This window comes from Moschus berezovskii, chromosome 11 (genome assembly GCF_049115385.1).
Source record: "Moschus berezovskii isolate FMDL1 chromosome 11, NW_MosBer_1.0, whole genome shotgun sequence".
NCBI lineage: Eukaryota > Metazoa > Chordata > Mammalia > Artiodactyla > Moschidae > Moschus > Moschus berezovskii.
Window position 1 is genome coordinate 50061248 of NC_142470.1, and position 1153433 is coordinate 51214680.

Consider the following 1153433-nt stretch of genomic DNA (forward strand, 5'->3'; position numbering starts at 1 on the left):
AAGTAAAAAAGATCAATACTACTTTTGTACTGGCTTGATTTTTTAAATCATTTGTTTCCTTTCCTAAAATAATACAGTTTCCTTCTTCCCTTCTCTTGAGACACTTCACCACAAACCCAGTTGAAACATTTATAAAGTAGAAAAATGAGTTATATCTGTGAGAAATTATGTACATTACTTAATTCAGAAATAAATCAATTTACTGATAATAATTCTAAAATAATTAAATGCATGCATTTGAATAATATCTGAAGTTAAAATTTAAATAATAATTTAAATGTAAAAGCTTATCTATTTTTAAAGTCCTGCATTTCAATTTTTATTCAAAATACTTCATACCATGTACTTATTCTGTTCATTATTGCATATAGTAAGATGCAGTTTATTTATTTATTTATTTTTTATTGGAGGCTAATTACTACTTGAGAGTCCCTTGTACCGCAAGGAGATCCAACCAGTCCATTCTAAGGGAGATCGATCCTGGGTGTTCATTGGAAGGACTGATGCCAAAGCTGAAACTGCAATACTTTGGTCACCTCATGCGACCAGTTGACTCACTGGAAAAGACTCTGATGCTGGGAAAGGTCGGGGGTGGGAGGAGAAGGGGACGACTGAGAATGAGATGGCTGGATGGCATCACCGACTCTGTGGACATGAGTTTGAGTGAACTCCGGGAGTTGGTGATGGCCAGGGAGGCCTGGCGTGCTGTGATTCATGGGGTCGCGGAGAGTCGGACACGACTGAGCGACTGAAATGAACTGAACTGAATTGAATTATTTTACAATATTATATTGGTTGGTTTTGCATACATTGACATGAATCCGCCCCGGGTGTATATGAGTTCCCCTTTCTGAACCCCCCCCTCCCACCTCCCTCCTCTCCTTATCCTCCCTCTGGGTCATACCTGCACACCAGCACCGAGCATCCTGTATCATGCATTGACCCTGAACTGGTGATTCGTTTCACATATGATAATATACATGTTTCAATAGGATCAAAGGACATGTTTTTGATGGATTTTCATTGCTCAAGAAAAATATTGATAGTGTACAAAACATCTGTATTAATGTTTTGTTTCTATAGCATTTAGTGTAATAATCAGTTTTTTTGGTTAAAGTTTTTTTTCTATAGCATGTGGTGTAGTAATAACTTTAAGGAAATTAAATATTATGCTTTCAACTATACATCCATTTTTTGCCTCCTAACTTACCAAATGATTTTGACAGAAAGGAACAAAATCAATAAACAATTTACAGTCTCAAAATTTTTTATTTGAGTTCATTAAAGTGAAAGTGAAAGTTGCTCAGTCTTTGGGATCCCCATGGACTATACAATCCATGGAATTCTCCAGGCCAGAATACTGGAGTGGGTAGCTTTTCCCTTCTCCAGAGGATCTTCCCAAGCCAGGGATCAAACCCAGGTCTCCTGCATTGCAGGCAGATTCTTTACCAGCTGAGCCACAAGGGAAGCCCAAGAATATTGGATTAGGTAGCCTTTCCCTTCTCCAGAGGATCTTCCCAACACAAGGATTGAACCCCGGTCTCCTGCATTATAGGCAGATTCTTCACCAGCTGAGCATCATTAAACATCCAATTAATTAATCTCAGGATGATTTTTTAAAAAGCTCCTCTTTTTACTTAAGTATGTTCAGTATGCCTATAAGTTGTCTCCAGATTACTAGCCTATGACTTCTCCATTAGTTCTCTGGCTCTTGTTTACACTTGATTCCACATGCTTGCAAAATGAGACCAGAATTGGAATTTCCAAGTATTGATGTAAAGCTCAAAAATGAAAACTCTCTCCAAGGGATTCTGTGAACTATTTAATTTCTGGCATGTCTGCTGTGGAGTGTAAAGACAATATCTAAGGAGCAGTGGTATTTTCATATAATATAGCAATCCTTGGTGGTAAGAATAGTAGGTTCTAGAGTAAAGCCCTAGGTTCAAATACTAACTCTGCTCCTTGTTGGGCATAGTTTGCAAGAAGAATGATTAGAGCACACATTAGGGAACAATTTTCTGATAGCTCTATTTAATTTAAAAGGGAAGGAGTTCTTTGAGAAACAATAAGATCTCATCACTGAATGTGTGTGGTAAATGTCTGAGTAATTTCATGTAAAAGATTTTGAAGCAAGGATGAAAGCATCAACACGTGAATGGTGATGATTCCCTATGTTTCATGGGGGTCTTTTGATTATTAGAGACAAAGATGTCACCCCACGCATCCTTCCTTAATCATTTCTCATTCCTCACCATTTTCGTTTCATGAATCTGACCTTCTGCTATTCCAAACTATCAAGTTATTTTAAATAGATAGTAACTCTAAAGGTGGAGGGCAAGTGTGGAAGAGTGAAAAATTACTGCATTTTACATCATTTTTATGAAATATGGACTTTCACCATCACTGTCAAAAGAGAAGTTAGCTGTATTTAATTCTTACTTTAATTATCTCTGTAGATTATGCTCCTCCACAAGTTCTACAAGTTCAAGGATGCAGATAATTTGGAGACTATCCAGGAAGAAGCAGTGAAAATGATTAAGATGCTGGGAAATTGGCTCTGTTATTAAGAGGAAAGAATCAGATAGACTGATGGCAAAGTGTTTTTTCGAGTATAATTTAAATGTATTCATAAGGTACATAATTACTTTTTTCCTTGATATAATCTAAGGACTGGCACAGGAAAATGGAATTAAATTGATTCAAAATTGTGACTATACTCTAATTTTTAAAACTTAACATAAAAGTTGGACATCTGAAAAAAAATATGATACTCATTTTGTTCATTAATAAAGTATTCTTTCAAAATCAAATATATCAATTACTACTTGACAAAGACATTGGAGGCAGTGAAAATGAACATTATAGGAATGCCTTCCAAGTGAAGAGCAATTAAATAGAAAAAGTAAAACAAAAACAAAAAGAAATCTTCCAGTGAAATTATAGTTTAAGTCAATGAATATACTATTCAATAGCTTAAAACAACTGTATAGAATGGGGTGCTCTAAGTTTTGAACCTTTGTTTACATAAATGGACTTTTAATATATACATAGAGTTGTGAGTGAACAGTGAGAAATAGAACCAGAAGTCAAAACTCAGTAGGCATGACCACACTAATCTTTGCACATACTGTTGATCTACACATGGTTTTACTTTTAAAGTAAATGCCCAGTATTAAAAATTTGAAGATTTCACATCAAGTTAGAAGTTTCTAACTTCTCTGGTGGGGAAAAATACTATAGGATCAGTCATCAATTCAGTCACTCCATCGTGTCCGAGTCTTTGCAACCAGATGAACTGCAGGACACCAGGCTTCTCTGTCCATCACCAACTCCCGCAGCCTACTCAAACTCATGTCCATCGTATCAGGTGATGATATCCAACCATCTTATCCTCTGTCATCCCCTTTTCGTCCAGCCTTAAATCTATCTCAGCACCAGGGTCTTTTCCAATGAGTCGGTTCTTTGCATCAGGTGGCCAAAATATTGGAGTTTCAACTTCAGCATCAGTTCTTCCAAAGACTATTCAGGACTGATTTACTTCAGGAAAGACTGGTTGGCTCTCCTTGCAGTCCAAGGGACACTCAAGAGTCTTCTCCAACACCACAATTCAAAAACATCAATTCTTCGGTGCTCAGCTTTCTTTATAGTCCAAATCTCACATCCATACATGACTACTGGAAAAACCATAGCTTTGACTAGACAGACCTTTGTTGGCAAAGTAATCTCCCTGCTTTTTAATATCCTGTCTAGGTTGGTTATAATCTTTTCTTCCAAGGTGCAAGTGTCTTTTAATTTCAGGGCTGCAATCACCATCTGCAGTGATTTTGGAGCCCAAAATTCATCTTTGCATGAGATGTTCCCTTGGTTTCTCTAATTTTTTTGAAGAAATCTCTAATCTTCCCCATTCTATTGTTTTCCTATATTTCTTTGCTTTGATCACTGAGGAAGGCTTTCTTATCTCTCCTTGCTGTTCCTTGGAACTCTGCATTCAAATGGGTATATCTTTTCTTTTCTCCTTTGCCTTTAGCTTCTCTTCTTCTCACAGCTATTTTTAAGGCCTCATCAGATAACCTTTTGACATTTCTTTTTCTTTGGGATGGTCTTGATCACTGCCTCCAGTGCAATGTCACAAACCTCCATCCCTAGTTCTTCAGGCACTCTGTGTATCAGATCTAATTCCTTGAATCTATTTATCACTTCCACTGTATAGGAGGATAAGAGGAGAGCTTATCTGATTCCTCCCTCTCTTAAAAATACTATAGGATAAGGGTGTCTGCACCCTCAATAGGATAAGAAGGTCTGCACCCTCACAGGGAAATGAGTAGGTAAAGTTGTATAATAGCATTTATTCCTTAGGATAAACCACATGTGCTTTTGTTCACCATGATTCTCATTTCCTATTATTGAATAGATTCCTAAAGTATACCACAGTCTCATATGAGTTATCATTCTTCATGTTGGGGCAGTTATGTTTCATTTATTTATCAGTTTGTCCTCTACTCATTTATTGAAGTTCATGACATAGCGTATTCTGTGCTTTTTCAAAGACTGTAAGAGGATTCAGCAACAATTTGATCTGTACTGGGTGTAAGTTGAGACATTCTTGTCATTAGATATTTGCTTTTAGATACAAAAAGAAAATCCAAAAGGTCACTTGAAATATATTGGCATTTGAAGCATGGAGAGATTAAGGTATTACCATATTGCTGCAATCTGACAAATCATTATGAATTAATTATCAAATTGGCTTTTAGTCACTGGTTTTTCGAAGGTCACATAGCAACTGAGACAAATCACGTTGTGTGTCTTCCCTCTTGTGTTTTCATTACTGAATTTCTCTAATTTCAGTTTACTAAATAAATTTTGTTAGATAATCCAGAACAAAAAAAAAAAATATGAAGACAAAAACATCCAAGTAAGTTCTGTTTTTCTTTACATTTCATCAGTGCTCATACTTGAATAATTGGAATGTGGTCATAATTTTCCATTTGCATTAAACATGTTTTAAAAATCTATCGTCCTTTCAACACTTACTTAAATACATAATAGACAATTATTGGACAGCATCATTTTCTAAGTACTGAGCATAAGCCTATGAGTAAACCACTCTGCCCTCATCCAATTTGCATTCAGGTGGGCAATACACACACAACAAGCAAGACAGATAAACCAATTGTAAAATGCACTGTTGTTAAATGCTGAAGAAAAACAAAACAGGGAAGAGGGATATAAAAGCAAGAATTAAAATTTTATAAAGTTTAACCAGGAAATAAGCTAACTTTTGATATAAAACTAACACTTGAATCGAGGTCTTGTGGAGTTGAATGAGTTTGTTTTACAAATAATGTCTGCTGCCTCTGCTGCATCACTTCAGTAGTGTCCAGAGGGCAGCCCACCAGGCTCCCCCGTCTCTGGGATTCTCTAGGCAAGAACACTGGAGAGGGTTGCCATTTCTTTCTCCAATGCATGGAAGTGAAAAGTGAAAGTGAAGTCCCTCGGAGTCCTACCCTTCGTGATCCCATGGACTGCATCTTACCAGGCTCCTCTATCTATGGGAGTTTCCAGGCAAGAGTACTGGAGGTGGTTGTCTTTGCCTTCTCCCATATAATATCTAATTATATACTTATTCCATATTGTTACATATAGTGTGTTTTGCCATTTTTTTATAATTATTTACCAGATTGAACACTGTGATTTTTTTAACCATATCATTATTTTTGGAATTCCATACTGCTGCAAAATATTGCAATACAAACTCACACAAACAAACAAAAAAACCAACGCAATATATCTTAAGCTTTGTGATGATAAAATGGGTAAATACATATATAAAAGGTATTTACATGTTTGAGGTGCACATCTAAGATATGTGTACTTTAAGTTAGATATATTCCATCTCAATTAAAAAAATAAAAATAACAAACAGTACTACTACTACTATATCTTCATTATTACCCTCACTGTTTCTCTAAGGCCTGTATGAGAGATTTTCCATACATTATTTTATTTAGTAACTATTAAAAACTTTGATAGAGGAATATATATGTTAAACAATTTGCTGAAAATAAATACTGTGCACTACTGAAACTGCAATACTTTGGCCACCTCATGCGACGAGTTGACTCACTGGAAAAGACTCTGATGCTGGGAAAGGTTGGGGGCGGGAGGAGAAGGGGATGACAGAGAATGAGATGGCTGGATGGCATCACTGACTCTGTGGACGTGAGTTTGAGTGTACTCCGGGAGTTGGTGATGGATAGGGAGGCCTGGCGTGCTGTGATTCATGGGGTCGCGGAGAGTCGGACACGACTGAACGACCGAACTGAACTGAACTGAAAAACTTTGATAGAGGAATATATATGTTAAACAATTTGCTGAAAATAAATACTGTGCACTACTGAAGATATACTAGTGAAAAATAATACAAGATTATTCTCTTCACTGATCTTAACTGTAGTGAGCAAGACAGATATTAAAAGTTTCATTAATAAGTGTTTTTTTGTTAATTAGCTACTATATTTCTTCTATGATTAGGACACATTTCCCTATGTTTTTACCTTATCCCCAGGGTAAAAGGAAATAACCACCAATGGCAGTTATTCTCAAGCTTCTTAATCTGATGACACTTTAATATTCTTAAATTTATTCAGAACTCCAAGGAGTTTTTGTTTATATGTATATACAGTGATACTGACCACATAAGGATTAAAACAGATGTTTAAAATATCTACTTAGAACTTTATTTTAAAATAACACTGTAATCATCTGCTTAAAAAAAGAACCTATTTTAGTAAAAAAATAATAAAAAGCCAATATCTTCTAAAACAATAATTGCATTGCTTTCCATTTTTGTAAATTTCTTTGATGTGAGGTTTCTGGTTTCTTGTATCTGCTTCTGTACTGATCATGATTCAATATTTCACACTATGCAGCTTCTGGATAACTCCCTCTACATTCATAAAAGGAAAAACATATTATTATTATTGAGAAAGTGGTTTTGATCTCATCGGGTTCCTGAAATGGCACCACACTGTAAGATCTGCTGTCCTAAGGAAAATAAAATAAAATCCCCACATAACGTGGGGAAGGAGAAAAGAAACTACAAGAATGATAAATCTAACAATGGAGTCAAAAGGGAATTTATTTGCTGGGGATACTACTAGTAATGTTAATCAAAATCTGGTGACTCAATCATTATGGAAAATCTGTTACTAATCACCTCCATCACCTAAGGTATATCAAATAAATACTGCAGAGACTTTTAAAGTGAGGGATTTAAACTATATCCTCAAACTCCCTCTGCAACATGAATATTCTATCATTTTGCAAAATCAAGATATTCTTGGGGTTTCTTCCCACTGCCATCCTGAAGATTTTGCATAGAAGTGAAGGATAAATAAAGGAACAGGAATGTGTTTTGGAACATAATTGCCCTGCTCACACTTGAAATGCTGTTACTGAGAAAGTTTCTAAGATGAGCACTGCTCCTTAGGGAGCACAGACCTTTAACAGAAGAGGGGTGAGCATAGTTTGAATTAATTATTGGTCCCCAGAATGAAAGAATTTAAGCCAGTTAACAACCAGAAGTAGTTACTAAGCCCTTTAACCTGAAAGGATGCTAACATAGCAGAGATTTCTCTGGCAGGTACAATAAAGTAATGGTGCCTGGGATCAACCTGAGTATAATTTGAAGGTTCTGTGCTCATGGTCTCTTTTGATACATGTTTAAACACAGCTTGTACTCTGTTATAAACTGTACTTGACACAGTTGCTGGTTTACCTGAAAATTTTATTCCTTTCAGATACAGTTTTGTAACCATTTAGTGTCCTCAGTCAGTTCAGTTCAGTTCAGTTCAGTCGCTCAGTCGTGTCCGACTCTCCGCGACCCCATGAATCACAGCACGCCAGGCCTCCCTGTCCATCACCAACGCCCGGAGTTCACTCAAACTCATGTCCACAGAGTCGGTGATGCCATCCAGCCATCTCATTCTTCGTCGTCCCCTTCTCCTCCCGCCCCCAACCTTTCCCAGCATCAGAGTCTTTTCCAGTGAGTCAACTGGTCGCATGAGGTGGCCAAAGTATTGCAGTTTCAGCTTTAGCATCAGTCCCTCCAATGAACACCCAGGACTGATCTCCTTTAGAATGGACTGGTTGGATCTCCTTGCAGTATAAGGGACTCTCAAGAGTCTTCTCCAACACCACAGTTCAAAAGCATCGATTCTTCGGCGATCAGCTTTCTTCACAGTCCAACTCTCACATCCATACATGACCACTGGAAAAACCATAGCCTTGACTAGACGGACCTTGGTTGGCAAAGTAATGTCTCTGTTTTTTAATATACTATCAAGGTTGGTCATAACTTTCCTTCCAAGGAGCAGGCGTCTTTTAATTTCATGGCTGCAATCAGCATCTGCAGTGATTTTGGAGCCCAAAAAAATAAAATCTGACACTGTTTCCACTGTTTTTCCATCTATTTCCCATGAAGTGATGGGACCAGATGCCATGATCTTTGTTTTCTGAATGTTGAGCTTCAAGCCAACCTTTTCACTCTCTACTTACCACTTATTCCCATTTTGGGCTCTGTCCAATCAATTCATCTTGATGCTTTGTAATTATAAATGACAATGTAAGTGTATTTCTAATATCTGTTTATAAAGTAAGCACCATATTTCAAGTGATAATGGTACATTTGTATGTGTTTTTTTTTTTTTTAATTTCTGTGGGTGTCCTTTTCCTAATTGTTTTATTTTTAAAATATCAAGGATTCTTTAGCTAGTCTGTCACATCACCGTTTTTTTTTCCAAAAAATAAAGTCTCAAGAATTTGGAATGACTCTAAGTACCATCATGTATTATATAATCAAGTATAATCCTGCATTTAGTTGTCTTGAAAAATATAATCCAGTGAAAAAATATCCTTCTAAACCATATGTCTGTCAATTGTTCTTCCAATAAAAATGGCAACATTGTTTATAAGAAACAATTGAATATAAACTTATTCTGTTAATAAACATAAAAAAACACAAAATAAGAAACAATGGAAAAGCAGAAAATAGCAAAAAGATAAATAAAAAATGAATTGTGCTAAATGTGTAGGCTAACTAATTTCAATAGTATCAAAAACTTTGCTAATTAAATTTACTTTGTAATTATAGTATGATGCATGTAAGATAAATCATCATGCTTTATACCTTAAGCTTATACACTGCTCTATCTTAATTATATTTTTTTAAAATGAAAGGAAAACAAGAAAAGCTCTACATGTCTGGTTCTCCATATTTTCAGTTTGTTTTATGACCCTAGTTGAGTCAAACTTTCTTCAATTTGTCAAATATTTACACAAATTTACTAAATATATTCATAATTGTTCCCCCTTTGACTTTTTTGGCTATTGTGAATGAGGATTTTCCTTCATAATTTGTAAGTAATTATTATGGACATATAGGGAAGATATTTATTTAGAGAAAAATGAATTATTTTTATTTAGTTATGTCAGTAAACTATCAATTCTAATTTTTCATGCTTGTTTTAGTGCTTCAACATAAGCTATTATATAAATAAAAAGTAAGAAGTATTTTCCTAACCATAGCTACTTTTGCTGCTCTAATGGGTTATTTTTCTACTTAGCACCTCCAAAACTATGCTAAATAAGAAGGGATTTATAGGAAATGTTTCATTAGAGGCTAATTTTACTTTTTCTCTCCAAAATTTATTTTCTAGAAATTCAAGAAGTATAGATATTCAGCGAAAAATATAAAACTCCACAGAAGGTAATAAAAGAATTAAATTCTCACTCCTTTCATTCCCCAGTCATTGACTTCTCTTTCATAAATAGTCACCATTAATCTTTTTATTGTCTTTTAGAATATTTTTATCAGTTTTTTTTTCCACTTCTTCAAATAGGGAAAAAACTATTCAAATTTAGTCTACTTCACTCTGATTGCTTTCTAACACTCCATGAATGTTCTGCTGCTGCTGCTGCTAAGTCACTTCAGTCGTGTCCAACTCTGTGTGACCCCATAGACGGCAGCCCACCAGGGTCCCCCGTCCCTGGGATTCTCCAGGCAAGAACACTGGAGTGGGTTGCCATTTCCTTCTCCAATGTGTGAAAGTGAAAAGTGAAAGTGAAGTCGCTCAGTCGTGCCCGACCCTTAGCGATCCCATGGACTGCAGCCTACCAGGCCCCTCCATCCATGGGATTTTCTAGGCAATAGTACTGGAGTGGCTTGCCATTGCCTTCTCCACCATGAATGTTCTAGAGGCAGCCAAATGTGGTGTTACCCAGAGGAGCTCTGAACCCAGGCCACAGATTCAAGTCATTTTCTCAATACCCTGTCCAGAGATGATATCTCATATGTAGTATTCCTCCCCACCTTAGTTTGCTGCTGCTGCTGCATCACTTCAGTCGTGTCCGACTCTGTGTGACCCCATAGACAGAAGCCCACCAGGGTCCCCCGTCCCTGGGATTCTCCAGGCAAGAACACTGGAGTGGGTTGCCATTTCCTTCTCCAATGTGTGAAAGTGAAAAGTGAAAGTGAAGTTGCTCAGTCGTGTCCGACCCTTAGCGACCCCATGGACTGCAGCCTACCAGGCTCCTCCATCCATGGGATTTTCTAGGCAGGAGGACTGGAGTGGCTTGCCATTATGGACAACTAAATGAATCAGATGTGCGTGTGTGTGTTTGTGTTCAGTCATTCAGTTGTGCCTGACTCTTTGTGATCCTATGGACTGTAGCCTGCCATGTTTCTGTGGGCTTGGATTTTTCTAGGCAACAATACTGGAGTGGGTAGCCATTCCTTTCCCTGGGGGATCTTCCTGACTCAGGGATCAAACCTGTATCTCTTGTGTCTCCTGCATTGGCAGGTGGATTCATTACCACTAAAGTTACATGGGAGGCCAAAATGAATTACATGTACCTTAAATATGAGGCTAAAGTGAATTAATAGATATGTATAGAGATTGCCTGCCAGAGAGTAAGCACTCTAAGAGCTAGCTATATTTATCAATCTTCACAAATATTGTTGAAGTTGTATTTAATAAGTCTAGAACTCCATCTTATTCTCAATTAATTATTTCCACACACACATATAAATATCTTCTTTCTACTGCCAAATAGGCAGCATCTTAGATTACCTTTCCTACCTGGACTATTCACATTCTAAATCATTTTTCCAGAAATAGAGTGTGTGTACTCACTAAAGGAGGTGTGCAGGATAAACCTCTGAAGTTTCTAAAGATAATTTTAAATTTTATATTTCAGTTCAGTTCAGTTCAGTCGCTCAGTCATGTCCGACTCTTTGCGACCCCATGAATCACAGCATGCCAGGCCTCCCTGTCCATCGCCTACTCACAGAGTTCACTCAAACTCATGTCCATCGAGTTGGTGATGCCATCCAGCCATCTCATTCTCTGTCATCCCTGTCTCCTCCCGCCCTCAGTCCCTCCCAGCATCAGACTCTTTTCCAGTGAGTCAACTCGTTGCATGAGGTAGCCAAAGTATTGGAGTTTCAGCTTTAGCATCAGTCCTTCCAATGAACACCCAGGATTGATCCCCTTTAGAATGGACTGGTTGGATCTCCTTGCAGTCCAAGGGACTCTCAAGAGTCTTCTCCAGCACCACAGTTCAAAAGCATCAATTCTTTGGCAATCAGCTTTCTTCATTTACTTCATGTTTAAAAAATTGGAAAATGAAGACCTTAATATTTAACAGAGGATTGTGACCCTGCTGACCACAAGCATCAGGAGAACTCCAATTAGGGAAGGAATGCAAGGAGAAGCGTCCTGAATGGAAGTCCCTTGCCACTAAAGGGATTTAATAATGAGACTCATAGAGGAATGTATGCATGATCAAAAGAATTTACAGATTGTGTCAATTATTTTTTAAGACCATGTTCCAAAATTGAGGGATGGCTTTCAAACTTTCCCCATCACTGGGTGAAAGTGCAAACACAGTCTCCTGCTAACAGAAGAAATGCAGTTCTCTTTACCATGTTTGTTAAAATTTCAGAGGTTAGCAATTCTGTAGTGCAAGGGATAACCCTCACCAAGAGATGATGATATCTCCCCTGCCAGCAATTATCAAAGTAAATATTGACTGAAGAGGATATTGATCCTACAAGTAATAGAGAATGGAGGGGAAAAGGCCAGACTGACACTTCTACTCCTGACGTGAGTTCTACCCCAGCCTTATTATTGTTCTTGTTGTTTGGCACTAAGTCGTGTCTGACTCTTTGAGGTCCCATGAACTGCAGCAGGCCAGGCTTCTCTGTCCTCCACTATCCCCCAGAGTTTTCTGAAATTCATGTCTATTGAGTAGGTCATGCTATCTAACCATCTTATCCCCTGTTTCCCTCTTCTTGTGCCTTTAATCTTTCCCAGTATCATGGTATTTTCCAAAAATGGTCATCTGAATTAAATTGGACCATTTCTGTCCATTTTAATTCACCAAGAAAAATAAATTTTAGTTCATTTTACTTCACAAAGAAAAGGAAATGCAAAAAAGGAAAATGATTGGCCTAGGAGGATTTACAAACAGCTGATCATTATATCTACTACTGTGGCAAGACTCCCTTTGAAGAATTGGAGCAGCCCTCATAGTCAGCAAGAGTCCATAACGCGGTACTTGGGTGCAACCTCAAAAATGATCTCAGTTCATTTCCAAGACAAATCATTCAACATCACAGTAATCTAAGTCATGTCCCAACCACTGATTCTGAAAAAGATGAAGTTGACTGATTCTATGAAGACCTACAATGCCAAAAAAAGATGTTCTTTTCATTATAGGAGACTGGAATGCAAAAGTAGGAAGTCAAGAGATACCCAGAGTAATAGGCAAGTTAGACCTTGGAGTACAAAATGAAATGGGGGAAATGGTAATTGTTTTGTCAGGAGAATATGCTAGTCATAGCAAACACCCTTTTCCAACAAGCCAAGTGATTACCCTACACATGGACATCACTAGCAGGCCGATACTGAAATCAGATTGATTATGATCTTTGCAGCTGAAGAAGCTAATCTCTATCCCATGTCTCTCTTTAGTTTATTTATATCACTAAAAGTTTCTTTCACATCATCAAGAAATTGTCCAAACAAATTTTTAAATAAAATTTTGCATTATAGGTAGAAAAGAATATCAAATACATGTATGGAGTAGTGTCAACTTACTAAAAAGAAAAGCACAAAGTTAGAGTTGAGAGTCCAGCTTTATATAGGGCAAAATGAGGACTGCAGCCCAGGAGATAGTACGACCGATAGCTCTGAGAAACTGCTCCAAAGAGGCAGGGGGGAAGGTCAGCATATATGTGATTTTCATGAAGGAGGAATACATGCAATCAAGCACATATTTTTCAGAAGGTTTCTGCTAGTCACAAGAAACAGTTGTCACCATAAAGGATTTTAGTGCTTTTATATATGATGAGATATCAGAGGTATAAGAACTGGACTCATAAAATTAGCTCCTGAAAATGTCTATCTGAAGTCCTGTCCTGACAGTTTCTCCCTGAGCTCAGAGTGCTTCTTTTCTACTCTCCACCCTGAACTCCTCTCAGGTGCTATTGAAGGTCAGTAACTGCCACAGCACATTAATTAATTCTTGTAGAGGAAATGGGAAGTGCCAATTGGTAGTTGACAGTAGTACCACTGAAGTCTTATTTTCATTTAGATCTATAGCCCTTTATGGGCTATCGTTTTCAGTAATGACAGATAATAAAGTCACATAGAGAAATTAATTTAACTTAAAACCACACATAGGAGTTATTGCATCACAAAGCATCCAATCAATATTTTCAAATTACAAAATAAATGTAATCAAATTTCTCTCACTAAAATTATTGAAGAATATTATGCCAATGGGCTTCCCTGGTGCCTCAGTGGTAAAGAATTTGCCTCCTAGTGTAGGAGACAGGGGCTCAATCCCTGGGTCAGGAAGATCCCTTGGAGGAGGAAATGGCCATCCATTCCTCCTGGGAAATCTCATGGACAGAGGAGCCTTGTGGGTTACAGTCCATTGGGTTGCAAAAGAGTCCGACAGTACTTAGCAACTAAATAAACAAACAACTACAACAACAAATACCAATTATACCATTAGTCAATATACTAGATATTTTTAAAATTTTGTTTAGTTCTTGTACTCACATATTGTTCATGCTTTATAAAGTAAATAACATCACAATTAAGTCATATATAAAAATTTTGTGAATAAATACACTGATAAGAAAGATGGATGGTCACTTTTTAGAAATGGAATGATCAAAAAGTTTGAAAAGAGTGTTCTAAACATATTTACACTACCTGGAAAACTGCATTTCTATACATTAAATGATATGGATTCTCATTCCCTTTTCCTGTAGTAAAATCTAATATTTCTAAGAGCTACATCTCAAAAGGAAAACTTTAAACTCAGCACCTCCTTGGTCATTCCCTGCCAAATTGCTTTCAGAAAATGGAGTATCTAAAGAACAGATGACAGAAGAAGGAAGAGGGGGCACAAACCTTCCACCTGGCTCACACATAAACAACTGTTTCATTTTCTAGAGCTACAGAACCCTGTTTTCTGAGTCTGCAAATGGAAAATGTGATTTACAGTATCCTTGCAGTATGGTGATAGTTTTAAGAGCAGATTTCTGGGCAGCTTCTGAGAAAAAACACACATTTGTTTTGTTTTTCTCTTTTTGAACCAGGTGCCTTTATTAGACCATCATTCCAATGTTTCAAATTATGTTGATTATCAGCTTTATAGTTTAGCATTGAGAGCATTTGTGTTTTGTTTGCAGTTATTGTCATGTCTTCAATAGAATTTTAGTAATAAAAAGAGAGAATAAGCAATTGGAGGAAGATAAAGGAATAGAGCACTGGGGATGTATATTAGTGCTTTATTATTTCCTGTAAACATTTCCAGTATGTTTCTGCAAAGTTAATTGTTCAAAGATACTTTCTTGAAGAAGCTTTCCCATATGAGATAATCCTAACTGCATTAAACTAATTAAAAAGTTATCCCAAACTGATTCATCTCAGTTAAGATTCAGAACATAAATGAAAAATTTTCCATTGTAGACCTTTTTATTTTAACTTCAGAAGTCACCAGTGGTAGGGAAAACAATCACATCAGAAAAATCAAGATTTTACATAACACAATTCACCTTTTTAAAAGCTCTATCTTACCTGCTTTAAGAGTTAATAAAGATGAAATATTTATATTTCAATGAGCATTTCTCCCTTCATCCCTTTTTATCTTTAATTTGGTCCTGCAGGGTGAAAACTGCTTTGAGCTATGTTACTGATCTCTGAATTTCATAGAAGACTGATATTGCATAATCTCAATCAGAAATCTGCTCCAAATATATTTAAAAAAAGAAAAAAAGAAATATATCCCAGGAGAAAAATCCAAATATCAGACCCAAGTTAGTCTGAAGAGTAATTCAATTAAAATTTGAGTTTTTCAGACATCTGAAACAGAATGGCGTGAACAGAATATCCATCATTTTCAGGTCCATCCTTAAGCAAAATAAGAATTTTGTTTTAGGTAGCTTTTAACTTCCTCTTTTAGTGTTTTTTTTGTTTTGTTTTTTATCCAATTGTCCATTCCTTTGCAGACCCCTTTTTAATGTAGGTTTTCTCAAGGAGACACTAATTAGAACCCAGTTCCTCTTGAGAACATCAAATTAGAATTAGTTTGGCATATATTTGGAACCCAATGTCACAATGAATTACTTTATTGATGCTATAAAATTTTAATAGGAAATGGGATTAAAATTCCCAAAGATTAACAATACCCTTAAAGTTGCAGTGCTTAAAACTGCCAGATACAGAGGTACAACCTTAAATCTTCTTTGTCAAATTCTAGAATATATTGTTATGTTATTTCCCCACAAAAGTATTTTAGGAGAATATTTCAAAGTTGCAAGCTCTATTTCATTTGCCCTCAAATCATATACAGCAGCTGACAAAATGTGAAGGCTCTGAAGTCTAACTACTCAGGTGTCAATCTAACATTTGCTAGTTACATGAATTTGGGCAAATTGTATAAATTCTCTGCACCTCCATAAACCAACCAAGAAAATTATGCATAGAACACAGTATCTGTCTTGGAGAAGGAGATGGAAACCCACCTCAGTATTCTTGTCTGAAGAATTCCATGGACAAAAGAGCCTGGCAGGTTACAGTCCATTGGGTCACAAAGAGTTGGACATGACTGAGTGACTATCACTCATAGTATCTGTTCAAAAATGTACTAAGAGAATTGTAAAGTAATTTATGTAAAACATTTAACACAATACCAGCCACATAAAAAACAGTCAACAAATCATGAGCTTTAGAGATCTATTAGAGCTAAAAATAAAAAACATTTTTTACTGCTGTACCCCCAGACCTTCACCCAGCCTAGTCACTGGAACAAATGAGAAACCCAATAGCTATTTGTAGAATGAATGAATGAATGAATTAATTAATGCAATGTCTTGTCCGAATGAACTGTTTGTTGAAAACAGTAATAAAATTACATAGGATTTTGATTGACTCCTTGTCATGAATCTCTTCCAGATGCTTGAAACATATGGCTGTTCAATAAATATAATTTAATGTGCTGAAGCTTATGAAGCCATGAAGAGTTAATAGCCTTTCAGCATGGATATTCCATTATTAAATCCTGTTACTTTCTCTTTCACCAAGATGTATGTTATAAAAAATGTAATATTTTTGAAAATTTTATTGAATTTTACACATCATAATTTCATGAAATATAACTGGTATGTCTAAAGTCTGTGAATCATTTTTATGATTCTGGTTAATGGTGGTTTAAGAGGACATGCATTTTAGCCTCACCTGAGTGTAATGTATACAAATATAGTGTCTTGGCAAGTCAGATAATAATGTTAAGTGGTATTAAAGATTGTATGTTTCATAAACCTCTCTTTGTTTAATTTTTACTTTTATTAGGCTCCCCTTGTGGCTCAGATGGTAATGAATCTGCTTGCAGTTCAGGAGACCTTCTTTGATCCCTGGGTTGGGGAGATCCCAGTTCATCCCAAATAGATTTTGCATAGTATTTACTTTTATTACTCAAAATTTATTTGGGATGAACTGGATGCATGCCAGCCTGTCACTAAGAATAAACTCATTTTCTCCAAGCTTATGACATAATTTTTTAATTACATACAAAAATGACTTCATTTGGTAGCTGGCCTAACTATCTAAGGAACTCCAAATAGATGACAATAATAATATTAACATTTTGACAAGCAAAAGTTATCAACTTAAATGATACAACTCTAAAACAGCTTAAATCATAAGCCTAGTTAGATGAACTACTAGTATCTACTTACTTTTGGTAGGAAATTGCATGATTTGAGTACCCTTGGTGAGCAATTGAGAATATCTGCTGTTAGGAAAAAAAAAAACAACAACCCACAACTCTAGACTATAATTAGCAGGGGTAAATCTTACAACATAAATTTTTGTGCTCCTAATCATCTATAATTATTTCTGAAGATGACGCTGTCCACAGATGTTGCTTGGATTTAATTCTACACTGAATCATATTGGTCAGTCATTTCTTACTGATAAGCCTCCTGAATTTGTACAAGAGTAAGCCTGCCTCTTCTTGCTTTCTATTTGCCACTGTTTTATGACTATTCTGTTAATCAGAAGCCCTTGCATAGTTGCACTCTAGATTTTGACAAAGAACATAATCTGCAATTTCAGCCACCCACATCTTGGAAAACTTCAGGAAAGACAGACAGTGTTAAAGAAGGTTGCTCAAAATAAAGGATGTACATTCTTTTACCTATATATTTCAAATTTTACCTTTAGGGAGAGTCAGGCTAAGGATGTTGCAAATCTGCTCTAAGATATCTGACCTGTTGTTATTAAGTTGCTTTTTCAGTTTATGTTTAAGAGTGAGGAATATTATAAAGAACAACTTTGCTATGGCTCATTATGCTGTTAGCATATCAAGTTTCTGGGACAAAGAGAAATTTAAAAATTAAATAATGTATTTCATTATATACTTTATATAAGATATAAATATTTAAAATTATATATATATATATATATTCACTCAGTCATGTTTGACTCTTTGTGACACCATGGAATGCAGCACACCAGGCTCCACTATGGCCCAGAGTTTTCTCAAATTCATGTCCATTGAGTTGGTGATATTATCTAACCATCTCATTTTCTGCTGCCCACTTCTCTTGCCTTCAATCTTTCCCAGCATCAAGGTCTTTTACCTACTAATTACTTAAAAAAAAACCCAAATATCTAAACCAGCAGTTGACTTGCTTTTGACACACAACTGATATATCCCTAAGTCTTAAAACCAGGATGTCTAAAATTAATCATGATTTTTCCCCTCCAAATCTGTTTATCCTTCTAGGTTCTCTAAGTAAAATGTCCTAAGCCCCAAACTAGACAATCATTCTAAACCAGCAGTCACTTCGTTGCCCATATTCAACTAACTACCTATTTCTGACACCTGCATTTTCTAAACATTTCCTAAGTCTACCATCTCTACATTCAACTCAACTGCTACAGCTCAAGGCAGAAGCATTTCTCTCTACCATTATGATAACATCCTCTAAACAGTCTCCTGATCTCCACTAAAGCTTCTTCTCAATCCATTCTACAGTCTGAAAAATAATGTGATTTCTTCATGTAAAATGAATGAAGGGCTTATGCTGGATGACAACATGAGCAGGCCAATGAACCCAAGCCACTAGTAGAATGCACTGAGCAACAGAGAATGATAAAAGAGAATGCTGAAGAGTTTGGACCAGATCAAATAATGCAGGGCTTTATAGTGAAGGACTTAAGTATTTATACTCAGAAAGGATTGTGTTAACAAATTTTAACTAAGTAAACAACATGACTATTTCTAAATTATATTCAGCTAACAGTGGAGTCTACTTTGTAGCAATAACCTACAAAGAAAGGTATGAAGCTGTATATTAGAAGAAAATTAAAAAAAAAAAAAAACAACTAGGCACTCTTATCCTTTTAAACTAAATATTCATTGGAAGAACTAATGCTGCAGCTGAAACTACAATATATTGGCCACCTGATGCAAAGAAGTGACTCATTGGAAAAGCCCCTGATTCTGGGAAAGATTGAAGGCAGGAGAAGGGGACAACGGAAGATGAAATGGTTGGATGGCATCACTGACCCAATGGACATGAGTCTGAGTAAGGTCCAGGAGTTGGTGATGGACAGGGAAGCCTGGCGTGCTGCAGTCCATGGGGTCACAAAGAGTCGGACTCAACTGAGCAACTGACTGATACTTTTAAAAATAATGAATCAAAACACATATATTAAGATGCTGTTCAAAAATAACTTTCTGTCAAAAAAGTGATGACCATAAAATTATGAAAATATTTGTGTAGATAGATAGAGGCCATGTAGATTGCTATTTCATTAAATAAATGAAGAGTGTATGGTATCTCATATTATGGTGGTGATGGCTAAGACAGAGTCAAATGGGATATTCTTAAAGAGTCACTTCCTTATTATGATCTAAGTTAAAATCGATTGTGTTGCTGTTCAGCTACTAAGTCATGTCCGACTCTTTGCAACCTCATTGACTGTAGCACGCAACCATTCCCTGTCATTCAATATCTCCCAGAGTTTGCTCAAACTCCTATCTCTTGAGTCGGTGATACCATCCAACCATCTCATCTTCTGTCACCCCATTTTCCTCCTGCCCTCAATCTTTCTCAGCATCAGAGTCTTTTCCAATGAGTTGGCTCTTTGCATCAGAGATTATTGGAGCTTCAGCTTCAGAAGTAGTCCTTTCAATGAATATTCAGGGTTGATTTCATTTAGGATTCACTAGTTTTCTCTCCTAGATGTCCAAGGGACTCTCAAGAGTTTTCGTCAGCAGCACAATTTGAAAGCATCAATTCTTGGTGTTCAGCCTTCTTTATGGTCCAACTCTCACATCCCTACATGACTGCTGGAAAAATCATAGCTTTAATTATATGTACCTTTGTCAGCAAAGTGATGTCTGTACATTTTACTATGCTGTCTAGGTTTGTCATAGATTTTCCTCCAAAGATTAAGTGTCTTTTAATTTTGTAGCTGCAGTCACTATTTGCAGTGATTTTGAAGCCCAAGAAAATAAAATCTGTTACTGTTTCCACTTTTTCCCCATCTATTTACCATGAAGTGATAGGACCTGATGCTAGGAAGGATTGAGGGCGGGAGGAGACGGGGATGACAGAGAATGAGATGGCTGGATGGCATCACTGACTCGATGGACATGAATTTGAGTGAACTCTGGGAGTTGGTGATGGACAGGGAGGCCTGGCGTGCTGTGATTCATGGGGTTGCAAAGAGTCAGACATGACTGAGCGACTGAACTGAACTGAACTGAACTGATAGGACCAGATGCCATGATCTTAGTTTTTAAATGTTCAGTTTGAGCCAACTTTTTAACTCTTTTTTCACTCTCATCAAGAGACTCTTTAGTTCCTCTTCACTTTCTTTCATTAGAGTGTTATTGTCTGCATATCTGAGGTTCTTGGTATTTCTCATAGCAATCTTGATTCCAGCTTGTGAGTCATCCAGTCTGGCATTTCTCATGATGTACTCTGCATAGAAGTTAAATAAGCAGGGTGACAATATACAGCTTGACATACTATTTACCCAATTTTGAATGAGTCAGTTGTTCCATGTCCAATTCTAACTGCTGCTTCTTGCCCCATGTACAAGTTCCTCCAGAGGCAGGTAAGGTGGTCTGACCTCCCCATCTCTTTCAGAATTTTCCACAGTTTGTTGTTATCCACACAGTCAAAGCTTTGACATAGTCAGTGAAGCAGAAGTAGATATTTTTCTGGAATTTTCTTGCTTTTTCTGTGATCCAGCAGATGTTGGAAATTTGATTTATGGTTTCTCTGCCTTTTTTAAATTCAGCTTTCTCTTCTGGAATTTCTCAGTTCATGTAATGCTGAAGCCTAGCTTGAAGGATTTTCAGTATTACCTTGCTAGCATGTGACATGAGCACAGCTCTGTAGTAGTTTTAACACTATTTGGCATTGCCTTTCTTTGGGATTGGAATGAAAATTGACCTTTTCCTGTTCTGTAGCCACTGCTGAGTTTTGGAAATTTGCTGGCATATTGAGTGCAGTATATAAATGGCATTATTTTTAAGATTTTAAATAGCTCAGCTGGAATTCCATCACCTCCAATCTTTCATACTAATACTTCCTAAGGCCCATTTTACTTTATGCTCCAGGATGTTTGGCTCCAGGTGAGTGACCATACCATCATGGTTATCTGGGTCTTTAATAAATTTTTTATACTTTTTTTGTATATTCTTGCCAGCTTTTCTTAATGTCTTCTTCTGTTTTGTCCTTGCCATTTCTTTCATTTATTGTGCCTATCTCTGCATCCAATGTTCCCTTGGTATCTCCAATTTTCTCGAATATATCTCTCATCTTTTGCATTTGTGGGGAGAGAGTAAATTAGCCAAGATGGCATGATCAGGCTCTATTGCCACATGTTTTATAAATAATGATCATGTAACAGCTGAGATCATTTACAGCACTGCACATGTGTGTCACGAGGTACTCACTTGGTCATGAGCTACTTTGTGCTGTACATATATATGAGCTTCACCCATAAAGTGAGGGGAATTACTGCTGTGTCATGGCTGTGTCTGTTGGGTCAGCCATGAGAGGAGAGAATATAGTGTGAATACTGCTACAGCTATTTCATCAGCCAGGAGAAAATATTGTCATGGCTACTGTATCATCCAGGAGAGAGGTTGTGTGTAGTTATTTTTTGTTATGTCTGCTCCTCCAGCTGTTGTGCCAGCCAGAAGAGAATAGATGTGTCTGCAGTTCTTAAGGCTCCTGGAGTCTTCTTTCGGCCTCTTAGCTTAGCTTGCACCTTGCCTACCTTGGATTCAGCAAATAGTGTGGACAGTGAGATACAGCAAAACAACTGGCGTCAAAAACAGGATCAGCAATACACTATTCTATTGTTTACCTCTGTTTCTTTTCATTGTTCACTTAAGAAGGCTTTCTTATCTCTCCTTGCTATTCTCTGGAACTCTGCATTCAATTGAGTATATCTTTCCCTTTCTCCTTTGCCTTTTGCTTCTCTTCTTTTCTCAGGTATTTGTAAAGCCTCCTCAGACAATCTTTTTTCCTTCTTGCATTTCTTTTGCTTTGGGGTGGTTTTGATCACCACCTCCTGGATAACGTTATAAACATCTGTCCATAGTTCTTCAGGCTTGAACCAGATCTAACCCCTTGAATCTATTTGTCACCTCCTCTGTATAATCATAAGCGGTTTGATTTAGGTCATACCTGAACAACCTACTGTTTTTCTTTACCAGTTTCATTTTAAGCATGAATTTTCCAATAAAGAGCTGATGATCTGAGCCACAGTCAGCTTCAGGTCTTGTTTTTGATGAATGTACAGAGCTTCTCCATTTTCGCCTGCAAAGAATACAGTCAATCTGATTTCAGTATTGACCGTCTGGTGATATACATGTGGTTTAAAATAGATTACAAAAGCACTGAAATGTTTTCTAGTGATGGCAAACACCACTTTGATACCCAGAGTTCAGGAAGGCTAAGGTTTAATGATTTTGTGCCTTTTAGATTATGTTTATCATAATGTTTTGGGAATCAGAAAATATAAGAAATTGAGAATAAAACTTGAATAGCTTATAAAATTAACAGTAACCTCATAAAAGAATTAGAAAAGTCACCTGGGTCTTCAGACTTGTAACAATGAAGAAAGATGGCTAAGAGTCAATCTAGCTAAGCTCTAAGTAGAATTTAAGAGTTTTATAGTAGTAAACAGCCTTATTCGTTCCACAGTCAAGTTTGGGACTTATGTTTCTTGATGATTTTCTTGGATATTTACTAGCCATTTGTTGTTGCAAATGTTCTAATGTGTCAAATTGTATAGAAATATTCATGATATTACTCCTTTCTTTAAAATTCCTCTAAAATTTTTCCCATTTGACATAATACACTTGTGTTTCTAAAAACTCCAAAAAGTAAAGAGATTTGTTTTGTGAAACAAAATAACAATTCTTATTTCTTCTAAATCTACCTTAATTATTTTATGTTGCTTTGCAATTTTTTATGTTTTAATAAATGCACAATAGATGATTGGAACCCAGAACAGGAAATCTGTTAATATTTTGAATGATATATAAAAAGATATTTTATCAAAATAAATTTATGCTCTATTAAGTGTAGAAAAAAATCCTATAAAATACTGTTGCAGAAACCAGTAATTGAGAAACTAAGCACCACACTCAAAGAGTTGGAGAACTCAGGTTTATTATGCTGGCGGTCCCAAAGGAGTTAACACTCCAAGCTCTGAACCCTGAACAAACGGGTTACAGAGTTTTTATAGACCGACTATGGTGGGCAACACTAGCTGTTAATAGGCTGGTTTAAACTAAGGGGTTTTGCGAGTGAGGGAACAGCAGTCAAGACAGGGAGGGGGTTGCCTGACCTTTACAGGGACAGGCATGATTAAGCAGGATTGCAGGGGCTGGGCAATTGCAAAGAGCAGGACAAAGGTGAGTGAGATAAACTCCAGTTGCTAGTACCGTAAGTCCCCACTTTCTGAAACTACGTGATCTACGTGATCCAGACTTTGCAAGGAGCAAGCTGAGTTACAGAGGCAGAATGAACAGGAGGTTATGTAAAATTTTAATTTTTCCTCTTCTATGCAAGCTCTTAACACCTTAGAATGTTCATAGGAAAAGATAATCCACAGAAAAACCACGTTATTTTAAAGGACTTTCATATTTACAACCATAAATTTATCAATATTTTACTTTTATTTAAATTTTTATATATTATCCTTTTTTAGTCAAACCTGATGAGTTAAATAAGCAAGGTTTTTAAAAAAGATTACTTTGTTTATAATTATCATCACATTTATGGAAATACATCTAAGACATCAATTCTATAAACTTAGCCCTTGCCTATTATTTTGATGAACTGAAAACTGCCTTTTAAATAAGTTAAAAACTGAAATTTTATTTCATATCATCTTGTATTCATTATTCTCATTGTAAAAATGGTACACTTTGAAAAAGCATATTTAAATATAATTCTCCTTAATTGTTTTCAAAACCATACTTACAATTTATGATAAGACCTTTTCAGAATGCCAGTTAATATTTTTAAAGTTTTTGAGTAACATATTTATAGCTTTTGCAGAAGTACAAAATTCAAATATTAAGTATATTTCAAATTTCAGCTCTTTATGAAAATCAATATGAGTGCAGAGATAAACGACATTTCTGTAGCACGCTAGAGGTTTGTCAGTGAACCTTTTCAAACTATTCACATTATTTTCTGATGGCAGAGACAGCTCAAAAGAAGTGTGATATGGTCTATGAATACCATCAAACCTCCTTGCTGTCTTACATTCAGCAATCGAAGGTAGATTTGCTTTTTATGACAAGATGAATATATTCCAAATGCAGCTGCTATGAAAGTAGCTGACATTATGAATAAGAAATGGGAAGAAGGGCATTTCCATTGAAACTAATTTTAGGGAACCAGACAGGCATCAGTTTTACTCAGAAGAGTGAAGGATTATCTGAAAATGCTGATACAGATTGTGTTAAAACTACCAGTGTCCCTTTATTAGCCACAGCTTTCTAGGCATGCTAGATTAACTTTAAAATTTTGTTCACAGAATCTTGGGAAATTTCTTGATCTCATGATGCCTGATAAGTGTATGACAGCACGTAAAACAATGCTCCACTGGATATACTGTATGTTGCTGCTGCTGCTGCTAAGTCACTTCAGTCGTGTCTGACTCTGTGCGACCCCATAGACGGCAGCCCATCAGGCTCCCCCGTCCCTGGTATTCTCCAGGCAAGAACACTGGAGTGGGTTGCCATTTCCTTGTCCAGTGAATGAAAGTGAAAAGTGAAAGTGAAGTTGCTCAGTTGTGTCCGACTCTTCACGACCCCATGGACTGTAGCCAAACAGGCTCCTCCATCCATGGGATTTTCCAGGCAAGAGTACTGGAGTGGATTGCCATTGCCTTCTCCAGGATATACTGTATAGTAGAATGGTAAAGAGAGACAGTGAACTTGAAGATAGATTAACACAAATTATCCTACTTGAAAAAAGAGATTCAAAAACATTTGAAAAATTTGAGAAAAGGTTCAGGGATCCTTATGAGGTAGTATGAAAAGACTGACAATATAAATATTTGTCAACTGTGTTAGTAACATATATTACACATATACATACATACATACTATATACATATATATATTTATAAAGTATAATTGATAGTAAGTCCTAGAAGAAGATAAATTTCCCTGATAGCTCAGTTGGTAAAGAATCCACCTGCAATACAGGAGACTCTGATTCGATTCCTGAGAAGAGAGACAATAGGCCAAATAAAATATTGTATTTAAAGAATATGAGGCAAAATGCCCCCAAATTTAGTGAAATATTTAAATTTAAATAACAATAACAAAAGAACTTTGCATTCCCTAGATAAGCTACACTTGGCCATGATATTGTTTGCTTTGAAATTCTGATAATTTAAAATATAGATATCTGTGTTTATGACAGATATTTAGTTTATTTTTATTTTCCTGTAAAGTCTTTAGTGTGATTATCAGAGAAATTCTGACCTTGTTAAGTATAGTTGAAAATTGTCCCCTTCTTATATGTGTTCATAGTTTTTGTAGAATAAACATTGCTTCCCCTATAAATATTTTTAAGATTAGGCAGAGTTTTCCATCAAATCCAGGACTTTATTTGTTGACATGAATTTAAGTGTAAACTCAGTTTCTTTAATATATAGTACTTATGGATCTATTTTTAATGTGAAATATGATACTCTGTCTTTTGAGAATTTTCTATTTTATAAAAATTATCAAATTTACAGATGCAGAGTTGTTTTTAGTATTCATTAATTCTGTTTACTCTTTCTATGGTAGTGATAGACTCAATTTTATTTTTAATATTTATGATCTGTGCCTTTTTTTTTCTTGGTTAATATGGTGAGAAGTTTATCAATTTCATTAATTATTTTTCAAAGAAGCAGCTTTGGTTAATTAATATTTTGTATTGTGCTTTTAATTTTCAGTTTCTGCTCTTATATTTGCTATTCCCTTCCTTATTCTTGCCTTGAGTTTAACTTGCTCCTCTTTTTCCAGGTTCTTAATGTGGGACCTTAGATCAATGAATTGAGACCTGCATGTCTTTGTAATATAAGCTTGAAATGTTATAACTTTCAGTAATGATGAATTTACCAAATGAAGATATGTTGTGTCTTAATTTTCAACCACCTCAAAATATATTCTAATTTCTCCTGTGGTTTTATTTTTGAACCATGGTGTATTTAGAAGTGTGTTGTTTTAAGGTATTAATATTTGAGATTTTCCATAAATTTATCTGTTATCAATATTTAGTTTAATCTGTTTTAATCTGGGGAAAACACTTCATATAATTTAATTTTTTCAATTTGCTAAAAGTTTTGTTTTATGACTCAGAAAAATGTTCTGTTTGTGAATGTTCCAGGTGAACATATTTTAAAATGCATATTTGGCTGCTGTGGGTGGAGTGTTCTGTACATGTTAACTGGTAAGTTGTTAGGGTTGTTCAGGGCTTCTATATATATAATCACACTCATTTTTTATGTACTAGTTCTACTGTTATTCTATTAATTACTGAAAGGTAATGTTAAGCAGGAAGTTAGGCATGAGCAAGGAGTAGTGGCCTAGCTAAAAAAGATTCAAGCTGATCTCTAAACCCCAGCCCAGACACGCCCCAAAATGGCCCAGAAGAGCTCACAGATATGCTACAAAATAATCATAGAGATGGGTCCAACTCTTGACTGCAAGCGACCTAGATGCACAGTGGATACAAATAACTACAGGGGCTTCTCCAACTCCCACATAAGCACCCTTGATGCACGGTTGTGTCCTCAGGTGATCTTAGGCAGCAGGGAGCCAATTAAAGGTTCATAAATATTCTATACATGCATACATCTGATGATAACAGGTTGAATTATGGGAAAGACATGCACAATAGAGCTGTGGTTATGTAACTTGCAGAAAAAGTGAAAGTTGCTCAGTCATGTCCGACTCTTTGCGAGGCTATGGATTGTATAGTCCATGGAATTCTCTACTCATTGGAGTGGGTAGCCTTTCCCTTCTCTAGGGGATCTTCCCGACACAGAGATTGAACCCAGGTCTCGCGAATTGCGGAAGGATTCTTTACAGACTGAGCCACAGGGAATTCCAAGATTATTGGAGTGGGTAGGTAGCATATCCCTTCTCCAGCGGATCCTCCCTATCCAGAAATCAAACTGGGGTCTCCTGCATTACAGACTGTCAATCAAAACTCTCAGTCTATGCCCACCTGGATGAACATCTAAAAACCCTGTCTTGAAAAAAACCACATACTTCATCATTCTGGCGCCAGAGCCTCCTTTGGTTTGGTCCACCTCTCTGCTGAGGTGTTCTTTCTTCAATAAACCAGAGTCCAGTGCCTCTCTTGGCTTGCCCACCTCTCCCTTGAGCTGTTTTTCCAGTTGTTTCATCAATAACCTTGTTTTTGCATGGGTAAGACCTCAGATTCTTCTTTGTATCCTTACCAAGAACAGAGGCCCATAGGGAAGGGTCCTTTTCAATGCTCCCTATATCCACTAAGTAACTGCATATATCATGATGGATTTGTCTATTTTGCTTTGCGTTCTTTCAGTTTTACAATTTTGAAATTTTTTCTTAGTTGCTTTCACTTTTAGTGTTGTTATATATTCATTGGAAATTGATTTCTTCGTTCTTGAAAAACTATCTTCTGGACCGAGTACTTTTTGTGTTAAAATCTGTTTCTTCCCATATTAATATAAACATTCCAGCTTTTTATAAAAGTAGATTTTTCTATCATTTCAGTTTAACTCATATATATCTTTATAATTAAAGTGGATTTCTTATAAATAGCATATAGGTTGATTTTTTTCCATTTTGAAAATCTTTACCTTTTATTGGTGTGTTTAGACAGTATACCTTAATGGAGTCATTGAGGCTCTTGATTAAAATTTATCTGCTAGTTGTTTTTCTGTTAGTCGCATCAGTTTTTGTCTTTTGTATTCTTTTGGATTGATTATTTTTAATTCCTTTTTTCTCCACAGTTGGCTTAATTTTTTTCTTTTAAAAATTGTAGGGGCCCCATGTGGTCTGGGCATGCCGAGTGGAGATGACAGTGGCCTGAGTGGGAGCCAGAGTACCAGTACAGAATGGTGCTGGGGAGCCTAGTGGACCTTTGGTGGCCAAGGGCAGGGCTGGAGAAGGGTCTGGCCCAGTGGAACCATGGCAGCAAAGCTGCCAGGTCCTTCATGATGAAAGATTTGGAGACATTTCATCTCCTTTGTATAGCTGATAGTTTGGGTGGTGAAGAGATGGCTGACAGTGTCAAAACCTTTCTGCAGGGCCTTCCCAGGGAAATCAAAGACTCCATCTGGGAACTTTCTATTAATACTATCTCAGAGCTAGATGCTTGAATTCAGCAAGAGAGAGAGGAACAGTGGAAAAAGAACAAGCAGGATCCTGGCTCAGAGGAGAGCCCAGAGTATAGTAAGGAAGCAGGAGTGTGAACCATGTATTGTCAGTAGAACTTTTCAGTGCTGTACTTAGAATAGTGGCGTTGTTCTGGTTCAGTCTCCTCTTATTTTATCAAATGTTTGTTCCTGTCCTTCAATCAGTAATGGCCCAAATTACTGGTGACCCATCACAACATGGGGACGTTTGTTTGCAGTTGGAATTCTTCCTGACATCAAACTTCAGTGTTCTTTGGGTGCTCCTCCTGTTTGTGTTTAGCAAAGCTGTGAACGCTATTTTATTTCAGGATGTAGCTGAGCTGGCATTTGAGGTATCGGAGAGGAAGCCTCACCCATTCCCCAGCATCAGCTGAATAATAGTTGATATGCTCTTCATCCTTATGCTGCAGGCTCTCTTCCTCTTCCAGATAATGTTTGTGAGTCTCTTTTCCACCCATCTTGCTGGTCAGCTGGTTGGCCTCCTGTATATGTCTCTTCTCTACTCACTAAACTGCTTCGAATATCATTGGTTCAATAAAGGAACTGAAATGCACCAGCAGTTGTCAAACATAAAAGAAATGGCTTTACTACTTTGGATTCAGTTTGCCCTTGGTTTTCTCAGTGATGAAGTCCTCCTACACAGTCAATGGATACCTCTTGTCTATCCTCTTTCCTTTACTCATTATCAGCACTGGTGAAGCAAAGATCTCTGCAAAAGCATATCTTTTCAAATTGCAACTCTTCTTGGTGGTTTTCTTAAGCAACAGAGTCCTCCATAAGATGGTCTACCTGCAGTCTGCCCTCAGTAGCTCCACTGCTGCAGAGAAGTTCCCCTCACCTCACCCATCTCCTGCAAACTCAAGCTGCTGCTGGTCCCTGGAGTAATCTGCCATCCAGTGGAGATGGGTGGGATCGGAAGGACTCATGGCAGTTCTTTACCTTGTTCACCTCCCCAACCAGGGAAGGCAGGACCCACTGTGCCAAGGGCCCTGTGCACATTCCCTTCTCCCTGAAGAATGGGGATTTTTGTCTTTGGTGCAGGTAAGGCAGAATCTTCCTGCATGGCTTTTAAACACCAGTGAAAAGTGAAAGGACCACAAGTTTTTCTGCAGCTCTTTTCTAGCATCTGCCAGCCCCACATCTGGACTGATTTCAGGACTTTTCTTCCCTGTGCCATTTAACCTCTCATTTGTCTTTCCTGCCTTCAACCACCCTTGGATGAACAGACTTTTGTAATTCTAGTCATTGTATTCTGTGGACCTGTTATTTTTGTCTTCTGTGAAGCACATATACTGGATGTGGGAGGAAAAAGAGACTCTGCTGCTTCAGATCACTCCCTTTATAGCCATCACTGTCTTGTTTTCTGTAACTTGGGTTAGATTTTGATTTCTTGCTCCATTGCAAAAAAAAAATAAAAAATGAGACGGAGGAGATTGCACAGGATTAAAGATATCACAGTCAGATATGCTGGGTTTTGAAGAGTGATTTTCCTTCTTCCCCTTGAAAGAGAAAAAGACTTTCCCCCCATCCCCAGTTGTACATTTAAAGATCCTCTAACTGTAAAAGTGAAGAGTGCAAGTGTTAGTCTCTCAGTTGTGTCTGACTCTTTGCAACCCCATGGACTGTGGCCCACCAGGATCCTCTGTCCATGGAATTTTCCAGCCTAGAATACTGGAGTGAATAGCCATTCCCTATCTTCCTGACCCAGGGGTTGAACCTAGGTCTTCTGCATTGCAGGTGGATTATTTGCTGCAAATAGAAGCGAATGTAATTTTAATTACATTTCCAAAATCTTTCTTGCTATATGTTGTTGTTGTTCAGTCACTAAATTGTGTCTGACTCTTTGCAACCCCATGGACTGCAACACATCAGGTTTCCCTGTCCTTTACTATCTCCCTGAGTTTGCTCAGACTCATGTCAGTTGAGTTGGTGATGCCATACAACCATCTCATCTTCTGTCACCCCTTTTCCCTCCTGCCCTCTATCTTTCCCAGCATCAGGGATTTTCCCCAATGAGTCAGGTGGCTGAAGTATTGGAGCTTCAGATTTAGCATCAGTCCTTCCAATGAATATTCAGGATTGATTTCCTTTAGGATTGATTGGTTTGATTTCCTTGCAGCCCAACAGACTCTCAAGAGTCTTCTTCAGCACCACAACTTGAAATCATCAGTTCTACAGCACTCAGCCTTCTTTATGTGCAAATCTCACATCCATACCTGACTATTGAAAAACCATAGCTTTGCCTATATGGACCTTTGTCTGCAAAGTGATGTCTCTGCTTTTTACCATGCTGCCTAGTTTTGTCATAGATTTTCTTCCAAGGAGCAAGCATTTATTACTGCAGTCACCATCCACAGTAATTTTGGAGCACAAGAAAATAAAATCTGTCACTGTTTCCACTCCTCCCCCTACCCATAAATTTACCATGAAGTAATGAGACCAGAGAAGGCAATGGCAACCCACTCCAGTACTCTTGCTTGGAAAATCCCATGGACGGAGGAGCCTGGTAGGCTGCAGTTTATGGGGTCGCTAAGAGTCGGACAAGACTGAGCAACTTCACTTTCACTTTTCACTTTCAGGCATTGGAGAAGGAAATGATAACCTGCTTCAGTGTTCTTGCCTGGAGAATCCCAGGGACGGGGGAGCCTGGTGGGCTGCCGTCTCTGGGGTCACATAGAGTCGGACACGACTGAAGTGACTTAGCAACAGCAGCAGCAGCAGCAGTGAGACCAAATGCCATGATCGTCGTTTTTTGAATGTTGAATTTTAAGCCAGTTTTTTCACTCTTCTATTTTACCCTCATCAAGAGGTTTTTTAGTTCATCTTCACTTTCTCCATTAGAGTGGTATCATCTGTATATCTGAAGTCTGTTTTATTTCTGCCACCAGTCTTAATTCCAGCTTGTGATTCATCCATCTTGGCATTTTGCATGATGTACTCTGCATATAAGTTAAATAAACAGTGTGACCTACACATAATACAGCCTTGACCTACTCCTTTCCCAATTTTTGCCATGTAAAGTAACATAATTAAGGGAATAAAATTCATATTTACAAGTCTTCCTCACATTCAAGGAGTGAGAATTATGCAACGTTTGTCAACTAGTGGACAGAAATATGAATTTTTCTTAGAATTCGTTCTATAGAGAATCTCACTATTACATAATCTTATTTCTGTCTTCCCATTATTTCAGTTTTTTTTTTTTTTCTTTTCTATTTTGGACTTTTTTCTCAAGTGAGAAAGCTCCCTGCAGAGAGTAAATAGTCATTACTTTTTATATTTAATCCAAGGCAGAAAATTACTATGTAATACTAATCTCTCAAAGTAATCATCATCTCTTAAGCTTCTCAATAACAATGAATTGGGTAGGTAATTCCCCAGGATGATCTATATAGTATCCAGATGCTAAATACATCTTCTCAAAAATGACTTTGGACAAATATCTTTTATTAGCTTCTTGGGGGTATTGTAATTGAGTACCACTACCTAGGTAGCTTAAACAACAAAAGTCTGTCACGTAGTCCTAGAGAATAGGATCTCAAAATCAAAATGTCAGCAGTGTTTTTTCTCTCTGAGAGCTATGAGGAAAAAACCTATTCCATGCCTCTTCTTTACTTGTGGTAGCCTCAGGCGTTCCTTGCCTTATAGATGATGTTTCCCCTGTGTATTTATGTTATTTTCCTTCTCTGTATGCCTCTGTGTCCAAAATCACACTTTCCATAAGGAAACCAGTCATAGAGGATTAAGGCCCACTATACTGATCTAATTTTGAGTTAATTACTGCTATAAAGACCCTATCTCTAGACAAGATGACATTCTGAGGTACCTGGGATTAAGATCACAACTTTTTTTTTTTTTTTCCAGGGGAAGACATAATTCAACCCACAAATATATCTCTTCATGGTATTTTGGAAGAATTTTATATTTACGTGAAAATAAATAAAATGAAGAATGCCTAGTTAGTCTTAAAATGCAAAACTAGTAGCATAACATAAAATTCAATTTACAAAATGTGCATTAATATTAATGTTCACTGTTTGTTTTCTCTCTTTCTCTCTCTTTTTTTTTTTCCCTTTTGGTTCCATAGTGCAAAGAATCACCAACTGGTATTGGTGAAACAGAAAAATAAAACAAAACCAAGACATAACAAAAATTTCAAGTTGTTTTGCAATATCAAGTTGATTTTAAATAATTATAGCATACAAAGGAAAACAAAATTTTCATTGTGATGTTAAATGTTTACATGACAATATCTATGATCAGTTCAGTTCAGTTCAGTCGCTCAGTCGTGTCCAACTCTTTTCAACCCCATGAATCACAGCACGCCAGGCCTCCCTGTCCATCACCAACTCCCGGAGTTCACTCAAACTCATGTCCATTGAGTCGGTGATGCCATCCAGCCATCTCATTCTCTGTCGTCCCCATCTCCTCCCACCCCCAATCCTTCCTAGCATCAGACTCTTTTCCAGTGAGTCAACTCATTGCATGAGGTGGCCAAAGTATTGGAGTTTCTTAATATATACATACAAGCATTCAAATAATATTTGACTCTCAAATATTAAAATGTGAAGAAAATTTCAAGCTTTTTATTGTTCTGAATAGACATTTTTTTTATATAACAACGGAGAAGACAATGGCAACCCACTCCAGTACTCTAGCCTGGAAAATCCCATGGATGGAGAAGCCTGGTGGGCTGCAGTCCATGGGGTTGCTAGGAGTCAGACATGACTGAGGGACTTCACTTTCATTTTTCACTTTCATGCATTGGAGAAGGAAATGGCAATCCACTCCAGTGTTCTTGCCTGGAGAATTCCAGGGATGGGGGAGCCTGGTAGGTTGCCGTCTATGGGGTCACACAAAGTCATTAAATAGACTGTGTAAGTATTGATACACCAAACTTCAGTAGATTCACAACAATATTCTTGCTTCTCAGGAAATAGTATTCTTTTCCTGCTAAGATTTGACCCTTTCTTCGATAAGGAAAATGTTCCATTCATATGGCTTCAGTTGAAAATTTCTGAAGAATTTAGTCTGAGTCCTATACCTGGAATGTTTTTCAGCTCCCAGGCTCACATTGCTACAAATGTCCTGTTGTTACTTTACCCTGTGGGAAGATGTTCCTCTCAAATCATTAATAACTAACCTTCTTATCTAACACAGTAAAAGGAAAATCACAAAAAGAGACATGTAAAATTTATTTCTCATCATTTTATCCCCAGAAATATATATAATATTCTTGTTCCATTCTGACTTGGTGATATCACTCAGAGACAACTTTGAGTTGAAGTTGAGTTTACCAGCTTAACTAATTTCTTTAGCTCATTACCCCTGAATGTAGATTTCTACATTCAAGGAGTATGAAAAAATAGTTGAAAAAGAAAGAAGGCAGGAAGAAAGGAAGAGGGCGGGAGGAAAAGTATGAATCCCAGCCTTCCTAGCAAAAATAATCAGGGCATGGAACCCCTTTTTCTGCCTGTTCTTCTCTGAGATTGCCATTTCAGCCTCCCTCCTCTTTTTTTTCAATTGAATTCATATTATCAAATAAAATTGATTAAAATAAAAATCTATTTCCCATTGCCCCAAAAAGTTGCAGAAATGTGCATTTTTGTCATTGTGCATTTTTGGCAAGTGAATCATTTAGGCAATTGTTTAACTTTACTTAGATTCTCTAATCCAAATGAAAGGATAACAAGCATCAGAAGGTGTGTCTATCCTACACCTGATGCTGGGGAAGATTGATGGACTGACTCAAAGGACATGCGATTGAGCAAGCTCTGGGAGATGGTGAAGAACAGGAAAACATGGCATGCTCAACAGAGCAACTGAACAACAGCAAGAATGGGAAGATCTGGTTTCACTCTTCTCTGATAGTTCGAAATGAAATTTGCACTATGAGTCATAAGATCTAGAATCACTAGCAACTGTCTAAGGGAAATCAGTTATTCAACTTGAAAACATACTGGAATTAATGTGCGATAAGGAAAGATTTGACCAGTGAGAGACAAAAGATGAAAGTTCTTAGCAGATAAATGCATTTCCCCTTTTACTCCAGAAAAAGTGAAGCAATGATTAAGAGGTAACACATGGCCTGTTTGAAGATGACCCATTTGATCTATATAGTAGTAGTAGAGGTATTGTTGTCTTTTTTCTATAAATAAAGAACTTAATTAGTTCAGGCTGCTATAACAAAAATATAATAGAATGAGTGGTTTAAACAGCAAAAATGTATTCCCCACAAATCTAGAAGCTGGGAAATCAAAGGTGGAGGAACCAGCAGACCCAGTGTCTGGTGAGAGCTCAGGTCCTGGTTCATAGATGAGAGTCTTCTTGCCAAGTTCTCACATAGCTAGGGAGGGGCTAGAGACCTCTCTGGAATCTCTTTTCTAAGACCATTAATCTCAATCATCTTTTTTGAGAGGGGTGTTAGTTCTGAAAGGTCTTGTAGGTCTTCATAGAACTGTTCAACTTCAGCTTCTTCAGCGTTATTGGTCAGGGTTTAGACTTGGATTACTATGATATTGAATGGTTTGCCTTGGAAATGAACAGAGTTCATTATGTCGTTTTTGAGATTGTATCAAAGTACTGCATTTTGGACTCTTTTGCTGACTATGATGGCTACTCCATTTCTTCTAAGGGATTCCTGCCCACAGTAGTAGATATAATGGTCATCTGAGTTAAATTCACCCATTCCAGTCCATTTTAGTTCGCTGATTCCTATAATGTTGACTTTCACTCTTGCCATCCCATTTGACCACTTCCAATTTGCCTTGAGTCATGGACCTAACATTCTAGGTTCCTATGCAATATTGCTCTTTACAGATACAACCTTGCTTCTATCAACAGTCACATCCACAAATGGGTGCTGTTTTTGCTTTGACTCCATCCCTTCATTCTTTCTGGAGTTATTTCTCCACTGATCTCCAGTAGCATATTGGGCACCTACTGACCTGCAGAGTTCATCTTTCAGTGTCCTATCTTTTTGCCTTTTCATACTGTTCATGGGATTCTCAAGGCAAGAATATTGAAGTGGTGTGCCATTCCCTTCTCCAGTGGACCACACACTCTCAGACCTCTCCACCATGACCCGTCCATCTTGGGTGGCCCCACACGGCATGGCATAGTTTCATTGAGTTAGACAGGGCTGTGGTCCATGTGATCAGATTGGCTAGTATTCTGTGACTGTGGTTTCAGTCTGTCTGCCCTCTGATGCCCTCTCTCAGCACCTACCATCTTACTTGGGTTTCTTTTACCCTGGACATGGGGTATCTCCTCTCAGCTGCCACTCCTGACCTTGGACATTGGGTAGCTCCTCTCGTCTCCTCCTGCACCTCACATTCGCTGCTCCTGTGCTACACAGCAGCCGCTCCTGCCCCAAAGAAATGCAATGCCAAAGAATGCTCAAACTACCGCACAATTGCACTCATCTCACACGCTAGTAAAGTCATGCTCAAAATTCTCCAAGCCAGGCTTCAGCAATACGTGAACCGTGAACTTCTAGATGTTCAAGCTGGTTTCAGAAAAGGCAGAGGAACCAAAGATAAAATTGCCAACATTTGCTAGATCACTGAAAAAGCAAGAGAGTTCCAGAAAAAAAAAAAAAAAAACATCTATTTCTGCTTTACTGACTATGCCAAAGCCTTTGACTGTGTGGATCACAGTAAACTCCTGAAAATTCTGAAAGAGACGGGAATACTAGACCACCTGACTTGCCTCTGGAGAAAACTATATGCAGGTCAGGAAGCAATAGTTAGAACTGGACATGAAACAATAGACTGCTTCCAAATAGGAAAAGGAGTACGTCAAGGCTGTATGTTGAAGCCCTGCTTATTTAACTTATATGCAGAGTACATCATGAGAAACGCTGGGCTTGAGGAAGCACAAGCTTTAATCAAGATTGCTGGGAGAAATATCTATAACCTCAGATATGCAGATGACACCACCCTTATGGCAGAAATCAAAGAACTAAAGGGTCTTTTGATGAAAGTGAAAGAGGAGAGTGAAGAAGCAGACTTAAAGTTCAACATTCAGAAAACTAAGATCATGACATCCAGTTCCATCACTTCATGGCAAATAGATGGGGAAACAGTAGAAACAGTGCCTGACTTTATTTTTCGGGGCTCCAAAATCACTGCAGATGGTGACTGCAGGCATGAAATTAAAAGACGCTTACTTCTTGGAAGGAAAGTTATAACCAAATAGACAGCATATTAAAAAGCAGAAACAATACTTTGTCAACAAAGGTCCATCTAATCAAGGCTATGGTTTTTTCCAGTAGTCACGTATGGATATGAGAATTAGACTATAAAGAAAGCTGATCGCTGAAGAATTGATGCTTTTGAACTGTGGTGTTGGAGAAGACTCTTGAGAGTCCCTTGGATGCAAGGACATCCAACCAGTGCATCCAAAAGGAGATCAGTCCTGGGTGTTCATTGGAGGGACTGATGTTGAAACTCCAATACTTTGGCCACCTGATGAGAAGAGCTGACTCATTTGAAAAGACCCTGATGCTGGGGGCGGGAGGAGAAGGGGACAACAGAGGATGAGATGGTTTGATGGCATCACTGACTCAATGGACATGAGTTTGAGTGAACTCCGGGAGTTGGTGATGGACAGGGAGGCCTGGCGTCTTGCGGTTCATGGGGTCCCAAAGAGTAGGACACGACTGAGCGACTGAACTGAGCTGAACTGAATCCCAATCATGAGGGCTCCATCCTGATGACCGAATTAACTCTCAAAGACCCCCCACTTCATACAACCTTAACATTGGGAGTTAAAGTTTTACCTTTATTTATTTTGAAGAAGATATAAACATCCAGCCTATATCAGAAATAGACACAGGAAAAATTGAAATTGCAGGTGGTACAAATTCAAGTTGTAGAGTTAAGTCTCTGGAATTCTACCTTGATGTTCTTTCCTTTACACTGTGGAGCCTCTGAAGACAGATGAGCAAAATACTTTAAGCAAAAAACCCCAAATCAACTTGTGAGCCTTAACAATCCTATTTATCATGTAATCTTAATTACGTTTACTAGAGATCTATCAAACTCCACTTAACTTCATTCAGGTGTAGCCACAATGTTTTCCTGCCCCATGAGCTGAGAGGTGAGTGAGCTGTCCATGTATACCCTTCTCTTTTAGTGATGTACTGTCAGGTAGTGTTCCTTTTTGGCACATTGAAAATGAAGATTGAAATAAATGGGGTATAATCACTCTAGAAGATAAGCAATATCCCTGCTGTTTTTCCCCCTATGGATAATTCCTTTCAAGGATCAGGTATAGCTTCTCCAGGATGAGTAGAAATGCAGCCTACAATACAGGTTTTAAAAGGAGCTTTGCATCAACAAGATTCCATAATTAATTAACTGAATTGGGTAATCTACTCTTCTTAACAGAATAGCCTATAATCAACCCACATTTTTTCTATCCCCAGCTGTGATTTAACTAGCAATTCTGATTAATGATTACTCGAAATTCACTCAAATATTCACTGTCGGATGTTGTCTGCCCATATTCTTATGATCAGTTCTGACTTAACTATGTTATTCTGTTTTAAATTCAATTTCACCGTTATGCTTGAAGAATTTTCTTCTGGTACAACACCCATGATTTTATTTCAGATATATTCAGCTTTACAGAACAAGTGTCTTCTAGAGTTCACTTGATTATCTGCTAAATCATAGCCATTTATGATACTGTCTGTTGATCTTCTGATTTATTGGCTGTGCATTGCTATTTGAAATAATGTGCATACAGATATGTCATGGATACATGTCCACACTCTTACCAAACTATCAATATTAATTGAATGTCTATTATGTGCTCAGCACAGCACTCAGTATGAAGTACAAAAAACACTTCAAAGGACATAAAAAACTGAATTATCAAAATAAATACTTGAAACAACAGCAAAAGTAAATAGCATATATTTAAGTGATAGTTAAATGATATGGTAATAGCATTATATTTTACCCCTGTATTGAACATTAGCAGACATTGTTTTCTGTCATTACCTTATAAACACTCTGCTGCTGCTGCTGCTGCTGCTGCTAAGTCACTTCAGTCGTGTCCGACTCTGTGTGACCCCATAGACGGAAGCCCACCAGGCTCCCCCATCCCTGGGATTCTCCAGGCAAGAACACTGGAGTGGGTTGCCATTTCCTTCTCCAATGTGTGAAAGTGAAAAGTGAAAGTGAAGTCGTTCAGTCGTGTCGAACCCTTAGCGACCCCATGGACTGCAGCCTACCAGGCTCCTCCATCCATGGGATTTTCTAGGCAAGAGTACTGGAGTGGCTTGCCATTGCCTTCTCCGTATAAACACTCTAGAAATGTAATAATCTACAAAGTCATAGTAGCATTGGAGCACTATGTCTGCCCTTTGAAAAATAACCTTTCAACTTCTGTAATTATTATTTTTGAGAGTATATGCTAAACAATCAGTACAAATAGTTCTACAAAAGCTTTCTCTAAGAGCAGTATTCTTTATGATCTCATGCCCCCAATTTTCCTAGGTCACACAAACGTAATTTATACCAGAGGGATGGGATGGGGAGGGAGGTGGAAGAGGGGTTCAAGATGGGGAACACATGTACACCCAGGGCAGATTCATGTCAATGTATGGCAAAACCAATGCAATAATTTAAAGTAATTAGCCTCCAATTAAATAAATTTTAAAAAAATTTGGGTGAATTTTGGGAGCAAAAGTTCTTTAATATGAATATGGATTTTTATCATGGAAATAATGTCACAGTGGTGGTGGTGGTAGTTTAGTCACTAAGTTATGTCCAACTTTTTGCATCCCCATGAACTCTAGTTAAACAGGCTCCTCTGTCCACGGGATTCTCCAGGCAAGAATACTGGAGTGGGTGGCCATTTCTTCTTCCAGGGATCTTCCCGACCCTGAGATGGAACACTTGACAGGAAGATTCTTTACCACTGAGCCACCAGGGAAGCTCAAAACAATGTCATACAGTTTCTAAGTACAATGAACTTCATGGAAATGATGATGATGATGATGGATGGTGATCTTATTTTTTACTTAAATTGTTGTTTTTTTTCTTTAGACATTATTCAAAGCCAGGCCACTTCTGTGGGCTTTCTTGGTATGTTTTGCTTGGTTGATTGGCTGATTTATTTTCTAAATGATTGTGATGGCTTATAGTACTAATTTCTCAAAAATTTCCAGAAAATGTGCTTGTCACAATATATGCTAGGGAATTAACTACGTATGGAGTCCCATTGGAGTCAATTCAGATGTTTCCCAAGAATTCCTTTAGCTTTGGCTGCAAATACTACCAGTTAGTTTTTGGTGTTTATGTTCTTGAGCCATGGGGTGCCCACATATTAAATCAGTATTACTATGGGCATTTCTGGGAGAGTGTTTTTAGATGAAGTTAACTTTAAAAATCAGCAAATTGATTTAAACAGACAGCCCTCCTTAATGTAGATGGTCCTCATCCAATCAGCTGAATGCTCAAATAGAACAAAAAGGCAGACTCTCCCCCAAGTAAGAGAGAATTCCCGCCTGACTGCCTTCAGACTGGAACATCATTTTTTCCCTACCTTCTGACTTAAAATAAAACATTGGCTTTTCCTGGGTCTTGGGACCAAAAGAGCACCAACAGCATCAGCTGTTCAGGTATTTCCAGCTTACATGCTTACCCCGTAAATCTTAAAACTTGTCAGCCTTCATAATCATGTGAGGTAATTCTTTGTTATAAATCAGCCTCTCTCTCTCTTCTGTTGCTGTTCTATTTGTGTGGAAAATTCTGACTAATACTTATTCTTTGGCTCAACTCTGAAGGACATTACAGTAGTGTTTTCAAAAATACATTGTAACTAAATTCATCAAATATTATATAAAGATAGTATTTTTTTCTCAATTGTCATTTAAAGCATATGAGTTTGCTTGACATTATATAATAATTTTATAATTAGTACTAGAGATCAAATTCCAGTTCAAATCCTTTACATAAATAAGGTGCAAAATTATATAGAATGTGTTGATTTCCCCATGCTTTTACCTAGCTATATTACAGAGAGAACTTTCAAACGTGCTAAACTTTAGGAGGGTATATTTATTTTAAAGCTCTTTGTAAAATATCAGAATTGTTTTTGAAAAAGTCATTTATTTCTCTCAGTTTCTATGTAACATAAATATATTTAATTAAAAATGCATCTTCCCAGAAGTAAACCATTTACTTTTAAGATACCTAGGGTACAATAAAAATATTTTTGTATCCCTCAAATAAGAATGCATAGCCATATGCCATAGGATCACAGTACAACTTTCATCAGCAATCACATCTCTCAGTCTTTAAATGTCAAATTAAATTGGCATTTAAGAAAATTGCTTCAGGATATATATCACATATCTTTTAAATACTAGTTGGTATTTTTAGCCATTATTTCATTACCATGAAATTGAGTACTAGTGTCCAATTAGACATTAATTACCAGTCTAAATATGGCTAATGTTCTAACCAGGATGTCACTAGGCATTTTAATTTTACTAAATTAAATGCAATGAAATTTAACTTTGCAGATTTCACAATTCAAATACACCTTTAATTATAAAGGTGTATTTGAATGGAAGAGAACAAATGTTCTCTAACCTTAAAATTCTGGTGAAATTAAACATGATATTTAGTGGAATCACCCCAGGAGCTCAGACGGGTGATGGCCCATTAGGTATCCTTCAGGAAATCTCCCACTCATCACTCAAACCTCCCCATGTTCAACAGAGCCACTGCTTCACCAACTTCAGCAGCACAGGGAACTAAATGTTGCAAATGTCTTTCTTTTATCAAGCAAAGTATCCCCACTGTAATATAAGTCTTTTATTTCTGCCATTTGGAGCAGAGTAGAATGAATTTATTACTCTTCAAATATTTGATGACGAGTACTCTATTTTTCCCCTGTTTTATGTTCTCTGGATTAGCTGGATATATGGCAGTACACCATCATCATTTTTGTTGCTCTCTTAGCAATCAGCATCCTTTTTAAAATGGGGGCCTCTGACATGGGAATGGAATCACTCCAAAGTCCTTTCAATTCACATCCTTCTTTAACATAATAAACCGTATCTTCCAAACATCTTTCAGAAATACCTTAAAGCAAAGCAAGATATGTCTTTGACATATTTTTATACCATAATATCATTTTAAGAATTCTAATTGTTTTAAGGCCCTTTAACTTGTGAGCAACAGAAACAATATGTATAGTCAAAGCTATGGTTTTTCCAGTAATCATGGATGGATGTCAGAATTGGACCATAAAGAAGGCCAGTCACTGAAGAATTGATGCTTTCAAAATGTGACACTGGAGAAGATGCTTGAGAGTCCCTTATACTGTAAGGAGATCAAACCAGTCAATCCTAAAAGAAATCAATCCTGACTATTCATTGGAAGGACTGTTGCTAAAGCTAAAGCTCCAGTACTTGGCCATGTGATGTGAAAACCTGACTCATTGGAAAAGTCCCTGATGCTGGGAAAATTGAAGGCAAAAGGAGAAGGAGCTGGCAGAAGATGAGATGGTTAGATGGCATCAGTGACTCAACAGACTTGAATTTGAGCAAACTCTGTGAGACAGTGGAGGACAGAGGAGCCTGGTGTGCTACAGTCCATTGGGTCACAAAACGTAGGACATAACTTGCTGACAGAACAGCAGCAAACAAGGTACTGCAAGTGTGTTTTTCTCTTAAATTTCTACTTGTACAGATTAAAACAATAAAGTAAATACTTAAATAAAACAAATAGGAAATTTGCAAATATCAAAGCAAAAGCAATAACTCTTCTCTTGAGTCTATAGGCAAATTGTCCAGGAAACTTACATTTTCTCATCTCTTCCTTATCCTAATTTCCCTTGATTTAAATATATTGTTATCTTGACACAACCAAATTAACATGAAAATATGTTTTACCTTAAAGATTCTTATTGTTAGTTCTTACTAATGCTTCTTGTCATATCAAACATACACTAATATATATTTTTTAAGATATTACACAGACAGTATAGCTGTAGAGAATCTGTGTATGTGAAAATGTCTTTCAAATCTTAAATAAAGTTTTGGGGAATGTGGTACCTTTGAACATAACCAATTTGGTCGAAAAATAGAAATATCAGACTCATGAAAATGCTTGTTAATTTAAAAGAATGGGAACCATCAAAAGTATCAGATCAAGATTCCCTGACATGAAAGGAACTTACAAAAAGAAACAAGTAAATTTAAGTCTCTTATTTATTTTAAAGGATGTTTCTTGGGCCTGAAGGTCATTGCAGCTACAAAACATAATGACTCAGAAGTCAGGAGAGATTTCTCTGTTATGAAAACACAAATTGAAATTCAAAAATAAATTTGTGATAATGAATGGTGTAAAATTTATAATAGAAAACAAAAAATTAAACTCAGTGAATAAAGAGATGCATACAAATTTTCTAATGGAAATAGACTAAAGAGATAAGAAATTCAATAAATGAATGTTACACATTTGAGAAAGAAAGATAAAGAAGTAAAAAGACAAATATTGATAGCAATAAATGGAGAATCATTTTTTTAATCTGAAGAAAAATAGTCATTACTATAAGTCAAGCTCAATAGTAGAGGCTCCTATGAAATATTTTTACTGACATTTTAATTTCAACATTAACAAAATAAATCCTACAAATGCCAAGAATAAACAAAAAAGGAATTAAAGAAAACAAAGCAACACCTGAGCAAAATATTTCATGGCAAAGGCAAGGGGAAGGAATCAGTCTGGAGCACAGCTCTAAGATTTTGAGAGAAAAAATAAGCAAAAGAAAAAGATTGTAAAGTAAAATGTCTCCATTCTGTCATGGCCCTAGTGATGGCTTGAAAAGAATTACCAGACACAGAGTATCACAGAAATGAGTGAGTTCATTAGCAACAAAGAGCAGAGATCATGTGGATGCTGCAAACACAGCAGACCAACCTCCTGACAGGCTAGGGAGAGCTGATGCTTTTTGTGGGTTAGCAGCCAATTTTTGTAGCCTGAAGACAAAGAAAGTTGCTCCTGGAAACTCCTTCTGGAAGGGTGACATAAGTTGATTAGTTCAGGAGCTATAGGGTGAGTGCAGGGGTGAGTGTGTTTGCCTAATATGCTATTAAGAAGCTGACCGGGAAGATGGGTTGGCGAGGGAGAGGGCTCTAGGCAATGATTACAATGGAACTCAGTCATTTCGAGATGACCTTGGTACAGGGCTCTGCATATGTGGCATTGATACAATACCTCTTACCTGTGACCTTGGTAAAGGGTTCCATTGATTTAACCATATGTAGAAACTCCAGTACTCTTGCCTGGAGAATCCCAGGGATGGAGGAGCCTGGTGGGCTGCTGTCTGTGGGGTCGCACAGAGTCGGACATGACTGAAGCGACTTAGCAGCAGCTGCAGCAGAAACTGCAGGAAAACAGATTTCTTATATATCCTCCCATCCAAGTTCTCAGAAATATTCTTCAGAGCTTATTGTTGTAACCTGCATGCTATGACTGGCTGAGAGACCTAAGGACTCTGTGTCTAGTGGGAAATTCTCCACCCTCCCTTTCACTCATACAATTCCCCATGAAGCATCCGCTGTAATGTGTCTACCCCGTCCTGCTTTAGTAAGTTGAACTGTATCCTAAGGAAAATGTCCTGTTTCTAGTTCTAGAAGTTACTGGATGATGTATTTCTCAAAAGGTTCTTCCTTGGATGCTATGTATAAATTTGCTATTTTCCATGACTTTTTGAAGGTTGTTGGGGAAGACCTGTAATGTTTAGGAATGTTTTTTGCCTCTTGAATCTCTCTCACTCCTCCCAAATCCACCACAAATAAACATAAAATTTGTAGTTTTTGTTTTTGTTTTGTTTTGCTTTGTCTTATTATGTAATTGTAGCTACAAGAGAAATTCTCTATCTATTCACCTGTATCAATACTCTGATACCAGCCTTTTCTTTTTAGACATTTTATAAAGTTGCCACTATTGTGGGAGTAACTAATTCTATACTCTCCAGTAGAATTTTTTTTGCTCAATTTAGCTTCTGACAATTGTAAAAATGACTGCAGCATCCACACAACAAATGGATGGAGACTAAATTCTGCAAAGAGTATGAAAGTGAGGCATAAGATTACAGCATGGACTCACTGAAGTCAGGTCAAAAAATCCATAAGCTAGCTTGCCAGGTTAATGACAGCTTCTGTTCCCTTCCCAGCAAGACTGTGGAAGTTGGCTTCTGAATCAGTAACAGGGAAAGAGTCCCTTACAGAAGGCTGGCCAGATCAATAAGAACAGTAGAGAATGCATGAACTGGAGCTAACAGTGCAGCACATCCATTCTTGTTTCCTCTGCACTGAATAAATCCATATCCAAAAGACAAGAGTCCATTTGAATTTTAACAGTATTTACAAAATGTACATTTTAGTGCACCTACATTTTTATTACTGCATCTCCTTTTAATATGCATCAGTCACTTTAGAAATACTTTTAAATACTAGGTGGCGGTGGGAGGAGGAAGGCCCAAGAGGGAGGGGATATATATATATATATTTATGGGCTTCCCTGGTGGCACACATGGTAAAGAATCTGCCTGCAAGCATGAGACCCTGGTTTGATCCCTAGGTCAAGAAGATTCCTTGGAGAAGAGAATGACTACCCACTCCAGTATTTTTGCTGGAGAAATTCATGGACAGAGGAACTTGGTGGGCCACAGTCCATGGGGTCCCAAAGAGTTGGACATGACTGAGCAACTAACACTTTCTATATACCACACCTGTTGGTGGCACAGTGGTAAAGAATCCGCCTCCCGATGCAGGAGACGCAAAAGATGTAAGTTTGACCCATGGGTCAGGAAGCTCCCCTGGAGTAGGAATGGCAACTCACTTCAGTTCATGGGGTTCCAAAAGAGTCATTCACGACTGAGTGATGGAACACATGCACACATACATAACTGACTCAAATGTACAGCAGAAACTAACACAAAATTGTAAAACAATTTTAATCCAATAAAAATAAAAAAATATAAAATTGCCATTATAGATACAGTAACAAGGAAAAGCTGGACACAGAATAATAATGACAATATGATATGAAAATGTCTTAAATATGAGAAGTCTACCAAAGAACCCTACTTTTCTTCCTCCTTACCACCTTCTGCTCCTACTCTTCTAACATCTGTGCTCCAGGTCCTGGTGAAACATCTAGAAGTGGTCTAACAATTCCATTATTGACAGTTATTTCTAGAAGTGTTTCTTTTCTAGGATTTTTTTTAAAAGAAATGGGCATTTATAAGATGTGTGACTTTTTCAATTCTTCTATATCATATGTTCTTAATAGTTTTACATAGAGGAAACTGACATTTGGCAAAAGTAATTTTCTTTCTAAATTTGAAAGCCATTTTTCTTTCTTTCTTTTTTCTTCAGATTATATGCATAAGCCTTCTATGAATAGACAGTAAATCTATACGTGGCCCAAAGGTTGATGAGCCCTGACTGGTGTTCTGTATATACGTATATATTTATTCCAAAGTCAAGATCTGGTGAAATAAAGACCATGGCCACTCCCTTAGGAGTCAAAATGGGGTCATGGGATTCAGAGTTCTCCTGTCTTTGGGTACCCTAGGAAGAGGCATTGTCACCTTGGGGGACCTCAACTGGTGGCCAGACCAGGCTGTGGAAGGGCTCCAGAGGTTTGGGCTGTGTTCTCCTGCTCAACCACTTCCAGCTGAAAGTTTACTTTTTTTTTAAGCTTCCAAAACATCTCAGCTAAAGGCAGAAATAAAATTTATAATAATTATATAAGGTTTAAGATGAATGATGATATTAAATACCAAAATAATATAGAATATAAAGATAAAATATGAATACCAAAATGAGATCTCATAACTTTCAGATTGGGAAAAATTGAAAATACCAATTATTGACAAGAAGAGAGAAAGAACTTTAATACTCTATTGTAAGAAGTGTGAATTGCCACACTCACTTTGGAAAGTACTTTGCAAACCTCAACTAATGTTAAACATGTGTGTGCTTTATGACTAGAAATTCCACTTTAGTATTTATTCCTTATATAAATTATGTACACATTTGAATAAAAAGCTACACAAGGATGGTCAGAACAATCTCTGCTAAACTAATAAACTAGAGATAATCTCAATACAAACCAATATTTGAATGCATAAATAAATTGTAGTATATTTAAACAATGGAAAGCTGAACAGAAATGCAATTAATAAATTAGAACTATCAATAAAAACCTGGATAGATCTCAAAAACATAATCATAGATGAGTGCAAAAATTGCAAAATTATATCTTTAAGTCCATGTTCAATTCAGTTCAGTTCAGTTCAGTTGCTCAGTCGTGTCTAACTCTCTGCAACCCCATGAATCACAGCACGCCAGGCCTCCCTGTCCATCACCAACTCCCTGAGTTCACTCAAACTCATGTCCATCGAGTCGGTGATGCCATTCAGCCATCTCATTCTCTGTCGTCCCCTTCTCCTCCCGCCCCCAACCTTTCCCAGCATCAGAGTCTTTTCAAGTGAGTCAACTCATCGCATGAGGTGGCCAAAGTATTGCAGTTTCAGCTTTAGCATCAGTCCTTCCAATGAACACCCAGGATTGATCTCCTTTAGAATGGACTGGGTGGATCTCCTTGCAGTCCAAGGCACTCTCAAGAGTCTTCTCCAGCACCACAGTTCAAAAGCATCAATTCTTTGGCGATCAGCTTTCTTCACATTCCAACTGTCACATCCTTACATGACCACAGGAAAATCTATAGCCTTGACTAGACAGACCTTGGTTGGCAAAGTAATGTCTCTGCTCTTTAATATACTATCTAGATTGGTCATAACTTTCTTTCCAAGGAGTAAGCATCTTTTAATTTCATGGCTACAATCAGCATCTGCAGTGATTTTGGAGCCCCCAAAAATAAAGTCTGACACTGTTTCCACTGTTTTTCCATCTATTTCCCATGAAGTGATGGGACCAGATGCCATAATCTTTGTTTTCTGAATGTTGACCTTTAAGCCAACCTTTTCACTCTCCTCTTTCACTTTCATCAAGAGGCTTTTGAGTTCCTCTTCACTTTCTGCCATAAGGGTGGTGTAATCTGCATATCTGAGGTTATTGATATTTCTCCCAGCAATCTTGATTCCAGATTGTGCTTCTTCCAGCCCAGTGTTCCTCATGATGTACTCTGCATATAAGTTAAATAAGCAAGGTTACAATATACAGCCTTGACGTACTCCTTTTCCTATTTGGAACCAGTCTGTTGTTCCATGTGCAGTTCTGACTGTTGCTTCCTGACCTACATACAGGTTTCTCAAGAGGGAGGTCAGGTGGTCTGGTATTCCCATCTCTTTCAGTATTTTCCACAGTTTTTTGTGATCCACACAGTCAAAGGCTTTGGCCTAGTCAATAAAGCAGAAAAAGATGTTTTTCTGGAACTCTCTTGCTTTCTCCATGATCCAGCGGATGTTGGCAATTTGATCTCTGGTGCCTCTGCCTTTTCTAAAACCTGCTTGAACATCTGGGAGTTCTCGGTTCACATACTGCTGAAGCCTGGCTTGGAGAATTTTGAGCATGACTTTACTAGTGTGTGAGATGAGTGCAATTGTGCGGTAGTTTGAGCATTCTTTGGCATTTCCTTTCTTTGGGATTGGAATGAAGACTGAAGTCCATGTTAATAACATATAAATCAATACCAATATATATTACAGCTTATTCTGGCTAAAGTGTAGAGAAATTATGGGCAATAGAGAGACAGTAAATATGGTGAAATATGAAAGTACCATCTGCACTGGACAAAGGAGAGATTTCAAAAAGAATTCAAAGAAACAGATATCTCTTTGTAACGTTCTTTAAAAATGCCTGAAAAAGATATGGGGAAAATAGTTATATCTGAGTGATATTTGTTGGGTGTTTATTATTCTCCAGTGTAAATTTTGCACCCTTGATATATTCCAGGAGCGCAAAAGGACAAATTTTGAAATAATGACAATTAACTGGGTTTCTCTGATAGAATAGCTGTGAAAAGTAGAGCAAAAGGCAAAGGAGAAAAGGAAAGACATATCCATCTGAGTGCAGAGTTCTAAAGAATAGCAAGAAGAGATAAGAAAGCCTTCCTCAGTGATCAATGCAAAGAAATAGGGGAAAACAATAGAATGGGGAAGACTAGAGGTCTCTTCAAAAAAATTAAAGATAACAAGAGAATATTTCATGCAAAGATGGGCACAACAAAGGACAGAAATGGTATGGACTTAACAGAAGCAGAAGATATTAAGAGGAGGTAGCAAGAACACACAGAAGAACTACACAAAAAGATCTTCATGACCCAGATAATCATGATGGTGTGATCTCTCACTAGAGGCAGACATCCTGGAATGAGAAGGCAAGTGAGCCTTAGGAAAAATCACTACGAACAAAGCTAGTGGAGGTGATGGAATTCCAGTTGAGCGATTTCAAATCCTAAAAGATGATGCTGTGCAAGTGCTGCACTCAATATGCCAGCAAATTGGGAAAACTTAGCACTGGCCACAGCACTGGAAAAGGTCAGTTTTCATTCCAATCCCAAAGAAAGGAAGTGCCAAAGAATGCTCAAACTACTGCACAATTGCACTAATCTCACAAACTACTAAAGTAATGTTCAAAATTCACCAAGCCAAGCTTTAACAGTATGTGAACTGTGATAGATGTTCAAGCTGGATTTAGAAAAGACAGAGGAACCAGAGATCAAATTGCCAACATCCACTGGATAATCAAGAAAGCATGGGAGTTCCATACAAACATCTATTTCTGCTTTATTGACTATGCCAAAGCCTTTGACTGTGTGGATCACTGCAAACTGGAAAATTCCTAAAGAAAGGGGAATGCCAGAACACCTGGCCTGCCTCTTGAGAAATCTATATGCAGTTCAGGAGCAACAGTTAGAACTGGATATGGAACAACAGATTGGTTGCAAATTGGGAAAGGCTGTATTTTGTTACCCTGCTTATTTAACTTATTTGCTTCCTTTGTGGCTCAGATAGCAAAGAATAAGCCTGCAATGTGGGACCTGGGTTCAATCCCTAGGTTGGGAAGTTCCCCTGGAGAAGGGAAAGGCTACCCACTCTGGTATTCTAGCCTAGAGAATTCCATGGACTGTATAGTCCATTGGGGTCACAAAGAATTGGACACAACTGAACAACTTTCACTTTTCACTTTCACTTATTTAGCTTATATGCAGAGTACATCATGAGAAATGCTGGGCTGAATGAAGCACAAGCTGGAATCAAGATTTCCAGGAGAAATATCAATAAACTCAGATATGCAGATGACACCACCCTTATGGCAGAAAGCAAAGAAGAACTAAAGAGCCTCTTGATGAAAGTGAAAGAGGATAGTGAAAAAGCTGGCTTAAACTCAACATTCAGAAAACTAAGATCATGGCATCTGGTCCTATCTCTTCATGGCAAATAGATAGGGAAGCAATGGAAACTGTGACAGATTTTATTTTGGGGGGATGCTCCAAAATAACTGCAGATGGTGACTGCAGACTTGAAATTAAAAGATGCTTTCTCCTTGGAAGAAAAATTATGACCAAACTAGACAGCATATTAAAAAGCAAAGACAATACTTTGCCAACAAATGTCTGTCTAGTCAAAGCTATGATTTTTCTAGTAGTCATGTATGGATGTGAGGGTTCGACTATAAAGAAAGCTGAGGCCGAAAGAATTGATGCTTTTGAACTGTGGTGTTGGAGAAGACTCTTGAGAGTCCTTAGACTGCAAGGAGATCCAACCAATCTATCCCAAAGGAAATCAGTCCTGAATATTCATTGAAAGTACTGATGCTGAAGCTGAAACTCCAATACTTTGGCCAGCTGATGCGAACAGCTAACTCACTTGAAAAGACCCTGATGCTGGGAAAGATTGAATTTGGGAGGAGAAGGGGATGACAGAGGATGAGGTGGTTGGATGGCATCACAGATTCAATGGACATGTGTTTGAGTAAACTCTGGGAGTTGGTGATGGACTGGGAGGCCTGCAGTTCTGCAGTCCATGGGTTTGCAAAGAGTCAGACACGACTGAGTGACTGAACTGAACTCTAATAGAATGTGTTTTGTGGGTTTACTTCAAACATTTTCCAAAGTTCTCCCCTCTTCTACATGTTGAATTCAGGATGCCTTTATCTTTTTAAAGAAAAAATATCTATAAAAATTCAGTGTCCTTAAAATGAAAAGAAACTTAAGATTGAAACTTAAATATTATTAATGACTATTGACTCAGTGTTTTGGTTTCAAGAACTTTCAACCATACTATATCAGCTATCATATCTTCCTTCAAATACAGTTATACCTAAATATAGTTTGCTATAGCAAAGTAAGGCCTTCACATTGAAGAAAATGATCAACCATAAAATATTACATTTTGGCAATTTAAAATCCAAAAATCAACTCTGAATTTCTGAGAAGCCAAGTCAGTTCTTAGAATGATCCAGGTAAATAAATGTGAAGCTGAGGTTAGAACTTGGATCTCCTGATTACCAGACTCAAAACAAGAAAATGGGCCAAAGTATTTTGCTGTGTGAACATGTAGACAGATATTTAGTTTCATTTGTATGTAATCACTACTTCACTCATAGTTGCAAGTATAATCGTCAAGGACAGGAAGTTCAGAGAAATAACATTAGATGCTGATCTCATTTCATATGTACCACAGACAGAGATCTGTCAGCACTAATAGAGAGTAAGAGGGATTCCTGAAATTGAAAGTGAGTGCAGGAAACCTTTTATGTTTAGAATAAAAATTACCTAAGAATTGGCTGCAGCCCATCCAAAGTGGATTGACATTGTAGCTCGACATTAATTGATTTCCCAGAATATTTTGTAGGAGATGTGTTACAATCTCCTATAAATACCCCTGTTTTCCATGCAGAACAGTTAGAAACTAAAAGCTAATGCTACAAGTCATTTAGAATACTCTCAGGGCTCATAACTACTCTGACTGAAAAAATTATGATCAGCAAACATATATGAAAAGGTTTTGAAGCCAGAATAATAATAATAAAAGAACTGCTATAAAATCAACAAGTTCAACTGATACCACAACTTATACTGACTACATAGTCTGCAGCTCTGATTTATAGGAAAACTGATGCAATTTGAGTAGTAAGGCAAATATGACTGGGGAAATTACTTTTGACCTCAGGACTTTTCAGTTGTTTTGTTGTTGCTATTTTTGCTTTGTCATCTATATAAAGTATTGGAGAACACATACAACTCACAAGTATCTAGTGAACAGTTACCGTTTATATGTAAGATTACTGTATAACAATGTGTAGTTATCTAAATCCGAGTCTCATTTTGGGTTTCAGCCCAGTCTCCCCATCCAGGTTCAGCTCAAGTGATGTTTCAAATCTTTCTCACCCAATACTCACACTCATTTTTCCCTTCTTGAAATTAATGTGACATGCATAGGAAACATATAAGTTGGTATTTAATCAAATTTCTCTTTTGTTGTTTTCCTTTTGCAGTTGACTAAACCCTGCTTCTCTTGGAGATAAATACAAGAGACAGTGAAACAGTACTTAAGAACATGGGTTATGGCAATCAGAAGCTTGAATGTAATTTCTAGGTATCTAGTTATTGGCTGGATATTTTTGGGCAAGAAACAGAAACTCTCTTTATCTCCATTTTATTAAAGATAATGTGGAAAAAGCAACAATAGACATTTTGTAATATTGTTTTAGGGTGTAAGGATGTAAGAGTTGGACTATAAAGAAAGCTGAGTGCTGAAAAATTGATGTTTTTGAACTGTGGTGTTGGAGAAGACTCTTGAGAGTCCCTTGGACTGCAAGGAGTTCCAACCAGTCCATCCTAAAGGAGATCAGTCCTGGGTGTTCATTGAAAGGACTGATATTGAAGCTGAAATGCCAATACTTTGGCCACCTGATGTGACGAGCTGACTCATTTGAAAAGACCCTGATGCTAGGAAAGATTGAAGGCAGGAGGAAAATGGACAACAGAGGATGAGATGGTTGGATGGCATCACTGACTCGATGGACATGAGTTTGGGTAGACTCTGGCTGTTGGTGATGGACAGGGAGGCCTAGCATGCTGTGGTTCATGGGGTCGCAAAGAGTCAAACACAACTGAGCAACTGAACTGAACTGAACTGAAGTGTTTAAATCAATGGGTCTCAAACAGGAAGAAAATGTGTTCCCCAGGGGACTTTTGGCATTGTGTGGAGATATTTACATTTGTTATATCTGAGAATAATATATCTTGTAGGTGGAGTCTAAGGGTACTGCTTAACATTCTATAAGTCACAGGGAAACCCACAACAAATAATTATCTGGCCCAAAATGTCAATAGTGCAGAGATTGAGGAATCCTGGTTTAAAAGAATGATTTCATGTAAAACACTTAGAGCAGTGACTAGCACATAGAGAGGGTTCAATAAAGAATTAAAAGGTATTTATTCAATAAAAAATAAAAGGTATGAGCATTCTATTTCTCTAATCACTAGAGGTTGACTAAGTTGCACATTTTTTACCTATATTTCCCTCTTTCTTCGCACCTTCTTATGACTTATGCATCTCATTCCAGTTTCTATCATTGCAAATCCCCTTTATCTGTAAACAGCTGGTTTTCATTTTATCCTTCTTTAGAAGCAAACGTCTTCCTACTAAAAATGAAAAAAAAAAAAAAAACCTGTGAAACATTCTCAATTTTGAAAAGGGTCAAACTAAAGAAAGCCTTAGAGGCCAGCAAAAGATATCACAAAGTCTCTTTTAAAGAAAAAGTGTCATATCTATTATTAAACTAGAGGATTTTGGCCTGATATGTCACAGCTTTAAAAAGTGGGGACTCTGTGTTTTCATGAGGAGTAGGAAAAGAAAATTTAGAAAGGTTCCAAAACTGTACTTTAATGTCTCTCTATGTGTCAAACTCTCTTGCTTTCTCCATGATCCAGCGGATGTTGGCAATTTGATCTCTGGTGCCTCTGCCTTTTCTAAAACCTGCTTGAACATCTGGGAGTTCATGGTTCACATATTGCTGAAGCCTGGCTTGGAGAATTTTGAGCATGACTTTACTAGCGTGTGAGATGAGTGCAATTGTGCGGTAGTTTGAGCATTCTTTGGCATTTCCTTTCTTTGGGATTGGAATGAAGACTGACCTTTTCCAGTCCTGTGGCCACTGCTGAGTTTTCCAAATACGCTGGCATATTGAGTGCAGCACTTTCACAGCATCATCTTTCAAGATTTGAAATAGCTCAACTGGAATTCCATCACCTCCACTAGCTTTGTTCATAGTGATGCTTTCTAAGGCCCACTTGACTTCACATTCCAAGATGTCTGGCTCTAGGTCAGTGATCACGTTATCGTGACTATCTTGCTCGTGAAGATCTTTTTTGTACAGTTCTTCTGTGTATTCTTGCCACCTCTTCTTAATATCTTCTGCTTCTGTTAGGTCCATACCATTTCTGTCCTTTATCGAGCCGGTCCGTCTAGTCAAGGCTATGGTTTTTCCCGTGGTCATGTATGGATGTGAGAGTTGGACTGTGAAGAAAGCTGATCGCTGAAGAATTGATGCTTTTGAACTGTGGTGCTGGAGAAGACTCTTGAGGGTCCCTTGTACTGCAAGGAGATCCAACCAGTCCATTCGAAAGGAGATCAATCCTGTGTGTTTATTGGAAGGACTGATGCTAAAGCTGAAACTGCAGTACTTTGGCCACCTCATGCGATGAGTTGACTCACTGGAAAAGTGTCTGATGCTGGGAAAGGTTGGGGGCGGGAGGGGAAGGGGACAACAGAGAATGAGATGGCTGGATGGCATCACCGACTCTGTGAACATGAGTTTGAGTGAACTCCGGGAGTTGGTGATGGACAGGGAGGCCTGGCGTGCTGTGATTCATGGGGTCACGGAGAGTTGGACACGACTGAGCGACTGAATTGAACTGACTGATGTGTCAAACGAACAATTTTCAATGTAGACTATGAGTCTTTGTAAAGTGGATATATATCCGTGATCATGGGTATCTATAAAATAATGTATATAGAGATAAATATGGAGTACTAAACCTTTTGCCTATGTATCATCTCATTGATTTCCATAAAAATATTGAAGTATTAGCCTGCCATAGGAAAAGCTTGTGAATAAATAACAGAATACAGTATAGTAATTATTTCAGTCAATTGGCTACAAATCTGCACAAATTGTGATATGATTTTCTTCAGGAAACACATTGTTGAATAATCTAACAATTATCCTAACATTGATACAACTTCAGTCAGTTCTACAAACATTCTACATACAACAGCTGCACTTGCTCCTATCACTTAGCACATTTAGAAAAAAACAAACCACTAAAGTATCTTCATTCACTTCAAGGGAACACTGAACTGTTTTTTATCATCGGATAGGACAGAATAAAAAAAAAAGAAAGTGAGAATTCAATTTGTGTTTTGAGAGAGTTAGGAATTGACTTCCTGAATATGATTGATGAAACCCACTTAAATCATTAATTACATCATCACCCACTGGCAAAACAATCATCATAATGACTTAATGGGTGATTAAAATTTTGAAATAGCCAATATGGGATCAAAGCCTAGAATCAATCCATTTAATAATGGATCTTAATTTATTCAAAAGTAAAACCAAAAACAAATACTTACATTTGTCTTCAAATCAGAAATAAGAGATTAGTCAAAGTTCATAAGTTTGTGATAATATATAGCTATTGATCCCTACTAAACTAGAGGCTAAAAGTAACATAAATCATTTCTCTCAAAGTTGATCATTCCCATAGTGAATATCAGTGATTCGATAAACTCTTCCCTTCTCTCCTGCTAGCATCTCGTTCTTCTTCCCTCATTTTATCTTTCCTCTTCCTCCTCTCTCAATTCTTTCCTCAATCTGAAGACTCTCCCTTGAGATTTTATACATGTGTATGTATGTGTATGAAGGTGTACATATACCTGCCTACCTACCTACATGCATGCATGCATATATATAATGTACCCATGTGTATAAAATTTCATATGTATAAATATGATTTACCTTTTTTATGGCCATACTGCATTGTCATCTTATTCTCAACATATTCAAAAGTATGACTTCTTTTTTCTTTCTAATATAGTAGTCTATCTAATGATAATTCTAGCAGCATTTTTTATGAATTTTTCTGTGAAGGATCAGTCATGCCAACTTTTGAAAGCATTCCTTCAGAGAGTTCACTTAGACTTCTATCAATATTCCCCAATGAAGTGCAGGTTTCCTCCCTCCTTGTTTTGGCTGGGTGTACAAAGCTCAGGCTCACCTGCCCCATAACACCACCAACACCACCACCTTTAGGTTCCTATCTTCACTGCAGTGTCATCATGGTAACTCCCTCTTTACCAGAGCCTGCAGGCACAGGCTGGTTCCTTCTGACTCCTTCTGACATAGCTTCTGGCTGCTGCTCTCACTCCCATACCTATCTTATGACCTCAATGGCCAGCCTGGCTCCATTGCTCCTACCTGCTATCCAAGAACTCTTGTACCATGTCCTAGCCATTTATTCCAATTCCATCTCCTGGCTCATTGACTTTAACTCTTGGCAACTAGAGGCTGTGCCACCTTTGTTATTTATTTGCTCATTTGTGTGTTTTTTGGCAGGATAGGGGTGGATAATTCCAGAGACTTCTACTATGTTTGAAGATATCAATTATGCCTCAAGAGTTATGTGATAGCATCCCATAAAACCAGACCAGAGACATCCACAACTGGGGGTTGTTTCTGCTTTGGCTTAGCCTCTTCATTCCTTCTGAAGCTATTTCTCCACTTTTTTTCTTGGACTCCCAAATCACTGTTGACAGTGACCGCAGCCATGAAATTAAAAGACACTTGCTCCTTGGAAGAAAAGCAATAACAAACCTAGACAGCATATTAAAAAGCAGATATATTATTTTGCCTACAAAGATACAAATAGTCAAAGCTATGGCTCTTTCAGTAATCACGTATGGATGTGAGAGCTGGACAATAAAAAAGACTGATCACTGAAGAATTGATGCCTTCAAACTGTGATGCTTGAGAAGACTCTTGAGAGCCCTGTGGACCACAAGGAGATCAAACCTGTCAATCCTAAAGGAAATTAATCCTGAACATTCATTGAAAGGACTGATACTGAAGCTGAAGCCCCAATACTTTGGCCACCTGACTTGAAGAGTGAACTCTTCAAGACCCTGATACTGAAAAAGTTTGAGGGCAGTAGGAGACTGGATGATAGAGGATGAGGTTGTTGGATGACATCTCCAACTCAATGGACATGAGTTTGCGCAAGCTCTGGGAGACGGTCAAGAACAGGGAAGCCTGGAGTGCTGCAGTCCATGGGGTCACAAAGAGTTGGACAGGACTGGCAGACTGAACAACAATCCCTTAAAACTGGTAATGATCCAGAATTGTAACTATTATCTTCCAATTTCTCCAATATCAATATATTCTCAGGAGGTTTTTCAGTCTCTCCATTTCTTTATTTCTCGTGTGTCTTGAAATCTTTGTACAGACTTTCCTTCCACCACTCCACTGAAGCTGTTTTTACTGAGGTTATAATGATTTCCATTTTGTCAAAGATCACACTCAATTCTTAATTTTCATCTTGCTCAAACTCTCCACAGTACTTACCAAATTCCCTCCTTCATTGAAGTAATTCTGAAACTGGGCCCACAAAATATTCTCCTGGGTTTTCCTAACTCATTGGCTTCTTTCTAGTTTTTTTCTTCTTGCTTCCTTTCTACCCAAACGGTGCCCATCCCTGTTCTTGGACCTCTTCTTTTCTCCTGCGTTCTTTATCTTGGTGATCTCATCAGGTCTTAATGCTTTAAATTTCATCTTCACCTTGTGGATTCCCAAACTTGACCAGTCTTGACCTTTTCCTGACCCTGGATACCCCTCATGTATCCAGTGCCTCTTTGGCATTTCCTGTTGGTATATATACTGTACAATTCAAACTTAACAGATGGACTTAAACATCATCAACAACAACAAAACAGAAATATTATTGACTCTGCCCAAATACATATTTCTCTTCTGTTATTCCCCATTTCAAAATATGGCATCACTTTTGCATCCGTTGCTTAATTTGAAATTGTTAATTGCTTTATCACTCTTATGCTATACATGCAATAAATCTACAAGAGCTATCAGCTTTATCTTTAAAATACATGCAATATTTCACCACTCTTCAGCACCTCCACTGTTACCACCTATTCCAAACAAATATCTCCTACCCAAACAAACACAATAGCTTTCAAACTATTCTTCCAGCTTTGATTATCACCACAATGATTTAATTAAAATGTTGTTTTTGTTGTTGTTCAGTCTCTCAGTCCTGTCTGAATCTTTGTGACCCCGTGAACTGCAGCATACCAGCCTTCCCTGTCCTTCACCATCTCTCAGAGTTTGCTCAAACTCATGTCCATTGAGTCAATGATGCCATCCAAAGAACTCAATCTCTGTTCTCCCCTTCTCCTCCTGCCTTCAAAATTTCCCAGCATCAGGATCTTTTCCAATGAGTTGACTCCTCGCATTAGAATTAACTAAAAATGTTAATTCGATGATATTACTCTCTAATTTTGCTTCCTACCACTGTAATGACTATGAGAATTACTGACCTTCTTTTCTATAAAGCAAACTCATTCTCAACTACTGGATTTTTTCCCCACTGCTCCCTTTGTCTGGAAAATTCCCATCCTCGGGTCTCTCTTTCATTCATGACTCACTTAAACGTTGCCTGTCAGAGAAGCCTTCCCTTCATCTAGAAAGTGAAGTGAAGTTGCTCAGTCGTGTCCGACTCTTTGCGACCCCATGGACTGTAGTTCACCAGGCTTCTCCATCCATGGGATTTTCCAGGCAAGAATACTGGAATGGGTTACCATTTCCTTCTCCAGGAGATCTTCACTACCCAGGGTTTGAACCCAGGTCTCCCGCATTGTAGGTAGACACTTTATCATCTGAGCCACCAGGGAAGTCTCTTCCTTTCATCTAAATAGACTTTAAATCTGTTATACTTTATTCCCTTACCTTACCTCATGTTTTTCAAGTATTTATGTACGGACAGGTGCCACCAACATTTCATAAGTAAATAACTATCTATAATATATACATATATCCACGTGTGCGTGCATGATAAGTTGCTCCAGTGGTGTTCAGCTCTTTACGACCCTATGGACTGTAGCCTACCAGGCTCCCCTGTCCATGGGATTCTCCAGGCAAGAATACTGGAGTTGGTTGCCATGCCCTCCTCCAGGACATCTTTTTGACCTAGAGATTGAACCAAATTCTCTTACATCTCCAGCACTGGTGGCAGGTTCTTTACCAGTAGTGCCACCTGGGAAACCCATGTATATCCATGCATATGTATATTAGAATAAATGTGTAAAGACGGACAAATGCAAACATAACCTACATATAAAATACACATAGATATGTCTGTATATACACATACATATGCACTATATAAAAATGTATGCATGTTTGGTTTCATTTAGACTAGATACTGTATTTTATGAGGACAGAAATTTTCCTGTTCTGATTACCTATTTATTCTCGTGTTCCACTGCAAACCTGGTTCATAGTACATGTTCAATGCATATTAATTGAATAGTTAATGAAAAAATATATAATAACCATGAGACAAGATGTGCAAAACAACAGAAAAAAAAAGCTATATACAACAATTAACAGCAAAAATTACGATGGGTAATTGCAACACACATACATTTGCAATTTTAAATGTAACACAATATTTTATACATTGGAAGAGCACACATAAATTTTTCATTTGTATTTTGTATTGTGGTAAAATATATATAGCATATGATTTACCATTAGTGACATATTTTTAACCTTTAAAATTGATTTCAATAACTAAAAGAATGAGAATTTAAATGGCATTTTGGTATATCACTAAGAAATAATGGAATGTTTATCATGATTAGGTACTAACTCATTCAACTTTTTTTCTGCCAAAATTACATTTAGCTTTGTAATGCCTTTGAAATTTAATTTTTTTCATAAACCAAACAACAAATTAAACCTCATTTAATTTTTAAATTAGATGTATATTATACACTGTGACTACATAAAACTAATTAAGAAAGAATAATAAAGCTCCAAATAAAGCCTACAGAAATCACAGCACAAACATTTGGAAGCAAAACAAAAACAGATTTCTAGTTGTTATAGTTTATATTAACAGATCTACTTTCAATTACAGACTATTTGAAAAACAACAAAACTGAAAGAAACGATCAAAATATATGCAATGCAAAATTTGAGTAGTTTAATTATGAAATAAGTTAATTTTAATACACAAAATCAAATTTTTTAAGCAAGAACAACAGAACAACAAATGGAACATAATAAATATAAAAGAAAGTAAATGGTAAAGGCAAACATAAAATAATTAATTACAAAGCAAGAAAAAGGTAAAGCTGCAATTTCAAGAGATGATTTTTTTTCCAAAAATTAATGGAAAAGCATAACACAGCTCCAAGGACAACCTTCACTACTGACCTGATGTTTTCATATATTCCAGGCTTCTTAATATATTGGAGCTAGATTTATTAAGCTGTTTAAGAAAAGTGCCGTATGGAAGAGCAGTGTTTTGTCTCCCAGACTACCATACACACTTTGGAATGCTTTTCCTTGATGGAGAAATGGTGTCTCTGCATGCCTACAACTACCTGCAAGACACCCTTTGACAAGAGTGATTCCAAAAAAGCAAGAGAATTCCAAGTCCCTTGTTGCAGCAGAACACAATTCAAGTGTCATTTTAGAGCCATCCTGCAAAATGACTAATGGAATTAGCCACCCTAGCTTTAGCACACTTTATCCTTTTCCTTTGTCTTATTTTTAATCCATTTGTGTCTTTATATATAAAGTACATTTCTTGTAGGCAGAAAATGGTGGTTTTTATTGCTTCTTCAATCAGAAAATCTCTGTTTTTTAATTGAGATGTTTAGATTGGAATCAGAACCCCATCACCAGTGGGGCAAATCTGACTAATGGGTCAAATCTAGCCAGCATTCTTGCGGTTACCCATTACCTATAGCTGTGTTTGTGCTGTAACAGCAGACTTCAGCTCTTAACATAAGGCTTGAAAAGTATTTTCTATCTGGTCTTTTACAGAAGAAAATCAGAAAGATTTTCTGATTTCTTGTTTAAATTTAAGATGATTCTCAAAATAATTAAAGGCTATAATTTTGGTTTTGTTTTCTATTTGACCCTCTGTAAATTGACCCCTAACTTGTATTACTATTTCTGTTTCTTTTTTATATTAATTGAGTATTTTTTATAGTTCCAAATTATCCCCTTTTTTGGCATACTAGCTATAACTTTGTTTTGTTATTCTAATAGTGCTATGGTTTAGTAATTACATATTTAACTTATTAAGTCTACATTCAAGTAATATTATACAACTTCATTAAAAGTGTAGACTCTTACAGTAGTGCAATTTCATTTGTCATCTCCTGCAAGCCCACAGATAACATTGTACTCAATGGTGAAAAGCTGAAAGCTTTTTCTCCAAGGTCAAGAACAAGACAAAGGTGCCCGCTCTATTTATCATAGTACTGGAAGTCCTAAACATAGCAATCTGGCAAGAAAAAAATAAAATAAAAAGCACAGAAAATGGAAAGGAAGATGTAAAATTGCCTCTGTTTTGCACATGACATGATCTTATATATAGAAAGTCCTAACAATTCTTTTTAAAAAACTGTGAGAATTAATAAATGAATTAAGATTGCAGAATGCAAAATCATCATGCAAATTCAGCAGTGTTTCTAAACATTAACAACAAAATAGATGAAAAGAAATAAAACAACTTCACTCACAATAGCATCAAATAAATAAAATAAAACACTTCCATTTGAAGGGGAACCAACTCTTCAGACTGGCTTCAATGGAGAAAGACTTCCACCTTCAGGTGGCTCTGGGGGCTCCAGTTTGGTGGGGTGAAGTGTAGGATTTCTGATTCCTGGCAGGGCATAGCAATATAGTTTCTTTGTAGCTCTATCAGCTAAGGGTAATTTTACCAAAGATGGCAGGTGGCTTCTGTGTCCAAAACTACGGATGTCCTGTGTGTGGCAATGGAGGCTAGGGTTACTGAAGTCCTGACAGGTGGAAGCTGCTGGGTCTTCTTCTCGTTTTTTTTGGTCCATAGGAGGAAATTCTAAATGAGGGGATCCCTCTTGGCACCAGTCCTGGCACACAAGCAGACAGAGAGACTGTGGAGCATGGATCCTGGGATAAGGCACCCTGGAACTACTATAGCACCTGGGTCCCAGGGTGCAGGTACAATTACTGTGGTAATGATGCTGGTGGCTGAGGTGTAACCATGCACATATCTCCTGTGGAATCAGAGTCTAGGTCTCAGGGACTTGGCAAAATAACTTAAGGCGAGTGCAGAACCAGAATCATCCATTTCTGACAGGGTCCTTCTTATATCCCACCAATGAAAAATTCTCTGAAGGGATGGTCACTTAGCTGGAGGACTGGAATCTGATTTCTCACAGCTTTGAGAAGATAGGCACCAGTGAGAAAACAGCATGCGATTTGGGCAATTTGGTCTTTATTCTTTGTTTGCGAGGTTGACATAATGAGCCATCTTATCAATGAGACACCATGTGGGCCCTATCAATAACTAGGCAGGGAAGGGGCAAAATGCAGCAGCAGTACTGCTTTGGCATAACAGGATGCAATGGTGGCTTGAGGGCAGAGGGCATGGTGTGCGGTAGCAGCATAGACTGAGGATGGGGAGCTAAGGTTCCAACTCTAGCCCCAAGGTGAAGTTGCAGAACTGCAGCCTCATATCCGTAGTGACGGCCAGTTAAAGCCATGTGTCTAAACCCAGCGGGCAATGTGTAGGGCAGGGGCAGCTCAGCCCAGTTTATGTCAGGTGATAGCCATGTGTCAGGACCCAAGGGTGGCCTCTAAACAGCAGCAGCTCCAGTCCTATAGATGACAATGCTCTGTGGCATGTGGATCCTGAAGAGCAGGTCACAACAGCAACTAGGGGCTCCTGGTGAGCAGCTATAGCTCTAGCCCCAGGAATGAAACACAGAAGAAAGTCTTGGGTAGCTCTGCCAGCTCTGGGTTCAGTATGATGGTGAAGTCTGTGGGAGTTCTCATAGCAAAGACTGCAAAGGTCCTTGGTAGTGAGTCTTGCTGTGTTTCTGCTCTCCTTTGTCCTGTGATAAAATTTCCCTGAGAGGATCACTCCTAATGATGGATTGGGGGATGGGTTGACCAGGTAAAATGCTTACTTTGCTTTTATTTGCAGACATCCTCTGCTTTTCTGTTCTGGGGCAATTCTATGCCTTATTATTGTAGTCTAGTGCTTTCCCAGAGCTATTTTTGTCTGTTTGTTCACCTATTGTTTGTATATTTTTGTGTTGTTGTGGAAACAAGTGTTGGAACCTCCCAACTCACCATCTTGCTGATGTCATCTCCCTCATTTAAGCTTTCAAATACTGTAGGTCTCTGGCAATCCATTCCCTTGCTTCTAATCTGAAAATTTCCTTATTTTGTCTTCATTTTTGAAACATTTTTACTATAGACATAAGATTCTGGATTGATAGGTCATTTTTTTTCTCTCAATACTTTAAAGATATTCTTACATTCTCTTCTGTCATCCACAGCATCTGATGAAAAAGTAGTTGTTCAAGGAATTTCATTGTTTCCCATATTTAAAAAGTACTTTTTCCCTTGCTGCTTTTTACTATTTGCTCTTTCTCTTTAGTTTTTAACAGTTCCTTATGCTTGTTTATATTGTTTGATTTTCATAATTCATATTGTATTTCTCAGTGTCTTTGTTACCAAACACAAGTTCATGTGCTCAACACTTAGGGAGGTCAAACAAACCAACATATCAGAGTTTGGAGCAGAAAAGTATTTATTGCCAGGTCAAACAAGAACAGGTGCTCATGTTCAAAAATTCTGAACATGCTGATGGTTTGGGGGGAGTTTTTATAGGCAAAATTTGGGGTTAGGGTTGCAGTGTGTGTGACTTTCTTCTGATTGGTTGTTGATGAAATAACACAGCAGTGATCCAGGAATCTTGTGCTCAGCCTAAAGTTACCATCCTCCACTTGGCTAGGGGTCTTATTTCTCCAGAAATAAAAAATATTGTCATGCGAATTCTTTGAGGAGAAACCAGGATGCTGCTTTAATCACTGCCTTACAGTGTTTTTTTTTTTTTTTAATTGTTCCTTCTTTGTTTCTTCATCCTCTTACTTCCCTGATCAGCAACTCTTTGAATCTGCTCATTGGTATTTAGGAAGGTCTAGTGGTGTTGGAGAAGACTCTTGAGAGTCCCTTGGACTGCACCGAGATCCAACCAGTCCATTCTAAAGGAGATCAATCCTGGGTGTTCATTGGAAGGACTGATGCTAAAGTTGAAACTCCAGTACTTTGGCCACCTCATGCAAAGAGTTGACTCACAGGAAAAGATTCTGATACTGGGAGGGATTGGGGGCAGGAGGAGAAGGGGACAACAGAGAATGAGATGGCTGGATGGCATCACCGACTCGATGGACATGAGTTTGAGTGAACTCTGGGAGCTGGTGATGGACAGGGAGGCCTGGCGTGCTGTGATTCATCAGGTCGCAAAGAGTCAGACATGACTGAGCAACTGAACTGAGCTGCTGCTACTGCTGCTGCTAAGTCACTTCAGTCGTGTCCGACTCTGTGTGACCACATAGACGGAAGCCCACCAGGCTCCCCCGTCCCTGGGATTCTCCAGGCAAGAACACTGGAGTGGGTTGCCATTTCCTTCTCCAATGTGTGAAAGTGAAAAGTGAAAGTGAAGTCGCTCAGTCGTGTCCAACCCTTAGCGATCCCATGGACTGCAGCCTACCAGGCTCCTCCATCCATGGGATTTTCCAGGCAAGAGTACTGGAGTGGCTTGCCATTGCCTTCTCCGGAACTGAGCTGAGGAGGCAGAAATCATTTTTACTTCAAAAAGAAAATAGAAATGGGGACACAGAAAGGCTTTTGTGCCTAAGAGGGCCCCACAGGGTCCTGCTTGGTTTCATTATTATTTTTTTTTTTTAAGTGGGAATTGTTGGCTATTATTATATTTAATTTTTTTTTTTTTCTGCCCCTGTTGCAAAAAAGGGGACACTTTCTAGGGCCCAAGAGTGTGCTCTTGTCTAAAAGTAGGAAATGAATCGCTGAGGAAACACACATGCTGACAAACTCAAAGACTTTATTAGGAAAGGGTGCCGGGGCTAAGAGCACTTAGATAAGGGAACCTGAGAACCGCTCTGCCAAGTGGCTTGCAGTCTCAGATTAATGGAAATGGGGCTAGTTTTCAGGATGTCTCTGGCCAATCTTCTTGCTTGTGCTTAAATTTGGTCAGCCTCCGGGTGCTTCCTGATGGGACACATCTCTCCACCAATGTAGTTTCCAGCATGGTTTCTGGAAATTGGGAAGGACAGATAATGGGATAGTGTCTCCTTCCTCATTTCAACCCCTACCAAATTCTGGCTGATGGTAGCTTGTTAGTTCCACGCTCCTTTTCAGGACCTCCTGTTGTGAGATAACTGATGCAAAAGGTCATTATCTTGCCTGATCAGTGCAGGCAGTTTGCGTCAGTGGTTTCCTAACACTCCAAGTTCTCTCTCAACTATTGCAACAACATGTGGTACTATCTACTAGTGACCTTTTGTATATTCTGGGTGTTTGTGTTGCCTTAGAATTCATATGATGATGCTCTAAGCCCTGGTGTGACTCTATTTGTTAGTAGAGCCTGAAAAAATGTAGTAAAGGTTAGATGAAATCATAAGGATGGTGATTTAACTTAATAGGTGTATTTATAAGAAGAAAACAAGACACCAGAGTTCTCTCTGTGGGATCTGAGGATTCAATGAGAAGGTAGTTGCCTGCAAACCAGGAAGAGAATGCTCAGAGCAACTAATCATTTTTCATCATTGTTCAGTCACTAAGTAGTGTCTGACTCTTTATGACCCTTTGGACTATAGAATGCAAAGCTCCTCTGTCCTCCACTATTTCCTGGAGTTTGTTCAAATTCATATCTATTGAGACAGCAATGCTATCTAACCAACTCATCCTCTGCTGTCCCCTTCTCCTTTTGCCTTCAGTCTTTATCATCATCAGAGTCTTTCCAGTGATTTGGCACTTCCACACAAGGTGGCAAAAGTGTTGGAGCTTCAGCTTCATCATCAGTTCTTCCAATGAATATTCAGGGTTGATTTCCTTTAAGATTGACTGGTTTGATCTAGTAGTCCGAGGGACTCTCAAGAGTCTTCTCCAGCACCACAGATTGAAAACATCAATTATTCAGTGCTCAACCTGCTTTACAGTCTAGCTCTCACATCTGTATGTGATTACTGCAAAAACCATAGCTTTAATTTCATGGATCTTTATCAGCAAAGTGATGTCTCTACTTTTTAATACACTGTCTAGGTTTGTCATAGCTTTCCTTCCAAGGAACAAGTATCTTTTAATTCCCAGGCTGCAGTCACCATTGACAGTGATTTTGGAGCCCAAGAAAATAAAATCTGTCACTGCCTTCATTTTTTCTTCTTTTTGACATGAAGTGATGGAAACAGAGGCCAAGATCTTAGTGTTTTGAATGTTGAGTTTTAAGCCAGCTTTTTCATTCTCCTCTTTCAGTCTCATCAGAGGCTCTTTACTTTCTCTTCACTTTCTACCATTACTGTAGTTGTTGCTGTTGTTCGATTACCAAATTGTGTTCAACTCTTTGCAACCCCATGGACTGTAGCATGGCAGGCTTCCCTTGCTTCTCACCATCTCCCAAATTTTGCCCAAGTTCATGTCCATTGATTCAGTGATGCCATACAACTATTTCATTCTATATTGTGCTCTTCTTCTTATATCTCCAATCTTTCCCAGTATCAGAGACTTTTCCAATGATTCGGCTGTTCGTATCAGGTAGCCAAAGTGTTAGAGTTTCAGTTTCAGAATCAGGCCTTCCAATATTAAGGGTTGATTTCCTTTCAGATTGACTGCTTTGATCTCCTTCTTGTTCAAGGGATTCTCAAGAGTCTTCTCCACCGCTAGAGTTCAAAAGCATCAATTTTCCAACACTCTGCCATCTTTATGGTCCAACTCTCACAACTGTACATGACTACTAGAAAGATTATCCAGTTCAGCTCAGTTCAGTCACTCAGTTGTGTTCGATTCTTTGTGATCCCATGAACTGCAGCACGCCAGACATTCCTATCCATCACCAACTCCCTGAGGCCACCCAAACCCATGTCCATTGTGTCGGTGATGCCATCCAACCATCTCATTCTCTGTCGTCCCCTTCTCCTCCCCACCTCAATCTTTCCCAGCATAAGGGTCTTTTCCAATGAGTCAGTTCTCCGCATCAGGTGGCCAAAGTATTGGGGTTTCAGCTTCAACATCAGTCCCTCCAATGAACACCCAGGATTAATCTCCTTTAGTGGACTGGTTGGATCTCCTTACAGTCCAAGGGACTCTCAAGAGTCTTCTCCAGCACCACAGTTCAAAAGCATCAATTTTTCAGCACTCAGCTTTTTTTATAGTCCAACTCTCACATCCATACATGACCATGGGAAAACCATAGCCTTGACTAGATGGACCTCTGTTGACAAAATAATGTCTCTGCTTTTTAATATGCTATCTAGGTTGGTCATAACTTTCCTTCCAAGGAGCAAGTGTCTTTTAATTTCGTGGCTACAATCATCATCTGCAGTGATTTTGGAGCCCCAAAATATGAAGTCACCCACTGTTTTCACTGTTCCCCCATCTATTTGCCATTAAGTGATGGGACCGGATGCCATGATCTTAGTTTTCTGAATGTTGAGATTTAGCCAACTTTTTCATTCTCCTCTTTCGCTTTCATCAAGAGGCTTTTTAGTTCCTCTTCACTTTCTGCCATGAGGGTGGTGTCATCTGCATATCTGTGGTTATCGATATTTCTCCCAACAACCTTGATTCCAGCTTGTACTTCATCCAGCCCAGCATTTCTCATGATGTACTTTGCATATAAGTTAAATAAGCAGGGTGACAATATACAGCCTTGACGTACTCTTTTCCCTATTTGGAACCAGTCTGTTGTTCCATGTCCAGTTCTAACTGTTGCTTCCTGACCTGCAAACAGATTTCTCAAGAGGCAGGTCAGGTGGTCTGGTATTCCCTTCTCTTTCAGAAGTTTCCACAGTTTATTGTGATCCACATAGTCAAAGGCTTTGGCATAGTCAATGAAGCAGAAATAGATGTTTTCCTGGAACTTTCTTGCTTTTTTGATGATCCAGTGGATGTTGGCAATTTGATCTCTGGTTCTTCTGCCTTTTTAAAAACCAACTGAATATCTGGAAGTTCATGGTTCATTTATTGCTGAAGCCTGACTTGGAGAATTTTGAGCATTACGTTACTAGCGTGTGAGTTGAGTGCAATTGTGCGTTAGTTTGAGCATTCTTTGGCATTCCCTTTCTTTGGGATTGGAATGAAAACTGTCCAGTCCTGTGGCCACTGCTGAGTTTTCCAGACTGTTGGCTACAGTCTGATGGCTGCTAGATGGAAGGTATTCTTCTCCTTCCTGAGTTCTCTCAGGATTCATCATTTCTCCATGATTGTGGCTGCAATTGCTGATGACTGTGACATACTTTGTTTACTGATATGGCAGGCAATATTCTTTTTAACAATATATACATATAAACATATACTGTATATATATGCATATATGTCATCAGATGGGTTAATATAATTCATATAGGGTAAAGTGTGAAACAAGAAGTGAAAGGAAAAAGAGGTAAATGCTAAATGGAAATCTGGTTAAAAGGGAAAAACAGGAAGTTTATAATTCATTAAGTCAAAATATATATTACATAAAAGTATATTATGTAAGAATACATATTATTAAAGTTATATGAAACATAAAATATCGTTAAAGCTCAAATATATTAAAATTAAATCAATAACAGGATACTTTTTGATCTGTCAAATTTACAAATATTAAAAGGTGAATGTTCATGGTAGCATTATAATAACCAAAATGTGGAAACAAATATCTAGCAGTAGAAAAGTGGATAAACAAATGAGGTATATTCAAACAATGGAATATTATTCAGCAATAAAGTGAAACACAATGGTGATACTAAAACATGAATGAAACTTGAAAATGTTATATTTAGTAAAAGACACCTGATACAAATGGTCACATATTGTATGATTCCATTTATATGATATGGCCAGAATAGAAAAATCTGTAAAGATAGGGGTAGATTACTGGGTCTCAGGGGCTTGGAAGAGGAAACAGTGGAGAGTGACTCCTAAAGATTGGCGGTGATGAAAAAGGAGATGGTGGTTGTACAATACTGTACAACATCCTCATCCAAACTTGTTATCTTTTTACATTTTTATAATGGTTATTTTAATAGGTGTGAGGTAATATCTCACTGTTTTGACTTGCATTTGAAATTACTGGTTTAGGGCATCTTTTTGGGTACCTGATGGCCATTTGCACATAATATCTGGAAAAATATCTATTCACATCTTTTCCTAATTTTAATTGAATAATGATGATAATCTTGTAACTGAATTTTAAAGTTACTTAGATAATTTTAGTACTAACTCTTTATCAAATGTATGGTTTATAAATATTTTCTCCCATTCCATAATTTGCATTTTCATTTTGGTGATTTTCTGCTTGCTGTACAGAGCTTTTATTTTGACGCAATTCCACTTTTTTTTTTTTTTATTGCCTGTGCTTTTGATGTCATATCTAAGAAATCATTGCCAGAGAACAATGTCATGGAGCTTTCTTCTTATGCTTTCTTGTGGGAGTTTTTAATATTACAGATCTTATATTTAAGCTTTGTTTCATTTGCAGTTAATTTTTGTGAGTGGTATAAGATCAGTTTCACTTTTTTGTCATGTTACTATACAGTTTTCTCAACATCAGTTATTCAACCAATTTCCCTTTTCTCATTATGTATTTTGTGCTCTTGTCCAAGATTAATTGACTTTGTATGTGTGAGTTTATTCCTGGGCTCTCTATTCTATTCCACTGGTTTCTGTCTGCTTTCATTCACATTCGATACTGCTTTCATAATATAGGTTTGTAATGTCATAAACTTGCCAGGAGAAATATCAATAACCTCAGATATACAGATGACACCACCCTCATGGCAGAAAGTGAAGAGGAACTAAAAAGCCTCTTGATGAAAGTGAAAGAGGAGAGTGAAAAAGTTGGCCTGAAACTCAACATTCAGAAAACTAAGATCATGGCATCTGGTCCCAACACTTCATGGGAAATAGATGGGGAAACAGAGGAAACAGTGTCAGACTTTGATATTTGGGCATTGCAGATGGTGATTGCAGCCATGAAATTAAAAGATGCTTACTCCTTGGAAGGAAAGTTATGACCAACCTAGATAGTATATTAAAAAGCAGAGACATTACTTTGCCAACAAAGGTCCATCTAGTCCAAGGTATGGTTTTCCCAGTGGTCATGTATGGATGTGAGAGTTGGACTGTGAAGAAAGCTGATCGCCGAAGAATTGATGCTTTTGAACTGTGGTGTTGGAGAAGACTCTTGAGAGTCCCTTGGACTGCAGTCAATCCTAAAGGTAATCAATCCTAAATATTCATTGGAAAGATGGATATTGAAGCTGAAACTCCAATACTTTGGCCACCTCATGCAAAGAGTTGACTCACTGGAAAAGACTCTGATACGGGGAGGGATTGGGGGCAGGAGGAGAAGGGGACGACAGAGGATGACATGGCTGGTTGGCATCACCAACTCGATGGACATGAGTTTGAGTGAACTCCGGGAATTGGTGATGGACAGGGAGGCCTGGCATGCTGAGATTCATGGGGTTGCAAAGAGTCAGACACGACTGAGCGACTGAACTGAACTGAATGTCATATAATATGTAATATGATAAAACAGTTTTGAAATAGGAATTGTGATGTCTCTAATTTTGTTGTTCTTTCTCAAGATTACTTTGGCTATTTGATATCTTTAATAGTTCCACACTAATTTTAGGACTTTTTTCCATTTCTGTGAGAAATGTGACTGGGATTTTGATAAAACATTGCATTGAATCTGTAGATTACTTTGGGTATTATAGACATTTTAACAATGTTGATTCTTTAAATCTATAAACACAGTATAAATTTCTATTTATTTGTGTCTTCAATGGTTTCATCAATGTTTTTATAGTTTTCAATATGTAGATGTTTAAGCTACTTCGTTAAACTTATTCCCAGAATTTTATTATTTTTCACACTATAGTAAATATATGCTTGCATGCATGCTCAGTCGCTTCAGTCGTGTCCGACTGTGTGCAACCCCATGGACAGCAGCCCACCAGGCTCCTCTGTCCATGGCATTCTCCAGGGAAGAATATTGCAGTTTGTTGCCATTTCCTTCTCTGATAGTAAATATATAGTAAGTAGTATTTATATACTATATGGTAAATACTATAAATAGTAAATATATAGTAAATAGGATTGTTTTCTTAATTTCTTTCTGATAGTTTATTGTCAATATATAAAAACACTGATTTTTGTATGTTGATTTCATATCCTGCAACTTTTCTAAATTCATTGATTAACTCTCGCACTTTGTTTTCCTGATAGAGTCTTTAGAGTTTTCTGTATGCAGGATCATGTCCTCTGCGAACAGAAACATCTTAATTTCTTCCTTTCTGATTTGGATTCCTTTTCTTTTTCCTGCCTAATTGTTCTGTCTAGGACTTTCAGTATTATGTTGAAAAGAGCTGGTTAGAGTGGATACCTTTACCATATTACTCTAATAGTATAATTCATCTTCAATATTTACTCAATGCTCATTCCAAAGCACAGAATTATTTTTCCTAAAAACTCCAAAACACAGCATTCTACTGATCCCAATCCATGTGTCCAATACCTTATCTAAGTATTTCCCCCAATTGCTTGCAATTATCTGCCTTCCTCTAACTCCAAATTGCCCTCCTTAATATCTCCTTTATATTTAACCCATTGAAAGTCTAGTTATAATGCAAGTTCAGAAAAACAGTTATCCTGTCCAACTCATGACTTAATTTCTAATTTGTTTCCCAATAAGCCATTTGCAGTGCTTACTCCATTACATTATTAAGTGTAATGCTAAGTGCTTATGGTGGTTAATATTATGTGTCAACATGACTACTCATAGGAGGCCATGATTAAACATTGTTTTGGACTGTGTGTTTGATGGCATTTCTGATTGAGATTACCATCTGAGTCCATGGGCCCCATAAAGAAGATTTCCCTTCTCCATGTGGGTGGACACCATCCAATTCATTAAAGGGCTAACTAGAACAAAAGGTGGAATAAGGAGGAAGTCACCCCTTTTTGCTTCCTGCCTGCCAACTTGAGTTGGGCTATTTCATCTCATCTTCTCCAGACCTTGGACTGGGATTTATATCAGGGTTTCCCCTGGTTTTTAAGTATTCAGACTCAGATTGAATTACACCACCTACTTTCCAGAATCCACAGTTGGTAGAGAGCAGATCATGGGACTTTTCAGCCTCCATAATCATGTGAGGCAGTTTCTTATAAGAGAGAGAGCCCACTGATATAGTATCTCAAGCACTGGTTCTGTTTCTCTGGAGAACCCAGAGAGACATTTCTTTTAACATATTCATAGTTAGTTAGAACCCTGTGTCCATTAACAATTGGGCTGGAAGAGAACAAGATGGCGGAGGAGTAGGTGGACATGGAGTACATCTCTCTCCACAGATACATCAGGAATACACCTTCAGACAGAGAAGTGCATGCAGAACACCAGGTGAGAGTGGACAGAAGTACTTGACCAGAAGAAATGAATATATAGAACCACACAAAACTTGGTAGGACAAAGGAACTAGGGGGAAAAGCAGGAGTGTTAGTAGGATTGGACCTGCCCTTGGTGGGTGGGGGAAGTGAAGCAGGGGTCCAAGCCCCACATCAGGGCAACTGTCTCAGTCAGAGAAACAGCTTAGAGTAAAACAGTGATCTGCGGCAGCCTAAATGGAATGAGAATCAGACAGTCCTTGGCACAGTCATACATACCCTGGACAGGGACATAGATCCCCTGTGCAGCAGCTGGGAGCTGGAGTTTAGGGATTGTGGAGCAATCTCAGGGAGAGGGCTGCTGTTGACTATGGAGAGATGGATCGAGGGGATGAGAGGGAAGAGACTGTGGTGGGAAATGCCTGTGGAGGAAAGTTGGGGAGCCATGGAAGCAAGGCAATACAGCTGAATAACACGTATGGGGTGGAGCCATCACCATAGCCTCTCTCCCCCCACACATCAGCATTGGCAGCTGAACAATAGAGAGGCTAGCCCATCAAATGCCTGATGCACTGAACTACAGAGTAGGATTCCACCCAGTGTGCCCCTTTAAGTGAGTGACACGCTGATCTACAGGGTAGGACCCCAGCCAGGGTGACCCCTGTATGTGCCTGATGCATGGACAACAGAGAATGACTCCAGGCAAGGAAGCCCTCTAAGTGCCTGAACAGGCAGAGCTACAGAGAAAGTTGGGCCAAAGACACCTTCTGATGGCCAGCTACAAGAGGCTTGAAAAAAGACTTTGATAGGGCCACAACTCCTGCAGTGGAGGCAGTCAGTGTTCCTGCATACTTGATTCCGTCAGGGTCCCCACAAGCCAAGCAGGTGCGCCACCTTCACGCTCAACTCTCACTGGGGCAGAGCTGCCATAGGCAAAAAAAGGATTGTGTCTATGCCTGCAGGGTCACTTCAGTAGTGTCTGACTCTTTGCGACCCTGTAGACTGTGGCCTGCCAGGCTTCTCTGTCAGGGAGTGGGGCTCTCTAGGCAAGAATACTGGGACATATTGATGAATACTGGTTGCCATACACTTGTAGAGCACTATATTTCCTGCTGCCCTAGCCGCCAACTCCCCTGAGTACCTGGTGCTGCCAGAACCACTGCAACCCAAGCATCTGCACCACCTCCACACCTGACCTTCACAGGGGCAAACCCAAGACCTCCAGTGCAGCCTCAGGAGCAAACCCCAGTGGACGACCCACATGCATAGGTGGAAATAAAACTACAAGTCAGCGTGGCTAAGGAAGAAGACCCAAAACCTTCCCACCACCTGTACAAGCTGCAGATTAAATCCACATGATCAACTAGGCAGACTGTGTCTATGGAGTATATAAAAGGTCATTGAGAGTTCCCACAAAAGAAAACATATTAGTTCTGATAGCTGTGGACATTGGAGGCAAGAACACAGAGGAGTAGGACCAGATTAGAATCTGAGCTGCCCTCACAACAGGTCCAGAGATCAGCACAGTGTCGGAGGGCAACGTAGGGAAGTGAGGTGGGCTGTGACTCCCAGCAAGGGAAAGGATTCTAACAGTAGTGACTCAATAAAAACATTTATTATTCTTATGTTTTAATTTCTTCTATAGATTCTTTTGGATTTTTTTCCCCCTTTTTTCTCCCCTCTGTTGTAGTTGTTGATTTTATTGGCACTATGAAATCTAATTAAGATTTTGAGCTTTGTTTCTTTCCTATTTTTTCTCAGTCACATTTTTTATTGTTATAAATCTCTGCCTCTACTTGTGCTTTTGCAATTCTGGGGAGTTTTCCTTTTTTTTAATTTTAATTTTCTAAACATATTATTATTTTTTCTATATTTATTCCCTCGTTTGCTTTTCCTACCGTTCTTTTTCCTTGCAGTTGATCTTTAATGTATCTAAATATTCATCTACCTCTATTTAACTTTGCATATTGATTTTTTTCTTTCTTTTCCTCTAAACATATTTGTTAGTTTTATTTTCAGTGCTTTATTCCCCAACTGACACCTTACTTTAGCTTTGTTTTCCAGTATGTGCTTTAGTTAGTTTTGTTCTGGTAGATATAATTGTGGGTTTCCTTTGTTCACAGAGTCAATCTATTGTACTTTATTTTTGTTGGACTGTTTTGATTTTGCTTATGGGTGTATATTATATGTGTATATTCAGTCATATTTTTTATTGTTATTATAAATCTCTGTATCTACATTGGGCTTTTACAGTTCTGTGGAATTTTCCTTTTTCCTTTCTTTTTCTTTTTCCCTCGTTTTTATAATTTTAGTTTTTTAAAACCTATTATATTTTTTCTACATTTATTCATTTGTTTGCCTTTCCTACTGTTCCTGTTTCCTCTTGCAGCTAATCATTAATGTATATAAATCTCCTTAATATACCTCTATTTAACTTTGCATAACTATTCTTTCTTTCTTTCCTTTCCTCTCAACATATTTGTTAGTTTCATTTTTATAGCTTTATTCCCCACTTGGTACCTTGCTTTAGTTTTGTTTTCCACTTTGTGCTTTAGTTAGTTTTGTTCTTAACTGGTAAATATAATTTTTTATTTCCTTTGTTTTCCAGGTTAATCTCTTGTACTTTATTTTTGTTGGAATGTTTTGACTTTGCTCATGGGTGTATATGTGTATATTTTATATTTTAAATATTATTTGCCTGATTTTGTAAATGCCATTTGTCTGGGGTTCATCTTTGTTTTCTCATTTTTGGATATTTGTTTTAATCTAACTTAATGCCATAACAAACCACTTGTGGAATCTTCATTCCTGACCAGATCAAGCCCTGAGCCTTTGGAGTAGGAGTCTGACTCCAAGACTTTAGACTAAAAGAGAAATAACCCTAAGGAGTATCAAATAGTGAGAACTCACACAAAGGAAGACACTTGAATACAAGACCCGGCATCACTCAACCACCAGTAGCACCCTGTTCAGGATGTCTCATCTAAACAACAAAGAAAACAAAAGTACAAACCCAATCATCAGCAGACAGGATTTCCACCTCACTCAGTCTTGCCCATCAGAGGAAAAACAATCAAAAACTCAGCACAAATTTCACCCTATATGAAGCTTACACAAACCACTGGACCAACCTTAGGAGGGCAGAAACCAAAAGGAAGAAAGAATTCAACCTTGAAACCTGGGAAAAGGAGATCTCAAAAACAATAATTTAAAAAATAATAATAAAAAGGCAGAGAAATGCTATGCAAATGATGGAACAAACTAGAAACACAGAAGTCCAAATAAATGAAGAGAAAGTAGGCAAACTCCCTGAAAAAAATTCGGAATAATGGTAGTAAAGATGATCAAAAACCTTGAAAATAAAACGGAGAAAATGCAAGAGTCAATTAATAAAGACCTAGAAGAATTGAAGAATAAACATACAGAGACAAATAACACAATTACTGGAATTAAAATTACTCCAAAGGAATCATTAGCAGGATATCTAAAGCAGAAGAATGAATCAATGAGCTGGAAGATAAAATGATGGGAATAACTTCCAAAGAGCAAAATAAAGTAAAAACGGAATGAAAAAAAACTGAGGATAGTCTCAGAAACCTCAGGGACAATATCAAATGCACCAGCATTTGAATTATAGGAGTCTCAGAAGAAGAAAAGAAAAAGAAAGGGTATGAGAAAATTTTTGAAGAGATTATAGTTGAAAATTCCCTCAACATGGAAAAGGAAATAGTCAATAAAGTCCAAAAGGCACAAAGAGCCCCATAAAAGATCAACCCAAGAAGAAACATGCTAAGACAATACTAATCAAACTAACAAAGACTAAACAAAAACTAACAAAGACTAAACTGGACAGCTACTTGTAAAAGAATGAAATTAGAATATTTCCTAACACCATAAAAAAAGATAAACTCAAAATGGATTAAAGACCTAAATGTGAGACTAGAAACTATAAAACTCTTAGAGGAAAACAGGCAGAACACTCAATGGCAAAAATCAAAGCAAGATCCTCTGTGACCCACCTCCTAGATTAACGAAAATAAAAATAAAAGTAAACAAGTGGGAACTGACTAAACATAAAAGCTTTTGCACAGCAAAGGAAACTAAGCAAGGTGAAAAAACAAGCCTCAGAATGCGAGAAAATAACAGCATTATTTTCAATGAAACAAATGACAAAGAATTAACTTCCAAAATATATGAGTAGCTCATACAACTCAATGCCAGAAAAACAAACAACCCAATCTAAAAGTGGAGAAAAGACCTAAACAGACATTTCTCCAAAGAAGACATACAGATGGCTAACAAACACATGAAAAGATGCTCAACATCGCTCATTATTCAGTTCAGTTCAGTTCAGTCGCTCAGTCGTGTCCTACTCTCTGCGACCCCATGAATCACAGCACGCTGGGCCTCCCTGTCCATCACCAACTCCCGGAGTTCACTCAAACTCATGTCCATCGAGTCGGTGATGCCATCCAGCCATCTCATTCTCTGTCATCCCCGTCTCCTCCTACCCCCAATCCCTCCCAGCATCAGACTCTTTTCCAGTGAGTCAACTCGTCCCATGAGGTGGCCAAAGTATTGCAGTTTCAGCTTTAGCATAAGTCCTTCCAAAGAACACCCATTATTAGAGAAATGCAAATCAAAACTATAATGAGATATCACCTCACATCGGTCAGAATGGCCATCATCAAAAAGTCTACAGAGGGTATGGAGAAGGTGTGGAGAAAAGGGAACACTTTTGCACTGTTAGTGGGGATGTAAACTGATACAGCCACTATAGAAGGAAGACAGATCTTTCCATAGTGGCTATGTCAATTTGCCAGCAAAGGACCATCTAGTCAAAGCTATGGTTTTTCCATTAGTCATGTATGGATGTGAGAGTTGGACTATAAAGAAAGCTGAGTGCTGAAGAAATTATACTTTTGAACTGTGGTGTTGGAGAAGACTCTTGAGAGTACCTTAGACTGCAAAGAGATCCAACCAGCCCATCCTAAAGGAAAAATCAGTCCTGAATATTCATTGGAAGGCCTGATGCTGAAGCTGAAACTCCAATAGTTTGGCCACCTGATGAGAAGAACTGACTCATTTGAAAAGACCCTGATGCTGGGAAAGATTGAAGGCAGGAGGAGAGGGGACAACAAAAGATGAAATGGTTGGATGGCATCACTGACTCAATGGACTTGAGTTTGAGTAAACTCTGGGAGTTGGCGATGGACAATGAGGCCTGGTGTGCTGCAGTCCATGGGGTTGCAAAGAGTCAGACACAACTGAGTGACTGAACTGAACTGAACTACGGAAGATGGTATGGAGATTCCTTAAAAAGCTAGGAATAAAACCACAATCCCAGTCCTAGGCATATACCCTGAGGTAATCAAAACTGAAAAAGACAATTATCCCATTTTTCATTGCAGCACTGTTTACAATAGCTAGAACATGGAAGCAACCTAGATGCCCATTGACAGATGAATGGATAAAGAAGTTATGGCACATACACACAATGGAATAATACTCAGCCATGAATAGGAACACATATGAGTCAGTTCTGATGAGGTGGATGAACCTAGAACTTATTCTAATGAACATATACGGAATCAATAAAAACGATACTGAAGAATTTATTTACAGGGCAGCAGTGGAGAAACAGACATAGACTTATGGACATGGGGAGAGGGGAGGAGAGGGTGAGATGTATGGAAAAAGAGAAATATGGAAACTTACATTCAGTTCAGTTCAGTTCAGTCGCTCAGTCATGTCCAACTTTTTGCGACCCCATGAATCACAGCACGCCAGCCTCCCTGTCCATCTCCAACTCTTGGAGTTCACTCAAACTCATGTCCATCTAGTCGGTGATGCCATCCAGCCATCTCATTCTCTGTCGTCCCCTTCTCCTCCCACCCCCAATTCTTCCTAGCATCAGACTCTTTTCCAGTGAGTCAACTCGATGCATGAGGTGGCCAAAGTATTGGAATTTCAGCTTTAGTCCTTCCAATGAACACCCAGGAATGATCTCCTTTAGAATGGACTGGTTGGATCTCCTTGCAGTCCAAGGGACTCTCAAGAGTCTTCTCCAGCACCACAATTCAAAAGCACCAATTCTTCGGCGATAAGCTTGCTTCAGAGTCCAACTCTCACATCCATACATGACCACTGGAAAAACCATAGCCTTGACTAGACGGACCTTTGTTGGCAAAGGAATGTCTCTGCTTTTTAATATGCTATCTAGGTTGGTCATAACTTTCCTTACAAGGAGTAAGCGTCTTTTAATTTCATGGCTGCAATCAGCATCTGCAGTGATTTTGGAGCCCCAAAAAATAAAGTCTGACACTGTTTCCACTGTTTTTCCATCTATTTCCCATGAAGTGATGTGACCAGATGCCATGATCTTTGTTTTCTGAATGTTGAGCTTCAAGCCAACATTTTCACTCTCCTCTTTCACTTTCATCAAGAGGCTTTTGAGTTCCTCTTCACTTTCTGCCATAAGGGTGGTGTAATCTGCATATCTGAGGTTATTGATATTTCTCCCAGAAATCTTGATTCCAGCTTGTGCTTCTTCCAGCCCAGCATTCTTCATGATGTACTCTGCATATAAGTTAAATAAGGAGGGTGACAATATACAACCTTGACGTACTCCTTTTCCTATTTGGAACTGGTCTGTTGTTTCATGTCCAGTTCTGACTGTTGCTTCCTGACCTGCATACAGGTTTCACAAGAGGCAGGTCAGGTGGTCTGGTATTCCCATCTCTTGAAGAATGTCCCACAGTTTATTGTGATCCACACAGTCAAAGGCTTTGGCATAATCAATGAAGCAGTAATAGATGTTTTTCTGGAACTCTCTTGCTTTCTCCATGATCCACCAGATGTTGGCAATTTGATCTCAGGTTCCTCTGCCTTTTCTAAAATCTGTCTGAACATCTGGAATTTCACGGTTCACATACTGCTGAAGCCTGGCTTGGAGGATTTTGAGCATAACTTTACTACCCTGTGAGATGAGTGCAATTGTGCGGTAGTTTGAGCATTCTTTGGCATTGTCTTTCTTTGGGATTGGAATGAAGACTGACCTTTTCCAGTCCTATAGCCACTGCTGAGTTTTCCTAATTTGCTGGCATATTGAGTGCAGCACTTTCACAGCATAATTTTTCAGGATTTGAAATAGTCAATTGGAATTCCATCACCTCCACTAGCTTTGTTTGTAGTGATGCTCCCTAAGGCCCACTTGACTTCACATTCCAAGATGTCTGGCTCCAGGTGAGTGATCATGCCATCGTGATTATCTTCATCGTGAAGATCTTTTTTGTACAGTTCTTCTGTGTATTCTTGCCACCTCTTCTTAATATCTTCTGCTTCTGTTAGGTCCATACCATTTCTGTCCTTTATCGAGCTCATCTTTGCATGAAATGTTCCCTTGATGTCTACAATTTTCTTGAAAAGATCTCTTGTTTTTTCCGATTCTGTTGTTTTCCTCTATTTCTTTGCATTGATAGCTGAGGAAGTCTTTCTTATCTCTCCTTGCTATTCTTTGGAACTCTGCATTCAGATGCTTATAGCTTTCCTTTCCTCCTTTGCTTTTCGCTTCTCTTCTTTTCACAGCTATATGTAAGGCCTCCTCAGACAACCATTTTGCTTTTTTGGTTTTCTTTTCCATGGGGATGGTCTTGGTCCCTGTCTCCTGTACAATGTCACGAACAGAGCTCGTGTACAGAGTCCTGTACAATGTCCTGTACAGAGCTCATCAGGCACTCTATCTATCAGATATGGACCCTTAAATCTATTTCTTACTTCTATTGTATAATCATAAGGGATTTGATTTAGGTCATATCTGAATGGTCTAGTGGTTTTCCCTACTTTCTTCAATTTAAGTCTGAATTTGGCAATAAGGAGTTCATGATCAGAGCCACAGTCAGCTCCTGGTCTTGTTTTTGCTAACTGTATAGAGCTTCTCTATCTTTGGCTGCAAAGAATGTAATCAATCTGATTTCGGTGTTGACCATTTGGTGATGTCCATGTGTAGAGTCTTCTCTTGTGTTGTTGAAAGAGGGTGTTTGCTATGACCAGTGCGTTCTCTTGTCAAAACTCTATTAGCCTTTGCCCTGCTTCATTCCGTGCTCCAAGGCCAAATTTGCCTGTTACTCCAGGTGTTTCTTGACTTCCTACTTTTGCATTCCAGTCCCCTATAATGAAAAGGACATCTTTTTTGGGTGTTAGTTCTAAAGGCTCTTGTAGGTCTTCATAGAACTGTTCAACTTCGGCTTCTTCAGCATTATTGGTTGGGGCATAGACTTGAATTACTGTAATATTGAATGGTTTGCCTTGGAAATGAACAGGAGTCATTCTGTCGTTTTTAAGATTGCATCCAAGTACTGCATTTAGGACTCTTTTGTTGACCATAATGGCTACTCCATTTCTTCTAAGGGATTCCTGCCCACAGTAGTAGATATAATGGTCATCTGAGTTAAATTCACCCATTCCAGTCCATTTTAGTTCACTGATTCCTAGAATGTCGACGTTCACTCTTGTCATCTCCTGTTTGATCACTTCCAATTTGCCTTGATTCATGGACCTAACATTCCAGGTTCCTATACAATATTGCTCTTTACAGCATCGGACCTTGCTTCTATCACCAGTCACATCCTCAGCTGGGTATTTGTTTTGCTTTGGCTCCATCCCTTTATTCTTTCTGGAGTTATTTCTCCACTGATCTCCAGCAGCATACTGGGCACCTACCGACCTGGGGAATTCCTCATTCAGTATCCTATCATTTTGCCTTTTGATACTGTTCATGGGGTTCTCAAGGCAAGTATACTGAAGTGGTTTGCCATTCCTTTCTCCAGTGGATCACATTCTGTCAGACCTCTCCACCGTGACCCGTCCGTCTTGGGTGGCCCCACACGGCATGGCTTAGTTTCATTGAGTTAGACAGGGCTGTGGTCCACATGATCAGATCAACTAGTTTTATGGCCTTATGATTTCAGTGTGTCTGCATACCATATGTAAAATAGATAGCCAAAGGGAATTTGCTCTATGGCTCAGGAAACTCAAAATGAGGCTCTGTATCAACCTAGAGGGGTGGGATGGGGTGGGAGATGGGAGGGAGTTTCAAAAGGAAGGGGATATATGTATACCTATGGCAGATTCATGTTGAGGTTTGACAGAAAACAGAAAACTTCTGTAAAGCAATTATCCTTCAATAAAAAATGAATTAAAAAAATAAACAATTGGGCTGTACATAAAACATGAATATCCTTTTTATCTCAGCATTCCCATTCATTATATATCAAAGTGGCCTGATGACAGTGAATAATAATTATGATTTTTTATGAAAAAAAAATTGTTCATGTATAAAGGGTTCTTTGCTGATTTCTATTTGCCTGAACATTCATGTTGAAACAGGTATTGAATGAAATCTTTCAGCATTTCTGTCATCCCTATTTTAGTATCTGTCACAGACAGAATTCAGATGACTTTTTCTTTTGGTCATTATGGAATACAGTTAAAAACAAAAGTCAGTCTAGAATAATAGTTCTCCAAACGAGGTCTGAATTTTTGGTTAAAAGTTCATGAGACAATAACCAAGAAAAAAAGTGGAAAAAAAAAGCTTACTAAATCCACCAGAAACAGACCTGACAGTTTATAATTGAAGAAAATGCTCCCTATCCTAGAAGCATCTTTGCGAAACTCATTCTAGGAAAGACAAATTTAATACCTGCTATCTAATCCCTTAGCATATTAGAATCAGGAAAATAGTAGGAGGAAATTGACTGGTATCTGGAGACACAGAGTATTGAGAAGTGACAGCCTAGAAGCCCAGAAATGCACACTGCCCTGGGACAATTTATTGGAAGATAAAATTGTCCCATAAACCTCTATAGCTCCTGGGACTATCACTGTATTAACGTGAAACAGCCGAATAACAAATGTTAGTGTTTGATGATGAGATGTCAAAACAAGATAAATTATACTTCTAAGAAAAATGACAACTTAAGGGCAAGCATTTAAATCCTCTCTTCCTGACTGATAGAGACAAAGGAAAACATTACAATGAATAAACTCTCAAAGTAGTTTTCAAAAATGAAACCGAATTCCAAACACAGAATCTGCTTTAAGCAGTTTATTCTAGTCTTAGATTCAATGACGTCAAATGGAAGAAGACATTAAAATGACTCCCAGCCTCCAGTTGTATTACGGTGTTTCTGGGCGGTAGGAAATCAATAGCAGAGACTATGGTAGAGCTCCATTACAATCATTCATTTCAGAGGTCAGGGTTAGCCACTGGACAAAAGGAGATCCCTCATTCTGGATCTCTTTCCTCTGCTCAAAAATCAGTATCAATGGAAAACCCAAGGACAAATCTAGCAATATCAAATAGAATGAGTAATTTCTCTGTGGCTCTAATTTAATAATAAAGAAAAGTCCAATTTTAAATGGGGCATAAAATCAAGACCAAACAACTAAAGAAGTAGGAAAAAAAATGAAAATCTGATTCAGTGGCTTTGAGAAGCAAAAGAAAACAAAAGTGAGTCTGGATATATGTGAAAATTTAGTTTATATACACAGCACTTAATCTAAATAGAAATTTTAAGACCAAATACCAGAATATGGAACAAATATCAGACATAGACTATGAAAGGCTTATTCCTTTTATGATCAATACATCAAGTAATCTCTAACTTTAAGAAATGCTTAAATATCATTTTCCCTAAACATTTGCTATAGAAAAATACATTATGATAAATAATTTATACATACACATATACTATCTATATAGAATAGATTAATTTGCTTTGAAAGACTGATATAAAGATATGGCAAAGATCTAGATATTATAAGCAAAATGGTTATAATAATGACTGTTGCTATATATTATTTTATACTAATAATGTAAATGATGACTTTTCATTCAAACATTAGTGTTATGGAATCTAATTTGATACAGAAATGAAAAATCAGCAGTAATTGGTATCATCTCTGAAGAAAGTTGTAACTTCTGAAGAAAAGTCATAGTATAAGCTTCCTAATATAATGTTTATTATAAATAAACATTTATAATAAATGTTTATTATAAACTCAATAAACATTAAGTTTATTTTAAAATAATGAAAGCTTCCTACATAAAATCAGAGTGAAGTATGAATACTAAGATGGCAATATGTTTATAAGCATATTCATACTGCAGTGTTATGAATTAACTTGAAAAAGTTGGATAAGAACACAAGGTGAAATATTCTAATTTCAATTAAAATCTGCAATGAAGGAGACCTGGATTAGAGCCTTGGTTTGGGAAGATCCCTGGAGGAGGGCATGGCTACCCACTCCAGTATTCTTGCCTGGAGAATCCCCACAGATAGAGGAGCCTGGCGAGTACAGAATTGGCTAGGACAGAGGATTCCATGGGATTGCAAAGAGTCTGACACAACTAAGCAACTAAGTACAGCACAGCACAGTGGTCTGAAGTAAGTACAGTAGCTGCACTAACGAATAAGTCGGAAATATCCTAATTTTAAGTAAAAATCTCTGTTTAATAAGAACCTTCTCTTATTTCTTAAAGAAAAGATCGTGTGGGCTTATGGCAAGCTAAAGAAATGCAAATAAGTTAGTTTTTTAGTTTCCAAAATTATTTTTAGCCCTCCACAGAGTTACTTGCACATATTTAAACTCCTGTCTTCCCTCAAAATGGAGTGGAGAGGGCAGAGTCTTCTTCATTCTATAAAGGTTAAGATATAAGTATGGTTTCTTACTCAGAAAAAAAGGGATTTTTACTAATAAGATAATTCAAAACATTTCATTTGGTTCTGTGTTACTGACTATTACAAAATCATGTCTGATTCACTTACATTCTTCACCAAGATAATTAGAATTACTTTTATGTCTTTTGAAAGATGTATCTTTTTAGGAAAAAAATGCACAAATATCTTTTATTTCCTCAACTTGTGAGGACACATAACAATAGATACAGCTTTTAAAAAGATATAACACTGCTGAAGTTAGAATAAGAATAGATTGAAAAAAAAATCATTTGAGTACCTGAAAAACTTGATACATGAAAGAGGAGGGGATATATCAACAAAACAAGAGCAAATGTCAGTGAAGAAAAAAAAAATAGAGAAGAAGGAAGAGACAAAACAGAGCTCATGAGCAAAAATAATGTGCAATCAATGATTAAAAATCAGATTTTAATAATAAGAATGAATCTAGCACACTTGATTCAGGCAAACACCTTCCCACAGACATCAATTGCATTCATTTAATACACTTGTGTATTGTCACATTCCTAGTATGGCCTTCTTTTTATGTTTCAATGGGAATCAATGATCAACTCAGATAATTTCTTAAATAACTGTTTTACTCAAAATTTTTATGTTGCTACAATAATCTACCCTCCTAATTTTATAAAAGCATATGCAAGAGCCTACCTCTTTCTTTCTTAAAACTTTCAAAATGAAAATGAATTCTTCTGAGAATATGATGAAATAGAAAACAACTTAAGGATTTGTATCAGAATTTAGCTCAACAATAAAAATAAACAGAAATAATAATCAAAATATCTAGAAATCAATATAGAAGATCAAAATTTTATTATTATAATTTCCAGCAGATGTACTGAGAATTAAGATATAATAGATTTTCTCCCTGATCTGGCATAATATTCAAGTTTCTTACTGTAATAATCTGCCAATTTTAAGATAGGAATATTGAGCAATGATTTATCTGCAATACAAAAGTATTAATAATATCTATACCATAATTGTGTTATGAGAAATAAATGCATGATTAATAAGAAAAAGATGTAGTTCAAAAAGGTGATAATTCGTTTCAAGTATTCAGAATTCTCAATTTCTTTTCTCTCTTTTGTCTCTGTGTTTATTACTTTACACATATACACACAACACAAGGAAAATTTTAAATATTCTGATTTAGTAATAATGGAAACAGAAAATCTTAACATTTGTGAGACAGAGAAAATAGTGCTTGGGGAAAATGTTATATTAAATGCTTATACAAAAGACAAATTAGTAAGTGAAAAATTCCACCTTAAAAACTAGAAAAAAAAGACAAATAAATGCAGGAAGAAATAATAAAATAATAAAGGTAAGAGCAGAAATCACTAATATCATGAGAAGAAAAAACAACAGAAAAGCTTCAGTGAAACTCAATATTTCTACTTTGATCAATAATAATAGATCTCTGAAAAGATCTTTAAAATAAATATGTATATGATACCATAATTGCCATCAGTAAATGAGAAAAAGGATATTTCTATAGGTTTTAAGGACATTAAAGGCTACTAATGAATATCAGTTATCTAGTTTTGCCAGTAAATTTAATATCTTAGACTGAAATGAATAAATTCCATAGAAGACAAACTACATAATTTACTTATTAAGAATTAAAATCAGTATTATCTTAACAAAAACAATTCAAAGATTTTATAAGAGATTCTGAAAACTTCTAAAGATCAATATACTCAGAAATGTAGCTTCAGATATCCTTAATGAAATATTAGTAAATCAAATATAGCAATAAATAAAGATCATTATATATGATGGCCCAATGGGGTTATCCCAGGAACCTAAGGTTGGTTCAAAATCTTAAATTCAATAAATGAAAATCACCATAGCAACACACTTCAGAAGAAATACCATATAACTCTCTCAAAAGATATAGAAAAAGAATTTGGCAAAACTTCATCCTTTTATCTTTTAGAATAAAAAGCAAAATTGTCTTTTAATTGGTATGCTTTTATCAATCAAAGATGTGTCACAATTGCAATTGGTAGGATGCGTTTTGTTTTAAAAGCTCACAAAATAGTGATACTTCTCCCAAATAGCAGAATTTAAGATTCAGAGAAATGTAATAGTCACATTATGTGACTGACTGTTCTTCCAGCCCTAAAGCCAGGGTATTCACTATTTTCATCATACAGTGTATTAGTCTTCCATGGCTGTTAAAACCAATGACCACAAGAACTGGTAGCATAAGACAACTAAAATTCATTCTTTAGTGTGTTACCAACTTGTTCTTTACTGTATTAGCAAGATAGTATATTCTCTATTTTCATTATACAGTGTATTAGCTTTCTGTGGCTGTTATAACCAATTACCACAGACTAGGTGACATAATGGAGAAGGCAATGGCAAGCCACTCCAGTACTCTTGCTTGGAAAATCCCATGGACAGAGGAGCCTGGTAGGCTGCAGTCCATGGGGTCGCTACTAGTCGGACACGACTGAGCAACTTCACTTTCACTTTTCACTTTCACACATTGGAGAAGGAAATGGCAACCCACTCCAGTGTTCTTGCCTGGAGAATCCCAGGGACGGCAGAGCCTGGTCGGCTGCCGTCTATGGGGTGGCACAGAGTTGGACACGACTGAAGCGACTTAGCAGCAGCAGGTGACATAAAACAACTTAAAATTTATTCCCTCACTGATCCAGAGGTCAGAAGTTCAAAATCAAGGTGTTGGCAAGCTTGAATTCTCTTCAGAAGGATTGTGCAGGAAACTTTCTCTTGTTTCTTCTAATTACTGGTTGCTGCCATCATTCCTTGGCTTTCTTTTTATTTATTTGTATTGGCAGCCCACTCCAGTGTTCTTGCCTGGAGAATCCCAGGGATGGGGGAGCCTGGTGGGCTTCCGTCTATGGGGTCACACAGAGTCGGACACGACTGAAGTGACTTAGCAGCAGCAGCAGCATTGTAGTTAAAACGTTTAACATGAGATTTAGAGTCTTGAGTTTCCCAGGTGGCTAAGTGGGAAAGGATCTGCCTGCCGGTTGATTCAAGTCTCAGATTCCATCCATGGGTCTGGAAGATCCCCTGGGGTAGGAAATGGCACCACACTCCACTATATTTGCTTGGAAAATTGCATGAACTGAGAAACCTGGTGGGCTACAGTCCCTGGGGCCACAGTAGAACATGACTGAGTACTACAATCTTAATAAACTTTTAAATATAAAATACAGTATTGATAATACACAATGTAGTATTGTTAGCTACAGACACAGTGTCATGCAGCAGACCTCTACAACTTACTCATCTTGCACAGCTGAAACTTTAGACTTGAATAGCAACTTTTCATTTTGCCCTCATCACAGCTACTGGAAACCACGTTACTCTATGCTTTGATGAGTTTTATTATTTTAAATACCTCATTTAAGTGTAAATATTTGTTCTGTGATTGGCTTAGCATACTGTCCTCAAGGTTCATCTGCGTTGTACTTATGGCAGGATTTCCATCTTTTATGACAGTGATATTTGCCTGTGTGTATATAACACATTTTCTTTGTGCATTCACCTGTTAATGGACATTTAAGTTGCTTCCATACCTTGGTTACTGTGAATAGTTCTCCAATGAGCATGGGAGTGTAAATAGCTCTTCAAGATCCTAATTTTGATCCCGTTGGATAAATACTTAGCACGATTGTTAAGTCTTATGGCAGTTATATTTTTAATTTCTGGAGGAATCTCCAGTTTTTCACAGCAGCTGCCCCATTTTACATTCTCATCAATATTGATGATTCCACTTTTTCTACATCCTCTCCTACACTTGTTATCTTTCTTTTGATGAAGTGTTAATGATATTTCCATACATCTTAACTGGGTCAGGAAGATCCTCTGGAGGAGGGCATGGCAACCCACTCCAGTATTCTTGTCTGGAAAATTCCATGGACAGAGGAGCCTGGTGGGCTACCGTCCATAAGATCAGAGTCAGACATGACTGAGCAACTAATGCTAACAGCTGTGAAGTAATAGTTCATTATTTTGATTTGCTTTTCCCTGTTGATTAACCATGTTAAGCATTTTTCATATATGGTTATTTATATATTTTCTTTAGAGAAAGTCTATTCAAACCCTTTGTTTATTTTTTTTTCAGATGAGTTATTCAGATTTTTGCTTATTGAACAGTAGGAATTCCTTATACATTTTGAACATTAACACCTTATGGATATGTTGTTATTGTTCCATTGCCAAGTCATATCCAACTCTCCATGCTTGTAAATATTTCTTTCCATTCCATTGATTTACATTTTATTCTATTAATTTTCTTTTGCTTTGTGTGAAAAAGCTTTTTAATTTGATGGAATTTTACTTATCTATTTTTGCTTTTGTTGCCTGTGCTTTGAATGTCACATCCAAAAATAAATATTGCCAAGATCAATGTCCTGAAGTTTTCTGCAGTTCTTTTCTCTGAATTTTATAGCTTCAAACCTTAAGTTGAGGCTTTTAATCCCCTGTTGACTTGACTTTTACATTTTTTTCTTTTCTTTTGGTCATGTCAGTTTATTGAGGAATTTGTGATGTTAAAGTTAACTCTCTTCACTTGATTATTTTTCATGATGTCAAATAAAGCTCCAAAGGCTATAAGCCATGATGTTTCAATATTACTTTCCCATATTTTGTTCAGGAAACACAAAATTCAAATCCAAAGAAATGTTCCAGTGAATCTGAAAATTGCTCTCATCCTACCTTTTTTCAAAAGGTGGTAATTAAAGGTTTGGAAGTACAGTGGCAAGGAGGAAGGATGAAAGTGGGACATGAAGAAAGCAGATATTTTAGCTCAATTTCACTTTCAAAGGTCCAAATCTTTCCAATTTTTTTTTTAACATGTTTTGCACCAAAAAAGGAATCAATACTTTTCATTCCACTCTTGTCAACTTTAGCCAAAGCCTTCTGCTGCTGCTGCTGCTAAGTCGTTTCAGTCGTGTCCGACTCTGTGGGACCCCACAGACGGCAGCCCACTAGGCTCCTCTGTCCCTGGGATTCTCCAGGCAAGAACACTGGAGTGGGTTGACATTTCCTTCTCCAATGCATGAAAGTGAAAGTGAAGTCACTCAGTCCTATCAGACTCTTATGGACCCCATGGACTATAGCCTACCAGGCTTCTCTGTCCATGGGATTCTACAGGCAAGAGTACAGGAGTGGGTTGCCATTTCCTTCTCCAAAATCCTTCTGCATTGTAGTCATTTTACTATTTTTCTTCACAGTCTTGAAATCTTTACAATTAAACACTGTAATCTTCTTTTGCTTCTACAGGCTTATTTGATAATTTTGCTTTCTTCTATGGAGGGTTTCACACTGAAGCTGGAGGTTCTGGAAGCTTTAAATATTTAGATAAGTCATCATCACTTAATTGTTTAGGGATGTATCAGATATCAGACCATAGATATAATGGACATAATACTCATCCTTGTCACTGGAAACCTGGCCACCAGAGAAAAACGCAATAGACTGTACCCTGGCACTGACATTTACCATATTGGTTTTTAAAGCTGCCATAGTCTCATTAACTTTTTTTTTAGTCCTAGCCATTTTAATGTCTTCCCTTTGCTGTACAACTAGTATTTCTTTTTGTCTATTTCTTTCTCCTCTGTCATGGGTCTAGGTAACTTCTCAAGTTCAGGACGTTTCAGCAACAAGTTGCAATCCAGGAACGTTTCATCCATCACAACTTGATCCAGGGATTGAAACTTCCCCTCTTTATTGGCCATAATAAGATAGTGGAGAAATAGAAACAGACTCCATAGATGTGGCAAAGTGAAGAAGACCTCCTGATTCATTTATAAATCAAGAGTTTTTTTTTCCTTGAAAATCTTTATTTCAAACAGCTGCGGTAGACACATATTCAACAAGTAAATGGCTCCTTCCCCTGAACATGGATTCAGTTCAGTCTCTCAGTCGTGTCTAACTCCTTGCGACCCCATGAATCACAGCACGCCAGGCCTCCCTGTCCATCACCAGCTCCCCGAGTTCACTCAAACTCATGTCCATCAAGTCAGTGATGCCATCCAGCCATCTCATTCTCTGTCGTCCCCTTCTCCTCCCACCCTCAATCCCTCCCAGCATCAGAGTCTTTTCCAGTGAGTCAACTCTTTGCATGAGGTGGCCAAAGTACTGGAGTTTGAGCTTCAGCATCAGTCCTTCCAATGAACACCCAGGACTGATCTCCTTTAGAATGGACTGGTTGGACATCTCCTTGCAGTCCAAAGGACTCTGAAGAGTCTTCTCCAACACCACAGTTCAAAAGCATCAATTCTTCAGTGATCAGCTTTCTTCACAGTCGAACTCTCATAACCATACATGACCACTGGAAAAACCATAGCCTTGACTAGTCGGACCTTTGTTGGCAAAGTAATGTCTCTGCTTTTTAATACGCTATCTAGGTTGGGCAAAACTTTCAAGGATTAAGCATCTTTTAATTTCATGGCTGCAATCACCATCTGCAGTGATTTTGGAGCACCCCAAAATAAAGTCTGACACTGTTTCCACTGTTTTCCCATCTATTTCCCATGAAGTGATGGGACCAGATGCCATGATCTTAGTTTTCTGAATGTTGACCTTCAAACCAACTTTTTCACTCTCCTCTTTCACTTTCATCAAGAAGCTTTTTAGTTCCTCTTCACTTTCTGCCATAAGGGTGGTGTCATCTGCATATCTGAGGTTATTGATATTTCTCCTGGCAATCTTGATTCCAGCTTTTGTTTCATGCAGCCTGGCATTTCTCATGTTGTACTCTGCATATAAGTTAAATAATCAGGGTGACAATATACAGCCTTGACACATTCCTTTCCCAATTTTGAATCAGTCTGTTGTCCATGTTCAGTTCTAACTGTTGCATCTTGGCCTGCATACAGATTTCTCAGGAGGTGGCTAAGGTGATGTGATATTCCCATCTCTTTAAGAATGTACTTGAATCTTGGCTCTGTTTTTCAATTACCTGCTTTAATCACTATTTTTCAATAGTTCCTCAATAGGTGGATACAATAATACTTATATCATATTTTAGATTGGGGTTTAAATAAGAAAATTTTAAATTCCTAACACAGTTGCTGGCATAAACTATGCCCTAAATAAATTCTAACTGATTTTACCATGATTATGCCTTTCTCATGAAATTGGTCCTTTCTATCATTTGATACACTTAATTTTACAGAATATTTTGCATTCCTTAAAAGCGAGAATTATGCTTTATTCAGTTTCAACCCTCTTCTCCCAAACTAAATGTTAAGGCATTGTCGAAAATAAATTTCTTAAAATTGTATCCCAGTGTATCACTTTTAGTGTTGAAGAGAATAAGACAATAATAAGTATGCCAGTTATATCTCAGTAAAGCTGGAAAATAATTAAATTCTAACCTTGTAAAAATGTTAAACTAAAATAGAATATAAATTGTCTCTCAACATAAGATACATTTTATTATTTTTTATTTACTAATCAAATAGTTAATCATATATGTTTATGTAATCTGTCGTTTTAGGATAAAATTTTTATGGTAGAATAATTTAGAAAAAAAATAGCTTTGATTATTGAGTTTCACACTATCCTCTTTACCTAGAGTTCATCTCAGTTTACTCATCTGTAAAATAGTCTCAATGATATTAATCCAAAGATATTATCATTTAGAGGGTCAAATGAGTTAATGCTTATGACTGAGATTTCAGCTCACTCTTCCCCAGCAATGCTAGGGACTGAAATACTTGACTTCTGACTCTACTTGCAAAATTCACCAAAGACACAAGCAACACCTATACTCACAATATTTTAAAGACAGTTCTTGAGGAGAATTCTTAGGTCTGCCTCTGTAGGAAAAGTTCCAGCAGCATGATATACTAGCTCAGGTGTAATGAAAGGATTTCTCAAAACTATAAGAAGTCAAAAAGTATTATTATTAGTAATAATAATAGTTACTGCTTGGTGAATTGTTCACTCCATGCCAGGAACTCTTTTAAGCACTTTACATATAATAGTTTATTTAGTCTTCACAAGTCTCATAAGAAACTTTTTAATATTCAATTTAAACAGAAAAGGAAACTAGGCACTAGTTAAGTGATAAAGGTTGGATTCATACTCAGGTGTTCTGAGTCAGTTCTCACAACTACAATGCTATATTGTCCAAATAAGGGGAAGCAATGAAGTAGGTCAGAGAGAAGCAAGGTCTCCTAGCGTATATGCTGGGGAAAATTTCAACTTTAGAGACAGAAGCATAGAAATTGGCAGAATATGTAGAATAACAAAGCCCAGTAAAAATGAAAACCAGAAGTATTCCCATGTTGTCATAGATAAAACTCTAAGAGAATCTATACAATTCAAGATGTTTGGGGCCAAGATAAATTTTATATTCCTAATAAAAATGTGTCAATTATTTGCATCATAATTTATTCTCAATCTTAGGAGTAAAATATTAACAAAGAACACATTCCTTGATAATGATGAAAATTTATCAGGATACCTTTATTAGAAAAATTTATTTTCATCTTTTGCAACACAATTAGGTAATGGTACACATTAACTGAAAAATTAGCACTGTTAATAAGTTGTTAGTGAGTAGTTTCAAAGAGATGAAATTTGTTGCTACCAATTCTAGTATGTTCTTTTGTTTCACAATTTGTGATATGACACTTGGGACACATTGATACTATCTCAAATGCACTTTAATGACACTCACAATCTACTTTTTGCACACTGTCATATACCAGAGTGCTAGAAAACAGAACAAATGTATTTATCTCCTTAAATAAAAGAAAGTAGGTGCCTGATAGGTCTGGGACAGACAGACAGAACTGAAAAATGCAGCCTGACACTGTCAAGTGTATAAGGGGAAAAAGCAAACCCAGCATTCATTCATTAGTACAGTGATATGCCAAAGGTTTTTCTTGACTGAATTGTTGAAGCCCTAACTCCCAATGTGTTATTATTTGGAGATAGGGGCTTAGGAAGTTAACTAGGAAAAGACGGGGTCATGAGGGTGGGGTCCTAATGATGGGGTTAGTTGTTTTATAAGAAGAGGAAAAAAGAATGCTCTCTCTACCATGGGAGGATGCAGAGAAAGTGGCCACCTGTAAGCAAAGGAACCACATTAGCTGGTGCTTTGATCTTGGACTTTCAGGCTTCCACATCTATGAGAAATACATGTCTATTGCTTAATCCTGCCAGTGCATGGTAATTTGTTATAGCAACCCAAGCAGACTATATAGGTTTAACCTCCTAAGTGGCCACAGGACTGGAAAAGATTAGTTTTCATTTAATTCCATAGAAGGATAATGACAAAGAAGGTTGAAACTACCATGCAATTGTGTTCTTTTCACATGCTGAAGATTATGATCAAAATCTTTCTAGCTAGGCTTCAGCAGTATGTGAACTGAGAACTTTCAAATATACAAGCTGGGTTTCAAAAAGGCAGAGGAACCAGAGATCAATAAGCCAATGTTAGTTGGATCAAGAAGAAAATAAGGGAATTCCAGAAAAAAGATTACTATCCTGGATGAATCATAAATTATAATCAAGATTCCAGGGAGAAATATTAACAACTTGAGATGTGCAAATGATATCACTCTAATGGCAGAAAGTGAAGAGAAACTAAAGAGATTCTTGATAAGAGAGAAAGAAGAGAGTGAAAAAGCTGTCTTGAACTGAACATTAAAAAAAAAAAAAACTAAGATCATGGCATCTGTTCCCATCACTTCACAGCAAATAGATGGGGAAAAAGTGGAAGCAGTGACAGGTGTCATTTTCTCAGCCTCCAGAATCACTGTGGATGATGACTGCAGCCATGAAATTAAAAGATGCTTGCTTGGTGGAAGGAAACTTATGACAAATCTAGGCAGTGTAATAAAAAGCAGAGATATCACTTTGGCTACAAAGGTTTATCTAGTTAAAGTTATGGTTTTTCCACTCATAAATGGATGTGAGATTTGGACCACAAAGAAGGCTGAAACTGAAGAATTAATGCTTTCAAATTGTGGTGCTGAAGAAAACTTTTGAGAGTCCCTTGGAGTACAAGGAGATCAGACCAGTCAATTTTAATGGAAATCAACCCTGACTATTCATTGGAAGCCCCAATACATTGGCCACCTGATGTGAAGTGCCAACTCATTGGAAAATACTCTGATGGTGGGAAAGATTGAAGGGAAAAGGAGAAGGGGATGGCAGAGAAGGCAATGGTTAGATAACATCAATGACATAATCAACAGTAGTGCAGAGTCAGAAAGACCAGAAAAGGGTAGTCCTTAATAAATGTTGCCCACTGAAAAACAGAAGCTAGGCTTACAGGATAGGAAATGTGCATCAAAGTTGAAAATTTCTATGTTCTCTCTTAAACATATCAGGGTCCAGGGAAGGGTTTGAATTACTGATACAATGTTACCCAAAGACAGGAGGTGAACAAAATCTGTTGTAACACAAATTCAAATGATATTAGATATCAGAACCCTAGCCACAGGAGAGAAAAGCTTTTTCTCTGCTCTCACTCTATGACCCTGTTCCCTGCTCTTCTATGTTTCTGCTATGATGCAAGCAAGAGAAAGTAAGCCTTTATTATTTATATATTGAGATTCCCCCTGAGTCAGAAAATTTTGCCTATCTCTAGTGCAACTTTTTCAAAGTAAACCTTTTAAATGATCATTTACTTTTAGTATAAAAACCTCCCTTAGGCATCATACATATAAGGACCCATTTCACCACTGAAAAGTGTTTTGAAAAACTGTTATCAGGTGAAACATTTTATAGCTCACATCTTTATAGAGCCTGATTACATGTTGCAAAATTTCAAAATTTTCAAAAGGATTGCATGTGGGGTAAAAATATCAGGAAAATGATATAGTGAATATCCCCACACACATAATATTTCATTACTATAACAAAATGTATTGGAGCCTTGCTGCTAAGCTTGAGAAAGATCCATTTAAGCATACTGATAAATATGGAGAAGGAAATGACAATCCACTCCAGTATTCTTGCCTGGAAAATTACATGAACAGAGGAGCCTGGCGAGATACAGTCTGTGGGGTCACAAGGAGTCCAGACGTGACTGAGCAAGCACACACGCAATGTGCAATATATAATTTTTACTCCTGTGCGAAACAAAGATTTTTATCAAAATTTTCTAACTTAAAATAAGAATATTAATAAATAAATCTTTAGAGCTGTGTCACTAAGAATTATGCTAAGAAGTTAAGGAATGTCCTCAAGTTTCAGACACAAGTTGGTTGTCAAGAAAGCCTATACCCTTATTTTCATTTAGTATGTATCTTGAAGCAAAATGAAATACATGTAATTTCTCATATGTGTATGTTTTATTATTTCCAAGAAGTTCATTAGTATATATATGACACAGAGTTAAATATCTTAGAAGAATAATTACATTTAACATTGCAAAGTAGAAATGCATTATTCTTTAATATCATTCAGTAAAACAGTGATAGCTCTTTCCAATGTTGTTTGATTTGTTATGTGAATCATAAAAGTATGCAAAGCTTCCTTTTAAAATAATCAATACTGCTAAGATTTCACCCATGAATTTTATGCAAAAGATCGTATATTTTTTTTGGAAATTACTGATTCTAACATTCATTCTGGAAAAAATATATATTTTTAATGTAGACTAGCCAAAACAATTTTACAAAAGGGCAAGTTTATAAGATTTATACTACCTCATTTCAAGACTAATTTAAAAAAACCTACATTAAACAAAACCTTGTGATATCAAATCCCAGTTATAATAAGAGATTGGCCGGCTGGAAATAGTTACATATGATGATAAATTAATTATAAATAAAGATTTAAAACAGTTCCTTATATAATGGACCATCTTTTCAACAAATGTAAAATAAGATACATATTCATAGGCAAAAAAAAAAATCAACTTCAATCCATAACTCATACCAGGTACAAAACCTCTAAATGGATCATAGATGCAAATACAAAACCTAAAACTATAAATGTAATAAGGATAATGTAGGAGAAAATATTTGTAAACTTGAGTTAGGTAAAGATTTCTTAGAGACAGTACACAAAACAATTAATAAATGAACAAGTTGTTAAATAGGGTTTTATCAAAATAAGAAGTTATGTTCTTTAAAACACAGTCAAATACAAGTCACAGACTGGAAAAAAAATTTGCAAATCATATATTTGATATAAAATATCTACATCCAGAATATATAACTTTCTGATTTCAATAATAAAACAAGAAGACAAATAATAACATTTTAAAATTGCCCCCAAATCGAACACTTTACCAAGGAACATGTACAGATGAGAAATAAGCATATGAAAAGATATTCAAAAAGATTTTTCATTAAACAAATACTAATTAAAACCAAAGATTCTATCACTTAGCTATGGTGGTGGTTTAGTCACTAAGTCACGTCCAACTCTTGCAAACCCTAAAAACTGTAGCCTACCAGGCTTCTCTGTGTATGGGGTTTCCCAGGGAAAAATACTACAGTGTTTACCATTTCCTTATCCAGGGGATTTTCCTGACCCAGGGATCAAATATGGGTTTCCTGAATTGCAGGTGAAACTATTAATATGCCTAAAATTAAAAAGATGGACCTCATTAACTGTTGACAGGGATGAAAAGCAGCTATCAATAGAAGTCCCATATGCTGCTTCCTCCTACTATAGGACCCACCCCTTCTACAATTATACATCTTATCAAATAAATAAAAGTACATTCCCATATAGAAACCTGTATTCAAATGCTCATAGCAGCTCTATTTAAAATAACCATGTACTGTCCAGTAACAAATGACCATTAATAGGTGAATGGACAAAGTAATGTGATATATTCTTATAATAGATTCATTGGAATAAAATAGTCAAAGCTATGGTTTTTCCAGTAGTTATGTATGGATGTGAGAGCTGGAGATAAATAAGGCTGAGTGCCGAAAAATTAATGCCTTCAAACTGTGGTGCTGGATAAGATTCTTGAGAGTCCCTTGGACAACAGGAAGATCAAACCAGTCAATTTTAAAGGAAATCAACCCTGAATACTCATTGGAAGGACCGATGCTAAAGGTGAAGCTCCAATACTTTGGCCACCTGGTGCAAAGAGCCCACTCATTTTAAAGGACCCTGATGCTGGGAAAGATTGAAGGCAGCAGGAGAAGGGGATGACAGGGGATGAAAGGGTTGGATGGCATCATTGACTCAATGGACCTGAGTTTGAGCAAACTCCAGGAGATGGTGAAGGACAGGGAAACCTCACGTGATGTAGTCCTTGGGATCCCAGGCACAACTGAGCGACAGACCAACAACAGTGATATTAAAAAAAAAAAAAAAAGGAAGTAGTACTGATACCTGTAACAACACAGATGAATTCCAAAATATTTATGCTGAATGAGAACCAAACAAAAAAATGCAGTCTCGGTGACTCCATATGTGAAAATTTATAGAATACTCAAACTAATCTATAATGATAGAAATCATATCAGTGGTTATCCAGGGATTCCCAAGGGGTGTGAGTAATCTTTCAATTGCGGTGTATATGTCAATTATCTTAAGTGTGGTTATAATTTCACTAGTGTCAAACTATTAATTCTTTCATTAAAGGGTGAATTTTATTTCATATATCAGTCATATCTAAATAAAGCTTTTCATTTTTTTCTTTTTAGGAAGAAATGAAACATCATGGTTTCCAGGGATAAAAGCTTTCTAGATTCAAAACTAACCATATCAAAGATTTTTTGTTCAATTTTAGGTAATATGTCTTTCTATGATTGGCTTATCTAGTTTCAGTAATTAGGATGGATCCTGTCAAAAAGAAAGCAAATAAAAATGTTAATGGAATATCACAGTCATTGGCTCTACCCTGCCTTCTATGCATGCCTCCCAAATATGAACTATCTTTGACATTAGTTGACCAATGTGCCTAAAGATAGAATCATCTTTCATTCTATTGCCCTACTCTCTATGTTTTTGTCCATTCTAAATCATTCCTTACAACCAATAAACCTATTGATGTGTAGTGAATTTGATTTTCTAACATAACCCAAGACCACTGTGTTTTTGAAAAGAAAGGGCATAGCATTTGAGTATTTAAGTATTTCTTTGCTTTTTTTATTGAGATATATTTGACATAGAAAATGTAATCCTTTTAGATATACAGCATAATGACTTAATATATGTATATTTTGTGAGGTGATTATAATAGTTCAGTTAACATTCATTAGTTCACATAGTTATGATTTTTTTTTCTTGTGACTAGAACTTTTAACATATATTCCCTCAGTGACTTGTAAATAGAGAAAAGACTTCCTTAGTGGCTCAGTAATACAGAATTACCTGCCAATGCAAGAGACTTGGGTTCAATCCCTGAGCCAGGAAGATCCCCTGGAGAAGGAAATGCAACCCACTCCAGTATTCTTGTTGAGGAAATCCCATGGACAGAGGAGCCTGGCAGGCTACAGTCCATGGAGTCCCAAAGAGCCCAATACCACTTAGCAACTAAACAATGACATGGATTACTATCGTGAGCACAGTGTACATTACATTCCAGGGGCCTATTTGTCTTAAAGCTAGATGCTTGTATCTTTGGATCACCTTCACCTTTTAGCCCAGTCCCCAACTCCCACCTCCAGCAACAGGCCATATCTTCTCTGATCTCCATTTTTTAAATCCCATCTATGACTTACTTTTTTTCTTTTTTCCAACCTGCATGTAAATAAAATCACACACTACTTGTCTTTCTCTGTCTGCTTTATTTCACTTAAGTTAAGCCCTCAAGTGTCATCCACATTGTTGTCATATTTTGCTATTAGAATGTATGAGTCCTTTATATACCTTGAATTTTAATCCTTTTCAGATGTATGACTTGCAAGTATTTCTTCTCATTCCATAGTTTACTTTTTCATTTTCTTGAGGATTTTGTTTGTTGTACAGAGATTTTCAGCTTACTGTAGTACACTTGTTTACTCTTGATTTTGGTGTTAAATTAAAAAAAAAATCATTGAGAAGACTTTTGCCAACATCAAAAAGCTTACCTCCTCTTATGTTTTCCTTTAGAAATTTTATGGTTTCCTGTCTTCTGTTCAAGTGTTAATCTATTTTGAGTTGATTTCTGTGTATGGTATAATATAATGATCCATTTTCATTCTTTGTATGTGGTTCTCTTGTTTTCTCAACACCATTATCCTTCCTCCAATATATATTCTTGACTCCATCACTGTAAATTAATTGACTATATGTGCATGGTTTTATTTCTGTGCTCTCTTTTCTGTTCCACTGATCCCTATGTCTGTTTTTATAATGATACTATATGATTTTTGAGGAATTCCCTTGAAGCCCAGTCAGTAAACAATCTGCATGCAATGCAGGAGACCTGGGTTTGATTCCTGGGTCAGGAAGATCCCTTGGAGGAGGAAATTTCAATCTACTCCAGTATTCTTCCCTGGAGAATCCCATGGACAGAGAAGCCTGCCAAGCTACAATCCAGGGGGTCACAAGAGTCAGACACAACTTAGCAACTAAAACACTATATGATTTTGATTACAATACCTTTGTAATATGGTTGAAAATAAGAAGATGTGGTGCCTCCATCTTTGTTCTTTTTCTCAAGATTACTTTGACTATCCAGGATTTTTGTTGTTGTTGTTGTTGTTCAAAACAATATTTAGAATTATTTGTTCTAGTCCTGTGAGAAATGACATTGGATTTTTGATAAGAATTGCCTTGAACCTATAGATTGCTTTGGCCTGTGTGGTCATTTTAGTAATATTTTTATTATTATTTGATCCCTGAGCACAGAATAGATTTCCATTTACTTGCATCATCTTCAATCTCTTTCATCAGTGTCTTATACTGAAACCAATCCACATTTTTTTTAGAGTTGAGCATGATTAAGATTTTCTAAAATTGGATTAAATCTAGTTGGGTGAACAGATTTTGGTGGAAATGGGCTAGGGCAATTCCAGATTAGGTTTCTTGCTTCAAAGTTTTCTTGGAATACTGCTTTTGATAACAGTTTGTGAATTCCTTTGTTTATAAATAATCTATATCCCTGCTTCCCAGGTAGGTGTCTCAGTGGTAAAGAATCTGCCTGCCAATGCAGGAGACACAGGAGTCACTGCTTCTATCCCAGGATCTGGTAGATTCCGTGGAGGAGGAAAGAGCAATCCACTCCTGTATTCTTGCCTGGAGAGTCCCATGGTCAGAGAAGCCTGGTGAACAGCATGTCCAAGGGTGTCACAAAGAGTCAGATACAACTGAGAGACTGAACATGCATGCATGCAATCCAGTTTCACCTTTGAAAGCTTTTCACTTTGGTTAAGTAAATAAGTATCAAAACCATCCTCAAGAAAAAAAGTTCAAAAAGGCAAAATGGTTGACTGAGGAGGACTTAAAAATAGCTGAGCAAAGAAAAGAAGCAAAAAGCAAAGGAGAAAGGGATAGGTATATCCAACTGAATGCAGAGTTCCAAAGAATAGTAAGGAGTGATATGAAAGCCTTTTTAAGAACAATGCACAGATATAGAGGGAAACAATAGAATGGGAAAGACTAGAGATTCTCTTCAGGAAAACTGGAGATACCAAGGAAACATTTCATGCAAAGATGGGCTCAATAAAATACAGAAATGGTAAGCACCTAACAGAAGCAGAAGAGATTAAGAAGAGGGGGCAAGATCACACAGAAGAACTGTACAAAAAAGTTCTAAATGACCATGAAGGTGTGATCGCTCACCTAGAGCCAGACAACCTGTAGTGTGAAGTCAAGTGGGCCTTAGAAAGGATTACTACAAAAAAAAAAAAAATCCAGTGAAGGTGACAGGATCCCAGCTGAGCTATTTCAAATGCTAAAAGATGATGTTGTCAAACTGCTGAACTCAATATGTCAGCAAATATGGAAAACTCAGCAGTGGCCACAAGACTGGAAAAGGTCAGTTTTCAATCCAATAACGAAGAAGTGCAGTGCAAAGAATGTTTAAGCTACTGCACAATTGCACTTGTCTCACAAGCTAGCAAGTTAATGCTCAAAATTCTCCAAGCTAGGCTTCAGCAGTATGTTAACCAAGAACTTCTAGAAGCACCAGCAAGATTTAGAAAAGCCAGAGAAATCAGAGATCAAATTGCCAACATCCGTTGGATCATAGAAAAAGCAAGAGAATTTCGGAAAAAAACATCTACTGCTTCATGAACTACACTGAACCCTTTGACTGTGTGGATAACCAAAATCTGTGGAAAATTCTTAAGAGATGAGAATACCAGACCATCTTACCTGCCTCCTGAGAAACCTGTATGGAAGTCAAGAAGCAACAGTTAGATCCAAACATGAACCAATGGATTGGTTCAAAATTGGGAAAAGAGTACATCAAGGCTGTATATTTTCACCCTGCTTACTTAACTTATATGCAGAATGCTTGCATGTTTGCTTTGTCGCTTCAGTAGTGTCTGACTCTTTGTGGCTCCATGGACTGTAGAATGCCAGGCTCCTCTATCCATGGGATTTCCCAGGCAAGAATACTGGAGTAGCTTGCCATAATACATCATGTGAAAGCCAGGTTGGATGAATGACATACTGGAATCAAGATTGTCGAGAGAATTATCAACAATCTCAGATTTGCAGATGATACCACCCTAATGGCAGAAATTGAAGAGGAACTGAAGAGCCTTTTGATGAAAGTAAAAGAAGAGAGTGAAAAAGCTAACTTATAACTCAACATTCAAAAAACAATGATCATGGCATCCAGGCCCATCACTTTACAACAAATAGATGGGGAAAAAATGGAAACAGTAACCAACTTTATTTTCTTGGTTGCCAAAATCACTATAGATGGTAACTGCAGCCATGAAATTAAAAGATGCTTCTTGGAAGAAAATCAGTAATCCTAGACTGAATTTTATAAAGCAGAGACATCACTTTGCCAACAAAAGTCAACAACATAGTCAAAAAATTATGTTGTTTGCCAACAACATAGTCAAAACTGTGTTTGTTTGTTTTTTCCAACAGTCATGTACAGATGTGAGAGTTGGACCTTAAAAAAGGCTGAGCACCCAAGAATTGATGCTATTGAACTGTGGTGCTGGAGAAGACTCTTCAGAGTCCCTTGGACAACAAAGAGATCAAACAAGCCAATCTTCAAGGAAATCAACCCTGAATGTTTACTGGAAGAACTGATGATGAAGCTGAAGCTCCAATAATTTGGTCCTCTGTGAAGAGCTGACTCATTGGAAAAGACCCTGATGCTGAGAAAAGTTAAAGGCAGATGGGGTAGAGGATGAGATGGTTGGATGATATCACTGACTCAATGGACATTAGTTTGAGCAAACTGTGGGAGGTAGTGAAGGGCAGGGGAGCCTAGTGTGGTGCACTTTATGGGGTCACAAAGAGTCCGATATGACTTAAAACCGAACAGCAATGTTGTTCGGCAGTTTCTAAATATTCTTTAGACCTCCAACTTACTTTTAGATGCTTCAGAGGGCCCCTAAGCATCTCAGATAGAAATATTTAACGCAAATGTTTTGTATGTTAAATTAAGGAAAGATTGAAGGCAAATGGAGAATAGGATGGCAGAGTATGGGAGGGTTTGATAGCATTACCAATTCAGTGGACAAAAATTTGAGCAAACTCCTGGAGATAGTGAAGTACAGGGAAGCCTGTCATGCTGCAGTCCATGGGGTTGCAAAGAGTCAGACACGATTTGATGACTGAACAACAACACACCAACAAGGAACTACTCTACAGCACATGGAACTCTATTCAGTGTTATGTGACAGCCTGGATGGGAGGTGAATTTGGAGAAGAATGGATATATGTATACATATGACTGAGTCCCTTGCTTTTCACTTGTAACTATTACATACCCCACAACGCAAAATTAATAGTTTGAAAAATAACAATAGCAACAAAGATCAAGTCACCTGAGAGGAGATTAAACGAGTGCAGGCTCTACCCATACCCTAATCTTATTAGAGGCCCCATCTTTGAACCACTGCTATTAAACCTTCATTAAATCCTATAGGGTTAGGACACATAGTTTACAAGGCAAAGGCCTAATGTGTCTCCCTTTGCCTGGCAAAGCAATAAAGCTATCCTTTTCTACTTCATTCAAAACTCATCTCCAAGATTTGATTCATCATTGGTGTATATAGACAGAGCTTTTAGTAAAAATACTATTCATTGTATAGGTTTTTCATCTCATTGGTTTAATTTATTCCCAGATGTTTTATTCTTTTTGATGCAATTGTAAGTAAAATAATTTTCATATCTCTTTCTCAGTTCAGTTCAGTTCAGTTGTTCAGTCATGTCCGACTCTTTGTGACCCCATGAATCACAGCACACCAGGCCTCCTTGACCATCACCAACTCCCGGAGTTCACACAAACTCATGTCCATCAAGTCGGTGATGCCATCCAGCCACCTCATTCTCTGTCAGGCCCGTCTCCTCACACCCCCAATCCCTCCCAGCATCAGAGTCTTTTCCAGTGAGTCAACTCATTGCATGAGGTGGCCAAAGTATTGCAGTTTCAGCTTTAGCATCAGTCTTTCCAATGAACACCCAGGATTGATCTCCTTTAGAATGGACTGGTGGGATCTCCTTGCAGTCCAAGTGACTCTTAAGAATCTTCTCCAGCACCACAGTTCAAAAGCATCAATTCTTCGGCGATCAGCTTTCTTCACAGTCCAACTCTCACATCCATACATGACCACTGGAAAAACCATAGCCTTGACTAGACGGACCTTGGTTGGCAAAGTAATGTCTCTGCTTTTTAATATGATGTCTAGGTTAGCCAGAGTTTTTCTTCCAACGAGCAAGCGTCTTTTAATTTCCTGGCTGCAATCACCATATGCAGTGATTTTGAAGCCCCCCAAAATAAAGTCTGACACTGTTTCCACTGTTTCCCCATCTATTTCCCATGAAGTGATGGGACCAGATGCCATGATCTTTGTTTTCTGAATGTTAAGCTCCAAGCCAACCTTTTAACTCTCCTCTTTCACTTTCATCAAGAGGCTTTTTAGTTTCTCTTCACTTTCTGCCATATCTCTTTCTAGCAGTTGATTATTAGTGTTTAGGAATACAACTGAATTTTGAATGGCAATTTTTTGTCTTGAGACTTTACTGAGATGGTATTGCGTTTGCTTATTCCAGTGTTTCTTAGACAACCATTCCCATTATTATTTATTGAGTTCCTACTTCAGTTAAACATTTGTTCTTCTGTGATGATAGGTTTTAGAGGCCAGTTTGCCTAGGCTACCGTCCCCAGTTATTTAATCAAATACCAATCTAGCTATTACCTAAAAAGGTATTTTAGTTTTTATTAAAGTCTGCAATCAGTGACTTTAAGTAAAGGAGATTTTTGTAGATGATTTTGCAGTTCCTGAGTCAAACAATCTTCTGTGAATATAAACTTTAGCTAATATTCAAAAGTTTCAACCTGCCTTTCTTGATGGCCAGCGCAACAGATTTTGAACTTATCTTACCAGCATCCACAAGGGTATAAGCCAAGTCCATGAAATATATATGTGTACCTACACATACTCCCATACCTCTTCTATAGGTTATGTTTCTATGACTGAATATTATTCCTTAAACCAGTGATTATGGTGTTTTCTATGCCTTTATTTTTGTAGCTTATAATTTCTACTCCTTAGAAGGAAATTTGCCTAGCTTTCTAAGTATCTAGTTTTAATTACATCCAAAGATTTCAACCCATCTAAAAAGTTTTGGGAATTGTTTTTTCTAAATGTTAAGATATACAAGCTCTTTTTTTAAAATTTTATAGAATTATTTTTTTTAACAGTCATCCTCTCACTTTCTCTAATCGGGACTGTTTGCTATCTAGAACTGGTAGATGGTGATCATTCTTGGACTTCTCAGGACTACTTTGCACTGGATAATATGTGCCTTAACCTCATATCTTCCTTTGCCTTCTTTCAATCTTCCATCCTGCTAAAGCACATTCTCCATCAATATTCTAAGGAAAAGTATGTGTCAGATATAGCCTTTACTCTTTGTATATCTATAAATTTCTTTATGCTAACTTTCATATTTGAGAGTTTGCATATGAAAAAATTTCTTAATTGAAATTATTTTTCCTAGTAATCCTGAAACATTGCTCCACTGTCATTTTTCATCATAAATTGATGTCGAGAGTCTGAGGATGTTTAGAGTACAATTTTCTTTAGGTAAGATTTTTTAAAAGTTTTATCTGATCATATTTAAGCCTTTTTAAAATTATTATTCTGACAATATTTTACAATGGTGTGCTTTGTAGCATAATTACATAAATATGAAAAATAAAACTGACTATTTAAAGTCAATAAGTGGATATTTTTTTCCTTTGTGTAGGGAAGTGTAGCAAAATTCATTAAGGAAAAAACTGATATGTATATATATATATATATATATACATATATTTGTATATATATGTATTATTTTTAAAATAAGAAATAATGTGCATATCATAAAGATATAAATGAAGAATTCTCACCTGAGGAGAGATATTTGCAATAAATAAATGACAAAGAATCAATATATTAAATATATATTACTTTTACAGATCAAAGTGGTTTTTTTAAAGATAGAGAATTGGCAAACATATGAAGATGAAACCAATTAATCATGCAATGTATTTAAGCTAGTAACTTAACAGTTGAGAAAACACATATCAGTCACTTTCTACTATTTGTAATCCAATTCAGGGATATTTTATACTCTAGGGGCCTTTCATTTCAATTTTTCAGGGAAATACACTTTATTCTTTTACATTATATGAAAAGGGGATAAGAAGAAAGGAAGCATCCTTGCAGGTGATACTATGAGAATAAGACAGTGGAAGGGGAAATAAAGTCCCATATATTGTGCTCAAAGATTTATTGTTACCTCATTTGTCTTAGTCTTTTGAGACATTTCTATAATTATGTTATGAATAAGAGAACCAAATCTCATATTTACTTTTCTACATTTTTCCTAATGGCATTTATTTATATTAAATGTTTCATCATAGATTTATTGGATCATTGTTCTTCATTTTACCATGATCTTGGTGGTGTTGTTGTTCAGTTGCTAGGTTGGGTCCAATTTTTTGTGATTCCATGGACTGGAGCATGCCAGTGTGTTTTGTCTTCCACTATATCCTGAAGTTTGTTCAAATTATGTCTACTGCCCGTTGGTGTCTATTGAGTTTAGTTGCTGCCTAAACTCTGCAGACCCCTTCTCTGTTTGCCTTCAATCTTTCCCAACATCAGGGCTTTTTCAGTGAGTTGGTTCTTGGGGTGAATATTAACAAATCTTATTTTTATAAATTACCTTGCTCCTACTCTTTTAGCTGTACTCATGCCATAATTTTAGATATTTAGTATCATTTTATTCATATCTTGTATTCTTTATGTGCAAATTTTCTTTCTTTGAGAGACAATTTGTTAGAATACTTTTGCCATATAATTTAGATTCATTTTTTCTCAACTGATTCAGAAACTGCAAATTTTGTTTTCATTTTAATATTCTTTTTAGTTTTCAAAATTAAACTGAAATTCAAAATCCTAACACTATAAAATTTTATAATGATTATCACACTATATCATTTTTTATGGAAATATATTTTTTAGGTTTATTTATCCTTTTACTTATCCAATTTTCATATGCTTAATGAGCTAAAATTTTTAGTCTAAATTGTTATAAAATAAACTTTTTTCCCCAAAAATACTTGATATTTTTATTATTTTTATAATCTTATTTTTGAGTCATCAACAGAGACATCTATGGTTTAATGTATGGGGATACTTATACACCTGACACAAGGTCCTGGAGTCCTTGGTGACCACCTAAATTCCACCATGTGTACAGCTGAAGGAGGCCATGGTGGCAGTCTGAAAAACCAGCAGAGGGGCAGACCCATCATTGCCTTATTGATAAGAGCAATCTCTAGCTGTGGCCTGGGGAAAGTAGAAGGCATTGGCTGGTTGAGCAGGGGATGTATGGAGATCAAGACAACAGCCATTTCAAGTGGCCTGATCATACACTTATTAAAACAGGTTATTCAGACAATGTTTCTGATTTTGCTGTTCTCCACCCTTCCTTTTATAACACATCTTTCTCATAATCTCGTTTATTTTTCTCACATCAAGAAGCACTTGAAGATATTTGCAGTACTTGCATGTCAGAAACTCCTCTTGTTTAGCTTTATGAAATTATGTACTAACCTCATATTTTTTAATCTATTTATGAAATAGTTACCCTTAAAATCTTTTAATTATTTTTATTATTTTATGACAAAATTTCATAGAAAAATTCAGAAAATAATGTAATATTTTTTGCTCCTCTGGGTAACTTGATCTTTTGTCTTCTGATTATATGATTCAGTTCAGTTCAGTCACTCAGTCGTGTCCAACTCTTTGTGACCCCATGAATCGCAGCACGCCAGGCTTCCCTGTCCATCACCAACTCCCAGAGTTTACTCAAACTCGTGTCCATCGAGTTGGTGATGCCATCCAGCCATCTCATCCTCTGTCCTCCCCTTCTCCTCCTGCTCCCAATCCCTCCCAGCCTCAGGGTCTTTTGCAATGAGTCAACTCTTCGAATGAGGTGGCCAAAGTGTTGGAGTTTCAGCTTTAGCATCAGTCCTTCCAATGAACACCCAGGACTGATCTCCTTTAGAATGGACTGGTTGGATCTCCTTGCAGTCCAAGGGACTCTCAAGAGTCTTCTCCAACACCACAGTTCAAAAGCATCAATTCTTCGGTGCTCAGCTTTCTTTACAGTCCAACTCTCACATCCATACATGACCACTGGAAAAACCATAGCCTTGATTAGATGGAACTTGGTTGGCAAAGTAATGTCTCTGCTCTTTAATATGCTATCTATGTTGGTCATAACTTTCCTTCCAAGGAGTAAGCGTCTTTTAATTTCATGGCTGCAAGCATCATCTGCAGTGATTTTGGAGCCCCCCGAAATAAAGTCTGACACTGCTTCCACTGTTTCCCCATCTACTTCCCATGAAGTGATGGGATCAGATGCCATGATCTTAGTTTTCTGAATGCTGAGCTTCAAGCCAACTTTTTCACTCTCCTCTTTCACTTTCATCAAGAGGCTTTTTAGTTCCTCTTCCCTTTCTGCCATAAGGGTGGTGTCATCTGCATATCTGAGGTTATTGATATTTCTCCTGGCAATCTTGATTCCAGCTTGTGCTTCTTCCAGCCCAGAGTTTATATAATTAAAGATTACTTTTTCTGTTCCATTTTCTGTAAACTTGAGAAATTTGATTATGATATCCAATTGTGGTATTCCTCTAATCAACTTTGTTTAGAATAGATACAATATATTTTTGCTTGTTTCTTTTGATGACATTATTTAACTGTATAATATTTATTCTAATTCCCTAGAGTGGTCCTTTCTATTTGATATCTACCTGTTCAGAAAGTAAAGTTTGGCTTAGTTTTGTACTTATACCTTTAAAATATATGTTTTTTGCTTTTTGTCCAAATTTAGATATAAGATAATTTAAGTTTATAGATATTGCAGGTCCGTGTTTAAAACATTTAGTCTCAGGCAAACAGAAACAGAAAAAAATGTTGATCTTTTCTGCTATTTCATTTCTCTAAATCACGAATTGGCAAAGTATGGTGTGTGTGTAGGCCAAAACTGTCTACTGTCTGTTTTTATAAATAAAATTTTACTGTAACACAGGTATCTCCATTCATTCATGTACTATCTATGGCTACTCTTGAACTAGAACAGCAGAGTTGAGTGCTGCAATAGTCTAGGCTGCATGGTCTAACAAGTTGAAAACAATTATTACTCTGGTCTTTACATAAAATGTTTGCCAACTTCTAATCTTGAATAAGGGCTTTTCTGGGGTTCAGAGTATAAAGAATCCACCTACAGTGTGGGATACCTGGGTTCAATCCCTGGGTTGGAAAGATCCCCTGGAGGAGGGCATGGCAGCCCACTCCAATATTCTTTCCTAGAAAATCCCCATGGACAGAGGATCTTGGTGTGCTACAGTCCATGGGGACACAAAGAGTTGGACATGACTAAGGGACTAAGCACATGGATATATAATCTTGAATATACTTGATTTATAATCTTGAATATACAATGGATATATAATCTTAAATATACATCCATTTGACATTTGTATTGGAATGGGCTATTGAAACAGTAAGTAGTAGAGTAGAAACTTGATTCCACAAACATCTTTCTTTAAATGGTATAATAATTCCCCCTGGAACTCAGTGACAGCTGTGCCTTCAAGTTTACCCAACTTAGCATCAGCAGCAAGTTGGGACTTTGAGAAAATACCTTGCATTCAACATAGTCTGCCCAGTCATGTAAATTTCTGCCATCTTGAGTTTTATGATATTTTTTGCATTTCTGATAAAATTTCCCTCTATTCTCTTTATATCCATTGATTTTTGGACTGCCTATATATCCTTCAACCAGTTCCATCTTCATCACCTTAAAAATCATGTTGTTTTTTTGCAATAAAATTTAGCACATTTATTTTCTATTGCAGTCTCAAAGAAAGGCAGTGCCAAAGAATATTCAAACTACTGTACAATTGTGCTCATTTCACTGCTACCAAATTTATGCTCAAAATCCTTCAAGCTAGGCGTTAGCAGGACGTGAAATGAGAACTTCCAGATGTACAAACTGGGCTTCAAAGAGGCAGAGAAATCAGAGATCACACTGCTAATATTTGTTAGATCTTGGAGAAATCTAAGGAGTTCCAGAAATCATCTACTTCTGCTTCATTGACTATGCTAAAGCCTTTGACTGTGTGGATCATAAATAACTGTGGGAAATAAAGAGATGGGAGTACCATACCACCTTACCTGTCTCCTGAGAATCTTGTATGTAGGTCAAAAACTACGTTTAGAATCAGACACGGAACAAGAGACTGGTTCAAAATTGGGAAAGAAGTAGATTGTCACCCTGTTTATTTAACGTCTATGCAGAATACACCATGCAAAATGCCAGGCTGGATGCAAAAATACCAAGTTTGCTGGAAGGAATATCAATAACTTCAGATATGGAGAATTCAGTTCAGTTCAGTTCAGTCACTCAGTTGTGTCTGAATCTTTGCAACTGCATGAACAGCAGCACGCCAGGCCTCCCTGTCCATCACCAACTCCTGGAGTCCACCCAAATCCATGTCCATTGAGTAGGTGATGCCATCCAGCCATCTCATCCTCTGTTGTCCCCTTCTCCTCCTGCCCTCAATTATTCCCAGCATCAGGGTGTTTTCAAATGAGTCAGCTCTTCACAACAGGTGGCCAAAGTATTGGAGTTTCAGCTTCAACATCAGTCCTTCCAATGAATACCCAGGACTGAGTTCCTTTAGGATGGATTGGTTGGATCTCCTTGCAGTCCAAGGGATTCTCAAGAGTCTTCTCCAACACCACAGTTCAAAAGCATCAATTCTTCAGTGTTCAGCTTTCTTTATAGTCCAACTCTCACATCCATACATGACTACTGGAAAAACCATAACCTTGACTAGACAGACCTTTGTTGGCAAAATAATGTCTCTGCAGAATGATAATACTCTAATGGCAAAAAGTGAAAAGTAACTAAAGAGTCTCTTGATGAGGCTGAAAGAGTAGAGTGAAAAAGCTGGCTTGAAACTCAACATTCAAAAAAATAAGATCATGGCATGTGGTCCCATTACTTCTTGTAAAATAAAAGGAGATAAAGTGAAAGTGGTGACAGATTTTATTTTCTTGGGCTCAGAAATCACCGCAGATTGTGACTTCAGCCATGAAATTAAGGGATGCTTGCTGCTTGGAAGGAAAGTTATGACAAACCTAGATAGCATGTTAAAAAGCAGAGGCATCACTTTGCCAACAAAGGTTTATATAGTCAAGTGAAGTGAAGTGAAGTGAAGTCGCTCAGTAGTGTCCAACTCTTTGCGACCCCATGGACTGTAGCCCACCAGGCTCCTCCATCTATGGGATTCTCCAGGCAAGAATATTGGAGTGGGTTGCCATTTCCTTCTCCAATATATAGTCAAAGCTATGACTTTTCCTGTAGTCATATATGCATATGAGAGTTGGACCATAAGGAAGACTGAACACTGAAAAACTGATGCTTTCCAACTATATTGCTAGAAAAGACTCTTGAGAGTCCCTTTGACTTCAAGATGATCAAGTCAGCCAATTCTAATGAAAATCAAACCTGAATATTTATTAGGAAGACTGATACTGAAGTTCCAACATTTTGGCCATGTGATGTGAAGAGCTGACTCATTCATTGGAAAAAATCCTGATGCTGGGAAAGATGGAAGGCAAAATGTAAAGGGGTTGTCAGAGGATGAGATGGTTAGATAGCATTGCTGACCAAATGGTCATGAATTTGAGCAAACTCTGGGAGATAGTGGAGGGTGGGGGAACCTGATAAGCTGCAGTCCTGGGGTCACAAAGAGTCAGACGTGACTTAGTGACTGAACATCAACAGTATCTATTTTCTAGCCCAGTACACTTACCTATTCTCTTATTTTATGTACATATATTTAGTTCTGTAGAATATTTCTTTAAATAAGCAATGTTTTGCAGCTAATAAACATTTTATTATGAGGAATACTGTAACAATATTTTTTTAAAGTTGTTATAATAGTAAAACTTTTAAGAGTCACTATATTTGGGGAATAATTAAAAATATCATTTAGACACTCTGTGGAAAGCAGTACAACAAAAAAATGGTCTCCTTTTAATTTTTCTGGAAGTAGAATTAATATATTGGAAAGGATCAATCTAGTCATTAACACTGTTAGCAAAATTCAGCATGAAATACAAAGAACTAGATAAAAACTGGAGATAACACTGACTGTGTAATCATATTAAGTTTTACACATTTGCTGTTTTTATTTAACTTGCACAGTTTTAACAATACATTAGGTTACAGCCAATCTTTACCAAAAGTTAGGATGTTAGTTCTTAGTTTTTTACATCTGGGAATCTCATAGAGAAACTAAAATCTCCTATAATCCAAACCACTACTAGCCAACTTTCCTTAGGACCTCAGTACTATTACATACTTTTTTTCTTTTGTTTAAATCATGATTATAAAAATTTTCAGAGTATTCCTTTCCTTCTCACATTTAGAGTTTTGGGATCAACTACTTGAGGAATCCTTTTCATGGATCACAGACTCGTTATTGTAAAGGGCTTATGTAACTCAATGAATCTATGAGCTATACTGTGCAGACCCACCCAAGTCATATGGGTCATAGTGGAGAGTTGTGACAAAGCATGGTCTGCTGGAGGATAGAATGGGAAATCACTCCAGTATTCTTGCCACAAGAACCCAGGAAGAGTAGGAAACAGCAAAAATCTGGAATGGAATGGATTTTCATAATTTCTGCTTAGATATGTTTCCACACAAAATACATAATCAACCACTGAAAATAAATTCCAAAGAGAATATAAATAACAAGATTTACTGAACTTAATGCACTGACATGTTGCAAATAGGACTTTTCACACTATAAAGTGAACATCATATTCACCTCAAAGGGGTTATTATGTGGACTAAAATTATTCAACAAATTTGAATAGATTCCATTCTGTAGGCACTAGGCTAACTGTTAGGAATACAAATAAGATATAATCTCTGTTTTAGATTGTTTCCTATCTGTTACTGCATATAAAACAGGTACTATAAATGATAGAAAATACTCTGTTATAATAGAGTGATATATGATATGAGAGCATATAGAAGAGACACATGATTCAGGTGGAAGCTAGCAGAGCAAGGTTTTATAGCACAGATAAAATTAAACAGCCCTAAGATGAATTGTAATCAGGAACAAGGAAGATATATTCAATGTCATTGGAGCAGCATGTGGAGAAGAGTGAAAAATATAGTTTTCTGGTATCACTGAGAAAATAAATATGCAGCTGAAAGTGAAATAAGGGAGCAGATGACAGATTAGGAATTTTCAGCTTTTTTTCTCACAGATAACATCAAATCTGACAATCATTCATGGACTAGAGTAATTCTGAGGGAATCTAGTTCAGCAGAAACCATGTCTTCTGTGTCTTCTGCATTGCAGGAACATTCTTTACCCACTGAGCCATTGGGGAAGTCCTTTCATAATAAAAATCCTCAATAAAGGAGGTGTAGAAAGAATATAGCTCATAATGCTGAAGCTCATATGTAACAAGCCAACAATTAACATACTTTATGGTGAATAGCTGAATATTTTCCTCTAAGATTAAGAACAAGTCAAGGGTTTTCACTCTTACCATTCCTAGTCAACATACCAGAAGTCCTAGCCAGATCAACTAGACAAGAAAAAGAAAAAAAAGTCATCCAAATCAAAAAAGAAGCAGCAAAATATTTCCTACTTACAGATGATATGATCTTCAAGAAGGAAATCCTAAAGAGTTAAAGAAAAAAATATATTAAAACCAATAATCAACAAAGTTGCAAAATACAAAATCAACATACAGCAGTAAATTGTATTTCTTTAAACTGACAATGAAATTGTTGGGGGAACCACAGACAGAAAACTTTCCCCTTGGCTAGGCCTGATTGTAATCACTTACATGAGTTACCTTACAAGAGGAGGTCCTGGTAAGGAGAAAATAACATTATACCACCAAGCAGAAGAATTTGGGAAAGGTCAAAAGGAAAGAGGAGAGATCAGTGTCTTACCACTGAACTGAACTGAACCTCCCAAAATCCTTCTCACTGGAGTTCATCCTGGCTGAGTGATGTGTGCATGACCAGGAAGAACCCTGAGCCAAATAGCTGTCCAGAGAAAAGCCAGAAACCAACCCCACCATGAAAACAGACTGTGAGCCACATGACAGAGCAGTTCTTCTGGATTCTTTGCCCAGCTGCTCTCTGCTCAGGCACCCCTTCCTGGTGAAGTGTCTTGCTTTGTCAGCACATTTTCTCCTCAGACAATTCATTCCTGAGTGTTAGACAAGTTTCCACTCTCAGGCCCTGGAAGTGATCCCCCTTCCTGCAATGAATGACAATTCAGGTGGGGTTTCTTCTCCACTATGACTGAAACCCTGAGAGTTTCATGTACTCAGGGACCAGCTTGCCCACTGATGGACCAGACTTAGAATGCAAATGGGACCTTTTTGACCCTGGTCTCCCTTGACATGGATGATTGGCCAGAGGGCCCCAACCAGGTTAGAAACAATAGACTTCTTTATTGATATATTTTCCCTTCCAGACATACAAGCTGAACTTTAGAAAGTACAGAGGAACCCGAGATCAAATTGCCAATATCTGTTGGATCATATAAAAAACAAAAGAATTTCAGGAAAACATACTTCTGCTGCAAAAATTATGCTAAAGTCTTGTCTGTGTGGATCACAACAAACTGTGGAAAAATCTTATAAAGAGATGGGAATACCAGACCACCTTACCTGCCACCTAAGAAATCTGTATGCATGTCAAGAAGTAACAGAACTGGACATAAAATAATGGACTGGCTCAAAATTGAGAATGGAGTACATCAAGGCTGTATATTGTCTTATTTAACTTATATGCACAGTACATCCTGAGAAATGCCAGGGTGGATGAATTACAAGCTGGACTGAAGATTGCTGGGAGAAATATTATCAGCCTCAGATATGCATATAATATTATCCTAATGGAAGAAAGTGATGAGCAACTAAAGAGTCTCTTGATGAAAGTGAACAAGTAGAGTGAAAAAGCTGGCTTAAAATTCAACATTCAGGAAACTAAAATTACAGTACCTGGTCCCATCCCTTCGTGGCAAAGAGGTGAAAAATTGGTAAGAGTGGCAGATTTTCTTGGTTTAAAAAATCACTGCAGATGGTGACTGCAGCTTTGAAATTAAAAGATGCTCACTTCTTGGAAGACAAGCTGTGACAAACATAGACAGGATATTAAAAAGCAGAGACAGCACTTTGCCAACAAAGGTCCATGTAATCAAAGCTATGGTTTTTCCAGTAGTCATGTATGTATATGAGAGTTTTATCATAAAGAAGTCCGAGTACTAAAGAATTGATGCTTTTGAATTGTGGCATTAGAGAAGACTCTTGAGAGTCCCTTGAACAGCAAGGAGATCCAACCAGTCAATACTAAAGGACATTGACCCTGAATATTCACTGGAAGAACTGAAGCTGAAGTTTCAATACTTTAGCCACCTGATTGGAAGAGCCAACTCATTGGAAAAGACCCTGATACTGGGAAAGATTGAGGGCAGCAAGAGAGGACAACAGAGGATGAGATGGCTGGGTGGCATCACTGACTCACTGGACATGAATTTGAGCAAACTCCAGGTGATAGTGAAGGACAGGGAAGCTTGGCGTGCTGCAGTCCATGGGGTCACAAAGAGTTGCACACAACTTAGAGAGTGAACAGCAACAGTTGGTTGTTTCTGGATAGAGAAGAGAATGGAGAACAGGAAAGGATGGAAGGTTTGTGGATGGTCAGGGCTGACTAGGTTTAGACTGCAGTTTACTGAGGAAATGAACCTTGAAAGTAAGTTGATATAAAACCTGAATTTATCTTTTCTCTTTGTTAAAACGACAATTCTCTTAAAGTGTTAAACTGCCTCTGGTAACAGATTTTAAGTTCTTTATCTTTTAAGTGATCCTTTCTATATTTCCCTTTGAAATGTTTTATCATCCTTTTGGCTAAGTAATTAACTATTGCATCACAGTGACCCATGATCCTATCTGACTGAGTGTTCTCAAACCTTTTGATATTTTTTGATAAAACTTCCTAAATCAAATATTCATTGCAATTCTTTTGAACTTCAGATGACTTTGAGATGCTTTAGAAGGCCCATGTGCCATCTCAGACAGAAATATTTAATTAGTATTTTAAATTACATGGAAAGTATTATTACCATAGTGATAAGCCTTTTAAATATATACTGTATGGATAAATGTTATTAGTGTGAGTATTCTAGAAATCATATAGAATTCCTGAAAGTCTAGTATGTCCTGGCAAAATGTTTCCATTCATAATTTTAGTAATTTTAAAATGTTACATATCATAGCAGTAACAAAGTTTCTCTTGTCAATTACATTGTGAGCAAATTTAGTAATGATATTTTTGTGTTTCTCTGATTTATAGACATTTATTGTTGTATTCTGATAAATCTCAGGTTATACCGGGGAATTGGATAAAATTTTTTAAAAATCCTAGAGGAAAACGTAATGGCTTCATAAAAAGTTAATCAAGAGGGTTATTTACAGAGTGAAATTACATGATTATAATTTTTATGGTTTCTTTCTGAAGCATTACTAGCTTTTAATCTATGTTTTCCAGATATAAAGAAACATTTATCCACAAACTAATTATGACATAGCAATTTGGTAAATTATATCTTTGCAAGCAGAATTTGGGCTTCTCTGGTAGCTTGGCTGGTAAAAATTCCACCTACAATGCAAGAGAAACCTGTTAAATTCCTGGGTTTGGAGTATTCCCTTGAAAAGGAACAGGCTACCCACTCCAGTATTCATGAGATTCCCTGGTGGCTCAGACAATAAAGAATCCAACTGCAATATAGGAGACCTGAGTTTGATCTCTGGATTGAGACGATCCCCTGCAGGAGGGCATGGCAATTCAGTCCAGTATTCTTGCCTGGAGAATCCCCATGGACAGTGGAGCCTGTCAGGCTACAGTCTGTGGGGTTGCAAAGAGTTGGACACTATTGAGTGACAAAGCATAGCAAAGCACAAGCAGATTTCAATGTTTCACTTTTCTCTCTACATGGTCCCTCCAGAGACTAGAGACTCCCAGGTTCTCAACAACTTTATCAGTTAAATTAGGAAGTTTACTTCCTGAAAGGTGCAAGAATCTGAAGTTATTTTGTGAACCTCAAAAAGGGTGGAATTTTCCTGAATCTATAAGGCAAAATCTTTGACAAGCCCTTAGCATGGCTTTTCCAGTCTTGGGAAGACTTTTATCAATTAATCAAACTTAGTTGGCAGACAAAGTAGCTTTGATTTGGCTATCTTTGATAAAAATGAGAGTAATTTTAGAGAAAAAGAGATATCTCAATGGATATCAAAATCGAATTCTGTTTACTGAGGTCTGTAGTCTCTAAGTCTCACTTCTCAGAGTGAATGAAACTTTTTTATGTTATGTTGTTGTAAGGTTTAATTGAATTATTAAAAGGATATTTTAAATTTGCTTCTGAAATTTAAGTAATCTATCTTTGGATAAAAATCAAATGCTCCATGATCTGAATGAGATGGTTAATATCAGATTATGGTTACTTAAATTTAAAAGCTCCCTTATATGGGAAACAAACAATACTAGAGATAATCAGGGTCTTGCCAGGTTGTGTTAGTGGTAAAGATCTCATCTACCAATGCAGGAGATGTGGGTTTGATCCCTGGATTGAGATGATCCTCTGGAAGAGGAAATGGTAACCCATTCCAGTACTCTTGCTTGGAGAATTCCATGGACAGAGGAGCCTAGTGGGGGTTCCAAACTCCATAGGGTTGCAAAGAATTGGACACAACTGAAGTGACAGCATGCATGCAGGCAGGAATAACGAGCTTAGTGAAACTGTGCTGGGTACCTTATGGACAATTAAAATATATAATCTCCTTTACAGATGATGATTGCTACAGAAAAGATAAAGTCAGATGACCTGTGATATACTGAACTGCATGTAATGGAAGTTCTGCACTTAAATTCTTCAGTTCAGTTCAGTCACTCAGTCATGTCTGATTCATTGTGACCCCAGGGACTGTAGCACTCCAGGCTTCCCTATCCATCACCAACTCCCAGAACTTGCTCAAAATCATGTCCATCAAGTCAGTGATGCCATCCTACCATCTCATCCTCTGTCATCACTTTCTTCTCCTGCCTTCAAACTTTCCCAGCATCAGGGTCTTTTCCAATGAATCAGTTCTTCGCATCAGGTGGCCAAAGTATTGGAGCTTCAGGTTCAGCATCAGTCCTTCCAGTGAATATTCAGAACTGATTTCCTTTTAGATTGACTGGTTTGATCTCCTTGCAGTCCAAGGGACTGTCAAGAGTCTTCTACAACACCACAGTTCAAAAGCATCAATTCTTCAGTGTTCAGCTTTCTTTATGATCCAGCTCTCACACCCATACATGATTACTGGGAAAACCATAGCTCTCACTAGATGGACATTTTTTGGCAAAGTAATGTCTCTGATTTTTAATATGCTGTATAGGTTTGTTCATAGCTTTTCTCCCAAGGAGCAAGTGTCTTTTAATTACATGGCTGCAGTCACCATCTGCAGTAATTTGGAGTCCAAGAAAATAAAGTCTATCACTGTTTTCATTGTTTCCCCATCTATTTGCCATGAAGTGATGGGACTGGATGCCCACATAAGAAGAAATAAAAGTGAATATTTTCCTGGACCATAAAAGATGAGTAAAACAGATGATCTAGAGACTTTAGGCACTGTTATTAAAGCCTAGTCTAATAATAAGCATAATTGAGTGGCCTACCAATGAGCAGGCCTACTCAGACCTAGGAATGAGTTTTTTTAGCACCATGGGATGAAATAGTCAGGAAATGTTCCCCAAACCATGGTTGAAATTATGATCCCAAAGGAACAATGGCAACTGAAAATTAGCACTTGTCATCTGCCTCTTCAGAACAAGCCTTTAGATAGCTAATTTCAGAAGATTTTATGAGCCCAGGTTCTAGCATCTTCTCATATCTAGAAAGGCACTAAAATCGTGAACAGTGATATCTCCTTTGGCCATTGAGGAGGGAAATACTTTCAAAGGTCAAAATGGAGTTACTGGTTCAGATATCCAAGGCAAAAGTGTGTGGTCATTGTGGACTTCATAAATGTTCCTGTATTGCTGACAATTCAAATTTCAAATCCTCTGAGTTGTGTCAGACTCTTTGCAATTGGTAGCTGCAACTTTATGGATTCAAGGTATTCTGTTGCAACTATTACATTTTTAGAAAATGCAATTATTTTCGATCAGATATTAGTAGAAAAAGGAGACATCTAGTGACCAGTAGTTCCTGTTATGTATATATTAATACCACATTGGAAATAAACAACGTGGATAAAAGTCTCCCCAAGGTGCAAGGTGCAAGGTCCAGACTGGGATTCAGACTTACTCTTATACCAAAATGGCAAACCAAACAATTGAGACCTTAATCATACTAAACTCAGATCCAGGTAGAAATATTTCCCATTCAGTGTCTATTCTCAAATTTAAGACAGGTATATGACTCATTTTAGCAGAATGTGTTTAGTGCCATCATCTCCCAGTTTCCTGAACTGAATTAAGACTGAGTAGGATTCTGTCGGGCTCTGGAATACAAATCCTGAGTTCCCTGTTTTTTGTTTGTAGGACATAGACTTTATTCAGCACCTTGATCTTCTTTGAGTTCCGAACAGCAGGCTAAAACAGTTGCTAATAAAGGAAGAGAGGGTATGCAATAATAGGTTTGTTCAGTCACTAAGTCATGTTTGACTCTTTGCGACCCCATGGACTGAAGCTTGCCAGATTTCCCTGTCCTTCCCTATCTCCTGGAGTTTGTTCAAATTCATGCCCATTGAGTCAGTGATGCCATCCAGAAGTGGGCGACAGAAGAGGAACAGTCAAATGGTGGCTCAGCCTTGGGGTGGTGTCCTGGTTCCTCCTCAAGAAATAGGCATAGCAATATCTTTGAGTACTTCTACAGAATTGGGTTCCCCATCCAGGTGGGGAAGAGCACAAGATTATGGAGCACCACCCTGTAACCCCATTACCAATCAATCAAAAAAGGCCACACATCTTGCACCCCTCACCCCAAATTTCACCTTCCTCTTCTGGGCCCAGCAGTGACCTTGCTGTGAGGCCTCCTATTTGGCCCTTGTCTGTTTCAATTACTTACAAGGCGTTGACTGAAAAAAGATGTACAATGTGAGAGTTGAGAGTTAAGTGTTATTTGAAGCAAAATGAGACTACAGACCAGGACACAACACCTCAGATAACTCTGATAAACTGCCACAAAGAGGTAGTGGCAGAAGGTCAATATCTAAGACTTTTGTGAAAGGGGAGTTCAGTGCAGTCAAGGGCTTACTTTGCAAAAGGTTTTCTGCTACTCACGAGGAGCTGATGTCCCTTTGAAGGGATTTAGTGCTTTTCCAGATAATGAGGAAATGCAAGGATTGGAAGCATGAAATAAGTTCCTGAAAATATCTGTTTAAGACCTGTTCCACCAGATTCCCTGGAACACAGAGTGCCTCATTCTCCACCCTGAATTGCCTTCAGGACATGCTGAAGGTCAACAGCTGAAGCAGCACAGGATTCACTCTCTGCAGAGGCAGATGGCAAATGCTCTTGGCAAACACTAATTTGTAGTTGACAAGATTCATTTCTGACAGGGTCAAACAGTTGAGGTTAAATTATTATTACTACAAGGGTGAATGCTGGTTTCTGACACAGGATACCTGGATTTAAATAAAGTGGAGAGAGACTTTTGCTCTACTAGGATGACTTCATACTCTCAACAGAAAGTAGTTACAGAAAAAAGAGACCTCTGCCCCAATTCCCAAGGAGTATTTTGAGTATGAAGTCTCTCAGGGGGGAATTGTTAGGGGAAACACACAGAAATCACCCTCCCTGGCTAGATCCAATAGAAACCACTTGTGTGAGTTATATTACAACGAGAGGTCCTGGAAGGAACTCAGAACTAACAACTACTACCAACTGGAAGAATGTGGGAAAGGTCAAAAGGAAAGAGAAGATGCTAGTCCATATGGCCTACCAATCTGGCAAAATCCTTCTCAGTTCATCTTGACTGAGTGGCATATGCATGACCAGAAAGAAGCCTGAGTCAAAATGGTTGGCCAGAGACAACCTGGTAACTTACCCCATTACTATAAAACCTGAGACTGCGAGTCACATGGCAGAGCAATTCTCCTAGGTTCCCCTACCCTGATGCTCTCTGCCCTAGTGCTCATTCTCAATAAAGTCTCTTGCTTTGTCAGCATATGTGTCTCCTTGGACAATTCATTCCTGAGTGTTAGACAACAGCCTAAACTTGGACCCTGGAAGGGGTCCCACTTCCTGCATAAAAATGTCTGAAAAAAATTAAGAAAAAACTACGATATTTAATAGCATCTGAAATAATTGAAAGGTTAGAAATAAATGTAATCAAGAAAGTGAAAGACATGTACACTGAAAACTACAAAATATTGATTCAAAGTATTGAGGAAAACACAAATAAGTGGAAAGATATCCCATGTTCATACACTGGAAGAATTAACATTAAAACATCCATACTATACAACATGATTCTCAGATTTGATGCATTCCTTATCAAATTCCCAATGGCACTTAAAAAAATAGAAAATAAAATAATGCTAAAATTCATATTGAAGACCTTGAAGAGCTAGAGCAATTTTTAGCAAGAAGAACAGAAGTAGACACAAAATAGTTACTATTTTTAGATTATATTACAAAGCTGTATCAATCAAGACAGTATTGCACTGGCATAAAATCGGGCTCATAGTTCAGTGTAACAGAATGGAGAGCCTAGACCTAAATCCATGCATTAATGGTCAATTAATATTTGACAAGGCACCAAAACCACAATTATAAAGGAATGGTTTGTTCAACAGGTGACACTAGAAAAATTGAATATTCACATGCAAATTAATGAAACCAGTCCCTTGTCTTACACCATACACAAAAATTAATGGATTAAAGAAAGAAATTTAAGATATGAAACCTAAAACCCAAGGAGAAAACATAATGGGAAAAAAGTATGACTACAAACCTCACCATTTATGCACAGCAAAAGAAATAATCACAAAGATGAAAAGGCAGCTTCTGGATAAGAGAAAATATTTCCACACCATATATCTGATAAGGGGTTAATATAAAAAATACATAAGGAAAACTTTGACAAAAATCAGGAAAAAGGGACTTTTATGGTGGTACAGTGGATAAGAATCTGCCTGCCAATGCAGGGGACGAAGATTTGATCCCTGGTTCAGGGAGATTTCACATGCCGCAGAGCAGCTAAGCTCATGTGCCATAACAAAAGAAGTCCGCCTCCTCTAGAGCCTGCACACCACAACTACTGTAGCCTGTGTGCCTAGAACCTGTGCTCCACAACTAGAGAAATCACCCCAGTGAGAAACCTGTGCACCTCAACAAAGAGTTGCCCCTAGTGGCTGCAACTAGAGAAAGCCTGTGTGCAGCATTGAAGACCCAGTGCAATCTAAAATTAATTTTAAAAATTAAATTAAAACAACAAAAAAGTTAACCTAAAAGAATTGGGAAAAGGACCTGAATAGATGTCTTTTAATAAAAAGCAAAAATAAAATATGCTTAAAATCAGTAATCATCAGGGAAGTTCAAATCAAAACCACAATTAGGTATTACCTCAAATTTGTTAGGATGTCTATCATAAAAAATGAAAAGATAGCAAATGTTGGTGAGGTGGGGAGAAAAGGAAACCCTTGTCCATTACTGGTGGGAATGTAAACTGTTAAAACCTTTTTTGAAACAGTTTGGTGGTTCCTGAAATAATTAAACATGGAACTACCATATGGTCTGGACTTCCCAGGTGGCGCTAGTCATAAAGAATCTGAATCTCAATGCAAGAGACACAGAGACATGGGTTGGATCCCTGGGTCTGGAAGATTCCCTGGAGGAGGGCGTGGCAATCCACTCCAGTATTCTTGCCTGGAGAATCCCCATGGACAAAGGAGCCTTGTCGGCTACAGTTCATAGGTTTGCAGAGTCAAACATGATAAAAGTTGTTTAGCACATATGCATGGTATAGAAATCTCACTTCTGAATATATAATCAAGGGAAATGAAATCACAGTCTTGAAGAGATAACTATACTCCATTTTCATTCTCCACTGCTCAGTCATTTGCAACTCTTTGCAACCCTATGGACCATAGCCCACCAGGTTCCTCTGTCCATGGAATTCTCCAGGGAAGAATACTGAAGTGGGTTGTCACTTCCCTCTCCTTACTCCATTTTCATTGCAGCTTTACTTACAATGACCAAGATATGGAAAAAACCTAAGTGTCCATCAACAGATAAAAGAGTAAATAAAATATGATCTATGTGTACAATGGAATATTATTCAGCCATAAAAGAAGAAAATTTGATGTTTGCTATAGCATGAATGAACTTGGATGACATAATCCTAGTGAAATTAGCTAGAGAAAAAAGAAAAGACTGTGTTTCACTTATATGAGGCATCTAAAAAAAGTTGAATTTATAGAAACAAAGAGTAGAATGGTAGTTACCAGGGAATGAGGGCTGAAGTCTTGTGGCAATTTTGATCAAAGTGTACAAACATTTCATTTTAAGATTGATGGGTTCTGGAGACCTAATATATATAGCACAGTGACTATAGTTAATAATAATGTATCGTATACCTAAAATTTGCTAAAAGAGTGAATCTTATGTTTTCTTGCCACAACCCCAAAAAGGAAACTATGTGTAGTGATTATATATTAACTAATTTGTTTCTGATAAGTATGTTACAATGTATACATATGTCAAAACATCACTCTGTATCATATATACATATACCATTTTCATTAGTCAATTATACCTCAATTCATGGGGTCGCAAAGAGTCAGACATGACTGAGCGACTAAACTGAACTGAACTGAACTGAAACATAGAAACTGAAAAATAGAGAAGTAGGGAAAAAACTTAAGGATGATTGATTAATCTGGAGAAATCATGAAAGAGATGGTATGATATAATAAATAGTTTGGGTTGTATTACTTGGGCCAGAGTTGTACACTTAAGTACGTTCAGAGACCAGAGTGAAAATCTGATTCTGTGAAGTTGGCAGTAGTAATTAGTACTGAGTATGAGGAGATACCCCTCGTCCAAGGTAAGGTACAGCAGCTGCACTTTGCTGGGGCGGCTGTGAAGAGATTTTCCACGACCAAGGTAAGAGAAACCCAAATAAGACGGTAGGTATTGCTAGGGGGCACCAGAGGGCAGACAAACTGAAATCATAATCACAGGAAACTAGCCGATCTGATCACATGGACCACAGCCGAATGTGGTCCACTGGAGAAGGGAATGGCAAACCACTTCAGTATACTTGCCTTGAGAACCCCATGAACAGTGACAAAGGGCAAAATGATAGGATACTGAATGAGGAATTCCCCAGGTCGGTAGGTGCCCAGTATGCTACTGGAGCTCAGTGGAGAAATAACTATAGAAGGAATAAAGGGATGGAGCAAAAGCAAAACCAATACCCAGTTGTGGATGTGACCAGTGATAGAAGCAAGGTCCGGTGCTGTAAAGAGCAATATTGCATAGGAACCTGGAATGTTAGGTCCATGAATCAAGGCAAATTGGAAGTGGTCAAACAGGAGATGGCAAGAGTGAACGTCGACATTCTAGGAATCAGTGAACTAAAATGGACTGGAATGGGTGAATTTAACTCAGATGACCATTATATCTACTACTGTGGGCAGGAATCCCTTAGAAGAAATGGAGTAGCCATCATGGTGAACAAAAGAGTCCGAAATGCAGTACTTGGATGCAATCTTAAAAATGACAGGATGATTTCTGTTCGTTTCCAAGGCAAACCATTCAATATTACAGTAATCCAGGCCTATGCCCCAACCAGTAATGCTGAAGAAGCTGAAGTTAATCGGTTCTATGAAGACCTACAAGACCTTTTAGAACTAACACCCAAAAAAGATGTCCTTTTCATTCTAGGGGACTGGAATGCAAAAGTAGGAAGTCAAGAAACACCTGGAGTAACTGGCAAATTTGGCCTTGGAGCACGGAATGAAGCAGGGCAAAGGCTAATAGAGTTTTGTCAAGAGAATTCACTGGTCATAGCAAACACCCTCTTCCAACAACACAAGAGAAGACTCTACACATGGACATCACCAGATGGTCAACACCGAAATCAGATTGATTATATTCTTTGTAGCCAAAGATGGAGAAGCTGTATACAGTTAGCAAAAACAAGACCAGGAGCTGACTGTGGCTCAGATCATGAACTCCTTATTGCGAAGTTCAGACTTAAATTGAAGAAAGTAGGGAAAACCACTAGACCATTCAGATATGACCTCAATCAAATCCCTTATGATTATACAATGGAAGTGAGAAATAGATTTAAGGGACTAGATCTGATAGATAGAGTGCCTGATGAACTCTGGATGGAGGTTCGTGACATTGTACAGGAGACAGGGAACAAGACCATCCCCATGGAAAAGAAATGCAAAAGAGCGAAATGGCTGTCTGAGGAGACCTTACAAATAGCTGTGAAAAGAAGAGAAGCGAAAAGCAAAGGAGAAAAGGAAAGATATAAGCATCTGAATGCAGAGTTCCAAAGAATAGCAAGGAGAGATAAGAAAGACTTCCTCAGTGATCAATGCAAAGAAATAGAGGAAAACAACAAAATAGGAAAAACAAGAGACCTCTTCAAGAAAATTAGAGATTCCAAGGGAACATTTCATGCAAAGATGGGCTCGATAAAGGACAGAAATGGTATGGACCTAACAGAAGCAGAAGATATTAAGAAGAGGTGGCAAGAATACACAGAAGAACTGTACAAAAAAGATCTTCCTGACCAAGATAGTCACGATAACGTGATCACTGACCTAGAGCCAGACATCTTGGAATGTGAAGTCAAGTGGGCCTTAGAAAGCATCACTACTAACAAAGCTAGTGGAGGTGATGGAATTCCAGTTGAGCTATTACAAGTCTTGAAAGATGATGCTGTGAAAGTGCTGCACTCAATATGCCAGCAGATTTGGAAAACTCAGCAGTGGCCACAGGACTGGAAGAGGTCAGTCTTCATTCCAATCCCAAAGAAAGGCAATGCCAAAGAATGCTCAAACTACCGGACAATTGCCCTCATCTCACACGCTAGCAAAGTCATGCTCAAAATTCTCCAAGCCAGGCTTCAGCAATATGTAAACCGTGAACTCCCAGATGTTCAAGCAGGTTTTAGAAAAGGCAGAGGCACCAGAGATCAAATTGCCAACATCCGCTGGATCATGGAGAAAGCAAGAGAGTTTCAGAAAAACATCTATTTCTGCTTCATTGACTATGCCAAAGCCTTTGACTGTGTGGATCACAATAAACTGTGGAACATTCTGAAAGAGATGGGAATCCCAGACCACCTGACCTGCCTCTTGAGAAACCTGTATGCAGGTCAGGAAGCAACAGTTAGAACTGGACATGGAACAACAGACTGGTTCCAAATAGGAAAAGGTGTACGTCAAGGTTGTATATTGTCACCTTGCTTATTTAACTTATATGCAGAGTACATCATGAGGAACGCTGGGCTGGAAGAAGCACAAGCTGGAGTCAAGATTGCTGGGAGAAATATCAATAACCTCAGATATGCAGATGACACTACCCTTATGGCAGAAAGTGAAGAGGAACTCAAAAGCCTCTTGATGAAAGTGAAAGAGGAGAGTGAAAAGGTTGGTTTGAAGCTCAACATTCAGAAAACAAAGATCATGGCATCTGATCCCATCACTTCATGGGAAATAGATGGAAAAACAGTGGAAACAGTGTCAGACTTTGTTTTTTTGGGCTCCAAAATCACTGCAGATGCTGATTGCAGCCATGAAATTAAAAGACGCTTGCTCCTTGGAAGGAAAGTTATGACCAACCTTGATAGTATATTAAAAAGCAGAGACATTACTTTGCCAACCAAGGTCCGTCTAGTCAAGGCAATGGTTTTTCCCATGGTCATGTATGGTTGTGAGAGTTGGACTGTGAAGAAGGCTGATCGCCGAAGAATCGATGCTTTTGAACTGTGGTGTTGGAGAAGACTCTTGAGAGTCCCTTATACTGCAAGGAGATCCAACCAGTCCATTCTAAAGGAGATCAATCCTGGATGTTCATTGGAGGGACTGATGCTAAAGCTGAAACTGCAATACTTTGGCCACCTCATGCGACGAGTTGACTCACTGGAAAAGATTCTGATGCTGGGAAAGGTTGGGGGCGGGAGGAGAAGGGGACGACGGAGAATGAGATGGCTGGATGGCATCACCGACTCTGTGGACATGAGTTTGAGTGTACTCCGGGAGTTGGTGATGGACAGGGAGGCCTGGCGTGCTGTGATTCATGGGGTCGCGGAGAGTCGGACACGACTGAGCGACTGAACTGAACTGAACTGAACTGATGGGGGACTCTGAACTACTGGAGATCAGGTCACTTCTTCCTAAAAACTATCCAAATGCAAGTGATTTAAAAAACACTGAACCAGCCAACAAAATACACCTAGAGCCAGATTTACTCAAAGGCCAGCAGATTTTATTCCCTGAATGGGGCTCTAGATTGCCACTGAAGTACTTCAGTGATGTCATGATGATCTGAAGAGGTATAAATCTCCATAATCACTGCTTTGTCATTTTAGCAAGACACTTTAGGAAAAAGAAGGAGTGAGACAATATTCTCTGAATGTGTTGTATTGCATAAGGCTTGGAGGAAAAAGTAAATAGTAATATTTATCTTCTTTTCCACCCTTTCTGCCTATAAGGGGCTCTACAGAAAAGAAAAAAACTAGCATAAAGGGAAATTTATCTTGATAGTAAGAGTTGTAGCAGTTTTCCACGACTGCTATAAGAAATTACGACAAACTTTGTGGCTTAAAACAACAGAAATTTATTCTCTCACAGTTCTTCAGGCCAGAAACCTGAAATCAGTTTTATTGAGGAGAAAATAAAGTTTTAGCTGAGGTTTAGTCCCTCAGGAAGTTCTAGGGGATAAACTGTTCATTTCCTCTTTCATCATGTGGTGGCTGTCAAGCATTCCTTAACTTGTAATCACATCACTCAAATCCCTGTCTGCGTGGTCACATTTTTCTCTCCTTTTACTGTCATATGTCCCTCTTATAAGGATATCAGGCACACTCATACAATCCAGGATAATCTTCCCAGTGCAAAAACTTTAATGACATTATATGTGCTATATGGCAGTGTTTGAAGGTTCCAGGATTTGGGACCTGATTATCTTCTGGGAGCTTAGAATTAATAATTAGTATTAGATGACCACAACTAAGAAATAGTTTTCTGAGAAAGTTATTTTCTGGAGTCTGATTTAAGTCAGGGTTTTCAAGAGAAACAGAAACAATAAGAGATAGATAGATGATAGACAGATGATAGATATAGATAGGGCTATATCTGTAGCTTACTACCAAATTCAAACTGAAATTGAAGAAAGTAGGGAAAACCACTAGACCATTCAAGTATGACCTAAATCAAATCCCTAATTATTATACTGGGCCTCCCTGATGCCTCAGACGGTAAAGCATCTTCCTGCAATGTAGAAAACCCAGATTCGATCCCTGGGTTGGGAAGATACCCTGGAGAAGGAAATGGCAACCCACTCCAGAACTCTTGACTGAAAAATTCCATGAACTGAGGAACCTGGTAGGCTACAGGCCATGGGGTTGCAAAAAGTAGGACACAACTAAGCAACTTCACTTTCAGTTTTTTCACTTGACAATTATAGAGTGGAAGTGAGAAATAGACTCAAGGAATTAGATCTGATAGACAGAGTGCCTGATGAACTATGGACAGAGGTTTGTGACATGGTACAGGAGACAAGGATCAAAATCATCTCCAAGAAGAAGAAATACAAAAAACCCAAATGGCTGTCTGAGGAAGCCTTACAAACAGCTGTGAAAAGAAGAGAAGTGAAAAGCAAAAGAGAAAAGGAAAGATATACATATTTGAATGCAGGTTCCAAAGGATAGCAAGGAGAGATAAGAAAGCCTTCCTCAGTGATCAGTGCAAAGAAATAGAGGAAAGCAATAGAATGGGAAAGACTAGAGATCTCTTCAAGAGAAGTAGAGATACCAAGGGAACATTTCATGCAAAGATGGGCACAGTAAAGAACAGAAATGGTACGGACCTTACAGAATCAGAAGATATTAAGAAGAGGTGGCAAGAATACACAGAATAACTATACAAAAAAGATCTTCATTACCCAGATAATCATGATGGCATGATCACTCAACAAGAGACACACATCCTGGAATGCCAAGTCAAGTGGGCTCTAAGAAGCATCACTATGAGCAAAGCTAGTGGAGGTGATGGAATTCCAGTTAAGCAGTTTCAAATCCTAAAATATGATGCTGTGAAAGTGTTGCACTCAATATGCCAGCAAATTTTAAAAACTCAGCAGTGGCCACAGGACTGGAAAAGGTCAGTTTTCATGCCAATCCCAAAGAAAGACAGTGCCAAAGAATGCTCAAACTACTCATAACTGCACTCATCTCACACACTAGTAAAGTAATGCTCAAAATTTTCCAAGCCAGGCTTCAACAGTGTGTGCACTGTGAACTTCCAGATGTTCAAGCTGGTTTTAGAAAAGGCAGAGGAACCATAGATCAAATTGCCAACATCTGTTGGATTATCAAAAAAGCAAGAGATTCCAGAAAAAACATCTACTTCTGCTTTATTGACTATTACAAAGCTTTTGACTGTGGATCACCACAAACTGAAAAATTCTTAAAGAGATGGGAATACCAGACCTACTGATCAGCCTCCTGAGAAATCTCTATGCAGGTCAGGAAGCAATGGTTAGAATGGGCATGGAAAAACAGACTGTTTCCAAATAGGGAAGGTGGTACATCAAGGCTATGTATTGTCACCCTGCTTATTAACTTATATGCAGAGTACATCATGAGAAACTCTGGGCTGGATGAAGTACAAGCTGGAATCAAGATTGCTGGGATAAATATCAATAATTTTAGCTATGCAGATGACACCACCCTTAAGGCAAAAAGCGAAGCAGAACTAAAGAGCCTCTTGATGAAAGTGAAAGAGGAGAGTGAAAAAATTTACTTAAAACTCAACATTCAAGAAACTAAAATTATGGTACCTGGTCCCATCACTTCATGACAAATAGATGGGAAACAGTGGAAACAGTGACAGACTGTGTTTTCTTGGGCTCCAAAATCACTGCAGATAATGACTGTAGCCATGAAATTTAGAGACACTTACTTCTGGGAAGAAAAGTTATGACCAACCTAGACAGCATATTAAAAAGCAGAGACACTACTTTGCCAACAAAGGTCCATCTAGTCAAGGCTATGGTTTTTCCAGTAGTCATGTATGGATGTGAGAGCTGGACTATAAACAAAGCTGAGCCCTGAAAAATTGATACTTTTGAAACGTGGTGTTGGTTAAGACTCTTGAAAGTCCCTTGTACTGCAAGGGGATCCAAGTAGTCCATCCTAAAAGAGATCAGTACTGATAATTCATTGGAAGGACTGATGCTAAAGCTGAAATGTCAATACTTTGGCCAACTGATGCGAAGAGCTGAATCATTTGAAAAGATCCTGATGCTGGGAAAGATTGAAGGCAGGAGGAGAAAGGGATGGCTGAGGATGAGATGGTTGGATGGCATCACCAACTCAGTGGACATGAGTTTGAGCAATCTCTGGGAGATAGTGAAAGACAGGGGATCCTAGTGTACTGCAGTGCACAACATTGTAAAGAGTCAGACATGATTGACCAACTGAACTGAACTGATATTTATAGCTATTTATATAGATATTTATTATATGAATATATAAAAGTATATCTATTCTGTGTGATAAATATATGGATATACACAAAGACATCACTTTGCAGACAAAAGTCCTTCTAGTCAGAGCTATAGTTTTTCCAGTAGTCATGTATGGATGTGAGATTTGGATCATGAAGAAGGCTGAGTGCCAAGGAATTGATGCTTTTGAATTGTGATGCTGGAGAAGACTCTTGAGAGTCCCTTGGACCACAAGGAGATCAAACCAGTCAATCCTAAAGGAGATCAACCCTGATTATGCATTGGAATTACTGGTGATGAAGCTGAAGCTCCAATACTTTGGCCACTTGATGTGAAGAGCCAGATCATAGGGAAAGACCCTAATGCTGGGAGATTGAGGGCAGGAGGAGATGGAGGCAACAGAAGATGTGATGGTTGGATGGCATCACCAACTCAATGGACATGAGTTTGAGCAAGCTCCGGGAGATAGTGAAGGACAGGGGATCCTGGTGTAATGCAGTGCATGGGGTCACAAGGAATCAGTCAAGACAGATATTGAGTTTAAGTCCCTGTATGAGTCTGAAGTCAAAGGTAAGAGATATTCTAATGTTCCAGCTAGAAAGCAGTCAGACTGTGTGAGCAATTCTCCTTCTTCCACCATTTTCTTTTACTCAGACCTTCACCAATTTGGATGAAACCATCCACACTGGGGAGATAATCTGCTTTACTCAATCTATTGATTCAAATATTAATATCACCCAGAAACACCCAGAAATATGTTTAACCATTATCTGGGTACCTCACAGCCCAGTCAAACTGACATATGATTAATAACCATCTCAAGAATCTAAAACATTATTTTAGAGGTAGCGAATACCACTTATAAACTGGATTCTTGTTAGGTTGCTCTGCCTCACCTAATTATTTGAAGCACTCTTATCAGTAACTACTTTAAGTATTTCTAGATATTAAAGAATATGAGAAAAGTGTACCTCATATGTATAATATTATTGTAGCAGAGCAGGCACAGTACATTATTTACCTTCAGTTCAGTTCAGTCGCTTATTTGTGTCCAACTCTTTGTGATCCCATGAATCACAGCACGCCAGGCCTCCCTGTCCATCACCAACTCCCAGAATTCACTCAAACTCATGTCCATAGAGTCGGTGATGTCATCCAGCCATCTCATTCTCTGTCGTCCCCTTCTCCTCCTGCCCCCAATCCCTCCCAGCGTCAGAGTCTTTTCCAGTGAGTCAACTCTTTGCATGAGGTGGCCAAGGTATTGGAGTTTCAGCTTTAGCATTAGTCCTTCCAATGAACACCCAGGATTGATCTCCTTTAGAATGGACTGGTTGGATCTCCTTGTAGTCCAAGGGACTCTCAAGAGTCTTCTCCAGCACCACAGTACAAAAGCATCAATTCTTCTGCGATCAGCTTTCTTCACAGTCCAACTCTCACATCCATACATGACCACGGGATAAACCATAGCCTTAACTAGACGGACCTTTGTTGGCAAAGTAATGTCTCTGCTTTTTAATCTACTATCTAGGTTGGTCATAACTTTCCTTCCAAGGAGTAAACATCTTTTAATTTCATGGCTGCAATCAGCACCCGCAGTGATTTAGATTTCTCCTAAGACTAGGACTTATAGCAAAAGCTACAAATACCAGTTTAGAAACAAAATGTAAATATTCTAGAACTCAATTATCAAATATTTTTCCTACTCTATCTTGTGATTAAATCACTTCTTATCTCATTGCAGACCACTAGTCTCTATACAACATAATACCATACTATTCCAGTGGAAAAACATACTGGACTTTGAAAACAACTATACTTATACTTCTCAGCCTTATTATAAAATGCAGATATGTTTGAACTCAAAAGTTTGTAGTAACACAACTTTTGAAATATCAACTTAAATCTTTTATGATAGAATAAATACTATAGTTACTTATAAACTTTCCCATATAATAAATGCTCAAGGTTATTTCCAACTATGGTAATTACATCACCTGGTTGTGAAGCTTCTGACAACTCTAACACATGGAGTTTTGACTAAATGGACCATCTGTTTGTTTTTCTCTCACACAATGGCAGCAAGGGCCCCACTCTGCATGAAAATCTATCAGAGCTTCCTTAGATTTACCTGATCACTGGGAGTGCTGAGAATCCAGACTGTTTGGTATTCATACAAGGGACAGTTTCCACTATTCACCACATTTTGAGAAACACTATAGTTGGCAGTTTTACTAAACAATGGGGAAAAACAGAAAATGCTACAGAATTGTAGAATCCATGTGATTTACAGAGGGAGTTATAGAAAGTCGTAAGGTGAAATTATAGGTAAAATAAAGGAAGTCTTTTGAAGCAATCTTTCCACTAACAGTTTATGGAAAGTTTAGTATTGCAGCTGTCCAGGAAGCCTAATTATTCCATTCTCTGTTGATTTACAAAACATCCATATAACAGAGCAGGAAGGCAAGTGGGAAGACAGTAAAACTCAAGCATTCTTCTTTCTCTTTATTCCAGATACATAATAAAATCCTTACATTGTGAAGAATCATACAAATTTAGTAAAGAATTTAAAACAGAAAACTCTAGTTTCAGTATCACATAAACCATTTTAATAAAATAGAAATGCATATCATTATGTAAATTACTACTATCAAAATAATGGAGAAATGCAGAATAAAAAATTTGAAAGTGAGAAGAATTTAAATGTATATATTATGAATATTTAGAAAGCATCAACTACTATAATTATATATTAAAAGTGGATGTGTATTTTACTATAACAGATGGAACATATGATTAGTATTATAGACTATTCTAAAATGATTTTGAAAACACAAATATAGTGATATCAAATATTGAAGTAAGAGGAAATACACCATCACATGACAAATGTGACTTTACTAAGTAGGATACTTTTATATTTAAAACTATTTGCTTCACAGTTGACTATAGGTCTTGCCACTCTCCTTAAATTTAGTAAATTCACAATAAGGAAGCTTTTCAAAATTATGCCAGTGAAACAAAGTGGCTGCTATTTATCTTGGATGTGTCTATAATGTATCTGATTCAGGGTTTTTTATATTATTGGAAGAAAAGAAAACACAATCTTCCATCCTATTTTAATTATACCTTGTAGCTCTTCCAGAACTTCTATTTTAATATAATATACCCAAACTTTTTTTTTTATAAGTTGATTGCTGCATAAATAAATATTACGTATGAAGGGAAGAGGCTCTGTTTCTGGTTTGGACATAGAAAGTTATGAAAGGTTGTCACTCCAACTAAAACAATAAGAAACCTCCAGATAAACCAACAAAGTCATCATTTGTTATAAAGCCAGTGACAAGCTGTACACTTAAAGAAAATTCAGTTCAGTTCAGTTCAGTTTCTCAGTCGTGTCCGACTCTCCGCGACCCCATGAATCACAGCACGCCAGGCCTCCCTGTCCATCACCAACTCCCGGAGTTCACTCCACCAAAAACCTAAACTCTAGAGCTATCCTTTCCTAATCTTTTTTTTTTTTTGGAGGTAAAGGTTGGAAACACAGACATAAGGGCGTAATTACTGAGGCAATTACTGGGGGAAAGAGCAGAAAAGAACAGCCCTTCAAACAAAGACCACTTCACCAGCCAAGAAGAAAACACCCGAATGCTTGACAAGTCTGTGTGTCTGAAATTGGAGACACTCACTGGAAAAGACTCTGATGGTGGGAAGGATTGGGGGCGGGAGGAGAAGGGGATGACAGAGAATGAGATGGCTGGATGGCATCACCGACTCGATGGACATGAGTTTGAGTGAACTCCGCGAGTTGGTGATGGACAGGGAGGCCTGGTGTGCTGTGATTCATGGGGTCGCAAAGAGTCAGACACGACTGAGCGACTGAACCGAACTGAACTGAATGTGAGAGTTGGACTGTGAAGAAAGCTGATCACCGAAGAATTGATGCTTTTGAACTGTGGTGCTGGAGAAGACTCTTGAGAGTCCCTTGGACTGCAAGGAGATCCAACCAGTTCATTCTAAAGGAGATCAATCCTGGGTGTTCATTGAAAGGACTGATGCTAAAGCTGAAACTCCAATACTTTGGCCACCTCATGCGAAGAGTTGACTTACTGGAAAAGACTCTGACGCTGGGAAAGATTGAGGGTGGGAGGAAAAGGGGATGACAGAGTATGAGATGGTTGGATGGCATCACCAACTCAGTGGACATGAGTTTGAGTGAACTCTGGGAGTTGGTGATGGACAGGGAGGCCTGGCATGCTGTGATTCATGGGGTTGCAAAGAGTCGGACAGGACTGAGCGACTGAACTGAACTGAAAAGAAGACAACCTTTGCCAAGTATAGACAATGTATCTGTGTTCTCCACATCCTCAGATTCAACTAACATGGATGAAAAATATTTGAAAAAATTCAAAAAGTTTCAAAAAACAAAACTTAAATTTGCTGTACACCATCAATTTTTGACATAACATGCACATTATATTGTTTTATAAGTAATTTTAAGATAGATGATTTAAAGTTTAGAGGAGAATGTGCACAGATTGCAAACAAATACTATACCACCATTTTATTTTTATTTAAGGTACTTGAACAGATTTGGATTTTTTTTATTGGAGGAGGGATTCTCCTAGAACTAATCACTTGCAGACATCAAGGAATGACTAATTACTTTCCAGGAGAATTTTGCAGAATAAACAGATGCTGAGGAAAAATCTACACAGTAGAGAAATGACTACCAGTTTTGAGGGATTTCCTTGTAGCTCAACTGGTATAGGATCCACAAGCAATGCAGAAGACCCTGGGTTGGGAAAATCCCCTCGAGAAGGGATAGGCAGCCCACTCCAGTATTCCTGCCTGGTGAATCTCCATGGAGAGAGGCACCACAGTTCATGGTGCCTAAAAGAGTCAGACAGGACTGAGCGACTAAGCACAGCAGAGCACACCAGTTTTGGAGTGTCTGTAATTTAGCAGACAGTATTAGATCTAGCATACTTCAATTCTGCGGTTTTGGGACCCAGAATCCTTGTCGTGTTTGACCTGAATGGGGAAGCCGGCAGTGCTGAATTCACCTTCAAAACAACTGAAGCCAAAGTGAATTGAGTTATGTAAGCTATAACCAAACCTCCAGCTAATTCAACTTCTAATAAGATCAATGATAACAACAGCTCAGCTTAGTGAAAGTTTGGTAACCAACTTAAAAAATAATTGAGATCATAGAATTTCAGGTTTGGAATGCCAAAACCTTTATGTTAGAAATATTGCCCCTTTGAAAGAATAGTGCAAATTCCTTGAAAAACACCATTTATAAACTGAAACAATAACATAGAAAACTTGAATAGCCATATTAAAGACATTAAATTCATACCAATAACAATTTAGGAAGTTCTCCACAAAGAAATCTCCAGGCCCAGAAAGCTTCGCTGGTGAACTCTATTAAATTTTTATATGTAAATTACACCAATAATTTTATAAACTTTTTTCAAAAATAGAGAAATCTCATCTCCATTCATTTTGTGAGGACAGCATTACTACAAAACGAAATTGGATGATCATATCACAAAATAAGAACTTACAGAACTTGATTTAATGCTGCCATCATGTTAAAATACTTAATCATTTTTTAACACAAGGCCCTAAAATTTCATTTTGTACTGAGCCTCCCTTAATTTTAAAAGATTTAGTGCTTTCTTCTCAAGATCGAAAAGGTCAATATATCCACTCTCCCAACTTCCACTTGAATTTTGTATTGGAAGCCCAGCTGGAGAGGAAAAAAAAAAAAGAAAAGTAAAATAGTTTCCAGCTCTTAAGTAGAAAAGCCTAATAAAAAAGCTATTATAAAAATTATTACAATTGTGAAGTCAGTTTATCAATCTGGCAGATAAAAGGACAATACACAAAAATTGTTCACATTTCTACATGCTAGCAATTAACAAGTTGAAAAGGAAAATTTCAAATTATCATTTAAATTTGTATCTAACATAAAATCGTATTTAATTTCACAAAAGATGTGTAAACTCAATACATAGAAATATATAAAAATTACAGTGAGATATTAAGGGACTATTAAGTTAATGAAGAAATAGGCCATGTTTAAGAATTAAAAATACCCAGTCTTCTTAAAATAACAATTCTCCTCAAATTGATTTATAGGTTCAGTTCAGTTCAGTCGCTCAGTCGTGTCCGACTCTTTGCAACCCCATGAATCACAGCACGCCAGGCCTCCCTGTCCATCACCAACTCCCTGAGTTCACCCAAACTCATGTCCATCGATTCGGTGATGCCATCCAGCCATCTCATTCTCTGTCATCCCCGTCTCCTCCCACCCCCAATCCTTCCTAGCATCAGACTCTTTTCCAGCGAGTCAACTCTTCGCATGAGGTGGCCAAAGTATTGGAGTTTCAGCTTTAGCATCAGTTCTTCCAATGAACACCCAGGATTGATCTCCTTTAGAATGGACTGGTTAAATTCCAATAAAAACCCCAAGAGGTTTTTATGTGTTTTTTTTTTTTTCAGCTTCTTAGGAATTGACAAAATGAATCAAATTTATTGGTAAAAATAGCTTTTAGAAATTTTGAAAACAAAATTTAAGGAAGGATTTGTACTACTTGATTTTAAAACAATGTGACGCTGAAGATATGTTGATGAGAACAATAATAAGTACATCAAATGTATAGAATAAAGGAAGCTGAAAAAAATCAATGCTCATAGTCAGTGGATTTTTAACAGATAGGCCAAAAGAATGCATAGGAAAAGGAATAGTCTTTTCAAAAAATAAGTGATGCAACATCCAGGTGTCTGTTTGAGGAAGTAAATGTGAAATATTGAGCCCATGGAAATATTAATGGAGGATGGATCATAAAAATAAAAGTTAAAGCTATAAAGACTCCAGAACAAAACACTAAAAAATATCTTAGCTACCATGAGATGGATAAAGATTTCTTGTTAGGTATAAAAGAAAGCAAAATGAATTGGATCTCATCACAATTAAAACCTTCTACTTTCAAAAAGTAGTATTAAGCAAGATAAAAAGCAAAAAGATATAGTATACAGGAAATATTTACAATAAATATATCTAACAAAGTCTTTATGCTTAAAATACATAAAGAACCTCTATAACCCAATAACAAAAAATTATAGCTTAAGATGAGTGAAACATGAGCATGTATTTCATAAATACGACATATTTCAATTGTCACTTAGTCTCATGGCTATATACATTTCATAAAACTCACTAAATTGTATTGTTAAAATCTGTGCTTCTTAGAGTAGCTCAGTTCAGTTCAGTTTAGTTCAGTCGCTCAGTCATGTCCGACTCTGCAACGCATGCTGGGCCTCCCTGTCCACCACCAACTCGCTGAGTTAACCCAACATCATGTCCATCAAGTCAGTGATGCCATCCAGCCACCTCATCCTCTGTCGTCCCCTTCTCCTCCTACCCCAAATCCTTCCCAGCATCAGAGTCTTTTCCAATGAGTCAACTCTTCGCATGAGGTGGCCAAAGTATTGGAGTTTCAGCTTCAGCATCAGTCCTTCCAATGAACACCCAGGATTGATCTCCTTTAGAATGGACTGGTTGGATCTCCTTGCAGTCCAAGGGACTCTCAAGAGTCTTCTCCAGCACCACAGTTCAAAAGCATCAATTCTTTGGCAATCAGCTTTCTTCACAGTCCAACTCTCACATCCATACATGACCACGGGGAAAACCATAGCCTTGACTAGACGGACCTTGGTTGGCAAAGTAATGTCTCTGCTTTTTAATATGCTATCTAGGTTGGTCATAACTTTCCTTCCAAGGAGTAAGCGTCTTTTAATTTCATGGCTGCAATCAGCATCTGCAGTGATTTTGGAGCCCAAAAAATAAAGTCTGACACTGTTTCCAATCTTTCCCCATCTATTTCCCATGAAGTGATGGGACCAGATGCCATGATCTTATTTTTCTGAATGTTGAGCTTCAAGCCAACTTTTTCACTCTCCTCTTTCACTTTCATCAAGAGGCTTTTGAGTTCCTCTTCGCTTTCTGCCATAAGGGTGGTGTCATCTGCATATCTGAGGTTATTGATATTTCTCCCAGCAATCTTGATTCCAGATTGTGCTTCTTCCAGCCCAGTGTTTCTCATGATGTAGTCTGCATATAAGTTAAATAAGCAGAGTGACAATATACAGCTTGACATACTCCTTTTTCTATTTGGAATCTTTCTGTTGTTCTATGTCCAGTTCTTTCTGTTGCTTTCTGACCTGCATACAGGTTTCTCAAGAGGCAGGTCAGGTGGTCTGGGATTCCCATCTCTTTCAGAATTTTTCACAGTTTCTTGTGATCCACACAGTCAAAGGCTTTGGCATAGTCAATGAAGCAGAAATAGATGTTTTTCTGGAACTCTCTTGCTTTCTCCATGATCCAGCAGATGTTGGCAATTTGATCTTGGTTCCTCTGCCTTTTCTAAAACCAGCTTGAACATCTGGAAATTCACGGTTCACGTATTGCTGAAGCCTGGCTTATAGTAGTTAATTATACTTAAATAAAATTGATTAAAAATGAAAGTGGAAAATGACCCTAAAATCCCACAATTGGTAAAAATATTTAAATTTGTTTGTAGAGTTTCCACACTTTATCTACATATTTACTTTTTTACCTATGTTTATAAATATTTTCTGTTAGTTTCATTTCCCATTAATTGAGAAAGAAAATAAAAATACTTTTCACAATTTCAAGTCTGTTTTTATTGTAACATTTTATTAGTTCCTCCACTTCTAATAGTCATAGCCATCACTTATGGGGGATCTCTTAGTTTTCTGGCAATGCATAAGGTCATTTGCATGCATTCTTTCATCTTAATCCTCAACTTATCATTTAGAAAACAATTACCTTAAAAAGAGCAACATTATATTTATTTACATTCTTTTTTAATTTAAGAGTTAAGGAAAGATATAAGCATCTGCAGAATTCCCAAGAATAGCAAGAGAGATAAGAAAGCCTTCCTCAGCCATCAATGCAAAGAAATAGAGGGAAATGACAGAATAGGAAAAACAAGAGATCTCTTCAAGAAAACTAGAGATATCAAGGGAACGTTTCATGCAAAGATGGGCTCAAAAAAGGACAGAAATGGTATGGACCTAACAGAAGCAGAAGATGTTAAGAAGAGGTGTCAAGAATACACAGAAGAACTGTACAAAAAAGATCTTCAGGACCAAGATAGTCACGATGGCATGATCACTCACCTGGAGCCAGACATCTTCAAATGTAAAGTCAAGTGGGCATGAGAGAGCATCACTACAAACAAAGCTAGTGGAGGTGATGGAATTCCTGTTGAGCTATTTCAAATCCTGAAAGATGATGCTGTGAAAGTGCTGCACTCAGTATGCCAGCAAATTTGGAAAACTCAGCAGTGGCCACAGGACTGGAAAATGTCAGTCTTCATTCCAATCCCAAAGAAAGGCAATGCCAAAGCATGCTCAAACTACCGCACAATTACACTCATCTCACACACTAGTAAAGTCATGCTCAAAATTTTCCAAGCCAGGCTTCAGCAATATGTGAACCGTAAACTTCCAGATGTTCAAACAGGTTTTAGAAAAGGCAGAGGCACCAGAGATCAAATTGCCAACATCTGGTGGATCATGGAGAAAGCAAGAGAGTTCCAGAAAAACATATATTTCTGCTTCATTGACTATGCCAAAGCCTTTGACTGTGTGGATCACAATAAACTGTGGAAAATTCTGAAAGAGATGGGAATACCAGACCACTTGACTTGTCTCTTGAGAAACCTGCATGCAGGTCAGGAAGCAACAGTTAGAACTGGACATGGAACAACAGACGGGTTCCAAATAGGTAAAGGATTATGTCAAGGTTGTATATTGTCACCCTGCTTATTTAACTTATATGCAGAGTACATCATGAGGAACGCTGGGCTGGAAGAAGCACAAGCTGGGATCAAGATTGCCGGGAGAAATATCAATAACCTCAGACATGCAGATGACACCACCCTTATAGCAAAAAGTGAAGAGGAACTCAAAAGCCTCTTGATGAAAGTGAAAGAGGAGAGTGAAAAAGTTGGCTTGAAGCTCAACATTCAGAAAACAAAGATCATGGCATCTGGTCCCATCACTTCATGGGAAATAGATGGGGAAACAGTGGAAACAGTGTCAGACTTTATTTGTTGGGCTCCAAAATTACTGCAGATGCTGATTGCAGCCATGAAATTAAAAGAGACTTACTTCTTGGAAGGAAAGTTATGACCAACCTAGATAGCATATTAAAAAGCAGAGACATTACTTTGCCAACAAAGGACCGTCTAGTCAAGGTTTGGTCAAAGCTATGGTTTTTCCCGTGGTCATGTATGGGTGTGAGAGTTGGACTGTGAAGAAAGCTGATCGCCAAAGAATTGATGCTTTTGAACTGTGGTGCTGGAGAAGACTCTTGAGAGTTCCCTGGACTACAAGGAGATCCAACCAGTCCATTCTAAAGGAGATCAGTCCTGGGGGTTCATTGGAAGGACTGATGCTAAAGCTAAAACTCCAATATTTTGGCACATATGAGGCGAGTTGACTCACTGGAAAAGACTCTGATTCTGGGAGGGATTGAGGGCTGGAGAAGAAGGGGACGACAGAGAATGAGATGGCTGGATGGCATCACCGACTCGATGGACATGAGTTTGAGTGAACTCCGGGAGCTGGTGATGGACAGTGAGTGCTGTGATTCATGGGGTCGCAAAGAGTCAGACACAACTGAGCGACTGAACTGAACTGAATTGAGCTGAATGTATCTAAAATTACGCATCTGCCACTGAAAAAGAAATATGCCCACTTTCTCATAAAGACATACTGTATGCTCATTATTCATATTTTCTTCATATTCAGTGCCTTTTTTTATTCTCATTTTTTTTTTCTTTTTTGAACTATAGGAGTGGTTGTTTCTAAGTGTATCAATTTCCAAGAGAGGTGTATTGGCTAGAATTTTTGGTTATAATCACTGGAGTCTACTTTAGCTAATGGTAGAAGAAAGATATGAATAATGATATAGAAATATTGGGAGAGATGAAGAAATAGCTAAACTGAACTTTTACAGGAATGATTCTTTAAGGTTTAGCATAAGAACTTGTCTGCTGAAGGACTGCAGCTTTCCTATAACCAGGAAGTTTCAAGATATCACTACCACTGCTTCAGCCTCTAGAAGTACTCTCTCTTTCCCAAGCAGAAATTCCACTGCTGCCACTGATTGCAGGAAATAACCATAAAACAGATATTGTGCTTTCTGCCTGATTTTATCCACATGACTTTTTCCACATCAAAGTAAATGAGTTCTATGAGTATATCAGATTAGCACAGCCTAAATCACAGATATGTATTCTGATGGCAAATGAAACTGGAAACACAGGAGCTTCATTCATTCACCCATTCATTCATTCACTGAGTTAATTATATTCCACAGTAAGAATCTAGTAAGGATAAGCCTCAACATGGTGGGAAAATTGAAAAAGAATTTAGACAGTCTTGAATAACAAATTCACAAACTTAATGGAGTTGGATCTTTGTATTTTAACATTTATTTAAATGTTCCTCCCCAAATAAGCTGTACTTTTTAGTTCTTTAATTTCATAATTTATTGAGGTTTTCTTTTTGACTAATGCATGATTAATTTTAATGCTCCATAAATGTGGAAAAATTGCATATTATTTTTGTCGGGCGCAAAGTTTGACACACACACTGACAGCTTATCAATCTTCTATAGCTATCATTTTTCATAAGCCATATCCAAAAGTGACTTTCATTGCCTTCAAGTCACTGATTGGTTGTTTTTCATTGTTCATCATCTGCCTGAACAGTCATTTACCTCTGCCCTATTTAGATTGCACCTTTCATTTCTATAATTTTATCCTTACATTCTCCTCAATTCCCTCTGCATACTTTTCCATCCAGTGTCCACACATGGTAAAATCCAAACCATAGTTAAAATCTTCTATTAATTCAGGTATCATACACCAGCAGCTGAATCTATCTAGAGAAATGCTAAAATCAGGATGACAGATTTCACTTTCCATTTATGTCCATGAATATCACATACATCCTCAGAACTTTCAGAATTCTGTTTTCCTCATCGGTTCATTCTTTCAGTCTCCCAGACTGAAATTTCGTAACTTTTGGTACTCAGACTTCTCACAGGATATCTTGAATTTGAGTAGCTGGGAAATGTTAGAAGAAGACTTTTTCATTTTGCCACCCAGCAACTTCCCAACTTCATGCCCACACACTCCGCCTTCTCTCATAAGGAATTACTCTGCATCCCTGCTCCTCTTTAAAGGCAATTTGTTCATTTGCTCTATTTAAAGGTTTGGTGCCTGTAATATCTTTTTTTCTACCATATCATCAAATTCTTCTCTACTGTATCATTTTCAGAGACACATAAGCATGGCATTATATCTTTTTTTTTTTTAAATTGCATTCTCTTATATATGCACCCAGTTAACCACCAATCCATTTCTTTGCTCCTTTTCAAAGGAAAGTCCTTGAAAGAGATAAAATTTAAGCTTACGGTCTCCTCTTCCTCTCTTGTATTTTCTTCTCAGCCTAATCAAGCTTTCATTCCCACTACATTACAAAGCCATTCTCAACAGAGATAAGTATGCTATAAATCAATAAGTTATGTGTCAGTGTAAGCAGCTTCATTGCCCCTTTTCTCTTTGTTCATCCCTGTTTTCTTTAGACCTTAATCACAAAGATGAGCTCATTAGGCGACAGTTAATTTAGCTCCTGATTTCTGCTTTGCTATGCTGGGAAGGATTGGGGGCAGGAGGAGAAGGGATGACAGAGAATGAGATGGCTGGATGGCATCACCGACTCTATGGACGTGAGTTTGAGTGAACTCCGGGAGTTGGTGGTGATGGACAGGGAGGCCTGGCGTGCTGTGATTCATGGGGTCGCAAAGAGTCGGACACGACTGAGCGAATGTACTGAACTGAACTGAACTTAAGTATACACAACACCTTACCTAACACGTTGATTCTTTTCCTAGATTAAAAGGAGTAAAAATGAAGTATTAAGTACTGAAAGAGCGACTGACACTTACCACTAGCTTCCTTTAGTAAATATGCTGGTGGATCCCCCTGGGTGAGGTAGATCAGGTGGGCAAGGGAACATTCAAGTGCAGGCAGACTATGTGAGATAGACTGCTTCCCAAGAAAGACTCGAAGTCAGCAGTCCTATATGCAAAGGAAAAATGGCAAAGAATCTGATTTCCTGCCTTAACACCTGAGATTCTTTCCCCCTCTTCCCTTTAAACTTCCAAGCTGATCTTTGGACATAAGTCCACCCTCTCCCCAGATTGCTGGCTTTTTTGAATAAAGTACCTTTCTTCCCTTCCAAAACTTGCCCCTCAATGTATTGGCTGTTGAGTAGTGAGCAGCCAAGCCTGTATTTGGTTACACTGGGCCCCTTACTTTCATCCAGACCTGTCAACACCCTGAAAGGGCTCTAGCAATGTTTTTACATTGTCATATATTATTGCTCTTATTGTTTTAATTTGTAAAAGAAAGATAAGTTAACAGCAACTTGGTGGAACAGCAGTCTCATGGCACTCATTGCATCCTGCTATCCAGCCCAGCTTCCTCTACTTCTTGCCTGATTCATTAAAATGACCTCCTTATTGGTCTCCCTTAGCCACTCTGCTATCTCTTCCAGTCAAGTATACATAAGAGAAGATAAATCTTCCTGAAATATAAAGTAAATGAGGTCTCTCCTGTGAAATGTTCTGAAAGACTAAAGGTTTTCTACAGTAGTCCTCCTTTAACTCCCAGTCATCCCTCTCCATCCTTCTAAATAAACCCAAGTTGTCCAACCATGGCTACTAAACCAGAACCCCAGTCTTGCTGCTCCTAATATCCTATCCTGTAACTAACTCAACATAAAATTTCCTGACATTTGAACTGTAGCAAATTATGAAAGAAACTGACTTTTCCTTATCTATTCTATAATATCTTTAGCTTCATACCTACCTAGAACAGGTTTTTTTTTTTTAGTTACTCTCACACTATAATATTTTTATAAAACCTTGTGCTATGGGCCTTTGTCAATTTTCTCCTTTGATACTCGTAGACTCAATTCTAGCTTGTGGATTCCTTTCACAGAAAGTAAATTAATTAATTAATTAATAGATTATAAATTTGCTCATAACCTTTCCTAACATTCATTCCTTGCTCACTGTATTAGCTACTCGGGGCTACCTGTTTTTCAGGTAAAACAAGATAGTTCCTCATGATGGCTTTCATTCATGCCGTGTATTATGTCTAGAAAATGCATGGCTCATGACACTTGTATGTTTACATGACTTATTGTCTCACATATTTTTAGGTCCTTTATCAAATGTCCCCTCCAGGAAAAAAAACTGTATCTTAGCAATACATGGTAGTACTGTCAACCTTTCCCTGCCCTTACCTGCAACTCTTTCCCCTACACTGTGTATTGCTATCATAATACATAATCTTATATGTCCTTATACTAATATTTGATTATTTAATGTTTTCGTTTCATTGACAGAGGAAGAACCAGGAATTAAGAAATATTTCTGGTCTCTTCATCAATCACTTTTTGTATTTCAATCATTTGATTTTTATAAATAAATTAAAAGTTGATATCAGTTCAGTTCAGTTCAGTCACTCAATCATGTCCGACTCTTTGCGACCCCATGAATCACAGCACACCAGGCCTCCCTGTCCATCACCAACTCCAGGAGTCCACTCAAACTCACGTCCACAGAGTTGGTGATGCCATCCAGCCATCTCATTCTCTGTCATCCCCTTCTCCTCCTGCCCCCAACCTTTCCCAGCATCAGAGTCTTTTCCAGTGAGTCAACTCTTTGCATGAGGTGACCAAAGTATTGTAGTTTCAGTTTAGCATCAAAAGTTGATATCATTTGACGTAGGCTGCAGTCCATGGCGTCGCTAAGGGTCGGACACGACTGAGCGACTTCACTTTCACTTTTCACTTTCCACTTTCACACATTGGAGAAGGAAATGGCAACCCACTCCAGTGTTCTTGCCTGGAGAATCCCAGGGACAGGGGAGCCTGGTGGGCTTCTGTCTGTGGGGTCACACAGAGTCGGACACGACTGAAGTGACTTAGCAGCAGCAGCAGCAAATATTTTTATGTTTGGATTGAACCCTTTACCCAGAGTGGTAACAAAGTCCCATTGATGGGATTATGAAGACATAAAAATGACCAACTTTCCCTGTCTATGTGGAACAGGATGTTTAGAACATGGGCAGAGAATGAGAGGATCATTCTGAAAGCTTCTGTATCTATGGCATGCTGAAATAAGTTCCACTAAAGATGCCTACACCTTGATTCCCAGGACGGCAAAAGGTATTATAGGGAAGTGATAAAATGCAAGAGTGTTGCAATAGAGACATATACCCAGATTAACCAGATGAGTTCTAGAAAATCACATGAATTTTTAAAAAAGAGAGGCAGGAGTGTCAGGGGCAGAGGGAAATGTGACAACAGACACAGAGATGAGAAAAGGAGATTGGACAATGCTTCTCTACTGTTTGAAAAATGGAAGAAGGGGCCACAAGAGAGGAATGCAGGAGGTTGGTGGTTTCTAAAGGCTGGAAAAGGCAACAGGCAGATCCTCTTCCAGAACTTCCAAAAAAAAACATAGCCATGCTGACCTGCTGATTTTGGCCCTATATATGACTCATTTTCAGACTGATGACCACCAGAATTGTATGGTTAGAAACTGGGTTGCTTTAAGACACTAATTTCCAACATCTGCTGGATCATCGAAAAAGTAAGAGAGTTCCAGAAAAACATCTATTTCTGCTTTATCGACTATGCCAAAGTCTTTGACTGTGTGGATCATGATAAACTGTGGAAAATTCTGAAAGAGATGGGAATACTAGACCACCTGACCTGCCTCTTGAGAAATCTGTATGCAGATCAGGAGCAACAGTTAGAACTAGACATGGAACAGCAGACTGGTTCCAAATAGGAAAAGGAGTACATCAAGGCTGTATATTGATATCCTGTTTATTTAACTTATATACAGAGTACATCACGAGGAACGCTGGGCATGAAGAAGCACAAGCTGGAATCAAGATTGCCAGGAGAAATATCAGTAACCTCAGATATGCAGATGACACCACCCTTATGGCAGAAATCAAAGAAGAACTAAAGATCCTCTTGATGAAGGTGAAAGAGGAGAGTGAAAAAGTTAGCTTAAAGCTCAACATTCAGAAAACTAAGATCATGGCATTTGGTCCCGTCACTTCATGGCAAATAGATGGGGAAACAGTGAAAACAGTGTCAGACTTTATCTCTTGGGGCTCCAAAATCACTGCAGATGGTGAATGCAGTCATGAAATTAAAAAACACTTATTCCTTGGAAGGAAAATTATGAACAATCTAGACAGTATATTAAAATATAGAGACATTATTTTGCAAACAAAAGTCCATCTAGTCAAGGCTATGGTTTTTCCAGTAGTCATGTATGGATGTGAGAGTTGGACTGTAAAGAAAGCTGATCGCCAAAGAATTGATGCTTTTCAACTGTGGTGTTGGGGAAGACCCTGAGAGTCCCCTGGACTGCAAGGAGATCCAACCAGTCCATCCTAAGGGAAATCAGTCCTGGGTGTTCATTGGAAGGAGTGATGTTGAAGCCTAAACTCCAATACTTTGGCCAACTGATGCGAAGAGCTGACTCATTTTTAAAGACCCTGATGCTGGGAAAGATTAAAGGTGGGAAGAGAAGGGGACGACAGAGGATGAAATGATTGGATGGCATCACCGACTCAATGGTCATGGGTTTAGATGGACTTCGAGAGTTGGTGATGGACAGGGAGGCCTGGCGTGCTGCATTCCGTGGGGTCACAAAGAGTTGGACACAACTGAGCAACTGAACTGATCTGAACTGAAGACACTAAGTTTGTGCCAATTTCTTACAGCAGTAATAAAACACTAATACAGATGCATAGTAGTTCTCAGATACAAAATGGTTCATTCCTTTTTGATGCGTGAGATCTAGAATTTGCCTCTCTTTTGATAATATGGTGGATGATGTGATAATTCTGAAGTTCTCTTTTTCTCTATAGTTTACATGGCTTGTCTTTGCTTATCCAGTCACTTTAGACTTTACTCACGTTATAAGAGAGCTCTCTTTTAGAACTCATGCACTTTGCAAAGTGTATTTTTTTAAGGTATGTTTTAGTCTTTTTACAATTGTACCTTGGTTATATGTATTTGGACTAAATTAAATCATTCTACTTTATCTTCTTGTTTTTACTTTTAATCAATTTAGTATCTTCTTTTTCCTCTGTATCTTTATCTCCTTTCATTCTAAACTTCCGCTTTCCTGTTTTTAACTCTAAAAAGCATATTAGTCTCTACTCGTATAAACGAAGAAATTATTTGTAAACCTTTAGTCCCTCCTGAATTATGTTAAGAATCTCCTGTTTATCTATAGAGTCATTTTTTTTTAATCAGATATTTTCTTTGTTTGAAGAACTTTTACATGCATTATTTGTTTGATTCTCCTAAAAAACCTGGAATGCAGGTAGGGAAGACCACATTGTTCCCATTTCTGTAAACTTCTAGTAGTTTTAGGAGAAGGCAATGGCACCCCACTCTAGTACTCTTGCCTGGAAAATCCCATTGACAGAGGAGCCTAGTAGGCTGCAGTCCATGGGGTCGCTAAGAGTTGGATATGACTGAGGGACTTCACTTTCACTTTTCCTTTCATGCATTGGAGAAGGAAATGGCAACCCACTCCAGTGTTCTTGCCTGGAGAATCCCAGGGATGGTAGAGCCTGGTGGGCTTCCGTATATGGGGTCGCACAGAGTCGGACACAACTGAGGCGACTTAGCAGCAGCAGCAGTGGTTTTAAGCCCATTAAACTTCTTTCCTTATCAGTGCTGCCTTCAGTCTCAACCGGTTATCTCAAGTAAGAGCAGAGAAAGACAGTGGTACAATGCCGGTAACAGAAAAATCATCATTAGTTTGTTGCATTTTCACTTATACTCTTACATCTGAATTATAGCTTGTTATTTTAAAATGAATCAGCTCTTGCTGGCAGTGCTGACTCTCATGTGACTTTAGTGTGAGAACGGCAGAGGGAACTACTGACAGCGAGAAGATAGCAGAAATTAAATTATGATGGAGTGGCCAGGATAAGCAGAAATAAGACCTACCCTAAAGTTGCTAATGGATAATTTTGTCATTAAGTCATTTCACTTACTCACTCTGACACATTCTCTGACACATAACATAAATTGGACTCTGTTGCACATATTAACCAGAAAAAAAAAAAAAGCATAGCATCAAAGTGTGTTTGAAGGGAAAGCTAGAGAGTCTTACAGAAAATATAGTTTAACATTATTTTTAGGAAACTCTGATATCCCAATTTCAGATACTGATACAATTATAGAATGGCCAGGGTTATAATAACTGGTGTCAGATCAACAGAATAATTTTTTATTATTCTTTCACCCAAGTAAGAAGAAAATAAAACACAATTCATTGAGTACCTTTGAATGCTAGGTATGGTACTGAGAACATTTATGTATGTTCCCATTTCATCTTGTCCCAGTAAATCAGGTATTTTTATTATATTCAATTATATTCAATATATTATTTAGAAAACTATGATTAAAACACACACACACATTTAAAAATGACCAAGAACAAAATACACAGTAAGCATAGTATTTCATATAACAGCCTACAAAATCAGGCTCATATAGAACATAGAAAAGAAATATTATATTTATCTTGTTATAATACTCAATTCTGAAAAACATAAGCTTCCCCTGTTGTGATGGGTCTCCAGATGAGGTCCTGGTCAGCAGAATCAGCATCATAAAGGAAATTAGTAGAAATGAATACTATTGAGTCCCTCCCTAGACCTACTAAATTCAGCAATCTGTTTTAACAAGTCCCCTTGGTGATTTTGGATGCCTCCAGTTTGAGTTTGAGAAGCAATGGCCTAGTCTTTGCCTCTCTGCTTTGTTCTTTTTTCCTTTTGCCATAAAAAGTCTCTCAATCGTGTCTGACTCTGTGCCATTCCATGGACAATAGCCCACAGGTTCCCCCGTCCATGGGCTTCTCTAGGCAAGAATACTGGAGTGGGTTGTTGTTCCTTTCTCCAGGGGATCTTTCCAACCCAGGGATTGAATCCAGTTCTCATACATCACAAGCAGATTCTTTACCACTAAGCCATCAGGGAGGTTTTTTTCTGTAAAAACGTTCCTTGTAAAATCTTCCATAGGGCAAAACCCTCACTAAGAAAATTATTTATTTTGTTTCTTGGGTATTTTCTTGTAGAATGGATCCTTGATATTTCTATACCTTCTTTTGGCTTCAATGTAGTATGTCTGAATCTTATTCCCTTTCCACATAGCTAAGAACATATTTTCTTCTAGGAGCTCCAGTTTACAAGGTAAATATATATATATATATATATATATATTTAATATATCCATCTTTACAGGGTATGAAAAGCGAGTGGGCAGTTAAGGGAAAGATCAACTGGATCTTTGGTCGGTCATGATTGATTTATGTGATTTTTGTGATTTCTTTAAATGTCTCTTGCTAGGGATGAAAATGTAGAATATCTTATTTTGTAAGGAATCGGAGATGTGCTTGAGCTCAATATTATTTAATTAATTCAGTATAGGGTCCTGGAATAATTTGTAATGATTAATTGCCATGGGCATATGCTAAGGTGATTCCCAAAGATTTCTACCTTCTGGTGTTCAAGTCTTCATTAAGTTCTTTTTAAGATTTTTTTTAATGTGGACCATTTTAAAAAACTGTTAAATTTGCTACAGTATTGCTTCTGTTTTACGTTTTGTTTTGGGGGGACTGAAAGGCATGTGGGATCTTAGCTTACTGAATAGGGATCGAATCTATACCTCTGAATTGGAAGTCCCTTCATTAAATTCTTTTTCCTTGGTGTGAGCAGGACCCATGACTAGTGTCTCACCAATGGAAGATGGCCAAGGTGATAAGATGTCACTCCTATGATTAGATTTGTTATTTATACAATTTTATCATAGCTCACTGGAGCTAGAAACTCTCCTTTCAATCTTGAAGTAAGTGGCCATTTGGGATAGTCCATGTCACAAGCGTCAGCTACAAATTGGCACTTGCCATCTTCATCTACAAAGATTAAATCATGTGCTACTGCAGCTGCTGAAGCTGATGAATTTCAACAGCAGCTGCTGAATTTCAACACTCCCTGAAAGAACTTAGTGTGAAGAGCAGAAATAAGGAAGTCTGTGCTCTGGGAAAAACTAGCAGAACAGGTCTTCAGAAAGTTAGATATTTTCAGGAGCTGATTTTATGAGCCCAATTCTTGTATCTCCTCAGATCTAGAAAAGCACTATAATCCTTCATGGTGATGACTGCTCCTTGTGACTAGCAGAAACCTTCTGCAAAAATATACCTTCTTGATTACATGTACTCCCCCTTAACCAAAATCACATGTACACTGACCTCATCTTGCCTGGGAAATCTCATGGACAGAGGAGCCTGGTGGGCTACAGTCCACGGGGGGTTGCAAAGAGTCAGACGTGACTTAGTGACTAAACAACTAATACTGACCCTTCCCCTTGCCTCTTTAGAGCAGTTTCTCAGAGCTATCTGAGTTGCTGTCTATTGGACTGCAGTTCTCATTTTGCCCCGGATGAAACTTGATTCACAACTTTGTGATTTTTTTTAACTTGACACAAGGAAATTTGGACAGCCAGGAAAAAACTAGAGATCATGGTCATATAGCAACAAAGAGATATTCTTCCCATAACATGAAAGAACTTAGAAGTAGATTTTTCCTCACCTGAGCCTCAAGATAAGAATACAGTCCAGCCAATATCTGCCTTGCAGACCATGAGACCAATCCTGATTAGAAAACCCAGGAAAGCCATGTTAAACTCCTGATTTACTGAACCTTTGAGATAATATATCCAAATTTTTTTAAACTGCTGGTTTGAGGCCATTTTGTTGCACATCAATACAAAATTAACACACTATTTTCCTCTGATTTTCAACTTTTGTTACACTTTTAACTCTTACCTGGCAGCAGCCTGTAAAGGGAAAAGACAAGGAGAATCTGATAATGTGGACCATGCTATTCCTAGTGGACTCCTATCTCCCTCTTCCCTGAAGGCTGCCCAGTTCCACAATAGTGCACACCTTGCTTAGTTTCTCTTTAGGGTCAGTCTTGTTTGGGGCTGCTACTGCTGTTTGGGGCAGAAATAATTATTTCTGGAATATCAGAATAATGTTGATTGGTCTATTTCTCTTTTTCCTCACAAAATGAAAAAAACAAATCATGAAGTTTGTGAATGCCCCCACCCTCCTGATAATTTTGCAGTAATTGGTGATGACTTCTTTTCCAGGAGTTTTCAAGTCATTCTTACTGACTGCCTAATTATCTCCTCAGTCTTCTTTTTTTCCACATATGAAGCATTTGTGAGATTGTATCTCACTGGCTTTCCAGTACTGCTTCTGGGAAGGCTAAGGTAGAAACTAAGATTTTGTTATTGCTATATTTTTCTCTTTTTCTCCCTGTTCACCACTTTTTAAAAAATTATGACATAACACTGTGACCCTTCTTTTAGTTTCAGTAATATGGGTATTGTTTGCTAGTTTTCAACTTATTTTTTGTTCATTTTTTAGAAAGGATATATTTTTTGAAATATCTTATGTCCTTAAAATCCTCTTGCCCTCTGGCTTCCCTCCTATTGAATCAATGGGTTTCAGTGCTGCAAGGGAAAGATAAATTACCAGCTAGAGAAACAAAATCATTTCTCAGCTTCAACTGTTATTTCTTCTTCACTCCTTGCAAAGCAATAGTTTTGAAATCCAAGTCTAGCTTAAAAAATAAAATAGAAAGTTTTACACATTCCTTGAGCTACCACTAAGTTATCAACAGCTGTGCTTATATCCTGAATGCTTCCACTAATCTCAGGAATCTAGAATAGACTCAGAGAAGCAGAGATTAGAATGGTGATGGCCAGAGGCTGGGGTGGGGGACTGGAATCGGAATTTTCAATGGGTATAAAGTTTCAGTTATGTAAAATGAATAGAGTCTAGAGAGCTGCTGTACAATATAGTGCCTATAGTTAATATCACTGTATTGTGCACTTAAAATGTGTTAATGGGAAGCATACGGAATGTAGTTAATGATGTTATAATAACTTTTTGTGGTGACAGATGGTAATTAGACTTATTGTGGTGACTATTTTAAAATGAACACAAATATTGAATCTCTGTGATGTACACCTGAAACTAACATACCGTTATATGCAAGTAATAAACCAATAAAAGAGGGTAGATCTTACCTTAAGTGTTCTTATCAGGAAAAAAAAAGACAAAAACAAAAATGAAGGGGTACAAGGGAACTTTTAGAGGTAATGTTTGTCTGTTACCTTGATTTGGTGACAGTTTTACAGGTGCATATATTTTATGTTCAAGCTCATCAAACTGTATACATTACATATATGCAATTTTTTTATATCAGTTATACCTCAGTAAAGTTATTTTTTTTTAAAAGCAGTGCTCATGTACTTGTATGATACCTTTTCTGTAAGTCAGTGCTTCTCAAAGAAGTTGCCCCTAGGCTAGGAACATTAGTATCATCCTAGAACTTACTAGAAATGGAAATTCTATGCTCCTTCCCAGGACTATTGAATAAGAAATCCTAGAAGTGAGGTCTAGCAATCCAGATTCATGAAGCCCTCCAGGCAATTCTCTTGCATAGTAAAGACTGGGACCTGCTACAATGAAGATGGGTGTTGAAAGAAAAGATAGAAGTGATGGTGTACATATACGAATTTGCTGAAAATGCAAAAGATCAAAGTTCTACATCTCTAGCTAGCTTCAGAGACAGAGGGAAGGAGAAATGAAGAACTGTAACTAGTGGAACTCTCCAAATATATCTGGGAACTTTGAACATTTTGGAACCTGTGGCCTATTGTCCTGGGCATTCCCTAGAGTTTGGGTAGGATACAATCCTTAGGAGAAGTTTCACTTTAGTGTTGTTTCAAATGATGTCAGAGCAATAGAGTATGTTTGGCATAAGGAGATTGGTGAAATAGATTCATGGGATAATGCTGCTGCTACTCCATGTCTTGTGTACAGTATGCAAGACACTGAGATTTTCCTTTTTTACCCACATAGGATCCCAGAAATATGGAAAGGATGTCAGGGACCTTTGGTTGGAATATGAAGCTATGTGAGGAAAACCCAGTGAAAAGATATGATGACAACTGATTGACAGTCATCTGGTTAATTGCTAGCATCGTTGGGCACCAGAACATCCCCAAAGGTCAGGCAGCACCAGGCATATCACAAGTGGGGTAGGTGTGGGAAGAGGCTGCTCTCTAGACATAAGTGAGCTATAATAGCTCAGCTGAAGGCCCTAGAGAAACACAGCGTATGTAATTCTTCCCTCCTCCCAATAGTTACTGTGAAGACTCGTGTTCACTACATTTAGGCACCATATTGTGAAAGGAGAGGGAAAGGAGAAGGAAGAAGGGAGAATTCTTTTTGAGAGTTTGATTTAAATTGACGCAATATTTATCAAAAGGGGAAAAACTTTGAACAAAAATGATATTTAAACCAGTAATCACTGATTTATCCTTGAGAGATGAGTTTATACACATACCTCATAATCTCCTATCCTGCTCCCACCTGGGATATAGGTGAATGAAATAAATAACATCTGTTATAGAAAATAAGGCTTTATTTTTAGTAATAACATAAGCTTGAGTTAAATTTCAGTCTCATTTGATTTTGTTAATTGTTAAGACTAAGAATTTGAGATTCAACTTTTTTTTTTTTTTTTTTGCCATTTTACAGTGGCTTCCCTGATAGCTCAGTTGGTAAAGAATCTGCCTGCAATGCAGAAGACCCTGGTTCAATTCCTGGGTCAGGAATATCCACTGGAGAAGGGATAGGCTACCCAATCCAGTACTCTTGTGCTTCCCTTGTTGGTCAAGTGGTAAAGAATCCGCCTGCAATGCAGGAGATCTGGGTTTGATCCCTGGGTTGGGAAGGATCCCTGGAGAAGGGAAAGGCTACCCACTCCAGTATTCTGGCCTGGAGAATTCCACGGACTATACAGTCCATGGGGTCACCAAGAGTCTGATACGACTGAACGACTTTCACTTTTCACAGTGGCTATTAGAATACTTCTAATATTAGAATACTTCGAGGACAAAATATAAAGTTTTATTTTAAATTTTATATAAAATAATTTAAATCTTTGTCATATTTTATGCATTTGACTTAGTTTCAATCTAAACAAAATATTTTTAAGCTAGCTAAATTTATATGTTTAATCTGATTATGTTTAGCTTGAGAAAAAGAATAATTTTTATTAAATCACATACTGAGTACATATATTTCCCTTAGATTTTTAATTTAATTTTGCTTTTAGGTGATTTATTTTGAATACACACTGCATATGTTACCATTATATGTAACTATAAATTCCTTGATCACAGTATTGATTATTGCAAAGATATTTTCAGAACAGTGATAAAATCAATAATTCAGCCTCCAACTGTAACAGCAGAAAGTGCTTTCCAGGTTGAGCCTAGAGATTACATGGTTAAGTTCAGGGCTTTAACTGCATTTTTTCCTGTTTGTAGATGTATAAAGAACCTGTAGTGGGTTGAAGGAAGTTCCACATGATTATTGGTAATGTGAGAAGAAAAAAATGTTGATTTCATGTGTTTGGGTTCATTCATTCGAAAATATATTTTAATTTTTTTTTTTTTATTTTTATCTTAAGCCCTTGGGACCTTGAGATGGGGTCGGGGGAGATGTTAGCTTCTCTCTATAACTTGTTCATGATACAGTTTAAAGACAAAATGTAACTGATGGCAGAGTAAATAATAATTTCTGAAAATGGAAATGTATTCAAAGTATAGTTTTGTCATTGGAGAAAGATACACTAAGTCAGCCTGTAATTTGTCAGGGCAACTTCATAAATGTGGCAAAATCTGAGCTAAATTTTTAAAAAGACAATCCAGAGGGACCATCCAGGGGAAATATATTCTAAAAGAAAGGTTGTTTTTCCCTTGATATACTTCTGAGAAAGATTGGAAATTCAGAGTAAAATGTTCCCTTGTAAGCTGCAGTGATAAAACTGTAAGAATATAATTGTTAAAACTGGAAAACAAAGGTTGTTCTCCATCACTGAAATAAAGACAGTGAATCTGTGATTACAGCTAATTAAAAGAAACTCAGATATGGTTGGTAAATCCTGGAGTGGATTGTGAAGACTGTTTAATCTCCCTCTGAACTATAGACAAAACTGTCCTTGGCTACTGCTTTGTTAGAAGGAAAAAAAAAAGCATGAAAAATATTTCAAGTCAGAATTTGTACTGCTTTACTATTGGGAAACAAGCCACTGTCTCCTGATTTTTGAACAACGAAAGAATCCCAACTAACGTGTATCTCATAATATCTGCACCAGTTGAAACCACAAAAATATCAACTTGTGTAAATGAAGCTTGCTCTCCTCTTAATAAGCCAAAATTTGAAAGAAATACTCTGTGACCTCTGCTATTAATATATGGTTGATAAAGTTTCAAACTTAACTGTCCTCCATTGAGAAATGACAAAGACATTGTATGTGTAGTACACATTGGGTAATGGCAGAGTTGTCCTCATTGACAGAGTATTAAACACCCTTAATTGTACTTTAACGGTATTGCCCTATGCTAGTTTCTGTCACATTCTCTCTGGTTATTTGCTGCCCTTGATTTATCTTAGAAACGATCTGAAGCTCTAGTCAAGTGTTACTGCTTTGAGTACGACTGGTTCTGCTCCCCAAATATAGTGCAAGGCCATCAAGTCTGTCCAAAATGCTAAATACTGTTACATGAAAACTCTACAATTGATTATCAAATTGTACTTTCTTACTCCTTATTTTCATAAAAATGTTAGTTTCAATGGCAAAGCTGTGAGAAGAAACCCACTGTTACCAGAACTTAGGTGAGTTCAGTGCAACTAAAGAGCAGATTTTGATTGGTAATAATAATCTTTTAAATTCTAGATCCTTTGCTTTTATGATAGGTAACAAAATTCACTGAGTACAAAAAAAAAGATAAATTATTTCTTCTGCTAGTTCTATATGCAGTGACTAAACTCACATTCATTTGAACTATACATATCCATATTCCTTCTCTTTGTATGTTTTCTTTTATAACACAAATATAGTTTTGTTCACTTGAACAAAGGGAACTTGTTAATGGTACAACAATCCCAAACTAAGTGACTGATAGTATCAGAAAATTATATGTGGCAATTGAAAAAAGAATATTGCTATACAGAACAAAATATAGAAACTGTTATGAAAGGTGTCCTGTAATGTATGTTCTATTTACACTGTATGAAATAGTGCAAAGAAAGAACGTGAGTTGTCATGACCTGGAATGAGTTGTTTTGTTTGTTTGCCAAAGTCCCTGAAGACTGGTCTGGCCACCCCATTCTTCCCCTGGCTCTCGGAGCCAGATATGAGCACTCTTAAATGTGACAGAAAAAAAAAAATAAAAAAGGTAGAGACAGGGATGCTGAGTGCAGACCCTTCCCAGAACAGATTGGGCCACAACTTGCTTCCAGGCCACATAAGAACCAACCTGAATCAGCAAAGGTCAGAAGAGAACCACTGCTGCTCAGTCCTGGATAAAGAGAGAGTTCTGTCACTTTTGCTCATGGCAACTAGGCAATTATCAGATGGCGAGGTCCACCTAGGACATAGGCTTCAGCAGTATGTGAACCAATAACTTCCAGAAGAACAAGCTGGGTTTTGAAGAAGAAAAGGAACCAGAGATCAAGTTGCCAACATTCATTGGATCATGGAGAAAACAAGGGAATTCCAAAAAAATATCTATTTCTGCTTCACTGACCTCTTGAAAGCCTTTAATTATGTGGATTGCAAAAAAACTGTGGAAAATTCTTAAAGAGATGGGTATATAGACTACCTTACCTGCTTCCTGAGAAACCTATATGTTGGTCAAGAAGCAACAGTTAGAACTGGACATGGAACAAAGGACTGGTTCAAATCAAGGAAAGAGTATGAAAAAGCTGTATAATGTCACCCTGTTTATTTAAGTTCCATGCAGAGTACATCATGCAAAATGTCAGGTTGGATGATAAATCACAAGGAGGAATCAAGATTTCTGGGAGAAATATCAGCAGCTTCATGTATGCAGATGATACCACTCTAATGGCAGAAGTTGAGCAGAATGAATGAGCCTCTTGCTGAAGGTGAAAGAGGAGAGTGAAAAAGTTGGCTTGGAATTCAACATTCAAAATCTAAGATCATAACAAAAATAAATGAATATCATGGTATCCAGTAACATCACTCCATGGCAAATAAAAAGGGAAAATGGTGGCCTCTTTAGGATTTTCTATGTACAGCATCATGTCATCTGCAAACAGTGACAGTTTTACTTCTTTCATAATTTGGGTTTCTTTTATTTCTAATTCTTCTATCTTTGTACTTATTTTTCAGATTCATTTAGACTACTCCCATGGCTTTAACACTCCACACTAATTTTAGATTCAGCTTAATTATTTTTATAAAAAATCTGGGATTTTGATTGGAACTGTTTCATCAATAGATAAACTTGGGAGAATTGACATCTTAATAATATTGATATTTTAAACCCATGAGCATGGCTTATCTTCTCATTGATCGAGACAATCTTTACTTTCATAAGAGTGTTGTAGGCTTCAGGATACTGATTTAGTATATTTACTGTACTGATTTGCTAGATTTAATGTGCATTTATATTTTATGTGCTGTTTTAAATGGAACTATTTTTTAAATTTCCATTTCTGATTATTGTTTGCCTTGAATTTTGCATATAAATTATACAACTTTGCTAAGCACAAATGTGTGTGTTTAGTTGCTCAGTCGCGTCCAACTCTTTGTGACCCTATGGATTATAGCCAGGCTTCTCTGTCCATTGGGATTCTCCAGGCAAGAATACTGGAGTGGATAGCCATTTCTTCCTCCAGGGGATCTTTCCAACCCAGGGATTGAACCCAAATCTCCTGCATTGATAGGTGGATTATTTACCAAGTGAGCCACCAGGCAAGTCCTAAACACAAATATTAATTCTAATTTTCTTGGAGATACTTTAGAATTTTTTCTGTATTCTATTGTAAATATAGCTTTATTTCTTCCTTTACAAACTGTGCATTTTATATATTTTTATGTCTTATTGAACTATGAACATAGCATGTTACTGAATAAGCAGTGGTGAGAGGTATGTTCCCAATCTTAGGGAAAATATCCAGCCTTTTAAGTATGATATTAATTGTAGAAGTTTATAGATGTATTTTATAAGATTAAAACATTTTAATTCTGTTCCTAGTTTTATGAGAGCTTTTGTAGCCCCACTTCAGAACTTGACTTTATTTGGGTTTCAGTTTCCTGCTGATGAATTATATCTTGGCTCCTATTCAGAGAACCTGTATTTGACATCCTGTTGTCCATGGGGATTTCAGAAAGAGATTCCCATTGTGACTTTGACATCTCTGTTTATTTCTAATCCTGAAAATTAGATCCTACACAGATATACATATATTCTTTTGTTGTTGATATTGTTGAACTCTTCTATGTACATTTAAAACTACAATTTCTCAGTGTTTCTGGATGCAGAACATTCATTTAATAATGTATATTGCTGAAATCAGAAATTATTATCCTTATGTGACAGGTTATTAATGAAAAATTGGGTACCTTCTTTTGAAAAAAGGAAAACTGAGTTTCAGGATGTTGAGAAATGAATAAAATTCAAATCCACCTGATCTTAAAATTTCCTCTTTCTGGTAGTCCAGGAATCATTATATAGATACAAAGAATATCAAATTGGTGGGAAAAGGCATGATTTAATCAATGGGCATAATTTTATTTGTGACTTCTAAACTATTTGGTTTTATAAAAAATGTGATAAATATTTTGCTAATTTAAAACATTTTCCAATGATGAATTTTTACCTGTTCCAACACTCGTTGACTTAATTTTAAGCAATAGTAATATAAAAATATACAGAAGACAAAATGATTGGAAGAGATGGTAGAATCTAATAAATAATGGATACTTCTAATAATAGAAAATTCAAAAATGCATAATAATACAGAAAGACTGTCAAATAATCATCTCCTTTGATATTTAATATCTTATAATATAACATATACACTTAAGTGATCTTAACTTTAGTTGGTACTATGAATTTATGTTTAAAAGAGCCAGAGCTTAAGTTAAATAAAAGCAACAAGTAAACTGGTTTTTGTTTTGTTTTGTTTTGAATGAGAGTCAGTTTTACCTTTTTAGGTAAAACGAACATATACTGCTAGATAAAAATCACTGACATTTAAAAAATGTTATTTGTTAACTTTTGATATTTTTCAGTGAAATTCTATGCTTTATTTTGACTTCTAAAGCAGTAAAAAATTCAAACTTCCCTTCTGAGGACTATACTTTCAAATATTTTAACACCTTAATGGCTTCACACTGAAGATAAAAATATTTATACATTCATTTTTCAAAGCATTTAGATTATGGAAACTGCATAATAAGATGTAAAAACAAATTGTGATTACTAGAGCATAATTTTTGTGTGTGTCTACATATGCATAATGAAAGGAAGAAAAATGCCTTACTAAAGCATATTAATACAGATATTCATAAAATGGGAGGAAGGGAAATAATTAATGACTTCCTTCCAGCATGTTATTTATACAAACTTCTTGACAGGATAAAGCAACAGCTACCAAGTTTCAATTTATGTTAAGTGTTTTCATATGGTAACGGATGAAATAACTCTGAATTTAAGAAAATTTCTGATCTGTTCCATCTTATGTCTCCCGTATTTTCCAACTGCTCTACCAGTCTTTAATTTATCTGTTATCACCTGAGCAATTAAAAATGTGCTTTTATAGTTAATCACGTTTATCTCATAAACTACTCAAATTGTCATGACAAACACCAAAAATGGCCTCATATAGTGTCATAAATAGAACCAAAAGAGGAGTCAGAAAATTTGCTCTGTAGTGTAAATGCCAAAGCAAGGCAGTCTTATATGCACAAGGGTTAGATAATCATCTAAATAGGCTTGTTTGAGAGGCAATTGGGAAAGAATTCTGCTAGGCAAGGATTTCCTCCACTATTTGACACATTTCCTGAAATTATACATTTAGGATTCAGTTCTTTGGCTTCAGATATTGGACTTTCTAAAATTTTCATTTTTAAAATGCAGGAGGCCTGGAAATTATAGCAATAGTTCCCAATCTAGCTACTTATCCATTGTTGTTTATAGTTCAACTGATTTTATTATCAATAAAATTATAAACATTTTACTTACTAAACATTTTCAATTTGATTTCTCTGGTCCTCTGATACTTGTGTCCCTCTGTTCTACTAGTTCATTGGTTCTATTCCCAATATGACAGAATATCTATCTACACAATAATCTTTGCTATAATTCCAGTATTAAGATTTATATGTACCCTATGAAACACTGAAAATAGTCTGTTGCCTTCTCATCCCCAAACATGCTTATGCATTTTGCTCACTATAATTTCTTTATTCAAATGAAATAAGTATAGATCTTTTGTGGAGATAATTTGAGGATTTTGTGAAAACCTTTGAGTTAATTTAATAAAAATCTAAAAATAAAACAGCTTGGGACCTGTGTAGGAATATTTGGTTATGTAATTTAAATCCAGATTATCCTTTATTTATGGGAGATGCATGTGTTTAGAGAAGGGACACCATTATTAGGTATTGCTGCTAAAAGCTGTTACATTATGAAGACTGACTGGGACTGCCTTACCACTTGTAAAGCATATCAGTTCAGTTCAGTTCAGTTCCATTCAGTCGCTCAGTCGTGACCGACTCTTTGCGACCCCATGAATCACAGCACACCAGGACTCCCTGTCCATCACCAACTCCCGGAGTTCCTGCTCATCGAGTTGGTGATGCCATCCAGCCATCTCATTCTCTGTCATCCTCTTCTCCTCCCACCCCCAATCCTTCCCAGCATCAGAGTCTTTTCCACTGAGTCAACTCTTCGCATGAGGTGGCCAAAGTATTGGAGTTTCAGCTTCAGCGTTGCAGCCATGAGATTAAAAGACAATTACTCCTTGGAAGGAAAGTTATGACCAACCTAGATAGTATATTATAAAGCAGAGACATTACTTTGCCAACCAAGGTCCGTCTAGTCAAGGCTATGGTTTTTCCAGTGGTCATGTATGGATGTGGGAGTTGGACTGTGAAGAAAGCTGATCGCCAAAGAATTGATGCTTTTGAACTGTGGTGTTGGAGAAGACTCTTGAGAGTCCCTTGGACTGCAAGGAGATCCAACCAGTCCATTTTAAAGGAGATCGATCCTGGGTGTTCATTGGAAGGCATATCAAGTTATATCAAAAGGAACAGCTGATATCAAATGGAAATTCTCTGTAAATTTTGAAATAAATTCCCCTAAAATCTGTTAGAGATGAGTGAATTTTAAAGATAATTCATTGACTAAGTTTTTATTGTATTCTGTGATTTTTTCATCAGATCAGATAGCACTTTTGTTTTTTGCATGCATTCTTGATTACTCAGTCATGTTTGACTCTACGATTCCCGTGGACTGTAGCCCACCAGGTTACTCAGTCCATGGAATTCTTTAGGCAAGAATACTGGACCATGTAGCCCTTCCCTTCTCCAGGGGATCTTCCCAGACAAAAAATCTAACTTGGGTCTCTTGCATCTCCTGCATTGGTGGTGGATTCTATCTGAGCCAACAGGTAAGCCCTTCTGTTTCTTCAATTTAGTTCAGTCTCTCAGTCATGTCCTAGTCTTTGTGACCCCATGGACTGCAGCATTCCAGGCCTCCCTGTCCATCACCAACTACTGGAGTTTACTCAAATTCATGTCCATTGAGTCAGTGATTCCATCCAACCGTTTCATCCTCTATCATCTCCTTCTCCACCTACCTTCAATCTTTCCCAGCATCAGGGTCTTTTCAAATGAATCAGCTCTTCTGCATCAGGTGGCCAAAGTATTGGAGTTTCAGTTTCAACATCAGTCCTTCCAATGAATATTTAGGACTGATTCCCTTTAGAATGGACTCGTTGGATCTCCTTGCAGTCCAAGGGACTCTCAAGAGTCTTCTCCAGCACCACAGTTCAAAAGCATCAATTCTTCGGTGCTCAGATTTCTTTACAGTCCAACTCTCACATCTATATGTGACTACTGGAAAAAACCATAGCCTTGACTACACAAACTTTTGCTGAAAAAGTAATGTCTCTGCCTTTTAATATTTTGTCTAGGTTGGTCATAACTTTTCTTCTAAGGAGCAAATGTCTTAATTTCATGGCTTCAGTCACCATCTGCAGTGATTTTGGAGCCCCAAGAAATAAAGTCTGACACTGTTTACACTGTTTCCCCATCTATTTCCCATGAAGTGATGGGACCAGCTGCCATGATCTTAGTTTTCTGAATGTTGAGCTTTAAGCCAAACTTTTCATTCTACTCTTTCACTTTCCTCAAGAGGCTCTTTAGTTCTTCTTCAATTTCTGCCATAAGGATGGTGCGTTCTGCGTATCTGAGGTTATTGATATTTCTCCCAGCAATCTTGATTCTAGCTTGTGCTTCATCCAGTCCAGCATTTCTCATGATTTACTCTTCATATAGATTAAATAAGCAGGATGACAATATACAGCCTTGATGTACTCCTTTCCTGATTTAGAACCAGTCTGTTGTTCCATGCTCAGTTCTAACTCTTGCTTCCTGACCTACATACAGATTTCTTAGGAGGCAGGTCAGCTGGTCTGGTATTCCCATATCTTTAAGAATTTTCCACACTTTGCTGTGATTCACACAGTCAAAAGCTTTGGTGCAGTCACTAAAGCAGAAGTAGATGTTTCTCTGGAACTCTCTTGCCTTTTTGATGATCCAACAGATGTTGGCAATTTAATCTCTGGCTCTTCTGTCTTTTCTAAAATCAGCTTGAACATCTGGAAGTTCATGGTTCACCTACTGTTGAAGCCTGGCTTGGAGAATTTTGAGCATTACTTTGTTAGTGTGTGAAATGAGTGCTATTGTGCGGTAGTTTGAGCATTCTTTGGCATTGCCTGTCTTTGGAATTGGCATTAAAAAAACTGACCTTTTCCAGTCCTGTGGCCACTACTGAGTTTTCCAAATTTGCTGGCATAGTCAATGCAGCACTTTCACAGCATCATCTTTTAGGATTTGAAATATTCAGCTGGAATTCCACCATCTTCACTAGCTTTGTTGGTAGCCATGCTTCCTAAGGCCCACTTGACCTCACATTCCAGATTGTCTGGCTCTAGGTGAGTGATCACACCATCGTGATTATCTTAGAATGGCTATTATTAAAAAGACAAAAAATAACAAGTGTTGTTGAAGATTTGGCATAAAGGGAATTTTTGTTTCCTCTTGGTGACCATGTCAACTCATGCAACCACTATAGAAAACAGTATGGAGGTTCCTTTAAACATTGAAAATAGAACCATTATATAATTCAGCACTTCCACTTGTAGGTATTTTTCTGAAGAAAACAAATGTATTCACCTTCTCCATGTTCATTTCAGGCTTCCCTGGTTTCTCAGATGGTAAAGAATCTGCCTGCCAATGCAGGAGACCCAGGTTTTAAACCTGGGTCGGGAAGATCCCCTGGAGAAGGACATGGCAGGTGTCCTGAATTCTTGCCTGGGAATTCCGATCGACAGAGGAGTCCATGGAGTCCCAGACAGTCAGAGACAACTTAGCAACTAAACAGAATAACATACATCTATACAACAACCCACACACACACAACACACATAACAAATTGTTGCCATTTGAGACAATATTGATGGAACTTGAGAGCATTTTGCTAATAAAATAATTCAAACAGAGAAATATGATTACTAAATCTAAACAACAAAAACAACAAAAGGAGAAAAATCTCATAGGTACAGAGAACAGATTTGTTATTGACATAGGCAAAGCATGGGAGCTGGGAAAAATGGGTGAAGAGATTTAAAACATGCAAATTTAGAGTCATAAATATTAATAAGTAATAGGTTTGTAATGTAAAGCATGTTGCCTATAATTAATGATATTGTTATATATTTAAAAATTTGTGAGAGGAAATCTTAAAAGTTTATCATGAAAAGATGTGTAACTATATATGAAAATGGATGTTAATTTGAATGTTTATCATGATAATTTTGCAATATATAAAAATATTGAATCATATTATATACTTGAAATTAACAATCTGATATATGTCAATTACTCTGATTCATAGAAATTAGAAATTTGAAGTAAATATTAGTGAAAGCTTGATTTAAATTTAATGGGAAGTTTTTTTCTCATGTTTCCCAACCTAACGTTGCTTTTGAAAAGGAATTGATAATATGTTGGCTTAATAATCGCTAAAGATCATGTAGGGAAACACCAGCTGCCATGCTTGGGCCAAGCATCTCTTTAATAATTTTCTAACTTTGCCTATGAGACCATTGCTTGTATTCTCTCCATTTGAAGATGAGAAAAGTTAAGTTCCTAAAGTTATATGACTGCTGCTGCTGCTGCTGCTAAGTCACTTCTGTCGTGTCCGACTCTGTGTGATCCCATAGACGGAAGCCCACCAGGCTCCCCTTTCCCTGGGATTCTCCAGGCAAGAACACTGGAGTGGGTTGCCATTTCCTTCTCCAATGTGTGAAAGTGAAAAGTGAAAGTGAAGTCGCTCAGTCGTGTCTGACCCTTAGCGACCCCACGGACTGCAGCCTACCAGGCTCCTCCATCCATGGGATTTTCTAGGCAAGAGTACTGGAGTGGCTTGCAATTGCCTTCTCCGAAAGTTATATGACTAGAGAAATTAAATTTCTGTTTTGAATTAGCTGTCTTATTTGAGGATCTCTTTCCTTCTCCTTTTCTTTTCCCCTCTCCTCCCTGATCTTCTCTTCTCTTTGTTTCACTTTCTCATTGATTTCAGATTTTCTTTGAAATGTTTACTATTTCAATGTCATCTATATCTTTAAACCCTTAGAATATTTGAATATAATCTTCACATTCAAAATTTATACCCAAAGGATTGATCATTGTCATGCAAACAAATGATAAAAAAGACATTACAGATATCAGAAAATGGGACACTCAACTGACAGTCTTGCCCAGTATGTTCTTTGCCTAATAGGGACTAGGAGCAGGGGATGCAATTTGAGGATGTCAACTCTTACCATTTCTTTTCAGCATTATACTGGAGGTTCTAGATAGTGCAATCAAGAGAAAATAAATCATGACCTCCATATTGAACCTGGGGCTTCCCAGGTGACACCAGCAGTAAAGAACCAGCCTGCCAATGCAAGAGACTAATAAGAGACATGGTTAGATCTCTGGTTTAGGAAGGTCTCCTGGAAGAGATCATGACAACCCACTCCATTATTCTTGCCTAGAGTATCCACATAGAGGAGCCTGGCAGTCCACATTCTATTGAGTCACAAAGAGTGACACGACTGAAGAGACTTAACATGCATGCACTCTTACCATTTCTTTTCAGCATTGTATTGGAGGGTCTGGATAATGCAATCAGGGAAAACTAAATTTTGACATCCATATTGCATTGGGAGAAGCAATATTGCCTATATGCATAACTGACATGGTTCCATCTGTAGAAAATCCCAAGGAATCCAAAAGAAAGCAAGAAAGAAAGGGAGAGAGAGAAAGACCAAAAAAAAAAAAAAGGAAAGACTGTACTATATCCAATAAACTCATTTATCAAGGATGCAGGATTCAATTGTGTTTCAAAATATTAGCAACGCAATTTGAAAATAAAAGTAAGACAAAAATCCATTTAAAGTATTATCAAAATATAAAATATATAGCAATAAATTTAACAAAGAACAGAACTTAAAATACTAAAAAACTGCAGAGTATTACTGAGCAAAATTAAAGATTGAAATGAATGAAGAGAGGTTCCATGTTCATTAATTGAAAGAATCAATATCATTAAGATGACAATTCTCCCCATATTGATCTACAGTTTCAGTGTAATCACTATCAAAATTTACAAATTAACCCTAATATTTGTGTGGAAGTACAAGCAACCTACGTTAGTCAAAGCAATTTTTAAAAGAAAAGACAAATTTGAGTATTTATATTCCCTTAATCCAAAACTTACTGTGAAGCCACAGTAAATAAGACAGTGTGTTATTGGTTCAAGGATAAGCTTATTAATCAACAGATAGGTGGAGAGGAAAACAAGACAAGAATTTAAAGAGAAGCACTCCTTTGTTTTCTAACTGCGTTAGACTTCACATTTCTGTTTCAAGGTGAAATATAGCATCTGTACACCCCAGAACTATAAAATCTGCCCTTTGCCCAAGAGCTTACTCTTAATCTCCTCATGTATTCATTATCAACTCTGGATGAAATAAAGAAACCAAACAACCTGTCTGCAACTTATTTAATGGGCTGCAAAATGAACAACTAGCCTTAACATGACATTCTAAACTTTAAATAGTTCATTCATTTCAGGATCAATATGATAACCTTTGCTTCATGACCAGTTTTCATGTGAGACTATGCTGAAGGGAATCATATATCATAAAAATTTATGTCTGTGTGTGTGAGTGTGTCTGTGTGATTTTACCTGCTCAATTTTGAGTCATATACTGGCACCAGTAAATGTATTTCTTTTTTCTTTGAAATTAAATCAGTCATTTCTTCCCCACTATGCTATTAATAAATAGCACCTCTGTTAGATGAAAGAACAGGCGCATTAGCTGATAGGTATTAGAAAATTTTTTAAAAAGAGAAGGAAATATGTTGTAATAGGAAAAGGTAAGACCCTGAATCCTTTCCAGTTCAATTATCCATTGTGCCATCATTAAACAGAATATCCAGAACACTAGCAGTCTCACATAACTGGGTCAAAATTAGTCCTTGATGAGTAATAAGACATTCAAATGTCAGGTACTATAGAGAAAGAACTTCTGATGAGGACAGATATTTTTTAAAAAAGCCAAATATTTAAAGACAGCTCAATTGAAACGTTGTTTTAAAAAACATACATTTAAGTAATGATTATTTTTGTGAAGGGTAAAAGGAGAAATCTCACTGTTGTATTTCTTTTATTGCTATTGCTTTCTTTATAAGCCATATGATTGTAAAAATACCAGGTAACAGCAGAAAATCTGGCCTTCATTCTAGCTTCATAAGTTCATTTTCTCAAGGGGAAAAAACAACAACAAAAAGAAACAAGATGCACTTTGAAAAGTTATGTTAAAAGTATAAGGGTATAAATGTTAAATAGTATTTTTAATAAATCATATGTCCTTTTATTTGACAAAATCTATTATATTCAAAAGTGTATTTAAAGTTATGAAGAATAATTTTGAAATAGTTGCTTTCTGTTAAAGTTTTACTATTTGCTGACATGACTGAGCGACTGAACTGAACTGAACTGAACTGAACTCACTGGGCTATTTAGTTCATTTACTGTTGACAGTATTTCTATGATGTTGATATAATAGTACCATTTAAAGAAAAAATAATCTTCATTCATTCAAAAAAATTTATGACTTCCCAAGAAGGCATATGACCTGCTTAACACCACTCTGCAAGATAACAGTTTGAACTGACATTGAAATCCATTTTGACTTTAACGCACACATCCTTTTACACTAATTCTATCTTGCAAAGATGTTGAAAATACATGCAACTGATATATTCTTGTGTATTCAAAGTGTCTGTCTCATTTTTTATGTGAATGTCACCATTAAATTTACAGAAAACTGAGCATGAAAAATTAATATTAAATATAATTTTAACACAGTATACTTCATATATATCCTTCCAGCTCTTTTTCTGTGAATTTATGTGGGAAAGTTATCATAGTGGCATCCTGGACCTGATGCTGTTGTATTTGTTTTAGATATTGGGACTACGTTACTCCATTCTCATGACTCTAAGAAAAAGGCATTTTTTTCATTCTAAATTTACAAGTGAAAAAAGTGAGACACTTTCCAGTTTTATCTTGTACATTTATTGCCCTAGACTTGAAGTCCACAGTTTCTCCAAGTGGCCATAGTTTCACCTTTTAGTTGGAAATGGTATTTGGCGTTAGAGGTACCATTGATTCTAGACATTTTCAATGGACAACTTTGGTGAATAATTTTGTTTACAGATAAAATACATCTTGAGCTCATACTGATATTTTCAATTCAAATATATCCCACAATACATTTGAGAAACAAACTCAACAAATTAGCAAAAGTAATAAAACAGGATACAGTTTTGTTTTCCTTTCACAGTTCTTTTTTTGTTTTTTTAATCCTTGGAATATCCTGTAATAACATAACATATAGTAAAACGCTTATTTTAAAAGTGATTTGGAATAGTTCCTCTCTGCTCTTTTCTCTAAAAAGATACATACTTTGTTCCTTTTACTTTGACTTTTGACATTTAGGCATTTTTTTTTTCTCAGAATAATTTTGTTTTGCAATTACAATTACATAAACTACCTATCTTCTTTTTCTGTCTGTTCTACTCTCCTTTCTCCCTCCCTTCAGAGGTAAACATTTTAACAATTATATAAGTTATACTTCCACTTAAACAAGTATAATAAAGTATGTAAACAAACTAAGATTTCCCTATTCTTAGAAAAACAATAGCATATCATAAGATTTTTACTTTTTTTAATATAAAATCTTAGCTATCATTCCATCAAAATATATGGCAGAATACCTGATTGTTTTGATAGTTGTGTAGCTTTCATTAACTTCTTGTGTTATATCTTATTCAATCTGCATTTTATTGATAGATGTTTGGGTTAATTCCAGTCTTTCACTTTAAAAATGGTACAACTATTTCATTTTTTAACCAGTGTCATTGGAATGGGCTCTTAGAAGTAAAATCACTAATCAAAGTGTAATTGCGTATGTAATTTTACTGGGTATTGCCAAATTCCCCTTCTAGAGGTTGCATCAGTTTGCATTTCTGCCAGCAATTATGAGAGTGCCTATTTTCCCATAGCCTTGCCAATAGAGTATATTGTCAAATTTTTGAACTGTTGCCAATTTAATAGATGAAAAATGTTATTCCTCTGTAATTTTACTTTACATTTCTCTTGTTATGTGCAAGGGTGATCATTTCATCATGTGGTTAATAGCTATTTGCATTTCATTTTCTGTGATTTTTTTCTGTCCAGATTTCTAACATCTCTTCTAAAAATTCATTGGTTTTTTCTTCTTTGTACATATTCTTTGTATATAAGGAATATAAAACTTCTAATATAATATAAATTTAAATAACTTTCTCAGTATGCAGTTTTTCTTTTTATTCTGATTATGTGATACATATAATATTTTTTAATTACAGTTAACTACAACTACATAGATATAATAATACCATGCCAAACTTTCTTTTTAATTTTTATAGTCTATTTATCTATGATTTTACTTTTTGGCCACCTGGATTTAGAATAATGCTTAGGAAAAATTTCCTTACTCCAGTTTATAGAGGAATTCTTCCATGTTTCTTATAATAAATACTTGTATGGTATTATTTGTTACATTTAATCAATTTGAAATTTATAGTAATATAGTGTGTACTGACCAGATCCAATTTTTATCATTTTATCATGTGCCTGTTTAGTGAGAAGTTTCTTTCCATCACTAATTTGAGATAGCATCTTTATAATTTAGTAAATTTGCATAGGCAATTAGATATCTTTCCAGATATTCTATTCTCTGCCTTTTTTTGTTCTGAGTATGTGCCAATAATAATTTTTTAAACTTTAGAGCATAATTTATGTTAAAACTAGACACCTTCTCCATTTCTTTTGCTTTCAGGGTTTCTTGACCATTCTTTGTTTAAATGTGCAAATATACTGACCTTCATGAAAATGCATTTTACAAGTTTTTTCTGAACTTTTTAATTTGTTAAAAAATAAATTTAAACAGTACATTTTGTATATGTAATTCAATCCATTAAAAAATTCATGAGTTGGGAAACAACTCATCTAGCAAGTTTCCTAGAAGTTGAAAGTGCAATTAAATCTTGGCTTTCTGTTGGCTTCCCTGGTGGCTCAGCCAGTAAAGAATCTGCTTCCAATGCAAAAAACCCAGGTTTGATTCCTGGATCAAGAAAATCCCCTGGAGAAGGAAATGGCACCCCAATCCAATAATTCTTGCCTGGAGAATTCCATGGACAGAGAAGCCTGGCAGGCCACAGTCCATGGGGTCGCACACAGTTGGACACGACTGAGGGACTAAGACACACACACACACACACTCCTGTCTGTTGAGGGGGCAAATTACTCCATTTTATGCCTGCCATTTCTTTTCCTTGTTTAACAGTATGTTTTAAATTAGTTTAATACATAAAAGTTTTTAAAAATTGGTTCAATAAAATATATACTTAGTTTTCATATGTGGAATCATGCTTGGAAAGTCCTAAACCATTTAAAATACAAACAGAAAAATCATATCTTAATCTAATTTGTGCCATGCTTTTTTTGTTTTTCTTACCCAAAAATATTAATGGATAAAGAATGGCTCAAACTTTTTTTTTCCCAAAAGATGTTTTTTGGCTCAATAATGTTTACTATATTAAAAATATTTTGTGTTAATTTAAAAGGTCAAGATTATTTTCGCTTAAATTTTCAAGATACTGGAAACTATGAAGTTTGAGAGGAGTTCCTCAGGCAGAGATCATTTTTTTCCAAAAAGGCCTTTAAGCACAGAAAAGGCAGTGGTTGGTCTGAGAAGGAAGGCTTCAGTACAGTGTGAAAACACATAGACTATGAATAAAACATTTATACCCTTGAGATAAAGGAAGTTGTTGAAATCCAACTGCCAGACCTCCAAAGTTCCATTAGGCAGTTTTAAATGTCTGGGAGCAGTACGAACAAGTTTCTCTAGTTTGTATTTCAGACAAGTGGGACTAGTGAAGTAGACACTTTGAGGCCTTATTAGTGTGTCTGCCCGCCCTGCCCCCTGGAATATTGATTCATGAATGCTATCATTTTGTCAGTAGACCAATACCATAATGATTGTATAGTGGTGAGGACTGGGAATTTTAGGATCTCCAATAAGACTGGGTTGTTATTTTGTTCAAATCAGAGTTTTCTCTTCTTATCAAATGAACAATAACTGAATTTCCAATCTTGATTTTCCTTGTCTGAGATCAATTGTTGAGCTTCTTTAACCAGTTTCTCAAAATTATGATTTTGAGGAAAAAAAATCTTTTCAACCATGACAGAGGTGGCTTTCATCAGAAATATCAGCAAGGAGATTTCCAGAGAGTCAAGTTTAGATTACCCTAGATTCTTAATAATAGCTAAAGCAGGAGTAACAATATTAGATCTAATAATTTATGAACATGGAATCACTTTAAATTTTATTTCTTCTGTAAATTTGGAAGACACACTGCTTACACACAATTCCAAAATCATAAGATACTCTGAAAGCATATCTGCTATCAATATTAATATTGGCAGTTTGGTCCTTGGCTATATTACAAATCCATGTGGAACATACAATTCAGCCTAATAGGCTAAAGTAGTCATAAGTAAAGATTTTGTACAAAAACCTCAAAAACAGTTACAATATAATAATTAGAGAAATGTAAAACTACAATGAAATACCATTTCATACTAGTTAGAATGGTCATCACCAAAAAAATCTATAAATAAAATGCTAGAGAGGGTATACAGACTTCCCATACTGTTAGTGGGAATGAATTGGTACAGCCATTATGGAAAACAGTTTAAAGATTTCTTAAAAAACTAAAAATAGAGCTACCATATGATCCTGAAATCCCACTGCTAGGCATATATCCAGAGAAAAACATGGTTTGAAAGGATACTCCAATATTCATTGCAGCAATGTTCACAATAGCCAAGACATGTAAACAACCTAAATGTTCATTGACACATGGGTGGAGAAAGAAGATGTGGTACATAAAACACAATGGAATATTACTCAACTACTAAAAAGAATAAAATAATGTTGTTTGTAACAACATGGATGGACGTGGAGACTATATAACTAAGTGGAGTAAGTCAAACAAAGACAACTCTCAAATAATATTGCTTATGGGCTTCCCTTGTAGCTCAGTCCGTAAAGAATCTGCCTGTAGTGCAGGAGACCCAGGTTCGATCCCTTGGTTGGGAAGATCCCCTGGAAAAGGAAATGGCAACTCACTCTAGTATCCTTGCCTGGAAAATCTCATGGATGGAGGGGCCCTGGTGAGCTACAGTCCTTGGGGTTTTGCAAAGAGCTGCGCATGACTGAGCAACTAACACTTACTTATATGTGGACTATAAATGTAATTATTTGCAAAACAGAAACAGACTCACAAACTTAGAGAACAAACTTAATGGTTACCAGGAAGAGGGATAGATTTGGAGTTTGGGACTGACGGGTACATACTGGTGTATTTAAAATAGTTAACTAACAAGAACCTACTGTATAGCACAGAAACTCTGCTCAAAATTCTGTAACAACCTAAATTGGAAAATAATTTGAAAAAAAATTGACATATGTGTATGTATAACAAAGTGATTACTTTGTTGAATACCCAAAACTAATACAACATTGTTGATCAGCTATACTCCAATGAAACAAGAATTTTGAAAGAAATAAAATAGCAAGAGCAGACCAGAGCAAAACATTTTCCATTGTCACCTTTTAAATAGGAATCATCAGCGAAACCAAGTCCCTCTAAAGCTAAGTTCTTCTGCTGACTTTATGATTAACTTCTCTATCCAAAACTTTATTCCCTTTCTTTTCCTACACCTATTCCCCTCAAGATTGAGGGGTACCAAAGGAATGGGAGCATTAAAACTAAGCAGGACCCTGAAGGGCACTCACAGTTACAAAAGCCTTTTCAAGTCCCCTGTGGGAAGAGAGCCAATTAAAAAGATGGTGAGTTCAAGCTCTCTCACGCCATGTTTTGTAAATAATGACTATGTAACAGCTAAGAGCATTTGTAGCAGTGCACATGCACGTCACGAGGTACCCACTTGGTCATGGGCTACTTTGTCCTGAAGGGATATTTGAGCTTCATCTAAAAAGCAATGCATATTACTGCTGCATCATGGCTATGTCCACTGAGTCAGCCACGAGAGGAGAGAATATAGCGTATCTGCGTCTACGGCTCCTGCACCAGCCAGGAGAGAATACTGCTATGGCTGCTGTGTCAACCAGGAGAAAATAAATGTGTCTGCAGTTCCTATGGCTCCTCAAGTCTTCCAGTCTCTCAGCACACTCCTTGCCTGGGTTCAGTGAACAGTGCGAAGAGTGTGAACAGCAAGACAATAGGCGTCATCAACAGGGTCAGCAATACCTCCCCCATTTCTTGTTTGTAAAAAAATGCTTCCAAAGGGCAGATTCAAATAGTTACTAATTAGGAAAATGAGGTAATGTAGAAACAAAAGAAAAGAAATCAAGAAAAAAATGGTGCAGCAATAAAGCAGAGTCCTAGTTCCTCCTCAAAATATATACATAACAATCAGATAGAGCTCTTTGAATTCTTCTACAGACCCTCATTCAGGTGGAGGACAGAAACTTCAGACAGCACAAGCATTTAGATTCCAGAAGGCTGGTTGTTATTCTTGAAGCATCACCCTGCTACCTCACCATCAACCAATCAGAAGGAAGTCATAAACCTTGCAGTTCTTCCCCTTAAATTTGTCTTTAAAAAGTGTTTCTCAGAGACTATTAGACAGTCCTGGTCTTTTGAGCATGAGCTGTCCATTCTCCTTGCTTGGTGCCCTAAATAAAACTCTGTTACAAACTCCAGTGTTGCAGTTTGTCTGGCTTCTCTGTGCATCAGGCATGTGAACTTGGGTTTGACATCAATGAACTATGAGAAATCAGTTACCAAGTAGAATTTCCTATAGATCATCACAAGGAATCAGGAAGTGATCCATCAACATGAAGCAGTTGTAAATAACTTTGCCAGGGTTGGAGGGGAGATGAGCTACAGATTTAAGATCATTACTGCTTACTTAACTTATAGGTAAACCACATCATGAGAGAAACTGGACTGGATAATTCACAAGCTGGAATCAAGATTTCAGGGAGAAATATCAATAACTTCAGATATGCAGATGACACCACCGTACTAGCAGAAAGTGAAGAGGAACTAAAGAGCCTCTTGATGAAGGTGAAAGAGGACAGTGAAAAAACTGGCTTAAAACTCAACATTCAAAAAAATGAAGATCATCGCATCTGGCTCCATTACCTCATGGTAAATGAGTGGGGCAACAATGGAAATAGTGACAGATTTTATTTTCTTGAGCTCAAAAATCACTGCAGATGGCGACTGCAGCCATGAAATTAAGACACTTGTTTCTTAGGAGAAAGGCTATGACAAACATAGACAGCACATTAAAAAGCAGAGACATCACTTTACTGACAAAGGTCCATATATTAAAAGATAAAACCAGTCAATCCTAAAGAAAATCAACCCTGAATATTCATTGCAAGGACTGATGTTGAATCTGAAGCTCCAATTCTTTGGATACAAGATATGAAGAGCAGACTCATTAGAAAAGACCCTCTTGCTGGGAAAGATTGAGGGCAGGAGAAGGGGACAGCAGAGGATGAGACCGTTAGACAGCATCACTGACTCAGTGGACATGAGTCTGAGCAAATTCTGGAAGACAGTGAAGGAAAGGGAAAGGTGGCGTGCTGCAGTCCATGCGGTCACAAGGAGTCAGACATGACCGAAAGACTGAACAACAACATGTGTGTGTGTGTGTGTGTATGCACGCGTGTGCATGTGCATACGTTACTCAGTTGTGTCTGATTCTTTGCGACCCCTGTGTGTGTGTATGTGTGTGTGTTAGTTGCTCAGTCATTTCTGACTCTGCGATCCCTGTAGCCTGCTAGACTCCTCCATCCATGGAATTTCCAGGCAAGAATACTGGAGCAGATTGCTATTTCCTTCTCCAGGGGATCTTCCTGACCTAGGGATTGAACCCAGGCTCCCGAATTGCAGGCAGACACTTGACCATCTGAGCCACCAGAAAGCCTATATATATGTACAATCTCACACGCTAGTAAAGTAATGTTCACAATTCTCCAAGCCATGAACCGTGAACTTCCAGACGTTCAAACTGGTTTTAGAAAAAGCAGAGAAACCAGAGATCAAATTGGCAACATCTGCTGGATCATCAAAAAAGCAAGAAAGTTCCAGAAAAACATCTATTTCTGCTTCATTGACTATGCCAAAGCCTTTGACTGTGTGGATTACAATAAACTGTAGAAAATTCAGAAAGAGATGGGAATACCAGACCACCTGACCTGCCCCTTGAGAAACCTATATGCAGATCAGGAAAAAACAGTTAGAACTGGACTTGGAACAACAGACTGGTTCCGGAGAGGAAAAGCAGTACTTCAAGTCTGTATATCATCACCCTGCTTATTTAACTTCTATGCAGAGTACATCATGAGAAACGCTGGGCTGGAAGAAGCACAAGCTGGAATCAAGATTGCTGGGAGAAATTTCAATAACCTCAGATATGCAGATGACACCACCCTTATGGCAGAAAGTGAAGAGGAACTCAAAAGCCTCTTGATGAAAGTGAAAGAGGAGAGTGAAAAGGTTGGCTTGAAGCTCAACATTCAGAAAACGAAGATCATGGCATCTGGTCCCATCACTTCATGGGAAATAGATGGGGAAACAGTGGAAACATTGGCTGATTTTATTTCTTTAGGCTCCAAAATTACTGCAGATGGTGATTGCAGGCATGAAATTAAAAGATGGTTACTCCTTGGAAGGAAAGTTATGACCAACCTAGATAGCATATTAAAAAGCAGAGACATTACTTTGCCAACAAACGTCCATCTAGTCAAGGCCATGGTTTTTCCAGTGGTGATGTATGGATGTGAGAGTTGGACTGTGAAGAAAGCTGAGCACCGAAGAAGTGATGTTTCTGAACTGTGGTGTTGGAGAAGACTCTTGAGAGTCCCTTGGACTGCAAAGATATCCAACCAGTCCATCCTAAAGGAGATCAGTCCTGGGTGTTTATTGGAAGGACTGATGCTAAAGCTAAAAAATCCAATAATTTGGCCACCTCATGTGAAGAGTTGACTCACTGCAAAAGACCCTGATGCTGGGAGGGATTGGGGGCAGGAGGAGAACGTGACTACGAGAATGAGATGGCTGGATGGCATCACCGACTCGACGGACATGAGTTTGAGTGAACTCTGGGAGTTGGTGATGGACAGGGAGGCCTGGTGTGCTGTGATTCATGGGGTCACAAAGAGTCGGACACGACTGAGGGACTGAACTGAACTGATAATATACATATATATATATATATAAATAATCTGCCATGATCTTGGTTTTTTTAATATTTAATTTTAAGCTGTCTCTTTCATTCTCCTCCTTTATCCTCATCAAGAGACTCATTAGTTCCTCTTCACTTTCCATACATATATACATACATGCTGCACGTAAGTTCAATAAGCAGGGTTACAATATACTGCCTTGACATACTTCTTTCCCAATTTTAAACTAGTCCGTTTTTCCATTTCTGGTTCTAACTGTTGCTTTTTGACCTGCGTACAAGTTTCTCAGGAGGCAGGTGAGGTTGTCTGATATTTCCATCTCTTTAAGAATCTTCCACAGTTTGTTGTGATCCACACAGTCGAAGTCTTTAGTGTAGTCAAGGAAGCAGAAGTAGATGATTTCCTGGAATTCCCTTGCTTTTTCTATGGTCTGATGGATGTTGGCAATTTGATATCTGGTTCCTCTGCCTTTTCTAAATCCAGCTTATACATCTGGAAGTTCTCAGTTCACATACTGTTGAAACCTATCTTGAAGCATTTTTGCCATTGCTAGCATGTGAAGTGAAGTCCAATTGTGTGGTAGTCTGAACCTTCTTTGGCATTTCCCTTCTTTGGGACTGGAAGAAAAACGGACCTTTTCCATTCCTGTGGCCACTGCTGAGTTTTTCAGTTTTGCTGATCTATTTAAAAGCTTTATATATCAGAATTTGAAATTCCTAAAAGGATTTGAAATTCCTGAGATGGATTAAGATTTGAAATTCCGGCTCAGTCATGTCCAGTGCTTTGAAATCCCATGGCCTATACAGTCCATGGAATTATCTAGACCAGAATACTGGAGTGGGTAGCCTTTCCCTTCTTCAGGGGATCTTCCTGACCCAGAAATCAAACTGGGGTCTCCTGCATTGCAGGCAGACCCTTTACTCTCTGAGCCACCAAGGAAGCCCTCACAAAAGGATTTGAAATTCCTAAAAGGATTTAGGATATAAAATTCCAGCTTAGCCAGCTGGAATTTGATCCTAGTAATACTTCCTAAGGCCCACTTTACTTCATACTCCAGGATGTCTGATTCTAGGTGGGTGATCATATCATCATAGTTATCTAGGTAATTAAGACCTTTTTTTTTATAGTTCTCCTGTGTATTCTTGCCACCTCTTTTTAATATCTTATGCTTATCTCAGGTCCTATGAATCAGATATTTTAGATGTCCAAGGGTAAAAAGATTTATCAAACTCTCCTTTAAGACCTTGAAAACTAACTACTCTTTTGCTTTTTCCCATAAAATTTGATTGGTTTGCTTATTGTTGAATAAAAATACAGATAATATCCATAAAAGAGAAAGTTGGAATTCATTTCTGGCAATAATCAGTTAGTGCTAGAAAACCTACAACTGCTTAGTTTTGGTTTTCAGGAAACTTCAGTTCAGTTCAGTTCAGTCTCTCAGTCGTGTCCGACTCTCCGCGACCCCATGAATCACAGCACGCCAGGCCTCCCTGTCCACCACAAAGTCTACCTGGATCTCAGTGTAGCCCTTGTTCTAATATCAGATACTCTAAATATCAAAACTGAACTTGGGAAATTGCAATTTTTCTTGATAAATTTATGTCCTTTGAACACTAAAAGCTTTAGCAAGTGGATAATGTTTTCCTATACGAGGTCTGAGAAGGAGAGCAAAGAAGCAAACCATCCATATATTGCAACAAAGCAGACCCTCTAAGGAACTTTAAAGCATTCTGATCAACCTTCATGATTTGTGAGAAATAAAGAATATCAATAAAATCCTGAAGCATTGCTGTCTAGGTAAGTTATTTTTCTTCCTATGTGAAGGCCAAAAAGTATTGGCTAGCTTTATCAACTGGAATACTAAAGAATACACTACATAAATCTATTATTGTAAATAATTTGCTTCCACTGGGAATGGCTGCTAGTAAATTATGACAGTTTGGAACATGAGGTGTAAAGGGATAGCAGTGCTGTTTATTGCTCAGAGGAAACCCGGAACAGACTTCCCTTCTTGGCCCTTAGATTTTCTCACCATTAAAATGGGAGTACTACAGGGACCTAAGACAAGGGAGAATGAGAGCTTGAGCCTTGTAATCTTCTCTTTTCGGCTTTATGTCTTGAAGGTTTTCTTTATTTAGAGTATTGATTAATTCTGAGAAGTTTTAAGAGGTCTGTTTGAATATTGATAAGAGGTCCGCTGTGAATTTTGTAAACATCAGTTGGAGATTTTTGTCTCCAAGAAAGGGGTACATTATTCATTATGGACAAATTATCATGTTTCTAGAATTAGTTCTAGTAGCATCAGAAATGGAAAAAATGATAGATGTCAAAGGGTTATTTTATTCAGCTGGTTGGTTACTTTGATGACAACTGTCAATTTCTGGCATTATTTTCCCATTTTGAGAGAAATAATTTTTTTCATGATATATATCTAAGAAGTTTGATGTAGTAAATGGACAGGGGTAGAGGAAGTAAGGAGAAAAGAATGTGTATCTCAAAAAGCCTAAACAATAGAGAAAAAATTTCAGAGACAGAAACCTTTGAGGTTCATTAGAGATCCCACAATTTGAATAGTACTCTGTGGGATGGGCTGTTTTATGAGTGGGGTTGAATAATGAGCATGTGGCTCTATGTCAGTTAGAACTGGAAGATATTTATCCTCAATCTGAAGAATTGTTTATCTCGGACTATACAAAGGGGAGATCGGGAAGAGCTTCCTGTATTCTTCAGAGCACCATCATTAAGGTCTGAGAGGATGTTGGAAAGGCTGGATAGAGCGCCAAAGGATCCTGAGTTCTTAAATTTGTAGCAGTGACTTTTCCAATGTCCTAGCTGTTTGCAATAATAATAAGCTAGGAAGAATTTTGGATTTCTTAAGGAGCCATCATTTGCTGGAGCAAAGATTAAGAATTTGGGTGGCCTTCCTTGGAAGTGATTGTTCTGAGTGTAAGTTGCTCTATCAGATTAAGTAAATCTAGAACATAGTTTTCATTCCAATCTGCAAATCAAGAATGTGTGTCAGACCTTTATATTTTTCAGGAAACTAGGAGTCTGGAGACCTGTTATGTGGCTAGACAAAAATCTAAGTTATTGCCAGTTTCCCATCCCAGTGAGTATTCTGTATTTCTCTGTTTTCACATTTCCTAATCATTAGCTCTTGACTCAGTTTTCTGAGACTCAGGCAAGGCTTGAGAGACCAAAGGGAAAGTTTTCTTGTTGTTATTTTTTAGTCAATAAATCATGTTAGACTCTTTGTGACCTCAAGGACTGTATAGCACATCAGACTTCTCTGTTCACTCTCTACTGGAGTTTCCTCAAATTCATATCCATTGAGTCAGTGATACTATCTAACCATCTCATCCTCCACCACCCTCTTCTCCTTTTGTCTTCAATCTTTCCCAGCATCAGGATCTTTTCCAATGTATGGGCGCTTCACATTAAGTGACCAAAGTATTGGAGCTTCAGCTTCAGCAACAGTCCTTCCAAAGAACATTCAGGATTGATCTCCTTAGGATTGAACTGTTTGGTCTCCTTTCCGTTCAAGGGACTCTCAAGTGTCCCATCACACACAATTCAAATGTATCAATTCTTCGGCACTGAGCCTTTCTTGTGGTCCAACTCTTACCTCTATACACAACTACTGGAAAACAAATATACAGACCTTTGTTGACAGAGTGATGTCTCTGTTTTCCAATACACTGTCTAGGTTTGCCATAGTCTTTTGCCTAAGGAGCAAGCATCTTTTAGTTTCATGGCTGTAGTCACTGTCCACAGTGATTTTGGAGTCCAAGACAATAAAATCTGTCACTGCTTTTGATATTTCCCCTACTATTTGTCATGAAGTGATGGGCCCAAATGCCATGATCTTAGATTTATGAATGTTGATTTTTCAAGCCAGCTTTTTCACTGCCCTTGGTCACCGTCATTAAAAAGTACTTTAGTTCCTCTTTGCTTACTACCATTAGGGTGGTATCATCTGCGTGTCTAAGGTTTATGATATTTTTCCCAGCAATCTTGATTGTATCTGATTTATCAAACTCAGAATTTCACATGATATAATCTGCATATAAGTTAAATAAGCAGAGTGACAATATACAGCCTTGCCATATTCTGATACCAATTTTGAATCAGTCAGCTTTTCTATGTTGGATTCTAAATGTTGCTTCTTGACCTCTGTGTAGTAACATGGTATGGTATTCCTATCTCTTTAAGAATTTTTCCCACTTAACTGTGATCCACACAGTCAAACGCTTTAGCCCAGTCAATGAGGCAGAAGTAAATGTTTGTTTTCTGGAATTCCCTTTTTTTCTCCATGAACCAATGAATGTTGCCAATTTGATCTCTGGTTCCTTTGCCTTTTCTAAATCCAACTTATACCTCTTAAAATTCTTGGTTCACATACAGCAGAAGCCTAGCTTGAAGGATTTTGAGCATAAACTTGCTAGCATGCGAAATGAACACAATTGAATGGTAGTTTGAACATTCTTTAGAATTGCCCTTCTTTGGGATTGGAATGAAAACTGACCTTTTCCATTCCTGTGGCCACTGCTGTTTTTCAAATTTGCTGGCATATTTGAAGTGTAGCACTTTAACTACATCATCTTTCAGTATATTAAATAACTCAGATGGAATTTCATCATTTCCAATAGCTTTGCTCATAGTAATATTTCCTAAGGTCCTCTTGACTTCACACTTCAGGGTGTTTGGCTATACATGAGTGACCACACTATCGTGGTTATCTGGGTCATTAAGAACTTTCCTATTTTGTACAGTTCTTCTGTGTATTCTTGCCACCTCTTCTTAATATCTTCTGCTTCTGTTAAGTCCTTGCCATTTCTGCCCTTTATCGTGCCCATCCTTGCATGAAATAGTCACTTGATATCTCCAATTTTCTTTAAGAGATCTCTAGTCTATTCCATTCTGTTGTTTTCCTCTATTTCTTTGTATTGGTCCTTTAAGAATGCCTTTTTATCTCTCCTCGATATTCTCTGGAACTCTGCATTCATTTGAGTGTATCTTTCCCTTTCTCCCTTGCCTTTCACTTCTCTTTTTTTCTCAGTTATTTGTAAAGCCTCCTCAGACAATCACTTTGCCTTTGTGTATTTCATTTTCTTTAGGATGGTTTTGATTGCTGCCTTCTTTGCAATTTTACAAACCTCCCTCCATAGTTCTTCAGGCACTCTGTCTACCAGATCTATTCCCTTGAATCTCTTCATCACCTTCGCTGCATAATCAAAAAGGATTTGATTTAGGTCATACCGGAATGGCTATTGGTTTTCCCTACTTTCTTCAATGTAAGCCTGAATTTTGCAATAAGGAGCCACAGTCATCTCCAGCTCCTATTTTTTACTGACAATACAGAGCTTCTCTATCTTTGGCTGAAAAGAATGTAATCAATCTGATTTCGGTATTGACTATCTGGTGATGTCTATGTGTAGAGCCATTTCTTGTGTTATTGGGAAGGCGTGTTTGCTGTGATCACCGTGTTCTCTTGGCAAAACTCTGTAGTCTTTGCCCTGATTCATTTTGTACTCCAAGGCCAAACTTGCCTGTTATTCCGGTGTCTCTTGACTTCCTACTTTTGTATTCAAAACCCCTATGATAAAGAGAACACCTTTTTGTGGTGTTAGTTCTAGAAGATCTTGTAGGTCTTCATAGAACTGATCAACTTCAGCTTTTTCAGCATCAGTGGTTGAGGCATAGACTTGGATTATTGATGTTGAATGGTTTGCTTTGGAAATGAACTGAGATTATTCTGTCATATTTGAGATTGCACCCAAGTACTATGTTTCAGAATCTTTTGTTAACTGTGAGGGCTACTCCATTTCTTCTAAGGGATTCTTGCCCACAGTAATAGACATAATGGTCATCTGAATTAAATTCTCCTATTCCTGTCCATTTTATTTCAATGATGTCTAAGATGTCAATATTTACTGTTTCATCTCCTGATTGTCCATGTTCAGTTTATCTTGATTCAAGATAAAGCAAGATAAATTGGACCTAACATTCCAGGTTCTTATGCAACAGTATTCTTTACAGCATCAGATTTTACTTTCACCACCAGACACTTCCATAACTGAGCATTGTTTCCACTTGAATCCAGCTGCTTCATTCATTCTTGCTGTTGTTATTGTTCAGACGATCAGTTATGTCCGACTCTTTGTGACCCCATGGACTGCAGTGTGCCAGGCTTCCCTGTCTTTCACCATCTCCCAGAGCTTGCTCAAACTCATGTACATTGAATCAGTGATGCCACCCAACCATCTCATCCTCTGTCGTCCCCTTCTCCTCCTGCCTCCGATCTTTTCCAGCATCAGGGTCTTTTCCACTGAGTCAGTCCTTCACATCAGGTGGCCAAAATATTGGAACTTCAGTTTCAGCATCAGTCCTTCCAATGTACATTCAGGATTCATTTCCTTTAGAATTGACTGGTTTGATCTCCTTGAAATCCAAGGGACTCTTGCAGTCATTCCTTCTGGAGTTATTAGTAAATGCTCTCCACATTTTGTCAGTAGCATATTGGACACCTTTGAACCTGGGGGGCTCATCTTCTGGTGTCATGGGGTTCTCGTGGTCAGAATTCTGGAGTAGACTGCCATTTCCTCCTCCAGTAGACTGCATTTTGTCAGAGCTCTTCACTATGACCTCTCTGGCTTGGGTGGCTCGGCACAGCTTAACTCACAGCTGCATTGAGTTAAACAAGCCCCTTCTCCTGGGCAAGACTGTGATCCATGAAGCGGAAAGCAAAAGAGATTTACCTCAAAAGACATGGACACAGGATTTCAATTCCTCTCTCACTTCTTTGACACTCCTCAATCTTGAGGAGAACAGGTTTTGGACAAGAAAGGGAATAATGTTTTGGATACAGATGTTAATCATGAACTCAGCAGAGGAACCCAGTTTTAGTGGTACTCAGTTTAGGGCAGGAGAAGAAGGGGATGACAGAGAATGAGATGGTTGGATAGCATTGTTATAGCTAAATGCTCCGGGAAACAAACTCACTCAGAAGGACAGTGTGGATAGTGGAGTGCAGTTTATTACACTGGCGGGTCCGAGGCAGTGTTTCTGTTTAACCAGGGACCCCAACCAACTTTTGTGAAAACCTTATATACCTTAAGTGTACTGCTCAAGCCCACATCCCCAAATTCCTTAAACCTAGCCTGGAAAGTGTTAAAGGGAGATACAATCAGGTTACAGCCATGATTCATAATCAGAAGGGTCAGCTGATTATACATTGTAGCCTACACCAATGGGTGCCACAAAGATTAAAAAGGTGATTGACTACATAGGGGATTATTACATTCTTTTTGGAGACAGGAAATCTTGGTATGGAATCAGGTGTTTATCAGTCTGGGAGGCCAGTTCTGCCATAGGTATGTTATCCTTAGGGCTACCAGGCACATAGTCCAAAGCTCACTGGAAATGCAAGATGGAGTTTCCTTCTTTTTCAAGATGGAGTCAGCTCAGCCTGTTCCTTTCCTCCCTCAGCATCACCAGCTCAATGAACCTGAGTTTGAGTAAACTCCATGAGATAGTGAAGGACAGGGAAGCCTGACGTGCTGCAGTCCATGGTGTCATAAATAGTCAGACACAACAGAGTAACTGAACAACAGAAGTATCATGCATGGCCTTTACCGACAAGCATACAGACTAGTTGATTTAAGTCAGAGAATCCAGGTTGATCACTTTGAGTGACCATATTAATTTTATCAGCAAATCTGTAAAGATCTCCAGTTACTTTGGGAAATCTTTGAAAAAAATTTAAGGGTTTAACTTCAGAAGGCTTAATTTTGAGGAGGGCCATTTCTGACAAGTTCAGAGGAAAGGGATTGACAACAATTTCAGAGAAAAGTGAAATTCAGTGAAATAATTAGTATGGGTGGATTGAGGGTATAAAAGAGGCATAAGACATATAAAGGAAAGGAGAATGATGGTACCAGGAGAGGGACCTGGCCACAAGGATCCAGGGGAGAGAGAAATAATGACACAGGAGGCAGATCCTGAGACAAAGAAGCCAAGGGAGAAGAGCCTGAGCCTTTGGAAATCACTTTTTCTTTTTAAAATTATTTATCTGACCAGTTAATCTTAAAATGTTATTTTCCAGAGAGGCAATTTTAGACTCCTGGTAAAGTGGGAAGCGTGAAAATACTAATTAAAAATAGGCATTTCACTCATTCTAGAAATGTCTGAACTATTTTTAATCCAATTCAGTTTAAAAAGATAAGTTTGGGCATCTCACTATTTTTTTTTTTATAATGGTCTTAGATATTATGTGTTGCTTTTGGTCAGATTTGTCAAATTAGTTACAAAGGCATGCAATGATTTTAAACATAAAATCAGGCAGAGTCCCTGTTTGGGAAGGGTAACCTCAAAATATTTAGATAACTGGAATCCCATTTCTCAGAAGGTTTTCTTTAGAGGTAAAATAGCAGTTTTCAGACAGTTCTCTTTTCAATTGCAGAGTGAAAAATTACAAAAGTTTTCACTAAATCTTGGTTTCCTGAGGATACCTTCTGGTCTTTTAGACTTGGCTATGTACTTGCAATCATCTATAGTCTATTGCAGCAATGTCTTTGGCTTTTCTGGTCTATGTCACTCATAGCTTGTCATTCTAAGGTAAAGCTTTACATGAGACCAACACTTGCTAATGCCCAACGATTCATTGCCTGACATTTGGAGTCTCGGTGATAAGGACAGAGCAGGATAATCAAATAGCTAGTTTAAAATTCCCACTTGGGATCAAAGAGAGGGAATTTTCAGAGTCCCCTGTAGTTAATGATCACTCAAGAAAATAGGCTTCAGTTAAATCAATTCAGTCCCTCAGTCATGTCCAACTCTTTGTGACGCCATGTACTGGAGCACACTAGGCCATCCTGTCCATCAGCAACTCCCAGAGTTTACTCAACCTTAAGTCCATTGATCGGTGATGCCATCAAACCATCTCATCCTCTGTTTTCCCCTTCTAATCCTGCCTTCAATCTTTCCCAGCACCACAGTCTTTTCCAATGAGTCAGTTCTTCATATCAGGTGGCCAAAGTATTGGAGTTTCAGCTTCAACTTCAGTCCTTCCAATTAATATTTAGGACTGATTTCCTTTAGGATGGACTGGTTGGATCTCCTTGCAGTCCAAGGGACTCTCAAGAGTCTTCTCCAACACCACAGTTCAAAAGTATCAATTCTTCGGTGCTCACCTTTCTTATAGTCCAACTCACACATCCATACATGACTACTAGGAAAACAACAGCTTTGACGAGACAAACCTTTGCTGGCAAAGTAATGTCTCTGCTTTTTAATATGCTGTCTAGGTTGGTCATAACTTTTCTTCCAAGGAGCAAGTTTCTTTTAATTTCATGGCTTCAGTCACCATCTGCAGTGATTTTGGAGCCCCCCTAAAATAAAGTCTGTCACTGCTTCCACTGTTCCCCTATTTGCCATTAAGTGACGGAACCAGATGCCATGAGCATAGTATTCTGAATGTTGAGTTTTAAGCCAACATTTTCACTCTCCTCTTCACATTTACCAAGAGGCTCTTTAGTTCTTCTTCTATTTCTGCTATAAGGGTAGTGTGTTCTGCATATCTGAGGTTATTGATAGTTCTCCCAGCAGTCTTGATTCCAGCTTGTGCTTCATCCAGCCTAGCATTTCTCATGATGTATTCTGCATATAAGATAAATGAGCAGGGTGACAATATACAGACTTGTTGTACTCCTTTCCTGATTTGGAACCAGTCTGCTGTTCCAAGTCTAGTTCTAACTCTAGCTTCCTGACCTGCAAACAGATTTCTCAAGAGGCAGGACAGGTGATTTGGTATTCCCATCTCTTTCAGAATATTCCACAGTTTATGATGATCCACAGAGTCAGAGTCTTGGCATAGTCAATAAACAGAAATAGATGTTTTTTCTGGAACTCTCTTGCTTTTTTGATAATTCAATAGATGCTGGCAATTTGATCTCTGGTTACAATGCCTTTCCTAAAACCAGCTGAAACATGTGGAAGTTCATAGTGCATGTACTGTTGAAGCCTAGCTAGGAGAATTTTGAGCATTACTTTGCTAACGTGTGAGATGAGAGCAATTGTGGGGTGGTTTGAGCATTCTTTGGCATTGCCATTCTTAGGGATTGGAATGAAAACAGACCTTTTCCAGTCCTGTGACCACTGCTGAGTTTTCCCAATTTGCTGACATATTGAATGCAGTATTTTCACAGCATCATCTTTTAGGATTTGAAATAGCTCAACTGGAATCCCACCACCTTCCACCACCTTTGTTCATAGTGATGCTTCCTAAGGTCCACTTGACATCACATTCCAGGATGTCTGGCTCTAGGTGAGTGATCATACCTTCGTGATTATCTGGGTTATGATGATCTTTTTGTATAGATTTTCTGTATATTCTTGCCACCTCTTCTTAATATCTTCTGCTTCTGTTAGGTCCATACAATTTCTGTCCTTTATTGAGCATGAAATGTTCCCATGGTATCTCTTATTTTCTTGAGAGATTTCTAGTCTCTCCTATTGTATAGTTTTCCTCTATTTCTTTGCATTGATTGCTGAGGAAGGCTTTCTTATTCCTCCTTGCTATTCTTTGGAACTCTGCATTCAAATGGATATATCTTTCCTTTTCTCCTTTGTTTTTTGATTCTCTTCTTTTCAAAGCTATTTGTAAGGCCTCCTCAGACAGCCATTTTGCCTTTTTGCATTTCTTTTTCTTGGGGATAGTCTCGATCCCTGTCTCCTGTACAATGTCACAAACCTCCGTCCATAGTTCATCAGGCACTCTGTCTATCAAATCTAATTCCTTGAATGTATTTCTCACTCCCACTGTATAATCATAAGGGATTTGATTTAGGTCATATCTGAATGGTCAAGTGGTTTTCCCTACTTTCTTCATTTAAGTCTGAATTTGGCCATAAGGAGTTTATGATCTGAGCCATAGTCAGCTCCTGGTCTTGTTTTTGCTGACTGTATGGAGCTTTTCCATCTTTGGCTGCAATGAATATAATCAATCTGATTATAGTATTGACCACCTGATGATGCCCATGTGTAGTGTCTTCTCTTGTGTTGTTGGAAGAGGCTGTTTGATATGACCAGTGTCTCTCTTGGCAAAATTCTATTAGCCTTTGCCCTGCTTCCTTCTGTATTCAAAGGCCAAATTTGCCTGTTACTCCAGGTGTTTCTTGACTTCCTACTTTTGCATTCCAGTCCCCTATAATGAAAAGGACATCTTTTTTGTGTGTTAGTTCTAGAAGGTCTTGAAGATCTTCATAGAACCGTTCAACTTCAGCTTCTTCAGCGATACTCATCAGGGCATAGACTTGGATTACCATGATATTGAATGGCTTGCCTTGGAAATGAACAGAGATCATTCTGTCATTTTTGAGATTGCATCCAAGTACCACATTTCAGACTCTTTTGTTGACTATGATGGCTATTACATTTCTTCCAAGGGATTCTTTCCCACAGTAGTAGACACAATAGTCATCTGAGTTAAATTCACCCATTCCAGCCCACTTTAGTTTGCTGATTCCTAAAATGTCGACTTTCTGTCCTGCCATCTCCTGTTTGACCACTTCCAATTTGCCTTGATTCATGGACCCAGCATTACAGGTTCCTAAGCAAGTAGACTTGCTTAGCAACAGAAGCATGAGGCATATTCCAAAACAGGGATGAATTAAAACCTATATCCTGCCTATTGAGAATGGCAAATTAATGATCCCCAGGAAGGGGTTATTTCTTCATTTACTGAGAGCAGAAATATAGGGGAAAGGTGAATTATACTTTAATATGAGATGATTTACCTTAATTTAGCATATGTTATCACACTTCTGCTGATTAGCATAGTTCCATAACAGTCCTGATTGGGCCATACAGGTACTATGCTCCTCTCACTCAGCACCCCACACAATATAGAGGAGGAATAGATGATGTAAGCTTAACTTTCATTCAAGAATGAGGAAGAAGGTGGTCTTTCCCTCCTCTTCATTTTTCCTTTGATTATAAAGATGTAAACCCTTTTGTTTTTAGGGCAGTACACTCTTGCCTGCTGCTTGTATCCTTCGCAAGCATCCTATACTAATGAATCACTAATAAATATGACCTATCATTTGCCTCTCACTGAATTTTTTCTGTGCTGAAATGTAAAGAACCTGAACTCCATCAAGCCCTGAGATGCATTCTGTGGTTTCATCTGTATGATCACATGTATTTGTGAGGGTGAAATGGGGACAGAGGTAGGAACACTCTCCTTGTCCCATTTTAGCACTCAAGAAGAACGTTCAAGTGACAGAGATAGTGCTTCAGCTTTCTAATATTATTTCCAATCAATTTCTATTTTAAATAATAAACCAAGTAACACCTAAAGCAAAAGTATAAATGGGCTCTATTCTCAATTCTGCTCCATAATTAGCAACAATTGATTCCCTGGTGGCTCAGAGGTTAAAGCGTCTGCCTCCAATGCGGGAGACCCGGGTTCGATCCCTGGGTCGGGAAGATCCCCTGGAGAAGGAAACGGCAACCCACTCCAGTATTCTTGTCTGGAGAATCCCATGGACGGAGAAGCCTGGTAGGCTACAGTCCACGGGGTCGCAAAGAGTCGGACACGACTGAGCAACGGAACGGAACGGATTTATCTGTGAGTGTTTTATTTCAAAACTCTTGTTTTCTTCTTTTAATCATCCTAAATGATTCCGTGTTACTTTGATGGAATGTTTCTGGAGATCACTGATCAGATACCATTTGAATGGAAAAATCATCAATTGTCTTTTAAGTACAGAAAGCAACGATTTCATCTTCCCAGGCAGTCTTTTTTTTTTTAATTAAGCAAATTATTTAAATTGGTAGTAGATAGTCAACATGACATTAATTAAGCTATTTACCAGCAGTTCTCTATATGGACTAAGCTCATTTTATAAATTGTCTTTTTTAAAACATAGAATTAAAGTTCTACATTTGAGGTTTTGATATCAGTGGTTAATTTTCTTTTCACCTTGAAAATGACTGTAGCAATCTTCAATGTTCTTGATTGTAAATTTCACTTATTTGTGGCTCAGCAATGCTGCTTTCAGTTTCCTACCCAAAGCTACAAAATCACTTTGTAGAGCACCATATAAGTAAATTAAGCCATCAAGTCATCAAGCCGGGAATGTCAAACCCAGGAAGGTACTTCAATGCTTATAGCAGCTACTTTGTGGCTCCAAAAAGAATTTCCCAGTGCTGAAAGCATTCTCAGGCTCAGATATTTCATGGAACATAAACCTTTACTTCAAAAATAAAATTTGTATTTTGAAAACAAACCATTTATTCTTTGTATAAAAAGTCCCTGAGTTTTGTTAGAAAGCAATTTAACAACTCCAATTTATAAAAATATGTGGGACAGTAATTACAACTGTAATTTTTACTTTAAGTACATATGCAGCTTCAGTTCAGTTCATTTCAGTTGCTCAGTCATGTCCAACTCTTTGCGACCCCATGAATCACAGCACGCCAGGCCTCCCTGTCCATCACCAACTCCCGGAGTTCACTCAAACTCATGTCCATCGAGTCGGTATTGCCATCCAGCCATCTCATTCTCTGTCGTCCCCTTCTCCTCCTGCCCCCAATCCTTCCCAGCATCAGAGTCTTTTCCAGTGAGTCAACTCGTCCCATGAGGTGGCCAAAGTATTGGAGTTTCAGCTTTAGCATCAGTCCTTCCAATGAACACCGAGGATTGATCTCCTTTAGAACGGACTGGTTGGATCTCCTTGCGGTACAAGGGACTCTCAAGAGTCTTCTCCAGCACCAGAGTTCAAAAGCATCAATTCTTCGGCACTCAGCTTTCTTCACAGTCCAACTCTCACATCCATACATGACCATAGCCTTGACTAGATGGACCTTGGTTGGCAAAGTAATGTCTCTGCTTTTTAATATACTATCTAGGTTGGTCATAACTTTCCTTCCAAGGAGTAAGCATCTTTTAATTTCCTGGCTGCAATCAGCATCCACAGTGATTTTGGAGCCCCAAAAAATAAAGTCTGACATTGTTTCCACTGTTTTCCCATCTATTTCCCATGAAGTGATGGGACCAGATGCCATGATCTTTGTTTTCTGAATGTTGAGCTTCAAGCCAACCTTTTCACTCTCCTCTTTCAGTTTCATCAAGAGGCTTTTGAGTTCCTCTTCACTTTCTGCCATAAGGATGGTGTCATCTGCATATCTGAGGTTATTGATATTTCTCCCAGCAGTTTAGCCCCTTTGATTTTAACACTATGTTACTTAGCTGTTTTCATAGAGCAATTTCTGGGACTCCAGCTTTTTTTTTTTTTTTCCTTTCATTGATTTTTATTTTTATTGATTTCTATATATCTTCCCCTCACAAATAGATTTAGAGAATATGTACACATGTACAAGAAATCTTGGCAAATTTAAAGCAAAATTCACTTTATATATCAGTTATAGTCATTTTGCAATAAACTTGTAAATAATACCTAAAAGTATATTGATATATGGATCTGTTATATTTCACAATGTACATAGTGTTTGACTGAAAAAAATAATGCACAACTTAAAAGTTGAGAATTGCATTTTATTTGGTGTATAAAATGAGGATTTAAGTTTGGGACACAGTCTGTCAAGATAGTGCCAAGAAACTGTTCTGAAGAGGTAAGGGAGGAGCCTGGATATATAGGAGCTTTTGCAGCAAAGATCAGGTAGTCAGAACATCAAAAACTTATTATTAAAGAAAACCTGAAAAGCTGGAGCTCCGATACTTTGGCCACCTGATGCAAAGAACTGACTCATTGGAAAAGACCCTAATGCTGGGAAAGATTGAAGGCATGAGAAGAAGGGGATGACAGAGGATGAAATGTTTGGATGTCATCACTGACTCGATGGACATGAGTTTGAGCAAGCTCTGGGAGTTGGTGATTGACAGGGAAGCCTGGCATGCTGCAGTTCATGTCTGCCCACAGAGAGTCAGACACGATTTAATGACTAAGCAACAATTGCTAACTTCAGGGCAAATATATTTGAGGACACATTTAAATACTGTTTCCATGCAGTCCTAGATTTATTTTCCAAAACATTAACACAGGAGTAACAGATAACTTGCAGAGAATAAATAGTAAATAGACAAATACTTACACTTAAAACACAAATGTCTATTTGCTAAATAATCAATGCTGGACATTATCATAATTATATTTTAGAATATTTATGATATGGAGCTATTCTTAACCCCAAATACATAAATCATACTATAGTTAAAATTTGTTTCTGATAATGACATTCAATATGATTATTTCCTGGAGATGGATAGGGATAAGATGAAAGATGAAATAATGCGGGGACAGACGTTGACTCTGGGGTAATATTATGTTTCTGAGAGAGAGTTCTCACCTCTAAGAAATATATATTGTCAAAAAAGACACATTGCACTGGAGAAAGTTAACAGACAAGAAAGACTTTTATATTATTTTCAGCTTTACTGAGATATAATTTAAAATTGAAATTGTGGATATTTAAAATGTACTACAAGACCACTTGATATATGCATACACTATAAAATGAATCCTGTAACACAATCAAGTTAGTTACCATGTCTATCACCTCATATCAGTAATTTATGGCTATTTTTATGTGTAAGAATGCTTAACATATATTCTCTTAGAAAATTTTGTATAATGGCAACACACTCCAGTACTCTTGCCTGGAAAATCCCATGGATGGAGAAGCCTGGTAGGCTACAGTCCATGGGGTTGCAGAGAGTTGGACACGACTGCAATTTCACTTCACTTTAATACAATATTATTTGAAATTAATATGCACTATACATTAGATTTCTTGGAATTTTTTCATCTTATAAATGAAACTTTGTAATTTTGACTGACATCTTCCCATTTCCCCCAATTTCACCTCATCCCTTAGCAATTACTCAACTCTGTTTCTGACTTCAACTTATTTTTTAGATTTCACATGTAAATGATAACATGCTTACCTATTAATAAGTCTAGCTCATTTCAGTGAGCATAATGTCCTCTGGTTTCATCAATGCTCTCACAAATGACATTGTTTTCCCTTTTTCATGGCTGGATAATATACCACTATGTGTAGAGAAATATATTACAGATAGATGATAGAGAGATAGACACAGGAAGATGTCATAATTCTAACCCATTTATCTGTCAACAGACATGTTGTTTCTATATCTTGACTTTTGAAGATAAGGTTGCATTGAACACAGGGATGCTGTTAGAGATAGTAATTTCATTTCCTTTGTATATACACCCCAAAGTGGAATTACTGGAGCATAAGGTCATTTTATCTTTCAATTCCTCTGTACTCTTTTCCATAATGTTTATACCAATTTACATTCCAAGTGAAAAGGTTGGCTTGAAGCTCAACATTCAGAAAACAAAGATCATGGCATCTGGTCCCATCACTTCATGGGAAATAGATGGGGAAACAGTGGAAACAGTGTCAGACTTTATTTTGGGGGGCTCCAAAATCACTGCAGATGCTGATTGCAGCCATGAAATTAAAAGATGCTTGCTCCTTCGAAGAAAAATTCTGACTAACCTAGACATCATATTAAAAAGCAGAGACATTGCTTTCCGTCTAGTCAAGGCTATGGTTTTTCCCGTGCTCATGTATGGATGTGAGTTGGACTGTGAAGAAAGCTGATCGCCGAAGAATTGATGCTTTTGAACTGTGGTGCTGGAGAGTCCCTTGTACTGCAAGGAAATCCAAACAGTCCATTCTAAAGGAGATCAATCCTGGGTGTTCACTGGGAGGACTGATGCTAAAGCTGAAACTCCAATACTTTGGCCACCTCATGCGACGAGTTGACTCACTGGAAAAGACTCTGATGTTGGGAGGGATTGGGGACAGGAGGAGAAGGGGACGACAGAGAATGAGATGGCTGGATGGCATCACTGACTCGATGGACATGAGTTTGAGTGAACTCCAGGAGTTGGTGATGGACAGGGAGGCCTCGCGTGCTGTGATTCATGTGGTCGCAAAGAGTCGGACACGACTGAGCAACTGAACTGAACTGAACAATGTATAAGGGCTCCCTTTCCTCATATCCATGCCAACCTTTGTTATCTTTTGTCTTTTTTTTTTTTTGTAGGCATTCTAACAGATATAAGGTAATGTTTAATTGTGATTTAGATTTGCATAATCCAAAGGAATCCCTTAATCAAGCATTTTGCAATAAGAGAAAGAGGCCGGAACCAAAGTCTGAACTCAATGACCCTAAAAGAAGGAGCTGGTGAATTTTCCAAGATGTAGTGAGTAACATTACCTGTATTTACTAATGACCTTTCTCAAAGGAAAAGCAAATTTATTCCTACCAAAGAAGAGGAGGTAGTTTTACAACTTGGAGCAAGACAGCCACAGAAATCAGGCTCCTACTCCCTCATGTGGACTGGAACAGAGGACTCTATCTTCTTTGATGATTAGATTTCAAAGAGATGTTTCTCAAGTCTTCAAGAAAGACATTCCTGGTTTGTAAAACTAGTAAGAGGCACACTTTTTAAAAACATTGAAAATGTTTATTTTTTATTTAAAATCATGTTAGTTTCAGGTGTGCAATGTAGTGATTCAATATTTTTATAGATTATATTCCACTTAAAATTATTACAGAACAATAACTATATTTCCTTCTGTTGTACAACATCCTTTTTTTGTTGCTTATCTATTTTATGCATAGTAGTGTGCAAGAGACTTTTTAAACAATTACATCTTGAAGGGGAAGAGAAATGATTTTCAATTGCAAGTTTTCTAAAGTAAGTGTTCTAAGAAAAGGGGAATCTGGGTCTTAGAGTCAGGAAGAAGCCTGTTTAAAGATTGATCAAGATAAAAGAAATATTAAGAGAATTTTGGTTAGTGAATTCTCTCTTTAGAACCTATGAAAAATTATTTATAAGAAACTAAGTCACACTTGAAATATACTTTAAAAACTATATAACTGTTAATTTTAAAGTTTTAAGAATTATTTTAACTCTACCTAAGAACTTTTTGTTGAATGGTAATCTATAGTGTTAAAAACATGAAAGCAAATAACTGTACATAGTATGAAAATAGAAAATCAGATTGTGATACAACCATACTATGACACTTGAAGCAGCTATTGATATAAATGTAGTAGACGTATACTAAAGGGATTCAAAATGAGCCTCCCCAAAATCTGTCATTTTGCCATTTAATACTATGTGAGCTAAAGGCAATCAAGATCCAGTAGAGTCAAAGCAAAAATAAAACAAAAACTTGTATCTCTCCCTTGACTATCTAAAAGAATTTAGATAGGGGACTTAGCCCAGAAAGAAAGCTATTACAAAGGAATAGCTTTTTATCTGAACGACCTATCTCTATGGCAGGACAAGCATCTAATTACCAAACACCTGCTCTTCTTATCTTCCTGTGAATCACCCTCCTCCCCTTCAAAGCCCCAGGTGGCTATTCCATTCCTCAGCTCAAGATGGTATATAAGCTTCAATTGTCAGGATTGTCCTGGAATTTCATTGTCTTTGTGGGGCTCCCATACAAACCTAATTAAATGTATTTTTTTCTCTTGCTATTCTATCTTATGTTGATTTGATTATTAGACCAGTCAAAGAACATAGAAGAAACATAGGAAAATTAATATAATTTTCCTTAAAGGAATATGCAAGATGTATTACTTCAGTTGCTCAGGCCTAAATCCTTATTGACATATTTCTCACATTCTACTCCAAATCCTTCAACAAAGCCTGTTGACTCCAATCTCACAATATGTCCATAGTATGATTTCTTCTCATTACCTTTTCTTCTACCATCTGGCCCATTCACCATCTGTATCATGGACTACTATGATAACCTCCTCATTGGTCTCCCTGCTTCTAGAATGCCTATCTCTCCAAAAACATAGCCTCACACTGTACTCGAAGTCACCTTTAAAAAACTAGAGTCACATCAGTAGGTCAGATCATGTTAACCCTCTGCCTCAATTACTCACTAACTCTGTGATCTGGCCCCTTACTAATCCCCAAACATCTTAATGCCCCAGTGCTTTTGCACAGGCTGCTTCCTTTCTGGGTTCCTCTTATCCTATCACATCTAACTGTACCAGCTTAAATTCTGCTAAAATCTCACACTTTCTTACTGAGGTCAATTTTTTTCCATCCCATTTTAGAGCGCAACCTGCTATACTCCCAATGTACTTCCAAACTCTCATCCTGATGGCTTTTATCACCTTCTAACAAACTTGTATTGACTTAATTTTATGTTTATGATCTATTTTCTGTCTCTCCCCAATAAAATGAAATTTCTACAGGAGTGAACAATCTGTGCTTTTTTTTTTTTTAATTTCATCAAATGGAACAGAACCTGACACAGATGCTGCCCATTGAATGTTTACTTAATATATGAATGTATGATAGACAAAAATATGTCACCAGAATAATGTAAAAAACTCATGTGAACTCTCAAACTGTACCTCAATATCTTACTTATTCAGTTGAGTTCAGTTCAGTCGCTCAGTTATCTCCGACTCTTTGTGACCCCATGAACCACAGCACACCAGGCCTCCCTGTCCATCACCAACTCCTGGAGTTCATCCAAACCCATGTCCATTGAATCGGTGATGCCATCCAACCATCTCATCCCCTGCCATCCCCTTCTCCTCCTGCCTCAATCTTTCCCAGCATCAGGGTCTTTTCAAGTGAGTCAGCTCTTCGCATAGGTGGCCAAAGTATTGGAGTTTCAGCTTCAACATCAGTCCCTCCAGTGAACACCCAGGACTGATCTCCTTTAGGATGGACCGGTTGGATCTCCTTGCAGTACAAGGGACTCTCAAGACTCTTCTTCAACACCACAGTTCAAAAGCATCAATTCTTCGGCAATCAGCTTTCTTCACAGTCCAACTCTCACATCCATACATGATCACTGGAAAAATCGTAGCCTTGACTAGACGGACCTTTGTTGACAAAGTTATGTCTCTGCTTTTAATATGCTGTCTAGGTTGGTCATAACTTTCCTTCCAAGGAGTAAGCGTCTTTTAATTTCCTGGCTGCAATCACCATTTGCAGTGATTTTGGAGCCCAGAAAAATAAAGTCAGCCACTGTTTCCACTGTTTCCCCATCTATTTGCCATAAAGTGATGGAACCGGATGCATGATCTTAGTTTTCTGAATGTTGAGCTTTAAACCAACTTTTCACTCTCCTCTTCCACTTACTTATTCATGAGTATGCTTTTTTAGCAGTCTTAAAATGCTAACAGGTATTATAAATACACACCTATCAAAAACATTTTAAAACTACCATTTTAATATTATGAAAGTCAAGTTAACTGAAATATGTATATTAAATTTTAAGCTATTAAGTCCACTAGTATGATTATTAATAGTGAAATTTTTACTATGAACACTTCTCAAAAGTACTTATCAAGATCAGGATGCATATAGGTCAAATTAAAAAGCAAACATAAACTAGAAAATATGACTCAATACTTATTGGGATAAAACTAGAATGACATAACTGGATTTTCAATGAAGTATCCATGTAGATAAGGCAAAATTAATATCCTTACTGGTTTTTTATTTGTGTAATCAAGGCAGGATTATTAATCTGAGCAGAAGATTGTTTACTGTTACTTTAGGGGGAAAAGAAAGTAGAATATGCCAGTGCACTGTACTGTACTGACTCATTTTTAAATTACTGAGTGATATAAATTAAAATATAAATAAACTGAGATAAAATCACCATAGAAAATATGTTTCTGGGACAACTTCTTGGATTTTTACTTTATCTGTGTGAAATGATTCTATTTAGAATACTTCTTTTGGATTGTAATAAAAATTTGTTTAATTTAGAAATATCTTACCACCACAAACAAATGCTATGATATATTTTTCTTAAAGTAAATGATTAAATGTGTCTTACTTTTCTCACCGTTGTTTAGTTTTGTTTTCAAAATATTCATGCAAGACCATGGACATGATAGTACAACAGAGGTAAGCATGTTAGAGAAAATAATAATAATAATCTTGTGCCATATGGATAATCTCGTCTTTAAAAGCAAAGACAGGTAAATAAAAAGCTCTACCAGTCAAAATTATCTAAGATTTATATTAAAATAGCTTATTTATTCTTGAAATGCTTGTCTGAGTTAAAGTTACAACAATTTTTGACTGAGCCTTCACATCTTCCAGGAAATAAGATATGGATACCAAGAAATAAGATATGGATAAAGTTAAAAAGTAGAAGTATGTTATGATGTACTGGAGCTACCTTCTGGGAAATACATAAACACACACACACATATTTGGCAAATATTATATTTGCTATTGGATGAAAATAAAGAAAGTCAATAATTCATAGCACCTGCTCCCCCAAAACCAAGCAGTGACATCAACAAATACCAAGGCTGTTTGATAAGCCAGAGGCTATTCACTAAACAAAGATTATACGCTTTGTATTAAATGTATCTTGATTATGAACAATAGAAATTTATTCTGGCTACTCTAATAAGAAAACAAAAATGTTTTCTGGAAAAGTATTGGGTATCTCTGCAGAGTAGAAGAATAGAGCAAAAATCGCACTGCAGGAAGAGGCAGCCCAACACTAGCACCACCGAAAGGTTCAACTGTCTCTGTTTCTTTGAACCATTCCTTCCCCGTTCAGCATCCAGGCCTGGAATATGGTTCAGTGATCTCATATATAACTGTGCTCCAGGAATAGCCAAGTTCTAGTTTATCTGTCTTCAACTAGAAGCAGGGGCTCTGGGTTCTAGTTCTTGTTTTGCCATAAATGGCTATAATTTTGAGCAAGCTATGACCTGACTATCTCATTTATGAAAGGAAAAGTCTATGAATGATCTTGAATGCTACTGTGGCATTTCTTAAATGATGGCTCTGAAAAAAAAGAAAATATAAAATCCTCCTGAAAACTGAGATTAACATACCTCATATTATTATGCTTCACTTTGTTGCCCTTTCTTACATGTTTTACACATTTAAGATTTGTGGCGACACTGAGTCAAGCAAGTCTTTCGGCCTCATATTTTCCAATAGCATTGCTCACTTTGTGTCTCTTTGTCACATTTTGGTTGTTGTTGTTGTTGCTGTTCATTCACTCAGTGGTGCCCAAATCCTTACGACCTCGTGGACTGCAGCTAGCCAAGATTCACTGTCTTTCACCATCTGATGGAGCCTGCTGAAATCATGTCCACTGAGTTGGTAATGCCATCCAACTGTCTCGTCCTCTGTCATCCCCTTCTCCTCTGGCCTTCTGTCCTTCCTAGCATCAGAATCTTTTCCAATGAGTCAGTTCTTCATATCAGCCTAAATATTGGAGTTTCAGCTTCAGCATCTGTCCTTCCAATGAATATTCAGGGTTGATTTCCTTTAAGATTGACTGGTTTGATCTCCTTGGAGTTCAAGGGATTCTCAAGAGTTTTCTCCAACACTATAGCTCAAAAGCATCAATTCAAAAAGCATCAAGCTCAGTTTTCTTTACAGTCCAACCCTCGCATACGTACATGACTACTGGAAAAACCATAGCTTTGACTATACGGACATTTGTTGGCAAAGTAACGTCTCTGCTTTTAATATGCTGTCTTTTGTCATAGCTTTTCTTCCAAGAAGAAAGCATCTTTTACATTCACGGATGAAGTCACCATCTGGAGTGATTTTGGAGCCCAGGAAAATAAAGTCTGTCACTGTTTCCATTTTTTTCCTCATCCATTTACCATGAGGTAATGGGACCAGAGGATATGATCTTAGTTTTTTGAATGTTCAGTTTTAAGTCAGTTTTTTCACTCTCCTCTTTCACCTTCATCAAGAGACTCTTTAGTTCCTCTTCACTTTCTGCCATAAGAGTGGTGTCATCTGTGTATCTGAGGTTATTGATATTTCTCCCTGAAATCTTCATTCCAACTTGTGATTCATCCAGCCAGGCATTTCTCATGATATACTCTGCATATAAGTTAAATAAGCAGGGTGACAATATACAACCGTGACATATTTCTTTCCCAATTTTGAACCGGTCTGCTGTTCTATGTCCAGTTCTAACTGTTGCTTCCTGATCTGCATACAGATTTCTCAAGAATCTGCAGATCATGTGGTCTGGTATTCCCATCTCTTTAAGAATTTTCCAGTTTGTTGTGATCCACACAGTCAAAGGCTTTGGTGTAGTCAATGAAGCCGAAGTAGATGTTTTTCTGGAATTCCTTTGCTTTTTTTTTAATGATCCAATGGATATCGCCAATTTGATCTCTGGTTCCTCTGCCTTTTCTAAATCCAGCTTGTACATCTGGAAGCTTCCAGTTCACATACTGTTGAAGCCCTAGCTTGGAGGATTTTGAGCATGTCCTTGCTAGCAAGTGAAATGAGTGCAACTGCACAATAGTTTGAACATTCTTTGGCATGGCCCTCCTTTAGGATTGTGATGAAAACTGACATTTTCCATTCCTGTGGCCACTGCTGTGTTTTCTAAATTTGCTGGCATATTGAGTGCAGCACTTTCACAGCATCATCTTTTAGGATTTGAAGTAGCTCAAGAGGAATTCCATCATCTCCACTAGCTTTGTTCATAGTGATGCTCCTAAGGAACACTTGACTTCATATTCCAGGATGTCTGGCTTAGGTGAGCGATCACACTATCGTGGTTATCTGGGTCATTAAGATCTTTTTTGTGTAGCTCTTCTATATATTCTTGCCATCTCTTTTTGCTGTCTTCTATCCATAGAGTTTCTGTCATTTATTATATTTTGCTGAAAGGTGAAGTGGAAGTGAAAGTCGCTCAGTTGTGTCCAACTCTTTGTGATCCCATGGATTCATCCATGGAACGCTCCAGGCCAGAATACTGGAGTGGGAAGCTTTTCCTTTCTCCAGGGGATCTTCCCAACCCAGGGACCCAACCCTGGTCTCCCTAGTCTCCTGCACTGCAGGCAGATTCTTTACCAGTTGAGCCACAAGGGAAGCCCAACAATACTGGAGTGGGTAGCCTATCCCTTCTCCAACAGATCTTCCCAACCCAGGAATCAAACCAGGGTTTCCCTCATTGTGGGCCGATTCTTTAACAACTGAGCTATCAGGGAAGCCCTTACATTTTGCTAATTCTGGCAATATTGCAAACTTTTTGATTATTTTCATATTTCTTGGTGATGAATATTTTGGGGCACTACAAACTGCACCTATATATAAGATAGCAAACTTAATAAATGTTATGTCTGTTCAGACTTTTCCATTGATCAAATGTTTCCCCATCTCTTTCCCTCTCCTTGGATCCCCTATTTTATTAGACACAATATTGAAATTAAATTAGTTCATGACAATTGCCTTTAAGTGTTCAACTAAAAGGAATAATCACGTCTCTAATTTTAAATCAAAAACTAGGAATGATTAAGCTCAGAGAGAAAGGCATGCCAAAAGATGAGACCATCTCCTTGTGCCAACAGTTTGTCAAGTCATAAATGTAGAGAAAAAAATACTGAAGGGAATTAAGAGTGCTATCCTAGTGAATGCACAATTTAAAAGAAAGTGAAACAGCCTTATTGTTGATAAGCAGAAAGTTTTGGTGGTCTGGATAGGAGATTGAACTATCTACAACATTCCCTTAGCCAAAGCCTAATCCAGAGCAAGGTCCTAACTCTCTTCAATTCTGTGAAGGCCGAGGGAAGTAAGGGAGCTGAAGCTGAAGAAGAAACGTTTGAAGCCAGCAGAGGTTGGCTCATGATGTTTGAGGAAATGTTTCTCTGTAACAAAGCAGTGCAAAGTGAAGCAACAAGTGCAGATGTAGAAACTGCAGCAATTTATCCAGATTTAGTTGAGATGATTAATGAAGATGGCTACTATTCTAAACAGCAGATTGTCAATGTAGATCAAGCTTTCCTTATATTGGAAGGAGATGCCACTTAAGCCTTTTTAAAATAAATTTATTTATTTTTTTTATATTTTTTGGCCATGCTGCATCTCATGACTTGTGGGATCTGAGTTGCCTGAGCAGGGATTTAAGAACTGAACCTGGGCCCAAAGCAATTAAAATGCTGTGTCTTAACCACTGGACTGCGAGGTCATTCCCCATCTAGGCCTTTCATAGCTAGAAAGGAGCAACCAATGCCTGGCTTCAAATCCTCAAAGGACAGGCTTACTCTTTTCTTAAGGAGAAGTCACAAGCTAATGAAGCTTGTATCTTTAAGTTAAAGCCAGTGCTCATTTGCCATTTCAAAAATATTAGGGCCCTTAAAAATTATGCTAAATACCCACTGCATATGCTCTGTAAATGGAAAAATAGAGACTGGGTTTACAACGTGTTCTATAAAATATTTTAAATCCACTGCTAAGAACTACTTCTCAGAATTACTTTCAGAGAATTATTGCCATTGACAATGCACCCCCTGGTGGCTCAGACGGTAAAGAATCTGCCTTGTAATGCAAGAGACCCAGGTTCAATCCCTGGATTAGGAAGATCTCCCAAAGAAGGAAATGATAACCCACTCCAGTATTCTTGCTCGGAGAAATCCATGGACAGAGGATACTGGTGAGCTATAGTCCACAGGGGCACAGAGTCTGACATGACTGAGAGACTAACACTTTCATTTGGTCTCCCAAGTATTTTAGTGGAGGTGCACAATGAGATGAATGCTGCTTTCACACCTGCGAACACAGGATCCATTTTGCATCTTATCGATGTTTGAGTAATTTTGATTTCAAGTTTTGTTATTTAAGAAATAAATATTTTGTTAATCTGTAGCTGAAGGATCTGGTCAAAGTCAATTAAAAACCCTCTGGAAAGGGTTGATCATTTTATTTGCCATTAAGAACATTTGTGATTCATGGAAAGAGCTCAAAATATCAATATGAACAGGAGTTTGAGAAAAGTTTATTCCAGCCCTCACAGATGACTTTGAAGGGCTTTAGACTTTAGTGGAGGAAGTAACAGAAGACATGCGGAAAATAGCAAGAATTAAAAATAGAAGCAGAGCCTGAACATGTGCTTGAATTTTTTCATCGTTATGATAAAACTTTAATGGATGAGCAGTTGCTTCTTATGAATGAATAGAGAAAATTTCTTAAGATGGAATCTGCTCCTCGTAAAGATGCTTCAAAGATTGTTGAAATGACAACAAAGGATTTAAAATAATACTTAAATTTAGTTCATAAAGCAGTGTCAGGTATCAAGGGGATTGATTTCAATTTTGAAAGAAGTTTTACTACAGGTATAATGTCATTTGTGAACGGAGTTAATCGATCTGCAAACTTTACCTTATCTTAAGAAATTGCCACAACTACCTCAACTTTCAGCATCCATCATCCTGACCATTAAGCTCTCTGAAGGCTCAGATGATTGCTAGCATTTTTTAGCAATAAAGTATTTTAAATTAATCTATGTACATTTTTTAGATATAATACTATTGCACACTTAAATAGATTGTGTGCTTAGTCACTCAGTCATGTCTAAGTGTTTGCAAGCCCATGGACTATAGCCTGCCAGGCTCCTCTGTCCACAGGATTCTCCAGGTAAGAATACTGGAGTAGGTTGCCATCCCCTTCTCCAGAGGATATTCCTGACCTAGAGACTGAACCCAGGTCTCTTGCATTGCAAGAAGATTTTTTACAGTATGAGCTACAGGGAAGTTCCTTAATAGATTAGAATATAGTAAAAGCATAACCTTTACATGCTCTGGGAAACAAAGAAATTCATATGACTAACTATATTTTGATATTTACTTTATTGCAGTGGTCTAGAACTGAACCCACATCTCTAAGGTATGCCTGTAACAAAGCGTCAGAATCTGCTTGACTAATAGTGGATAGTAACAGATTAAGAATTTAAAATACCTTCAGGAAAGGTGGTGGTGGGTGGATAAATTAAGAGATTACAATTAGCATATACATACTGCTACATATAAAATAATCAACAAGGATTTCTTGTATAGCACAGGGAACTCTAATCAATGTTCTATAATAATCTGTATAGGAAAAGAATTGGGAAAAGAATAGAAAGATATATGTATATCTGAACCACTTTGCCATGCACCTGAAATTAACACTACATTGTAAATCAACTCTTGTTGTTGTTACTATTCTATTGCCCAGTTGTATCCAACTCTTTGCAACCCCATGGATTATGGCACACCAAGCCTACCTGCCCCTCACCATCTCCCAGAGTTTGCCCAAATATACTCTCAGTTCAGTTCAGTTCAGTTCAGTCGCTCAGTCATGTCCGACTCTCTGCAACCCCATGAATCACAGCACGCCAGGCCTCCCTATCTATCACCAACTCCCGGAGTTCACTCAAACTCATGTCCATCGAATTGGTGATGCCATCCAGCCATCTCATTCTCTGTTGTCCCCTTCTCCTCCCGCCCCCAATCTCTCCCAGTATCAGAGTCTTTTCCAGTGAGTCAACTCATCGCATGAGGTGGATAAAGTATTGGAGTTTCAGCTTTAGCATCAGTCCTCCCAGTGAACACCCAGGATTGATCTCCTTTAGAATGGACTGGTTGGATCTCCTTGCAGTCCAAGGGACTCTCAAGAGTCTTCTCCAGCACCACAGTTCAAAAGCATCAATTCTTTGGTGATCAGCTTTCTTCACAGTCCAACTCTCACATCCATACATGACCACTGGAAAAACCATAGCCTTGACTAGATGGACCTTTGTTGGCAAAGTAATGTCTCTGCTTTTTAATATACTGTCTAGGTTGGTCATAACTTTAATTCCAAGGAGTAAGCATCTTTTAATTTCATGGCTGCAATCAGCATCTACTATAATATAAAACAAAAACTTAAAAAATCAATTTAAAATGCCCTTAAGAAATCACCTACCAGGTGACTGAATTTGCTCAAAGATATTGGTGATTACAAAAAATGGAGATGGGGATAGGGAAAGAAAATGTATTTAAAAAAAATTCAAGATAAAAGGAAAAGGGGATTTGAATTTATTCAAAATAATTAATGGCCCCGGACCTCTGGGAAGGCGGTGACCTCCAACCTGTACATGAGCAGTCCATTCCCCAGTTCCGATGGTGCCGCACAGCCTGTGGGCCAGTTCTCTATCTGTCACACCTCGCAGGTCCCTGGGGTAAGGCACCAGCGCACAGTGACTCTGAGTGAGGAGGTGGAGGAATGCCCTGATAGGCTGCAGGAGTCAGATTCTTTAGGACAGAATCTGAGATATGAGGACCCTGGCACCTGCAACACCTAGGAGTTTCTCATTCCAGGATTCTCCTGCAGCTAGTAAAACTCCTAAGAGGGAACAAAGGTGAGTGGCAAAATATATAAGTGAAAATCACAGTGGTGAAATATTGACATTTGACACAAAAAGAAAACAAAATGTATGGGAAACAAGTCTTTAGAAAAAAAAAAAAAAGATGCAATTAAATCAATTCTATTAGAGGTTTAGTAACCCTGAACTTGATTTCTAATGAAGTAAGAATCTTATCTACATTCATACTTCAAGTTGTTATCTATCCTGACACAGAATAATGTTCTGAAGCATAAGGCAGTGAGTGTGTATGTTTCTTTTCTTCGCATGTCCTTCCAGGAAGAGAGTGGCCTTGAGCATGTTTACTCTAGAAATAAACATGGCAGGCAGGCCATAGAAATGCCTGCAAGCCTTTTCTTTTTCTGTTTCAAGAGCTCAGGGAACTTAGTGTTTTCAGTATATGCAGAAACATCTGGAAAAACAAGTGTGAAGGGACTAGTGCTTCTATCCAACTCAGACAAAAAATGTCTTCTCAGATAAAGTGAGGAAAAGAAAGGTAAGTGAAAGAGAAGAGAACCCTACATGAGGCCAAAGGTAGTGGTAAAATCCAAAAAGAGAAATAGTCTGCCTGACTCCTCCAGTCAGAAGGTCCATGGACAAATTCAGCAAAGATTCCTCTATGACAGAATATTCCAATAGCAGCCAAGGGTACCCCACGCCACAGAAAAGTGATACTAGATGGAGTGTCTGAATCTAAAGTGACCATGTGAACAGAAGAGAGAATGTGAATGTGGATTCCACAAGGCCAGGCACTTTCTCTTTCCTCTATTTCTCCAGTTGCAGAACATGCCAATCATATTATAGATGCACAGTTAATATTTACTGCAGAGCGACAGGGAAGCCTGGTGTGCTGCATTCCATGGGATCATGAAGAGTTGGAAATGTCTGAACAACAACAAGGACTTCCCTGGTTATCGAGAGGTTAAAACTCTGGGCTTCCATTTCAGGTGCCATGGATCCGATCCCTGGTCATGGTACTAAGATCCTGCAAACTGCACAAGGCAGTCAATTTTTTTTTTCTTTACTGCATTATAAACAAATGAGTAAGTATAAGTGAGAACTAGCTATGCCTCATGACAACCCAGTAGAATAAAGGGCAAAAGGAAGCTAGCTAGACCTGGCAGTGCATTGCTCTGGCACAATATTTTTAGGAATAATTTCATCTTGTATTCACCTTTGCTTTGATGCCCCAATACAATACTCACTGGGCTTCCCAGGTGTCACTAGTGGTAAAGAACCAACCCAGGCAGATTTGATACCTGGGTCAGGAAGATCCACTGGATGAGGATGTGGCAACCCACTCCAGTATTCTTGCCTGGAGAATTCCATGGGCAGAGGAGTCATAGGGCTGCAAAGAGTCGAACATGACTGGAATGACTTTAGCACATATGTACACACTATACGCAGCAAGGTATTCAGATATATCTTCAGAGAAACTGGAGGGAAATGTGATGGAGATGAAGATTTTGCCCCACTTCCAGAGTAGAATTTCATACTAGAATGTTGCTCATTTATTCTTCAAAAATTATTTATTAACTACTCTTATATGCCAGACACTATTATAGGCACTAGGTAGATGTCAGTAAACCAGAGTAGAGTTATAGAAACACAAAGATACATTTATTGTACTTAAGTAATACTTTTAGTCATGATTATAAGTCATTTTTGTTGCTTAGACACAAAGTCATGTCCAACTCTTTTGTGACCCCATGGACTGTAGCCCTCCAGACTTCTCCATCCATGGGATATTATAGGTCAGGTATTATTAAATGTATTATAAGTAATAACTCAAAAGAACATTCAGGTAGATATAACAAATGTTTTACAGATGAGAAAACTAAAACACAGAAAAGTAAAGCACTTTATGCAAGGTCATAAAAGTGTGACCCAGAGGGATAATGTGGGGAGGGAGGTGGGAGGGGGATTCAAGATGGGGAGCACATGCACACCCGGGGCGGATTCATGTCAAAGTATGGCAAAACCAATACAATATTGTAAAGTAATTAGCCTCCAATTAAAATTTAAAAAAAAGAAAGTGTGGATTCATTATTTGAACCCAAATGCATTCAAGCTTCAATTCTATACGCTTAACTATGAGTTTGTGAGTTGAGATTAAATTTTTTACATCCTAATGTAAAGAAACAACACCCCCAAAAGCACATCTCTACTCAGGACCTCTTGCTTGGGCTCCACATCCCTACATTCAATTGTTTACTGGATATCTCCAAAGTGAAATCCACAAGCAACTCAGACTCAATTTACATGAATTCACCACAATTTTTTGCATTGATCACTGAGGAAGACTTTCTTATATCTCTGTGCTATTCTTCAGAATTCTGCATTCAAATGGGATATATCTTTCTTTCTCTCCTTTTCCTTTGGCTTCTCTTTTTTTCTCAGTTATTTGAAAGGGCTCTTCAGACAGCCATTTTGACTTTTTGCATTTCTTTTTCTTGGTCACTGCCCCTGGTACAAGGTCATGATCCTCTGTCCATAGTGATATAATCACTTACCTAAAACCAGACATCCTGGAATGTGAGGTCAAGTGGGCCTTAGGAAGCATCACTACAAACAAAGCTAGTGGAGGTGATGGAATTCCAGATGAACTATTTCAAATCCTAAAAGATGATGCTGTGAAAGTGCTGCATCCAATATGCCAGAAAATTTGGAAAATTCAGCAGTGGCCACAGGACTGGAAAAGCTCAGCTTTCATTCCAATCCAAAAGAAAGGCAATGCAAAAGACTATTCAAACTACCTCAAAATTGCACTCATCTCACACGCTAGTAAAGTAATGCTCAAGATTCTCCAAGTCAGGCTTCATCAGTATGTGAACTGAGAACCTCCAGATGTTCAAACAGGATTTAGTAAAGGCAGAGGAACCAGAGATTAAATTTCCAACATCCACTAGATCATCAAAAAAGCAAGAGAATTCCAGAAAAACATCTATTTCTGATTTATTGACTATGCCAAAGCCTTCACCTGCCTGGATCACAATAAACTGTGGAAAATTCTGAAAGAGATGGGAATACCAGACCACCTGACCTGCCTCTTGAGAAACCTGCATGCAGATCAGGAAACAACAGTTAGAACTGGACATGGAACAACAGACTGGTTCCAAATAGGAAAAAGAGTACATCAAGGTTGTAAATCGTCTCCCTGCTTATTTAACTTATATGCAGAGAATATCATGCTAAATGCTGGGCAGGATGAAGCACAAGCTGATTGCTGGGAGAAATGTCAATAACCTCAGATGCACAGATGACACCACTCTTATGGAAGAAAGCTAAGAAGAAATAAAGAGCCGCTTGATGAGAGTGAAAGAGGAGAGTGAAAACCTCAAACTTTAAAACTCAACATTCAGAAACTAAGATCATGGCATCCGGTCCCATCACTTTATAGAAAATAGATGGGGCAACAATGGAAACAGTGAGAGGTTTTATTTTTTTGGACTCTAAAATCACTGCAGATGGTGACTGCAGCCATGAAATTAAAAGATGCTTGTTTGTTTGAAGAAAAGCCATGACCAACCTAGATAGCATATTGAAAAGCAGAGACATTACTTTGCAAACAAATGTCCATCTAGTCAAAGTTATGCTTTTTCCAGTGGTCATATATGGATGTGAGAAAGCTGATCACCAAAGAATTGATGCTTTTGAACTATGGTATTGGAGAAGACTCTTGAGAGTCCCTGGGCTTCAAGGAGATCCAATCAGTCTACCCTAAAGGAAATCAGTCCTGAATATTCATTGAAAGGACTGGTGCTGAAGCTAAAACTCCAATACTTTGGCCACCTGATGGGAAGAACTGACTCACTGGGAAAAGACCCTAATGCTGGGAAAGATTGAAGACAGGAGGAGAATTGGACGACAGTGGACGAGATGGTTGGATGGCATCACTAACTCAATGGGCATGAGTTTGTGCAAGATTTGGGAGTTTATGATGGACATAGAAGCCTGGTGTGCTGCAGTTCATGGGGCCACAAAGAGTCAGACATGACTGAGAGACTGAGCTGAACCGACAACAATTCTTCCCTACTTTGCCTGGGCTTCCTACATCAGGGAAAGACAGTCCTCTCGATCTTTCCGGTTATATCAAAAAGCTGTTTTTCTTCCTTCCTTCTTTCCTTCCTTGCCTCTCCCTTAAGCACAGCAAAGCCTTCATCTAGTCAAACACCAGATCCTGTTGCTTCTCTCTTCCTAACATCTTCTGAGGCTCTTGCAAATTGGGCTGTTCTCATTTCTTATTTGTATTATTTTCATAGTATAATTCTCAACACCTTGTCTCCAACCCAACTTTCTGCATTACAATCTCCACAATCCAAACAAACAGAATAATGATACAAAAATCTGACTGCTTCTTATTCATGTCACCATAGCTTATGAACAAATCCCAATGTTGTTTTTGACATACCACGTAAAATGAGTGATGATGAATTCACTTTGTCACCCTAGCTTCATCTCTCAGCCTCTTCCCCTTCAGTTCTGCTGAACTTCCTGGAATCCATCAGATGCATATTCTGCATCTTTGCAAATAATTTGTCTTTTAAAATAAATCCTTCATAATTCTTTCTTCATCAGTATAACCCAATTCATTGCTATGATCTCAGTAGATGTAATTTCCTCCAAGAAGTCTTTTTGACACTTTTCAAACTAGTTTAAAGTGCTCATTCAGTGCATGTTTTTGGTTATTCTTTCATCTTCTCTTCAAGAACACACTTTCATTGTGGGGTGTGACTGTGTCTTCAGAACTATGTGTGCATCCATATTTCTCTAGAAGGAGTGCAATTTTAAAAAAAGCTGTTGGGTGAATGAAAAATGATTACATTAATTAGTTCTTGCTGGAGAGTGAGTAAGCAATAAACCAATCCAAATATGGGGGAGAAAACATTCTAAAGTAATATTTGGCATAAGGGGAGTGTGAAATTAAAGCAAGGATGTGATCATAAATCTTATACTAACTGAATCAAATCATTAGCGTTCTCACTTGCCATCAGCCAAAATACATAGCAACAGCAACAGCTGCCTTTTCTTTGAAGCACAAAAATAAGAACAGTTTTCACTGCACTGGTTTCTTGCACTAACAATTATCAAGAATTGGGAATATCAGTTTATAAACAAGCAAGCTAGGTGATTATATTAAAACACATAAACAAATTTAAAACAAGGTAACAGTTGAATTGCAAACATTCTTTAGTAGAGTGAGTATGGACAGCCAGGAACTGAGTGGGGTCCTTGGCTAAGGTGTTTAGATCGGAGTAGTTTATGCCTAAAAAGAAGTACTGTATAAGGAAACACTACAAGGCCTAACTTCCTGTCAGGATAATAGAGATCTTAACAGGGCTCTGAAACTCTCTGCTGACATGATGTTAGCTAAGTCATTCTCATCTTTAAGTTAGTAATAACAACATCTCTTCTTTCAATTGCTGGGAAGCTGTGAAGCTCAAGTGAGAGCAAGACAAGTCCAAGGTGTGACACTTGATGACATTGTTTTTCTCCTGTTTAAAGACCTCACTGCCAAAAGATCTCCAGTGAAGTAAGGGTTAAACCAATGTTTCTTAAAGGGTGTGTTACCACCATATAGAATGTTTTAGAGATCTGTGTATGTTTTAATTGACAATGAAAAGGGGTATTGAAGTTAAATGTGCAGTGAACAGTGATGCAAGTAATCCTGCAGTAGCAGAAAATTCCAGCATTATAAAGAATTTTCTTTTCTATGGCAAATTATAAATAATAAAAAATTCTTCAACCTATGGAAAAACTTTACTAACTCTGGGAGATAGTGAAGAACAGGGAAGCCTGGCATGCTGCAGGTAACAGAGTCACAAAGAGTTGGACACAACTTAGCAACTGAAAAACAACAATGGAAAGACTTTAAAATGTCTTGATGTAAATGAAAAATCCGTTTACAATAAACACAAAATCCTCTGCAGTGTTTGTCCACTGCACAAGGATTCCTGGCTATAAGGCCATGTAAGGCCTTAGTCTAGCCAAGCAATGTGTCCTGGCTCAGGGCTGTATTCAAAAGGAAGAAATGTCTTTTAAAAGTTCTCTAAAAATTACTTATGTAATCTAACTCTGTTGTATATACAATTAATATTTTGGGAATTGTTTTACTATACAATGAATTTTCAGAAAAGCAGCTGCCTGTGCTGTGCTGTGCTTTGTCACTCAGTCATGTCTGGCTCTTTGCAATCCCATGGACTTTAGCCCTCCAGGCCACTCTGTCCATGGGGATTTTCCAAAAAAGAGTACTGGAGTGGGTTGCCATGCCCTCCTCCAGGGAATTGTCCCAATCCAGGGATCAAATCCAGGTTTCCCGCATTGCAGGCAGATTCTGTACCATCTGAGTCACCAGGGAAGCCAATGAATATCCCTTCTCCAGGGAATTTTCTGGACCCAGAAATCAAACTGGGGTCTCCTGCATTGTAGGTGGATTCTTTACCAGCTGAGCTACCAGGGGAACCCGAGTTGCCTGTAAATCTAAGGAATATTGTACTTTGGTTTTTGAAAAATTTAAAAAGAATCTTTCACCATTTCAACAAATCCAGTGATAATTATGTTCCAGTGATAATTATGATCATGGTATTTGAAATATCAAAACCTGAATCACTTTGTCTATCATCTGTTTATTTTGTGTATATATACTCAGTGCTCATCCACTGTTTTTATTTTCTTACTTTTTATTTGACAACCTCAAGCATTTGCTCAAAATAATAATGATTATTCAAATAATGAAAAGACAAATACTATCCCAGTTATTGCCATAAGTTAAAACTAAAATTTTGTTCTTCCAGAGAGGCAGAATATATTTCGGATAGTACTGGAATTATGAGTGGATTTGAAGAAAATCTATATGATAACACATACTATGCCAGAGCCATGGCAAAGAGCATAATGTATACCCAGAGTTAAACATTCCATATTTATTATTCCAAAATGCTACCAGTCTAGAGAAAATAACTTGACTTTGTACTTTTAGAGAAAATACATTCATTCTAAATGATCACTAAAAAGAATTTCATGAGGAATCTTTAAAGTAACTACAAAACACTATTTTTAAGGACAATTCAAAACATTGGTAAGAAAAATTTCACAAATCAATGAGTTTTGTCATAAATGCTTTGATTTCCTGTATGTAACATACGGATTAACAATTCCAATTAAATGAAGATTTAAGTAAAATTACTAAAGGGTTAAAAGAAAAAAATGCATTATATTGGTTAGCAGGTACCTTTCTACTTTTAATCCAGAAAGTCTACATATGTCTACCAGAGGGCATTCACAGCCTAGGGGAGTCATTGTATTTACATAGAACATTGTGAGATATTACCATGTAGGGCATACAGTAGTCACACAGAAAAATGAACATCTAAATTCACTCGAGGGGAAGTTATAGAGGAAAGTTCAGCTGGGTTTTAATAATGTTTTAAGAGTTTTCTGGGGAAAGAGAGAGATAAGGAAGACTTTCTCAGCATAGAAAAGAATTCAGGAAAATACTTAGAATCATAGCAAGGGTAAAATAGAGATTAAAAAATACCAGTTAATAATTCATTTTGATAACACTAACGATTTTTTAAAAATTACCCTGACTTCCAACATTTATCAAGCATTCACCAAGTTCTCTACATGCTATGTGCTTGGACTGAAGTAAAAAATCCTAACTCATGGAAAGAACGGATGAGAAAGAAGTGGACTTTATTGAAGAAACCAAAAGCAGAGATTTAGCAAAGTAGAACATTTAGTCTCCAGAGCTGGCATCGTGCTGAGGTCAGCGTTGTTGGATGTACTTTGGGGTATGTTCCAGAATAGGGTCCTAGAAGAATACTAGAAGACTTGTGTGTTTCAGTTGGGGTGAGTTTGTCATCCACCCATGCTGATACAGCCCATTATGACTCTGTGTATAAACAACATTATGAGTTACACTCCCTCCTAGGGAAAGAGTGAGAGGTGAGTTCACCTAGCTTGGTGCCAGGCACTCTTGATTAAAGCTGCTGACACCAAATATCCATTATTTCACTTAATGATTATAACCACCAATTTATAATTATGAAGAAGTTTTGAGTTTCAGCTCTGCCATTTGCCATCTTGGTCAATTTATTAAGCCTAAGTCTCAGTTTTCTTATCTATGAAATACAAATGTTATTGCATATGTCACAGCATTAGTTTGATAATATTAGTATTTAGATTGATGAGTGAAAGTTGTCATTAAGAAGTGAAAGACACCAGGATTCTTGGCATCCAGAGGAGAGGAATTCAATCCGGGGCCAGTGACGAGGCTTGATTGCTCAGAGTTTTTGTGTAATAAAGTTTTGTTGAAGTATAAAGAAGATGGAGAAAGCTTCTGACACAGACATCAGAAGGGGGCAGAAAGAGTGCCCCTCTGCTAGTCTTAGTCGGATGTTTTATGTTTGTTGAAAGATATTAATTAGATAAGAGAGACACCTTAAGACTGATGGAGTTTCGTAAGACCCCTCTCCCACAATATGCGTTTTTGAGATAGGATGGCATGAGGTGTGTCATCCCCCAGCCATATAACAAAAGATTGATATGAATACTGGTTTGTTGAGCTATTATCAACCCAAGATTTGAGAAAAGAAAAAATGTTAGTCTTGCTGCTGCTGCTAAGTTACTTCAGTCGTGTCCGACTCTGTGTTACCCCATAGATGGCAGCCCACAGGCTCCCCTGTCCCTGGGATTCTCCAGGCAAGAACACTGGAGTAGGTTGCCACTTCCTTCTCCAATGTGTGGAAGTGAAAAGTGAAAGTGAAGTCGCTCAGTCGTGTCTGACTCGTAGCGACCCCATGGACTGCAGCCTACCAGGCTCCTCTGTCCATGGGATTTTCTAGGCAAGAGTACTGGAGTGGCTTGCCATTTATGTTAATCTTAGGTGGAACCATTTTGAAGTAAAGCAAATTCCAAAGCAAATACATAGTTTCATTAACATAACTTAAGAAAAACATTTCTGTAAGAAAAATGCATTGGTTAGCTCAAAATTTGAGAAAAGTTAAGTTCAGGTGGAACCAGGTATCATCATGATAACACAGAAGTTTAAGAGAAAAAAATCTGACACTTGTAATTTGTTTCCTTCTGCTGCTTAAGGGAGAGATAAAAGAATGTCTGACACTTGTAGTCTATTTCCTCCATTTGGAGACCCCTGGCCTTTCTGTCTGTTGCCCTCTCATTAGTATTGAAACAAGAATTAAATTAATTTTTCAAATTAATTTTAAAAATCAAGATATTTCTGTTACTTATGTTTCCTTCCTTCTTTCAAGGATATAGTCTACCTATGTGGATTGCCAGGTAAAATTTATGATTTATAGCAGATAGAATCTAATCATATTATGTAAATTTGAGAAGGATAAGGAAGAGGACATTTCTGTTTTGTTTTGTCTTCAAAGAAGAACCTTGAAAATAATTTTGAAAAGAGGCAATGACCATGAATATTTTCTAAACTCCAAGAGGTGCAAAACTAACTGTGCAGAACATTAGATGACTTTGAACTACTATGGCTGCAGCACAGCGACATAATTAAGCTGTGATTTTAGAAAGCCTATAATAATCAACAGAAAACCTGGCAGATGCTGAAGAATATAATATACAGATCTCCTAAAGCTGGTGGCAGAAAATAAATCGATAGTCTTGGAAAATGAGATGAAAGACCCATGCCTGTATGACGGCGATAAGCAATGTGGCTGTATATTTTTAAGGATTTGGATCCTTTAGGGTTTTCACTGCAAACAAGAGACTTAACTTTTTTAGAATTTTTTATTTGCTTTTTATTTTTCCAGTTAGCTACACTTCTTTCTCTAAACTTACATAGGATGATTCCAAGTAGAAAAAACTGGTCTGGAAAATTTTCCCTTCCAATATTGAGAAAAGATTTATGGCATGTGATGTAGAACAGCTTGAAATATTGTCAAGATTTTCCCTTGAAGTCTAATTATTCATCTAAATCCAGTCCATATTATATTCCTCTACAAAGTGGAAAGCAAGAGTTTCTCTGGAAATCCTGTTACAATCTCCAGCGTAAACTTGAGCTATTATTAGGTAAAACTGGTCAGAGATTGCAAAATGGAGAAATACAACTCAGCTTCCATGAGTTCCTTTATTATGCCCCAAAGAAATGGATACATTTTACATTGTTTTAAGTTTATTTTTCAACTATGAAAATGTAGCAGCATTAAAGTGCTAAAAAAGGCAACCTGAGAGAATACATTGCGAGGGTGATTAAGGTTTAAGATATTCATGGCTCCAAGTATAAAGAAAATTTCTTGAGGTCAAGCCAGTCTATATGTAACTGCTTTTTCTTCTTCATTGTTGTAAAAGGAAGATTTCATAATTATGTGACAGTGTTTATTAGGCATTTCTAATTTGATCATTCTCTTTGCCTTTGCTCCTTCTTTCTGTATTTTGCCTCTCCTCACAGACACTAACCATACGATAGATACCTGAATGACGTACCTACTGGGAACAAATGCACTCTGCTTACCTAGTCAAGCGGTCAACAGATAGTCTTGAGCAAAGTTGCTGGAATATTCATTTATGGTAATAATGAGAATTTTTTAAATGTGTAAGTTAAAATTAAATATTTACTCACATAAACTTAAATATATATATGTATATTTAAATCTTGCTTGTATTTAAATATCAAATGGTAAGCTTTGTATTGTTTTGAAGCATTTCAAAAGCTTTAAAGTGTGAGCATTTTTCCATGACACTCAATCTTTTATCAAAATAATAGAGTTTTCTTTCAATTATATTTAAAAGTATACACTTTAAAGAATCATTACAAACTAATACTGTCAAAGCCCATTCAGCACCTCAGTCCCAACACACAGAAATAAAAACAGGTACGTGTCTGGTTTATATGCCGTTTATATGCAGCCATTTATATGCATAGTTAACAGCTATATAGAGAGATATGTACCCTTTCAGTATTTCAAAAACAAAACGGGATCATCAAGTAAGACTAATGTTTTCATGAAACAATATAAAAGGCTAATATCTAAGATTAAAACTTGCCTTCTAAATCTTGATCTTATTGACCTCTCTGTATATTACATAATTGTTTTCATGAAATCAGATATCAATTTAGATATTTTCTATTTCTTGTTATTTTAAATGAAATAATAATAAAAATCCATATATGTGTGTATGTACAATTCATGTATATATTTATCTACCTCATTATTTTCCAATATACTTCTAAAGTATATTGCTTAAATTAATACCACAGTCTTTATTAGATTACTTTCATGAAATTTCTGATATCTGAGAGGGCATGTGTCCCTAACTCATTTTTCTCTCCAAACAAAAACTCATTCTGCCCTTTGATACTTACCACACATTGTAGACTTAGTTTATCAATTTGCATGAAAACTTTCCATAGGTTGTGATTGAAATCACATTAAAACTTGGAGATAATATCTTTATCATATTGAGACTTCTCAGACATTGACACAGTAAATAATTCTATGAGCTTTATCTTTTAAAATCTTTTAATAAAGTTTAATCTTTCCATGTAAGTCTTGCACATTTATTATCATATTTATCCCAAGGTGCCCTATAGTACTTTTATTAGTATTAAAATTTTGTTGTGTGTTGATAAGCAGCAAATTTGCTGAACTTTATTACTCATTCTAAAAATTCACTCATGGTATCTCATTGTGGTTTTGATTTGTATTTCTCTGATTATGAGGGATGTTGAGCGTTTTTTCATGTGTTTGTTAGCCATCTTTATGTCTTCTTTGGAAAAATGTCTGTTTAGTTCTTTGGCCCATTTTTTGATTGGGTCATTTATTTTTCTGGAATTGAGCTGCAGGAGCTGCTTGTATATTTTGGAGATTAATCCTTTATCAGTTGCTTCATTTGCTATTATTTTCTCCCATTCTGAAGGCTGTCTTTTCACCTTACTTATAGTTTCCTTTGCTGTGCAGAAGCTTTTGATTTTAATTAGGTCCCATTTGTTTAGATACCATTTCACACCAGTCAGAATGGCTGCTATCCAAAAGTCTACATGCAATAAATGCTGGAGAGGGTGTGGAGAGAAGGGAACCCTCTTACACTGTTGGTGGGAATGCAAATTAGTACAGCCACTATGGAGAACAGTGTGGAGATTCCTCAAAAACCTGGAACTAGAACTGCCATATGATCCAGCAGTCGCACTCCTGGGCATACACACCGAGGAAACCAGAATTGAAAGAGACACATGCACTCCAATGTTCATCGCAGCACTGTTTATAATAGCCAGGACATGGAAGCAACCTAGATGTCCATCTGCAGATGAATGGATAAGAAAGCTGTGGTACATATACACAATGGAGTATTACTCAGCCATTAAAAAGAATGCATTTGAATCAGTTCTAATGAGGTAGATGAAACTGGAGCCTATTATACAGAGTGAAGTAAGCCAGAAAGAAAAACACCAATACAGTATACTAACGCATATATATGGAATTTAGAAAGATGCAAATGATAACCCTGTATACGAGACAGCAAAAGAGACACAGATGTATAGACCAGTCTTTGGGACTCTGTGGGAGAGGGCGAGGGTGGGATGATTTGGGAGAATGGCATTGAAACATGTATGTTGTCATATGTGAAACGAATCACCAGTTCAGGGTCGAAGCCTGTTACAGGATGCTCAGCGCTGGTGTACGGGGATGACTTAGAGGTAGGATAAAGGGAGGAGGGAGGTGGGAGGGGAGTTTAGGAGGGGGAACTCATGTACACCTGGGGCAGGTTCATGTCAATGTATGGCAAAACCAACCAATATAATATTGTAAAATAATTAGCCTCCAATAGAAAAATAAATAAATAAATAAAAGTTCACTCATATACTTTCAAGATATTTGTACAACAAATCATATCATTTGCCGTTAAATGAGATTAATTCTTCCATTTCATTTTGTCTTTATCCTTTACTTACTTTCCTTAAATCTTGTGGTACATATTTAAATAAAATCTCTTTTAGCAGGCATCTTATCTCATTCCTAATTTTAGTAGGAATTGAACATTTCAATCATAAATATGAAGCTTTCTGGAGGACCTTATATTTATGCTTCCCTTCTCCCGTGATTTATAACATCACCCCTGTCATATATAATTTCCATACTTATGTGGACCTGTTTTTTTTCTTCACAATTCTATTCCACTGATCTATTTGTCTATCAATGTGGCAATGTCAAATATTATTAGTATTGTATAAGTTATTGTTATTATTGTATAAGTTATCATAAGTATTGCTATTGATAAGGTACACAGTCTCAATATATTCTTCTTTAAAATTAACTTAGCTCATTTAAGAGCTCTCTTTCAAGTGGATTTCAGGGTCACTTTGAATTTTTCATGAAATTTCTTGTTTTGATAGTTTTTAAGATTGCACTGAATATTTTTAGAAAAATTAGAAATTACTGGCATAATTAAAATAGCATTATTTCCTATCTAATAATATTCCATTTATTTGAGTATATTTTATTGCCAATTTTTAGTGTAACTTAGAAAAAGAAGGGAATTTACCTAAATAATGAATTTGATCAGTTCTGGGTTCTTTCTGTTTTTTCTCATTGTACCACATTTAAAATTAAGGTGCATGACACGGTAGTTGTGATAAGAAAGCATTGTGTCCTCCTTTAAATCATGAATTGATGCTACATTTTACTGAATGAATTGGTTGAATCAATTTAAATTTTCATGTATTTTGATATATTTTACTGGTGGAGAATTATATTGATAAATTTTGTCTATCCTTAATTTTTCAAAACAAACTTTACTTGTCAAGATGTATAACACTCACAATATTATATATGTAAGATAGTTCTATAATTAATTAATTTGAAACAATAAAAATTGTTATTTTGCACTTATATTCAATCAGTGTAAGTCAGCTCTTTCTTATTCTAGCTTTTTCAAATTTGAGTGTTGTGATAGGTAAACTGGATGATCTCCCTAAATATAGTCCCTAGAGTCCATCTGCAGATGAATGGATAAGAAAGCTGTGGTACATATACACAATGGAGTATTACTCAGCAATTAAAAAGAATACATTTGAATCAGTTCTAATGAGGTGGATGAAACTGAAGCCTATTACACAGAGAGAATAAGCCAGAATGAAAAACACCAATACAGTATACTAACACATATATATGGAATTTAAAAAGATGGTAACAATAACCTTGTATACGAAATAGCAAAAGAGACACAGATGTATAGAACAGTCTTTTGGACTCCGTGGGAGAGGGCGAGGGTGGGATGATTTAGGAGAATAGCATTGAAACATGTATATTATCATATGTGAAATGAATTGCCAGTCCAGGTTCAATGCATGATACAGGATGCTCGGGGCTGGTGCACTGGGATATCCCAGAGGGATGATATGGGGAGGGAGGTGGGAGGGGGGTTCTAGATGGGGATAACATGTACACCTGGGGCGGATTCATGTCAATGTATGGCAAAACCAATGCAATATTGTAAAGTAATTAGCCTCCAATTAAAAAAAAAGTCCCTAGAACTTTTTTAACATATTACACATAATAATACACATATTATGTTACATGGTATGAAAGAACTAAGGTGGCAAACAGAATTAAATCAGCTGACTTTAAGGTAGAGAAATTCTCCTGAATTATCCAGGTAGGCTTCATGCATTCAGAGTGTATTTAAACCATGGCAGAGGGAGATAGAAGAGTCAGTGCTGAAATGATGTCATGAAAGAAAGATTCAGTCACACACTACAGACTCTGAAAAGGAAGAGGGCCAGGAGCCAAGAAATGTGGGCAGCCTCTGAGAGATAAGAGGCAAGAAATGCATTCCCCCCAGCACCTCTAATAAAAGAATGCAGCTTTGATAATGTCTTGATTTTAGTCCAGGGACACCCATTCCAAAAGTCTGACTTCCATAACTCTAAAAGTGTAAATCTGCCTTGCTTGAAGTTCATAGTAATTTGAAACTAATATTAGGAATGATGTTAGGAAACTATTACAGGTAAGGTGCTGCTGCTGCTAAGTCGCTTCAGTCGTGTTTGACTCTGTGCGACCCCATATGGCAGCCCACCAGGCTCCTCTGTCCCTGGGATTCTCCAGGCAAGGATACTGGAGTGGGTTGTCATTTCCTTCTCCAATGCATGAAAGTGAAAAGTCAAAGTTAAGTCGCTCAGTCGTGTCCAACTCTTAGCAACCCCATGGACTGTAGCCTACCAGGCTCCGCCGGCCACGGGATTTTCCAGGCAAGAATACTGGATTGGGTTGCCATTTTCTTCTCCAAATTACAGGTATAATCATTGTATTAGCTTTAACAAAACTATGATATTTTATTGAATCTAAGATGTCATTCAATTCAACACAGTCTTTGTGGCCTAGCATTTGATAGTTCAGATAGAATTTATCTAATGCTGTTTGGATTTTTTCTAATGATAAATAATAGAAATATATCTGCAATTAGAGGGTTAAATTGGAAGTTTTATAGGGAAAGAGAAAGATTGTGATAGGTAAACTATCTACTTTTGTCCATGTCATCCATTGTCTCATTGCACCTTGCCCAAACTTTAGCCCAATTTGGCAAACAACTAGAACAATATTTAATCTGGATAATTCAATCTTCTTATTCAATTACTTGTATTTTACTAATGCTTTTTTGCAAAGGCGGAACTAAGATACTTCTGAGCATTAACTACCTTGACATGGGATATCTCCTCACAGCCACCGCTCCTGACCTTGGACGTGAGGTATCTCCTCTCGGCTTCAGATCCTGACATTGGATGTGGGGTAACTCCTCTTGGCCACCACTCCTCTCAACCCCACGTCCAAGGTAAAGAGTAGTGGCTGCGCTTTGCTGGGGCAGACGTGAAGAGATACCCCACGTCCAAGGTAAGAGAAATCCAAGGAAGATGATAGGCTTTTGAGAGGGGGCATCAGAGGGTAGACAAACTGAAACTATAGTCATAGACAACTAACCAATCTGATCACATGGACCACAGCCTTGTCTAATTCACTGAAATAAAGCCACATCATGTGGGGCCACCCAAGACGGATGAGCAATGGTGGAGAGGTCTGACAGAATGTGGTCTACTGGAGAAGGGAATGGCAAACCACCTCAGTATTCTTGCCTTGAGAACCCCATGAACACTATGAAAAGGCAAAAAGATAGGACACTGAAAAATGAACTCCCCAGGTTGGTAGGTGCCCATATGCTACTGGAGATCAGTGGAAAAATAACTCCAGAAAGAATGAAGGGATAGAGTCAAAGCAAAAACAACACCCAGCTGTGGATGTGACTGGTGACAGAAGCAATGTCTGATGTTGTAAAGAGCAATATTGCATAGGAACCTGGAATGTTAGGTCCATGAATCAAGGCAAATTGGAAGTGGTCAAACAGGAGATGGCAAAAGTGAACGTAGACATTCTAGGAATCAGCGAACTAAAACGGACTGGAATGGGTGAATTTAACTCAGATTACCATTATATATCCTATTGTGGGTTGGAATCCCTTAGAAGATATGGAGTAGCCATTATAGTCAACAAAAGAGTCTGATATGCAGTACTTGGATGCAACCTAAAAAATGACAGAATGGTCTCTGTTCGTTTCCAAGGCAAGCCATTCAATATCATGGTAATCCAAGTACATGCCCTGAGCAGTATTGTTGAAGAAGCTGAAGTTGAATGATTCTATGAAGATCTATGAGACCTTTTAGAAGTAACACCAAAAAAAGATGTCCTTTTCATTTTAGGGGACTGGAATGCAAAAGTAGGAAGTCAAGAAACACCTGGAGTAACAGGCAAATTTGGCCTTGGAATACAGAATGAAGCAGGGCAAAGGCTAATAAAGTTTTTCCAAGAGAGCACACTGGTCATAGCAAACACTCTCTTCCAACAACAAAAGAGAAGACTCTATATATGGACATCACCAGATGGCCAACATCGAAATCAGATTGACTAGATTCATTGCACCCAAAGATAGAGAAGTTTTATACAGACAGCAAAAACAAGACCAGAAGCTGACTGTGGCTCAGATCATGAACTCCTTATTGCCAAATTCAGACTTAAATTGAATGAAGTGGGAAAAATAACTAGACCATTCAGTTATGACCTAAATCAAATCCCTTATAATTATACAGTAGAAATGAGAAATAGATTTAAGGGACTAGATCTGATAGACAGAGTGCCTGACGAACTATGGATGGAAGTTCATGACAGTGTACAGAAGGCAGGGATCAAGACCATCCCCAAGAAAAAGAAATGCAAAAAAGGGAAAATGGCTGTCTGAGGAGGCCTTACAAATAGCTGTGAAAAGAAAAGCGAAAAGCAAAGGAGAAAAGGAAAGATATAAGCATCTGAATGCAGAGTTCCAAAGAATAGCAAGGAGAGATAAGAAAGCCTTCCTCAGCAATCAATGCAAAGAAATAGAAGAAAACAATAAAATGGAAAAGACTAGAGATCTCTAAAAGAAAATTAGAGCTACCAAGGGAACATTTCATGCAAAGATGGGCTCAATAAAGGACAGAAATGGTATGGACCTAACAGAAGCAGAAGATATTAAGAAGAGGTGGCAAGAATACACAGAAGAACTGTACAAAAGAGATCTTCACTACCCAGATCATCACAATGGTGTGATCAGTCACCTAAAGCCAGACATCTTGGAATGTGAAGTCAAGTGGGCCTAAGGAAGCATCACTACTAACAAAGCTAGTGGAGATGATGGAATTCCAGTTAAGCTATTTCAAATCCTAAAAGATGATGCTGTGAAAGTGCTGCACTCAATATGTCAGCAAATTTGGAAAACTCAGCAGTGGCCACAGGACTGGAAAAGGTCAGTTTTCATTCCAATCCCAAAGAAAGGGAATGCCAAAGAATGCTCAAACTACCGTACAATTGCACTCATGGCACATGCTAGTAAAGTCATGCTCAAAATTCTCCAAGCCAGGCTTCAGCAATATGTGAGCTGTGAATCTCCAGATGTTCAAGCTGGTTTTAGAAAAGGCAGAGGAACAAGAGATCAAATTGCCAACATCCGCTGGATCATTGAAAAAGCAAGAGAGTTCCAGAAAAACATCTACTTCTGCTTTATTGACTATGCCAAAGCCTTTGACTGCCTGGATCACAATAAACTGGAAAATTCTGAAGTAGATGGGAATACCAGACCACCTGACCTGCCTCCTGAGAAACCTGCAAGCAGGTCAGGAAGCAACAGTTAGAACTGGACATGGATCAATACACTGGTTCCAAATGGAAAAAGAAATACGTCAAGGCTGTATATTGTGACCCTGCTTATTTAACTTTTATGCAGAGTATATCATGAGAAATGCTGGGCTGGAGGAAGCACAAGCTGGAATCAAGATTGCTGGGAGAAATATCAGTAACCTCAGATATGCAAATGACACCATCCTTATGGCACAAATTGAAGAAGAACTAAAGAGCCTCTTGATAAAAGTGAAAAGAAGAGAGTGAAAAAATTCGCTTAAAGCTCAACATTCAGAAAAATAAGATCATGTTTTCCGGTCCCATCGCTTCATGGCAAATAGATGGGGAAACAGATTTTTCAAGCCACAGTGAAGCAGTGGGTGACTTTATTTTCGGGGGGCTCCAAAAACACTGCAGATGCTGATTGCAGCCATGAAATTACAAGATGCTTACTCCTTGGAAGGAAAGTTATGACCAACCTAGACAGCATATTAAAAAGCAGAAACATTACTTTGTCAACAAGGTCTGTCTCCCCAAGACTATGTTTTTTTAACTAGCCATGTATGGATGTGAGATTTGGACTATAAAGAAAGCTGAGCCCTGAAGAAATTGATGCTTCTGAACTATGGCATTGGAGAAGACTCTTGAGAGTCCCTTGGACTGCAAGGAGATCCAACCAGTCCATCCTAAAGGAGATCAGTCCTGGGTGTTCATTGGAAGGACTGATGCTGAAGCTGAAACTCCAATACTTTGGCCACTTGATGCGAAGAGCTAACTCATTTGAAAAGACCCTGATACTGGTAAAGATTGAGGGCAGGAGGAGAAGGAGATGACAGAGGATGAGATGGTTGGATGGCATCACTGAGTCAATAGACATGGATTTAGGTGAACTCCGGAATTTGGTGATGGACAGGGAGGCCTGGCGTGTGCAGTTCATGGGGTCACAAAGAATCAGACACGACTGAGTGACTGAACTGAGCTGAACTAAGCATTAATTAGGAAGGGAAAAAAATAAATTTAAATTATGACTTCAGATTAAAATGGTTAGAATTTTCATGCCCCTTAAACACTGCTGCTTGAATTTGAAATGAGAAGTGAGCTTGTACTATACCTGAAGATTATCAAGACACGTCTTGTGAAATTCTATGATTTAGTGCATTCTGAGTACCTACTTTGGTATAAATGAAATGGAAGACCAAGGCATTGTTAGAATATAAGAATTTTTGTAGTTAAATTTAACTGATAGATTTTAAAAAATAAAGAGTTCAATGATGTTAAAACTGATTTTAGTAAGATTGTGGGATGGAAGGAAGGAAAATATACTCTTTTATAAGAAACAGTCATTCTGAGTGGATCCAGTTTTTGCTGAGGTAAGCAGAAATGACATGGGGATGGCAAAGAACAATGAGGTCCAGATGCTACTGAATTTTCAACCCGAATAACAATGGGGTCAAGATGTAAGTAAGTTACCAATGTGTTGCTGAGGAAATTATTAATAAGCTGGAGAGGAAAACAGGAAAGTTATTGGGGTTATTGACTAAATTTGTTGAGGTCACCAGTTAGAATAAATAAAAGTTAGCCTCTGTTTGAAAAGAGGGCAGAATGATCAACCAATAGTGCTCTGAATGGACACTTCACACAAAAAAAAGCAAGTTCTGTTTTGGTCCTAGAGGATGAAGGACAGGTAATGAAAGAATAGTCTCTATTAGGTATTTCCCAGATAAAAAGTTGACCCAGAGGGAGGATAAAGGGAGGAGGGAGGTGGGAGGGGGTTCAGGAGGGGGAACTTATGTAAACCTGGGGCGAATTCATGTCAATATATGGCAAAACCAACCAATATAATATTGTAAAATAATTTGCCTCCAATAAAAAATAAATTAATTACTTGAAAAAAAATTTATGTATTTTAGGATGTTTCGTTTCAGTTAATGTAGAGAGCAGTTTTTGCCTGTGTTTTTTAATAATCTTTGTTAAATTAGTGAATGATATATGTGTTCTGTAGATATTAATTAGACGTTCTCCATGTTAAGTACCTTTTATTTCTATTTCCTTATTCACTATATACATATTTCCATTAACAGGAAATACTGAACAGTATAGAAGTTAGAATTTAGACTTTATAAATTTTAGAACTACACTGTTTTTCATATTTTTACTGGTAAGCAATTATATCTTTACACGCTAATATTACTGAATTTTGTCATCTGTAAACATTAGCAATTTACCGTTTTCAACCTTCTCATGAAGCTGAAAGTTATAATACCTTATATTTTATCTAATATATTACCATTCTTAATCATGAGACCAAGTCATTGTACTTAAATCATCTTTCTCAATTTTCCTTCTTATAAAACCTAGAAAATTATTAATTATTAATTCCAATTATAGGTGAAAAGAATAAGAAATTTTTTATTATAATAAAATATATGTGATAAAATATGAGTTAAAGGATTCAGTTAGTTACATTCATCATTTGTCAAAACTAATGTATTGCTTTCTTTTTTGTAATTTTCTTGATTATAATTACTTCAACTTTTCAAAGAATTCTTATAAGTGCATTGAAACCAAGATTTGAAAATTCTAAAATTGGAAAAAATGATTCGTGTAATTAGCTATCAAAGATGCATTATACTTTTTATCTTCACATTAGCTTACTTAAGTGGTTTATACTCAACATTTGCTATATTTACCATTACTACTGGGATTTTTCTTTTCCTATGGATACTTCTTAAGATAGCATTTTCACTTAAAGAACACCCTTTTAATAATTCCATTTAGGGATATTTCAGTACTGATGGAATCTTACTGTTTGGTTGTATGAGAAGTTCTTTATCTCTCCTTCAATTTTAAAAATAGTCTTGTTGGGCATAACATTCTAATTTGAATTTTTTTTCCCCTTTCAGCACTTTAAATATATCATGCTTCTCTCCTCTGGCCTGCAATATTCTTGCAGAAAAATCAGCTTATAGCCATATAGAAATTCCCTTGTATATGACTCTGGTTTTTTCTTGCTGCCTTTAGAATTGTCTCCTTATCTTTAACTTTTGCTGTTTTAATTACAGTATGTCTTGGTGTGGATCTGTTTCAGTTCATTTTGTTTGGGACCCTCTCTGTTTCCTGTATCTGGTTATCTGTTTCCTTCTCCTGATTTGGGAAGTTTTCAGCCATAATTTCATTAAATATATTTTGACCTCTCTCTCTTTTTTTCTCTCCTTCTGTCACCACTATTATACCAATGTTGGTAAATGTGATGTTCTTTATTTCATTTTTTTGTAACTTATTGTAATTTAAATAATTGTCATTTATTCACCTATTTTCCTTAATTTCATTAGCATTCCTATTACTAATGCTTTGAATTATTCCTCTGGTAAATCATTTGTGTCGTTATTTATTTTTTCAGTTGTTTCTCATACTATTTCAGTTGAAAGCAGCACCTTTGTATTCTTTTGATAATTTTTCTTTCTTTGAATTTTCTCTCTTTGAATTAAGTGAACCAGTTCCCTATTGTGGTTTAAAGTTGTATCCTTAAACAGTGGTGTACAGTCTGTGTGTGCCCAGTGCCTTTGTTGGGAGAGCTGGATTTGATAAAATTACAAGTCACATCTTTCCTCAGGATGTTCTGGCAGCTCTCATCTTTGTAGCAGGTTGAAATACACATGCTGGGCCAGGCTTGAACTAGGACTTTCCCTCTGCTCACTGGCCATCACTACCCAGATGTGGGATTGGATCCTAAGTTTCTAGAGCAGAATCCTTGAGGCGTTGGGTCCAATTTTCCTCTGTCCATTTTAAGTGTGTTCTCTCCCATCTGCCAGCATTGGTACCTTTGACTCAGAGGGGAGCAGTGCTGAAGCAAGAGGGCCTCATGCACATTTCAGTGAGATGCCATAAACAGATGACCAAGCTGCATCTGGTTTGCCACCTGTGTTACCACCAGTAGTGGATTCCCCCAACCTCCTCAGATACAGTTTCAGGTCTGTTTCTTTTGTCCATCACAGGGCACTCTTCCTAGGGTAGATCTTCTCCTGTGTGTTTTCTCTTTCCCTCTGAGTCATCATATTCCTGGGGGAATATGTCCTGACCTGATTGCTTCTTTTTCTTTTCTATCCAATTTCATGTGGATCTTTCTTACAACCTATCTGCCAGTTTCCAACTGATTTTAAGTGAACATTGCTCCACAAGTAGATGAAATTTTTTATGTGTTTGTGGAGGGAGGTGAGTTCCATGTTCTCCTAATTCACTATCTTGATCAATCTCCACCTTTAGTGCTGGGCAAGAGTGTCTTAGAAGTTTGTGTTTTAAAAGGATTATTCCCCTCTTTTTCTTTAATTTCAATTGCACTAATCCATACATTGAATGAATACTCATTGGAAGGACTGAGGCTGAAACTGAAACTCCAATACTTTAGCCATCTGATGTGAAGAATTGACTCATTTGAAAAGACCCTGATGCTGGGAAAGATTGAGGGCAGGAGGAGAAGGGGATGACAGAGGATGAGATGGTTGGATGGCATCACTGACTCAATGGACATGAGTTTGAGTAAGCTCCAAGAGTTGGTGATGGACAGGGAGGCCTGGCATGCTTCAGTCCATGGGGTTGCAAAGAGATGGACATGGCTGAGTGACTGAAAAGAACTGAACTGAATCCATATATCCATATATGCAGATAGCGAACAGGCATATGAAGAGATGTTCAACATCACTAATCATCAGGAAAATGCAAATCAAAACCACGATGAACTGGAGGGATGGGATGGGGAGGGATGTGCAAGGGGGGTTCAAGATGGGGAACACATGTACACCCGGGGCAGATTCATGTCAACGTATGGCAAAACCAATACAATCAGTCAGTTCCATTCAGTCTCTCACTCATGTCCGACTCTTTGCGACCCCATGAATCACAGCACGCCAGGCCTCCCTGTCCATCACCAACTCCTGGAGTTCACTCAAACTCATGTCCATCGAGTTAGTGAAGCCATCCAGCCATGTCATTCTCTGTCGTCCCCATCTCCTCCCACCCCGAATCCCTCCCAGCATCAGACTCTTTTCCAGTGAGTCAACTTGTTGCATGAGGTGGCCAAAGTATTGGAGTTTCAGCTTCAGCATCAGTCCTTCCAATGAACACCCAGGATTGATCTCCTCTAGAATGGACTGGTTGGATTTCCTTGTAGTCCAAGGGACTCTCAAGAGTCTTCTCCAGCACCACAGTTCAAAAGCATCAATTCTTCTGCAATCAGCTTTCTTCACAGTCCAACTCTCACATCCATACCAAGGGAAAAACCATAGCCTTGACTAGATGGACCTTGGTTGGCAAATTAATATCTCTGATTTTTAATATGCTATCTAGGTTGGTCATAACTTTCCTACCAAGGAGTAAGTGTCTTTTAATTTCATGCTGCAATCAGCATCTGCAGTGATTTTGGAGCCCAAAAAAACAAAGTCTGACACTGTTTCCACTGTTTTTCCATCTATTTCCCATGAAGTGATGGGACCAGATGCCATGATCTTTGTTTTCTGAATGTTGAGCTTCAAGCCAACCTTTTCACTCTCCTCTTTCACTTTCATCAAAAGGCTTTTGAGTTCCTCTTCACTTTCTGCCATAAGAGTGGTGTCATCTGCATATCTGAGGTTATTGATATTTCTCCCAGCAATCTTGATTCCAGCTTGTGCTTCTTCCAGCCCAGTGTTCCTCATGATGCACTCTGCATAGAAGTTAAATAAGCAGGGTGACAATATACAGCCTTGAAGTACTGCTTTTCCTATTTGGAACCAGTCTGTTGTTCCATGTCCAGTTCTAACTGTTGCTTCCTGACCTGCATACAGGTTTCTCAAGAGGCAGGTCAGGTGATCTAGTATTCCCATCTCTTTCAGAATTTTCCAGTTTATTTTATCCACACAGTTAAAGGCTTTGGCATAGTCAATGAAGCAGAAATAGATGTTTCTGGAACTCTCTTGCTTTTTTGATGATCCAGCAGATGTTGGCAATTTGATCTCTGGTGCCTCTGCCTTTTCTAAAACCTGCTTGAACGTCTGGAAGTTCACAGTTCACGTATTGCTGAAGCCTGGCTTGGAGTATTTTGAGCATGACTTTACTAGTGAGCGTGTGAGATGAGTGCAATTGTGCGGTAGTTTGAGCATTCTTTGGCATTGCCTTTCCTTGCGATTGGAATGAAGACTGACCTTTTTCAGTCCTGTGGCCACTGCTGAGTTTTCCAAATGTACTAGCATATTGAGTGCAGCACTTTCACAGCATCATCTTTCAGGATTTGAAATTGCTCAACTGGAATTCCATCACCTCCACTAGCTTTGTTCGTAGTGATGCTCTCTAAGGCCCACTTGACTTCACATTTCAAGATGTCTGGCTCCAGGTGAGTGATCACGCCATCATGATTATCTTGGTCGTGAAGATCTTTTTTGTACAGTTCTTCTGTGTATTCTTGCCACCACTTCTTAATATCTTCTGCTATTGTTAGGTCCATACCATTTCTGTCCTTTATGAAGCCCATCTTTTCATGAAATGTTCCCTTGGAATCTCTAATTTTCTTGAAGAGATCTCTTGCTTTTCCTATTCTGTTGTTTTCCTCTATTTCTTTGCATTGATCACTGAGGAAGGCTTTCTTATCTCTCCTTGCTATTCTTTGGAACTCTGCATTCAGATGCGTATATCTTTCTTTTTCTCCTTTGCTTTTTGCTTCTCTTCTTTTCACAGCTATTTGTAAGGCCTCCTCAGACAACCATTTTGCTTTTTTGCATTTCTTTTCCATGGGGACGGTCTTGGTCCCTGTCTCCTGTACAATGTCACGAACCTCCGTCCATAGTTCATCAGGCACTCTATCTATCATATCTAGTCCCTTAAATCTGTTTCTTACCAATACAATATGTAAAGTAATTAGCCTTTAATTAAAATAAATAAATTAAAAAAAAACCACAATGAGATATCATCTCACAGTTGTCAGAATTGTCATTATCAAAAAAAGAGAAAAATGTAACTGTTGCCAAGGATGCCTAGAAAACACTTTAGCACTGTTGATGGAGATGCAAATTGATGTAGCCACTATGAAAAATAGTATAGATAAGCCTCAACAAATTAAAAACAGAACCCTATACAATTCAGAAATGTCACTTCTGGGTATCTATCCAATGAAAACCAAAACACTAATTTGAATACTTATATGCATCTCTTTGTTCACTGCAGCATTACTTGCAATGGCCAAGATAAGGGAGCAATCTAAGTGCATATCAATAGATGAACTGTTAAAGAATTTGTGGATAAATATGCAATGAGATATTACTCACCAAAAAAAAGTATTAATTCTTGTCATTTGGGACAACATAAATGGACCTACTGTGTATCAGACAGAGAAAAAAGAATACTGTATAATTTCACTTATATGTGGAATCAGAAAGCCAAAACAAATAGACAATATCAAAATAGCAAGAGAGAAACAGAGCTATAGATACAAAAAACAGACATGAGATTGCTAGAAGGTAGGTGAGGTGGAAGGGAAACTTCCAGTTGAAAACTAAATGTGTCTCAGGTATGAAATGTAGTGGGGATAATATGGTCAATAATTATGTAATATATTTGTATGTTCAGAGAAAGTAACTAGAATTATCATGGTGATTATTTTGAAATGTATCAGTTCAGTTCAGTTCAGTCGCTCAGTCGTGTCTGACTCTCCGCGACCCCATGAATCACAGCACGCCAGGCCTCCCTGTCCATCACCAACTCCCAGAGTTCACTCAAACTCACGTCCACAGAGTTGGTGATGCCATCCAGCCATCTCATTCTCTGTCGTCCCCGTCTCCTCCCACCCCCAATTCTTCCTAGCATCAGACTCTTTTCCAGTGAGTCAACTCTTCGCATGAGGTGGACAAAGTATTGGAGTTTCAGCTTTAGCATCAGTCCTTCCAATGAACACCCAGGATTGATCTCCTTTAGAATGGACTGCTTGGATCTCCTTGCAGTCCAAGGGATTCTCAAGAGTCTTCTCCAGCACCACAGTTCAAAAACATCAATTCTTCGGTGATCAGCTTTCTTCAGAGTCCAACTCTCACATCCATACATGACCACTGGAAAAACCATAGCCTTGACTAGACGGATCTTTGTTGACAAAGTAATGTCTCTGCTTTTTAATATGCTATCTAGGTTTTGAATTACTATGCTGTATAAAAGGAACTATCATGCTGTTGTTATAGGCCAATAACACTTCAAAGTATACAAGCTAATAGAAAAAGATCATATTTGCAGCTACCAGGAAGAGGGTGTTGGAGACTGAGTGAATTGGATAAAAAAAGTAAAAAAGTATAAAGTTCCAATTATAAGAAATATAAGAACTAAAGATGCAATGTGTTATATATAATTATTACTGCTATATGTTATATATGAAAGCCATTAAAAGGTTAAATCTTAAGATATTTTATCAAAGAAAAAGTTTTCTGTTTCTTTAATTTTACGTCTATGTGGATGTTCACTAAACTTGCTCTAACAATCATTTCATGATGTATATAAGTCAAAGCATTATGCAGTACACTTTATACAGTGCTGTCTGTCATTTATATCTTAATAAAACTGAAAGGGGAAAAAGTCTTTCTCTCTCTCTCTCTCTTTTTTTTTTTTGTTCATTGTTTGTTTTAGTTTCTACCAAATGATCTAATCCAGGCTCAGTCTCAGTTGATGCAGGCTGTATTTACATTTCAAAGGCATGATAAGATTTATAAATAAAGGTACAGAGAATGAAAATATAAATTTTATCCTGAGATTTTGAGCATATTTCTCTCTTAGCATATCTTAGGATAATTATTATTTAAAAAAAAATTGTCTTAAGTATAGTACAATTTTGCTGCTATACCCTGATCTTTTATAATATCTGCAAGCATTTGGAGAGAAATAGCTGAGAACTTGACATTGATAAAGTTAGGTGGGTTTCGATTTGCTTTTAGAGCTATTATTCCAGTTTTGTAGAGATTTTAAGATAAATACAACGTTATTATTAACCCTTGAATATTGGCCTCTAAGAGATTTATTTTCTAATTATTTGTAGGAGGACCTAGGGAATTGTTGAGGAGATGTGGCAATTTAGAAGGGGAATTTACATTTGACATTTTTAAGTCTAATGTCTAGCCATTATCCTTTTTTTCACTTCAATTTTATTCCTCTAGCAGTACCAATTTGACAGCTGTTTATGAGAAGCACTCTCAGAAAAAATTTCCTATTAAATATAGATTAAAGAATCCATTGTCTGGTTATTGAGAAGTAAGATCTTACATAATTTCAAACAAAAACTCAAACCAGTAAATTTTTTTTATGGCTTAACCAAAGACACAAGAGGTATCCAGAAGAGAAGCTGTTTCCCTCATTAGACCCAGAAAGTTCACTTCCAGAGTTAGCCAAAGAAAATCAAAGCCCTTTGTTGCTACAGGAGTTAAGAATGTAGCAAAAATGGTGTCTCCATTTTCCCATGAAAATGCACACCTCCTGTCACAGACCAAGTGTGGGGAAATTAACAAGAGCCGTCATTCAGGCTCTCAGCCCAGGCTCTCAGGCTGTCTAGCCCCATGTTCTGCAAACAAGGACTGCACAGTTACGTAACAGTTGAGATCACTTAAAGCACTGCGCATGTGAGTCATGAGGTACTCGCTTGTTCACAGGCTACTTTGTGTGGTATGCCTATATAAGCTTCACCTGGAAAAAGCCCTGAAGGGTTGTGGGCAATTATGTTATGTTATGTCATGTCTGCTGCCATGGCTGGTCTGTGCCAACCAGGAGAGAATAAATGTGTCTGCAGTTTCTACGGCTCCTTGCGTTTTCTTTCAGCCCCTTAGCTCACGTCTTGCCTACCATGGGTTCAGCGAACAGTGTACCCAGTGTGAAGAGCAAGACAACTGGTGTCACGAACAAGATCAGCAATAACACCAGACATGTGACACTTCTGGAACGGGACTTTTTCAGCACTAACAAGGCAACAAAGTTTGAGATAACAAAGGACGCTCATGGACTGGGACCTCTTATGACAAATTCCCGTTAAATCTGGCACAGCAGGAAAAAGCGCTACTTGTGATTTTATGTCTTGACTTCATTCTATGGATGATTCACCAGGTGCATTATGGTGAATGCACCTTCCATATATTGAAGACCAGAGAAAATATTCTCACTGAACAAAAAGCCAATTTCGAGACACAGAACAAGGTGGAAGGGAAAATTTCATCTGGTCTCTGTATAGAGGACCCACAGCAAAATTTGTCTAAATAGATGTTGATCTGGTGAGAGATATTAACACCAGTCTGTGAGGGTGGCTTAAACACCAGACTTCCAAAGGGCCTTTGCCACTGTTCTGCTCTATGGTTTTTCCTCATTATGACAAACAACACAACAGACAGAGACAAAGAAAAACTGTCTCCGGAAGAAAAGGATCAATACAAACCAACAGTACTCATTAATCGAATATCAGAGTTGCTGTGTCATAAGGAATTAGTTCCACAAATATTTTCTCCTTCTTTTCTAAATATAAAGCAAAAGCAAAAAAAGGAATTTCTCCACTTTTCCTTCCACTACATCCTGCAGGCAGAGATCCAGGAGGTTGATGTGAGAAATTTTACATCTGCTTGCAGTTGTCAGATGTTGCAGGAATTCTCAGCTGTAGCAGCCTTGGTCCAGGGTCCATCCAACCTCCTGCCTGGCTTACCAACCATCATGGAGGGGGAAATTTCTTCTTCTACCCTTCTTGAGTTCTTGTGGATAGGCTACTAATAAAATTGGCACAAGATAGATTCGCAGAAGGAAAAGAAATTAATTTATTTCTCATAAAAGTGGGACCTAAGAAGTGGCCAAAACAGACAGCTTTTATACTTTTTAAAGAAAAGAATTGACAGGACAAAGAAAATTAGACTTTGGGTATTTACTTAGTAAGGAATTTAAGCAAAGTTTGGACTTGAGTAGAAATTAGTAAAGTAACAGGGTTTGTTTCTATAACCTTTTTAACCCTGAATGCCCTTTGTCTGGTAATAAGGATGTCTTTCAACTCCTGGTATAAAGAGGGCAACTTTCACATGGGAGATATATTTACTACTTTCAGGAAGACTAAGAGAAGGGTCAAAATGTCACTCTTGCATTTTCCATCTCTAAAGTAACTTTAAACTGAAATAATCAATTGTGCTCTTGTGGCATATTTACGGGTGGTCTACCCTGGGCCCCAAACCATCAGAATTCCTCAGTTTCCTTTTAAGCAATATGGGAGTAAATACATTGCCTTCACAGTAGGAAGATTTAATTAGAAAATACATGCACAAGCAAGTGTAAGTCTCCAAATCAGTGGTTGAATTTTCATTAGGTAAATCTCAATATGAAACTGAAGTGGATAGATACAACTTACCATAAAGAAAGATGCTATTTGTATGTTTGATATTCTTCCACAAAAAATAGAACAGATGGAGTGTTTATAGTCTTTTGTCCATTGAAAAAAGCGTTAATATATATTGTACTTAAAATGGGAAAAAATGTAGTTGGCTTAGGAAAAAATGTAGTTAGCTTTTAAAATGTTTGTATACTTTTAATACTGTCTGTATAGTGTTAGAATGGATATTGTTATAAATAAAACATGGTTAAGAAAGTGAACTGGACCATCTAATTATCTAAATTGTTAGTAAACTATAAAATCTATAATTTTTATATCTATACAATTTATAGACCTATAAAAATGATAGATGTAAAGATGACAGTCATCAATCACTAAGGTTGCAATTATAATCAGAAACTTTGCCCCAACACTTCTGAGAACAATACCTACACTTATTTCAGTTCATAGATTTTTTTTTTTCTTCTTGGGAAAACGTATTTTGTCTGATTTGGACTGCATTACTAAGTTATAATTTCTAACAGTTAAAGAAAGCCACATTCTTTCTTCATTTTATTGCTGTTTATTTTTAGTGGAAATTCCCACTAGAATTAATGTTTTAGGTTTATTTAGGGCAGAGGATAGTCTCTTAGTCTCAGCATCCATTATGCATACTTCAAAAATTGCTGGGACCCATAGTACTGTAGTCTGTTTCAGCCCATTAATGCTTGATTCTTGGACAGCTTAATGCATATGTCTTCTTAGTTAAAAATCTTAAAATCTCAGGATGGTTGAATAGAAGAATGTCTTTATTATTCGGAATGATGTCTAAAAGTACATAAGAAAGAAACAAGATATTCCACTATACATCTATAACCAGAATATGTATATATTATAAAATTTATATATTTTAATGTATTCAGTTCAGTCGCTCAGTCGTGTCCAACTCTTCGCGACCCCATGAATCACAGCACTTCAGGCCTCCCTGTCCATCACCAACTCCCGGAGTTCCTTTGTATATATATGTAACATCTTTAATGCACATAATAAATCGAATATCTGGAGCTCTTTCAGTGTGTCTGCCCTCTGATGCCCTCTCACAATACCTACCGTCTTATTTGGGTTTTTCTTACCTTGGTCCGTGGGGTATCTCTTCACGGCTGCTCCTGCAAAGCACAGCTGCTGCTCCTTACCTTGAACGAGGGGTATCTCCTCACGGCCACCCCTCCTGACCTTGAACATGGAGTTGCTCCTCTTGGCCACTGCCCCTGACCTCGGGTGAGGGGTAGCTCCTCTCCGCCGCTGCCCCTGGCCTCAAGTGAGGGGTAGCTCCTCTCGATCACGCTTCTGCACGGTCCGTCGCACAGCCGGAGGAAACTAGTCGATCTGATCACATGGACCACAGCCTTGTCTAACTCAAAGAAACTAAGCCATGGCATGTGGGCCACCCAAGATGGGCAGGTCATGGTGGAGAGGTCTGACAGAATGTGGTCCACTGGAGAAGGGAATGGCAAACCACTTCAGTATTCTTCCTTTGAGAACCCCATGAACAGTATGAAAAGGCAAAATGATAGGATACTGATATGGTTACTGAATGAGGAACTCCCCAGGTAGGTAGGTGCCCAATATGCTACTGGAGATCAGTGGAGAAATAAATCCAGTAAAAATGAAGGGATGGAGCCAAAGCAAAACCAATACCCAGCTGTGGATGTGACTGGTGACAGAAGCAAGGGCCAGTACTGTAAAGAGCAATATTGCATAGGAACCTGGAATGTTAGGTCCATGAATCAAGGCAAATTGGAAGTGGTCAAACAAGAGATGGCAAGAGTAAACATAGACATTCTAGGAATCAGTGAACTAGAATGGACGGGAATGGGTGAATTTAACTCAGATGACCATTATATCTACTACTGTGGGCAGGAATCCCTTTGAAGAAATGGAGTAGCCATCACAGTCAACAAAAGAGTCTGAAACGCAATGAAAGTGAAGGTGAAGTCGCTCAGTCGTGTCCGACCCTTAGCGACCCCACGGACTGCAGCCCACCAGGCTCCTCCATCCATGGGATTTTCTAGGCAAGAGTACTGGAGTGGCTTGCCATTGCCTTCTCCAAAATACTAAGTTCTTTCTGGATTGAAAGTAGGAAAAAAGTAAAAGTCAAGTGTATACTTCAGAATGTTGGCAAGTCTCTTTACCAGTATGCTATTAAATATTCCAATATTTGAATATGAATATTCCAATATGAATGTGAATATTCCAATATTGAATATGCAGTAGAATATACAGAGAGATATACAGAAGGAAATGAAAAACAGAACTGAAGGGTTATAAAATTTTTTTGTACATAATAAGGAAAACATTCCACACCATACTAAACAGTCCATTTGCTTTCATGTTATCTGTCTCTTTGTATCTCATCTTTTCTCCAGTGGTAGCTATTTGGGCTACTCAACCCAAGATCTGCAGCTTTCCATTACATTAAGTTTGAGAGCTTAAATGTGATATTCTGTATATTTGAATCCTCAGGGTGTTCCCCTCTTTTAATTAGAGCTAGTTGGTTATTGTTTACTCCTAGAAACACTCCAGGATTGCTCTTACATTCAAATGAAACACACTGGGAGGACTTCTCATGAAGGACAAAGAAGGCTTGTTCTGGCAACTGTTTTTCACATTTTTGCAGCTCCACAGAGTGCTCCTTACTGTTAACATGCAGCAAGAAGTCTTTGTCTTTTGTGGGGCTCAGATTTACCATTAACTTCCGATGATTACCATCACCATCTGTTTCACTTGAGGGGAATTGGAAATCATAATAACGGAGTAACACCTTGTCTTTCTCTTGGTCTTTTATCAAGTCATCAACATAGATCTCATAGCTTCCATCCGCAAAAACAAAAGTAATGAACTGATCATTGTATGTACTCAGGGAAGCAGAATGTCCTTTGATACTTGGAAGGCCAGTTGCTGTAGTATATTTCTGGACTATTGTTTTACCCAAGGTGAAGCCCTGGTCCACAGACCATCCAAAGTGTTTTGGCTGCTCACAGGTAACTAATGCCTGATGCTCTTTGTATTTCTCAGCTGTTGATGAATGCCTTTTGGCGAAATGCAATAGTTGGATGCAATCTCAAAAACGACAGAATGATCTCTGTTCGTTTCCAAGGCAAACCGTTCATTATTACAGTAATCCAAGCCTATACCCCAACCAGAAACGCTGAAGAAGCCGAATTAGAACGGTTCTATGAAGACCTACAAGACCTTTTAGAACTAACACCCAAAAAAGATGTCCTTTTCATTATAGGAGACTGGAATGCAAAAGTAGGAAGTCAAGAACCACCTGGAGTAACAGGAAAATTTGGCCTTGGAACACGGAATGAAGCAGGGCAAGGGCTAATAGAGTTTTGCCAAGAGAACGCACTGGTCATAGCAAAAACCCTCTTTCAACAGCATAAGAGAAGACTCTACATATGGACATCACTAGATGGTCAACACCGAAATCAGATTGATTATATTCTTTGCAGCCAAAGATGGAGAAAATCTATACAGTTAGCAAAAACAAGACCAAGAGCTGACTGTGGCTCAGATCATGAACTCCTTATTGCCATATTCAGACTTAAATTGAAGAAAGGAGGGAAAACCACTAGATCATTCAGATATGACCTAAATCAAATCCCTTATGATTATACAGTGGAAGTGAGAAATAGATTTAAGGGACTAGATCTGATAGATAGAGTGCCTGATGAACTATGGACCTAAGTTTGTGACATTGTATAGGAGATAGGGATCAAGACCATCCCCATGGAAAAGAAATGCAAAAAAGCAAAATGGCTGTCTGAGGAGGCCTTACAAATAGCTGTGAAAAGAAGAGAAGTGAAAAGCATAGGAGAAAAGAAAAGATATAAGCATCTGAATCCAGAGTTACAAAGAATAGCAAGGAGAGATAAGAAAGCCTTCCTCAGTGATCAATGCAAAGAAATAGAGGAAAACAACAGAATAGGAAAGACTAGAGATCTCTTCAAGAAAATTAGATATACCATTGGAACATTTCATGCAAAGATGGGCTTGATAAAGGACAGAAATGGTATGGACCTAATAGAAGCAGAAGATATTAAGAAGAGGTGGCAAGAAAAAAAGATCTTCACGACCAAGTAATCACGATGGTGTGATCACTCATCTAGAGCCAGACATTTTGGAATGTTAAAACAAGTGGGCCTTGGAAAGCATCACTACGAACAAGGCTAGTGGAGGTGACGGAATTCCAGTTGAGCCATTTCAAATCCTGAAAGATGATGCTGTGAAAGTGCTTCACTCAATATGCCAGCAAATTTGGAAAACTCAGAAGTGGTCACAGAACTAGAAAAAGTCAGTGTTCATTCCAATCCCAAAGAAAGGCAATGCTAAAGAATGCTCAAACTACTGCATAATTACACTCATCTCACATGCTAGTACGGAGAAGGCAATGGCAAGCCACTCCAGTACTATTGCCTAGAAAATCCCATGGATGGAGGAGCCTGGTAGGCTGCAGTCCGTGGGGTCGCTAAGGGTCGGACATGACTGAGTGACTTCACTTTCACTTTTCACTTTCCACTTTCACACATTGGAGAAGGAAATGGCAACCCACTCCAGTGTTCTTGCCTGGAGAATCCCAGGGACGGGGGAGCCTGGTGGGCTTCAATCTATGGGGTCACACAGAGTCGGACACGACTGAAGTGACTTAGCAGCAGCAGCAGCAGCACATGCTAGTAAGTCAGGTTTCAGCAATACATGAACCATGAACTTCCAGATGTTCCAGCTGGTTTTAGAAAAGGCAGAGGCACCAGAGATCAAATTGCCAACATCCGTTGGATCATGGAAAAAGCAATAGAGGCCTAGAAAAACATCTATTTATGCTTCATTGACTATGCCAAAGCCTTTGACTGAGTGGGTCACAATAAACTGTGGAAAACTCTTCAAGAGATGGAATACCAGACCACCTAACCTGCCACTTGAGAAACCTATATGCAGGTCAGGAAGCAACAGTTAGTACTGGTCATGGAACAACAGACTGGTTCCAAATAGGAAAAGGAGTATGTCAAGGCTGTATATTGTCACCCTGCTTATTTAAATTCTATGTATAGTACATCATGAGGAATGCTGGACTGGAAGAAGCACAAGCTGGAATCAACATTGCCGGGAGAAATATCAATAACCTCAGATATGGAGATGACACCACCCTTATGGCAGAAAGTGAAGAGGAACTAAAAAGCCTCTTGATGAAATTGAAAGAGGAGAGTGAAAAAGTTGGCTTAAAGCTCAACATTTAGAAAACTAAGATCATGGGATCTGGTCCCATCACTTCATGGGAAATAGATGGAGAAACAGTGGAAACAGTGTCAGATTTTATTTTTTGGGGCTCCAAAATCACTGTAGATGCTGACTGCAGCCATGAAATTAAAAGAGGCTTACTCCTTGGAAGGAAAGTTATGACCAACCTAGATAGCATATTAAAAAGCAGAGATATTACTTTGCCAACAAAGGTCCAACTAGTCAAGGCTTTGGTTTTTCCAGTGGTCATGTATGAATGTGAGAGTTGGACTATGAAGAAAGCTGATCGCCGAAGAATTGATGCTTTTGAACTGTGGTGCTGGAGAAGACTCTTGAGAGTCCCTTGGACTGCAAGGAGATCCATCCAGTCCATTCTAAAGGAGATCAGTCCTGGGTGTTCATTGGAAGACTGATGCTAAAGCTGAAACTCCAATACTCTGGCCACCTCATGTGAAGAGGTTACTCATTGGAAAAGACCCTGATGCCAGGAAGGATTGGGGGAAGGAGGATAAGGGGAGGACAGAGGATGAGATGGCTGGATGGCATCACCAACTTGATGGTCATAAGTTTGAGCAAACTCCGGGAGTTGGTGATGGACAGGGAGGCCTGGCGTGCTGTGATTCATGAGGTCACAAAGAGTCGGACACGATTGATTGACTGCACTGAACTGAGGCTGTTTCAGTTTGAGCCTTTTCTAAAATTTCCAAATTTCTGTACCATCAAAACAAACAAACACAAAAGAACAAGATAAATGATCTTTCCTTTAAAATTTTGAAGATTTAAGAAAATATACCCTTCCATCATCATAACCAATACCTAACTATCATATAATCTAACATTCCCTGATTATTGTTTGATAGATTTTGTGCTAGATTTGTATGAACAAAGCAGCCCGAGCAGACCGAGCATAAGTAAAACTGCTAGGCTTCTATATGTGAGTGTCTAACAGGAAATACAGAGCTGGTGTTGAAAATTAGGGACAAAAGTGAGAGCATAGACTCTTTGTCTGAAACCTTGAAGTCTTGTCATTCTTTAGTCAGCATCAGAAAATATTGTAAATGACTATAACAAACAGAGTAGAAATAATATTTGTTTCCTCTCTTAAACTCCTTGAATTTATACTACATTTATAACTGCTTTAGATTTGATGAACACATGTGTATAGAAATCACCTTTTCATCTTCATTATTCTATGCTATTATTTTTTAATGAAACAATATACATGGCAGCCCTCCAAAACAGTGAAGCATTCATAAGTTTAATTGGCATAATTTAGGATCCTCATTCTTTCCCAGACCTTGAAGTCTCCTTACTTCAAGGAACATACTGACCCTTGGTGGTCATTGGCTTCTCTCTGAAAACTTTATTTAATGTGGGATGGATCTTGGACCAAGTGACCCAAGAAGTCTTTCTGTGATTTAACTGTTTTTATTGGCCTAATTAATTTGAAAAGCTTAATTATGAAGCCACATGAGTGCTGTGCAAAGTCTGTAAAGTACCATTCAATGACAGTCAGATGAAAAATGCATCAGTAGAGCTTTTTTTTAACCTAATTAGCCAAATAAACTAGAGAGATTTATAGTACAAACTATGTACTCTAAATAAAATAACTCTACTTTTCCTAAATTATCATAGAAATAGTAATAGGAATTTTATTTTTTTTAAATTGCATCCCTGGGCTTCTCTAGTGACTCAGTGGTAAAGAACCCACCTGCCAATGCAGGAGACATGGGCTCAAGCTGTGATCCGGGAAGATTCCAAGTGCCACAGAGCAACTAACCCTGTGGACCACAACTATTGCGCCTGTGTTCCAGAACCAGAGAACCACACCTATTGAGGCCATGTGCAGTGAGTACTGAAGCTTATGCACCCTAGAGCCCAAGCTAAGCAACAAGAGGAACCACCACAATGAGAAACCTGCCCATTGCAACTAGAGAGTAGCCCCCATTTGTTGCTATTACAGAAAAGCCAGTGCAGCAATGAAGAGCCAGCCCAGCCAAATATAAATAAATAAAATTACAAAAGAAAATTGTATTCTTATGCAAACGTTAAGAACTTACCATATATTTCAGTTATCTATTAGTTAATAAAATATCAACTCCAAACTTCATGGTTCAAAGCAATACCAACCATTTTTATTGTTTATAGGTCTGGAGTGGACTGAACTCAGGTAGATAGTTCCCACACAGGGTTTCATATATTTGCTGTCAAACCCATCCAGATTTGCTGGGAGGGAAATACACTACCCCCTTTTAGAGGGATAACCAATACTATCAAAGTGCATGTGAACCAGAAAGTAATATGTGGCCATTTTTGGTAAATACAGTCTACCATACCATTCTCATGCTGGAATCTTCATATCTGTATCTCAGGCAAATACAGACAAGAGGGGCTAGAGATAGGAACCAACAAACATGTGATTTAACACATAGAAAGGGAAAGCACATCCAGGGCATCAGGAATGGACACCAGCTAACATTCTTCCCCTCACCAAAACCCTTAAATTCCAAAAAAAGTTACAGAGAACTATGGTGTCTGTAGGGGTCAGTCTTGTTCAGGGAGGAGATCAAGCAGGAGAGGACAAGGAGGAGAAGAAACAAAAGAAGGCAGATGAAGTGACAAGAGAAAAGGAAGCAAAATAATATTTAAAAAAAGAAGCAGAAAATTAAGTGGTCTTAAAAAAGGTCTATCTCTTCACAACATTATGAAAATATCTTACTGACTTTTGTGAAAAAAAGTTAGCATCAAAGAGATTTGGGCTCTGCAATTTTCTATCTGAGAATGAGGAAGTCACTAAACCTCTCTCAGCTTTTCTCCTGAGCCATAAATTTTAAATAATATTTGTATCTAAATCTTATCATCAGAATGATAATAAAATAAGACAATACATAGAAAACACCAGGAACTGAGCATGAGGGTCTTAATAATGCTCACTATTTCAGCAAGAGATGACAGGTATCAAAAATTCATTTTTATCTTTGTAAGCTCAACATGCTAACTTCAAGATATATAATATTAAATTTATACATTCCTTAGGTTTGTTTCTTGGTTATTATATTTTTTTAAAATTTTCTATATATCACTGCCAAGCATACTGTTTAAAGGTTTATAACCTATACCTACTTGTTTTCAAAATATTTTTAGTCTATTCTTAGATCACCAAATGTCCAGAATATTGAAGGACAGATGCTATTATTGAATAAGTCATTAAAGGAAAAGGAATTTTGATACCATTTCCCCCAGCGATTTATGATTCTAGGAAGAAGTAGGATACTTTGTGCAACTCTTCTCTCGAAAGTGAGAGGACATCTGACAATATTTAAACTTCACAAGGTTAGAGGTCCGAGGCTTTTACATTTAATTGACAACATGTGTGTAAAGCTCTAAGTAAAATGGAAAAGCAATAGTCATATTAGCAAATGATTTTTATGAATCAAATACAATGTCTACCAACTTCCAAGTATGTAATCACAGATAGATATAGATGTATACCTTGAAAAATTAGTAATGATTAACGTCAATATTGATTGATGTTAATATTGATTAATTCTGTGGCAGTTCATGAAATTATCTGGCTGAAGGAGTTATATGAATTTTATTTATAAATAAATGATAGCAATCAGCTCGTAAATTCTATGAAACAAGTTTTCAATGTATTTAAATTATGAGATATAATACTTGTGTAACTATGCTCAACATTTCTATAGCCAGCTGTAAGATCCTGAAGAGTGGCAAAGATTTTCTTTCAAATGCAAGAGATAGGAGAGATTGGTAGCAAAGGGGATCACAGTTGAGAAATTTTTATGTGCCAGGCAATTAACATAACTACTAGCCTGTGAAGTGTTGTTTTTCTCATCATATATATGACAGAAATGCACTTCAGAGAGGGGACATTGTATGAAGGGAAATATACATGCATTACAAATGCATACACAAACCTCCAATGTAAGGAAAGCTGGCCTTGATTCAAATTTTTCAGATTGTAAAGCCTAACTTCCAACATCTCTGCCATATTGGTTCTCACTTTCAGGAAGTGGCATCATACACATGTTGTTTTAGTCACTAAGTAGTGTCTGACTCTTTGCGACCCTGTGGACTGTAACTGGGCAGGCTCGTCTGTCCCTGGAATTCTCCAGGCAAGAATACTGGAGCGAGTTGCCATTTCCAACTCCAGAGTATATTTCTGACCCAGAGGTTGAACTTGCATCTGCTGCACCTCCCGCCTTGGCAGGTGGATTGTTTACCACAGCACCACCTGGGAAGTCACTGTGCCACTGCAGTAGTATATGGTATAAACTAAGTGAGATAGATGGGCTTCCCTGGTGGCTCAGAGGTTAAAGCGTCTACCTCCAATGAGGGAGACCCGGGTTCGATCCCTGGGTCGGGAAGATCCCCTGGAGAAGGAAACGGTAACCCACTCCAGTATTCTTGCCTGGAGCATCCCATGGATGGAGAAGCCTGGTAGGCTACAAAACACGGGGTCGCAAAGAGTCGGATACGACTGAGCAACGGGATGGAAGTGAGATAGATAATGAAAATAAGTATAATGCTGACTGCAGTATTATCTGTATCAGTTCAGTTCAGTCGCTCAGTCGTGTCTGACGCTTTGCGACCCTATGAATCACAGCACGCCAGGCCTCCCTGTCCATCACCAACTCCCGGAGTTCACTCAAACTCATGTCCATCGAGTCGGTGATGCCATCCAGCCATCTCATTCTCTGTCGTACCCGTCTCCTCCCACCCCCAATCCCTCCCAGCATCAGAGTCTTTCCAGCGAGTCAACTCGTCGCACGAGGTGGCCAAAGTATTGGAGTTTCAGCTTTAGCATCCGTCCTTCAAATGAACACCCAGGATTGATCTCCTTTAGAATGGACAGTTTGGATCTCCCTGCAGTCCAAGGGACTCTCAAGAGTCTTCTCAAGCACCAAAGTCCAAAAGCATCAATTCTTCTGCGCTCAGCTTTCTTCACAGTCCAACTCTCACATCCATACATGATCACAGGAAAAACCAAAGCCTTGATAGACGGATCTTGTTGGCAAAGTAATGTCTCTGATTTTTAATATACTATCTAGGTTGGTCATAACTTTCCTTCCAAGGAGTAAGCGTCTTTTAATTTCATGGCTGCAATCAGCTTCCACAGTGATTTTGGAGCCCCAAAAAATAAAGTCTGACACTGTTTCCACTGTTTCCCCATCTATTTCCATGAAGTGATGGGACCAGATGCCATGATCTTTGTTTTCTGAATGTTGAGCTTCAAGCCAACCTTTACACTCTCCTCTTTCACTTTCATCAAGAGGCTTTTGAGTTCCTCTTCACTTTCTGCCATAAGGGTGGTGTCATCTACATATCTGAGGTTACTGATATTTCTCCCAGCAAACTTGATTCCAGCTTGTGCTTCTTCCAGCCCAGCGTTCCCCATGATGCAGTCTGCATATAAGTTAAATAAGCAGGGTGACAATATACAACCTGTCCTTTTCCTATTTGGAACCAGTCTGTTGTCCCATGTCCAGTTCTAACTGTTGCTTCCTGACCTGCATACAGGTTTCTCAAGAGGAAGGTCAGGTGGTCTGGGATTCCCATCTCTTTCAGAATTTTCCACAGTTTATTGTTATCCACACAGTCAAAGGCTTTGGCATAGTCAATGAAGCAGAAATAGATGTTTTTCTGGAACTCTCTTGCTTTTTTGATGATCCAGCGGATGTTGGCAATTTGATCTCTGGTGCCTCTGCCTTTTCTAAAACCTGCTTAACATCTGGGAGTTCACGGTTCACATATTGCTGAAGCCTGGCTTGGAGAATTTTGAGCATGACTTTACTAGCGTGTGAGATGAGTGCAACTGTGTGGTAGTTTGAGCATTCTTTGGCATTGCCTTTCTTTGGGATTGGAATGAAGACTGACCTTTTCCAGTCCTGTGGCCACTGCTGAGTTTTCCAAATGTGCTGGCACATTGAGTGCAGCACTTTCACAGCATCATCTTTCAAGATTTGAAATAGCTCAACTGGAATTCCATCACCTCCACTAGCTTTGTTCGTAGTGATGCTTTCTAAGGCTCACTTGACTTCACATTCCAAGATGTCTGACTCTAGGTCAGTGATCACATTATCGTGACTATCTTGGTCGTGAAGATCTTTTTTGTACAGTTCTTCTGTGTATTCTTACCACCTCTTCTTAATATCTTCTGCTTCTGTTAGATCCATACCATTTCTGTCCTTTATCGAGCCCATCTTTGCATGAAATGTTCCCTTGGAATCTCTAATTTTCTTGAAGAGATCTCTTAATTTTCCTATTCTGCGGTTTTCCTCTATGGTTTTTCCCGTGGTCATGTATGGATGTGATAGTTGGACTGTGAAGAAAGCTGATCGCCAAAGAATTGATGCTTTTGAACTGTGGTGCTGGAGAAGACTCTTGAGAGTCCCTTGGACTGCAAGGAGATCCAACCAATCCATTCTAAAGGAGATCAATCCTGGGTGTTCATTGGAAGGACTGATGCTAAAGCTGAAACTCCAATACTTTGGCCACCTCATGCAACTAGTTCACTCACTGGAAAAGAGTCTGATGCTGGGAGGGATTGGGGGTGGGAGGAGACGGGGACGACAGGGAATGAGATGCCTGGATGGTATCACCGACTCGATGGATATGGGTTTGAGTGAACTCTGGGAGATGGTGATGGACAGGGAGGCCTGGCGTGCTGTGATTCTTGGGGTCGTAAAGCATCAGACAAGACTGAGCTACTGAACTGAACTGAACTGATGATCTTAGAATAATAATAATATGAAAATTATTGTTTCATCACTTTGGAAAACAGTACTGTTAAGATATTCAGGGAGCCTACATAGCATAGTAACATGAATTTAGGTTTGGAGCCTGGATGCTGTGTTCATGTTCTAATCTTTCTTAGGTAAGGTGTTTAAATGTTTCTGTATCTCAATCTCTTCTTTAGAAAATTCACAATTGAATGTTATTTCCCTCTTTTTTGTATTGCTGTAGCAAAATAAGATGGTGTGTGAACTTATGTGGTATGTCACCTGACACAACATAGGTACTCCAAATACTTGAGCATGAATGCTTTGCAAGTATATTTACTAACTGCTTGTCCCATGGCATATCACTGAAATTTTGTGTTTATCCTAAAATAATTAGCATAATAATGGTACCTTCACCATAGAGTTATTATGAAAATTAAATGATTTAATATCAGTGTGTGCTTAATAAAGGTTAATATTATTATCATCCTAATAGAGAAGGAAATGGCCCCACTCCAGTATTCTTGCCTACAGAATCCTGTGGACAGAGGAGCCTGGTGAGCTGTTGTCCATAGGGTCACCCGGAGTCGGACATGACTGAACTGACTTAGCATGCAATAACACTGTTATCTTTCATAGATTACTTACGGCTTATTTAAATAAATAATATCCTATTCAGATGGAAATGTCATATGAAATCTAGTACATTCACACCCATAAAAATTTTTATATAAAATATTGGACAAATTGACAATTTACTTGTCTTTACCTTTATTAGTGAAACAAAGGTCAGAGGAGAAAACAAACAAGTTTAAATTTAAACTTTAAAAATGTAAAATTTCCCCAAATATAATGAGAAAACTACTCTGCTTTCTAAAAAGCATATAGTGGAGTCAAGGGTGTCTTAAGTTCAGCTTAAATGATATACTAAATGGCCCTGAGAAACTCATTGATTATTTTCCTTTAATTTACCTATTATTGCACTTTCTTATGACTCTATGCCATTTGGGGTTTCTGTTGTTCTTTACATTTCTAATATTTCTACAAGTAAATTCTTTTCTGGATTTTTATTCCTATTAAAGATTGTCATCACTTTTCAATTCTCATTCTAAAAGGACATCACTGACCTCATTATGATAAACCTTCCCAAGGCCATACATAAAACCAAGAAAAAGATCAATTCATTATCTAATGGCTTTTCTTGAAACTGAAACCCTTGAAAGTCTCTGTCACTAAATGAAACAACACCAATTTACAAGACATATTATTTATGCCAAACTAATCTATTTGGAGAAGGTGAAACCAATGTTAACAATTTGATCAAATTAAAACAAAGAGTGGCTTTTAACTAAAAATGATCAGTGAGAGAGAGACAGCAGAAGTACTTTTGATTTAATATGTAAATGTACATCTACTAACACTGAATCTTTGCTAGATGAAATCTCATAAAACTTAGTGTTAAATAGAAGAAAAACTCTGGATGTGTTTCTCTTAAATAAAATTGGATTGAAAATAATCTGATTATAAATGAATTAGAGAAGTAATGAAATTGCCTAAGTATTTTAAGTAATTAAGGCTGTGGGTTTTCATTTGCTTAAAACTAAACTGCTCAACTGTTGAAGTGACATATTTCTAGTTTTCCATATTCATAAGGCATTTTTTTTAACTACAGGACATTGTCTTCCTGTACTGTTTAAGTCTATACAGAAAATTAATTAATCCAGAGCTCCTTATTATAAATACCAAACTCTACTAACTTGTTGAAATAACAGTAAAATGTTATGATAAAGAACACTAAATTTTCACCTTAATAATTGAACTTCACACTAGTTGAAAAGCTAGACCTTTTACTAGGGTAAGAGTAGAGCATAGTTTCCAGAAGGTAGAGAGATACTGCTGGCATGTCTAGTTCCCAGAAGTGAGAAAGTGATGGCTCTCTCACAAACCACTGGATTTTATTTCTTTATTCTATAATTCATATAGTATGTCTGTCTTCAAGATGTTATTATTTGTGCTGAGAATATATCCAGGAAGGTAACATTTTTTCTGCTTTTATGTAACTCATAGTATAAATTGAGAAACAGACACTAAACAAGTACATTTGCATTACATCTAAGGAGAGCCAGAGTGTCTTCTACGGAACATAATAATGAGAAGACCTCACTAGTTAGGATGGTGAGAAAAATGCTGTATGAATATGTGAGGGTTAACTGAAGATTTGACAAGTGTGTTAACCTTAACTCAGTGAATGGGAGTGATAAAGGGGTTTGATTTTGCTTTGTGTTAGGTGCAACTGGTTTCAGTTCAGTTCAGTCGCTCAGTCGTGTCCGACTCTTTGTGACTCCGTGAATCACAGCACGCCAGGCCTCCCTGTCCATCACCAACTCCCGGAGTTCACTCAAACTCATGTCCATAGAGTCGGTGATGCCATCCAGCCATCTCATCCTCTGTCGTCCCCGTCTCCTCCCACCCCCAATCCCTCCCAGCATCAGACTCTTTTCCAGTGAGTCAACTCGCCGCATGAGGTGGCCAAAGTATTGGAGTTTCAGCTTCAGCATCAGTCCTTCCAATGAACACCCAGGATTGATCTCCTTGAGAAAGGACTGGTTGGATCTCCCTGCAGTCCAAGGGACTCTCAAGAGTCTTCTCCAGCACCACAGTTCAAAAGCATCAATTCTTCGGCGATCAGCTTTCTTCACAGTCCAATTCTCACATCCATACATGACCACGGGAAAAACCATAGCCTTGACTAGACGGACCTTGGTTGGCAAAGTAATGTCTCTGCTTTTTAATATGCTATCTAGGTTGGTCATAACTTTCCTTCCAAGGAGTAAGCGTCTTTTAATTTCATGGCTGCAATCAGCTTCCACAGTGATTTTGGAGCCGAAAAAAATAAAGTCTGACACTGTTTCCCCATCTATTTCCCATGAAGTGATGGGACCAGATGCCATGATCTTTGTTTTCTGAATGTTGAGCTTCAAGCCAACCTTTTCACTCTCCTCTTTCACTTTCATCAAGAGGCTTTTGAGTTCCTCTTCACTTTCTGCCATAGGGTGGTGTCATCTGCATATCTGAGGTTATTGATATTTCTCCCAGCAATCTTGATTCCAGCTGGTTTAAGAGAACTGTAAGTAAAAGGGAGAATCTATGTGAAGATCTCTAGAGGGGGATGAACTTGTAATTGTTGCAATTCCAGAGACAAATTAATGGTTCAGTTCAGCCAACATCTTGTGGGCCTGTTAAGGGCCTGTGGTTTTACTTGAAAGCCAATGGAAAACCCAAATAAGATATGGCATAACTTCCATTTTTGGAACATCTCTTTAGCTACAATAAGGAGGATGAACTTTACAGAGACTGTGTCTGAAGGGAATCAAATTAGGGGACTATTTCAATATTCCAGGTGAAAGATTATTCAGACTTAAACTATGGTTTTGATAGTAAATATATATATATATATATATATATATATATATAAAGTCTAGACTTATTCCAGAGTCAGAGACGAATTATTCCAGAGTTAGAGACAAGAAGATTTTGTTATGTATCAGATAGGCAGAGTATGGTCACTATTGCATCAATGGAAGAAACTGAATTGATGACAAAAAACATTAATGACTAACATAGAGAAAAATGTGGTTTAGAAGGACGATCATTAAATTTATTTTACTTATATAGCACTTTAGTTACATTTTCTTATAAAACTAGGGGCATCAGTAGAGAGTAGATTAAGGATCCTCAAGTTAGGAAAAGATGAGTGAGCTTACTTCAAGTTCTAGAATTAGAAGTATGGCCCAAATAACCTCCAACTTGGGAATTAATGCAATGACCAAGGACAACTGTAAAATTAAAAGAGAAGGAGGCCAAAGGCAAAGCAAAGATGAACACTGTTATTTAAGGACTAGATGGAGGATATTAAAAATAATGACTAGAGGAATAAGACCAAGAGAGGTAGGAAGGAGCAAGAAGTATGATATCAGAGAAATCAAAGGACATGTTTTAGGAAAGGGAGAATGGACAATGATTTAAATTGTTCTTGTTGAACTTGAAACATGAAAATTGCTGGTAATACTGAAAGTGGTAATTTCAATTGAAGCATTGAAGGCAGAAGTCAGATAACTGTTGCTTACCGATGGGCAGAAAATTGTGAAAAATATGTAATGTATGTAGACATTTCTTTCAAGAAATTTGACTTTAAAAGAAGTAGGTAAGATTGAAACTAGAAGAGAATGTCAAGGTTGAATGATAATGTTAAGGGAAGAATATGACTGATGCAATGAATGTTTCTGTTTTATTTTAAAGGTGGAAATCAATAAACATGCTTCAAGGATAACACAGAAGATTTTGGAGAAAAAGAACGTGGTTTACTCTACAGGTAAGAGCAATGATGCATAAGCAAAATGCTTGAGAAGATAGGGAAGTACAATAGTGAGAGAATGGAGAAGTACATGAAGGCTCATCAAGTCCACTGCAATAGAAATATGAGCAAGTTTGTTTCTCAATGGAAAGAAGAAACAGTCCACATCTGATAGCTTCTATATGACAGCGAGAGTGATATACAAAAGAAATTTTAAAATATTTTATTGATTCATTTATAAAATTTAAATATTTAAAGTGTAAAACATGATGCCTTGATATACATATACATAGTGAAATGATTACTATAGTCAAGTAACTTAACATGTCCATCTGTTCACATAGTTACTTTATTAGTATGTGCTGAGAGCACCAGAATATACTCTGAGTAAATTAATAGTATATAATATAGTATCGTTATCAGTCATCATCCTATAGATTAGATCTTGATACCTTATTCATTTTACACAACTGTAATTTTGTACACTTTGACCAACATCTTCTTATTTTCACACTTCCTCATGCTTAGTAACCACATTTCTACTCTTTGTGTCTGGATTCAACTTTTTTAGATTCCACATATAAGTGAGATCATGCAGCAATTTTCTTTGTGTCTGGTTTACTTCATATAGCACTATGCTACAGTACATGGGGTTGCAAAGAATTGGACACAACCAGAAAAACATCTATTTCTGCTTCATTTACTATGCCAAAGCCTTTGACTGTGTGGATCACAATAAACTGTGGAACATTCTGAAAGAGATGGGAATACCAGGCCACCTGACCTGCCTCTTGAGAAACCTGTATGCAGGTCAGGAAGCAACAGTTAGAACTGGCCATGGAACGACAGACTGGTTCCAAATAGGAAAAGGAGTAAATCAAGGTTGTATATTGTCATCCTGCTTATTTAACTTCTATGCAGAGTACATCATGAGGAACACTGGGCTGGAAAAAGCACAAGCTGGAATCAAGATTGCTGGGAGAAATATCAATAACCTCAGATATGCAGATGACACCACCCTTATGGCAGAAAGTGAAGAGGAACTCAAAAGCCTCTTAGTGAAAGTGAAAGAGGAGAGTGAAAATGTTGGCTTGCAGCTCAACATTCAGAAAACAAAGATCATGGCATCTGGTCCCATCACTTCATGGAGATAGATGGGGAAACAGTGGAAGCAATGTCAGACTTTATTTTTTTCTGCTTCAAAATCACTGTAGATGCTGATTGCAGCCAGGGAATTAAAAGACGCTTAGTCCTTGGAAGGAAAGTTATGACCAGCCTAGATAGTATATTAAAAAGCAGAGACATTACTTTAAAAAGCAGAGACATTACTTTGCCAACAAAGGTCCGTCTAGTCAAGACTATGGTTTTTCCAGTGGTCATGTACAGATGTGAAAGTTGGACTGTGAAGAAAGCTGATCGCAGAATTAATGCTTTTGAATTGTGGTGCTGGAGAAGACACTTGAGAGTCCCTTGGACAGCAAGGAGATCCAACCAGTCCATTCTAAAGGAGGTCTATCCTAGGTGTTCATTGGAAGGCCTGATGCTAATGCTGAAACTCCAATACTTTGGCCACCTCATGTGATGAATTGACTCACTGGAAAAGTCTCTGATGCTGGGAAGGATTGGGGGCGGGAGGAGAAAGGGATGACAGAGAATGAGATGGCTGGATGGCATCACCAACTTGATGGACATGAGTTTGAGTGAACTCCGGGAGTTGGTGATGGACAGGGAGGCCTGGAGTGCTGTGATTCATGGGGTCGCAAAGAGTCGGTCACAACTGAGCGACTGAAGTGAACTGAACTGAACTGAGTGACTGAACAATATCTTGTTAATGTTCCAAATGTCAGAATCTTGACATTGTTCCAAATGTCAGAATCTTCTTCATTAAGGCTGAATAATATTTCATTACAGATATGTGCATAAATATATTCTATTTATGTATACATATTTTATTATGTATGTATGTGTACCCTATTTGAATATATATATATCATCATATAAATAATGTTGCCATATATATTCGTATATCATTATAAAATATTGTATAAATATGCATTGTATATAATAAATATAATATATATTATATGTATAATATACATACATATATTTCTTTATCCACTTATCTCTCAACTGATATTTAGTTTTCCAAGCCCTGGGTATTATGAATAATGCTTCAGTGAACATGGAAGTGCAATAATCTCTTCAAGGTACTCATTTCACTTCCCATGAAATCAATAAATCGTTTTATGGAAAGGAAGGAAGAAAAATAGACAGTATGAAGAGAATAAGGAAGTTTTAATGTCTTCAAAATCTGAAATTGTGGAAGATCAGATAGAAAAGAGAGATGACCACAGGTGGAATTGGGAGTGGGAGATAAAAAAGTAAGTAGATCCAAGATCTAATACTTGGACCAAATCAATAAAAGAGAGTTTTAGCATATCTTTTACAGAGAAAAGAAATAAATACTGAAATTTAAGATTTGGAATTTATACAAGAGAAGGCAATTAGGAAATTGAAGAAAGGATGAAAATAAGAAGCAGCAAAATAAATTGATAAATAATGCATTCTGGAATATGTGATAGCCCAAGGGAAAGAGAGATATCACTACAAGTGTTTCATTTTTTTGTAGAAAGTAATAAAATTCTGAATAATTTTTAATAAAGAAAATTAAAGTGAGGTGGATGAAACTGGAGCCTATTATACAGAGTGAACTAAGCCAGAAAGAAAAACACCAATAGAGTATTCTAACGCATATATATGGAATCTAGAAAGATGATAATGATAACCTTGTATACGAGACAGCAAAAGAGACACAGATGAATAGAACAGTCTTTTGGACTCTATGGGAGAGGGCGAGGATGGGATGATTTGGGAGATGGCATTGAAATATGTATATTATCACATGTGAAATGAATCATCAGTCCAGGTTCAATTCATGATACAGGATGCTCGGGGCTGGTGTACTGGGATGAATAAGAGGAATGGGATGGGGAGGGAGGTGGGAGGGGGTTTCAAGATGGGGAACACAGATACACCCAGGGCAGATTCATGTCAATGTATGCAAAACCAATACAATAATGTAAAGTAATTAGCCTCCTTTTAAAATAAATAAATTTTTAAAAATTTAAAAAAATAAAAAAAATAAAGTGAGAAAACAACAGTAAGAGTTGACTGGGAGATTACAAAAATACAGACTTAAATTGAATGACACAACACCACCATAATGGAAACAGTAAACACATTATAATCACTTGAGAATGGATTTGCCATGGCTTAGGAATGAATATTCAATTACTCAATAGAGTAAGCATTATTACTGAGATTATAATAGATATGAAATTACAATGAAAGACATGAGAAATTACATTAATATACATAGTCCAGCAAAAGAAAACTAGGTATTCATAAATTAATACCCAATTAACTCTTAAAAAGTATTAATATATAGTTGCAAAAAAATCCCAGAAATTAAAAATAAAAGTAGATTCAGATAAATAAAGCATTTAAAATATCAGGAAACTTCAGTTCAGTTCAGTTCAGTTCAGTCGCTCAGTCGTGTCCGACTCTCTGCGACCCCATGAATCACAGCACGCCAGGCCTCCCTGTCCATCACCAACTCCCGGAGTTCACTCAAACTCATGTCCATAGAGTCGGTGATGCCATCCAGCCATCTCATTCTCCGTCGTCCCCTTCTCCTCTCGCCCCCAACCTTTCCCAGCATCAGAGTCTTTTCCAGTGAGTCAACTCGCCGCATGAGGTGGCCAAAGTATTGCAGTTTCAGCTTCAGCATCAGTCCTTCCAATGAACACCCAGGACCGATCTCCTTTAGAATGGACTGGCTGGATCTCCTTGCAGTACAAGGGACTCTTTAATACAGATCAATTTGTGCTGATGAATTCCTGGTTAAATTATTAAAATTCCAAGAGGGGAAAAAAGAAGGGCGTTAAGCATCTAGGCTGAAAATCAAGTTATCATCCAAGGAGAATAATTGCAACACAAGCCTCTCCAGAGCAACTCCTAAGCCAGATGAAAATAGAATGCTATATACAAAGTGCTGATGGAAAGAAAATGTAATCAAGAATATTATACAAGCCAAGTTATTTTTTAAGTTAAATAAAAACAGAAGAAAATTATAAATATCCAGTGATTAAAGCATTCATCTTAATATAAACAATCTCAAATAAAAACCAGCAATACAAATATAAACTGACAAGCTAGGGACAAAAATTAATGACAGAAGACACTGTAACCATGTCTTTAATCTTAAATGAAGAAAACTAAGATATTTTTCTTACTTGTACAATGTATCACATAGGAATTATTTAGTATGTAATAAATTAAAGGATATAATCATTATAAACTCCTCAAAAATATTAACAATAAAATACAGATAATCAAACAATGAATCAAAACTCGAGGTAATAAACTTGAAGATAGAAGGGCTAGAATTGGAAATTATTGGTTATAATTAGATATAGTTCAATACTCAGTTGGCTAAATTTAGTTTAATATATAGTTCAATAGTTAGTTGGCTAAATATCTGTCTTAATTATGATTGCAGAGTGGAATGTATAAAAGTTATAAACATCAAAAAACAAAAATGATGCAAAAGTCAAATTGCTGGATGGGAAGAAGAGTGGGAAAAGGTGTTTAATAATACTGTTACTATGAAATGTGAAGTTGAACAACTAAAACCATAATGATTCATGTATTTTAAATATTTTCATATTTGTCATAATTTTAGAAATGTTTTATTAGTATTATCAATTGTTATAAAATTGTATGTATATATATATATATATACACATATATATGTAATTCTTTTTTTTAACTCCAATTTGTTTACTATTAAGAATTTAAGCAATGAGAATTTAAAGTAATTTCTGAAAATGTGTGTAATACTATATTCACTGTTGTACAACTATGTCTTCAAATTTCCAGCAATCTCTCTTACCATTCCTACATCTACACTACATCCATACTTGCAAAAATGAAAAGAAAAGAAACATCTAGACAAATATTCCAATAATGATAAAAATATCTTTGTATCTTTGTTTTCTCTTCCAAGTAATGGAAATGTTAGGGACATTTTTGTTTGTTTGCACTTGTATTTCTTCAGTCATATGAATATTCAGAAAAGACCCTGATGCTGGGAGAGAATGAAGGCAAAAGGAGAAGGGAGTGGCAGAGGATGAGATGGTTCAGTAGCATTACCAACTCGATGGATATGAATTTGAGCAAACTCCAAAAGACAGTGGACGACAGAGGAGCCTGGCGTGTGGAGTCCATGGGGTCACAAAGAGTCAGACATGACTTAGTAACTGAAAGGCAACAACAAAACACATTTCTTATATTTCTTTTCAAGTAGAAGCTATTATTTACCACAAATCTCTTATTTCAGTGGTCTCCAACCTTTCTGGCACAAGGGACCAGTTTTGTGGATGACAAATTTTCCCAGACCTGGGGGGTGAGGGGAATGGTTTCAGGACGATTCAAGCACATTACTTTCATTGTGTACTTTTTTCTATTATTATTACATTGTGATATATAATGAAATAATTATACAACTCACTACAATGCAGAATCAGTGCCAGCCTTGACCTTGTTTTCCTGGAACTAGACAATCCCAAACAGGAGTGATTGGAGACAGTGACACCCAGAGTATGTCAGTATAGTATATAATCTGGTTTTGGCTGCTGTCACTACAGAAAACTCTGCTTCACAAAGATAGGATGTTGGAAATGGAAGCAGACTCAGTGTTTTTGTGGCAGTCTCAGGATATTCTGACTTGGCTTTAATTCAGAACATATGGAGATTTGAAGTTGTCTCAAACACACTTTTAAGGCTACTGTCATTTGTGACCTCAAGCAGTTGATCCTCTTCTAGCACGGACAAAGTTGACTTATCTGGCTTATTCACAGATAGGTCATGGATCCATTCCTTCCCAGTTTGGGGATCTTTTGTGATTGGGAAGTAATGCTCAAACTCTTTTGAAAGCTGAGGTAGGTGATCATGAGCCAGCTGGAAGAAAGAAGGCCCTTGGCTCAGTCTCTTTCAAAATCTCCACTAATGTTTGAACATGTCAGAATTCAGAATGTTCTCTCAGTTCAGTTCAGTTCAGTTCAGTCGCTCAGTCATGTCCGACTCTCCGTGACCCCATGAATCACAGCATGCCAGGCCTCCCTGTTCATCACCAACTCACGAAGTTCACTCAAACTCATGTCCACAGAGTCAGTGATGCCATCCAGCCATCTCATTCTCTGTCGGCCCCTTCTCCTCCCACCCCCAACCTTTCCCAGCATCAGAGTCTTTTCCAGTGAGTCAACTTGTCGCATGAGGTGGACAAAGTATTGGAGTTTCAGCTTTAGCATCAGTCCCTCCAATGAACACCCAGGATTGATTTCCTTTAGAATGGACTGGTTGGATCTCCTTGCAGTCCAAGGGACTCTCAAGAGTCTTCTCCAACACCATAGTTCAAAAGCATCAGTTCTTCGGCGATCAGCTTTCTTCACAGTCCAACTCTCACATCCATACATGACCACGGGAAAAACCATAGCCTTGACTAGACGGACCTTTGTTGGCAAAGTAATGTCTCTACTTTTTAATATGCTATCTAGGTTGGTCATAACTTTCCTTCCAAGGAGTAAGCGTCTTTTAATTTCATGGCTGCAATCAGCATCTGCAGTGATTTTGGAGCCCAAAAAAATAAAGTCTGACATTGTTTCGACTGTTTTTCCATCTATTTCCCATGAAGTGATGGGACCAGATGCCATGATCTTTGTTTTCTGAATGTTCACTCATCACCCCCATAATTCCAATTTGGCTTTGAATGCAGCCACTTTATTTCAGATTTGAATGCAGTTGTCATCGTCCCATGGTGTGACAGATTGAGTTAGTTGAACAGGTTGAATATGTCACACAAGTAAATTCTGCTACCCATTCTGTGTCACTGAAATATGCTGCCAATGGTGACTGTTTTTCTAAAAGGAATCTCTGGAGCAGCTCTCATAACTCAAAAACTCTGACCTTTCTATGTATGAGAAGAATATGTGCTCTGTGTCCATCTCCTAACAGAGCGGCACAAAGACACGAGTTATGAGCATGCACCATAATGTGGTTGATGATTTTAATCATCTCCAACAAAATGTTGGTAAGTTCAGGTGACATTTTTCAGTTAGCCAGCATTTCTCTATGGATGTCACAGAGTGTAGATTCACATTCAGAAGCTACTTCTTTGACCTGAGTAGCAAAACCAGAAAGCCATCCAGTCATGACAACCATTCTGTCCAGACATATATCGACACAGAATGACCATTTCAGTTTTCCTGATATGTAAGTATTCAAAGACTTGAATGGTTCTGCAGCTGCAGTGTTGGTTGGCAACAAAAGTGTACATGACATATCCTTTTGCACATTCTCCTGAAGATATATCACACAAAACAAAGCATTCTTGTGTTGTTGTCAACACTGGTAGACTCATCAGCCTGGACTGTACACCACAGTGGCCCAATCCTCTCTAGCAATTGTGCCTCAATATCCTCTGCTATTTCATCAATTCATCTAGTTATGGTCCTAGCTGAAAGAGGAACGCATGCCATGTTTTGAACTTAGTTCAGTTCAGTTCAGTTCAGTCGCGCAGTCGTGTCCGACTCTCCATGACCCCATGAATCACAGCACGCCAGGCCTCCCTGTCCATCACCAACTCCCAGAGTTCACTCAAACTCATGTCCACAGAGTCGGTGATGCTATCCAGCCATCTCATTCTCGGTCGTCCCCTTCTCCTCCCACCCCCAACCTTTCCCAGCATCAGAGTCTTTTCCAGTGAGTCAACTTGTCGCATGAGGTGGCCAAAGTATTGCAGTTTTAGCTTTAGCATCAGTCCTTCCAATGAACACCCAGGATCGATCTCCCTTAGAATGGACTGGTTGGGTCTCCTTGTGGTACAAGGGACTCTCAAGAGTGTTCTCCAACACCACAGTTCAAAAGCATCAATTCTTCGGCGATCAGCTTTCTTCACAGTCCAACTCTCACATCCATACATGACCATGGGAAAAACCATAGCCTTGACTAGACGGACCTTTGTTGGCAAAGTAATGTCTCTGCTTTTTAATATATTATCAAGGTTGAACCTCAGCCTCTCCTTTAAGTTCATGGCAAATGTCTTTAGCAGTATATAGGATCAACTCTTCACCAATAGCAAAGGATTTCTTAGTTTTTGCAATGTGATTGATTATCCACTAAAAATAATGCTGTCAGTGCAGGCACATTTAATGAAGTGGTGGCCTTCAATAATCGCTTCTGTTCTTCATGTTCATGTTTTTGTTTTTAAACTTCAAAGACTTGTCTTTTAATACAGGTGCTTGTCTTCATATGACAAAGCAGTTTTGAAGGTTTTGTGGCTTCATTGGATAGCCAATTGCCATGTATTTTACAAAGCAGGCTTGAAGAATGTGAATCACTTCTTGCAATGAACCTGTGATGTAAGTGGGATTCTTGATATTTTCTTTTAAATACAGCTTTCTTTTTTTTGGCAGTCAGAGGCTTCTGTAGTCTTCCTGTTGGCTCTTTCCCCCTTTTCAAAAATGTTCTCCAGTGACATTTATTTTTTACTCATTTTGGTTAGGGTTAACTTGTGGGCACACCAAAAATGTGATTGAGACAAGTGCTCAGTTCAGGAAAGAGGCACAGATGGAAGTGGTAGACAAAATAACGGGCAGGTCATGAGCAGATTAAGGTGTCGGGTTCTAACTTAAATCCTGCCACCAGATGCAGCTTATCACTTGCCCTCACTGACAGAGTTTTGATATGTCTGTAAACAGTTGATTTATTATTGCCTCTGTGCAGTCAAACCTCTCTGCTAATGATGATTTGTGTTTGCAGCCATTCCCTAGTTCTAGCATCACTGCCTCAGCTCCACTCAGTTCATCAGGCCTTAGATTTTCATAAGGAGTGCACAACTTAGATCCTGAGCGTGCTCAGTTCACAATACAGTTTGCAATCCTATGAGAATCTAACGCTAATCTGACAGGAGGTGGAGCTCAGGTGGTAATGCAAGCAATGGGGAACATCAGCTGAAGCTTCACTTACTCACCCACTGCTCACCTCCTGCTGTGTGACCAAGTTTCTAACCGGCCATGGACCAGTACCAGGGTTGGAGACCCTCTTCTTATTTAATTTTAAATCTTTAGATATCAACTAAATAAATGTTATTTAACTTAAAATCTCCATTAATCTACATAAAATTTTTCCACTACTTTTGATAAATCTAAAACATCCAAAATCTAAAAATCACAGACAGAGGACACAACATGTAGTACATATGATTCTGGATATAGAAGTAAATTTTTGAATTTAATACTTGGTATCCAGATGTGAAAAATAATTTTATAAGGAACATATGGAAAACAGAAACTTTGTATTGGAAATGCAACTAAGAAGGAAAATATTAAGAAATCAATGAGTAATTATATTTCCAATTTTTATTATGCTTTATTTTTAAGGAGGTATTATTGCTATACAATTATGTTACAGATGAACAGTATAGTGATTCACAATTTTTAAAGGTTACATTCCAAGTATATTTATTATAAAATATTGGCTGTATTACCTGTATTATACAATACATCCTTGTAACTTATTATATACCCCGTAGTTTTTAACTCTTACTCCCATATCCCTTTATTGCCCTTCCCTCTTTCCCTCTACCTGCTGGTAATGACTAGTTCATTCTCTAAATCTGTGAGTCTATTTTTTTTTCTACTTTCACTAGCTTGTTTTATTATTTAAGCTCCACATATAAGTGATAATGTGTAGTATTTCTCTTTCTCTGTCAGATTTACTTCACTAAGCATAATATATTCTAGGTCTATCCATGTTGTTGCAAATAGCAGAATGTCATCTTTTTAAGGCTAATACTTCTCTCTCTCTACATATATATATATCTATCTACACACATATAATGTGTGTATCACATATGTATATATGCATGTACATAACATATAATATTCCCCTATATATATGTGTGTGTGTATGTATATACGTATAGTACTGGTACTGGTTAGTCAGTTGTGTCTGACACTGTGCTCCTCTGTCCATGGAATTCTCCAGCAAGAATACTGGAGTGGGTAGCATTCCCTTCTACAGGAGATCGTCCTGACCCAGGGATGGAACTAATGTCTCCTGCACTGCAGGCAGATTCTTTACTGTCTGAGCCACCAGTGGTACTGTTGTATATATGCCTATTCCCATATATATGTATACGCATATGTATATATTAATATTTGATCATTTATATTATAAATATTGTATTATTTATTGTGTTTTATATTGTATTCTATTATATATTATTATATATGCATATATAATGCTCATATACATATACACATATGTGTGTGTGTGTTAGTTGCTCAGTCATGTCTGACTCTTTGTGACCTCATGGACTGTAGCTCACCAGGCTTCTCTGTTCATGGAATTCTCTAGGCAAGAATACTGAGTGGGTTGCCATTCCTTTCTCCAGAGGATCTTCCCAACCCAGGGATCGAACCCAGGTCTGTGACATTGCTGTCAGATTCTTTACCATCTGAACCGGGGAAATCCCATACACATACCACATTATCTTCATCCATTCATTTATTGATATATACCTAGCCTTCTTCCACACCTTGGCTATTGTAAATAATACTGATATGGATATTGGGATATATTTATTTTTTCAAATCAGTGCTTTCATTTTCTTTAGATATATTCTCAAGAGTGGAACTGCTGCATGTTATAGTAGTTCTAATTTTAGTCTTTTGAGTATCCTTCGTAATTTTTCCACAGTGGTTGCACCAATTTACATTTCCATCAACAGTGTAAAAGGGTTCCTTATTCTGCACATCTCTCAGATATTTGTTTGTGGTCTTTTTGATGATAGCTATTCTGACAGGAGTGAGGTGATAACTCTTTGTGGTTTTGATTTCCATTTCTCTGATGATTAGCAATGTTGAGCATCTTTTAAAGTGCCTGTTGGCCATCTGCCTGTCTTCTTTGGAGAAATGCCTCTCGAGGTCTGACAAATTTTTAAATTAATTGTTTGATATTTTTATTCAATATCATGAAGTGTTTGAACTGTTCATATATTTTGGATATATAATTCCTTATCAGTCATATTGTTTTAAAATATTTTTTCCCGTTCAGTAGATTGTGTTTTCATGTTGTCAGTGGACTACCTTGCTCTGGAAAATTTCTAAGTTTAATTAAATCCCCTTTGCTAACTTTTGCTTTTGTTCCTTTTGTCTTAATACACAGATCAAAAAACAAACAAATGACAATAACAAAAATAATTTCTATAATTTATGCATTCTGCCTATGTTCTCTTCTAGGAGTTTTCATGTTTCAAGTCTTACATCTAGGTCTTTAATCTATCAATATTTTGAATTTTTGAATTGGGTGTGAGGAAATGTCCTAATCTCATTGTTTTAAATATACAGTCAAGTTTTCCCAGTATCACTTATTGAAGACACTATCTTTCCTCTGTTTTATAATCTTGCCTCCTTTGTCAGTAATTAATTGTGTGTGGTTTTATTTCTGAGCTCTCCAATGATACACACTCTATTTCTGTGCCAATGTATACATTTTTTTTTTTTTTAACTGTAGCTCTGTAGCATAATCTGAAGTCAGGGAGTATGATTCCTCCAGTTCTGTTCTTCTTTTTCGAAGTTGCTTTCTCTGTTTGGAATTGTTTGTGTTTCCATATGAATTTTAGGACTTTTTTTAAGCTCTTTGAAAAATGCCTTTTGTATTTTGATAGAGATTGTATTGCCTCAAGTAGTGCGGTTATTTTAACAACATTTTTTTTTCCATTTAGTGAACAGTATATCTTTCCACATGTGTTGTCTTGAATTACTTTCATCAGCAACTTATAGTGTTTTGAGTACAAATCTTTTACCTGCTCAGATAGGTTTATTCCTGGAGATTTTATCCTTTTTGATATAATCGGATTTGTAATTGTTTTCTTAATTTCACTTTATGATAGTTCATTGTTAGTGCAGAGAAATGCAACAGAGTTCTGTATATTAATTTTGTATCCTGTAACTTTTCTTAGTTAGTAATTGGGTCAGTTCAGTTCAGTTCAGTGTAGTCGCTCAGTCGTGTCAGACTCTCCGCGACCCCATGAATCACAGCACGCCAGGCCTCCCTGTCCATCACCAAATCCCAGAGTTCACTCAAACTCATGTCCACAGAGTCGGTGACGCCATCCAGCCATCTCACTCTCGGTCATCCCCTTCTCCTCCCGCCCCCAACCCTTCCCAGCATCAGAGTCTTTTCTGAGATGTATTTAGGACTTTCTAAGTATAGTATCATGTCATCTGTAAACAGTAATGGTTTATTCCTTCCTTCCCAATTTGGATTTCTTTTATTTATTTTTCTTGTCTGATTGCTATGACTAGAACGTCCAGTACTGTGTTGAATAAAAGTGGCCAGAATAGACATCTTTGTTTTGTTCCTGATTTTAGAGGAAATGCTTTCAGCTTTTCACAGTTATCTGTGGGATTAACATATTTAGCCCTTACCATGTTGAAGTATGCCCACTATATCCACTTTCTGGAAGGTCTTTATCATAAATGGATGCTGAATTTTGTCAAAAGCTTTTTCTAAGTCTACAGAGGTGATCATATGGTTTTCATTCTTCAATTTGTTAATGTAGTGCATCACATTGATTGAACTTCAGATATTGAACCATCTTTGTGTCCCTGGGATAAATCCCACTTGATTATCGTGTATGATTATTTTAATGTATTATTGGATTAAATTTGCTAATATTTTGTTGAGGGTATGTGTTCATCAGTGATACTGGCCAGCAATTGTCTTTGTTGTGATATTTTCTCCAATTTTGGAATCAGGGTGGTTTTATTTTCGTAGAATGAGTGTGGAAGTCTTCCTTCCTCTATAATTTCCTAGAAAAATTTGAGAATGATGGGCTTTATTTGTACTCTAAGTGTTTGGTAGAATTCACCAGTGAAACCATCTAGCTCTGAACTTTTGTTTCTTGGGAGGTTTTTAAATTACTGATTAAATTTCATTGCTGGAATATGCTTCATTCTTTTAGATTTCTTCCTGGTTCAGTCTTGGGAGATTGTTCATTTATAGAATTTGTCTACTTCTTTTAGATAGTCCATTCTATTGGCATTTAATTGTTTGTAGCAATCTTATGATCCTTTGTTTTTCTATAGTGTCAGTTGTTACTTGTACTTTTCTCCTTTCTAATTTTTTTTATTTTATTGATATGGGCCTTCTCTATTTCTTGATTAGTCTGGCTAAAGTTTTATCAATTTTCTTTCTCTTTTAAATGAACCAACTCTTAGTTTCATTGATCTTTTCTGTTTTCTTTGTCTTTATTTCATTTATTTCAGCTCTGATTTTAATGATTTATTTTCTTCTACTAAATCTTAGCTTTGTTCTTGTTTTTCTAATATCTTTAGGTGTAAGTTTACGTTGTTATGTGAGATTTTTCTTGTTTCCTGAAGTGAGCTTGTATTATTCTAAACTTCCTTCTTAAATTTGGTTCTGCTGTGTCCCATAGATTTTGGATCATGGTGTTTTGTTTTCACTTTTCTTCAGTTATATTTGATTTCCTATTTGATTTCTTCAGTGAACCATTGATTATGTATAGTATATTGTTTTTAGCCTCCATGTGTTAGTGTTTTCTCCAGGTTTCTTTGTAATTGATTTCTAGTCTCTTAGTGTTCTAGTCACTAATGAAGCTTGATATTATTTCAATTTTCTTAAATTTACAGAGGCTTGTTTTGTGGCTTAGTAGGGCTTCCCTTTGGAGAAGGCAATGGCAACTCACTCCAGTATTCTTGCCTGGAAAATCCCATGGACAGAGGAACCTGGTAGGCTATAGTCCATGGTGTCGCTAAGAGTCAGACACGACTGAGCGACTTCACTTTCACTTTTCACTTTCATGCATTGGAGAAGGAAATGGCAACCCACTCCATTGTTCTTGCCTGGAGAATCCCAGGGACAGGGGAGCCTGGTGGGCTGCCATCTATGTGTTGCACAGAGTCGGACACAACTGAAGCGACTTAGCAGCAGCAGCAGGGCTTCCCTTGTGGCTCAGCTGGTTAAGAATCTGCCTGCAATGCGGGAGACCTGGGTTCAATCCCTGGATTGGGAAGATCCCCTGGAGAAGGGAAAGGCTGCCCACTCTAGCATTCTGGCCTGGAGATTTCCATGAACTGTATAGTACATGGGGTCACAGTGGAACACGATTGATCGATTTTCACTTTCAAGAATTCATGTGGCTTCCCAGGTGGAGCTTGTGGTAAAGAGCCTGGCTGCCAATGCAAGAGACTTTAGAAATGCAGGCTGTTCCCTGGGTCAGGAAGATTCCCCTGGAGGAGGGCACAGCTATCCACTCCAGTATTCTTGCCTAGAGAATCCCATGGACAGTCTTACTGCCATACCACCCTGAACACACCCAATCTCATCTGGTTTTGGAAGCTAAGCAGGGTTGTGACTGGTTAGTATTTGGATGAGAGAATCCCATGGACAGAGAAGCCTGGTGCACTATTGTCCATAAGGTCACAAAGAGTCAGACATTACTGATACAACTTAGTACAGCACAGCACATGTGGCCTATACTGGAATATGTTCCACGTACACATGAAAAAGAATGTATATTCTGCTCCTTTTTGATGCAGTGTTCTATATATCAATTAAGTTCATCTGGTAGAATATGTCATTTAAGATCAGTGCTTCCTTATTTATTTTCTGACTGGATGATCTGTCTGTTGATGTAAGTGGGCTTTTAAAGTCTCCTACTATTTTTGTGTTATAGCCAAATTCTCTTTTTCTGTCTATGTTTTTTTATGTGGTTCTATGTTGGGTGCAGGAATACACAGAAGATAGTCACAATAACGTGTACAAAAAAGATGAAGATAATCACGATGGCGTGATCACTGACCTAGAGCCAGACATCTTGGAATGTGAAGTCAAGTGGGCCTTAGAAAGCATCACTAGGAACAAAGCTAGTGGAGGTGATGGAATTCCAGTTGAGCTATTTCAAGTCTTGAAAGATGATGCTGTGAAAGTGCTGCACTCAATATGCCAGCAGATTTGGAAAACTCAGCAGTGGCCACAGGACTGGAAGAGGTCAGTCTTCATTCCAATCCCAAAGAAAGGGAATGCCAAAGAATGCTCAAACTACCGCACAATTGCACTCATCTCACACGCTAGTAAAGTCATGCTCAAAATTCTCCAAGCCAGGCTTCAGCAGTATGTAAACCGTGAACTCCCAGATGTTCAAGCAGGTTTTAGAAAAGGCAGAGGCACCAGAGATCAAATTGCCAACATCCGCTGGATCATGGAGAAAGCAAGAGAGTTTCAGAAAAATATCTATTTCTGCTTCATTGACTATGCCAAAGCCTTTGACTGTGTGGATCACAATAAACTGTGGAACATTCTGAAAGAGATGGGAATCCCAGACCACCTGACCTGCCTCTTGAGAAACCTGTATGCAGGTCAGGAAGCAACAGTTAGAACTGGACATGGAACAACAGACTGGTTCCAAATAGGAAAAGGTGTACGTCAAGGTTGTATATTGTCACCTTGCTTATTTAACTTATATGCAGAGTACATCATGAGGAACGCTGGGCTGGAAGAAGCACAAGCTGGAATCAAGATTGCTGGGAGAAATATCAATAACCTCAGATATGCAGATGACACTACCCTTATGGCAGAAAGTGAAGAGGAACTCAAAAGCCTCTTGATGAAAGTGAAAGAGGAGAGTGAAAAGGTTGGCTTGAAGCTCAACATTCAGAAAACAAAGATCATGGCATCTGGTCCCATCACTTCATGGGAAATAGATGGAAAAACAGTGGAAACAGTGTCAGACTTTGTTTTTTTGGGCTCCAAAATCACTGCAGATGCTGATTGCAGCCATGAAATTAAAAGACGCTTGCTCCTTGGAAGGAAAGTTATGACCAACCTTGATAGTATATTAAAAAGCAGAGACATTACTTTGCCGACCAAGGTCCGTTTAGTCAAGGCAATGGTTTTTCCCGTGGTCATGTATGGATGTGAGAGTTGGACTGTGAAGAAAGCTGATCGCCGAAGAATCGATGCTTTTGAACTGTGGTGTTGGAGAAGACTCTTGAGAGTCCCTTATACTGCAAGGAGACCCAACCAGTCCATTCTAAAGGAGATCAATCCTGGATGTTCATTGGAGGGACTGATGCTAAAGCTGAAACTGCAATACTTTGGCCACCTCATGAGACGAGTTGACTCACTGGAAAAGACTCTGATGCTGGGAAAGGTTGGGGGCGGGAGGAGAAGGGGACGACGGAGAATGAGATGGCTGGATGGCATCACCGATTCTGTGGACATGAGTTTGAGTGAACTCCGGGAGTTGGTGATGGACAGGGAGGCCTGGCGTGCTGTGATTCATGGGGTCGCGGAGAGTCGGACACGACTGAGCGACTGAACTGAACTGAACTGAACTGATGTTGGGTGCATAGGTATTTACAGTTGATTTTTCTTCTTGGAATGATTCCTCCATCATTATATAATGTCCTTCTTGTATTTTGTAATATTCTTTACTTTAAAGTCTATTTCATCTGGTATAGTTATTGATAACTTGGACTTTAAAATCTCTATTTGAATGAAATAATTTTTCCCTCCCCTCTATTTCAGTCTGCATTGTTTTAGATCTAAAGTGAGTCTCCTGTAGGTAGTATATATATGGCTCTTGTTTATTTTTTTTTATCAAATAAACTATGATTTTATTATACAGTTGTAGGAATTCTTTTTAAAACTTTATTTATTTATGTATTTTTGGCTGTGCTGAGTCTTTATCGCAACACAGACTTTTCTCTCGTTGTGGCAAGTGGGGGCTCCTGTTTAGTTATAGCATGTCGGCATCCTGTTGCAATGGCATCTCTTGTTGCAGAGCATGGGCTCTAGGGTGCTCAGACTTCAGTAGGTTTGGCACATGGGATAAGTAGTTGCAGCTTTCAGGCTCTAGGGTATAGGATCAATAGTTGTGGTGCACAGACTTAGATGCTCCATGGCATGTGGGATCCTCCCAGATCAGGTATCAAACATATGTCTCCTGCATCGGTAAGCAGATTCTTTATCACTGAGCCACCAAGAAAGCCCTGGGATCTTGTTTTTGAATCCATTCAGCCACTCTATGTCTTTTGTTTGGAGCATTTAGGACATTTATATTTAAAGTAATCATTGATATATGTATATTTATTGCCATGTATTTATTGGCATAACAGACCACCTGACCTGCCTCTTGAGAAAGCTGTATGCAGGTCAGGAAGCAACAGTTAGAACTGGACATGGAACAACAGACTGGTTCCAAATAGGAAAAGGAGTATGTCAAGGTTGTATATTGTCACCCTGCTTATTTAACTTCTATGCAGAGTACATCATGAGGAACGCTGGGCTTAAAGAAGCACAAGCCGGAATCAAGATTGCCAGGAGAAATATCAATAACCTCAGATATGCAGATGACACCACCCTTATGGCAGAAAGTGAAGAGGAACTCAAAAGCCTCTTGATGAAAGTGAAAGAGGAGAGTGAAAAGGTTGGCTTGAAGCTCAACATTCAGAAAACAAAGATCATGGCATCTGGTCCCATCACTTCATGGGAAATAGATGGAAAAACAATGGAAACAGTGTCAGACTTTATTTTTTTTGGGCTCCAAAATCACTGCAGATGGTGACCGCAGCCATGAAATTAAAAGACTCTTACTCCTTGGAAGGAAGGTTATGACCAACCTAGATAGCATATTAAAAAGCAGAGACATTACTTTGCCAACAAAGGTCCGTTTAGTCAAGGCTATGGTTTTTCCCGTGGTCATGTATGGATGTGAGAGTTGGACTGTGAAGAAAGCTGATCGCCGAAGAATTGATGCTTTTGAACTGTGGTGTTGGAGAAGACTCTTGAGAGTCCTTTGGACTGCAGGGAGATCCAACCAGTCCATTCTAAAGGAGATCAGTCCTGGGTGTTCATTGGAAGGACTGATGCTGAAACTGAAACTCCAATACTTTGGCCACCTCATGCGACAAGTTGACTCACTGGAAAAGAGTCTGATGCTGGGAGGGATCGGGGGTGGGAGGAGACGGGGACGACAGAGAATGAGATGGCTGGATGGCAATACCGACTCGATGGACATGAGTTTGAGTGAACTCCAGGAATTGGTGATGGACAGAGAGGCCTGGCGTGCTGTGATTTGTGGGGTCGCAAAGAGTCAGACACGACTGAGCGACTGAACTGAACTGATTACCATTATGCTAGCTATTTTTTGGATTCATTTTGAGGTTCTTTTTTGTTCCTTTTTATTCTTTTTGTCTCTTATGATTTGATGTCTGTCTTTATTAGTATGTTTGAATTCCTTCTGTATTTTGTGGGTATATTTACTATTTTTCTTTTATTTGTGGTTATAATGAGGTTTATATGTAGTAATCTACCTATACAGGGTTATTTTTAATTGGTGGTCTCTTAATTTCAAATATTTTAATGCACCTACATTTTTACTTTCTTCCTCTTGTAGTTACTGATTCTGACACCATGTTTTACATCTAAATTTTTTGTCTATCCTCAACTGCTTATTGTGAATAAAGATGATTTTACTACTTTACCTTTTAACGTTCTCACTAGCTTTGTAAATGGGTGGTTTACTATTTTTACTGTATGTTTGCCTTTACTGATGAGATTTTCTTTGAGTATTTTCATGTGTTTAGTTGTGGCCTTTAATTTTAATGTGGCCTTCCCTTGTGGTTCAGAAGGTAAAACACCTACCTCAATACAGGAGATCTTGGTTCAAAATCCCCTGGAGAAGAGAATGGCTACCCACTCCAGTATTCTTGCCTGGAGGATTCCATGGACAGAGAAGCCTGGTAGGCCACAGTCCATAGGGTTGCAAAAGATTTGGACATGACTTAGGCACTAAACCACAAAAACATGGCACTAATGTCAACCATTTTCTTTCTCTATTTCTATTATTTTCTTCTCCATTAATCTTTACTTTCTGTTTTCTGATATTTTTATATGGTAGATAAAGATTATGAAGGAAACATTTCTGCAAGGATGATTTTTTTCATGGAACATGAGAGTTTTCATTAAAATCACCCATCTCCAAGTGTTCTTATAGACATCTTTTATATATGCATTTAATTTTATTTAAAATATTCAAAAGATCCCAAAATTTTATCATTGTTTGTACTTAATATCAATAAATTACTTTGTTCTCTTTCTGTTATGAATTCTATTGTTAATCATTGTTCAAATTTTCAAAAAAAAATTAATAAATTTTTGTTAAGTTCAAGTAAGAAATTATGTTTTATTTTCTTTCTATGTAATTTGAGGAAACTAGTGCTTTTATTTTCTCTCACACAAGGCTTGTTATTATTTTTTATGTAAGTTATTATTTCTCAGGACTTCGGCTTTTATGGCATGACTTTCTTATTCTTGTTTCCTTTATTTTTATTAGTCTCTTGCTTAACTGGAGTAATTCTAAGACTTGTTTTTCAAAGAATATATGACAGCTATTTATACTTTGAGACTTGACTATCTGAAAATTCCATTCACACATAACTGATAACTTCGCAAGATGTGGAATTCTGAAGTCACAAATTCTTTTCAAAGTTTTCTGATGGTTCATTACCTTTCAGTCCCTACTGTTTTAAAAGAGAAGTATGATCCAACTTATTTTTTCTAGACTCATATCTTATAAAACTCTTGGGATTAAAATGGATGAGATTGGGGTGAAGATCAAGTCACTGGTCAAGATTTCTTCCATTTACTGTGCTTAAAGTTATACTTCTTCTCAATAAGATTAATCACATTTAAAGCCATGAGACACCTTCTACAATCTGTTTATGTCAACAATAAACAATTTCAGAAAGTTGCCACTGTTTGGATAACATTTTCAACTGGCTTCTATCACAAATAGATTTTTCCCTTTGTCTTCACATTTCTTAAGTAGGAACTAACTACTGAGGTGGCAGTCAGATATGTATTATTAAGACTATTACTTTCTAGAAAATTTCAAGAATATTTTCTACATTAAATTCAGTAATAGATACTTATCTTTTTTATTATTTTTTTCTTAAAGAAATATTTGACAAAAGACAAGGGCCTACAATTTTAAACCTAATTAAGTACAGGTGATGTGATTCTACACTGTACTAATAAACATAATCATTATGAACAATCTTCTATTGGTGAGTAATAGTTTTTATAGACAGTTATAGGGTCTGTATAATTTTCTTCATAGATGGCTATTAAAAAATTACTTGTGCTTTTATTAGGAGAATTCCTGATGCTATTTCCTCTGACAAGAACCACTAACTGGGAGATCATGTTGACTTAAAACAAATAGACTGCTGATTATTTTTCCAATAAAAATAAGCCTATTGGTATTAGCAGCAGATTGCAATTTGGGGTCTCCACTGATGGCCAGCTATGTATAAGTCTCAGTACAGCAAGGATAGGAGAGCTCTTTTAAAGGGGATAAAGGATATTGAAAGGACTATAATAAGCAAAGAGTCTATTAGAGGAATTGAGAGCTCAGTGTACAGTGCAATTTGTTTGTCTGAGTTGTCACTGTCTTTCATGGATTGAGTCTGCCAAGAAAGAAGAGAAAGTCCCTTCCTGTTGGGCTTTGGTATTGTCATATGGCCTGAGAGTTCCCCTTTCTGGCATCCTGACTATTTCAATGACTTCTATTTTTTAATCTTTATATTCCTCCATCTTTGATCAAGACCTTTTTCTGAAAGTCCTTCTGATCAAGAGTCAGATTTTCTGGTTTCAGCAGCTTATTTTACCCTCAAAGCCAGGAAGAACCTTTTTGGATATAGTATCCCATGTCAGAGGGAAAGCACATTGATCAGAAAACTATTGAGATCATATTTGGGTAACAAAGAGGAGTAGGAAGAAGGACTCACAGGCACTTTCTATCTAAAGTCCATATGTTTTAAATTATAGACATTGGAGATCACTTAAAGCTTTGTCGTCATCAAAGGTTTGGCAGGCAAACTTCAGGTGTCTTAGGAAAGCTGTCTCATCATGTCAGCCACTTCAATTCTGGGAAGTCTTTCCTTTAGATCACCAGCTGACGTGCAGGTACAGTCAGTGTTGGGTATGGGTATTTAGGAGTGTCCTATGAATCCAGATCTCTGGTGCCTCTGCCTTTTCTAAAACCTGCTTGAACATCTGGGAGTTCACGGTTAACATATTGCTGAAGCACATCTGCTGGATCATGGAGAAAGCGAGAGAGTTCCAGAAAAACATCTATTTCTGCCTCATTGACTATGCCAAAGCTGTTGACTGTGTGGATCACAATAACCTGTGGAAAATTCTAAAAGAGATGGGAATACCAGACCACCTGACCTGCCTCTTGAGAAACCAGTATGCAGGTCAGGAAGCAACAGTTAGAACTGGACATGGAACAACAGACTGGTTCCAAATAGGAAAAGCAGTACTTCAAGGCTGTATATTGTCACTCTGCTTATTTAACTTCTATGCAGAGTACATCATGAGGAACGCTGGGCTGGAAGAAGCACAAGCTGGAATCAAGATTGCTGGGAGAAATATCAATAGCCTCAGATATGCAGATGACACCATCCTTATGGCAGAAAGTGAAGAGGAACTTAAAAGCCTCATGATGAAAGTGAAAGAGGAGAGTGAAAAGGTTGGCTTGAAGCTCAACATTCAGAAAACAAAGATCATGGCATCTGGTCCCATCACTTCATGGGAAATAGATGGAAAAACAGTGGAAACAGTGTCAGACTTTATTTTTTTGGGCTCCAAAATCACTGCAGATGCTGACTGCAGCCATGAAATTAAAAGATGCTTACTCCTTGGAAGGAAAGTTATGACCAACCTTGATAGTATATTAAAAAGCAGAGACATTACTTTGCCAACAAAGGTCCGTTTAGTCAAGGCTATGGTTTTTCCCGTGGTCATGTATGGATGTGAGAGTTGGACTGTGAAGAAAGCTGATCGCCGAAGAATTGATGCTTTTGAACTGTGGTGCTGAAGAGTCCCTTGTACTGCAAGGAAATCCAACCAGTCCATTCTAAAGGAGATCAACCCTGGGTGTTCATTGGAAGGACTGATGCTAAAGCTGAAACTGCAATACTTTGGCCACCTCATGCGACGAGTTGACTCACTGGAAAAGACTCTGATGCTGGGAAAGGTTGGGGGCAGGAGGAGAAGGGGACGACAGAGAATGAGATGGCTGGATGGCATTGCCGACTCTATGGACATGAGTTTGAGTGAACTCCGGGAGTTGGTAATGGACAGGGAGGCCTGGCGTGCTGTGATTCATGGGGTCGCAGAGAGTCGGACATGACTGAACGACTGAACTGAACTGAACTGATGAATCCAGAAATTGCCTATTTCCTGGAAAGCAGTGTTACAAATGTTGGTTAGCAGTACCAGACAGGAGCCTTTTCAGTAAGGTCAAAGGGAATCCTTTTGTATATGTTTTTTCAAATATATGAAATCTTCATGGTGCAAGGTGTAAGGAGGTGGTTGTTGTTCAGTTGTTAAGTCATATCTGACTCTGCAACCCCATGGACTGCAGAATGATAGTTTCTCTGTCCTCCACTAACTGCCAAAGTTTGCTGAGATTCATGACCATTGAGTCAGTGATGCTATCTAACCATCCCATCCTCTTTTGCCCATTTCTCCTTTTGCTGTCAATCTTTCCCAGCATCAGAGTCTTTTCCAACAAGACATCTCTTTGCATCAGGTGGCCAAAGTCTTGGAGCTTCAGCTTCAGCAACAGTCCTTTCCAATAAATGTTCAGGGTTGATTTCCTTTAGGATTCATGAGTTTGAGTCCTTGCAGTCTAAGGGACTCTTAAGTGTCTTCACCTGTATCACAGTTTGAAAGCATTGATTGTTTTGTATTCAAACTTCTTAATGGTCCAACTCTTCTTCATAGTCCATCCATATATAACTACTGGAAAAACAGTAGCTTTGACTTCATGGACCTTTGTCAGCAAAGTGATGTCTCTGCTTTTTAATATGCTGTCTAAGTTTGTTATCAATTTTCTTCCAAGGAGCAAGTGTCTTTTAATTTTATGGCTATAGTCACTGCAGTGATTTTATTTTATTTTATTTTTTTAAGCTTTTTATTTTTTTATTTTATTTTTTTAATACAGTTAAAAGTATTTTTATTAAAAAAGCACAAATGCAAAGAAATGAACAGAGGAAAATTTATGCGTCGAACCTGGACTGGTCACTTATGATAATATACATGCTACAATTCCATTCTCCCCAATCATTCCACCTGCAGTGATTTTAGAGACCAAGAAAATAAAATCTGTCAATGCTTCCATTTTTTCCCCTTCTATTTGCCATGAATTGATGAGACCAGATGCGATGATCTTACATTTTTTAATGCTGAGTTTCAAGTCAGATTTTTCACTTCCCTCTTTCACCCTCATCAGTAGGCTCTTCAGTTCCTCTCCATTTTCTGCCACTAGAGTGACACCACCTGCATATCTGAAATTGTTGATATTTCTCTTCAGCCACAGAAGAGGCAATAGCCTGTGCAAAAGAAATTTTCTGTATGTGAAACATTCAGACCATGACAAAAACATAAATATCCTTTGATTTTTATATCCCAAAACATATTTATATAGACAAAGGATACTGTATGAAATCTATTTGCCAGAACTTAAATGGTCCATTAGGCCATTAAACGGAGAAGGCAATGGCAAGCTACTCCAGTACTCTTGCCTAGAAAATCCCAAGGGTGGAGGAGCCTGGTAGGCTGCAGTCCGTGGGTTCGCTACAAGTCAGACATGACTGAGCGATTTCACTTTCACTTTTCACTTTTACACGTTGGAGAAGGAAATGGCAACCCACTCCAGTGTTCTTGCCTGGAGAATCCCAGGGACAGGGGATCCTGGTTGGCTGCCATCTATGGGGTCACACAGAGTTAGACACGACTGAAGTGACTTAGCAGCAGCAGCAGCAGGCCATTAAAATGTCCAATAAATGTAGTAACAGACTTCCTTTGTTTGTATGTTTAACGAGTGGGACAAGTAAGGTAGGCACTTTTTACAACCTTGTTAACATTTTCCCACCAATATTGACTCATGAATGCCTTCATTTTGTCAATAGACAAATAGTTCGATGAATGTACAGTGGGGAAGAGTGGAATTTTTTTTTTTAGGTTTTCACTATTTATTTATAACAAATACTCCATGTCCGGGATCCTCTTCAGTCAGAAGTTCTTTGAGATGATGCCGTCAAATTTGGCCAGCTGGACAATGGAGTCATCTGACTCGCCCATCCTGTGAATGGCCCCGCAGACAGTATAGGTTTTAAACTGGCCGTTGAACCTGCCTATCACCTTGTCAACCTTGGCCACATTCATTAGGATAGACGCGTGGTCCTTGGCGCCAATGATGCGGTTGCTGGTGGAGCATTTCTGGGACACATACAGGTCCACGAAATCACTGGCATCGTTCTGCACGTTGAGCGAGCGTCTCAGGCCCCGCACCATCCCCTTTGTCCAGATTCCGGCCTCACAGCCCACCTGATGGTACCACGATGAGCGTGAGCAGAGGAGGAGTGGGGATTTTTAATGTCTGTGGCAGGACTGAGTTGTTATTTGGTCCAAATTTGGTAAATGGGAATCCCACAATCATTTGCTCAATAGCTTTAAACAAAAAGGCAGTGGCAGTAATGGTTCTAACAAGGCAGGTATCTCCATGCCACAGAGTCCATTGCTATAGTACCTTTTTGGCTATAACACCCTATATAGGTAACTGGTGACCTCTGTTTTTTTGAGTGAATATCCTGAGGACAAACACTTTTTATATACATAAAGACAAAAGGAAATCTGATAATTTGGATATTCAAGGGCAGGTGGGTTCGTTCAATTCTCCTTTAAGTTGTTATAGGCTGTGTCATCCAGTTCCCCTCATAAACATTGGGTTGGTTTTGTTATTATTCAGTGAAAAATGCAGAAATTTAGCTACAAGAGAAATTTGAAATCTAATTTTTGCAATAACCAACTCGCCTGAGAAAAACTAAGAGTTGGTGTTTAGTTGGGGGTTTGGAGAAACTTAGGACACCGTGAAGTATATCTGAACCTAGGTGAAGCCCTTGTTTTGATATCAGATTCCCTAAACATTGAACTTGGGTTTGGGAAAACAGAAGTTTTGGGGAGAATATTTCCACTGAAGACCAAAGCTTTAGCAAGTGGATGCTGTCTTCAGGTTAGGAGACTTGAGGTGAGCAAAGAAGCAAATCATCTACATATTGCAGCACAGTAGAACTTACAGGGCACTTTTTAACACTAAGCTCAGCCTTCAAGATTTATAAGAAATAAGAACTCCAAGTAAAATCTTTAGTCATTATTGTCCCAGTGAATTATTTTTCTTCCCAAGTGAAGGCAAAATAAAAGCATCTGTTAGCTTCATCAACTGGGATACTGAAGAATGCAATGTATAAATCTATTGCAGTAAAGAATTTCCTCTGATAGAAGTGGATGCTAGTAATGCATTGAGAGATAACAATGTTGTTTATTGTTTTTATTACAATGTTTTTTTACTCAGATGTTCTGAACAAACTCTACCTTCAGTCCTTAGGTTTTCTCACTAGTATAACAGGAGTATTTTGCCAGACATTGTTAAAATAAAAGTATTTCATATATTAAGCCCTTGAGCCTTATAATCTATTACGGGTTTTAAATCTTGAAGTTCTTCCTCACTTAATGGATAGTGATTAGCTCTGGGAAGAGATTTTGAGAGATCTATTTGAACACTGATGAGAAGTACACTGTGAATTTTGTCAATATCATTTGGAGATTTTGCCCACAAGAAGGATGGTGACTGAATCAATAGAGCCAAAAATTCAGTGTTTCCAGAAATAAAAAATGTTGAAAGGTTATTTGATTCACCTGGTTGGTTGCTTTGATTGCTACAGTTGACCCTTGAACAGCACAGTGGCTAGGGGCTGTGAATTTCTGAACTGCTAAAAATTTGAGAAAAACTTTACAGTCAGAGTCAACCAACTGCAGAAGTACTACTATAGTACTTATTTAGGAAAACTTCAGCATATAAGTGGACCCAGACAGTACAGATCAGTGTTGTTCAAGGGTCAACTGCATTACAAAATTTTAGAATTATATCCCCCTTTCAAGAGTAAGAAATTCCAGTATGATGCTTTCCTAAGAAGTCTTTGCCTAATAAATGGACAGTGGTTGAGGCGCAAAAGACAAAAGGATTCACATGTCTCAAAGAGTTTAATAAAAGGAACTAGGTTCAGAGACAGAAACCTTTGGAGGTTCATTAAAGATCCCACTATTTGAACTTGCAGTACTCTGAGGCAAGGGCTGCTTTATGTTAGTGGGGTTGAGCTCTTAGAGTGGCTCCAGTGTCAGTTAGGACAGCATAGCTATAATGGAACAGCCCAATTCCCAGGGAGTCAGGCCAAAGGCTTAACAGTGCAGTTCCAATAGAACAGCCCGTATTCTGAAAGGAACCAAGCTAAAGCCTGCACTGGCACCATTTCAGTGATACAGCCCCTGTTCCAAAAGAAATTGGTCCAAAAGCTAGCAGAGTTCCAATTGAAACAGCCTGATTTCAAAATATTATCAGGCTGAAGTGCCAAGCAACTACTTACAGACAGAATAAAGCTTAAACAAAAAACATGGAGCCTTAAAATGTATCCCAAACAAAACCTGGGAGAACTTCAAAACATAAAGGCAGAAGCTCAGATCCAAAAGAAAGACTTACCTTCAAACCCCAGGGTTGATGGAAAAGCAGTGTGCAATAATGGACTAAATGTTGATCTCTGTACTCACCAGCCTCAGAGTCACTGAATGTCTTCTCTGGATGCCCATACATGCCACAAAAATTACCTAAAATAAATATATTTCCAGTTATTTCTTCAGTAAAAATGGGCTTTTCAGCATCAGCAAAAAATTGCAATTCAGGGTCTGCAACTATGGTGAGCCATGTATAAGTCCCAGCATAGCAAGGAAAAAACAACTCTTTTAAAGAGGAGAAAAGGAAATTAGAAGGGCTGAAGTAAACAGATCTCATTGAAGGAGTTGAGATTCAAAAAGCATAGTGCCTTTTTAAAAATAAAAATTTTAAATTGGAAGACAATTGCCACTATGTTGTGTTGCTTTCTGCCATACAGCAAAATGAATCAGCTATAAGTATACATATACCTCTTCCATCCTGAACCTCCTTCTTATCCTGCCATCCTGCCCCTTTAGGTGTTCACAGAGTGTGAAGCTGGACTCCCTGTGTTATGCCACAGTTTACTTCTAGACATCTATTTTACACATGATATATATATGTATCAATGCTAGTCTCTCAATTCATCCCACCCTCTCCTTCCCACACAGTGTCCTCAGGAACATTTTCTATGCCTGCATCCCCATTCCTGTCCTACAAACAGGTTCATCAGTACCTTTCTTCTAGATTACATATGTATGCATTAGTATATGATCTTTCTTTTTCTCTTTCTGACTTACCTCCCCCTGCTCTAGGTGCATCCACCAACTACAATGTTCATTTTTATGGCTAAGTAATATTCAACTGTGGGCTTCCCTGGTGGTTCAGTTTAAAAGTATCCACCTACAATGCAGAGACACAGGAGAAACAGATTTAATCCCTGGGTCAGAATGATCTCCTGGAGGAAAGCATGGCAACCCAATCCAGTATTCTTGCCTAGAGAAATCCATGGACTGAAAAGCCTGGAGGGCTACAGTCCATAGGGTTACAAACAGTTAGATATGACTAAAGCATATGAGCAGGCAGACAGTAATATTCCATCGTGTCATATATATGTACCACAACACTATTGTAAATAGTGCTGCAGTGAACATAGGGGTACATGTGCTTTTTGAATCATATATGTTTTTCAGGGTATATTCCCAGTGGTGAGATTGCTGAGGTTATGGCAGTTTTATTCCTAGTTTTTAAGGAATCTTCATACTGTTCTCCATAGGGGCTGTTATCAATTTACATTCCCACTGATAGTGCAAGAGGATTTCCTTTCTTCAAATTCTCTCCACACTTTATTGTTTGTAGGTTTTTTGACGATGGCCATTATGATTGGAACCAGTCTGTTGTTCCATGTCCAGTTATAACTGTTGCTTCCTGACCTGCATAGAGGTTTCTCAAGAGGCAAGTCAGGTGGTCTGGTATTCCCATCTCTTTCAGAATTTTCCACAGTTTATTGTGATCCACACAGTCAAAGGCTTTGGCATAGTCAATGAAGCAGAAATAAATGTTTTTCTGGGAATCCCTTGTTTCCTGGATGATCCAACGGATGTTGGCAATTTGATCTCTGGTTCCTCTTCCTTTTCTAAAACCAGCTTGAACATCCAGAAGTTCATGGTTCACATATTGTTGAAGCCTGGCTTGGAGAATTTTGAGCACTACTTTACTAGCATGTGAAATGAGTGCAATTGTGTGATAGTTTGAGCGTTCTTTGGTATTGCCTTTCTTTGGGATTGGAATTAAAACTGACCATTTCCAGTCCCGTGGCCACCACTGAGTTTTCCAAATTTGCTGACATATTGAGTGCAGCACTTTCACAGCATCAGCTTTCAGGATTTGAAATAGTTCAACTGAAATTCCATCACCTCCACTACTTTTGTTTGAAGTGATTCACATACCAGGATGTCTGGCTCTAGGTGAGTGTGAGTGATCACACCTGTGTGATTATCTGAGTCGTGAAGATCTTTTTTGGACAGTTCTTCTGTGTATTCTTGCCACCTCTTCTTAATATCTTCTGCTTCTGTTAGGTCCGTACAATTTCTGTCCTTTATTGAGTCCATCTTTGCATGAAATGTTCCCTTGATTTCTCTAATTTTCTTGAAGAGATCTCTAGTCTTTCCCATTCTATTGTTTTCCTCTATTTCTTTGCATGGACTGTTGAGGAAGGCTTTCTTATCTCTTCTTGCTATTCTTTGGAACACTGCATTCAAATGGGTATATCTTTCCTTTTCTCCTTTGCTTTTTGCTTCTCTTCTTTCCACAGCTATTTGTAAGGCCTTCTCAGACAGCCATTTTGCTTTTTTGCACTTCTTTTTCTTGAGGGTGGTCTTGATCCCTGCCTTCTGTACAATATCATGAACCTCCATCCATAGTTTATCAGCCACTCTATCAGATCTCGTCCCTTAAATATATTTCTCACTTCCACTGTATAATCATAAGGAGTACGTCAAGGCTGTATATTGTCACCCTGTTTATTTAACTTATACACAGAGTACATCATGAGAAATGCTGGGCTGGGGAAGCACAAGCTGGAATCAAGATTATCAGGAGAAATATCAATAACCTCAGATATGCAGATGACACCACCCTTATGGCAGAAAGTGAAGAACTAAAGACCCTTTTGATGAAAGTGAAAGAGGAGAGTGCAAAAGTTGGCTTAAAGCTCAACATTTAGAAAACTAAGATCATGGCATCTGGTCCCATCACTTCATGGTATACTGATGGGGAAGCAATGGAAACAGTGACAGCCTTTATATTTCAGGGCTCCAAAATCACTGCAGATGGTGATTGCAGCCATGAAATTAAAAGATGCTTACTCCTTAGAAGGAAAGTTATGACCAACCTGCTGCTAAGTCACTTCAGTCATGTCTGACTCTGTGCAACCGCATAGACAGCAGCCCACCAGGCTCCACCATCCCTGGGATTCTCCAGGCAAGAACACTGGAGTGGGTTGCCATTTCCTTCTCCAGTGCATGAAAGGGAAAAGTGAAAGTGAAGTCACTCAGTCGTGTGGATTCTTAGCGACCCCATGGACTGCAGCCTACCAGGCTCCTCCATCCATGAGATTTTCCAGGCAAGAGTACTGGAGTGGGTTGCCATTGCCTTCTCTGCTGACCAACCTAGACAGCATATTAAAAAGCAGAGACATAACTTTGCCAACAAAGGTCCATCTGGTCAAGGCTATGGTTTTTCCAGTGGTCATGTATGGACGTGAGAGTTGGACTATAAAGAAAGCTGAGTGCCAAAGAACTGATGCTTTTGAACTGTGGTGTTGGAGAAGACTCTTGAGAGTCCCTTGGACTGCAAGGAGATCGAACCAGTCCATCCTAAAGGAGATCAGTCCTGGGTGTTCATTGGAAGACTGATGTTGAAGCTGAAACTCCAATACTTTGGCCACCTGATGTGAAGAGCTGACTCATTTGAAAAGACCCTGATGCTGGGAAAGATTGAGAGCAGGAGGAAAAGGGGACGACAGAGGATGAGATAGTTGGATGTCATCACTGACTCAATGGACATGGGTTTGGTTGGACTCCAGAAATTGGTGATGGACAGGGAGGCCTGGCATGCTGCAGTTCATGGGTTCACAGAGTTGGACACAACTGAGCGACTGAACTGACTGAACTGAATTCTGATTGGTGTAAGATGATGCCTCATTGTAGTTTTGATTTATTGACTGAGTTCTTGTGAGGCAAGAAGAAAATTTTCTTTTCTTTTGGGTTCTGCTATTGTATAGGTCATGAGACATCCCCTTCTGACTTCCTAACTCTATTTTAATTGAGTTTCTCTTTATTAAAATTTACAATCAATATGGCTGATTTAGGGTAAATCCGAGAAAGTAAGATATGCATTTACCCGGAGTGATATATTCTATTTCTTTATAAGTTGGAGCTATTCCCACCCACATGTGAAGCCACTCCAGTGCTGCCTTGAGGCTGATATAAGTTTTATTGTGCCTCTTGCTCATGTGGTTTTATACTATCCACTCAGCTCCTATCATTCATCTGTTTCTTTAACTTAATGGCTAAGTTTATTTCCCAATGATTTTTACATCTGACTTTTCCCCCCAGTTTTATTAAGGTATACGAATAACATTTTATAAATTTAAGGTATAAAGGATGATTTAGATTTGATTATCACAATAAAGTCAGTTAACACATCAATCACCCTGTTCATAGCTCTATTTTATGTGGGGGGGGGACATTCAAAATCTACTCTTTTACTAAACTCAAGTATACAATGCAATAAAGACTATAAGTATTGATGAGACAAACTGAAGACATAAAAAGAAATCTCATGTTCATGTACTGAAAAGATTAACAATTCTTTGTTATTGTTAAAATGTCTATGCTACTCAAAGCAATTTATAGACTATATGCAATTTCTGTAAAAATTTCAATGACTTTTTACAGAAATAAAACAATAAACAATGTTAAAATTCATATGACATAAGAAAAGATCCTTAATAGCCCAAGCAATCTTGAAAAGGAAGATCAAAGCTGGAGGCAATTATGCTCCATGTTTTCAGGATATATTGCAAAGCTTTAGCAATCAAAGCAGTATGCCCTGACATAGAAATAGACACATAGAATGATTGAATAGAATAGGAAGTTTAGATATAAACCCATGTATATATTATCAACTAATATTTGACAAGTCATTAAATGGTACTCAATATCAGTAATTATTAGGGAAATGAAAATCAAAACCATAATGAGATATTCAATTCAGTTCAGTCACTCAGTCGTGTCCGACTCTCCGCGACCCCATGAATCACAGCACGCCAGGCCTCCCTGTCCATCACCAACTCCCGGAGTACACTCAAACTCATGTCCACAGAGTTGGTGATGCCATCCAGCCATCTCATTCTCGGTCATCCCCTTCTCCTCCCGCCTCCAACCTTTCCCAGCATCAGAGTCTTTTCCAGTGAGTCAACTTGTCGCGTGAGGTGGCCAAAGTATTGCAGTTTCAGCTTTAGCATCAGTCCTTCCAATGAACACTCAGGATTGATCTCCTTTAGAATGGACTGGTTGGATCTCCTTGCAGTTCAAGGGACTCTCAAGAGTCTTCTCCAGCACCAGAGTTCAAAAGCATCAGTTCTTCGGCGATCAGCTTTCTTCACAGTCCAACTCTCACATCCATACATGACCACGGGAAAAACCATAGCCTTGACTAGACGGACCTTGGTTGGCAAAGTAATGTCTCTGCTTTTTAATATACTATCAAGGTTGGTCATAACTTTCCTTCCAAGGAGTAAGCGTCTTTTAATTTCATGGGCTCCAAAAATGAGATTTTTGGGGGGCTCCAAAATGAGATATTACCTCATACCATTTAGTGTCTATTACCAAAAAAGACAAGAGGTAACAAGTATTAATGAGGATATGGATAAAATAAAACAGTTGTTTATTTTTGGTTTGAATGTAAATTGGTATAGCCACAATAGAAAAGAGTAGGGAGAATCCATGGAAAAAAAATTTTTTTTAATCTACCATATGTTGTTTATGGGCTTCGCTGGTGGCTCAGCAGTAAAGAATCCACCTACAATGCAGGAGCTGCAGAAGACACAAATTCAAACACCGGGTTAGGAAGATGGAGAAGGGCATGGCTACCCACTCCAGTATTCTTGCCTGGGGAATACCATGGACAGAGCAGTGTGGCAGGCTACAGTCTATAGGGTCACAAAGAATCAGACATGACTGAAACAACTTAGCACGCATGGACACATGCTGTTTATAGCTTTCTGTGCAAAAACTTTTAAGTTTAATTAAGTATCATTTGTTTATTTTTACTTTTATTTCATTACTCTAGGGCATGGGTCAAAGGGAATCTTACTGCCATTTATGTCAAAGAATGTTCTGCCTATGCTTTCCTCCAAGAGTTTTATAGTTTCTGGCCTTACATTTAGGTCTTTAATCCACTGTGAGTTTGTGTATGGTGTTAGGAAGTATTCTAATTTAATTCTTTTACATGTAGCTGTCCAATTTTCCCAGCACCATTTATTGAAGAGGCTGCCCCCCCCATTGTGTATTCTTGCTTTCTTTGTCAAAGATAAGGTGCCCATAGTTGTGTAAATTATCTCTGGTCTTTCTAGCTTGTTCTATTGATCTATATTTCTGTTTTTGTGCCAGTACCCTACTGTCTTGATGACTGTAGCTTTGTGGTGTAGTCTGAATTCAGAAAGATTGATTCCTCCAGCTTTATTTTTTTTCTCAATATTACTTTGGATACTCAGGGTTTTTTTATGTTTCTATTCAAATAGTTAAAGAAAAAAAAAGGTCTAGAGAAAGTAGTTGCAAATGAAGCAGCTGACAAAGGATTAATTTCCAAAATATATAAGCAGCTCATGCATTCAATGTCAGAAAAACAAGCAAGCCAATCAAAAAATGAGCAGAAGACCTAAACAGACATTTCTCCAAAGAAGACATGCAGATTGCCAACAAACACATAAAAAGGTGCTCAACATTGCTCATTATTAGAAGAAAGCAAATAAAAACTATGATGAGATATCACTTTACACAAAATAAGAAGGGTCATCATCAAAAAATGTACAAATAATAAATGCTGGAGAGGATGGGGAGAAAGGGAATGCTTTGAACTGTTGGTGGGAATGTAAATTGAGACAGCCACTATGGAGAACATTATGGGATTCCTTAAAAAAACTAAGAATAAAACTGCCATATGGCCCAGCAGTCCAACTACTGGGCATATACCCTGAGAAAACCATAATTCAAAAAGGCACATGTACCACAATGTTCATTGCAGCACTATTTACACTACCCAGGACACGAAAGTAACCTAGATGTCCATCAACATGAATGGGTAAATAATTTACAGTGGTATATATATACAATGGAACTTTACTCAGCCATAAAAATGAATGAGTTTGAGTCAGTTGTAGTGACATGGATGAAGCTAGAGCCTGTTATATAAGGTAAGTCGGACAGAGAAAACAAATATCATATATTAAAACATATATATGGAATCTAGAAAAATGGTATTGATGAACCTATTAGTAGGGCAGGAATAGAAACACAGATGTAGAGAACAGACTTTTGGACACAGCAGGGAGAGGGGAGAGTGGGAAAAATTAAGAAAGTGGCATTGAAATATATATACTACCATATGTATAATAGACAACTAGTATGTAGTTGCTATATAACACAGGGAGTTCAGCCTGGTTCTCTGTATTGACTTAAAGGGGTGAAATTGGGGGATGAGTGGGAGAGAGGGTCAAGAGGGAAGAGATATATCAGTTCAGTTCAGTTCAGTCGCTCAGTCATGTCCGACTGTTTGCAACCCCATGAATCACAGCACGCCAGGCTTCCCTGTCCATCACCAACTCCCGGAGTTCACTCAAACTCATGTCCATCGAGTCGGTGATGCCATCCAACCATCTCATTCTCTGTCGTCCCCGTCTCCTCCCACCCCCAATCCCTCCTAGCATCAGAGTCTTTTCCAGTGAGTCAACTCGTCGCATGAGGTGGCCAAAGTATGGGAGTTTCAGCTTTAGCATCAGTCCTTCCAATGAACACCCAGGATTGATCTCCTTTACACATATAAACATATATATATATATATATATACATATATATAGTATATACACATTTATAGCTGATTCATATTGTTATACAGAAGAAAAGTAACTTTCTTCCAATTAAAAGCAAAAATTAAAAATAACTGTCATATGACCTAGCAATATTGCTTCTTAGTATCGATATGTATAGTAAGTAAATGAAATCACTGTCTGAAACAATATCTATACTATGATGTTTATTTCACCATCATTTGCAATAACCAAGACATGGAAACAACCTAAGTTTCTGTCAACAGATAAATGGATATATAATGTGGTCTGTAGATGTAGATATATAGATATGTAGATACATAGAATTATATACCTGGATAATACAGATTTAAATATAGATGATATATATATATATATCATCTATATTTAAATATATATATATATATATAATGGGATATTATTCAGCCACAATAAAGAATGAAATTCATCAAGTTGAGACAGTATGAAGGAATCTTAAGGGTATTATGCTAAATGAGATCAGACAGTGAAAGACAAATACTGTAAGGTATCAAATATATGTGGGATCTAACAACAACAGCCAAAGTGGTTATAGTGTAGAACGGTGGTTCCCAGAATCTCAAGGTTGGGGGAAATGGAGAAATATTGGTCAAAGAATAAAAACTTTCAGTTTTAAAATGAATGAGTTCTGGGATCTAATGTATAATATCTTTACTATCGTTAATGATGCTATATAGTATTCATTTTACTATAATAGTCTTCCAAGGGGCCTAGCCCCTCTGACTTCAACATCAGGATGCCTTTGGTGGTTGATTTGACAGCCTTAAAGTTGTTAGTAATTCATTTCCTTGTGCTAACCAATATATCTACAACCCACCTAGTTCACCTTGGCAATCACGGGTTCCAATCAATATTAAGGATATTAACTTGGTTAGAATATATCAAAAGGAACCCAAATTATGCATGTGGCATCCAGGAATTATGGGGAAAGAAAGATTATGAAAGGTGAGGGTTGAGAGGACTTATTTCAGCATATATGGATTCTCAAAAAAGCCAAATTCAGGTGGTTATCAGGTGGTTATTCATGTGGTTATCTTTAATTATATTTAATATTTAGAATTTTAAAAGAAAAATGTCTGTGCATATCTTATGAAAACTATCTTTTAGCTATATTTTATTTTTTTTATTTTTTTTTTTTTAGCTATATTTTAGATGAGGAAATGGAATTTCAGAAAGACATTTAGAAATCAGGCTTTTTGACTTTTGAAAGCATAGCTTGTTTTTCTTCAACATATAATATAGAAGATGCCTTCTGGCTTTAATGGTCTGTATTAGCTGGTAAAGAAAAATTATAATAAAGGGGAGGAAACCAATGTTCCCCTTTACTTTTGGCAGATGGATTATTGCATTGGGAGGAACTGTGGGAACTATATGTTTTCAATTGTTTAATTTTCCATTTTGGCTCATTTCTTTACTTTTTCCTGGGCTCAGTGCAAATACTATTCCATCTGAAAGCCCTTTCTTGACCAACTTATCAGAAGGGCCCTTCTTAACTTCCATAATGGATTGAATGCTATCTATCTCCCAAAAAAAGACAAGTCAATGGTCTAATCATCAGAAACCATAAATGTGAACTTATTTGGAAAAAATTCTTTTACTGGGATGAACCAGAGGGATGGGATGGGGAGGGAGGTGGAGGGGGGTTCAAGATGGGGAACACATGTACACCTGGGGCAGATTCATGTCAATGTATGGCAAAACCAATACAAAAATGTAAAGTAATTAGCCTCCAATTAAAATAAATAAATTAAAAGCTGCAAATCTAATTCAGTTAAGAATATTGAGATGGCGTCATTCTGAATGACCCCAATTGACCCCAATTACAATGTACACATAAGAAACAGAAGGTGATGAAAATAGAGACTGGGGTTGTACAATGACAAGCCTTGGATATATGGAACCATCAGATACCCAAATTAACAAGGAAAGATCCTCCTATAGAGTCTTTTCTAAGGATTTATTCTTCTTTTTGGATGTGGGCCACTTTTAAAGTCTTCATTGAACTTGTAACAATATTGCTTCTATTTTATATTTTGGGCTTTTGGCTGTGAGGCATGCGAGATCTAGCTCCCTAACCAGGTATCAAACATGTACCCTTTGCATTGGAAGGTGAAGTCTTAAACTCTGGATAGCCAGGGACGCCCCCTAGAGCATTTTGAGAGAGTACAACCTTACCCACACTCTAATTAGGATTTCTAGACTTCAAACTGCTATAGCATAAGTTTATGTTGTTGTAAGCCACCAAGATTTTGGTAATTTGTTACAGCGGTCTTAAGAAACCATTACAACCACGCTATCTAAAATAGTACTTTCTATTTCCTCATCTCCTTTATTTTGTGCCTAGTATATATACTATAATATATTTTATACCTTGTTTATGTTATGTGCTTTATTGCCTCTCATTAGCTTCAGACTGGCAGGGAGTTTGCTTATTTTTATTCACTACTGTATCCCTGATGCTTCAACATTATCTAATTCATGGGAGTGATTCATAATTTGAATGTATAAAGAATATAGGAAGGAAGAAAAGGGAAGAAAAAGAGAAGAAAGAAAGGTAGGGGGGAAGAAAGCAAGAAGGTAATGAGAGAAAGGAAGAAAGGAGGAAGAAATGAGGAATTCATATGATTAAAAGCTTCTTGCACAATCTTGAAAAGTCTACATTTGGAGTTCTATAAGAAACAGGAAACAAAACTCCAGGTGGCTCCCCACTGAACTCATTAAAGCAGAACAGACTGGGAAGTGAGCTGCTTGGATTTGTTCTATCACAGTTATTACAGCAATGAGAGAATCAGCCAATGATTCTTAGGCGTAGTCAACGAGATCAACTCCAAATGTTCAGTGGACACTGCTATTCAGCTGTTTTCCTCCCTGCTTCCAAGTCACACAGCAAAGACAGGGCAACAATATCTGCTTTCTCAGTGTCTCTCTATTTTGCTTGTCATTCATACAGCCATGGTGAGAGAGTTACTTCTCAGGAGCAGGTCTCAGGGCTCCTGTTTAATAGGGCTGCTAAAAAATTCTATACCAGTTTACAATTCTAATCCTCTACCCTGAGGTATGAGGTGGGAAAAGGAGTGTGGAAGTCCTCATGGTGCAGTGGAGTGGCCATATTTAGCAAAAATTCTCAAACTCAACCTTCCTGACTCCAAATACTGACTCTAGACTGTGTCATAGTTCAGCTACAGACTTTAGTCTTTTAATTGACTTAAGAAGTCAGAAGAACTTTTTCCAATCTGAATCTAAGAAGTATATCTGAAATTGAAGGCACACTGGTTGAAAAGTTGGTAATTATCTAAAGCCTAGGATGAATCTTTGCTATCCCTGGTGACTTCTTTCAATTGCTGAGCTCTTATGGCAGAAAGTGAAGAGGAACTCAAAAGCCTCTTGATGAAAGTGAAAGAGGAGAGTGAAAAGGTTGGCTTGAAGCTCAACATTCAGAAAACAAAGATTATGGCATCTGGTCCCATCACTTCATGGGAAATAGATGGAAAAATAGTCGAAACAGTGTCAGACTTTATTTTTTTTGGCTCCAAAATCACTGCAGATGCTGATTGCAGCCAGGAAATTAAAAGACACTTACTCCTTGGAAGGAAAGTTATGACCAACCTAGATAGTATATTGAAAAACAGAGACATTACTTTGCCAACAAAGGTCCGTCTAGTCAAGGCTATGGTTTTTCCCGTGGTCATGTATGGATGTGAGAGTAGGACTGTGAAGAAAGCTGATCACCAAAGAATTGATGCTTTTGAACTCTGGTGCTGGAGAAGACTCTTGAGAGTCCCTTGGACTGCAAGGAGATCCAACCAGTCCATTCTAAAGGAGATCAATCCTGAGTGTTCTTTGGAAGGACTGATGCTAAAGCTGAAACTCCAATACTTTGGCCACCTCATGCGACGAGTTGACTCACTGGAAAAGACTGTGATGCTGGGAAAAGTTGGGGGCGGGAAGAGACAGGGACAATAGAGAATGAGATGGCTGGATGGCATCACCGACTCTATGGACATGAGTTTGAGTGAACTCCGGGAGTTGGTGATGGACAGGGAGGTCTGGAATGCTGTGTGTGATTCATGGGGTCATAAAGAGTCGGACATGACTGAGCAACTGAACTGAACTGAACTGAATATTTAATCAATACCGATTAAAAGATGTTATAGTCACCATATAATATGTAAGTTTGGCAAATTTCTTTTCATTGGCTTATTTATTTTATTTATTCTCTTTTATTAGCATTCACTTAAAATTACTTTAAAATGTGTTATAATCGAAATTAAGAAAATTCATTTCTTTTTTAAGGCTGAAAAATATTCTTCTGTATATATATTCAACATTTGCAACAACACAGATGAAAAGGAAAGACAATATGTTAAGTAAAATAAGCCAGACAAAAAGGATGAAAGTGCATGATATCATGTATATAATCTTAAAAAATTGAATGCATAGAGGTAGAGAGTAGGGTGGTGGTTACCAGGATGGAGAGGTGGAGGAAATGGGGAAATGTTGGTAATAGGAAAGAAGTTGCAGTAGTATGGTATGAATAGGTCTATAGTAGAGTACAACATACTCTTGAGAGTCCCTTGGACAGCAAGGAGATACAACCAGTCCATCCTAAGGAAATCAGTCCTGATTATTCATTGGAAGGACTGATGTTGAAGCTGAAACTCCAATACTTTGGCTACCTGATATGGAGAGGTGACTCATTTGAAAAGACCCTGATACTGGGAAAGATTGAAGGCAGAAGGAGAAGGTGATGACAGAGGATGAGATGGTTGGATGGCATGGCCGACTCAATGGACATGAGTTTGAGGAGTTGGTGATGGACATGGAGGCCTGGCGTGCTGCCGTCCATGGGGTTGCAAAGAGTCAGACATGACATAGCGACTGAACTAACTAACTAACTAACTAGCTAGCTAAAGTACAACATGATGACTATAATTAATACGGTGTGGGATATTGAAATTTTCTAAGAGAGAGATTTCAAGAGAGCTTATCAAAAAATCGGTAGCTACCTGATGAGACTGATAAATTAGCAGTAGGAATCATTTCACTATGTGAATATGTATAATGTTATACAACTTAAAATATACATTTTAATTTTTACTAATAATGTATTTATATAGGTCTAGTGGTTAAGGTTTCCTCTATAATTCGTTTTACTTTGATGTGAGAATTATGCTGGAAAATTACTCTTTATCTCATATAAGCTAATGCAAAATATGTCTCAGATCCGTTCAGTCCCTCAGTCATGTCCAATTCTTTGTGACCCCATGAACTACGGGACGCCAGGCCTCCCTGTCCATCACCAACTCCCAGAGTCAACCCAAACCCATGCCTATTATGTTGGTGATGCCATCCAACCATCTTATCCTCTATCGTCCCCATCTCCTCCTTCCCTCAATCTTTCCCAGCATCAGGGTCTTTTCCAATGAGTAAGTTCTCCGCATCAGGTGGCCAAAGTATTGGAGCTTCAGCTTCAATATCAGTCCTTCCAATGAACACCCAGGACTGATCTCCTTTAGGATGGACTGGTTGGATCTCCTTGCAGTCCAAGGGACTCTCAAGGGTCTTCTCCAGCACCACAGTTCAAAAGCATCAATTATTCTGTGCTCAGCTTTCTTTATAATCCAACTCTCACATCCATACATGACTACTGGAAAAACCATAGCCTTGACTGGATGGACCTTTGTTGGCAATGTCTCTGCTTTTTAATATGCTGTCTAGGTTGGTCATAGCTTTCCTTTCAAGGAGTAAGTGTCTTTTAATTTCATGGCTGAGATCAGCATCTGCAGTGATTTTGGAGCCCATGAAAAAAAAGTTTGACAGTTTCCACTGTTTCCCCATCTATTTCCCATGAAGTGATGGGACCAAATGCCATTATCTTCGTTTTCTGAATGTTGAGCTTTAAGCCAACTTTTTCACTCTCCTCTTTCATTTTCATCAAGAGGTTTTTCAGTTCCTCTTCACTTTCTGCCATAAGGGTGGTATCTTCTGCATACCTGAGGTTATTGATGTTTCTCCCAGCAATCTTGATTCCAGCTTGTGCTTCATCCAGCCCAGCGTTCCTAATGATGTACTCCACATATAAGTTAAATAAGTAGGGTGACAATATACAGTCTTGACATCCTCCTTTTCCTATTTGGAACCAGTCTGTTGTTCCATGGCCAGTTCTAACTGTTGCTTCCTGACCTGTATACAGGTTTCTCAAGAGGCAGGTCAGGTGGTCTGGTGTTCCCATCTCTTTCAGAATGTTCCACAGTTTATTGTGATCCACACAGTCAAAGGCTTTGGCAGTCTCAATAAAGCAGAAATAGATATTTTTTATGGAGCTCTCTTGGTTTTTCAATGATCCAGTGGTTGTTGGTAACTTGATCTCTGGTCCATCTTCCTTTTCTAAAACCAGTTTGAATATCTGGAAGTTCACGGTTCACATATTGCTGAAGCCTGGCTTGGAGAATTTTGAACATTACTTTACTAGCATGTGCCATGAGTGCAATTGTGCAGTAATTTGAGCATTCTTTGGCATTGCCTTTCTTTGGGATTGGATTGAAAACTGACCTTTTCCAGTCCTGTGGCCACCACCGAGCTTTCCAGATTTGCTGGCATATTAAACAGCACTTTCACAGCATCATCTTTCAGGATTTGAAACAGCTCAACTGGAATTCCATCACCTCCACTACCTTTGTTCATAGTGATGCTTCCTAAACCCCACCTGACTTCACATTCCAGGATGTCTGGCTCTAGGTGAGTCTGAGTGATCACACCATCGTGATGATCTGGGACGTGAAGATTTTTTTTTTACAGTTCTTCTGTGTATTCTTGCCACCTCTTCTTAATATCTTTTGCTTCTGTTAGGTCCCTACCATTCTATCCTTTATTGATCCCATCTTTGCATGAAATGTTCCCTTGGTATCTCTAATTTTCTTGAAGAGATTTCCAAACCTGTCTACCAAGTGTTTACTGGATGATTGATATCTTAGGTACTAAAAATATCCTTTTTTGGTCTTTATATGTAAAAAAGGATAAGATCTACAGAAATTCTTCAAAAATTGTCAACTGGAAAAAAGTTCCCACATGCACATGATTTATAGGTAAAATTGAACCTGAAGTGAAGTCACCAAGTCATGTCTGAAGCTTTGTGACCCAATACTTGAGTGAGTAGCCATTCCCTTCTCCAGGGGATCTTCCAAACCCAGGGATCAAACTCAGTTCTCCCTCATTGCAAGTGGATTCTTTACAAGCTGACCACAAGGGAAGCCCAGAATACTTCAGTGGGTAGCCTGTCCCTTCTCCAGCTGATCTTCCCAAACCAAGAATAAAACCAGAGTCTCCTGAATTACAGACAGATTCTTTACCAATTGAGCTGTCAGGGAAGCCAAAATTGATGCTAATGGACCATGTATTGGTATATATAATCTGTGTATGATTAAGTATACACCTAGAGCCAGATATCCTGGAGTGTGAAGTCAAGTGGGACTTAGGAAGCATCACTACTAACAAAGCCAGTGGAGGGGATGAAATACCAGCTTAGCTATTTCAAATCCTAAAAGATGGTGATGTTATAGTGATGCACTCAATATGCTGACATATTTGGAAAACTCAGCATTGGCCACAGGACTGGAAAAAATAAGTTTTCATTCCAATCCCAAAGAAAAGCAACTCCAAAGAGTGTTTAAACTACTGCACAATTGCATTCATTTCACATGCTAGAAAAATAATTCTCAAAAGCCAGGCATCAAAAGTTCATGAACAGAGAACTTCCAGATGTTGAAACTGATTTTAGAAAAGGCAGAAGAATCAGAGATCAAATTGCCAACATCTGTTGCATAATAGAAAAAGCAAGAGAATTCCAAAATCATCAAATTCTGCTTCATTGACTATGCTAAAGCCTTTGACTGTGGATCACAACAAACTGTGGAAAATTCTTCAAGAGATTGGAATACTAGGCCACTTTACCTGCCTCCTGAAAAACCTGTATGCAGATTAAGCAACAGTTGGAACCAGACATGGAAAAACAGACTAGTTCCAAATCAGGAAAGGAGTACATCAAAACTGTATATTGTCACCCTGCTTATTTAACTTTTATATGTAGAGTACATCATGAGAAACGCTGGGCTGGATGAAGCACAAGCTGGAATCAAGATTGATGGGACAAATATCAATAACCTCAGATATGCAAATAACACCACCCTATGGCAGAAAACAAAGAACTAAGACCTCTTAATAAAAGTGAAAGAGCAGAGTGAAAAAAGCTGACTTAAAACTCAACATTCAAAAAACAAATATTATGGCATCGAGTCCCATCACTTCATGGCAAATAGATGGGGAAACCATGCAAATAGTGACAGTCTTTCTTTTCTTAGGTTCCAAAATCACTTCAGATGGTGACTCCAGCCATGAAATTAAAAGACTCTTGCTCCTTGGAAGAAAAGCTATGACTAACCTAGACAGAATACTAAAATACTGAGAAATTACTTTTCTGACAAAGGTCCGACTAGTCAAAGCTATGGTTTTTCCAGTAGTCATGTATGGATGTGAGAATTGAACCATAAAGAAAGGTGAGAGCTGAAGAATTTATGCTTCTGAACTGAATTATACTACAGTCATAATTCTGTACAAATATGTACCGACAAAATACAACTGTGTTATGTTAGCTTAAAAATGTTCAAGGTTTGGTTGTTTTTCTTAAAGACTTTATTGATTAAAATGCAGTTTCACTTTTCCCATCTTCACAATAAATGCAATTGAAGTGTGGAACGATGACACCTGGAGCTTTATTGATTGTTTACATTCATGATTGGCTCAATAAAGGGAATGTTGAAAGTGAAAAACGACAAAAAGAGTGATAAACAATCATACTGACAGAAACCATCATTAGTCCAATCTTTTTCTGTTGAGTAAAGATCTTACTTAACAAGGATATACAGATTAATGAAACAAAAACAGCTCATCCTTTGTCATTTTTCCACTAAACTTTGAGGGAAAAGCCACCCTAACTATAAAAACTGATGGAAATACATAAGTACTTGGCCAATTAGTCTAAGCATCTTTTAAAAAACCTCAGTTGTCTGGTGCCTAGATGAAATGAGTGGGAACAAAATAGTGTATCTGAAAGCACTGTAAACCACCTCTATTTTAATGATGACTTGAAAAGTCTGCGCATCTCTGAGCAACCTGACATGTGATGCTAGGAACTAAAAACTAAAATCTGCACTGATATTAGGCTTACTAATCTCCTTTGAGTTCTCTAGGTACCTCAAGATCAACAGAGCTGTAATATTTTGCATTTTTGTATGACTATGAATTTGTTTATCCTGGTTAACTACATTTTTTCCTATTAAAAATATTTTCTTGTTAGTTATAATGGTTGCTTCTAATAAAGAATTTTAAAAGTTTCCTTTAAAAATACTTTGTAAGATCAGCTTAACTTTTGAAAAATCTTGCTGTATGCAAATGAGAAAGCAAAATGCACAACCACACTCACATACAGATGCACACACATACACACACACACACACACATACAGAGTCTTTCACTGAAATTCCTTATATAATGGGAAACATTAAAGGAAGAAACTCAGTTGTCTTCACCTTGCCAGTGTCCTCTTCTCTACTAAATGAAGTGAAATGAAAGCCCAAAGCCCTTCTTAGAATGCTTTCAGCTGCCTGTGTCCAACCAGCAGCAGCATCTCCATGCATCTCACCCTGCTGGTGGGTAATGAATGTACAATTCTTTCCCTTTATTTCCTTCCCTGTTTACCAAGAACCTGATTTCTATAGAACTCATCAAAATACCTTGTTTTCTAGTTAGAAAACAGTCAAAGAGAAGTAGCAACACAAAACCAAATGTAGCAAGTGGGGAAGGTCAGGTTACTTATTCTGCAGACTGCTTGCTGCCCCTCCAGGACCATAGTTTGGACAATGTTGCCTTTCTTTTGTTCTATCCAAGACCTCAGATGCTGTGGGAAGTCTCTTTCCTATGTCAGCAATGTCTGCGTGTTCTAGTAACATTCTCCTCCTGCATCTTCAAGCCCCATGGCTTCCACTGTTGCTGTCCCTGGATGTGTCATTCTATTCTGCTTCTACAAATGCTGCCCACATCTCTGTAAAAGCGTCACTTCACTAAATTCTTTTCAGTTAATTCTTTGAATGCATCCTGTTTCCTGATATGAATTTGACTGATAGATCAAATTTAGAAGTTACTGCATCTGTCCAACATCTTGTTCATTCTTTTAATGACACTTTTTATAACCTCCTTTAATCATCTGTTTACATATTTTTCTCTCTATTAGACCCTGAGTTCCTTGAAGGCAGAGATCAAGGAACTTTAATTATCAATATACCTTTAGGAATTTACACAATATCTACTAAATAAATGTGTGGTAGGTGAATGAATGGATGCACACGTTTCTAATTCGATTCCACAGCAGCACATTTCAGTAAAACTTTTAAGCCATGCCAAAAGCCACTTTTGCTTGGTTTGAAATACAGGATTAGTCATACAAGAGACAAAAAGTCCAGAGGTAAACAGTTTTAAACCTGCATCTGCTAACATTAAAACAGAAATCTGTGCCCCAGGCATTCAGATCAGTAACTGGGAAAGGCTTACAAAGAAAAGAGATTAATGACCGCATGTAATAGTACTTCACAAGCTGCGTGTAGGGTTATACTGAGCCAGTAAACAAACAATTAACGTGTCTCTTCTACTTGTCATCTTCATGGTAAAGCAATTTAGAAAACATCTTCTGTGTTATTCATGGGCTCCTTAGGAGGGGGCACCCCCTCACACCTAAATGAGGGGAATAGTAAAAGATTAGCAGTGGCTGCAAGATAGATCCTTCTCCTAGATATTATGTCACATAGGTGCACAAAAGCACTGATTAGTTCAAGGGCCACCAAGTAATGCAATTTGTTCAACAGGTACAATGACAATCTCAATTGTCCACAACTAACTCACAAATTTTCTTAAAATCCTGTAACTGCTGACAAATCTCAGATGCTAACAGTGGCATGTTAACCTAAATAACTGAGAATAGATTAATTTGCCCAGTTAGTAGGAACTGTAGGCTGTAGTCCCACTGAGAAATCATAGCCAATGTCAGAAATGATATCTTTCATAAGAAGAAAAATTTACTCCATATCACAGCTTCCTTCTTCCCATCCAGATCTTGTTCATTATATACATAGCCTGTCAACAGTCAGTAAGACGACAGATAGCAACTTGACTGGGCAATCAGTCAAGCTGATAATCCTGAATTGATTATCAGAAATATTATTTGACTTAAACGTGAAGTTTTCACTGTGGATTACCCACATGTCACCACTGTATTCTAGTTCATTCTTAAGAGAATATTGCTTTGAATAAAGTAGCTACCTCTTTCTCATCTAGCTCAGTGAAACAATGGAAGTTCAGCTCACCTTTAGTTTCAGGATTGAATTCTTTTGGTCTAAAGTTGTAGTTCTCAACAAGGAACAATTTTGCCTTCAGGGATAATTTGCAATGTGTAGAATATTTGGGGGCTTCCCAGGTGGCTTAGTAGTAAAAGAATCTTCCTGCCAATGCAGAAGGCATAGAAGACACTGGTTCAATTCCTGGGTTGGAAAGATCTCCTGGAGGAAGAAATGGCAACCCACTCCAGTATTCTTGCCTAGAGAATCCCATGGACAGAGGAGTCTGGCAGTCTCCAGTCTATAGAGTCGAAAAGAGTTGGACACAGCTGAGCAAGGATGTAGAGACATTTTGGGTTATCACATTGGGAAGGGGACATATTTACTGGGTAGCATCCAGGCATACTGCTAAAACTCCTACCGTGTATATGGGAAATGTTTTATAAAAAATCATTATTTGGTCCCAAATGTCAATAGTGTCAAGATTGAGAAACCTCGGTTTAAAGATAGTCCCATCATTTTTTACGGGTATTGGTTTAAGAATAAACATAAGACCAAAGTCTGCCCAAGAATCTAAGAGAAGCTGAGGGTAATCTTCAGGGAAAGTTCTTCCTCACTCAGAAGCAAGAAGCACGAGAAGCAGAAGAGCAGAGTGGAGAGGGACACCAAAGACCTGAATGATTATAGATGTACTTTAGCTCGTGAAAGCACAGATTTCACCCAGTTCTAAAATCTGCCTCATGTCTCATCATATGTTTGTGTGAGCTTAGGACACTGTTTCGTGTTTAGACTGCTGTTGTATGCATCCGCAAACATTCTGTCTGGAGCACATCTGCTCTGTATGATGGTTCATTGAGGTTTATGTTGGCTTTTGGGATCCGAGTGTTAATGCTAAGAAGGCAAGAGATGGGCATTAGTCCAGAAGAAAGAAAGATATGAAGTTCAAATATTCCTTGACATAAAAGTAGGTGGTAAGATATGTGAGAAGACAGAGAAGAGAAATGAATAAGTAAGGGCATCCGTTAGCCATTCTGTCATTGTAGTATTTTAGACAAACTCCATTTTATTGGAGGTGAAGTAGACAGAAAAAAAGGCAAGAACTGGCACCAACACAGGCTCAGGATGTAGTATATTTAATGATTCCTTTAAGAGAGGGACTGCTTATTTCTAGGTTTTCATTTCAATTATATTTCTATTGTAAATTCACAAAGAATCTTAGGAACTAGCAGCATGAACATTCTAGCAGTCCTGAACTACAGCCAGCCTCAGACTTCTTATCATGGGATCCTGTCTTATTTCTGTCTTTGGAAGCTAGAGTTTGCTTCCTACTGGCCTGTTCTCTCCCAGCTTATTTACAAAACATAGTATTATTTCTGGCTGCATCAGTGATTTCTAAGATTGCTGTATTGGAATTGTGGGTTTATAGATCATTCTCCAAACCACTTTAGTCAACCTTGTTCAGCAAATTATAATATTAGACACCATTACTATTTCAATGCCCACGTGTTGATTAAAAATGTGGGGATATTGTAGTAAAAGTACTTTTGTAGTAAGCAGATGTATCTAATATTTTATTTTCTTATTATCTATGGTTAGGCAATATTACATAGCACTATGATAAAAAAAAATCCATTTACACTTAGATTTTAGCACTAAGTGGAAAATAGTGCTAGCCTTCATGTTGTACACACTAGGGCTTTTTAAATAGGATAATTAGAAACAAAGTATAGATGAATATATGGCTATCTCAATAAAATGGAGAATAATAACACCAAAGATGTTGGAAGGATGATTCACATTTTTGTTTTAAAGACAATTCCATTAGTTGTTCAGTTACTAAGTTGTGGAGTGCAGCATGTCAGGCTTACCTGTCCTTCACTATCTCACAGAGTTTGCCCAAATTCATGTCCACTGAGCCATTAGTTACTAATAGTTATTATAAGAAGCACTATATTCTGTAGTGAAGGCAACACTACCCTGATAATGATCATCTCAAGTCCTGGTCTGAGTTTTGCACTAACTAGCAAATTAGTTGGGGGTTGAGGGTGCTCAAGTAAGTCCTTGGGTATTAAGCCATGTAAGCTTCAGAGTTTGGAGTGGATAATCTCAAAATGATATTGTGATGTCTTCATTAACTTGGCAGCCACGGCAATTGTGTATAAGTTTGTGTGTAATATGTATGCAATATCCCTCACGTATGAAATGCTTCCCACGTGATGTCGTGGTAAAGAATCCACCTGCCACAGAGGAGTGAGGTGGGCTACAAGTCTATGGGGTCGCAAAGAGTCAGACATGACTGAGCACATGCACATATGGACTTTAGGGAAATTACCATTAATAAGAAAGCGTCTCATTTCTGGAAAAAAAAAAAAGGGTAAATTTTATACATGAAATTTCGGAGGGAGCAGCTTTTCTTCACACTTTAAATATTCCCTTCTAGCCAATCACAATTTGTGTGCCTCCTGTCCTTATTCTGTCCAGTTACTCTTTCTACTCCAAAGAGATGACATGGTTTCTTTGGCCTATTTGATACCAATAGATGAAGACAGGTACTTGGGTCAGCTTTTTTCTCCTTTTGTAAGTAAACTGAGTACTGAATATGACCATATCATTATCTACTTTTCCATGGTGGGCTCTTCTCTGGTCCAACATTATTTTCTCTGTATGAGGGTCTTGCTTTGGTCTAACATTGCTACAATTTGTTCAGTAACTTTGCTTAGTTTGGGAATTCAATTAGAAGATGTAACTGAATCTCACACTAAGTTATTTCTTCAAAATTAATCTGTATCATTAAAATGAGGAATTCTCAGACCAAAGATTCAAAAGGGAACATGCTATGCTTCTGTGTCCTTCTCTCTACTTCTCATAATGGAACTGGTGGCACCTCCCAGATACAAAGGTTTGTAGTTTAAGTATATATTTCTAATGTCAAATAAAAAATACTTAGAATGTAAACTGACAGTTGATTCTCAAGGCTTGATTGTTATAATAAAGTTGTGACTATTGTGGTACTGGCACTGTGAAAAATCCTATCAGTTTCATCCTCTGTAGCAATGGAAAAATGGGCACATAAAATTTTAAGATTAAAGTAATCAAATTTGGATGTCCCAATGAAATTAGTATCAAAAGAAGACCTTTTATCCTGAGGCTGCAAAATATGGACCTATGTTAAAATAAAGTCACTAAGTGAGATGTCTTGACAATCAACTAGGAGAAATGGAATAAGGACTCTCTGTTTCTCAATTTATTGTAGAAAGTCGTCTTTAAAAACATATAGGTTTATTCCAACTCAGAAACAATAGCAGCTACAATGATTATTTATGCAGCATCACTTGCTCTTTATTGTCCTTTGTTGGGCTTCCCTGGTGGCTCAGTGGTAAAGAATCCACCTGTAGTGCAGGAGGCAAAGGAGATGCTGGTTCAATTCCTGGGTCAGGAAGATCCCTGGTGAAGGAAATGGCAACTCACATTCTAGCATTCTTTCCTGGAGAATCCCATGGACAGAGGAGACCAATGGGCTACAATCCATGGGGTCACAGAGTTGGGCACAACTGAGAAATTGAGCAGGTCCTTTGTTAATAAAACTGTTATTGTTCCCGGACTCAGCACTGATGTAAGCTAATCATGGTGCTTACAGTCTTATTCCAGGAATATTTTCCCAATTTCTCTTATAGTTAATTGAATGGACCATGTGACCCAGTCCTGATCAATGAGAAAAAAACAAAAACAAAACAGAGCTTTTCCCCCAAATACTCCCTTTTTTCCTGCTCAGGATATTCATGTGAGAACATACTGGCTGAAACTGCGGCTTCCATTTTGGACCATGAGATAGCATGTTTATGTTTTTTCCAGAAGTCATGTAAGAGTTGGACCATAAAGAAAGCTGACCACCAAAGAATTGATGCTTTTGAACTATGGTGTTAGAGAAGACTCTTGAGAGTCCCTTGGATTGCAAGAAGATCAAACTAGTCACCCCTAAAATAAATCAACCCTGAATATTCATTAGAAGGACTGATGCTGAAGCTAAAGCTCCAATACTTTGGCCACTTGATGTGAAGAACTGACTCATTAGAAAAGATCCTGATGCTGGGAAAGATTGAAGGTAGGAGAAGAGGATGACAAAAGATGAGATCGTTGATTGGCACCACTGACTCTATGGACATAAGTTTTGAGCAAGCTCCTGGGGATGATGATAGACAGGGAAGCCTGGCATGTGCAGTACATGGGGTCGCAAAGAGTAGGACACAACTGAGCGACTGAACTGAACTGAACTAGCATATTAAAGTACAAAGAACCAGAAGATAGTAGTACAGAAGATGTAACTTAAGAGTCTAGTGTTTTGATGATATTGTGGAACCCCCTATTTTAAGACTCCCTATAAATTAAGCAAGAGAGGTTATTTTCATAGTTCCATTCCTGGACCTGATTGTTTCCTACATAAAACAAAGGGTAGAGAATAGATCAGAGACATTCACTAAAACTCATCACATTAGTCTAAGATGAACTGGCAGAAGAAGCAACAGAGATTTAAAAAGCCTCTTGTTGGATATAGAGTGAAATCAGCTTTTCCCAATAAAACCTGAGAGTAAGAAAAACTAGACTCCAGCAAAGAAAAGGAGACTCCCTCACACTTAGGAAGGGGAATGTGGGAAGTGCTATACCCCAGGAGACTCAAAATATATGCATGAAGAAGAACCATTTAAAGATTTATACCTCCCAAAATGAATCTTTAGGAAAAATAAATTTATGTTATTTAATTTTTAAAATTTATTTTATTTTGAAATATAGTTGTTTAACAATGTTGAATGAAGTTCAATATTACATTTTCTTGAATGTTGCTCCATAATTTTATAGCTCATTTGGAAGAATAAATATGTCATCCAGACCAACTAAGCAAAATCTGTTAAGAATAATACTTTGGCGGGAGCATGGGAAGATGGTGTAGGAATAGGACTGGGCGACCACTCTCTCCCCCACAAAATCAACAAAAGAACATTTGAACGCTGAGTAAATCCCACAAAACAACTTCTGAATACTGGCAGAGGACATCAGGCACTCAGAAAAGCAGCCCATAGTCATCAAAAGGAGGTTCAGTTCAGTTCAGTTCGGTCGCTCAGTCGTGTCCGACTCTCTGCGACCCCATGAATCACAGCACCCAGGCCTCCCTGTCCATCACCAACTCCAGGAGTAAATAGATAAAAAGAGAGACAAAAGAGGGAAGGGAGGCTTAAAAAAAAAAAGAGAGAGAGAGAGAAATTTCCAAACACCTGGAAACACTGGCGAGTGGAATCTCAGAGGGCCGCATAACTGGGAGACAAAAGACATAAATAATTAAACCTCACAGACTAAGTGCCCAGAGGAAACTCTCAGTGGAGAAGCAGCGCAGACACCCGCGCCCCTCACTAGCAGGCGGGGGCTGGGCAGGGAGGCGCCCGGCAGCAGCGATCAGAGGGAGAACCGGGCTTGAACACCCCAGGGCAAACTGAGGGCTCGAACTTAAGATACAGCTAAAAAGCGAAAAGGCTAGGAGAAGCCTGTGAAAAGCCCCAACCCAGGACTCTGCCAGCCCCGCCCACAGAACTGGGCACTGAGCAGAGCCAGTGGGCAGCGGGTGGCCCATCCCCCAGCCCCTGCTGACGCGGGTGGGGAGGGCGACCAGTGCCGGGGCGGGGGCAGCCAGGGCCCCAGAGAGGCTTCCTGTCCCAAGCCGCAGGCAGGCTTCCTTGCTGGCCAGGACTTCTTGGATTCGGGCCAGTCAATATCCGCCTGAGAAAGTGCGCTGGTTGTACTCCCAGAAAACTGAGTGGCAGGGACCGGGGAGGCAATAAGTCGCAGTGACTGCACTCACCAAACACCTGGTCACCTGAGCTGCTAGGACCGGGGAAGGCACAAAACGCAGGCCCAAGTCTGTGCCTTTGTCGAGTACCTGAGGACCTGAACCTGAGCCGCTCAGACCTGGGAAATGCATGCAACCCAGCGCCAGCCACGGACAGCTCCCAGCAGAGCAACCTAGAGCCTGAGCAGCATAAACAGGGAAAGCACACACACCTCGAGCAGGAGCATTCCCAGTGTAGCCGAGACACTGCAAGCACTCCCCACAGACGCCAGGGATATTTGTTAGCTGTTCTTCCCTCCCCACAGCAGGACTGAATAGGTGAGCCGGGAAAAAAAAAAAAAAAAAGTGTCCACCACCGCATCCTGGTGTCAGGACGGGAATTAGACACTGAGGAGACCAGCAAACAGAAGAGGTTTTTCAACAGAAGGAACTGCCTTGAAAGTAACAGAGGGAGAAGCCTTGCGCCTACTACAAGAATAAGACTGAAAACCAGAGGCAGAGGCTAAAGGCCAAATCCTGAGAACACCAGAGATCTCCTGTTCCAGAGAACATTAATTGATAGGTACTCATCAAATGCCTCCATACATACACTGAAACCAGGCACCACCCAAGGGTCAACAAGTTTCAGTGAAAGACATACTACGCAAACTATCCAGCAACACAGGAGAATAACACTGAGCTTCAATATACAGGCTGCCCAAAGCCACTCCAAACCCACTGACATCTCAAACTCATTACTGGACACTTCATTGCACTCCAGAGAGAAGAAATCCAGCTCCACCCACCAGAACATCGACACAAACTTCCCTAACAAGGGAACCTTGACAAGTCACCCATCTAACCCCACACACAACGAGGTAACTACATAATAAAAAGAACTCCACAAACTGCCAGAAGACGGAAAGACCACCCCGAACACAGCAATATAAGCAAGATGAAGAGGCAGAGAAATACCCAACAAGTAAAGGAACAGGATAAATGCCCACCAACACAAACAAAAGAGGAAGATATAGGGAACCTACCCGATAAAGAATTTTGAATTTTAATTGTGAAAATGATTCAAAATCTGAAAAGCAAAATGGAGTTACAGATAAATAAACTGGAGAAAAGGATTGAGAAGATGCAAGAAATATTCAATAAGGAATTAGAGGAAATAAAAAAGAGTCAATATACAATGAATAATGCAATAGATGAGATCAGAAACACTCTGGAGGGAACAAACAGAAGAATACAGAGGCAGAAGACAGGATAAGCGAGCTAGAAGATAGAATTGTAGAAATAAATGAAACAGAGACGGAACAAAAAAAGAATTAAAAGAAATAAGGACAATATTAGAGACATATGGGACAATAATTAAACACCCCAACATTCGAATCATAGGAGTCCCAGAAGAAGAAGACAAAAGGAAAGACCATGAGAGAATACTTGAGGAGATAAGAGTTGAAAATTTCCCTAAAATGGGGAAAGAAATTATCACCCAAGTCCAAGAAACACAGAGTCCCTAACAGGATAAACCCAAGGCGAAATACTCCAAGGCACATATTAATCAAATTAACAAAGATCAAACACAAAGAACAAATATTAAAAGCAGCAAGGGAAAAACAACAAATAACACACAGGGGATCCCCATAAGGATAACAGCTGAGCTTTCAGCAGAAACTCTTCAGGCCAGGAGGGAATGGCAAGACATAATTAAAATGATGAAAGAAAAGAACCTACAGCCCAGATTACTGTACCCAACAAGGATCTCATTCAAATATGAAGGAGAAATCAAAAGCTTTACAGACAAGCAAAAGCTAAGAGAATTCAGCATCACCAAACCAGCTCTCCAACAAATACTAAAGGATCTTCTCTAGACTGGAAACACAGAAAGGGTGTATAAACTTGAACCCAAAACAATAAAGAAAATGGCAACGGGATCATACTTATCAATAACCACCTTAAACGTAAATGGGTTGAATGCCCCAACCAAAAGACAAAGGCTGGCTGAATGGATACAAAAACAAGACCCCCATATATGTTGTCTACAAGAGACCCACCTCAAATCGAGGGACACATACAGACTGAAAGTGAAGGGCTGGAAAAAGATATTCCATGCAAATAGAGACCAAAAGAAAGCAGGAGTAGCAATACTCATATCAGATAAAATAGATTTTAAAACAAAGGCTGTGAAAAGAGACAAAGAAGGAAACTACATAATGATCAAAGGATCAATCCAAGAAGAAGATATAACAATTATAAATATTTATGCACCCAACATATGAGCACCACAATATGTAAGACAATTACTAACAAGTATGAAAGGGGAAATTAACAATAACACAATAATAGTGGGAGACTTTAATACCCCAGTTACATCTGTGGATAGATCAACTAAACAGAAAATTAACAAGGAAACACAAACTTTAAATGATACAATAGACCAGGTAGACCTAATAAATCTCTATAGGACATTTCACCCTAAAACAATGAATTTCACCTTTTTCTCAAGTGCACATGGAACCTTTTCCAGGATAGATCACATCCTGGGCCATAAATCTAGCCTTGGTAAATTCAAAAAAATTGAAATCATTCCAAGCATCTTTTCTGACCAAAATGCAATAAGATTAGATCTCAATTACAGGAGAAAAACTATTGAAAATGCCAACATATGGAGACTGAACAACACGCTGCTGAATAATGAACAAATCATAGAAGAAATCAAAAGAGAAATCAAAATATGCATAGAAATGAATGAAAATGAAAACACAACAACCAAAGCCTCTGGGACACTGTAAAAGCAGTGCTAAGGGGGAAGTTCATAGCAATACAGGCATAGCTCAAGAAACAAGAAAAAAGTCAACTAAATAACCTAAATCTACATCTAAAGAAACTAGAAAAGGAAGAAATGAAGAACCCCAGGGTTAGTAGAAGGAAAGAAATCATAAAAATTAGGGCAGAGATATATGCAAAAGAAACAAAAGAGACCATAGCAAAAATCAACAAAGCCAAAAGCTGGTTCTTTGAGAAGGTAAATAAAATTGACAAACCACTAGCCAGACTCATCAAGAAACAAAGGGAGAAGAACCAAATCAATAAAATTAGAAATGAAAATGGAGAGATCACAACTGACAACACAGAAATACAAAGGATTATTAGAGAATACTATCAGCAATTATATGGCAATAAAATGAATAACTTGGAAGAAATGGACAAATTCCTAGAAAAGTACACCTTGCCAAAACTGAACCAGGAAGAAATAGAACATCTGAACAGACCCATCACAAGCACGGAATTAGAGGAAGTAATCAGAAATCTTCCAGCAAACAAAAGTCCAGGTCCAGACGGCTTCACAGCTGAATTCTACCAAAAATTTAGAGAAGAGCTAACACCTTATCTACTCAAACTCTTCCCGAAAATTGCTGAGGAAGGAAAACTTCCAAACTCATTCTATGAGGCCACCATCACCCTAATCCCAAAACCTGGTAAAGACCCCACAAAAAAAGAAAACTACAGGCCAATATCACTGATGAACATAGATGCAAAAATCCTTAACAAAATTCTAGCAATCAGAATCCAACAACACATTAAGAAGATCATACATCATGACCAAGTGGGCTTTATCCCAGGAATGCAAGGATTCTTCAATATCCGCAAATCAAACAATGTAATACACCACATTAACAAACTGAAAAATAAAAACCATTTGATTATCTCAATAGATGCAGAGAAAGCCTTTGACAAAATTCAACATCCATTTATGATAAAAACTCTTCAGAAAGTGGGAATAGAAGGGACATATCTCAACATAATAAAACCTATATATGACAAACCCACAGCAAACATTATCCTCAATGGTGAAAAACTGAAAGCATTTCCCCTAAAGTCAGGAACAAGACAAGGGTGCCCACTCTCACCACTACTATTCAACATAGTTCTGGAAGTTTTGGCCACAGCAATCAGAGCAGAAAAAGACATAAAAGGAATCCAAATTGGAAAAGAAGAAGTAAAACTTTCACTGTTTGCTGATGACATGATCCTCTACACAGAAAACCCTAAAGACTCTACCAGAAAACTACTAGAGCTAATCAATGAATACAGTAAAGTTGCAGGATATAAAATCAACACACAGAAATCCCTTGCATTCCTATACACTAATAATGAGAAAATAGAAAGAGAAATTAAGGAAACTATTCCATTCACTGTTGCAAAGAAAAGAATTAAATATATCTACCTAAGGAAACAAAAGACTTGTACATAGAAAACTATAAAACACTAGTGAAAGTAATCAAAGAGGACACTAATAGATGGAGAAATATACTATGTTCGTGGATTGGAGGAATAAATATTGTGAAAATGAGTATACTACCCAAAGTAATTTATACAATGCAATCCCTATCAAGCTACCAATGATTTTTTTCACAGAACTAGAACAAATAATCTCACAATTTGTATGGAAATACAAAAAACTTCGAATAGCCAAAGCAATCTTGAAGAAGAAGAATGGAACTGGAGGAATTAATCTGCCAGACTTCAGGCTCTACTACAAAGCCACAGTCATCAAGACAGTATGGTACTGGCATAAACACAGAAATATAGATCAATGGAACAAAATAGAATGCCCAGAGATAAATCCATGCACCTATGGACACCTTATCTTTGACAAAGGAGGCAAGAATATAAAATAGACAAAAGACAGTCTCTTTAACAAGTGGTGCTGGGAAAACTGGTCAGCCACTTGTAAAAGAATGAAACTAGAACACTTCCTAACACCATACACCAAAATAAACTCAAAATGGATTAGAGAGCTAAATGTAAGACCAGATTCTATAAAACTCCTAGAGGAGAACGTAGGCAAAACACTCTCCGACATAAATCACAGCAAGATCCTCCAAGACCCACCTCCCAGAATATTGGAAATAAAAGTAAAAATAAACAAATGTGACCTAATTATAATCAAAAGCTTCTGCACAGCAAACGAAACAATAAGCAAGGTGAAAAGACAGCCTTCAGAATGGGAGAAAATAATAGCAAATGAAGCAACTGATAAAGGATTAATCTCCAAAATATACAAGCAGCTCCTGCAGCTCAATTCCAGAAAAATAAGTGACCCAATAAAAAAATGGACCAAAGAACTAAACAGACATTTCTCCAAAGAAGACATAAACATGGCTAACAAACACATGAAAAAATGCTCAACATCCCTCATAATCAGAGAAATGCAAATCAAAACCACAATGAGATACCATTTCACACCAGTCAGAATGGCTGCTATCCAAAAGTCTACATGCAATAAATGCTGCAGAGGGTGTGGAGAGAAGGGAACCCTCTTACACTGTTGGTGGGAATGCAAACTAGTACAGCCACTATGGAGAACAGTGTGGAGATTCCTCAACAAACTGGAACTAGAACTGCCATATGATCCAGCAATCGCACTCCTGGGCATACACACCGAGGAAACCAGAATTGAAAGAGACACATGTACTCCAGTGTTCATTGCAGCACTGTTTATAATAGCCAGGACATGGAAGCAACCTAGATGTCCATCTGCAGATGAATGGATAAGAAAGCTTTGGTACATATACACAATGGAGTATTTTTCAGCCATCAGAAAGAATACATTTGAATCAGTTTTAATGAGGTGGATGAAATTGGAGCCTATTATACAGAGTGAAGTAAGCCAGAAAGAAAAATATCAATACAGTATACTAACTCATATATGGAATTTAGAAAGATGGTAACCTGAACCCTGTATACGAGACTGCAAAAGAGACATAGGTATATAGAACAGTCTTTGGGACTCTGTGGAGGAGGGTGAAGGTGGGATGATTGGGGAGAATGGCATTGTAGCATGTGTATTATCATATGTGACCAGACCAGGTCCGACGCATGATACAGGATGCTTGGGGCTGGTGCACGGAGATGACCTGGAGGGAGAATATGGGGAAGAGGGAGGTGGAAGGGGGGTTCAAGAAAGGGAACACATGTACACCCGGGGCGGATTCGTGTCAATGTATGGCAAAACCAACCAATATATTAATGTAAGGTAATTTGCCTCCAATAAAATAAATTTTAAAAAAAGGATGACTTTGAAAAAAAAAAGAATAATACTTTGACTTTACATGACACTGAAACTGTTTATAAATTAACAATAATAAAGACATCAGTGTTGACATAGGAGTAGACAAACATATTAAAGAGAAAAAAATATAAAAATGAAACAAAAGCAATTCTAACAGTCTATAATTTAGTTGATATTAATTTTTCAATTTTGTGAAATATAATTATGCAAAATGTTAACACTAGAAGAAACTGGATAAAGGACAGAATGAGTACTCTCTGTACTACTTTACATTTTTTCTATAAATTTAAAGGTACTCCAAACTAAAATTTCTTTTAAGACTTTATTACATGGTGAAATAATACTTAGAGTCAGTTAGACTTTTAGCTAATGACTTACTGTAGACAGATCAGATATTTATTGATTTTAAAAACAGGAAACTCAAATGTTCCACTGACATGAACTGATATCAATAGAAACATGAATCTCTTTATGTAAGCCTTAAATATATACAAAGTTTTTTAAAAACACTGTAAAAAAGATAAAATTTAAACTGAGAAAAATGTTTTCAACATACATATGATAATAATTAGTGATATTCTTATTATACAAATAATTCCTTCATGTTAATAAAGCAAAGAAGAACTCCACATGGAGAAAGAAGACTAAATATATAAACAGCGAATGTCACAGGGGAAAAGTGTAAACAGTTAAATTTATACTCAAAAATTAATAGTTCCTAATATAACAGGGAAATGGAAATACAGTAGTTAAGAATAATTTTTAGTTATAAGTATAGCAAGATTAAAAAGTATGATACTGCTCAGCATTCGGAAAAGGTATGAGGGAAAGACACACTCATATACTGTTAGAAAGTTTATAAATTAGAAAATAATCTGGCAATTTGCATAAAATATATTTAATAGTTCATCCAATTCATTTCCATACAGCATTTCCAGGAATGAAAATTTTTTCATCTGAAGTGAATGATTGAAAAAACAACTGAATTGTACATGTATATGTGTATATATATGTTTATAATATATTTCAGAAAGTAACTGAAATGTATATATATATACATTTGTAGTATATTTATAATATATATGCATAATATTCTGTCTATATTTATAGGACATTCAGTAACCTAAAGACATTAAGTAAGTTATCCAGTGATGCATAGCTCATACATGACAGAGCCAGATTTGAATTTAGATAATGATTGATGAAAGTGAAAGAGGAGGGTGAAAAAGTTGGCTTAAAGCTCAGCATTCAGAAAACTAAGATCATGGCATCCAGTCACATCACTTCATAGCAAATAGATGGGGAAACAGTGGAAACAGTGACTGACATTATTTTTGGGGGCTCCAAAATCACTGCAGATGGTGATTGCAGTCATGAAATTAAAAGACACTTACTCCTTGGAAGGAAAGTTATGACCAACCTAGACAGCACATTAAAGAGCAGAGACATTACTTTGCCAACAAAGGTCCATCTAGTCAAGACTATGGTTTCTCCAGTAGTCATGTATGGATGTGAGAGTTGGACTATAAAAAAAGCTGAGCGCAGAAGAATTGATGCTTTTGAACTGTGGTGTTGGAGAAGACTCTTGAGAGTCCCTTGGACTGCAAGGAGGTCCAACCAGTCCATCTTAAAGCAGATCAGTCCTAGGTGTTCTTTGGAAGGACTGATGCTGAAGCTGAAACTCCAGTACTTTGGCCACCTAATGCAAAGAGCTGACTCATTTGAAAAGACCCTGATGCTGGGAAGGATTGTGGGCAGGAGAAGAAGGGGATGACAGAGGATGAGATGGTTGGATGGCATTACCAACTCAATGAACATGGGTTTGGGTGGACTTCAGGAGTTGGTGATGGACAGGGAGGCCTGACGTGCTGCAGTTCATGGGGTCGCAAAGAGTCAGGCTGCAACAATATGTGAATCTTGAACTTCCAGATGTTCAAGAAGGTTTTAGAAAAGGCAGAGGCACCAGAGATCAAATTGCCAACATCCGCTGGATTATGGAGAAAGCAAGAGAGTTCCAGAAACATCTATTTCTGCTTCATTGACTATGCCAAGGCCTTTGACAGTGTGGATCACAATAAACTGTAGAAAGTTCTGAAAGAGATGGGAATCCCAGACCACCTGACCTGCCGCTTGAGAAACCTGTATGCAGGTCAGGAAGCAACAGTTAGAACTGGACATGGAGCAACAGAATGATTCCAAATAGGAAAAGGAGTACGTCAAGGTTGTATATTGTCACCCTGCTTATTTAACTTATATGCAGAGTACATCATGAGGAACGCTGGGCTGGAAGAAGCACAAGCTGGAATCAGGATTGCCGGGAGAAATATCAATAACCTCAGATACGCAGATGACACCACCCTTATGGCAGAAAATGAAGAGGAACTCAAAGGCCTCTTGATGAAAGTGAAAGAGAGTGAAAGGTTGGCTTGAAGCTCAACATTCAGAAAACTAAGATCATGGCATCTGGTCCCATCACTTCTTGGGAAATAGATGGGGAAACAGTGGAAACCATGTCAGACTTTATTTTTTTGGGCTCCAAAATCACGGCAGATGCTGATTGCAGCCATGAAATTAAAAGATGCTTACTCCTTGGAAGGAAAGTTATGACCAACCTAGATAGTATATTAAAAAGCAGAGACATTACTTTGCCAACCAAGGTTCGTCTAGTCAAGGCTATGGTTTTTCCCGTGGTCATGTATGGATGTGAGAGTTGGACTGTGAAGAAAGCTGATCGCCGAAGAATTGATGCTTTTGAACTGTGGTGCTGGAGAAGACTCTTGAGAGTCCCTTGGACTGCAAGGAGATCCAACCAGTTCATTCTAAAGGAGATCAATCCTGGGTGTTCATTGGAAGGACTGATGCTAAAGCTGAAACTCCAATACTTTGGCCACCTCATGTGACGAGTTGACTCACTGGAAAAGACTCTGATGCTTGGAGCGATTGGGGGTGGGAGGAGACGGGGACGACAGAGAATGAGATGGCTGGATGGCATCACCGACTCGATAGACATGAGTTTGAGTGAACTCCGGGAGTTGGTGATGGACAGGGAGGCCTTTCGTGTTGTGGTTCATGGGGTCGCTAAGAGTCGGACACGACTGAGCGACTGAACTGAACCGAACTGAACTGAAAGAGCCAGACACGACTGAGCAACTGAACTGACTGAATGATTACCTAAAAGAATCATGTAGTTTAAAAGTGACAAAACTGAAAATAAGGTATTGGGTCTTACATTTCATTTCATCTCTTTCAATTTTTAATTTTTTTTATTTTATTTCATTTATTTCCATGTAACAGGATGGCAGAGATGAATGTAACTTTGTTCAATGGATGTAATCAGATTCCAAAGGGCCATGAGCCACAGAAGTTAAGCACAGTTGTCTAAACTAGTAGTCTCAGTATCATCTCCTTGGCTAATGTCAGTGGACTGCCAGCTGCCTCTTGCCCCTCTTGCCTCTGGCTCCTCTCCCTTTCGTCCCATGACATTTGAACTGTCCACCCTCAAACAGTTCCAAACTCTTCTCTTGATCTGTCCAAGGCCAGATCAAAGTAGTTTTTTCTCTAAGGCTAGATCAACAATTAACTGTTGCCAAATTGTAAGAGGCTAGTGAAAGAAAATCTCTTTATCCCTCAAGTCAGGGGAAACACTGAGTTGTAGTTTTGTTCCCATTTACCAACAGTTGAGTTCTCTTCAGATATTTTATTTCATACTAAAAAAATTTCAAATTGATTCACAGATCTTGATTTTTTTTAAATCCTACTTTATCATATACAGTTTATTCTAACCCAAACTATAATGACTTTTTCTGGATTTTACATGCAGTTGAGAGTGAACAAAATTGGACTTGCATTCTTAAAGGTCTTAAAGATCTATCTTGCTGAAATAATGAAGTAAATATGGCAAATAAGGACCACTACAAATAATTGATTCAACAGAGTTTTTATAAAAGCAGAGTTTTTGTCTACTCTACTTACTTAGGTTAAAATTACTATCTCCCTTTAGCTGGAATTCAACTTAAAATGAACTGTAAAATAAGCTATGTTCCTTTCTATTGATCAAGGGAGAAATTAAATATGTAAGGAGGTTCAAGGGAAGAGTTGGGAAGACAGGGAGATGTCATTGCAGCAATTATGCAAATATATTTCTGTAGAATAATACTGTTAAGGTCATTTTGTTAAGACCCTGAATGTTGTTAATTCTAAATACATATTACATTTTAATCAAACCACCTACTTCCCACTCTTTGCTGAGAAATTTACATTCTGACTACATATCGAGGGCAGTTAGAAACTAGCTAAGCTCTTAAATATAATAAGTATCAGGAAATTGTCCTGAATTATTCATGTTAATTATGCTGAACTAAACATTGTAGATAGGAAAATGTATTTCCCACTGAAATATGTTTGCCTTACAGAGATTTCTAAATTGATCATAGTCTCCTTTTCTTTGATAAGACCTAAAAGCCCCTAGAATGAACAGAAGAATTGAATTCAAAACACCATCAAGCTTTTAAAGCACAAATAGCATCATCTGAATCAATTCTACATTTTTTCCTCACTTTCATAAATAATCATAGCTAAGCCCCAGTCCAAGTCAATTATCAATCATTGTAGCTCACATCTATTTGGATTATATAGGAAAAAATGATTTTTGGTTGCATTCCATTTTTATACACACTTTATATTTCATAGACTAAACTTCATATCATATAGAATGTATCATTCATTCACTTTCATTTGTCCATTCAGAAATTATTCATTCAGTTGTTCAAAAAGCAATTATGAACAGTAATTATGCATCAAGTACCATGTTCAGCAATCTTCCCTTGCCATGATTACATTTTGTGGTTTGCTTTTTATTATAGTTTGCTTACTCCAATACTTTGGCCACCTCATGCGACGAGTTGACTCACTGGAAAAGAGTCTGATGTTGGGAGGGATTGGGAGTGGGAGGAGACAGGGACGACAGAGAATGACATGGCTGGATGGCATCACCGACTCTATGGACATGAGTTTGAGTGAACTCCGGGAGTTGGTGATGGACAGGGAAGCCTGGTGTGCTGTGATTCATGGGGTGGCAAAGAGTCGGACACAACTGAGCAAATGAACTGAACTGAACTGAAAGGATTTCATTCTCTGTCGTCCCCTTCTCCTCCTGCCCCCAATCCTTCGCAGCATCAGAGTCTTTTCCAGTGAGTCAACTCATCACATGAGGTGGCCAAAGTATTGGAGTTTCAGCTTTAGCATCAGTCCTTCCAATGAACACCCAGGATTGATCTCCTTTAGAATGGACTGGTTGGATCTCCTTGCAGTCCAAGGGACTTGGATGGATGGCATCACCGACTCGATGTACATGAGTTTGGGTGAACTCTGGGAGTTGGTGATGGACAGGGAGGCCTGGCGAGCTGTGATTCATGGTGTCGCAAAGAGTCGGACACGACTGAGCTACTGAACTGAAAGGATTTCAGGTGCTGAGAATGGTGCTAATCATTATACTTATTTAATGATATGTTATCATAATTTGTGTCAATTTATCAGTCATTCATCCTGCAACTGCAATCCCTTTTCAGGGATTCCCTCAGCAGTTTCCTTACTTAGAGCATATTCACTCTCTTTGGTTATATACTTGTATACTTAATAAAAAAAAATGTTGTATTTAGTACTATTTTTGGTAAAATATGCTTTAATGTAGTAACTGGTATTGTGCTATATGTCTCATTTTATATGCTACTTTTTCACACTACATAATGTTTAATATAGATTTACCTAGTTGCTTCTGACAGCTGTGTGGTAATCAAGGACAGGCACATTCTACTTAATTTTTATTGATCTATGATTGACTGCATGTATAATGAGTATATGACACATTCATACAGTGGAATATTATTCATCCTTTAAAATAAGTAATATTGTTCTTTGCTTTAACATGGCTGAACTTGGAAGACCTTGTACTAAGCAGAACAAGCCAGACACAGAATAGTAAGTAACACATAATCCCACTAACCAAAATCTAAAACTAGTTGAAATGCATATTCTACATGTTATGTGATGGAATAAAGACTTCAACTCTGCTTAGAACAGACAATTCTGAAACAAATATCCTGTGAACATCTCTGTGCATCGGTGTCAGCACTTCTTAGGGTTGTACAGATAGGATAAAATTGCAAATATTCTATTTCATTGTCTAGGAAGGGCCAAATCCCTTTACAGATTAACCACACTAATTAACAATCTCACCAGCCTTAAACTCCAGAAGCTGACCATCCATTTTTTCTTCCAATATGAAATTGAAATGTTCTTTCCATGTTAATTTATTTTTTATTTCTCTGATAACCAATCAAGTAGAATGTCTACTTGATAACCCTATTGCTATTTCCTGTGTGGAGAATTAATCACATATTTTTTGCAGTTTCAATTCTACCCTATCTTATGTATTTTTTTTTTGCTGAATTTCCTAGTTTCTTGGTTATTTGTAGACAATGCAAATATCTATCCCAACCTGTCACAGAGCCTGTTTTATTGGTTTTTTTTTCAGAGAATTAGTGACTGAGAGGGAATGTCCTAGCAGTGGGGAGCTCAAGAGGGTATGCAGTATTTGTTTTGTAAACAGACTGAACCAGTCCTTCTGTTTTTAAACCCATTTTTGTCACCACTTCCAAAAGTAACTAGTCCTTCCATACTATAACACCTTGGAGGGTTAAGCCCTCCATAGATGTTATATTGCATACTAGATTTCCCTACTTCAACTTCAGATTCCATTTTCTTGGTTCTATTAAGTCATTGCCATTAGGCAAATATCCTAGCTTCTGATATTTCCTGCTAGTTTGTCTTCACTAACCTCTTTTAGTCCTTGAAAGTATATGTCTTTTAAAATATTTCCTTGTCATTTAGTGGGGTGTCAGAATGAAGAGCTCAACATACTTGTGCAATCCGCCATCTTTAACTAGAACTACATTATATTTCAAGAATTTTTAATAATATGTTTCTCTTGAACTCTCTTTTTAGTTTATAATCTGTTGATAGGTTTACTCTCACATTATATCCTGCAGAAACTAGCTCCATAACAAAATCTTTCCTTAAAAATATAAGAAATCATGTATTAATCTTTGCCCCATCAAATTCTGACATTTTACTGTATTGCAGACACTTTTGTAGAAATGATGATGGGTGAAAATAATATGATTAAGAAAATTATTTTATATACCATAAGCAAAATATATGCAAATAACTGCAGTACTAAGCAAAACACTGCACAAACCCTGACAGATCTGGTTAAGTTATTCACTCCCCTCTCTTCCCTTCACCTAAAATTACTAGAGGCATTATATGTAAAAAATACATTATTTTCATAACCTCAGGATCCTTTATTGTTTGAGACACATAGTAGTTTCAAAAATAGCTTTGTTTCTTGAATGTATTGGTGTAAATATAGACACAGAAATAAAAGCATCTAAAAATTGTATGCAACTCTTTTAAAACAGATCTAACTAATTTTACCTTTTTTTCTGAGTGAGTCTAAACTTTTACAATAGTAGTGTATCTGGCAAATTTTCTCATTTTTCATTCCTGAAAGCTCTAAACTCAACAGAAATAACCTCTCCTGAACATAATTTCAGCATTCAATAAATAGAAGAAATATGTCCTGGTGCCCAAAGTTTGCTGATATACTCTAAGTTCACTTATCCCTAGCACTTCAATCTAATTAAGTGTTACCCTAAATAATTTAGTCATTAGGAGCCAACACTCCCTTAAGACATCGCCAAACATATTGTAAAGGAATAAGCCTGGCAGAGGAACACATATACAATTCCAAAAACCCAGCTGTGACCTCCTTCTCTTCAATCTATCAAAATTTGATCAAATAAGAACGATACATCAGCATAGAAAATATCAGCTAATTCATGTCCTATTTTGCCCTACAGAATCCCAGCAGCTCACTAGAACCCTATTATGACTGAATCCTTGAGATTGTCTGACATAAAAGCAAATTACTATTACTGTTGGAAGGAACCTGCATATAACTATTGCCAGATTTATAGTTCAGCTGCAGACCTGTCATTTTGATGTAGTTGAAATTTCTGTCACTAAAACAGATGGATGTCTTGAGAAATCTTAACCTGATGAATACAAGGAATACCAATTAAAATGTCATATCCTTATTTCTAATCTCCAAGAGTACAGTTTCCACATGATTTCATAAATATTTTAGATAAATCAGCTCCCTTATATTCCCACATCCCCAAATAAAATTATTTTGTTTGATATTGTTGGGATATCAAACTGTTATAACAAACCTAAGGTCTCAGAGGGATTCTTTATAAATAAGTATTTAAAAATTGTTGTAGATGTTTAGTCAATATGTTGTGTCCAACTCTTTTGCAACCTCATGGACTGTAGCCTATCAGGTTCCTCTGTCCATGGGATTTTTCAGGCAAGAATACTGGAGTAGGTTGCCATTTCCTTCTCCAGGGGACCTTTCTGAGCAGGGATTAAACCTATATCTCCTGTACTGCTGGCGGATTCTTTACCACTGAGCCACAAGGGAAGCCCAGTGGTATTTAAAAATCTCTCTGAACAACTAATCCCTTTGTGAAAGAAAATTAAGAATCTGCTTCAATATGAAAAAAGAAAACCCCAATATCTGAGTTTAGAATAGGGCCCGAAGGGGGAGGGGTATTGTTGAGATATTTGAATATGGGGATATAAACATAAGCAGGAGTTTCTCTTCATTGATACTCAACTGGCCACTCTCTTCTATTCTTGCCTGGATAATCCCATGGATGGAGGAGCCTGGTGGACTATAGTCCGTGGGGTCACAAAGAGTCAGACACGACTGAGCGATTTCACTTTCACTTTCTTTGTTTCTGGTGAGATAAGTGGCTAAATCGATAATCTTCTCTGAACTTGTAAGCCAGACAATGAAAATTAGATCTTTCTTAAGTGGTAGATGAGTTATAAATGTGATTTCTAAGAAAAAATTTTATCACTCAATTATGGGGAGACACTGTATCGATAAAATTTCATGGAGGATTATTGGCCTGGTGTAGGCAGGGAGTGGGTTACCCCAGTGGCTCAGCAGTAACAATACTCCTGCAATGCAGGAGCCACAGGAGACATGGGTTTAATCCCTTGGCTGGGAAGATCTCTTGGAGCAGGGCATGGCAACCCACTTCAGTATTCTTGCCTGGAGAATCCCATGGAAGGAGGAGCCTTATGGATACAGTCCATAGGATCACAAACAGTCAGACATAACTGAAGTGACTGAGCATGTATGCACACAGGCATACAGGTAGAGAATACTGGGCCTGGGAGTTCTATCAGGGTAGATGGAATCCCTCGGGGCCTGGAAATCACACTGTAATACAAGCTGCCCACTTTTCTTAAATGTAGGGACATTTCTGATACCCTGACTACAGCAACTCAGGGTAACCCTCCACCTGTGGTCTATTTCTTGCTATTTCATCACTGAAGGGCACTGGAGTTTAGTAGATTCTCCAGGTGAAAGAATGAGTTTCCCAACAAAGTATCAGACCAGATATTTTCAGACTCATTGGTTAATTTGTTGTCATTTTTATCCACATGGAAATGGTGACATGGTTCTAAATTGTTGAGCCGGAGGAACAGAATAATATTCTCAAAAGGACAGGCTGAAGCCTGGGGCACATTATTTGAAGCAGGGGAATAGTGTGTTGTCATAAAGCCAGAATTTACCCAATTGTTATCACAGAGAAGAATTTCTCTAAGATCATTCCAGGTCTCTTAAAGTGACAGCTTCTTTCTCTTGTGCTGAAGCTGAAAGAATATACAAACTGATAGTTGTCCTGAAAGTGAAAGTCACTCAGTCATGTCCAACTCTTTGTGATCCCATGGGATATACAGTCCATGAAATTCTCCAGGCCAGAACACTGGAGTGGGTAGCCTTCCACTTCCCCAGGGGTTCTTATTAACCCAGGGATCAAACCCAGGTCTCCCACATTGCAGGCGGATTCTTTAACAGCTGAGCCACAAGGGAAGCCTGATAGTTGTCCTAGAATGTTTTTATTAATGAATCAATTCACTTATTCAATGGCTGTAACAAACATGTTTTAAATAATCAAAATTTATCAAGCTCAGTCATGCCCAACTCTTTACAGCCCCATGGACTGGAACCCACCAGGCTCCTCTGTCCATGGAATTTTCCAGGCAAGAATACTGGAGTGGGTTGCCATTTCCTTCTTCTCCAGCGGATCTTCCTGACCTAGGGCTCAAACTCATATCTCCTGTTTCTCCTGCATTGGCAGGCTTATTCTTTACCACTGCATCACCTGGAAAGCCCTCAAGATAGGTTCAGTTCAGTCGCTCAGTCGTGTCCGACTCTTTGCGACCCCATGAATCACAGCACGCCAGACCTCCCTGTCCATCACCAACTCCCGGAGTTCACTCAAACTCATGTCCATCGAGTCGGTGATGCCATCCAGCCATCTCACTCTCTGTCATCCCCATCTCCTCCCGCTCCCAATCCTTCCCAGCATCAGAGTCTTTTCCAGTGAGTCAACTCGTAGCATGAGGTGGCCAAAGTATTGGAGTTTCAGCTTTAGCATCAGTCCTTCCAATGAACACCCAGGATTGATCTCCTTTAGAATGGACTGGTTGGATCTCCTTGAAGTCCAAGGGACTCTTGAGGTATTCAAGTAAGACTAAAATCAGTTCTCCACTCTGAAACAACATGTTTTTGTAGAGATATTGATATATTCTACAAAAGAGTAATTTCCCTTATAGTGTATGAGCAAATTAAAACATGAATAAAACATTTGAAATTATTAATATTAAATATAAAATTTAAAGAGGAATCCCCACATGAATAATAAGAAAATAAATATTAGTAAAAATATATTTAATATATCCCATGGTGCTAGCTAGATTATAAATTAATCCAGCATAGGACACATGAGGACAATGTTACATGTGAATCTGGTGCATTTTTGAGCTTGTTTCTTTTCTCAATTTTTAATGGGGTCAAAATATACATGTCCACTGTAGCTTATGTAAATATTTTGTTTGAGTGGTAATAATAGCAACTCACTTCAGTACATGCTATTATATTGCACCCATTCTGGTCCATTATTTTCTATTCTAGCATATTTTATTTCACTTTTTAAAATTCTGGTCGTGGTACACTAAGTCAATTTAATTACTCAATAACACGTCACAACGTGTGCTGTTCTTTAACATATTATCTGCATCTTCTATTTGATAGCACATCATTATTCTGTCACAAGGTCATTCACACAATTCCAAGAAATTTCTGGAAAATGTGATTAATATTTCAGGAAAGGTACCAGATTAGAGAGAATCAGAATCTGAGGGGTGCTGACATTCACTTTAAGAACTTCTTCTCTTAGAATGCCAGCCATACGCTAAAATTCCCTGAGAGTCATGAGTAGAGGTTATAGTGGAGGTGGTGGCAACCCAGAAGTGAAAGCTTTTCTACCAAGCATCAAGCAAAATACATTATTGTAAATAAAGTTATGTCATTATGAGGATCTATCTAATAAAGTGATTATTAGCTCTGAGCAGGGGCTCTGCATGTTTATTTCATAATATGTTTTTACTGAACACCCGTCCACCTAAAATGTAGCTCTGCCTCAGATGATCCACTGGAACCTGACTTAATTTCAGTAGGCTACGCTAGACCTCCCTATAGTTCAAAACTATTATAAAACATTATATCACAGTATAACTGAATTGTTGTGCCTTATTATTTGCTTCTTAACATTTCATGTCTTTGCCTATGCTATCTGAATTACATAATAATTACTTTAAAGGTAAGAAACTTATCTATAATTCTCCTACTATACTGGTTTCACACAGTAGATGCTTCAAACATATTTAATGGCTTACTGAGAAACATCAAATCATGCTCTTCCACCAAACTGATGATTTATCTAGGTAAAATGATGGAGGTATTAAGATGCAAGATTCTCTACCCCTATTCATATTATCCTCACTTTTCCAGAACCATATAATTAGTCACTTAGCACCTCCTTTTGGATATATTATAGTTATCCTAAATGCATTATCTATAAAATTAACTGAATCATATTCCTCTCATCTTTAGTCCTGTTCATGTCTCATTTTTAGTCTTGTTCCTTGTCTCAGAAAAGAAATTTATTATATATTTGGTTGTGCAAACCAAAAAACCTGGGAATTATCCTTGGCATTTCCCTTTCTTATACCTCTCTTCCCTAATTTACCACCAAGTGCACAGATTTAACCTTTAAGATATCACCCAAAGTCATCTGCTTTCTTTCATCTCCACCAGTGTCACTTTTGTCCAGGCTAAGGCTGTACTTTGCCTAGATTGCTTCTTTAAACATCTGTTGTCCACTTGCCTCTACTTCAATTCCCCTCTAAAACGCTTCCTTATTCTCCAGTGTTATTATCAAAACACACATGCAAGCATGATTACCTCATGCTTAAAACTCTTTTCATTGTCCTTTTGATAAAAGCCACACATCCTTAACATTTCCTGTGTGGTAATTTTTAATCATGGCCACTAATTCTTTGACTACCCTCCATCAAGAGCTGAAGTCAATATTTCTCCCACTTGTATCTGGGAATTACTCAACCAATAGAGTACATTAGAAGTGCCATTATATGGCTTCCAAGGCTAGATCACATATGGCCACACAGTTTTCCTGTAGGTAGAACACTTACTTCTACAGTACTAAGCTGACAAGAAGGAAGTCATTTGACCCTAAGACTGATTTGCTAGAGGGGCCACACGTAGACACCTTTCACCAGCCTCAGCTGTGTCATTCTTCAGCCACCCAAATTCAGTTGCTAGATACGTGAATAAAGAAATGATCTTGGAAGGGGATCTTTCAGGCCTAACCATTTCATTCTCCAACTGTTCAGGTCATTCAGACACCATGTAAGAGAGGAGGACCATTCTCACTGTGCTCTCTCCGTGTTACTGATAGACACTAACTTTGAGCAAAATAAAATGGTTATTGATTTATGCTACTAAGTTATAGAGTTGTTTGTTATGTTGTATTAGATTACTGAAACAAAGTAAAAGTCACTGCAAGGTCCCTCTTATCAAGCTATCCTACCTCCTCTAACATCATATTCCTCTTCATTCTTTACTCACTAGATATAATCTCTCTGGCTCTTGAACTTGGAATGCTCCCTTTCACCATACGGCCACTGAAGAGGCTGCTTGCCTCTGCTATATCCTTTTACTATTCACATTGCTAAACCTTTGCAACACTCAAATCTCAAGTAAAAAATGTTTCCTTACCTCTCTCATTTAGATCATATCCCAAAATTATAGTATCTAATCAGCCAGAAATGTCTTTTAAGCTCTTTTAAAATTACAGTTTTATATTTCTGTGTATGATTTCTGGATTAATATTTATTTTGTTCTTCAACACTTAGCCTCAAAAATAAACGAGTTGTGTCTGTGCTAGGCATTGGATACTCATTGTTTGAAGTCATATCCCATTTAACTATTAAAGTTCAGTTCAGTTCAGTCACTCAGTTGTGTCCAACTCTTTGTGACCCAATGAACCACAGCATGCCAGGACTCCCTGTCCATCACCAACTCCCAGAGTTCACTCAAACCCATGTCCATTGTGTAGGTGATGCCATCCAAACATCTCATCCTCTGTCATCCCTTACTTCTCCTGCCCTCAATCTCTCCCAGCATCAGGGCCTTTTCAAATGAGTTAGCTCTTTGCATCAAGTGGCCAAAGTATAGGAGTTTCAGCTTCAACATTAGTCCATCCAAAGAACACCCAGACTAATCTCCTTTAAGATGGACTGCTTGGTTCTCCTTGCAGTCCAAGGGACTCTCAAGAGTCTTCTCCGACACCACAGTTCAAAAGCATCAATTCTGCACTCAGCTTTCTTTATAGTCCAACTCTCACATCCATACATGACCACTGGAAAAACCATAGCCTTGACTAGACGGACCTTTGTTGGCAAAGTAATGTCTCTGCTTTTTAATATGCTGTCTAGGTTGTTTGTAGCTTTCCTTCCAAGGAACATGCATCTTTTTATTTCATGGCTGCAATCAGCATCCGCAGTGATTTTGGAGCCCCAAAAAATAAAGTCAGCCACTGTTTCCACTGTTTCCCCATCTATTTGCCATGAAGTGATGGGACCGGAGGCCATGATCTTAGTTTTCTGAATGTTGAGCTTCAAGCCAACTTTTTCACTCTCCTCTTTCATTTTCATCAAAAGGCTCTTTAGTTCCTCTTCACTTTCTGCCATAAGGGTGGTGTCATCTGCATATTTGAGGTTATTGATAGTTCTCCCAGCAACCTTGATTCCAGCTTGTGCTTCCTTCAGCCCAGCATTTCTCATGATGTACTCTGCATATAAGTTAAATAAGCAGGGTGACAATATCCAGCCTTGACAAAGTCCTTTGCCTATTTGGAACCAGTCTGTTGTTCCATGTCCAGTTCTAACTGCTGCTTCCTGACCTGCATATAGGTTTCTCAAGAGGCAGATCAGGTGGTCTGGTATTCCCATCTCTTTCAGAACTTTCCACAGTTTATCATGATCCATACAGTCAAAGGCTTTGGCATAGTCAATAATCAGAAATAGATGTTTTTCTGGAAATCTCTTGCTTTTTCCATGATCCAGCAGATGTTGGCAATTTGATCTCTGGTTCCTCTGCCCTTTCTAAAACCAGCTTGAACATCTGGAAGTTCACGGTTCACAAATTGCTGAAGCCTGGCTTGGAGAATTTTGAGCATTACTTTACTAGCGTGTGAGATGAGTGCAATTGTGTGGTAGTTTGAGCATTCTTTGGGACTGAAATGAAAACTGACCTTTACTAGTCCCATGACCACTGCTGAGTTTTCCAAATCTGCTGGCATATTGAGTGCAGCACTTTCACAGCATCATCTTTTAGGATTTGAAATCACTCAACTGGAATTCCATCACCTCCACTAGCTTTGTTCATAGTGATGCTTCCTAAAGCCCACCTGACTTCACATTCCAGGATGTCTGGCTCTAGGTGAGTGTGAGTGATCACACCTTCATGATTATCTGGGTCTTGAAGATCTTTTTTGTACAGTTCTTCTGTGTATTCCTGCTACCTGCTCTTAATATCTTTTGCTTCTGTTAGTTCCATATCATTTCTGTCCTTTATTGAGCCCATCTTTGCATGAAAATTTCCCTTGGTATCTCTAATTTTCTTGAAGAGATCTCTATTTTTTCCCATTCTATTATTTTCTTCTATTTCTTTGCATTGATCACTGAGGAAGGCTTTCTTATCTCTCCTTGCTATTCTTTGGAACTCTGCATTCACATTGGTATATCTTTCCTTTTCTCTTTTCTTTTCACTTCTCTTTTCACAGCTATTTGTAAGGCCACCTCAGACAGCCATTTTGCTTTTTGCGTTTCTTTTTCTTTGGGATGATCTTGCTCCCTGTCTCCTGTGCAATGTTCTGAACCTCCATCCATACTTCTTCAGTCACTCTGTCTATCAGATCTAGTCCCTTAAATCTATTTCTCACTTCCACTGTATAGTCATAAGGGATTTGATTTAGGTCATACCTGAATGGTCCAATGGTTTTCCCCACTTTCTACAATTTAAGTCTGAATTTGGCAATAAGGAGTTCATGATCTGTGCCACAGTCTGCTCCTGGTCTTGTTTTTACCTACTGTATAGAGCTTCTCCATTTTGGCTGCAAAGGATATAATCAATCTGATTTCGGTCTTGACCATCTGAGCCAGGAACATATTAGATACTCAGTAAGCATTTACTCTTTGGAAGATTTACTCAGTAAAGATTTACTCCTTTGAAGAAAAGTTATGACCAAGCTAGACAGCGTAATAAAAAGCAGAGACATTACTTTGAGAACAAAGGTCCATCTACTCAAAGCTATGGTTTTTCCAGTAGTCATACATGGATGTGAGAGTTGGACTATAGAGAAAGCTGAGTGGCGAAGAATTTACACTTTTGAACTCTAATGTTGGAGAAGAGTTTTGACAGTTGCTTGGACAGCAAGGAGATCAAACCAGTCCATCCTAAAGGAAATCAGTCCTGAATATTCATTGAAAGGACTGATGCTGAAACTGAAACTCCAATACTTTGGTCACCTGATATGAAGAACTGACTCATTTGAAAAGACACTGCTGCTGGGAATGATTGAAGGCGACAGGAGAAGGGGATAAAAGAGGATGAGATGGTTGGATGGACTGGCTTGGAGGCCTGGCATGCTGCAATCCATGTGGTTGCAAAGAGTCGGACATGACTGGGCGCCTGAACTGAACTGAAAGATTTAAATCTTGGTATGTAAAGTGTTAAGCAATTTTCAGAGCAAGTATATACTTTCCACTTCTAAGAGTGAATTTGGAAAGGAAAAGAGAATAATACATGTGTGAATTCTTGCTCTTATTTATCAGTTTTCTTCTGCCAGTTTCTTTGGAAAGCAAATATCCTAAGGTTGGAGAATAAAGGAACACTAATGATTATTATTTTCCAATTCTAATCACTTCCACATTTTAAGACAATGAACTGTTTCCGATGTTCAAGGAATCAAAAATGAAGATTACAGTCATTGCAATTCTCACTTGCTGTTCTCTCAAGCAATCCTTTCATCAGCTTTCCAAAGGGATTATACTTGTCTTACAGATGAGTAAACACATCCAGAAAAGTAGATGAAAGCTGACCAAGTGGCAGAGCCAAAATCTTTTCAACATCCAGTTTCTTTATGCTACACTATATTAGCTTCAAATCAACAGGCAGGCAAAAAGAGGAGAGGAAATGTGCTTTCCTGTTATTGGGAGGAATAAGTTACAGGATATTTGCCCCATAACTAGCGAACTATTCTCTTCTCCCATAGCTCTATAACAAAGTCAGAGAAAGATTTTTGGGAAGAAATGAAGCTAATAGTGTTATTTACTAACTATAAAATGAACAAAATACTGATATTTGATATTTACACAACATCAAATGCTTCTTGTGCAAATCTAAGGACACCACCATCTTATGAACATGATTGAAGTAAAGAAAAAGTGCCCTTAGAGTGATGTTTAATGAAAAATGGTATCACTGATACATAAATATCACATAAGAAATTATCCGCAAATAAAATTTAAGATTTATTCTAGTTTAAATACAGTTACAGATAGTCAAGACACAAATCAGATTTTATCAATAAGAATTAAATAATTAATTTTTTTTAATACAAGGTGGCTTGTAGATACCAGTGAAGCATTTCTCAATGTTCAACTGAAATACTTGGAAACAGAGATAAAGAAGATTCAAATTTAAGATGAAAACTAGAAATAACATCATTAACTTGAAGGTCAATGGAACTAATTGGACAACTCAGTCTGTGGCCACCTCATCAGAGAGAAAGAAAAGCCAGAAATTAGATGGCATGTGGCAAGAATCTTGATGATTCCCCTTAAATATGAACCCTGGTTGAAAAACTCCAAGTATCCAATAATGATATGACTTACTGAAGTAGCCCACTGAATTGCTGTTGATTGTTGAAGCAAAAATTATGTCCTTTACTCCATCAATTATGTCCTCTACTCCATCCCTGGTGGCTCAGATGGTAAAGAATCTGCTTGCAATGAGGGAGACCTGAGTTTGATCCCTGGGTTGGGAAAATCCCCTGGAGGAGGGCATGGCAACCCACTTCAGTATTCTTGCCAGAAGAATCCCCATGGACAGAGGAGCCTGACAGGCTACAGTCCATGGGGTTGCAAAGAGTTGGACATGACTGAGTGACTAAGCACACACACACACTCTATCAATATCTATTTTTATACACAAGTGAGCAGAAAATAAAGGAGAAAACTGACAATGGGAGAGCCCCAACAATGAAATATTTGCAGGCACTAGAGAACAACAACAAAAAAGAGCCGAAGTAAAACTAAGTTTTAGTTTTGTTTCATTTTGGGGGAGGTGTTTGCTTTTATTAATGTCCTTTAACTGCTAAGAGCACCATATAATGAGAGAATGATAAAGAGAAGACTCCATCTAGGGTCACTAAGACTATACTAGATGAAATTTGACAGACTTCTTTTTCCTGGAAATTGGGAACTGGCAGAGAGATGTGCCTGCATCTCTGTTTGATTGTAATTCTGAGAAGAGGATGAGACTAGCACCAAATGCACACAGAGAGAAGCTTAAGGGCAAGCCACACCATTTATTTTGGTCACTACAGAGTCTAGATAGATTTCTCATTCTGTCTCTCTCTGTCTTTATCCCTATCTCTCTATCTCTTTTCAGGAGGATGAGTAACAGGAAAAGTGGACATAGAGAAAGATCATATTAGATGGGAAAGAAAAATAATTCTGAAAGTTAAGAGAAGGACTAGCTCTAAATATGATTATAAACAATTTTAGAGAACAATTTACTATTGTCAGCAGAATGCAAGAACACAGAGCTTCAACAATATAAGAATAAGAGTAAAATTTTTTAATTATATTAAATGAAACAAAAAAAAAAAAACAAGAAAGTTGAGTAAAGATTTTTCATAAAATTATTGAACATTTATATTCCTTCCATAGTGAATTACCAAGCCAAAACAGCTTTACACTTTCTTCTATGAAAGCATTTTGTTTTCTTTCTTTGTTATTAATAAAATTTATTTATTTTTGTTACTAAACTCTTTATGTTATACTAATATGAAGTACAAAAATGAAAATACGAATCAATTATAAACCTATTTAGTAAAGAAAACCACTCAGTTTTTGTGGCTGTATTTTCAGCGCCTATACAGGATTGTGTAAGCTATAGAACTGAGCATTTTCTTTCTACCACATCACAAATGTCACTACATGTTTAGCCACCCAATCTTGTTTATAGCTCCCCTGAACAAGATCATTGTTTCTTTAACTCTGCATTACCCTCAAATAAATGTACTGGTTTCCTCTTCCATTCCACACTGATCTGAATGAGAATCAGCACAAATATTCCTTTGGAGAATCAAAGATACCAATTATTAGATCAGCTGAAGATGTCATATTTCTTCATAACTACTTTAATAACCTTATATCTGCTAAATAAAAAGGAAGGTCAGCCAAAACGTTTAAATATAACACAGTTACCCATAGCAGAGAACTGGAACTGAACAAAGATTACTAATACTAAGCCTCTAAAGACATAACTAATTGCTTAATTTAATGACTCCCATTAATTATCAGACTGTAAGTATAGCTGAAATTACAACCTGAACTTGAATCTTAAGAGACCACTTTGACTTCATCTTATTTCAAGATTCCTAAATTCCTGATGAGTCTTTCTTGACTGGAATATGGGCAAAATGAAAGATTAGATAAATCAGTTTCTAAAATGTACCATGGTAACAATTATGTGAAAGAATATATTTTTTTGACTTTTTATTTTAAGATAATTGTGTGTTCATCTGCAGTTGTAGGAAATTCTATGGAGAGATTCCTCGGACACTTCAGTCATTTTTCCCCAAGGGTAACATTTTACAAAACTCTACTACAAATAACCGCTAGGATATCAATATTAGTATTAATGTCAAGATTCTATCACCACTAGGATCTCTGGTGTTGTCTGTTTATAGTCATGCCTGTCTACCTTCTATGTCTACCTGCCACAGTCTATATCCCTGACAATTACTAGTATGCTCTTCATTTCTCTCTTCTCGTCACCTGAAGAATGTTATATTTGAAATTTTAGATTATGTAACTATACATACATATATTGCATAATTATATAACCTTTTGATTAACCATTTCTGACTCAGCATAATTACCTCCAGATTTATCCAAGCTATTATGTGCAAGGATATTTTATTACATTTTACTGCTACCAAAGTTATTATACAATTTTATAATCTCACCCACAATGTATGCATGATTTTCACCATATTTGACACTGTTACTATTTTAAAAATTTTTAGCCATTCTGAGAGTGTGTGGTATTATACCACTGTGGTTTTAATCTATATTTCCCTAATGGTTAATGGGGCTTCCCTGGTGGCGCAGAGGTTAAAGCGTCTGCCTCAAATGCGGGAGACCCGGGTTCGATCCCTGGGTCGGGAAGATCCCCTGGAGAAGGAAACGGTAAACCACTCCAGTATTCCTGCCTGGAAAATCCCATGGACGGAGAAGCTGCGGAATGGTTAATGATGCTAAACACTTTTCATGTGCTCATTTACCATCTGTTTGTCCTTATTAGTGAAATGTCTGCTCTTGTCTGTTGCTCACTTTATAACTGGATTGTATTTTGTTTGTTCATTTTATTGTTGATTTTTGAGAGTTCTTTGCATATTTTAAATGAAAGTCCTTTGCTGAACATGTGATTTTCAAATACTGCCATCCACTCTGTAATTTGTCATTTTATCCTCTTCACAGGGTCTCTCACAGAGCAAGCACTTTTAATATTGATGAGGTGTGCGATGCTCTTTTAAATGTTTCTTGGAGATTTCTTGCAGTATTTTATCAAGTTCTATGAGGTTTACTAGTATTCTTACATCTAATGTTGGTGTCATTTCTAGTAAATCAAATCCTCAGGCTAAAGAAAGTGCAGTGGTTCCTATAGCTTATCTTTGAGAAAACTCACCTGCAACTATCAATTATAAACTTCAGTATACTGAATTATTCCTTTGCAGTGTTTGGCCATAAGAGCCTAAAAAAGAGTCAAGTCATGGGTAGACCAAGTCATGGATTCCCAAATGTATGGGGCATCTGGTGATCAGGTTTCCCATTTTCCCCTGTGTACTTTCATGGCCTAGGTAACACACTGAGTTTGAAAAACCTGGAGTTTATCTTTAAGATTATAACAGAAAAGGAAGAGAATGCATCTCTAAAATCTAATAAATTACTGTATACATATACTGCTGATTCCCCACAATGTAAGTAGATATGAATCTAGGTGCATGGAGAAGCTAAAGAATGATGAAAAGGATTAGGAGTTAATTTGTGGGACCCAGGATGAAGGCAAATAACAAACTCTTTGTTCAATTATTTGAAAATTCAAATGGTGACAGCAGTTGGAAACCAAGCACAGAGCCCTTCTCAGAGTGAGGACTTGTGCTACTGCACAGATTGAACGTTCATCAAACTGGCTCTAATATTGAAAACAGATCTTCTACTGTAAGATAAACATCTGTATTGAGACTTGACAAGAGGATGACATTAGAGTTGATACTACTGGAAAGTAAAGAGTACAAACCTATCAAGTTCTCTTTAGCCTGGTAAGGAGCAACATTACTATCCATTTGCCTATTTGACAGGCAGAAAGGAGTGTTTCTACAGATAACACAGGGGATAGCAAGTCCTTCGTTCAGTTAGTTTATAAACGTTATATCTATTTAAGTTATATAACTTTTATAATCTTTATAACTTAATTCTCTTCTATAAAGATTTAATTTTTTAGTAGGCATGGTGCTAGTTTTCATAAAGGCAAAATCAGTTCAGCTGAGACTTTCAAGGGTTTGAGTATTTATCTTACATTTGGGTCACTTTTGTCTCAGAGACTATGTGGGACAACTTACACTTTAAATAAGGGAAGTATCAGAAAGTGGGTAGTTAATCTGTATCGTCAAATGGCTGAGGATTCTTTAATGGGGCCAAGAAGGCTTTCTCACTACTTAATGGTGGTAGGATTAGTGATTGGATTATGGCTTGTTTGTCCACTAGGAAAGGGATCTTTCATTCCTACAATTGAAGAAATGCATTCCCTTCAGAACAAAGTGGTAATTGTGGACACAGAGAGTCCACTACTTCCTTCGACAGCCCTCATGTGGGAAAAGGGCATTATTCTGTTTCCATTTTCTGTGTTATTGAGCCAATGCTGGGCAATTAATTGTCCAATGGTTCTTTCTCTTACAATATCACCAAATGCTCTTATCTATTTTTTTCAGTTAGATATTTTCACTTAGACTTTCATTTCATGAGTTATCTAATTATTTAAATTGGAGGACCATCAGGTTTTTTTTATGGTGTTTTCTCTTTCTCAATCAATTCTGTCCTAAAATATTCTGTATCCTGCAACTTAATTGAAGAAGCAGAAGGTCAGACAGTGTTCTGGTTTTTCATGGTTCCATTTATTGAAAGTTCTTGAATATCTGTAGAGAAATTAGAGAGGAAAATGGATATGTTTTTTTCCTCTTCTAGTATTGAATATTGCCTGGAGAATCCCATGGATGGGTGAGCCTAGTGGGCTGCCATCTATGGGGTAGCACAGAGTCAGACATGACTGAAGCGACTTAGCAGCAGCAGCAGCAGCAGTATTGAATATACCTTACAAGTTTGTAACATTACTCATCTATAAAAAGAAACAAAATTGTGAAATTTGCAGAGATGTGGACAGACCTAGAGTCTAAAGACTGAAGTCAGAAAGAGAAAAACAAATGTTGTACAATATCATTTATATGTGAAATCTAGAAAAGTGATACAAATGAACTTATTTGCAAAGCAGAAATAGAGAACAGATATATGGATACCATGGGGGGAAGGTGGGGATGGGATGAATTGAGAGATTGGGATTGACACATATACACTGTGCATAAGTGTTTGCCAAGCCATTTCAGTCATGTCCAACTCTTTGCGACCCTATGGACTGTAGCCCACCAGGCTCCTTTGTCCATGGGATTCTCCAGGGAAGAATAGCGGAGGGAGTTTTCATGCCCTCCTCCAGGGGATCTTCCCAATACATACACTGCGTGCATGCTAAGTCGCTCTTGTCGTGTCTGACTATTTGAGATCCCATGGACAGCAGCCCACCAGGTTCCTCTGTCCATGGAATTGTCCAGACAAGAATACATGTGGGTTGCCATGTCCTTCTTCAGGGGATTTTCTTGACCCAGGGATAGAACAGTGTCTCTAGTATCGCAGGCAGATTCCTTACCATCTGAGCCATCAGGGAGCCCCAAGGCAACTATACTCCAATAAAAGAAAAAAGTTTGGGACAGACCAGAACAGAACAGATACTGTTTTTTCTGGATTTATGACATTGGATTTGAAACCAAGAAATATCAGTAGTTAATACATTAGGGAACACAGCAAGGAGGGATCACATCCTATTTCAATTCCACCATATATAAATGCATATTTTTCAGTTAATGCTAGGTCAAGTTGGACTAAATCTTCTTTTGTAAGCTAAAATGCAGATATTATTTGTAAGTGTTCCTTGTGTATTTGAAAAAAAGGTGCATAGTCTCTGATTTCTGTTAAATAAGGTTTTCTGAATATATTAAATTAAGCCAAATTGCACTACGTATATTGTGTGTGTGTATGTGTGTATTTGTATTTTTTCTTCTGCTTAACTTCTCAGTTCCTGAAAGAGGAGTGTGGCTGGTTGTGAATTTCATAAATTTTTACATTATGCATCTTGAAGCTACTTTTGAGATCCCCTGTTTAACATAGAACTTTATTTTTTTTTCTGACTTTATTGAGATATTATTGAGAATTTAAAGGTGTATGTATTTAGGTTGTATATTTAATTTTTAAATGTACAGTGTGATGATTTGATAAGCAAATGTACTGTGAAATGACTACCACAATCATCACATACATAGCATCTGAAGGAAAATTATCTCATTTTTTGCATTCTATCTCTGTGGCTTTTTATACACTTGGCATTTATTTCTATTTTATTGACTTTTGGTTGGATTAATTGAGTCCCTGCTTTCTTATTCTAAGTTTTATTTCTAAAGGCTTGACAATTACATACTTCCAAATTTAATCTTTTAGTAGTTACTTTTGAAATTTACCACATAACATAAATTAGTGTGCATACTCAGTTGCTTCAGTCATGTCTGACTCATTGCAACCCTATGGACTATAGCTCACCAGGCTCCTTTATTCATGGGGATTTTCTAGGCAAGAATACTGGAGTGGGTGGCCATGCTCTCCTCCAAGGAATCTTCCGCACCCAGGAATTGAACCTGCATCTCTTATGTCTCTTGCATTGGCAGGCTGGTTCTTTACCACTCATACCACCAGGGAAGCCCATACATAAATATATAAGGGTCTGATTAAATTAATACTTTATATATTTATCTTGGAAAACAAAAGAAGATTAGAACATTTTAACTCTGATTGGTCTACTCTCAAAATATATTTTAAGATAGCTGTAGACCTGTCTGTGTGTTTTTACCAGTTACATTACTCACTCTTGCATCTCAAAGCTTCCAGTTGGAAATTACTTTGGATTACTTGTCACAGTGGCCAGACTATAATGACTATAATAAATCAGGGGTTAATTTTATCATGTTTAAGAAGTTTGGAACTAGGCAGTCCAGAGGTGTATCTGTGATTCGATAAAGTCATTAGAGATTGTTAAACAATAATAATAATCAAGATGAACAGACAGAGTTGATTTATTCAGATACTATTGCCAGCAATAAAGAATAGACTACACATAAGTCTGAATACCCAGTTCTACTGAAACAAAGGTCAGGAGAGATTTTAAGAGCTAGGGTCATCAGTGTTGTTTAATTAGCATTACCCAGAGGAAAAGCAAACCTTCTCCTCTCTTCCTGGCAGGATGCAGTTTTTAACTAGGTGAAAGTCATCTGCTGATGTTCCGCTCTTATCCTTCAGCAGAGACTGGTATATAGGTTTCTATCTTTCTTTGATGTTTACATTTTAGAGAGATGGTACTCAGGTCCTTGGGAAAGAATCTCTTGGGTCTTAAAACTTGACAGAGTCTTTTAAGGAGATTAATATACATTTCAAATCTGCAAGATAGGATTTGCAGTTACAAATTTTCTAAAATAAATGTGGTAAGAAAAGGGGACTCAAAGGCTAAGAACCAGGAAGAAACGTGTCTACAATTTTGTCAACCTGAAGGGAACATTACGACCATCTTGGTCAGGATCCAGAACTTTCTCCCTTTTTGCAAACCACCTTTGGTGTGTTGCTTCTAATTTCAAAGTCACAGGAGGCCTGCAAGACTCCAGCCACAATGCTTGTATCCCAGATTGGAAATAAAGTGTGAAAAGTAAAATGGAAGTCTTCAGGTCTGGACCAACTACCTTAAAGGAATCACTGGAGGCGCTACCCAGTAACTTCTGTTTACATTTCTTTCCTATTTTGGTCTCCAATGAAGCTGGAAAAATGAACACTTCAAGCAATGAATAAAATCAGTTCAGAGGAAAATGAGAATTCTGTTTTAAAGATGAAGGTGAAATGGAATATTTGATAGCTTATACAGTCTCTGTGACAGCCTCTATTTAACTACACATAAATTTACAGATCCTTTTTCTGTTAATAAAAGTACTTATTTCCTTCCCAAAAGATAACAACTAAGTTTCTACATTTGGTAAGTGCATCCAGCTCAATGCCCAAGTATATCAGGTCTCCAAGTAGCTTCTGTGATCTGGTCAATTGTAAATTAATTATGTTTATCTGTCCTCCCATCCCAAGATGCCTAATATAAGATAGGGAAAGTATAAAAAAAAACAAGTAGATGTAATAAAAACTTCTATTCGAATAGAAAAAATAGGAAGTATACCACTACCACTGGGCCAGAACAATAAGCCTAACCTGTTTGGAAGAAAAAATGGGAACTCTCTTCCTAGCAGTGAAGTATGTTCTATGAGTAACTCATCTGGTGATCTCTGTACTGCCTTTGATTTCTTTCCACAGTTTCTGACTCTTTCATCCAAGAGCTATGTCTGCGCATTTTCTCTCATGGTTCAACAAGGTAAGCACTGGCAAGGTTGTTCTCCCTGGGATCCACATAGCTTTAATGACTTCATTCCTCTTGGTAGAGGTTTGGAGGCAGGTGATTGTTATGGCAATTTAACAGTAAGAGACTATTATATGCCTGACTTAGCAGTTCTTTAGAACATTATTTTCAAAACTTGGTAGGACCTCAATGTATTTGCTTCTGGTCAGGCTCATGATCAAGTAAATACAGCCAAAGGCCTGACTGAATATTGTTTATAAAGCTAAGAACTTCTAACTTTCTGGCTTCTATACTCTGTCTATTCCCCTAGCTCCTAATTAATGGTGGCTACTTTGAGACTATTTGAAATAAAAGACTCTGTCTTAAAGTAATACTGTTAACTGACCACTCCTGTGCTGTATGTGATTATGCTTTCAGAAATTTCACCATTTGTTCCACTAGACTGCAGGATTTATATTGTAAATTATTCCTGTTATATTGTCAATGTTTTTGAGAAGTATTGTGGATCCTCAGGGACTTCATCTGTGAAATGCATATAATCCCAAAATGAATCCTAGAATTGTGTATACTTTGAGGGGATGCACAAACAAGAGATAATTTATTCTGAGATACTGAACAGTTGAGAGAGCAGCAATTAAAGAAGAATGGCAACCAATTTCAATTTCTAAAAACAAAGGCTCTTTGGAAATTTCCATTTTATTTGCAGTCTTTTAGGTGACAAGCAAAAAGCACAAATTTGAACTTAGAAGTTTTGTAAAAAAAAGATCTCTAATATAATAAAGATAATGGCAGTGATGAATAAGACAAGTTTCAGAGCTGGGCTAAGATTTTACGTGGAATATATCACTTCATTCTCAAACATGTTGCTGTTTCATGTTTTGGAAGGTGATTACTAGAACCTCTCATCTGGTTCAGAAATAAAACATTTAAATTACTTAATTTTGCACAGTTCCTGTGTATTCACATGAAAGCCAGGTTTATAGTAAGGAAACAAAAAGCATGACATTATGTATTTCATACATCCTGTAATGTTTACCATCTATGTCCATTTTTGGTTGTTATTTTAATTTTAGGTGTCTATGCGACGAGTTGACTCACTGGAAAAGACTGATGCTGGGAGGGATTGGGGGCGGGAGGAGACAGGACGACAGAAAATGAGATGCCTGGATGACATCACCGACTCGATGGACATGAGTTTGAGTGAACTCCGGGAGCTGGTGATGGACAGGGAGGCCTGGTGTGCTGTGATTCATGGGGTCGCAAAGAGTCGGACATGACTGAGCGACTGAACTGAACTGAACTGATGCAACACTTTGAGACCGCATGATTCTCCAAGAGTCTTTTATTAAAATCCATCGAATGTTGATCCTTTTATAAGGCACACCTCTGCCTGCTCCAGCTGTCACTGTGGCAACAAAATGTGTATTAACCATGACTTTCAAGCCAGAAAGTTTCACATTTGTTTTGACAGCCTACAGTGAATTCTCTACCAAAAGCAATTTCTTGTGAGAGTATTATGAACAAGTCCTTGCAAAGTGGAAAACGTGGGGACGTTTTGATGTGAGAACTTGCCTTCTCTGTACAGCATTGTATTATTGACCAAGGCTGTTGTCTAACAAATGACCCATTTTATAAACCCAGTTTGTTTTCAGGATGGTATGTTTAGCTTTCAAACTGTCTTTTTTTAGGTTAAGACAGCAAGAATGTTGCAGAGAAGATGAACAGAATTTTGTTACTTGTAAAGCATAACCTGTGTCAATGATTTCCTTGTCATACAGTGTTTTGCTATAGGACATAAAACAAAGGCTGATGAAAGAAGTATACATTACCCTCTCTCTGTAGAGAAATGCAGCATGTTGATGCCAAATTAGAAAGCACACAAAGGAAAAAATGGAAATATCTGGCTACCTAAAAATAAAAGAGTGAGCTTCTGTGCGCGTGTGTGTGTGTTTTTTCGGGGGATGGGGAATGCAAACAGTAAATAGGAAAAAAATACTTGCAACATTTTGCATCTGGTAATTTTTCATCATTTATCATGTGTCAAACACGGTATTGATTGTTCACAGCAACCCTGTGAATTAGGTATTATAGGTTGCATTGTGTCCCCTGGAAATTCATATGTTGAAGGCCTGATGCCTATTATGGCAAAATGTGAGCTTCTTTAGAAGTAGGGTCATTGCAGATGTAAAGAGTTTGCCTAAAATGAGACTGTACTGGAATAGGATGGACCCCTAATCCAAAATGACTGTGTTCTCATAAAAAATAAATATAGATACAGAGAGAAATAGGGAAATAGCCATGTGAAGACTGAAGCTATTCTGCTACAAGCCTAGGAAAGCCAAAGATTGCTGGAAAACCACCAGAAGCTAGGGTCGAGATAGGGTACAGATTCTCCGTTATAACCCTTGGAAGAAACCAACAGCTGACACCTTGATTTCAGACTTCCAGCCTCCAGAACTGAGAGACAATATGTTTTTATTGTTTTAGCCACTGGTCTATACTACTTTGTTATGGCAGTCCTAGAAAACTAATACAGTATTATCATTATTCCCACTGTTAGATTAGAAAAGACATGTTCAGAAAGTTTCAATGATTGTTTTATGGTCATAAATTCAGTAAATGATTAAATGGGTATTACAACTAGGACTTTCTAATGCCAAACTAGCTGTTTTATATGATTGTAGACTAAGTAAAAGAGCATTCTAGGTAGTAGGAATCAGTTCACTTCAGTTGCTCAGTCGTGTCCGACTCTTTGTGACCCCATGAACCGCAGCATGCCAGGCCTCCCTGTCCATCACCAACTCCCAGAGTCCACCCAAATCCATGTCCATCGAGTCGGTGATGCCATCCAGGCATCTCATTCTCCATCGTCCCCTTCTCTTCCTGCTCTCAATCTTTCCCAGCATCAGGGTCTTTTCAAATGAGTCAGCTCTTCGCATCATGTGGCCAAAGTATTGGAGTTTCAGCTTCAACATGAGTCCTTTCAATGAACAGCCAGGACTGATCTCCTTTAGGATGGACCGGTTGGCTCTCCTTGCAGTCCAGGGGACTGTAAAGAGTCTCCTCCAGTACCACAGTTCAAAAACATCAATTCTTTGATGCTCAGCTTTCTTCACAGTCCAACTCTACAGGTAGTAGGAATAGCCAGTTAAAAAATATGGAGATAAGAGGAGTGTGGTGTTTTTGGAATTGGAGAATAATTTTATAGAGAGAAAGATTAAGATCAAGGGTTTCAAGAAGTGAGTGGAAGAGACAGAGCAATTGTTCTACTTGAGATGACTCTTTCACACAATATTCAAAGTTGGCTTATCCACCATGCTGACAGTGATTTTATCAATACTGGTTCATGTTTCCAGGAAGATTTCCAAAGTGATTTCTTGAACAAGCTATCTGAGTGTTGTAGGGGCCTTATTCAGATCATTTCTTAGCCAGTGACACACTGTTCATGCAAAAAGCAGTCTCATTGATCCACAGTGCAGATATCAAATGGAGAGTGAGTTCAAATATTTATTCACAAATCTTAGTTGCCTTTGGACTCTTCATGAAAACTTTTTTATTTTTTCCATGAAAAAATCCCTTCATTTTTCCTCTGTTCTTATTATTGTATACCTCATTATATGCCTGATTTCTAGGCATAGACATTACTCTGGCATTCAGCTTTCAGTACCTGCCTGCCTAATTAATCCCACTATTAACTGAATTTATATTTTTCCTGCCTGTGGCCTTTATATAGCCAGTCTAGAAGACATAGCATACTATTATTTGGTTTAGAATTCTTTCATCTTGTTTCAAACACAAATTTGTATAATTTCACATGTTTTAAAGCCAATTACTCAAGTATACTTTCTCTCTGAACACCACCCTACATGCAGTCCAATGTTCCATTTCTGATATAAACATCTCTTTTTATGTTTCTCCATTTTTCTTAAGCCACAAAATGTGCTTTATGTGATTCTTATGTATCTAATAGAGTGGAGTAGAAAGAAGAAAAATTATAAAACACTGCTTATACATAAATAAAAGCAAATATTAGGTTGTAGCTTTGAATTTCCCTGGTGTCTCAGGAGTAAAGAATCTGCCTGCAATGCAGGAGACACACGAGACATGGATTTGATCCCTGGGTCAGGAAGATTCCCTGGAGGAGGAAATAGCAACACACTCCAGTATTCTTCCAAGAAAACTCTATAGACAGAGGAGCCAGGTATGTTACAGTTCATGGGATCACAAAGAGTCAGACACGACAGAGCACACACATACACGCAAATTGTTTACAGGATAAAGTAGTAAATGGTGATGAAAACAAAAAAAATAATCTTACAAATTAGAAGACATGGAAGATGACAATTGACTTTAGAAATTTGCTTAATTGCCAAAACATTTAAAATATTGAAATGACTATTTCAATGCAGTTTGTGGTAGTGAAGCTGTTGCAGGAAAGGGGATCCCTTCCAGGGCCCGAAACTGGGCTCTTGTCTAACACTCGGAAATAATTGTCCAAGGAGACACATCTGCTGACAAAGCAAGGGATTTTATTGGGAAAGGGCACCCGGGTGGAGAGCAGTAGGGTAAGGGAACCTAGGAGAACAGCTCTGCCACATGGCTTGCAGTCTCAGGTTTTATGGCGATGGGATTAGTTTCTAGGTTGTCCTTAGCCAATCATTCTGACTCATCCTTGGTGGTGCATGCCTTGTTCAGCCAAGATGGATGCCAGAGAGAAGGATTCTGGGAGGTGGTCTGACACATGGTGTCTCCTTTTGACCTTTCCCGAACTCTTCCGGTTGGTGGTAGCTTAATCGTTCGTGTTCCTTAGCGGGACCTCCTGTCATAAAACAACTCATGCAAATGGTTACTATGGTGCCTGGCCAGGGTGGGTGGTTTCAATCTGTGTGCTTCCTCTAACAAAGCCACTGTTCCAATATACTTCAGTTTACTTAAGGCAGCTAATTTATGGTAGATGTAAAGTCACTGCAACCAATATTTACTTACTCAGTTCATCTAACAAAGGCTAGTCGGAGACATTACTTTGCCAACAAAGATCTGTCTAGTCAAGGCTATGACTTTTCCAGTGGTCATGTACGGATGTGAAAGTTGGACTGTGAAGAAAGCTGATTGCCAAAGAATTGATGCTTTTGAACTGTGGTGTTGGAGAAGACTCTTAAGAGACCCTTGGACTGCAAGGAGATCCAACCAGTCCATTCTAAAGGAGATCAGTCCTGGGTGTTCATTGGAAGGACTGATGCTGAAGCTGAAACTCCCAATACTTTGGCCACCTCATGCGATGAGTTGACTCACTGGAAAAGACTCTGATGCTGGGAGGGATTGGGGGCGGGAGGAGAAGGGGATGACAGAGAATGAGATGGCTGGATGGCATCACCGACTCTGTGGACATGAGTTTGAGTGAACTCCGGGAGTTGGTGATAAACAGGGAGGCCTGGCGTGCTGTGATTCATGGGGTCGCAAAGAGTTGGACACGACTGAGCGACTGAACTGAACTGAACTGAACTGAACTGTGTACTAGGTTCAGGGATATAACAAGAAAAACAAATCTTATCTACCCAGATTTTTCAGAAGGCAGTCAAACAACAAGCTAGTAAATACAATCACTATAGACTGACAGTATATTAAGTACTCTGCTAAAATGAATAGAATGATAAAATTGAATACAACTGGTAGACATCTCTTTAGTTACAGGGTCAAAGACTTGAAGGATAAAACTAGTCCAGCTGTTCAGAGTTAGAAAAAAAAATAATTTGTACTTGTTTTCTTTTGCTGCTTAATATATTAGCACTTGGTGGTAGTGGTGGTTTGATTGCTGAGTGGTGTTTGACTATTGTGACCTACGAGGCTCCTCGGTCTACGAGATTTCCCAAGCAATAGTACTGGAGTGGGCTGTCCTCCTCCAGGGGATCTTCCCTATGCAAGAATAGAACCCACATCTCCACCAAACCCATGTCTCCATCATACTCATGTCTCCTTCACTGCAAGTGGATTCTTTACCACTGAAACACCAGGAAAGCCCAACTTAATGGCTTAAAAAACACAGCCATATATTAACTCACAGTTCTGTTGGTTAAATGTCTAGCAGGCTCAACTGGGTTCTTGTTTGCCAGAAGTTTTCACTTTCATCTCATGTTCAAAGGCTTTGTTAACAAAATAAGCCACTCGTTATATACAAATAAATAATATAAATATTTATTAGAGAATTATCTAGCTTACTTTCAACATATTAACATTAACAGAAAAGAAATATAGAAAGAGCAGAGAATACATCACCAAATTGGGTTTTGTCTAACATCCAGACTTAAACAGCCCTGGGAAGTCCTGTGTCACAGCACATTTAGAGTCACAACTGAGAAAGGGTCCCAGGAAGCATGTCCACTCCATGGATGATATCAAAGATTGCAGTTCAGAGTTCCTGTTTATAATCCTAAAACAGAAGGAAACTGATATCATCATCAATCTGTGAGCAAATTGCAGCTCTGGTTTCATGTTAATGCTGTTTGTTTTGTTGTGTAAAACTTGGAATGTAGTTTAGCCTGGAGCTTGGTTGGCAAAGCCCCCTCCAGGGTCTCAACAATCTCAAGATTTCTCCTCCATCTTACCTATGGTACTACAAGTCTTGCAATGACAGCAGACAGTCACTCCCAGTCAGGGCAGTATCCAGGCAGGTTAGAAGCAAGATCAGAGGCCTGCTTTGCTTTGTCTCTGAAGCCTAAATAAGACTATTCATTTAATTTCCCTAACAGTTCTCTGCTTAAGTATGACAAGTTTTAAATTAAAGTTTGGCTGGCTGGGCTTTTATCCGGAGACATCGGGAAGAATCTGCTTTCAAGTACATTTAAGTTGTTGACAGAATCCAGTTCTTTATGGCTATGGGTTTGAGGTTCCCAGTTTCTTGCTGGAGCAGCCATCAGTCAACAATTCTCAGCTTCCAGCCACCTGCATTCCTTCTCATATGACTCCACCTAACTCATTTCATTAATAAGGTATTGAATCCTTCTAATGCACTGATGCTAAAGCTGAAACTCCGATACTTTGGCCTCCTCATGCGACAAGTTGACTCACTGGAAAAGAGTCTGATGCTAGGAGGGATTAGGGGTGGGAGGAGACGGGGACGACAGAGAATGAGATGGCTGGATGGCATCACCGACTTGATGGACATGAGTTTGAGTGAACTCCGGGAGTTGGTGATGGACAGGGAGGCCTGGCGTGCTGTGATTCATGGGATCACAGGGAGTCGGACACAACTGAGCGACTGAACTGAACTGAACTGAATGCTTCCAATATCTTTGATTACTTCTGCTTTTCTTTCTCCCCACTATTCAGAGCAACTTATCTGCTTTTATAAACTCATGTGAGTATATTAGGCAAATCTGTATAATCTCTATTTTTAAAGGACCTTTAAAAATGCTTTGACCTATAGCATAACACAATCATGGGAGCAATATATAATCACATTCATGGCCTTTGTGGATTTATAGGCTTGAAATTTGGGGGGACATTTTTAGAATTGTACCTTCTATAGAATTCTGGTGTATACATTAGTCTTTAGGATTCTATAAAAGGTACAATTCTAAAAATGTCCCCCAAAATTTCAAGCCTTTAAATCCACAAAGGCCATGAATGTGATTATATATTGCTCCCATGATTGTGTTATGCTAAATCATATCGCCAAATTCAGACTTAAATTGAAGAAAGTAGGGAAAACCACTAGACCACTCAAATATGACCTAAATCAAATCCCTTATGATTATACAGTGGAAGTGAGAAATAGGTTTAAGGGACTAAATCTGATAGGTAGAGTGCCTGATGAACTCTGGACGGAGGTTCGTGACATTGTACAGGAGATAGGGACCAAGACCATCCCCATGGAAAAGAAATGCAAAAAAGCTAAATGGCTGTCTGAGGAGGCCTTACAAATAGCTGTGAAAAGAAGAGAAGCAAAAAGCAAAGGAGAAAAGGAAAGATATAAGCATCTGAATGCAGAGTTCCAAAGAATAGCAAGGAGAGATAAGAAAGCCTTCCTCAGCGATCAATGCGAAGAAATAGAGGAAAACAACAGAATAAGAAAGACAAGAGATCTCTTCAAGAAAATTAGAGATTCCAAGGGAACATTTCATGCAAAGATGGGCTCGATAAAGGAAACAAATGGTATGGACCTAACAGAAGCAGAAGATATTAAGAAGAGTTGGCAAGAATACACAGAAGAACTGTACAAAAAAGATCTTCACGACCAAGATAGTCACAATAACGTGATCACTGACCTAGAGCCAGACATCCTGGAATGTGAAGTCAAGTGGGCCTTAGAAAGCATCACGACGAACAAAGCTAGGGGAGGTGATGGAATTCCAGTTGAGCTATTTCAAGTCTTGAAAGATGATGCTGTGAAAGTGCTGCACTCAATATGCCTGCAAATTTGGAAAACTCAGCAGTGGCCACAGGACTGGAAAAGGTCAGTCTTCACTCCAATCCCAAAGAAAGGGAATGCCAAAGAATGCTCAAACTATCGCACAACTGCACTCATCTCACACGCTAGTAAAGTCATGCTCAAAATTCTCCAAGCCAGGCTTCAGAAATATGTGAACCATGAATTCCCAGATGTTCAAGCAGATTTTAAAAAAGGCAGAGGCACCAGAGACCAAATTGCCAACATCCGCTGGATCATGGAGAAAGCAAGAGATTTCCAGAAAAACATCTATTTCTGCTTCATTGACTATGCCAAAGCCTTTGACTGTGTGGATCACAAGAAACTGTGGAAAATTCTGAAAGAGATGGGAATCCCAGACCACCTGATCTGCCTCTTGAGAAACCTGTATGCAGATCAGGAAGCAACAGTTAGAACTGTACATGGAACAACAGACTGGTTCCAAATAGGAAAAAGAGTACGTCAAGGCTGTATATTGTCACCTTGCTTATTTAACTTATATGCAGAGTACATCACGAGGAACGCTGGGCTGGAAGAAGCACAAGCTGGAATCAAGATTGCTGGGAGAAATATCAATAACCTCAGATATGCAGATGACACTACCCTTATGGCAGAAAGTGAAGAGGAACTCAAAAGCCTCTTGATGAAAGTGAAAGAGGAGAGTGAAAAGGTTGGCTTGAAGCTCAACATTCAAAAAACGAAGATCATGGCATCTGGTCCCATCACTTCATGGGAAATAGATGGGGAAACTATGGAAACAGTGTCAGACTTTATTTTTTTGGGCTCCAAAATCACTGCAGATGCTGACTGCAGCCATGAAATTAAAAGACACTTACTCCTTGGAAGGAAAGTTATGACCAAACTAGAGAGTATATTAAAAAGCAGAGACATTACTTTGCCAACCAAGGTCCGTCTAGTCAAGGCTATGTTTTTTCCCGTGGTCATGTATGGATGTGAGAGTTGGACTGTGAAGAAAGCTGATCGCCGAAGAATTGATACTTTTGAACTGTGGTGCTGGAGAAGACTCTTGAGAGTTCCTTGGACTGCAAGGAGATCCAACCAGTCTATTCTAAAAGAGATCAATCCTGGGTGTTCATTGGAAGGACTGATGCCAAAGCTGAAACTCCAATACTTTGGCCACCTCATACGACGAGTTGACTCACTGGAAAAGACTCTGATTCTGGGAAAGGTTGGGGGAGGGAGGAGAAGGGGCCGACAGAGAATGACATGGCTGGATGGCATCACCGACTCTATGGACATGAGTTTGAGTGAACTCCGGGAGTTGATGATGGACAGGGAGGCCTGGCGTGCTGTGATTCATGGGGTCACAGAGAGTCGGACACAACTGAGCAACTGAACTGAACTGAATGTATACACCTAAGTGCTTAGCTTAGTTTGCTGCTATCTTTGCTTACTTTTGTCTGTTGCAATTCTGAAGTACCACTGTATGCTTCTGATGTCCTAATATCAAAAAGGAAGGCATGGGGAAATATTTAGGAGAGAAAGGAGGTGCTGATAGTGACAAAATCTAGGAATTTGTGGAGCAGGTTGATTGAAGGCCTTAAACACAATGTTGATGAATGAGTTATGAGTCAGCATTTATGGGATCACATCTATGCTGTCTCACAAAATTCTGATCTGATTTCATTCTATTCCAGCTTGCCAGCATAACAGGGCTCAAGTACATTGGCAAAATTATTAAATTCTCCTCCAAGAAAAGCAAAAGGGAATTTGGCACTGTAGATGTTACACTGAGTCTGCTATTGAATCTACTGTTTGGTGTTGAACAATGTGTAAAATTGAAGAAAAATTTTGCTCGTTATAGAAGAAGAAATTTAAAGCTCCTGGGTGGTCAAGCAGTGATTCTTCCTTGTAAGAAACATGAATAACCAAATTTTCAACACATTGTACTTTGGATAAATTGTTTATTTGCCTACATTCTTAGCTCTAGTACAGAATTATATCTTTTTCATAAAATCCAATATCTAACCCATAAGACAGTTTAATATATGTGCATATGCCTTGCATTATGCCTGACAGCTTCTACTCCAAACCCTAAGTCCTTTATTATTTTCCCTTCTTTGAACCCAAAGCCTTCTTAACTATAGCAAAGTAGAAAGGAACCTCTGTTCCTTGTCCATATTTGTAAGACAATCTATGATTTTACTGTTAACATTTATTTAAAGGTATGGATTGACATTTACAGGTTGCATTATATTTTGTTGTGCTGGGTTTTCTGAGTAAAGCATTCGGGATTAGAGTTTATAATCTATCACATGGTCATTTAAATACTGACAATGTAAAAAAAAAAACTGTGGAAAAAAACTCATGAAATTGTTTGTCTCAGGGCTGAGTGGCAGCTAGAGTGACTCTGCATGTAGACTACAATAGAAAATGGGAAAAACCAGGTAGTACATTGGTTTTCTGGGCCTAATGCTCAGATATTGGACTTGTTTAATTATTTTTTCACATGAAATATCACTGTGTTCAGTTTCTCCCTTGAATTCAAGCTGGAAGTGATGTTTCCCACAAGCGCACAGATCATACGACTTTCCCATCACTGCAATGATGCAGAAAACCATGATAGCTGGTCAGAGAAACCAAAACTTCAGTGAAGGAACTCCAATCCTTCTCAGCATGTCACAAAGAGGACCACCAACACAGAAGGTTGCTTTTAGCAAATATTAACCGTATTTACATGAAAAAGGTGATTCATGAAAGCTAATGTTAACATACAACATTAAAATATTTATATTTATTTTCATCAAATATGCTTATTACTCTTAAAACTCTCCTTTTTTCTCTTAAGTGAGGACAGCCCATATCAATTTTTAGAACTGGGAAACTGCGTGGACTGAGAGTGAAGGCAGAAAAAAGCTATATTTGAGGATTTAAATATCTATTATTGTGATATTCAAAAGCAAAATTTCAAGTAGTCGCATATTTCCCTGAGGTCTCCCTATCTTTCCCTGGATTCCGGAAAAGTAGAATCAGAATGAGGTTTGCTTCTTGGCCCATAGCACGTTTAGGAAAATGCTATGATAGGTCTACATAACACACAAATTACTACTTCAGTTCAGTTCAGTTCAGTGGCTCAGTCATGTCCGACTCTTTGCGACTCCATGAATTACAGCACGCCAGGCCTCCCTGTCCATCACCAACTGCTGGAATTCACTCAAACTCACCTCCATCGTTCCCTTTTCTCAGAAGTAGCTTATGGACACTTCATGATCTACCCTCCAGTTCAGGAAAATCTTCAGTAACTTTTGAAGGAATAAGCACAAAAACAAGGAGAAGAATAAATGTGACCACCAGACGCTTGTGAGTTAAGGAAAGCAGGAAAAAGGAACTATCATGAAGGAGTTAAATTGCCAAGGTAGCATTCTGTGAAAAGTTCTTGGCTGATTTGCTTGTGAAAAAAATCCACAATCATGGCCCCATAGCTAGTTGAGCATCCTTTTAGTCTATCTTTTTATCCAAAAGACTATAGGAGGTCATGATACTATCCAGAATGAAGGAAAAAATGGAGAGAAGAATTAATTTAGAATGATTCAGCTCCCACTTTGTTGTGATTCATATATATGATAAATATCTGTGACATGTGTCCTCAGTAGTGCCTGACTCTTTTAGACCCTGTGGGCTGTAGTTTGCCAAGCTCCTCTGTCCATTGGATTCTCCAGGCAAGAGTACTGGAGTGGGTTACCATTTTCTCCTTCAGGGGATCTTCCTGACCTGGGGGTTGAATCCCCATCTCTTGCATCTGCTTGCATTGGCAGGTGGATTCTTTTACCACCAAGTTACCTGGGAAGCCAATAAATACCTATTGAGGTCTTAATATTAGCTCAAGTGGGGAACAAATATTTCCAGTAATCACATACAAGGACAGGAAATTACTTTTTGGTCGATTTCTAGGGGTAATCTAAATCTAGAGGTAAAAAGGGAAATCTCATTTTCTTAAAAAACGGCTTACCATTTTCTGAAAAAATGGTATTTTTCCTGTGTGAAATGGGCACATTAACTGAAAGAGTCCTTAGGCAATCCCTCCTAAGACCATGCACTCTGAGATCTGACAGTCATCTCCCCCAATCCCTCAACAACACACATCGCTACTGACACAAACCTATGCACCTTTCTTTCTTTTAGGCCAGAATTAGGCAGCTGAGGTCACTTGCCAGGTTTGAGGCTCAATGGACACAGGCTACACAGTATGCATATGACCATTGCCACGACTCTTCTGAGTTAAAGCCTGCAATTTAGCATCAGTTTTTCTCTCATAGCAATTAATAATGATAAAGTCTAGATCAGCCTTTGAACTACTTTAAGTAAGAGAGAAGATTCTTGTCATTATTCTTTCCATGGTTGAGTTATTGAAAAAAGAAAGCAGGTTACTCCTCCACCTCCACCAAATTAGATGGAATTGATTAGGATTGCTTGTGCTGCAGTTACACTGGAGTTGCATGGCTAATCATAAATAAACTTATATATAACACAGCCAATAAAATAAGCATTAACTGAAGGTTTAATTTGTTTTTAATTTGGCAAATGGCTAACAGTCCCCAAATTCATTCTCTACTAATATCTCACAAAAATACTATCTAAAACTCACAATGATAAAAAAATAGAAAATGTCACCAACAGATGAAAGAATACCAAGACATAGCATAGCAGAATCTTTGAACAGTTGCGGGAAATACATAAGACAGATAGAACTAGATTGGGAAAATCTGTGCAATCTTCAATCTAGCTCTGGCTAAATGTCATGGATACCAACTACTTTAAAAAAAGCAATCCTTTTATTCCGATATGAATGTGCTGTGAATCCTTCTTGGATTCTTCATTTTGATTATATTTCACTTCCTCATAGTATACACTTCTTTATTTGAACTAACTGGAGTGAGTTTCTGTACCCTATAACTCAAATCTTTAATTAAAGCATATTCTCACCTTCTTTTTCTTTTTCTGTTTTTAATACCTTTCACTTAACAATATTGCTTTAAAATTCCAGTTTTCTAACTTTAAGAATGTTATGTGAACACACTTGCACACAGTGTTCACAGCGACAAAGCTGTGTGACGTTCTAAAGGCCTGTCCTGGTGACTCACCCATGAGCTCAACAGTTAGGGATGAAACATTATGTAAAGCTTACTAGTATTAAGTTGTGTGGAAGAACTGAATGCACTAAAATGCCCTTTCCCCCCATCTTTTCCTCTTGCCAGATTTCACAACTATTCTTCATGACTCATCTCAGGAATCATCTTTTCTGGGAAGACTCCACTGACAGCCTTTCAGCCACCCCACAAATGTGCCACATGCTGAATTACCTTCCCTGCATTTGCACCATGAAAATAACAACAGCAGTATCAAGATCAATAGCGAACAATTTTGAGTGTTTGACATGTGCTAAGCAATGTGCTAAATGCTTTATACACATTGCCTCACTCAATCTTCACTCCAAATTCAGGAAGCAAGATCATTTCACAGATGACAAAACCGTAACTTTACAGATGAAAAATCTCAGGTTCCAAACACTACACTCTGCACTTTATACTTATTGTTTCATTTTATCATCAGAGTGATCATTTGGAGCAATTCTGAGCCCTTCTGTAAAGATGAGAAAATTAATGCTTATAAGACTTAGTCATCTAATTCTTTGTTTTTATTAAATTATATCTACTATAGAATTTATTTAAATGGAAATGATCTGTTTAAATGTCCATCTCCCCTTGACACAATAAGCCCAAGATAAAGGCTGTATTTTATTCATTTTTGAATTCCAGATTTTGTGCTCTGTAAATGTCTACTTATCAATGGATGTTAGTCTTAAGATGCTTAAGTTTTAAATATGCTTCAGTGGAGAAATTAACACAACTGTATTTTCTTTGAAAGACTATAGCATTTTTATGTTTCCACCACATTGCTGTCTCCTCTGCAAATGATCCCCAGGGAGTAACTTTTTAAAAAAGTCTTTATCTCATATTGTGGTATTGACATTTGTCCGTATAGTCAAAGCTATGGTTTTTCCAGTAGCCATGCTTGGAAGTGAGAATTGGACCATAAAGAAGGCTGAGCACTGAAAAATTGATGCTTTCAAATTGTGCTGCTGGAGAAGATTCTTTACAGCCCCTTGGACAGGAAGATCAAACCAGTCAATACTAAAGGAAATCAACCCTGAATATTCATTGGAAAGACTGATACTAAAGCTCCGATACTTTGGCCACCTGATGTGAAGAGTTGACCTAGTGGAAAAGACCCTGATGCTGGAAAAGATTGAGGGCAAAACGAGGAGGGGGTGACAGAGGATAAGATGATTGTAAGGCATCATCAACTCAATGGACATGAGTTTGAGGAAGCTCTAGAAAATGATGAAGGACAGGTAAGCCTCGCATGCCATAGTCCATGGGATCTCAAGGAGTCGGACATGACTTAGTGACTGAACAACAGTAGTTATTTAACAAACAATGTTGTGATATTTTCAGGTAAAAAATGAAGGAATTCAGCCACACATATACACATAACCATGCTCCCCCATAATCCCCTCATCTCCAGGCTGCCACGTAACATTGAGTAGAGTTCCAAGTGCTATAAAGTAGGTCCTTGTTGGTTATCCATTTTAAGTACAGCAGTGCATACATGTCCATCAAAAACTCCCTAACTATCCATTCCCCACATCCTTCCCTCAAGAAGCCATCAGTTGAGTCTCTAAGTCTGGAATCACAGTCTTTAAGGAACTCAGCCCAAAACACAGCTGATGGCTGGTCTTTCCCTTTCGGGCCTTAAGGCAGGAACTCTGCTCTGTTGTGGCTCAATCATAGCCATGCTTGCTCTTATGCCATTCAAGGACTTTAAGGTCAAGGCCATTAATGCTGGTTGTACCCAAAAATCCATGCATGACCCTGCATTGTTGCAGGCAAAGCTGTAATATGGAGAAAGTAGAAAAAGCTTGTGCTATGGGCTATTCCAAACCTGACTGTGAGAAACTAGGGAAATCTCACCCCCCGACACCAGATCTCTTCAGGCCTCTGAAACCTTGACTTTAGCCTCCTTCTCCAGTGACACAGAAACCTGCCTTGTCCATGTCCTCAGATTTGTTCCTCCACAGTCGTGGTAACAAGCAGCACCATCATTCCTCTTCAGGGCAAGAGGATGTGTCACTGTCAATGACCCTCAAAAGGGAATCAAGGAAATATTAACACAGTCTAAATTCTTCCCTTTTATAACCAGTTACCTGGTCACAATCACATTACAGTGGCAGAGGTGAAGGTAAAATGGCCCTACCTAAAAGCATATAATGAAAGTTAATGTGAAGAACGTGTCTACAGACTACTAACTGCACAGTCGCAATGAAGAAAAGCCCTTTTCCTGTAAAGCAAAAATGTGGGTGATAAACCACCAAGGCACTTCTGTGCTGTGGAGTGATTAAATCCTGCAGTCAGTGCCAGGCAGCATTAATCCTACTGCTTCAGGGGCAGAAAACACGTCATCAAACTGTCGGAACGTCACTGAATTTTTCCGAAGTGCTTTTCCTCTCATCTGGATTGAACATCTAAATCTTTTCTTCTACATGACAAACAAAAAATGAATGGATGAAGAATGGCTTGAAATCTCTTTCCGGTAACTATGAACATTATGATCTTATGAATGAAGCTGGGCCTCTTGTGCTCTCAGAGTCTATAGGGACTTATTTATAAATTAACTGCTAATGCATTGATCTCTGCTCATTACTTTCTCTATAAATCTCTTTTGGTGAGTTATCTGCACATCAACCTCGGAAAGGCACCTTTCCATGTCTGGAGTCTGGCTCTCTCCACAGTGCAGCAGTCAACATGCTTGTACAATAGATTAGTCTAGACCTTCCTGACCTTCAAATAAATCATTCTAAAATCCCTTCACACATTTCTTATTATTTCTAGGTCACCAGTAGATAATTTAGATGGCAACAGAAAAACAAGATGTTAAATATATTTTGTATATTTAGTCAAATATATATTAGAATGTTATATATATATATTATAATGTAATATATATTATATTAGCATTTTTTTATCTTCGCAGCCACATCATCTAATTTCTGAAGTAAATTGTGTAGGGATTTGTTAAACAGATTTAAACAAAGATACTACTGCTTCACAGTTATGTAAATGGAAGACTCAAGAAGATAGATGATTAGCCTCAAATAGATAGAGTCAGCCTCAAACAGAGACTGAATTTGTTTTTTAAGGAGGTATACATACACTTTATGACACTCCTAGGAAATCCTGGGAATAAACTCTTCTTCTTTCTATAAAAGGGAAGAAATGAGGGTTTTCTTTGTTGTTTCTTTTCTCTTTTTCTTTTATTGTCTTTCCTTATATTCCCCTTTGCATTAGATGTTCTGATCTGACATTTGATATGAACACAAAGAGCTGGAGGCCTTTGTTGACTTTAGTAAATCCAGGAAATGGAATGGGGGAGTTCTGTACTGCAGTTTTTGCTAAAATTCATTTGTAATGGTTTGATTTTTTTTTCCTTAATGTGTGCTCTTTGCCCACTGTCCTTATTCCTTGCTGTAGATGACTTATTATGCATTCATGCAGACTATGTTACAAGTCTGTTTCATCTAATGAGCTGAAATTAATGCTTAATAATAAAAAAAAAAGTTTGCAAGAAGATCTCTAGTAGTGTACATAGCTTACTGTTTTCACTGCTGCTGTGTTGATTTTTATTTCAGATTCCAGCAGAATTATCCTCACCACCAGGCTGTCTGTTTCATGAGGCTGTGAGTTAGTCATTTTAGGGGAGCATCAAGTTAATGTTAGCAGAGAATGCACTTAGCTACACCTCTAAGAAGGTATAAACTTGAAGAATAAAATGATCCCTCTTCTCTTTTTTACCTCTCATTTCTCGTATTGCAGATAGATACAGTAGACATTGCCTAGGAAATAAAAAGGTGATGAAAAAATAGAGAGAGGGGGAAATTTAAAAACTAAGAAAAATAATCACAAAATTTAAATTGTTATCAATATTCTTGTTAAAACCTGGGGCCACCTCAGAGTGACATAAAATTATAATGAAAGAAACCAAGAACTTTTGGAATTTTATCTTACTTCCATGGATGTGCATTTACTCAGTGTCATCCTTCATCAAAGTGAGAAAGCCTGAGATATGATTTAGTGAGCTTTCTGGTTGCGGGAAGGGAGGGGAAGGAGTGGCAGGGAGAGTCCTTGTTTCATTCCTGAGTTGGAAAGATCCGCTGCAGGAAATCATGGCAACCCACCCCAGTATTCTTGCCTGGAGAATCCCCATGGACAGAGGAGCCCGGCAGGCTGCAGTGCATGAGGTCAGAGTCAGATTTGACTGAGCAACTAAGCACACAACGTATAAGGGTTAGGCATTGGTGTTTGGGACAAAAATTCTGCTTAGTAATATAATATTAATTTGTTTATTTTCCCCTGTGTATTTGTCTCCTTTGTTGAACTTACCCAGGAAAATATGACCATACTCTGGGACAAGAAGGAGGATATTGGTCTCTAGTGCCTAAAGCCAAGATGCTCTAGGCCATACTTCCTAGCACAGAAAAAGACAAATAGACTGACTCTATCTATTCATTCAGTCCACAGTGATTTTGCGAGGACCATTGCGTACCAAAGACTGACTTAGGTATTGGAGATACATGAAGAACCTAAAAAAGATGTGGCCTCTGCTCTCAAGTGTTGCTATGCACTGACCTTTGTCTCTTGTGGAAAGCTCCAATAGCTTACCTGGGATTGATCCCTGGGTCATAAAGATCCCATGGAGAAGGGAATGACTACCCACTCCAGTATTCTTGCTTGGAGAATTCCATAGACAGAGGAACCTTGCAGGCTGTGATCCATGGGGTCTCAAAGAGTTGGACACAACTAAGCAACTAACACAGAGACTGCTCTCATGTGTTGCTCTACAGTGACCATTTTCTTTTATGGAAAGCCTCAATAACTTTTCCTTAACTACACCAAAAAACTATTATTCCTCAACCGTAGACAGGATGTCAAAATTGGACTCAGAAATAAAGAAGAAATCCAAAGTTTTTCTTCAGCACTGACTAGGGCCCAAAACTCCCAAAGTATTAGAGGGAGAAAGAGTTAAGATGGAAAATAAGAGGCTACAAGCATAGCATTAATGACAACAAATTGCAAATAGGCTAAACTCCTTTCCTATTGTCAAGAACTATAAATCAGATGAAAATATGGAATTAAGCAATGTGCTATCTATTCAACATAATAAAAGAGTAAGAGACAAGAATTGGCAGAGCAAAGGTGGAAATATTAATTTCAAATAAATTTGAGTTCAAATGAGAGGCATATTTAGGAAAGTGAGGGACATCAACACACTAACAAAAGAAACAGTACAAAATAAATTCATACATGGATTTGCATATTTTTTTAGATAAATAAGAAAAAAGACTGATGAAAATGTCAATGAAAAATGACAACAGTACTATTTTAAAAGTACTTTCGTCATCCACTGCTCAGTCATTATATCATCTACTTAGTCACTCTGGAAATATCTCCTGACAATACACTTTACATAGGTCTTGTGTTAGGCATTAAAGATACAGTGATGAGCAAGATAATAATGGCCCCTGCCCCATGGGTCTTAAAGCTTGAGGCCAAGACATTTACTGATTAAACAATTAATAAAAAGTTAAAAAGTGTGGTAAATAGGAAAAGCAGGGACAGGATATGAGACAACATGAGACAGGATGACAACAAAGCCTTCTTTAGGGACATAAAATTTAAGTGGGACTTGCAGGCCAATTATGAATCACATAGGCAAAGAGCCAAGGAAAAATTCTTCCACAAATGGAAAAAGCATGAGCAAAGGCTAGAAAAGGCCGTGTGGCCAGAATACACTGGAAGGCATAAAAGTGAGTTTGGAGAGTTAAACCAGAGTCAGATCATGAATGCCTTATTAGACCTTGGGAAAAGGTTACGATTCTAACTCTAGTACTTCCCTGATAGCTCAGTTGGTAAAGAATCCACCCCCAATGTTGGAGACCCTGGTTCAATTCCTGGGTTGGGAAGATCTGCTGGAGAAGGGATAGGCTATCCACTCCAGTATTCTTAGGCTACACGGGTGCCTCAGCTGATAAAAAATCCACCTGCAATGCCAGAGAACTGGGTTCTATCCCTGGGTTGGGAAGATCCCTGGAGAAGGGAAAGGCTATCCACTCCAGTATTCTGGCCTGGAGAATTCCATGGAATCCATAGTGTTACAAAGAGTCGGACACGACTGAGGGACTTTCATTCACATCACTTCACTAATCCTAGGGCAAAAGGAAATCATTAGAAGATTGAGAAGAATTTATATACAATATATATATATTGAGTATCATGTTGGAAACTGCATGAGGAATGGACAAATGTGGAGCAAGGTGGGAGTAGGGTTATAAGATGAGGCTTTTTTCAATAGTCTAGGGAAGAGATGTGAACAGGCACAGTTTATAATTTGATATGACATTAACAAGACCTAGTGATATTTTAGATTTACCAAGTGAAGGGAAAAAATGTATTGCATCTTCCTTCTGAGCAGTGAGGTAGTTGGTAATGTCACTGATTAGATGGGAATTCCTGGGAGAGAAATATATTGGAATTGGAAAATTCACTTTCAAACATATCAATTTTGTTGCCTAACAAATAGGAAACTGAAATATGGATTTCAAACACAAGGGAGAGGCATGGATAGAAATAAAAATGTATATCATTAGGATTTATTTGGTATTTAAATTCATGAAAAATAATTACTAAGGAGAGAATGAAAATAATACAAGGATGCAATCCAAAAAAGAGACTGAGATGCTCCAACATTTAGAATTTAACTAAAATTGGAGACTGCAACTAGATGGGGAAAAATTGGAAACAGTGACAGACTTAATTTTCTTGGGCTCCAAAATCACTGCAGACAGTGACTGCAGTTTATGACATTAAAAGATGTTTGCTCCTTGGAAGAAAAGCTATCACAAACCTAGACAGTGGAGGTTAATCACTATTAAAAAACAGAGACAGACAAGACAGAAAGTGAAGTCGCTCAGTCTTGTCCGACTCTGCCACACCATGAACTGTAGCCCACTAGGCTTCTCCGTCCGTGGGATTCTCCAGGCAAGAATACTGGAATGGGTTGCTATTTCCTTCTTCAGGAGATCTTCCCAACTCAGAGATCGAACCAGGGTCTCCCGCATTGCAGACAGACGCTTTACCAAAGTCTATATAATCAAAGCTATGGTTTTTCCAGTAGTCATGTATGGATGTGAGAGTTGGACTATAAAGAAAGCTTAGCACCCAAAGAATTGATGCTTTTGAACTGTGGTGTTGGTCCTGAGGGTCCCTTGGACTGCAAGGAGATCCAACCAGTCCATCCTAAAGGAAATCAGTCCTGTTTCATTGGAAGGACTGGTGCTGAAGTGGAAACTCTAATACTTTGGCCACCTGGTGTGAAGAACTGACTCCTTGGAAAAGACCCAGATGATGGGAAAGATTGAAGGTGGGAGGAGAAGGGGCCAACAGAGGATGAGATGGTTGGATGGCATCACCAACTCAATGGACGTGAGTTTGAGCAAGCTCCGGGAGTTGCTGATGGAAAGGGAAGCCTGCATGGCTCTGGAGCAGTGAGTGGTGGCTGCGCAGGCTGGAGCGGCCATGAGGAGATACCCCATGTCCAAGGTCAGAGAAACCCCAGTAAGATGGTCGGCTCTGGAGTGGCTATGAGGAGATACCCCATGCCCAAGGGCAAAGGAGAAGCCCCAGCAAGATGGTAGGAGGGGCAAATTCAGGTTTAGAATCAAACCGTATTCCCACCAGAGAAGCTAAGAGGTCTCAAACAAACCTTGTGCACACCAGGACCCAGGGATCCCACAGAAACTGAGACAGAACTGTGTGTGAGCATCTCCTGTGGAGGTCCAGGTCAGCAGAGGACTGCCACAGAGACAGGGGCTCTGGCTGCAGCAGACTTGAGTATGGCACAAGCCCTCTTGAAGGAGGTTGCAATTAACCCCACCATAGAGCCGCCAGAAATTACAAAGGACTGGGAAATAGACTCCTGGAGGGCACAAACAGAACGTTGTGCATCAGGACCCAGGAGAAAGGAGCAGTGGCTCCCACAAGAGACTGGCCCAGACTTCCCTGTGAGTGTCCAGAAGTCTCCATAGAGGTGTGCTTTGGTCGTGGCCTGCTGCTGGGTTGGGGGCACTGAGTGTAGCAGTAAATGCTTGGGATATTTTGAAGGAGGTCACCATTATCTTCATTACCTACATCATAGTTTGGCCCAGGTAAATAGCAGGGAGGGAACACAGCTCCACTCATCAACAGAAAACTGGATTTAAGACTTACTGAGCAGGGCCCTGCCCATCAGAACAAGACCCAGTCTCTCCCTGTCAGTCTCTCCCATCAGGAAGCTTCCATAAGCGTCTTATCCTTGAGCATCAGAGGGCAGACAGAATGAAAACCTCAATCACAGAAAACTAACTAATCTAATCACATGGATCACAGTCTGTCGAACTCAGAGAAACCATGAAACATGCTTTGTAGGGCCACGAAGACAGACGGGTGATGGTGGAGAGTTCTGACAAAATGCAGTCCATTGGAGAAAGGAATGGCAAACCACTTCAGTATTCTGCCTTGAGGACTCCATGAGCAGTATGAAAAGGCAAAAAGATAGAAATAGAAAGATGAAGTCCCAAGGTCAGTAGGTTCCCAATATGCTACTGGAGATCAGTGGAGAGATAACTCCAGAAAGAATGAAGAGATAGAGCCAAAGCAAAAACAACATCCAGCTGTGAATGTGACTGGTGATAGAGGCAAGGTCCGATGCTGTAACAGCAATACTGCATAGGAACCTGGAAAGTTAGGTCCGTGAATCAAGGCAAATTGGAAGTGGTCAAACAGGAGATGGCAAGAGTGAACATTGACATTTTAGGAATTGGTGAACTACAATGGATTGGAATGGGTGAATTTAACTCAGATGATCATTATATCTACTACTGTGGGCAAGAATCCCTTAGAAGAAATGGAGTATCCATCATGGTCAACAAAAGAGTCCAAAATGCAGTACTTGGATGCAATCTGAAAAGCAACAGAATTATCTCTGTTCATTTCCAAGGCAAACAATTCAATATCACAATGGTATTCCAAGTCTATGCCCCAACCAGGAGTGCTGAAGAAGCTGAAGTTGAACGGTTCTATGAAGACCTACAAGACCGTCTAGAACTAACACCCAAAATAGATGTCCTTTTCAATATAGGGCACTGGAATGCAAAAGTAGGAAGTCAAGAAACACCTGGAGTAACAGGCAAATTTGACCTTAGAGTACAGAATGAAGCAGGGCAAAGGCTAATAGAGTTTTGCCAAGAGAACGCACTGGTCACAGCAAACACCCTCTTCCAACAACACAAGAGAAGACTCTACACATGGACATCACCAGATGGTCAACACAGAAATCAGATTGATTATATCTTTGCAGCAAAAGATAGAGAAGCTCTATAGAGTCAGCAAAAAAAGACCAGGAGCTGACCGTTGGTCAGATCATGAAATTCTTATTGCCAAATTCAGACTTAAATTGAAGAAAGTAGGGAAAACCACTAAAACATTCAGTTATGACCTAAATCAAATCCTTTACCATTATACAATGTAAGTGAGAAATACATTTAAGGGACTAGATCTGATAGACAGAATGCCTGATGTATAGAGAGAGGTTCATGACAATGTACAGGAGACAGTAATCAAGACCATCCCCAAGTGAAACAAATGAAGAAAAGCAAAATGGCTGTCTAAGGAGGCCTTAAAACATCTGTGAAAAGAAGAGAAGCCAAAAGCAAAGGAGAAAAAGAAAGATACAACCTTATGAATGCAGAGTTCCAAAGAATAACAAGGAGAGATAAGAAAGCCTTCCTAGTGATCCGTGCAAAGAAAAAGAGGAAAACAATAAAATGTGGAAAATTAGAGATCTCTTCAAGAAAATTAGAGATACCAAGGGAACATTTCATGCAAAGATGGGTACAATAAAGGATAGAAATGGTATGGACCTAACAGAAGCAGAAGATACTAAGAGGAGGTGGCAAGAATACACAAATAACTGTACAAAAAATATCTTCACAACCCAGATAATCAATATGGTGTGATCACTCACCCAGAGCCAGACATCCTGGAATGTGAAGTCAAGTGGGACTTAGGAAGCATCACCATGAACAAAGTTAGTGGAAATAATGGAATTCCAGTTGAGATATTTCAAATCCCAAACGATGATGCTTTGAAAGTGCTGTACTCAATATGCCAGCAAATCTGGAAAACTCAGTGGTGGCCACAGGACTAGAAAAGGTCAGTTTTCATTCCAATCCCAAAGAAAGGCAATGCCAAAGAATGCTCAAACTACCACACAATTACACTCATCTCACACACTAGCAAAGTCATGCTCAAAATTCTCCAAGTCAGACTTCAACAATATGTGAATCTGTGAACTTCCATATGTTCAACCTGATTTTAGAAAAGGCAGAGTGATCAGAGATCAAATTGCCAACACCCGCTGGATCATTGAAAAAGCAAGAGACTTCCAGAAAACATCTATTTCTGGTTTATTGACTATGACAAAGCCTTTAACTGTAGGGATCACAATAAACTGTGGAAAATTCTTAAAGTGATGGGAATACCAGACCAGCTGACCTACAGTTTCTTGAGAAATCTGTATGCAGATCAGGAAGCAACAGTTAGAACTGGACATGGAACAACAGACTAGTTCCAAATAGGAAAAGGTATACATCAAGGCTGTATATTGTCACCCTGCTTATGTAAACTATATGCAGAGTACATCATGAGAAATGCTGGGTTTAGATGAAGCACAAGCTGGACTCAAGATCACCAGGAGAAATATCAATAACCTCAGATATGCAGATGACACCACCTTTATGGCAGAAAGTGAAGAAGAGAACTAAAGGACCTCTTGATAAAAGTGAGAGAGGAGAGTGAAAAAATTCTCTTAAAGCTCAATATCCAGAAAACTAATGTCATGGCCTCCAGTCCCATCACTTCATTGCAAATAGATGGAGAAACAGTGGAAACAGTGGCAGACTTTATTTTTTGGGGGGCTCCAAAATCACTGCAGATGGTGATTGCAGCCATGAAATTATGACACTTACTCCTTGGAAGAAAAATCATGCCCAACCTAGACAGTACATTAAAAAACAGAGACATTACTTTGCCAACAAAAGCCCATCTATTCAAGGCTATGGTTTTTCCAGTAGTCTTTTATGGATGTGAGAGTTGGACTATAAAGAAAGCTGAGCACCGAAGAACTGACACTTTTGAACTGTAGTATTGGAGAAGACTCTTACGAATCCCTTGGACTGTAAGCAGATCCATCCAGTCAGTCCTAAAGGTGATCAGTCCTGAGTGTTCTTAGGAAGGTCTGATGTTGAAGCTGAAACTCCAATATTTTGGCCACCTGATGTGAAGAGCTGACTTATTTGAAAAGACCCTGATGCTGGAAAGATTGAAGGCAGGAAAAGAAGATGATGACAGAGAATGAGATGGTTGGATGGCATTACCAACTCAATAGACATGAATTTGGATAAACTCCAGAAGTTGGTGATGGACAAGGGAGGCCCGGTGTGCTGCAGTCCATGGGGTTACAAATATTAGGACACAACTGCGTGACTGAACAATAATAAAATGTTTGTATTGAAAGGGAGAATAAGAAAGACAACCAGAAACATGAAAGGAAGATTGATCAGCAAAATATTCTAAGGAGGAAAGAGTCAACTCCATAGAATACTTTGAAAAGTTAAATAAATGAATCATAAAAAGGAACTCACATACAGAAGATTTGAAAAGAGATATTGCAGATGAACTGTAAGGATGAGTATGTCTTCAATGGGTCAAAATTACGATGAATCCCTTAAAGATTGGAGGTACATGGGAATAAGTTGAAAGAGGAAAAATTAAAGTTCAAAACTTGCAGGGAAATAGCAACTAAAAACAGTGGTAGATTTATCTGAAGTGAGCCTTAGAGCAAGCTAAAATCCAACTTCACGTCTGATCATATTAATACAACTGGGTGAAGATTTGTCTCCCATCCTCCACCTTGTTGCAAGAAGCAGAGGCTTCTGCCTCAGGGAAAAATAAACAATGAATATGGGTGCTTGGGATGAAGTGATAGAACTCTGTTCTTGTTGCTAAAAATTCTAAAATTCCAACCCCCTGGTATTCTATTTCTTTATCAACAGAAACTGAGTACAATGAATTATCACTCCTGTGACTGTTAATATGTGTCATAGCTGAATTTAAAATACCGCAAGTTTTCTACATACAAATGGGTTCCATTTTGAGAACATGTTCATAAGTCTAATTTGTTCATAAATTCCACAAAATGAGCCTAGATATGGAAATAACACAATTGACTATATAGTACTGTACTGTAATAGGATTATAATACTTTTCCCACAAATAATACATAAAAAATAAATAAGCAAATAATGAAGAAAACATTTGAACCTTATAATATAGTACCTTGAAAGATACAGTAGCACAGTACAACAATTGGCATACAGAGGCATATTTGCAGCTTTGAAAGTTTGCAACTTGAAGGTTCGTATGAAGGGGACTTACAGTAGGGAGATTATTCCAGATTATCTCGAGGTGGATCCAATATAGTCACAAAAACCCTTAAAAAACAAAACTGATTACCTAGATGGAGGGATAAGGGCAGGCTGGAGGGATGCTAATAGTGAGGAAGACTTCACACAATTTTCTTGATTTGAAGATGGAGAAGGAAAAGGAATGTGAGCAGCCTCTATGCTGTGAGTTGACAGTTGGCACTAGTGGTAAAGAATCTGCCTGCCAGTGCAGAATACATAAGAGATGTGGGTTTGATCCCTGGGTCAGGAAGATTCACCAAAGAAAGGAATGGCAACCCATTCCAGTATTTTTGCCTGGAGAATCCCATGCACAGAGTAGCCTGACAGGCTACAATCCATAGGGTCACAAAGAGTCAGATGTGACTGAAGCAACTAAGCATGCACACAAGGAAACAGAAGCCTTGACTCAGATCCAGAAATAAGCCTCAGACCTATATCCACAAAGAAATTGACTCTATAACAACCTGAGTGACCCTTGAAGCAGATTCCTCCCCTGAGCCAGCAGATAAGGTTCCAGCTCAGATTATTTTTACCTCAGCCTTGTGAGACCCTGAACAGAAAATATAGCCAAGCCCACCTAAACATCTGGCCTTCAGACTATTAGGTAATAAATGGGTATTGTTTTAGGCCACTTCCTTTGTGGTAATCTGTTACACAGCAATAGAAAAGTAAAGCAACTCAAAGGTCCCCAGTCACATCCTTTCCCTACTTCCTGGAGACAGACCACTGTAAACAGATAACAGAAAACAAGGTAGGGTAATTGGGAATACTAAATATAAGATGAACACCCAGTCAAGAAGTATCGAATATATTCGACAAGTCAGCAAGAAAGAATGGCACCTAGACTGAAAATCAACAATAACAGAAGATGAGAAAAGAGAGGAGACAAAAGGAGACTCAAAAATAAGTATAATTTGTTTTTACTTTTTAAAAAATTTATTTATTTTAATTGGAGGCTAATTACTTTACAATATTGTATTGGCTTTGCCATACATTGACATGAATCCACCCCTAGTGTACATGTGTTCCCCATCTTGAACCCCCTCCCACCTCCCTCCCCATACCATCCCTCTGGGTCATCCAAATACTCAAAGGTACAAGAAAAGACAGAGCAACACAGAAGAGATTGCTTTAGAAAATATAAATTACAAATCCTGGCAATGAAAATACATGATTATTGAAGTATTAATGAAATAAATTCAAACGTTAGACTAAATAGTTGAATGTGTATATTTGATAACAAATTAGTGAACTGAAAGATAGGGCCAAAGAATTCTCCTAAAATGCTGTGAAAGAGGAAAAAAGCATGGAAAATAAAGGTTAAGGGATATTGAAGAAAGCTTCAGAAGTTCCAAGAGAGAAAATAGAGAATGACAGGCAAGGAAATAGAGAAAGACATTATGAAATAAAATTCCTTAGACTAAACAAATGCATCATATTTTCTACCATGGAAACCACTACTTAGTTTCATTTTAAAAACAAGTTAAACAAAATAAAGGATTTAATTTAAATATACATACAACCACTAAGGAAAATTTTCAAATTAATAAGATGATGAAAAAATATAAAAAGCTTTCATAGCCTACAAATTAAGATTAGAATCAGACTTGACACTTTAATACTAACTGCAAGAGAATATTGAATGGATCAATATCTTTAAAATTATGCATGAAATTGATTTGAACCTAGAATTGTTCTTTACATATTTAAGCAATTGTTCTAATAATGATACTAAACAAGTATGTTTGGATCTATAGTGTCCCGAACATTGCACTACAAGATATTCTGTGCTGGATCAGAACTGGAACTGTCCACAGGAAGCTCCTGGTAGCAAATCTCTCAAAAATAGTTTCTTCAACAAATTAGTCTCTCTCTGTGTATAGAGAGATATCTATGCTCTGCCTTCCTTCCTTTTCTTTCTCTCTCCTCTCCCCTGCTATTCTCTCCTCTCCTTCCCTGTTACCACCCCTACCCTGTTGCCACTCCCTCCCCAAACATCTCTTATAGAAAAGAAATCTGGAAACACTTCTAGTTTCCCAACATGCTATGCTTGGGTTATGACTCCAATCTTCCTATACATTCTCAAGGTGCCTGACAAATGCCTAGGACAAAAAATGTACACAAAAAAGCTGAATCAAACTGTACAGTGTTCCCAGAGCCCTCCAAGTTGCTTCTGCATTTTTTCTTCCTGCTGTGTCTATCATAACATCAAAGGACACTGAGACATTGCCAGACCAAATAAAAGTGGGATTCTCTTGGTGAGGAATATAGAGGATGGCTATTGGGTGTCCCAAACTAGTAGTAAGGTTGTTCTGGATGCTGATGATTTTCAAGATTAAATAAGTAAGGAACCCACAAGTCTATGCTTTTTCTGTCTGGAGTACATTTCACTCCACAAGGGCTGTCAGGACCACTGATTTGGGGAAGGTCTATATGAGGCATGAAGAAAATGGGGTGCTGCATCTGTAGGTTTAGATTCTTACCACATCTATGTTCATTCCACTGCCTGTTTGCTGCTTCCAGGTAAAACAAAGTGAAAACAACCCTTAACTCTCCCAGTCATCCTTCTCCTTCAGCCTTGCACTGAAACTCCATTTTCTAACTTAGCTCTTCCTCTCTGAACGAGTTTCCTAAAGATGAACTCCAATGTAAAATAAAGATAATTGATACAAGAAGCATTATAACAAAAACAAAACAAAAAACAAGACCTAGTGAAACAGACCTACGTCTAACTACATAGTCATTATTTAAAATCTAATGTACAAAAATAAAAACCAACAAACAAAGACACCTGGAACTAAAATCATGAACTAGAATGATACACAGCAAATTTATGACATATAGTTGTTTCTGGAGATGAAAGTAGAGAAATTGGATTTAGAAGGAGAACAAGTGGGAATTCAACATTACACATAAGATTTTATTTCATACACACACACTCAGCTATAACTGCATACTCTAAGCAAAATAAATTATTAACATTTGTGCATTCTTATTTCATGAATATTGTCATCACAATTTCTATGCATTTTGAAGTTTTACAGTATTTAAATAGCAATAAAAATTGTGAAGCCTTGTGGACTAAGAATGTTGCTTGCCATATCAGTAAACAAATGATGTTGAGGACATCATGCCTGCAGCCACTACAGCAGACCCTGACTGTGTACCCTGAAGAGATTTAGGATGGAGAAAAGGGGTGTACTGGCCCTAGATAGTTAAGGTTGAGCCCAGAAGCTGGCATCTTCCCATACGTGGAAAAGCACTAAATTAACTTGAGATATCCAGTCTTCTTTAATTAACAGTAATATTTTAATGTTTCAACTACCTGCTTTTTGTTGCAAAGCTCCCATATATCCTGGTTCTTTACTTATTTCTTTGGATCAGTTCCTCAGAGCTGAGAGGCTGCCTCCCAGGCTTGAGTTCTCAGAAATATCTCAGAATAAAGCATAATTCTCAGCTTTTAGGTTTTGCCATTTTTTTCAGTTGATAGCTTCATAAGTAATTTAAAATGCAAAATAAACATTATGATTCCCATTCTTTTCCCCTATCATGTCAGCAGAAGATGTAAGTAGTTACTCAGAATATTAGAGTCACGTACATTGCTGGTACATTTCATACAACTTTTTTAGAGGTTGATACAGAAATTTATCCAAAGACTTAGTAATGCACAAGCATTTTAATCTAGAAAATCCCACTTCTGGGAATTTGTCCTAAGAAAATAACATGAAAGGTGTGTAAACAGACAAATATAAAACTGTTTATCAAAATATACCAACAAAAGGAATAAAAAAGGAAACAAATGGACAAAAAAGAGAAAAGCATTTAACTATGGTTTATGGACTCAGTAAAATGCAATATAATCTTTAACAATGAAGTGGTAGACGTTTATGTGCTCATTCAAACCCTTATCTGAAAAAGATACACAAAATGTTAATGGAAATTATCTCCAGATGGTGAAATTACAAGAGCATTAATTTATCATTTTAGGAGTTTTCTACTTCCTAAATTCCCCAAAATGAATATGCACTAATTTAGTAGGGCAGAAAGATTATTTTTTAGCAAAAATTAACTAATTAGAATAAAACTCAGTTTGAAATAATGCAATTATTTCAATGTTACTTGTGTAAAAGTTCACTGCCTATAAAAACTAATTTGAATGCCAAGCTTTTACTTAAAAGATTCGATTTTTAAATTTCCTGACCACTTGTATAAATTTTGATTATTATAAATTTTTTTGTTTAGTGTCATAAAATAGCTTTGATTTAATATACTTTATTAGCTCTGTTGTTAATATATTATCATAAAAAGTATAATTATATACTATTTTAAAATAGAAATATAATCCATCAAATTCAAGGCCCTGTCCACTCCATTATTAAAGCCCATGAGGCCCAAATTAAACAAAGCTCACAGGCATCAGTTATTCATTCTTTTCCTAGCATATAACTGAGAAGTATTTGCCAGTAGGTATTAAATTCTACTTCTTAAGCATTCCAGCGAGCTCCATAAATGTGTGAAAATTCCCTATATGTATATTTTAAATGCAAATTTCTGTGACAATTTTATGAACAGCTGTAGAGTTCAAAAAAAGTGCATTTCCTAATTCATACTATCTATATGCAAAGTCACGGAAAATATCAGATGTGATATGCTATAGCTTGTTTCAGTAGAATATAACCATTTATATTTATAGTGCACAGCACCCCTCTTTCCCAAGCACTTCCTAAACTCAAAGAGAAAAGTTAGTTTGCCTCCTGTTACAAAGAACCATCTTCAGGATGAAATAATGGCATCCTCTCAGATATGAAGCAATAAGATGCTTCAAATTGAAGGAAAGAAATTATGACTGATCAACCTCAAGAATTTTTTAAAGGCTGAAATGAGCTTAAATTTCACTGAGAAACCAAACGCAGTGTAATTAAATGAGTATCAGATTGGAAATCAGAATCATGTGCATGTCCCAGTTCTGAAAGTAGGAAGCCATGTGGCCATGAGCAACCAATTTTCTGAGGTCTCTCAAAAAGAGTAAAGGGAAGAACCTAAAAAGTCTCTAAAATCCTATCCAGTTCTGCATTACTCTTAGTAAACAAAACTATTCCAGCATCTAAATTGTCCTTCATCCCAGATATGAGCACATCCTGATCCCAAGGGAACAAAATAAATAGAAAGACAGCGAAGGAGAGGGAATAATGTTACTTTTATCTTTCAAGTCAGTGGAGCAACAGGGGGGAAACACACACACACACAAAAGATAAAAGACTCATTACTGTAAAGGAACATGTATTGACCATACACATTCTAGATCTTTTGTTAGAAGAGAAAAAAGTGAAAGCCTCTCAGTAGTGTCCAACTCTTTGCAACGTCATGGACTGTAGCCCGCCGGGCTCCTCTGTCCGTGGAATTCTCCAGGTAAAAATCCTGGAGTGGGTGGCCATGCCCTTCTCCAGGGAATCTTCCTGACCCAGAGATCAAACCTGGGTCTCCCGCATACTGGGTCTCAGGCAGATTGTTTACCATCTGAGCCACCTTAGATACTTTACATTTAATTACAAAATATTTAACAAATACTTACCCAAAATATTTATTGATTGTATGCTGTGCCAGGTGCTGTAAGTCACTGCAAGTTTCTTCTGAAATAGGATCTGCTACCAGATGCAGTGTCACCAGGGGTACCTGGACAGCATGGACCCTGACTAACACTACCAAACTTACCTTGCCCTTGCCCAGAGCCTTGCACCTTGCCCGGTGCCTTGCCCTTGCCCAGAGCTTTCCTGTTAGGACTCTGGGAATGAGACTTTAAAAAGTATACAGTGTAAATCAGGTTGATAGGGTGATGCAGATATCCCCAAACTTTCTTGTTTCATGGTGCCCTCACCAACTCCTTCTTGAAAACACTGGTACAAAAATACACTTAATTCTTGTATGTATTAAGTGAGGTCCAAGCAACTTAGTTAAGTATTTGTGTCTTAATAACTTAACAGATGTTTGAAAAATATATACAAATTGAAAGAGAAACTGATACATGTTGTTTGCTGTTGTTGTTGTTTAGTTGCTAAATCTTGTCCGACTCTTTGTGACCCCATGAACTACAGCACATTCAGCTTCTCTGTTCACTATCTCCCAGAGATTACTCAAAGTCATATCCATTGAATCAGTAATGCTATCTCAGCTGCCCCCTTCTCCTTTTGCTTTCCATCTTTCCTAGCATCAAACTATTTTCCAATTAGTCAGCTCTAAATTAAAAGAATCTAATATTTTTATTTCATTCTTATAGGATGAAGTGACGTCACTCACTCATGTCAGACTCTTTGCAACCCCATGGACTGTCGCCTATAATGCTCCTCTGTCCATGGGATTTTCCTGGCAAGAGTACTGGAGTGGGTTGCCATTTCTTTCTCCAGGGGATCTTCCTGACCCAGGGATCAAACCCAGGTCTCTCACATTGTGGGCAGACACTTTATCCTCTGAGCCACCAGGGTAGCCTGTAATCATAGTTACAACCATAGTTAATTATTGACAGGAAATGTGTATCTACCAGGCATTGTACTTTTCAAATCTTGGAATCAAATTGGACACTAGCACTTTCATTTTCCATTCCATATTGGTTTTCACAAAAGACTTGCTTTTTGTTGTTGAAACCACAAAAACAGTTTCACAAAGACCGGATACCATTGAAAGAATTGTAGCACAATCTAATATTGAAATTAGTAAGTACTTCAATATTGTAGTTCCTGTGCTGTTTGACATATAGCAAGTATTGTTGTATTTCAATAGAACTTTAAAATACTAAGTATTGCCCTGGGAATTTTTCAGGGACCTGGGGTATTTCAGTGTACATTTTGGAAATTGCTATTTTAGTGAGGTTTTATTTCTAACTGTGTTTAATATATAATACCACTGGCCCCTGTGGAATTATCAAATTCTCTTTTTCACCTCAGTAGCCTTTCCCACTCCAGCCTACACTAATAGACTGAATTCACCTATCTTATAAGTGCCAAAAAAGACTATATGACTTAAGAAAAGAAGGCACTGGTCAGATTATACAATTTCTCAGATAGAGGATAGCAAAAGTTTTCTGTTAATCAGAACTTGAACAAAATTAAGACCAGGGAAGAGAAGAAAGAAAGGGCAGAGACCATACAGACAGAATAGGAAGAGGTAAGGAAAAGTTGACCCTAGGTTAAGATGAGGGGATGATGGTCTTCTAGCCCCTAGCATCCTCTTCATCCCTGAGGAAAAAACATACCCATACCAACAAAAAGCTTCCTCAGGGACTGAATAGTGTAATTAAAAAAAAAAAAAAAATGTTTCGCCACCTAACCAAGTTGGGACTCTACAGAATAACCAGAGATTGCTTTCTGAGCCACGAGAGCAGTGAAGAGAACACCTTGATTGCATTCATTCCTTAATTATGAGAAATGGGGTATGTGGTCAATTAATTTATTCTGGAGAACAGAATCCTCATATTCCTTTTCTGGAATATAATTTCTCCAAGAAACTTGCTTTCTGAGAAGCCAAAATTAGTCATCACACTGTCATTTGTTCAGTTAAGAAAACAAAAATGTTGCAAGGAATAAGAGATACATATACCCTGAAACATGGAAATTCTCTTTGACTCACTGCAAATTTTACACCCATGGAAGTTTGGCAGTTTCATGATTCTTGTGCCACCTTACCCCCACAAACTCTGGCAATATCATTAATCAATCAGGGCATGCTTTCTCAGTGACCCTGGAAGCATCCTGATAATCATTCCCAATACACTGTCAGACACCGTTCCGCAACAAGTTACTCAGAAATGAAATGTTTTCCAGCACAGGCCTGCAATGATAGAAATGTTCATTTCCATGAAAGCTGCATCTCTCTTTCAGTACAATTCTGGGTAAAAACTACTAATTTTTTTTTCTCAGATTGCATTTTTCTATTCTTCCCATCCCCTCTGTAGCTAAAACTTGACTTACATGATTAAAATCACTGACTATGGTAAAAGCAAGTTGGCATGCTAGTGGTTTCTGGTGAGTGCTGGAAACTTCCATCCATGAGATGCTGAACTAACAAATTTCAAAGTGATAAGGTGACCTTAATTTTACACTCTGGAATCACAACATGTTTTCACTACTCTGCATGAGTACATCTTAACAATCAGGAAAGAGGTAACATTGTGCTTAACTCTGAATTCAGTAACTAATCCTCCACTGCTCAATTTTGGAAAGTCAGTACCCTGAGAAAAAATGGATTCACTCTGTTAAAACTCACATGAGGTTTTCAGAATCTGACTACCATCGTCCTTAATAAGAAATATAATAACCACATGGAACATTAGGTTATCAGTTCATTTTCTCCCCACTGGAGATCCTCCCTTAGGGATATAAAACCACTAAGAAAGGATTTGGAGAAAGAGCAATCAATGCAACTAACAAACATAATCTAGCTCAAGTCAACCAGATGCTATCTTTGGCTAGTTTCTGTTTTCTTTTGCCAAGCAGTGCTATAACATGACACTCTTCTAGTTGCCATCTCAAATCTTTTGGTTTCTGGGTAGGATCCTAATCTCTTCAAAAAGAGAGCTTCTATAGATAGTAATCTCTAACATATCTTGACTTTAGAGGCATCTGTCTACACAAGCATTAGGACAATCCAAATAAGGCAATTTGAGAGCAAAAATATTTTAATAAATAGACCTGAAGTAACATATCTTCTACTTATCAAATATTCAACATTCTCATGAATTGGTTGCAAGTACTACTGTACTACTTACATTGAATACTTTTATCTGGAATCATAAAGCTTTTGTTGTTGTTATTGAGGATTACATGACAAGTTATACAGTTCCAAGACAAATGTACATTAGTATATGCACAAAACCAAGTATAAATTTTTTCAGCTTTGCAAAAATTAAACTTTAGCAGTCTTTCCCATTTTAAATGAATGGAACTTAGCTAGTTAATTGTTTCCATTTAAAAATAATTAGCAGTGGAAATCATCCACATATGTAATTGTCTTACACATAAATAAAAAGAAAATGTGTTAATCATCTGAAACTGCATCACCATATTAAGTCCCAACATTTTGGTTTTTTACCAGAAATTGGCAAACATTTTCTGCCAAGTATCAGATGGCAAATATTTTAGGTTTTGCAGGTCATATAGTCTTAATCTCAACAATTTAACTATGCCACAGAAGTACAAAACAGTCAAAGATAATAAATAAACAAATTGACATGGATATGTTCCAATAGTTTTATTTGCAAAAACAGAGAGCAGGCTTGATCTAGACTAAAGGCTGCCATTTCCCTACCTCTGGAACACACATAGAATTGTTTTCATTGTAAATATACACTCATGCACACACTCACAAGTCTACATATTTACATGTGTGCTTGCAAATATATATTAATATATACATATTCATATATGCATGCATGTGTTTATACATACACACAAATATGTGTGTGTATGTTCACAAAAAATATTTAGGAAAATCTAATGAGGTTAGATAATCTATGAGGTTTTGCAAGGTCAGATTTTCCCTTGAAAAAATATTACTTATAAACAAGAATATATTTAAAAGCTGCAAAATATTAACTGAATAACTAGATTATGATTCATTTTCCTAATTCTATGTTGTATCTTTATTCAGCTTATTGTTATACTTTTTAAATGATGCTTTGGTGAATATCATTGCTTGGCGTCTGAACATCTGACCCGCTGGAGTGATTCCCCACATGTAGAATTATGTGAGGTGAAGTCAGTACATGAATGGGTCAATTTCCCACTCTCCTAATTAACATAAGTAATATGCTTAGTGTCATTTTTCAAACTGATACCTGAAAAGAAAAATATCTAAATTTTTCATTGCTTCGATTGAAAATCCTTAGTCTATGTATTGTCCTTCCTTTTCTGTGTACGTGCATTTAGGATGGATGGGAGGATTCATATTTTGTAAATTGGTTTGTAAATTTGCATTCTTCATTTCAAGAAATAGAAGTCTCATCAATGTGGTTCAGAAGGTGTTCTGTGAATAGTGGGAAAACAGAGAGAAGTTGTTATTTAATAGAGAAACATTCTATATAAAATCCTATTGCCTCACTGTCCACACAGTAGAATTAAGACTAAAAAAGTTTTCTCACACCAGATGGGTCCCTTACTTTGTTTGTCTTTTCATTTTTTTCTCTCTGCAAGTAAGTTTCCTTGGTGGGTTGTTGTTCCTCTACCTACAATGTTAACAAAAGCAAAATAACAGTAGAAATACTTTTATAATAGTTATAAAATTGCTAGGCAGAGTTTTAAGTTCTTATTTAATCCTTCCGCTCCGTTCCGTCGCTCAGTCGTGTCCGACTCTTTGCGACCCAGTGGACTGTAGCCTACCAGGCTTCTCCGTCCATGGGATTCTCCAGGCAAGAATACTGGAGTGGGTTACCATTTCCTTCTCTGGGGATCTTCCCGACCCAGGGATCGAACCCAGGTCTCCCGCCTTGGAGGCAGACGCTTTAACCTCTGAGCCACCAGGGAAACCCATTTAATCCTTACTACTATCCAAAGAGGTAGGAACTATTATGATCTTCACTTCAAAGACAAGAAAACTGAGGCATTGAGAAGTCAAGTAATTTATACAAGGTTACACTATAAGTCGGAGAAGGCAATGGCAAGCCACTCCAGTACTCTTGCCTAGAAAATCCCATGGATGGAGGAGCCTGGTAGGCTGCAGTCCATGGGGTCGCTAAGGGTCGGACATGACTGAGCGACTTCACTTTCACTTTTCACTTTCACACATTGGAGAAGGAAATGGCAACCCACTCCAGTGTTCTTGCCTGGAGAATCCCAGGGACGGGGGAGCCTGGTGGGCTTCCGTCTATGGGGTCATACAGAGTCGGACACGACTGAAGTGACTTAGCAGCAGCAGCACACTATAAGTGGTAGAGGTTCAATTAAAAACTAGGCTATCTAGCTTCAGAGTCTTGAGCTTTTCCACCAAACTGCACTAACTCTTCAGTTCATTTACCATTGGGGTTACCAAGATGTCAATTTTGGTTCCAACTCCACCTGGTCATATAGCTTGTGAGCCCTTGAAAATTCTTGTTTGACTTAAAATCTATTTCTCAATTAAAAATTTTGCAAGAAGTTGATTGGCTCATTTTGATTCAGAAGTTGGCACAAGCTACATCATCTCAAGACAAGGGAAAAAAATAAAATGTGTGAACATGTAAAGTGTACAATATGATGTTGTGATATATGCTTCTACATTGTGAAATGACTACTACAATCAAACTAAATATCATCTCCTCACATAGTATTTTTTGTGGTAAGAGAACTTGAAACAAATTCTCTTAGCATATTCCTAGTATCCAGTACATTATTAATAGTAGACATAATGTTATGTATTAGAGCTCTAGAGTTATTAATCATTAACTAACTGAAACATTGCACTTTTTGACCAATATCTCATAATTTCCCTCTACTCCCAGCACCAAGAAACCATACTGTCTGCTTCTATGAATTTGATTTTTTTATATGCCACTTATAAGTAGAACATGTAGTATTTGTTTTTCTGCATCTAGGTTCTTTTGTTTAGCATAAATCCTCCAGATTCATCCATGTTTCCAGAGGTGGAAGAATTTCCCTGTTTTTATGATTAAATAATATTTATTTATATATATGCTATATAAATATATATTACATATCATATATATACACAGTATTCCACTTATCCTTAGATGGACACTTACATTGATTCTATAACTTGGCTATTATAAATAATGCTGGAAGGAACAAAGGAGTCCTGATTTCAAGATACTGATTTTGGATATGAAGATTTTTTTTTGAGAAACCTCCATGTTGATTTTCATAATGGCTATACTAATTTTCATTCCCATTAACAGTGCACAAAGGTTCTTTTTCTCCACATCTTTGCCAACATTTGTTACCTGTTGTCTTTTCAATAAAATATTCTAACATATGTGTGATGATATGTCTTTGTGGTTTTATATGCATTTAGTTGCTCAATCACGTCTGACTCTTTGCAACCCCTTGAACTGTATAGCCTGCCAGGCTCCTCTGTCCATGGAATTCTCCAGGCAAACTCACTCGAGTAGGTAGCCATTCTCTTCTCCAGGGGGTCTTCCTGACCCAGGGATCTAACCTGGGTATCCTGCATTGCCAGCAGATTCTTTACTATCTGAACCATGAGGTAAGCCCCTTGATGTACACTGACCTGATGATTAATGATATTGAGCATTGGTATGTTTTCTTTTGAAGAACATCTATTCATGGACATTGCCCATTTTTTAAAATGTTACATATTTTTTTGTTCTTAAGTTGTTTGAATTTCTTATTAATTTTGGATGCTAACCTCTTTTTAGATGCATGGCTTACAGATAATTTCTCCCATTGCATAGGTTGCCTCATCACTCTGTTGATTCTTCCTTTTGCTGTGCAGATATTTTTAGTTTGATGAATCCCCACTTGTCTATTTTTGTTTTTCTTGCCTATACATTTGACATTATATACAAATACTATTAACCAATATCAAGAAGTTTTTTTCTACATTTTCTTCTAGGAGATTTATAGTTTTAGGTCTACATTTATATCTTTAATCCATTTTGAGTTGATACCTATTTATGAAGTGGGATAAGGTCCAGTTTCATAGGTTCTTATATTTTCTAACTCTTTGTTGATGTTCTGTGTTCTTTCATTCTTTTTCCAAATTTGATCAGCATCCTTATGACCATTACTTTGAACTCTCTATGAAGTAAATTACTTATCTCTTTTTCATTGTTTTCCTCCCCACCCTCTACCTGGAGGTTTCATTGTGTTCTTTCATTTGGTACATATTTTTCTGTCTCTTCATTTTGTTTTACTGTGTTTGTTTGTACAAATTAGGCAAAACAGCCACTGCCCCAGGTCTTGAAGCTGTGGTTTTGTGTAGGAGCATTCTCTGTGTAGACGGTGTGTGTTAGGCAGCTTTGACAGGCCAGCTGGAACTGGAGTTGGTGTGTGCTAGGGGATCCCAGGGCATGCCACACTAAGACTGCTTTGGGGGGATGGCTATAGTTAGTGTATAAAATGAGCCTGGGGTATTCTGGGGCAGCCTGTCAGGCTGGTAGAGTGCCTGAATGGTATTACTGATTCTGCTTTCAAGGTGAAGGAATGCAATAAAAAATACTTTTTTGCAGTGCCCCCAAACCCAGGGAGAGTTCCAGCTATTTCTCAAATATGCTCTACCTCGAGGCAGATGAATCTGTGTGAAGGTCTCTCAGTGATATCACTTCATACTGCAGGTTGCTGTGACAGGCATGGGGTTACCATCAAGTTTGTGTCTCCATCACTATCCATCTTTATCTCTATGTGGTCCCTCCAAGGTTTGTTGCATAGAAGATGTTCAATCAGAACTCACTTTTTCTTCAGAAGAAATTACTTTATATGCAGATGTAGCTAAAAATGTCCATGGGAGGAGGTGGGTTCAGGATTTTTCTACACCAACCCATCTTGATCTGAACCTCCACTATTGGAATCTTGATAGAAATTGCATTTATTTGTAGGTCATTTTAGCTAGTATGAATATTTTAACAATATTAATTCTCCCAATTCATAGACATGAGACATCTTTCTGTTTGTGTCTTGTTCAGTTTGAGATCATGTGTTTCTTAGATCTATACATCCCAGGTTGTATTTAAAGACTTTTATCCAATCCTACAGTTTTCAGTTTTCTGTAATCTTTTTCACATTATGCCACACAAAGAGATCACAATGTTCACAGCACAATGGGGTAAAATACGAGGCCCATTGCAGTCAGATACTCCATACCCTGCCCAGTGTTCAAATTGATTGATCTCAGGCCATCTATAAATTCATCATGAGAAATCAAAGCCCCACAGTGTACTGATTAGGGAATTTTTCTCCAAGTGTGTGGGAGATATAGGAAAGTATTGCAAATATTTAAATAAAATATGAATTACCTGATTATGAAACATGCAGCAAGATTTTTTACAGGATTGTGATATGTCTTGTTTTTACCTTGTTCAGTTCAGTTCAGTCGCTCAGTCGTGTCCGACTCTCACATTATATATATTCCCCATGTAAAATTTGTTTAAATAATGAAAGTTTATTAATCTTCCCCTTCATGGATTAGAATCTAAAGATTTTTAGTTATTCATCTAAATATTTTAATATATTTACATTTTTAGTTCATGTTTAAATCTATATTAAATTCAAACATATTCAAAGGTAATATAAGTAATCAATGTCAATTGTACTTTCTCCCCAAAACTACCAAGCCAAAAATCTTTGTCACTATTTATTGAATAACTCCTTTTTAACCCCTAATTTTAAACGCCATTACTTTATGCAGCAAAGTTTGCATAAATATAAATTTGGTTTTTTTGTATTTTTATTTTCCTTTCTGATTCATTGGTCCACCTGTTTACTTTAGAAACAACAGCATTCCTTCCTATACATTTATTGTGGCTTCAAAGCATATTTTGATACCTTGGAAAACTAGCATTTACTCTTTATAATTTTTTATTTCAAATATTTTCTGACAGTTCTCATGCATTTGTACTTATAAATATTTCATAATTATTTGGGGTATAGTCCCCAATTGTTTTTATAATAAAATATAAGAAAACCCAACACCATTTTTATAGTGGGCACTCCCACAGGAATGTACTATTTATCTCTTCATTTGCACAATTCCTATTTTATTTCCCTCAGTAAAATGTTTTCAGTGAAGTACTGTGGTAGGGGTCATCAGTTAGGTTTAATGCTAACCACTCTATGTTAATGGATTAGCCAACACTAGGCACAGATGTTATTGATGTTGGTTTATTATTATGCTAGGCTTAGACTTGTGTTATGCTAGCTGGTGTAAAATAAATTGAGAATTTTTTTTTCTTTTTGTATATCTGTGTTTATTTTAAATGGAATATGAACTACTTTCCACATGAAATTATGTTGGCCTATCCTTTGTGGAGGAGAAAATGAGTTGTTTGGCAAATTTCTTAATTACTTTCATAATTATTTGCTATTTCAGGATTTTTCTCAAAAAGTTTTCTCTATATTGCTAGAAAATATTCCATATCATTCAGATTTTGAAAAATGTTAGCCTAATTATAAAACACAATCTCTATATTTATTCTAATTTATCAATAGTTGTTATTCTAATTCTTTTCTCACTTTTAATTTTCTGATTTTCTAATTTTGCGTATTTTTATTCCAACCACATGCAATTTTTTACTTAGAATAATTAGTGGCATATGTGCTTCATTTGTCTATTAAAATTTTACTTTAGGACTTAGTTTTATACTTTTTTAATTAATTTATTTGTAGGACTAATTTCTCTTTCTTTTTTCTTCCTCTTATTTTATACAGGTTTTATCTTTTAATATGATCTTTTGAATCAATCTTATAAATCATTTATATTCATTATCTTTTAGTAGGAAAACTCTTATCCTTATAAATTTTTCTCTATGTACAGCTTAGCCACAGTGTTTAAGCTTTTATAATGATTTTAAGCATTGCTATCATTTTCTAAATATTCTGAAATCACTGAGATGATTTAAGATTTTATTTAATAATTATTTGGGAGGCTTTTCATTTAGATGAAGCTTTTGTCTTTACTTTTAGAATTTAATTGAATTTGGGTCCCAGAGCAGGACATATTCAATATTTTTTCTTTTAAGAACTGACAATTTCTTTGTGAATATTTAGTAATTTTTTAATGTAAATAGCCCATGGAAGCTGATAAAATGTATTTTCTGTTGAAGATACAAAGTGCTTTCCCACTGAGGAAGAATTCTTATGAAGCCAAAATGTACTTCTTAGTAATTGAGAGTCTGTTTTTCCTTCTCTCAACACACACTAGCAAGTTGGACAACCCTTCATCAAAGCAGTGACAAAACTCAAAAAGAAAATTCTCAGAAGTGCTGGAAAGATTTCTATGCGTGATTGCAGAGTTTGTTTCTCACTTTCAGAGATAAGAATAGACCCATATTGTATACTTAATTACTTTGTTTCAAAATGAAGCTCATTAATTTGCAAAATCCACTCTAAGTTACTAATTAGGCAATTCTTACTACCATACCCTGATGAAAAACAGCCACCATCACACTTTTCTATCTTGGGTGCTGGATGAGGCATTCAGAGCTTTGATTCCATTTTATAAACCCCACTCAATGAATGAGATCAACATTAGCTGATGCTATTATGCTAAGTTTATATTAGGACTAATTAACTGAACTGACTCATGGAAAAATTGTCCTTTTTTCCCTAGAAATCAACATTTATTTAAAATTAATTGAAGATCTCAGCATCTTTTTAGATTATTTCAATCACTTTTTAACTAGCTCACATGCTTCTGCCCTTGACTCTCTTCTTAAACAGAACTGGAATGATCCTTTCAATTAAGAGAATTTATATATTTTTTTTAAATTTATGCCGGTCTTCAATCTTTGCACTATTTACTACCTCTGCCTAAAATGATTTTCCCTCATATGACTACAAGCCTAACTTCTTCACTTTCTTAATGTCTTTGCACAATTTTTCCCCTTTCTATAAGGCCTACTTTGATCTCTTAATACTACTCTATTCTCTAATGCCAGCATTTCCAACCTTGCTTACTTTGCTCTCCTTTCTCATTTTTCTATAGCACCTTCTGATGTATTATATGTATTTATGATTTTTTGGTTTATTCTCACTGCTTAAATGTAAGCAGCAGTTCAGAGGTCTTCACCCTTTTTGTTCATCAAGGTATCCCAAGCACTAGACCAATTGCTTCTGCTAACAGTATGATTTTTAACACATTTGTGCCTTTTTAAAACATAGCATTACAAAAAGAAGCCATCAAACTTACTACAATAATTTAAAAGTCTAAACACAAACATTTAAACATGCCAAGGAAGAATTAAACAAACTCTACTCTTATGATGACACAATGAAACATGTCATACATTTATCCACATGGAGGTGAGGGTATAAGGGGCAAGGATGCCCATGAGCCCTATCTGGGTTTGTGTTGAGCATGGAGAAGGCTTGGTACAGTGTGATAATCAAGTGTACAATTTTATGGGAATAGGCATTCATGTGCCTGCATTTACAACAAACAAACACATGAAAACACAACAGAGCAAACAATTCCTAATCAAGGGTGTGTTTCCATCAATTCAGATTGAGGCATGGAGATTTCAAGGAAACTTTTGTTCTGAGGTTTTCATAACACCAGTTTCTTCCAGGCACATTGGTAAACAGATTGTTTAAGTCCAATGTGTCAAAATACAGAAAATGATGCATCTGAATGTGTTTATTTTAAAATTAGAAACTGTCCAAAACATTAAAAAGAAACATGAATCAAATAATTGCAAAACATTTTTTTCTAATTGCTTGAAATAATAATAGACATTATGATGCTTGCTGTCACTACAATTAGATAGGACTTTTAAGAATTTATTCAATACCCATATTCTCTAAAGCTAATTTTAAATCTCAAGCATTACATGTTCAACTCTGTAACTGGTGATTGTGTACTTGTGGCACGTCAGTCAGAAGTAGCAGACACCAGCAGTGTCCTACCCCCACCTTCAAACTTCATGTGATCTGGCCAACTTCCAATGGCCAGGGTCTTTATCTTGATGCATGGAGAAGTTTTTTTTTTTTTTTTTCCCTACATCTCAGGAAGACCCCTTTGTCTTCACCAGTAGATCACACACCAGTATTTCTCAGGGAGCTAAGTATCCCATCTCCCTCATCCTTGCAGAGATTTTAATGCCTATGTTTTAGGCAATTCTCAGTTCTCCCACAGGATTAAGCTTCTGGGCTTAAAATAGCACACCCTTTATCATTCGCCTTGTCGTCCAAGTACTATTTGCTCATTGCTCTGTAAGTATTTCCTGAATATCTAAAAAAAAATAGCACTCTCACACATATCCTCAAGTTACCAGATAATTAAGCTATAGCCAGCATAAAACATCACCAGAGGTTGACGATGATACATGGGACATTTCCAAAAGTGCTTTTTCTGCCCAAATATGGCACATTATAATGACACAGTACACATTTTATTGATGTAAATGTACTGGATATCTTCTTTTTTCCTTCGAGGTATATTTCCATCCTTTTACATCTTATTCTATTTTGCTCCCAGTTAGGGCTTCCCTGGTGGCTCAGATGGTAAAGCATCTGACCGCAATGCAGGAGACCGAGGTTCAAACCCTGGGTAGGGAAGATCTCCTGGAGAAGGAAATGGCAACCCACTCTGGTACTCTTGACTGGAAAATTCCATGAATGGAGGAACCTGGTAGGCTGCAGTCCACGGGGTCACAAAGAGTCGGACACAACTGAGCAACTTCACTTTCACTTAGATCTCCATGGACTCGACATACTCCCTTGACTTCTGATTTCTGACAGGTTATCTAATGGGAGGAACCTATAAGATATTAAGAGTAAAAGGTGAAAGGAGTTAGGGTATTCATTCTCTTGGTGTTTTTCCCCTTTTGACATCATTATGGATTGGCTGCACTCTGGGATTAGCCTCTTCCACAGGCTACCCTTCTGTCATGCTGTTTTAACCAGTTAATCTTCCCCATTTGATGACCACTCTCTCTATTTCTCCTTTAGAGTTAGGTGTAATGGCTTCCTGGGGTTTTCCAGGTGGCTCAGTGGTAAAGAATTGGCCTGCCAATGCAGGAGACATGGGTTTGATCGCTGGTATACTCCAGTATCCCAAGAATACTCCAGTATTCTTGTCTGGGAGATCCCATGGACAGAGGAGCCTGGCAGGCTGGCCTACAGTCCATGGAGGTCACAAAACTGTTGGACACAGACTTAGAGACTAATCAACATCAACAATAATGGCTCACTACTCTTACTAAACCAGGGTGAAACATTTCTACTGTTGGTAGGAGTGGAGCAACCAAAATTATTATAAATGGTGCCTTTATTAAATGCTTCAATGATTAGTCAGTTTGTGTGTACCTTTGCTTCATGACAAGACTCTGACTTTTACAGTAAGATAAAAAATAATTATACCTCCAAATCAAACAGAAAGGTCCGGAATTCTGATCCCTTCCCTAGTTGCTATTCTCTGGAGGGAAATATCTTCAACTGTTTCTTCCCAAATAAAATGATCTATATTATTGATTCCTTTTCCTCCATTCCTCAATCCATCAGTCTGGCAAGTTGTAGTATTATGTTTAGATCTCCCTCTATCTTTAAGGTATATTAAGTGATTATTCGACTTCTCTTTAATGATCTATTACCTTTAGAAAGTTCATCTCCCCACTATAAAAGGTGAGACAGTTAGTGGTTCTGCAATCTCTAGCTCCCTTCACTTTCCCATTCACTTGGCAACTTCTGTAAGCTCTATCTATGGATGTGTACTGTTAAGGTTATAAATTTTGCAGTTTTTTTCATCAATTACTCAAATAGCTCTCAGGTTTTCCTGAGGTTACTGTGTCTTGTTATTTTTTCCTACTTCAAAGAAAATGCTATGCCTTTAGTTTATCACTAAGTTCATTCACCTCTTAAAAACATAATTTGTTAAAATAAGTACAATGTCACTTTGTATTTTATTAGTTATAATCTAAACTTATGCACATCTTATCTTTACTACCCTTCTCTTCTTATATCATTGTTCTTCTTTCTTGGAGTCCTCTTTAATATTTTTAAGGTATATCCTCAATTATTATTTCAGTGCATAAATGCACAGAAATAATCATTCTCAAATATTATACACAAAAATGTCTATTTTGTCTTCACAGTTATTTGTTATTTAGACTGGATATATAATGCTAGTTCAAAATAACTTTCTTTAAAATTTTGAAGACATGACATTCACCACTATGATTGCAGTGTTGCTAAAGTAAATATTTTTCCCTCTTTTAGTTATGGCAGATTTTGGATTTTATTAAATTTGTTTATTTGTTTTTTTAATTTGTTGATTTTTTTCCTTCTAAAGTCACATATTTGTGATTTTTAAAAATGTTCTATTGTCCCTTTATTGTCTCCTTTCCTCTAGTAATCCCTGTTTCTTTAAAAATGCAGTATTATCTTGTATATTGCTGAAGATACTAAGTCAATTTTTTTGAGAGATATCTTCCAATGAATGATTTACCTATCTTCCAAGGGTTCTGTATTATGCTTGCTCATTTTGGATATTCTCTGTTCTTCTATTTATTTTTGTCAGTAGTTACTGCTCACTGGACATTTACGTATGAAGAATTAGATTGATTAAATTCTAGCAGGACTCTTCCTATGTAAGAGTGTTTTCCACTACATTTTTAGGAAATCACAAGGATCAATCTCAATTTCCATGTCCATTTGTTGAGAATGTCATACGGAGATTTCTATGTATGCATATCTTCAACTAAGATATGTAGAAAACTCCATAGGGCATTCTCAACAAATGGACATGGAAACTGAGGTTGATCCTTGTGATTTCCTAAAATGTAGTGGAAAGAACTTTTACACAGGAAAAGAAGGGTCAGGGTCACTGGCAGCAGTGGTCCTGGGATGTGCAGTGTGTTAGCATAGGTCGTCTTGGAGGAAGTTGCTATTAGGTCTATCATAGAGACAATAGCCTTACCATAGAGACTACAGACTCTAGGACTGGGCTGCTTCAGGACAAACTACAGGGAGTGAGTGTAGCCCTTTCCATTAGCATAAAATTGGATTAAAGATTTATTGAACTTGGCCCTGCTCACCAGAGCAAGACCCAGCTTTCCCCACAGGAGTCCCTCTCATTAGAAAGCTTGAACAAGCCTCTTAGTCCTATCCATCAGAGGGCAGACAGAATGAAAACCACAATCACAGAAAACTAACCAAAATAATCACAACCTTCTATAACTCAATGAAACTATGACCCATGCCATGTAGGGCTACTCAAAACAGATGGGTCATGGTGGAGAATTCTGACAAAACATGGTTCACTGGAGAAGGGAATGGCAAACCACTTCAGCATTATTGCCTTGTGAACCCCATGAACAGTCAAAAAATATGACACTGAAAGATGAAGCCCCAGGTCTATGGGTGTCCAATACACTACTGGGGAAGATCTGAATAAACAGCTCCAGAAAGAATAAAGAGACTGAGCTAAAGCAGAAACAACACCAGCTGTGGATGTGTCTGGTGGTGAAAGTAAAGTCCAATGCTGTAAAGAACAATATTGCATAGGAGCCTGGAATATTAGGACCATGAACCAAGGTAATAACATGGAAGTGGTCAAACAGGAGAGAGCAAGAGTAAATATCGAAATTTTAGGAATTCTTGAAATAAAATGGACAGAAATAGGCAAATTAAATTTGGATGACCATGATATATCCTACTGTGGGCAAAAATCCCTTACAAGAAATGGAATAGCTCTCATAGTCAACAGAAGAGTCCAAAATGGAGTACTTGGGTGCAATCTCAAAAATGACAGAATGACATTGGTTCATTGCCAAGGCAAGCCATTCAACATCACAGTAATCTAAATCTATGCCCCAGCAACTAATGCCAAAGAAGTTGAAGTGGAATGGTTCCATGAAGACCTATAAGACTTTCTAGAACTAACAACAACAAAAAAAGTCCTTTCATCACAGGGGACTAGAATGCAAAAGTAGGAAGTCAAGAGATACCTAGAGTAACAGGCAAGTTAGGTCTTACAGTACACAATGAAGCACGGCAAAGGCTAACAGAGTTTTACCAAAAGAACACACTGGTCATAGCAAACACCTTCTTCCAACAACACAAGAGATGACTCTGCACATGGACATCATCAGATGGTCAGTATCGAAATCAGAGTGATTATATTCTTTGCAGCTGACGATGGAAAAGCACTGTATAGACAGCAAAGATGAGATTGGGTGCTGACTGCCACTCAGATCATGAGCTCCCTATTGCAAAATTCAGGCTTACATAGAAGAAAGTAAGAAAAACCACTAAGCCATTCAGGTATGACCTAAATAAAATCCCTTATGATTATAGAGTACAAGTGACAAACAGATTCAAAGGATTAGATCTGATGGACAGAGTACCTGAAGAACTGTGGACAGAGGTCCATAACATTGTACAGGAGGTGGTGAACAGAACCATTCCCAAGAAAAAGAAATGTAAGAAGGCGAGGACCTAACAAAAGCAGAAGATATTAAGAGGAGGTGGCAAGAATACACCGAAGAACTACACCAAAAAAGATTAATGACCCAGATAACCACAAGGGTGTGATCACTCACCTAGAGCCAGACATCCTGGAAAGCGAAGTCAAGAGGGCCTTAGGAAGCATTACTGCAAACAAAGTTAGTGGAGGTGATGGAATTCCTGCTGAGCTGTGTCAAATCCTGAAAGTTGATGCTGCTAAAGTGCTGAACTCAATATGCCAACAAATTGGGAGAACTCAGCAGTGGCCACAGGACTGGAAAAGGTCAGTTTTCATTCCAATCCCAAAGAAGGGCAATGCCAAAGAATGCTCAAACTACTACACAATTGCATTCATTCCACATTCTAGCAAGGTAATGCTCAAAATTCTTAAAGTTAGACTTCAACAATATGTGAACTGAAAACTTCCATATGTAGAAGTAGTATTTAGAAAAGGTGGAGGGAACAGAGATCACATTGCTAACATCAGTTGGCTCATAGAAAAAGAAGGAAATTCCAGAAAAACATCTACTTCTGCTTCATTGACTATGCTATAGCCTTTGACTGTATGGATCACAACAAACTTTGAAAAATTATTAGAGATGGAAAACCATACCAGCTTATCCACCTTCTAAGAAACCTGTATGCAGGTCAGGAAGCAACAGTTAGAACCAGACATGAAACAACAGACTGGTTCAAATTTGGGAAAAGAGTATGTCAAAGCTGTATAGTGTCACCCTGCTTATTTAGCTTATATGCAGAGTACATCATGAGAAATGCTGGACTAGATGAAGCACAAGCTGGAATCAAGATTGCCAGGAAAAATATCAATAACCTCAGATATGCAGATGACACCACCCTAGAGACAGAAAGCAAAGAGGAACCAAAGAGCTTTTTGATGAAGATGAAAAAGTACAGTGAAAAAGGTGGTTTAAAACTCAATATTTAAAAACTAAGATCATGGCATCAAATCCCATCACTTCATGGCAAATAGATGGGGAAACAATGTAAACAGGATAGACTTTTTATTTTCCTGGGCCCCAAAAGCATTTTGAACAGATACTGCAGTCATGAGATTAAAAGACACTTGCTCCAAAATCACTGTGGAAGGGGAATTCAGCCATGAAATTAAAAGATGCTTGCTCTTTAGAAGAAAAGCTATGACAAACCTAGACAGTGTATTAAAAATCAGAGACATCATGCTTGCTTCAGCAGCACATATACTAAAAAATTGAAATGATACAGAGAAGTTTAGCATGCCCCTTGTGCAAGGATGACATGCAAATACATGAAGTATATCATAATTTTAAACTTAAAAGCTTTTGCACAATTAAGGAAACTATAAGCAAGGTGAAAAGGCAGACTTTAGAATAAGAGAAAATAATAGCCAATGAAACAACTGACAAATAATTTTTTAATTTACTTATTTTAACTGGAGGATAATTACTTTAGATTATTGTATTTGTTTTGCCATACACTGACATGAATCTGCCCCTCCAAAATATACAAGTAGCCCATGTAGCTCCATACCAGAAAAATGAACAACCCAATGAAAAAGTGGGCAAAAGAACTAAACAGATATTTATCCAAAAACATACAGATAGCGAACAAACACATGAAAAGATCCTCTACATCATTTATTATTAGAGAAATGCAAATCAAAACCACAATGAGCTACCATCTCACACCGGTCAGAATGGCCTCCATTAAAATGTCTACAAACATATAAATGCCGGAAGAGGGTGTTGAGAAATGGGAACCCTCTTACACTGTTGGTGGGAACGCAAACTGGTTCAGCCACTATGGAGAACAGTATGGATATTTCTTAAAAAACTGGGAATAGAACCGCCATATGACCCAGCAATCCCACTGCCTAGCATACAAACTGAGAAAACCAGAATTGAAAGAGGCACATGTACCCCAATTTTCATTGCAACACTGTTTACGATAGCTAGGACTTGGAAGCAACCTAGATGTCCAGAGGCAGAAGAATGGATAAGGAAGTTGTGCATATACACACAATGGAATACTCAGTTCTGTTCAGTTCAATCACTCAGTCATGTCATACTTTTTGCAACCCCATGGACTGCAGCACGCCAGGCATCCCTGTCCATCACCAACTCCCGGAGCTTACTCAAACTCATGTTCATTAAGTTAGTGATGCCATCCAACTATCTCATCCTCTGCCATCCCCTTCTCCTACTGCCTTCAATCTTTCCCAGCCTCAGGGTCTTTTCAAAGGAGTCAGTTCTTTGCATCAGGTAGTCAAAGTATTGGAGTTTCAGCTTCAGCATCAGTCCTTCCAATGAATATTCAGTACTGATTTCCCTTAGGATGGACTGGTTGGCTCTCCTTGCTGTCCAAAGGACTCTCAAGAGTCTTCAACATCACAGTTCAAAAGCATCAAATCTTCAGTGCTCAGCTTTCCTTATAGGCCAACTCTCACATCTATACATGACCACTGGAAAAACAATAGCTTTGACTAGACAGACCTTTGTTGGCAAAATGATGTCTCTGTTTTTTAATCTGCTGTCTAGGTTGGTCATAGCTTTTCTTCCAAGGAGCAAGCATCTTTTAATTTCATGGCTTCAGTCACCATCTGCAGCGATATTCAGTTTAAGTTCAGTTGCTCAGTTGTGTCCAACTCTTGAATCACAGCATGCCAGGCCTCCCTGTCCATCACCAACTCCTGAAGTTCACTCAAACTCATGTCCATCGAGTCGGTGATGCCATCCAGCCATCTCATTCTCTGTCGTCCCCTTCTCCTCCTGCCCACAATCCCTCCCAGCATCAGAGTATTTTCCAGTGAGTCAACTTATTGCATGAGGTGGCCAAAGTATTGGAGTTTCAGCTTTATCATCAGTCTTTCCAATGAACATCCAGGACTGATCTCCCCCAGAATGGACTGGTTGGATCTTCTTGCAGTCCAAGGGACTCTCAAGAGTCTTCTCCAGCACTTCAGTTCAAAAGCATCAATTTATCGGTGCTCATCTTTCTTTATAGTCCAACTCTCACATCGATACATGACTACGGGAAAAACCATAGCCTTGACTAGAAGGACCTTTGTTGGCAAAGTAATATCTCTGCTTTTTAATATACTATCAAGGTTGGTCATAACTTTCCTTCCAAGGAGGAAGTGTCTTTTAATTTCATGGCTGCAGTCACCATCTGCAGTGATTTTGGAGCCCCAAAAAATAAAGTCTGACACTGTTTTCACTGTTTCCCCATCTTTGCCCATGAAGTGATGGGACCAAATGCCATGATCTTTGTTTTCTGAATGTTGAGCTTCAAGCCAACCTTTTCACTCTCCTCTTTCACTTTCATCAAGAGGCTTTTTAGTTCCTCTTCAATTTCTGCCATAAGGGTGGTGTCATCTGCATATGTGAGGTGATTGATATTTCTCCCGGCAATCTTGATTCCAGCTTGTGCTTCTTCCAGCCCAGCGTTCCTCATGATGTACTCTGCATAGAAGTTAAATAAGCAGGGTGACAATATACAACCTTGACATCCTCCTTTTCCTATTTGGAACCAGTCTGTTGTTCCATGTACAGTTCTGAATGTTGCTTCCTGACCTGCATACAGGTTTCTCAAGAGGCAGGTCAGGTGTTCTGGTGTTCCCATCTCTTTCAGAATGTTCCACAGTTTATTGTGATCCACACAGTCAAAGGCTTTGGTATAGCCAATGAAGCAGAAATAGATGTTTTTCTGGAACTCTCTTGCTTTCTCCATGATCCAGCGGATGTTGGCAATTTGATCTCTGGTTCCTCTGCCTTTTCTAAAACCTGCTTGAACATATGGAAGTTCACGGTTCACATATTGCTGAAGCAACGATATTACTCAGCTACTAAAAGGAACACATTTCAATCAGTTCTAATGAGGTGGATGAAACTGGAGCCTATTATACAAAGTGAAGTAAGTCAGAAAGAGAAACACAAATACTGTTTATTAAAGTACACATATGGAATTTAGAAAGATGGTAACAATGATACTACATGCAAGGCAGCAAAAGTGACACAGATGTGAAGAACAGGCTTTTGGACTCTGTGGAGAAGGCGAGGGTAGGATGATTTGAGGCAATAGAATTGAAACATGTATAATAGATATGCAAAATAGATGACCAGTGCAAGTTCGGGCACTCAAAGCCAGTGCTCTGGGACAACCCAGAGGGATGAGATGCGAAGGGAGTTGGGAAGTGGGTCAAGATGGGGGGACACATGTGCACCTGTGGCTTATTCATGTCAATATATGGGAAAAATCATCACGATATTATAAATTAATTATCCTGCAATTAAAATAAATTATTTTTCTAAAAAAGCAGAAACATCACTTTGCTAACAAATGTCCGAATAGTCGAGGTATAGTAGTCATAGTATGGATGAGAGAATTGGACCATAAAGAAGTCTGATCACTGAAGAACTGATGCTTGCCAACTGTGGTATCGGAGAAGATTCTTGGGAGTCCTTTGGACAGCATGAAGATCAAACCAGTTAATGCTAAAGGAAAATCAACCCTGTATATTCATTGAAAAGATTGATGCTGAAGCTGAAGCTACAATATTTTGGCCACCTGATGTGAAGAGCTGACTCATTGGGGAAAAACCCTGTTGCTGGGAAAGATTGAGGGCAGGAGGAGAAGGGGACGACAGAGGATGAGATGGTTTGATGGCATCACTGACTCAATGCACATGATTTTGAGCAAATTCTGGGAGACAGTGAAGGACAGGGGAGTCTGGTGTGCTATAGTCTACGAGATCACAAAGAGTCGGACACAACTGAGCAACTGAACAAGAATAAATGTACCTTAGTTGAGTATGTCACGCAATAGGGCTTTCTGTACTGCTTGGGCTTGTTGTATGGTAGGGTTCTTTGTACACTCATCAAGATGTTATATGGTATACTGCTTGGATATATTATATGGATATGTTCCCTGATTGAATGGCACATGAGTTTCTATGTATGCTGATTGGGTATGTCACATATAGTTTATTTACATATCAGCAATGGGAAGAATTAGATAGACTGGGAAAAAAAAAAAAGAGGTTTATGCTATTGTGTTCATGCCCGCACCTGAAGTCCTTCCCATTCATCTATATGTCATTACACTTCTTAATCTGTGTCTAGTTTTAGCCTGGGATTAAATATTAATCATTCCATTAGTCACTCTTTCTGTGAAAATGATTGAATGGAATAGGATAGGGCTCTGCTAACACATTTGAGTTTAAAACTTCCAATAATCTTTCATTGTAAATCTAGGCACCTTTTCAGACACTGCTCCATCTCTGCCTCTGGTGTTCTGGATATTTGGTATCTGTTCTGCTTCTAGTGTCCGCTGAGACACTGTTTTCTTTATTTGTTTCCCACTGACACTAAACTTGTATTCACATTTGCCTTTTTATCTAAGTTTCCTGTCTACTGATGGTTCTCCATTTAATTTTCAGCTTGATTATGGGTTTTTCTTTCCTGTAGAGACACTATGGAATGACAGTTAAGATTATTGGTTTAAATTTAAACTCAAACTCTGTCATTTACTCCTTCACGATCTCAGGAAAGTTAGTCATTTACCCCAGTTTTCTCATTTATACATGATTAAACATTTTATCATTGCAGGATGATATTAATATATATCTCATAGGTATAACAGGCATCAGTTCAGTTCAGTTCAGTCGCTTTAGTGATTTAATTCTCATTAAATAGTTAAAATATTCCCTGGCATATCTTAGATACTTATCATTATTCTGCATTATTGAGTAGCATTTTGGGAAGAAAAAGAAAGCTTAGTAGCTATATCACTAGCTTGAGCTACAAAACAAGAAGGCAAACATTAATTTCAAGATTATTATTTTAGGTAAATATAGGGATAAAACAAAATTTGAACTTGGAAATAAAATGCAAGCACTTATCAGTGCTTGTCTTTGAGTGTTTATTTCTCACTAACACAAAGGAACATTGAGTTGCTTCCTGGAGGTACCACTTTCTTGTGCTACGGCTGATGTAATAATATTCCAAGACTTTGGAATGAAATTTCAAGAGGATTATTTAATAAGCTTTTCATTCTTGTCAGATCAAAAATTTACTAATTTCTCAGTTCTGATAGTAAGTCTTAAAATTAAGATTCACTTTAGTCCTGAACAAAGAGTTCAAACTTTGCTTCTTTCCTATTTATACAACATTGGTTAAAATTTTGAACTGATGACAAATTACTAAGTTCTATTTATCCTTCAAGGTGTGGCATGCAGTTAGATTTTGTTCAGTTCAGTTCAGTCTCTCAGTCGTGTCTGACTCTCTGCGACCCCATGAATCACAGCACGCCAGGCCTTCCTGTCCATCACCAACTCCCGGAGTTCACTCAAACTCATGTCCACAGAGTTGGTGATGCCATCCAGCCATCTCATTCTCCGTCGTCCCCTTCTCCTCCCGTCCCCAAGCCTTATATCTAATAGCATCACATTGGTGTGTATCTTTTCTGAAATATTCATAAAAGTAAATTTTCATTTTTCCTGTTGCATATGTCTAAATATAATTAGACTACAGAAAGATAAACTGCAATGTATTTCTCACTGATTTTTTACAAATGCACATTCAAATTTTTCTCATCCCACAACACTGAAAATGATGCCATTCTAAAGGGGTATCAGTTTTTAATTAATATAAATATATAAATTACATTATTTTAAATATGTGATGATTTTTTTTTAATCTAATTGATGTTTTAACTCACCAAGTCTAAAGTAAGCATTGTCCTTGTTCAAATAACATCATTACTAACTAGGAAGCACTTTGTCCTAAAGAGTCAAACATCAACACAGAGAAAATGTCATAATCTTTCTCAGTATAAGTTGATATTTTGAACAGATTTCTGGCTACATGCTATTCATATCATTTAGTTTAAACCAAGATTCTGAAACTAAAATTAAAATTACCAAAATATTCAGAAAGCCAAAAGCAAGTACATTTGAATAAAATCAAAGAAGAGAATGAAAGAAAAACACAGTCATATCCTTGGCCCAGGTTTTAAAAGAATGGTTTCATAGCACCAGTTCCTTCCTCGCTAAACAGCAGCAGCAGCAATGCAGCCATTCAACTAAGCATGAAATGAACATGATTTCCAGGTGGCCTTCATCAATGGAATAGCATTCAATGACAATTTAAATTTGCCAGGAAGTGAAACATTCCTCAAATAAGAAGCTTATACAATTGGAATTCTGCCAAGGAATGAAGATGGGGAGATTTGAAGCTGATACCTACTTCATACCACCATCATCAAATATTCCAACATTTTTTTTTAATGAACAAATTTAATAATAATAAAACTAATTTTGCCACATCAGTCTAGGAGAGGAAGACTTTCTATAAACTTCTGCTTTTAACTGCTAGGATATTCTGAAACTATTTACCATTAAGAGATAAGGGCAATGAGAAAAGGTAAGTTTTAATATACAGCATAGAATGTGGAAATAAAACCACTGATATAACAGAATCCCAGTATAATAGTGTTTGCAACAGTCAACTTTACAGTTAAGGTTACAACTCAATTTCATATCCCTGTTTCGCTTGCTCATAAAAACTTGGTAGAAAGTTCTCCAACATTAAAACTTTTCATACTCAGTCTCCAAGTAAATACAAATGATAAACATGGATGTTTTTCCATTTTAATAAAGGATTTCTTTCCTTTTCTTTCTCCAAGGACAATTCCCCCACAGAGATGCTCAAATACAGGAAACAATAAGGAATTTGAAAAGCATGAATCTCATAACTAAACTTCAAACGTTTATTATAGAACACTTGAATTTCAGGGAATTTAAAATTTCCTGACAAAACATTGGTCCTTCAAAATGAACAGCCTAGATTCCAAAACCACAGTAATCACTTGAAACATTCATATCCTTGGAGAGAAGATAAATGTGATTATGGGAATTTTAATAGACTTGAAACATATTTCATATACCACAAAAGTCGTATAAAACCAAACATTTGCTGACAGACCTGCCCTAGAATTTTCCCCTTCCCTAGATGTCATATAATGCCTCCTTAGCAGGGAGACATTTTTGAGTCTTACCAACAAATCAGACCCTTAATATTAGGCAATACTGATTTTTTTCAAACTCTTCCATTATATAACCTCCTTCAAAATGTATCTGTTATACCAATAAATACATACCTATGCTTCCATCAATGATATTAGATTGTATTAAAATGCTGACCCCTCCCAAGACCTTCCCCTAACTTCAAGATTAATTCACCTATTTGTTCGCAGTAAGTAGGAGGAAGAACCCACCATTCATTTCCATACATTTGGAAATGTTTAAAGATAGTAACTTGGGGAGTTGAGTCAAGAAGGTATCACTTGTGTTCAGTGAGTAGGAGTCAGGATGTTAATTATACTGCAACATTCTGCAATCACACAAAGTTAATTGTACTGTCCAAAATGTCAATAGCACCTCCTTGAGAAATAATGATCTACATAAACTCTTCCATCAAGGAATTGGTCACCTAAGATATTATTCATGTTAGATATGCCCAGTCCTAGATGTCTTAGCAAACTAAAGCTGTGGAAACACATTGCACAACCTGCAACTGAAAAGGGTGATATAGCCCTACATCTTGAAAAGTTCTTGAGAAAATGCCCCCCAGACCGAGTATGGAAAATTAGAAATAGCTATTTGACATTTGGATATTCTGTCCTAAAGAACTTAGGCAGTCACAGATGAGATCAGGAATGTAAGTATTCTTGCTCCAGGCCTCCATCAATGTCGCTCACAGATCGTGAAAGCAGTGGGGTGGAGGGCAAAGAGGGTACAGGCATAGTGTGATCTGAAAAAAAAAAAAAAGAAAATAATAAGAAAATAACAGTGTTCACATAATAAGAACTATAGGGGCTATAATAACTATAAGGGGTTTCCCTGTAGCTCAGCTGGTAAAGAATCTGCCTGTAATAAAGGAAACCCTGGTTCAATTCCTGGGTTGGGAAGATTCCCTGGAGAAGGGGAAATGGGTACCCATTCCAGTATTCTAGCCTGAAGAATTCCATGGACAGAGGAGTCTGGCAGGCTACAGCTCATGGGATCGCAAAGAGCCAGACATGACTGAGAGACTTCCACTTTCACTTTTCAAAGATATTATTATTTAAGAGGATGTATTTGGTTGTCTGACATCCCCAGGTCCAAGACCCTTGTCTCATTCAGTCAGTTCAGTTCAGTTCTGTTCAGGCGCTCAGTCGTGTCCGACTCTCCGCGACCCCATGAATCACAGCAGGCCAGGCCTCCCTGTCCATCACCAACTTCTGGAGTTCACTCAAACTCATGTCCACAGAGTCGGTGATGCCATCCAGCCATCTCATTCTCCGTCGAGATGGAAAAACAGTGGAAACAGTGTCAGACTTTATTTTGGGGGGGCTCCAAAATCACTGCAGATGCTGATTGCAGCCATGAAATTAAAAAACGCTTACTCCTTGGAAGGAAAGTTATGACCAACCTTGATAGTATATTAAAAATCAGAAACATTACTTTGCCAACAAAGGTCCTTCTAGTCAAGGCTATGGTTTTTCCCGTGGTCATGTATGGATGTGAGAGTTGGACTGTGAAGAAAGCTGATTGCCGAAGAATTGATGCTTTTGAACTGTGGTGTTGGAGAAGACTCATGAGAGTCCCTTGTACTGCAAGGAGATCCAACCAGTCCATTCTAAGGGAGATCAATCCTGGGTGTTCATTGGAAGGACTGACACTAAAGCTGAAACTTGTCTCATTACTTCTTATAAATTATATTGTGTGCTAGTTGCTCAGTCATGTCCCACTCTTTGCAACCCTATGGACTAGGGCTTGCCAGGCTCCTCTGTCCGTGGAATTCTTCAGGCAAGAATACTGGAATGGGCAGCCATTCCCTTCTCCAGAGAATCTTCCTGACCCAGGAATTGAACCCAGGTCTCCTGCACTGCGGGTGGATCTTTACCATCTGAGTCACCAGGGAAGCCCCATAAATGAAATTAGTAACCTTCTTCTAAAGGATGCCACTGAGATGGCATCTAGATGTACTGCAAGTAAGAACATGAAAAGAAAGAACTATAGATCCCTTTGGAATTACTTATCCTGAGAAATGTAGAAGCATTAAGGAGTATTAGTAGGCAACTTATTGAATGCTTATTCTGTGCAAAGTGCTAAAACATTCATTGTTTCCTTTAATTCTCACAATTTTAAGAGGTTTTGTGAGCCATTTTAAATACATGAATCAAGAAGACTAGAGAGATGAAATAACATGACCAAGGTCATAGCAGCTGGTGCATAGCAGAGTTAAGATTTGGACCCTGGTCTTCTGTACTTGAAATCAGAAACTTTAGCCACTACTCAAAATTTCCTTCTATAGAAAATCATGATAGACTGTCAGGGAAACATCAGTTTTATAGAAGTGAGGAGAATAAACAGTACCAAATCAGAGAGAGCCCTCCATGGGCCTCAATTTTACTGAGAATAAGCAGATTTGAAAGGAGGAGTACTTCCTAGATTCACCTGACAGCCATGCTGGGCAGAAAGTTAGCAGAGAAGTGAGAGCTTAACACTGGTACAGCATACAAAAGGAGCTTGAACAGAATCTGAAAGCCATAGAAATGTGTGGGAGCATAATTGACTGAAGGCCCCAGAAGCTGCCTTGCTGATTTCAACACTGCAATCCTAGCCTTGCACTTTCCCCAGCCATTGCAGAGCTGCTTCTGTAAGACATGAGACTCTTCCACTGGCCGATGTCTTTGGCTTAAGGACTCTGACTGACCTGGACAAAACTTCCTTAGAACTAAGCTACAGTTTGAGACTGTTCCTAGCCAAGCCTTCTTCTTTCTGTCTTTCCATCAGAATGGTAATATTTGCACTGAGATTATGATTAGAGGTGTTTTCCAGCTTCTCTGGTATTGTTCCATTTCTCCATATATATTTCCCCTAATAAATAGCTAACATGTCTAATTCCATCCTGGGATCTTCTTCTCTAGACAAAAAATAATTTTTTAGGGTTCATCCTGAGCAACAACCCACATCCTTCATCTATGTTTTAAAAAATTAATAATAGTATTAATTACAAAAGCACTAATTGATCATTTCTAGTATAATTCAGTTTTATTATATAAAAAATGAAAGGGCAACATTTTCTTCATGAAAGAAGAACTCAAATCTCATCAGCTAACATATCCGTATCTAAGTCTGAATCTCTGGGTAACAGTCATTTCTCCTTCTGTCATACCCTTTCATCTTAACTTACTCTCCCACTTTGCAAACTTTAAAGGGAATGACACCAACACATGCTATATGAAGTGATTGGGGAAATGAGCAGAAAACAGAATTATGAGCCAAAATATAAAAATATGTACATTATATAAAAAGGTAGAAAACATATAATTTTTTTTCTGCGAAAGCATACGTCTTAAAATTATGACATTTCTTCTGCTATCTTTCCACATCCCCTCTTCCCTAAGCTTGTCAGGGGTCTTTGCCTAAAAGGTTGTATTATTAAGGGTAAGCTTAGGCTTCTGTAATGAAAAGAGCCAACAGTAAGTCAGTGGCCTAAATATTACAATTCTATCTTTTATAAACTGTACAGAGTGTTCATTCATGATGAGCATCTGGCAACCTGTGGCTTCCAAGATGCTTCAGTCACTGCCATTTCTGTCTGGCAGGGAGGAAAATGTGGGAAACTCAGTGCACAGGATGTCATTTTAAGCACATAATATAGAAGTCAAGTCATCACTTAAGAAAGATTGCTAGGAAATTATGTTGCTAGTTGCACAATCATGCATTTAAGGCAAAGCAGAAAATGGCTTTGGGGAGAAAATTAACGGCTCCCATCCTATGAAGTGACTCAAAATTTCATTCCTGAAGGGTCTGTGTCTTTTCTGATTCTCTCTGAATTTGCAGTAATTTTCCACTCCCATTGATCACTGGACAAAAATAAACTATCAAGATTCCCCAGATTTAAGACGTCTTATTTTCTCACTTCATTGTATGGCATCATTGCTTTTTGCCCAGTGATTGTCAGGCTCAGTCAAATATACCAATCATCATTCTCAACACCATTCTCCCTTGTACATCAGGTAGAAAAAGAAACTCAAATAATGCAGATGACAATCTCCATCTTCCAATTAAATTGAATCACTATCGTGTCCTATAGGCTTCAGTGGTAAAGAATCTGCCTGCAATCCAGTGGTAAAGAATCTGCCTGCAATCCAGAAGACACAGGAGATGTAGGTTTGGTCCCTGGGTCAAGAAGATCTCCTGAAGAAGGAAATGGCAATCCACTCAAGCATTCTTGCCAGCAGGGTCCCATGGATAGAGGCGCCTGGTGCACTACAGTTCATATGTTCATAAAGAATTGGATGCGACTGAAGTGACTTAGAGATACCAAGGGAATATTTCATGCAAAGATGGGCTCGATAAAGGACAGAAATGGTATGGACCTAACAGAAGCAGAAGATATTAAGAAGAGGTGGCAAGAATACACAGAACTGTACCAAACAGATCTTCATGACCAAGATAATCACAATATGTGATCACTCACCTAGAGCCAGACAAAACAGATCTTCATGACCAAGATAATCATGATGTATGATCACTCACCTGGAGCCAGACATCTTGGAATGTGAAGTCAAGTGGGCCTTAGAAAGCATCACTATGAACAAAGCTAGTGGAGGTGATGTAATTCCAGTTGAGCTATTTCAAATCCTGAAAGATGATGTTGTGAAAGTGCTGCACTCAATATGCCAGCAAATTGGGAAAATTCAACAGTGGTCACAGGACTGGAAAAGGTCAATTTTCATTCTAATCTCAGAGAAAGGCAATGCCAAAGAATGCTGACACGACCACACAATTGCACTCATCTCACACGCTAGCAAAGTAATGCTCAAAATTCTCCAAGCCAGGCTTCAGCAATACGTGAACCGTGAACTTCCAGATGTTCAAGCTGGTTTTAGAAAAGGAAGAGGAACCAGACATCAAATTGCCAACATCTGCTGGATCATGGAGAAATCAAGAGAGTTCCAGAAAAACATCTATTTCTGCTTTATTGAGAATGCCAAAGCCTTTGACTGTGTGGATCACAATAAACTGTGGAAAACTCTTCATGAGATGGGAATACCAGACCACCTGACCTGCCTCTTGAGAAACCTATTTGCAGATCAGGAAGCAACAGTTAGAACTGGACATGGAACAACAGACTGGTTCCAAGTAGGTAAAGCAGTACTTCAAGGCTGTATATTGTCACCCTGCTTATTTAACTTCTATGCAGAGTACATCATGAGAAACGCTGGGCTGGAGGAAGCACAAGCTGAAATCAAGATTGCCGGAAGAAATATCAAGAACCTCAGATATGCAGATGACACCACCCTTATGGCAGAATGTGAAGAAGAATGAAAGAGCCTCTTGAAGAAAGTGAAAGAGGAGAGTCAAAAAGTTGCCTTAAAGCTCAACATTCAGAAAACTAAGATCATGGCATCTGGTTGCATCACTTCATGGCAAACAGATGGGGGAAAAAGTGGAAACAGTGGCTGACTTTATTTTTCTGGGCTCCAAAATCACTGTGGATGGTGATTGCAGCCATGCAATTAAAAGACTCTTACTCTTTGGAAGGAAAGTTATGACCAACCTAGACAGCATATTAAAAAGCAGAGACATTACTTTGCCAACAAAAGTCCGTCTAGTCAAGGCTATGGTTTTCCCAGTAGTCATGTATGGATGTGAGAGTTGGACTGTAAAGAAAGCTGAGCACTGAAGAATTAATGCTTTTGAACTGTGGTATTGAAGACTTTTGAGAGTCCCTAGGACTGCAAGGAGATCCAACCAGTCCATCCTAAAGGAGATCAGTCCTGGGTGTTCATTGGAAGGACTAATATTGAAGCTGAAACTCCAATACTTTGGCCACCTGATGCGAAGAGCTGACTCACTTGAAAAGACCCTGATGCTGGGAAAGGTTGAGGGCAGGAAGAGAAGGGGATGACAGAGGATGAGATGGTTGGATGGCATCACCGACTCAATGGACGTGGGTTTGAGTGGACTCCCAAAGTTGGTGATGGACAGAGAGGCCTGGCGTGCTGCGCTTCATGGAGTTGCAAAGAGTTGGACACGACTGAGTGACTGGACTGAACTGAACTGAAGTAGTTAAGCCAGCAGGGCCCAAAGGTAGAAAAATTAGAAATAAAAGTTTTGTAAGTCACTTAATATAATAATAAAAGATTACACTCTTACTTCCATTTTAAGTTACAATGGACTGCCTCTTCCATCCTCTTGATTTCTAGAGGAAAGAAAAAGTCTTTAAATCAAACATACATCTGGTCTCTATCCTTATTTGATAAATTCTTCTACAAACTGTAGTGAATGGGTTTGTGATCCAATCAATTTGATACCCCCCAATCCCCTGATCCTGAGAGGCAGCAACGCAGGTTAAGCAATTTTTCTACCAAGATGCAATCTTTCCTCTGAGAGGCTGTCCCATTTCCTAGACTAGTTAGTGCCTAGGGTATTAGGATGATTCTCAGTTTGGTTCTCCTTATATGATGAGTCCACCAAGCTGCAACTAGCAACCATAAAGACAATATTTGCTGCTTTATATACAAATATCATCTCCATTCTTCTACTTAGTCATTAAGTGGGTTCTTTAGATTATACCAATACAGTCAAAGCTACCATCACGTCTTGCCTAGACTATCAGATAAACCTCTTTCACAACACTCCTCCATCCACTAATTGTCCCTTTGGATCTACTCTTCACACACAGTAAGACTGAACCTTTCAAATATAAGAATCACACACTGCAGTCTTTAAAATCTCCCACTGACTTCAGAACACCATCTAAAGTTGTGACATTGCCACTAAATCTCTTGATAGCATATTCTACTGTATACTTTCTTGCTCTCTCTGCCCAAGCACACTGCCCTTCTTAATTTTTCTGGAATAGACTGACCACAGTTTTCTGAATGGCTTTTTCCATTTTCTGTTTCTTCTGCTTGAGCTCTTTACCCACAGATAGCATGATAGCTACTTACACTGCTTCCTCTAAATCTTGTCTTGAATATGACCTTACCAGTGGGTCCTATTCTGACTGGATTGTATAAGCTAACACCTTCCTAATCTCAACTAGGCATTTTTCAATTTTTGAAATAGTCTTTTGAAAAAGATGTCATAAACAAAAGATAGGGAAGGTAATTTTCATATGGAAATTCTATGCAAATTTGCTTTCTTCTATTTTATTTTTTAAATAACCTGGAATTAATGATTTTATTGATGTTGAAAGTCATAGTAATTTTTTGGCTAGTCTAAAAATAAAGTGTGTGTGTATATATATATATGTATATGTGTGTGTGTGTATGTGTGTGTATGTATACACACACACTTCTGACTCATCTTATTTCAGTAGTTACTTTTAAATAAATAAGGACTGTCTTTGTGCTTGCATCTCACCATGTGTATACCTGCTCCTTCGAGAACAATTTTAATTTTACAAAGAATGTGTCTTAGCACAAAGTTAGATGACATCTCGCTGCCAAAATTAGTGGTATAATTAAAATGTGTATGAGGCAGATAGATGGCAATTGACTCCCTGTGGTTCCCTCTAATATAGATTCTCTAAATCATGCCTTGGTTATGACTACAGCAGTGTGTTGCCTTGCTGCCTTCTCCCTAACTACGTTCTTCACAATTGCATGCACCATGCAGGGGATGGATTTCACCTTACTAGCTGCAGGAAAGCAAGATATAACATAAGGCCTGAACGCAATTTTGCAAATTTTCTTTAATTGAGGGTATCCAATTAGATGAAAATTTCAAATTCATGGAAGAGGACAATTGTTCTCTATTTCCTAGAAAATAAATTTTAGAAAGTAAAATGACAGAGCCTTCCAAACAAGTTAAATGTACTGATTTAGCAATAGCAAGTTGCTTTAGATCTCACAGCTTAATGGGATGTTGCCCAACTTAGCTGTGTGGTTGAAAGTTGTCAATTCGTAGCAGAAGATGATAGAACTGAATGCTGGTAATTGGACATGAGAGATATAAAGCCAAAAACACAAAGGCAGAACATCAAAGCTCAGGTCTTTAAAGAGGAAAAAACTTTGGGTATGTGACCAGGAAAAAAGTGTGTCAGTATTTACTAGAGTTGTACAAACATTTGACCTAAAACTGAGTATGTGAAGTGAAAGTCACTCATTCCCAAATATATGTGAACAGTAAACATACTATTCAGGGCAACATATTCACAATAGCCAAAATACTGTAAACAACTTAAATATGCATCCACAGAGCAGAGAAACAGTGGTGTATTCATGCAATAAAATTATATATAGCAATTAAAATTCATGAATTAGAGCTACAGTATGAGTATGAGTAAATCTCACAAAAACTGTAGTAAAGAAAAGAAATAAGATACAAAAGGAATCCCTACTATATGGTTCTACTTACAGAAAACTGCAAAATAGGCAAACCTGCACTGTTGAAATTTGGGCAGTGGCCCTCTTTGCAGTGGATGTGATGCAGTGTGATTGACACAGGTTACAGACAAGACTTCTGAGTAGATGCCAGTGTCTATTTCTTGGCTTGGGTGATGTATTCAAGGGAGGTTATTTCAGTACAATTAAATAAACTGTATGATTATTGTTTTCTTTACTATTCATTATGTGTGTGCTATACTCCAAAAAGACAAAGGTTTTAAAAATGGAACACATAAATCTATTTGAAAAGACAAGTTAGTAACGTTCTATCTAACAGAAATTTTATGGTAGCCCTGTGTGCATGTTAACCTGCTTCAGTCATGAGCCCACCTGTCTCCTCTGTTCATGGGATCCTCCAGGCAAGAGTACTGGAGTGGGTTGTCACACCCTCCTCCAGGGGATCTTCCCAGCTCAGGGATCAAACCCATGTCTCTTACCTCTCCTGCACTGGCAGGCAAGTTCTTTACCATTAGCACCATCTGTGAAGCCCCATGGTAGCCCTGGATGCATGTGTGCTAAAAAAGTCATGTCCAATTCTTTGTGACTCTGTGGACTATAGCCTTCCAGGTTCCTCTGTCCATGGGATTCTCTAGGCAAGAATACTGCAGTGGGTTGCCATACTTTCCTCCAGAGATCTTCCTGACCCAGGGATCGAACCTGGATCTCGCAACACCTCCATTGCTGGTGGATTCTTTACCACTCAGCCACCAGGGAAGGCTTTGGTAGCCCCATTTAATCTCAATTGTTGCTAACCAAAAGCCACAGAAAAAACTACCCTTTTACATTAAACTTTCACAAAGAAAGGGGAGATGGGTATTTGTGATTGCAGTTACTTTTTTTTTTTTTTTGTCCTTATCTATTTTATTTTCTTTTTTCTTTTTTTTTTATTTTATAATATTATATTGATTGGTTTTGCCATACATTTACATGAATTCGCCCCGGGTTTACATAAGTTCCCCCTCCTGAACCCCCCTCCCACCTCCCTCCTCCCTTTATCCTCCCTCTGGGTCATCCCCGCACGCCAGCCCCGAGCATCCTATAACATGCATCGACCCTGAACTAGTGATTCGTTTCACATATGACAACATACGTGTTTCAATGACATTCTCCCAAATCATCCCACCCTCACCCTCTCCCACAGAGTCCCAGACTGTTCTATACATCTGTGTCTCTTTTGCTGTCTCGTATACAGGGTTATCATTTGCATCTTTCTAAATTCCATATATATGCGTTAGTATACTGTATTGGTGTTTTTCTTTCTGGCTTACTTCACTCCGTATAATAGGCTCCAGTTTCATCCACCTCATTAGAACTGATTCAAATGTATTCTTTTTAATGGCTGAATAATACTCCATTGTGTATATGTACCAAAGCTTTCTTATCCATTCGTCTGCAGATGGACATCTAGGTTGCTTCCATGTCCTGGCTATTATAAACAGTGCTGCAATGAACATTGGAGTACATGTGTCTCTTTCAATTCTGGTTTCCTAGGTGTGTACGCCCAGGAGTGCGATTGCTGGATCATATGGCAGTTCTATTTCCAGTTTTTTGAGGAATCTCCACACTGTTGCCTGCTTGGAGAATGGAAATTCCTCTCTAGGAAAGGTAGTGGGGAAAAAAAATAAAATAGCTCTTTTGGATTCAGACCATGAGACCGGCACAGAGCATAGAGTAGGAGACAGCAAGAGTGAGCTGAATTTCTCTTCCTAGAAAAATGTCAGGAATGGCCTTGGGAGAGTTTAAAAGGTGTCAGGTGAGAGATGCCCCAGGGGCCTTTTCTCTTCAGTAAAGCTTAAGGCACATCAGTCAGTTGAGTCGCTCAGTCGTGTCCGACTCTCCGCGACCCCATGAATCACAGCACGCCAGGCCTCCCTGTCCATCACCAACTCCCGGAGTACACTCAAACTCATGTCCACAGAGTCGGTGATGCCATCCAGCCATCTCATTCTCCGTCGTCCCCTTCTCCTCCCGCCCCCAACCTTTCCCAGCATCAGAGTCTTTTCCAGTGAGTCAACTAGTCTCATGAGGTGGCCAAAGTATTGGAGTTTCAGCTTTAGCATCAGTCCCTCCAATGAACATCCAGGATTGATCTCCTTTAGAATGGACTGGTTGGATCTCCTTGCAGTATAAGGGACTCTCAAGAGTCTTCTCCAACACCACAGTTCAAAAGCATCGATTCTTCGGCGATCAGCTTTCTTCACAGTCCAACTCTCACATCCATACATGACCACGGGAAAAACCATTGCCTTGACTAGACGGACCTTGGTCGGCAAAGTAATGTCTCTGCTTTTTAATATACTATCAAGGTTGGTCATAACTTTCCTTCCAAGGAGCAAGCGTCTTTTAATTTCATGGCTGCAATCAGCATCTGCAGTGATTTTGGAGCCCAAAAAAACAAAGTCTGACACTGTTTCCACTGTTTTTCCATCTATTTCCCATGAAGTGATGGGACCAGATGCCATGATCTTTGTTTTCTGAATGTTGAGCTTCAAGCCAACCTTTTCACTCTCCTCTTTCACTTTCATCAAGAGGCTTTTGAGTTCCTCTTCACTTTCTGCCATAAGGGTAGTGTCATCTGCATATCTGAGGTTATTGATATTTCTCCCTGCAATCTTGATTCCAGCTTGTGCTTCTTCCAGCCCAGCGTTCCTCATGATGTACTCTGCATATAAGTTAAATAAGCAAGGTGACAATATACAACCTTGACGCACTCCTTTTCCTATTTGGAACCAGTCTGTTGTTCCATGACCGGTTCTAACTGTTGCTTCCTGACCTGCATACAGGTTTCTCAAGAGGCAGGTCAGGTGGTCTGGGATTCCCATCTCTTTCAGAATGTTCCACAGTTTATTGTGATCCACACAGTCAAAGGCTTTGGCATAGTCAATGAAGCATAAATAGATGTTTTTCTGAAACTCTCTTGCTTTCTCCATGATCCAGCGGATGTTGGCAATTTGATCTCTGGTGCCTCTGCCTTTTCTAAAACCTGCTTGAACATCTGGGAGTTCACGGTTTACATACTGCTGAAGCCTGGCTTGGAGAATTTTGAGCATGACTTTACTAGCGTGTGAGATGAGTGCAATTGTGCGGTAGTTTGAGCATTCTTTGGCATTGCCTTTCTTTGGGATTGGAATGAAGACTGACCTCTTCCAGTCCTGTGGCCACTGCTGAGTTTTCCAAATCTGCTGGCATATTGAGTGCAGCACTTTCACAGCATCATCTTTCAAGACTTGAAATAGCTCAACTGGAATTCCATCACCACCACTAGCTTTGTTCGTAGTGATGCTTTCTAAGGCCCACTTGACTTCACATTCCAAGATGTCTGGCTCTAGGTCAGTGATCACATTATCGTGACTATCTTGGTCGTGAAGATCTTTTTTGTACAGTTCTTCTGTGTATTCCTGCCACCTCTTCTTAATATCTTCTGCTTCTGTTAGGTCCATACCATTTCTGTCCTTTATCGAGCCCATCTTTGCATGAAAAGTTCCCTTGGAATCTCTAATTTTCTTGAAGAGGTCTCTTGTTTTTCCTATTCTGTTGTTTTCCTCTATTTCTTTGCATTGATCACTGAGGAAGGCTTTCTTATCTCTCCTTGCTATTCTTTGGAACTCTGCATTCAGATGCTTATATCTTTCCTTTTCTCCTTTGCTTTTCGCCTCTCTTCTTTTTACAGCTATTTGTAAGGCCTCCTCAGACAGCCATTTCGCTCTTTTGCATTTCTTTTCCATGGGGATGGTCTTGGTCCCTGTCTCCTGTACAATGTCACGAACCTCCGTCCAGAGTTCATCAGGCACTCTATCAATCAGATCTAGTCCCTTAAATCTATTTCTCACTTCCACTGCATAATCATAAGGGATTTGGTTGAGGTCATATCTGAATGGTCTAGTGGTTTTCCCTACTTTCTTCAATTTAAGTCTGAACTTCGCAATAAGGAGTTCATGATCTGAGCCACAGTCAGCTCCTGGTCTTGTTTTCGCTAACTGTATACAGCTTCTCCATCTTTGGTTGCAAAGAATATAATCAATCTGATTTCGGTGTTGACCATCTGGTGATGTCCATGTGTAGAGTCTTCTCTTGTGTTGTTGGAAGAGGGTGTTTGCTATGACCAGTGCATTCTCTTGACAAAACTCTATTAGCCTTTGCCCTGCTTCATTCCGTGCTCCAAGGCCAAATTTGCCAGTTACTCCAGGTGTTTCTTGACTTCCTACTTTTGCATTCCAGTCCCCTATAATGAAAAGGACATCTTTTTTGGGTGTTCGTTCTAAAAGGTCTTGTAGGTCTTCATAGAACCGATTAACTTCGGCTTCTTCAGCATTACTGGTTGGGGCATAGGCCTGGATTACTGTAATATTGAATGGTTTGCCTTGGAAATGAACAGAAATCATCCTGTCATTTTTAAGATTGCATCCAAGTACTGCATTTCGGACTCTTTTGTTTACCATGATGGCTACTCCATTTCTTCTAAGGGATTCCTGCCCACAGTAGTAGATATAATGGTCATCCGAGTTAAATTCACCCATTCCAGTCCATTTTAGTTCACTGATTCCTAGAATGTCGACATTCACTCTTGCCATCTCCTGTTTGACCACTTCCAATTTGCCTTGATTCATGGACCTAACATTCCAGGTTCCTATGCAATATTGCTCTTTACAGCACCGGACCTTGTTTCTATCATTGGTCACATCCACAACTGGGTATTGGTTTTGCTTTTGCTCCATCCCTTTATTCCTTCTATAGTTATTTCTCCACTGAGCTCCAGTAGCATACTGGGCACCTACCGACCTGGGGAATTCCTCATTCAGTATCCTATCATTTTGCCCTTTGTTACTGTTCAGGGGGTTCTCAAGGCAAGTATACTGAAGTGGTTTGCCATTCCCTTCTCCAGGGGACCACATTCGGCTGTGGTCCATGTGATTAGATCAGCTAGTTTCCTGTGATTATGATTTCAGTTTGTCTGCCCTCTGGTGCCCCCTAGCAATACCTACCGTCTTATTTCGGTTTCTCTTACCTTGGTCGTGGAAAATCTCTTCACAGCCGCTCCAGCAAAGTGCAGCTGCTGTACCTTACCTTGGACGAGGGGTATCTCCTCAAGGCCCCCCCTCCTGACCTTGAACGCGGAGTAGCTCCTCTCGGCCCTCCTGCGCCCGCGCAGCCACCGCCTGTTGGACGTGGGGTAGCTCCTCTCGGCCGCCGGCCCTGGCCTCAGGCGTGGGGTAGCTCCTCACGGCCGCACCTCTTTGCGTGGCTTGGTGCGCCGGGGCCGGCGTCTCTCGCGTCGCGTCTGCGCCGCCGGGGCCGGCGTCTCTCGCGTCGCGTCTGCGCCGCCGGGGCCGGCGTCTCTCGCGTCGCGTCTGCGCCGCCGGGGCCGGCGTCTCTCGCGTCGCGTCTGCGCCGCCGGGGGCCGGCGTCTCTCGCGTCGCGTCTGCGCCGCCGGGGCCGGCGTCTCTCGCGTCGCGTCTGCTTGGGCCATTTCCATCTAGCTTGATACGAAACAAAGACAAGGAAATAGCAGTCAGAAGGATGGTCAATACCAAAACTACAAAATAGCATGAATGAGAAATAACAGAGTGCAAAAAACAACTAAGAGCAAGGTGTGTGTGTGAGTGTGTGTGGGTGTGTTAGTTGCTCCGTCATGTCCCACTTTTTGCGACCCCGTTGACTATAGACCACCAGGCTCCTCTGTCCATGAGATTCTTCAGGCAAGAGTACTGGAGTGGGTTGCCATTCCCTTCTCCAGAAGAGCAACATAAGCCTTCCAAAACAACAGCAATAACAACAGCAACAAAAAATAAACCATTGTATTGCTAAGATAAAAGTGAGTGACCCTTATGTCAGGCAGATATGAGCCATTTTACTTAAATTTTAGAAGACAAGGTGATTTCAGCAAGGTTGGAAGATTTAGGGACATCTAAACATTGACACAGTATCTCTGTAATATAACAGTTTGACATTTCATCCTCACCATAATGCTGTAAGATTGTTATTATTAGCCTTATTTTATGCCTCAGACAGCTAAAACAGTTACCCTTGTCCATGTTGCAAGTATCTGATGGAGCCAGAGATCAAAATAATTTTAAATTCCTTACACTGCCTCGCATTACCTCAAGAAGATCAATAGTTTCCTAAGGCTAACTTGATGTAAAGTAAATTTCAGTTCAGTTCATTTCAGTCACTCAGTCGTGTCAGACTCTTTGTGACCCCATGAATCACAGCACGACAGGCCTCCCTGTCCATCACCAACTCCTGGAGTTCAATCAAACTCATGTCCATCGAGTCGGTGATGCCATCCAGCCATCTCGTTCTCTGTTGTCCCCGTCTCCTCCCACCCCCAATCCCTCCTAGCATCAGACTCTTTTCCAGTGAGTCAACTCGTCGCATGAGGTGGCCAAAGTATGGGAGTTTCAGCTTTAGCATCAGTCCTTCCAATGAACACCCAGGATTGATCTCCTCTAGAATGGACTGGTTGGATCTCCTTGCAGTACAGGGGACTCTCAAGAGTCTTCTCCAGCACCACAGTTCAAAAGCATCAATTCTTTGGCGATCAGCTTTCTTCACAGTCCAACTCTCACATCCATACATGACCACGAGAAAAACCATAGCTTTGACTAGACGGACCTTGGTTGGCAAAGTAATGTCTCTGTTTTTAAATATGCTGTCTAGGTTGGTCATAACTTTCCCTCCAAGGAGTAAGCGTCTTTTAATTTCATGGCTGCAATCAGAATCTGCAGTGATTTTGGAGCCCCAGAAAATAAAGTCTGACAGTTTCCCCATCTATTTCCCATGAAGTGATGGGACCAGATGCCATGATCTTCATTTTCTGAATGTTGAGCTTCAAGGCAAACGTTTCACTCTCTTCTTTCACTTTGATTAAGAGACTTCTGAGTTCCTCTTCACTTTCTGCCATAAGGGTGGTGTCATCTGCATATCTGAGGTTATTGATATTTCTCCCTGCAATCTTGATTCCAGCTGGTGCTTCTTCCAGCCCAGCGTTCCTCATGATGTACTTTGCATATAAGTTAAATAAGCAGGGTGACAATATACAACCTTGATGTACTCCTTTTCCTATTTGGAACCAGTCTGTTGTTCCATGACTAGTTCTAACTGTTGCTTCCTGACCTGCATACAGGTTTCTCAAGAGGCAGGTCAGGTGGGTAAGGTACAGCGGCTGCACTTTGCTGGAGCAGCTGTGAAGAGATTTTCCAAGACCAAGGTAAGAGAAACCCAAATAGGATAGTAGGTTTCGCGAGGGGGCATCAGAGGGCAAACACACTGAAATCATAATCACAGAAAACTAGTTGATCTGATCATATGGACCACAGCCCTGTCTAACTCAATGAAACTAAACCATGCCGTGTGGGGCCACCCAAGACGGACGGGTCATGGTAGAGAGGTCTGACAGAATGTGGTCCACTGGAGAAGGGAATGGCAAACCACTTCAGTATACTTGCCTTGAGAACCCCATGAACAGTATCAAAAGGCAAAATGATAGGATACTGAATGAGGAATTCCCCAGGTCGGTAGGTGCCCAGTATGCTACTGGAGCTCAGTGGAGAAATAACTCCAGAAAGAATGAAGGGATGGAGCCAAAGTGAAACAAATACCCAGTTGTGGATGTGACTGGTGATAGAAGTAAGGTCCGATGCTGTAAAGAGCAATATTACATAGGAACCTGGAATGTTAGGTCCATGAATCAAAGCAAATTGGAAGTGATCAAACAGGAGATGGCAAGAGTAAACATAGACATTCTGGGAATCAGTGAACCAAAATGGATGGGAATGGGTGAATTTAACTCAGATGACCATTATATCTATTACTGTGGGCAGGAATCCCTTAGAAGAAATGGTGTAGCCATCATGGTCAACAAAAGAGTCCGAAATGCAGTACTTGGATGCAATCTCAAAAACGACAGAATGATTTCTGTTCATTTCCAAGGCAAACCATTCAATATTACAGTAATCCAAGTCTATGCCCCAACCAGTAATGCTGAAGAAGCCGAAGTTGAATGGTTCTATGAAGACCTACAAGACCTTTTAGAACTAACACCTAAAAAAGATGTCCTTTTCATTATAGGGGACTGGAATGCAAAAGTAGGAAGTCAAGAAACACCTGGAGTAACAGGCAAATTTGGCCTTTGAATACAGAAGGAAGCAGGGCAAAGGCTAATAGAGTTTTGCCAAGAGAATGCATTGGTCATAGCAAACACCCTCTTCCAACAACACAAGAGAAGACTCTACACATGGACATCACCAGACGGTCAACACTGAAATCAGACTGATTATATTCTTTGCAGCCAAAGATGGAGAAGCTTTTTATAGTTAGCAAAAACAAGACCAGGAGCTGACTGTGGCTCAGATCATGAACCCCTTATTTTCAAATTCAGACTGAAATTGAAGAAAGTAGGGAAAAAGACTAGACCTTTCAGTTATGACCTAAATCAAATCCCTTATGATTATACAGTGGAAGTGAGAAATAGATTTAAGGGACTAGATCTGATTGATAGAGTGCCTGATGAACTCTGGACAGAGGTTCGTGACATTGCACAGGAGACAAGGATCAAGACCATCCCCATGGAAAAGAGATGCAAAAAAGCTAAATGGCTGTCTGAGGAGGCCTTATAAATAGCTGTGAAAAGAAGATAAGTGAAAAGCAAAGGAGAAAAGGAAAGATATAAGCATCTGAATGCAGAGTTCCAAAGAATAGCAAGGAGAGATAAGAAAGCCTTCCTCAGCGATCAATGCAAAGAAATAGAGGAATACAACAGAATAGGAAAAACAAGAGATCTTTTCAAGAAAATTAAAGATATCAAGGGAACATTTCATGCAAAGATGAGCTCGATAAAGGACAGAAATGGTATGGACCTAACAGAAGCAGAAGATATTAAGAAGAGGTGGCAAGAATACACAGAAGAACTGTACAAAAAAGATCTTCATGATGAAGATAATCATGATGGCGTGATCACTCACCTGGAGCCAGACATCTTGGAATGTGAAGTCAAGTGGGCCTTAGAGAGCATCACTATGAACAAAGGTCATGGAGGTGATGGAATTCCAATTGAACTATTTCAAATCCTGAAAGATGATGCTGTGAAAGTGCTGCAGTCAATATGCCAGCACATTTGGAAAACTCAGCAGTGGCCACAGGACTGGAAAAGGTCAGTCTTCATTCTAATCCCAAAGAAAGGCAATGCCAAAGAATGCTCAAACTACCACACAATTGCACTCATCTCACACGCTAGTAAAGTCATGCTCAAAATTCTCCGAGCCAGGCTTCAGCAATATGTGAACCGTGAACTTCCAGATATTCAAGCAGGTTTTAGAAAAGGCAGAGGAACCAGAGATCAAATAGCCAACATCTGCTGTATCATGGAGAAAGCAAGAGAGTTCCAGAAAAACATCTATTTCTGATTCATTGACTATGCCAAAGCCTTTGACTGTGTGGATCACAAAAAGTAAATTTAGCTATTTTAATTTATGAAGGTATTACCTATTTTTAAATTGGATCCAGGTATGCTACAAATTCTACTTCTAGCCTTTTTGAGAAATTTCTCATGTTCACAAAAACCAGAAAAATAATAAAAATATTAAATAAATTCTTTCATTATTTTCATAATTTAGAGATATTTTATAAACTACAGAGAAATAGATTGTCTGTCAGCTTGGGTCTTAACTTCCATAATATACTTTCAAAAGAGTAAGAAACTTCCTTCTTTCACAAGACATTACTGCAAAAATTATATATGACTGGCTTATCTAGTAGTCATTTAGGTAGTGAGGGACTCAAACATTTTTTAGGAACATAGAGCAAAATCCACACTTTGGAAATTTGGGCTAGAAACACAGTTTGGAGGGCAAGTCTGCCACTTACTATTACCTTAGGCTTTAGTGCTTCAGTTTTCTCAATAATAAAAACAGGATATTAATACCTACATAATACAGTTATTGTAAAGATTCAAGTTTATAATATAGTAAAGAACCATAACACAATACATGGTATACAAGTATTGCTTAATAAATAATTCCCATAAATGAACAAAATTGTGATGGTGATAGGGTTCTCCAGGATAGTAAACTATACCTTGCAGAAGAGATCTGGCCACAACCTACTTCTGTAAATAAAGTTTTATTACAACACAACCAAGTCTAGTGTTTATGCACTGTCTGTGACTGCTTTCAAACTACAAAAGAAGATTTGAATTGTTGTGACAGAGACTGTACGGCCCACAAAGCTAAATATATTTACTATTTGGCTTCTTGTATGTGTTAGTTGCTCAGTTGTGTCTGACTCTTTGCAACCCCATGAATTGTAGACTGCCAGTGTCCTCTGTCCATGGAATTCTCCAGACAAGAATACTGAAATGGATTGTCATTTGCTTCTCCAGGGGATCTTCCCAAGTCAGGGATCGTATCCAGATCTCCTGTATTGTGGCAGATTCTTTACCATCTGAGCCACCAAAAATTTATTTCTAGGATATGAGGAAAGAATCTCGGCAGCTGGATCTTGAAGATATCACCTTTTTTTTTTTCCAAAACACACAGCAAGGTTTATTTCCAGCTAGCTGGAGTCCAAGTGTCTGCCCAACGCAGCGGGTTTCAACAAGGACCCCGAGCACTCACAGCCAAGGGGTTATATAGCATTTTCAAATCATGATATTTTCAAAATACCTACCTCACAGGAATTTTCCACACACACGCACACACAGTTGTGCATATCTCTATCCTGGTGTCTTAATGAGATAAGCTTATCAGACCTGTTTACCTAATTTTCAGTGTGCAACCGCCCACATTCTTGGTACTTAAGATTAACTTGTCTTCCAGGTTTTATCTAGTTCTTCTTCTCTCAAGTCACCTCCTCAGTAAAAATGGCTTTTCCGGCCTCTAAGATGGCCGTTCTCATGCTAACCCATTCTTACATTCCCCCCTTTTCTGTTGTTCAAACGGAGGAGTCTTCCTCCGTGGGTAGAGTTTGATCCAATGATCTTTATACAGCCTTACTAAAAAACACTTTTAGGAATCTTTACTTAAAAACAACCTTATCTAAAATGGAGTCACTTTGGTTTTACGAGCAGCAAGCAGCAAACAAAGCTTTTGATGTGATAATTTTGCTTATATATGGAACATTGCCACGTGAAGTACCAATTTATCTTATTCTAATTTGAAAAATAACTATTGACGTTAGAAATAACGATAATTACTCTATCAACCCAGAGTTCTTGCAAATTTTGGTAACTAGCATAAAAAGAGCGAGACATTAGCTTGAAAAATTTAGCAAAATCATTTCATTATTTTTACTGAAAATAACCCAGACTTCTGAACATGAAAAGTAAATAATAAGTGCCTACTACTTGCCAGTCTCAGAGTATGTAGTAATCTCTAATTCAATGGATTATTATTTAATCTGAGATACAATATACAATATTTATTTTCTTTGTGTTTTTGTATTTTCTGAAAATTTCACAGTGACCCAATGTGTTTTATTATTTAAAATAGACCAAAGAACTTTTTACAAGTGGAAAAGAAGACAAATCTAGCCATCTAGACACATTTAATTTAATCTGCTATAACTCTGTTCATTGAGCAGTTTAGGAATGTTAAAGAAAGTCAAAGATAATAAAGGAGAGACGAGGCCAACCATGGAGTTATCCATGATGAAAGAGGAAAAGATACAAATAAAAATAAATAACTTAAGGAAGCAGACAATAATAAGGTAAATCATCATCATCATCAAGCTAAGACTCCATGGAAGAAAAAGAATGGGTTAGAAGTCATTCACTATCTCAAGCGCAATAACCAAGAAGGAAAAGCAATGAAATTAAATAAGAATTCATACGAATCACAGAATATTTGAAGAAGAGAGCCATGAAAATATATTTGGCTTCATTAATAGGTACAGCAAGAAGCTAAATGAAAGAAGAAAAGATTGTCAGAAATCACATTAGTAAGAACATGATTAATACAATCAATTTGAAGCTGGAAGAAAAAGATATTATTTTTCATGTTTATATATATGACTAGAGGAATGGAATATAAGATATGGAAAATATAATTGAGAATAACTCTTATATTCTGTACATGTGAGAAAGGAATGAAAAGAAGGTGGACAAGTTCTATACAGCATCATCAAATGTTTTCTAAGGAAATCTCATGTGGCTTCTTAGAAGGTGACGAGGAGAAACAGGTTTTACTTGCCAGTATCTAAAGGAGGAAAAAAAATGTCAAATTCACAGTGATCAACCAAGGAAAGTGAAGGCAAAACTAATGTGGGGGACTGCCACAGCTTTAGCCCTGAGAATGTTACTGAACCAAACTTAGGTCCAGTCTCTGGCACAGAGTAAAGTCTATCTACTGATGCCAGGTTGTGGTGAAGGAAAGTGCAGTGTTTATCGCAAGATACCAGACCAGAGTTCTGGGCAGCTAATGCTCAGAAAGCCTGAACTCCCCAATGGGTTTCAGGGAGACATTTTTAAAGTCCAGGTGAGAGAGGGGAGTCCCAGGATCTGTGACCAGCTGGTGCACAATTCTCTGAATGGTTGATGGTGAGGTAACAGAGTGTTGTCAAAGGGGTTAACATCACAGATCCTCAGGTTCCAACTGTCTGGGGCTCCATGCCCATGGTCGTTGAATAGTTAACTTCTTGCATTTGTTATAAAACAACTCAGGAAATGTGCATCAGATACTGTTTGTCTATTAATATATACTTCAGGGAGGAACTAAAGATTCTCTGCTTGCCACATGGCTCAATTACTGTTTAAATTGCTACCAGTTCTCCTGACCTAGCTGCTACTTTCATCACTAAATGTGCATGTCTTTTCAGTCATTAATTGTTGAGTCAGACTTTTGTAACTCAGAGGAAGCCTGAGAGACTACAGTTTTTCTACAAACAAAAGGCTGGCAGAAGACATGGAGGGAGGGTCCATCACAAGAAGACCACATAGAGTTCTGCTTGTTTACAAGAATCCCACCAAACCCCTTGTGCTTTGTCACTAAGTCATGTCTGATTCTTTGCCACCTCATGGACTCTAGCCTGCCAGACTCCTCTGTCCTTGGGATTCTCCAGGCAAGAATACTGGAGTGGGTTGCCATTGGCCTGAATCCAGGTCTCCTGCATTGCATGCTGGTTCTTTACTGTCTGAACCACGAGGGAAGCTCTACTAAACCTCTCAGCCCTACCTAGTCAAATCCTTTATGATCAGGTCCCACTAGAGGAACTGAGAAAGGGCAGTAACTGCTATACCCTTGTTCCATCTTAGCAAAGAGATCTACTCAGCAGATTATCTGCTCCTTAAAAGAGAACACTTAGTCCACAAAGCCTCTTTACCTTAAAGCCCAAATATAATAGATCAAATGCCCTCTCTTCTGCACAAAAGGCAGGAGAGTTAAAGATACCATGGACATGTGTTTCTGCCCACAGTAACCTAGATGATAAAGAAAGATTGACAGGGAGACCAATGATGAAGACAGAAAAGATCTTCACCAGGGACCTTTTCAAGCACCTTTGAGAACACTTCAGCTTCTTCCTTCCAGCCTTGGAGAAAGCACACACACACACTTTTTTTTTTTTTTCAATTGAAGAAAAATTATAAAATGATTGGCCCAGGATCCACACATACCCAAGAAGTTAAATGCTTTTATCTGGGGTTTTTCTGATAATCTAAAATATTTGTGGGGAATTCTATGACCGACTACTGGTTAGGAATTGGTGCTTTTATTGCAGTGGCCTGCAATGTTTGACTCCTGGTCAGGGGACTAAGATCCCACCAACATTGTATTGTGGCCACTCTTATCTGTGATTAGAAAGAACCAGTAATATGACTAGGGCTATGTTGTAGATTCTACCTTTATTATTTCATTAATACACACACACACACACACACACACACACACACACACACATATATATATACACATATATGGGGCTTCACTGGTGGCTCACATGGTAAAGAATCCACCTACAATGCTGGAGACCTGGGTTCAATCTCTGGGTTGGGAAGATCCCCTGGAGGAGGACATGGCAACCCACTCCAGTATTCTTGCCTGGAGAAGAGGAACCTGGAGGGTCACAGTCCATAGGATTACAAAGGGTCAGACATGACTGAGCAACTAAGCACAGCACACATAAGTATATATGTGTATATATGCAAGAAATTGTATTCATGTGATTACTTGTACTTGACAGATAAGGAGACTTAGGGAGGCTAAATAACTCCCCCAAGTTTCACAACTGGTAGCATCAGAGTTTGAATCTGGTCTTCCTGGCTCCAAAAGGACTTGCACTTATTGTTCTGCTACACTGTCAAAAGAAATAGCAGAAAATATTTTTCTGCTTTGTAAACAGGGATTCTTGGACATTTGACTGAGTGAACAGGAAAAGAGCCTCTTGATGAAAGTGAAAGAGGAGAGTGAAAAAGCTGGCTTAAAGCTCAACATTCAGAAAACTAAGATCATGGCATCCAGTCCTATCACTTCATGGCAAATAGAAGGGGAAACAATGAAAACAGTGACAGACTTTATTTTCTTGGGCTCCAAAATCACTGTAGATGGTGACTGTAGCCATGAAAATAAAAGACGCTTGCTCCTTAGAAGGAAAACTATGACCAAACTAGACAGCATGTTAAAAAGCAGAGGCATTACTTTACCAACAAAGTCCATGTAGACAAAGCTATGGTTTTTCCAATAGTCATATATGGATGTGAGACTTGGACCATAAAGAACCTTGAGTGCTGAAGAACTGATGCTTTTGAACTGTGGTATTTAAAAGACGCTTGAGAGTCCCTTGGATTGCAAGGAGATCAATCTAGTCAATCCCAAAGGAAATCAGTCCTGAATATTCATTGGAAGGACTGACGCTGAAGCTCAAATCCAATACTTTGGCCACCTGATGCGAAGAACTGACTCAATAGAAAAGACCCTGATTCTGGGAAAGATTGAAGGTAGGAGAAGAAGGGGATGACAGAGGATGAGATGGCTGGATGGCATCTCTGACTTGATGGACATGATTTTGAGCAAGCTCTGGGAGTTGGTGATGGACAGGGAAGCCTGGCGTGCTGCAGACATGGGGTCACAAAGAGTCGGACATGACTGAGCGACTGAACTGAACTAAAATATATAATTAAGGAAAGAACTTCTCTCTGAGGAGCCTTAGGCTTCTTTATAAAGTATTAGTGTTAATGGTGCTTAGTAATTTATTTTCTAAAGGCTAAAATGAGGGGAATTTTAATGCTTTTATTTTGCAAGAGGTAAAACTCATTACTTGTCAGAGAATATGAAAATCATTATTGTTCAAAAAAATTAAAGGCATTCAAGAAAGCAATGAATTCTAATTTAATGGGATATGCCAGGCATATGCTAATAGAGCTCATTCTATTTCCTTCATTGAAGAATGATGATAGACTATTTTACCAGTTTTGTATAAAAGTTTGTATTTTTCAATGAAACACTTTTTAACCTACAGTCTTCAGGGCTGTATTTACAACAGTAGGTAAGTGAAAACATGATATTCATTTGTTTTAGCCTAGAAAAAGCATGTAACTTAGTAAGAAATGAAACATACTTCAGGAAAACTTGAAAAGAAATTTTGAGTCAATAATACACATAAAACAGATAATCAGAACACATAATATAGTCCATATATGAACTGAATTTCTTTTCTTTCAAAATAACTGTAGCATAATTACCAGTACAATATGAAATGCTGCAAATATGTTATTTGGTCCCTAAGATCATGGCATCCAGTCCCACCACTTCATGGCAAATACATGGAGAAACAATGAAAACAGTGACCAGCTTTATTTTCCTGGGCTCCAAAATCACTACAGATGGTGACTGCAGCCATGAAATTAAAAGATGCTCCTTGGAAGAAAAGCTATGATCAAGCTAGACAGCATATTAAAAAGCCAAGGCATTGCTTTACCAACAAAGTTCCATATAAACAAAGCCATGGTTTTTCCAGTAGTCATGTATGGATGTGAGAACTGGACCATAAAGAAAGTTGAGTGCAGAAGACCTGATGCTTTTGATCTTTTGGGTACTAAGCCAATGATCTGCCACAAAGTGAATGGAGGAGAACGCTTGGCCAGTTTATGTTTTGGTTCAAGCGTAACAAATCTTAGAACACAACAGCTGTCATAAGGAATATTCATGTTTTAAGTTCTGAAGACCAAGTTAATTTTATTTGTCATGTTAAAGCATAAAAACTTCCTTCACCGTGTTCCTGTGACGCACTCATCTTCTGTAACCTCCAGCTCTTTTGATAATCACGCTGTATTTGTGCATCATTCACTTGAACATGTTTCCATAAATAGTTAAATTACTTCCCCAAGAAAGCTTGACTCCCTAATGGTTATTAAAGCTCATTCTCACTTTCTCATTACTAGAACTTTGAGAGGTGTAATGAGGATTCTGAGGAAAATCAATTGTGAGTTGGATGTGCAATTATCAGTATCTTTAGCATATATGCAATAAGTAAATAAGCATGGAAGAGTCTTGCTGTGAACGAATTCCAAATAAAACAAATGATAGAACTAATCGAAGCTCTAGATTATTTCTCACCAGGTGCTGTGAGAATACAGAATCACACTGTAGATTTTAGCTTTGTTTTGTGATTTTTTTTCTGTGTATTCTCTGAAACAATTGGAAACTGCCCCAGGAATAACATTAAGACAAATAATTTATGCCACACAAATGATTAAACCATAAGCAACTTCATTAAGTAGCTTCCTATTGGTAGCCTCCACTAAAACAGCTGGCCTGACGGTTGGATATTGAAGAAAATGTAAAATTCCTTTTGCAATCTAAATCCCTTCTCTCAGATTTATAATGAATTCCTTTATTTAAAGCCACCCAAGGGGAAAAAGGCGGGCTATACATTGCTGACAAGTGGGGTTTGTGAAAATTCCAATCAAACCTTTGCTTTAATTATGACAATATCAATAGCAATAATTAATATTTATTGAATGTTAAATGCCAAATCCTATTCTCAGTACTTTATTTTTATTAACTCTTTCAATTTTCACATTATCTCTATAAATATAATTGTTCTGGCTACACAATATGAGGGCTTCCCAGGTGGTACTAGTGGTAAAGAACCCACCTACCAATGCAGGAGATTCAGGTTTGATCCCTGGGTTGAGAAGATCCCTTGGAGGAGAGTATGTAACCCACTCTAGTATTCCAGCCTAGAGAATCCCATGGCCAGAGAAGCCTAGTGGACTATGGTTTTAGGCAATTACTCACAGGATAGTTAAACAGGTAACTGTAGAAGTCACAGTTGCTATTGTTGTTTTAGTCACTAAGTCATGTCCAATTCTTTGCAACCCCATGGATTGTAGCCCACCAAGCTTCTCTGGCCATGGGATTTTCCTTGCAAGAATACTGGAATGGGTTGCCATTTCCTTCTCCAGGGGATCTTCTCAACCCAGGGATCAAACCCGTGTCTTCTGCTTGGCTGGTGGATTCTTTACCACTGAGTTCCCTGTGAAGTAGAAGGCCACAGATAGACAAACCTAAGGAAATTTGGGAGGCCACTATATAAGTTAATAATCACTCAAGAAAGCTATCAGAATGTTACAGAACAAAGTAAACATGCTTAACTATAAAGCCAGGAATAAAAGCACTAGATACAGGTGAAAGAAAAGTGATGTAAGCCTGACATCTACTCAAAGAAAGGTGACTTTTCCTCTCCTGAACTTTCCTTTTACTATAAAATTGTAACCCACTAAATCCTTGGGGCAGAGCTCCTTTGCCTGCCCACTTGCCACTCTTAACAAATATCCTCTATTAATAAATCAAATTCTTGTCTATCACTTTGTCTCTCACTGAATTCTTTCTGTGATGAGACATCAAGAACATGAGCTTCATTAAGTCTTGAAACCAGGTATGTGACCTTAGTTGTAAGACCATGGATTTTGGTCAAGTTCAAGTCCCAGCACATGGGTTCAAGCATCAAACTGAGGTGAATGGTTTCATTTGTCCATGGGCATCCAACCTGGAGTATTATGCTTCTCTTAAAGATGAGGTAATTGGGGACGAAGAAAGAAAATCTTCATCTGGACAGGAGAGCTAGTTCAGAAAAAGGCACATGATACGATCACTGCCAATGAAACAAGACAAGATATTGTTGGAGATCCTGTGAAGAAAACTCACTTTTCTAATTGGACTTAGAATGTGAGGTCAGTGGCAGCTACCACTGTAATCCTTCTATGTAAAGTGTAGTCAAAAAGCAATCAAGACAGAACCAAAAGATGGTGGCAGAAACTGGATCTGTGAGCTATTCTAGATTTCTGGTTATGACATACTTTCTTTGGATTTGTCAGTTACCTAAGTTCATTAAATTCCATCTGATTCTAGACTCACTTGTGCCATAGGTTTGTATTAGAAAAATGCTCCTCTCCCTCCTAAAAAAGGTTCAGAACCTAATTCCCAGAGCCTATAGATAAGTTGTCTTACATGGCTAAAGGGACTTTGAAGATTTGATTAAGGTCATTGGTGTTGTTCAGTCACTAAGTCATGTTTGACTCTCTGTAACCCTATGCATCGTAGCAATGGCAAGCTTCCCTTCAATATATCCTGGAGTTGCCTCAAACTCATGTCCATTGAGTTGATGATGCTATCCAACCATCTCATTCTGTTATACCCTTTTCATCCTGTCCTCAATCTTTCCCAGCATCACATCAGGGTCTTTTTCAATGAGTCGACTCTTCACATCAGACAGCCAAAGTATTAGAGCTTCACCTTCCAGCATCAGTCCTTCCAATGAAAATTCAGGGTTGAGGCTTCCCTTGTGGTCCAGTGGTTAAGAATCTTCTTTGCAATGCATGGAATACATGTTCAATCCCTGGTCCGGGAAGATTCCACATGCCACATGGCAACAAAGCCAATGTGTCGCAACTACTGAGCCCTTGCACCCTAGAGCCTGTTCTCTACAAAAAGAGAAACCACCTCAATGAAAAGCCTGTGCACCACACAGAGAGTAGCCTCCATCACTGCAACTAGTGAAATCCTGAGAGCAGAAACCAACACCCAGTACAGCCAAAAATAAACAAATAAATAGATATTCTTTAAACGACAAAATTCAGGGTTGATTTCCTTTAGGATTAACTGGCTTGATCTCCTTGCAGTCCAAGGGACTCTCAAGAGTCTTCTCCAGAACCACAGGTTTGAAAGCATCAATTCTTCGGCGCTGAGTCTTCAACTCTCACATCCATACATGACTACTGGAAAAAATCAGTTTTGACTATACAGGCTTTTTTTTGAAAAACTGATGCTTGCTTTTTAATACATTGTCTAGGTTTCTCATAGCTTTTCTTCCAAGGAGCAAGCATCTTTTAATTTCATGGCTGCCTTCACCATCCACAGTGATTTTGGAGCCCAGAAAAATAAAATTGGTTACTGTTTCCAGTTTTTCTCCATCTGTTTGCCATGAAGTGATGGGAACAGATGCCATGATATTAGTTTTTGAATGCTGAGTTTAAAGCCAGCTTTTTCACTCACCCCTTTCACCCTCGTCAAGAGACTCTGCAGTTCCTCTTTGCTTTCTGCCATTAGAGTGGTATCATCTGCTTATCTGAAGTTGTTGATATTTATCCTGCCAATCTTGACTTCAACTTGTGATTCACCCAGCCTGACATTTTGCATGTGTACTCTGCATATAGGTTAAATAAGCAAGTGACAATATACAGCCTTGACATACTCCCTTCCCAATTTGGAACCAATCTATTTTTCCATGTCTGGTTCTAACTGTTGCTTCTTGACTTGCATACAGGTTTCTCAGGAGACAAGGATCATAAATTCAGGAGATTATAAAGGTGGGCTCAGAGTAATCACAAGGATTCTTATAAGAGGGAAGCAAGAGGGTCAGAGTCAAAGAAGATGTGATGACTAAAACAGGTTGGAGTGAAATGGGGCCATGAGCCACCTGGGAAAAACAAGGAAAGGGTTTTTCCCTGAGAGTCTCTAAAGAACTCCGCTAATCATTTTTAGCCTTCTGAACTCTAAAATAATAAACTTGTGTTGTTTTAAGCTGTTAAATTTGTGATAATTTGTTACAACAATAGGAAACTAATGGAACATCTCTTGAAGAAAAAGTCCTGACACATATTTCTACTAAGATATAAGATAGATTACAATTTATTTAAATGTAAAAGAAAAAATGTGAAGAACTTGCTGTCAATAACAATAACATAAATTTGTTTTCCATTTTCTACATCCTTCCATCAAAATAAACTTCCAGGAAGGTGGTTATCATTTCAAGATGGGGAACACATGTACACCCAGGGCAGATTCATGTCAATGTATGGCAAAACCAATACAATAATGTAAAGTAATTAGCCTCAAAATAAAATAAATAAATTTTTAAAAATGGAAAAGAAATAAATTTGATTATAATTTTTCCCAGTATCTTTTATATTCTGAAGAATTTATTGATTTGTTCTAATAAATTTTTCTAATAAATTCTTAAGAATTTGACAAGGTGTAATATCTAGTGATAAAGTCAGTCTGATCGATTCTAAAATTTCAGGAACAGATACATTAGAATGGAGGTACCCTCAAACTTTCTTCTTCTCCCTACCCGCCTGAGTGATATAGCACAACCAGAAACATTTTAAGCACATGACCTGCTCCCTTCCTGCCCTCATTGTGAATCTCATCAACAATAGCTGTTAAGTTGTGATGAGAGCAGAGACATATAGAATCCTATGTCTGTTAACTTGACTATGAAAGTGAAAGTGAAGTCACTCAGTAGTATCCGACTCTTTGTGACCCCATGGACTATATATAGCCTACCAGGCTCCTTCATCCATGGGATTTTTCAGGCAAGAGTACCGAGTAGGCTGCCATCTCCTTCTCCAGGGGATCTTTCCAACCCAGGGATAGAATTCAGGTCTCCCGGAGAAGGCAATGGCAAGCCACTCCAGTACTCTTGCCTAGAAAATCCCATGGACGGAGGAGCCTGGTAGGCTGCAGTCCATGGGGTTGCTACGAGTCAGACATGACCGAGTGACTTCACTTTCACTTTTCACTTTCACACATTAGAGAAGGAAATGGCAAGCCACTCCAGTGTTCTTGCCTGGAGAATCCCAGGGACGGGGGAGCCTGGTGGGCTGCCCTCTATGGGGTCACACAGAGTCGGACACAACTGAAGTGACTTAGCAGCAGCAGCAGCAGCATTGCAGACAGACACTTTACTGTCTGAGCCACCAGGAAGGCAGAACAATTCAGGATATGAATGTCTTTGGAATCTTATCTAGAGTGTCAAAGAGCTTCCTTGTTGAAAGATTATTGCAAGAATCTCTGCTTGGCATATATGTGCATGAAAGATACAGAAGACTCCTAATACAGTCATCCTCAGGAAAAAGCTCCCACAAACTGCTTGAGGAGAGAGGAGGTTCATATAACAGCATGGAATGTTTCACTCAGAATTTTGCTGTGGTCCAGCCCCATGGGCTAGGATCTGGTTCTGGAAAGGAAGAAGCTATAACTCCAAAAAGAATGAAATGATGCAGACGTCCTTCAGAGGAAATAAACATGAGAAAGTATAAACTGGAGCACTGGCACAGGAGATTCGGCCCCCAGTGGAGAACCTTGTTAATACTCAGCTTTGATACATGGATGGTTGAAGTGCCTCAGCATCAGCCAGGATGGAAACTAGCTCCCAGGAGGAGAAAGGTGGAGGCCCAGCACACCCAGCTCCCACAACAGCAGGAGCCAAGATAAAAGAGTGAAGGCAAAGAAACAAAGTTCTCTGAGAAGAGGACTGGGAGGCCAAGCGGAGGGGGGATGGGACTTTGAAAGTTTCAGCAATATCTGATAAAAATAAAGAGAAAAATATAGCTTGCTACTGTGCAAGTTTCTTGATTTTTACTCCCAAGGACCGAATAAAACACCGTTACTGATAATGTAGTTTTGATCCTTCTGCTAATTTACATTTGCCATATGCATACAAGCAGCCCAAGCCTGCTGCTGGTGCTCCTACATCCCTTCTCTCTCTCTCTCAGTCTCTTGCTTTGAATCCCTCCTGGTATACATGCACAGACACACACTTTTATTTGAGCCCTTGAATTTTAGCCATTTATGTAATACATATTTGTCATTTCAAGGAAAACTGATTATAAGTGGCAGAAACAGCAGTGTAAGAATCAACTGGCATTACCAGTGAAGAGAGCTGCCCTATTTGTTTCAAGACTAGGAATGGATAAAGGCTGTTGATATCCAGGAAGGAGAATTTGTCCAAACTGTCAGAGAAACTTTGTACATTTCAAGGCAGGAGGGGAAGTGGCAATGAGTAGGCATGTGTTGTGGAAGGCTAGTTGTGTTACCAGATCCTCTCCAGATTCTTCGACAGCAGTGCCATAGAGAGGAGTATCTCTCCCACAAGACTCTAGGGCAAGCAGAGATTTTTATTGATAGAATAGATTATACACAAAGGAGAAGGCAAGAAGGAGTGCCAGCTCCCTGAGAATTTCAGAGAAGGGGTTTTGAAGGCAGTGCGAAGGAGAGGATCACAGGGTACCTTATCAGTTTGTGCTCAGTTCTCAGATTGGTTGGCATCAAGGTGAAGTTTTAACTATCATCAACCTCCTGGCTTTAACTGATCTGGGGTCTACATGCTTTGTCAGCAGTTTTCATCCTGTGTGTGGGTGGAGAGGGTCTGCTTCCTATAAAAGCAGGTTAGGAATGTATGTCAGGCACTTATATCTTTTAAGAAAGTGGAGGTTGGTGATTCCGCTGTACAGTTACACTTTTGTCCTTTGGAAATGATGAACATACATTGGTGAAATGAAGATAGAGCTGCTTTTTCACTCCTGTGGATCCTTGGTTATTGTCTCAGACACCCAGGCCTTTACGCACTTTGTTTTACTGGGCTTAGGCTGGTTTGCTGAAGGTTGATCCCCATCCTTGTCCAAGATGGCTACAGTCCTGTCTTCCTGTCTCAGCTGGTGGTAGTGAGAAAAGAAGCGCAAGAGAGATTCGTTAATAATAATCTTTTTACCTGTAACCAAATTTAATATTTTCAATAACAATGAGTTAAGGCCATTGCTCAATCACAGATCCCATAGAAGCAGATCACGGGGCCTCTAAGGCCATGTCTATTGAATGTAAAGAGATTCTTATCAGGCAATGAAGAACAGAGATTATGGACCCAGTGTGATGCCCATTCCTCTCTGGTTTGGTATTAAAACTTCTCTTTCTTATGTTTTGGGTACTGAATGATAACTTTAAAAGGAATGAAGGAAGGAAGGAAGGAAACCAAGATGACCTTAAGTTACCTTCAGTTTGACTAAATGTTAGACAGGCTGTTCCTGACTATAGGTCCTTGATTTCTCTTTCCTTAGAGCATTGACATTAGACAACTTGTAATTTTAAATTCTTTCGTTTGATACTTTGAGATATAAATATTTGCAGATTTATAAATTTACAATCCAGGCAATGTTATTCTCAAACTCCTGGTAGTCATCTCTTTTAAATTAAATCTTCAAGAAAGCTAGGGTTCTGAGGGAGGGTGGGAAATGATCTTTAATGAGGAACAATTTACAAACACAGATGGCCTACTCCCACTAACCAATCTTCCCGTCAGTGTGCTCCAGCACATTTCCTTTAACTTGCCCCAGCATTTAAAGATATTCACTTCTTTTGGTTCAGCAGAACTGAGTTAAATCTTTCTCTGCTATTGAAATAATCTTTATTACTATTTATTTTAAATAGTATCTTCCTTTCTTTTAAACTAATCTGGTACAGTTTCCTTTTAATTATAATTTGGAGGTCTGGGGTCACTCTTTCCATAACTTCGGCTCTGTCCTTAGCTCCACGTATCCAGTCCGTCCTTATCTAACTGAAATATTGCTGCGATTACTCGTATCTGTTTCTCTTAACTGCTAGGAAAGTTGGGTCCTTAGAATGATTATAAGAAATAGAATTAAATGCAGGCAACATTTCAACTAGGTGGTGCAATGGTAAAGAATCCATCTACCAATACAGGAGACACAAGAGATGTGGTTTCAATTGTTCTCTCAGCAAGATCCCTTGGAGGAGGAAATGGCAACCCACTCTGGAATTCTTGCCTGGAAAATTCCATGGACAGAGGAGCCTGTCAGGCTACAGTCTATGAGGTGGAAAAGAGTCAGAAATGATTGAGCAAATGAACATGCATGCACACACACACACACACACACACCATTTCCACCTAGCCAGAACCGTTGGGCCTCTCTTCTATTTGCCTTTTCCCAGGCTTTCTGGATGGCCAGAAAGTCCCTTGATTAATTTCTTCAACAAGTATATATTGAACACTTGCTTTGTGTCATGTGATAGGAAAAGGCTTAGGGCTTCCTAGGTAGCACTAGTGGTAAAGAACCTGCCTGTCAATGCAGGCAACTTAAGAAACATGTGTTTCATCTCTGGGTAGGGTAGATCCCCTCGAGGAGTGCATGGCAACCAATTCCAGTATTCTTGACTAGAGAATCACATAAACAGAGGAGCCTGGCAGGCTCCATGGGGTCACAAACTGTCAGACACAAATGAAGTGAATTAGTATGTACACACACTCACATTGTCCATCTAAATAAATTCACGCTAAGGAACACGCTATTCAGGATTCGGAGATTTCAAACTGTCTCACACAGAAATGAGGTTTTATAAAAGTAATACTTAGCATTTTTAAAAACAGCTTTTCTTAAGTATGATTGATATATAAAAGCCTGTATATACTTAAGGAATGCAAATCAATAAGTTTCGGGATATATATACACCTGAGAAGAAAAGCTATGATTAACCTAAACCGCATATTAAGAAGCAGAGACATCACTTTGCCAACAAAGGTCTGTCTAGTCAAAGCTATGGTTTTTCCAGTAGTCATGTATGGATGTGAGAGTTGGACTATAAAGAAAGCTGAGTGGCGAAGAATTGATGCCTTTGAACTGTGGTGTTGGAGAAGACTCTTGAGCATCCCTTGAACTGCAAGGAGATCCAACCAGTCAATCCTCAAGGAAATCAGTCCTGAATATTCATTGGAAGGACTGATGCTGAAGCTGAAACTCCAGTCAATACACTGGCCACCTGATGTGAAGAGATGACTCATTGAAAAAGACCCTGAGGCTAGGAAAGATTGAAGGAAGGCAGGAGGAGAAGGGGCCAACAGAGGATGAGATGGTTGGATGCCATCACCAGCTCAATGGACCTGAGTTTGAGCAAGCTACAGGAGTTGGTGATGGACAGGGAAGCCTGGAGTGTTGCAGTCCATGGGATTGCAAAGAGTCAGACATGACTGAATGACTGAACTGAACTGAACTGATACATCTGTGAAAATTTCATCAGCATCAAGGCAATAAACATGACAACTATCTCCAAAAGTTTCCTCCCTCCCTCTTTATTATTATTATCATTTATTTTGGTGTGTGTGGTTAGGGCAATTAACATTAAATCCACCTTACTTAAAATTTAAATATGCAACACAGTATTGTTAAAAGGCACCATGATGTATAGTACATCTCCAGAACTTATTTATCTTCCATAACTGAAACTTTATACACTTTGACTATCACTTCTTGATTTGTCCTTCCTTCTTGTCCCTGGCAATCATCATTATACTCTCTGCTTCTGAGATTGACTGTTTTAGATTCCACATGTAATGTGATCACAAAATGTTTGTCTTTCTATGCCAGGCTTATTTCACTTTGCATAATGTCCTCTAGGTCCACCCATGTTGTTGCAAATGGCAAAATTTGCTTCCTTTTTAACACTGGATACTATTCCATTGTATGTATAGACTATATTCTCTTATCCATTTATTCCTCAATAGAAGGGACATTAGGTTATTTCTATACCTTGGTTGTTATGAATAATTCTACAATGAAAATGAGAGTGCAGATAACTCATTGACATTCTGATTTAAATTTCTAAAAATAATAAATTCTTAGCCTGGAAGAATGATAGTCCAATGAGTAATTTAAAAAGTCAAAGGGCAAAGACTATCTAAATGCAGGTTGCATAAACATCTACCAAAATATTGTGCACACAGTCATGTTCTTGATTCTTGCCACCAATGGGAGATACTACTATACACATTAAAAATGTCTACATGACTGATGAAGGATCTGGAAGCATACTATAATGCTTCACTCTTTTGGATTTATTCCTCTTATATTCTATGGCAAGGAAATGAGAGTGGTTATCAACTTGGCATTTTGTTGATTAAATCAAGTTACCACAGTAATGCAAGTCAAAAATATCTTCCCCTAAAGAAAACCTTTAATAGCCTATCATTCATGTTTAAGGCGAGAAATAAAAAAAGAGGAAAAAAATTACATTTGTAAGAGGAAGATAAAATTCCATTGTATTCAAGTATTTCAAGCATAAAGCCTTCTAAAATCCACTGTCATCTAATCGCTCTGCTCCATAGGAGTAAACTGTTCCCTCTTGAAAAGGAATTAACTCTTTCAGATTTCAAAGGAGAGAAAAATGTTGTTTATCACTCATCTTCTGGATTACGCTTGAGATGTTTAAGACTAAAATACATTCAATGATCCCTCTTTGGGGTTGTTTTCTATCCTTAGGATGGCATTTTGATGTTTTATGACAACATTTTATCCAAGGAAAAGAAGAAAATATATTGCAAATATTTGAGTATTTCACACTGATAGTATCTCTGTGATTTCAGCAAAAGGCTTTGGCAAGTTTCTCCACACAATGACTGCACTCTAATACAAATATTAAACCACAGAACCAAGGACAGTGGAGCCAGAACTTACTAGTTGTATTGTGAACCCTGTTTATTGTTGAAAGTCTTTTAAAGACTAAATTAAGCAATCTTTTTAGGTTTTTTATGTCTTGTTATTACAAGTCATTGTCACATCAATAAATAAGTAGGGGAGAAAGCAGTTTAATAAAGATCACAGAATTTGGAGCCATAGGTACCTGAGAATATATCTCACTTTCATTATGTAAGCCTCCTGCGACTCTGGGTAGGTTAAGCTCTAAGGCCATTTTATCATCTAAAGCAAAGCTATTAAAACCTACCCCAAAATATCATTTAGGGCTTTGAAGAATGAATATCACAGTGTCTGGCATACTGTTTAAGTATTGCATAATTATGTAATGTTGACTCTTATTATTACATTGATCCAGTAAAATTGATCTGAGGTTATCATTCCATCATAAGAGAAACATGATTGGAAAGTTAGGCAGGTTATCATTTTATTAATGAAATAATGAACTTCACAGAAAAGCTATTGTGAGTTTTGCTACTGTACAATAAAGAGAATGGGCTTAATAATTTAGCTTCCTCCTGATATTAGTCCTGTCACTGAGGAAATTAGTGAAGGGGTTCAGAATGAGCATCCCTAAAGTGTGCCACTTGGCATGTCGATTATTTTGGACTGAAAACAATCAAGGCCCACATGACTTAAGAAAAGTTTTTATCTCCCTGTTAACTGCTTAAAATAATTTAAATAGAGGCTTTGGTCCAGGAAAATAGCTATCACCAAAGATCACAAAAAGTATGGTATCAGTCTGTGTGTTGTGCTAGACGGAACTTGGCAAGGCCTGTTTTGTTCAAATTCCTCTCTGTGTCCCATTGTCTCTGCAGAGCATGACAAACATGTGTGTACCAAATATCTGCTCTCCCCATTTTCCTGTGAATGATCTTTCTCTTCTTTGAGATCCTAGAGCCCTATTCTCTCCTCCCTATCCCAGGACAGTGTCTCAGTCTCAATTGTCTGTCAGTCCAGGACCTTTTCATGTCTATATGTATCTCCTGTATGTGTGAAACTACATTTATTTCTCTGTTCTCTTCAGACAGTCATACCCAACTCTTTGTGACCCCATGGCTTATAGCAGGCCAGGTCTCCCTGTCCATCACCAACTCCCAAAGCTTACTCAGACTCATGTCAATCAAGTCAATGATGCCATCCAAACATCTCAGCCTCTTTCGTCCCCTTCTCCTCCTGCCTTCAATCTTTCCGCGCATCAGGGTCTTTTTCAATGAGTCAGTTCTTCGCATCAGGTAACCAGAGTATTGGAGTTTCAGCCCCAGCATCAGTCCTTCCAAAGAATATTCAGTACTGATTTCCTTTAGGATGGACTGGTTAGCTCTCCTTGCAGTCCAAGGGATACTCAAGAGTCTTCTCCAACACCACAGTTCAAAAGCATCAATTCTCCGCCACTCAGCTTTATTTATCGTCCAACTCTCACATCCATACGTGACTACTGAAAAAACCATAGCTTTGACTAGACAGACCTCTGTTGGCAAAGTAATGTCTCTGCTTTTTAATATGCTGTCTAGGTTCTTCATAACTTTTCTTCCAAGGAACAAGCGTCTTTTAGTTTCATGGTTGCAGCCACCATCTGCAGTGATTTTGGAGCCCCCAAAAATAAAGTCTGTCACTGTTTTCATTGTTGCCCATCTATTTGCCATGAAGTGATGGGACCAGATGCCATGATCTTCGTTTTCTGAATGTTGAGCTTTAAGCCAACTTTTTCACTCTCTTCTTTCACTTTCCTCAAGAAGCTCTTTAGTTCTTTTTCACTTTCTGCCATAAGGGTGGTGTCATCTGCATATCTGAGGTTATTGATATTTCTCCTAGAAATCTTGATCCCAGCTTGTGCTTCATCCAGCCTGCATTTCTCATGATGTATTCTGCATATAAGTTAAATAAGCAGGTGACAATATACAGCTTTGATGTACTCCTTTCTGATTTGAAACCAGTCTGTTGTTCCATGTCCAGTTCTAACTATTCCTTCTTGACCTGCATACAGATTTCTCAGGAGGCAGGTCAGGTGGTCTGCTATTCCCATCTCCTTAAGAATAAGACCCATTTTCCCTTTAGTAAGTCTCTCCCATCAGGAAACTTCCATAAGCCTCTTATCTTTCTCCATCAGAGGGCAGACAGAATGAAACCACAATCACAGAAAGCTTACCAATCTGGTCACATGGACTGCAGCCTTGTCTAACTAAATGAAACTGTGAGCCAGGCCATGTAGAGCCACCGAAGATGGACGGGTCATGGTGGAGAGTTCTGACAAAATGTGGTCCACTGGAGAAAGAAATGGCAAACCACTTCAGTGTTCTTGCCTTAAGAACCCCATGAACAGTGTGAAAGGCAAAAAGATAGGACACTGAAAGATAAAGTCCCCAGGTTGGTAGGTTCCCAATACGCTACGGGAGGTTGGTGGAGAAATAACTCCAGAAAGAGTGAAGAGACAGAGCCAAAGCAAAAACAACACCCAGTTGTGTATGGGACTGGTGGTAGAAGCAAACTCTGATACTGTAAAAAGCAATATTGCATAGGAACCTAGAAAGTTAGGTCCATGAATCAAGGCAAATTGGAAGTAGTCAAACAGAAGATGGCAAGAGTGAACATAGACATTTTAGGAATCAGTGAAAATAGACTGGAATGGGTGAATTTACTTCAGATGACAATTATATCTACTACTGTGGGCAAGAATCCCTTAGAAGAAATGGAGTATCCATCAGAGTCAACAAAAGAGTCCAAAATGCAGTACTTGGATGCAATCTCAAAAATGACATTGATCTCTGTTCATTTCCAAGGCAAGCCATTCAATATTACAGTAATCTAAGTCTATGCCCCAACCAGTAATGCTGAACAAGCTGAAGTTGAACTGTTCTATGAAGACCTCCAAGACCTTCTAATACCCAAAAAAGGATGTCCTTTTCATTATAGGGGAATGGAATGCAAAAGTAGGAAATCAAGAGATACCTGAAGTAATAGGCAAATTTGTCCTTGAAGTACAAAACAAAGCGGGTCAAGGGCTAACAGAGTTTTGCCAGGAGAATCACTGGTCATTGCAAACACCCTCTTGCAACAACACAAGAGAAGACTCTACACATGGACATCACCAGATGGTCAACACCAAACTCAGATTAATTACATTCTTTGCAGCCAAAATGGAGAAGCTCTATACAGTCAGCAAAAACAAGACCAGGAGCTGACTGTGGCTCAGATCATGAACTCCTTATTGCCAAATTGAGACTTAAATTGAAGAAAGTAGGGAAAACCATTAGACCGTTCAGGTGTGACCTAAATCAAATCCCTTACAGTTATACAGTGGAAGTGACAAATCAATTCAAGGGATTAGATCTGATAGAGTGCCTGAAGAACATTTGTTTCTAACCTATTTAATTATTAGACAAGCCAAGAGAATCTAGAAGGTTAGAGGTAAATTAAATTATCCACCCCTACATTAATGAATCAACCAGTCTTATCTGATAATAATGAAAACACATGACTGATCTTGAAAAATATACTCACTTTAGGATGATGTGAAGACTCATCACTTTGGTTATTAGCAAAAACAGCCAGAAGAAACGTATGAGTTACAAGAGAAAATAATTATCTTAAAGTAATAATATTCCATGTATATATATATTTTTTCCTACCCTGGCAACATGACTATAATGAATTGCTAGAGGACTGATTGAAAATACAATAGATGGCTCACAAGAGTAGCATAACTGGACTTTGAAACAAACAAGATGATAGTGAAAGTCAGTCAGATTATTCTAGTCTCCAAAGAAAGTTCTACTACCATACCTCCAGCCCAAAGACAGGATCCCTTTAAGACCAAAAATTCTTGAGTAATTTTTATCAAAGGATGTGTTAGTGGAACTCACCTCATAAGAAGCTTCAGGAGAAAGTTTAGGGTAGCAGGTAAGAGCAGAAGTTCTGATTCTAAATTTCGTCACTCTGCCACTTTCTGGATGTATTACTTTGGACAAGTTTTCTACTTCTCTTACTTAGTTTCCTCATTTTAAAAGTGATGAATATAAAAGAAAAATTATAACCACAAGTGCCTTTTTTGTGTATTGAATGAGTTCATATGAGGAGAGCTCTTATAACAGTACCTGACACACAGTAAATGCTCATTATATTTGGCTATTTTCAACTTTCATTTTTCTTTCTTGAATTATGACACTTGTTTCAACATCTGTTAATATATGTTTTCCCTGGCTACCAAGTAAACACAACTACATACCAAGTCACAAAACTTCCACTTGCTTTTTATCTGCAACAGTGAACAACTCAACTCAGACCTTCTTCCAAAGCTTTCATTTATTCCCAAGTGAGAAGTTCTTGACTTCAACCATGACCACATTCCTTTTTTGTTTATGCTCTGTGTATGCCCAGACTTATCTTTAAATTCTCAAGTTTGGAATCAGTCCATCAACCAAGCTAATCTCCTATATATGGGCTCAGACCACTTCTGTCTCTCATCTTGAATTATCTAGCTCCATCATAAGCTCATTTGACCAAACTGCAGGTATCCTCTGCCCAATACAGAATAAACACATTCACTCATTTAATAAATATTTAGAAAACTCTAAACTCTATAGTATTTTTTTCATTTGGTGATATTTTAACTGTTAATGTTTATGGCATTGTGTTTTGTACCATTTATTAAATTTTATAAAAAAAAAAAAGAAAGAAAACTGAACAAACTGAATGATGGGAAATCAGAGGACAATGAGCCTTCAGTCACTGGGTAAGCAAGCAAGCATCTGACATTAGATGTATATATACAGACAGGGGGTTTCCCAGGTGGCATTAGTGGTAAAGAATCTGCTTGTCAGTGCAGGAGATGCAGGAAAGATGGGTTCAATCCCTGGGTTGCCAAGATCCCCTGCAGTAGGAAATGACACCCACTCCAGTATTCTTGCCTGGAAAATTCCTTGGGCAGAAGAGTGGTGGGCTACAGTCCACAGGGTCACAAAGAGTCGGACACAGCTGAGTGACCCTACAGATGGGTGTTTGAATTTTGTAGCCTAGCCTCACAACACTGCCAGAGGCTCTGTCTGTATGTAAGTTGAAATTGCCTGGTTCACATCTGCTTCTTAGGGGACCATGCTTTGCGTAGCATAACTTTGGATCCTTGGGCACCCAGAGATAACTCAAGGACAGCCAATCTCACAGTCTTTTTTTTTTTAATAATGCTCTATGTCATGTAAAAACAAAAGGAAAAAAGAAAATAAATGACTTGGGCCAGTCAGACACCTTTGTAAATCTAAACTAAGAATGTTTGGATCCATTAGTGATAGGAGATAAAGTGGAAGACGCTGTGAAGGACAGTTCTGTGCCATGGCAAGCTGTGTTAATTGCACATTAATCATTTGAAGTGCTTGATTGCTGAAAAGAGTTGCAGGATTCACAGAGATTATACTCACAACAGTTTTACTGCAGGCAACAAGTATAGGTCAGCAATAGCAAAAGAAGAATATGCATTAGAAGGGGTCTACAGAGCTCAGACACAGGCTTCTTCGCCCTCCTTTTTCTGGATTGGGTCACATAGAATTCAGTCTGTCTTGTGGTACCAAACCATCACTGATGTGCGTGCAAAGCACCTCAGCACCAAGAAACCCAAAGTCAACACATGGAGAAAATCTCTTAGAATGAGGTATCTGATCAGATTTAACTATTAAGATGCTGCTGACCCAAGTCATAAATCCAATTATTGTAACTAAACAATGTTGACAGATTGGCACATTCTTTTCATGGATTCATGATTACAAAACATCATATGCTTTCAGTTAAGACATTCTATAGTGTTGACTAAGTGTCATAGCTCTGGAGATAAGCATGTGATCAATCAGACCATTGGAGATTGACACCACTTATGCAGAAGTTCAAACTACATTTGAGTAGAAACTGAGTAAACATAGGAAGCTGCTCAATGAAAAGAGAAACAGAATATAGAAGCTAAAAGTAAAGAAAAGTGAGCAAGAAGTAGGGAGTGGATGAGACAGCAGTTTTTAGGATTTTGTCCATCTTTAATTACATTTCAGATCTCATTTCATTTTCTTCTTATTCAACTAAGCTCGTGTGTGCATGATAAGTCATTTCAGCCATGTCCGACTCTTTGAGACCTTGTGGACTGTAGACCACCAGGCTCCTTTGTCCATGGGATTCTCTAGGCAAGAATACTGGAGTAGGTTGCCCCCCTCAAGTAAGCTAAGAACCAATTCTTTATAAAGCAAAAAACATAAAGACAATATTCTAGGTAGATCTTTCTAGACATGGCAACTATACATCTCTGACCTGAGTTTCTGAGACAAATATTAAGGTTAGCAAAGGTCAAAGAAGTCACACCCCTTTTGCTATGGATTCTCAATTAATCAAGAAATTTATAAAAGTAAGAGGATAGGCATCAAAAGATTAGTTTACTACAAGGAAGCAAGTAAATTAGAATGCTGTAGAATGCAAACCCTCTCAAGGCAACAGTTTCAAGAGCAAAAATACAGAAATATTTGAGAAATTAAGGTGACTGTTTCCTTTGCTAGTCTTAGTAATCCAATAAAACAATTCTCACTTCATAAGAAATCATGAGTTACAATAATAATCTTAATAAACTCAAAGTAAATAAAGTTGTTTCACAGATATATAAGAACAGGGGACTGAGATTTTCATAACCAAAGAATATAATTGACACAGTAGAATATATTAATGATCTGTTAAAACAGTGCTGATAATACTTTTACCTTTAACTGAAGTTGAGAAGAAGCAGAATACAGGACCCCAAAATGCACCCATGGCATGCGGGCTATTTTGAGCTAAAGACAATCAAAGCCAAACAGACTCAGAAAGAGTTTTGTTTTTGTTTATTTCTTGTTTTTATTTTTTAATCTCTCCCTTAGCTGCCTAAATTAATTCAGATAGAGTTTCTATACCAGGGAGAGCTAGTATCAGAGATACACCAGAAAGACATATCTGTATGACAAGCAAACATTTGTTTACAGAATATTTGCTCTTCCCATATTTCCCCTTGAATTATCTTCCTCACCAGTGAAACCCCCATCCTCTTCCCCTTAGCTCAGAATGGCTACAATCTCAGTTGCCTGACTATAAGAAAGCTTCATATATTTGGACTCCCATACATAGGAAATTAAGTGTTTTACTTCTGTTAATCCATTCTATCAACAACCTCAGATATGCAGATGATTCCACCCTAATGGTAGAAAATGAAGAGGAACTAAAAAAAAAAAAAAAAAAAAGCCTTTGATGAAAATGAAAGAGGAGAGTGAAAAAGCTGACTTTAACATCAACATTCAAAAAACTAAGATCACGGCATCCTGTCCTATCACTTCATGGCAAATAGAAGACGTAAAAGTGGAAACAGTGCCAGATTTTATTTTCTTAGGGTCCAAAATCACCGCAGACAGTGACCAGAGTCACAAAATTGAAAGACACTTGCTCCTTGGAAGAAAAACTATGACAAACCTAGACAGTGTATTAAAAAGCAGAGACATCATTTTTTTCACAAAGGTTCATATAGTCAAAGATATGGTTTTTCCAAAAGTCATGTACAGATGTGAGAGTCAGACCATAAAGAAGGCTGAGCACTGAAGAACTGATGTTTTCAAACTGGTGCTGGAGAAGACTCTTGAGAGCCCTTTGGACTGTAAAGAGATCTAACTAGTCAATTCTAAAGGAAATCAGCCCGGAATATTCATCAAAAAAACTATTGCTGAAGCTGCAGCTCCAAAATTTTGGCCACCTGATGTGAAGAGCCAAGTCATTGGGAAAGACCCTGATGCTGGGAAAGATTGAGGGCAGGAGAAGAAGGGGATGACAGAGGGTGAGATGATTGGATAGCATTATCGACTCAATGGACATGAGTTTGAGCAAACTCCAGGAGATGGTGAAGGACGGGGAAGCCTGGCATGCTGCAGTCCACTGGGCAGGGAGTTGGACATGACTGAATGACTAAATAACAACAAGTCCATCCTATGTCAATTTTATTATTAGGCCAGCCAAAGAACATAAAAGGGAAGAAAGAAAAAGTTTTTCTCCCTACAAAGTTCTCTTTGTTCCTTTTTCCTTAAAAACTGGCCTCCTGGCATTTCCTCAAAGTCATGCACATATGATCTTCTACCCTAATAGAGGGGCAAAGAGCATCCCAGCCAACCCAGAGTAATTTACTTTATGTAGCAAAATACCGAAAGTGAAATTCTGGATAATGAGGTGAACCATATCCCTTAGGGCAGTTACAGCTCTTTGAGTTTATATTTGAGCAAGGATTTGCTCCTGGAAGTCAGTCTGCCACTTTGTGCTTTTGTAGCAAATAAAAAACTAGTTCCAAACTCGATTCATTGAACGTTTTTAATCAGCTTCCCTTCACATTAGTCTCCCATTTATCTTTGTGCTTCTAAGATTCTTTCTGACACCACAATTAGGGATGCTGAAATACTGAAATTAAAGGATCTGCTATAGTAACTTCTCTTCAGTTAGGCACACACATTAGGGGGAAATCTAGAAGACTGCCTACAGAGATATGTCTTCCAGTCCCTTGTTACAGACTTTTCTCTTAAAATATCCCAAGGGGTACTAATTGGCTCTCCTGGTGCACCCAGCCCATCACCACACTAGAATTCTTCTGGCTGATGTTGTGTTGAGAAGCAAAATATGAAAGTGGTATTTCCAAAAATGAATGCAAATGTGAAGCAACAATAGGCACAAAAGAAAATTTATATAATAAAAAACTAGTCATTTAGAAACACTGATCTATTACTAAATTCTCCTCTTAAATAACTGGAGTCAAGATAAGAGGTTAAAGAAATGAGTGCTAAAGTCTTCACTGTAAATAGATGGAATCAAAAGATACTATTGTATTCATCCTGCCTTATGATAATATCAGAAAAATAGTCAAAATTCTTTATGTAAATATAATCGTAATCTAAACTTAAATATATAACTTTCCAAAATATATGAAGATAAGCAAAATAAACTCTGTGAAGCAAATTAATAAAAACAAAGGACACAGCACATCTTATCTTATTGACTCACTTCTCCTTGGTGGAGACTTAAGTTTGGGTGATGTTCAGGATGCTCTCCTTTTCCATACAGAAGCTATCTTTCTTCCAAGCGGTCCCTTACACAAGCCTAACTTCAGTTTGCAGAACCCATCAACAGTAGGGCTCTTACAGGTCTGAAGTTCCCATATCCTACTTCTATAATATTTCAACTCACCTTGCTCATCTTTAGTAATCATTCTTTTCATTTTCCCTCATGATTAGATATATTTAACTCTGCTTGGCACATTGCCATCTACTATAATAGAATTCTTTTGGAAATAGTTAAGCCTGGCTAGTGTTTCTTTTTTTTTTTTTAATCCAGTTGTAACCTAACTCATCCCAAAGCACATATGGTTCCCACAATAACCTATTTCACCCTGTGTTAGGCCAATATGCTAATTTTGCATCATTACTTTTTCTCTAGGAAATTTAAAAATTTCAACATAATACACTAAATCAAAATTTTGCTTTGTTGTGTCATTAAGTCTACAAAATTATGATATCTCTGATATTATTTTTCCCTCTACACATTTATGTTCCCATTCTTTCAGTTACACCAGGCTTACTGATGTAAGATATATGATATAATAATTGCTATAAGTATAAAACTCCTCTCAGTACTTCCAATCTTAAGAATTTCTCAAATCTTATGAATTTTTGTTCTATCCATCTGTCTCGTAGGTGGTCTAGATATGGATAGTAGAACATATGCTCAAACAAAATTGGATACAAGCAGGAGTTAAAACTAAATAAACAATGTACTGAGTTTTGAGATAAAAATGGGTAGAACATACACTGATAAGCACAGAAACCAGACTGAATATAATACATTTAAGCATCTGTGATGCTATCTTGGTGAGATTTAACTCTTGTTCTCTGCATTTTAATAGTTCTATATCTTCTATAGGTATTATTTTTACAATATAAAATAATATAAAATGTAAATAAATGCAATATTTAAATAATTGAAATATGTAGATAGATACATACTTCTCAATGAGTCATGAAATAGACTAATATAAAAACCTAAGATTTACTTCATTATACTAGAAATAGAGTGAATGCACTTTCTGGAATGAGCCAGACATATAGAGCTTTATATCTCACAACAAAGTCACTCTATGATTTCTCTTAGAATGTTCTTTTTTCTTTTCTATCAAAATTCATAGACAAATAAATATACTCAGACTTGTTTTTCTTCTCTGCCAAAATTTTAAGTGTATAAAAATCCTAACTTTATGAATATCTTGAAGCATGCCAAAATAGATACATCCAAATCAGTATCAGGTGTCAGCATTTTAAGCCATGAAAAATGCATAGTAACTGAACAATGTTAACTAAAACGTCTTTTGAGACATGGTGATGCTATAAACTGATGAACCAAAACAAAATCCTGAGCTTTTGACAATCTTTAAGTCTAAAACAAAGCACTCCATATTATGATCTATAATTTAAAGAGGACTGAGCAATCATGCCTCCCAGGAGAGTTGAAATCGAATTCATCAGACAGTTAAGGTAACTAATCAATGTTTCTAAGAAAAATATAATTTCCAGAAGTAGGTCAAAACAGCTTAAGGTCACACATCCAAATGAAATATGTTCACACCTTCTTATTTTGTGGAGACAAAAATTTGAATTAATTATCCTAGTCACAAAATATTTTATCATCTAACTGTAAAGTATAAGCAGTCTATAAAAAAACAATGCAAGAGAGTTCATTGCTGCATTTTAAAAAAGAGCTTTAAAAGTAACAGCTGGGTTGTATATATACATAACATACCAGCTTTTTTTAATGTCAAAGATAAATTGGTATTCCAAAGGTACAATAGATCTAACTTCTATCACTAATGAAGAAAGGAAAATAAAAAATATAGAAAAATAAGTTTTCAGAGACATTATTTATAAGTGTGGAAATAATGTTCAAGTTGAAATTTAAGAGGCTAAAATCAATTTGCATGAGGGTAAGAGAAATAATCAAATAGAAATGCTTTCCAGACTCAGACCCCTTCTTACCACCAACACAATCCTCATACTGACCTTGAAGCTCAGTGTAGCCCCCAAAACACTGTCAATATTCCACTCATTCATCCTGCTCAATCTGTTCAAATCTTAATCATCTTTTATGACAAAGGTTAAGATTGATCTCTTTCCTAAAGTTGTTTCCTACCATAACAGCCCACAGAGATCTCTGCTCTCTCTAACCCATTATGTACCTTTCATGGGAACATAGCAGTCTGTACAGATGGAGAGACCTTTGATTCCTACATACAGATTTTTCTTTGTAAGCTTTGGAGCTTCTTAAAGGCAGACATTCCTTATATTTCCCTGAATCCCTATGTTGTCTAATAGCTTGTTTCTGACTATGTGATATGATAGCCTCTGGTGGTGGTTTAGTCACTAAGTGATGTCTGACTCTTACGAATCTATGGACTATAGCCCAACAGGCTCCTCTGTCCATGGGATTTCCCAGGCAAGAATACTGGAGTGGGTGGCCATTTACTTCTCCAGAGGATCTTCCTGACCCAGGGATCAAATCCAGCTCTCCTGTATTGCAGGTGGATTCCTTAATGACTGAGCCACCAGAGAAGCCATATGATATCCTCTAGCTAAAGCTATGTCTCCCTCTGCATTCAGCTGTTCTCTTTTAGTCTTTCAATTGTTATCAACTGGCCATCATGAGTCAGTGTCCTAGACACAAGAAAATGTTAGGGAACAAGAGAATTGAGTTCACAGTTCAGTGAGGGAACTGGAGTCTCATAGTCCCATTCAACAGCCTCTCCACCCTAAAGGGAGGAATTTAAGTTTAAGGAGAATTTAATTCCTGGGAAACAAGAAAGACTTTCTGGTGGAAATTTTAGATTTTTCCCAGGAGACGGGAAGGAGATGAAGAAAAGTGTTCACAAAAGATGTCAAAAGATATAAAATACTGAGATAATGTAGAATAGAAAATCCAGCAGTTCTGTGCAGGGAACTTAAAGAAGTTTACCACTGCGGGTGTGTGAGGGGCAAGAAGAGAAGTCAGGGGAACAAGATGGGTAGGTTCCTAGTGCCAGGTCATGAAAGACCTATGTGCTCTTAAAGATATTGAACTTAAAGAGTTATAAATGACTGAGCGACTGAACTGAACTGAACTGAACTGAAAGAAACTTAAGAGAAATAACTCAGAAAGTGTTATTTATAACAGAAGAGTATCCTGCGGGGGACCATCTGGAATAATTGCAATAATTAAAGACTGGAGGAGGCAAAAAATGATCCAAGACTCAGAAAGAAGTAGTCAGAGAGGTTAGAGAAAAGAGGAAAAGCAGAGAACTGAGTTTCACATAAAGAAGTGCTGAGCAACCTAGAGTTTACACCTTGGCTTCTAATACCCATCACCAATAAAAAGAGTCAGGCTTCCTGGAGAAATCGTTGACTGTCATATAGGGCCAGTTGATGTACAAGATCATCCAGAAGTATTTTGCAGTGCCAGAAATTAAGAAAGTAATTTAAAAATACATACACATTGATGAGCACAGGTCAATGGGATACAGAAGACAACTCAGAGGTCTCAAAGTAGCCAAAGCGGAAATATTTTAAGGAAGAAAACAAAGTTTTTAATTATAACCCAAAGTACAAAACATATATCTATAAATTCACATCAATGTTAATAAATAAATGATTTAATAATTAAATAAATAATAGAAACTAGAAATTATTCCTAATTCAAAAATACATACACATTGATGGGCACAGGTCAATGGGATACAGGAGACAACTGAAAGATCTCCCAGTACCCAGAGCTGAAATATTTTAAGTAAGAAAACAAATTAATTTTTAATTGTGACCCAAAGTATAAAATATATATCTATAAATTCACATTAATGTGAATAAATGATTTAATAATTGAATAAATAATAGAAACTAGAAATTTTTCCTATGTAGATTTCCAAAAAATTTATGTAGATATCCCATCCAAAATGAGGTCATGCATAACTCCCTACTCTTTAGGTGTGGGTTATATATAGTGACTTTTTTTCAAATACTGTAATATGAGAAGAGAGAAAATATGAATTAATTCAGGGAGAGAAACCTTACAAACTGTACCCTAGTCAAGTAATCAAGGTCAATGATAAATCATATTGATGATATGAAATGTAATGCAATATGATAAAATGGCACTTTACTCCAGATCATCCCAAGACCCTATGGATGTGCTCAGTTGCTTCAGTCATGTCCAACTCTTTGTGATTCTATAAGCTGTAGTCCACCAGACTCCTTTGTCCATTGGGATTTTCCAGGCAAGAATACTAGAGTGGGTTGCCATGCCTTCCTCCAGGGAATTTTTCTGATCCAAGGATCAAAGCTGAGTCTCTTACATCTCCTGCATTGCCAGGCAGGTTCTTTACCACTAGCACCACCTGGGAAGCCCAAAGATGCATAACCCCACTCTAATTATGAGAAATCTCAACTGATAGACCTTCTGAAAAATATATGACCTATTAATTTGCAAAACTGTCAAAGTCTGAGAAACTTTGACAGTTAAGAGGGATCCAAGGAGTCACGAACAAATAAAAATGTGGTATCCTGGGGGAGATCATAGAACAGAAGAGACATTAGGGAATGAGTGAAAATCTGAACAAGGATTGGATTTTAGTTAATTATATTGTATTAGCATTGGTCCATTAATTATAACAAGTATGTCATACTAATGTAAGATGTTAATAATAGGGAACACTGAATGTGAAGTCCATACTATCTTCACAAGAATTCTGTGAATCTAAAGTTGTTATAAATTTTATTTTTAAAATAGGGCATGTACGACCATGTCAAATGCAGCCAAAATAAAAAGAAGATACAGATTGATAAATATCCTCTGGCTTTTCAGGGCTTGGTGATCTTCAAAGACTTGTTCCAAAATAGTGAAGGGACAAAAGCAATATTGCAGTACAAAATAAAGAGGAAGACTTGAAGCACATAAAAAAATCCCTTTAAGATGCCTGATTCTAAAGAAATGAACATAAAGAGCAGAAACAGAAAAAGAAAGTGAGGTTAAGAAGAAACAACTTTACAAAACAAACGACAGTATAGAAATAAGCTTTTAAACAAAGAAGTGAAAAAATTGTGTACAAAAGCTTAGAAGGAGTAATTTCCCAAGATATTTTTGGTGTTGAGACTTTCACCCCTCATATAAGATAAGTCATTTTCCTGTTTTATACTTTTCTTACATGAGCAAAAGACTCTGAGTCAGAGATTAGCATTTGAACTCAAGATCATTACACATAAGAAAAGCAGAAGGAGAAGTTATGTTATGGTGAGGTACAGAAAGGACTTAGCCAACCCTGTCAGGAACTCTGAAATTCATACGGAGCATCAAAGGTGTCTCACACTGCAATATGCAAATCAGACATTTATGCTCACTCATCTACCAGTCACTGGATGCCAGCTACCCCGGGCAGAGGCATGGTCTTGGGTGGGGCAGCTAACTCTGCACAAAAGCTGACCACAGAGAATCGATGGCTGAGGGCAATCTTCCACAAGTTGGGACAAACAGGCCCTTCAATACTGAACAGGAACATCCGCAGCATATCACGCAATCTAATATACTTGGCATTCTTGCTGCCCCTGTTTGATCTTTTCTGAATTTGTCTGATTATCCTTATATATTGATGTTCCTGGTTGCAGATACCACCTAGATTTTTTAAATTTCAATCTTTACTTCTCCTTTCCATTCTCCTTTTTGCTTTGGAGTGATTTCTGAAAGAAACAGTAAATAGGGCTACTCTATTGCCCATTTGTTGTTGTTCAGACACAGTCATATCTGAGTCTTTGCAACCCCATGAACTGCAGCACACCAGGCTTCCCTATCCTTCACTATCTCCAGAGTTTGATCAAATTTATGCTCATTAAGTCAATGAAATCCAACCATCTCATCCTCTATCAGCCCCTCCTCCTCTTGTCTTTTCTCAACATCAGGATCTTTCCCAATGAGTCAGCTCTTCACATCAGGTGGCCAAAGTATGTGTACAACCTCTGAGGATCACCCAAGGGCCTCATAGAAGGGGGGCTAGCACTACATTATTTTGAAAACAATCCTCCACAAAAGAACTTTTACTCAGAAAAGAATTGGAAGTATACTTCCAAATAGAAAAAAAAAGTTGGGTGGGAGACACTTAGTAATTGTGCAGACAAAAGGAGCTACTTTTGCCAGAGAAACACAGGCAGAAGTCCCCAGTCACTTTTCTGTGAAAAATCATCTAACTGTAATAATCACAGAAATATTAAAAGTTATTACTACACAGGCCGAATTCCTCCAGAAAACACTTTTTCATATAATCTATAAACTCTGCCCACAAGGACACAATGTGCCAAGTGAAGGCCCTTAAAACAATGGCTTAAGGTCCACTCATAGGAATCATGGGCTCCATTAGTTGTACTGAAAATAATTTTCTAAATGATACCACTGAGGCTCGAAGAAGTCTATTGACCTTCAAAAAATAAGCCTCCACCCTCCATTCACTTGCTAACCAGACATAATATAGTGCATTTCGGCTCATATTTCAAGAATAACAGCAGACTTACTTTTAGAAAGTAGCTTAAATGTGTAAGCAGATGTTAAAAAGTTAACAAAATTTAAAGCAAAAATAAAGGTGGAAGATAAGCACTAAATAACACACTTGGAAAAATAAATTTCTTTCAATGTTAGCCAAATTAATGCATCAGTGAATAAAAAATTTAATGTTAAACTAATACCACAGGCAATGGACTCAGGTTAATGAAAGGCAATAGCACATGGGGTAGGAAGGGCTCCCCAGGCCCTCACAAGGCCCTGAAATTACTTCCAACATTGTGTGATTCTGTGTGTGTGTGTGTATGTATGTATTTTTATAAAGAGAGCCCTCAAAGTTGTATTAACTTGACACATAGACCTGAATACCACCCCTACTAGAAGCACACAGACAAACAGAAATTGAATAGTATGTGAAAAAGTAAGGAATGCATGATAATTTGCATCCCCCAATCTAGAACATTTACACTCCCACTGTCCTGAAATAAAACGTCACAAATACACATCTGTGTAACGAAGCACCTGACTGGACACTGATATATGTCATCATGGCAGATAAGTTCAACATTCAGGTTAAAAATTTAGTATAGTATACATGTGAAAAGAGAAAAAGTAATTTTTTTTAAACTACCATTTTTAACTGATATTTAATTGAGCACATGCTATAGGTCAGTCAGAGTATTTGGCTTTCAGCAAATAAACTTCAAATGATCAGCTGTTCAAATGGAAAAAAAAAGCATTTTATGTTTGATATGTGAATAACCAATACACACAACTACAGCTTCAACAGTTAAGCTGATATTCTGTGAATCTGAAAGAAATAAAGATAAAGAGATGTCTAAATAACCATCCACATGCCATCAGACTTGTTCACTATACAATCATAGACGATTACAGCTGCCTGAGAGTTTTTCTCATATCTTCTAGCTGTTTGACCTCACATATATTATATATTGACTGCACTCCTTATTAAGAGTTAATTACTTTAAAGGCACTATTCATGCTCAAAATTCTCCAAGCCAGGCTTCAGCAGTATGTAAACCGTGAACTCCCAGATGTTCAAGCAGGTTTTAGAAAAGGCAGGGGCACCAGAGATCAAATTGCCAACATCTGCTGGATCATGGAGAAAGCAAGAGAGTTTCAGAAAAACATCTATTTCTGCTTCATTGACTATGCCAAAGCCTTTGACTGTGTCGATCACAATAAACTGTGGAACATTCTGAAAGAGATGGGAATCCCAGACCACCTGACCTCCCTCCTGAGAAACCTGTATGCAGGTCAGGAAGCAACTGTTAGAACTGGACATGGAACAACAGACTGGTTCCAATTAGGAAAAGGTGTACATCAAGGTTGTATATTGTCACCTTGCTTATTTAACTTATATGCAGAGTACATCATGAGGAACGCTGGGCTGGAAGAAGCACAAGCTGGAATCAAGATTGCTGGGAGAAATATCAATAACCTCAGTTATACAGATGACACCACCCTTCTGGCAGAAAGTGAAGAGGAACTCAAAAGCCTCTTGATGAAAGTGAAAGAGGAGAGTGAAAAGGTTGGCTTGAAGCTCCACATTCAGAAAACAAAGATCATGGCATCTGGTCCCATCACTTCATGGGAAATAGATGGAAAAACAGTGGAAACAGTGTCAGACTTTGTTTTTTTGGGCTCCAAAATCACTGCAGATGCTGATTGCAGCCATGAAATTAAAAGACGCTTGCTCCTTGGAAGGAAAGTTATGACCAAACTTGATAGTATATTAAAAAGCAGAGACATTACTTTGCCAACCAAGGTCCGTCTAGTCAAGGCAATGGTTTTTCCCGTGGTCATGTATGGATGTGAGAGTTGGACTGTGAAGAAAGCTGAGCGCCGAAGAATCAATGCTTTTGAACTGTGGTGTTGGAGAAGACTCTTGAGAGTCCCTTATACTGCAAGGAGATCCAACCAGTCCATTCTAAAGGAGATCAATCCTGGATGTTCATTGGAGGGACTGATGCTAAAGCTGAAACTGCAATACTTTGGCCACCTCATGCGATGAGTTGTCTCACTGGAAAAGACTCTGATGCTGGGAAAGGTTGGGGGTGGGAGGAGAAGGGGACGACGGAGGATGAGATGGCTGGATGGCATCACCGACTCTGTGGACATGAGTTTGAGTGAACTCCGGGAGTTGGTGATGGACAGGGAGGCCTGGTGTGCTGTGATTCATGGGGTCGTGGAGAGTCGGACATGACTGAGCGACTGAACTGAACTGAACTGAACTGATTCTGCGTGGAGAAAGTTACAAAGGCAATAGAAAGTGGAGTAATAAGTAAAACAAGTGGAGTAATAACAATTAAACATTCATTCATTCAACAAATACATGTTGTATACAGAACCCACTCATCATGCACTAGGTGTTTGCCTTAGTTTGTTCAGGCCGTTATAACAAAAGTACCACCTACTGCATATCTTAACACAACAGAATTTTATTTCCCATAGTTCTGGATGCTGGAAGTCCAAAATCAGAGTGCCAGCATGGCCAGGTTCTGGTCAAGGCCCTCTTGTGGATTGCAGACTGCTGGCTTCTTGCTGTATCCTTACATGATGGAAGAAGGGCCCAGGCATTCCTCTAACTCCTCTTTTATATAAGGCACTAATATCATTCATGAGGATACCACAGTGATGATTGGAGTATCTCCCAAAGGCCTCACTGACTAATATCATCACATTAGGGGGTTAATATTTCCCCATACAAATTTGGTGGGAACACAGACTTCCAGACAAGAGCAGTTCTGGACATATACCTGTGACCAAGAAAGACATAGTTCCTTCCCTAAAGCCCTCACTGACAGCCAGAAAATAAAGAACAATTACAATATACTGGAGTTACAGTTATAAAAGAAAAGTGCAGAGTACTCTGAGAGCTCATGGCAGGAGTATGGGATCCTCCTAGTTTAATAGAGTTTTAATATAGTGTAACCTCAGAGTGAAAACATCTAATCTGGATCTAAAAAAAGATGAAAGAGTATTACAGGAATTTAAAACTAGTCAAAATATTCAGAATATAGAATACAATAAGAGTGAGTTCAGTTCAGTTCAGTTCAGTTCAGTCGCTCAGTCGTGTCCGACTCTCCGCGACCCCATGAATCACAGCACGCCAGGCCTCCCTGTCCATCACCAACTCCCAGAGTTCACTCAAACTCATGTCCACAGAGTCGGTGATGCCATCCAGCCATCTCATTCTCGGTCGTCCCCTTCTCCTCCCGCCCCCAACCTTTCCTAGCATCAGAGTCTTTTCCAGTGAGTTAACTCGTTGCATGAGGTGGCTAAAGTATTGCAGTTTCAGCTTTAGCATCAGTCCTTCCAATGAACACCCAGGATCGATCTCCCTTAGAATGGACTGGTTGGATCTCCTTGCGGTACAAGGGACTCTCAAGAGTCTTCTCCAACACCACAGTTCAAAAGCATCAATTCTTCGGCGCTCAGCTTTCTTCACAGTCCAACTCTCACATCCATACATGACCCTGGGAAAAACCATAGCCTTGACTAGATGGACCTTTTTTGGCAAAGTAATGTCTCTGCTTTTTAATATATTATCAAGGTTGGTCATAACTTTCCTTCCAAGGAGTAAGTGTCTTTTAATTTCATGGCTGCAATCAGCATCTGTAGTGATTTTAGAAGATAAGAATGCAAGGATATTCTTGTATAAGTGTATTCTTGTATGTGTGTATATATTTGTATATAAGTGTATTATTGTATGTTCTTCTGTATTCTTGTAATATTCTTGTATAAGTGTGTTAGTCACTCAGTCATGTCTGATATTGTGAGACCTCATGGACTATAGCCCACCAAGCTCCTCTGTCTATGGAATTCTCCAGGCAAGAATACTGGAGTGGATAGCCATTTTCTTCTCCAGAGGACCTTCCTGACCTAGGCACAAAACCCAACTCTCCTGCATTGCAGGCAGATTCTTCACCATCTGAAGCCCATATACTTGTATATATATTTGGGCTTGTACAATATATGTATTAATTTATAAGAATTCTTATATATATTCTTGTATGATATAAGTATATTGTTGTATGAGAATGCACGCCAGATCCCCAAAATCTTGCTTCCCCATTTGAAAGAGTTTAAAACTGACTTAGGATGATAAGAAGGAAGACAGCATGGTATTTGGAAGCAGACCAGACTTCACATCCTATCTTCAATAAAAATCAGATGATGTGACCACGGCATATTATTTAACTTGTCAGAGGCTCAGTTTTTTCATCTGTAACGAATGAATAACAGCTTATTAAACAATGTTGTGTGAAGCAAATAAGGTAATATATGGGTAAGCACTGTGGGAAAAAAAAATGTATAGACATGTTCTACAACTATAAGATGCCATTATTGCATGAATGATTGCAAAGTGTGCTTAGGAAGTGACACTAAAATTGAAGACAAAGTGCAGCGATATCCAAAGGCTACTCAACCAAGAGGATCTATGCTTTCTTCAGCACAGTTGATGTATAGTCGAGAAGGAAGTCTGACAGCACAGTTAGTGCAGTCAGCACATTCCACTGCATCACAGCACACAGCGTAGCAATGCAGCTGGGGCTTCTTTCATCCAAAAAGGGCAAGGATGTTCGGAAGGACGCTGATTGCTGAATTCACACATTTGGCCTTGCATTCATGCATGTCAGAAAGGTTCTATTTCTAACCCTGAAGGTCACTTTTCTGAATCAAAAGGATAATACTGATGGCCAGTTTAAGAAATTATAATCATGAGTATAACAGCAGATCAAGGACTCTTCATTTTGAAGAAGTTTCTATGTGTTGTTGTTGCTTAGTCACTCAGTCGTGTCTGACTCTTTGTGATCCCATGGACCATATCTCTCCAGAGTCCTCTGTCCATGGGATTTCTGAGGAAAGAATACTGGAGTGGGTTGCAATTCCTTTTCTATGGGATATTTCCGACCCAGAGATCAAATGAACCCACATCTCCTGCATTAGCAAGAGGATTCTTTACAACTGAGCCACTAGTTAAGCCCTTTCTGTGTGCTAGAAACCTTGAATTGAATTGCATACACACACACTCACAAACACATATGCATATAGTGATCTTATAAGGTTGAAATGAATATTAGCTCCATTTGATGAACCTGAGGATTAGACAGGACAAATAATTTTCTTAATATCACCAATAGTGTTAGCTTCGGTATCAGAACTACTTATTCATCTGACTCCAATGTGCAGAACTTTAAATAGTAAAATACTACACTGTGAAAAATATGGAGACTCTTAATTCTGGGTCAATATGGTGTCACCAATGCAACCAGTCCCAAATTATTACTGCAAAATCAATGAAAACAAGGAATCTTTAAAACACTAAAACTTTAGATATACAGATATCATAGTGTTAGAATCTAGGAAGAATATCTACTTAATATGGAAGAATATCTACTTAATATAAGATCTTGATTTAGAAATATTGGCCAGTGTCATAGCTGATGGCATATGAAAACGTAGACTCATGAAATTGATTCTGAATTAACCCAAGTTCAATTCAGTTCAGTTCAGTCACTCAGTCATGTTTGACTGTTTGCAACACCATGGACTGCAGCACACCAGGCTTCCCTGTCCATCACCAACTCCGGGAGTTTACTCAAACTCATGCCCACCGAGTCGGTGATGACATCCAAACATCTCATCCTCTGCTGTCCCCTTCTCCTCCCGCTTTCAATCTTTCCAAGCATCAGGGTTTTTTCCAATGAGTCAGTTCTTCCCATCAGGTGGCCAAAGTATTGGAGCTTCAGCTTCAACATCAGTCCTTCCAGTGAATATTCAGGACTGATTTCCTTTAGGTTGGACTGGTTGTATCTCCTTTTAATTCAAGGGACTCTCAAGAATCTTCAACACCACAGTTCAAAAGCACCAGTTATTCAGCACTCAGCTTTCTTTATAGTCCAACTCTCACATCCATACATGACTACTGGAAAGACCATACCTTTGACTAGATGGACCTTTGCTGGCAAAGTAATGTCTCTGCTTTTTAATATGCTGTCTAGGTTGGTCATAGCTTTTCTTCCAAGGAGCAAGCATCTTTTAATTTCATGGTTGCAGTCACCATCTGCAGTGACTTTAGAGTCCAAAAACATAAAGCCTATCACTGTTTCCATTGTTGCCCCTTCTATTTTCCATAAAGTGATGGGACCAGATGCCATGATCTTAGTTTTCTGAATGTTGAGTTTTAAGCTAATTTTTTCACTCTCCCCTTTCACTTTAATCAAAAGTCTCTTTAGTTCATCTTTGCTTTCTGCCATAAGGCTGGTGTCATCTGCGTATCTGATGTTTTTGAGATTTCTCCCAGGAATCTTGATTCTCGCTTGTGCTTCATCCAGCCTAGCATTTCACATGATGTACTCTGCATATAAGTTAAATTAGCAGGGTGACAATATACAGCCTTGACATACTCCTTTCCCAATTTGGAACCAGTCTGTTGTTCCATGTGCAGTTCCAACTGTTGCTTCTTGACCTGGATATGTATTTCTCAGGAGACAGGTCAAGTGGTCTGGTATTCTCATCTCTTTAAGAATTTTCCATAGTTTGTTGTGATCTACACAGTCAAAGGCTTTGGTGTAGTCAATAAAGCAGAAATAGACGCTTTTCTGGAACTCTCTGCTATTTTCAATGATCCAAAGGATGTTGGCAATTTCACCAAGTTCAGCTCAGTTCAGTTCAGTTCAGTTCAGTCGCTCAGTCGTGTCCGACTCTCCGCGACCCCATGAATCACAGCATGCTAGGCCTCCCTGTCCATCACCAACGCCCGGTTGTTTCACAACCTTTTTGAAAAGGTTGGCTTGAAGCTCCACATTCAGAAAACAAAGATCATGGCATCTGGTCCCATCACTTCATGGGAAATAGATGGAAAAAAAGTGGAAACAGTGTCAGACTTTATTTTTTTGGGCTCCAAAATCACTTCAGATGCTGATTGCAGCCATGAAATTAAAAGACGCTTACTCCTTGGAAGGAAAGTTATGACCAACCTAGATAGTATATTAAAAAGCAGAGACATTACTTTGCCAGCAAAGGTCCGTCTAGTCAAGGCTGTGGTTTTTCCCGTGGTCATGTATGGATGTGAGAGTTGGACTGTGAAGAAAGCTGAGCGCCGAAGAACTGATGCTTTTGAACTGTGGTGTTGGAGAAGACTCTGGAGAGTCCCTTGTACTGCAAGGAGATCCAACCAGTCCATTCTAAAGGAGATCAGTCCTGGGTGTTCATTGGAAGGACTGATGCTAAAGCTGAAACTGCAATACTTTGGTCACGAAGTTCAGCCAGACCTTATTGTTGTGGGTTTCTTTTAAAGCCTTAAAAATGTAATCCTATGCATCCCAAAGTTGTATTTTATCTTGAAGACAAGAGGATTGGTAGACTAATTCTGAAAACATAGAATATTTGGATTTTGGCTATTAGATAAGACCTTTTATTTTAGCCTTTTGGATATTCTGAAGTAACATGATCTAGTACTTTTAGCGTGAGGTATAAATAATTTAACTACATATTCAGTGGGAAATTTTTAATGAATTGATAGCCATAGGTACAGATATTCTGAACTGGAATATACCAATGCAGCTGTTCTATATTAGTATGAAAGAAATGAAAGTCACTCAGTCGTGCCCGACTCTTTGTGATTCCATGGATAGTCCATGGAATTCTCCAGGCCAGAATACTGGAGTGGGTAGCCTTCCCCTTCTCCAGGGGATCTTCCCAACCCAGGGATCAAACCCAGGTCTCCCGCATTGCGGGCAGATTCTTTACCAGCTGAGCTACAAGGGAGAAGATAAAATATTTTCCAAATTATATTAGGGATCTATATAAATAGTTCACTGGTTTGATTACAGAATCAATGTGTTCCAAGTACTAGATAATGTAACATGTTAATAGGCCCAAGTAAAATTTCTGCTCTGAGATCTACAAACTAGGCACAACAGTATGGAAGTGAGAATCACTGACAGTCAATTACCCGGATCAAGAACTTCACTTCAGAGAACACAGGTGACAGGAAGCCAATAGACCTCCACAGGCATGGAGCAGAGATATCAAAGCAGACAATATGACTCAGTGTGTCAACAAGATGGCAGTGTCTCCGACCTGGAGGCAAGCTTCCATCTCATTCTCACATGCAGGAGTGTGCCCTAATCAGTGTTTCACCTCTGATGGCACCACTGGAAAAAATTAGCATAAGGAAACATGTAGATCAAGGACTAAAGACTAAGCACAAAATTAGAAAGTCAAGAAATTCTAGTAGGATTTAAAATCTTTAAAATTGAAAACACCAAGACACTTCCTATTGTTTTCTGTAACAAATATGCCATCTTATTATTAATAAAGGGCTGTTTGGCAAGATTGGAATCCTGACAAATTGGGAGGACTTGGAGAAGGCACTGCAATAATATGCAAACACCCCTATGAAATCCCCAAAACTCCTACTCTGAGCCAGGCTTGTGATATCACATTGTTTGCTCTCATGAGACTTATAGGCTCCAAGGACTCAATAAAGTCTTCTAAGTTATATGAATGTCTGGTTTTTTTCTATACTACTCTGAGATCCTGAGGAATCTTGAATATAAAACAAAAGTTCCCCTTATTGGTAACAAAAGGCATTCAATAAAGAGCTAACAAATAAATAAATGAAAGTTATTAGTTTCACAAGAGAAGAGAGTCAGAAACATTCTTATAAAGCTATCTTAAAATTAAATGAGGACATTAAGATTCTAATTAAATATTAATAGTTATTGAATACATTTTTTAAATGAAATTGACATACCAGAATAAGGGTTAAACTAGAATAACTATCTTGAAATTCTTGAACATTACAAATACCCCTGACGACTATGGGAAGAGTCCTGAGGAACATTACACACACACACACACACACACACACACACACACATGCTCCAACTGAGCCAATTTTTATAACTGTAGAGAAGCTTCAGAATAGCTCTATGCCAGCCATAAAGTCTCCTCCCCACACAAAATCTCAGTACAGGTCTCTAGATTTCCCTTCATGATTTCTCTTTTTTCGCTCCTTCCAATTTTCAACCTAGTTGTATCGGATACCCTTTAGTGAAAGATGTATCTTTCCAATAATAGGTTAAAATATTTTATGTCTTAAAGGATGTATTAGAAACAACACATGAAAGATATATGTGTGTGTGTGTAGAGAGAGAGAGGTTTATGATGAGGGACTGGCTCATGTAACATTGTTGTTGTTCAGTTGCTAAATCATCTTTGACTCTTTTGAGACTCCATGACCGGTAGCCCATCAGGATCCTCTGTCCCTAGGGTTTCCCAGGATGAATACTGGAGTGTGTTGACAGTACCTTCTCCAGGGGATATTCCTGATCCGGGGATCAAACCTGCAACTCCTGCTTGGCAGGCAGATTCTTTACCAGTGAGCCACCAGGGAAGCCCTCATGTAATTATGGAGGCTGACAAGTGACAAGTCTCAATTCCTGAGTGAGTTGGCTAGCTAATGGTGTAGTTCTAGTCCAGATCTGAAGGCCTGAGAACCAGGAGAGCTGACAATAAAACATTCACTCCTAAAGCCAACAGATTTGAGAGTCAGGAAGAGCTGAAGTTTCAGCCAGAGTCCAAAGGCAGGAAAAAATTGACGTCACAGTTCAAAAGTAGTCAGGCAGGTATAGTTTCCAACTGTTCCCAACTATTTGAAGAATTGGAAATCCCTGGTGGCTCAAACAGTAAAGAATCTTCTCACAATGCAGAAGACATGGGTTTGATCACTGGGTTGGAAAGATCCCCTGAAGAAGGGAATGGCAACCCACTCCAGTATTCTTGCCTGGAGGATTCCATGGACAAAGGAGCCTGGCGGGCTACAATTCATGGAGTCACAGAGTCAGACACGACTGAGCAACTAACATTTTCACTTTCATTTGAAGGACAGTCAGTCTTTTGCTCTTTTCCAGCTTTCAAGTAATTGGATGAGGCGCACCCAGATTAGAGAGAGCAATCGGCTTTACTCAGCTATTGATTTAAATGTTAAACTCATTCAGAAACCCCTTCATAGAAATACTCAGAATAACATGTCTGATCCACGTTTGGACACCCTGTGATATACATAATTTGACACATAAAGTTAACCATTATGGGGAATAAACATAAGAAAATTAGAGTAGTTCCCAATTTATGTGTAAGGTTTACCCTTGAGGAAACTGGAACACTGACTTGGGGAGATGCTCTTCCCTGATGCTGTCCTTGTTCCTTGGAGAGTTCACCATTCTCCCATTGAAAATAGACTCTTGCCAGGGAGAGAGAGGAGGGATACACTGGAAGTTTTGGATTAGTAGATGCAAACTATTACGCATAGAATAGATAGACAATGTATAGTATAGGGAACTATAATCACTGTATTGGGATAAGTCATAATGGAAAAGAATACAAAAAACTATGTATATATGTATATAACCAAGTCACCTTGCTATACAGCAGTAATTAGATAGAACATTGTAAGTCAGCTATCAGTTTAATTCAGTTAAGTCACTCAATTGTGTCCAACTCTTTGTGACCTCATGGACTGAAGCACTCAAGGCTTCCCTGTCCATCACCAACTCCCAGAGCTTGCTCAAACTCATGTCCATCGAGTCAGTGATGCAATCCAACCATCTCATCCTCTGTCATCCCCTTCTCCTGCTTTCAATCTTTGCCGGCATTTTATTTTTTTTAAAGTAAAGAAAATATACCCTCAGGAAAAAATGCATTATTATCAGTTCAATTTGCAGTCTCTGATTCTCCTCCATCTTTGGTACGGAAGGCTAATGCCCTACATTCCTTGTGAAAGAGAAATCTGGGGGTGAAAGGAAGAGGGGCATTGCCTGTAAAGATGTTTTGAACATTAGCTGATTAGACCAGAACATATTTTGTAAGAGAAGAGGTCTTTTATTTCTTTTCATCCTCTCAGCAAGGCCTAATACCCACTCTACCTGTTGGAGCCTGTCTGTGGATAATTTAGTAGCTTCAATTTGTACACTACATCAAAAACTCCCATTAATCTCTTATATTCTATGGCTACTGCTATTTTATTATTTTCCTTTGTGTCATAAATCTCTCAACTTATACTTGGCAGCAGAGTTGAAACCAAAACTGACATTTGATACCAGCTACATTGGCTAAAACGCTTCCCCCAGGTTGCCAGATCAGAAGAACAGTCAGGTTCAAAAAAATTCAAAGTCACTTTTATAAAAGCTTCCCAACCTTAAGGTTTTTCTTTCAACTGAGTTCCAGAGGGATTTATGCTTGCAAGTTTCATCTTTCTGAATAAAAATAATTGCAAAGTAAGCAGTATCTAAACAGGGTATACAGAACTGAAAGAAAAATAAACAGAAATTAGGGGAACTAAGAAATGAGACTTTCAAAGGAAAAGATAAGCTCCATACGTTATTCAAAGGAAGAAAGCAGATAGTGTACCTCAGAAAAAACTCTTCAGGAATAAGAAAGAAAAGTCAAGAACAGTATACCACACCAGGAGGCATAAAACACTGTTCATAAACATCCCTGATATTTACTTATTAAAGTAAATATTATCTCTTTTGTTTAATTTTAAGAGATAAATTTATTTAATTTTAAATAAGTTTTTTAAATTTAATTTAATGACATAGCACTTAAATTTACATAATATAAAATGCTGTTGATAGGATATTTGGCTTACTATCAATAATGTTGTTAAACATTATTTATTACTGAAAGGTGGGTTTCCCAAGCAATTAGGCATGGGAGCATTCTAATTAAAAATTAAATCAGTGTTCAAATAAGCATAATCGAATAATCACTGTAATTCTCTGAAACACATTAACAGCAGGAAGAGTATCTGGTTTTATTGCATTTTTTAAAAATCTCATCATCTCTACAGTAAAGCTTCTCTGAAAATACATTCAGAATGACTTTTCTGGGAGGCTATCGAAGTAATACTTTGAATTAAAGTGTGTGTGTGTTTCTTAACAGAAGGTAGAAACTACAACAGTGATGGATCCAGCAAAGGAATGAAAAGGGACTCCAAACAGTGAAAGAAGCACTGGGGTAGGACTGGAGTGGAGGGTTTCTAAAGTCCCTTGAAGTCTTGAAACACAATGCTGTCATACTGTAAGATCATTTTCTTTACAAAAACAATGTTATTTATCTGAAAAAAAAAATCCAAAAGAGTTCTTAACCTAAATTAACAGAATTACGAAAGCAAAAATATTTTACGTGAAATAGGGCAAAACAATTATTGAAGGCATAGAGACTCTGGAGCCAGACCACCTGAGTCCAAGACCCAGTTCCACCATTTATTAGCTGCATGACTTTAGAAGTGTAACTCAATTAGCAGTTCCTTTTAAAAAAAATCACAATATCAACACTTCAAGGGTCATTATGGGGATTAAATCAGGTAATAACATGTAAAGTCCCGGGATGGTGCCTTCCGCATAGTAAATGGTCAACAGATTCCTAAACTGGATCTGTTATTTGGATGTGAAGTTGGCACACACCAGGGGACCCTGTAGGTCAGAGTGACAATCCTGAACCTACTACTTAATCCTGTGTGACTTTGAGCATGTTATTTAACCTCTCTGACCCCCTATTTTATCATCTTCAAATAAGGTAACTCAATATTTATGCCATGGTTTGTTAAGATGGTTAAACGAGAAAATGAGGGCTGAGTTCATAACTAAGGAGGCTTACGTGTGGGGTCCCCAAGAAGGAATAGATATACCCCGATTGTGGGACAAGGCCTTGATACTCTCTATCGTGCATTTAACAATGACTTTTAATCATGTACTGCCTTTTTGCCTCTAAGACTATTGGAAATAAACTATTTTTTTTTTTTTGCATGAAATTAAAAGCATATAGCAGGGCTTCCAAAGGTTTCCCAGTAACATGAACTGGTTTGTCAAGTACTGAAGCTTTTAGCCAAGCATACTCAGGCACCAAAGTAAAGGAGCCACATGTGTTCATCTCATTTCTTGGCTGGGTGAATTTAGAGTTTATAAAACAGTCAAACACAAATGAATTAATCACCTGTGTTTCATGGAAAAAAATGCAAAGGATCTTGTCCTCTCTGTTTTCCTCCTTATATTATATTCTTTAAAATGGTGACACCATTTAGAACCAGCAGAACCTTCTGCTAGCTACAGAATATGGGAACAAGAGAAGTGGCATTTTTTCATAGTTCTAAAGACCAGTGTGTTTCAAACCAGACTGACACAGAAAACACTTGGAAGAGGAGTTCTGACCTGGGTGCACGGTGAGGCTTTGATTTGCCTGATCTGACTGCTAATGAGTATAATTCTGAGTCACCTGTGTCATTTGGACTTGTTCCCTGCAGACGAAACAGCCAGGCCAAGCATCAGCCAGGGGAAAGGATTTCAACTGGTGCCAACTTGGGCATGTTTCCAAACAGAATCAAAGCAAACACACTGTGGGATTTGGAAGAGAACCCCAATCTCTGCAGTCTCCCTCAGGACTTCCTCAATCTGTGTCTCACTTTACAGTCTTCAGGTACATTAGGCAGCTGAAGGGAGAGGACAGTTTTATCCAGAGGATTTAGGTATTAAGCAACTCTTAGCAGAGAGGAAGGTGGCAAAAAAATGGGTAAGTCAGAGATTGGCAAGTTCTGCTCGTCTCATCTGCAAATGTGAAGGCACTATCTCAGGTCACTGCTTCTGTCTGACTCACTTACTCTTCACTTGGCTAAAGTCTCTCACTCTCCTCTGTTGAGACCTCTCTCCACACCTGCCCTCCAAACTATGTTAGACCTTATGTGTATATATTCTCTGTGGTAGGCAAAATTCTAAGGTGTCCCCCAAGATGCTCACTGTGACATATATACCATGAATAATCTGTGGGACAGTGATGAGGCTCTATTCCAGGGCACAATCCACTTTGAGAAAATAGATACTTTTGAATGGGAATGACTTATTTAGGAGAGCCCAGGCTTCCCTGGTGGTTCAGTCAATAAAGAGTCTGCCTGAAATGCGGGAGATGTGGGTTCAATCCCTGGGTTGGGAAGGTCCCCTGGAAAAGGAAATAGCAACCTACTCCAGTATTCTTGTCTGGAGATTTCCATAGACAGAGGAGCCTTTGGGGCTATAGTTGCGGGGTCACAAAGAGTCAGACATGACTGAGTGACTAACTTTCACTTTTTTTTAAAAGGGACCAACCTCTTACTGAAGAAAGAGATTCAAAGCATGTGAGACATTCAGCATGAGAGATTATCTACGGCTGGCTTTGAAGATGGAAGTGTCCACCCACATGACATAGAATGTGGACCGAATTGGACCCCAGTTTACAGTCAGCAAAAAAGAGCCCCTTATTCCTCCAGCTGTAAGGCACTGAATTAAAAATGTGAGCCTGGAAAAGAATCCTAACTCAGATGAGAATGCAGCCCAGTGATGTGATTTAGTCCAATTTTAGTCTTGAGCAGAGAAACTAGTCTTGCCATGTCTGGATTTCTGACCTACAGAACAGTGACCCAATAAATGGTAGCTGTTCTAAGCTACTGAATTTTTGGTAATTATGAAGCAATGCAGAACTAATATGCTGCATTAGGATTCCATAGGATCCTGTACTTACCTTTGGGAAACTTATCTAAGCTCTGTTGAGACAGGGACTTTATTTCTTATTTCTTTCTTTATTTCTTTCACTCTTCTGTCCCTAGCACCCAGCTTGGTGCCCAGAATATAGTAAATGCTCAATGAAATATTTGTTAATGAATACACACACATACACATAAACCCAACTTTTTAAGTCACATTATTTTCTATTAAATAAATTAAAGTATTCCAATCATGAAGTTAGAGGGGGATGATATTTTCATTTACATTAAATTACGTTATTTCTCTCCTTTTTTATGTAATGTGTTTTATTGATTACTTTCATTCCTTTAAACAAGACAATAAGACTGAGACTGCTCACATGCAGAGTCAAGAGGTATAGTCATCATCTATGGAGTTCTTTCTACCCAGTCCTCTGAGTTCTGCACTCTGGTTTTGAATAGCACACTGCATGCATGCATGTATGCAAAATGAGTTTCCCTGGGTGCTTCAGGCCACTTGTAGCAAAATGATAGATGATGTTTCCCTTAAGAAGCCTTTTTTTAAAAATCTCCTTCCCTCTCTAGTATTGCTTTTTACCCTGTGATTGTTTTTTTTTTTTTTTTTTTTTACATATTATTATCCTTATTTTATTCATATATTTTTTTTTGTTTTAATTTTATTTATTTATTTATTTTTTTGCATTACAATAGTTTAATATGAACAATCAGAACTAATTAACAGTATAACAATATTTTACAACTGAAATAATTAAAATAAACTATAAAATTACTACATAAAACAGGTCTGATCTAGCTTATTTACTTTCTATAATTTCTTCAGTGCTGCAAAACCATTTATTTCTTTTTTTTTTTTTCATGTTTTAATAAACACTTCGTCTTTTTGTATTGCTTTTTTTTTTATCACAATAATAGAAATATAACATCATATATCACTGTAAAACACATTTCCACATAAATGCTGATAAGCACAAAATATTTTTCATCATTTACATTTTAACTGTAATAATATATGGCAGAATTAAAGCTGCATCCATCATGTGTCTAACTCACCTTGCTGTAATGAATTTTTAAATGTAATGGTTTCTGTCGCAAAGTAAAATTGTACATAATGTCTAGTGACACAGTACGCTGGTGGATGGGTGGATTTGGAAAATGGAAATGCAACTTCATTTTTAATTAGATTTATAAACTTCACCACCTCCACCTCCAGCCAGCTTCCCAACCCTCCCTCCCACCACCATTATTTATTTATTTATTTTTTTAAAATGAGGCTTTTAATTAATGTTTGACAGAGCTGATTCAGGTTGAATAGACTAAATTTCTTTAAACAAACTTACTTATACTCCAGAGTCCTTTAAAAACTTAATAGCATTTATACATTGAAGGTATTTGATTTTCTTGTAACTAGCACTTCAAATGCAACAAGCATTTGAAGCAACAAGCATTTGACCCAACAAGTAAAACTTTCTACAGTTCATAACTTTTATAAATAAAATAAATTAAATGTACAGTGAATAATTTCTCTGAAATATTTCAATATTTCTGCAGGTTTAGTAACATCGTAAAATACATTTCAACTAAAATTCACAAATCTAAAAATCTGTTAGGCATTTTTAGGCGTTTTAAGTTGGAAATGAAGACCAATGTTACATCGTAATATGCCAATTACAAATAGTACTTCAAATAGCAAATACTACAGTTTGTCCCAAACTTTAAAAACTATTCATGAACTCAACACTGAACTATTGATGGCTATGAGAATTGTTTCCTAGCCTTTTTGAAAATTTCAACCCATTTACGTTTAAGGTAATTATAACTCAACCACTCCAAACTATATCTAGCTTCACACCATCACCCCTGTCCTTGCCCAAGCCCCCTCCACACTGTATCTGCTCATGAGATTGTCCTCTGTGTGACCTATGACATCTACAATGAATGAAAAATGTCCTCTCATTCATTAAGATCCATATTAAATGCCAACTCTAAAACTCCTTGTTCTTCCTTCACCATTATTTTGTATGTAGTACTTCTATTTCCCACTTGGGCCTTCCAGGGGTCACTAGTGATAAAGAACCCACCTACCAATGCAAGAGACATAAGAGACATGGGTTCGATCCCTGGATCCAGAAGATCCCTTGAAGGGGAGCATGTCAACCCTCTCCGGTATTCTTGCCTGGAGAATCCCATGGACAGAGGAGCCTGGAGGGCTTACAGTCCATAGGGTTGCAAAAAATTGGACACGACTGAAGTGACTTAGCATGCACACATGCACTTATGTGTCAATGAGTTCCTTTCTATAAAAGAGCTATCTGTTTACACACATATGAAATCCTCTCTGGACCATAAATCTTCAGGCTTGGAAACAAACCCTCATACCCAGCAGAATGCCAGTTCCAATGAAGCATTTATATATTCACCTATCATTTTATCTTTGCTTATGGTTGAAAATGATTTAAGACTAGACCTTCAAAGAGCATTGTTGTGTTAAATAGAAAATCTTGAATGCAGTAAGCCTTACTGTCTGGTTTAAGGGAAAATCTGCCTGTTACTAACCCACTTTTGAAGGAGGCAAATGAATGGTCATTACAGCGTTTTGTCTTATTTCATTCATGAAACTTGGATCCCTCAAAAGTTCTAACAAAAGCTTACTAGCTTTGGAAATATATTTTAAAAGATATATATATATAGTAATGTTGAAATATCATTATATTTTACAACTGATAGGGATCAGTCAGTGAAATGTAGAGACCATGGACAGAATTGAGACTTGATGCAGATGGACATCAACGTACTTGGGCATACAATGTTGAACAAAGGTTAAACTTTATGCTTTTCTGAATACAAAGAAACAGTTGTATTGAAAAACAAAAGTATATAACTTTTAAAAATACGTAACAAAAATACATAACTCAGGAATTTATTATGTATCAAGTACTTTACAGGTTTTATTAATTTGAACTTCATGATGCATCTGAGACAGATAAAGAATATCATTTCTGTTTTGTGAGTTAGGACTGTGAGTCTTGGAAAGTTATAATTAGTCCAAGGTCATATGCCTAGTTAGTGTCAGATTGGTGTGCCTAGTCATGTCTGACTCTTTTTGATACCATGGACTATAGCCCACCAGGCTCCTCTGTCCATAGAATTCTCTAGGCAAGAATGGAGTGGGTTGCCATTTCCTATTCCAGGGGATATTCCCGACCCACGGATCAAATATGTGTCTCCTGCATCTCCTGCACTGGCAGGCTGATTCTTCACTACTGCACCACCTAGGAATGTAGTCAATGTCAAAGCCAACACTCACACCCCAGTCAGACTATGCTCTCTACCCATGGGAGGTGAAAAAGTATAACTCTACATTGATGCAGTGGGGTTCCCTGGATGCCTAACTCACCTGGTAAAAGACAAAGGGAAACAAAACTCCAACTCGACTGCTGCTTTATGGAATCAGAGGCTTGATAAATTGAACCCCTCATCCATCAAAGAGAATTGGACTAAGACTCTCTGGGCTAAAAATTATCAGAGAGTAAATATTCCATCATCAGGGTTTCTCAACATTGGCTTTCTTTACATTTTCTTGTGGGAAACTGTTTTATGTTCTGTATTCAAATGAAATTGAACAGCATCCATGCCCACTACCCACTGGAAGCCAGTAGCACCTTCCAACCAGGAGTGATGACCAAAATGTCTCCAGATATTGCTGAGTATCCCTGACCAGGGTGAGAAAGGAGTGGCAATATCACCTTAGGCTGAGAACTAGTGTCCAAGTAGAACAAACATTGAAATAGGAGTCAAAGATCTGGGTTCAAGTTCTCCCATAAATCATATCTTTCTAACTCTTGGTCTCCTCATCTGAGAAACATTGGTAAATCTTCTCCCTAGATCCTAGGGCTCTTGTCAGAACAAAAATATAAAATCAAAATGAAATAATGTCTGATAAAAGCTGCACTAAGAATACTAGCATTTTAGTTCCCTCCATGAATTACATAGTTTAAAGTTGTAATATGTGAAAAGCACTGAACTGGATGTTGGAAAAGTTGAGTCTGATTCTGAAATTCGCTGGTGGCTCAGAGGGTAAAGAATTTACCTTTAATGCAGTATACCAGGGTTTGATTACTGGGTCAGGAAGATCCCCTGGAGGAGGAAATGGTTACCCACTCCAGTGTGCTTGCCTGGAAAATTCCATGGACAGGGGAGCCTGGAAGGCTACAGTCTATGGTGTTGCAAAGAGTCAGACATGAATGAAGCAACTAACATACACACACACACATCTGACACGCACATTCCTGGCTCTGCCTCTAGCTATCTGTATTTCAAGGAAAGGTCACTTCTTAAGACACAGTAAAAATTTTGTATTATTATTATCATTATTGATATTGCTATTAATTTGCCTTGAGATTTCATCTTCACACAGCAGTGCCAAATTTCTTTTGGAAAATTGTTTTTCCCTCACTACATGTAGTCCTACTGGTATGGTAAACACAAGTGCTGCCTCATATCACAGAAACCCAATGGGTGGAGCCTTCTTCTCATCACATCTGCATAGCCATGGGGCTACCACATGACCCAAGCTCAGCTTATAAGTTGCTCTTCTCTAGAGCTTTGCTTCCTGTTCAGGGGAGACATGGATGGACATGTTGCTAGAATCCCACTGCTCTCTTCCTAGGAAACTGTTCCTATGATTCTGCCTTCTAGCCTTTCAGAGTTGCCTTTTTCATCTCATTTCTATGAGCTCCTTATATCCTTCTGTATCAGAGCCTGCTGATTGCCCCTACCTATGTATTCTGCCCTCTTCCTTAGGAATAGTACCCTAATTTTTTGTTTGACACATTGCCAACAAGAATATAACTTATATATCTCAAGTTCTTTAGGCAGATAGGTCAGGCTGTTTGATTAAGTTTTGGTCAATAGGGTATAAGCAGAAGTGATGTGTGCAAATTCCAAAAAGTGTCCTCAAGAGGAAAGATTATGACATCTTTTTTCTTTCTTTTTTCCTACTGATTGGAAGATAGACATAATGACTGGAGCTTTAAGAATCATCTTGGACCATAGGGTAATCTTGGGAATATGGAAATTTTGCATGAAAGAAGGATCTTGATTCCATGAACAGAGCAATGTAACAGACCTGAATTATTTCTAAAAATGCTGAATTTGACAGGAAAAAAAAAAACTTTGTCTTGATTACTAGGATGAGTATCTCCGTTCCTTGTACTAATCATAATAAACTCACATTTTTGTTTCAGTTAACCCAGGTTATTGTCTATTTTTTATGCCCCTTTAAAGTGAAAGTGATTGAAAATTCAATTTAAATTGGGTTAAACAGTATGAAAAAAATAACATTTGCTTACAAAACTGCAAAGTTCTGGGGTAACCCAGACTTCAGGCAAAATTTAATCAACTTTTCAAACAACGTCACTGGAGATCAGCTTGTCTACCATGCTCCCCTCGAAGACTTCAACTTCACTTTCAATTCCCTGTATGGTGATTCTTTTGCAGCTTCAGCAACCCTTCGTGAACTGGTGAGAAAGGTTGAAGTAGTTTGATACCTTACATTTTCACTTTTTCTCCTTGGGGAATGACAGTCTCTCCCGTGCAAAATTCCTTCCAATAAATAAAAAGATGTTTTCCTCCAAAGGAAAAAATAACAAGAAATCTCAAGAATCTTTCCATCTCATTGGTTCTCACTAGATTAGGAGCCTATCCTTGAGCCAGTCACTGTGGACAAGGGATTAGAGATATTGATTGGCTTCTATATACCAGGCTTCTTTCCTGAGACAGGAAAGTGGGTCATCTCTGCATAAACCATATAGCTTAGAAAACAAAAGGTAGCTTCATTTATCTATAAAACAGGAATAGTACCATTTATCCTGCCTATCTGAAGAGGTTAAGATGATTAAATCCAATAAAATATTTGAAGGTGTTTTAAAAATTATGAATTACTGCATAAATAGGATAGATTATTATTAGTATTAGACTGAATCCATCTCTCTCTTTTCTTTTTTTCCCATTAAATTTTCTCAAATTTATGACACTACAGTTGACCCTTAAACAATGCAGGAGTTAGGGGCACAGGCCTTCCATGCAGTTGAAAATCCACATATAACTTACACTTAGCCCTCTGCACTCGCTATTCCTCCAATTATGCCATTCTACATTTTCAGATTCAGCCATCTGTGGGTCGCATAAAAATGCGTACTTACTATTGAAAAAAAAAATCTGCGTATAAGTGGACCCACATAGTTGAAACTCATGTTGTTCAAGGGTCAACTGTACGTACAGATTATGAGCAATCTAACCTAGTAGAGGTGATGGAATTCCAGTTGAGCTATTTCAAATCCTAAAAGATGATTCTGTGAAAGTGCTGCACTGGATATGCCAGCAAATATGGAAAACTCAGCAGTGGACACAGGACTGGAAAAGGTCAGTTTTCATCCCAATCCCAAAGAAAGGCAATGCCAAAGAATGCTCAAACGACCACACAATTGCAGTCATCTCAGACGCTAGCAAAGTAATGTTCAAATTTCTCCAGGCCAGGCTTCATCAGTCCATGAACTGTGAACTTCCACATATGCAATCTGGATTTAGAAAAGGCAGAACCAGAGATTGAATTGCCAGCATCCACTGGATCATCAAAAAAGCAAGAGAATTCCAGAAAAATATCTACTTATGCTTTATTGACTATGCCAAAGCCTTTGACTGTGTGAATCACAACAAACTGTGGAAAATTCTGAAAGAGGTGGGAATACCAGACCACCTGACCTGCCTCCTGAGAAATCTGTACGCAGGTAAAGAATCAACAGTTAAAACTGGACATGGAACAACAGACTGGTTCCAAATTGAGAAAGTACATAGGTAAAGAATCAACAGTTAAAACTGGACATGGAACAACAGACTGGTTCCAAATTGAGAAAGGAGTATGTCAAGGCTGTATATTGTCACCCTGCTTATTCAACTTATATGCTGAGTACATCATGAGAAGTGGATGAAGCACAAGCTGGGATCAAGATTGCCAGGAGAAATATCAATAACCTCAGATATGCAGATGATAACACCCTTATGGCAGAAAGTGAAGAAGAACTAAAAAGCCTCTTGATGAAAGTGAAAGAGGAGAGTGGAAAATGTTGGCTGAAAACACAGCTTTCAGAAAACTAAGATCATGGCATCTGGTCCCATCACTTCATGGCAAATAGATGGGGAAACAGTGGAAGACTTTACTATTGGGTGCTCCAAAATGACTGCAGATGGTGATTGCAGCCATGAAATTAAAAGATGCTTACTCCTTGTAAGAAAAGTTATGATCAACCTAGATAGCATATTAAAAAGCCAGAGACATTACTTTGCCTACAAAAGTTCTGTTTAGTCAAAGCTATGGTTTTTCTAGTAGTTATGTATGGATGTGAGAGTTGGGCTATAAAGAAAGCTGAGCACTGAAGAACTGATGCTTTTGAATTGTGGTGTTAGACAAGACTTTTGAGAGTCCTTGGACTGCAAGGAGATACAACCAGTCCAGCCTAAAGGAAATCAGTCCAGAATATTCATTGGAAGGACTGATGCTGAGGTTGAAACTCCAATACTTTGGCCACCTGATGGGAAGAACTGACTCATTTGAAAAGACCCTGATGCTGGGAAAGAATGAAGGCTGGAAGAGAAGGGGATGCAGAGAATGAGATGGTTGGATGGCATCACTGACTCAATGGACATGAGTTTGAGTAAACTCCCGGAGTTGGTGATGGACAGGGAGGCCTGGTGTGCTTCAGTCCATGGGGTGGCAAAGAATCAGACACAACTGAGCAACTGAACTAAACTGATAATTTTATAGACTTCCTCACTTTGTAAAGGCAAATATTTATGATGAGTGTATGTGAACTCAATTGCTTCAGTCGTGTCTGACTCTTCACAACCCCATGGACTGTAGCCCACCAGGCTCCTCTGTTCATGGGATTTTCCAACCAGGAATACTGGAGTGGGTTGCCATCCTCTCCTCCAGGCTATCTTCCTGACCCAGGGATGGAACTTGCATCTTCTGTATTGGAGGCAGTTTGCTTACTTCTGAGCCACAGTGGAAGCCCAAACGTGGCTTTACGGTCCTGTGTCAAGTGGCCCTGTCTACCTCTCCGCATTAGTCTCCCCTCTCTCCCCTTCCCCTGTCCTCTGAAGTCATATAGAGCTCCTCCAGGCTCTTCACTCATGCCTCAGTCTCTCTTGGATGAAAACAATATTTCTCATGCCTGTGACCCATGCCAATAATAGAGTACCTGCCAGCACCACCAACAGGGTACTGATTTGATAATCCTACTTCCATACTCAGCTTATACATCATTTTTTTTTTCAGTGCGCCCCCCTCCCCAACTCTGAAGCCTGAGACCTAAGAGAGTCTGCCATTCTTTGGCTTATTAGCATATCATGCTTCTACACTCAAAATCCTGGTCATCATTTGTTTAATGCCCATGTTCCCTAATTTGCTCTAAATTCCCTGAGTTCAGAGAGTATGTCATTTTCAGCACTATATCCTCAAAAGTTGTACAATATTTAAAATATAATGATACAAAATAAATTTGTGTCTAATCAATGAATCCACAATGGCCCATAGAGTTTATTTCTAGAAATCAAAACTAGTAAAGTACGTGAGAAAATGAAATATCACAAATGTCTACCTACTACAGAAAAATGAATAGGCACATTGATAAAGGCTTCAGAGGATGAAAAATAGCTGAGCATTAAGTTATATTTATGACATCTTCAGTCTGATGTGCTGTATGTAATCTCTGACCCTTAGCTTTTAGAATTTTAACATGTTACAATCTGTTTGATTTCATGAAGCTCTCATCTTTTAAAGTGATTTTTTTCTAATACAAGGGATTAAGGAGTATTTCTTCTTTTGATAACATTTATCAGCACTTTCTGAGATAGCTGATAACTCCCTAGGTTCAACGACTCAGTGACTATATTCACTCAGTGAAATCTTAAAATATCTACAATTCAGCAAATCAGTTCCAGCCCTGGGAGGTGTGGATCCACGTCTTGGTTCTTCTGTCTCAGGCTTCTAGGAAGGGGTTGAGAGGGCACAAAAAAGAGATAAAGGTAGGAGGTAGGAACAAGCAACCTAGAGCAGATCATAAAACAACTCCGGGTTGTTAACAGATATTGAAGCTGTCATCAATTTCAGTTCAATATAAGATAGTCTCTCTTTGTCAAAGTTCTGCCTTTAAAATGGGACATAAGAGATTTCTAACCCTAGGACGGGAATTTAACCATGATGGATAGATGTTCCTAAAAAACCATAAAGAGACAATATGAATAGTAAGTTTGACTCTGAGATGGATTTTTCGGAAGTCTCTTGTGACCCTTTAAATCTATTTTATAAAAGGGGCATTTTAAGTTGATTTAGTGAGGTGGCTAAAAATTAATTAGTTATCGAATAATTACCTAATGGATCTTTTTTGAGATCTAAGGTTGAGCCACATCTCTAGCTGCAATGCAATTAATTTTAAATTTTATAAGCCATAAAAAGTAATCGCATCCCTATGAATCTACTAAGGTGAAAAGATAATATTTAGATGCTGCACTGACACCAAGACACCTAAAGCAGGTTAATTAGGTGGCAATTAGTAAGAAGAGTGCTAATCACCACACTAGTCTTATATTATGCAAATGAAATTACATTTCAGTTAACAGTTAAGATCCCAAACAATTTAAAATGTATGGGCAATAACAGCAATCGGCATGTTTCACAGAAGTCGAAGAAAAACTCTCCAGGATAGGAAGTTTAATCTTGCTCTTAATTCAATAAGATTGGGGTCGTTTTACCATTTCTGTGCATGAATAAAGAAGTATAGCCCAATATTTTAGAATTGATATCTGCCATATCAAAGATAATTTATAATAGACAATTCTAGAATTATATGTGAAGGAAAAAACTCATGGTTCATTTAGTTGAGCTCTCTCCTTTATTAACAGGAGGAAACTATAACTAAGAAAGCATGAATGACTTGGTTAAATTCAAACAGTTAATTAGTGACACATCTGGATGAAGATTTCAGAGTACTGTTATAAGAACACTATGTGACTGCCAACAGTAAAACAATACTTACCATCATAGAAGAGTACAAGTTTTAAGAGTCTGGTATTTGGAGTCATACTCATCTGGTCTTTCACTTTCTAGCTGTGTGATTTTGGGAAAGTTACTTAAATTAACCTCTCTAAGCTTAAATTTCCTAACCTATAAAGTCAGGATAAGAGTACTCACTTCATTCTATTGAAAGTATTTATGGACATAAACCATGCAGAGTTTGGTTTAACGACTAGCATGTAGTAAGCAACCTCAAAATATTAGCTATTATCACTAACACTGGTTTTATAAAAATATGTTGATATAATTTGAAGAGCTCAAAAAAGTAACCCCTTTCCCTCCCAGGAAGTCATATTGCTTAAAATCTTCTCATTGAAATTTGTTTTTAAAATTTTGATTATAAGTTCAATGAAAATATCACTGGAAGCCATAACACTCCACCTTATTTTGAGCTCAAATGTTAGCAAAAATCAAAGTGCTAATGGTAACTGAATACAAAGGTCCCAGGACTTGAGACTTCTGGGATAGAATATGAGTGACTCACAGGCAAAGCAAATTGGGATACAGAGATATTGAAAAGGAAAATAGAAGCATACAAAATAAATATCACTCTTTGCCAAGGATGTCTCATTAGGAAAATCTAGGTCAAAACCTTGCCTCTAGGAATACAACTGTTGACATGCAAATTATCAGGTTTGGTGGTTTTGTTTTCAAGCTGTGTAAATATAATCAAAGATAAATAGTGATTTTAGTTGTTTTGACCAATATAAATTACTTGGCTAAAACCACCCACATTTGAGGCAAAAAAAAAAAAAAAATCATTGGTCATGCTTCCGTTTTCACTTGAATTATCAGTATAAATACAGCTTCCATTGTTGGTAGGGGTCTGAGGTATACAAAGAACTCTGCCCAGGAGTAAAAGTGACAGAGGAGAAATGAGCAACTGAGGCTTTAAAGTGTTTTCTCTGTACATGTAGGAAACTGACCATTTGAAAATCTCATAAAAAAAACAAAAACAAAAAAAAACATGACTTACTTGACTGTAACAATGGATCAAGCTCAATTTGGGAAAAAGGGAAGTTGACTCAAGAACTCCTTCAAGAGAGTAGCACATTTTGAACAATGTACATATAACTACAATGTATCTATAATATTTACATTGCTCAAGGCCAAATCAAAGTTAAAGTTTCAAATGTGGTATCAGTAAAATTCATTGTCATTGCTTCCCTGACTTTATTTCACTTCTTAAGATTTTTTCAGATTCTACTTCTCGCGCCTATTCTGTGGATTCATTCCACATGCCTCACACCAACTCCCTCTCTAGAAGTACACTGCATCAGATATTCTGCACAGCTTTTCTGATGGAAACAACTAAAAAGGCCCTAGGGTGGCCCCCATGATTCTGGTTTCTGGATAATTATGTTGTTGCTGTTGTTGCTGTTTAGTTAGTAAGTCATGTCAAACTCACGTGACCCCGTGGACGGTAGCCCGACAGGCTCTGCTTTTCTGGGATTTCCCAGGAAAGAATATTGGAGTGGGTTGCCATTTCCTTCTCCAAGGGATCTTCCTAACCCAGGGATTGAACCCATGTCTTCTGCATTGGCAGGCAGATTCTTCACCGCTGAGCCTCAAGGGGAGCCCTCTCTGGATGCTTATGCTCTTGTGCAATCCCCTCACCTTTAGCGTGGACAGGATCAGTGATTTGCTTCTCACCAAAAATCACTTCTGTAATTATGTTACATAAAGATTATGACATTCATTTTGCTAGGAGACACTTTCCCTTGCTGGCTTTTATAAAGTAAATAACCATGTAGAGGAGATTCATGAGGTAAGGAACTGAGGACTGTCTCTAGGCAACAACCGTCTAAGTGAGGACAGCCTCTGCTACAGCCATCAGGAAACAGAAGCCCTCAGTTCAGTATCACTCAAGGACCTAGGTCCTGCTAATGACCACAGGAGGCCACAAGTGGATCCTGACCTGACTGAGCCTTCAGTTGAGAACCTGGTTTAACAACATCATTGCAAATTTGTGGAGAATCCAGTTAAGCTGTTTCTCATGACCTACTGAAATTGTGAGATAATAATTGTGTGTTATTTTAATCCATTAAGTTTGTGACAACACTGTTATGCAGTTATAGATAACTGATATAGTCTATTAAGTAAATTATTGTGAAAATTACATTTTAATGTATTACTGAGCATTAAAATATAAAGAAGACACAGGCCTAAACAAAAAGGTAAAAATAAAAAACTAGGAGATAAACTAGCTTTGAAGTTAGATTTCACTGTGAGGATTTACTTTATACTCGGGAAATGTTGAGCTTTGCTTTGACTGTTGAATGGGGCACAGAGAGAAAACAAAAACAAAAATGTCTAGGGATTTGTCAAATAGGGAAATAGAATTTTCCTTGAAAAAAGATGGCTATATCTGCTGTATAATGAAAAATAAGAAATAAGCAGCCAAGTAAAAGAGAACACAATAAGGAAAACTGTTTACCTCAAATTGAGCACTTAGTAGAGTGAAAACAAATAATTGCACCTGACAATTCATAAAGGCAAGCCAGTACCATGCGGATTTGGGGCCCAAAACTATCACAAGTGTACAACTTGGTTTAAGGTAATCAAGATAGGTTCAGTCAGTTCAGTCGCTCAGTTGTGTCCGACCCTTTGAGACCCCATGATCACAGCACGCCAGGCCTCCCTGTCCATCACCAACTCCCGGAGTTCACTCAAACTCATGTCCACAGACTCGGTGATGCCATCCAGCCATCTCATTCTCTGTTGTCCCCTTCTCCTCCTGCCCCCAATCCCTCCCAGGTACAGAGTCTTTTCCAGTGAGTCAACTCTTCACATGAGGTGGCCAAAGTATTGGAGTTTCAGCTTCAGCATCAGTCTTTCCAATGAATATTTAGGACTGATTTCCTCTAGGATTGACTGGTTTGATCTCCTTGCAGTCCAAGGGACTCTCAAGAGTCTTCTCCAGCACCACAGTTCAAAAGCATCAATTCTTTGGCGATCAGCCTTCTTCACAGTCCAACTCTAACATCCATACATGACCACTGGAAAAACCATAGCCTTGTCTAGATGGACCACTGCTGGCAAAGTAATGTCTCTGCTTTTTAATATGCTATCTAGGTTGGTCATAACTATCCTTCCAAGGAGTAAGTGTCTTTTAATTTCATGGCTGTAATCAGCATCTGCAGTGATTTTGGAGCGCAAAAAAATAAAGTCTGACACTGTTTCCACTGTTTCCCCATCTATTTCCCATGAAGTGATGGGACCAGATGCCATGATCTTCGTTTTCTGAATGTTGAGCTTCAAGCCAACATTTTCACTCTCCTCTTTTACTTTCATCAAGAGGCTTTTGAGTTCCTCTTCACTTTCTGCCATAAGGGTGGTCTCATCTGCATTTCTGAGGTTATTGATATTTCTCCCGGCAATCTTGATTCCAGCTTGTGCTTCTTCCAGACCAGCGTTCCTCATGATGGACTCTGCATCTAAGTTAAATAAGCAAGGTGACAATATACAGCCTTGACGTACTCTTTTTCCTATTTGGAACCAGTCTGTTGTTCCATGTCCAGTTCTGACTGTTGTTTCCTGACCTGCATACAGGTTTCTCAAGAGGCAGGTCAGGTGGTCTGGTATTTCCATCTCTTTCAGAATACAACAGTTTATTGTGATCCACACTGTCAAAGGCTTTGGCATAGTCAATGAAGCAGAAATAGATGTTTTTCTGGAACTCTCTTGCTTTCTCCATGATCCACAGGATGTTAGCAATGTGATATCTGGTGCCTCTGCCTTTTCTAAAACCTGCTTGAACATCTGGAAGTTCATGGTTCACACATTGCTGAAGCCTGGCTTGGAGAATTTTGAGCATGACTTTACTAGCGTGTGAGATGAGTGCAAGTGTACGGTAGTTTGAGCATTCTTTGGCATTGCCTTTCTTTGGGATTGGAATGAAGACTGACCTTTTCCAGTTCTGTGGCCACTGCTGAGTTTTCCAAGTTTGCTGGCATATTGAGTGCAGCACTTTCACAGCATCAGCTTTCAGGATTTGAAATAGCTCAACTGGAATTTCATCCCCTCCACTAGCTTTGTTTGTAGTGATGCTTTCTAAGGCCCACTTGACTTCACATTCCAAGATGTCTGGCTCTAGGTGAGTGATTACCCCATTTTGATTATCTTGGTCTTGAAGATCTTTTTTGTACCATTCTACTGTGTATTCTTGCCACCTCTTCTTAATATCTTCTGCTTCTGTTAGGTCCATACCATTTCTGTCCTTTATTGAGCCCATCTTTGCATGAAATGTTCCCTTAGTATCTCTAATTTCCTTGAAGAGATCTCTTGTCTTTCCTATTCTGTTGTTTTCCTCTATTTCTTTGCATTGATCACTGAGGAAGGCTTTCTTATCTCTCCTTGCTATTCTTTGGAACTCTGCATTCAGATGCTTATATCTTTCCTTTTCTCCTGTGCTTTTCACTTCTCTTCTTTTCACAGCTATTTGTAAGGCCTCCTCAGATAGCCATTTTGCTTTTTTGCATTTCTTTTCCATGGGGATGGTCTTGGTCTCTGTCTCCTATACAATGTCACGAACCTCCATCCAGAGTTCATCAAGCACTCTATCTATCAGATCTAGTCCCTTAAAACTATTTCTCACTTCCACTGTGCAATCATAGGGATTTGATTTAAGTCATATCTGAATGGTCTAATGGCTTCTCCTACTTTCTTCAATTTAAGTCTGAATTTGGCAATATTGAGTTCATGTTCTTAGCCATGGTCTTGTTTTTGCTAACTGTGTAGAGCTTCTCCATCTTTGGCTGCAAAGAATATAATCAATCTGATTTCGGTGTTGACCATCTGGTGATGTCCATGTGTAGAGTCTTCTCTTGTGTTGTTGGAAGAGGGTGTTTGCTATGACCAGTGCGTTCTCTTGGCAAAACTCTTTAGCCTTTGCCCTGCTTCATTCCGTGCTCCAAGGCCAAATTTGCCTGTTACTCCAGGTGTTTCTTGACTTCCTACTTTTGCATTCCAGTCCCCTATAATGAAAAGGACATCTTTTTTGGGTGTTGGTTCTAAAAGGTCTTCATAGAACCGTTCAACTTCGGCTTCTTCAGCATTACTGGTTGGGGCATGGGCTTGGATTACTGTAATATTGAATGGTTTGCCTTGGAAATGAACAGGAATCATTCTGTCGTTTTTAAGATTGCATTCAAGTACTGCATTTCGGACTCTTTGACCATGATGGCTACTCCATTCCTTCTAAGGGATTCCGGCCCACAGTAGTAGATATAATGGTCATCTGAGTTAAATTCACCCATTCCCATCCATTTTAGTTCACTGATTCCCAGAATGTCTATGTTCACTCTTGCCATCTCCTGTTTGACCACTTCCAATTTGCCTTGATTCATGGACCTAACATTCCAGGTTCCTATGCAATATTGCTCTTTACCGCATCGGACCTTGCTTCTATCACCAGTCACATACACAACTGGGTATTGATTTTGCTTTGGCTCCATCCCTTCATTCTTTCTGGAGTTATTTCTCCACTGATCTCCAGTAGCATACTGGGCACCTACCAACCTGGGGAATTCCTCATTCAGAATCCTATCATTTTGCCTTTTGATACTGTTCATGGGGTTCTCAAGGCAAGTATACTGAAGTGGTTTGCCATTCCCTTCTTCAGTGGATCACATTCTGTCAGACTTCTCCACCATGACCCGCCCATCTTGGGTGGCCCCACACGGCATGGCTTAGTTTCATTGAGTTAGACAGGGCTGTGGTCCATGTGATCAGATTGACTAGTTTTCTGTGATTATGATTTCAGTGTGTCTGCCCTCTAATGCCCCCTCGCAATACCTACCTTCTTACTTGAGTTTCTCTTACTTTGGTCATGGGATATCTCTTCACAGCTGCTGCAGCAAAGCGCAGCTACTCACCTTACCTTAGACAAGGGGTATCTCCTTACAGCTACCTCTCCTGACCTTGAACGTGGATTAGGTCCTCTCAGCCCTCCTGAGCCCGCGCAGCCACCGCCTCTCGGCCACCGCCCCTGACCTCGGGCTTGGGGTAGCTCTTCTCCGCCACACTTCTGCACCTGGTCGGTTGCCTTGGAGCCGGCGTCTCGCTTCTGCAGTACTCAATAAAAAATTTACAAAAGCTCACAAGGAAGTAAAGTACAATTAGGGAGAATCAATAGCCTTCCCTGTGCAAAGAGAAGCATAAAAACTTCAGATATAAACATTCACATTCATAGAAATTAGATAATAATGTGTCATATATTTTTAAAAGAGAATATAAAAACTTGAAAATATATATTAAAAAAAACATTGGAGAAATAACAGAATAGATTTTGTAGAAATGAATCACGTTAAACAGGTTAGATGAAGAGAGAATTAGTGAACTGAAAAATAACTATGAATAAATATTCACAATGCAACTGAGTGAAGAGAAGACAACAGAGACACACAGAAAGTAGAGTGAGTTGGTCTAACTTATTATCGTATTATGCAAAAAAAGTGGCATGCAATTAAAGCAGAACTTGAGAAAGAGTATATGGCCTTAACAATACAAAATTGTTTCAAAATTTAAGAACTGAGCGACTAGTATGAAAATTTATAAAAATTACTTCAAAATCATTCCAAAAAAGTAGAAAAATCAAACATTAATTTAATGAAATAAAAAGTACAGATGGAGAAATATTCTTGGATTAGAAGAAACACTATTGTGAAAATGACTATACTACCCCAAAGCAAACTACATATTCAACACAATCCCTTTCTCACTAGCAGTATTTTTCACTGAACTAGAACAAAAAACTCCACAATTTTTGTGGAAATCCAAAAGACTCTGAATATATAGAGCCATCTTGAAAAAAAAAAAACAGAGCTGGAGGCACCAACCTTCATGACTTCAGACTATACTACCAGCCTACCGTCATTAAGACAGTATGGTACTGATACAAAAGAAGAAATAAAGACCAATGGAACAAGATAGAAAGCCCAGAGGTAAAACCATGCATCTATGGGCACTGTATCTTTGACAAAGAGGCAAGAAAATAAAATGGAGAAAAGACAGCCTCTTCAATAAGTAGTGCTGGAAAAACTAGACAGCTACATGGAAAAGAATGAAACTAGAGCACTTCCTAACACCACACTCAAAAATAAGCTCAAAATTGATTAAAGAGTTAAATGAAAAGCCAGAAAATATAAAACTCTTAGAGGAAAACAGGCAATGCAATCGTTGTTACTCTTGCTGTCTAAATGACAGTAAGATCCTCTTTGAGTCACCTCTTAGAGTAACGGAAATAAAAGCAAAAATAAACAAATGTGACCTAATTAAACTTAAAAGCTTTTGCACAGCAAAGGAAAATATTAAACATGATTAAAAGACTTCTGCAAAGAAGACATATAGATGGTCAATAAACACATGAAAAGATTCTCAGCATCACTAACTATTAGAGAAATGCAAATCAAAACTTCAATGAGGTATTACCTCAGTCAGAATGACTATCATCAAAAAAATCCAAAAAAATTAAGTGCTGGAGAGGATGAGGAGAAAAGGGAACACTTCTACAGTGTTGATGGGATTGTAAACTGATGTAGCTACAGTGGAGAACAATGTGGAGATTCCTTTAAAAATTAGGAATAAATCTACCTTCAGTTCAATTCAGTTCAATCGCTCAATCGTGTATGACTCTTTGCAACCCCATGGACTGCAGCACTCCAGGCTTCTCTGTCCATCACCAACTCCTGGCGTTTACTTAAACTCATGTCCATTGAGTCGGTGATTCCATCCAACCTTTTTATCCTCTGTTGACCCCTTCTCCTCCTGCATTCAATCTTTAAATTTATCTTATGACCCAGAAATTCCATTACTAGGCATATACCCAGAGAAAGTCACAGTTTGAAAAGATACATACACCAAAGTGTTCATTGTAGTACTATTTAGTACTATTTATTACAATACAATGTGTTGTTTTGTCACCAAGTCATGCCCAAATCTTTGTGACAGCCTGCCAGGCTTCCCTGTCCATCACCATCTCCCAGAATTTGACCAAGTTCATGTCCATTGAATTGGTGATGCCATCCAACCATCTCATCCTCTGTCACCATCTTCTCCTGCCTTCAGTCTTTCCCAACATCAGGATCTTTTCCAATGAGTCACCTGTTCATATCAGGTGGCCAAAGTATTGGAGCTTCAGCTTTAGCATAAGTCCTTCCTTCCAAAGAGTATTCAGGGTTGATTTCCTTTAAGATTGACTGGTTTGAGCTCCTTGCTTTCCAAGGGACTCTTTTTCACTCTCCTCCTTCACCCTCATTAAGAGGCTCTTTAGTTCCTCTTTGGTTTCTGCCATTAGAGTGGTATATCTGAGGTTGTTGTTATTTCTCCCAGCAATCTTGATTCCAGCTTGTAACTCATCCAAAAAGGCATTTCACATGATGTGCTCTGCATATAAGTTAAATAAACAATGTGACAATAAACTGCCTTCTTGTACTCCATTTTCAATCCTGAACCAGTAAGTTGCTCCATACAGGGCTCTAAGTGTTGTTTCTTAACCTGCATACAAGTTTCTCAGAAGACAGGTAAGATGGTCTGGTATTCCTATCGCTTTAAGATTTTCCACACTTTGTTATGCTCCACACATTCAAAGGTTTTGTGGCAGAGTCAATGAAACAAAGGTAAATGTTTTTCTGGAACGCCCTTGCTTTCTCAATGATCCAGAAAATGTTGGCAATTTGATCTCTGGTTCCTTTGCATTTTTGAAACCCAGCTTGAAAATCTGAAAGTTCTCAGTCCATGTAATGCTGAAGTCTATTTGCCATGAAGTGATGGGACCAGATGCCATGATCTTAGTTTTCTGAGTAATAACCTTAGATTGTGTGAAATAAAGAAACTTTATATACAATTCAACATCCACACGTGATAAAATTTCTGAAAACTGGGTTTTCTTATTTAGATGGAAGGATCAAAATTAAAGCACACAGAGTTACAGAAAACACTTTGGTAACTAATGGGGGGAGAGGCAAGATGGAGGTAGGGGAATAAGAGGCACAAATTACTGTGTATAAAATAAATAAATTACAATGCTATATTATACAGTGCAGGGCATAGAGCCAATATTATATTAACTTTCAGTTCAGTTCAGTTCAGTTGCTCAGTCGTGTCCAACTCTTTGCGATTTAACTTTATAATACATAAATTAGTATGCATTATTAGATATTATTATATAATGAATTACATATTATATAACTAATAATATTAATATATATCAATATAACATTAACTTTTATGCTATATAAAAATATTGAATAACTATGTTGCACATCTAAAACTAATATAATACTGTAAATCAGTTGTATATACTTTAATAAAAATGGGATTGTCATTCATAGCAAATACACAATAAGTCTCACTTTAAACCCACCAGACCAACAAAAAATTACAAAATCATTACTCCAAGTGTGGGCAAAGATGTGAAGAAATGAGGAAACACACAACTACTGTTAAATGTACAGATAACAATCACTTCCAGAAAATATTTGACATTATCCACTAAGTTAAGTATATTCACACTATAAAAGCCAGTAATTCTACTCAGGTATATTCCTTAGGAAAAAATATTGCATCTAATATGTATATACCTTAGGAAAAAATTTTGCATGTACATATCAAGTGAAATATTTAAGAATATCCCTAACAGCAGTGTTCATAAAAACAAAAATTTAGAATGATTAAAATGACCACCAATAGTAAATAATTAGCTTGAGTATTTATTCAATGGAAAAAAATGAATCAATTGCTAGTGCATGCATCAACCTGATTTAACCTTGAAAAGATGTTCACACATAAATTTTAAAGAACGTTGAGCAAAAGAGCCTCTGATACATATAGTAAGAGATTTTAAAACAAGCAAAATCAAACAATGTGCTGTTTAGAGAGCCTATATAAGTGTTAAAACTTGTAAAAAGAAATGTGAAAATACTTAACACAAAATCCAGAACTGTGGTAAAACCTCCAGTAGATGGAGGGAGATGTAGATGCAAATAATGTTCTGGCTCTTAATCTGAATAATCAATAATACACAGTCACTTTGGAATTAGTTTTAAAATAACAAAGACATATTTAAAGCTTTTTTATTAGTTCAATACATTTAAAATTTTTAGAAAGCTGTTCTAAAATTGTATCCACCACTACTTGTAACAGATTGCAGTCTTCCTTCCCTGATCCTTCCTCTTGGTTTACATTTTTCCCTAAGTTCTCAGCTCTCAGGTAATGTAATTGGTGAGAAGCCTTGCCATGATTCCGGATGCTTCAGTAACCTGCCTGTCTGTAGGCATCCTTTCTATTTCCCTGGCATTGCTGAGGTGAATGAACACAAAAGCTACCCTCTGGGCTCTGGTGTCTTCCTTGCCCAGGGCAATGATGTGCCCTGCACAAAATTCAGAAAATGTCTTTTTCCCTGTGTACCTATTCTCTGCCCTTTGGGATATCAATAGCCCAGTGAGTTTTAGTGCAAATAACACCTGCATCTTATGCTAACAACACTCCCTCCCTAGAACTCTACTCAGAATCAATAGGGTGCATCAGGGGAACTATTTGAATTCAAAGAAATGAATTTACTGATTTTCCTTGACACTTGTCAGAAACATTTATTCTCACCTGGACCGAACCACCCTACTTCACTCCCTTTTTTCTTGGGATACATTTTCTTCAAAGGGATTTCACTCTACTCTGACAGCACTCTCTTCTTCCATTAAAAATGCCCAGAAATTTCTAAACATTGGAGCAGAGCAAGTCTTTTATTAAAAATAGAAGCTTGAAATATAACCAAAATACATTGATCCATTATTTTCAGTAATAGAACATAAAAAATGTTCCAAACTTCAAAGAATAAGAAATTAGTGAAATTAATTATTATGGTATATTCACACAAAAGAATTTTTCAACATTGATATTAGGTTGAGTTCAGTTCAGTTCAGTCGCTCAGTCATGTCCAACTCTTTGCGACCCCATGAATCACAGCATGCCAGGCCTCCCTGTCCATCACCAACTCCCAGAGTTCACTCAAACTCATGTCCATTGAGTCGGTGATGCCATCCAGACATCTCATTCTCTGTCGTCCCCGTCTCCTCCCACCCCCAATCCCTCCTAGCATCAGAGTCTTTTCCAGTGAGTCAACTCGTCGCATGAGGTGGCCAAAGTATTGGAGTTTCAGCTTTAGCATCAGTCCTTCCAATGAACACCCAGGATTGATATTAGGTAGGAAAATTTAAATAAATTAAAAGTTGTCAATCATACAGATTTAAGTATAAGTGCAGTTTATACAGTATGAAATCCTGTTTGTATGATTATGTGAGAGTGTGTGTGTGTGTATACCTGTGAATGTTTTGAAGAATGCACACAAAGATATTAACAGTAGTTATTTCTGGGTGTGAGATTATGGGTAATATTTACTTTATTTAAAAATAATACATAATTATTTACATAATTTTAAGTTCCCTTATAACGGTAACATTTCTTAAAGCTATGCAAGTTGAGTTCCATACAATGTGATGTATATACTTGTCTTTTATAAACATTAAAAATTAATGTGGATTTATTTAAGTATAGTTTCTATATCTTATCATTTTTATTAAATGGATGAAATAGTTGAAAGAAAAACTGATAACATAGAATTCTAACTTGCCAATCATTTTCATACAAAGGCTTACAAAAATTGTTTTATTGTTCTATAGAAAATACATATCTATTACTCTTTAATTAAAACACAGAAGACAATCCCAGTGGAAATATTGAGAATGGAATGACAGCATCATTTTTACTTCTTGTTATTTAAAAAACAGCTATTCATAGCAGAAAAATATTTTATTGTTTGTGTCAACACTGATAAGCAGGTGCTTTTGCAAACATGCAAAAGCAAAAAACAGGAAGACAAACAATAAAGTGAAATTAAGCATATGTCCTATATATCAGTCTTGCCTAGCCAAGAAAATTTGCAGTATTAATATTGCTTTTCATAATTTTTTCTTTATTCTTCCTATTTTTTGTTTTATTCTAGCAAGATCTTAACCAAGTCAAATAGAGAACTCAGATTCTAAAGCAGAAAACATAACTGCAAACATTCAATTACATTGTTCTCAGGTCAGGTGACTCCATAGATAAACTGAAAGACTTGGAGCTACACATGGACACATTTGTGTCATCGTGTAAGGATAAGTGCCAAGTTAAACCAGGGAGAAAAAGTAAAATTAAATGAAACTACATTTAATTAAATTTAATTTAAAAAAGGAATTGTAGAGCTTTGCCTACTGATGTGTGTTCAAATAAATATATACATTTTGTGGTATTATATTAGATGTTTGAGTCAAGCAGGTGACAGACGTCCCACTATCCAGGGCAAGCCCTGTCAGAATTTCCTATTAAACTGTCAGTCACAATACACCAAGTATCAAAAAGGATGAAGCTGTACATTTTGTTTCCTAATTCATTATTCCCCCAAATCACAGCACAGAATGTGCCCCAAATATCAGTCTCTAGTTATTATAATAAAATATTACCTAATTTTTCAATATATGGCTAAATATATCAAAGAAATGCATACAACTAGGGAAATAAAACTTTTGCTTCACTAATTATAAACATATAAGTATTAAGATGGAAATTGATACCAATAAATAATGCTGTTCTCAGTGTATCTTCACTGCTACAAAACATAAACTGAAATTGATTTAGACATGGGATATGTACTCCTTTATCAGTTTTAATTACCTGTTTTAAAGAAAGTGGTTTTAAAAGAAAAGCAAGCTATTAGATGTTCAATTTGGATACTAGTCAACACTTATACAGAAAATTCATTCCAAATTTACTAAGGCACTCAACAGAGTCTTATTTTTATTGTCAGGCACTGTGCTAAATCCTGGATATGTGCTGGTGAGAAGAATAGAGAGGGTCTTCATCTTCTATTGCAGTAAGGAAGGCAGATTGTTTCAAATACAAATCGAAGTCTGTGAAGGTGTATAGCAGGATGAAATTTTTTCTTGCTCACCTGACTTCTTTTTTTTTTCCCACATTTCCATCTCCATTGCTCCCCTACTCAGTCATTTCTGTCTGTTTGTGAGAAACTAGATTTGATAAGATAGAGAAAGACATGGCATAAATAGTGGCCAATATTAGTGAGAGAAACATTGTTTCTGCTGCAAATAGTTCTCTCTGAAAAATCTAGAAGAACCAGCACCACCTCCCACAACAAAACCAAGGAGCTGCTGCTGCCTTATCTTCCTGGTGACAGGAACACAAAACAGGGCGGGGGTATATAAAAGATGATACTTTGATAAGATGGAAGCAAAGAGACCCAGCTAAAGTGTAGGCAAAACAGTTACTAATCCCTCTGGTTTCCATGATATGATACAATATTTTTTCTGGTTTTGGATCAAATATTGCATACATACATGAAGACATCAAATACCTAATCAGAAAGCAAATAGCAAGACCAAAATTAATGGGGAATAGGCAGAGGAGTCAGGGAGGTTCTCTTGAGAAAGGACTATTTCAGCTGAGATCTGAAAGATTAGATTTCGTTAGACAAATGGTACAAAGTGCCATTTTGCACAAGTTAGACATGTTATAAGGAAGACAAATTCCACAACTTAAAAACTGCTGGGAGTTTGGGAGACAGGCATAAAATGACATCCTTGATTAGGCAGTGGCAAGCCCATACAGTGCCCTGAGGTCAACATGAAAGACTTTATTCTTCACCTTGAGAGTAATGGGAAGCCTTTGAAGATGGTAGGAAGGGCTGTGATAAGATCACTGAGGCACTAATTCAATATGATCATTCCACTAGAGATGAGGAGTATTACAGAGGGATGTAAGTAGAGGCAGGCAGGCAAAGTAGAAGGCGATAGTGTTGTACAAGAGAGGTAATGGCCACCTAAAAACTCAACGTGTTAGCAATAGAGATGAAGAAAAAGAGACCTGAGAAGTATCTGGAGGATAAATTGATCAGAACAGGTAGTAAATTGTGGATATGGAGTAAGAAAAAGGGAAGGCATGAAGAATTTATGCCGATGCTGGTGAGTAAGATGGGGGAAATTAGGTCAGAGTAGGTTTGACAAGGAAATTTTCAAAATTAAATACACTGTGCTGAGATGCTCTTGAAATAAGATATCCAAATGGAAGTGCAAGAGGAATCCACATAGAAACTCTACCACAGAACATTCAGGTCAAGATTTAGAGCAACAAGTCAAGGGTGGAAGCAGTTAAACTGGGAAATGTTTGAGATTTGGAACAAGGACACTGTGCAGGTGGCACCTGCAAAGGCTGATTCTCAGGCACCAAATAAGAGACTAAAGAATCTGAGAGTCTCAAGACAGATTCTATTCTCTCTCCCTACAACTACTGTCTCCCTACAATGTCCAGAAGATGTCCTCCTATGACTAGGTTCATGGAAATTTCAAGACTCTATCTTAAACATAAGGCATCAGTCAACTCACCTAAATTTTGAGGTAATTCATTTGCTAAATCAAAAAACTGAACCAAAACTATACAAGAAACTCAGTTAAGGACTGTGGGTGACAAAAAGGTGAAACAAAAGCAAATATTTGGTGACTTCTTCTGTGAGACCCAGTATTCTAAGTAGTCCATATATTAACTCATTTTATTTATGCCATGAGGTAAGTAAACTTGTTCTCTCCATTTTACAGAACAAAAAATGGAGGAATAGAGTGACTCTGTAATTTGCCAGTGATAGCAGATCTGGGATGTGAAACAAGGCAACATGGCTTTGGACTCATACTTATTAATTACTACCTCTTATATAAAATAAGACCGATTAGTCTTATAATCCAGCTAAGAATATGATAAATAAAGGCCATAATGTATATGATAAAATTGTAAAGCAACTTGTTACTCAGATCTAGGAAGCTCTAGAGATCTGTCACATGTACTAAAATATACTATCTCAAATGAGGGCAGATACTTCAATTAAGATAGGCTAGGAAAAGCTGTGAAAACAATCAACTGCAAAATATCATGTAACAAAACAAAGGTCCGTTTATTATTTTTTTCTTCCATTGTTTAAAAATTATTTTAGTCTGAAGATAATTGCTTTACAAAGGTGCATTGAGTTTCTGCCATACAACATAAATCAGCCACTGCTGCTGCTGCTGCTAAGTCACTTCAGTCGTGTCCGACTCTGTGTGACCCCATAGACGGAAGCCCACCAGCCACAAGTATACCTATATCCCCTCCCTGCTGAGCCTCATTTTCACCCATTCCCATCCCACCCCTCAAAGTTGTCACAGAACATCAGGTGGAGCCCCCTGTGTGACACAGCAACTTCCCACTAGCTATCTATTTTACATATGGTAAAGTATGGTGGCTCAGAGGTTAAAGCGTCTGCCTCCAATGCGGGAGACTCGGGTTCGATCCCTGGATCGGGAAGATCCCCTGGAGAAGGAAATGGTAACCCACTCCAGTATTCTTGCCTGGAGAAGCCCATGGACGGAGAAGCCTGGTAGGCTACAGTCCACGGGGTCGCAAAGAGTCGGACACGACTGAGCAGAATGGAACAGAAAGTATATGTTTCAGTGCTACTCTCTCAATTCATCCCAGCCTCTCCTTCCCTTCACAAATCTGTTCTCTAAGTCTGTGTCTCTACCCCTGCCCTGTAAACATAATCTATACCATTTTCCTAGATTCCATGTATATATGTTAATACATGATATTTTCTCTTTCTGGCTTATTCTACTCTGTTAACAAGCTCTAGGTTCATCCACCTCAGTTCAACAGACTCAAAGTTCATTTACTACTGACACTACATCTCCAACATGAGTATGCAGGGGAGTGCTGCTCATCATTATTATTCAGGGACTCAGGCAGGCAGAGGCTACATCCTGAATTTGAGTTCCATACTCTCTCAGAAGGATAATAAAAAGTATAAGCTCAAACACAGGCTTTTAAATCATTCACCTAGAATAATCAGATTACGATGAACCCTGATCACATTTCATTGGACAAAGCCAGTTATTCATAGCCACATCTAATTTTAAGGGGTTAGCAAAAGAGAAGTGAAATATTTATCAATATCCTTACAGACTACCTCACCAGGCTCCCCATAACTTCATTGTAGCACCTCCCATTTCTAGACCACTCACTGTCAAAGGAGATGATGAATCCTGTGCAGAGTATTCCTTTCCTTGTTTCCTTCGTGCAACTCACTTCCAGCTACAACTCTTGAACAGAAGATCTCAGAAAACTATCATCTGGTTAGGTGTCACCAGAGGTCAGAAAAGAAAAAAAAAGTACTCCAAGCCAAGATGTAATAGACTATAAATTCAAATACAAGAAGAAAAAGAGGCAGAGGTAAAATTTAATTGTTAAAATGCCAAAAGCAGTAATAAATGAATCAAAAAGTTGCTTTTCAGTGATAATAAGACATTTTCCTTTTGTCAAGGTCCTTAGGAAGTATTGGAGTAGGTTTAAAAGAAAGAGAAACCCAGACTGTCTGATACTAAACTTTATAAAGAAGAAATTATATTCTAACATACCACTTTTTCAAACTTTAAAAAATCAGAGCTATTTGAAGGAAAGAGTTCTTTCGAATTCTTATTGTCTTAGGACACGTGGTCCCTGAGTACACATGGATCAAAGATTTACTTATCATTCTAGCCTATTGTTCCTTCTACCATCTAGTACCTGGACAGCAAACAATCAAGACATAGCATAAATGGTAATTTGCAACTAGGAGAAAGGTTGGATAAGATCAAGAAAGTGCAGGTTATAATCTATTTTTTTTAATTTTTGATTTATAGTAAGCTTCCAAAAAGAAATGTTAGAGCTCAAAACTTTATTTCTGTGACAGAAATAAAGAAATATTTTTTATGGACTTATTTGTAGACTGGGCATGGCTGAGTTAAGAATCCCTGAGCTTGAGTAAATCTCAATGAAGCCCTCCAAATCTGAAAGTCAAAGATAGTATAGACTGAAAAACAAAGAAAAAAATATCCAAGTCCTGTGGAACAGCTACAAAAGATGGAATGCACACATAATGAATGCACCAGATGGAGAAGAAAGAAACAGAAGAAATATTTTAACATAACACAATAATTATATTTATTACATAAAATTGACATCTGTGGGCCACTTTATGCAATGACAGAAGAATATGTTTTCTTCTCAAGCTCACATGGAACATTCACTAAAATAAGCCACATACTGGGTCATAAAATAAACTTCAACAAGTTAAAAAAGAAGAAATCTTTTTAGTTGCTGAGTAAAAAAAAAAAGAAGAAGAAGAAGAAATCATACAATGTCTATACTCAGACCACAATGAAATTAAACTAGAAACAGAAAGGTAAACTGGAAAATTCCAAAATACATGGCAAAAAATTAATACAAATATTAAAAAAGAGGAAGAATCTAAAATCAGTCTTCTAGATGGAACTTAATTGAGTAAACTCAATTAAGAAGAGCAAATTAAATTCAAAGTAGGGAAAAGAAAAGAAATAACAAAAAATCAAAGCAGAAATCAATGAAATAGAAAACAGGGAGTGAATAGTAAAAATCAATGAAAACAAAGCTGGTTGAATGAAAAGATAAATAAAATAGACTAGCCTCTAGCCAAACTAACTAAGAAAAAGGAGAGAGAGGACACAAATTACTAATATCAGAAGTAAAAAAAGAGATATCATTATAGAACTAATGAAAATTAAAAAAATAATAAAGAAATGTGAGCACTCTAGGCTCACAAATTTGATGAAATAGACCAATTCTACTGTTAAATTTAACAAAATAACATGAAATACATTGGAAAAAAATAAAACTCTGCAGGAACAAACACAGTACTGCTTAGATAAGAATTATTTCATGTCCATGGGTTAAAAAGTCTCAAAATTTTCAAGATGCTGATTGTTGCCAACTTGATCTATAGATTGAATACAAGGCCAACAAATTCCCATAAAGATATTGACAAACTGATTCTATAGTAAATCTGGAGAGGCAAAATATCCAGAATATCTAACACAATATTGACTGGGAAGAGCAAAGTTGGATGATGGACTACTAAAATCTATTAAAATCTACTATTAAGTACAGTACACCTCAGTGGTAAAGAAGTCACCTGCCAATGTGGTAGATGGAGTTTCCAACCCTGGGAAGGGAAGATAGCTGGAAGAGCATACGGGAACCCACTCCAGTATTTTTGCCTGGAAAATCCCATGAACAAAAGAGCCTGATGGGCTACACTCCATGGGTTCTCCAAGAGTCAGACATGACTGAGCAACCGAGCACACATGCATGCAATAAAAACAGCATGGCATCAGTGAGTAAGTAGATTACATAATGAAAAAAGTGGAACATAAATAGAAAGCTCAGAAATAGAGCCCCATAAATAAATCTAAATACAGGCTTTGTACCTTTCACAAAAGTTAACTCAAAATGTATTATAGATTTAAATTTAAAACACAAAACTATAACATCCATAAAACATAAAGTGGAAGAAGACCATATGACCTTGGCTATGACAATAACTTTTTAGATACAATAGCAAAGGCTTTATCCATGAAACAATAATTGCTGAACCAAGCCTCATCAAAATTAAAAATTGCTCTGTGAAATATGATGTCAATGGAATGATAAGACTAACTAAACACTAAGAAAATTATTTAAAAAACACATATCTGATAAAACACTGTTATCCAAAATACAATAAGAATTCCTAAAACTCAACAATAAGAAAAAACAGCCTGATTAGAAAATGAGGAAAAGATAGACACAAAGAAGATATAAAGATAAAACAAGCTAGTTAAAATAACAAAAAAGAAACAGACTCACTCATGGATATTAAAAACAAACTAGGCTACGTTTGGAGAAAGGGGTGGAAGAGGCAAGATAAGTGAGGTTATTAAGAGGTACAAACTATTATGTATGACATAAACAAACTATGAGAAAATATTATACAACACAGGGAATATACTCAAAGTTTTATAAAAACTATAAGTGGAGTATAACCTTTAAAAATTGTGAATCACTATGTTTTACACATGTAATATATATATATATATTACAGATATATATATACAGATAATATTGTACAGTAACTATACTTCAATAGAAAAAAATTTTAAAAGATATGATATAAAGGTGAAACATACATATGAAAAAATATTTCATATTATATGATACTAGGAAAATGAAAGTCAAAATAACAATTAGGTACCACTACACATAATGGCAAGCCACTCCAGTACTCTTGCCTGGAAAATCCCATGGATGGAGGAGCCTGGTAGGCTGCAGTCCGTGGGGTCGCTAAGGGTCGGACACGACTGAGCAACTTCACTTTCACTTTTCACTTTCACACATTGGAGAAGGAAATGGCAACCCACTCCAGTGTTCTTGCCTGGAGAATCCCAGGGACGGGGGAGCCTGGTGGGCTTCCGTCTATGGGGTCACACAGAGTCGGACACGACTAAAGTGACTTAGCAGCAGCAGCAGCAACACATAGGAGATCCAACCAGTCCATTCTAAAGGAGATCAATCCTGGGTGTTCTTTGGAGGGACTGATACTAAAGCTGAAACTTCAATACTTTGGCCACCTCATGCAACGAGTTGACTCACTGAAAAAGACTCTGATGCTGGGAGGGATTGAGGGTGGGAGGAGAAGGGGACGGCAGAGAATGAGATGGCTGGATGGCATCACCGACTCAATGGACATGAGTTTGAGTGAACTCCAGGAGTTGGTGATGGACAGGGAGGCCTGATGTGCTGTGATTCATGGGGTTGCAAAGAGTCCGACACGACTGAGCGACTGAACTGAACACATATATTAAAGAACCAAAATCCAGAACACTGACTACTCAAAATACTGGCAAGGATATGGAACAACAGGAACTCTAATTCATTGCTGATGGGAAGGCAAAATGGTACAAGGATGCTCACTTATCACTTTTATTCAACATAATAGTAGAGGTCTGCTACTGCTGCTGCTAAGTCGCTTCAGTCGTGTCTGACTCTGTGCGACCCCATAGATGGCAGCCCACAGGCTCCCCCATCCCTGAGAGTGTCCAGGCAAGAACACAAGTGGGTTGCCATTTCCTTCTATAATGCATGAAAGGGAAAAGTGAAAGTGAAGTCACTCAGTTGTGTCCAACTCTTAACGACCCCATGGACTGCAGCCGACCAGGCTCCTCCATCCATGGGATTCTCCAGGCAAGAGTACTGGAGTGGGGTGCCATTGCTTTTTCCAGTAGAGGTCTAAGTCAGAACAACTAAACAAGAAAAAATAAAGGAATCCAAACTGAATGTTGTTCAGTCACTAAGTCACATCCACTCTTTGCAACTCCATGGACTGCAGCATGCCAGGCTTCCCTGTCCTTCACCATCTCCCATAGTTTGTTCAAACTCATGTCCATTGAGTGAGTGATGCCATCCAGCAATCTCATCCCCTGTCATCCCCTTTTCCTCTTGCCCCCAGGTTTTCCCAGCATCAGGATCTTTTCCAGTGAATCAGCTCTTCATAGCAGGTAGTCAAGATATTGCAACTGCAGCATCAGTCCTTCCAGAAAATATTCAGAGTTATTCCAGTGAATATTTAGAATTGACTGATTTGATCTCCTTGCTGTCCAAGGGACTCTCAAAAGTCCTCTCCAGCACCACAGTTTGAAAACTTTAATTCCTTGGCACTCAGCATTCTTTATGGTCTAACTCTTATATCTGTGCATAAATACTGGGAAAAAAACAAACAAACATAGTTTTGACTATATGGACCTTTGTCAGAAAAGTGAAGTCTCTGCTTTTTAATACATTGTCTAGGTTTGTCATAGGTTTTCTTCCAAGCAGCAAGTATCTTTTAATATCATGGCTACAGTCACCATCCACAGTGATTTTGACACCCGAGAAAATGAAGTCTGTCACTGTTTCCATTGTTTCCCCACCTATTTGCCATGAAATGATGGGACTGAATGCCATGATATTAGTTTTTTCAATGTCAAGTTTTAAACCACCTTTTTCATTTTCTTCTTTCACCTTTATCAAGAGGATCTTCAGTTCCTCTTCACTTTCTGCCATTAGGGTGGTATCATCTACTATCTGAGGTTGTCGATATTTCTCTTGGCAATTTTGATTCCTGTTTCTGAGTCATCCAACAAGAATTTTGCCTGATGTACTCTACATAGAAGTTTAATAAGCAGGGTGACAATATAGAGCCTTGATGTACTAATTTCCCAATTTTTAACCAGTCCATTGTTCCATGTCCAGTTCTAACTGTTGTTTCTTGACCTGCATACAGGTTCCTTAGGAGGCATGTAAGGTTGTCTGGTATTCCCATCACTTTCAGAATTTTCCACAGTTTGTTGTGATCCCACAGCCAAAGACTTTAGCATAGTCAATGAAGCAGAAATAGGTGTTTTCTTTTTGGAATTCTCTTGTTTTTTCTATGATCTGACGGATGTCTGCAATTTCGTCTCTGGTTTCTCTACCTTTTCTAAATCCAGCTTGTACATCGGGAATTTCTTGGTTCAAGTATTGTTAAAGCATAGCTTGAAGGATTTTGACCATTACTTTGCAAGCCCTTCAAATGAGTGCAGTTGAATGGTAGTTTGGACATTCTTTGGCATTGCCCTTCTTAGGGATTGGAATGAAAACGGTCCTTTCCAATCCTGTGGGTCACTGCTGAGTTTTCCCAATTTGCTGGCATATTGAGTGTAGCACTTTAACACCTTAACAGCACTTTAATATTTTAGGATTTGAAACAGCTCAGCTGGAATTTCATCACTTCCACTAACTTTATTCATAGTGATGCTTCCTAAGACCCACTCGACTTTGCATTCCAGGATGTCTGGCTCTAGCTGAATGATCACACCATCGTGGTTATCTGAGTCATTAAGGCTTTTTTTGTACAATTATTCTGTGTATTTTTGCCACTTCTTCTTAATCTCTTCTGCTTCTGTTAGGTCCTTGTCTTTTCTGTCCTTTATTTTGCCCATCTTTGTATGAAAAGACCTACCTGTGAGTGTCTGAGGGTCTCCTGTGGAAGTGTGGGTGAGCAGTAGCCTGCTCTGGGTACAGGGATTCTGACAGCAGCAGTCTTAGGGGTGCATTATGTTGCCATAAGTCATCTTGGAGGAGGTCACCATTAGCCCTACCATAGAGCCACCTGGTAGGTGACCCACAAACAGAACAATTATGCTAAAGAAGTTCTCACACTGTCTTGAAGGTTCTAGGCTCCACATCAGACTTCCAATCTGGGCATTTGGAAAAGGGACTGGAAATTCCCAGGTTTGAAGGTTAGTGGGATTTTATTACAGAACTTCCATAGGATTGGGAAACAGAGACTCTCGGAAGCCACGAACAAAACCTTGTGCGCACCAGGACCTAGGGGAAGGAAGTAAGCCCACAAGAGACTGAGCCAGACATGCCTGTGAGTATTTGGGGTCTCCCGCAGAGGAATAGGTGGACAGTGGCCTGCCTCGGCGTCTGGTGTACCGGCAACATCAGTCCTGAGAGGCCCAGTGTGTTGGCATAAGTCCTCTTGTAGGAGTTCACCAGTTGGCCCTACCACAGAGCCTATAGCCCTACCCTAGAGACTGCAGGCTCCAGGACTGGGCCACCTCAGGCCCAACTATAGGGAGAGAGCACAGTCCCACGTATTAGCAGAAAACTGGATAAAAGATTTACTGATCATGGCCCTGAAAAACAGAGCAAAACCCACTTTTTTTCCCTACAGCTAGTCCCTCCCACCAGGAAGCTTGCACAAGCCTCTTATCTTCATCCATCAGAGAGCCAACAGTAGAAGAAAGAACTGCAATCCCATGGCCTCACAGATAACTAACCAAAATGATCAGATGGATGACAGCCTTGTGTAATTCAATGAAACTATCAGCCATACCACACAGGGTCACCCATGACAGATGGGTTATGGTGGAGAGTTCTGGTAAAAAAATGGTCCACTGGAGAAGGGAATGGCAAACCACTTCAGTATTCTTGCCTTGAGAACCCCATGACAGTATGAAAAGGCTAAAAGATGAAACTGGAAGATGAGTCCCAAGGTCAGTAGGTGTCCAAACTGAATAAAAAATCTCTATTCATAGATGATATGATCTTACAAGTAGAAAACCCTAAAGATTACACACACATACACACAAACACACATAAGCAAAATTTCTGAAGAAAAATTAATGCACAAAAATCAGTTCTGCTACTATACACTAAAATGACTAAATTGAAAAGGGAATTGAAACAATAACATTTATTATAGCATGAAAAATACTTAGAAATAAATTTATTGAATAAGGAGAAAGGCTTGCACACTGAAAATTATAAAACATTGATAAAAGAAATCAAAGAAGACACAAACAAGTGGAAAGAAATCCCATGATTATGGATAAGAAGACCTAATATTGTTTAATTATCCATACTATCCACAGTGATCTACAGATTCAATGTGATATCTATCAAAATCTTAGTGGCATCTTTTGCACAAATGGAAAAAAAAATCCTAAAACTTGCATGGACTCTAAAAGGAGCCAAAATCGACAAGATGACCTTATAAAAAAAAAAGTTGGAGCATTCATACTTCCCAATTTCAAAGCATACTACAATGCAATAGCAATTTACATGGTATTTTACCCTGTTGGCTCAGATGGTAAAGTGTCTGCCTCCAATGCGGGAGACCCTGGTTTGATCCCTGGGTTGGGAAGATCTCTTGGAGAAGGAAACGGCAACCCACTCCAGTACTCTTGCCTGGAGAATCCCACGGACAGAGGAGCCTAGTAGGCTACAGTCATGGGGTTGCAAAGAGTCGGACACGACTGAGCGACTTCACTTTCACTTTACATAGAAAAAGTATTAAAATAGACTCAAAAGAGGTAAATATTTTGAATTAACCAATTATCTAGAATTATATTTAAAAAGTTGTCATTTTAAAAATATGTAAGAAATCTACTCTTGGAAGGGCTGAAGATACACATAATTTAATGAATAATTGTTTTTAAATAGTCATGGACAAACTAATTCCCATTGTGTATAAATTTAACCAAAGCACAGTGCTCACTTCAGCATCACATATACTAAATTTAACAAGCACAAAATGAAGTTGTTTTTCAATTCATTTACTCAAGTAGCTGTGATAAACTTGTTACAAATCACAATAAAAGAAAACTGTATACCAAGCCTATATCCCAATGAAGGAGTTTTATTTAATAAACCAATAAATCAAATCTAGAATAATAGTAATGGAAAAATAAACATTTATGATATGCAACATATTTTTAAAGAATATTTTAGCACAAAAATATGTTGATATAATTCACACTCAGTGTGATTTCAGAACTTAGAAGATGGACTTCCATTACTAGCTCCACCTCATGACTTTGTGATTGTGAGCAAATTACCTAATCATTCTGTTTTCTAACAGAAAAAATGGAGATAAAATATCATCAGCCTCATAGATTTGTCTGTTGTGAGGATTAAATGCGATAATGTGTATAATGTACCTAGTACAATACCTGGAAAGTCTTTAGTAATTGACTATTAGCATTGGATCATGCGACGAGTTGACTCACTGGAAAAGAGTCTGATGCTAGGAGGGATTGGGGGTGGGAGGAGACGGGGACGACAGCGAATGAGATGGCTGGATGGTATCACCGACTCGATGGACATGGGTTTGAGTGAACTCCGGGAGTTGGTGATGGACAGGGAGGCCTGGCGTGCTGTGATTCATGGGGTCGCAAAGAGTCGGACACGACTGAGCGACTGAACTGAACTGAACTGAACTGATTGGATGTTGCTATTGTTGTTGTTTATTCATTAAATTGTGTCCGACTCTGTGACCCCATGGAAGGCTTTGCTGTCCTTCGTTATCTCTTGGAGTTTGCTTAAACTCATGTTCATTGAATCAGTGATACCATCCAACTATCTCATCCTCTGTCATCCCCTTCTGCCCTCAATCTTTCCCAGCATCAGGGTCTTTTTCAATGAGTCAGCTCTTCATATCAGGTAGCCAAACTATTGGAGCTTCAGCTTCAGCATCAGTACTTCCAATGAATGTTCAGGGTTGATTTCCTTCAGGACTAACTGGTTTGATCTCCTTCCAGTCCAAGGGACTCTCAAGAGTCCTCCAGCACCACAATTCAAAAACATCAATTGTTTAGCACTCAGCCTTCTTTTATAGTCCAACCCTCAAATTTGTACATTAGTACTGAAAAAACCATAGCTTTGACTATAGATAGAAAATTTTAAAAGGCATTTGATAGATTTAACATCCACTCCTAATTTTTTAAAGAAACTAGGAATAAAAGAATAGAATCAGAACATGATTAAAACTATCTTTACCTCAAACCACTAGAATTATAGCAAAACAATAAAGAAATTCCTGATACACTCAAGAATAAAGCAAAGTAAACTTTTTAATGGAGAGCTAGCCAAACTGCAAGGTTTAAGGCATAGGTCTTTTGGACTGTTAAGTCTGTCCAAGGCTTCTAACACCAATTTCAAATAATTTGGGTCCAACACCAAAGATTTTGAAAAGAGCCCACACATGATCCCCCTTACTTTTGAGTACCCCAAATTCAGCAGGTTCCTAAAACCACCCTCAGTTTCTATAATTTGCTAAACAAATTTACAGAACTCACCGAAAACTACTAAACATATAGTTTTGGTTAATTACAGAGGAAGTAAGAAAATTAAAATCATCAAAGGAAGATATTCACAGACCAGAATCTGGGTGGGTTCTAAATGGAAAACTTCTGTCATCCTTAGGATATGTTACCCTATCTTTATTTATGTGTGCTAATATACATGGATTATTGCCAATCTCTTAAATTCATCTAAGCTTTGTGTCCCGAGATTTTATTGGAGTTTCACTATCTAAGCATGAGTGACTGATTGACCGTATTATTGAGCTCAATATTTACTACCCTCCCATACCCCAAAGATCAAGAAGTTATTGAATGGATCAAGGGGCCAATGGATCATAAATCACCGAATTAGCATAAGCCATCAGTTGTAACTAAGGTGCTCAACACGAACAGTAGAGATTCTTATCTCTCAGGAAATTTCAATAATTTGTAAGTTACCTTCCAGGAGTCACAGATATAAGTCAGATTTCTCTTTAGGAAAAACCTCATTCTTTATTACACATTTGTTTTTGCTATTAATTTTGTTCTGAATATTCCAATCAATACAACTACCAAGGTATAATATAAAATATGCTTTATTAGAAGAAAAGAGATAAATGTATTATTCACATATGACATCATTTTCTACCTCAAAACTCTAGCAGTTTCAATTGTAAAACTGAATCCACCTTTCAGATTCAGATCTGATAATAGATTTTAATAAGGCTGTTGATTCAAATAGGGCTTCCCTGATAGCTCAGGTCTTCCCTGAGAGCTCGGTTGGTAAAGAATCCACATGCAATGCAGGAGTCCATGGTTCAATTCCTGGGTTGGGAAATTCCCCTTGAGAAGGGATAGGCTACCCTCTCTAGTATTCTGGCCTAGAGATGTCAATGGACTGGATAGTCAATGGGGTCACAAAGAGTTGGACACAATTGAGTGACTTTCGATTCAATTCATTGAGTCAAAGCAAACAAACAAGAACTCCTTAGTGGCTGAAACTGTTCATCCCAGATTGGGACCTGAACCCATGTTCTGGGATTCAAACCAAGTCAAAACCCAGCTTGGGATTCTAACCCACATGACTAGAACTTGAACCTGGCCAAAACCTACAGTCTTCCAACTGAGATCACATGCCTGGTTTCAGGACCTAATGAAGCTCAGGTTCTTTTTGTTGCCTTGCAGTAAGAATTCAGTGAGAGATAAAGTGATAGGTAAGAAGTAGATTTAATTAGGAGAATCAGTCTACAGACAGAGCATTAGTTCATTTCAGTCGCTCAGTCGTGTCTGACTCTTTGCGATCCCATGGACTGCAGCATGCCAGGATTCCCTGTCCAAAACCAACTCCTGGAGCTTGCTCAAATTCATGTCCTTCGAGTAGGTGACACCATCCAGCCATCTCATCCTCTGTCATCCCCTTCTCCTCCTGCCTTCAATCTTTCCCAGGATCAGGGTCTTTTCCAATGAGTCAGTTTTTCACATCATGTGGCCCATATATTGGAGTTTCAGCTTCAGCATCAGTCTTTCCAATGAATATTTAGGACTGATTTCCTCTAGGATTGACTGATTTGATCTCCTTGCAGTCCAAGTGACTCTCGAGAGTCTTCTCTAACACCACAGTTCAAAAGTATCAATTCTTCGCTGCTCAGCTTTCTTTATAGTCCAACAGGCAGAGCATGGGTCATCTCGAAAGGTGAGCAGAGCCTCAAATTGTGGTGTGGTCAGCTTTTATGGGCTGGGCAATTTCACAGGCTAATGTGTAGGATGATTATTTCAACTATTTGGGGGAAAGGGCAGAGATTTCTAGGAATTGGGCCACCACACAGGTTTTGGTCTTTGATGGTAGGCTTTAGAACTATAGTGGTACCCACCTGCCAATGCAGGAGACATAAGAGACACAGGTTCAGGTCCCTGGGTCAGGAAGATTCCCTGGAGGAGTCAACCCACTCCAGTGTTCTTGCCTGGAGAATCCCATGGACAGAGGAGCTTGGTAGGCTACAGTCCATACAGTCACAAAGAGTTGGGCATGACTGAAGCGACTTAGCACACACACATGCTTAGAACATCCATTGCACCTGTGGGTGTGTCATTTAACTTATTGATGTGTTAAATAAGCACATACTGAGGCTCAAGTTCTAGTGGAAGTCAACTCCTCTGTCATCTTGGACCTATTTGATTCTAATCAGCTGATGTTATGTCCTTGGGTTGTGTCATTCTTTAAATGGTTGTGACCTGCCCCCTTCCCTCCTATTTTAGGGTTATGATATCTTTCTTAAACATGTCTATTAAGTAGAAAACTGATATCTTCAAATCCACATTCTATATCACTTTGCTACATAAATTATCATGGACTTGGTGATTTTATCACCCTTAGGAATTATTTCTCTCTTAAATTTTACTAAGGATTTTATGAAAAACAGATGCTGATTTTTTAGTAATATATATTTTGGTGAGGATGGAAATGGTATGACTATTTTCATTTGTCATGACAAACTTGCTAATAAATTTTCTAAATATAATTTATTAATTTCCTTGGGAAGAGGGAAACTTAACAAAGTGCACTCAAATTTTTCCTCTGCTTTTAAGACTTTTTTCTTTATCCCTTGTTTTAAACAATTCGATGATGTGATGTTGTAGCTTTGTTTATGATTCTTTGAGTTTATTAAGTTTCTTGCGTTTGTAGGTTTCCAGCTATTTTCTAACAAATGTGAAACTTTTCAGCTATTAGTTTTTCAAGTATGCCTTCTGCCCCCTCTTCTTTCCTTCAGGGAGTTCAATTACATATATATCAGGTTATCTTAAGTTGTCTAATAGCCAGCTGATGTTCTGTTCATTTTTTTCAATATTTCTCTCAATGCATTTTATTCTGGACAGCTTCCTATTGAATATCTTCACGTTCACTCATCAATATTTCTGAAGTATATAATCTGCTGCTAAGCATAGACATTATAATTTTCATCTGTAAAAGTTCAGCGTGGGCTTCGTTTATATCCTCTGTGTCTCTACTAAATATACTCAATCTATCCTCTACATTTCTGGGTATATTTTTCATACATTTTGTCCACATTTTTACTTTTCTCAACCAAGAAGGAAAATATAGTCCTTGTCATTTTAATCCTGAAGCAGAAGTTCTGTATAATCAATTTTTATCTTTTTTGTAAAGAATCTTAGATCTCCATTTAGAAGTGTAATTGGATTATTAACCTCTTGCTACTTATGTTAATGTTAATATCATGAAATAAACTTGAAAACCTTACATTTTTAATGTTCTAAAACAGTGAGAATCAGTATTAGAGGAACACAAGCTCTCCATAAATCAAAATGCTGTTAAGATACTGACTGGTGCTGGAGGAAGATTTATCAAAATTACCTGAAAATATATTTGAAAAAATGATACGCAAAGAAATATTGAAAAGGAAAAGAGAAATAAGAGAGTTTACCCCTAAAACACTAAAATCTGACATAAGAATATAAAGATCAATGAAATAAGGTAGAAAGCATAGAAACAGTTCCCAGTTAGGCAATAATTTAATGTAGGACAAAGAAAATATGTCATATATAAATGGACTGTGACTATTGAAGAATAGTTAACAATAATAAAACCACTGTTGCCCTACCTCGTTGTTGTTGTTTAGTCGCTAAGTTGTATTCGACTCTTTTGTGACCCTATGGACTATAGCCCACCAGGCTTCTCTGTACATGGCATTTTCTAGGCAAGAATACTGGAGTGGGTTGCCATTTCCTTCCCCAAGGCATCTTCCCAACCCAGGGATCGAACCCATGTCTCCTGTATTGGCAGGCAGGTTCTTTACCACCACCAGGGAATCCCATACCCTGCCTCATACCACTAACCAAAATAACTACCACAATGAATTATGTAGTTAAAATTTAATTGAAATGAACACACATGTACTACTATATAAAAGATAAATTACTACCAAGGACTTCTTGTATAGCATAGGGAACTCTACCCAATATTTTGTGATAACCTATATGAGAAAAGAATCTAAAAACAATAAATACATCTGTGTCTCTTTTGTTGTCTCACATACAAGGTTATCGTTACCATCTTTCTAAATTCCATATATATGCGTTAGTATACTGAATTGGTGTTTTTCTTTCTGGCTTACTCTGTATAATAGGCTCCAGTTTCATCCACCTCATTAGAACTGATTCAAATGTATTCTTTTTAATGCCTGAGTAATACTCCATTGTGTATATGTACCACAGCTTTCTTATCCATTCATCTGCTGATGGACATCTAGGTTGCTTCCATGTCCTGGCTATTATAAACAGTGCTGTGATGAACAATGGGATACACGTGTCTCTTTCAATTCTGGATGATGCAGATGGGGAGGGAGGTGGGAGGGGGCTTCAAGATGGGGAACACATGTACACCTGGGGCAGAATCATGTCAATGTATGGCAAAACCAATACAATATTGTAAATTAATTAGCCTCCAATTAAAATTTAAAAATAAATAAAAATAAAAACAATAAATACGTATGTATGTATAATCAAATCCCTTTGCTGTACACTTGAAACTAACAGAACACTGTAAATCAACTATACTCCAATAAAAATTAAAATATTAAAAAGGAAAAAAGTAAAATAGGAATCTCTATAAACTCAAAATATGCAAATAATGGAGGAAAAGGTCAATAGATTTGAAAACATGAAATGTTCTACTTCAGTTCAGTTCAGTCGCTCAGTCGTGTCCGACTCTCCGCGACCCCATGAATCACAGCACGCCAGGCCTCTCTGTCCATCACCAATTCCCGGAGTTCACTCAAACTCACGTCCAGAGAGTCGGTGATGCCATCCAGCCATCTCATTCTCCATCATCCCTTTTTCCTCCTGCCCCCAATCCCTCCCAGCATCAGTTTTTTCCAGTGAGTCAACTCTTCACATGAGATGGCCAAAGTATTGGAGTTTCAGCTTCAGCATCAGTCCTTCCAGTGAACACCAAACTGGAAAAATTACAATATATGAAAGAAACAAATAATTTGTATAATTAAAAACTCTTATAGATCAGTAATAAAATTATCCAAAACCTAATAAATAAAAGCAGAAAATGTATGTCACCCAAAATGCAATGAAGGATAAAAATAATTAATAAACATATCAAGAATATTTATTTACTAGTAATAAAAAGATCAAAGTTATAAATTAAAAGTACATTGCTGCTAAGTCACTTCAGTCGTGTCTGACTCTGTGCAACCCCATAGATGGCAGCTCACCAGGCTCCCCCATCCCTGGGATTTTCCAGGAGTGGGTTGCCATTTCCTTCTCCAAGGCATGAAAGTGAAAAGTGAAAGTGAAGTCGCTCAGTCGTGTCGGACTCTTAGCGATCCCATGGACTGCAGCCCACCAGGCTCCTCCGTCCATGGGATTTTCCAGGCAAGAGTACTGGAGTGGGGTGCCATTGCCTTCTCTGTCAACGGAATGCTATACAACCTTTAAAAAGAATAAGGTAGCTCCTGACCTTCCTATTTGCAAAATATAACTAAAAGAAAAGAAAAGGTATGAACAGTCTGCTTAGTGTGGTCCCTTTTGCATAAACAAAGAAGGGTGTATTATCTATTCTTACTTATAACTTTAATTATATGCTTGTCTTATGGCTAAATTGAGAGATGTAAGGTACATTTTTGGTGAAAAAATATCCACAAAACAGAGAACACCTTTGAGGAAAGGGACGGGGTGGGACTTTTTTTCTTGGTGTCATTTAAAAACATCCTAGCTGCATATTATTTCTTTTTTAATAATATGGCAGTAAAATTGTGAGTCATTTTTGTTTTCTTTCCTGTGCTTCTCTATAATTAAAAAAAAAAAAATTAACCTTTTTTCTTGGGAGGGAGGGGCTTTTTTTTTTTTAATTATAGAGAAGCAATTAAAAAAAGGACATTACCAACTCAAAATTTGTAAAAGTTAAAAAAAGTACCCAGAGTGCTAATGGTAGGGGAAAAGACATTCCTATGCTGCTTTCAGGAATTTAAAATTTGAGGGTAGTAATTTGGCAATATGTATATTAAAAACTTTAACAATGTTGCATCATTTAAAAAATTAAAATTATGTTCTCAAAGCCCACTTAAGGAGCTAGACCATTCATGATATAGTCTAAATTCTGTTCCGTTCCGTCGCTCAGTCATGTCCGACTCTTTGCGACCCCGTGGACTGTAGCCTACCAGGCTTCTCCGGCCATGGGCTTCTCCAGGCAAGAATACTGGAGTGGGTTACCATTTCCTTCTCCAGGGGATCTTCCTGACCCAGGGATTGAACCCGGGTCTCCCACATTGGAGGCAGACACTTTAACCTCTGAGCCACCAGGGAAGCCCATAGTCTAAATAGACAACTAAAAAATGCATGCACTGTCTAATATACCAATTTAATAAGAAAATATATCATAATTTCTCTCTTCTCAGATTTTGGGAGTGTAGCTGATATTTTTGAAATGATATTACTTTAATCACCACAAAATGATTCAACCCTTGTGACTCTTCAATCTATTATTTATTGTCACTATAATGCAGGCACTTTACTGAAGTTGTAATGGGAGATCTTTTCTGTAAGAGAATAAATTATCCACTCCCCAGAATACTGGTACCCGTTTTATAATAGCAGAAATTCTCCAAGGAACTCTGAGGCCCAAAGAATTTCTCTTCCTCTCCCTCTCTGTAAGTCTGTCACTGTGAAGTTTAATCCCTTTGCTGATAGTCAGGCAATTTCAGTACTAACTTTTCTTAAAGCTGGAGGACAGAGGCAGGGGATAGAATGCTTTTCTTTAGACCTATGTTCTTCATTATGTCAGTCTCTTTATAGCTACTGCTTCAGGGTGACCTTGAAAGGAAATGCCCTACAGAGACAGGTATTGGGTAGTGTTCACTAGAAAACAGTACTGCACGACTCAGTGTATAAGGAGAAGTTACTTTATTTCTCAGAGAAGGTGCAGCACCATCTGTCTATGAAATGAGTAGAGATGCCTGTCTGTACATAAACCTTCAAAAGAAGTTTCACCACTGCAGAAAAATGTATCAACTTCAAGTGTTTCTCAAAAGTACACAGGTTGCTCAATAAATGTCTGGTAAGTGACTAAATGGAAAATCAATGAGGTACTGCAGTTTCCTTTGCCTGATGTCTATGTGAAAGCTTTTAATCCTCAGTTCCTTCAGCAACATTTGAGGGGATTTGTTTGTTTGTTTGTTTGTTTTTTACCTTCAGTTTCCCACATGCCACCTCCAGAGGTATAACTGCATCTGGTTTGGACAGAAATCTGCCAGGTCCTCCACAGAGAGTTGCATAGGCTGTTCACTGGACAAATGTACTCAGGCATGGAGAAAAGTGAAGTCTAAAGTTCAGCCTAGGCTTTGGAACAGGCTAAGTTTGCTCAGAAGAATAATTTTTTTTTTCTTATCATGCAAATGCATGCCTGATGACCAAATCATCAGGACCCAGGGATGCACCTTATCAGAGGTCATACCTTTTTCTATTCATACAAAGGTTCAGTATACTACCTATAGCTCCAAGTCCAGAAGCTATACGTAGTATAGCTCCATCAGAATTTTATTTAAATTTCCTCCAGCTTAAACAAACAAGCCATTATGATTGGTAACTACAGACAAATATGAACTATTGCCAGAAAGGAGCTAATGAAATCAGATCTGTCCCTATAGAAACTTGCTCCTATTTTTTCCCTGCTGTCACATCCAAGCTTACCCTGCATTTGCACTCTTGTCCCCACTCTCACATACTCCTGTCCCCACCCTTGGCCCTCATTTCTATGAACTACAACTTCTATATAGCAACCAAGTTCAGAGTTTTTGATAACATATCATATGCTACAGCTTGCAGGATACTGGACAATCTACTGCAGGAGACACATAGTTGAGCTTTGGAGGGTGTGGCTTCACTCAAGACATACACTTGTCACAACTGGGAATGCCAGTGAGTCCAGGAAAGGTAATGGGTAAAGAAACAGCTACATATGACTTTCAAAAGATATTTCATCATCCATAAAAATTTTAGATAATGCAAGTAATTTCAGTACAACCAAATATAGCATATTTTATGGTCTTCCATGTATTAGGAAATCTAAGTTGTAATAATAGGGATAAGACATAGCCCTCACCACCAAGATCCACATAATCTAGAGAAAAAAAAAAGGCAATATCAAAAGCTGGGACAAATATGAATATACACCAAAAATAAGATATAAGGAAAAGCAAATCCTCACAGAATACATCCAGAAGGAAGGGAAAAATATAATACAGAAAATTGTCATCTGAGTAATGTCAATGGAGGAAAGAAGAGAAACAGGAAATATTGTGGTGGATGTACACACTGGACTCTGTAGATTTCCAAAGCTCATCTTAATAAAAGTGAGGGAAAGAGAATAAGGCAAAGAAAGTATTCTTCCTTCAGTCATGAGCATGCCAAATATATTTCTTCAAAATGGTGGAACTTGAGCTAAAGGCTATGCCCACTGACCTCCAGGCTAGACCTCTAAAGGGGATTCTACATGCATCCATGCATAAGCTTGGAGATACCTGGTGTTTACCTGTATAATGTGGCAATTTGACTTTCTGCTGAAGGAAAAGGAGGTAATATAGAGGGGTTTGTTTTAAAAACATAGTCACTTTCTGGGATTTTGTTTGAAATCTTGTTTAAAAAGTCTCCCATGCTAAAAATGAGCAAAAGTAAGAACTGAAAATATCATTTCTGCATTCAAGATGACCATATGAGAAGTCTAAAAATAAAAAATAAGAAGACAATAAACCTACAAGTGAATAATTTAAAAAATGTGAATCAGAGGAATAAAACATTATCTTAGGAAAAAGAAAATATTACTTCTGAATAAGTTTCATACAAGAAAGAGAAGAAAAACACTGCAGTGAAATACATTACCTACTGAAATTACAAAGACTGGCAATACCAGAATGTGACACCATTAGAACTGTCATCCATTATTAAGGGAGTGGAAAATGGTATAGCCACTTTGACAAAGGTCTAGTACTGTCTTGTCATTTTAAGCATATAAGTACCTTGTGACTCAGCAACTCCACTCCTACATCTTTTATCCAGAGAAATGAGAACATGTTTCTGCAAAAAGACTGGCACTAGATTGTGCAGTTTTGCACATAATGCCAAAAAATTGGAAGCAACCCAAACATCTATCAATAGGTTAATATGAATAGACTAATCATAGTCATGGACTTCCCTGGTGGCTCAGATGGTAAAGCATCTGTCTACAATGCGGGAGACCCGGGTTTGAGCCCTGGGTTGGGAAGATCCCCTGGAAAAGGAAATGGCAATCAACTCCAGTACTATTTCCTGGAGAATCCCATGGACATAGTAGCTTGGTAGGCTACAGTCTATGGGGTTGAAAAAGTCGGACACGACTGAACAAATTTGTGAGTTGTGAGTAATCACAGTCATAGTGTGAGAAATTACTCAGCAACAGAAAGGAATAAACTGGTGATGAACATAGTGGTGGATGAATATCACAAACTGCACTGAATGAAAGAAGACTTACAAAATAGTACATACGGTATGGTTCAATTTGTATTAACTTCTCTAACAGACAAAACTAATCGGTGATTTTAAAAATTGGTATAAAGTTTGTTTTGGGGATGGGACAGTGACTCAGTTCGTAAAGAATCTGCCTGCAATGCAGGAGATGCAGGAGATACAGGTTTGAATCATGGGTTGGGAAGATCTCCTGGAGAAGGAGATGGCAACCCACTCCAATATTCTTGCCTGGAGAATCCCATGGACTGGGGAGCCTGGTGGGCTACAGTTCATAGGGTTGCAAAGAGTCAGACATGACTGAAGTGATTGGGCACACTGGTATGGGTCATAAGCTGACAAAAAGTGTTAAGAGGAAAATTTTTAGGATGGTGACAGATAGGGATTTGGGTTGCATGTATTAGTCAAAACTCAATGAGCGGTTTACTTAAGATTTTCTCATTTCATTAGATGTATGGTTAACTTCACAAAAAGGAAACAAATGTCAAATCCTGTTTGCTTTTCTAATTAGTTCTATTCATGTTGAAGTGTTTAAGGGTAAAGTACTATATTAACAATCTATTTCTCTGTAAAATATTATCCCAAAATGTAGTGCCTTAGAACAACAAATATTTTATTATATTATAGTTGTTTTTTGTTTGTTTGTTTTATGGGTGAATAATTTGAGAGCTGCTTAGTTAGGTTGTTCTGACTCAGGATCTCTCAGGAAGCTACAATCAAGATAATATAAGAAGCTGTAGTCACCTGAAAGCTTGATAGATATTGGGGACTTCTACTATGAGCGCACACGCATGGCTGTTGGCAGGAGGCTCAGCTGTTCATCATGCCAGTTGCTCTATAGGGCTTCTCATGATAAAATAGCTGAGTTCACCTGGAGTGAACAGCCCAAGAAAGATTATAAAGAGGAAGACTTGGTACTTTTTGTGATCTATCCTTAGAAGTCATAACTTTTTGCCTTTTCATACTGTTCATGGAGTTCTCAAGGCAAGAATACTGAAGTGGTTTTCCATTCCCTTCTCCAGTGAGCCATGTTTTGTCAGAATTCTCCATCATGACCCATCCATAGGGTGGGTGGCCTTACCCAGGTGGCTGATAGTTTCATTGAGTTAAACAAGACTGTGGTCCCATGTGATCGCTTGGATTAGTTTGCTGTGATTGTGTTTTCATTCTGGTTATCCCTCTGAGGGATAAGGATAAGAGGCTTATGGAAGCTTCCTGATGGGAAAGACTGACTGGGTCTTGTTCTGATGGGCAGGGGCATGCTCCGTAAATCTTTAACCCAATTTTCTGTTGATGGGCAGGGCTGTGTTCCCTCCCTGCTGTTTGCCTGAGACCAGACTATGGTGGAGGCAGTGAAGATACCGGCAGCCTCCTTCAAAAGGTCCCATGCGCATTCTGCTGCACTCAGTGACCCTGACTCTGAAGCAGGTCACCACAGACCCGTGCCTCCGCCTGAAACTCCTGAACACTCAAAGGGCAAGTCTGGGTCAATCTCTTGTGGGGTCACTGTTTCTTTCTCCTGGGTCCTGGTGCACATAAGAGTCTGTTTCCCCAATCCAGTGTAAGTTCTGTAATCAAATCCCACTGGTCTCCAAAGTCAAATTCTCTGGGAGTTCTCAGTCCCTTTGCCAAATCTGCAGGATGGGGAATCTCTTGTCGGTTCTAGAACATCCTTAGCAGTGTGAGAATTTCTTTGGTATCACTGTTCTGCAGACAGATTCAAGGGCTAGATCTGATAGATGGAGTGCCTGAAGGACTGCGGACAGAGGTTCGTGACACTGTACAGGAGGCAGTGATTGAGACCGTCCCTAAGAAAAAGAAATGAAAAAAGGCAAAGTGGTTGTCTGAGGAGTCCTTACAAATAGTTGACAAAAGAAGAGAAGCTAAAGGCAAAGGAGAAAAGGAAAGATCTATCCATTTGAATGCAGAATTCCAAAGAATAGCACAAAGAGATTAGAAAGTCTTCCTCAGTGATCAATGCAAAGAAATAGAGGGAAACAACAGAATGGGAAAGACTAGAGATCTCTTCAAGAAAATTAGAGCTACCAAGGGAATATTTCATGCAAAGATGGTCACAATAAAGGACAGAAATGGTATGGACCTAAAAGAAGCAGAAGTAATTAAGAAGAGGTGGCAAGAATACAAAAAAGAACTGTACAAAAAAGATCGTCATGACCCAGATAACCATGATGGTGTGATCACTCAGCTAGAGACAGACATCCCGGAATGAGAAGGCATCACTTTGAATAAAGCTAGTGGAGGTGATGGAATTCCAGTTGAACTATTTCAACTATTTCAAATCCTGAAAGATGATGCTGTGAAAGCACTACACTCAATATGCCAGCAAATTTGGAAAACTCATTAGTGGCCACAGGACTGGAAAAGGTCAGTTTTCATTCAAATCCCAAAGAAAGGCAATGTCAAAGAATGTTCAAACCACTGTACAATTGCACTCATCTCACATGCTAGCAAAGTAATGTTCAAAATTCTCCAATCCAGGCTTCAGCAGTGCATGAACTGTGAGTTTCCAGACGTTCAAGATGGATTTAGAAAAAGCAGAGGAACCATAGATCAAACTGCCAACATCTGTCGGACCACAGAAAAAGCAAGAGAATTCCAGAAAAACATCTACTTCAGCTTTATTGATTGTGCCAAAGCCTTTCACTGTGTAGATCACAAAAAACTATGGAAAATTATTCAAGAGACAGAAATATCAGACCACCTTACCTGCCTCCTGAAAAATCTGTATGCAGGTCAAGAAGCAACAGCCAGAACTGGACATGAAACAAAAGACGTGTTCCACAGTGGGAAAGGAGTATGTCAAGGCTGTATATTGTCACCCTGATTATTTAATTTGTATGCAGAGTGCATCACGTGAAATGCCAGGCTGGATGAAGCACAAGCTGGAATCAAGAGGCTGGGAGAAATATCAATAACCTCAGATATGCAGATGACACCACCCTTATGGCAGAAAAGTGAAAGAGAAGAGGGAAAAAGCTGGCTTAAAACTCAACATACAAAAAACAAAGATCATGGCCTCTGTTCCCATAACTTCATGGCAAATAGATGGGGAAACAATGGAAACAGTGACAGACTTTATTTTATTGGGCTCCAAAATCCCTGCATATGGTGACTGCAGCCATGAAAGTAAAAGATGCTTGCTCCTTAGAAGAAAAGTTATGACCAACCTAGACAGTTTATTTAAAAGCAGAGACATTTCTTTGCCAATAAATGTCCATCTAGTCAAAGCTATGGTTTTTCCAGTAGTCATGAATGGATGTGAGAGTTGGACTATAAAGAAAGCTGAGAGGTGAAGAATTGATGCTTTTGAACTGTGGTGTTGGAGAAGACTCTTGAAAGTCCCTTGGACTGCAAGGAGATACAATCAGTCCCTAAAGGAAATCAGTCCTGAATATTCATTGGAAAGACCAACGCTGAAGCTGAAAGTCGAATATTTTGGCCACCTGATGCAAAGAACTGATTCACTGGAAAAGACCCTGATGTTGAGAAAGACTGAAAGTGGGAGGAGAAGGGGACAACAGAGAATGAGATGTTTGGATGACATTACTGACTCAATGGACATGGGTTTGAGCAAGTTCCGGGAGTTGGTGATGAACAGGAAAGCCTGGCATGATGCAGTCCATGGGTTGCAAAGAGTCAAACATGACTGAATAGTTGAACTGAACTTAGAAGTCATATACCACTACTTTTGATAAATTCTAGTCTACCAGTCACATAGACTAACCCTGATAGGTGGGACTATACAAGGGTGAAAATATCAAGATATAAGAATCATCTCAGAGGCTGGCTACCACAGGGTAGCGATGTCTACAACCCATGTTAAATGCATTTAGAAAAAGACAAGCTGATAGATGGGTAGATAAATAAATATATTGATAGACAGATAAAACTTATATAGCAAAATATTACCAATTATGGAATCTATATGGTAGGTATATGTGTATTTTCTGTACAACACTTTCAACTATTCATATGTTTGAGTTTCTTATAATTAAGTAAAATTTGGGGGAAATCACTTAACCCTAAGGAGATATGAGAAGTCATCACTTCAGTCGCTCAGTCATATCTGACTTTTTGCGACCCCATAGACTGCAGCATGCCAGATTTCCCTGTCCATCACCAACTCCTGGAACTTGCTCAAACTCATGTCCATTAAGTCAGTAATTCCATCCAAACATCTCATCCCCTTTTGTCCCCTTCTCCTCCAGCCTCCAGTCTTTCCCGGCATCAGAATCTTTTCCAAGGAGTCAGCTCTTTGCATCAGGTGACCAAAGTATTGGCATTCCAGCTTCAACATCAGTCCTTCCAATGAACATTCAACTGATCTCCTTTAGGATGGACAGGTTGACTCTCCTTGCAGTCCAAGGGACTCTCAAGAGTCTTCTCCAACACCACAGTTCAAAAGCATCAATTCTTAGGCACTCAGCTTTCTTTATAGTCCAACTCTCACATCCATTCATGACTACTGGAAAAACCATAGCTTTGAATAGATGGAATTTTGCTGGCAAAATAATGTCTCTACTTTTTAACATGCTATCTAGTTTTGTCAAAGTTTTTCTTCTAAGGAGCAAGCACCTTTTAACGTCATGGCTGCAGTCACCATATGCAGTGATTTTGGAACCCCAAAGTCTGTCACTGTTTCTATTGTTTCCCCATCTATTTGCCACGACGTGATGAAACTGCAATACTTTGGCCACCTCATGCGACGAGTTGACTCACTGGAAAAGACTCTGATGCTAGGAAAGGTTGGGGGCGGGAGGAGAAGGGGACGACAGAGAATGAGATGGCTGGATGGCATCACCGACTCTGTGGACATGAGTTTGAGTGAGCTCCGGGAGTTGGTGATGGACAGGGAGGCCTGGAGTGCTGTGATTCATGGGGTCGCGGAGAGTCGAACACGACTGAGTGACTGAACTGAACTGAACTGATGGGACCAGATGCCATGATCTTTGTTTTCTGAATGAATTTTAAACCAGCTTTTCCCCTCTCTTCATTCATTTTCATCAAGAGATTCTTTAGTTCTTCTTTGCTTTCTGCCATAAGCGTGGTGTCATCTGTATATCTGAGGTTATTGATATTTCTCCTGGCAATCTTGATTCCAGCTTGTGCTTCACCCAGCCCAGCATTTCTCATGATGTACTCTGCATATAAATTAAATAAGCGGGGTGACAATATACAGCCTTGACATACTCCTTTTCTGATTTGGAACCAGTCTGTTGTTCCATGTCCAGTTCTAACTGTTGCTTCTTGACCTGCATACAGATTTCTCAGGAAGCAGGTCAGGTGGTCTGGTATTCCCATCTCTTTAAGAACTTTACAGTTTGTTGTGATCCACACAGTCAATAACATGGCCTCCTCTAAATAAAAACAGTAATCTCTAAGAGATAAGTCAGATTCGAAGGCAAAGATATTGAAGGGTGATGGTTGAAATAAGATCTAGATGCTGTTCTAAGAGAATGGATAGAAGAAATGTTTGCATTGGGTGGCCAGCAGACATGCCTGAGATAGCTTCAGAGTGAACACGCCATCTACCCCCAAGATATAATGGACAGAAAGTTACTTGTTATGTCTGTAGGTGACAAAGAGAATGGCAAAATGGAAGCTGCTTTAGGATTGAGATTCCAGGGAAGATAGCAATGGCCTGTGTCATTGAAAACACATCTGAACACAAAATGGGAAGAGGGAGACATCAGTGGATACTGGGGTAGGTTAATAACAAACCCCTAAATTAGATGCAAAGCTAAACTCAGTCCCAGATCCAATTACAATCCCAAGGAGAAAAGGGTTGGGAGTGATATTGGGAGAGGTACTAAGGAAGCATGGCTAATAATAAAGGAATTCATAATTAGTGGTTAATGGTTTTCTCTGAGCATTTGTGTCTTAAATACTTTTATGTGTCTTTCAAACTTTCAAAAGGAATAAGAAATATTTTTGGATGATTGGCACTGGAAATAATTAATGTCAAGGACATGATCGAAAAACTTGAACAGAGAGGGAACTCTCCAAACTCTGAAACTCCTATCAGTGCTATTATAATCATAGTTCTTTTTAAAAATGCAATGTGACTTTTCCTCAAAGGATATAATTCAAATGATTTTCTTAGGAATAAAACAGTTCATACAGAAAATAAAACAAACAATGAAGTGCAACTCCTAGGTCTATATTTGACTCTGAGTGCCTATTATTAAAAAAAAAAGAAAAGAAACTGTAAAGTGAATCATCCCATATGATTAAACCATGTATTAATAGAGAGAAACAGAAGCTCAAAAGCACATGCACCCACACACAGACTCAGAGACTGAAATGGAAAGAAAACCAAGCCCAGAACTGCTAAGAAATGGGGAGCGGCAGAGACATGGCTAAAGATAGCACTTGGGCTTTTGTCCTGTTGTGTGTGCCCTTGCTCCCATGGCCTCTCCACAAAGTCCAAACAAGCAATCTCAGGGACAGACAGCAGAAAGAAAAAAAAAAAAAGAAGGTTTGCAGACAGAGCAGTTCAGAACAATAGGCACAGGACACTGTAGAGACTTGAAGAGCACTTCCCCTCTAATTGTTAGGAATTTGAATGAAACATCATGAATCCAGGTTGAAGGCCATTGGAGGAGGGAGGAGGTATCTCAGACTACCTCTCAGTGGCCAAACTCACCTCCCAGAGGTCTGTCTCTCCTCAAGGGATTCAGGAATGTTTGGTTGTTTCAATTCAATGCACTTTTGGGAAAGCGTGAACATCAAAGGAAACATAAAATCCTTGAGTCTGTGTTACTTTTTTGGCTAGGTATTTACTTTTTAAATTTTTTCTTATAAAATATTTTACTTCTCATTCTGTTTTCACTTCTTACTTGTCAAGGGACCTGCATTATCTCCTTTTGAGCAGGTAGTAGAAGCTCAGAGGTTATCCTTTCCCTACTGAACTTTTGATAAAGTGCCAAGCAAGATGGGGTGGTGGACAGGGAGAGAAGGTCAGCCTAGTACTGACCGAGGGCGGTGTGCCTACGCAGTGATGAGAAAATTCAATCTCCGGGAGAACCGAATTTGTTTCTCTGCTCATAATCCACAGTCTTGTGAGGATGGCATTACCCAGGTGTGGCAGGATTTATCAGGGTCCAGTAAGCATGTCCTTAGAATAACTGAAAGAAAAACAAATTCTTACAAATTAGATTAGTCTATGGAAACAGAAAGATGTGCACTATTTTAGAATCTCATCGTTTTATTAAAAAGGAGATTCTTGTTATAACACAACGGTTAATTTGCACATTCTACCTTTCATGTGATAGAATGTCTTAAAGCAGGGCCTGCCTGTAGTTAGCATTGCAGTTGCTACAGGCAAATCGCACTTTCTCAAACCAAGACAAAAACAAGCTCTCCCAAGGAGATTTCCAGCTCTGAACTCCAGTGTCTGAGGACACATTAAGGCAGCTGTCTGTTCAGAAGACACGCAATAAAATATTCTATAAAGATACCCAGTTAAATTTCCAATTAAAATGATTTAGTGCCTTCATTTTTTAAGTTTTCCCAAGGTTTGCTGATGACTAAAATTATGTAATGAAGCTTTCAAGGTTTTAAATCTGCTAATTAATCTCTGCACCTTTACAATAACCCAGAGCAATAAAAGGCACAATGAAAAGGAGCAGATTAATGTCTGAGTGGATTAACCCTTAGGAAGACTGGTCTTTTCCAGTCTTGTCAGATGAAGGTTTGAAGCGGGTCAGACTATTATTTGGCTCTGCATGGAGGGAGCAGTATCATGAGCAGTCTCACCTATGGCAGTGGTGTCAGAACTGATTTTGCTTCTATGGAAATACCTACTGTGAAGCCTGCTGTGATTCAGGCAAGCAGAAGCAGGAGAGAAGGCAACAGCACCACAGAGTCGTGGAAGGTAGAACTTTCAGAAGCAGAGTTCAGTAAAGGATCAAAATGATTCTGAAAAAGTTCAAGGGATGGAACTCTCTAATGGGGAGTCCAGGAAACCCCAGTCTGTGTGATGAACCAAGGCAGATGGAAAGCCACTTAACCAGTCAAACAGGTCTGAGAAGCAGAGAGATGCTTCAGGGGAAAAGACCATTCACTGAGACTTGAAGCTGAGTTGTACCCAAAGGGGATATTTGTTATGGAATAGAGTTAACAAGGGACTTGGGTATATTTGCTCAACTGTGTTCCTGTTGTTTACAATGGCTATTTACATTGGGTAAGTAACTCTTCCCATTATTTATCTATTGACTCAGCTTTGAGACCACCTTCTATGCTGCTCTGGGATGCTGAAGCTGGAGCCTACAATCTATATTCTCAGATTTCCTTGCTATAAACTACTGGCTTCTGTTAGGGTCTGTTAATGAAAGCTACTGTTGTTTTTGTTCAGGAGCTTCTGACCCTTTGCAACTCTTTTTGACCCCATGGACTGCAGTATACCAGGCTTCCCTGTCCTTCACTATTTGCCTGAGTTTACTCAAACTTAAGTCCATTGAGTCAGTGATGCCATTCAACCGTCTCATCCTCTGTCGACCCCTTCTCCTCTGGCCCTCAATCTTTCCCAACATCAGGGTCTTTTCCAATGAACTACTGACTGGAAGCTTCTGAATGGAGATTGAAAAGGGGAAGTAGAAGAGGAAGAGTTCCTTTGCATCCCAGTTTCTGGCCACATCATGGTGCTGTAGCCATACGTTCTGGGAAACAAACTCACTCAGAAGGACAATGCAGATAGTGAAGTGTAGTTTATTACACCACGGGCCCAAGGCAGAGTCTCCTCTTAGCCAAGGACCCCTACCAACATTTGTGAAAACCTTTTATACCCCATGTGTACGTGTCTGAACCCACCACTCCAAATTCCTTGAGACTTACATAAACCAAGGAAAATACAGCCCCAGTAACCCCATCATTCATGTGCTTTGTGCTCATGTGCTCATGTGCTTAAACAGTCAAACAGTTAGCCAATAATCAATAAGCCCGAGGTTACACTCCGATAGATACAGAAAAATGTATGGCCTGTCTGGAGGAAGGGGTGATAGTCTATGTTTTCTCTTAGGCGATAAGTAACCTAGATACGATCTTCAAGGTTCTGTTGTCGGTTTTATAGGCACTAAACACAAAGTTCAGATTCCATAGGAAAGGTGGTCGAGCATGATCAGCATGAACAGGCCTAAGATGGAGTCCAGGCCCTATGAATTCCTTCTTCAATGGAAGCAGAAGACACAAGCTACTTGTGGATTAGTCCTGATAAGAGACAGGGCTAGGACTGAGACTTCGTTCTGCTTGACTGCAAATATTATATGCTGTCTTTGATGCTACTGTGGCTCTCCGGTAGGAAAATTGGGGCAGAGTGACATCGGAAAACACTAAGAAGGATCAAAAAAGTGTCTAGTAGTGCTTCATGCCACGGAGAGGGTAAGAACTGAGAAGGTGAAAACTGCGGCTGGTGGACTTGGCAAATAGAAAGGTGACAGTGACCTGGGATCTTCATTCTGTGGTTTATAATCTTGGTTGCTAGTTAGAACCTGTAATTTGCTTCTTGCCAGTAGAATGTGGCAAAGGCGGAGAGACTTTGCAGATGTAATTAAGGCCTTAATCAGTAGGATCTGAGTTAATCAAGGAAGTTTCTGAATGGACCTGACCTATTCAGGTGAGGCCTTTAAAAGAGAAAAAAGCATCAGAGAGATTGACGCTTGCTGGCCTGGAGAAGGAAGCAAAGCTGCCACATTGTGAACTGCTTGTGAAGAGGGGTGACCTCTAGGAACTGAGGGTCTCAGTCCTACCACAATGAAAAGCCAGGGCACTGCAACAAAAAGTAGGCCCTGCTTGCCACAACTAGAGAAAGCCCTCATGCAGCAACAAAGACCCAGTACAGCCAAAAAATAAATAAATCTTAAAAAAAAAAAAAAAACTCAGATGAGACAACAGATCTGGACAATACCTTGATTTCAGCGTGATGAAACCCTAAGCAAAAGACCCAGCTAACTCTTGCCCCAAATTCCTGACCTGTGGAAACTAAGAGATAATAAATGTGGTTTTAAATCCCATAGTCTGTGGTGATTTGTTATTCAGTGATAGAACACTAACACAGAAACAGAAGCCAGACTTCAGGCAAACACCCACACACCCACACTGTTCTTCCAGTCACTGGCAGAACAGAATCCTGATACCAAACAGATCCATCAATTGCAATTGTGCTGTCAATGCCCACCTGCCTAAAACAGCCTACCACTAAAACCCAGCCAGCTGACAGGATCCCATTAGACAGCAGTCTTACCGCAGATCATGCCTGGATTCACATGCCCTTTTGGAAGTTTGTGTTGAATTTCTGGCTCAACTCTCTGAGGAGCAGTCCCAGGTTCTTATTACAGTATCTTAAGAGGAAAAATAAAAAAGCAGTGTTGTCTGAATATCTTTATTTCTGTTGTGCTGTTATTTTACTATAAACAAAAGAAAGGCTAAGGGAGTTTTTAAATTCAATTATGGTATAAAGACTCTCACTAAACAATAGCAAAATAAAACCTGTGAAAAGAGAGGCAGCAATAGCAATATGGAAACAAAAGGTCACCATTATATTTCTGAGGTCTGAGCAATTGAAATGGAAATGAGTGTTGTTCCTGAAGCTTTTCTAGGTGACTGGTAATTTTGCTTTCCCTACCAGGCAGTGCTTGCCCATGCTAGACATGATGACAAAAGCGTCCATAACAAATTCATAAAGGGATACACAGCTCCCTCTGTAATAAACAAGCTGAAATAGAAACTGGTAGCCGCATCCCATACAGTGGAGCCAGAACTCCTTAAGAAAGCAAACTGAATAACCTTGTCACATCCATTCTCCACACTTTTCCTTTGGCAAGTGTTCCATGTCCCTGTGAAGCCTCATTTCCCCATCTATTGCCAAAGGCTACCATTTCATATCACACATCAAAGCATGAGAAATGTCAAGGTAATGAAAACTGACACCGTGGCAAAGAGAAGGTGAGCCACAGCCACTGTGGGGAAAGCTGGGCCAAGGTCTTCTCAGAGAGCACTGCTCCAGGCTCTTCTGCAGCTGAGCCTGCCTGAGAGCTGGACTCGACAACACAACCATGCCTCCTGAATAGAGCCACAAAATGCAAGCTTGGGATTCACAATTAATTCAATAGCAAGACAGCCAAAATGACTTCGATATTCCAAACCGAGATCACTCTTGACCTTGAAAGATTTATATGCCTCTGAAATGTCCCTGGTTTACCTTAATAAACTGACTATTGAGCTTTTATCCATGCATCTGGCCAAATGTATTTAAATCTTTCTCAAAGAAAATTATATGTTAAATCAGGAATTTGGCTTACAAGCCACCTCTTGCAGAAATGGATCCATATAATTAAAGTCTTGCAAAATCTGAAGGCTTTGGTTCTCATATAGATCAAACACTGATGTGCACTGGGTCTTTGGCCAAGTCACAGAATTTCTTTCTTCAGTTTTCAATTTCAAAGAGTGAACTCTGTTTCAGACCTTGAACTTATTTCTAGCCTGACTGCCAGGGATTCTCTTTTGCAAAGAGAAATGTTGGCACTGAGTCTCAAAATGACACCAGGGCTAGTGATGTAATTGAGGTAATCAGAGATGGTCATTTGGAATTTACTGATTTCAGCAGTGAATTCACACACTGTTACAAAGCCTTCCAACACTGCATAGGCATTCAAAGCCACTGATTGGATACTTATGTTTGCTTAGAGGCAAAATAACTCTGAAAGAATGATAATTTGGGGATGAAAAAGTTTAGTATTTTTATCTAGAGTGAGAAATGTCTCTTGATGGAACATTTAGAGGTTATATCTGGATAAAATAGCATGCAGTAACAGAAGTGAAGATATTAAATGAAGCTACTAAGGAGTTTGTGGTTTTTAAGAGGGTCTTGTGCCACCCTTTTCACTAGTCTTCTCTACAATATGTTACTTGGTACTCTATTTGAATTGTAAATAATACCAAACTCCCCGTCTTGATGCATTCCCTTGTCCTGAGTGGGTTAAATTGAGATCCACATCCCTATATCCCCATTACTGGACATAGAACACTGAGAATGCTCTGTCCTTTGCTATTCCAGTTCACCATTCCTATGCATAATCTATGACTTCAGTACTACCATGCAAAGTTCATCACATCCCTTCCAATTCTGAATTAGTCCCTTTCACCAAACACAAAGTTCTTTTTTTTTTTTAATTAAGATTTTAGAGCATTTTTACAGTTATAGCAAAATCGAGGGGACAGTATAGAGCTCTTCATATACTCTGCCTCCACACATGCACAGCCTCTGTCATTATCAGTATCTTCCACCAGAGAAGTACATTTGTCACAACTGATAAACCTACACTGATATATCAGAAAAACCCTAAGTCCATAGTTTACAGTTTACTTTATGGTTTACTCTTGGTATTGTGTATTCTATGGGTTTGGACAAATATGTGAGAGAAATCTGTCATAAAGATCTCACATAGAGTTTTTTTAGGGCTTCCCTGATACAGGAGACATAAGAATCATGGGTTCAAGCCCTGGGTTGGGAAGATCTCCTGGAGGAGGAAATGGCAACCCACTCCAGTACTCTTGCCTGGAGAATCCCATGGACAGAGGAGCCTGGTGGGCTACAGTGAATAGGGTCACAAGAAGTCAGACACGACTGAAGGGGCTTAGCACACAGCTCATGGCCAGACAGTAAGGAATCCGCCTGCAGTACAAGCAACCTGTGTTCAGTCCCTGGGTTGAGAAGATCCTCTGGAGAACAGAATGGCAACAGACTCCAGTATTCTTGCCTAGAGAATCCCATGGACAGAGGAGCCTGGCAGGCTACAGTCCATGAGGTCACAAAGATTCAGACATGACTAAGCAACTAAGCAAAAGCACAGAGTATTTTCCCTGTCCTAAAAATCCTCTGTCCTTTGCTTATTCATCTCCTCTCTGACAACCTCTGGCAACCACTTATTATTTTCTGTTTGCACAGTTTTACCTTTTTCAGAATGCCATATAGTTGGACTATATGTGTGTGGTCTTTACATATTGGCTTCTTTCACTTAGTAATATCCATTTAATGTTTTCCCATGTCCTTTCAGGACTAGATAGCTCTTTTCAGTGGTGAATACATTTCCATTGCCTGGATGTACCATGGTGAGCTTATCTGTTCACCTACTGAAGAATATCTTGGCTGTGTTTAAATTTTCTCAATTATAAATAAGGTGTCTATAAACACCCATGTGCAGATTTTTGTGTGGACTTAAGATTTCTAGTCCTTTGTGTAAATACCAAGGAGCACAAGTGCTGGATCATATGGTAAGGGTTTGTTCCTTTTTATGAGAAACCATCAAATTGTCCTCCAAAGTGGCTGCACTATTTTTCATTCTTACCAGCAATGAATAAGAGTTCTTGCTGTCCCAATAACTTGTCAGCTTTTGGAGCAGCTAATATTCTGGATTCTGGCCACTCTCATCGATATAAATATGTGCGTGCTAAGTCCCTTCAGTTGTGTCCAACTCTTTGTGACTCCATAGGCTGTAGCCTGCCTGGCTTCTCTGTCCATGGGGATTCTCCAGGCAAGAATACTGGAGTGGATTGCCATGATTCCCTGCAGGGGATCTTCCCGACCCAAGGATCAAACCCATGTCTCTTATGTCTCCTACATTGGCAGCTGGGTTCTTTACCACTAGTGCCACCTGAGAAGCCTAGTAGATGCATAGTGATATCTGGTTTTAGTTCTTTTAATTTTAGTTTACCTGTTGTCATATAATATCAAATATCTCTTCACACGTTTATTTGCTACATTTGTAATCTTATTTGATGAGATGTATGTTAAGATGTTTGGTTCATTTTTAATTGGATTTTTCAGATTTTTTACTGTTGAATTTAAATGTTATTTGTATATTTTGGGTGTCAGAGCTATATCAGATGTATCCTTTGCAAATATTTCTCCTTGTCTGTGGCTTGTATTTTCATTCTCCTGACATCACTATTCACAGATAATAGATGGTTTTAAGTTAATGAGGACCAGCTTATTGATTACTTCTTTCATGGATCATGTCTTTAGTGGCATATCTAAAAAGTCATCATCAAATCTAAGTTTATGTAAATTTACTTCAATTCTATCTTCTAGGAGTTTTATAGTTTTGCAGTTTACATTTAGGTTGATGATCTATTTTGAGTTAACCTTTGATTTTTTGTGAAGGATGTAAGGTCTGTGTTTAGATTTTTTTTAGGGGGGATGGGGGCATGTGGGTGTCAGTTATTTGAGCACAATGTTTTGAAAAGACTATCTTTGCTTCATTGCATTGACATTTTTGCTTTGTAAAAAATCCGATATATATATATATGGGTTTGTTTTTGGGGTTCTCTGTTCCATTGATTACTTTGTTTATTCTTTGGCTAATGTCATACTTTCTTGAATACTGTAGCTTCATCATGAATCTTAAAGTTGGATAGGTCAGTCCTCCAACTTTGCTCTTCTTCAGTATTGTGTGTGCCACACACTGGGTCTTTTGCCACTCCAACTAAATTTTATAATCAGTTTGTCAATGCCATAAAATAAAGTGCTGGGATTTTGATTGGGATTACATAGATCAAGTTTTGAAAAACTGATATCTCAAAAACATTGAGTATTCCTACCCATAAATATAGAATGGCTCTCCATTTATTTAGTTCTCAGTTGAGTTCATTCATTAGAGTTACATAATTTTTTCTCAAATGGTGTATATATTTTGTTAGGTTTATAGCTAAACATTTCATTTTTTGTATGCTAATGTAAATGGTGTGTGTTTAATTTCAAATTCCATTTGATAATTACTGTTATTTGGAAAGTAATATTTGTTTTGTATATTTACCTAATGTCTTGTCCTTTGCTATAATTACTCATTAGTTCCAAAGGTTTTTTGGTTGATTCTTTTGGATTTTTTGACAGAGATCATCACGTCATCTGAGAACAAAGAGTTTCATTTCTTTCTTCCCAATCAGTATACCATTTATTTCTTCTTCTTTTATTAAATTATCTAATACTTCTAGTACTAATGTTGAAAAGAGGAGGCAAGAGAGGGCACTATGAACTTCTAAGCTGTTCTGCTGTAACTTACTGCTCTGATCCATCTGGCCTATGAATGCACTTACTTCTTGGATTCTCAAGTATTCCACTTTCCTTTGCTAGTATTGTTCTTTCTCAGGGCCACCAAACCACTGCTGAATACCATCTTCCCTGTCATCAATTCTCCTGCTGCCAAATGACTACTGTATATCTTTTACTATATCAGTTCACTGTTCTGTTACCTCTTGGCTCACTAAACTTCCTTGGTCTCATTCACATAATAACATGGGATTTCTGGTGCCTTTTATTCAGCACTGGACAGAAAAAATACTTATCCTAAATATATATACATATACTTTTTTAATGAGACCCAAGTAGGTAGTCTCGGATGCTCACGTAAATGGTGGAAGAGTAAGTTTGAAGACACAGAGTAGAGAAGAATGACACTAGGGAGTGTTTTCATAAGGTATATATAGGAATGAACACTATCAAAGTAAAATCTGTAAAGAGTGGAGGCCACAAAGTTGAAGGAAAGAAAAGTGATGTCTGAGTCCAAAGCAAGCCAGAGGTTGCACAAGCTGTTAATGACTACTTTGTCTAAAATTCCCCACTAGCAACTGTTTTATTAATTTTTCCAGTTCACGAACACACAGTGTCTTTTCATTTATGAGTTTCTTCTTTAGTTGCTTCCAGCAAGGTTTTGTACTTTGTAGTGTGCAAGCCATTTTCCTTTTTAGTTAGGTTTATTCCTGAGTATTTTCTTTCTTTCTTTTTTTAAAAAAATGTATTCATTTGGTGCTATCGCAACTGGAACTGTTTTATTGCCTTGTTATTTTGGATTGTTCATTATTAATGTACAGGAACAAATGATATATTTTTGGGAGGATGACTGATTTTTTTTTTAATGTTAATTTTTCATCAGGTAACAACCACAATGTAGTCACTCACCTAGAGCTGGAGGTCCTAGAATGTGAAGTCAAGTGGATCTTAAGAAGCGTTGGAAATAAAAGCGAAAATAAACAAATGGGACCTAATTAAAACTAAAAGCTTCTGCACGGCAAATAAAACTATAAGCAAGGTGAAAAGATAGCCTTCAGAATGGGAGAAAATAATAGCAAATGAAGCAACTGACAAAGGATTAATCTAAAAAATATACAAGCAACTCCTGCAGCTCAATTCCAGAAAAATAAACGACCCAATCAAAAAATAGGCCAAAGAACTAAACAGACATTTCTCCAAAGAAGACATACAGATGGCTAACAAACACATGAAAAGATGCTCAACATCCCTCATAATCAAAGAAACGCAAATTAAGACCAAATGAGTGCGATTGCTGGATCATATGGCAGTTCTATTTCCAATTTTTTGAGTATTGTAAAATAATTTTCCTCCAATAAAAAATAAATTAATTACAAAAAAAAAAAAAGAAAAAAAAAAAGACCAAATGAGGTACCATTTCATGCCAGTCAGAATGGCTGCTATCCAAACGTCTACAGGAATAAATGCTGGAGAGGGTGTGGAGAAAAGGGAACCCTCTTACACTGTTGGTGGGAATGCAAACTATGGAGGACAGTGTGGAGATTCCTCAAAAAACTGAAATAGAACTGCCATACGACCCAGCAATCGCACTCCTGGGCATACACACCGAGGAAACCAGAATTGAAAGAGACACATGTACTCCAATGTTCATCGCAGCACTGTTTATAATAGCCAGGACATGGAAGCAATCTAGATGTCCATCTGCAGATGAATGGATAAGAAAACTGTGGTACATTTACACAATGGAGTATTACTCAGCAATTAAAAATAATGCATTTGAACGAGTTCTAATGAGATGGATGAAACTAGAGCCTGTTACACAGAGTGAAGTAAGCCAGAAAGAAAAACACCAATACAGTATACTAATGCATATATATGGAATTTAGAAAGATGATAACAATAACCCTGTATATGAGACAGCAAAAGTGACACAGATGTGTAGAACAGTCTTTTGGACTCCGTGGGAGAGAATGAAGGTGGGATGATTTGGGAGAATGGCATTGAAACTTGTATATTATCATATGTGAAACGAATCGCCAGTCCAAGTTTGATGTATGATATAAGATACTCGGGGCTGGTGTATTGGGATAAACCAGAGGGATGGGATGGGGAGGTAGGAGGGGGGGTTCGGGATGGGGAACATGTGTGCACCCGGGGCGGATTCATGTCAATGTATGGCAAAACCAATACAATAATGTAAAATAATTAGCCTTCAATTAAAATAAATAAATTTAAATAAAAGAAGCATTACTATGAACAAAGATAGTGGAGGTGACTGAATTCCAGCTGAGCTATTTAAAATCCTAAAAGATGACACTGTTAAAGTGCTGCAGTCAATACATCAGCAAATTTGAAACTCAGTAGTGGTCATAGGACTAGAAAAGATCAGTTTTCATTCCACTCCCAAAGAAAAAATGTCAACAAATGTTCAAGTTACCATACAATTGCACTCATTTCACATGTTAGTAAAGTAATGCTCAAAATCCTTCAAGTTAGGCTTCAGCAGTACATGAACTGAGAATTTCCAGATGTACAAGCTAGGCTTCGAAGAGGCAGAGGAAACAGATCAAATTGCCAAAACTGGTTGGACCATGGAGAATGCATGGGTTTCCAGAAAAACTGCTGCTTATGCTTCATTGATTACACTAAAGTCTTTGACTATGTGGATCACAAAAAACAATGGAAAATTCTTAAAGAAATGGGAATGTGAGAACACCTTATCTGTTTCCTGAGAAACCTGAATGCACGTCAAGAAGCAACAGTTGAAACTGGACATGGAACAATGGACTAATTCCAAATTGGGAAAGGAATACATCAAGGCTGTATATTGTCACCCCGTTTATTTAACTTATATACAGAGTACATCATGCGAAATACTAGGCTGAATGAATCACAAGCTGCAATCAAAATTGCCATGAGAAATATCAACTACCTCAGATATGCAGATGACACCATTCTAATGGCAGAAAGTGAAGAGCAACTAAAGAGCCTCTTGATGAGAGGGAAAGAGGAGAGGGAAAAGTTCAACAGTCAAAAAAATTAGATCATGGTATTTGGTCCCATCCCTTCATGGCAAACAGAAGGAGGGGAAGGAAGCAGTGACAGATTTTCTTGGACTCCAAAATCACTGCAGATGGTGACTGAAGCCATGAAATTGAGATGTTTGCTCCTTAGAAGGAAAGCTATGGCAAAACTAGACAGCATATTAAAAAGCAGAGACATCATTGTGCTTACAAAGGTCCATATAGTCAAAGCTATGGTTTTTCCAGTAGTCACATATGGACATGAGAGATGATCCATAAAGAAGGCTGAGCACGGAAGAACTAATGCTTTCAAATTGTGGTGTCAGAGAAGACTTCTGAATCTTTTGGAATGCAAGGAGATCAAATCAGTCAATCCTAAAGGAAATCAACTTTGAATATTCATTAGAATGACTGTTACTGAAGTTGAAACTTGAATACTTCGACCACCTTGTGAGAAAAGCCAACTCACTGGAAAAGACCCTGATGCTGGGAATGATTGAAGGCAAAAGGAGAGGAGTGGCAAAGATGAAAAGTTAGATAGCATCACGTGAATTAGAGTAAGCTCTGGGGGATAGTGGGGGACAGAGGAGCCTGGCATGCTGCAGTCCATGGGGTCACAAAGAATGAGCAATTGAACAACAATGATATTAAATCCATTAATTTTTCATGATTTCTATTTAATAACAGTTTTATGTGAAATAATTAGATTTTTTACACATAAGATCATGTCGTCTGTGAATAGAGATAATTTTCCTCCTCCTTTCCCATTTTTATGCCTTTTATTTCTTTTTCCTTTATAATTGCTCTAAGACTTTTATTACTATATGGAATAGAGGTACCAAAATCTTGCATCTTTGTATTGTATCTAATATTAGAGGAAAAGCTTTTAGTTTTTCACCATTGAGTATGACATTAGCGCCTGGTTTTCTTTACGTGGTTTTATTATGTTGGGATACTTTCATTCTATTTCTATTTTTTTGAGAATTTTTATCATGAAAGTATGGTGAATTTTGCCAAATTTTTTTTACATCATTTGAGATGAATGTAAGTTTTTTTCCTGCGTCTTTTTTTCATTAATTTAGTATTCACATTGCTCTGATTTTTGTATATTGAACCATATTTGCACTTCAGAATACATCCCACTTGGCTGTGATGTGTAAACCTCTTAATATGCTATTGAACTCAGCTTGCTAGTATTTTGTTGAAGATCTTGTTATCAGTATACATGAGACATACATCAGTATACATCTGCAGTTTCCTTTTCTTAGAGTGTCTCAGTCTCATATTGGTATCACAGTACTAAGAGTCTAATACAATAAGTTTGGAAGTGTTTCCTCATCTTCTGTTCCTGGGAAAAAAGAGAAAGACTGATGCAATTCTTCTTTAAATATTCAGTAGAATTCACCAGTGAAGCCATTTCTTTGTTGGGAGGCTTATTTTGATCACTGATTCCATCTCCTTGCTACTTATAATCAGATTTTCTGTTTCTTCATATTCAGTCTCAGTAGGTTGTATTTTTCTAGAAATGTGTCCATTTCTTCTAGGTTGTCCAATTTGTTGGTGTACAATTATTTATAGTACTCTTTTACAATGTTTTTTTTTTTTAATTCTAGAAAATTGATAGTAATGTCTTTCTTTCTTTTTTTTTTATTTTAGTTGCTTGAGACTTTCCTCTGTTTTCTAGTCATTCCAGCTAAAATATTTGGTGATACTATTGATCTTTTCAAAGAACCACTCTTGGTTTCTTTGATTTTCACTATTACTTTTCTATTCTTTATTTATCTTGGCTCTAGTTTTTATTATTTCTAAAATATGTTTATTTTACTGTATGAAATTATATCTCAATAAAGTTTAAAGTAGAAAAAAATCACCTTATCTCAATTCACTAACTGTATCCAGCTCAGGTCCTGTACAATACCTACTCTGAGTAAGTGACCAAGTGGCTGTGTTTAGTAACAAGACTTTGTCCTCCTGTTCTCAATGGCCAAAGCATTTTCAAGTGTGCCTTGCCCCACTGGTTGATATAACTGTCATTGTTTTATATTATGCAGCTGTTAAATGGCATCTATTTTTCTAGATGCTTTATGAACATTACTTTTTCAGCCCACTTTGAAGAAAATGTTATTCTCACTTTGCTCACAGGCCAAAAAATAATAAATAAATAAATTTCAGAAAATACACAAGCTCAAAAATTAATGTATGACAGAATTAAATGTACTTTTGTCTTCTCGTTTCCATTCTACCTTTTCTGACTTTGTTGGTTCAGGAAATAAAATGTCTAGTTATGTGACTCAGTCTCAGAATTTCAAGGGAGAGAGAAAGAAAGAGATAACTATTAGTGATGCAAAATTATGATAGGATACCTGGAAATGTGGTATGGCATACAAATGTCATCTCAGCAGCAGGTCACTTTTGTCCACTATCAACCCAGGTTGGAAACTGGAAAACCTTTCAGGCTCACTCAGCATACTAAACTGAGCCCAAATGGCCCATTTTCTTTGTCTGCCAAGCAAACACATTTCCTCAAAATTGTTTCAGTTGGGCATGATAATGACTACTATTCAACATGCAGTTCCTTTAAGAAGGTGTTAGCTCTAAGCCATCAGTGGCTGGACTCTCTAATCTCAGACCGCATGTGGCTGCCTCCATAATCTAAGTTACCCTGGCCTTGATATCCCGGAATTCACCTTATGCACAAAACACATTGCTTAAATTACAGCATCCAGAGCCTTGGGAAAACTGATAATTGCTTCATTTCTCCTAAGGACTTGCATGGCCTCAACAGTCAAGGCTAGTCAGACCAGTCCACTAGTGGTTAGTTCATTGCTTCCAGAGACCAGGCAGCAAGGATCCCTGTTCTATGAAATTCGGAACTCACAGAACTGAAAAACATTGATAAGAGAGTAGTATTCATGTTCTCTTGAGGGATGTGTTCTATTTTTTAAACTTCAATTGACTAATTAAATATTTAATATTTCAATAGTCCATCAAAATATTTAGTAAATATTTATTGTCAAACAGGAAGAAAATATTTTTAATGGATAGAGAGATACCTGGTTCTTAAAAGCAATAAATGATATGTTCCTGGTGATAGATACAACCATAATTAAAGCATTTTTTTGGGGAATTAAGCACTTTGAGTTGGAGTGTTAAGAGAGTGGGAGGATTTGAGTATAAAAAGGACAGGTGCAAGCATTCCATGAAAGGCAGAGGGATATTTGCAAAGACAAAGGATGAGTCAATTTGGCCATGGATTCTCTATTCATCTTTCTTATGCTTTCCTCCCTGCTCAGCATTTAACAATTTCTAAAAACCAACTCTTGCTTCTCTTTGTGGGTACCAGACACAAATCCACCACCACCTACTAGTGAGTGACCTTGGACAAGTAATTTAACCCCTCAGCTTTGGGTGATAAATTTATCATTTGAGGATAACATCAGCTAGCAGCTTGTTCTGGGCATTAAAGGACTGGATGTGTACAAAAAAAACAAGTAAAGCATGTGGAACACAGAAGCCAAAAACAAAACAAACAAACAAACAAAAAAAATATATATATATACATATATACATGTCCTTTCCTTTTGCCTTTTCACCTACTTCCAAAGCATTGCAAAAGTTAAGGGGAAAAGAGTAGCTGAGTGGGAGGAAGATCACATAACCTACAGTGCGGTCCAAGGTGAATAATCAAGCTTGCCTCAGTTGCTTTCTCTGTGAAACAAGGGCATCGGCCAAGAACTCTCAGGTTCCTTCCAACTCAGTTATTCATGAGTTTGGTTTTGTCACGCAAGTATATGTTCCTCTGTTCTTTGTCTCGTCACAACAAAGATTTGGGGTGACGGACATTAAAGCCCCCTCGGCATGTCACAGCTCTCGGGTCTTGGGCAGACCGTGTTATAGCTCTCAGGTCTCGAACGGACCATGTTATAGCTCTTAGACAAATCAGTGTTACAGCTCAGTGTTACAGATCTATTTTATTTAGAAGATAGCAGGAAAATCCATCTTCAAGGCGTGAGGGCACGTCGTTCTAAAGACAGGAAGAGAAGAGCACCCCAGCGCGCAGGAGAGAGAGAGGCTAGCTTTGGCTCCTCTTTTTATATGCTTTCTTTTCCCCTGGGCCTGCCCTATGTAAATTGGGCCAGCCAGGAGTGTTGTTTGTTTTACCTGAGGTCCTCACTCTGGTCCTCGGACCTTCCTTTGCTCTATTTTCGCGGGCTTTTCCCTTCCTTGTCTTTTGGCCACCGCCATTTTGGACTCCTTTTCCCAATTCTACCTAACAGTTTGCTGAGCAAAACACAGGGGAGGTCTTATCAAAAGCAAGAAGAAAGATGGGCAGCACTGCCAGAAGCCTTGTGCTCCCCCATCAACTTTCATTACCTAGAGAGAGTTTGGAGCTTATACATTTCTGACTGGGATGGCTCTGACTCAGGTGTCAGATTGTGGTCTCAGACAGGACTTTCTAAAGTAGACCCTGGGAGAGGCCAAGGGCACCAGCGTTCCCAGAGGACACAGGAGCCAGCAGGCTTCATCCTGCCTCAGAGCCAAGGACTCTGCTTGTAGGTGCTCACCAGCCCTCTGCAGCTGTGCAGAGAAAAGAACATGGTCGATGGATTTCCAGACTTCACAGAGCAAAAAAACCTTTTCCTGATACTTGTTTGCAGCCTGAGTGGGGGCTTTTCCTGAAAAGGGAAGCTCGCCTCACAGTTGGGGCCACACTGCCACCTGCTGGCTCTTTGCTTCTTTTACATCAAGGAACATGATGGGGACTTTCCCAGACAGCCTGTTCAGGTGAATCTGAAAGGATCAGTTCAATAGACTCTACCCTATTAACCGTGAATGTATAATCAAATCTTGATAGCTTTATCGAGTGAAAAATTCAACATTATTCCTCTGTGGATATTCAAGGTTACACACCTGTGACTAAAATCAGTAGCCAAGGACATTTGAGAATTCCTTCAACAACAATTTCAGTTCATTTATGTGTACTAGGCATCTTTTAACATGGAGGAGTATTTTCAGCACTTTATGCCATGTGATACTGGTGAAAGAGCTTTCTTTTATTTGGAATTTATTTATACTTACATATACAACAAAAGACAATAAAACGGTATTCTTGTTGAACACTTCTGGCATTTGGTACTATCAGTAATTCAGATTTGCCCTCATTAATTTACACCATTAGGCGCTGTGATTAATCTTCTACTATTGGAATAGTGCAGAGGTTAAAAGTTAATACACATATAAATGGAACAAGCTCTGTAATTTTATCAGGAAAGTGGTTTGAGGCTAAGAGTTCAGGAGCATTTTATTTGAAATGGCTTTTGTGTTTCTCTACCACAGACAGTGTTTGAGCCTGGGACCTTTAATTGGTTCTATGCCCTCTGCCCAGTTACTCAGCATGTGTGTCTACCCTAGTGAATTACATTTCATAGTGGTCATCTTCCCTTTTTACTTTGAAATTTGGCCCATGATATTAATATAAATATTTAGATTTTATATAGGCAAATTATTTAGTTTCATATTGCTTTTAATTTCTCCATTTTGAAGCTAGATTTTGGCTTTTCATTTTCATAACCAAAGGGTCCATTAAAGTATTATGTTTGGCTTTATTTTGTGCTCTATCTTTTGTGTAACAAGAAGGAAAAAAAGGACTTCTTGACATTTCCAGCCAACAAGCCTTTTAAAAATATTGATGTCCAGTCTCAGGTCTCCCCACTTCATAAGCCGAATGGTGCAAGAAGTGAAGGTACCCACCTGTAACTCACCCCACCCTTGGAGCGCCCTTCTCCCCCTTTCACAATACAGTGCTCTCCACAGTAACTGAAACATAAAAATAGTAGATTGATAGATGCTCTTAAGACGTGTGAAGAGGAGACCAGTGGTGCTGAGACCCCACTTCCTCCATAGCAGAGCCTCCTCTGAGTGTCCCAATGAGAGGAGAATATTCTCAGAGGAGGTCAGCCCACTCACTGGGCTCATTTCCTTTGCACTGCCTTGTACCCGTCTCCTCTTAGTTATCAGACCAGGCTGCATCCTCTGTAGTGTGGGAGGCCATGCAGTGGAAGAAACAAAGCCCCAGATTTTGAAGAACTGCACACCGCTAGGGTAGGCACTCCTTTCGGCTTCCCTGATAGCTCAGTTGGTAAAGAATCAGCCTACAATACAGGAGACCCCGGTTCGATCCGTGGGTTGGGAAGATCCACTGGAGAAGGGAAAGGCTACCCACTCCAGTATTCTGGCCTGGAGAATTTCATGGACTGTATAGTCCGAGGGGTCGCAAAGAGTCAGGCACGACTGAATGACTTTCACTTTCACTTGCAGGTACTCCTTTCTGCCAACTACAGTCTCCACAGTCCTGGGGAAGTCACTTAGCCCTTGTGTAAAAGAGGAATAATGGTACCCACATTGTACAGTTATCTGAGACACAAAGATAACATAAGAACACATCCCATCTATGGGACACATGTTTGCTAAGCACTGTGCTAAAAACCTTGCGCAAACTAGTTTAACCAATGCTCACAACAACTGCTTTATTATCATCATCACCATTAAAGATAAGAAATGAAGGCAGAGGACAGGCTAAATCATTTCTCCAAGACAAAGAAGCACATATACAGGAAACGGCTTCACAAGGAAGCAGATCTGACCCCAGAGGTAGAGCTCATTTCATAACATGAAGGCCTCACCCAAGGAGTGCCTGGCAAATAGGAAATGAGAAGGAAATTATGAGCATAATGCTAGCCAGGCACAGAGACTGCATGCCAGAGATCTCTTCCCATCACTCTTGATGTTGTGTTCTGTACAGAGTAGCCTTTAGGGACTATGTGTGCCTTGCTTTGATAGATATTCCAAATACATACACACATACATAAGCACTTAACCCAAGAGTCTCCTAGGTTGACTATTACAAAGTGCCACAAACTGGGTGGCTGAAACAATAGGAATTTATTGTTTCACAGCTCTGAAGGTTCAAAGTTTAAGATTATGGTGTTGAAAGAGCCATGTGGTCTCTGAAGCTTAATGGTTTGTGGGCAATCTATGGCTTTCCTAGGCTCTGTGGCGCATGACTCCAATAGTCCATCTTGGTGTTCTCCTTGTGTCTGTCTTCGTATGGCCATCTTCTTGTAAGGACATCACCTCTATTGGATTCATAATCCATTCTACTCCAGCATGTGTGTGCTCAGTTGCTCAGTCATGTGTGACTCTTTGAGACCCCATGGACTGTACCCTACCAGGCTCTTCTGTCCATGAGATTCTCCTGGCCAGAATACTGGAGTGGGTTGCCATTTCCTTCTCCAGGGCATCCTCCAGACCCAGGGATTGAACCCACATCTCCTGCATTGGCAGGCAGATTCTTTATCATTGAGCCACCTGGGAAGCCCCCACTTCAGTACGACCTCATATTAACTAGCTAATTACCCCTGCAATGACCTTATTTCCAAATAAGTTTATATTCTGAGATACTGGGGGTCAGGACTTTAACATTTGTGTGTGTGCCTGCTAAGTCGCTTCAGCTGTGTCTCTTTGTGCACCTATGGATTGTAGGCCTTCAGGCCCCTCTGTCCAAGGGATTCTCCAGGAAAGAGTACTGGAGTGGGTTGCCTTGCCCTTCTCCAGGGGCTTTTCCTGACCCAGGGATCAAGCCCACATCTCTTAAGTCTTCTGCGTTGGCGGGCAGGTTTTCTACCCCTACTCCTACCTGGGAAGCCCGACATATCTATTTGGGGAGATAGATACAATTCAACCCAAAATAAGAGGGGGATGATTTGAGAGAATAGCATTGAAACGTATGCATTACCATATGTAAAACAGATAACCAGTGCGAGTTTGATGTATGAAGCAGGGCTCCCAAAGTCATTGATTTGTGACAACCTGGAGGGATAGGGTGGGGAAGGACATGTAGGGGAGTTCAAGATGGGGCAACACAAGTGTACCTATGGCCAATTCATATTGATGTGTGATAAAAACAACCACAGTATTGTAATTATCCCCCAATTAAAATACATTTTTAAAAAATTTAAAAAAGAATCATCTCTCTTTAACTACATCTAGATAAGAATAACTAAGCAACCGAACCCTGAGTATCCAGAATCAGGCAGACCCGGAATCAAATTAGGTGTGTGTCCCAGGGAAAGTTATGTAGGTTTCTTTATCTGTAAAGTGAATTAAAATACATTTTTAAAAAATTTAAAAAAGAATCATCTCTCTTTAACTACATCTAGATGAAATAACTGAGCAACCGAACCCTGAGTATCCAGAATCAGGCAGACCTGGATTCAAATTAGGTGTATGTCCCAGGGAAAGTTATGTAGGTTTCTTTATCTGTAAAGTGAGGATATTAAAACCATCAGCCACAAAGATCACAAAGAGCTGTGATCTTTAACTAAGATACTGAGATCCTTGAGCACTGCCCCTGGCACACGGTAAGTCTTAAATCCCACTAGCAGGGGTAGGGTACTCTGCCTTGGGTTTCCACCAGGAAGCACCCAACTGTAATGATTCCAATCCCCTGTTCAGATGATACACACAACCTTCAGTTAGGCAATCATATTCTCAGCCCTTCCTCCAAACTCCTCTGCTCTTTTGAAAAGCACCAAATGACACCTGCCCACGCATAACACAGAGTCAGAATAATCACTCTGATTTAAAAGTTAGAAGTTTCACTAGCTTGGCATTATCCTTGGAGATTTAGCAGCCCAGACTAAGTCGACTTTGCATCTCATCATCATCAAATCTGGCTTCTGAGCATCCTGCTGTGTGACACAGGAACTGGCTACAGCATGAAGGCATCACGAGAGCAACTGTGAAGCAAAAAAGAGTGGCTTCAGCTACGCCTGCTGCAGAAGCCAGCCAGTGAACATTAACCCACCTCTCTAATCACAATTCTGCATCCCAGAATCTTCAGCTGACAGAAATGATAATCATTTGGTTCATTGATTCTGGGATTAATCACTGAAGTTAATCTTGGCATGTATTGATTCCATTTCTGCTGGCTGTAACTAAAGTGTTCAAATTACTTATTCCAACTCTGACAGCAATGGCTTCCCAAAACAAAGGAAGTCAAAGATGAGCTATTACACCTGACAGCTCTGCACAGCACCTAGTGACAGCACTGACTACCCATCCCTCGGCAAGAGGAGCCCCTAATAGGAAAGGATCAAGCACCTGTTCTCACTATTATACACTGGCATTTTATAAAGCTGATCCATCTGTGTCTAGAAAAATTGGAGACAGTTTTACCTCAAAGAATCTGAACTCAAAATTGGCTACAAAGGTACACATACCATGTAGGCAACCTAGTAAAATAAGTCCATTTCACCAACCTGACTTTTATCATGAAACAACAGCATCTATTATACCATGAAACCCTCCAGAATGTCATGGCACTAATCATTAGCCAATAAAGGCTTTGCTGCAAATGTTCAATTTGCAAAGTGACAGCACAGTGCATCCACCCCTTCCTTAACCTGTTATGTGAACTTCTGGTCTGATGGAAGCAACAGACTGTCAATTATTAAGTATTCTTTTGCATGGCTTTCTGACAGAGATGCAGGGAGACTTCCACCCCAGTGCTAGGGCTGACTAGGGATTCCAAGTAACCCTTTCACTACAGCATAACTAAAGCATAGAAAGGATACAGTATTTGTGGCACCCCTGGTTTCACAAAAGGTGAAGTCTCAAACCTAGTAAGAGTAAACAAAGGCCAGGGTGGTAAAAATGATGAGGGTCAAAGTGGATAATCCTTTGTTGTGAAAGGCTATCCTTGTGTTGATTTTTAGCAACACCTCTGTTCTCTATCCATAAATGCAAGAAGCACATGGCCACGCCTTTTTAGCACAGAAGATGTTTCCAGACTTTGCAAAATATCCTTTGAGGAGAGGGAGAGGAATTACCTCCAGTTGTGAATTACTCATTTAATTTTATACTTTTTAAAGTTAAACATATATGGTAAACTTTCAAGGATCACTACCCAAATACACTATATAAATTCTTAAAAAACTGAGGAAAAAAATCAAGCAAGAAACAGTTTTTTAATTCAAAATTTTTAAAAATAGGTAAAAAAATTAGACAAATATACTTCTTAAAATAATGACAGAAAACAAGTCCAAATATGCCCCTCATAACACAGAGGTCTACTTCCACAAAAGTGGCATGAGGACCTATTTTATGCAGAAAAGCAGCCATAAAAAGTGAAGTTTATTTAAAATAAAAAGAAGACATTTAAAGTCTCTGAGAAGTATTTTAAGAGCCTACAACAAATAATAAATACTTATTTCCCGGTGGCTCAGACGGTAAAGCGTCTGCCTACAATGAGGGAGACCTGGGTTCAATACCTGGGTCGGGAAGATCCCCTGGAGAAGGAAATGGCAACCCACTCCAGTACTCTTGCCTGGAGAATCCCATGGATGTTAGGAACCTGGTGGGCTACAGTCCATGGGGTCGCAAAGAGTCGGACATGACTGAGCGACTTCACTTCACTTTCACTGTTTGATAAAATCACTAAACCTCAGTGTAGACAGTGTTTGTGGCACTTGAGCCATGATATGCTCTCTCGTCACCCCTCTTACCCCCAACTCAGCATGATGGAGTCAGGGAATTGAAGAGGAAGTTAAAATGACACCTGGGAATGCAATCAGCCATGTCTAAGTTGTTACACAGGACAAATGGCATTATTTCTCCAATGTATCCATGGAAAGTAAAAAAAGAGAAAAGCTACTGCCCGACTTCCCTGCCTGATTCATGTTGTTTCAAGGAATTTGATTCCATTCTCAACTGCCAGGATGAAGGCCTCCACTTTGGCTAAGACAATTCCACCACCTCCACCCTACCCCAAGTCATCTCCTCTAGTTCTTGTGGGTGGTTCATGTGATCGTGCAATCTAAGGATTCTAAACAAACAGAGCCAAATACTTCTGCTGGGAAATATGTCAGTGGCATACTCTGTTCACATGGATATTTCATTATGAACAGGTAAAATTTGAAACTGCTGCAAAATTTTGAACCATAGTGGAGGCAGAGCCAAGGAATAAGTATAGGCATGACAAAGATGAGAGCATCACAGAAGAAAGGAACTGGAACCTTGAATAAACTACCTCAAAACTCTTCAACATACCTCTTTTCAGATATGCTACCTAATACATTCCCTTTGTTTCACAAGCTGGTTTGACAAGAGAGGTCCTATACATTGCAGAAATCTGGCTACTAGAATCTAAGTGTAGGTAGTCTCTGAAAGCAAAAAGGCTGTTCTCAAAAGGGCTAGGCAATATCACCTCACCAAGGAATAGATCAAACATGCCATTTATCAGATACTAATTTACCTAACTAAATCATGCATTCACTTTTAAGAGGAAGAAAACACCAGGCATTCAAAGGCATGACAAATATAGCCAAGTAATCGGACAGTAGAGTTATTGTTTTATTTGTTTTTAATTACTGCACATACTTGATAAGTTTTAAGTCTTTGGGATTCATGATTATGTTAATTGACTATATTCAATTTTGCTGGTAGTTTTTATTGCTGTTTTCAAATTAAACTGTTTAAGGTATTAAACGTGGATGGCTTTCCCACTGTGAGGAAGTCAGCAACAGTCAAAATGTATCTGCTCAAAGACAGACATAGCTAGTCTTTTCCCTAAAAGAACACATGTTCTAAAAGAGAATGTAGACAACATATCAAAAAATTCCTCAAACTGTATCCTAACTTTTATGAAAGAGTCACGCGCAGAGGAGAAGAAGTGAGGATCCTGACAAGTGTGCATCACTCAAGTCTCTTAATTTATTCATTATCTTCCCACCAATTGGACCATCAGATGATCCCTACAAAAAGGATTAAAATAAAATTATGATACAACTTAATATCACTTTTGCAACTGGATGAGAGTGGCCCACACTACTCATATTGGTGTTGTTTAGTTGCTCAATTATGTCCTACTTTTGTGATATGGATTTAGATTGTAGCCCTCCAGGATTGTAGCCCTCAGGCTCCTCTGTTCATGGGATTTCCCAGGCAAGAATACTGGAGGGGGTTGCTGTTTCCTTCTCCAGGGGCTCTTTCTCACACAGGGATCAAACCTGGGTCTACTGCATTGGAAGGTGCCACTGAGCCACCAGGAAAACCCACTACTCATATTATGCACTATTTAGTTCATTGGAAGGACTGATGCTAAAGCTGAAACTCCATTACTTTGGCCACCTCATGCGACGAGTTGACTCGGAAAAGAGTCTGATGCTGGAAGGGATTGGGGCTGGGAGGAGACAGGGACAGCAGAGAATGAGATGGCTGGATGGCATCACCGACTCGATGGACATGAGTTTGAGTGAACTCCAGGAGTTGGTGATGGACAGGGAGGCCTGGCGTGCTGTGATTCATGGGGTCGCAAAAAGTTGGACACGACTGAGCGACTGAACTGAACTGAACTGAATCAGGCACAAATGGAGTAGGAAATGGCAGCTCACTCCAGTATTTTTGCCTGGAGAACATAGACAGAGGATCCTGGTGAGCCACAGTCCATGGGAATCCCAGAGTCAGACAGGACTGAAGCAACTTAGCACACATGTAATCAGGAAAAACAAGCTTTTACCTTAAAGGAACTCAGGAAAAAGGAGAGGCAACTATGTAAAAATTTGGCCTTCCTTCTCAAGATTTATCTGGTATCAATAGCCTCTTCACCATTTGGACCAAATTTTTTATGCTTTCCCCTAAACCTTGCTATAGCTTCAGAGTCTTGGTTTTAGCTTCCAACCTCGGGAGGTCAGAAGAAATCTAGTTCTTATATTTTCATCCAGTCTAGAAATAATGCTAAACTTTACCTCATCTTCTGAGTAGAAAGGCCAGATTTGGATGTCTATCCCAGTTCCTCTGTGTGCATTTCTTTGTTCTTGAAACTTCTCAATCATTATAATAATCTGTTTTGCAGAGATTGATCAATTTAGTCGTTGGTTAAGATTTTCAATTCTACATGTATTTTATATTTTCCTATTCTAAGTGTCCTTTCTCTAATATACTCTAAATCATTTCTCAAACATTTGAAAGATACAGTAGGATATTAATTTTACATCACAATCCCATATAAACACACACACACAGTGTGTGTCATATAACATAGTGTCATATAACATTTTCCAAAGTGTCATATAACATTTTCCCTTACTACTTCTGATGTTTACTGTCTTATTCAATGCTTTTAAATTCTCGTTACAAAAAACAGACTGATTGTTCTACCCATGAAGCTTTGATAACACAGCTTTAAAGAATCTATTGAACTAAATACTGTAGATACCTCTTCTGATTTTGGTTTTCAATTTTAACTTACTCATTACTCGTCTCTAATTCCTTCTATTATCAACAAGGTGGTAAATAGGGAATTTCTCAAGTAATATCTAAAATATCTATCAAATAAAAAGATGGTGTTGTAGTACTGAGTCTTCCCTATTATGAAATATTTGGATATACTCTCTCTACATGTATATAAATTAGTTCATTCTAATAATTTTCTACAATGTTTCTACTGATTTCCATTTACACGTTACTCCCAGTTGCCAAAAATAAGAATTCACTGTCATGAACTTTCTGCATTCTTTCCCCCAATGCCCACAGGTCATTAGTGACATGGACAAGGAACCTAGAGGATGATTTTCATTTTAATAATCACTGGTTACACTTGCAAAATATTGCTGTCATAAACTTAACTTACAAATATTCCAGAAATTATCCACACATACAAAGTGGCTGCCCTTTTCTTTTTAATCTCATCTAGCTAGAGAATCCCAGGGACGGGGGAGCCTGGTGGGCTGCCGTCTATGGGGTCACACAGAGTCGGACACGACTGAAGTGACTTAGCAGCAGCAGTAGCAGCAGCTAGATGTATATACAGTATATAAATCTGACAAAGCATATAAAATGAAATATGCATTAGAAAACCATGGAGTATGCCAAACTTTGGTTTCCAGCCATATGGTCCAAGAACTCTAACTTCTTTAACATTCTAATCTTCATGTAAATTCTAATATTCTATCCAAAGAAATATACCAATCTATTTCTAAATTAAATTTAACATAAATAGAAAGCTGTCAAACTAATTTTTGGCTTCTAGTCCTGCAGAGTAAACAATAGTCAAGCTGACTTGTGGCTAATTTGCTAAGCAATGGTTCAAACATTCTTGTAACCACTTACAGTCAAATAGAGCCCAAGACCTTGGTCCCTAGGGGAGGCCAGTCCTTAAATATAAAAGTTAAAGTCATCATTTTGTTAAATGTTGTATCACATTGATTGATTTGGATATGTTGAACCATTCTAGCATCGAAGGGATAAATCCTACTTTATTATAGTGTATGATCTTTTTAATGCATTGTAAAATTGGTTTGCTAGTTTTTTACTAAATAGATTTTCATCTATGTTCATCAAGGATATTGGTCTATGGTTTTCTTTTCTTGTGTTTCTTTCACTGGTTTTAGTAAGTGTGTGACCAAATTAGAAAGAGAAGATAAGACACAATCATCTCAATAGACATGGGAAAAGCATTTGACAAAGTTCAATATCCATTTGTGATTAAAGCTTGCTACAAAATAAGAACTGAAGGAAGCTACCTCAACACCTGGAGAAGGGCACAGCAACCCACACAAGTATTCTTGCCTAGAGAACCCCATAGACAAAGGAGCCTATTGGAGTACAGTTCATAGGGTCACAAAGAGTCAGACATGACTGAAACAACTTACCACACACACACACACACACACACCCCTCAATACAGTAAAGGCCATGTATAAAACTCTACAAACCCTACAGCTATCAGTGGGGAAAGGCAGAAAGGTGTTATTCTAAGATATGGTACAAGGGAAAGAAGGCCCGCTGTCACCACTTCTATTCAACACAATACTGGAAATCCTAGCCAGAGTAGATAGACAAGAAAAAGAAATAAAAGGAATCCAAAACAAAAAGAAAAGTATAAAATCATGTCTATATGCAGATGATACACTCATATATTTACAAAACTCTAAAGACTCAACAACAACAAGAAAAACCTATTAGAACTAATAATTGGGCCTTAACCGTAGCTCAGAGGTAAAGAATCCCTCTGCCAATGCAGGAGCCTGCAGGAGTCTCAGGATGATCCCTGGGTTGGGAAGATTCCCTGGAGGAGAAAATGGCAACTCACTCTAGTATTCTGGCTGGGATAATGCCACAGACAGAGAAGCCTGGTGGGTTATGGTCTCTGGGGTCACAAAGAGTTGGACAAGACTGAAGCAACTGAGCCTGCACACAGAACTAATAACCAAATTCAGAAAAGTTACGGGATGCAAAATCAACATACCAAAAACAATTGTGTTTTTATTCACAGACAACAACCTATCTGAAAAGGAAACAGAAAATAATCCTTTTCACAATGACAAAAAAGAATAAGATAACAAAGGAATAAAGTTAACCAAAGAGATGAAGGATTTACACATTGAAATTATAAAAGACTGAAAAGGAACTAAAAAGGACAAATAAATGAAAGACTTCCTGAATTGGAAGACTTAATGTTAAAACCTCAATACTACAAATTTATCCATTAGATTCAATGCAATTCTTCCCCAAACCCCAATGGTATTCTTTATAGAAGCAGAAAGTCATCCTAAAATTCTTATGAAATTCATAAAGACACCAAATAACCAAAGCAATGTTGAAAAAGAATAAAGATGGAGGCATCATATTTTTAAATTTCAAGGCAACAGTCATCAAAACAGTATGGTATTCGTGTAAAATCAGACATATATACCATTGAAACATAATAATAGAGCCCAGAAATAAATCCCCACATCTATGACAAAATGATATTTGACCAGGGTGCCAAGAACATATGATGGGGAAAGGATAGTTTTTTCAATAAATGATGTTGGGAAAACTAGATATTCAAATGCAGAAGAATGAAACTGGACCCTTATCTCACTCTATATATAAAATACAACTCAAAATGAATCAGAGACAAGTATAAAAACAGAGAGTATAAAACAACTAGACAAAAGCACAGTGAAAAATTTTCTTGACATTGGTCTGTGCAATGATTTTTAGGATATGACCCTCAAAATACAGGCAATGAAAGCAAAAATAGACAAAAGGATGGAATCAAACTGAAAAGCTTCTGTACACCAAACAAAACAAGCAACAGAGTGAAAAGGCAACCCACAGAATGGGAAGAAATATTAATATTTGCAAACCACATATCTGAAAAGGGGTTAAAATATATGAGACTCAAACAACTAATAATAAATAAAATATTCAATTAAAATGGAAAAAGGGTTTGAATAGATATTTCTCAAAAGAAGACAAGAAAGCAGCCAACAGCTATATGAAACATCACTAATCATCAGGGAAATGCAAATCAAAACCACAATGAAATACTATTTCATACATGTCAGAATCACTATTATCCAAAAGACAAGCGATAACAAGGATTGACCAAGATTTGGAGAAAAGGGAACTTTTTTGAACTATTGGTTATAAATTAGTAAAACCATTATGGAAAAGAGTACAGAGGATCCTCAAAGATTAAAAATGAAGCTACCATCCCACTCCAGGGTTTGAGACACACACATGCACACAGACTGGAATATTAATCAGTCTTAAAACTGAAAGAAGGAACTCTTGCCATTTGCAAAAACATATATGGATGTTGATAGTATTATACTAAGTAAAATAAGAGATATGGAAAGACAAATATTGCATGATCTCACTTATATGTGGATCTAAAGAAGTCAAATTCATAAAAACAGAGAGTAAGCCAGTGATTGCTAGAGGCTGAAGGATGGTGAAGGAGGAGGTGTTGGTCAAAAGGTACAAAGTCTTAGTTATGCAGGAGGAATATGTTATGGAGATCTAACATATGGGAAGGAGACTATAGCTAAAAGTACTGTATCAAACCCAGGTCTCCCACATTGCAGGCAGATTCATTACCATCTGAGCCATCAGGGAAGCCCTCACTGTATTGTATCAGAGATGGAAATGGCAACCCACTCCAGTATTCTTGCCTGGGAACTCTATGGACAGAGGAGCCTGGTAGGCTACAATCCATGGGGTCACAAAAGAGTTGGACACAACTTAGCAACTAAAAAACAACAACTGGAACTTTGATAAAGGAGTTGATATTAAGTGTCTTCACCACACAAATAAAAATCATAGCTGTATAAGGTGATGGATATATTAATAAGGTTGACCATAGTAATCATTTCACAGTGTATACATACATCAAAACATTACACTGTACATCTGAAAAACATACAATTTTTATCTGTCACATGTGCCTCAAAAAGTTTGAGAAGTGAAGGTCACTCAGTTGTGTCCATAGTCCACGGAATTCTCCAGGTCAGAATACTGGAGTGAGTAGCCGTTCCCTTCTCCAAGGTATCTTTCCAACATAGGGAACTAACCCAGGTCTCCCACATTGCAGGCAGTTTCTTTACCCACCGAAACACAAGGGAAGCCCAAGAATATTGGAGAGAGTCAGTTCAGTTCAGTTCAGTTCAGTTGCTCAGTCTTGTCTGACTCTTTGTGACCCCATGAACTGCAGCACGTCAGGCCTCCCTGTCCATCACCAACTGCTGGAGTTCACCCAAACCCATGTCCGTTGAGTTGGTGATGTCATCTAACCATCTCATCCTCTCCTTCTCCTTCTGCCTTCAATCTTTCCCAACATCAGGGTCTTTTCAAATGAGTCAGCTCTTCACATCAGGCGGCCAAAATATTGGAGTTTCAGCTTCAACATCAGTTCTTCCAATGAACACCCAGGACTGATTTCCTTTAGGATGGACTGGTTGGATCTCCTTGCAGTTCAAGGGACTCTCAAGAGTCTTCTTCAACACCACAGTTCAAAAGCATCAATTCTTCGGCGCTCAGCTTTCTTTATAGTTCAACTCTCATATCCATACATGACTACTAGAAAAACCATAGCCTTGACTAGATGGACCTTTGTTGATAAAGTAATGTCTCTGTTTTTAATACGCTGTCTAGGTTGGTCATAACTTTCCTTCCAAGGAGTAAGCCTATTCCTTCTCCAATGGGATTCCTGACCCAGGGATCAAACTGGGGTCTCCTGCATTGCAGGTGGATTCTTTACCAACTGTGCTATCAGGGAAAGATAAAGCTTAAAAACAAACAAGCAAACAAACTGATCTTTAGGCCAACCTAATTTGAACTTAGAGATGCATCCTTCTTCTCTTCAAAACTGAGCTTCTTGGCAAAGCAACCTATTCCACATGCTTACTTTTAATTGTCTCAAATTTACTCCTAAATTTACTGAATGAAATCTTAAAAGGGCCTAAAGAACCCAGTGTACATTGTCCTGTCCTGACTTTTGTTACAGTAAGCAGAATTCTATGAGTAACTCCTTTGACTTCCATGATCTTTCTGTTTTTTCCCTTTCTATTTACCAAAGAGTTCATAAACAGTTAATAAACGGACTCCTCTTGCCCTTTTTACTGAATTCATTTTTTAACTGTATGTGTGGCCTCAGTGGTCTATCCTCAACCTCTTGTCTTTTCGATATAAATACTGACCCATGGTCTCAATAATCACTTTCAGGCTGCTAACTCCAAAAATATGCATTTCCAGCCCTCATCATCTACCTCCGAAGCAAACCTACATGGATATTTATTAGGAAACTGAGTTTCAAAGCTAAAAGCAAATGCCCCCCTCAAAGCAAACACTTCCCTCTCCCAAGAATGTCTCTTTCTCTAGATTTCTCCATTTGACTAATGAAGCCATCATCAGCCACCGTCAGTCTTCTACCAGTAACCTGTCTCTATTTCTCGTCTCCCTTACTCTCTGCTCCTCATCCACGCCCGATTCTTTGCAACTTCATGGACTGCAGCCCACCAGGCTCCTCTGTCCATGGGATTTTCCAGGCAAGAATACTGGAGTCGGTTGTCATTTCCTTCTCCAGGGGATCTTCCCAACCCAGGGATCGAATCCAGGTATCCAGCACTGCAGGCAGATTCTTTACCAACTGAGCTATGAGGGAAGCCCTCTCATTTTCTAGACACACTTTATCTAATCTGTCTCTTGAATCAGCCTCCTAATCACCAAGAAACCACCAAGTGAAATAAGTGACAGTACTGGGACAGACACTAAGTTTCCTACTCCTACTCTTAAAGTCCTTTTCACAACTCTACATTCTAGCAGTCAAGGCTTTTACCATGGGGTCGCGGAGAGTCGGACACGACTGAGCGACTGAACTGAACTGAACTGAACTGAAGTACCACACTAGCTATGGTTTTTCCAGTAGCCATGTATGGATGTGAGAGTTGAATCATAAAGAAAGCTGAATGCCAAAGAATTAATGCTTTTGAACTACGGTGTTAGAGAAGACTCTTGAGAGTCCCTCGGGCTGAAAGGAGATCCAATCAGTCCATCCTAAAGAAAATCAGTCCTGAATATTCAATTGGAAGGACTGATGTTGAAGGTGAAACTCCAATACTCTGGCCACCTGATGTGAATAACTGACTCACTGGAAAATACCCTGATGCTGGGAAAGATTGGAGGCGGGAGGAGAAGGGGACAACAGAGGATGAGATGGTAGGATGGCATCACTGACTCTGTGGACATGAGTTTGAGCAAGCTCCAGGAGTTGGTGATGGACAGGGAATCCTGGCATATTGCAGTCCATGGGGTTGCAAAGAGTTGGACATGACTGAGTGACTGAACTGAACTGAAGCACCACACTGACCACTTTATACACTTTATCCAGTTGAATCCTACAAACTGCCATTATAAAACAGAAAATCAAGGATAAAAGAAATTAAACAAGTTGCCCCAAATCACACAGAACTCAAATTTCAACTAGGGCTTATCTGACACGAAAACCACTCTCTTAGTTATGGAATGATACTGTCTTCCACTTGCTTAAGTTTTCAGTCTCCACCTAGACTATTGAAACTGCACTCCAAGTGATCTCCCAACTGCCAGCCCCTTCTCCACTTCACCCCTATATCCATTCTTCACAGTGCCCTAAGATTTCATAAAAGAAATAATAAAGCATAGGTTATTAGGTCCTCCAAAAAACTACTGGTTCCCCTGCCTTACAGAACAAAATAAAACCCAGCCACTGAATCTTTTGCATATCATCTCCCCTTCTTCCAACCCTTATCTCACATTCCAGATTCTAGCTTTAATGAAATACATCCCTGGGAAATGCCCAGCATCAAACCTTTACCCTCATTTTATTTGTTTTATTCATTCATCAAAATCTAATTAAAAGTGTCCCTGTGTCTTCAGGTTCAAGTCATACCTCCAAGACAAATTAGGTGCCCCTGCTGGACACCTGACTTTATTTGTACATTTCTGTGCTGATTCATGTGTCACACCTTACTTACGGCAATTAGTTTACACATCCATCTCCCTCACTAGTTTTCTGACCCTAGCCCCCAATTCACAGAGCCTCAATATTTTAAAAGTTAATAAAGTGATCCCAGTTGAAGGAATTAAAATGTCAAGGGCTAGGATGTTAAGCTGACACTAAACCTGTGAATAGTTGCCATTTATCTTAAATTTACTGAAACAGTGAGAGAGCCAGAGAGACTGAGATGCTTAGATGGCCCAGCACAACATTGCCTCACCTCTGCAGAGGGAACCTCTGCTTCTGTGTTTTCAGGTTCTGTAGGGAGGAGAGTAGAAAAGGTCATGAACCAAAATTCAAAACAATTAGGGATCTAGTCCATAGCACATCACTGATCATTTTTTTCTCCTTTAGAAAGTTATTAGTCCACCATCCTCAGTTTTTTCCTTGGTGATACAGAGTTTTAGAACTTACCCCATGTATCTGAAGGGCCCAGGGGTAAATAGTAGGGGCTGGCAGTGATGCTAGGGCCTCAAGTCATTTTTACATGGCTTTCAGATAAGTACCAGGAGGAACAGCCTAGCACTCCTCATCACTGAGACACAAAGAGAAATGACTATTGGATCAGCACCACAAAGCAGGAAGTCACTCACCAGGCCTGGGTCCTCCTCCCCGTGGGCCGAGTTCCACACACAAGTTTGCCTCCTCATCTCGGGACATTGTTCTCTTTACAAACCATGGCCCAGAGAGAAACTTCTTTCTCAAACTATGCTAGAGAGAGACTACAAGTCAACCCTAGTTTGAGCCCTGGACTGTATTCAGCCAAACGTTATTTGAGTAAAAGAAAACTTGTTGGAAATAGATGGAAAAACAGTGCAAACAGTGTCAGACTTTATTGTTTTGGGCTCCAAAATCACTTCAGATGCTGATTGCAGCCATGAAATTAAAAGACGCTTACACCTTGGAAGGAAAGTTATGACCAACCCTGATAGCATATTAAAAAGTAGAGACATTACTTTGCCAACAAAGGTCCATCTAGTCAAGGCTATGGTTTTTCCCATGGTCATGTATGGATGTGAGAGTTGGACTGTGAAGAAAGCTGATCTCCGAAGAATTGATGCTTTTGAATTGTGGTGCTGGAGAAGACTCGAGAGTCCCTTGGACTGAAAGGAGATCCAACCAGTCCATTCTAAAGGAGATCAATCCTGGGTGTTCATTGGAAGGACTGATGCTAAAGCTGAAACTGCAATATTTTGGCCACCTCATGCGATGAGTTGACTCACTGGAAAAGACTCTGATGCTGGGAAATGTTGGGGGCGGGAGGAGAAGGGGACGACAGAGAATGAGTTGGCTGGATGGCATCACCGACTTGATGGACATGAGTTTGAGTGAACTCCGGGAGTTGGTGATGGACAGGGAGACCTGGCATGCTGTGATTCATGGGGTCGCAGAGAGTCGGACACGACTGAGCGACTGAACTGAACTGAACTGAACTGTTGGTTAATATAGATAATTTAGTTAAAATGACACTTGAGACAGAAATTTAAATCCCCACTGATTTGTTTTACTGATGCTACATGTTGGGTGTCCATTGAGGTCTTGAAAATGAAGGGGGCTTTGAAACTCTTTCTAAACATTTGGCTATTTTTCAGAATAAATACTTTGCTTTCTTTCTTAAATTTCTAACCCATTTTTATCCAGTAGTCTACTCTGCGTAATAGTTACAACTGTGAACAACACATCAGATCGTGTCCTTTCAGTCCTGTGCGTTGGGGTGGGGGCTTGCTATGTGGGGATTGCTGATCCCCAACTTCTGATACTTGCAGCCAGGCCCCAGCCTGTCAGCCTTGGAGGAAAGCAGGATGATCGCCTCCGGATCCCGCTTGAGAATTGCTCTCTCCTGCTATTTAATTTTTTACTTACCTCCCAGACTTCTTTTATCACTTCTCCTTCCTTACTCCCCATCCTACTTACACTTTTCTCAGTCCCTCCATCTTTCTCTTTTTAAAATTGCTTTTGACTTTCAGTTCAGTTCAGTTCAGTCACTTAGTCATGTCTGACTCTTTCCAATCTCATGGACTGAAACATGCCAGGCTCCCCTGTTCATCACCAATTCCCAGAGCTTGCTCAAACACATGTCCAGCAAGGCAGTGATGTCATCCAACCATCTCATTCTCTGTTGTCCCCTTCACCTCCCACCTTCAATCTTTCCAGGCATCAGGATCTTTCCCATGAGTCAGTTCCTCACATCAGGTGGCCAAAGCATTGGAATTTCAGCTTCAGCATCAGTCCTTCCAATGAAAATTCAGGACTGATTTCCTTTAGGATAGACTGGTTGGATCTCCTTGCAGTCCAGGGAACTCTCAAGAGGCTTCTCCAACACCGCAGTTCAAAAGCATCAGTTCTTTGGTGTTCTGCTTTCTTTATAGTCCACCTCTCACATCCGTACATGATTACTGGGAAAACCATAGTTTTGATTAGACGGACATTTGTTGGCAAAGTAATGTCTCTGTTTTTTAATATGTTGTCTAGGTGGGTCATAACTTTTCTTCCAAGGAGAAACCATCTTTTGATTTCATGACTGCAGTCACCATCTGCAGTTATTTTGGAGCCCCCCAAATTAAAGTCTCTCACCATTTCCATTGTTTCCCCATCTATTTGCCATGAAGTGATGGGACCAGATGCCATGATCTTAGTTTTCTGAATGTTTAATTGTAAGCCAACTTTTTCACTCTTCCTCTTTCACTTTCATCAAGACGCTCTTTCGTTCTTTGCTTTCTGCCATAAGGGTGGTGTCATCAACATATTTGATCTTATTGATATTTCTCCCGGCAATCTTGATTCCAGCTTGTACTTCATCCAGCCTGGAATCTTGCTTGATGTACTCTGCATATAAGTTAAATAATCAGGGTGATAATATACAACCTTGACATACTCCTTTCCCAATGTGAAACCAGTCTGTTGTTCTATGTCCAGTTCTAACTGTTGCTTCCTGACATGCATATAGGTTTCTCAAGAGGCAGGTCAGGTGGTCTGGTATTCCCATCTCTTTCAGAATTTTCCACAGTTTCTTGTGATCCACACAGTCAAAGGCTTTGGCATAGTCAATAAAGCAGAAGTAGATGTTTTTCTGGAACTCTCTTGCTTTTTGATGATCCAACAGATGTTGGAAATTTGATCTCTGGTTCCTCTGCCTTTTCTAAATCCAGCTTGAACATCTGGAAGTTCACGGTTCATGTATTGCTGAAGCCTGGCTTGGAGAATTTTGAGCTTTACTTTGCTAGCGTGTGAAATGAGTGCAATTGTGCGGTAGTTTGAGCATTCTTTGGCATTGCCTTTCTTTGGGATTGGAATGAAACTGACCTTTTCCAGTCCTGTGGCCACTACTGAGTTCTCCAAATTTGCTGGCATACTGAGTGCAGCACTTTCACAGCATCATCTTTCATTATCTGCAATAGCTCAACTGGAATTCCATCACCTCCACTAGCTTTGTTCATAGTGATGCTCCCTAAGGCCCACTTGACTTCACATTCCAGGATGTCTGACTCTAGGTGAGTGTGAGTGATCACACCATCATGATTATCTGGGTCATGAAAATCTTTTTTGTACAGTTCTTCTGTGTATTCTTGCCACATCTTCTTAATGTCTTCTGCTTCTGTTAGGTCCATACCATTTCTGTCCTTTATTGTGCCCATCTTTGCTTGAAATATTCCCTTGGTAACTCTAATTTTCTTAAAGAGATCTCTAGTCTTTCCCATTCTATTGTTTCCCTCTATTTTTTTGCATTGTTCACTCATGAGGGCTTTCTTATTTCTCCTTGCTATTCTTTGGAACTCTGTATTCAAATGGGTATATCTCTCCTTTTCTCCTTTGCCTTTAGCTTCTCTTCTTTACTCAGCTATTTGTAAGGCCTCCTCAAACAACCATTTTGCCTTTCTTTTTCTTGGGGATGGTCTTGATCACTGCCTCTTGTACAATGTCACCAATCTCCATCCATAGTTCTTCAGCACTATATCATATAGTGATATATGATATAGCATCATATAAAATCCCTTTAATCTATTTATCACTTCCACTGTTTCTGCCTTTAACGTGGAGATATTGGAAACGTTTCCACATGGCCAGGAGAGGCGCGCCACGTCCCGCATTGCGGAACTTCCCCGATTAGCAGTTCCCTGAATCAACATCTCTCTCCGCCCCAAGATCCTAGCCTGCCGCTTCTCTAAGCCTCGCTGGGATTTTGCACTAGCCCCCTACCAAGGACTCCTTTTTTTCCGGCTTCGCAGAGCACCCGCCCGGCAGGACCCATTTCCCAGCAGGCTGGAGGGCGGGTCTGAGCCGGGGTGGGGGGTAAGGAGGGGCTGCTCCATTCAGCCTCGGATTACCGCGTCCCCGTCCTTGCCACTACCTGCCCTAAATCGCCAGGGCTCCACGGCTGTCACACGTTGGGGGACTGACTTGACGCTGATCCCTGGCCCCACATCGCTGTCCTTTGGGTCGCTCGACCTAAAAGCCTGGGCCTCTCCTCCCCGCTGCGATCGACTCTCCTTCTTGACGCAGAAACCCTACTACCAGGGGGCGCAGCCCACGCGCGGCTCCGACCTCAGCACCCAGTCCGGCCGAGACCTCGGCACGCTCCCCTCTGAGGCCCGGGACCTCGGGGGACTACCATCAAGTGAGCTGCAGTCAGCCGTCCACGGTCTGCCGGATCTCCCTCCTACCCCGACCCCGCTCCCCGCACTCCCACCCCGCTCCCCGCACCCCCGCCCGACTTCCCAGCCAGCCGGGGCCTTAGGGACGGAGGACGCCCTGGCCTCCGACTGGCCGCAGCGGAAACCGGGCGGGAGCGTCCTTCCCGGCTGAGGGCGGCTGGGAGCCGGGAGGGGAGGGTTCCAGGTCCCCGGCCCTGCCCCTGCTCTCCTCTCCCTCGAACCACCGCCCTGACTCTGCGGTCAGTTCCAGCTCTCGCGCCCTTTGACATTGCCCCCAACTCCCTGCTTGTCGGTGATGCTGCAAGAACCCAGCTTTTCGCTGCTCCATGCTCTCGGTCTCTCAGCTCAAAACTCTCCCAGGACGCTCTAACCTGCTCCTGCCTGGATCCCCAGGTCCTGAGGTCGACGTCTGAGGGTCCTAGCCTCTTCCCCTAGAGGGACTAACTAGATTGTGATTTTGCATCCTTCCTGGTTACATCAAGTGGGCTGCACTGAGCCTGCCCTCCTGCCAAGATAGGAGTTTCTGGTGACCCGCAGGGCATTCCTTTCCCAGCGCTTCTCAGATGCTCTTGACAACTACAGAACCTCCACGCCATAAGCCTGGCCCTACTGCCGCGCTCTTATTGATCCCTCCAGTACAGGCCGTGGACATCACTGTCTGTCCCCAAACTTCACTCATTGACCCCATCGGCGAGGAGCCATTCTGGACTACTTTCAGGACACCCTCACCCCTGAGATGTCAGTCTACTGTGTTGCACCTCCACCCATGCCCCATGTCGGGAGGTCAGTTTTCTTATCAGGAAAATGGTATGACTCCTTCCTCATAATGGTGAATAGATTAAATGGAATTAATTTGAATAGTTTACAACGTAGTCAGAGTTCTGCTAAGTGTTCAGCATGTTAGTAATCACTATTCTTACTGACCCTAAACCCCCTAGTAACATGCTTCTTTGACCTTCTGTCTCCAGCACCTGGACAATACACCTCCACCAGTCTCCCCTTCTCTCCAAGGATACCAGCTCTTTTTGGTCAATGATTCTCTTAGCTTGGGCTTCCCTGGTGACTCAGCTGGTAAAGAATCCACCTGCAATGTGGGAGACATGGGTTCAATCTCGGGGTTTGGAAGATCCCCTGGAGAAGGGAAAGGCTACCCACTCCAGTATTCTGGCCTGGAAAATTCCATGGACTGTATCGTCCATGGAGTTGCAAAGAGTCAGACACAACTTTAACTTCACTTCTCTTTGCTTACAAAGTCCTGTGTGCCCAGGGAGAAGGAACTCTTCATCCCCAAAGCCCACTGCAGGAAAGATGTGTTTCATTGAAAACAACACCATACCATTCTGGTTCTCATTCTGAATCCAATTCTAATTCTAAGAGGAACCTACCCTTTCATTGTCTTTGAATTGGAGCTATTCGACAACAGTTATTGTCAAACAGCTATTGACAACAGAAGTTTTAGATACCCGATCATGATGTAAATAACTTTGTCTGTAGAATATGCCCCAAATTCTGTTAGGACAAAACCTCTCCCCTAAATCATTTGTGGATACACCAGTTTTGCAACCATTTGCCAATTCATTTCACGGGCTTCCCAGGCAGTGCAGTGGTAAAGAATCTCCCTGCCAATGCAGGAGATTCAAGAGACACACCAATTCATTTCAGTATTCTTAATCTATAAACACGTCTCCTTTTTGACTCTTTTAAAAGTTTTTGAATTATCTTAATGGTTCTGTCACAAAATAATGAGTCAAATAATATATTGGACACATTCACTTTATGCCTGTAATCATGATTTCATCTGTTTTAAATACACTCTTTTAACAAGAGCTATGAAGTCATTACTATTAATATTTCCCTTTAATGGAAGATAAAACGGAAATTATAATTCAATCTGAGGGGAAACCCTACTTGGCTGACCCTAATGGAGACTCTTCCCAAACTGCTTCTGCCCAAATCACGCCTTCTCAGATTCGCCGGATTCTTTGTGACCCCAGGGACTGCAGCCTGCCAGGCTCCTCTGTTCATGGGGATTCTCCAGGCAAGAAAACTGGAGTGGGTTGCCAATTCCTCCTGCAGGGGATCTTCCCAACCAGGGATCTAATCCATGTCTCCTGCATTGCAGGCAGATTCTTTACCACTGAGACACCTGGGAAGCCCCTCTTAGCAGAGTTTCCTATAGAGGACTCCCAAAGATGCCTGGCAAGTTGCTGCCCTGGCAGTGATTGAAGGCAAGGGCCTGCACAGGTGTTTGGTGCCCCACAAAACCTCACAGAGGCTTCTGCGTTACTTGAACACCAGCCTAACCTGCCCTGAAGCTGCCTTACTTTATAATCCCTAGAAGAAGCCTTCGCATTCCAGGACGTCTGGCTCTAGGTGAGTGATCACACCATCGTGGTTATCTGGATCATGAAGATGTTTTTGTATAGTTCTGTGCATTCTTGCCACCTCTTCTTAGTATCTTCATCCCAGAATGTGAAGTCAAGTGGGTCTTAGGAAGCATCACTACAAACAAAGCTAATGGAGGTGATGGAATTCCAATGGAACTATTTCAAATCCTAAAAGATGATGCTGTGAAAGTGCTGCACTCAATATGCCAGCAGATTTGGAAAACTCAGCAGTGGCCACAGGACTGGAAAAGGTTAGTTTTCATTCCAATCCCAAAGAGAGGCAATGCCAAAGAATGCTCAAAATACTGCACAATTGCATTCATCTCACACGCTAGCAAAGTAATGCTCAAAATTATCCAAGTCATGCTTCAACAGTACATGAACTGTGAGTTTACAGATGTTCAAGCTGGATTTAGAAAAGGCAGAGGAATCAGAGATCAAATTTCCAACATCTGTTGGATCATCTAAAAAGCAAGAGAATTCCAGAAAAGCATCTACTTCTGCTTTATTGATTATGCCAAAGCCTTTGATTGTGTGGATCACAAGAAACTGTGGAAAATTCAAGAGATGGGAATACAAGACCACCTGACCTGCCTCCTGAGGAATCTGTATGCAGGTCAAGAAGCAACAGTTAGAACTGCACATGGAACAACAAACTGTTTCCAAATAGGAAAAGGAGTATGTCAAGGCTGTATATTGTCAGCCTGCTTATTTAACTTATTTGCAGAGTACATCATGTGAAATGACAGGCTAGATGAAGCACAAGCTGGAATCAAGATTGCCGGGAGAAATATCAATAACCTCAGATATGCAGATGACACCAAACCAAATAAGAAAACCAAAGACAGAAAGAAAAGTAACCAAAGAAACCAAAGAAGAATGAAAGAGCCTCTTGATGAAAGTGAAAGAGGAAGAGTGAAAAAATTGGCTTACAACTCAACAAATGTAAGACCAGAAACTATAAAACTCCTAGAGGAAAACATAGGCAAAACTAATCACAGCAGGATCCTCCATGACCCACCTCCCAGAGTAAAGGAAATAAAAGCAAAAATAAACAAATGGGACAAAAATAAAAAGCAAAAATAGCAAATGAAGCAACTGACAAAGGATTAATCTCAAAAATATACAAGCAGCTCATGCAGCTTAATTCCAGAAAAATAAATAACCCAATCAAAAAATGGGCCAAAGACCTAAACAGACATTTCTCCAAAGAAGACATATAGATGGCTAACAAACACATGGAAAGATGCTCAGCCTCACTCGTTATCAGAGAAATGCAAATCAAAACCACAATGAGGTACCATCTCATGCCAGTCAGAATGGCTGCTATCAAAAAGTCTACAAACAATAAATGCTGGAGAGGGTGTGGAGAAAAGGGAACCCTCATACACTGTTCAAACTAGTACAGCCACTATGGAAAACAATGTGGAGATTCCTTAAGAAACTGGAAATAGAACTGCCATATGACCCAGCAATCCCACTCCTGGGCATACACACTGAGGAAACCAGAATTGAAAGAGACACGTGTACCCCAATGTTCATCTCAACACTGTTTACAATAGCCAGGACATGAAAGCAACCTAGATGTCCATCAGCAGATGAATAGATAAGAAAGCTGTGGTACGTATATACAATGGAATATTACTCAGCTATTAAAAATAATGCATTTGAATCATTTCTAATAAGGTGGATGAAACTGGAGCCTATTATACAACGTGAAGTAAGTCAGAAAGAAAAACACCAATATAGTATATTAATTATATACATCAAATTTAGGAAGATGGTAACGATGATCCTATATGCGAGATAGCAAAGGAGATACAGAGATAAAGAACAGACTTTTGGACTCTGTGAGAGAAGGCAAGGGTGGGATGATTTGAGAGAATAGGTATGTGAAACAGATAACCAGTCCAGATTCGATACATGAGACAGGGCGCTCAGGGCCGGTGCACTGGGATGACCCTGAGGGATGGGATGGGGAGGGAGGTGGGAGGGGGGTTCAGGATGGGGGACACATGTACACTTGTGGCTGATTCATGTCAATGTATGGCAAAACCACTACAATATTATAAAGTAATTAGCCTCAAATTAAAGTAAATAAATTATTTAAAAAAAGAAAACTCAACATCCAAAAAATGAGATCATGGCATCCAGTCCCACCACTTCATAGCAAATAGATGGGGAAATAGTGACTGACTAATTTTAGGGGGCTCCAAAATCACTGCAGATGGTGACTGCAGCCATGAAGTTAAAAGACACTTTCTCCTTGGAAGAAAAGCTATAACCAACCTAGACAGCATATTAAAAAGCAGAGATATTACTTTGCCAACAAAGGTCCGCCTAGTCAAAGCAATGGTTTTTCCAGTAAGCATGTATGGATGTGAGAGTTGGACTATAAAGTCGAGCTCAGAACAACTGATGCTTTTGAACTGTGGTGTTGGAGAAGACTCTTGAGAGTCCCCTGGACTTCAAGAAGATCCAACCAGTCAATCCTAAAGGAAATCAGTCCTGAATATTCATTGGAAGGACTTATGCTAATACTGAAACTCCAATACTTTGACCACCTAACGCGAAGAACTGACTCATTTGAAAAGACCCTGATGCTGGGAAAGATTGAAGGCAGGATGAGAAGGGGACGACAGAGGATGAGATGGTTGGATGGCATCACTGCCTCGATGGAAATGAATTTGAGTAAGCTCCGGGCATTGGTGATGGACAGGGAAGCCTGGCGTGCTGCAGTTCATGGGGGTCGCAAACAGTCGGATACGACTGAGCGACTGAACTAAACTGAAGAAGACACCTGCTTTCATTTGGCTTCAGTCCCAAACCACCCACCTCTTGTACAACTCTGGGCCCCCAGAAGAGGGCGCCAGAGACCACTACTGTTAGAGGCAGCAAGTCCCCTCAGGGAGCTACTCTGGGCACAAAGCCCCTGCTTGGCAGTTCAAGTTTGGATTTTGTTCCCCCCTCTTCCTTTTCAGCAGCCAGGGCACCCACTCCACCTCCTGCTCACTGTATCGTCTGTTCCAGCCCAGCACCCCTCCCACAACAATGCATCTCAGTGCTATCTCCTGGAACTCCGTTACACTCTCGGAGTCGCCAGATTTGAAAGCCTGTCTGACTCCTGATTCTATGCTCTTTTCTACTCTCTGATGTCTAACAGCTGGGGACTCCTGGGTTTGGAGATAGTAGATGATAATAGTCGTAGAAGAGCAGAGCTTCAGCCCTGTCCTGAAGGGTGTAAGGGCAGGCAGACAATCCCAACTTTATGACTTGTCCAACACTTTTGTGTGTATCTCACACAAGGTGAGCATTTCTCCTCAATATTAAAAGAAATAGTGAATAAAGTATTTTTGAAAACACAAAGAATTTATTCAGGATTTATTCTTATTTGGAAAAAAACTTTCTTTTTTATTTAATAAAATGGATTCTCACTTCTCCCCATCCTTAATCTTCGGCTGCAAGTAGTAGGGATTGTGAATACAGACAAAGCTAACTCCCCTTTAAATATTTTAATGTAGCTTTAAATATTTTAATGTAGATCAGAAAAAGCCAATGGAATAAACAGTTACAAGAAACAAGTACATTTGAACACTTGACCTGTTAGATTTTAGCAAATTGTGTGAATTGCCTTCGCTGACCGCAGGAAGCGCCGAGTGAGTGTTGACTCAGTTGAATGGAAGGGCCTGCTGTGTATTCCATTGGCTATGGAAGTTCAAAGTTTGGTGCTCTTTGAACCTGTGGAGGTTCAAAGTTCTCTGAACTTTGAAAAGGTTCAGAGTTCTCCTTCTGAGTTTTTACATCCACATGTCTCATTGATTTGGGGGCTGAAGTTGTATTATTTTGGGTATGAAACAAAAGAATCATAACATCTTAAATCTGGGAGGCTCTCTAAGAAGTGGTGAGTTCACCTGCAATCCTGGGTGACACTTCATTTCAGTGTCTCTTGTAGCAGTCATCTAGTCATCCAAACTCTGAAATCCAGGGTCAGAGAGGTCTCTCTCCATACACCAGCAGCCTCAGATATAAAGAATACATGGCTAAGCTTATATCCACGTCAGTCCCTGAGCCAAGTGTGGACTATAAGTTCTTATAAAACCACTTCTGGTAAATCAATAAAACCTCTAGTCAATGTACAACAGAGATTTATCGTTAGATTAAAAAAAAATAGATGTGTGAGAGGGAATTAAAGACATGAGGAGACGAGTCAATAAAACCATCTCCTTCATCCCCGGCCAGGTCCTTCCTTCAGATAAGGATGTTACCATCTCCAGCTCTGTGTCCCAGGCATGGCCAGAATCCCATCCAAACAGTGAACAATGTCACTGAAATCAATCTGAATTGCAAGTCCGTGGTCTGCTGTTCCTTTACGGGGTAATTAAAGAAAAAGAAGAAATTTGCATGTGCTTAGACTGGCATCCCACTCAGTCCAAGTCACTGGAACCCTTTGACAGCTCTCATCTCTGTTTACTTACAGCCTGACCCCTTCGTGTCTCCAAGAACCACTTTCCTCATTCTAAAATGTACAGGTCAGACTAGACCAGGAACCCGCTTACTTTTTCTGTAAAGGGCCAGTTATTAATATTTTAGTGTTTATGAGAGTCTAAAATGCATTCAGTTCCTGCTGCAACTTTGCCTTGATAACACAAGCAACAGCCACAACAATAAGAAATGAGGGAGGCTATGTTTGCAGCCCATGGTTTGCCCAGTCCTGGACCTGACATTCTCTTAGCATTTATATCCCATAGTTCAAATTAACAGAGCCCAACAGACCTTGGTGATGTCCAGTTCTGAGAGCCCAGGTCGGGTCCTCCAATTCCTGCTCTGACAGCCTGTCTGGACCCAGAGTCACACAGAAATTCTCAGCTGACCACACTCCTGCCATGCCTCCTGCCCAACCAGACGCAGGAACACCGCTGCTAACCAAGTGAACAACCCCCAACCCCCGCCATGTATACGTGATCCTGTCAAGAAATAAAACTGGTAGCAACACATTCTGTTTACCCTGAAATCAACTTCCTCCTTAACCCAGCTCCATCTTGCTACTATGCCCACTCAGGGCTGCTGGGACCATTTGATTTTCTGTTTGGGTCCCTCCTCTTGGAATGAAGGCCTGTCTCACACTCCACAGCATCAGCTATGACAGCCAAACTGGACAATCTCTCAATACCGGTTGTTCTATCTCCTTCCCCTGACCTGCCCCAGAGAGCACTTAGTCCAGATCTCCGGTCCTTCTTCTTCTTCGGTCCTGTATATGTCCCTAGACCTTGCTAAATGAAGTCTTAAGATGCATCAACTCTCAGGACAGAGAATCAGAAACATGAAGTAAGAGAGGGATTTTGGTTCTGGAGGGAAAGAATAGTCCTTTAGACCAGGCAAAATATCACTTTTTAGAATTATTTTGCACATGATCAGAATCGGACTAACAGTGAAGCTGACAGATTCCTGGTAAGCTGTCCTATTTTAACCCGTACATAAAGAATGTCAGTGAGGCTGAGTGACACAGAAATCATTAAAAAAAAAAAAAATTAAAAAATCAGGTATTAAATTGCTAAGGAATCTATTTTGAATTTGATTCCTTAGCATGAGCATATGGCTCCCTCTTGTGTTTACTTTTGAGATGTGCAGGTCTCTGTCTGAACTATGGTGTTCTTTCAAATCGTTTACATTCCCTCCTCTGATTTTTTAATTTAAACAGTCTGCTTCATTCCCCACTGAAACTCTGAAGTAGGCAAAAATTTTAGCACTGCATCTAAGTTTCAGTTTAGTATGAAATCTGTATCTTATCACATTTTATTTTCAAATCATCCATCTGAAGAAGGAGGTCATGCAGTATTGGCTCCTTTGGAAACAGTGGAGGCAAAGGGTCTTAGGTCACAAAGCTAGTCTCTGACAGAGGAGCCAAGACATCACCTGGGGGTCCTTCACTGGTTAGTCCTCAAGACTTTTCAGGTGGAGCACAAACATCCACAGTTCCCATCTCTCCTAGGGTCAAGACACCACCAATGCAACCAGGAGTCAGTGGTTCCAAGGAGCGTGGGGTTGCAAGTAGAAAACCAGTAGAAAAACAAAGCCAAGTAAGAACCACTGCCAAACAGGTGGACATCTGCATCCTTGCCCACCTGCCTCTCCCACCTGTGCTGGGTACCTGGGTAGCTGTGCTCTTCAAGGGCAGGAGCAGAGTGGGGCTGGTGTTTGTGCTCTGTGAGGGGCCAGGAGTCTGGAGCAGAGATCTCACCACTGAAACTGGAGGAGGTTGCAACCCTTGGGACCTCATTCCCAGGCACCCTAACCACGCTCCCTGTGTTCCAGACATCCTCTGCTTCTCCGCCTCAGCTGCATGTGTCCATCTGTGTGTGTCTGTTATCGTTCAGTGGTGTCTGACTTTGTGATCCCATTGACTATAGTCCACCAGGCTCCTCTATCCATAGAATTCCCCATGGTTAGCCATTCCCTTCTCCAGAACTTCCCAACCCAGGGATTGAACCCAGGTGTCCTGCATTGGCAGGCAGATTCTTTACCATCTGCGCCACCAAGGAAGCCCATATATGTCCATAGTCTACACCCTTTCTCACACCGTTTATGTTGCCTGGACATATATCCTGTTCCAGCCTTCAAATCCTTTCCTCTCTTCCTCATTCCTGTAGCCATGATCTGAGCTTATGCCTTTCACTTCTCACATGCACCAGTCTGGTTCCCTGGGGGTAACAATGTGGCAACAGAGAAGCTTGGGGAGGATGCCTTGGATAGGGCAGGACACAGGACACACAAGAGGCTTTGTTCTAAGTGGCCAAGGGTTGGACCATTTCCTAAGGCCAGGTCTGGGCTATTAGCTCATGATTAGAAAGAAGAGCTATTAGGTTAGGTTAGATATCGAGATGACACAGATAGAGAAGAAAGCAACTGGAAGGTACAACTGAGTCTAGGGAATTGCTATTAAGTCTCCCAGTCTGACTCTTTGTGAACCCATGGACTACAGCCCACCGGTCTGCCCGTCCCTCACTATCTCCCGGAGTTTACCCAAGTTCATGTCCATTGCATCGGTGTTGCAATCCAGCCTCTCTCACACTCTGTCACACTCTTCTCCTCCTGAGCTCAATCTTTCTCAGTATCAGTGTCTTTTCCAATGAGTTGGCTCTTCGCATCAGGTGATCAAAGAATTGAAGCTTCAGCTTCAGCATCAGTCCTCTCAATGAGTATTCAGGGTTGATTTCCTTTAAAATTAACTGTTTTGATCTCCTTGCTGTCCAGGGTACTCTCAAGAGTCTTCTCCAACACCACCATTTGAAATTATCAATTCCTCAATGCTTTGCCTTCATTACAGTCCAGCTCTCACAATTGTCCATGACTACTGGAAAGACCGTGGCCTTGACTATCCCTGTGCTGTGCTCAGTCATGTCCAAATCTTTGCGACCCCCTGAACTGTAGCCTGCCAGGTTCCTCTGTCCATGGATTTCCCAATAACAATACTGGAGTGGGCTGCCATTTCCTTCTCTGGGGAATCTTCCTGACCCAGGTATTGAACCTACATCTCTTGAGTCTCCTACATTGGCAGGTGGATTCTTTACCACTAGCACCACGTGGGAAACCCTTGACTATATGAACCTTTGTTGGCAAAGTGATTTCTTTGCTTTTTAACACATTTTCTAGGTTTATCATAGCTTTCCTGCCAAGAAGCAATCATCTTGATTTCATGGCTGCAGTCACCATCCACAATCATTTTAGAGCCCAAGAAGAGGAAATGTGTCATTACTTCCAACTATTCCCCTTCTATTTGCCATGATCTTAGTTTTTTCTTTGTTTGTTTTGCTTTGTTATTTTTAATATTTAGCTTTAAGCTGTTTTTTTCACTCTCTTCCTTTACCCTCATCAAGAGGTTCTTTAGTGCCTCTTTGCTTTCTGCCATTAGAATGTTATCATCCCCATATCTGAGGTTGTTGATGTTTCTCACGCCTATCTTGATTCTAGCTTGTAACTCATTCAGCTTGGCATTTCTCATGATGTGCTCCATGGATAAGTTAAAAAAACAGAGTGACAACAGATAGCCCTGTCATACTCCTTTCTCAATTTTGAACCAATCATTTGTTCCATACAGGGTTCTAACTGTTGCTTCTTGACCTGCATACAGGTTTCTCGGGAGTCAGGTAAACCCACAAACAGGTTTCTCAGTCTGCTATTCCCATCTCTTTAAGAGTTGTCCACAGTTTATTATGATCCACACAGTCAAAGGTTTTAGTGTAGTCCATGAAACAGAGATAAATGCTTTCCTGGAATTCCCTTGCTTTCTCTATGCTCCAGTAAATGTTGGCAATTTGATCTCTGGTTCCTCTGCCTTTTCTAAACCCAGTTTGGACATCTGGAAGTTCTTGGTTTGTATAATGCTGAAGCCTAGCATGCAAGATTTTAAGTCTGACCTTACTTGCATGGGAGATGAATGCAATTGTCTGATGGTATGAACATTCTTTAGTACTGCCCTTCTTGGGAATTGGCATGAGGATTAAACTTTTCCAGTCCTGGGCCAATGTTGGGTCTTTCAGATTTGCTGGCATATTGAGTGTAATGCTTTGATAGCATCATCTTTTAGTGTTTTAAATAAATCTATTGGAATTCTGTCACATCCACCAGCTTCATTGACAGCAGGGCTTCCTAAGGCTCACTTGACTTCACACTGCAGAATGCCTCCTCTGGGTGATGGACCTTACCACCATGGTTATCCAGTTCATTAAGATCTTTTTCATACAGTTCTTCTGTGCAGCCTTTCCATGTCTTCTTGATCTTTTCTTCTTTTACTAGGTCTGTACCATTTCTGTCCTTTACTGTGCCCATCTTTGGGTGAAATGTTCCCTTGATATTTCCAATTTTCCTGAAAAGATCTCTAGTAGTTTCCCTTCTGTTTCCCTCTATTTTTATGCATTGTTCATTGAAGAAGGCCTTCTTGTTCTTTTTTGGAACTATTGTTTGAAACTCTGAATTTAGTTGGGTGTACTTTTCCATTTCTCCCTCGGTTTTCACTTCTCTTCTTTCTTCAGCTATTTGTAAAGCTCCTCAAATAACCTCTTTGCCTTCTTGCTTTTCTTTTTGTTTGGGATGGTTTTGCTCACTGCCTCCTGTACAATATTACAGACCTCCATCCATAGTTCTTCAGGGACACTGTTTACCAGACCTTTACTAGACCTAGTCCCTTGAACATATTTGTCACTTCCACTGCATATTCATCGGGGATTGGATTTAAGTATTACCTGATTGCCCTAGTGGTTTTCTCTACTTTCTTTTGTTTAAGCCTGAATCTAGCTATGAGAAGCTGATGATTCGAGCCACAGTCAGCTCCAGGTCTTGTTTTTGCTGACTGCATATGACTTCTCCATCTTTGGCTACAAAGAGTGTAATCAATTTGATTCCATCATTGACCATTTGGTGATGTCCATGTCTAAAGCCATATCTTATGTTGTTGAAAAAGGGTGTATGCTCTGACGAGTGCATTCTCTTGGCAGAACTGATTTAGCTTTTGCCCTACTTCATTTTGTACTTTGAGGCTAGGCTTGCCTGTTACTCCAGGTATCTCTTGATTCTCCTACTTTTGCATTCCAATCCCCAGTGATGAACAGAACATCACTTTTTGATTTTAGTTCTAAGAAGTCTTCTAAGTCATCATAGAACTGACCACTTTCAGCTTCCTAGGCATTGGTGGTAGGGGCATAGACTTGGATTATTGTGATATTGAATGGTTTGCCTTGGAAATGAACCAAGATCATTCTGTCATTTTTGAGGCTGCACCCAAGTACTGCATTTCAGACTCTTTTGTTGATTATGAGAGCTACTCCATTTCATCCAAGGAATTCTTGCCCACAGTGGTAGACATAATGGTCATCTGAATTAAAGTCATCCATTCCCATCCATTTTAGTTCACTGATTCCTAAGATGTTGATATGTGTTCACATCATCTCCTGCTTGACCACACCTAAGGAGATGTGATCTAAGGAGACAGAGTCCCTTCTTTGTTTTTGGTGCTGTCCAGTTGACAGATCAGTGGACAGACTTAAAAGTTGCTCAGAAAGTTCTCTGTCTTAAACATTGCCAAAAGACTCCAAGCACTACCCTGTCTGCAGACATGGGCTTCCAAACAAAAAGAATTCCACTCTCCTTTTGTCATTATAGCAGAAATTACCCCAGGTCCAGCCTCAGCTCCTTATCACGTCTGTTCCTTTCTGAGTCAGGGCCGTAAGGCTATACTTTGCTGGCAGTGCAGCTGGACACTCTTTCCAACCACTCTTATCAGTGTTTGTCTTATGAGATAGGAATGTTCCCAAAGAGGATTGCCATTCAGTCACCTCTCTGGACACTGAGCACAACCCAGTGCAAACAGTCTAGGTTGGTTCTAAGCCCAGGCCTGACCCCGCAGCCAGGACTCCATCCAAGGGCATTTCAGAGCATGAGCCTCTGCATCCCTAAAGCAAATTCCCGTGTCCTGTGGTTTCCAAGACTTCCCACTATTCTGTTCTATTCCCCAAGGCTGGCATTTAGGTGGTGACCAGGAGCAAATTCCACAGCTGGGTACCACCTCCCTGCTGCAGAAGCTCCGTGCACATCTCCTGTATGTGTAGCAGGGTCTCACCATAACACCCAGAAACCCACGGTCCAGGTCCGTAAGAGCCCCTCATTGCCACGTGAGCCTAGTTTGCTGTGGTCAGTCTCTCTAGGCCTGTTCTCTTCTGGCCTCTGAGATGACCAAATCTGTGACCTAAATAAAAAGTGAGGTCGTAGAGAAGAGATCAGGCTTCCCAGGTGGTGCCAGTGTTAAAGAATCCACCTTTCAGTGTAGGAGATGTAAGAAACTCGAGTTCAATCCCTGTGTCGGGAAGATCCCCTGGAGAAGGGCTTGGCCACCCACTCCAGTATTCTTGCCTGGAGAATTCCATGGACAGAGGAGCCTGGGGTGGTGGGGTTCACAACAGACATGGGGTCGCAAAGAGTCAGACACCACTAAAGTGACTTAGAACACACACAAGCACAGAAGATATCAGCATGACAGAATAGGAAGACACTGAGCTTACCTCCCCTCACAAACACATCAAAACTACAACTACATATAGAGTGACTCTCTCTGAAATCTACCTGGGGGCTAGAAGGACAGCTCCTCTCCAGCCAAGACTGTAAAGATTAATCCACATGGAGTCCAATAGGAAGGGAGGAGAAGCTGTTTAGTCAGGACCACAGCCTTTGCAGGGCACACAGATAAGCAGGAGGTTATCACAGGCTAGTGGATCCTCCCAAGAGAGCGTGGAGTTCAAACCACATATAGTCACCCCAGTGCTGGGATCTAACACTAGGATGATGGGATCCCTTTGCTGGTTTGAAGACCAGCAGGGCTTACCTAATGCCTATAAGAAACCAAAGCTCCACTCAAAGAGTGCAGGCACAGACTTGCTTTGCTTACTCCCTGTCATAGTACAGAGTCAGTACACTTTCAACAACAACTTGGGGCTCTGATTAGCTTTCCAAGTGCACCCTAAGTCTGCACCAGTTTCCTGCTCCAGACCCTCTCGATCCCCACTAAGACAAAGGTTGCTGTTGACAATGGGAGTGCACAATGGGAGTGCAGGGAACAGAGGCAGCTCGGACCCTGGCCTTGCCTCTGACCAGGGCTGAGGCAGCCATTGCCAGTTCAAGCAACCCTGCAGACAAGCTGGGGTGAAATTGCTCCAGGGTGAAGACCACAATGCAGGAGTGCTTATTCCCTGTGCACACGATGGAGTGGGCGGGACCAGCTCAGTGGTGTTCCACCGAGCAGCCTCCAACCAAGGCATGCACACTGGAGAGAAAATGAAACCAGCACAGCAGGGCAGCCGCAAGCCCTTAGGCCCTGGTCGCATCCCAGAATGAGGTGGAAGCTACCATCAGATATGGGAAAAACCCAACACTCACAGGCTTCCTGCTCCAGCCCCTCAGACCCTGACCCCATTGCCAATAGGGTGGTGATGGTCACTGAGTATAGGAGAGGCCTCAGCTCATGCCTGGCCCTGGCTCTAACCCTTTCAACTCCAGCCTTTTCACATGCCAAGATGACAGCTGCCAGCAGACGCTGGGGGCAAATACAGCCCCTACTCACTTCAGATCCAGCTGTCCCTCCAAAGCCACTGGGCACAGGCCGACTGCATACGGATGATCCCACCCAAGGACATACACTCAGGACTGAGATAGGTAAATGTGTCACCTTAATTCAGATACAGAGGAAGTTAAACAAAATAAGAAGGGAGAGGAAAATTTTTCAAATGAAAGAACAACAACAAAAGTACTGAAAAAGCCCTAATGAAACTCAGATAAATAATTCACCTCATAAAGAGGCCATTGCAATAATAATAAGAATGCTAACTGAACTGGGGAAAATAGACAAACACAATGAGTATTTTAGCAAAGAACTAGAAAACTTGAAAAAGAACCAGTCAGACCTGAAGAATACAATATTTGAAATTAAAAAAAAAAAAAATACGCTGGAGTGTTGAGGTCCTTTAATGGACTGGAACCTGGTGGTCCGGAGTCGACTGATAAGAAAGTAAAGGAGAGAGAAAGAGGCTGATATTCCTTGGTTTATGCAGAAAGCCAATAAAGCCCCTGCATTGGACTTGCTCTCTTCATGAAGGCTTCAGGCGCCCTCTCAATGGGGTGAAAGTGCAGAGTGCCTTCTCAAGAGGATCTTAGAAGCCAGGGCAGGAAAGTGAACCCAGAGAGCCTCTATGCTCCAAGAATTAGCCTGAAAAGAGAGAGAGAGAGAAAGAGAGAGAAAGCAAGACACGGGGACCAAAGCTCCGATGGAGCAAAGGTGTTTTAATCAACATGGTGTGGGCATATATACTGTAGTTATTCTTAGCAAAGACAAAGATTAAATTACAGACTTACGAAACATAGGCAATCCATATTAAAGAGAGAGAGTTGTAAATAATCACTTTTACCATGTGGTTCGTAAAAAGGAAGAGGGTACTTATCACCGTATAGAAAAACTAAGGAAGGAAATGCCTGGATTCCTCAGCCCCTGGAAGAGGCTTGCCTCTCCTCTTAATTCCTGAATATTCAGGAATTAATAAGAAACAGAGAATTCCTGACAGATTCAAAATAGCACACAGGAAGCCTCCTGTTAGATGCTTCCTGACACTGGAGGGAATCAACATAATGAGATTAGGTGATACCAAATAATGTTAAGGAGTCTGGAAGACAGATTAATAGAAATCACCCAGTCAGAAAAGCAAAAAGAAAAACAGACTTTCAAAAATGAGAATAGCTTAAGGGACCTCACAGATAATATAAAGCATACTAACATCCACATTATAGGGATCCCAGAAAGAAAAAAAGATAGAGAATGGGATACAAAACACATTTGATAAAATTATGGCTGAAAACTTGCGGAGCCTGAAGAAAGAAACAGGTATCCAGATACAGGAATGTAGGGAGACTCAAACAAAATGAACCCAAAGAGACCCACAGCAAGGCATATCATAGATAAAAGATAAAAAGAATTATAAAATAACAAGAGAAAAATAAAGAATTATGCACATGTGAACTCCCATTATACTGTCAGCTTGTCTTTCTGCAGAAAATTTGCAAATCAGAAGGGAGTGGTATGTTATATTTAAAGAACTAAAAGGAAAAATTCTACACCCTAGGATACTTTATCCAGAAAGGTTATCACTGTGAAATGAAGGAGAGTTAGTGAGTTTTTCACACAAGCAAAACTAGAATAGTTCATCAGTACTATACCAACCTTACAAGAAGTATTAAAGAATCTCCTTTATTTTTAGTGTGTCATTTTGCTTTATTGTTGTAAACCCACAAGGTAAATCTTTTCAGACACTGTAAAACTTTAACAGCCATTAGAGACTCAAAGCCAAACAAGAAGGAATCAGACATACCCATATAGGATTCCATTAAGAACAAAGAGAAGGGAAGAGCTGTTTGATGAAGGGTCCTAATCTCCTATCTATAAACCCACAAAACTCCAAGTTAAATATTGACTCTCTTTAACCATGATAATGGCTGTGATCCACAGCCAGAGCCAACATATCCCTCCAGATGGCCCATGTGCTAGGGTGACTGGGTGGACAAGTACAGATAAGCCACCAACTCTTGTCTCAGAGCAAGGACTTCAGAAACTCTCTCTTTCTTCTAACATTTTCATTTCCCCTCTGCCTTCTCAAGAGAAAGGTCTAGCAGGGCATCCAGAGAGAAGTCAGAGCTTAAGTGCCATAAAGGTCAAACGGAACAGAGGCTTCATAATTTGTGGAGGAAGCTGGTCGTATAGGCATGCACCTGTCCAAACAGAGAGACCTCTGCTTTCTACAAAGCCACAGCCTCATCCTGGCAGGCTCTAGGAATATCACACTCATCTGTTTACTGGACCAACAGAAGGGCATGGCCCCCTTTCTCTGCCCCACATTGGAAGAGAACAGATCGCAACTCTGCTCTCCATCTTGGATCAGAGCTGGGGGCCGTCCAAGTTCCACATGGCTCTCCTCATGAGCTTTCATAATATCCTTCTGCTCCTCCAAAGATGGAACACAAATATCTCTTTGCTCCACCTCTACTCAGCTCATCTCCAGGCTGAAATTTCACTAAACAGAGTATGCTCAGTCATGAAGGGCCATCCAGAAATCCTCAGGAAAAGTGTCCAACTCTCACCCGCCCCAAATGGTCCAGGCTTGCCTGCAGACTGCACATGGTGAGTGCACAGGTATCCATTAACATAACAACTGACAATAAGCATATTGTTCTTTGCACAGTCTTAGCAATAAGATGGACCAATGATGCTCACCCCACATTTGGGCTCTCTGATACACTCATTAGAGCACAACAAGGAGGAATAAAAGGCTGCCATATCACCCAGAGAAAGTTCTGGATTCTGAGAAGTACTGCAGCGTTGTGGTTGACCAGCCACTCCCATTTTTTTGTCTGCAAGGTTTGCATAGTAAATCACTCTACACAGTGAGTCACCTCCTGTCCATGGCTGGGTCACCTCTGTTCTTCTTTCAATTTGGGGTCACTGTGGTGAGTTCTGGCCCAAGGGCAGTGACATGACTGTGGCTGCAGAGCCAAACCTTTTCCAGGGCTAGCTTTCCTCAGCACCTCCCATCTTCAGCCTCCTGAGAGCCAGGCCCAGTCCTCTGAGGCCCAACAGCTCCATTCATCTCACTTTATGAGATGAGGAAGGCAGGACACTTGGGTATGGTCATAGCTCCAAAGGGTTTTCCTTAGGTGAAAAAGAAAAGGTTACAGTAAGAAATATGAAACCAGAGGAAAAGGTTAATCTTACTGGTAAAAAATAAATAAATACTACACTGTGGAACAACCACACAAGCTAATGTACGCATGCATGTGCATGGTTGGTCACTCAGTTGTGTCTTACCCTTTACAGCCCCACAGACTGTAGCCCACCATGGGATTTTCCCTTGAAGAATGCGTTCAGTCAGTCAGTTCAGTCACTTAGTTGTGTCCAACTCTTTGTGACCCCATGAACCACAACACGCCAGGCCTCCCTATCCATCACCAGCTCCTGGCATTCACCCAAACCCATGTCCATTGAATTGGTGCTACCATCCAACCATCTCATCCTCTGTCATCCCCTTCTACTCCAGCCCTCAATCTTTCCCAGCATCAGGGTCTTTTCAAATGAGGCAGCTCTTCGCATCAGGTGGCCAAAGTATTGGAGTTTCAGCTTCAACATCAGTCTCACTAATGAACACCCAGGACTGATCTCCTTTAGGATGGACTGGTTGGATCTCCTTGCAGTATAAGGGACTCTCAAAAGTCTTTTCCAATACCACAGTTCAAAAGCATCAATTCTTCGCCACTCAGCTTTCTGTATAGTCCAACTCGCACATCCATACATGACCACTGGAAAAACCATAGCCTTGACTAGACGGACGTTTGTTGATAATGTCTCTGCTTTCCAATATGCTGTCTAGGTTGGTCATAACTTTCCTTCCAAGGAGTAAGCGTCTTTTAATTTCATGGCTGCAATCAGCATCTGCAGTGATTTTGGAGCCCAAAAAAATAAAGTCTGACACTGTTTACACTGTTTCCACTGTTTCCCCATCTATTTCCCATGAAGTGATGGGACCAGATGCCATGATCTTCGTTTTCTGAATGTTGAGCTTCAAGCCAACCTTTTCACTCTCCTCTTTCATCAAGAGGCCTTTGAGTTCCTCTTTACTTTCTGCCATAAGGGTGGTGCCATCTGCATATCTGAGGTTATTGATATTTCTCCCGGCAATCTTGATTCCAACTTGTGCTTCTTGCAGCCCAGTGTTTCTCATGATGTACTCTGCATGTAAGTTAAATAATCAGGGTGACAATATACAACCTTGACGTACTCCTTTTCCTATTTGGAACCAGTCTGTTGTTCCATGTCCAATTCTAACTGTTGCTTCCTGACCTGCACACAGGTTTCTCAAGAGGCAGGTCAAGTGCTTTATTGGGGTGCCATTTCCTCCTCCAAAGAATCTTCCTGACCCAGGGATTGAACCTGTGTCTCCTGCATCTCCAACATTGTCAGGCAGATTCTTTACCCACTGATCCTAAAAGATAATTAAGTTGCAAAGTCAATTATAAATTAAATAAAGAGTTAAGTGACATACATGAAGACCTAAAATATGATTAGAAAATGCAAAAAGTTGGGATGGGGAGACCTTTTAGAATGAGTTTAAACTTAAATGACTATCAGTTTAAATCAGGTAGATATACTTAAAGGTCAGCATATATGAACTTCATGGTAACGGTAAATATTGCATTGGCCAAAATGTTTGTTCAACTTTTCTGTAAGTTCTTACTGAAAAACCTGAATGAACTTCCAACCCAATAGAAAAAAAAAAAAAAAAAAACCTATCATAGATATACAAAAGCTAAAGAGAAAAGTAACACAAATACAACACCAAATAAAATCACCAGGTCACAAAAAAAGAGACTAAAATAGGAAGAAAATCAAAGACATACAAAAAAGTGGAAAACAAATAACAAAATGGAAGTAAGTACGTTATCTATCAATAATCACTTTAAATGTCAATGAAGTGAATGCTCCAATCAAAAGATATAGGGTGGCCGATTGTATTAAAAAAACAAGACCCATAGTTAGGCTGCCTACAGGAGACTCCCTTCAGAGCTAAAGACACTCACGTACTAAAAGTGAGGGGATGGAAAAAGATATTTCATGCAAATGCAAACAAAAGAATGCTGGAGTGGCCTTTCTCATATCAGACCAAGTAGATTTTAAAACAAAGTCTATAATGCAGGACAAAGACAGACATTATATAATCATAAAGGAATTAATAAGAGGATATAGTGTTCATAAACACATATACACCCAGTATAGGACTATGAGGGCTTCCCAGGTGGTGCTAGTGGTAAAGAAGCTGCCTGTCAATTTAGGAGACACGGGTTTCATCCTTGGGTTGTGAAGATCGCCTGGAAGAGGGCATGGCAATCCACTCCAGTATTCCTGCCTGCAGAATCCCATGGACAAAGGAGTCTGGTGGGCTATGGTCCATAGGGTTACAGAGTTCATTAGAAGGACTAATGCTAAAGCTGAAGCTCCACTACTTTGGCCACCTTATGCGAAAAGCTGACTCATTGGAAAAGACCCTGATGCCATGAATCAAATGGGCTGGGATGTTATTTGTAGAGAAAGAAATACTTGTAATCAAATGGACAGCTTTTTTTTTTTTTTTTAATTTGAGGACTAGAAAAGCACTTTCTCAGTCAAAAGAATAAGTCATTTCAAAATGGAAAAAAAAAAAAAAAAGAAGAAAATTCAGTAATGACTTTTCCTTTGAAACTTGACTTTAGAAAGAGGCTTTTTCTCTACTGGAAAACTTTGATGATAAATGAATTCAAATTTCACTGTGGAGGGATCATATTAATCAGGAGGAGGAATCTGCAGGTAGTGCTAGTGGTAAAGAACTGCCTGTTAATTCATGAGACAAAAGAGACCCAGGTTTGATCCCTGGGCTGGGAAGATCCCCTCGAGGAGGGCGTGGCAACCCACTCCAGTATGATTGTCCAGTATGATTGCCTGGAGAATCCCACGGGCAGATGAACCTGGCCAGCCACAGTCCATCGGGTTTCAAAGAATCAGACAGGACTAGAGCAACTTAGCATACATGAATTAAATGAGCTTTGCTTTTTTTTTTTTTTTGTCTCCCTTCTTGCTTTGTTCTTCATTGTAGGAAACAAATTATGAAAATGTATAATTTAGCCACTTTGTTCATCATGCTTAATTGATTTTCAGTATGAATTTAAAAAAAGTATAAGTTAGGAAAAGGAAACCTCAAGCCTCATGAGTATCCTCTTAATAACCATTTAATCTTAAATTGTGTTGACAAGTGCTAATTATAAACATCTTTAATTGTACATGTCACCCACCATGGTTGAGTGCACATCCATTTCTTGGGCTTTGACATAATGCTCTATTACTACCCAGCCTGCCAAGGAGCTGGAAGGAATTAAGCCTTTTTACTTTCTACTTGGGAAAGCAAAATTGGTCAGCCGTTTAAGCCTTATTAATCAGCATTCATCAGTGAGGGACGTGTGTTTGGATGCTGGAGCCTTTGCCAGAGCATAGGATAGGAACCCTGCAGCTGTAGCTCGATATTAATTAATAAATCCATGGAATCAATTAATTCAGTTACCAACTACAAAGAGTTGCATATAGTTTTGGATACTCAGAGATGAGTTAAGATAAAGTTCCTGAGTTTTAAGTCAGTTTTTTCACTCTCCTCTTTTACCTTCCTCAAGAGGATCTTTAGCTCCTCTTCACTTTCTGCCATTAGACTAGTGCATATCTGAGGCTGTTGCTTGTTCTCATAGCAGTCTTGATTCCAGCTTGTGATTCTTCCAGCCTGACATTTCACGTGATGGAATCTTCATGCAAATTAAATAATCAGGGTGACAATATACAACTTTGTCATATTCCTTTCCCAATTGTGAACAAGTCAGTTTTTTCATGTAAAGTTCTAACTCTTGCTTCTTGACCTGCATACAAGTTTCTCAGGAGACAGGTAAGGTGATCTGGTATTCTCATTTCTTTAAGAATTTTCCACACTTTGTTGCGATCTACACAGTCAAAGGCTTTTGTGCAGTCAATTAAGCAGGAGTAGATGTTTTTCTGGAATTTCCTTGCTTTTTCTATGATCCAACGAAAATTGGCAATGTGATCTCTAGTTCCTCTGCCTTTCCAGCTTGCACATCTGGAAGTTCTTGATTCACATACTGCTGAAGCCTAGCTTGAAGGAGTTTGAACATTACCTTACCAGCATGCAAAATGAGCACAATTGTCAGGTAGCTTGAAAAAACTGGCTTAAAACTTGACATTCAAAAAACTAAGATCATGGCATCTGGGCCCATCACTTCATGGCAAATAGAAGGGGGAAAAGTGGAAACAGTGACAGATTTTATTCTTTTGGGCTCCCAAATCACTGCAAATGTTGACTGAAGCCATGAAATGAAGATGACTGCTCCTTGGAAGAAAAGCTATGGGAAACCTAGACAGCTTATTAAAAAACAAATACATCACTTTGCTGAAAAACATCCATATAGTCAAAGCTATAGGTTTTTCCAGTAGTAATGTATGGATGTGAGAGTTGGACCGTAAAGAAAGCTAAGCACTAAAGAACTGATGCTTTTGAACTGTAGTGTTGGAGAAGACTCTTGAGCATCCCTTGGACAGCTGGGAGATCAAACTAGTCAATCCTAAAGGAAATCAGTCCTGAATATTCATTGGAAGGACTGATGCTGAGGCTGAAGCTCCAATACTTTGACCACCTGGTGCGAAGAGCTGGCTCATTGGAAAAGACTCTGATTCTGGGAAAGATTGAAGGCAAAAGGAGAAGGGGGCAACAGAGAATGAGATTGTTAGATAGCATCACTGACTCAATGGCCATGAATTTGAACAAACTCCAAGAGATAGCAAATGACGGGGAAACCTAGCATGCTGCAGTCCATGGGGTTGCAAAGAGTTGGACATGACTGAGCAACTTTAACTAACTTTTCATTTTCGAAATGAAATGGGTGTAAGTCAACAGCATGGGGAGCTGTTTGTGTGAAATCAGAGGGACATAGTCCACCCTCCATCTCCAAGGACAGAAGTGAAGCCAGACTGCTGAGATCCTGGAGCAGGTACTATCTGTCACCAGCACAGGAAGGGACAGAGGATGATGCAGAAAACTGAACACAAACTGTGTCCCAAACTCTAAGTGACAAGGGACCTCAGAGAAGGAGAGGTAAAGAAAAATAGGTCATGGAGCAGAGAGATCAATTTTCTAGATACCATTCTGCTTGCAGAGTGTTCTGGTGACATTCTATGAACTAGAGCTCAGAAGTAGAAAATCAAGTAGCTTTCTTTGTCTGTAAATCTTCTCATCTTGCTCTTGAACTCTCATTCTTAATGAAGGCATAAAAGAAAAATAAAGGAAAGCTTAAATGTCACAAAGATATTGCATTTATCCCCAGTTTAAAATTTATGTTTGAGGTAAATAGACAACCAACTTGTAATGATGCAAAAATGCATTTGTTTTTAGAGAATGTTAATTTCCTTTTTAATTCAAATATAGTTCATTTACAATATTGTGTAAGTTTCAGGTGTACAGCAAAGTGATTCAGGTTTTTTGTAGATCATATTCATTTCTATCATTGAAGATGAATTTCTGTAAGACATTCATCTTTGATAACAGAAATAGTTTTGTTAAATATACTGATATTAATGGACATGAGTTTGATCAAGCTCCAGGATTTGGTGATGGACAGGGAAGCCTGGCGTGCTGCAGTCCATGGGGTCACAAAGAGTCGGACACTACTGAGCGACTGAACTGAACTGAATATTAATAGATAATGCTTGATAAGTACAGCATGTGTGTGTTAAGCACGAATAGGAAGATACAGAAAAAGCAAAAGATACCTAGCAGTCATGAAGCACCTGGGTAATAATGACTGTTACACACTAAGTATGCATCAGATTTACAAGGTACTGAGTACATTGATAAGGTAAATGTATTGAGACACTAAGTATACATGAAGCTTTGATTCAATTGCCCACTGGAGACTTCCATTCTGGTTCTATATGTCCTGTTCCCAAGAAACAAACTTGAAACTGTTTATCTGGCTAATTGCCAAGCTGCAGTGTTCAGCCAGGTATATTGTCCCTGAGTCTTTTACTAGAGCTAGTCTGTGTTGTTAGCCTAGGGCCACTTCTGTTCATGGGCCTCTTACTTGAATGTCAACTCTGATCCTTGTAATGATGTCATCAGTGGGGGAGGCTGAAGGCCGTAGAAAGAGACAGGAGATGCAGACATCCTGGATCCCAGGATTCAGGTAGTGTGGTTGGTCCTTCCATCCTGCCTGCAGCATCTCTAAACTGTATTAATTTGCCACATATTTTCCCTTTGCTTCATTCTCACTGGCAGTTTCCATTGACTTAATGAAGACTGTGATTCAAGTATTTCAATTTGGTCTTTGAGTTCCTATGTTCCGTGGATTTGGGGATAGCCTGGTACTGAAGTTAACACAGCATCAAGTTGACTGTCCACATGGTACAAATCAAAGTTAAAATTGCGTTTTTTTCAATACTGTCTGAAGAAGTCACTTTTTATCCTCCTCAGGTGGAAGCAAAGATTAAGCAGCATCATGGCTGCAAGTAAGGGCTGCTTGTTCATACATGCCTTTGGATCTGTCCTGCCCACCTTGTCTGGATACTGAGCATCCTTTCCCTGGGACTGAATAGGTGTGGCTGCCTCTGCTAGGTTTCCCTACAGTTAACATGGTTCCTGCTGATAAAGACCACATTCTGGATTTGCTATTTGCCTTCAGTCACCAGGCTGTCACACACAGCCATGTCCTCATCCCAAACCCAGGCCTCTTACACACCCTGTTCCTCCCACAGACATATGAATAGCAGTCTATGGGCTCCCTGGGTGCCAATACAGGCTGAGAACATCAGGAAAACCACATGAGGGTCACTGGGTCAGAGACTGGTGCCAAGTGAAGAAAAATCCAAGTAGATGTCACTGAATAAGCCACATTTAAGTGCAAGTCTGAAGGGTTAGAAGGAGAAAGTCATGCCAAGAGCAAGGGGAGGGCAGGACAGCCCAGGAACCAAAGGTGGCAAAACCTAGACATGGAATCCTGCCTTTCTCAGGATCCAGGGCTGAGATATGATCAGCAGCAAGGTGATGTGAGGTGCAGTTGGAGACTCTGCTTAGGAACAAGCTAATTCAGGCAGAGAGTTGTTGCTTTTTATTTTGTATTTTCCTCAATTGCAGGCAGAAGCCAAAGAAATGAGGTAGCTAGTGGGGCTGATCTAGTTTAAATCTTGGAGAGGTCATTTTAGCTTTTGTATAAAGAACAGAGAAATTATGAGTAGAACTAAAAGACCTGATACGGGGGTTACAGTCCAGGTTCCAGTGATACTGGCCTGGACCAGGATGGTAGCATTAGAGATGGGAACAGTAGTATGATTCTAGATCTACTTGGGGGCAGGGGTGTAGTTGACCTTGAGTGATGGAAATAAGGGCCTTGGGAGCCCTCTCAGGTCTTGGTTTGGCAACTAGGTAGACGGTGATGTCACAGAGATGAGGAAGACTCATTTGAAAGTACTGCAGTCGTGGGGGATCAAGGTGTTTTGCAATGACATCTTAAAGATGATCTTTGTACATCATGTTCTGGGGAGACACTGTGTGAGGAGACTTTCTCACATGGAACTCCATAGGCCCCTGCACATAAGCAATGGCTCCGGCCCTCCAGGAGTTGTTCGGACATACTGTTCTCTCCTTCCTCTGAGGGCAAGTCAGCCGGCAGTTTGCACAGACAGCCTCTCCTCTTGTGGCTTCTCCTGAACTTGCCCAGCACTTCTTCATTATCTTAGACATTTTTCTTTCATCTCTGTAACAGTGGACCACGACCCACCTGCCAGACTGGGAACGGGGAGGCCCCTTGTCTTCAGGCCTTCAACAAAAAGCAAATGCAAACAGCAGCAATCTGAATTGTAATCCATTCCTCTCCATCTGCAAGCTGGTCACCCGCCCTATCTTGCCTGGCCTTGCCCGGGACAAGTTCCCAGCAGAGGACTAAGTGTATATTTTAAACCTAAGCCTGTTTTCCCAGTTTCTTTCCAGGATCCGGGAAAAGGAGTGAATGATTCTGTGATGGAAATTGATAAAGAAATTGATTACTACACACAGTGTGCTTGTTAGCTTTCTTCTGCCAGGAATTCCCACAGAAGTCTCTCACCTCCCATTAGGTGACCCCTTATGATCTCAGTGACCCAACGGGGCCACTCACCTGTGTCAGGAAATGTGTTGTTAATTACTCTTTGATTATTTTCCAGGTGAATGCTTTCATTTATTAAATATATTTACCAAGTGTCAGCAGGTTCAAGGCAAACATTTCAGGCTAATGACACAGCACTGAACTTGCAAGGCCAGGCCCTAATCTCTTGGGGTTCTCACTCTACCAGGGGTCAGGCCATAGAGATATGAACAAACAAGCAAACCAGCAAATAAAGGTAATCTCAGATAGTGATAAGAGTTGCCAGGAAATTAAGGCAGCAAAATGTGAAGCGGACAGAAGGTTAGAGCAGGTGAGGGTCATACAGGGAGGATGAGGAAGGGTTGCTGAGGAGGTGAACTCTGAATTAAGAATGAATTAGCCTGCACAACTCTGGGCAAAGTATGTTCCAAGTCATAGATCAGCAAGGGCAAAACCCATCAGAAGAGGTTAAAATCAGAATGACGGTGGTCCATGCGGCCTGCTGAGATCTGGTCACAGCCCTGGCCAGCCATTACTCTGGACTCTGCATGTGCTCAGGATGAACTAAAGCAGAAATCACATCTCCTGTATTAGCTCTTTTCCCCATAGACCTGAGAATGGGGTTAGGCTTAGAGGAAGTAAAAGCACAGTTCGAGGGGAAATGAAGCAGGTCAAATGGAATTGTAGAGGACTGACTTAGGGTCTAACAGCAAGTTACACTGGTTATTTCTCCTGGCATCACACTTATCCTGAAGCTTCACCAGGCAGCTTGTTACCCCCTGCACACACCCACTTTGCTCTTACACCCGTTTCAAATATTTCCCTCCTCACCCCTCGTGGGTGACTAGCTCATCTTCACTCTTTAAAGCTTCTCTCAATGTCACCTCCTCCAGAAAGTCTCAGCATCACTGCTTCTTCAGTTGTGATGACCAAAAATGTCTCCAAACATGGCCAAAAGTTTGCAATGGGGGTTTGTGGGGAGAGTCTCCATTCTTCCTTCTTCCCTCCTATTCCTGCCTCTCTCCTTAGGGAGAGAAGTAAAGCAGGAAGAAGCAAGGTATTAGGACACAAGCAGCTGCCCCACATCAAGTTTTGTTATTACGTAGCAGTTCTGGGTTAAACCCACCCACAGCCTGCAACATTTCCAGATCACAAAAGACATCACTGATTGAAAAAAAAAATTCAGAGAAAAAGGGAGCAGTTTACCAAGAGCTACTGATATGCTGTCTCCTGGGCTCAGACTCCAAAACATTCCCACCAAATAAAATAATTCTACTTTCAGACTGTGACTATATTTTTCAGTAGACAGTTTTTGTGACCAACACAAAGGGACACAGAGCAGAATTCTCTCCTTCACCTGAACTTTACAAGAAACTGGATGGGGGTACCAGCAGAGGCCCCTTGTGCCCATCTGCTTCGTTAGGAGTTCAGGACAGATTTATTGTTCTACTCCGTTGCTTTTGCAAAAGTGAAATTCATAAAAAGGACCTTACCAAGTACTCTTGATCTCAGCCCTGACTGCCAAAGCACAGGTGAAAAACCTCCCGTGTATATTTCACCAGTGAACAAGACTTCACTTGACATCTAATCCCAGGCAAACACTGAAGTCTTAAAATCAAATGGACTAGGAAGAGAAGTATCTGATATGAAGATTATCTCTTGACTAAGCAAGGATATATCTGTGCTATGGTCAACAACACTTGTACTTGAATTAACATTTCTGCTACATCATGTTTCAAATATATAACTTCTAAGAAGAAACCAGTTGGCTATAGCAAACGCAATCAGCTTCATCTTGGAATTTTGATTTATTTAGCTGGTTATCTACAGGAAAAGACTCTGATGCTAGGAGGGATTGGGGGTGGGAAGAGACGGGGATGACAGAGAATGAGATGGCTGGATGGCATCACCGACTCTGTGGACATGAGTTTGAGTGAACTCTGGGAGTTGGTGATGGACAGGGAGGCCTGGCATGCTGTGATTCATGGGGTCACAAAGAGTCGGACACAACTGAGCGACTGAACTGAAGTGAACTGAACTGGGCTCAGGGTTCAGATCTATACTTCAATTTTGGTCTCTCTATTCTATTTGCAGTTTGTTTTGTGTTGTGGTTTTTAATGTATTCACTTTTGTTTATCCAGTCTTTCTAAAAATAACAAGTCTGACACACTGATGCCTGCACCCATGCTTTTGAAATGATATCTAAAACCTGTATCTTTGACAAAGTCTTCCTGCTTTGCCCCTCCACTTTGACTCAATATAAGAAGTTGTTCAAATGTGGCCTTTTGGTTGATACTAACTTCAAAAGCTTCTCTCACTCTGAAGAAAGATGTTCAATTGTGTCAAGATGCAGAAAAATAAACAAGAAGATCAGTCAAACAATGAAGTCTGTGCAGAAGAAACACTTAGCAATATGTTGGGTTATCAAACCCCTTAATGGATACTTGCTCAAAAAGGGGAACTATGAAACCAAACTGAAGTGGACTAATGTATGGCAGGAAAAAAAAAAAAAAAATGAAGATGGTCAAGGCAAGCTCATAAAGGAAAACTAATCTTGCCTTACAAAAATTTGCAGCTCTTCTCAGAAACAGCAAAGGATACCAACCAACCCTCCACTGCCAAGTCTGTTCATGCCACCTCCGGACTTCCTTGTTTCTCTGATTCAGCTATCCTGATTCAAGTTTATGTTTAAATTTGTTACTTAAAGGAAGTCAATAAAATTCAGTTGTCATTTCCCTCCATGGTGGGACAGGGCAACTGAAATTGGTCCTCCTCATTCCCAAGAAACATGTACTCCTTATAAGAATGTCTTTGAGAAAAACAAACAAATTAACAAAGAAGGAAGGAAGATAATATCTACACTTACATTTGATGAGCGATGCCCTCTGTGAAAGCTCTAGATCCAATGGGGCAAATGTAGAAGGATTTCAGCCTAGAGTGGAACTTGAGAATATGAAATGATAGAACGTCATGTATCTGCCCTCAGAAGAACAGAACATGAGACTTATCTCTGTTAAATACCTAATTTACAGAAGATCAAGCATTATTTCCTGATCCAAGAACATCCACCAAGAATCTCTCTCCACCTTGAAACCCAAGAACTTACTGCTTGAACTCCGGTCAGACTCCTCACTCTTTGCACTCCTTGCCTGTAAATACAGCCCAATCCAAATCCTAAAAAGACTTTACTATAGCATGTGTTTCCCAACTTTCAACCCCTCTGCTATCCTGAATGATCTCAACTAAAAGTAATTAGAGCTTGCCTCAGTTTCAGTTCAGTTCAGTTCAGTTCAGTCGCTCAGTCGTGTCCGACTCTCCGCGACCCCATGAATAACACCACGCCAGGCCTCCCTGTCCATCACCAACTCCCGGAGTTCACTCAAACTCATGTCCACAGAGTCGGTGATGCCATCCAGCCATCTCATTCTCCGTCGCCCCCTTCTCCTCCCGCCCCCAACCTTTCCCAGTTTACTACTACCCAATTGCAGGAAGAGTTCTGAGATACTCGTTCCCTAAGGAATTATAATCGGAGAAGGCAATGGCAACCCACTCCAGTACTCTTGCCTGGAAAACCCCATGGATGGAGGAGCCTGGTAGGCTGCAGTCCATGGGGTCGCTAGGAGTTGGACACGACTGAACGACTTCACTTTCCCTTTTCACTTTCACGCATTGGAGAAGGAAATGGCAACCCACTCCAGTGTTCTTGCCTGGAGAATCCCAGGGGAGCCTGGTGGGCTGCCGTCTATGGGGTTGCACAGAGTCGGACACGACTGTAGCGACTTAGCAGCAGCAACTGGCATAATATACTGTCCCACTCAAATGAACTCACAAATTAATCTTCTATAGTGTAAGCTGGGGAGAGGAGAAACAAGTTCCCTTTCTTTTTTGTTTTTTTTAACAACCTAAATGTCCCTTGACAGATGAATGAATAAAGAAGTTGTGGTACATATACACAATAGAATATTACTCAGTTATAAAAAGGAACAAATTTGAGTCAGTATAACTGAAGTGGATGAACTGAAACCCTGTGAGTTAAGTGAGTCAGAATGAGAAAAACCTAGAAAAACACTACTGATGAACCTATGCAGGACAGGAATAGAGACACAGACATAGAGAATGGACTTGTGGACACAGCACAAGTGTCGCTGTGCTGTGGGAGGGGAGGAGGACAAATTGAGAGAGTAGCACTGACATATATACACTACCATGTATAAACTAGTTAGTGGGAAGCTGCTGTATAGCACAGGGAGTCCAGCCAAGGTGCTCTGTGATGACCTAGAGGGGTGGGAGGGAGGCTCACAAGGGAGAAGACATATACTTATGGCTGACTCACATTGTTGTATGGCAGAAACCAATGCAACATTGTAAATCAATTATCCTCCAACTGAAATTCTTTTTAATCTACTTGATATTGTCAATATTTCCTCCATTTGTAAGCCCTTCAGTTCAGTTCAGTTCAGTCGCTCAGTCGTGTCCGACTCTCCGCGACCCCATGAATCACAGCACGCCAGGCCTCCCTGTCCATCACCAACTCCCAGAGTTCACTCAAACTCATGTCCACAGAGTCGGTGATGCCATCCAGCCATCTCATTCTCTGTCGTCCCCATCTCCTCCCGCCCTCAACCTTTCCCAGCATCAGAGTCTTTTCCAGTGAGTCAACTCGTCGCATGAGGTGGCCAAAGTACTGCAGTTTCAGCTTTAGCATCAGTCCTTCCAATGAACACCCAGGATCGATCTCCCTTAGAATGGACTGGTTGGATCTCCTTGCGGTACAAGGGACTCTCAAGAGTCTTCTCCAACACCACAGTTCAAAAGCATCAATTCTTCGGCGATCAGCTTTCTTCACAGTCCAACTCTCACAGCCATACATGACCACGGGAAAAACCATAGCCTTGACTAGACGGACCTTACTGTGTTTTATTTTAAAGTACTATTAATAATTGTTTATATAGCTGTTCTCATCCACATTGTAGCTTCAGACCTTAGTGAGTAACTAAAGGTGACTAGTCTGAACTGAGACATGCTGTCAGTATAAAGTGCAACTGAGGTCTTGGAGATTTAGGGTTAAAAGCTATAAAATAACAATAATTTTATGTTTATTACATGTTGAAAGGGTATTTGGGATATATTAAAGTAAAATATATAATAAAAATTATTTTCACCTGTTTCTTTCTGCTTTTTATGTAGTCACTGGAAAATTTAAATTATGTATGTGGTTTACGTTTAATTTCTATTGGATAGTGCTTATATAAAGATGTGTGTCTCATTAAAGTACTTTTATCCTCAATTAATCTGTAAGAGATTAATCATTCACCCCAAAATATTGAAGCTGAGGTTAACAATTGGCTCTTGATCACACTAGCAGCAAAAACAGATCCAGAGTTTGCTACCTACAAGAAGTATCCTCTATGTAAAAATTCAAGGACAACAGCAATCCCTTTTGATAAACAATGGACTTTGGTCTCAAGCAGGCAAATTTTAACACAAAGCTATTTTTTTCTCTAAAACTTTATATTCCTTTTAAAGCAATTTTTCAGTTTTTAAGTCAGAACAGCAAGGACAGATGAAAAGATAAGGAAATCTCACTGCTCAGAAGGCTCAGTGGGGCCCATGCCTAGGAAATAAATGGTGCTGGAGGAGAGTGAAACAAAAAGCACTGTGAGAGAAAGCTCTATTGTAACAAACCAAAGAGGGGGGAAAAGTAAAAAAAAATTAAGTCCTTTTCTTCAAAGAAAATAAAGTAGTTGAGCTGACTGCCTGGTAATTTGCCTCTAACCCTCCTTCCCTTTCTGAGCTTGGCAGAGACTAATTACTCACATCTTGCATTTTGCTATGACAAACTGAGGGGAGACAAGCTTTGCTTTTCTTCCCCAGAACACCTGCCACATCCTTCTTGCATCAGCAGTGATAAAGTAAGATTAGGCTGTTGTCATCCTATCCCAAAGTCATCCTCCTTTGTCCTTCATTCCTGGCCAGAACCCTTGATGGCCTGTCTCATTGTTCTGGGTGAACCCAGAATGTGGGGCAGACAAAAAGCTGGGACTGGGATCAAAATGTTTGGCTCAGGAGACTGAGTTTCCCCACATAAGGTACTTAGATATACATAGAGTTGCTTTGGATCAAATTTAGTGTATCTTCCAATCATGTGTGTGTGTGTGTGTGTGTTAGTTGCTCAGTCGTTTCTGACTCTTTGCGACCCCATAAACTGTAGCCCACCAGGATCCTCTGTCCATAGGATTCTCCAGGCAAGAATAGTGGAGTGTGTTTCCATGCCCTCCTCCAAGGAATCTTCCCAACCCAGGAATCAAACCAGCATCTCCTTCATTGCAGGCTGATTCTTTACCCACTGAGCCATCTGGGAAGCCCTAATGCTAACACTAAATAAATTTATGGCAAGGAAATTCTGCAGAGGAAAAACAACCTTTCAAACTTCCAGATGGTGGGCCTATCCATCCCCCACTCCTTCTGCCTCTGGCCATCGCTGCTGAGATGACTATTCCACTGCTGATGAGGTGTCCTTTCCTGGTTCTGAGATTAATAGAGTCTCAAAGGCTGAAGATAAAACGACAAACTCAGGCTATAAAAAAGCAGCCTTGATAATGGAGCCCAATGGAGATAGCTCTGCCAGGAAATATTTAGGTGTTGAATGTGATTTCAAAGGTCAATAAATATGACACGTGGATGCATCCTGACACAACCCACATTGATAGCAGGATGAGGAACCAGACTGTTTTCCCGCCTCCTTGCTAAAAGAGTTTAACGGTGTCCCTTTGAGTTATCCTTGTATTTGGACATTTTTGCAGCAAGTTAATATTCTTTAAACTTTTGCTCCCTTTTTTTTTTTTAATAACTGAAGATTTTCCCTGAAGCATGACAAGGAGCAATAAATCACACAGTCTTGATATTTATTTACATTATTTTACTTGTCATAGACATTTGGGGCTAGAGAATTCCAAGGACCAAGTTGTTATCTGGAGGCCCATTTTCCTCTCATTTGGAAGTCCTCTGTGCCCAGCTCAGTCCTAAGTACTATGGTATATGAAAAGGAAGGAAAAGACACAGTTCCTGCCCTTGAAGAGCCTTGATATGGTTGAAGAGACATATGCATGTGGATTCATGAATAGCTCAGCATTTTGCTCACATGCAAAGGGTGTTATCTGACCTGTCTTTGCCTGCTTTGCTATCTTCCTTGCCATCTCACAGACACTCAGGCTCTGACCATTTCAGCACTATAGCTTAGCTCTTTACTTCAGTCACCCACACCAATGGTTTCAGGAATCTTATCAAGTAGATGCTTCACTGTTGAAATCTAAACCTAACCTTGTTTCTGGCCTACAGTATCACATGTCCTCCTGGAATTCCTACCAATACACCTTAAACTAGAATATCCATAATCAAAGCTCTTTCCACTTTTAATCATAATTGTCTTCTGTTGTTCAGTCACTAAGTCATGTCCAACTCTTCGCAGCCCCATGGACTGCTCAGATTCATGTCCATTAAGTTTGTGATGCTATCTAACCACCTCATCCTCTGCTGTCTCCTTCTCCTTTGCTTTCAATCTTTCCCAGCATCAAGGTCTCTTTCAATGAATCAGCTCTTCACATAAGGTAGCCAAAGTATTCGAGCTTCAGCTTCAACACCAGTCCTTCCAATGAATATTCAGGGTTGATTTCCTTTAGGATGGACTGGTTTGATCTCGTTGCTCTCCAAGGACTCTCAAGTGTCTTCTCCACCACCACAGTGCAAAAGCATCAATTCTTTAGCTCTCAGCCTTCTTTATGGTCCAACTCTCACATCTGTACATGACTACTGGTAAAACCAGAGCTGTGACTATTCAGAATTTTGTCGGTGAATTTCTAGGTGCATATACTACTGTTACCTAGCTTCTGAGTGGGCTTTATATCTCACCAGATATGTACCCTTGGACAAGACATGTCTCCTCTCTAAAGTTCAGATTTGTCACATGAAATTTGGATTACTAGTATCCATCTGACCCTATCCCTCCTTTAATCCATTTTCTAGTAAACCAATGGAAAATAATAAGACAGTGAAATCAGGTACAAGCATCACTACTATTATTGTGATGGTAGGTACACATTTGTCCACAGAGCATTTTTCAGCTCTTAACTGGTCTCCCATCTCTAGAAGATCTGACACATTTTAACTCCTATTCATTATCACTCCTCTACCAAGGTAAGTACACAGAATTTATCCTGGTCTTTTGATTTCAGCCTTATCTCCCAAGTATCAGACTGAGCCTAAATTGTACATACAGCTTGCCTTCAGATGTGCCTCAGCATCTATATGGAAATTCTCAGGCCAAACAAACTTATTTATTTATAGTAGGAGAAGGAAATGGCAACCCACTCCAGTGTTCTTGCCGGGAGAATCCCAGGGACGGGGGAGCCTGGTGGGCTTCCGTCTATGGGGTCGCACAGAGTCGGACACGACTGAAGTGACTTAGCAGCAGCAGCAGCAAGGAGTGTTTGAGAGTCCCTTGGACTGCAAGGAGATCCAACCAGTCCATTCTAAAGGAGATCAATCCTGGCTGTTTATTGGAAGGACCGATGCTAAAGCTGAAACTGCAATACTTTGGCCACCTCATGCGACGAGTTGACTCACTGGAAAAGACTCTGATGCTGGGAAAGGTTGGGGGAGGGAGGAGACGGGGACAACAGAGAATGAGATGGCTGGATGGCATCACCGACTCGATGGACATGAGTTTGAGTGAACTCCGGGAGTTGGTGATGGACAGGGAGGCCTGGCATGCTGTGATTCATGGGGTCGCAAAGAGTCAGACACGACTGAGCGACTGAACTGAACTGAACTGAACTGAAGGAGTGTTTTGGGAAAGACTTACCAAGAAGAGGGGATCAGGCAGACACATCTGACTCTCACAATGCCTTCACCTTGAAAGCAAAGGAGGGACGCTAAATACAGCAACATGATCATCACACAAAACCTGCCCCAACCCTGTCACTCAGATTCAGAGAAAGAGAAAGCTGTCTAGCCACAGAAACTCCTTTTTCAGTAGAAAAGCATTGAAACAGTAGGTCTCAAGCAGGGGCCATCCCAGTGAAGTAGGCACCTTGGTACTCCTTTGGAAATCCTCTCACAGGATGTAAGATGGAGTAGGGAGATCCATCTTTTTCTCATCCTTCCTTCACGTGCTTCTACATAGTCCACATCCAGGTCTAGAGGGCTGTCATGTGAGCACTGGTGACCTTGCCCATTTGCAAGCTACATAGCAGTGGTAATGCCCAGTGGGGACTTCAGTGGACTCCCTACTGGAGATTGGAATTGCAGCATCAGAAGGCCTACCCACAGGCCCTCATGAGGTACCCCTTAAACTTGAAGAAGCTCTTGAGGTGGCATGAAGGATAGGGAGTTTGCAGAAAGCCCTGCGTCAGCAGAAGTGGTCAGAAATTAGTGAGATGCAAATTTTTATTTCTAAAAGGAATCTACAATTATAATTCAAATGCATGATTAGAGATACCCAGGTTGCAGTTACAGGTCCTCCAGTCACATCCAGAAATTCCCATGTACAAAAACAGTTTAAATATGATGAGCTACACATATGTTAGCCTAATAAATGTTGAATGAACTCCAGATTTCTGATGTCATATCAGCATTCTGTGTGGCCCATTTTAAAGGTCTACGGAAAACTATCCCCTTCATAAATACCTAAAGTCTAAATATGCATACACAGAGAGAAAGAAAGAAAAAAAATTCCCAGATAGTTTGCCACGGAGGATAAAATGAGCACACTTTGAGACTGTTCTTCTTGCGTAAAGAATGATGTCTCCATAGAAAGCTTTTTTTTTTTTTAGTCTTATAATATCTTTTTAGCATTTAGTCTGAAAGAATACTTAATTTTTACCTCAAAGAAACAAAAAGCGGTCTATAATTGGGACCAAGAATAAACAAATTCTGGTCCCAGAGATAGATTTCGGCTGGAGAAGTTTGGACGAGAAAGTGGGATGTGACAGATGGCCATGGGCCTCAATGAAGCAGTACAAGCACTTAAGGCTGATGGTCCAAAGGGGTATGGGAGGAGGAAAAAGTGGGCAGAGCATGCTGGAAGATGAGTTATGATTCCAAAGCTGTTAGGTAGCAGCAAATGTTTGTTCGTCCTAAAAAGAAGCCTGCATGGTAGATGTTATCATCACCATTTTATGGAGAGAAAAAAAATTAAAAACTAAAATTGAGATGGCATGAGCAGCATTCAGACAAGCGGTCGGCAGGGGAGCGAACTAGCATGTGAACTTCAGAATAATTTGATCCAAAGGACTGTGCCTCCTCATTGCCCTCATGCTGTGCCGAGAAAGTCAATGTTTCTCTTTAATTCTCAGAGGAATCTTGAGATATTGACTCTGTTTTATCGTTGATGAAACAGATGCAGAGACATCAAGCTACTTGCTTTATCTCACATAACCAGAAACTGGAGAAGCTTACATTTAAACCTATCCTTGACCTGAAAATCTCAGTTCTTTATTCTTCCTCAAAGCTTTGCTCTAAGTAAAACCTAGCATGCAATAGACTGCTCCCCTAACACCACATGCATGCCTATCACTTGCTGGTGGGAAAAGTTTAGTAAATAAAGTTTTCACTAAAATAAACTCCAGCCAATAACTTCCCCCATGGCTGCTTTTTGCTGCATTCCTGATTTTATGAGGTGAATACAAGAACCTTAATGCTTTATTTAAAGCATATATAAAATATATACCCAGAGGGACAAAGCTTAATTTATCACCAACTATTCCCCTGTGAGAAGGTTAAAATACATTTTACAGTATCATTGAGACATTGTTTATATGTGAGAAGAAGGGTGATTAATGGTTCTAATCACTGATTGGAGGATCTCTGCTTTTGCCTTGAGCTTAAGCCAAGAACTCCAAGGTAAGCATGTTCTGCTACATAATTCAAACACTTGGAGCTTTTCCTGCTGCCTTCTCCATTTGAAAGCAATGTCCCTGACCACTCGTTAGTACCCATTAATAGTGCTGAACTGTGAGTCATCTCCTTGGCAGAGGAGAAAGTTTCACTGATGCCCATTCATGCAGCTTGAGGACCTGTATTTATGAGCTACTGGTAAAATTCAATGTCAAATTCTTGACTTTCCCCAAACCAGATGTTAAGATACAGGAGGCTAGAGAATAAATATTCAAGAACTCAAGTCCCTACTGGTCTTTTCTCTTAATAGAGTAAGTGGAGCTATCCACCTCTTTCACTTAGTAGAAAAATATAAATGTTCACCACAATGAGTTAGACTAAGATTTTATACATTACCATATGTAAAATGGAGAGCCAGTGGGAATTTGCTGTGTGATGCAGAGAACTCAAACTCGATACTCTGTGACAACCTAGAGCAGTGGCATGGGGTGGGGGGAAGGTTCAAGAGGGAGAGGGCATACCTATACCTATGGTTGGTCCATGTTGATATATGGCAGAAACCAACACACGTTTGTAAAGAAATTATCCTCCCATTAAAAATAAACAAATTAAAATGTTTATATAAGAAACATTGTTTTGAAGAAATTAGAACCCAATTTCTGTTCTGCCATTGAACTTGAGTGATTCATGAGTTGTTTGGACTGAACCTTTTGTGTGTACATATATATACACATTCATATTTATATGCTGCTCCTTGGTCGCTTCAGTTCAGTTCAGTTCTGTTCAGTTCAGTCGCTCAGTCGTGTCCGACTCTTTGAGATCCCATGAATCACAGCACGCCAGGATCCCTGTCCAGCACAAACTCCGGAATTCACTCAAACTCATGTCCATAGAATCGGTGATGCCATTCAGCCATCTCATTCTCTGTCGTCCCCGTCTCCTCCCACCCCCAATCCCTCCCAGCATCAGAGTCTTTTCCAGTGAGTCAACTCATCGCATGAGGTGGCCAAAGTATTGCAGTTTCAGCTTTAGCATCAGTCCTTCCAATGAACACCCAGGATTGATCTCCTTTAGAATGGACTGGTTGGATCTCCTTGCAGTATAAGGGACTCTAAAGAGTCTTCTCCAGCACCACAGTTCAAAAGCATCAATTCTTTGGCGATCAGCTTTCTTCACAGTCCAACTCTCACATCCATACATGACCATGGGAAAAACCATAGCCTTGACTAGACGGACCTTGGTTGGCAAAGTAATGTCTCTGCTTTTTAACAGGCTATCTAGGTTGGTCATAACTTTCCTTCCAAGGAGTAAGCGTCTTTTAATTTCATGGCTGCAATCAGCATCTGCAGTGATTTTGGAGCCCAAAAAAATAAAGTCTGACACTGTTTCCACTGTTTCCCCATCTATTTCCCATGAAGTGATGGGACCAGATGCCATGATCTTTATTTTCTGAATGTTGAGCTTCAAGCCAAACTTTTCACTCTCTTTCACTTTCATCAAGAGGCTTTTGAGTTCATCTTCACTTTCTGCCATAAGGGTGATATCATCTGCATATCTGAGGTTATTGATATTTCTCCCGGCAATCTTGATTCCAGCTGGTGCTTCTTCCAGACTAGCGTTCCTCATGATTTACTCTGCATATAGGTTAAATAATCAGGGTGACAATATACAACCTTGACGTACTCCTTTTCCTATTTGGAAAGAGTTGGTTGTTCCATGTACAGTTCTGACTGTTGCTTCCTGACCTGCATACAGGTTTCTCAAGAGGCAGGTCAGGTGGTCTGGGATTCCCATCTCTTTCAGAATATTCCACAGTTTATTGTGATCCACACAGTCAAACGCTTTGGCATAGTCAATGAAACAGAAATAGATGTTTTTCTGGAACTCTCTTGCTTTCTCCATGATCCAGCGGATGTTGGCTATTTGATCTCTGGTGCCTCTGCCTTTTCAAAAACCTGCTTGAACATCTGGAAGTTCATGGTTCACATATTGCTGAAGCCTGGCTTTGAGAATTTTGAGCATGACTTTACTAGCATGGGAGATGAGTGCAATTGTGCGGTAGTTTGAGCATTCTTTGGCATTGCCTTTCTTTGGGATTGGAATGAAGACTGACCTTTTTCAGTCCTGTGGCCATTGCTGAGTTTTCCAAATTTGCTGGCATACTGAGTGCATCACTTTCACAGCATCATCTTTCAGGATTTGAAATAGCTCAATTGGAATTCCATCACCTCCACTAGCTTTGTTCGTAGTGATGCTCTCTAAGGCCCACTTGACTTCACATTCCAAGATATCTGGTTCCAGGTGAGTGATCACACCATCGTGATTATCTTCATCGTGAAGATCTTTTTTGTACAGTTCTTCTGTGTATTCTTGCCACCTCTTCTTAAGTTGTGTCTAACTCTGTGCGACCCTAAGGACTGCAGCCTGCCAGGCTTCTCTGTCCATGGGATATGGGATTCTCTAGGCAAGAGTACTAGAGTGGGTTTCCATGCCCTCCTCGAGGGGCTCTTCCTGACCCAGGGATTGAACTTGGGTGTCCTGTATTGCAGAAAGATTCTTTACCACTGAGCCACCAAGGAGTATACGCTTGCACACACACACACCCACACACACACACACCTGATCTCATAAAATGCAGTTGAAACCAGATGTAAAGAACTTTGTAAAGGATAATGTTAATGACATCCATATGCTCTTCAAAGCATATTTGCAGCATTGATCCCACTAGATTTTCATATTAGTCCTCTGAACTAGAAAAGGTCATGAGAACACTATATCTCAAGAAGATAACTTCTCAGTTACCAAAGAAGTTAAGTCTAAACTCATTGCTCATCTAAGCAAGCCAAATGGTATTCTGGATTTAGAACACCAGTCTTCTATTGGAGAATTCTTTTTGTTATCCAGACTGAAACTTAAGTAGATAAGAAGTCAGAAAACCTGGATTCTAGCCTTAGCTCTGATAATTATAGCCACATAGCATTAGAAAAATCTCTTAACTTATGACTGTCAGGTGGCTCAGATTCAGGCCAGACCCAATGCTAAGGATTGAGGCATAGCAGTAAGCAAGAACTCTGTAGTCTCTTCCTTCACTGATCCCATAGCCCAGAGGGTAAAATATTAATAGGTATAGAGTAAATACTCCAATACTCTGACCACCTGATGTGAAGAACTGAATCATTGAAAAAGACCCTGATGCTGGGAAACATTGAGGGCAGGAGGAAAACGGGAAAATCAAGGATAAGATGTTTGGATGGCATCACAGACTTGATGGAAATGAGTTTGAGTAAGCTCCAGGAGTTCGTGATAGACAGGGAAGCCTGGTACACTGCAGTCCATGGGGTCACAAAGACTGGCCATGACTGAGAGACAGAACTGAACTGATAGAGTAAATAATTGCAATAAAGTATAAAGAGTCTGTATGCTACGGGAATGCACAGCAGAAGAACACCATTTAGACAGGACTTCAGGAAAGATCTTCCTAGAAAGTGATGTTTAAGGTAGCCTTTAATGATAACTGGGAACAAGCTGGGGAAAAGAATGAAGGAAGAAGCAAATGAGTGTTTCGTAAGGAATGAAAGACCTGTGTCAAGTGCTTGAAGCTGGATAGAACATGGCAATTTCAAATTACCACTTTCTCCACGCTGATTCTTTCCATCTCAGACTCAAGACCAATCTTAACAAAGGTATCTAGTGTTTTAGTAGCTCTATACACTATCTTAGGCAATCCAAATGTACTCTTCCAGCTTTGAGCCTAAAAGAACTTGTAATAAATCTTCAGATTGCCCTTAAGACAAATTACCCTTGCTTGGACCACTAGACTATTATTAGGATCACCTGAATTTAAATTTTTGCTTCATGATTTGCATTTGAATTCAGCAGAGATTCTTATTTCAGTTTTGAAGGTCTCTCCCTTATGACTGATAACTCTTTCCCCGAAGAACGCTGACATTTCCTTGCATTATTTCAGATCCTCTGAATTCAGTACAAATTCCTTGGACCTAAAACCACTGCAGCTCCTAGCGTATTGTGTTAGTCGCTCAGTTGTGTCTGACCCTTTGTGACCCCATGGACTGTAGCCTGCCAGGCTCTTCCGTCCATGGAATTCTCCAAGCAAGAGTACTGGAGTGGTTAGCCATTCCCTTCTTCAGAGTATCTTCCCAACCCAGAGATCGAATCCAGGTCTCCTGCATTACAGGCAAATTCTTTGCCATCTGAGTCACCAAAGAAGCCTGAATTGACATTTATATTCAGTCTAACCTCTTGGATGAAGAAAGTGAAAGTCGCTCAGTCGTGTCCAATTCTTTGTGACCCATAAACTCTACAGTTGGTGGAGTTCTCCAGGCCAGAATACTGGAGTGGGTAGACTTTCCCTTCTCCAGAGGATATTCCCAACCCAGGAATCAAACCAGGGTCTCCTGCACTGCAAGAGGATTGTTTACCAACTGAGCTATCAGGGAAGCCCTGGATGAAGAAAGCTGCATCTAATAGATCTCTGTTTGCATCTATCCCTTGGATGTACTGTCCTGGATTTGAAAGCCTGGCCTCTGTGAGCTTTTCTATGTGATCCGTAGGCATGCTGCTTCTCATATTTCCCCACTCCAGAAGGATTCTCTAGATATATTGTAATCGAGCTCTTGTACAATGATACCTAGAAAGTGAAAGAAAGTGAAAGTTAATCGCACAGTCGTGTCTGACTTTGGGATCCCATGGACTGTAGCCTGCCAGGTTCCTCTGTCCCTGGAATTCTCCAGGCAAGAATACTGGAGCAGGTTGTCATTTCCTTCTCCAAGGGATCTTCCCAACCCAGGGATTGAACCCTGTTCTCCTGCATTGCAGGCAGATTCTTTATCAAGTGCACTATTAGGGAAGCCCAATAGTACCTAAAGCTGGAACAATTATAGAGCAATGTATCACTTGAAAAAACTTGAAACACATGCCTTAATTTCAACAAAGCAAATCCAGTGTTCTGAACCTATGTCTGGATACATATGCACCTAAATTCACACATGTGGGCTCCTATAATTACAAAAACTCTGAAGGACATTGTTAAGGCTTATACTGTAACTACAGACAAAAATAACTTAGAACAATTCCTAGTTGCTCTCAAGAATTAATTAGACCAATATTCCATGCAGTAAATATCTTTACATAAAATGACACTTAAACTAAGCATGAGGTTTAGAAAAGCTAACTAATCTGCTGAAAATTCCATTTGCAGAAAGCAAATAAGATGTTCTAAAATTAATGAATCCATCACCCAAGGTGAAACCTTTCAAAAATGTATCATGTATCAGAGAGCAACTAATTGGATCTTTTCAGCATTTCAGTCATTGCTGCAGAATGCTTAAATATTTCAATTCAAGTAAAATAGTTCGGGGTCTAGTACTGAGAAAGAAGAATCCATGGGTAGAATTCAATTCTTAACCCGACTTGATCACTAATGTGCAATGTGACATAGACTAAATTGGGCTCCCTCCCTGTTCCTGAATTTCCTCGTTGTTATGTGGAGTTAATTAAGAACCACTCTACCTAATGTACATGGAACATTTTAGGATAAAATAAAATAATGGATACTTTGGCAATTTTGACAATTGTTTAAATTAGAGAGAAGTTGGGATTGCAACATTTGGATGACTTATTGTAGGGAGAACAGGAATACTAGCAGTCTTTTTCTAGATCAAGGAATTGATAGTATTTGAGTAAGTGAAGAGACTGTGGTAACTCTCCTGAAAGCATTCTTTCTCTTAGTGTCCATTAGGTTAATGTAGCTTAGCAAAGAACCCACACAGCCCTTAGTAACAGATTTTCTCTTGTGTTTTCAACCCTCTTTATGTTTATCAGAAATAAGACTTTCTGGGCTTAGGTCTTCTAACTGTCAAGTTCATTCCATTGGTAAATTAAATATCTTAGAAAAAATATCTCCTCTCCCATGGTACAGAAGTTAGTGGCTTTTCAGCAAAGACCAATAGGCTAAGAAAAAAATCTCTCCACAGAATTGGGTAACAGTGATAAAGAGCAGAACTTTGGCTTTGGGGATTTTAATCCTGATATGGTTACTTTTGAGAAAACATGAACAAGTTATTCAACCTTTCCAAAGTTTAATTTTCTTCTGTGAAAATGAGGGTAAGCATAGCTGTTTCATAATGATGATCTGATATTAAATCGATCATCTGCATAGAGCTCTTAAGTCCAGTCCCAGGCACAAAATTACTGCTGAATAAATGGTAGTTAGACAAGGGCTTCTCAGGTAACTCAGTGGTAAAGAATCCACCTGCCAAGCAGGAAACCCAGGTTCAATCCCTGGGTCAGAAAGATCCCCTAGAGAAGGGAATGGCCATCCTCTCCAGTATTCTTGCCTGGGAAGTTCCATGGACAGAGGAGACTGACAGGCTACAGTCCATGGGGTCACAAAAAGTTGGAAATGACTTAGAGGCTGAAACACCACCCACCAGAATCAGATGAGCTTTTGCATTAAATAGTTTGCAATTCTCTGATAACACTGAGAGTAAAGTGCTTTCCTGTGCTAGTAACTTCTGAATACTTCTACAAAATAAGTATTGTTTCATTGCACTTAAGGAGATAAAGAAACTACAAAGGCTGGAAAAGCATTGGTAGGTTGATGTCCTCTAGAGAACATTGTTGAAAGTTAAAGAATAAATCAACTAACTGGTAAGCTACAGAAATGATTCAGTGGAGTCACTTCATAGCCTGTATCTGTAGATCATATGTATGCATTTACATCATTCCACTGAAAATTATTGAGCATCTATTATGACACTACCAGGCAATGAAGATATTATAATCAGCTGCCATTTATTATGTGATTGTATGTGCTAGGCACCATGCTTAAGGATTGCTGTACATTATTTCCTATCTCAGCTCCATGAGATGGGTCTGTCTGATTTGAGAGCCCAACTAACTGTCTAACTGATTAGTCCACTGTCTGGGCTGGCATGGCAGCAAACATACATGGGAATGGGTATCTGGATGCCCAGACAACATTATAAGGTAGGAACGATAGCTCGACAAACTTAGAGCATTCATACTGTCTCAGATAGCCTCCAGCCTAGGAGTCTTATTGGGAATCTTAATCCCATGTTCCCTCCCTGGCCACTCCGCACACCCAGGTTCCCTACTCTGGTGGAGTCATGTAATTCCAAGTACTGCCTAAGGGCAGGGGCTGGCTTTTCTCACCACAGCATGAAAGTATTGTCCACTTGAATTTGTCTCAGGAGTTTTCTGCCTCAGAATGAAACAACCACTTTCCCCTGACACTCCTCAGTGGTCTTGGATCAATCCCAGATTTGAGACATGCTATTCCTTTTCTATCCACAACTTAGTTAGAGTGCCTATGTGTGTGCTTAATTACTTCAGTCCTGTCTGACTCTTTGCAACCCTATGAACTGTAGCCCGCCAGGCTCCTCCGTCCATGGGATTCTCCAGGCAAAAATACTGGAGTGGGTTGCCATGCCCTCCTTCAAGGGATCTCCTAAACCCAAGGATAGAACCCATGTCTCTCATGACTCCTGTACTAGCAGGTGGGTTCTTTACCATTAGTGTTATCTTGGAAGCCCCTTACCTTATTTACTTCATCTTAACCTAGACCTCAGGTTGGTGTCTCCATTTTGCTTCTGATCTAACTCTGGATCTTCCCTTCAAGTACAGTAGAAGCTTATGTCTCCATTCTCCCCTAAGCAACTAAGGTGGATCTATGAAACACAAAGAAGCAGGAAGTGAGAAAAAAAAAAAAAAAGAGAGAGAGCTTTGAATGTTATGCACTATGTTTTGAGTGGAATTTTCTATGAAATTATATTTTTCTCTATTCTTCCCACTTCACACCATGAAATATGAAACTAAGGAACAAATCTTTCCTCTAGTCTGAGTTTTTAGCTCCAACCAATCCACAAAATCAGATATCTTCAGGGATTTCAGGTTATCTGAACTGAGTTCTTTCTGTTCTTAGTCCTTCTTTGTTATTTTTTTTCTTTTAATAAAATAGTCTCTAAAAATTAAAGCAGTTTCTTCCATAGAACATATTTATGCATTTACCTATAGTGCCTCTTCTGTTCTTGATTTAGCTCAAATTCTAGTGTCTTGATGTGCATATACATATGCACATATATATATATATATATATATAATCACCCTCCTTATTGGACTCAAATTAACTCAGAACAAGAAGGAATTAGAAACATACAGCAGTTATCAAGCTCTACTAATTTTTGAAATATATCCTGAAAGAATGTGTTCTTTGATACTCAAATTTTTCCCTGCTAATTTTTCATATACATGTCTCCATTTACATGTTCCCATGTAAAATACTTCAGGCAAAGTGCTCTTTCTTCTAAAACTCCATGGATGTTGAGCTTGCAAAATTTAACAAATTACTACACTTTGAATAAAATTATTTAGTTGAAAATATTATGTAATGATTCTATAAATACATTCAATTTATGCAAATTTGCAAGGAGAGCCCAGCAGGTGTCCACTTCCATTTTGGAAATAAGATGTTTCTAGCAGCCAATACTAAATATCAGAGTGAAAATAATGTGCAATGTCTCCATTTCCAGACTGGTTTCATGATAGTATATTTTTCCCAAAGCTTGCTCAAAAATGATTGTTCTGGTGCAATAAGGCAAGAAGATGGCCACCCTAAAGAGTCTGTAAGGTTTAAATATGAGAACAGTAAGCATTTTTCAGTGGGTCTTTTGACCCACTTTTGCGCTATAACAGTATACCAATCAACAAAAGAATTATATAACATACATTAGAGTCCTCTTCATACAATATCCTCACTAGAAAATTGAGAAATATAAATCCAAGGAGGGGAGAATAAAATTGCTTCCATAAAATAAAGCATTAAAGACGTAAAATTAAAATCCAAGTCTTCTGCACCTATAAGGTATTATTATGAAATTAAATGAAGCTGCTATATTTATCAAAATCTTTATGAATAAATATGTTAACATATTCAACAAGCATTCAGTTCAGTTCAGTTCAGTCGCTCAGTCATGTCCGACTTTGCAACCCCATGAATCACAGCATGCCAGGCCTTCCTGTCCATCACCAATTCCCGGAGTTCACTCAAACTCATGTCCATCGAGTCGGTGATGCCATCCAGTCATCTCATTCTCTGTCGTCCCCTTCTCCTCCTGCCCCCAATCTTTCCCAGCATCAGAGTCTTTTCCAGTGAGTCATCTCTTCGCATGAGTAATATCTCTGCTTTTTAATATACTATCTAGGTTGGTCATAACTTTCCTTCCAAGGAGTAAGCGTCTTTTAATTTCATGGCTGCAATCAGCATCCGCAGTGATTTTGGAGCCCAAAAAAATAAAGTCTGACACTGTTTCCACTGTTTCCCCATCTATTTCCCATGAAGTGATGGGACCAGATGCCATGATCTTCGCTTTCTGAATGTTGAGCTTCAAACCAACCTTTTCACTCTCCTCTTTCACTTTCATCAAGAGGCTTTTGAGTTCCTCTTCACTCTCTGCCATAAGGTTGGTGTCATCTGCATATCTGAGGTTATTGATATTTCTCCCAGCAATCTTGATTCCAGCTTGTGCTTCTTGCAGCCCAGCGTTCCTCATGATGTACACTGCATAGAAGTTAAATAAGCAGGGTGACAATATACAACCTTGACGTACTCCTTTTCCTATTTGGAACCAGTCTGTTGTTCCATGTTCATTTCTAACTGTTGTTTCCTGACCTGCATACAGGTTTCTCAAGAGGCAGGTCAGGGGGTCTGGTATTCCCATCTCTTTCAGAATTTTCCACAAGCATTATTGAGTGCTTAATGTTCCAGATGCTGGGAATACAAATCCATGCTTGACCAAAAGAATATGGTATAAATGGCATAATGTCATTCCTCAACCTGTTCTAAGACAAACTAGCCACTCCTGTTTTGCCCTTTAGGAGTTCTGATAATCAATGAAAGTCCTTCTGACCTGGTCCTTTCAGGCTATAAGAGGTCCAAGCCACATAGAAAGGCCCTGTGTTGACATGCTAGTTAACAGAACCAATTAAGGTCTCAGCCAATAATAGCTCCAAGTATATTCATGTATGTGGTCATCTTTGAGGTCCAGTCCTCCACGTGACTGACACAATCCTTCATATGACTCCAGCTCCAGTTATTACCTGCATGAGAAACCCCTAGGAAGAACCATAAAACTAAGCCTAGTTAACTTACAAAACCACGAGAAATAATAATAAATTGTTTTATTAGTTAGTGTTTTAAGTCACTAAATTGGGATAGTTTGCTGTGCCATAATAGCTAATCACAAAAAGAGGTAATGGAGGAATTATTGAAAGGTTTTAAGCAAGAGAGAGATGATAAATTCAGTTTATAACTGAATAGTTTGAATAGATAGGTCCTTGGGAATCAGATTCTGTAGCTGGCACAGATAAACACCATGTCTCCTGCTCTCACACTCATCCAAGTTTATTTGAAGCTTGAGGGATATTGGATGGAATTGTTAAGTTCCTCCTCCCAGATAAAAATGGTCTGTGTTACACAGATTCAGAAGTATCTTCTAAGGGAAAAAAAAAAAAAGGAAAGGACCAGACCTCTTTTATAGGACTTCTGACTAATAAAGTACCAGGTCCCAACTCAGTTAGCAATCTGCTATGATAAGACCTAATGATCTCCTAGTTTTTATACCTTATATAATCCCATACCTTATGGGAATGGACTAACCCATGAAGCCTACAAGATACTGCAGAAATGACCACATGCAACATCAGAAACTATGTTTTAAATGACATCACAGCTTTTTCAGTTCTCTCCCTTGGATCACTTTTGCTGGAGGAAGCTAATCACCACGTTGCAAAGACCCTCCAGAAACTCTTTGTAAAGATCCAAGTGCTGAGGAACTGAAGCGTTCTGCCAGGAGCCAGCACAAATTTAGCAAGTTAATGAGCCATCTTGGAAGTGGATAGTCCATCCCCACTCAAGCCTGCAGATGACTATAATTTGGCCAATATCTTGATGAAACCTATATCTGAAATTCAAGAATCATTTTAGATTGATTTATGTGGACTAACTCCAATAATTTAAAAACCATTTAAAATCATTTCTGGTCTTCTTACATTACTTAATTCCATTTTCTTTCATTTTCAATATCACATATTTTATAAAGACAATAAAAATATCATATATATGTTTAAAAGAAAAATTTAAAAAATTTTTAAACTACTATATTTTTCTCTTTTTTATTTTTTTAATTATGAAAGTGTGGTAATACATTTACAGAAGACTTGAAAAATACAGAACAAAGTTATATATAAACTACTACTATATTTTATTTTATTTTTCTTATTTTATTGGAGGCAAATTACCTTACATCAATATATTTGTTGCTTTTGCCATACATTGACACGAATCTGCCCCGGGTGTACACGTGTTCCCTTTCTTGAACCCCCCTCCCACCTCCCTCTTCCCCATATCCTCCCTCCAGGTCATCCCCGTGCACCAGCCCCAAGCATCCTGTATCATACATTAAACCTGGACTGGTGTAGTTTGAAAGTACAAAACTGTTAATATACTTAAAGCTTCCTGTGTCCAGTTCCAACAGTTTTCTTCTTCCTTCATTCAGAGGTAACAATTCAGAATTTTGAGTTTATCATTTCCCTCCTCTTAAAAATATTTTAATACGTGTAAGTATGCCTAAATCACACATAATCTGTCTTTAACTTTTGTTTTTGATGTTTAAAACAACAAAATTACACAGCTTGTAATCTTCTATATTTTGATATCTGTTTCTCAACCAGTTAAAATCTTTGAGGTTAAACCATGCCGATGCCTGCAACAGTGGTTCACTCGGTTTCACTCAGATACACTGCTTATTTAAAGCCCAAACTATTCATCCAGCTTCCTGTTAATGGACATTTGGCTTTTTTTTTTTTTTGCCATTATAAATAATGATGCTATTAACATCCTGTGTATACATTCTACCTGGAATTTATATGCAAGCAGTATATTCCTAAAAGTGGATAGTCTGGGTGTAAGAAAATGCCAGTGCAGGAGACTCAAGAGATGCTGGCTCCATCCCTGGGTCCAGAAGATCCCCTGGAATAGGAAATGGCAACCCACTCCATTATTCTGGCCTGCACAACTCCATGGACAGAAGCCTGGTAAGATACAATCCACGGGATCACAAAGAGTTGAAAATGACTGAGCAACTAAGCATGCAAGAAAATTCCAGTTTTCCCAAAGGGTTCGATCAATTTACACTACCACCAGCAGCAATCTGATAGGGGTGAAATTATATTTCATTTTGATTTTAATTTAATTGATTGCTAATGAGGTTGACATACTTTCATATATGTATTGATCACTTTGTTTCTTCTTTAGTGAAATGTATACCTATGTTTTTTCACTCTTCTAATGAATATATTGTTCTTTTTCTTGTTGATTTTTACTGTCATAAGCATATTCTAGAAATAAATTCTTTGTCAGATATTTATATATAATATAAAGCATTTTGACATATTAACTTTGCTATTTTATTTTTATTTTAAAGTGGTATTATTTGCAATATTTTATTTTATAATCTGTGCTTTTAGTTTAATCAAAAACACATTTTAAAAATATTCTCTAGTTTTAAAATGATGGTTTTTACATTTCACATCAGTTCTTCTGGAATGATTTTGTTTTATTTTGGTTGTTGTTTTTATTTTTTATATTTTAAGGGGTATGAATCTGATTTATTTTTGTCCATATGGCTAACCACTAAAACCAAATCCTTCAGCTTATACTTTCTGATCGGCAATGACCCTCCAGATTTCCTGTTTCCACATATAATTATATTTCTGGTCTCTCTCTTTCATTACACTACTCAAATTTGCTCTCCCTGCAGTTGTACTCCTTTATCGTAAGAAGTTTTGAATCATGGCCAAATAAAATTCTTCACTGTTTTTCTTCAGAAATGTGGTAACTATTCTTATTTTTCCTATGAACTTTTAGTTTATCAGATTACCAGAAAAATTCTGTTAGCATTCCAATTGCACTCCCATTAATCAACACAGGAACAAAGTACATCCTGAAGGTATCGAAACTTTCTTTCTAAACATGATTAATTTCAGCATGTATTTAGTTCTTCTTTATAGCTTGAAAAAATTGTTATATCTTGACTACCATTATCAGATATATTCTTATATATTTTATATTTTTCTTCTTATTTAAAATAGTAACTTGCTTAAAATTACCTTTATTGGAATATGACAATTCTACGAGAATTTCTGTATTGAGCTCACATTCTTCATGCTTACTAAATTCCCCCATTGTTGTTGTTGTTTTTAAGTCACTAAGTCATGTCCAACTCCTTGCAAACCCATGGTCTGCAGCACGCTAGGCTTCCCTGTCTTTCAGTGTCTCCCTGAGATGCTTCAAACTCATATGCGTTGAGTTGGTGATGCCATACAACCATCTCATCCTCTGTTGCCCCCTCTCCCCCTGCCCTCCATCTTTCCCAGCATCAGTCTTTTCAGTGAGTTGGCTCTTTGCCACAGGTGGCCAAAGGACTGGATCTTCAGCTTCAGTATCAGTCCTTCCAGTGAATATTCGGGGTTGATTTCCTTTAGGATTGACTTGTTTGATCTCCTTACTGTTCAAGGGACTCTCAAGAGTCTTCTCTGGCACCACAGTTTGAAGCCATCATTTCTTCAGCACTCAGCCTTCTTTATGGTTCAACTCTCACACTCCATATATGACTATTGGAAATACCATAGCTTTGACTAGACGGATGGACTTTTGTCAGCAAAGTTATGTCTCTTCTTTTTAACATACTGTCTAGGTTTGTCATAACTTTCACTTCAAGGAGAAAACATCTTTTAATTTTATGGCTGTAATCATTGACATCAGTGACTTTGGAGCCCAAGAATATAAATTCTGCCACTGTCTCCATTCTTTCTCCAACTATTTGCCATGAAGAGATGGGACCAGATGCCATCATATTTGTTTTCTGAACATTGTCTTTAAGCCAGCTTTTTCACTCTCCTCTTTTATGTTCATCAAGAAGTCTTTAGTTCCTCTTTGCTTTCTTTTATTAGAGTGGTATTATCTGCATATCTGAGGTTATTGGTATTTCTCCTGGCAATTGTGATTCCAGCTTGTGATTCTGGCATTTCACATGATGGACTTACTCTACCTAGAAGTTAAATAAGCAGGGTGACAACATACAGTCTTAACATGCTCCTTTCCCAATTTTGAACCAGTCCATTGCTCCATGTTGTGTTCTAACTGTTGCTTCTTGACCTGCATATAAGTTTCTTGGGAGACAGATAAGGTGGTCTGTTATGCCCATCTCTTTAAGAATTTTCCAGTTTGTTGTGATCCACACAAAGACTCATTAGTTCAAATAATTTTTTTCATAGATATACTCTCCCAACTTTTACTTAATAATTTTTCTTTAATCTTAAAAGACAAGGATTAATGAAACTCATATATATGCCAACAAGAGTCAATTATTGGCAGATTGAACTTTCCAGTGTCACATACTTTCTAAACTATTAAACATCAGAATTCATGCCACCAGGTTTCCTTCATTCCTGTAAGTTTTTCAGACCAAGATAACTGGATAAGGATGGAAAAAGCACAAACATCACCTGTTCCTGGGAAATTACTGGTCTGATGAAGAAAAAGAAGCAGCAGCTGTGGCAATTCCCAGCCTTTGAAAGGATCTCCTGCCTGTGGTGGAAATCTCCACAAATCAAAACCAGACACGTCCCCCGACCCCTGTCCTGGCTCCTTTTTCCCGTTATTCATTTCAGTGCCCCTCCCTCAAATCTTCTTATAAAAGCCCTATCTTTTCTGCCCTGACAAGCCAGTGTAGATCCCTGCAAGAGAGGTAAGTGGTAGCCGAGACTAGATGAGACCCGTGACAGGGATTTCACCTTGCACATTTCAGGTAAGGTGTACAAGGATGCCTGTCCTCAGAGAACATGGAAGCTCTGAGACCAGGGGAAGCCAGACTTGGGAGATCTCAGGTGCACTAGGATGTACAGATTTTCTAATTTTTTCTATCACCATGGAAGGAGAGGGATACTACCAAGATGGATTTATTCCTAGGGGACTAGATGGAGGAAAAGACAATAGGTACAACAGGGGGGTCTCTCATGCCCTCTCTCTGACCACCCTCCCTTTAGTTCTCTAGCTGCCTCCACACCTCACGGACACAATGCTGCCTTCCCTGGGCCTCCCCAGACTGTCCTGGATGCTGCTCTCCTGCATGATGCTACTGTCTCAGGTCCAAGGTGAGATTTCTCTGTGTCTAGCACTGGGTTCCCAGTGTCTGCTCAGGGCCAAGACGAGGAGAAAAGCTCCTGTGCCTCCCCTGGTAATGGGATATCCCCACACAACTTAACTGCCTGGATTCCTGAGTCATCACTCCTTCCTTCAGGTAACCAGTGGTGGGAGGCACCCCAGTGGTTCAGTAACAATGGGATGAGGTGATTTCTATTTTCTCAGTAATTTATGTGCATACATGAATGAGAAAAGTATAGAGTGTCATTAATGAGATGAGTAGAAGGAAAATGACTGGAGGATCTATCAACTCAGAGGAGAAGGACTGGGCTTTTGAATAAAGACCATGAATAAAAAGAAGAGAGATCATCATCCAATCATCTGGTCTAGTTCATGATTTATAAAAAATCCTGGAGTGTTGGCAATGGTGAGAGGCAGTCAGAAGTTTGGTATCACCACCCCAAGCCCTGGCCTCATAAATATTCCCCAGGTCACCTTCCCCCTCCAATCCCCTCTCTCCCTTTCACCTCATCCCTCTCCCTTATTTCTTCCTTTCCAGGGGAAAATTTCCAAAAGGAACTGCCCTCTCCACGGATCAGCTGTCCCACAGGTTCCATGGCCTATAGGTCTTACTGCTATGCCTTGTATAAAACACCCAAAACCTGGATGAATGCAGATGTGAGTGTTGAGATCTGCAGTTAAGGGAGATAAGCAGAAGCAAATCAGAAACTGGGTTTGGGGACCAGGGGGTCTTCCTTCTCAAGAGTTTCCTGAGGATGAGAAACTCGTGTTTTGCAAACATACCCCTTCTCACCTGCATTGGCCCTTCCCTTCCCCTAGTGATATCTCAAGCTCCTCCTGTGTATTTCCCTTCCCCACACAGATTGCCTGCCAGAAGAGGCCCTCAGGACATCTTGTGTCTGTGCTCAGTGGGGCTGAGGAATCCTTTGTGGCCTCCTTGGTTGAGAACAACTTGAATACAGAATCAGACATCTGGATTGGGCTCCATGACCCCACAGAGGTACACTTACATCTCTCTAATCTGTTACTTCCAAAGGTGCTATGGCCACCCAGGTCCCTCTTTGTCCCCTTTTGCCAGCCCAGAAAATACCTGAGAGATCCCTGGAGCTCACAGAATAACTAGGGAAAGTGAGAGCCTTTAGTCCTTGGCAGGTCCCTAGTCCCCAGGTAAAGTTAATCTGCCTTTTGTCAAGCTTTTACAAAGTTCATACAACATACCTTGTAATTCAGTTCATTGTGCTTCCCTGAGTCCACACATGCTGTGCTTATCACATCAATGAACATTTAGGATTGATGCAGTTTTCCCTTTTATAAAACAGACATTATCTTGTAGGTTCAAAGGGTAAACATAAATGCACCATGAGTGTAGTTCAGATAGGGCCATGTTCCTCTGAGACATTTAATTGGTCTTTGTGATTATTGGCTATGAAATTAGCCAAGAGTTAGGGAGAGTTTCCCAGAGAAGAGCTGTGGGGCCTCATCTTGATCAGCAGAGCTAATTCTGTGATGCTGGGGAGGGGAATCAATCATTCCAACAGACAGCATCAGGCCAGGAGAGTTCTAAAGGCCTTTCTATCTCACCCAACTCCATCCTCTGCTCCATAGGGCTCTGAGCCCAATGCTGGTGGATGGGAATGGAGTAGCACTGACGTGCTCAATTACGTTGCCTGGGAGACAGATCCTGCTGCCATCTCAAGCCCTGGCTACTGTGGGAGTCTCTCAAGAAGCTCAGGTAAGAGACACAGAAGGTCATTTTTGTCCAGCCTTTTCCATCCCCTCACCTGCCATTTCAGAGTCTGATCTTCAGGGAATCCTACTGGGCTGGAACTATAATATTGGCTTGTCTTCTCCCATTCCCTCTCATCTCTTCTTTCTTTCTATCCTCTTCCCATGGACTGGGACACTGGTGAAGATGAGCGAGGGCCTTTGAAGCCTAAACCAGAATCTGGGATTCCTCTCCATTGGGTTTTCAAGCTCCACCAGCTCCATTGACTTGAGCTCTTCTGTCTTTCCAGGATATCTCAAATGGAGAGATCATAACTGTTATTTGAAATTACCCTATGTCTGCAAGTTCACGGACTAGATCAGATGAGAAGTCAGCAGCCTGGCTGGTGTGCAACTGGTGTGCAACTCATTGTGCACTTGGAATTAGGGATTAAGACCCACTATGGACGGGGATATTCTCCTCACACCCCCAACCCAACCACCTCATTCTGACTTTCCCTCCTCCCCAGACCCAGTTCAGGCTCTTTTGTGTGTTCCCTAAGCTGACTTTGCAAAGTTCACAATAAAAATATTAGCCTTCAATTGCCTGCCTTCTCTGCTTCGTTCTCATAGACAAATTGAGAAAGATGAAGTGGGTGGTTAAGAATTTTTGGTCAGTCTCGGTCTTATTTCACCCAGGTTCCTGGGGAAATAACCGTATATACATATTTGTGTATTTGTGGTTAAGCACATCACCATTACTTCTGTATTATGTGGGCTGTAGACACAGAAAGACATTGCTTTCCGTTTACAGTACTGCTCACACATTCCCCCAAGACAGGTTTCTGATGGTATAAGAAAACCAGTCTTAAGGTATGTGATGATGTTTAGAACTGTACTTTCTAAAGTATTAGCATGAAACATAATAAATAGACTCTATTAATGTTCATAAAATGTATGCAAACAAATTAATAATCTAATTAAATAGATAAAACATATAATCAGAATGAAAACCTGTTTTGGTTGTTGGTGGTTTTGGCAGATGTAAATGTGATCTGTCAAACTGATTACAGTTTTCTAATACTTATCAAATTCTGTACTTATACCTCACCATAATCAGCCAGCTCTGGTCCATCTAACTACATGTTGGCTTATTTCTATAGGGCACTTTATTAGAAAGGACCCAGTATGTCCTCTGTCCTTGAATCTTAAAACACTGTGACCTCAGCGTGACTGGAGTTCGTATGACTTTAATGTATAACAGGATTTTTCTTAACATTTTTTTGAATAGCAAATAATGTCCCTCCTAACTGAAGGCAAGACCCAGACTCTTTGTGTATCTGCATATTTTAAAACCACTAATCTGCCATTCACCGTATCACCACCCCACCCTTGTCACAAGCTTCCACTGTGGAAAAAAATATTTGGACCAGTTCCCTAATTTGGAAAAAAAACATTTATCATATGAGACCACTGACGAAATTTTCCATATGGACCAAGAACACTATGAAAGGGTTATGAAAGGGTATTGCTTCTCAAATAAAGAGATAAGAATGATCGATGTCTTTTTTTAATGTTTCTTAAATTTCATTTCCTATTTCTAAGATAAACTGCATGCATGCTAAGTCACTTCAGTCATGTCCAATTCTTTGTGACCCTATGTACTGTAGCCCACCAGACTCCCCTGTCCATGGGGTTCTCCAGGCAAGAATACTGGAGTGGGTTGCCATGCGCTCCTCCAGGGGATCTTCCCAAGCTAGGGATGGAATCCATGTCTCTATGTCACCTGCATTGGCAGGTTCTTTACCACTAGCACCACCTGGGAAGCCCTAAAATAGATTCAGTTCAGTTCAGTTCAGTTGTTCAGTCGTGTACGACTCTTTGCGACCCCATGAATCACAGCACACCAGGCCTCCCTGTCCATCACCAACTCCCAGAGTTCACCCAAACTCATGTCCATCGAGTTGGTGATGCCATCTAGCCATCTCATTCTCTGTCGTCCCCTTCTTCTCCTGCCCCCAATCCCTCCCAGCATCAGAGTCTTTTCCAGTGAGTCAACTCGTTGCATGAGGTGGCCAAATTTTGGTCAAAATCATCTCCATCAGTTTAAATGAATTAAGGATTGCACAATGCCAGGGGTCTTGATTTTATGCCCTAATTAAAGTAACAACATGGGTTTGAAAAGTTTACAGTGATTGGTCTTGTGCCAGTTTTCATTTTAGTTGAGTTTCCCCTTCAGTGGCAGGTGAGCCATCACAGCTGTCGGAACCAGATCCTTTTGGAACCAGATCTTTTTCCTACTGTTGGAGGACTCATTATGTTAGATAGGACATTTGTCATGGAAAGTAAGAAAACTCTCAACATAATTTGGCTCATAAAAATAAAGATATTTCCTGGACATATAACTGAAATGTAGCAGTGAGGAAGACCTTGAGGTCTGTTTGTCCAGGGCTCAAGTGTCATTTCTCTGGGACTCTATTGTCTGCATCCTCTTTTATCTATATCCTTTATCTTTCAACTGCCTTCCTTAGTTACAGCGCAGGAAAGTTGCCAGCAGCAACTTGGGCTACTGATCCCACATCAATATCAAAAGGGGGCTTCCCAGGTGGTGCTAGTAGTAAAGAACCTGTCTGCCAATACAGCCAGATATGAGACACAAGCTCGATCCCTGGGTCAGGAAGATCCCCTGGAAGAAGCCATGGCAACTCACTTCAGTATTCTTGCCTGGAGAATCCCATGGACAGAAAAGTCTGGCTATCTACAGTCTGTGGGATCACAGAGAGTCAGACATAACTGATCGATCAACATTTTCACTTTACAGGTCTCCAGAAATTGTCACTACACACACACTCAGAGAGATGGAAGTAGGTTAAACTTAAGGTTATAACCAATTGGGATTCAGTTCAGTTCAGTTCAGTTCAGTCGCTTAGTCGTGTCCGACTCTCCACGACCCCATGAATCACAGCACACCAGGCCTCCCTGTCCTGGGATTAGGGGATGTGAAAAATTATTAAATTTTCTTTTTTTCCTCTTACTAATGAACAGTTGTCATATTGCTACCATCAAAAGAATAAAAATACAGGTTCTCTCCAGTAAAGAGGGGCATCCTAACTTTACAGATGCTAAGCCACAGATTACTCACTCTCTCATGGTCAGTTTGCTATTGACGCCCAACATCATGAAATTTCACTCTTCCAATTTTTTCAGTTCTTCTGCATACTCACGTAGTGAGTGTTCCTTTGTAGTTTTCTTCAGCACAGATTATTATGTAAATGTAAAAGTGAAAGTGATAATCGCTCAGTTGTCCTACTCTTTTTGACCCATGTACTGTAGCCTGCCAGGCTCCTTTGTCCATGGAATTCTTTAGGCAAGAATACTGGAGAGGACAGCCATTCCCTTCTCCAGGAGATCTTCCTGACCCAGTGATCAAACCTCGGTCTCCTGCACTGCAGGCAGATTCTATACCTTCTGAGCCACCAGGGAAGGTCTATTACATAAACAGTTCATGGCTGTTCTCAGTCTTCCTTTGAATGTAAACAGCTCCAGTGAGACCTTAAAATTTAGATGGCATGATTTTTTTTTTAAACCTATTTTCATCACATGTATTTCAAAAGACAATAAGTCATCTGGATAAGATAAAACAAAAATATTGCCTTCCCCACAGAGCAATGAAAGAACAGAGAATTAGAAGAACAATTGGAAAAATTTGTGATGTTGTGCTTATTAAGTCTTTTGAAATGTTTCTCTCTAAATTGAGTTTAGACTGGATATTGCCATTCTCCCAAGGTTGTGTTAAACATCATGATATCTAAATTACTTGAAACTCCGGCAAGTCCTCTTGCATATCCATATTCTTGGTTTATAAACCAAGTGACTGCTTAGTGATTCCTTACATATACCAGAAATTCATAACCAGTTCTTTATAGGCAGCCACTGTTACAGAAATAGGTACCTTCTGATTTTTCTTAAAATGAGGGAAAAAATGATTTAAAATAATCATGAGCATTTTTAATCCTTGATTTGAGAGATTATTTATTCTTATTTTGTCTAAAATGAAAATTAAAAAGATAGTCAATAAATGAAATTAGTTTAATAAATTGTGGTACCACTTGAATTGAATATAAACTATTGTAAATTGCAATGAAATGCTTAATTTTACAAGATTATCAAATGTGTATGTAGAAGAAGGTAGAGGCAATGAAGGATCTCCTTTTTCATCCCCCCAATTACTATCCAGCTTGAGTGGCTTCTCTGTCTATGGAATTCCCCAGGCAAGAATACTGGAGTGGGTAGCTCCCATCTCCTGCATTTTAGGCATATTCTTTACATCTGAGCCACCAGGCAAGCCCACCAGAGTAAATGAGGAAGATTTATTACAACAGGACATAAGCAAAAGATAGAGGCAAAATCAAAGCCTCCCAAGTGAGTAGAAGAAAACCAGGACCTGAGAAGGGACACAGGTGATGTAGCCTCAGACAGATTCCCAGAATACGTAGAGGCCCTTCCCGGCACAGGCTGGAACTGTCCAATGTAAGGAATCCCACAATCAGTCCCACTTTCCTTCAGGCAAAGATGGAATGTTTTTTTTTCATTCTCTGAGTGCTCCCAGGTGCCCAATTCCCATGTCCCTGAAAGGCAGGGGGAACAAGAAAAGATGTTCCAGGAAGGCTGCAAAAAAGAAGAAAAGAAAGACCAGAAGGGATGCAGGAGATCAGCCCTCCTGGGAATATTTGGGAAGATATTTGGAAAAATATTCATAGAAGAAAGAAGCCGGGAAGCATGGAAAGACTGTTTCCCCTACTGTCAGCCCATCTCATCTCTTGATTTTGGCCTTTGCCTCAAATTTAGGAAAATGATCAACGCTTGCATATGTAGAGTGTGATGGTAGCACCTGAACTGATTAATTCTTCTAACTGAATCCAGTTGCAAAAGAAAATTAACTTTAGTCAAAAAATTGATTTGTGAGCTTATATCTCACCATTTTAAATGGAAAAAAAAAAAAAACATAGGTTTTTTGGGGTAGATTTCTACCCCAATCCCCCAAACAATGCTCTAAACCCATGAACACCCAGGTTTAAGTAGAAATTGTCATGTTAAATAGAAAATTCTTTAAAACTTGATTTCCTAATTAGCAAACAATGAATGTGTTGTTTAAAACTTTTTTCTCTGATTGTATGACATACATAACCCAGTGATGCCTCTTATTGCACCTGCAACATCTGTGACCTGTGCTCTCTTTGAAAAAAATATACAATTCTCATCTTTTACCAACCATGCTTAGTATGTCACTAGACTTAGCCCATGCATATTTTTATTAATGGATTCATATTGAGATTTGGGAATGGATATATCAATTTTTCTTATACTTAATTTGGGTGAAAAATGTTGCAAGAATTGATGTACATATTTTCTGGAGATTGGATCATTAAAACCCAAGAAGTATTCTATTAAGAAAACGTTAAATAGAGACAAAATTTCAGGATTTACCTGCAATACCTTAGGTTCTATTCAGAAAAAAATCATAGAGATAATAAAATGTTGCTAGTTGTATAATACAGTGCTTTATGCACATTCATTGCTCAACTCCAACCTTTTAAAGACTTTGAAATACTCAGCATCTCTCTGCAGCCAACCTCCCAGGAGACTTTCCCCAGACTTTTAAACCCATACACATGATCTTTTTCTGAAAGTCATTGACTACCGCAAGTGGAAAGAACACTATTTTTTCACTGAGGAAGCAAAGAGTTTTTCAGAGCAGACTTGGGAAACAGTTCCGTTTGGGGCTCTAGCATTTCTGAATGTCATATAAGCAGAGACACTCACTACCCTCTCTTCTGGAAGACCTTTGCAAGGAAGTCTGTGTAGTGAAGGGATTTGATTTAGGTCATACCTGAATGGTCTCATGGCTTTCCCTACTTTCTTAAATGTAAGTCTAAATTTGGCAATAGAAGTTCATGATCTGAGCCACAGTCAGCTCCTGGTCTTGTTTTTGCTGACTGTATAGAGCTTCTCCAACTTTGGCTGCAAAGAATGTAATTAATCTGATTTCGGTGTTGACCATCTGGTGATGTCCTTGTGTAGAGTCTTCTCTTGTGTTGTTGGAAGAGGGTGTTTGCTATGACCAATGCATTCTCTTGGCAAAACTCTATTAGCCTTTGCTTTGCTTCATTCTGTACTCCAAGGCCTAATTTGCTTGTTACTCCAGGTGTTTCTTGACTTCCTACTTTTGCATTCCAGTCCCCTATAATGAAAAGGACATCTCTTTTGGTTGTTAGTTCTAAAAGGTCTTGTAGGTCTTCATAGAACCGTTCAGCTCCTTCAGTGTTACTGGTTGGGGCATAGGCTTGGATTACCGTGATATTGAATGGTTTGCCTTGGAAACCAACAGAGATCATGAGAGTCCCTTGGACTGCAAGAAGATCCAACCAGTCAATCCTAAAGGAGATTGGAAGGACTGATGTTGAAGCTGAAACTCCAATACTTTGGCCATCTGATGCGAAGAGTTGACTCACAGGAAAAGACCCTGAAGCTAGGAAGGATTGGGGGCAGGAGGAGAAGGGGACAACAGAGGATGAGATGGCTGGATGGCATCACCGACTCGATGGTCATGAGTTTGGGTAGGCTCCGGGAGTTGGTGATGGACAGGGAGGCCTAGTGTGCTGCAATTCGCTGGGTCACAAAGAGTCAGACATGACTGAGCAACTGAACTGAACTGAACTGTGAAGAGATTTTAAAAACAGAAAGTCCATCTCTCTCCAAAGCAATGACAGGTTTGCTTACAGTTTTGAAAAACGGGGACAGTGCTTCCATCCAGAGCAAAGTAAGTCAGGCCTGGTCACTCTCCAATACAAGTAAGTTGTCTCTTTCTGAAGTAAGGAGTAGGCTAGCTTACAGCCCTTCAGAAACACTCAGGTTATTCATGCTCCTGTAACATAATTATAAGGGATATTCCTCTCCTGTAATAAAACCCACTATGTGTGAAAGCACCTGTTTGGGTCCATGTATGTCCTCATCATGGGACTAGGGTTTAAGGCAAATTGAGATGAATATTGTGAGACTCATAATGCCGCAAGTATTATACTAAAGTCCTTTGCCTTCTCTCTATGCAATCGCAGGGGGCAGCAAGGCTACTAGGGAAAATTTGAGAGCGCTCATGGTCCTTGACATGAAATTAAGTAATTTCTGTAGCACATTGGAAGAAAATAACTTTAACTGAAGGATCTTGAGTCTTATTTGATGATTTCTTTCTATTGTTATTTCCATTCTATTTTCCTTTCAAGAAATAGATTCCTTGTTCTTTTCAAAATTACACCTGTCAGACTTGCTATCCTGACCTTTTCCTCTAGAAGTCCTCCCCTCCAATCCTTCCCTTCATTTCCTCGTGTCTCTCTTTCCCTCTCCCTTCCCTTAAAGGGCTACAGACTGCAGCCTGACATGCTGTCTATCTCCATTGCACCAGGGAGACTCCCATCATTCTTACCTTAGGGAAAGTTGAGGTTTCCAAGAGGCTCTAATGGAAAAATAAATTTTAGCCAAAGACTCTACTGCAATATCTGTTAACATGAAATACTGTGGACTTCAAGAGGCCATAGATTAGGAAATCCTTTAAGAAAACAGATCTGGAAAAAAATCAACCAGAACACTTAAACTATGTGGGTTTGGTACATATATACAATGAAATATGTGTATGCTTCTTTGTTCAGTCATGTCTGACTCTTTGATCTCATGGACTACAGCCTGCCAAGCTCTACTGTCCAGGGAACTTTCTAGGCAGAATACTGGAGCAGGTTGCCATTTCCTCCTCTGGGGGATCTTCCTGATGGAGGGATCAAATCCATGTCTTTTGTGATTCCTGCATTGACCCAGGCAGATTCTTTACTACTGTACCACCATACTAAGCCATAGAAAAAGAAAGAAAGAATGCTATTTGAAGCAACATGTATGGAACTAGAGATTATCATATTAAGTAAAACTAGAGAAAGATAAATATCATATGAAATCATTTATATGTGGACTGTAAAAATATGATACAAATAAACTTATTTACAAAACAGAAACAGACTCACAGACAGACAAAACACTCTTATGGTTACCAAAGGTGGAGAGGAGGTATAAATTAGGACCATGGGTTTAAAGTATACAAATTACTGTATATAAAATAATCAAAAAAGGTCTATTTTATAGCATGAGGAACTCTACTCAATAATCTGTAATAACCATATGGGAAAAGAATCGGAACTAGACTGGATACTAAGAGCATGGCATCCGGTTCCATCAGTTCAGTTCAGTTCAGTCGCTCAGTCGTGTCTGACTCTTTGAAACCCCATGAATCACAGCACTCCAGGCCTCCCTGTCCATCACCAACTCCTGGAGTTCACTCAAACTCATGTCCACAGAGTCGGTGATGCCATCCAGCCATCTCATTCTCTTTCGTCCCCATCTCCTCCTGCCCCCAATCCTTCCCAGCATCAGAGTCTTTTCCAGTGAGTCATCGCATAAGGTGGCCAAAGTATTGCAGTTTCAGCTTTAGCATCAGTCCTTCCAATGAGCACCCAGGATTGATCTCCTTTAGAATGGACTGGTTGGATCTCCTTGCAGTACAAGGGACTCTCAAGAGTCTTCTCCAACACCACAGTTCAAAAGCATCAATTCTTTGGCAATCAGCTTTCTTCACAGTCCAACTCTCACATCCATACATGACCATGGCAAATAGATGGGAAAACAGTGGAAACGGTGGCAGACTTTATTTTTGAGGGCTCCAAAATCACTGCAGATGGTGACTGAAGCCTTGAAATTAAAAGATGCGTGCTCATTGGATGGAAAATTATTACCAACATAGCATATTCAAAAGCAGAGATATTACTTTGCCAACAAAGGTCCATATAAGTAAGGCTGTGGTCTTCCAAGTGGTCACCTACAGTTGTGAGAGCTGGACCATAAAGAAGGTGGAGCATGGAAGAATTGATGCATTTGAACTGTGGTGCTGAAAGTCCCTAGGACAGCAAGGAGATCAAACCAGTCGATCTTAAGAGAGATCAACCCTAAATACTCATTACAAGGACTGATGCTGAAGCTGAAACTCTAGCATTTTGGCCATCTGATGCAGACAGCTGACTCACTGGAAAAGTCCCTGATGCTGGAAAAGATTGAGGGCAGAAGGAGAAGAGGGCATCAGAGGATGAGATGGCTGGATGGCATCACCAAAGCAATGGAAATGAACTTGGGCAAACTTGGGGAGATGGTGAGTGATGGGGAAGCCTGACGGGCTGCAGTCCATGGGGTTACAAAGAGTCAGACATGACTGGGTAACTGAACAACAACAAGACTGCAGCCCGCCAGGCTCCTCTGTCCATGGGATTCTCCAGGTAGGAATACTGGAGCGGGTTGCCATGCCCTCCCTCAGGGGATATTCCCAACCCAGCAATAGAACCCGAGTCTCCTGCGACTCTTGCATTTCAGGCAGACTCCTTACATACTGAGCCATTAGAGAAGCCTGACCTACAAGACATTTTAGAACTAACACCAAAAAAAAAAAAAAAAAAGATATCCTTTTCATCATAGGAGATTTGAATGTAAAAGTAGGAAGTCAGGAGATACCCCAAGTAACAGGCAAGTTTGACCTTGGAGTACAAAATGAAGCAGGCAAAAACTAACAAAATTTTGCCAAGAGAACACACTAGTCATAGAAAACACTCTCCTCCAACAACACAAGAGATGACTCTACACATGGACATCACCAGATGGTCAGTAACATAATCAGATTGATTATATTCTTTGCAGCCAAAGATGGAGAAGCTCTAAACAGTCAGCAAAACAAACCTAGGAGCTGACTGTGGATCAAATCATGATGAATTCCTTAAAAATTCAGACATAAATTGAAGAACATAGGGAAAACCACTAGACCATTCATATATGACCTAAATAAAATCCCTTATGATTATACAGTGGAAGTGACAAATAGATTGAAGGGATTAGATCTGATAGACAGAGTGCCTGAAGAATTATGGACAAAGGTTTGTAATGTGGTATAAGAGGCAGTGACCAAAACTATTCCCAAGAAAGTGAAGGCAAAGCTGTTGTTTTCAGAAGGCCTTGCAAATAGCTAAGAGAAGTGAAAGGCAAAGGATGAAAGGAAAGATATACCCATCTGAATGCAGAGTTCCAAAAAGAACAAGGAGAGATAAGAAAGTCTGCTTAAGTGGACAATACAAAGAAATAGAGAAAAATAATAGAATGGGAAAGATTAGGGATATATTCAAGAAAATTAGAGATACCAAGGGAATATGCAAAGATGGTCACAATAAAGAACAGAAATGGTATGGCCCTAACAGAAGCAGAAGATATTGAGAAGAAGTGGCAAGAATATACAGAAGAACTGTACAAAAGAGGTCATAATGACCCAGATAACCACAATGATGTGACCACTCACCTAAAACCAGACACCCTGGAGTGTGGAGCCAAGAGGGCCTTAGGAAGCATCAGGATGAACAAAGCTAGTGAAGGTAATGGAATTCCAGCTGATCTATTTCAAATCCTAAAAGATGATGCTGCACTTTGAGTGCTGCACTCAATATACCAGCAAATTTGGAAAACAGCAGTAGTCATGTATGGATGTGAGAGTTGGACCAGAAAAAAAGCTGAGGGCTGAAAAATTGATGCTTTCAAACTGTGGTGCTGGATCAGTTACTTTAGAGTCCCTCAGATAGCGAGGAGATCAAACCGGTCAATTCTAATGGAAATCAACCCTGAATATTCATTGGAAGGACTTATGCTGAAGCCTCTAATCTTTGGCCACCTGATGCAAGGAGCTGACTCATTGGAAAAGACCCTAATGCTGGAATAGAATGAGGGCAGGAGGAGAAGGGGACAACACAGGATGAGATGGTTGGATGGTATCATTAATTCAATGGAAATGAGTTTGAGCAAACTCCAGCAGGTGGTGAAGGATAAGGAAACCTGGTGTGCTGCAGCCCACTGGGTCACAAAGCATTGTACACTACTAAGTGATTGAACAACAATAAAGTCTGTATCAGATCATGCTTAAGGAAAATATTATGAAATGGAATTCACTGTCTGGATCTGTTGTACTCTATAGTTAGAGAAATAAGAAAAACACCAGAGTTGAAAACATTCACTAGACAGAAGGGTCTGAGAACCACACCATCAGGGTCCCATCAGGAAGATGTTTAAAGGTTCTTGGAAGTCTATTTGCAAGGGATCCTGACTGACCTTAAAGTGTGCTGAATGGTGGAAGGGCAGTGTGGACTTTCAGTCCACTGGTGAGACAGTTACCGTCAAATAAAGGAGTGGTTTGGTCAACCCACTGAAATCAGATCAGAGTAAGGCAGGCAGAGGACATGTCATCAAATTGATGGCAGGGGAGAACCAACAAAATATGTACCTAGGGGAATCCACATGTGTATGGGAGGTGTTCAGAGACGAAAGAAAAAGCATGAATTTTGAAAGAAAGTGAAAGAAGGGAAAAATACTGGAAGATAGAAGAGGTGATTTTTAGCCTCTCTTTACTTGATAGTACAATGCTGGACACATCAGTTAAGTCTTGGGATTTCAGTATGTTTTCGCATGTGCCCCAAGTCGAGTTGCTCCACATGTTGCCCACTGCTTCCCTGTCTCTGTGCCCTCAGACTATCCCATTACAGCTCACACTGTCTGTCTGACTCCTGCTGCCCTCCCCTCAAACCCGTCATCAATATTCTTGGAAAAATTCACTTTCTTCTCCTTGTGCTCAGGATCGTGGGAACAGAGCATCTGGTTACTGCTTGGGAATGGCAAACCCCACCTTTGATTTTGACAGTTTGCCAACCTGCCTGGCAGGAAGGGGACCTTGTCTGTGACAATTCCCAGGGTATTCCAGGAACAGGCTATCCCCAGTGCTGGAATCCCCTTGTGTAGGGCCTCTGTAGGGCCTCAGCTTCTACCTTTTCCCTCCTCCTTGTACCTCAGATTCAAGGTTTTATAGAGGAGGAATCTAGAAGAAAGAATTGTTTCTGAATGTAAGGAATTTATAACATTTTTAGACACTTCATTCTCAAATTTAGTAAAATAAATAATTGGTGGTTTGATGGAGACTGTGTTTCTGATCATTCAAAGGTAATATGATTTAGAGGAGGGAGAAACCATGGAATCATTTCTGTAATACCTGGTTCTTTTCCTAATGCTTTCATGCCCTTTATTTCCATGGACACATGCAGAGACATGAGATAATCTGGTGGCTCTGTCCTTGATTTTATCTGACCCCATATGTTTGTGACCACGGGTGGAACTTGCTTACACCTATGTTGGATAGGAAAATACAATACCCCTCCCCTCCCCACTTGTTTGTGAATCTGCTGTATGTAAATCTGTCAAGTGTGAAAGTGTTAGTTGTAAACAGTCAGATATGGAAATATGTAAAAGACAAAGTAAAGTGTGGGCCAAAGGACTGAGTACTTGATGTCTCATAATTATTCACTCATTAAGCTCTTCTCATGGGGTCTATAACTATAGCCATGATCAGTGGGTGTGTATTTATTAAAATCAGCTGGCCCTCAGACAGTTGGTGGTATTGACTACAAAGGTACTAAAGAGAAGGGAAAGGGAAAATTTTATTAATATAAAAAAGTGACCCTGAAGAAAAATGTCTTGGTTTCAAATCATCCAACTCTAACAGTAGCTATTTGAACTTAAGTTTATTAGCCTCTGTGATCTTCATCTGTTATATATGCTTATAATAGCACCTGTTTTATCAGACTGTTATGTGATGGGATTAGCTAGGCCACTATTTGTAAAGCACTGAATAGAGCAGGTGCCAATAGAACATGTCTTAAAAGTGTATGTTAAATATACTAGCTTTTTCCTTTGAAGTAAAAAAAAAGCTGCATTATAAGCAGACAAGGAATGGGTCAGTCCATTGCATGCTTTTTTAGCCTCTTTTCTCTTCAGCCTAATTTTTGAAGATACATTCTTACCCATAGGACTGCCAAGAATTAAAGAAACTTGGAGACAATCTGTCAATAGAAAGTCTTCAATATCTAGTCCAAGGGTGGAACACTGAGACTTCTGAGGGCAAGGACATATTGAAGGGATGGGATTAAGTCTTCGCTAAAAAAGCCATCACTTTGGACACAGCAAATGTCCTCAAATTTATGACCTTGCATGTGGAATTTGCTCAACCATGTATGTAAGCAACAAAGATAACTATCTCAATATGTATGCAGCTATTTGAGGCTTTAAAGGCTTTATGAGACAACTGTGTCAACTGTAGTTTTAAATCTCCTTGTATCTCACAGCTTCTCCCTCTCAGTATCACATTAGCCACAATATATTTACCATATGTTTTAAATTATTATATCTTTTATACCTGGAAAGTCATTGTGTGTTTAAAGTCTTCTTTTTAGTATCCCATTAAAAAAATCTTGTAAGTATTAATGTTCAAAAATTAATTGCTAACTTACTTTCGTCAAGAGATACCAACCTGGGACTGTTGGGGATGGGGAAATTTCCAGCTCTACAATTCTTGATTCTTGGGGCTGAAACAAAGCTGAAACAAAACATATTAACTGGAGGAAAATAGACAAATTTTAATTCATGTACATGGAGGTTTCATAGAAACGGAACCTAAGAAGTGGTTAAAGCAGGCAGCTTTTATACTTTTAGACAAATAAAGAATAAATTTGTGAGGAATTGACAGAACAGCAACAACAACAACAAAAATGTAGGTTTTAGGTGCTAACTTAGTGAAGTATCTAAATAAAGTTTGGTCTTGGAGTAGGAAATACAAGAAGGAACAAGGTTTGTTTACATGGGTTTTTCAGCCCCAAATCCCTACTTTGGGTGATAAGAGTGTCTTTTACCTCCAGAAGCAGAGAATGCACCTTCACATGGGAGATATATGTCCTGCTTTCAAGGAGACAGAAAGGAGGGTCAGTGTCTCTCTCCTGTGGGCCACTTAAGTAACTCTAATTCAACGTGATCAGTATACCACTGAGGCACATTAAGGGGCAACCTACTCTGGACCCCACAGTTCCTTTCTCTGAAACGTAGAAGTTTCTCATATTAAAAGCTGAGCTGCTGACTATAGAGAGAGAGAACGAGTTAGCAGAATCCTCCATTTCACTGAAGCAACTTTTTGTTTCTAAGAACAGATCAGTTAAACAGACGTATTTAATTTAGGAGACCGATGCAGCTGGGCTCCCCAAGCCAGACATATGTATAATCAAGTATTTAATAAGAGACACTTCTGTAGGAACAAAATGAAAGAAAGATTAATGATACAGTAGATTATAATCCAGTTTCTGATCCTAGAGTTCAGTCAGTGAAAGATGTTGGGACAAAGCACATTCTTCAGTTTGAAATATCTCTGGTGAAGCAATTGGGTGTTTAGGTAAACTTTCTGAATGGTTCTTACATAGACAGGCACAAGGATTATTTAAGCTTGAACTGTTGTGATTTCTCTGAAATTTATATCAAGTCAACAAACTTCAATCTTCAGGGCTTTAAAAAATAGCAATTTTAATTCTCAGTGATTCCAAGATAAAAGGATGGGATAAAAGTTGGAAACATTAGTTTAGAGATTTGTGGTTTAATACTGGAGTAAACTAGAAAAATTCAGCATCCAGTCAAATTTCCAGGTAAATAACAAAGACTCAAGGAAAAATAATAGCACTAGAATTTAATATCTATAAGTGAGTATTAAAATTTAATTGAAGCGTATTTTTTCCTCTCTAAAATCACCCTCATTTTTATCAAAGACAGCCAAATTAACACCAATCTGTTTGCAAAACAAGCTTTAATTTAATAAACTTGGCCTGATTATTTTCATAAGTCCAGTAAGAATAGCAATTGATTATATTGGCTCTTTAAAGTATGTTTTGCTAGAACTTATCATAAGATTAAACTTGTAATAGCCTCTCAGGGCCAGTAAGCTACACCTGAGACCTGTCACAAGGCTTGCCTGTAATACTTATATATTTCAGTGAATTTCTCTTCTCTTTTAGTACCCAAAGTATCCTGAAATTCCTGGGCCATCCAGGAAGGCACTATCCTTATTTACCAGGTAAGGCTGCTGAGAATCCTGTTGACAAGGTACAAGGATATTTTTTCCAAGGGGCTTTATTTATTGGCCCCAAGAAGTCGACCTTAGATTCGTCAAACTCCCTGATCATATTTGCTTATAAATGTCTCTTTCAAATATAACATTTCAGTGAAAGCCTTGGTGATATAATCAATATTTATAATTGTATCCTATCACAAGGAGAACAAATTCTTATTGAACTTATGCAAATAACTATATCGCCCAGAAAATAAGAATGCTAACTGAGAATTTCTGAATTCTGGAGGGAAAAGTCAGGGAAGGAAAGACCAGTGTTTCAACTCTGCTTATAAAAGTCTGTTTTACTAAATTGTTGTAAATCTTTTAAAAAATTTCCTTAATCTTAAAACATTAAAAAATCAGTAGTATTTTAGACAAAAATTATAAAAATTATAATCATTCATCAGTTCATTCATTCCCATGTAATTAACTCTTGGTCTTCTTTAGTCCAGTTTTCCATTAGTTCTGTGGATCCTGCCTGATAATTGAAGGTGACAAGGACAGTGATAAACCTAAGTATGCAAGTTTTTTGTAAAGGATTTGCCCAGTGAAGTGTCTTAACCACTGGAGTTTGTGGAAGGTAGACCTCACGTGGAAAACACATTTTTATTTTTATTTTTTTTCTTTTTCTTGGAACTCATGCACTCTCAGATATATACACACATCCGTAACTAAGGCACCTTGCTGTTGAGTGATTTTTCAGGAGAATAGAAAAACCTTTGTGTAAATGACCGTATTGTAGAGATTTTCCAACAGTCTTCTACATTTCAGCTCATGAAAATAAACAAGACATAGTTGTCTCCGGGTGCTTATAACAAAAATCTGACTAATACACATAAAGCAGAGTTTTGTCCTAGATGCTCTAAAGTTCTAATATATCATATTTGTTCTTCACTCAACAAACCTTTATTGACTACCTACTGTGTTCCAGGCACTATGTTAGAGGTTTGAGATTTTATACCTCTAGTAACTTAGACACAACAACCTATAAAATGTAATTTAAAAGCAGAGTATTTTCTTCCTATGCTTTTTATAACCACTGTTCATTTGTCTCATGATAGGAAATAATTGTGACTGAATACCTAGGGCTATGTAGTTATTTTAGATTTTAGCCAGGTGGTTTTTTATTTTTTTTTTTATTTTTATTTTTTTCATTAGGAAGTCATTTCTCACTTTATTAACATTTCTCACTTGAAACATGCCATGCCCTATGACATTAATTTCATTTTATTTATTTATTTTTTTTTAGGAAAACACATTTTTAGAAGTTTCTTTACCTTTGCAGCAGGGGAAGGATTCAAACTATTACAAAAAAATGCAAACAAAGACAAGAACAACAACAAAAAGAGCATTTTGATAACACATATTAAGTGATAGTTGAATGAAGTCTAGCTGCAAGAATTCAAAGGTCCAGAGAAATTAAGTCTAGGGCCCTGAGAGCAAAATTATAATTTTTCCCCCAGAGTATAAACCCAACAGGTCAGACATTGCAAGCAGACCACTTTTTTCATTTCATAGAAATCTTCCTGCCAATGTCTATTTACAATTTGCATCATTTTAACTGCACTGTGGAGGGTGAAGAAATGTAAAAAAGAAGAAGAAGTTTTCCAGAGAGCTAGGAAAATCCAAGCTGTTTGTTTTCCCATTGCCCTGGCTGTTTGCTTAATCTACAGCTACTGTTTCCGTTCCGTTCAGTCGCTCAGTCGTGTCCGACTCTTTGCGACCCTGTGGACTGTAGCCTACCAGGCTTCTCCGTCCATGGGATTCTCCAGGCAAGAATACTGGAGTGGGTTACCATTTCCTTCTCCACGGGATCTTCCCGACCCAGGGATTGAACCTGGGTCTCCCGCACTGTAGGCAGATGCTTTAACCTCTGAGCCACCATCTTAATTTCTTTCATTCAGGCACAGTCTGTTGCCTTTTCACAAGCACCTTAGGAAGGCAAAAGTCTGCCAAGAAACGTTTTTTGTTTGTTTGGCTTGATTTTGATTTTTTTGCAGGAGCAAAATGGACTTCAACCACATGTACCGCAAAGTTTACAGATTCTATTTTTGCTGAATTTTCCTGGTACTTAAGGTCAGGCTTTAGGTGTAAAGAAAGTGTTAGTAGCTCAGTCATGTCCAACTCTTTGCAACCATACAGACTGTAGCCTGCCAGCATTCTCTGTCCCTGGGATTCTCCAGACAAGAATACTGCAGTTGGTTGCCATTTCCTTCTACAGGGGATCTTCCTGACCCAGAGATCAAACCCAGGTCTCCTGCATTGCAGGCAGATTCTTTACTGCCTGAGCCCAGTTTTAATGACAGATAACACCTTATATCAGGACATATATGCCTTCCAAGAATTTTACATAATTTCTGGGAACACATAATACATATCTATATGGACACAGCATGATTTAATGTTACTTATTTGACACTGTGGCCTTTGTAATTTAACATATCAAATATACTTAGTTTAATATTTCTTTTCATAAAGAGAAAACAAATTTTTGAGATACTTCAGGCACCCTCTGAACTATTTCATGCCTCAAAGTTAATTCCAACTCAAAAAGACTTTGTGTTGAATTTGACTTGAAATCCTTATTGCCAAATTCAGACTTAAATTGAAGAAAGTAGGGAAAACCACTTGACCATTCAAATATGACCTAAATCAAATCCCTTACAATTATAAAGTGGAAGTGACAAATAGATTCAAGGGCTTAGATCTGATAGACTGAGTGCCTGAAGAACTATGGAAGGAGCTTCATGACATTGTACAGGAGGCAATAATCAAGACCATCCCCAAGAAAAAGAAATGCAAAAGGGCAAAATGGTTGTCTGAAGAGGCCTTACAAATAGCTGAGAAAAGAAGAGAAGCTAAAGACAACAGAAAAAGGAAAGATACACCAATTTGAATGCAGAGTTCCAGAGAATATCAAGGAGAGATAAGAAAGACTTCCTCCGTGATCAATGCAAAGAAATAGGAAAACAATAGAATGGGAAAGACTAGAGATCTCTTCAAGAATATTAGAGATACCAAGGGAACATTTCATGCAAAGATGGGCACAATAAAAGACAAAAATGGTATGGACCAAACAGAAGCAGAAGATATGAAGAAGAGGTGGCAAAAATACACTGAAGAACTGTACAAGAAATATCTTCATAACCCAGATAACCATGATGGTGTGATCACTCACCAAAAGCCAGACATCCTGGAATGTGAAGTCAAGTGAACTTTAAGAATCATCACTATGAACAAAGCTAGAGGAGGTGATGGACTTCTAGCTGAGCTATTTAAAATCCTAAAAGAAGATGCTGTGAAAGATTAAAGATGTTGCACTCAATATGTCAGCAAATTTGGAAAGCTCAGCAGTGGTCACAGGACTGGGAAAGGTCAGTTTTCCTTCCAATCCCAAAGAAAGACAATGCCAAAGAATGTTCAAACTACCGCACAATTGTACTCATCTCACATGCTAGCAAAGTAATGCTCAAAATCCTCCAAGACAGGCTTCAATAGTACATGAATTGTTAACTTATAAATACTCAAGCTGGATTTAGAAAAGGTAAAGAAACCAGAGATCAAATTGCCAACATCCATTGGATCATCAAAAAAGTGATAGAGTTCCAGAAATCATTCTGCTTTATTGACTATCCCAAAGCTTAATGCTGTGTGGATCACAATAAACTGTGGAAAATTCTTAAAGAGATGGGAATACCAGACCACCTGACCTGCCTCTTGAGAAATCTGTATTCAGGTCAAGAATCAGTAGTTAGAACTGGACATAGAACAACAGACTGGTTCCAAATCGGGAAAGGAGTATGTCAAGGCCGTATATTCTCACCATGCTTATTTAACTTATATGCAGAGTACGTCATGCGAAATGCGAGTCCAGATGAAGCAGAAACAGGAATCAAGATTTCTGGGAGAAATATCAATAACCTCAGATATGCAGATTACACCACACTTATGGCAGAAAACAAAGAACTAAAGAGCCTCTTGATGAAAGTAAAAGAGGAGAGTGAAAAAGTTAACTTAAAACTTAACATTCAGAAAACTAAGATCATGGCATCTGGTCCCATCACTTCATGGAAAACAGATGGGGAAACAATGGAAACAGTGAGAGACTTTATTTGGGGGGGCTCCAAAATCACTGCAGATGGTGACTGCAACCATGAAATTAAAAGAAACTTGCACCTTAGAAGAAATGATATGACCAACCTAGACAGCATATTAAAAAGCAGAGACATTAGTTTGCCAACAAAGGTTCATCTAGTCAAATCTATGGTTTTTCCAGTGGTCATGTATGGATGTAAGAATCTGAATATAAAGAAAGCTCAACACCAAAGAATTGATGCTTTTGAACTGTGGTGCTAGAGAAGACTCATGAGAGTCCCTTGGACTGCAAGGAGATCCAACCAGTCAATTCTAAAGGAAATCAGTCCTGAATGTTCATTGGAAGGACTGATGCTGAAGTTGAAGCTCCAATATTTTGGCCACCTCATGCGAAAAACTGATTTATCAGAACAGACTGCTGCTGGGAAAGATTGAAGGCAGGAGGAGAAGGGGACAATAGAGGATGAGATGGTTGGATGGCATCACCGACTTGATGGACATGAGTTTGAGTAAGCTCTGGGAGTTGGTGATGGAGAGGGAAGCCTAGCGTGCTGCAGTCCATGAGGTCGCAAAGTGTCAGACATGACTGAGTGACTGAACTGAACTGAACTATCTAAAATATCAAAAAGACTTCAAACATTTAGTCAAATATGTAACTGTGGAACAAATATAGTCATTCATTTAACTAAAACAACAATTAAAGATTTTATAGTCAAATATAAATGGTTATATAGTTCTGAAATAAATTTAGCTCTTTATTATTGAAAGGACTAGACTTATTTAAGCAAAGACCTGATAAAGATAGCATATCATGTAAGTGACTATTGTGACAAGACACACGATATTTTTTTCTAGCAGATTGCTTAAATATAAAGAAAAAGCTTTCATAATCTCATAGTATCAAAAGCAGACCAATAGAAAAAAAAAGAAACTTTGTATTTTCAACCAAAAAAAAAAAAATCCTAACTTTCTACTAGTTTAATGTTGATATTTAAAATCACCTACTTCATTTAATTCATTCTAGTCTTGTCCAGTCCTGACCAGACATAATGTTTCTTTCCTAAGATTCCTTCATTTATAAACATTTTACAGTTTTCTATGTCCATTTTAGCTTTTCCCTGATCTTCTTTCCTATTTAGAAATAGCCAACTTTGGGACATTTCCTAAACAAAAAACACCTCCAATCCTTATATTTCTTCTTACCCCCAAACACATTCATTTTCTATCATTATATCTGGTAGTTTTAACCACACATCTTAAACCTTTGAAATCTTAATTTCATTAGTGGATATAAAGAAGTAAAAAAAATTGTGAACTATATTAATATTTTGTGTCTTAGAAACACAAGTACATTTTATAATTTTTAGAAATTTATGCTATTTCATAGTACAATCATTCAGTAAAGCACAAGATATAATTACTAACAGATTGAAACATACTTATTGTTTCTCTCTACTAAGAGATCAAAAGTAGGTATTCAGTTCAGTTCAGTTCTGTTGCTCAGTTGTGTCCGACTCTTTGTGACCCCATAAACCGCAGCACACCAGGCCTCCCTGTCCATCACCAACTCCTGGAGTTTACCCAAATTAATGTCCATTGAGTCGATGATGCCATCCAACCCTCTCATCCTCTGTCATCCCCTTCTCCTCCTCTCCTCAATGTTTCCAAGCGTCACAGTCTTTTCAAATGAGTCAGCTCTTCGCATGAGGTGGCCAAAGTATTGGAGTTTCAGCTTTAGCATCAGTCCTTCCAATGCACACCCAGGATTGACCTCCTTTAGAATGGACTGGTTACTGCTACTGCTGCTGCTAAGTCACTTCAGTCGTGTCCGACTCTGTGCGACCCCATAGACGGCAGCCCACCAGGCTCCCCCGTCCCTGGGATTCTCCAGGCAAGAACACTGGAGTGGGTTGCCATTTCCTTCTCCAATGTGTGAAGGTGAAAAGTGAAAGTGAAGTCGCTCAGTCATGTCTGACTTGTAGCGACCCCATGGACTACAGCCTACCAGGCTTCTCTGTCCATGGGATTTTCCAGGCAAGAGTACTGGAGTGGCTTGCTATTGCCTTCTCTGATGGACTGGTTAGGAGTGTCCAATTAGTGAAGAACCAAAACAGAGTACATTAAAGAAGTAACAAGGTTCATTTCCACAGGCTTCTCATTTTTAATTCCCTGCCTTTGCCATTAGGGTGTCCCTCTCCGATCAGATACTGGGAGGGCATCTTTCATAGGAGATTTATTTTATGCTTTCAGCAAAACAGAAAGGAGTGTCAGAGTGTCCCTTGTGAAGCATTAGTTCAAAATAATCAGTATTCACTGATGCACATTTTGAGGTATCCTATTCTGAACCCCAACAGTACCAAGTACTGGACATCACAGTCTGATAACTCTGAAGAATATGACTGAATTCTTATCTGTTGAAAAAATAGAAAGCTTTCTTTTTCTGGTTATAAGCTCTTTCAGTTCAGTCAGTTCAGTTCAGTCACTCAGTCATGTCCAACTCTTTGCAACCCCATGAATCACAGCACGCCAGGCCTCCCTGGCATCACCAACCCCCGGAGTTCACTCAAACTCATGTCCATTGAGTCGGTGATGCCATCCAGCCATCTCATTCTCTGTCATCCCCTTCTCCTCCTGCCCCCAATCCCTCCCAGCATCAGAGTCTTTTCCAGTGAGTCAACTCGTCGCGTGAGGTGGCCAAAGTATTGCAGTTTCAGCTTTAGTATCAGTCCTTCCAATGAACACCCAGGACTGATCTCATTTTGAATGGACTGGTTGGATCTCCTTGCAGTCCAAGGGACTCTCAAGAGTCTTCTCCAACATCACATTTCAAAAGCATCAATTTTTTGGTGATCAACTTTCTTCACAGTCCAACTCTCACATCCATACATGACCACTGGAAAAACCATAGCCATGATGAGCAGACCTTGGTTGGCAAAGTAATGTGTCTGCTTTTTAATAGGCTATCTAGGTTAGTCATAAATTTCCTTCCAAGGAGTTCAGTTCAGTTCAGTTCAGTCGCTCAGTCGTGTCCGACTCTCCGCGACCCCATGAATCACAGCACGCCAGGCCTCCCTGTCTATCACCAACTCCCGGAGTTCACTCAAACTCATGTCCATTGAGTCGGTGATGCCATCCAGCCATCTCATTCTCCGTCGTCCCCTTCTCCTCCTGCCCCCAACCTTTCCCAGAATCAGAGTCTTTTCCAGTGAGTCAACTCGTCACATGAGGTGGCCGCATTCCAAGGAGTAAGCATCTTTTAATTTCATGGCAGCAATCAGCATCCACAGTGATTTTGGAGCCCCCAAAAATAAAGTCTGACACTGTTTCCACTGTTTCCCCATATATTTCCCATGAAGTGATGGGACCAGATGCCATGATCTTAGTTTTAGAGAGTATTAATGAAATTATTTTTACTGAACATGGAAATAAATATATTAATTAAATGAACACATATAAATCTACTATTCAGGGGGGAAAGTTCATTTTATTCCTTGTTTTAAATCTTCAGTCTCTATAAAAAGAAAAAAAAAACTCATCATAAATTCTCCAAGCAAAAATAAAGTTGTTTCCCTTTAAACTCTTACATTTTGTATATTCTTCTATTATTTTTTAAGCGACATGGGACTCAATCAATGCATAATACATTGTATTAATCTATGTTCTATAGGAACATATATACGTTTTATCAAGTAGTTTATACTCTTTCTGCAGCTGGCATTTTATTATTAAGGTTTAACTTATGTGATTGAACTTCTTTTTGTTAAGTAATCCATTATGTTTTATTTATCCATTTATCTCAGTATACAAATACCTCTTTCTGCACACATTTAGTTGAATTATTTTCTCTCTAAATTTTCATTCAGTAATGACTTGTGTTTGTTAGACTCCAAATAGGTATTACTCAATGATTCTTGTAAGTATTCTATGTCACTATACCATCTCAGAGTCATTTGACATAAAACCAACAGCTTCCATGAACCTAAAAACCCAGCCTGATATCTAACTATTTTAACATAGCATAGCCTCCAATATTTGGCCACCTGATGCAAAGAGCTGACTCATTAGAAAAGATTCTGATTCTGAGAAAAATTGAAGTCAGGAGGAGAAGGGGATGACAGAGGACGAGATAGTGGTATGGCATCACTGACTCAATGGATGTGAGTTAATAAGCTCCAGGAGATGGTGAAGGCCAGGGAAGCCTGGCATGCTGCAGTCCATGGGGTCGCAAAGAGTTGGACATGACTGAGAGACTGAAAAACAATAACAAATAAGCTCCCTACACTTCCCATCTGTTTGGAAATTTTGTGTGATACCAGCCCAAGTGATACAATGGTAAAGAAACTGCCTGCCTATGCAGGAGACTCAAGAGACTGAGTTTGATCCTTGGGTCAGAAAAACCTGGAAGCAGGAAGTGGCAACCTGCTCCAGTATTCTTGTTTGGAAAATTCCACGGACAGAGGAGCCTGTTGGGCTACAGTCCATGGAGTCACAAAAAGTCATACACAACTGAGTACACATGCAGCTACTTATTTAGCATGTTGAAATGAATGGAAGTCTAACCTTTGGCTCCTGAAGTGGGTCTTGAGAGGTTACTGAGCCTGAAATGAAATGGAGGAACCATGTAAAGCCACCAGAAGTGGTGCTTAGTCATTTGAGTCCAATGACTCATCACCCCTAACCATGCCTGGAACCAGACAGAGCTTCATTTACAGAGAGTAGAATGAACCTACCAATCTAAAATACTATTGGAAGAAATATTTAGATTTTAGGAGGAGGACATCTTTGAATGAAATGTTTGTATCATCTGGGTCTATGCCTCAATCAATGTACTGAATCATAAGCAACCAATCCTTGATAGGCTCACCTTACTATGATTCAACTACTTTCTTTTTGCATAAACAACTCTAGTTGGGTGTGGTTTACACTGAGGAATGCTGTTGGTAGTAAAGAATTCTAAAATGGAATAGTGTCCTATGACAACTATAATAAATTTCCACAGTCCAGGCACCTTAACGTATGACAAATTTATTTTCATACAATTCTGGAAGCCAGAAATCTTACATTAGTATTACTGGGACAAAACCAAATTTTTGACAGGGCCGAGTTCCAGTAGATGCTCTAAAGCAGCCCCCTTTTGTATATTTTGTGCACATTGGGATAGTTAACAGCAATTCATTGATAGAGTTGGAAATGATGATAAGTTAATACAAGTAGAAGCTATATAAAATATCTGGCACGTGGGAAGCACTTAATAAATGTTGATTATTATTATTTGGATAAAAACAATATCCATTCTTAAGCATTATTCAAATGAATACACTTCTCATAAATTATTGTCAAGTGTGTCCAAAGTCAAAAGCAATGTGAGGAACATTCAGTTCTGAGGATAACTTTAAAAAAAAGTGAAAGTGTTAGTCACTCATTTGTGTCCAAATCTTTGGGACCCCGAGGACTGGAGCCTACCAGGCTCCTCTGTCCATGGAGTTCTCCAGGCAAAAATACTGAAACGGGTAGCCATTCCCTTCTCCAGGGGATCTTCCCAACTCAGGGATCAAACTCCAGTCTCCTGCACTGCACGCAGATTCTTTACCATCTGAGCCACCATCCCCCAAGGAAAATGCTTCATGCAAAAGCACAACTATTGAGGCAGAACTTAAAAATTACACTGGTTTCGCTCTGTCCATAGGAAAGGCCTCAGGATCCTCTTTGTGAATAAATTACCCGAGTGCCTTTTTTTAGTCTTGTTGATTCAGGGAAGGTAGTCACACACTGAGGAAGGAAGAAAGGAAAAATCAAAAGGAAAGGAGAATATAAAATACCAGTATTACAAGTCCTTAATGCTCCTTTGATTTAACAATTCTTGTCCTGAAAGACAGAATTGAGGGGAGAAATTGAGCCAGTGTTGACTTAGGATTTGGTGACCTCCTGGAGGAGAGAGTCTCAAGAGCCCCAAAACTTTTTCCCTGAGAGTGAATCAAAAGTAGTTTGTGAAACACCATCTAAAGGGCAGGCTCTACTGGAGGGTCTCACGGTAACCAGAACAAAGTTGTTATTTTCCTAAAAGATGGGTTGTAGTAATATCTTTGGATATCATGATTTAAATCATCTGGAGTCATTAAAATTTGGGGGGATGCTTCTCCAAGTTCAGCCCACTCCCTGATTCCTTCTAGGAATTCGTTATTGCTTAGACTCCTGTTGCCAGAGATAAGATGTTTGCATATTTTCTCCAAGCTGCTCCTGCTAAGTCGCATCAGTCATGTCAGTCTGTGTGACCCCATAGAGGGCAGCTCACCAGGCTCCTCTGTCCCTGGGATTCTCCAGGCAAGAATACTGCAGTGGGTTGCCATTTCATTCTCCAGTGCATGAGAGTGAAAACTGAAAGTGGAGTCACTCAGCCGTGTCTGACTCTTTGTGACCCCATGGACTGTAGCCTACCAGGCTCCTCCGTCCATGGGGTTCTCCAGGCAAGAGTACTGGAGTGGGTTGTCATTACCTTCTCTGGTTTTCTCCAAGACAGGAAGTTTAAGCTGAAAGCTGTGATAGTGGGAGGAGCATAGCAAGCAAAGGAGAGGAGAACAAGATCATGAAAACCCTGGAACCTTTATAGAATCATGAAGGGGCAAAGCAGTCAATGACTTTTGTTCAGTATGGGAACCAGTTTTATAGTCCAAGAGAATCTGCAGGTTTCCACAGATCTAGAAACTTGGCAGTTGGATGTGGATGTATTTAGATCTGGGAGAGAAAAATCAGCCTGTGTTGAATTTGAAATATTTCCAATGGTTGCTTCTTCCCTGTCAGAGGACAGCTTATTTGGAGACCAAGGCTGTAGGGAGAAGTCAGCCTGAAGCTGGCAAGACTTGGCTACCAGCTGTTTGCACTTCATACCAAGATCCAGAGAGTGGCTAGAATCTACAAAAAGATATCCCACTTCTTCTTGGTGAACATTCCTGAGTTTCTCCTCAGGGGACAGCTGGCACTGCTGAGATGGAAAAAACAGATGAACTGTGTGCTGTGCAGAACTCAGATAATGTTGGTGGGTGTGGTGTAAAGGGGTTCAGGGTGCCAGAAATCTGAGTGGTGACAGGCCACAATTTGTAAGCTGCCAGCATGTGCATATTGTGTTTAATTAGCAGTTTTGTAAGTCACAAGCATATGCTTTGTCGCTACTTGATGTTTTAATGTTAAGCTACTATGTTCTTTTGTGAAATCTTAAGTCTTCTTTGAGTGAGATTTGCTTATCATCAGCAGCTCAGCACCACATGTCATGCCCAGACTTCCCTGCCTATGCCCCGGGGCCTCTCTCTCCAACACCCTACCTCTTACATCCTGGGAATACACAAAGGACAGGTATGTCTGTATTCTACTTTGATCTTCTAATGGAGTAGATAATGGGTTAGAGAAGGCTCAAGGCCAAGAGTGAATAACAGTGATCTAAAATCAGGAATGCATTCTGTTAAATTCTGGTTAAGAAAGGCAATGGAAGCCAGAGGATCACAATGGAGTGGGTAACAAAGACTTAGAGAAATGTGGGATCCAAATACAGATAGAGACAGTGAACAGACCAAGGATGCCACTAGCAAAAATAGTACCTGAAGCTGAATTGAAAAGTTTCTGAGGTAGAGGTTCTTTGTGTGTACTTCTAGACTGTCAGCCTCCCAGTAGTATGTAAAAATCAGTTCACCAAGATGAGCTGTCATCTCACTTAACTCTTCAAAGAGACAAGTCTTTATAATTTTCCCTACTTGGCTTATTCTGGAGATTCCCAAGAACATTCCTGCAAGTTCCCCAAGAGGGATCACCCAGATCTTCAGGAATTTCCCATTCAGTTCAAAGCTTTACTCTGGAGTCAGAGCTATGAGTAAAGGTTTTCTAGGTTTTTATCTTCTGAAAAACTTAGACTAAGATTAGCTTAGTCTTCAGGTTCTCATTTGGAGAAGGCAATGGCAAGCCAGTCCAGTACTCTTGCCTAGAAAATCCCATGGATGGAGGAGCCTGGTAGGCTGCAGTCCATGGGGTCGCTAAGGGTCGGACACGACTGAGCGACTTCACTTTCACTTTTCACTTTCAGACATTGGAGAAGGAAATGGCAGCCTACTCCAGTGTTCTTGCCTGGAGAATCCCAGGGATGGGGGAGCCTGGTGGGCTTCCATCTATGGGGTCACACAGAGTCGGAAACGACTGAAGTGACTTAGCAGCAGCAGCAGGTTCTCATTGGAGAAGCATAAATGAATTAGACAGAAGCATGCCATTTTCCTAAACTACAATACAATGAAATACTTAACTGTATTACAACACTGTCTCACCAACCTTTACCCCTATCCCTAAACTTTTGGTATCACTAATCTATTCCCTATCCCTATAACTGGGTTGTTTCACAATATGTACCTTTTCAATATTGGATTTGTCATTTGCATCATTTCCTGGTGGTTTTCCAAAATATTGTATTTTTTAATAGTTTATTCCCTCAGAGAGAACCTTGTAGATCTTGACTGTAGTAACAATACACACATGCTTGCATGCAAGGTCACTTCAGTCATGTCCAACTCTGTGTAACCGTATGGACTGTAACCTTCCAGGCTTCTCTGTCCATGGGGATTCTCCAGGCAAGAATATTGGAGTGGGTTGCCATGACCTCCTCTAGGGGATCTTCCCTACCCAGGAATCAAATCCATGTCTCTTCTGTCTCCTGCATTGGCAGGCAGGTTCTTTACCACTACTGCCACATGGGAAGCTCAATACACACATATATATTTTAAATAGTAATTTAATAGCAATTATTATATAAAATAATTTAAAATAATAGTCATATACACATGCTATATCATCACAATTTTCCTTTTATATTCTAGTAATATGGGGAACTATATTGATAATTTTGAGCAAATCCTCCTTGGTCATAATGTTTTGTTATTTAATATATTGCTTTATTCAATTTATTAAATTTTGATATGAAGTTTGCTATATTTATTAAATAAGGATTATTTTTGCTTGGTTGTTTATTTTCCTGGTTTTCATATCAAAATAATGTTAACCTTATTAAATGGGTGGAAAATCTTCTTTTACCTTCCTGTTTATGAAAACATTTGCATGGAATTGACATTGATTCTGCATTAAGTATTTGGTAGGTTTCACTAGTGAGTTAAATGGGTCACAATGTTTTCTTCATGGGAATTTTCAATGAGATTTTTAGTTGTGTTTTTCAGAGAATTTGATATTGGCACATATAAGTTTGCACTTGAAAAGAATGTGTAATCCTCTCTTGATGGATAACAGTTCAGTTCAGTTCAGTTTCAAGTCGTGTCTGACTCTTTGAGACCACATGGACTGCAGCATGCCAGGCTTCCCTGCCCATCATGAACTCCCACAAGTTACTCAAACTCATGTTCATTGAGTCAGTATTGCCATTCAACCATCTCATCCTCTGCCGTCCTCTTCTCCTCCTGCCTTCAATCTTTCCCAGCATCAGGGTCTTTTCAGATGAGTCAGTTCTTTGCATCAGGTGGCCAAAGTACTGGAGTTTCAGCTTCAACATTAGTCCTTCCAGTGACTATTCAGGACTCATTTCCTTTGAGATGGACTGGTTGGATCTCCTTGGAGACCAAGGGACTCTCAAGAGTCTTCTCCAACACCACAATTCAAAAGAATCAATTCTTCGGTGCTCAGCTTTGTTTATAGTCCAACTCTCACATCCATACATGACTACTGGAAAAACAATAGCCTTGACTAGATGGACCTTTGTTGGGAAAGCAATGTCTCTGCTTTTTAATATGCTGTCTAGGTTGATCATAGCTTTTATTTCAAAGAGCAAGTGTCTTAATTTCATGGCTGCAGCTACCATTTGCAGTGATTTTGGAGCCCAAAAATAAAGGCTGTCACTGTATCCATTGTTCCCCATCTATTTCCCATGAAGTGATGGGACCAGATGCCATGATCTTAGTTTTCTGAATGTTGAGTTTTAAGTCAACTTTTTCACTCTCCTCTTTCACTTTCATCAAGAGGCTCTTTAGTTCTTCTTCACATTCTGCCATAAGGGTGGTGTCACCTGAACATCTGAGGTTATTGATATTTCTCCCGGCAATCTTGATTCCAGTTTGTGCTTCATCCAGCCCAGCATTTCTCATGATGTACTCTGCATATAAGTTAAATAAGCAGGGTGACAATACACAGCCTTGACATATTTCTATCCCGATTTGGAGACAGTCTGTTGTTCTCTGTCCAGTTCTAACTCTTGCTTCCTGACCTGCGTATAGGTTTCTCAAGAGGCAGGTCAGGTGGTCTGGTATTCCCATCTCTTTCAGAATTTTCCATAGTTTGTTGTGATCCACACAGTCAAAGGCTTTGTCATAGTCAATAAAGCAAAAGTGGATGTTTTCCTGGAATTCTCTTGCTTTTTTAATGATCCAGTGAATGTTAGCAATTGATCTCTGGTTCCTCTGCCTTTTCTAGATCCAGCTTGAACATCTGGAAATTCACAGTTCACATACTTTTGAAGCCTGGCTAGGATATTTTAGAGCATTACTTTGTAGCGTGTAAGATGAATGCAATTGTGCAGTTGTTGGAACATTCTCTGGCATGCATTTCTTTGGGATTGGAATGAAAACTGACCTTTTCTAGTCCTGTGGCCACTGCTGAGTTTTCCAAATATGCTGGCATATTGAGGTGCAGCACTTTCACAGCATCATCTTTTAGGATTTGAAATAGCTCAACTGGAATTCCATCACCTCCACTAGCTTTGTTTGTAGTGATGCTTCCTAAGGATCACGTGACTTTGCATTCCAGAATGCCTGGCTCTAGATCACACCATCGTGATTTTTTGGGTCATGAAAATCTTTTCTGTATAGTTCTTCTGTGTATTCTTGCCACCTCTTCTTTATATCTTCTGCTTCTGTTAGGTCCATACCATTTCTATCCTTTTTTTGTGCCCATCTTTGCATGAAATATTCCCTTGGTATCTCTAGTTTTCTTGAAGAGATCTCTTGTCTTTCCCATTGTATTGTTTTCCTCTATTTCTTTGCATTGATCATGGAGAAAGGCTTTCTTCTCTCTCCATGCTATTCTTTGGAATTCTGCATTCAAATGGGTATATCTTTCCTTTTCTCCTTTGCTTTTAACTTCTCTTCTTTTCTTAGCTATTTGTAAGGTCTAGGAGCTATTTGATGGGTATAGGAGTTTATAAAGCTGTTTTAAGACAAATTTCTTTCAAAAAGTTGATTATTGATTTTTGCTCTTCTCTGGACTATTTCCTTTCTTCTCCTGATACTGGGTTTAGTCTAGTTTCCTAGGTAACAAACTCAAACATTGATTTGCGACCTCTTCTCTAATGTAGGTATTTAATGCTGCATAGTCCCCTCTGAGCCCTGCTAAACTTATATTCCAGACAAGTAAAACCTTATTTTCAATTAGAAACTTGCACAGAAAGGTTTATAGAAGCTTTATTTGTAATAGCACAAAACTGGATACTATCCAAATGTCCTTCAAAAAATGAATGGTTAAAAAAACACAAAAACTATAATTTCTTCACAGCACCAATACTACTCCGTAAGAAAAAGGAAAAAAACCATTAAAGACATAATAATTTGGATAGAAAAAGGACAAGGTTCTGCCTAATCCTTTTATGTTCCTCCCCACTAGTAGCTACAAGATCTTCTTAGCTAGAGAACCTTCACTCGTAACTCAGACTCCAGTAAAGCTTAGACCTAGATGGAAAATTCCTGAAGATCCATATTACTCTTTATGGTGAGCATGCCAGTATGTTCTGGGGAATCTCCAGAATAAGCCAAGTCAGGGAAGTTTATAAAATAAAATAAATAAATAAACTTAAGTTTTATAACTACTCTTTTTCTTAATTGTAATTACTTTCTCCCACAGAGAGAAAACTGTCTCTTCATATCTACAATATATTAATTTATTTACCAAATCTAGTATATATTTAATATGCTTTCAGATTGCTCTTCTAGAGCCGTGTGAGAAGCAAATTTATATACTACTTTATAGTGTGTACAGTTCTTTTTTATCTCTATTCTTTATAAGTATCCAGCCAACATACTGTTTACAGGTCATTTTTCCCACCCTCTTTAGTATGGTTGTTTGATTCATTGTTAAGAGATTCATTGATTTTCATCTGCATTCTATCTTGGGTTCTTTGTAATTTTATCAAAACATCACATGGTACATCACAAATATATAAAATTTTTATTTTTGACAATACCTTAATACAGTTAAAGGGCTTCCCAGGTGGTGCAGAGGTAAAGAATCCACCTACCAATATAGGAGATGTGGGTTTAATCCGTGGTTTAGGAAGGTCCCTTGAGAGGGAAATGGCAATCTACTCTGGTATTTTTGCCATGAACAGAGGAGCCTGGCAGGCTACAGTCCATGGGGTCACAAAGAATTGGACACTACTGAGAGATTGAGCAGCAGCAACACTGTTCTTCTACTAATAAAGCTGAGGGGAAAACTGCAAGAAAACAATTCAGTAATGGATCGTCATAAGAAATAGTGCCAAAACAATCATAGTCCATATGCAAAATAAATTAACTTTGCCCTATACGCATATCTTATTAAAAAATTAACTCAAAATGGAATGCAGGTATAAAGTGTAAACTTATAATAGTTGAAAAAGAAAATATGGAAGACAATGTGGAATATTAAGCCAAAGATAAAACAACTACAATCTACACAAGAACAGAAATAGGTAAATTGGACTAAATAAAATGAAAAGATCTTACTCTTCATCAGACCCTATTAAAACTCCCACCAACTGGGAGAAAATATTTTCAAAATGTATATCCATAAAGATATTTTTCCTACAATATATGAAGAACTCTTACAACTTGATAATATCAGTCAAATACAAAGTGAGAAAGAGATTGAAACATAGTTCCTCCAAAAGATATGTAGTTAGAAAATTAAGACATGAAAAATTTCCACTGTCACTCATTATTTAGAGAAGCAGATTTGTGTCTATAAGAATGGCTAAAATTAGAAAGCCTGACCATACTGAGAAGGCAAAATAGCTGGATCTCTCATTCGCTGCTGCTGGTGATCTAAATGCCATAACTTCAGAAAATGTGTGCCAGTTTTTAAAACATTAACAGTATGCCTATTGTGCAACACAAGTATTCTGCTCCTGGATATTTAGTCAAGATAGATGAAAGCATTTATTTCTATATAAATTCATATACTAATATTCACAGCAGTTCTATTTATAATATACAAGACTGAAAATCACTCAAACATCTATCAAGAGAAGAATAAATGTTGCCATGCCCACACAATAGAATTTACTCAGCAATGAAAATAAATGAAGTATTTCAACAAGCAATAATGAATCTGGAAATAAAAATGTTTAGTATAAGAAACGAGGGAGGAAAGCATACCACAGATTATTCCACTTATATACAATTCAAAAAAATGTAAGTTAAATGTATCTATACTGTCAGAAAACAGATCAGTGGTTTTCTTGGGTTACAAGAATTGGAGAAGTTGAGAGTGAGAAGTAGGGGTGAGGGAGGAAACTTTTGTGGTGATGGCTTTGTTTATTTTGATGAGTTCTTTGGGTGCATCTATATGTCAAGATAGCAATTTTTAAATGTGCTACAAATATGAGTCTTTGAGTTAGTTGCTCAGTCATGTCCGATTCTTTGCAATCCCATGGACTATAGCCTGCCAGGCTCCTCTTTTCATGAAATTTTCCAGGCAAGAATACTGGAGTGAGTTTCCATTCCCTTCTACAGGGGAACTTCCTGACCCAGGGATCAAACCAATACCCTTTACTGCACCTCAAATATACCTTAAAAAAGCTAAAAAGTAAAATCAAACAAAACGTAAAGTTTCTTCACTGGGTAAAGTTTCACCGAGAGGCTTGAGCACCAGGTGTGAACAACAAGAAGGAACCAGGACAGTTTCGCAACTAAATGCCAGATTGTGTATTATAGTTAGAGCAAGCTGTTGATGCCGCTCTTACATGAGCCACAGCCATTGAACCCTCACCTCCAGCACTGAAGGCCTCCAGCTCCATACCCACAGGGAGTGATCTCTAATTTCTTCCTTCTCTTTCTGCCACTACTTGGCTGGGGCATCCCGTTGTCATGCCTCCATCACATCCCAGAGTTCTAGTCTCCAGAGAATTGGGAAGTGGCAGATCTGCCACCTTTGCTTTCATACTTTGCTTTCATGCCTCTCACCATGACCCACACCAAGGGAAGTCTCTTGATAGAAAGAAAGAACTCTAAGTGCCCAAGAGTGGAGAAAGACAAACGGCTCTCAGGGCACTCACATGACTCATTGCTTCTGAAGGATCAGGAGCTCTGGAATCCCAGGTCTCTCTTTTACTCATCCCTGTGTAGAGCATTCTGCACACATACCCCTGCCCTCTACTTGCTTAGAGATACAACTCAGCTACCCAATTCTGACCCCTGTGTTATTACACACTCTGCATTTCCATTTGAAGGATGTGTTTTTTCTGTCCCCAACTATGTGCAACTACAGCAGACATTTTATCATAGAGGATGCAGGAATAGGTTAAACGTTTTTCTTCTAATGTCTTTTTCTGATCCACTCTGTATTTAGAAGCTGCCTGTTCCTGCTTCTAATTTTCCCCAGTACTAAACTCTGTGCTGAGCCAACTTTCCCCCTAGTAGTAGTTTGCTTAATCATACCGTAGCCACATGAAAGCCTACTCTTTAAAATAGTGATGATACTCAAAAATTTAGCTGCTATTTATAATAAGAAATATATGCTAAATTTCAACACTTTCCAATTGTTTATATACTGAAAACCAGAAGTAAAATTTTAAAAAACACTATTTACCCTGTTTATGCAATATACTGTGGATTTTTTTATTCTATTCTCCTTGAGTACAGAAAAAAATGCTATTACTCCACTAAATTGATTTAATAATTTCAGACACCAGTAAGTTGCAAGCCATAATTTGAAAAATGGTGCTTTCAACTATTATTAAAACTGAATTAACCTAGTGATTTATTAGCTAGATATTTCTCCCAAGTAGAAATATACACAAAAGTGCCTTCAAAAGCCTATAACCAAATGTATGATGAACTGCAAACCCTATTACTTTTCTTCATTTTCATGCATTTGCACACAGTCTGAGAAAAATCCTGCAATAAAGAAACTTGCTTAACTTTGCATAACAGTGTTTCCTGAACTTAATCATGAAACGTGCATTTCCAAAATATTTACAGACAACTAAATGAAACAAATCTAGGACTAGCTTGTGAATGAGCATTTGAAGGAATGAGATGTGGGGAATTCTGCTTTAGACATGAAAAAGAAATTCATAAATAATCCAAGTGCCAACCATTCTCATAAATTATAGCACAGACTAATGGTGCTGGAGTGCACTGGAGATCCTCAGCCAGGAGGTCCACTCTGAAAAGTACTTGGCAAGAGTAGACAAATGTGTTTTGGTGGTAAGAGATTTGGAGATGGAGAGAGAACTCTGTTAAAAGTAAAAGGGGTGAATCATCAAGTTACATTCAGAGATACAAGGATATTAGAGTCACTTGGTTTATAGGACTCATCCAGATGATCTATGCATCAGCTATTGCTATCAAATTTTGTCTCCTTAACTCTAGATGGAAGGTAAAGTCAATGATAGAGGCACCACCGGAGACCCAGGCATCTGTGGGAATGTGCTGATACAACTTGGAAAGGTTTTTTCTTCTCATTTGACTCCCAGTGACTGCCAGATATCAAAATCAGCACACTTTAAATACATCGTTCTGGAAGCAAAAGAGCATTCATTACATATGTGGTAGTAACAACTAATAGTTGGACAACTCCTTCAAGTCTGGAGGACAGTCTAAGATCAGAGCAGATATGGCACATGGAGCAACATCCAAGGAAGGCATCTAGGTCTGAAAACAAGCCAAAGTCAGAAGGAGAGGCTGAGAAAATTGGCTTGTTTGCTGCAGTAAAATTCTGTTGGGGTGCCATTCTGGCCCCCTTCTCTAAGAAGTAGCCTTCATCCACAGTTCTTTCTTAAGAGATCAGTATGGCTCCCAAATAATACAAGTGACTCAAATTCCTTCCCTGAGTTGATTGGACTGATGTAAATAGTCAGGCCTAAACTGGACAAATCAGCCTCCTGAAAATGAATTTGTTTGCCAAGAATATAGTCAATCTTTTAAGTCCCTGGAATGAAGGTTTGGAATAACTCGAAGGTGTTAACCATGTTTGATCGCTCTGCCTGTATCTCAAAGGCGAGGAAACTGACTGGATCAAAGAGTATTAATCAAATCCAGTGAAACCCATATCCTTCTAAAAAAACATCCACTTTTGCTTGAAAAAGTTCCAATGTGTGTCAGCATCAAGTAGCCTAAACTTATCGGCACATAAGCCATCCTGAATGAAGCCTGGGTCCTATCTCAGTCAAGGCAGCTTTAAGCTCTTAGCAACCCAACAGAGTATAAACTATAGAAGAGGAAATTGTGGAAAAATCAAGCACTGAATATGACACAAAGTTTCTCATACACTTTCTCATACAATTCTCACACACAAATTGGAGCACCCCACCTTTTACACCCAAACTAATATAAAATATTAGGAAAAGAAAATAAGAGATTATAAATATTAGGGGAGAAAGGCATTTTTATCAACTCTGTCAGGAAAAGTAGAGCTTTGGACAGCCTGAATGACACTAAGTTATGAAGGGTTCAATGGAACATAATGGATACAGGGGGAAGAAAGAAAGAAACAGCCTCTGTACTTCTATTCTAGACTTCAAGATGGAAAACTTCATGAGAATTTACCAGGGGAAGAAAATTTAGGACATGATTCAGGACACAAACTGGTCATCAATGAAGACTGTATTTTGCAAGATACTCTCTGTGATCAGTATACCAGGAACTTAAGCATGCCTGTAGGTACAGTAGGCAATGTTAATTGATTGACAATAGCTATTCTTTTAAATTCTCCTAATATAACTCCAATTTTGCATGAAAGGCAATATATCCAGAACCAGGAGATGAATCCTGACTGTTAAAAAGGAATTTGGTCAAAAGGACAATTTTGATCCCTTTCCTGGAGACTAGAGCTGCAACTCAACTAAGGGCTTGTGAGAAAATTGTTTCTCCATAATAAAAAGGAAGTTATTTTCCCTGACTCTTCTTTTTCCTTCATTTTTTTAAGGAAAAAAAAAGTTTATTTATTTTTGTATAACTATAGTTGATTTACAGTGTGTTAGTTTCATGTGTATACCATCAGATTCTTTTCCATTAGAACTTATTACAAAATATTAAATCAAGTTCCACATGCTAACAGTAAATCCTTCCTTTTATCATTCTTATATATAATTGTATTTATCTGATAAGTCCCCAATTTATCCTTTCATTTCTTTCTCTTTTGGTAACTATAAGTGTGTTTTCTGTCTCTGTGAACTGTTTATGTTTTGTAAATAAATTGATTTGTATTTCTTTATTTTCCACATATAAGTAATATATAATATGTTTCTTCCTCTGCCTAATTTACTTCACTTGATATGAAAACCTCTTGGTCTATTGCAAATGGCAATATTTCATTCTTCTATATGGATGAGTAATATTGTACTACCTATACAGTAGATTATTATCTGTGGTGGTACTAGTGGTAATGAACACGTTTACCAATGCAGGAGACATAAAAGTCATGGGTTCAATCCCTGGGTTGGGAAGATCCATGGAGGAGAGCATGGTAACACACTCCAGTATTCTTGCCTGGAGAATCCCTATGGACAGAGGACCCTGGGGGCTACAGTCCATAGCATTTCAAAGAGTCAGACATGACTGAAGTGACTCAGCATGTATATATGTATCACATCTTTCTTATTTATTCTACCCTTGATGGACACAGGTTGCTTCCATATCTTGGCTATTGTAAATAGTGCTGCAGTTAACACTGGTGTGCATGTATCTTTTCATATTAGAATTTTTGTTTTTTCCAGGTAGATGCCCCAAAGTGGGATTGCTAGGTCATGTGGTAACTCTTTTTATATTTTTAAGGAATCTCTATATTGTTCTTCACAGTAGCTGCACCAATTTATATTCCCACGATGTAGGATGGTTCCCTTTTCTCCACACCCTCTCCAGTATTTATTATTTATAGACTCGTTATAGCCATTCTGACTAGTTATGAGGTGATAGTTCACTGTAGTTTTGATTTGCATTTCTCTGATAATTAGCAATGGTGAGCATCTTCTCATGTGCCTTGTGGCCACCTGAATGTCTTCTTTGGTGAAATATCTATTTAGATCTTCTGCCCATTTTTGGGGGGTTCTTTGGTTTTTGTTTATTCAGCTGTTCACATAGTTTGGAAATTAGGTCCTTGTAGCTTGCATCATTTGCAAATAATTTTCCTAATACATAGGTTTTTTTTCATCTTGATGATGATATTCTTTTTGTGTGAAAGATTATAGGTTTGATTAGGTCCAATTTGTTTGGTTTTGCTTTTATTTTTCTTGCAATGTAAGACAGACCTAAGAAAACATTGCTAAGATTTATGCCAGAGAATGTTTTGCCTAAGTTCTTTTCTAGCAGTTTCATGATGTCATATATTTATATTTAAGTCTTTAACCCATTTTGAATTTATTTTTGTGTTTGAGGTGAGGGAGTGTCCTAACCTCATAAATTCGCATAAGGTTGTCCAGCTTTCCCAGCACCACTTACTGAAGAGACTGTCTTTTCTCTATTGTATATTCTTGCTTTCTTTGTTGAAGATTAATTAACCATAGTATGAGGGTTTATTTCTGGGCTCTCTGTTCTGTCCCTTTGATCTAAATGTTGTGTGTGTGTGTGTGTGTATGTGTGTGTGTGGCCAATACTATACTCTTTTGATTGCTAGATCTTTGTAATTTTATCTGAAGCTTGGAAGACTCTGCCTGAGATTTATTCTTCTTCCTCAGAATTACTTTGTCAATTCAGGGTCTTTTGTGGGTCCATATACATTTAAAGGTTTTGTGTTCCCATTCTGTGGAAAAAAAAGTCATGGGTAATTTGATAGTTATCCCATTAAATTTGTAGATTGCTTTGGGTGGTTTGGACATTTTAACAATATTAATTCTTCCAGTCTAAGAGTATGGAACATCCTTCCACTTCTTTTGAGTCATCTTCAATTTCCTTTATCACTCTTTTATAGCTCTCAGCCTACAAATCTTTCACCTTCTTGGTAAGGTTTATTCCTAAGTATGTCTTTTATTTGTATACAAGAGTCTGTTTCTTTTCTAACTCTTATTGATATTTCATTGTTACTGTAAAGAAATGAACAGATTTCAGTATGCTAATCTTGTATGCTGCCCCTTTGAATAATTCACTTATCAGCTCTAATAGTTTCGGCTGGAGTTTTTATGATTTTCTATATAGAGTATCGGAGAAGGAAATGGCAACCCACTCCAGTACTCTTGCCTGGAAAATTCCATGGACGGCGGAGCCAACTAGGCTGTAGTACATGGGGTCACAAAGAATCAGACACAACTGATTTCACTTTCACTTTTTTATATAGAGTATCATATAATCTGCATCTAATGACAATCTTATCTCTTCCCTTCCAATTTGAATAAATTTATTTATTTTTCTTGTCTAATTGCTGTTTCTAGGATGTTGAAAACTACTTTCAATAGAAATGATAATCCTGTCTTCTTCCAGATTTTAGGAGGAAAGTTTTCTACTTTTTACCATTGAGTATTATTTTGATTATGGGCTTATCATAAGTAACTTTTATTATGTTGAGATATGCTCCCTCTATAATCTATAGGTATGCTGCTGCTGCTGCTACTAGGTAATTTCAGTCGTGTCCGACTCTGTGCGACCCCATAGACGGCGGCCCACCAGGCTCCTCCGTCCCTCGGATTCTCCAGGCAAGAATACTGGAGTGGGTTGCCATTTCCTTCTCCAATGCATGAAAGTGAAAAGTGAAAGTGACGTCACTCAGTCGTATCCAACTCTTTGTGACCCCATGGACTTGTAGCCTACCAGGCTCCTCTGTCCATGGGATTCTCCAGGCAAGAACATTGGAGTGGGTTGCCATTTCCTTCTCCAACCCTATAGCTATAGGTGCTCCTATATTGGGTGCATATATATTAACAAATGTAATATCCTCTTCTTGTACTTATCCTTTTATCACTATACAATGTCCTTATTTATATTTTTTATTTATTTTAAAGTCTATTTTACCTGAGCATTCCTACCCTTGCTTTCCTGTCATTTCTATTTGCATGAAATTTTCCCTACTTCTTCAATTTCTATCTGTATGTATCATTTGCCTAAAGTGGTTCTCTTATAGGCAACATATTGTAGGCTCTTGTTTTATTATCCAATCTGCCTCCCTATGTCTTTTGATTGGAGCATTTAGTCCATTGGCATTTAAGTTAATTATCATTAGGTATAATTTTATTGCCATTTTAAACCTTACTTTCCAGTTGATTTTGTATTTCCCCTTTGCCCCTTTCTGTTTTTCATTTTGTGGTTTGATGGCTTTCTTTTGTTTTATGTTTGTGCTCCTTTTTTGTGTGTGTGAATCTATTACATATTTTTGAATTGTGATTTCCCTGTTTTTCAAGTATATTAACCCGTTACTATGTCTATTTGCTTTCGACTTGTAGTCATTTAGACTGAAACACATTATTTTTTAAAAATCTGAATCTTCTTACTCCCCTCCCCCATCTTTTTATGATTTTGATGTTCTCTTTTACATCTTCATATGTATCCTTTTGCAGTTCATTGTTGTTATCATCGCTTTCACAAAATATATCTTATTTTTTAAAATATATGCACTGGGTTAAGTGATTTACTTTAAAATTGTGATATTCCCTTTTCCTAGATTCTTACTTATTTTCTTTAAAGACCTCTCAATATTTCTTTTAAGATAAATTTAGTATTTCTTTATTATTTTAGTTTTTGCTTTTCTGAGAAGTCCTTTCTCTCTCTTATACGAAAAGGTAATCTAGCTACATAGAGTATCCTAGGTTTCAGGTTTTCCCTTTCTAGGCTTTAAGTATATCTTGCAACTTCTGCAATATTTTTGCAGAGACATCAGCTGATAGTGTTATGTGGGGTCCCTTGTAATTAACTATTTGTTTTTCTCTTACTACCTCTAGAAACATTTCTTTATCTTTAAATTTTGTTACTTTAAATATAATATGTTTTGATGTATGTCTATGATGTTCATGTTGTTTAGGATTCTCTGTGCATCCTATACCTGGATATCCATTTCTTTTTTTAGGTTTGAGAATTTTTCATCCATAGTTTCTTCAAATATACTTTCAATCTCCTTTTCTCTTTCTTCTCCTTTTGGGATCCAGATTATGTGTAGATTGGTAGCTATATTATATGATAGGTCTCATATACTGCTTTCATTTTTTTTATTTGTCTTTCTATCTGCTATTCTGATTGGGTGATTTTCATTGTTTTATTTTCCTGATGACTTATTCATTCTTCTGCATTATTTAATTTGCTATTCATGGCCTTTAACTCATCTTGGTCTTAGCAAATGAGTTTTCCAACTTTAAGTTGTTCTATAAGTTTCTAGTTACTTTTTTACAGTGATCTCCTTTTATATTGATTCAGTTCAGTTCAGTTCAGTCGCTCAGTCGTGTCCGACTCTCCGCGACCCCATGAATCACAGCACGCCAGGCCTCCCTGTCCATCACCAACTCCCGGAGTTCACTCAAACTCATGTCCACAGAGTCGGTGATGCCATCCAGCCATCTCATTCTCTGTTGTCCCCTTCTCCTCCCGCCCCCAACCTTTCCCAGCATCAGAGTCTTTTCCAGTGAGTCAACTCGTCGCATGAGGTGGCCGAAGTATTGCATACCTTCCTTAATTCCTTCACTGTTTTTATTACCTCTTTTTGGACCTCAGGACCTAGTGGACTGGAGTGGTCTGTTTCACTGTTCATTCTTTCAGAAGAATTCTCTTGTTTTAATTAGGAGTAGTTCCTCTGCTTCTTCATTTTATTTATATTTCTCTGAGTCAATAAATTTAAGTGCAACAGTTATCTCCTGTAGTCTTGAAGGGCTATTTTTAAGTGGGAGCATCTCTGTATAGTCTTCCTGAGTCTAATTTTTTTGGTGCAAAGGCAGTTTATATATATATATATATATATATATATATATATATAAAAAGAGAGAGATGCCTCCATGTCTTTCTTCAGTGTGTACTGGGCATAACCACTATATCAGAATGTAATTGTTATTTTGGTGACCAGAGCCTGATTTGATGTTGACCTGGGTCTTCTCTTTGCTCTGTGGTTTGGTTGTCACAACCATGTTGGGAGCATGGTCTGCTCACTGTTGTTGAAGTAGAAGCCCCTATATCCATTTCTGAGCTTTGGTGTGAGGTAGGCCAGACTGGAGAACTTTCACTGGCAGAGTATTAGTAGTCTTCTGCAGGAGCTGTCCACTGGGAAGTGTGATCTGTGATGTTACTGGTCACCTATTATGTGAACTCACAAAGTACTGCTGATTGAATTGCCACCGTTGGCCCATTCTCAGCCTTGGGAATGCAGGCAACCATCCTGGGTGTGTCTCAGGGTGTGCTCACAAAGCCACCAGCACAGATCCCCAGGCACACATGTACTGACATCAAGTACTGGGAGCACAGTAATCAAGCCTGGACCCAAAAGGCATGGTGCTTTGAATACTGCAGCCAAAAAGCAAAATATAAAAAACAGAAGCAGTATTATTACAAATTCAATAAAGACTTTAAAAGATGGTCCACAACAAGCAAACAAACAAAAAAAAAGACTTCTAATAGAGTATTAAATCTGCTTAAGTGAACAAACAAGTGTGGAGTCATTTATGCTGCAGTCTGATGATACTAGACAAGTCATAACCCAGTTGAATATTTACTGGATCTGTAACTCAGAATGTTAATGTTTAATTTTTTGCCAAGCACTTCTTGTTTATGCCATGTATTATAGAGTTTTAGAGCTAAGAGTGTCATTATAGATCATTTAAGTCAAATAGGAAAACATGTAAAACAGATACCAGAAAGAGAGTTCAAGGTTTTAGCTCACAGCAAGGATCCTGGGGGTAGTGGAAAATAGGAATGAAGTATCAAAAAAACTAAAGTTAGAAGAACACAGATTGGGTGGTAGTGGTTTCAATAACTTCCAGTGTTTGCAAATTCTTCTTCCTGGACAGGAAAGGGCATTGGTAGGCTGTCTCTCTTAAAAAGTGAGGGACGGCTTAGACACGCAGCTAAGAAGAGGTATGGCAGAAATTAAAATCCAATTTATCAACTTCCAGTCCATTTTCTTTTTTACTTTATACCCATTATCAAGTTAAAGCTGTACAAAAGATGGTAAAGGTGAGTGATAAACTGGTGAGTTGTAAAATCAAACCAACCCTGAAAGACCCCAAGGCTTCCCACATCAACCTGCTGCTGTGATCAAAACCCCATCTGCTTGAGAACGTAAATCCTCTTGAATCTAAAAGCCAAGAATTTCCTCTCATGTTCAAATCATTCAGCCCTCCTGGCAACACAGTGCTGAGAGATATCACTACAAATGGACCTTATTTTCTAAAGGGAATATTGTTTTTCTTATTAAATCATTGAATCCCTCTCTGGTTTTTAGAGGGGAGGGCTGCTTGCTTTTTTATTTGATTTATGCTTTTGTCACTCCTGAAATTCAGGGAGTAAGATGACACAAAGGATACCTTCCCTGGAGGGGAAAATGTTTACCTGTTCCCCTGTCTGTCTTCTGGCTCTGGGCATTCCTTCTAATTTAGTTGCATGTAGTCAAATTGATAGTACTTTGATATTTTTCATCTTTTCTTGTATTTAGTAAAAATATGTCAATTTTTGAAAAATAGGTCAAAAATGCAGCAATACCATATTCTCATTTCTCCTAACCCCATAAATCCAGTCCTCTCCACCAATGTAACTTGAAATAAAATTCTTAATGATTACCTGGTTTTTCTCTGATAGATGGAAGAAGACAGAAACCCATACTTATACACTTACTGTGTATGATCAGCTTGGGGATGCTTCAGTTGCCTTCATTCATCAAAATGGGATAATACACTACAGAGATACCTTCATTCATTTAGTTTTCCCAAGATAAGGAATATGATCACACACACAGCCCAGAGCTTTGGAAAAGCTCTTACATTCCTTTGCAAGACACACCTATAATTAGAGCAAAGTAAAGGTTGGCATTTTCAGTCACTCAGCTTAAGGAGTTGGAAGGTAGGATGCCTTTTGATTTAACTATGACACATTTACCACAAGCAAGAAAAATGAAATTCTATCATTATAAAAAATGAGTTCATATTCATATTTCAGGGTTGTCCCCCTAAGGCATACTTTATTAATCAAGACCCTATTAAAATTTACTCACTAGGATAGATTGTTATATCTCTTCAGAGTCTTTTAAACTAAATGATATCTTTCCCCATGACACTGTGTTTCTCAGAAATTTAAGAAATATAGTCCATTCTGAGTTTCTGATTCCCATTATTTGTATGTGTGTGTTAGTCACTCAGTCATGTCTGACTCTTTGCAACCCATATACCATGGACTATAGCCTACCCGGCTCCTCTGTCCATGGTATTCTCCAGACAAGGATACTGGAGTGGGTTGCCATTTCCTTCTCCAGGGGCTCTTCCCCACCCAGGGATCGAATCCAGGTCTCCTGCATTGCAGGCAAATGCTTTACTACCTGAGCTACTAGAGAAGCCCTCCTATTATTTAATTTTTCTCAAATAATTATTTTACTGTAGCAAAATTACTTCCCAAATCATTCTATTTTCATAATATATTGGTTGTTTAAACTTTTATTTTCGCTAGTCTCTAAATATAATGATGGCTTTGCATTTACATATTTTTTGTGAAGCAAATTCTTTTTTGCTTTATAACAAAAGAATCTGTTTTCTGTCCTATCTAGCCTATTATATTATTTGTGTGTTCTACTGACATCTGGATTCTGAGGATATGAATCAATTACAAGCTCAGTTGCATTGAACCATCACACACATTGGCCCAGAAAAACTGCATGAGAGGTAGGGTCTGCAGGGAATTTCAAACTAACATATTCCCAGACTACCAAAATAAGCCGGATAGTATGTATCTCATACTTGCCAAAATTGCCAACTCAGAAATGAATCTGTCTAAAGAATTTTCTCAGGATTCCCACTGCAATGGAAGTGGCAATTCTTCTACTATGAAATGAAAGTCTCGCAAGGCCCATAAGAGTGAGCATCTTGAATGCAGCAGAGATCTAACTTATATGCACTGTAGGATCAAGTCTACGATTTTACACAGCTCCTGCTCTGACTCTACCTTAAGCCTCTCTCACTCTTCCTTATGAAGCGTCATTTGACTCTAGATTTCCTAGATTTGAAATTCTTTCATTTCCTCTTCTTATATCACATTATTACTATACATCAGGGAAGTTCCGTCTTTCAGAAGACCAGGAAGGCAAGTTTCCCTCATCTTCCTTAAGATTTTGGCCCATCTATTGTTTCATGAGATGATTCTGAACTTTCTTTAAGGCTAGCTATTGTGTAAAAGAGGCAGCCTTGAACCTCCCTTCTCTTACTTTCAGTTCCTGTATTTTATAAGTCATGATCCAAGGTGCATTGCAAATTAAAGAAAAAGAATTAATTCTTCATGATCCTTCAGAGCAAATTATTTCAGAAGTGCATTTTAAATAGCCTGAGAGCCATAACTAATTCTGTCGTGTCTCACCATCATGAGAAATGGGCACTACACTGTGTGGGAAAGCGATGCACTGGTGGGGATGTAAATTCAGTCATTTTCCAAGGAGACTGAAACTGGGCAGAGGTCGCCCCTAGATTCTGCCCACACAAATTTCTTCTTCAGAGTCTTTTTATGAGACAAGAGTTTAAAGGCAGTAAGTATGAAATAAGATATTTATTACTATACTCCAAGACCTCACGCCATGGAACACACACATACAAATGCCTGAAATGAGACTGAGAGATATGGAAAGTCAGAATGAGGTGGTCGGGTTGTGGGTGTATGGGAATATCCCTGTGGGGATGGGTCTTCACACTGGTTTCCTGGTCCATGATGACCTGTAGCCCAGACTCAGGCTGCTCACTTCCCATCTAACATAGTCCTGAACTCATAGACATAGGGTAAGTTCACATAACAGTTATAACCTTAACTTGAGACATCCTAGAGAGACAGAAGAGCTCAAGTGAATGAGGCTAGTTGAGCTTGAGGACCCAATGGAGAGGTATCCCAGATGCTGACTAGGATTCAAAGGCTCTCCCTCCTTTTCACCAGTGTCTAGCTCCGGAGGAAGGAGACAGAAAGAAAGGAGAGATGAGAGGGCATGGGAGCAGACAAGCTAATATTACATTTCTGGCCCAAGAGGATTCTCTGATGGTCAGACTCAGAAATGCCCTGGTGGAGGAGGGGAAGGAAATGTCTGGGCAGAATTGAACTCCTCTGTTTCTTTCTTGTGCTTCTTGACACGCTCCCACAGTTCCCAGTGTAATTTGTGATTACCCTCTGAACATCTGAGATAATATTGCTTTTAATTATTATTTTTTTACACTTTATAAATAATTAATTATAAATTATTTTATTTATAAATAATTACTACATTTTAAATGATTAGAACCAAGAAAGAAATATTTAACCATCCTATATGAAGAATTATCATGTATGTCAAACATGGATTGCCAATTTTTAAAAGAACTTTAGTAAACTAAACAACATCAAATTCTAACACTATCCAGCATAACATTTATCTAATTCAGGAATCTGCAATACTGTCAACTTAATACTGAGTCAATTAGTTAACATCCCATAATTCTATCGCTGTATATGAGATTGCACTGACCACATGTTGAGTGTACTAGGCTATACCTGAGGGCAAGTTCATTCACTTAGTTGTGTCTGACTCTTGCAACCCTCATGGACTGTAACCGGCCATGGTCCTCTGTCCAGATGATTCTCCAGGCAAGAGTAACTGGAGTGGGCTGCCATTCCCTTCTCCAGGGGATACCTGAGGGAGTGGCCTTTTAAACAAACTTAAGATTTTAGCTTATTGCTTCAGCTGTTTTTTTTTTTCCCTCCAGTAAAAATGGAGCATAGAATGTGAAAAAAATCCAATGAAAGTCCTGGAGACGCAGGAGTGTGAATGGGCACATGTAGGTAACAGAGGTTATACCCAGAGCAGAGGGTCTCAAACAGGCAGCACAGAGAATGAGAGGGCTTGTTGAAAGAGTGTGTTCTCTACCCTCAGGGATTCTTTTTTTTTTTTTAATTGAAGGATAATTGCTTTACAGCCTTCTGTTGGTTTCTGCCAAACACCAACACGAGTCAGCCATAGGTACACATATGTCCCCACCCTCTTGAACCTCCTTCCCACCTCTCTCCTCATCCCACCCCTCTAGGTTGTTACAGAGCACTGGTGTGAGTTCGCTGAGTCATACAGCAAATTCCCATTAGCTATCTATTTTACACATAGTAATGTATGTTTCCATGTTACTCTCTCCATACTTTCCATCCTCTTCTGCCTTCCCCACACCTCGCACCATGTTCATAAGTCTGTTCTCCGTGTCTGTGTCCCCAAATATTGCTTTTATAAGGGAAAAATGCAGCAATCCTAAATCTTCATTTAGAACTCACTAAGTACAGCACGTAGAGACTCAGGGAAGCACAGAGAACTGAATTACAAGGCATGCTTGTGAATTGTGAAGATGCAGATTAACTTTAGCTGAGACAAAGCTCAGCTCTTTAGCTACCCTCAAGGCTCTCACATTACTCCAATCATCCCCTGAGCTCCAGGGATCTCTAGGTTATTTCCTAGGCACATGTGAGGGACAGGAAGGGGCCTGAGTGATTATAGCATCTTGCCAGGCAACAGATTAGGCAGGATGCAAGTGTATCTCTGTGGGGTAATGGAGCCCAATCCAGACATATGATGGGATTTTCAAATTGTTCTTGACCAGGGAGACCATGAACAACCCCTCAACCTCACTGAGGACAGGCACTCGGTGTCCTGAGGGCCTCTCTGGCAGGCCATCTGTGTTGAGAAGGAAGAGACTGAGGGCTAGTTTGAGATGTCACTGGGGCAAGGGTTGGGCCAGGTAGGTGAGATAGGGTATGTTTGCCACAGGTGAGTTGCTCATTCTCATCCTCAAGAAACTCTAAAGAATGGGACTCCTGTCCCCAAAATCCAGTCTCTAATTCCCTTTTCCATATAACCCTCACTGCAGATTCCAGGACCGATGTCAGCATCTATCCAGGTTTGTGTGCTTAGTCGCTCAGTCATGTCTGACTCTTTGCGGCCCCATGGACTGTAGCCCACCAGGTTCCTCTCTCCATGGGGATTCTCCAGGCCCAATACTGGCGTGGGTTGTCATGCCCTCCTCCAGGGGAACTTCCCAATCCAGGGATCAAACCCAGGTCTCCAGGATTGCAGATGGTTTCTTTTTTTTGTTGTTGTTAATTAAGGAAAAACTGAAAAAACTATGCTATACTTGAATATCAAAATGGCATCAGATATGAGAATAAATGGGAATTTTGTCTAATTTTTAAAAAGCCTTTTATCTTTTAAATTTATTTATTTTAATTGAAGGATAATTGCTTTACAATATTGTGTTGGTTTCTGCCATGCATAAAGATGAATCAGCTATAGATATATGAATGCCCTCTCCCTCTTGAACCTCCCTCCTACTACCCACCCCATCCCACCACACTAGGTTGTCATAGAGCACCAGGTTTGAGTTAATTTTATTGTTTATGATTCTGTTTCTATTGCTGCTGTAACAAACTTCTGTGAAACTAGCACCTGAAACAACGCTCATTCATTTTCTGACAGGCCAGTTAGTCAGAAGGCCAGAATCAAATGGTTTGCTCTCCTGGGCTCTTTATTTATTTATTTTAATTGGAGGCTAATTACTTTACAATATTGTAGTGGCTTTTGCCATACTTTGACATGAACCAGCCATAGGTGTACATGTGTTCCCCATCGTAAACCCTCCTCCCACCTCCCTCCCCATCCCATCCCTCAGGATCATCCCAGTGCACTGGCCCTGAGCGTCCTGTCTCATGCATCAAACCTCGACTGGTGATCTATTTCACATATTTTAATATACATGTTTTCAGGTGGATTCTTTACCATCTGAGCCACCAGGAAATCCAGGTTTGGGTGTCATAAACAAGACATAGCAATAGGACCTGTAGGCCATGAAACTTTTGGGACACCTGATCCATTCAGAGGGCAGTTCATTTTGGGAAACTTTCCCTGGGGAGGAAGAAATAAAGGAGAGGGATGAGTGAAATGAAGGGAGGGATTTGGAGGGAAGAGGTGACTTTGGAGAATATCTATTAGGTCAGTGCTTGAGGCAGTGACACCAAACACCTGACTGCTTCTTACCACTGACAAGATTATTTTTTAAGTCGTATACTGGACCTACTAATTGGGAGATGAATCTGTTATCTTTCTATGCATCTGTCCAACCCTTCTCCTTCTCTGGGCTAACTGTTTCTACACTGGATCTCCAATCATTCTTCTATTCGTCTCATGAGTGACACTTGATATTTTCCTCCTTCGTCTATGTACATAAATTACCTAGAAAATGGAAATCATTTCATCCCACTGTTACTGAACCACTGGGGTGTCTTCCACCACTAGTTACCCTGAAGGAAGGGGTGATGACTCAGGAATCTAGGCAGTTATGTTGTATGGGGATATCCCATTACCAGGGGAGGCACAGGAACTTTCCTCCTCTTCTTGGCCCTGAGCAGACACTGGGAACAAAGTGACCTGAGACAGTAGCATCAAGCAAGAGAACAGCATCCAGAACAGTCTGGGGAGGCCCAGGGAAGGCAGCATTGTGTCTGTGAGGTGTGGAGGCAGCTAGAGAACTAAAGGGAGGGTGGTCAGAGAGAGGGCGTGAGACCCCCTGTTGTACCTCTTGTCTCTTCCTCCATCTAGTCCCCTAGGAATAAATCCATCTTGGTAGCATCCCTCCCCTTCCATAGTTCTGGATATTATTGAGAATCTATACATACTAGTGAACATGAAACCTCCCAAGACTGGCTTCCCCTGGTCTCAGAGCTCCTGTGTTATCTGAGGACAAGGTTCCTTGCACGCCTTCCCAGAAATGTGCAAGGTCAAACCTTTGTCACAGTTCTCATCTTGTCTCAGATCCCACTTACCTGTCTTGCAGGGATCTGCACTGGGAATGGCAAGTATCATAGATAAGTGAGAGCAGAGAAGAAACTGGAAGTAAGAGGAGAACAGTGGTTCAGGGTTGCCTCTTATAAATGGTTGTGCATGCTAAGTCGCCTCATTTGTGTCCAAATTTTTGCAACCCTATGGACTGTAGTTCACCAGGCTCCTCTGTCCATGGGGTTGTCCAGGCAAGAATATTGAAGTGGGTTGCCATGCTCTCCTCCAGGGGATCTTCCCAACCCAGGAATGGAACCCAGTTCTCTCATGTCTCTTCCATTGGTGGGTGGGTTCTTTACCACTAGTGCCACCTGGGAAGCAGTTCATTTTTAAAATTCAGAATCACTTCACAAGTCAATAGATGAGCCAACATATTAAGGAAGATGAGATGTTGAAACTTGCTTTGCTAGTCCTCTGAGAGATGGAGCTCCCTGATGAATAATGATGATATAAGATAGTAAGAGGAAATGAAGGAATTTCAAACCTAGGAGGTCTAGAGTCACATGATGCAGAGCCAAAGGTAAGAACGAGAGAGGGTGAAGATCACGTCAGGGGAGGAGCTGATGAAAGCGTAGACCTGATCCTACATTGAATATAATTTAGATCCCTACTGCATCAAACTACTCACTCCCCTGAGCTGCCGACTGTTATTGGCCAAAATCTTGGCCTTCTCTCCCCTCTGAAGCCAAATTAAAAATACAGACATAGAGTTTGGAGGAAATAGAATGGTGGCTATAAATCTCAGCCAGTGGAGAGGGGTATACTGTAAACTCGAGTTAAGGAGCAGAAAATCAAACTAAGTTACAGACGTTCAGAGTTAGAAGGCAGAAAAGTAAACTTAGTTTCAGACAGGCAGAGTTAAAGTAAAAAAGACTAGTAATTTTCAGACATGCAGAGTTAAAGTAAAAATAGCAGTTAAAAAAAAAAAAAGACTAGGAACGTTCAGGCCTGCTCACTGTTCTCTTTATCATTTTTGTTCTCAAAAAAGAGAAAGAGAAAAATTCATTCCTCTTTTTTTCTTTTCACTGCAACATAACAACTGTGTTCCAAGACTGTCAGTTTACTGTAGAAGGACTGTCATTTCTTTTCATTCTACCTGAGAGAATGCTCACTTAATTTTTACTGAAAAAAGTTTATTAGTCTGGTTTATTTCTAATTTGGGAGCTTTGACAGCTCTGAGACACATACTATGTGTTTCAGGTTTATTTTAGAGAGTCTCATGAAAAATTAGGCTAGAACTCTCTACAACCTGACCCTCATGAGATTTTTAAGGGCCAGCACATGTGCAGGTATCTACTGTGCAACTTTGTGATGTGGTCAGTACAACTGAGTTTGTAATTGATTCATGTCCTCAGGATCCAAAATTCAAAGAACCTACAAATAATCTAATAGGAAGAACAGGACAGTCAACAGATTTTTTTGTTGTTGTTACAAAGTAAAAAGGGAGTTGCTTCACCAAAACATGTAAATATAAAGATGTAATGAAAATGAGTGATCAGTGGAAATTAAAGTTTTAAAAAATAGTATATCATACAAATATGTTAATTAAGGTGAGTTCGGAAGTAATCTTGCTACAGTAATGGAATAAATTGAGAAGAGTGAATAATAGCAATCATAAACTCAGAATTGAGCTGTTCCTGAAATCTTGAAAAACTCAGTGTGGTGTGGAATGATACTATTTTAGATTAAAACATGCTAAAGAGATGTACCACCCTATCCTAGTAAATAAACTTTAATGATTTTGATTAGTAAAGTTTGGGGCACAATTGCAAAATATGTATATGAACTGATTGCATTGCAGGCAGATTCTTTGCTGTCTGAGCCACCAGGGAAATCCATATTTGATAATAACAGAATTTTAATGTATCTTTCTTATAGTAACACTATCATAGTTAAATAGACAGTCACCCACTTCTTCAACTGGCTTTTAGGTGGTAACCGAAAATTCCTACCCTTCCTTTGCTCTAAATGTGGTTATGTCTTGCAAAGGAATATAAGAATTCTTCCAAGACTCTGGGCTGTGTGAGGGCCCATATTCTACAATCTTGGGAAAAGTAAATGAGTGAAGGTAGTTCTGCAGTATATTATCCCAATTTGATGAAAGAAGACAATGCAGCACCCCTAGGCACTGTTTCTACTTCCATCAGAGAAAACCAGGTATTTATTGGCGATTGTTTTTCAAGTTGCTCACACTGGTGGAGAGGGCTGGATTCATGGAGCTAGAAGAAATGAGAAGAGGGCATTGAAATAATTTTGGACATATTTTAAATAAATGGACGTATTTTCCTAAAAACAAGAAAAGAGTAAAAATTATCAAGCTGCTATCAATTCATCTACTTTTTATTAAATTTAAAGTGACAGCATACTCATGGGAGAGCCAGAAGACAAAAAGGGAGGATTTAGGTATCATAAATGGCAACCCACTCCAGTGTTCTTGCCAGGAGAATCCCAGGGATGGGGGAGCCTGGTGGGCTGCCATCTCTGGGGTCATACAGAGTCAGACACGACTAAAGTGACTTAGCAGCAGCAGGTATCACAGGTCAAAGTTTCCCCTCTATTTAGCTGTCCTTGCAGTCCTTTCAGTTCAGTTCAGTTCAGTTCAGGCACTCAGTTGTATCTGACCCTTTGTGACCCCATGAATCACAGCATGCCAGGCCTCCCTGTCCATCACCTACTCCTGGATTTCCCTCAAACTCATGTCCATCGAGTCGGTGATGCCATCCAGCCATCTCATTCTGTGTCGTCCCCTTCTCCTCCTGCCCCCAATCCCTCCCAACATCAGAGTCTTTTCCAGTGAGTCAACTCTTCACATGAGGTGGCCAAAGTATTGGAGTTTCAGCTTTAGCATTGTCCTCCCAATGAACACCCAGGACTGATCTCCTTTAGAATGGACTGGTTGGATCTCCTTGCAGTCCAAGGGACTCTCAAGAGTCTTCTCCAGCACCACATTTCAAAGCATCAATTCTTCGGCGATCAGCTTTCTTCACAGTCCAACTCTCACATCCATACATGACCACGAGAAAAACCATAGCCTTGACTAGACGGAACTTGGTTGGCAAAGTAATGTCTCTGCTTTTTAATATGCTGTCTAGGTTGGTAATAACTTTCCTTCCAAGGAGTAAGCATCTTTTCATTTCATGGCTGCAATCAGCATCTGCAGTGATTTTGGAACCCCAAAAAATAAACTCTGACACTGTTTCCATTGTTTCCCCATCTATTTCCCATGAAGTGATGGAACAAGATGCCATGATCTTAGTTTTCTAAATGTTGAGCTTTAAGCCAACTTTTTCACTATCCTCTTTCACTTTCATCAAGAGGGTTTTTAGTTCCTCTTCACTTTCTGCCATAAGGGTAGTGTCATCTGCATATCCGAGGTTATTAATATTTCTCCCGGAAATCTTTAACTACCAGAAAATCAGGAATGGAAAGAACAAAAAGTCCACTCTAGGGAATGGAATCAGTGACTTAAAAAGAAATAATATTTCTCCAAAAAAAAAAATAAGGTGCATTTGTCTATTTAGAGTGATTCTTTTCAGCACTGTCTTGCCAAGAACGCCAAATGTCTTGAGTATGAGTAGAAAGCCATGACTTTTAGCTTCAATGTGATTTAATTTATCAAGCAGATAAAATTTTGAACACAGCAACAGGTCAATATGGGAAGCCTTGTGTGTTAAAAGGATTGAACGTTAATAGCTCTTCCAAGGCTCTAAACTTTGAGTGACCAATACTGGGAAAACTAAATGACTGAAGGTCGCTGTCTGGTGTATTATCCAAATTCAATAAATAAAGGCAACTGACACAGCCCTAGGCGAATCCATATCCTAGTAAGTGGTCTTTCTTCTTCCATCAGAGTAAAACCAGTTATTCATTATCCACTGTCTTTAAAATCTCTCACATTAGTGGAGAGGGCTAGATTCATGTGGATAGCAAGGATGAGAAAAGGGCAATGACACAATTTTTTATAATATTTTTAATACATTACATATTTTTCCTAAATACAAGAAAGAGAAAAGATATCAAACTGCTATCAGTTCAACTACTTTTATTATTATTATTTTTTTGTACATTAATTTTCTTTTTCTTTTTAAATTTAATTATTTTAATTTGAGGCTAATTACTTTACATTACTGTATTGGTTTTGCCATACATTGACATGAATCTGCCCCGGGTGTACATGTGCTCCCCATCTTGAACCCCGCTCCCACCTCCCTCCCCATCCCATCCCTCTGGTTCATCCCAGTACACCAGCCCCCAGCATCCTGTCATGCATCGAACATGGACTGGTAATAGAGAACATTCCCTATGGCTGGGTCACACCATGGGAAAGCCAGAAGACAAAAACTGGAACAGATAAGCCTTGCTCCTTCACTTATGGTGTCCTTTGTATCATTTTACTACCAGAATTTTAAGAATGACTAAAAACAAAAAGAAAGAAAGAAACAAACAAAACCCCACAGAAGATGGATTCAATAACTTATTGAGAAAAAAACATTTCTCCAGGAAAATAAGGTCGATATAGAGTTATCTCTTTCAGCACTGTGCTTTCAAGAGTGTTGACTGACTTGACCATGAATAGAAACTCTTGGCTTTTAGCTTCAAGATGATTTAAGTTCTCAAGCAAACGAGATTTTGAGCACATCAGCAGGTTGATGGAGGAGCCTTAGGATCTGGTTCTGATTTTGCAGCTCACCTATTTATCACCATTATTACCCTTAGATACAACTTCAACTCAACAATGGATATAAAGTGGAAAAGGAAGTGGAGTGGAAATTGGTAACCTGGCTTTTGATTTCTGCTGTACCACTTCATGGGATCGCAAAAGAGTTGAATACAACTTAATGACTAAACAACAGCATATCTCTCTTAGTTACATGTCTATGTTGCCCCTTTCTTTAAGAGAGGCAGCCTTCTAACATCCCTTTCAGTCCATGATGGAGATTTCAAAAACCTGCAGTTGTTGAAACCACATCCTCCAATCCAGGTTTTCTCATTCCAGGTTTTTTAACACTTTGTTACTGTTTTCCACTATCTCCAAGATCTATTCTCTGAACTAAAACTTTGAACTCTCTTCCAAGTATCTCCAGACTTAGTGTTTTGTATATTTCCCACAAATGATTTATAATGGCACTCTAACCTCTAACACTCTGTGATACATGACATAAAGCAAAAAGTGCTTGACAAAGAATTAAACATTAACATTCTGAGTTACAGATCTCAGAAGTATTTAACTGGGTGGCAATTTTTCTAGTATTATCAGTTGTTCAGTTAGTAAGTCAAGGTCGACTCTGCATCTCCATGTACTGCAGCACGCCAAGCTCCTCTGTCATTCACTAACTCTCAGAATTTGCTCAAATCATGTAAAAGATATTCAGTGATACTATCTAACAATCTTATCCTCTGCTGCCCCCTTCTCTGTTTTCCTTCAGTCTTTCCCAACACCAGAGACATTTCCAAAGAGTTGGCTTCTTACATCAGGTGGACAAAGTATTGATGCTTCAGCTGCAGCATCCATATTCCAATGAATATTCAGGATTGATTACTTTTAGGATTGACTGATTTGATCTCCTTGCAGTCTAAGGGACTCTCCTAGAGTAAGACATCCTTGAACATGGGCTTCAGGAAGTATTACTATGAACAAAACTAGTGAAGGTGTTAGAATTTCAGCTGAGGTATTTAAAATCTTAAAAGTTGATGCTGTTAAAGTGCTTCAGTCAATATGTCAACAAATTTGGAAAACTCAGCAGTGACCACACGACTGGTAGAGGTCAGTTTTCATTTCAATTAGAAAGAAGGGCAATGCCAAAGAATATTCAAGCTACCATACAATTGCACTCATTTCACATGCTGGTATGGTTATGTTCAAAATCCTTCAAGCTAGGCTTCAGCAGCACATTAACTGAAACTTACAGATGTACAAGCAGAGTTTAGAAAAGGAAGGAGAACAAGATATCAAATTATCAACGTTCGTTGGATCATGGAGAAAGCAAGGGAATTCCAGAAAAACATCTATTTCTGCTTCATTGACTATGCTAAAGCTTCTGACTGTGTGGATCACAACAAACTGTGAAAAAATTGTAAAGAGAAGGGAATAACAGACCAATTTACCTGTCTCCTGAGATATGTTTGCAGGTCAGGAAGCCATAGTTAGAACTGTAAATGAAACAATGACTGGTTCAAAACCAGGAAAAGAGTACGGCAAGGCTGTATATTGTCATCCTGCTTATTTAAATATGGGGTATCATGGTTGTTCAGTTGCCCCATCATGTCCGACTCTTTGCGACCCAATGGACTACATCATGAGAGGCGTTCCTGTCCCTCACATCCCCAGAGTTTGCCCAAGTTCATGTCCATTGCATCAGTGATGCCATCCAGCCATCTCATTCTCTGACACCCCCTTCTTCATCTGCCGTCAATCATTTCCGGCATCAGGGACTTTTCCAATGAGTCACTCTTCACATCAGGTGACCAAAATACTGGAGCTTCAGTGTCAGCATCAGTACTTCAATGAGTATTCAGGGTTGATTTAAGATTCACTGGTTTGATCTCCTTGCTGTCCAAGGGACTCTCAGGAGTCTTCTCAAGAACCACAGTTCAAAGGCATCAATTCTTTGGCACTCTGTCTTCTTTATGGTCCAGCTCTCACTACAGTACATGACCACTTGGAAGACCATAGCCTTGACTATATGGCCTTTTGTCAGCAAAGTGATGTCTCTGCTTTTCAACACACTGTCTAGATTTGTCATCGCTTTTCAGCTAAGAAACAATCCTCTTCTGATTTCATGTCTGCAGTCACCATCCGCAGTGATTTTAGAAACCAAGAAGAGGAAACCTGTCACTGCTTTCACTTTTTCCCCTTCTATTTGACATGAAGTAATAGGGCCAGATGCCATGATCTTTGTTCTTTTAATATTTAGTTTCAAGCCAACTATTCCACTCTCTTCCTTCACCCTCATCAAGAGGTTCTTTACTTCCTCTTTGCTTTTTGCCATTAGAGTGGTACCATGATTCTCTTGTATATCTTGATTCCAGTTTGTAATTCATCCAGCCCAGCATTTCTCATGATCTGCTCAGCATATAAGTTAAATAAACAGGGTGACACTGCAGGGTATATCACGTGAAATGCCAGGCTGGCTGACTCACAAGCTAGAATCAAGATTGCTGGGGGAAATATGAACAGCTTCAGATTTGCAGATGATACCACTCAAATGGCAGAAAATTGAAGTGGAACTAAAGAGCTTCTTGATGAAGGTGAATAAACAGAGTGAAAAATCTGGCTTAAAACTCAATATTCAATATTTTCTCAAAGTCCATACATTGTTTTTTCACTTTATTTATGGTTTTCTTTGCTGTATAAAACCTTATAATTTTGATTAAGTATGACTTATTTTTGCATTCATTTGTTTTGCCTTGAGAGACAGACCTAAGAAAATATTGCTAAGATTTATGCCTGAAAATATTTTGTCTATGTTCTCTTTTAAGAATATTCTAGTGTCATATCTTATATTAAGTTTTTTGTTTATTTTTGAGGATAGTGTGAAGGAGTATTCTAACTTCACTGATTTATATAAGGCTGGACCACTTTCCAGCACCACTTGCTAAGGAGACTATGTTTCCTCCATTGTATATTTCTGCCTCCTTTCTTGAAGATTAATTGACAGTAGGCGTGTGGGTTTATTTCTGGGCTCTCAATTCTATTCTATTGATCTGTATACCTGCTTTTGTGCCAATACCACACTCTTTTGATTGCTATAGCTTTGTAGTATTGTCTGAAGCTTGAGAGGCTTATGCCTCCACATTTTTTCTTTTTCCAATTCTGGATCATTTTTAGTTCCATATAAATTTTAAGATTATTTGTTCTGGTATTGTGGAAAATTGTATGAGTAAATTGATAAGGATCACAAACAAATTGCCCATAGCCACATGACTGCACATTGCTAATTAGAGAAATGCAAATCAAATATACAATATCAGCTGACACTAGTCAAAATGGCCATCATCAAAGAGTAATAATAAATGCTACAGAGGCTGCGTGGAAAAGAAAAATTTTCTACACTATTGGTGGAAATGTAAATTATTTCAGCCACTATGGAGAACAGTATTGAGACTCCTTGAAGAACTAAAAATAGTGTTACATATGATCCAGCAACCCTACACTTGGGAATACATCTGGAAAAGGTGAAAACTCTAATTTGAAAAGATGCATGCACCCTTATGTTCATAACAGCAGTATTCATGATAACCAAGACATGGAAGTAACCTAAATGTCGATCAATAGATGAATGGATAAGTTAGATGTGGAATGTATATACAGTGGAATATTATTCAGCCTTAAAAAAGAATGAAATAATTGCATATGCAACAGCATGAATAGACCTAGAGATTTTTTACTAAGTGTAGTAAGTCAGGCAGAGAAAGACAAATATTATATGATATATGTGATATATACTTATCAGTTCAGTTCAGTCACTCAGTCTTGTCTGACTCTTTGTGACCCCATGGACTGCAGCACACCAGACTTCCCTGTCCATCACCAACTCTCGGAGTCTACTCAAATTCATGTCCATTGAGTCAGTGATACTATCTAACAATCTAATTCTCTGCTGCCCCCTTCTCCTTCCACCTTCAATCTTTCCACATCAGGGTCTTTTCCAGTGAGTCAGCTCTTCATATCAGATGGCCAAAGTTTTGGAGTTTCAACTTCAGCCTCAGTCCTTCCGATGAATATTCAGGACTGACTTCCTTTAGGATTGACTGGTTATACACAGAATAAAAAAGACACAAATCAAGTTATTTACAAAACAGAACAGACTCACAGATATAGAAAGCAAACTTTTGGTTACCAAAGAGAAAAGGGATAGGGATGTGAAAAATTAGGGATGTGTATGTAAAAAAAAAAAAAAGAGGAAAAAGATAAGCAACAAGGATTCACTTATAACACAGAGAATTATATTTAATATTTTGTGATAACCTCAAATGGGAGTGAGATGAGAGTACCAGACCACCTTACCTGCCTCCTGAGAAATCTAAGCAGGTCAAGAAGCAACAGTTAGAACCAGACATGGAACAACAGACTGGTTCCAAATTGGGAAAGGAATAAGTTAAGGTTGTATATTGTCACCCCACTTATTTAACTTATATGCAGAGTACATCACACGAAATGCCAGGCTGGATGAAGCACAAGGTGGAATCGAGATTGCCAGGAGAAATATCAATAACTTCAGATGTGCAGATGACACAACCCTATGGCAGAAAGCGAAGAAAACTAAAGAACCTCTTGATGAAAGTGAAAGAGAAGAGTGAAAAAGTGGGCTTAAAACTCAGCATTTAAAAAACTAAGATCATGGCCTCTGGTCCCATCACTTCATGGCAAATAGATGGGGAAACAATGGAAACAACAACAGAGTTTACTGTTTTGAGCTCCAAAATCACTGCAGATGGTGACTGCAGCCATGAAATTAAAAGATGCTTCCTCCTTGGAAGAAAATCTATGACCAACCTAGACAGCATATTAAAAAGCAGAGACATTACTTTGCTGACAAAGGTCCATTTAGTCAAGGCTATGGTTTTTCCAGTAGTCATGTATGGATGTTAGAGTTGAACTATAAAGAAAGTTGAACACCAAAGAATTGATGTTTTTGAACTGTGGTGTTGGAGAAGACTCTTGAGAGTGCCTTGGACTGCAAGGAGATCCAACCAGTCCATCCTAAAGGAAATCAGTCCTGAATATTCATTAGAAGGACTGAGGCTAAAGCTGAAACTCCAATACTTTGGCCATCTGATGCAAAGAACTGACTCACTGGAAAAGACCCTGATGCTGGGAAAGACTGAAGGCTGGAGAAGAAGGGGATGAGAGAGGATGAGATGGTTGGATGGCATCACCGACTCAATGGACATGAATTTGAGTAAGCTACAGGAGTTGGTGATGGACAGGGAAGCCTGGTGTGCTGTAATCCATGGGGTTGCAAAGAGTTGTACATGATCAAGTGACTGAACTAAACTGAATAACCACAAATGCAAAAGTATATGAAATTACATATATGAAGCAAACAAAATATTGCAAATCAACTATAGTTAAAAAATAATATAAAAAACTTGTTTCCTCCAAAATATGAAGAAATGAAAAAGAAATCTTTTCTTATTGTGGAGAAACTTTTTCTCACAAGTACTCAGTAGATTTAACATTATTATCTCTTTGGCTAAAGTTCTGTTGCAGTTCATCTCCAGAAAATAGACTATGCCCTTAAATCTTTTGGCCAATCAACATTCAACTACTGAGCTGGACATACTGTCTTCCATTTAAAATCAATGTTCTTTTAGTAGAATTTTTTAACAATAGCTGTTTCAAGCCAATTCACATTGTCTACTAAACCTCGAGCCATATTTAAGTTCCTGAGAAACTCATCAAAGAGAATATTTTGCTAAATTTCTCATCTTTATTGCTGATCAGTTTGTGTCGTGAGCCACGTTATGCATTTTCTTCCCCTGGTAAACTCGCAGGAAGCTTTCCAACTAGAAGTCTAGAACAAAGGTACAAAAGCCGTTTCTATTCTTCTCCCCCCTCCCACCTGTATCTATTCTGTTCCATTAAGCCCTCCATAATTTAGTCCTTTCAGGCTGCCCAGAGCTCTACATCTCCTGACATAGTTGATAAAAATTCCATCACTTTCAATAGTTCTTAACTCTTACCTTCTCTCTAGAAAATATTCTCAACACATTTCTGAGTAAGAAGGTATGGATGCATTAGTCCATTATGCAAAAAATTGTACAAGAAACTTTGTATTATATCTAATACTTGAGTTTTCCACAATTTCCTCTTCCACAGTCACACTCCCAATGGGTTGTTAAGAGCTCAAACATGCCTCGACTGTGATAGGACACAAGCTTCTTTTAGTCTAACTTATTTGTATGTAAATTTAGGCTGTTTGCATATAAGATGTTGAAATGCATTGTATCTCACTCAAACAAAGGTGACTCAAACAGTAAAGAATCTACTTGTAATGCAGGAGACCCAGGTTCAGTCCCTGGGTTGGGAAAATCCCCTGGAGGAGGAAGTGGCAACCCACTCCAGTATTCTTGCCTGGAGAATCCCATGGACAGAGGAGCCTGTACAGTCCATGAGGTTGCAAAAGCATCAGACATGAGTGAGTGACTAACACACCTAATTATAGGGCATAATCAGTCTCATGAAGGACTAGAAAAAGGAAAACAAAGCCAGAAAGTGAGGTTATGCTCTGCTTCTTTTTCTGTCTTTATTTCACTGGGTTTGGTTTATACTCTGATTCAGTAAGTTTCTTTGCCTTTGGGATATAGGTAGAGCAATCGAACATGGTTAACTCATAAGAATTTGTCCAAAACTTCACTCCAGGGATTGAAAAGTTTAACTATATTCTTGGTAAACAAATTCATTTCCCAGAGGCTATCTGATTCATATACCTAGGTTTGGGTATTCACACCAGTTCAGTCAGCTGGAGAACGGAATTTGAGTCACCTGGTATTATTTGGGAGTTGCATTGATCTCTTAAATGGGAACTGTGGATAAAAACCTAGTCAGAGAAGAGGGGTAGCAGGTCATGCAACAGAAGTTTACTACTGCAGGCACGACTGAACTGACCTCAGCTGCTTCTTCGGACCTTGGCTGGTTTTCAGACATGCAGGAGTTGTCCAGCTGGCTGTTGTACTCACTACTCTCATGGTATGTAATCAATCCTCAGTCCTTGTCTACTTTGAGAACTATTTATTTAACCTGTCCTGATTTGGATATCTGCTGCTCACTGGGAGCCAAGGAACAGTACTCAAGCTTTCCACCAGTTGGATTCAACATATCACCACAGGCTCTTGGTCTCTGTTCCTGCTTCTCGTATTGATTTTTCTTTCTATCTTGACTTTGGAAGACAAAATAATTTGATGGCAATAGCAGATGCAAAAAAAAATCTTAACGTTTCATAATAGGGATCATAATATATCTGAATGTAATTTGGTGATTTACACCTTTACTTTTACTAGAGTTCTCTGTCTACCTCCAAACCTCCTACCACTAAAGCAAGTTTGTCTATTTTTCCTAGGCAGTTATTAGAGTGCACCTCCATGGAGAGAAAGCATGGCATCTACCTACATAGGTTTGTGTAATAAGCTATGAGCATATTTGTCACTTGTATTTATTTACAAATCTCTGTTTCTTTACAAAAGTAGAACTTCCTCAATCTCATTCTTTAGAATACTCATTCATGAGCTGCTGCTGCTGCTGCTAAGTCACTTCAGTCGTGTCCGACTCTGTGTGACCCCATAGACGGAAACCCACGAGGCTCCCCCATCCCTGGGATTCTCCAGGCAAGAACACTGGAGTGGGTTGCCATTTCCTTCTCCAATGTGTGAAAGTGAAAAGTGAAAGTGAAGTCGCTTAGTCGTGTCCAACCCTTAGCGACCCCACGGACTGTAGCCTACCAGGCTAGTCCTAGATTTATTTCATTTTGTTAGCTGTAAATATTATGGAAATGTTCCTTGCATGGTTCAATTATGCAAAGTTAAACAGTTTCTTTATTACAGTGCTATTACAAGTCTTTGTGTACAAACGCATGAAAATGAAGGAAAATGATAGGGTTTGTGACTCATCAGGGATTTGGTTATAGGTTTTTGTGGGCATGTTTGTGTATTTCTACTTGGGAGAAATATCTGTTAATAGATCACTAGGTTAATTCAGTTTTAATAATACTCTAGAGCACTGTTGTTCAAATCATGAGTTGCACTTACTGGTGCCTGAAATTAGTGAATCAACTTAACTGTTAATAACTAACACACTTAACACAAGGTGAATAGTACAGAAAATTCCACAGTATATTACTCAAAAATGGTGAATAATAGTGTTTTGCTAAATTTTCGTTTTGGTTTTCAGCATAATACTGATTGAAAAGTGTTGAAGATAAACTATTTCTTATTGTAAATAGCAGTCAAAATTTTGAATATCACCACAATTCAAAATAAGATTTTGGTTAACTATGGGAAAATTAAACAAACTGCCACTAGGGGGAGAGTTGGCTCAACACAGAGTTTAGTGCTGTGCAAAGTTAAAAGAAAGAGCAGACTGCTTTTAAATACAGAGGATGTTAGAAAAAGATGCTAGGAGGAAAAAAATTAATTTATTCCTGAATCCTCTAAGATTAAGTGTCTGCTGCACTTGTACATCACAGGCAGCAGAAGGAACACATCTTACAAATGGAAATGCAAAGTGTATCATAACACAGCAGTCAGAATTGGTTAGCTGAGCTGTATCCCTAAACAAGTAGAGGGCAGGTGTATGTGGTATAGAATGCTCTACAGAGGAGTGGGTCAGAGAGAGACCTGGGATTCAGGTTTCCTGATCCTTCCGAAACAATGTCATGTGAATGCCATTGTCTTTTTCCCTCTCTTAGCTACTCAGAATAAGAGTGCTTTCTTTGTGTTGAGGGATACTCCCTTGATGTGGGTCATGGTGAGAGGCAGGGTCACAGCTCCTAGTAAGGGAGCAAAGTTGGCAGGTATCCACCACCTCCCATTTCTCTGGAGACTGTAGCACTCGGATGTGATGGAGCGTGCCAGTCAGATGCCCCAGCCAGGTAGCAGCACAAAGAGAAAGAGGCAATTAGAGATCATTTCCAGTGGGTATGGGCTAAGGGCGCTGCAGTGCTGGCAGCGAGGATTCAATGCTTGTGGCTCACACAGACCGACCGTCATCACCAACTTGTTTTAATCACATGATCTTGCCTTTAGCTGCCAAACTTTTCTGGTTCCTTCTTGTCATCCAGACCTGGTGCTTCAGTCTCCCAGTGAAGCTATGAGCCAAGAAGAATCCTTATATTTTGTTTGAGTTTGTTTTTCAGCTTTTTAAAGTTATATTTGAGGTGCAACCAAGGGTACATATTTAAAGCACACATAAAAAAATGATGTCTTGATATACAGATGTACTCACAGAGTCATCAAAACAATTCGTATAGTAAACATAGCCATCGCCATGAAAGTTTCCTCCCGCACCCCTATATCTCACTTTCAACTTCTCCAACCCCCTCAGTCTGATCTATTTTCTCATACTCTTGATAAGAAACTATGGAAACTTGCATTTTTCTAGGATTGCATATAAGTTAAATAATACATCATGTACTTTTGTCCCTGGTTTCTTATACTGAGGATAATTATTTCCAAATTCATTGATATTTTTGCATGCATCAGTATCTCATTTATTCTCATTGCTGAGTAAATTCTATTATGTGGATATGGCACAGTTTATTCTTCTTTTGATAGACATTGAGTGGTTTTAAATTTTATATATTGCAAATAGAGCTGCTGTGAATGTTAGTGTACAAATTTAAGTAGAGACAAATACTTTCATCTATCTTGGATAAATATCTAGGAGTGGAATCCATGCTTATAGGCATGTAGTTGTCTCTCAATGTGATTTAATCTGCTTTTCTAACAATGATTGATGTTGAGACATTTTTCATGTGCCAATTTTCCATCTACATGTCTTTTTGGGAAAATAACTGAGACTTTCACCATTTTATATTGGGTTGTTTTTCTTATTATTACCAAATTATAAGAGTTCTTTATATATTCTAGATAAAATTTCTTTGTGGATAGATGTTTTGGAAATCCTTTCTCTCAGTTAATTGCTTATCTTTTCATATTCTTAAGTTCTCATGAAGAGCAAAGTCTTCATTTTATCAAGTCCGACTTACCTATTTCTGTTCTTGTATAGTTTGTAACTTTGTTTCAGTCTGTGCTTAACTCACAAGATTATTTCCTATATTTTTCTTTTTCAAGTTTTAGAATTTTGCACTTTGTGTTTATATGTGCAGGCCATTTTGAGCTATTTTTTGAACAAGATATAAAAAGAATAATTTATACAAGAATAATTAACTTTCATCAAGGTTAATTTATTTTGCATGTGGACATCAAATTGTTTTTTGCACCATTTCTTAAAAGATTATACATTGAATGGCCTTTTATTTTTCTGCTGTTTTTTTTCCCTTGGCTTTATTGATTTTGACAAATAAAAATCATGCATGTTTAAGATATACAATATAATGTTTTGATAAAATTGGAAGGAACTCGGGATAGAATACAGATGAAAGCAAATGGATTTAACTCTTTCATAATGAATCAAATAACCCTACTGAAAAGGGTGGGGAAAATAAGCTGACTTAAGCAGCTTTTGAAAACAATATTTTGGCTTGATATTTATACATGCTAAAGACAAAAAGGAACTGTACACACCATACTGTACTAGATAAGTGTGTTTCTCACAAGGATCTAGAATAGCAATCTGAAATTACATCATATAAATTCTAGAACTGGATAAATACAAAGTAAATACATTGCAGATATAGAGTCAGCTTTCTCTCTGTGAAAGAAAGTAATTTCAAATAAGAAAAGGAGGAATTCTAGAGAGAACCTTGTAATTCTGGAATATTTGCTCCTTTAAAATAATAATACACAAGCATCATATTTTTCTTTTATATTCCATTACTATGGTGAATTATATTGATGTTTTTGAGTGATTAAAAAAAGGGGGCTTCTCTGATAGCTCAGTTGGCAAAGAATCCACCTACAATGCAGGAGACCTGGGTTCAATCCCTGGGTTGGGAAGATCCCCTAGAGAAGGGAAAGGCTACCCACTGGAGTATTCTGGTCTGGAGAATTCCATGAACTATATAGGCCATGGGGTCACAAAGAGTCAGACAGGACTGAGCGACTTTCACGCTTTTGAGTGATAAAACAATCCTTATTTCTGAGGTAAATAATCCTCAGTCATGGTTTACTCTTTAATATATTTCTTTATTCAATGTACCACTGTTTTGTAGGAAATTTTGTATCTTTGATCATGAGTATTCTTGCTTAGATATTTAAAAATGTTTTTTCTGACTTTCATAATCAAGATAATGCTGAATTCTAAAATGTGCTAAGAAATGTTCTTTTATCTTTCATTTACTGAAACAATTTCTATAGAATTGACACTGATTCTTAAATATTTGGTAGCACTCACTGGTGAAGTAATTTGGTCACAAAGTATTTTTTATGGGAAGGTTGATTAAGGTTTTAGTTTGTGAAACTTGCCTGTTTCATATAAGTTGGTGTATTTATTGATGTGAATTTACCCATGGTATTTCTCATTGCCATTTAAGTTCCCTTGGGTTTGTAGTGATGTCCCTGCTCCCATTATTGGTATTAACCATTTAGATCTCACTTTATTTTCCTCAATTAGGTTAGAGGTTTTGTCAATTTTATGGAACATCTTAAAGAGCTATTATTGTGTTTTATGTCTTCATTATCTTTCAATTTGAAGCTCAAATGAGAAAATGTATTTCATATGATTTGAAAATTCTTAAATTTACTGACATCTGTTTTATGGTTCAGAATATAATTGATATTGTTACATGTCTGTGTGCACTTGAAAAGAATGTGATTTGTTCTCTTGATGGATGTCAGAGTTTATAGAAGTCTTTTAAGTCATGTTTCTATCAGAATGTTGATTACTGATTTTTACTCTTAGCTGGAGTATTTCCTTTCTTCTTCTGATATTGGGTTAAGTTTAGTTTCTAGGTAACAACCTCAATCATTGATTTGAGATTTATTTTCTTCTCAAATGTAGATATTTAATGCTGCAAATTTCCCTACAAGCTGTGCTAAACAAATATCCCAGAGAAATTTTTAAAAATTTACATATAAACTTGTAAAGAAAAGTTTGTAATAGCACAAAGCTGGATACTACCCAAATGACCTCAACAGGTGAATGGATAAACAAATTCTGATTTGTCTATACCACAAATACTATTCAGAAAGAAAAGGGAGAAAGCTATTGATAAAGATAATAATTTGGAAAACCTCAAGGAAATAATGCAAGTGAAAAAAAAATCCAATATCACAGGATACATATTTGTTGATTCTATTTATAAATCATTCATGAAATAATCTAATTTTCTGTCTAGAGACAGAAGACAGATTAGCAATAGCAATGATTTAAAAATGAGGGAGAAGAGTATGTGAGTTTCTTCGGGCATATCAAGGGAGTCTTGTGAGACAGGTCTTGACTGTAATGAAGGTTAGAAAAAGGAAAAGCTTCTGCATCTTCATTTATGTTCCTCCCTTTGAGAAAGCTGCAGTGTCATCTTGTCCTAAATTTTTCAGAGGAGAAAAAAACAAGAAAAATGCTTACTTATAGCTCTAAATCTCTTAAAGCTTTGAATCTGTTGAGACTTTTGAAGATCCAGGTGACCCCTACCAGGGAACATGCATGTGTGTATGTTCTGGGGAATCCCCAGAATAAGCCAAGTAGGGAATAAAAACTTGGATTCCAAAGAGTTAAGTGGGGTAACAGCTCATCTTGGTGAAATGGTGCTAACATACTTCTGGGAGCCTGACAGTCTAGAAGTACAGGCAAGCAGCTCCTACCTCAGGAACTTTTCAATTCAGCATCAGGTACTATACTTGCTGGTGGCATCCTCGCTCTGTTCTCTGTCCTTGTCTAGATTTGGTCCCCAGATTTCTCTAAATCTTTGTTACCCACTACAGCCTCTGGCTTCCACTGCCACTTCCTTTCTTACCAGAATTGAACAGGATGTTTTCCTGATCCTGGGTGAGTGTTGTTCACTCTTGGTTCCTTGAGCTTTCTCTGGCCCACTCCTCTATTCCATTCCCATAGGGTGCTTCAAGGAGGAGTCTGCATTTGCAGGATAACAAAAGGCCAAGAGCTGGAACAAGGAGGTGGGGGGTGTATGCCAGAAAGTCTGGGCATGACATGTGGTGCTGAGCTGCTGATGATAAGCAAATCTCAGAGAAGACTTAAGATTTCACTAAAGAACATAGTAGCTTACCATTAAAACAGCAGGAAGCGATAAAGCAGATGCTTGTGACTTACAAAACTGCTAATTAAACACAATATGCACATGCTGGTAGCTTACAAAATGTGGCCTGCCACCACTCAGATTCCTGGCACCCTGGACCCTTTTAACCCACCCACCGACATCATCTGAGCTCTGCACAGCACATAGTTCATCTGTTTTTCCATCCCAGCAGTGCCAGTTGTCCCTGGGAAGAAACACAGGAAAGAAAAGTGGGAGATCTTTTCAGTAGATCCTAGCTACTCTCTGGACCTTGGTATGAAGTGCAAACATCTGGTAGCCAAGTCTTGCCAGCTTCAGGCTGACTTCTACCCCCACCCTAGGTCTCCAAATAAACTGTCCTCTGACAGGGAAGAAGCAATCTTTGGAAATGTTTCAAATTCAACATAGGCTGATTTTTCTCTCCCCTATTTAAATTATTCACATCCAACTGCCAAGTTCCTAGATCCATGGAAACCTGCAGATATCCCTGATTAGAAAACTGATTCCCTACTGAACAAAAGCCATTGGCTGCTTTGTCCTCTGATGATTCCATAAAAGTTCCAGAGTTTTCATGACAGTGTTCTCTCCTTTTCCCTCAGTTTGCTCCCCTACTCCCACCCCGACTATCACAGCCTTCAGCTTAACCTTCCTCTCTTGGAATGAAAGTAAAAGCATCTTCCCTTTGTCAAAAAGAGCATAGGCATGAAGGAGCAGGCCTGTAAGGAATTGGAGGTGGGTTGGACTAAGATTGGATGTCATCACCGACTCAATGGATGATGAATTTGAGTAGACTCCCAGAGTTGGTAACGGACAGGAAAGCCTGAGTGCTGCAGTCCATGAAGTTGCAAAGAGTCGGACATGACTGAGCAACTGAACTGAACTGAACTGGACGAAGGAAAGCTTTCCAAGAAAATTCCATTGAATCCAGAGGATTCAAAGCACTGAGATCCAAAGACCCCACTGCAACCCATCTTTAGGAGAACAGAGGCACCAGGGATCAGCATTTACTCTGGTTACTGAGACCCTCCAGTATATCCTGCCCTTCAGATGGTCTTTCACAGCCTATTTTTGATTCAATCTCAGGGAATTAGTTTCTAGGCTCTTAAGACTATCTCCTCCAGAATGTCCCAAAATTCTACTCAAACACTGACCCCACTCTTCCCCTAAATTCTGTCATTCTGGAACTGTTTTGTTTTGTTTTTAGGACCAGAGTTGCTAAATCATTGAACTGGAAGGGACTTAATAATATTGGTACTTTTGTCTTCTTCCCTCCTTTTTTATTTTTTTTTTCCTTCCTTTTTCAATGCGTGACTATATTTCTTGGAATAATGTGAAAGACACGCAGGTAATTGCTCACAAAATGTTTCCTGAGGCCTCTCCTCAAGACAGAGTACAACTGGCATAATTTTTAAATTCTGCCTCAATAGTTTTACTATGATGATATCCTTGGAACTGAATATCCCATAGACTGCTTCTGGTTTTGGACAGATTTGACAAAAATTTATGACAGGGGTATTAATTACTTCAGAGTGGACACTATTCCTGTCCACATAATATTACCTACATATTAGGTGTTGCTCACCTGCCAAAAAATTTACATAGCTTCTACTTGCATTAACTTATTTAATCATCATTCCAACCTTATGAAGGTATGAAGGAAGAACTGTTACTATCCCAGTTGCACATAGTATCCAAGAGGAGGCTCCACTAGAGCACCTGTAGGGACTTGGCTCTCCCAGCATCTTGATTTTGTACCAGGGATACTACTGTCAGGTTTCTGGCCTCCAAAACTGTTTGAAAAGAAATTTTTCTTGTTTTAATTTGACAGGCTTGTAGAAATTTGTTACAGCTTCCATAAGACACTATATATATATATAAAACAAGATAAAAGGATCATAGAAGGGTCTCAGTGTGTGTCTGTTCTTTCAGGGTGTTGGACAGGGTCTAGGAGATTAAGAAAATCTAAGCACTCCAGACAGGAAATTCACCATCTGCTTAGTTCATCATTTCAGGCTTCTTTCTGCTGAACTGTAGATATCTGCATCCAAAGTGTTTGCATGGCCTCAGAGTTTCTGCACCAATGAACATAGGCATTCCTTTACAAAAACCATTTCACAAACAGGAGAAGACTCCCATGGAGGGGAAACACAGCTTTCATTCTGAAAGATGTTAACACATCTTTGAAAGGTATGCGAAAAAATGACTCTAAAGTTGGTGGCTGAATTTGCAGAGAGAATTTAGAAGCCTTTACCATCAACAGCACTCCTCGGTATAAACCACATACAGCTGGTGGTGTTAATGCAAGAAAAAAAGTAGCCAAATCTTAGCTAGGTGAATCTATCAGCAATTGGTTGCTTATGATTCAATATGCTGTTTATGGCACAATAAACTGTTCCCTAGATCCAGATGATCCTAACATTTCATTCAAAGGTGTCTTCTTCCTTATTCTACCTTGCTTTATTCCAATAGTAAATTGGTAGGTTTCATTCTACTGCCTGTAAATATGGAATTTTGTTCTTGATGCCAGTCATGGTTAGGGGTGATGAGATGGCCAAACCCATGAATAAGCATAACTTCTGGTGGACTTGGGAGGTTTCTTCGCTTCTTTTCAGATTCAATAACCTCTTAAGACCCACTTTAGGAGCCAAAGTTTAGACTTGCATTCATTTTAACATGTTTAATACATTTGAGCATAATTAGGAGAAGGAAATGGCAACCCACTCCAGTATTCTTGCCTGGAGAATCCCAGGGACGGGGCAGCCTGGTGGGCTGCCGTCTATGGGGTCGCACAGAGTCGGACACGACTGAAGCAACTTAGCAGCAGCAGCAGCCGCTGCTGCCATAACTCAAAATATCCAAGTATTCAGGAATGTAAGGAGCTGATAACTAAAGAAAGACAAAGGAGCTAGAATGAAGGCTAGGTTTCTAGGGTCATTGAAATTGTTTGTCTGATGTCAATTGGTGCAATGAAATTGAATACTTACAAGAATCACTGAGGAATATTTATGTGAAATCTAAAGAATACAAGTGAATACAGAATAAAAATTTGGGAAGAAAAAATTTTAATTAAATGTTCAAGAGAGAGGGATATGTACATCAAGATAAGTGCGTAAATAAAATATGATGAAATACTAAACAACAGTTAAGTCAGATAAGCTAAGTCTTATATAATTTTGAATGAAAAATGAAATAGCAGTAGCAGGAAGAATGCAAGCTACTTGATAAAGCGTATATGTGCTTCTAAGGGACATGATTAATACTATATATTATTGAGTTCCATGTAGTTTAAAAAATAATGAAAAAACATTTAAAAATTTATTGCAAAGTTTGACAGGGAATTTATAATGAGTTTTTTTTTTCTTTTTATAGAGGCTGAAGATTTTAAACAGAAATGGAAATGATAATATTTTCCCCTGAATTGTTGGTTATTATGTTTTTGTTTAATTAGTAAAATATCTTTCTGCATTTAATAAAAATAGCTGGACTCTTTTAAGAGTTAATAACCAATCCCAAAAAAAGGCAATGCCAAAGAATGCTCAAACTACTGCACAATTTCACTCATCTCACACGCTAGTAAAGTCATGCTCAAAATTCTCAAAGCAAGGCTTCAGCAGTATGTGAACCATGAACTTTCAGATGTTCAAGCAGGTTTTAGAAAAGGGAGAGGAACCAGAGATCAAATTGCCAACATCTGATGAATCTTAGAGAAAGAAAGAGAGTTCCAGATAAACATCTATTTCTGCCTCATTGACTATGCCAAAGCCTTTGACTGTGTGTATCACAACAAACTGTGGAAAATTCTGAAAGAGATGGGAATACCAGACCACCTGACCTGCCTCTTGAGAAACCTGTATGCAGGTCAGGAAGCAACAGTTAGAACTGGACAGGGAACAACAGACTGGTTCCAAATAGGAAAAGGAATACGTCAAGTTTATATTGTCACCCTGCTTATTTAACTTCTATGCAGAGTCCATCATGAGGAACACTGGGCTGGAAGAAGCACAAGCTGGAATCAAGATTGCCGGGAGAAATGTCAATAACCTCAGATATGCAGATGACACCACCCTTATGGCAGAAAGTGAAGAGGAACTCAAAAGCCTCTTGATGAAAGTGAAAGAGGAGAGTGAAAAGGTTGGCTTGAAGCTCAACATTCAGAAAACGAAGATCATGGCATCTGGTCCCATCACTTCATGGGAAATAGATGGGGAAACAGTGGAAACAGTGTCAGACTTTATTTTTTTGGGCTCCAAAATCACTGCAGATGCTGATTGCAACCATGAAATTAAAAAACGCTTACTCCTTGGAAGGAAAGTCATGACCAACCTAGAGAGCATATTAAAAAGCAGAGATATTACTTTGCCAACCAAGGTCCGTCTAGTCAATCCTATGGTTTTTCCCGTGGTCATGTATGGATGTGAGAGTTGGACTGTGAAGAAAGCTGATTGCCGAAGAATTGATGCTTTTGAACTGTGGTGTTGGAGAAGACTCTTGAGAGTCCCTTGGACTGCAAGGAGATCCAACCAGTCCATTCTAAAGGAGATCAATCCTGGGTGTTCATTGGAAGGACTGATGTTGAAGCTGAAACTGCAATACTTTGGCCACCTCATGCGATGAGTTGACTCATTGGAAAAGACTCTGATGCTGGGAAGGATTGAGGGTGGGAGGAGAAGGGGACGACAGAGAATGAGATGGCTGGATGGCATCACTGACTCGATGGACATGAGTTTGAGTGAACTCCGGGAGTTGGTGATGGACAGGGAGGCCTGGCGTGCTGTGATTCATGGAGTCACAAAGTGTCGGACACGATTGAGCAACTGACCTGAAGCCGCTTATGTTCAGGTACTCTGGTATTCCTCGAAGGCGCAGACTTGGTTGGGCCTGAGCTTTGTGCTCTTCCCAGGTCCGAGCAGCTCAGGTGACCATGTGTTTGGTGAGCATGGTTGCTGCGACTTATCGCCTCCCCCATCCCTGCCACTAGGTTTTCTGGGTGTACAACCAGCGCACCTTCTCAGGCGGATGTCAACCATCCAGAATCCCAAGAAGTCTTGGTTAGCAACAAGGCCTGTTTGCAGTTTGGTAGACGATGCCTCTCTGGGGCCACGATTGCCCCCTTCCAGCTTTGTCTGCCCTGGCCTGCCTGTCTTCGGCGGGGGATGGGCCGGTCTGTAGCTGGCTAGCTCTAGTCAGTCCTTTGTTCTGTGAGCGGACCTGGCGGTGTCTTAGGTTATGGCTTTTCACGGGGTAGCTATCCCACAGTCTTCTTTGCTATCTCAAGTTAGCTCCCTCAGATTATTCAGGCCCAGTCCTTACTCTAAGCAGTTCAGCCGGCTCCTCCCTGACCAGCCCCTGCTTGCTAATGGCGGATGCGGGCGTCTGCGCTGCTTCTCCACTGGGAGTTACCATTGGGCACGTAATCTGTGGGGTTTAATTATTTATTTATTTTTCCTCCAGGATATGTTGCCCTTTGAGGTTCCAAGGCTTGCCACAGACTTGCCAGTGAGAGTGTTTTCTGGTGTTTGGAAACCTCTCTTTTCTAAGACTCCCTTCCTGGGATGGATCTCCATCCCTACCTCTTTTGTCTCTCTTTTTATCTTTTATATTTTTTCCCATCTCCTTTCGAAGACAATGGGCTGCTTTTCTGGGTGCCTGATGTCCTCTGCTGGCATTCAGAAGTTGTTTTGTGGAATTTACTCAGCATTCAAATGTTCTTTTAATGAATTTGTGGGGGAGAAAGTGGTCTCCCCATCCTATTCCTCTGCCATCTTCACCACTTTATTTCTTAATCATCCTCATCTGCTACCATCAGATTCTACTTAGGCAAGTTATTTTCTTGAGTTTGGGGAAAAGGGCAAAATCTGGAGATAAGGTGGGCTGTCAGTAGAGGAAATGGTCTGTCCACTCTTCCCTGCTTCTCTTTTCCATAAATCTCTCTCCAAATATCCTCCAAAATGTTTTCAATGTAATAAAGAAGAATGAATCTTACTTCAAATAAAATGTTTCTTTTACTTTAAACTTTGCATTTTATTGATTTTGCTTTGAGCTAGAATGTTGCCTATAGCCTGAAATATACAGGATAACCCACCTAAAGAAACTAACTTCTACGTGTATAACACTTTTCCATTCATATAGAAATAAAAACTTGCAGAACAGAGAATATGTTTGTCTTGTTGGGGGTTTTCAGTTCAGTTCAGTTAACTTCAGTCACTCAGGCGTGTCCGACTCTTTGCAACCCCATGAATCACAGCATGCCAGGCCTCCCTGGCCATGACTAACTCCCGGAATTCACTCAAACTCATGTCCATAGAGTCGGTGATGCCATCCAGCCATCTCATTCTCTGTCGTCCCCTTCTCCTCCCACCCCCAATCTTTCCTAGCATCAGACTCTTTTACAGTGAGTCAACTCTTCGCATGAGGTGGCCAAAGTACTGGAGTTTCAGCTTTAGCAACAGTCCTTCCAAGAACACCCTGGATTGATCTCCTTTAGAATGGACTGGTTGAATCTCCTTGCAGTCCAAGGGACTATCAAGAGTCTTCTCCAACACCACAGTTCAAAAGCAGCAATTCTTTGGCGATCAGCTTTCTTCACAGTCCAACTCTCACATCCATACATGACCACGGGAAAAACCATAGCCTTGACTACACGGACCTTTGTTGGCAAAGTAATGTCTCTGCTTTTTAATATGCTCTCTAGGTTGGTCATAACTTTCCTTCCAAGGAGTAAGCGTCTTTTAATTTCATGGCTGCAATCAGCATCTACAGTGATTTTGGAGCCCAAAAGAATAAAGTCTGACACTGTTTCCACTGTTTCCCCATCTATTTCCCATGAAGTGATGGGACCAGATGCCATGATCTTCGTTTTCTGAATGTTGAGCTTCAAGCCAACCTTTTCACTCTCCTCTTTCACTTTCATCAAGAGGCTTATGAGTTCCTCTTCACTTTCTGCCATAAGGGTGGTGTCATCTGCATATCTGAGGTTATTGACATTTCTCCCGGCAATCTTGATTCCAGCTTGTGCTTCTTCCAGCCCAGCGTTCCTCATGATGGACTCTGCATAGAAGTTAAATAAGCACGGTGACAATATAAACTTGACGTATTCCTTTTCCTATTTGGAACCAGTCTGTTGTTCCCTGTCCAGTTCTAACTGTTGCTTCCTGACCTGCATACAGGTTTCTCAAGAGGCAGGTCTAGTATTCTCATCTCTTTCATAATTTTTCACAGTTTATTGTGATACACACAGTCCAAAGCTTTGGCATAGTCAATGAAGCAGAAATAGATGTTATTCTTGCACTCTCTTGCTTTCTCCATGATCCAGTGGAAGTTGGCAATTTGATCTCTGGTTCCTCTGCCTTTTCTAAAACCTGCTTGAACATCTGAAAGTTCATGGTTCACATACTGCTGAAGCCTGGCTTGGAGAATTTTGAGCATGACTTTACTAGCGTGGGAGATGAGTGCAATGTGCGGTAGTTTGAGCATTCTTTGGCATTGCCTTTTTTTGGGATTGGAATGAAGACTGACCTTTTCCAGTCCTGTGGCCACTGCTGAGTTTTCCAAATTTGCTGGCATATTGAGTGCAGCACTTTCACAGCATCATTTTTCAGAATTTGAAGTAGCTCAATTGGAATTCCATCACCTCCACTAGCTTTGTTCGTAGTGATGCTCTCTAAGGCCCACTTGACTTCACATTCCAAGATGTCTGGCTCCAGGTGAGTGATCACCCCATTGTGATTATCTTTGTCATGAAGCTCTTTTTTGTACACTTCTGTGTATTCTTACCACCACTTAATATCTTCTGCTTCTGTTAGGTCCATACTATTTCTGTCTTTTATCGAGCCCAGCTTTGCATGAAATGTTCCCTTGATATCTCTAATTTTCTTAAAAAGATCTCTCGTTTTTCCTATCTGTTGTTTTCCTCTATTTCTTTGCATTGATTGCTGAGGAAGGCTTTCTTATCTCTCCTTGCTATTCTTTGGAACTCTGCATTCAGATGCTTATATCTTTCCTTTTCTCCTTTGCTTTACACTTCTCTTCTTTTCACAGCTATTTGTAAGGCCTCCTCAGACAGTCATTTTGCTTTTTTGCATTTCTTTTCCATGGGGATGGTCTTGGTCCCTGTCTCCTCTACAATGTCATGAACCTCTGTCCAGAGTTCATCAGGCACTCTATCTATCAGATCAAGTCCCTTAAATCTATTTCTTACTTCCACTGTATAATCATAAGGGATTTTATTTAGGTCATATCTGAATGGTCTTGTGGTTTTCCCTACTTTCTTCAATTTAAGTCTAAATTTGGCAATAAGGAGTTCATGATCTGAGCCATAGTCAGATCCTGGTCTTGTTTTTGCTAACTGTATAGAGTTTCTCCATTTTGGCTGCAAAGAATATAATCAATCTGATTTCGGTGTTGACCATCAGGTGATGTGTAGAGTCTTCTCTTGTGATGTTGGAAGAGGGTGTTTGTTATGACCAGTGCATTCTCTTAGCAAAACTCTATTAACCTTTGCCCTGCTTCATTTCGTGCTCCAAGGCCATATTTGCCTGTTACTCCAGGTGTTTCTTGACTTCCTACTTTTGCATTCCAGTCCCCTAAAATGAAAAGGACATCTTTTTTGGGTGTTAGTTCTAAAAGGTCTTGTAGGTCTTCATAGAACCATTCAACTTCAGCTTCTTCAGCATTACTGGTTGGGGCATAGACTTGAATTACTGTAATATTGAATGGTTTGCCTTGGAAATGAACAGAAATCATTCTGTCGATTTTAAGATCGCATCCAAGTATTGCATTTTGGACTCTTTTGTTGACCATGTTGGGGGTTTACAGGAACACAATGACCTGACCTACATGGACAGCAGCAAGAACAAAGGATTCCCACACCAAGAAGCTTGCAACAACCAACAATCCCCTCGCTCACATTGCCTTTAAAATGTTTTGCTGAAATACTTCAGGTAGTTCAGGGCTTTGAAAGCATGAGACACCCATTCTCCTTTCAGAGTCCCAAAATAAACTTTTCTCTGCTCCAAACTTCAGTGTTTTGGTTTGTTTGACCTTCCTGTATGTCAGGCACACAAATCTGTGCTCAGTAACACCAGGAGGGCTGATCTGTTGCATCCCTTCTGGGCTACTTCTTTGCTTCCCTTTTGCAGTTTCTCCTGGAAGATCTTTTCTCACTTCCCCTGCTGCTCAGGTACATGGGAACTGGGCACCTGGAAACACTCAAAGAATGATAAAACTCCACTTTTGCCTGAAGGAAAGTGGGACTGACTGTGGGAAGGATTCCTTATATTGGATACTTCCAGACTTTGCCAGGAAGGGCCTCTCCCCTTTCTGGGAATCTCTCTGAGCCTATATCACCTGTGTCCCTTCTCAGGTCTTGGTTTTGTTCTGCTCAACTGTGAGGCTTTGATTTCACCTCTACCTTTTGCTCATGTCCTGCTGTAATAAATCTTCCTCATTAACTCTGGTAAAACCACTCAAGCTAGATAGTGAATAGGAAAGTGGAAAATGAGAGCTTTAATTTCCTCAACCTCCTCCCACATGCTTATGTTATCATTTTAAAAACTGAAGCATTTTGGTGTGATTTATAATGATAAATATTCACTTCAATTGTACCACAATTTATTAAACTATCTGGTTTGTTAAATGTCAATATTATTCTTAATTTTCAACTTAGGAAATATAGGAATAAAAGCTTTTAAATTAATAATTTAAAATGTTCAGAATTGCTTGCAACGGTGTCATTGTTGTTTTCATTTTAATCTTTCTGTGAAAAGGCCAGCAACAAAGAACTAGTTATGAATTTCCTACATTCCCAAAGTAGCTACTTGCTTTATAAAGTGATCCAGATTATAAACACCAAGTCGCCTTGTTCAAGTTCCAGGCAAAGTTTAGTACATCCTTAGGAAAGCAGCAAAACAGTAATGTCCAGTCTAAACCCAATTTAGAGAGAAAAAATTTCAAAAGACTTATAAAATGACAATATCACAAAATTTTCCAAGTGTCTTTCTAAACCTTTGTCCTTTCAATGTTCTCAGGAGAAGGAAGTATTTTTATTTTTTCCTCACCAAATGACTTACTCACTTTTTGAAAATATACAGCATCACCATCTTAGCTTTGAAAAATAATGATATCTAAACTTGCAGTATCAGTGGGATTGATTACTTTCAACGGGAGTCTGAGAAAAACCCATGGCATACTTACATGATGATTTGCAGAGCAAGAAACAAAAGGAGCATTCACAATGTAAGTTTACAAAGAGAACTGAAAAGGTTCAACCAAAGTTGTGAGAAAAATGACAAGAGTAGTATTTTATGATGTCAGATGTCAATAGCAAACAGACAATAAGAAAGTAACTGATCCCTGACTTGGATTCTGCAGATCTGAGGTACTTCTCCTCACTCAACACGCTGTATATTTTGAGACTTTTAATGAAGGGAACATGGTAACTGTTGATAATTAAACAAAAAAGAAGCCTTATATCCATTTTTTATATTCTTTAATCCCAGTTGATTATGATGTCAAGTCTTACCTATTTCCGGTTGTCTCAATGTGTGCATCATGAATATCCCTGGGAACTTGACCAACTCCATTATTCTCTTTCCCTTTTTCTCTAAGAGCTCCCAGATGTTCCACTAAGAAAACCTATGTCCCTCATCCTTGTGGGACACCTTCCTTAGGTTTGTTGATAGTGATCATACCTGATCACAGTTAATAATTTATGTGATACTATCTTCCTTGCTCTAATTATGGCTCAAAGATGCACAAGTAATTCAAACTTAAAACAACAATCCATGACATTTTTCTGTCTAGCAATATGCTCAGATTTGTTTACAAAGACATAAGGAAGTCAGGATTGCTCTTTTATAAGTTGAGGAAATAATATATGTTCTACTGATATTGCTGAGGAATCAGTATTCCCAGACGCTTCTGGCAACTCTCTTGAGCTATAAAAAATGAAGCCAGAAGAGGGATAAAAGATTCATATAAAAGAGAATGCAGACAGGAGAACCCCAGAGAATAACACCTGAGCCCTGGTCAAACCAGCTCATAGCCTTCCTTACTGTTCAGTTCAGTTCAGTTCATTTCAGTCGCTCAGTCGTGTCCGACTCTTCACGACCCCTTGAATCGCAGCATACCAGACCTCCCTGTCCATCACCAACTCCCAGAGTCTACCCAAACCCATGTCCATTGAGTCGGTGATGCCATCCAACCATCTCACCCTCTGTCATCCCCTTCTTCTCCTGCCCTCAATCTTTCCCAGCATCAAGGTCTTTTCAAATAAGTCAGCTCTTCACATCAGGTGGCCAAAGTATTGGAGTTTCAGCTTCAACATTAGTCCTTCCAATGAACACCCAAGACTAATCTCCTTTAGGATGGACTGGTTGGATCTCCTTGTAGTCCAAGGGACTTTCAAGAGTCTTCCCCTTACTGTTAAATATTTTCACTTATGTGATTTAGTAAATACCTTTACTTTTTTTGAACCAAATCATATTGGGATTTTTCTTTCTTTCAGCTGAAAATATCCTAACATAATGAGTTCTCCAATAGGAAGAATAGGATCTGGTCCCCATAGCTGAGTTAGCTCACCTCCCATTGAAAATGGAACTCAACTAAAATAGAAACTGACACAAGCACAATCACTGTAAACTTTTCAAACCCATGTTGCTACTTTAACCAGGGCCGAAAATCAAGACCTCTGAAATAGAATAATTTTAAATTCATCTAAACTGATGAAGTGTTTCCACCAGAAGCTCTAAAGGAGTATTTAGTCAAAGCAGTCTACCTTAGACATAGGATATGGAATTTAACAAACAATTTTAAAAAGAAATTGACCATTCATTTCTTTACTTCATTTGGGAAGAAAAATTCTTATATGACAACACTGTAGTACCCTTGGTCCATATGGAAAATTTTATCAGTTTTCTGGACAGGGTAACAGGCAAGAAGGTTAGGGGCCCCCAAACAGAGGAAATAGGCTGCCAGTGTCAGACGTTTTTTATCTCTCTCTTAAGGGGCATGAATGGCAAGCCACTCCAGTACTATTGCCTAGAAAATCCCATGGATGGAGGAGCCTGGTAGGCTGCAGTCCGTGGAGTCGCTAAGGGTCGGACATGACTGAGCGACTTCACTTTCACTTTTCACTTTGACACATTAGAGAAGGAAATGGCAACCCACTCCAGTGTTCTTGCCTGGAGAATCCCAGGGACAGGGGAGCCTGGTGGGCTTCCATCTATGGGGTCACACAGAGTCGGAGACGACTGAAGCAACTTAGCAGTAGCAGCAAGGGGCATGAGGAAACAAACTACAAGTGTCAGATTTTTTTCCTTCTCTATACAAAATTAAAAGGTTCCTTTTAAAATTCTGTGTTGCCATGATGACACCTGGTTCTATGTAACTTAACTTTTCTCAAACTTTCAGCTAACCAATGTGTTTTTCTTATGGAAATGATTTTATTAAACTGTGTTAATGGACTAGGTATTTACCCTAATCTCTGTCTTTCTTCAAGGAGGTTTGCCTAAGACTCAGCACCCATAATGGCTCAACAAAAAAGTGTGATTTACTCAGGAAAATGCTTCTTTAAGCTATGTTAATGAAACTATGTATTTGCTTGGAAATCTGCCTTTCTTCAAGATAACATGATTGATCAAACAATCCACATAAGTCAATCGTTTTATGGCCCGAGATGACTCACCTTGTGTCAATGTTATCTCAAAATGCATGTTGTGGGTGAGGGCCCTGGTGCCACTCTCTGAGTTTTGAGGCATTTCTTTCTCTAATTAGCAGCCTCAGCCTGCTAATGGGTATATAACTTCTTGCTGAAAAACTAGCAAAAGGGCACACTTTCTGCTCCCTTCTGATGTCTATGTCAGAAGCTTTCTCTATCTATTTTATATTTTAATAAAACTTTATTACACAAAATCTCTGAGCAATCAAGCCTCATCACTGGCCCCAGATTGTTGCCCTCTCCTCCAAGAATCCCAGCATCTTTCATGGCTCAGTAACAACTTTTCAGTCTCATATGAAAAATGTTTTTTTCCAAATTAGGGAATGGGCCCAAAATATTTTTTCCACAATAGAATCTTGTGGAGAGGGTGGGGTGGTGATAAGGTGAAAGGCAGATTAATGGTCTTGAAATATGCAGATAACATGAGACATCTGGGTTTTGCTTTCAGATAGGTGATGGGAATTTCTCCAGAAAATTGTCACTTTTTCAATTCAAAATATGCAAGAGAAATCCTACCAGACAATAAGTTGACCCAAATCCTGTCCTAACTGTGTCAAAGTATTTCAAGGGCCAAGATGAAGGACCTTCTGGGATCAGTTTTCCCAAGGGCCATCTAGGAACAGGGTTATATAGGAATGTGTTTAGATGGACTCATGTCATCTGACCATGGGAAGTGAAGAATGAAAGTTGAAAGACGTTAAAAAATTGTACAACAATTTGAAAACTTACCTTTTGTCTGTCAAAATTAATAACAAAACAATTAGATTTGCATTTTGAATGTTTTATCCATTAATTTTTTAATTTATTCATTTTATTTATATTTTATGAATATTAATAAAATCTGTTCATTATCCTTTATACTTATGGTTTAGGAAATAATGTTATAAACGTCATCTCCTAAACTGGTTGCCTCATACAATCAGAGACTTGGCCTAGGAGAATGTGTAAGCAGTAGAGTATGTGGGAGAGCAAAGTCTTTAAATGACCACAATCCACATACTACAGAGAAGCAGTACTGATGTACTCTACCCACAAAAACACAAAGAGGAATACATATATATATATATATATATATATATATAGCTATTTCCCCAGGGACCTGAGTGAAGCTGAGCAGAGATTGACCCCAAATTCTCTTCACCCAATCATTTCCTCTCCAGAGTTTATGTATGAAAATAAAGCAGATATAGCTTTTATTATGTTGAGGTATATCCCTTCTATTCCCACTTTCTGGAGGGTTTTTATCATAAATGGATGTTGAATTTTGTCGAAGGCTTTCTCTGCATCTATTGAGATAATCATATGATTTTTATTTTTCAGTTTGTTAATGTGGTGTATTACGTTGACTGATTTGCGGATATTGAAGAATCCTTGCATTCCTGGGATAAAGCCCACTTGGTCATGATGTATGATCTTCTTAATATGCTGTTGGATTCTGATTGCTAGAATTTTGTTAAGGATTTTTGCATCTATGTTCATCAGTGATATTGGCCTGTAGTTTTCTTTTTTTGTGGGGTCTTTACCAGGTTTTGGGATTAGGGTGATGGTGGCCTCATAGAATGAGTTTGGAAGTTTCCCTTCCTCAGCAATTTTCTGGAAGAGTTTGAGTAGAATAGGTGTTAGCTCTTCTCTAAATTTTTGGTAGAATTCAGCTGTGAAGCCGTCTGGACCTGGGCTTTTGTTTGCTGGGAGATTTTTGATTACAGTTTCAATTTCCGTGCTTGTGATGGGTCTGTTCAGATTTTCTATTTCTTCCTGGTTCAGTTTTGGAAAGTTGTATTTTTCTAGGAATTTGTCCATTTCTTCTAGGTTATTCATTTTATTGCCATATAATTCCTGATAGTATTCTCTAATAATCCTTTGTATTTCTGTGTTGTCAGTTGTGATCTCTCCATTTTCATTTCTAATTTTATTGATTTGGTTCTTCTCCCTTTGTTTCTTAATAAGTCTGGCTAGTGGTTTGTCAATTTTATTTACCTTCTCAAAGAACCAGCTTTTGGCTTTGTTGATTTTTGCTATGGTCTCTTTTGTTTCTTTTGCATTTATCTCTGCCCTAATTTTTACGATTTCTTTCCTTCTACTGACCCTGGGGTTCTTCATTTCTTCCTTTTCTAGTTGCTTTAGATGTAGAGTTAGGTTATTTAGTTGACTTTTTTCTTGTTTCTTGAGGTGTGCCTGTATTGCTATGAACTTCCCCCTTAGCACTGCTTTTACAGTGTCCCAGAGGTTTTGGGTTGTTGTGTTTTCATTTTCATTCATTTCTATGCATATTTTGATTTATCTTTTGATTTCTTCTATGATTTGTTCGTTGTTCAGCAGCGTGTTGTTCAGCCTCCATATGTTGGCATGTTTAATAGTTTTTCTCCCGTAATTGAGATCTAATTTTACTGCATTGTGGTCAGAAAAGATGCATGGAATGATTTCAACTTTTTTGAATTTGCCAAGGCTAGATTTATGGCCCAGGATGTGATCTATCCTGGAAAAGGTTCCATGTGCACTTGAGAAAAAGGTGAAATTCATTGTTTTGGGGTGAAATGTCCTGTAGATATCAATTAGGTCTAACTGGTCTATTGTATCATTTAAAGATTGTGTTTCCTTGTTAATTTTCTGTTTAGTTGATCTATCCATAGATGTAAGTGGGGTATTAAAATCTCCCACTATTATTGCATTATTGTTAATTTCCCCTTTCATACTTGTTAGTAATTGTCTTACATATTGCGGTGCTCCTATGTTGGGTGCATAAATATTTATAATTGTTATATCTTCATCTTGGATTGATCCTTTGATCATTATGTAGTTTCCTTCTTTGTCTCTTTTCACAGCCTTTGTTTTAAAGTCTATTTTATCTGATATGAGTATTGCTACTCCTGCTTTCTTTTGGTCTCTATTTGCATGGAATATCTTTTTCCAGCCCTTCACTTTCAGTCTGTATGTGTCCCTCGTTTTGAGGTGGGTCTCTTGCAGACAACATATATGGGGGTCTTGTTTTTGTATCCATTCAGCCAGCCTTTGTCTTTTGGTTGGGGCATTCAACCCATTTACGTTTAAGGTAATTATTGATAAGTACGATCCCGTAGCCATTTTCTTTATTGCTTTGGGTTCGAGTTTATACACCCTTTCTGTGTTTCCTGTCTAGAAAAGATCCTTTAGCATTTGTTGGAGAGCTGGTTTGGTAATGCTGAATTCTCTCAGCTTTTGCTTGTCTGTAAAGCTTTTGATTTCTCCTTCATATTTGAATGAGATCCTTGCTGGGTACAGTAGTCTGGGCTGTAGGTTATTTTCTTTCATCACTTTAAGTATGTCTTGCCATTCCCTCCTGGCCTGAAGAGTTTCTGTTGAAAGATCAGCTGTTCATATCAATGTATGGCAAAACCAACCAATATAATATTGTAAAATAATTTGCCTCCAATAAAAAATAAATTAACTACAAAAAAAAAATAAATAAAAAAAAAAAAAAGAAAATAAAGCAGAGAAGACAAGCAAAGGAAAACTAAAGCTGAATCTTTTTTTATTATAGTATCATGAAAACTCAGATTATAAAGCATACAAAAGAACCTGAAATGAGGCTGGGGAGGAGGGAAAGACAGAATGAGGTGGTCAGGATGAGGGTGTAAGGAAAATATCCCCTTCCAATTGGGTCTTCACACTGGTTCCAAGTCCATGATGAGCTGCAACAAGACGCAGGGTGCTGACTTCCCATCGGATCTAGCCCTTGAACTTGCAGACATAGGGTAAGTTCACATTACAGTTATAATCTTTCCATTTCAGATATCCTAGAGAGACAAAAGATCTTAAATCAATAGGGCTGGTGCAACTTGAGGACCCAATGGAGAGGAATCCCAGATTCTGGCCTTTCACCAAGGTCCTACTCAAAGGGAAGAAGATAGAAAGAAAGGATAAATGAGAGGGGATGGGAGCAGACAAACCAATACTGTACTTCAGAGCAGAGGAGGATTCTCTGACAATCAAGCCCAGAAATCAGGGATGAAAGGAAAAGACTAAGTAGAAGTGACCTTCTCTGTTTCTTACCTGATGTTCTGGACAGGATCCCACAGTGACCAGGGCTTGAGACAGTGGCAGGATTTCTCTCCCAGGCAAAATAATTGAGCACATCAGTGCTACTCCATTCCCATCCACCAGCACTGGGCTCAGAGCCCTATGGAGCAGAGGATGGAGTTGGGTGAGATAGAAAGGCCTTTAGAATTCTCCTGGCCTGATGCCTTCTGCTGGAATGCCTGGTCCCCTCCACAGCACCATGGAATTGGTTCTGCTCTTTCAGATGATGCCCCACAGCTCTCCTCTAGAAAACTCTCCCTAACTCCCTGCTTCACTTGGCAAATTCCACAGCCAATAATCACAAAGGCCAACAGAAAACCTCAGAGTAACATGTCACTGTCTGAAATACACTTGGGGATACATTTGCCATTACCCTCTAAACCTCCAAGACAATGCCTGTTTCATAAAAAAGGAAAGTGAGAATGAAAGTCGTTCAGTCCTGTCCAACTCTTTGCTACCCCATGGACTACACAGTCCAGGGAGTCCTCCAGGCCAGAATACTGGAGTGGGTATCCGTTCCCTTCTTCAGGAGATCTTCCCATCCCAGGAATTGAATCCAGGTCTCCTGCATTGCAGGCAGATTCTTTACCAGCTGAGCCACCAGGGAAGCCCATTTAAAAAAAAAGAAAAATGCATCAATCCTAAATCGTGATTTAGGACTTGCTAAAGCTGAGCTCCGAAGAATTGATGCTTTTGAACTGTGATGCTGGAGAAGACTCTTGAGAGTCCCTTGGACTGCAAGGAGATCCAACCAGTCCATTCTAAAGGAGATCAGTCCTGGGTGTTCATTGGAAGGACTGATGCTAAAGCTGAAACTCCAATACTTTGGCCACCTCATGCGACGAGTTGACTCACTGGAAAAGACTCTGATGCTAGGAGGGATTGGGCGTGGGAGGAGAAGGGGATGACAGAGAATGAGATGGCTGGATTGCATCACCGACTCGATGGACATGAGTTTGAGTGAACTCTGGGAGTTGGTGATGGACAGGGAGGCTTGGCATCCTGTGATTCATGGGGTCGCAAAGAGTCGGACACGACTGAGAGACTAAACTGAACTGAACTGAAGTACAGCATATTCAGATTCAGGGATGCATAGAGAATTACAAAGCATGCTTGTGTGAGTTGTGTAAAAGTTTGATAAGAGGCAGATTAACTTTAGCAGGAGTCTAGGAACTGGCACAGAACTCAGCTCTTCAGCTGCCCTCAAGGCCCTCACTTTCCCCAGTTATCTCCTGAGTTCCAGGGATCTCTTGGGTATTTGCTGGGCTGGCAAATGGGATGGGGGTGGGGGGTGGGGGGAAGCTGAGTGGTCATAGCATCTTTGGAAGTAACAAATTATAAAGGAAGTAAATGTACCTCTGTCGGGTCATAGAGCCCAATCCAGATTTCTGATTGGGTATTCAAGTTGTTCCTAACCAAGGAGGCTAGGAAGGATCCCTCAGTCCCACTGAGCACAGACGCAAGGTGTCCTGAGTGTCTCCTCTGGCAGGCAAACTGTATGGGGAAGGGAGAGACACAGGAGGAGCTTGAGACATCAATAGGGGAAGGGCAGGGCCAAGAAGGGATGTGTTTGCAAACATGAACTTCTTATTCTCATCCTAAGGAAACTCTTGAGGATCCCCATACCCCACAACCCTGTCTCTGATTTGCTTCTCTTTATCTCTATTAACTGCAAACCCCAGAACTCACATTTGCATTCATCCAGCTTCTGGCTGCTTTATACAAGGCATAGCAGTAGGACCCATAGGCTGTGGAACCTCTGGGACAGCTGATCCTTTCAGAACGCAGTTCCTTTTGGGAATCTTCCCCTGAAGAGCAGAAATAAAGGAGAGAGATGAGGTAAAATGGAGATAAGAGATTAAAGTACGGAGGTGAGCTTGGAGAATAGCTATGAGACCAGTGCTTGGGGCAGTGATACCAAACTCCTAAGTACCTCTCACCATTGCCAGCATTCCAAGGATTTATCTTTCTTAAATCATGAACTAGATGTACAAGTTGGGAGATGATGTGCTTTCTTTCTTATGCATCTCCCTAATTCAAACATTCTTTTCCTCCTCTGGACTGTTTGTTCCTACACTGGATCCTCATCATTCTTCTACTCTTATCTCTGCTTTCCCGTCTTAATCAACTCACATAAATCAGACACTGCTGAGAAAATGAAAATCATCTCATCCCACTGTTATTGAACCACTGAGGTGCCTCCTACCACTAGGTACCTTGAAGGAAGGAGTGATGGCTCAGGAATCCAGGCAGTTATGTTATGTGGGGATATCCCATTACCAGAGGAGGCACAGGAGCTTTCCTCTTTGTCTTGGCCCTGAGCAGACACTGGGAATCCAGAGCTAGAGGCAAAGAAAGCTCACCTTGGACCTGAGACAGGAGCATCAGGCAGGAGAGCAGCATGCAGGACAGTCTGGGGAGGCCCAGGGAAGGCAGCATTGTGTCCGTGAGGTGTGGAGACAGCTAGAGAACTAAAGGGAGGGTGGTCAGAGAGAGGGCGTGAGACCCCATGTTGTACCTCTTGTCTTTTCCTCCATCTAGTCCCCTAGGAATAAATCCATCTTGGTAGCATCCCTCCCCTTCCCTTTCCCCTGCTGGAAAGAATTAGAAAATCTACATATCCTAGTGCACCTGAGATCTCCCAAGTCTGGCTTCCCCTGGTCTCAGAGCTCCCATGTTCTCTGAAGACAAGGGTCCTTGTACACTTTCCCCCCATCACGGGTCTCACCTTGTCTCAGCTCCCACTTCACTGTCTTGCAGGGATCTGCACTGGCTTGTCAGGGCAGAAAAGACTGGGCTTTTATAAGAGAATCTGAGGGAGGGGCACTGAAATGAATAACAGGAAAGAGGAGCCAGGACAGGGATTCAAGGACATTCCTGCCATGGGGAGGAGTCTCTTCCCAGAAAAGCCTTGGAGTTGCCACAAATACTGTCTCTTTCTCATTATCATATTAGCACTTTTTCCTGGAAGAGGTGAAGTTTGTTCTTCCCATTGACTTTTCCATGATTAGCCTCTGTGGCAGAAAACAAGTTATTAATTATTTAAGGGGCACATCCACTGGAACAATTCTTCCAGTTGATGTCTCAAGTGCTCACTCTTCTAGGCATACACATGTGTTTTTTCTAATTGTGTAGTGGAAATAAATAAATATTAAATTATTAAGTGGAGACGTGTGGGAACTATAAGTATCACAGATAAGTGAGGGCAAGAAGATACTGAAGGTAAGAGAACAGAGGCTCAGCGTTGCCTCTTCTACATGGTAGTTCATTTTAAAGAAACTTCAGAATCATCTCGTTAGTTAATAGATGAGCCAAAATCTTAAGTGAAATGAGAGGCAGAAACTTGCCTTCCTGGTATTCTGAGATGGAGTTCCCCAGCGGATAGTGATAATTTGATATAATAAGAGGCAATGAAGGAATTTCAAACCTAGGAGTTCTACAATCACAGGCTGCAAAGCTAAAGGAAAAGTGAGAAAGGGTGAAGGAATGATCAGAGCAGGATCTGGGTGAAATTGTAGATCTGATCCCACACTTCATGTAAGTTAGATCTCTGCTGCACCAAGATGCTCAGTCTGCTGGGCTTCTGACAATTGCCTTCCAAGACTGTCACTGGGCTATTGATGAAAAGTCATTTCTATTACACTCTAGTCAGGTGGTCAGTGCTATATGAGAACACTAAGAAAATTTCTTTAGTCGGGTTTATGTTTGAACTGCCAGCTTTGGTAACTCTGAGATACATGACCTGTGATTGAGGTTCAGATTGGCCAATCTAGGGAAACATTATAAGAATTCTCTATAGGCCCTGACCCTCATGTGATCTTTATAGCTAGTTTTGTGTGCCAGCGGAGCTTTGCAAAGAGGTCAGTGCAATCAGGAGTGTAATTGATTCATCTCCTGAGACTCCAAAATTGAATAGGACCCACAAATAATCTAATAGGAGGATAGGAGAGTCAAGGGATTCTTTTGTTAAATAAAAAAAGAAAGAAAAGGAATTACTTCACAAATATGTGCAAGAATGTATAAATACAAAGCCATAACTATCATGAGAGCTAGGGGAAATTAAAACTCAAATGATCAATTTATCATGGAAATGATGATTGTTAGGATTATTTGAAACATAATATTGCTACATTAAAATAATTATTTGAGGGAATTCCCTGGCAGTCCAGTGGTTCAGTCCTGAGGGCCCAGGTTCAATCCCAAGAAGGGTAACTAAAATTCTACAAGCTGTGTGGTGTGGCCCAAAAAAGAACAATTATTACTTGAGAACAAGTAAATAGTAGTAATTACATATGGGAAATGGAATTCTGGAATTCTTGTGGGGAAAGATATCATTTTAGATTTAAATAAGGATACCATTTAGATTAAAGTACCCTAAAGCTACACAGTCATCTATTCTATTAAGTAAAATTTATTGTTGTTTTGATTAATAAAGCACACCATTTGAGGGTTAATTGTGAAATTGCAAACACACCCATGGGAGAGCCAGAAGACAAAAAAGGAAGATTTAGATATCACAGGTAAAATTTTCCCTGTATTTAGCTGTCCTTGCTGTGATTTCATTACCAGAAAATCAGGAATGGAAGAAACACTCTAGAATATGGATTTAGTGACTTAAAGAGAAGTAGTACTCCTCCAAGAAAATAAGGTCTATTTGACTATTTAGAGTGATCATTCTCAGCACTGTCTTGACATGAATGCTGAAAGTCTTAAATATTTCTAGAAACCCATAACTTTTATCTTCAAGATAATTAACTTTGTCAAGCAAATGGGATTTTGAGCACATCAATATGTTGATGTGGGAAGCCTTTGGGTCTTTCCAGAGATTGTTCTGATTTTTCAATTCACCTGTGTATCACTGTTATTATCCTTTGCTAGAGCTTTAACTCATCAGTGTATATAAAGTGGAAAAGGAAGTGAACATGAAAATGGTAAACCAGATTTTGATTTCTGCTATACCTCTTCTTAACTATGTGTCTATGCTGCCCATCATTCTTTAAGAGAGCCTGCCTCCCAATATCTGTTCCATCTCAGGAAGTTTTGTAAACAGCAGTTACTGAAGCCACCTCCTCCCATCCAAGTTTTTCTCATTCCAGCTTTGTTAATATTTCATTTTTGTTTTCCAATATACCCAAAATCTTTTCTCTGAACCAGAATCTTGCACTCTCTTCCAGATTTACTGTTTAGTATGCTTTCCCAGTTTGCTTAAATGATTTATAAGGAAACTCTTAGCACTGTGCTGTGCTTTGTTTCTCAGTTGTGTCCAACTCTTTGCAACCCCGTGGACTGTAGCCTGTCAGGCTCCTCTGGCCATGGGGCTTCTCAAGGCAAGAATACTGGAGTGGGTTGTCATGCCTTCCTCCAGGGGGATCTTTCCAACCCAGGGATGGAACCCAGGTCTCCCACATTGCAAGTGGATTCTTTACCATCTGAGCCACCAGGGAAGCCCAAGAATACTGGAGAGGGTAGCCTATCCTTTCTCCAGGGGATCTTCCTGACTCAGGAATTGAACCAGGGTCTCCTGCATGGCAGGCATATTCTGTACCAGCTGAGCTACCAGTGAAGTCCTCTCTTAGCACTAAATCTCTATAATGTATGACATAAATTGTTTGGGCAAAATGCTAAACATTAAAGTGATATTCAAACCCAGGAGGTTTTCAACTGAGTGATTTTCCTAGTCCCACCAGACTTTGCCAGCAAATGTTCATCTAGTCAAGGCTACGGTTTATCCAGTGGTCATGTATGCATGTGAGAGTTGGACTGTGAAGAAAGCTGAGCGCTGAAGAATTGATGCTTTTGAACTGTGGTGTTGGAGAAGACTCTTGAGAGTCCCTTGGACTGCAAGGAGATCCAAAAAGTTCATCCTAAAGGAGACCAGTCCTGGGTGTTCATTGGAAGGACTGATGCTGGGGCTGAAACTCCAATATTTTGGCCACCTCATGCGAAGAGTTGACTCATTGGAAAAAACACTGATGCTGGGAGGGATGTTGGGCAGGAGGAGAACGGGATGACAGAGGATAAGATGGCTGGATGGCATCACCAACTTGATGCACATGAGTTTGGGTGAACTCTGGGAATTGATGACAGACAGGGAGGCCTGGCGTGCTGCAATTCATGAGGTCGCAAAGAGTCAAACACGACTGAGAGACTGAACTGAATGGAACCAGACTATAGCACAAAAAGGCTCTAAAGTTATTTATTTTTTGACCAAAACAGATTTAGGACTCCACCAGAAGGTTATATACTAGATTCAAAGTAGCATGTCTTTGAAATGAGCAGAAACCCAACTGTGCCTTCAAGAATCACCAACTACACCCAGCATAAAGTTGACCGCAGAAATTCAAATGCCAGAATTTCCTAATCCCCTTGATTTGCTTAGCCAAACAATTGTTGGTTCTGATCTTATATTTCCTACTGAACTCAGTTTTATATTGTTGCTGTTGTTCAGTCACAAGTCATTTCCAAATCTTTGTGACCCCATGGACTGTAGCACACCAGGCTTCCCTGTCCTTCAGTATCTCTGAGTTTGCTCAAACTCATGTCCATTCAATCACAGCATCTTCTTCTCTTTTGACTTAGTATATGATTTTGTTTTTGCTAGGACTTCCGTTCCCTCCAGTGGAAATGTCCTGACTTCCTTCCACCTACTGTGTGTATTATGACACTATAAAGAGTTTAAATAATACAGAGATTATTGATTCATTTAAGTATTCTGGCGGGGAAGGCAATGGCAAGCCACTCCAGTACTCTTGCCTAGAAAATCCCATGGATGGAGGAGCCTGGTAAGCTGCAGTCGGTGGGGTCGCTAGGGGTCGGACACGACTGAGCGACTTTACTTTCACTTTTCCCTTTCACACATTGGAGAAGGAAATGGCAACCCACTCCAGTGTTCTTGCCTGAAGAATCCCAGGGATGGGGGAGCCTGGTGGGCTTCCGTCTATGGGGTCACACAGAGTCGGACACGACTGAAGTGACTCAGCAGCAGCAGCAAGTATTCTGGAGATAGACTTTTTCAAGTTTCACCTTCAGAAGCACACAGTTGTCAGGACTCTAGGTAGAGGTCTCCATGACGATCTTGGCCTTTCCCTGAAAATAACCACAGCAGCCTAGAGGTTGTCTGACAATTTCCAGTGCATTAAAGAAAGAGCAGGAGGAACAAAAGGCTCTTTTCTTATACATTTTTTCTCACTGTGGAGGAACATTTTTATCACAAGCCCTTATTCAATACAATGTTGTATCTTACTGGCCAATGTTAGGTTGCAGTTCTATACCATTAAAAAAAAAAAGTTACTAAAATTCCCTTAATTTACTTTGACCCTCACAATTCATCTCCTGGGACTGGGCATACCTTCTTCCAAGCCAAATTGGAATTTATAAGCAGAGTTTCAAATGAATATCTCTTATCAATCAACATTTTCTACAGTACCTACAGCCATGCTTATCTTGAGATACTGATCACAGAGGATATTTTGCTAAATTAATAGTCTTTATTACTGACAAGTTTGTGTCTTGAGTCATGTATTAAGTTTTCTTCCCCTAGTAAACTGTCATGAAGCTCTTCATCTGGACGTCTAGAACAGAGTTAGGGAAGCATCCGTCTTTCCTTCCCCTATATCTATTCTGTCCCATTCAGTTTCAGTTCAGTTCAGTTCATTGGGCCCTCTAAAATTTTGTGTCTTTCAGGCTGTCCAGAGCTTGACTTCTTTTGACACAGTTAATAAAAATGGCCCTTTCCCTTAATATTTATAATCTCTTATTTCTCTCTCTAGAAACTAGTCCCACTCAATTTAATGGGAATATAAAATCCTCCAATTTCTGTCTGATCCCCTAATGCACAAAATTTGTATGAGAAATTTTGTATGATATCCAATGCCTGAGTTCCCTAAAGTGTCTTCTTCTCCCTCCTCCTATTGGGTTGGTGAGAATTCAAAGGTGCCTTGACTGAGACAGGACACAGTCTTCTTTCTTGCTGACTTATTTTAAGTTATCTGCGTATAAGATACTGACATGCATTGCAATTCACTCAAGAAAAAGGGAATGTTTTATGAAGGACAAAGATTTATCTCAGTACACACAAGATTAGGACACGTATCATCTCATGAAGTACTAGGAACAGGAAGAACACATTCAGACTGTGAGGGTACACTCTTCTTCCTTTTCTCCTTATTTCTCTGTGTTTTATTCATATTTTTTCAGCCCATCAATTTTCTTGCCTTTGGGGTACAGGAAGAGTGATCCAACATAATAATTAGAGTTTTACTATACTTTTCACTTCATGGACTCAAAAGATTGAATATATTCTTAGTAAGCAAATTCATTTTCAGGAGAATATCTGATTAGCATTCTCCTGTTATGAGTCCAAGCTTGTTCTGCTTGCCACATGATAGGTCAATTAACCAAGAGACAAAGTGTTGAGCCCAGGAATATGACTATTTGGAAAGCTGGCTGACCAAGAAGATGGCAGACTAATGTCTCAAAATAACAATCTTATCTGTGTCTGAATGTCAGGTGCTTTTGTAGACTGGAGAAGGGTAAGAGTTGAAGACGACCATTATCTTTGCAAAAAGTAAAGACCATTATCTCCTGGGATGATCAACCTCAGAGAGACAGTGTGCTAGACAGTGTGCTAATCTCTTCAGTCAGAGGGTCAGTGTTGCCTGAGGCAAAACATTGTGTATGATTATAATAGCAAAAGCAATGAAAAACAAAGGTTAAAGTCAAAGAAACAGATCCAACATGGAGTCAAAATTGGCTCTTTCCTACAACACTCGCATCCAATTAACTGGGGCAAAGAATTTAAGTCTTTTGGGATCATCGTGGGAGCTGCATTCACCTCTTAAATAGGAACTGTGGATTAGATCTAGTTATCAGAGAGGGGGCCAGGAAATCACCCCAAAAGAAGTTACTGCAGCAAATAAACTGTCTCAGCCTTTGGTTCTGATCTTGGCTTGTTTCCTGATCTAAATTCCCTTGGATATTTCCTCAGGTACCGTATCTGCTTCTGAACTTGGACTATCCCATACTTATCCAGGAGTTATCCTGCTAGCTGTTGTGTTCACTATTCTCATGGTATTTGTCTAATCCTCACCTGCTTCAAGAAATATGTATTTAACCTATTGTAATTTGAATTTCTGCCAGTCATTGGGAAAGAATGAACTGGTCCAAACCTCTTCTCCAGTAGGATCAGCATATCCCAATAGTATCCTCAGCCTCTGTTGGTGCCTCTGTCCTTGACTTTACATAGATTTCAGTAGATAATCTGAATGAATATGATAGCAATTTGTTGTTTAGTCACTCAGTTGTGTCCGACTCTTCTCAACCTCTTGGACTGCAGTTCACCAGGCTACCACGTTCATGGGATTTCATTGGCAATAAACCTTTAGTACATTGTCATTTCCTTCTCCAGAGGATCTTCCTGACCAAGAGATCAAACATATAACTCCAGCATTTGCAGGCAGATTGTTTAACATTGAGTCACCAGGGAAACCCATGATAGTAGTAAATATCCCATGATAGTAAATAGTAAATACAAATAAAAATAGTAAATACAAAAAAAAATGATAGTAAATGGTAAATACAAATAATAGTTGGAAAAAAGTTAAGGGAACTGAGGGACCCTATTTGTCAATATCACTGAATGTAACTTGTGTTTGAATTTTTATTTTTAACAGGTTTTCTCTCTCTATTCCATTGTTGTGTTGTTGTTGTTCAGTTGCTAAGACATGTCCAATTCTACATAACTCCGTGGACTGCAGCTTGCCAGGCTTTCTTGTCCTTCACTATCTCCAAGAGTTTGCTCAAACTCATATCCATTGAGTCAGTGATGCTATCCAATAATCTCATCGTGTGTCGCCCCCTTCCTCTCCTGCCCTCAATCTTACACAGCCCCAGGGTCTTTGCCAATGAGTTAGCTCTTCGCATCAGGTGGCCAAAGTATTGGAGCTTCAATTTCAACATTAGTTCTTCCAATGGATATTCAAGGTTAATTCCCTTTGATTGGCAGACTCTCAAGAGTTTTTTCCAGTACCACAATTTGAAAGCATTAATTCTTTGACACTCAACTTTTCTATGGTCCCACTTTCAATTCTGTACATGACTACTGGAAAAATCAAAGTTTTGACAACATGAATCTTTGTTGACAGAGTGATATCTCTTCCTTTTAATATTCTGTATAGGTTTATCATAGCTTTTCTTTTAATTTCATGGCTGCAGTCACTGTCCACAATGATTGTGGAGCCCAAGAAAATGAAATTTGTCACTGTTTTTAATTTGTCCCCATCTATTTGGCATAAAGTGATGGAATCAGATGCCATAATCTTAGTTTTCTGAATGTTGAGCTTATTCCAGCTTTTTCACTCTCCCCTTTCACCCTCATCAAGAGACTCTGTAGTTCCTCTTCATTTTCTGACATTAAAGTGGTACCATCTGCATATCTGAGGTTACTGGCATTTCTCCCTGCAATCTTGATTCCACCTTGGGAGTCATCCAGTCCAGTATTTCACCTGATGTACTCCGAATATACATTAAATAAGCAGGATGACAATAGACAGCCTTGATGTATTCCTTTCCCAATTTCAAACTAATCTGTTGTTCCATGTCCAGTTCTAAGAGTTGCTTCTTGTCCTGCGTACAGATTTCTCAGGAGAGAAAGTGATCTGGTGTTCCTGTCTCTTCAAGAATATTCCACAGTTTGTTGTGATCCATACAGTCAAAATCTTGAGCACAGTCAATGAAGCAGAAGTAGATTTTTTTTGGATATTTCTTTGCCTTTTCTATGATTCAGTGGATATTGACAATTTGATCTCTGGTTCCTCTGCCTATTCTAAACCCCACTTGTGCATCTGGAAGTTCTCAGTTCATGTACTATTGCAGCCCAGCCTAGATTGAAGGATTTTAAGCATTACCTTACTAACGTGTAAAATAAGAATAATTGTGCAGTAGTTTGAACATTATTTGGCATTGCTCTTCTTTGGGACTGGAATGAAAACTGACCTTTTCCAGTTCTGTGGCCACTGCTGACTTTTCCAAATTTGCCAACATAATGAAGGTAGCACTTTAACAGCATCATGTTTTAGTATTTTAAATAGCTCAAATGGAATTCCACCATCTCCAATAGCTTTGTTTGTAGTAATGCTTCCTAAATCCCACTTGACTTCATACTCCAGGATGTCTGGCTCTAGGTGAGTGACCACATCATCATGGTTACCTGGGTCATTAAGACCTTTTTTGTATAGTTCTGTGCATTCTTGCTATTTCTTCTTAATCTCTTTTGCTTCCATTAGGTCTTTACCATTTCTGTCCTATATTGTGCCCATCCTTGCATGAAATGTTGTCTTGATATCTCCAATTTTCTTGAAATGGTCTCTAGTCTTCCCCTTTCTATTGTTTCCCTCTATTTCTTTGCATTGTTCACTCACGAAGTCTTTCTTATCTCTCCTTGCTATTCTTTATTCATAATTTCTACTTTATAATGTCTTTGTTAGCTGAGTAATTTGTTCAATTACTATATTTAAACATCTAAATTTTAATAATTTACAATTTAATTCCTAATAGTAAGAGAGGAATTCTTCCTCTTATAATATCCAAGGCTCAGTCTTAAGTTTTATTTACCAAAAGATAAAGTATCTAACCTGTACTTTTTATTCTTATTACCTTCCGAGTCTAATAAAAATAATATTTGCAGCTCAGCCTTAGTCAGCATTGCCAGAATAATATGAGAAATAAATGATCCCTTTGCAGGAATTCAGTATCTTTCTTCCAAGAATGTCAAAATGTGAAAAGTTCCAGGAAGATGACTTAGAAGAGCCCAGGTCAAAACTATCCCTGAAGCATATGGAAGATTTTATGGAAGATTTAAAACTAAAGGACACACTTTAAGATATATTAGTCAAATATTAGGATGTTAGCTTGGTTCTTTCATCTTATCCTAAACCTGTCAGTATAAAATATGCAGATAACATGTACTTTGTGAAACAAGGCAAACAGAGCAAAACCTCAAAGCCCCTGAGGCAATGAGGAAAGTTATTAGTGTATTGGAAAGCTGATACTATAGCTCTTTGAATTTTATTAGTCATATTCTCGTAATGAACAGTAACTCTTAATGGTATCTACCTTATGGCCTATGCAGTTATTGGGGGCAATAAAGTTTTTATCAGGAAACTGCATCAACTTTATTTGGTTTCAGAGTCTCACATTTGAAACAGTTCCCTCTTACATATCATGTTTGTTCTTGTAATATATCCATTGAATATTTTATAAAAGTTATCAGCTGTTATTTATTTTTCTTTTAGGATTAATAGGTCATAATACAAGTATAGTTTTTCATTTGAGAAATAATTAACATTATGTTTCCAACAGATCCCCATCAATTATATTTAGTTTGTTGGTGGTAATTCTGTACCTATGAGCTGCATTTCCAGTGGTAATATTTCCTTTGGTGAAAAAAAATAAAAAGAAATATATCCTTAATCATATTGCATTTTTTCCCTTTTTATTGATGTATAATTGATTTAAAACATTAGTTTCAGTTGTGTATTATGATTCAATATGTTATACATTATATTCCATTTAAATTTATTATAAAATATTGACTATTTTCACTGTGCTATACAATATATTCTTGAATCTATTTATTTTATGAATGCTAGGTTTCTACCCCTTAATCTCATACCTCTATCTTGCCCCTCCCCTCTTCCCTTTGCTCACAGAAAACCACTAGACTTTCTTTAAATCTGTAAATCTATTTCTGCTTCATTGTATTCATTAATGTTTCATTTTTTAGAGTCAAAATATAAGTGACAACATACAGCATCTTTCTTTCTTTGTCTGATATATTTCACTCTCTTTAACACATAATACCCTCCAAGTCTATCCAAGCTGCTGCAAATAACAAAAATTTCTTTCCTTTTGTATGACTAATTTTCTATTAAATGCATGCATATGATATATAAATATATAAAGAACATATATAGAGAGAATAGCATTGATATATATATATATATATGTCTGTGTGTATATGATATATATATATATGTATGAACGGTTAGGTTACATATATATCTTGGCTATTATAAATAATGTTGCAATGAGTATTATGATACAGGTAGCTTTTTTAATTTATGGGTTTCAATTTCTATGAATATATAACTAGGAGTGCAACTGCTAGATCACATCAGTCAGTCAATCGGTTCAGTTGCTCAGTCGTGTCCGACTCTTTGCAACCCCAAGAATCACAGCATGCCAGGGCTCTCTGTCCATCACATAGCACTTATATTTTTAGTTTTTTGAGAAAAATCCATACTGTTTTCCATAGTGGCTGCACCAATATACATTGGTACTCACAGTTTACTAGGGTTCCCTTTTCTTTAAGTTCTTGCCAACATTAAATATTCATGAATTTTTGATAGTATTCATTCTGACAGATTGATACCTCATTGTTCTCATCATAGTTTGTTTGTTTTTTAATTGCTTAAAATGTTGTATTGGTTTCTGTCTTAAAACAATGTGACTTAGTCATCATTATATAGATATATATCCCCTCCTACAGAGCTTCCCTCCACCTTCCTATCCCACTACTTTAGGTAATCACAGAGTGACAGGCAGGGCTCCCTATGTTATGTAGCAGCTTCCCACTAGATATTTATTTTACACATTGTAGTATATATATGTCAATATGTCTCTCAGTTCATCCCACTGTCTCTTTTTCCCGCTGTGTCCACAAGTCCATTTTTATATCTGCATCTCTATTTCTCCCCTATAAATAAGTTCAACAGTACTATTTTTCTAAATGACACCTATATACATTAATATATGACATTTATTTTTCTCTGACTTACTTCTCTCTGTATAAAAGTCCCTAGGTTCATCCTCCTCACTACAGTTCAGTTCAGTCGCTCAGTCGTGTCCGACTCTCCGCGACCCCATGAATCACAGCACGCCAGGCCTCCCTGTCCATCACCAACTCCCGGAGTACACTCAAACTCATGTCCACAGAGTCGGTGATGCCATCCAGCCATCTCATTCTCCGTCGTCCCCTTCTCCTCCCGCCCCCAACCTTTCCCAGCATCAGAGTCTTTTCCAGTGAGTCAACTCGTCTCATGAGGTGGCCAAAGTATTGGAGTTTCAGCTTTAGCATCAGTCCCTCCAATGAACATCCAGGATTGATCTCCTTTAGAATGGACTGGTTGGATCTCCTTGCAGTATAAGGGACTCTCAAGAGTCTTCTCCAACACCACAGTTCAAAAGCATCAATTCTTCGGCGATCAGCTTTCTTCACAGTCCAACTCTCACATCCATACATGACCACGGGAAAAACCATTGCCTTGACTAGACGGACCTTGGTCGGCAAAGTAATGTCTCTGCTTTTTAATATACTATCAAGGTTGGTCATAACTTTCCTTCCAAGGAGCAAGCGTCTTTTAATTTCATGGCTGCAATCAGCATCTGCAGTGATTTTGGAGCCCAAAAAAACAAAGTCTGACACTGTTTCCACTGTTTTTCCATCTATTTCCCATGAAGTGATGGGACCAGATGCCATGATCTTTGTTTTCTGAATGTTGAGCTTCAAGCCAACCTTTTCACTCTCCTCTTTCACTTTCCTCAAGAGGCTTTTGAGTTCCTCTTCACTTTCTGCCATAAGGGTAGTGTCATCTGCATATCTGAGGTTATTGATATTTCTCCCAGCAATCTTGATTCCAGCTTGTGCTTCTTCCAGCCCAGCGTTCCTCATGATGTACTCTGCATATAAGTTAAATAAGCAAGGTGACAATATACAACCTTGACGCTACAACTGACTCAAAATTATTCCTTTTTATGGATGAGTAATAGTCATCGTATATGTGTACTACAACTTCTTTATCTATTCATCTGTAAATGAATATCTAGGTTGCTTCCATGTTCTGGCTATTGTAAATAGTGCTCCAATGAACACGTCTTTAATGATGAGTGATATTGAGCATCTTTTCATGTGTTTATTAGCCATCTGTAAGTATTCTTTGGAGAAATGTCTGTTCAGCACAGTTTTAGAAGTTCTAGCCACAGCAATCAGAGAAGGAGAAAAAGAAATAAAAGGAATCCACATTGGAAAAGAAGTAAAACTCTCACTGTTTGTAGACCACATGATCCTCTACACAGAAAACACTAAAGAAACAACCAGAAAATTACTAGAGCTAATCAATGAATATAGTGAAGTTGCAGGATATAAAATTAATACACAGAAACCTCTTGCATTCCTATACACTAACAATAAAAAATCAGAAAGAGAAACTAAGGAAACAATCACATTTACCATTGCAACAAAAAGAATAAAATACTTGAGAATAAATTTACCTAAAGAAACAAAAGACCTTTATATACAAAACTATAAAAAAATTGATGAAAGAAATAAAAAATGACACAAATAGATAAAGAAATATATCATGTTCTTGGATTGGAAGAATCAATACAGTGAAAATGAGTATACTATCCAAAGCAATCTACAAATTCAACCCAATTCCTATCAAATTACCAATGATATTTTTCATAGAACTAGAACTAGAAATAATTTCACAGTCTGTGTGGAAACACAAAAGACCTCAAATAGTCAAAGCAATCTTGAGAAAGAAAAATGGAACTGCAGGAATCAACCTTCCTGACTTCAGACTGTACTACACGGTTATGGTCATCAAGACAGTATGGTTCTGGCACAAAGACAAAAGTATTGATCAATGGAATAAAATAGAAAGCCCAGAGATAAATCCATGCACCTATGGACATCTTATCTTTGACAAAGGAAACAAAAATATACAGTGGAGAAAAGACAGTCGCTTAAAAAATTGGTGATGGAAAAACTGGTCAAATACGTGTAAAAGAATAAAACTAGAATATTCTCTAACACCATACAAAACAATAAACTCAAAATGAATTAAAGACATAAATGTAAGATCAGAAACTCTACAGCATAAGCAGAACACTCTCCAACATAAATCACAGCAAGATCCTCTATGACCCACTTCCCAGAGTAATGGAAATAAAAACAAAAAGAAACAAATGGGACTTAATTAAACTTAAAAGCTTTTACACAACAAAGGAAACTATAAGCAATTTGAAAAGACAGCCCTCCAAATGGGAAAAAATGATAACAAATGAAACAGTTGACAAAGAATTAATATAAATATGAAAACAACACATGCAGCTAAATACCAGAAAGATGAAAAACCCAATCAAAAAGTGGGCAAAAGACCTAAACAGACATTTCTCCAAAAAAGACATACAGATGGCATGTGTCTTTTTGAATTATGGTGTTGTTAGGGTATGTGCCCAATAATGGGGTTGCTGGGTCATGCTGTAATTTTATTCCTACTTTGTTAAAGAATCTCCATACTATTCTCCATAGGGACTATATCAATTCACATTCCCTTCCAATGCAGGAGAGTTCTGTTTTCTCCACATCCACTCCAGCATTTATTGTTCATAGTTTTTTCATGACGTCCTTTTGTATTGGTGTGCGGTTTTGATTGCATTACTCTAATAATAAGTGATATTGAGCATCTTTTCATGTATTTATTTGCCTTCTACATGTCTTATTTGGAGAAATTATTGCTTAGGTCTTCTGCCCTTTTTTACCTGGACTATTTGTTTTTCTGATACTGAGGTATATGTGCTGCTAATATATTTTCAAGATTAATCCTTTGTCAGTTGCTTAGTTTGCAACTATTTTCTCCCATTCTGAGGGTTGTCTTTTCATCTTGTTTATTGTTTGAATTGCTGTGCAAAAGAGTTTAAATTTAATTAGGTCCCAGTTATTTATTTTTTTGTTTCATTTCCATTACTCTAGCAAGTGGGTCAGAGAGGATCTTGCTGTGATTTTTGTCAAAGTATACTTCATATGTTTTCCTTTAAGAGTTTTATAGTGTTTCAGTTCAGTTCAGTCGCTCAGTCGTATCTGACTATTTGTGACCCCATGAATCGCAGCACACCAGGCCTTCCTGTCCATTACCAACTCCCAGAGTTCACCCAAACTCATGTGCATCGAGTCGGTGATACCATCCAACCATCTCATCCACTGTTGTCCCCTTCTCCCCCTCTCCCAATCCCTCCCAGCATCAGGGTCTTTTCCAATGAGTCAACTCTTCACATCAGGTGGCCAAAGTATTGGAGTTTCAGCTTCAGCATCAGTCCTTCCAATGAACACCCAGGACTGATCTCCTTGAGAATGGACTGGTTGGATCTCCTTGCAGTCCAAGGGACTCTCAAGAGTCTTCTCCAGTAGTACAGTTCAAAAACATCAGTTCTTCGACGCTCAGCTTTCTTCACAGACCAACTCTCACATCCATACATGACCACTGGAAAAACCATAGCCTTGACTAGATGGACCTTTGTTGGCAAAGTAATATCTCTGCTTTTTAACATGTTATCTAGGTTGGTCATAACTTTCCTTCCAAGGAGTAAGCATCTTTTAATTTCATGGGAGCAATCACCATCTGCAGTGATTTTGGAGCCCAGAAAAATAAAATCTGACACTGTTTCCACTGTTTCTCCATCTATTTCCCATGAAGTGATGGGACCAGATGCCATGATCTTAGTTTTCTGAAAGTTGAGCTTTAAGCCAACTTTTTCACTCTCCTGTTTCACTTTCATCAAGAGGCTTTTGAGTTCCTCTTCACTTTCTGCCATAAGGGTGGTGTCATCTGCATATCTGAGGTTATTGATATTTCTCCCTGCAATCTTGATTCCAGCTTTTGCTTCTTCCAGCCCAGCATTCCTCATGATGTACTCTGCATAGAAGTTAAATAAGCAGGGTGACAATATACAACCTTGACGTACTCCTTTTCCTATTTGGAACCAGTCTGTTTTTCCATGTCCAGTTCTGACTGTTGCTTCCTGACCTGCATACAGGTTTCTCAAGAGGCAGGTCAGGTGGTCTGGTATTCCCATCTCTTTCAGGATTTTCCACAGTTTGTTGTGATACGCACAGTCAAAGGCTTTGGCATAGTCAATGAAGCAGAAATAGATGTTTTTCTGGAACTCTCTTTCTTTCTCCAAGATCCATCAGATGTTGGCAATTTGATCTCTGGTTCCTCTGCCCTTTCTAAAACCAGCTTGAACATCTGGAAGTTCACGGTTCACATATTGCTGAAGTCTGGCTTGGAGAATTTTGATCATGACTTCACTAGCATGTGAGATGAATGCCATTGTGCGGTAGTTTGAGCATTCTTTGGCATTGCCTTTCTTTGGGATTGGAATGAATTTATTTTGAGTTTATTTTTGTTTACAGTGTTAGGAAGTGTTCTAATTTCATTATTTTACATATAGCTGTCCAATTTTCCCAGCATCACTTATTGAAGAGATTATCTTTTCTCCTTTGTTTAGTCTTGCCTTCGTTATCAAAGATGAGGTGCCCATAGGTGTGTAGGTATCTCTCTGTGATTTCTATCTTGTTCCATTGGTCCATATTTGTTTTTGCATGTGTGTGTGTGTGTGTGTGTGTGTGCCAACTTCATACTGTCTTAATGACTGTAGCTGTGTGTGTATATATAGCATTCAGCAATGCTGTCCTTTTTCTGAGGTAGTTGCTAACTTCCCTGAGGAGTGTTCCAGTCCTCTCTCCATGATTAAGGTGACTAGAGGCATTGCCCTTTTTCATAATAAACACAAACCAGAGAAACAAAACACTTTTTAAAACCATAATTATATTTAAAAATAAAATGCCCTAATTTTTGTAATACTATAACAGGGAAAATCCTGCATCCAATTTTCCCTAATTTAAAACCATGGCACATGTTTCCAAGGTAAAATTTTATCAGAGAAATTAGCATGCATTCATTCCACCCTAAAGAAGACCTGTGGTGTACTATCCAAACAGGAAGCAATATAAATCTGAGAAATCAGGAAGTGCTTTTTACAGTGGCCAAAACAATGGCCAGCTTTGTCTCTTCCATTTACAATATATATATATATTCCCATGGAAGTGTAGTTTCTAAAAGTAGCAGGCTCATGGTCAGGCTTGGTTGGATGGGCTTTCCAGGTCTCGGTACCTTTTCTCCTCCTTTGGCCTGTCCAACAGGAAAGTACAGGGAGGCACAGAACCAATACTCTGTCCAAACAGAAAGCCAAAAGACATTATGAGTGTGAAAGTAACTCACCGATTTCTGATGCAAGGCCAAAGCTTGGTAAAGGCTTATATCAACTCCTTCAATCACAGTCATAAATCTGACTTCTTCTGCCTAGGAAGTCATCTTAATTGATGAAATGGAAGCATTTCAAAGACAGAATAGTCAATATACTGGGCAAGGATCCCCATCCATTTCTCGTAAGCCATATGCACAATTTATGACCCTTCTAACTGAATATCATTCTAGGAATATATTGATTTTTTAACCACATAGTTGACAGCTGTGATTGGTGGCTTCAAAGGAAACTGATATTTAAGCAGCAAAATCACTTCAGCCTTTATGTTTTTAAATGATCAGCAAGTCCCATCATTTTAACCCACTTTCTACAAGCTTTTAGTTCTGAGAGAATCTGTGATTTATGGCCTTCACTTGAAGAAATAAATAAGCATTTCTTCATTCAGGTGCTCTGTTGAACATTAAGGTTGACAAACTCTAAAGATATTGCCCCAAGATTTTTGCTCCCTGGTTATGCAATCAGACACTAATCTAGGTACTGCTGCTAAGGCATTTGTGATTAAGGCTACCATGTTTCTGCTCTTAAATAGGGAATATACTTGGATTATCCAAGTGGACACATTAGAGGAGCCCTTCAGAGAAGAAAAGGGAGGCAGAAAGGTCATTCAGAGAGATGTGGTAGAGGAAGGCAGAAGAGATTAGACAACAGGGAAGGACAGAGATACCTTAGTGTGAAAAGGACTTGACCCATCATTATTCGCTTTAAAAATGGAGGAAGGGGAGCATGAGCTAAGGAATGTAGTTATCCTCTAGAAACTGAGAACAGACCCCAGCTGACTGTCAGGAAGTCAAGAGAGACTCCAGTCTTATAAAGCACAAGAAACTAAATAGTACCAACAATCTGAATCAGCTGGGAAGCAGGTTCTTTTCCAGAGCCTCTAGAAAGGAATGCAGTCTTATTGTTACACTGGTTCATTGAGTCCAGGCCTTGTGAAACATGGAGCTCAGAAATAGTTGAGCCATGCCATGTCCAGATTTATCAACTACAGAACTGTGAGATAACAAAAATGTATTGTTTTCAGTTGCTAAATTTGTGAATATTTCCTATGGAAGTTATAGAAAATGAATGCAAATATTTATTCATTTTTATATAAGAAGTAAAATTTTCCTATAAAATGTAACATGGTGTCAGCTTCACACAAACCTTAGTTTCTACCCCAATAGCATAGTCATTTACATCCTTATTTTCATCAGCCTCATTCTACTATCTTTACCACCACGTTCTTCTCAAGACAAACTATTGTGACTCTATCATTCATGAATAAAGGCGTTTCAGATTTTTTTTAAAAACTCTGTTATTCACCTTTTACATTATTATAGCACCTAACACAGGGCTTTTCACACTGAAATTCTTTGCAACCACTTGTTGGAGTAGGTGATTTATTTTTTCCCCATGAATGTCATCTAAATACTTTTATATTCTGAGCTGTTCTCTCGCAACTTTATACCAATTAATGAAAAAAATGTCAGAAGTAATCATTGAGTTTTAGCTCCCCTGACATGGAACTCAATAACACTAATGCAAACAAATCCTTACTGGACCTCCTATTTCCACTGGTATATATTTAGGAAACAGGTTATGGTAGGAAGTTTCAGTCTATAACTATAGATAGAGGTAAGGAGGAACACAAAGTTAGGGATCAGTCTGTCATTATATGTAGGAGTCAGTCTGAAAAGAGGGATCAAGTATTGGTCTATTGATCTAGAAATATTCTTGAGAATTAACTTGTGGTTAGCACTGATATCATTTTCTTCTTTTGGCTTAGGCAAAAATTCCAAATTCAACTTTGGAAATTGACCAGTCTTCAGATTAATTCTGAGCCTTCTTCTGCATTTATGATGTGTAAAAACTGAAAAAAATCCCCTTAATTAATGAGCCATGCAACTCCAGGAAAGCTGTTTACATGTTCTTAACCCTGAGAATAGGGAAGAAGACTTTGTGAGACATAAAGCAGCCATCACTGATAGCAAGGTGTGAAAAAATAATAAACAGAAACTTCAATTAAATAGAGCTGGGATATCAGAAGGGAAAGTGCTATGACAATAGCAGAGCCCAACAAGAAAAGAAAGGTTCTTCTGTCCTAGCAAAGACTCAGCCAGTGAAAAGTAATGGACTCTCTGTTTACTAAAACCCTCCCAACTTCTTTTTCCCCTCAATAAAAGTGGTCTCCTTCCCTAGCCATTAGGATGAACTTACACATGGTTCAGCACAGTTGCAGATTCCAGAACTGCAATTCTCTGCTAATCCCAAATAAACCCATCTTTCCTGAAGAAATATCTAGCACTCTATTTGTTTTAGGTTGATATTTAGGTGACACATACAGGTCCAGCTAAGACACCCAAAGACTCCAGGGCTGGTGAGCAAACAGGTGCAGAATCCACAACTGAGTCACTTTTTGCTCACAGTTTTTGTCATTGACTCTGATATTTAAAGGTATGTCTTTCTCCTGGATTTGAGCTCATGCCTTCTTTGCATTTCAAGCTCTCCAGGTTTTATTCAGCATCTATTTTAAGATTTTGTCTTTCTAGTTAAAGCTTTATTCTATTTGCTGTTTCTAATTTGTACTTCAGTCTGATTTTGAGATCAGATTGCTTCAGTACAACCTGACTGAAAATGCCTTCAGCCCATTCCTTCAGGAACAAGGGCTGCTTCACTGAAACTATGCTGGATTTTCAGCCTTCAGTCTGTTCCTTTGGAAGAAGCTGTTCTCTGGAAACTGAATTAAAAAGTCTTTGTCCTGGCACACTGGATCAAGGTGTTCCCTTAAACTGTTTGGTATTAGATTTGATACTAGCAAGCTGAATTGAGCTGTTTGAGAATTATTCTTTAACTCAGAGTAAAAGAAGTTCTGAGGAATGGGATCTCATTATTTATGTATTTTAATGGTGCTCTACTAACAGAGGATCTGGCTGATTTTATGTCTAAAAATCACAGTCCTTTCTCATTTATTTTGAAAGCGAACTAAATGGATCAATCTGATCAAAGGAAATTTAGACTATCAATAGCCATTATGGAATTTTTGAAATCCCCAAACTTAAACTGAGTTGGATTATAATAGTTCAAAATTTTTCCAGAAATTTTCTATTTCAATTGATATTTTAATGATTCCAAATGCTATCAAGATTCTAAAATTACTTCTCTTATAATAAGATTTTCAGATTAACTGAGGCAAAATAAATAGTTAAAGAAAGATAAAAATCACCCTTGGGCTCTACTTTTATGGATTCTAATCTCAGGCTCTGCCTCCTGTGCCTTCTTGATGCTCTTCCTTGGTGCCTTGTTGCCAAATACCAAATCCAGCACCCTTTTCCTCTTTTCTTGCATTCTGTCTACACCTGCTCTATATCCTCAATTTCTTCATATTAATTCACTAGCCAAATTTCCCCTTTTCTCTGAAATTCTCTCCACACAATTTATTCTGAACTTGCTAGAACATGTTCCTTTAAAATCAAGCCTTCTGAGGATTTTGAGGCTAACCCCCTTAATTTCTTATTTTCTGTGAACAAAGGTAAACTGTAACCCATACTCAAATATTTTCCCAAAAAGTAACAGAAGAGTCTCACATATTTACTGAGGGATTTAATATAGTCATTCAAACTTGTCAACCTAGTTTCTCTGACTTAACATCAGCTAGTCTGCATGCTTGTTATGGAAAGCCAGACCAATCAATCCTATGAAAATTGCTGATTGAGAAAATCCTGAGAGATCTCTAGAATTACAACCAGCAGATGAGTCCACTATCTTATTCAATATTCAGGCTCAGGCAATTGCTAGGGGACTTCATGTGCAATTCTTTGGGTTTTCCTAAAAGTCTGTTGATTGGAATAAAATTCAGACATGCACACAAAAATCTGACGAGTCTGTTCATGACCTCAGGTACTACAATTGACTGATTAAAGTTGTTTTTAAAGAAAATTTTGGTCTTTCTTTAGATTTTGGTTCCACCCAAGTAGTCTTTAACTCTATGTTTATTAATGGGCTGAACCAGGATTTTTCCCCTTCTAGGCAAAAAAGACCAACATGGAATGGGAAAAATGTCTACTCCACATATAGTTCATCTGGCAAATCAATTCTCTCAAACTCTAGATGGGCTCACTTAAAAGGAAGACCACCGAAATCTTAATCTTCAACTTCAGTAAATAAAGCCTCCTAAACAAAATCAAAACCCATGTAGCTTCCTATTACTGCAAAGAGCTAAGATATTAGAAAAAAATATCTTATTAAAAATATTATTGAAATTTAAGTACTTTAAAAGGAAGCATAAGCTGGAGTCAAGATTGCCAGGAGAAATATCAATAACCTCAGATACGCAGATGACACCACCCTTATGGCAGAAAGGGAAGAACTAAAGAGCCTCTTGACGAAAGTGAAAGAGGAGAGTGAAAAAGTTGGCTTAAAGCTCAACATACAGAAACCTAAGATCATGACATCCAGTCCCATCGTTTTATGGCAAATAGGTGGGGAAACAGTGGAAACAGTGGCTGACTTTATTTTGGGGGACTCCAAAATCACTGCAGATGGTGACAGCAGCCATGAAATTGCAAGACGCTTACTCCTTGGAAGGAAAGTTATGACCAATCTAGACAGCATATTAAGAAGCAGAGACATCATGTTGTCAACAAAGATCCACCTAGTCAAGGCTATTGTTTTTCCAGTAGTCACGTATGAAAGTGAGAGTTGGACTATAAAGAAAGCTGAGCACCGAAAAATTGATGCTTTTGAACTGTGGTATTGGAGAAGACTCTTGAGAGTCCCTTGGACTGCAAACTTGAAACTCAAGTATTTTGGCCACCTGATGCAAAGAGCTGACTCATTAGAAAAGTCCCTGATGCTGGAAAGATTGAGGGCAGGAGGAGAAGGAAATGACAGAGGATGAGATGGTTGGATGGCATCACCGACTCAATGGACATGAGTTTGGGTGAACTCTGGGAGTTGGTGATGGACGAGGGACCTGGCGTGTTGTGGTTCATGAGTTCGCAAAGAGTCGGACACGACTGAGCAACTGAACTAAACTGAACTGAACTGAACCACCCTTATGGCAGAAAATGAAGAGGAACTAAAGAACCTCTTAATGAAAGTGAAAGAGAAGAGTGCAAATGTTGGCTTAAAACTCAACATTCAAAAAATTAAGATCATGGCATCTGGTCCCATCACTTCATGGCAAATAGACCGGGAAACAATGGAAACAGTGAGAGACATTCTTTTCTTGGTCTTCAAAATCACTGCAGATGGTGACTGCAGCCATGAAATTAAAAGATGCTCGCTCCTTGGAAGAAAAACTGTGGCAAACCTAGACAGTGTATTAAAAAGCAGAGACATTAATTTGCCAAAAAAGTTTCATATAGTCAAAGGTATTGTTTTGTTTTTCTAGTAGTCATGTATGGGTGTGAGAGTTGGACTATAAAGAAAGCTTAGTGCCAAAGAACTGATGTTTTTAAACTGTGGGACTGGAGAAGACTCTTAATAGTCCCTTGGACTGCAAGATCAAACCAATCAATCCTTAAGGAAATCAACCCTGAATATTTATTGGAAGAACAGATGCTGAAGCTGAAACTCCAATCCTTTGGCCACCTGATGTGAAGAGCTCACTCAGAAAAAAAAAAAAAAAAAACCCTGATTTTGGGAAAGATTGAAGGCAGGAGGAGAAGGGTACAACAGAGGATGAGATGGTTGGATTGCATCACCAACTCAATGGACATGAGTTTGAGCAAGATCCGGGAGATGGTGAAGGACAGGGAAGTCTGGCATGTTGCAATCCATGGGGTCACAAAGAGTCAGACACAACTGAGCAAATGAACAACAACAAAGCACTTTAAGTATCTTCAGACCTCTAAATGGTCTTTGGTCTTTCAAATACTGTCTTCTCAATTCTCAATGATAGGGATCCAAAGCACTAGAGGAAATCTTACCAATTTCTTCTAATCAGCTTGGATAAACGTTTCTCCAGACTGTAGTTGGATTTCTTTCAATTATAACTAATACAGGATCTACATCCTTGATTCTCAAGCCACTACTATAAAGCAGACCCATCCTCAGGTTACTAAAACATTCAATTAATGGAGATCAATATTGACCCTCAAAAGATTTTTGTCTCTGAATCTATACCATTTTGTTTTCTACCCTTTAAGATACACATATCTGCATCTCCTTAGTTTTTCTGCCATTACCCATTTATTATGCCAAAAGTTCATAGATAATTGACATGCCAAATCCGTCACAGAAAGTACAAATAATTCTAGAATTTGACCATAGTCATCAAAGCAACCAATCTAAATAAAGAGACCCTTTGGCATCTCTTATTTGCTCTATTTCTGACAGTATTAGAGCTGATTCTGTAAAGACTTATTATTTGTCCCTATTGAATCAACTATCACCCTTTCCTTTTGCCTTTCAGGTATGTAATTTTTTAGTTTTAATTAGAGAATAATTATTTTACAATGTTGTGTTGGTTTCTGCTATACAGCACTGTGAGTCAGTCATTAGTATACATTTGTTTCTTCCTTCTTTAATCTCCCTTCTACTCCCCACCCAATCCCATCCCTCGAGGTTGTCACAGAGTAACAGGTTGCATTTTCTATCTTATACAGCAAGTAACCATTAGCTATCTATTTTACGTATGGTAATGTATATGTTTCAGTGCTACTATATCAATTTGTCCACACTCTTCTTCCCCTTCTATGTCCAAAAGTATGTACTCTATGTCTGCATCTATATTCCTGCCCTGAAAATACATTCATCAGTAACATTTTTCCAGATTCCATATATACGTGTTAATATATAATATTTGCTTTTTTCTTTCTGAGTTACTACACTCTGTACAACAGACTCTAGGTCCATCCACCTCACTAGAAATAACTCAAATACATTCCTTTTTATGGCTGAGTAATATTCCCTTGGCCACCTCATGCGACGAGTTGACTCACTGGAAAAGACTCTGATGCTGGGAAAGGTTGGGGGCGGGAGGAGAAGGGGACGACGGAGAATGAGAAGGCTGGATGGCATCACCGACTCGATGGACATGAGTTTGAGTGAACTCCGGGAGTTGGTGATGGACAGGGAGGCCTGGCGTGCTGTGATTCATGGGGTCGCGGAGAGTCGGACACGACTGAGCGACTGAACTGAACTGAACTGAACTGAATATTCCCTTGTATATATGTACAACAACTTCTTTTCCACTCATCTGTTGTTAAACATTTGTTTCCATGTCCTAGCTATTGTAAATAGTTCTGTAATTAACACTGGTGTACATGTGTTTTTTTCAATTGTGATTTTCTCCGGGTGTATGCCCAGTACCACCACCACAGATTTTATGGGAAAAATCTCCAACTGATGTTGGCAAATTCAGAAGACACCTCCCATTAAAATTTATGTTCAGTTCAGTTCAGTCGCTCAGTCGTGTCCGACTCTCCGCGACCCCATGAATCACAGCACGCCAGGCCTCCCTGTCCATCACCAACTCCCGGAGTTCACTCAAACTCATGTCCACAGCCAAAACCTGTTTCCAAAATTAAACAATATCCTATAAGCAAAGAGGGCTTCCCAGGTGGCTCAGTGGTAAAGAATCTGCCTGCCAATGAAAGGAGACACAGGAGATGGGAGTTGGATCCCTTGGTCAGGAAGACCTCTGAAGGAGGAAATAGCAACCCACTCCAGTATTCTTGCTAGGAAAATCTTATGACAGAGGAGCCTAGAAAGCTACAGTCCACAGAGTCACAAAGAATCAGACATGAAAACACACAGAGTGACTGAAAACACACAGAGACAAGTAAAGAAGCCCTGCAAGGCAAAAATCTCATACTAAAAAATTGCGAAGCTCAAGATCTCATTATCCCTTTTACTCGCCCTAAAGACTCTGATGCTGGGAGGGATTGGGGGCAGGAGAAGAAGGGGACGACAGATAATCAGATGGCTGGATGGCATCACCGACTTGATGGAGGTGGGTTGAGAGAACTCCGGGAATTGGTGATGGACAGGGAGGCCTGGTGTGCTGTGATTCATAGGGTAGCAGAGAGTCGGACACGACTGAGTGACTGAACTGAACTGAACTGAACTGATAGCACTCCCATTTACCAGTGAGAAAACTTAGTCTCTGAGGATGGGTGTTTGTCCAGAATCTGGAAACAATGAATAACATTGTTTTCCCTTGATAAACTATTGTTTCTAGCCCTCATACTTTACCAACATTCATTCCCAACAGAAATACAATCTCAACTGCAGTGGTTTTAGGAAGTAAAATTTTTCATTATTTCTATTGATAAAGCTAGACAACACATTTTAAAAATAATTTTATTCATTTATTTTATTCTTTATTTTTGGCCATGCTGGGTCTTAACTGCTGCATGGGCTACTCTCTAGTTGTGGTGCATGGACTTACCACTACAGTGACTCTAGAGTGCATGGGCTTCAGGAATGTATAGCACCTGGATTCAGTAGTTTTGGTTCACAGGCTTTTGAGCACAGGTTCAATAGTTGAAGCTCATGGACTTAGTTGCTTTGTTGCATGTGGGATCTTCCAGGATCAGGGATTGTACTTGTGTCTCCTGTATTGGCAGAAAGGTTTTTTTTTTTTTTAACCACAGAACCTGCATATAAGCCCTAGCCAACCAGCTTTCACCAGTATTTGGGAAAAAATAAATAATAATTCACCAGGACAGTAATGCCTTCGGTTTAACTGAGTCCTTATTTCTAGCAAGTTCTAGAGGCTGATCTGGATGATAAAGTGTTTCCTAGAGGATCTATTTTGTTGCAGTAGGTGAATTATTTGTTTTTTAAATCTCCCTCTCCAGCCTCATTACAAGAAGACAGCATTTATTTGCTAAAGATTTCAGCCTTAAAGGGGCTTACCATTGCCTTCTCCGTTTAAGGGGCTAGGGTCACCAAAGAAAAGTTGCAGTTTGCCCAAACCCAGGTTTTTATTTAGAGCATCTGATATCAAAGCAAGGGTTATACTTAGATCCAGATAGGAATTTATTGTGTCTTGATGCAAGAAGACATTTTAGGAATCAGTGAACCAAAATGTACTGGAATGAGTGAATTTAACTCAGATGACCATTATATCTACTACTGTGGGCAAGAAACCCTTAGAAGAAATGGAGTAGCCCTCACAGTCAGCTAGAGTCCAAAATGCAGTACTTGGATTCAATCTCAAAAGCAACAGAATAATCTCTGTTCGTTTCCAAGGCAAACCATTCAATATCATAGTAATCCAAGTCTATGCCTCAACCAGGAATTCTGAAGAAGCTGAAGCTGAACTGTTCTATGAAGACCTACAAGATCTTATAAGACTAACACAAAAAACAGGATGTGCTTTTCATTGTAGGGGACTAGAATGCAAAAGTAGGAAGTCAAGAAATACCTAGAGTAATAGGCAAGTTTGGCCTTGGAGTACAGAATGAAGCAGGACAAAGGCTAACAGAGTTTTGTCAAGAGAATGCACTGGTCATAGCAAACACCCTCTTCCACCAACACAAGAGAAAACTCTACAGATGGATATCACCAGATGGTCAATACCGAAGTTAGATTGATTATATTCTTTGCAGCAGAAGATGGAGAAACTCTATACAGTCAGTGAAAACAAGACTGGGAGCTGACTGTGGCTCAGATCATAAACTCCTTATTGCCAAATTCAGACTTAAATTGGAGAAAATGGAGAAAACTACTACACCATTCAGGTATCATCTAAATCAAATCCCTTATGATGATATCCCTTATATTAATCCCTTACACAGTAGAAGTGACAAATATATTGAAGGGATTAGACCTGAAAGACAGAGTACCTGAAGGACTAGGGACGGAGGTTCATGACATTGTACAGGAGGCAGTGACCAAGACCATCCCCTAGAAAAAGAAATGCAAAAAGGCAAAATGGTTGTCTGAGAAGGACTTACAAATAGCTGAGAAAAGAAGAGAAGCTAAAGGCAAAGGAAAAAAGAAAAGATATACCTATCTGACTGCAGAGCTCCAAAGAATAGCAAGGAGAGATGAGAAAGCCTTCCTCGGTGATCAGTGCAAAGAAATAGAGGAAAACAATAGAATGGGAAAGACTAGAGATCTCTTCAATAAAATTACAGATATCAAGGGAACACTTTCTGCAAAGATGGGCTCAATAAAGGACAGAAATGGTACAGACTTAACAGAAGCAAAAAATATTAAGAAGGTGTGGCAAGAATACACAGAAGAACTATACAAAAAAGATTTTCAAGACTCAGATAAGCACGATGGTGTGTCACTCACCTTGATCCAGACATCCTGGAATGGAGAGTCAAGTGAGCCTTAGGAAGCATCACTACGAACAACACTAGTGGAGGTAATGGAATTCCAGTTGAGCTATTTCAAATCATAAAAGATGATGCTGTGAAAGTGCTGCACTCAATATGCCAGAAAATTTGGAAAACTCAGTAGTGGCCACAGGACTGGAAAAGGTCAGCTTTCATTCCAATTCCAAAGAAAGGCAATGCCAAAGAATGCCCAAACTACCACACAATTGCACTCATCTCACACACTAGCAAAGTAAGGCTCAAAATTTTCCAAACAAGGCTTAAACAGTTCATGAACCATGAACTCCCAGATGTCCAAGCTAAATTTAGAAAAGGCAGAGGAACCAGAGATCAAATTGCCAATATCTGTTGGATGATCAAAAAAGCAAGAGAGTTCCAGAAAAACATCTACTTCTGCTTTATTGACTACACCAAAGCCTTTGACCGTGTAGATCACAACAAATTGTGGGAAATTCTTCAAGAAATAGGAATACCAAACCACCTTACATGTCTTCTGAGAAATCTGTATGCAGCTCAAAAAGCAACAGTTAGAACTGGACATGGAACAACAGACTGGTTACAAATAGGGAAAGGAGTATATCAAGGCTGTATATTGTCACCCTGCTTATTTAACTTATATGCAGAATGCATTATGCAAATGCCAGGCTGGATGAAGCACAAGCTGGAATCAATAACCTTAGATATGCAGATGACACCACTGTTATGGCAGAAAGTGAAGAAGAACTAAAGAACCTCTTGATGAAAGTGAAAGAGGAGAGTGAAAATTTGGCTTAAAACTCAACATTCATAAAACTAAGATCAAGGCATCCGGTCCCATCACTTCATGGTAAACAATGAAAGACTGTTTTTCTGGGCTCCAAAATCATTGCAGATGGTGGCTGCAGCCATGAAATTAAAAGATCCTTGCTCCTTGGAAGAAAAGTTATGACCGACATAGACAGCAGATTAAAAAGGAGAGACATTACTTTGCCAACAAAGGTCCATCTAGTCAAAGCTATGGTTTTTCCAGTAGTCATGTATGGATATGAGAGTTGGACTATAAAGAAAGCTGAGCACGGAAGAATTGATGCTTTTGAACTATGGTGTTGGAGAAGACTCTTGAGAGTCCCCTGGACTGCAAGAAGTTCCAACCGGTCAAACCTAAAGGAAATCAACCCTGAATGTTCATTGGAAGGACTAATGCTGAAGCTGAAACTCCAGTACTTTGGCCACTGATGTGAAGTACTGACTCATTTGAAAAGACCCTGATGCTGGGAAAGATTGAAGGTGGGAGGAAAAAGGGATGACAGAAGATGTGATGGCTGGATGGTTGGATCGATGGACATAGTTTGAGTAAGCTTCGGGAGTTGGTGATGGACAGGGAATCCTTATGTGCTGGAGTCTATGTGGTCACAAAGAATTGGACATGACTGAGTGACTGAACTGACTGAATGCAAGAAGACAAAGTGGTTGACTAAGCTTTGTGCTGTGCTTAGTCACTCAGGCATGTCTGACTCTTTGGGATCCCATGGACTGCAGCCCAGGGCTGGGCAGGCTCCTCTGTCCATTGGGATTTTCCAGGCATGAATACTAGAGTAGGTTGTCATGCCCTCCCCCAGGGGATCTTCCCAACTCAGGATTTGAACCCAGTTCTTCTGCACTGCAGGCAGATTCTTACCATCTGAGCCACCAAGGTTGACTGAGGAGGCCTTTACAAATAGCTGAGAAAGGAAGAGAAGAGAAAGGCAAAGGAGAAAGGGAAAGATATACCCAATGGAACAAAGAGTTCCAGAGAATTACAAGAAAAAATAAAATAGCTTTAAGTAAATGATGCAAAGAAAAGAGGAAAACAATAGAATGGGAGAGACTAGAGAGCTCTTCAAGAAAATTGGAGATGCCAAGGGAACATTTCTTGCAAAGGTGGGCACAATAAACAACAGAAACAGCAAGGAACTAAAAGAAGCAGAAGAGATTAAGAAGAGGTGGTGAGAATACACAGAGAAACTATACAAAAAAGGTCTCAATGACCCAGATAACCATGATGATGTGGTCACCCACCTAGAGTGGCTGGCCAGGCAACTGGAGTGTGAATTCAAGTGGGCCTTAGGAAGCATTACTACAAACAAAGCAAGTGGAGGTGATGGAATTCCAGCTGAGCTATTTTAAATCCTAAAAGAAGATACTGTTAAAGTTCTACACTCAATATGTCAGCAAATTTGGAAAATAGCAGTTGCTGTAGGACTGGAAAAGGTCAGTTTTCATTCTAATTCCAAAGAAAAGCAATGGTCAAATAATGTTCAAACTACCATACAATTGCATTCATTTCACATGCTAGCAAGGTAATATTCAAAATTCTTCAAGCTAAGCTTCAACAGTAGGTGAACCAAGAACTTTCAGTTGTACCAGCTGGATTCAGAAAAGGCAGAGGAACCAAACTGCCAATATCCTTTGGATCATAGAAAAAGCAAGAGAATTCCAGAAAAACATCTATTTATATTTCATTGAACACAGTCTTTACTGTGTGGATCACAACAAACTGAAAATTTCTTACAGAAATGGGAATACCAGACTACATTATCCATCTCCTGAGAAACTTATATGAAGGACAAAAAGAAGCTGTTAGAACCTTACATGGAACAACGGACTGGTTCAAAACTGGAAAAGAGTGTATCAAGGCTGTATGTTGTCACCCATTTTATTTAACTTGTATGCAGAGTATATCATGTAAAATGCCAGGCTGGATGAATCACTAACTAGACTCAAGTTTTCTGGGAGAAATACCAACAGCCTTAGATATGCAGATGATATCACTCTAAAGGCAGAAAGCAAAGAGGACTAAAGAGCCTTTTGATGAAGGTAAAAGAAGAGAGTGAAAAAGCTGGCTTAAAACTCAACAATCAAAAAACCTTCACCCTGTTCCTCTTCTCCCCTATGTCACTGACAAAGTATCTCATGGCCACTTCACACTGATGCACCATCTCCTGACTCCTCTCAATAACCTGCAGGAATTTCCCTTGGGTAATACTGACTTTAATTCTTTTTTTTTTTTTATTTTATTGGAGGCAAATTACCTTACATTAATATATTGGTTGGTTTTGCCATACATTGACATGAATCCACCCCGGGTATACATGTGTTCCTTTTCTTGAACCCCCCTCCCACCTCCCTTTCCCCATATCCTCCCTCCAGGTCATCCCTTCTTATTTAAAAAGTGACTGTGGCAAATCTGCTGAGTATGCTATTCCAACTCCTTTTGTTTTTGAGGCAGCACCTTTACCTGTGGCTACTTAAGCACAATGTGTTCAGCTTTATTGTTATTGTTTTGTGTTAATAAATATAGCTTTAAGGTCCAATAATGCACTTTAAAATACTTGTGCCATTTTAGTAATTTGACAGAGTTGAAGAAACTAATTGCAATATTTTAATGGAGACAGTAGAGTAACAGTTTTAGCAAATATATGTCACCTCTTTAAATCTAGCAGGTGAGCAGGAAGGAGGATGGAATCAGAAGCTGAAAATTTAAAGCAGATAAAACATACCCGAAAAAGATATAGCCAAGTTTCCAAAACATATAATAATTCTAGAAACTAGTATAGGAGCTCGAACCTAGCAAGCAATTAATACACGCTACCTAAAATCTTTACTGGAATGTTTGTTTAAAATAGTAAATTTGCTTCCACTGCAAGTTTTAGCTGCATTTTTATTTTTCATGAAATCTATAAAAGAAATTCCAATGACTAGTACTATAGTAAATCAAAACTACCATCAACAGCCAGTTTGAGCATATTTTGTTTTTTCAAATCATTGTATTTTAATTATGACATCTTCCTCTTCCTCTGGAAAATAAGTTGCAAATCCCACTTTAATATGAATATCCATAATTATTGCTTTAATAATTATTAAATAATTATATATTTGGTCTGAACAAAATCAGAGTTCCAAATCCAGATGGCACTAGTGATAAGGAACCTGCCTGTCAATGCAGGAGACATAAAAAATGAAGGTTCAATCCCTGGGTTGGGAAGATTCCCTGGAGTAGGGCACAGAAACCCACTTAAGTATTCTTGCCTGGAGAATCCCATGGAAAGAGGAGTCCATAAGGTCGCAAAGAGTTGGACATGACTGAAGCAACTTAGCATGCATGCACACGTGTGCATGAACTATTAAGTGTAATAATTTTACCTGCTGCTTTGCCTATTATTAAGATTCTGGGGAATTCTATATTTTATCCTCCGGAAGATAAGGAAAATCACCTTACTCATATTTCCACAAGAAATGATTCCCTTAAAGGGGCTAACAGTAACAAATCCTCTGTAATGATCAAAAAGGATATTTTTACAAATAACAACTCAGCAAAACTAGCTAGATAGGCCAAAAATTACCTCAGGAAAGGAAAAACAAGATTGAGAATTCAACAGTTGCTGGTTTTAAAAAAATGGAAAACTCTGGTTGGGACCAAATAATAACCCAGTCCTACCAAAGACTCTAAAGTCACTACCACTCACCAATCTACATGAATTAAACCATTGTTCTACTAACAATATCATAGCATCCATCAATCATTATTCATCAGAAACTTCACAAGACCATAAAATACCTACCTCACTTGTCCCTCTTGTGAGAAATACAAACCAGGGAAGCCTGTTCTCACTGTTCCTAGACACTTTAAATTGGTTAATGAACCATTCAAGATTGGGAAAATGGATTTTGAGCATCTTTTCATGTGCTTTTGGGCCATCTATCTGTCTTCTTTGGAGAAGTATCTATTTAGATCTTCCACTCATTTCTTTATAGTGTTACTTGTTTTCTGTCTTTTTTTTTTTTTTTTTTGAGTTGCATGAGCTGTTTGTCTATTTTGGAGATTAATCCCTTGGTAGTTGTTTTGTTTGCAAATATTTTCCCCTTCTGAGTGTTGTCTTTTTGTTTTGTTTATGATTTCCTCTGCTGTGCAAAAGCTTTCAAGTTTAATTAAATCCCATTTGTTTATTCTTGTTTTTATTTTATTACTCTAATCAAAAAAGATTTTACTTCAACTCACGTCAAAGAGTGATTGGCTTATATTTTCCTCAAAGAGTTTCTGGACTTACACTTAGGTCTGTAATCCATTTTGATTCTATTTTTCTGTATAGTTTTAGGGACTGTTCTATTTTTTTGTATAGTTTTAGGGACTGTTCTAATTTCATTCTTTTACATATACTTGTCCAGTTTTTCGAGCACCATTTTTTTAATAAAATGTCTTTTTGCCATTATATATTCATAGCTTCTTTTTCATGTAAATATTACTAGAGAAGTGGGAATCAAAACTACAATGAGGTTTCACCTCACACTGGTCAAAATGTCGATCACCAAAAAAACTAGAAACAATAAATGCTTGAGAAGGCATGGAAAAAAGGGATTCCTCCTACAGTGCTGGCTGGAATGTTAATTGGTACAGCCACTATGGAGAACTATATGGAAGTTCCTTAAAAAAAAACAAATAGAACTACCATATTACCCAACAATCACATTCCTGAGCATATACTCAGAGAAAATCATAATTCAAAAAGACATATGCACCACTTTGTTCATTGTAGCACTATTTAGAGTATCCAGGGCATGCAAGCAACCTAAATGTCCATCAACAGAGGAACTGATAAAGAAGATGTCAACAGAATAGTACTCAATTATAAAAAAAAAAAAAAACAGAATAATGCCATTTGCAGCAACATGGATTGACTTAGAGACTGTCCTACTGAGTGAAGTAAGACAGACAAAAAGATAAATATCTTTTGATATTGTTTATATGTGGAAACTAAAATAAGGGTACAGTTCGGTTCAGTTCATTTCAGTCACTCAGTCATGTCTGACTCTTTCTGACCACATGAATCACAGTGCGCCAGGTGTCCCTGTCTATCACAAACTCCCGGAGTTCAGCCAAACTCATGTCCATTGAGTTGGTGATGCCATCCAACCATCTCATCCTCTGTCGTCCCCTTCTCCTCCTGCCCTCAATCCTTTCCAGCATCAGGGTCTTTTCTAATGAGTCAGTTCTTCGCATCAGGTGGCCAAAGTATTGGTGTTTCAGCTTCAACAATAGTCCTAACAATGAAAACCCAGGACTGATCTTTAGGATGCACTGGTTGGATCTCCTTGTAGTGCAAGTGACTCTCAAATGTCTTCTCCAACATCACAATTCAAAAGCATCAATTCTTCGGTGCTCAGCTTTCTTCACAGTCCAACACTCACATCCAAACATGACCACTGGAAAAACCATAGCCTTGACTAGACGGACCTTGGTTGGCAAAGTAATGTCTCTGCTTTTCAATATGCTATCTAGGTTGGTCATAACTTCCCTTCCAAGGAGTAAGCATCTTTTAATTCCATGGCTGCAGTCACCATCTGCAGTGACTTTGAAGCCCCCAAAATTATAGTCAGCGATTGTTTCCACTGTTTCCCATTCTATTTGCCATGAAGTGATGGGACCAGTTGCCATGAACTTAGTTTTCTGAATGTTGAGCTTCAAGCCAACGTTTTCACTCTCCTCTTTCACTTTCATCAAGAGGCTCTTTAGTTCTTCACTTTGTGCCATAAGGGTGGTGTCATCTGCATATCTGAGGTTATTGATATTGCTCTCAGCAATCTTGATTCCACCTTGTGCTTCCTCCAGCCCAGCATTTCTCACGATGTACTCTGCATATAAGTTAAATAATCAGGGTGACAATATACAGCCTTGATGTACTCCTTTTCCTATTTGGAACCAGTCTGTTTTTCCATGGCCATTTCTAACTGTTGCTTCCTGACCTGCATACAGGTGTCTCAAGAGGCAGGTCAGGTGGTCTGGGATTCCCATCTCTTTCAGGATTTTCCAAAGTTTATTGTGATCCACACAGTCAAAGGCTTTGGCATAGTCACTAAAGCAGAAGTAGATGTTTCTCTGGAACTCCCTTGCTTTTTCAATGATCTGTCAGATGTTAGCAATTTGTTCTCTGGTTCCTCTGCCTTTTCTAAAACCAACTTGAACATCTGGAATTTCACACTTCAAGTATTGCTGAAACCTGGCTTGGAGAATTTTGAGCATTATTTCATTAGTGTGTGAGATGAGCGCAATTGTGGGATAGTTTGAGCATTCTTTGGCATTGCCTTTCTTTGGGATTGGAACAAAAAATGATCTTTTCCATACCTTTGGCCACTGCTGAGTTTTCCAAATTTGCTGGCATATTGAGTGAGCACTTCCACAGCATCATCTTTTAGGATTTGAAATAGCTCAACTCTAATTCCATCACCTCCACTAGCTTTGTTTGTAGTGATGCTTCCTAAGGCCCACTTGACTTCACATTCCAGAATGTCTGGCTCCAGGTGAGTGATCACAGCATCGTGATTATCTGGGTTGTGAAGATCTTTTTTGTACAGTTCTTGTCTGTATTCTTGCCACCTCTTCTTAATATCTTCTGCTTCTGTTAGGTCCATACCATTTCTGTCCTTTATTGAGCCCGTCTTTACATAAAACGTTCCCTTGGTATCTCTAATTGTCTTGAAGAGTTCTCTTGTCTTTCCAGTCTATTGTTTTCCTCTATTTCTTTGCATTGATTGCTGAGGAAGGCTTTCTGATCTCTCCTTGCTATTCTTTCAAACTCTGCATTCAAATGGGTATATATTTCCTTTTCTCCTTTGCTTTTCTCTTCACTTCTTTTCACAGCTATTTGTAAGGCCTCCTCAGGCAACCATTTTGCTTTTTTGCATTTCTTTTCTTGGGGATGGTCTTGATTCCTGTTTCCTGTACAATGTCACAAACCTCCATCCATAGTTCATCAGGCATTCTCTCTATAGTCCCTTAAATCTATTTCTTACTTCCACTGTGTAGTCATAAGGGACTTGATTTAGTTCATACCTGAATGGTCTAATGGTTTTCTCCACTTTCTTCAATTTCAGTCTGAATTTGGCAATAAGGAGTTCATGATCTGAGCCACAGCCAGCTCTTAGTCTTGTTTTTGCTGACTGTATAGAGCTTCTCCATCTTTGGCTGCAAAGAATATAATCAATCAGATTTAGGTCGACCATCTGGTGATGTCCATATATAGTGTCTTCTCTTGTGTTGTTATTGGAAGAGGGTGTTTGCTATGACTAGTGCATTCTCTTTGCAGAACTCTATTAGACTTTGCCCTGCTTCATTCTGTACGCCAAGGTCAAATTTGCATGTTATTCCAGGTGTTTATTGACTTCTTACTTTTGCATCCCAGTCCCCTATAATGAAAGGGACATCTTTTTTGGGTATTAGTTCTAGAAGGTCTTGTAGGTCTTCGTAGAATCATTCAACTTCAGCTTCTTCAGCATTACTGGTTGGTGTATGAACTTGGATTACCATTATGTTGAATGGTTTGCCTTGGAAACGAACAGAGATCACTCTGTTGTTTTTGATAGTGCCCCCAAGTACTGCATTTCAGAGTTTTTTGTTGATTATGATGGCTACACCATTTCTTCTAAGGGATTCCTGCCCACAGGAGTAATTAAAATGGTCATTTGAGTTAAATTCACCCATTCCAGTCCATTTTAGTTCACTGATTCCTAGAATATCAATGTTCACTCTTGCCATCTCCTGTTTGACCACTTAGAGTTTGCTTTGATTCACGGACCTAACGTTTCAGGTTCCTCTTCAATATTGCTCTTTACAGTATCAGATCTTGCTTCTATCACCAGTCACATCCACAACCAGGTGGTGTTTTTGCTTTGGCACCATCCCTTCATTCTTTCTGGAGTTATTTCTCCACTGATCTCCAGTAGTATATTGGGCACCACTGACCTGGGAGTTCATCTTTCAGTGTCCCAACTTTTTGCCTTTTCATACTTTTCATGGGGTTCTCAAGGCATGAATACTGAAGTGGTTTGCCATTCCCTTCTCCAGTGGACCACATTCTGTCAGACCTCTCCACCATGATCCATCTGTCTTGGGTGGCAAAAAAAAAAAAAGGTGGTACAAAGGAACTTATTTACAAAACAGAAGTAGAGTCACAGATGTAGAAAACAAGCTTATGGCTACCAGAGGGTGGGGGAGGAGAAAATTGAGAGATTGGGATTGACATATACATATATAAAATAGATAACTAGTAAGAACCTGCTGTATAGCACAGAAAACTCTACTCAATACTCTCTAATGGCTTATATGGAAAAAGAATCTTAAAAAACAGTGAATATATGTATACGTATAACTGATTCACTTTTCTGTACACCTGAAACTAACTTAACATTGTAAATTAATTATACTTCAGTAATTTTTTTAAATTATCACAACTGGTAAGGTTAGTAATAACAGAGTATTTTGTATTCCAATTACATATGGAATTTTTCTTCATTTTCTCTATCAGAAAATTATTGACCACTAGGAAGAAAATCTGGAAAATGGGTTTCATACTACTTCCTCTGTCTCATGAAGATAAAATATCTTTCAGTCACCACCTGAATGTTTTCACACTGGACTGAAGCCTTCCTTGGCAGACAGGTCACTGCCATTTCTTGGCTAAAATAATTTTGGAAAATATTATCCTTGCCAGAGGAGTTCTTGTCAAAATTCACAGTGATTGTGGAACCCGTAAGGACTGCTGGCCAGGAACTTCAATAAATCTGTGCTGTTTGGCCAAGTTTATTATCTTCCACAGTACTCACCACACTTAATCTTCTGGTTTAGTTCAATGCACTAATGACATTATTAAAACTCAACTGGCAAACTTTTTTGATACCCTGCTGTGGTCCTTTTAAACCTCAGATCCCACCCCCATTTTGCAAATCATGAACTCTCACCTTTTGAGATAGCCACAGAATGTTCAAAGCATTTGGTTACTGCTACTTCTGACCCAAGACTGATAATAGGAGAGATACTCCAATATGGCAAAAGCCTGAATTGTCTATATTAAAAATATCCATGCTTTGGAAGAGCAATTTTCACAGTACACTCTTGAGAGACAAAGATTTTAAGCATCACAATTTGCAACCTGGAGATTCCATCCAGTTGCGGGGGGGAGGGGGGCGGGCGTGGAGGGGCACGACTTCAGGAAGAATTATCTTTAACCTCACTAGAGAATCCCCTATCAGGTATTGCTAACCAACACTTGTGCCACTAAACTCCCAAGGATAGGCTCTTAGTTTCACAGGATACATGTAAATAAAGTACTGAATCTCTGAATCCTGCCTGTATCTGAACATCATCCAGCAACTTGAAAGTAAATATTCTCAGGATTGAAGCAGAGGATATCTGGTGAGATAGCTTTCCAAAGGTATCCAGACTAGATCTGTTGGAAAATTTTCACCAAATCTTTGATGATTACATAATACTTCATATGAGCTCCAATATCTGTAATCTTGAAAGCATTTGTACTTTATATAAAATGTCTGAGAGTTCTGCCTCCTACCTCTCCTTATAACTCAAATGTGACATTAGTATGTTTTTTATCTGTTCACTTTCCTTCTGCCATGAGACACTACACCCAAGAAAGGCCCTTCCTAGCATTGAGGGACAAAAAGCTACTAAAACTAGAAAAACTGATTGTTTCATAGAAAGTTCTTGACCAAAAGGGAAAGTATAAAAAATTAATAAACAGAAACCTCAGTTAAACGTGGAGGAGATCAGAAGAGGGGGACTCTCAGGTCCTTTGAAAATAGTAGAGCCCAACAGGAAGAACTCCTCTTCTTTCCTGACAAAGATTCAGTCAAGGAAAAGCCAAGGACTCTGTTTACTATAGTCCTCCCTACTTCCCTTTCCCCTGTATAAAAGAGTTCTTTTTCCTTGGCTGTATGGAGAACTTGCACTAAGGTTGCCATGGTTGCAGACTCCCAAATTGAAATTCTCTGGTGATCTCAAATAAACCCATCTTTGTTGGAGAGAAAACTGGCATTCTATTTGTTTTAGGTCAACAAATGTTATTGCTTTGGGAAATTGCTTTGAGACAATGGTAGCTTCTAAGTTTGCTACCCAGACGACATGAAACAGAAATACCAGCAAATGAAAAGATGCTCAATTCATGAATTTCATTGAATCAATTCAAAAGATAAAATGAAAATTCAAGAAGAGATAAGGTAAATTAACACTTAAGAAAAAGTGCATGAATAATGAAAGGACTATTCTACATAATTTGAGAATAAACAGTTTAAGTAATTATAGTTTTAATAGTTATTAATTGCTGTGTAACAAATTGTACCCAAAGCTAGTCCCCTAAAGTAACAAATAATGATTATTTCATAGTTTTTTAAGTCAGGAAAATCCTAGTGCAGAAAAGTCATTAGGAAAATATTGAGGAACTCAGAATAAAATATAAATTTTAGTTAAATAAAACATAAAAATGTTTTAAGAAAGCATTTGTGTATGCTACAAACAGAGTCTTTAATTCCTTTAATTTTAATCCAAAATTGATATCCTGACTGGTTATAATACTCCATGGGAATTGACTTTCCCCTTCAGTTTTTTGTTTTTTTGCAAGTGGTCTACTGCCTTTTGAAATTTAATGTTTTTTGGAGAAGAATGAAACTAATCTATGTTTTCCCTCCTTTGTAAAACATATGATCCACATAGCTTCAAATAGTATTTATTTACTAAATTATTTACTTTTTTGGTTCTTAGCCATTGCATTTTGACCATTTCTCCAACCTGTCCTAAATGTTATAAATTTGCTTCTTTTTCATCTCAGGTTTATTCCTTAGTGCCTCTTTAGTTTCAGATCTATGATAGATTCTGATTTTTTGTTTATTTTCTCTCAGTAATAAGATAATATGAACCACATAAACATAAGACATAATTGTACAATTGAAGAAGAAGAACAAAACAAAATGAATGAAAAAAATTAGTCAAGGATATAATAAAAATTGAAAATAGAGGGCTATCTGATTCCAGAAGCTTCCAGGTTCTAAAAAGAGAAAGTACGTACCATTAAGATGACTTAAATTATATGAAAAAATTTCAAAAATGAGAAATGGATATAACCATTATTACTCTTTCCTCATTATTCTGTTATTGTGTCTTCAGTGCTTTTTTATTTTCCATTGAGAGCTTCTTATTCTTCTGAGAATACAAATAAACTTTTGTAAAATTTTGTTTGTTTTTTGAATTTAAACATATATTTTTCATTTGAACCTCACTTCTCATATCTATGTCCTTTTTTGGTTTGTTTGACACAACATATTTACAGAGATCTAAGACTAGATCTTTCCTTATTCATTTTGTAATGCAAGTTTTACATGTATTGTTACATAACTTTCCCAGAATAAAATATTGAAGGGCTCCACTCAACTCCTGTCTTTGTTTCCCTGGATATTTTTCATTTTTCACACAGTGCCTGAATTGGAAGGCTATATATCAGTGGTTTGTAATCTCTGTTAGAACTTGTATTGCTTGAGTGTGGGAGGTGGCAACAGTATCCTGAGTGAATTGGCAAAACGAGCAGTTGGCAGCTGGTAATTCTAATTTTGGTAAGTTCTTTCTTAGCACTTGCCATAATTGAAATATCATCTGCCTGAGGACTGTACATGCTCCCTTGATGAGAATTTGAGGCTACCTCAGAGTTTATCCTTTCCCTTGCCTTGAGGAGAGCAAGTTACCTTTTGGGAAACAAGTGACTGTGACATTCCTTTGGCTCCCAAATTTTTTGTTTCATGGTTATCAACTTACCTCAGTTGATATTTAACTGAAAGAGCAAACCTGAATCTCAACTCATTGTGACCCAATATTCTCTGCTCTGCTTCATCTCATATCATTCGGAACTCGTTATGAATGAAGAAATCCAAATGGCTTTGCCAGTAGAGTTTTTGTTGTTTGTATAAACAAAAATACAGAAGCTAGGTGAATTCTATGTGCATTTCTGTGAGTCGTGGCTTTGCAGGGGATCCTTGATGTCCATATCCCTGGTTTACCAGGCTACCAAGATTTCTACATACCCTGGCTAAAACTGGCCAATTCTCTTGCTCAGATTCAATCAGAGTTACCTTTGGAGAGTGAATAAAAGCATTTAGAACTGGCTTGTGTTCTCTGTCATACCCTTGCTTGGTCATCTGAGTCTCTCCACAGAGAAGTGGTCTACACTCTTGTAGATATTATCATATTCTATTGCTTCCTAGTCCCTTATTTAGCAGAGCATTCCACTGTGGTTTACATTAACTTCAGGGAGTCAGTGATGGGAGTTGTGTTAAAACCAAGTATCACCAACCTGAGCACAGAGGTCCTCAGTGGAAGTGAAAGTCGCTCAGTTGGGTCTGACTCTTTGTGGCACCATGGCCGGTAGTTCGCCAGACTCCTCTGTCCTTGGGATTCTCCAGGCAAGAGTACTGGAGTGGATTACTATGCCCTCCTCCAGGGTATCCTCCCAACCAAGGGATCAAACCTGCATCTCTTACATCTCCTGTGCTGGCAAGCAGAATAGTATTTAATTCAATGGCTGACTAAAGGTTAACACAATGTGACCTATTTACAAGAGGGAAAAAAATTTGTGGATCTGTTTTCAAGAGAGAAGTAAACTGATACCCAAAAAATTGTGAGGGAGTTCCTGGGGAAAGTAATGAGCATCTGTCTTTTCTGGAGCATGTGGAACCTCCTCCCCAAATGAACACACTTTGCAGGTGCCACTGCAACATTTTCATAATGATCAATTTTTTTCAGGGTAAGAAAAATTTAATCTAATGGCTGCCATATCATATCTTTTAACACCCCACTTTCTAATGATAAAGAAAGCCACAACCAACCATGTGAGGAAGAAGTAAATGCTTGTCCTTACTTAAGTCAATGAAGGTCTTTTTTCCACCTCTGCAAATGGAGAATGATATCTAATCACTGCTCTGAAACGCTTATACTTAGTTTTTTTTGTAAATTTTAATACAAAACCTATATGTAGCAAGCAGGATAAAAAGGACAGATATAAATGTATCCTATTTCCTATTCTGGTTATTTCTCCCTTCCTTTGACAAGTCTTCTATAATGCTTGCTTGTAGAATGAGTGGATGGATGGATGGATACAAGATGCAACCTACACTAAGGTTGCACACTAAGGTTGCCATATTAGAACTGCATCTTGTCCACTGTTTCCCTAGTGGGAGGATCAAGAATAAAGGAAATCTTGTGCAGGTAGAGAGAAAATTAGCCAGGATGGTGTGGTCAGGCTCACCCATCCCAGGGACTCTCGCTCTTGCCCCATGTTTTGTAAATAATGATTATGTGACAGCTGAGATCACTTATAGACTGCATGTGAGTGATGAGGTACTAGCTTCTCACGGGCTACTTTGTGTGGTATGCCTGTACAAGCTTCACCATGAAAGGGTAGAGACGACATTGGAACAGCATCATAGTTATGCTACATGAGGTTATGTTTTAGCTATGTTATGGTTATGCTACGGCTGTTGCTATGGCTGCTGCATAAACCAAGAAAGAGGCTGTGTTTTGGCCACCATGCCAGCCAGGAGAAAATGTGTCTACAGTTCTCTGGTTTCTCAAGTCTCCTTCCAACTTCTTAGCTTGTGCCTTGCCTACCCTGGGTTCAGCAAACAGTGTGAACAGTGAGACAGTTGGCTTTACAAACAGGATGAAAAGCAATACACCTTGACATCAAATTTTTATTTTTTTGTTTTATTTTTAATTTTATATTTTCATAGTAAAAGTACTTACCATAAGAGCTTCCCATGTTTTCATGTGCTCTTTATTCTGAATTTGCGATGTTTTATATAATTAAAAATTGACAGAAAGGTTGTAACCTTTTAATCATTGATTGTACATGTAAAAATTTAAGCACATTTAAGTTTTCTATTCAATCCCATGGAGTTATATGAATCACATTTTTAATGTATTATATATTTTTTGTTGATGTTGTTGTTTAGTTGCTAAGTCAAGTCTGACTCTTTGCAACCCTATGGACTGTAGCCTGCCAGGCTCCTCTATCCATGGGATTTCCCAGGCAAGAATACTGAAGTGGGTTGCCATTTCCTTTTCCAGGCAATCTTTCCAACCTAGGGATTAAACCCACATTTCCTACATTGGCAGGGAGATTTTTTACCACTGAGCCACGCTAGAAGCCTCATAGAAGTGTGTTAGTCACTTGTTCATGTCTTTTTGCGACCCCATGGACTATAGCTCGTCAGGCTCCTCTGTCCATGGAATTCTTGAGGCAAGAATACTGGAGTGGGTTGCCATTTCCTTCTCCATTCTCAATAGAAGACTGTTAATTTTCTGTTTAGTTGATCTATCCATAGGTGTGAGTGGGTTATTATAGTCTCCCACTATTATTGTGTTATTGCTAATTTCCCCTTTCATACTTGTTAGCATTTGTCTTACATATTGCGGTGCTCCTATGTTGGGTGCATAAATATTTATAATTGTTATATCTTCTTCTTGGATTGATCCTTTGATCATTATGTAGTGTTCTCTTTGTCTCTTTTCACAGCCTATGTCTTAAAGTCTATTTTATCTGATATGAGTATTGCTATTCCTGCTTTCTTTTGATCTCTATTTGCATGGAATATCTTTTTCCAGCCCTTCACTTTCAGTCTGTATGTGTCCCTCATTTTGAGGTGGGTCTCTTGTAGACAACATATATAGGGGTCTTGTTTTTGTATCCATTCAGCCAATCTTTGTCTTTTGGTTGGGGCATTCAACCCATTTACATTTAAATAATTATTGATAAGTATGATCCCATTGCCATTTACTTTATTGTTTTGGGTTCAAGTTTATAGACTCTTTCTGTGTTTCCTATCTAGAGAAGATACTTTAGCATTTGTTGGAAAGCTGGTTTGGTGGTGCTGAATTCTCTCAGCTTTTGCTTGTCTGTAAAGCTTTTGATTTCTCCTTCATATTTGAATGAGATCTTTGCTGGGTACAGTAATCTCGCTGTAGGTTATTTTCTTTCAACACTTTAAGTATGCCCTGCCATTCCCTCCTGGCCTGAAGAGTTTCTATTGAAAGACCAGCTGTTATCCTTATGGGAATCCCCTTGTGTGTTATTTGTTGCTTTTCCCTTGCTGCTTTTAATATTTGTTCTCTGTGTTTGATCTTTGTTAATTTGATTATTCTATCTTAGAGTATTTTGCCTTGGGTTAATCCTGTTTGGGACTCTCTGGGATTCTTGGACTTGGGTGATTATTACCTTCCCCATTTTAGGGAAATTTTCAACTATTATCTCCTCAAGTACTTTCTCATGGTCTTTCTTTTTGTCTTCTTCTTCTGGGACTCCTATGATTCAGATGTTGGGGCATTTAATAGTGTCCCAGAGGTCTCTGAGATTGTCCTCATTTCTTTTAATTCATTTTTCTTTTTTCCTCTCTGTTTCATTTATTTCTACCATTCTATCTTCTAACTCATTTATTCTATCTTCTGCCTCCATTATTCTACTATTGGTTCCCTCCAGAGTGTTTTTGATCTCATGTATTGCATTATTCATTGTATATTGACTCTTTTTTATTTCTTCTAGATCCTTATTAAACCTTTCTTGCATCTTCTCAATTTTTGTCTCCAGGTTATTTATCTGTAACTCCAATTTGTTTTCAAGATTTTGGATCATTTTCACTATCATTTTTCAGAATTCTTTATCAGGTAGGTTGCCTATCTCTTCCTCTTTTGTTTGGGTTGGTGGGCATTTATCCTGTTCCTTTATTTGCTAGGTATTTCTCTGCCCCCTCATCTTGCTTATATTGCTGTGTTTCAGATGACCTTTCAGTATTCTGGCAGTTTGTGGAGTTCTCTTTATTGTGGAGTTTCCTCACTGTGAGTGGGGTTGGACAGGTGGCTTGTCAAGGTTCCGTGGTTAGGGAAGCTTGTGTCAGTGTTCTGGTGGGTGGAGCTGGATTTCTTCTCTCTGGAGTGCAATGAAGTGTCCAGTAATGAGTTATGAGATGTCAACGGGTTTGGAGTGACTTTGGGCAGCCTTTATATTGAAGCTCAGGGCTATTTTCCTGTGTTTCTGGAGAATTTGCATGGTATTCCTTGCTCTGGAACTTGTTGACCCTTGGGTGGTGCTTGTTTTCAGTGTAGGTATGGAGGCGTTTGATGAGCTCCTATCGATTAATGTTCCCTGGAGTCAGGAGTTCTCTGGTGTTCTCAGGATTTGAACTAAAGCCTCCTGCCTTTGGTTTTCAGTCTTATTCTTGCAGTACCCTCAAATCTTCTCCATCTGTCACTTCCAAGGTGGTTCCCTCTGTTTTAGTTTCTTCTGTTTGCTGGTCTCTTCAGTGTCTAATTTCCGCCCTGACACTAGGGGGCGGTGGTGGACACTTTTTAAGGCTCACTTGTTCAGTTGTGCTGTGGGGAGGGAGGTACACTGCAGACATATCACTGGCGTCTGTGGGGAGTGCTCGCAGTGTCTCGGCCACACTGGGTTTGCCCCCACTCATGGCATGTGTGCTGTCCCAGTCTACCCTGCACAGGCTCTAGGTTGCTCTGCTGGGAACTGTCTGAGGCCGGCGGTGGGTTTCATGCACTTCCCAGGTGTACGCCACTCAGGTTCAGGTACTCAGGTACTCCACGAAGGTGCAGACTTGGTTGGGCCTGCGTTTTGTGCCCTTCCCCGGTCTGAGCAGCTCAGGTGACCAGGTGTTTGGCCAGCGCGGTCACTGCGACTTATCGCCTCCCCGGTCCCTGCTGCTTGGTTTTCTGGGCGTACAACTGGTGCACCTTCTCAGGCGGATGTCTACCGGCCAGAAACCCAAGAAGTCCTGGCCAGCAATGAAGCCTGCCTGCAGTTTGGTTTCAGACGGCTCTCTGGGGCCGTGATTGCCCCCTTCCACCTCTGGCTGCCCTTCCCTGCCTGTTTTGGTGGGGGATGGGCTCTCCGCACCTGGCTAGCTATGTTTAGTCCTTTTTTATGTGGGTAGGCCTGGCAGTGTCTTAGGTTAGGGCTTTTTGCCTTTTCATGGTGTAGCTATCCCACGGTCTGCTTTGCTACCTCCAGTTAGCTCTCTCAGATTTCCCTCGCGGCATTTAGTCCAGGTCTTCAATGCATCTGGCTCCTCCCTGCCCAGCCCCCTCTTGCTAATGGCGGATGTGGGCGTCTGCGCTGCTTCTCCGCTGGGAGTTACCATTGGGTGCATAATCTGTGGGTTTTAATTATTTATTTCTTTTTCCTCCCAGTTATGTTGCCCTCTAAGGTTCCAATGCTTGCCACAGACTCGCCAGTGAGAGTGTTTCCTGGTGTTTGGAAACCTCTCTTTTTCATGTCTCCCTTCCCGGGCCGGAGCTCCGTCCCTACCTCTTTTGACTCTCTTTTGATCTTTTATGTTTTTTCCTACCTCCTTTCGAAGACAATGGGCTGCTTTTCTGGGTGCCTGATGTCCTCTGTCGGCATTCAAAAGTTGTTTTGTGGAATTTACTCAGCGTTCAAATGTTCTTTTGATGAATTTGTGGGGGAGAAAGTGGTCTCCCTGTCCTATTCCTCCAAAGATGATGATGTGAAAGTGCTGCACTCAATGTGCCAGCAAATTTGGAAAACTCAGCAGTGGCCACAGGACTGGAAAAGGTCAGTTTTCTTTCCAATCCCAAAGAAAGGAAAAGCCAAAGAATGCTCAAACTACCACACAATTGCTCTCAATTCACATGCTAGCAAAGTAATACTCAAAATTTTCCAAACCAGGGTTAAACAGTACACGAACCGTGAATGTCCATATGTTCAAGCTGGTTTTAGAAAAGGCAGAGGAACCAGAGATCAAACTGCCAACATCCGATGGATCATTGAAAAAGCAAGAGAGTTCTATTAAAATATCTATTTATGTTTTATTGACTATGCCAAAGACTTTGACTGTGTGAATCACAACAAACTGTGGAAAATTCTGAAAGAGATGGGAACACCAGACCACCTGACCTGCCTCCTGAGAAATCTGTAGGCAGGTCGAGAAGCAACAGTTAGAACTGCACATGGAACAACAGTCTGGTTCCAAATCGGGAAAGGAGTATGTCAAGGCTATATATTGTCATTTGTTTATTTAACTTATATGCAGAGCCTCTCATGAGAAAGGCTGGGCTGGATGAAGCACAAGCTGGAATCAAGATTTCCGGAAGAAATATCAATAACCTCAAATATGCAGATGATACCACCCTTATGGCAGAAAGCGAAAAGGAACTAAAGAGTCTCTTGATGAAAGTGAAAGAGGAAAGTGAAAAAGTTGGCTTAAAACTCAACATCCAGAAAACTAAGATCATAGCATCTGGTCCCATCAATTCATGGCAAATAATGGGGAAACAGTGGAAACAGTGACAGACTATTTTGGGGTGCTCCAAAATCACTGCAGTTGGTGATTGCAGCCATGAAATTAAGAGAAAATTGCTCCTTGGAAGAAAAGTTATGACCAATCTAGACAGCATATTAAAAAGCAGAGACATTACTTTGTCAACAAATATCTGTCTAGTCAAGGCTATGGTTTTTCCAGTGGTCATGTATGGACATGAGAGTTGAACTATAAAGAAAGCTGAGCGCTGAAGAATGCTGATGCTTTTGAATTGTGGTGTTTGAAAAGACTCTTGAGAGTCCCTTGGACATCAAGGAGAGTCAACCAGTCCATCCTAAAGGAAATCAGTCCTGAATATTCATTAGAAGGACTGAGGCTGAAGCTGAAACTCCAATACTTTGGCCATCTGATGCAAAGAACTGACTCACTGGAAAAGACCCTGATGCTGGGAAAGACTGAAGGCTGGAGAAGAAGGGGATAAGAGAGGATGAGATGGTTGGATGGCATCACCAACTCAATGGACATTAGTTTGAGCAAGTTCCAGGAGCTGGTGATGGACAGGGAGGCCTGGTATGCTGCATTCCATGGGGTCACAAAGAGTCAGACATGACTGAGAAACTGAACTGAACTGAACTTATCCCTGTTTTGCCCAAGATGTAAGGGAAAGTTTTCTATGTGAGATTTCTAGGAAAGCTTTTGCTTTCCTGATGAAAAGGTTTCATCACAACTGGCATTCTCCTTCTCGTTTTATTTTCCCTTTTTGTAGCTGGAATGCAGATGTAATTACTGGAGTTCAGCAGCCACCTTGTTGCTATAGAATAAGTAGCATAAAAAATATATTAATACAATATTAGCTGTACTAGTCTGCTCAGTCTACTATAACAAAATATCATAGACCAGAGATTTAAACAATAGACATTTATTTCTCACAGCTGTGAAAGCTGAGAGTTCAAGATCAAAGTGCTAGCTAATTTGGTTCCTAGTAAGAGTTCATTTCCTGACTTGTAGACAGTCATCTTCCCACTGTAGTCTTAAATGAGAGCAATCTGTCCTCTTATAAAGGCTCTAATCTCATTAGAAAGACCTCCCCTTCTCAACTTCTAAACCTAATTATCTTCCAAATGCTCCATCACCAAAATCCATTCACTTTGGAGATTAGGGCTTCAATATATGAATTGTGTGTATGTGCTAAGTAGCCTCAGTTGTGTACAACTCCCTGCGACCCTTTGGACTGTAGCCCTCCAGTCTCCTCTGTCCATAGGATTCTCCAGGCAAGAATACTAGAGTGGGTTGTCATTTCCTTCTCCAGGGGATCTTCCAGGCCCACGGATCAAATCTGCACCTCTTACATCTCCTGCATTGGCAGGTGCAAGGAGCCTGCCAGGCTACAGTCCATGGGGTCACAAAGAGTTGGGCATGACTGGAGTGACTGAGCATAAGCACGCAAGTAGCAATTACTATGGACCAGACATTGTTCTAGGTGGCTTTCATATTTTGGCCCTTTTAACATTGCAATAGGCCTGAGGATAGCTATTATTTTCTTTATTTTATAAGTGAAAAAAAAAAATCAAACTGATGATAGGGCTTGTTCAAGGTCACAAAACTAAGAAATAGTGGGGTCAAAATTTGAACCAAGGCTGTTTGGTGGAAGAATCTGTGTTCCTAACCATTATATTATCTTATCCTATTACGAATGGCAATGGCCCTGTTTCTTCTGAACCATGGAACTAGTAATTACCAACTTCCAGACTTTTGATTAGGTAAGATAAATAAACCTCTATCAACTTAAGCTGCAAATAATTGAATTCATAACTGGTACAATTTTTCACTATTTAGCACAATTTTGCTCTATCTCTTTGATCTTGTTTAGACTTAGGTTGGTACAGTTTATCACATTGAAAATCTCCTTTTCCTAAATTTCTAAAAAGCTATATCATAAAAATCAATGAGTATAAAATGATTATCTTCCTCCATAGGGGATTTCATTTGTTTCCATCAGATGTCTAGGGCCTGTAAGTTTTAAAGGTCAGAGGGCTTCTGATTTTCTTGTTTTTTTTCTTTGCTACAACCTGTATCCCTGTTGTCACATGATACATCTCCAAACTCCATCCCCAGAATGCCATGAATGCAATGTCATTTATTAGCAAATGAATGAGTAATAAAATAAAGGCCCACTGAAGCATCACAAACACAAATTAACATAGTTTAGCAGTAGACCTGAGTATCTTGAATGTTCTTTTCTTCCCTTCTTCCATGTAAAACTTCTCATTTGCTTTCTCCTTAGTCATCTTTCCCAACCCTACTCTATACCATGCAACTCCAAATTCCCTACTTCACCCTGTACCTTGCTATGTTGCTTTGGCCTTCCTATTTTGTTTACTTGACAGTTCTCTCCTCTTCTAAAGCTATCAGATCTCCAAATCTCCAAAATCCTATTTACTTCTAAAGGAAAACAGTTTAAATATCTTTCTAAAACACTATTTTAAGCTAAGTTCAGGTCCACCCTTATGTTAAATGATAATCTTCAGAAAATGGCAAAATCATTACTTTCATAAAGATATCAAAATGAGCACATTTTAAAGATTTTTAGTGAATTCCTATAACATAAAATAAGTAGTTCAGGGTAAATGTCAAAAAGCACAAACATACAGAGTAAAGGAATCAAACTACAAATAGATGCAAAATAACTTTTCCACAGTGGGGAAAGACGTCAATGGAAACTCTCCTGGCAAAGCCATCAGTCACTTGAAATTTAAAAAGAGGTGCAGAAAACAGCTCAAAGGTAGTGAACCGGCCTGGAACCAGACTGTCCAGAAGGATGTGCTATGGACCATGCATTGTTTTTCAATGAAGTGCAAAATTTTTTCTATTCTTAGATTATCCAAAATTCATTAAAGGTCCCACACTGCTGAACCAAAGGTCAATAAAGCTTGGAGTTCTCCCTTTGAAGGTCAAAGCACTCTCTGCTCTTAAGTTACACTAATGAGTGCTCTTAGCTTGTATTAATATTTTCTCCTTCCCTATGATCAAACTGGGAGGCAGTATGTGATCATCAGACAAAGCAGTATAAGTTTAGACTACTTTGTTCAGTGAAAGCCTATAGGGATCATTGCCTCTTTTCTGTTTCAGCTGAACTGTATGGAATATGCTTGCTGTCTCTTGTCATTGCCTCCTGAATGAGGTCTCGGCTGACACCCAGCCCTGGCTATGGTGTCTTTCACCTTCAGTGATTCATCTCAACCCGTTAAATGTTGGCACAGATGATATGAATAGCCAAGTGTCAAGACTTTAATTTCTTTACCTATTAAGGAAATGTTTCAGTATTTAAAGCAATAATAATGGGATTGCAGAATGTCAGGACTAGAAATGGACCTAGAAATCATCTAATTCAACTTTGTATTTTACAAATGAGGACAAAGTGGCCCCAAAAGGGAAGTGATTTGCCAACTAAGATCACACTAAGAAGCCATGGCACAGAAGGACCTCAACCCAGGAATGCCACTCTGACTTTCATTTTATTTATTTGGGGGGGGGGGGCAGCTCTATCAGAACCAGCCACATTTGTTCCCTTAGTATGTTCATATAAATCCTCTCTTTCTCCCACCAGAGTATTTTCTGTTACTGCTAATGTTCCTGGTGCTTAATGCGTATGTATTTGTATGCTAATCCCAGTTAATAATGAAGTGATCATGGATAAAGCTCTTTATGGCAATTATTTTGCCTTAAGTATAAGATGCTTGAAAAGCTCATCACAACTAAAAAATAAATTTCTCATGGTTGAATGACCATTTGGTGGATAATTTAAAGCATTCTACAGATCTTTGCTATTCCAGCCATCAAGAGGTGGGGTTTAATTTGTCTCCCTTGAATATGGGCTTCAATGCCTCAAATCTTCTAAAGATTATGCAACTGAGCAGTATAGTATCAGGGCCCTCCCAGTTATGAGAGACCCACCATGTCTCCTATTTTTTTGTTTTTAGAAAAAAACTTTAGCCTTCTAGGCCTTCCTGATTTCCAAAGAATAGAATCAAGAAATTACTAATTGGGAAAGTGAGGGGATGTTGAAACAAAGGAAAAGCAGTAAACAAGAAAAGTAATGATAGCTTAAACACTAGTTCAATTGTAAAACATAGTCCTAGTTCCTCCTCAAAGGATAGATACAACAATCTGATGCGTGTCTTTGAACTGTTCTGCAGAAACTGAGACCCACATCCAGGATGAGGATAGTGACTGCATACTGACCACAAGCACGTAGACCCCAGGCTGATTAGAACCAGAAGGTTGATGATTAAGATTCTTCAAACATCATCCTGTTACCTCATCATCCAATCAGAAGTCCACTTGCTACAACTCTCATTACAAATGTTCCCTTTAAAAACCCTTCCCTAAAATCTATTCTGGATTTCAGGTCTTTGGGGGCAGTAACTGTCCATTCTCCATGCTTGACACCCTACAATAAATGCTACACTTTCCTTTGCTACAGCGTGGTATCAGTAGATTGGCTTTGCTGCACAGTGGGTGAGTGAACCCAAGTTTGGTTCAGTAACAGTTTGAATGCACTGGAAGTGACATGGCTGACTACCCAGGCTGGATACTGGAAAGCCGTACAACTTCTGCCTAAATCTCTCTCAGGACACAAACATATGCAGGGCAGCCCTTCCATGGAAGATGTCAACTACCCTAAGCTGCCGTTCTGGAAAGACCACATGGAGAGACCACACAGAAAGTGATTCCTGAAGCAGCTCAGGTCTTCAACCTCCATATATCTGAATCTTTTCACACAAAATTAAAGGTCTCAAAATGACTCAGATTCTAAGCAAGACCTGTCTAACTAAGCCTGGTCAATACCCAGAACCATGAAAGATGATAATAAACAGGCAACTGTTATGATTTCAGTTTGGAATGACTAGTTAGTAGTATTAGATAGCTTGAGCAGGCCCTTTGAGAGACAATGAAATAGTTGGGCACTGAAAACCTGTCTAGCTACAAATGAGATGATTAAAGTACAGAGGAATCTCTAGCCAACAAGCATGCTGTGACCATTCTTTCATCTTGCCTGCATGTATAAGAGCTCATTATAGGAATTCACTTTTTAACAGTTAAGTCTGAACTGATGGTGAAATTCAGTTGCTCGCTAAACATGGGTCCCTCTTTCCTACACTGATCTTCATTGTCAGTGGAGATGTCTCCATCGCTTGGTGGAGTTTCATAGTGGATCAGTACAGTAAAAGAGAGCACACTTGCCTATGAAATCTTTGAATGGTGCACCTCAGAAAGCTGAAGATGGTCTGATTTTGGACATAAAAACATATCAATAATTTTTCGGAAGAAAACTGATTGAGGTGGATGAAACAATTTCTGAGGTCTCTGAACATTCCTACTGTACAAGGTTTTGGATGCCCAGATCTTTCTTGTTTTCCTCCTAATAGACATGAAACATTCAGAATACTCCCTTTTCAGCATCTCTCAATGTTAAAAATCATCAGAAAGCTTCAAATCTCCTTTAAAAAGTCTTTAAATTGTAAAACAGCAATCAGAATGGAAAATCTCCTCTACTTCTCTTTGCTTCTCAGTTCATACATTTGCCAAATATTTATTTACTTTATGGACATTTCTAGAATTGAGTACTTGAGTACTGGACTTCCCTCCCAGAAGAGGCACAGATCTGTACTAAGACCTGAAAAGCACCCTGTGGTAAGTAAAATTGGGCAATTAAGTGATGGCTTCTTAATGTTTTAATAAGGAAAATAGCTGACAAGTATCTTTAAATACAATAAGAGGCAGGGCTCTGACTTGGAATTATAGCATCAGTATATTTCATTGCAGTTACTTCTCAATATCCAGTGAAGATACACAGAGCCAATCCTCAGCAAAATTATGAGATCTATCTTTGTCAGTTCCAGCATCCTCCTTATGCACCTTTTTAATCTTTTAGCTCTCTTCTCTCAGACTTCAGCACTCCAAAGCTTTCCCACTTTCTCTCCTAACTTCTCTGCCATTTTGTCTGCCAGATATCCATTTCTTCCTCTTTGTGTGGCAAATTTGTTATATAAATGGCAATATTATGTCACCAGCTTCTGGGGGACTCTAATTTAACTAAACTAGCTGCATCAATTGAATGTCCCAGACACAGTGATAAATTCAGTGTGTATTGGAAGAAGCATTTTCCCCCCAAACTGTGAGCAAGGAAAATATGGTACCAGTTACTTTCAGTATTCATTTTATTCACCATTTATCCTGACTAGTGGATAAGGCCAGCATATTGAAGAGAGCAGAGTCAAGAAAACATAGAAACAAATATAGAACCCTAGTAAAACTACTCCTGAAGGTGACCCTAATCCCTGAAATTTTTAGTTATGTTATCTCATATAGTATAAGTTAGTCTTAATTGTGTTTTCTTTTATTTTCTTTGCCTGCTTCTGCTTCAGTAGTGTTCGACTCTATGAGACCCCATAGACTGCAGCCCGCCAGGCTCCTCAATCCCTGGAATTCTCCAGGCCAGAATACTGGAGTGGGTTGCCATTTCCTTCTCCCTTTCTTTGCTTAGCAACTGAAAATATCCCTAGAGTCAGTGATGATGTTACATCTCTTCATTTTCAAGGTCCATTGGACATTCCATGCTGGTAATATGTCAGAGTACATTGTTTGAGCCAATCCTCTGAATAAAAACAACCAAAAATGCCTAATAATCTATTTTTAAAATCTTCCTAAAATTATAAAGCAGATTATAAAATGGTAAGAAATTGTTATGACAAAACCTAAGTGAAATTTGAAATCTGAGTATTTAAGCCATTTTCGTCCTGAGGACGTTTGCAAGACAGGAAAAACTGAGAATGCCTTCTTTATACTTCTTTGGGACTTTAGGCATGACTATAGAATTCATAAATGCTATATGATCAAGAACCCTCTTCAGGGGTATAGAATTCATAACAGCTGAATAAGAACTTTAAGGTCAAGAACCTTCTTCAGATAAAGGTTTAACAGGAGACTCCACCTCTTTAAAAATGGAACTACATAAACCTACCCTTTAGAGTAAGGGAGAACCAGAAGCAAACCTCCATTCACTCTCTGCCTTGGGGAATTTGCAACAACAAAAAAAAAAAATATGTTCTTTGGCATTGAACAGAATGGGAATATGACATTTGCTAAGAACTAGATCTGCTATCGTTTGAGTCTGCAGCCCAAATTCTCATCAGCTGGGTTATCCCCTCCCAGAGAAACAATAGCAACTTTCCACAGAGTGCTGGGATAAAACGAGACAGTAAGGACAACAGCTAAGCGTGAACATTTGTAAGTGGTTTCTGGTCTGGGCATGAAGAACAAGGTGTGGCAGCCAAAGTTTCTTACACTGACCTGGCTCCACAGACCTGGTGTGGCAAACCAGTCTGTGATGGAACACTTCTTTTCCCTTGTCAGTCTTATACTCTATCGCCCATGTCTAATGATTCAGTAAGAGTGGGGAATGGCTAGCCAAAAACAATCAGTCTGCCTTCACATATTCTAAGATAAGACTAGTCCTCATTCTCCCTCCTCACTCCCATAGGTTTGCAGATGTCATGAATGATTCCCTTTCACACAAGTCTCTGTAAAGGCTTCCCTGATAGCTCAGTTGGTGAAGAATCAGCCTGCAATGTAGGAGACCCCAATTCGATTCCTGCACCAGGAAGATCCCATGGAGAGGGGATAGGCTGCTCACCCCAGTATTCTTGGGCTTCAAGACTCAGCTGACTAAAGAATGAATGTGACTCAGCCGGTAAAGAATCCGCCTGCAATTCGGGAGAGCTGAGTTCGATACCTGGGTTGGGAAGATCCCCTGGAGAAGGGAAAGGCTACCCACTCCAGTATTCTGGCCTGGAGAATTCCATGGACTGTATAGTTCATGAGGTTGCTAAGAGTCAGTTACGACTGAGTGACTTTCACTTCACTTCTGTAAATTTTCAGGTCCCTTTCCTCTTATTTAAAATGTGCATCACTAATGAACTCTGCTCCTATTCCAATAGCCTAAATAAAACTCTCTCTTTATTTATTTAATGAATCTTGTCTTTCACAAGTGGTAAGTAGACTGGCTGAGCAATTGATGTGAATACATGATATTTGGGTTTTTGAAACATAGTGAACTATTCTCAAATAATGGGCTCATAGCTCGGAATAAAGTACATCTTGCCTGAATGGTAAAGGAGATGTTTGCTAGAGATAGGTTGATTTAATCAATAAGACAATCTTTCAAATGAACCTGTATTCTTATTGGTACAGAAAGTATCAGGTTTGAAATGAAAGAGAGTGAAAAGAATATAAAGGATAAGTTGGAAAGTGCATGCCCTGGAATCAGGCCAACATTTGAATTCTAGGCCTTGTGGCTAACTAGCTGAGTGGTTTGGGGTGCAGTTGGTCTAATTGCTGTTCCCAGTGGATACTGCTCTTACTCATCCAGTTGAATCTTGGCTGTCAGTCAAGTCACATATCTTCTTTTAGGTTTCTTCTGAGTTAGTGGGTGTATCTGGTTCCATGCCAGGGCTCTCTCCATTTCTCCTTCTCAGTATAGCTGTGAGTAAGCTGTCGTGATTTGCCACTGAAACCTGTGCTTTGACAATAAATTATTTTTAAAGACAGTTTGGGAATGCAAAGTGGAAATACAGCTTTATCACGAATGAGTGACCTTATATTAATCTTATTCTCTTTGACAGACAGTTGATGGATAGACACAGATATGTAGTCAAAACAAGGGCTCCATTGTCAACAAGGCATGTGGCAATGATATTATGGATGAGATGGAGATGTAAGGGATGGATGTGAACTAATACTCCGAGACTGGGTCATGGTAGTGATGTGGATAGACCTAGAGTCTGTCATGCAGAGTGAAGTAAGTCAGAAAGAGAAAAACAAATATATTAACACATATATGTGGAATCTAGAAAAATGGTATAGATAAACCTATTTGCAGAGCATGAATAGAGACACAGACACAGAGAATGGACATGTGGATGCAATGGAGCAAGGAGTGGGTGGGACGAATTGCGAGAATAGCATAGACATGTATATGCCACCATGTGTAAAGTAGATACCTAGCGAGAAACTGCCGCATAGCACAGGGAGCTCAGCGTGGTGCTCTGTGATGGCCTGGAGGTGTGGGATGGGGAGTGGGAGGAAGTTTCAAGAGGGAGGGGATATAGGTATACGTATAGCTGATTCACTTTCTTGTATAGCAGAAAGTAACACACCATTGTAAAGCAACTATAGTCCAATAAAAATGTTTTAAAATATTCTGAAAAGACAATGATTGAAGAAAAAATGTGTTTCAATTGAAAACTGTGCATTATCTACATGTGGCATATCCACATGATCTACAAATGATACAATTCTTCTCAGTAATCAAACTCCAGTGTTTTATTGTCTTTAGGCTATTTTATGACTCCTTGTAAGTTGTTAGACAAGCAAATTCTGTCTGCTTCAATAGAGTTTTGGTTGACTTCCCTATCCCTGATAGAGAAAAACAGTTTTTGCTTCCATTTACAATTCAATTCCTTTACTCCATATATACTCGCCCTTTTATCTTTTTTTTTGAACTGATTATATTAATAACACCTGCCTGGTTCTCTCATTAAATGAGTAAAATAATAATCTTTTAATACTATACATAAATATTTTAAATATATTCATTTATATATCAGTTTGAGAGTCATGATTTTCCCTTTTTTCTGAAAATTATCTTTTCACACTAATGAGAACTGAAACCAATGATACTATATTAAACAATATCGGGACCAAGAATACTTTCTTATGTCTGTAGTCAACTAGTGAGGCCAGAAAATATCTGCTCCTGGAAGAAAACTAAAATTGCTTATTTATCAAGACTTTACAAGGCTCCCTTGAAGACCTTCTACTGACTAGCCCATCAATCCAAATTGTACAACTATATCTGTTCTCTGCCTTAATAGACTTAACCACAGATTATCTAGCCCAGACCTTAAAAATCCTGTAAATATACTTCCTTACACCCCCTCTTTTGAGAAACTACTGGTTTTGTTAAAGATAGGCTCTCTCTTGCTGCAATAAGTTTAAAATTTCTCTTTGCCTAATCAGTAGATTTTCTTTGTAGAGTGTGTGTGTGTGGTAGGTTGAAGAAAATTAATAACAGGAACAATGACCATCAGCTATTTCTACCAGATGACACGTTCCAGTGACCAGGTTGGGATTATAGAGTCAAGCTGACTGTTTTTAGTAGAAATCAATGTTAGGTCTGCAGTCCACACTAGGGATCCAGATCAGAATTTGTCAATGTGGAGTGAAGTGTTGCACATACTTTAGATGCCCCAAAGTATTTGAAAGTATTTGCAAATGATAAAAGATCAGTTTTTTTTTTCCCTAAAAGGCCTGTAATTTGAGAAGTTTAAATAAAAGAAAAGGTCTGATATAATCACCAGCTTGTATAAATAAAAAATAGGTACGTATTAGGTAAGTAACTGTATTTATTATATTTAAATGTGCAGAGGAAATAGAGTTCATTTATGTCTTGCGACTAAAATGATCTGGTCTTTCTTCTGAGTCCCCTATCACAGGGTGTAGGTAAGAGGTGAGGAGAAATATTTAGCTTAAAGTGTTAATTTTAGTTCAGCTTCATAAACTGAATCCTGTTTTTTAAAAAACTGTTCGTTTCGGACTGGTGTTGTATGTGATGTGAGGAGGGGAATTTTATTTTCATGGCAATAGGAAAGGCAACTTTATGTCCTCTCTTGTCTCTCTTGCAAATTAGCTGTCCTTGGCAATGCTAGGAGGCCTGCATTGTGTGTATCCCTCCAGTTCCCATCACCCAGTGCAAGTGACAACCTCTAAAACTCTTCCGAAACTTTTCTAGGGTTTCTCCCAGAAACCCTCCCTCACCCTCCAGCTTTTTCTGGGAGCAGCCACTTGCCCCCAAATTCTCTTCCCTCCAATACTAATCCCAGTATTTCTATGTCCTTTCTCTCCCCTCTGAAGGTCCTGGCTGCAGAGGAAGGGAAATGAACATTTACCTCCTAGTATGTTCTCACAATCAGAAGAGCTCTGAAGTCTTTGCTTCTGTTTCCTATCAACCCAGGACTTCCCTAATGTAAAAATCTAAGCATGCAAAGATTTTTCAAGGGAACATGTACACAAAGTATTTGAGAGAATAAATTTCCAGGTCCTTCATTTCTTTTAGGTACTCTTTTCAAATTCGATCTGCCTGAGGATGCATTCATGTTTGTTTTTCACTTCATCTTTTGCAGTTTCCTCTTGCACTTTAGTTAAGAAAACCACTCATTTCATCACCAATAACCTTATCATTACCTGCTAGTGTGAAACTCCCTAGCATGCTGAACTGAGAGTAGATTACAATTAACTGAGCTATAAGACAGACTCTCATTTGGGAAGATGTTTTTAGGGTAGTCTGAAGACAAGAGGAGAAAAAAAAAAAAGACTTTAGAGGAAATCAGAGCTTCTGACACCTACAGCTACACAAACATTAAACATAGCCTAATTCTGATTCAGATAATATAAAACCTTCCACATGCTCAAAGTATCTGATGAAGGAAAAGAAAGAGGATTATGTATTGATTAAATGAACATCTGCATAAAACACAGCTGAAAATTTCTTCCATGATTCAGGCACTTTACATAAATTATTGCAATCCCCCATGTATCCTGGACTTTAGAAATGAGAAAACTGAAGCCAAAGAACATAAAGCATTAGGACAGAAGTTGGTAGGGCTCTGAGCCCAACCAAGCCAGCCAGCAACCAAGCCAGCAAGCTGCCTCCAGTGTCTAAGTTTCCCTTCACGCAGCATGAGAGTTAAAAGTGGAGGCACAGAAACAAAAATCAAGGAAAGTCTGAGCTTCCTATTAGAAGCCAGATACTGGTGTCTCCATGAATTTCAAACAATATCTGAAAGACCGGTGAGAAAAGAATGTTTGTAGCTAACGAGTAGCAACAGGGACACAGAGACGCTCATTCAGAACATTTCTGACCATGCAAAATGTTTTACCAATTAGAGTCCTTCAATGAATGAATTAATGTAACGCTAGGTTCTAAAAAGCAGAGACAATACTTTGCCAACAAATGTCCGTCTAGTCAAGGCTATGGTTTTTCCAGTGGTCATGTATGGATGTGAGAGTTGGTCTATGAAGAAAGCTGATCGCCGAAGAATTGATGCTTTTGAACTGTGGTGTTGGAGAAGACTCTTGAGAGTCCCTTGGACTGCAAGGAGATCCAACCAGTCCATTCAAAAGGAGATCAATCCTGGGTGTTCATTGGAAGGACTGATGCTGAAGCTGAAACTGCAATACTTTGGCCACCTCATGCGACGAGTTGACTCACTGGAAAAGACTCTGATGCTGGGAGGGATTGGGGGCAGGAGGAGAAGGGGACGACAGAGAATGAGATGGCTGGATGGCATCACCGACTCGATGGACATGAGTTTGAGTGAACTCCGGGAGTTGGTGATGGACAGGGATCCTGGTGTGCTGTGATTCATGGGGTCGCAAAGAGTCGGACAAGACTGAGCGACTGAACTGAACTGAGGTTCTAAAGAGATGCAGCACTACAGGGAGACTACGGAGACCATTCAGCTGCCCTAAGCAATCTGGTACAAATCATGGATCTTGACAGCTGCATTGGGGACAAGAAGTATGTAAATGGTTTATGCATAGCAGCATTTATATGAATATACATAACTTCTATAAGTAAATCTTCAAATGATTTTTAAAAAGTGAACTATCAGAATCTTGAGAAACTCCTTTTAGCATCCATTCAAGTTCAAAAAATTTCTTATTATTTTTGTAAAGTGACATGCTATTTTTATTGAAGTACAGTTGATTTACAATATTATATTAATTTCAGGTGTGTAACACAGTGATTCAATATTTTTAAAGATTATACTCCATTTACAGCTTTTTTGTTTTAATTGGAGGCTAATTATTTTACAATATTATATTGGTTGGTTTTACCATACATTGACATGAATCCTCCCCGGTGTACATGAGTTCCCCCTCCCGACCCCCCTCCCACCTCCCTCCTCCCCTTATCCTCCCTCTGGGTCACCTCGCATACCAGCCCCGAGCATCCTGTAACATGCATCGACCCTGAACTGGTGATTCGTTTCACATATGATAATATATATGTTTCAATGCCATTCTCCCAAACCATCCCACCCTCACCCTCTCCCACAGAGTCCCAAAGACTGTTCTATACATCTGTGTCTCTTTTGCTGTCTCGTATACAGGGTTATCGTTTGCATCTTTCTAAATTCCATATAAATTCCATATAAATTCCATATAAATTCCATATATATGCGTTAGTATATTGTATTGGTGTTTTTCTTTCTGGCTTACTTCACTCTGTATAATAGGCTCTAGTTTCATCCACCTCATTAGAACTGGTTCAAATGCGTTCTTTTTAATGGCTGAGTAATACTCCATTGTGTATATGTACCAAAGCTTTCTTATCCATTCGTCTGCAGATGGACATCTAGGTTGCTTCCATGTCCTGGCTATTATAAACACTGCTGCAATGAACATTGGCATACATGTGTCTCTTTCAGTTCTGGTTTCCTCGGTATGTATGCCCAGGAGTGCGATTGCTGGATCATATGGCAGTTCTATTTCCAGTTTTTTGAGGACTCTCCACACTGTTCTCCATAGTGGCTGTACTAGTTTGCATTCCCACCAACTGTGTAAGAGGGTTCCCTTTTCTCCACACCCTCTCCAGCATTTATTGCTTGTAGATTTTTGGATAGCAGCCATTCTGACTGGTGTGAAATGGTATCTCATTGTGGCTTTGATTTGCATTTCTCTGATTATGAGGGATGTTGAGCATTTTTTCATGTGTTTGTTAGCCATCTTTATGTCTTCTTTGGAGAAATGTCTGTTTAGTTCTTTGGCCCATTTTTTGATTGGGTCATTTATTTTTCTGGAATTGAGCTGCAGGAGCTGCTTGTATATTTTGGAGATTAATCCTTTATCAGTTGCTTCATTTGCTATTATTTTCTCCCATTCTGAAGGTTGTATTTTCACCTTGCTTAGAGTTTCCTTTGCTGTGCAGAAGCTTTTGATCTTAATTAGGTCCCATTTGTTTATTTTTGCTTTTATTTCCAATATTCTGGGAGGTGGGTTATGGAGGATCCTGCTGTGATTTATGTCAGAGAGTACTCTCTCTGACATTTACAGCTATTGAAAAATATCGGCTATATGTCTTGTACTGTACATTATATTCTTGTAGCTTATTTCTTTTTTACACAGTGGTTTCTACCTCTTAACAATCTCCTACCACCATCCTACCCTTTGCCCCTTCCCTCTCCCTACTGGTAACCTCTAGTTTATTCTTTGTATTTGTGAGTCTGTTTTATTATACTCATGCATTTGTTTTATCTTTTTTAAATTCCACATACAAATGATACCATTAAGTATTTTTCTTTCTCTGTCTAATTTATTTTACTAAGCATAATTCCTTCCAGGTCCATCTATGTTGATGCAAATGGGAAAACTGCATTCTTTTACATAGTTGAGTACTATTTCATTACATATATACCATTTCTCTATGGTTTTTCCAGTGGTCATGTATGGATGTGAGAGTTGTACTGTGAAGAAAGCTAATCACTGAAGAATTGATGCTTTTGAACTGCGGTTCTGGAGAAGACTCTTGAGAGTCCCTTGGACTGCAAGGATAGCCAACCAGTCCATTCTAAAGGAGATCAATCCTGGGTGTTCATTGGAAGGACTGATGCTAAAGCTGAAACTGCAATACTTTGGCCACTTCATGCGACGAGTTGACTCACAGGAAAGAGTCTGATGCCAGGAGGGTTTGGGGGTGGGAGGAGACGGGGACGACAGAGAATGAGATGGCTCGATGGCATCACCGACTCTGTGGACATGAGTTTGAGTGAACTCCAGGAGTTGGTGATGGACAGGGAGCCCTGGCGTGCTGTGATTCATGGAGTTGCAAAGAGTTGGACATGACTGAGCAACTGAAATGAACTGAACTGATACCATTTCTCTCTGTTCCATTCGTCTGTTGATGAAAACTTAGGTTGCTTCCATATCTTGGCTTTTGTAAATAATGCTGCTATGAACACTGGGGTCCACATAGTTTTTCTAATTTGTGAATTAGTTTTCTTTGAATATATACTCAGGAGGGAATTGGAGGATAGTATGATAGTTCTAGTTTTAATTTTTTGAGTAATCTCCATACTGTTTCCTTAGTAGTTTCTCCAATTAATATTTCCACAGTGTACTAGAATTTGCTTTTCTTCACATTCTTACCCACACTTGCTGTCTGGGAACTGTCATTCTGACAGATGTGAGGTGCTATCTCATCATGGTTTGCATTTGTATTTCTCTGATGATTAATGATATTGAATATCTTCATGTTCATGTTGGACATCTGTATGTCTTCTTTGGAAAAATTTCTATTCAGCTCTTCTTACCATTCTTCTTCTTTTTCTGATGTGTAATTATATGAGCTATTTATATATTTTGGATATTAACTCCTTATCAGTCATAACATTTTCAAATATTTTCTGCCATTCTGTAGGTTGTCCTTTTGTTCTGAGAATGGTTTCCTTTGCTTTACAAAAGCTTTTCAGTTTGATTAGGTCCCATTTGTTTATTTTTGCTGTTGTTTCCTTTGTCTGATGAGACAGATCAAAAAAGATACTATTGTGTCTGACTCTTTGCAACCCCATGGACTTTATACAGTCCATGGAATTCTCCAAGCTGGAATACTGGAGTGGACAGCCGCTCCCATCTCCAGGAGATCTCCCCAACCCAGGAATCAAACCCAGGTCTCCTGCATTGCAGGCTAATTCTTCACCAGCTGAGCCACAAGGGAAGACCCAATTTCCTTTGCCCGAGGGGACAGATCAAAACAGATACTGTTACAATTTACATAAAGGAGTATTCTATTAACTCTTCTTCTAGTTTTATGGTTTCAGATCTTAAATTTAGGTCTTTACTCCATTTTGAGCTTTTGTATACAATGTAAGAAAATGTTCTAATTTGATTCTTTTTCATGTGTCCAGTTTTCTCAGCAAAACTTATTGAAACGACTGTCTTTTCCTGCCTCCTTTGTCACAGATTAATTGACCATAAAGTGTGTGGATTTATTTTTGCTCCTCTATTCTGAAATGGCAACCCACTCCAGTGTTCTTGCCTGGAGAATCCCAGGGATGGGAGAGCCTGGTGGGCTTCCATCTATGGGGTCACACAGAGTCAGACACGACTGAAGTGACTTAGCAGCATTCTGTTCCATTCATCTCTGTGTCTGTCTTTATGTAAGTACCACTTTTTTTTTTAAATTACTATAGTTTTGTAGTGTAGTTTGACGTCAGGGAGCATATCTTCAACTTTGTTCTTTGTTCTCAAGACTGCTTTGGGAATTTGGAGTCTTTCGTGGTGTCACATAAATTTTAGGGAGCTTCCCAGATGGCAGCAGTGGTAAAGAATTCACCTGCTAATACAGGAGATGTAAGAGATACAGATTCAATCCCTGGGATGGGAAGATTCCCCTGGAGGAGGACATGGCAACTCACTCCAGTATTGCCTGGAGAATGCCATGGACAGAGGAGACCGGTGGGCTACAGCCCATAGGGTTGCAGAGTCAGGCACGAGAGCATGCACACATAAATTTAGAATTATGTGTTCTAGGTCATGAAAAATGTTATGGGTATTTTGATAAAAGTTGCATTATATCAATAGATTGCTTAGGATAGTATGGCCATCTTAACTATTAATTTGTCCAATCTAAAACGCAGTATATCTCTGCATCTCTTTGTGTTATCTTCAGTTTCCTTAATTGAGATTTTATAGTTTACAGAGAATAGGTCTTTCACCTCTTTGGCTAAGTTGCAGTTCAATTCAGTTCAGTCGCTCAGTCGTGTCTGACTTTCCGCGACCCCATGAATCACAGCACGCCAGGCCTCCCTGTCCATCACCAACTCCCGGAGTTCATTCAAACTCATGTCCACAGAGTCGGTGATGCCATCCAGCCATCTCATTCTCTGTCGTCCCCTTCTCCTCCTGCCCCCAATCCCTCCCAGCATCAGACTCTTTTCCAGTGAGTCAACTCATCGCATGAGGTGGCCAAAGTATTGCAGTTTCAGCTTTAGCATCAGTCCTTCCAATGAACACCCAGGATTGATCTCCTCTAGAATGGACTGGTTGGATCTTCTTGCAGTCCAAGGGACTCTCAAGAGTCTTCTCCAGCACCACAGTTCAAAAGCATCAATTCTTTGGCGATCAGCCTTCTTCACAGTCCAACTCTCACATCCATACATGACCACGGGAAAAACCATAGCCTTGACTAGACAGACCTTGGTTGGCAAAGTAATGTCTCTGCTTTTTAATATACTATCAAGGTTGGTCATAACTTTCCTTCCAAGGAGTAAGCGCCTTTTAATTTCCTGGCTGCAATCAGCATCTGCAGTGATTTTGGAGCCCAAAAAATAAAGTCTGACACTGTTTCCACTGTTTTTCCATCTATTTCCCATGAAGTGATGGCTTACCTAATTTATACCTCATACTTAGGTATTTTATTACTTTTGATGTGATTTTAAATGGGGTTGGTTTCTTGCTTTCTGTTTCTGATAGTTCATCATTAGTGTGTGGTTGTCCTTAGTTGCTCAGTCATGCCCAACTCTTTGCAATCCCATGAGCTGTAGCCTGCCAGTCTCCTGTCTATGGGATTTCAAAGGCAAGAATACTGGAGTGAGTAGCCATTCCCTTCTCCAGGGGATTTTCCTGACCCAGGGAATCAAACCCGGGTCTCCTGCATTGCAGGCAGATTCTTTACCCTCTGAGCCACCAGGGAAGTCTCTCATTATTAGTGTATAGAAAAACAATATATTTCTGTATATGAATTTGTATCTTGCAACTTTATTGAATTTATTTCATTTCAGTTCAGCCATTAAGTCATTTTTTACTTTTTGCAACCCCATGGACTGCAGCACACCTGGCTTCCCTGTCCATCACCAGTTCCCAGAGTTGACTCAAACTCATGTCCGTGGAGTCAGTGACTGAAATTTTTATTAGTTCTAATAAACTTTTGGTGGAGACTTCAGGATTTTCCTTCTAGAATACCCTGTTGAGACATGTTTACTTTTTTCTTCCAGTTTAGATGTCTTTTACTTCTTTTCTTGTTACTGGGCTAGGATTTCCAATATTAAGTAAAAGGGACAATAGTGGGCTTCCTTGACATGTTCCTGATTTTAGAGGGAAAGCTTTCAGCCTTTCACCATTAAGTATGATGTTAGTTGTGAGTTTTGTCTATATGGCTTTTATTATGCTCAAACTTATTCCCTTTATGCCAAGTTTGATGGGAAAAAAAGTTCTACACTTCTTTTTTGGTTACTTCTTCTAGTGACATTTTTTTCCTGATTATGGAAAGTGATTGAAAATAAGGACCATTAAAAGAAAAAAAATTCCATAATTTCACTACCCACAGTTAACTGCTGATAATGTTATGATATATTTCTTTCTATGTAAGTATGTATATGTTTACATAGTAGAAAATTGCCAAATCGGACTCATATGTGTGTGTGTGTGTAAACACACAGACACTTTTGCTTTCTCTTTTACTGTCCTTAATATTCTACCATAAGTATTCTTAACATACTAAGAAATACCATTTTATTGGCTATGTAATGTTCCAGCATATATTTATGTCACAACTCAGATAACCAAAATTTTATGCTGGACACGTTAAAGTTTTTCACTTGTTAAGTGAAATTATAATGTTCTATTATAAATAATGGAAACAATCATCACCCTCTAAAGTTTCCCCATTTTTTAATTGAAGAAAAATACTAATTCATAAACAAGTAGAAAATTTTGTGATAATAGAAATGTTTTATTCTGCAATGTCCAATAGAGTATCTGCTAGCCACATGTGGCTATTAAGTCCTTGGTATGTGGTTAATGCTGCTGATTAACTGATTAACTGGATTTTTCATTTTCCCTAACTTTAATAAATTTAAATAGCCACGTGTGATCTTATTGCTTAAAGCAGAACTTGAAGAAGACATCACATCACTTTTTTTGCTTACATGCAGGAATATCTCCATCTTGTGGTCTTTTAGAATATTGCCTGTAAAATTGTTTGAAACCAAGGTGTATTTGCAACTATAAGCACAATTTGTAGTTGTAACTTCATGATGTCCATGAATCACAAAAGTCCACCTTGTAGTTTATATAAAGTATCCGCAAATTAAAAGACTGGCATTGCTAAAACACAGTCAGTGCTCAGGGCAGATTGAATCACATGAGGACAGTGAACGCCTGGACAAACTCTAAAAATAAGTATGTTTGGAAGAGTTTTGGTTGATCCTTTAATAAACAGCTAAAATTTCTAGGAATTATTGACACCAAAATTATGTCCTTCCTTTGTTCTGTTATCCAAGAGTCCTCTAAATCCTTCCCTCAGATATACCACACATTTCTCAAAACTGGCTTCATCTGTGTGTGTGTATACCTATATCTTTTGAACATATAGACTATTTGTGATTTAAAGGGGAACAAAATTAAATATCCCCCTTTACCCAACTAAGTTTGTAACTAATTAAGAGATAGACAGGGGTGGAAAACATATGAAGACCATGTATTTTATGACTGGTAGAACTGTTTTAAAAAAACATGGCTTTGTGGCAGAGCCATGATGGAAATTCTAACATCGAAATCCTGAATTAGTTTTGTCTACCAACTCACATGGCTTCCCTTGTGGCTCAGCTGGTAAAGAATCTGCCTGCAATGTGGGAGACCTGGGTTCAATTCCTGGATTGGGAAGATCCCCTGAAGAAGGGAAAGGCTACCCACTCCAGTGTTCCAGCTAGAGAATTCCATGGACTGTATAGTCCATGGAAAGAGTCAGACACGACTGAGCGACTCTCACATACATACATATCAACTCATAAGCATCTTTGTAAAACCACAGGCCTCCTCCTAATGGCAGGTCAAAAATTCAGGATATAAAGGAAGGCTGCTGCTGCTGTGTCACTTCAATCGTGTCCGACTCTGTGTGACCCCATAGACAGAAGCCCACCAGGGTCCCCTGTCCCTGGGATTCTCCAGGCTAGAGATGTATATACTATAAGCAACTGGCCCCAGAGAGAAGAGGTGGATGGAGGCAGGAGGCTGGAGAGAAAGGGGCAGGAGAGAGTTTGCTGTGAGTGGCAGGTAACCCATATATTCTAAGTTATAATTTCTTCTTCTTTGGTTGAAATAATTAAAGGTTGTGCAGGTTGTTTAAGAAAACCCCCACTTGAAAGAAACTGGAAAACTGTGAAAAAGTATTCACACTAATGGAAATGAATAAATGATATTCCAAAATGATGTTAGTGAAAATTTTAGCTGTTTGACAAAATAATTTCAGCTTCACCTGAGAGCAGTTGGGGAGAACAACACTTATTCATCTTTGTACAACTCCGCACATGACTGTCCATCTTTTTCAACCTGAAGGGATCACAGATTAGGTGACTGCAGTAAAATGAAAATGACTACTGATCTCAGATTCCTCTTAAAATGCTGCTTCAGTTTGTCTGGAAGACTTTGAAAAGGCACTGGTGCCTTCTAGTTCAAAAACAAAAGAACTAGCTCAAAAACCATTATGCTATCAAGTTGTTTAAAAGGCATTCAGTTACAAAATAAAGGGTAAAAATCAATATGCATAACAATATTATAGCAATAATAATAAGCTACAATATACAGTAAAATATTTCATTCACAGCAGCAACAAAAATACACAATTCTAATTGTAGGAATTCACCCTAAGGTTATACTTGCAGTTGGATATAACAGTTTGTTATAGGTATATTCATCACAAAATTGTTTATAATCATCCTTATAAAATCATGGTGGGATGGTAGATGTTTCTAAGTGTGCTAACCTGGCAAAATTTTAAAAATCTATGACAACTCTATATTCTCCCCAACACCAAAGGCTCACTAGTCTGGGAAATAATAAATCTGAAAACAATTCTAATTAGATTTACTAATATGTCACTCTGGGAACTGGTATTGGAGGTAATAGTTTGTATCTATGTCAGCAGCAGCATGTATCTATATCTAAATGTCAGGAAATGCAGTTTGATTTGAGTCACTGCAGGTTGATATTTTGTCATATCTAAATATCCCTGAAGATATTTGTGATTACTAAGGATAACCGGTTTTAGAAGTGTAGGAGGTATAGGCTGTTGTCCAAAAATGGATTAAATCAGGCCTCTCTGTGTCAAGAGACTGAATGGGAAAGTTGCTCGGGTCCTGGCATGGATCCCTGAGGAGAGAAGGAGATGGTGTCCTTTTCTAGGAGACAGTTCTGAGAACCACTGTGCATCACCTGAAAAATGCCCAGTTTGCTGCTGCTACTGCTGCTGCTAAATCGCTTCAGTCATGTCCGACTCCGTGCGACCGCATAGATGGCAGCCCACCAGGCTCCCCCGTCCCTGGGACTCTCCAGGCAAGAACACTGGAGTGGGTTGCCATTTCCTTCAATACATGAAAGTGAAGTCGCTCAGTCGTGATGGCAACCCACTCCAGTATTCTTGCCTGGAGAATCCTATGGAGAGACAAGCCTGGTGGACTACAGCCCATAGGGTCGCAGAGTCCATCCAGACTAAACCAACTTAGCACAGGCTTAATATAGGAATCTGGTCCAGACAGGTCTTTTCTGTGCCAGGCACTCAGGTTCTGCGGTGTGGAGCAGGATCCGTGTCAACAGTGACACCATGTGGCAGTGAAGAGCAGCGGCGGTGTGACCTCATCCAACTCTCAGTAGATGCTAGATTTTCTATTAATGCAACAGGTTGGGGTCTTGCAAAACTAACCTTCTAGATAGAGCAATGTAGATGGGAAATACTAGATTAGAATAATGTATTGGCGCTTAGTTTTGGAGCCTGTACACTAAATTCAGAGGTTTCTCCCACCCTCCCTTTCTTCCTTACCATTCTCTTTCTCCTCTCTCTCCTTCCCTTTCTCATGATCGCTCCATCTTTCTCTCTCTCTAGCTCTGTTTTCCCTTAACAGTTTGTGAACTTTTTAAGGTTATATTGTGAAATCTCCCTTCTTAAAATGGAGATTTAGCAGACTGGACACTATGTCTTCCCACTTACATGAGCTAGTTAATAAGTGTTGGGATTTCATCTCTCTCATGAGTCAAAATTGCTTCCCATAAGCCCATGCTATTCAGTATGTCCATTGGTCAGAGAGCACTCTAAGGATAGAGCTCTGTCTGATAATTTCCTCTGTATTCACCAATCATTTCTCTCCTTTCTATTCCCGTACCCAGTTTCTCACATCCAGAGATATGAATGCAATATTGTTGACTGGTAGATGAGCTAAGCTGACAGTTGGTGTCACTGCTTATCAACCAAAATTCAAAATTCCTAATGTGTAAGCATAAGAAACTTTACCTCTTTATTTACCATGAGAGGTAATCTAAGCCCTCAAGACATGAGAATTGCTAGGGGAACAGATTTCTGAACCCAACCCCTGAGAGACAAATAGATTAAGTTGTGAGATCTACAGGCTTAACTGTGTTCTGAATTATTCCAATTCAATCATAAATCACATTATCTGAAGTGAAGACATGGGATGACAGAGCTTGGAACTCAAGAATAGTGTGGGATAAGTTTCTTTCTGATATCTGTCTTATCTGAGGGGTTTGCCAAGGTCTTCAATGATATTTTGCTTCTATCAATTTTCTATGTATGGGCTTCCCCGGTGGCTCAGATGGTAAAGGATCTGCCTGCAATGTGGGAGCCCTGGGTGAGATCCCTGGGTGCCGGGAGCCAGCGAGGGAAATCCTACCCGTGGCAAAGGTCAACTGGGGAAGAGGCCTGACGGGCAAAGGCTAGTCAGGACTCGAGGAACCCCCTGGACTTACCTGAGCATCTACCCCAAAGAAAACCGGAGTCTGACTGCTTTACTATCTTACGCCTCTTACCAAGTCCTCTAATACTTACGGGGCTTCCCCCCAACCACCTTTCTCTGAAAACATTAATTCAGAGCTGTAGTTTAAAAGTTCTCCTCGGCTTAATAGGAGTGTTCCAATCCAAGCCCCTCTGATAGCTTTCTAACTTGCATGACAAGTTTGTCCGGGCTCTTACAACTATGAGTGTGACTGTTTATAGCTCCCAGCCATGCAAGGACAGAAAGCCTAATATTCTAAAATACAGGAATCTGTTGAAGAAGTTAAAATCATTAGAATAGTACTAAAAAAGATTTCATTGTTGAATCAATGCTTGCTGCAGTTTCCTCTATCTATTGTATCCTTGGAAATATATTAATCACATATAGAGAATATAAGTAGTAGCCTTTGATTTAACCACATCAGATCTTAAGTTAATAAATTCCTTTCTTGCAGCTCACTACACCGGTGCCTTATAGGAATGTAACTTTGTTATGTGTCTAGCACCTAACTTTAGGAAAGTCACCTTAAAAGAATATAAGCCTTTTACTTGCTAACTAACCTATTGTTAGGAGAGAGGGCCATAAAACTGTTAGCAGGCCCCCTGGCCAGAAGATGATGTACTAGCTAACTAACCTATTGTTAGGAGAGAGGGCCATAAACTGTTAGCAGGCCCCCTGGCCAGAAGATGATGTAAACCACCTAAAACTTTTATCACGAGTCGCACAAAAATAAGCCCTAATCCTGATAAGAATAAAGACTGCTGACCCCACGTAATTTTGGCGTGACTCTATACCTCCCTTTCTCTGTTTCTTATGCGCATAACTTAGGGTATAAAAGCAGCACTGGAAAATAAAGTTTTGGGCCTTGCTCACTGAAGCTTGGTCTCCCCGTGTCGTTCTTTCTCTTTTTCCGTCCTTTTCTCTATTCTCCTTTTTCTGGTTGAGATCCTTGGAGCGCTGGGCCCTCTGAGTTTACTTATCTGCCTGGGCTTCTAAGACCCACTCGAGGGGGTGCCCTGGTGGGGTGCCTCCAGTGATTTGAGAGGGCGCCTGCAGCCTACGTAAACAGAACAAACCTCATGCTGGGGTTTTATTGGTTTCCAGCGTAAACCAATGAATCATCAGCCCCTGTCTCTCTCTTTCTCTCTCTCTCTCTCTGACGCCGACGCCGTTCATCCCGAGGATACCCTGGGCCATATTGAGGCTGGTCCCCGATACCTGGGTCGTGAAGATCCGTTGGAGAAGGGAGTAGAAAAGAACTCTGTAATTCTTTCTTGCCTAGAGAATCCATGAACAGAGGAGACTATGTATGCATATATATTATATTGATATATCTATATCATAAACAGCTATTGACTGTCAGTCTTAATCTTTTTAATGATTCATTTCTCATTAAGATCAAAATTTATCTGCTAATTCCACCAAACCAATGAGTACCTGAGATTTATTGACTTTGTGTTTATTGACTTTGTTTCTAACCTTTAATCATAAGCATTTTAAATTAAGCTGAAACTGAAAGAATTTTACCATGAACACCCAAATGCCTATCATCTAGACTCTACAATTAGTATTGTACTACCCTGGTTCCATCATGCGTTCCTCTATTATTGCATATGTGCTAAGTCGTTTCAGTCTTGTCCGACTCTTTGCGACCCTGTGGACTGTAGCCTGCCAGGCTCCTCTGTCCGTGGAACTCTCCAAGCAAGAATATTGGAGTGAGTTGCCATGCCATTTTCCAGGGGATCTTCCCAACCCAGTGATCAAAGCCGCTTCTCTTATGTCTCCTACATTGGCAGACAGGTTTTTTACCTCTAACGCACCCTGGGAAGTCCTTCCTCTGTTATTGCTGCTGCTGCTGCTAAGTCACTTCAGTCTTGTCCAACTCTGTGCGACCCCATAGACGGCAGCCTGCCAGGCTCCCCCGTCCCTGGGATTCTCCAGGCAAGAACACTGGAGTGGGTTGCCATTTCCTTCTCCAATGCATGAAAGTGAAAAGTGAAAGCAAAGTCGATCAGTCGTGTCCGACTGACAGTGACCCCGTGGACTGCGGCCTACCAGGCTCCTCCGCCCACGGGATTTTCCAGGCAAGAGTACTGGAGTGGGATGCCATCACCTTCTCCGTCCTCTATTATTAGGTTGGTTCAAAATTACAGTTTTGCACTGTTGAGCTTTGCTATTTGATATTGTCGTCTTAAATTCTTAAATAACTGTGGTTATGCTGTGCAGCATTTTAATGTGCATTTCTCACACATAAAATGCATTTTATGCATTTTTGCTAATGACTTATTACTTGCTATTTATTTTATATTTATTCTAGACTAGGGAAATGATGTTAGACAGAAAGGAAATTCGACTGATTTTTCTATTTGAGTTCACAATGTGTCATAAATCAGCAGATACAACTCACAACATCAACAATGCATTTGCCCAGGAACTGCTAATGGATCTGCAGTGCAGTGGTGGTTCAAGAAGTTTTGCAAAGGAGGTGAGAGCCTTGAAGATGAGGAGCATAGTGGCCAGCCATGAGCAGGTGACAACAAACAGTTGAGGGCAATCATTGAAGCTAATCCTCTTACAACTACATGAGAAGTTGCCAAAGAGCTCAGTGTCAACATTTCTACAGTCACTCGGCTTTTGAAGCAAACTGAAAGGTGAAAAAGCTCAATAAGTGGGTGACTCATGAACTGACCGAAGATCAAAAAAATTGTTCTGAAGTGTCTTATTCTACAAAACAGTGAACCATTTCTCTATCAGATTATGACATGTGACAAACAGTGGATTTTATACGACAGCCAGTGATGACCAGCTCAGTGGTTGGACTGAGAAGACGCTCCAAACCACTTTCCAAAGTCGAACTTGCACCAAAAAAAGTCATGGTCACTGTATGGTGGCCTGCTGCCCATCTGATCCACAAGAGCCTTCTGAATTCCAGCGAAACTATTACATTTGAGAAGTTTTGCTGAACAAATCAATGAGATGCACTGAAAGCTGCAATGCCTGCAGCCAGCATTGGTCAACAGAAAGGGCTCAATTCTTCTCCATGACAATGCCCAACTGCACATCGCACAACCAAAGCTTCAGAAGTTGAATGAATTGGGCAATGAAATTTTGCTTCATCTGCCATATTCACCTAACCGCTCAACAACCGACTACCTCTTCTTCAAGCATCTTGACAATTTTTTGCAGGGAAAATGCTTCCACAACCAGCAGGAGGCAGAAAATGCTTTCCAAGAGTTCTTTGAAACATGGATTTTTACATGACAGGAATAACCAAACATTTCTCATTAGCAAAACTGTGTTGATTGTAATGGCTCTTATTTTGATTAATAAAGATGTGTTGAGCCTGGTTATAATGATTTAAAATTCACAGTTAAAACCCACAATTACATTTACACCAACCTATTTATACCATCTTATTGTTTAATATATCTTATTTCAATATAGGTTGGAGACATCAGTCACTATGAATCTCTTCAACTAGAGTTCAAAATTTGTTTATGGTTTTTACATAAAGTACATATAAAACGAAATTGTATGCAATGAAATTCATACATCTTGGGATATTATTCAGTGAGTTCAGACAACCACAGTCACCTGTGCAACCTAAATTTTTGTTATGATGCAGAACATTATCATTATCCCAGGAAGGTTTCTCATATGCTTTCCCAGTAAATCTTCACCTTCACCCTCACCTCACAGAAGCAACCGTTGTTATATTTATTCACTATAAACTAATATGGCTTGTTTTAAGATTTCATATAAATGGAGTCATATGTTAAGTTTTCTATGTATAATACTCCTTTTATTTATTGTATTTTTGAGGTTCATCCATTTTGTTGTGTACGTGTGTGCTGTCACTTCAGTCACGTCTGACTGTTTGTGACCCTATAGACTGTAGCCTGCCAGGCTCCTCTGTCCATTGGATTCTCCAGGCAAGAATACTGGAGTGGGTTGCCATGCCCTCCTCCAAGGGATCTTCCCAACCCAGGGATGAAACCGGCATCTCTTACATCTCCTGCATTGGCAGGTGAGTTCTTTACCACTGAAACACCTGGGAAGTCTGTTGTGTATATCAATAATATTTTTTTCTTTTTTATTGCTGGGTAACATTACAATCTACGAATATACTATGGTTTGCTTATCCACTACATTTTTTGGACAACTGGGCAGCTCCCAGTTTGGGGCTAATATGAATAATCTTGCTGTGGACATTCAGGTACAAGACTTACTGTGGAAATATATTTTTATGTTTCTTGAGTGAAAACTTACTTGTAGAATAATGAGATCACAGAGGAGGTATGTGTTTAGTTCAACAAAATGTTGCCAAAATTCTTATTAAGCAGTTCCTCCACTTTAACGATTCGTCATTCCCTTCAACAACATTTGAGGGTTTCAGGTGCTCTGTGTCCTCAGTAACATTTAACATTATCAGTCTTTTTAATTTTGGCAATTCTGATATATATGCAACAGTATCTTGGAATTTAAGTGACCTAAGAGTTAGCTCTTTTTTGAAAGTCATGGGGCTTGTTTTTAAAATTCAGAGCCATTCATAAATAACTTGGAAAAAATGTATTTGAATGTCTATTCTCATATCAGGAATTGTTCAGTTCAGTTCAGTCGCTCAGTCGTGTCCGACTCTCCGCGACCCCATGAATCACAGCACGCCAGGCCTCCCTGTCCCTCACCAACTCCCGGAGTTCACTCAAACTCATGTCCACAGAGTCGGTGATGCCATCCAGCCATCTCATTCTCTGTCGTCCCCTTCTCCTCCCGCCCCCAACCTTTCCCAGCATCAGAGTCTTTTCCAGTGAGTCAACTCGTCGCATGAGGTGGCCAAAGTATTGCAGTTTCAGCTTCAGCATCAGTCCCTCCAATGAACATCCAGGATTGATCTCCTTTAGAATGGACTGGTTGGATCTCCTTGCAGTCCAAGGGACTCTCAAGAGTCTTCTCCAACACCACAGTTCAAAAGCAGAAATTCTTCGGCGATCAGCTTTCTTCACAGTCCAACTCTCACATCCATACATGACCACGGGAAAAACCATAGCCTTGACTAGACGGACCTTGGTTGGCAAAGTAATGTCTCTGCTTTTTAATATACTATCAAGGTTGGTCATAACTTTCCTTCCAAGGAGCGAGCGTCTTTTAATTTCCTGGCTGCAATCAGCATCTGCAGTGATTTTGGAGCCCAAAAAAATAAAGTCTGACACTGTTTCCACTGTTTCCCCATCTATTTCCCATGAAGTGATGGGACCAGATGCCATGATCTTTGTTTTCTGAATTGTTAGGATATACGTAAAAGGTGAAAGAGAAAAATGTGCACCTGTTCTAAAAAAGCTATATTCTTAACATCTATGGTAACATGTAAGACCTGTGTGACTAACTCTGACTCAGAATGCTGCAAGATTTGAGTAAGAATGGTCATTGCAGCAGTCAACTGCCAGGGAAGTCTTTAAATTGGAGATTGAAAAATGAGTGCTATTTGAGTTACAGAATAAAGTGAGGAATGAAGTTGGCATTCTGCTCTGAAAATAGCCAGCGTGAGACCCTAAGTTCAGAACAAGCAAGGAGTGTGGAAAAGTGAGGGCCTGCACCTCCATCTGCAAATTTTAGGCTTCCACGAAAATCACAATACCTCCAGGTCCCAGGCCAAGGTTTGGTTGTCTAGCCATTTTTCTTGCTACATGTTTACAACTAAATTATTTCTCATTTTTAATTTCACACCACAAAATTGAAACCAATATCTCAGTGTACTAGTGAGATGTAGAGGACTTACCCTATGTGGCAGGTCAAATGAATGACAAAGTCTAATATATATTTTCTGTTTTTTGAAGTTGGAAGCACTGTGGGCAACTCTTGACACAAAATGGAATCAGCAGTCTATGAAGAAAGCAGTGTCTCATTGTTTTTAAAATGGGCTTGAGACTTTCCTCCATTAGTTTTCTTGCTCTTTTTCCTCAGAAAATTACATCATATAATACATGAGAAAATAAGCTTGCAGTCAATCAGATACACCTGAGTTTATGGTCTGTCTCTTGAGTAAGTTAATTAGACTCTGTAAACCTCACCTTCCTCATCTCTAAAATTGGGATAATGATAGAACTTGCCTCATCATTTTGTTGAGAGGATTACATAAGATAATACATGTTAAGTGCTTTGCACAGTCTCTGGCTCAGTAAATGTCAGTTATTTTTATTACTTTCTTGATCACCTTTGCCAGTTTCACCTGATTCCTTACTAAGTATTCCTAAATAATAAGTATAAAATAAAAAGCATGCACAGTGAGCATAATAGACATAGTGTTCAGTTGCCTGAATTCACTGATAGGTTTAATATCTTCCAATATGGAGCTAAATTAATTTATGCTTGTCTTGATTTTCCTTCATCAAAACAATAGTCCATATATAATCTGGAATCTTTTTAAATGAATACATGAACGAATCTAACTTGGCTTTTTATAATGCTGAAATATATTCAAAATTTATGCCTGAAAAGAATATTAAATGTGAAATAGATGGGAGATTCTCAGATCACATGGTTACAGTGGCAAGACTCATGGGAATTTTTCTGAGACACAGGCAACTTAATCCCTAGCAACAGGAGGTGGTGCAACATGGGTTTGAATCCCAAGGTACTACCATGGCCTTTGTTTTTATTAGTTGCAAAAACAGCCAGCTGCTGAGATGAAGTGATCAGTGGGCCTCTGGGACAAACTCTCTCCTAAAAAACATCACCCCTCCACCACCTGGCTAGCACTCTGACTGAAACTGTTGAATAATTCCCTGTTAAAATGAAAATGTACCTGAGAGAATTAACACATTCAGCAGTCTGTTGAGCCCAGCAGACTTTAAACTGTTTAATCAGATGGATTTCTCATTGACTTTAATTGTGAACTTTTGTGGCAATTTGGGCAATCCCCTAACAGGCAAAGAAGACAAATAACACAAAACATGGCAAGCGAGAGTTTTCATTTGGGCAAGCAAGCATCAAGATACAGTGTGTATAAGGGGGGCTGGGAGCAGGACTGTGAGACAGAGGACAAAGGTTTAAAGTTTATTCCATAATTTGGTGTGTGTGCAGACTTGGTCAGTCTTCAAATTCTTGAAACATGTGTTCCTTACCTACACAATAAAGAAATGCACTTCTGTTTTAACTAATACTCGTGATATTCAATTCAGTTCAGTTCAGTCGCTCAGTCGTGACTGACTCTTTGCGACCCCATGAATCACAGCACGCCAGGCCTCCCTGTCCATCACCAACTCCCGGAGTTCACTCAAACTCATGTCCATCGAGTCAGTGATGCCATCCAGCCATCTCATTCTCTGTTGTCCCCTTCTCCTCCTGCCCCCAATCCTTCCCAGCATCAGAGTCTTTTCCAGTGAGTCAACTCTTCACATGAGGTGGCCAAAGTATTGGAGTTTCAGCTTTAGCATCAGTTCTTCCAATGAACACCCAGGACTGATCTCCTTTAGAATGGACTGGTTGGATCTCCTTGCAGTCCAAGGGACTCTCAAGAGTCTTCTCCAACACCACAGTTCAAAAGCAGAAATTCTTCGGCAATCAGCTTTCTTCACAGTACAACTCTCACATCCATACATGACCACGGGAAAAACCATAGCCTTGACTAGACGGACCTTTGTTGGCAAAGTAATGTCTCTGCTTTTTAATATGCTATCTAGGTTGATCAAAACTTTCCTTCCAAGGAGCAAGTGTCTTTTAATTTCATGGCTGCAATCAGCATCTGCAGTGATTTTGGAGCCCAAAAAAATAAAGTCTGACACTGTTTCCACTGTTTCCCCATCTATTTCCCATGAAGTGATGGGACCAGATGCCATGATATTTGTTTCCTGAATGTTGAGCTTCAAACCAACCTTTTCACTCTCCTCTTTCACTTTCATCAAGAACCAAATAAGATTATATTCACTAAACTCCTCTGGATACATAAAGCATCCAATATAACACATAATGCTACTTTTTGTAATTATTGGTAATGTAAAATCTTGGAAAGAACATATCTGTTGACGAATTGAAATAGGTAAGCATAATAAAAAATGCTGATGAAGCAGTAATTTGACTTATCATTAGTCTTAACATGATGTTGCTCCATCCCAATCATTATCTTATTTGATCCTTACAAAAACACTGTGACTTAGGGCTGGTATTTCTATCCCCATTTTATAGACTAAGGTGTCGAGATCAACACTTGTGAGTCATCCTGCACAGCATCATTTTCATCTGTACCTCACTGCTGACAGAATAACATGGGCAGTATTAAGAAGCTGAAGCTTACAGAAAAATACAAGAAAAAAAACAGTACTTTTAAATATTTGATGCAAAAGGAAGAAGGAATATTTCTTCATTAATTGAGACAGTTAGAGTAGTGCTGATATAACACAGTTAGAAAGAGAACTCTTCTAACTCATTGTGCCCAGAAAAGGAAGAGTTGTGCTGCATTAAAGAAGATGTAATATTTGACATACAAGCTCAGTACATAGACTGAAAAGGAGATCCTGGATTCTCTGAAAGATTTTAGATTCATAATCTAGACAAATAGTGCACTCTGAAACAGAATATTGAATAGAAATGGCAAAAGATGCAAGATATTAGTATAAGACCAATCAGGTTCATAGAGTGCAATCTATACCAGGCTAACCCAATTTTCAAAGGGTTTTGTTTTTGTTGCTGCTAACCCACTCCAGTATTCTTTCCTGGAGAATCCCATGGACGGAGAAGCCTGGTAGGCTACAGTCCACGGGGTCGCACAGAGTCGGACACGACTGAGCAACGGAACGTAACGGAACCTACTGTCAACTGATTGATTAATTAATCAAAGGAATTATCCTATTTCTACCAACAAGATAAAAATGTCTTAATTTATCCTTGTGGTCAAGATGGACACATGAGATATGGACAATAAGTAAATAGAGTAGTGTGATAATAGGTCACAAGATGCTATACAAGTGGAATTAAAGAACTGAGGTCCAAAGGTAATGAGGTTTCTGGTGGACTGCCAGAGTCCTGTCCAAAACAGTCTTAAATCTGAGGAAGCTTAAAATAACCCAGTTGCATTTAGCCCTACATGAGGATAACATGGTAGGTTTGAACATTTTATGTCTCCCATAATTTATTTCTCCCCGATCAGCCTCATTAGCAACCCTGGTTCTCATCTCCCTCCTTCTACTTTGACTTTCCATCTTGTTGATCTGCTAATGTTCCTTTTCTTTAACTTTCTGAGCTTCAACCAGCTTATTCCTTTTTGTTAAGGCATTTTTGTAGAGACCACTTAGTAATAAGAGATATTCCTGACTCTCAGTAGGATTTTAGAATTTCTATATGGGGTCACACAGAGTCGGACACGACTGAAGTGACTTAGCAGCAGCAGCAGCAGCAGCATACCCTGTGAACTGATTTCATGCAAAAATCAGATTAATCATTATTTTCTATAAGTTTCAAAAATCTGTTTAATTGATCAGTCATGTCCAACTCTGCTACCCTGTGGACTGTAGCCCTCCAATTTCCTCTCCATGCAAGAATACTAGAGTGGGCTGCTACACCTTCCTCCAAGGGATCTTTCCAACCCAGGGATCGAACCCAGGTCTCACACATTGCAGGCAGATTCTTTACTGTCTGAGCCACCAGGGAAACCAGGTTTTAATAATAGTTACCATAATTAAGTAGTCATGTATGGATGTGAGAATTGGACTATAAAGAAAGTTGAGGGCCGAAGAATTGATGCTTTTGAAAGACTGATGCTGAAGCTGAAACTCCAATAGTTTGGCCACCTGATGAGAAGAACTGACTCATTGGAAAGGACCCTGATGCTGGGAAAGATTGAAGGTGGGAGGAGAAGGGGATGACAGAGGACAAGATGGTTGGATGGCGTCACTGACTCAATGGACATGAGTTTGAGCAAGCTCCAGGAGTTGGTGATGAACAGGAAAGCTTTGCATGCTGCAGTCCACGGGGTCTCGAAGAGTTGGACACGACTGAACGACTGAACTGAACCATAATTAAGTACTCATCCACACCAGCACTATGCTCAGACTTTAAAATATATATATATTGCTATTGTAAATGCTTATTAGCATTCATTAATCCTATATGTCAATTGAAGAAACCAAAGTAGTGATGACAATGAAATAAGAGGTAACATGTGATGTCACATTCAAGGGATTATGATTAAATTTTATAACAAAAAAAATTACAACAGTTAAACTTAGGTAGGCAGAATACTGTCAGTATGGAGTGAACTCTAGAGAGGATGAATCAAGTTGGTAAAAGGATCTGAAAATCAATTTATGGGAGCAAAAAGGAAAGAATGGAGGCTAGATAAACTGGAAGATTTGGGAGAAAAAGGTACCTGTTTCCAAACAAATAAGGGGTTATCACAAGATGGAAGGTATTCCATTTATTGACAGTATTCCAGAATGTAGGCTAAGAACAAGAAATTATAGGGAGGTAGATTTCAATCCAATACTAAAAATTGAAGTGTCTGAAGATGGAATATTCTACTTCATCAATTACACTCTCTGTTACAGGCATTCACCACTTACCAAAAATTTGTAGACCAAATTCTTGCGTAGGGCAGAAAATTGATTAGTTCAGTGACTAACGAGTGCAGGGTTAGGGCCCACTGATACTGACTAAAAATAGCATTAAATCACTCCATGTTATTTCCTTTTTTCACTTTCTTTCAATCTTTTTTATTCCTGTCAAGGGGAATCTCTAAGTGTCTCAAATATTTTCTGTTGTATTTCAGTTGCTCAGTCATTGTCTGACTCTTTGGGACCTCACGGACTGCAGCAGAGCAGTTTCCCTGTCCTTCACCATCTCCCAGAGCTTGCTCAAACTCATGTCCATTGAGTCAGTGATGCCATCCAACCATCTCATCTTCTGTCATCCCCTTCTTCTCCTGCCTTCAGTCTTTCCCAGCATTAGGGTCTTTTCCAATGATTCTGTTCTTCGTATCAGGTAGCCAAATTATTAGAGCTTCAGCTTCAGCATCAGCCCTTCCAATAAATATTCAGGACTGATTTCCTTTAGGATTGACAGGTTTGGTATCCTTGCAGTCCAAGGGACTCTCAAGAGTCTTTTCCAACACCGCAGTTCAAAAGCATCAATTCTTCAGTGCTCAGCCTTTTTTACTGTCCAGTTCTCACATCGTACATGACTACTGGAAAATCCATACCTTTGACTATACAGACTTTTGGAGGCAAAGTAATGTCTCTGCTTTTTAAAATGCTATCTAGGTTTGTCATTGTTTTTCTTCCAAGGAGAAAGTGTCTTTTAATTTCATGGCTGCAGTCACTGTCCACAGTGATTTTGGAGCCCAAGAAAATAAAAATCTCAAACATAAAAAAAAACCCTCAAACATACCTCTTTTATATTCATTCCACATTATTACTTCTTAAGATATTAATTTCTCTGTTGCATCTAACTGTTCTTCATGAAGTTTATTTCCTCATGCATTCTTTAGGGGTTTTTATATGAGGTCATCTTTAGGGAGATAGAGTCTGACTGAGGTGGGATTATGACTCCACAAGAATGCTTTGAGAAATTTTTCTGCCAGATAAGCTAGGGATTTCTCTGGTTCATGCTTCGATGGGGTGGGGTGGCGGGGGGTGTTTGTTGCTTCTTCAGTTTGTGTGCCTCGTGAAACGTGCAGTAATATAAATATAGACACCACCCATAGAAAGGATGGTGAAGGACAGAGATTTTAATTTCTTACTGATATCATCTTTTTCTTCACATGAAAGCAAGTTTCCTTGCCACTGGACCATGCAAAGTTTAGGGATTTTCCTAGTGTGTGAGGCCAGAAAACTATTTGAAACTCCATATATCAAACTTATAATTGACTTCTAGGCTTCCATTTTCCTTGGATGCTAGCAGTTACATCTTACAAATCCCCAATGTCAGTTTCTCTTACAGCTCAGCTTTGATTTTTCTCTGATTCTTATGCATGAAAATTTCCTTTTCTTTTCTTGAATTGCCATATAATACATTTTTAAATGTGTATTTCATCCAGCATTCCAGTTTTTTGTTAGAACATAATTGTTTTACAGTGTTCTGTTAGTTTTTGTTGTACAACACTGTGATTCAGCCATATGTGTGTATATATATATACATATACATATATATATATATACACACATTCCTTCCCTCTTGAGCCTCCATCCCACTCCCCCATTCCACCCCTCTAGATCATACAGAGCATCAAGCTGAGCAACCCGTGCTATACCGTGGCTTTCTACTATCTGTTTTACCCATGGTAGTACATATATGTCAGTGTTACTCTCTGTTTTTAAAGGGAGTAATGGAGACTACTTATTAGTGTGTCTCAGCTACACCTCCATTTTCTAAAAGAGAGAGTAAGACTTAGGGTCAGGCATTTTGACATGGAACAGTATCTAACTAATTTCATAGCTTTGTTTTCACTTTAATTTATTTTTACACTGTCTTTTGTGGGATGTGTTAAGGGGTTGTTTTGTTTGTTTGTTTGTTTTGGTGAAAGTTTTGTTGAAATATAATTCTCATACCGTATCTTTGCCTATTTAAAAAATACAATTCAACTGTTTTTATTAAAAAATGTAACTACCACTATAGTCAATTTTAGAACATTTTCATCACTCCAAAAGAAGCCCTGTGCACTTAGCTACTACTCTTCTTTTGTTCAGCTCCTTCCCTTCAACGTTTAACTAGCCACAAAACTGCTTTCTGCCTCTATAGGTTTGCTTATTCTGCTATTTCATGCAAATTGAATTATATAATCTGTATTTTTTTTTGACTGACTTCTTTCGCTTAGCATCAGGTTTTCAAGGTTTACCCATGTTTTAGCATGTATGGATACTTTATTTCTTTACCTGGTCAAATAATATTTTATTATATGAATATACTACATTTTATTTATCCATTCATCAGTTGATGGACATTTGCAATTGGTTCTACCTTTTTGGCTATTATGAATAACGCTGCTATGAACATTTTGGTACATTTGGGCAAGTTTTTTAAACACACATATGTTCACTTCTCTTAGATGTATAGATAGGAGGGGCATTGTCAGGTCATATGGTAACTCTATCTCCAATCATTTAAGGAACTGTCAGATTGTTTTCCAAAGTAAGTGCACTCTTTTAAATGTTCACCAGTAATGTACTGGGTTCAAATTTCTCCACATCGTTGCCAACACTTGTTATTGCCTGTCTTGTTGATGATAGCTATTCTGATGGTTGCAATTTTGCATCTCATTTTGGCTTTGGTTTGCATTTAACTTATGGCCATGCCAAGATGGGCTCGATAAAGGACAGAAATGGTAGGGACCCAACAGAAGCAGAAGATATTAAGAAGAGGTGGCAAGAATACACAGAATAACTGTACAAAAAAGATCTTCACAACCAAGATAGTCACGATAACGTGATCACTGACCTAGAGTCAGACATCTTGGAATGTGAAGTCAAGTGGGCCTTAGAAAGCATCACTACGAACAAAGCTAGTGGTGGTGATGGAATTCCAGTTGAGCTATTTCAAATCTTGAAAGATGATGCTGTGAAAGTGCTATACTCAATATGCCAGCAAATTTGGAATATTCAGCAGTGGCCACAGGACTGGAAAAGGTCAGTCTTCATTCCAATCCCAAAGAAAGGCAATGCCAAAGAATGCTCAAACTACCGCACAATTGCACTCATCTCACATGCTAGTAAAGTCATGCTCAAAATTCTCCAAGCCAGGCTTCAGCAATATGTGAACTGTGAAATCCCAGATACTCAAGCAGGTTTTAGAAAAGGCAGAGGCACCAGAGATCAAATTGCCAACATCCACTGGATCATGGAGAAAGCAAGAGAGTTCCAGAAAAACATCTATTTCTGCTTCATTGACTATGCCAAAGACTTTGACTGTGTGGATCACAATAAACTGTGGAACATTCTGAAAGAGATGGGAATCCCAGACCACCTGACCTGCCTCTTGAGAAACCTGTATGCAGGTCAGGAAGCAACAGTCAGAACTGTACATGGAACAACCGACTGGTTCCAAATAGGAAAAGGAGTGCGTCAAGGCTGTATATTGTCACCTTGCTTATTTAACTTCTATGCAGAGTACATCATGAGGAACGCTGGGCTGGAAGAAGCACAAGCTGTAATCAAGATTGGTGGGAGAAATATCAATAATCTCAGATATGCAGATGACACTACCCTTATGGCAGAAAGTGAAGAGGAACTCAAAACCTCTTGATGAAAGTGAAAGAGCAGAGTGAAAAGGTTGGCTTGAAGCTCAACATTCCGAAAACAAAGATCATGGCATCTAGTCCCAACACTTTATGGGAAATAGATGGAAAAACAGTGGAAACAGTGTCAGACTTTATTTTTGGGGGCTCCAAAATCACTGCAGATGCTGATTGCAGCCATGAAATTAAAAGACGCTTGCTCCTTGGAAGGAAAGTTATGACCAACCTTGATAATATATAAAAAGCAGAGACATTACTTTGCCAACAAAGGTCCGTCTAGTCAAGGTTATGGTTTTTCCCGTGGTCATGTATGGATGTGAGAGTTGGACTGTGAAGAAAGCTGATCGCTGAAGAATTGATGCTTTTGAACTATGGTGTTGGAGAAGACTCTTGAGAGTCCCTTGTACCGCAAGGAGATCCAACCAGTCCATTCTAAGGGAGATCGATCCTGGGTGTTCATTGGAAGTACTGATGCTAAAGCTGAAACTGCAATACTTTGGCCACCTCATGCAGTGAGTTGACTCACTGGAAAAGTCTCTGATGCTGGGAAAGGTTGGGGGCGGGAGGAGAAGGGGACGACAGAGAATGAGATGGCTGGATGGCATCACCGACTCTGTGGACATGAGTTTGAGTGAACTCCGGGAGTTAGTGATGGACAGGGAGGCCTGGCGTTCTGTGATTCATGGGGTCGCAGAGAGTCGGACACGGCTGAGCAACTGAACTGAACTGAACTGATGGTCAGTGAATTGAATATCTTTTTATGGACTTATTGATCACTTCTACATTTTCATTAAAGAAATGTTTATTCAAATTCTTTGTCTATTTTTATTTAAAAATTTTTTTTTTATTGGAGGCTAATTACAATATTATATTGGTTGGTTTTTCCATACATTGACATGAATCTGCCCCAGGTGTACATGCATTCCCCATCTTGAACCCCCCTCCCACCTCCCTTCCCATCTCATCCCTCTGGTTCATCCCAGTACACCAGTCCCGAGCATCCTGTATCATGCGTCGAGCCTGGACTGGTGATTCGTTTCACAGATGATAATATACATGTATCAGTACCATTCTCCCAAATCATCCCACCCTCAGCTTCTCCCACAGAGTCCCAAAGACTGTTCTATACACCTGTGTCTCTTTTGCTGTCTCGTATACAGGGTTAAGGTTACCATCTTTCTAAATTCCATATATATGTGTTAGTACACTGTATTGGTGTTTTTCTTTCTGGCTTACTTCACTCTGTATAATAGGCTTCAGTTTCATCCACCTCATTAGAACTGATTCAAATGTATCCTTTTTAGAGGAGAACATAGGCAAAACATTCTCCAACATAAATCACAGCAGGATCCTCCATGACCCACCTCCCAGAATATTGGAAATAAAAGCAAAAATAAACAAATGGGACCTAATTAAGATCAAAAGCTTCTGCACAGCAAAGGAAACTATAAGCAAGGTGAAAATACAACCTTCAGAATGGGAGAAAATAATAGCAAATGAAACAACTGACAAAGAATTAATCTCAAAAATATACAAGCAACTCCTGCAGCTCAATTCCAGAAAAATAAATGACCCAATCAAAAAATGGGCCAAAGAACTAAACAGACATTTCTCCAAAGAAGACATACAGATGGCTAACAAACACATGAAAAAAATGCTCTTTGTCTATTTTTAAATTGGGCTAGTTATTTCTGTTATTGAATTTATCTGTTACATATATGTTATATATAAAGTCTTTCATCAGGTATAGGATTTACAAATATTCTCTCCCATTCTGTGGGTCAGTTGTCTTTTCTCTTTCTTGTAAATGTACTTTAAGGCATAAAAGTTTTTAATTCTGATAAAGTCTAATTTGTTTATTTTTGTCTTTAGTTGCTTGTGCTTTTGGTTATATCGATGGAATCATTGCCAAATCCAAGCTCACAATAATTTGCTCCTTTGTTTTCTTCTAAGACTTTTTGACATCTCCTAGATTTAGGACTATAATCTGTTTTGAGAAAATTTTTGTATATGAGGTAAATGTGTGTTGCTATTTTAAAATAACAATAGGAGTAGAGAAATTATTTTTAAAATAAAACTACGTACATAAAAGTGTGCTATATTTAATGAAAAATGTGAAATATTTAATAGTGCATGTATATGTGAATAGGGCAAAAATAGTGAAGCGATACATGGCTAATTGATGACCCTTAGATACCTTCCTGGAGATGGAAATGGCAACCCACTCCAGTGTTCTTACCTGGAGAATCCCAGGGACAGGGGAGCCTGGTGGGCTGCCATCTATGAGGTCACACACAGTCGGACACAACTAAAGCGACTTAGCAGATACCTTCCTAGATTGATTAATAGTAAATTATTCTCCCCAGTGGCTCAGCAGTAAAGACTTGCCTGAAATTCAGAAATGCAGGAAATGCAGGTCTGGTCTGGAAAATCCCTTGGAGGAAGGCATGGCTACCCACTCCCGTTTTCTTGTCTGGAAAATCCCATGGACAGATAAACCTGGCAGGCTTCAGTTCTTATGGTTGCAAAGAGTCAGACACAACTGAAGTGACTGAACACATACATAATCTGAATGGAAACAGAATACCTATCACAATTTTTGTTTTTCAACAAATTTTTATTTTGAACATTCTCAAAGTTACAGAAAAAATTTAATAACACAATGAATATGCAAATTATTTCACCTGAATTCACCATTTATTTATCCTTTGTCTATTCTCTTTATCCTCTTGTATAGTAAAGATTTGACTTCACCTATTGGCTTCCCTGGTGGCTCAGACAGTAAAGAATCTGCCTGCAATGCGGGAGACCTAGGTTTGATCCCTGGGTTGGGAAGATTCCCTGGAAAAGGCAATGGCAACCCACTCCAGTATTCTTGCCTCGAGAATCCCATGGACAGAAGAGCCTGGTAGGCTACAGTCCATAATGTTGCAAAAAGTCAGATATGACTGAAGCAACTTAGCACGGATGCACAAAGAGAGGTCTGATCATTGCCATGACTCTTGGGAGATAACCTTAAACACTTTGGAGTTTCCTGACAGAAATGTTTTTGTAATTCATCATGGTGGTGGTGCTTTTGTCACTAAGTCATGTCCGATTCTTACAATCCCATGGACTGTAGCCTTCCCAGGCTCCTCTGTCCACAAGATTCTCCAGGAGAGAATACTGAAGTGGGTTGCCATTTCCTTCTCCAGAGTATCTTCCCCACCCAGGAATCAAATCTGGGTGTCTTCCATTGCAGGCAGATTCTTTACCAACTGAGCTATGAAGGAAGCCACAGTAGGCCCCTAAGGTCATACCAGTAATTTATACTAGTAAGGTGACTCCCAATGGAAGCAGACCACACTAGAAGGGCCAACCTAATAATTATAGGACTGGGGCTTTGGGCCATATAATATCAGTCTTACATCTGGAGGGGGAGCAGGTTGCTAGAGATTAAGTCCAATGACATAGGCAATGAATCAATAATCTTGATTATATAATGAAGTCACAGTAAAACCTCTTGACACTGAAGCTTGAGTGGGCTTTCCTGGTTGGCAACACTCTGTACATACTGTCATATGTTAATGCCAGGAGGTGGTATATCCTAGGGATGATGGTAGCTTCATTTCTGGAATCTTCCCAGACCATGCTTTACATTTCCCTTACTTCAGTTGCTTCTACATTGTATCCTCATTATATAAAACTGTAATCATAAGTATAGGGTTTCCCTGAGTTCTGTGAGTCATTTTAGTGAATTATCAAACTTGAAGGTGATTTACAGACAGCTTCTAACTTACAGTTATGAAATGAGGGCCGTCTTGTGAGACTATTCCTTCTGAATTTGCAGTCTGTCTAACTCTGGGTCCTCTCTGAAAATAAAATGTGAACTTCCTGACACCTCCTCTCTCAATACTTCAGCACTCACCTCTTGTAAACAAGACTCTCCTCCATAACTGCAAAAATAATTTTTTAATTACCTAACATACAATCTATATTCAGTTATCCCAGTTGTGCCACAAAGGTATTTTAGAGCTATTCTCATTTGTTTTCAAGATGTTAATATTCATTATAAAAATGATGCTAAGAAATAACATTATGCCTTCTATTTTTTTAAATTCCCTGTCTTTTATGAAGAGAAAACTTTTGGAGAAAAGATATGTGGAAAACAGACACCAAAAGTTTTCAGTATGAAGCATAATTATGAAGGTAAAAAACATTTTGAGATTCTATCCCATCAAAGAAACTGACCATAGGTGGGTTGTGGCTGAAGGAGCTGCTTTTGAAGGCAAAAGAAACGACAATGAAGGAAAACCATTGAATCATGGTTTAAGCTTATTTTTAATTAAAATTAATTAATTTTTTGAAGGCTTACCACTTTTTTTTAATTGAAGTATAGTTGATTTACAATGCTGTGTAAGTTTCAGGTGTATAGCAAGTGATACCATTTTATATATAATATATATTTATATATTGAAACAATATATATATTCTTTTTCAGATTATTTTCCCTCATATTTTATTACAAAATATAGAGTATATCTCCCATGTGCTATACAGTAGGTCCTTCTTGGTTATATATTTTATATATAGCAGTATGTATTCAGTTCAGTTCAGTCGCTCAGTCATGTCCGACTCTTTGCAACTTCAGTTCAGTTCAGTTCAGTTCAGTCGCTCAGTTGTGTCCGACTCTCTGTGACCCCATGAATCACAGCACGCCAGGCCTCCCTGTCCATCACCAACTCCCAGAGCTCACTCAAACTCATGTCCACAGAGTCGGTTATGCCATCCAGCCATCTCATTCTCTGTCGCCCCCTTCTCCTCCCGCCCCCAACCTTTCCCAGCATCAGAGTCTTTTCCAGTGAGTCAACTCGCTGCATGAGGTGGCCAAAGTATTGCGGTTTCAGCTTTAGCATCAGTCCTTCCAATGAACACCCAGGATCGATCTCCCTTAGAATGGACTGGTTGGATCTCCTTGCGGTACAAGGGACTCTCAAGAGTCTTCTCCAACACCACAGTTCAAAAGCATCAATTCTTTGGCATTCAGCTTTCTTCACAGTACAACTCTCACATCCATACCTGACCACGGGAAAAACCATAGCCTTGACTAGACGGACCTTTGTTGACAAAGTAATGTCTCTGCTTTTTAATATGCTATCTAGGTTGGTCATAATTTTCCTTCCAAGGAGTAAGTGTATTTTAATTTCATGGCTGCAATCAGCATCCGCAGTGATTTTGGAACCCCAAAAAAATAAAGTCTGACACTGTTTCCACTGTTTTTCCAACATGCTAATTCCTAAACTCCTAATTTTAAATATTTAAATGAGAATTGTCTCAACTTGTGATAAAGCATTTCTTTTTAAATAGTGTGTTTTACTGTAGAAAGCATAGTACAGGATAGTGAAGTTTAAAGTATAGATTTGTTGTCTTAATATTATAGAAAGACTAGCATCATCTAAAAGGAAGAATTGCAGGATCAGGTGTTTCTTCCCTTTACCTGACTTATCTTAGATTCCTGCTTCTCACTTAACCATTTTATGCACCAAATTTTATTGAGCCCATTCCATGTGCTAGACGTTTGTCAGGCATCAGGATTGTGGCGATAAGAACACAGACAAGGTTCTTCTTGAAAATCACATTAAAGTAAGGGGGAAATATACTGCATAGGTAATTGTAACTGTAAATAGTTGTTTGAAAGAGAAATACAGAATACTATAGATGTTTCTGTGGTTTAGTCGCTAAGTCATGTCTGACTCTTGCGACCCCATGGACTGTAGCCCACCAGGCTCCTTTGTTCATGGGATTCTCTAGGGAAAAATATTGGAGTGGGTTGCTGCTTCCTTCTCCATGAGATCTTTCCCATGCAGTAATCGAACCTAGGTTTCATGCATTGCAGGCAGATTCTTTACCGACAGCACCGAGGGAATACCCATAGATGATTTCAACCAGGATCTTAATGAGGATCATACATAGGCTTCCCAAGGAAGCAGCCTGTAAGCTGAATCCCAAAATTTAAGATTCACTTGTGTGAGGGAGGAGGGGTAAGAAATAGGAAAAAAAAGAGGAGGAAATAGCTTATGAGATAAACACAGCAGGAAAGAATCTTTTCATATAAGCGGGGGCAGAATTTTTGAAATGGTAAACTGGTTCTTCGTTCCTTAAGTTTCCCTGTTTCTCCTTTGTCAATTTGCACCTTCTTAATCTCCCTTATCTTTACATTTTTTCAAATCAACTATTTTGTTTGTGAAATCTTAAGCAATTGATAAGATCAGAAAGCAAGGTCTGATAGAGGAAAGGCTAGGTTTACCTTAGAACCCCTGGGACTTTACCTTAACTCCAAATCTGCTGCCCACTCTCAGCTCGGCAGCTTCTGTCCTTCTTCACTTTGAAGAATGTCTCATGGCTCTGGGCCATCTTCCGTGTGGACTTGGAGACCGCTTTTGTTTCTTTTCCTAAGAACTTCATCTTCAATTTAACACCATCTCTCCTGGGCTCCATCAGTCTCATTTCTATTTTGCAGGAGGAAGGTTTCATCGTGTGCATACCATAAACAATTTTTTGGTGCAGCATTTGATCTGACTCTGTAAAATCCTCCTTTGGATGCTAATCATATACATGTAGACACAAATAACTGACTTCGCTTTCACTATGCTTTTTGGCTCTTACTTCATTGGGCTAGTTGGATTTAGGCACAGGCCCCAGTTTGTGTAAATTCATTTTCAGGATGTTTGTACGGCTTCCCAGATAGGATCTGAGAAGGAAAGGAAGTAGTCCTAGTATAGTAAATACATTAAAAGACAATCATGTGCATTCATGGAGCTCATTCAAAGCGAAAAATCCGGTTAATTCTAGCAACAAACTGCAGACCTTTAAAACACATGCTCCATAATAGGAGAAACTTCATTGATTTTGTTCACTGCTGTCTCTTGCAAATGTAGTGGTGCCCATTACATTGTAGAAGTTTAATGATTTTTTGTTGAATACATGGATAAATATATCCATGCAACAGTAGAATATAGACAATCTGTAAAGAAACTGATGTACAAACTACATAGAATTTCTCTCCCTAAATAGATGTATAGCCAGAAGTATATATTGTTATTTATTTATAATGAGTCTGTGAGCTCTGCATCTTCCCAAGGATGGGTCAGGGGGCCCAGATCCTTTCAGGAAGGGCTACTCTGGGGGCTGGTTCAAGGATGAGCTTTAGCTTTGGGATGGTTCACTTGGTGTCAGATTCAAGATGTTTGAATCTGATGCTAGATTTACCAGTGGAAACAAAATTTGAGTGTCTTGTGTTTTCTGTTCCTTTGGTTTATATCCTTGAAACTGCTGTCGAAATGACCAAAAATTGTAACAAATTGCTAAATGAGTTTTGGGTGTGGGGTAGACACAACTAGATTGGCTGGCCCCAGCCCCCAAAGACTTTTCTAAGGTTCTGGGCTTTATTCTCTGTCCCTTCTCTCTGCAATTTAGGGTAGCAGGAACCACACCCCAAAACTCAGGGACTCACTCAAGGCAAACTTCAAAGTATTTCAGAGCCCAAAGAAGCCACCAATCCTAATCTGTTTCTTGATGCCTGCTGTCCAGTTCCTAATTCAGCTACCTCTTAAAACTCATCAATATGCTAAACACTTTGATTATTTTATGGAGGTAATGGCAACTTTCTCCAAATTTTGATTTCTCTGAAAGAAGATTCTGATATTATGTAAAGAACCCCAGACTGAGAAATATTAATTCATAACCTGAATACCAGGTTTGTGCTTCTTAGACATCTCTCCTTTTCACTGTTTGACTGAATATATGGTCGTGATGATTTCTATTGTTTCTCTGGCCCTTATATCCTGAAACCTAGGAAGATCCAGATCAAACACTCTGCTCCTTTTATGGGTAGAAAAAATAAATCCATTATTTCATTGATTTTGTTTAATTTGCCTTCTGTCATGAGTCCCTTTTATTCTCTATAATTTACAGCTGAGACTCTGTGTGAGGCATTGTATATGATTTTTTTTCTCCCCCACCATCTGCCAAACTGTCACAGAGCCTCAGAAATCAGCTTCAGTGACTTTCTTTCCCTTATTAATACTTCTAGTACCAGCAATGGGTTACCATTCTAAGGGAAAGAAAGTGAAGAGGAACTAAAGAGCCTGTTGTTAAGTGTGAAAAAGGATAGTGAAAAAGCTGGCCCAAAATTCAACAATACATATACACTACCATATGTAAAATAGATAGCCAGTGAGAATTTGCTGTATGACTCAGCAAACTCAAACCAGGGCTCTGTGACAACCTAGAGGGGTGGAATGGGGAGGGAGGTGGCAGGGGGGTTCAAGGGGAAGGGGACATATGTATACCCATAACAGATTCATGTTGCTATATGGCAGAAACCAACACAATATTGTAAAGCAATTATCATCCAATTAAAAGTAAATAACTTTAAAAAAACTAAGATCATGACATCTGGTCCCATCACTTCATGGCAAATAGAAGGGGAAAAAGTGGAAGTAGTAATATATTTTATTTTCTTGGGCTCCAAAATCACTGTGGACGGTGACTACAGCTGTGAAATTAAAAGACGCTTGCTCCTTGGAAGAAAAGCTATGACAGACCTAGACAATGTTTTAAAAAGCAGGGATGTCACTTTGCTGACAAAGGTCCATATAGTCAAAACTATGGCTTTTCCAATAGTCATCTATGGATGTGAGAATTGAACCATAAAGAAGGCTGATGCCAAATAATTGATGTTTTTGAACTGTGGTGTTGGTGAAGACTCTTGAGAGTCCTTTGGAAAGTGAGGAGATCAAACTAGTCAATTCTAAAGGAAATCAATCCTGACTATTCATTGGAGGGACTGATGCTGAGGCTGAAGTTCCAATAATTTGGCCACCTGATGTGAAGAGCTGATGCATTAGAAAAGACCCTGATAATGGGAAAGATTGAAGGCAGGAGGAGAAGGGGACAACAGAGGACAAGATGGCTGGATGCCATCACCAACTCAATGGACATGAGTTTGAACAAGCTCCAGGAGATGGTGCAGGACAGGGAAGCCTGGCACAAGGAATCAGACGTGACTTAGCCATTGAGCAACAACAGCAGGGAATTATGTGCTGGTGATAGCCTGTTTTTGCGTTCCTATTGAGCAGGCAGATTTTAAGGGGTCTAAAGAAACCCTCAAAAAGCAAATGCCTTCCTAAGATCTGTCTCCATGTTTAACTTCAGCACATTTTCCCTAATGAGGACCTTGACTGCCTGTCTTGGTTCTTTTATGTCACTCTTTGATTCGGGAAACCTCCTGGTCCACTGGACACTCACAAATACCCTACCCCTGGCCTATCATTACTGAGATTTATTTGCAGAAGACTTTGTCAGCAGGGGTGCCAACATCAGAAATACCATGGATATTTTAAGCTTAATTTATGCAGAGACTTGGACTCAGAGTTAGGGGGCTTGCAGTCTAGCCAAAATTGCCTCTACCTTTGAGCAAGGCATGCATCTCCTCTGGAAACATGTTGGGTGGGCCTTGTCTGAAAGCCCTGTTGAAGGGGTCACTGGGACATGTGCTTGATATCTGGTTTACAAAGTCCCTTCTACCTCCAGGACTGCAGGTTCATATTTTGACAATCTATAAACAGAATTCACCTTACAGCCATGTTTTATTAATATTTGGCATGCTCAGTGTTTGGCTTTGCATTGAATTCAGATATCTAACATGTGCTTTCCAACACCACAAGCAATTCTGTGACACCAGTTGGGTGTCCTACAGTTTAACTTAATTCTGACAATATCTACCCAGAGTTAGTGTCAGATTCCACAAGTTAAGGGTTCAACCTACAAGCCTTCCTCCCACCTGGACTTCATCAGAGGCCAATCACAAGTCCAGGTTGTGATCAATGACTATAAATCTGAGGTTGCCATTACCCTCTCCTCGGGTTCAGTTAACTTGCAAGAGCTGCTCACAGAACTCAACAAAACATTTACATAGTAGGTTACTGTTTTTTAGAAAAGGATATAGCTCAGGAAGAGCCAAATAGAAGAGATGCAGAAAGCAAAGTGTATGAAAAGGGGAAGTACAAAACTTCCATGCTCTTTCTAAGCATACACTCTCCTGGCACCTCCACAAGTTCATCATCTCAGAAGCCCTTTGAACCCCATCCTTTTGGGCCTTCATTACCTAGCTAAGACTAGTTATCACTGGCCTTGTGATTGAAAATCTCCAGCCCTTCTCCTTTCTTCAAAGTCAGAAAGTGAAACTGAAAGTTCCAACCCTCCAATCACAGGGACTTTCCAAAAGTCACTTCATTAACATAAATCCACATGTGGTTAGAAGGAGCTTGTTACTAAGAACCAAAGACTTCTTAAACCTTTTGTTCTTATCACTTAGAAAATCTGAAGGGTTTTAGGAGCTCTGTGCAAGAAAAGATCAAATATATATTTCTTATTATAAACCAAATATCACAGGATGCCTCAGGACCAAGCTTGACTCCTTCTGCCCCCACAGTCCCTACCATTCCATTTTATCATGCACCTGGCCCAGTTCACATATACTTGACCCTGGAAGCATTTGAATTTTTAGCTTCAGGTCCAATCTGTGTTAGATACTACCCCTTGGGGTTTATGAAAGCAAATACAATCATGTAAGACTCATTTTCCAAATGAAAATGGGTTTATTCCAGGGAAAATTGTTTACTCTGAGATCAAAGAATTATGTCTGTGTTGCAGTGGTTAAAATCAGGCAATTCCTACAACCTCTGTTCACTGCCATCTGTTTTATTAAAACAGACCAACAGCTCAGCTCAGCTCTTTTCTGCAAAGTCACCCAAGCCCCAGATGTCAATTTCTGGGATGTGGTCAGTATGAAAAGTGTTGAGATTTACATAATTGCATTGTGTAATACCTGCAGCTCTGAGGCAAGCTGCAGCTAGTTCTTATTCATGCTCAGTTATGTGTCTATGATTCAAAGAGCCTGCTGTGTCTACTGCAGGGCCCCACTATTTGCCTGGAAGCAAGCGGATATAGCATGGGTCAGGGAGAGCATGATGAGATGAGGAGGGTGCTCGGAGGGCAAGGGCCATTATGGTAGATTGTCTCCAAGATGGCCCCTCAGATGCCCAGCTCCTGGTGTTGACACCCAAGTATGATCCCCATCCCTTTAATAGCAAGCTGGATTTAGTAGCAGACTAGTATACAGTAGAAGTGATAAAATGGCACTTCAGTGACTAAGTTTAGGCCCTCCCTTGCTCTCTTTTAATTCCTTTGTTCTGGGGGAAACTAGCTGCCATATTGAGATCAACCACATGTTGAAACCCACAGGCAAAGATCTTTCAAAAATTTGAGGTCTGCAACAGTCCTGCCCACAGCCACAAGAATCAGCTTGGAAGTAGATACTCTCCCACTTAGGCCTTGAGTTGCCTGCAGCTCTAGCCACAGTGCAGCAAAGAAAAATGGAGGCAGGTGGAGCATGTCAGCTTTAAGACAATATATATTATAATGCTTGTCCTTAGTGCCATTGTCATAGGAGCACATTGTTTCTTAGTTATTCTGGACTGGCAGATTCTAGGACTGTGACTTGGGGCAATTTACTGAACTCATCTGTCCCAATTACCCAATCTGTAAATGAAGGTTCATAAAGACCTTCACGTGTCTGATGTATTCTCTAATTTAATGTATCCAGAAATAGATGTCTAAGGGATGATGTGCCCCTGGGTTAGTCCTGATCAAAGTGGGGAGTCAATCTGTCCACATTGTGGGAATATTTACTGAAGTTAATGAGAATTGAGTACTGAATACAGTGAGGAACACATGGGATTTTTATGTATTTATGCAAATTAGCATGGGCAAACAAAAAAAAAAGAGATGTCCAGGGAAAGGCTGATGTTTGTTTTCTCTCACTGGTGCATGTTAATGACCTAAATAAGATTTGCAAATTGGTCTGTATCTACCTTCCAAGGTTAATATTGTAATTTGGTGAGCCTTCAAACAGCTTGACTTGGATTACTGTGCTGGCAAGCTGCCAGGAATCTCAAATCAGCTTGCCACTGTCTAGTAATTTCATACATGATGGTAGACATTGGTTACCCAAGGGACATTCTAATCAAGGGAAAGAGAGAGAAAGAAGGGAAGGAGCCAATTTTTTTTTTCTTTTTATGCCCTAGATTTTAACTTTAAGTTTATTTTTCCAAACTCTCTTAGGGCAAAGATGATGTCTGCCTTTATTGATAACTTCTGTAAACAGAGACAACACCTCTGATCATTTTACTGTGAGAGTGAAGTAGCTCAGTCCTGTCCAACTCCTTGTGACCCCATGGACTGTAGCCTACTAGGCTCTTCCTCCATGGGATTTTCCAGGCAAGAGTACTGAAGTGGGTTGCCATTTCCTCCTCCAGGGAACTTCCTGACCCAGGGGATCAACCCTGGGGTCATTTTACAACTTGTTTCATTTGTTTGTTTGTTGAAGGAAAAGAAGATCATGTGTGTTTATCATAGAGTTTAGGACCAGGCTTGACAAAAAGTTTGTTATTTTTCATCAATTCTGAATTAGCTGTCCTCTGTAAGAAAGAGCACATTTTTAGTTTGTGACTTTTGGTGGGCACTGGGACAAAGATATGGAAGTTTCAGAGAAGAGCTCTTGGTTTAGCTTGAAGAGGAAGTTCCTATATTATAATTGATTGACATGCTACTCCAGACTTCATTAAAACATATCAAGCAGTTGCTGGATGACTGCTTGTTGTAAGTGCCTAAAAGAAACATCTCAAGGTTCATTTGGGGACCACAAAGGCACCTTCCAAACCAGAGACTGGGTAGCCTTATCACTCTTTGCAGGGCAGAAAGTGAACTGTACTTAGCTAGTTCTATTACCTGTATATCAGTGCCTAGAAATATCTGGAATAAGAAGGCCAGTGGACAAATCCATTTGGAGTTCTAAAGACAAAATTATTAACACAGATTAAATAAAATTTCCTACCTTTATTGAAATTAATAGTGTCCATAAATAGAAAATTCTTTGAAGTTTTGCAATTAGTAGCAAGGGTTACCAGCCTAGAAGGGAAATATGCTGGGTAGGGGTAAAGAAGACCAGTGACTCCAAAACAGAGTCCATGGTTTGGCTATTATAGAATCACTCTAGCGTAATCCTATGTCCCTATCAGGACTTAAGAGAAGGACATTGGAATTTCTATGATAAATAAACTTTCCAAGTGATTTCATATATACCAGTTTAGGAACTTTATTCGGAGAAGGCAATGGCAAGCCACTCCAGTACTCTTGCCTGGAAAATCGCATGGACAGAGGAGCCTGGTAGGCTGCAGTCCATGAGGTTGCTACTAGTCGGACATGACTGAGTGACTTCACTTTCACTTTTCACTTTCACACATTGGAGAAGGAAATGGCAACCCACTCCAGTGTTCTTGCCTGGAGAATCCCAGGGATGGGGGAGCCTGGTGGGCTGCCGTCTATGGGGTCGCACAGAGTTGGACACGACTGAAGTGACTTAGCAGCAGCAGCAGCAGCAGGAACTTTATTAGATGATCTCAAATTTTTCCTAAAGCTTTTAAAACCAAGATAATGTTAAGTAGAAAAAAAAATTGTATTTTATGTTAGCTGAATTTCATTCTAAAATCTAAAATTCAATTCTCTAGTATCAGTGCATTAAATTCAGCTAAACTTCATCATTCAAAATAAAGATGACTTTCTATCAGGGCTTTGCTAGTTGCTTACAGATATTTGCCATACCTCAGAACTGACTACATACTTCGGTTCCAACTCTAAATTTACTAAGTGGAAGGTAAATTATAGAAGACACACTGTTGGAACATCTAAGATGATACAAATAAAAATTGGCTTTCCCCTTATTTTTCAGATACTGAGCAAAAATGAAATTTGCTTCATACATTTATGAATGAGGCATGTATATTAAGCCAAGGTACAAGGATAGGGTGGAGAAGGGCATGGCAACCCACTCCAGTATCTTTGCCTGATGAATCCCCTGGGTCTCAAAGAGTCTGATACAACTGAAGCAACTTAGCACGCATGCACAAGGATAGGGTGGGATCACCACTGGGGGATTAGGCAGTGTGGTCAGAAAAAAGTGTTAGGTATTGAAAGAGCAGGAGTATAGCAGGACAAGAGAGATGGGAAGACTAATCCTGGAAAGGGGGATTTCCAGGAAGAGACAGGAACAGCTTGGCAAAATCTGTAATCTGTAAAGTTTAACTTGTGATGTCTTATACATGAGCATATTTAAATCCTCTTTTGTTTAAAACCAGACTTATATAAATATCATGGGACTTGACAGTTGATAATGTCCACATAATTGAATGAGGATTGTTACTTAGCTTCATTCCACACTCTACCAAGAATCTGGAACATAACACTGCTCAAAATCAAGAGCAAATTAATTTTCCCAACAAGCCTGTTGTATTAGCTGAAAAGGAAGACTCTGGAGACAAAGTGCTGAGTTCAAAATATTTTTGCTTTAAATCCTCTCTACATGATTGCCATAAATTGTAAAATGGAGATAATGCTTACAGTTATCTAACAGAACTATTATGTGCGTTAATTAAGTAAATACATAGCAAGTGCCTAGACAAGCAATTGCCACATCAGCATTTTGTTCTATTACAGAGTTGGTGTTGTGCAGGGAGGGCAAATCTGGTGAGCGATGGAGGCGAGGTGCTGTGACACTGTGTGTCTGGTAGGTCCAGGTTCTGGGGGAAGAAGATGCATCTCATCAATTATGTGAGGTTCTTTGCAATCACTTCACCCTCCTCTCTAACTAATAAAGGCAACTTCTCTGCCTTCAATGGCAACTCATTGGCAAGCTTTAAGTCAATGTATAGTTTAGTCCTTTCTCCAAGTCAAAGGATGTCCTTTATGTTTGTAACCCCAGTGCCTGACTTATAGCAGACGGCCACTAATGACTATGACTATGAAATGAATGAATGAAAGTACAGTGAATGTCTGTGATTAAACCAGATTATTATACCAGCATCAAAGAAGAAAAATTATGAACTTTTATTTAACTCCCTATGTGTGCTATACTTCAATGTACTTATTAAGACACACTTGACCTGAAAGCAATACTGAAACAAGCTGTTAAAGATTTCATTCAGTATTTTCTCAGGAAAACATCTCTGTCAGAGTTCCTCCGGGGAGTAACTAAGCTGATACTCTATATGCTATCCTAAAAGGAGCATGGGGGCCCCAGTCAACAACCTGGGTTCTAGGAAAGCATTGCCTAGCTCTTCAGCTCTGAGCAAGAAGTCAGCCTCTCTAAGCTCCAGTTTCCCCACTGGTAAAACAGGGATCATAATAGTAATAATACTCAGTAGTTTTTATAAGTTTAAGGATAAAATTATTTATAATACTTAACACATAGTGCTTGGCACAGAATGTGTGCTCAAAAAATTAACTGATATAATATTATTTTTCATAATCATCACCTTTTAAAATTATATCATTCATATGAAAAGCACACGAACTACAAAAAGAAAGAGAAGCACTTATGAGAAAGGGAAAATTTTAAACACTGGATAATTGATAACATAAGGAGCTTCTGTTCATGTTTTAAGATGTGGTGCTGATACAATATTTAAACCTTTATGGAAAAGCCCCAATTTGATAGAGATACAAACTGACATATTTAGGATGCTGGGAAAGGCTGGGGGCGGGAGGAGAAGGGGACGACCGAGAATGAGATGGCTGGATGGCATCACCGACTCTGTGGACATGAGTTTGAGTGAACTCCGGGAGTTGGTGATGGACAGGGAGGCCTGGCGTGCTGTGATTCATGGGGTCACAAAGAGTCGGACACGACTGAGAGACTGAACTGAACTGAACTGACTGAACTGTGATCTACTTCAAAATAATCTGGACTGATAGCAACAGGGTCCAAAGATAACACAAGATTGGCCACAAAGTGTCAATTGATTATTTTAGCAACTCAAACATGGATATTCACTTCACTACCCTCTTTACTTTTATATCTGTTTGAAAACTTCCATAATAAAAGTTAAAAAATAATTAATGTTACACACATATATATGAAAACAATGATAATATTCTGAAGTTTCTCGTTCCTAATCATCCTTATTCTCCCAGCCCTCACATTTCTCATGGGTTCCTCACAGGCACTTTACTCAACCCCAGAAGACACAGTCCCAGCAGAAAATGATTCAAGGATAGCCTAGGTTTTGTTACATTGTTTGCTTGCTGATTTGTTTTGAGAAGGTAGGGACACACAGTTCAGTTCAGTTCAGTTCAGTCGCTCAGTCGTGTCCGACTCTCCGTGACCCCATGAATCACAGCACGCCATGATGTTTGAATACAATTCCATCATGATTATTGAAAATGCCTTGATAGTGGTACAAATGGCAAGCAGAACAAGGAAGAGGTGAGGAGTCTTCGTTAGAAAGGTGAAAAGGTGAAATTTAAATAAAGAACTAAAAAATAGGTAGGATTTCAAAAGAAGCTGTGGTGGGGAGAAAAGGAAAGAAGAACCACATTACGCCAATAATACATTAAAGAGAGCCTGTATCAAAAGGCAAAAGGAGATTTCAGAAGATTAAAAGGACAAATGACTAAGAAGGAGAGGAATACGAATGGTTTAAATTATTCTGAACCATCATACAGAGGCTCTTAAGTGATGCCTGTGCCAGTGTCCTAGGGTTACTGTAACAAAGCACACACTGGTGGCTTAAAACAACAGAAATTTACTTTCTCACACATCTGGAGACTCTAAGTCCAAAATCAAGGTGTCAGCAGAGACATACTCCTGCTGAAACGCATAGTGAAATACTGTTTGACTCCTCACAGATTCTAGTTTCCTAACAATCTTGCATTTCTTGGTTTTCAGCCACAGACAACAATCTCTGCCTTCATCATCACAAGGCTTTCCTTGTGAGTCCCTGTCATCACATGGCTGTCTTTTTTTTTTTTTTTTTGTAAATTTTATTAAAAAACTGAAATTTCCAATGTGTTTATATCACTCACTAAGTACATGGCATTTAAAAACAACATCATTACAGAAAAATAACAAAGATACAAAGTCTTAATACCTATGGGATATGGAAAATAAGGACACCAGGCATTTGGACTAGGGGCCCACACTACTTCGGTATAATTTCATCATAACTAATTGTAACTATAATGCCTCCATTGCCAAACAAGTTCACATTTTTAAGTACTGGAGTTAAGACCCCGATCTCTCTCTCTCTCTCTTTCTCTCTCTTTGGCTGTGCTGGGTCTTTGTTGTGGAGTATGGACTTTTCTAATTGTAGCACATAGGATTCGCTTGCTGTGGAGACTGAGCTCTAGAGCACACCGTCTCTTTAACTATGGTTTGAGGGCTTAGTTGCTCTGAGGCATGTGGGATCTTAGGTATCAAACCCTAGAACACTGCATTGGAAAGTGAATCCTTAACCACTGGACCACCAGGGAAGACCTTTGGGTTCTAATCTTGGTTTGTCCATTTCTTATCCATGTGACGTTGGACCATTTCCCTCAAGTTCTCTGAATCTATGGAACAAGACTACCTGCTTCATACAATTGACAGTGTTCTTGAAGGGAAAAATAAAATGATAATGTAAAAGCACTTGGAGATCTCAGAGTCCTGGACTTGAACTCTGTAAAGTGCTATTACTGACCCTTCTATTCATGTCATTCACTAGCCCTGTGCAGACACACTAGAAATCTCAATGATCAGGAGCATTTTCTGTGAGTGAAAACTTTGCCTCTAGAACATTCTTAATAAAATATGAAACTGCTATTTCAAAGAAAAGATCACACAATGGAGGGTGTCAAGCAGTGGCAGTCCAGAAGATTTGAAGAAAGAAGTAGAAATAAGCACAATGCTGTTGAGTAAATGACAATCTTTCTCCTCTAAGATCTCTAGTTTCAATAGAGGAAGAACGTGGGCCTCTTTGTCCACAGGGGAAAAGCCTGGAAGTCTCCCTTAGGGTCAAATTCAACGTCTTCATGCAAAATGACTAATTAATGTAAGTGATTTGAGTTTCAGACACTCAGTGAGCTTCAGTTTTCCTAAACAGAGACAAGATAACTGGGTCCTATATTCTGATTTTTTGATTCCTTTATCTTGCCAGTTAGAGGTGTAAACAGGCAGGCTTATGACACTAAAACTCAGGGTTGTTTCTGGGCAACTCAAGGTTCTCCAGACAACTCCGCTATCTAAATAGTTGAGTCTTAAGTTTGAGAGATGAGGAAGAATAATCAGATCCCTACTTCTAGAAAGTCACTTGTACCAGGGAGCCTTGTGTTTCAATTATTGGTACTTGTCTGGCCTATAAATTAAACGAATGCATTGATACCTATTGGTCATATGTTGTCCCCTCTGTCATTTAGATTTCTATAGAAAGGAGGGGTGGCTATCAGCTAGCTTCACTTCCCCAGATGCTCCTAAAAATGTTACTGAGTCCAAGCTCAATCTGCTCGCCGCACAATAGGCCAGTGAATCCAAGAGACGAGGTATGGAGGCAAAGAAGAGACTTTAATCAGGGAGCTGGCTGACCGAGAAGAGGGCCAGCTAGTGCCTCAAAATAACCATCTTATTGGGGTCTGGATGCCAGGTTCTTTTATAGAACAGAGAAGAAGAAGCAATGAGGAGCCAAAGTCAAAAGGCAGAAGAGAGGAAGAGGCAGTGGGGAAGAAAAGTGAAAAGGACTTCAGTCTTGCAAAACATCTCCAGTCTTCAGAAGGAGTTGTTAATCTCTTCTATTCGCAGGTAGGCAGGGACAAACCATCTCTCCTTGAGTTAAAAAAAGGCACTTTACAGTCAAGCAGAGGAGCAAGTTCCTCCAGGCAAGCCATTGAGTATGATTATAATAATAAAAGCAGTGAAAAGCAAGTCAAAGAAACAGTTTCCAATGTGGAGTAAGTTCAGTTCAGTTCAGTTCAGTCTCTCAGTCATGTCCGACTCTTTGCGACCCCATGAATCACAGCACGCCAGGCCTCCCTGTCCATCACCAACTCCCGGAGTACACTCAAACTCATGTCCATCGAGTTGGTGATGCCATCCAGCCATCTCATTCTCTGTCATCCCCGTCTCCTCCCGCCCCCAATCCCTCCCAGCATCAGAGTCTTTTCCAGTGAGTCAACTCATTGTATGAGGTGGCCAAAGTATTGGAGTTTCAGCTTTAGCATCAGTCCTTCGAATGAACACCCAGGATTGATCTCCTTTAGAATGGACTGGTTGGATCTCCTTGCAGTCCAAAGGACTCTCAAGAGTCTTCTCCAACACCACAGTTCAAAAGCATCAATTCTTCGGCGATCAGCTTTCTTCACAGTCCAACTCTCACATCCATACATGACCACGGGAAAAACCATAGCCTTGACTAGACAGACTTTTCTCCCTGCAACATACACACCTACCTAACTGTTTCACTGATTTGCTTTTCATTGCTTTTGTTATTATAATCATATAGAATGGCCAGCGTCAAAGAATTCTTCCCCTCTGCCTTACTGTTAAACTAATCAAAAAAGCAAGAGAGTTCCAGAAAAACTACTTCTGCTTTATTGACTATGCCAAAGCCTTTGACTGTGAGGACCACAAAAAACTGGAAAATTCTAAAAGAGATGGGAATATCAGACCACCTGACCTGCCTCCTAAGAAATCTTTTTTTTTTTTCTTAGAATAAAATTTTATTTTTTTATTTTTTCAAAAACAATTTTAGGAATCTTTACTTAAAAACAACCTTATCTTAAAATGAAGTAACTTTGGTTTTACAAGCAGCAAGCAAAGTACAGAAGCAAAAATGCATTACAGGAGCATTAAGTTCTACATTAGGTCACAGCATCTAATCTGAAATCACACCCATAATATCATTTTTCAGGATATCTGGGAAATAGTTATTTCCCAGGATGTCTGAACCATAGCTACTCTATTTTGACTTTTAATTGAAAAAAAAAATTTTTTTTAATAGCCAAAGCAGATTTCACCATTAATGACGTCAGTGTTTTTCTCGGTATGAGAAGATGCAAGAATTGGAACTCATAAAAACTTTTTCCGAAAAGATCTAACTAACTGAAGGCCTGTTCTGCCAGTTTTTGTTTGTTTGTTTGTTTTTTTCAGAGCACAGAGTGCCTCATTCCTGATTTTCACCCTGAACTTCTTTCAGGGGGTGTTGAAGGTCAGCAGCTTGCAATGGTCATGATGTAATCTTTGTAGAGGCAGTTGGCAAGTACCAACTTCCAGTCAGCAGGGTCCCTTCATAGCCACATATCTGACCATGTGACACCATTTCATGGCCATTGTGTCCCGCGGTGCTGGGAAGGCTCATTCCCAGGTCTAGGGAAGTGATGGGCCACTCAGTGTGCTAAAATTGGACCAGGCCTTGCAAGTAGCAAAAGTCTCTGGGCCACTGTCTTACTAGCCTCCTGGTCCAGGAAAATATTTCCTCTTGTTGCTTTTTCCCATATCCAGAGTGACATTATTACAATTATTGATCTCATATGGAACTGTCAGTTCAGCATTATATCACAGGCTCAGTGAAAGAAGTGACATAGAAAATAATATAGCCATAGCTAGCAGTTGTTAGTAAAATAAGAATTATAAGTCAAGAACTTTCATTAGATAAATCCTGGTATACCCCAAGTCACCTGACTTCATTCGTTAAATGATTATAGTCTGGTGTTAATCTCCTGGTTGTATATTATGGAGCATCCGACCTTTATCTGAAGATTGGTTACTGAGATAAGCCTTAGAAATTAACCTAGAGTGTCCTTTTTAATAACTTAATTAAATCTTTTAGCAGTATCACATAACAAGGAACTGTCTCAGCAGTGAGTCTTAGTAAACACTAGACATTAACAAAACTAGAAACTTAATTTAACAATTTACAAAAGTTAATATTCCGTGATTTTTCATTATGGAGGCCCTGTAGCCAGGGAGGCTTTAACCCATCAAATAAAAAATGAGGTTTGTCAGGGAGCTGGGAAAAGCCAAGCAGCCATCTTGGATTTCCCATAGCTCTGACTGATTTCCAGCTATTGTTTTTAATTTTCCAATTTAGAAGCAGACTGTTGCCATGGTTTAAGGACATTAAGATGGCACAAGTCTACCAGAGTTTTTGTATAAGCAGAATGAGCTTTTACATGTCTACAAACCCAACAATTGGATTAATTTCTAAAACTAGCATAGGATCAGACCTATGGTAGAAAAGCATTTGATTTATATGCAGAGAGCTAAGAAGTCAAGAAAACATTATAAATGATCATACGAATCTGGTCCAGCATCTTGGGCAAGCTGTCTACCTCTGATGTCGTCGTCTTCTCATCCTGGTTTAGTGTAGTTTCTTCTGAAAAAAGTCCTTCCATCCAGGTTGGAGACAGACCTTTAAATTATGTCCTTTTTTTTTTTTTTTTAGTCCTGGTTGCAGGTCACGAGGCATCTGATCTTCATCCAAAGATAGATCACTGAGATAAACTTCAGAAACAAACTTAGGGTGTTTAAGAGTTCAATTAAATTTTACATTAATATCACATAACAGCAAGGAACTATCCAAGAAATGAGTCTTACTACCTCCATTGGTAGACCGCCATTAACAAACTGGGATTTAACATTTATTGAAACATCCTTTTCTCCCTGAAATCACCATCATTTTCACCAAATATAACCAAATTAAGACTTGTTTAAAAAATAGATCTGTTCTCACTAAACTTGACCTGATTATTTCTATAACCATAGACCTATTTTTGTTGTTGTTGTTGAGACTTTTATGGAGTCTCAAACTTAATTTTTTTTAAATTTTTTTTGTTGGAGGCTAATTATATTACAATATTATATTGGTTGGTTTTGCCATACATTGACATGAATCAGCCATAGGTGTACATGAGTTCCCCCTCCTGAACCCCCTCCCACCTCCCTCCTCCCTTTATCCTCCCTCTAGGTCATCCCCGCACACCCGCCCCGAGCACCCTGTAACATACATCGACCCTGAACTGGTGATTCGTTTCACATATGACAACATACATGTTTCAGTGCCATATGCAGATCATGAAGCAACAGTTAGAACTGGACATGGAACAACAGCCTGGTTCCAAATAGGAAAAGGAGTACGTCAAGGCTGTATATTGTCACCCTGCTTATTTAACTTACATGTGAGTACATCATGAGAAATGCTGGGCTGAATGAAGCACAAGCTGGAATCAAGATTGCCGGAGAAATATCAATAACCTCAGATATGCAGATGACACGACCCTTATGGCAGAAAGTGAAGAGGAACTAAAGAACCTCTTAATGAAAGTGAAAGAGGAGAGTGAAAAAGATGGCTTAAAACTCAGCATTCAGTAAACCAAGATCATGTCATCTGGTTTCATCACTTCATGGGAAATAGATGGGGAAACAATGGAAACAGTAAAAGACTTTCATTTTGGGTCTCCAAGATCACTGCAGATGGTGACTGCAGCCATGAAATTAAAAGACACTTGCTCCATGGAAGAAAAGTTATGACCAACCTAGACAGCATATTACATTACTTTGTCAACAAAGGTCCAACTAGTCAAAGCTATGGCTTTTCCAGTAGTCACCTATGGATGTGAGAGTTGGACTACAAAGTAAGCTGAGCACTGAAAAATTGATGCTTTTGAACTGTGGAGTTGGAGAAGACTCTTGAGAGTCCCTTGGACTTCAAGGAGATACAATAAGTCCATCCTAAAGGAAATCAGTCCTGAATATTCATTGGAAGGACTGATGCTGAAGTTGAAACTCCAGTACTTTGGCCACCTGATGCAAAGAACTGACTCATTTGAAAAGACCCTGATGCTAGGAAAGATTGAAAGCAGGAAGAGAAGGGGACGACAGAGGATGAGATGGTTGGATGGCATCACCAACTCAATGGACATGAGTTTGAGTAAACTCTGGGAGTTGGTGATGGACAGGGAGGTCTGGCATGCTGCAGTCCATGGTGTCACACAGAGTCGGACATGACTGAGCGACTGAACTAAACTGAAGGTACCTTTGTTCAGAATCCTGTCCACCAGTGATGGCAGAAAGGAAGAAATTAACACATCCCCTGCCTGAGGCTTGCCATTCTAGGAGATGTTTGCAAGATTAAAAGCCTTTTTCACTTCTTCTCCTGCCCGCATCTCTGATCTTTAAAAAACCTGGCATCCAGACCCCATTAAGAGGGTTATTTTGAGGCTCTACCTTGCCTTCTTCTTGGTCAGTCAGCTCCCCAAATAAAGCCCTTTCCTTGTCTTAACCTTTACTGGCCTATCGTGTGGTGAGCAGAGTGAACTTGAACTCAGTCACAGAAGGACTGATGCTGAAGCTGAAGTTTCAATACTTTGGCCACCTGACGTGGAGAACTGACTCATTGGAAAAGACCCTGATGCTGGAAAAGATTGAGGCCAAGAGGAGAAGGGGGCAAAAGAGGATGAGATGGATGGATGGCGTCATCGATGAGTTTGAGCAAACTATGGGAGATAGTGAAGAACAGGGAAGCGTGGTGTGTTGCAGTCCACGGGGTTACAAAGAGTCAGACACAACCGAGTGACTGAATGATGAACAACAGAAGGAAAGTTCAAGATGACAGAACTCAAGTTAACCAGGGTCAGATCCCACCTTGAAAAGGAATCAAGAGAAAGAACAAGTTATGAGGTGGCCAGGAAAAGGATCTGAGGTGGGTCAGTTCTGTTACCTTTAAAGAAGCAGCAATCCCACCAGCTAGCAATTTCTAAGGCACACAGAGCTGGAGATTTTTTTATTGCCAGAATGCCCAGGAACCTGAAGGAGATGGTTTGTGAGACAAGAATGATTTGAAAGGCCAGGGTGTGAGGTGGAGGAGGAAGAGTACAGAGGCAGGCCTGGGAGGAGGCTGTGCAGACTGCCTACTTGCAGTATCAACATCTCCCACCCACTGATTGTCAGGGTGACACAGTGAGGTCAGCTGCAGCTAGGGCTGTGGTGAGGAGCTAGGAAGAAACATGGGGAATACGTGAAAGCACCAAAATGCTCTGGGAGCAGACTGGATGATGGTCTGGGCCCCAGTTTACACAGGTAGGCAGGAGGTTCAAAACATTTATTTGGTCAGGTTTGAGACAAAAAAAAATGATCAAGTTAGAGTTAGATATGTTTTGCAAAGTGTGACAGTAAAGATAAAAAGAAGGAGATGACACTTAGCAAGCTCTCCATTTGTCAATATTCCTGTGGGTTTTCCCACTTCATCATTCTCTCCTTATTAAAGTCCCCCCAAATAAACCAGAGAATAAGACAAGTCTCTCTTCCTCTTGGAGCTGGCCTGGTGGCCATGGGTGTTGCCTGGAAAGTCTTCTGAGTGCAACTGTTGCTAAGTCTGGCAGCCAAGGAAAACATCACCCACCTTCTTTCATTCCTTGCAGCTCCAGGAAATGTTCTTCCATGGTCTGGCTCCCACTCAGAGGCCCCCTCCTTGCCTCCTCCCTCTACAATATGAAGCCAATCTGTCAGCAGTCTGGGCAGGGCCACAACACAAGAGCCATTTGGCAAAAGAGTGGGTGTTATCTTCAAGCAAAGCAAATTCTTCTGTCTCTGCTGGGTATCAGTCTAAATTCATTCCAGAAGTGTCTGAGGAAACCTGGGTTTTCTCTCTGGCTTGGTTACTGGTTTGTTTTTTTTTTTTCTTAGTCACTTGGAACTATTGAACTGAGAAAAGTTGCTAAATAAAAATAAAGACTAGAACTATGATGAGATATTTTTGAAGTGATATAATATGATCCCAGAGTCATAAGACTATTAAGTGCTTTTGTAACTGTTTTTTGGTGTTGTGTTTATTGCCTCTGTAAGATCCCAGAAAATTTGTCTCCAGAGTCTCACATTTCAGAGTCTAGTCTAAAGGAATTTCTGTTGCCCTGAGGGGTTTGAGTCAAAGATCGTGGGTTCAGTTTCACCATGGGTTACATTCAATCAGTTCAGTTTAGTTGCTTACCCATGTCTGACTCTTTGTGACCCCATTGACTGCAGCATGCCAGGCTTCCCTGTCCATCACCAACTCCCAGAACTTGCTTAAACTCATGTCCATTGAGTCAGTGATGCCATCCAACCATCTCATCCTCTGTCATCACCTTCTCTTCCTGCCTTCAGTCTTTCCCAGAATCGGGGTCTTTTCTGATGAGTCAGTTCTTCACATCAGGTGGCCGAAGTATTAGAGCTTCATCTTCAGCATCAGTCTTTCCAATGAATATTCAGGACCAATTTCCTGGACAGACTGGTTTGATCTCCTTTCAGTCCAAGGGACTCTGGAGAGTCTTCTCCAACACTACATTTTAAAAGCATCAATTCTTTGGCACTCAGCTTTCTTTTTGAGAAAACAGTGGTTAGTTACTATCTAGACTTATCAGTATAGAGAGGAAATGGGCAGGAAAGACCTTTAATCTAACCTGTTGAATATCCTGACATAGAGGCTCGGGAGATGCTACTAATTAGGAAGTTCTCTGTCACCCAACCACCACTGTACAATAGTTGTACTTCAAGGCATTCAGGGCTGTCTGCTCCTCATTTGTACTCCTAATCCCACAAACATATTTTATTTTTCATCTACCTCAGAAATAAGCTCTCAGAAACACATCAAAGAGTAAAATAGTGACAGAATGGCATTCATTGCCCAGTAATATGTGAGGTCAAAGGGAAACATTCGTATATACATCACACATTAGGAGCCAAGTTTAGTAATAGCTAGAGTGGTAACCATGAAGCTTGTATCACTTGTTCTTCAGTTGTTAGCTGCTGCTGCTGCTAAGTCACTTCAGTTGTGTCCAACTCTGTGCGACCCATAGACGGGAGCCCACCAGGCTCCCCCATCCCTGGGATTCTCCAGGCAAGAATACTGGAGTGGGTTGCCATTTTCTTCTACAGTGCATAAAAGCAAAAAGTGAAAGTGAAGTCTCAGGCATGTCCAACTCTTCGTGACCCCATGGACTGCAGCCTACCAGGCTCCTCCATCCATGGGATTTTCCAGGCAAGAGTACTGGAGTGGGTTGCCATTGCCTTCTCTGCTTCAGTTGTTAAATCTTGTCCAACTCTTTGGGACAAGGAGCAAGCCTGGAGAACAGGCAAGAATACTGGAGTGGATAGCCATTCCCTTCTCCAGGGGATCTTCCCAACCCAGGGATTGAACCTAGGTCTCCTGCATTGCAGGGAGAGTTTTTATCATATAAGCCATCAGGGAAGCCCTTGTATCACTTATTAAGATGCAAAGTTATTGTATTAGTCTGCACAACTGCCATAACAGGATCAGTTCAGTTCAGTTGCACAGTCATGTCTGACTCTTTGCGACCCCATGGACTGCAGCACACCAGGCCTCCTTGTCCATCACCAACTCCCAGAGCTTACTCAAATTCATGTCCATTGAGTCAGTGATGCCATCCAACCATTTCATCCTCTGTGGATACCACAGACCAAATAGACAAAACAACAGATATTCATTTTCCCATATTTTTGGAGGCTGAAAGCCCAAGGTAATGATACCAGCAAAGGCCTCTGGTGAATCCTCTTTCCTGGGTTTAAAGATGATACCTTCCTGTGTCTTCACATGGCCTTTTCTCTGTGCATGTAATTGAAGAGAGATTTCAGGGGTCTCTCATTTTCTTATTAGGACACCAATCCTATTGAATTGGGACCTTATTTCCTAGAAAAGGAAATGGCAAACCACTCCAGTATGCTTGCCTGGAAAATTCCATGGACAGAGGAGCCTGGTGGGCTATAGTCCATGGGATGGCAAAGAGTCAGGCACAAGTGAATGGCTTGTGCCATTTTTGATCTTATTTCCTAGAGAAGGAAATGGCAAACCACTCCAGTATGCTTGCCTGGAAAATTCCATGGACAGAGGAGCCTGGTGGGCTATAGTCCATGGGATGGCAAAGAGTCAGGCACAAATGAATGGCTAACACTTTCATTTTCAACTTTATTTATGTCATTTGATGCCCTATCGGCAATATGATCACATCAGGGGGTTAAGGCTTTAGTTTATGAATTTTGAGGGACCCAACCTTGTCCATAATACTCTGACATCTGGCCTGCAAAATTCATGTCTTTCTGGCATACAAACTAGCAATACATTCTCTCTTTCCCAATAGCTCCAAATGTCTTTACTCATTCTTTTATTGATCCCAAATTCAAAGGCTCATCTAAACCAGATATGGGTGAGTCTCAAGTTATGATTTATCATGAGGTAAAACTCTTCTCCAGCTGTGAACCTTTGATACGAAACAAGTTATGTGTTTCCCAAATACAGTGGTAGGACAGGCATAGAATAGATATTCCCATTCCAAAAAGACAAAAGAGGTGATGGATCCCAAACAAGTCTAAAACCTAGCAATACAAATTCCTTTCCATTATAAGGCTTGAGAATAACCTCATTTGGCTCAGTGCTCTATCCTCTGGGTTCATGGAGGTAGCACCATTACCCTCATGGCTATAAGTAGAAGCCCAGCCTTCTTGACTACATGCAGGGATCCTGCCCCCAGGCTATGCAGGAAAGTTTTGTCCCTGAGCACTGGACCTCAGGATCCTGGGCCAGCCAATAGCAAATCAAAGAGGTGCCCCCACTCTCTGAACCCAAAAAGGAAAACAGCCTTGCTCCCTGAGTTTCTGGTAGGAGCGACAGTCTTGATGATCTCTGAGTCACTTCTAGGTCACACTTCTTTTTTTTTGAAGGATAGCACATGTTCAAAGCCAGATAGCTCTATTGTCCCAGCCTGTAGAATTTGAGAAGTCTTATAGACTTCATTTCTTACATCCCATTTTCTGTTTCCCTTAGTCCCAGTTAACAGTGCTTCTGCTGGTATAATCACGTCTGTATTAGTTGCTTCAGCTGAAATGGCTAATTAACTCTGAGGGCAATCTCTTTATATAGTGGTTGTTCTTATTCGCTGCAACCTTGGTGTTCTCATCAGAGCACACTTTCTCTTTTTTGCAACATAGGTAAGATAAAAATTTTCTAACTCTTCAAGGTCTGGTCCCTTTTGGCAAAATTCGTTTATCCCTTTGTCTTACATTTTATTATAAGCAGTAAAGGGAAACCAGGCCATACCTTCAACACTACTTAGAAATTTCCCCTGATAAATATCCAAGGTCATCACTCATATGTCCTATCTTCCATTAAACACTAGAATATAATTCCAAAAATTCTTTGCCTCTTTAAAATAAGGATTATCTTTCCCCAGTTTCCAAGAAATGTTCATCATTTTCATCTGAGATCTCACCTGAAGCACTTTTCATTTCACATTTATACCAACATTCCGTTCTTGATGACATGTATTCTCTCAGATGATAGAGGCTGTCTCTATAGCTCACCTCTTTTCTTTCTGAGCTCTCACCAGATTGAACTTCAACTTCCATGTTTCCACCAACAGTCCCTCAAATCTAAACTTTTTCTAACATGCCCCTCAACCCATCACCCAGTTCCAAGGCCACTTCATATTTTAGTATTCCGTACAATGGCATTCCACTTCACATACCAAAGTCTACATTAGTATACTCCAACTGCCGTAAGAAGAAACCATAGATCTGGTGGCTTAAACAGCACTCATTTCTGTTTTCATAGTTCTGGATTCTGGGAGTTCAAGATCAGGTGTCAGCGGGGTTGTTTTTTGGTAAGGTTTCCTTCTTCAACTTGCAGATGGTGCCTTCTCTCTGCATTTACATGGCCTTTTCTCTGTGCACACACAAGATGAGAGAGAGCTCTGGTGTGTCTCCCTCTCTCCTTACAAAGACATCAATTCTATTGGAATTGGGCTCCACCCTTATGATCCTACTTAATGGAAATCAACCCTTAATATTCATTGGAAGGACTGATGCTGAAGCTGAAGTTCCAATCCTTTGACCACCTGATGCAAACAGCTGACTCTTTGGAAAAGACCCTGATGCTGGTAAAGATTGAAGGCAGAAGGAGAAGGGGACGACAGAGGATGAGATCATTGGATGGCATCATTGACTCAGTGGACATGAGTTTGAGAAAACTCCGGGAGATGGTAAAGGGCAGGGAAGCCTGGTGTGCTGCAGTCTATGGGGTCACAAAGAGTCAGACAGGACTGAGTGACTAAAAAACAATAACAACCTCCTTAAAGGCTCTGTCTCCAACCACAGTCAAATTAAAGGGCAGGGCTTCAATCTATACATTTTGTGGGGAATACAGTTCAGTACTTAACAGTTAACAAAAGATGAAAGCAGAGACAGAAGAAGTTCTGGAACTGTATAGCTGAATAATTTTTCATATACTACCTCTGGTAAAAGACAATTGCTTAAAATTAATCAGCAATGCATGCACCTTCCTACATAAAAGAGAAGGCCACAGAAATAAACTCTATTCCTCCTGCCTTTGGCTAATACTTGCCAGGCTCAGGAACATGACTGGTCTGGATATAAATGTCACTCCAGTTCAGGATTAGCCAAAGGGATTTTGAGATCACTCAGGTGATCAAAGAGAAAAATCACTTCCATTCAACATCACTGGGCCTGAATTGGGGGAGGTATCCTTGTTTGAAGGTGAAATATCAGAGGAAAAACTAATATGAAGTCCATAGAAAGCTCCCTCCACGTGGAAAAACAATTCAAGCATGCAGGCGAAAGCATAGTCATGCAAAGGGTTTTAGAATACAATCGTTTTGTTTTCTCTGTGAAATTCTGGAAAACTAGACTAGACTGTGAAAGAGATCAATAAACAATAGGCTGAAAATATTTAATTTCAAATTAAATGGTTATCAATAATGTGGATCAAAAACCCCAAAGATAAATAAAGATGAGAGAACTTTAAATTCTGTAAAAGTCTTCTCCTTATATATCAAGAAATTGAGTTACTAGATAATTCTTGAATCTGAAAAATAGGGGAAAATGTGTAGGCCTGGGAGTTTTACAAAAGTTAGAGACAACCTTCAATTCAGTGGTTCTCAACGTGTGGGTTCTCAGACCATCAGCATCAGCATCACCTGAGATCTAGTTAAAAAATGCATTTCCTCAAGTTCACATGCAAACTGACTGAATCAGAAATCTTGAGAGTGGGACACAGTAATCTGTGGTCCAACAGTCCCTCCAGGTGATTCTGATACATCCTGAGATTTGAGAAGGTGAAGTGAAGTGAAGTTGCTCAGTCGTGTCCGACTCTTTGTGACCCTATGGACTGTAGCCTACCATGCTTCTCTGTCCATGGGGTTTTCCAGGCAAGAGTACCAGAGTGGGTTGCCTTTTACTTCTCCAGGGGATCTTCCTGACCCAGGGATCGAACCCAGGTCTCCCGCATTGCAGGCAGATGCTTTACCCTCTGAGCCACCAGGGAAGCCCATGAGAATGTGAAGTCCCTTCAAAATCAGTAAGTAAATTTAACATAAAAAATGTAAACCACAGCAAGAAACTATTCATGACTCTAATCATTCACTCAACAAATATTTATGGGTTAACTCTCACGCCCATATCACTGTTCTAGGTACTGGGAACACAATAGTAAACACTTCAGTCATAGAGCAGTCTACAAGGTGTACAGAAAAAATTTAAGCAGTAAGAAAGCATAGAATATATGGAAAATAACATAAATAAACAAGTTATTACAATAAATATGCATAATCTAAATTTTGGAAAAATTGGACCACTGTAATTCTCAGATTGGATAAAAACAAAATTTAACATTTAATGCTTAAAAAGCCCACACCTAACATCAGGAAATCTCAAAATAATAACAATGATAATAATAATAATTGCTTTGATTAGGATTAGGGTTGAAGACTTTCTAGGCAAATGCAAAGAAAAATAAGTTAATGGAACAATACTTATTGCAGAGATAATATGACTCAGGATCAAAATAACATCTGGAATTTAGGAGGGAAACCCAGGTACAACTTGAAATAGGCAATGTTGTACAGAGTTAGCTTTAAGGACTTATGGGGTGTGATGAGATGGGATGAGGCCTGGTTGTGTCCAAAGGGCTGAGGCAGAATAAGAAAAACTAAATTCTCGGTCTTTCATAGCACTGGAAGTACAGATGATTATTTAAATGGTACATGCAAAGTATTTTTAAAACATGCACTTCCTTTAATGGAAATATAATTAGCTCAGCAAGCCTTTGGTTTTATGGGTATTATTGTTTAGAATAAGACTAAATGAAAAAAAAGTTAATTTAAAGAAATTATTGAGAAAAAAATTATATATTCCAATTACTTCTCCTGAATACAAAAGATAATCAGATACGAAAGCAATGCCTTAAAAAAGGAAAACTGAAATTTAGATGATAGTGTGATAATTGAGGTGAAATCACTGTGTTGAATGGAATTCATCCATTATTCAGCACTCAGTTCTTTAAAGCCATAGACAAAATTTGCCATTATTATCTCTTCAGGGATTAGAATAGTGACTTTTTTTCCAGAAGCCATTAGGACTGAAGGAACCCTGGATCTCATCTTATTCTACTGCAACCTGCTTTTGTTTTGAAATTAGTACTGTGTTGTACTTTACGATCACTTGCAAATAATACAGATATAAAGAGAAAGTAGTTTTGAAGAACCTACTTGACGCTATTCTATGAATTCAAGTTCAGTGCTGTTCAGCTATGAAAAAATTTCCAAATAACATTACATCATACACTGCCTCACTTTGTAAACTATCCTCTTCTGCGTACAATGCAGCAGCTTTGTCCCTGGTCCTCTGGCCCATCTGCTCTGCTCCTTCACAGCCTTCACACTGCATTTTTCATTAGCTTTTTAAAGAATCTACAATAATAGGATAGGGAAGACTTGGCCTCCCATCTATATTAAAATGCTTCAGGCATAACATTATTGACCTCTGCAGAATTGTTCTGAGAAAGAATCATAATCACAGTTTTAATCACAACTACTTAGATTTCTGCCCCCAATTGCCAGTTGGAGGCAAATTGACCAGTCACCACAAATATTAGCAACAGATAACACACAACATATGGAGGAAAGCCAGAATATTTCACAAATGTGAGTCACGCGACTCCAGTGATTAGTGAAGCATAATGTATTTTCACCCCTAGAGCTGAGCTGGAATGAGACACTCAGGGAGGGAACTAGAAAGCAAGTCCATATGGTGCCAAGACAGCCTGTTGGGACTATTGAAGGGATGGAAATTCACTGCCTATTGCTGTCCAGAAATCAAGTCAAAGAACCATACACCGCTAAAGGAACTTGAAATTCATCCCAAAAATGAGGACGCTGTGGTAAATGCCTTGTTAAGGTTAAGACAAGCCTAAATCCCAGGAAGTTTTATTTTTTGTTTTTTTTTCCTCCTATCTTCTACTACGGAGAAGGCAATGGCAAGCCACTCCAGTACACTTGCCTAGAAAATCCCATGGACGGAGGAGCCTGGTAAGCTGCAGTCCATGGGGTCGCTACGAGTCAGACGTGACTGAGCGACTTCACTTTCCCTTTTCACTTTCACACATTGGAGAAGGAAATGGCAACCCACTCCAGTGTTCTTGCCTGGAGAGTCCCAGGGACGGGGGAGCCTGATGGGCTGCCGTCTATGGGGTCACACAGAGTCGGACACGACTGAAGTGACTTAGCAAAAAAAAAAAAAAAAAAATCTTCTACTAAGTGTTACTATGTTTTTGGAGACAAGTGGAGTTAACACAAAAGTCAAAGGAGATACTTTCCTGGCAGTCCAGTAGTCAAGACTCTGCACTTCCACTGCAGGGAACATGGGTTCGATCCCTGATCCAGGAACTAAGATCCCACAATGTGGAAACAGCTATAAAAAAACACACAAACAACAACAAAAAAAAACATGTCAAAGGGACTGGAAGCAGGCAACTTTTATTCCAAAGCTGAGGGTTTGGTTGAACATATATCACTAAAGAATCTTTAATGTTCAAATTAAATGCGACCACATAGAGATAATGAGGGGAAATGATTTCAGAATTCATAATAAACTCAAATTTTGTTTTTTGTACAATTCCTAGAATTGTAAATCAGGAAGAAATTTAAAATAGTTTGGAATTTCACAGCCTCCTAACAACAACAGCAAAGATTAAAAATAGGATAGATATAAGTACAATTAGTGAGACAAATTTTTGTTTTGTTTGGGATATTTGTTCTTGAACTGAAGTTCATGTGCCCAAAGTACAATGAGGCCAAATAAATCAAAACAGTGGACTTTGTATCAGAAAAAGATTTATCACTAGGGTCAAGCAAGGGAAAGAGGCAGCTCATGCTCAAAAGACCCAAATTCCCCTATGGTTTTCAGCAGAGTTTTTAAAGGCTACATCTAGGGTGAGGGCTACAAAATGTATGACTCTTCTGATTGGTTGGTGGTGAGGTGACAGGGTGGTGCCCAGGAATCTCAATCATCAGCCTTCTGGTTCTGACTGATATGTGGTCTCAGCATGTAGTTACCACTCTCCATTTAAGTGGAGGCCTTGTTTCCCACAGAACAATTCAAATATACGTGTCAGGCTGTTTTGCATTTCCCATGAAGAGGAACTAAGAACTTGCTTTATAGTTATACTATTACTTCTTTCTTTATTATTTCCTCCTTTGTTTCTGCATTCTCTCCCTTCTCTAATTAGTAACTGTTTGAACTTGCCCTTTGGAATTCAGGAAATATCTAGGAGGCTGTGGATTTCCCAGGTGGCGCTAGTGGTAAAGAATCCACCCTCCAATGCAGGAGACACAAGAGACATGGGTTCAATTCCTGGGGTGACAAGATGTCCTGGAGAAGGAAATGACAACCCACTCCAGTATTCCTGCCTGGAAAATCCCATAGACAGAGGAGCCTGACGGGCTACATTCCATTGGGTCGCAAAGAGTTGGATATGACTTAGCGACTGAGCATACATGCTAGGAGGTTGAGGACTTTTCCTACAAATAAGAAATGAAGGACATGGAAAGGCTTTTGTACCTAGGAGGGCCCCACAAGACCTTTCTTTGATACTTCTCAATCTTAGGAAGAACAGGTATGGGACAAGAAAGAGAATAAGGTTTTGGATAGAGAGATTAATCATAAATTTGGCAGAGGAACTCAGTTTTAGAGGGCTTAGGTTTCATGATTTTTAATCATCTGAAAGTCACTTAGGGCTACCAAATATGAAAGTTACCAGCCACACTTGTAGTGGTTGTTCTTGGTGTCCTATCTATACCATCTCCCCCTCACCACTTTGGTGCAAGTCAACCTGACTTCCAACCTCCAGAGCCTCCCCTGATTGCTCCTCTGGCTCCGAGGGCCTGTTTTGACCACTTCCATAGCAGGGCTGAAATATTCATGAGGTAAAACCTCTTAGTCATTAGCAATGACTTTCTGGATTTTGAGAATAAATACTGGAAATCTCCCCTCAGTGGAGATAACTAACTGTGAGATGCATTCCTACATTGGTCCCACTGGGCTCAAGTTTCAATATGTGTGTTACAAGCTTAGTCACCCAATGTTGTCCAACTTTTTGTGACCCATGGATGGGAGCCCACCAGCTTTCTCTGTCCATAGGATTCTCCAGGCAAAAATATTGCAGTGGGTAGCCATTCCTTTCTCCAGGGGATCTTCCCAACCCAGGGATAGAACCCAGGTCTCCAGCATTGCTGGCGAGTTCTTTACCATCTGAGCTACCAGGGAAGCCAAGCTTCAATACATCTGATAAAAAATCCTTTTCTATTTCCTTCCCTTCCTCACCTGACTTCCTCACTCTCCTACTGAGGAGAGTAGGAATTCTCAGGAGAATTTCCTGAGATTCTAAATAAAATACCTCACTTGAGTGTTTCAGAATTCATTTCTGGAAGTAGCCTAACTAAGGAAACTGGCCTCAAATGTGGTTCCAAGAAGAGAGTCTCAAAATAGAATATTGAAAGTCAATCATTTTTTAGGACAACTAGCAGCAATTATCTCATATCTGGTGGTGGGGTAGTGATAACCATTGGTGGGGTGTCACATCAAATTACCAAGAATCTTACCTGTGATTAATCGGTTGGTATAGAATGCCTTGATTTATCTAATATTGGCAACATTTGAGAGATAGGAAGACAAGCTCCTTGACTGATGTTAAGCATCATTAGTGCCCCAAAGGAAGAAAATACAGGCTCAGATCAGATAACTTAGGGAATTGCATGAAAACAGTTGAGTTTAATGACAACATTTAAAGAGATATTCATATTTTGTAAACCAAGGGCAAATTATACTGAAAATCAACCATAATATCTGATTTTAAGAGTAAAGAAGAAAGCTGATCGCCGAAGAATCAATGCTTTTGAACTGTGGTGTTGGAGAAGACTCTTGAGAGTCCCTTATACTGCAAGGAGAGCCAACCAGTTCATTCTAAAGGAGATCAATCCTGGGTGTTCATTGGAAGGACTGATGCTAAAGCTGAAACTGCAATACTTTGGCCACCTCATGCGACGAGTTGACTCACTGGAAAAGACTCTGATGCTGGGAAAGGTTGGGGACGGGAGGAGAAGGGGACGACGGAGAATGGGATGGCTAGATGGCATCACCGACTCTGTGGACACGAGTTTGAGTGAGCTCCGGGAGTTGGTGATGGACAGGGAGGCCTGGCATGCTGTGATTCATGGGGTCGCGGAGAGTCGGACACGACTGAGCGACTGAACTGAACTGAGATAACAAAGAAGGTAAATTCATAATCCCTGCAAAGTCTCCTATGCTAAAGTAAAGGGTCTGATCTGAGACCTGTGATGAAGATATCTGAATAGATGTGCTTGAGAACCTTGGACCCCCAGATTATTTTGCAGTGTGAGTATTTAATTTCTCCCTGATGAAGGAAGCAGCCTGGAGGTCATGAAAATACCACATTGAATTAGACGCCTTAAAAATAATTCTTGCACTCCTAAAGACAGACCTTCTCATTTATAGGCCCCTAACTAAGGTCAAGTTTTAGTTTGTCCTACTTGGGAAATAATCTCTCACTCATTAAAGAAACGGAGTGGAACTTAGAGAAAATACCTGGAGATGAATGTTGAAGATGTTAGACTGATGATGGGGCCAAGATATAAAGCTGAATATAATATTTTAATGATATGGGGGCCTCCTCCTATATCTTCAAAAGCCTCTGGAGATAATCCTAACATGTTTTGGAGATAACTCCTTGGAGCTTGGAAAAAAAAGATGGCCTACAGTAAATAAGATGGAGATACTAAAACTTCCTTTACAAAATATAGAGGAAGCTGTTAAAAGGTTCAGAAAGATGAAAAAGTTAGACTACTCTCATTATGTAAGATCAGAGAACCAGTTGACTATGTTCCTCAGAAGGTCTGGAGGAGACTCCCTTCTTGAAAGTACTAACGGATACATTAGTATTAGAAGGAAGATGCCAACAATACTGAGAAATTCATTGGTGGCAATTCTATGTAAGCTCAGGTGGATGGTAAGAAATTCTGCCATGAACTGTCTTACACATATACTGGCTAATGAACTGGCTTACAATGTATATGATAGAATTCCAGATTGAGATATATCAGGTAGCTACTCTTTAAACATTTTTTTAATTGAAGTAATAGTTAATTTATAATATTGCATTTACTTGTCTATTTATTTTTTTGGGTCACACCCATTGGCATGTAGGATCTTTGTTCCCTGATCAAAGATCAAACGCACAATCCCTTGCATTGGAAGGCAAAATCTTAACCTACTGGAAGGGAAGTAGAGAAATCCAAAGGTGGCTACTCTTAATCATCAGAGGCAAAGGGTATATAATTGCCATTACAGAGAGCAAGGTCAGAATGGCAGACAGGGATCTGTGGCAATAGAACCCAGGCCTTGGAATCTTTAACAATTAGACAGATACACAGCCAAAAAGTCTTGGTTGACCCATTTAACCAAAACAAGATCTAAATCTGGTGAGTGAAGTTGAATATCAGCTGTCTCACTGGACACATCAGAATTTCTCAGCTAGTTTCCAAACGTCAGCCTGTTCTTAGACTCAGAGTCTATCAATTGAAGGGCTTTCTGAGTCTTCTTAAGAAAGAACCTTAAAATGGCACAGAAATAATACAGTAGCAATTGGTCCAATACTTTCCCAAAGGACTCCCAACTGTCAGCAAGCTAACAGTTTACCAGGAAAGGGGGAATATTCAGATCTTTCAAGGGCTGCTGGATATAAGATCTAAGCTGATATTTATATCAGAGAATGACACAAGGTAATAAATACAGTCCAGTGAAAAGGCTGGGCCAGTGTCACACAAGTTCATTGATATCAGATGGCCCAAAGTGTCATCATGTCCCTCCCCGCTCCGTGGGAACAAATTGAAGTAAGGCAATAATGGGGCAGGGAGGAGCATGTCTGGAACACGTAGAATTTCTCAGGATACTTTTTGATGTTTCCTTGTTTAATGATAACTCTAAAAGAACAATTGCAATAATCACAGACTAACAGAGGCCTTGGAGCTTTCAGGGTTATCTCAAGAAGTGTGGGTTATCTAGGAAAAGCAACATAAACTAGTAGAAATACCAGTTGATAGTAAGAAGTAAAAGGGAATTCTATCGTAGAATGGGTTGTAGAAGAGCAATATGATAAACATCAATTATGACTGTGGGACTAATTACAGGATCAGCATTAGGAATCCAGGTTGCCTCATTAATCATATATGTACAATTAATCCAGGCTTCCCTGAAGGCTCAGATGATTAAGAATCTGCCTGCAATGCAGGAGACACAGGTTCCATCCCTGGGTCATGAAGATCCCCTAGAGAAGGGAATGGCTACCCATTCCCATATTCTTGTCTGGAGAATTCCATGGACAGAGGAGCCTGGAGGGCTATAGTCATGGACTCACAAAGAGCAGGACACAGCTAAGCAACTAACATACACGTACACATATGATTAATACATCATGATTAATATTATATACATATAATATATTATATATAATGTCATAGATATAAATACCAATCATATAATAATAACCAGAAACTAACTTGAAGAGTCAGGGACAGGACAGAGTGAAGTTATTGGGGAACATGAAAGCATGATGTGAGAAGACTGTGCCTCAGCATTCATAGCAATCTCCTCAGTCTTCAATTTGCCTATCCCCAATCTTGGCCTAATGTGGTGTGTTCACCTCATTTACTTTCCTATTGAAAAGAGAGTATGTTCATATTAGGAAAAAATTCCAATTTAACATCACCCAGAATAGAGAAAAAAAGAGAGCAATTGAATTCTTCCTTGCTGCTGCCTCTATAGATATCCAGTTTAAAATCCCATGGCCCTAATGGGCCAACTCCTTTGACCAATGATTCTTGCCAAGTAGTTGGAATACCTTTGCCCATGTCAGAAATGGATGTTCAATATAGTCAGATAAGTTTGAACCCTGTCATGCTGGGGCTTGTCCCTCACTTCTTTGTTTGAAGAATTGTATTTTAAGCCACCTCAGAGGGACCATATCTTGACTAGGGATCCACCCAGGAAGTATGTTAGAAATGCCCACTGGACTGCTCAGGACACATAGACAATGTTCCGAGGTTTCTTCTCATATGGTGCAGAGGAACCCACAGCTTCCTGAGTATTTGCAGGGGAAAAACAGCTGAAAAACTTAGCACCTCAGGAGTATGCACAAACTTCACAGCAAGTGCTATGAAACTTAACAGCCTAAGTTAGGGGCTAAATGGAGGTTATGGCTGAGAGGTGGCATTTGCAATGCCAAGCAGAGTAGACCCCAAGTCATTAAGGAAAGACTGCTGAGCCTAATCAAACTGAAGGAAGTGCCACCATGTTCACCAGCTACAGACGTCAGCCTTAGGCCTCAGCAATGCTCCCAGTGACCAGCAGAGAAGGGATATTTCCCAGACGTCTCCAGATTCTTGATAGTGATAGATTCTCAGTGAAGACAGACTGTTTTGCGACCCTATTGATTCCTCTGTCCCTGGGATTTCCATAGGTTCCTCTGTCCATGGGATTTCTCAGGCAAGAATACTGGAGTGGGCCATTTCCTTCTCCAGGGGATCTTCCCGATCCAGGACTTGAACCTGTCTCCTGCATTGCAGGCAGATTCTTTACCATCTGAGCCACCAGGAAATTTCGGACGCTTAAGAGGTAGTGAGAGGCAGACTAGTACCTCCTAGTAAAACTCTACTGTGTGTCACTTTCTTCCTACGTTCTACCATCTTATCTTCCTGTGCCTCGTTTGTGCTTTGCTCTGAGCCGAAAGGTTTTCCGAGGGTGCTTCCCCAACTCATCTATAGCAGAGTCACCTGGGGTAGCTGGAAAAATACAGAGCCTCGACCCCTCCACATACTTACAAAGTCAGAATTTCTGAAGGAGTAGCCTTGGAATCTATACTTTCGAAAACAAGAAGTTAAGCATCTGTGAGGGAGAAACATACTCTCCTTAAGTTATCCTTCTAGTGAGAAATAAGTTGTTCTTTCAGTTATTTTGGCTATTAGACATTTTCTTATGACAGCAGCAGGAACATGGAGCCATGAGAGAGGTGACATCTATATGGGATTCAGGAGCTTATCTAGATCCTGAAGCTGCTGGTCCAAGGAGGTGGTTTAGTCTTGCTGGGCACACAGGGGTCCAAACCCTAGCAAGAGTTTTTGTGACATAACAGATAAGAAAAACAGGGACTTCCTAGAGAGACTGATAGAGAGAAACCATTTACCTGCCACAGCACAGAAATTGAAGAGGGGGAAATCAAAACGGAAAGGAAATAACAATTTATTCCTTATGAAGTGGCTAATACGATTAGCTTTTCGGTATGTGTGTGTGAGGAGATGAACAGCTGGAGATGCTTTTGATCTCTGGCAGCCTGACTAGAGGATCACAACAGTGGGTGGAGGCAGCTCTCAGATCTCCCGCTCTGGGCAGCAAGCCCGGCTCTTTGAAGTGCCCCTCTTTCCACCTTTGCTGCTAACAGACAGGGAAGAAGGAGGTCATGTCCCCAGGGCAGGTTGAGGAGGCTTGAAGTTTCTCCTGTCTCAGGAAGTGAATAGAGATAGAGATGACCTTGGGCAAATTTGCAAAGTAATTCAGGCTAAGTTTCAAAGTCTCTCTATCGCTGCTTGGCTCCATTTTCATCCCAGGCAATAGAGGTGTCTTTGCTCCCCACAATTACAGAAGGTTCTTCCAGGGAGCCCTCCCCAGCTCAGATGATACTCCATGTTGTAGTTTTCCTCCTCCATCCAGACTGGCCTGAACCCCTTCTGCCATAACACTGGCATTAAATGAATTCATCCTAGGTTCCAATAACTTACAACAAATATACCTAACCCTATCAAGGGTGATTATGCATTGGATCCTATTTTAAGGACTTTAATCTGATACTCATAATAACCCTATTACAGGGTTGGCAATCTTACTTGCTTAAATCACTTAATGGAGGCAACTTGCAACTCTGCTAAGGATAAGGCTCACTAGGTGGTAAGGAGAATTCTAATGATAATTCTCTGAAAATGCCAGCCTTGCTTTCCCCAATATCTCAGTTCTTTTCCTGGAACTTCCTGAAGGCATCCTTGTTTGTGTGCCCACTCAGATATAAAAGAGTAGAGTGAAAACAAATTAGCTCACTATTGAAAACTTTGATAAATAAAAAATCATAACAAAAATACAAAACACAAAAAACAGTTGATAATTAAAATTTATTTTTGTACAGTATATGATACAGCATCCCTAGCTCAGGTTGGCCTCTTCTTCCCAGGATTTTTCAGAACAAGAAGAAATATAATCCCAGTGGCATGGCTTTCCTCATCGCTCAGTTAGTAAAGAATCCACCTGCAATGCAGGAGACCCCAGTTCGATCCCTGGGTTGGGAAGATCCCCTGGAGAAGGGAAAGGCTACCCACTCCAGTATTCTGGCCTGGAAAATTCCATGGATTGTATAGCCCATGGGGTAACAAACAGTCAGACATGACTGAGTGACTTTACTTCATTTCACTTCACATCATGTATGAATGTGAGAGCTGGGTCATAAAGAAAACTGAACACCAAAGAATTGATGCTTTTGAACTGTGGTGTTGGAGAAGACTCTTGAGAGCCCCTTGGACTGCAAGGAGAGCCAACCAGTCCATCCTAAAGGAGATCAGTCCTGGGTGTTCATTGGTGAGACTGATGTTGAGCTGAAACTACAATACTTTGGCCACCTGATGTGAAGAGCTGACTCATTTGAAAAGACCCTGATGCTGGGAAAGAGCAGGAGGAGAAGGGGACGACGGAGGATGAGATGGTTGGATGGCATCACCAACACAATGGACATGGGTTTGGGTGGACTCTGGGAGTTGGTGATGGACAGGGAGGCCTGGCGTGCTGCGGTTCATGGGGTCGCAAAGAGTCGGACATGACTGAGCGACTGAACTGACTGAACTGATTGGAGATGACCAACAGATGACTTGGGGTGGGGGAATCGGCTAGGAACAAGGCCAGTACAAGAAGTCACAATCATACAATCACTTGCTGTGTCCCTTAATCTCAATATTTTTAGCATTATCATTTTGAATAATACAATTTTGAATTTTTTAATAGTTTTTATTTATTTATTTTAATATTTTTTAGTTTATTAATTGGAGGATAATTGCTTTACATTATTGTTTTGATTTTGCCATACATTGACATGAATCTGCCCCAGGTATACATGTGTTCCCCATCTTGAACCCCCCTCCCACCTCCCTCCCCATCCCATATTTTGAATTCTTAATCCAAGTTTTTGTATTCTTTACCATACTCTTTTAAAAGCCCTAAGCCTTCCCTAGGCATCCAAAAGATCCAATTCAAATATTCATTATGCAAACTTCTGGAAAAATGCCTAAGTAATTAAGGTTGTCTGCTCCAGTATAGCATCAGTCCTTCCAATGAACACCTGGGATTGATCTCTTTTAGAATGGACTGGTTGGATCTCCTTGCAGTCCAACGGACTCTCAAGAGTCAGATGGTAGAGTTTAGAAGGAAGGTGTGTACATCATAACAATGTGTCATCCAATGGGGCTGAGGTTGGGTGAGAGAAGAAATTCCATCAGAAATGCCTATAGCTAATTCTTACCACGTGCTCCTCTTTCCAGTACCTAGCGTGAGTGTCTGAAAAAAATATCCCTGAGTAGTTCTGATCAACACCCCAAATGTCCAGTTGATTATCTTTGAAACAAAGAGATAGAATTGACATATGTGAGCTGTCACCTCCCTGAGCACACATTTTTGGGAATAGGTGTGCAGCATGGGATTTGCGAGGTTAACACTAACGAAAATCTCTTGATACTCTGCAGATCATGATGGCACCATAAAAGGATGCTGAGATCACCTCCCCTGACCAACATCAAAAAATGCATCTACATGTGGAGCAGTTCTAACTGAAAACAAACTGGAGCCTGGTAGAAAGACTCACACTACCAAGGCGGTAAATAGGAATCACACAGAATCCAGTACACTGGAAAAGGAGTGATCAAGTGGGGACCTGCACCCCTGAGAGGGGACACAGGAGAGGAGGAGTTTGGAGGAACTTAGAGATCCTCCCTGAGGAGTAAGGGGTGAGTCCCCTTAGCTGATCTGAAAACCAGTGGGACTGACAGAGGGGCTGTAATAATCCTAGACTTAGCTTGTGAAGAGTGCATACAAGTTTGCTTACTCCCAAAACAAGGCAGAGGAAGCAGATTGAAACTGCCCAGTACTCCAGCTGGTTTCCTGTGACTGCCTTGGCATGCACCCCAGCTTAAGTCCAGCGCTGATTCCAGCTCCTCTTATCTGTGGAGCAGCTTCACAGCAGGGTGAGGGGAGGACACAGTACAGACCAGCCCAGATCCAGCAGGGCATTTGAATGGAGTAAGAATGGACATCAGCAGTAGTCTTGAACTCTGACTGATGCTGGGACTGCCAGAGTCTGTGCTCTGACAAATACCAAGTACCCATTCTGACCCCTCTTGCTCCAGCATTGTTCTCCTCTGAGGTAAAGTTGGGGTTGCTGAGAGGAGAAAGACCACACACTTGAGGAAATGAAACTCGCTCAGACGTGATCCTCAGGGCTTCTGCTCCAGTACCTTGGGACCCACCCACATCCCCAGTAAGGTGGTGCTGGCCAGTGAGGCAAGAGGGAAGCCCAGCTCACACCTAGTTCTGATTCTAGCTCCTCCATACCCAGCCCCATTTCCTACCATGACGACAGTTGCCAGCACACCCTGGGGAAAGCCATGACTTGTGTTGATATTAGATACAGCTCTCCTACCTGGTGAGAAAGCCATGGGGTGCATGCAGACTGGATATGGAAACTGCCACACAAGGACACGCCTTCAGGACCAAATAGATAATGTCTTCAGGTAATTTGATAGAGATAGAGAAAGTTAAGTAAAATTAGAAGGCAGAGGAGCTTGTTTCAAATGAAAGAACAAGAGAAAAATCCTGAAAAAGTAACTAATGAAAGAAAGAATTTATCAGATAGAGTTCAAAACATTAATAATAAGAATGCTAACTGAATTAAGGAAAATAATACATGAACACATGAGAACTAGGAAATAAGGAACTAGAAAATATAAAAAAGAACCAGTCAAAACTAAGAATAAAATACCTGAAATGAAAAAATACACTGAAGGGAAGTAAGAGCCGACTAGGTGATACAGAACACATAAGTGATCTGGAAGACAGAATAATGGATATCAACCAATGAGAACAGCAAAAAAATCTTCAAATTTAAAAAAGTTAAGAACAGTTTAAAGGATCTCTGAAATAATGTCAAGCATAACAACATTTACATTATAGGTGAGTCTCAGAAGGAGAAGAGAGAGAATATGGTTTAAAAAAATGTATTTGAGAAAATTATGGCTCAAATATTTCTGAACCTGAAGAAGGAAAGAGACATCATGGTACAGGAAACAGAAAGGGTCCCAAATAAGATAAACTCAAACACCCTCACACCAGATATATCATAATTAAAATGGCAAAAGTTAAAGACAAAATTCAGAAGACAACAAGAGAAAAACAAAAAGTCATATACAAGGGAGCCTCCTCCACAATGCTATCATCTGATTTCTCTGCAGAAACTTTGTAGGCTAGAAGGAAGTGACATGGTAAATTTGAAGTGCTCTAAAGGAGATCGGTCCTGGGTGTTCATTGGAAGGACTGATGCTAAAACTGAAGCTCCAGTACTTTGGCCACCTCATGCGAAGAGTTGACACATTGGAAAAGATTCTGATGCTGGGAGGGATTGGGGACAGGAGGAGAAGGGGACGACAGAGAATGAAATGGCTGGATGGCATCATCAACTCGATGGAGGTGGGTTTGAGTGAACTCCGGGAGTTAGTGATGGACAGGGAGGCCTGGCGTGCTGTGATTCATGGGGTCGCAAAGAGTCGGACACGACTGAGCGACTGAACTGAACTGATCTGAACTGAAAGAGAAAAACCTGCAACCTGATACTCAACCCAGTAAGATTATGATTTAGATCAGGAGGAGAGATAAGAACATTTCAGATAGGCAAAAACTAAAAGAGCTTGTTCATACTAAGCTTTTCCTAAAAGAAATGCTAGGGACTTCCCTGGTGGTCCAGGGAAGATAATATAATGAGATAGTGTAATGCACATGTAAGAAACTACAAGAAATTTTTCCAAGATCTAGGAGTGATAAGACTGATAGAAGAACAGTTCTTGGGATTCACCAGCATGATGGAAGAGAGTGCTTGGAGAGTGATGGCCACCGACCACAGGGCACACCCTCTATAAACCCTTGGAGCCCCAGAAGCAGAGACAAGGGTGGCCCATAGAGCAATCGATGCAGGACAAATTCAAGTCATATGACTGCACCAAGGAACTGGAGGGAGGTTTTATTTCCTGTCCCTCATGGTTTGGATTTGTTTATGTTTCTATCATGTGGACCAAATTTTATCCGTATCTGACTTGTGACTTCATTCGTGTCACTCATTAGGAAACAGAGAGGCCTCTTCAGCTGCCTGCAGAGGCTGAGTCATGATTCTTCCTCCTTCCTGCACACAGGACTGCTTCATGAGCATGAAACCAATTTTGTTCTAAAGAGAACAGCACTCAGAGGGGCCCCACACTTGCAGTTAATACTCTGGGTTCACTATCTTGAATTCTTAGCTTTATTTTTAAATTTGAGGTTTGTAAGTAAATCTAACTGGACAAGGACTCACACCATGAGAACTTGGAACTATGGAACTAGCTCACATGTGGTTCCTCTTCTAGCCACCTCCCTATGTTCGATGGACACATTCTCAGTTGCAGTTCCTCTGCATGCCTCTGCTCCTTATCATTCCCTCCTCCCCCACCACCCTGTGCTTTTGCCTGGCCATGCTTCCAATAACCATGCCCAGAAACCACTGTTGACTTCTGTCTCTGGTGGGAGATTTCCAGTGCAGACACAGAGAGGGTCAGGGTTGAGCATGCATGGTCCACGTGCGTCTAGGTGGGGCCTGACAGTGACTGTCCCACCCTGGACTGGCAGTCCCATGGTACCTTAGACAGAAGATTTGGCAAAAGGAGCATTTCAGCTACCACTGACCCACAAATCAGCTTTTCCTGGGACTGAGGATGCAAACCTTGAGGGTTGCCCCTCTGCGGTGGTGCCCCAACTGGAGCATTATGCATGGTTCTGGCAACCGGCTGGCAGGAGATGAAGCCACTCCGTTGGGGGAGGAGCCTCGAGTGCCTGTGAAGTTCTGGCATTCACCTAGTTAGTACTTCCTGCCCTAGGATGTGCCCTTGAGCAGCAAATAAAAACTACTTGACTAGTTGTGATAGAGACTTTTGAAGAAAAATTATAGTTCAGTACATTTACCAGCACCTTTTATCCTGCTTTTTGAACAATGGGCTCCACATTTTACACTCCACAAGTAAATTATGCAGTCAGCTCCGCCTGCAAATGTGTGGAACCGATGGGAAGAATAAAATCTGATCTTTCCTTTTGCTTGAGAAATCCCATTTCCTTTCCTTCCCTAAGACTCTCCTATGAGCCCACTTTCCTAGAATGTTTCATTGAATGACAACTTGTTAATTCCAAATCAAATATACAGAGATCCAAGCCAATAAAATTAGGATATGGTTAAAAAAAAGTCACTGGAGGAGCAGGTCCTAGTGCCACCGCAAGCCCATTGACTCGATACTTAACCTCCCTGGGCTTAAAAACTGGAGTAGTAAAGGTCGTCATCTCACAAAGTGGTTTAAATATTGATATTGCAATGGATACTTTATTGCTTTTATTTGCCCAACATCTATTCTTTGTGTTTTAATTATCCTTTGAAGAAATGCCTCTTCCACAACTGCTCAGGACCACACTTTGCTCTTTTTTGTGCTTCACCATGGCCCCCTTCTGCAGCTCTTTTTGGATGACTGCCCTTGATCTAATTGGTCTGCCAGCACACTTTGCTTGCATGCCCAAATAGAGGAAAGTGCCTGGGGATTTACAAGCCCCCTCTCCAGAGAAAGCCCATAACAAGTGACATTAGTTACAAGATTAGAAAAGCATTGGGATCACTCTAAGACTCCAATTTCACCCTGGAACTCTCCTGCAGGATCCAGCTGCAGCCACCCTGGAATCCTACTCCTGGCTGACATCCTCCTCCTTGCTGTTCTCCCTCCTCCCATCGAGAGAGTCAATTCCTAGGTAGGTTGATAAGAAGTCCAGGGTTCTGGAGGAGGAGGAGAAGGAGGAGGAGCAAGAGAAAGGGGTCCGAAGCCCTTGAGAAGGGAAAGGCGTCTGTGGCTTTCAAGGGGAAAAGGACAAATGTTCTTTTCTACATTGCTTTGTCTTAGTCAATGTAACAATGTATCTTGCTTGAGGATATGTCTCTAGAGCCTTCTAACTAACCCTGTCATCTTAAAATGTATATTATGGGAGTGGGTCTGGTAAGATCTTTCTATTGTTCACTCTAATCTTGTATGAGTGGGTCTGAAAAAAGTATATAAGACCTTGATAAGACTAGCGGGGGGAACTCTTCATCCCCCATCTGAATATGTCAGAAACTTTCTCTGTCCCTTTTGTTTAATAAAACTCTGCTACACAAAAGCTCTTGAGTGATCAAGCCTGGTCCCTGGTCCTAAAGCTAAATCTTCAGAGATCATGAATCCGACATTGTTTGCCTTAAGCTATCCACATCCTTATAGGTTTCTCCCCAGGAACACTTAAAACATCAGTGGCTCACAAGTCCTTATCTCAGGGTGCGCTTCTGGGGAACCTAAACTGAGAAGAGAACCATTACTCCATGACTGTAAGAATTTTTGGTACAACTATCAGTCAGGTGCCCTGTGCTCCACAGGCCAAGGGCCCTCATGACCCAAAGCACAGATCAGATCCTCTTGCGTGGAAATCTGCGTCTTGATCAGATGACTCAGAACAAGCTGGTAATCTAATGACACTAGCCACTTATTCCTACTTCCAGATCTCCAGACCGCACTGATTCCTGTCCTTTCATGGGCTCCATTTTCCCCAGCTTTCTTCATTTTTGTGACCTGGCTTATATTCTTAGAATAAATTATTTTTTGTATTACACTACCAAGAGTTGCTTGTGATTAAATAACCTGCCCAGATACAGAAATCAAATAAAATAACAAAGAACTGCTGTGTCAGCTGTAAGTGCTCTTCTGAAGTCATCTGTTATTATTACATAGGCAGGCCATCTTACTGCTATTCTATTGTTTGCTGTATTGCTTATCTGACATTACCAAAACAAACAAACAAAAATCTGTATTTGAATTTCCCTGTTTTAACTCGTGTATTTCACATTTGCAGTAGTTGACAACAGAACTTTCTGTAACTACCAAAGACAAAGCACACACTCACTCTGCATTTTTACTGATTGATGGCAGTATTAGCATTTTCTGGAAACAGAACAAAGTAGTTTCAGACACCTGTGCTTTCTATTTGTCAGTTTATCAATGTTTGGCATGGTATCCAGAAGCATATTGGTTCTTAGAACAGAGATGACTGATATAATTTGTAAATATATATTGGAAATCACAATTAGCTATTTTCTAAATATTTCCACTAATGTTTCCAAAACCCAGATCAACTTCTGGCTTGGGAAACAACTATAATTTACAGTAGGCATCTGTCAATAAAAATATGAATAATAATACCTTTTGTGTTTTATAAGTGCTTGGTAGTTCATCATCTAATTTTTAGGTTGATACTCAAGACATCTTTGTCAGATTAGCTTCAGTTGTGATAATAAAATTAGAGTTTCTCAGATGAGAAAAATAGAGCTTAGAAAACATCATTTTTAAATGCTCTACAGTTATTAAGTGACACTATATTTTTCTCGTTTCAGTCCTTGGACTGAAATCACCATCTGTTTGTGTTATCTATTTCTGCATAATAAACAACTCCAAAACTTAGGCTTCCCAGGTGGTGCCCCAGTAAAGAATCTGCCTGCCCATGCAGGAAATGCAAGAGATGTGAGTTCAGTCCCTGGATTGGGAATATTCCCTGGAGTAGGAAATGGCAACCCACTCCAGTATCCTTGCCTGGAGAAGTCAATGGACAGAGGAGCCTGTCTGGCTACAATCCAGGGGGTTTCAAAGATTTGGACATGATTGAGCAACTAAGCACACACACACAAAGAAAAACCTAGTGCTTAAAACTAAAATTATTAGTATCACTCTGTGAGTGATTAGTATCACTCTGTGATTTCACTGGACTTATAAAGTGTTCCTTAGTTGAAAACTTCCATGTGGTTGCAGTCAGATGGTGTGTTTAAGGTTCTGTCTTAGCTTAGACTTCTATAACATACCGTAGATTGAGCGCTTAAGAAGTAGACATTTATTTCTTAGTGTTCTGAAGGTGGGAACATTCAGGATCAAGGTACTGGCATACTTGGATCTTGGTGAGAGTTCCCTGTGTGGCTTATAAATGACCACGTTCTGACCATGCGCTCACTCTGTCTTTTTTCGCTGCAGGCATATGAAGAGAGAGAGAGCTCTGTCTCTTCTTTTTGTAAGGGCATTAATCCCATCATGAGGATACAGATTCGCTACCTTAATTGCTCAGTCATGTCTGACTCTTTGCTACTCTTTGGACTGTAGCCCACCAGGCTCCTCTGTCCACAGAATTCTCCAGGCAAGAATACTGGAGTGGGCTGCCATTTCCTCCTCCGGGGGATCTTCCAGACATAGGGATGGAACCTACACCTCCTATGTCCCCTGCACTGCAGGTGGTTTCTGCACTGATGACCCATCAAGGAAGCCTTTGTCATGAGGACCTCACCCTTAAACTCATTAATTTAATCAATCAGTTTGATTAGTCTAGACTTATTTATCTCCAAAAGATCTCACCTCAAAATACTGAAATATCATTACATTGGAAGTTAGGCATTCTCTATGTGAATTTGGAGAGCTCACAAACATTCAGCCTATAACAGGTTCCATGTCATAATGTTCTAAGGAAGATGGAGTAGAAGTTTCTGATCTTTTAGACTTAAACCTCGTAATTGGCCCAGTGGTACCACCACTGTAATTTCAGTGTCAAAACAGCCACTGCATTTGCCCAGATTCAAAAGGTAAAGATCTAGATGCCACCTCGTAGTGGGAGGAGTGTCAAATGCTTTGTAGCTTTCTTTAATAAGTCATATTATCTTAAACTCCATCACTGGAATTTAAAGTCAATTAGTGCTTTCACAAGACTATGGAAAAGCTGTTGGTGATGGACAGGGAGGCCTGGCGTGCTGTGATTCATGGGGTCGCAGAGTCAGACAGAATGAGCGACTGAACTGAACTGAAACATGAACTGATACATTTCCCAAAATTGAAACAAACAAATGAAAATAATTCACTTATCTGAAAATCACTTCCTTTTTTTTCCTTTTATAAGTATGTATTGTGTTTTTTGTCCTGACATATAAAGATTGCAGTTGATGGCTTTACATTTTGTTTTAGAGTAGGATTTTAGGGTCTGGTCTATAAACTACATTGACTTCTAGGCTGATATAGTGAGACCTGTATTTCTGTATCTGAAATAGGGGCCGAATCACATTTTCCTAGGATGGCATCTAATATTTAAAAATTCAACGGAATCTATTTTCTTCCAAATCAAACCTCTACCTCTCACTGTTTTGTCATTATTGTCTACATGATTCCAGAAGGTGGACGATAGATTCCACCTCCTCAGTCTCACAGAGCTGAGCTGGAGAATATGATTTCTGACAGAGCCAAGAAAAGCGAAGATGCTATTTTCTGTCTTGTTCTTCTTTGGGGGTTGTTTTATTTTGTTTTGTTTCTGTAAGCAGCTTGCAAAATTTCCATGAGGTAAGTATAGGTTTAATGATGAAGATGAGAAAAGACATAGGTCTCTGTTAATAAGAATGGAAATTACATTTCTCTCTCTAGTTTTCTATAAATAAATGTGACAAATGGTGAGCTAATGAGTTAATTAGAATTCTGTACTAGTGAAACCAGAGTTACTGCTTAACTCCTTAGTGTTCCTATGAGTTTGAGGGAGACACTATAGCATTAAACACAATGCCTAGTTGAGAATGGAGGCTCTAGAGTCAGACTGCCTAATTTCTGATTTCATCGATTACTAACTTTTCATCTTCAGGCAAGTTATTCAGCCTCTTGGTGTCTCTATTTCCTCTTCTGTGAAATGGGGATATACAATAACTATAAAAAAGGGCATATTAGGATTACATAAATGCTACATGTAAGATGCTCAGAGAAATGCAGTACCTTCCTAAACACTCAGTAAGCATTAGCAGGTATTCAAGTTGACAATTATTCTGTCCCATGGCTTCAGACTTGCCCTAACTTCTTTCATAAATGAACGATTAACTTCCACCAGAAGCTAAACCCTGACTGACTATGACTGATCCTTTATGAAACCCTGATTGTTTTGAAACACAGCTGGTTGTTATGAAAGACAGCTCATACTAAATGAGGGTAAAAATGGACCAGAGTGGTCAATTTCACATGAGAGGCACAGTTCAGTGAAACCTTTTTAAGATTGAAAGTAGAGTGTAAGTAACCCTTCAACCCCTTAATCCCTACCTAGCCATGGATTTGGCTTAAGAAAGACCCAACTCTCTTTGATCACTACTAAAATCAGATCAGATCAGATCAGTCACTCAGTCGTGTCCGACTCTCCGCGACCCCATGAATCACAGCACGCCAGGCCTCCCTGTCCATCACCAACTCCCGGAGCTCACTCAAACTCATGTCCACAGAGTCGGTGATGCCATCCAGCCATCTCATTCTCCGTCGTCCCCTTCTCCTCCCGCCCCCAACCTTTCCCAGCATCAGAGTCTTTTCCAGTGAGTCAACTCGTCGCATGATGTGGCCAAAGTATTGCAGCTTCAGCCTCAGCATCAGTCCCTCCAATGAACATCCAGGATTGATCTCCTCTAAAATGGACTGGTTGGATCTCCTTGCAGTATAAGGGACTCTCAAGAGTCTTCTCCAACACCACAGTTCAAAAACATCGATTCTTCGGCGATCAGCCTTCTTCACAGTCCAACTCTCACATCCATACATGACCACGGGAAAAACCACTGCCTTGACTAGATGGACCTTGGTTGGCAAAGTAATGTCTCTGCTTTTTAATATACTATCAAGGTTGGTCATAACTTTCCTTCCAAGGAGCAAGCGTCTTTTAATTTCATGGCTGCAATCAGCATCTGCAGTGATTTTGGAGACCAAAAAAATAAAGTCTGACACTGTTTCCACTGTTTTTCCATCTATTTCCCATGAAGTGATGGGACCAGATGCCATGATCTTTGTTTTCTGAATGTTGAGCTTCAAGCCAACCTTTTCACTCTCCTCTTTCACTTTCATCAAGAGGCTTTTGAGTTCCTCTTCACTTTCTGCCATAAGGGTAGTGTCATCTGCATATCTGAGGTTATTGATATTTCTCCCAGCAATCTTGATTCCAGCTTGTGCTTCTTCCAGCCCAGCGTTCCTCATGATGTACTCTGCATATAAGTTAAATAAGCAAGGTGACAATATACAACCTGGACCAGAGAGGTCAATTTCACATGAGAGGCACAGTTCAGTGAAACCTTTTTAAGATTGAAAGTAGAGTGTAAGTAACCCTTCAACCCCTTAATCCCTACCTAGCCATGGATTTGGCTTAAGAAAGACCCAACTCTCTTTGATCACTAGTACAATCAGATCAGTACAATAGAATGTATCAAAAATTCTATTCGTCACTAAGTGGAATTGTTTTTGAGAATAGAAAGGGTTTAGTGTCTATTATAGATTCAAAATATAATAAAGATTGAATGATCCCTCCATATCAACCAATTACTATTGTCTGGTTCTAATTTTCCCTTGATTTTTCTTTTGTTGGGAAATATCAATATAAATAGCACCTTTAATCCATTAAGACCCCCATTTTAATTCCAGGTAAATAGTATTACAGGGATGAAGTGAACCCTACATCCATGAACTGGTGGTCATTTTGACCTGTCCACTGTCTGGCCTAAGTTCAGTTCAGTTCAGTGGCTCAGTCCAACCTTTCATGAAACCATGAACCACAGCATGCCAGACCCTCCTGTCCATCACCAACTCCCGGAGTCTAATCAAATTAATCTCCATGGAGTCAGTGATGCCATCCAACAATCTCATCCTCTGTTGTCCCTTCTCCTCCTGCCTTCAATCTTTCCCAGCATCAGGGTCTTTTCAAATGAGTCAGCTTTACGCATCAGGTGGCCAAACTATTCGAGTTTCAGCTTCAACATCAATCCTTCCAATGCATATTCAGGACTGATCTCCTTTAGGATACACTGGTTGGATCTCCTTGCAGTCCAGGTATCTCATGACTTCCTTCTTTTGTATTCCATTTTCCTATAATGAAAAGGACATCTTTTTTGGTGTTAGTTCTAGACGATCTTGTAAGTCATCATAGAACAGTTCAACATCGGCTTCTTCAGGCATTAGAGGCTGGGGCATAGATTTGGATTACTGTGATATTGAATATTACAGGCCAAACAACAGGGAGGGAACACAGCCTCACCCATCAACTGAAAATTGGATTAAAGCATATAGATACACATGAAGGAAAAAGCAGTTCATATAAATCATCTCCTAAGTTTGATAAGGCTCCAATGCCATGTCCTTTTTTTTTTTTTTTTAAGGCTGCACAGCTTGTAGGATCTTTTCCCCCAACTAGGTATCAAACCCAGTGTCCTGGGAGTTAAAGTACTGAATCTCAACCACTGAACTCCCAGGAAGTATCCCATTCCATGTCCTTTTAAATGATTTTGACACATGTTACATGAAAGATTCAATTGTGGCAGACACAACAACTGCCCAGAGACAGGATTTAGTGCCTTAGAGTCAGCATCAGGTATTCAGAAAGATTCCTAAACAAATGTCTGGCCATGCTGGGCAGAAGCCTGGGTATATTTATGGACTCACTCACTCTCAGATGGCCACCTGCCCTTGACCCAGAAAATTATCATCTTCACAAGCTTTACAACTTAGGCTCTTGGCTTGAGTGACTAACCAAGGCCTTCAGCCAGACAGGGAGTTATTTAAAATCAATCAAAGAAAACCATTTTTACCATTTACCAGATGGGTCAATACCTATGTTTTTCACTATTAAAGCCTGTGATATTTGGTATGTTGATTAGTAAAACACTGTTTACTGATCCAATGCAGAGAGCAGAAGCACTAGAGAAACTGTTCCTGGAGAGTGGTCCCTTTTCATTTGATGTCAGCTCACCATCCTTGGGCCATGATTTCTTGATTTGAGTAACCACTGACCAAAGAGTTAAAAATTAAGCCAGCATATGAATTATGTTATATCCTCTATGCTGAAATATCTTAAAATATAGGCATCATAACAAATGTGACTGTCGCAGGAGATTGTGAGGCATATGTGGACCTCAAACAGATCTCCAGAAAACAAACAAACAAGAGAAGAATAGAGATGATGAACGCAGTATACCTTTCATCTTCTTACTTATAAAATACTTTCTGGCCCTCCGTCTCATACCTGGGTATTTCTTTTTGATGTATCAGTTCAGTTCAGTCACTCAGTCATGTCTGACTCTTTGCGACCCCATAAACTACAGCATGCCATGCCTCCCTGTCATTCACCAACTCCCAGAGCCCACCCAAACCCATGTCCATTGTGTCGGTGATGCCATCCAACCATCTCATCCTCCGTCCCCTTCTCCTCCTGCCCTCAATCTTTCCCAGCATCAGGGTCTTTTCAAATGAGTCAACTCTTCCCATCAGGTGGCCAAAGTATGGGATTTCAGCTTCAACATCAGTCCGTCCAATGAACACCCAGGACTGATCTCCTTTAGAACAGACTGGTCAGATCTCTTGGCAGTCCAAAGGACCCTCAAGGGTCTTCTCCAACACCACAGTTCAAAAGCATCAATTTTTCGGCGCTTAGCTTTCTTTACAGTCCAATGTTCACATCCATAAATGACCACTGGAAAAACCTTAGCCTTGATGAGACAGACCTTTGTTGACAAAGTAATGTTTTTGCTTTTCAATATGCTGTCTAGATTGGTCATAACTTTCCTTCCAAAGAGTAAGTGTCTTTTAATTTCATGGCTGTAGTCACAATCTGCAGTGATTTTGGAGCCCAGAAAAATAAAATCAGCCACTGTTTCCACTGTTTCCCCATCTATTTGCTGTGAAGTGGTGGAACCAGATACCATGATCTTAGTTTTCTGAATGTTGAATTTTAAGCCAACTTTTCCACCCTCCTCTTTCACTTTCATCAAAAGGCTCTTTAGTTCTCCTTCACTTTCTGCCATAAGGGTGGTGTCATCTGAATATCTGAGGTTGTTGATATTTCTCCCAGCAATCTTGATTCCAGCTTGTGCTTCCTCCAGTCCAACCTTTCTCATGACGTACTCTGCATATAAGTTAAATAAGCAGGGTGACAATATACAGCCTTGACTTACTCCTTTTCCAATTTGGAACCAGTCTGTTGTTCCATGTCCAGTTCTAACTGTTGCTTCCTGTCTTGCATATAGGTTTCTCAAGAGGCAGGTCAAGTGGTCTGGTATGCTCATCTCTTTCAGAATTTTCCACAGTTTATTGTGATCCACACAGTCAAAGGCTTTGACTTTTGAGGTATAAATGACAATATTCTATTTTGTATTTGAACTCCAAAATTTCCAGGTTACTACCTTCTCCTGTTCTCTCTTCTATATCTCTCTTTCATTTTTTCCCTGTAATCATAGGTTTGCTGCTGCTGTTGCTGCTAAGTCACTTCAGTCGTGTCCGACTCTGTGCAACCCGATAGACGGCAGCCCACCAGGCTCCCCTGTCCCTGGTATTCTCCAGGCAAGAACACTGGAGTGGATTGCCATTTCCTTCTCCAATGCATGAAAGTAAAAAGTGAAAGTGAAGTCGCTCAGTCATATCTGACTCTTAGCGACCCCATGACTGCAGCCCACCAGGCTCCTCCATCCATGGGATTTTCCAGCAAGAGTACTGGAGTGGGGTGCCACTGCCTTCACCAATCATAGGTTTAGGGGTCATATTTTCACACCCATTACAGAGTGTGAACGACTTGTGCCCTAAAATATGAGAAACCTACATTTACTTAGATGTATGGCTACCAGAACCCACTTTTGCCTTTAATTGCAATCTTTCTCTCAAGGAAGTGAACACACATAAGAACTCACTAATTTGTCAAGTGATCTGACAATATTATTTGTAAGTAATTTCCTGTCAATCAGAGAGATTATATTCTTTGCAACTAAAGATGGAGAAGATCTATACAGTCAGCAAACACAAGACTGGGAGCTGACTGTGGCTCATATCATGAGCTCCTTATTGCAAAAGTCAGGCTTAAATTGAAGAAATTAGGGAAAACCACTAGACCATTCAGGTATGACCTAAATCAAACCCCTTATGATGATACAATGGAAATGACAAATAGATTCAAGGGATTCGATTTGACAGAAAGAGTACCTGAAGAACTATGGATGGAGATTTGCATCATTGTATACAGTGTGGTGAATAAAACCATGACCAAGAAAAAGAAATGCAAAAAGGCAAATGGTTGTCTTAGGAGGCCTTACAAATAGCTGAGAAAAGAAGAGACACAAAATGCAAAGGAGAAAGGGAAAGATACACCCATCTGAATGCAGAGTTCCAAATATATCAAGGAGAGAAAAGAAAGCTTTCTTAAGTGAACAATGCAAAGAAATAGAAGAGAACAGTAGAATGGGAAAGACTAGAGATTTCTTCAAAAAAATTAGACACCAGGGAACATTTCATGCAAATATGGGCACAACAAAGTACAGAAATGGCAAGGACCTAAAGGAAGTGGAAGAGATTAAGAACAGGTGACAAGAATACACATTTAAGAATTGTACAGAAAAGATCCTAATGACCCAGATAACCACAGTGGCATGATTACTCACCTAGAGCCAGACATCCTGGAGTGTGAAATCAAGTGGGCCTTAGGAAAAATTGCTATGAAAAAACTAGTGGACATGATGGACTACCAGCTGAGTATTCCAAATCCTAAAAGATGATGCTGTGAAAGTGCTGTACTGAATATGCCAGCAAATTTGGAAAACGCAGCAGTAGCCACAAGACTGGAAAAGTCAGTTTTCATTCCAGTCCCAAAGAAGGGCAGTTTCAAAGAGTGTTCAAACTACTGCACAATTGCACTCATCTCACAAGCTAGCAAAGTAATGCTCAAAATCCTTCAAACTAGGCTTCAACAGTATATGAACCTAAAACTTCCATATGTAAAAGCTGGATTCATAAAAGGCAGAAAAGCCAGAGATCAAATTTCCAAAATTCACTGGATCATAGAAAAATCAAGAGAATTCTAAAGAAGTCTATTTCTGTTACACTGACTGTGCCAATGCTTTTGACTGTGTGGATCACAACAAACTGTAGAAAATTTTTCAAGAAATGGGAATACCAGACCACCTTATTTATCTCCTGAGAAGCCTGTATGCAGGTTAAGAACCAACAGTTAGAACTGAGTGTGGAATAACGGGCTAGGTCAAAACTGGGAAATGAGTATGTCAAGGCTGTGTATTGTCACCTTGTTTATTTAACTTATATGCAGTTTGCTGCTGCTGCTGCTGCGTCACTTCAGTCGTGTCCGACTCTGTGTGACCCCATAGACAGAAGCCCACCAGGGTCCCCCGTCCCTGGGATTCTCCAGGCAAGAACACTGGAGTGGGTTGCCATTTCCTTCTCCAATGTGTGAAAGTGAAAAGTGAAAGTGAAGTCGCTCAGTCGTGTCCGACCCTTAGCGACCCCACAGACTGCAGCCTACCAGGCTCCTCCATCCATGGGATTTTCTAGGCAACAGTACTGGAGTGGCTTGCCATTGCCTTCTCCGTATATGCAGTTTACATTATGCAAAAACTAAAGAGCCTCTTGATGAAGGTGAAAAACGAGAGTGAAAAAGCTGACTTGAAACTCAACATTCAAAAAACTAAATCATGGCATCCAGTCCCATCACTTCATGACAAAGAGGTGGGGAAAAGATGGAATCAGTGAAATACTTAGTTTTCTTCGACTCAAAATTCATTGTGGACAGTGACTGCAGTCATGAAATTAAAAGATGCTAGTTCCTTGGAAGAAAAGCTATGACAAACCTAGACAGTGTATTAAAAAGTAGAGACATTACTTTGCCCACAGAGGTCTGTATAGTCAAAGTTATGGTTTTTCTAGTAGTCATATATGGATGTGAGTGTTGGACCATAAAAAAAGCTGAGCACCAAAGAAATCATGATTTTGAATTGTGCTGGAAAAGACTCTTGAGAGTCCCTTGGACTGCAAGGAGATCCAACGAGTCAATCATAAAGGAAATCAACCCTGAATAATCACTGGAAGGACTAACGGTGAAGGTTAAGCTCTAATACTTTAGCCACCTGATACAAAGAGCCATCTCATTGCAAAAGACTCTGACACTGGGAGAGATTGATGGCAGGAAAAGAAGGGGGAAACAGAGGATGAGATGGTTGGATGGCATTATCAACTCAATGGACATGAACTGGAGCAAATTTGGAATAGTAAACGACAAGGAAGCCTGGCATACTGCAGTTCACTGAGTCATTAAATGTCAGACATGACTGAGTGACTCAACAGCAATGCAGTAACTTGGACACTAGAGAAGATCTGGTCCATGTATCATTTGCATTCATTTTTATTTTCTTATATATTTTTCAAAGAGAAAACTCTACCTGTGCTTTCACATGGTTCCTACTGCCATGGCAGCCAAGATCTTGTAAACCAAGAAAGAGTGGGAGAGACCAAGACAGAGGGCAGAGAGAGAGAGAGAAGAGGGAGAAAAGAAAGTGAGAACTGATCAATAACAGGACTGAGGAGGAAATCCACAGGACCCTGGATTATCTCTTCACTGAGATAATCGGGACTTTTCGTAGGTAGAGCTCACCCAATCTATGGGAGTGGCAGATTGGTTCAGTCTCTCACCTAATCTTAAAAAGAAACAAGGAGACAAGATAAACCATTGAAACAGTAATTAGTAATTAGCATCCTACAGAAGTACAGCTCTCATCTTTCTTGACTGCTGCCCTTTAAAAAAAAATGATGGTTCTTTACGTGTTTAATTAAAGTTTGGAATGGCTATTCACCTTTATAAATCATTTCCACAGCCCGAGGAATCAGTGGTTGTGATGGCAGTCAGGGGTAACTAGGGTTACATTGAACTCTCTAGGGCTGAAAACTGAATGTTATTTATTGAAGCACTGGAAGGACATTTTCTAAGCTGAGAGCTATATTTCATTCTGCAGTCATTGAGAGCTGAGGGTTCTAGCTGATGCTTTAACTTGCTGGTTTTCTTTCAAAGGCCAGCTCGAAGAGAAGTCCATGTACTGCAGTGAGGATTGAATGGCTTGAATCATCACCTAGGTGATCAATTGTAATGTCCTTGAGGGACAAAAAGATTAATCTTTCTTTGAAATTTCCCTATTAATTTTTCTCAGTGTATCTTTAGAAGCAAGGGTGCGGTAAGTGCAGGCACCCCATTTCCCAGGATAGGTCACTGAGGCCCAGATGGAAAGGAATGTTTTCAGAATTACACAGCAAAGGAATGATGGAAGCAAGAAGGAAAAACAACGTCCTGAATTTTGGATGAATTGATGATTAGAGTTAACAAACTGAGCTTTTATTCCCTAAGCAACTCTGGCTTCTGTGTAAGAATTTAACAAAAACCTATTGGCTCCCGTAATCCTTCTCTTTGTTCTGTTGAAGCATTTCTGAGTGGGGACAATGCTGTTGGCCTGGTCAGTATCACATTGGGTTGAACACTGCCTTCTCTTTGAAATTCTCTAGTTTAATCACCTTTGTTTTTTCTCACAAAGAAAGGGGTGGAATATTCAGGTCCACAATATTGCCTGCTTTCTGCAACAACCCAAATGTCACCTCTTACCTACATGAGCAGTTTGTCACCTTTCTTTCCCTCTCCACTTCAACTTTTTCTTTTCTTTTTTTTTATTCTCCAACGCTTTCTCCTAGGCTATTTGGCAGCATTCCTTCACTCATCAAAATCTGGTGGTTCTTTTTGAGTGAGCTGTCAAGCTGACCTCCTTTTTGAGATGTCAATTTGCATTCATGAGCCCACCAATGACATCAATGGTTTTGCAGTACTGAGCCACATTTGGGGTTTTACCTAGAAGATGTGCAGAATATAAATGTTTTCATGAGGTGTGTGGGCCAATTTCTCATTCAGGAGGTAAGATGTTGCAGATGAAAAAATTTAGGAATGTAAATTTGCTGCTTAGTTTCCTTGGGCATTTTTCATTCATTTATTTAATGTGACTACATTAAAGCAATATGTGAAAAAGTTTTGGTAACAGGGAAGCCTGGCAAGCTACTGTCCATGGGGTCACAAAGAGTCCATCACGACTTAATCACTGAACAACAACAAATATTGCTATGGTTTCTCCTCCAGTAGCCCACTCTCCTACTAGGAGAGGGAGCAATATAATGCAAATATATTATGAATCAAATAAGTAATATAGACCAAAAGGATTCTATACAGGAATTCAAAGGCAAAAAGAATGGAAAAGTTGGTGAAGACATTGTAGAGGAAATTGCCATTGGCTGAAGGTCAAATATAAAAAAAGTAGAATGAACATAGAACATTGGATCTAAACTAAAAATACACATACAAAATAACACTATTTTTCAAGGACACATGGGTCAATATCTTATAAAAAAAGCACCAAACAAGTTATGGAGGATAAGTGCCTTCATGTGAGGAGAAAAATTAGTGGGAATGAGGGGCAGATAGAAAACAAAAGAAGAGGAAGTCTTGGCTCAAATCAGTGATTATAATGTTCTATGAAACGTAAATAGCTGTTTTCTAATTCAGTTTCAGTTTCATTAGGAATAAGAAAGGGAAAATGGGAGAATAAATAAACCAGCAAATTCTAAACAAAAGCAAAGAGCATTCAAAAAGTGAAAGCATTTTGTATAAACATGACCCAGGGGATTGAATACAGTGTTATGGGAGCCTTCAAAGTGCCAGTAGTCTTAGGCTCTTCTAAGTGTCCACATAGGGAATATAAATTGATACAACCACTGTGGAGAACAGTATGGAGATTTCTTAAAATATATATATAACTACCATATGACCCAGCAATCCCACTATTGGGCATACACCCAGAGAAAACCATAATTCAAAAAGATACATGCACCACAATCCTAATTTCAGTACTATTTACAGTAGCTAGGACATGGAAGCAACCTAGATATCTATTGACAGATGAATGGATAAAGATATTATGGTACATATATATAATGGAACATTACTCAGCCATAAAAAGGAATGAATTTGAGTCACTTCTAGTTAGGTGGATGAACGTAGAGCTTGTTACACAGAGTGAAGTAAATCAGAAAGAGAAAAACAAATATCACATGCAGGGCAAGCATAGAGATACAGATGTAGAGAACAGACTTGCGGAAACAACTAGGGAAGAAGTAGGGGGGATGAATTTAGAGAGCAGCATTGAAACATATGTATTACCATATGTAAAATAAACAGCTAATAGGAAGTTGCTGTACAACACAGGGGTTCAAGCCAGTGCTCTGTGACAATCTCAAAGGGTGGGATGGGGTGGAGGGAAAGGAGGGAGGTTCAAGAGGAAGGTCACAAGTGTATACTAATGGCTGATTGTAATTGTTGTATGGCAGGAACTAGCACAACATTGTAAAGCAATTATCCCCCAATTAAAAATTAAGAAAATAAAATAAAGTGTCCATATGAAAGAACTCATCTTTTCATTGAGTGACTATGTTCTGAGTGTAATTAAGTTCCTCAAAGACAATGTTGAAGAAAAAATTATTAAAGAAACCAAGAATATTTTTCTTAAAGACATGAAAAGGGAAACACCTAGCTTGAATAGGGGCTTTCAAACCTCTGAGTCTGATGGGGAAAGAGTTGCCTTCTCAAGGTTTTCATCATGTCTGTCTTCGGAGATTCCATAAATCTCATGTTCACTAGGCTAATCAAAACTTTCTAAAGAAACAATTTTATTAAAGGTAAAGAACACATCTGCTTTCATGAGGCAAAGAAATATTGTTTCACTGATGTCTTGTATACCAGAATGAGGCAGATGTTGAAAGCAAATCCCATTGCTTGAGAAAATACATGAGTAATGCATAGTAACATATATGAGACTATTTTTAGAGCCCATACAAAAGATAACCTGAGTAAAAGAGAGAAAATTCTCCAGAGAAATAGAAGCAATAGGATATGTGTATAATACATGTGTGGGTTTATGTGTGTGTATATTATAAGGAATTGGCTCACTCAATTATGAAGACTGACTAACCCCCAGATCTGTAGTTGGAAAGTTGGAGGCTCAGCTGATGGTATTCTTCCAGTCCACGTCTTAAGGACTAAGATTCAGGAGAGTCAATTCAGTCCAAATGCCATTAGGCTTGAAACCCAGGAAAAGCCTGTTTGCTTCAGGCAAAAACCGATGTCCCAGCTCAAAGCAGTCAGGCAGAAGGAGCTACTCCTTATTCCTAGGAGAGTCAGCCTTTTGTTTCTATTTAGGCCATCAGCTGATTGGATGAGACCCATCCACATGAGGGAGAGCAATTTACTTTACTCAGTTTGCTGATTCAAATATTAATTTCACACAGAAATATCTCCATAGACTCATTCAGAATAATGTTTGGCTAAATGTCTGAGATCATGGCATCTGGTCCCATCACGTCATGGGAAATAGATGGGGAAACAGTGGAAACAGTGTCAGACTTTATTTTATGGGGCTCCAAAATCACTGTGGATGCTGATTGCAGCCATGAAATTAAAAGAGGCTTACTCCTTGGAAGGAAAGTTATGACCAACCTAGATAGTATATTAAAAAGCAGAGACATTACTTTGCCAACAAAGGTCCGTCGAGTCAAGGCTATGGTTTATCCAGTGGTCATGTATGGATGTGAGAGTTGGACTGTGAAGAAAGCTGATTGCCGAAGAATTGATGCTTTTGAACTGTGGTGCTGGAAAAGACTCTTGAGAGTCCCTTGGACTGCAAGGAGATCTAACCAGTCCATTCTAAAGGAGATCAGTCCTGGGTGTTCATTGGAAGGACTGATGCTAAAGCTGAAACTGCAATACTTTGGCCACCTCATGCGACGATTTGACTCATTGGAAAAGACTCTGATGCTGGGAGGGATTGGGGGCAGAAGGAGAAGGGGACAACAGAGAATGAGATGGCTGAATGGCATCACCAATTCGATGGACATGAGTTTGAGTGAACTCTGGGAGTTGGTGATGGACAGGGAGGCCTGGCGTGCTGTGACTCATGGGGTCGCAAAGAGTCAGACATGACTGAGCGACTGAACTAAACTGAACTGACCTGAAATGTCTGAGTATCACATGGTTCAGGCAAGTTGGCACAAAAAACAAACCATCACAAACCCATTCCTTGTCAACCTCCATAAGCATCTCCCTAAACCATATTTATGACTTCTTCTGTGGTTAGGGGTAAAGAATCTGCCTGCAATGCAGGAGCCACAGGAGATGTGGTTCAATCCCTAGGTAGGGAAGATTCCCTGGAGGAGGGCGTGGCAACTGACTCCAGTATTGTTGCCTGGAAAATCCCATGGACAGAATCCCATGGACTCATGGGCTACAGTCCACAGGGTCACAAAGAGTGGGACACAATTGAGGCAACATAGCACACACGCAAACCATACTTAATTACTGAATAAAGGCAACAGCAAGTTCATCACAAAAGGGAGAAAAGGGTATAAAGAAACAAGGAACGAAAAGATGAAGGAAATACATAGGGGAAAGTATTTGAAAGTATAATAAAAAAGAGGTTATATAGTACCAGAAATAATAGATCAATTATTCTGCTGAATACAGGCAAATTTGTTTGGAGACCACTAGACCCCAAAGAAGGACCATCTCTGGAAACCTGTGGCTTTTGCTCTGTGTCATCTTGATCTTAGAAACCAATAGACTTGGAAACTAACAGACCTGAGATTCAAACTCACTTTCAACTGTTATCAGCAATGTGTCCTGAGATATATCCATAAATTATGGTCTTTGGTACAGAATGATGGTCTCAGTTGTAAAATGAGGATAATAATATACTCCTGTCAGAGCTGTTTACAGAAATGAATGAAATCATTTATGGAAAGTAATGACTTATTCTCCATGATCCAGCGGATGTTGGCAATTTGATCTCTGGTGCCTCTGCCTTTTCTAAAACCTGCTTGAACATCTGGGAGTTCACGGTTTACATACTGCTGAAGCCTGGCTTGGAGAATTTTGAGCATGACTTTACTAGCGTGTGAGATGAGTGCAATTGTGCGGTAGTTTGAGCATTCTTTGGCATTGCCTTTCTTTGGGATTGGAATGAAGACTGACCTCTTCCAGTCCTGTGGCCAGCGCTGAGTTTTCCAAATCTGCTGGCATATTGAGTGCATCACTTTCACAGCATCATATTTCAAGACTTGAAATAGCTCAACTGGAATTCCATCACCTCCACTAGCTTTGCTAGTAGTGATGCTTTCTAAGGCCCACTTGACTTCACATTCCAAGATGTCTGGCTCTAGGTCAGTGATCACGTTATCGTGACTATCTTGGTCGTGAAGATCTTTTTTGTACAGTTCTTCTGTGTATTCCTGCCACCTCTTCTTAATACCGTCTAGTCAAGGCAATGGTTTTTCCCGTGGTCATGTATGGATGTGAGAGTTGGACTGTGAAGAAAGCTGATTGCCGAAGAATCGATGCTTTTGAACTGTGGTGTTGGAGAAGACTCTTGAGAGTCCCTTATACTGCAAGGAGACCCAACCAGTCCATTCTAAAGGAGATCAATCCTGGGTGTTCATTGGAGGGACTGATGCTAAAGCTGAAAGTGCAATACTTTGGCCACCTCATGCGACGAGTTGACTCACTGGAAAAGACTCTGATGGTTGGGGGCGGGGAGGAGAAGGGGACGACGGAGAATGAGATGGCTGGATGCCATCACCGACTCTGTGGACATGAGTTTGAGTGTACTCCGGGAGTTGGTGATGGACAGGGAGGCCTGGCGTGCTGTGATTCATGGGGTCGCGGAGAATCGGACACGACTGAGCGACTGAACTGAACTGAACTGAACTGAATGACTTATTCAGCTTGGACTGCCATAACAAAATGCTATAGACTACATGGCATAAACAACAGAAATCTATTTCTCACAGCTCTGGAGGCTGAGAAGTCCAAGATCAAGATGCTGGCTCTTTTTGTGGCTGGCAGATGGTTGCCTTCTCATTGTATCTTCACAAGGCAGAGAGAGGGGGTGAAATAAAGAGGAAAGGAGAATGAGAGAGAGAGAGATGCTGGCTCTCTGGTGTCTCCTTTTAAAAAGATACTAGTACTCTTGTCAAGGTCTCACCCTTATGAGTTCATTAACCGTTAACTGCCTTGTAGGTCCTAGCTCTGAATAGTTAGGGCTTCAACATACAAATTTAGGGAAGACACGATTCAAAATCTATAGCAAGTACTTAGCAAAGCTCTGAAAAGAGAACAAATATTCAAAGCTAGTTCTCTGCTCCTTAGGGTATCAACTCCCTATGCTGGCCCTTCTTTCCATAGTACTAAACCAGGAACAGGACACCAAATAGAGACTTCAAATTAGATGGATAACTGACAAGACTTATTAAATAGACTACTGGAAGAATTAAACTTGGTAATGCATTTGAAATTTGGATAAAATTTCACTTAATATTTACACAATTTTTTACAACCTCGAATTTTTTTCAACAACATATTATGAATAATTTTCTATTTCACTAAATGTAAGACAACAACTTCAGCTGGTGAGTATCATTTTAATCCAAATTCAGGATTATTCTATATTTATTCTCCTCTTCAGTGGCATGTGACTTATCTATTTGTTTTTGTATATGATGCCATGATGAATATCCTCATATCTTTGCACTTGGATAGCTAACTTTCTCACATTCAAGTTTGAAGCAAAATACTAAACAGCCATTCAAAAAATTCATTGTACTCAATATTTTGACCATTCTCGACTTATTTTGTTTCATATTCTTTGCTGTTCAATTATTCAACTATCAGGGCCATTGTTCCCTTCTTGAGGCAGAGTCCACATTTGTTCTGCTATTTGTTGTTTTACACTCAGCCGTGCCTGACTCTTTGCAACCCCATAGAATGTCACCCACCAGGGTCCTCTGTCCATGGGATTTTTCAGTCAAGAATACTGGAATGGGTTGCCATTTCCTACTCCAGAGGAAATTTCCAAGCCAGGGATCGAACCCATGTCTCCTGTGTCTCCTGCATCACAGGTAGATTCTTTTCCACTAAGCCACCAGGGAAACCCTACATTTATTCTATCCCCCAGGATTTACTTCTGCAGATAACCTTGACATTTACTTTGCTGAGAAGAAATGCTGTCGTATTCTGCAAAGCCACTTATTCAGCTTGTAAGCTTCCCACTTTTTTAAAATTAAACACCCTGAATTGGGAGAATCTGGTTGCTGCATTAGATTTCCTGTGCTAATAAAATTCAAATTAAATGCCAGCTCTAGGCCAGAAGTAAAAGGCAATGGACTTGAGAAATGATGCCAATTCTTTCTCCCAATCAATGGAAAATGTGCTTTTCTCCACTTGGCTGGCTTTCTTGTTTTTTGGTTCTAGCCTCCCCCAACGTAGTTTTTCTTTTATAACTGTACCTATTTTTCTCTTCAGGCACATGTGTCGCACAAAGTAACTCCTTACAAAGCACATTAACTAGAAAATGCTTATGTGTGTAGCTGGTTGATAGCTGAGGATGGAGATTAAACTACAAATAATGGCGTTTGAGAATATTAAGGGAAGTTACCCCCATCCCCACTTCTCTGTGTATCTAAATTCTTCCAGTTCCTTATGATATCCTCTCAGGGCTCTCTTTCCTCATCCACTAAATGCCTAAAAGGCCACCTGGATTGCTATAGTACTGAGTCTTTAATTATACACTCTTTGCCAAATGTTTCTAGAATGTGAATTAAGTTTCCCCCAACAAACTAGTGAGTTTCCAAAGGCAAGAGTTTTGTCTTCCCTCTTTTTTGCCTTGCCTCAAAGTATACTCAAAAATAATTAATAGTAGAACTTCTGTAAACACTTATTAATAGATTGCTGGAAAAAGTGGGCAGGCAAAAAGGAAAGTGTTGACCTAATTTCCTTAAATTCTATTCCCAGATTATGTAATATCTAACAGTGGATTCAGGATATAAACACATACAACTTGAGAGAACATTCTTCACAACAGGGACAAGTAATCATATTGTCTGTACGTAGTTGCAAAATGGAGAAACTGAAATATGTGACTCACTGAATCACAGTGTTCTTTCCTCTGATCTTTTTTAATTTATACAGCACTATTGCCTTTTCAAACTTTCAAGCATTTTCATCAACATCTTTTATGAGCCAAGAAAGAACTGAAGACTTTAAAAGTCATGAAAGAGATTTTCTTCTGGGATAGTAGAGGTTCAGTATAAGCTGGATTTTGCATATTAAGCATGCTTGCTTGTTCTCATTTGCAGTCTTCATTTGTCCATATATTAACTCAATACCCTTATTATGCACCTGAGTACCTCCTATGTGCCAGGCACTGTCTTAGGCACAGAATATACTGCAGTAAGACAGACAAGAACCTTTGCTCATGGAGTTCACTGCATCTGAGAGTTGAATGATGAATAAGAACCATATCTAAAAAAGAGTAACTTCCTCCCCAGTTTCTAACCCCCACAGAAAAACGTAATGGTCTCTTTGTAGTACTTTTTTCAGAGGATCATTCCAAAACCACAGAACCAAACAGTTCTGTACTTCTAGAAGCTTGCAAAGGCATTAACCCCTTAAGCCCTAAACTGGTACTAGCAATGTCTCCCAACTTGACCCTGCAAGACTCGGCCTTCTGTTCTGCCCTCTGAGTCGGGGTTTGCTCACACTTCCTCCTCCCAAAGGCATGAGTAGGTATTTTACATTCTTGCTCAGCATTGTGGCTTCCAAATCAATTTTTTAATCACCCATTGAACATCTACTTTGCTGGGTACCATTCAACTGTTTTCTTTTCTTCCTTCATTTCTCATTGGCATTGGTCTCTGCTCCTTTTCCACTGTCCCTTGGGCATCTAGTGCATGGAAATCTCCTCTACTCATGGTCCTGCCTTAGCCCTGAATGCATTTAGTATTTCGATACCAACCTGTCAATTTCATCTCAATTCCATCTTAAAAATACTTTGAGTGACCTTGGTCACCTGTCTACTACAGCCACCCAGTTCCACTAACATTTTGGATCTGGTCATTGCCTAGACACATTTCATTTCCAAAATCTTGACCCTACTACCTCACCTTCTGACAACAATCTCCTTCTTTCTCTGCCCATTCATTTGTGTATGTGCAGAATTCTGAAGGAAATTCCTGAGAGACTAATTCTATGGTCCTATCAGATTCATAGTCTCCAAATTACTTCAGTACTCTACCTGGCATTACTTTCTCCTATTCTCAGCTAAACCTTATGGTTCACTTCATTATTTCCTCTCCTTTACCCTTAAAGCCCTATATCACCTACCCTGCAACCAAAACTTTAATACAGTCATTTACTTTCTCCACACCTATTGCCACGCTGCTCTTGAAACTCATCCAACATGCAGATCAAAGGTAATACAAATCCATCCTACTCCAAAATCTATCTATCTATCCTCAATCTTTCACCTATTCATTTATTTACACTAAACCCTTTTTCAGACTTCCACTCTTTTTCTTTCTTTTTCTTGTAATCAAATTCTGAGGCAGATTTCCCACACTTACTGGAAACAAATAAGCAGCTGGAATTAGTTACTCATCTGTTTTGCTCATATGATATCCAAATTCCTGCAGTTTATTTTCGGCTCCTATCACTTCGTGCAACTACTTCTTTAAAAGTTACTCACTCTCACAATCCTATTATTCCTAAACCAGTCTGTCATCATTATTCTGGGTGCTGCTACAGCATTCAAACACCCTACAGTATCCCCCTCCCAAAAAAAAATTGGCTTCTTGATATCACCCATCAATTCCTCTTTCCAACTGTGACTGCTCCATCTCACCTTCTCTTCCAGGGATCTTCTCCCCACTCTTCCTTTGATTATCTTCCCCCAAAGAAGTGTTACCCAAGTTCTTTCCTCTGTCCACTGCTCTCCTCTCTGCATACAGAGTCCTTCACTCATACACAAAGGCCAACTCCCCTTCATATACTGATGCTCCCAAATTTTATATCTAAGTCAAAACTCTCCCCAGAGCTTCAGGTCCATCTGCCTCCTGGGCATCTCTACTGTGATACACTGTAGGCGTTTCAAGATCCAAACACCCAAAACTGAATTCACCATTTTTTCCTTCAAATAGCCTCTCCACGGATAAGGCAATGGCAAGCCACTCCAGTACTATTGCCTAGAAAATCCCATGGATGGAGGAGCCTGGTAGGCTGCAGTCCATGGGGTCGCTAAGGGTCAGACACGACTGAGCAACTTCACTTTCACTTTTCACTTTCACACATTGGAGAAGGAAATGGCAACCCACTCCAGTGTTCTTGCCTGGAGAATCCCAGGGACGGGGGAGCCTGGTGGGCTTCCGTCTGTGGGGTCACACAGAGTCGGACACGACTGAAGTGACTTAGCAGCAGCAGCCTCTCCACAAATCTGCGCCTGATGCTTAGTTGGTGAAACAAATAGATTTTGAATGGGTAGGGAGGACTTTGAACTTGGAATCACTGAGTAACTTATCCAATATAACATCTCCTGATTCTATTCAGATCTCTAAAGCAAGAAGTTCATTTGAAGAGTTTAAAATAATTCGCCATCATTCGTTATTCTTCTTTAACAACTTAACTTCTCCAGCAGCTTTCTTGAGAATACTTCCTCTGAAATAGGCCTTATTTGGGGGAATCTCTAGGCTGGAGCCAAGAATATAGAGATTTCCTCAAGTGCATACAGGAAGTCAGGAGTGGAGCAGGTAACACGGTGGCTTTGTGGATTCATGTGTCAGGCAGGATGTGATGGCCTGTCCACACAATCCACAGCACTCAGAGCCTTGCTTCTGGAACTCACTTGTAAGATTCATTGGAATGTCTTTAGCAAATGATGGAAGGACCCAACCTGTGGATGTGCCCCATTAGTTTGTTTAGTCTGTCAGCATTATTTTGATTGTTCAGGGCCATCATCACAGGTTGCAAAATGCAAAATACGTGAAGCGGTTAATAAGTTAAGAAAACTCTGATTAGGTTCCATGAGGATTCAATGAGCATTGTACAGGTTAATTGAATTTTTATAGATTAATTCTCCTTTCTGGATTCTAAGAGGTTGTTCTGTTTCAGAGTCTGCTGCCAAACTGGTGATGGGAGAAATTAGAAATCCAAAACTAAATAAATTGTCCCTGCTTTATAACTTGAGGATCATAGAGAACAAAGCAGCCGACACGAGATGAGTAGGGAAGAAGTAATGACTGAATTCTAGGGTTGTGTGGATATACCAAGAGCAACGTAAAGTAAATGTCTGAACTTACAATAAGTAATCAGACAAACTGAGGACTTATTGACTGACACAACTGGAAGAAGTTTTCCACAGCTGAAGGAAAATTCCAGATGATCTGTGCTTTCCACATCCCCAGTAAGTACATTCCAGTGCAACCCTAGAAAACTAAGTCACACTAGGGTATAGCTGAGGCTGCTCTACAGTAAAAATCTTCCATCAACAATTAGGGAATATATGTGAAGGGAAGGGCTTCCCTTGTAGCTCAGTTGGTAAAGAATCTGCCTGCAATGCAGAAGACCCGGGTTTGATTCCTGGACCAGGAAGATCTCCTGGAGAAGGAAATGGCAACCCATTCCAGTATTCTTGCCTGGAGAATCCCATGAACAGGAGAGCCTGGCAGGCTACAGTCCATGGGGTCATAAGAGTCAGACATGACTTAACAACTAAACCACCACCACCATGTAAAAGGAAATATGTATTTTCTAATTAACAGACTTGTTTTTAAAGGAGGTTTAGGCTTATAGTAAAATTGAGAAGAAAACGTGGAGAGTTACTGTGCTTCATGTAACTCTCACTCCCTGCCCCTACACACACACACACACACACACACACACACACACAGAGTTTCCACTAATAGGATTAACAATATTTTTATTTTCATCTTGTATTAGTGTCGTACACTTCTTACAATTGATGAGCCAATATTGATACATTATTATTGAGTAAAGTACACAGTTTATATTAGGGTATACTCTGCCTTCCTCGAGTAGGAAATGGCAACCCTCTCATGTATTCTTGCCTGGAAAAGTCCATGAACATGGGGTCACAAAGACTTGGAATGACTGAGTAAGTAAGCACACACCCATACGCTGTGTTGTACATTCTATGGATTTGGACAAATACATAACATTATGTATCTACTATTACAGTATCATATGTAATAGTCTAACTGTCCTCAAGTCTTCCACTTATTTACCCTTCCTCTTTCTCTCCAAAAATATTTCCAAATAATGATGCTCAGTCATATCTGACTCTTTGCAACCCCATGGACAGAGGGTGGGATTTCCCAGGCAAGAATACTGGAGTAGTTTGCCATTTCCTCCTCCAGGGAATCTTCCCAACTCAGGGATCAAACCCAGGTCTCCCACATTGCAGGCAAATTCTTTACTGTCTGAGCCACCAGGGAAGCCCCTGGCAACCTCTGAGCCTTTTACCAGATCCATAGTTATGCATTTTTCCAGAATGCTACAAAACTGAAATCATACGTAGCCTTTGCTACATACTGAGATTGTCATATTTCACTTAAATTAAGGTCGAGTCAAAAATTTTCATGACTTGATGGCATATTTTTGTTTACTGTTGAAGATTACTCGATTTATTTCACTGTTGACATTCTAGAGTAAAATGTAAGATTCATGAGGGCAGAGACTCATTCACTATTAGATTCACCACCCCTGGCACAGATGTAGGTACATATCACAGTTTTTAGATGCTATTTAAATGAATGAAAGAGTCCGTGCCCAAGTTCAAGCTAACTCCTGACAGATCAATGAGTAGAGCCCTTGTGCTTGAAGTACCCACCTCCCTCAGTGAGGAGAGCATAATGGAAGATGATTATAATTGACCCAAACTACCAGACCACCTGACCTGCCTCTTTAGAAACCTGTATGCAGGTCAGGAAGCAATAGTTAGAACTGGACATGGAACAACAGACTGGTTCCAAATAGGAAAAGGAGTACGTCAAGGTTGTATATTGTCACCCTGCTTATTTAACTTATATGCAGAGCACATCATGAGGAACGCTGGGCTGGAAGAAGCACAAGCTGGAATCAAGATTGCTGGGAGAAATATCAATAACCTCAGATATGCAGATGACACCATCTTATGGCAGAAAGTGAAGAGGAAATCAAAAGCCTCTTGATGAAAGTGAAAGAGGAGAGTGAAAAGTTTGGCTTGAAGCTCAACATTCAGAAAACAAAGATCATGGCATCTGGTCCCATCACTTCATGGGAAATAGATGGGGAAACAGTGGAAACAGTGTCAGACTTTATTTTTTGGGCTCCAAAATCACTGTAGATGCTGATTGCATCCATGAAATTAAAAGAGGCTTACTCCTTGGAAGGAAAGTTACGACCAACCTAGACAATATATTAAAAACATATACTCCAATGTTCATTGCAGCACTGTTTATAATAGCCAGGACATGGAAGCAACCTAAATGTCCATCTGCAGACGAATGGATAAAAAAGCTTTGGTACATATACACAATGGAGTATTATTCAGCCATTAAAAAGAATACATTTGAATCAGTTCTAATGAGGTGGATGAAACTGGAGCCTATTATACAGAGTGAAGTAAGCCAGAAAGAAAAACACCAGTACAGTATACTAACACATATATATGGAATTTAGAAAGATGCAAATGATAACCCTGTATACGAGACAACAAAAGAGACACAGATGTATAGAACAGTCTTTGGGACTCTGTGGGAGAGGGTGAGGGTGGGATGATTTGGGAGAATGGCATTGAAACACGTATGTTGTCATATGTGAAACGAATCACTAGGTCAGGGTCGATGCATGTTATAGGATGCTCAGGGCTGGCATGCAGGGATGACCCAGAGGAGGATAAAGGGAGGAGGGAGGTGGGAGGGAGGTTCAGGAGGGGGAACTTATGTAAACCCAGGGCGAATTCATGTCAATGTATGGCAAAACCAACCAATATAATACTGTAAAATAATTTGCCTCCAATAAAAAATAAATTAATTACCAAAAATAAAAATAAAAAGCAGAGACGTTACTTTGCCAACAAAGGTCCGTCTAGTCAAGGCTATGGTTTTTCCCGTGGTCATGTATGGATATGAGAGTTGGACTGTGAAGAAAGCTGATCGCCGAAGAACTGATGCTTTTGAAGTGTGGTGCTGGAGAAGACTCTTGAGAGTCCCTTGGACTGCAAGGAGATCCAACCAGTCCATTCTAAAGGAGATCAATCCTGGGTGTACATTGGAAGGACTGATGCTAAAGCTGAAACTCCAATACCTTGGCCACCTCATGCAACGAGTTGACTCACTAGAAAAGACTCTGATGCTGGGAGGGATTGGGGGCAGGAGGAGAAGGGGACGACCGAGAATGAGATGGCTGGATGGCATCACCGACTCGATGGACATTAGTTTGAGTAAACTCCAGGAGTTTTTGATGGACAGGGAGGCCTGGTGTGCTGTGATTCATGGGGTCACAAAGAGTCGGACACGACTGAGCGACTGAACTGAACTGAACTGAGAGTCCTGTGCAGAAGACCTTAAATGGATTATAGGATCCCTGATAAGGATTAGATGTTCTATGTCCCTATTTTCTTTGCTAATGTCTTAGAACTCCATTGCAACATCTAGAAATTATTTTTCTCCCTGCTCTTAGCTTGGCATAGACAACATTTTCCCACAGCTCCCCCTTGTGTGTAGTCAGAATGTAATGTCTCTGAAGCTGACCCAACAGAAGAAGATTTGAATCATCCCTCAGTTGGCTCCCTTGAGAGTCAGAGGAGTGAGATTTTGGCTTTCTTATTAAATAAAAACCTTTCCCTCAAGCAGGGAGTTTATTTGAAACAAGTTAGTGACTCTAACCCACATCTGAGAGAGTTATCATGACAATACCTGCCTCTCATATTCCGCGTTCCTCTCTGCTCTCCACCTCTGGCTCAGGTTCTTTCTATTCATGTTCTTATGGGCAATGCTGGACAATGGCATCTCATCTTTCTCTGGGAGAGGCTGTCCACTCTTCTCAGTGTCAAACCAGACTGGCTCTGTTCATTCAGGAAACAAAGTATCAGACTCTTTTTTCCTTCTGTCACTTGACTGAAGAGTATCTGCAGGAATGTGGGAGAGGCAAAGGGCAGCTCTGATGTGTTTAATCTTATTCCTTTAGGCTTTTCTTTGGAGAATCTGGGCCATCTTTCTCTTGTCAGGAAATATTAGCTGTCTTCTCAATGAAGATTAAGGTATTTTGGTGAGAGGTCTTTTAAAATAACTTCTTAGAAATGTGATTACACAATTCCTTAGGACTCAGGAGGATTGTTTTGCTTTGAAATAGCACTCTTCCAAGTCCTATGTAAATTAGACCCAGGTTTTCTGGTTGCGAAGAAAATAAGAGGGCTCCTATTAATTTCTATTTGGCACTAGGCATAAAGATCAGTGATTTGCATAAATAGCTATCATTTCAATTTTCACAGCAACCATAATAATAATTTTGTCAACATTTATTGAGCTCTGCTGCTGCTGCGTCACTTCAGTCGTGTCCGACTCTGTGTGACCCCATAGACGGAAGCCCACCAGGGTCCCCCGTCCCTGGGATTCTCCAGGCAAGAACACTGGAGTGGGTTGCCATTTCCTTCTCCAATTGAGCTCTAATTATGTATAATTACTTTGCCAACAAAGGTCCATCTAGTCAAGGCTATGTCTTTTCCAGTGGTCATGTATGCATTTGAGTTGGACTGTGAAGAAAGCTGATCGCCAAAGAATTGATGCTTTTGAACTGTGGTGTTGGAGAAGACTCTTGAGAGTCCCTTGGACTGCAAGGAGATCCAACCAGTCCATCCTAAAGGAGATCACTCCTGGGTGTTCATTGGAGGGACTGATGTTGAAGCTGAAACTCCAACTTTGGCCACCTCATGTGAAGAGTTGACTCATTGGAAAAGACCCTGATGCTAGGAGGGATTGGGAGCAGGAGTAGAAGGGGACAACAGAGGATCAGATGGCTGGATGGCATCACCAACTCAACGGACATGAGTTCCTTTGTTAACAGGTTTACTTGAGCTACTCTCAGCCCTAAAACCGCACATTATATAGATTCTGTTAAATTATCCTTGCTTTATAGATAAGAATAAGCAGAAATGAAAGTTAATAACATGATCGATGTAAAGAAATAGAGGAAAACAACAGAATGGGAAAGACAAGAGATCTCTTCAAGAAAATTAGAGATTCCAAGGGAACATTTCATGCAAAGATGGGGTCGATAAAGGACAGAAATGGTATGGACCTAACAGAAGCAGAAGATATTAAGAAGAGGTGGCAAGAATACACAGAATAACTGTACAAAAAAGATCTTCACAACCAAGATAGTCACGATAACATGATCACTGACCTAGAGTCAGACATCTTGGAATGTGAAGTCAAGTGGGCCTTAGAGAGCATCACTATGAACAAAGCTAGTGGAGAGGATGGAATTCCAGTTGAGCTATTTCAAATCTTGAAAGATGATGCTGTGAAAGTGCTGCACTCAATATGCCAGCAAATTTGGAAAACTCAGCAGTGGCCACAGGACTGGAAAAGGTCAGTCTTCATTCCAATCCCAAAAAGGCAATGCGAAAGAATGCTCAAACTACTGCACAATTGCACTCATCTCACACGCTAGTAAAATCATGCTCAAAATTCTCCAAGCCAGGCTTCAGCAATATGTGAACCGTGAACTCCCAGATGTTCAAGCAGGTTTTACAAAAGGCAGAGGCACCAGAGATCAAATGGCCAACATCCGCTGGATCGTGGAGAAAGCAAGAGAGTTCCAGAAAAACATCTATTTCTGTTTCATTGACTATGCCAAAGCCTTTGACTGTGTGGATCACAATAAACTGTGGAACATTCTGAAAGAGATGGGAATCCCAGACCACCTGACCTGCCTCTTTAGAAACCTGTATGCAGGTCAGGAAGCAGCAGTCAGAACTGGACATGGAACAACAGACTGGTTCCAAATAGGAAAAGGAGTACGTCAAGGCTGGATATTGTCACCTTGCTTATTTAACTTCTATGCAGAGTACATCATGAGGAACGCTGGGCTGGAAGAAGCACAAGCTGGAATCAAGATTGCCAGGAGAAATATCAATAACCTCAGATATGCAGATGACACCCCCCTTATGGCAGAAGGTGAAGAGGAAATCAAAAGCCTCTTGATGAAAGTGAAAGAGGAGAGTGAAAAGGTTGGCTTGAAGCTCAACATTCAGAAAACAAAGATCATGGCATCTGGTCCCATCACTTCATGAGAAACAGATGGAAAAACAGTGGAAACAGTGTCAGACTTTATTTTTTTGGGCTCCAAAATCACTGCAGATGCTGATTGCAGCCATGAAATTAAAAGACATTTACTCCTTGGAAGGAAAGTTATGACCAACCTTGTTAGTATACTAAAAAGCAGAGACATTACTTTGTCAACAAAGATCCGTCTAGTCAAGGCTATGGTTTTTCCGGTGGTCAGGTATGGATGTGAGAGTTGGACTGTGAAGAAAGCTGATCGCTTAAGAATTGATGTTTTTGAACTGTGGTGTTGGAAAAGACTCTGGAGAGTCCCTTGGACTGCAAAGAGATCCAACCAGTCCATTCTAAAGGAGATCAGTCCTGGGTGTTCATTGGAAGGACTGATGCTAAAGCTGAAACTGCAATACTTTGGCCACCTCATGCGACGAGTTGACTCACTGGAAAAGACTCTGATGCTAGGAAAGGTTGGGGGTGGGAGGAGAAGGGGACGACAGAGAATGAGATGGCTGGATGGCATCACTGACTCTGTGGACATGAGTTTGAGTGAACTCCGGGAGTTGGTGATGGACAGGGAGGCCTGGCATGCTGTGATTCATGGGGTTGCAGAGAGTCGGACACGACTGAGCAACTGAACTGAACTGAACTGAACTGAACATGTTCAGGAAACACACTTAATAAAATAGGTCTGAGAATTGACTCCAGGACCAAATTAATTTGTGACTAAACACAAAGATACTATGCAATATGCTTTTAACTATGTAAGGTAAGGATTATTACATCCCATAGAAGGAAATAGAAGGAAAGTTTGAAAACAGAAGGAAAGTCAGGTTGCTTCATCATCAAGTTATAGGATGTTATAACATCCTATAACAAAGACTAGGGGTCCTGATCCAGAATGGTGTTTTTATCATTTAGGACTTTGTGGATGAGGTGTAAGAGGGGAAACCATCACACAGTGTGGTCCATGAACATGCAAGACAACCTTTCCACCTTCTCCCTTCCCAGGCCACTTTATTTCTTCACAGTAGATGGTTGTCCAGAAAATTCATGGGGAAATTGTCACAGCCATTCCATACTAGTATTTTAAACTTCTAAATTTGGTTGACTCACAGAAAGAGAAAGTGGATTTCAATGTGATTTGCACTGTGTTATTCTCACTTACTTTATAAGATTAAATTCCAAGGCTTGCCTAGGTGAGGCAGTCTACTGTTTCCTATAATACAAATAGGCTATCTGTAATACAAATAGGCTATCCCAGGTGGCTAAATGTGATTTGATGGAGGATTCACAAGCCAAAGGATTAAGTACATCCTATAGAAAAAGAGGGTTTCCCAGGTGGCTCAGTGGGTAAAGAATCTGCCAGTAGTGGAGGAGACACTGGAGACATGGGTTCAATTCCTGGGTTGGGAAGATTCCCTGGAGGATGGCATGACAGCCCACTCCACTATTCTTGCCTAGAGAATTCCATGGGCATAGTAGCCTGGCAGGCTACAGTTCATGGGGTGCAAAGAGTCAGACACAACTGAAGCAACTGAGCATGCACTCAGAGAAAAAGTACCACCAAATGGTTCTTTTTTCAATAGATGCACTATTTTAGAACTCAAAGAAAAAAAAAAAGAAACCAAAAAAACACTTTTTCAGGAAATCAATGAATATCTAGTATGGTTATAAATATCAAAGATTAAACAAAACCAAATTAGGAACCAACTTTGATTTAACCAGAGTCAGAAGTTATCAGATATTTATCCACAAGGAAGATATGTAAACAAGACAGATAAAGACTTTTTTAAGGGGGCACCTGAGCTCTTAAATATTTTGGGCAGTGATGCACTCAAAAATGAGATACTGAATGAGTGGTAGATTTTGTTGACTACCAGCTGGTCTCATCTAATATCAGTACGAATGAACTGTGGAGTAAAACACTCAATGAGATCTCCAGCTTTGCAGAGAAGTTCAAAACATTTTGAGTATGACAAGCCACTTTAACAAGGAAAGACTACACCAGAATCTTGCACTAAATGTTTGATAATGGTTCACATGGGTAAACAAGGAGTATCTATGTGGGCAGGTGCAAAACAGAGCACTTCAGTTTCCTTGTCAGACTGATTGAGGGAAGAAAGTGTGAAGTCATTTTAACACAAAAATTGAAGTGTGTTTAAATGAAAAATAACACATTCTTATGTGACACAAAACATATATGTATACCTCTATGCTCTATGAATAAATTCAGAGAATTGACCTTAATCCTCACTTTTTAAAATTCTATCTTAAATTGTCTGTGTGTACTCTCTCTTCTATGTTTTATTACATTCTTTGATCTTGTTTACTTGGTCTATGGCTCCGGTGGCGCAGACGCGAGAGACGCCGGCTCCAGTGGTGCAGATGCAAGAGACGCCAGCTCCGGGAATGGCAAACCACTTCAGTATACTTGCCTTGAGGACCCCATGAACAGTATCAAAAGGCAAAATGATAGAATACTGAATGAGGAATTCCCCAGGTCGGTAGGTGCCCAGTATGCTACTGGAGATCAGTGGAGAAATAACTTCAGAAAGAATGAAGGCATGGAGCCAAAGCAAAACCAATACCCAGTTGTGGATGTGACTGGTGATAGAAGCAAGGTCCGATGCTGTAAAGAGCAATATTGCATAGGAACCTGGAATGTTAGGTCCATGAATCAAGGCAAATTGGAAGTGGTCATACAGGAGATGGCAAGAGTGAACGTCGACATTCTAGGAATCAGTGAACTAAAATGGATGGGAATGGGTGAATTTAACTCAGATGACCATTATATCTACTACTGTGGGCAGGAATCCTTTAGAAGAAATGGAGTAGCCATCATGGTCAACAAAAGAGTTCGAAATGCAGTACTTAGATGCAATCTCAAAAACGACAGAATGATTTCTGTTTGTTTCCAAGGCAAACCACTCAATATTACAATAATCCAACCCTATGCTCCAACCAGTAATACTGAAGAAGCTGAAGTTGAACGGTTCTGTGAAGACCTACAAGACCTTGTAGAACTAACACCCAAAAAAGATGTCCTTTTCATTCTAGGGGACTGGAATGCAAAAGTAGGAAGTCAAGAAACACCTGGAGTAACAGGCAAATTTGGCCTTGGAGCATGGAATGAAGCAGGGCAAAGGCTAAGAGAGTTTTGCCAAGAGAACGCACTGGTCATAGCAAATACCCTCTTCCAACAACACAAGAGAAGACTCTACACATGGACATCACCAGATGGTCAACACTGAAATCAGATTGATTACATTCTTTGCAGCCAAAGATGGAGAAGCTGTATACAGTGAACAAAAACAAGACCAGGAGCTGACTGTGGCTCAGATCATGAACTCCTTATTGCCAAATTCAGACTGAAAGTGAAGAAAGTAGGGAAAACCACTAGACTATTCAGATATGACCTAAATCAAATACCTTATGATTATACAGTGGAAGTGAGAAATAGATTTAAGGGACTAGATCTGACAGATAGAGTACCTGATGAACTCTGGACGGAGGTTCGTGACATTGTACAGGAGACAGGGACCAAGACCATCCCCATGGAAAAGAAATGCAAAAAGCAAAATGGCTGTCTGAGGAGGCCTTACAAATAGCTGTGTAAAGAAGAGAGGTGAAAAGCAAAGGAGAAAAGGAAAGATATAAGCATCTGAATGCAGAGTTCCAAAGAATAGCAAGGAGATATAAGAAAGCTTTCCTCAGATAACAATGCAAAGAAATAGAGGAAAACAACAGAATAGGAAATATAAAAGATCTCTTCAAGAAAATTAGAGATTCCAAGGGAACATTTCATGCAAAAATGGGCACAATAAAGGACAGAAATGGTATGGACCTAACAGAAACAGAAGATATTAAGAAGAGTGGCAAGAATACACAGAAAAAGTGTACAGAAAAGATCTTCACGACCAAGATAATCACGATGGCGTGATCACTCACCTGGAACCAGACATCTTGGAATGTGAAGTCAAGTGGGCCTTAGAGAGCATCACTACAAACAAAGCTAGTGGAGGTGATGGAATTCCAGTTGAGCTATTTCAAAGCCTGAAAGCTGATGCTGTGAAAGTGCTGCACTCAATATGCCAGCAAATTTGGAAAACTCAGCAGTGGCCACAGGACTGGAAAAGGTCAGTCTTCATTCCAATCCCAAAAAGGCAATGCGAAAGAATGCTCAAACTACAGCACAATTGCACTCATCTCACATGCTAGCAAAGTCATGCTCAAAATTCTCCAAGCCAGGCTTCAGCAATATGTGAACCGTGAACTCCCAGATGTTCAAGCAGGTTTTACAAAAGGCAGAGGCACCAGAGATCAAATTGCCAACATCCACTGGATCATGGAGAAAGCAAGAGAGTTCCAGAAAAACATCTATTTCTGCTTCATTGACTATGCCAAAGCCTTTGACTGTGTGGATCACAATAAACTGTGGAACATTCTGAAAGAGATGGGAATCCCAGACCACCTGACCTGCCTCTTGAGAAACCTGTATGCGGGTCAGGAAGCAACAGTTAGAACTGGACATGGAACAACAGACTGGTTCCAAATAGGAAAAGCAGTACGTCAAGGTTGTATATTGTCACCCTGCTTATTTAACTTATATGCAGAGTACATCATGAGGATCGCTGGGCTGGAAGAAGCACAAGCTGGAATCAAGATTGCCGGGAGAAATATCAATAACCTCAGATATGCAGATGACACCACCCTTATGGCAGAAAGTGAAGAGGAACTCAAAAGCCTCTTGATGGAAGTAAAAGAGGAGAGTGAAAAGGTTGGCTTGAAGCTTAACATTCAGAAAACAAAGATCATGGCATCTGGTCCCATCACTTCATGGGAAATAGATGGGGAAACAGTGGAAACAGTGTCAGACTTTATTTTTGGGGACTCCAAAATCATTGTGGATGTTGATTGCAGCCATGAAATTAAAAGAGGCTTACTCCTTGGAAGGAAAGTTATAACCAACCTAGATAGCATATTAAAAAGCAGAGACATTACTTTGCAAACAAAGGTCCGTCTAGTCAAGGCTATGGTTTTTCCAGTGGTCATGTATGTATGTGAAAGTTGGACTTTGAAGAAAGCTGATCTCCGAAGAATTGATGCTTTTGAACTGTGGTGTTGGAGAAGACTCTTGAGAGTCCCTTGGACTGCAAAGAGATCCAACCAGTCCATTCTAAAGGAGATCGGTCCTGGGTGTTCATTGGAAGGACTGATGCTAAAGCTGAAACTGCAATACTTTGGCCACCCCATGCGACTAGTTGACTCACTGGAAAAGACTCTGATGCTGGGAGGGATTGGGGGGCGGGAGGAGACGGAGACGACAGAGAATGAGACAGCTGGATGGCATCACCGACTCAATGGACATGAGTTTGAGTGAACTCTTGCATTTGGTGATGGACAGGGAGTCCTGGCGTGCTGTGATTCATGGGGTCGCAAAGAGTCGGACACGACTGAGCGACTGAACTGAACTGAACTGAAGTTACTAACTTACTGTATTGACATTATTCTGTACGATGAATTGCACTTCTAAGATATCACATGACAATTTTCTTGAGACCTATCCGTATTGATATTTATCTACCCATCTCTCTATGTAAACCAAACTGTTTTTCTGTCGCTAAGTCATCTTTAACTCTTTTATGACCCCATCCCACCAGAGTCCTCTGTTCATGGGATTTCCCAGGCAAGCATACTGGAGTGGGTTGCCATTGCCTTCTCCAGGGCATCTTCCTGACCTAGCGATCAAATCCACATTCTGCATTAGAAAGTGGATTCTTTACCACTTAGCCACCAGGGAAGCCCAAACCAAATATAGGTAGATAGAAATCTAGAACTTTTTTTTTTTGCTTATGCAAATTCTTCATACTTCCCAGATAGTAGACTTTTGATGAACACTCAAGCTGTTTCAAATTTCTAGATGTTGCAGGCAATGCTGTGATGAATATTCCTGCCCATTCATTCATATTTTTATGTTTCTGTGTGAGAAATTATCTAGGTTCCATATCTAATGTAATACCTGTGCATATTTAATTATATTAATACTTCCATGTCTTTTTGGATAGCTGTTTTAGTTTACAATTCCTGTTTTCATATTCTCACCAGAACTCAATTTTATCTGAGTTTAATTTTTGCAAATCAGATGGGTAGAGGCTGGTATATAACTATATATTGTTTTAATTTGCAGTTACCTGATAACTACTGAGATTGGGCATTGCTTTACAACCACGTTAGCAATTTGGGATGGATTTTGCTTTTTGTGCATGGTATTGCATATTTTCAAAGATACCTATTTGGATATCTCTCTTTTACTGATTTGCAAATAACCAGATAACAAAAAGGATATATGGCAGTCCTTTATTGGCTGTATATATTAATTACTGTTAATCCTCCATTCATTATATATATAAACATTTATTCTCTGATGGAATATAATTATTTACAACCTAATTTTGACATGTTCAAATTCATTTTTCCATGTATTACTTTTTATGTCTTAGGAAATCTTTTCTTTTTGTTACTGTTCAGTTACTCAGTTGTGTCCAACTCTGTGATCCCATAGACTGCAGTGTGCCAGGCTTCCCTGTCCTTCACCATCTCATGGAGTTTGCTTAAACTCATGTCCATTGAGTCAATGATGGCATCCAGCCATCTCATCTACTGTACCCTCTTCTCCTCTTACCCTCAATCGGTCCCAGCATCAGGGTCTTTTCCAATGAGTCGGCTCTTTGCATCAGGTAGCCAAAGTATTGGAGCTTCAGCTTCAGCATTAGTCCTTCCAATGAATATTCAGGACTGATTTCCTTTAGGATTGATTGGTTTGATCTCCTTGGTGTCCAAGGTTCTCTCAAGAGTCTTCTCCAGCACCACAATTCAAAAATATCAATCTTCAACGTTCAGTCTTCTTCACGGTCCAACTTTCACATTCATACATGACTACTGGAAAAACCATAGCTTTGACTACACAGACTTTGTCAGCAAAGTGATGTCTATGCTTTTTAATATGCTGTCTAGGTTGGTCATAGATTTCTTCCAAGGAACAAGCATCTTTTAATTTCGTGGTTGCAGTCACCATCTGCAGTGATTTTGGAGCCCAGGAAAATAAAATCTGTCATTGTTTCCCTGTTTCCCCATCTATTTGCCATGAAATTATGGGACTAGCTGCCATGCTCTTAGTTTCTTGAATGTTGAGCCTTAAGCCAGTTTTTTCACTCTCTTCTTTCACCTTCATCAAGAGGTTCTTTCGTTCCTCTTCACTTTCTGTCATTAGAGTGGTGTCATATGCATGTTGTTAGTTTGTTCAGTTGTGTCCAACTCTTTGCAACCCCTTTGCCAACAGGCTACCATGTCCATGAGATTTCCCAGGCAAGAATACTGGAGTGGGTTGCCATATCTTTCTCCAGGGTATCTTCCTGACCCTGGTATCAGACTCTGGTGTCCTCCACTGGATTACACTGGTCTGAGCCACCGGGGAAACCCATGCATATCTACGGTTATTGGTATTTCTCCCGGCAATCATGAGTTCAGCTTGTGACTCATCCAACATAGAATTTCACATGATGTGCTCTGTATAGAAGTTAAATAAACAGGATGACTATATACAGCCTTGACATACTTCTTTCCCAATTTTGAACCAGTCCATTTTTCCATGCCTGGTTCTATTGTTTCTTGACCTGTGTACAGGTTTCTCAGAAGGCAGATAAGGTGATCTAGTATTCCCATCTCTTTAAGAATGTTCCTCAGTTTGCTGTGATCCACACAGTCAAAGGTTTTAGCATAGTCAATGAAGCAGAATCCGATGTGTTTTCTGGAATTCTTTGCTTTCTCTATGATCCACCAGATATTGGCCATCTGATCTCTGGTTCCTCTGCTTTTTCTAAATCTGGAAATTATCAGTCCATGTACTGTTGAATCCTAGCTTGAAGGATTTTGAGCATTACCTTTTGCAGTAGTTTGAACATTTGTTGATATTGCCCTTTTTTGGGATTGGAATGAAAACTGAACTTTTCCAGTCCTGTGGCCATTGCTGAGTTTTCCAAATTTACTGGAATTTTGAATGCAGCACTAACAGCATCATCTTTTTGAATTTGAGATAGCTCAGCCGGAATTTCATCACCTCCACTAGCTTTGTTCATGGTAATTCTTCCAAAAGCCCTCTTGAACTCACACTCCAGGATATCTGGTTCTAGGTGAGCTACATCATTGTAGCTATCTGGGTCTTTAAGATCTTTTTGTACAATTCTGTGTATTCTTTCCACCTTTTCTTAATCTCTTCTGCTTATATTAGGGCCTTACTTTTTCTGTCCTTTATTGTGTCCATTTTTGCATGAAATACTTCTTGATATTGATAATATTCTTGAAGAAATCTCTAGTCTTTTCCATTCTATTATTTTCCTCTATTTCTTTGCATTGTTCACTTAGGAAGGCTTTCTTATCTCTCCTTGCTATTCTTTGGAACTCTGCTTTCAGATGGATGTACCTTTCCCTTTCTCCTTTGCCTCTTGCTTCTCTTCTCTGCTCAGCTATGTAAGGTCTCCTCAGACAGCTATTTTGACTTGTCGCATTTTTTTTCTTGGTGGTGGTTTTGATCACCTCCTGCTGTACAATGCTGTAAACCTCCGTCCACAGTTCTTCAGGCACTCTATTAGATCTAATCCTTGAAATCTATTTGTCACTTCCACTCTATATTTTCAGATGGTTTTCTGGTTTGACACTTAATTTTTCAGTTTTAACTTATACGGAAATTTTTTTGGCTCACTTTTTGTAGTATAATCCAGTTTTTCTTTTCTCCATACTACAAACAAACTTCCCTATGTCCTTAATCAAGCAATCCCCTCCCCACTGCTTCATACTTTCTCCATTATCAAATGAGGAGTTTCATGTATATGGCTGTATTTCTGGACTTTCCAGACTTCTCTTTGTCTGTTTGTCTTTTCCGACCCATTTCTACACTGTCTTAATTGCCTTGGCTTTGGGATATGGTGTAGTACATCATGTTATTCATTCTTTTGAGAATTTTTCTTTTTCTTCTGCAACCTTTACTTTTTCCATGTTCATTTTATAACCAGATGATCTAATTTCACTTCAACATCTACTGATATTTCACTTGGAGTTCCACTATATTTCTGTATTAACTTAGGGAAATTTGACATCTTTACAATATTAAGTCCTCATTCTCACAGATCTGGTGTATCTCTTCATTATTTCAGTTTCTTTATGTTCTTTAACAATATTTTATAATTTTATTCATAAAACTTGTACATTGTTATTGATTGACTCATATATACTGTGCATTTTTATTCTTATAAACACCATCTTCTTCCTCAATTACATTTTCTAATCAGTAAATGCCAGTATAAGAACTACATTGATTTGTATATATTGGTCTTTTATCTAATAATCTTTTATTTAATATAACTAATAGTCTGTTGATTCTCTCGAGTTTTCTATATGAAAGATTATAATATCTGTAAATCAAAAGTTTTGCAATATTTTCACAATACCCATCTTCAAATGTTCTTTGTCTGTATTAGGAAGTCATACTGTATTGGTCAGAACTTTCAACATTATGTCAAAGAGAACACTGGTATAATATTTGCCTTCTTGCTAAACTAAGGGAATGTCTCTAAGTTTCCTTCTTGATGTTTGCATAGGTTTTTGTAATATTGTTAATGGATTAATGTTTACTTTTAAGTCTTTCAGAGAGTTTTTTAAATTTTTAAGTAACAAATAAGTGCTGAATTATATCAGATGTTCACTCTATAGGTGCTTAAACAATTCTTGAGCTTCTTCCATAAATACAAATTGTTGCATGAGATTTTTCACAGCTTACTAAGGAAGTACTGTCCTTGCTCACGCAGTTGTTGGGTCTTGTTGGTCATGTGGGAAATAAGAGTTGAAAACAATTTAAAGAAGCTTGGACAATGGAATTGATTTCTTTAGGAGAAAGATTTCTTTTCTGCTAAAGAGGTAAATCAATACATAAATTGATAAATTTATATAATGAAAAGTCAGTATAGCCTCGGAGAAGGCAATGCAAGCCACTCCAGTACTCTTGCCTAGAAAATCCCATCGATGGAGGAGCCAGGTAGGCTGCAGTCCGTGGGGTCGCTAAGGGTCGGACACCACTGAGCTGCTTCACTTTCACTTTTCACTTTCACACATTGGAGAAGGAAATGGCAACCCACTCCAGTGTTCTTGCCTGGACAATCCCAGGGACGGGGGAGCCTGGTGGGCTTCCGTCTATGGGGTCACAGAGAGTCGGACACGACTGAAGTGACTTAGCAGCAACAGCAGCAGTATAGCCTGGGTCCAAAAGAGAACTTGAAGGAGATTAGAGAAAGAAGAAGAGAGTCTGGGGGCAACTGTACTGTGATGAATAAGACTTTGAGAAAAGTATTTTTACAAAGATTGGCTGAATGTAAAGAGTGTCTTTTCCTGAATAACTGAAAAATATTAATTGTTCATCATTTCCTTCTGGTTCTTACACTTGTATATTTCTTTAGAGTGGACATCTGTGCTAAGACCAGGCCACAAAGTAGCTCACCTGGAAGTAACTCATATCTCAGTTAAGAAATTCTCAACGTTCATACATGTGCAATTTGGGGGTTATACCTGGATATTGGATTAACTGAATAAGCCCTGTAGCCAGGGGCTCTAGTCATCAACTACTTATGTATGCATACTGTTGTTGTTTAGTCACAATTGTGTCCAACTCTTTTGTGCCCCCATGGACTGTAGCCCACCAGGTTCCTCTGTCCATGGGATTTCCCAGGCAAGAATATTGGAGTGCGTTGCCATTTCCTTCTCCACTTATGTATAACTTACTCCAGGTACTTAATGTGGCTGTAAAATGAAGAGATTAAATTATTTCTGAGAACTTGGAGCTGAAATTTTGTAATCATTTCTCACTAGTCTTCAGAAAGTAAAATAATGACCCAAGATGCAGACTCACTGTATTCCAAAGATATGGCCTGTCCCAGCTGGATATCAGTCATTAGAAACTCAGCAACCTCCTCCCAAGTTCTTAATCTCCAATTCAGAGTCAGTCACTTTATCTTCAGAATTTTGTTGCCCTGCAGCTGCTACAAACCCCGACTCAGTTCTCACCCCATAAGTCTGCTCACCTAGACTTCCACTGTGGGCATGGTACCATCCCTTCACCAGCAAACCTGGTCTATTAGCCATCTCATTTACAGAAGTAGTCCTGAGCTCCTTGGCATGTAGAATAAATCTTCAATCTTTTCCCGTAGAAATATTTACACCTGAATTATATTCATATATTGTTTCCCAAGGGTAGTATATTTTAACCACACCGACGGTTTTTGTCAAAATGTAAAACTTCAGTCAATAGAGAGAAGTATTAGTAGATATAAATACTTGAGCAACCACTTTTCTAGAGAATTTTCAGATGATACTATACAGTCCATTCTTTTGGCTTACTTATGAAATGAACTGTGCAGGCTTTCATTCATATGTGAAATCTATTATTGATCCTTCATAAACTATATGCTTTGTTTTTCCCCCAAAAGTGGCACAGGTGTAGACTGAGACAGCAAAACTCCATTAATCTCATTCATTCATTCATTCATTTATTCAACAGCAATTCATGCATCAGAAATTATGCTAAGATCAGGCCATGAGTAAATTAAAATTCAAACAACAATTAAGGTGAGGAAATTGTTTTTTATCCAGATTTAGTGGATGCCTATTTGAAGATAGGAGTGGAGGCTAAAATCAAAGACTGTAGTTAAAGCCTTTGGAAAAACTGATGTTTCATATTCAGGTTAAATCTCACTCTTGACCTTCATCCACATTTCAGAGTATTTTTCTGGATATTTGTCACAGTTGTAATGTATCTGAAAGGATGAGATGCATGAATCATGTAGCAATCTCATCAAAAAGGTAAGGAAACAAGGGTATGTTTTAACCTGATGGATTTTCCTAGCCTAAATCTAATCATCCTCATTCCTTTATCCTCCTTTCTAAGAAATATGTTCCTTTTTTTCCTTTCCTTTTCAAAGCTAGCTGGCTGCTTAACACTCCAGGTACAGCTAGTATTAAGCCTTATCTCTTTGTAATTAGTGTTTGTGCACAGAGCAATTAATGAGCTTATAGCATTAGCCACGTTTTTACCACACTCAAAGAACTAAAGGACCAAAATGCCGATGTCTAGAAGAAAAAATTACCTCAATGACTTTGATTAATTTTCTGTAAACCATCCTCAAGTACTTCAGCTGACACAATATTTTATTGTCCTCACTTCCCTTCTGCATCATGTAGTTGGGGTTGCTCCTGGCCAGGTTTCATATGTATCTGTAATTAATTGTGAGATCAGGGACTGGTGCAGTGGCTTAGACAGATCCCTCTAGTCTCTGATTTCAGAGTTTTCTATAAATGCATTGTATACAAAATCTTGGCTTTTGGTGAATGGAGAGAAACAGAAATATGGAAACAGAGTTATGAAGGAAAAATAAAGAGCGGTTTTGTTTCTTTGCCAGGCAAAGAGGGAACACAGTAAGCTAAGACCTCAAAAAATATGTCCCCTTCTGCGGGGAATAGGGAGAGGTTTTACAGTCATGTTGCTGAATCCATGCTCACTGTGCTGGCCCACCACAAAACAGGCCAACAAAATTAGAGATGAGGTGTTGAGGCAAAGAATATGACTTTGTTCGGAAAGCCAGATGACCAAAAAGATAGCAAACTAATGTCTCAAAATAACCATCTTACAGGGTCTGGATGCCAATTTCTTAAGAGAGAAGGAGAAGAGATGAGAAAGTTAAAAAGGCCATTTATCTTTAAAAATAGGACAAGGGGTGTGTATTTCTTCTTTCTGCAGTAATTCACAGGTGGGCTGGGTCAGATTGTCTCTCCTTGAGCTGAATAAAGACACTTGTTTAACAGTCAGGCAGAGGGGCAGGGTTCCCTGAGACAAGTTGTTATGTATGATTATAGTAACAAAAGTAGCAAAGAGCAAAATTTAAAGAAACAGATCCAACAGTTCACTCAGAATTGTCTCTTATATGGCCAATACTGAAATAGATTGATTATATTCTTTGCAGCAGAAGATGGAGAAGTTCTATACAGTCAGCAAAAACAGGACTGGGAGCTGATTGTGGCTCAGATTATGAATTCCTTATTGCAAAATTCAGTCTTAAATTGAAGAAAATAGGGAAAAACACTACTCCATTCAGGTATGAGCTAATATAATCCTTTACAATTATACAGTGGAAATGATAAATGGTTTCAAGGGACTAGGTCTGATAAACAGAGTGACTGAAGAACTATGGAGGGAATTTTGCAACATTGTACAGGAGTCAATGATCAAAACCATTCCCAAGAAAAAGACATGCAAAGGCAAATACTTGTCTGAGGAGGCCTTACAAATAGCTGAGAAAGGAAAAGAACTGAAAGGCAAAGGATAAAAGGAAAGATATATCCATCTGAAAGCAGAATTCTAAAGAATAGTAAGGAAAGATAAGAAAGCCTTCCTAAGTAAACAATGCAAATAAATAGAGGAGAACAACAGAATGGGAAAGACTAGAGATCTCTTCTAGAAAATTAGAGACAGGACGAGAACACTTCATGCAAAGATGGGCACAATAAAGGACAAAAATGGTTTGGATCTAACAGAAACAGTAGATATTAAGAAGAAGTGGCAAGAATACACAGAAGAACTATATGAAAAAGTTCTTAATGACCCAGATAACCATGATGGTGTGATCACTCACCTACAGCCAGACATCTTGGAGTGCAAAGTCAAGTGGGCCTTAGGAAGCATCATTATGAACAAAGCTAGTGGAGGTGATTGAATTCTGGATAAGCTATTTCAAATCCTAAAGGATGATTCTGTGAAAGTGTTGCACTCAATATGCCAGCAAATTTGGAAAACTCAGCACTGGTCACAGGACAGGAAAAGGTCAGTTTTCATTGCAATTCCAAAGCAGGGCAAAGCCAAAGAATGTTGAAATGAGTGCACAATTGCACTAATTTCACATACTAGCAAAGTAATTCTCAAAATTCTCCAGGCTAGGCCTTATAGTACATGAACTGTGAACTCCCAGATGTTCAAGCTGGATTTAGAAATGGCAGAGGAACCAGACATCAAACTGCCAACATTTGTTGGATCAACAAAAAAGCAAGAAAATTACAGAAAAACATCTACTCCGGCTTCAATGACTATGCCAATGGCTTTGACTGTGTGGATCACAACAAACTGGAAAATTCATAAAGAGATGGGAATACCAGGCCACCTTATCTGCCTCCTGAGAAAGATGTATGCAGGTAAAGAAATAGCAATCAGAACTGGACATGGAACAACAGATGGGTACCAAATTGGGAAAGGAGTACATCAAAGTTATATATTGTCACCCTGCTTATTTAACTTCTATGCTGAGTACATCATGTCAAATGCTGGGCTGGATGAAGCACAACCTGTAATCAAGATTGCCAGGAGAAATATCAATAACCTCAGATATGCAGACACCACCACTCGTACGGCCGAAAACGAAGAGGAACAATAGAGCCTCTTGATGAAGGTGAAAGAGGAGAGTGAATAAGCTGGCTTAAAATTCAGCATTGAAAAAATGAAGATGATGGTTTCTGTCCCATGACTTATGGCAAATAGATGGGGAAACAATGGAAACAGTGACAGACTTTATTTTCTTAGCTCCAAAATCACTGCAGATGGTGATTGCAGCCATGAAATTAAAAGACACTTGCTCCTTGGAAGGAAAGCCATAACAATACCTAGATAACATATTAAAAAGCAAAACCAATACAATAATGTAAAGTAATTAGCTTCCAATTAAAATAAATAAACTAAAAAAACAAATAAATAAAATAAATATAAAAATATAAAATAAATAAAATAAAATAAAAAGCAGAGACACTATTTTGCCAACAAGGTCCTTATTGTCAAAGCTATGGTTTTTCCAGTAATCATGTATGGATGTGAGAGAAGGCTGAATGCCAAAGAATTGATGCTTTTGAGCTGTTGTATTGGAGAAGACTCTTGAGAGTCCCTTGGACTGCAAGGAGATCCAACCAGTCAATCCTATAGGAAATCAATCCTGAACATTTATTGGAAGAACTGACACTGAAGCTGAAGCTCCAATACTTTGGCCACCTGTTGCAAAGAACTGACTCATTAGAAAAGACCTGATGCTGGGAAAGATTGAAGGCAGGGGGAGAAGGGGACAGCAGAGGATGAGATGGTTGGATGGCTGACTCAATGGACATGAGTTTGCGCAAGCTCGGAGAGATGGTGATGAGCACGGGAGCCTGGCATGTTGCAGTAATGTGGTCGCAAAGAGTTGGACACGACTGAGCGACTGAACTGAACTGAACTGAACTGAAGCTAAAGGCACATGCATATACATGAAGGGGCTTGAGTGGTCAGCAGAGTTTAAACTTTTGTTGATAGAAGTCATGAGTGTCAGAAAAGGTCAACATCATCATCTCTCAGGTTCCAGTTGATCTGGAGGTTGAACACTTTAGACTAATCTTTATCATTGAAACAGAATTGAGGGTTCTGTTGTTGTTATTTCTTTTGCTTGATAACAGAAAGTTTCTGCATTCTTTTCTTGATTAAGATCATTAATTACTGAGAGCAGTTCAATGGCAAGCATTGTGGCCAGGTTTAGATCACAAAATGTCTTAGGCCAAAATAAGTCTCTCTTATGTCAAGAAAGATGTGTCAGTTTCTCTTTCTTTGGGGACCTCCCACCGTGTTTACGTACTTTCATGCCCATTGCAGCATTATTTACAATGCTAAGATGTGGAGCAACCTAAGCACCATCAGTGAAAAAATAGAAGAATATATTGTAATATATTTGTATGCATATATACAAGTAAACAGATGCAAATACAGACATACATATTTATGTATCAGTTCAGTTCAGTTCAGTCTCTCAGTCATGTCCGACTCTTTGCGACCACATGAACTGCAGCACGCCAGGCCTCCCTGTCCATCACCAACTGCCAGAGTTCACTCAAACTCATGTCCATCGGGTCGGTGATGCCATCCAGCCATCTCCTCCTCTGTCGTCCCCTTCTCCTCCTGACCCCAATCCTTCTTAGCATCAGAGTCTTTTCCAGTAAGTCAACTCTTCGCATGAGGTGGCCAAAGTATTGGAGTTTCAGCTTCAGCATCAGTCCTTCCAATGAACACCCAGGATTGATCTCCTTTAAAATGGACTGGTTGGATCTCCTTGCAGTCCAAGGGACTCTCCAGAGTCTTCTCCAACACGACAGTTCAAAAGCATCAATTCTTCAGCGCTCAGCTTTCTTCACAGTCCAACTCTCACTTGCATACATGACTACTGGAAAAACCATAGCCTTGACTCGACGGACCTTGGTTGGCAAAGTAATGTCTCTGCTTTTTAATATGCTATCTAGGTTGGTCATGACTTTCCTTCCAAGGAGTAAGCGTCTTTTAATTTCATGGCTGCAATCAGCATCTGCAGTGATTTTGGAGCCCAGAAAAATAAAGTCTGAAACTGTTTCCACTGTTTCCCCATCTATTTCCCATGAAGTGATGGGACCAGATGCCATGATCTTCGTTTTCTGAATGTTGAGCTTCAAGCCAACCTTTTCACTCTCCTCTTTCACTTTCATCAAGAAGTTTTGAGTTCCTCTTCACTTTCTGCCATAAGGGTGGTGTCATCTGCATATCTGAGGTTATTGATATTTCTCCCGGCAATTTTGATTCCAGCTTTTGCTTCTTCCAGCCAAGCGTTTCTCATGATGTACTCTGCATATATGTTAAATAAACAGGGTGACAATATACAACCTTGACGTACTCCTTTTCTTATTTGGAACCAGTCTGTTTTTCCATGTCCAGTTCTAGCAAAATATTATTCAATGATAAAAAAGAATTATATCTTGCTATTTACAAAATCATGGATGAATCTTAAGGGCATTATGCTAACTGAAATAAGTCAGAAAGAAAAAGACAAAAAATTATATGATCTCAGTTATATGTAGAATAAGAAATCTGTATGCAGGGCAAGAAGCAAGAGTTAGAACCAGTCATGGAACAATGGACTGGTTCAAAACTGGAAAGGCAGTACATCAAGACTGTATATTGTCACCCTGCTTATTTAACTTATATGCAAAGAACATCAAGCAAATTATGGAGCTGGGTGAAACACAAGCTGCAATCAAGATTGTCAGGAGAATTAGCAACAATCTCAGATATGCAGATGATACCACTTTAAAGTCAGAAAGTGAAGTGGAACTAAAGAACCTCTTGAAGAAAGTGAAAAAGGAGAGTGACAAAGCTGGCTTAAAACTCAACATTCAAAAAACTAAGATCATGACATCCAGTCCCATTACTTCATGGCAGATAGATGGGAGAAAAGTGGAAACAGTAACAGATTTCATTTTCTTGGGCTCCAAAATCACTGCAGACAGTGATGGCACACATGAAATTAAAAGTTGCTTGCTCCTTGGAAAGAAAGCTATGAAAAACCTAGACAGCATATTAAAAAGCAGAGACATCACTTTGCTGACAAAGGTCCTTATAGTCAAATCTGTTTTCTTCCATTAGTCATGTACAGTTGTGAGAGTTGGACCACAAAGAGAGTTGAGTGTCAAAGAATTGATGCTTTCAAACTGTGGTGCTGGAGAAGACTCTTGAGAGTCCCTGGACTGCAAGGAGATCAAACCAGTCAACCGTAAAGGAAAGCAATCCTGAATATTTATGGAAGTACTGACGTTGAAGAACTGAAGCTCCAATACTTTGACCACCTGATGCACAGAGCTGACTCATTAGAAAAGTCCCTGATGTTGGAAAAGATTGAGGGCAAGAGAAGAAGGTGATGACAGAGGATGAGATAGTTGGGTGGCATCACTGACTCAATTTACATGAGTTTGAGCAAATTCCAGGAGACCATGAAGGGCAGGAAAACCTGGCCTGCTGCAGTTCATGGGGTTGCAAAGAGTTGGACAGGCTTAGTGACTGAACAACAACAACATGTGCAATGTTTGAGAAAATGAAGAACTCATAGATACAGAGAACAGATTGGTGGTTGCCAGAAGCAGGGTGGGAGGTGGATGAAATTCATGGAGGAGGTCAAAATGTATAAAGTTCCAGTTATAAAATAAATGAGTCACACATATATAATGTACAACATGGTGACTATAGTTAATAATAATGGATTTCATATTTGAAAGTTGCTGAGACTAAACCTTAAAAGTTCTCATCACAAAAAGAAAATATATATAGTTATGGTGATGGATGTTAACTAGACAAATTGTGATTGTCATTTCACAATGTATACAAATACTGATTTATTATGTTGCATACCTGAAATTAATACAAAGTTTATGTTATTTGTATCTCAATTGTTTCCTGTTTTTTAGAAGAAGAAAGGAAGAGCCTTCAGAACTCCACAGAAGTGAAGCCCAAGTCTTGATCAGTATGTACCTGAAATCGATGTCATTTAGGGTTTCCTGCCACATGAGACAGATTTCATTATGTTTAAACTAGTCCATGCCTTCAGTTCCTGACAATGAAGACATCTTAAGTAGTATGCTGCAGTTTTACAAGATTTAAAGATTCTTTAATGGTGAGATATAATATTATGATATTGAATATTTAGGAGACAGAACTTTTGTTACTAATAGCTATGAATGAGAGAAAACTCTTAAGCAAGTCATATAAGGATTTGAAATCCAGCAATAGAGTAGCAGCAAGCTGCAGTTGTGCAATTTATGTATGACAAGTGGGGTGGATTAGTTAGGTTTTGGCTCCCTACTCTTTGTGACCCCATACACTGCAACACGCCAGGCTTCCCTGTCCAAGACCAACTCCCAGAGCTTGCTTAAACTCAGGAACATTGAGTCAGTGATGCAATCCAACCATCTCATCGTCTGTCATCCCCTTCTCCTCCTGCCTTCAATATTTCCCAGCATCAGAGTTTTTCTAATGAGTCAGTTCTTTGCATCAGGTGGCCAAAGTATATTGGAGCTTCAGTTTCAGCATCAGTTCTTCCAATGAATATTCAGAACTGATTTCCCTTAGGATTGACTGGTTTGATCTCCTTGTGGACTTACTTAGTTGTATGGTATTTGTATGGTATAAGGGTATAAAGTTGTATGATATAATTCCCAGGGAAATTAGACATCAACTCTATAGAGGTCCTTTAGTGTGAGAACCTGATAAGGAAAGTGGTTTGAGTATGGACTTAATCGCTTACTCAAGGGAATTGACCTAACCTCCAGTAAGTGCCTCAAAACTAGATAACGACAACAAAATTAAGACAAAACAAATCTGTGCTGTATCTGGTCAACTGAAAGGAACAACAGCTACCATATTTCATCATTTGCCTTTAGAAAAACTTCCCAAGGCAACTCTGAGCATTTCCTTTCTCCACCTCCAGAGCCATGGGCACTCCAGGATGCCTTGAAGGTCATGACTCAAGGGCCTAGAGTGTACATACACACACACACACACACAACACATATGGCAGTCACTTTTCGGGGAAGAATCTTGAACAGTTGGTATCCAGAAGGCACTCTTTATACTCCTTCCAGAGCATGGCAGGAGGCAATATAAGAAGAAGCCACACAGTAGCTAGGAGCAATCTGAGATGGAGATGCCTATAGCCAAGAAAACAGGTCCAGGATAAGCAAGAACTGCCACTACTGGTAAATGGAGCTACACATATACACCACCCTTCAATAAGTCTAAAATCCCTAGCTTTCTGAATCTGATTTTCAAAGCTATCTTCTGAAACACAGAATCTCATTTTTACTGGAAGATTAAGATAAGAGATAAGTTCAAAACCTCCTAAGATTTCCTTGAGGTGCAGACACCTGGCAGAGAGATTACACCAAAAAAGAAGGGCACTGAACTATGAGAAACAGGAATAGGTGTATCAGTGGAAAAAAATCAAGGGTGATTTCCCCAAAAGCTTTTTAACGCTTAGATCTTATAGGCTATGGGATTACTTTTTCAAATCATTTTAAAGATGTGTTCTCTTATAATAATCATTTAAATTCAAGCTGCCAGAAACCAAAAAAGAAACTTAAGAACTCTACCTAAAAAAAAAAGAACTCTACCTACAGAGACACTGAGAATCCATGAAAGAATAAGACCATCATTATTTTTAGTTTTCTTCAAATAGAATCTAAGTGTTTGTGTGTGCTTCTGGGATGGGCCCTATACACTAAAAATATAGTAAGTAAACATACTTCTTGATGTGTCTTATAATAACAGGTAGGCACTATCCAGGTAAAATCACTCAGGGAAAATTTACTGAGTACAATGTCCCCAGTACATTATAAAATGATATCTATGGAATAATGCTGCCCAGCATGATCAGTGGCCAAGCAACATCACATGGCCCAGGCAGCACTTCTCCTGAATACCATGTTACCCCTAGGTTCTCCCATTTCACCTTAGGCTTCTCTCATCATAACATTTATGTTTTGATCATATACTGTAGGCACTCAGTGTAATGTACTGAACTGGCAACAGGCTTAGGAAGTATGTCTCTCTTTCTGCCAACTTTTGATCACTATGTAGATTTAGTGATAGGTGAAAAACAGCCCAGTATCTGTCTTTGTTTAGAAGTCAGTCTAAGAGAGTTTAGAGTCAGTGTATGAGTAAAAATAAACATTTATAACAAGAAAATAAAATTAAGCTATTGGGTTTTAAAGGGATAAAAACACAGAAACTTGGCTCTGCACTCATTATTTCTTCATTTTCTGAACATGTATTGAGCATGATGTTGCCTTTATGGACTGCACAATCTAGAAATATCTGAGTTGACATTGAACAAGTAATAAGAAGGGGGATAAGTGATATGAAAAAAGAAGAATAACCAAGTGCTAAGGGCCTAAGGAAACATTATACTCATGAATGTGTGATATCATGTTACAGAAGCTAACAACAACAGCATAAAACAGTACAGGGTATCCAGAAACACAAGTAAGAGATCTGAAGAAAATATTCAAAAGCTGATAATAGATTCTAAACGTTTTGGGAGGCCATAAAGACTATTTGAGTGTATTATATGATATAAATTTTTAGAAATTGGCAGAGTATAAGTGCAAAGATGAGAAGTATTCAGAAACCATTTTTTTTTCCAGAAAACTTACATTCTTGTCTATATTTGTCTCCCCCTTTATAATTTAGGAAACATTACAGAAGAATATTCCAGGAATCCTTTAACGCTTGTCTTTCTTGGCCATCTGGTGATTCTGCCCAAATGCTACATTAATCATGACAGGGAGCTGATCTACTAATGGCAAAGGGAATTGGATTCAAGTAACTTGGACTTCCATATGCTTCTAAAATATGTTGACTGTGTGATTTCAACCCTTCTCTTCTTGAATCTTTATTTTCTTGACTATAAGGTGAATATGATAATACCTGTGCTGCTTGGTTTGATGACCAGATGTCTCCTTGGAAAGCATTCTATAAAATCTGAAGTCAAGAAAGGGGCAAAGTAGTGAACCCATGTTACATCCAAATGAGGAGAGGAATGTGGACAGGCAAACCTAAAGAAACATGTGGGGCCTTTAGCCAGCTGTGTGAAAAATCTGCAGTGAAGGGCAGAAGAGTGGGAGAGAGAAGGAAAGGGCAGCAGTATAAAAATGCTCCAATATTTAAGTGTTATGGGGATTGCTAAATTGAACAAATTATATAACCCTTTGCATGCTTAGTCACTCAGTCATGTAGGACTCTGCAACCCTATGGACTGTAGACAGCCAAGCTCCTCTATCCGTGGGATTCTTCAGGCAATAATACAGGAGTAGGTAGCCATTTTCTTCTCCAGGGGATCTTCCTGACCCAGAGATGAAACCCAGGTCTCCTGCATCGCACACAAATTCTTTACCATCTAAACCACCAGGGGAATCCCCTGTATAATTTCTATATCATTTAACTTGAAAACAGAGCTCCGCCTTCAGTGCTCTCATTGCTAGGAAAACAATATGCAAATATCTCATAAAAGGTAAAGGTGAAAGACAGTGACAGAAGAGATAAATGGAAGGCTGTAGGACTACAAAGGAGGGAAGAAAACATGTTTACAAGGCTGAAAGAAGAAAAGACAGAGGGTCTGGGAAGACTGTGTAGAAGAGTTGTATCTTAAAATATGAGAAGGAATTTGTGAGTAGGAGAAAATAGCTTAAAGGAGTAGAGTTTGAAGTGCTCAATAGAATTCAAAACAGATTCTCAAGTTTCAAAACTAGCTCTTCTCTTTGCTGTATGTGTGAATGTGGGGATTAGCAAAACTCTATTTTCTATTCTGTAAGATGAGCTTCTATCTTTGACATTATTTTAAGTATTAAATCTCAATGGCTTAGGATGTATTAAACTTAATATGTGTTAGCTCTTGTAATGTTGATGATGATGATGATGACACAGTGATAATTAAAAAACTTTACCATCTAACATTCAGACACTAACATACAGTCAAGGAAAAAGAAGAAATAAAGAAATTATTTTCAAGCTAGGAAGAAAGATGAATCTCCTGAAAGTGACACTAATGGAATGGCCATATATGATTTAAGTGTTAAGAGAATTCAAAATGCTGTTCAGTCATTCAGTGTGTCCAACCTTGTGAACCCATGGACTGCAGCACACGAGGCTTCCTTGTCCTTCACAATCTCCCAGAACTTGCTCAAACTCATGTCCATTGAGTTGATGATGCCATCCAACCATCTCATCCCTGTCGTCCCTTTCTTTTCACCTTCAATCATTACCAGAGTCAGGGTCTTTTCTAATGAGTTGGCTCTTCGCATCAGGTGGCCAAAATATTGGAGCTTCAGCTTCAGCATCAGTCCCTCCAATGAACACCCAGGACTGATCTCCTTTAGGATGGACTGGTTGGATCTCCTTGCAGTGCAAGGGACTCTCAAGAGTCTTCTCCAACACCACAGTTCAAAAGGATCAATTCTTCAACTCTCAGCTCTCTTTATGGTCCAACTCTCACATCCATACATGACTACTGGAAAAATCATAGCTTTGACTAGATTGACTAAATTGGACTTTGGAGGCAAGGTAATGTCTCTGCTTTTTAATATGCTGTCTAGATTGGTCATAGCTTTTCTTCTAGGTAGCAAGTGTCTTTTAATTTCATGGATGTGGGCACCATCTGCAGTGATTTTGGAGTCCAAGAAAATAAAGTCTGTCACTGTTTCCTTTGTTTTCCCATCTATTTGTCATGAAGTGTTGGTACCGGATACCATGAACTTATTTTTTTGAATGGTAAGTTTTAAATCGGCTTTTTCCCTCTTGTCTTTCACTTTCATCAAGAGGCTTTTTAGTTACTTTTTGCTTTCTGCTATAAAGGTGGTGTCAACTGCATATCTGAGGTTAATGATATTTCTCCCAGCAATCTTGATTACAGCTTGTGCTTTGTCTAGCCCATTTCACATGATGTACTCTGCATATAAGTTAAATAAATAGGGTGACAATATACAGCCTTGATGGACTCCTTTCCCAATTTTGAACCAGTCTGTTGTTCCATGTCCAGTTCTAGCTGTTGCTTCTTTGATCTGCATACAGGTTTCTCAGGAGGCAGATAAGATGGTCTGGTATTCCCATCTCTTTAAGAATTTTCCACAGCTTGTTGTGATCCACACAGTTACAGTGACAAGGCTTTAGTGTAGTCAGTGAAGCAGAAGTAGATGTTGTTTTTTTCTTTTTTTATTCTATTGTTTTTTCTATGATCCAATGGACGTTGGCAATTTGATCTTTGGTTGTTCTGTCTTTTCTAAATCCAGCTTGAACATCTGAAAGTTCTCTGTTCATGTACTGTTGAATCCTGGCTTGGAGAATTTTGAGCATTACTTTGCTAGCATGTGAGATGAGCACTAGCATTCCAAAGTGTGAACATTCTTTGGCTTTGCCCTTATTTTGGATTGAAATGAAAACTGACCTTTTCCAAACCTGTGGCCACTGCTGAATTCTCCAAATTTGGTGGCATATAGAGTGTGGAACTTTCAAAGCATCTTCTTTTAGGATTTGAAATAGTTCATCTGGATTTCCATCACCTCCACCAGCTTGATGGTTCTTAAGGCCCACTTGACTTCACAATCCAGGATGATTGGCTCTAGGTGGGTGATCACACCATCATGGTTATTTGGGTCATTAAGGTCTTTTTTGTATAGTTCCTTTGTATATTCTTTTTTTTTTTCAAAAATTTTTATTAGAAAACTGGAATTTACAATGTGTTTATATCACTCACTAGGTTCATGGCATTTAAGAACAACATCATTACAGAAAGATAACAAAAAAACAAAGTCTTAAAACCTATGGGATATGAAATACATTATCCACTGAGGCCTTAAATGTAGTAGATTTTACATAAAAAGGAAAACCAATAAGTATACAAGTATACAGCCAGGTTAAGAAGTTAGCAAAATAAACAGAATAATCATAAAGAAAAGAAAGCAACTAATACATACCAGGTATTAATGCAATAAAAATAAAGATAAAATTGAGAGGCTCAACAGAGTCAAAGCTGCCTTAAAAAGCTTCTCTAAAAAGGGAAACATCAGGTAACAATAATCAACAAGGAAAATCTTACAAATAAACAATACTCAAAATGGGAATTACTCATAGAAGCATTAAGAATATAAATAATAGAAACAACTTTATGCCTATCAGTTCAGTTCAGTCGCTCAGTCGTGTCCAACTCTTTGCGACCCCATGAATCACAGCACACCAGGCCTCCCTGTCCATCACCAACACCCGGAGTTCACTCAGACTCATGTCCATCGAGTCGGTGATGCCATCCAGCCATCTCATTCTCTGTGGTCCCTGTCTTTTTAAACCTACATTTGAAGATTAGTTGTCGCGTATACAAGGTTATCGTTACCATCTTTCTAAATTCCATACATATGCGTTAGTATACTGTATTGGTGTTTTTCTTTCTGGCTTACTTCACTCTGTATAATAAGCTCCATTTTCATCCACCTCATTGGAACTGATTCAAATGTATTCTTTTTAATTGCTAAGTAATACTCCATTGTGTATATGTACCACAGTTTTCTTATCCATTCGTCTGAAGATGGACATCTAGGTTGCTTCCATGTCCTGGCTATTATAAACAGTGCTGCAATGAACATTGGAGTACATGTGTATCTTTCAATTCGGTTTCCTCGGTGTGTTTGCCCAGGAGTGCGATTGCTGGGTCATATGGCAGTTCTATTTCCAGTTTTTTAAGGAATCTCCACACTGTTCTCCATAGTGGCTGTACTAGTTTGCATTCCCACCAACAGTGTAAGAGGGTTCCCTTTTCTCCCCACCCTCTCAGGATTTATTGCTTGTAGACTTTCGGATAGCAGCCATTCTATCTGGCATGAAATGGTACCTTATTGTGGTTTTAATTTGCATTTCTCTCATTACGAGTGATGTTGAGCATCTTTTCATGTGTTTGTTAGTCATCTGTATGTCTTCTTTGGAGAAATGTCTGTTTAGTTTTTCAGCCCATTTTTTGATTGGGTCATTTATTTTTCTGGAATTGAGCTGCAAGAGTTGCTTGTATATTTTTGAGATTAATTCCTTGTCAGTTGCTTCATTTGCTATTATTTTCTCCCATTTTGAAGGCTGTCTTTTCACTTTGGTTATAATTTCCTTTGCTGTTCAGAAGCTTTTAATTTTAATTAGGTCCCATTTGTTTATTTTTGCTTTTATTTCCAATATTCTGAGAGGTGGGTCATGGAGGATCCTGCTGTGGTTTATGTCAGAAAGTGTTTTGCCTATGTTCTTCTCTAGGAGTTTTATAATTTCTGGCCGTACATTTAGATCTTTAATATATTTTGAGTTTATTTTTGTGTATGGTGTTAAGGACTGTTCTAGTTTCATTCTTTTACAAGATGTTGACCAGTTTTCCTAACACCACTTGTTAAAGAGACTGTCTTTTCTCCATTGAATATTCTTGCTTCCTTTGTCAAAGATAAGGTGTCCATAGGTGTGTAGATTTATCTCTGGGCTTTCTATTTTGTTCCATTGATCTATATTTCTGTCTTTATGCCAGTACCACACTGACTTGTTGACTGTGGCTTCGTAGTAGAGCCTGAAGTCTGGCAGGTTGATTCCCCCAGTTCCATTCTTCTTTCTCAAGATTGCTTTAGCTATTCGAGGTTTTTTGTATTTCCATACAAACTGTGAAATTATTTGTTCTAGCTCTGTGAAAAATACCTTTGGTAGCTTGATAGAGATTGCATTGAATCTATAAATTATTTTGGGTAGTATAAACATTTTCACAATATTTATTCTTCCAATCCACGCACAGGGTATATTTCTCCATCTATTAGTGTCCTCTCTGATTTCTTTCACCAGTGTTTTATAGTCTTCTATATATAGGTCTTTTGTCCCTTTAGGTAGATGTATTCTTAAGTATTTAATTCTTTTCATTGCAACTCATGAAACTCTTTGCAACTCTTTTCATTGTGATTCAATTCATTCATTACAGTGAATGGAATTGTTTCCTTAATTTCTCTTTCTGTTTTCTGCTTACTAGTGTATAGGAATGCAAGGGATTTCTGTGTGTTGATTTTACATCCTGCAACTCTACTATATTCATTGGTTAGCTCTAGTAATTTTCTGGTAGAGTCATTAGGGTTTTCTGTGTAAAGGATCATGTCATCTGCAAACAGTGAGAGTTTTACTTCTTCTTTTCCAATTTGGATTCCTTTTATGTCTTTTTCTGCTCTGATTGCCATGGCCAAAACTTCCAAAACTATGTTGAATAGTAGTGGTGAGAGTGGGCACCCTTTTCTTGTTCCTGGCTTTAGGGGAAATGCTTTCCATTTTTCACCATTGAGGATAATGTTTGTTGTGGGTTTGTCATATATAGCTTTTATTATGTTGAGGTATGTTCCTTCTATTCCCGCCTTCTGGAGGGTTTTGATCATAAATGGGTGTTGAATTTTGTCAAACACTTTGTCTACATCTATTGAGATAATCATATGGTTTTTATTTTTCAGTTTGTTAATGTGGTGTATTACATTGATTGATTTGCAAATATTGAAGAATCCTTGGTATTTCTGGGATAAAGCCCACTTGGTCATGATGTATGATCTTTTTAATGTGTTGTTGAATTCTGATTGCTAGAATTTTGTTAAGGATTTTTGCATCTATGTTCATCAGTGATATTGGCCTGTAGTTCTCTTTATTTGTGGCATCTTTGTCAGGTTTAGGGATTAGGGTGATGGTGGCCTCTTAGAATGAGTTTGGAAGTTTACCTTCCTCTTCAATTTTCTGGAAGAGTTTGAGTAGGATAGGTGTTAGCTCTTCTCTAAATTTTTGGTAGAATTCAGCTTTGAAGCTGTCTGGACCTGGGCTTTTGTTTGCTGGAAGGTTTCTGATTACAGTTTCAATTTCCATGCTTGTGATGGGTCTATTAAGATTTTCTATTTCTTCCTGGTTCAGTTTTGGAAAGTTGTATTTTTCTAAGAATTTGTCCATTTCTTCCAAGTTGTCCATTTTATTAGCATATAATTGCTGATAGTAGTCTCTTATGATCCTTTGTATTTCTGTGTTGTCTGTTGTGATTTCTCCATTTTCATTTCTAATTTTATTGATTTAGTTTTTCTCCCTTTGTTTCTTGATGAGACTGGCCAATGGTTTGTCAATTTCATTTACCCTCTCAAAGAACCAGCTTTTGGCTTTGTTAATTTTTGCTATGGTCTCTTTTGTTTCTTTTGCATTTATTTTTGCCCTAGTTTTTAAGATTTCTTTCTTTCTACTTACCCTGGGGTTCTTCATTTCTTCCTTTTCTAGTTGCTTTAGGTGTTCAGTTCAGTTCAGTTCAGTCGCTCAGTCATATCTGACTCTCTGCGACCCCATGAATCACAGCATGCCAGACCTCCCTGTCCATCACCAACTCCCAGAGTTCACTCAAGGTGTAGAGTTAGGTTATTTAGTTGACTTTTTTCTTGTTTCTTGAAGTATGCCTGTATTGCTATGAACCTTCCCCTTAGCACTGTTTTTATAGTGTCCCACAGCTTTTGGGTTGTTGTGTTTTCATTTTTATTCGTTCCTATGCATATTTTGGTTTCTTTTTTTATTTCTTCTATGATTTGTTCATTATTCAGCAGCGTGTTGCTCAGCCTCCATATATTGCAATTTTTAATAGTTTTTCCACTGTAACTGAGATCTAATCTTACTCATTGTGGTCAGAAAAGATGTTTGGAATGATCTCAATTTTTTTGAATTTACCAAGGCTAGATTTAAGGCCCAGGATGTGATCTATCCTGGAGAAAGTTCCGTGTGCACTTGAGAAAAAGGTGGAATTCATTATTTGGGGGTGAAATGTCCTATAGATATCAATTAAGTCCAACTGGTCTATTGCATCATTTAACGTTTGTGTTTCTTTGTTAATTTTCTGTTTAGTCGATCTATGCATAGGTGTGAGTGGGGTATTAAAGTCTCCTACTATTATTGTGTTATTGTTAACTTTCCCTTTCACACTTATTAGCGTTTGTTTTACATATTGTGGTGCTCCTATGTTTGGTGCATATATATTTATAATTGTTTTTTATGCATCATAATTTTATTAGCAACAAAACTGGGAACAACAAAGCAGTGACAGGACATTACAAATAACTTGTGCTTTTGTTTTCAGTCTTTTCTATTTTCTACTTTCTGCAGTAAAGATAAATGGCCTTTGCAATTCAAAAACACATAAATGCTGCTTTTCTGAAAAAGTAAAAAAGAAGTCACCTTGACTACAAACATTCCTTTGGAATGCTGCCACTGCTTGAAATCTGCCGGAGCCCCCTTGCTAGCAGTCTTAACAGCTAATTTCTGAGACCATAGGAAATTGATCATATTACTCTGTAGTCATCATTGCATTTTGGATCCATAAAAAAAAAGTCATGATTCAGTTTCACCGCCCACCTAATTTATCTGCCTCTATATCAAATGACTTTACGGTCTTGTGAAAAAAATCATTCTCCCAAAGTATGAAAATGTTCCCTTTTTTTTAATCTTTTTTATTTATAAAATTTAATAAATGGTACAAAGCACAATGCCATAAACATTAACAGTTAAAATATTACCAAATGAAAAAAATACTATAGAATACACAGTTGCAAAAAGCTACATTATTTTACAACTGCCTCAAGCTGCAAAAAGAAAAAAAACCCAATGCCTTACCTAAGTTATCCCTCTCTCAAAATAGTACCATTTATATTATAAACCACGAACTCCCCATCAAAAGACGTGAACTGCTTTTGTTAATTCATATATGTATATATGACTGTATCACTTTGCTATACACCTGAAACAAACACAACACTATAAATAAAATATAGTACAGTATAAAATAAAAATAAGTAACAGATCTTTGGGGCTTTACACTGGGCTAGAGTTCCTATCAGAGGGATAACAGCACCACAGCCGCACTGAATCCTCATAAAGGAGGCACACAAATGACTGGGTTACAAGAGTTACAGGAATGAGAGCTGCTCATTTCCGAGAAACTACAGCTCACAGAAAACCAACAAAGGCACGAGATACAGACCATTCATTTATGAATGTGTAAAACTGAAAAAAGTCCACATCACTCCTACAACATGTCGAAAGTGCCTCAGAATTCACACAATACCAACTTTCTCATGGTTCTGGTTAAATTACATATACCAGTTTATAACAAATGGCAAAATCTGTAACTCTGTTCAAAGTTTTAAAAAATTACTTAAGAATAATTTCTTGTATTTCTATGCCACCTTTATAGCTTTGGTTTCTCATTTCTTAATTAGTAAATTCAGCATGCAGGTTCTACCCCAGGCTAATTTATACACTGCCAGAAGAAACGGCCTCTTAAATCCACAGAGTGTTGTGGGGAGCCCCCAACCACGTCAGATTCATTTCACATATGATAATATACATGCTTCAATCCATTCTCCAAAATTATTCCACCCTCGTCCTCTCCCACAGAGTCCAAAAGACTGCTCCACACATCCAAGTCTCTGCTGTTGTTTCATATACAGGGTTATCGTTATCCTCTTGCTATATTCCATATATATGTGTTAATCTACTGTATTGGTGTTTTAGTTTCTGGCTTATTTCACTTTGTATAATAGACTACAGTTTCATCCACCTCATTAGAACTAATTCAAATGTATTCTTTTTAATTGCTGAGTAGTACTCCATTGTGTAAATGTATCACGGCTTTCTTATCCAGTCTGTGGATGGACATCTAGGTTGCTTCCATGTCCTGGCTATTATAAACAGTGCTGCGATGAACATTGGGGTACATGTGTCTCTATCAATGGTGTGTATGCCCAGGAGTGGGATTGCTGGTTCGTATGGCAGTTGGCTCAGAGGTTAAAGTGTCTGCCTCCAATGCGGGAGACCCAGGTTCGATCCCTGGGTCGGGAAGATACCCTGGAGAAGGAAATGGTAACCCACTCCAGTATTCTTGCCTGGAGAATCCCATGGATGGAGAAACCTGGTAGGCTACAGTCCATGGGGTCGCAAAGAGTCGGACACGACTGAGCGACTGAACTGAACTGAACTGAACTGATGGCAGTTCTATTTCCAGTTTTTTAAGGAATCTCCACACTGTTCTCCATAGTGGCTGTATTAGTTTGCATTCCCACCAACAGTGTAAGAGGGTTCCCTTTTCTCCACACCCTCTCCAGCATTTATTGCTTGTAGACTTTTGGATAACAGCCATTCTGACTGGTGTGAAATGGTACCTCATTGTGGTTTTGATTTGCATTTCTCTGATAATGAGGGATGTTGAGCATCTTTTCATGTGTTTGTTAGTCATCTGTATGTCTTCTTTGGAGAAATGTCTGTTGAGTTCTTTGGCCCATTTTTTGATTGGGTCATTTATTTTTTTGGAATTGAGCTGCAGGAGTTGCTTGTATATTTTTGAGATTAATCCTTTATCAGTTGCTTCATTTGCTATATTTTCTCCCATTCTGAAGGCTGTCTTTTCACCTTGCTTATAGTTTCCTTTGCTGTGCAGAAGCTTTTAATTTTAATTAGGTCCCATTTGTTTATTTTTGCTTTTATTTCCAATATTCTGGGAGGTGGGTCACGGAGGATCCTGCTGTGATTTATTGTCCCTTGTTTAGAGGTGGGTCTCTTGTAGACAGCATATATGGGGGTCTTTTTTTCATATCCATTCAGTCAGTCTTTGTCTTTTAGTTGGGGCATTCAACCCATTTACATTTAAGGTAATAAATGATAAGTATGATCCCGTTGCCATTTACTTTATTGTTTTGGGTTTGAGTTTATACACCCTTCCTGTGTTTCCTGTCTAGAGAAGGTCCTTTAGCATTTGTTGGAGAGCTGGTTTGGTGAACCTGAATTCTCTCAGCTTTTGCTTGTCTGTAAAGCTTTTGATTTCTCCTTCATATTTGAATGAGATCCTTGCTGGGTACAGTAATCTGGGCTGTAGTTTATTTTCTTTCAGCATTTTAAGTATGCCCTTCTATTCCCTCCTGGCCTGAAGAGTTTCTATTGAAAGATCAGCTGTGATCCTTATGGGAATCCCCTTGTGTGTTATTTGTTGTTTTTCCCTTGCTGTTTTTAATATTTGTTCTTTGTGTTTGATCTTTGTTAATTGGATTAATATGTGTCTTGGGGTATTTTGCCTTAGGTTTATCCTGTTTTGGACTCTCTGGGTTTCTTGGACTTGGGTGATTATTTCCTTCCCCATTTTAGGGAAATTTTCAACTATTATCTCCTCAAGTATTTTCTCATGGTCTTTCTTCTTGTCTTCTTCTTCTGGGACTCCTATGATTGGAATGTTGGGGCATTTAACATTGTCCCAGAGGTCTCTGAGATTGTTCTCATTTCTTTTAATTCTTTTTTCTTTTTCCTCTCTGTTTCATTTATTTCTACCATTTTATCTTCTAACTCGTTTATCTTATCTTCTGCCTCCATTATTCTACTGTTGGTTCCTTCCAGAGTGTTTTTTTATCTCATCTCTTGCATTATTCATTGTATATTGACTCATTTTTATTTCTTCTAGATCCTTGTTAAACCTTTCTTGCATCTTCTCAATCCTTGTCTCCAGGTTATTTATCTGTAACTCCAATTTGTTTTTAAGATTTTGGGTCATTTTTACTATCATTATTCGGAATTCTTTATCAGATAGTTTCCCTATATCTCCTCTTTTGTTTGGATTGATGGGCATTTATCCTGTTCCTTTACTTGCTGGGTACTTCTCTGCTTCTTCATCTTGCTTATATTGCTGTGTTTGGGGTGGCCTTTCCGTCTTCTGGCAGTTTGTGGTGTTCTCTTTATTGTGGAGTTTCCTTGCTCTGGGTGGGGTTGGATGGGTCACTTGTCAAGGTTCCCTGGTTAAGGAAGGTTGTGTCGGTGTTCTGGTGGGTGGAGCTGGATTTCTTCACTCTGGAGTGCAATGAAGTGTCCAGTAATGAGTTATGAGATGTCAATGGTTTTGGAGTGACTTTGGGTAGCCTTTATATTGAAGCTCAGGGCTATTTTCCTGTGTTGCTGGAGAATTTGTGGGGTATTATCGACCCAATATCTCTGGAACTTACTGACCCTTGGGTTGTGCTTACTTTCAGTGTAGGTATGGAGGCATTTGATGAGCTCCTATCAATTAATGTTCCCTGGAGTCAGGAGTTATCTGGTGTTCTAAGGATTTGGACTTAAGCCTCTGCCTCTGGTTTTCAGTCTTATTCTTGAAATAGCCTCAAGACTTCTCCACCTGTCACTTCCAAGGTGGTTCCCTCTGTTTCAGCTTCTTCTGTTTTCTGGTCTCTTCAGTGTCTAATTTCCGCCCTGACACAAATGGGTGGTGGTGGACAATTTTTTAGGCTCCCTTGTTCAGTTGTGCTGTGGGGAGGGAGAAACGCTGCCAACAAATATCACTGGTGTCTGTGGGGAGTGCTTGCAGTGTCTCAGCCACACTGGGTTTGCCCCAGCTCATGGACTCATGGTGTGTGTTCTTTCCCTGTCTATACTGCTTAGGCTCAAGTTGCTCTGCCAGCAACTGTCTGAGGCAGGCCCTGGGTTCCATGCACTTCCCAGATCAAAGTCACTCAGGTTCTGGTACTTGGGTACTCCACAAAGGTGCAGACTCGGTTGGGCCTGCGTTTTGTGCCCTTACCTGGTCTGAGCAGCTCAGGTAACCAGGTGTTTGGTGAGCGCAGTCACTGCAACTTATCGCCTTGCCCATCCCCGCCACTTGGTTTTCTGGGCATACAACCAACTCAGGCAGATGTTGACCGGCCAGAATCCCAAGAAATCTTGGTTAGCAATGAAGCCTGCTTGCAGTTTGGTATCAGATGCCTCTTTGGGGCCGCGATTGCACCATTCCCCCTTTGTGTATTCTTACCACTTCTTAATATCTTCTGTGTCTGTTAGGTCCATACCATTTCTATCCTTATTTTGCCCATCTTAGCATGAAATATTCCCTTGGTATCTCTAATTTTCTTAAAGAGATCATTAGTCTTTTCCATTCTATTATTTTAAAAGTAAATGTTATTTAAAAAATCAGTGTGGGAGGAACAGGTGAACAAAATATAAACAAAGTGAGAATTTGAAAAAAGAGGAAATTTTTTTTAATTTCAAAAAATATCAGATATCTGAAGAACACAATAACTAAACTGAAAAATTCACAAAGTCAAAACAGACTAGATCAAGCAGAAGATAGATCCAACGAACTTGAAAACATGTTATTGTAAATCAGTGGAGCAAAATGAAAAAGAAATGAAAAAGAGTGATGAGAGCTTATGCAATGTATGAAGTACCATAAAAGAAATTCAATATACTCAAGCATTATGACCAACCTTGATAGTATATTAAAAAGCAGAGACATTACTTTGTCAACCAAGGTCCATCTAGTCAAGGCAATGGTTTTTCCCGTGGTCATGTATGGATGTGAGAGTTGGACTGTGAAGAAAGCTGATCGCCGAAGAAATGATGCTTTTGAACTGTGGTGTTGGAGAAGACTCTTGAGAGTCACTTATACTGCAAGGAGATCCAACCAGTCCATTTTAAAGGAGATCAATCCTGGATGTTCATTGGAGGGACTGATGCTGAGGCTGAAACTGCAATACTTTGGCCACCTCATGCGACGAGTTGACTCACTGGAAAAGACTCTGATGCTGGGAAAGGTTGGGGGCGGGAGGAGAAGGGGATGACGGAGAATGAGATGGCTGGATGGCATCACTGACTCTGTGGACATGAGTTTGAGTGTACTCCGGGAGTTAGTGATGGACAGGGAGGCCTGGCGTGCTGTAATTCATGGGGTCGCGGAGAGTCGGACACGACTGAGCGACTGAACTGAACTGAACTGATACTCAAGCATAACATAAAGGAGAATAGAGAGGGAAAGGGACAGAGAGCCCATTCAAATAAATAATAGCTGAAAACTTTCCAATCTCAGCAAGGAAATGAGCCTGCAGAAACAGGAAGAAGAATAGATCCCAATTAAGATGAATACAAGGAAATCCCCATGAGCTATATTACAGTCAAGTTGTCAAAAGTAATGACAAATATAATTTTGAAAGCAGCAACATGAAAAAGCAACTTTCAGTCCACCATCAGCCATAGGACTATGAGCTGATTTTCAGCAGAAACAAGGCAGGTCAGAAGTAAAGGGAAAGATAAATGCAAAATAATGAAAGAGTAAAATCCATAGCCAAGCTTACTCTATGCAGAAAGGGTCTCATTCAAGATGGAGAAAACAAAAGCTTTACATACAAGCAAAAATTAAGAGAATTCAGCACCACCAAACCAACTTTACAACAAATGTTAAATGGACTTCTATAGGCATGGAATATGAGAAGGAAAGACATACAAAACAAGCACAAGATAATTAAGAAAATGCTGAATGATACATATATATCAACAATTGCCTTCAATATAAATGAATTCAATGCTTCAATGAAGAGACAGAGATTGGTTGAATGGATACAAAAACAAGACTCACCTATATTTTGTCTACAAGAGACCCAAATCAGACCTGCAGATACATACAGACTGAAAGTGAGAGGATGGAAAATGATATTCCATGAAAATGGAAATCAATAGAAACTCTGAGAAGCAATTCTCATATCAGACAAAATAGATTTTAAAGAATATTACAAGGGATAAGGAAGAATATTTCACAACAATCAATGGATTAATACAAGTAGAAGACATAAGAATTGTAAACATTTGTGTACCCAACTTAGGAGTACCTCAATACATAAGCAAACACTAACAGACAGAAGAGGGGAAATCAACAGTAACACAATAAAACACAATAATAGTAGGGGAGTTTAACACCCCACCTACACCAATGGACAGATCATTCAGACAGAAAATTAATAAGAAAACATAAGCCTTAAGTGACAAATTATACCAGATGGAGTTTACTGATATCCTTGGGATACTTCTTTCAAATTTAGAAGAATGCAGTCTTCTCACCTGCACATGGAACACTGTCCAGGACAGAACACATTTGGGTCACAAATTAAACCTCAGTAAATTTAAGAAAACTGAAATCACATCAAGTATCCTTTCTCACCACAACACTATGAGACTAGATATCAATTACAGGGAAAAAATTCTAAAAAATACAAACACATGGAGATTGAACAACATGTTTTTAAATGACCAACAGGTTGCTGAAGAAATCAAAGAGGAAATAAAAATATGACAACAAAAACAGAGCAACTCAAAATCCATATGAAGCAGCAAAAGCAGTTCTAAGAGGCAAGTTTATAGCAATACAATCCTACCTCAAGAAACTGGAAAAACATTGAATAGATAACCTAACCTCACACCTAAACTAGCTGGAAAAAGAACAAAATCCCCCAAATTTAGCAGAAGGAAACAAATCATAAAAGTGAGAACAGAAATACATGAAAAATAAATGAAGAAAACAGTAGCAAAGATCAATAAAACTAAAAGCTGGTTCTCTGAGAACATAAACAAAACTAACAAACCATTAGCCATGCTCACAAAGAAAAAAATGGAGAAGACTCAAACAAATTTAAAAGTGATAAAGGAGAGGTTGGAACAGACAATACAGAAATACAAAGAATCATGAGACTATTTCAAGCAATTATATGCCAATAAAATGGACAGCTTGGAAGAAATGGACAAATTCTTAGAAAAGTTCAACCTTCCAAGACTTATCCAGAAAGAAATAGAAATTGTGAACAAACAAATAACAGCCACTGAAATTGAAACTATGATCAAAAATCTCCCAAAAAAACAAAAACTCAGGGCCAGATGACTTTAATGCCTGTCCTTCTCAAACTCTTTCAAAAAATTGCAGAGGAAAAGCACTTACAAACTCATTCTACAAGGCCACCATCACAATGATACTGAAACCAGACAAAGACATTACAAAAAAAAAGAAATCATATGTCAATAACAATGATAAACATTAAATAGATGCAAAAATCCTCAACAAAATTATAGCAGACAGAATCCAGCAACACATGAAAATGATCTTGAAGCATGATCAAGTAGGATTTATCCCTGTGATGCAAGGATTCTTCAATATATGCAAATCAATCAATGTGATATACTATGCTAACAAACTTAAATATAAAAATCATAGAATAATTTCAATAGATGCAGAAAAAGATTTTGACAAAATTCAGCATCCATTTATGATAAAAAAGTCTTCAGAAAATGGATATAGAAGGAAACTACCTTAACATAATAAAAGTCATATATGACAAACCTATTCAGGTCAGTTCAGTTCAGTTCAGTTCAGTCACTCAGTCATGTCCAACTCTTTGCGACCCCATGAATCACAGCACGCCAGGCCTCCCTGTCCATCACCAACTCCCGGAGTTCACTCAAACTCATGTCCGTCAAGTCGGTGATGCCATCCAGCCATCTCATTCTCTGTCATCCCCTTTCCCTCCCGCCCCCAATCCTTCCCAGCATCAGAGTCTTTTCCAGTGAGTCAACTCATCGCATGAGGTGGCCAAAGTGTTGCACTTTCAGCTTTAGCGTCAGTCCTTCCAATGAACACCCAGGACTGATCTCCTTTAGAATGGACTGGTTGGATCTCCTTGCAGTCCAAGGGACTCTCAACAGTCTTCTTCAGCACCACAGTTCAAAAGCATCATTTCTTCGGCGATCAGCTTTCTTCACAGTCCAACTCTCACATCCATACATGACCACTGGAAAAACCATAGCCTTGACTAGACGATAGGAAACATTTTTCTCAGTGGTGAAAAACTGAAAGCATTTCCTCTAAGATCAGGAACAAGACAAGGGTGCCTCTGACAACACTTTTATTTAACATAGTTTTGGAAGTCCTAGCCATAGCAATCAGAGAAGAAGAAGAAATAAAAGAATCCAGGTTGGAAAAGAAGAAGTAAAACTCTCACTATTTGCAGATGGTGATACTATACAGAAAATCCTAAAGATGCAACCAGAAAATCATTAGGACTAATCAATAAATATATTTATATATTGATACAATAAATACAAATACAAAATTAATACACAGAAATCCCTTTCATTCCTATCCACGAACAATGAAAAATCAGAAAGATAGATTAAGGAATCAATCCCATTGACTACTGCAACAAAAAGAATAAAATACCTAGGAATAAACCTACCCAAGAAGACTAAGTGCTTCACAGGTTGTACTAGTGACAAAGAACCTGCCTTCCAATGAAAGAGACACAAGAGATGCGGGTTTGATCCCTGGGTAAGGAGAATCCCATAAAGGAGGGTATGGGAACCCACTCAAGTATTCTTGCCTGGAAAATCCCACAGACAGAAGAGTTTGGTGGGCTACAGTCCATAGGGTTGCAAACAGTTGGATGTGACTGAAATAACAGCATAGCACAGCAAAAAGAGACAGAAGACCTGTATACATAAAACTATAAGACAGTGATTAAAAAAAAAAAAAGAAATCAAAGACCACATAAACAGATGGAGAAACAGAACATGTTCTTGGACTGGAAGAATCAATATTATGAAAATGATTATACCACCCAAAATAACCTACAGATTCAGTGCGATCACTATCAAATTAACAGTGGCATTTTTTCACAGAGCTAGAACAAAAAAATTCACAATTTGTGTGGAAACAGAAAATATTCCAAACTGCCAAAGCAATCTTGAGAAGGAAAAACGGAGCTGGAGGAGTCAATCTTCCTGATTTCAGACAAAACTACAAATCTACAGTCTTTAAGACAGTATGGTACTAGCTCTGAAACAGAAATCTAGACTAATGGAAAAAGACAGAAAACCCAGAGATAAACCCATGCACCTATGGCCACCTTATCTTTGACAAAGAAGGCAAGAATCCACAATGGAGGAAAAACAGTCTCTTCAATAAATAATTTTGGGAAAACTGGACCACCATTTGTAAAAGAATGAAATTAGAACACTTCTTGACATCATACAAAAAATAAACTCAGAATGGATTAAAGACCTAAATGTAAGACCAGAAACTATAAAAATCCTAAAGGAAAACATAGGCAGTACATGTTTTGACATAAATCTCAGCAAGATCCTCTATGATACACCTCCTACAGAAATGGAAGTAAAAACCAAAATAAACAAATGGGGCCTAATTAAGCCTAAAAGATTTGCACATCAAATGAAACCATAAACATGAAAAGACAACACTCAGAATGGGGGAAAATAATTTCAAATGAAGCAACTGACAAAGGATTAATTGACAAAATACACAAGCAATTCATACAGCTCAATATCAGAAAAACAAACCCAATGAAACAATGGGCATAAGATTTAAATGGGACATTTCTCCAAAGAAAACATTCAGGTGGCCAATAAACACATGCAAAAGTGCTCAACAGCACTCCTTATTTAGTTCAGTTCAGTTCAGTGCAGTCGCTCAGTCGTGTCCGACTCTCCGCGACCCCATGAATCACAGCACGCCAGGCCTCCCTGTCCATCACCAACTCCCGGAGTTCACTCAAACTCATGTCCACAGAGTCGGTGATGCCATCCAGCCATCTCATTCTCCGTCGTCCCCTTCTCCTCCTGCCCCCAACCTTTCCCAGCATCAGAGTCTTTTCCAGTGAGTCAACTCGTCGCATGAGGTGGCCAAAGTATTGCAGTTTCAGCTTTAGCATCAGTCCCTCCAATGAACATCCAGGATTGATCTCCTTTAGAATGGACTGGTTGGATCTCCTTGCAGTATAAGGGACTCTCAAGAGTCTTCTACAACACCACACTTCAAAAGCATCAATTCTTCGGAGATCAGCTTTCTTCACAGTCCAACTCTCACATCCATACATGACCACGGGAAAAACCATTGCCTTGACTAGACGGACCTTGGTTGGCAAAGTAATGTCTCTGCTTTTTAATATGCTATCTAGGTTGGTCATGACTTTCCTTCCAAGGAATAAGCGTCTTTTAATTTCATGGCTGCAATCAGCATCTGCAGTGATTTTGGAGCCCCCCAAAATAAAGTCTGACACTGTTTCCACTGTTTCCCCATCTATTTCCCATGAAGTGATGGGACCAGATACCATGACCTTTGTTTTCTGAATGTTGAGCTTCAAGCCAAACTTTTCACTCTCCTCTTTCACTTTCATCAAGAGGCTTTTGAGTTCCTCTTCACTTTCTGCCATAAGGGTGGTGTCATCTGCATATCTGAGGTTATTGATATTTCTCCCGGCAATCTTGATTCCAGCTTGTGCTTCTTCCAGACCAGCGTTCCTCATGATGGACTCTGCATAGAAGTTAAATAAGCAGGGTGACAATATACAACCTTGACGTACTCCTTTTCCTATTTGGAACCAGTCTGTTGTTCCATGTCCAGTTCTAACTGTTGCTTCCTGACCTGCATACAGGTTTCTCAAGAGGTAGGTCAGGTGGTCTGGTATTCCCATCTCTTTCAGAATGTTCCACAGTTTATTGTGATCCACACAATCAAAGGCTTTGGCATAGTCAATGAAGCAGAAATAGATGTTTTTCTGGAACTCTCTTGCTTTTTCCATGATCCAGCAGATGTTGTCAATTTGATCTCTGGTGCCTCTGCCTTTTCTAAAACCTGCTTGAACATCTGGAAGTTCACGGTTCACATATTACTGAAGCCTGGCTTGGAGAATTTTGAGCATGACTTTACTAGTGTGTGAGATGAGTGCAACTGTGCGGTAGTTTGAGCATTCTTTGGCATTGCCTTTCTTTGGGACTGGAATGAAGACTGACCTTTTCCAGTCCTGTGGCCACTGCTGAGTTTTCCAAATTTGCTGGCACATTGAGTGCAGCAGTTTCACAGCGTCATCTTTCAGGATTTGAAATAGCTCAATTGGAATTCCATCACCTCCACTAGCTTTGTTCGTAGTGATGCTTTCTAAGGCCCACTTGACATCATATTCCAGGATTTCTGGTTCCAGGTGAGAGAAGCTTTTTAAGGCATCTTTGACTCTGTTGAGCCTCTCAATTATCTTTTTTTTTTTATTGCATTAATACCTGGTATGCATTAGTTGTTTCCTTTTTTTATGATTATTCTGTTTATTTTGTTAACTTCTTAAACTGGCTGTATACATGTATACTCATTGCTCTTCCTTTTTATGTAAAGTCTACTACATTTAAGGCCTCAGTGGATAATGTTTTCCATATCCCGTAGGTTTTAAGACATTTTATTTTTGTTATCGTTCTGTAATGATGTTGTTTTTAAATGCCATGTACTCAGTGAGTGATAATTAAATAAATTCTAAAAAAATAAAATAAAGTTAAAAAGCTGAAAAAAAAGGAAACATATACATTACCATATTAAGATAGATGGCCAGTGGGAATTTGCTGTATGACACAGGGGGTCAACCCATGCTCTGTGACAGCCTAGAGGGGTAGGATAGAGTGGTCTGTGGGAGTGAGCTTTAAGAGGAAGGGAACATATGTATACCTAAAGCTGATTCATGTTGTTGTATGCCAGAAACCAACAAAACATTGCAAAGTTATCATCCTCCAATTAAAATTTTTCTTACATGAAAGGAGAAATGCACATTAAAATTATATGTAACATAACCACATTTATTTAAGAATGCATTCCAATATCAAACAGCAAATATCAACAATGCAAAAACCACAGTTACTTTTGCATCAAACTGAATACTGATAAATAGTGCTGCAATGAACATTGGGTTACATGTGTACTTTTGAATTATGGTTTTCTCAGGGTATATAGTAGTTTTCTCAGGCCTAGTAGTGGGATTGCTGGGCTATATGGTAGTTTTGGGGCTTCCCAGTTGGCACTAGCTGTAAAGAACCTGCCTGCCAATGCAGGAGACATAAGAAACATGGGTTCAATCCCTGGATTGGGAAAATCCCCTAGAAGAGGACATGGCAACCCACTCCAGTATTCTTGCCTGGGGAATACAGAGGAGCTTGGCAGGCTAGAGTTCGTAGGGTTGTAAGGATTCAGACACAATGAAGTGACTTAACACACAGGCACGCATTGTAGCTTTACTACTAGATTTTAAGGAATCTGCGTACTGTTCTCCACAGTGGCTGTATCAATTTACATTCCCACCAACAGTGTAATAGGGTTCCCTTTTCTCCACACCCTCTGCAGTATTTATTGTTTGTAGAATTTTTGATGATGGCCATTCTGACAGGTGTGAAGTGATACCTAGAAGTATGATTGATTTTTGGGTGTTCTTGTATCTTGTGATATTACTGAACTCTTTCATAAGTTTCTGGTAAATTTCGTGGAATTTTATTTATTTAATTTTAATTGGAGGATAATTGCTATATATTATTAAGTTGGTTTCTGCCATATATCAACAAGAATTAGCCATATATCCCCTATCTTTTGAACCTCCTTTCCACCTCCCAATCTGAAAGAAATAAACATAAAAAGCTGTCACAGTCTTCTCAACCTCCAGTAACCACCACCCTGATCAGTCACCAGCAAAAAGATTGTGATTCAACAAAGATTCATTGAGACTCAGCAATAAAGTAATTTTTTACTAGGTATGTACGTTTTTTAAACATAATGAGATTGCACACTTAGTAGACTACAGTATAGTGGAGCATAACTTTTATATGCACTGGGAAACCAGAAACTTTTATGTGTCATACTTTATTGTGATGTTCACTTTTTTATGGTGGTCTGGAACAAAACCTGTAATATATCTAAAATTCCTGTATGTGGAAACAATCTAAATTTCCATCAGTGCATGAATGGACAAAGGAAATATGCTATATACATACAGCAGAATATTATTCAACATCAAGAAAGAAATCCTTCCATATGTGACAGGATAGATACATAGATACTTCGTGAGGACATTGAGAAATAAAATAAGGCAGCCACAGAAGGACAAATACTATATGACACTACTTATATGATATATATAAAATAGTGAATCATAGAGGAAGAGCGTAAAATGATGGTTGCCAGAAGCTGCAGGGAGGTAGAAAGGAGGCATTGTTAGTCAATATGTATAAAGTTTCAGTTACGCTTGATGACTGAGTTCTAGATATCTGCTTATTGTAAACACTTTAATGCTTAAAATGTGTTGAGTGTAAATCTCATGTTAAGTATTTTCTCTACAATGAATTTGAAATACTAAAAATAAGTACAAAATTTTAAAATGAGGCTTTTGGGATAGACATGGCACTATTGGTCAACCTTAAGAATATTGAAAACACACCTAATTGTTTAATGGATGCCTGCTAAAGAAAACAAAAATGATCTTCTAATGATAATATAAATATTGCTAAAAATGAATTATGGACACAAATGTATTTGAAGACCCAGAGCTTTTAACCTTTTGAGGAGATAAAGATCTAGGAGATAATATGGATGAAATGATTTGTTTATGGTCATAAAGTTAGTTGACTTTACATTGACCATAAAACTATTTGATCATAGAGATGAAGTAACTTGTTCAAGTAATAAAACTAAGTTGGCAGAATCAGAACTTGAGCCCAAGGAGTCTGATTCCAAACAGCATGGTTTTCCCACTATACTATGTAGAAAAAGCTGCAACTTAATTGGATAATGAATGAAAATGTTGGAAGGAGAATCATAACTATGTTGGAGTTGGAAGACAGGCTGATTACTCTGCTGCTAGACCAGCTCCTTTTTGTTTTCATAACTTACATTAAAATTATCCTTAGGGCAGACCACATATGGACAAATGGGGTTTATGCAAAATTATAGGGGGAAGGATGCAGGGAGATAGAAAGGGAAGAATTATGGAAACAAAGGGGGAAAGGAAGGTCAGAAATTTAGACTTAAATGGGAAGCAATTTTTTGGCATAATTTAAAATGATGACAATTTGGTCTGGCAAGGAGAGAAGAGAAAGACTAACTCTAGTCACTGCCTTCTTCTGTCATTAGGAAATGGAGTTCATTTTCTACCTATCTTTAGTGGAAACTGGAAAAAAGTTATAACTTTCTTGGTCACAGCATTCAGCTCTGGCCAATTCAACTGGAAGTCCCTGACAAAATCTGCAAATGTTGATTAAAATGAAGTGAAAGTCATTCAGTAGTGCCAACTCTTTGTAACCCCTGGACTATACAGTCCATGGAATTTTCCAGGCCAGAATACAGGAGTGGGTAGCCTTTTCCTTCTCCAGGAGATCTTCCAGACCCAGGGATTGAACCCAGGTCTCCCACATTGCAGGTGGATTCTTTACCAGCTGAAGCACAAGAGAAGCAAAAGGTTGATTAAATGACACACTAAAGGGCCAGTTTAGAAATCCTTCAGAAAGGAAATGTGTGGTGGCATGGCAATATTGTCCAGTCATAGCAGTGTCCAGCAGAGGAGCTGGCAGTGGGGAAATCAGTGGGATTCCTGTGATATGAACAGACTGCTCTTAGGTTGTTTCCCAACTCCTGTCAGACCTAAGCCTGCTTCCCCAGCTTTCTCATCAGTTCTCTTATCTCCTTGATATCTGGCAAGTGCCTTTTCTGTTTTTGTCAGTCAGAATTCACTTAAGTCATTTATCCCAAAAGCCCAGACAGAGTTTGAAAACTGACACAAGTTTCTCCAACCAAAGCATTGCTTCTTTGGAATTTACCTCTCAAAAACTTTATCTGTGGAAATATGTGGAGATAACTTGTTCCAGCTGTGGAATGTGAAGGATTGTGACTGGGAATTGAATATATACCTGTATCTCAGCACCTGATCTGCTGCCTGGGATGCACTGTGGAGGGTTGGAAAAGATTTTGCAGCTGACAAACTTCCATCTACCATTTGACAAATTATGTTATGTTAGAGAGGTTACCTGGAATATCTTAACTGAAATTTCTTCATTGTTAAAATGGAATTAATTCATTTATTCACTTAATGACTATTTATTAAGTACCTATTACCTGCCCTACATTTATAATAAAATAATGAATCAACAGAGACAGGATCTTTACCTCTGTGCACCTTATAATTTTGGTGGGAAAGAAACAATCAGTTTATCTAATATTTAAAACTGTTTATCCTCAAGGAAATGAACCCCGACTATTCATTAGAAGGACTGATGCTGAAGCTGAAGCTCGAATACTTTGGCCACCTGATGCAAAGAGCCAATTCACTGGAAAAGACCCTGATGCTGGGAAAGATTGAGGGCAGGAGGAGAAAGGGACAACAGACAATGAAATGGTTGGATGGCATCACCGACACAATGGACATGAGTTTAAGTAAACTCCGAGTAAACTTCACTATTTATGAAGAACAGGGAAGCCTGGCATGCTGCAGTCCATGGGGTCACAAAGAGTCAGACATGATTTATCAACTGAACAACAGTAAATATGATAAGTGATGTTGAAAGAACAAGAAAGGAAGGAAGGAAACTTCATGAAGTTCTCATTTATTCAGGGATGTAAGAAAAAGTTTTTCCAGAGAAGGAATATTTGTGCAGATAGGCTACAATAATAAGGCATGTGTGTGTGTGTCTGTGTCTGTGTATGTGTGTACATGCAGGAAAAGAAAATATGAGGCAGAGAAAAAATGCAAAGTATATCCAGTGGTGTGATGGACTATCAAGGAATGGGAGAAAAGCCAGTGGGCTTCTAGCACAAATAATGAAAAAAAGTGTGAAAAGGGGCTGGAGGGTTAAATGAGGTCAGAACAGGAAGAGAACAGACAGTTTCTGGTTTTAAGTGGTGAATGCAATGATTCACTTTCTTTCTTCTTTTCTCTACTTTCTCTTTGTTGTCCTTATTTTTAAAAATTCCCCTGATTTCTTTTCATGAATTGGAGGGAAGGCAAAATGCAATGGTGGAAAAGCTAGAGGATCTCACTTCAATTACCAGGCAAGAGATGGTCATACCTTACCCTATGGTAATGACCACAAAGATAAAAATCTTTGAGAGAAATAAAATCAACAGGACTTGATGGTGAATCAAATAAAATAGTGAGGCACTTCTGAAAGATGGGTTCATTATTTCTGTCCTCAGACATGGTTGGCTAGAACCAACATTCCCTGAGGTAAGGACCCAGGAAGAGAATCTACTTTGGGGGGCAGAATATGAGTTAACATGTTAAGTTTGGGATAACAATGAGATCCCAAGGGTAGATATTGAAACAACTAGATATACAGTTATGAACCTCAAACAGCAATAGATAGGATATATCTGGGTGTCACTCACAAATAGAAGTTACTTGAAACCAAAGGAATTGGTGAATTATATAGGCAGAGAATAAATAGTGGAATGAAAGAAGATAGGAAATAACATCAGCACAATGAGGCATAGGAATTTTAAGGGCTCTATGGCCACACCAACAAACATCCATTTGAAAAACTGTGCAGGAAAATACCATCACAAGCACCTAGGATTACAAATGAGAGTGGAGCACCCATTCCACATGGATCAAGCACAAAAAGAAAAGACACATTGAAGAGAGTAGGAATACCCTTCCCCTAAGGTAGGCAGCTCAGTGTAGAGAAGAATACCTTCCCCGTGTGAGAAGGAGAGTGAAATGAATGCTCAACTTCAGTGTGGATCCAAGAGCCAGTCCACCCTAGTACAAGGCCAACTCCCATGGCCGCAGTTGACTTTCATGGCAACGAAGTGCTCAGTGGCACCAACAGTCCCAAGAGCCTCCTGCAAACCTAAGTTTCTGACCTACGAAGGGGTCAGCTGACTATCATTACACTAAGCACTGAGTGGGTTTCTGTGAGCCCAGACTCCTGGAATATCACAGCACCACTAGCTTCCATAACCCTGGGCATCTCCTGTGGTCCCATGCTCCCAAACATCCACCATGGACCCAAGCTTCAGGTGGACACCTCTGAACCCAGGCTCTAGCACCAGAATGATTATCATGGTACCAAAATCCTAACCTCCCCAAGTAACAGGCCATGATCTATAGACTTAGACTCCAGACTAACTCACATATACCCAGGATCCTACCCTGCCCCCAGACCAGGGCAATCCCCTGGACCCTGCCTTGAAGCTGACTTCCACATGCCAAGGATCCTAGTCCTTCCCAGCACCAGATCAGCCCCTGACAGACCTAACCTTCAGGATATTCACTGAGGCCCCAGACTACAGGTTGGCTCCTGCAGCCCCCAATCCAGGATTGTCCTAGCACCAGGCTGGTTCCCATAGCCCCAACCTCTAGAAGAGTTTTACAGAGTCAGGCTTTTGACCCATTCCGATGTAGGACCAGCTCCCTTGTGCCCAGATTGCCAGGCCCACTCCAGGAAAAACCTCAGTACCTGATTGGTCTCTGTGGACCCAGGAATGAGGCTCACAAATGGATCCCAGGCTTAGCACCATAGACTAAAGCTCTAGCACCATTCCAGAGACTCTCAGCCCTATCCCAGTGACTCCAGAAGCAAGTTCATTCATGTTCCCCACCAGATAGCCCACCTTGAATCTCTAGGTGGGCTGACTGGTGAAGAGTTTTGTTGCCAAAATCAGTTTGTTAATACTGGAAAGGGTACATACTTCTTCAAACACACACTGATGCAAGGGTACAAGGATCATGAATTATCAAGAAAACATCATACCCCCATGGAAACTAATAAAACTCCAGTGACTGACCCTAAGGAAATGGAGATTTATGATCTGACAAAGAATTCAGAGTAATCCTTTTAAAGCAATTAGATAATTTTTTTTTAAAGTATAGAAAACAAAAAGAAATAGGAAAACAATGTACGAACAAAATGAGGAGTTTGAGAAAATAATGTGTGTGTGTGTGTTAGTCGCTCAGTCATGTCCAGCTCTCTGCTACCCCATGGACTGTAGTCCACCAGGCTCCTCCATCCATGGGGCTCTCCAGCAAGAATACTGGAGTGGGTTGCTATTGACAAAATAATAGAAACCACTTTTTTAAAAAAAAATTAGAAATCTAGCGTTGAAAACCTTGATGATTGAACTGAAGAATAAAGAGTTTCAATAATAAACTCAAGCAGAATACAGAATCAGTGAACTAGAGGAGAGGTCATTTAGAATCATCTGGTCATAGAAGCAAAAAGAGAAAATGAAAGACTGTCAAAAACCAGTGGGAATCTGATGTATGGCGTAGGGCACCCAAAGCCAGTGCTCTGTGACAATCTGGAGGAATAGGGTAGGAAGGAAGGTGTAAAGAAATTATCCTTCAACTAAAATAAATAAATTCAACAAAATATTTTACAAAGAAACAAACAAACAAAAAAACCCTACATGAACTATGGAATACCTTTAAAAGAAACAGCTTATGCATTATCACAGTCCCAGATGGAGAAGAAAAGTTTAAAGGAGAGGAACGTTTATTTAAATAACAACGGAGAATTTCCCAAAACTGCAAAAAGATTTGGATATCTGAGTTTATGAAGCTAATAGATCATCTCAAAATCTCAATCCAAAATGATCCTGTCCAAGACACTTTATAATAAAGCTGTCTAAAATCAAAGAGAACAGAAGAATTTTAAAAGAAACAAGATTTTTTTTTTTAATATAAGAGTACCGCCATACAGTTATCTGTGGATTTATCAGTAAAAACAGTGTAGGTCAGATGTGAGGGGTGATATACCCAAAAGGCTAAAAGAAAAACCTACCAAAAAATAAGCATATTTTGCTCAACAAATCTTTCTCAGCATGACTGAGCGACTGAACTGAACTGAACTGACTGAAAGACCTTCTCAACAAAGTTGAGGAAGTTTCCCATCACTAGACTTGCCTTATAAGAAATGCTGAAAAGATATCTTCAAGTTTAAATGGAATAATGCTAATTAGGAACTTGAAAATATAAAACATATGGCAAAAGGTAAGTATTTGGTCAAGTTCAGAATACTCTAATATTGTAATATGGTATTGTGTTAGTCACTTAATTCTAGTATAAAAGTTCAAAGGTTCAAAGTATTTCATATAGTAGTAACAATAATATTTGCTGATGAATACACAATATAAAAAGAGAGAAATTGTGACATAAAAGATGGGGGGAGTAAAAGGTAAAATTTTGGTATGTGAGAAGATGGCCTAGGACTGAACTTTGAGATGTTACAACATAAAAGTTGATAGAAAAATTTAGCAAAGAATGTTAAGAATGACTAACTAGAGAAGTAGGAGCAAACCAAGGGGAATGTTATTACAGAATCCAAGAGAATAGTGCTTCAAAGAGGAGTGAATTAGAGTGCTGAATGTTGTCAAGAGGTCAGGATAGATGATAACTAAAAAATTCCCATTAGAATAAGATACCTCAGCAAGAACCAACCTCACAAGGCAACCATCAAATTACAGGATATTGTTACCATAGTGTCTGATGTACATATTCAGTGAAGGAAAGAGAGAGTACCAAAGGCATATCCAGCCAAGATTCGAAGTGAGGGATATTTTTTTAATGGTGATTTTTATATTATTATGCTTCTTTGCGGTTTTCAAAGGGTTTTTACGATGTGTGCTGTCCCACACAACTGATACGTACAATAAGCTTCAAAATTCCCACATATATGATTTTTTCATTACAGGTGATAAAACTGTGGCCCAGAAAGGTTAATTGATGTGCTTATTTGTCATACACAGGCTTCCCTGGTGGCTCAGCAGTAAAGAATCCACCTGCAACACAGGAAACCCAGGTTCAATACACGAGTCAGAAAGATCCCCTGGAGGAGGGCATGGAAATCCTCTCCAGTATTCTTGCATGGAGAATTCCGTGGACAGAGGAGCCTGATGGGCAACAGTCAATAGAGTCTCAGAGTCAGACATGACTGAAACGACTAAACACACAATATAGCTCATAGATCCAGAGATGAGTCTTAAATTCTGATATTATGATTCTAATTTGAGGAGGAAAGAGAGAGTGCTGCTCCATGTTATCTGATTTACAGCATGAAGAAAAATCTTTGAAAAGAAAAATAAAACAATGCCACTCAAGCTTTCTAGCTTAGAAGACTGTCCCCAAACCCATACAAGGTGATTTTATGGGTTCTAGACAGGCTTTCTGCTCAAAATAAAATGTTTTCAACCAGCTCATTGTCATTTGTCATTCCTTTACCAAAGGTCATCTGAGTCTGCAGACAGTCTTGCTTTGTTTTACTCAGCTAGATCTCTTCCAAAGAATAGTGCTCAATGTTGAACATTACCATTTAATGGCAACAGGAATAAACTGACAGGGCCCTTCATATGAGGCTGAGGGAATGGAACTTATCCAAGGGGCAATTTGGGACCCTTTTAGGGGCTGTGTGACAAATTGAAAAGGATAAGGAGAATGTCATTTATAGAGGAAGAGGAAAAAACCGCAAGTATTGGAGGTTATTTTAAATACCTGAGGGATACAATAAACACATGATGCTCTGTTTATCATGAGTAGATGCTGACAAAGAGATAGTTGAATAGATAGATAGATGAAAAAACTTTCTAACCATGAGTGCTATGATGGATGACTTGGAGGTCATATACTCTACATCAGTAGAAGAACAGAATGCACATGTTTATTACCTACTCTGATCAGGGAAAACAGAGTCTATTCATCCCAGGAACTTAGTTGGCCAGAGCAGTACTAAGATTAGGAGAAAGAGAATTATCAAGAAACAATGACAGTCAGGAAATCATGAACAAAACCATCAGCACACATGAAGAAAGTAGTAGCTAGAGAGCAGAGTAAGAAAAAATGTAAAAGGAATACATGAGAACAGGACCTAGGCATCTAGTAAGCAAGATGATTCTACAGAGTAAAAAACACAATTCTTTAAACATTCAACAAGTATATATCATTATTAGAAAGTAGCTACCATATACACTAAATATGTTAAACACTTTATATGTAATCTCATTCATTCTTCATAACAACCCTTGCAAATTCTATTTTACAAATGAGGAAATAGGCTGATATTCATCACACAACTGCTGAATAGCTGAGTCGTAATTCAAACTCAGGTTTTCTTTAATTCAAAGACTGCTAGATCATCAGCCAAGAAAACAAGTGGAAATATAACACTGAACAGATTCAATCCTTAGAGTACCTACAGTCAAGAAAGACTAGAAAAATAAGAGAGCAATTAAATGCAGTGTGACCTGAATAATTGGTTAGAGACTGGATTTTGACTAGCAGAGATTTAGTACATCTGCACATTTGCCTCCTGGAATAATGTTATTTTATGTCTCTTCCACCTCTGTATTTGATTCTATACCACAACTTTTCATCTATGAAGGAAGACATTGAATGCAAATAATCCTGGAGGAAGAAATAAAATGATTTAGTCACCTCATTTAATTGCCTAGGGGTACATTTGCAATTAGGTATTGCAAATAAGATTTTATCAAGATGATACAGTACTTACAATTACACATGCTGTGGGTACTTTATTAAGATTGGTTTATAGTCATTCTGGTGCTAACAATTGCAAATACAACTCCAGTCACAGAGCACTGGCTGGGACACATTAACTTGGAAATCTACATACCCTCTTGGGAGCTGAGCATTCATCCTGTGTCCAGGGATGGTCACATTATAACCAGACCAAATATCTCCCCTGTGCCAAGCCAGACAGTGGTCTATAAATACTCTTCAAGGTGCTAGTCCTATGCCTATGTCTTCCTTTTCCCTGCTCTGTCTTTTCCTTCTAGGGATGTAAATACTTCTATTAAGGGAAGTTTGGCGATGTGTATAATTTGGCCACCTGATGAGAAGAACGGACTGATTTGAAAAGACCCTGATGCTGGGAAAGATTGAAAGTGGGAGAAGGGTACCTCAGAGGATGAGATGGTTGGATGGCATCGCCAACTCAATGGACATGAGTTTGAGTAAACTCTGGGAGTTGGCGATGGACAGGGAGGCCTGGCGTGCTGCACGTCAATAGGGACGCAAAGAGTCAGACACAACTGAGCTACTGAACTGAACTGAATCCTAACAGTATTCACTTGTTTAGACCTGTTAATTATAGGAATTTATCCTGGGAAAATAATTGCAGATGGGTACACAGATTTATGTGCAAGGTTAACCATGACAGTAAGTTTAAATTTACTTAAAAATTTAACTTTACTGAAGATGAAGATAGAATAAACTATGATAACCCACAATGACATAACAGTCATTAAAAGTATATTTTTGAAAACATTTAATGATAGGAAATTATTCTAGCAATATTAATGGAGAAAAATTAGGTATATAATCATAGTTGTTAAAAATAAATAAACCTTTAAATACAAAAATAGAATATACTAATAAATATGATGTATGTAGGAAAGATAATTAACTTCTTTTTCACTTCAAGTGTGGAAAGTGTCCAATCTACAGAGAAACTCTGTGTGCTGGTCGTTGCTCTAGAGGAACTAAGTACTGCCCTCAGGAATAAAAGTGCACAATCCAAAGTGGATAGTTTCATGTGCCCTACACTCTTACAGCTTCTAGAAATGGCATATTGATTTCCCTGTCCCATATACCACTTCCCCACTATAGGCAATCTTGATGGGGCTATTGATCAAGGTACCATCTTCTTCCTGGTCAAGGTGGAAGGCACAGGACCCAGTCCAGGCCAAACTGAACTCTCAGGGATTTTAATTATGGAAACAAAAATAAAAGCCATTAATATTGATCTAACCCTTTATAATAGTGACCTAAAACGATAGACCATTATATTTTGCTACTAAAATCCCTGTTGCTCCTTTGTCTTCTCTTTTCTGAACCATACTCTTAATCTGTTCCTTTAATTCTCAATCTGCCATTTAACCTTTGTGTTTTTGTTAAAGTTAATCAGAGTTGGGTTCTTATAAACCAAGTCAAAAATTAATACAGAAAAAAAAAAAACTCTTGTGCTATTTATGTGGCTAAGGTCTTAGATCTAAGACCAGTGAAGTTCCTTGGCATTCCCCATCCTGTGACTTCCCTTGCTTCGGGGTCTATAAGTCCCGTCTCCATTTCTTACTGCAAGTTTCAGTCCTGGGGTGACGCTTGCAAAACTTAAGTGCCTCCCACTTTTTCTTTAGCGGGTATTTTGCCCAGAGGGGCAGTCCTTGCCTGGCAACTTGCCAAAGAAACCTAATCTGCACAGCTCCTGTGTAGCAACCTCCCACATGTCCCTGAACTGATTACCTGCAGTGGGTGGCATTGTCATCAGTAAGCAAGGGAAGGATGATTCTGGAATTCTTTCTTTTTTTATTTCAATGCAAGAATCATTTGATGCTCATGTAAGATAAATGAATTTTTTTTCCTAGTGGCAATTTTATTGCCCCAATGGTTGGCATTTTCTGTTCACATAGCTTAAATTGAGTGATATTGCAATCCCTAAATAACTGTGAAAAGTCTCAGCTTGACTTTTATGATTTTTCCCCCTTTGGAAAAGTTTGGCACAATAGGTCTTAAATTATACAGGAGCACATTGAAGCAGTAATGAAACACAATAAGATCCAACCAAATGAGGCTGTTAGGAGTTAACGCTAAATTCTCCCTGAATGCTTCTACCAGGAAGGCTTACCCTCTTAGTCTTCTCATCCATTCCTAGTTTAAAGCTCAGCTCAAAAATCAACCCTTATAGATTAAAGCTGACAGGGCATAATGTAAATACAAAAAATCAATTTTGTATCTGATAGACTGAACTATGTTAGATACTTGCTCATCTCTCACAAACTATCATTTTTAACAATTTGTGTAACCATTCTAAGAATCAGTTTTCAGCCATATACCTATCTACATATTGATATAGCTGTATACAGCTAGATACATATATATGCATGTGTGTATGTGTGTATATATATACATAAACTATGTACATTTTTTTGTGAGGATTAAATAATGTGTGTGAAATATCTGGTATATGGTAAGGTGTGCAAGTATCCTGTCCATTTTTACCACAGCCCATCTAAGCCAGCATCCAGACAAGGAAGAGTGGTCCCTGGGAAGATCTGGGTATAGAGAAGGGGAACAAGGGGAACACAGAGGCTCAGGATACTGCCGAGATTCATTTCAGAGGGACAAAATGTCATGGGCAACATGGAATAAATACCATTGGTATAACAAAAATTCAAATCTATTCACTTTGAACTGCTAATTTTGGGGGTCCTACGTTTATTGCTTTACACTCATTATCTCATTTATTCTTCATGATAATCCTATGTAGAAGATATTGGTCTATTTATCATAAGAGGAAACTAAGGCATAGAATGATTAACTAATCAGGTTGAAGTCTCAGGATTTAGAAGTGGCTGAGTAGGGCTTTCCTGATAGCTCAGATGGTAAAGAATCTGCCCGCAATGCAGAAGGCCCCAGTTTGATCCCTGGGTCGGGAAGATCCCCTGGAGAAGGGATAGGCAACCCACTCCAGTGATCATGGGTTTCCCTTGTGGCTCAGCTGGTAAAGAAACAGCCAGCAATGCTGGAGGCCTGGGTTCGATCCCTAGGTTGGGAAGATCCCCTGGAGAAGGGAAAGGCACTCACTCCAGTATTCTGGCCTGGAGAATTCCATGGACAATCCAAGGGGTCCCAAAGAGTCAGACACGACTGAGCAACTTTCACTTTCTTTCGAGTTGCTATGGGAAAATATTTCAGCACTTGGTTCTAAAATACACAGAGAGCAACTGTGAGAGTAGAATCCATCAGAGAGCTCCCTACAATCTAAACTTTCAGAAGAGGAGGAGTTATCCACTGGAGCCAAGCAGATCTGCAGGGACACTAAGAATGAAGACAATAGTGCAGGGGACCTTGAGATATGCAGTTCTCTCAGGATTTACAATATCATGGTGTGAGCTGAAGCCCATGCCTATGTGGCTATGTTTCCACCCAACATTAACTGGGGCATAAAGGTAATTACTTGGGTCTTAGAAGTTCCTAAAATACTTTCATTTAAATATTGGAGGCAAATAGTTGAGAAAAAAATACTTAAGTATGAATTACTTTGACAGTGATTACCATTTGCATCTATTTCTTCAGACACTGGGGTCTTTACTTGGTCTTTTTTTCGTTGTTATTGTTGTTTTTTGAGAATCTCTGCACTTCTTGATGTTTCCTTCTCTTGCCCCTTCATACTCTCCTTACCTTGGTCATGGTTAAATACAAAGCAATTGCTGCCCATGCCCCCTGCCACTTCTCTTGCTATATGGCATATTAGATTTTTGTAAGCCAACAAAAAACTGCAACAGGTAGAGTCCAATTACTTTATCACTGAATATCAATGCAATATTAAAAGTTATGATATGCAAAATGTAAATTCCTTTTAGCAATAATAACTGAATCACCTTGCCATAGTTTGACATATCATACATATTGATAGTGTAGCCTTCTCTGCATATTCTGATTCAACACTGGGTGGAATGACAGCAAAGGTAAAATGTAGGTAACACATATGCCATTGCATCATCAATGGGGAACAAGACTGGGAAACGTGTCAAAGGGTTTCTTGAAGTTCTGTAACACATGGCTTTCAGACATCTGTAGTATTTGTTAAATGCACTTTTCTTGGTTTTAACCTAGAATTTTTATTTCAAATCCCTGGGGTTAGAACCAATGAGTTGCCTCAGGTGATTCTGATTCACTATTAACCATTGTGCTATGTGCTGGCGATAAGGGGAAAAAAACCTATTCGGATTGTGAAGGAGGATGTAACCTGGTTAAAGAAATAAGCTACATATATATATATATATATTCATATAAAATCTTGAAGTGTATACATACATTCATATATAATCTATAATTGTATAAATTTGAGTACAGCAGTCAATAACAAAAATAAAAATTCCTCTTGGAATTTAGAGGAAAGAGGTTATCACAAGTTTGAATAAATCACGAAGACACCAAATCTGCCTATGTTTAAAAGCATATGTTTCAAGACATCAGAGTTCTGATAAGGGAGCCAAGAACTGAAGAATCAATTTTAGAAAGAAAGGAAGCCCACTGAGTTATGCCCAACAGTTTGCATGCTGCCCTTGCCATCAGGATATTTGCTTAATCTTTCATTAAATTAAGTTAAAATTCATATAACATGAAATTTTTAAGTGTACAATTCAGTGGAATTTAGTCCATTGACAGTGCAATGGGACTGTCACTTACACTGAATTACAAAACATTTTCATCATTATGAAACAGATCGCATATAAACTATTCATTCCATATCCATAGGCCTGGCTCTTGGCAGCTATTAATCTATCTACTTTCTGTCTATATAGATTTACCTAATGACAATATTTCAAATTAACAGAATCATACAATATGTATCTTTTTCATGTCTGGCTTCTTTTACTTAGCATAATGTTTTTAAGGTTGTTCAGACTGTAGTGTGTATCAGTACATCACTTCTTTTATAACTGAATCAATCCATTCAGTTCAGTCACTCAGTCGTGTCCAACTCTGTGACCCCATGGAATGCAGTACACCAGGCCTCCCTGTCCATCACCAACTCCTGGTGTTTAATCAGATTCATGTGCATAGAGTCAGTGATGCCATCCAACCATCTATTCCTCTGTCATCCCCTTCTCCTCCCGCCTCCAATCTTTCCCAGCATCAGGGTCTTTTTAAATGAGTCAGTTCTTCACATCAGGTGGCCAAAGTATTGGAGTTTCAGTTTCAGCATCAATCCTTCCAATGAATATTCAGGACTGATTTCCTTTAGGATGGACTGCTTGGATCTCCTTGCTGTCCAAGGGACTCTCAAGAGTCTTCTCCAACTCTGCAGTCTAAAATCATCAATTCTTTGGCACTCAGTTTTCTTTATAGTCCAACTCTCACATCCATACATGACTAGAAGAAAAAACATAGCTTTGACTAGACAGAACTTTGCTGGCAAAGTAATGTCTCTGCTTTGTAATATTCTGTCTAGGTTGGTCATAACTTTTCTTCCACAGAGCAAGCATCTTTTAATTTCATGGCTACAGTCACCATCTGCAGTGATTTTGGAGCCCCCCAAAATAAAGTCTGCCGCTTTTTTCCCACTTATTTGCCAGGAAGTGATGGGACCGATGGCATGATCTTAGTTTTGTGAATGTTGAGCTTTAAGCCAAATTTTTCATTCTCCTCTTTCACTTTCATGGAGGTTCTTTAGTTCCTCTTTGCTTTCTGCCATAGTGTGGTGTCGCCTGCATATCTGAGGTTATTGGTATTTCTATCAGCAATCTTGATTCCAGCTTGTGCTTCATTCAGCCCAGCATTTCTCATAATGTACTCTGCGTGTAAGTTAAATAAGTGGGCTGACAATATACAGCCTTAGTTCAGTTCAGTTCAGTCGCTCAGTCGTGTCCGACTCTCCGCGACCCCGTGAATCACAGCACGCCAGGCCTCCCTGTCCATCACCAACTCCCGGAGTTCACTCAAACTCATGTCCACAGAGTCGGTGATGCCATCCAGCCATCTCATTCTTGGTCGTCCCCTTCTCCTCCCGCCCCCAACCTTTCCCAGCATCAGAGTCTTTTCCAGTGAGTCAACTCGTCGCATGAGGTGGTCAAAGTATTGGAGTTTCAGCTTTAGCATCAGTCCTTCCAATGAATACCCAGGATTGATCTCCTTTAGAATGAACTGGTTGGATCTCCTTGCAGTACAAGGAACTCTCAAGAGTCTTCTCTAACACCACAGTTCAAAAGCATCGATTCTTTGGCGATCAGCTTTCTTCACAGTCCAACTCTCACATCCATACATGACCACTGGAAAAACCATAGCCTTGACTAGACGGACCTTGGTTGGCAAAGTAATGTCTCTGCTTTTTAATATGCTATCAAGGTTGGTCATAACTTTCCTTCCAAGGAGTAAGCGTCTTTTAATTTCCTGGCTGCAATCAGCATCTGCAGTGATTTTGGAGCCCCCAAAAATAAAGTCTGACACTGTTTCCATTGTTTTTCCATCTATTTCCCATGAAGTGATGGGACCAGATGCCATGATCTTTGTTTTCTGAATGTTGAGCTTCAAGCCAACCTTTTCACTCTCCTCTTTCACTTTCATCAAGAGGCTTTTGAGTTCCTCTTCACTTTCTGCCATAAGGGTGGTGTCATATGCATATCTGAGGTTATTGATATTTCTCCTGGCAATCTTGAGTCCAGCTTGTGCTTCCTCCAGCCCAGCATTCCTCATGATGTACTCTGCATATAAGTAAATAAGCAGGGTGACAATATACAGCCTTGGCTTACTCCTTTTCCTATTTGGAACCAGTCTGTTGTTCCATGTACAGTTCTGACTGTTGCTTCCTGACCTGCATACAGGTTTCTCATGAGGCAGGTGGTCTGGTATTCCCATCTCTTTCAGAATTTTCCACAGTTTATTGTGATCCACATAGTCAAAGGCTTTGGCATAGTCAATGAAGCAGAAATAGATGTTTTTCTGGAACTCTCTTGCTTTCTCCATGATCCAGCGGATGTTGGCTATTTGATCTCTGGTGCCTCTGCCTTTTCTAAATACAGCCTTAATGTACTCCTTTACCAATTTGGAACCAGTCTCTTGTTCTACGCTCAGTTCTAACTATTGCTTCCTGACCTGCATATAGGTTTCTCAAGAGGCAGGTCAGGTGGTCTTGTATTCCCATCTCTTCCAGAATTTTCCAGAGTTTGTTGTCATCTGCACAAAGACTTTGGCATTGTCAGTAAAGTAGAAGTAGATATTTTTCTGGAACTTTCTTGCTTTTTCCAATCCAGCGGATGTTGCAAATTTGATCTCTGGTTCCTTTGTCTTTTCTAAATCCAGCTGGAACATCTGGAAGTTCACTGTTCTCCCACTGTTGAAGACTGGCTTGGAGAATTTCGAACATTTCTTTGCTAGCATGTGAGATAAGTGCAATTGTGCAGTAGTTTGAGCATTCTTTGGCATTGCCTTTCTTTGGGATTGGAATGAAAACTGAATTTTTCCAGTCCTGTGGCCACTGCTGAGTTTTCCAAATTTGCTGGCATATTGAGTACAGCACTTTCAGAGCATTAACTTTCAGGATTTGAAATAGCTCAACTGCAATTCCATCACCTTCACTGGTTTTGTTTGTAGTATTGCTTCCTAAGGTCCACTTGATTTCACATTCCAGGATGTCTGGCTCTAGGTGAGTGATCACTCCATCGTGATTATCTGAGTCATGAAGACCTTTTTTGTCTAGTTCTTCTGTGTCTTCTTACCACCTCTTTTTAATATCCTCTGTTTCTGTTAGGTCCGTACCATTTCTTTAGGTCCTTTATTGAGCCCATTTTTGCATGAAATATTTCCTTGGTATCTCTAATTTTCTTGAAGAGATCTCTAGTCTTTCCCATTCTATTGGTTTCCTCTATTTCTTTGCATAAGAAAGGAAGTCTTTCTTATCTCTCCTTCCTATTCTTTGAAATTCTGCATTCAAATGGGTTTATCCTTCCTTTTCTCATTTGCCTTTTGTTTCTCTTCTTTTCATAGTTATTTGTAAGGCCTCCTCTGAAAACCATTTGGCCTTTTTGCATTTCTATTTTTTGGGAATGGTCTTGATACCTGCCTCCTGTACAATGTCACAAACCTCTGCCCGTAGTTCTTCTGGCACTCTGTTTATCAGATCTAATCCCTTGAATCTATTTGTTACAGTGCATAATCATAAGGAATTTGATTTAGGTCATACCTGAATAGTCTAGTGGTTTTCCCTACTTTCTTTAAGTCTGAATTTGGCAATAAGGAGTTCATGATCTGAGCCACAGCCAAATAAATAACCTGGATACAAGGATTGAGAAGATGCAAGAAAGGTTTAACAAGGATCTAGAAGAAATAAAAAAAGAGTCAATATATAATGAATAATGCAATAGATGAGATCAAAAACACTCTGGAGGTAACCAACAGTAGAATTATGGAGGCAGAAGATAGGATAAGTGAGCCAGAAGACAGAATGGTAGAAATAAATGAAACAGAGAAGAAAAAAGAAAAGCGAATTAAAAGAAATAAGGACAATCTCAGAGACCTCTGGGACAATGTTAAATGCCCCAACATTCCAATCATAGGAGTCCCAGAAGAAGAAGACAAAAAGAAAGACCATGAGAAAATACTTGAGGAGATAATAATTGAAAACTTCCCTAAAATGGGGAAGGAAATAATCACCCAAGTCCAAGAAACCCAGAGAGTCCCAAGAAGGATAAACCCAAGGCGAAATACTCCAAGACACATATTAATCAAATTAACAAAGATCAAACACAAAGAACAAATATTAAAAGCAGCAAGGGAAAAAAAAAAACAAACAAGTAACACAAGGGGATTCCCATAAGGATAACAGCTGATCTTTCAATAGAAAATCTTCATGCCAGGAGGGAATGGCAAGACATACTTAAAGTGTTGATAGAAAATAACCTACAGCCCAGATTACTGTACCCAGCAAGGATCTCATTCAAATATGAAGGAGAAATCAAAAGCTTTACAGACAAGCAAAAGCTGAGAGAATTCAGCATCACCAAACTAGCTCTCCAACAAATGCTAAAGGATCTTCTCTAGACTGGAAACACAGAAAGGGTGTATTAACTCAAAGCCAAAACAATAAATTAAATGGCAACGGGATCATACTTATCAATAATTACCTTAAATATAAATGGGTTGAATTCCCCAACCAAAAGACAAAGACTGGCTGAATGGATAAAAAACAAGACCCCTATATATGTTGTCTACAAGAGACCCACCTCAAAACGAGGGACACATACAGATTGAAAGTGAAGGGCTGGAAAAAGATATTCCACGCAAACAGAGACCAAAAGAAAGCAGGAGTAACAATACTCATATCAAATAAAATAGACTTTAAAACAAAGTCTGTGAAAAGAGACAAAGAGGACACTACATAATGATCAAAGGATCAATCCAAGAAGAAGATATAACAATTATAAATATTTATGCACCCAACATAGGAGCACCACAATATGTAAGACAAATGCTAACAAGTATGAAAGGGGAAATGAATAATAACACAATAATAGTGGGAGACTTTAATACCCCACTCACACCTATGTATAGATCAAATAAACAGAAAATTAACAAGGAAACGCAAACGTTAAATGATACAATAGACCAGTTAGACCTAATAGATATCTATAGGACATTTCACCCCAAAACAATGAATTTCACCTTTTTCTCAAGCGCACACAGAACCTTCTCCAGGATAGAGCACATCCTGGGCCATAAATCTAGCCTTGGTAAATTCAAAATAATTGAAATCATTCCAAGCATCTCTTCTGACCAAATGCAGTGAGATTACATCTCAGTTACAGGAGAAAAACTGTTAAAAATGCCAACATATGGAGACTGAACAACACACTGCTGAATAACCAATAGATCATAGAAGAAATCAAAAAAAGAATACAAAATATGCATAGAAAGGAATGAAAATGAAAACACAACAACCCAAAAACTCTGGGACACTGTAAAAGCAGTGCTCAGGGGAAGGTTCATATCAATACAGGCATACCTCAAGAAACAAGAAAAAAGTCAACTAAATAATCTAACTGTACACCTAAAGCAAATAGAAAAGGAAGAAATGAAGAATTCTAGAAGGAAAGAAATCTTAAAAATTAGGGCAGAAAAAAATGAAAAAGAAACAAAAGTGACCATAGCAAAAATCAACAAAGCCAAAAGCTGGTTCTTTGAGAAGGTAAATAAAATTGACAAACCACTAGCCCGACTCATCAAGAAACAAAGGGAGAAAAACCAAATCAATAAAATTAGAAAAGAAAATGGAGAGATCACAACAGACAACACAGAAATACAAAGGATTATTAGAGAATACTATCAGCAATTATATGTCAATAAAATGGACAACTGGAAGAAATGGACAAATTCTTAGAAAAGTACAACTTTCCAAAACTGAACCAGGAAGAAATAGAAAATCTTAACAGACCCATCACAAGCATGGAAATTGAAAGTAATCAGAAATCTTCCAGCAAACAAAAGCCCAGGTCCAGACAGCTTCACAGCTGAATTCTACCCAAAATTTAGAGAAGAACTAACATCTATCCAACTCAAACTCTTCCAGAAAATTGCAGAGGAAGGTAAACTTCCAAACTCATTCTATGAGGCCACCACCACCCTGATACCAAAACCTGACAAAGATGCCACAAAAAAGAGAACTACAGGCCAATGTCACTGATGAACATAGATGCAAAAATCCTTAACAAAATTCTAGCAATCAGAATCCAATAACACATTTAAAAGATCATACAGCATGACCCAGCATGACCTGGGCTTTATCCCAGGAATGCAAGGATTCTTCAATATCTGCAAATCAATCAATGTAATACACCACATTAACAAACTGAAAAATAAAAACCATATGATTATATCAATAGACATAGAGAAAGCCTTTGACAAAATTCAACATCCATTTATAATAAAAACCCTCCAGAAGGCGGAAATAGAAGGAACATACCTCAACATAATAAAAGCTATATATGACAAACCCACAGCAAACATTATCCTCAATGGTGAAAAACTGAAAGCATTTCCCCTAAAGTCACGAACAAGTCAAGGGTGCCCACTCTCACCACTACTATTTAGCATAGTTTTGGAAGTTTTGGCCATGGCAACCAGAGCAGAAAAAGACATAAAAGGAATCCAAATTGGAAATGAAGAAGTAAAACTCTCACTGTTTGCAGATGACATGATCCTCTACATAGAAAACCCTAAAGACTCCACCAGAAAATTACTAGAGCTAATCAATAAATACAGTAAAGTTGCAGGATATAAAATCAACACACAGAAGTCCCTTGCATTCCTATACACTACTAATGAGAAAACAGAAAGAGAAATTAAGGAAACAATTCCATCCACCATTGCAACAAAAAGAATAAAATACTTAGGAATATTTCTACCTAAGGAAACAAAAGACCTCTATATAGAAAACTATAAAACACTGGTGAAAGAAATCAAAGAGGACACTAATAGATGGAGAAATATACCCTGTGCGTGGATTGGAAGAATCAATATTGTGAAAATGAGTTTACTACCCAAAGTAATCCATAGATTCAATGCAATCCCTATCAAGCTACCAATGGTATTTTTCACAGAGCTAGAACAAATAATTTCACAATTTGTATGGTAATACCAAAAACCTCGAGTAGCCAAAGCAATCTTGAGAAAGAAGAATGGAACTGAAGGAATCAACCTTCCGGACTTCAGACTCTACTACAAAGTCACAGTCATCAAGACAGTATGGTACTGGTATAAAGACAGAAATATAGATCAATGGAACAAAATAGAAAGCCCAGTGATAAATCCACGCGCCTATGGACACCTTATCTTTGACAGGGAGGCAAGAGTATTCAATGGAGAAAAGACAATCTCTTTAACAAGTGGTGCTGGGAAAACTGGTCAACCACTTGTAAAAGAATGAAACTAGAACACTCCCTAACACCATACGCAAAAATAAACTCAAAATGGCTTAACGATCTAAAAGCTATAAAACTCCTAGAGGAGAACATAGGCAAAACACTCTCTGACATAAATCACAGCAGGATCCTCCAAGACCCACCTCCCAGAATATTGGAAATAAAAGCAAAAATAAGCAAATGAGACCTAATTAAAAGCTTCTGCACAGCAAAGGTAACTATAAGCAAGGTGAAAAGACAGCATTCAGAATGGGAGAAAATAAAAGAAAATGAAGCAATGGAAAAATAATTAATCTCAAAATTATACAAGCAACTCCTGCAGCTCAGTTCCAGAAAAATAAATGACCCAATCAAAAATTGGGCCGAAGAACTGAACAGATATTTCTCCAAAGAAGACATACAGATGGCTAACAAACACATGAAAAGATGCTCAACATCACTCATAATCAGAGAAATGCAAATGAAAACCACAATGAGGTACCATTTCACGCCAGTCAAAATGGCTGCTATCCAAAAGTATACAAGCAATAAATGCTGGAGAGGGTGCGCAGAAAAGGGAATCCTCTTACACTGTTGGTGGGAATGCAAACTAGTATAGCCACTATGGAGAACAGTGTGGAAATTCCTTAAAAAACTGGAAATAGAACTGCCATACGACCCAGCAATCACACTCCTGGGCAAAGACACCAAGGAAACCAGAATTGAAAGAGACACATGTACTCCAATGTTCATCGCAGCACTGTTTATAATAGCCAGGACATGGAAACAATCTAGATGTCCATCTGCAGATGAATGGATAAGAAAGCTGTGGTATATACACACAATGGAGTATTACTCAGTAATTAAAAAGAATATATTTGAATCAGTTCTAATGAGGTGGATGAAACTAGAACCCATTATATAGAGTGAAGTAAGCCAGAAAGAAAAACACCAATACAGTATACTAATGGATATATATGGAATTTAGAAAGATGGTAACGATAACCCTGTATACGAGACAACAAAAGAGACACAGATGTATAGAACAGCCTTTTGGACTCTGTGGGAGAGGCAAGGGTGGGATGATTTGGGAGAATGGCATTGAAACATGTATATTATCACATGTGAAAGGAATCGCCAGTCCAGGTTCAATTCATAATACAGGATGCTCGGGTCTGGTGCACTGGGATGACCCAGAGGGAGGATGGGGAGGGAGGTGGGACGGGGGTTCAAGATGGGGAACACATGTGCACCTGGGGCAGGTTCATGTCAATGTATGACAAAACCAATACAATATTTAAAGTAATTAGCCTTTAATTAAAATTTTTAAAATAAATAAATAATAAAACAAATGAATAACATCAAACTACAGATTAAAAAATCATTACAAACCAGAAGCAGGATAAAAAATCAAGAAAATCATACCTGGGTACATCACAGCAAAACTGCTGCAAAACAAAGACAAAAAAAGAAAGTCTCAAAAACATCCACATATCAGAGACATCTTCACTCCCTTGTTCACTGCAGAATTATTCACAATAGGCAAGATGTGGAAACAATGTGTGTTCATTAATGGAGGAATGGATAAAGACGATGTGGGGAGAGGGAAAGACAGAGATAATCTGAAATGTTTCTATCAAAAATGTGTAAATATGTGAGGTGAAGAATGTAATAATTAACTAGATGGGGAAAATTATTTCATATTTTACACATATCAAATTATGATATACACTTAAAATATCTTAAAATTATGTCAATATACCTCAGTAAAGCAGAAAAAAAGCAGAGGGAAAAATACATAATATCTTCAAATGATTAAGAATAAGACTGACAGCTGATTTCTGAAGAATGGAAGCCAGAAGGAAATAAGAAATATCATTATAAAATTGGAATGCTATGATTCAGGGAAAAAAAATTCTTAGAGAATAAATAACACGAAACCTCTTGGAATTGCCTATCTAGACATGATTTCTCCTTTGCTGCAACTCTAAATTCTGGCCTTTTCTTGATGCTACGTCAAGATCTTCCTTTTACTTATACTTCCATTGAGTCTTATTGTATTAGAGTCACTATACTGTTGCCCTGTTAGAAATGTTTGGAAAATTTGTTGAAGTTTTTCTCTTAAAAAAAAAGAGAAAAGAACATGGGTGTACCTATGACTGATTCTTGTTGATGTATGACAGAAAACAACAAAATTCTGTAAAACAATCATCCTTTGATAAAAAAAAATAATAAAATAAAATTTACAAAATAACAGTGGATATCCACATAATGTTGGTAGAGCAGCTAAACAGAAAGCTTTGAAGGCCAAGGACTAATGCATTAATTTAATGAAATCGAAGCAGTGGCAAATTTGTCTAGATATTCTACATTTATAACTGTCAGTAATTTCCTTTTACAGATGAGTAAACTGATGCTAAAGCTGAAACTCCAATACTTTGGCCACCTCATGCGACGAGTTGACTCACTGGAAAAGAATCTGATGCTAGGAGGGATTGGGGGTGGGAGGAGACGGGAACGACAGAGAATGAGATGGCTGGATGGCATCACTGACTTGATGGACATGAGTTTGAGTGTACTCCGGGAGTTGGTGATGGACAGGGAGGCCTGGAGTGCTGTAATTCATGGGGTCGCAAAGAGTCGGACACAACTGAGCTACTGAACTGAACTGAAACAGAAGCTCAGAGAATTTAAACAATGCATTTAAGGTCATTCTGCTATTTAGTGCCAGAGTCAGGACTTGAACTCAAGTTTTTCATATATTTTTAAAAAATGTATCCAATTTCTGTATACACTACAGTGTGCTCACCATAAAAAGTTTAGTTTCCATCTGTCTCTATAATTTTACCCATTTCTCCTTCTCCTAACTCTCTTCCCCTCTGGAATCCATTATTATCTTCTTATCTGTATGCAATTCTTTTTCTGTGGTTTTTTTTGTTCATTTATTTTGCTTTGTTTTACATATCATATATGAGTGAAATAATAGCATTTGTTTTCCTCCATCTGGCTTATTTCACTTCATCTAATGCCACTTTGGCCACCTCACGTGAAGAGTTGACTCATTGGAAAAGACTCTGATAAGGGGAGGGATTGGGGGCAGGAGGAGAAGGGGATGACAGAGAATGAAATGGCTGGCTGGCATCACCAACTCAATGGACATGAGTTTGAGTGAACTCCGGAAGTTGGTGATGGACAGGGCGGTCTGGCCTGCTGTGATTCATGAAGTCGTAAAGAGTCAGACACAACTGAGCAACTGAACTGAAATGAACTGAATGCCCTCAGAGTCTAACCACATTGTTGCAAAGTTAAGACTTCATCCTTTTATGACTGGGTAATGTTTCATTGTATATAAATATACCATAATTTCTTTATCCATTCATCAGGCAATGGGCACTTAAGTTGTTACCATATCTTGGGTATTGTAAATAATGCTGCAGTGAACATCAGTTCAGTTCAATTCAGTCGCTCATTCATGTCCGACTATTTGCAATCCCATGAATTCCAACAGGCCAGGCCTCCCTGTCCATCACCAACTCCCGAAGTTTACCCAAACTCATGTCCGTAGAGTCAGTGATTCCATCTAGCCATCTCATCCTCTGTCGTCCCCTTCTCCTCCTGCCCTCAATCCTTCCCAGCATCAGGGTCTTTTCCAATGAGTCAACTCTTCACATGAGGTGGCCAAAGTATTGGAGTTTCAGTTTCAGCATCAATCCTTCCAATGAACACCCAGGACTGATCTCCCTTAGGATGGACTGCTTGGCTCCCCTTGTAGTCCAAGGGACTCTCAAGAGTCTTCTCCAACACCACAGTTCAAAAGCATCAATTCTTCGGCGATCAGCTTTCTTCACAGTCCAACACTTACATCCATACATGACCACTGGAAAAACCATAGCCTTGACTAGATGGACCTTTTTGGCAACATAATGTCTCTGCTTTTTAATATGCTATCTAGGTTGGTCATGACTTTCCATTCAAGGAGTAAGCATCTTTTAATTTCATGGCTGCAATCAGCATCCGCAGTGATTTTGGAGCCCCAAAAAATAAAGTCTGACACTGTTTCCACTATTTCCCCATCTATTTCCCATGAAGTGATGGGACCAGATGCCATGATCTTTGTTTTCTGAATGTTGAGCTTTAAACCAACTTTTTCACTCTCCTCTTTCACTTTCATCAAGAGGCTCTTTAGTTATTCATTTTCTGCCATAAGGGTGGTGTCATCTGCATATCTGATGTTATTGATATTTCTCCTGGCAATCTTGATTCCAGCTTGTGCTTCTTCCTGCCCAGTGTTCCTCATGATGTACTCTGCATATAAGTTAAATAAGCAGGGTGACAATATACAGCCTTGACGTACTCCTTTTCCTATTTGGAACCAGTCTGTTGTTCCATGTCCAGTTCTAACTGTTGCTTCCTGACCTGCATACAGGTTTCTCAAGAGGCAGGTGGTCTGGTATTCCCATCTCTTTTAGAATTTTCCACATTTTCTTGTGATCTACACAGTCAAAGGCTTTGGCATAGTCAATAAAGCAGAAATAGATGTTTTTATGGAACTCTATTGCTTTTTCCATTATCCAGCGGATGTTAGCAATTTGATCTCTGGTTCCTCTGCCTTTTCTAGAACCAGCTTTGTATCTGGAAGTTCACAGTTCATGCACTGCTGAAGCCTGGCTTGGAGAATTTTGAGCATTACTTTCCTACTGTATGAGATGAGTGCAATTGTGCAGTAGTTTGAGCATTCTTTGGCATTGCCTTTCTTTGGGATTGGAATGAAAACTGACATTTTCCAGTCCTGTGGCCACTGCTGAATTTTCCAAATTTGCTGGCATATTGAGTACAGCACTTTCACAGCATCATCTTTCAGGATTTGAAATAGCTCAACTGGAATGCCATCACCTCCACTAGTTTTTTTCATAGTGATGCTTTCTAAGGCCCACTTGACTTCATATTCCAGGATGTCTGGCTCTAGGTAAGTGATCACAGCATCGTGATTACCTGAGTCGTGAAGATTGAGTGTGTGTATCTCTTTCAAATTAGTGTTTGAATTCATCCTTTGGGTACTTAGAAGTGGTATAGCTGGATCACATAGTAGTTCTATTAGTTTGTTTTGTACTCTATGCACTGTTTTCCATAGATATTGTGGGAAAAAAAAAGAAATGAAGAATATACAAAGAAGTGGAAGGCTATTCTATTCTTGTGGATTGAAATAATTGACATTGTTAAAACATCCATTTTACCTAAAGCAATCTATGGATTCACTGCAATCCCTATAAAAGTTTTTCACATAAACAGAACAAAAAAATCTTAAAATTTATATGGAGCCAAAGAAATTCTGAGAAAAAAGAACAAAGCTGGAGGTATCACACTTCCTGACATCAAATTAAACTACAAAGTTGTATAAATCAAAATGGCTTAGTATTGACCTAAAAACATACAGATCCATGGGACATAACTGAGAACCCAGAAATATATCCACACATATATGGGCAATTAATTTACTGCAAAGGAGCAAAGAGCATACAGGGTGGAAAGAGTCTCTTCAATAAATGGTATAGGGAAAACTTTACAGCCACATGCAAAAGAATTGAACTAGACCACAATTTTATACCATACACAAGATCAAACCAATATGGATTAAAGATTTGAATATAAAACCAAAAGCCATGAAACTCATGGAAGAAAACATAGACAGTACAATCTTTAACACGGGTCTTAGCTGTATCGTTCTAATTATATTTCTTCAGGCAAGAGAAACAAAAGCAAAACCAAATGGGACTACATCAAACCAAAAAGCTTCTGCACAGTAAAGGAAACCATCAGCAAAGCAAAAAGTCAATCTGCCAAACAGGAGAAGATATTTTCAAATCATGTATCCAATAAAGGGTTAATACCCAAACTATATAAAGAACTCATACAACTCAATAACAAAGAGAAACAAACAATTTAATTAAAAATTAGGCAGAGAATCTGAATAGACATTTTTCCATTCACTTTCTGTTTCATTATTCAGAGATTCTTAGGAGTGTGACTTGTTTTACTGAAAAACTCCTGACCCAAACCATTTTACCCACAGAGCTTGCATTGTGACGTAGATTCATGTGAGTCCATTTTTAAAATAACTACAGGGTATCTACTAAAGGTCACAGTAATAACTGTGAGATATAATATGCTGTTATAAATCTTAGTAACACCAGATCATTTATTTTCCTGAGTCAGTTAACTTTAAGCTTTTGAGTATGGCCTAAGGAAATAGGATATAAGACAAACATCCTTAGATGCAGAAGAAATGGTGTGATGAAGAGAGCTGACTGAAAACCTGGTGTGGGATGAGGCAAGGGTGTGCACAAGAAGGCCAAGTATGAAATCACCGTGACAGGGGTGTTTTGACATCTATGGGGAAATCAAAGGATCTGGAACTTAATTCTAAAGAACTTTTATGCACTTTATAAATTTGTTTCAATCCTCCCCCTTATAGTTTCATATGTTGCATGACTTAATCCTGTTCGATACCCCTACAGGGCCCTACTGTGGCACTTCTGGTAAGAGAAACATTATTTCAAATTATCTGAGATTCTCTATGCTTCCTGCCTTCTTGGCATTGCATATTATTGTGTGGATAAATTTACAAACTCAGCCCACAATTTTCTAGGCATAGCTGTAACATTTAGAGCCAACCAGGACAGAGGAACATGGTGGGTCACAGTCCATAGGGTTGAAAAGAGTCAGACATGACTGAAGCAACTTAGCACGCATGCCTACAGATTAAGGGTCATCAAGAACGTGAATGCCAAGTGGGAGCAGAATTCTTATGTGGGAAGCCCATGGAATTCTCCAGGCAAGAATGCTAGATTGGGTCACCATTCCCTTCTCCTATATGGGAAGTCACTAGAGGGCATCATGGTATCCATTCTCTCAGGATCAGGAGCAGGTGCTCAGCCGTAGGAGATGTTAGCCGCACCATCACTTAGCCCCTATTCCTTCAATTTCAGAAGGCTGAGGCCCAGATAAATGTTATACGGACATTTGTGGCAGAGAGAGGGTCTGAATCCAGAGCTCTTGACTCAGACCAACGTCCTTTCTATGGTAGTAGTTTAGTGTTTCCCAAATGTGTTAGCGGGACCCTTAAGGATCTCCTAAACACTTTGGGGGAATCTGTAAGGCACAATAATTTCAAAAACTAGCAAGGAATTATTTGCCTTTTACACTCTGTACTTTTCCAGTGGCTCCATGGTGTGTGGTGCATTATTACTCTTATAGGTAATGAGCGTGTGCTTGAGTATTCTTGTGATTTTAAAAATATCCAGTTAGTCTCTAACATGCTCAATATAACAGGTACCATATATACAAGCAAAAGCTCTTTAGACTTCCTAATAATTGGTAAGAGTGTCAAGGACCCTGAAGATAGCAGTCTGTTTCACGTACATGAAGAGAAGTAATATAGGAAAGCCAAGAAAGTAAGATGAGATGACAGTATGATGAGGTTTGAGTGCCAGACAAAAGAATATGGCTTAATTTTAATGATCATAAGAATTCATTGTGCAGATGAGAGATAAATAGAAACTTCCCACTATTGCAATCAGAAATTTCTGACAGGGCATCAAACCCTAAGGTACTAATTAAGGGTAAAGATTTTAAAGGGGGACTACAAAAAGTCAAAGGGAAATGTGTAGGAGGGAAGTAAATAAATATGCCAGAAACTAACAGTCAAGCACCATCTCTGATCCTGACCAGCTCTTCGACTCTAAGCAAATAGATTTCCCTCATTAAGTATCAGGTGACCATAATGTTTACCTAATTACCAAAACTGCTTTGAAGATAAGGTAGGGAAATGAATAGCAGTCAAATTTGACCCTTATAAATCCTATATAAAGTGACAGAATGTTTAGTTACCAGATTGTGTTGTCAGTCTCAGAGAAAGGCATTGCTGGAGCTCAAAATGATGGGAAGCCAATGGGTATAAACATGCACAGTCCTGAGGAAACCACAAAACGCTTTTTGCATTTTCATGGAAGAGGAAGGGAACAACCTTTTTGAATATAACGTCTTCCTTGGGAAGGTCTTAGTTAAAAAAAATAAAAAGCTTCTTGTTATATCTCTTGAGGTCTACAGCAGAATGAGAGTACCCTGGCCCTTTAAGAAATCATTCCCTCTAATTTTATTTTGTTTAATCTGTTGTTTGTAACAGATGGTACACATACATGTTAAATATTTAGACAAGCAAACAAAAAGATGATGTAGTTAAAAGTATGATTTTTTTTAAAAAAAGTGAGAGTTGTTCAGTTGTATCTGACTCTTTGTGACCCCATGGACTATAGCCAGTCAGGTTCCTCTATCCATGATATTCTCCAGGCAAGAATACAAGAATGGGTAGCCATTACCTTCTCCAGGGGATCTTCCAGACCCAGGGATGAACCTGGGTCTCCTGCATTGCAGGCAGATTCTTCACCATCTGAGCCACTAGGAAAGCCCACAAGTATCATTAAATTAAGAATAAATTAAATTGCAGAGAGAAGTTCCACTTTATCAGAATGAAGTCCAATGGAAAGCTTCCTGTTGGGCTGAAGAAAAGGTGACTGTATCAGAGAGAAATGAAAATGGAAGCACAGATTTTGGTTCGTTGATATCTTCTTAGGATGACTACTTCCTGTCTTTGTCTAGGGGGGATCATGTTATACGGAATTTGCAAAGAAGTTTTCGGGTCATACTCAAGGTTTTGCCTGGCTACGGAAAAGAATCTTTAAGAATCAAAAAGTGTCTGTAGGACTCATCAATATAGAAAATAAATGTATGGTTACCAAAGTGGAAAAGCTGGGGGAGGGATAAATTAGGAGTTGGAGTTAGGGGTTAGCAGGTATAAAGTACTATACATGAAATAGGTAAATAACAAGGTCCTACTGCATTGCACCAGAAGCTATATTTAATATCTTGTAAAAAACTATAGCGGAAAAGTAAAAAAAATTAATATACAAGGGAAACTTCTGAGAAGAGAAAGAAATTGGCTTTTTTATACTAAACTGGGCTTTAAGCTAATATTAGTTAATTAAAATAAGTTATAATTTTAAAACTTGGCTTTCTTTCAGGCTTTAACTAGCAAGTCTTGTTAGTCTATTAATTTAGCAATTTGAGAACAAAATAAAAACAATTTATGTATTCATTAGCTTTAAAAAATGCCTGCAGAATGGCACCACGGTGATCTGAAAATGTGTCATTATGAGCTTGCCTGATTGTTTCAAAGTAAGCAACGATTATAGCAGGCCAGCTGTGGTGCAGCCAGGACCAGCATTCTTTTCCATGCCAGAACATATGACCCAGTCTTGGCGGACACTACCACTCACCCAATATCTATTCCCAAACACTCCCACGAATATTGCAAATCACAGTCACAGCCTTTGAGCATCCAAGTATCATCTAACTATTCTGATATATCTTCCATGATCAAGTATTAGTAAAAGTGGACTAAGGGGTTACACTCAGTACATATGAAATCAGTTTTGACATTCTAGACTTAGAAACTCGGTGGGATTTTCATTCCCCCAAAGAGGTGTAGTAATAACTCATGCTATTCATCAAATAGTCCCATTTCATTTTCCACATGATGCTAAATCACTCTCCAGGTCTTTAGTTATCATGAAACATGAGTCAAAGAATCATGGATCAGTGCTGGGCAAAACTTATAACCACAATGTGTGATTTACCCCTCTGCTATTGTGAGGACCACATTCCATCTAGTGGCAGCACTACCAACCTGGATTCTTGACTAAGGATAACAGAGCATAACCTCCAGCTGATTCAAAGGCAATATTACATTAGGGGGAAATAAACCTATTTGTTTCATGGTACTGAGAGTTAGGGGGTATTTGTCACCACAGCATAAAGTAGCCTAGCCCATCAGATTAACAGGGCTGAGGTGAGACCAGAGACAAAGTCAATGCCATGGGAAAATCGAGGGATACTACTTAAAGTCAAGTGGAAAACTAACACATGATTTTACATCAGACATATTTAAGCTTTAACCTGTCTGTGTTAGCCAATCAGTCATATCTGACTCTGAGACCTCATGGACTGTAGCCCTTCAGGCTCCTCTGTCCGTGGAATTCTCCAGGCAAGAATACTGGACTGGGTAGCCTTTCCCTTTTCCAGGGGATCTTCCCCATCCAGGGATTGAACCCAGGTCTCTTGTATTGGCAGACAGATTCTTTACTATCTGAGCCACCAGGGAAGCCCAGGTTTTTAACCTTGCTATGCTTCTTAGCTGTGTAATCTTAAGCATGTTAGTTAACCCCTCTGAGCCTGTTTCTTCGTCAGTTGCTTTGAGAAATGAACTAACAAATGTAAAATTTTTGTCCCAGTACCTATCACACTGTAAGCCTTCATTGGAGGTGTGCTAGCACGCTCAGTCACGTCCAACTGTTTGCAACCCTGTGAATAGTAGCCTGCTAGGCTCCCCTGTCTATGAGGTTTTTCCAACAAGAATACTAGAGTGGATTGCCATTTCCTCCTCCAGGAGATCTTCCCAACCCAGGGATCACACCCATGTCTCCTGCAGCTCCTGCATTGGCAGGCAGATTCTTTACCACTGAGCTACCAGGGAAGCCGTTATTCATTACATTTCATTTAATCCTCTGTCCTCCCTCCCACCAACCCACGCACACAACCCCTAGAGGACACCACAGCAAAATGGAACCCTCTTATATTGTTGATCACCATCCGTAGTTGAAAATTCCCTTCTGAGTGTAGGTTAGGGACCATCTCTGGAAAACAGGATTCTCCTTTGCTGCTCTTAATGCTTTAGGGTCAAGGTCTAAAGAGAGACAGATATTCAGTTGTGTACACTATATAAGCCAGGTGATTATGGGCCCAAGGAGCAGATGAATTATACAGTACACTGTAACCACTAAATCAACACTGTGCAAGAAGCGATCCAGGACAGGCAATCATTCTCCTTGGGCCAAGCTGGAATGCAAATGAAAGGCAGAAAGGCAGGTCAAAAAGGATTGAATGTCACTGAGAAAGTCATTGAAAATAGCTGATTTCTTTCTCAATCAGAGTTTCAATTCCTCATGTGATTTTGAAGCAGAGAGGAAGCATTAAGTCTGAAAGGGCCTGGAGAATGCACAGGCACCACACACCACAGCAAGTTTGGTTATTAAAGTCTTTCACAGTGTAAGATCTTGGGGGGGGAACAAATTACCAGGGAGCAGGTTTTAAGGTAGGCAGATGAGCTAAGTTGGTTGGTAAACAAGAAGAGTAAATAAAAAATGCCCCAACTATTTCCCTACAAGACAATTGGACCACCACCAACACAAGCATTTTTGAAGGTTCATAACTGTGTGTCCCTTTAGGTATTTTAGAATGACTTATGGGATGATTCTTTTTAAATTCCCTAACATATAGGCAATGGCAACCCACTCTGGTACTCTTGTCTGGGAAATCCCATGGACAGAGGAGCCTGGTAGGCTACAGTCCATGGGGTCGAGAAAAGTCAGACACGACTGAGCAACTTCACTTTCACTTTTCACTTTACTGCACTGGAGAAGGAAATGGCAACCCACTCCAGTATTCTTGCCTGGAGAATCCCAGGGACAGGAGCCCGGTGGGCTGCCATCTGTGGGGTCGCACAGAGTCGGACACGACTGCCGTGACTTAGCAGCAGCAACATATATTTAATGGACAGTGACTTGTAATATTTTTGCTTTAAATTCCTACAAGTCTACTGTCACTAGAGTCAGAGTTAGTCTTGTACATAGGAGATCTACAGACATGTTGTTATCTGTACAAAAATCTACTAGTTTATTAAATTTTTCTTTTGTTAATCCGCCTGTGTTAGTTTTCAAAATTCTTTAGATGAAATAATATTCTTTTCAATTTGCAAAGGAGTGATACATTAAATCAAGTCAGCAATTTGGTGGGAATTTGAGCTGACTTTTGGAAAGAAGTTGCAAAATCCTCAGCTGCTTTCAGTTCAGTTCAGTTCAGTCGCTCAGTCGTGTCCGACTCTCCGTGACCCCATGAATCACAGCACGCCAGGCCTCCCTGTCCATCACCAACTCCCGGAGTTCACTCAAACTCATGTCCACAGAGTCGGTGATGCCATCCAGCCATCTCATTCTCTGTCGTCCCCTTCTCCTCCCGCCCCCAACCCTTCCCAGCATCAGAGTCTTTTCCAGTGAGTCAACTCATCGCATGAGATGGCCAGAGTATTGCAGTTTCAGCTTTAGCATCAGTCCTTCCAATGAACACCCAGGATCGATCTCCCTTAGAATGGACTGGTTGGATCTCCTTGCGGTACAAGGGACTCTCAAGAGTCTTCTCCAGCACCACAGTTCAAAAGCATCGATTCTTCAGCGATCAGCTTTCTTCACAGTCCAACTCTCACATCCATACATGACCACGGGAAAAACCATAGCCTTGACTAGACGGACCTTGGTTGGCAAAGTAATGTCTCTGCTTTTTAATATGCTATCAAGGTTGGTCATAACTTTCCTTCCAAGGAGTAAGCGTCTTTTAATTTCCTGGCTGCAATCAGCATCTGCAGTGATTTTGGAGCCCAAAAAAATAAAGTCTGACACTGTTTCCACTGTTTGCCCATCTATTTCCCATGCAGTGATGGGACCAGATGCCATGATCTTTGTTTTCTGAATGTTGAGCTTCAAGCCAACCTTTTCACTCTCCTCTTTCACTTTCATCAAGAGGCTTTTGAGTTCCTCTTCACTTTCTGCCATAAGGGTAGTGTCATCAGCATATCTGAGATTATTGATATTTCTCCCGGCAATCTTGATTCCAGCTTGTGCTTCTTCCAGCCCAGTGTTCCTCATGATGTACTCTGCATATAAGTTAAATAAGCAAGGTGACAATATACAGCCTTGACGCACTCCTTTTCCTATTTGGAACCAGTCTGTTGTTCCATGTCCAGTTCTGACTGTTGCTTCCTGACCTGCATACAGGTTTCTCAAGAGGCAGGTCAAGTGGTCTGGTATTCCCATCTCTTTCAGAATGTTCCACAGTTTATTGTGATCCACACAGTCAAAGGCTTTGGCATAGTCAATGAAGCAGAAATAGATGGTTTTCTGGAACTCTCTTGCTTTCTCCATGATCCAGCGGATGTTGGCTATTTGATCTCTGGTGCCTCTGCCTTTTCTAAAACCTGCTTGAACATCTGGGATTTCACAGTTCACATATTGCTGAAGCCTGGCTTGGAGAATTTTGAGCATCAATTTACTAGAGTATGAGATGAGTGCAATTGTGCGGTAGTTTGAGCATTCTTTGGCATTGCCTTTCTTTGGGATTAGGTTGAACAAAATCTAGAGGTAAAATTTTCAAAGACATTTCATTTTACTGGAGCCTGTCTAAGACTCCGAGACTATGTAACCTCATTCTCCATCAACCTCATTGTATCAAAAGTAGATTTCACATGTAAACTAAAAAGTGAAATTTATGAACAGAGGAGGTTCATAGTTTAGGGCAATAGTTTAGGTAGAAGAGGAATAGAAGGTATTTATTTTGTTTAAATTTTGCTTTTGTTTTTTTTCTTTGCTTTCAAAGTATAATACATGATCTTCAAAAATATTTTTTTAATCAGAGTGTACTTTTTTCAGTGTAGTGCTGGTTTCAGTCATGCAACAATGTGAATCAGCCATAAGTGTACACATATCCCACTTCGTGGATTATAACCTTGTCTTGGTGAAGGGGCATGTATAATTCAATGAAGCTATGAACCATACCATGCAGGGCCACCCAAGATGGACAGATCATAGTGAAGAGTTTTGACAAAACATGGCCCACTGGATAAGGAAATGGCAAGCCATTAGGTTAAACCTCAAAAATGAAAGAATGATCTCAGAACGTTTCCAAGATAGGCCATTCAACATCAAAGTAATCCATTTCTATGCCCCAACCAATAATGACAAAGAAGCTAAAGTTGACAGGTTATATGAAGACCTACAACACCTTCTAGAACTAACACAAAAAAAGATATATTTTTCATCATAAGAGATTGGAATGCAAAAGTAAGAAGTCAAAATATACCCAGAATAACAGGCAAGTTTGACCTTGGAGTATAAAATGAAGCAGGGCAAAGGGTAACAGAATTTTGTCAGGAGAACACACTGGTTTCTTGCCTGACAACAAGCAATGTTTTCCAACAACGCAAAATATAACTCTACATATGGATATCATCAGATGGTCAATACTGAAATCAGACTGAGTATGTTTTTTTCAGCCGAAGATGGCTAAGGTCTATACAGTCAGTAAAAATAAGACATGGAGGTGACTGTGCTCATGAGCTCCCATACAGTAGAGGTGATGGAAAGATTCAAGGGATTAGCTCTGATGGACAGAGTGCCTGAAGAACAATGGATAAAATTTAATAATATTGTACCAGACGCATTGATTAAAACTGTGCCCCAAAAAAAAGAAATGCAAGAAGACAAAATGGTTGTCTGAGGAGGTTTTACGAATAGCTGAGGAAAAAGAAAAGCAAAAGGCAAGGGAGAAACGAAAAGATATATGCAAAAGAATTCAGAGTTCCAGAGAATAGGAAGGAGAGATAAGAAGATCTTCTTAAGTGGACAATGCAAAGAAATAGAGGGAAAAAATAGAATGGGAAACACTAGAGGTCTCTTCAAGAAAATTAGCGATATCAACATTTGGTACATTTCACACAAGAATGGGCATAATAAAGGACAGAAATGGTAAGGACCTAACAGAAGCAGAAGATATTAATTAAGGAGAGGTGACAAGAATACATAGAATAGCTGTACAAAAAAGGTCTTAATGATCTGGATAACCACGATGGTGTGATCATTCACCTAGAGCTGGACATCCTGAAATGTGAAGTCAAGTGGACTTTAGGAAGCATCACTATGAACAAAGCCAGTGGAGGTGATGAAATTCCAGCTGAACTATTTCAAATCCTAAAAGATGGTGCTGTTAAACTGCTGCACTCAACATGTCAGCAAATTTGGAAAACTCAGCAGCAGTCACATGGGCTGGAAAAGGTCCGTTTTCATTCAATCCCAAAGAAGATCAGTGCCAAAGAATGTTCAAGCTACCATACAAATGCACTCATTTCACATGCTATTAATAGTAAGGTTTTGCTCAAAATCCTTCAAGCTAGACTACAGCAGTACATGAACTGGGAAATTCCAGATGTACAAGCTGGGTTTTGAAGAGGCAGAGAAACCAGAGATCAAATTGTCAACATTCATTGGATCATGGAGAAAGCAAAGGAGTTCCAGCAAAACATCTACTTCTGCTTCATTAACTACAATAAAGCCTTTGACTTAGTGGATCACAACAAACTGAAAAATTCTTAAAGAGATGGGAGTACTGTATCACCTTATCTGCCTCCTGAGAAACTTTTATGGAGGATGAAGCAACAGAACCAGAAATGAGACAATGGACTGGTTCTGAATTGTAAAGAAGTGCTACAAGGTTGTATATTGTCACCTTGCTTATTTAACTTTTAGGCAGAGTACATCATGCGAAATGTCAGGTTAGATGAAGAACAAGCTAGAATCAAGATTGCAGAGAGAAATAGCAACAACCTCAGATATGCAGATGACTCCACTATAATGGCAGAAAGTGAAGAGGAACAATAGAGCTTCTTGGTGAATGTGAAAGAGGAAAGTGAAAAAGTTGGTGATGGACAGGGAAGACTGGAGTTCTGCAGTCCATGGGGTCACAAAGAGTCAGACACAACTGAGCAACTGAACTGTACCAAACTGAAATTCAACTTTGAAAAAACTAAGATAATGGCATCTGGTCCCATAACTTCATGGCAAATAGAAGGGGAAAAAGTGGAAGCAGTGACAGATTTTATTTCTTGAGCTCCAAAATCAATGCAAATGATGTCTGCAGCCATGAAATTAAAAGATTTGCTCCTTGCAAGGAATGTTATGACAAACCTAGAAAGTGTATTAAAAAACAGGGACATCATTTTGCCAACAAAGGTCCATATAATCAAAGCTATAGTTTTTCCAGTAGTCATGTATGGATGTAAGAGATGGACCTCCAGGAGAAATATCAATAACCTCAAATATGTAGATGACACCACCCTTATGGCAGAAAATGAAGAAGACCTAAAGAGCCTCTTGAGGAAAGTGAAAGAAGAGAGTTAAAAAGTTGGCTTAAAGCTCAACATTCAGAAAACTAAGATCATGGCATCCAGTCTCATAACTTCATGGCAGATAGATGGGGAAACAGTGGAAACAGTGGCTGACTTTATTTTCCTGGGCTCCCAAATCACTGCAGATGGTGACTGCAGCCATGAAATTAAAAGACGTTTACTCCTTGGAGGGAAAGTTATGACCAACCTAGACAGCATATTAAAAAGCAGAGACATTACTTTGCCAACAAAGGTCCATCTAGTCAAGGCTATGGTTTCTCCACTGTTCATGTATGGATGTGAGAGTTGGACTATAAAGAAAGCCGAGCACCGAAGAATTGATGTTTTTGAACTGTGGTGTTGGAGAAGACTCTTGAGGGTCCCTTGGACTGCAAGGAGGTCCAACCAGTCCCTCCTAAAGGAGATCAGTCCTGGGCGTTCATTGGAAGGACTGATGTTGAAGCTGAAACTCCAATATTTTGGCCACCTGATGCAAAGAGCTGAGTCATTGGAAAAGACTGTGATGCTGGGAAAGATTGAGGGCAGGAGGAGAAGGGCATGACAGAGGATGAGATGGTTGGATGGCATCATCAACTCGATGGACATGGGTTTGGGTGGACTCCAGGAACTGGTGATGGACAGGGAGGCCTGGCATTCTGCGGTTCATGGGGCTGCAAAGAGTCGGACATGACTGAGCGACTGTACTGAACTGAACTGAACTGATGGGGAAGATTGAGAGCTGGAGGAGAAGGGGACAACAGAGGATGAGATGGTTTGATAGCATCATTGACTCAGTGGACATGTATTTGAGCGAACTCTGGGAGATAGTAGAGGACAGAGGAGCCTGGCGTGCTATAGTCCATGAGGTTGCAAAGAATCAGACATGACTTAGCAACTGAACAACAGCAGCATACACGTATCCCCTCCCTCTTGTGCCTCCCTCCACCTTGTTACCATCCCTCCCCTCTAGGTCATTAGAGAGCATTGAGTTGAGCTCCCTGTGTTATACAGAAGCTTTGCACTATCTATCTGTTTTGTACATGGTGATGTGTATATGTCAATGCTACTCTCTCAATTTGTTCCACCCTCTCCTTCCCCCACTTTGTCCTGCAATCCATTCTCTGTGTCTGAATCTCTATTCCTGCCCTGCAAATAGGTTCATTGGTACCACGATTTTAGCCTTTCTCTTCAAAATCATCTTGACCTGTTGAATCTTATGCCAGATTTTCATTGCAAATTTCCCTGGTATGCATAAAATAAATATTTGCCACCTGCAAATGAGAATGCAGAAACTGAGAAGAAAAGTCCAGTTATTTTTGCAATTGGAGATAACAAAGAAAATAAAATGGCTCCTCTGTAGTTATTTTAGCCTCAGCTGTGCTTCACCTTGTCCCCTCTGTCCCCTACCAAGAGTGCCCAGGAAATGTAATGTTTCCTGGGGCCTGTGAAATATTTCAGTAACGGCCACTGTAATTCACAACTTGATTTGTCCAGGGTCACTAGAAAGTATGATGGATTATGATTACTGTACATTTAAAGGTTTTCCCAAGGTTACCCAGTGTGGGTTAATGTTCAATTCACCCACACACTTATGAGGTGGAGAAGAAAGCTTCTATTAGATATTCTTCAGCTTTAACCAAAATGAAGAGAATCTTGTGCTTTCAGTAGAAGCCTAACAGTCTGAGGAAAGGCAAAGGCTTTGACTTACCCATACTAGGTAGTCATGGGTATGTGTCCCATGGAGGGCTAAGTAAGGGGATTCCTCAAACAGATCACCAGGCATTTAGCTTACTTAGGAGCTAGGCAAAATGGGCACAAGATATGCCATCTGCAAAAGAGAAAAAAAGAATGGCAGATTTCTGAAAGACTCACATCTGCCCACAATATTTGGAATTAAATTAATGTAATTAATTATGATGTTTTCACACAAGAGGATCACCGCCTGGCTAGAAACAGAGCTCGTCCCATCTTCCTCTTTATATTAGGAACAATGACCCAGTTTTCTGCGTGGAGTGTGGCCTGTTTTGTGTGGATTGTCATTTCCTAATTATGCTCTTTTGTTGGGCTTTTCTTGGCCTAAAGTCCAGTGAATACCAAAGGGGAGGAGAAGATGGAGAACTGTTTCTTAGCAGGAACAGAGTATATAAATCTTGTTCATTTGGGCCACAGGCTGGCTGAATCTGGTTTGTCTAATTTATAGAGGGTTTCTGAAGGAAAACTGGAAGCAATAGCCTGTCCTTGAGTACAGGGATAAGATTCCAGTGTCATAGGAGAGTCATTAGAAGTCAAAGTTAGGTAAAGAATTCATTCATTCAATATTCAACACAAATTGGGCGCACACAATATCAGCTGGGTACAGAGAATGATACTCTACCTTGACATAACGTCCATATCAGGGAGGGGAAATCAAGAGCAGACACTTTCATATCTATGTAAAATACATAGTATGTCAGATATAGTTGTTCTGAGAAGAAGGATGAGTTGTGCTGGGCAAGCAGAAAGTTCAATTTAAAGTAAGATGACGGGCTTCCCTCATAGCTCAGTTGGTAAAGAATCTGCCTGCAATGCAGGAGACTCATGTTCGATTCCTGAGTCAGGAAGATCCCCTGGAGAAGGAAATGACAACCCACTCCAGTGTTCTTGCCTGGAGAATCCCATGGACAGAGGAGCCTGGCAGGCTACAGTCCATGAGGTCGCAAGAGTCAAACACAACTTAGCAACTAAACCACCATCAAAGTAAAGTGAAAGTAAATTGGTCTGGGAAGGTCTCACTGAGACATTTAAGCAAAAGATCATAAAGGAAGTGAGAGAAAAGAACAAGCAAATATAAAGGTAGAGTTCCTGGCAGAGGAAGTGGCAAGTGCAAAGGTCTTGAGATGACAATGTGTCCCAATATTAAGGGACCAGCAGGGGAAGCCTGTGTGATTGGAGCCAAGTAACAAAGGGTAGAGAAGTAGGAGATGAATCTGAAACCTAATGGAGCAGGAAGATGAATCAAGGCTGTGTAGACCACTGTAGATCTGTGGCAAGAGAGATCTGAGCCTGACATTCCTAACTGCTCAACTGAGAATCTGCCAGAGAAGACAAAGGGATGCAGTGTAGCTCTAAGAAGATGGTTCCTATAATCTAGATAAGAGACAGGTGGGCTTTGGAGACAGAAAGAAACCTCTGCTTTTGTCATCTAGGTCAATCTGCTTTTCTCCTGACATGCTGCTTTTTACCACCGCCATCAATTTCCCATATGGCCTCCATCCATTGCCACCAGGAGTGCCTTCCCTTCATAACTTATTTAAATTCTGTTCAACATTCAGGCTGCTGCTGCTGCTAAGTCACTTCAGTCATGTCCCACTCTGTGCGACCCCATAGACAGCAGCCCACCAGGCTCCCCCGTCCCTGGGATTCTCCAGGCAAGAACACTGGAGTGGGTTGCCATTTCCCTTCTCCAATGTATGAGACTGAACCAGGCTCCTCCATCCATGGGATTTTCCAGGTAAGAGTACTGGAGTGGGGTGCCATTGCTTTCTCCTCAACATTCAAGACACAGTTTAATTAACACCCCAAGCAGCCATGAAACCTCTGGGCTCACTTCAGTCTTCAAAGTTACTAGAACTGTTTTATGCACAGTTGTGTACAAGGTACAATTATGATCACTACCTTGCAGTTTAGCAATCAATTGCCTTCTCCCTATTTATCTTTTTAATTTCTATTCACAATCTTTATTTTTAAATATGATTTTATTTATTTTATTTTATTATTTATTTCTGACTGTGCTGGGTCTTCACTGCTGTGTTAGCTTTTATTCAGTTGCAGTGAGCATGGGCTACCCTCTTGTTGGGGTACATGGGCTTCTTGTTGCAGTGGCTTCTCTTGTTGCAGAGCACAGGCTTTAGGGTGTGCAGGTTTCAGTAGTTGAGGCTCCTGGGCTCTAGAGCACAGGCTCAGTAGTTGTGACACATGGGCTTCATTGCTCCAGGGCATGGGGGATCTTCCCGGATCAGGGATTGAACCCATGTCTCCTGAGTTGGCAGGTAGATTTTTACCACTGAGCCATGAGGAAAGCCCCTACCTTCTCCCTGTAATGTATCTGAATCTTATCTACAAGGTCGCAAGGTACGTGAGAAAAAAAAGTACAGATATTTCACTACTGCTTAGCCTGATTCTGGACACAGGAGATTCTAAATTTGGTGACCATACAATTGGTCCAGTACCTTTTGTATGTATACTAGATAACAGGATTGACTTCAGTATTGAAGAATCCAAAGATATTTTATGCTCTTTCTCACATCCCAGTGAAAGTCTAAATTCTGTACATAAAAAGAATTAGGCTTTCCATTTTTTTTTTTTTTTTGCTAAAATTGTAGAATAATTCTGACTCTGCTCTGTGTAAGGATAGACCACTTGATTTTCAGAATTGAACAACAGTTAAGAGAATATATAAGTCAAACTTGAGGACTCTGAAGCCCAGAGAAATGCAATTTCTTGCCCCACATCAGAAGAAATGGACAGTAGAATGAGGACCAGATCCTAAATCCTTTGAATTCCCAGCTAGAACTCCTGAGTGAATATGTAGAGACATATTGTTCTTTTGCATTTTCTGTCTTTGGAACCTGGATAACAGCAAGAGAAAAGAGTTTGACAAGTGCTCTGTGAGTTATTTTCTATGCCCCAGGCTCTGTACTAGGACTTGTGAGACCAAGGAGAAAAGAAAATAAAAATAACATGAATTCAACTCTACATTCAGAACGCTCTGTATTCTTTTCTAAAGCAGTGTTCTTAACCACTTTTTTTTTTCTTTTTTTTTTGAGTCATAAAACCTTCTGAGAATATAATTCCAAAATACATATATGTACAAATCAACTGGAGACTGTATATAATTTCAGGGTTTTCCAATGCCTTGCACCTGTAGGTTATAGCCCCTTTTCTGAAAACTTGGCAAGTTATCTCTCAGAACCTTCAAAAGTAGAACAATGGTTTTATATTTCTATAAGTTAGAGAGTCTAGCTTACTAGGTGATACCAGTGGTAGAGAATTTTCCTGCAAATGCAGATGCAAGAGAGGCAGGTTCAATCCCTGGGTCAGGAAGATCTCCTGGAAGAGGCAATGGCAACTCACTCCAGTATTCTTCCCTGAAGAATCACAAGGACAGAGGAGCCTGGGGGGCTACATTCTATGGTGTCACAAAGAGCTGGACACAAGTGAGCACACATGCACACAAGTTAGAGTCCAGATGCTAACCCTCACCTGTTCCCTCTGCCCTTTTGAGAGACTGGAGAGAAGGCTGCAGTCACAGCTTCTTCTCCCCTCTAAATGCACACACACTTCCTTGACTGCCTCAGATCCCTGGCTCCCAATGCCACAGTGAATGGACCAGGGTTCAGCCAAACCCAGGTCATGCTCAGGGCTGGTCAGCTTTTCTGTGCCTACTTTCACCAGTCAGAGAAGCTTCCCTTCCACTCTGCCGAGCCACACTCCCACTGAGGGCCTGGCCTGGAGGGGAAGGGTTGGAACGGGCTTCAGATGATGCTGCTGAACGGCCTGTGGGGGGTTGAAGAGGTGGTTCTGGAATGAAAGATGTGATGAAAGGAGCATTTCTTTCAGCAGCCATACATCATGGAATTTCTCCAGGCAGAAAAAAAGTGAGAAATAGATGGCAATTTCACAGGCAAATGTACCACAGGGACAAAGCTTGAGTGGGAGGGTTTGAGGAGGCAGCAGCCCATTGGCAGCAGCAGAAAGAGGGGGAAAAGCCCACCCTGTGGTACTAACACAAGGCAAGTCAGAGTTGGAGACAGAAGACAGGATCATGTGACCAGAAACTAGTGCTCATGACACATGGAGCCAAGAATAGGGCCAGCTCTTTCCCAGGCAGATAGGAGAACTCTTCCCCAGAGGTCCTGATGAAGACTCATTTCTGCACCTGGGAAAATAAGCTGTTCTGAAATAATTAGGGTGGTAGATTTCAACCACACTGTATAATAATCACATGATTAAAAGCCAGGAGCCAGGATCTTCCCACAGAGATTACCATACTGTGTTTTGTTTAGTCGATCAGTTGTGTCTGACTCTTTGCGACACCACAGACTGTTACCTGCCAAGCTCCTCTGTCCATGGAGATTCTCCAGGCAAGATTACTGGAGTGGGTTGCCATGCCCTTCTCCAGGGGATCTTCCCAACCCAGGGACTGAACCCAGGTCTCCCACATTGCAGGCAGATTCTTTACCATCTGAGCCACCAGGGAAGACCCAGAGAATACCATACTAAGTCAGACAAATACATACATACATAAGTCAGACAAAGACAAGTAACATATGATATCAATTACGTGTGGAATCTAAAGAAGTTATAAAAATGAATTGATTTATGAAACAGAAACAGATTCACAGACTTTGAAAACAAATTTATGATTACAGAAGAGGAAATGTTATGGGCCATAAATTAGGAGTTTGGGATTAACAAACACATGCTACTATATATAAAATAGGTAATCAACAATGACCTACTGTCTAGCACAAGAAACTCTACTGAATGTTCTGTGATAACCTATACAAAAACAGAATCTGAAAAATAATGGATATAAGTATAAAAATCAGCTGGATACCTGAAAACAACACAACATTGTAAATCAATTCTCCAATATAAAATTAAAATTAAAATTTTTATAAAACATAGCAGTAAAAAAAATTTACAATCTTTAAAACAAGAAAACTTAAATAGTCCTAGAAGACCAAACATGCTTGTTTGCCTAAGACTTTTGAGCTTCCCTGGTGGCTCAGAAGGTAAAGAATCTGCCTGCAATGCAGAAGACTCAGGTTCAATCCCTGGGTCGTGAAGATCCCCTAGAGAAGGGACTGGCTACCCACTCCAGCATTCTTACCTGGAGAATTCCTTGGACATAGGAGCCTGGCAGACTAGAGTCCATGAGGTCACAAAGGGTCGGACACAACTGAGCAACATTCACTTCATACTTCCTCATCTTAACACTGAAATTTCCTAAAACAATTGCCCTTCAGTCCTATGCAATCTGGGACAACCAGTTACCTTATAACCTTTATTCTGATTCTCTCTGAGATGAGACCTAGGAGTCTGTCTCTCCACCCTGCTCTTCTAGATGATTCTGTTACTAAGGCACTAGCAGGTTGGACAGTATATTTAATCCCTGGTGTAACCTGCCAAGTAGGTCTATAAGAGAGAAAAAGGGAGGAAGGAAAGCAGAAAGAGCTGATGGTTTCTGAAAATTCTAAACCGCATTTTCTCAACCCTTTAAGTCATGCGGAAAGCTTATAAAACCATTGGTGCTTGGTCCACGTTCAGGCAACTTCAGGTTCTATGAGGGTGGAATCTGGGCAGTGGTAGTAGGAGTGAGAACCACTGCACCAGGTGGCCTTTTGATTTCTGGATTGATGGTATTTGTTGCCAGACAGAAGGAAGTGAGGGAGAGCTACTGAGTGTCCACACGTGGGCAAAATAGCACTGCACCCCACCTGAAGGGAGCCAAGAGGTCCCTCTAAAGTGTGATTTCTACTCCTTGGGGTCAAAGCCCAGGAAAATGTCATCAATTGATGGGAATCTTCCCAAATAATATTAGAGAAATCTACACATATGCATTTAACCTTATCCTCCAAGAATTACAAACAAGGAAGCCCCTTTCAATGGTCTGCAGGGAGTGTATCCATGCCCTCTCCATGCTTGAGGTAACTGCATACCATGGATATAACATAACCAAGCTTCTGCTACTGAGAAAAACCAGAAAGATCAGGCATCACTTCTTTGTTTTCTGTGGCTAATAAGAGAAGAAGAAAAAAGTTTTCTGAAAAGAAAGGAAAGAACAAAATAAAAGATTCTGAAGAAGGAAAGGGAAATCAAACTAGTGAAAGGATATGACAAGAAAGAGAGGGAAAAGAGAGGGGCAGAGAGGAAATGGGAGGACTCCACTTCAGGTTCAAGCCTGTCAATTAAGACCACCTTAGATCATAAAGAGGTTCGAAGGCTAAAGACCAAAAAGTGACAAAACAGTTATTTTGCCAGAAATAAATGGCTATATTATGTGGTGTTGGTTATAGCAAAATCTATGAGGCAGTTGAATGCTAAATTGTCAGAGGCCAACAGAAAGTGTTCTGTCTTCTTGAAGGACACATAAAGAGAAAGGTGAGGTGGCTGAAACAAACTTGCACTTCCCTCCCACTTCCACAGGTTCTTCAGAAGATAAGTGATGTCTCAGTTTATACAGTGCTGCTGCTGCTGCAGTGCCTTGCAAATGGACAACAGCATAACATAGAAACCTAATAAGAAGTAATAAAAAGAATAACAAGGACAGTGTGGTGGTTTAGTCACCTTGGCAAAACATATAGCAATACGAGGTGTCTTATAATAAATTGTTATAATGGTTTGCACTTTGAATTAGAATAGTAAATACTTTGTTACAGAATCCCTGCATTTTATTTTTTATCTATCACATATCAAAACCAAATATAGGCTTGAGACTTTTATGGTACCTTCTGGTTAAAGACTGCACCCTCATCGTTGGAGAAAATTTTAACAGCTTTATTTATTAAGCCCATATCTGAAGTTGGCTCTGCACAAGGTACAGAATTAAATAAATAAGATATTTTTAAAGAAGTCCTGACCTCAAAGACATTACACACCATGGCAAATATTCCTACTGAAATATGTAGAGTGCTATTAAAGTTAGGGATTCACAACCTGAAGAAGAAAAACATGCCCTTGTCAGCAGCAGGAGAATACCTAAATGACTGCAGAACCGAAGTTGATTACCATCAACATCAACTTGCATTTCTCAAGCACTCAGAAAGTACAGGGCAGTGGACCACAGGTGGGGATAAAAACAAGTATAAAAATTAGACTCTGCCCTAAGTGAACCCACAATCTAGCAGGAGGGAGAGGAAATAAACATACACACAATGATAATTCCTAGATAACATTTTTTAAGTGACCCAGGCCCTAAATACAGTAGTAATTTGGAGGAGGGTACAATCACCAAACCAGGGCTCTTCTACAAAATAAGCTAAACTTCAAGAAGAAATGACACAGTAATCAAAAACTTTTACATTTGCTTTATAGCAGTGGTCCCCGATCCCTGGGCCACAGACCAGTACTAGCCTATGGCCTGTTAGGAACCAGGTCTAACAACAGGAGGTGAGCTAACAAAGTTTTATTTGTAATTACAGCCACTCACCATTGCTCACAACATACTTCAGGTGTCACCGTCTCCCATCACTCCCAGATGGGACCATCTAGTTGAAGGAGAACAAGCTCAGGGCTCCCAGTGATTCTGCCTTATGATGATTGTATAATTATTTCATTATATATCACAATGTAATAATATAAGAAATAAAGTGCACAATAAATGTAATCCACTTGAATCATCCCCAAACCAGTCCACCCCTGATCCACTGAAAAATTGTCTTCCATGAAACTGGTCCTTGGTGCCAAAAAGGTTGGGTGCTGCTGCTTTATGGTGTCCAGACATACCCATTAGTGTGAGTCATTCAGTTCTGTCCGACACTTTGCAACCCCACAGACTATAGCCTGCCAGACTCCTCTGTCCATAGGATCGTCCAGATAAAAATACTGGAGTGGGTTGCTATTCCCTTCTCCCATTATCAGATTTCATTCTTATAATACCCTCATTGAAATGAGTGTAATAATCTCTATCTTATAGATGAGAAAGTTGAGACTCAAAGAAGTTAAGCAGCTTCCCTGAGGCCACAGAGCTTAAAGCCTCAGAGCCAGGGCTTACAATCAGTGCCAGAGGAAGCACATCCTTAAAGTCCAAAATGAACATTTTCAGAAGCAGCCTGGTCACAGCAGTGAACTGGTTGTAAATATTTTCTGGCTGATCCTAAAGGAAAGACTCTTAGTTTATCTTATTCAAACCTGTCCATCATCTTGTTTTGCTAAGCCAATTGAGATGCTCTAATGCTCATAATAGGATTTGCCACCTTCCCCACTTGCCAGGTCCCTGATCTTTCAGCTTCAGCAGCAACAGAAATACTAAGACTACTTTTTCAAATAAAATCTTATGCAGAAGTTCAATGAGCAACATTGCAGTTGCATAACTTCTCTTGTCTCTGGCCCTTTTGTTTTCTGGAATTAACATTTCTGAAAGAATACAAAAAGAGGTGCAAAGAGGAATCAACTCAGTATTTTAGCTCCCACAAAAGAGGCACACACACTCAATAAAGGGGGTCATTGTGCACTTTGGTTGTTATGAACTCTAACACACTGATTCACACACTGAGTGCAGGAAGAAATAAAATATTTTCCTGTCTCTTTCCAAGGAGAAAGGTTTTCTAAATTTTCTAAGTGTAAGCATCGTTTGACTAATAATACTTTTTACTTTCTACTGTGCTTCTTTGTTCCTATACTGAATCAAAATTCTCTGATTCTGGCAATAGCCTTTTTTAAAGTTTTAGTTTCTGGTGATGATGTGTATTTTCGTCTTTAGATTTTAGTAGAAATTTGGGAGATGATGCATCAGTGACAACTAGGCAAGCAATGTTTTAAACTAAAATCCAAAGGAAATGTAATTTAATTGCACTACAAATGCTAGCTTCATGAGATTTTCCTTCCCACCAAATGCATCTCTCCTTCCCATTAGGCACATTTGGGTAGAACAAATGGGTGACTTGACTAGAAGCAGAAAGACATTCATTCCATTCCAATTTTGAATGTGACAGTTGTGAAGTCAGACTCCTGACCTGTATGCCAATTTGCAAACCAATAAAAGTTTAAATGCTTGAATTATTAACAGAGAGCAAGGGATGGAGATGAAGATGGAGACATCTATAATGAGGTGATGATTCCCAGCATAATAGAGTTACTCATTTTAGAATCATCTTACAAGCATATTCCCTGCAGTTTTCATAGCTGATAAATTGTTTGTTGCTGGGACTCATTTTGAATTCTCTTTACTATTTCATCCTCATCTGCATCAGCAGTCAGAATAGCTGTGGATAGCCCCAAAGTATGATTAAAAAAAAAAAATTACTCAAGTAAAGCTCAAGCTCTAGAGTCAAACATACTCAGATGCCAATTCTGAAACTGATTTGTACTTGCATTGTGAGAGCTGATGAAGCTTCCTGCCCACGTCTGAGAACTGCTGAGGTTGGCCAGGTACCACATTGCTCACCTCCCAGCATCTGACCTACTTGTTTTCCTGTATTGATGGTTTCATTCCATAAGCACCCTTTTCTTTGTTTTTAATTTCAGAAGTAATATAGATCAAATTTGCATATATTTAAATACAGATAGGCAAAAAGGGAGAACGTATCAAGGATGACTACAGTTAATCTCAGGACTTTTTCTATACATATTAACTATACATGTATATGTTCTGTATTATCTAAAAATGGATCCAACTGCACATACTTTGTGTTGCCCTGATTTTTTTCACTTAACAACATATTATGAACACTGTTCTAAGAGAATAAATAAATGAATGGCTACACGCATCATGGTTGTATAATATTCTATTATATGAATATATTATCATTTATCTGCTAGTTATTGCCGTTCAGACATACCTGGAAATTTCAAAAAAATCTCAAGGTTCTTGACCGAATTCCAACATATTTGTTTGAGGAGAGAGTTGTCCACACCAACAGTTGTTCAGCACCAGCAGGAGTCCTATATGTGCGAGCATGCGTGCATACTCAGTCGCTTCAGTTGTGTCTGACCCTTTGTGACCCTATGAACTGTAGCCTGCGAAGCTCCTCTGTCCCTGGTGTTCTCCAGGGAAGAATACTGGAGTAGGTTGCCATTTACTTCTCCAGGAGATCTTCCCAATACAGGGATCGAACCCACATCTCCTGTATTCGTAGGCGAATTCTTATCTGTTGAGTCACTAGGGAAATTTTATGTCTACTTAGCTTACTTTAAAAAAAAAAAACTCAGTTACTGACATACAGAGGGTTTTTAACATATTTGTTCAACTGAATTGAACAATATCTTTGTGGTTAAGATCCTTCTATAAACATTTTTTCACACGGGCCAAATAATTTACTAGAGCCAGCACCTTGAAGTGGAATGTATGAGTCTCACGCATGCAAATACTAAGGTTTTTGATTTATAGAAATAGTTCATTCTTATCCCTGTTTCTGGGTAAGATGAATTATCTCTGATTTCTACTCATTTTTCCCCCTTTGTCCATGTTACCTTTCTAGAAACAAGAAAAAGAAATGGGAAAAGAGCAAAGATGGGTTTTAGAAAGGAAGTAGCTTCCTTCAAGCCCATTCTCAACATCCAAAGTAAACATACACTCAATCTTATCATGTATATACACTAGTCCTCAAAATATCCATTTTCACATACACCTAAGCATCCCGAGAGTCCCTTAATTTCCACAATAGGGACAGTTCTGTTAATATTGTTTATACATGTAGGCTGCTGCAATTTTACTGCATTGCTTTGTTTTGCATGTGGGGAAATTATAAAACAACTTCTCATAATCTCAGAACTGGACAGAAATTCCGTTGCAAAACGATATAGAGTGAGTGTATTGTAAAGTACCTCTCAGGCACTTGCGCCTCAGAGTCTTGTTTAGAGAAACGGGTATTGCAGGGAATAAAACTGCAATAAGGCTGAGAAATTCCTGTTATTTTCTTTTTTTCATGACTCAGAATGAGCAAGTTATCCCCGGTTTTTCAAGGACAAGAGGTTTCACTATTATAACCCTGAAGGCAGTAGTGTTACTCTGCATTTTATGCCTGTGCCTCTGCCACTTTATGAAAATGGGAAATTCTGTGGCTTTGGCACACATTTGCCTGTCATACCAACTTGGCCTAAAGAGATACAATCATCTGTGGCAGCTCCTTCCGATCCAAAACCATACAACACTGAACATATGATGAACCAGTAATTAGCTTGTGAATTCAGTTACTCTGAGCAGTCTAAATGCATATTTCAAGCTTTGATTACTTCTCCATCAGGGTTTTTATTATTTCTTTCCTTCAATTAAGCAAGCAGCTATAGAAAAATCAAGATTTTTAAAGGCTTATAATACCTAGATAATGGCGATTAAACATGGCTTCAGAGATAGGGAGTTAGTTCTTCCTGATAAGAATTACCTAGTACATAAAATGAGTAAATTAGCAGATGGTTTTGAACATTGTAAGAAAAGATTCACTATTTTATAAAAATATCATTGTTAACTGATGGCTTCATAGAAGAAGCTCTGAACTAGAACTCAGTATACCTGAAGTATATGATAAGGGGGCTGAAATCCTTAAGGTCACTTTGAATTTAAACTATATGTGAATTATACTATATAGAGGCTAACACAGGAATCAGGCCAAATTTGGGGGAAATTTTAGTAATTTCAGAAATCTTAGAATTTGGGGAAAACAAATAAGCATTGAAGATAATTGATCAGTAGAAGATTATTTTATTTGGTTTTCATAGAATTTTTCAGGGACAGATTAACAATATCAATCAAAGAAACAACTGATATTTTGCTTTATTCTTTCAACAAGGTGCTGAAGAACTTTTTCAAGAAATCAGAGTACATAGAAGGATTCAAAAGAGTGCTTAATGACAGAAAATGCTAGAGTTTCAAGTAGCTTTGGTGGTTGCTCACTCCAGCTTCCTCAATTTATAACTGAATAAACTCAGACCCACTTAATCAATAAATTAAAGAGTTAATAAGCAAAACCAAGCCTAGAGACCAGATCTCACAGATGTCAGGGCCAGGGCTGTTTCAACACACCTCAATATGTCCTTAGTCAATGAAAATTGTTTTTATTTCCAACAAAATTTATATTACAATTTTCACAGTTTTCACTGCTATATTTCGGAGAAGGCAATGGCACCCCACTGTAGTACCCTTGCCTGGGAAATCACATGGATGGAGGAGCCTGGTAGGCTACAGTACATGGGGTCGCTAAGAGTCGGACACGACCGAACGACTTCACTTTCACTTTTCACTTTCATGCATTGGAGAAGGAAATGGCAACCCACTCCCGTGTTCTTGCCTGGAGAATCCCAGGAATGGCAGAGCCTGGTGGGCTGCCATCTATGGGGTCACACAGAGTCGGACACAACTGACGTGACTTAGCCGCAGCAGCATAGTTTTGATTCAATGGGTCAAAAAGCATCAAATCAACTTTAAGTATACCTGGGTTAGATGGATCATTTAACCATTTAATGCCACGGCTTTATTATAGTAACATGCTTGTTAAATAAAGGCTATTGCTGCTCATGCATCTGTGAAGATTTCTAGATCAAGCAGAGAAGACTACATTGGAGACATTTTATAAAAGTTCATAATTCAGTTGAGGAGGAAAAACAAGGTTTCCTCTTGATGATAAGTGAATTTTTGTTCTAGGCTCCAAGACAATGTGACTTCCCTCTGTCCATAAAATATGTGACTGTCCAGGTTCCCAGTTACCTGGGCCAAAACACACTGCTCAGCAAGCAATTTTGGTTAGAGTTGAAGTTCCTGTTTGATGGAGGTGATGGGGTGGAGTTGCCTGGTTTCAAAGACAATTGCTTCTTCCTCTGCTGGTAGGTTCCTTTCTGATTAAACTCCTAAAAATTCATGTTTTATTATCTTCAAATATGTAAGAGAGTGTTATAAACCAGGAAGACTCAACATATGTTGTTTCTGAAAGTAGAATTTGGCCAATGAATGGAAGTTACTAGAGAATACTAGGGGATCGTTAGTATTTATAACAATTTATAACAATTCAGTTCAGTTCAGTTCAGTCGCTCAGTCGTGTCCGACTCTCCACAGCCCCATGCATCACAGCACGCCAGGCCTCCCTGTCCATCACCACTCCCGGAGTTCACTCAAACTCATGTCCACAGAGTTGGTGATGCCATCCAGCCATCTCATTCTCTGTCGTCCCCTTCTCCTCCCGCCCCCAACCTTTCCCAGCATCAGAGTCTTTTCCAGTGAGTCAACTCGTCGCATGAGGTGGCCAAAGTATTGCAGTTTCAGCTTTAGCATCAGTCCTTCCAATGAACACCCAGGACCGATCTCCTTTAGAATGGACTGGTTGGATCTCCTTGCAGTCCAAGGGACTCTCAAGAGTCTTCTCCAGCACCACAGTTCAAAAGCATCAATTCTTTGGCGATCAGCTTTCTTCACAGTCCAACTCTCACATCCATACATGACCACGGGAAAAACCATAGCCTTGACTAGATGGACCTTGGTTGGCAAAGTAATGTCTCTGTTTTTTAATATGCTATCAAGGTTGGTCATAACTTTCCTTCCAAGGAGTAAGCGACTTTTAATTTCATGGCCGCAATCAGCATCTGTAGTGATTTTGGAGCCCCAAAAAATAAAGTCTGACACTGTTTCCACTGTTTCCCCATCTATTTCCCATGAAGTGATGGGACCAGATGCCATGATCTTTGTTTTCTGAATGTTGAGCTTCAAGCCAACCTTTTCACTCTCCTCTTTCACTTTCATCAAGAGGCTTTTGAGTTCCTCTTCACTTTCTGCCATAAGGGTAGTGTCATCTGCATATCTGAGGTTATTGATATTTCTCCCGGCAATCTTGATTCCAGCTTGTGCTTCTTCCAGCCCAGCGTTCCTCATGATGTACTCTGCATAGAAGTTAAATAAGCAAAGTGACAATATACAGCCTTGACGCACTTCTTTTCCTATTTGGAACCAGTCTGTTGTTCCATGTCCAGTTCTAACTGTTGCTTCCTGACCTGCATACAGGTTTCTCAAGAGGCAGGTCAGGTGGTCTGGGATTCCCATCTCTTTCAGAATGTTCCACAGTTTATTGTGATCCACACAGTCAAAGGCTTTGGCATAGTCAATGAAGCAGAAATAGATGTTTTTCTGGAACTCTCTTGCTTTCTCCATGATCCAGCAGATGTTGGCAATTTGATCTCTGGTTCCTCTGCCTTTTCTAAAACCTCAGGGCTCTCCAAAACTGAATTGAATGATTCTGTTGTCTAATAAAATTTTTTCTTTGGAAATATTGAAGCAGAGCCTGGAAAACCACCTGTCAGAGATGTTGTAGAGATGAAAAGAAGTAGTAAAATGCTAATTGAGAGATTTCACTCAGCTTCCTAATTCCAATATGCTAGCATTCTATGAGTAGTTGTTTTTTTTTTTTTTAAGTTATACACCAAAATATCAACAAGGATTTGTGAATCTCCTTTGTCAAGTCAAGCTATGGGAATAAAAGGAGTAGAAAACAGTTTCTTTCAGAACAGAGCTTTTGTTCATGCTTAGGAAACAAGAATAACTCACTCAAATTTTTATAAAATGACATAACTAAAATACGAGCACATGTCAAATTTGGCAGTATTATATAAAATTCCTATTAGGATTTGGGAAAGGGGGAAATAATAGAATGGAGAGATTGGGTTTTAGGATGGGCCAAAAGAATGGATCCGTTGGATCATAGAAAAATCCTACATCCATTGGATCATAGAAAAAGCAAGAGAATTCCAGAAAAACATCTACTTCTACTTCATTGACAGCACTAAAGCCTTTGACTGTGTGGATCACAACAAACTATGAAAAAATTTTTTAAGAGATGGGAATACTAGACCACCTTACCTGCCTCCTGAGAAACCTGTATGCAGGTCAAGAAGCAACAGTTAGAAATGGAGATGGAACGATGGACTGGTTCCAAAATGGGAAAGGAGTATGTCAAGACTGTATATTGTTACCCTGATTATTTAATTTATATGCAGAGTACATCATGCAAAATTCTGGGCTGGATGAACAACGAACAAGCTGGAATCAAGATTGCCAGGAGAAATACCAACAACGTCAGATATTCAGGTGATACCACCCTTATGGCAGAGCCTCTTGATGAAAGTGAGAGTGAAAAAGCTGGCTTAAAACTCAACATTCAAAAAACTAAGATCATGGCATCGAGTCCCATCACTTTATGGCAAAAAATTGGGGAAACAATGAAAACAGTGACAGACTTTATTTTCTTGGACTCCAAAATCACTGCAGATGGTGACTGCAGCCATAAAATTAAAAGATGCTTGCTCCTTGGAAGAAAAGCCATGACAATACCTAGACAGTATATTAAAAAACAGATTGCTTTGCCAACAAAGGTCCATCTAGTCAAGGCTATGGTTTTTCCAATAGTCATGTATGGATGTGAGAGTTGAACCATAAAGAAGGCTGAATGCCAAAGAATTGATGCTTTTGAAAGGTGGTATTGGAGAAGACTCTTTTTGAGAGTCCCTTGGACTACAAGGAGATCAAACCAGTCAATCCTAAAGGAAATCAATCCTAAATATTCATTGAAAGGACTGATGCTGAATCTGAAGCTCTAGTACTTTGACTGCCTGATCCGCAGAGCTGACTCATTAGAAAAAACCTGATGCTGGGAAAAATTGAAGGCAGGAGGAGAAGGGGATGACAGAGGATGAGATGGTTGGATGGCATCACCAACTCAATGAATGTGAGTTTGAACAAGCTCCAAGAGATGGTAAAGGACAGGGAAGCCTGGTGTGCTACAGTCAGTGGGGTCACAAAAAGTTGGACACAACTGAGCGACTGAAGAGTAGCAACAAAAGAAGGGATAGAATTTAAATTTAGAGAGAATTATTATGGAGATAAAAGATAACAAAGAGGCAGTAGGGAGGTGGGGGAAGGATAGATTGGGAGTTTGAGTTAGTCAATGCAAACAATTATATATAGAATGGATAAGCAACAAGGTCCTACTGTATAGCACAGGGAACTACTATACAGTAGTTCCCAAAGAGTCAGGCATGACTGAGTGACTGAACAACAAATAAATCAACTACACTTCAATAAAAATGTTTTTCAAAAGAAAAAAAAAAAAGAAAGAGGGAGCATGAATTACTACACAGAAACTAGGATATGCATGCTTTAAGAGGATTTTGGTATAAGATACCGAAATCAATAAAGGATATTTGGGAAAGAACATTTTTACTTTCTAATTTTTTAGTCATATAACATAGTACATAGCAAAAGGATGTTTAAAAAATAAAACCTATCCCTGAGTTAGTTTTCCCTGCTCTCTTTTTTCTTTTATTGAGCAATAACTGATAAATATAACTGAATACACTTAAAGTGTACAATGTGATATTTGATGTACATATACACTGTAGAATGATTACCAAGATCAAGGCGACTAAGATATCCATCCCCCTGCTATTCTGATGCCAGGTTCTAAGCGTTGCCTTAGGCTCTAAAATGTGGTGCAAATAAGTGGATTTCATAGCTGTAACAGCATCATACCCAATTTGATGTTGGAAACCATCACCTGAATTCTGTGTGATTTGAAAAGCAGTTTCTTATCAATCAAATACCACTAGCCCTTTGCTGAATTTGGGTGTGTGGGGTTGTCTACCTTTCTGGACGCAATAAATGGCATATAGAAAAGTTTTCTTGTGTTTGCATCACATCCCTATTTATGACGGTAACGAACAACTGTTATCTTTGAAAGTAGGACAGAGAGGGATGGAGCCGAGTAGGCACCATTATCCAGGCTCATTCATAGTCATTGCAGTCCAAAGAGTGGAGAGGACAGAGAGAAATTGGACAGGCAATGCAGTGTAATGAATGTGAAACATTTAGCAACAAAGTTCCGCACAGGGAATGGTTCTCTTGGCTTCACAACCTCCCCAGGATTTACTGAAGTTAGGAAGAAGTTTATGATGAAAACAATCAGAGTAAATTGCAGAAACATCTTCTGTGCTGCTTTAATTAAAGAGCCTTTCATCATTTTCAGCTTAAACATCTTTCTCAGTCTTAAAAGTAACTACTGAATTTTCTAGTGCTTTTGCATCTGTAGTCAAGATAATTTAGTTTTCATTTCTAAGAAGTACAAGGGATGAATTTCATATATGTTCCCTGGCAATTCAAATGAATATTGCTTCTCTCTCTTACATCCCTTTCTAGAGTAATGCATGTTCTTTCAGGTGTGTTCAAACCAACTAGAATGTCAAATGCTTTGAAGTAAAGGTTATAAGGAATGTAGATGTCAGAGTTTCACTGATAAACACTGAGTGAAATGAATATAAACAGTGGATGCGTTAGGAGGCACTTAGGATGTTAGGTACTCAAGACAGCTTAGGGGAAATTACCTTGATATCTTTCAAAGGCAGAGTATGTGTGACTGCAAACTGTTTGATATCTCTTCACTTGCTCTGCATCCTTTGGGTGCATTTGTGTGTACCAATCCCATTGCTCACAACACTTCCTTCCCTACTTAACCTTGTCAAAATTGACTCAGTTTCAAGTCCAGCCCCCTTGTGCCTATGACCTCGAGTCTCAATGCTTATTAAAGTCCAGGCTAGTTGACATGAATACAGATTTGTGTCATAATAGTGGTCCAATGAAAGATAAAAGTCACATTTAACAAGTATTTATTATTAAAAGAATAAATGTGGGTGTCTATGGTTCTAATGGAGGATTAAAATGCTGGTGACTTCCTTTTAGAACACATTGTGACTTTGAGCCTGTTAATAAAAGATTTTCATGATTTCAGATTTTTTTTTTGAATTGACAGAAAAAAAAAAGAATAATGATGCTAGTACTACAAAAATGATCATATTTCTTGAGTCATAGCTACATTTGTGGGCTTCCTTCATAGCTCAGTTGGTAAAGAATCTGCCTGCAGTGAAGGAGACCCAGGTTCGATCTCTGGGTCGGGAAGATCCCCCGGAGAAGGAAATGGCAGCCCACTCCAGTATTCTTGCCTAGAGAATCCCATGGACAGAGGATCCTGGAGGGCCTATATTTCACAGGGTCACAAAAGTTGGACACAACTTAGCAAATAGAGAGAGAAAGAAAAGAGAGATGATACATTTATAGGTTCATCACATAAGCTGTGAAAGTTAAGATAAAATATTTATTTGCTTATGCATGGAATTTCTATCACCTATTTATGTACAGGTAGACCTGGATTTCATCCCTGGATGAAGAAGATCCCCTAGAGGAAGAAATGGCAACCCACCTCAGGATTCTTGCCTGGAAAACCCCATGGACAGAGAAGCCTGGGGTCTCAAAAGTGGGACACAACTGAGCGACTAAAACTTTCATTTATACTATGGGGATTTCTTTCACTATGATTTACTCATTTTCCTTTCTGAAACTCATTTTGTTTCTGGCTTCCTGAGTCATAGTCTTCAAGAGATGAGAAGTGGTGAGGAAAGTTGAGCTCCTGGCTTGTTGGGTCTTAGAGCTGTTGCCCTCTTGTCCTTGTGGAGGTCCATGCCACTCTTTTATGAACATTAAGCATGTACTATTAGGAGAGACCTGAGGCATCCTATTTGCTGACTACTTCACCATTCATGAAGGTCACCTTCTCACTTTGGAGCAACCCCTACACACACTTCACCATTCCCCAAATGCCTGCTTTTCTGGCATCTTCCAGCCACAACAGGCTACTTGGGTAAAAACCCAAATAAAAGAAAATAGAGTCCACAGGAGCTTACAGTATGTACATGCATGTGTGTGCTCAGTCACTTCAGTCATGTCCAACTCTTTGCAGCCCTATGGACTATAGCCTTCCATCTCCTCTGTCCATGGGATTTTCCAGGCAAGAATACTGGAGCAGGTTGCCATGCCTTCCTCCAGGGGATCTTCCCAACCCAGGGATCGAACCCAGGTCTCCCACATTGCAGGCAGACTCTTTACTGTCTGAGCCACCAGGGAAGCCCTTTTAAGTGTACAATTCAATGATTTACAGGTCTGTAGGTTTACAGAGATGTACTTTCACCACTACTCTCCAGTTCTATAACATTTCAATCACCTGAAAAGATCTCATCTGCCTGTTGCAGTTAATCCTGATTCTATCCCCCAGCCTTAGTAGTAGTAGTGTTAGTTGCTCAGTCCTGTCTGACTCTCAGCAACCCCATGGACTATGGCTAACCAGGCCCCTCTGTCCCTGCAATTCTTCAGGCAAGAATACTGGAGTGGGTTGCCATTCCCTTCTCCAGAGGATCTTCCCAACCCAGGGATCGAACCCAGGTCTCCTGCATTGCAGGCAGATTCTTTATCCTCTGAGCTACAGGGAAGATTGCCCCCAGCCTTAGGCAACTACTAAGTTCTGTCTGTCTTTGTAGATTTGCCTTTTCTGGATATTTCACATAAATGTGATCATGCAATATGTGGTCTTTTGGATCTGACTTTTTTTCACTGAGAATAATGTTTCTCCATGAAGTAATATGTATTAATACTTTGATTCTTTTATTGTTAAGTGTCATTCCATTGATGGCTTTTTGTTTATTTATATCACAGGTTGGACATTTGGGTTGTTTTCACTTTTTGGCTGCTATGAATAATGCTTCCTTTACACAGGATTTTCTCATACATTTCTTCTTCATGTCCCTGGAGGAGGTTCTACTCCTTGCAACAAAGATTCCTAATGGATTGAGGAGACTTCCAATATTGTGATTCCTTGAGATCTATTTCAACTCCTAAGCCAAAATCCTCATGTTTAAGACCCAGAATTGTTTAATAAGCTACCTGTCAGCAAAAAGTATGACCTAACTCTGTGAGACGATATTTCGGAGTCATTAGTTTGGGAGATAAACATTTTTCCCACCTCCGTGCCTTTGATTATACTTTTTCATCCTCTAGACTATCTTTCCATAATATTCTATTCAATAAAGCTCACAAACTTAAATATTCCTTTAAATAAAAACAACATATTTTCTTAATTTGTAATAAACATCCCTACTCTGCAATCTCTGCAACCCCATAACATTCTCTGTCTTATTTATAAAAGCTTGCCTTATTTAACTTTTTTTTCTCACATTTGACATTTTCCTCTCCTTTCATGTTGATACCAAAAAGCTTCAAGTTAAAGAATGCACCCAGGAAAGTGTTTTCTCCCTTAAATATACTGTATACTCAATTCCCACCTCTGTGCTAGCTAACTTCAGTTTATCTAATAATTTGTCATACTTCTGTCTCCCCTATTTGGTTTTAAGCTTCTTGACAAAGGGAGTCATGTCTTTCTTAGTGAGCAACAGAATCTTCTCATATTCATATGAATTATCTGGGCTTTAGGATTTAGTAAGTCCTTATATTCATGTTGGACTCCCCTTGTAGCTCAGTTGGTAAAGAATCTGCCTGCAGTGCAGGAGACCCGGGTTCTATCCCTGGATTGGAAGATCCCTTGGAGAAGGAAATGGCAACCCACTCCAGTATCCTTGCCTGGAAAATCTCATGGACAGAGGAGCCTGGTGGGCTGCAGTCCATGGGGTCGCAAAGAGTCGGGCATGACTGAGTGACTAACACTTACTTATATTCATGTTATCAGCACTCCTATATGGTGACACTGAGGCAACTGATGTTTGATCAACACTTTGAGAAACATTAGTTAGTCTATACCAAATGCAAGAGTCAAAAATGGAGTCGTATTCTATCACATGCTCCGTTAGAGGCTGTCTCTGTTTTAGTTTTCCTTTGAAATAACTCACCTGCTTTTATTTTGAGACCTCTCTAAGTTCCCTGGAGAGCTAAAGAACTGAGGTCTTTTCTAAGTGCCTGGCCCAGGGTTCCAAGTCCCTATAGAAGCACCTGTCTTGGATTACCTTGCTGGGCTCTGGGCATGGGCATTGACCAACCCTACTTCTTGATTCTGGGCATTCAGAACCTGAGAGTCTTTCTTTTGTTCTTTCTCCTGACCTTGTTATTAATGCTCTTTTGTTGAGCTATTTAATTAGCTCTCTACCTCTACTTGCACTCATCAGGGATTCTCTTCTCTATTCTGAACTTGCCTCTGAGTCATTGTGGGTCACATTTTACCATATGGAACCAGCATGAGAGATGCAAGATCCAGGATCTAGCCCAGAGCTGAGCACCATGGTGAAGTCAACATTTGGAAAATGGATGTAGCGTCAGTGCTCAGCTCTAGAGGCACAGCTGCACAGACCTTGTGCCAAGTCCAGGGGAGCACCATCTTCACAGTCTCTTATTTCATCACTAGTTGGCACCAATGCTTTCAACAAGGTCTATCATCCAGCCATGAGTTAGGCTGGTTGCTAGTGGTAAGTTTGGAAACTTTGTACACAGAAAGCAGAACTTCAAAAACCTTGACTGACAAGAGGGGAAGAGCAATAGATTGATCATGGTGAAGGCAGGCAGTGGGGTTCACTGACATTAAAGTAGACCTTCTGGGAAGGATTTGGTTCTAGAAAATAGTTGGGCTAATAGAATACCATTGAGAACTAAAGACGATAGCAAATCTGTCGAAGTAGCCTCAGTCAGGTATGAGAGAGGGGAATAGAGAACATAAGAACCAGATATAACTAGATATAACCAGAGAGTCACATGAAACAGACATTGTGAGAAGTAATAATAAGCCATCAGATCTGCATCTTGAAGCAGGACTTGATATCTCACTCTCTTGGACAGGAGAATGAGGCTGTTAAAATGAAGCTGTAACTCAATTAAAACTGGTCTAGAAACAGGAAAACCTAGAAATATAACAGGGACGTATTTCAGTTGGATAACCTCAGTTATGCTGCTGCTAGGAACAAGCCCCAGGATCTTAATAGTTTGATAGCAGTGATTTATTTGTAATTCACATCACACATCCATTTCATTTTGGAAGGGGGCTGGCAACCTTGCTTTCAGGAAACCAGGCTAATGGAGCAGGTCACTGTCTCAGAGGGAAGGAGACTTCTGAAAAGTCTTGAATTAACAATTAAAGGTCCAGTGTGCAATGTACACATGATTCTTCTGCTTATAACTTATTGACCAGAACTAGTTACATACTTCAACCTCATTCAACCACAAGGAAACCAGAACTTGTACTTAAACAACAGAATTGGAAATCTTTGATTAACAGTATTATTGACTACTTGTGTCTTATTTGGTAGTTACCTGTAGATTTAAAAAGTAATGAACATAAAACGTACTTTGAAATTCAAGAAAACTTTCCAACACAAGGCTTCAAATACAAGTATTAATACAATTTATCTCTTCAGGGTACCTATGTATGACCTCATTGCACAATGGTGTCCGAAGTCTGCATTCAAGATTTTTCTCGCCCTGACTCCCACTCTTGTTATTGGACTCTGGACTGTCTGCAAATATTCAAATAGGGCAGGTAGTTACTGGCAACTACTTCACTGCCTAATCTCATTGACTCAGAGCTGGGTACTAAAATATAGCTACTCTTCTTTTTCTTCCTCTCCTCTCTTTCCCTTACTACCCACTCCCCCCACCAACCACTATCACAAAAACCTCATCATTTGGGCTTCATCTCAACAATATTTTCTTTTTCTCGCAAAATAAAAATTCACCTGCATTTAATCATAAGTAATCTACTTTGGCTCCAGCCAGGCTGGGCACTATCAAATTTAACCTTGTTTATAGTTCTGGGGTTATATACTACATAAATACCCAGGAAGACTGTAATCCAAAGAATAATCTTACTTGGAAATTCTCCAGGTTATTACACAAATAGAAATGTCTTAAAACCATTGTATTTTAAAGAGGAATTTGAGAGAACATATTAATACCAAAAGAATACAAACAAAAGCATGTATTTTTTTTAAATCACCGTAATGGTTAACATTATTTATCTTAAGTACAAATCTGACTTGATATATAAAGCTTTCCAATTGGATATACAGTTTTCTTTCAGCACATAACTAAAAGAAATAGGAAAATAAGACAATAATTTGATAGACCCAGCGGTTGTTCACAGCCAGAATGTCAAGTAAAATAGAAACTCATTCACTTAGGTCCTGTACCCTTAAATTTTCATGAGACTAGAAATATGCAAATGAGTTGCTGCACTTCACAGATAAAAAACCAGGGGGAAAATCTGCAGCACTAAGCAATGTTCAGAAACAAACAAGACAAAAGAGACTTTCGCACATTTTATAAATTAAAAACACATTTTTGCCTAGTAAGTATATGTTTTGTTAAAGGTGAATTCTTGTCATCTTCAGTTTCATAGGGCAGCAAGGGTAAATTTATTCAATATAAGTTTTGTTTTCTCCCACACTTATTTGTGTCATATACAGAAAATGAGGAAGCTGATCTTGATCTGACATCATAATTTTACAATGTAAAATAAGCTGGCTTGGGAGTTTTCAACATCAAAGAAAGAGTGGCATGAATTAAAATCTATCTAATTTACATTATGGTTCAACTACATGTTTTGTGTTCTCTTATATTTTGAATGAGGCTAAGTTAGAAAAAGGTGTGTTTCTTCATCCACAGAATAATAATCAATAGTATGTTTTTTATCAGCACACAATTATATCATCAACTCATAATGATTATGTAAAGTGTTAATTATTTTCATGATTACTTCAGAATGAATGTTCTAGGAAACTGCAATCACTCCCTTAAAAAGCATAAAAGTCTAACTTTACAAACAATCAACAAAATCCTCATTGTTTTCCTCTGAAGTGTGGGAAGTACACCTGTTTGTCTTTGCCCTCTGAGTATCTGCTTTAACACGGTCATTCCTCATTCTTCACATTGACAAGGACCATAAAGAAAGCCAGCTGGAGACCCAAATAAGAGGTGTGTACCTGGAAACTAATTAAGTTTGATTTATTTCCTTTGGCAGCACTTTGCATTTCTCGTTTCATGTTTTATTTAAAACTTGATTGCTTAAATAGCAATAAACAAGCCACTAAACTGAGCCCAACTGATAATTATATTGAATTTCATCTATTTATAAGCAATTGGAAGCATGATCTCTAGAACACTGAACCTGACTATCCTTTAAATGTCACATAAATTTACTTGAGGCCCAGATTTAGGAGATTTCTGATTTTTAGATTAGAGAAACAAAGTTAGAGTTTTCTTCTCTTCTGTCAAATTATAGTTTCAATCCCACCTCCTCCGTTAAATCTTCCATGATTACTTCATTCAGATGAGATATTTTTTTCTCTATCTTAAACCCCAACAATGAATTTATGGTTTCCTTATTGCATCATAACACATGACTTGATATAGCTGCTACTCGAGTAACACTTGGACATTGTTCAAAGGCTCCACCTTCTTTATGTTCACATGGTCTTTCCTTTGTGCATACATATATATCAGTTGTGTTCCCTTTGCCTGCCCAAAGGTCCTCTTCTTATTAAGATGCCAGTAAAATTGGATTTGCTCAGTCATATCCGACATTTTGAGACTCCACAGACTATAGCCTATCAGTCTCCTGAATCTCCAGGCAAGCGTACTGGCGTGGGTAGCCATTCCAGTCTCCAGGGGAATTTTCCTAACCCAGGAATCAAACCCGAATCTCCCACATTGCAGGCAGATTCTTTACCATCTGACCCACCAGGAAAGCCTGAGTGGCACAGTGGTAAAGAATCCACCTGCCACTGCAGGAGGCCAAGAATCACAGGTTCAACCCCTGGGTCCGGAAGGTCCTCTGGAAGAGGTAATGACAAGCTGCTCTAGTATTCTTGCCTGGGAAATCTCATGGACATAAGAACCTGGCAGGCTACAGTTTATGTAGTTTATGTCCAAAAAGTTGGACACGACAGAGGACACACAAAATTGGATTAAAGTCCATGTTTATAGTCTTCAGTTCAGTTCAGTCGCTTAGTCGTATCCGACTCTCCACGACCCCATGAATCACAGCACGCCAGGCCTCCCTGTCCATCACCAACTCCCGGAGTACACTCAAACTCAGGTCCACAGAGTCGGTGATGCCATCCAGCCATCTCATTCTCCGTCGTCCCCTTCTCCTCCCGCCCCCAACCTTTCCCAGCATCAGAGTCTTTTCCAGTGAGTCAACTCGTCGCATGAGGTGGCCAAAGTATTGGAGTTTCAGCTTCAGCATCAGTCCCTCCAATGAACATCCAGGATTGATCTCCTTTAAAATGGACTGGTTGGATCTCCTTGCAGTAACCTTAATTGCCTCTTTAAGGGCTACATTAATTTTGAAGTTAGGGCATTCACACGTGAATTTGGTTTGGTGGTAGGGAGCAATTAAATCTGTAACAGTGCCTTTTTCAGAGTTGTTGAGCTACACTTGCCCAAGGAAAAGGGGAGAGTTTTAAATGGCAACCCACTCCAGTATTCTTGCCTGGAAAATCCCATGGATGGAGGAGCCTGATAGGCTAAAGTCCATGGGGTCGCAAAGAGTCGGACACAACTGAGCGACTTCACTTCACTTCACTTTGGTCAAGGAAGTGGGAATAAGAGTAGTGCTCAGGCTTCGGTGTGGCTGAGATGCATTAAAGTATGCATTAACATCACATGTATCGAAGTTACCATACCCAGAAATTCTAACTCATTAGCTTTAGAATGAAGCTGATGGCTATGTAATTTTTATTATTTTAAATGGGATATTATTGCTTTACAATGTTTGTTAATTTCCACTGTACAACATAGAGATTTTTAAGAAGCATCCCTAAGGCAAAGCTCAAAAATATACTAAAGCAGAGGATGGGTAAATCTGAGAAAAAGATTATGCTCATGTCTGAAATCCTAGCTTACTATTTTTTCAGTCACTTAGGTAACCCAAGAGAAAGTATGATCTTGTTAAATGATCTGTCGTCCTTGGACCAAATGTCAGGTGTTTTTCTTTGGTTGTTAATTTACATGCCCCAAATATAAACAGAAATATTTTTACCTTTTCCTAAAATTTTACTTCCTCTTTTCATATTTGTCCTCTTTGGACAGAAAACTGCTTTCTCAGGTTTCTTATGTGATTCTATCCAACTGTTCTCAAACACAATGGAAATCTTATAGGATGTCATCATTTACCCTCAAGTCTTCTGTTGATTCATGTTTCCAATCTCTTTCTTTCTTATTATCTTTAATGATATTTCATGCAGCAGAAGTTCATTTTCATAACTTTCTGAAAGATGAAATCATAAGAAATATAAATCAATTTTTTTTCTCCAAATAAACAGCTTTTAGTTAAATGGCATTTTGAGGAATTTCCAGATGGTTGAATCCAATTCTGAATATATTTCCTTGCTTTATGAATTTTGTAAATTTAACTGAGAAAACCTCACATACTTTTTATAGATCACCTAATGAAAATCATGACCTTACCTTTAAACTATAGGAGAAAGATTTGGATAAGGATAGGGTCAAAATTTGGGGAAGCCTTGTTCTAGGTCGAAAGCCCACTGAGTAAACCTTACTTTTAAGGTTGGGTCCAGTAGGATGGCAGTATTGGTCACAAGTTTACCTGAAGTACTGCTGCTGCTGCTGCTAAGTCACTTCAGTCATGTCCGACTCTGTGTGACCCCACAGACTGAAGCCCACCAGGCTCCCCCGTCCTTGGGATTCTCCAGGCAAGAACACTGGAGTGGGTTGCCATTTCCTTCTCCAATGTGTGAAAGTGAAAAGTGAAAGTGAGGTCACTCAGTCGTGTTCGACCCTTAGCGACCCCACAGACTGCAGCCTACCAGGCTCCTCCATCCATGGGATTTTCTAGGCAAGAGTACTGGAGTGGCTTGCCATTGCCTTCTCCAACCTGAAGCACTACCCAACTCCAAATAGGTGAGTCAAAGGAGGCCACTAATGATCCTAGAACACCAGATAGCAGCATCATTGTTAAAAATCCCATGGATTTTATGATATTTATGTCCTCTATTATTATCAGCCATAGAAGAGTTAGAAACCAAAACTAGGGCAGAGGTCAGCGAACTATAGCCTATGGGCCAAATTAGGGTTGCTTGCTTTTAAAATGAAGTATAATTCAAAAACAGAATACTCTTGTGTTTATGTATTGCTTATGTCTTCCTCATTTGTGTCCAACTCTTTGTGATCCCACAGACTGTAGCCTGCCAGGTTTCTCTGTCCACAGAATATCTTCCTTTCATGTTACACTAGCAAAACTGAACAATAATATAGCAACTGTATAACCACAGAGCTTATAATATTTACTATTAATATACAGCCCTTTATGGAAAGTTTGGCAGCCCCTTATCTGGCCTGAGTTCCTCCAACAGTATGAAATATACACATGAGTAATGGTAGGATGAAAGAAGATGCTCACTGAAAAAGAGAAAGCTGTTCCACCAAGATCTGAATTCCCAATAACAAGCTGGAGGTAATGACTGGAAGCATGGACACACCTCAGGGCTTTCCTTTGCTCACAGAACTTAGTCATAGCCATTCTTCCTCCCAGCTTTAAACCATGAGATGGATTGTTTTAGATCAAATATAGGTTTAAATGACCATAAAGCCCTGCTCCCTGCAGGATCACTTCCCATATCACATTTTTCCCTTTAATTTTCTGACTTTTTTCAAGTGCTGCTGGGCTGCCTAGACTCCCAGGCACCACTTTCTCTGCTCAGGGTCATTTGGCTCCTCTTGGCTCAAGTTCTAACAAAGGGAAACCACTGACCCATGTCATTTAGTTCAATTGCTGACCGAAATCTTATAATCCAAATGCCACTTTATATTGTGGTCTCTAGATGTGGGTACACAACTTTGTACCATTGATCATTACGGGACTGAGCAATCAGCCCCCCATTGGTTTACTCACCAGTGGGGAGTTCCGGAGGAGATATAGCCTTTATGTGCATGATACTGCATTCAGAGCCAGGCTCTGAACACATTTTCTATTTCCGTTTTTGTTTTTTTCACTTCTAACAATAACTGGATATCTTCTGTTCTCATTCACTACTACCTGAAGGGGAACCTTGAGCATAGGAATGCTCCTGGCAGCATACGTGGTTGGCCTGGATTTCACATCACCTCTGGAAAGGTTAAAGCATAGCGGTCTGAGGGTCTTTGAAATGTGTCCTCGAAGAAGCTCTGATGAGATAGAGGATTACCTCTACATATTTACTACCAAAGGTAATAGGCTTCCCTGGTGCCTCAGACAGTAGAGAATCTGCCCACAGTGCAAGAGATGGAGGGTTCAATCCCTGGGGTTGGGAAGATCCCCTGAAGAAGGGAATGACTGCCCATTCTAGGATTCTTGCCTGAAGAATTCCCTGGATGGAGGAGTCTTGTGGCCTATAGTTCATGGGGTCACAAAGAGTTGGACATGACTGAGTGACTAAGCACAGCACAGTTCAGTTCAGTTAAGTCGCACAGTCATGTCCGACTCTTTGCAACCCCATGGACTGCAGCACGCTGGGCTTCCCTTTCCATCACCAACTCTCAGAGTTTACTCAAACTCATGTCCATTGAGTCGGTGATGCCATCCAACTATCTCATCCTCTGTCATCCACTTCTCTTCCCACCTTTAATCTTTCACAGCATCACGGTCTTTTCCAATGAGTCAGTTTTTCACATCAGGTGACCAAAGTATTGGAGTTTCAGCTTCAGCATCAGTCCTTCCAATGAATATTCAGGACTGATTTCCTTTAGGATAGACTAGTTGGATCTCCTTGCAGTCCAAGGGACTCTCAAGAGTCTTCTCCAACACCACACTTCAAAAGCATCAATTCTTTGGCACTCAGATTTCTTTATAGTCCAACTCTCACATCCATACAGGACTACTGGAAAAACTATAGCTTTGACTAGACAGACCTTTGTTGGCAAAGTAATGTCTCTGCTTTGTAATATGCTGTCTAGGTTGCTATAACTTTTCTTCCAAGGAGCAAGTGTTTTTAAATTTTGTGGCTGCAGTCACCATCTGTAGTGATTTTGAAGCCCCCAAAAATAAACTCTGTCACTGTTTCCACTGTTTCCTCCATCTATTTGCCATGCAGTGGTGGGGCCAGATGCCATGATCTTAGTTTTGTGAATGTTGAGCTTTTGGCCAACTTTTTCACTCTCCTCTTTCACTTTCATCAAGAGGCTCTTTAGTTCTTCTTCGGTTTCTGCCATAAGGGTGGTGTCATCTGCATATCTGAGGTTATTGATATTTCTCCCGGCAATCTTGATTCCAGCTTGTGCTTCTTCCAGCCCAGCATTTCTCATGATGTACTCTGCATAGAAGTTAAATAAGCAGGGTGACAATATACAACCTTGACGTACTTCTTTTCCTATTTGGAACCAGTCTGTTGTTCCATGTCCAGTTCTGTTGCTTCCTGACCTGCATATAGCTTTCTCAAGAGGCAGGTCAGGTGGTCTGGCATTCACATCTCTTTCAGAATTTTCCTTAGTTGTCTGTGATCCACACAGTCAAAGGCTTTAGCATAGTCAGTACAGCAGAAGTAGATGTTTTTCTTCAACTCTCTTGCTTAAGTACTTGGATGCAATCTCAAAAACAACAGAGTAATCTCTATTCATTTCTAAGGCAAACCATTCAAGGCAATGATGCTGAAGAAGCTGAAGTTTAATGGTTCTATGAAGACTCAGAAGACCTTCTAGAACTAACACCTGAAAAAGAGGTCTTTTTCATTATAGGGGACTAGAAAGCAAAAGTAGGAAGTCAAGAAACACCTGGAGTAACAGGCAAATTTGGCCTTGGAGTACAGAATGAAGCAGGGCAAAGGCTGATAGAGTTTTGCCAAGATAATGCACTGGTCATAGCAGACACCCTCTTCCAACAACACAAGAGAAGACTCTACACATGGACACCACTAGATGGTCAACACAAAAATCAGATTGATTATATTCTTTGCAGCTAAAGATGGAGAAGCTCTATACAGTCAGCAAAAACAAGACTGGGAGCAGACTGTGGCTCAGAGCATGAACTCCTTATTGCCAAATTCAGACTTAAATTGAAGAAAGTAGGGAAAATCACTACCCCATTTGGGTATGACCTAAATCAATCCCTTACGATTATACAGTGGAAGTGACAAATAGATTCAGGGGATTAGATCTGATAGAGTGCCTGAAGAACTATGAATTGAGGTTCATAACATTGTATAGGAGGCAGTGATCAAGTCCATCCTCATGACCTTGGGTAAACCCTTAATCTCCCTGATTCTCAGTTTTCCCTTCCATAAAATGTATAACACCTACCTGACATGCTTCCACGTGATAATGTAAACAACAGTCTTAACATAAAGCCCAGCATAGAGTAAACAATCACATAATCACAGTCATTGTTTAATTCAAAGTTATTCTTATGCCTCATCTTTACAATATGTCTTAACATTGCTTTCTGCTTACTAAAATGTAGTATTATATATGCATGAATTCTTAACAAAACAAGGGGTTTGTTGTGTATTGTTTTGTTTTGTTGTTTAACATCATTCTAAAACATCTGAGATCTTTTTCTACCCTACTGGGTTTTTCTGCCTCAGTACATAATTTAATCTTTCTTTTTTCACTGGGTTTCTCACTGTCTCTAGGGATGTTCATTTGAACTTCATTTCTCATTCTTGCACGCTGGAGGAAATGATCGTGGATCTAGAAGATTAGGTTTGAATAGCTTCCAATGTAATACATAATTATTGAATTTTACTTTTCTAGTTAAAGCCTCAAGATTTATTTGTTCTCATTGCAACTAATTCAGCAGGTATTTAAAAAGTGCTTCATATGTCGTAAGGCCATCTGAGTGTCATGGTCGGTAAGAATAATAAATATTACCTCCAGTTTCTGCCTGTCAGAACTCTGACTGCAGGTTGATACTTTTCCCCGCAGTTAATGTACATGAACATTCACAACAGACCACTGAATAGGGAGGGAAAAAGTCATCTCATCCCTAATAAGCATGTTACTCTGGAGGAGGGTGTAAGAATTCCATAGATTCCCTCTGAAAGTCAAGGGATAGAATTCGTTACAGCTGTGCTTCTCAGCCTTCAGTGTGCATCAGAATTAGCTGGAGGCGGGGTGGGCGGGCGGGTGCTAAAAAAATCATACTTCAGGGCCTCAGTCACCAATTTCTGGTGCACTAGGCTATGGTGAGGCTTTGCACCTCTAACCAGTATGCTGAAACTGCTGACCCAGTGACCATATTTTGAGGATATCAACATTCTCTAAAGAGTTGAAATGTTCTCAGCTCAGCTGAGTGTATCTTCTACAAGTGGAGTTTACAATCAAGTGGATTTTGTTTGTAACAATAGCTTTTTCTTATCCTCCTAAGTCTGAGCTTTCCCTGAAACTCGTTCTTTGTATCTTTTTATGTTCCTTCTCTCTTGCAGTGCACGCATACGTGCTCAGTCGAGTCTTAGTCTTTGCGACCTCTTGCACTCCTCTGTCATGGGATTTTCTAGGCAAGAATACTGGAGTGGGTTTCCATTTCTTACTCCAGGGATCTTCCAGACCTAGGGATTGAACCCCCGCCTCTCACATCTCCTGTATTGGCAGGCGGATTCTTTATCCGTAGCGCCACCCAGGAACCCCTCTATCTTGGAGAGCAGCCTTCAATCTTCCTTGTTCATCTTGATGCAATTGGCTCTCAAATGTCGACTTCTCTAGTCTCCCTAGAGTTCTAGGTTTAGAACTCCACGTGTTCTTATTAAATAAAAATTTGTGGAACAAGTGAATAAATGGATGGATTAGTGGGTGCACAATGCCTCGAGCACTAACCAAAGAACTAGAATGCTTCAATGTGAAATTCTCTTCAATCTAAATCCCTGTCATTAATCCAAATTAACTATAGATATACCTTATAATTCTCTATGAAATTTAATGGAAATAAGGATAGGAGGAAATAGTTGGGGAAGAGTGAAGCTGAGCTTCAGCTGCTTAATTGTATAGAAGATTTGGGGAAACAAGCAGGGCTATGACATTAAAAACTACCACAATGCAGTATATCTGAGCTGTGAGAAATTCTGATTGATCTCTATACGTTTTCCCAACAATTACCTATTGTTGTTAATGAATCCCAATAGCAGCTGAAATTTATATGAGTCATTTACCTTAAAACATGCTTTTTCTAATTTCTGTGGCTTTCTGGAAAAATTATAGAGATTAAAGCTATTGCTAAAAAATTTTGTTTAGTGTGGGTCTGATAATTCATATCACATGCCTATTAAATTTGTCTCCTTTGTTGCCTCAATTATATTAACTTATTCTCAGTTACAGCATAGTTCTTAGGGACCCTAAGCCTTTGACATTCTAAAGAACATTACCAGGACTACTACACTGATGATGCCACACAATTATGAACCAGGTAAGTAGGAATAAATATATATGTTAGACTGTACTAAATTTCCTACTAGACACGCATGCCTCAGAGAGGGGAAGAAAAATAACCAAAGCGCTCAGAGTATTCAGCTTCCCAGAGGACTCAGTGATAAAGACTCCACCTGCCATTGCATGAGATGTGGGTTCATTCCCTGAGTTGGAAAGATACCCTCGAGAAGAAAATTGCAACCTACTCCAGTATTCATAACTGGGAAATCCCATGGACAGAGGAGCCTGGCACTTTACAGTCCATGGGGTCTCCAAAGAGGCAGACATGACTTAGCAACTACACAACAAATCTCAGAGTACTGCTTTATCAGGGAAAGTTTTAGAGGCCCAGTGGTTTTAGAACATTCTAGCAACTCTCTCTAAAGATAATGGATGGGACACTTTTCCACTTTCAGATATGGATGAAGCACCACACTCTGCAGTGTGAGATCTACCTTCCAAAGCAACCACCAAGATGGTACAATAAAGAAATGTGGGTGCTTTAGCCCCCCATGGGGTAAACCTTAACCAATGAAAAATGTGGACTCCAAAGCAGCTGGGCAGATAAATTCTTCCTCTTTTCTCTAACGTAACCTCTGAGACATGATTTCTCTTTGCAGCACTAACAGAGAAATATATGCTAAATAAAAAAGCCAACTGAGAATCCTGCCAGTCTTTTTTATCCAGAGTTCATGATGAAGCAGTGGTCAGTGCTAGAATGTATCATACTGCGGTGCATTGCATCTTCTCTCACCTCAATTTTTCCTTTTCACTAAACCCCACAGTTCTAAACTGGCATCTTCTGAATAAATTGTTGGCACCTTCATTTTTGTCTCAGTTTTTTTTTCTTTTTAGAGGACCCAGCTGTACACTCAAATCATGCATGGTTTATTCCAAAAACATACGGATGGTTTGACATCAGTATATTTGGTGAACTTTGAGGAGGCAATTTTCACAAAGAGGTAAAGAAGGGAAGCTGGATAGTAAAGGGATTAGAGTCACTTACTTGAAGCTCAACATTCAGAAAACAAAGATCATGGCATCTGGTCCCATCACTTCATGGGAAATAGATGGAAAAACAATGGAAACAGTGTCAGACTTTGTTTTTTTGGGCTCCAAAATCACTGCAGATGCTGATTGCAGCCATGAAATTAAAAGACGCTTGCTCCTTGGAAGGAAATTTATGACCAACCTTGATAGTATATTAAAAAGCAGAGACATTACTTTGCCGACCAAGGTCCGTCTAGTCAAGGCAATGGTTTTTCCCGTGGTCATGTATGGATGTGAGAGTTGGACTGTGAAGAAAGCTGATCGCCGAAGAATCGATGCTTTTGAACTGTGGTGTTGGAGAAGACTCTTGAGAGTCCCTTATACTGCAAGGAGATCCAACCAGTCCATTCTAAAGGAGATCAATCCTGGATGTTCATTGGAGGGACTGATGCTAAAGCTGAAACTGCAATACTTTGGCCACCTCATGCGACGAGCTGACTCACTGGAAAAGACTCTGATGCTGGGAAAGGTTGGGGGCGGGAGGAGAAGGGGACGACGGAGAATGAGATGGCTGGATGGCATCACCGACTCTGTGAACATGAGTTTGAGTGTACTCCGGGAGTTGGTGATGGACAGGGAGGCCTGGCGTGCTTTGATTCATGGGGTCGCGGAGAGTCGGACACGACTGAGCGACTGAACTGACTGACTGACTGACTGACTCCAGAAGAATTCATGAGAAAGAAGGAAAGAATTAGGGAGAAACCTACAGCGTCAAATGTGCATTGGAAGTAACAACAGTGCATCTATTTATAGGCAGTTACTTTAGGTCAACCATTCTTTGAGCATATTTCACTAAATCCTAAATAACACTGAAATAGATTTTACTATTTATATTTAATAAATGAGACAATTATTTATAAAACTGTTTATTTATTTGTCTTAAATCTCTCAGCTAGTGAGAATCAGGGCCAAGAATTAAACTTGGGCATGTATCTTTCCATAGCTTATAAAACTGATAAGCAATATAACTAAACTTTAATAGATATAAAATTCACAATAACAGCTAATATGGCTAACCAAGGTTTGCTGCATATGGATGTATTCTTGAAAAATTATTCCCTCTCTCATTCCTCCATTTAGCACATGATAAAACTGAAAGCAAATGACTAGGATTTTTCCATCTGTGGGTCCTAAGCTAAGGCTATGAGCATCACTACTAATGAGCCCCAGGTTCCAGTCAGTGGTAGGGGATTTGAGAATGAACCTCAGAAATTTCTCAGACCTAGAGATTATTTTTAAAAATGGGACTGAGGATCAAAAGAGTAAGATTAATGGACCAAAGTTGAGTTTCCCTAAGTATATTCTTGTAACCCTTAGTCAATGAATTTTCACATGCACATAAACACACTTACAAGCAATACATACTACAGTTCCATGGATATAATTAATTTTTAGTAATTGTGTAACATTATGTGGTATAGAAAATAGTTTTACATAAGTAGTAGTCTAGAAATGGTCATAAATTCTCTGCAGATGCTCCCATCAAAAGCAGGAACTTCAATCAAGGCAGGCCTTAAAACTTACTTTGGCCAATAAAATGTAGTGGAAAGGATTTTATGTAATATCTGAGCCTTTCACACAAGGTCTTTAGCTTCCCTCTCACCCTCTTGGACACCCCCTGACACTTTGCAAAGAAGTTGAGCTATCTCCTTGAGAATGAGAGACCACATGGAAATGCGCCCAGCTGCTAGTCAGCACCAACCATCAGAGGTGTAAGTGAGACCATCTTAGACTGAGACCATCTTAGACAATCAAACCCCAGTCAACAATAGGTGATTATACCACGTTGGTAACCATAGACAAGACCAGTAGAGTTGCCCAGATGACTCATAGGATTGTAAGCAAATACAAAACAAATTTGTAGTTTTATGCCACGAAATTTTGGGCAAGTTCATTACACAGCAATACATAACTGACGCAACTTAGTATTAAACATCATTTTGCAAACTGATTTCACCTTAAAATACTTGTTTCATTAAATATCTAATTAATATCTCCAGGTACATACTTTCACTTGAATGGGGAAGTAGAAGATTTCATACACTGTCACACAGATTAATTAGAATCTTAAGGAATATTGTTTAGGAAAATAAAAGAGAGTTCACTCCTTATTGAAGTAATCCTTCTCAAGACACTGCTCATTATGTTTGAACATAAGCCTAGCATCTGGAAGAATTATGCTAATAATGTTTCTCTTTCCAATGGAGAATCAAATATGGTCTTCATCATCAATAACTTCATAGGTATATCTGTTCATGGGCTTCCAAGGTGACTCAGTGACACAAATTCAGTCCCTGGGTTGGGAAGATCCCCTGGAGAAGGAAATGGCAACCCACTCCAGTATTCTTGCCTAGGAAACCCCATGGATAAGGAACCTAGTGGTTTACAGTCAATAGGGTTGCAAAAGACTCTGACATAACTTAGTGACTGACCAACAACAACAAATACCTGTTCATACTTTTTATAGGTAAAATTTCCAGATCTAAAATTAAATATGAATTCCCAGTTGTACAATTCTGGAAACTGTATTTATCATTTCTTGGAAAAATATATTGATATATGATTTGCTTGGCTTTTTGTTGTGTGTGCATGCTTAGTCACTTCAGTCATTTCTGACTCTTTGCAACCCCACAGACTGTAGCCAACCAGGTTCCTCTCCCCATGGGATTCTCCAGGCAAGGGTACTGGAGTGGGTTGCCATTTCCATCTCTATTTGTAAATGTTTTTAAACCTCAATTTTATTTTATCAGCAAGGATTACAACAACTGTCTCATCATTGAAATTAGATAAACACTCTAAGTAAATCACTAAAAACTATGGGCAGTTACTGAAAAGACACTTGAATAAGAAATTTTCATGGATTACTTTAGTATTTTTCCCAAAACTACATTATATTTTATTAAGACACTTTCTTCTACACTGACTATTCTCTGTGCTCCAGAGTCCTAGTCATTTTTCTTCACATTAAGAGCAGAAATATTTATCTCTGGTCTCTTTTCCTTCTTCATCTTTTCACTTTTTGAGAAGAAAATGTTTCCAAGTTAAGAGCACTTCCATTCTTAAACAGTAATTTTGCATCTTGGTTCAAATGCATATTCTAAGCTTATTTCAAAGTATTGCTCTAAAACTTTAATCTTTTTCCAACATAAGGCTGCTGTTTATAATAACTTTAGTGTATTCAGTATGATTGGCTATAAATAGCAATATGGTATGTGTTCTTCTAAATAATTTCATTTGATGGAGCACTAGACAGAACATGCTCAGTCCTATCCCATTTAATTGCAATCATTGTTTACTCTCTCATTTAGATTTGTGCTTTATATGCTTAATATAAAAATTTGCTTAGTTCTGGAACATATTAATCTTGTTGAGGATTAACCAATGGATAACACATGGATTAACAGTTGACGATATATTTGACAGTCCCATGAGAGTACTGGTTTATAGAAATAAGATATACACAAGAGGAGGTCAAAGAATAAAGGAAATATACATTATGCACAGGAAAATATCTTAGGTAATTCTATTCCTCTTCACCTCACCTCAGCCCTTTTATTCACAAATCACCTAAAAGACTGAGCCAGTTTCTCTCTAAAACCTGAATTCTTAAAGAATATTCCCCATAACTCTAATTTCAGTTCAGTTCAGTTGCTCAGTCCTGTCTGACTCTTTGTGACCCCACAAACAGCAGCATGCCAGGCCTCCCTGTCCATCACCAACTCACGGAACTTACTCAAACTCATGTCCATTGAGACGATGATGCCATCCAACAATCTCAACCTCTGTTATCCCCTTCTCCTCCTGCCCTCAATCTTTCCCAGCATCAGGGTCTTTTCAAATGAGTCCGCTCTTCGTATCAGGTGGCCAAACTATTGGAGTTTCAGCTTCAAAATCAGTCCTTCCAATTAACACCCAGGACTGATCTCCTTTAGGATGGACTAGTTGGATCTCCTCACAGTCCAAGGAACTCTCAAGAATCTTCTCCAACACCACAGTTCAAAATCATCAATTCTTCAGCACTCAGCTTTCTTTATAGCCCAACTGTCACATCCATACATGACCACTGGAAAAACCATAGCCTTGACTAGATGGACCTTTGTTGACAAAGTAATGTCTCTGCTTTTCAATATGCTATCTAGGTTGGTCATAACTTTCCTTCCAAGGAGTAAGCGTCTTTTAATTTCATGGCTGCAATCAATATCTGCAGTGATTTTGGATCCTAAAAAAAAAAGTCAGCCACTGTTTCACCATCTATTTCCCATGAAGTGATGGGACCGGATGCCATGATCTTAGTTTTCTGAATGTTGAGCTTTAAGTCAACTTTTTCAATCCCCTCTTTCATTTTCATCAAGAGGCTCTTTAGTTCTTATTTACATTCTGCCATAAGGGTGGTATCATCTGCATATCTGAGGTTATTGATATTTCTCCTGGCAGTCTTCATTCCAGCTTGTGCTTCACCCAGCCCAGCTTTCCTCATGCTGTACTCTGCATATAAGTTAAATAAGCAGGGTGACAATATACAACCTTGACGTACTCCTTTCCTATTTGGAACCAGTCTGTTATTCCATGTCCAGTTCTAACTGTTGCTTCCTGACCTGCATACAGGTTTCTCAAGAGGCAGGTCAGGTGGTCTGGTATTCCCATCACTTTCAGAATTTTTCACAGGTTATTTTGATCCACACAGTCAAAGGCTTTGGCATAGTCAATGAAGCAGAAGTAGATGTTTTTCTAGAACTCTCTTGCTTTCTCCATGATCCAGGAGATGTTGGCAATTTGATGTCTGGTTCCTCTGCCTTTTCTAAAACCAGCTTGAACATCTGGAATTTCACAGTTTATGTATTGTTGAAGCCTGGCTTGGAGAATTTTGAGCATGACTTTACTAGCGTGTAAGATGAGTGCAATTGTGCGGTAGTTTGAGCATTCTTTGGCATTGCCTTTCTTTGGGATTGGAATGAAAACTGACTTTTCCAATCCTGTGGCCACTGCTGAGTTTTCCAAATTTGCTGGCGTATTGAGTGCAACACTTTCACAGCATCGTCTTTTACAATTTGAAATTGCTCAACTGCAATTCCATCATCCCCACTAGTTTTGTTTGTAGTGATGCTTCCTAAGGCCCACTTGACTTCACATTCCAGGACGTCTGGCTCCAGGTGAGTGATCACACCATCGTGATTATCTGAGTAGTGAAGATTTTTTTCTCACAGTTCTTCTGTGTATTCTTGCCACCTCTTCTTAATATCTTCTGCTTCTGTTCGGTCCCTACAACTCCTGTCCTTTATTGAGCCCATCTTTGCATGAAATGTTCCCCTGTTATCTCTAATTTTCTTGAAGAGAACTCTGGTCTTTCCCATTCTATTATATTCCTCTATTTTTTGCATTGATCATTGAGGAAGGCTTTCTTATTTCTCCTTGCTATTCTTTGGAACTCTGCATTCAAATGGGTATATCTTTCCTTTTCTCCTTTGCTTTTGGCTTCTCTTGTTTTCACAGCTATTTGTAAGGCCTCTTCAGACAGACATTTTGCTTTTTTGCATTTCTTTTTCTTGGGGATGGTCTTGCTCCCTGTTTCCTGGACAATGTCACGAACCTCTGTCCATAGTTCATCAGGCACTCTATCAGATCTAGCCTCTTAAATCTATTTCTCACTTCCACTGTATAATAGTAAGGGATTTGATTTAAGTCATACCTGAATGGTCTTGTGGTTTTCCCCACTTTCTTCCATTTAAGTCTGGATTTGGCAATAAGGAGTTCATGATCCGAGTCACAGTCAACTCCTTGTCTTGTTTTTGCTGACTGTATAGAGCTTCTCCATCTTTGGCTGCAAAGAATATAATCAATCTGATTTTGGTGTTGGCCATCTGGTGATGTCCATGTGTAGAGTCTTCTCTTGTGTTGTGGAAGAGGGTGTTTGCTATGACCAGTTTTCTTGGCAAAACTCTATTAGCTTTTGCCCTGCTTCATTCTGTATTCCAATGCCAATTTTACCTGTTATTCCAGGTGTTTTTTGACCTCCTACTTTTGCATTCCAGTCCCCTATAATGAAAAAGACATCTTTTGGGGGTGTTATTTCTAAAAGGTCTTGTAGGTCTTAATAGAACTGTTCAACTTCAGCTTCTTCAGCATCACTACTCTAAGACAGCATACTAAATGATCACTAATTCCATCAGGTATGAGCCCTTGATAATGCCCCACATGGGGGTATCACATAAGCATTTATTGATGCACGTTCTCTTCTTGTCACCATAAATCTTATGATGTAAATATATATGTTACTGAACCTAGATTGGGTCCTTTGGCCTAACACCCAGCAAAGGCAATCTATTGACACAGGTTTGAGGGAAGGAAAGTGCAGAGCTTATTGCAGGCACCAAATAAGGAAAACATGCTCAAAAGACCCAAACTTTCTAATAACTTTCAGGGAAGAGTTTTTACAAGCCTGTGAGTTGCAGAGTGCCTGATGAGGGTGTGGGTTGCAGAGTGTCTAATCAGCTTGTGGACATTTTTCTTATTGGTTGGTGGTGAGGTAACAGGGTGATGTTTCATGAATCAGCATCATCAACCTGGTCCCTGAGGTCTACATGCTTGTAGTCAGTAGTTTCCATCTGGTACAGGATTTACTTCTATAAATCCAATTTGGGAATGTGTGTCATATATTATTATCTACGTCCTTCAGGGGGAACTAAAGATTCTGTGACTCTGCTGTACTGTTTAAATGGTTACCAATTATCCTGGTCCAATTGTTATTCTTTGTTACTGTACATTCACATTCTTCCAATCACTAACTCCTGAGCCAGCATTTTGGGACTCTGGAGAAGCCTGAAGCAGAGCCTTAAACTTCAAGAAAAGGAGGACATCAGACAGGAATACAAGTAGGAGTGGTTCGTAGACCTGAGAGAGGACCCAAAGTGACCAGTTTCATATTCTAGGACCTTTACTATAAAATATTTTGACCATGTTGAACAACATGGAAACTGAAAGAAAAGTTGAAGGATATTAACTTGTAGTTTTGCAGCTTAAAAAATATTTTCAACTGAAATTTGGCATTTGGAGAAGATTAGAGTAAAGCTTGGTACTAGATTTCTAAATAAGCTTAGGATTTTGGATTTCATGGTAGAGACAGAAGTACTCATCTCAGCACAGAAGACTAAGAATATAAACATTACTGCAGTTGGAAGCAAACCATTTTGTAAGATTATAAATATAGGTGTAAAAGGCAAACACGGCTTCTTCTTCAAAAGGTCGAAGCTATATGTTGTTGATCAAAGAATGAAACAATATAAGAAAGCTTTGTAAAATGGCTATGATAAGTGCTAAGGATTCAGTAGTACATGGCAGTACAAAGTGGTTCAAAGAGTTTATTGGGACACTTCTAAAGATCACCTGAAACTTTGTTTTCTAGACTTCTCCACTTTCTTTCCTCTCCTTATCCAAATGCTGTCTCTCTCAAAGTTTAGTTCAAGCCCCATATTCAGAATGAAGGCTTGTCTGAACACTCTAGCCCACACCTAGGGTCCCTCCCCTGTCAACTTGCACACCATACTTATTAAACACCATCTTAGTGATTTCCACTATTAATTATTTCAGAGATATGGATCTTATCTCTAAGGGTGAAAGTCCCTTTTGGTCAGGAATTGGCAGCCGGATGGGTGCCTGAGTACTCTATTCCACACCCTAGATACATTGTGTTGTAAAGCATTCCTTGGCCCAGGCATCAGATGGGTATAAAAACATCATTACTAGATCAAACAAGTATTTGATGTTGGACCACCCACTTAGACTCTGAGCTTTGGTGCCTTCCTCCATAAATAAGTATGGAAGACCTGCACTCTTCCCTCATCAAAATGTTGTGAAGATTAAAAATATCATATTGCCTTTGATTTTGATTTCAAATCCATGAATGAAATTGCTAATGAGCTACAAATAATTTCTATTATGTAAGATTTTTCTAACATTTTTGGTACCCAGAAGTTACTGACTTGAGTAACAGTGCATAAATCTTATTGCTCTGGGGAGTTGTACAGTATATACACGGTATGCATTCATACTGAGCAAGTTATATTGAACAATTAAGGTTATTAAAATATACAAGTTATTAACAAGAGCTTTTATTAACTCACAGGGCATTCACGACATAGTTAGCATGATTAGGCATGCCACTTTAAGCCAAAGAATTAGACCCCATTCTCTGAATCAGCTCCAATCCTCACTCCTTTAAGATACAGATGGTTCACGAAGGCAGAATGGTATTTATTCTTAAAGAGCTCCATACCATGAGAGAAACATTCCCTTTATCAGTTCATCTCCTGACCCAGAATCACTTCATGCTTTTTGCTTTTTAATTTCTCCCTGCTTATGTTACCTACTAGGTTATGACTTTAGATAGTTTTTCCTCTTTCAAAAACTCGGGTCCCTATTTCAAAGAATACTATTTTAAAAGTGTATCATACAAATATAAAAAGCATTAAACTCATAAGTGACTATACAGACATGTCTTGCAGATATTGCAGGTTTGTTTTCAGACCACTGCAAAATAGTGAAAATCACAAAAAACAAGTGACATGATTTTTTCAGTTTCCCAGTGCATGTAAAATTTATTTTTACACTATGTTATAGTCTCTTAATTGTGTAATAGCATTATGCCTTAAAAAAGTGTACACATTTAATTAGAAAACACCTTATTGTGAAAATCTGTTAATCATCATCTGAGCCTCCAGCAAGTCATAATCTTTTGCTTGCATTGATGTGTCTTGCATTGATGGTGATGGGTGCTAACTAGTGAAGGTGGTGATTGCTGAAGGCTGGCTGCAGCAGATTCTTGAAGTAAGATAATAATGAAGTTTGCCACATTGATTGACTCTTACTTTCAAAAACAATTTCCCTGTAGTATGTGATGCTGTTTGATGGCACTTTACACACACCTTTCAAAATTAGATTCAATACTCTCAAACCCTTCCACTGCTTTATCAAATAAGTTTATGCAATATTCTAAATTCTTTGCTGTCTTTTCAAGACTCCTCACATCATCTTTGCCAGGAGTAAATTCCATATCAAGAAACCACTTTCTTTGCTCATCCATAAGAAGCAAGTCCTCATTTATTAAAGTTATATCATGAGATTATAGCAATTCAGTTACATATTCACGATTCACTTGTTTCTCTTGCTAATTCCACCACATCTGCAGTTACTTTCTCCACTGATGGTTTTAACCCCTCAAAGTCACCCGTGAGGGCTAGAATTAGCTTCTTCCAAACTCCTCTTAATATTGATATCTGAACCACTTCCCATGAATCATAGCTATCCTTCATGGCATATAGAAAGGTGAATCCTTTCCAAAATGTTTTCAATTAATTTTGCTCAGATCCATCAGAGGAAATACTATCCCTAGCAGATATAACCTTACAAAATGTATTTATTAATAAGAAGATTTGAAAGTTGAAATTATTCCTTGCATAATGAATATTGTGTTAGCAGGCATGAAAATAGTGCTAAACTCATTGTACATCTCCATCCGAGTTCTTAGGTGACGAGGTGTGTTGTCAATGAGCAGTAATATTTTGGAGAAGAATTTCTGTTTCTGAGCAATAGGTCTCAACAGTGGGCTTAAAATAATCAGTAGATCATTTTGTAAACAGATGTATTTGTCATCCAGATTTTGGGGTTCCTTTAGAGCACAGACAGGATAGATTTAGCATAATTATTAAGGGCCCTGTGATTGTTGAATGGTAATTGAACATTGGCTTCAGCTTAAAAATCACCAACTGCATTAGCCTCTGACAAGGAGGCAATCCGACCTTTGCCACTTTAAAGTCAGGTATTGACTTCTCTTCTATAACTATAAAAGTCCTAGATGGCATCTTATTCTAATAAAAGGCTCTTTTATCTATATTGAAAAATTTGTTGCTTGGAGTAGCCACTTTCATTATTTCAGCTAGATCTGGATAAATTTCTGCAGTTTCTACATCAGCATTTGCTGTTACCTGTTATATTTTTAAGTTATGGAGATGATTTCTTCCCTGAAACCTCATGAACCAGCCTCTGTTATCTTTAAACTTTTCTTCTGAAACTTCCTAAGCTCTCTCAACCTTCATAGCATTAAAGAGAGATATAGCCTTGATCTGGATTAGGCTTTTGCTTACCGAAATGTTGTAGTTGATTTAATCTATCCAGACCACTAAACTTTCTCCATATCATCAATAAGGACGCTTCTCTTTCTTATCATTTGTGTGTTCACTGGAGTAGCATTTTTACTTTCATCCAAGAACTTTACTTTCGCAACTTGGTTAACTGTTTGACAAAAGAAGTTTAGCTTACTTTGTATTTCAGCATGCCTTCTTCCCTAAGCTTAATCAATTTTAGCTTTTGATTTAAAGTGAAACACCTGTGACTCTTCCTTTCTCTTGAACACTTAGAGGCCACTGTAAGGTTATTGATTGGCTTAATTTCAATGTATTTGTGTCTTATAGAATAAGAAAGCCCAAGGAAAGGAGGAGAGACAGGTAATGGTCAGGCAGTGGAGCAATGGGAACACAGACATTTATTGGTTAAATTCTCCATCTTACATGTGTGGGGTTTGTGGCACCCCAAAACCAATTACTATGGTAACATCAAAGATCACTGATCACAGATCACCACAGCAAATATTTAATGAAAGTAACTGAATTATTCTGAGTTACCAAAATGTGACAAAAAGACTTGCAGTGAGCAAATGCTGTTGTAAAAATAGGATCAATAGACTCGCTTGATACAAGTTGCCCCAAATCTTCAATCTATAAAAAATGCAAAACCATTAAGCACAATAAAATGAAGTATGCCTATATCAGTAAGATAGTAATGCAAGCTGAAAAGCACTTGAAGATCTATTATTTATAGTCTTTTAAAATAATAAGATTAATTAATAATAATGTATCAGGACTTAGCAACTGTAAGAATATACCACACTAATATAATGTGTTTATAATTAGGGAAACTGGGGCATGTGGGAACAGAAAATAAAATTCAAATAAAATTGTGAAGTTAGTTATAAAACTTGTTCTACAAGATGATAATCCATATCTTTGGGTTTATCTTTTCTAGAAGAAAATTATTTACATCTCTAGCAGATAAAATTCTACAAATTTACATATAACTTTCCATTGTCCATATTTTAATCAAATAGTAAACAGCAAAATCAATACAATTTCTTATCCTTTAAAGTAAAAACTTGTGAGTTGTCCACTAAATAAGTCTACAGTTTGACATACTTCCAGTATCATTCCATGCTTTTGTTTAATTTTTAAGTTGTCAATAAATTATTATTATTATAATCATCATCATCATGGCTTTACCTCTTGGCTTTCCTATTTCCAATCATGAACTGACTGGCTTTTCAGCTTTCTTAATATTCAAGGATGCACTCCAGCCTGGTGAGCAAATGGCTCTCACCTTAGTTTATTCACTTGGCATTGGCATCCCAGGGACACTCCTTGACTTCCATTCTTTGCTGGCCTAGTGCCCAGCCTAACCTGTGACTCAGAATCCTGAGAAACTGCAAAGTCAACACCTTAAAAGAAGGGCTGCTGCTGCTGCTAAGTCACTTCAGTCGTGTCCAACTCTGTGTGACCCCATAGACGGAAGCCCACCAGGCTCCCCTGTCCCTGGGATTCTCCAGGCAAGAACACTGGAGTGGGTTGCCATTTCCTTCTCCAATGTGTGAAAGTCAAAAGTGAAAGTGAAGTCGCTCAGTCATGTCCGACCCTTAGCAACCCCATGGACTGCAGCCTACCCGGCTCCTCTATCCATGGGATTTTCTAGGCAATAGTACTGGAGTGGCTTGCCATTGCCTTCTCCAAAAAGAAGGGCAAGAGACAGCAAAAGCCACAAATTCAAGGAAATGCAAAGAGCAGGATTCTACTAATTTTACTTCCTGCCCTGTTTTTACAGTCACCTACATTTCTCCTTGCTCAAGGAAACTATTAACATCATGGACCAGGGATCCAAAGTATGAACCAAATGAAGCTGGACCTGAAATCAGTTGGTCAAATCAACTTGTTGCTGTTCAGTCTCTAAGTCGTGTTCAATTTTTTGTGACCCCATGGACTATAGCCCACCAAGTTCCTCTGTCCATAGGATTTCCCAGGCAAGAATACTGGAGTAGGTTGCCATTTCCTTTTTCAGGGGATCTTCTTGACCCAGGGATCAAACCCAAGTCTCCTGCATCAGCAGGTGGAGTCTTACTCCATGCCAACTGTGTTAAATTCTTAGGAAGAGTCTATACGAAAGGCCAAAATAACATTGGACATTTAATAAAAGATGAAATAGTCAAGACATAAATAGACTAAAGTATCCTGAACTGCCTGAACAAAAAAAGAAAAGATAGCTATGTTCTAGACTCTATTGCACACTGACAAGTTACAGGTATAGCTTTGTGATCAAACAGAAGTTTGTGTCCTGATTATACCAATTAGTAGATATTGAACTTAGGCAAGTTGCTTAACCTATCCACATCTGTTTTCTCAAAAGTAAGATAAGACAGATAGCATTATTACTTAGGACTAAATGTGCTAATGAAGTAAAGCCCTTTAGACATAATAAACACTCAAATCATGTCAAGATAGCCACAAGGTTGGTCTTGAAAGACTTTCACCATCCCTGGGCCTCATAACTCTCATTTACATAACAAAGATAAGGTTCTCTTGACCCTCATTCAAGGTTTCTATCAGGATCAAATGTGATATATTCCTCATGAGGTATCAGTCTTAAATAAGGGTTTGGGGAGTGGTAGTGATATTATTATGTAATTGAACTTGTCTTTAAGAGAACCATTTCATGTTACTTTCAATCTTTCTTAATATCAGGGTCTTTTCCAATGAGTCAGCTCTTTGCATCAAGTAGCCAAAGTATTAAAGCTTCAGCTTCAGCATTGGTCCTTTCAATGAATATTCAGAGTTGATTTCCTTTGGGATTTACTGGTTTGATCTCCTTGCTCTCCAAGGGACCCTCAAGAGTCTTCTCCAGCATAATAATTCAACATCATCAATTCTCTAGCTGCTCTGTCTTCTTTACAGTCCAGTTCTCACATCTGTACATGACTATTAGAAAAACCATAGCTTTGACTATAGGGAAACTTGTTGGCAAAGTTATGTGTTTTTTTTTTTTAATATGAAGCTTAGGTTTGTCATCTTTCTTTCCAAGGAGCAAATGTCTTTTAATTTCATGGCTGCAGTCACAATCTGCAGTAATTTTGGAGGCCAATAATATGAAGTCTACAACTGGTTCCACTTTATCTCCTTTTATTTGCCATGAAGTGATGGGATGGGATGACATTGATCATAGTATTTTGAATACTGAGTTTTAAGCCAGTTTTTTCATTCTCCTCTTTCAGTCTCATCAGGAGTTGCTTTATTTCCTCTTTACTTTCTACCATCAGAGTGGTATTATCTGCATATCTGAGGTTGTTGATATTTCTCCTGGCAATCTTGAGTCCAGCTTGTGCTTCATCCAGCCTTGCATTTCACATGATGTACTCTGCATATAAATTAAATAAACAATGTGGCAATATATAGCCTTGTCATACTCCTTTCCCAGTCCATTGTTTCCTTAAGGTTCTAACTGTTGTTTCTGGACCCACATACAGGTTTCTCAGGAGGCAGGTAAGGTGGTATGGTATTCCTATCTCTTTCAGAATTTTCCACAGTTTGTTGTGATCCATACACTCAGGCTTTAGCATAGTCAATGAAGCAGATGTGATGTTTTTCTGGAATTCGCTTGCTTTCTCTATGATCCAGTGAATGTCAGCAATTTGATCTCTGTTTCCTCTGTCTTTTCTAAATACAGTCTGTATATATGGAATTTCTCAATTCATTTACTGCTGAAGCCTAGCTTGAAGGATTTTGAGCATTACCTTGCTAGCATGTAAAATGATTGTGTGGTAATTTGAACATTCTTTGGCATTGCCCTTCTTTGGGATTGGAATGAAAACTGATCTTTTCCAGTCCTGTGGCCACTGCTGAGTTTTCCAAATTGGCTGGCATATTGAGTTCAGCATTTTAACAGCATCATTATTTAGGATTTGAAACAGCTCAGCTGGAATTCCATCACCTCTGCTAGCTTTGTTCGTAGTAATACTTCCTAAGTCCCACTTGACTTCATACTCCAGTATATCTGGCTCTTGGTGAGTGATGTCACCATTGTAATTAACTGGCTCATTCAGATTTTTTTGATTAGTTCTTCTGTGTATTCTTGCTACCCCTTCTTGATTTCTTCTCCTTCTGTTAGGTCCTTCCTTTTTCTGTCCTTTATCATTCCCAAGCTTGCATGAAATATTCCCTTCAATTTTCTTGAAGAGATCTCCAGTCTTTCCCATTCTGCTGTTTTCCTCTACTTCTTTGCATTGTTCATTTAAGGAGGCCTTCTTATCTCTCTTTGCTATTCTGTGGAACTCTGCATTTAGCTGGTTATATTTTTCCGATTCAGCCTTGCTTTTCTATTGTCTTTTTTCCTCAGCTATTTGCAAAGCCTCTTCAGACAACCATTTTGCTTTCTTACATTTGTTTTTCTTTGGAAAGATTTTGATCACTCTTTCCTTAAAGCTAAATGAGAAATCAATTGGATTTTTAACATGCTTAACATTTTTTAAAGGGTATTCTATCCTTCCTTACTCCCTCAATTTCTGTAAAGAGGATAGATTCATTCTCTTTAACCTTTGAGAATAGTTGTGTATAAGAATTTGAAAGGCAATATTTTACTGAAAGCAACTGACTACTCAAAAATATGAAGTGCTCCTAGATGCAAATCAGAAAGCACTGAATGAAATATGACTAAATATCATGGACAAAAATAAGCTTTTTTTCCCATAACTAATGGGAGCTGTCAGATAGTAGCAACTTTGAAGTCAAGTGGAAGTCAAACTGTGAAAGTGCTAAGATTTGAGGAAATGGTGAAAATAAAATTTATCCTAAATAGATGAGGGATTTAAAAAATGGATCTTTGATATTCTGCTGTAATAATCACTTGAGTCCCAAGTGTTCATAGGACTGGTGGAATTTTAGGACAAGTAAAACCAGGGGAATTTTGTTATTTTTCCTCTCATACGTGTTGGTAATACCTTGATGGCATCCGTTCCGTTCCGTCGCTCAGTCGTGTCTGACTCGTTGCGACCCCATGGACTGTAGCCTACCAGGCTTCTCCGTCCATGGGATTCTCCAGGCAAGAATACTGGAGTGGGTTACCGTTTCCTTCTCCAGGGGATCTTCCCGACTCAGGGATCGAACCTGGGTCTCCCGCATTGGAGGCAGACGCGTTAACCTCTGAGCCACCAGGGAAACCTTGGCATTCAATTCACTTCAGTCGCTCAGTCGTGTCCATCTCTCCGCGACCCCATGAATCACAACAGGCCAGGCCTCTCTGTCCATCACCAACTTCCCGAGTTCTCTCAAACTCATGTCCACAGAGTCCGCAATGCCCTCCAGCCACCTCATTCTCTGTCGTCCCCTTCTCCTCCCGCCCCCAACCTTTCCCAGCATCAGAGTCTTTTCTAGTGCGTCAACCCGTCGCATGAGGTGGCCAAAGTATTGCAGTTTCAGCTTTAGCATCAGTCCTTCCAATGAACACCCAGGATTGATCTTCTTTAGAATGGACTGGTTGGATCTCCTTGCAGTCCAAAGGACTCTCAAGTGTCTTCTCCAACACCACAATTCAAAAGCATCAATTCTTCGGCGATCAGCTTTCTTCACAGTCCAACTCTCACATCCATTGATGGCATAGTACACTGTAAATGTTGTTTTCAAGGCATATAATGCAAGGTCAAACACGATACAGCATGTGGTTTGTTTCAGTGTCTCCACTAGAACCTAACATTTTTCCTAGGTGAAATCATCCTTTCCCAATCAGTCACACTTCACTAATATAACTTCTCTTTCACTGTTGGATTTCTCAGTATGACAATTAGTCTCATTATTCAACAATAAACCACCATGCCATCTACTTTAAATGGAGCAGGGTGCTTTCAGGACAGAAATCCTCAAAGTTTCAGAAAATGTACATAAAAACACTAAACAGCAAAACTCAAGTTCACACTAAAAAATGACTCAAGAGACCTGAAGAAGACTGAATTTGGCTGTATATTCACTCGCATATGGTCTGTTTCATATGCAATACCAAGGAGAATAAGATAATGGAAGGTTAATGGAAGATCAGTTTAACTGGTTTGAAAAGTAGAGCATTTTGTTCCCTAAACTGACCCATTCTATCCATATGTCATTCTATCCATTGTTTAACATTATTTCCATGTATCTCACAGTCTAGGTCATATTTTTATGAACCAATTCCAGGTTATCAAAGTTTTTAGAGAAAACACATTTTATCATAAAACTTTAAATAACATATTTTGAACTTTATATTAATCATCCAGAAAAAGTTCAATTAATATCAAATATAGCTAGAAAATTTATGACATTATTATATCAGCATCATGTATCTTTTGCCATATGATGATCTGATTAACGAAAATCAGACCTCCCATTGTGCAAACTTCTAAAAAGAAAAAACAGAAATCAACACGAGGGTTGTAAAGTTTAAAGATCAGAAGCAACAGATTTAAGAACTGCATGATTCATAACTGGAGAAGTTTATCTACTTTCTTGAAAGATATTTTCTCTAAATGTATAATTCTGGATTGACAGTCTTTTACATCTAGCACTTATAAAGATACTGTTTCACTGTCTTTTAGTCTCTGTGTTTTTTGATAAGAAAATCACAGTAATTGGAATTGTTGTTTCCCCTATATATTTGTCATTTTTCTCTACCTGCTTTCATTGTTTTTCTATACTTTTGGTTTTTAAGAACTGTGATGACTTGGTTTTCTTAAAATTTCATCTATTTGGCATTTATCAAGCTTTTAAAATCTATAAATTAATGTCTTTCATCAAATTTGAAATGTTTACAGCTATTACTGCATCAATTTTTTTCAGCACCAATCTTTTTCTCTTCCTCTGTGACATAAATGATCTGTTTGTTAAACTTTTGATATTGTTTCATAGGTTTCTATGTCTGCACATTTTTATTCAATATTTTGTCTCTATTTTTCAGACTGAATAATTTATATTGCTCTGTCTTCAAGTTAACTGATGTTTTTCTTTCATTCTTTGTTGAGCTAATCAGGTGAAGTCTTTAAATTCCCATTTTTCAGTTTCAAAATTTATATTCAGCTCTTTTTTGTAGTTTCAGTTTATCTTCTGAAATTTTCTATTTTTTTATTCCTTTCAGGAGTGTTTGCCTTATTAAGCATATTTGCGGTAGCCACTTTAAAGACTTTGTATGATAATTCTAACACATGGGTCACTTCAGAGATAGCATCTAATAAATGTTAATTTTTTCTTAAAATTAAGTCATGTGTTTTCTGTTATTTTTATATTTCATATAATTTTGGATTTATATTGGTAATTTAAAATATAAGGTTATATAGTTTTTTTTTACTGAATATAATTTGTTTACAATATCATGTTAGTTTCAAGGGTACCACAATGTGAATTTGTTATACAAATACATATATGCTCTCTTTTTTAGATTCTTTTCCCATATAGGCTATTACATAGTATTGAGTAGAGTTCCCTGTGCTATACAATAGGTGATTATTAGTTATCTATTTTATAGATAGTAGTGTGTATGTGTCAATCCCAATCTTCCAATTTATCCCTTTACTTCCCACTTACTCTACCCCAGTACCTATAAATTTGTTTTCCACATCTGTAATTTTATTTTGGTTTGTAGATAAGTTCATTTGTAGCCTTCTTTTAGATTCCACATATAAGCAATATCATGTGATGTTTGTCTTTCTATGCCTTGTTTACTTCACTCAGTGTGAGAATCTCTAGGTCCATTCATGTTGCTGCAAATGGCATTATTTTGTTCTTTTTATGGTTGAGTAATATTCCATTGTACATATGTATATTGGTATCACATCTCTTTTACCCACTCCTCTGTTCATGGACATTTAGGTTGCTTCCGTGCTATTGTACAATGAACATTGGGATGCATGCATCTTTTCAAATTACGCTTTTCTTTGGAAAGATACCAAGGAGTGGGATTGTTGGATCATATGGTAGCTCTATTTTCAGTTTTGTAAGGAAGCTCCATACTGTTCTCCGCAGTGGCTGTATCAATTTACATTTCCACCAACAGTGTAGGAGTGTTTCCTTTTCTCCACACCCTCTCCAGCATTTACTGTTTGTAAGCCACTCCAGTACTCTTGCCTAGAAAATCCCATGGATGGAGGAGCCTGGTGGGCTGCAGTCCGTGGGGTCGCTAAGGGTCAGACACGACTGAGTGACTTCACTTTCACTTTTCACTTTCACACTTTGGAGAAGGAAATGTCAACCCACTCCAGTGTTCTTGCCTGGAGAATCCCAGGGATGGGGGAGCCTGGTGGGCTTCCGTCTATAGGGTCACACAGAGTCGGACACGACTGAAGTGACTTAGCAGCAGCAGCAGCAGGCTTTTTGATAATGGCCATTCTGATGGGTATGAGGTAATACTTCATTATAGTTTTGATTCACGTTTCTCTAATAACAAGTTATGTTGAGCATCTTTCATGTGCTTTCATGTGTCTTCTTGGGATAAATGTTTATTTAGATCCTCTGCTCATTTTTTCATTGAGTTGTTTGTTTGTTTGTTTGAGCTTCATGAGCTATTATATATTTTGAAGATTAATCCTTTCATTTGCAAATAGCAAAAAGGAGATCACAAGCACAGCAAGGTAGAATGATGTATATATTGTTAGTCCTGCTAAAATCTTACCAAAAGTGTCATTCTATTGTTTTCATTGTTGTGTAGTTATTGTTAGTTCAGAGTACAACCTATGCCTTACCTACTGTGGACCATGGCTCTACTCTCAGTTCAGTTTGTAAAGTCTTTGTTCTGTTGTCTTTATCTCCTCAAATATATGCAACTTAGGGCTCAATCTGAAACTTGGATGGTGACATAAAACTTAGTTTAGTTCTTGCAGCCTTATCTTTGCTGATTTGGTCTGTCTTGTGAATGTAAAATTGAATGAGCTTGGTACCTGTACAGATTCATGTAAAGAATTGGTTGATCTTCTTCAAATTTCTCCTTACTAGAATTCTTCCAATATTTCCTGACCTGCAGAAACCCATTTTCACAGTTCTTTTGATTAGACAGATGAAGGTTCAATCAGAGTTTAACTTCCTAGGCTGCCACTTCCCTGCAACTTTGCTACTGTATCTTGTCTTCTGTGGAATGCCAGGAGTGATAAAAAAAAAAAAGAAGTGGAAAATTTAACATGATTTGAACCACAGCAGTCCCTTTGCCCAGGCCCTTTGAACATATAATTTCCATAAGAATTTTTGCTTCCATATATATCCATTATTGGGGCCTTCCATTAGAGTCAAGTCAAAAAAAATAATAAAGTGGGAAATTCACCTAAAACAGGTCATGTTCTGATATTTAACTTTTGACTCTTGTGTACAATTCATCTTCTTTTGTTTCTTTTAGTGTTCTCAAGTCATCATTTTTCCATTTTAAAGGGAATTTTTAGTTTTAATTAAGAAAGAAAATGGGCTTCCCTGGTGGCTCAGATGGTAAAGAATCTGCCCGCAATGCAGGAGACCATTCATAGGTCAGGAAGATCCCCTGGAGAAGGCAATGGCTGCCCACTCTAGTATTCTTGCCTGGAGAATCCCATGGACAAATGAGTGTGGCAGGTTATGGTTAATAGGATCAAAAAGAGTCAGACACAACTGAGCACAACTAATATACAATAAGGAAAATATACCTTCTGGGATAACTCCATCTTGGTCAGAACTGAGTAGTATTCTTTAAATTTTATAAAGATCTAGCAAATCAATGATCACTTTGCATGTAATTTCTTGAAAATTAAATGGAAATATTTACCTGAAAACCTTTCTGATTGATCAATGGAAGTCAGCAAGGAAGAGGAAAAATGTTGTTTAGGCACTAAGTAGTGTCTGACTCTTTTGCAACCCCATGGACTGTAGCCTACCCAGATTCTCTGTCCATAGCATTTCCCAGGCAAGAATACTAGAGTGGGTTGCCATTTCCTTTTCCAGGGGATCCTCCTGATCCACAAATCAAACCTGTGTCTCCTTGGCAGGCAAATTATTTTCCGTTGAGCCACCTAAGAAGTCCCATGTCCTCTCGGACAGGAAGAGACAACTAAATAGATTAGCTAGTGATGAGAGATTATATATAATCCTACTTTGGGGCCATAGGTCAGGGAAAGGACTTGGGGAACCAGGTTGGGTGGAGTAGTGGCATAGAGTCCATAGGACTCTGGTATTGATAAGTTAAAGAGTAAAGCTTCTGTTTCCTGTGTCAGGATTTTACATGTGATCTGTATTTTCACCCAGCAGTAGAATTATTGTTTTCATCTTGAATTCTAATGAAGAAATTGCTGTTGCTGCTAAAGCAATGGCTCTAAACAAGGGCCAACTGTGCCCCGGGGCATGTCTGACAATGTCTAAGCACAATTGGCACAATGGGAGAGGGTACTGCTACTCACATCCAGCATGTAGAGGCCAAGGATTCAGCCAAACATGTTACACTGCACAGGACAGTGCGCCACAAGAATCTTATCTCACCCAAAATGCTAATAATGCCAAGACTGAGAAAACTTTTCTAGAGTAAAGAGCATTCAACGTTTATGATCTCCAAAGACATAGTTTTCAGATAGCCAATAAAATAGAATAAATTATGACATTCTAGAAAAGACAAAACTATAAATTATGACATTCTAGAAAAGACAATAAAAAGGTAAGTGGCTTCTAGGAGTTGTCCGTTCTGTTCAGTCGCTCAGTCGTTTCCAACTCTTTGCGACCCCGTGGACTGTAGCCTACTAGGCTTCTCCGTCCATGGGATTCTCCAGGCAAGAATACTGGAGTGGGTTACCATTTCCTTCTCCAGGGGATCTTCCCTACCCAGGGATCGAACCCGGGTCTCCCGCATTGGAGGAAGACGCTTTAACCTCTGAGCCACCAGGGAAGCTAGCAAGGGATAAATAGAGCATAGAGAATTTTCAGCCAGTCAAAATATTCTGTATGATATTATAATGATGAATATATACTTGTGCAAACCCATAAAATATACAATACCAAGAGGAAATCCTAACAAAAACCATGAACTTTGGGTGATTATTATGTGTCAGTATATTGATAGGGTCACTCAGTAAAAAAAAGTCATTGTTCCAGTGGGTGATGGTGATAATGTGAGAGGTTATGTATGTATGAGGGCAAGAGGTATAAAGAAAATTTAGGTACCTCCCTCTCAAACTTGTGGTAAACCTAAAACTTCTTTAAAAATATAATCTTGAAACACAGAAAACAAGTAGGCAGCACGTAACTTAGGAAAGAGCTCAGAAAAAAAGGAATAAGGACACCACTCCCAGGAATTTGAAGCTGGAAGCCCACACTGCACATAATGTATTGGAAAGAACCAAAATTCCTGTTGAACGACAATTATAAAGGTGGAAAATAAAGTGAATGTTGGACACATGTGAATGATAATTATAGTTTTCTACAGAAAATAAATACATTGTGATATAAAAGTGACATCCTATAACAAATAGTTATGGAACAAGTCAAATGCCACATGGGGCAGGAAAATCCACAGAATATCCCTGTGCAAGAAGAGGACACAAAGCCAGGCAAATCATTATTCATTATTTCGGGCTTCCCTGGTTACTCAGACAGTAAAGAATTTGCCTGCAATTCAGAGTCAGGAAGATCCCCTAGAGAAGCAAATGGCTATCTCCTCCAGTGTTCTTGCCTGGAGAATTCCATGGACAGATTCGTTCTTTAAGAGGAGGGAAATGAGAGTGTATGCTAAAATTTATTGTATATATTTTTGTGTACATTCCCATAGACTTCTACAGTTAGTACCATGGAGGGTAAAGATGGTTGCAAATTCTTTTACTCTCCATTTAGAGGTGGGCTCATGTCAATTCCACTTGATATTCAGAGAGGTTTGTGATTGTTTAATCAATGAATTACAGTTTCTGGGCCCAGGCCTTCTACTGAATCATGCTTATTGATTTTGAGTATCTTTTCATGTCTGTTGGACATCTGAATGCCTTTTTGGAAAAATGTCTCTTCACATCCTCTGTCCATTTTTTAAAATTCAGGTTAGGTTTATTTATGTTGAGTTTCATGAGTTCATTGTATATTTTGGATATTAACCCCTTATCAGATATATTGCTTGTAAATATCTTCTCCCATTCAGTTGGATGGCTATTCATTTTGAGGATAGTTTCCTTCACCATTCAAAAGGTTTTTAGTTTTATTAGATCCCATTTGTTTATTTTGCTTTGTTGCCCTTGCCTGAGAAGACAGAGCAAAAAAATTATTGCTAAAACTGATGTCAAAGCACATAATGCCTTTGCTTTCTTCTAAGAATTTTATGGTTTCAGTTCTTACTCTTACATATAAGTATTTAGCCCATTTTAAGTTAATCAAACAGTTTTTCAGGTTCTATGACATTTGGCCAAGATTAGTGAATACACCTAGAAGTCAAATATGGATCATTACAGAGGAATATAAAGATTCTCGGGTTATCACCTAGCAGTGGAAACAACTTTGGTCCCCACCAGCTTTTCTATGAGAAGAGATTCTTCTCTAAAATAGAAACTTTAATAACTTACAGAGTTTTAGTTCTTTACCCAAGCTCTTCCTCCTGGGAACATTAATGATTAATGATTTTGAGTCTGAAAACTGTCACAGTTCATTTTTTTATTTTTTAAAGAAAATAGCTTTTGATGGTTTGTGAATATCCTTAAGGAGACTTTTTTTCCCCTGATTTTAAAGTGTGAGATGAAACAGGATTTGTGGTTTAAAAAAACTATCTTATTTGGGGTAAGATTTCAATTTTAGTTTGTTTCCCAGATTTTTCTTAGAAGTGAGGGGATTTTAGTTTTTTTGTTTATTTGGTTGGTTGGTTGATTGGTTGCTTTTAGAGGATACATGAGATTTTGTGTGTGCCTTCCATGGGCAGAGTCCCTGTTTCCTATAATCCTAGGGTTCTTCATAATATAAGTTGTTGACTTTCAAATCACAACTTTCTGGTCTTTCTGATGCAAAACCTCTGGAGTGGGGAACCTAATATGCAGCTTGGCTACCTCATGCCTCAGAGGCTATCCCCACATAACCTTCTTCATGTTTTCAGGTCGCCAACCTGGGAGTTTGGGTCCTGATTTAGACTATGTCTCTACCTATCTGGTTGTCGCTCCTACAGTCGTGGAAAATCTCAGCTAGTTTTCAGGTCATCTCATAGATAGTTCCTCTGTAAGGAAGGTGAATTTTGATGCACCTGTGGCAGATGAGTTCAGGGTCTTCATACTCTGTGATCTTAATCCCCCCTCTCTCTCAGTCTTTTATGCAAACTATTTGGGAAATGTTAATAGATAGTAGTAGATAGTCTTTAGTGTTATTCTTTGTAACACTATCCTTTTTACTTATAAACGTTGCCAGATCTTGACTTATGTTTGATCTTAACCCCAAAACAGACAAAACAAAAACTTCTTTTTATACTTTCCCTTGCTTGTGAGAGTTGGACTGTGAAGAAAGTTGATAGCTGAAGAATTGATGCTTTTGAACTGTGGTGCTGGAGAAGACTCTTGAGAGTCCCTTGGACTGCAAGGAGATCCAACCAGTCCATTCTAAAAGAGATCAGTCCTGGGTGTTCATTGGAAGGACTGATGCTAAAGCTGAAACTTCAATACTTTGGCTACCTCATGCGAAGAGTTGACTCACTGGAAAAGACCCTGATGCTGGGAGGGATTGGGTGCAGGAGGAGAAGGGGACGACAGAGAATGAGATGGGTGGATGGCATCACTGACTTGATGGACATGAGTTTGAGAGAACTCTGGGAGTTGGTGATGGACAGGGAGGCCTGGCATGCTGTGATTCATGGGGTTGCAAAGAGTCGGACACGACTGAGCAACTGAACTGAACTGAACTTGCTTGTTGTTTATTCAAAAAAGTGGTCCTTTCCTAGTTTGTTTGTACTGATGGGGAAGTTGATTGTACTCTAGGACACCAGGAAAGAGAACCCAAAGACCACTGGATGAGATGAGGTGATTGGAGTAGTCAAAGTGGTATAGCTGTGAAGCTCTTCTTGCTTTGGCCTGTCCATTGCAATAACCCCACATCTGTAATATATTCCAATTTTACCCACTAGAGATGTTCAGAATAAATTTATTCTCTCTTTTGCCTATAAGAAATTCAGAAGCATATTCTCCTTGAATGTTTTCTGCCTAGGCGAAACCTTTTTTCCTTGAGTTATTGTATATGCACCTTAATATTTCAATTATCACATTTTTTTAGAAGCATGAGGTTCATTATTTAGTTGGCCAGTATACAGTAGAGCAGTATTACCATCTTCCATTTTTTGGGCACAATACATAGTAAGCTATGTAAGCATAGTAAGCTATGCAATGTGAGATTGTGCTTTGTATAATGAGCACACTGCTAACCAATAATAAATGAAAGTTACCATATACATATACACTTTGGTATTTTCCTTCATTGTGTATGCAGGAATCTGAAAGACATCTAAATAAGTGAGGACTTTGTTCTTAGAAGTGTTTTTGAAGCCAGTGTGTAGGGGAAAAGGCAGTAAGACAAATTCAATTCTTGATACTCAATTCTTCAGGAAAGACCCGACTACTTCAAGCAGGAGGCTAGTTCTTTCAGTTTCTGCACCATGACTTTCGTGTGAATCAAAAGATATAAAACAAATAAATAAAAATGTAATTAGTGTACATGGCTGTCTTAAGTAGCCACATATAGTGGCAAGCAAATTTTTATTGAATTAATGTAGAATTAATTTTGTAAAAAAAAGAAATGGAGGAATGAATAGGTCAGATCTAGTGACACGTGTGCTTTATAGACTCAAGCTAGTCAGCATCCACATAGAATAAGAACTTCTTACTGTCAAGTGGGCAGCTGATTCAGTTCAGTTCAGTCACTCAGTCACGTACGACTCTTTACAACCCCATGGACTGCAGCACACCAGGCTTCCCTGTCCATCACCAACTCCCAGAGTTTACTCAAATGCATATCCATTGTGTCAGTGATGTGATCCAACCATCTCATCCTCTGTCGTCCCTTTCTCCTTCCACCTTCAATCTTTCCCGGCATCAGGGTCTTTTCTAATAAGTCAGTTCTTTGCATCAGGTGGTCAAAGTATTGGAGTTTCAGCTTTAGCATCAGTCCATCCAATGAACACTCAGGACTGATTTCCTTTAGGATGGACAGGTTGGATCTCCTTTTAGTCCAAGGAACTCTCAAGAGTCTTCTCCAACACCACAGTTCAAACGCATCAATTCTTCAGTGCTCAGGTTTCTTTTCAGTCCAGCTCTCACATACATACATGACCACTGGAAAAACCATAGCTTTGACTAGACAGAGCTTTGTTGGCATAGTTAAGCCTATCTAGGTTGGTTTAATATGCTGTCTAGGTTGGCAGCTGATAGTAAAATGAAATTTTGCTTCTCCTGCTAGATTTATATTTGCTAAGCAGAGGGTAAAAAGAAAAACACACTTACTTATATAGGTAGAAAGATGGATAACTATAGATAAATAGAGAGATTATAAGTAAATATAAATATGTAATAGAATACATACGCAATAAGAAATTTTGCCACTACTTTCACTCCTTGGCCAAAGATGAAAGAAAAACTTAAAAAAAAAAAAAACTTTTAAATGAAACTGTAGGCTAACCTGGCTAGGAATGGATGATTAGCAATAATTTAAAAGATCCCAAGAGCTCTTTAACCAACTGGAAGGCAATGAAGGTCAATTTCTTTGTGTACGCATATACCTTAACTCTTTGTGTCTTCTAGCAATTGAAAAAATTTGTGAATTTCACCATCATGAATAAATATCCTGAAACAGTGTCAGACTATTTTTTTGGGCTCCAAAATCACTGCAGATGCTGATTGCAGCCATGAAATTAAAAGACGTTTATTCCTTGGAAGGAAAGTTATGACCATCCTTGATAGTATATTAAAAAGCAGAGACATTACTTTGCCAACAAAGGTCCGTCTAGTCAAGGCTATGGTTTTTCCCGTGATCATGTATGGATGTGAGAGTTGGACTGTGAAGAAAGCTGATCGCCGAAGAATTGATGCTTTTGAACTGTGGTGCTGGAGAAGACTCTTGAGAGTCCCTTGGACTGTAAGGAGATCCAACCAGTCCATTCTAAGGGAGATCAATCCTGGGTGTTCATTGGAAGGACTGATGCTAAAGCTGAAACTGCAATACTTTGGCCACCTCATGCGACGAGTTGACTCACTGGAAAAGACTCTGATGCTGGGAAAGGTTGGGGGCAGGAGGTGAAGGGGACGACAGAGAATGAGATGGCTGGATGGCATCACCAACTCTGTGGACATGAGTTTGAGTGAGCTCCGGGAGTTGGTGATGGACAGGGAGGCCTGGCCTGCTGTGATTCATGGGGTCGCAGAGAGTCGGACACGATTGAGTGACTGAACTGAACTGAACACTAAGGGATGTACTTGCATAATTGTCTTCTTTATGAAATCTTCACTATCTCCAGTGTATTATAGTATTTTAAAACCAACATTGTAACATCACTATAGAAATGAAGAATAAATGTGTTTACCTTTCTCAATAGTCTTCATTACAGCGTTTCTAGGACTCCAGTACTCTTGTCTGGAAAATCCCATGGGTGGAGGAGCCTGGTAGGCTGCCGTCCATGGGGGTTGCAAAGAGTCGGACACTACTAGAGACTTCATTTTCACTTTCATGCATTGGAGAAGGAAATTTCAACCCACTCCAGTGTTCTTGCCTGGAGAATCCCAGGGATGGCAGAGCCTGGTGGGCTGTCTCTGGGGTCACACAGAGTCGGACACGACTGAAGCGACTTAGCAGCGGCAGCAGCAGGTCCCCAGTAGAGAGCAACACCTACCTGTTGAACTGACAATAGGCGTATCGGCAGAGGGAAAACCAATAATATGGAATGATTATAACTTATATTTGGAAAAGTTTTGAGTTTGAGTGAACTCCGGGAGTTGGTGATGGACAGGGAGGCCTGGCATGCTATGGTTCATGGGGTCGGAAAGAGTCAGACACAACCGAGTGACTAAACTGAACTGAATGAACATTTTAAAACTAAACACTTAAATGGATGTTAAGCCAATGTAACCAAGTGTATCTGGTGAGGCCACTGTCTCCTGAAACACCTTGTGAAATATATTCACAAAATAACAAATTTGAAACTTACCTGGCAGTGCAGTGGTTAAGACACTGAAATTCCACGGCAGAAGGCATGAGTTTGATCCCTAATTGGTGAGCTAGAATCCCATATGCCATGTGGCATGGCCAAAAAATAGAAAAATAACTATAGCGTCTCCTGAACAACCTCAACATACAGCAATCCTTTTGAAGCAGCCAAAAGTCTTCGGAGTTTATTTGAGGAAAATGTAATAGTCATCAAATTGAGTTCTGATGTTTGGGGGAAAAAACCTAGGATACATACAGACACCGAAGAGACTTTACTGTGTATGACTCTTCAGATGATTCAAAAGGTAGTTCAAAGATTGATGTTCAAAATACTCTAACTATGGTAACAGCATTGAAATGTGGCCTGCTTTCATGGACTAACGATTTATATGGCTACATTCTGAACTTTTCACAAATTGTAATTATTTTCAAGCAGTTTCTAAATATACTTCAAACTCATAACTGTGAAAGCCCAAATCATATATTTCTATTAAAAAAAAACAAAAAACTATAGTGCCAGATGGCACAGACAGTAAGGAACAGGCAGTATATTAACCAGGTATTAAAGAAAACAATCTCTGTGCTCAATGAATAAACCATTTCATTATCAGCTTTGATGCCAGGTTATCTGTATCATGCTCTTATGTAGTGAAATTATTTTCACTTTCTGTTACCTGTAACTTTACCTTTTCTCTTTTGTTCCATTAAATAACACATGTCTTAAGGTCTACATCTGCTGTAGCTTTTTAACTTCATTTGCCCAGGTCAATACATTTTTATAGAGCATGTGTTGTCAGTCATTGTTCTGATAGACATATAGCTGTGAGTTATATAGATTAGGTCTTGCCCTTCTCAAGGAGATTAAATATTTATGATCTGATTCAGTCAATTGACAAATGAACAAGGCAACCTGATATTATGAAAAGTACATAAGAAAGAAATACTATGCCACTAAAGAGAATAACGATGGATGCTAACCATTCACTGCTCTGTGTATAATTTTACATGAATGTTCTGAATGTATCATCCTACCGGAAATCTTTTCTCTAGTATCAATGGGAAGTTGTGAGATTTTTTTGTAACCTGTCTTCAAGACTTGGGATGTATTACTCAAACCTCATGAATTTCCATTAATATATTTTAAGAACTTTTAATAATGTCTGATTAACATTCTTTGAATGAATCTACCCTATGTATTCTCTATCAGATTCTGTGATCTATAAAGCCAAGTGATTGCAAGTCCTCCACCCTTCTGAGAATATGATATTCTGTAATATTTAAAGAAAACAAATTAATTGAATACCCTAATAACTGGCCCAACCAGGAAACTGAGTCTCCTCCCAGATTTTCTCATTATTCCCAGGTTATCTTGTGCATCCTCGTTGTCATTTGTTCACTCATACTCTGAGCTCCAATGACTACTGTTTTCTCCGTTTTCTATCATCTTTTCTTTCACTTCTTTACCTCTTCTTATCATGTCTCCAGGGTGGTTTAGGTCTCATTGCTCTATTTCCCTCAAAGTCATTTTCTTATGTCTAAAGGAAGTGCTAACTCAAAGCACTTCCCTGGATAAGAAGATGAATCTGGCCTCTGTACCCCAACACTGAATTAAATCTTGGAAACAGAGTTTTTCATGAAGTAGAAAATAATAGCTCCATTGCTTTGCCAGGCAAAGGGGTCCATAGTGTGCTAATGTCCTTAAAACTATGTGTCCTAGCCTGGAAGAAGGACTAAAAAGTTTTCTAGTAATGGCTCAAAAAGGACGCAATCCATTCCTAAAGCATATGGTGAAGACATAATCCATAGGTCATATGGACGTAATCCACTCATGCAGCATAAGGCTATGTTGGTAAGGTTAAGTATAGTGGTGAGGTAAGTGGGAGTCAGCATCTGTCAACCTTCTGGATCCAACCAGTCTACATGCTTGTGGGACATTTGTGTGCAGCATACTTTTTGTTAACTGTTAACTTCTCTAACCTGATGGGAGTTTCAGTCTAAGCAAAATAATTCAGATATTGTGTGTACACCTTAATGGGGAACCAGGATCTTGCCCCAAGGTTGTACTATTGTTTCTCTTGATATTTCCTCCCTTGTTTCACATCCCCTCCCTTCCCTAATTAACAACTGTTTGAACCTGCTTATTGGAACTCAGGGAAATTCATGGATGCTGAATAAAGCCTGTTTCCTATAATCAAAGAAATGGAAGACACAAAAAGGCTTTTGTGCCCAGGAGCTCCACAGGGTCCTACTCAGTATCTGATACTTGGAAAGAAAATGAAGGGAAATTACAGGGTAGGGTAGGTGCATATCTGACATCAGTAGTCTTAAATTGTCAGGCTTGCCCTGTCACTTTTCTAATAGAGTCCCTTTCTGGCACTCCCTTCCTCAACAATATAAGAGCTCATTCATAGTTTTGCTTTTTATTAAAATTAAGTTCCTTTTAAGGCAGATTTTCCTGATCTGTCCTCAAAACACCAAGGATCATTTTATATTAAGTCAACTTCTCCTTTATTTTATTATGCAGGGCAAGTTATCTCTGTTTTTCCTTGACCAAAAAAACTTAATAAATATTTTCCTCATTGAAAGACTAAATTTCTTCCTGATGTAAATTCTAGAACTTCCTTGAATATGAAAACATCACTAGTTAATTGTTTTCATTGTTTTAAATTGTGATTTTCTTTTCTGCCACAGGCCCAGTAATGCTACTAGATAACTCTGTGGTCCTTTCTTCCAGTGCTTCACACTAGAAGGTGAGAAAACATGAAAGGAGCAGAAGGTCAGCTGTAAAACATCTGACAATCAATGTGGTCACACCCCAGACACCCTGCTCACCAGAGTATAAAGGTCTATCACACAGGGAGCAATAATCAAGAAAATTTTGCCCTGGGGCCACAGATTGGAAAATACTGGTAGAGAAGGTAGAAACATTTGAAAAAGAATCTAAGATGTATGCAGGAAAGGGCCCAAGACTTGGGCAAATGTGGTTCCCAGAAACTATGGAAAGCAAATGTCATTATGATACACAGTTGGTACCCCACCAAGATATCACAGCCATGACAAATACTGGGAAAAAAATCACCCAGGAGACCTGTTCTAAAGTGGGTTAGTAGATAACTATGTCTCTGTAGGTAGTGTGAGCATATACCAACAATGCCCAATAAACACAGGACAACCCTTGAATATGTTAGGGGCAAAGACCACGTCCAAGACTGCTAATTAGTGGAGTGTAAGTAAATGAGAGAGTCAGGCTTTCATGAATCCCAGGGAGAAAAGGAACTAGTTGCACAAGGCATGCTGCTGCTGGTGCTAAGTCGCTTCAGTCATGTCTGACTCTGTGCAATCCCATAGACGGCAGCCCACCAGGCTCCCCCGTCCCTGGGATTCTCCAGCCAAGAACACTGGAGTGGGTTGCCATTTCCTTCTCCAATGCATAAAAGTGAAAAATTAAAGTGAAGTCGCTCAGTCATGTCTGACTCTTAGTGACCCCATGGACTGCAGCCTTCCAGGCTCCTCCATCCATGGGATTTTCCAGGCAAGAGTACTGGAGTGGGGTGCCATTGCCTTCTCTGGCACAAGGCATGATGCTACCATTAAACAGTGAGGGATGGGTTAGGACTGGGGCAATTCCTTCCAGTCTGAAGGGCTCACCTATTTCAAGCTATTATCAATCAATTGCCTCCACTTTTCCCTGTTTATTATTCCTTGAGAAACCTGTATGCAGGTTTGGAAGTAACAGTTAGAACTGGACATGGAACAACAGACTGGTTCCAAATAGGAAAAGGAGTACGTCAAGGTTGTATATTGTCACCCTGCCTATTTAACTTATATGCAGAGTACATCATGAGGAACGCTGGGCTGGAAGAAGCACAAGCTGGAATCAAGATTGCTGGGAGAAATATCAATCACCTCAGATATGCAGATGACACCACCCTTATGGCAGAAAGTGAAGGGGAACTCAAAGGCCTCTTGAAAGTCAAAGAGGAGAGTGAAAATGTTGGCTTGAAGCTCAACATTCAGAAAACGAAGATCATGGCATCTGGTCCCATCACTTCATGGGAAATAGATAGGGAAACAGTGGAAACAGTGTCAGACTTGATTTTTTGGGGCTCCAAAATCACTACAGATGCTGATTGCAGCCATGAAATTAAAAGACGCTTACTCCTTGGAAGGAAAGTTATGACCAACCTAGATAGCATATTAAAAAGCAGAGACATTACTTTGCCAACCAAGGTCTGTCTAGTCAAGGCTATGGTTTTTCCCGTGGTCATGTATGGATGTGAGAGTTGGACTGTGAAGAAAGCTGATCGCCGAAGAATTGATGCTTTTGAACGGTGGTGCTGGAGAAGACTCTTGAGAGTCTCTTGGACTGCAAGGAGATCCAACCAGTCCATTCTAAAGGAGATCAATCCTGAGTGTTCATTGGAAGGACTGATGCTACAGCTGAAACCAATACTTTGGCCACCTCATGTGACGAGTTGACTCACTGGAAAAGACTCTGATGCTGGGAGCGATTGGGGGCAGGAGGAGAAGGGGACGACCGAGAATGAGATGGCTGGATAGCATCACCGACTCTGTGGACATGAGTTTGAGTGAACTCCGGGAGTTGGTGATGGACAGGGAGGCCTGGCGTGCTGTGATTCATGGGGACGCAAAGAGTCGGACACGACTGAGCGACTGAACTGAACTGAAATGAACCACAATAGACTATCAAGATAGAGCAAATCATTCATTCTTCAAACCAACCCTTTAAGACTTCAAAAAATGCTTCATTGTCTATACAATCAAGCCAAATTATTTTTTAAAATGGCTATTTGGCTTGAAACATTTTAAACAAAAAACAAAGTAGGCTTGTGGACATTTTTAATCTATTAATTTCCTGAAGAGCCTGATTTCTCCAATTTTTAGATCTGTTTGACTATTGCAACTAATCCTCTAAACCTCAGTTTCCTCATTTCTAAATTTGGATAGTAACAATATCTAACTTAGAAAGCCTTTGTTGAAAATAAATGAGATAAAATGTTTAAATTTATAACCAGCTTAGTGCTAATATGTAGTTTGTAGTCAATAAATATTAGCTATCATCAGCAGCATCATTAAACCATATCACTTTTACTGTGTTCAATTAATTTAACTAAATGTCCTTGGTCTTTCCCCATGAAAAACTGGAAATCATAATTTATTCTGCAGTGACATCATGATTCCAAATTAAATGGTATAATAACAGTTTCACTGTAGATGAAACTATCTTTATAAAACTCAAAAATATTAGGAAACTACGGTGGTAGGGTTTCTGCAGTAGGAAATAGGCAAATTTAAATTAACAAGAGATTTCAATAAAACTCCAAGGGCAAATATGACTTTATCCCAGAGGAAGACCTTAAAAATAATCTAATAATAAAACTGAACTAGTGAAAAATTTTGAATATATTAAGTTCAACAAAATCGTCATTACAGTTGACATCTTGCAACCATGTATGTGCCTTAAGATACCTAACATCTATTTAGAAAGCTAGTCATTCTTATTTCTAAAAAGTATTGTTTAACATATTTATGAATGCTATTACTTACAAAAAGTTTTACACCATTTGTCTACATTTTCTCAAACAACAAATACAAAAGGCAGTAAATATGATTTTTCAGCAGAGGAAATGTAAGTAGAGGGAGGTCAATTGACATATGCAGGGTTATGGGACTTGAGAAAATCAAGAATCTGAAGCCCTAAGACTGGGATATTATTAGCCCATGTCTTAATCTTATAAGTCATGGTTTCTTCCTCTGTGAGTGATGATGATTTAAACTACACAAAAAGGGTTATAATTCAGGAAGGTTGTCCAAATGTTCTTGCTTTAAAGGCTTGGGGGATAAAGGGAAAATAATTTTTCTGAAATTGAAACATATCACACATCAAGTCTTCTTATCATTGTCCAACAATTTATAAGCTCTCATCTTCCAAGAGTTGGTAATTTTTGTTGAAGAAATCCAGGACATTCTGTCATAAGAGAAAATTTGTTATTTTTACTTAGAAGGGCTGGCTTAAGAGCAGGCAAAAATGGGTAACTGTTTGAATATAAGATAGCACTTTCAAAAGCCAAACAAAAACTATACAACAACCAAAGCAACACCACTACCTACAATTTCACCATCAGAGACACATTTATTTGAGTTTTAAATATTTGTGGTTGTATTGAGTGTCAACTATACACTAAATGTTCTCCTAGACCTTTTGAATATACTACCCTCACATTTCTCTGAAGAAAATATTTTCATTTCCATTTTATATATGTTGAAAATAAGGCATACAGAGGTTATTTGGTGTGCCTAAGGCCACAAAAATCCCATGTCTATAAAAATGTCCATGAACATTTTCCAGATCAAGATGGTGGGATAGAAGGATGTGTGCTCATCTCCTCCTGCAAAAGCACCAAAACAAGGAAGGGAAAAGCCCACGAAGATAGAACAAAGGAAGGTCCGAGGACCAGAGTGAAGACCTCAGGTAGAACTAACAGCACTCCTGGCTAAGCCCAATTTGCATAGGGCAGGCCCAGGGGGAGGAAAAAACATACAAAAGGAGGAGCCAAAGCACTTTCTCTCTCTCTCTCCCCCCCCCCACCCCAGGTGCATGCACTCTTTTTCTTTCTTTCTCACTCTCTCTCCCTCTCCCCCATGTGCTCGTGTGCCCCTCCACTCTCTTCTCCTTGCGTCTTTGGGTTGGCCTACCCTCACACTTCAAGGATGGATTCTCCTGCTATCTTCTAAATAAAATAGAGCTGTAACACTGATTTGTGTAAGAGCTATAACATGGTCTGTCCAAGACCAGAGAGTGGTGATGCAGCGAGGGCTTTAATTTCTGTTGCTCCAAATCTTTGTTGTGACGAGACAGAACCGAGGAGAATACACTTGCCTGACAGGAGAACAATAATACCAAAGAAGTTCTCACACTATCATGAATGTTTTGAACCCCACGTCAGGCTTCTAAGCCAGGGGACCCGGCAAAGGGCCTGGGAATCTCCAGGGAATCTGGCCTTGAGGGCCAGCAGGATTTGATTACAGGCTTTCCAAAGGACTGAGGGAAACAGAGACTCCAGGCTTGGAGGGCACAAACAAAATTTTGCATGTGCCAAGACCCAGAAGAGAGGAGCAGTAACCCCACAGGAGACAGAACCAAAATTATACCCTAGTGGAGGCATGGGTTGACAGTGGCTCACCTCAGGGATATGGGCACTGGAAGGTCCCCCTTGGTATAAACCCTCTTGGAGTTCACCATTAACCCTACCACAGACCCAGCCCTGGGTCTGGGTCACCTCAGGCCAAGCAACTACCAGGGAGGGAGTGCAGCCCCACCCATCAGGAGATAATTGGATTAAAGATTTGCTGAGTAAGGCCCTGCCCACTAGATAGCCTCGTCCATCAGAGGGCAGACAGAAGAAACCAGAAGAAGCACAGTTTCAGTTCAGTTCAGTTCAGTTCAGTCGCTCAGTCGTGTCCGACTCTCCGTGACCCCATGAATCACAGCACTCCAGGCCTCCCTGTCCATCACCAACTCCCGGATTTCACCCAACAAAAACCGTATTACAGAAAGTTAATCATGACGAAAAAGCAGGTAGTTATGTCCCAGATGAAGGGGCAAGATAAAATTCCAGGAAAACAACTAAATGAAGTGGAGATGGACAACCTTCCAGAAAAATAATTCAGAATAATGATAGTGAAGATGAGTCAGGATCTTGGGAAAAGAATGGAGGTGAAGACTGAGAAGATGCAAGAAATGTTTACCAAAAACCTAGAAGAAGTAAAGAACAAACAAACTGAGAAGAACAATATACTAGAAGGAATACTAAGGCAGAAAAATGGATAGGTGAACTGGAGGACAGAATGGTGGAAATCATTGCCACAAACCAGAATATAGAAAGAAGAATGAAAACAAAAATGAAGACATCCTAACGGATCTCTGGAACAACATTAAATGCTCCAACATTTGTATTATAGGGGTCCCTGAAGGAGACGAGAGAGAGAAAGAACCTGAGAAAATATTTGAAGAGATAATAGCTGAAAACTTCCTGAACATGGGAAAGGAAATAGTCAACCAAGTGCAGGAAGCACAGGCAGGATAAACCCAAGGAGGAATACACCAAGACATAAAGTAATCAAACTGAAAAAAATTATAGACAAAGATAAAATATTAAAATCAAGAGGGGAAAAATGACCAATAACATACAAAGTCCCATCAGGCTATTAGCTGATTTCTCAACAGAAACTCTACAAGCCAGAAGGGAATGGCATGATATATTTAAAGTGATGAAAGAGCAGAACCTACAACCAAGAATAATATTTTACCCAGCAAGACTCTCTTTCAGATTTGATGGAGAAATCAAAAGCTTTTCAGACAAGCAAAAGTTAAGAGAATTCAGCACCACCAAACCAGCTCTACAACAAATGATAAAGGAACTTCTCTAGACAGGAAACATAAGAGAAGGAAAAGACCTACAGAAAATAAACCCAAAACAATTAAGAAAATGGTAATAACGTCATACATATGGACAATTACTTTATGTAAATGGGTTAAATACAACAATCAAAAGACATAGAGTGACTGGGTAGAGGTAAACATCCATGTACACACACTTACCACATCACACTACTTGCCCTCCCCCAAATTGTATGTAATTATTTCATATTGTTAAGTTAATCATGTTCCCATTATGGCTTGCAATTGTAATTATCTTTTATTTTTTGTCTGGCTATTGATTGTAAAAACTAATAAATATCTTTTACAATTGTGATATGTAAATATTACTCATTTAATACCATTATATCATGATAGGTCAACAGAAAAATAATAGAACTCTATATCACCAAAACTAGGATCTAATAGAAAAATCTATAATCACTTTTTAAAATCCAGAAGCATATCAGAATTATCTTGAATTTTTTTGAAAAATACAAATGCTCAGGTATTGCTTTTTTCTCCAGAGCCCCAGATATGTTTTTAATGAGCATTCATGTTTAAAAACAATTGGACTATATGATGATCTTTTATTTTTATCTAGTTTTTTCACTTTTCCTATTTTACTTTCAGTGCTCCCATTTCATTTAGTTTATGTTCTCCAATTTCTCCATCTCTTTTCTTTTATGTTCTTTCTCTTTATCAAGTGTAGTAGAAAAGCTTTTATATACATATATATAAATATGTATAATAATATATATTTTAGAAAACATGAATTTTTGCCTAACTAAAAAATTATGACATTTTGATTTCATTTGTTTGATTTAGTATGAATAGAATGCTAGATTTCTAATTATAAAATAGATATGCAACAAGCAACAAAGATTTACTTTACTAAAGGGAACTATAGTCAACATCTTGTAATAACATGATGGAAATTAATTTCAAAAGTAATATATGTGTATTTGTATATCTGCATAACCTTGCTGTGCACATGAAACATTGTAAGTCAACTATACTTCAAGAAAATATATATATTTAAAGAGAAAAAACAATTTTTAATGTCCATGAAAAGTTTTATTCCTTCTCCACTAATTCCTTAATTATGCCCACAGTACTTCTCAAGATTCAACGAAAGACAGCAATATTCCAGGCAAGAAATGCCATAAAAAAGTCATTACATGCATAATCCATCACAGCCTGATGGATATAATTATACATGTATGTGTATGTGATATTTTATACATGTCTTTGATATATTAAAATGATAAATTAAAAGTGCCATGCTTCATTATCATATTTTTATCATTTGTGTGAGGATTTCTTTGTCTGTACCCCTGTTAAATGGAAGGCAAGCATTGCTGAAAGACTGAGATTGTCCTTAGTAGTAATGACCAAGGATTAAAAAAGTGAAAAGTGAAAGTGAAGTCGCTCAGTCGTGTCTGACTCTGCAACCCCATGGACTGTAGCCTACCAGGTTCCTCTGTCCATGGGATTTTCCAGGCAAGATTACTGGAGTGGGTTGTTATTTCCATCTCCAGGGGATCTTCCCAACCCAGGGATTGAACCCAGGTCTCTAGCATTGCAGGCAGACGCTTTAACCTCTGAGCCACCAGGGAAGCCCATTAAGAAAGTACTCAGACAGAAAACAAGAATTATGAAGAGGGTCCTATAAGACATGAGAGAAAATCGGACCTCTCTGAGGATGGGTTTTGAGACGTTCAAATAATTAAATATATACTCCCTATTAAGTAAGCTAAAGATTATACCCACCACTTTATCATAACACAAATGATTGAACCCATATTCTGTGTCACACACTTTTCTAGAAACTGGTAAATGCTGCTATCTTATTTGATAATCACAATAGCCTCAACTATTGTATCAATCAGCTTAATCTAGGTGATACTGAATAGAACTGAGTTGAACCTTGCAGGACCTCTCTACCCCCTTAGCAAATCTGCAGTCAGACTATGCAGGAAAGAGAACATCCAAAGATCAAGAGAAGTCAACAGGACTGCACACAAAGGAAAAATGATAAGGAATCTGACCTCTTAATGATTAACTGAGATTGTTTCCTCTTTTTCCCTTTAAAAATTGTCATGGCTATGCAGAATCTTCAGAGTTGATCTCTGGACATGAGTCCACCTTCTCCCTAGATTGCCAACTTTTCTGAATAAAGCATCTTTCTACAGGCATTTGTCTCTTGATTATTGGCTTCTAAGTGGTGAGCAACTGAACCTGAGTTCAGTAACATGAAGAAGGAAAAGAGCCAAAACTTAGTTACATACAACATACAATACAAAGGTTTATTTTTTATTCTGCTCTAGCTCTAATTCAGATCAATGTTAGTTCTCCTCCACATTGTTTTGTTGTTGCTTTTCTGGAACCCAGATTAGTGTTCCAGAATGTAAGCAGAAAGAACAACTTCTGACAAGAAAACTGCAGAGGAGCAAGAGACAGTAAATATGTGTTGGTTCTTAAACTTCTGCTCATACATGACACAATACTTCGCCTTTATTTTGTTGGACAAGTGAGTCAGATAGTCACTCCCAAGTTCTACATGGAGCAGACACATAACCCTCTTGCAGGTAAGGAGGGAGGAAGGAAATGGAGTACAGGGGAAATGGAGTACATAGCCAACAGAAATACAATTGGCAGTGCCCTATTCAGCTACTAAATAGGTGATTCCCCTGTTACACGCAATATACACTCCTTTCCCTAAGAAGACAACCTGAAAGTCCCATTTAGTCACCACTCTTAGCTTAAAATCCAGGATGTCTAGGTGATGCTCAATTTTCTTATCATAAGCCTAGGTTAGTCCTCTTATGAACAAAAAGATATTGTCTTTCTTTCCTCATACACAGTATAATATCAATTGTGAAACAAAGAAAATAATTGCAATAGAGCCTGGCATGTGAAAGTGTGATACTGTAAGGCACATAGAAGTAACAGGTCCATAGTAATCCCAAAACAGCACTGGGAAATATGGGGAACTTTAAACTGGAGATGTGGAATGTTCTTGAGTGGGTCCTGATTCATTAGTGCTTTTATTTTAGTTAGCAACCCAGCTTCTCTTGCTTCCCAGGTGGTACAGTGGTAAAGAATCCACCTGCTAATGCAGGAGATGCAAGAGACATGGGTTCAATCACTGGGTTGGGAAAATTCCCCTGAAGGAGGAAATGGCTCCAGTATTCTTGCCTAGAAAATTCCATGGATAGAGGAGCGTGGGAGGCAGTTCATGGAGTCCCAAAGTCAGACACAACTGAGTAACTGAGCACGCACACATCTACCATAGGCTATTTTTTGCTCTGGTAATAGCTGGAAAATCTCCAAAGATGGCTTAATAACACTGGATATAGAATATAATGACAAGTGGAATGCTTGGCAAAATAGGATTATGATCAACCACAACTAAAATAAAGTACACTTTGTTATCATGACCACTTAAACTTGAGAAGATGGTAGCTCAATGAAGTTGTATGTGTTTAGTCACTCAATAGAGTCTGATTCTTTGTGACCCATTGGACTGTAGCCCACCAGGCTCCCATGTCCATGGGATTTTTCAGGCAAAAATAGTGTAGTGGGTTGCTATTTCCTACTCCAGGTGATCTTCCTGACCCAGGGATAAAACCTGAGTCTCCTGTGTTTCCTACATTGCAAATACATTCTTTACCCATTGAGCCATCAGGAAAGCCATCAAAGAAGTTAGCCACCTCATTTAAGGTTAGATAACCAGAACCAATATTCTGACCCAAATCTGCCCGACTCTATATTCCACTATACAATTTTTCAGCTGTGCGATGAAATATCAATAGTTGATGCTTTAGAACGGTGGTGCTGGAGAAGACTCTTGAGAGTCCCTTGGGCTGCAAGGAAATCCAACCAGTCTACTCTGAAGGAGATCAATCCTGGGTGTTCATTGGAAGGACTTATGCTAAAGCTGAAACTCCAATACTTTGGCCACCTCATGCAATGAGTTGACTCACTGGAAAAGACTCTGATGCTGGGAGGGATTGGGGGCAGGAGGAGAATGGGACGACAGAGAATGAGATGGCTGGATGGAATCACCGACTCGATGGACATGAGTTTGAGTGAACTCCGGGAGTTGGTGATGGACAGGGAGGCCTGGCGTGCTGTGGTTCATGGGGTCGCAAAGAGTCGGACACGACTAAGCGACTGAACTGTACTGAACTGAACTGAACAAAGGAAAAAGTTCTCTGAAGTCCTCTAGAGTAAACTATAAGATGGTTATGGTAACTTTTACAGTGTTAGTTGGAATTATCTAGATTTATGTTGTTACTCTTTTTTTATCTTCTAGTTTTGGGTGAAGCATTGCTTGAAGGCTTTGGCCATACCTTAGTGGTACTTTCACGGAATTTTCCAATTTTTTCACTTCCTGTTTTTCGCCAGAGCATTAAAAAAGTACTTCATTGTAGAGGAGACTGGAACCAACAGTCAAGGAGAGTTCACAAAGGTAAGGTTAGGAAAGTTTCAGAGTCAAAGATCAACTGCCCCTTCCCACCAGTGTGTTTCTGCTTTAGTGCCAGCTTTGGAGATCTGCAGGTTTATTTTCACTTAGGAAGGCTGTGGTGCTGCCAGGAAGTCATCCGAGAGAAATGTATCCTCTGTCATAGTTTTATCATTGGCCAGCTCCGATAAAACTCAAAGTGTTTTTCTATTTTCATCTACTCCCTAATAAGAGAGGTTCTCTTTGACCAATTTAATCTTCAACAGAAAATTATATCGCTATTTAAGAGAGCCTCTAGCCAAACCTAATTGGTCTATGGGAAACAAATGGCAAAGTTGGATAAAGACAATCTGGATTCTTCCTGTTTGTCAGCAAAGCTGTTTTCAAATAGTAATTGGAGTAGAGGCTTCAGCTGCAGCTTACACAGAGGATGATGCCAGCATGTGGCATGTGGAAAACTGAGCCAGCTTTCCCGAGATTGTTCCAATGGCTGGATGCCATCCTCCTGTTCACAGCTCACTCTCCTTAGCACCAGCCCTGATGTTTTTATAGAAATTTATGCTTGCTTCTCATTTTGATTGTGTTTTCAAATCTAGAAACTCTTCCACATCATTGTTTCATTTTGAAAAAGGAAAATGTCCTTAGTAGACGTAAATTATTTTTTTTAATTTTAATGACTTTTTTCCACTTTTGCAAGCAATACAATGCAAAATGTTCATTGCAGACAACTAGAGATACACAAAAATAAGAAGTAATTAATAACTATTCATAATTCCCAGTCTCCCAAAGATATCCTTCATTAGCCTTTCGATGTATTTCTTTCTAGCTTCTACATACTTTTTTACATACCAGTTTATTTATTATATGAATCAAATTTTATGTTTCATCCTCAGTGCAGTAGGTGTCTAACATTTGATTTTAAAAAAGAACACTAGAAAGTTATTTTCAACCCAACTCAATTTTATAATGCTATTCTTTTCTAAGTAATCTAAGATAATTAAAGACTTTTAAAATCTAATTGCTTCAGAAATCAATTTACCTCCCCAGAACACCATTACTGTTTGGCTTTTTGTTTTGCTTTGTTTTATAGAAGTACAGTTGATGTATAATGTTGTATTATTAATAGTTTCCAGAGTATAGCAAAGTGATTTTTTTTTCAGATTCTTTTCTGTTATAGGTTATTATAAGATATTGAATACAGGTTCCTGTAATTGCTGTTTATCTACATTGGAAAAGCAACAAGTCAGGAAGGAACCACTCCTGAGTCTCACATGGAAGGTTCGCTCACAAGCATCAGAGCAAGATTTTAGCTGCAGCAGATACCATGCAGGGCTCCCTGGAAGGTTGCTCCTATGAGTTTCCCTGTACCTAACAGAGAAACTTAATCAGATGTGGTTGTTTGCTGCTTTGCTTGTTTTGAAACTACTTATAGACCTTCAGGACTATGGTAAAAAAAAGTCTCCTATGATGCTGTTTGAGGCCAATGAGACAAATTATATCTTTGTGACTTGTTTCATTCCTCTGTGCTGAGAAATCACCTCCAAGAGCTTACTCTATGCCTCAGAAGAAAAATAATCTCTTGTCCCAATAAGAGAACATAAACTGATGCAAGAAAACTTGTAGAAAACTTATAACCATAAACTTGCAAAATTATTGGGGAAACAAGAAAACTATTAAAATGAAAATAAAACTAAAAGAGGCCACAGGATGTAGATACTTTAACTCCATGAGCTGACTTTCACTGATAACAACAAATATAGCTGGAAACTGGAGTCGGGGAGAGGGGGTAGTACCCAGAAAATGTAGAGAGGCTGGATGGCAGGGAAGAATGTGGCAGACTGACTCAGGCCTTGGCTTTTCCTAAGCACCAAAGATATACCTGTCTAGTCTCTTCTGAGGGAGCTGAGAACACACTCACCAATGTGAAGTTCTCAATTCATGCCCTTGAGCTGAACATCTCCTAGATACCAAATTTACCACAAGTTCAATAAAGCTGAGGAAGGGGATGAAAGTATACCTGAAGGTCTAGGTCAGTACTGTTGTGTTACATGCATCAGAATCACTTGGATTTTGTTTGAAACAAAGCAGGTCACCAAACACACCCCAAATCTTCTATTTCAACAGTCTATGGTGGCACCTGGAGTCAGCATTTTTAAGAAGCGCCACAAGTGATTTTGAAGTGGTCTAGCCTCAAACTTGAATAACATTCATCATAGATATTAGAGGTGATGCTACTTTCCACCTGCACTGGAACCAAGAGAGTAAACTTGGACAAAAGTTTGAGAAAATGGAGTAGATTATTGAGCAAGAGGAGGACAAATGGTGTGACTCCAAATTCAAAGCAAGTGGTTGGTTGAAAATTTGGAGGCAATCATGAGACAACTGATGAAGCAGGTATGCAGAGTTTCCTGGTAGACCCCTGAATTTGGCTGGTGAGGTCAACTGTAGTTAAAACAGAGGTTTAAAACATGGCCACATTGAAATCACCTAGAAATTCTAAGAACACAGTACCAGAGGTTCTGATTTAATTGGCCTGGGGTATATCCTGGGTTGTTATTGTTACTTAGTCACTAAGTCGTGTCCGACTCTTACGTGACCCCCATGGTCTATAGCCCACCAGGCTCCTCTGTCAATGGGATTTCCCAGGCAAGAATACTGGAGTGGGTTGCTGTTTTCTTCTTCAGGGGATCTTCCTGATCCAGGGATTGAACCTGCACCTCTTGCATTGGCAGGAAGATCATTTACCACTGAGTCACCCAGGAAGCCCATATCTCAGTAGGGGCCTTTCTAGATTTCTTCAAATGATTCTACAATGTAGTCAACCTCTGGTTTAGAGGATTAGCCAAAGCATGGGCTCCTGGATTAAATAATCTTAACATCATTTCAACACTTTAATGTACACACAGTTCAACCAGGGATATTGTCAAAATGTAGATTGTTTCAGGGGGCCTGAGAGTCTTCGTTTCTCATAACTCCCAGATGATATGGATGTTCCTGACCCAGGCTCAACACACTGAGTAGCAAGGATTGGAAAGGCCAGAATCCTTCACCTTTCTCCAGGGCTGGGAAACTGTTAGAAATTTAATTCTCAGCTTTCACCCCACATCTACTGAATCAGAAGCCTTGAGTGGGACACTGGGTTTAAACAAGACTAGCAGGTGGTTCTGCTCCACACTCAAGTTTGGGAACCTCTGCTCTGATCCATGACAGAACCATCTGTCACTTTGACCTGGGTGAGCTGGGTCACGAACACTTCAGTCTCTAAATGTGACTGAACTTTCCCCAGTGGGTCATCTAGGATTTATTTATATAGTTTGCTTCTCTTTCTCCATCCTAATGATTGGAAGGCATTGTTCTCATACTACCCCCACAGGGTAATGAATTAAACCCACTGCTCTTTGTTCAAGCACTGAGCTACATGTACGGGCTCCATGAAATGAGAGGTTGAACCCACTCTCCAGGGCCTTTTCTGCTTCTGACAGTCCGTTATCCCACCCTTCTCCAACCAGAGAGGCTGTGATGGTTTCTTTGCTTGTGTCCCTGGATTCCACTCAGCCCACCCCAGGCTGTATTGTGTCTATTATTATACCTCTTTCTAAAGAAAGAACAAGAGAAGCAAAGGCGTCAGCAGGCCTAAAATGTAGGCAGCAGTCATGCAGTTTCCTTGAAGTCAATAACCACTGACAGCTAAGCCTAGCTCACAGTGTTGTGGAGACACAGAGAGAAGTCTCTGTGAAGCTCTGAGTCCCTTCAGGGGCCTTGTTGGCAGGAAGCACCCTAAAGATCAGAAAGATGAGTGTGAGTAAGTCCATGACAAACTGCCTTTCCAGATTCCCAGTCTTTATTTCACAGTGTGGGCTTTCTTTCATCCAATGTGGTAAATATCTGAAAGCCTAGGATGACCACAACCCTGCGAAGTGGAGTGGTCAACCATCCTGGTTTGCCAGCAATGTTCCCATGTTTAGCACTGAAAGTCTCATATCCTGGGAAGCACCTTAGAGTCTGGCAAAGAGGATGGTTGGCTACCTTAGATCAGGATTTTGTTGTTGTTTTTCGGTGCTGTCATTATTTATAATTTGGTCTGGATAATGCTTTCTTGTGAGAGTCTAGCCTGTGTGTTATAGAACGGTTAATAGCATCTCTGGTCTCTATCCACTTGTTGCCAGTGGGACTCTTCCCATTTGTGACAATCAAAAATGTCTCTTAAAGTTGTCAGATGTCCACTTGGAGGGCAAAATCATCCCCATTTGAGAGTCACTGCCCTAGGTATAAGTGACTGTGTAATCGGAAACCTCTTCTAGGACAGATCTTCTCAAATTTTAATGTATACAAAAATCATTTGGGGTTTGGATAGACATTTCTCCAATGAATACAGAAAATGGCCAGAAAACACATGAAAAGATGTTCAAGTTCACCAGTATTTAGGAAAATGTAAATGAAAATCAAAACGAGATACTACTTCTTATATCCTTGCTGCTGCTGCTAAGTCACTTCAGTTGTGTCCGACTCTGTGTGACCCCATAGACGGAAGCCCATCAGGCTCCCCCGTCCCTGGGATTCTCCAGGCAAGAACACTGGAGTGGGTTGCCATTTCCTTCTCCATCTCATATCCTTGGGCGACTAAAATTTAAAAAGACAATTATAAACATTTTCAAGGGCATAGAGAAATTGAAATCCTTATACATTGCTAGCATGATTGTTAACTAGAGGAACTACTTTGGAAAATAGTTTAAAAGGCCCTAAAAATGTTAAACATAGAGATATTATATGACTCAGAAATCCCACTTCTAGGTATATACCCAAGAGATTGTAAAACCCAAGTCCAGACAGCACCTGTACACAAATACCCATAACAGGATTATTTATAATAGTCAGAAAATGGAAACAATCCGTAAGTCCATCAACAAATGAACACATAAACAACTAGTATGGAATATTGTTATTGTTCAGTCACCCAGTCATGTCTGACTTTTTGCAACCCCCATGGACTGCAGCACAGCTGGCCTCTTGTTCCTCACCATCACCCAAAATTTGCCCAAGTTCATGTCCATTGCATCGGTGATGCCATCCAAGCATTTCATCCTCTGATGCCCTCCTCTCCTTCTACCCTCAATCTTTCCCAACATTAGAGACATTTCCAGTGAGTCAGCCGCTCACATCAGATGACCAAAATACTGAAGCTTCAACTTCAGTATCAGCCTTTCTAACGAATATTCAGGGTTGATTTCCCTTAAGATTGACTGGTTTGATCTCTTTGCTCTCCAAGGGACTCTCAGGAGTCTTCTCCAGCACCACAGTTTGAAGGGATCAGTTCTTCAGCACTCTGCCTTCTCTGTGGTTCAGCTCTCACAACCATATGTGACCTCTGGGAAGACCATAACTTTGAAAATTATGCAACCATAAAAAAGAATGAAGTACAGATGCATGATACAACATGATGCATTTAAAATATTAATATGAGATAGAAACCAGACACAAAAGACCCCATATTATATGATTTCATTTATATGCAATGCCTAATATAGACAAATTCCTAAAAATAGAGTAAATCTGTGGTTTCCAAGGTTAAGGAGGGAGAGAGGAGGTGCAGCATGTTGCTGGTAATGGGTATAAGGTTTCCTTCGAGAATTCTGAATTAGATAGAGGTGAGAGTTGCCCATTTCTGTGGACATACAAAAACCCACTGAATGGTACATTTTAAATGGGTGAATTGTGTGGCAGGTGAATTACCAATAAAGTTGTTATTTTGAAAAAAGAATTGCTTTATTAACTTGTTAAAATGTGCATTCTGATTCACTAAGCCTGGGGTGGGACCTGACTTTCTGGAGAACACATTTTTAGAAACCAGTCGATGGGGAGGGAGGAGGGAGGGCGGTTCAGGATGGGGAACACATGTAAACTCATGGCTGAGCCATATCAGTATATGGCAAAAACCACTACAATACTGTAAAGTAATTAGCCTCCAACTAAAATAAATAAATTTTTAAAAAAATATAAAAGGAACCAGTCCCTAGATGAGTGATCTCTGAGTATGCTCCCTGACTGGCAGCATAAGAATCAACTGTGTAGCTACCAGAAACACAGATTCTCAGACTTCACCCAAACCTACTAAATCAGATACTGCAGAGGTGGAGCCCTGCAGTGACCTACATGTGCTATCTAGGTCATTTTGATGTGTGCTAATATTTGAGAGCCACTGCCCATACCATCCCCACCTGGATTCTCTTCACCTTGCATGAAAACACACTTTGGGATAAATATTTGACTTTTTACTAAGAAAAAGCAAATTCCTTGAGTAAGTTATTAAGTTCAGTAAAGTTTAGTAAATCATATTACTTTAAAGAAATAACTCTCATAACTGAAGAAACCTTAATATAAAGATATTTTATCCTTGCAATTTGGGGATCCAAGATTGACACCATAATATTTTGTTCTATTGTGTAGTGTAAGAATCTATTGAAAACTACAACTTCCTTTTTTCACATTTGCTAAATGAGAAAGCACACTTGACTTCCTCTTTGCATATTGGTATGTGTTCTAACATCACATATATGATATTCACTTATGATATGCTGCTTGGCATGAGCAGAGAACAAGAAATGTGTAGAGAAGAACGCTTAGAAAGGAAGGGGAAAATGAGAATATTCTGGAGAGAAATGAGAGACTGAGATACTGTCTCTCTCTGGAATAAATTCTCAGCTCTGGAACCAGGGGACTGGAGAGTCCTATCTCTTAGCCATAGCATTTTTTTTTTTTTTTTGTATGTGATGGCTCAGTACTTGACTATTCCTTCCATGCGAGGAAAAGAGAATTTCTATTTTTAATATTAAATCTACTATTATTTTCATTATAAAAAGAAAAAAATGTGTTTGTTTGTTATGTGTTTGTTTTCTCCGTAAGACTGGGGCTGTGATACAGAGATGTAGTACTTAGGGATTCAGTTCCATAGAGGTGAATGCATCTGGAATCTCAATAGCAGTCATCCATGCTTCTAAGTGTCCTCTCAGCCTAAATGAGACATCCACTTCATTAAGGCATCCTGAGCTCTTTATTCAGTAAAGAGGCTTCTCCTGCTCTGGAGAGTGAGTGTGCTCCCCTGCGTCTCTAATCTGTTGCCAGAGAAGAACTTTAGCCTTGAGAAGACTTGGGTAGATCTGCTCATCACTAACTGACAGCCCCACAAATAGGATAGAACTCCATAACACACAGCAACATGAGACCAGTTTCAAGCTTTTCCCCTCTTAGTCTCTTGGCTTTCCATGAAGCACCATAATGAGATTCATATTTTCCACTTCACTGAAACACAAACTTCATTTTTTAATAAATTCGTTCAAACTCTTTGTACAAGTTACAGTAACAAGTGGTTTAGTGCCAAGCAATGTTCTCCTGAGAGAAGACTCCAAGCGGGAGCTGACTGTTGTAAAAGCGTTCACACACTCCAGGATGGACCAATTCACTTCCTGAGCAAGTACTTTCTAGTTCAGTGAGCTGAGCTAATTTAAATATGAGTATTAGACTATCCTATTCAAGGAATGTTACTCCTTCTGTTGTCTGTGAGGTATCCATCGCCTCCTTTAGACTATGGCTAAGTATCACCTCCTTCAGAGACTATACCAAATTCAACTTTGCAAAGGCCTGATATATATGACCTCTGTAACTCAAAACATTTCCATGATTATTATATTTTTATGATTGTATGCAGTGTGTAATATTTGTATTATAAACATTAACATAATATATTTGTATGACCAACCTTGTTAGTATATTAAAAAGCAGAGACATTACTTTGCCAACCAAGGTCCGTCTAGTCAAGGCTATGGTTTTTCCCGTGGTCATGTATGGATGTGAGAGTTGGACTGTGAAGAAAGCTGATCGCCAAAGAATTGATGCTTTTGAACTGTGGTGTTGGAGAAGACTCTTGAGAGTCCCTTGGACTGCAAGGAGATCCAACCAGTCCATCCTAAAGGAGATCAATCCTGGGTGTTCATTGGAAGGACTGATGCTAAAGCTGAAACTGCAATACTTTGGCCACCTCATGCGACGAGTTGACTCACTGGAAAAGACTCTGATGTTGGGAAAGGTTGGGGGCAGGAGGAAAAGGGAACGACAGAGAATGAGATGGCTAGATGGCATTACCGACTCGATGGACATGAGTTTGAGTGAACTCCGGGAGTTGGTGATGGACAGGGAGGCCTGGCGTGCTGTGATTCATGGGATTGCGGAGAGTCAGACACGACTGAGCGACTGAACTGAACTGAACTGAACTGAATAATCCTCCACCTTGTACATATCTTCAGTTCAGTGAATGATACTCATACACCTAGGTACTAAATCATAAAACTTGGAAACAATTTTTTGACTTTTTTTTCTTTATCTCATTCAAAGCACCAGCAAGTCCGAGCAGTTACATTTTCTAATATATTTTGGATGTATCCCTTTTGCCCATGGCCACCACCACCACTTAGTCTAAACTACTACCATCTTTTGCCTAGATACCTTCAATGGTCTGCTACATGATCCTCCTGCTTTGTACCCTTTTAATCTATTATCTACACAAACAATGATGTCATCTTTAAAAAATATACATCAGATAGCTCTCCCTGATTTAAAAAAAAAAAAACCTCAATGGCTTCCCATTGTACTTGGAGTAAAATTAAAAATCTTTAGTATGATCTGAAAAACACCATAAAAGCTGTCTAACCATTGATCTCCTTCTAATTATGGGTCCAAAGATCACACTGACCTTCTTTTCCATTCCTGGAGCAAGTCAACTGTTGCCTGTACAGAGCTTCTACCTTTACTGTCCCATCTCCATAAAATAGTAGTTCTCATATGGCTTCTCATCTTTCAGTGTTCAGTCTAAAGTCATCTCTTCAGAGCAATCTTCCATGATCAATTATTTCTTACTTTTCTCTATTACTGGCTTCCTTGGTGGCTCAGATGGTAAAGAGAAGAGAAGACTTAGTCACTCAGTTTTTTTCAACTCTTTGCAACTCCAAGGACTGTAGCCTGCCGGAGTCCTCTGTCCTGGGATTTCCCAGGCAAGAATACTGAATTGGGTTGCCATTTCCTCCTCCAGGGGATCTTCCCAATCCTGGGATCGAACCTGGGTCTCCCTCATTGGAGGTGTGTTCTTTCCCATGGTAAAGAATCAGCCTGCAATACGGGAGACCCGGGTTCAATCCCTAGGACAGGCATGCATCACACAGTTTATTTTTCTTCATTGCACTTTAGTATGATCTGTTTTAAATATTTATTTGTTTACTTGTTCATATGTATTTTCCTGACATTAATATATGCTTCACGAGAAAAGGAGCTTGTCAATATTTTTTATTTCTTTATCTTTGATGATTAGTTCAAATATCTATCATAAAATAAGCCCTCAATAAATATATATTTAACAAATGAATCAACATATATTTTTGTTCCCCATAAGCTCCTGAAGAAAAAGCAGTGGTCTATTTGTAGTTCAGCACTCCAAGGGTACATATAGTACCACTGATATAAAGCATATGCTAATTAGTGAATTGACATAAGGAGTTCTCATGGAAGCTGTCAAGGCAATAACACAAAGCCTAATTCTCAAAACTGACTCTGATTTTTGCTCTGCTTTTCCTCTTTTTTGAAAATTACTATAAATATATATGTTCTGCTGTTACAAAATGGTTTACAATGCAGTGTGAGAAATTAAGAACTAGTTTATCTACATCCTTCTTAATCTTTCTATGTGGTTAAATTGAAATGAGTATTGTTAATGTCACACACTTTAAAAAGGGATCAGGAACCTATTACTATTAGATGTAATAGTCAAAATCTAATCAAATAACTGAATTGTTTCTCTTTTCACCCTTGATTATAAAATAAGAGACTCAAACGGCACATTGTCTCTCAGAACATAATCCATTTTATGTTGTAACAACAAGCATATTTGGACACTATTTGATTGTTTTGTATGTTTATACGAGGCACATTACAAAAGGTTGAATTTGATTTCAAAGCAGAGCAGGCCTGCTATGCACTGAACTTGGCCTTTCCGCAGGACTGTTCCATCATCTTCCAGAGAACTACTACTTGCATCCCACACACATTTATAATCCTGACCATCAAAAACTGGGACAACTCTTTATGGATCCATCCTCATCGGGGCTAATACATGAGAAACGAGGACTTGCCCCTTTTTGACATATTTCATCCTATCAGAGGAGTTGAGGATAGGCTATATTTCCTACTAGTTTATCAGTCTTACCTTCTTTAGTGAGAGAGAATTTGACTAATTGTCGGGTTCAAAACATTCCCTGACAAAACTGAGTTGTCAAATACACATTTCTCTCAGATGTATATTTTAAGTAAAACATACTTGTCAGCTAAAACCCAAGCATACTGTGGTAGACAGCGTCTGATCTAGTCCAAAGATTCCCCCGCTTCTGACTTTCAAACCTTTCTGTAATCTCTTTCCTGGAGTGCAAGCTGGACCTAGTGACTTTCTTTTTTTTTTAATGAATATAGTGCTGAATAGATGACTGAATGTCACTTTCATGAACAGCTTACAAAAGATGGTGAACTTGCTCTTATTTGTTCTCTCTCTGAATCTTTTTTTAAATTAATTTTTATTGGAACATAGTTCCTATACAGTGATGTTCTAGTTTCTATTGTGCAGAAAAAGAAACGACCATACATGTGTAAATATTCCCTTGCTTTTGGACTTCCTTCTCATTCAGGTCATCACAGAGCATGAAGTAGATAGAGTTCCCTTTGCTATAAGGTGTGTTCTCATTAGTTACCTATTTTATACGTAGTATCAATAGTATATACCTGTCAGTCCCAATCTCAGTTCCTCCCACCCCTCTTTCCCCCTGGTATCCATACAATTGTTCACGTCTGTATCTCTATTTCTGCTTAGCATATAAAATAATCTATGTCATTTTTCTAGACTCCACATATATGCATTAATATATATTTGTTTTCTCTTTCTGACTTACTTTACTATATATGACTTTCCACATGTCCATCCACATGTCTACAAATGACCCAATTTTGTTCTTTTTTGGCTTCAGTTCAGTTCAGTTCAGTTCAGTCGCTCAGTCGTGTCCGACTCTCTGCGACCCCATGAATCACAGCACGCCAGGCCTCCCTGTCCATCACCAACTCCCGGAGTTCACTCAAACTTATGCCCATAGAGTCAGTGATGCCATCCAGCCATCTCATTCTTGGTCGTCCCCCTCTCCTCCCGCCCCATACCTTCTTTATCCTTTCCTCTATTTATGTACATTTAGGTTGCTTCCATGCCCTGGTTATTGTAAATAGTGCTGCAATGAACACTGGGATGCAAGTATCTTTCTGAATTACGGTTTTCTCTGAGTATATGCTCAGTAGTGGAATTGCTGGGTCATATGGTAGTTCTATTTTTAGTTTCTTAAGTTACCTCCATATGGTTTTCCATAGTGAATGAATCAATTTACAATCCCAGCAACAGTGCATAATGGTTCCCTTTTCTGCACATTCTCTCCTGCATTTATTTTTTTGTAGATTTTTTGATGATAGCCATTCTGACTGGTGTCAGGTGATACCTCATTGTAGTTTTGATTTGTATTTCTCTAATAATGAGTCATGTTGAGTATCTCATGTGTTTGTTTGTCATCTCTCTATCTTTGGAAATATGTCTGTTTAGGTCTTCTACCTATTTTTAAATTGGGTTGTCTGTTTTTCTGATATTGAGCTGTATGATCGGTGTTTATATTTTGGATATTAATCCCTTGTCAGTTGCTTCATTTTCAATTATTTTCTCCGATTCTGAAGGCTGTATTTTCATCTTATTTTTTCCTTTGCTGTGTGAAAACTTTTAAGTTCCATTTATTTTTGTTTTTAACCAGAGCAAACTTGAGAAAGAAAAGCTGGATAACTTCAGATTATACTACAAAGTTACAGTAATCAAGACAAAATGGTACTGGGCACTGAAATAGAAATATACATCAATGGAACAATATAGAAATCTCAGAGATAAACCCATACATGTATGGTCACCTAATCTATGACAAAGGAAGCAAGAACAGACAGTGGAGAAAAGACAATCTCTTCAATAAATGGTGGTGGGAACACTAGATAGCTACATGTAAAAGAACTAAATTAGAACACTCCCTAATCTTGTACAGAGAAATAAACTCAAAATGGATTAAAGACCTGAATATAAGGTCATGCAGTGATTCATGGGGTCGCAAAGAGTCGGACACGACTGAGTGACTGAACTGAACTGACCGAAGCATGCTAAGTTACTTCAGCTGTGTCCAACTCTTTGCTACCCAAAGGACCATAGTCTGCCAGGCTCCTCTGTCCATGGGATTTTCCAGGCAAGAATATTGGAGTGGATTGCCATGCCCTCCTCCAGGGGATCTTCTTAACCACGATATTGAGTCCATGTCTCTTATGTCTCCTGCATTGGCAGATGAGTTCTTCACGACTAGATGCTTTTGAAATGTGGCATTGGAGAAGACTCTTGAGAATCCCTTGGACTTCAAGGAGATCCAACCAGTCCATCCTAAAGGAAATCAGTTCTGAATATTCATTGGAAGGACTGATGCTGAAGCTGAAACTCCAATACTTTCTCCACCTGATGTGAGGAACTGACTCATTAGAAAAGACCCTGATGCTGGGAAAGATTGAAGGCGGGAGGAGAAGGGGATGACAGAGGATGAGATGATTGGATGGCATTACCAACTCAATGGGCAAGAATTTGAGTAAACTCCAGGAGTTGGTGATGGACAGGGAGGCCTGGTGTGCTTCAGTCCATGGGGTTGCAAAGAGTTGGACACAACTGAGCGACTGAACTGATCTGAACTGAGACCATCACTTAGATGCTCATGATTAAAGTTTTATTGTCACTTGTTTACCTTTGCCCTGGAGTTTCATTAGAAAAATGTAAGAAATTGCTTCTTCTCTGAAAAGTTAATTTGTTGACCTCTTTTCCTTGGAAGAAGGGACTAAAAAATGTTGATCCTGGCTAGGTTCTTAATGTTCAATTAGGAATTCTGGTCAAAAAATGTTGCCAGCTACATCAATACACAAAGGATTTTGTGGCCACCAGGCCAGCAGCCACTGTAGCCACCCCAAGATGTACACCATGAGGGAATTTAGAATGAAGAAAAGGAGGATAACTGGCCCTAGATAGTTGAGGTGCATATCAAAGGAATGATTTCAATGAGCTCAGACTCTTACATCTTCCCATACATAGAAAAGTACTAAATTAACTAACTTGAGATGTCTGGTTTTCTTTAATTAGTAGTAATCTTTTGATGTTTCAACTACTGGGTTTTTGTTGCAAAACTCGTATATATACAGGCTCCTCCCTTACCTCTTCAGAACAGGCCTTCAGAGCTAAGAGACTGCTTCCCAGGCTTGATTCCTTAGACAGTCCACAAAGACATAATTCTCAGCTTTTAGGTTGTGAATTTTTTTCCTGAGTCAACACAGTACACTAGAATACTGTTGGGGTAATTTAAAATGTTATCCTTTGCCAAATAAAGCAGTGTAACGGCTGGTGAAGAATCCACCTGCAATGCAGGAGACTCCGGTTCAATTCCTGTATTGGGAAGATCCACTGGAGAAGGGATAGGCTACCACTCCAGTATTCTTGGACTGTCCTTGTGGCTCATCTGGTAAAGAATCTGCCAGCAAAGCGGGAAACCTGAGTTCGATCCTTGGGTTGGGAAGATCCCCTGGAGAAGGGAACAGCTACCCACTCCAGTATTCTGGCCTGGAGAATGTCATGGACTGTATAGTCCATGAGGTCACAAAGAGTCATACGCTACTAAGCAACTTTCACTTTCATTGGTTGTGAAGATCCTAGATAGGCATCAGTTCAGTTCAGTTCAGTCGCTCAGTCATGTCCTACTCTTTGCGACTCCATGAAGCACAGCACACCAGGCCTCCCTGTCCATCACCAATTCCCGGAGTTCACTCAAACTCACGTCCATCAAGTCAGTGATGCCATCCAGCCATCTCATTCTCTGTCGTCCCCTTCTCCTCCCGCCCCCAATCCTTCCCAGCATCAGAGTCTTTTCCAGTGAGTCAACTCATCGCATGAGGTAGCCAAAGTATTGGAGTTTCAGCTTTAGCATCAGTCCTTCCAATGAACACCCAGGACTGATCTCTTTTAGAATGGACTGGTTGGATCTCCTTACAGTCCAAGGGACTCTCAAGAGTCTTCTCCAGCACCACAGTTCAAAAGCATCAATTCTTCGGTGCTCAGCTTTCTTCACAGTCTCAGATAGGCATAGTTAATAGATAAATCAGGGGTATAGTACTCTGTGTGATTCTTTGATACCCTAACTCCCATCCCCTATGTCTTTTGGAAAGTAGGGAGTCTCCAAAGAACCTGAAATACAAGTCAGAAAGTTTTGATTTGCAAAGGCCATGGTGACTTTACCAAGGAGCCTAGATTTTCAAAGCCTGGGTCAATTTACAAGATGCATTGTCCTCAAAGTAGAGAATTCAAAAGGATTCAAGCTTGCAGAGTTCTGATCTCTACACTGATACTGACTTTTTACATGGCCTGGGGCCAGATGTTGAACCTCCCATGGTTCTTCTCCTACTTATCTGTGAAATGGATATGAAAATTCTGAGCTTCAAAGTGACTCAGTGGGAATTAAATAATATCTTAAAGGCTTTTGAAAGAGTGAAGTGATAAGTGTTCCATTTAAGCTTCTATCGGATGTTATATAATTTTCTATTTAGGTGAAAATTAACTTCAAACATATCAAACTTCAGTTTCAACCTAATCACTTTTTGACCAGTGGTTCTAAAAATTCAACTGTGGGATGTTTGAAAGAGCAAATATGCATGACCACACTGCAAGCTAATGTCCAGAGTAGCCTAGGATAAAACAGTGACTTTGATGGCACCCTCCCCCACAGTCCCTCTCACAACTTCTGTCCTCTCAAGCAGATGGTACATGGAGTTTGCCTGAAATTTAAAATAACGTCCTCTTGGTGATTTAACCATTCCTAGGCAAAAATAGAATATGTATTTTGAAATTTCCACTAACAGCATAAAATAAAATAAGAGCAATTATTTATTCTATTAGCATTTTTCTTCAAATAATTTTTATTTACATTGTTGAGTAATTCCTATCCTTCAAGCCAAGGGAATTCTTTAAATGTTAGAATGTAACCCACAGGCAAATTCAAAAGGAGCTAGAAAGACTTTTAGAGGAGATGAAGTTCTGATACTTAAAAGCAAAATAGCAGAGACTTTGGATTCTAGGATCAGACTCTGAGCTCAAATCAGTTACAGGTAGTTTGTACTTAGACAAAGGAAACGCTGATATTTTTATTTTATTCTTTTCAGTAGAGAATTTGTGAGGTCCACAAACATGTCTAATTGCTGCTATACCTAAAACATAACACAAACTTGGGCCTTGATAAGCATTTGCAGAACATATTAGATTAATGAATTAGGACTGTGCTGCTTCACAATAATCTGAGGAAAGAGTGGATTAATTTGACCACCTGGAGAGACCCAGCATTCAAGATTGGAAAAGGGAAAGATGGCTCTCCAGGGTTTTCCCCAAATCTCACAGGCAGTTTTCTAACTATTTGCTTCACCTGGATTTAGAAGAAGCTTCTATTCAGAGGCACATTTGTAACAGATGCAGAATTGCTGCTAAGGAATCATGTGCCCTAGTAGAGAACACCATAGTGGTTTCTTGCAAGCCATTTGCTGGGGGAAGTACAAATATCTCATACAGAAACAGAATAACATTATCTTCAGTCTCACATAAAACTTAAGTGTAAGCCAAGACTGCCCAAACGCCTCTGCTGGCCTATTCCCTCCAGGGATGGAGAATGGGTTCAATGTACCCACAAGGCTGATGTAATGTAACATACAATTGACTTCTACTGTTCAAAGGGACTCCAGCTTTCAGTTCTGGGACAAGCTAGGTGGGAAACGACCTGCAAAACAAACCCAAAGCTATTATGCTGTGGCTGAATACTAATTAATGCTGAAGCTGTGCTGAAACCTCTAATACCGACTAAGTTGTATGCCAATAATCAGAGATGGAGAAGGAAATAGCAACCCACTCCAGTGTTCTTGCCTGGAGAATCCCAGGGACAGAGGAGCCTGTCAGGCTACAGTCCATGGGGTCGCAAGAGTCAGACACGACTTAGCAACTAAACTACCAATAATTAAAGAATGCTGTTTGGTTTACTTTCAGTCAGTTCGGTTCAGCTCAGTCGCTCAGTCCTGTCCGACTCTTTGCGACCCCATGAACCGCAGCACGCCAGGCTTCCCTGTCCATCACCAACTCCCGGAGTCCACTGAAACCCATGTCCATTGAGTTGGTGATGCCATCCAACCATCTCATTCTCTATTGTCCCCTTCTCCTCCTGCCCTCAATCATTCCTAGCATCAGGGTCTTTTCAAACGAGTTAGCTCTTCGCAAAGTATTGGGAGTTTCAGCTTCAACATCAGTCCTTCCAGTGAACACCCAGGACTGCTCTCCTTTAGGATGGACTGGTTGGATCTCCTTGCAGTCCTAGGGACTCTCAAAAGTCTTCTCCAACACCATAGTTCAAAAGCATCAATTCTTCGGCACTCAGCTTTCTTTATAGTCCAACTCCCACATCCATACATAACCACCAGAAAAATCATAGGCTTGACTAGACAGACCTTTGTTGGCAAAGTAATGTCTCTGCTTTTTAATATGCTGTCTAGTTTGGTCATAACTTTCCTTCCAAGGAGTAAGCATCTTTTAATTTCATGGCTGCAATCACCATCTGCAGTGATTTTGGAGCCCAGAAAAATAAAGTCAGTCACTGTTTCCACTGTTTCCCCATCTATTTGCCATGAAGTGATGGGACCAGATTCCATGATCTTAAGTCTATTTTTAAAGCTACTGTTTGGTTTTTTCCTCCAAGTGGAATTAAAGAAAATAAACTTCCAGTTATTTGTTATCAAATCTGTATTTTGTCTCTGTAATGGCTTTGAGAAATAATTCCTAAAGATATAGATGCTCAATTTTAAAGAGAACCATTATACTCTTAGAGATCCACTTATGCAAAGATCAAAATTGGGTCAAACAATTAAGAAAATTCTCATCAGGCAGTCAGGAGTCCTCAGTCTGGATCCTTGTACTGGCTTTCTCCAAGTCATTCTTATGAACTCTCACTGAAGGGACATTTGATTTGTTATAAAAATAATTTTCCAGAAATGTCTGCATTTCATCTCCATGCTCATTTCTGAAGTAGCACAGCTTCAGGAATGGTATTCCTGCAATCTTCCCCAAAGACAAGGTAGTTAGACAGTAAGTACCTGAAGAAAGAAAACCAAAAATGTTTTAAGTAGGAGGTTAGCAAAGAAACTGCCTAATATACTGGAGCTATAAAGTGAGCTTTCAAGATTAAGTCCTTTGCTTCCTAGTTAGTTCCTCAAGCAGTTTACCCTCTGCTGTCCAAGATTTTCCCTCCGAATGTGAACTCCAGAAATGCCAAAGACACTGGGTTTCCAATCCCAGGCCTGCCTCTCGCTACCTGTGACATCATCTGAAAAGAGAGGACAAGAACTAACTTACCTGATGCCTGTGAGGGTTGGAAACCACATTCTACAGAAAAGCAATCAGCTCACAATAGATCACCAGCACATTTAAATCTAAATCCAGTGAATTCCATTTCCATCACTACTTCTAAACCAGAACTTGTACTGTAAGAGTTTCTGTCAGCATTGATCTAATTGGAGAAGGATGGAAGAACTTAAATCTCTGTCCCACAGCACTTCTGTAAATAATGCCAAAGAATTTTTGGTCTTAGCAGGTATTGTACAATTCTGTGGTGGTGGTATAACTGAGAAGGGAGAATAATTTTTGACATAATGTCCTGAAGTTAAATTTCCAGAGATGCTAGGTTAGGAATATTTCACTAGATTTTCTATTAAACAATTCAAATGATGTTCCTAGAAGTACAGAGCATCAATTTAAGATTTATGGCAATAAAAATAATTTTTTTAATTCCCGTAATAGTCCTGATGATAACCTGGTAAATTTCAAATAAGCAATTCTAAACCCTATCACATACTACTGTAGATTTACATTAAAGAAAACTTTCTTCATATTTTCAGACCTTGATTTCTTCTAAAATCACTTATTATGTAATACCTATAGTCTTTGTGAACTGTTTCTTCAAATTCTAGTAGACTTTTCTTATTGGAAGTAAGTAATATTTTGTGTGTAAACTATGTTTTGAAGTACTTACACATTTATTCTGTAACTTAGGGAGTAGTAACAATGACGGCTCTAATCATCAAAGGCTTTCAAGTTCTTTTATTTGTGTTCAGAGAATTATTCATTCTTTTTCTGATGACCCAAATGAATATAAATTGTCATGCACATCGAATTAGAAGTTGGTATAGAACAGAAGGAGGAGGGCATGGCAACCCACTCCAGGATGCTTGCCTGGAGAATTCCATGGGCAGAGGAGCCTGGTGGGCTACAGTCCACGGGGTCATAAAGAGTCAGACACAACTGAGCAACTAAATACAGCACACAGCACAGCATAGAACAGAAGACCCTAGACCTCCAGTGTGACTGTCAAAAAAAAATTTTTTTTTAATTATAGCCACAAATGAGACCAGTGACAAGCAATTCTTAGTTATAGCAGCTGGTTGGTTTCTATTAGTGCCAATATGTGGTGGTTAGACTAGGTTTCCAGTATAGTAAGTCTAGGAATACAGAAATAAACAATATTCAGAAATGAAGATAGGCAATTGGTAATTGACAGCTTTGGTTCACATGACAATTGTTCTGGTACCTCAAAGTGTTATGAGAATTTGATAACTGAGTCAAATGAGTCAATGGATCATGAATTGAGAGCTCAGATTTCTTAATCTCCATGGATTCAGACTTGGTCTGTGTAAGCTTCAAAATACTGTTGAAGTGGGCCCACTAAATGTATATGTGTATCATTAGTCAAGGGGCCTGATGGGAAGTTATCCTAAGGGAGAAGGGTCCAAAGCACACTTTTGACTCACTGTCAGTAGATTCTTTTTTTTATTGTTATTCAGTGTTTATTGGAGTATAGTTGCTCTACAACATTGTGTTAGTTTCTGCTGTACAGCAAAGTGAATCAGCTATATGTTTACACTTTCTCCCCCTTTTTTAGCCTTCCTTCACATTTAAGTCACCTCACAGTATTGAGTAGAGTTTCCTGTACTATACAGTAGACTCTCATTAATGATCTATTTTATACACAGTATCAATAGTGTCAGTCACTGTCAGTAGATTCTGATTGCAGCAGAGGGCCACTTTTAAAGCCAAAGGATGCATTCTATTCATGTTGGCCCACAAAGACAGTTACTGTGACTCATTCCTCAGTGTTTTGAGAAGACTATCAACAACAAAAAAATAATTTTAGAATTAAAGGTCTATGTAGTAGAGCCTGAAGTCCGGTAGGTTGATTCCCCCAGTTCCATTCTTCTTCCTCAAGATTGCTTTGGATATTCGAGGTTTTTATTTTTCCATACAAATTGTGAGATTATTTGTTCTAGCTCTGTGAAAAGTATCGTTGGTAGTTTGATAGGCATTGCATTGAATCTGTAAGCTACTTTGCCTGGTATACTCATTTTCACAATATTTATTCTTCTAATCCACGAACATGGTATATTTCTCCATCTATTAGTGTCCTCTTTGATTATTTTCACCAGTGTTTTATAGTTCTCTATGTACAGGTCTTTTGTTTCTTTAGGTAGATATATTCCTAAGTATTTTATTCTTTTCGTTGCAACAGTGACTGGAATAATTTCCTTAATTTCTCTTTCTATTTTCTCATTATTAGTGTATAGGAATGCAAGGGATTTCTGTGTGTTGATTTTATATCCTGCAACTTTACTGTATTCATTGATTAGCTATAGTAGTTTTCTGGTAGAGTCTTTAGGGTTTTCTGTGTAGAGGATCATGTCATCAGCCAACAGTGAAAGTTTTACTTCTTCTTTTCCAATTTTGATTCCTTTTATGTCTTTTTCTGCTCTGACTGCTGTGGCCAAAACTTCCAGAACTATGTTGAATAGTAGTGGTGAGAGTGGGCACCCTTGTCTTGTTCCTGACTTTAGGGGAAACGATTTCAGTTTTTCACCATTGAGGATAATGTTTGCTGTGGGTTTGTCATATATAGCTTTTATGATGTTGAGGTACTGGCATAAAGACAGAAATATAGATCAATGGAACAAAATAGAAAGCCCAGAGATAAATCCACGCACTTATGGACACATAATCTTTGACAAAGGTGGCAAGAATATAAAATGGAGAAAAGACAGTCTCTTTAACAAGTGGTGCTGGGAAAACTGGTCAACCACTTGTAAAAGAATGAAGCTAGAACACTTCCTAACACCATACACAAAAATAAACTCAAAATGGATTAAAGATCTAAACGTAAGACCAGAAACTATAAAACTCCTAGAGGAGAACATAGGCAAAACACTCTCCGACATAAATCATAGCAGGATCCTCCATGACCCACCTCCCAGAATATTGGAAATAAAAGCAAAAATAAACAAATGGGACCTAATTAAAATTAAAAGCTTCTGCACAGCAAAGGAAACTCTAGGCAAGGTGAAAAGACAGCCTTCAGAATGGGAGAAAATAATAACAAATGAAGCAACTGACAAAGGATTAATCTCAAAAATATATAAGCAACTCCTGCAGCTCAATTCCAAAAAAATAAATGACCCAATCAAAAAATGGGCCAAAGAACTAAACAGACATTTCTCTAAAGAAGACATAAAGATGGCTAACAAACACATGAAAAAATGCTCAACATCCCTCATAATCAGAGAAATGCAAATCAAAACCACAATGAGATACCATTACACACCAGTCAGAGTGGCCGCTATCCAAAAGTCTACATGCAATAAATGCTGGAGAGGGTTTGGAGAGAAGGGAACCCTCTTACACTGTTGGTAGGAATGCAAACTAGTACAGCCACTATGGAGAACAGTGTGGAGATTCCTTAAAAAACTGGAAATAGAACTGCCATATGATCCAGCAATCGCACTCCTGGGCAAACACACCAAGGAAACCAGAAATGAAAGAAACACATGTACTCCAATGTTCATTGCAGCACTGTTTATAATAGCCAGGACATGGAAGCAACCTAGATGTCCATCTGCAGACGAATGGATAGGAAAGTTTTGGTACATATACACAATGGAGTATTACTCAGCCATTAAAAAGAATGCATTTGAATCAGTTCTAATGAGGTGGATGAAACTAAAGCCTATTATACAGAGTGAAGTAAGCCAGAAAGAAAAACACCAATACAGTATACTAACGCATATATATGGAATTTAAAAAGATGGAAATGATAACCATGTATATGAGACAGCAGAAGAGATGCAGATGTATAGAACAGTCTTTTGGACTCTGTGGGAGAGGGCGAGGGTGGGATGATTTGGGAGAATGGCATTGAAACATGTATATTATCATATGTGAAACGAATCGCCAGTTCAGGGTCGATGCATGTTACAGGATGCTCGGGGCTGGTGTGCGGGGATTACCCAGAGGGAGAATAAGGGGGAGAGGGAGGTGGGAGGTGGGTTCAGGAAGGGGAACTCGTGTGCACCCGGGGCAGATTCATGTCAATGTATGGCAAAACCAACCAATATAATAATGTGAAATAATTAGCCTCCAATTAAAAAAAATTTTTAAAAAGAAAAAGAATTAAAGGTCTAACCCACAAAAGTCTTTATAGGAAATTGGGAGTACATGGCAGCAAGACTTCTGACCTTATTAATCAAGTGAAAAGAGATCATTTTTCCCACTTCACTATAAGAGAATGGAAGCAAGAAATTGAAAAAAAAAAAACATAATTCTTTGGAATGGAAAAAAGGCAGAAGGTCTTCTGTGTATGAATCACAGTATTCTCTGTGGGGCTTGGAGGGAATGAGCCATATGCCAATGCTGAAAGCAAAATGGCAGCACTGGAGGCATCACCAGTGGGCTGGAATAGTCTTATCCTCCAGCATGTGAGGACGGGGGTTTGTGAATCAAGTCTTTTTCCATCGTTAAGTCTAGACATCAATTCAGACAAGCACAAGGAACAGGAGGAATACATTGGCAGATATAGGGGTAGCTCCTGAAAGTTAAATGGAAGAAGGGCCAAGAACATTTTCTGGAATGAGAAAATAAAAGAGTTCAGAAGACAATTCTCCTGTTTTTACCTTTTTTTTTTTTTTATCTTCTTCTCAATATACAATACTTTATTCTCTCTGCAAAATGGCCATTTTTGTTTCACAGAGAGTATTGTGGAAAAGGAACACCACCATGCACTTCCACATCAACATCTAGCTCCAGAGCCATTAATCCATCAGTATCCCAGTGACGCAAATAAAAATTCCTATGAGGGAAAGTCTGATCGTGAGTACAGATGCTACAACAAACATTTACCATCCAGATTTTTCCAATAGTGGTTTCTTCTAGTACCAGTTTAAAGAAAATGGGGGATGGAAAGAATTGGAGGTTTTGCATGCTATAGTTGATGCCCGAAAGAAGGAAAGAAAGTGAAGTCGCTCAGTCGTGTCTGACTCTTTGGGATCCTATGGACTGTAGCCCGCCAGGTTCCTCCATCCATGGGGTTTTCCAGGCAAGAATACTGGAGTGGGTTAACATTCCCTTCTCCAGGGGATCTTCCTGGCCCAGGGACAAACCCACAGATCTTACCTCTTCTGCATTGGCAGGCAGGCTATTTATAACTAGTGCCACCTGAAACTGAACACTAATTAACTGACACATATGTTTCTAGAATGATGATCCTTAGAAACATACCATAGAGCTGAGGTCCAGGCAAGGTAGAAAAATAATTTTTTTTCTCTTTTTTATTTTCATAAGTCAACTGATGCTAAAGCTGAAACTCCAATACTTTGGCCACCTCATGCGACGAGTTGACTCACTGGAAAAGAGTCTGATGCTAGGAGGGATTGGGGGTGGGAGGAGACAGGGACGACAGAGAATGAGATGGCTGGATTGCATCACCGACTCAATGGACATGAGTTTGAGTGAACTCTGGGAGTTGGTGATGGACAGGGAGGCCTGGCGTGCTGTGATTCATGGGGTCTCAAAGAGTCAGACACGACTGAGCAACTGAACTGAACTGACTGAAGTCAAAAAGAAATTAAATACCAGCCTTGAAAAAGTCTGATTATTGTTTAGATATTAAAATGTTAAATAAAAGAATAATTATAAGATTCAACATTAAAGAGTCATGACTTGGTCCCCTTGCATGAAAGTCATACATGAACAAGAGGTTGCTCTACAGACACTAAGCAAAACTTCCCATATTTTAGATGCAAGCTTCACTATATTTTCATGTCAAACATTATAAATATAATAGACCAAGAGATTTTCTAACATGGTTGTTACCATAGTGGCAAACAAAGTTCACATTTTGAATATCAGAGAGTATGTATTACACAGCTATTCCATAAAATAGAGTTCACTGTGCCAGGTTTACTTTTCATTTGAATCAAGCCATGGTAGAAATGATGAAATAATCTTCAAATCATGGAGTAATATATCAGAAGTGATTTGAAAGATAATATCTTCACGTGATTAACAAACTTGTTCAAATATGAGGAACTCTTTCTAAGATCAAAACAAAACAAACATATGGATGAGCAGGTGCTAATAGCAATGTAATTGACTGAGAAATTACATTGTGTGAAATAGCTATCATGAATTGAGAAATGCTTTTCAAAAATTTTTGTTATGTTAAATATACTTCATTGAATTTTGCTTAAGTGAGTAAATCATTAGTGAAAGTGAAAGTTGCTCAGTCATGTCCAACTCTTTGCAACCCCATGGACTGTAGCCTGCCAGGCTGCTCTGTCCATGGGAATCTCCAGTCAAGAATAGTGGAGTGGATTGCCATTTCCTTCTCCAGAGGATCTTCCCAACCCAGAGATCAAACCCGGGTCTCCCACATTGCAGACAGAGCCACCAGGGAAATACCCCTCCAAACCTCAACCACCAGACATATCCTCCAATGAAACTCCACAGTTACTGTATCTCCAGCCTCCACTTGGAGAAAAGAAATGCTTTGAACTAAACTAAGCTTTTTTCCTAGTATTTATTGCTAAGGCATCTATACACTAGTAAAATAACATATGGTACATAATTTACTTTTGTAATAGAAATAATTGCCCAAATATGGAAGAATTTTTTTCTTTCTTTCAAAATGAAAATCAACATTTGGCTCTAATATTTTAAACCCTGCTTTACTATTTGAACCAATTTTGCAAAAGTGCACATCATCAGAATCATTCACTTCACCACTTGGTATGCTGCCTTCATAGCTGCAGCTTATTTTAAAAGATAAGCTTCATATAATGGCCATGCTAAGAGTCATAGAGCCTTAAAACATCTGAAGGGCAGCATGGTGAGGCCTCACTTGACGGAAGGAGACATTCACATCCTGTTTGTCAAGATTCCTGATGCAGTTTTCATTATCATTCCAGTCACTCATTGACTCCCAGTATAACATATTGATTCAATTTTCAGAAGGAGTCTGGAGATGAGATAATGAAGCAATTAAGTAGTTTTTCAAAGGATAACCACTGTCATCTAAAATCATTAAAGAGGAATAAAATACCTACAGTCCTCTACCATATCAAAGTTATCTGTAACTGATGGAAGAGTCAGTTTCCTGAAACATTGAGACTTGGAAAATTGAAAAAATTTGGAAATATATACTAACTGAAACAATTTTTAGGAATGTCTGTATACACTTAGGATTAGTTGTGAATTCACTTCTGTCCTGGATATGTTCCAGTAATAGCTGCAGTTCTGTACCACACCCTTGAAATGTGTACTTTAAAAATTAATGTCCTATATATATTGTCTGGGCTTCCCAGGTGGTGCTAGTGGTAAAGAACCCATCTGCCAGTGCAGGAGACATAAGAGACACAGGCTCCTGGATTGGGAAGATCACCTGGAGGAGGGCATGACAACCCACTCAAGTATTCTTGCCTGGAGAATCCCATGGACAGAAGAGCCTGAAGGGCTATGGTCAATAGCCTCGCAAAGAGTCGGACACAACTGAAGTGACTAAGCATGCATAAATACTTTACACTCTTTGGGCATATTCCTGTAGTAGGGTGTTGCTTTGTTGAAAACTGATGTGAATTTGAAAGCATTCAAATAAGGCTGACTCAGGAGACTCAAAAAAGAAAACAATTAGCTCTCCCAAAAAGAAATAATGAGATGGAAAGTCTGTTTTAAATAGAAAGTTCCAATATGACTCCTGACCCCCGTACTTTAATTCAAGTCACTGACATGGTATAAATGTGACAATGAAATGCATAAATAGGAGAAGTAAAATTTTACAAGCTGTCAAGAATGTGTACAGCCAGATAAGTTAAAAATCATCCATCCTCTGTAGAATTTCAAGAGAACCCAACTGACCCAGGAGCAAATCTGCTCAGAGCAAGTCCCATGTGACTCTAAGAAATTACATCTGTTTGACTTTCTATAAGAGGTAGAGGTTCAGGTACTTCCTTTCCTCAGGTGTGGGCAATAATTTACAGGACTGATAACACACATTTTTTAACAAAAGAGAAGAGTGTGTTTCTATCTAATCAAGACTGAAGGCAAGCTTCCATTTAGTCAGACTCCTCCTGCTTTATTTCAAGAATCTTATTCTGAAAAAAATGTCTTAAATCACTAGTAAAGTGTCTTTCAATGTAATCTTTGGATGAGTATTCCAAGAGGCCATGGAAACAGGAATAGGAAAGTAGAGGTAGTTAGAATAGGTAACTGCCATGATTCAAACAAGAGCAGTCACCCTAACTGTGGGCATCTATACAAGACAATAAAGAATGAAGTTGCAAGCATAAGTTTCAAAACCCACTTTTATTATCTTATTATAGATAAAACTTAAACAGCATATTTAAAAGCAGACATTACTTTGCTAACAAAGTCTTTCTAGTCAAGGCTTTGGTTTTTCCAGTAGATATGTATGGATGTGAGAGTTGGACTATAAAGAAATCTGAGCACCGAAGAATTAATGTTTTTGAACTGTGGTGTTGGAGAAGACTCTTGAGAGTCCCTTGGACTGCAAGGAGATCCAACCAGTCCATCCTAAAGGAGATCAGTTCTGAGTGTTCACTGGAAGGACTGATGTTGAAGTTGAAACTCCAGTACTTTGGCCATCTGATGGGAAGAGCTGACTCGTTTGAAAAGACCCTGATGCTGGGAAAGATTGAGGGCAGGAAGAGAAGGGGACAACAAAGGATGAGATGGTTGGATGGCCTCACCAACTCAATGGACATGAGTCTGAGTAAACTCTGGGAGTTGGTGATGGACAGGGAGGCCTTGCGTGCTGCGGTCCATGGGGTCACAAAGAGTCGGACACGACTGAGAGACTGAACTGATCCAAATAGATGAAACTTCAGTTCTAGAAGAAAGAAGTTGCACAAAGTCTATTAAGTTATTAGAAAGAGGAGGATCAGGAACAGAAACTAATCCCAGATCATACAGATAAGCAAGATGGTACAAGGTATTTATGTCAACTTTCATAGTCTTCAAGAGCAGAACTCTTCCTTTAAGTACTAGGGAAACTGCAGAAAGGTTTTGGGGACTGAGTAGAGTATAGGTTTTTCTGTCTTGGTGCAGAAAGAATTAAGCAAGAGGCAGAGTGAAAAGTAAGAGTTTATTAGAATAGGATGCTTATGAAATAGATGCAGGCAGGCATGGGAGGTCTACCCTAAGAACTTCAGTTCAATTCAGTTTAGTTGCTCAGTCGTGTCCGACTCTTTGTGACCCCCATGGACTGCAGCACACCAGGCTTCCCTGTCCATCACCAACTCCCAGAGTTTATTCAGACTCATGCCCATTGAGTTGGTGATGCCATCCAACCATTTCATATTCTGTCATCCCCTTCTCCTCCTGCCTTCAATCTTTCCCAGCATCAGGGTCTTTTCAAATGAGTCAGTGGCCAAAGTATTGGTGTTTCAGCTTCAGCATCAGTCCTTCCAATGAATATTGAGGACTGATTTCCTTTAGGATGGACTGGTTGGATCTCCTTGCAGTCCAAGGGACTCTCAAGAGTCTTCTCCAACACCACAGTTCAAAAGCATCAATTCTTTGGCACTCAGCTTTCTTCACAGTCCAACTCTCACATCCATACATGACTACTGGAAATACCATAGCTTTGACTAGAGGGACCTTTGTTGGCAAAGTAATATCTCTGCTTTTTAACATGCTGTCTAGGAACTTAGTGGGCCATACTTTTATAATCAAAGGAAAAGTGGGGAAGGGGAAAAGATCACCTTCTTCCTCATCCTTGAGTAGACGTCAGGCTTCCACCATCAGCTCTTGTTAGGGAAATTAAATATATAGTCTTTTTAGGCTTCAGAGACAAAGCAGAGCAGGCCTCTGAGCTTGTTTCTAACCTGCCTGGACATGCCCTGACTGTTAGTGCCCTGACTGCCTGTTGTGAGTGCCAGCCTTGCAGACCATAGATAAGTGACAAATCTTGAAATTGTTGAGCCCCTGGAAGGACCCTGGTCAACCCAGCCCCAGGCTTAACAACATTCCAAGTTTTACATGACAAAACAGACAGCATTAGCATGAAACCAGAGCTGCAGTTTGCTCACAAGTAGATGATAATATCAGTTTGCATCCTGGGATTATAAATGGGAAAACTGAGCTGCAATTTTTGAAATTTCACCCTAGAGCAGACACACTGCTTGGAACCCTTTCCCAACTGGGACTCCAGATATGCTTGACATGGGACTTCCCAGCATTGTTTAAGTCTGGATGTTGGTCAAAACCCAATTTGTTGATGTATCCTGTGCTGTTTCTATTTCTCTTTTCTTTTAATGTTAATATATTGAAAGTAAGCTAGATAAATATTGGTATTATTTATTTATATATAAGTAGTGGCTTATTTTGTTAACAAATCCTTTGAACTTGAGGCAGAAGTGAAAACTTTTGCAAAAAACAACTCCTCAATGTCAGGTGGGGGAGTCTTCTTGTCCTTACTTGATCAAACTGGGACTGTCATGGTGCTGCGGAAATGAGTATAAAGGAGGTAGTCAATGCTAAAATATGGTAAATCATCTCAGTTCAGTTCAGTTCAGTCGCTCAGTCGTGTCCGACTCTCCGCGACCCCATGAATCACAGCACGCCAGGCCTCCCTGTCCATCACCAACTCCCGGAGTACACTCAAACTCATGTCCACAGAGTCGGTGATGCCATCCAGCCATCTCATTCTCCGTCGTCCCCTTCTCCTCCCGCCCCCAACCTTTCCCAGCATCAGAGTCTTTTCCAGTGAGTCAACTCGTCGCATGAGGTGGCCAAAGTATTGGAGTTTCAGCTTCAGCATCAGTCCCTCCAATGAACAGCCAGGATTGATCTCCTTTAGAATGGACTGGTTGGATCTCCTTGCAGTATAAGGGACTCTCAAGAGTCTTCTCCAACACCACAGTTCAAAAGCATCGATTCTTCGGCGATCAGCCTTCTTCACAGTCCAACTCTCATATCCATACATGACCACGGGAAAAACCATTGCCTTGACTAGACGGACCTTGGTTGGCAAAGTAATGTCTCTGCTTTTTAATATACTATCAAGGTTGGTCATAACTTTCCTTCCAAGGAGTAAGCGTCTTTTAATTTCATGGCTGCAATCAGCATCTGCAGTGATTTTGGAGCCCAGAAAAACAAAGTCTGACACTGTTTCCACTGTTTTTCCATCTATTTCCCATGAAGTGATGGGACCAGATGCCATGATCTTTGTTTTCTGAATGTTGAGCTTCAAACCAACCTTTTCACTCTCCTCTTTCACTTTCATCAAGAGGCTTTTGAGTTCCTCTTCACTTTCTGCCATAAGGGTAGTGTCATCTGCATATCTGAGGTTATTGATATTTCTCCCAGCAATCTTGATTCCAGCTTGTGCTTCTTCATCTCAGGTTTCATTATAATGTCACCTTTCCCCCTATTCTCCCCTATATTGAGTACATACAGAACAAGCCCTTTCTCAAGATCATTAACTTGACAACTTCAGCGGGCAAGATGCAAGTCTTATTCCAACATTGCCTTGTTGTTCGGGGCCATGTCTTGTGCTTCTTTTACATGGTTTTGTTGCCAAGCAAGTTAGCTTGGTTTTGTTGCTAGGCAAGCTTGCTTGGCTTTGTTGTTAAGTAAGCCTGTTTTCTTGAGTGATCATTAACTTACAGGGGTCTCCTATATTTTTTCTCTATAATACCCGAGTGGAATTAACTATTTAAATACCTACTCTATCACTTACTCTCTCGTGTTACGAGGATATAATAATGTCTACCCAAATTCTCCCATTGCTCACAGTTTTTGTTGTTTTATTTTAAATTTTGTTTTATGACTAATTTCAACATCATATTCTGATTTATGACTGAATTATGACTTATCATTCACAATTTATGTCATTAATTTAATAAAATTTGGCAATTATTAGCACATTTCCAATCTCCCAAACCCCACTCCTCCAATTTCTCTTTTACACACATATTTCTCTCTTATACACACATACAAACACATGCATTTTATAATTTCATAACTCTCCCATGCCTCTTTCATGTTATGTTGATAGTATAATAATCTTAAAAAGAAATTGATATGCTGCAATGTTGGAGACAATGCGCTCTTATTTGGAGAGCATATGGACATTTTTTTCCTAAAAGACTTCTGAAAACGACCTCAAGTTTCTTAAGTAAAACACCCTCTTCAGGATCCTACTCCACTCTTAGATCTCAAAATATCACCACATTAAAGTTAGATCTATCTTTCCAGTATGGACTCACACTCAATTCAGTTCAGTTCAGTTCAGTCGCTCAGTCATGTCTGACTCTGCGACCCCAAGGACTGCAGCACACCAGGCCTCCCTGTCCATCACCAACATGCAGAGTTTACTCAAACTCATGTCCATTGAGTTGGTGATGCCATCCAATCATCTCATTCCCTGTCTTCCCCTTCTCCTCCTGCCCTCAATCTTTCCCAGCATCAGGGTCTTTTCAAAAGATTCAGTTCTTCACATCAGGTAGCCAAAGTATTGGAGTTTCAGCTTTAGCATCAGTCCTTCCAGTGAACATTCAGGACTGATCTCCTTTAGGATGGACTGGTTGGATCTCCTTGCAGTCCAAGGAACTCTCAAGAGTCTTCTCCAACACCACAGTTCAAAAGCATCAATATTTTGACACTCAACTTTCTTTACAGTCTAACTCTCACATCCATACATGACCACTGGAAAAATCATAGGCTTGACTAGACAGACCTTTGTTGGCTAAATAATGTCTCTGCTTTTTAATGTGCTATCTAGGTTGGTCATAACTTTTCATCTAAGGAGCAAGTGTCTTTTAATTTCACGGCTGTAGTCACCATCTGAAGTGATTTTGAAGCACAAAAAAATAAAGTCTGCCATTGTTTCCACTGTTTCCCCATCTATTTGACATATAGTGAGGGGACCAGATGCCATGATCTTAGTTTTCTGAATGTTGAGCTTTAAGCCAACATTTTCACTCTCCTCTCTCACTTTCATCAAGAGGCTCTTTAGTTCTTCACTTTCTGCCATAAGGGTGGTGTCATCTGCATATCTGAGGTTATTGACATTTCTCTTGACCATCTTGATACCAGTTTGTGCTTCATCCAGCCCTGGCTTTCTCATGATGTACTCTGCATATAAGTTAAATAAGCAGGGTGACAATATACAGCCTTGATGTACTCCTTTTCTATTTGGAACCAGTCTATTGTTCCATGTCCAGTTCTAACTGTTGCTTCCTGACTTGCATACAGATTTCTCAAGAGGCAGGTCAGGTGGTCTGGTATTCCCATCTCTTTCAGAATTTTCCACAGTTTCTTGTGATCCACACAGTCAAAGGCTTTGGCATAGTCAATAAAGCAGAAATAGGTGTTTTTCTGGAACTCTCTTCCTTTTTTCATGACCCAGCAGTTGGCAATTTGATCTCTGGTTCCTCTGTCTTTTCTAAATCCAGCTTGAACACCTGGAAGTTCATGGTTCACATATTGTTGAAGCCTGGCTTGCAGAATTTTGAGCATTATTTTATTGGCATGTGAGATGAGTGCAAGTGTGTGGTAGTTTGAGCATTCTTTGGCATTGCCTTTCTTAGGGATTGGGATGAAGACTGACTGTTTCCAGTCCTGTGGCCACTGCTGAGTTTTCCATATTTGCTGGCATACTGAGTGCAGCACTTTCACAGCATCACATTTTGCAATTTGAAATCACTCAACTGGAATTCCATCACCTCCACTAGCTTTGCTCATAGTGATGAGCTTCCTAAGGCCCACTTGACTTCACATTCCAAGATGTCTGGCTCTAGGTGAGTGATATCAACATCGTGATTATCTTGGTCGTGAAGATCTTTTTTGTACAGTTCTTCTGTGTATTCTTGCCACCTCTTCTTAATATCTTCTGCTTCTGTTAGGTCATTGCCATTTATGTTCTTTATTGAACCCATCTTTTCATGAAATGTTCCCTTGGTATCCCTACTTTTCTTGAAGAGATCTCTAGTCTTTCCCATTCTATTGTTTTCCTCTATTTCTTTGCATTGATCACTGAGGAAGGCTTTCTTATCTCTTCTTGCTACTCTTTGGAATTTTGCATTCAAATGGGCTTCAGTTCAGTTCAGTTCAGTTCAGTCGCTCAGTCGTGTCCGACTCTCCACGACCCCATGAATCACAGCACGCCAGGCCTCCCTGTCCATCACCAACTCCCGGAGTACACTCAAACTCATGTCCACAGAGTCGGTGATGCCATCCAGCCATCTCATTCTCCGTCATCCCCTTCTCCTCCCGCCCCCAACCTTTCCCAGCATCAGAGTCTTTTCCAGTGAGTCAACTCGTCGCATGAGGTGGCCAAAGTATTGCAGTTTCAGCTTTAGCATCAGTCCCTCCAATGAACATCCAGGATTGATCTCCTTTAGAATGGACTGGTTGGATCTCCTTGCAGTATAAGGGACTCTCAAGAGTCTTCTCCAACACCACAGTTCAAAAGCATCGATTCTTCGGCGATCAGCTTTCTTCACAGTCCAACTCTCACATCCATACATGACCACGGGAAAAACCATTGCCTTGACTAGACGGACCTTGGTCGGCAAAGTAATGTCTCTGCTTTTTAATATACTATCAAGGTTGGTCATAACTTTCCTGCCAAGGAGCAAGCGTCTTTTAATTTCATGGCTGCAATCAGCATCTGCAGTGATTTTGGAGCCCAAAAAAACAAAGTCTGACACTGTTTCCATTGTTTTTCCATCTATTTCCCATGAAGTGATGGGACCAGATGCCATGATCTTTGTTTTCTGAATGTTGAGCTTCAAGCCAACCTTTTCACTCTCCTCTTTCACTTTCATCAAGAGGCTTTTGAGTTCCTCTTCACTTTCTGCCATAAGGGTAGTGTCATCTGCATATCTAAGGTTATTGATATTTCTCCCAGCAATCTTGATTCCAGCTTGTGCTTCTTCCAGCCCAGCGTTCCTCATGATGTACTCTGCATATAAGTTAAATAAGCAAGGTGACAATATACAACCTTGACGTACACCTTTTCCTATTTGGAACCAGTCTGTTGTTCCATGACCGGTTCTAACTGTTGCTTCCTGACCTGCATACAGGTTTCTCAAGAGGCAGGTCAGGTGGTCTGGGATTCCCATCTCTTTCAGAATGTTCCACAGTTTATTGTGACCCACACAGTCAAAGGCTTTAGCATAGTCAATGAAGCAGAAATAGATGTTTTTCTGGAACTCTCTTGCTTTCTCCATGATCCAGCGGATGTTGGCAATTTGATCTCTGGTGCCTCTGCCTTTTCTAAAACCTGCTTGAACATCTGGGAGTTCACGGTTCACATACTGCTGAAGCCTGGCTTGGAGAATTTTGAGCATGACTTTACTAGCGTGTGAGATGAGTGCAATTGTGCGGTAGTTTGAGCATTCTTTGGCATTGCCTTTCTTTGGGATTGGAATGAAGACTGACCTCTTCCAGTCCTGTGGCCACTGCTGAGTTTTCCAAATCTGCTGGCATATTGAGTGCAGCACTTTCACAGCATCATCTTTCAAGACTTGAAATAGCTCAACTGGAATTCCATCACCTCCACTAGCTTTGTTCGTAGTGATGCTTTCTAAGGCCCACTTGACTTCACATTCCAAGATGTCTGGCTCTAGGTCAGTGATCACATTATCGTGACTATCTTGGTCGGGAAGATCTTTTTTGTACAGTTCTTCTGTGTATTCCTGCCACCTCTTCTTAATATCTTCTGCTTCTGTTAGGTCCATACCATTTCTGTCCTTTATCGAGCCCATCTTTGCATGAAAAGTTCCCTTGGAATCTCTAATTTTCTTGAAGAGGTCTCTTGTTTTTCCTATTCTGTTGTTTTCCTCTATTTCTTTGCATTGATCACTGAGGAAGGCTTTCTTATCTCTCCTTGCTATTCTTTGGAACTCTGCATTCAGATGCTTATATCTTTCCTTTTCTCCTTTGCTTTTCGCCTCTCTTCTTTTTACAGCTATTTGTAAGGCCTCCTCAGACAGCCATTTCGCTCTTTTTCATTTCTTTTCCATGGGGATGGTCTTGGTCCCTGTCTCCTGTACAATGTCACGAACCTCCGTCCAGAGTTCATCAGGCACTCTATCAATCAGATCTAGTCCCTTAAATCTATTTCTCACTTCCACTGCATAATCATAAGGGATTTGATTGAGGTCATATCTGAATGGTCTAGTGGTTTTCCCTACTTTCTTCAATTTAAGTCTGAACTTCGCAATAAGGAGTTCATGATCTGAGCCACAGTCAGCTCCTGGTCTTGTTTTCGCTAACTGTATACAGCTTCTCCATCTTTGGTTGCAAAGAATATAATCAATCTGATTTCGGTGTTGACCATCTGGTGATGTCCATGTGTAGAGTCTTCTCTTGTGTTGTTGGAAGAGGGTGTTTGCTATGACCAGTGCATTCTCTTGACAAAACTCTATTAGCCTTTGCCCTGCTTCATTCCGTGCTCCAAGGCCAAATTTTCCAGTTACTCCAGGTGTTTCTTGACTTCCTACTTTTGCATTCCAGTCCCCTAGAATGAAAAGGACATCTTTTTTGGGTGTTAGTTCTAAAAGGTCTTGTAGGTCTTCATAGAACCGATTAACTTCGGCTTCTTCAGCAGTACTGGTTGGGGCATAGGCCTGGATTACTGTAATATTGAATGGTTTGCCTTGGAAACGAACAGAAATCATCCTGTCATTTTTAAGATTGCATCCAAGTACTGCATTTCGGACTCTTTTGTTGACCATGATGGCTACTCCATTTCTTCTAAGGGATTCCTGCCCACAGTAGTAGATATAATGGTCATCCGAGTTAAATTCACCCATTCCAGTCCATTTTAATTCACTGATTCCTAGAATGTCGACGTTCACTCTTGCCATCTCCTGTTTGACCACATCCAATTTGCCTTGATTCATGGACCTAACATTCCAGGTTCCTATGCAATATTGCTCTTTACAGCACCGGACCTTGTTTCCATCATTGGTCACATCCACAACTGGGTATTGGTTTTGCTTTTGCTCCATCCCTTTATTCCTTCTAGAGTTATTTCTCCACTGAGCTCCAGTAGCATACTGGGCACCTACCGACCTGGGGAATTTCTCATTCAGTATCCTATCATTTTGCCCTTTGTTACTGTTCATGGGGTTCTCAAGGCAAGTATACTGAAGTGGTTTGCCATTCCCTTCTCCAGGGGACCACATTCGGCTGTGGTCCATGTGATTAGATCAGCTAGTTTCCTGTGATTATGATTTCAGTTTGTCTGCCCTCTGGTGCCCCCTAGCAATACCTACCGTCTTATTTGGGTTTCTCTTACCTTGGTCGTGGAAAATCTCTTCACAGCCGCTCCAGCAAAGTGCAGCCGCTGTACCTTACCTTGGACGAGGGGTATCTCCTCAAGGCCACCCCTCCTGACCTTGAACGCGGAGTAGCTCCTCTCGGCCCTCCTGCGCCCGCGCAGCCACCGCCTGTTGGACGTGGGGTAGCTCCTCTCGGCCGCCGGCCCTGGCCTCAGGCGTGGGGTAGCTCCTCACGGCCGCACCTCTTTGCGTGGTTCGTTGCGCCGGGGCCGGCGTCTCTCGCGTCGCGTCTGCGCCGCCGGGGCCGGCGTCTCTCGCGTCGTGTCTGCGCCGCCGGGGCGGCGTCTCTCGCGTTGCGTCCCTTTCCTTTTCGATTCTCTTCTTTTCACAGCTATTTGTAAGGCCTTCTTAGACAATCATTTTGCTTTTTTGCATTTCTTTTTCTTGGAGATGGTCTTGATCCCTGCCTCCTGTACAATGTCATGAACCTCTGTCCATAGTTCTTCAAGCACTCTGTCTATCTAGTCCCTTAAATCTATTTCTCACTTTCTCTGTATAATCATAATGGATTAGATTTAGGTCGTATCTGAACAGTCTCGTGGTTTTCCCTACTTTCTTCAATTTAAGTCTGAATTTGGCAATAAGGAGTTCATGATTTGAGCTGCAGTCAACACCTGGTCTTGTTTTTGCTGACTGTATAGAGCTTCTCCATCTTTGGCTGCAAAGAATATAGTCAATCTGATTTCAGTATTGACCATCTGGTGATGTCCATGTGTAGAGTCTTCTCTTGTGTTGTTGGAAGAGGGTATTTTCTATGACCAGTGCGTTCTCTTGGCAAAACTCTATTAGCCTTTTCCCTGCTTCATTCTGTATTTCAAGGCCAAATTTGCCTGTTACTCCAGGTGTTTCTTGACTTCCTACTTTTGCATTCCGAGTCCCTTATAATGAAAAGGACATCTTTTTTGGGTGTTAGTTCTAAAACGTCTTGTAGGTCTTCATAGAACCATTCAGCTTCAGCTTCTTCAACAATACTGGTCAGGGCAACAACTTGGATTACTGTGATATTGAATGGTTTGCCTTGGAAACAAACACAGAACATTATGTTGTTTTTTGAAATTGCATCCAAGTACTGCATTTCGGACTCTTTTGTTGACTATGATGGCTACCCCATTTCTTCTAAGGGATTCCTGCCCACAGTAGTAGATATAATGGTCATCTGAGTTAAACTCACCCATTCCTGTCCATTTTAGTTTGCTGATTCCTAAAATGCCGATGTTCACTCTTGCAATCTCCTGTTTGACCACTTCCAATTTGCCTTGATTCATGGACCTAACATGCCAGGTTCCTATGTAATATTGCTCTTTACAGTATTGGACCTTGCTTCTATCACCAGTCACATCCACAGCTGGGTGTTGTTTTTGCTTTGGCTCCATCTCTTCATTCTTTCCTGAGTTATTTCTCCACTGATCTCCAGTAGCATATTGGGCACCTACTGACCTGGGGAGTTCATCTTTCAATGTCCTATCTTTTTGTCTTTTCATATTGTTCATGGGGTTCTCAAGACAAGAATACTGAATTGGTTTGCCATTCCCTTCTTCAGTGGACCACATTTTGTCAGAACTCTCCACCATGATCCGTCCATCTTGGGTGGCCCTACACAGCATGGCTCATAGTTTCATTGAGTTAAGACAAGGCTGTGGTCCAAGTGATCAGATTGGTTAGTTTTCCTGACTGTGGTTTTCAGTCTGTCTGCCCTCTGATGGAGAAGGATAAGAGGCTTATGAAAGCTTCCTGATGGGAGAGACTGTCTGAGGGGGACACTGGATCTTGTTCTGATAAGTGGGGCCATGCTCAGTAAATCTTTAATCCAATGTTCTGTTGATGGGTGAAGCTGTGTTCCCTCCCTGCCATTTACCTGGGGCCAAGAAGGCAATGGCAGCCCACTCCAGTACTCTTGCCTGGAAAATCCCATGGGCAGAGGAGCCTGGTAGGCTGCAGTCCATGGGGTCGCTAAGAGTTGGACACAAATGAGCGACTTCACTTTCACTCTTCACGTTCATGCATTGGAGAAGGAAATGGCAACCCACTCCAGTGTTCTTGCGTGGAGAATCCCAGGGACGGGGGAACCTGGTGGGCTGCTGTCTATGGCGTCGCACAGAGTCGGACAAGACTGAAGTGACTTAACAGTAGCAGCAAGAAGACAATGGCAACCCACTCCAGTACTCTTGCCTGGAAAATCCCATGGGTGGAGGAGCCTGGTAGGCTGCAGTCCATGGGGTCGCTAGGAGTCAGACACAACTGAGCAACTTCATTTTCACTTTTCACTTTCATGCATTGGAGAAGGAAATGGCAACCCACTCCAGCGTTCTTCCCTGGAGAATCCCAGGGACAGCAGAGCCTGGTGGGATGCCGTCTATGGGGTCGCTCAGAGTCGGGCAACACTGAAGTGACTTAGCAGAAGCATGGTGGAGGTAATGAAGATAATGGTGACCTTCTTCAAAAGATCCCATGCATGCACTGCTACACTCAGTGTCCCCAACCCTGCAGCAGACCACCATTGACTCACGCCTCTGCTGGAGACTCCTGGACACTCCTGGCAAGTCTGGGTCAGTCTCTTGTGGGGTCACTGCTCTTTTCTCCTGTGTCCTGGTGCACACAAGATTCTATTAAGCCCTCCAAGAGCATATTTCCCAGTTCTGTGTAAGTTCTGGTGGCTTTATGGTGGGATTAATGGCGATCTCCTCAAAGAAGGCTTATGGCATACCCAAGTCTGCTGCACCCAGAGCCCCTGTCCCTGTGGCAGTCCACTGCTGAACCATACCTCCATAGGAGATGTTCACACACAGTTCTGTCTCAGTCTCTGTGGGCACCCTGGGTTCTGTTGCACACAAGGTTTGTTTGAGCCCTCTGAGCACCCCTGGTGGGAATGAGGTTTGATTCTAAACACGAATTTGCCCCTCCTACCATCTTGCTCAGGCTTCTCCTTTGACATTGGATGTGGGGTATCTCCTCACAGTCACTCCAGCAAATTGTAGCCACCACTCCTGACCTTGGACGTGGGGTGTCTCCTCATGGCCGATCGCCCAGCGGAAGCCGTCGCTCGCTGCTCTAGCACCGCGCTTAGTCAACTCACACTGCTACTGCTGCTGCTAAGTCGCTTCAGTCGTGTCCGACTCTGTGCGTCCCACACTAACTAAACTCAAATGAAAAAATTCTCTAGAGCTTAAGTAATTTAGTCTACATTGTGACTCTGTATGTTTTTCACATACAGAGTCACAATGAGAGGGGAGGTAAATGGGCCCCCAGGCAGAGCAGCTGGAGCTTGTTTCCTGTTGACACACTTGAAGGAAAAGATTAAGGCTGGAACAGAGAGGATCTGAACTCTGCTTGAGTGACAAGACAAGACAACGACATTTTTCTTTTTCTGAAGTCTATTAATTTACCGAGTAAAAACGAATCAATGTCAGACATCTTAAATTCAGTTTGGTTCAAATTTGGCTGATGTCCATTTGCAGCAGAGGTGAATGGAGGGAAAGAAAAGACACAGTGATGGTGGCAAAGGGACACCGAACAAGGCCGTCTTCCCTTAATTATAAAAGCGGGCATCGCACAGCAAGCATGAGCCATTAGCAAAAGGGAACGTGGTGTTGAATGAGTAGCAATACAACCAAATTAAGTGCAAACTTGGAAGAAGAGAAAGGCCAGAGTTTTTAGAGGGCAAAATACAGCAGGGGCTGCTTGGAGAGCAGCATTGGGAAAGAACTGCTGGCTCACTTGGGGAACACCGTGACCACGTCGTAGCCCTCGAGTGGAGTGACCCGCTTCCGGGCATGCTTTTCACAGTAGATCTGATCCTCCGTGAAGAAATGGCCCTTCTCTTTCCGGTTGGTGCCATAGTCAGTGCACAGGTAACACTCAGGGTGGCGGTGACGGTCCTGCAGCTTCATGAACACGCCAACAACGTGGGTGCCACATCTGTCACACATGGGCAGCTTCTGGGCATTTCCAATGGATGCAGCCACTTTGGTGACCAGAGCTTCAACACTTCTGAATCCCGAGGACTTGTTGGGATCCACTTTCCGCTCAGACTCCAGAATTTCCTGCAAAACCAGGAATGAAGTGGACTGTTTCAGAGGCTCATTTAACTCCTGTTTCTCCTGGGGCCTCTTGTAAACTTCAGATTCTTTGTCAATGAGGAGTCTGCTTGGAAGCTGAGAATGGTCTAAGGCTCTGCCATTTGTCTCCTACCCGCTGGCTGCTGTATTTGACTCCAAGGCATTGTTGAAGCTGGAGATGTTTTCAGAGGAGTAGGGGCCAGCTGGATTGTTGTACTGGTTTGTGATGACCCTAGGGGCAGAGCTGGAGGCAGGTGAGGTGGTAAAGGGCCCAGCACTGCAGCTGGGGTGCTTCCTATATGGAGGGCTTTTTGGGGCTCAGAGGCTAAATTGATCTTGTTTGGGTGACGTTTCCTTTCCTCTGTCACCAGAGGAGACCAGATTTTCCGTTCAGATCTGACTGCTGTGAGAGTCATGTTGTCTGTGCAGCCCTTGGTTTTGTTCTGAGCTTCCAAGTGTGTCATATTGCTGGTATTTTCCCCATCGATGGCTGTGATTACATCTCAAACACATAAACTACCTACAGCAGCCTTGCTTCTGGGATTGACCCAGGAAATGGCGAGAGACTGTTCAAAGTCCTTGCCTCCCAGGAAGTGGAAGCCCCAGGGTCCCGGACCCTGGAGGACTATTTGCTGGGTGGTCATGGAATGGTGACAGTAGGTGGCAACCTGAGGGGACAGACGGGGCAGGACACGGAAGGGTGCACTGGGCTTCCTGGCAGCTGTTGGAGAAAGAGCACATGGTGGCCTAGGGAACCTGAGGCGTGTGGGAGCTGGGCAGGAGGAGCCCACATTTTTTTTTTTTCTTTAGGTCAAGGAGACCTCCCTAACTACCCATTTGCCTAAAGCTTCCCCAGGGGTCAAAAAAAGGAGGAGGCACTAGCCCATATCATGTCTGCCAACGTCACAGAGAACCTCATGCTGGAATTCATTTTGGCTAAAAGAGGTGAGTGCATATGAGAGAGGGCCCTGAGTAAGGCAAGATATGGGCACAAAACAAGACAAAACAACATGGTTGGCCAGAGGGAACTGGGAAAACTGCCCTCTTATAAGCTATTTCAGTTCAGTTCAGTTCAGTCGCTCAGTCGTGTCCGACTCTCCGTGACCCCATGAATCACAGCACGCCAGGCCTCCCTGTCCCTCACCAACTCCCGGAGTACACTCAAACTCATGTCCACAGAGTCGGTGATGCCATCCAGCCATCTCATTCTCTGTCGTCCCCTTCTCCTCCCGCCCCCAACCTTTCCCAACATCAGAGTCTTTTCCAGTGAGTCAACTCGCCGCATGAGGTGGCCAAAGTATTGCAGTTTCAGCTTCAGCATCAGTCCCTCTAAGCACAACTCTCTCTGAGCCTGCCAGTATGTCTTTCCACATGTACTTTGCTTCTAATAAATGATTTACCTACTTCACCACCTTTTGGCTCTCTGATAAATTCTTTCTTCAAATAAGACAAGCACCAAGGTCCTGCATCAACCCAATGGATCCTCATGGTCTCATGGTTAGGATTTGGCACTCTAATCTCCAGGGCCTGGGTTTGATCCCTGGTCAGGGAACTAAGATCCTGCTTCAAGATGCCACATCCCACACCTCCAGCACCACCCCCCACCACCAATCAATAGGAGGCCTAATTATAATCGATTTGCCATTTTATTAATTGATATAAAGAGAAATATATTGCCTTGAGCATAGACTTGTCTTATTGGCATTCTATGAAATGTGGCTGCAAAGTTGACACACTACAGATATTGGTCTATGAAGCTTTGTTCATATCTTTCTTGTTACTCCATGATATTGGGGAATTTCATCTCTGTATTTGTCTTGTCTACCAGACAGTGCAGTGGCAAAGACTAGGTAACATAATCTCCTCACCAACAGACCTAAGACTGTTTCTCAACCACAGATTGGGCTCAGTACACATCACTAAATGAGGTAAAAGTAGAAAAGCTGATTTGAAAGTTAAAAATGGTTAGATATAAAAGGTTGCCAGATTGGGTGAGAGTAGAAGGATGAGAGATTTAAAAAATCACTATGCTTACCATGCAATACAAGACATAACTAAAAATATGAGTCTGAGGCCAGAAAACAAAATTCTTCAGTCATATTTACTTCATATCCAGTCAAAATCTAGAGCATAGGAACTGTGGCATTTTAAAATTGAGGATGTGCTGAGTCTCTTCTTTATGTACCTATGTATCTATTCTCCACTATACAGCACAGCACTTTGAGTTGGTTTCAGCCGATAGAGGGCATAGCAGACGATTCAAGGAAAGGAGAAGAATGAGGTTATTGTACTTATTCCTGAGATACCTGGTGAGGGAGCAGCTGGCGAAGACTCCATTGGTTGGATTTGTCTCATAGCCAATGGTCTCAGATCCTGTCAGACTACTCTCTTATATGTATTTCTCTACTTCTAGTAAATATACTTGCTTCTATTCAGGGGTAATGTCAACCTTCCTTCACCAGCTCTAGGGTTCTCTGTTACCTGCACTCACTTTTCCAAATAGATTATTTAAAGCACCCAGTTTGTATATGCCATCAGTTTCCTGCTGGGACCCTGAGACATTGAAGAGTTAGAAAATAATTACACAAAAATTATTGCCTACTTGCACTGGTCATCACAACTATGACCATTTCCTAAGTATGGTCCACAGGATATTCAAGGTTTGGGGAATTAATATGCCGTATATAATATTTCATACACTTAGATATTGTTTTTACTGTTGAACTTTAAAATTTGGAAAAGTGGGACTCACTGAGGTTGAATTATGGATTTGTTAGGGATAATATCCAGAGATTACTTTAAAATATAACACTCAGGCATAGAAATATTTGACAAAGGTTATGACCTGCCTCTTGAGAAACCTGTATGCAGGTCAGGAAGCAACAGTTAGAACTGAACATGGAACAACAGACTGGTTCCAAATAGGAAAAGGAGTACGTCAAGGCTGTATATTATCACCCTGCTTATTTAACTTATATGCAGACTACATTATGAGAAACACTGGGCTGGGAGAAGCACGAGCTGGAATCAAGATTGCCAGGAAAAATATCAATAACCTCAGATATGTAGATGACACCACCCTTATGGCAGAAAGTGAAGGGGAACTAAAAAGCCTCTTGATGAAAGTGAAAGAGGAGAGTGAAAAAGTTGGCTTAAAGCTCAACATTCAGAAAACTAAGATCATGACATCTGGTCCCATCACTTCATGGGAAATACACGGGGAAAGAGTGGAAACAGTGTCAGACTTTATTTTTTTGGGCTCCAAAATCACTGCAGATGGTGATTGCAGCCATGATTAAATTAAAAGATACTTACTCCTTGGAAGGAAAGTTTTGACCAACCTAGATAGCATATTAAAAAGCAGAGACATTACTTTGCCAACAAAGATCCATCTAGTCCAGGCTATGGTTTTTCCAGTGGTCATGTATGGGTGTGAGAGTTGGACTGTGAAGAGAGCTGAATGCCGAAGAATTGATGCTTTTGAACTGTGGTGCTGGAGAAGACTCTTGAGAGTCCCTTGGACTGCAAGGAGATACAACCAGTCCATTCTAAAGGAGATCAGTCCTGGGTGTTCATTGGAAGGACTGATGTTGAAGCTGAAACTCCAATACTTTGGCCACCTCATGCAACGAGTTGACTCACTGAAAAAGTCTCTGATGCTGGGGGGGATTGGGTGCAGGAGGAGAAGGGGACGACAGAGGATGAGATGGCTGGATGGCATCACTGACTCAATGGACATGAGGTTGAGTGAACTCCAGGAGTTGGTGATGGACAGGGAGGCCTGGCGTGCTGTGATTCATGGTGTTGCAAAGAGCTGGACACGACTGAGTGACTGAACTGAACTGAACTGAAGGATATCTTGGTAAGGAATTAGATTTTAAAAAACAACTTTTTTCCTTCAAGTTAAATTGAAATCCTCTGTCCATGGGAATTTCCAGTCAAGAAAACAGGAGTGGATAGTCATTTCCTTATCTGGGGAATCTTCCCAACCCAAGGATCAAACTCATGTTTCCTGCATTGCAGACAGATTTTTACCTGCTGAGCCCTGAGGTCCTCGAGGTAAACTGGTTGACAAAAATTACTAGATCAGTCAACCCACAGCATCTCCTAAAGTTGAAATTTTCTTTTGCTCATTACCAGACATGGAACAATGAACTGGTTCAAAATTGGGAAAGAAGTATATCAGGGCTATATATTGTCACCATGCTTATTTAACTTAGAAGCAGAGTACATCAAGCTAAATGCTGGGATGGGTGAAGCTCAAGCTGAAATCAAAATTACCAGGAGAAATATTGATAATAACAGATATGCAGATGATAGCACCCTAATGACAGAAAGCAAAGGGGAACTAAAGAGCCTCTTGATGAAGGTGAAAGAAGAGAGTGAAAAATTTGGCTTAGAACTCAACATTTAAAAAACTAAGATCACGGCATCCAGTCCCATCACCTCAGGGCAAACAGATGGGGAAAAAATGGAAACATTGACAGACTTGATTTTGGGGGGCTCCAAAATCACTGCAGAGAATGACAACAGTCACAAACTCCTTGGAAGAAAAGCTATGCAAATCTAGACAGTGTATTTAAAAGAAGAGACATCACCTTGCTGACAAAGGTCCGTATAGTCAAAGTGATAGTTTTTCCAGTAGTTATATATGGATGTGAAAGTTGGACATAAAAAAGGTTGAACACCAAAGAATTGATGCTTTCAAACTGTGGTGCTGCAGAAGACTCTTGAGAGACCCTTGGAGTACAAGGAGATCCAACCAGTCCATCCTAAAGGAATCAACCCTGAATATTCATTGGATGGACTGATGCTGACCCTGAAGCTCCAATACTTTGGCCAGCTGATGTGAAGAGCTGACTCACTGGAAAAGACCCTGATGCTGGGAAATATTAAGCGCAAAGTGATAACTCTCCTTTTTAATACATTGTCTATGTTTGTCGTAACTTTTCTTCCAAGGAGCAAGCGTCTTTTAATTTCATGGCTGCTGTCACCACCCACAGTGATTTTGGAGCCCAAGAAAATAAAATCTGTCACTGTTTCCATTTTTTTCACCCATCTATTTGCCATGAAGCGATGGGTGCTATGATCTTAGTTTTCTGAATATTTAGTTTTAAACCAACTTTTTCACTCTCCTCTATCAAGAGGCTGTTTTGTTCCTCTTCTCTTTCTCTTTCTGACATTAAAGTGTTATCATCTGCATATCTGAGGTTGTTGATATTTCTCCCATCAATCTTGATTCCAGCCCATGAGTCATCCAGCCCAGCATGCTGTATGATGTACTCTGCATATAAATTAAATAAGTAGGGTGACAGTACATAGCCTTGACATACTCCTTTCCAAATTCGGAACTAGTCCATTGTTCCATGTCCACTTCTAACTGTTACTTCTTTTCCTGCATACAGGTTTCTCAGGAGGCAGATGAGGTGGTCTGGTATTCCCATTCTTCAAGAATATTCCACAGTTTATTGTGATCCATACACTCAAAGGTTTAGCATAGTCAATGAAGAGAAGTGGATGTTGCTTTGGAATTTCCTCACTTTTCCTATGATCCAGCAGATGTTGGCAATTTGATTTCTGATTCCTCTGCCTTTTCTACATCCAGTTTGTACATCTGGAAATTCTCAATTCATATACTGCCAAAGCCTATCTTCAAGCATTTTGAACATTACCTTACTAGCACATAGGGTCATATGCTAGTATTTTAGCACACTTGTACAGTAGTTTGAACATTCTTTGTCATTGCCCTTCTTTGGGATTGGAAAGAAAATTGACCTTTTCCTATCCTGTGGCCACTGCTGACTTTTTCAAATTTTCAGGCTATCAGTTCAGTTCAGCTCAGTCACTCAGTCGTGTCCGACTCTTTGCGACCCCATGAATCACAGCACGCCAGGCCTCCCTGTCCATCACTAGCAGTAAAAATTTTTCTTTCGTTTTTTTGCTATTGACAGTAATTAAACTTCTGTGTAGTCAGAAGTTAATATGTTTCTTAAGGCCATTATGTTTTTGCAATAATTAAATAAACATTGAATACAACTACAAACTAATTAGATATTTTATGTGGGGGTGTTTTAAGAGGTTTCTAAAATTACATCTCATTTGGTGCTATAGTAAAACAGAGGGTAAATAGGTACTATTTCTTTTGAGAAATCTTTGACTTTCTCTAGTCTCTCCAAGGCAAATTGGCACCAGTGTGTGGATTCTGTTGTACCTTACAGGATCACGCTATTGTCTCAAATTTTGGCATGTGTTGTGGAAAGATTTTTTTTTTTTTTTTTGCTGCTCTTGAAACAATTTCAATTTAGAGAGTAAAAGGTTACTTGCTTAGAATGCTGAAATTGCTAATCCTGTGACCTCAGCACAGGAGTTTAATCTACAATAGAGCAATTTCATGTTTATTTGTTTTTTTCTCCCCCCTGTGGAACGATGGTAAAGACAAGTTTAAATATATGGCATGAAGATAGAGTACAAGCAGATGGAAAATTTCAAACAGTTAAATAATAATAATTCAAAGTGTGCAGTTAAAAAAAAATATTTTAGGTCCACTACATTCAAGGAAGGATAAAAGAGATACCATGAAATTCTGTCTTCCCCAAACCTATAGCAAACATGCATATGTAAGATATTTCTTTCAATTCTTATATATACAAGGCCCACAGTTCACAGTAAAGAATGATTTGTTATATTTTTTTCTAATTGAAAAAAAAAAAGTGTGATCTTGATTTTCAAACATGAAAAATGAGTGCAAATAAAAATAACTCAAATTCTTTATTGAAAAAAAAAAAAGGTTTACTGCATTTCATTATGTTAGATGTGGAACTTTATCAACTTTTGAATCACATGTCCAATGAAACCAAAGACAAAATTATAATGTTCTTCTGGGAAAATGTATGTTGAAAATTAGCTTCTGGAGAAATTACAAAGCCTTTTTCCTAAATAATCTGTTCACTGAAACTATTTCCTTAAGATGAAAGAAAGAAACAAAGAAAAAGAGGAAGGAAGGAAGAAAGAAGAAAAGGAAAGAAAGAAAGAGCTAAAGATTGATCAGGTTTAAGAACTTGGTCCATTAGGTTAGTGGAGAGAGAATTGATGGCATGAAAGTAAAAGATTACAGACCCACTCGCTCATTTCTCCCTTTCTCTCATCCCATCCTCCTTTCACTATCCACTAACTTCTGATCTGAGGAGCTGCGACCCTGACCTGCAAGCTCCTGAAGACCACACAAGCTAACTCCAAGATAACAGGCTGTTTTTGGCATCATGCCCTTTCCTCACACCGAGGAGGGACAATCTAACATTCAGTTGTAGGCTTTGTATTGGAAATATCCAGAGCAAAATTTAAGCTCGGGAAACCTACTCTTAGCCATCATAGGTAAGCTCTCCATGAAGTTTTAGCATTTCGGTGCAATTGGTTTTGGGGAAGATTAGGACCAAAACCTCAATAGAAAATACAGTGTTACTTTGTTTCATTATAGAAAGTTTCTCTCAGATTCTCAGTGCTTTTAGATGTGGTGATTTCTCATGTCTTCATATAATTTTAATGTCCCTATCTATGTCCCTGGTCAAAATACTAAAACAATACAATTTTATTTCTATAATAGTCACGATGCTGTCTCTTTAATGAAATGAGTGAGTTTTGAAGAAAAAAATTCCCTAATATAGCTTAACAACAAGCTTGGCTAGAGTGAGCTTGTGTGGCTGGCCATTACCTTTCCTGGGAAACACTCCAGGTAGACAGCAATTACCTGTGTAGATTAGTGAGGCTTTTATTATAAAGACCTTGAATTGATATAATAAAATTCTTCCACTGACTTGTTTTTCCATCACTATAGGATTGTCAGTAATGATGTGGGTATTCTCTATTTTAACCTGGAACAAACCCATCAAAAGGCACTTGACGAAGTGAAGAGCTGAAGTCCTCAAAGTTCAAAAGGAAAAATATAAAGTTTATGATATATTTTGTATTGAATCATAGTCAAAACTTTCCAGGGAAAATGAGTTTTGTCTGTAACTTTATTTTATTTTTCATCTGACACCATGCAACAAATACCCAGAAAAAAAATGTTTAGGCTCTCCTTCTGCTGAACAAATTTCTTTATCTATTGCATTTTTGCTGAGAAAAGGATTAATAATCATGTTTCAAAGTGATGCTGCCCACTGTGAAATTTCTTCCCCTGACATTTCAAAAAAAAAAAAAAGAAATGCATTCCACAGGAAAACTTCTGCCTGGCTTACAGCTAATTCAGAAAATAACTATCCTGACACTATAATTCTTGCCTGTGAAAAGGAAATGGATGGAAAGGATTTGGTTTTAATGCACACTTAAATTCATTGACAGTACTAGTAAAACCTGACAGAATTTAAATTATAATTATATCTGAAGTGCATTTAGATGATAAGTTCTCACACTGATTTTATTCTAAGCAACACAGAAAGGCAACTGAATAATGAATTTGAGGTACAAATATCTCAAAAAATTTTCAAGGTATCACATTAAACATAAGACAAATACCTTGTACATAAAAATAATTTGGTACTATGAACTTTGACTCATAGTTCTAGGAATATAAAATAATCTAGTTTCCTTTAAAAATCATTGCAGTTGTACAAATATTATCTTCTATAGTTGCAAAGAGAAGACTGTTTAGGTTTCATGACTGAAAATGTTTTTATTTATTGAAAGAAAGTGACATCATCTACAAATAATGCATTATGGAGAGGATGTGGAGAAAAGGAAACTATCCAACACTATTGGTGGGAACATAAATTGGTTCAGCCACTATGAAGAATAGTGGCTGAAAAACTGAAAATAGAGCTACCCAATGATCGAGCAATTTAAATCAGGAACATCTATCAAGAGAAAACTCTAATTTGAAAAGATACAAGCACTCCAATATTCAGTGCAGCACTATTTACAATAGCCAAGACATGTAAGCAACCTAAAAGTCCATCAACAGATGAATCAATGAAGAACATGAAGTACATATCAGTTCAGCTCAGCCGCTCAGTCACGTCTGATTCTTTGTGACCCCAAGAACTGCAGCACGCCAGGCCGCCCTGTCCATTACCAACTACTGGAGTTTACTCAAACTCATGTCCATTGAGTTGGCGATGCCATCCAACCATCTCATCTTCTGTCATCCCATTCTCCTCCTGCATTCAATCTTTCCCAGATGCAGGATCTTTTCAAATGAGTCAACTCTTTGCATCAGGTGGTCAAAGTATTGGAGTTTCAGCTTCAGAATCAGTCCTTCCAATGAATATTAAGGACTGATTTCTTTAGGATGGACTGGTTGGATCTCCTTGCAATCCAAGGGACTCTCAAGAGTCCAGTCCAGGTTCGATGCATGATACAGGATGCTCGGAGCTGGTATACTGGGAAGAAACAGAGGGATGGGGTGGGGAGGGAGGTGGAAGGGGGGTTCAAGATGGGGAACACATGTACCCCCAGGGCAGAATCATGTCAGTGTATGGCAAACCAATACAATAATGTAAAGTAATTAGCCTCCAATTAAAATAAACAAATTTTTTAAAAAAAGAGTCTTCTCCAACACCACAGTTCAAAAGCATCAGTTCTTTGGTACTCGGCTTTCTTTATAGTCCAAATCTCACATCCATACATGACTACTGGAAAAACCATAGCCTGGACTAGATGGACCTTTGTTGGCAAAGTAATGTCTCTGCTTTTTAATATGTTATCTAGGTTGGTCAAAACTTTCCTTCCAAGGAGTAAGCATCTTTTAATTTAATCATGGCTGCAATCACCATCTGCAGTGATTTTGGAGCCCCCCAAAATAAAGTCTGACACTGTTTCCACTCTTTCCCCATGTATTTCCCATGAAGTGATGGGACCAGATGTCATGATCTTAGTTTTCTGAATGTTGAGCTTTAAGCCAACTTTTTCACTCTCCTCTTTCACTTTCATCAAGAGGCTCTTTAGTTCTTCATTTTCTGTCATAAGGGTGGTGTCATCTGCATATCTGAGGTTATTGATATTTCTTCCAGCAATCTTGATTCCAGCTTGTTCTTCATCCAGTCTAGAGTTTCTCATGATGTACCCTGCATATAAGTTAAATAATCAGGGTGACAATATCGAGCCTTGACGTACTCCTTTCCCTATTTGGAACCAGATTGTTGTACCATGTCCAGTTCTAACTGTTGCTTCCTGACCTGCATACAGGCTTCTCAGGAGGCAGGTCAGGTGGTCTGGTATTCCCATCTCTTTCAGAATTTTCACAGTTTACTGTTATCCACACAGTCAAAGGCTTTGGCATAGTCAATAAAGCAGAAATAGAAGTTTTTCTGGAACTCTCTTGCTTTTACCATGATCCAGGGGATGTTGGTTATTTGACCTCTGGTTCCTCTCCCTTTTCTAAATCCAGCTTGAACATCTGGAAGTTCACGGTTCATTTATTGTTAAAGCCTGGCTTGGAGAATTTTGAGCATTACTTTCCTAGCATGTGAGATGACTGCAATTGTGCAGTAGTTTGAACATTCTTTGTCATTACCTTTCTTAGGGAATGGAATGAAAACTAACCTTTTCCAGTCCTGTGGCCACTGCTGAGTTTTCCAAATTTGCTGACATATTGAGTGCAGCACTTTCACAGCATTATCTTTTACAGTTTGAAATCGCTGAGCTGGAATTCCATCACCTCCACTAGCTTTGTTCGTAGTGATGCTTTCTAAGGCCCACTTGACTTCACATTCCAGGACATCTGGCTCTAGGTCAGTGATCACACCATTGTGATTATTTTGGTCATGAAAATCTTTTATGTACAGTTCTTCTGTGTATTCTTGCCACCTCTTCTTAATATCTTCTGCTTCTGTTAGGTCCATACCATTTCTGTTCTTTATTGAGCCCATCTTTGCATGAAATGTTCCCTTGGTGACCCTAATTTTCTTGAAGAGATCTATAGTCTTTCCTATTCTATTGTTTTCCTCTATTTCTTTGCACTGATCACTGAGGAAGGCTTTCTTATCTCTCCTTGCTAGTCTTTGGAATTCTGCATTCAAATGGGTATATGTTTCCTTTTCTCCTTTGCTTTTCGTTTCTCTTCTTCTCACAGCTATTTGTAAGGCCTCCTCAGACAGCCATTTTGCTTTTTTACATTTCTTTTTCTTGGGGATGTTGTTAATCCCTGTCTCCTGTACATTGTCACAAACCTCCGACCATAGCTCATCAGGCACTCTGTGTTTCAGATCTAGTCACTTGAATCTAATTCTCACTTCTACTGTATAATTGTAAGGGATTTGATTTAGGTCATATCTAATGGTCTAGTGGTTTTCCCTACTTTCTTCAACTTAAGTTTGAATTTGGCAATAAGGAGTCCATGATCTGCGCCACAGTCAGCTCCCAGTCTTGTTTTTGCTAATTGTATCTAGCTTCTCCATCTTTGGCTGTAAAGAATATAATCAATATTGACCATTTGGTCATGTCCATGTGTAGAGTCTTCTCTTGTGTTGTTGGAAGAGGGTGTCTGGTATGACTAGTGTGTTCTGTTGGCAAAACTATATTAGCCTTTGCCCTGATTGATTCCGTAGTCCAAGGCCAAATTTACCTGTTATTCCAGGTATTTCTTGACTTCCTACTTTTATATTCCTGTCCCTTATAATGAAAAGGGCATCTTTTTTGTGTGTTAGTTCTAGAAGATTTTGTAGGTCTTCATAGAACCATTCAGCTTCAGCTTCTTCAGCATTACTCAATGGGGCATAGTCTTGGATTACTGTGTACATATATAGGATGGAATATTACTCAGCCATAAAAAATGAAATAATGCCATTTGAAGCCTAAAGAGATTATCATACTAAGTGAAGTCAATCAGACAAAGAAAGACAAATAGGTCACTTATATGTGGAATCTAAAATGATTATCAAATGAACTTATTTACAAAACAGATATAGATTCACAGACATAGAAAACAAATTTATGGTTACCAAAGGGAGGGGGATAAATTAGGATTTGGGGATTAGCAGATATAAAATACAATATATAAAATAAGTAAAAAAGAGAGCCACAAGGTCCTATTGTATAGAACAAGTAACTATATTCAATGTCTAATAACCTATAATGGAAAAGAACTTGAAAAAGAATTCCTTTGTTATACACAAGAAGCTAATACCTTATAAATCAACTGTATGGCTTAGATGGCAAAGACTCTGCCTGTAATGCAGGAAACCAGGTTTGGACCCTGGGTCAGGAACATCCCCTGAAGAAGGCAATGGCTACCCACTTCAGTATTATTGCCTGGAAAATCCCATGGACAGACAAGCCTGGCAAACTACAGTGCATGGAGTTACACAGAGTTGGGCACAACTGAGTGACTAACAAACACACATACTTCAATAAAAAAAACAGAATATCAGAAAATATTCATTTTTGTCAAAATGGCTTGAGTGAGCAAGGCTTTCTTTGCCTGAGAAATGAGATACTATAGTTATCTTGGACAAAGTATATATGATTTTTTTATACCTTTAAAATGGCTCAGTTTTACTTGTGGAACATTGTGGGAATGAATGATCAGAAATATGGTGAGATTTATTTTATTTTTTATTTTTTTAAATTTTTTCAATTTTTTTTTTATTGGAGGCTAATTACTTTACAATATTATATTGGTTGGTTTTGCCATACAATGACATGAATCCGCCCCGGGTGCACACGAATTCCCCTTCCTGAACCCCCCTCCCACCTCCCTCCCCATCCCATCCCTCTGGGTCATCCCAGTGCACCAGCCCCGAGCATCCTGTCTCATGCATCGAAACTGGACTGGCGATTCATTTCACATGTGGTAATATACATGTTTCAATGCTATTCTCCCAAATCATCCCACCCTCGCCCTCTCCCACAGAGTCCAAAAGACTGTTCTATACATCTCTGTCTCTTTTGCTGTCTCGTATACAGGGTTATCATTATCATCTTTCTAAATTCCATATATATGCGTTAGTATACTGTATTGGTGTTTTTCTTTCTGGCTTACTTCAGTCTGTATAATAGGCTCTAGTTTCATCCACCTCATTAGAACTGATTCAAATGCATTCTTTTTAATGGCTGAGTAATACTCCATTGTGTATATGTACCAAAGCTTTCTTATCCATTTGTCTGCAGACGGACATCTAGGTTGCTTCCACGTCCTGGCTATTATAAACAGGGCTGCAATGAACATTGGAGTACATGTGTTTCTTTCAATTCTGGTTTCTTCGGTGTGTATGCCCAGGAGTACGATTGCTGGATCATATGGCAGTTCTATTTTCAGTTTTTTAAGGAATCTCCAAACTGTTCTCCATAGTGGCTGTACTAGTTTGCATTCCCACCAACAGTGTAAGAGGGTTCCCTTTTCTCCACTCCCTCTCCAGCATTTATTGCATGTAGACTTTTGGATAGCAGCCATTCTGACTGGTGTGTAATGGTATCTCATTGTGGTTTTGATTTGCATTTCTCTGATGATGAGTGATGTTGAGCATTTTTTTCATGTGTTTGTTAGCCATCTTTATGTCTTCTTTGGAGAAATGTCTGTTTAGTTCTTTGGCCCATTTTTTGATTTGGTCGTTTATTTTTCTGGAATTGAGCTGCAGGAGCTGCTTGTATATTTTGGAGATTAATCCTTTGTCAGTTGTTTCATTTGCTATTATTTTCTCCCATTCTGAAGGCTGCCTTTTCACCTTGCTTATAGTTTCCTTTCAGAATGTTCCACAGTTTATTGTGATCCACACAGTCAAAGGCTTTGGCATAGTCAATGAAGCAGAAATAGATGTTTTTCTGAAACTCTCTTGCTTTCTCCATGATCCAGCGGATGTTGGCAATTTGATCTCTGGTGCCTCTGCCTTTTCTAAAACCTGCTTGAACATCTGGGAGTTCACGGTTTACATATTGCTGAAGCCTGGCTTGGAGAATTTTGAGCATGACTTTGCTAGCATGTGAGATGAGGGCAATTGTCTGGTAGTTTGAGCATTCTTTGGCATTGCCTTTCTTTGGGATTGGAATGAAGACTGACCTCTTCCAGTCCTGTGGCCACTGCTGAGTTCTCCAAATCTGCTGGCATATTGAGTGCAGCACTTTCACAGCATCATCTTTCAAGACTTGAAATAGCTCAACTGGAATTCCATCACCTCCAGTAGCTTTGTTAGTAGTGATGCTTTCTAAGGCCCACTTGACTTCACATTCCAAGATGTCTGGCTCTAGGTCAGTGATCACGTTATTGTGACTATCTTGGTCGGGAAGATCTTTTTTGTACAGTTCTTCTGTGTATTCTTGCCACCTCTTCTTAATATCTTCTGCTTCTGTCAGGTCCATACCATTTCTGTCCTTTATCGAGGCCATCTTTGCATGAAATGTTCCCTTGGAATCTCTAATTTTCTTGAAGAGGTCTCTTGTTTTTCCTATTCTGTTGTTTTCCTCTATTTCTTTGCATTGATCACTGAGGAAGTCTTTCTTGTCTCTCCTTGCTATTCTTTGGAACTCTGCATTCAGATGCTTATTCTGAAAGAGATGGGAATCCCAGACCACCTGACCTGCCTCTTGAGAAACCTGTATGCAGGTCAGGAAGCAACAGTTAGAACTGGACATGGAATAACAGACTGGTTCCAAATAGGAAAAGGTGTACGTCAAGGTTGTATATTGTCACCTTGCTTATTTAACTTATATGCAGAGTACATCATCAGGAACACTGGGCTGGAAGAAGCACAAGCTGGAATCAAGATTGCTGGGAGAAATATCAATAACCTCAGATATGCAGATGACACTACCCTTATGGCAGAAAGTGAAGAGGAACTCAAAAGCCTCTTGATGAAAGTGAAAGAGGAGAGTGAAAAGGTTGGTTTGAAGCTCAACATTCAGAAAACAAAGATCATGGCATCTGGTCCCATCACTTCATGGGAAATAGATGGAAAAACAGTGGAAACAGTGTCAGACTTTGTTTTTCTGGGCTCCAAAATCACTGCAGATGCTGATTGCAGCCATGAAATTAAAAGACGCTTGCTCCTTGGAAGGAAAGTTATGACCAACCTTGATAGTATATTAAAAAGCAGAGACATTACTTTGCCAACCAAGGTCCGTCTAGTCAAGGCAATGGTTTTTCCCGTGGTCATGTATGGATGTGAGAGTTGGACTGTGAAGAAGGCTGATCGCCGAAGAATCGATGCTTTTGAACTGTGGTGTTGGAGAAGACTCTTGAGAGTCCCTTATACTGCAAGGAGATCCAACCAGTCCATTCTAAAGGAGATCAATCCTGGCTGTTCATTGGAGGGACTGATGCTGAAGCTGAAACTCCAATACTTTGGCCACCTCATGCGACGAGTTGACTCACTGGAAAAGACTCTGATGCTGGGAAAGGTTGGGGGCGGGAGGAGAAGGGGACGACGGAGAATGAGATGGCTGGATGGCATCACCGACTCTGTGGACATGAGTTTGAATGTACTCCGGGAGTTGGTGATGGACAGGGAGGCCTGGCGTGCTGTGATTCATGGGGTCGCGGAGAGTCGGACACGACTGAGCGACTGAACTGAACTGATAGTTTCCTTTGCTGTGCAGAAGCTTTTAATTTTAATTAGGTCCCATTTGTTTAGTTTTGCTTTAATTTCCAATATTCTGGGAGGTGGGTCTTGGAGGATCCTGCTGTGATTTATGTCGGAGAGTGTTTTGCCTATGTTCTCCTCCAGAAGTTTTATAGTTTCTGGTCTTACATTTAGCTCTCTAATCCATTTTGAGTTTATTTTTGTGTATGGTGTTAGGAAGTGTTTTAGTTTTATTCCTTTCAAGTGGCTAACCAGTTTTCCCAGCACCACTTGTTAAAGAGACTGTCTTTTCTCCATTTTATATTCTTGCCTCCTTTGTCAAAGATAAGGTGTACATAGGTGCATGGATTTATCTCTGGGCTTTCTATTTTGTTCCATTGATCTATATTTCTGTCTTTATGCCAGTACCATACTGTCTTGATGACTGTGGCTTTGTAGTAGAGCCTGAAGTCCAGCAGGTTGATTCCCCCAGTTCCATTCTTCTTCCTCAAGATTGCTTTGGCTATTTGAGGTTTTTTGTATTTCCATACAAATTGTGAGATTATTTGTTCTAGCTCTGTGAAAAATGTCATTGGTAGTTTGATAGAGATTGCATTGAATGTATAAATTACTTTGGGTAGTATACTCATTTTGACAATATTTATTCTTCCAATCCATGAACACAGTATATTTCTCCATCTATCAATGTCCTCCTTGATTACTTTCAGCAGTGTTTTATAGTTTTCTTAAGATTTATTTTAAAATCAGCAATCAAATCTAAACCACAATGAGATACCATTTCACACCAGTCAGAATGGCTGCTATCCAAAAGTCTACATGCAATAAATGCTGGAGAGGGTGTGGAGAAAAGGGAACCCTCTTACACTGTTGGTGGGAATGCAAACTAGTACAGCTACTAAGGAGAACAGTGTGGAGATTCCTTGAAAAACTGGAAATAGAACTGCTTTATGATCCAGCAATCGCACTCCTGGGCATACACACCGAGGAAACCAGAATTGAAAGAGACACGTGTACTCCAATGTTCATCGCAGCCCTGTTTATAATAGCCAGGACGTGGAAGCAACCTAGATGTCCGTCTGCAGAAAATGGATAAGAAAGCTTTGGTACATATACACAATGGAGTATTACTCAGCCATTAAAAAGAATGCATTTGAATCAGTTCTAATGAGGTGGATGAAACTAGAGCCTATTATACAGAGTGAAGTAAGCTAGAAATAAAAAACACCAATACAATATACTAACGCATATATATGGAATTTAGAAAGATGCAAATGATAACCCTGCATACGAGACAGCAAAAGAGACAGAGATGTATAGAACAGTCTTTTGGACTCTGTGGGAGAGGGTGAGGGTGGGATGATTTGAGAGAATGACATTGAAACATGTATATTATCATATGTGAAACGAATCACCAGTTCAGGGTCGATGCATGTTACAGGATGCTTGGGGCTGGTGTGCAGGGATGACCCAGAGGGAGGATAAGGGGAGGAGTTAGGTGGGAGGGGGGTTTGGGAAGGGAAACTCATGTACACCCGGGGCGGATTCATGTCAATGTATGGCAAAACCAACCAATATAACATTGTAAAATAATTAGCCTCCAATTAAAAAATAAATAAATAAAAAGAAACTAAAAAGATAAATAAAATAAAATCAGCAATCAGAATGGTAAAGCCAGCATTCCATATGCACACTCTGGTTTTTCTGATTGCCAAGGCAGATACATAGATCCTTGAGCAAAATCAAGAAGAAGATTTTCTTGGCACAGTGATAAAGAATCCACTTGTCAGTGCAAGAGATACAAAAGACACGAGTTCAGTCCCTGGGTTGAGAAGATCCCCTGGAGAAGGAAATGGAAACCCACTCCAGTATTCTTGCCTGGAAAATTCCATAAACAGAGGAGCCTGGTCGGCTATAGACCATGGGATTGCAAAGAACTGTATGCGACTGAGCACACACACACACACACACACACAGTAGTTTTAGCATTGATCCTTTTGAACAGTCTTACTTGACACAAGAGCCTTTTGGCTCTTGATTTTTCTTCAACTGCTTGGATCTATCTCCCTTTCTTGGTTCCTTGCAAATAACTTTTCTCTTTATTCAACTCATATTTTTGCATTTTTAGGAAGTCTACTCTTGGTCTTTTTTGTAACAGTCTGAAATTACATTACTTATGTATTTGTCTCTTTAGTTACTACTACTTGATACATGAACTTCGCCAGAGTAGGAACCTGGCCTTTCTTTCCCCATTACATCCTGTGTACCTAAGACACTGCCTGGCATCTACTATTGGTCCTTTTCCCAGGCATTAGTATGCTACTGACCTTATAATCTGTATCTTCATTTTAATCCTTTCTCTAAACTTCTAATGCCATATATCTAGTCTCCAACTGAATAACTCTACTGTCCCCTTCTTATCCTCTGCCGTCCCCTTCTCCTTTTGTTTCAATCTTTTCCAGCATCAGGGTCTATCAGAGAAACTCTATCAAAGTTCTTATGTCATGCATTCAGACATTTGAAACAAGTCAAGTCAAAGATGAGATTGAGCAGTATCACAGCATTAGCACTCTCCTGGTGCTAGGGAAGGCCTCTTTCCCTGAAGAGTTCAAGGGAAGATCAGGGGAAAATTTTAAATTCATGATCATCAGTAAGAAAGATTGTTCTTTTATTTTTTTAAGACAGAGTTAGAATAAGCACATTTCTTGTGTCTTGCTTTAGTGACACAGACAGATTTCATAGAATAATTTCAAAGATGGTTCAGAATACATTTTAAAGACATTTTTGTTCACTTTGCCATTCTACATAAAATTATTGGCCTCAAGAACTAAGCAAAGTAGGCTGGGAAAAATATAAACTGCAACTTGATATTCTTGGTGAAGGTAGTATCAGGGAGACCATGGAGTGAACAGGTGAAAGGGTAGAAAGAATTCAGAATCCTTTTGCATCACAGATCTGATACTAAGCTCACCAATCCAGATATAAGGAGAGTAAAGAGTGGGAAAAATCCCTCAGACAAAATTGTGGGTAATAGATAGAATAAAGGAAGAATGAAGGTAGAAATCACATTATAGAAGCCATAATTCAGATAGATAACATCAGTTAGATAGCATTGCCAATTCAATAGACAGGAGTTTGAGCAAACTCTGGGAGGTAGTCAAGGACAGGAAAGACTGATGTGCTGTAGTCCATGGGGTCGCAAAGAGTCAGACACATCTTAGCAACTGAACAACAGCAGCAGAGTTTCCATTGATATCATGTGTGGGAGTCCCTGAAGAAGCAGTTGAAACTAGATGGCTTCTGTTCTTTGTTGTTATAAGTGTCCCTGGAATCAACACCAATGCAAACATATTATTCACTTAATCAAGACCTGGGTCAGTAATTCTGCCATAACTGAATGATTTAGTTGAGGCCACCACAGCTATCTGAGAAGAGCAAGTTAGTATACAAAGCTTGGTTGCCCATCAATAGTCATGGTTAACATGGACCATATGGAGATCAAAAACACAAAGTTATATCTTATCTTGAAAAAAAGCATAGAATCAAATCAGTTATATAAAGGATAAATTTAATTGAAGAAAAGAATAAAATATTTTTAAAAATAAGAAAGAATAAACAAAGGTATTTTAGAAGATACTTTAGAAGCTCTCCATGATTAGGAGATTCATTTTCTAAAATGAACAGCAGTAGATGGAGCAAAGGCAGTATTTAATGTGTTAATGCAAAAACTTTTAAGTTAAAAACAAAATTTTGAGTTCATGGGAAGGAGAGACTCATCAGGAGAAATGAAGAATGTAAGAATTTTGTGCATTTGTTACCAAATTTTTGAATTTCAATAATAAAGAAACATGAAAGGGATAAATTACTTATAAAAGAGCAAAAAATTAGATTGTTTTCAAGCTTTTCTGTCATAAAAATAAATGTCGGAAAACTTCAGAAAATCACACATAGATGTGAGACAGTAGTTATGATCAAAGAATCCTACATACTGTCAAGGTGGCAATTTCATGTAAAGACAACAGAAAAATATTATCAGATATGTAAGGGCTCAAAAAACATACCACTATCAAACATTTCCCGGAAAAAAAAGATAATAATTTGAGGACATGTCTTTCCTCAAGGTCATTCACCTAGAGATTCACAGAAAGATGTTCCAGGTGCTGCCCTACCCACAGAACTGTGAAACTACACCTGTAAGAACAGCTGATCTAGTTTGACTCACTTGATCATCCATGGAGAATTTCAAATGATAACAGTTCCTAATGACCTTGATTGTTCAATGGACTTCTGGTTGCATAATACTTTTCATCTAGGTTTGGAGAAGCAGCCAGAATGAATGTGACATGAAATAGTAACCAATAAGGTAAACACAGGCAGAAGACATAGTCTGTTTTGCTCATTGCAACATCCCCAGTAGCTAGCACAATGCCTGGTGCAGAAAGATACTCATTAAGTATTTCTGGTTGAATGATTTCAAGGCAATGGGTGAGGGAAACAGCTGTATCTCCTAGCATCAAGCTCTCTTTAGTAGAATTGAACAAACACATATTGGGTGCCTCTGTTCAATACTGACTGAACTAAAAAGCCAATGACTGAATATAAACACAGAGGGTTCACACTGCCCTGGGTTGTTAGGTAGTCTTTGGTTGGAAAGTTCACTGCATTGGTTACATTTTGAAGGAAAGCTGGGATGTGCTTGTCCATTCCAGGCTCCCCAGTAAGGAAGGGTCTAAGAGTCACATCATTTTAAAGGGATTAAGTGGAGAAACTGGCTAGAATATTTGTGTTTACCAGCCTTTCCTGAATGGGAAGCTTTCTCTACTTTCCCAAGTTAGTTTTGGGGCCAGGTAGAAGAGTGTGCTAGTATAATAGTATGATAATGTACTGTAAATGTTATAGTTAGGCATTTGACACCTAAGTGAATCAACATATCTGACAGTAGCTTTCTTATTCAGTGTGTATATTATGTTAAGCTCCTGGCTGGAAGGGCAGCTGTCTAGAAAGTTCTTCCTTTGGATCTGATCTTATAAGAGTAAGACATGGGAATTCCCTGGTGGCCTATTGGTTAAGACTCCTTCCTTCCAAGATAGGGGATTTGGGCTTGTTCCCTGGTTGGGGAAGTAAAATTCCACATGTGGTACAGCACAGTAAAAGAATTTTTAAAAAATTTAAAAGGAGTAGGGCCATTCACCTTTCTTCTTTTCTCAACAATATAGTCAAATAGGGATGTGAAAACCACTTGGCATATCGGATATATACATCTTTCTAATCTTTTGAAAAACTGATTACTTGGAAAACGGGTCCTGGTGTTCTTATCTGGTCATGCTTAAGGCTTGAGAGTTGAAGTTGCGTTTCCAGAAGGGTCAGCACCAGTGTGCCTTGTGCCTTTAGAGCCATGTATTTCCAACAGTAATTCCCAAAGCACCTCTTCTCAAGAAGCAATTATTTGCTTTCCAAATAAAGTCACTGTAAAATGGTAGAAATGGAAACATTCTTTATTGTCTTCTGTAAAGAAATTGGAAGCTTGGAAAAATAATGTTATCATAATATAACATGGTTGGGATTAAACAGAGTTCAAGAGGCAGTTTTATCAGTACCAAAAAGTAAATGGATGTCAGGTGACTTGGGATGCAGGTGGTATGCAGCAGCAGAAACTAAGATGCAACATCATACATAATGCTTAAATTGGCACATTACTATCAAATCCACTAAAAATTAATCTTGTAAAAAAGGAAATTATGATGCAACATCAAAAGATTTCCCAGATATAGTTATAAATCCAAAGTCTAGAAGTAATGGCAAGTTGAGAACCAAAGGAAACTGAGAAATATCAGAAAAGGCAGGGGATTCAGTAGTGGAGCAGCACGTTAATTCTGCAGAGTCTTCCTTTAAGGTTAGAGAGTTCTGCATTTAACGTGAGAGATTTTATAAGAGAAAATGTTGATGTTGAGCCTGAATTCTGATTCTCAACTGGTAATAGTTATCAGAATACAAGAGAACTTATCCCAGATTGACATGCTGCAGGCTTTTTGTTCCTGAGCATGTAACAGTGTATCAAGTATGGGCGGGAGGAAGCTCCGGTGTTTTGAATCACTTCTCTGAGTGGTGGTTCTCATGCATCCATTGTCGGCACCTCTGACTTGGAAGCAGTGGTAGTGAATGGTCTGACTATTGGAAATATTTCTTGCTTCATTCTCATTAACGTGGAACAGTGTTTCTAAAACTGTAGTTGACACATACATAGGGTCATTCAGACATATTTTTAAGGTTCTAACAATCTTAACAACATCTTACATTTTGTGTTTCTGCATTTTTGATAGTGTAAAAGATTAATACAAATACATTCTATGAAGTGGCATTGTGAATATCTGAATATTAATAAACATATTCACAATGCCACTTCATAGAATATAACCATATAATTTCTGTGCCTGAATTTGTATTTGTATGTAATATTTGTATTAAAGGAAGGTCAAGTGATATCATAGGATGTTGTTAAGGACTGAGGTTTTACAATAATTCAAATAATGAAAATAAATTGTTTCATTAAGTTCTCATAGGACATGTGAATACATAGACTGCCATTAGCTTGACCACATCTCTCGCAGGCTAGACTGGCGTTTTTCACCTGGCAGTCTCATCTGCTGCTGCTGCTGCTGCTAAGTCACTTCAGTCGTGTCCGACTCTGTGTGACCCCACTGACGGCAGCCCACCAGGCTCCCCCGTCCCTGGGATTCTCCAGGCAAGAACACTGGAGTGGGTTGCCATTTCCTTCTCCAATGTGTGAAAATGAAAAGTGAAAGTGAAGTCGCTCAGTCATGTCTGACTCGTAGCGACTCCATGGACTGCAGCCTACCAGGCTCCCCCGTCCATGGGATTTTCCAGGCAAGAGTACTGGAGTGGCTTGCCATTGCCTTCTCCGGCAGTCTCATCTACACTTACCTAACTCAGAAACTTGAAAAAGAGTAGATACGTGTGTTTGTGTAACTGAATCACTTTGCTGTGCACCTGAAACTAAGACAACATTGTTAATCAACAATTCTCCAATATAAAATGGAAAAAACAAACAAAATTTTACAAACAGAAAAAATGCTTCATACAGAGGCCAGATTTAGACACTGTTGGACAGTACCAATATGTTGTAAGTTACAGGTATAGTCCAGGAAGTGGTAAAACTGATAAGTTAATACTGATTCTAAACAAGCCAAAAGATTCCATTATAATCTCTAGAACAAACACTACAACAAAAATGTGAAACTAACAACCCTATTGAGAGAAATAAGTGAAGTCAAAACAAATAGCAAGAAAAAAGATAAAGGATCAAGTTTCAGATTTTGGGAAACTAGTACTAACATGGTATTTGAAAACCTAGATATATCAGTAATTTAATAAACTTCAAACGGACTAAAAATTCCATTCAAAATCATATTGTCAAACTGCAGTAATAAAAGTAAAATTTACCTAATTACAAGACACATATATTAAAGTAATAGAAAAGTTGAAAGTAAAAGTGTGGGGGAAAAAATCATATTCTGTTTCATTAGTATTCAGGAAAATCAAATAAAACCAAAGTAAGTTATCATTTCACAACTTCATATTGGCCACAAAAAAAAGAATATTTGGAGCTGCTGAGAATATACAGTAACTACACCTTTTGTACTTTATGTCCATAAGAAAGTTTTTTATCATAGAGCTGAAGTTGCAGGGCAACAAGCCTATCCAAAATATAAAGAAAGACAGGTACCTGCAAAAGACAGGGCACAAGCACTCATTTATCTGCAGCAGACATCCAATAATATACAAGCTGGTGAAATAATTCAGATAGAATTTTCAAATGGTTAACGGCCAGTCATGTGCCAGTGTGAGGGTGTAGAATTCCTGAGCTACATACACCACAGAAACTTGCATTCACTGTCAGACTCATAAGAAAAGTTGGAGGCAGTATGAGAAATCTATCTTCTGGTTCAGTCCTTGAAGAGAGGAACGAGAGTTTTTGAAGATGTGGCATGAATTGTTTTCTGTGATGTCCTCTACAATAAAACATGTCTTGATGGTTCAGCTGGTAAAGAATCTGCCTGCAATGCAGGAGACCTGGGTTTGATCCCTGGGTTATGAAAATCCCTTGGAGAAGGGAAAGGCTACCCACTCCAGTATTCTGGCCTGGAGAATTCCATGGACTGTATAGTCCATGGGGTCTCAAAGAGTCAGACATGACTGAGCAACTTTCACTAAGTTTCTTAGGACAAGGCAGCAAATCTTATTACCCTCAGAGTACAGGTGAAGATACCTTGCAGCTGGGAGAAGAAAGAATAAAATCCAGTACTCCTACAAAAGAGGTAAAAATATGTTCTGGAAGCAAACCTTTAAATATAACCTTCCTCTGGGCAGGGGCAGGACCTCTGGGAAGGACCTATCTCCAAAACAAATGAATCCAATGCTCCCCTAAGACTTATGCTGAGCTGTAACTACAGAGAACACCCTTCTCTTACTTGCTTTCCATAACTAGGCTAGCAAGCATTGACAGTAACAGCAGTACGCTGCTGGGAGAGATAAAGAACATAGAAGGAGACCTTCTCTGGGATATAAGCACAACAGGGAATCTAAAGTTAAAAGTACAGCAAGCTTGAGATAAAATCTTTTGCAAACCTGCCCCTATCCTAAAGACAAGATAATATGAGAAGAATTTGAAGATTGTGGTGTTCTAATGGTAACTATAGCAACAAGAAAAGTGAATCCAATCCAACATCTAACTACATGGGTTCAAACTCCCTCACTAAGGTCTAGAAAAAGACAAAGCAAGTCTATTTCCAGTTATAAATAATTATTACTCAGATTCTATTGTCCTGCAAAATATTTCTGAATTTCAACAAAAAATTATAAGACACACGTACAAAAAAAGGTCAGGAAAAAATATCACATTATCAAAACACAACTCAGGGGATTTCCCTGGTGGTCCAGTGGTTGAGTGTCCACCTTCCAATGCAGGGACACGGGTGCAATCCCTAGTTGGGGAGCTAGAATCTCACTCACTGCAGGGTAACTAAGCCCGGGACCGCAACTGAACTTATTTACAAAACGGCAACACTGAGCCACAGAGCACAACTAGAGAAGACCCCGCACTGCAAAGAGAAGCCCGTGCACCACAAAGGGAAGCCCAGGTGTCTGCCACTAGAGAAAGCTTGCGAGCTGCAATGAAGAGCCTGAGCAACCAAAATAAAAATGAATAAATAAAAACATTTAAAAGGCTGTGTATTATTTAAAAGATGCAAATCAATAAATAGGACCAGATTCAAATATTGTATTCAATACAGACTATCAGATGGGGGATAACTGTTTAATATGTTAAAGTCCCTAATGAAGAAAAGAGGACAAGAATGATCTGATGAGGAACTTAAGCAGAGAGATAAAAGCTATAAAAAAAAAAAAGAATTAAATTAAGATGCTAGCAATGCTAAAAACATGATAACTGAGATGAATACTGCCTTTGAAAAGCAAATCAGAACACCCAATCAAGCAAGGAAAGAATCAACAGACTTAAAAACTGACTAGCAGAAATACCAAACTAAAACACAAATTAAAAAGAGTAAAAAATATAGAAAAGGACATTTAACAACTATGGAACAAAATGAAATAATTTCTCATACTTGTAATTAGAATGTCAAAAGAAGAAGAGAAAGAGGAAAGGAAAAGTGAAACATTTGCAAAGATAATGCCCAAGAATTTTGAAAAACTAAAGAAAGACACAAACCCACAGATCAAAGAAACTCAGAGAATAACAAACACGCTTACATACACACACAGACACAGGTACATACACCACAGCCTCACACATATAGACACAATATAGTCACTGCTGAAAAACAAAATAAATTTTAAAACCTCGAAGTTTCCAGAGAAAAAGAGACATGTTACATACAGAGTGACAAAGATAATAATTATGGCATATTTACATCAGAAATTATGCTTGCCAGATCCAAATCAGAAAGATGTAAAATTGTCTGTCTGCATATTACATGATCTTATATATAGAAAACTCTAAAGACCCTGCCAAAAACTGTTAAAACTAATAAAGGAATTCAGTAAAGTTGCGGGATACAAACTCAACCTACAAAAATCAATTCTATTTCTATACATTTTCAGTAAATTATTAGGAAAGACATTAAAAAAAAAAACAATGACAAATGCAGCAAAAAGATCAACATATTTACGAAAAATTTTAACCAAGGAAGTAAAAGATCTATATCCTGAGATGAGGGCAACAGAGATGGTGGCGACAGGCGACATTTATAAGGACATGATCAACTCAAAGGACATGAATTTGAGCAAACTCTAGGAATTAGTGAAGGACAGGGAAACCTGGCATGCTGAAGTCCATAGGTTGCAAAGAGTCGGACACAACTGAGTGACTGGACAATCAATCAATCCATAAAACACTGATGAAAGAAAACAAAGACACAAATAAATTGAATGGCATTCTATGTTTATGGACTGAAAGAATATTACCTATTGCTTGTTCTACCTAAAGCAGTGCAGAGATTCAAGGCAATCCCTATCAAAATTCCAATAGCATTTTTCATAAAAATAGAAAAAAACAAACTTAAAATTTGTTTGGAACCACAGAAGATCATAAACAGGTAACACAGTTTTGAGCAAGAACAGAGCTGGAGGCATCACACTTACTAACTTCAAAGTATATTACAAAGCATACTATTCAAAACATTGTGGTACTAGAAAACAAAAACAAAAAACACATATACCAATGGAACAGAATAGTATACGTTCCTCAGTCACTTCAGTTGTGTCTGACTCTCTGTGACCCTATGGACTATAGCCTTCAAGGCTCCTCTGTCCATGGGCTTTCTCAAGCAAGAATACTGGAATGGGTTGCCATGCCCTCCTCCAGGGGATCTTCCCAACCCAGAAATAGAACCTGTGTCTCCTATGTCTCCTGCATTGGCAGGTGTGTTCTTTACTAGTAGTGCCACCTGGGAAGCCCAGAATAGAATAAACCACCCAAATACAATAAAGCAACCAAATAAACCCATGAATATATGGTTAACCAATTTTCTGCAAAGTAACCAAGAATATGTAATGTGAAAGGAATAATCTCTTCAATAAATGGTGTTGGGAAAATAGGATAATAAAAGCAAAAGAATTATATTGGGATCATATATCATACACAAAAATAAAGTCAACATGGACTAAAGACAAATACAAGACCTGAGATTCTAAAATTCCTAGAGAAAAACATAAGGGACAATCTCTTTCACACAGGTGTGGCAATGACTTCACACCAAAAGCACAAGCAACAAAAGCAAAAATAAGATTACACCAAACTAAAAAATTTCTATACAGCAAAGAAAATAATTAACAGAATGAAAAGGCAACCTACAGAATGAGGAAAATATTTGTAAACCATATATTTGAATGAAAATGGGATTTATCTACAAAATTTATAAGGAACTAGAGTTGGACTCTGAAGAAGGCTGATCACCGAAGAATTGATGCTTTTGAACTGTGGTGTTGGAGAAGACTCTTGAGAGTCCCTTGTACTGCAAGGAGATCCAACCAGTCCATTCTAGAGGAGATCAATCCTGGGTGTTCATTGGAGGGACTGATGCTAAAGCTGAAACTGCAATACTTTGGCCACCTCATGCGACGAGTTGACTCACTGGAAAAGACTCTGATGCTGGGAAAGGTTGGGGGCGGGAGGAGAAGGGGACGACAGAGAATGAGATGGCTGGATGGCATCACTGACTCGATGGACATGAGTTTGAGTGAACTCCAGGAGTTGGTGATGGACAGGGAGGCCTGGCGTGCTGTGATTCATGGGGTCACAGAGAGTCGGACACGACTGAGCGACTGAACTGAACTGAACCACAACTTAGCAAATAATAATATCCTGACTTAAAATGGGTGCAGGAGCTAAACAGATATTTTTCTAAAGAAGGTATACAAATGGATAACAAGTACATGAAAAGATGCTTAACATAACTGATCAACAGGGAAATGCAAATCAAAACCATGATCAGATAAATTATCTCACACCTGTTGTCATTTAGTTGTTAAGTCCTGTCTGACTCTTTTGTGATCCCATCGACTATCGCCTGTCAGGCTCTTCTCTGTCCATGGGATTTCCTAGGCAAGAATACTGGAAGAAGTTTCCATTTCCTTCTATAGGGGATCTTCCTGATCCAAAGATCGAACCTGTGTCTCCTGCATTGCAGGCAGATTGTTAACCACTGAGCCACCAGGGAAGCTCTTCATACATGTTATTGTGAGTATTAGCAAAAAGTCAAAGAATAACAGTGTTGATGAGGATAATAAGAAAAAGAAACACTTGTGCATTATTGGTAAGAATGTAAATTGCTAGAGCCATTAATAGAGAACAGTATGGAGGTACCTCAAAAAATTAAAAATAGAGCCACCATAATATCCAGCAATTTCACTTCTCAGTATAAATCCAAAGGAAATAAAAATCACTATATTGAAGCATCATCTGCACGTACATGTTAGTTGCAGCATTATTCACAGTAGTCAACATCTGCAAACAGCCTAAATGTTCATTGACAGACAAAAGGATGAAGAAAATTGTATATATACAAACACAGAGAGACACAATGGAATTTTATTCAGTGCTAAAGAAGGAAACTCATAAAACAACATGGATAAAGCTGGAAAGATAGTGATAAAGGCAAATACAGAAAGAGAAATGTCTTTATCTTACTTATATGTGGAATTTAAAATATATGCAGAACTCATAGCAATAGACAGTAGGAGATGGATACCAGAATGATCCAGCAACCACACTCCTGGGCATACACACCGAGGAAACCAGAATTGAAAGAGACACATGTACTCCAATGTTCATCGCAGCACTGTTTATAATAGCCAGGACATGGAAGCAACCTAGATGTCCATCTGCAGACGAATGGATAAGAAAGCTGTGGTACATATACACAATTTTGTATTACTCAGCCATTAAAAAGAATGCATTTGAATCAGTTCTAATGAGGTGGATGAAACTAGAGCCTTTTATACAGAGTGAAGTAAGCCAGAAATAAAAAACACCAATACAGTATACTGTATGGAATTTAGAAAGATGCAAATGATAACCCTGTATATGAGACAGCAAAAGAGACACAGATGTATAAAACAGTCTTTGGGACTCTGTGGGAGAGGGTGAGGGTAGGATGATTTAGGAGAATGGCATTGAATCATGTATATTGTCATATGTGAAACAAATCGCCAGTTCAGGGTCAATGCATGTTACAGGATGCTCAGGGCTGGTGTGCGGGGATGACCCAGAGGGAGGATAAAAGGAGGAGGGAGTTGGGAGGGGGGTTCAGGAAAGGGAACTCATGTACACCCGGGGCAGATTCATGTCAATGTATGGCAAAACCAACCAATATAATATTGTAAAATAATCAGCCTCCAATAAAAAAATAAAAATAAAAAAAAAGAAAGTAGAGGGAAGTCAGGGAAACATGAAAAAAAGAAGAAGAAATAGGGACATATTGATCAAAGAATACAGACTTTTCATTACAAGATGAATAAATTCTGTAGACGTAATGGGCAGCCTGGTGACTATAGTTAACAATAATGCGTTGTTTTCATTAAATTTGCTAACCAAGTAAATCTCAAGTATTCTCAACCCCCTCACACAAACACACACACAAGTAAATGTGGAAGGTGACGGGTGTGTTAATTAATTAGTAATCATTTTACAATGTATACATATATCAAAACACCCCATTTGTGAAAAGTAAATAAAAAATTATATATGCCATAAAACAATGGAGTGATATCATTAAAGTGGTGAAAGGAAAAACTCAAAATTGTCAACTAAGAATTCCAAACAGAGTAAAAATAGTCCCTGGTGGCTCAGATGATAAACAATCTGCCTTCTATGCAGGAGACCCAGGTTCTATCCCTAGGTTGGGAAGATCCCCTGGAGAAGGAATTGGCAACCCACTCCAATACTCTTGCCTGGAGAATTCCATGGATAGAGCCACCTGGTGAACAACAGTCCATGGGGTCGCAAGGTGTCAGATACGTCTCAGCAACTAACACACACACATAGTGAAGAAGCAGCAGATAATTTTTTGTTAAAATAGGGACTGAGGAAATTTATTGTATGTGTAACTGATTTGCACTACCAAAAAACGTTCAAAAAATCATTGGACAGAAGCAATACAATTTTGAACAAAAACTTGTATCTACAGAAAGAAATGATATAACAGAAGTCAAGTTAATATTCTTTTATGTTCTTGATTTCAGACTCTAAACAACCTTGTCCAGTTGTATTTTCCTATAATGGTGTAACTATTTCTGTGCTGTCAATAAGAGTAGCCAGACTGTTGAACACTTGAAATTTGGCAAGTGTTACTGAGGAACTAAATTTTAAATTTCACTGAATTTCAAATAATTTAAGTGTAGTCACATGCAGCTAGAGACTGCTTTATTAAATTTTGAAGCTCTAATATTTAATATTGTCTAAATCAGAAAGTGCAGTAAAGGTATAGTGTGTATAAGGTAAATTTCATCACACTTTAGTTATACTTCAAAATGTGAAAAACCCTATCATAGCCAAAGCAGCAAGATTTATGATAGAAGGATCATTATATTTAAATTTTAATATGTATTAATGAAATGCCTTTTTAATGCCTTCAGTATCTAGGATATAGTTCATTTCCAAAAGAAATTATTATGAATCCAGAACAAGGAGTATGGTTTAAAATGCTATTTTACATTTCCAGTTAAGTCACCCATCAACCCTTTTAGGTTGGTATTCTAAGTATTATTTCTTTTGCTGGTCTTTCCCCCTACTCTTCATACCCCTAGTTAGTGCTTTTACTTTCTCTGGTCTCTCTTCCCTGCTCCTGCTCCAGAATGCAGGCCCTTTCCTGCAGAGGGTCTAAGATTCTTCTGTCTCTCCATGAAAGAAAATCCCACGCAGGCACATCAACCTCAAGGGGCCTTCTTTATTTATCAGCAATGATGAAAATGTCTGAATATGACATTGAACAAAAGTGAACTCTACATCTAAGAGAAATAAAGACTCCTAGGAATTCTCCTGTGAATTAATCTCTTTCCTTTGGTTTGTCTCAGAGTTTCCCATAAACTTTTTCACTCTCAAATCTTTTTTCCAGCCATTCTTTTTTCTTAAGACTCTGTGGTACACGTTATATAGGAAATGCCTGTCTACAGTGTGTTCTTTTCGTAAGTTGTGGGTATAAAGATGCAAGCCTCCTACTGGGAGAAGGGCAAGACCAGAAACTTGTCTCCTAGATAGAAATAACATATTTTTCCCCCTTTGTTCTAGGTACAAATCCAGGGAAAAAGGTAAGGTGTAGAAAAGAAGGTGACAGAAGTTAGTCTCATTTTTCCTCTTAGGGGGCACCTATTCAATATTCTTTATGAACTTTCACTTTGTGTGAGCATTAAATAAAGCAGATATGGTCCCTCCCTTTAAGGAGGTTATTGTCTTTTAGGAAGCATCAAATGAGAGGGACAAATCAAAATTCCAAATGAATATGTACCACAAAGGATTGTCAATGCTATAAAAATTGCTCCTTTGTGTGAATATTACAGATATCCTTCAAATACTCCGATTTTGACCATACCTCAATTTTTAAATTTTAATTGATTTTTACTTCATATGGGTTTCTTTAATTATATTCAGTGAAATGTCTCGCTTCTTCTACTTTATCACCCATTATGAAGCACCTTAGATGAGACTGAATGTTAACACTTTCTGCTTCTTTACTGTGCTAGGTAATATCAGCATCAGTGAATATACTGAGGTGCAAAAAGGAAAAGCTAAAATGAGATAGATGAAGGACACTTGACCAACCCTGAACTGAATAAATTTTCAGAGTTTGATGCCATGGCAGATTTATTCCCATAAAGAAAAGTTTAATAGCTTAATCCGACAGAAATCTAGATTTTTGGAATGATACTATTTATATTCACGGAAATAATATCAATTATTTTACTATAATTTCCAAATATGCAGAGGGAATCAATGAGTAGGAACTAAGTCTAAGATCGCTGTTATTGTTGTTCAGTAGCCCAGTTGTGTCCCACTCTTTGCAGCCCCTTGGACTACAACACACCAGGCCTCCTTGCCCCTCACCATCTCCCGAAGTTTGCCCAAGTTTGTGTCCATTGCATCAGTGATGCCATCCAGCCAGGGATTTCTCCAATGAGTCAGCTGTTCACATCAGATAACCAAAATACTGGAACTTCAGCTTTCAGCAACAGTCCTTCCAACAAGTATTCAGGGTTAATGTTCTTTAAGATTGACTGGTTTCATCTCCTTGCTATGCAAGGGACTCTCAGGAGCCTTCTACAGTACCAGAGTTGGAAAGCATCAATTCTTCGATGCTCTGCCATCTTTAAGGTCCAACTCTCACAACCATACATGACCACTGGGAAGACCATAGCCTTGACCGTATGGACATTTGTCAGCAGAGTAATGTCTGTGCTTTTCAACACACTGTCTCGGTTTGTAATAGCTTTCCTGCCAAGAAGCACTTGTCTTCTGATTTCATGCCTGCAGTCACCGTCTGTAGCGATTTTAGAGCCCAAGAAAAGGAAATCTGCCACTGCTTCCACCTTAACCCCTTCTGTTTGCCTAGAAGTAATGGGTCCAGATGCCAAGATCTTAGATTTTTTAATATTTGGTCTTAAGCTGGCTCTTTCACTCTCCTCCTTCACCCTCATCAAGAGGTTCTTTAGTTCCTCTTCGTCTTCTGCCATTAGATTGGTATCAACCACATATCTGAGATTGTTAATGTTTCTCCCAACTACCTTGATTTTTGTAACTCATCTAGCCCAGCATTTCTCATGATGTGCTCAGTATATATGTTAAACAAATAGGGTGACAACTGACAGCCCTGTCATACTCCTTTCTCAATCTTGAACCAATCATTTGTTCCATACAGTGTTCAAACTGTTGTTTCTTGACCTGCATACAGGTTTTTTAAGAGACAGGTAAGGTGGTCTGGTATTCCCATCTCTTTAAGAGCTTTCTACAGTTTGTTATGATCCACACAGTCAAAGGCTTTAGCATAGTTGATGAAACAGAGGTCGATGGTTTTCTGGAATTCCCACGCTTTCTCTATCATCTAGCAAATGTTGGCACTTTGATCTCTAGTTCTTCTGCTTTTTCTAAACCCAGCTTGGACATCTGGAAGTTCTTGGTTTGCTTAATGCTGAAACCTAGCATGAAAGATTTTAAGCATGACCTTACTAGCATGGGAGAGGAATGCAATTGTCCAGTGGTTAGCATAATCTTTAGTACTACCCTTCTAGGTAATTGGGATGAGAATTGACCTTTTCCAGTCCTATGGCCACTGCTGGGTCTTCCAGATGTGCTGACATATTGAATGCAACACCTTGATGGCATCATTCTTTAGAGTTTTTAATAGCTCTACTGGAATTCCATCCCATCCACTAGCTTTATGAACAGCAGTGCTTCCTAAGGCCCACTTGACATTGCTCTCCAGAATATTTGGCTCTGGGTTACTGCCCATACCATCGTGGTAATCCAATTCATTAAGATCTTTGTTGTACAGTTCTTCTATATATTCTTTTCATCTCTTCTTTATCTCTTCAGCATCTACTAGGTCTCTACTGTTTATGCCCTTTATTTTGCCCATCTTTGGGTGAAATATTCCCTTGATATTTCTAATTTTCCTGAGGAGATCTCTAGTCTTTCCCTTTCTAACATTCTAGTTTTATGCACTGTTCATTTAAGAAGGCCTTATTGTCTTTCCTTGCTATTCTTGGGTACTCTGCATTTGGTTGGGTGTCCTAGATTGTGCAGTGTCAAATCAGAAGTTAAGAGGCAAAAGTAATGTGATTTTTAAAACTCAAGACCAAGATACAGAGTGAAGATGGTAGGAGAATTATGTAGAAGGACAGGAATACCACCCAGACCAAGCAAGAATGATTAAGAAGAGGGCACAACTCTGCAGGTTTATAAGAAAGGAAGCTGGTAGAAGTAGAAACCTGGAGTATTGGTACAGACTTCTCTGGTTCAGAAACTAACAGAAGGAACTGCGAAATCCAAGAAAACTGGACAGAGAGGAGCCTAAGTTAGAGTATTGCTACACCTCAGGAGCACTTCCAGGAATCCTTAGCTCATAGTTTTCTTAAAACAAGCTGTTCTAGTTCAGTTGGGCTACTATAACAAATATACCCCCAGTCTGGGTGGCTTAAAAAATAAACATTTTTCCTCATAGTTCTGAGTCTCAACTCTGTAGATCTTAATCACTTTCTGAGACCTCAATCTATTGTCACTTCCCTGATTTCAGCTTGTCACCTCCTCTCCCTGAAGTATCTGCTGCTAAAGTCACTTTGTTTTACTCTATAACAATTTTTTCTAGCTATTGGCAGTTTTTTTCAGTTACAAAACTCAGTGCCCCGGAAATAGGTTGTTGCTCAGTTGTGTTAGACTCTTTGTGACACCATGGATTGCAACATGCCAGTCTTTCCTGTACTTCACTATCTCCTGGAGTTTGCTCAAACTCATGTCCATTGAGTCGATGATGTCATCCAACCATCTCATCCTCTGTCACCCCCTTCTCCTCTTGCTCTCAGTCTTTCCTGCCATCAGAGTCTTTTCCAATGAGTTAGCTCTTTGCATCAAGTGGCCAAATTATTGGAACTTCAGCTTCAGCATCAGTCTTTCCAATGAATATTCAGGGTTGATTTCCTTTAGGATTGACTGATTTGATCTCCTTGCAGTCCAAGGAACTCTCAAGGGTCTGCTCTGGCACCATAATTTGAAAGCATCAGTTCTTTGGCTCTCAGCCTACTTTATGGTCCAATTCTCACAATTCATATATGACTACTGGAAAAACCATAGCTTTGACTATATGAATCTTGAGATAGCTCAAACTTTTCTCACGGCTAGAAACCCCAAGAAGATGTCTTTACTAATCTTTCTATGACCTTGGCCAAGGTTCTTCTGCTAATCTGTTACCTTCAAACTACCCTATATTAAAATATAAAACAGAGACTTCCCTGGTGGTCCAGTGGTTAAGACTCCACCCTCCCAATGCAGGGTGCCTGGTTTTAATCCTTGGTCAGGGAACTCAGAACCCACATGCTGCAACAAGGAACCTGTATTCTGCAAGGAAGATCCTGCATGCCACAACTAAGACTCAAGAGTAGTCAAATACTTTTTTTTAAACGGTTCAGAACAAAAGTTTTCTTTAAACTCATATCCCATAAATATTAATGGGAAAACTATCATGATATCCCATTGACAGATTCATTCTGGTAAGAAACTGAGTTTTCTGTGTTGCTTTTAAGTCCATTTTTCACCTCCCAGATCTCTGATATATGTGTGTGTCTGTGTCTGTGTGTGTGAGCACATGCATGCATTTGTGTGTGTGCATACGTTTGTGTAAAGGACTAAAGAAGAAGAATGTCTTGGAAACATGTTCTGCTTGTTTAATTCCATAGACACTCTTTACTGTCTCACAGCTGGATAGTGCCTTCGGTGGCCTAGAAGTCAAGAATCTGCATGCTTGATCATTGGCCTGTGAGCTTACAACTCCCTCTGGAGCTAATTGAAGCCCAGGGGGCCTCTAGGAATGAATGGGTGTAGGCACAGGAGAAAGGAACAAAATATTCCAGTTACTTTTTCAAGTGAATGAACAAGAATTTATGTAACCAGTATGCTAAACTAGCCCAACTGGTGGGATGTAATCACAAGGCAATTTAATTTTGCTTTTTCACTTTTCTTTAACTACTCAGTGGGACTAGTTTTGCCCCAGCAGTACAAAGTCTGGCATTTATATATTCTTATAGTTATTTTAAAGAGATGTAAAGCACTGAGATTATTTCAAGACACAAACCATAATCTCAAATTGCTACTTAAAATGGCTAATCCCATATATAAGCAAATCTTCCAAATTCATTTAAAGTTGCAGCAACTCCCCCACTTCAAATCAAGACTGCTGCAAGTGGAAAAACATAAGAAAGACAGGTTTCTGCTCTCATTCTAAATTCCTCCTTTTCCAGTTTCCAACACTGTTAAGGTTAGGGCTTGGAAGCTATAAGCTTAGAAGAGAACAGCTACATGCTCACAAACCCATTTCTTCTTTCTGGGCATCCCACTTCCCTTCATCTAGATTCGGCCATGTGGGCAGCTTTCCCTCATGGGAAGCAAGTGGAATGGATCATTAGTAGTCAGGGTAGTGAAGATAGGAGTATGTTGAATATGTTTTCTCCATGTTCTCTTTCATCATCTCCTAACCAGATGTAAAGAACCCAATGAAACACTCTAAGTCAGAGTCATAAATGGAAGGAGGCTGATTTTGTCAATCACCAGATGGAAGGCTGTAGACCTAACACTCAACTGAACTATGATGGGCATGAGAAATAAGACATTATTTTATTAAACCATTTAGATTGGGGGTTATCTGCTATGGTAGCTAGAGTAAACTACCCTAAGCAATATTGGGATGGAGGAATGGTTTTAAAAAATGGAAAGAATATTTATATTTAGCTAGAAGAAAGATGGTGTTTCATGGAATATACCCCTTAGACATTGCCTTACACCTCTAGCTAGCAGTTTTCTTGGCTAAGATGATATATTCTTCTTTCCTTTTGTTCCATCGCTCAGTCGCGTCCGACTCTTTGCGACCCCGTGGACTGTAGCCTACCAGGCTTCTCCGTCCATGGAATTCTCCAGGCAAGAATACTGGAGTGGGTTACCGTTTCCTTCTCCAGGGGATCTTCCCGACCCAGGGATCGAACCCGGGTCTCCCGCATTGGAGGCAGATGCTTTAACCTCTGAGCCACCAGGGAAGCCCATATTCTTCTTTACTGATAACCTAGTTTGTCTACAGCATTTGGGAACCTGGCTTTACCCCTTCTCACTTCTTATCCTAACCTCATCCTATAAGAAAACACCCATCTGATTCTGTGTCATGCATGGCCCTTATCTGATCCACTGAAAACCTTCACACATCATTTGCTCCAAAAAAAATCTTGACAATGTAGGTCATCAAACACTATCATCTCCCCTTCATTGTCTTCATCCCCACCTTCAAAGCATCTTTCCAGCCCTTTTGTTTTAGATTTTCCAGGTAAGAGTCAGAAATCAGCTTAATGCATTTACCTTACTGAACAGATCAATACTGTGTATGTGATGTCTGTGTGTCTATGCATTTGTTTTATTAGTATTTTTCATACTGAGAATGTATCGTCTTTCTTTTCTATCTTGAGTGTCTAGTCACATATCATCGATGATATCTTGCTTAAGCTCATTGAAACATCCAATTAAAATTATTAAATAGGCCTGTTTTATGGGTTAACTCTGCATTCAGTGAAGTTTGTTGACCCTCCTCACTGGTTTTGAGCTGAGGGACAGGGTCCCATGCCCCAGGACCCTCGAATGAGTGAAACTTATAGCACACAATGAGCTTTCTCCAAAATATCCTCTTTCTTTCACCATGCACCTTTCATGTTCTTTGACACAGTTCAAGAACTGTGGAAATATTTGTCTAACTAAATCATTTTAAAATCTCCATTTTGATCTTGCACCTCTCTTTGGAATGTTCTGTCTATTGTATTTTACTACTTCAGATGACATTTCGGAGATTAAACAAATGCACTCACCAGTATATAGAATTCTAGAGCTCCCAGTGATTCCTTCTCAGAAGTTTTTAGATATTATTTTCTAGCATTTCATATTGCAAATATAAAATCAACATGGTTGGTTTTGACTTTTTGATTTTTCTCTCTCATTCTTTTTCTTATTGTATGCATTTGAGAAATTTATGTTTTCCATGGAAATTTATAAACAATCTGAAATTTTCAATTTGAAGACTGAGATCTTTGTTCAATTCAGGGAAATTATCTTCTATTATACCCTTTAAATTATCGATTCCATTATATTCAGATTGTGCTGTCTTTCTGTAAATTCTAGTATAAAGATAAATGTCTTCCATCTTTCTCATCTTTGTTCTGATTTCATTTCATTATTCCTTTGAATTCTTATACATTGTGTTGGCCAAAAGCTGAGTGAACTTTTTGCCCAACCCAATAATTCCTCAAGTTAATTTACTAATCTCTTTGTTAGCAATGTCCATTTTGTTCATTGCATGTGTGTTTCTGGTTAATCTTGGCAATAACATTTCATACTAAATACTCTGATACTCCATTTCCTTTTTTTTTTCCATGGCAACGTGGTCTCTTCTAAAGCAACAGCCTCTTAAATTTCATGGAGAAAATGATTTTCAATTTTCTTAACATTTATCCTGGCTTATTATATTAATCCTACCTTTTTGAAGGTCACTTGAACTTGGTGTTATATTGATCCCCTTTCAGCTGATAATTCTTTTCAGTCTTATGATTAATATTTAATTGTCTGACTATGCACCTATTCCAAATTAATGTCTTTAATGAAGTTTTTTTAAAAAGGACCCAAGGCAAGTGGCTATCATCTTTTATTTCAGTGAAAATATTATAATTAATTCCCAGAACTGCAAAAGTCACAGTAATTTTTCACATGAATAAAAAATTTTAAAACCTAATTATGAATAAAGTGAACATTAAAGAGCACTTTCACCAGTCCCCAATTAGAATGCAATTATAATTCTTTAACTGGAAAAAATTAGATGAACTACACAAAATCATTCTGGGTAAAGTGCCTCTGAATTTCTCCTTTGGCAAAGTGCATCCTAAAAGTATGTTTTCTCTGTGCTGTGCTTAGTCACTCAGTTGTGTCCGACTCTTTGCAACTCCATGGACTGTAGGCTCCTCTGTCCATGGGGTTTCTCCAGACAAGAACACTGGAGTGAGTCGCCATGTCCTCCTCCAGGGCATCTTCCCAACCAAGGAATCGAACCCAGGCCTCCTGCATTACAGGCAGATTCTTTACTGTCTGAGCCACCAGGGAAGTCCATGTTTTCTCTAATTAGATGTTAATGAAAATATAACAAAAGAGATGTTCTACTTCTCCTCATAGTCACTGTCTATTTCCCTCTTTCTTTGTCATTTTCAAAATGGTGATAATCTGGAGCAGGCAATTTTTGCTTAGTCATGAGCAAGGGAAATCTAGGTGTGCTGAGGCAGTGAGAGGAGACAGTGGGAAAAATCTATCCTTCTGAGATGATATAGAAGACCAAAAAATAGTTAACAATACTGTATTGTGCATTTAAATTTTTGTTAAGAGGTTAGATCTTGTGTTAAGCATTCTTTCTATACACACACAGTTACACATAAAAGACGCTTAAAGGGTACAAGGAAACTTTTGGAGGTAATGGACATGTTTATAATGATTTCACAGGTGTTTGTATAAATCCAAACTCATCATATTCTGTAATTTAAATATACGAGTTTTTTGGTGTATCAGTTAAATCTCAGTAAAGCTTTTGCAAGTAGATAGATAGAGGCTTCACTGGTGGTTCAGATGGTTAAGAATCTGCCTGCAGTGCAGGAGACCCAGGTTCGACCCATGGGTCGGGAAGATCCCCTGGAAAAGGGAATGGCTACCCATTCCAGAATTCTTGCCTGGAGAATTACATAGACAGAGGAGCCTGGAGGGTTATAGTCTATGGTTTCACTTAGAGTTGGACTGAGTGACTAACCCTTTCACTTTTCAGATAGGTAGATAGATAGATAGAAGATAGACTTTGTAAAATTTTAAAAAGGAAAATGATGCCCAGTTGGAAGAGGTGAGCATTGAAGCCCTCCCTACCACTGACTCCACTCCTCTGAACACAGTCTAGGGCTATCTGTTTGATTTGACTGACAGAAAGTTTAGAGGAGAAAGAAAAGCAGTTGAAGAATGGGCTGCTGTTTCTTATATGGAAGAAGCTAGATATATACAACACAGCAAAATGAAATCTTAAACCTATACTAGATTACACACCAAAACAAAAATGATGCGTTCAGCCAGCTGAGTTGAGTAGATTATATGTTGTGGCATAGATTCAGAGTAAGATTCTTATTCTTCTGCACAGTTGAAAAATATTATGTGGTTATTAAGACAATGATAAACTGCTATAAAGAATGCTATAGTGGATTTCCATGTATGTTATTTTCAGTTGAAGATTAAAAACAATAGTGACAATTTCCTAAACAGAAGGTCATCAACTATTTTTAAATGAAGTGAACAAAAAACTTGTCTTGTGATTTTTAATCTCTATCTGGCAACAAAGAGCTAAATGGATTAGGACTGGAGATTAAAAGAGAAGAGTATTTTCTTGAAGAGACAGCCCCACCTCCCTCTCCTACACACACAGGGTTGGAGGGTACCTTCTCCTAATCTCAGCTCTGGTGGGAAGTGATTCAACTTCATCTCTCAGACAATGTGAGCTCTGATTTGGAAACAATGGTCTTGTTCCTGGTTCAAGCCTGAGACATAGAAAGGGTCAGGAAGGTGGCTGCTCAGCTACTCTGGTGTTGGCATATTGGGATCACCCTGAATCACCAAATCTTACCCAAGTAAAATTGTTTCCTCTGAACTATATGTGGGCCACATGTCCAATAAGGCTCGCATAAAATTGTTCTAATTCTGGTCTCAAGAATTCTACTTGGAGAGGTAGAAAGACCATGATGGAAAGGAGTTAAAGAAGGAATCAGCAGCAACTAGCCAGAGCAAATGAACACATTTATGCCAAGAGAACTGCAGACGGTGAGAATAAAGGAAAACTGACCTTATCAGTCAAGATAGACTAGAACAGAACTTCTCATGCAGGAGGTATTCTGCCACCCACCCCCCACCCCAAGACAGTTAGCAATGTCTGGAGACAGGTTTGGTTATCACAGTTTGGAGAAATGGGGAATTGTGGGGGCAGTGCTATGGCATCTAGTGGTCAGAGGCCAGGGATACACCATGCAAGGTACAGGACAGCCCCTTGTAATAGAGATTTATCCATCAAAATGGCAATAGTACCAAGGTTGAGAATCCCTGGACTAGAGCATGCTGATTTAACAGTCTCCAAATCTAAGTGGTTTATGGCACAAAGATTTCTCATTCGTACAAAGTGTCCGTTGCTTATTGGCTGTGACTCTGCTCCATGTATCTTCATTGTAGAAGGCAGCCTCCATCTAGAACACTACCAGTCAACCTGGTAAAGCAAAAAGAAGCATGTTTGACAACATACTAACTTTTAAAGCTTCAAGTGGAAACAAAAAACATCTTGCCAAAGCAAGTCCCCTTGTCTACTGGTTACCTATTATCATGTAACAAAGTGCCCCATAATTCAGTAGATTTTAAAATGATACACGGCTATTATCTACTACTTTTTATGGGTCAATAATCAGGCACATTTTAGCTGATTCCTCTTCTTTAAGGTCTCTTAACAGATGCAGTCAAAGTGTCAGCCAGGGTCACAGTCATCCCAGACGCCAAATGGGACTGGTTCTGCTCTTGAGCTCACTCAGTGGTGACTGGCAGGACTCAGTACATCAGGACTATTGAACCAAAGGTGTCAGGTACTTGCTGACTGGTGGCTAGAGGTTGCCCTCAGTTCCTTGCCAGGTGCCTCTCTCCACAGAATAAGCATATGCATGAAGAGCCAGAAGGAGAATGCCAGCAAGCAGATATCACAGCCTTTCACAACTTTATAATGGCAGTGACATCATATGACTTTTCTATTAATTTCAAGCAAGTCTGCAGTCAAGATGCAGCCCACAGTCAAGAGAAGAGAATTACACAAGGGAATAATTACCACCTCAGTGCTCCTGCATTCAACAAGGCAGGATGTTTAATCCCTCCACAGGAAGGTGTGCCACATACAGCCAACCTAAAATGAGTAAAATGAACTGCTTTTGCAAACATTTTCCTCTTTCCTACTTCAGTAGGCTCAAACTGGGGGAAAAGTGAAGTTCTACCTTTAAATCCTGGCTTTATGTTTTTGGATATTATATTGAACTAGATATATGAATTTCTGAACTGAGAGATGATATTATGCTTTATGACTCAGAGTAACCAGAGGACCTTATATCACCTAAGAGCAATCCTAAGGGCTATAGGGCTTCCCACAAATTTCACTCAGGGAAATGATATAAACCAGTTAGTTCCAAGGAATAAATTTAAAGGCACAGAAGGCAAACATGAAGTTGCAGCATATACATGATGAGTCCACCTTTTTATTATTTTATTCAACACTGTGTATTGATTGCCTATTGTGTTCCAGGGTTAGTCTAGGGATGGGAAAAACAAACAAAACAGACAAAAATTCCTATTTCATAGAGCTTATGTTCAACTAGGGTTGGGGGAAGACAACTCTCTAATAGTTTAGGTATAAAGGATTTTAGCTTATGATTAGTACTTTTGAAATATGCAAAGGAGGGAAGCGGAAGGGAAATGCTAAGCTTTTCGGAGGTAAAGAAAGTCCTCCATAAGAAAAATTAAACTATGAGCCATGTAAATATCTAAACAAGAGTTTTTCAATGTGATGTTTAGATATTCTTCAAAGGTTCTATTTGAACATCAACATAAAACACTATAAAGATAAGTCCACAAAACAAGAGACTTCTGCATTTAAAAACATATGTATGGTCTTGTTTGGACAGTGGCTGATATGATTTTTGTAAGCAGCAATATATACCCTTATGGCAGAAAGTGAAGAGGAACTAAAAAGCCTCTTGATGAAAGTGAAAGAGGAGAGTGAAAAAGTTGGCTTAAAGCTCAACATTCAGAAAACTAAGATCATGGCATCTGGTCCCATCACTTCATGGGAAATAGATGTGGAAACAGTAAGAAAAGTGTTAGAATTTATTTGTTTGAGTTCCAAAATCACTGCAGATGGTGATTGCAGCCATGGAATCTAAAGACGCTTACTTCTTGGAAGGAAAGTTGTGAGCAACCTAGATAGCATATTAAAAAGCAGATATATTACTTTGCCAACCAAGGTCCGTCTAGTCAAGGCTATGGTTTTTCCCGTGGTCATGTATGGATGTGAGAGTTGGACTGTGAAGAAAGCTGATCACCGAAGAATTGATGCTTTTGAACTGTGGTGCTGGAGAAGACTCTTGAGAGTCCCTTGGACTGCAAGGAGATCCAACAAGTCCATCCAAAAGGAGACCAGTCCTGGGTATTCATTGGAAGGACTGATGCTGAGGCTGAAACTTCAATACTTTGGCTACCTCATGCGAAGAATTGACTCAGTGGAAAAGACCCCGATGCTGGGAGGGATTGGGGGCAGGAGGAGAAGGGGACGACAGAGCATGGGATGACAGGATGGCATCACCGACTTGATGCACATGAGTTTGGGTGGACTCCGGGAGTTAGCAATGGACATGGAGGCCTGGCATGCTGCGATTCATGGGGTTGCACAGAGTTGGACACGACTAAGCGACTGAACAAAGAGTCAGACACGACTGAGCGACTGAACTGAACTGATATCAGTTGCTGATTTCTTTTTGCAGATCTTGCCTTGACCTCAAATCATGATGAGTTGAGGTCTGTAGTCTGACTTCTACCCTTAAACTATAGAAACTTAATGTAGAATTTTCTCCCCTGTATATCGGTAGGACCAGACAGGAATCAAGACCATCCCCATGGAAAAGAAATGCAAAAAAGCAAAATGGCTGTCTGGGGAGGGCTTACAAATAGCTGTGAAAAGAAGAGAAGCGAAAAGCAAAGCAGAAAAGGAAAGACATAAGCATCTGAATGCAGAGTTCCAACGAATAGCAAGGAGAGATAAGAAAGCCTTCCTCAGAGATCATGCAAAGAAATAGAGGAAAACAACAGAATAGGAAAGACAAAGTTATGACCAACCTAGATAGCATATTAAAAAGCAGAGACATTACTTTGCCAACCAAGGTCCGTCTAGTCAAGGCCATGGTTTTTCCAGTGGTCATGTATGGATGTGAGAGTTGGACTGTGAAGAAAGCTGATAGTCAAAGAATTGATGCTTTTGAACTGTGGTGTTGGAGAAGACTCTTGGGAGTCCCTTGGACTGCGAGGAGATCCAACCAGTCCATTCTAAAGGAGATCAGTCCTGAGTGTTCATTGGAAGGACTGGTGTTGAAGCTGAAACTCCAATACTTTGACCACCTCATGCGATGAGTTGACTCACTGGAAAAGACTCTGATGCTGGGAGGGATTGGGTGCAGGAGGAGAAGGGGATGACAGAGAATGAGATGGCTGGATGGCATTACCAACTTGATGGACATGAGTTTGAGTGAACTCCGGGAGTTGGTGATGGACAGGAAGGCCTGGCGTGCTGTGATTCATGGGGACTCAAAGGGTCAGACACAACTGAGCAACTGAATTGAACTGAACTGAACTGAATGAAGTTTTTGGTTTTTTTTTTGGTTTCAACATGATTGATCTTCTTTTCAGGGCATCAGATGACAGTAGGTAATCCATGTGGACTTCGTCTGAGAGAGTCAGTTGCCTGACACAGACAGATGGAAAGCCTTCTCCTCAGGTATGTTGGACAGTAAAGCTCTCACAGGTGAGCACTCCCTGAGGCAGCTGGTGGCTGTGGGCTGTCCTCGGCCCGAGTCCACAGGAAGCTTCTCAGGAGCTTGGCAGGCAATAATGGGTTGGTGGCACTTTGCTTTCCCCTCCTCACCTCCTCTTACCACATTCTTGCTTGAAAACTCTTTAAGATTTCCACTGGCTGGTATAGTTTCTCTTAAAGAGAACAGAAGTTTTCTTTATATTATCTGTGCTATCTTGACAGGAATTTGGAGGAAAAAAACAAGATTTTAACCCCTATATAGGCCATGCTTTTTGTCAAAAAATATTTTTATTGCTATATGAAAAGAGCAGAAAAGGAAACGTACACCATATATATCCTGGAGAAGGCAATGGCAACCCGCTCCAGTACTCTTGCCTGGAAAATCCCATGGACGGAGGGTCCTGGTAGGCTGCAGTCCATGGGGTTGCGAAGAGTCAGACACGACTGAGCGACTTCACTTTCACTTTTCACTTTCATGCATTGGAGAAGGAAATGGCAACCCACTCCAGTGTTCTTGCCTGGAGAATCCCAGGGCCGGGGGAGCCTGGTGGGCTGCCGTCTATGGGGTCGCACAGAGTCGGACATGACTGACGTGACTTAGCAGCAGCAACCATATATATCTGTCTCCATCTGCATGCATGCTCAGTCACTCAGTCATGTGACCCCATGGACTATAGCCTGCCAGGCTCCTCTGTCCATAGAATTTTCCAGGCAGGAAAGGCTTGGAGTGGGTTGCCATTTCCTCTTCCAGGGTACCTTCCCAACCCAGGTATCATCTTCTGCATCTCCCACATTGGCAGGTGGATTCTTTACCATGGAGCCACCTGGGAATCCTTGTCTCTATCTGTATGAAGATAGTAGACAGATATATAGAGAAACAGACCAAATGACTAATAAATGTTACTTTGCATAAGAAAAAATATAATTTCCTTTTAAAATTTACTTATACATTTAAATTTACCTATTATGATCAAGCAATGCTTTTATGCTAGAAAAAGCAATAAAATTTTCCTTTTAATTTAAACAAATTATCGAATCACAGCATGTGATTCATCTGAGGACTATGCATTTAATCGAAAGCTATTTTCAACTAAATGATACAAGAATTCAGTAACTTTTAAAGATTCATGTTAAAGTATTGCCATTCATGCTTTACAAAAATGTTTCTGCCTACCAATATTAACATACTATGCACTGTTTTTGTTGTTGTTTAGTCACTAAGTCGTGTCCAAATCTTTTGTGACCCCATGGACTGTAGCCCGCCAGGCTTCTTTGTCCATGGGATTTCCCAGACAAGAATACTGGAGTGGGTTGCCATTTACTTCTCCAGAGGATCTTCCTGACCCAGGGATCAAATCCATGTAGCCTGGATTGGCAGGAGGATTCTTTAACACTGAGCCACCAGGGAAACTTTACTATGCACTGTGTACAATACAACTGTATTTGGAAACAACCATAAAAACTATGTTTTTACCGAGCTTTTGAGTTTGCCAATTGCTTTGAAATGTCATTTCATTTGATCATCCTATGACCACATTAAAAAAATCAGGTTTTATTAACCCTATTCTGATGAGGAAACAGGCATAGAGCATTCCATGACTCACATTGACAATAGAAAAGACTGCAAGCTGTTGCTTTCTCTAGTTGACTGTGACTTTATGCCTGAGTGAGGTGGATGGTAGCATTGGAGGAGGCAAAATTCCCCAGCAACAGGTACGGTCTCATTCTTCAGTATAGGAAGCACCTTACCTTTATCTCAGTTCGTGAATCTCTTTTCAGGTCTTGAAATGTGATTTTCATGGGAGAAGTCATGTGCACAGTCTTCTCTTTGTAAAGAGGAAATTAATAACTTTTTCATCCTGTATATCTCATAAACTATTTTCTAGAGCAGACAAATATTAAACTTAGAGAAGCTAATGTGTTTCTTTTTTGTTTGTTTGGTAACCATGCTACAAATAGAAAATTGAATAATTTCTGACCACAGAAAACTGAAGAACTGATTTAACAGTCAAATAAAAGAAAAGCAGTATTTAAAATAATTTAATTGTATTAATAGGCTGAAAATTCAGTCAAGACTAACTTCAGTATTTGTGTTTAGTATTAGTATAGTATTTAGTAGTTAGTATAATTTAAACAGAGAGCAATATTTTAAGCCTGACTTCTAGTAACAATTTTGAAGAAAAGTATTTTTATCAATCGTGCTATATATAGATATATTTATACACACACACACACACACACACACACACACACACAGGTTGCATCATATACAGAAGGAGTAGGTATATATTTACTTTATCAGTTTAGTTCAGTCACTGTTGTGTCACTCTTTGCGATCCCATGAACCACAGCACACCAGGCCTCCCTGTCCATCACCAAGTCCCTGAGTCCACCCAAACCCATGTCCATAGAGTCGGTGATGCCATCCAGCCATCTCATCCTCTGTCGTCCCCATCTCCTCCTGCTCTCAATCTTTCCCAGCATCAGGGTATTTTCCAGTGAGTCAGCTCTTTGCATCAGGTGGCCGAAGTATTGGAGTTTCAGCTTCAACATCAGTCCCTCCAATGAACACCCAGGACTGATCTCCTTTAGGATGGACTGGTTGGATCTCCTTGCAGTACAAGGGACACTCAAGAGTCTTCTCCAACACCACAGTTCAAAAGCATCAATTCTTCAGTGCTCAGCTTTCTTTATAGTCCAACTCTCCCATCTATACATGACCACTGGAAAAACCATAGCCTTGACTAGACAGACCTTTGTTGACAAAGTAATGTCTCTACTTTTTAATAGTGTTTAATTACCTATGTTAATAAGAGGAAAAATAAATACAAATATACTTTTTATCATTTTATCCAATAATTCCAAAATAATTTAAAGACACACTAACCTGTAAGCTAAAGCTGAAGCTCCAATACTTTGGCCACCTCATGCGACAAGTTGACTCACTGGAAAAGACTCTGATGCTGGGAGGGATTGGGTACAGGAGGAGAAGGGGACGACAGAGAATGAGATGGCTAGATGGCATCACCAACTCGATGGACATGAGTTTGAGTGAACTCCGGGAGTTGGTGATGGACAGGGAGGCCTGGCGTGCTGTGATTCATGGGGTCGTGGAGAGTCGGACACGACTGAGCGACTGAACTGAACTGAACTGACTGAACCTGTAAGCAACTACCTTAACTATTTAGGGATTTAACCAATTCCTGTTTTCAAGAACTTATAACAGTAGATTTGATGATTAATAAGAAATTAGCAAGAGGCTGATAGCAAGTCTAGGGAGAAGAAAATTGTTAATATTCTATATGTTGAAAAATAACCTATCTTTAGTTATTTTCATCTTAAATGGGGTTGGGGGGTAGAAGTTCTCCTGAGAGGGACTCCATCAAGACCTTCTTTCCCATATTCACATGTTGCTGTTGTTCAACCACTAAGTCGTGTCCAATTCTTTGCTACTCCATAGACTGCTCCTCTGTCCTCCACTATCTCCAGGAGTTTGCTCAAATTCATGTCCATTGAGTCTGTGATGCCACCCAACCATCTCATCCTCTGCCACCACCTTCTCCTTTTGCCTTCAGTCTTATCCATAATCAGCATACAAACATGCTGCTTTATAATAAGTAGACTAATTCCATTAGCCTTGAATCAGGGATGGCCTGACTGGTTTGCTTGATCAGTTGAACATGACAGGCATTCTAGGTCTCCTTAAACCTAGCTAACAGGAATTCTTAAAGCTTCCTCTGGAACCTCTCAAAGCACTTATTTTTAACACTCCATCTGGGAACATGTGTAGCATGCCAGGAGAGGTCCAATCCATCCAGAGAAAAAATATGCTCTCTTGGTCAGCCCCTGTTGAGTTCTTAGCCTTTGGTCAGAATACCATCAGTTGGCTGTCTTGATGATTCAACTTGTTTGGCTTTCAGATGACTCCAGTGCAGATGCCATGACATTACAACCAGGCACAACTCTGAGTGAGAATGAACTAGCTCAGTTCAGTCAACACAGAAAACCAGGAGAGAGAAAAATAAACGGTTGCTTTAAACAGGCATTTTGTGTGTGTGTGTGTGTGGGGGGGTGTTAAATATAGATAGATATAAATTAATGTGGCTTGAATATTTAATAAATAATATGTTTTAAAACTCAGGTAAAATTCTCATTTAACTGAGTATCTCCCAAGATTGTTAGGCCAGTCGCATGTAGCAATGTAAACATTGAATCCTTCAGAAACTTGCTGGATTCCACTACAGTTCAGTTCAGTTCACTTTAGTTGTTCAGTTGTGTCCAACTCTTTGTGACCCCATGGACTGCTGCATGCTAGGCCTCAGTGTCATCACCAACTCCTGGAACTTGCTCAAACTCATGTCCATCAAATCAATGACGCCATCCAACTGTCTCATCCTCTGTGGCCCCCTTCTCCTCCTGCCTTCAATCGTTCCCAGCATCAGAGTCTTTTCCAATGAGTCAGTTCTTCAAATCAGGTGACCAAAGTATTGGAGCTTCAGCTTCAGTGTCAGTCCTTCCAACGTATATTCAGAACTGATTTCCCTTAGGATTGACTGGTTGGATCTCCTTGCAGTCCAAGGGACTTTCAAGAGTCTTCTTCAATACCACAGTTCAAAAGCATCAATTCTTGGGCACTCAGCTTTCTTTATGGTCCAACTCTCAAAACCATACATGACTACTGGAAAAACAATAGTTTGACTAAACAGACCTTTGCCAGCAAAGTAATGTCTCTGATTTTTAATATGCTGTCCAGGTTGGTTATAGCTTTTCTTCCAAGGAGTAAGTGTCTTTTAATTTCATGGCTGTGATCACCATCTGCAGAGATTTTGGAGCCCAAGAAAATAAAGTTTCTCACTGTTTCCATTGTTTTCCTATCTATTTGCCGTGAAGTGATGGGACCAGATGCCATGATCTTAGTTTTTTGAATGTTGAGTTTTAAGCCAACTTTTTCACTCTCCTTTTTCACTTTCATCAAGAGGTTTTTTAGTTCCTCTTCACTTTCTGCCAGACGGGTGGTGTCATCTGCATATTTGAGGTTATTGGTATTTTCCCAGCAATCAGCTTGTGCTTTATCCAGTACAGCATTTCACATGATGTTCTCTGCATGTAAGTTAAATAAGCAGGGTGACAATATATAGCCTTGATGTACTCCTTTCCCAATTTGAAACCAGTCCATTGTTCCATGTCTGTTTCTAACTGTTGCTTTTTGACCTGCATACAGATCTCTCAGGACGCAGGTAGGGTGGTCTAGTATTCCCCTCTCTTGAAGAATTTTCCACAATTTGTTGTGATCCACACAGTCAAAGGCTTTAGCGTAGTCAATGAAGCAGATGTTTTTATGGAGTTCTCTTGCTTTTTCTATGATTCAATTGATTCTGGCAATTTGACCTCTGGTTCTTCTGCCTTTTCTAAATCCAGCTTGAACATCTGGAAGTTCTTGGTTTATGTACTGTTGAAACCTCGTTTGGAGAATTTTGAACATTACTAGCATGTGAGATGAGTGCAAATGTTTGGTAGTTTTAACATTCTTTGGCATTGCCTTTCTTTGGGATTGGAGTGAAACTTGACCTTTTCCAATCCTATGGCCACTGCTGAGTTTTCCAAATTTGCTGGCATATTAAGTGGAACACTTTCACAGCCTCATCTTTTAGGACTTTAAATAGCTCAGCTGGAATTTCATCAACTCCACTAGCTTTGTTCATAGTGATGTTTCCTAAGGCTCCCTTGACTTCGCAGTCTAGGATGTCTGGCTCTAGGTAAGTGATCACACCATCATGGTTATCTGGGTCATAAAGTTATTTTTTTATACAGTTCTTATATGTATTCTTGCCACCTCTTATTATCTTCTGCTTATGTTAGGTCCATACCATTTCTATCCTTTATTCCACTACAGTTTTTGCATAATGACATATGATATTTATACCGGATCCTTCTCCTCAAACAATTCCTTGAAAGTATTTTTAATCCTAAAATTTTCTTCCTTTGACTCCATTCCCATGTTATTAATTTCATCACTGTCTTGTCCCTCCTTAGGAAAACACTGTCTTCTCTTCATCCATCAGCTTTTGGCTTCCATTTCCTTGTTTTAGTTATAATTCTTCACTATCGTTTATACTTCCATCATTCTACTGAAATTGCATCTCCAAAGTTATCTATAACACTTTAGTTGCTAATCTAATTAGGCTTTCCTCTTTTTACATCTCCACTTTACCTCTGTAGCATGTAACCAAGTTGACAGCGGCTTTATTCTTTCCTTTATTGACCTCTGCAGTACACTGGGGCCCCTCTGTTTTGAACTGACTGGTTCTGTTCTATTTTGTGCTCTGTTTCCTAGTGCTCCCTTAAATGTAAACATGTTTCATGGTCTCCTTCATCCTCTTATTCTCAGTCTGATCTCTGTCCTGTTACTCATTCTCATGATTTCCTTTATAAGGATGATGTGCCAATTGGTATCAACTCCTGTCCACTTTCCTGATCTTTAGGCACAAAATAAGTCCTGGAACTACATTTTAACCGCAAAAGACTGGAGTCCTATTAGATGGTATTAATATGGTATTGTACTCAGGAGATCCTGGGATGAATCTTGTTTTCATCTAACGATGCTTCCTCTCCATGATTTCACAGATTAAAGATATATTTATATAAAAATATGACAAATGGGAAATAAGCAACCCTTTTTTATTATGATCTAGCCTTGTACCTAGGGCTTTCTGATAAACAGGGCTTAAGGCTGAGGTCTAAGAAAACACTAAATCTTAACATTAATCAGTTCCAGTCTTAAATAATGTTTGTTTTGTCTTATTCTTACAGAAGATAAAATATATGATAGCTACATCTACTCCAAGGAACTGGACCCTGACTCAGTTTGTTCCATTACTTGAGTGAAAAGAATGCCAGAGAAATAGAGAAAGAAAGGAAAACAGAGTGAAGTATGTCTACAAACTTCTGAAGCACCGTAACCCACTTTATACATAACTCTGGCAAAACCATCATTCTGCATTCTGACCTAATTAGATCATTGTTCCCTTTACCCAGGAGTGGGGATATGTGGAGAGTGGGCAAGTACAAGAAAGCAAGATTTTCTCCAGTCTCCTGGTCCTGATTTCCTCTTCAAGGAACTACCATTCCTGTTTATCTTATCATGATTATAAGTTTTGTTTTGTGTATTGGCCCCTGCTCTGTACTCTGCTGTTTGCTTGCTTAATATTGTAGGACTCGAGCCCAGCTCACTCACCTTGTGGCCTAGTTATTGGCAATTTCATCAATAAAATATGTTATGTCTTGTCAATATTTCCAACCACTCTGTAGAGATATGCCCTGACATTCTCAGATCTTGATACTGCACTGACTGATTATATATAGTATAAATACTCCCCACAACTTCTTGTTCTCTTACCCACTCACAGAATCAGAATTCAGGATTGCATGAAAATGCAAAGTTTGGCAATTTCTTTGATTTTGCACATTGAAACTCTTGTCTGACCTTGCCATGGTTAATTCTGCATCTAGGCTGAGTTTTTAAATTTCTCTGGAGACCGAGTCTGTGCTACTCCTTGTTAGTATAGTGGTGAGTACCCCCACTTGTCATGTGGAGAGACTGAGGTCCAATTGCCCAACGGGGAGGAGTGCCAAATGTTGTCTGATGGCTCAGACAATGAACAATTTGCTTGCAATGAAGGAGACCAGGGTTTAGTCCCTGGGTTGGAAAGTTCCCTTGGAGAAGTGAATGGCTACCCATTCCAGTATTCTTGCCTGGAGAATTTCATGGACAGAGAGTCCACTGGGTCACAAAGAGTCAGACATGACTAAGTGACTAATACTTTGGGGCTTCCCTGATGGCTCAGACAGTAAAGAATCTAGATGCAATGTGGGACACCCAGGTTAGATCCCTGGGTTGGGAAGATCCCTTGGAGGAGGAAATGGCAACCCATTCCAGTATTTTTGCCTGGAGAATTCCATGGACAGAGGAGCCTGGCAGGCTATAGTCCATGTGATCACAAAGAGTTGGACATGACTGGGCAACTGAGCACACACACAGGTTGTTTTAAAAAGAGTTTTAAAAGACAAAATATTGCTCAGAAATATGCAAAAGTGACGGCTATGCTTTGAAAAAAATTAACTCAAAATGGGTCATAGGTACACATGTAATAGCTAAAACTATGAAATTAGGCAAAAACACGGATGTGAATATTTGTGATGTTGGATGATGCAATGTTTCATTGATGTAACACCAAAAGATATGATGAAAAAACTCATATAAATACACTTATTTAAATATATTTATTTAAAACATATTTATATCTATAACCCAGTAATATATTGGCAAATTTCAGTCTTAAATTGAAGAAAGTAGAGAAAACAAATAAGTCATTCAGGTATGACCTAAATCAAATCCCTTATGATTATACGGTAGAGGTGATAAATAGATTCAAGGGATTAGATCTGGTAGATGGAGTGCCTGAAAAACTACGGATGGAGGTTTGTAACACTGTACAAGAGGCAGTGACCAAAACCATTCCAAAGAAAAAGAACTGCAAGAAGGCAAAGTGGTTGTCTGAGGAGAAGGCTTTACAGATATCTGAGGAAAGAAGAAAAGCAAAACACAAGGGAGAAAGGGAAAGATGTACTCAACTGAATGCAGAGTTCCAGAGAATAGCAAGAAGACATAAGAAAACCTTCTTATATGGACAATGTAAAGAAATAGAGGAAAACAATAGAATGGGAAAGACTTGAGATCTCTTCAAGAAAATTGGAGATATCAAGGGGACATTTCATGCAAAGATGAGCATAATAAAGGATAGAAACAGTAAGGACCTGATATAAGCATTAAAAAGAGGTGGCAAGAATACATGGAAAGAGTTATACAACAAAGGTCTTAATAACCCAGATAACCACAATGGTGTGATCACTCATCTAGAGCCAGACATACTGGAGTGTGAAGTCAAGTTGGCCTTTGGAAGCATAACTACACACAAAGCTAGTGGAGGTGATGGAATACCAGCTGAGCAATTTAAAATCACAAGAGATGATGCTCTTAAAGTGCTGCACTCAATATGTCAGCAAATTTGGAAAACTCAGCAGAGGCCACAGAACTGGAAAAGGTCAATTTTCATTCCAGTCCCAAAGATGGGCAATGCCAAAGAATGTTCAAAGTGCTATTTCTCAGTTGTGTCTAACTCTGTGACTCCATGAACTGTAGCCCACTAGGCTCCTCTGTCAGTGGAATCTTCCAGGCAAGAATACTAGAGTGGGTTGCCATTCCCTTCTCCAGGGAAGAATGTTCAACCTACCTTACAAGTGTGCTCATTTTACATGCTAGGAAGGTAACGCTCAAAATCCTCCAAGCTAGGCTTCAGCAGTATGTGAACCAAGAACTTCCAAATGTACAAGTTAGATTTAGGAAAGGCAGGGGAACCAGAGGTCAAGTTGACAACGTTCTTTGGAATCATAGATAAATCAAAGCATTCCAGAAAAACATCTACTTCTGCTTCACTGACTATGCTAAAGCCTTTGACTATGTAGATCATAACAAATTGTGGAAAATTCTTGAAGAGATGGGAATACCAGACCACCTTACCAGTCTCCTGAGAAACCTCTATATAGGACAAAAAGCAACAGTTAGAACTGGACATAGAACAATGGTCTGGTTCAAAATTGAGAAAGGAGTACATCAAGGCTGTCTATTGTCACCCTGCTTATTTAATTTACATGCAGAGTATACATCATGGAAATGCTGGGTTGGATGAAGTACAAGCTGGAATCAAGATTGCTGGGAGAAATATTAACAACCTCAGATATGTGGATGATATCATTCTAATGTCAGAAAGTAAAGAACTAAAGAGGAACTAAACCCTCTTGATGAGGGTGAAAGAGGAGAATTAAAAAGCTGGTTTGAAACTCAATGTTCAAAAAACTAAGATTATGGCAATTGTGCAATAGTTTGAAGATTCTTTGGCATTGCTTTTCTTTGGGATTGGAATGAATACTGTCCTTTTCCAGTCTTGTGGCCACTGCTGAGTTTTCCAAATTTGCTGGCATATTGACTGCAACACTTTCACAGCATCATCTTTTAAGACTTGCATAGCAAAAGCTATGACCAACCTAGACAGCACATTAGAACACAGAGTCATAGGAAATTTTGCTGACAAAGTTCAACTCAAAGCTATGGCTTTTCCATGTGAGAGCTGGACAATAACGAAAGCTGAGCACTGAAGAACTGGTGCTTTTGATCTGTGGTGCTGGAGAAGACTCTTGAGAGTCCCTTGGACTACAAGGAGATCAAGTCAGTCAATCCTAAAGGAAATCAGTCCTGAATGTTCATTGGAAGGACTGATGCTGAAGCTCCAATACTTTGGCCACTTGATGCAAAGAACTGACTCTTTGGAAAAAACCCTGATGCTGGGAAAGATTGAAGGCAAGAGGAGAAGGGGATGACGGAGGATGAGATGGTCAGATAGCATCACCGACTTGACGGATGTGAGTTTGAGCAAGCTCTGGGAGTTGGTAATGGACAGGGAGACCTGGCACACTGCAGTCCATGGGGTCACAAAGAGTCAGACACAACTGAGCAACTGAACTGAAGATTATGGCATCCAGTCCCATCACTTCATGGCAAACAGAAGGGGAAAAGGTAGAAACAGTGACAGATGTTATCTTCTTGTGCTCTAAAGTTGCTGAGGATGGTGACTATGGCCATGAAATTAAAAGATGCTGCTCTCTGGAAGAAAAGCTATGACAAACCTAGACAGTGTATTAAAAAGCAGAAATATCACTTTACTGACAAAGTTTCATATAGTCAAAGCTATGGTTTTTCCAGTAGTCATGTACAAATGTGAGAGTTGAACCATAAAGAAGGTTGAGCACCAAACACCAGATTTGATGTTTTCTAGTTGTGGTGCTGGTGAAGACTCTTGAGAGTCACTTGGACTCCAAGGAAATCAAACAAGTCAATCCTAAAAGAAATCAACCCTGAATATTCATTGGAAGGACTGATGCTGAAGCTGAAGCTTCAACACTTTGACCACCTGATGCAATGAGCCAACTCATTGGAAAAGACCCTGATTCTGACAAAGATTGAGGGCAGGAGGAATAGCGGGATACAGAGTATGAGATGGATGGATAGAATCAGTGCCTCAATGGACATGAATCTGAGCAAACTCTGGGAGACAGTGGAGGACAGGGAAGCCTGGCGTGGGGTCATAGAGTCAGACATGACTTAGCGATTCAACAACAATATCAATTACATTAGAAAGCAACTGAAAAAACAACTCCTGGATAGGGAAACTATATTTATAAATCTTATATCTGATAAGGGACTTATAACAAGAATATATTACAACTCAGTAACAAAAAGAGAAATAATGAAATTTTTAAAATAGACAAAGAATTTAAAGATGTTTCTCTAAAAAAGGTTTACAAATTGCCAATGAACACATGAAAATATGCTTACCATTGTTTATTCATTGAATGCATATCAAAACCATAATGAATATTGACACTATAATAAAAAAGAAAGTAATACATTTGTTGACAAAGATGTGGGAAAATTGGAACCCTCATACATCGCTGATGGGAATGTGAAATGGTGCTGTCGTAAACAGTTTGGTAGTTCCTTAAGCTGTTAAACATATCATTACCATGTGACCCTTGACCATTACATTACCATATAATCCTACCCTAGGTGTATACTCCAGAGGAATTTAAACACAGTGACACGAAAACCACTACACAAATATTCACCTCACCAAAGCATTATTCATAATGACCAAAAGGTGAAACAACCTAAATGTCTATCACCTGATGAATGGATAGACAAAACATGATATATCCATAAAAGGAAATATATTTAGTAATGAAAAAGAATGAAGAACGGATACTTGCTAACATGGCCTATGAAAACATTCTAAGTGTATAAAGACCACATATTTTAATGCTACATTTACATAGAATATCCAGATTAGGCAAATATATAGAGATAGAAATAAGTAGATTAGAGGGTGCCTAGGTCAGGGGAGAGTAGGATGAGGAATGATGCTGATGGGTTTGGGGGAGATAAAATGTGCTAAAATTGTATAATGGTAAATATGTTAAACACTATTCAACTGTATACTTTAAGGTGGAAAAAAGCAATCTGAGCAAATAATCTGAAAAGCACTTTCTGTTGTGCTGTGTGCTGTGCTTGGTTGCTCAGTTATGTTCGACTCTTTTCGAGCCCACAGACTGTAGCCCACCAGGCTCCTCTGGACATGAGGATTCTCCAGGCAAGAATACAGCAGTGGGTTGCTCTGCCCTCCTCCAGGGGATCTTCCAAACCCAGAGATCTAACTAGGTCTCCTGCATTGCAGGCAAATTCTTTACCATCTGAGCCACCAGGGAAGCCCAAGAATACTGGAGTGGGTAGCCTATCCCTACTCCAGAGGATCTTCCTGACTCAGAATTGAACCAGGGTCTTCTGCATTGCAGGCAGATTTTTTACCAGCTGAGCTACCAGGGAAACCCTACTTTCTGTTAACCAAAGGCAAAAGATACCCAAAACAACCAAATTTAGCACTTGCTCTCCACATTTACAGATTTTAGAATTGTTTTTGTATTCTAAATCATACATTTCTTAATACAGAAAATTTTCCTTTTGTTATAATAAAGTAGTAAAAACTCATGAAAATATTGCACATGCTATAAGAAATATAGTCCATATGTTAAACAATGTAATCAGTGTATAGGTGTTTTTAATTGCTTTCTTGAAAGTTGGAAAGATAAAAATCTAGAAAGTATAAAATCTATTACAGGAAAGATACTTTTAGGATGTATTCTTTGACTAATTTTTCATTTATTGGTAAAGCATTTTCTCCTGACTTTGTTTGAAATAATTCACATTCTATATGCTATTTTAAAAGAAAATTATTAAACTTAAATATTCTGGAATTTAACAGCAACAGAAGAAATACATGCAGCTGTAGGAATTGCTAAACTTCAGGAAATGCTTTTTACCATGAGCAATATTAGTTCCTGAAAAATTTCTCTAAAAATCATCTTCGGTCCCACTCCAGCCTACAGATATGATGGATTTAGGGAGTGGCTCTGTTTTGTTTCAGCCTGCCTAGTGTGGGCCTACACAGTGTTTAAATTTGAATTAGCTGTAAAAATTTATAATAGGCAGATTTGTCATAAAACTCCGGAGTTCCAGAGTTATCACAAATCAAAAGCTCTGGCAATTTCAGCCAGAGTACTGCATGGAAGGAGCCTGCCAGAGCTGAGGAGCAGCCGTTTCTTTAAATGAACATGTGTTCTCCCTTTCAGCACAGCCCTCAACATCTACTTTGTTTCCCCAACACCATGACGGGGTGTCAGTTGCTAGCCGCTATTTATCATTTTACACATTTCTGGCTTTATTGATTCACTTACCCCTAGGCTTCTGATGTTGTGTCTTCAGCTCTAGGCTTATCATTTGCTCTATTAGTTGCCACATTTATGCCAACCCACTGTTCTTAGCATTTGTTCTTGCTGATGCCATCTTCTGTAACACTTATTGTCCAGAGTTACCAAATGGTTTTTGGTTCTCTGTCCCTCCACTTATTTGCTCTGTACAGAATGATGTTACATCAGATGAAGCCAACCAAACTTTACTTGAATTTAAAGTCCTCAGTATCTTGTAAACTCATTCCTCTCATTGTCCTGAAGCTAACCTAGGCACACACGTGGACACTGATTCTTCTCTTACTGAAGTAGATTAAGGTTATTTCTCACTAGAAGACCTTACCCTAAATAAGGGTATTATGGTATTCCAAATGCTTTCTGCCTATAGTCTCTCTCTCCAAATTCCAATCTGCCTATAGTCTCTCTCTCTTGTCTTTGGCAAAGCACCACTTTCTTTGCAGTTTCATCTCTTCTAGGAAGTGAACTCTGCAATAATTTGCATTTGCATGCAATCCAATTCTTAACCTTGTATATCAATATCAGAATTCAGAATAACAGAGAACCCATTCCAAACCTTCATAAAGTTTTGTATTGAGTTATAAAAAAACTCTGGGCTTCCCAGGTGGCTCAGTGGGTAAAGAATCCACTTGCAATGCAGGAGATGACGGCAGACATGAGTTCAATCCCAGGGCTGGGAAGATCCCCTGGAGGAGGGCATAGCAACCCACTCCAGTATTCTTGTCTGGAGAATCCTATGGACAGAAGAACCTGGTTGGCTTCAGTCCATAGAGTTGCAAAGAGTCGAGCACCACTGAAGCAATGAGGACACACACATGAAAATAAAATTTCAGGGTGGGGCAAGTTCTTCCAGTTGTCCTAGTTTTTTTTTATTGTTTCTGTTCTTTAAACCCTTAAATTATATTTCTTTTTTCTTTGACTTTATCTTAAGGATGTAAATGTATTTAGTGGAAAAATAACTGTGGCTGACCCTGGTTTCACCATCTACCATGATATTCATTAGAAGAAAACTAATAATTAAAAGTTAGAAAAAAAATTCATCCAAACATTCAGCAAACCTTCACTTATTCTCATAACCTGAATTGAGACACAGAACCACTTCTTTAAAAGAAAAAAAATGTGACTAGAGGAATGAAGTAGTACAATCTGAAGAGACAGCTCTGCCCAAAATGCACATCCTCAGAACTGAAAATGTGACTCACCTTCAAAGGACCCTGTTAGCTGAGATCCTTGCTGCAGGCAAAGGAAACATGGAATAGGTAGTAGATAAAGAAAATTATTCATGTATGAGTTCTGGAGCATGCCATGTATCTGTGTAAAGTGTTAACTAATTTCTTTATTTTAATATATGGAGTAATGATAGTGGCTAAATTTACAATTTACTTACATCTAAGTAAGTAAATCAGTCTCTGTGGAAAGAGAGTAACATAAATTACTCTTTTGGTGATGACTGTGTGGAATTTTGTCATTTTCAGTTTCTAAGTTGTGTTCAACTCTTTGCGACCCCATAAATAGCAAACATCAACCTGGAGTTTGGGATGGAGGTCACATGTATTATATGGGTAGGGATGGACACTCATTTTTAGATGAAAATAGTCAATGCTGTGAGAAGGGGAGACTGACAAATAGTAAGTACCCAGCAATATTAAGCACAATCCAATGTTTTAACCACCAAACATTCATACATACCCTTCCTCCTATATATATATGTGTGTGTGTATATATATATATATATACACTTGCAAGAATGTCCATGTCCAAGAAGGCAACCTGAAGCCTTGTCCTTTTATTCCCTCAGGTCTAGATGTAGCTCTTCATAGTTTGCAGATAATACAGATAATATTCACCTCCAAATTACCGTGGTACTAAGGCAACTGGATGCCATTATTTAAAAAAACATGAACAATGAATGGATAAAAATTTTTTAAAAGACAGCTACTCAGCCATAATAAATAATAACACACAGATAGACCTAGAAATTATCATACCAAGTGAAGTCAGAAAGACAAACACTATCACTTACTTGTGGAATCTGAAATATGATACAAAAGAACAAACAGATTCATAGGCACTGAGAACAGACTTGTAGATGCCAAGGGAGGAGTTGTAAGGGAGGGCTATATTGGGAGTTTGGGATCAATTATTATATATAGAATATAAACTATAATATATAGAATGGATTAAACAAACCATAATGGAAAAAATGGGAAAAAATATATACACATACATATATATGTGTACATATGTATGTACATATACATACATATATACTATTTCCCATTTTTTTCCATTATGGTTTATTATGGGATATTGAATATAGTTCCCTGTGCTATACCGTAGGACCTTGTTGTTTAATCCATTCTATATATAATAGTTTGCATATGTTGATCCCAAACTCCCAATACAGTCCTCCCTTACCATCCCTCCCTTGGCATCTACAAGTCTGTTCTCAGTGCCTGTGAATCTGTTTGTTGGGAAGGTCTGCTGGAGAAGGGATAGGCTACCCACTCCAGTATTCCTGGGCTTCCCTTGTGGCTAAGCTGGTAGAGAAACCGCCTGCAATGTGGGAAACCTGGGTTCAATCCCTGGGTTCAGAAAATCCCCTGGAGAAGGAAAAGGCTACCCACTCCAGTCTTCTGGCATGGAGAATTCAATGGACTGTATAGCCCACTGGGTCACAAAGAGTCAGACGTGACTGAGCTTTGAGGTTCTGATTTTTTTGCTGGGTTTGAGAAATCAAAGACTTTTTTAAAGCACGATTTAGAATTTATTTGGCAGTACAGCTCACTTCAAAAGTTACTAGTTTTTGAATTTTTTGTTTTCAAAAGTTTCAAGAATGGTAACCACACACAGTAGTTTACATGGTCAAAGTTTGATTCATTATCCTAGTAACAACCTTCTGAGTAATGCTCATTACCTTGGAAATTGAATGGCACTTTCATCTTGGCTTCTGTCTCAGAGCAATTTAAAAAAATAAACCTTAGGTGAAAGGGCACCAAAACTTTCATAATTATCCCAGATTAAATTTTCCCCTGCACTTTCACAATGACATAATTAACTACTCTATCAATTGAAAATACTTAGCGGAATTTGCTTGCAAGAGATCTGAGGAGTTAGGTCTGAGTTGTCCTAATGTTGTCACCTTCTAGGTCTCCCACCATCTGTTCTGTTAGCAAAAACCTTAGTTTGGGGTTAGAGATATGACATTCCCAACCTTATCAAACTCCCTATTAAGTGGATTTGAAATAGTTTGGCTTTCAGTCTATTTGGATTAAAAAAAAAAAAAAAGGTATTTTCTTCCATTTCTTCTCTATTTTCAAAAAGTTCATTTTCAGAAGTAAACCAGCATCTATCTTGTAGACCTCACTGGAGACTTGAAAACTAATACAACATAGTTTGACATCCTGAATTCGCCTTCTCAATCACACTGTGTAAACGTGGATTTTCCCCTAAGGTCGGGGAAGTATCATTTAGCTACTTTTCTGTAATTTTATAACAAATATTATCAGCTTTCAGGTTCAAGAGGGAAAGGGTTTTTTTTCACTGACCTCCTTCCACCTTGGTTCAGCACCATACACTTGGTACAAAATTTTACATCAGCCAAGATCAGTTTAGCTGCAACTTAGAAAACTCAAGTCAAGCTATATTAAACAACAAAGCATCATTTCAACAGAGGTAGGGTGGACTTCACAAAGCCACATCTTGCCTAGATTGATACATTGTTCTGCTACCTTGTATCAGTGTTTACAAATGGGTTCCTTAAGCCAGTTCTCCATTTAGTAGTCACATGGTGATCTGTTGAAAATTAAAATCAGGTTATGTCACTCCCATAACCAAAACACTCGGTGGCTTCCCATCAAAATAAGAAAAAAAATCCATAACCTCAGGTGCTCTCAGCCTCTCCAGGCCTATCTCCTTTGCTCTTTTCTAACTCACTCCACTCCACCATACTATTCATTTCAATGTTCGTTCGGTGCGATACACTTGTTCCTACATTAGGGCTTTAACATTTGCTGCTTCTTTATTTAAAAAAAATATTTATTGACACTTACTTCTTATGCCCAAAATGATCCTACATAGAGCCTTGCAAGCTTCATTCATTGTACTAGTGATGGTTCTCCAAAGAAACAGAACCAATAGAAAATAAAATATAAATATTATAAAGCATTGGCTCAATTATGAATGCTGGCAAGTCCAAAATCTGTACTGTAGGTCAGCAGTTGACAGTCTGTTGGAGAATTTCTTCTCTCTGAGAAGCTGGTCTTTTTATTCTTTTCAGCCCTTCATTTGATTGGAAAAGGCCCCCACACATTATGAAAGGCAATCTTTTTTACTCAGAGTTCATCAGTTTAAATGTTAATCTCATCCTACAGCACCCTTCATACTGACACATAAAGTTAACCGTCATACTTACATACTTTTTCAGATCTGTGCTCATCTGTCACCTTCTCAGAAAGAAATTCCCTAATGCTCCTATTCAAAATCTAAACCAATTCTTGTTCTCTATTTACCACATTTTACTTTTCTTCATGGCTTTTATTGACACTGAAATTATACTATGTATTTATTTGTTATGTGCTTTTCATCTGTCTCCATTTCTATAGCATCAATATTATTCTATAATTTGCCACAGTTTCTATGGAATATAAACAGCTTTTCCTGTATAGCAGATGCTTAACAATCTTGGTTTTGATTTTTATATTCACCTAGAGGGGCAAACTGATCTTTCTTACCCAAAAGAAGATAACTTATGCACAAAAATAACAGCAACACTATTCTATGTCATAATGGCTGCAATGGCTATTGACCTGCAGAATTTCAACCCACTTATTTTCTCTGAAAAGCTGGGGATGGGGTCTACAAAGTACATTCCTTAGCCTTCCTTCCTAGCTATCCTCTAGCTAGATTCTTCTAATGGAAGGCACTATTGGGACATCAGATGGTTGGAGGAATAGAGAAACTATTGTGATTTTCTCTCACTTTTCTTCTTGAAGTGTATTTGAGAAACCACATTCTTCCATCCATCAGCAATGTGGTATCCGCTTCCATGGCACCTCTTCCATCGTTGTGTTATCTAAGTATCACCCCACCAGTGAACCACTGAGTGTTTTTTGGGAATCTGATTACATCATCTTATTCTTTTTGTTCTCCAAGGACTAGATGATGTAGCTGCTTTTAGCTGTTACTAACCTCTAGTGTACTATCCTTTTTAAAAATATCTTCACAATTTCTAATAAATATGTAATAATATGCTTGAATTAGATCCCTGAATTAAAGTCTGTTGTTTGAAATCATTAGAGTGCTTTCTGTTCGTTTGTTTTTTTTTTTAGGTTCCAAGAAAGAGACTTTCAAAGTGAGATTCTTGGGTTGGGTAGCTTACCTATCTGGAATATACTGTTGACCTTATCACCAGTGGAAAATTGGGCAGGAGATGTAAAAGATGCAGGTTCAATCCCTGGGCCAGGAAGATCCCCTGGAGGAGGGCATGGCAACTTACTCCAGCATTCTTGCCTGGAGAATCCCATGGACAGAGGAACCTGGTGGGCTATAGTCCATACAATTGCAAAGAGCTGGACATGACTGAAATGACTTAACACAAACACACAGTCCATAACATGGGCTTCCCAGGTGACTGAGGCAAAAAGTCTACCTGCCAAGTAGTGGTAAAGTCCACCTGTCAAGCAGGAGACACAGGTTTGATGCCTGAGTCAAGAAGATCCCCTAGAGAAGCAAATGGCAACGACTCCAGGATTCTTGCCTGGGAAATTCCATAGACAGACAAACCTGGTGAGCTGTAGTCCATAGTGTCACAAAAGAGTTCGACATCACTTAGTGACTAAAAAACAACAACAACCAATAACATGCAGAGGCATCTCATTAACTAAATTCTTATCTGTTGCTGCTTTAGATAACAGGCCTACTGAAGGCAAAGCTCTGGAAAACCAAGTGGTTAATGCATTTGACCACTGTAGTGGTAATGATGACAAAGGCTGTGGGGCAAGATTTTTTGAGACTGCACTTGATTGCTTATAGAGAGAAACTGACAAGCCCAGGACTTTAATCTGTTAGTTCAAGGCAAGTCATAGACTCACAGAGGTTTTATTGTGCTCTTAAAATAATGTCTCATTTTTGTATCTGTAAAGGAGATTCCAAATCTTATCCCATATTTAAAAGTGAAAATTCTAGAACTATAATGGAAGTTGAATTCATTGTCTCAAAAAGAATCTTATATGAAATTTAGAGCATTTATTGGGAAAGAAAGGAAATCTGGGACTTGACCTAGGAACATCTGGTAAAATATGGATGAATCTGAGGACTTTGAATCTGCAAATCTACTTGAACTTTCAGTAAGCTTCCATTGATAGTAGAAATAATCTCCCATATCAAAAGCTGTTAGTCTTTTAGACACTGTTATAAACTCCTGTAAGGAAGTTGCTTTGCAAATGGATGCCTATTGATACTGATCTCCACCAAGCCTCATTGCCTTCAAACCTATAATGTGAGTCAGCTTCTGGCATACATAGGAAACAAAAGCAGGTCTTTCCAGGTGGTACTAGTGGTAAAGAACATGCCTGCCAATGCAGGTGATGTAAGAAATGCAAGTTCAAGTTCGATCCCTGAATTGGGAAGATCCCCTGGAGAAAGGTGTGGCAACCCCACTTCAGTAATTTTACCTGGAGAATTCCATGGACAGAGGAGCCTGGCAGGCTACAGTCCATATGGTCACAATGAGTCAGACGTGACTGAAGTGACTTAGCAGGCAGGCAGGAGGCAAAAGCAAAATCTTATCTAGTGAGATATGACATATAGAAAAAGGAATTCTCTGGGCTTTCTATTTTGTTCCATTGATCTATATTTCTGTCTTTATGCCAGTACCATACTGTCTCGATGTCTGTGGCTTTGTAGTAGAGCCTGAAGTCCAGCAGGTTGATTCCCCCAGTTCCATTCTTCTTTCTCAAGATTGCTTTAGCTATTCGAGGTTTTTTGCATATCCATACAAATTGTGAAATTATTTGTTCTAGCTCTGTGAAAAATATCATTGGTAGCTTGATAGGGATTGCATTGAATCTGTAAGCTACTTTGCCTGGTATACTCATTTTCACAATATTTATTCTTCTAATCCATGAACACAGTATATTTCTCCATCTATTAGTGTCCTCTTTGATTTCTTTCACTAGTGTTTTATAGTTTTCTATATATAGGCCTTTTGTTTCTTTAGGTAGATATATTCCTAAGTATTTTATTCTTTTCGTTGCAACGGTGAATGGAATTTTTCCTTAATTTCTCTTTCTGTTTTCTCATTATTACTGTATAGGAATGCAAGGGATTTCTGTGTGTTGATTTTATATTCTGCAACTTTACTATATTCATTGATTAGCTCTAGTAATTTTCTGGTAGAGTCTTTAGGGTTTTCTATGTAGAGGATCATGTCATCTGCAAACAGTGAGAGTTTTACTTTTTCTTTTCCAATTTGGATTCCTTTTATGTCTTTTTCTGCTCTGATTGCTGTGGCCAAAACTTCCAAAACTATGTTGAATAGTAGTGATGAGAGTGGGCACCCTTGTCTTGTTCCTGACTTTAGGGGAAATGCTTTCAGTTTTTCACCATTGAGGATAATGTTTGTTGTGGGTTTGTCATATATAGTTTTTATTATGTTGAGGAATGTTCCTTCTATTCCCGCCTTCTGGAGGGTTTTTATCATAAATGGATGTTGAATTTTGTCAAAGGCTTTCTCTGCCTCTATTGAGATAATCATATGGTTTTTATTTTTCAGTTTGTTCATGCTAAAGCTGAAGCTGCAATACTTTGGCCACCTCATGCGACGAGTTGACTCACTGGAAAAGACTCTGATGCTGGGAAAGGTTGGGGGCGGGAGGAGAAGGGGACGACGGAGAATGAGATGGCTGGATGGCATCACCGACTCTGTGGACATGAGTTTGAGTGAACTTCGGGAGTTGGCGATGGACAGGGAGGCCTGGCGTGCTGTGATTCATGGGGTCGCAGAGAGTCGGACACGACTGAGCGACTGAACTGAACTGAACTGAACTGAATGTGGTGTATTACATTGATTTGCAGATATTGAAGAATCCTTGCATTCCTGGGATAAAGCCCACTTGGTCATGATGTATGATCTTTTTAATGTGTTGGATTCTGATTGCTAGAATTTTGTTAAGGATTTTTGCATCTATGTACATCAGTGATATTGGCCTGTAGTTTTCATTTTTTGTGGCATCTTTGTCAGGTTTTGGTATTAGGGTGGTGGTGGCCTCATAGAATGAGTTTGGAAGTTTACCTTCCTCTTCAATTTTCTGGAAGAGTTTGAGTAGGATAGGTGTTAGCTCTTCTCTAAATTTTTGGTAGAATTCAACTGTGACACTGTCTGGACCAGAGCTTTTCCATAGATCAATGGAACAAAATAGAAAGCCCAGAGATAAATCTACGCACCTATGGACACCTTATCTATGACAAAGGAGGCAAGAATATTCAATGGACAAAAGACAATCTCTTTAACAAATGGTGCTGGGAAAACTGGTCAACCACTTGTAAAAGAATGAAACTAGAACACTCCATAACACCATACACAAAAATAAACTCAAAATGGATTAAAGATCTAAATGTAAGACCAGAAACTATAAAACTCCTAGAGGAGAACATAGGCAAAACATTCTCTGACATAAGTCACAGCAGGATCCTCCATGACCCACCTCCCAGAATATTGGAAATAAAAGCAAAAATAAACAAATGGGACCTAATTAAAATTAAAAGCTTCTGCACAGCAAAGGAAACTATAAGCAAAGTGAAAAGACAGCATTCAGAATAGGAGAAAATAATAGCAAATGAAGCAACTGACAAAGAATTAATCTCAAAAATATACAAGCAACTCCTTCAGCTCAATTCCAGAAAAATAAATGACCCAATCAAAAAAATAGACCAAAGAACTAAATAGACATTTCTTCAAAGAAGACATACAGATGACTAACAAACACATGAAAAGATGCTCAACATCCCTCATCATCAGAGAAATGCAAATCAAAACCACAATGAGGTACCATTTCACGCCAGTCAGAATGGATGCTATCCAAAAGTCTACAAGCAAGAAATGCTGGAGAGGGTGTGGAGAAAAGGGAACCCTCTTACACTGTTGGTGGGAATGCAAACAAGTATAGCCACTATGGAGAACAGTGTGGAGATTCCTTAAAAAACTGGAAATAGAACTGCCATACGACCCAGCAATCCCACTGCTAGGCATACACACCGAGGAAACCAGAATTGAAAGAGACACATGTACTCCAATGTTCATTGCAGCACTGTTTAAAATAGCCAGAACATGGAAGCAACCTAGATGTCCATCTGCAGACGAATGGATAAGAAAGCTGTGGTACGTATACACAATGGTGTATTACTCAGCCATTAAAAAGAATACATTTGAATCAGTTCTAATGAGGTGGATGAAATTGGAACCTATTATACAGAGTGAAGTAAGCCAGAAAGAAAAACACCGATACAGTATACTAACGCATATACATGGAATTTAGAAAGATGGTAACGATAACCCTGTATCAGTTCAGTCAGTTCAGTTCAGTCGCTCAGTCATGTCTGACTCTTTGCGACCCCATGAATCACAGCATGCCAGGCCTCCCTGTCCATCACCAACTCCCGGAGTTCACTCAAACATATGTCCATCGAGTCGGTGATGCCATCCAGCCATCTCATTCTCTGTTGTCCCTGTCTCCTCCCATCCCCAATCCCTCCCAGCATCAGACTCTTCTCCAGTGAGTCAATACAAGACAGCAAAAGAGACACAGATGTATAGAACAGTCTTTTGGATTCTGTGGGAGAGGGCGAGGGTGGGATGATTTAGGAGAATGGCATTGAAACATGTATATTATCATTTGTGAAATGAATTGCCAGTCCATGTTTGATGCATGATACAGGATGCTCAGGGCTGGTTCACTGGGATGACCCAGAGGGATGATATGGGGAGGGAGGTGGGAGCGGGGTTCAAGATGGGGAACCCGGGGCAGATTCATGTCAATGTATGGCAAAACCAATACAATATTGTAAAGTAAAAAAAAAAATAAAATTGTGCCTAAAAAAAATAGGAAAAGGAATTGTAATAGTAGCAGTAGTAGTATTTACTCATATTACTTAAAGTTGGGGTATATGTGTGGGAAGTGATTCTCAGTATTTTGGAACAAATAGTGATTTACAGAGATGTTCTATCCAATATGCTATCTTAAGTAAGTTCAGCTCTGAATACATCAGACTCTAATGTGACCTATAGTCAATGATATTCAGAGTCTACAATGTCCCAGACATAATGAAGACATTTTACAAGGTTTAAGGAAGTAGAAATAACAGAGTGTATCTATTATTTGCAAGTTGGCCATCCCCTTGTATATTTTTGTATGAGTTTAGAGAATACTCCATTCAAGATGTTGAGAAATGTATCAGTGAGAGAAGTAAAGACTCCACAAAAACTCTCTGATTCAGAGGGTGGGTATCAGTAAGGTGGAACAAGATTGATGACTATGAACTTAAATTACTGAAGTTGAGTGATAGTAGTGCATTTATTATACTTTTCCTCTTTTTATGCATTTTTGACTTATCCAAGATAAAATTAATGAAAATAAGTTTTATGGTGGCTGTCTTTTTCTCTCTGGGGATGGTATTGCAAGAGGCCAACTTTGAAACAGATTCTTGGATTTCAGTGGAAACATGGGATCCCTGAATGGCAGAAGCTGAGTAACAGTGCTTAACTCCTAGAGAAAAGTGTGCATGATGGCCTGGTCTGTGCATGTCACTCAAACACCAATTTTCTAGCCTCTGCAATGCTTAATCAATGGGTTTGTTTGCAAGGCAGCACAGAGGTTCTTCAAGGGCTCAACTGTATGGTCCTTCTTTACAAAGATATTTGACTATATCCTTGCTGAGTGTGCAAGAGCCACGGGGTCAGATTTAGACCTTGATATGGCACCATTTCCTGGGGAGACCAGCCAACTACAAGGTATCAGTTTGATTGCTTTGGGCTTCTTCCAGCTAGAAATGGTAAATGACTTTGTCCTCAGTGGAACTGAAACTTATTCTGGATGTTGGATCTGCTTTCCTGCTTCCAATGCCTTTCAGCACCAATATCAGAAGACTTTTGAGGTGACTTGTTCATCATCAATATATTCCACACAATATTGCTTCTGACTTAGGAACTCACTACAAAACAAAAAGAGGGTAGCTATGGCATCATATAATTCACTGATCTTACCATATACCTCTTGGCTTAGAAGTAGCTCCCTTAACAGAAACATAGAATGTCTTCCTGGATTATTAGATGAAGTACCAGCTAAGAGACAATACTTTTAATATTTGGGTTATTTTCTTACATCGCATAGTATCAGCTTCTACAAGACACTACATATGAAATCGTTTTACCCTTAATTCATTTATTAAGAAAAGAAGCGGACTTCACTAATTTTTTTTAATTCTGTTGGTTGAAAGGTCTTATTTGCATAATGAAAATTGTCTTAATCAGGAGACATAATTCTTTCAATGAAATGAAAGTTAAGTCTGCCACCTGATTATTTTGGGCTTCTTATTCCACTGAAACAACAAATATTGGTATACTGTAATTTATAGAGTCATTACCAAGAAGAAGGTAGGTTGTTCCTCTATAGAGGAGACAGGTATATTATATCTGAAACAAAAGAGGTTTCTTGGGGTAGATCTTAGTACTTTAATGTTCAGTAAAAAAGTTAATGGAAGTCAGTACAATCCAAAGAGACAGCTCTGTCCAAAACTCACATCCTCAGAAATGAAACATGACGCACCTTCATCAGGTAAAGGACCCTATTAGCTGAGATCCTTGCTGCAGGCAAAGGAAACATGGAATAGGTAGTAGTCAAAGAAAGTTATTCATATGTGAGTTCTGGAGCATACCATATATCTTATCTGTATACTTTAAAGTGTAAAACTAGTTTCTTTTTTTCTTTTTTAATATATGGAATAATGATAGTATCTAAATTTACAATTTAATCTTTATGAAATAGAATATCCAAGTGGACTTGTGGCTTTGAATGAAAACTCATAAATCAATAGGTAAGTGATAGGATTTTGTGTTTTCCATTTTTGCAGGGAAAAGAGATTATCTTTCATTATGAAAAAAGTAGCTGCAAACCATCATTTTTTGCTAGTCTTGATTAAACGACCTCCTCCTTTGCGGTCCCTACCTTGGCCCTAGTAAATTCTTCCTAAATTTGCTAAGGGCTTCCCTGGTGGCTCAGATGGTAAAGAATCTGCCTGCAATGTGGGAGACCTGGATTCGATACCTGGGTTGGGAGGATCTCCTAGAGAAGGAAATAGCAACCAACTCCAGTATTCTGGCCGGAGAATTCCATGGACAGAGGAGCCAAGTGGGCTATAATCCATGGGATGGCAATGAGTTGGACACAACTGAATGACTAACATAACAAAGTTGCTAATCTTTGTTTTACTTCATTTTCTTTCACTCAGACTTTCCAACACCTGTGTAATTAATTCCCTGTAGTAATCCCTTTTGTTTGAGCTAAGTGTCGTTGTTTCTCCCATGTTCTTGCCTGGAGAATCCCAGGGACGGCAGAGCCTGGTGGGCTGCTGTGTATGGGGTTGCACAGAGTCGGACACGACTGAAGTGACTTAGCAGCAGTAGTTGTTTTCCTTTTCTTTCCTATACTTAAAAAAATGGGCTTCATTTCCTTACTTTAATTCCATTTGCCATTTAAATTCATTTTCTTCCTAAATCTGAAGAAAAGTAGATATTTCTTCTATCAGCTGTCTTGAAGAGAAATTTATTTCTTGGAAGCCACTTAAAAACTCTGTTTTGTCTCTTTTGCACAAATTCCATCACATGTTAATTTCTAAATCAACCTCTAGAGCAAGAGAATGAAGTAGAACTTTGACTTTAGTCCTGAACTTTTGAACTAATACCTGTGACAGGTTAATGAGATTCCCCTTAGAACAGGTCTGATCTTGGAGCCAGTGGTGAGGTTAAGCTCAGCCTAAATAAAGCACCTGGGTTGCATGGTGAAGAGGTATAGAGCTTTTAGAATGGAAACAATGTCAAATGGATACTAGGTAAGCAATAGTAGTGTGCTCTGTAAACTCTTATTACATTATATTGCACTTCTCGCTTTGTCAGTTTGCTTCATTAAACTATGAGATCATTGATGGCACAAATTGTGTCTTTTATCTAAATAATCCACACTGAGAATTTTGACTGTTACTTAATAGGTGAGTGTCAAGAATTTCTTGAATGGATGAATAAATCAATATGCCAAAGCTTTTGAATTGTTCTTAACAAGGATGAATTTGAACCTTTACTTAGAGCATTACAATACTATACAATGCACAAAGGCACTTGGGACAATGGTAGTTGTAGAATTGAAGATCTGCTTGTTCACTGACCCTTATATTTCTGATTGTCACTGAACATTTTTAAACAAAATGTTAGAGGAGAAGGACATGGGCATCAGTGAGTGCATTTGTACATAGAATAAGGTCTGTAGACATTTCTCAGGTATTATAAATCTTCTGCTTGATGAAGTATTAGTTTTATTTTTTAAATTCCTAAAGCTCCTTCATAATGTGTTTTGAAGATTCAAAAAAGAAATGAATCAGTTTTAGCTGCATCAGAGCTGAACTAAGAACTTAGTGTTTTGAATTGTAGGAAGGAGTTATTTTCCTTCCACCAGCAGGAAAGCAGTAGATTGCTTGAAGAGCGGTGTGGACCCTGGAGCCAGACTGCATGGATTAAAAACTCACCTCCACCACCTACCAACTCTATGACCTGGTGCAAGAATTACACCCACAGCCTTAAACATATGAGGCATCTTTCATGTTGCAGTCAGGGGACAAGTCTTATTAAAACAACTTGTGTTTCACATTTCTCATTGTAAAATTGTGGCTAAAATTAGTAATCTCCACATAAGTCAATATGTGGAAATTTCTTACTAAGTCCTTGTAATGCTGTTGTTTGGTCATTGTGTATGACTCCTTGTGACCTCAGGGATTGTAGCCCACCAGGGCCCTCTGTCCATGGAATTTCCCAGGCAAGACTACTAGAGTGGGTTGCCATTTCTTTTCCAGGGGATTGTCCCGACCCAGGGATTGACCCTGCATCTTCTGCATTAGCAGGTGGATTCTTTACCACTGAACCATATGGGAAGCCCTAATAAGTCCTTAGCATTAGTATATTCTGCAAAGGATAGCTATATTTTTTTATCATTATGTCCATCAAATCACATTTGGAAATCAAAAGTGGTAGAGGGAGGTAAGTCAGAAAGTTCTCTCCCAACATATTTTCCCCTATGGTAATTAAGATTATCTACCAAACATTTCAGTGCCCTTATCTTTCTAGGCTCATGGTAGCTTTGCACTTCAAAGCTCGTGTTTGTGTGGGCTATGTGACTACTTTGGATCTAATACACAAGTTATTCCTGGGCCAGATCAGTTAATTGCTTTCTTTCCCTCTGTAATGATGATGATTTAAGAATCTGTGTAGTGGCCATGCAATTAGCTTGGGTCTCAGAAAGAGAATGATGTAACACACAGCTACCACAAGACCCTCTGAGATCTAGGGGTCACTTGTTACCTCAGCATCATCTAGTCTAGATGGGTCATATAGCAATTGACTAGTTCCATGAAGATGGGAGAAAACACATGAGTCTCAGTTTCTCCATCTGCAGAATAAGGAAGCCATAGATGAAAGATTATCACTAAAGTCTCTTTGAGTTCTATAATAATAATAGCAATGAGGATCAGACATTTTATACATTAAGGAAGAATGAAAATAATCTCATTGATAAGCTCTGAGAATCAGACTAGCAGAGGGAGGCAAAATCTAAGGTCAGCTCTTCCCAGCAGGTTTTTTAGAACTCTAGTCACAAGAGTATCAGACAGTTTGTACCAGACAGATCCCTGACCAAGTAAGTATGGGAAACAGTGCATATGACAGCTATTTGTTAAATAATTTTCATGCATATTATCATAGTCTAAGGACTCATGAAGGGAACCTTTTTTAAAAAAAATATTGATTGATTGATTTGGCTGCATCAGGTCTTTGCTGCAGTATGCCAGAGGTTTCCTTGTGGTGTGTGGGCTTGACTCTAGTTATGGCACGTGGGCTTAGTAGTTGTGGCACACATGAGCTTAGCTGCCCCAGGGCATGTGGGATCTTAGCTCCCTGAAAAGGGATCAAACCCATGTCCTCTGCATTGAAAGGTGGGTTCTTAACACTGGACTACCAGGGAAATTCCAAGGAAATCTTTAAAATGCATTTCACCTAGAATTTACCATTAAACAATGATGGTGGCAATCACTTTCACAATGAACTGGGATGCTGTACTTTTCATTTGTACAGTAGGCTTTCTCATGCCGTACTTCAAAGTCTTTTAGGTTCCTTCTCCTGCATGTAGTCACAAGAGTGAGCATATGGACAAGAGCATCTCATTTCTCTGATCATAGTAATGGGTTCATATATGAACACAAGGCCTCTGCATAGCCAGTCAGAGCCTTCACCATGATTAATAGTTTTGATGACACCCTGGATCTAGCTGAACCTCACTGAGATACACTTTAGACTTCTCAGGTATGTGAGCCAAAATGTTCCTTTTGCTCGAACTAATTTAAATTGGATTGCAGTCATTTGCTATTGAAAGAATTAAGGTTGGAACTCTTCCTCCTTAGAACAGAGTTTAGAAGAATGCTCTTCCAGGATAACAGAGAGTAAAATGATACAATTTTGAAACTTACTAAGCAATTGCCCCATCTTCCTCTAAGGGAACTTGGGTCCACTGGGGAGCCTGAAGATGGGAGTGACATGTTTAGCTTGAGAAGACATATTACAGGTGTTTTCTCTTTTTAAAAAATAATTTAGACATAAAAAATGATGGAAACAGACACAAAGTAGTCAAAATATATTGATACCAAGTAATAATCTTAATGTCTGATTCATTTCCTCGTTCATATTAAAAATATTAGTTAAATAAAGAGCACATCTATTTATGGACAGTTTACTTCTCACAGCAAAGTCAGGAGCACAGATAAAAGTGGTGGTCAAGTTACAGACTGTGAAACTAAGTTAGACTGACATTAAGTAACTTGCCCAATGTCACAACTAGAATATGGTAATGCTGGAATTTAAAAGCACTCATAAGTGCTATCCAATCGATTTTTTTTTTTTTGGCAGATAACCTAACTGATATAAAATCTCTCTGTATTTGTTTTCTATCACTGCCTTAACAAATTCCCCTAAATGGAATGACTTAAATTTATCTCACAGTTCTGTGGTTCAAAAATCTTGTGGGCTAGACCGGTTTGTCTGCTTAAAGTCTCACAAAACCAGTATCAAAGTGTTGGCAGGTTTATGGTCTTTTCTGGAAGACTTGGTAAACAAGTCATTTCTAGACTCATTCAAGTGGTTGGTGAAATTCATTTCCATGTGCCTGTAAGACTGAGGTCTGTTTCCTTGCTGGCTGTCATCCAGGGGTTGTTCTCACCTTCTAGAGGCTGCCATTATTCCCTGCTTTATCAGTTCAGTTCAGTTCAGTCGCTTAGTCATGTCCGACTCCTTGCGACCCCATGAATCACAGCGCCAGGCTTCCCTGTCCATCACCAACTCCCGGAGTTCACTGAAACTCATGTCCATCGAGTTGGTGATGCCATCCAGACATCTCATTCTCTGTTGTCCCCTTCTCCTCCCTCCCCCAATCCTTCCCAGCATCAGAGTCTTTTCCAGTGAGTCAACTCTTCGCATGAGGTGGCCAAAGTATTGGAGTTTCAGCTTTAGTCCAGTCCTTCCAATGAACACCCAGGATCGATCTCCTTTAGAATGGACTGGTTGGATCTCCTTGCAGTCCAAGGGACTCTCAAGAGTCTTCTCCAGCACCACAGTTCAAAATCATCAATTCTTCGGCGATCAGCATTCTTCACGGTCCCCATCAAATTCAGCTAAGCCACTCAAGTCACTATCCTGCTTGGAATTCCTCTGACTCTTCTGCCTTATCACTCCACTATATCTCTTGACGTTAGCCAAGGAAAGGTTCTCCACTTTTAACAGCTCATGTGATTGTATTGAACCCACTGTATAATCCTGGAAAATCTCCCATTCTCAAATCATGTTGAAATTCATGGGGTTCCAAAAAGTCAGATAGGAGGGAACAACTGAACAACCACAGTCATATCTTCAAAGTTCCTTTTGTAACATATTCACAGGTTCAAGGGAGTGGTGCATGGAAATCTTGATGAGTCCATTATTCAGTCTACCATAATCTATCTATATAATGGTGCAGTTGGAAAGTTTTAAAATGCAAAAGGAAGAAATTTTATACATGTGATTTGTAAAATAGCCATTGTATTTATTTGGAAACATTAAAATGGCATACAAAATATATATTATATATACAGTCCAAGGGGTTCCGAGGGTGAGACATGACTGAGCGAGGAACACTTTCTCTTTTGCCTCCAAAGAAGGAGAATCTCTACACAGTCAGCAAAAACAAGACTGGGAGCTAACTGTGGCTCAGAATACGGGTTCCTTATTGCAAAGTGAAAGTGTTCATCGCTCAGGCATGTCTCACTCTTTGTGACTCCTTGGACTGTAGCCCACTAGGCTCCTCTGTCCATGGAGTTTTCCAGGCAAGAATACAGGAGAGGGTTGCCATTTCCATCTCCAATATTGCAAAAATTAGGCTTCAAGTGAAGCAGGGAAAACCACTAGGCCATTCAGGTGTGACCTAAATCAAATCCTTTATGATTATACAGTGGAGGTGACAAATAGATTCAAGGGATTAGATCTGGTAGACAGAGTGGCTGAAGAACTATGGATGGAGGTCTGTATTATTGTAGAGGAGGCAGTGACCAAAACCACCCCCAAGAACAATAAATGCAAGAAGGCAAAGTGGTTGTCTGAGGAGGAGGCTTTACAAATAGCTGAGGAAATAAGACAAACAAAAAGCAAGAGAGAAAGGGAAAGATACACCCAATGGAATATAGAGTTCCAGAGAATAGCAAGGATAGACAAGAAGGTCTTCTTAAGTGAACAGTGCAAAGAAATAGAGGAAAACAACAGAATGGGAAAGACTAGAGATCTCTTCAAGAAAATTAGAGATTCCAAGGGAACATTTCATGCAAGGATGGGCACAATAAAGGACAGAAATGGTAAGGACATAACAGAAACAGAATAGGGTAAGAACAGGTGGCAAGGATACATAGAAGAAATACACAAAAAAGGTCTTATTGATCCAGATAACCATGATGGTTTGGTAGACCTGGATCAATGTCACCTAAAGCCGGACATTCTGAAGTGTGAATTCACGGGGACCTTAGGAAGCATTACTACAAACAAAGCTAGTGGAAGCAATAGATTTCCAGCTGAGAAATTTGAAATTGTGGAAGATGATGTTGTTAAAATGTTGCACTCAGCTCAGTTCAGTCACTCAGTTGTGTCCAACTATTTGCGACCCCATGAACCACAGCACGCCAGGCCTCCCTGTCCATCAAAATGTTACCAAATTTGGAAAACTCAGCAGTGGCCACAGGACAGGAAAAGACCAGTTTTCATTTGTATCCCAGAGAGGTGCAATGCCAAAGAATGTACAAACTACAGTACAGTTGTGCTTATTTCATATGCTAGCAGGGTAATGCTCAAAATCCTTCAAGCTAAATAAGCTTCAGCAGGGTGTGAACTGAGAACTTCCAGATGTACAAGCTGGGTTTATAAATGGCAGGGGGACCAGAAATCAAATTGCCAACATTTGTTGGGTCATGGAGAAATCAAGAGAATTCCAGAAAAAACATCTTCTTCTGCCTCATTGACTATGCTAAAATCTTGAACTGTGTGGATCACAATGTACTGTGGAAAATTCTTCAAAAGATGGGAGTACCAGACCACCTTACTTGCCTCCTCAGAAACCTGTATGTGGGTCAAGAAGCAACAGTTAGAATCAGACATGGAACAAGTGACCAGTGCCAAACTGGGAAAGGAGTAGTACATCAAGGCTGTATGTTGTCACCCTGCTTATTTAACTTATATGCACAGGACATCACCTGAAATGCCTGGCTGGATGAATCACAAGTTTGAATCAAGATTGCTGAAAGAAATTTCAACGACCTCCGATATGCAGATGTTACCATGCTAATGGCAGAAATTGAAGAGGAATTAAAGAACCTCTTAATGCATGTGAAAGGGGAGAATGAAAAAGCTGGCTTGAAACTCAACGTTAAAAATCTAAGATTATGGCATCCTGTACCATCACTTCATGGCAAGTCAAAGAGGAAAAAGCAGAAGCAGTGTCAGACTTTATTTTCTTGGGCTCCAAAATCACTGGAGATGATGACTGCAGCCATGAAATTAAAAGATGCTTGCTTCTTGGAAGGAAAACTATGATAAAGCTAGATAGAGTATTAAAAAATAAATACACAGAGACACCACTTTGCTGACAAAGGTATGTACAGACAAAGCTGTGGTTTTTCTAGTAGTCATGCACACATGTGATAGCTGGACCATAAAAAAGGGTAGGCACCAAAGAATTGGTGTTTTTGAATTGTGGTGCTGGAGAAGACTCTTGAGAGTCCTTTGAAATCCAAGGAGATCAAAGCAGTCAATTATAAAGGAAATCAACCCTGAATGTTCATTGGGAGGACTGATGCAGAAGCTGAAGCTCCAATAATTTGGCCACTTGATGTGAAGAGCCTTACTCACTGGAAAACTTCCTGATATTGGGAAAGACTGAAGGCAAAAGGTAGGGCAGCAGAGGATGAGAACTTTAGATAGCATCACCGACTCAATGGATGTGAATTTGAGCAAACTTCAGGAGATAGTGGAGGAGAAGGGAGGCTGGTGTGCTGCAGTCCATGGGGTTGCAAAGAACTGGACACAACTTAGCGACTGAACAACTAAAGAATGATAAATATGTTTGCAGATGGAAAGTTATAGTTGATAAAATCTGCAGAAAACAAGAATTCTAAAACAAGTTATTTAACGCTTTTTAAAATAATTGAGTACGTAAAAACAAGAAAAGTGAAAGTTTCATTGGCCGATATTTTATAGACAATAGAAGTAGTCTGTTGCAAAGCAACAGAAAACAAGCTGAAACATTTAAGAAATCTTTGCGTACTACTCAGATGGGGCTTCCCTGGTGGCTCAGGCAGTAAAGAATCTGCCTGCAATGCAGGAAGACCCAGATTCAATCCCTTGGTTAGGAGGATCCCCTGGAGAAGGAAATGTCAACCTACTCCAGTATTCTTGCCTGGAGAATTCCATGGGCAGAGGAGCCTAGCAAGCTACAGTCCATGGGATCACAAAGAGTTGGACATGGCTGAGCAACTAAAACTTACACTGACTTACTTACTTACTACTCATATGCAGCAATATCCATGATAAGGTCTGACATATTTTGGAGGATCTTTAAAAGTAAGCTTTCTATGTTGTTTTTATTCATAATGGCCAAAAGTTGGAAGCATCTAAGATGTCCTTTATTAGTTGAATGGACTGTAGAACATCTAGACAATGGAGTAATATTATTCAGCTGGAGAAAATCCACACATTGGAGTATTATTATTCAGCACTGAAAAGAAATGTTATGGAGTCATGAAAAGACATGCAGGGAACCTAGATGCATGTTACTATGAAAGAAGCAAATCTGAAAGACTACACACTGTATGATTCCCACTATATGTCATTCTGGAAAAGGGAAAACTATAAAAGATGTCCTTTTCATTATAGGGGACTGGAATGCAAAAGTAGGAAGTCAAGAAACACCTGGAGTAACTGGCAAATTTGGCCTTGGAGCACGAAATGAAGCAGGGCAAAGGCTAATAGAGTTTTGCCAAGAGAACGCACTGGTCATAGCAAACACCCTATTCCAACAACACAAGAGAAGACTCTACACATGGGCATCACCAGATGGTCAACACCGAAATCAGATTGATTATATTCTTTGCAGCCAAAGATGGAGAAGCTCTATACAGTCAGCAAAAATAAGACCAGGAGCTAACTGTGGCTCAGATCATGAACTCCTTATTGCCAGATTCAGACTGAAATTGAAGAAAGTAGGGAAAACCACTAGACCATTCAGGTATGGCCTAAATCAAATCCCTTATGATTATACAGTGGAAGTAAGAAATAGATTTAAGGGACTAGATCTGATAGAGTGCCTGATGAACTCTGGACAGAGGTTCGTGACATTGTATAGGAGACAGGGATCAAGACCATCCCCATGGAAAAGAAATGCAGAAAAGCAAAATGGCTGTCTGAGGAGGCCTTACAAATAGCTGTGAAAAGAAGAGAAGCGAAAAGCAAAGGAGAAAAGGAAAGATATAAGCATCTGAATGCAGAGTTCCAAAGAATAGCCAGGAGAGATAAGAAAGCCTTCCTCAGTGATCAATGCAAAGAAATAGAGGAAAACAACAGAATAGGAAAAACAAGAGACCTCTTCAAGAAAATTAGAGATTCCAAGGGAACATCTCATGCAAAGATGGGCTCGATAAAGGACAGAAATGGTATGGACCTAACAGAAGCAGAAGATATTAAGAAGAGTTGGCAAGAATACACAGAAGAACTATAAAAAAAAGATGTTCACGACCAAGATAATCACAATGGTGTGATCACTCACCTGGAGCCAGACATCTTGGAATGTGAAGTCAAGTGGGCCTTAGAGAGCATCACTACGAACAAAGCTAGTGGAGGTGATGGAATTCCAATTGAGCTATTTCAAATCCTGAAAGATGATGCTGTGAAAGTGCTGCACTCAATATGCCAGCAAATTTGGAAAACTCAGCAGTGGCCACAGGACTGGAAGAGGTCAGTCTTCATTCCAATCCCAAAGAAAGGCAATGCCAAAGAAGGCTCAAACTACCGCACAATTGCATTCATCTCACAGGCTAGTAAAGTCATGCTCAAAATTCTCCAAGCCAGGCTTCAGCAATATGTGAACCGTGAACTTCCAGATGTTCAAGCAGGTTTTAGAAAAGGCAGAGGCACCAGAGATCAAATTGCCAACATCCACTGGATCATGGAGAAAGCAAGAGAGTTCCAGAAAAACATCTATTTCTGCTTCATTGACTGTGCCAAAGCCTTTGACTGTGTGGCTCACAATAAACTGTGGAATGTTCTGAAAGAGATGGGAATCCCAGACCACCTGACCTGCCTCTTGAGAAACCTGTATGCAGGTCAGGAAGCAACAGTCAGAACTGGACATGGAACAACAGACTGATTCCAAATAGGAAAAGGAGTGCATCAAGGTTGTATATTGTCACCCTGCTTATTTAACTTATATGCAGAGTACATCATGAGGAATGCTGGGCTGGAAGAAGCACAAGCTGGAATCAAGATTGCTGGGAGAAATATCAATAACCTCAGATATGCAGATGACACCATAGTGAAGAGGAACTAAAAAGCCTCTTGATGAAAGTGAAAGAGGAGAGTGAAAGGTTGGCTTGAAGCTCAACATTCAGAAAACAAAGATCATGGCATCTGGTCCCATCACGTCATGGGAAATAGATGGAGAAAAGGTGGAAACAGTGTCAGACTTTATTTTTTTGGGCTCCAAAATCACTGCGGATGCTGATTGCAGCCATGAAATTAAAAGACGCTTACTCCTTGGAAGGAAAGTTATGACCAATCTAGACAGCATAGACATTACTTTGCCAACCAAGGTCCGTCTAGTCAAGGCTATGGTTTTTCCAGTGGTCATGTACGGATGTGAGAGTTGGACTGTGAAGAAAGCTGATCGTCAAAGAATTGATGCTTTTGAACTGTGGTGCTGGAGAAGACTCTTGAGAGTCCCTTGGACTGCGAGGAGATCCAACCAGTCCATTCTAGAGGAGATCAATCCTGGGTGTTCATTGGAAGGACTGATGCTAAAACTGAAACTCCAATACTTTGGTCACCTCATGCGACAAGTTGACTCACTGGAAAAGACTCTGATGTAGGGAGAGATTGGAGGCGGGAGGAGATGGGGACGACAGAGAATGAGATGGCTGGATGGCATCACCAGCTTGATGGACATGAGTTTGAGTGAACTCCAGGAGTTGGTGATGGGACAGGGAGGCCTGGCGTGCTGTGATTCATGGGGTCACAAAGAGTCAGACACAACTGAGTGACTGTACTGTACTGATGGATACAGTAAAAAGATCAGAGGTCACCAGGGGTTGAGGGGAAGAATGAATAGGCAGAGTATATAGGAATTTTAGGGTAGTGAAATGTTTATGTATCAAATAGTGGTGGATACACTGTTTATACATGTCAAAACCCAAAAAGTTTCAGTAAGAGTGCACTTTAGTGCAAACTATGGACTTCAAGTGATAATGATATGTCAATGAAGGTTCACAGGTTTTAACAAATGTTCCGTTGTGGCGAGCTATCAATAGTGTGGAGAGGTTTTGCCTGTGTAGTTGAAGGAGGTATGTGGATACTCTGTAATTTCTTCTCAACTTTGCTATGAATCTAAAACTGGTATAAAATATAAAGTCTACTTAAAATATGAATTGCTCAGGAAGGTCTGATCGAAAATTTTCAGGAGCTGACAGACTAAATGAGCGGCCCAGTGTGTAGAGACCTGACACTTAAACGTGTAAGCACTAGGGATGGTTTTACTAGATTTGGTTTGGAGTTTGTTCTAAAAACCTAGACATCATATCACTGTTTGTTAAATATATAGAGTATTTTTTCCATTTGTATACGATAATGCACTTTAAACAGTACTCTTTTCTTTCTTACTTAGGTTGACATGTCTTTAATATGAATGGGGGAGGGGGAAACTTGTTTTTCTTAGGGCTGTATATGTTTATGTCATTGAAATGAAGGACAACACTTAAATCAAGAAAATTGAAAACAGCCAGACTCATAAGCGGTCTCAAAACAAAAGCAATAAAGTTAAAAATTTTCCTCTTGGTTTAGAATGGGGACAAATAAAATGATAGCTTTTCAGTATCAAATAATAGCCATTATTTATACAAGGATGTTTATACTATTATGTGAGAGAAATAAATAAATACTCAATTTGAATGTTTCCATTGAGTAGGTAAGGGTTGGAAGTTTCCCTCCAATCAAAACATGAAAGTGCTAGCAAATTTTTGGGAGACAGAGAAAAAAAAATTCAACTGTCATTTGCCTGCTGGTTACTTAAATGGATTGCCTGAGTAATTTCTTATCGTTATTTGACTGACAAACAGTTTGTTGCATTTTGAAGGAAGATTTAGAAAGATCAGGGGTCTGAGAAAGAAGAGATGGCTTTTACGCAGTTGATTATACTAATTCTAATTTAAAGTAATTGTGCGGACAAAAAAAAAGATAAATATTTTCCAAATAACTTTAAAATTTTTTCCCAATAATATCTAATATTTTAAGAAGTCACTACAAGACAAAAAAAGGGCCATCTCATTTTGACAAGATAGCACTTGGTTTACATTAGGTTTTTTTCCCCCCTGTCTGCTGCTAGTTAAAACATAAAATTATAAATTTAAGCCTAATTTAAAACAATGTACAAAGCTACAAATGAATGTTCTCAACATTAAAGAGAGGTTTCATAACCCTTCGGTCTGTATGTTTTGGTTTATTCCCCCATCAGCCTGTCCAGAGAATGAGAAATCAGAGTAACAACAAAACATCCTTGAGAGAGTATTGTATCTCATTCAATTGGGACTACTTTTAACCTTTTCCACGTTCTCGGACCATCTGAAACCAGAGGTGTTCTCCAACTCCAGGAAGCTACTCCCTGTTTTTATTCAAGCACCTCCCTGATGGAACTATTCCCCTCTCACCACTTTAGGGTCCTGTGGTGCTTCCCTAAATCTTACCCATTTTTTACTAAAAATCTAGCTGAGCCCACTTGCTTCCTACTTGTTCCAGCCCACGGTACGCGTTTCTCGTTTTCTACTCTGTTCCTGTGTTTTATCAGAAATCATTTGGCACTCGGAATTTACTTCTTGAAGCACACTCAGTACTTTCTTAGCGTCTTTCTCCAGAATCCATAGGCTGAGCCTAGAATCAAGCTGGGTGGGAGGAGCATACGACAGCACTGTCCATGGTCCTGAAGCACAGTTCCAGGTTGAGGGATTTTTTTTTTCTTAATCCTACATCTTGCGACTCCTGTCCATTTTCTCCCACAGATTTTTAAAAAATGGTTAAGTGGTGATGACAATAGAAAAGAAAGGCAAAAAGATATTGGGGGAGAAAGATAGAGGAATAGACAGAGATAGAGGTATAAAGTCATCACCTGGAGAGAATAAATCACAGGGGCTTGACAATCTTAAAACAATTGCAGCTGATACCAGGTTGGGAATGAGAGGGGGGTGTAACATACCTGACGCTGCCAATGAAGAAGGAGTGTAAAAAATGCGTGCACCATGTGATATAAATCCGTGCATGAACAAATACACTGATGCTTGTAGGCGAAGAGGCCAGTTTGCATGTTGTAAATACAGTATCACTTCTATATAGCAAACTGCCATTGGTTTGTCTTTATTTTTATCTCTTGATTTAAAAAGTCACTCGGCACTGTGGCAGAACAAAGGCAGCTATAACTTACCTTTCACGTTTGATATAGCTGTGCACCTTTTTCGGTTCTAGCACTTCTGTAACAGTTACATTCCACTATCGTCAAGCCCCAGCTGATAGTGGTAGGCGGAGCACGTGCTCCATGAAATCTCCATGTAAGTTCCTCAACTAAAGCATAACCTCCACGAGGACAAACACCTTATACTATACATTTTTGGATATCTCAAAATGCCTAAGTAGAGTGCCTGGTACAAATTAGGGTCTCAGTAATAGCCTTTGAATTGATAAAAGAATCACAATGTCCTTTCCAGAGAGAGCACTCAATACAGGCTTGTGAAATGAGCACGTTTCACTTGTTTTAATACTTCCATCCTCTTTTAGTCCCTTTTTAAGTGCAGTTCCCCTCCTCTTTGTTCCCCCAAACCTCTCTCCTGCGTCGGTCACTACCTTCACTGCACTGGGGCCCAGCCCTCCTCCAGCGACGCGCCTTCTCCCGCTCATCCTTTCTTCCTGCTCTGCAAGCCCTAGCCCCTTCTCCCCTAGGACCTCTCCCGCACTCGGTGGGTGTCTGTCCCTGGTCTTCGGGAGGCTCACTGCGTCCCCGCCCGCAGAGTAACGCTGTTGTCATGGACACGGCACCTGCGCCCTTCGGTGGTGCCCCTTCGCCACTGTCCCCTCCCCCCACCTGCGGCGCTGCCGGCCTCGCTCCCCAGCTCTGCCCCTCCCAGCCCCGCCCAGCCCCGCCCGCTCGGCGCTCCCCAGGCCGCGCGCGCCCGTGGTCCCCGCCCCGCGCCTGCCCTAGCCCCGCGGAGCGCCGAGCCGCGGGGGCCGGGGGGCCGCGGGGGCGCGCAAGCGAGCAGGCGGCTGCGCCTGCGCACTGGCCGCTTCCCCTAGCGGCGATCCGGGCCGCTGCCGCTCGCGCTTGGGCAGGACGCGGGGCGGGCGGGGGGAGGGGGGAGCGGCTTTGCTTCCAGCCGCGAGTGAGGCGGAGACCCGGGCTGGCGGGCGGAGCGGGAGGCACCGCACCTCGGCCAGAGGCGGCTGCTGCAGCTGCTGCCCTCTTCCCCGCCGCCGCTTCTCCAGTCCCGTCAGTGGTTACCCCTCCAGCTGCTGGGAACGCACGAAAGAGAGGAGGAGGGCGAGAAACTCCCACCGACCCACAGAGGTGAGTCCCGGGCAGAGCATCCTCCATCCTTGCCTGCCTCCCTCCCTCCCGGTCTCCCTCCCATCCTCTGCGTCCTCCCCTCCCTCCCTGCTCCCCAGCCCTCCCGCCCTCATCCTTCCCAACATCCCTCTCTCCTCTCCCCTTCCAGCCTTTCTTTCATCCCTTTCTTCTTTTCTCCCAGCCCGGCTTCCTTCCCACCCTTTCTTTCTTCCCTGTCTTCCTTGCAGCCAGTCGCTCTAGAGCGCAGCTCTGCCTCGCTTTCCTCTTGTCTCCATCTCTTTTTTTTTCCTCCTTTCTTCACCCCTTCCCCAGTGGGAAATCCCTTGCCTGGTACAACTGTCCGGATTCAGGGGCTTCCAAAAAATTGGGCACATCTACTGAGAGACACGCTCTTGCACAGCGGATTCCCTGTGGATCTCTGTGTGGTTTGGCTTAAGGGTCAAGTTGGATAGAGTACCGGGAACTGGAAGGAGAAGACGGTCGAGGAAGAATCTGTGGATTTGTGCTGTATTAGGGTGGGGGTGGGGTGGGTTGTCACTTAGACATGTTGCCAACAACCCCCCACGCCCCTCTGTAGCAGTTTCTTTTTTCCTTCTGGGGAATTACATATTCCCAGTGTGTGTGTCACTAATTTAAAACCCAGTTTTCCCGGCTTTGATTGTCTCTGTGTGAGAAGCCACAAGGAGGGACGAGGAGAGAGGTGGAGAACAAGAGAGCGAGAGGGGAAGGGAGAGGGAGGGTGGTGGCGTGGATGCCTGTATCTCTTATCCCTAGGCCTCTTTGAATTGATATTTTCAAACCACCCGCCCAATATTTGCCTTGAAATTGAACCCTTGTGTCCTTAGTTCTGCCACTGTCTACTTTAGAGGCAGAAACTCTCTAAAACTTTAATGTGTGTACCCCAGCATTATTTGTGGAATGTTTGGGTCAGCATACAAAACACTAGGGTAGATGGATTTGGGAAAACAGAGAGCAGAGGAGTGGAAGAGAGGGACTTTTGTTCATCATGAGTTAACTTCTAAAGGAGGACAATAGAGTGGAGTGATGGGTTTATACTCCACAGGCTTAGAAATATATCGTTCTGATAGAATTAGCAGCATGATACCTTTAGCAGATACCCTTACCTTTTCTCATGCACCTTACAGAAATCGTGAAGATGTTTGAAAAGTACTGCGTGATTCTGTTTGTGGTGTACACCAATGGGAAAGTTGAATTATCTTTGGGACTGTTGTGAACAATTTAAAATTTCAGTTGGTTTTGCACCATTTATTTTCACAAAATGATACATGTTACTTTGCTTTCTTTAGCTTACACTCTAACCCCTTATATTATATATGTTAATAGTGATTTGGCAATGCTCCTTTTAGCAAGCGTTGCTGCTGAAAGTTTATTCATATCTGGTGGGATAGCCCTGCCTCAGAATTTTTATTGTATTCATCATTTCAGAAAGATCCAACAAGTAGGATAAGTAGAACTCAGAAATGGAGTATTTAGAAGCCTGTATTTTGTTTTATTTATACTTACCTTTAAAAAAACACAAAAATAAAAACCCTTTATTTCTATAGATAGCTGTATTTTATGTTTAATCAGTGTGTGGGGAGAGACTGAAATTAGTGGTGGATTCAGTGAAGCTTCCAGTAAGAAACTATGCTGTGGAGCAAATTGTTGATTTTTTTTCTTTTCATTTAAGTTATTATATGCCAGTGGTGCAATATGCACTTTCATATTTTATGGGAATGTAAAGTAGAAGTTGAGTTGAAGAGAATTACCTTCCGAAGTGATTGAGTGCTGATTTGACAAAGAGCTGACACAGTTAATCATCTGAATCAGTTTTTTTTTTGGAAAGTGCCTGATATTAGGAATGATGGATCCACCCCTTGCCCCAACTCCCCTTGATAGGATTGCAATTCCATTAATGACTTGGCTGAAGGTTGGTGGAATTGTCAGTGTCACCAATGTCCTGATGCAGAATTGCTGTCAACCCTATCCATATTTGAGTGGTTACATTACTTAATAGCTAACACAATTGTAGGCAGGGCTGTTCTGTTTTTGTTCATTTCCCTGGAATACCATGAAGCTAGTGAAAACCTTTGATAATAGTTATATATGAACACAATCTGTTAGTTTTGTCCTAATTTACTTTCAAATGACTTTCTCCCCTTCTCTACTGTTCTTTCTCTGTGGAGCTTCGTGGTTGTGAGCTAGGGGAGGCGGCAGCTGCTCAGACAGCCCTGCTCTTTCTTGACCGCAGTTTTGCTTTACAGAGTGATGTGGGTGTATGCCTCTGTTTTTAATACTGTGCTTACTATAGAAAGAAAAATACTGTTTATTTGTCCCCTTTGTAAACATTCATCTACTGAGTGAAAACAAAATTTACAAGTTATTAGCAGATAGAAGAGAAAATAACATTTGTTTACAGAAAGATGGTGAGGAGACTTGAGTAAAATGAACAAAATATGAAACTGAAGAACTAGTGTCCTAAAAAAGCAGCCCTGCTACTCTGATCATTATTCACTTTACAGATAAAGTCCAAGCAACTTCCTCTGAAGAATTTAACTTCTGGAGACTTCTTGCTTTACTTGACTAGACCTTTAACAATGTATGGTACAGATAAAAACCCAGCAGTACATCTTATGGACCCAGTAGCAAATATTCTAGAACATTCTCTATGGTTTTCTCAGAGCTCTTAAAACCGCTCAACCCTAAGCTAAGTGTATGAGGTTTTCAAAAGAAGTAAAAAGATACTGTCTTTGACCTTAGCTTACAGCCTAGTTGAGGAGAACAGGCTTTTGCATGAGGTCATATTTCACAGTGGTAAAGAGCAAGATCTTTGGAGAGAGCTTTAGATTTGCGTGCATGCACTACTTATGTAGTAGTGTTATATACCCTTGTGTATTATTTAAGCCCTTCCTCTCATTTGCAAAATGGAAATTATGGTAGACCTTGATTCTTAGGATTACTTAAAGGGTTAAATGTGTTAATCACAGTACTTGGAATAAACAAAGCATATCTTAAACAGTATTATAATTAGGAAAAAGATTTAAAACAATCTAAGACAAAATATGATTATATGCTGGAAAGAAATAAAAACCTGGTAAGTGGTTAGAGGGATTCTGGAGAGGACAGTTATTTATATACTCTTAAGAACAGTTATATTCAGGGGTTGCAGTGGGGTTTGGACTGTGGGAAGGGTTTCATGCAGGGTGGGTGCACAGCTGGAACAAAAGCAGAAGGGAGAAACACCGGTGTGTTTGGGAAGACTGATTACTTGACTACTGGGGAGTGTATTAAACAGTGTTAAACACATACGGTCAGAGTAATTAGCCTCTCACTTGGGACAAGACAACTTGTTGTATTGTGGGATCCATTTTATCACAGAATGTGCAGCTACCTAGAGGTCCTGTTTCAGTTCTTTGTCTCACACAAAACCCCACACCAAGACACAGGATTCAAGGTCTGTGTCACAGTGAGGACCCAGAGTGTTCTGTCTCTTTTTTTTAAACTTCAAGACAGAAAGTTGACATTTCTTAATAATAAAGATTTAATATCATGATTATTTCAACTCTCTCTTGTTTTGCCTTAACTACTAAGAATATTCCAGAATACATACTTGGAGAATAGTAGCCCTGATTATTTTATTTCATCGTACATAAAGCTGGGCATTATTGGGGTAATTGTATTTCCTGGAACTTTATTTTTTTCTTTTTCTTCTTTTTGGTGTTCAAGATTATTAATGATTCCGATTGAGTTATGCTCTTTTCAAGTGTTTGCTGGGAGACTAGGGCTTGATGGCAACAGACGTCTGTCTGGGATCTTGTACTGAGCCAGGTAAACACCCACTCAGTGTGGCGTGATGGTTGCCCATTGGCTATGTCTGTTGACATGTCTTTAGTTTTGACTGGTGTTTATTGGATCCAAAAGCATAAATTATTTGTGTTATTTTATTGAAAAAGATTTCCAGAAAAATTTGCTTGCAAGTTACAAGTTTCAGTGTTTGTAGTACTCATGTTTAATTTATTTTTAATAGATAGACATAATTTCATTCTTTTCTCCAAAATAGTAAAAGACTCTATAATTATTTTTTGTAGTTCTAATATACACAAAATTAATCTCATGGATGTTATCTTAAGATATATATGGTTAAAAACATGAATGTATTTCCCAAAACTAGAAGTTTGACATAGACTTTAGCATTTTTATTTTTCATTTTGGAAGTTTTCTTAATATTCTGATGTTTTAAGGATGCAGCAGATGTAAATAAAACATTTTCCAATGTATCACTTCTAGTCAGTGTCATATTAAAGCACCAGTGATTTTTGAAAAACTACTTTTAGATCCGTTAATTTTCCTCATAAGTGAATTTTTACTTTGGAGCTGAATTCTAACTCAACCACAAATATGCATTCCACAGCTCTTTAAGATTATAACTCATTACAAAAAAGTGATAGTCTGACCTTATACAGCTTAATTTTATAGGGCTTTTATTGATTCTTATTTAAAGGCCATATCTGTATATACAGCTCAGACTATTTTTTTTTTCAGATGTGAAGATAGTGTGCATTAACAGGAATGAAAAAGAAGCAACTATGTTCTCTGTAAATTAAGCAGTGACCTTAACTTATAGAGAGCATGGAAAAGTAGAATAAGGATGAGATAGAGTTAATTTTGTTTCATCTATTGAGCTAAAGAATTTTAACTGCTTGTTCAGTTAATAGGACACTTTTAATATGCTCATATGTGTAAATTGGGCTTATATTGCTTGTTACATATCTGTGGTAAATCCAAGATCCTTTTTTTCATGGCACCTTGATATTTTACAATGCAAGCCATGAACTCCAGTGGGGGTATGTCAGTTCTTTGACAGCTACTCAGAAACCACAGTGACTCCATAAAAGACCAGAGAATCTGATATTTGTACCAGAGCAAGTGGGCAAAACTCAGATCTGTCTCCATCAACTTTTGAGTTGGGTGTTTATTTTGTAAGTAGAGAGCAAGAGGGCAAGAGGGCTCAGAAATGATGGATGACAAGAAAGTGTAAATTTCATGTTAGTTTTTGGAGCTCTCTGCCCAGCAGGTTCAGCTATCCTTTTTGTCTCTTTACTACCTCTTCACTGGTGGCATGTGTAATTTCCGAGGTGGGGAAGCTGATTTTCTTATGTAACATGGGATCAGCTTGTGACATCTAAAGCTCACTATCAGTCATTCCAGTCCCTCGGTGTGCCTGTGGGAGGGACTGTCAGCAAGTTTTTTCCAAATCTGTTTTTCTGGTACATTGCAAAGCAGTTCTGATGTTCTCTGTGTATCATTTTATTTCTTACTGTTTCTTTGTATCTATCTTATTTCTACCTTGTGGTTCTTGAGCTTTAAGATAACAGGGTATGGTTCATTCTCTTCTGATTTTGTGATTAGACAATATTTTGGTAAAATTTTATCTTTAATTCATAGGGGGCTTGAGTTCAGTTTAGTCAGTTCAGTCCAGTCGCTCAGTTGTGTCTGACTCTTTGTGACCCATGGACTGCAGCACACCAGGCTTCATTGTCCATCACCAATCCCCAGACCCTACTCAAACTCACGTCCATTGCGTTGGTGATGCCATCCAAGCATCTCGTTCTCTGTCATCCCCTTCTCTTCCCGCCTTCAGTCTTTCCCAACATCAGGGTCTTTTCCAGTGAATCGGTTCTTTGCAGCAGGTGGCCAAATTATTGGAGTTTCAGCTTCAGCATCTGTCCTTCCAATGAATATTCAGGACTGATTTCCTTTAGGATTGACTGGTTGGATTGAGGTAGTTGTTAAATATCATTGGTGCATCTTTTAGTGAGGAAGTAGAAATGTCCCTTAACTACCTCATAAAGAGCTAATTGCCCTCAACTATTTTTTAGAAAAGGTGTCCCATAACTCTTGAGAGTTTACCAGTTGTCCCCAGTACTTTTCTTTAGACATTGATACCTGCCAGAGTAATTTCAGAAAATGTGCTTCTGTTTTCCTTCTTAAATGCAGAAATGGCATAAAGAAGTATATAGAGAACTCATTGGGAAAAAAAAGTGTCATCATCTAAATTTATCCCTCCATTCAGTTATGCTTTCTATGCAGTTTTAAAATCACATTTATCTAACATGAATTCATTCAACAGGTAGTTTTTTGAATGTCTGCTCCATGCAGAGCATTGGGCTAGAAAGTACAATTTTATCACAAAACTGAATCAGGAATCAGGCCACCTGGGTTTTTCCTCCAGATTTTCAACTGATTGACTAAGTGAAGGGAATGTCTCCCAGTCATGTCTGACTCTTTGCGACCCCATGGACTGTAACCTGCTAGGTGCCTCTGTCCATGGGTTTCTACAGGAATATTGGAGTGGGTACCTATTCCCTTCTCCAGGGGACCTTCCCGACCTAGGTTTTGAACCCAAGTCTTCTGCACTGCAGGCAAATTCTTTACTGTTTGACTCAACAAACCTGAAACCTTCCAAGGCTTATTAATTTAATCTGTACCTTTTTAAGTGGCTTGGAATGGACATGACGATAGAGTGTCTTCTAGCTGTAAAATTCTATAATTCCACATGTGAATTTCCCTTAAAATTTCAAGGCATAATGATTTATTTCTTACTGTGTCTTTTTTTTTTTCTTTTCTTTTGAAATATATACTGCTGCTGCATGAGAAAAGTCTTTACCTTCAGTGTCGTATACTTTCCCTTTCCCAAGAAAACTGCAAATTTAGGTTCATAGAGTCTCTGGGCCAAGGGAGAACTGAAGAATCTGTCCCTTTCTTAACCTCTCCATCCTTCCCTTTCTCTCCTTTTAAAAAAAAAATCCTTCCTGGACTGAAGATACAAATCAGTTGCTACCTCTAGATAGGGACTAACCTAGTATACGTTTGGCTTGTTGGAGTAATGCCACTGTTTTTGAAACACTATATGGCATTAATGAGTTTAGAATTAGGAAATATTTATAAAAGTAGTTATGTGTACTCTGAGGTTAATATTTTTGCCTTGGGCACAAGCAAAATTTTGCTTATCCCTTAAATCCTATCCCATAGGACTGTTTGGTTGTCTGTCTTTCAACCAATCCAGCTCCATTAAATTTTTTTATGATCAAATTTGTTGAGATATAGTTTATATATAAGAAGTGCATCCATTTAAATTGCTGTTGTGCATTGATAAATATACCTGTGTAACCACCAGTGCAATTAAGATATAGAATATTTCCATTGCCCTGAAAAATGCCCTTCTGCTTGATCTGCTTTCTGTCTCTATAGACTAGTTCCAAAAGTGAATATAGATTGAATCATAGAATATGTACTCATTTGTGTCTCCTCCTTTCAATGAGTATAATGTGTTTGAGATTTGTCTGTGGTTAGACTTCCCAGATGGCACAATGGTAAAGAACCTGCCTGCCAGTGAAGGAGTTACAGGAGAAATGGGTTTGATCCCTGGGTCAGGAAGATCGCCTGGAGGAAGGCATGGCAACCTACTCCAGTATTCTTGCCTGAGAAATCCCATGGACAGAGGAGTCTGGTGGGCTACAGTCCATGATGTTGTAAAGAGTTGGACATTACTGAGCACAAAAAAGGAGAGTTTAGAGTTTATAAACTTCTAGAAGAAATTACAGGAGAAACTCTTTGTGATTTGGGGTTAGATAAAGATGAGTTAGATAAAATAGATCTTATAAGCATTAATAATAAAGTTAAGGAAAAAGATAAACTAGACTTTATCAAAATTAAAAAAAAAATTTTGTTCTTCGAAAGACTCCAGATTTGCTAGACCTGTGTATCTCTGAAAATGGAGTAGTTGTTCTGATTATATATAGAACGCTTACATCTCAGTAAGACAAACAATCCAACCAAAACAAAATATCTGAAGAAATATTTCATAAAAAGATATATGAATGAGTAGTAAGCATGCAAAGAGGTGATTGTCTATTGTTCACTCAAATAATAAAATATAAAAGCCACAATATGCTACCACTGTACAAACACTAGAATGGCTAAATTTAACAATATTGACAATATCAAGTTTTGAAGAGGATCTGAAGCAAATGAAGCCCTCATACCTTGGTGGGATGTAACACTTTAGGAAACATTTTCTTCCTACTGTTAAAAATACTCTTACAGTACAACCACTCCCAGATGAAATGAAAACCTGCACAAAGGCATTTACATGAAAATTAATAGCAGCGTTACTCATAATAGCTTCAAACTAAAAACAACCCAAATATCCAACCAATCTCTATGTTAAAGTTACTTTTTTGAAGTAGAAAACAAAACTGCTGAGATATGCCCTTTACTTACCTGTAACCTGGCAGCAGAGGAAAGGGAATGCATTCAAAAGAATTTGTAAAAATGACAAGAAATGCTGAGGATGGGTGGCTCCGGTGGCAGACCTTGGGTCGGTATCCCCTCTCTGCTCTTCTGCCTGATCCCTCTGCATCTAGACTTCATCCTTAGCTTTGGTGTCTGCCTGCTGCAGTTTTGAGCACATCATCATGCAGTAGTGATGTCTACCAGAGAAAAAAGAGGAAACTTTTGCCAGAAGTCCTCCCTTATCTCTGATCTCACTGGCCAGCACTGGATCCCCAGTCCAGTTAGCTGTAGGGACTGAGATTGGTCAGCTTTCCATGAAGCTCCTGTCTGTGGGGAGGTGAAGAGGATGGCTGAGCTAAATGGAAGTTCAGTTAAGAAAAGGAAATGAACAGTTGGGTCAGCAAGCAACAGTGTTTGTTTCAAGTTGATTTAGTGGCCTGCCATGATGTTGTCAGTCTTGTGGGAAAGAGATTGAAGCAGAAAACAAGGATTGTAGTCACAGCTTGTTATTGTGGGTATGTACATAGAAACAGGTGACAGAAGTACCCTAGGAAAAGAGAAAGGGAGAAATTTAGATCCTAGATCACAGCTTGAACCGGAGGGGGAGGGAGTCTAGATCCAAGGGAATTGTGCATAGTGGGCAAGTGTACAAATGATGATAGGCAGAGCCAGGCACACTGGGGCCCGCGGAGTTGGGACAGGAGGCAAAAGTCAGTGCTGGCAGTAGTCTGGAATCCAGGCAGGCAAACTCGATTGCAGTTTGCCCATCTGTGAAATCAGGACCTCAGGCAAAAAGATTTTCATGTTTTGCTTGTTAAGGCAGAAGCTAAAACAGTAATTATTCTTTTTTTTTTTTTTTTGAAAGTTGTCAACCACTTTAGATTCTAACTGTGTCAAGGAGAGGACACTTTAGAGGCTGCTTATTCTAAATATTCCCCTGTTACAAGCCTGGGCCCCCATTGGTTTCTTGATAAATGCTAGCTGATTGTATTAAGTCTGCAAACTCATTCTGCCTTTAAACAAATCAGATAGGTTTCTGGTTCAGCAAATGTTGCAGTCATTCATCAGATACTTTCTTATAAATTATTCAAAATGCTGTTTTTTGGGGGGCATAGCCCTGACTCTGTATATAAGTAAGAATAGTATTAATACTTGATCCCCATAAGTTGACAGTATAGTAAAGTTGAAAAGTGCCTGAGTGGTTTAAAATGCCAGAGTATATAATACAGTGTGTATTACAGTATGGTACTGACTTCTCAGGGGCATGGATCAAAAGTCTAGGCAGACCACAAATTGGAAACACTGCTTTAGCAAAGGATGGGGCAAAGATGGGGAAGGAGAGGACCTGTGTTAGTACTTTTCAGTTCAGTCCTGCCTTGGTCTGGGAACTGGGACAGGGCTGAGCCAGCAGGAAGATAGGATCAATGAACACAGCAGTGGGAGAGGTGAAGTCACGACCAGAACTGAAGCAGGGACGCTGCTAACTGCTAAGTAGGCAGCTGACAAGTGGGACTGAAATGAAGGACAGAGGCTGGGAGTACAGAAATATTTTGGCATTATCTGTATAAAGGTATCTCAAGAATGCAATAACAAAAAACACACTGTTTCAGAAAGAACATGTTTTGTCTTTGATCCTTCGACAATACATGCCCATTGTAGAACATCTAGAAAGCAACCAGAAAAAGAAACTTGAGAATAAAAATTGTTGCCGTCCAACTATTTATTAAACATTGAGCGAATTTTGAGCTTTTTCCCCTTTGAGTGTATCTGAGTTTGGTAGGGGACTTGTTAAAGCAAAGCTGAGATACAATTTTGTGTCCTATTTTTTTAAACTAAACATACCAAAGCACTTATAATAAATAAAAAATAAAAATAAATAAAAAATAATAAAGTAATAAAAAATCTTCCTCTATGTTAATTTCTATATAGTGTTACATTGGTTGGAATTTAAGTTTCTAGTTTTTGGCTGTCTACAGAGATGAAATGTTCCATCGATCTACTTTCAACTGTGGGCTGTGTTATGGGCAGGAAGTTGACTTTGGTGGCCCCATGGGAGTGCCTCAAAGATATAGATGGTCAATATCTTTGGGCCATATATACATATACACACATATATATAATCAGTATAATATATATTATGGATTATATGTATACATATAATATAATCAATTAATATATATTATGCATAATGTATAATATTTAAGTGATAGCATGGTTGTATACATCATTTTTGATTCACATACACCTTAGCTGGTAGCATGAGTTATCACTATTATTTTTTCACTGCTGCCTGTTTTTTTATAGTGTGATTATACCATGGTTTATTTAATCTGTGTTTTCATAGACAGTTTGTTCCTGTTGTTTTCCTTTGTGCCTTTTATTTTACTTTTATTTCAAGCTTTGCTGTGGTGAATATTCTTGTGTCATTTTCTTACCCACATACATATTTTTGAAGGGTAGCTTGGTACCTGTTAATTTTGGGTCATGAGATATGTGCATTCTAGATTTTAATCAGTTCAGATTTTCATAGTTGATGCTTACTTGCTTTTCAAATTAGTTGTATTGGTTTATATTCCATAAGTAGATGTGAAAGTGCCTATTTCCTTGTTCTTCTAATAAAACATAAAAGTTTTAAACTTGGAAAATTTACCACTGGTAAGTAAACATGGTATTGTTACTGAAAGGTATGTGGGGTCTAGCTGTTCGCTTCTCAAAAGCCAATAAAAAGCCAGGTTAGTGGAAGGAAAAGTTTGCTTTGGACTTCCCTGTTGGCTCAGATGGTAAAGAATCTGCCTACAATACTGGAGACACAAGTTCGGTCCCTGGGTCGGGAAGATCTCTGGGAGAAGGGAATGGTAACCTACTACAATACACTTGCCTGGAGAATTCCATGGATGGAGGAGTTTGTTGGGCTGCAGTTCATGGAGTCACAAAGAGTCGGACATGACTAAGTGACACACACATACAAACACACACACAAGCACACAAAGTTTGCTTTATTTCAGATGATGTCTGGTCTCCCTTCAAGTTGCCAGCATCTGAAATAAAGCAGACTTTCCTTTCCAATAAAATAGCGTGGGCTGTTTATTGGCTCTTGAGTGGTGAGCAGTCAGACCCCACATGCCTTTTGGTAACAGTATCCTTGTCATAGAGCTTATTTCTCTGGTTTTTAGAAAGGTTGATTATCTTTCCTTTTTTTGTGTGTGTGCCTAATGGCTAACTTTCGCCTCTGTTCTGATGAGTGTGTTCATATTTTTGCACATGTTTTTCTGGTGGGTTATTTAAGTTATAGGACTTTTTTATTCTCTGGGTATAAAAAAATTTGTTGTTATACTGTTATAACTGCTATTGATAGGAGTATACTGTGATATCCAGTAAATGATGGTTTTCCTTTTTCCAAAGTTCCTTATCTATTTTTGTACCTTTCCTTCAGAAGACTATGATAACCAGGTTATCAAATTCATAATTAACACCTTTGGTATTTTAATTGGTATTGTAATTAAGATAATTTGAGGGAGGAGTAACAATTTTCTAATTCATAGTCTTTCCATTGCCATGTCTCTCCATTTATTAAGGCCTTTTTTTGGGTGCCCTTTAGTATTATAAACTGTTTACTTCCTAGTTGAAAATCTTTCTCATTTCATCTTAAGTTTATTACTGTCTTGTTTGTAGTTTCTTCTGCTGTTAGGAAAAGGTTTACTTTTCTTTTACATTTCCTGAAAAGGTATTGCTGATATAGAAAGTACTCCTTTTGATTTTTGTATTTGGTTTTAAACCGAGTCACCTTGTTGAAATATTTTCTTCTAAAAATTTGTTTTTTATCCTATGTTTTTCTTACTGGTTTGTATGACCTCTTTGTATACTATAACAATCCATGGTTCAATTAATATATATATACACACACACATATGAAAAGAATAGTACTCATTTTTTTCTTAGATTTTATCTGTTTCTTAATTAAAAAAATTTTTTTTGAGCCGTGCCACACAACATGTGGATCCTAGTTCCCTGACAGGAATCAAGCCTGCACTCCCTGCAGTGGAAGTTCAGAGTCTTAACCACTGGACCACCAAGGAAGTCCTTATTTTTTTTTCTAATTTTAAGTAAAATATTTTTTCTTCTGTTTAATGTATGAATGATATGCAGTACATTATATCATCGTCTAAACGTACCTTTCTGTTTTTAAAATTGTTCTCAATATTTCTTTTTTCCATAGTAAGCCAAATATATTATTATATATATACCAATATCAGTATTTATTTATTTATTTGACTCTGCCAGGTCTTGCTTGTGGCAAGCAGGATCTTCAGTCTTCCTTTTGGCATGCAGGATCTTTAGTTGTGGCATGTGGGTCTATTCTCCTGACCAAGGATCAAACCTGGGCCCCGTGCATTGGCAGGTGGTGTCTTAGCCACTGAACCACCAGAAAAGTGCCAATATCAGTATGTGTTGAGCCTTTCTCTACATACACAGGGTATGCATAGATTTCTTGTATTAACTTTCAGATATTCACTAAGTGCATTTCTAGGCCTGTATGAACATTTTTGTATGTGACCCTTCAGATCTGGGTTTTGTCTTTTCTCGATCTTCGACTGAGTTGATTGAACAGTGTTCTGAATACAGTATTAACATGCTTATGTTAATGCTCATGGTATTAAACTTTAAACATTTATCTAAATGACTTTATTATTTAACAGTTTGATACTTTAATATTATATTGTCATCACTTTCACGCTGAAGCTGTTGTAAGACATGCTCTTTCCATCTTACCGGCAGCATTGTTTTTTAGAAATGTGTAAATCCTGACACTGGCCAGTTCAGCACCACTAAGAAGCTGTGGAAGTCTCCAGTTCCTGCCCAGAATTAAATTTTTTGGCACTTGATCTTCCTTTTCAAACCTCGGGGGGTGCTTAACTTTAGTTATTTTCATGATCTTTTTATCACAGAAAATTATTATTTTGAATGGAAACCCTTCACTGATTCTGCAAATTGAGAATACGGGCAAATTGCCTTGAACTGTAATTATTCATCTGGTCTAGGCTTTATGCATACATATCAGTATTGATTTGTCATTAATGAACCCATCACCTTAAGATCCTGTGATCCATACTAACATACTGTAATAGATGATATAGATTTACTGTTGAAAACTGGAAATTTTTTCATTGTAGAATGTTGAGTATGGATGTAAAATTTGTAGCAAGTGGCAAGTAATGATTCATAGGGTTGTAAGATATTTGCATTAATGCTGAATCACTAAATCTAGTTCTTCTAGTTCTCAAAAATGTGGTTAACTTTATAATTCTGTATTTCCTTAAGAATTACACAAATAAGCATAAGTTACAAAGTAATCAATATTAGCTTGAATAAAAATACCCATGAGCAGCATATATGTGTTTTCTGTTTTAGTCTGCTTAAAAAATTTGAGATAGATCTGTATATCTGAGGAAATTTTCTTAATGCCTGGCTGCCAGTGAAAGAAAGTTTGTTGCCATTGTTATGAATAGCTGACCTCCTAGGTCCAGATATATTACATTTTATTTTTGCTTGCCTAACTTGTAGTTACCGGAGAAGGCAATGACAAGCCACTCCAGTACTCTTGCCTAGAAAATCCCATGGATGGAGGAGCCTGGTAGGCTGCAGTCCGGGGGGTCACTAAGGGTCGGACACGACTGAGCGACTTCACTTTCCCTTTTCAGTTTCACACATTGGAGAAGGAAATGGCAACCCACTCCAGTGTTCTTGCCTGGAGAATCCCAGGGACGGGGAGCCTGGTGGGCTTCCGTCTATGGGGTCACACAGAGTCGGACACGATTGAAGTGACTTAGCAGCAGCAGCAACTTGTAGTTACAGAATTGCTCTTAAGAAGTTATTGTACAAAAATAAATACTCATTTTGGGTATTTAAAATATTCATATCAAAAATTTATAAATGTATGACACCATAAAAGTTTTATTAGAACATTAACTTTGAACAGATTTGATTTCTATTCTTATTATAATTATAAAACAATCTATACTGTTACAGTTTTGCCTTTTTTTCAAGAAAGTGCAAATATCTAATAGTATAAAAATATCAAACACTTATATGTTGAAAATCACTCCCTAATATTGAAAGAAATTGAAGCAGTTCTAAAGACATCCATGTTTACAATGAGAAGACTTAATATTGTTAAGATGGTAGTATTCCCTCAATTGATCTACAGAGTCAGTGCTATTGCTGTCAGAATCCCAGCTGCCTTTTTTTTTTTTCTGAAATTGACAAACAAATCCTAAAATTCATGTGAAATCAAGAATACCAAGTACAGTTCTTAAAAAGAAGAACAAAATTTAAGGATTCGAGTTCTCCATTTCAAAACGTACTGTAATACTACTAATCAAGGTTGAGTGGTGGTGGTGTTGGTCTAGACATGTAGATCTATGGAATAGAATTGATCAGCTTTAAATAATCTCATATATTTATAACCAATTTATTTTTCAACAAGAGTGAAAAGACAATTGGGAGAAAAGTAGTCTTTTCCACAGTTGATTCTGTGACAACTGAATTGTTGTTGTTGTTCAGTTGCCCAGTCATGTCTGACTCTGCGACCTCATGGACTGCAGCACACCAGGCCTCTTTGTCCCTCACCAATTCCCAAAGTTTGCCCAAGTTCATTGTATCAGTGATGCCATCCAGCTATCTCATTCTTTGATTTCCTCTTTTCCTTCTGCCCTCAATCTTTCTAGCATCAGGAACTTTTCCAATGAGTTTGCTGTTCATATCAGATAACAAAAATACTGGAATTTCAGGTTCAGCATCAGTCCTTCCAGTGAATATTCAGGGTTGAGTTCCCTTAAGATTAACTGGTTTTGATCTCCTTGCTGTCCAAGGGACTCTCAGGAGTCTTCTCCAGCACCACAGTTTTAAGGCAGCAATTCTTCCGTGCCCTGCCTTCTTCATGGTCCAGCTCTCACAACCATGTGTGACCACTGGGAAGACCATAGCTTTCACTATATGGACCTTTATCGTCAGAGTAATGTCTCTGCTTTTCAACACATTCTCTAGGTTTGTCATATAGCTTTTCTGCCAAGGTGCAAACGTCTTCTGATTTCATGTCTGTATTCACTCTCCACAGTGATTTTAGAGCCCAAGAAGAGGAAATCTCACTACGTTCACCTTTTCTCCCTCTATTTGCCTTGAAGTAATGGGGCCAGGTGCTATGATCTTAGTTTTTTAATATTCAATTTTAAGCCAACTCTTTCACTCTCCTCCTCCTCCCTCATTGAGAGATTGAGAGGCTCTTTAGTTCTTCTTTGCTTTCTGCCTTAGAGTGATATCATCTCTGTATCTGAGGTTGTTGATGTTTCTCCCACCTATCTTGATTCTGGCTTGTAACTCATCCAGCCTGGCATTTCTCATGATGTGCTCAGCATATAAACAGACAGGGTGACAACAGACCGTCCTATCGTACTCCTTTCTCAATCTTTAACTAATCAGTTGTTCCATACAGGGTTCTCAGTGTTGCTCCTTGACCCACATAAGGTTTCTCAGGAGACAGATAAGATGGTCTGGTATTCCCAGCGCTTTAAGAGCTTTCCACAGTTTGTCATGATTCATACTGTCAGAGGTGTCCATGTAGTCAGTGAGACAGCGGTAGATGTTTTCTTGGAATTCCTGTCTTTGTCTGTGATCTAGTGAATGTTGGCAGCTTGATCTCTGGTTCCTCTTTTCTTTGGCTTCTCAGATAGTGGTAAAGAATCTGCCTGCCGATGCAGGAGACATAAGAGATGTGAGTTCGATCCCTGGGTTGGGAAGATCCCCTGGAGGAAGGCATGACAACCCACTCCAGTATTCTTGCCTGGAGAATCCCATGACAGAGGAGCCTGGTGGTCTACAGTCCATAGGGTCACAAAGAATCAGACACGACTGAAGTGACTTAGCACACATGCGCATGGACATCTGGAAGTTCTTGGTTCACGTAATGCTGAAGCCTAGCATGCAAGATTTTAAGCATGACCTTACTAGCATGGGAGAGGAGTGCAATTGTCCAATGGTTTGCACATTCTTTAGTACAGCACTTCTTGGGAATTGGGATGAAGATTGACCTTTTACAGTCTGGTGGCCATTGCCGGGTCTTCCAGACTTGCTGACATACTGAATGCAACACTTTGATGGCATCATCCGTTAGGGTTTTGATTAGCTCTATTGGAATTCTGTAGCATCCACTAGCTTTATTAACAGCAGTGTTTCCTAAGGCCCCCTTGATTTTGCTCCTAAGAATGTCTGCCTCTAGGTTGCTGACCACACCATTGTAGTAACCTGGTTCATTTGGATCTTTTTTATCCATTTCTTTTGTGTGTTCTTTGCATCTCTTCTTGATTTCTTCAGTGTCTGCTAGGTCTCTACTGTTTATATTCTTTATTGTGCCCATCTTTGGGCAGAGTGTTCCCTTGATATCTCCAGTTTTCCTGAAGAGATGTCTAGTCTTTCCTCATCTGTTGTTTTCGTCTAGTTTTATACACTGTTCATTGAAGAAGGCCTTCTTGTCTCTCAGTGCTGTTCTTTGGAAATCTGCATTTAAGTGGCTATACCTTTCCCTTTCTCCTTTGCTTTTCACTTCTCGTCTTCTTTTAGCTATTTGTAAGGCCTCCTCAAATGACCACTTTGCCTTCCTGCTTTTCTTTTTCTCTGTGATCGTTTTGTTTGCTACCTCCTGTATGATATTATGGACCTCCGTCCATAGTTATTCAGGCATACTGTTCACATGTTCTATTGATCTATTCATTACCCTTACTACATATTCGTAGGAGATTTGATTTAAGTTGTACCTGTTTGGCCTGGTGGTTTTCCCCACTTTCTTTAGTTTAAGCCTGAATTTTTCTATGAGAAGCTGAAGATCTAAGCCACAGTCACTCCAGGTCTTGTTTTTGCTGACTATCTACAGCGTTTCCATCTTCAGTTACAATGTAATCAATTTAGTTTTGTTATTGGCCATTGGGTGATGTCTGTGTGTAAATTCATCTCTTGTGTTGTTGAAAAAGGGTATTTGCTATGACCAAGGCATTCTATTGGCAGAATTCAGTTAGCCTTTACCCTGTTTCATTTTGTTCTTCAAGGCCAGACTTGCCTGTTACTCCCGGTATTTCTTGACTTCCTACTTTTACATTCCAGTCCCCAGTGAAGAATAGAACATCTCTTTTTGGTGTTAGTTCTAGGAGGTCTTTTAGGTCTTCATAGAACTGATCACCTTCAGCTTCTTCAGGACTGGTGGTAGGGGCATAGACTTGGATTACTGTAATGTTGAATGGCTTGCCTGGGAAACGAGCCTAGATCATTCTGTCATTTTTGAGATTGCACCCAAGTACTGCATTTCAGACTCTTTTGTTGACTATGAGAGCTACTCCATTTCTTCTATGGGATTTTTGCCCACAGTAGTAAATACAATGGTCATCTGAAATAAATTTTCCCATTCCTGTCCGTTTTAGTTCACTGATTCCTAAGATGTCAATGTTTATTCTTACCACCCCTTTCTTGACCACATCTAATTTACCTTGATTCATGGACCTAACATTCAAGGTTCCTATGCAATATTTTTCTTCACAGCATCAGATTTTACTTTCATCACCAGACATATCCACAGCTGAGAGTCATTTCTGTTTTGGCCCAGTTGCTTCAGTCTTCCTGGGGCTATTTAGTAGTTCTCCTCCCCAAGTAGCATACTGGATACCTTTAGACCTGGGGGGCTTATCTTTCAGTGTCATACCTTTTTGTCCTAAACTGAATATTTCCAGGCAAAAGGATGAAACTGGACCCCATCTCAGCCCATAGAGAAAGCATAACTTCAAATATATCATAGATCTTTATAAAACTCTTGGAAGAAAAACTGATGTAAATCTTGATGACTTTGGATCAAGCAATTGATTCTTAGAATCTTACACCAAAGAGAAAAACAGAGATAAATTGAATTTCATTAAAATTGAAAACTTTTTTGCTTCAAAAGACACCATCAAGTAAGTGAAATGACCGTCAGCAAAATGGGAGAAAATGTTTGTAATCATATATCTGATGAGAAAGTGTATATTATAATAAGAATTATTATAATTTAATTGTAAAAAGACAAATGCCTTGTTTGTCCTTGGGGAAGGATTAGAATAGATATTTTTCTAAAGAGTATATACAAACAGTAAATAAGCACGTGAAAAGATACTCAGCATCATTAATCACAAGGTAAATGCTAATCTAAAGCATAATGAGATAACTATACATACCCACTAGACTTGTTCTAATAAAAAAGAGAGACCTGTCAAATGTTGGTGGGGGTGTGGAGAAATTGGGATCCTCATAGATTGTAAAATGGGGCAGCCTGTTTGGGAAACAGTTTGGTACTTCCTCAAGAACAGAGTTGCCTGTGATCCAACAATTCAACTCCTAGATTTACACGCAAGAGAGATGAAGACATCAGTTTACACAAAGCCCTGTATGCCATCATTCGTAGCAGTGTTATTTGTCGTCTCCAAAAAGGGAAACTAACTGATGACCATCAGTTGAAGAACAGATAAACAATGTGATATATCCATCTCGGTGTTACTGAGGTGTGTCTGACTCTGTGATGCTACTGACTTCAGCCCTCCAGGCTCCCTTGTCCATGGAATTCTCCAGGCAAGAATGCTGGAGTGGGTAGTCATTCCCTTCTCCTATCCAGGGGATCTCCCTGACCCAGGGGTCAAACCTGGGTCTGCTATATTGCAGGCAGATTTTTTACTGTCTGAGCCACCATTCTTTGGGGTAATAGTCATGAAGAGGAATAAGTACTAATAGATGTGAAAACATGAATAACTTTGAAATCATTTTATTAAATAAGTGAAAGAAACTAGGAGTAAAATGTTTGATCCCATTTAAATAAAATGCTCAGAATATGCAAATTTATAAGGACAGAAAATAGCATAGTGGTTACCAGGGTTAGGGAGAGGCGAATGGTGAGTGAATAAGAATCGGTATGAATTTCCTTTTTGGGTGATGAAAGTTCTGAAAGTATATAACATTGTGATGGTCACAACTACTGGTTGTGCATATACAGAAAAAAAAAATCACTGAATTTTGCACTTTAAAATGGTGAACATTATAGCATTTGAATCGTATCTCAAAAAAAATGTAAGGCTAGCAATTCAAATAATTATTTGTAGTTTTAGTTTTTCCATTTAGAAAGTAAAAATTACTTGTCATAATTTTAAATCATACATTTTTCACAAGAGATGAACTGAAAGCTAATACACATTATAGATTAGAACTTTACTGTGGGCATGACAACCACTTCAGTATTCTTGCCTGCAGAATCCCATGGACAAAGGTTGGCTACAGTCCGTAGGGTCGCAAAGAGTCAGGCATGACTGAAGTGACTTAGCACGTATGCAGAGGATTAAACAGAGTTCTGGGTCGCAATAATGAAAGAGTATTTAAGGTTAAACAGAATTAGAAAAATGTCAAGAAGATTCATATTTGAATGGAAATTTGAAGAACATACAGAATTTTCTTGTAAAGCAAAAGCAGAAAATGGCATTCCAGGCTGAGGAAAATGCATGAAGGTAGGATTGTAAATTTAGGGATCAGTGGATAATATAGTTGCCATGGTGCTTAGAGGAAGGCTGATGTATGACGTGGCGGGAAGGATAGAGAAAACAGCACTGATTATACAGGACTCAGAGGACTTAGGGACCATCTGGACGTAAGAGGCAGAGGGCAAAGGCAAAGGCGAGGGAAACTACTTTTTATCACTTGTCCTCCTCATGTAATAGTTTGGGAGCAAGCTGATGTTTGGTTTGGAGGATGTTAGATTTGAGGAGCTTAGAGATGCCAGTTTTCAGTAGACATTTATGAATAAGGTCTGGACTTCTGAAGATATTTGTATTCAAATTTGAAATTTAGGATTAAAGACGAGGCAGTTAAAACCATGGAAGTAGGTGAATCATCCCAGAGGTTGTCTGAAGTACTCTAACAAGTGTGGAATCCTGCTCCTCAAGAATACTAGTCATTTAAGAGAAAAACAAAAAATGAAAAGCATTTGATGAGAAAGAAAGTGAGGAAACAACAGGGTATTTACCACTGAAATCAAGGAAATCAGCCAAGTGAAAACAAAACAAAACATGGCAGAGAGAGAACTGTTACTCTCATTTTGAACGCTTAGTTCAGATTTTTACCCAGAATAGACAGAGGCAAAGAAAGGCAATTTGTAAAATCAAATCTTACATCTGTTCATTGCTTCCACCCACGAGGTCTCTGGGTTTTGAGAGCCAGTTGGCGGAAGGAGGATAAGAGTTGGCACACCCAGCTGGGAGGCTCTTCTGTGGCCAAAGCTTTAGGATCTCAGTGGTCATACAGTCTGGTCTCAGGGACCTCTGAACTCAGCTGGCCATGAGAAGAGGCAGTGAGAAGTGGCCAGATGAGCAGCCAAATGATGCGTGGTCTGCTTCTAAGGCTGCAGTGGTGTTAGATTTGGTCTCCTTTTATCCTGATTTCTGATATTCAGGCCAGCAGAATTTTCCTTCTAGTTACATTCTTCTTACTTATACTCACTGATCAATTATTGGCACCAGTAACTTTTTAAAAATGTAGCTTGCTAAATGAAACTGTAACTCTTATGAGTTTAGTGGTTTGTGTGAAATATGCTTTCAGTAAAAGAGGGAAAAGCAGTATCTCTTGTTAATAGTGTGTGTCACCTCTCTAGCAAAAATAGAGATATTTTTCTAATAGTGCCTGTATAACTAGCAGAAATAGTTTTTATCAGTAAAAAGGAAACTTCTCTATATATCTGGCCCTTGCCAAATTGTTTTCACACCGTTGTTCTGTGCACAGGCAGAGCAGTCACTTGATTTTATTGTAGGAGGCAGGGTGGAGGTGAGCCCTCCATTAGTTGGTTTTCCTCAACTTTTTTCTTGGATGAGAAGAGTTCCCCAAGTGTGCAGTGTTTCCAGGGATGAAAGGCAATCACCAAATGCTGTCCAGAGATCAAGGAGGGTCAAGACTAAAGAGAGGCCACTGTATTTGTTCAGTAAGAAGTTGATCTCATGTTGATCTTTGCCAGAATAGCTTCAGGAAAATGGTCAGCTCAGAAATTTGAAGTAGTATTGAACTGAGAAGTGAATAAAAAGAAAATGAAAGAATCGCTGGAATACTGGAGTGGGTAGCCTTTACCTTCTCCAGGGGATCTTCCCAACCCAGGGATCAAACCCAGCTCTCCTGCATTGCAGGCCGGTTCTTTACCAACAGAGCTATCAGGGAAGCTGGGAAGGCAAGGGAAGCGGGGAAGCAGAAAGGGAAAGGTTAGTTTGCTTCATTTTCAGTGAAGCAGCTCAAGCATGAGAAACCATCATGAGTAGGGAGTTCACTGGCTAATCAGGCAGTAGGTAGAAAGCAGTGAGTTTTAGAATGTTACCACTTTTTAAAATTTATGCTTCATCTGCACAATTACCACTTATTACCTGATTCAGTTCAGTTCAGTTCAATTCAGTTCAGTCGCTCAGTTGTGTCCGACTCTTTGTGACCCCATGAATCACAGCACGCCAGGCCTCCCTGTCCATCACCAACCCCCGGAGTTCACTCAAACTCATGTCCATCGAGTCGGTGATGCCATCCCACCATCTCATTCTCTGTCGTCCCCGTCTCCTCCCACCCCCAATCAGACTCTTTTCCAGTGAGTCAACTCATCACATGAGGTGGCCAAAGTATTTGAGTTTCAGTTTCAGCATCAGTCCTTCCAATGAACACCCAGGATTGATCTCCTTTAGAATGGACTGGTTGGATCTCCTCGCAGTCCAAGGGACTCTCAAGAGTCTTCTCCAGCACCAAGTTCAAATTAGAGAAAACTTGACGGAAGGGTGGAAAGAAGATGTCAATTATGCCTTTCTTGATATGATAGGTAATTGCTGATGTCCAGTTTTGTAATTATCATAGCCTTTTGTGAATCCTAAGAATAAGGAAGTTATGATTTTAAAAAATCCCTTTTTTAAAGTTAATGCCACAACTTTTTTTTGTTGTTGTTAGTAAGCAGATATTTTCATATAGTTTAAGGAGAAATAATGACTTACATATGTTTTTTGTTCCATTCTCTCATTTCTCATGTGTACAACAAATCAGTTTGTAAACATTAAAATGCAAGACAGGTTAAGTTCTTAATTCTTACTTAAAGGAACTGTTGAAAACATTAGAAGTTAGTCCTCAGATGTGAAAAATAGAATCAGTTGCCACGCTTGGTAAAATAAGCAAATGTTATGGTTTTGCATTTATATACCTACTGCTGCTGCTGCTGCTAAGTCACTTCAGTCGTGTCCGACTCTGTGTGACCCCATAGACGGCAGCCGATCAGGCTCCTCCGTCCCTGGGATTCTCCAGGCAAGAACACTGGAGTGGGTTGCCATTTCCTTCTCCAATGTGTGAAAGTGAAAAGGGAAAGTGAAGTCATGTCTGACTCGTAGTGACCCCACGGACTGCAGCCTACCAGGCTCCTCTGTCCATGGGATTTTCTAGGCAAGAGTACTGGAGTGGCTTGCCATTGCCTTCTCCGTTATGTACCTACTAATTAGGAAATTAAATGATATTTCCATAGCAGCAAAACATTTACCTTGCTAACTTGCTTTGTGCCCACAATAATACACAACAGGTGTCTAGAAATAGTAGCCTAAGGTCCTAGATAGGCAAGGTGTGTAGGTATTGACACAGGAGTACGTAGGCAGGGGAGGTTACTGCACTTCTAAAAATGATATTTGAGTTGCTAAAATAATAAGGCAATGCCAAAGAATGCTCAAACTACTGCACAATTGCACTCATCTCACACGCTAGTAAAGTCATGCTCAAAATTCTCCAAGCCAAGCTTCAACAGTACGTGAACCGTGAACTTCCAGATGTTCAAGCTGGATTTAGAAAAGGCAGAGGAACCACAGATCAAGTTGCCAACCTCTCTTGGATCATCGAAAAAGCAGGAGAGTCCAGAAAAACATCTACTTCTGCTTTATTGATTATACCAAAGCCTTTGACTGTGTGGACCACAACAAACTCTAAATTCTAAAAATTCTAAAAGAGATGGGAATACTACACCACCTGATCTGCCTCTTGAGAAATCTGTATGCAGGTCAGGAAGCAACAGTTAGAACTGGACATGGAACAACAGACTGGTTCCAAATAGGGAAAGGAATGTGTCAAGGCTGTATACTGTCACCCTGCTTATTTAACTTATATGCAAAGTACACCATGAGAAACTCTGGGCTGCATGAAGCACAAGCTGGAATCAAGATGGCCGGGAGAAATATCAGTAACTTCAGATATGCAGATAACACCACCCTAGGGCAGAAAGTGAAGAAGAACTAAAGAGCCTCTTGATGGAAGTGAAAGAAGAGAGTGAAAATGTTGGCTTAAAGCTCAACATTCAGAAAACTAAGATCATAGCATCCGGTCCCATCACTTCATGGGAAACAGTGGAAACAGTGATAGACTTTATTTTTTGAGGCTCCAAAATCACTGCAGATGGTGACTGCCACCATGAAATTAAAAGACACTTACTTCTTGGAAGAAAAGTTATGACCAACCTAGACAGCATATTAAAAAGCAGAGACATTACTTTGCCAACAAAGTTCCATCTAGTCAAAGCTGTGGTTTTTCCAGTGGTCATGTATGCATGTGAGAGTTGGACTATAAAGAAAACTTAGCACCGAAGAATTGATGCTTTTGAACTATGGTGTTGGAGAAGACTCTTGAGAGTTCCTTGGACTACAAGGAGATCCCACCAGTGCATCCTACAGAAAATCAGTCCTGAATATTCATTGGAAGGACTGATGCTGAAGCTGAAACTTCAGTACTTTGGCCACCTGATGCGAAGAACTGACTCATTTGAAAAGACCCTGATGCTGGGAAAGATTGAAAGCGGGAGGAGAAGGGGATGACAGAGGATGAGATGGTTGGATGCTGTCACTGACTTAATGGACATGAGTTTGAGTAAACTCCAGGAGTTGGTAATGAATAGGGAGGTGTGGTGTGCTGCAGTCCATGGGGTCGCAGAGTCAGACATGACTGAGCTACTGAACTGAACTTAAAATCATATAGTAAATATTTTAAATATTAACCCACCAAATGATTAAGGATATTAAAAAGACCTAAGTACTTTCCTGAAAGGTGTCACATACCCTGGATTTGAAAATTGATTCCTCTAGCCTCAAGAGTTCTCCCACCATGTCATGGTGTGCTTGAAGATGCTGAAGTAACCAATTTCTGTTCCACTTCTCTTGAAATAGACAGAGTTAATGGATAAACAGATGTTATCCTCTCAACCTGTTACATTTCAGTAAATAAAATTATAGAGGTGGACTCAAATCCCCAGGTAGTAATTCAGCCCTGGGGATTAGGGAGTGACTTCACAGATGCTTGAACAAGCTTTTTGGAGCTTTATGACCCCAGTGATTTTGGCAGGTGAGAGAGAATATTCTCTTATCTTGCTTCTTTCTAGCCTTTGTCCCACGTGTATATTATGATTGTGTTATTTTGCAAAAGTACTACTGTGATAGCATCAAATTTAAATATGATTCTAGATGGATTCATTGAGTGTGCTTCAGTCCTGTTAAGATTTCCTTCCTGACCACATTCCCCTAGTTAAGTAATTGATTTCTTTTCAACATCATTGATTATTCTTGACATATGAACTTTCTAAACCCTTTTCTCTTTCTGGTTTTGAGATGCCAGATTTTTGAGCCATCCAAAAATGTCCAAGCTGCTGCTTAATTCTCTACTGTCCTCCTGTCACATAATTTAATCTCCATTCTCTCTCTCCCTTCTCTCCCCTTCTCTTCCTGAGTGTCAGTTTTCCAGTGTTATATCTCCTAATCATGACACACACCTGCACCAGATTAGTCTATCATACTTTTAAATTTTCCTTGCTTTTCAACATTTGGTGCACTTCTGTGGCTACCAAATTAAATCTAAGTACCTTAGCCTGCCACTCAGAGTACCAGTGTTCCAAACTCAAGCTCATGTTCCAAAAAGATATTCCCATGCTCCTCTGCGTGAACCTTCTGTGCTGGCATGCACGGCATTGCTGTCTCTTTTCTCCTTCACGGCTGCCTGTGAGACTCATTTTTGCTGCCTACTCAGGAGACAGTCTACATGTTCTTTATGAGTCTAGTATGCATCCTCCCTTCTTGATGACTCTGACTCCTGAAAATGATTCCCTCTCATTCTCTTAACTTCTAGATCCCTTTTTGTATCCCACCTACGTTACACCTCATTTAGATTTGTTTCCGTAGATGTTGCCCTGGCTCCATATCCCACTACACAGCCTGCACACTTGACTGTGGATGGGTTTAAAGCTAGGATAAGTTATAGTCATCTAAGTATCACTTTCCGTATATATCCATATTTTAGTTTATGTTCAGTGAGTATGGGAGTAAGTTAGTAAACTTACTGAATGAATATGTTCACCCTTCTAAGATAGGAAGTGAATGGAAGTTTGTATAAATTTGAGGGTATTTGGAAATGTCAGCTTTGCAATATCTAAAAAGTTAAGAGTTATTCTTGGAGAATTAGAAAAAACACAGTGAGTTCCCGTGAGTTATCATATTGCATAGTTTGTATAATTATCTAAGATCATAACCTTTGCATTTCATCAACCAGAGTATATTAAAGAATACATAATTTAGTAATTATGATATAGATTATGAACAATAGAGTAACCCCTAGACTGATTAAGATCTTAATAATACTGTATATTTGTAGTGATTTGAAAATATACAGAGGAGCATAGGGCTGAGCGGTAAAGAATCGGCCTGCAATGCAGAAGATGCAGGAGACCTGGGGTCCATCCCTGGGTGGGGAAAATTCCCTGTAGAAGGGCATGGCAGCCCACTCCAGTATTCTTGCCTGGAGAATCCCATGAACAGAGGAGCTTGACAGGCTACAGTCCATAGCGTCACAAAGAGTCGGACATGACTGAGGTGACTATGCATGCAGAGGAGCATAAAAACTGTCTTTGGTGGGAGATTAGTCCTGATCATTGTTTCACTCAAACAGATGCTATATACAAATAAACATTGGAAATGATGTTTTTGCTTTTTTAAATAGTGTTTGAAAGTTTCTGTCAGTTAACAGGCAGACAAACAGAAAAGCAAGCAACAAAATTCAGTTGAACTGCATTTAAATATCAGATATCTAGATGCCTATATTCATTTGGCAAAACAAAGCAAAATGAAACAAAACAAAAAACTCTTAACCCTGGCTGTCTTGTGTCCAATCCTGCTGGAATAACTATATCCTACAAAATACACCAGAGGAAATACTGACCTGAGGCATTTATAAAGCTTTCTATTAATTATTTTTGTTGCACAAATAATATTGTAGTTAAGGAACTTTTTCTAAAAAGAGAAATTGTAATCCTTGTGTCTCCATCATGGCATATGTTGTTTGCATTTCTGTGTTGGCTTTCTCGAACATGCTGTTGATGTTCATTTTCAGCATGATTGTAACCATAGCACACATATGGTTATTTCTAAAATTTATAAATGGTCTCCTATTTTCTATACTTTGGTAATTATCATTTAATGGCTATGTATTTCATTGCATTTAAAAATATTTAGATTATTTCTGCTTCTTGTTTGCAAACAGTTTAGAAATGAATACCTTTTCATGCATAGCTCTCTATTAAGAAGCTGTTGTTTAGTCACTAAGTTGTGTCCGACTCTTTGGGACCCCATGGACTGTAGCCTGCCAGGCTTCTCTGTCCATGGGATTTTTCCAAGCAAGAATACTGGAGTGGGTTGCCATTTCCTTCTTCAGGGGATCTTCTGAACCCAGGGATCAAACCTGCACCTGAGTGTCTCCTGCATTGGCAGGCGGATTCTTTACCTCTGAGCCACCAGGGAAACTCTTCTATTAAGAAATTGTTATGCAAACCCTAAGACTACAGATAGGAATCAAGGGCTCTAGTGATTATGACCATATTGTTTGCTCTAAGTGTTCAATTGGTTTATATAGCTTCCTGCGGAGTTTGATTATACCCAGGACTTCTGCAGTCATGCTACCAACAGATATTCTATTCAACTTAATTGACATGAAATAGAAACTTGTGAACAGGCATTGTTTTCCTACAGACTGATATAGGTTAAAATTAGTTGATTATAAAAATGATTTACAGATAACATTTACTGCTGTTAACCCATGAGATGCAGATGCGTTTGTTCTAGTACCTAGAGTGATTTTTATCCTGAGCTACTCATTGCAAAACAATATTATGCTTGTTTTGTCCAATTTTAAGATATACATTGTTCATGAATTGTGATAACTTTTTATTATATTTTAAGTAGCTTTCCATTTGTGTTATTATGGGTTCTTCTTAAAAATATCAGGTTTTAGAGGGATTTTCTTTTTTTTTCCATTTCTGGACTTCCGTTAGCTCATTGTAGCCAATTGGTAAAAATTAATTGAAAAACTACTTTGTGAAAAGTTCTCGCAAAAATAACCTAGAAAGAAATACATGTGACTTCGATATCATGTAGGGAAAGCCTTTCTAAGCATAAAAAAAGAAAATAATTTAAAAGTAACAACTGGTAGGTTGACTATGATATACATTTTTAAATAGTAAAATAATAAGAGAAAATAAAGTAGTAAGTTAGTTACTATTAGTCACTCAGTTGTGTCTGACTCTTTTCAACTCCATGGACTATAGCCTGCCAGGCTCCTTTGTCCATGGAATTCTCCAGACAAGAATACTGGAGAGGGTAGCCATTCTCTTCTCCAGAAGATCTTTCTGACCCAGGGGTTGAACCTAGGTCTCCTGCATTGCAAGTGGATTCGTTATCGTCTGAGCTATAGAGGAGGCCAAAGTAGTACACTATACATATAAAAATTTTGAAATGTATTATATACAAAGTCTTATTACTCTATTTCAGAGTTAATGACCTCTTACAGATCAGTAAGTAAAAAGCCCCTTGAGGAAAAAAGATAAGTTTTTTCTCTAATGAACATGTTTTGCTCTTATAATCAGGAAAAAAGAAAATTTATTTCAGGAAAGGGTTGTAATAAATAGAACATAAAGGTGGGCATTTTGCAGTTGTGCATCTTTCTAAGTCATTTACTCTTACTATATAATGACACAATCTTATTTTAAGTAAGCAGTAATCTTTTTTAGAGGCTTCCCTGGTGGCTCAGCTATGAAGAAACCACTTGCCAATGCAGGAGACACAGGTTTTATCTCTGGGTTGGGTAGATCCCCTGGAGAAGGAAATGGCAACCCACTCCAGTATTCTTGCCTGGGAAATCCCATGGACAGAGGAACCTGGCAGGCTACAGTCCATGGGGTCCCAAAAAGTCAGACACAATGACTAAACCACAACAACAAATCTTTCTTAATATAAACTGTATTGTCTTATATAAATGCCAGGGAAGTTTGAGTTTCAAAAGATTGATGAAATATGAAGAGAGAGCAAAATAAAGTGTTGAATGGGTATTTCTGGGAAGAATTCGAGATAGTAATGATGGGTTAGGGCCTCCCTGGTGGTTCAATGGTAAAGAATCTCCTACAGTGCAGGAGACAAATTTCTATCCCTCAGTTGGGAAGATCCACTATAGAAGGAAATAGCAACGCACTCCAGTATTCTTGCCTGGAGGATTCCATGGACAGAGGAGCCTGGTAGGCTGCAGTCCGTGGGATTGCAAAAGGGTCAGACACAACTTAGCGACCACACAACAATAATGGAGAGTTAAGATTTTTATTTTCTGTTTCTCCCGGTTCTTGTATGATTACACATTGTCAGCTCTGTCAAAGAGGTGAGAAAATACCCACTCAATTATCATGATTAGACCTTCCTTGCCAGAAAGTGTCACTAATGTTACTGGAATGTCTCAAAGGACGCATAAGTGACTTGTTCTCAATTTCTTTCCTGATTTAGGCATTTATCATATTAACTAGATCGTACCCAAGCTCCTTGAAGAAAGACCCCTGGATAAGTACTTCTCAGAGAGGACAAACCTGGAATGACTGGCCCAGGGTCATAGGGCACTGAGCAATGTTTGCTGAAAGGGGAAGAGAGGTTGCCAAAAAGTCAGACACAAAAGAAAACTGTACCTGAATTCGCATTGCTAGCCTCACTTTCCTGAGTAGCTAGGTTTTTTTGTAGTTTGTCAAGAGTTGAGTGGTGGAATTAATCAGGTGAGAGCATGATCAGTGTTCTATTGATTTTTTATATATATCATCCCTATTACGGCTTCCCTGATGGCCCAGTTGGTAAAGAATCTGCCTGCAATGTAGGAGACCATGGTTCGATTCCTGGGTTGGGAAGATCTGCTGGAGAAGGGATAGGCTACCCGTTCCAGTATTCTTGGGTTTCCTTTGTGACTCAGCTGGTAAAGAATCCATCTGCAATGCAGGTAACCTGGGTTCAATCCCTAGGTTGGGAAGATCCCCTGGAGAAGGGAAGGGCTCCCCCCTCCAGTATTCTGGCCTGGAGAATTCCATGGACTGTATGGTGTTGCAAAGAGCTGGACACAAATGATTGACTTTCACTTTCATCATCCCTATTAAGATGCAAACTGAATGGTTTGTCACTATCCAGATTGGTAGCAAAAGTGTGGGCACATTCACTCAACCTGACTCCTCAATAGGCCATCCTAGCAATATTGGAGAAGGAAATGGCAACCCACTCCAGTGTTCTTGCCTGGAGAATCCCAGGGATGGGGGAGCCTGGTGGACTTCCGTCTATGGGGTCACACAGAGTTGGACACGACTGAAGTGACTTGGCAGCAGCAGCAGCAGCAGCCAATATATAGCCTCATAGTGAAATGGCAAGTTCAAATATTCCTGATTCTCTAGTACCATTTTAAAATTCCAAAATTGTGACAAATATTTTTGACTAATAAAATTTTCAGTATGAATGAAAATTATAGCAAGCTTTACTGAGTAATTAATCTATCTATCTACATACACACACACATATATATCTAAGTATAAGGAGGATGTGTGGGTATATGTGTGTGTATGTTTGTGTGGTGGAAGAGGTGGTGTGTATACACATTTGCTTTTGTAAATTCTCTCCTACTTCCATTGGCCCGTGGTTTTTAATGGCAGTTCTCTTGTGTCTCTTGATCTTCATACGTGCCTTTTGTTCTTCACCTGGGATTCTTAAACGTTGCTCATCTCACTTTGTCTTTGTCGCTTGAATTGGCCATTCTTTCCTACAATGTTTCTGCCCTTTTTATGTGCACGTAGAGGGTTCAGAAAACACCACTGGTTCTGTTGGTGAAAGTGGTTCTGTTGGTGAATTGAGAAAATAACTCCTTTACCAAGTGATTTGACCTCTTTGATGTACCAATCTGCCTTACCATGAAATGACTACTATTTCTAGAAGTTAGAACCTAATACTAATAAACCTACTTTGTTTCCCAATGTTTTCCCCCAGATTTCTCCTCTTCTGAGATTTTGCCATATGGTCTCTCAGAATACTATTTCTTGTGTCCTTGTATCACATTTATTCATCTTATCCTTTTGTTCTTATGGTTCCAGTGACTATGTTTGCGTTTTTTTCCTACATATTCCAACAGTGAGAGGAATCACATATTTCGCCGTAGGAAAATCCAAGCTGAGTAGAAGAATACTGGCTTCTGGCAGGGCAATTAAGGTGTTTTTCCTAATGCAAATCCAGTTTGGTGATTGGAAATCACTCTTGCTCAAATTCAAGTGTTCCCTCAGCACCTAAGGCTATTTGCTGCCCATACCACATGAAAATAGAACTTGGGAACCATCAGAACCACTTTTACATTTATACCATAAATACTCATGTCATTATTTTTACATTCTAGAAGAATATAATCATTTTGTTCACCACATTTAGTGTGTCTTTCTTTTCCTCTCCATAGGAAGTTGTGTATACAACTTACTTGGATACCAGTAAGATTTTAGATAGTAGAGTTTTGTAATTTTATACTCCAGATTCTAAATGTAGAATCATTTTATGTGTGCATGGTTTAGTTCAGCTTCATTCAATAAGAGAATATAAGAATTACTGATTCAACTTTTGGTAGAAAAAAATAGGTGACAATGTTCATGCCAGGAGAGAGAACTGCTATTTAAACTCCATTTATTCAGTATCCAGGTATAAGACCAGAGTCACAAACACATGCTTTAAACGCAAAGATAATGTGTAAAATCCTAATAATGCATGCATACGTACATGCTAAGTCACTTCAGTCATATCCAATTCTTTATGACCCCATAGACTGTAACCTGCCAGGCTCCTCTGTCCATGGAATTTTCCAGGCCAGAATACTGGAGTGGGTTGCCATTTCCTACCCCAGGGGATCTTCTTGAACCAAGGATTGAACCTGAGTTTCTTATATCTCTTAAATTGTCAGGTGGGTTCTTTACTACTAGAGCCACACAAATTAAAATTTTTATAACCTGAAAATTGTGGCCTTATCAGCTTCTGAAAGAATGGCACTGCAGCAGTAGTCAATCAAAGATTATTTGAAAAAGTTTGTGTACTTTGAACCAAAATGTGTCAAAAAGAGATTTATTTTTGAAAACCTTACACTAATTTTATAATCTGCGACTATTATATTTCTTCCTATTTGCCACTTATTTTCCCCCAGAACTCGAATAGGCCAGTCCTGTTATTCCAGCCATTGTGTTTAGTGACCCTTAGAATCCTTGAGGAACTACTGGTTTGGAATAATGACACAAAGTATTGTGGAAGCATGGTGGATGCTAGGGCGTGTTGAAGGAGGTTATTGGGAAAAATGTGGAATATGGCCTTAACATTGAAAAGATTTATAGAGTAGAAATAAACAGTAGGGCTGGGAATGGTGGCATTCTGGAAAAAACAGAGAGCATGAACAAAACCAGTGGAGCTCGGAGAATGTTGTGGAGAGGTGAGGAGTCTTGTGTGCTTGATATTTAGGCTTTGTGGGATCAGAATTTGGTAGGAAAAAGATTGGGTGCAGATACAGAGGCTTTTGAATGCTAGTCTAAGGGATTGGAGCTTCATTTTTCCATAAGGGGAAGCTGTCTAATTATTGTGTTCTGACGTCTGAAACATGACATGATGACTGTGTAAGGAGAGGATCGTCATTGGGAAAGGTAGTGGCAGAGAAATCAGTTAGGAGGCCCTTGAAGTAAGTCAGGCGAGGCCTTATGGGGACCCGAAAAAGTGCAGCATGCTTGAAAATGGCGTAATTTAGAGAAGTGATGTGCTGAAACCAAAATCAGAATCAATAAGGATAAATCCAAGGCTCTTGTAGGCATGAAAACATCCGACTAATTTCACAGAGAACGGTTAAGAAAAGACTAACTAGGCAGGCACAAGTACAGCAGACAGAGACCTGGGAGTCCAAGAGGACCATATGGTGGCTGTGAGTCAGCAGTGTTGTGCTGTTATTAAAAAACAGAACCAACACTATGGAGAAATATATTAACAAGAGTGAGGCGTGCACATGCAGGAAGTGGCCTTTCTGCTGTGTGCAGCACTGTTCACACTTTTACTTTTCTGTGAACCCTGTTTGTCTTCATATTTCAAGAGTGTATTTAGGAAGTCAGAGAGGCCTAGAAAAGGCCCATTCCAATTCTAGAAGTAACAGAACATCCTGGGTCCTTGGGATAAAATTGGGCAAGCTAATTCACAGTAAACCTTTTTGACCTTGTGAGATCTGTTTGTGTCATGGAAGTAGTTAATGTCAATTCTAGCAGTTGAAAGAATGAATCTTTCACAAAAATCCCTCGGCATTATTCATAATTCCCTCCCACTTTTATCCTCAATAAGTAAGTAGTTGGGGGGTGCTGTAATAGGAGAGGAAGAGACAAGGAGGCCTCCAAGCACTGCCTTTACCCCCAAGTGGGCCTGTGTTTGCCCTGACTCATCTGGGCCTGTCATCTCATTACACTTGTATGGACACCTTTGGTAGACAGCGTCTGGGAATCCCTAAGATATGGATTAAAGCAATCTTTCGTCTCACTCCTGCAGCAAGGAACTCCTCAGCTGGCCTTACTGCATGGAAATTAGAGGAATTATAAATTTCCAGCCCCCTCGCTTCTTCATCTGGTTAATGACAATGCATTTAGTGTTCCTGCTTGATATCACTTTTCAAGGAAACCGTCCCTGATTGCCGAGACCATATCAGGTTCCTTGTCATGTGCTTTGAAAGAACCTGCCTTTTTCTCATAGCACTTACCCTAATTAGCAGTTTCACACTCATTTGTGCAACTATTCTGTAATGCCTGTCTTCCCCAGCAGACTACAACCTCCATGAGAACAGGAACGATCTCTGCTTTTGCCTGCTGTTCCCTAAAAGCCTATATAAAGTTTGGTTGATGAAATAATAATTGTGCCAGTATCACAAAAGGGAATGTAAGACAAAGAGGGAATGCAGAAATGCACATCAAATAGGGGGCAGGCTTGGACCATTCAAAGGGGCCAGCACATTCTAATGGTTGGGGGGTGTGGACTCTTTGGATCTTGGCTCTGCTGCTTATTTTCTTGGGCAAGTTGCTGAGTCTCTCTGTGCCTCAATTGTCTCATCTGTGAAATGGACATGATAATGCAACCTACCTCCTAGGGT

General features: G+C 38.9%; 2 protein-coding genes, 1 non-coding gene and 5 pseudogenes across 4 annotated transcripts; 3 read left to right on the forward strand and 5 right to left on the reverse strand.

Annotated features, from left to right (window-relative positions):
- Positions 1-28400: 28400 nt before the first annotated feature.
- Positions 28401-29298, forward strand: LOC129540025 (etoposide-induced protein 2.4 homolog; annotated as a pseudogene).
- Positions 29299-88766: 59468 nt separating this feature from the next.
- LOC129540026 (ribonuclease H2 subunit B pseudogene) lies at positions 88767-89953 on the reverse strand (annotated as a pseudogene).
- Positions 89954-236947: 146994 nt separating this feature from the next.
- On the reverse strand, positions 236948-243787 carry LOC129540027 (interleukin-33 pseudogene; annotated as a pseudogene).
- Positions 243788-275109: 31322 nt separating this feature from the next.
- On the reverse strand, positions 275110-275391 carry LOC129540028 (small ribosomal subunit protein eS21 pseudogene; annotated as a pseudogene).
- A 108094-nt stretch (positions 275392-383485) lies between these two features.
- On the forward strand, positions 383486-383594 carry LOC129540180 (U6 spliceosomal RNA). Its single transcript, XR_008682630.1, has one exon. It is a non-coding gene; the product is annotated as a U6 spliceosomal RNA (small nuclear RNA).
- Positions 383595-595670: 212076 nt separating this feature from the next.
- On the forward strand, positions 595671-597839 carry LOC129539833 (lithostathine). 2 transcript variants are annotated; one of them, XM_055400809.1, is made up of 5 exons: positions 595671-595746; positions 596295-596413; positions 596619-596756; positions 597362-597488; positions 597772-597839. In XM_055400809.1, exons 1-5 carry the CDS (start codon positions 595671-595673, stop codon positions 597837-597839), a joined length of 528 nt encoding a protein of 175 aa, XP_055256784.1. The 2 variants fall into 2 exon arrangements, with proteins under 2 accessions (XP_055256784.1, XP_088697861.1); XM_088841735.1 differs by lacking the exon at positions 596619-596756.
- An 83012-nt stretch (positions 597840-680851) lies between these two features.
- On the reverse strand, positions 680852-684248 carry LOC129539552 (lithostathine-like). The gene is made up of 6 exons (XM_055400269.1): positions 684145-684248; positions 683780-683887; positions 683106-683224; positions 682773-682910; positions 681390-681516; positions 680852-681133 (listed from the first exon to the last, which is right to left on the reverse strand). Exons 2-6 carry the CDS (start codon positions 683853-683855, stop codon positions 681066-681068), a joined length of 528 nt encoding a protein of 175 aa, XP_055256244.1. The 5' UTR covers positions 683856-683887; positions 684145-684248; the 3' UTR covers positions 680852-681065.
- A 350919-nt stretch (positions 684249-1035167) lies between these two features.
- On the reverse strand, positions 1035168-1036156 carry LOC129539930 (PDZ and LIM domain protein 1 pseudogene; annotated as a pseudogene).
- Between the last annotated feature and the right edge of the window lie 117277 nt (positions 1036157-1153433).

Excerpts from the sequence above, each read along its gene's own strand:
- LOC129539833 (XM_055400809.1), top strand. The coding sequence starts at position 595,671 with ATGCTGCCTTCCCTGGGCCTCCCCAGACTGTCCTGGATGCTGCTCTCC. Across the intron at positions 596,414-596,618 it reads AAACCTGGATGAATGCAGAT|ATTGCCTGCCAGAAGAGGCC; the intron begins GTGAGTGTTGAG and ends TTCCCCACACAG. Across the intron at positions 596,757-597,361 it reads GGCTCCATGACCCCACAGAG|GGCTCTGAGCCCAATGCTGG; the intron begins GTACACTTACAT and ends TCTGCTCCATAG.
- LOC129539552 (XM_055400269.1), bottom strand. The coding sequence starts at position 683,855 with ATGCTGCCTTCCCTGGGCCTCCCCAGACTGTCCTGCATGCTGCTCTCC. Across the intron at positions 682,911-683,105 it reads GAAGCTGGATGAATGCAAAT|TTTGCCTGCCAGAGGAGACA; the intron begins GTGAGTTCTGGG and ends TTCCCCATACAG. Across the intron at positions 681,134-681,389 it reads GATCCTGTCCAGAACATCAG|GATATCTGAAATGGAAAGAT; the intron begins GTAAGAAACAGA and ends TTGTCTCTCTAG.